Source organism: Elephas maximus, chromosome X, assembly GCF_024166365.1.
Source record: "Elephas maximus indicus isolate mEleMax1 chromosome X, mEleMax1 primary haplotype, whole genome shotgun sequence".
NCBI classification, from domain to species: domain Eukaryota; kingdom Metazoa; phylum Chordata; class Mammalia; order Proboscidea; family Elephantidae; genus Elephas; species Elephas maximus.
In genome coordinates, this window is record NC_064846.1 from 52,080,957 (window position 1) to 53,234,389 (window position 1,153,433).

General features: G+C 39.3%; 2 protein-coding genes and 1 pseudogene across 4 annotated transcripts; 1 reads left to right on the forward strand and 2 right to left on the reverse strand.

The window, feature by feature from the left end:
- Positions 1 to 1,746: 1,746 nt before the first annotated feature.
- NRK (Nik related kinase) lies at positions 1,747 to 161,476 on the reverse strand. Of its 3 annotated transcripts, XM_049872093.1 has the most exons (29): positions 161,114 to 161,476; positions 151,340 to 151,405; positions 98,378 to 98,434; positions 97,008 to 97,079; positions 86,269 to 86,394; positions 82,809 to 82,919; positions 80,934 to 81,024; positions 71,485 to 71,615; positions 69,803 to 69,857; positions 55,482 to 55,560; positions 54,240 to 54,415; positions 52,238 to 52,301; positions 50,664 to 51,822; positions 47,339 to 47,443; positions 40,087 to 40,154; positions 38,107 to 38,201; positions 35,333 to 35,430; positions 33,727 to 34,103; positions 29,956 to 30,250; positions 27,728 to 27,833; positions 26,630 to 26,785; positions 24,534 to 24,677; positions 22,125 to 22,283; positions 16,457 to 16,561; positions 14,737 to 14,879; positions 14,300 to 14,449; positions 10,942 to 11,077; positions 6,997 to 7,136; positions 1,747 to 5,296 (listed from the first exon to the last, which is right to left on the reverse strand). In XM_049872093.1, the coding sequence occupies exons 1-29, from the start codon at positions 161,168 to 161,170 to the stop codon at positions 5,201 to 5,203; spliced, it is 4,617 nt and encodes a 1,538-aa protein (XP_049728050.1). In that variant the 5' UTR covers positions 161,171 to 161,476; the 3' UTR covers positions 1,747 to 5,200. The 3 variants fall into 3 exon arrangements, with proteins under 3 accessions (XP_049728050.1, XP_049728049.1, XP_049728048.1); XM_049872092.1 differs by lacking the exon at positions 14,737 to 14,879 and having other exon boundaries at positions 16,461 to 16,561; positions 27,761 to 27,833; XM_049872091.1 differs by lacking the exon at positions 14,737 to 14,879 and having other exon boundaries at positions 16,461 to 16,561.
- A 64,156-nt stretch (positions 161,477 to 225,632) lies between these two features.
- IL1RAPL2 (interleukin 1 receptor accessory protein like 2) lies at positions 225,633 to 843,598 on the reverse strand. Its single transcript, XM_049871435.1, has 11 exons — positions 843,498 to 843,598; positions 843,353 to 843,387; positions 835,088 to 835,361; positions 803,290 to 803,476; positions 788,488 to 788,641; positions 545,636 to 545,710; positions 283,953 to 284,082; positions 251,738 to 251,883; positions 246,486 to 246,629; positions 239,982 to 240,152; positions 225,633 to 226,330 (listed from the first exon to the last, which is right to left on the reverse strand). The coding sequence occupies exons 1-11, from the start codon at positions 843,596 to 843,598 to the stop codon at positions 225,633 to 225,635; spliced, it is 2,115 nt and encodes a 704-aa protein (XP_049727392.1).
- Positions 843,599 to 1,044,630: 201,032 nt separating this feature from the next.
- LOC126068666 (translation machinery-associated protein 7-like) lies at positions 1,044,631 to 1,044,824 on the forward strand (annotated as a pseudogene).
- The last annotated feature ends 108,609 nt before the right edge of the window (positions 1,044,825 to 1,153,433 follow it).

Sequence of the window (1,153,433 nt, forward strand, 5' to 3'; positions counted from 1 at the left end):
TTTTGGTTAGCAGCCAAGCTCTTAAGCGACTGTGTCACCAGGGCTCTGGAAATTACCCCAAGGAGGGCATTAGCCTTTGGTTACCAGAACTCTGATGGTGCTTTAATGAATCAGTAAATGGGTTTGTGAATTTTAAACCTTTGTAAATAAAATAGCACTTAGGACAATCCAGGCCAAAAAAAAAAAAAAGGTCCATTTTTCCCTCTTAACTCGTGTGTTTATTGAGCCTTTGTTGCACATGATGCACCAAACTAGGCACTTTGACATGTGGGATGGTAAATTTATAAAAAAGAGTTAATCCCAAACCCGATTTTGTATTTGTCTACAAACCAGGCTGTGGACCAGCTTCTGAAAATACAAATCCATTTTTTACTCCCTCTGGAACTCTTCTGGTTATTCCTTTTTCATGGTTGTAAACAATAAAATATACAATGTGACAACGCGTTCTGAAATCTGCTTGGGCTTTAATTCCTTAATTGCTTCATTTTCTTATAAAATGAGTGGCCACACTCACTGGCTTTAGTATCTTCAGGAATCAGAGTTTTCTTAAGTGAGGGGAAAGAGCTTATGAATAAAAAGTACTGTTGGAATGGAAATCACAGTGCTGTTAAAATATTGTCAAGAGACTTGCAACATTAGGGTCCTTAAACCCACTGCTCCCTTTGTGAGTGAGAAAGTTACTAATAGTGATTTCTACTCATGACCTACCCTGTCTCCATGCCTTGGTAAATTTTCCCTAGGATAATGCCCTCTCTCAGCCTTGGGGATTCACTGTGCAATTCCAATTTGTAATGGCACTTTTCCTTGGCCCACAACACAGTCTGTTAAAATAGTTGATGTCTGTGGACCCTATATATAGAGCTGAGTTCATCTGATTGTAATAAAACATTTTGAACTTAACCTCTAAAAGCCTGGACACACTTGATGTGTTTCGGTACCCCAGCTCTGGAATGCCTGGCCACAAATGACAAATTAGAACCACACCCAGCTGGCCCTAAAGGGAAGGCTTGATAAACATCTCTCCAGAATGACTGGAGACAATAGGACGTGCTTGGGACCCTGCCACTAATGCTTCACTGCTGAGACCTGCTGAAAGAAGTGCTGTTGCTTTTCTGGCCACAAAGGAAGGGCTTAGTTTTCCTGATAACGTGCAGGTTGCCATAATTACTCTACCTTCCGTTTTTCACCATCAGCCTGCCCTACATCCTTTCATGAATGGTAACCTAACCTAACCCAGTGCCATCCATTCCGACTCATAGTGACCCTACAGGACAGAGCAGAACTGCCCTATAGTTTCCAAGGAGTGCCTGGTGGCTTCGAACTGCCGACCCTTTGGTTAGCAGCCGTTAGCACTTAACCACTACACCACCAGGGTTTCCTCATGAATGCTAAGAAACTATAAATCTTTACTCCTCTCTCTGAAAGGGTTCCTTCTCTTTTTCTTCTCCACTGAACTCTCAGATACTGGGGTGGGTGGGAAGGAAGGCACCATTTAAATTTGTTTGGGTTTCATCCATACGTGTGAGACTGTACCCGTTTCTTATTCCACCACTGTAGCCAGAAAGTTCTCATCAGATTAACAGACCCCCTGAGTGGCCAGAACACCTAATGGTAGAAACAGGCAGAACCGCTAATACCTTCCCAGCGGTGCATTATTCCATTAAATAAATGAATTTTCAGACACTAGGCAAGTATATTTCAATAATGACATCAATCATTTGAATAATTTTTATTTTTACAGGATAAACACTGATTCATTGCAGATTTTCTGATAAAACAATTAGCAGTCTCAAAGATTGATTTGATATATTTTTAAGTTAGAACAGATTTAAATAGGCACATTTCTCAAAACTAATTGAAAAGAGTACTTAAAAGATCCCATTGAAGGCACGTGGCATTATTCCTAGTTTTATGCGTCCTGTTTCAATTAAATGAATCTTGGCAGAAAATAGTGATTAATTTATCTAGAAAGTGGCAGCACTGAAAATACTAAAATCTATGCGTGCTAATGCTTCGTGTGCATGTTTATGTGTGATTCTGGTGTGTTTATTTTCCAGTCTTAATAATGATTATCCCCCTCTTCCTTCTGCCTCCCCTGAGGAGCTTACCTTACCTCAACAGATGTAATCACTCAGAAATCTTCTTAGCACCCCTTTTCACCCATACTTTTCTAATTTGCAATAATGCCATTTATTTTGGAGAAGGGCTTTGGTGGCAAAATTAAATTGCACTAAAATAAGACTACATAGTGCTGTCCCTAATGCTGCTCATAACCAGGCAAACTTTTCATGCTTCAAATCACAGGACTAGGAAAACTGGCTTGCCGGGGTCCCCCACCCGTGCTTCTGTGATGGGCTGGGGCTTCCAGGTGCTATTGCTGCAAGGTGGGGTGTAGATATGATTTCCTCAAATACAAAGTGCACTGACTATGCACTGTCATTGTCCCTTCACTTTTGAGTTTTAGCTGGCAAAGGATCTAAAGGCTCCAGACGAACATTTCTGATTAAATCTATTACCTATGAACTACTTTAAATATTTCTAATCCTTTCTCTTTGGCCAGAATCCCTGGGTGGTGAAAGCAGTTAATGCAGTCGGCTGCTAACTGAAAGGTTAGAGGTTCAAGTCCACCCAGAGGTGCCTCAGAAGAGAGGTCTGGCAATCTACTTCCAAAAAATCAGTCACTGAAAATCCTATGGGCACAGTTCTACTCTGACACACGTGGTCTTGCCATGAGTTGAAATTAACATGGAGGCAACAGGTCTTCAGCTCTGTTTGGCCACCCAACCTTACAACCATCCTTCTTGATCTGTGCCCTGCTTCTTTTCTTCATTAACACCTTATCCTTTAAAGTTCAGTTATAAATCTGCAATCTCTCTTGCTTGGTTACTTCGGGACACCTTTGTAGATTCAGTTAACAATGTCCAATGTTTACTGGAATAACAGCCACAGAGCACAATGGGAGTTGATATACTAAAAGAGTTACCGCCCTTAACAGTATGATTTTAATATAAGACTTAATTTTGAACCTTAACTTTGAATAACTATTATGAAGAAAAAAAAATGAATTTGTAAAAGACTTGATTCTACACTACTTATATGAGAACAATTTCTGAAATTCAAACATAGCAAGCTCCATTTGCTCAGCGATGAGGTACTTGCACAAAGTTCCCCATGGCCTTTTTGGTGTACAAATTTATAATAGTGAAGATTATTTCTAAGGAAATAATTTGACGTAAAAGCTTGTTTGTTTTCTTTTTAAACTACTGTATTTAAAAAGTCATTCGAGTTGTAAACGCTCGTCAAGGGTAAGCCAGTTTTAGGGTCACATTATTGTGTCACAGTAACAGAAATGTGAATCACATTTATTTCTTTAATTCATGGATTCAGGTTCTCCTAAATTCTCAATATTGAGCTATGACACTCTTGATATAAGTTGTTAGGAAAATCCAAATCTTCACTTCTGGCACCCTGGGTGCCAGAAATTATGTACTGTCCTGAAATCACACATAGTCAGCTGCTTTGGATTTTGGTTAACCAGGTAGTTGGAAATGATTATTCCACTAGCACTGTCTTCCAATTTTAGAAGCAGAACTAGAGGAATTACACTGAGGTATACTTTGTGGTAGTTCTGCTGCTTCTCTCCGGCCCCAGAACTAACCATGGTATTGAGGATGAATATGCAGAAATTATGCTTTTCACCAGGTAGCAATTACTGCAGGTGACCAACGCCACCTAGCTATGGCGTCTATATTTGGGTGATGGACTAATATGATTTTCAATAATCAGTCTAATTTTGTGGACTTAGATAGTGATGAGATTATATTACTTTTTTTCACAAAACCTTAGAAGTTTTTTAACCTGTAACATTGTCTCTAAAAAAAAACATTGTCTCTACATATGGACTTATCACTGAAATGTTTTCGGATTAATTTTTGATTTCACAGAAATAAAATCACAGACAACTATCAGCAGGCAAAGTTTTTTGTTATTATGTTTTCTGGTTTTTGTTTAATAACTAGAAGGCAATTTTATATAGTTTAATATGGTGTTGGGAAAATATGTGTTGCTATCTGATGGTCACACTGTTGGCCAGATAAGAACCCAATCCATCTTTGTAGGAGGAGTTGACGCCTACTTTAAAGGATTTAAAAAAAAAAAAAAGCAAAAAACTCATTCTACAGTCCATGTATATAGGAGATCAGTCCTATTATTCTGGCTTGCAAGTGTTATTATTTGGTGGTTTGTAAAAACAGCTATTGCACATCTTTGGGGTTCTGAGACAAAACAAGTATCTGAGGTTTTCTTCTTTATCAGGAGAAAACTAGCTTAATATGGGGTGAAAAGCACCCAACTGGTCTCTATCTGTGGGTTTAACTGTCATGGAGGTCCTTCAAACAGTGAGGAAATGGGTGGCTCTTCTCCCTTTATTGGGCATCCCTGGATGGCACTACCAGTTTTAAGTGCTTGGCTGCTAACTGAAAGGTTAGAGGTTCAAGTCCACCCAGAGGTGTCTGGGAAGAAAGGCCTCGCAATCTACTTCTGAGAAATTGGCCACTGAAAACCCTATGGAGTATAGTTCTACTCTGACACATCTGGGGTTGCCAGGAGTTGGAATCGCCTCCATAGCAAATGTTTGCTTTTTTTTTTCCCTTGTTTTCACTGTAGCTTCTCTAGGTATGAACTAGTTAGACATTAGTCTGCTCTACAGCATAGTCCTTACTATTTTCATTTCATGATCCAACCTTTGATTCTTTATATGACTTTGGACAAATCACACATGGTTGGTTGCTGACTTTCTTTTCCTGAAAATTTTCAGTCAGGGCCAATTCTTCTGAAAACCACCTGGACTCTAACTCATAACAGGTTTCTTGACTGCATGTTGTAAAATCTGGATATAGATACTGTCCAAACTGTCCAAAGAGTAATGTTTGAATTCACAGTAACAAAAGTTACAAAGTTTGTGCAAAAGACATTGTACACCATTGGAGTACATAGAGCTTGCTATAGTTAATTTTATATAAAGCTGCATTGCTCATTAAAACTACTCTGTGCTACATTAAAAGTTAATTCTCTGATTGAATTTTCCCTAACAACAACAACAACAAAAAGCTGAATGCTCATTTAATCTCAGAAATTTAAAGATGCGAATTACATATTTGTGATGCTTGTAAATGCTGTCATAATAAATCACTGGAATCTTTTAAACACCGGAATTGCCTTGGAGCTCTTCAAGTTTTCCGAGGGTCATAAAGTAAACCCGGCTGTGGTGATTGCGCAGGGTAGAGGTAAAGAACAGCTGCAAAAAAAAAAAAAAAAAAAAGAGACACCATCAGTAGACATTTAATATATTTTAACCTTATATTTGATAGACAAAAGTTTTAAGTACTAGGATGCAACTATAATTTCAAGTCATCTTCATCTGCCAATAAAACTTTAAACCGTACTTTTTTCTTCTGAATAGAAATTAAAAAAAAGAGTAAGAATTTAAATTAGTATGGAGTCTAAATTATATATGAAAAAAATAAACTCATCATATTCTATATAGTTTTAGTTTGTATGGCTTTAAAAAAGTTAGTTTGTTGTGGGTGGCATTCATCTGCTGAAGTTCTTGATTAGTTTTAGTTTAAAATTCCCTTTTTCTTTTTTCTTTTCAATAGTCTGCTATTGTTGTCTTTTCTTTTTCTTCTAAGATAAGGAAACAGTTACATTATTTAGCTGCTGTCTGCCATTGCTGCTGGTGTTATGTGACTACTGAAATTTTCTACTTTGTGATTCACTATTCAGTGACATGGACCAACACCAATAGACTGATATGCGTTAAACACAGTGGCTCAGACAAGGACATGTTGGGTAAATGTGGTTTGTGCCATAAAGATAATCAGACTAGAACATGGACATAAATATCAAACAGGGGCCTCTTTGTCATGACTGGGGCTTTCAACATCTACAATGGTTATACTTAGGAGGGCTTGTGACATAATAATAATGATGATGATAATGATAAGATATACTATCTACTCTTGACTTAACACCTTTTATGTGCCAGGCACTCTGTGAGATGCTTACTATATACACATTACCATTAATTCTCACGATGATCTCCAAAGCAGTTATTAATATCCCCATTTTGGAGATGAAGAAACTAAGGCTGAGAAAGAGTAATCAAACTTTTCAGTTTCTCACACCTAGTTAGGTATCAGAGCTAGTACTGCATCCTGGGTCTGTCTGACCTCAAACACTGGCACTTTCCATGACATACATCCCTTTGCACTGTAAATCAGCACCTTTCCTTGATATGCTTTGCTTTACCCTAGTTGCTCTGATACTTGAATCCGCTGCAGTGTTGTTTAAATGTGAATGTTTTCTAATTCTAGCTTTGTGATTTTATTTCTCATAATGTGTAGGGACTGATTTTACGTAATGATCTTTTCAATATAAACCATCTGAAATGGCTGTCAAAACTGATTAAAGTTACCCAAGTAATTGCCAAATCTCAACTTCATTTTTCTTTGGTGCAAAATGGAGATAATAATGCCCACTCGCGATGATTAAATGAGATGCCTTTTCAAAGTACCTAGCACAAGGCCTATCACATAATTTTTTCCGCTTTCTTTTATTGGATTATTATCTAAAGGTCTAAAAGGCAGATTTGCTCAAGCATTCTATTTAAAATATCAGTTTAATATGAAAATGCAAAGGGTTATGGATCAAATACAATAATAGATTTCACATCAAACAAGGTAATGGCAAAACTTCGCTTAGGACATGACTAGAATTTTTACCTTAAAAAAAAATGGTTCCCTTTTGAAACCAAATTTTACCATTTACCAAATCAATATTTGGATGCAAAATTTTACATTGTTTTTATCAAAAGTATGTCAGTTTGAAAAATATAGCACAAATGCATTCATGACTGGAAGGAAAAGGATATAACTTTCTTTAGCTAATTTTTAATGTTTGCTTTATTTTTGTATAACTGGGAGATGTAAGCTATACCTTGTCCCCTCGGGTACACAGGAATCTCAGCTTCTTAATTGACCTGCGCTTCAGCTCATTTTCCAGAACCCTTGATTGCAAAGAACGCACTTCAATGGCCTTTTGGCCCCATCCTGTGGTTCGCTGTGTACACTCATAAGCTACGATAAAAATTAACAATTATAAAAGCACAAAATTTTTCCAGCAGTGAAAGAAAATTACAACCACGGTCAATGTTTGATTATTAAGAGGCTCACTCTTTTTTTTTTCCTCCTTCTACAGTCAGTGATTTGGCAATTTTGCTGCTCAGGAATGGTGTTCGAACCAGCTATCTTATGATACCATTGTGACCAATACTGAATTTCTAGATCTCCTGGCTTTACCAATATCCCAGAAAAAGTCAAGGGTTCCTTATGGACATTCAAATCTACCCAGTCATTCTTTGTTTTAGTCTCAGTAAAGTACAGCATTCCATATGGGTTCGTATTTGTACTCAAGTGGCACACATGGAAACCTGACTCTTAAAAATGAAAACTGTTAAGAAAAATGACTTGCCAAAAGAATGACGTTGGCAACTCTAATGCAATTCAATAAATTATGATTTATAAACAGAACTGAAGCTCGTTTGAATCTGTTAAGGCTTTCTTCTGCTCAGGATATTTTGATTTTAACTTTTTGGTCACGTTTATTTTACTTTGTGACAATAAAGATGATGATAATAATTACCTTAAAGCAGAAACCTCATTATGTAAATAGCCATACTTGCCAGCTGGTGTTGTAAGGTATTTTCGAGCATAGGGAAAAGCATAACTGTTAAGTGTCCAACTTTCAAGTTGATAATCTTTATATTTTTTAACAGGAAGAAAATTCCCATAAATAAATACAATTCTAGTATTTAAAATATCAAGGTTTTGATTAAAGTTGAAATAGTCTGGAAAACACCAAAACAAGGCACCCTCATTCCCATATCAACACATCAGAAATCAGTGAATTGACTGGACTTTCAATTTTCTTATATTATAGTTCAATGTTGATAAAATTACTATATATATATAGTATTACATATATGTATGGAAACACTGGTTGTGTGGTGGTGAAGTCCTATGGCTGCTAACCAAAAGGTCGGCAGTTCGAATCCACCAGGCGCCCCTTGGAAAATCTATAGGGCAGTTCTACTCTGTCCTATAGGGTCACTATGAGTCGGAATCGACTCGACGGCAATGGGTTTGGTTTGGTTTTGGTATATATATAAAACCAAGTCCATTGCTGTCCAGTTAATTCTGACTCATAGCGACCCTACAGAGAAGAACTGCCCCATAGGGTTTCCGAGGAGCGGCTGGTGGATTTGAACTGCTGACCTTTTGGTTAGCAACCATAGCACTTAAGCTCTTCACCCCCTGGGCTTGGAAATTATATATATATACACACACACATACACACACACACACACACACATACCTACATATATGTATCAGAATCAACTCGACAGCAATGGTTTTTTTGGGTATATATATGTATATATATATTTCCTTAGCCTTTCTCAAATGTTCTAGAATGCCTTTGTTTAAACAAAAATTTATCTGGTGTGTGCTTGCATGCATTAAATATGGATAAAAGGACTCATGAAGATATTATTAAACTTGTATAAAAGTGGCTCTTTATAGGCATAGTATGAGCCATTTCGAATCCTTCAACTAAAACTTATGAAGCATTTATTATCTCCTCCTTCCTTTTACATTAAAATTCAAAATATGATGCATATGAAAATGATAGCAAAATTGTGATCAAATTACAATCTTTTTGATTCAGAAAAATTGCTCTCCTGGAAGACGACTTTATACGTTCAGTTTCAGATTAGACTTACAATCAGCGCAGACATAAGGGAAGCAAGGGAAATCACAGTGGCCTGGGTGACGGGAACAAGTTAATAGATTTAGTCTATCTGGACTTGAATTTATTCACCTATGTGACTACTTCATTAAAAAGTGGTATTTTTGTCAACAACCTCACAGGGCAAAGATTTCTACACTTAATGCATAGGCCACCTGCTGAATCCAAGTACACAATTGATATGGCATCCCCAAATTTCCACCTTAGTCTTAAAATCAAAGCCTGCTGCAGAATTTGACACATAAATTCACCACTTAAACCTAGCTACTGAGTAGCTATATGGGACAGCTTGCTTTCTGAGGCTGGACACTTAGTAGTACTTGCTGTGACTGCTCTGCCTCTAAACATTTGTTTGGAAATTCAAAGCAATGATCCTATTACTAAAAATACTTATTATTGCTTGAGGAAGTGTAAACTTTCAGACTGAGGACATCTGGATCTGGGCTAGTTTTAAACTGCTAAGAAGGTTTTTTTTAGACAGAAAATTAGAGTAATTGATGTATTTGAAGTTACTATTATACTGGAATCTTTACTACAGTCTCAAAAATTTTTAATAGGCCAACCAAAACATCGTGCTCTTATAGTATTATAATTTATTTTACATATAGATAGATGTCTTTCAAATTCTATCAAATTAAAATAGCCTTTTCTTTTAGGTCAGAAGGTGTCCTAATGACAAGAGCTGTGCCTGATGACTTTTCAAGATCTCTTTGATTTCTATGATTGTCTAGTGGCATAAATACAGGGGTCTGTTCAACCTCTCATTTGAGTTGAATTTCCTTATTCCCATTTCTGATTAACACGCTGATCACAAAATTACCACTCTAAAGATTAGAAAAATATTCTTTATTTTTAGTTCCTTTTGCCCCAGATCTGTCAATTATGTTGTAAGCGTATACCTACTGTCGCTTAGAACAGTTATAAGCCCTCTGTGAATTCTTACCTGTTTGGAGATAACAGAAAAGGTTTTCAGGACAATCCTTAACACTATTGTATGCAAAAAAAAAAAAAGGGATTCTGCAGATGCAGTGCAAAGTGCCGTTATCCCATAATGAAAAATGACCATTAAAAGGTGGTTCTTTCAAATTGGTCCTTAAAGCCACATGAGAAACACATGTAGCAATTTCACAGAGATTTCAAAAGGTTCTGGGTTCTTTATTGACAGACTACTTTTTCTTCTTTCTCTTCTTCCTTCTCCTCCTTTCTCTCTTTCCTTCTCTCTCACCCCTTTATTTATTCCATTAAATTCCTCCTTATTTCATGAGTATTTATTCTCTATCAAATCTTTCTGCCTTCTCTAATATTTCTAACTTTCGTATGTATTCTATTCTCTATCTACAATCACCCCTACATTTACCAAGCCTCAGAGACATACACAAGAATTATTCTGATTTCCTAGTTCAGCAGCCCTGAATGGTTAGGAAGGAAAAAAAAAAAAAAAGAAGTCCTTGTCTGATGAAGATGAAAAGGCAGTTTACTTTGCCATCCAGGTGGTATCTAATAGGCATTCCAGTCAGTCATTAACTATCTTTTTTCTAAATGAGGAATGATGAAATTTTTGTGACAACCAATAGGTCACTTATTCAGTTTATATCTGATTCTTCACAGAAGTATCAGTCATTAAACAGAACACTACAGACTGTGCGAAATAGAAACATTTTGCTCTTTTTCATGACCATTTGGCAGTTTCTTAAGTGTAAACCCCAAAAATCAATGTGATGGAAAGAAGCATTTTCAACATCTGTGTAACATCTGCAAGCAAAGAGAGTTAAAATAAAAGTATAGATTGTTGTGGAATAGCATTAGTTCCTGTTTCAATTATTTCAAATGAACAACAAAAGCAGCTTCTTAGTGGTATTCCTGTGAAGGCATTTAAGCATATCACACTCACACTCACACACACACACACACACACAGAGTTTGTCTTCCTAAACGACCAGGTGTGCAGGATCCCAAATTAACCCTACGTACCTTGAGAAAATGTGATAATAAAAGCAACCTTTTATTAGGACATATTTTTTACTCTCGCAAAGCTGCTCTGGGATCATCTAAAAGAGTAGGAAATTTTATACACACCTACAGAGGATGGTATGTCTTTCCACACTTCAAGGATCTTCTTGAAAAGTTGTTCATTTGCTTCTATAGAGAGCGCTTCAGCATTGAAGGTGAGCATCATGCCAATTCCCAAGCAATCAGGTAGAATGACGATATTCTGTGGTATAATGATTTCCAGGGGCTGGAATTACGTTTCATAAAGATTTATACGTCCAACATTTTATCACTATTACTTTAATTGAAGCAACTTGACTGAGCAATAAAGACCAAAAAGAGGTTCAAAGTGCAGGGAAAGGAAGAGAAAGCCTCTATTTCCAAATGAAACTACATGCCATCCCAAACTTGAAAAGAGCCTTCCTTATGGCCTAAAGTAGTCACTGTGCAATATTCCTTTACATTTCTGAGAAATCCCTTCTTGAAACAAGTTCAGATATATCTCCAACACAGAGAAAGCTGCTGCAATTTCGCAAGATGTTACATATAATAAAAGAAGAAATGTTGCTTCTACAGAGTTGAATTTAAGATTCAATTCAGCACATCTATGAACACTTTAATAATAAATGTGTGAACCAATCACAATCACAGATTATCAGCCAATTCAAATCAGAAATAGAAAATTAACTTAAAAATAGCTTGAGCTGGAAATGTGTATAAAAGGGAGCTTTATAATATTCTTCACTGCTTGATACAGCAGTCACCTTTCCCTCCTCCTCACCAAACCTATGCTTTCTTATCTAACGTATATAGTCTTAAAATACATTCAATATGCAAAGGACTATGACTCACAAAAGCCAAGGAACTTACCCAATTCAGAGACTTAGTAGATGGCATGAGATACTATGAAATATCTAAGCACTCCTAATTTTTATGCTGCACAAAACAACACGTGACAAAATTTGCTTAAACTACAGAAACTGTCACATTAAACAGTATTTCCCCGATCCATGAGCAATTACACTACTCTATCATGTCTCGAATTTAGCAAATTACAGGAAGAAAGTCAGAAACTATACTTGCCAAACTGATCACACTTGGGCCAAGTGCTTGAGGCCATGTCTCAGCAACTACTATCCTTAAAACTAAAATGGGAATCCAGAGACGAAAAGCAATTTTAATGCGTTGCCTGGGCACTCGCATGAGCAACTGAATCAGAAAAGAGATAAAGAGAGAAAAAAGTGCCAGAAAGACGGCTGTCTTAAAAAAATAGAATAAGACAGGACTGGTGCAAACCCAGAAGGCTTCAGATATAAATTCTCTTACTTCTCAGATGATTCCTGAAGTAACCAATTAGTCTTTAGCACACATGGCTCCCTTTTGTGATCTAGCACTCTTGGGGAAAACACTATTTTTAGCATGTTCCATTTCAGAAGACACCCTTCCCTCTCTTGTATTAAGAGTCCTTTCTCTCTTGATGGGTCAAGACACTAGGGTATGTAGCTAAAAATAGTATTTTTGAATATACATAAGACATCTTAATTAGGTCAGAAAACAGTTTTAAAGAAACTCATCTTCTCTTATTCTAGTTTCTACAATAATTTACTAATGATTGCCTCACAAGGAAATAATTCTCCTTACTTAGTAGTCAAGTGGCATATAGGACTCAGCTTTTTGGAATGGCTTCTCAAACAAGTGTAAACTTGGACCACTACTGTAATGTTCAGCACTGCAGTCACTTTTAAATAAAGGCTATCTGACACAACATTAAAAAAAAAAAAGATGCAGAAAAAAATAAGATGCAGGAAGCTATGGAAGACACACCCATCCAAAGAGTAATATTTATCTCAAAAATAACATGACCTCATAGTTAGGTGACTTGCCTGGGCTTGGTTCAGTATTTTCTACATTTTCAGGGTGATTTCTATATAATCGTACATGATAACTAGGTGATCAGCTAATTAGATTATTAATATGACCAAAACCCTTTTTTTTAAATGTCCCCACCATGATCTGACAATTGCTCTCTGTAATTTCTCAGAGATGTATGAGAAATCCTGAAATCTGTTCAAAATACCACACAGCTACAGTTATTTAATACCAATGGCCATGAATATGGTACAGGACTAGGGAATATTTTGTTATGTTATACGTAAGGTCACCAAGAGCCAGAGCCGACTGGGTTGCAAATAACAACAACAATCCTGAACCCATTGCCTTTGAGTCGATTCTGACTCATAGTGGCCCTACAGGACAAAGTAGAGCTGCCCCATAGGGTTTCCAAGGCTATTATCTGTATGGAAGCAGACTGCCACATCTTTCTCCTGTGAAGTGGCTAGTGGGTTTGAACCACTGACCTTTCAGTTAGCTGCTGAGTGCATTAACTGCCGTGCCACTAGGGCTCCTTAGAAAAACACAGTGATTTAAAAATATTTAAGAGTTTTCTCCTGGAATTTTTATATAATACTAAACAGCTAAAAATTTTAGTTGTCTTTTTTTTTTTATATATAAAGTAGGGAATTAAGAAAGGGTGAAGCAGAGAAATGCTGGTCCAGTCTTTCTTTTTAAAAATAATTTTAAATAATACAAAAGTCATTGCTATCATCAAATTTGAGATACAGTGGAATTATATTTTATATGGTATGTGTGTGTCTGTACTATGCTATGTTGGTGCTTTTCGTATAAATGATATTCATTGTATTTTTATAGCTAGTCATTTTTTAGGTGTTGGGCCATATTTTCACTATTTATAATTATTTTAGAGGTTAAAAGTTGAGGTACATTGGCTTTTAAAATACTGAATCCTTTAATCAAAAATCCCAACTATAATTGATACTATAAGAGAACACTGTGATAGTCTGTTATACAAAACAGTTAAAGTAATATGATATGGATAAAGACGAGGAATATACATACGAATGGTTCAGATTTTTATACTCACGTATTTTTAAAGAATCTGTTGATGCATTATGGGGGTGCTCAAGGATTGAAGCAAGGATCGCAGATTCAAATACCTAAAAAGGGCTAGTTATGCTAAATCCATAAAGTGGATGGCTAGGGCATGTACAGCACGGACCCCGTGTAAAATGGGGCAAGCACAAATCAATTCCAGTTGATAATGGCCAGATAGAAATGTGGACCTGGTTTCTCAACAGAAGTACAGATTTTCAAATGTAAATTTCATTCGCTAAAAACCAACAAAACAGACAGTTCTAGACAAACAAAATCTATCTATTGTATAGACTCACCTGTCTGGACTAAGAAACCATCAGCAATTTTTGTTTCTCCATGAACTACCTGCTGGTATTCTATACTTACCTTTTTGGTCTCAGTTCCCAAATATATATTGCTAATCATATTTTTGAACCTTTAAGGGTTTTGACGGTTGAAAAAACTCTAATACTGATGACTCATAATTTCTAGGGATCTGAAGGTATTATCTTACGTTATTGGGTAGGGTCACATCAGACATAACCTCAGATTCTGCATCGATAATGTGATATCCATCTGCTGAGCTGAAGAAAATCTTTAGTCTTTTTTCAGAACCAATAGCCAGGTCAACTGTCACTGGCTTACGACCAACTGTTGGAAATACCTGCAAATATAAAACCAAATATGGACAAAAGGCCAAAAATGATACTTTGACTAAGGCAAAAATTCCCCCACTATTTGCTTAGTAGGTTTTTAAAACTCAAGTTTATTTTTAAAATGGCACTATGTATATAAAGGACTATATAACTTCTCTTAGGTCTGTTATTGTAAAAAGGAACATATTTATATTCAGATTATAAATCTTGAGTTTCCCTTCAAAGAGCAAATTGCCAAGGATCATAAGAGCCTGGCATGGTAGTGCACTCTGTTTGTTATCTTTAAATTCCTTGCCTTGAGCTTCAGCAAATGAAGGAGCTCATCTGGTCTCTTAAACCGATTCGCTGGATCAGCTGCCTGTATTTTTGCGAGTATTCGTATATACGCTTCATAGGACATGTAGTCTCCTTCAGAGTCTGCTGATTGATCAATGCATACTTGGTAGGGAATGAAAAAAGTCAGACATGTTAACCTACCACAGAATGGGAGTACTCTAGGCTCCTATGGTTCCTAGTCCAAGGACACCGATGGCCAAACCAGGATTCACTGCCAAGGCAGATCGGCGTAGAAGACTGAGTATCATGGTATTCATCATACTGGAGTCATGAGGTGGGATTCAAGAACTGAAATGAGGACTTGGAACAGGAACTGTGTATCAAGCTAGACAGAGGTTGGTACTTAATCTCTTTCCTTTCCAGCTCCATACCAGGCAGCTCTGACCAATCAACAGACCCCCAAGAACAAACCCATATCCAAATACTGACAGCTGACCCAAGGCTCAGTTTAGGGAGATCAGATCAGGGATGTAATCTGTGTCAGGGCAGACCCAGATTGCCTATATAGTTCTCTATGTGCTGTTTATTTATTGTGCAAATAGACATTGAAAGACAGTCATAAGAATTAGGCCATCTTTATCGTATACGTATGATGTATTGGCCTATAAAATATAACACGTAAACAGATCCTGATTGAAGGTACAACAGTAGTTCATGCATAAGTCTTGAGGTCTATCAGGATGTATGTATACCTATCAGTACTTTGTAAACACTCGTCCACAGACCAACTAGTTCAAAATCAACCAGGCATTTGTTAAAAATATAGATTCCCAGGCCCCACTCCAGACCCACTAATTCCATCTGGGGTTGGGTCTGAGATCTCAATTTTCAACAAATGCTCCTGGTGATTCTGGTGTACAGTTTAGGTTAGGAGCTACTGGACTCTATATAAAGCCACCAGTTTATTTACTCATCCTTATTACTATCAAATAAATGGAAAATAATCCTATTTAAGTGGAATGGCATTAATTTTGATGCATTGTAAGTTACTCTATATAAAACAGTCCTCAGTTTATGGAACATGATAAAAAAGAAATCATTAACTTCTGAAGCTGATCCATAGAAATTTAGCTAAACAACACTAACGGTGAAAATACTACTAGGAATCCACATAAACTTAACCACCATGCCTTACAATATTTCTAGAGAGAAATGTGTTTAGAGTTCCAGCTTGGAAGGAATACAGACCCACTCCTTTTCTCCCACCCCCATCTTTTGGAGTCCTGGTAATTGGAGCAAAGGCTTTGTTCTCCCTTATACCTCCTCCAATGGGATTCCACTCTCTACCATTGCTGCATCTTTTCTTACCTTCCCTCCGCTCCCCACCGCCCCCCCACTAAGAGAGAATAAGGACTTTCTCAGCTTGAAGCCATTGTGGTGGTACCCAAAGCCTGTGTTTGGGGTTCTAGAAGAAAGCATCTTCATGTTGACTACAGTAATTGGGAGTAAGGAGCTGGTGGGAAGGGGAAAGGTCAGGGAGTTCCCTCATAATCTCTCTTGTTGTGGTGCCTGTGAATTGTCTAAAAAAGGGTTAAACAATAATTATTGAAATGATATATTCAAATTACATTAATTGTAGAAGAATGATGTATATTTTTTGCACTTATATTCCAAAACGTTGCTGTTTATAATTTCCTGTGAAAAGAAAAACAGTATAGTCCAAATGAAAAGGAGATCACTCACTTTAATGGCAGTGCTTTCATCAAAGGACTTTGGTGCCCACACATAAAGGTGAATTGATGATTTCAAAGCAATTGCAATATAAGTTGTTTCTTCATGTTGAACTACAATGATAAAATATAAAGAGGTAACAATTCCATAGAGTTAACAAAAATAAAGTATTTGTATTTGCCATTGAAAATGTCACAAGCACGATATAAAAGCACAGAACACGTATTTTGAGAAAAGCTACATGGTTAAAATTTGATGTCCCCATAAAGGTGAAAAAATTTATAGTTTCACCACTTAGGTCAAAACACTTTAAATTGTACACTGAAAACTGAAAGAAATTAAGGAAGACATAAATAAATGGAAAACCATTTCATATTCATGGATTGGAAGATTTAATATTGTTAAGATGACAATACCACTCAAAGCTATCTACAGATTCAATGTAATACTTATCAAAATCCCAACGACTTTTTTGTAGAAATGGAAAAGTTGATCCTTAAATTCATATGGAGTTACAGGGGCTCAGAATAGCCAAAAATGTCTTGAAAAAAGAAAACGTTGGAGGACTCCTACTTCCCGATTTTAAAACTTACTACAAACCTACAGTAATCATAATAGTGCGTGGTGCTGTCATAAGGATAGAAATATAAATCAATGAAATAGAATTGAGAGTCCAGATATAAACCCATCCATTTATGGTCAATTAATTTTTGACAAGGGTGCCAAAGATTATTCAATGGGGAAAGAATAGTCTCTTCAACAAATGGTTTTGGGACAACTGAGTAGTTACATGCAAAAGAATGCAACTGGATCCTAACTTCACACGGTACAGAAAAATTAACTCAGCATGTACCAAAGACCTAAATATAGGGGCTAAAACTATAAAAATGTTCAAAACAAACATAACGGTAAATCTTCATAACCTTGCATTAAGCAATGGATTCTTAGATATGAAAACAAAAGCACAAGTGAAAACAAAAGCACAAGTAAAAACAAAATATTGGTAAAGCTGTTAAACGTTAGAAACTTTTATGCAGAAAAGGGCATTGTCAAGAAAGTTAAAAGACAATCTACACAATGGGAGGGAGTATTTTACAAATCATGTATATGATAAAGGTGCAACATCCAGAATATATTAAAACCGTTTACAACTCAACAACAAAAAAGGCAAACAACCCAAATAAAAAATAAGCAAAGGCTGGGGTGATGAAAAGTTTTAGAACCAATAGTGGTGATGGTTGTACAACATTGTGAACATAAGCAACGGCACTGAACTGCACACTTAAAATGGCTAAAACTGCAAATGTTATGTTATATATATATTTTAGCTCAAAAAATGGGTAAAGGACTAGAAGAGACATTTCTTCAAGAAGATATGTAAATGACCAACGAGCACATGAAAACATGCTCAACATCATTAGTCCTTAGGGAAATACAATTCAAAACAACAATGAGATACTACTTCACACCCACTAGGATGGCTATATTATAAAAAAAAAAAATTGGAAAATAACCAGTGTTGCAGAGGATATGGAGAGATTGGAACTCTCATCCATTGCTGGTGGGAATGTAAAATGATTCAGCTGCTGTTGAAAACCATTTGAAAGTTCCTCAAAAAGTGAACCACTGCTCTAAACCAAATCTGGGCCCATGCCCAATAGCACCATCTAGCCAACAGGCAAGCAGGGTCATCCATAAGGTTTTCTTCAAAAAACATGATGTCTACCCTCAGAAAGTTAAGCATGGAATTATCATACGACCCGGGAATTCCTCTCATAGTTAGATACACAAAAGAATTGAAAACAAGTATTCAACCAAATACTTGAACAAGGATGTTCATAGCAACCAAAAGGTAGCAAAAATCCAAATGCCCATCACGTTATGAATGGATAAAACAAAATGAGGTACATCTACACAGTGGACTATTATTGAGTGAAGTACCGATACATGCTACAACATAGATAAAACTCTTAAACATTATACTAAGTGAAAGAAGTCAGACAAATGATTCCATTTATATGAAATATCCAGAATAGGTAAATCCAGGGAGACAGAAAGCAGGTTAGTGGTTTCCAGGGGCTGGGGGAAGAGGAATAGGGAGCGAATGCTTAGTAGGTACAGATTCTCCTTTGGGGGTGATGAAAATGTTTTAAAAGATCTAAACTGTTAAACAACATTGTGAGTGTACTAAATGCCACTGAACAGTACACTTTAAACTAGCTAATTTTATGTTATGTGAATTAAAAATAAAAGCACTCTAAATAAAGAACGATATTCCTATAGTATCTTCTCCCTGCCCTTTTTCTATTTTATTTTCCCAAAACACGTGGGTCAAATTACAGCCAAAACAAATACACACACTTTCTTTCTTCTTCTTCTTCTTCTTTTTTTTTTTTTTTTTAACATATTGGGAAACCCAAGCTAGGTTGTAAAGTGTAACTAGGCCTCAGTCTAAAAGTACTGGCAACATCTGCCAGTTCTGGTATTTCCAATCACTTTACCTTTTTAGACTGTTATATAAACTTAAAGGATTTAAGGGTATCGCGTTATACAATATAATACTGGTGCTCTTCTCTCTTTTTATTGTTATTAATAACACTTCGGTTTCCATGGATATGGTATTTTGTACATTTATATACAAACTAAAAACATTATGGGTAGCCAGAATGAGCCACAAAACAGATAATCAGCATATGAATAATCAAAGTTATACACACACACACACACACACAACATTAAGATGGGAAAAATAAATAGTAGTGCCAGTCACTATTCTAAGTGTTACACAAATTTTAATTCATTAAATCCTTAAAACTACCTTATGAGTTATTATTTTCCACATTTTACAGCTAAGAAAACTGATGAACAAAGAGGTTAAGTATAAATCATATATCTGATAAGTGACTTGCATCCAGAATATATAAAGAACTCTCCCAACTCAAAAATAAGGCAAATTACCCAACCAAAAAATGGGTAAAGGACTTCCGTAGACACTTCTTCAAAGACCATATGGCCAATAAGCACGTCAGATGCTCGGCATCATTAGTCACTAGGGTAATGCAAATCAAAACCACAATGAGCTATCACTTTATACCCACTTCATGGTTATAATAAAAAATATGCAATAACAAGTCTTGGGAAGGTTGTGGGGAAAATGGAACCCTTATACATTGTTGATGGGAATGTAAAATAATGCGTTTTGAACAACAGTTTGGCAATTGTACCTGAGAGAAAAGAAAACATACATATTCACAGACACATATATGATAATGTTCATAGCAACATTATTCACAATAGCTGAAAGTGGAAAAAGTGCAAATGTCTATAAACTGATGAATAGATAAAGAAAAGTGGTGTATTTACAGATTGGAATGTTATTCAGCCATAAAAAAGAATGAAGTACTGATACATACCACAACATGGATGAATCTTAAAAAAAAAAAAAATCATTATGCTAAGTGAAAGAAGCCTGTCACAAAAGACTACATATTGAATGATTCTATTTACATGAAAAACATCCAGAATAGGCAAATCTATAGGGTCACTACGAGTCAGAATCAATTAGATGGCAACGGGTTTGTTTTCTTTTGTTTTGTTTTTCATAGAGAAAGAAAGTAGATCAGTGGATTCCTAGGAGTGTGGGAGGAAGAGAGGTGGGATGGGAGGTAACTGGTAATAGATGTGGGGTTTCTTTTTGGGGTGATGAAAATTAGATATTGGTGATGGTTACGCAACTCTAAATATACTGAATCTATTGAATTGTACACTTGAAAAGCATGCATTTTATAGCATGTAAATTATATCTCAATAAAGTTGTTTTAAAAAGAAAGGAAACAAAAAAATATTAACTAGCAATGTGCCAAGTCACACAGCTAGTAAGTGGCTGATTCCAAGCCAGCCTGTCCACCTCTAACTGCACCCTTAGTCACTACATTCCTCTGTCACTTTCTCCAGAAAAGAACTTTGTAAGACAGATAGTGCTACTTTTTCCCTTGATTCTGGACATAGCCTCTCTGTGCCTTCTCTTGTATGACTTCCCTGGACTCAAGTTCTTGCCAACTTGGCCTATGGTATCTGGTTGCTCTCAGTTAGCCCTTCTGGCTTTTATGGAATTTGTTATCTAATCTGCTAGACCTGAACCTTGTGTTAAAATCCCTTTTCCTTGGCTGGGGTATTGCTTTTGGCCTCACTAGCCAGACTTCATTGTAGACGAATACACAAGTTCTTTCCCTGTTGATCTGAGGCTAGCTTATTCTTTCATTGTTTTTTGTACTGTTCCCAAGTAGGTCAAAGAAATATGGTCAATTAACCCCAAAAAGCAAAGGAATTCCTTGTTAAGCAAATGCTTATTATAAATTTAATGTAGGGTAGTAATCCACATTATTTTGTGGGTCTTGGAAGGCTATGAAAATACCATGCATGTATGAGTACAGTGCTGTCCTGTGTAAAGGTGCTACTGTTCCACTTGTTAGTGGGATAAATGCTTTTAGTTGTTGCGAGCTGGGCTGGATTGATATGAGGTCAGCAAGGAAAACTGGAGTTACCTAGTCTATCATCTTACCAAGGACACAGATTTGCAAGATGACTACATTTGTAGTGATCTCTTATTGAACTAACAATATACAAGTAAACAGGAGGCAGTTCTGTTATAGAAATTCCTGATTTAACACACAGGGTAGGGTATCTTTCATTTCCGGGGCTTCCAAATTTACTTGGAGAGAAGTTGTGATACTTCAAACTAGAAGAAAGTGGTGTGTTTATTTAACGCGTAAATTATCTGAGTATCTGATTCTTCCTTTAATGGTGTGTGTGTTTGTATGGGTGTGTGTGATACCTATCCTGGGAAAGCTACTTTATGTGTAGAATGGAAATGACCAGTCAGGACAGAAGTATCCTGTTGCAATTTATATAATGGGATCCCAGCTATCTCCCACATATGTCACTACTTCTGCTTGAGGGGGCAATTAGTGAAGAGAGAAAGAAGAAAAAGAAGGCTGAGAGTAGAAGGGATTTGCTTCAAAATGGAACAGAGTGGGATGAAATTACTTCCCAGTTTCTGACAGCTGAGAAAAAGATTCTGAGACCCTGGAGTTGCTCCTCCATTTCGCAGTGGATGACTGTGAAGAGACAGGGTGTATGAAAACACTAACCAGACAAGAAATATCTGGCAATTATACTCATGAACATCGACAGTGCGAGCAGTTCACAGAATAATTTTCTTTTTGACATGCAACTTTTTTTGGTCAGTATTAAGAGGGATTTTACAATAAAAAATGAATTCTATTTTATTGCTGTTCCAAAGAATGAATATTTTGTGAAATCTCCTTGCAGGTTGCTAAGGATACATCAAGAACATTTATATACTTGAAGCTATCTAGGAGCAAGGAAAAAAATACTGGTTTATCTGGAATATCTAGACTGCCTGGGAAGGGGAGAAAGGTGTGAGAGACAACCAAATGTAACTTCAATAGCTATTTCAGTCAGTCAACATTTTCACAGTAACAGCCATGATTGTAGCATAAAAACCTAGACAATGTCTCAATGAAATCCATTCTTCTTTGTATTTGAAGTTGTAAGTCCTTTCCTTTCTCTATTTTGCTTTTCAAAACAATGTACTTCACTGGATGAAATGAAGGAAAATTCATATAGATATAATAAACTTTAAATGGGACTTACGGACACTGAAGTGTTCACAGCCTGTCAACTTATTAATAGCTTTGCAAGCTTCCTCTGTCTTTAGCATTTCCTCTTGCCTTTTCTTACTTTCTGGATCATCATTTAAAATCTTGTTCCTCAACCAGGTCAAATGATACACCCGAAGTCTGTTCTTACGGCCTGATAGATAAGAAAAGATACTTCAATTCAGTCTATGTTTCATGTATTAGAAGAACAAAAGAGTAAAAGTTATTTTGCCTTTTTAACCAAATGTTTGCATTAAAGTAAAATTATTGTTAAAATACACATTGCATCAATGTCTTCTCTTCTGTTTGGACATGTGATAGCAAAGCCTCTCTTGATTCAAAAATAAACTCACTTCTTATTTACCAGCTCCCTAGGTGCCTGTCGAACGTGGGCATAGCACACTCCTTTGGGGCAGGTTAAGAGTGTCACTGTGCAGACAACAGAATTACCATCCACTCATTTGTACCTTGGCTTTTGTCTAAGTTATGCCCCTTATGAGGTTCAGAGTCCCAGAAGGTGTCCCGGGTAGTGTCGAAACCTCTGTATGTGTGAGAGGGGTATGTGACTGTTTGGGCTTTTGGAGCCAGTGGGATGAGGCACTTGTGGTCTGTCATTCTAGCATGCTTAAAACATAATCCAATTTACCTTTAACGCTAATTTTTAATTGTGAATCCTGTCAAATTTTATAATTTATTTAAGGAAAACAAACCATTGAAATTACATATTTATATTCACTTTTAAAGTCATTTTCAGGGTTAAGTTTTCTAAGATTTCTAGGAACAACAATAAGATTCTTGTGTGATTAATCTTTAATGTTTTATATAACATTTTGAAACAATGTTAGGGTTCAGACATCTATGTCTATTGTCATTCTTTTCTAAAATGTTAAAATAAATCTAGCCTTTAAACTACTGGGTATCTTTCTAGACTGATCTTCTCAGTACAATTTGACGCAAATATAATCCACATATGAGAGAAATTCAAACATTAAAGGTCAAATCTGGGCTATAAAAAGCTGGGTAATAAGTCTCTAAACCACCCAGATGTTTTAAAAAACTAAATGTTGCTCTTGTGTACCTCAAACAATTTAAATGAATGATAACAAATGATGACTAACAAATCATGAAGTCTGAGAATACCTATAGAGGGTGTTATCTAATAAAAACGTAAAGCAAAGTTAACCATATTTAAGAATGTACATTATCATGTGCCACACGGCTGTTAGACAGAGAATACACAAACTGACATAACTGACTGCGATTAGCATCATTTGAATCTAAGATTTTTTTTTGAGTTTTCCTCTTCTTTCATTGGTCATCTTTTATCTTTCATCAATGAAAATGTTTTCCCGATATCAACTGTTTTGTAATCACTATCATTGTTAATACCCATTTACTTGCACTATCCTTGACTTGATGACAATGGGTCTCATATTCAAAGGTCCAGGTTCTGACAACCCCAAACCAAAAGTTCAACTACTATGTGAGGAGAGTGCAGAGGATTTTAGGGCTCCATGTTTGCTTCTGGCCCCATCTCCAAGATCTTGTGATAAGGCTGTGTTAGGGACAACAGAGTCACTTTCTTATCCAATTATTGTTCACTTTGTTTTCTGTTGCTTCTAATACATCACAAGGAACGGGTATGTGATTGTTGGTGGTTAGTCCCACGTGTATGAGTGGGTGAGCATTTGAGCTGTGAAGCTGTAGGGCGTTACTTCGGAAACAACCTTCAAGGATGCAAATGGTTTCATTTTTCTTATCCCTGACCTTGGCCAGGTGCATTACAATCGAATATCCAGGCATCAAAGGTGATTCAGGCTTATTGAGAATGAACGCCTGAAACTAATGCCCTGAGATAAGTAAACCTGAAATGGAAAATAGCCCCTGAGTTCTTCTTTAAACCAAACGATAGCTTAGCTTAATTAGTAAAGGTCTGCCTGAGCAGAGTGCTCTTTTAAAGAACTAACTAGATGGGATCCAATTGACAATAGCCACTTGAAAGATTAAATAGGAAGCTTGGGGGGTAGTAAGTTTATGTTAGTGGGGGAAGAACAATTTGAAAAAGGAGGGTGAGGATGGTTACACAACTTGAAGAATGTCATCAATGTCACTGAATTGTGCATGTAGATATTGTGGACTGGTGAATGTTCCGTGTATATTTTCAACAAGAACAAGAAAAATCAATTATTTTTTAAAAGGCAATTCAGTTTTAACATAACCCAGAAGTTTTAATTTAAATTGTAAATAGATAAGAAAAATACAAATAGCCAAGTCTGGAGTCCCAATTAAATGTTATATCTAAAGTGTTCTCCTCTGAACACCTTAACCTGAGAAAATCTTTAACCCAGTTTGCAACCTAATTCATCTGCATAATTACTCAGTTAATTTTAGTTCTTAAACAAACCGGAGATGGTAATCAGCAAATTGAGTGGCTCTACAACTTGAATCTGACGGAATGGTCTTCGCTTGATAAGTTTAGTAATGTCTGCCTTTCCACTTCTGTCCATCAGATACAGGTTCGATCGGGTTCCCAACAGCAAATTCACTCCTGTTTGTATTTAAAAAAATATGATATATTAACTCAGATCATTTTTTAGAACTGCATTTCTGTTCATATTTTTGCTATTGCAGTGTGCTAATCTAAAGAGGATTTTTTATCACTTTAGACTGTTAACCTCACTCTGTGTAACTGTGAACTCTGCCAGCAGAAGAAATTTCATTCAAATACATTAAAATATAGAAGCTAATACCCTCTGGCAATATTCTACTGGCTGGTTTCTGGTTCACTGTCCCACAAATAGAACTTTACGTATACCTCAACACTCTTTATTAGTGCCCCAAACTTTATCAAAGTCTGTCAACCCTTTTGAAAGTCACCTCTATGCAGTAAAGCTGCCTAACACATACAAAGATTTCAATTCTGGTGGTTTCTCATTCCTAACTATACCCTAAAGTTTTAATGCTTTTAAAATAATTATATGTAGAATAATCATTTCTAAATTTAATGATTTATATGTTCATCCATAAATTAAAAAAAAACCCTGTTATACTGCTAAATGTCCATGAAATTAGTTCCTACGTTCATGTATATGTGTTCCTACACTCTTGTCAGCTGGCTCTATTTCTTCAAATTAAAGCACTGTTTAAAGACCAAATGAGAGGACCGAAATAAAAGTTGGAACTAAAGTTAAATTATACTTCAAACCACTGTGGATTTTCCCCCATAAACTGAAAGACAGGAGACAATAAGCCACAGTACTATAACAGTCTCCTTCCACTTGGACCATATTTGGATTCTGTGGGTAAAAGGAGCCCTGGTGGCATAGTGGTTAAGAGCTCCTCTGCTAACCAGTTCAAATCCACCAGCAGCTCCTTGGAAACCCTAGGGGGCAGTTCTGCTCTGTCTTATAGGGTAACTATGAGTCAGAATCCACTTGACTGCATCAAGTTTGGATAAAAGAATTGTCTTGGCCTTCATTTTCCCACTCTGTCCTCCATCAGTTCTTTAAGTCATATCCAATCACAGGTTTAGGAATTGCCTTTTCCTCCCACAGGAGAATCATGGAGGTGGGGGGAGGGGAGTGCAGTCAATTTTGATGACAACTTTTTTTTTCCAAAGTATAAAATCATAAATTATAAAAATGAATTACTAGACAATAAGTGTAGCTCTGGGTAGTTGCCTGACTGAAATGTTAATAATGTCAACCTTGCTTTCTTGTTATCTGACACATTAGCAAAACTTTGAGAATGACATGTTTTTCTCGGTTGTTTGATCCATATAATTTTAATGTTTGCTACATGGCTCTATTTTTAATTTAAAATCCTGTCCCCCATTCAATCATATATCAAAATCTGTGTTGGAGGTTGGCATTTATTTCTCATTTCTCCTTGCCTTAAATTCATTTATTCTATTTCATTTATGATTCCAAGTGGCTTGAGGTAAAATATTGTCTCGGCACTATCAACGTGGCTGTAAATCTTCAAGGAAAAAAGAGTTGAAAAAGTCTGTCAAAGTTAAGACATTATATAAGGAACTTCCTCCACAAATTCTAAAGACTATTTAAAAACAATATCCTACAAAACTCTTCCTTGTAATATCTCATTATGTATCATATGTTGCACACTTCCCTAACTTAGAAATACTAAGCTCAAATTTTCAAATAAGTATTTTTTATTCCAATTTTGTATTTTTAAACTGGCAAACCCTGGTGGCATAGTGGTTAAGTTAATTCAGGTTAAAAATAAAATAGAATAAAAAGGGGAAGGGGAGTCAATTCAAATATCAAACTGCATTGAGTGAAAAAAATCAGGCAAACCAATTCTGAGCAAATTAATTACTAAAAATACATGTAAAAAAAATTGACTGGTCATGGTTTGGTAGAAATAATAGCAGCCAAGTGGCATAAGACTCTGCTTTTCAAAAGCTTGCTACGTAGTTAAAAATGTGTTCTTAAAACAAAACAAAACAACAATTGGCAACAAAACGAAATCGAAACTCACCCCACAAAGAACCACAGCAGATCTCAGAAGTGAATTCCTTTTCATACATGTGGATTAGTGGTTTTTTACATGCAGACGAAGCATAGAGTGGGTTAACATTGATATCAGAGGGTTGCTTAGGAGGTTCCTCAGGTACTTCCACTAATCCGCCATATGCTGGGAGAAGAAAGAAGTTATTGAGAGAAATTACTAGTCTATACACCATATGTGCTTAGGGGTTTCCACAAATGAGACACCGCCTAGAAAAGTTCCTTTTATTTCACTGTACTTTATTTTCTATTGGAAGTATCATTTCAGTAACCCCTAAACCATCCATCAGATAGCACAAATCATGATGGGTTAAAATATACTGCTGAATATGAATGTATTTTAAGTTACTGTGACTAAAATCCAAAAAGAAAAAGACAATCCAGATGAAGGACTCAATTTCTCAATTGTTTTTTAAATTTAGGTATCATAAAGATTCAGTAAGGGGTAGATTTTTTTTAAAGCCCATATCAATCTGAATTTATGTCAAGTGAATATCAGAATGGTTTGATTATTTCCAGAGCCTGAACTGGTGGGTCAGGCACTGTATTTAATATGTAAACAGATAACATTTGGAGAGTGTAATGAATTGAACTGTGTCCCCCCCAAAATATGTGACGAATTCCTGCCTATTGTATTTGTGGATGTGATCCTGTTTGGAAATAGGATTTTTTTTCTTTTGCTGTGTTAATGAGGTTATGACAGTGTAGGCTGGATCCTAAGACTAGTCACTTTTAAGTTATAAAAAGACCAGAATACACACAGGGACAAACACACGGGGAAGACAGATGCCATGTGAGGATCGTCTAAAAGCCAAGGAACACCAAGGAACCAAGGAACACCTGGGGCTCCCAACAAGAAAGGAATCAACATGGCTGAGACCCCAATTTGTGAGCCCCCAGAAGTGTGAGAAAATGAATTTCTGTTCTTTAAAGACACCCACTTGTGGTAGTTCTGTTATGGCAGCACTAGGTAACAAAGAGACCATATCAAACACACAGATGGCACTGGTAAAATCACCATTAGCAGCCCTCCCAGAACCTTTGGAAGATGAATGGCTGGCAGAAAAACCTGAATTTGTTGATGAATCTGATATATCCTTACTGTCATTATCAGGTGCTGGGGGTGCAGCAACTGAGGCAATGATATTTGAGGCCTCACTTCCACCACTTGGCACCTAAAGGAACAAACAAAATCCATTTTATCAGGAGGTTAATAGCGGGAGAAATATGCCTGGGGGTCATCTGAAAAAGGAACACAAAATTTGTACCATCTCTTTAATAGTCTTATAAAATCCACATTTCCTAGTAGAACTCTAGAATGTTATCAGAAGGGAGAGAAAAAATCTATATTGAGACGACTGATGTTAGAGGAGAAATGCCAAGGAGTTTCATGCCTCCAACTGTACAATTTGGGAACTTAGTATTTGTGGGAGCCTGAGCGGCTTAAGCAGTTTGAAATCAGCTACTAACTTAAAGACTGGCAGTTTGAACCCGCCCAGCAGTTCCATGGAAGATAGGCCTGTAACACATGAAGTTGCCGTAAGTCAGGGCCAAACCGACAGTGGCCAACAACAACATCTGTGGAACTTTTACCATGTATCAGGTACTGTGCTAAGCATTTTATTCATATATTTTTGTGAATCCTTACAACAACAAAGTAAGTATAATTATTTTCATTTCACTAATAAGGAAACTAAAGCTCAGGGAAGTTTAATAATTTATTCAAGGTCATAGAGGAACCAGAGTTTCAAAGCAAAGACTGATTCTAAAGCTTACATTCAGCTATGCATGTCAGATAGCCACTTAAAAAAAAAAAAAAGCACCGGTGTGGGGGTATCAGTCCCAGAACTGGGAGCATGAATAATTCACAGTGAGGATTTTCATATGGCCAAGTTGGTGGATGATCTACCAACAGAAATTCTAGATTGGGAACATGCTCTTGTGCAAGCTATTCCCTCTGCCCAAAAGGCTGCCCCCTCACCACTCTGGCTTGATGGACAAATCATCCTTCACGATTCAACTCAAATATCATCCTTGACTTTTCAAGGCAGAATTACATACCCCTTTTTTTTCCTCTGTGCTTTCAAGTATTTTGGCCCTAGTTTCATTACAGTACTTACCACACTGTAGTTTAGTTATTTATTTACTTGCATTTCTGCCACATTGGATTCTGAACTCCTAAAAGGCAAGGAACTATGTCTAATACATCCTTGATTATTTCTCTTTATCCAGTCACTCAGCCTTAGGGCCCAGTCTAGGGCCTGGCCTTAATAACTATTGACACATAATAATTATGGAAGAAATCAATGAAGGAAGGAAACAAGAAAAAAGGGAGAAGGGGAACTTCCCAGATGGTTTTCAGTGGGAAAGCAGTAAAAGTCAGAAAGTTATCTATCTGTCTGTCTGTCTAGAGGAGCCCTGGTGGCGCAGTTGTTAAGAGCTCAGGCTGCTAACCAAAAGGTCCGCAGTTTGAATCCACCAGCTACCCCCTGGAAACCCTATGAGGTAGTTCTACTCTCTCCTATAGGGTCACTATGAGTTGGAATTGACTCAACGACAATGGGTTTGAGATTTTTTGGTATCCATCTAGAGTCCCTGGGTGGTGCAAATGGTTAATGTGCTTGGCTGCTAGCCAAAAGACTGGAGGTTCAAACCCATCAGAGGTGCTTCAGAAGAAAAGTTTGGCAGTCTATTTCTGAAAGGTCACACCTTGAGCACCCTATGGTGTACAGTTCTGCTCTGTAATACATGGGGTCACCATGAGTCAGAATTAACTCCGCAACAACTGGAAAATATCTATTTATCTAATTCAAAGCATTAAAACATAAGTTTTATAGCATCCCAGGGTATCTCCAGTTATTATAAGGAGAATTTTTGAAATTTATGGAGTATGGATCTTCTTTTCGTTTTAAAAAAGTACATGACACCATACAGCACTTTTGTGATTGGGAAGGTCATAAAACCTGTCTACGACAGGGCAGCACATCTCTCTCCGTGCCAAGAATTACTACTTAGACACACAGAAGAGCTTATCAAACAGATAGACTGTTAGTTACTATGTTTTTCCACAGGTTACATTATAGCATCCCACATAAATTCTGTCACATTCTGTGGCTCTTATTCCTGAGTTTCTTCTCTGTACATTAGTGTAAGCAGGCTATATATTTCAGTGAAAAACATTTAAAGCTTTGTGGTAGAAGGTTAATATCTGCTTGGAATGGCTGGAAACACTACATATCACAAGAAGGAACATTCACGATGAGATGAGTTCACTCTCTTTTCTGAATGGTGCCTTACCTCCTGTTGATGTTCAAAATCCTGGGATGCTGGTCTCTCCAATCCTGGAACATCTGCCTCTGCACAATTTTCTCCTCCACTGAATTGGTGGGCTCCACTCTCTTCATTGGCTCCACTGACTCCTTTGCCTCCACTTCCTTCCTTGCCTCCTCTTCTTCCACGGTCTCCAATAGCTGCACTCTCTCCTTGGCTTCTACTGGTTTTATGGCTCCCATTGCCTCTATAGGTTCCTCCTCTTCTATCACTTCCATCTCTACCATCTTGTTTGCAGCTTCCACCTTTTCCATAGCTTGAACTGAAAACAAACTCCAATTAATGAAAGAAAGCAACCCAACAAAAATACATTTGAAAGGCACCAAATGAAACAGAATTAGGATGCCTCTTAAACATACCTACCACGTCCAGGCACGTTTTCGCTCAATGTGAACACTTCAACTTAGCTTATTGCTACAGCACGGGTAAGACAAACGTCTATATGTCCCGTCAATCTTAAATACCGAATTAACACCATAGCCATCTGAATGGCAGAAGCAAGAGAACTTGCATTGTTTGTTAAGAATATGTGTTAGGTTAGTAGCAAGAACATGTATTTTTCCTTAAATAAAACAATATTTCACACATTAATAACTTCACAACCATATGAATCATCAAGTCCATATTTTCTGCTCAGTCACAACATATTTAAACAGTTTGTTTTGCAATTCATGTAATTTATGGTATGATGATTTTAACATCTGCCTTGATTTTCTTAACACGTGTATAAACTGCTTTGCTATGCAATCTCATCGGCCTATTATTACCACCAGGAGGTTCAGTAACATAGATCTCATATCTTATAGAGCTATGATAGCGATTTACTTAGTTGCTAAGTACGCCAAACTTAACAAAATGTCCCAATGATCTATTTTGCATAAGAGACAACATTAAACACATGTGCCTTTGGTAATTTTAAAAGCAAATTTACTTGACAAAGGAATTCCTGATGGATTTTTTAGTTGGCCAAAAAAAAGAGCTCTTGGCAATTTCTCCCCCAATTAAACACATGAAGATCATCTTCCTACTCATTTACATTTTTTATACACATGTTGATATCTCAACTGTTTGAGAAGTGTATAACCATGGAAATTAAAATTGCTATGTGGAAATTATCTAAAAGTTATCCACAAGGGTCATGCCTACTTATACATAAATTTTCTCATAATGATAGAGCACTCCACAACCACCCTTTTTAATAATGTTTTCCTCCTGAACTGTTCCTGTTGCTGCCCATCAACAAAAAATTGAGGCAACAAGGGAAAAATGAAGCATTGGAAAGATTAGCCTTTAGTGACTTCTGTTCACTATCCACTTGAACATTTGATCTCCCTCATATGACATTTCTAAATGTTGTTTAGATTCTGGAGACACAAGGGGCACGACAACAAGAGAAATGCGCCCTGAACTACCTGGTTGGCATTTAACAGGTCTAATACGATGGGGAAGAAAAATAATAAGTCTGGACAGACAGCCCAAAATTGAAGCAATTAAATCATTCACTCAAGCATAATTCAGATTAAATACAGGTAAAACAACAAAGAATAGTTTGCACAAAGTTCTTCAGTTTTTCCTGGGTGGTACAAATTCTTTCATTAAACACCAGATTTCCCCAATTCATTAAAGAGACATTGCTAGACACATGTGCCACATCTAGGAAAGCATTAGTGTGTACGGGAACGTTAATCAATATTCTCAGAATTTCAGCTATAAAATATTTCCATTCCAGATCGAGCTGCAGGGGTTCTGATTTAATGCAGTGGTTAAGAGCTGGACCGCTAACCGAAAGGCTGGCAGTTGGAATCCACCTGTCACTCCTTGGAAACCTATGCAGCAGTGCTATTCTGTCCTATAGGGTTGCTAAGAGTCAGAATCGACTCGACCTCAAGGGCAATAGTTTTTTTTGGGTAGGGCCCAAGCAATAGCACGGTACTTTTTTAAAGCTGCTTCAGGTGAGTCAGATGTGCAGCCTGGATAGAGAACCACTGATATCAAGGATATGAGTTAACTGGGACAAATCTTTTGACTAAAACCATGCCCAGTAGAGATGGAGACATTAATATTAGACATGATGAGATCTTATTTGCAAGAACTAGTGCCCTGTTCAGGAGATAAGCTTTGACTTTCTTTTCAGACAATGAGCTTTTGTTTGCATAGCAGGAATAGCTTTACAAATGAACACAAATGGCAATGCTGTGCATCTCTAGGCCAGTGGCTCTGAAACTTTAATTTATAAGGGATGCTCTACTGTAGGACATTTGTAATGGGGCTAGTATTCTCCACTTTTAAGAAGCATCCTAACAGATTCTATTGCAAGTGGCTTTTAGACTAAAACTCTTCTATAAAAGAACAAGCTTCACAGACAATGATAACACAAATGGAGAACACTGTGATTTAGTTATATATACTCTGCACTGTGCACTTATTCCTAGAAGGTTTGATTTCACCACAGTCATAATTATTTAATGTTTTTGTTAAATTTATATCACAATTTATTTATATTTTATATACATTCTTGTCTTTGGGAAGTTTTTCTCAAGTGCTGAGTGATATGTAGTCTATTCTGGCACGTATGCTCCCCCAATAACATTATTCAACAATTTAGCAAAATGATATGTGAGTATTAATATTATAAAAAACAACAACAACGCCATTCTCCCACTGTGAATAATTTACCTAAAAATGCAAATATATATTATAGGGTGACTATGAGTCAGAATCAACTCGACGGCAACAGGTTTTTTTTTCAATACTATAATGTTACCATTAAATATATACTATATACTATAATGTAAATACTATACTATACTACTACAGGAGCCCTGGTGGTGTAGTGGTAAAAGCTCAGTTGCTAACTAAAAGGTCAGCAGTTCAAATCCATCAGCGGCTCCTTGGAAACCCTATGGGACAGTTCTACTCTGTCCCGTAGGGTTGCTATGAGTCAGAACTGACTCAACAGCACTTAACAACAACATACTCTACTAGAATGTAAATACTAAAATGTAGATATATACTATATATATATAGTTTTTTTTATATATAGATATATATGATACTATACTAATTTTGTTTGATGCAGTTTAAATGGAAACCGTGAGCATATGTAAAACAGAAAACACTATCTGATTAAAGATAAGCAAAGAACTTCATTGACAGCAAACAACTGGTGGCATGCTAAAAGCATTATTTCACCAAATATCATCACTTTGGGCAACTACTCTATAGGAAGACAAAAGTGATTGAGTACTGAATTGTTACAGCAGTTTCCAGAATTCTAAGAATAACACTACTTTAGTAATTCGCAGCCTGAAAATAACAAGCAATGAGAGTCAATTTTGCAATTCATTTTTCTCAACAAATTTAGAGCTTTTGTTCACAAATACCAGGGCTTCATCTTACAGTTATTAAATAGCACACTTCATTTGCTACATCCTTTTTTATGCCACTGTGTCTTTACAGGGTAGGATGACTTATTAATTTTAACAGAAACACCCAGACAGTTTCAGTTGTAAAGAACCCAATAAATACTTGAATGTTAGCAAAAATGTAAAAATAACACAAAATTAAGTGTGCTGCATTAAAAAACTTAAAAGCTCTTATTGAAAATGAAGCCATTTAGTATACACAAGTGCAATTCATTCATCCTCTTGGTAATGGATTTTTAAAGTAAATGAAATATGCACATAGTTTTGAGATTGTATAACATGTATAGTATAAAAGTCATCCCGAAAAACCAACCTTGGCCAACTAGGACCGTCATCATGATAACTGTCTTCTTCAGCAACAGCCTCATCACTGTTGTCATCATCATTATAGTCTTCATGGACATCATCAGCCTGATCAATTTGGTTATCAAAGTCCTCGTTCTCATTTTCATGGTCATAGGTATCTTCGTAAGCGTCATTAGAATCATCATCATCATCATCACCATCAATATTAGCACCAGCATCGTCATAGAGGTCAACATAATCACCATCCTCTTCAGGTGGCTGAATGACGCGTGCAGGAGTTACCCAATCATTCCGGAAGATTTCAGAGAGTGCATTATAGCCTACCCACTCATTTGTCAGGTACACGGGGGGTGATATTTTTCCTACTTTAAATCCATCTGGTACCTGTGTGTACAAGAAAGGTTAATGTAGTCTCAGCAGCCTTTCATTTTCTTCTAGACTGGAAAGTTTCCAAGCTGAAAACATTAAAAAAATATATTTTCAACTGAAATGAAGATGTTCAGTCACTGGAGAGAGCCAACTTTTAGTGAGGATCAGATGGCAAAACCCAAACCTCAGACTGGCTTTTCTGGATCACACACGGCAAAATCTAGTCATTTTGTTTTTTTATTTCCACTTCTTATCTGCTTAAGAGTAGATATCTGATTTTGATGCAAGAGAGTAGGACAGGTAATCTGATGCTCTATAGATGCAGTCATTTTCTTTCCTTTTATTTTATCCCGATATATTGGGATTAACACAAGGCTCTTAAATTGATACGTTAATTTCTCAGCCCTGGTTTTACAGGTCATGAGATGTCTTAATACATCTCAAATACCTCTAAAAAGCAATTAATATAAATCCACATTTTAAATATGGTACGTACGATATAGCACCTTTGGAGTGCCTGGGTGGTGCAAATGGTTGAGCTCTCAGCTATCAACTGAAGGGTGGATGGTTTGAGTCAACCCAGAGGCGCCTTGGAAGAAAGACCCAGCATCTACTGTTGAAAAATCAGCCACTGAAAACCCTATGGAGCACAGTTCTATTCTGACACACATGGGGTCACCATGAGTCAGAGTCAACTTGACAGCAACTGGATGGTTTGATTTTGGTCACATAGCAGCTTTAGGCAGTCTGGAAGGGGTGCGTGTATGGTGGGGTGGGAGTAATTATAAATGTAAAACAAAATAATCTAAAAGCATAACTGCAAAAAAGTTGGAGAACCTTTTTATTTACGCATTCAGATGTCACTTTCTTTTTCACTACTTGTTTTATTATATACATTGCCTCATCCTCCAAGAAATTATATTAGACAAAAACTGAACATCTAACCTCAACCCCTTAATTTGAAGTTAGCTTCTATAAATAGCTCTTTATCATTCTCTCTCAAAAATGTTCTGACATAAGAGTGTAAAAGTAAAATATTTTCAGATCAATTGTTTTCCCATTTCAAATATAATTTCTAGATTTCATATTCTGCATGCTAACATACCAATGGAAATCTGTCTGAAAATGATTAATGAAAAAAATTAACTCTAACCCTTTCCCTCTTTAAGTGAAGATGAAAATGGAAGTAAGAAAGAATTAAAATTAAAAAGAACAAACATAAATGTGTTAAGATGGAAACCTACATGGACGTCAAGCAGCAACTTCTGGTCAATAGTGGAATAAGGTGGTGATGACTGGGACCTCCTCCCGGTCACGGGACTCTCCTCCTCAGAAGAAGATTCTGTGGAACGCCAAAGAGGCGTTAGCAACACTGAAGAGCACAGCCATTACCTTCACTGTGCAGTTCAATCCCCCAGTATTTTTTTCATACCCTCTTATGATTCTATTCAGAAATGTCAGCTGAAAAATTCTCATGAGGACAGGACCTTCAATTCTGTTTGCAGGGGCAGGATCAAGTTCTATTCCCTCTGTAGACCTACGTGGCCATTCCGTTTTCAATATTAAGCTTACACTGCTAAACATTTCTCTCTAATTGTCTAAGAAGGGGTGGCACACAAAGGAAGCTGACTGGTACCAGATAGTTCCATTAGAAAAAAAAAGAATGTACAGTATCAAAAATAGGAAGGGCTGGGTGGTACGACTGGCCTCACATGCTAACGAGTAGAAAAAGGATCTAACGATGTGTTGGAAGATGATGGATTAGCCAAAAACCTCAAGAGAAGAGTTGACTCTGCAACCTTAATCCCCCAATTTACACTCAATGATATATCCTTAAGTATTTCAATACACCTGGGGAACGCACAACTGAAAAGAGAAAAACTTAACCTTTTATAAAACCAGGAATCTTTCTATAGCAGGACTGTGCAATAGAAATTTCTGTGCTGATGGAAATGGTCTGTATCTGCATTGTCCAGTACAGCCGCCACTAGACACATGTGGATATTGAACAGTTTAAATGTAACCAACGTGACAGAAGAACTGAACTTTAATTTTATTTTAATTTTGATAGTCACATATGGCTAGTGGCTATCGTATTAGACTGCTCAATTTCATAGTGTGAACACTTGCATTCATAATACAAATTTATCTACTTTGGAAGTCTGGCTTTTGATAGTAAGAGCTGTGGTATGTTAAGTAACACCTGTGGCTAAAATCCAGTGTGAACGTTTATCAGGCTCAAGAATCCGAGAGGTCTTGGCATGCTTACTTAGAAAAAGCTTTACTAAGGGGACATTCAGGCCCTCATTTATTGTTGCTACGTGCCTGAATTTTGAAGATAAATACTGCTGCCTCTCTTTTTTTTTTTTTTTTACAGCTTAGGTATATACAGGCAAGGTATAGGCACTACAACTCTAAAAAGCATGTATTTGCAAACACTGCTGTCTTTTGAGAATATTATACTGAACATATTCCACGTTATGTGTCCCCATACTTTGGCACTACTATATTTTTGCCATTTACTCTTTTTCTGCAGAAAAGCATTTTCTCCCAAGTCTCCTGGGATAGTATTAGACCAAAGAAGAAGTTTGGGTGATTGTTTGAGATTTTGAGATAAATTTGTAGTAAGGTACACTTATTTCCTGCATGATGAAGCATGAAGCTCATGGGAACCTCCAATGGTCTACGCAACACACATAAAATCATCAAATTTTAGAACTGGAAAGATCCTTAGCTATCATCTGCACAGATGTTATCCCCATCTCCCTCTCAGTACTACTCATGACTGCTCTGGGGCCTAATACAGAATTCCTTTATTTCAAAAAGTCAAAACTCAATACGCACAAATACATATGAATAAAACTTGAGTGTTTGTTTGCCTAGTATGAGCAAAATTAACCCTACTTAATCTAGAAAGAAAAGATTCAGAGTGTGGTAAGGGAATTCCAAAATTACTCTACACTCAGGCTTCTCTTATTTTTCACAACATAGTATTTCTGAATGAGGTGATACTACTATTTAAAAGAATTTTGCCACTATTTGAGTCTCTTCAAAATAAGACCTATGAAGTTTTTAAGTTCAGATCTTTGAATGTTTAGATTTAATAAAGTGAGGTACACCTACATATCCTTTTTGTTATTAATGTTTTAATAAAAATCTGTATGATACATTTTAACAGATGATTCAGGCACTCAATCGGGCATGCATAACTTCCCTGGATTACTTAATTGGATACTGCCAGATTTTATGATCCAAGCCATACCTTTTTGCTTTGTTTATCCTAATATTCACAAATCTGTGATTCATCTAAACTCTCTCAAAAGCACGTGTTAACTGAAAGCACTTGTCTGAAATTTGTATTGCAATTTGTGAAGTTATTTTCTATGATTTGATTAGTTTATCATGTCTTCTTAGTAAAAACACCAATTTGTAACATTTAGAGCCCTGGTGGCACCAGGGTTAAGAGCTTGGCTGCTAACCAAAAGGCTGGCAGTGTGAATCTACCAGGCACTCCCTGGAAACCCTATGGGAAATTTCTACTCTGTCCTATAGGGTCACTATGAGTTGGAATTGACGGCAATGGGTTTGATGGGTATATATCTTACTTTGGTGAGGTGAAATTACAAATTGATAAATAAAACATATGCCCACAAGTACTCCATCCAATATTCTAAAGGTTGCTTATAAATTTTAATCTGCTGGAGAGGATTCTGCTAAGCTCTTTTCCCATATTTTCTCACCTGGTGCATAAGCTAATAAAGATGACTCCCCTACCTCCCTAGACACATTCCTAACTACTACAAAACTGAAAGAAGAAACTTCAGAAAAATTATGTTCCATTTCTCAAAGGTTTCCACTGACCACCCAATTGGCAAATACAATGGCCTCCTGGTGCTACTCCTACTTGGGCTTCCTTGACACTTTTGATCCATTCCTTCTTGGAATTCTTCTTTCTCAACTTCTGCAATATAAACATTAGCTCTATGTTTGACTGTTGAAACTTTGTGGTTTGAATCACCTGATGCTGCTGGAAAATTCTGAGCATTTGGTGAACTCCTTTGTCTGATGTCAATGGGCTTCTGAGCTTGTTCCAAAAGAGACTGCTGAGGAACACTAATGAAAAGACAAAAAAACATGTGACATGTTTAACATTCATAAAGAGAAACTAAAACTCAACAAGAAGACCAGCACAAAGTTTTTGCTTAAAGATATGGCTATATATCAAACTGAAAAGAAGTAGAACTTCAGTAATGTTTTCCAAATTCCGTTTTTCACCTATCTCCTATCTTATTTAGAACTGAGAAATAATTTCCAAAATATAAAAGTAAAAAAAAAGTTTCCACATAGTAAATGTGTACTTCACACATATGATTTATTTCTTTAAAAATTTCTATAAACTTTCTCTAAGCTAACATTCAGACAATATTATTACCTAGGTAACACAACAATAAATATAACCATATAGTGTATGGGAGAATTTGAACATGGTAAAAAAGCTAGGATGGATAGATGGATAAAAAAAAAAAAGTTTTTTTAAATTTTAAACACATTTTCTTTACACATTAGTTCTTACTATGCAAATTCAGGGAATATTTAGAAAGTTCCTTTGGATAAGTGCTGTTACATTTTATAGTTGCTTTGGAATTTCTATGTAGAAAGATTGTTGACTTCGGGTGGAACAGACAAAAAGTCTTTCTATGGCCCCACATTTCAGGGAAGTCTCACATTTCATTTAAATTAGTTTTATAAATTTAGCCATATTTAAAGGCAATGTATTTGCTATCTATAAACTCAAAAGTCCTTTCGTAAAATGAGCAATCACTTCTTAGTGTAAGAGTAAGTTTGATTTTTACATATTAGATTGTCTTAAAATCATGCTCCATGATATCAAAAATAGCTACTCAAAACAAAACTAATTTATTTCCTTTGTGGCCAGAAGGACCATGCCAACCCATTCCTGAGTGCAGATAAGGAGAAAGTTCCCAGTTTGTTTCCTAATTTCCCAAGATTTCTGAACACCAGTTAAATCTGAGGGTATACATATAAGGAATTAAAAACTAATTGGGTAGGAATATACACACTCCATACTCTCAACTCTCAGCCATCTGACCATACTGTCCAGGACTGCAATACACTAAGAGCTCAATCAATATTTACTAAATGTCCGAGTGAATGGTTCTCTCCATTACCATTGTGGCTGGAGGGAATATGATTTTCAAGGAAAATCTACTTTAAAATTTGGCTTTCAAACATAAAACATTGCACACAACATCTAAAATATGAAACATGATCTTTAAAAATTACCAATCATCACTGGTATTACAGTGATAAAAAAAAAATACAGTGGCTAGTGTCAGGATTATAGAAAACCAGAAACCAAACTCAACCCGTTGTATTGCCGGGGAGTCAATTCCAACTCATAGGACAGAGTAGAACTGCCCCACAGAGTTTCCAAGGAATGCCTGGTGGATTCAAACCGCCGACCTTTTGGTTAACAGCCACAGCACTTAGCCACTATGCCATTTTATTATATAACATTTTGAGTTTTAGATTTGATTTTGATTATAGGTCATTTTCGATCTTGCTTATTCTGTGACATTAGCTTCTGAGGTTACGGATCATTTGTGAGAGTACTTTATCATGTGGTACATGCAAAGATAATCACTTTGAAATTTCACCTGTCTTTTTATTCTTTTTATGATGAATTAGTAATTTAAAGTTATCAAAGAATTCATTGTTTTGGTTTTCTTTTATTAAATAGTAGATCTCACTGATAATTGTGAATTTAAATGACACTGAAATTGTAATACACTCAAATGGGAAAAGACCTAGTTAATGAATCACTGAAGTTGAGATTTTAAATGTGGACCAATGACGTCAATGATGATGACGTTGTCACTAGCAATTTAGTCTCGATTTCATTCAGAGCTTGGCATCAAAGAAACACCCTTTTGTTTTCCATGTAATGGGAAATTGTTGGTAATTTGAATATACGTACCTCGAAGAGAATGTGACACGGTGCGCACGATCCTGGTTGTAAGGCATAGAAGTAGATCTTTCCTGGACCTTAAAGACACAACTCAATACTTCAGTACAATTCTCAATCATAATTTCTTATGAGTTATTACTTTATAAGAAAATGTCTTTCTTCGGATATATTTTCCTAAAGGATCCAACTTGTAAAAATATGATTTCATACATAGAGATCCTACTTTCACAAAAGCTTGTAGCCATAACTTCTGATGATATCCTTGCCTCCAATCTCATCATTAGTTATAACATGACAGAATTTTAGTGCAAAAACAAATTCTGGATATCATATAATCAAATACCCTCATTTTATTGTTGAGGAACCTGTAGCCCAGAGAGAAAATGACTTTTTGAAGAGTTTTACATCAAGTCAGTGGAAGATCTAGAACCAGAATACTGGTCTCCCAAACTCCTAATTTAAAGATCTTTCCATTTTATCATACTGTCTTTTATATCAACGTTAAACTTCTCACACAGAATTCACTTACCCTTTTAAGCTGACCCTGGTAGCATAGTGGCTAAGCGTCCAGCTGCTAACTAAAAGGTCGGCAGTTCAAATCTACCAGACGCTCCTTGGAAACCCTGTGGGGCAGTTCTACTCTGTCTTATAGGGTTGCTAGGAGTCAGAATCGACTCAATGGCACTGGGTTTAGTGTTTTTTATTTTTTAAGCTAACGCTAGATTTTCAAAAGTTGTAACACATCATTAAAATCTCTCAAGAGTCAGTTTTCCCATCCTTAAGAAAGCACGATTTTTCACTTTACACTGTCATAAAGTGTTCCAAACACTTTTTCACTTCCAAATGAATTAATTTGGATCTTACTGAATACTCACTCATCTAATAACAGCAACACACTCAAGAGAGAGCCCATGTAATGAGCCATATTCCATCAGTGAGGCACCTTTTTTTTCTGCCAATATTGGTAGCCAGGGCCATGAGAAGTTACTTTGCTTCACTAAGATTTGTATCACCAGGTTTCTACACACAATAGTATTTAGCTGCTAAAAAAAAAAGTTTATTCTGACATGCAATGAGGCAGTTACATTAGGTTATTTAGAAAGGACATTCAACGTGCTTCTTTGAAAAAAAACAACAAATCTACTATTTTCAGGCTGGTAAAGTCATTCTATAGTGTCTAGATACATATGATTTAGAAATTAATAAGCTACTTTGTTTCCTCTTTAAAAGTGACTTATCAAGTTTGTCTTTATACCCTAACAGACAGATAGGTAACAGATAGGTAATAAATGAAAAATATTGTCAATCTTGCACGTTTTGCTAATCAGTGTTTCCAAATATAACCAGATCTGTGGCAATATTCAGAATAAGCATCTGCCTAACTTTTTTTACTTTCAATTCAGGTGGCTGGCATCATATTAGCCCAACCTAGGTCTCCTGGTTCATGAAGAGCTGATCTCAGAAAGTTTATTGGTTCCTATAAACCATAGGTCAAAATTACTCGGAATAAATAACAGCCAAAAATAAGACAATGCCTATAATGAGCTGGCAATATTTAGCCTGAAAAATAGGTAGAAAAAATTATTAGTAAGAATAGCATATAACTAGGCAAATGATGTATTCCAAACAAGTCAAACATAGCATATTATATTTCCCACTTAAGGTGCCATAATTAAGGTAAAAACTATTAGCTGAGAGTTTAATAGTAAATTCATCATTTAATAAGGCAGAGGAAGATATATTGCCTCTGCTAACTAATAAAATCTGGCTTATATTCCTTTTGCCAGTGGGTTAGTATTTAGAAAGGAATATATTTGGTTACTCATTTCACAGGACTATTGGTATCAGGGCGAACAGATTTAAAAAGAATTGTCCGGGAAAGACTTCATAGTAGACTTCTGTGAAGCATTCACAAAGAAGTAATGTAGTGATCTGGGGCCCTTCTGCTGATGAGGAACAACAACGAAGTCATGACTCAACATCAACAAGGGAATAATCTGAGTTCTTCACACACTCGCCTATTCAGCTTTGTTGCTGTTAGGTGCTGTCAGGTGAGTTCCGACTCACAGCGACCCTAGGTGCAACAGAATGAAACACTGCCCGGTCCTGTGCCATCCTCACAATTGTTGCTATGCTTAAGCCCATTGTTGCACCCACTGTGGCAATCCATCTTGTTGAGGGTCTTCCGCTTTTGCACTGACCCTGTACTTTACCAAGCATGATGTCCTATTCCAAGGACTGGTCTCTCCTGACAACATGTCCAAAGTATGTAAGACGCAGTCTCACCATCCTTGCTTCTAAGGAGCATTCTGGTTGTACTTCTTCTAAGACAGATTTGTTCGTTCTTTTGGCAGTCCATGGTATATTCAATATTCTTTGCCAACACCGTAATTCAAAGCTGTCAATTCTTCTGTCTTCATTATCCATTGTCCAGCTTTCACATGCATACGATGCGATTGAAAACACCATCGCTTAGGTCAGGCACACCTTAGTCTTCAAGGTGACATCTTTGCTTTTTAAGACTTTAAAGAGGTCTTTTGCAGCAGATCTGAACAATGCAATGTGTCGTTTCATTTTCTGAGCGCTCCTTCCATGGGTACTGATTGTGGTTCCAAATAAAATGAAATCCTTGACACCTTCCATCTCTTCTCTGTTTGTCATGATGTTGCTTATTGGTGCAGTTGTGAGGATTTTTGTTTTCTTTCTGTTGAGGCATAATCTATGCTGAAGGCTGTGGTCTTTGATCTTCATCAGCAAGCGCTTCAAGTCCTCTTCATTTTCAGCAAGGAAGGTTGTGTCATCTGCATAACGCAGGTTGTTTATTAGTCTTCCTTCAATCCTGATGCCCCGTTCTTCTTCACATAGTCCAGCTTCTTAGATTATTTGCTTGGCATACAGATTGAGTAAGTATGGTGAAAGGATACAACCCTGACACACACTTTTCCTGATTTTAAGCACCCACTATGCCCTTGTTCTGTTCGAATGACTGCCTTCTCTTGATCTACGTACAGGATCCTCACGAGCACAATTAAGTGTCCTGGAATTCCCATTCTTCAAAATGTTATCTATAATTTGTCATGGTCCACACAGTCAAATGTGTCTGCATAGTCAATAAAACACAGGTGAACATCTTTCTGGAATTCTCTGCTTTTAGCTAAGATCCATCTGACATCAGCAATGATGTCCCTCGTTCCATGTCCTCTTCTGAATCAGACTTGAATTTCTCGCAGTTCCCTGTTGATGTACTGCTACAGCCACTTTTGAATGATCTTCAGAATTTTACTTCTGTGTGATTTTTTAATGATACTACTCAATAATTTCTACATTCAGTTGGATCGCCTTTCTTTGGACTAGGCATAAATATGGACCTCTTCCAGTCGATTGGCCAGGAAGCTGTCTTCCAAATTTCTTGGCACAGACAAGTGAGCACTTCTAGCAGTGTATCTGTTTGTTGAAACATCTCAATTTATATTCTGTCGATTCCTGGAGCCTTGTTTTTCGCCAATGCCTTCAGAGCAGCTTGGGCGTCTACCTTCAGTATACCTTCAGTTCCTGATCATATGCCACCTCTTGAAATGGTTGAATATCGACTAATTCTTTTTGGTATAATGATTCTGTGTATTCCTTCCATCTTCTTTTATTGCTTCCTGCATCGTTTAATATTGTCCCCGTAGAGCCCTTCACTATAGCAACGCGAGGCTTGAATTTTTTCTTCAGTTTTTTCAGCTTGAGAAATGCTGAGCATATTCTTCCCTTTTGGTTCTCTAACACCAGGTCTTTGCACGTTTAATTATAATACATTACTTTGTCTTCTTGAGCCACCCTTTAAAATCTGTTCAGCTCTTTTAAGTCATCATTTCTTCCATTTGCTTTAGCTACTCTATGTTCAACAGCAAGTTTCAGAGTCTCTTCTGACATCCATTTTGGTCTTTGTTTTCTTTCCTGTCTTTTTAATAATATCTTGCCTTCTTCGTGTATGATGTCCTTGATGCCATCCCACAGCTTGTCAGATCTTAGGTCATCAGGGTGCAATGCCTCAAATCTATTCTTGAGATGGTCTCTAACTTCAGGTGGGATATACTCAGGGTCGTACTTTGGCTCTCATGGACTTGCTCTAATTTTTTTCAGCTTCACCTTGACCTTGTATATGAGCAATTGGCGGTCTGTTCCACAGTCGAGCCCTGGCCTTGTTCTGACTGATGATATTGATCTTTTCCATCATCTCTCCACAGATGCAGTCAAGTTGATTCCTGTGTATTCCATAAAAAAAAAAAAATCTGTATAGTCGCTGTTTATGTTGGTGAAGAATGATATTTGCAATGAAGAAGTCACTGGTCTTGCAAAATTGGATCATGCAGTCTCCAGTGTCATTTCTATCACCAAGGCCATATTTTCCGAATACCGATCCGCCTTCATTTCTAACTTTTACATTCATTGCATCTGGTGAGGTCCACGCATATAATGGATGTTGTTGAAAAAAGGCATTTATAATGAAGGATCGTTGGTCTTGCAAAATTCTATCATGTGATCTCCAGCATCATTTCTGTCTCTAAGGCTGTATTTCCCAACTACTGATCCTTCTTCTTTGTTTCCAACTTTCATATTCCAATCACCAGTAATTATCAGTGCATCCTGATCGCATGTTCGATCTATTCCAGACTGCTGAAGTCACTAAAAATCTTCAGCTTCTTCATCTTTGACCTTAGTGGTTGGTTTGTAAATTTGAATAATAGCCATATAAATTGGTTTCCCTTGTAGGCATATGGATATTATCCTGTCACTGACAGTGCTTTACTTCAGGATAGATCTTGAAATGTTCTTCCTGATGATGAATACGACACCATTCCTCTTCAAGTTGTCATTCCCAACATAGTAGACCATATGATTGTCCGATTCAAAATGGTCAATACTGGTCCATTTCAGCTAACTCATGCCTAGGGTATCGAAGTTTAAGTGTTCCATTTCATTTTTGATGATTTCTAATTTTTGTATTTTCATACTTCGTACATTTCACATTCTGATTATTAGTGCATGTTTGCAGCCGTTTCTTCTCATTTTGAGTAGTGCCACATCAACAAACGAAGATCCCGAAAGCTAGACTCCACCCACGTCATTAAGGTTGACTCTTCTTTGAGAAGGTAGCTCTTCCTCAGTCATCTTTTGGGTGCCTTCCAACCTGAGGGGTTCATCTTCCACGGCACTATATCTGACAATGTTCCACTGCTATTCATAAAGTTTTCACTGGCTAATTCTTTTCAGAAGTAGACTGCCAGGTCCTTCTTCCTAGTCTGTCTTAGTCTGGAAGCCCAGCTGAGACCTGTCCACCGTGCGTGAACCTGCTGGTATTTGAATACCTATGGCATAGTTTCAGCATCACAGCTACACGAAAGCCCCCACAGTACAACAAACTGACAGATGTGTGAGGGTAATCAGCCTTAGTGACCAAGAATTTTTAAGATGGTTGTCTGTTAGGAATGTTGACTATGGTGATGCTACCTTGTCCACACAGGAACTGAACCTACAACTCTGGCCTTACCAATACCACATGCAAACTAACATTTATGATATGATTAATGTAGTAATGAAACACAAGTCAGTCAGGACATTAGGACTGACTTAATTATTCTTATAAATTTAAGAAAACAGACTACAGATGAGATGATTCAGATCATGTCGCAAACTGCATCCCAGGACAGAGACAGTCAAGGAAAATTACAAGTCCAATTGTGTTACAAGCTGAAGTATCCACTTTTTTAATGGACAGCATTTTTTTCTTGAAGAATAACTAAAAAATTATGGTCGTTCAGACTTTAGTATTAGCCAAACTCATTGCCATCGAGCCTATTCAGACTCATAGTGACCTTGTAGGACAGAGTAGAGCTGTCCCATAGGGCTTCCAAGGCTGTAATCTCTAGAGAACCAGACTACCACATCTTTCTCCTGAGGAGGGGCTGATGAATTCAAATTGCTGACCTTTGGGTTAGCAGCCCAGCGCTTAAGCACTGTGCCACCAGCACTCCTTCAATATTAGCAGATATGTTGTTTAAAAAGAATGAAGAAAGCCTATCAATTCAATGAAAAACAACTGATGGTATTTATTGGCAACGATACAACCAGAGCTTTCACATGAAGATTAGAAGTGTGAAAACTTATATCTCCCACCGCACTTGATAGCTTCCCAATACTAGCAACTCCCACCACACACTTGATAGCTTCCCAATACTCAATAACTTTTATGATGAAATTAATGGTCATATAAGCAAATGTGATTTTTTGATATTGTATATTAAAATGTGTAAACATATCAAAGATTTGCATACACAGTGAACTGATATTTTCCAACTGACCAATGCATGATGTTAACAAAATCATGCATGAGCAAAAGGTCTATTTATAGCACAAGATAGACCAATGGATTTTTTTCTTTAATTTTTTTATTGTACTTTAGATGGTTTACAGAACAAACTAGTTTCTCATTAAACAGTTAGTACACATATTGTTTTATGACATTGGTTAACAATCCCACGACATGTCAAGGCGTTCCCTTCTTGACCTTGGGTTCCCTATTACCAACTTTTCTGTCCCCTCTTGCCCTCTAGTCCTTGCCCCAGGGCTGGTGTGCCCCTTTAGTCTTGTTTTTTTTTTTTTTTATGGGACCTGTCTAATCTTTGGCTGAAGGGTGACCCTCAGTGGTGACTTCATTACTGAGCTAAAAGGGTGTCCGGGGGCCATACTCTTGAGGTTTATCCAGTCTAGACCAATGGATTTTAATGTTACTGAGTATACAAAAATTCACTGATGTCATTTTAGATTCCATTTCTCTAGTTTTGCTGTATTACCAAAGAATATCCACAATTATCTTAAAAGAGCTATGAAAATTCTGCTTTTCCAGCTTCCCATCTGTAAGAACCCAGCTTTTCCAAAACAACATATGGAAACAGATTTAATGCAGCAGCAGATATGAGAATCTAGTTGTTTTCCATTAAGCTAAATAGATTAAAGAGATCTGCAAAAATATAAAAACATGTCAATCTTCTCTCAATTTTTTTGTTTTGAAAAATATAGTTTAAAATATAGAAACCCAGAAACCCCAGTGCCAGAGTAGTTAAAAATACAGAGTAGAACTGCCCTAGAGCGTTTCCAAGGAGCAGCTGGTGGGTTTGAACTGCCAACCCTTTTGGTTAGCAGTCAAACTGCTTAACCACTGTGCCACTAGAGCTCCTACAATTAATGTCACAATACCTTGTGCTGAGAAATTTACCTCATTTCCTTTAGGACTGGAAACATATGGCTGCAATGGTTCTATTTGGACTTCAGCTTGAACGGAATGAAATACTTCATTTTCTGATGACTCATCTTCTTTGTCCTTTAAAGCAAAAAGGAAAACAAACATTTTAATTGCTGTTAAAATGCAGATGATAGGAATAATTACTTCATTCTAATATACAACCGAAAAAAGTAATTTCCAAGTATTAAAAATTGATTTAAGGGCCACATGAACCAGAGACCTACATCATTCTGAGACCAGAAGAACTAGTTGGTGCCTGGCCACAATCGATGACTGCCCTGACAGGGAGCACAACAGAGAACCCCTGAGGGAGCAGGAGATCAGTGGGATGCAGACCCCAAATTCTCATAAAAAGACCAGACTTAATGGTCTGACTGAGACTAGAGGAATCCAGGCGGTCATGGTCCCCAAACCTTCTGTTGGCACAGGACAGGAACCATCCCCGAAGACAACTCATCAGACATGAAAGGGACCGGACAGTGGGTAGGACAGAGATGCTGAAGAAGAGTGAGCTAATTATATCAGGTGGACACTTGAGACTGTGTTGGCATCTCCTGTCTGGAGGGGGGATGGGAGGATAGAGAGAGTTGGAAGCTGGCAAAACTGTCACGAAAGGAGAGACTGGAAGGGCTGACTCATTAGGGGGAGAGCAAGTGGGAGTACGGAGTAAGATGTATATAAACTTATATGTGACAGTCTGACTTGATTTGTAAACGTTCACTTGAAGCTCAATAAAAGTTAATAAAAAAAAATTGATTTAAACCAGTGGCTTCTGTAATTTTTAGTTCTGGATCCCCTTCAGAATCTGAGGATTGGTCGTATTTAGTAAGCTGTTACAACTCTGAAGTTTGGGCTTCCTGCTGCAATGGGAGATCTGTAATGTTGCGGTGTAAATATTTCTAATTGAACCCTAGGACCTTAGGGAAGATTCTGTTTTCCCATTTGAATCAATTTTATCTCTTTGACTCGAAGAGAGTAATGAAAATTTGTTTTCTTTCCTGTTCGTGAGTGGAAACACCCACATATGTTTCTAATAAACTCTAATAGAATATCAGGTATTTCAAAAGATGTATGACTTTGACTACGGTATCAATAATTTTCTTTTCCTTTATTTTTTCTTTAAGGATCACAGATTAAGGTATGAATGCCCATACAATATTCTAGGGTCATAGAATTGGTAACTACTATTTACTGACTTTTTTTTTCCATTTTACAACGGCTGCCTATATATATATTTAAAACATTGCATGGTAATAAATATGTGCCATGCTGGTAATATTGAGTCTTTCAGGGATGCATAACAGTGTCTTTCCTTTCCTAAATACTGTAATGGATGACAGTGGTATAATATTTCTGTTTAGGAGGTGGCAAACAAACATTCACAATACTCCCTAGTAAGTGGGAGAGCATTGTTGATAGTGACTATGTAAATTCAAAGCCAGAGATGAAAAACAAGGAAGATTTCTCCAAGGACATTTAGCCAGTATTCCATTCTTTCTAAGGGCCTAAATTTCTCATAGCCAATTGCACTCTGTCATATTCCATCAGCCATGTTATCAGTGCTGCATAGCTTTTTTCTTCCTTTACATCACAAATGCAAACGCTTTTAGCTCTAATTTGTTACTAGGGCTCATTTGAGAAAATTTATTAGTGGTTAAGTGCTACAGCTGCTAACCCAAGGGTCAACAGTTCGAATCTGCCAGGCTCTCCTTGGAAACTCTATGGGGCAGTTCTACTCTGTCCTATAGGGTCGCTATGAGTCGGAATCAACTCGTCAGGACTGGGTTTGGTTTTTTGGTTATTAGCATTTTAGATGCCCGACCCTAGTGATTGGGAGCCCTGGTGGTCAAGTGGTTAAGAGGTACGGCTGCTAACCAAAAGGTCGGCCGTTCGAATCCACCAGCCTCTCCTCGGAAACCCTATAGGGCAGTTCTACTCCATCCTATAGGGTCACTATGAGTTGGAATAGACTGCACAGCAATGGGTTTTATTGCGATCCACTTCCAGAAAACTAGTCATTGAAAATCCCATGGATCACATTACTCTGACACACATGGGATCACTGTGAGTCAGAATCAACTCAAAGGCAACTGGTTTACCATCAGGTAAACACCACCATTCTAGACTCACACCTCTCCTCTATCTGGTTTCTTTCTCTTTTTTTTCCTCCCTCCATTTCTGGGAGCTAGGCATCCCTTTTCCCTTTTAGGCCTTCTCTGGTTCAACGTGTTCAACATATCTGGGAAACAGCATCTTTCAACTGGCTTAATGGACACAAACCAAAAGACTCACCATCCAGACATTCAGACAAGGTCCATTTGTGATTACTACCACATTATTAAGTAAATGGTTGTGGATACCAGGGCTTAAGTTAGGATCATCACAATGAGGTAAATGGATGTTGCTAAGAATTAGAAAACAACTCTTCTCCTAACCTTGTTTACCTTATTAATTTGCTTATCAGACCCACAAACCCTTCATTATCAGATTATATTTAGCAAATTAAATTCAACAACTCCAGCCAAATTGCACGTACTTATATTAGAGGATTTCAAAAAAATGAAGTTTTATTGGCTGTTCGTAAATAAGATAAAGAGGGTAATATACCACACCCCATATTTCAACTGTGCAGAGACCAATTTGTACTTTTCTCCATGTTTTGAGCAATTATATAATTGATTAATTGTATAAAATAGGTGGCAAAGTAGTGAGACAAGCCCTAAATATGATATCCATATAAAAAAATTTTTTTTTATACAGAGTGTTTTCAAAACTACTTTTTCTTCTCATTGTTTAACTTTGATTTAAATATCCTGAAGTACAAAAATGAGTGGAATTCAATTAAATAGTATATTTAAGTGAACTGTATGGAAAGAAAGAGCAAATAAACTTACAGGTTTAAAGAATTAAACAATTTTTTTTTATTTTGAATGAGTTATAAAGTTTTGAATTATGAAAGTAATTTTTAGATCAAAAATATTAATTTTCAAATTGAGTATGATGTCCCTTCATTGGCTGGTAACAGGTAGAAAACGAATAATTAAAGCTCTGTCTTTACAGAGTGGATAATCTAAGGAATTACCTGAAACATTCAAATAAAATTTTTTTTTTCCCTCAAATACAGTTGTAATTATCTGGACATTTCGGAACAATTTATTTGAAGCAGAAATTATTCAGGTAACCTCTGGAACACAAGGAATATTTATTTCATTTGGTTTTACAGAAGAACACCCGAGTATAAACCTAGCACATTTTCTCTGCACATTTGACTCCAAATAAAAATGTCAGAAACTCTTACATTTGCCACTTGTCCCAATTCTTCTTCATGCTGATTAAAGATATCCTCCCATCTGTACTGGTGCCTTCTTCTGCGGCCTTCTAAATCTGAGAGTTCAAACTCTTCAGGTCTCTGTGATGACTTTCCCCGAAACCTCTTTGGTGACAGTCGTTTTGCCAGTGCCTGCCTTAGACTAGAAACCTTTGATTTTTTCTTCCGTGCCTGTTCTGGTTGAGAGTAAAACACGTTTGCTGACAGGTTTTCCATCAAGGTTTGCAGTGGACCAAGTGGCTTTGAGTTATGCGAGCCTGGTGCTCGAAGCAAGTCTCTTGATAGTCCCTCTATCAGTGCTTGAACTGAACTAACTACCTGCGGGGGCTCTAGCGCCCAGGCCTGTGCCTGAGCTGACTCACCAGTTTGTCCCTCTACAGGAATAAGCACCTGAGTATCTAAATGTAGTGGCAACAGCACATGGTGGTTCTGGGACAGTAACGGCAAGAACACCTGGGCATGTATTTGTAATGACTCAGGTTCCTCTGCTTCAGTCTCTTCCTGGACAGGCTCAACAGCCTGCTCCTGTACCTCCTGCTGTTCATTCTGCTCCAGCTGCTGTTCAGGTACCTGCTGTTGGCCCTGCTGCAGTTCACGGGCCTGGCCCTGCCTTTGCTGTTGTTCAGGTACCTGATCTTGCCCCTGAAACTCCTCTGGAACCTGGTCCAGATCCTGTGGCTGTTCTGATACCGGGGCCTGGACCTGATCCTGCTGTTCTTTGAGTACCTGGGCCTGTACTTGTATAGGCCTAGGTGCCTTAACCTGAGCCTGTAGTGGCGTGAGCACCTGGGCTGCCCTCCGTAGTCGTGGAGGTGCCTTGACCTGCATCTGTAGAGGCCAAGATGCCTTAGCCTTCACCTGAGCCTGCAGTGGCATGAACACGCGAGCTGCGCCATGTAGTCGCTGAGGTGCCTGGGCCTGCCCCTGTAGAGGGCTAGGTGCACTGTCCTGAGCCTGTAGTGGCATGAACACCCTGGCTGCTCCCTGTAGTTGCTGAAGTGCCTGAACCTGTGGCTCTACTTGATCAGGTAACCACCGTGGCTGAGAGGGTTCTCCATGGAGGACTCTAAGTGGTCTGCATCTGCTGCTGGTTGGCAGTTTCAGAAGCTCATGAGTACAAGAAGGTCCTCTAAAATTAAACATACAAATGATTGTCGTGCAATTAGAATTCACAGTGTATGAAGCCATTCAGGGCAAGTGATTTCATTTTAAAAGATGAACATTTTCTGTAACAAAGATATTTTCAGTAAACATTTCTTGAATCATTCCTGTAATGTCTAAAATAGCCTTTGTATTATTAACATACCCAGTTATTAATGGAGCCTGATAGTATACTTGATCATTCTATTGTCAGATATTAAAGAGCCTTTGGGTAGTAATAAAATATTCTCAACACTTCCACTTAATATCTTTTGAAAACAGAGACCTGTTATGTGTTGGATCAGAAAGGATTAATTCTTTCTGAGTGAAATGCAACAGTACAGAGTCAACTGCCTTACGTGAACTGTTGTCATCAATTTATATATGTAATTGGTTTAACACACCTGAATCTTCTCATGTTGTACTGTTCTTTGATAGCTTCTTCTCTTTCAAAGACCAGAGGTATCCCTTTTTATGCAAGAGAAAAGAAGTAACACATAAACAGTCAGCAGAGACCTGCAATCCACCTTAGTCACTGTGTACTCTTCAGTGCTCAGGACATGGAGTGAATTCACAAGGGCAAAAAAGTTACCCTCCCAATGACACTATGTTGGTGGTGTAAACAATATTCTAGTCCCTAGGCCCACTTGTGCAGCTATTTCATACAGATTAATTTTGCTGGCGGGTTCGAACTACTGATCTTATGGTTAGCAGCTGAGCACTTTAACCACTGCATCACCAGGGTTCCTTTCTCTCTGGGCATAGGAAAAAGAATTTAGCAATCTGATTGGTGCAATTGACAGGAGAAAGGAGAGGCAAAGGCAGAACGGAACAACAACAACGTTAGAAGGTAGGTAAGCATGGCTTGTAGCTGTGGGCCCTGCATGTGAGGACTTTAAGGTCTAGAATTGATCTTTTGTCTTTTCATTGAGAATGTAAAATCTTAATTCTGGGTTTACATTTAACACATTTAAAACATTCTGCTTCTTTGCTGTCAGCTGTGCTGCTACTTCTGAAATATATAAGCTTACAAACAAAAGAGCTTTCCTTCGGATTTCCTATATCAAAGTGTTTAGGGCAACTATATTTGCATCTTCCATACAAACGGGACTTTTCCTGCAGGTAACATTCTGGAAACCATGGAACTCTAGAAATTAGATAGTTCTCAAGTAGATGCATGGTCTTCTTGCACCCATCTGAGATTGGCTGGCCTCCGTGATATTGTTCCAATAAGTTATAAACCATGGTTGAATAAATTAATTCCTGCTGTTCCTCGCTTCAAACCAGGATACATATAGTTATGCAGACGGAAGAAGCTCCAGTGCAATAAACTTGCAGTAGATAAGAGGATGCCTGTTATCTTTTTCAGGTTCCCTCTTTTTCACTGGAAATCCTAGTGGTGTAGTGGTTAAGAGCTGCAACTGCTAAGCAAAGGTTAGCAGTTCCAATCCACCAGGTGCTCCCTTGAAACCCTGTGGGGCAGTCCTACTCTGCCCTATAGGGTCACTATGATTTGGAATCGACCTGAGAGCAATGGGTTTGATTTGGTTTTTTTCTTCACTTTCTCACCACTCTCAACCCTGCTTCAGGTCTCCCAAAGTCAATGTGGAACATGCCACATAACCTACATTTTAAGTTAGAGCAAATACTTTCCTCTGAATTTGGTGAAAATTTTTCCTGCCATTTTTGGTGTTAATAGATAGATGCTTACTTTTATTTAAGTTAGTTACTTTAATTACATCTTTTAGCTCTAAATTGGTATTATAAAACTTGCTTTCTATGGTGCACATACACTACTGCAGAATTAACAGACAATAAATGGTTAATTGCATATCCTATCTCAGTAGGGAGCTCTGGTGGCATAGTGGTTAAGATCTCGGCTGCTAACCAAAAGGTCGGCAGTTCAAATCCACCAGTTGCTCCCTGGAAACCCTATGGGGCAGTTCTACTCTGTCCTCTTGGGTGGCTATGAATCAGAATCAACTCGACGACAACAGGTTTGGTTTTTGGTATCTCAGTAGAGTTGATGAAAATATCAGCCAAAAAAGAACAATAAAATACAAATCTTTTTCCTTTCTATTCATTTTATTTCTTTGCTTAAGAGTTTACTTAAATAAAATTGGCATATTATAAAATTCTATTTAAGACTTTCAAGATCTTTGCAAATATGAATACTTCTTGCCAGTTGTAACTGGAAGCAATAAGTATACACATACATATTCAGGCCCAGAGAGGTAATGAGGTGCTTAGGCACCATTAGTGAAAAACCTAAATATCAAAGGCCTCAGAAATATTACTTTCAGTCTAATTCTTAAACAAGTATTACTTTTTTTCCTGAAAATAAATGAACGAATTCTGCTCACATCTGAATACTCATTCCATTAAATGAAACTTCGCAAATTCTACCTTTTTTCTGTCTCTTTTTAATGATCCCAGTAAGATGCTTCTTAAATGACTCTACAATGTGCCTTTCATTTTTTATATCTTCAACAAATGCGTGATGAAGCATGTTAGCAGAAGTGGGACGAAATAGGAAGTTTTTTATCATGCACTTTTCCATGAAATTGTGGAATTTGCGGGACCTAAAAAAAAATGAATCAAAGGGAATAAAAGAGCATTCTCAGGCCTGCAATACCACCTCCCATTCCCATGCTCATGCCACTCTGTAGGTTATAGTTTCAGAGATGGTTGCCTCTAGCTATAATTGTCTTTTCAACTGCCAAATATTCTGCAGCTTTACAATATACACTATAGAGCAATGTCATTGAAACCTCAGAAAAAAGAGGCAAGAGTCAGTGGCATTGTCTACCCAAATTATAGCAGAAACTTCAGTGAGATCATCTGTCTGTATACGGTAAAAAGTGAAGTTGCAGATAAGGCAATTAAGTAATTAATATAATACATGTAGACTACGAGACTGCATTGGTCAGCCCAAAACAGTCATCCTCTGAAGCCTGAATGTTTCACTTTATACATGCACTTTGAACTATGGGTGCACAGATATAATGATCCAATAAGTATGTGTTACTAGCACCAGGGCTAACTAATTTTATAAAATGACCCATAAATACAAATGTGGCCAGAGAGTCTGACTCTGTGGGCAGGGTTAAACAAAATTACAAAGAAGAATGTCAGCAATCAAGCCGTAGTCACCACTAAGCAGTAAATACTAAGAATAAATAAGAGTTTCAGGTATGAGGTAAACAAACTTCAGTTAGAAGGGTTCCCAAGTTTAGCTGACCTCTAGCATCTTGGGAGATGAAGTCCTCTGCTTAGGTCTGTGAATGTTTAATTTAATGGGCCAAACAATAGTGCTGTCAGTCACAATCACTGTTTATCTAAGTACAATGAGCAATTTCATAAACAGTTGCCATTGGTCCATCCTGTTACTGGAGAAACAACTGAAAATGCCCATTAAGGGCAGGGCAGTAATGCCATCATAATATACTATGAAATTACTTATTTCTACTTGGCTAGTTAGGGCTTCATTAAAGCTGTCATTTAGACCTCCCAGTTAAAATACTGTTGTTTTAGAAAATATTGTCCAACAAGGATGGTGAAGTAGGACTGACCAAGTGAATTAAAACTTCTTTGCTACATAAAAATGTCAAGTCAATGTGTTTAGGAGATTAAAATATTCATCTTTACCATCCACTGGATTTGACGGTGGGAGCTGATTCCCGCAAAATAACGAAGAGGGCTTCCAAGGGCTGAAGGTTACACAGGGCTGCAAAGGGAAACAGGTGAGTTTAGAAAAAATGACAAGTACAGAGTACATCCCTCATTCCAAAGGGGATTCTCAGTGTTCTTCGACATAGCATGCTGAACAGGCACCAAGGAACGAATGAGTACAAAAAAAAAGTGCGTGAAAGGAAAAGCTTATTTGCATTATGGAAGATTTTAAAGCTCCACCACCTCCAGGTGTGTAAAATGCAATTGACAAATCAATACTAAATGAAACTAAATAATTTTTTTGAAATGTGTCATTGATGATTTATATCTAGAGAAGTAACCCAGAAGTGGAGACAAACACACTTCTATTTTTGTATTGTAGGCAGGTATCTACCTTTGTACAATTGGAATATGTAATTTATAGGCTGAAAAAGTCAACTAGGCTGGTGTGTAAAATTATATATAAAGATGATTTAGTACTTTAAAAAGCTGAGAAGAATCCGTTTTCAATGCTGATAGTTCTAGGCACTAAGAGCACACCCTCTAGAATAACATTGCTGTTGTTAGTTACTGTCCAGTTGATTCTGACTCGTGGTGATCTCATGTGTGCACAGTAGTACTGCTCCCTAGGGTTTTCAAGGCTGTGACCTTTTGGAAGCAGATTGCTAGGCCTGTCTTACAAGGCGCCTCTGGCTGGGTTTGAACTGGGTTCAAATCCTACCTCTGTCTTTGTGACCCTGGGCAAATTACTTAAAGTATGTGCGCTTTGGTTTCCTCATCTGAAAAACAGGAAATATATCAGGAATTCCTTCACTGAGTTGCTGTGAAGATTAAAGGGCAAATTACATGTAAATGTGTCTGCCATATAGTAGGCACTTAATAAAAAGCGGCTATTAATATTTTAACAAAGATTTTAATTATCTGGCATTTCAAAGCTTTGCCAAATTACAGGGATTTCATTCTCTTTTTTATATACACAGCTACACACAGAAAAGCCTATTCCAGTATGTTCTACATAAATTAATTACCTCATTGATTTTGGAATTCTGGGTTTTCTATAAGCATTTAAATATGTGTCTAACTTCACTTATTCCTCCTTGTATTTTGATTAAAGAAAACTGGCAGTGCAAAAAAATCTCCAAAGGAGAACCACAGTGTAAATTTCATCTAATGCTATCAGCGTGCCGTTCATGAGGACAGTTTGATACTAATGACTCTTTAGGGTCATCCTTCCTCTCCCAAAATACATCTGCAAGAAAACAATGACAAACTGGCCTCTCATAGTAGGAGAAAGAACTCTCTACTGTGATGTCATTAGAGTGATATAAATGCAACTGTTCAAAGTCAAGCTTTGTTCTCAATTACATGGATATAATTTAATAGAAGGTTTAAGTTTATAACTGAAGTCAGGATTTGCCCCAAGCTCAAAAGATCAGTATCATATTTGATGTATTTCATTCCTTTACTGTTTACAGTCAGTCACTAAGATCTGTTCTTTAAATGTAAGGGAGTTGTACAATATTAAACAGTTGTCATCTATTAACATCTGCACATCATTCAGCCAACTATCAGCATCTTGAGGAGTCAGGGGATAGGACATACACTAGGTAAGTTTCCATTAAGAGAGACTTTTTCAACATGGCGCTATAGACAGAAGCACTATGCCATCCCTCTTCGGCAAAAACCGGAAAAACTAAGTAAAGCTGATACAGATGTCAATCCTGGAACCCTAAGCATCAAAGGATAAAAAGAAGTTGATCAAGTACCGAATGGAATAAGAAACTCACAGAGAACGAGGAGAATTATGAAATGGAGATCACCTACCAGCTAACACGTAACGGATTCGCCATCTTGCGCTACAGCCATGAAGGAACGCAGACAGGGAGTACAGGAAGGTAACTTCACAGAGCTCCCAACAGGAGACAAAGCACCTGGTAACCAGGGATACATGGTTTCCCACCCACCACCCTTCTTTTCTGTACATGGCCTCCTCCGCTTTCCAATAGGCCACAGTTGCTCTGCCAGAGAGACACCAGCTCACTGCCACTTGGATTCTCCATCTGGGACCTCAGCCACCAAGGACTGTGGTCAGAGAGCACAAAGAACTTCCAACAGGAGACAGAGCACCTGGTAACCAAGGATACATGCTTTCCAATCCTCCACCCTTCTTCCCTCTATGCAGCCTCTGCTGCTTTCCAACTGGCCATGGTCACTCAGCTGGAGAGACACCAGCTTATTGCCACATGTGTCCGCCCCGCCCCCATTGGCTGGCCCCTTCATTGCCATTTTTTTGTTTGTTTGGTTTTTAGGCTTTTTTGTTGCTTCTCTCTCCCTTCCTTCCTTTTTTCTCTCCTGGACAGCTAGCCCTGTGTGCCATCCCCTCTCCTTCTTGATGGGCTGTGCCACACCACTCAGCTAGAGAGCCACCAGCTCATGGCCACCTCTGGTCTGCAATGCCCCTTCTGGCAGGCTCCCTCAGCACTTTTTTTTTTCTTTTCCAGTTTCTTTTCTCTGCCTTCCTTCCTTTCCTTTCTCCAGCCCACCTAGACCCGTGTGTTGCAGCACTCAGCTAGAGAGCCACTGGAACATGGCCTCCCTAGGTCTGGGCCACCCCCAACAGCAGGCTTCATTGGTGCTATATTTTTTTCTTTTTTTTCTTCTCTTTGTATCTTCTCTCTCTATCCCTTCCTTCCTTTCCTTTCTCCTCTCAACCATGCCCCATGTGCCATCCCTGCCCCTTCTCGATGGGCTTTGCTGCACCACTTGGCTACAGGGCCAGCTCCCTCAGCACCATATTTTTTGTTTTGTTTGCTTTGTTCTCTCTTCGCTTTTCTTTTTCTTCTCTCTCTCCCTCTCATTTCCTTTTGCCATCCATCTAGCCCTGTGTACCGCCCCAGCCCCTTCTCTAGGTGCTGTATTATACCATTCAGCTAGAGAGTCACTGGCATGCAGCCTTCCCAGGTCTGCGCCGCTGTCACTGACTGGCTCCCTTGGCGCCATTTTATTTGTTTATTGTTTGTTTTTGTCTTTCTTTTTTTGGTTTTGTTGTTGTTCTTTCTTCTCTCTCTCTCCCTCCCTTTCTTCCTTTCCTTTCTACCACCCACCTAGCCCTCTGTGCCATGCCTCCCTTCTTGCTGGGCTCTGCTGTACTGCATGGCTGGAGAGCCTCTGGCACGTGGCCTCCCTGGGTCTGTGTTGCCCCCAAAGACTGGCTCACTCAGCACCATATTTTTTTTATTTTTCTTTATCTTTCCCCTTCTCCCTCCCATCTAGGCCCTGCACTGTCTCCGCCCGTTCCTGGCAAGAGAGACATCAGCTCGCCTCCACCTTAATCCCACTCTGCCCCTGAAAGCCGGCTCCTCCACCACATTTCTTTTTATCTATTTATTTATTTATTTTTGGTTGGTTTCTTGTCTCTCACTTCCTTTTTCCTTTCTCCCACCCCCTAGTCCCATGTGCCACCTACTCCCATTCTCAACAGGAGGAACTGCACTGCTAAGCTAGAGAGCCACTGGCACACTGCTTTGCTGGGTCTGACCCACCCCCACCCATTAAATACTACTGTGCCATCGTTTTATTTATTTTTCTTTTCTCCTTCAATTTTTTCTTTTTTTTTGCTTTTGTTTCTCTCTCTTCTTTTTTTTCTTTCACTCACCCATTAGCTCCACACGTCACATTCTGTCCTTTCCCTCCTGCCTAACTGTACCTACCATATGCCAAGTGCCGTGGCCACAAGCAGCACCAACATGGTCTCGCGGATCCACCCTGCACTGCCCCCTGGCCCGACCTCATCAGCCCCAGTTTGTGCTGCAATCTGCCCATCTCGCTCCTCCACCCCCGATGAACCCACACTGCTGTACCATAGCTGAGTGACTGGCCCTGTCCACTTGGATAAGGTGGTGAGAATTGTTGTGCCCACAGGGGAGAAAGCAACAAAACAGGCCCAGCCTGCCTGCCCAGAAATAACCAAATAAAACAAAAACGCAGGATGAAACAAACAAATCAACCATCAATAAATGAAAAAAAAATGATTCCTGAATGTCCCAGAGACAGCAGACAATATCAAACATACTAAAAAAAGACAGGATGACTCCAGAAAGTGACCTATGTAAAACACCAGATGACCTTCTGGTAGAAGAAAATACACTGGAACTACCTGGTAGGGAATTTAAAACTCTAATATTGAGGGCGCTCCAAGAGATGAAGAAAAATGTAGACAAAAATTAGGAAAAAGTAGACGAAATCATGGAAAATACAGACAAAATCGGGGAAAACATAGACAAAGCAATGGAAGAATTCAGAAAAATAATACAGGAGTAAAATGTCAAAATAAATAAACAACTAGAAATTATACAAAAACAACAAATAAAAGTTCAAAAGATAAACAACAAGATTTCAGATATGAACAGTACAATAGAAGGTTTTAGGATCAAATCTGAAACAACAGAAGACAGGATCAGCAAAATTCAAGACAAATTCCTGGATACCACTTTGAGGAAAAATTAGAGAAAAGAATGAAGAAACCCTGAGAATAACGTGGGATACAATGAAAAGCAAAAGTCCCATGTGATTGGAATTCCAGATCAGGGGGAGAAACTGGAAAACACAGAGAGGATCACTGAAGATTTGCTGACAGAAACCTTCCCTAACATCATGAAAGATGAAAATTCAACCATCCAAGAAGCTCAAATAACCTCATATAGGATAGACCCCAAAAGAAAATCACCAAGACATATCGTAATCACACTCACTAAAACCAATGGCAAAGAAAGAATCCTGAGAACAAATCGAGAAAAATGAAAAAGTCATATACAAAGGGGAACTAATAAGACTAAGCTATGATTACTCAGCAGAAACCATGCAAGCAAGAAGGTAGTGGAATGACGTTTATGAAACCTTGAAAGGAAAAAACTGTCAACCAAGAATAATATATCCTGCAAAAGTCTCGCTCAAATAAAATGGTGAAATTAGGACATTTGCAGATAAACAGAAATCAAGGGAATATGTAAAAACCAAACAAAACTTACAACAACTGTTAAAGGGAGTCCTTCGGTTAGGAAACCAACAACATCAGACAACAATCTGAATCTAGGACACAGGAGAGCATCAGCTAGATACCAATCTAGGCAATGAACTATCAAGTGTAAAACAAAACTAAAAGAATTACAACAGGGAATCAGAGAGGTCAATCTGTAGATGACAATAATGTCAGAACAATAAAAGAGGGAATGGAATAAACACTATAGGTACAGAACTTTCAAATGCAGAGGAAGTCAAGGTGATATCAGGTAATAAAAGACTGGTTCAAACTTACGAAGATAGGGCTAAATTTCAAGGTAACCACAAAGAAAGTTAACAAACCTACTCATCAAAATAAAGAAGAAAAACATAAAGTCTCCGTAAACACAAAATCTACAAAAATCAAAGAAACAAACAAAAAATCCACAAGTAAAAGTAATTCAGCACAGAAGAGTGAAAGGAACAAAGAAAAGGTCAGCATCACACATACACAAAAAAAGCCCTACAAAATGACAGCAATAAGCTCACACCTATCACTAATCACACTGAACATAAGTGGCTTAAATGTACCCATAAAGAGACAGAGAGTGACAGAATGGATAAAGTAAAAAAAAAAAAAAATAGGATCCATCAATATGCTGTCTACAGGAGACACACCTTATAAACAAAGACATAAATATATGAAAAATCAAAGGACAGAAAAAATGTACCAAGCAAACAGCAAAGAAAAAAGAGTAGGAGTGGCAATAGTAATCCCAGATAATATAGACTTTAAAACAAAATCCACCATAAAAGACAAGGAAGGACATTATATAATGACTAAAGGGACAATCCACCATGAGGACATAACCATAATAAATATCTACACACCCAACGACAGGCTACAAAATATATAAAACAAACTCTAAGAGCACTAAAAAGAGGAACTGACAGTTCCATAATAACAGTAGGAGACTTCAACATACCATTCTTGGTAAAGGACAGAACATGTAGAAAGAAACTCAACAAAGATACAGAAGATCTAAAGTCCACAATCCACCAACTTGACCTCATAGGCATATATAGAACACTCTACCCAACAGCAGCAAAGTACACATTCTTTTCTAGCACACATGGAACGTTCTCTAGAATAGACCACATCTTACGCCACAAAGCAACCCTTGCCAACATCCAAAAGACTGGCATAATATAAAGTATCTTCTCTGATTACAACATGATAAAAGTAGAAATTAATAACAGGAAGGGAAAGGAAAATAAATGAAATACATGGAAATTGAATGACACCTTGCTTAAAAACCACTGGGTAATAGAAGAAATCAGAGATGGAATCAAAAAATTCCTAGAATCAAATGAGAATGAAATCACATCACACCAAAACCTTTGGGACACAGTGAAGGCAGTGCTCAGAGGTCAATTTATAGCAATAGATGCACACATCAAAAAAGAAGAAAGGGACAAAATCAAAACATTAGCTATACAACTTGAACAAACAGAGAAGAGGAAAAGAATCCCACAGCCACCAGAAGAAAAATAATAACAAAGATCAGAGCAGAAATAAATGAAATAATAAAAAAAGACTAGTAATACAATAGAAAAGAATCAACAAAACCAAAAGTTGGTTCTTTGAAAGGATAAGCAAAATCGACAAACCACTGGCCAAACTGACAAAATAAGAACAGGAGAGGATGCAAATAACCCAAATAAGAAATGAAATGAGGGACACTACAACAGACCTAACTGAAATAAAAAGGCTCATAACAGAGTACTATGAAAAACTCTCCTCCAGTGAATTTGGAAACCTAGAGAAAATGAACAACTTTCTAGAAACACACTACCTACCTAAACTAACACAAACTAAGGTCGAAAATTTGAACAGATCCATAACAAGAAACGAGATTGGAAAAAAAAAAAACTTGCAATGAAAAAAGCCCTAGCTCAGATGGCTTCACTGGAGAATTCTACCAAACATTCAGAGAAGAGCTTACACCAGTACTACTCAAACTATTTCAGAACACAGAAAAGGAAGGCATGCTTCCAAACTCATTCTATGAAGCCAGCATAATTCTGATACCAAAACCAGGCAAAGACACCACAAAAAAAGAAAATTACAGACCAAGATTTCTCATGAATTGCAAAAATCCCCAACAAAATTCTAGCCAATAGAATACAGCATCATATAAAAAATAATAATACACACTGACCAATTGGGATTCATACCAGGTATGCAAGGATGGTTCAACATTAGAAAACTAATCACCGTAATCCACCACATACATAAAACAAAAGAATCACATGATCTTCTCAATGGATGCAGAAAAGGCATGTGATAAAACTCCAACACCTACTCCTGATAAAAGCTCTTGATAAAATAGGTATAGAAAGCAAATTCCTCAACATAATAAAGGTCTCTACACATAACCAACATCCAACATCATTCTTAAGGGAGAGAGGCTGAAAACATTTCCCCTGAGAACAGGAACAAGACAAGGATGCCCTTTATCACCACTCCTATTTAACACCGTGCTGGAAGTCCTAGCTAGAGCAATAAGGAGAGAAAAAGAAATAAAGAGCATTCAAAATCGTAAGGAAGAAGTAGAACTATCCCTATTTGCAGATGATATGATAGTATACATAGAGAACCCAAAGGACCCCACAAGAAAACTACTGGAACTAACAGAGAGATTTAACAGAGTGGCAGGATACAAGGTAAACATACAACGCCCTGTATCCCACTTTGGTGAGTGGTGTCTGAGGTCTTAAAAGCTTGGGAGTGGCCATAGATACATCAATTGGTCCCATCCCAGTTGGGGCAAAGAAGAACGAAGATGACCAAAGACATAAGGAAAATATTAGCCCAAAGGACTAAAGGATCACATGAACCAGGGACTCCACTAGCCCGAGACCAGAAGAACTAGATGGTGGCTGGCTACCACCGATGACTGCCCTGATAGGGAACACAAGAGACAGTCCTGGACAGAGCAGGAGAAAAATGTAGAACAGAACTTTAATGCATGTAAAAAGACCAGACTTATTGGTCTGACAGAGAGTGTAGAAACCCCCGAAACTATGGTCCCTTCACACACTGTCAACCCAGAACTGAAACCATTCCTGAGGCCCACTCTTCAAAGATTAGACAGGGATGTGCTTCTTAGTTCAATCAGATACATTAGACCAAACGGGTGACTTCTGTCCAAAAGCAGGATGAGAAGGCAGGAAAGGACAGGAACTGGTCAAATGGACATGGGGAACCGGGGTAGATGTGGGGAGTGTGCTGTCACACAGTGGGGATTGCAACTAATGTCACAAAACAATATGTGTATAAATTTTTGTATGTAAACTATCACCTAAAGCACGATTAAAAAAAAAAAAAGATAAACATACAAAAATCAGTTGCGTTCCTATACACCAATAAAGAGAACTGCAAAAATGAAATCAGGAAAGCAATGTCATTTGTAACAGCCCTTAAACAAATAAAATACTTAGGAACAAATCTAACCAGAGACATAAAAGACCTATACAAAGAAAACTACAAAACACTACTGCAAGAAACCAAATGACACCTACATAAATGGAAAAACATACCATGCTCATGGGTAGGCAGACTCAACATTGTGAAAATGTCAATTCTACTCAAAGCAATCTACAAATATAATGCAATCCTGATCCAAATACCAACAGCATTCTTTAATGAGATGGAAAAACTAATCATTAAGTTGACATAGAAAGGAAAGAGGCCCCAGATAAGCAAAGCACTTGTGATGGTTAAGGTTGTGTGTCCATTTGGCTGGGCCATGATTTTCAGTGGTTTAGCAGTTATGATGTAGTCTGGCAGTCTTATGATGTTGTGATCACTTCCATGATGAGATTTGATGCAATGTGATCACCTTCATGATGGGATCTGTTGTGAGTAGCCAGTCAGTTGAAAGGGAGTTTCCTCGGGCATGTGGCCTGCACTGAATATAAGTGGACATTCTGGCTAAGACTTGGGGGCTTTTGCTCGCTCTGGATCCTACAGCTGGTTCCTGTTCGTCAGACCTCTAGTTCTTGGGACTTGAGCTAGCAGTATACCTGTGGTCTTGCCTGACGATATTGGAACTCTTCGATCTTCATAGCCTGTGAGCAAGAGCCCTGCTCTCTGACCTGCTGATCTTGGGTTCACCAGCCCCTGTGGCTAAGTGAATCAGGAGGAGCCTCTATCTTGACCCACGAACTTGGGATCAGCCTCTACAACCACGTGAGCCATTTCCTTTATATAAATCTCTCTCTCTCTATTTTTTTTAATATATATGTATATGCTTTACTGGGTTTGCTTCTCTAGAGAACCCAGCCTAAGACAGCACTATTGGAGAAGAAGAATAAAGTAGGAGGACTCATACTACCTGACCTCACCAAAACAGCCTGGTACTGGTACGATGACAGAAACATTGACCAATGGAACAGAATCGAGAACCCAGATATAAATCCATCCACCTACAGTCACCTGATCTTCAACAAAGGCCCGAAGTCCATCAAATGGGGGGAAAGACAGTCTTTTTAACAAATGGTGCTGGCAAAACTGGATGTCCATCTGTAAAAAAAAAGAAACAGGACCCATACCTCACACCATACACAAAAACTAAATCAAAATGGATCAAAGACCTAAATATAAAACCAAAAAATATAAAGACCATGGAAGGAAAAATAGGGTCAACTCTAGAGGCCCTAAAACACAGCATAAATAGGATACAAGCCATAATGAACAATACACAAACACCAGAAGATAAGCTAGATAACTGGGATCTTCCAAAAATTAAACACTTATGCTCATCAGAAGACTTCACCAAAAGAGTAAAAAGAGAGCCTACAGGCTGGGAAAAATTTTTGACTCTGACAAATCTGACAAAGGTCTAATCTCCAAAATCTACAAGAAAATCCAACACCGCTACAACAAAAAGACAAATAATCCAATTTAAAAATGGGTAAAGGATATGAACAGACACTTCAGCAAAGAAGACATTCAGGTGGCTAACAAACACATGAGGAAATCCTCACAATCATTAGACATTAAAAACAACAAAACCCAGTAGACATTAGAGAAATACAAATCAAAACTACAATGAGATACCATCTCACCCCAACAAGGCTGGCACTAATCCAAAAAACACAAAATAATAAATGTTGAAGTGGTGATGGAGAGATTAGAACACTCACACACTACTAGTGGGAATTTAAGATGGTACAACCATTTTAGAAATCAATATGGCATTTCCTTAGAAAGCCAAAAATAGAAACACCATATGATCCAGCAATCCTACTCTTAGGAATATATGCTAGAGAAATAAGAGCCATCACATGAACAGAAATATGCACACCCATGTTCATTTCATTGCAGCATTGTTAACAACAGTAAAAAGATGCAAACAACTTAAGTCTCCATCAACAGATGAGTGGATAAAACAAACTATGGTACATACACACAAAGGACTACTATGCAACAATAAAGAACAATGATGAATCTGTGAAACATCTCAAAACATGGATGAATCCGGAGGGCATTATGCTGAATGAAATAAGTCGATTACAAAAGGACAAATATTTATGAGACCACTACTGTAAAAACTCATGAAAAGGTCTACACACAAAAGGAAACAATCTTTGATGGTTACTGGGAGTTAGGGGTGGGGAGTGGAAAGGGAAAAACATTAGACAATAGGTAAGTGCTAACTTTGGTGAGGGGTAAGACAGTACACAATACTGGGGAAGTCGGCACAACTTGACCAAGGCAAGGTCATGGAAGTTTCATATACACATCCAAACTCCCTGAGGGACTGAATTACTGAGCTGGGGGCTGGGTACCACGGTCTTTGGGGACATCTAGATCAATTGGCATAACAAAGTGTATAAAGAAAATGTTCTACATTCTACTATGGCAAGTAGCGTCTGGGGTCTTAAGAGCTTGTGAGTGGCCATCTAAGATACTCCACTCGTCCCACCCCGTCTGGAGCAAGGGAGAATGAAGAAAGCCAAAGGCACAGGGGAAAGATTAATACAAAGGACTAATGGACCACAACTACCACAGTGTCCACCAGACTGAGTCCAGCACAACCAGATGGTGCCCGGCTACTACCGCCGACTGCTCTGACAGAGATCATAATAGAGGGCCCCAGACAGAGCTGGAGAAAAATTAGAACAAAATTCTAACTCACAAAAAAACACCAAACATACTGGTCTTACAGAGACTGGAGAAACCCTGAGAGTATGGCCCCTGGGTACTGAAGTTACTCCTGAGGTTCACATTTCAGCCATAGATTAGACAGGCCCATAAAACAAAATGAGACTAAATGAGCACACCAGCTCAGGGGCAAGAGTGAGAAGTCAGGAGGAGAGAGGAAAACTGGTAATGGGGAATCCAAGGTTGAGAAGGAGAGAGTGTTGACGTGTCGTGGGGTTGGCAACCAAAGTCACAAAACAATATGCGTATTAATTGTTTAATGAGAAACTAATTTGCTCTGTACACCTTCATCTAAAGTACAATTTGAGAAGGGGGTGGGGAGGGAGCTGTCCATAGAGGAACAGAGTGTAGGGTGGGTACAAGAGCTATGACAACACCACCTGCGGATGGTTTCCAGTACAGTCTAATCTGGAATGCTGGTAAATGCCGCCTCCCTCATATCTCTTAAAACTGCCTAAATTTTCACCAGTAAGGGCTCATTCCTTTGAGATAGCGAACCTTCTTTAAAAAATAATCTTTTGAGGGGTGGGAAACCTCTTAAACTGGACTTAGTCTGCATTTGTTTAATGTAATTTACTCCTAATATATGTTGAGATCTGAAGGAATCCTCTGAATAATGAAGGAGAGGATCGCTTGATGGAGCAAGAGCAAATCTGAGTCCTGAGGCACTCCTGGAAAGACTGACATGGGGTGTGAGAGAGGGACACTACAAGGAATACAAGTAGGACTATAAACAAGCATGGCTGACAACCTTAGAAGTAATCTCTACAATAGCAAAGAAAATGCTAAAATACAGGATAATATAGTCTAGATTAAAATAAGTTGACCCTTACACCCTTGACAAGGTAAGGGAATCAGAGTAAACTGTGTACCCTATCCTGCTCCTCCCACCACACAACAATCTATCAATAGTAGACAGGATAGGTGAATATTCATCTACTCAACATTAGCCAGCCTGTGATAATCTGTCTTCTGGCCTTGGTTTAAAGGCTCCATATTAGGATTGAATTCCTACTCAGAGCCCAAGGACTGAAGGAGCTTGGAAAGGTTCTGGTATGCAAAGGTCCAGATCTTCTCTCTGCTTAGAGCCTCCACAGGGTGCTTTCAGTGAGAAGAAGCTATTCTTCCTCTCTTTTTACTTCTCTGGAAGAGACTTACCAAAGAAATACCAAAGGGAAGGGTATTTTGTTATCTGAATCTCAGAGGCAATAGTTGCATAACTATCGTTTTGGAAGACCATCCTCTCTAAGATGATAATTACTATAACCTGGAGGAAATCTGCAGAATTATCCAGAGTTAATGCTCCAGGCAATAAAGGAGGTTGATAAAAAAGAAATGTTTTAGCAAGGTGGCTATTTCAAGCTGCTTGTGGTAAAAACCATGCCATTCCAATTGCTTACACAGGCGGGTGGGCCCTATTTTCTCTCCTGTGAGTTCAGAATCTCCCGCTCCTTGCCTATCTTTTGCAAGAAGCTTGCCAGGTGAATACCCCAGGCAAAATTCTTTCTCTGCTCATCACCCCTTTTTCTTCCATGACTTAATATTTTAGACTGAAAAAGTGAAAAAAACAAAACAAAAAGATGAACCAAGAAGTGCAAACCTGCAAAGCACAGACAGCTGGTTGTTTGAAAAGATAGGGTGACAAACACTCAGAAACAATGGAAAAAAATATACTACTTGATACAGTTATGCATCCTAACCAAGTCCATGCTTCAAAACCAACGTCAAATACTATATTGTATAAAGTGAGAGAGAGGGAGAGAGGGGTTGAATTTAATATAATCTAAGCATGTTTCCCAAACAGAAATAATGGGGAGATGATGAGGAATAACAGGCTTCTCCCCAGTTTCCACTCAATTTTACTTATGCTGCACATGTAATTTTTTACAAATTATAATTTTTTAAAAAATTAGTCATCCAATTTTGGCCTTTGGTACTTTGTACATTTTGGAGCACTAGTATAGAGACATCGGCAACCCGTTCTCCACATCTGTCCTACCTTTATCCCAGTCCCTCTGTGATACTCCAAGGGACACCAAAAATTCCCAGCAATTATGGGAATTTTTCTACTATTTCTACTCCTTGAAATTCTTCCCATTGGCCTTGAAACACAGTGATAAGATAGTCAAAGCTTATAGATCTTGGTGGGTGGACATTGTGCAGATGGGACATTCAGGAACATAGGAACCTATGGAGTCTGGAGGAGAAAGAAAGCATTTCCCCCACAAACACACCCAGGAATCTCCGCCACTTTTCATCCAGCAATACCAAGAATGCCTTTTTCATTTACACTTTGCATTTAGGTACTGAGGACAGCAATTGTGCTATCCTTATGGAGTTATACATTATTAGATGGTTATCAATCAATTATACCTAAGTTCACGTCTCATTTTCACTTTGCTAACTACAAGCAGTGCCTGGAGAGAACTAGATGCTGACAGCCATTTAAATGATGACGAGAAGGAGGGGGAACAAGAGGAACTGCTCCTATCTTCTGTGACAACATAATGAAGCCTTCTGGGTGGCTGGGGGCACTAAGGTGATTGAAAGGTGCAAAGAAGGAGTCAAAGGTGAACTGGATCAGCTCCAAGGGGATAAAAAGGCTTACTTCCCAAAATTGTTGAGGCTTTGCCCAATTTCAATGAACAACTGTAGCTTTTTCTCAGCTATCACAGAGAGTCTGAAGCAGCAGCAGTGTGTGACTGTAAATGTTCTGGAACCTCAATTTCTACCAGTCAATATAGACCAGAATTCTTTGGATTCTGGTTGGTCAGGATTGTCACGACCAAATACTACTGAAGCTAAATTGAAATGACACTCAGTGTAACATAAGGTATCATAAGAGAGGAAAGCACAAATATTTTTTATATACCCATATCTGGCCACTCAGATGATAGCATTTGGTAATCACTGAGAAGGCGACCACTTACAGTTTCACACTTAATGTGGCACCTGTGTGGCCAATAAACTCTGAATAGTACAAGTGAACATTCCTCCTCTTCCACAGAGACAGATTTGTACAGTATGTTACCCTAACCTGTAACAAATATCAAACATTTTTACTCACGAGGAGCCCCTTCAGCCATTTCAATAGCAGTGATTCCCACAGACCACACGTCACTCTGCAAAGAAAAAGATGACAAACAACATCACTTAAAACTAGAAAACTGGCAACAATCTTTGGATGCAGGAGGTGTCAAGCCAGAGCCATTTTATACTTTTTCTATAATGAAGCTTCATTACAATCTGATGCTCCAGGAAGACATTATCTGAGCTTATGACAAGCCAACATCTCACGACACAACTGCTTGATATGGGATGGGATTCAGTGTATGGAAAGTTCACCTTGGATATACCACTGTTGTTGCCTTAATTGAAATACCAAAAGAAACTTGCTACAGGAAGTCCTATCACATAGATCTACTAGCTGTATGATCTTAGGCAAATGATTTTATTCTCTGTACCTCAATTTTACCCTATGTAAAATGGAGATAATAATAGTACCCACCTCATAGTACTGTTATGATTATTAAATGAAATAATATATGTAAAGCTCTTTCAGCAGTTCCTAACATATAGTAAACTGAGGATTAGAATTATAGTGAGGTGCTAGAAAATTATCCTCACTTCTAACTGTACTTAATTTTCTAGAATACAGAAAAAGAGTATAGGGCAGAGGTACACTGACTGGCTGTATGACCCTCAACAAGTTAACTGAATTCCCAGAACCCTACTTTATAGATTAGTTAGCTTCAATGCATTGCTGTGATAGTCTAAGCTTAGGCTTTCTTTTAGCTACAGGGGGCTAAAAAGTAAAAATTAACTAATATGAGTGAAGGTACTTTGAAGCCTACAAAAAATAATTACACAGCTATAAAAAAGCATTATTTTTACAGTAAACCACTTGGAAGACCATTATGCTTCCATATACTCCATAGTTCCTAATATAGCTGATTCTGACTCATAAAAAAAAAAAATTTATAGTGACCCCATAATAGGCCCTCAGTAAATATTTATTTTGCCAATCAAGCAGAGAGAATTTAAGGGAAAGGGAAAAGAGATAAAACTTAAATTAATCAATGTCAAGTATTGACTCCTAGGTTCCACTCACCGAGACCACAATGAATTGTTTGGATGACTTATGATGTGGAGACTGAGTGAGATTTTCCAGTCTATAGCAATGGAGAGTTTTCTTTCCACATCAGCTTTTTGAAATGTGTACGTAGATGTATATTGTCCAGATTGCCGCTTCAGTGGAAATTTTAATAAATAGTAAGAATTGTTACTTAATTTCCACTGATTTTCTGTGGTTTTGGAGGTGAACCATGCCAAGGACTTTCTCTGTTACCCTGAGTAATCAAATTATCTTTCATCTTGGAGCAAAGTTACTGTGGGGATTAATAATTGGCCTTACATTTATTCATTTTTAAGTTTACAGAGCCCTCTGCCCCTGGAAGTTAAATTTCCATATAAAGCCACATAATATAATATTTTTACCCAGACACTGCAAGCAATTTGAACTAGACATTCTTCCTCAAATCTGGATAACTCCCAATGGTCTACTTTGTCTCAGTTCTCAGAAAACATTATTTTTATGCATATGATCAAACCACATAAGGAATCAAGGCTAATTAGAGCGTAGTGTGAAAAGAGGAGCCACTTGCTTTTTATTCTTTTATCATTAAAAATAAACATTAGTCAAAAATCCTTTTCAAACGTTAGTCCTACTATTTGAATCTTCGCACTCACTCTGTAATCATAGGAGCGTCTTGGGTCCTCATCACAGTTAATCACCTCAGGTGCCATCCAGTATGGTGTCCCAATGAAGCTATTTCTCCTCCCATTAGTTCTGCTCACCTGAGCACTCACTCCAAAATCCACTGAAAAATTCGGCATATGTCAAAATAATTAATCAGTAACAAAAAGCATAATAAGTCATTGCTTTAACTTGGAAAGCCAATACAAAACCCACAATGGATAACAGATTTTCATTCCAGCCCAGCAAACTTTACCATGAAGTCTACTCCAGGAATACTGGGAAATAGGCTTATTCTGCTATTTATGTTGGAAAGAGATTCAGCAGTGCTACTATAAATCAATGGTAGGTTTGGCTGAATGTTTATCCTGAATATTAAAAATAAAGTTCCATCAGTACACCCTGAACCTCTGAAGTGATAACATATGTAGTGTTTGGACCTGCCACCAAGCTGGAGGAAGAACAGCACTATAAGCGACATCTAAGAAATGTAAAACCTATTACAGATGACTAGGGAGCTTCGCACATGACATTAGAAAGGCCTATCACATTGATGAAGAAAAATGAGTTTTCTGCTAGAATTTGGTTTAAGTTTTTCTACAGATCCTTGGAATCAAATGCAAATATAAATACTTCAGTGGCTTTTCACTTACTTCCAGTTTTTCTTCTGTGCTGCAAATACTTGGGTTGGCCAGCAACTTGACCGAAGTATGTGGAAATGTTGCTCTATATGAGAATATAGTGCTGAGCCTTGTGGTAGATTATCCACTCTGTGCATTTGAATGTGAAATCTATATGACCCTCATGTATTTTAACACCATTTCTTAAAATTATGTTTCTAGCTTTGTAGTGTTTAGACACAAAAGAGATAATACATTTGCTTGAAATTATCTTTCACTTATTTCAAGAACAATTACTACCTAATGCTTCTTCCACAAACATTCAGTGAATGAACAAAATACCTACTCTGGTCCTATTTTTTTAGCAGGAAAGTGGGAGATATCATCTTAAGGCTCATGTTAGGCAAGAGTGGATATAATTTTTAAAATCATAAATACAGCAATTGAGACCAGTGATTTGTTCTGTATCAATGGGGTTATCTACCGTTGCATAATACTGCCATAATTAATATGGTATTATTCAAAAACTAACCCAAAATATAAATTTTAAATGTGACAGTATACAATATATTCTTCCTGTGTGCTTGTGAAGACAATAAGTGTGATTATTTTCAAATATATTGCACTTCTCTGAATCCTGAAATAGAAAGCCAGAGACTTCCTGGTCTTTTAATATCTTTTTCTTTTTTTATTGTACTTTAGATGAAGGTTTACAGAACAAACTAGTTTTTCATTAAACAGTTGGTATACATGATGTTTTATGATATGTCAACACTCCCCCTTCTCAAACTTGGGTTCCCTATTACCAGCTTTCCTGTCCCCCTCCTACCTTCTAGTCCTTGCCCTAGGCTGGTGTGTCCCTTTAGTTTTGCTTTATTTTATGTACCTGTCTAATCTTGGGCTAACGTGTCTGTCAGTTTGTCACACTGTGAGAGCTTGCGTGTTGCTGTGATGCTGCGAGCCATGCCACTGGTACTCAGACACCAGCAGGGTCACCCATGGAGGACAGGTTTCAGCTGAGCTTCCAGACTGAGACAGATTAGGAAGAAGGAGCCAGAAGTCTACTTCTGAAAAGATTTAGCCAGTGAAAACCTTCTGAATAGCAGTGGAACATTGTTTGATACAGTGCTGGAAGATGAGCCCCCCAGGTCGGGAGGCTCTTAAAAGAGGACTGGGGAAGAGCTGCCTCCTCAAAGTATAGTCGACCTTAATGACGTGGATGGAGTCAAGCTTTTGGGACCTTTATTTGCTGATGTGGCACGACTCAAAATGAGAAGAAACAGCTGCAAACATCCATTAATAATCGGAATGTGGAAGGTACCAAGTATGAATCTAGGAAAATTGGAAATCCTCGAATGGAACATGTAAACATCGATACCCTAGGCATCAGAGAGCTGAACTGGACTGCTATTGACCATTTTGAATTGGAGAATCATATGGTCTACTATGCCAGGAATGACAACTTTAAGAGGAATGGCATTGCATTCGTTGTCAAAAAGAACATTTTAAGATCTATCCTGAAGTACAATGCTGTCAGTGATAGGATAATATCCATACATCAATAAGGAAAACCAGTTAACACGACTGTCTTTGTCACCTAGTGCTGCTATAACAGAAATGCCACAAGTGGATGGTTTTAACAAAGAAAAGTTTTTTTCTCTCACAGCCCAGTAGGCTAGAAGTCCAAATTCAGGGCGCCGGCTCCAGGGGAAAGCTTTATCTCTCTGTCGGCTCTGGAGGAAGGTCCTTGCGATGCATTAGCCTTCCCTTGGGCTGGAAGCATCTCAGCACAGGAACCTCAGGTCCAAAGGACTTGCTCTGCTCCCAGCACTGCTTTCTTGGTGGTATGAGGTCCTCCTGTCTCTCTGCTCAGTTCTCTGTTTTATATCTCAAGAAAGATTGGCTTAAGACACTACCCAATCTTTTAGACCTCATCAACATAAATGCTGCTAATCCATCAATCTCATTACATCATAGTGACAGAATTTACAGTACATAGGGAAATCACATCAGAAGATAAAATGGTAGACAATCATACAAGGGAATCATGACCTAGCCAAGCTGACAGATATTTCTGGGGGACACAATTCGTTCCATGACAACAACTATTATTCAGATTTATGTACCAACCACTAAGGCCAAAGATGAAGAAATTGAAGATTTTTACCAACTGCAGAACAGACCATCAACTGGTTATACGAAATTGAAAGAAAATTAGACCAAGTTGACGAGAGCCAAAGTATGACCATGAGTATATCCCACCTGAATTTAGAGACCATTTCAAGAACAGATTTGACATGTTGAACACTAATGACTGAAGCCCAGACAAGTTATGGAATGACATCAAGGACACCATACATGAAGAAAGCAAGAGGTCATTAAAAAGACAGGAAAGAAAGAAAAGACCAAAATGAATGTCAGAATAGACTCTGAAACTTGCTCTTGAATGTTGAGTAACTAAAGTGAAAGGAAGAAATGATGAAGCAAAAGAAGTGAACTGAAGATTTCAAAGGACAGCTCAAGAAGACAAAGTATTATAATGACACGTGTAAAGACCTAGAGATAGAAAACCAAAAGGGAAGAACACATTCTACATTTCTCAAGCTGAAAGAACCGAAAAAAAATTCAAGCCTTGAGTTGCAATATTGAAGGATTCTATGGGGAAAATATGAAATAACACAGGAAGCATCAAAAGATGGAAGGAATACAGAGTCACTATCCAAAAAGAATTGGTAGATGTTCAACCACTTCAGGAGGTACCATATGAGCACAAACCAATGGTACTAAAGGAAGAAGTCCAAGCTGCACTGAAGGCATTGGTGAAAAATAAGGCCCCAGGAGTTGACAAAATACCAACTGAGATATTTCAACAAATGGATGCAGCCCTGAAAGTACTCACTCATCTATGCCAAGAAATCTGGGAGACAGCTACCTGGCCAATTGACTGGAGGAGATCTGTATTTATGCTTATTCCCAAGAAAGGTGATCTCACTGAATGGGGGAGTAATCAAACATATCATTAGTATCACACACAAGTAAAATTTTGCTGAAGATCATTCGAAAGCGGATGCAGCAGTGTATCTACAGAGAAATGCCAGAAATTCAAGCCAGATTCAGAAGAGGACATGGAATCAGGGATATCATTGCTGAAGTCAGATGGATCCTGGCTGAAAGCAGAGCATACAAGAAAAACGTTTACCTGTGCCTTATTGACTATGCAAAGGCATTTGACTGTGTGGATCATAACAAATTATGGATAACATTGTAAAGAACGGGAATTCCAGAACACTTAGTTGTGCTCATGAGGAACCTGTACATAGATCAAGAGGCAGTTGTTGGAACAGAACTAGGGGATACTAAGTGGTTTAAATTCAGGAAAGGTGTGCGTCAGGGTTGTATTCTTTCACCATACCTATTCAATCTGTATGCTGAGCAAATAATCCGAGAAGCTGGACTATATGAAGAAGAACGGGGCATCAGGATTGGAGGAAGACACATCAACAACCTGCGTTATGCAGATGACACAACATTGCTTGCCGAAAGTGAAGGGGACTTGGGGCACTTACTGATGAAGATCAAAGACCATAACCTTCAGTATGGATTACACATCAACATAAAGAAAACAAAAATTCTCACAACTGGACCAATAAGCAACATCATGATAAATGGAGAAAAAGATCGAGGTTGTCCACAGTCAACACCCATAGAAGCAGCAGTCAAGAAATCAAAAGATGCATTGCATTGGGCAAATCTGCTGCAAAAGACCTCTTCAAAGTGTTGAAAAGCAAAGATGTCACCTTGAATACTAAGGTGGGCAAGCCATGGTATTTTCCAATTGCCTTCTCTGCATGTGAAAGCCAGATGATGAATAAAGTAGACTGAAGAAGAATTGACACCCTTCAATTGTGGCACTGGAGAAGAATACTGAATATACCATGGACTGCCAAAAGAACAACCAAATCTGTCTTGGAAGAAGTACAACCAGAATACTCCTTAGAAGCAAGGATGGTGAGATTGCGTCTCATATACTTTCAACATATTGTCAGGAGGGATCAGTCCCTGGAGAAGGACATCATGCTTGGTAAAATAGAGGGTCAGCAAAAAAGAGGAAGACCCCAAATGATATAGACTGACACAGTGGCTGCAACAATGGGTTCAAGCATAGCAACAATTGTGAGGATGGTGCAGGACCATGCAGCGTTTGGTTCTGTTGTACATAGGGTTGCTATAAGTTGGTACCAACTCGATGGCACCTAACAATAACAAACAATCTTTGGCTGAAGGGTAAACCTTGGGAGTGACTCCATTACTGAGCTAAAAGGGTGTCTGGGAGCCATACTCTTGGGGTTTCTCCCATCTCCATCAGGCCAGTAAGTCTGGTGTTTTTTTGTTCTATATTTTTCTCCAGCTGTCTGGGACCCTCTACATGATCCATATCAGAGCAGTAGTCAGTGGTGGTAGCTGGGCACCATCTAGTCGTACTGGACTCAGTCTGGTGGAGTCTGTGGTAGTTGTGGTCCATTAGTCCTTTGGAGTAATCTTTGCCTTTTATCTTTAGTTTTCTTCATTCTCCCTTGCTCCTGAAGGGGTGCGACAAGTGGCGTATTTTAGAAGGCCGCTCATAGGCTTTTAAGACCCCAGATGCTACTCACCAAAGTAGAATGTACAACGGTTTCTTTGTAAAGTATGTTATGCCTGTTGAGCTGGATGTTCCCCGAGACCATGGCCCCACAGCCCTCAATCCAGCAAATCGTTCCCTTAGGGAGTTTGGATAGGTTTATGGAGCTTCCATGCCCTTGCCTTGTACAAGCTGTGCTGGCTTCCCCCGTGTTGTGTACCACTTATCTATTGTCTATTTAGTGTTTTTCCATCCCCGCCCCTCGCCTCCCTGGTAACCATCAAAGATTGTTTCTTTTTGTGTGTAAACCTTTTCATGAATTTTTACAGTAGTGGTCTCATACAATATTTGTCCTTTTGTGATTGACTTATTTCACTCAGCATAATGCCCTCCAGATTCATCCATTAGATGCTTCACAGATTCATCATTGTTCACTGTTCTTTACTGTTGCGTTAACACTCCATTGTGCGTATGTACCATAATTTGTTTATCCATTCATCTGTTGATGGGCATCTAGGTTATGCCCATCTTTTTTGCTATTGTGAACAATGATGCAATGAACATGGGTGTGCATATCTATTTGTGTGACAACTCTTATTTTGCTAGGATATATTCCTAGGAGATTGCTTGATCATGTGGTATTTCTATTTCTAGCTTTCTAAGGAAGCACCATATTGTTTTCCAAAATGGTTATATCATTTTGCATTCTCACCAGCAGTGCATAAGAGTTCCAATCTCCCTGCAACCTCTCCAACATTTGTTATTTCCTGTTTTTTTTGATTCATGCTAGTAATGCTGAGGTGAGATGGTATCTCATTGTGATTTTGATTTGCATTTCTCAATGGCTAGTGATTGTGAGCATTTCCTCATGCGTCTGTTGGTCGCTTGAATGTCTTCTTTGGTGGAGTGTCTGTTCATTTCCTTTGTCCATTTTTTAATTGGATTATTTATCTTTTTGTTGTAGAGGTGTTGGATTTTCCTGTAGATTTTAGAGATTAGACCGTTGTCTGATTTGTAATAGCCAAAATTTTTTCACAGTCTGTAGGTTCTCTTTTTACTCTTTTGGTGAAGTCTTTTGATAAGTATAAGTGTTTATGCTCATCAGTTATCTAATTTATCTTCTGGAGTTTTTGTGTTGCTGGTTATGGTTTGTATCCTCTTAAAGCTGTGTATTAGGGCCTCTAGTGTGAACCTACTCTGTCCTATAGGGTCGCTATGAGTCGGAATCGACTCGATGGCAACAGGTCAACAGGTTTAGTGTGAACCTATTTTCTCTTCTGTGAACTTTATACTTTTTGGTTTTATATAAATAAGTCTTTGATCCACTTTGAATTAGTTTTTGTGTACTGTGTGAGGCATGGGTCCTATTTCATTTTTTGCAATGGACATCCAGTTTTGTCAGCACCATGTGTTAAAAAGACTGTTGTCATGGTTAAGATTGTATGTCAACTTGGCTGGACCATGACTCTCAGTGTTTTGGCGGTTTATAATGTTGTGATCACTTCCCTGTTGAAATTTGGTATGTGATCATACCCATGATGGAGTCTGCTGAGTGGTACCAGTGGGGGTGGGGCCTGTGGCGGCTCATCATCCCCTCAGCCTTCATCTCTCTGCCCTCTGCTGCCTACTTCCTTCCTGGTCACCTTGAAAAGGTGGTTGGCTTGTTCTGGATCCAGCAGCTATCTCTTGTCTGACCTCTGATTCTTGGGGCTTGAGCTAGCAGCTTACCTGTTCATCTTGGGATTCGTCGATCTTCATGGCCCGTGAGGAAGAGTCCTGCTCCCCAACCTGCCTATCTTGGGGTTGCCAGCCCCTACAGTTATGTGACTCAGGAGAAACCTTGAGGTCTTGCCTGCTGACCCTGGGGATTCCTCGACTGTCACAGCCTGTGAGTGGGAGTCCTGCTCTCCGAACTGCTCATCTTGGGTTCACCAGCTTCTGTGGCTCCGTGAATTGGGAAAGGCCTCTATCTTGATCCAAGGACTTGGAACGTTCCAACCCGTACAATCACATGAGCTGTTTTCTTGATATAAATCTCTCTCACTAATTTTTTTTTTATATATACTTATATGCATTACTGGTTTTGCTTCTCTAGAGAACCCAGCCTAGGACAACTGCCTTTTCAGCATCTGATGGACTGTGGGCCCTTGTCGAAGATCAGGTGACCATGGGTGGATGGATTTACATCTGGATTCTCAATTCTGTTCCACTGGTCAATGTACCTGTCATTGTACCAGTACCAGGCTGTTTTGACTACCATAGCTGTATAGTAGGTTCTGAGGTCAGGTAGTATGAGTTCTCCTACTTTCTTCTTCTTCTTTAATAGTGCTTTACTTATCTGAGGCTTCTTCCCTTTCCATATAAACTTAATGATTAGTTTTTTTCATCTCTTCAAAGAATATTGTTGGTATTTGGATTGGGATTGCATTGTATCTGTAAATTGCTTTGTGTACAGTTGTCATTTTCACAATGTTGAGTCTACCTATCCACGAGCATGGTATGTTTTTCCATTTATGTAGATCTCTTTTGGTTTATTGCAGTAGTGTTCTGTAGTTTTCTTTCTATAGGTTTTTTACATCCCTGGTTAGATTTATTCCTAAGTAATTTATAATAGACCCTAATTGTATTATTAGGGTCTATTATAAATGGTATTGTTTTCCTGATTTCCTTTTCATCGCTCTCTTTATTGGTGTATAGTAATCCAACTGATTTTTGTATGTTTCTCTTGCATCCTGCTAGTCTGTTGAATCTATTAGGTCCAGTAGTTTTCTCACGGAGTCTGTTGGGTTTTCTATGTATAGTATCATATTATCTGCAAACAGGGACAGTTTAACTTCTTCATTACCAATTTGGATGCCCTTTATTTCTTTTTCTTGCTTTATTGCTCCAGCTAGGACTTCCAGCACAATGTTAAAAAGGAGTGGTGATAAAGGGTATCCTTGTCTTGTTCCTGTTCACAAGGGGAATATTTCCAGCCTCTATACATTAAGAATGATGTTGTCTGTTGATTTTGTATAAAAAAAATAGGTGTCCTTTATTATGTTGAGAAATTTCCCTTCTATGCCTATTTTATTGAGAGTTTTTATCAGGAATGGGTGTTGGAGTTTGTCAAATGCCTTTCCTTTGGTCTTTTAATTTCTAATTCTGAATTTGATTTGGATATTGTTAGGGCATCATTTTTGATCAATACAATTTCTTTAAATATTTGAGAGAAAATTCCACAGAAGAAATTCATTCTTATATATTTTACAAACTGTTTGATATTCTGGGGGAAAATATGGCTCTGTGATAGAAGCACTATTTTTTTAAATTCCTGTATATGCACAGAAACTTGCACGTAGTAAGCATTAAATTAAATTGTTGAAATAAATATAATATCTATATCTAACAGAGGGCAAAACAATGACCAAAAAGTTGGAGAAACCTCTGTTATAATTAAAAACTTGTTTTATCTACATGATTTACAACCTCTTCTATTTGCCCTTCCTCCTTTTCCAAACAAATTTTCAAATGTTAACTGGCATTGCAGGCAGACACTATCAATAAGCAGAGGATACTGGCAATGACAAGATAGAAAGCACAGGTATCTTAAAGAAGTTTTCCTCATTAAGATATTTTGGGCCCCACATAAACCAGAGACTACATCAGCCTGAGACCAGAAGAACTAGACAGTGCCTGACTACAACTGATGACTGCCCTGACAGAGAACACAACAGAGAACCCCTGGGGGAGCAGGAGAGCAGTGCGATGCAGACCTCAAATTCTCGTAAAAAGACCAGACTTAACGGTCTGACTGAGACTAGAAGGACCCTGGTGGTCATGGTCCCCAGACCTTCTGTTAGCCCAAGACAGGAACCATTTCCAAAGCCAACTCTTCAGACAGGGATTGGATGGGACTATAGGATAGAAAACGATACTGGTGAGGAGTGAGCTTCTTGGATCAAGTAGACACATGAGACTATGTGGGCAGCTCCTGTCTGGAGGGGAGATGAGGAGGCAGAGGGGGTCAGAAGCTGGCTGAATGGACACGAAAAGAGAGGGTGGAGAGAAGGAATGTGCTGTCTCATTAGGGGGAAAGCAACAAGGTGTATATAAATTTTTGTATGAGAGACTGACTTGATTTGTAAACTTTCACTTAAAAGCACAATAAAAATAAAAAAAGATATTTTGGGTGCAATCTAAAGTATTACAAGAATAAACTTACCCAGTTTGACTTCAGCATTATGAGTCAGTAGCACATTCTGACCTTTGATGTCCCGGTGAATTACTCGGTGTGCATGAAGGTGAGCTAAGCCCTGTATATATGAATATATATAAAAAAGCCACATCAGCATATGTTTTTCCTCTTTTCTGGTTCTGTTCTTAGTACTCTTTTTGTTAAAAAAAAAAGTCTAGATTTGATTTTACAGATGAAATTCTTTCTTTAAGTTGGAATTACTACAACCAGTTCCAAGAAATACTGCTTTTGGCTATATAAAAAGGAAAATAAATCAGGACACCCTTGAAAGAAAAAGAACACCTCCCTTTCTAGCCTCCATATTTCCAACTAACCATAAGAGTAAAGAACTGGACATCATAAATATCCTAGCTCAGCCATTGTGCTCTATTCCTCATCCAACCATTTGTTTAGTCCAAAATATTTTCTAGTCAGACTTGTAGGCTGAGAAAATTGGAGAATATGGAAATTCATTTTAAAGCGTTTGTAATTTGTATTGGCTTACCATACTGGCTTTAGCCCATTCACCACTAAATCTAATCAGTGACCTGGTATGTAATGTTAGGCTGCAGTGAGATCTCTCCAGATACTGAGGATTAATAATTGTTTTGGTGCACCATCAAGTTGATTCCAACTCATAGTGACCCTATAGGACAGAGCAGAATTGCCCCATAGGGTTTCCTAGGCTGAAGTCTTTACAGGAGCAGATCGCCAGGTGTTATCACTCATGGAGCAGCTGGTGGATTCCAACAGCAGACCTTTCGGTTAGCAGCTGAACACTTAACCATGTGCCACAATGGCTCCTTGATTAATAGTAGTAACCATAAAAACAGCTAACACTTATTATTGAGTCATTATTCTCTGCCAGGCACTGTGGTAAAAGCTTTACATGGAGTAAATTATTAAATCCTCACAGCAACCCTGTGCAGAAGGTATAAGGAAAGTGAGACTTGGAGAAATTAAGTAACTGACTCAAGGTAACAAAGCTAATACGTGGTGAAACTAGAATTCAGCCTCAGCCGAGAACCAGCACTCTTATTAACCATTACACTATAATCACAGGTGGATCCAGCCAAGATGGGAGAAAGGGCAATCCAACGGTGTGAGTGGAGCTCTTAAGTTCTGCTAATATCCTTCTTGGGTGACCCACTTCAATCAGGAAGAAAAACTTGAGTTCGGTAGGTCAAGTAGATTTTTGCTGTTATCAAATTTGGTGTTAGAAGTAAAGAAAAAAAGGGGGGCAGTATCCATAGGAGATTGTCTTCAAAAAGGTTTCAGATGGTTTTGGATTTTTCTGGAAATCACTGACTTTTCCTGCCCCATCTTGGTCTCTAATGATAGTGCTATACTATTTTTTTTAAGAACTCTAAAAAAATCATAAAAACATAATAATACTCCAAGTCATTTCTTTGATCCATTGAACACAGTTATCTGACTCTGATAGAACCACTGAGGGTCATGGTTTGGAAGGGCCTGGTTACCCATTTTGCAATCTACCTTAAAAATTAAGAACATCACCTTGAAATCTGCTTTTTTGAAAGCCTTTTGCTCATCGTACATGTCCTGCTCCAGAGGTTATGTTTAAAGTTCTTAAATCATAGTGATTAAATGTGAGCAGGTCTAAGGTATATATTTTTTTATTTTTGTAGAAAGACACATAACACAATGTTTGCCAATTCAACATTTTGTGTGCGTATAATTCAGTGAGACCAGTTACATCAATCATGCTGTGTAACTGTCACCGATATCTGTTGCGAAATTTTTCTATCACCATAAAAGTAAGCTCACTGATTCCTAAACAATTTTATACATTACTCTCAGGTTGTTTCAAAGTTATGGGAGAACGACTTTATGAAGACTCACCTGAAGGATTTCTCGGCAGACATAAGCAATCCAATCTTCTTTTAAACTCTGATTTCTGGTCATCCTCACCACATCAGTGACTGAGCCTGCTGCACATAACTCCATCACCATCTGCAGGGAACCCAGCAAAGTATCAAGAATTTGAAAGTTAATTCTTTGAAAATATCTGGAAATTCTTAGGCCATATGGTTGGTAATATTTAGAGATTAAGACTGGCTCAATAGTCTGGTGGAAGTCTCCAAAGGCTAGTGGAATCAGAAAGAGTTGGATAAATCTCGAAGATTTGTGGAGGGAGCGAAGCCAGGTACCACACCAGCATACTTAACTAGAAGGTAAGATTTAAGCTAAGCCTTGTTTTTTTTTTGTTTTTTTTTTGAAGGATAGATAGTATTTGTATAAGCTGTGAGGAAAAAAGAAGACTATTCAGCTTATGAAAAAACAGAATGAGCACATGCCCTTGGGAAGAAGTTTGTTGTAGGGGACAAGCTCAAGTGGTGACTGGAGTGTAATGGATAGTTGAGGGAACAGTTTGATTGGAGGCGAAGATGCAGGTTTTGGAGCGTCTTGAAAGAGCTTACACTTCAACATTGAGACCAGGTGTTTTTTTTAATTTTCAATTTCCAGATGATTTTTTCCCAAGAGACTGGCAAATCACAACTCCAAGGCGATAACTGTCAATCGAAATTCTTCCCAAATGGGATGACTGATGAGGCGACTCCATTTTAAGGCTACTATCCTTGACAGAAGGAGCCCTTGTGGTGCAAAAATGTTGGTGGTTCGAACCCACCAGCCCTCTCAGAAAGATGTGGCTGTCCACTTCCGTAAAAATTACAGCCTTGGAAACCCTATGGGGCAGTTCTACTCTGTCCTATATGGTCACTATGAGTCGGAATCAACTTGATGGCAATGGCTTTTGAGGGTTTTTTTATCCTTGACAGCGTGTCATTCAGATTTTACCTCTTACTAACAAACTCAATTTCTCAGAAAATCTGTTTTTGCCACAAATGCATTGAATGTCCAACTAGTTGTTAATGTTTAGGCACTGAATTCTCCTCCAGATACTATTAGCTAACTGGAGGACTGATCAATGTGAAGAAGAATGCTAACTATTATAGTCAGCATAGTGTTTAACAGGAACTTTTTCCTTCATGACAGGTTTATGCATTACTGCTCATATCAAAACTGCTTAATCAATACAACAAAACATATCTTTTCTTTTTGAAACTCTAAGGAATTTAATTATTGCCCAAAATCATGAATATTCAAAAGAAAATTACCTTATTTCTTTTTGGAATACTAAGATTTTCCTTCAGAAAACTACTCCCCTAATTTATCTTTTCTCAAAACTAATATTATTGCATTTCTTTCACCTGAGCACATTTTTTTACCAAAAAGAAGAGGAGAAGAGGAGAAGAGGTGGCCAAGCAAAAGCAGTAATACAGATAAACCACGAAAGGAGAATGTTCATGTGGAGAATTCCGGGCTAACTATATTGAATAGACACAACATATGTACTGTGGTAACGGAAGGAAAGGGGCTCATATTGAACCATGATGAAAGCAAACTAAAACCATTCACCAAGATGTATATCCTGAAAGATGTTCCTAATATGACCTGAGTCAGAACTCTCCTGTGAAAGGAAAGTACAGAATTCTCATTTTCCTAGGTTTTTAAGCACAGTGCCTGGTACATACTCTTTATACACAGTAATCATCTAGCCATTTAATTTCTATTTGTTGTTCTGATTTACTTGAGTAAGAAAGCGTGAATGAGTCCATGAAATTCCACAAATAATTAATTCTTCAAGTGCCTATTCATCTTTCAGCTTTATTTTCAAGCTTTATTTCTTCAAGGAAGTGTTTCTCATTCCCCAGCTTAAATCCGGTTCCTTTGTTATTCGCCCACATACCCACATAAAAAAAAAAATCTGTGTTATTTCCCTTCAGACCAATTATACTTTCATTTGTGTGATTAATATTGTCTGCACAAACAGACTGTAACCTCCAATGGGCCAGGGGCATATCTACTCAGTTTACCATGTATCCCCAGCATCTGGCAGAATGCCTGGCAAATAGATGGTGTTCAATGAATATATGCTGAATGCTTGAATGAATTGAGTACTAATAACATATATCCAATTAGGAGACTTCAACATTTCTCATAGTTCGTCATACTTCAAGAGGAAAACATTTCTAAGTAAAAATATATGAAAAGACAAATGACTTATGTCAAAAAACAAACATTAGCCATTAAAGCTGTGCATCAATATTTAATAAAATGTCAACTGCAACTGTCCTAGAATAAAGGATTCCAGTTAACAGGACATTTGGGAGAAATTAAGGTTAAATGAAGATCTTTAAATTTGGTGGTTCTCAAAGGAGAGTACCCAGACCGGAAGCAACAGCACTACCCGTGAACTTGTTAGAAAGTGCAAATTCTTGGATCCGCCCTCCAAACCTATTGAATCAGAAACTCTAAGGATGTGGACCAACGATCTGTATTTTATCTGGCTCTCCAGGAGATTCTGATGCGTGCTAAAGTTTGAGAACCAATGTTTTAATTCAATCCCTTGTTAAAAACCTTTCTATCATGTCCACTGTCCTCATTACCTCAAGTCCATTATATAGAATGTAGCTGAATCTTTCCTTGACACTTAAAGATCCTGAAAAGTCTGTCATTATTTTGAAAAGAAATTACTATTATTGACTTTGACTGGAAATAGAAACATAGCAAATATAGAGATTCTGGGTATTCTGACTCCAGCATATGTTCTAAATATTCTTTTTTCAATATAAAGACATCCTTGACTAAAACTCACTTTCTTGTGATTTGCTTATTTTTCCTATAGCAGATGGCAGCAATAATTCTTGATAACTGAGGCTTAGGTAGTGTGGATTACAGTTAGCCAAATTTTTCTGTAATTTATATCTCATTCATCTAGAATTTGTTATACTCTAGGCATGAAGACTAAGAAGAGAGTAAGTCAATTAACCATTTGGAAAAGAGATTCTAGGAGTTATGCTTATATATCAGTGCATATACTTCAAAATACATTCATTTGCTCAGGCCAAGTGCTAATTAGATTGATCCTGGTTCAGCCATTATTTGCCAAGCCAGTAGGTAGTCTCTTTGTCCATATCTCTAATTTACCAGCTAGTGTGGTAGTTAGATAAAGTTAAAAGCAACAAGCTGTATTTTAAGAGGAATATGTTAGATTTCTTCAGTGGTCATTTGAGTCCTTCCCCATGCCACTCCCAAGTCCCCTGCCAGACATTCCTATTTCCATATCCCTGCCTACCTAGCTCCAGGAATCAGAGCATATTTTGTCATACTACCTTAAGCAGTTGAGTGTTTAAGTTTTTCTGTGGGTACACAAAAGTGCCATCTCAGCTTGTGAAAGTTTATGTCCTTGGTTAAGACTTATTCTTATGGAATAAGAGTGGGGTAATTAAATACATACCCAAAGTTGGTGCCTCTGGCCAGGGGGACTCAGTTTAAAAAATGCACCATAGAAGGACACAATGTTTTTGTGAAAAGAGTATTTCTTCAGAAGGTTGAGTTCAGTTCTCAGATCCTCTTCCTCATCCTGTGGAATGAGAATAGACATTAAAGCTCTTAAGCTATGCAATTCAATGATATAAAAACCCTTTGTTCTCGAGTCAATTCCAATTCAGACAGGCCCTATAGCGACCCCACAGGACAGAGCAGAACTGCCCCATAGGGTTTCCAAGGCTGAAATCTTTAGGGAAGAAGACTGCCACATCTTTCTCCCACGGGGCGGCTGGTGGGTTCCAATCACTGACCTTTCTGAGTTAGCAGCCAAGTGCTTAACCACTTTACCACCAGAGTGCCACTCAATGACTACAGGTCCCTAAATTATAGTAGATCAAAGAAGGAAAATCCATTACAACCCACAGCAATGTATTTAAAAAGTCTTAACTGGAATTGTCAGCAAATGAAGATTAACGGGATTTGGGAGACAATAAGGGAAAATCGAAGATTTTTAATTCAGTGGTTCACAACGTGTGGTCCTTAGAGCAGCAACACTAGGTATTGCATAGTTTTCATGGAATGAAATAATTGCTTTCATTCAACTTTTTGTTTGTTTTGTAACAGATTTTTTGAGATAAAATTTACATTTAAAGTGTACAATTTAATGATTTTTATTATATTTACAGAGTTTGAAACTAACAACACAATCACTTTCAGAACATTTTTATCACCCCAATTGAAGCTTCGTGGTTTTTAGCTATCTCCCCACCCTCCTCCTCCCCTCCCGGCCTCAACCCTATGAAACCACTAATTTACCCTTTCTGTCTACAGATTTACCTATTTTGGACATGCCATATAAACGAGGTCATATAATATATAGTCTCTTTTGACTGGCTGTTTTCAACATTCATCCATGTTACAGCATGTATCAGGACTTCATTCCTTTTGATTTACTGTTCATCAACTGATAGACATTTGGGTTGTCTCCCTCTTCTGGCTATTATGAATAATATAGCTATGAACATTAATATGGAAGTTTTTGTGTGGACATGTTTTCATTTCTCTCAGGTATTTACTTAGGAGTGAAACCGCTAGGTCAAATGGTAACTCTATGTTTAGTCTTTTGAGGAGCTGCCAGACTGACTGTCCAAGTGGGTGCACCATTTTACATTCCCACCAGCAATGTGTGAGGGTTCCAGTTTCTCCAGATCCTCACCAACGCTTGTTATTTTCCTCTTGTTATACCCATACCACTGTGTGTGAACCGATAACTCATTGTAGTTTTACTTTGCATTTCTCTGATGACTAACAATGTTGAGGATATTTTCACGTGCATATTGGCCATTTGTATATGTTCTTTGGAAAAATGTCTATCCAAATCCTTTGCCTATTTTTTAATTTGTGTTATTTATCTTTTATTACTGAGCTGTAAAAATTCTTTTATATATTCTATATACAAAGTGCCTTATCAGACATATGATTTGCAAATATTTTATTCTATCCTGTGGCCTGTCTTTTCACTCTCTTGATAGCGTCCTTTGAGGAACAAAAGTTTAAAATTTCGATGAAGTCCAATTTATCTACTTTTTCTTTGGCTGCTTGTGCTTTTGCTGTTGTATCTAAGGAATCATCGCCTAATTCAAGGTCATGAAGATTTACTCTAAGAATTTAATCACTTAAGCTCTTACCTTTAGGTCTTTGATCCATTTTGAGTTAATTTTCATATGAGGTAGGGGTCCCAATTCATTCCTTTGCATGGGATATCCAGTTACCCCAGCACCATTTATTGAAAATACTATTTTTCCCCCACTGGTCTTGTGGGTGCACGCTTATCAAAAATCAACTGAGTTTCGGAACTCTAGATTCTATTCCATTGATCTATATGTCTATTCTTATGCCAGGACCAAACTGTCCTGATTATTATTTGTGAGTCATTACATTTTAAAGGGGTTGATTTGATCCCTGTTAATCTCTTTTAAAGATACATTTAAAATTATTTATTTTCCTAATCATAACAGAGGTAAATACACAGAAAAAATACATAAGCAATATGAAGTAAAATATGTAAGTGGTCTACTCTCACTGCTCATTTTCCCCAACCAATGGTAACAACTTAGCGTATATCCTTCCAGACATTTTTATGTGCCAGTGCATAGCTAAAGACGTGACAAAGACAGACAGAGATATGTTCTATGGTGTCAGAGACTGAATTGTGTCCCCCAAAAATATCTGTCAGCTTGGCTAGGCCATGATTCCTAGTATTATGTGATTTTCCATCATTTGTCATCTGATGTGATTTTCCTGTGTTGTAAATCCTATCTCTACGATGTTAATGAGATGGGATTACAGCAGTTATGTAAACTCAATCTACAAGATTAATCTACAATTTAAGCCAATCTCTTTTGAGATATAAAAGAGAGAAGCAAGCAGACTCGGGGACCTAATGCCACCAAGAAAGCAGCACCCGAAGCAGGGCGTGTCCTTTGGACCCAGGGTTTCTATGCAGAGAAGCTCCTAGATCAGGGGGAAGATTTATGACAAGGATCTTCCCCCAGAGCCGACATAGAGAGAGGGCCTTTCCCTGGACCTGGCACCTGCATCTGGCCTCCTAGCCTACTAGACTGTCAGAGAACAAACTTTTGTTTGTTGAAGCCATCCACTTGTGGTGTTTCTGTTATAGCAGCACTAGATAACCAAGACAGACATATATGAATACATTAAGCATTTATTGCTACAATTCTACAACTTGAATTTTTATCCATAAATAAAGAGCATCTTTCTATATCAATAAACATAAATGCATATCCTTTATATGGTGCAAACAGTTAAAGTCTTGACTACTACTGGAAAGGTTGGTGGTTCAAATCTACCCAGAGGTGCCTTGGAAGACAGGCCTGGCAATCTGCTTCCAAATGATCACAACCTTGAAAACCTTATGGAGCAGTTCTATTCTGCATACACGGGGTAGCCATGAGTCAGAATTGACTCAAAAGCAACTAAACAACAACAACAATGGGATTGCATAACATGGAGATATGAGTCTGAAGCTCAGGACAAGTCAAAGATAGAGGTATCGTTTGAGAATCATCTATATAGTGGTAGTTAAAGTCATGTGGGTGGATGAGATCACGGAAGGAGAGCATGATATCAGGCAGAAAGTGCACCTACGTTGGGCAGTAGGTCATCTGAGTTTTGGCACTAATAGCCAAGAGTGGAAAATTCACTTAATCTTCTCAAGGTTCAGTTTATCCTCAAAACAACTGATGCAAAATGCTACTATCTCCATGGAACATTTGTGGGACCAAACGGGAAAATATACATAGTGTTCTTTGAAGTCCATGGGAAAAAAATGCTATAAGAGTAAGTTATTATCACACAGTATCTACATTACTTGACCTAATCTGAATTAGTCAGGGTGCTGTCAGAATTACATACCTCTCTCTCTACTTTTTGCCCTAATCTGCAAACATCAATACTCTTTAGTCCTAGCACATCTGTTTCAGTGGAATGAAATGGGGGTAGTAATCTCTCCCTAAGCTTCAGCTATGTCTGCTTGTACACCAGGACAACCAAGTGATTTTGATAACCTGTTATTTCCCTCGACAATATTTTTTTAAAAAACTATTTTCTTCTAAAAACATAATTTAAAAATCGTCACATCAGACAGTTTTGTATAGACAGGTCCAATCCACTGAAAAAAAAAGATTTAAAAACATTAAAACCCTTTAACTTACAAAAAATAACAAATTGTTGGGAATATTCTATGAACCTATCAAGAGGTTATCCATTTGGTGTTACAGTCCTAACTTAAAGGAATTCACAATCTAGGGAAATAAGATTAACATAACATGAATGACACAACAAGAGATGACTATAAGATAGTACATAATGAAGTGGAGAGTGATATTAGATAACTCAGAAAACAATACTGTACTTGACAAATGGATTCACCACTGGGCTCCTTTGAATTCCTTTTAGCTCTAAACTTTACTTGATTGTAAATAGAAAGCTCTCCTACTGAATCTATAGAAATTCAATTTGTAAAACCTTTACAGAAATACTATTGTACTAATTAGCATATAGTTGAAAGATACAAAAAAAACACAACTAAAAATAGTTACGCTCCTATTCTGAAATCCAGTGAAAAAAGATACCTTTGACATATTTTGGGTAATGAATTAGGAAAGGGCGGATTGCTCATGAAAAGCAATTAAGTAGTTAACTTCCAACTACCTTTATCTCCTTGCCACCAGGTCATAAAGCCAGGGTAGCTGTAGAAAGTGCTTGGGAGAACTAGTCAGTCTTTTAGCCTTTAAGTTGAACTGAATATATAACTGAATATATCCATTTAGTTATCACCTCCCTTCTTAATCATCTCTAAGCCTCAGTAGGAAAGGTGTGCAATTGCTTTTTGCATTTAGCTATTCTGTGGCTGGGCTATATAAATTCTGATGAAATAAATACATAGCAATGTACTAGTTTCTGTAATGTCTCCAAGTTGATTTGATATTTGTTTGTAAATTACCCCTTTTCCCCTAGAACGTCCAGGACTCATAATACATCTTCTATAAAAAGTTTGAAATCTTAGAGAAATGGCTAGAAGCCCAAGAACATTCTTTAGCATTTCCCTAGGACTTTATAGTGGATTTATCCATAAACATTTAACTACTAGAAAACAAATCTAGATAACCCATTTGTCTTTTGGGGGAGGGAGTAGAGCCTGATTTGTCTAATTGGAGACCCCATGACAGATTCTTTCTGTTTATTATGTAATAAAGGCATGAAAAAAAATCAACTTGTAGCATAATAATTATATGGAAGTTGGATTCAAGCCACATTCTATCCTCTGAAGAAAGTTCATTTAATAAGTTTGTCTCAAATACCCCTCGCCCATTTTCTACAAATATAAAAGATGAATTGTGTGGCTTTTATTCTCATGTAGGGCCCTAAACTCATCTGCTTCCTCTGTAATGTGGCCCTCCTTTGAAATAGTAACAATATATGCCATCAGATAGAAATAAACCACAGGTACTAGCAATTCTGTATATAAATGGGCAATCTCAGTTTCCAGTAAAATACCAAGATCATGCTGAGAGGATATGAACTCATATAGTGCAATAAACAGCAATAAGATGATGATGTGAGGTTAAGAACAGAGAGCTCATGTTAAACAGAAGTGGGAGGAAAGACTGAGTCCACTGAATTGTTTGGTAGGTTGATGTCAGGGAGCTTCCCTTTCTTTCTGGGTTAGAAAGCTTATGTCCCCAAGCATAAACAGGAGAATGGCATGCCTTAGACTGGGCTCTAGGCAGCTATATAGTTGAATTTGAGAATACTTCCAACCCTTTTTATTGTTGTTGTTGTTAGGCGCTGTCAAGTCAGCTCTGACTCATAGTGACCCTATGTACAACAGAACAAAACACTGCCCGGTCCTGGACCATCTTCACAATCATTGTTATGCTTGAGCCCATTGCTGCAGCCACTGTGTCAATTCATCTCATGGACGGTCTTCCTCTTTTTCTTTTTCACCGACCCTCTACTTTACCAAGCATGATGTCCTTCTCCATTGACTGATCCCTCCTGATAACATGTTCAAAGTATGTGAGATGTAGTGTCACCATCCTTGCTTCTAAGGAGCATTCTACCATACTTCTCCCAAGACAGATTTGTTTGTTTGGCAGTCCGTGATATATTCAATATTCTTCACCAACACCATAATTCAAAGGCATCAATTCTTCTTCAGTCTTCCTTATTCATTGTCCAGATTTCACATGCATATAAGGCGGTTGAAAATACCATGGCTTGAGACAGGCACACCCTAGTCTTCTAGGTGACATCTTTGATTTTCAACACTTTAAAGAGGTCTTTTGAAGCAGATTTGCCAAATGCAATGCGTCTTTTGATTTCTTGACTGCTGCTTCCATGGGTGTTGACTATGGATCCAAGTAAAATGAAATTCTTGACCACCTCAATCTTTTGTTCATTTATCATAATTTTGCTTCTTGGTCCAGTTGTGAGGAATTTGTTTTCTTTTTTTTGAGGTGTAATCCACACTGAAGGCTGTGGTCTTTGATCTTCATGAGTAAGTGCTTCAAGTCCTCTTCACTTTCAGCAAGCAAGGTTGTGTCATCTGCATAACACAGGTTGTTAATGAGTCTTCCTCCAATCCTGATGCCCTGTTCTTCATATAGTCCAGCTTCTAGGATTATTTGCTCCACATACACATTGAATAAGTATGTTGAAAGGATATAACTCTGACACACCTGTCCTGACTTTAAACCACGCAGTATCCCCTTGTTCTGTTCGAACGACTGCCTCTTGGTCTACGTACAGGCTTCTCATGAGCACAATTAAGTGTTCTGGAATTCCCATTCTTCCCAATGTTGTCCATAATTTGTTATGATCCACACAGTCGAATGCCTCTACATGGTCAATAAAACACAGGTAAACATCTTTCGGGCATTCTCGAATTTCAGCCAGGATCCACCTGACATCAGTTATGATATCCCTGGTTCTGTGTCCTCTTCTGAATCTGGCCTGAATTCCTGGCAGTTTCCTGTTGATACACTGCTGCAGCCGCTTTTCAATGATCTTTAGCAAAATTTTACTTGTGTATGATATTAATGATATTGTTCAGTAATTTCCACATTCTGTTGGATCATCTTTCTTTGGGATAGGTGTAAATATGCATCTCTTCCAGTCAGTTGGCCAGGTAGCTGTCTCCCAAATTTCTTCGCATAGACGAGTGAGCACTTCCAGTGCTGCATCCGTTTGTAGAAATATCTCAGTTGGTGTTCTGTCAATTCCTGAAGCCTTGTTTTTTGGCAATGCCTTCAGTGCAGCTTGGACTTCTTCCTCCAGTACCATTACTTCCTGAGCATATGCTACCTCCTGAAACGTCTGAATGTCGACCAGTTCTCTTTGGTATAGTGACTCTGTGTATTCCTTCCGTCTTCTTTTGATGCTTCCTGTGTTGTTTAATATTTTTTCCACAGAATCCTTCAAACTGCAACTTGAGGTTTGAATTTTTTCTTCAGTTCTTTAAGCCTGAGAAATGCCTAGTCTGTTCTTCCCTTCTGGTTTTCTATCTCCAGCTCTTTGCACATGTCATTATAATACTTTACTTTGTCTTTTTGAGCTGCCCTTTGTAATCTTCTGTTCAGCTCTTTTATTTCATCATTTCTTCCTTTCGCTTTAGGTACTCGACGTTCAAGAGCAAGTTTCAGAGTCTCTTCTGACATCCATTTAGGTCTTTTCTTTCTCTCATGTCTTTTTAATGACCTCTTGCTGTCTTCATGTATGATGTTCTTGATGTCATTCCACAACTCGTCTGGTCTTTGGTTATTAGTGTTCAACGGGTCAAATCTATTTTTGAGATGGTCTCTAAGTTCAGGAGGGATATACTCAAGGTCGTATTTTGGCCCTCATGGACTTGTTCTAATTTTCTTCAGCTTTGGCTTGAACTTGCATATTAGCAATTGATGGTCTGTTCCACAGTCAGTCTCCGGCCTTTTCTGACTGATGATATTGAACTTTTCCATCGTCTCTTTCCACAGATGTAGTCGATTTGATTCCTGTGTATTCCATCCAGCGAGGTCCATGTGTATAGTCACCATATACATTGGTCAAACAGGTATTTGCAATGAAGAGTTGTTGGTATTGCAAAATTCTGTCATGGGATCCCTGGCATCATTTCTATCACCAAGGCCGTATTTTCCAACTACCGATCCTTCTTTCTTTCACATTCCAATCATTGCTAATTATGAATGCATTCTGATTGCATGTTAGATCAATTTCAGACTGCAGGAGTTGGTAAAACACTTCAATTTCTTCATATTTGGGCTTACTGCATAAATTTAAATAACAGGTGTATTAACTGGTCTTCCTTGTAGGAGTATGGATATTATCCTATCACTGAAAGCATTGTACTTCAGGATAGATCTTGAAATGTTCTTTTTGATGATGAATGCAACACCATTCCTCTTCAAGTTGCCATTCCCAGTACTTTTAGACTATATTATCTTCCAATTCAAAATGGCCAATACCAGTGCACTTCAGCTCACTAATGCCTAGGATATTGATGTTTATGCGTTCCATTTCATTTTTGACGATTTCCAATTTTCCTGGAATCATACCTCATACATTCCACATTCCAGTTATTAATGGATGTTTGCAACTGTTTCTTCTCATTTTGTGTCATGCCACATCAGCAAATGAAGGTCCAGAAAGCTTGACTCCATCCGTGTCGTTAAGGTCGACTCTACTTCAAGGAGGCAGCTCTTCCCTAGTCCTCTTTTGAGTGTCTTTCAACTTGAGGGGCTCATCTTCCAGCACCATATTAGACAATGTACCGTTGCTATTCATAAGGTTTTCCCTGGCTAATTCTTTTCAGAAGTAGACTGCCAGGTCCTTCTTCTTAGTCTGTCTTAGTCTGGAAGCTCAACTGAAACCTGTCCACCATGGGTGACCCAGCTGGTATCTGAATACCAGTGGTGTAGCTTCCAGCATCACAGCAGCATCCAAGCCCCTACAGTACGACAAACTGACAGATGTGTGACGGAATCTTTTTTATAGATAGGCCAAATATTCTGGTGCCATTTTATCTATGAGGAACTTGAGGCCTACAAAGGTAAGAAGACCTCTTGAAGCTTGATAAGCAGCAAGCAGATGATGTATAAGTCACACACTTCTTATCCCAAAATTCCAGATGATTTAGAGATGCTAGCTAAATGATCAGTTAACAGTTATTTTTTAAATAAAATATATGCTCGGAGGATTCAAAGCCTCTGACTAGAAAAACTTCTAAGAGTGGGGTTCTCACAGTAAAATGTAAAGCCTCCCAAAACAAATAAACTAACCTGAGGTATGTTTGGAAGTTGAGATCGTGAGAAACACGTAAGTATATTATATCCATCAGGCCAAGTGGGTAATTTAAATCTCTCACACATCTCCCAGTAATATGATGCCGCAGCATTTTCTGGCTCAGGACCATTTGATCCCAGAGTGGCCTGAATATCCTGCTTTTTGTCAAGAAGAGGCAGCTGAAGGATACCAGAGCTTCCTTTGTAGCTGCACCCAGTTCTGGGTTCAAAATCTTTCTCCCTCTGGAAAGAACTATCAGACAGTGTTTGGGGGAAGATATTTAAAGGAGTTTCCAACACAACAGATGTTTGATGAGACCAGAATTGGTCAAATAATTATATTTTTCTTACCTTATCTCTTGCAGCTTCTTGATCTACCAACCCACCCATTGCCATCGAGTCGATTTCGACTCACAGCGACCCTATCAGACAGAGTAGAACTGCCCCACAGGGTTTCCAAGGAGCACCTGGTGGATTCGAACTGCCAACCTCTGATTAGCAGCCGTAACTCTTAACCACTATGCCACCAGGGTTTCCTGATCTACCAAAGCATGTTATTAATCAGTTCTAGTTGTTTCCTTTGGATAAGCTTTGTCTCCTGAGATACATTATAAATAATACAAGAGCCTAGTGTACTTAATAGATGAATCTTGAAGCTGTTTCACAATATAAGTAGAGAAATTCTCTGAATGTGATTGTGAATGGGACAGGTTGTATTTAATGTGCCTGAGAGTAAGCCTATTTGTTAGGGCACACAAAGTTGAAAATATCTGCATCCCAAATAGTTGACAGCGGGGGAGAAAAGTAGCTGGAAAAAAAAAAGATATGGATGAATTGTATTGTTAGTAATAGAAATTCTTCTTTCAAGCCTGCAGAATATTTTGATAGATCACCAACATCTACTGAAAAAGGGCAACAGTCTTTGTCTGATTTTATTCTAGAAACAGAAGACCACTGGAATGAGAGGTGCTGCATTTTGGGGAGTCAAAAAAGTTTCAAGTAGAAAGCAACTTCATACTCCATCATGTGTTCAAATACACTGCCAGATGTATGCAGATTTTTAAGATGGGTAGACTGTCTCCTCTCTACCATTGTTTTTACAGTTAAAAAATTCCATGCACATTTAGCTCATATACAATGGCGACGTTTCTTAGAATCATAATGGAGGAAAAACCCACTCATTCCAGAACACCATGTAAGAGGTTTGAAAAGGACCCTGCCATGGGTAATTTTAGGCAAAATTTGCTCTTGGTCCCAGTACCTCCTCATTGGTTGCTACCCAGCTATACATAGGGCTCTAAATTAGGATGGCAAAACTTAGCCTCACGTAGTCTGGACATGTTATCAGGAGAGACCAGTCCCTAGAGAGGGACATGATGCTTGGTAAAGTAGAGGGTCAGTGAAAAAGAGGCGGGCCCTCAATGAGATGGATTGACACTGTGGCTGCAACAATGGGCTCAAACATAGTAAGGACTGTGAAGATGGTGCAGGACCAGGTAGTGTTTCCTTCCATTGTACATAGGTTCACTATGAATGGGAACCAACTCAAGGGCACCTAACAACAGTGCTCTGTAGGTTTACTCAATCCCTCACCCCCAGTTAACAGTTATCTGTTCAGGGACACATTTTTTTCTAATCCTGCTCTCTGACAGAGGCTAGTGTTCAAATATAATGAATGAATCTGTGTAAATATGTTACAGTATATAAATATGTTACCACTTGCAAGCAAGAATGTTTTAGTGGAGACCTTGTAGAGATAAGAACAGAACATGCAACACAAAGAGATGAGTTTAAAGCTGAAAATTAAAGGACAGAATATTTGGGGGCTAATGAGGACAATACTCACGCTGTATCTCCACCCGACAGATTTTTGATACTTATTCACTCTCACTCGCCTTCCTATTTCAGGTAAAGCGGTCTGCAAAACCAATAACAAAATGTTATTAGACCCATTGGTACTCCCTGAAAATGATTTATGCTTAAATACTTTGTGCTTCTTTAGTGCTCAAAGATAATATTATTCGTCTCTCAATTTTCACAGTTTTAATAAAAAATAATCAGATTTTTACTATATACAAAAACTTGATAACAAATTCTAGTAACAAATTTAACTGCAATATCAATGAGACAATTGCAATTTGATATTAGTAAAGTCCGATTCTCCCTTACGAAACCATCTACAGGTTGAACATGACTTTTAAGTATTTCAAAAGTCTCAAGTATTTAAAAAGTTGATTAACTGTGGGTCAAGTTCTCTCAAGTTAAAACAAGGAAGCAAGTATAACCATTTTAGAGTGTGTCACTAAAAACGTATAGAGTTGGTCATTTAGAAGCCATGGTTTGTAGGGCAAAATGAATCCACGAAGAGTCAAAACCCTTGAAACTCACATTGGTTTGTAACATTTGGCATTCCCTGGCAAAGCAAAAAGCATGCAACTCTTTAAATAGTTTCAACAATTCACTCCCTGCACCAACTGGAAAAGAAGAATTTGTGGCATTGAAAATAGCTCAGTGAATCTGTATAGTTTTCAAACACAGTATTTGAGAGCTTTCCTTTAGGGTGTAGTGAAATCAATTTTTTTTTGACCTTTGCTATGTTCATGCTAATATTATCTTGGGAAAGTGAGACAGTCATGCAAAAGAAAGAGAACAGAAATCAGTGCTTAGCAAATTCTATGACAATATGTTCTGAAGCGTGACAAAACTTCATGAATGTTAGCGGGAACAGTGCCAATTAAACTGTCTCTCTTGCTCATCTGTCAGAAAATACATGAAAAATGTGCATCTCTGAAAGTTCTTCTCTTCTACCTGTCATTGAGTCTCTAATGGCCTCAATTCTCAGAAGGGATGTTTGGTGAGGGAAAAGAATATTATGGAGAAACAGCAGGATTAACACAATATTAGAGAAAATCTCCTATTTGCTCTCCCTGGAAACAATCAACTAGAAATAGATAAGAATGCAGATCTTTTCCTCTGCATTATAGTATAGCAAAATATGTGGAACTTTCACTTGGAGTGAAGTCTTTTTATGTGAAAATATAATAAATACACTAATTAATATAAATAATATTGAATGATAAATATAATAAATCTAGATTGATATAATTTAAATTATATATAGCAACGATTTTAAACTAACTACACTAGTTCCTGAACTGTTTATCCCAAGGGCAGTGTCCCTTAGGGGAGCAGAATACAAAGTGGATATAATATTACCTTACGAGCACTCATTACTTTAACGGCTGTAAACGCACCAGTCTTTTCATGGAGACCCTGAAACACAGGATAGTGGTAAGCATCAAATGCTGGCTAGATAATCCAGCAATCAAGAAGAAAGCAAAGTAAGAAAATAAAATGAAATAAAAATAAATAAGGCCAAACACTATAGCACCCTATAAAATATTACACAGAGATTAAATATAAGGTATTATATAGAGAAGAAAATAAGAAATTATTAACAGTTTAAAAGATACCCCCACTATTTCACTTGAAGAGTCAAGCAAATTTATGGAGTAAATTCGCTTTTTTGTTTGTATTAAATAGTGGATATAACTGGCCATTTAAATTACTGCTTTCTTATTATCTTTAGTCTAGGTTTATATGGCACCAAACATCAGATGAAGTGTGAAAAATTCAGGTTTCAGATGAGGAATAAAAGGAGATATTCTACTGAACAGTTTTTTTCAGCTGGTTATGTGGTACGATGCAGACATTTTTCCACTGGACCCTTCTTGATACACATAAACAAACTTCTCCATAATGATTACTATAAGAGTGATACATTATTAATTCAATGGTCTCCAGACCAGTACGTCCTAGATCATATAAAGCAGAGGTTATGAAAGGAGAAAGTTCTGGAAGATTCTTTCTTATTGAAAAATTATGAGTAGTAAGAACTTAGTCTTATCCTAAATGCAATTAAAGTTACAGATTTATAATTTAAAGAATAGACATATACGTTTGGAATCAAAACTCTTAATTTGTAGCTGGTACCTTTAAAAAAAATAATTCAAGCTGTAGTCACAGAAAAAATTTTTAGTCAGCTGCAGTAAGGCTTCAACTTAAAACAGAATGCCTTCTCTGATAGTTTCCTAGCAGAAGATTTGTATCTGGGGCATTCGAACCAAACAACTGTCACTAATCGCTGCTCCCATGTGAAAGACAGCAACAGTTTTACGGAGAATGATCACACGAGGGCTGGTACACCCTGATACTATTGTTAATTAGTTTTGATAATATTGTTAATATTCCTGAAAAGAAGGAATTTATGTCTTTTGCAAATTTCCTCACTTCTGCAAATCTGCAAAAGACATAGATTGCTTAATTTCAGGAATTCGACATTCAAATATATTGATAGTTTGTTATCAAAACTCTTTTATAAATCATTTACTTGGAACTATGTGAATACCTTTTTTTAGATCATCTCTACTGTTTTACCATCAAAATAAAGCCATTTGATCAAAAACTGCTCTAACATGACCACCAATGTTACATGTTACATATGAGTATCCACACTCCTCCACTTTGCTCACTGATCAGACAGGATTTGAGCCCATTCAATCCTAGCGAGCAACCTTCTCCTAGCAATACTTTTCCATGATCAGAAGCCACTGTCTGTGAATGGGGTCATGTGTCAGAAATGTATCAGAAGACTTTCCAGGAAAAACAGTAACTCTAGACACACTGGCACCTTGACTTAATCCCAGTTCTTGCCAAAAAAATTAAGCATTAAACAACTATACTGGTTAGATGGTTGTAGCATTGATAGGAAGTGGCGGCGGGTTGCTGATTGCTGGGAGAGCCAGGTCAGGGCTAGAAGAGAAGGATGGAAACTAAGCAATTATGTACTGAACTTGGGATAGGGTTCATAAACTAGTTCTGAAAAAAAGGAAATGCCTAGAATCAGACGGCAAGTTTAGGGTGGGACGTGCTAACTACCCAAAGATACAATTTCTAAAGGAAAAAAAAAAAGTTGGAACTTATTGATTGGAAAAGTAGAAATCCAAGATCGAGATCAGCTTGCTTAACCTAAAATCTTGGAAAAAATACCAAAGGCAAAATCAGGGCTACATGAGAAATGTAAATGAGTCAGAGTTTGTTAGAATCAATCCACAAAGCAATAGTACCAAGTTCTAGAAACAATCTTCTCTTTCCTCAGAGAACAATCAACTCCTCTGCAATCTGTTTAGCTGGAGTTTTGCTTTTACATTTTTCAAAAGAGCATGATCTTTTGTTATCTTGTCATTTATCTTAACTTGGGCAGCCTGTTTGGATGAGGTGAGATTATTTTCACTGGACAGCTCCAGAAAGAGTTTTAAGGTGTTCTTCTTTTTATAGGATTATGACAAAACCTGCAGTTTAGCTGAGTTTATAAAAACATTTGAATATGTTGGATGTCTCTCAAGTTTATTAACTTCTCTGAGAGAAATTATATATTAATTTAGCCTTTTTCATGAACTAGAAAGTATTATTTTCCTAATTATTCATATAAACACTTCCTAGTCAAAAAACTTCCCACAGATGTATGCACAAATATAATATGTTGCAAACAGGTTGTCACACAGCCCTTAATTAGAGGAGATAAAGTGTTTCCTTCCTTGATTCTAAGAGCTCATTTACGGGCCAAAATACTATTTTGTACAACATAAAGTATTTGGCATGTCAGCAAACATATTAGCTATACATTGTCTGATCCAACCAATGGGAAGCGGTGGCCAGTAAGCTACCAAGTTTTCAATGTCTGGAATGTGCAGCCATCGTACTTACACATTAGCGAGATAACAGAATGTGACTGAAATACATCATCAACAGCCATAGAACAAAGAACATTAGGTTGATTCTATCCTCATTATCCAAGATTGTTTCTCTCACTTGAAAATGGCAATGCATCCTAAGGTGGGTTTGGGAAAATAAGCTCATTGTGCCTATAGAAGAATAAAACCCAAAGTCTTGGAACCATGTACTGGATTAATATGTCAAACCATTATATAACCGTCCACAGAAGTCTGGTATATCCAGATAACAGAAAAATGGAAAATTGCTATCTGTTAGCTAGCATTTGATAGAGTTTCCCCTGTGTCTTAACTTTTTAGAACTTTAATTTTGAAATAATTTTAAACTTAGAGACTAGTTCCAAAGACGGTAGAGAGAATTCCTGTATATCCTTCACCCAGCTTCCTCTGTTAATATCTTTTATGACCATGGTACAATTAACATTGATACAATACTCTTGACTGTAGGCTTTATTCAGCTTTCCTTAGTTTCTCCATTAATGCCACTTTTTCAATTTCTCACATTCAATTTATCTGCCATGTCTCCGTAGGCTCTTCCAATCTGTGACACTTTCTCAGTCTTCTTCATTTTTCAAGACTTTGTCACTTCTGAAGAGTACTGGTCAAGTATTTTGTAGAATCTTCCTTGATCTGAGTTTGTCTGATTTTTTCTCATGATTAGACCAAGATTATGGATTTTGGGTAATACCACAGAGGTGAAGTGACTTTCTCATCGCACCACACCAAAGGGTACATGGTATTAAAATGACTTATCGATGGTGATGTTACCCTCTGAAGAGGGATAACACTATTCTTGAGCATGTATCTGGAGAACCTGGAAGTCATCTTGAGATAAGTTAATTGTTCAGGGGTGCCATCTTGTGGTTCACTGACTGAATGGAAGCTGTTTTATGATCTAAACTGAAAGTCATGTTTTCATAGACAGATTGTCTCCCTAAATGACATGTTGAATCAGGATCTGCAAATCCAGTTTTTAGGACGTGCTTTCTTTCAGTTACGATGTCTATTTTACGACAAACTAATCTAAAACATTTCTTGTAAACACACACAGAATGACTGCTAAGAAAGAAGTTTGGGTTTTGATTCTAGATTGGATGTTAAATAACCTCACAATTGCTATTGGCCTGAGTGAACATTATATGGAAAATCACAAAGAGAGCCTTAAATTATAAATGTGGTATTTTTATCTTTTTCCTACCATCAATAATACCACCAACATGATACAGGAGCTACTAGCTGCACTGGTCTAACAATGCACCCTCAAATACTCCTTGAGTGCAAAGAGTGTCCTTTTAATTCTCCAGCATCAGAAAACAAGAAAGAGAAAATTCTCCTGGCTCTCATTCCTATCACAAGAAAAGAAATTGCTGCTTCAGTCTTTGTACAAGTTCATAGGCCCTCTCGTATTTGAGGAACAGAAGACAATACGCAGTAACAATTGCTTTATGGTCATTCCAACTCTAGGATCAAGTCTGTTGGCATTTGAAATCAAATAGTCTACCATGTTCACCTCAGTGAACTCTTTCTCTTGTCAGAAAACTCATTCAACTTATTCAAGATTAGTTATTAATATATGCAGCTCATATACTATGATTTTAGGGGCAACAGAAGGTCCACTACTCAAAATAATTCCCTCTATCACACAACCTACTACAAAACATAAAAATAATTTATTACATCCTCCATTTTATTAAGGTAATGAAATCCCTGATTATTCAAATGTTAGCTGTGGGAATGAAACATTAAGGTATTATTTGTCACTAACACTTGAACATAAATTAGATTATCAGATTAGGTGAACTGCAATGATGGCGATGAAGAAGGTAAGTTTTGATGGAAAGAGAAGCTGGAGGAAGGAAAGGGCTGGAGCTTGAGGAGCTCCAGGAGAGGTTGTTCCTCAGTGAAAGTGTCATACTTAAGGAAACAGGAGGGAAAAGGGGAGTGAGCATGGCTTCTCAAAACCGTGAAGGGAGAATAAAGCAAGGTGTGGGGTGATGGAAAGGTGGAGAGACAAACTGTGCCAAATCATAATTTTATTTGTGGAATTTCCAGTTTTTAAGATGTATACACTTGAAACAATTAGAGGACAAAGAAAAACGCAAAGACTAATTACTAACATAAATTCTTGGGTCCCAAATATTGTCTGTTTAAAAGGATCAAGAGAGTGTGTATATCCTACCGAGTGAAGGATTTAAGTAAGGTTTTGAGAAACTTCCCTGATGAATTTATCCCCTCACAACTATCTCTATTTCCTGGAGGCACACTCCAAAAGACAGTAATTATGGCAAACATGTATTCTCTTTGCAGGACCATTTGAAATGTTCAGTAAAGAACACAAATTTCTCAATATCGTACTTATTTCAACTTGGCAAGGATTTCTGTTCTTATTTAATTAGATAAAGAAATAAGCAACTTTATTTACTTTGCTCCCCCAGGAAAAGCAGAGTTCATTACTGTGCTATGGCTCTTCAATGGCTCCAAACTGAATCTCAGTACTTTGAATCTGTGCTATGAACAGAAAATGTGACATATCCCTGATTTTAGAATATTGGCCACATATAAAAAAAGGTTAAAAGGTACATTACTTTACACAAAAGCTAATGCAGGATAATCATTTTTTATATATATATATATATATATAGTGATTTGGCACAGTTTTGTCTCTCCACCTCTCCACCATCCCCCACCTTGCTTTATTCTCCCTTCAGTTTTGAGAAGCCATGCTTACTTACCTTTTCCCGCCTCTCCATCCCTTAAGTATGACACTTTCACTGAGGAACAACCTTTCCTGGAGCTCCTCAATCACCAGCCCTTTCCTTCCTCCAACTTCTCTTTGATAATGATATATATAGTTGTATGCCATCAGTTGATTCCGACTCATAGCGACCCCATATGACATAGTAGAACTGCCCATAGGCTTTCCTAGGCTGTAAACTGTATGGGAGCAGATCACCAGGTATTTTCCCCTGCGGAGCACAGAGCAGCTGGTTGGGTTTGAACCGCAGACTTTCTGGTTAGCAATCAAACGCTTAACCATTGCACGACCAAGTGCATGCTTTCTCTCTCTCTCCCTCTATCTATATAAAACAAAGGAAGGGTCATAAAAGATTTGTCCAGTTTATAGATAGAATTGTACTAATATTCATTTCAGCACCAAATTCCTCAAATCAATTTTTTTGAAAGTCAAATTGCCACATTTTAGGTTACTTCCAATTTTAGGGAATATCTCAAAAGTAATAAGCAAGGTAAACTTGTACACTGGGGAGCCAGATATAAAACTATAGGTTGTCCAACGATTGCAGAGGAAAGCTATGAATTGCAGTGTTCTGGTCATCTGAGATTTAGACCTGATGACCTTTAATTGCCTGACCAGTCCACCACGGTCCTCACCAATACTTCCTTTTGGCACACAGCTCCTCGAGAGTTCCACTTTTGTTTTTATAGGTCTGTCCTCTGCCTTTGGGACTGTTCTGATGGAGACAAACAGATAAATAGCTCTTCAGTTGTTCACTTTGCTTTCTGTTAGCAAATCTAAGAGACAGGCTTAGATGAATGCGGGGGCAAGGAGTAGTGGTAAAGCAGGGAAGAGGCGATTAATCTAGGTGAGACCCAGTCTTCTCAAATCCTCTGTAAGTACAGAACCATTGACCATGACCAAGGTACATGGGAAAATTAATTAAATATAGAAAGCGATAATGGAAAAATACAGTAAGGCAATAAAGCCTAGTTATCAAGCACATTGCTTTATCAAGGATTCAGTCACTCCGTCCATCAATAAAAGTGGGCAAACCATAAAAGTCCTTGAAGTCTGGAAATATATTTCTTTTATCTTGGTATTTCTAGTGCCTAGCACAGTGGCTGATACATAAGACTCTTGATTTATACTGATGGAGTGAATGATGAAAAGGAGTAACTGGGAAAGCTTCCTGGAATAGGTGGAATGTCAATTTGGCCATAAAGATGGGAAGGCATCTGAACAGATTCAGAAGGGCAGGGTGGGCCCAGTGGGTGGGACTTCATGAGCAAAGCACTCTGAGGTAATGCGAGTATGAAGGCACAGTCACTGAGAAGAAAAGAAAAGGAAGAGGAGTGGGGTGACTGGTGTCCATGAAGGGAAGAGAGTTGAAAAAGAGAAAATGAGAGCATGCACTTGTTTTTTGTCACGCCAGAAACTTCCATGTACTTTTTTTAAAAAATAAAATTCTGTTTCAAAGAAGACACAGTGATCGTTGAGAAATGAGCAATCAGCAATTTAGCACTTTATGACTGGCTTTTGTTAGTTAATGGTCTGATGCAAAGTTCAGGGTTGTTAAGGCATTGAAAAACCAGCATTGAATTGTAGCAGTGATCAATTTCTTGGGGGATTACACATTTTAAACCATAACAAATGATTTAAAATAGCAATTCTGACAGCTGTGTTAGAAAAATCCATCATTCTGTGGCAGTTAATTACCACGTTTTGCCCTGGAAAGACTACAGGACAGTACTTGATGGGCTTGTAATTTGATTAGGTTAAAAACAGTTTTTTAAAGAAACTGTTGTGGAAAGACTGCCGATTGCTCAGCGGTTCCTACATAGTCCTTACAGTATTTGCTTTGCCTTCTATTGGCAAATCTAAACCACATAATCTCCAAGACTTTCTTCCTTTTTAATTGGTTTTTGGTGATAGAAGGCCACAGGCACTCACTGCACTTATGTCCATCCTGTAGCCTTGTTTTTCATTTACGAAGTTTTGTCCCTCTAGTCATTTGTTTGGGTTCCAGATCTCTCCTAGCAAACAAACCAAGCGATCCTTCAAGGCGACCAAGGGTACAGCCTTAAATAGCATCCAGAGTACTTAGTGCTGTGCTGTAGAGTGATGAGACAAGGTGGCTAAGAGGATAGTTTATGTTAGCATCACATCCCTGTAGAAAAACAAAGATATGGGGCTAGAGAGGACTTTCCAAGGTCAGCAAGTCCATATCCCTGCCTCCAAGCAAGACCTTTCTGTATCTAATGCTTGAGATGGGAAGTGATGGTGGTTTGGTTCTTATTTAGAAGTCTTTACATTTTGCTTCCTTTCTTAGTCTTCATCACTATGAACAACTTCAATAAGGCCAAAGGGACAGTTGGGTTAGGAGCAGTCAAGGTTAGAGGTGTGGCTGACGTTGGAGAGGAAATAGTATAGATTGTTAGTAGTTGTGGGACAGTAGAGTGGAGGACAAGCAGGGGAGCAAATCAATCACCTTGCACCTCACATCTAATCCATCAGGAAGAATTACTTCTAATGATTGCCAAAGGAGGATATGTAGTCCCTTTGGGGAGCTCCTTAAAGGAATTAAAGAGGAAATACAGCCTATTTGGAGAGCTTCTCAAAGGGATTCTACAAACTTCAACTTCAGATTTGTTTTAAGAAACTTTAAGGAACTCATAGATGCGCAGATTTTGACAAGTGTTATTTGACAATTGACAGGTTATTAAATTTTACACTTTTTTTTAACTCCCCAAAAGCCTAGTACAGGCCACAAAAAATTATGCTTATTGCAATTTGAGGGAAAATAGTCATTTAGTTGCCAAAGGACAATAATGATTCTCTGATTCTATGCTTGTGTGAGTACCTCATCATCAAAAAGGTTTCGATACACCCGAATGCATCAAAGTTGAAAAATTCTTCTTGGGTATGACTTTCTCCTTTTGGAGAGAATTCAGAATAAGCAGGAGCAGATATTTCTGGCTTTGAGCAGATGGAGCCTGGAGTTGAATAAATACTATTTTAACCTTGACACTTTAGGATTGAAGGCTTCTATAATCAACCTGCTACAATTTTCAGGGCAAGCCTTTAAAGTTACAGAGAGGGAAAAACAGAAGCTACTCTTCCTTTAAGAAGAGTAAGTCAGAGTTGTTGCTGGACTTATTAATATTCTTTATGACAGTCTTCACTTTGAGGCCACTGACAAGAAATTATCATGTCTTCACATAGATCTTAAGGGTAAATTTGCATTTAAGTTGTTTCAGCAACATAACTGAAACACATTATAAATGGATATTTTTTTTTTATATTCCTGAGGCATTAAATTTCTGCCTGTTTGATCTGTTTACCTATCCAGTTCCTCCACTTGACTGGGAGCTCTCTAAGGCATATTTTCTATATATACAAATCTTCAGGGTCTAAGCACAGTGCCTGGCATATCACAGGCACTCAACAAATATGTGTTGAACTGAACCAAGGCAATCTGAACATGGAGCTCTAAATAGGGGATAAGATATATGGGCGATGGTGGGGGGCGGGAATGTAAGGATAATATTTACTCCAAGCTCTGTAGGAGAAAAGGTAGAGAGGGCCCACAATCCACTGTGCCCCAATGATACACTGGGGTTTCCTGACAAAGGCTGTGCAATGCTGCACCACAGCAGAGTTCTCCAGAAACTCAAAGGCCATTATTTGTCCATAGATGAATTTCTTTTTACAACCTTATAATCATCTCTTTGAGTCCACTGTGAATCCACTCAAAGTTCCTCATATATCTCTTCAGTTAGAGACCCTCAAGGGAGAAGGTATGAGCTAATCAAGGCCAGAGGGCATGAGGTCACAAAAGTAATAGAAGTACCCAGGCTCTTGCCAAACTGGTACAGGTTTGGCTTGTCAGGTGACATTTTCTAATTCTCATTCATGCTTCCCCCAACCCCTGGCTGCTAATACCAAACCTCCTTCTTCACAAAATTTCTTCTGTTTATATATCCCTTGTTGTTATATCAACTATGGGGACATGAGATGGTGAGAGCTCCAAGTTCCTTACTTTTTTTATTTTTATTTTTTCTTAGCAAATTAATTGCCCAAACCTTGGCTGGATGGAACTAAGGATTCTATACTGAAACAGAAATTTTTTAGCCAAAAAGCTACTGAAACCCCAGCATAATCCAACAGAATAATGTTTTTCCTCTTCCAGAAATCTGGGATACTCGTGGCCATGCTTATTAGAACTGTGAAAGGAGTCAGAAGAGGGCCTTCGTGGTTTCAGAGGCTTTGTAGCTTAGAAACTGTTCTGTAATTTGAGGCAGTTATGTGTGCTTATACTGCAGCTTCAACTGAGTTTTATTGCCCTTGTTATTACTCCTGCAGGGAAAAATAGGTCAAAATACATAGTAACACCATTTGCAAATGGAGCTACTCTCTATTGCGCTACAGCACTGAAATGGCGAGCTGCACAAAATGGACAATACAGTTCAATGTTCTTGGCTGCAGGATACATACAACATTTTCTGGAAGTAAATAAAGAGCTACTAGTGGGCAACTAAGGGAAGACCTCAATACACTACTATGTGGCACAGCCAGGTCTACAGGGGACAAAAATACAAACCATTGTTCAGTGTTACAAACAGATGACATCTTAAAACCTTCGCTGCTGGCAACAAATTCAAGTTTAAAGTCACAGGTTGTGACTGTGCACATGCTGAGGAAACTATATAGGGATGATGTGAGATTAGGGCCCACACTCTCTGAAAACACTTCCAGGCTGCTTTATCTATAAGAGTATAATGGAATCATGATCAATGGAGAGCTAACTATTTAGTTCCCCAAGTGTGAAGCTTCCCCACAATGACATTCTTTTTTTTCTCCTCTGAAGGATCATACACTACAAAAATAAAAAGGAACTCAGCTACCAGAAACCACTTTTGTCCCCAGATTTATTTCCTCTCAGTGCCTATTGTCTCTTATTGTTACAAAGTGTATAATTTCGTTTTGTTTTATTATTTAAGGGTTGTCTGGGCTTGACTGTGGGGGAGTAGGTAAGGACATAGTCAAGGGTAAATAACCAAGCCCCCTATACGTAAACAGTTTTCAGCACACAGTGTTTTAGCACAGATTGTTTTCTTTATGAAATGCATGAATCAGTTAAAACTCATGCAAAATGCATTCCATCTGCTCAGACAGATGTACGCTGCAGTGTTTCTAATTCTACCAAACAGAAAAACTAGTTAGAAAAAAAAAAAACAAAAACACTGAGACAGATGGGCAGTAGGTGAAGAGAGAGGCTCAACCAAAAGAAGCTGCTTTGCCTCAGAATCCATCCAATCAAAACAGGCTTCTCAGTTCTCCCAAGTCTGTCCACAGAGGCACAAATGTAACAGCCGTAGATGAGTATGAAGGTAAGGTGAGAGGATGTTGATGCCTTAAAGAAAAATGTCCTTATAAACTGAATTGTCTCCATGATCTACATCAGTATTTAGTGGTTCTCAAAGGTTTTAGGAGCACCCTCAGGATCTAGTCAATGCTCTTAAGCATAGATGTAAAGAAAGTAAAGGACATCTTCAAAATCAATTTGGTAAAAAAAAAATTTTTTTTTCCATTCCAGGCCCTGCCAGCTTCAAAATGTTTGAGAGTCCTTATTTTATCCCCTATGTTGACATAGGGTTATTGCTTAATGGAGTCATCACCTTGAGTTGACCTTCATGGGTAATGTTCCACGCCTCACATGTTCACTCCCTTAACTCTCCACTTTGCTGCCCCAGACCTTTAGGATCCTGCTCTGGCCTTCTAACCTTCCTTTACGCATGTATTGGGAAGGTTTTATCTGGTGACATCCCCTTCTCATCAAGGTACTACGCGTGCAATTGGAGCAATCTGTTTTTTTGAGGGTCTTTTTAACTCTAAGGAATTACCAAGGTGGCAGGAATTTCAGCACATTTTGGCTACTACAGTGCTGGCTTTGCCCATGACAGGCTGTTTAACATCAACCCTACAGAAATGAAATCTGAAGAGTGTGAAATCAACTAAAAGGCCCACAGTTAAACCTCTCAGTATATCCTTCACAGTTGTGTGGGGGAGGAGGGGGGGTTGAGGGAAAGGGGCGGGGGAATATAGCCACACAGAGAATGCTGAGCGGAAAACTGTAACATGATAAAAGGAGAATGGTTCTAGTACACAGGACAATAAAATCCAAGCAGAGGGAGATCTTAGTTAAGTCTACCCAAAACAGGAAAGCCACGGAGGCCATGTCAAATCTAGAAGACAATATGGAAGACTAAGGATATACTTTAGCTGAAAACACACCTTTGTATCAAATATCTTGTTATTTCAAGCAAATCTATATGTACGTGTACCTATGGGAGGAGGGTGTAGTGGGTAGCAGTGTGTTCATGCAGCACTTATGATTCCCAGGTTGGAGAAAAGGAAGGGAAAATATCTAAAGGATCATAAACCTGTTGCCATCAAGTTGATATTTTAGTATATTTGAATATTTTCACATCTCCAGTATATTCTTGAATTCAAGCACCTAATATAAGGTATAGGCAACATGGAAACGTCTAGAAACATAATGGCTACATTTTGTTAAGTCATAGGGTCTAGACCATCTCACACTGATTCTAATACCATATATCACTGTTTTAATCATAAGCTTCAGGATGGATCCGTGATTAAATTCTATGGAGCAAACTGCTAATATTTGGAAGATATACCAGCAAGCTGGTATAACAGACTGATTGACTTTTTTTTTTTAAAGTTTAATTTCCATTCACAAAGAAAGAGTTTCAACTATAAAGAGCTTTGTAGAGTCAAATGCAAGCACAAATACTGTCTAAATATTACCTTAACTTGTTAAGTGTATGACAAAGTTTAGAGTTATTAAATAATAAAAAATATGCTTGATGACATTTATTTTCAAGGTGGACTTGTATACAAGGCAAGATTCAGGGATGGAGGTTCATTTCTTAGTCTGGAATTAGGGGTAAATTTAGGTGGCTTGTCTATAACCTTATCAAGATCATCCTGGTTAATCAGCAGATGTGTCCACATCTGGTTTATAGAACAGAGTACGAAGCCCGGAGAAGACACTTCACTTATACATGACATGAGCAAGACAGTATCTTTAGACGTAGTTTTGAGAATCACTTTGCTTATTCAAAGTTTTTTTAATAGACTAAACTATATTATATATAATTTAGTAAAATTGTCAAGAATGCGAATCTGAATTACTTCAAAATCTAAACTGAAGTAACTGCAATATAAAAATCAAGGGTGCCTAATAGAGAACCTTGGAAAACCCACTTCAATGATGGGGTAAGAATCACTTTTCAGTTAATTCATCAAGAATATAGCAACAAATTTTCGATTCTATACAATCCAACAAAAATTAAATGAATGCCTGTTTGCAAAGCACTGTGCTAGGAAGTATGTGATAGAAAATCTAGTGGTGCCAAAGGACTTGAAAAAAAATTGCTATCTTAGAGTAATTGTTCTTCTTACAATTTTATCTATTATATTAATTTGCTTTACAATGCTTTTTTTCCCCAAGCAATCAACACATATTTATGAGTCATTATGCTATGGACTTATTACTTTGTATGCATGGGGGATCCAAAACACTCTTTTCCTATTTTATTGCAGGTATATTCTAGTTAAAGAAATAATTATTTTTTGAATTTACATTAAAATATTCATTTGCCTATGAATTATTTAGACATGTGTTCAATTTCTAAACACAGGATTTTTTTGTTATCATCTTGTTGCTTTCAGAGAGTACATTTGAGATTTTCTTTACAGCCAAGCATATAATCAATCAGTTTCTTAAAATTTACTATGGAAACCCTTGTGGCATAGTGGTTAAGAGCTACAGCTGCTAAACAGAAGATCGGCAGTTCATATCCACCAGGCACTCCTTGGAAACCCTATGGAGCAGTTCTACTCTGTCCTATAGGGTCCCTCTGAGTCAGAATCGACTCGATGGCAACAGGTTTGGTTTTGGTTTATATGTGCTGGAAAAAAGAATGTGTATTTTCTAATTACTGGATGCAGAGTTATATATATTTCTAAGCAATCAAGCATTCTAAATGTATGGTTCAAATCTATATTCCTATTATGAATTTTGTTGCCAACTTGATCTACAGAGTTCTGAGACAGATATGTCAAACTCTTCCACTATGATTGTGGATAGATCAATAAAAAAAAATTTTGCAATTCTATCAATTTTGTTTCATTTACTTTTAGGGTATATTTCTAGGTGTGTATGCAGAGAAATTTTGGTTTTTAAAATATTTTATCAATAGATTTTTAATTTCATCACTATACTACAAGCCTCTTTTATCACTAATAAAAATAAATTCAAGCCAAGAAAAAATATTCATTCGGACTTCATAACAAAGATTAAAACGTACCATGAAAAAGTTCTGTTAACATTTATTGTTATTGTTTTTTGCTTTATGAGCCTGACTTGCACTTTTTGAGAGCTATGCCACCTAGAGTATTTGCAAGGTTAAGCAGTGTTCCTTGGGTCAGACTTTGAAAACAAAATACTGTAACTGACTGAACTGGCTTTCTCCTGATTTGACCGACAAGTGGCTGTGTTGGCAGAATCTAAATGAGAAAAATATTATCTTGCCATAGCGATGCCTACAAGGCTGTAAAACCAAATATCTTTTCCCTAAATAAGGCTTCAACAGACAATAGAAGCAGAGCTAGAGGCCTGAAAAGAAAGGTGGCAAAGGCAGATGGTTTATTTTCCTTCTTTACTCCATTTTTACTTGTTAATACGCAAAACACAATTCCTTTCAGGCCCAAATTACAATATTTACATAAATAGCATCTCAGCAGCCTTTGCCACTTGTGTGGGTTTCAATGCTTGTTGCACCCCTTAACAGCTGCTGGAACATATTGCAGGGTTCCCACTTCAGCAAGCCAATTATAAAAGAGACCCCACTATCTCTCTAAGCCCACACCTGGGGCTTCACAAAACCAAAGTACTCTGACTCCAAGGGTCTTCACTGGCATTATGGCCATGACTCACTGTCTGTGAGCTAGTTTAAAGGCTGATCGTACTTATGGTGCACCGGTTAAGTGTTTGGCTGCTAACGTTTGGCTGCTAACCAAATAGGCCAGTGGTTCGAACTCACCAGCCGCTCTTTGGGAGAAAGATGTGGCAGCTGGCTTCCGTAAAGATTAATCCATTGCTATCGAGTTGATTCCGACTCATAGCAACCCTGCCTTGGAAACCTTATGGAGCAGTTCTACTCTGTCCTATAGGGTCACTATGAGTTGGAATTCACTCGATGGCAATGGGTATACCTTTATTCCATTGTGAACTATATAGTGACTCAGAAAATGCCTGTACTCCTTCAGGGCCTGTACCTGAAAGAGTGTGAGCTCAGGAGCCTCCTTAGGGAGGATACTGTCCCTATGAAAAGTAAGCCTTCCCTCCAAGGGATGCACTGCTACACTCCACTACCTTCCCTCCCACTACCCCCAACCCATCACCCCAGGTGTGGGCTTAGAGATATAGCGAGATCGTTTTATAATTGTCTTGCTGAAGTGGAACCACTGCAATATGTTTCAGCAGCTGTTAAGGAGTGCAACAAGGATTTAAATGCAGGGGAGATTCACAGTTTAAAATAAACATCAAAGCCAACTTGAAGGGGAAAAAAGTCTCCCAAGAGGAGCCTGAAGGGGAGCTTGGAGAGCTGTGTAGAACGGCGGAGGAGTAAACCCATCCACTTTGACTGGGTGATGGTGGGAGTGCTGATGGGCTGCTTAGCTGTAGGTTGCCTTCTTGCACTTCCTAATGAGAGAAGGACAAAGTGAGACAGGGGAGGGGAGAGAGGAGAAGATAGGAGAAGGGGGAGGAGAGGAAATAAGGGGTGGGGAGGAAGAGAGGAGTGAAAGGAAGAGGAGAGGGAGAGAAGACTTATTCTCTGTGTGTAAGTGACAGAATGCTGTTGATTTGGTTGCATGCCCTGGAGTTGATTCTGACTAATAGTGACCCTATAGGACAGAGCAGAATTGCCCCATACAGTTTCATAGGCTGTAATCTTTACTGGAGCAGATATCCAGGTCTCTTCTCCCGCAGAGTGGCTGGTGGGTTCAAGCCATGACCTTCTGGTTTGCAGCAGAGCACTTAACCATTGCACCACCAGGGCTCTAGGGTGGGGCAATAAAAAAAAATAGAGTGGGGCAAAGTTTGGGGCCAGACCAATTTATCTGGCTTGTTCTTTCTGCTTAATCTGTGACGTTTACTAGTCTCTCAGCAAAATCCATACACCCAAAATGACCTAGTTTTATTCCCACAAATATCCTCTGGCCTGATCAAGTCTTGTCTTACATAAAGCCAAATGTAAACCAGTTTTTCTACCCCAACAAGTTTAACCACCAAATTAAATCATTAAGATTGTTCAGGTGTTAATATGTGTGCGTATGTGTATGTGTGCCTCACTTAATATGCGTGTATTCATTTAACTTTGAACAACTTCATAAATCTCTGCCACCAGCTAAAACTGGTTTCTTCCTCTACTTGCTGTATATGATGGTTTCAGAGTTTTTCAACTGATGCTTATTTTATTCCTTTACTTTTAAAAGATTTAAGAACTTCAAGCTCAAATGCTATGAAGAGATTTTCCTAGTAAATAAACCAGTTTCTGTTGAGTTGATTCCAACTCATGGTGACCCCATGTGTGTCAGAGTAGAACTGTGATCCACAGGATTTTAAGTGGCTTATTTTTTGGAAGTAGATCACCAGGTCTTTCTTCCAAAGAGCTTCTGGATGGACTCAAACCTCCAACCTTTCAGTTCCAGCTGAGTGCATTAACTGTTTGGTGCCATTGAGTAGGCCCCCCACTCATGCTGACCCCATGCACAAAGGGATTGGACTGTTGGGATCCATTGGGATTTCATCCACTGATTTTTCAGCAGTAGGCCACCAAACCTTTCTTCTTAGTCTTAGTCTGGAAGCTCTGCATCATAGCAACACACAAGCCTCTACTAACTGACAAGTGGTGGCTGGGCTTGAGGTGAATTGATTGAGAATCGAACCTGTGTCTCCCGCATGAAAGGCAAACATTTTACCACTGAACCACCACTGACCTCCTAGTAAATAAAAAAAGAAAAAAAAAGAGTGAGTTAATTTTTAGAATTGGCCAGTTATAACTGGACAGTGGCCCAGAGATCTTTCAAGATCTCTATGTTTACAAGGTAACAAATGTACTACACAGCATTACAGGCTTAAATATCTCTGTATGGTCTGAGTTTCATTTAGATTTGTTATATTAAGTAGCACCGAGAACTGTGGAATCCTTTCTATACAGATTCATAACTCTACATTCTGCCCTTTAAATGTATGAATTCGATCCTGCATATCTCTGCAGTATACATTCTAAATAAAGCCATAGAAACAGGAAAAAAAAACTGTCTTAATTCAAATTTTAATTCCCCATCCAAATTACAGCTCTATATTGTCATGAATGGCACTGAATGACCTTGAATAAGGGAAAGCTTGTAAGATTATCCTCTTGTAAAAGGTGATTCAATTTAGTTAAACAAGTTGCTTTCATGGGTTAATGACCAAACTGACTCTAAAGGCAAAAACTTTTCAGAAGTGCTTTGGTATGATAAGCCTTGCTTATATAGTTGTCAGAAATTACCGCATAGGATGGTGAAAAATGGCAGTCTGAGAAACGTCAGACTGAGAAAGTCTTCTAGAAGGAATTTTTAGAATGTAAGGCTCCCTCTTTCATCTGAAAAACTATAAATAGTGCAGACTCTCCTGAAAAGACTCTACTTAAGCCAATTTGAGCATTATTGCCTTTTAAAAAGAATACACTTTTATAGAAGATAATGAGAAGTGATTGAAGGGATGGAAAATGAATCTTTCTATAAAAGTTTGGTCCACTCCTTGGAATATACCCTAGAGAAATAAGAGCCTTCACACGAACAGATATATGCACACCCATGTTTACTGCAGCTCTGTTTACAATAGCAAAAAGCTGGAAGCAACCAAGGTGTCCATCAACGGATGAATGGATAAATAAATTGTGGCATATTCACACAATGGAATACTACGCATCGATAAAGAAGAGTGACGAATCTGTGAAACATTTCATAACATGGAGGAACCTGGAAGGCATTATGCTGAGCGAAATCAGTCAGAGGCAAAAGGACAAATATTGTATAAGACCACTATTATAAGTTCTTGAGAAATCCTATAAACTGAGAAGAACACATACTTTTGTGGTTACGAGGCAGGGAGGGAGGGCGGGAGGGAGAGGGTTTTTTACTGATTAATTAGTAGATAAGAACTGCTTTAGGTGAAGGGAAGGACAATACTCAATACATGGAAGGTCAGCTCAACTGGACTGGACCAAAAGCAAAGAATTTTCCGGGATAAACTGAATGCTTCAAAGGTCAGCGGAGCAAGGGCGCGGGTTTGGGGACCATGGTTTAAGGGGACTTCTAAGTCAACTGGCAAAATAATTCTGTTATGAAAACATTCTGCATCCCACTTTGAAATGTGGCGTCTGGGGTCTTAAATGCTAACAAGCGGCCATCTAAGATGCATCAATTGGTCTCAACCCACCTGGATCAAAGGAGAATGAAGAACACCAAGGACACAAGGCGATTAGGAGCCCAAGAGACAGAAAGGGCCACATGAACCCGTGACTACATCATCCTGAGACCAGAAGAACTAGACGGTGCCTCGCTACAACCGATGACTGCCCTGACAGGGAGCACAACAGAGAACCCCTGAGGGAGCAGGAGATCAGTGGGATGCAGACCCCAAATTCTCATAAAAAGACCAGACTTAATGGTCTGACTGAGACTAGAGGAATCCCGGCGGCCATGGTCCCCAGACCTTCTGTTGGCCCAGGACAGGAACCATTCCCGAAGACAACTCATCAGACATGGAAGGGACTGGACACTGGGTAGGAGAGAGATGCTGATGAAGAGTGAGCTATTTGTATCAGGTGGACACTTGAGACTGTGTTGGCATCTCCTGTCTGGAGGGCGGATGGGAGGATAGAGAGAGTTGGAAGCTGGCAAAATTGTCACGAAAGGAGAGACTGGAAGGGCTGACTCATTAGGGGGAGAGCAAGTGGGAGTACGGAGTAAGGTGTATATAAACTTATATGTGACAGTATGACTTGATTTGTAAATGTTCACTTGAAGCTCAATAAAAGTTAATAAAAAAAAAGTTTGGAGGTATTAGAGTTGTCAATCTGAGAGAAAAGAAGGTTCGATGGTAACCTGGAAGATTGTTTTCAAATATAGAGAAGGTCATTGATGTTGCGCTGAGTACAGGAAACTGATAAAAAGGCAATAGGCTTTAAACAAAGCAGGAAAGATTTTGATTAAACATCAGCAAGAATTCCTTGACAATTAGGATGATAACACACTGGAATGGGTTACTTCTTCACAGAGATTTTTTAAATTTGTGTTTAACTATCTAACTTGAAAGTATGACGACCAGCCAGTCTAAATAGAGGGAGCTGGAATAAAATAATCTGTTTCCTGATAGTAAGAGTATTCAATAACACAACTGCCTTCTTATCTTTTGCAACTTCATCATCCTTAGAATCATTCCTAGTGTCTTCATGGGGACTTTTCTTCTTGCCTTTTAGGAAATGCAATCTATGATATCTGTGATGTGAAATCATGGGCTCAAGTTTCATAAAAATTATATACCATACAACAACCACAACCACTACCACACCACACTATACCATATCACAGGGTCCTTAGGTTACGCAAACGGTTAAACACTCATCTACTTCCTGAAAGGTTGGCTGTTTGAATCCACCCAGAGGTGCCACAGAAGACAGGCCTAGCAATCTGCTTCAGAAAGGTCACAGCCTCGAAAACTCTGTAAGGCACAGTTTTACTTTGATACACATGGGGTCTCCATGAGTCGGAACTGACTTGATGGCAACTAACAACAACATTAACCATAACTTAACTATCCATTTATTTATACAATATTGGTCTTGCTTTTCCCTGGCCTATACTGGCAGATAAATAGGAAATAACCTCTTATGGTACTTTCTAATGATTAAATTTTAAAGTCTTAATTTTTGAAGGATTTAAGAGAAGTTAAAGCTTGAATTCGCTAAGTACTATGCAGGGCCTCTCTGCCACAAATGTATTGCCCACTGAAAACATTAAGGACAGAATAAACACAAACTCCTCCACCCTGGTTTTAACATCTGCCATTAATTGTATCCATTATAAATGTTGACTGAGAAAAGTTAAGTCATGAACACACCCATTTCAAAACAAACTTTTTCTCTGTATAGTTTGTTTGTACATCAAATGATCCATATCCTCGTACCAAAATATTCTGTCACCCGTTGCTATTCTTTGGAACAAATCTCTGGATAATCTCAGCCAAAGAAAAATCATAAGGAAGGAAGTACTTCAGATACTCAGAAATGTATTTCTTCTTTATTTTGATGATGGGTGATGACTTTCCAATTATTCTTATTTATTTTTTTAAGTGTTTTATGATTAGGTTTAATTTGTGCAGTATAATTATCGGGCTAGCTTGTCTTTCTTGCCTGGAAATTTTAGAAGCTAACCAGTAATAAATTCTTCTTGGGTTTAACAGAAGTCTTGGATTTAGTAACACACGTACATAGTATCTTATTCAAAAGCAGGTCGTGGGTAATCCATTTCACAGTTAAGGTTAAACTACATAAAAAAAATTTTTTTTTTTATAGCAGAGAATAATAATATATTGTAACAAAGCCATCAATACATTTAAAGCTGAAAACCACTAACTTTTGCCTGTTTGATAACAAAATTCTTTCAATAATTATTTTAAAGCAAGTAAGCACAATTTGTATATGTCACTCTCTGCTTTTGTGTGAAGTTCAAATGTCTAAATCAAATTTGCAGCAGGCATAAAAAAGTTTTTATATCTCGATGAAAATAAGTTAAATAAATATTCACATTTATGGTCAATTGATTTTTGAGGGTGCCAAGATTAAATTCAATAGGGAAGAAATAATCTTTTCAACAAATGGTGCTGGGACAACATGCAAAAGAATGAACGTGTACCCCTCCCTCATACCACATGCAAAAATTAACTCAAAATGGATCAGAGACCCTAAATGTTAAGACCGAAAACTATAAAATTCTTAGAAGAAAATATAGGAGTAAATTTTCATAACCTTGAATCAGGTAATGATTTATTAAAATCAAACCAAACACATTGCTACTGAGTTGACTTCAACTCATAGTGACCCTATAGGGCAGAGCAGACCTGCCCCATAGGGTTTCCAAGGCTGTAATCTTTACAGACGCAGACTGCCACATCTTTGTCCTGTGGAGCAGCTGGTGGTTTCAAACTACCAACCTTTCGGTTAACAGCCGAATGCTTAACCACTATGCAACCAGGGCCCCTGAGTCACATCCTAAATGGGCAGAAAAAACAACACACACACACACACACACAAACACAAACACACACCCAGAAAACAATGTCCGTGAGGATGTAGAGAAATTGGAACTCTCATACACTGCTGGTTGGAATGTAAAATGGTGGAGTTGCTGTGGAAAACAGTCTGACAGTTCTTTAAAAAGTTGCACACAGAGTTACCATATGAACCAGCAATTCCACGCAGAGTATATGCCCAATAACATTGAAAACATATACCCATACAAAAACTTGTATACACATGTACATTATAGCCAGCACAACTTGTACAAGGCAAGGTTGTGGAAGCTCCACAGACACATGCAAACTCCCTGAGGGACCGAATTGCTGGGCTGGGGGCTGTGCGTACCGTGGTCTCAGGGAACATTTGGCTAAATTGGCATAACAGAGTTTATAAAGAAAATGTTCTACATTCTACTTTGGTGAGTGGCATCTGGGGTCTTAAAAGCCTGTGAGCAGGCCATCCAGGATACTCCATTGGTCTCACCCCCTCAGGAGCAAGGGAGAAAACAAAAGATGCAAAGAGAAAAGATTAGTCCAAAGGACTAATGGATCACAACTACCATCGACTTCACCAGACTGAGTCCAGCCCAACTAGATGGTGCCTGGCTACCACCACTGACTGCTCTGACAGAGATCACAGTAGAAGGTCCTGGACAGAGCCGGAGGAAAATGTAGAACAAACTTCATACACACACACACACACACACACACACACACACACACAAACGACCAACTGGCCTGACAGAAACTGAAGAAATCCTGAGAGCATGGACCCCGGACACCCTTTTAGCCCAGTCACTCCTGAGGTTCGCCCCTCAGCCAAAGATTAGACAAGGCCCATAAAACAAAATGGGACTAAAGGGGCACACCAGCCTAGGGCAAGGACTAGAAGGCAGGAGGGGACAGGAAAGCTGGTAATACCAAACCCAAGGTCGAGAAGAGAAAGCGTTAACATGTCATGGGGTTGTTAACCAATGTCATAAAACAATATGTGTACTGTTTAATGAGAAGCCAGTTCATTCTGTAAACCTTCATCTAAAGTACAATTTTTTTAAAAAAGGATTTTATGAGACCCTGTCCAAAAAAACCAAACAAACTTGTACACACATGTATATTGCAGCATTATTAGTAACAGTCAGAAAGTGGAAACAATACAAATGTTCATCAATGGATGAAGGTAACAACAACTTGTGCTATAGCCATACAACGGAATATTATTCAGACATTAAGGGAATGATGTACTGATTCATGTGGGGCTGGATTAACCAGTAAGTAAAGTACACAGGGCTTACAATAAGGGAGGTACACCCAGGATTAATTGTGTTTACTTACTAATCTGTAGTGCACAATTTCACACGGGTTTCACCACATCTTTGGTACAGGTTTTTCCCCTTTCTCTAATTCAAAGCGATCTATATGCGCAAGTAATTACAGGAAAGTGAGACAGTAAAATATTCAGAAAATGATACCTACTTGTATTGGAGGCAATCTTTATTCTTTTTATACGCAGCAATTTTTACCCTATACTTTTCCCCGTTCTCTTGCACTGAGAATAACTTTTCATTAATTAACTTTCCATCTTCCCCCATTACCTCCAAGGAAAAATTCTCCAAAAATTAAAGAAAATGAAAACAATTCCAAAAACTATACAACTGAAAATTGTCTTTTTTTGCACTGGCCTAAACATCTTGGGCCAACTAGATTCTGATTTTGCCAACCCAATACATCACTTCGACCCAGGTGGCTCCACACTGACCCAGACACGACTATAGGCGAACAGATGTTTCTCAAATTTCACATTACATTATCCATTCCACCTGTTTTTGTGACAGATGATTTACTTTCTGACACTTAAACAAATCTCCACACTCACCCCTCCCACCTTCCCCAAAATCAGGCCACCTCAACAGAGAATTGCCTGAGCTTAATAACAATTCTAGTCCAATCCTTTAAGTTTATAGAGGCAGAAACAAACTCCAGAAAAGGAAAGTAACTTTTCTGGTGTCACTTGAAGGAGGGGAGCGTACTTAGTAGTGTAGTTGAGCCTGAAAGTACACCTCTAGGGTCTCAGTCTCAGTGCTTTTCTGTAACTACACCAGCTTAGCTTTCTTCCTAAAAATATTTTATTTTGAATATCTATCCATTCATCGGGAGCCCTGGTGGCACAATGGTTAAACGCTTGGCTGCTAACCTAAAGGTCAGCAGTTCAAACCCACCAGCTGCTCTGCGGGAAAAAGGTGTGGCAGTCTACTCCCCTAAAGATTACAGCCTAGGAAACGGTATGGGGCAGTTCTACTCTGACGTATAGCATTGTTATGAGTTGGAATCAATTCAAAGGCAAAATGTTTTTTATTGAAATATAATTTACATTAGCAAAATTCACCCATATTGGTGTAGAGTTCTATGAAAATTGACAAACATACGCAGTTGTGCAATGGCCACCACAGTCAGGACATAGAATAGTCTCATTACCCCAGAATATTCCCCTAGATGGCACTTTTTTCTTACTATACTGACAGTGTTGATAAAGAGACTTATCAGTTAATGGAAAAGTTCTGTGTGACTACATTTGTATCTTAACTGAGAGGTAACCACAAAGCCCTTTTAACCCCATTTGCTGAAAAGCTTTCTAAAATACCAGGGTTCATCCACCGCCTTAGCAGAGAGAAAAGTGGGAAATATGGGGCAACTTTTCTTGTCAGGTAGGTTTCCTCAGGTAACATGCCTGGGATACTAACACACAAGAAAAAAAAAAAGGGAGAAACAACAAAAGAAGGAGGGGAGATGGCAAAGGAAATTTTGCTTATTTATTAAAAAAAAAAGTTGCCAAGTCAGTAATTCTGACTCATGGTGACCCCACATGTGACCCCATGTGTGTCATAGTAGAACTGTAGAACTGTGTTCCATAGAGTTTTCAATGGCTAACTTTTTGGAACTAGGTTACCAGGCTTTTCTTCCCAGTCATCTCTGGGGGGACCTGAACCTCCAACCTTTCAGTTAGCAGCCTAGTGCATTAACCTTTGTATCATCCAGGGACTCCTGCTTATTAATACATCTTTCAAAAGATCGTTCTTTTTTTAATTGTTTTATTGTGGTAAAAAAAATATTCCGAAACATTTGCCAATTCAACATTTTTACATGTATAATCCAGTGACATTGATTACGTTCATGTTGTACAACCATTACCAGTATCCTTTTCCAAATTAGTTCATCGCCATTAACAGGAACTCAGGGCCCCCTAAGCAATGACTTTCTGCAAAGGATTGTTCTTTTTTTAAAAAAAAAATTTTTTTATTGTGCTTTAAGTGAAAATTTACAAATCAAGTCAGTCTCTCATACAAAAATTTATATACACCTTGCTATATTATATACTCCTAGTTGCTCTTCCTCTAATGAGACAGCACACTCCTTCACTCCACCCTCTATTTTCGTGCCCATTCAGCCAGCTTCTGACCCCCTCTGCCTTCTCATCTCAAAGAGTTATTCTTGACTGTCGAGGTAGACACAGGTTTGTGAAACCCTGCTGAAGGAATGTTCTATCCCTCCCCAACACCCCACACCCCTACACTGTCACAAATGCCTGGAAATAGCCTTTTAAGCTTATTTTGTTCTACAAGTTATTTATGTAACCAAACTCCCAGTATATAGAGAGGAAGAGGGGGACTCATTGCTTAGGGGGCATTGAGTTTCTGCTAATGGTGGCAGAATAGTTTGGAAAAGGATAGTGGTGATGGTGGCACAGCATGATGAATATAATCAATATCACTGAATTATACAGGTAGAAATTGAATTGGAAAATGTTTTGTTATATGTATTTTATCACAATTAAAGACAGTAAATTAAGGACTCCCTTTGGGCAATTGGGCTTAAACAATTAAGATTTTACTGCAAAAAATAAAATTAGCTTTTTTCTTTCTTTTAAGAAATATAGGTTCTGTATCTTTGGGGGGAGGGTGGGCCCTATGATGCCAGGAAACCCACATCATTAATATGTAACTGAATTCATTATCTTATCTTAGAGATACTTGGGATAATTCTTCTTCTAGTTGGTTTCTGATCTCTTACCTTGATCTTAAAAATGTGTACAAATTCTCTGACAAAAAAATTTTTAAAGGCACGGTTTAATCTATAAATTGTTTACAACTGGTTGCTTGGTGGAAACTCTGACGGTGTAGTAGTTAAGAGCTATGGCTGCTAACCAAAAGGTCGGCAGTTCAAATCCACCAGGTGCTCCTTGGAAACTCTATGGGCAGTTCTACTCTGTTCTATAGGGTCACTATGAGCTGGAATCAACTTGAGGGCAATGGGTTTGGTTTTTATTTTTTTGGTTGCTTAATAACTGCCTAAAAGAGTGCCATAAAGCATGAATCTGTACCACCTTTTCCTTCTTAACCACTAGGCCATATTTAAAGAGGTGTGTGATTCGAATCCAAGAGTATAGAGAAATACTATTTTCTTTATATTAGAATAGAGCAATAAACGATAACCTACAATGATACGGTGTACTATGCTGGGGATGACAAATTGAACAGGAATGACATTGCACTGATTGTCAAAAAGAACTTTTCAAGCTCTATCCTAAAATACAACACTGTCAGTGATAGGATAATATCCATACAAGTACAAGGAAGACCAGTTAATACAACTATTATTCAAATTTACGCACCAACCACTAAGGCCAAAGGTGAAGAAACTGAAGATTTTTACCAACTTCTACAGTCTAAAATTGATCGAACATGCAATCAAGATGCATTGATAATTACTAATGATTGGAATGCGGAGGTTGGAAACAAAGAAGGATCAGTATTTGGAAAATTTGGACTTGGTAACAGAAAAGATGCCAGAGATCGCATGATAGAATTTTGTAAGACAAATGACCTATTCATTGGAAATATCTTTTACAACAACATAAACTGCAACACAAAGAGACATGGAGAAGCTCAGTATCATCAGTCAGAACAAGGACAGGGCCTGACTGTGGAACAGTTCATATGCAAGTCAAGTTGAAGCTGAAAAAAATTAAAACAAGTCCACGACAGCCAAAATATGACCTTGAGTATATTCCAACTGAATTTGGAGACTATCTCAAGAATAGATTGAATGCAATGAACACTAACAGCTGAAGACCAGATTAGCTGTGGGATAACATCAAAGACATCATACATGAAGAAAGCAAAAGGTCATTAAAAAGACAGGAAAGAAAGAAAAGACCAAAAGATGTCAGAAAAGACTCTGAAACTTGCTCTTGAACGTCGAGTAGCTAAAGCAAATGGAAGAAATGATGAAGTAAAAGAACTGAACAGAAAATTTCAAAGGGCAGCTCGAGAAGACAAAACAATGTATTATAATGAAATGTGCAAAGGCCTGAGGTTAGAAAACCAAAAAGCAAGAACACGCTTGGAATTTCTCAAGCTGAAAGAACTGAAGAAAAAAAATCAAGCCTCGAGTTGCAATGCTGGAGGATTCTCTGGGCAAAGTATTGAATGACAAAAGAAACATCAAAGAAGACGGAAGGAATACACAGAGCCACTGTAATAAAAAGAACTGGTTGACATTCAACCATTTCAGGAACAAGCATATGATCAGGAACCGATGGTACTGAAGGTAGAAGTCCAAGCTGCACTGAAGGCACTGGTGAAAAACAGGGCTCCAGGAATTGATGAAATAGCAGTTGAGATGTTCCAACAAACGGATGCAACGCTGGAAGCACTCGCTCATCTATGCCAAGAAATTTGGAAGACAGCTACCTGGCCAATAGACTGGAAGAGATCCATATTTATGACCATTCCAAAGAAAGGTGATCCAACAGAATGTGGAAATTATCGAACAATATCATTAATATCACACGCAAGTAAAATTTTGCTGAAGATCATTCAAAAACAATTGCAGAGGTATATCAACAGGGAACTGCCCTGAGTTCAAGCCAGATTCAGAAGAGGATGTGGAATGAGGGATATCATTGCTGATGTCAGATGGATCTTGGCTGAAAGCAGGGAACACCAAAAAGATACTTACCTGTGTCTTATTGACTATGCGAAGGTATTCTACTGTGTGGATCATAATAAATTATGGATAACATTAGGAAGAATGAGAATTCCAGAACACTTAACCGTGCTCATGTGGAACCTGTACATAGACCAAGAGGCAGTCCTTTGAATAGAACAAGGGGATACTGTGTGGTTTAAAATCAGGAAGGGTGTGCGTCAGGGTTGTATCTTTTCATCATACTTATTCAATCTGTATGCTGAACAAATAATCTGAGCAGCTGGACTATATGAAGAAGAGCATGGCATTAGGATTCAAGGAAGACTCATTAACAACCTGGGATATGCAGATGACCTAACGTTGCTTGCTGAAAGTGAAGAGACTTGAAGCACTTGTTGATGAAGATCAAAGACTATATAGCCTTCAGTACGGATTGCACCTCAACATAAAGCAAAAATCTTCACAAGTGGACCAATAAGCAAGATTATGATAAATGGAGAAAACAGTGAAGTTGTTAAGGACTTCATTGAGCAAATTTGCTGCAAAAGACCTCTTTAAAGTGTTGAAAAGCAAAGATGTCACCTTGAAGACTAAGGTGCGCCTGACCCAAGCCATGGTATTTTCAATCGCTTTATATGCATGTGAAAGCTGGACAATGAATAAGGAAGACCTGAGTACCGTCGATACTTCTGAATTATGGTTTTGACAAAGTATATCGAATATACCACGGACTGCTAGAAGAACAAACAAATCTGTCTTGGAAGAAGTACAGCCAGAATGCTCCTTAGGAGCAAGGACGGCAAGGCTTCATCTCATGTGCTTTGGACATGTTATCAGGAGGGACCAGTCCCTGGAGAAGGACATCATGCTTGGTAAAGTAGAGGGTCAGCAAAAGAGGAAGACCCTCAGTGAGATGGATTGACACTACGGTTGCAACAATGGGCTCAAGCCTAACAATGATTGTGAGGATGGCACAGGATTGGGTAGTGTTTCATTCTGTCGTACAAAGGGTCGCTGTGACCCAGAACAGACTGGATGGCACCTAAGAACAACAATCATTGCTTAAAAAAGGAGGTAATTAATCCATCTCAATCCCAATTTGTTCAATATGCTGGTTATCGTGTCACAATTATTCCAGGAAAAAGTGCATTTGGACTCAACTAATCAATAACAACAATAATAATGAATTTAAAAACTAAGTTGATTTACTGTGTATTAGGTACTGTCCTAAGCTGTGTTACATATATTAACACAGTGATTCCTCACAACTACCCAGTGAGGAAAGTAGTATACTACACACACTTTACAGATGTGAAAATGAAGACACACAGAAGTCACAAGTTCAAGATCACACAGCTGCTTAAGTGGCAGAGCCAGGATACAAATCCAGAAAATCTGACTCCGGATTCCATTTTCGTAACCATTTTACAATACTGCCTTTTGCTGTTTGTTGGGTCAAATCATATTCCCTTAATTGACTCCCCACAACCCACTTACTGATCAAACCTACTTAATTTTGCATCTATTTGAAACAGCCTCAGATGTATGGATAGTTAAATTTAGTTAATGCTGTACCTAAGGAAATCAGGCCCTTTTATCTCTATCAGTGGTCCTGAAGTCCCTATTACTATAGCTAGATAGTGGACTTATCCTTAGCCTGGTATATTATGTTATTTCCCTTTACTGAAACCGAAATGGCTTACAAGCATCATCAATATTGATATTACTTTGCGCTGCTGTTGCATCTATGAAGGTTCTTCAATAACTAAAATGCACATTGGCAATATCCATGTGGTGCCATAACATTCAAATGTTGTCAAATATCCAGATGTTTAGCATCTTATGTACATGAGCACTAATCCTATGGTATAATGGACTAAAAAGAGATTTTCCATGGCATTCCAGGAGCATTAGTGTTACTTTATTACAGACTGTTTACATAGCATTGAAGATCAAGTGGCAGAAGTTAAGAATAAACACAGCCCCAGGATTTGGAATTCCTTTAAGGAAAAGGATTCTAGGGAGAGTTCTTTGTTAGGTATCTAAACACTTCCTCAGCAAAATTTTCTCATAAATTTTGCAGTTTTCAAGTTTATTTTAAGAAACTATTAATGTGTCTAAATAACAAAAAAATCATTGGCAAGACTCTCAAAAGATGTTTTTCTTTTTTTTTAATTAAAGAAAGAATGATCACAGGAATAGAGCAGTAGAAGCAATAAAAATGTTACTGCCTCAAATTTTCCTGTCTAGTATGATTGATAGGAGCCCTGGTGGCACAGTGGTTAAGCGCTCAGGTGCTAACTGAAAGATCGGTTGTTCGAACCTACCAGGTTTTCAGAGGGAGAAAGAAGTGGCAGTCTGCTTCCATAAAGATTAAAAAAAAAAAGATTACACCCTTGGAAATCCTATGGGGCAGTTCTACTCTGTCCTACAGGGTTGCCATGAGTCAGAATCAGCTTGACGGCAATGGGATGGGTTTTTCAGTGTGATTGATACAACTGGAAAAAATGAGTGAGGTAAAAATTACTATTTTCACGAAACAAATGGCTCTCAGCAAAATTAGAAATATTGTTGTTTGACTAATAACTATAGAATGACTATTACTTATAATGATCCTTAGTTTCTTCATTTCCTTTTTTGTTTCCTTAATGTCAAGTACATTAAAACGAGTTGCCATGGAGTCAATTCCGACTCACAGGACCCCACGCGTGCAGAGTAGAACTGCGCTCCAAAAGGTTTTCCTGGCTGTGACCTTTCAGAAGCAGATGGCCAGGCCTTTCTTTCCAGGTGCCTCCTGGTGGGTTCGACGGTCAAACTTTCAGTTAACAGCCCAAAGCTTAAACATTTAGGCCACCCAGAGACTCTAGGTACATTAGAAAAACAAACAACCTGCTGCTGTTGAGTCGATTTCAACCCTACAGGACAAGGCAGAGCTGCCCCACAGAGTTTCCAAGGAGTGCCTGGTGGGCTCGAACTGTCAACCTTTTGGTTAGCAGATGTAGCCCTTAACCACTACACCACCGGGGTTTCCAGGTACATTAGAGTGGTGTTAAAAGGTGAGGCATGAATTGAGACCTTAATTGCGTATTTAAACTTACACACGCACACACAAAATGATATGGACGGTGGTCTAGTGAGTCTCATGTTATCCTCTTTTTGTCAGAAGTTAAAATAAAGAATATTACTGTCTCCAAAAAAAACTGAGGTATGCATATCTATTGGTCCCTACTGCCAATAATTTTCTTCCATTCTTTTGTTTTGTAAGTTAGATAAAGATCATCATTCAGGAGATAGTTACCTGAGGAGATATCAATTATGTATGCTGCAGATGCAGACTTGTCTCCCAGCTAGAGGGCTTAAGGAGAAAGCTTCCAGAAACTCCCCTTCCCCCAATCTTCTCAATCAGAATAATTTCAATCTCTCTCCTTCCTCTCCAAACTCCAACTGTCCTTTGTAGCTCTCTTAATAGTATGTATTACAGTATGCATTGTATTCCTATGATTTCTGCATGTTAAAAAAAAAACCCTAGTTCAATTATAAGACTAGTTTCTCCTCCTTCCCTGTCTCCTATCCTCCCAATTCTATTTTTACTTCCTCCCTTAGAATCGTGTACTTCCATCTTACCTTTTCATATTGTTTCTTTCATTGAATCGAAACTGTTTTTATCCTTGTTACTAAATCACAGCATAGGGGCCAACCTCAGGCCCTTTCCCCTCCTATTTCTCTCTGTCCAACCAACTTATACATTACTCATGCCTAGGACTCATGACTAACTGGCAGGAAGACAAGCAATATACTCTCTCCAGGTCACAGGGGCGACTCAGTGTTTATGCCTCTTTATTAAGATTAGATTTTCAAGTCAATATTCATCCTTTGTCCTGAAAGGGGGTTACTAGCATTTACTGAGCACTTCTTATTTGTGCAGTGGTTAAAGCGACAGCCTGCTCACCGAAAGGTTGGCAGTTCGAAACCACCAGTGGCTCCTTGGGGAAAAGATGTGGCAGTCTGCTTCCGTAGAGATTTACAGCCTTGGAAACCTTATGGGGTTGCTATGAGTCATAATTGACTCAATGGCAGTGGGTTTGGGGTTTCTTAGGTACCAGGCACAGTATCCTGGGAGGTATTGTCATCCTTAATTTTACCAATAAGGAAACCTGAGGCACAAATAAAGTAAATTTGCCCAAGCTCGCACAGTTAGAAAATGGCAGAATTAGGGTTAAAACCCAGGTCTGAGCAACTCCGAAAGCTCATGCTTTATGCAACACACTATGCAGCTCCCTAAGGCAATCCAGGTTTTATTTAAAAGAACAACAAAAAGAGCTGATACAACTGAGAAGTCCCTGGTAAATACTGAAACCCAATCTGAGAAAGAGCAGAAGAACATTTATCACCTGACATGTCCACTTAAAATGTTAGTTACCAGACCATAGTGAACCTGGGTTCAGTCAAATTGGGTGCGGGTTAAAAAAAAACACAGGTGAAGTATACCACTAGGCTGTAAAAGGTTTGGTATTTTCTCTGACTTAAATGATTGTTTTATCTGAAGCCCGTTAATCAAATACAAATAATTTTTATGTGGTTTGCAGATGTTAGTTTATTTATTAGGAGTATATCCAAACTTAAGCTATGACCTGAGGCCATTTGTCTTGGATGCAATAACCGAGAATAATTAACCAAGGATTAATTTCGTCAAGCAATTGGTTTGAGAAAGTATCTTTTTTTTTTTTTAGTTAATAAATTGGTCGATTGACCAGGATGATTGGAATAGACCAATATTTTTGGCAGCCAAAATGCAAAGTCCTCAAGTCATCTACAAAGTATCTCACTCTGTAAATCCTACCAGAAGGGACAGATCCTACAGCTCTCTCCATGACCTTCCTCAACTTCTGTCCTTTCTGGGAAATCTTGTCCACATTTCCGGATCTGAAAGTTCTGGAGAAACATTTAGTGAATTCTAAGTCATCATCCCTGCGAATGCTGTTACAGTACTCCAAACCATGCCACTAAGCTGCCACCAGTAAGTTGCCAAGTAAGAACTTTGTGGGGGGGAGGGGAACCCCAAACCTGTTGCCATCCAGTAGATTCCAACTCGTAGCAACCCTACAGGACACAGGAGAACTCCCCCACAGGGTTTCCAAGAAGTGACTGGTGGAGTCGAACTGCTAACCTTTTGGTTAGCAGCCGTAGCTCTTAACGCTATGCTACTGAATTGTGTACTAAGATGTAAGGTACAAATTGTTTAAGTTTCCAATTCATTAACAGGATATATATGCAAAGCAATGAAAAGTAACTAATTCTATAATCAAACCCAGGGCTACATGTATTTCTAAGCTTTCAGAGATTTGTGGTGTGTGAGTGGAGGAGTCAGGAGATTTGCTTTTATCAGTGTCTAAAGACATGCTTTCCTAGTATATATATATATAGTAAAATATATATATATATACACACATATTTAATTGTGGTAAAAATACGTAACCTAAAGTTTTTCAATTTAGTCATTTTTAAGTGTACAAATGAGTGGCATTAATTACAATCACAATGTTGTGCAACCATCACCACTAACTATTTCCAAAAGTTTTCATCACCCTGAACAGAAACTCTGTACCCGTTAAGCAGTAACTCCCCATTACCCTTCCCCGCAGCCCCTGGTAATCTCTATTTTCTGTCCCTATGAATTTACTTCTTCCATAAAACTCATATAAGTGGAAACACAGAATATTTGTCCTTTTGTGTCTAGCTTATTTCACTCAGTGTAATATTTTCAAGGTTCATCCACATCATAAAATGTATCAGAACTTAATTTCTCTTTATGGCTGAATAATATTCCATTGTATGGTTATACCACATTTTGTTTTTCCATCCATCTGTTGATCAACATTTGAGTTGTTTCTACAGTTTATAGTTTTTGTTGTGAGAGAGAGTCCTAAATACCTTTCTGAAGTTTATATTCTCTAAGCATTTAATCTATATAAATTGATATGCCTGACCTGGGGAAATTTTGCTTACTTCACACTTCTCCTAGGATTCACTGAGTGGGAGAGAAAGAACTATTCTGTTTGTTCTCCCATCCAAAAGAAATGATGAATATTTTTATCTCCTAACTCTGTGTGTGCATGTGTGTGCCTCTGTGTGTGTGTGTGCGCGCGCGCAAGGACTGTTGCCAAACCACCTTGAAATTCCAATGAAAATGTGATTTTCTTCTGTTAGCACCTGATTCTCATTGGAGGAACAAAAGGGCACCTTCAAGGATGGGATATGACTGAGGCATGTAGTTAAAGCACAGCTTCTCAAGCTTGTGCGTCAGGCGTCAGAATTACCTGGAGGGACTGTGAAAACACAGGCTACTCCCCTGCCCACCGCACTTCAGCATTCCTACTCCAGAGCTGGAGTTTCCGATTCAGTGGTTCTGGGGTGAGGCCCAAGAATTTGCATTTCTAATCAGTTCCCAAGAGTGACACTGATGTTGCTGGTACAGAACTGTTAGTGGTTTGAGAACCACTGTACTCAGATTTACATGTGAAACCAGATCTATGAATCAACCACTCCAAAAGGACATAATGCAGAGAATGAAGAGTCCTTCCACAGACCGCTGGGACACAGTGGTGAACTCGAAAGAAAGAAACTGTTAAGCCAAAGTGGGGGGGCGGCTAATTTCGTTACTTGGCTGATAAGATTTCAAGGGTGTAGTAGGTTATTCAAAAATTTTTTAAATTACTGCTTCCATTTTCCTTTCCCACCAAGTCTTGGGAGTTTGCGGAAGCTTGAACAGATTTCCAGTGAATCCACAGTGTCTAGATTTTAATTCTACTATATTATCTGCCAAGACTTTAGGCCTGCGTCTGGGCTTCCCTTAAGAAAGCAGTCCACACTCGTGCCACTTCAACTGGGATAATCTCTGGCTTCCTTAATTGAAAACATTGGTGCTGCTTTAGAAAACAGATGTAACTTGGGGGGAGGGGGTGTGGGGCAAGCGTAAGAAATGTATTTGGCTTGCTTTAAATCCTGCTGTTTCGATTTGATACGTGCTTTAATCCCTCTTTTACATGACCAAATATGAAAAAAAAAAGTCCAAGGCTCAAGTCATCTGACCAACGAGCAAATGGATGATCCAAGAGCAGACAAATCAAAATCACATTTTTTTTTTAAGGGAACGTAGTTCCTTAACTAGAAACCCTGGTGGCGTAGTGGTTAAGTGCCACGGCTCCTAATCAAAAGGTGGGCAGTTCGAATCCACCAGGTGCTCCTTGGAAACTCTACAGGGCAGTTCTACTTTGTCCTATAGGGTCGCTATGAGTCGGAATCGACTCGATGGCAGAGGGTTTGGTTTTGGCGGGGTTTAGTTCCTTAACTGTATGCTACTCTGAGGACATCTAGGTAAATGGGCTTTACTGATACCTGGAAAATATAAGAGCTAGAGTAGAATTTGTAGTTACTGATGTCCCAAAACTTCTTCTACAGCCATGACCAGAACTTTTACCATTTCACTATTTTTCAGTTAATACAAAGCAGCCAAATCTACATGATAATTTCCCTCATTCCCTCTATCCCCCCTTCAGCCCCTGTGCTTGTTATCATTTCAATATTTTCAGCATATTGAAGGGTTCTGACAATATTTTCTTCTTTCACTCAAAGGTCAGTTCCCCTGTTCTACAGAGGAGTTAGTTGTTGTCATTGTTAGTTGCCATCAAGTTGATTCCTACTCATGGTGACCCCATGTGTGCAGAGCAAAACCGTTCCATAGGGTTTTCAAAGCTGTGAACTTTTGGAAGCAGATCGCCAGGCCTGTCTTCTGAGGCAGGTGTCCCTAGGTAGGTTCGAACCACCAACCTTTGGGCTGGTGCAGTAGTTGTGCGCTTAACCATTTGCGCCACCCAGGGACTCCTCCAGAGAAGTAAGAAGGCCCCACAACTCTGGCTGAGGTTCAGGTAAGCAAACAGAAAATGGCATTTGCAAAGAGACTGAAAAAGTTGTTTCTCCATTGGTCTAACATGGTTCAAAGGTTTTCCTTGAATTGACACATAAACTCAAACAATTGCTTTGAATGTGTGTGTGTGTTTTCACTGAGCAGGCCAAATCAATCAGCTGTTTAATACTGTGAAGTCTAAATGGTAGGATCAGGTTTCTCCAGCTTTCACCTTTTGTTGCTTTGCATTTAAATGAGCCAGGGTCAGTGGAGGGTCATTCTGAAAAAGAGACTTGAACCTGTAAGAGTGAGAGAAGCAGACTCCTTCCATCAAGGGCAAATGAATAACCTCTGGCAAGACTGTAGTTTGCCTTGCTCCCACCTGGCCCCTCCCGCATCACCCTTCAGGCTCTCTCCTCTCACTGAAGCGCTGTATTTGGCCTTGCTTTCCCTGGGAACAACTCCCCAGGTTACAAATCTCTCTCTCTCCCGTCGCTCACAACCCTCACAAATAATTTACCTGCCTTGTGCCTCATTTCCCTTGGGATTAAGGTGAAAACTAATCTCATCTGGACTAAAGTGTTAATTATGGTGGTTTAATGCATTACTTAATGTAGTCTATGCCTGTGAACAGGTGATTTCTGCTAGGGAAATGACTTAAAAGTCCAAAGGGATAATTCTCTAATAATCGGAATTTCGAGGAATGTGGCAAGCTGGTCTGCAGGACATATTTTTGGTCCGAGATATCTTTCCTGAAAATCACAGCATATTGAGTCAAATATCTGCCTTCCCCAACACATGTGTTTGGTTTTTTTTTTTCCTCCAGCTTATGAGAAAAGCAATAAAAACCCTATGTGAGATTTTTTAGTTTACACCTAGAACCTCAAGTTCAGCTAAGCAGTGGTTCCCAGTCAGAACCTATTAGGGTGGGTCTTGAGCATCTCCATTTCCAAATGATTTCTCCAGAAGATTCTGATGTACATCCCTGCTTAAGGACCGCTGAAACAGAGAAATGAGGCCTTTCCGCTTGGTCAAAGGACAGCAAGCCCAGGCCTGCTACTGCCTCTGCTCACGACGTTGCGGAAAACAGTTTCTCAATTCATATCAAATTGGAAAGCATGAAACTTTGAGATCCGTGATCTAGTATATATTCTCATTTATTGTCACTCCTTCACTCCCTCCTGTCCCTCTACACATCTAGTATCAGCAGTCATCTGACCTGCTACAGGACCACCTAAGGGACAATGCGGAGACACTTTAAGGTGAGGCAAGCCAGAGCCTCACTCCTGATTCAGTGCTTTCCAAAGCTCCTCGCCATCCAATATTCCTGAGAGAAAATACTCAGAATTTTACAGAACAATACAAAGCATATGCAGTTAAGCACGGTGCGAAGTCAGCTAATACATTTCTTTTATCTCCAGATCCTGTCCCAAGATATTAGACTCCATAGTAGTCAAAATTGTTAACCACACTAAGAATTGTTAGTATCTAAAGAAAAAATAAGGAGGGGGGATGTAAAATAGAAATAAAAGAACTTGTCAAGGGAAAGAGATGTGAAGTGGGGCTGAGGTGAGGTGAAAACGGAGGATTCATTTTGGGGGGCGGTGCTGGGGTAGCACAAGCCTCATTTATGAAATAATTCTCTCCTGGCATTTTCATCAACATCAACAAGCCCCCTTAACATAAACTGGATAATATTTTTTTTTGGCATTTTCATCAACATCAACAAGCCTCCTTAACATAAACTGGATAATATCCTTTAGTCATAGCTGTCACTCATATGATTTTGGGGGTACATTTGAATTTTCATTCCTGATTTCAAAAACATGGTTCCACTGGCATAATAAGACAATAGCTATTACTATAAACTTGAATTATCACCATTTTAATTATTCACAATCTGGAATGGGAAGAAAAAATAATGGTATTTCACCTTTAGCTCCCTAGAAATGAGTAGGATACTTAGAGGATGAGACTTAGAGGATAGCTACCTAGAAATGAGAGTATCCCTTAGTATCTGGGAAGCCTTGAATGAGTGGGAGTAAGTTAGCAAGGAATAGGAACAGGTACGCTGCATAACGCGTTTATTTTCTCTGTTGTTTTTATGTGAAACTGACCCATTATGGATTTTATGGTTAAGTGACCCATCCCCTCCTGGAGCCAGGAATTAAGTTCAGATCTGCGTCATACCAAAGCACATGCTCTTACTATGGCTGATTTTGATCATACAAAATGGATGAAAGCTGCATACTCCAAACTGTGTCAAAATAAGTCCCTAGATGAATTTTTAGCTGACTACTTAGAATGTATTTCATGAACCTAAACCAATACCTCCCCAGCCAGGGCTTTTATCAAAGGGATTAGTCTCTTTTTTTTTTTTTAATTTTACTTGTTTTGTTGTTGTTATTGAGAGTATACACTGCAGAACGTTCAACAGTTTCTACATGTACAATTTAGTGACACTGATTACATTCTTGGAGTTGTGCAACCATTCTCATCCTTCTCTTCTGAGTTGTTCCTCCCCCATTAACATAAACTATCTAAATCTTTCAAGTTGCTGTTATCAGTGTGTCTGCTGTCTAGTTTTTTGAGAAGAGCATTCCCTCTTGAAACTGTATAGCGCAATATTGACGGCATGTCTCATTTGTTTCTTTTTTGGTTGGTTCCAAAACCTACATTGTGCACAAGGCACTTTGCTACCGAAAGATTTTACATAAAATTTATCCTTAAAAAAAAAAGCTAGCTCTCAGTGAGAAATTTTAATTGAATTCTTCTTAAATATTTACTATTCAGAACAGGCACTTTATGAATGGCTAATTAATTTCTCACGTAGCTTCTAATGTTCCCCACAAAATGTACCATGTAATTTGCCTTTGTCAATTGACTGAAAAGATAATTCTCTAATTCTCTCTGTCTTCACCAGAAAGGCTCTTTGAGACTTGACTGGAGAGAAACAATAAAGCTACTAGAACTGTGAGCATTGTGTATACTGGGGCCTCATTACAAACACTCCTTGGGGGTTTGGTGGTCCTTGGTGATGCACTGTATCATGCAGAAAGGCTTTCTATTTTGTATTCAACAATTCTCTTATAATTTCATACAGCATAGTTATGTGGGGGCTTTGCAGGTCAGACAGACTCGGCTTCAAAACCTAGCTCTGCCATGTACCGTGTGACTTTGGGCATGTCATTTAACCTCCCCATGCCTCAGTTTTTATATAAAATGGAAATAATATTTATAAAATTTACCACATGGGATTGTTATGAGGGTCAAATGAGTTAATGCCTACAAAGTATATAAAACAATGTCTGGCATACAGAACACAATTAATGGTAACTTTAAATTGTTATTGGCCATAACTCAAAATAGATTTATAATGCAGGGCCTCCCCAATGTTTTAATTAGGAACTACTTTTTTCCTGAAGCATTAGAAAGGGAGTTGATGATGAAAGAAGGTGCAGCAAATTAAGTCCCTGAGAGGGCTTGGAGGAGTGGCACTGTTGCTGGCTCTAATTCTTTCTCTACTGGGAGTCTTAGCAAATTCAGAGACGGTATAACTAACTTGTCACATGAACTAGAGATCTCCAGTATATCTACTTAGCTAAGTGCAGCCCCTTTTGGAATCTTTTCAGAAAGAAGCTACTGAAGCATTCTTCCTTTACAGATGGTCAGTTGTCCTTGAGGGAACATTATTTATAAAATGGAGAAAACGGATAATATATTCTTTGGGTCATGTTGAGGGAATTAAGAAGAGGTGTCGTGAAGGTTGGGTATAAACAATTCTGCTGGTAGTTTATCTCTGTTGCCCCCTATAGACCCAGTCACGCCCTAAGTATCCTTCCTTCAGGCAAGACTTCCAGTTTCACGGAGGATACAAATGGGTGATTTAACTCACAAAGGAAATGGACCACATGCGATCGGGCCCTAAACAACACAAGTGGTCTCTCTTTGAACAATCTGCAGATTGAAGCCAGTGATAGCTTGGCCTGTGAAAGAGCAGAACATAGGTCTTTCACAGAAAAAATAAACAAATCAGCATTATGATTAACATGATTGCAATTCTACTATGGAATTGGATCCATACTTGGTACAACCAAGCTGGAGAGTGCCTAGTCAAGTCGCCAGACTCGGTACAATCAAGCTGGAGAGTGCCTAGTCAAGTCACCAGCCTGGAGCCCTTCCACTGAGCAGACAAAATACTCTTCTAAGCATGTCAAGGAGAAAACCTTCCTTCCTTCCTCCATCCGACTCCTCAGTTTGAGGAGAGAATTATTCACCTGGATTCAGTGGCCCCCCTACAGCTGCCAGCAAAGCAGCTCTGCTATGCAGCTCTGAGCGCAGCACAAAACATTTTCCAGAAGAATCTGGGAGGAGTAGCAGCTGTTTTGGGACCAGAAAACCACCCCCCTACCCACCCTTTGGCAGTTTATTAAAAAAAAAAATGCCATCAAGACAATCCCTACTCATGGCGACCCTGTGTGTTTCAGAGTAGAACTGGGCTCCAGAGGGTTTTCAGTGGCTGCTTTCTTCAGAAGTAGATCACCAGACCTTTCTTCAAAGGCACCTCTGGTTGGACTCAAACCTCCAACTATTCAGTTAGCAGCTGAGCGAATTCACCATTTGCACCTCTCAGGGGCAGCTTCTTAGATCTGCTAAACTGGCATTCTCTGCCATATCACAGCCTCCCTCTTATTCTTAACACAGCGTTGTTGTTGTGTGCCATCAAGTCGATTCTGACTCACAGCAACCTTATATGACAAAGTAGAACTGCCTCATAGGGTTTCTTAGGCTGTAATCTTTACGGGATGAGGAGCCCTGGTGGTGCAGTGGTTAAGCGCTCAGCTGCTAACTAAAAGGTCAGTGGTTTGAACCCACCAGCTGCTCCACAGAAGAAAGATGTGGCAGTCTGCTTCTGAAAAGATTACAGCCTTGGAAACCCTATAAGGCAGTTCTACGCTGTCCTATAGGGTCGCTAAGAGTCAGAATTGATTCCATGGCAAATAACAGCAATTTTTATGGGAGCAGATCGCCAGGTCTTTTTTCCCACAGAGCCACTGGGTTGGTTTGAACTGCTAACCTTTCAGTTAGCAGTCAAGCGCTTAACCATTGCACCAGGTTAATGAGTGGCAAACATGACCCAGTAAAGTCATTAGTACGTACTTATGATAAAAAAAAAAATTGTTTATCTAAAATTCAAATTTAAACTGGGCATCCTATATTTTTATTTGTTAAAGCTGGCAACTCTAGTTCTGGGGTCTCTGTTACCCTTCTACATTGCTCCTTTTTTTCCTATCCCCACCCTCATCTGATAATCATCAGGGCCCTGGAATATAGGATTTTAGAAAAGAAAACCACAAAAATATAGAATTAACCAACAAAATTTGATTCCACACAGCGCTACTGCAGGAGTATTAAAGAAGCAATGTATATTATCTAGTTCTTGTTCTCTTAGCTTTATTAGAATGAAAACTTTATTGCGGCCAAGTGCAGTTGTTTGGGTCTACATCTCATTCTGCATGTTTTATTGCAAATTGAGGGCAAGTTGCATCCTTAAAGACTCAAGTGACTTTTGCTTCCATAAGAACCTCGAGACACATTCTCAGGCACTAAATCTCTGTTACTATAATTCATTCAAGCTGAATTGTAATTTCTCTACCAAGTGCATAATGATATATAAAATGGAGTAAATGGCAAGATAATTCACAGCACCAAAAAAACTCTAAAGAAATGTGCACTTACAAGGGAGATGAGAGCATATTACTATCTAACCACCAGCTGCTGTAGAGAGGCAGCTCCTTTGCCTATTTAAAGAAAAAGCACAAATGCTCCTGTTTTGTAGCGCGAGGAAGGCTTTACAGCCCAGTCTCTATGCAATCATGGAAAGAGTTACTCCGTTATTTCTTTCTTTAAAGGAATTATCTTGTATAAACTAAATGGCCATATTCTCATGAATTCTGTAAACTCTTTCCCCACTCAACCCACTTATTCCCCAAAGTCCAAAATTCAAAAACGTAGAAGGAATGGGGGTAGTTCATCTGGAAAGTTCTGACCTCATACTAGGGCATCCCATTTGAAGGGTCTCAGGGAAGTAGGCTGACAGCGAGTCATGCTTCTCTAGTCTCCCTCTCTGGAGTCCAGACATTCAGCTCTGCCTGAGAAGTCCCTTCTAAAAAGCATTTTGGAGGCACTGTGAGACATTCATTTTCCACTTTAGTAAGGGATTTAGTGTGTACTAAGTGCCAACAAACATTTTGGCAAATTCTGCCAACTGTCATTCGATTATGTCTGTATATTTTGGGGGGTGGTGGTAGCGGTGAAGAAATCAGTCAACCAATTTCCACATTTCATTGGCTGGGATAAAAACAGAGTCCGCTCCCTACAAATATCAACATTCAGCTTTTTTTTTTTTACTTCTCTTAAATTAGTTTGCACTTTTCTACTCATGTCTACTACTTCTGCACTGAGTGCTGGTAGGGGGAGGATACCACTATCTCTTACCAAGTGCAATATTCCATTCCAGTATGAAAGGGTATAAATCCAGCATATACATAAAGTGACCGACCATCCTGAAATAATGGGAGTTCCCAGGATGTGGAACTTTCACTTTTCAGATTGGGAAAGGACTCAGCAAAATAAGATGAGGTGGTCACCGTACATATATGTAACAGCATAGGACCTGAAATATCCCTGCTACTGAAACTTTCAGAGTTTAACTTTTTTGTTCCCTTAATTTTTGAAACTTACTAAATCTAAGGTAGTTTAAAAAAAACCATTACAGTGACTGGCAAGCGTGGGTAGAGGACTAAGAGAAGCAAGGACATCTGTAAGCTTTTATTTATATGTGTTTTTCTTTCTAACGACTGCCAATCTTCCAAGTCAGGAAATATTTGCACATGTTCTAGACATCTTCCTGAAGGTATGAGGCTTTCTTGAAACCATCCTTATACTGGGCCATGCCAACAACACTACAGAAAACTACAGTACCCGGAGAAAAAATATACTCTTTCAAGCTTCCTAAATGACTCATTCAGCAGAAAGTAATAAAATAAGTAAGGCCAATATTTCCATCCTTTGGAAATATTTATCTCTACACAGTGCCACTTTTTTTTTATAGTCAGAGAAGAAAGTTACTTAGGTGGTATGATTTTGAAAGGCCAACACGTCTCCAGCATTGGCTTAACAGGGTGTCATTAGTCAATCCTTTCCATCAAGGTACATCTGCAGAGAGCCCCTGTTAAATATGTCATTTGGGAGAGGGTTCACACATCTTTTTATTCTCATAGGTAATGGCACCAAGCACCTATGTGTATAAATCATTGTGCTACTCCCAAAGAGATTGCAAAGGTAAGGAAAATAGATATTCTGGACGTACCTAACTTTGCTCACAATGGCTACTTGGAGAATGATAACGCTAATAATAAAAGGAAAAAGAACATGAGTGTGGGCAACAGAAAATATACTAATAACTCGACACTGACATTTTTGCTTGTCACATATCCCTAGTGTTTTTGTCCCTACTATTTGCAAGACCCTTTACTAGGTGCTCTGGGGGTATAGCAGAAATGAACAAAACCTGATCCTTGACCCTGAAGAAATTTTCAAACTAGTTTTAATGACTACTAAATTCTTGGGCAGCCACCCCGAGTCTTGCTTCTGGTGTTCTATGGTCATTGCACCACTTTATTTTGTGACAAGGTAGGAGGAACTCAGGTGCTTGCAAAACTCTTGTCGAGGTTAACCACCAGAAGAGCCTTAAGCTGTAAGTGCTGTTCAAACCTGCAGTCCCATCTGATGGGAACAATACGAGAATTTGACTTGAACAACACACCTGGTATTCACATCCTCATTTCAATGCCAAGCCCTTATTGTCTCCATCTCAACTCTCTACCTCTGCCACCCTCTAACCTTCCAAACTGTGCCCACTTTGCCCCTACATGTAACTTATTCCAGTCCAGACTCTGGTAAAAGTTCTTTGGCAGAGAACAATAAAGGCACTCCAAAGAATATTTTAACATATATATAATAATATATATATATGTTAAACCAATCCTTCACAAAGCGGACATTCAGGTTCTGTTTCACCTTTGAGCAGCAGTAACCTTCAACGTTCCTTTGGTGTTTCTCTACTCCCTGGGGCTCCTAGTAGGAGTGCTAACTGAGGAAAAATGCCTCTGGCCCTGGAGCTGCGCACTAGATTAGACTCTTTTAGGCAGAGGGTGAAAGGGTAACATCAAGCTCTTCTGTGCCTTCCTGGTGCTTCCAGGAGTCTGGTTAAGAATTTGGTTGCGTGCTTTGAACATCCTCTAAAGTCTATCTGCTTGTCCCCACCCACTTCTACAATTCTATTAAGTCCGATTGGAGAGGTACTCCCTAGCACTTCCAGATTCCAACAGAGAAAGTCATCACGAAGCATTTCGGACTAGTGTGTGCCTTAGTGCCCATCACAAAGGAAACACATATGCTGGAGAGTCACATCACTAATGTTCTTCATTACTGACCTCGGCTCACCAGTTTCCAGTAAACTTTTGCACTTACACAGATCTTTTTTTTCCAACTGGCTGATCCAGCTGAATACTTTTTTCACCCTGACTTGTAGCAACAGTCTGCGCTCAGCTACAAACCAAAAGGTTGACTCTTTGAAACCACCCAGAGGAGCTGCAGAAGAAAGGGCCTGATGATCTTCTTCCAAAAAATCAGCCACTAAAAAACCCAGCGGAAATGCTGGTGGAGCAGTGGTTAAGAGGTACGGCTGCTCACCAAAAGGTTGGCAGTTTGAATCCATCAGGCACTCCTCGGAAACTCTATGGGGCTGTTCTACTCTGTCCTTTAGGGTCTCTATGAGTTGGAATCGACTGGACGGCAACAGGTTTGGGTTTCTTTGGGTTGGTTAAAAACCCTGAGGAGCACAGTTCTACTATAATACACATGAGGTTGCCATGAGTTGAAACTGACACAAAGGCAATGGGTTTGCTTTCTGGTTTTGTGCATGTTGAGCTAAATATAATACAGTGGTTGAGAGCACAAAGCTAGGGGCCGGGCAAATCTTGGTTTGACTCCTGACTTTGCACTTACTAGTCTGGTCAACTTGGCCAGTTACTAAGCTCTTAGGTCCTCAGTTTTCTCATCTATGAGATGGGAGGAGGATGATAACAATGATATCTACCTCATAAAGCTATTATGGGATAGGAATGATATAATGCAAATAAAGCACTAGACACAATGTAAGCACTCAATAAGCTCATTTTTAGGAAGTTGAAATCACAATCTCTAAAGTGACTGACATTTCAATCTCCATCTTTTATATTTCCGTCCAATCTGTATGCCAAATAATTTTATTTTTTTCCCCTCAGACTCAAAGAACAGTTGTCCTTCTCTGAGGACTCTTAGACTAGTCCTTTTTGATCATGGTGGTCATGGTGGTGTTTTTGTTTCTTGTTGTTTTTTTTTTTTCCCCTTCAGAGTTAATGATTTATACAAAATGTTACTGGCAGTGCTTAGAATATAATCAATCTTCTTTTCCCTCAGGGGACCCTGAATAATCCAACCTCCTTTTCCTAGCCATAAAGGGACTCTACCTAAAAAGGACATACTTAAAAGGAGCTTTTTAAAATATTTTTCCAGCACAAATTATACATAAGCCACCTCCATATCATTATTTCTTCAATTGAAATGACATACGACTTGTCCCTCCTTTTTTTTTTTTTTTTTTAATTTCCCTCTCTTTCTCCGTGCTCTGGTAGAGGGGGAATTTATTATAACCTGGGTGGTAGCTGAGCAGGGAAAAATAAGACTAGAGGTGAGGAACTGCTGATATCTTTTTTCATATCCTTTGATAGTTTAGTGTAATTTTTCTTACAGGTCTTTTTTAGTAAGAATAGCTTACTGCCTGCCTTCAGAGTAGCTCCAGCCACATAAAACTGTAAGATTTTCCACTTTTCCTCTGGCACCCCAGAGAGCTACAGTGGCATATTAATTTCTAAACGCAATTTTTGCATCACCCACAAAAGCACTTTAAATAAAAACAAACCAAACCCATTGCCGTCCAGTAGTTTCTGACTCATAGTGACACTGTAAGACAGAGTAGAACTGCCCCATAGGGTTTCCAAAGCTGTAATCTTTACGGGAGCAGACTGCCGCATCTTTCTCTGGTGGAACGAACTGCTGACCTTTCGGTTAGTAGTCAAGTGCTTTAACCACTGTACCACCAGGGCTCCAAAAGCACTTTAGACCAGATAAACAAAAATTATAGAAAGCTGGAAAGTCTCATCCTAAAACTGAGTTAAGAGTCATTTTTATTTCAAGAGTAAGAACTGCCTAAATGCTATTTTCCAAAGGGTTTGTTTCATTAAACACAGTAAATACCTAGCTAACTGGTTTTTTTTTTACTGTCAACTACTAGAGGATCAAAGAAATCAAGAACTCTTGATACTTCAACCGCCTTCATATTTCTTACAGTGCCCCCACCAACCCTGATGACTCTTTAAAGTGATTCATAAAAACTTTTTCCATATAAATTTCCATAGGACCGACATAAGAAAAAACACCTTTCAAGTATATAAGCTAAACATCAATCAGACAACTTTGTATGCCTATTTTTAAGTAACTACATTATCCCCCCCCACACACAAAGAGTTATACTTACATTTTATAAAGATTTGTATAATAATTGGGACTGTTATCTGACTAAAACCACCATGTTATAAAGAGTTTATTAGCCTTGGCTTTTATTTAGAAATGCATATTTCTCTCCAAACATTTAAATTTTTCTTTCCTGCCCCTGAACAACTTTATAAAAACCAACTTAGTTAAGTTATCTGAATATATGAGGTAATGATTTTTGCCTTACCGTAACACGCCAAATACAGAATTTAAATTTCTCAGCAAGTACATCTGTGGGCTTATTAAACAGATTAGAGTAGTTGTGGAAAAATTTAATTGTGGCCTCTTGAGAACACAAACCTCCCATATGACTTTTACTTTCCCCTTTTTAGTTCCTATCACGCTACTAACTGCTTCTTCCTCTCCCGAGATTCACTGGGAGCCGGATGTAAATTCTGGTATAATACTGAAAGAAAAAAGCAAGCCTACAACTCGAGGCCTGGGTGATATTTCAGGGCTGGAGAGATGTCATGGCCAAGATAGAAATATTACATTTTCTCCAAGGCCTTTAAGCCTCAGCACTTTCCACTCATTTGGTCCCCTGAGTCACAATTTTTTTATTCTGCTTCTTTTTACCCCCACTGCAAATACTTAACCTCTGTTCTCTTATTGAGGAAAAACTTGTTCCTGGGTTCTCATTTAGAAGGTTCATTAGGCATGTCTACATCCAGGATGAAAAACTGCACCACCATTTCCTCACTTCTTTTACCCCAAATGCATTGCCACTGAGTCAATTTCGAAGCATGGAAACCCCACGTTTCAGAGTAGAACTCCACTGCAAAGGATTTTCAATGGCTGTAATCTTAGGAAAGTAGATTGCCAGGTCTTTCTTCTGAGACACCTCTGGGTGGATTTGAACCACCAACCATTTTGTTAGTAGTCTAGTGCAAATGATTTGCACCACTCAGGGATCCTTTCTTTTACCCCATCTCAACCTATCTCTCCCCTTCCTTTCTGTTATCCATCAATCCTTCCTCAAATACAGAAGCCATAGTCACATGGGAAATGCCTCTTCCTTGTCCCTACTAACACTGAATCAACAGGAGTGAGTCTCCCCCTAAATTTTTTCTGATCATTATAACTAGCACCTAGTGCCTTGCACAGTACTTGGGACGGAGTGGGCATTCAATAAATACATTTTTGAAGACATTTTATTATAGAAAATTTTAATCGTTCAACACAATGTTTTTTTGAATAGCTATATTAAGTGTTTCCTATGCTGACTGAGGGTGACTTAGGAAAGACCAATCCCTCCTTCTGAGGCATATTATCTTTATTTGAGGCGCATTACAGGGGGTGATATCATAGGGAGAAGGTGGGAATGAAGAGGTGGCACTGGACTTATGGTACTGCACTAGGAAGAAACAACAACCTGGTATGCCTCTGGCCTCAACCCAGCTTCTGCTTCTGAGGCTTGCAATGTATAAAGAAATGCACAGTGTTATGCACTTTATGGGCGCTCAAGCAATATTTGTTGGCTGACTGAATTGAGCTATATTTGCAAAATGGCAAGGATGTGAGGAAACTTTCCTACCTAAAAAGAAAGCATTCACAGTGCTAGACATTTGGTAGGCAAATAAACAGTATAATTTCAGCCTGAAAGGAAAAATACTCAAACCCCTATCCAATAGGCCTAGTGGCTTAGCAACCCAAATGTCAGTACCATGTTTCTGTAACTTAATTTAAAATATCATAAATCATGTGTCATCAACTTTTAAGGACAGCATTTCTTCCTTCCCTTCTGTTCCCATTACCAGTCCTAACCTCAAATCCAGAAAACATTAACTAATAAAACCTAAACCTCACCTGTTTGGTGAGGCTTGCAAATAAAAACAATGTGTCAAGTAGCAATTAAAAAAAAAACAAATTTAAGAGGGATTCATTGGACATTATTTTGAAAAGCATTTTTCATATACAATGGTACACTTTCAGAGTGTAAGGTATTCAGGAATTTGCTCATGACTGTAACGATACACCTTTATATACCTGACTTAATCTACTGACTACCATGGGACAGATGACTGCTCTAACCCCTTAAGAATGGATACTTACTTATGCCCAAGGTATGTTTTTAAGTTTTTGAACAATAATAAATTTATGACCATCTTTTTTCCACCTACTAGTATTAATTAATAAACTATGTGCCAGGCACTTGTGGCAATTAGGCTTTAGACCCAACCATAGAGATTTATCCTCTTTTCAGGTGAATTTTTCCTTTGTTTAAAAAGGTTGCCTTGAACCTTTTCCCATTCCTTTTTCTGTCCTTACCACCGGCAAATGCCAATGTGAGAATAGGTGATGGAGGTTAGGGATGTAGTCAAGACCTTATGAAGATCAAGGCAAGCTTTCATTCTACAGAGTCAGTTCATTGTCCTACCTTCCTAGTACTATGTTTAACAAAACAGTATTAGTTAAGAGTTGTATATAATGAAGCATCTCTTTCTTCCCAATATACCTGCTATCCAGTTTTGCATTAGTATTGGGTGTCATTGTAGTTAAAAGACTCATTGCATCGAGTCTATTTTGACTCATCATGACCCTATAGGGCAGGGCAGAACTGCCCCATAGGGTTTCCAAGGAGCAGCTGGTGGATTCGAACTGCTGACCTTTTAGTTAGCAGCCAAGCTCTTAACCACTAAGGCGGGGGGAAATATGAGGAAAATCATTTTATTTACTGAAATGTTTAACTACTGCAACTAATAACCAATAATCAACTTCCATTATGTTAGGTGGTAAAAGGACTATTAAAAAAAAAACAACAACCCACTGTCATCGAGTCAATTCCGACTCATAGCAACCCTAAAGGACAGAGTAGAACTGCCCCATAGGGTTTCCAAGGAGTGCCTGATGGACTCGAACTGCCGACCTTTTGATTAGCAGCTGTAGCTCTTAACTGCTACACCACCAGGGTTTCTGAAAGGACTATAGGATAGTTATTACTACACTGATGGCTGTATGAATAAGAATAGCTTCCATTTTGTTGAGTGCCAGGCAATTCTCAGATCCGTAAGAAACCCTGAAGATTATCTAGTCTAACACATTTATATTATTGTTGAGGAAATGGGACCAGAAATGTGAAGCGACCTGTTTAGTGTCAATTAGAGGCACAGTCAGGTTGCCAACTCCCACTGGGCAACCCTAAAGAGCACTGGACTCTTTCTTAATAGTTTAAAAAACAACCGTGGTCTCTCTGTGTACACTGCTCTTTGGAAAATTGTTCTTTTTTTGTTTTGTTTTTTTTTTAAATAGTACCCTTAGAAAGTAAATTCCAGCCTAGTTTCTTTTTGCTAATATGGTTTCACAGGACCAAATTCTAAATACTCCTCCAATTCAAAGGATGATCCTTAAGCAGCTAAAGGTGAAGAGGAAATGACATTTTCTAACTCTACTGGGGGAATTCGGAAGAACACTATTTCTCTCTCCTAAAAGAGAGAGAGAGAAATAAAACCCACAATTTTAAGTGAGGTTTGTACTGGCAGGAGGTGGGAAAGGGTGGGAGGATAGGCACCTAATTAAAAGAAAAAGGGTTACAATGAGGAGTGTGCAACCTAGCCTTCACTGTAATGTGCACAGGCCTCAGCAGACAGCTGGAAACCTGCCAGGGACCGAAGCCTTGGAAACAAGCTGGAAGATACTGGAGAGATTTTAACCAAAATAAACACCAGTAGGGGATGCGGTTGGCAGCACTGAAAAATCAAAAGGACTCTATGAGTCACACTTGACATTAATTTTGAATGGTATCATGCTTCCATTTTCTCGTATAGAGTATTCATACAGCATTTGGTACTGTCTACAATATATGCATAAGATAAATATATATTATATTTAAAGATATACTTTAAGATCTATACATACACGTGTGTGTTATGTTCTTTACCTAAGTAATATAACATTACAGACATTATAAAATGTAGAACGGAAAAAATTCAACACAATATCTCACTTCTGTAACCAGTTACTTCACCGTTTTTCATAAGCATGTTTTAACATAGCTGTAATCAGAATGTACATACAATATGTACGTATAGAGGTTTCTACTTTGAAGATCTGATGGTGGGGGTATTCTCTACCTCGGGATCTGAACATTTATACATAAAACTCTTAGGAATTATAAATGCGTGTGGGACCTAGCATATGGTAGATACTTCATGAAGATTCAGTTGAAAGGAATTGACATGGACATATGGCTTCTAATGAGGACGTGGAAAGCTTGAAAGACTGTCATTCCCACTCTAACAAAAAAAAAAAGCTGAATAATCTACAAAATCATAACTTTCTTGATTGAGCCCATCAGAAAAATGAAGTCTCAGGGCAACTAACTAGCCTGAAGTTTGAAGAAAGTACTGGCTCACCTGTGGCAGCAGGAGGAAGATGAAGTCACCATAGAAACAGGTAAAAATAATTCAGTTAAATTTTTAACTGAATTTCTAAAGGCCAAGTATGGGCTATCATGAGAGTACAGAACCCCTGGGAGTCACAAACACTGGGGAATCCATACACACTTGCAGGTTCTTCTCCACAGACTTGTGATTCAGGCGTGGTGGAGAGAAGTCACCAGTGTGAGAAAGGCATGAAATCATGCCCAGTTTATTTTTCCCTAAGGAACAAAAGCCTCGAACCCTAGGGGAAGGGCAGCAAACTCTGTCACCTCCAGGGTACAGATGAAGAGCTACTACAGCTGGGGAAAGGTAAAAGAATAAAGGCCTCTACTTCTAAGGGAGGGGAATTAGGTCTGGGCCCAGACCATTATAAGTGTCCTACTTTGGGTGGGGAAGGATAACTAAGAAAAACCCCACTCCCAGAGGCGTGGGGTCTGCCTAAGAGTGAGGTTGAATTAGGAAAACAGAGAATACACACAGACACAGAGACACACACCCACCCACCAGGCTAGCAAGCATTGAATAAGAAGCAGTATACCACTAAAAAAAAAAAAACTAGTAGTATACCACTAGGGGAAGGGAAAGAGCATGGGGGCACAGGTGCACAGGGAAGGTCTAAAGCTGAGGGTGGAGCAGCAACATTGAGAAAAACCCTCCATCAAACCAGCCTCACTCTAAGCACAAGGTAACAGGAATCTGAAGCAGGTGGTGAACTGAAAATAACCACAGAAACAGCATAAACCAAGCCTGGTTCATCTCCTAATTAGACTGGCTCAACGTCCCACATTAACTGCCTAGCAGGAAAAGTGTGCCCATTTTGAGGTGTAAATACTATTTACTTCATCTCTACTGTTCTATATACTATGTCCGGCATTCAAACAAAAATTTTGAGATACATAAAAAAGCAAGGGGAAAAAAAGCCCACTCTCAAGAGAAAAGTAATCCATATAACCAAACTCAGAGATGATCTAGACGCTGAAACTATCACAGAATTTAATAAAACTATGATTAATATGGAAACCCTGGTGGCGCAGTGGCTAAGAGTTTGGCTGCTAACCAAAAGGTCGACAGTTCAAATCCACGAGGCGCTCCTTGGAAACCCTGTAGGGCAGTTCTATTCTGTCCTATAGGGTCGTTATGAGCCGGAATCGACTCGACAGCAGTGGGTTTTTTGGGTTTGGGGTGATTAATATGTGAAAAGCTTTGGTGGAATATATAGAAAACATGCACAAATGGGAAAGTTCAGCAGGGCTATTAGCTATAAGAAAAATTCAAATGGGAATGCTAGAAATGAAAAACATAGCAATACAGATGAAAAATGCCTTTGAGAGTTTCATCAGCAGACTCAAAATACCTGAGAAAACAATCATTGACACTGAAGAGAGAGAAAAATAGTTGATCCAAATTGAAACACAAAGAAAAAAGAGAATGAAAAACAGACAAATATGCCCATGCACATGTGCGTGCGTGCACACACACACACACACACACACATATCCCCAGAACACAGCACCCAAGGGTGGTCCCTCCTGATAACATGTCCAAAGGATGTGACATGAAGTACACTTAAAGGGGTGAATTTTTACCATATATATAGTACACCTCAATAAACCTGAGGGTTTTTTTTTTTATTCTTTTAAGGAAATTGTCATGCACAACTTACCTTTTTTACCTTCTTGACTTTTCTTCTTTTTTTATGGCAACACAGTTGATAGCTGATGATGAGAAACCATCTTCCCATGTTACCTAAACTTACCTTTGCTTTTTACTTTATGTGACACCGAGGTTTTTACTTCTAAAATCTGGTGGCGGAGAGAGTTCTATACCTCCTAATAAGAATGCGTACACACACACACACACACACACACACACACACCCCTCAAGAATTAAAATACGTATAACCCAAACCACCAAACCCACTGCCATCAAGTCCATTCTGACTCATAGAGACCCTACTGGACAGAGTAGAACTGCCCCGTAGGGTTTCCAAGGAGCAGCTGGTGGATTTGACTGCTGACCTTTTGGTTAGCAGCCGAATGTTTAACCACTTCGCAACCAGGGCTCCAAAATACGTATACAGCCATGGATACTATAAATATGACATAAAGACAAAGAATTTTTCTGTCTATGCATAGATGTCTCTATATAAGATGGCACAGCTGATCCAGATCACACAAATGTAAACTAGTCACCCAGTCTATGATACAACTGAGGTAACATGCACAACATATCTGCATCTGAATTACAAAAAATCTCCTTCCTCTGGGTGTACAACAAGACACCTCTACATAACCTATGTGTAGAAGACCTGTGATCAGTCTAGAGAAAGGATTGGCCTAGGGACAGTGATCTGGTTTTTGAGGAACAGGCCTAAGAAGGGCAGCACTGTGTTTATACAAAACTCCCCATATTAGAGAGTAGGGGAAGAGTACCTCTACCTGGAATGCATTCATATCATCCTACACAACCACATCTTGATTAGCTCATTTCTCCTCATGGTATCAGTTTAAATGTCACTTCCCCAACACTGACCCTTCAATATAAATCAAAACGAGGTCACCCTGTCCTATCCTTGCACATCACTGGGAATTTTCTTACAGACCATATCTTATAGTTGTAATTACTCAGTTATCTGTGTGCTTATTTATGTAACATATGTGCTTTCCCCCACCCCACCCTCCGCACATACACATACGTAACTACTTACTCATTTCTAGGCTATAAGACCCAGGAGAGCATGAGTCTTGTCTGTTTTGTTCATCACTTTATTCCCAGAGACTGTCACAGTGCCTGCCACATACTCGGTGTTTAATAAATAATCATTAAATAAATGCAGAACTTTTTTTGACAGATTCTTCCGCAAACCCTCTTACACATGTATACTCATGTACACAGTATGAAATGGAATGTAATGAAAACTTTTCATTTTAGAACATTCAGTTTAAAAGTTGAATATGGGTAATTAGAATGATACGGATGTATAACATAAAGCAAGTGACATTTTCATTTGGGTACACCTTACTTAAATTAGTTCCTTTTTTCCATTGTGATTTTATCTTATTCTCTTTCTGCTAATAAATTATAGATCTTACGTATGGTTGTTTGGTTCACTATAGATTGAACAATCCATTCCTTTTGTAATAATAAACAATAATTCTTACTTAATTTGATTCATTTCTCAAGGTGAGGTATTATATTTTACATTATTTGATTTGCAGTTTGGGGGTTTGACTCACAATTATTTCTGCTATTAGAAAATGAAGGATTAAGCTAACTCCACTTACCAAATAGATTCTGCCATAAGTACCAAGGCCAATGGTTTTGTCCAGTGAGAATATTCCAGTTGGATCCTGCAAAAAGTAGAACAAAAACTGTCATTCTTGTTGAAAATATAGGTAAGCATTCAAGTAGCTGGAGTGGTATTTCCAAACTGCTTTGTTCCCTTAGAATTTTCATGGGAAGAATCTGAAGCTTATTTAGCAAAAGAATACACATCACAATCTCCTTGGACTGAGTGTAATCATTTATAAAAAGGAAACAACGGTGTCTTAGTTATCTACTGCTGCTATAACAGAAACACCACGAGTAGACGGCTTTAGCAAACAGAAATTTATTCTCTCACAATCTGGGAGGCTAGAAGTCCAAATTCAGGGCACCAGCTCCAGGGAAATGCTTTCTCTCTCAATTGGTTCTGGGGCAAGGTCCTTGTCATCAATTCTCTCCTGGTCTAGGAGTTTCTCAGCACAGGGGCCTTGGGTCCAAAAGATGCACTCCCCTCTGGGTTCTTCATTCTTGGTGGCATTAGGTCCCTCTGTCTCTCTTCTTGCTTCTCTCTTTTATATCTTTAAAGAGACTGACTCAAGAAACAACCTAATCTTGTAGATTGAGGCCTGCCTCATTAACATCACTACGTCTAATCCTGCCTCATTAACATCATAGAGGTAGGCTTTACAACACATGGGATAATCACATCAGATCACAAAATGGTGGACAATCACACAATACTAGGAATCATGGCCTAGCCAAGTTGGCACACATTTTGGGGGGATATAATTCAATCCATAACATTCCACCCTTTGGCCCCCAAAATTCATGTCCTTGCCACAAGTAAAACACATTCACCCCATCATATTACAGCAAAAGTCTTAAATCAACTTCAAGTTCAAAATTCAAAAATTCCTCTTCACCTGTGAAACAGAGAATACATGTTATTTGCTTCCAAAGCACAATGGTGTAATAGCCACAAGCTAGATATTTCCATTACACACAGGAGAAACTGGAGGGAAAGAAGGGATAACAGGCACCAAGCAAGTCAGCAGAACACATTACATTAGCTCTCAAGGCTTGAAAATAATCTTCTGTTCTGAGACCACTTAGGCAATGGCCCTGCCCTCCAAACTCTGGGTGTTGACCATACTGGGTAGAGGCCCCTTGGCCCTGGGCTTCAGCTCTACCTTCCAGGCCCACAGGAACAGCAGGTCTGCTCCCCTTGGATTTGGGTGGCCCATTCTCCTAGCTCATCTGAGTAGTGATCCTACACCCTTGGCCCCTGCAGGACCATTCTTCTGCCCCTTGGGCATGACAGCCCCACCTCTCAGCTCTGGGCAGTGGATCTGGCCCCATCCCACTGGCACTCGTGAACAGCAGGCCCACACTCCTGAACTGAGTTGGTGAAGATCTGACTCTTTGAAATCTAGTAGGCCTGGACCCACCCTTTGACACCCCAGAGGCTGCGGCCCCACCCTTTGACAACCCAGAGGTCGTGGCTCTACCCTTTGAGACCTCAGACTGTGGACCTACCCTTTGAGACTGAGGCAGCTCTGCTTCCTGGGTTGTCTCTTCATCTTTTACTTCCTGGTTTCTTGGCCTCTCAGCCCCTTGGGCCTCTCTGCCTGCCTCAGCCCTGCTGGGACAAGTGTTCCAAAGCTCTGTAGCTCCACCTATAAGTGCCTGGAGGCAACCTACTTCACCAGTAAACTTCGACCAGAAGCTGCTCAGCTCTCTTCCTCGGTGAGTCCGCAAACCTAGCTTCGTCAATAAGTGCCCTGAGGCACCTCACTCCGCCAGGAAGCCTCCTGCGCACAGGCACTCAGCTCTCTCGCTCTGTGGGTTGGCTCCAGCACTGTGCTGCACTGTTTTCCTGGCTCTGCTGCTGCTGGTTCTCTGCTGCTGCTTATTGCTGTCTGCACAGTCTCTGGTATAACAGCGCTCCTCACTTTCTTCTGAATACTCACCAGAATTGTCTTTGATGCCCATAATTCCACCAACAGTCTCTGCAAGGTAATCTAGGCTTTTATTATTAGGCACTTTAAAACTCTTCCAGCCTGCACTCATTCACAGTTTTAAAACAGCTTCCATATTTTAGTTATCTGTTAGAGCAGCACCCCACTCTCTCTGTACCAAATTCTGTCTTAGTTATCTAGGGCTGCTGTAACAGAAATACCACAAGTGGATGGCTTTAACAAACAGAAATTTATTTTCTCACAGTCTAGGATGCTAGAAGTCCAAATTGAAGGCACCAGCTCCGGAGGAATGCTTTCTCTCTCAGTTGGTTCTGGGGGAAGGTCCTTGTCATCTATCTTCTCCTGGTCTAGTTGCTTCTCAGCACAGGGTCCAAAGGATGCATTCCCCTCCTGGCTCTTCATTCTTGGTAGCATGAGGTCCCTCTGTCTCTTTGCTTGGTTCTCTCTTTTATATCTCTAAAGGGATTGACTCAAGATACAACCTAATCTTGTAAATCGAGTCCTGCCTCATTAACATAGCTACCTCTAACCCTGCCTCATTAATATCCTAGAGGTAGGATTTACAACACAGAAGAAAATCACATCAGATGACAAACTGGTGGACAATCACACAATACTGGGAATCATGGCCTAGCCAAGTTGATACACATCTTTGGGAGACACAATTCAATCCATAACAAATGATATGAATGTTAAGTGGTTGTGTAATTAATTCTTGTAAAGTTGTAAAATGCATACAATTATGTAAAGCTGAACTATATTCATGATGTAATCAGAAAAATAATTAAAATAGAAATAAACTAATTTACTTACCACTGAAGTTCTTTTTTAATATCCATCTTTTGAGTGCTAACCAGACAGGCAGAAAGTTTAACATACAGCTATGATGAGTAAATAGCGGATATAAAATCTAGATGACTTATTTATGTAATAGAAACGCCTAAGAAATATTGTCTTTCTAAATATGATTAACAAAGCAAGATCATGGCATTAAAAGAATATAAATTTGGGGGGGAAAAACTAGACAATGTTTTTGTTTATTTAAGTTAATCTTTGCTTCAGCTGAATACATTACCATGCCATACATTTACTGATTTTTTTTCCTGTGCTTTAATCCTAATATGACATCATAAGAGAAAAAATATATGTATAATGTGTTTAGAGACAGCTTCTTAAGGCTTCCATATCCATCCTCAAACATTGTTTTCTTACCTTAAAATACAGGTATTCCTTTCTTGTTCACAACAAAACATAGTTTCTTTAGTTTTATCACTGCTTAAATTTTTAGGCTATCAGCCTGTTCTCCTATTTCAGCCAAACTGATATGAGACATGAGTAGATGCCTATTTATATATAATATGGTGGGGGCATTGGCAAATTTTTAGAAAGCACATTTTATGTACACAAACATTTTTATCATCTTTAAATGAGAGCTAAACAGAAAAACTGTTGAGTACATGCAAAGTACATGGCTGAAATTACAGACTACTTAAAATTGATGTGATATTTGCATCATCTAGCAGAACTGTCATAGGAAAATGACACAGCTCCGGGATTACTTCAGTCAACATGTACTCAACTGGACAGTGTCAGGCAACTTGAGTTTTAGCCCCAGCTCTGCCATTAATTATCTACATGAGCATCATTTACTCTCTCGGGGACTCAGTTTTCTTACATATAAAATGCAAGTGCTCTGTTAGGTGATTTCTCAGCTCTAAAGTTCTATAGGAAAAAAAAATCAGATTCCACCATTCTAAAATCCAGATGTTTCCAGTAGATTGATACAACTCTTGTTAGAGAAAGCAGCCGTGTAATTCCTCAAAATTATCATCAAAATTAATGTCACAATACTCACAATAGTATTAATAAGCAAATAATTCAGGGAACAGGCTCCTAGGAAAATGTAAAAGTTATTTAAAATTACAATTTCGAGAATTCTGGGGACGTAGAATTAGATTATTACAGGACTCTTGATATTAAACATACCGTTTTTGTTATAAGTCATTGAGAGATACATAGGGAAATGTTAGCCAACAAAGGAGTTACTAAGGATTGGCTTGAAGACTTTATCACTTTGGCATATTTCTTTGGAGGATATGATTGAGGGACTTATATTAGAAATTATTTACTCTGGAGAAACAGTCGCTGGGCATCCGTTAAAAGAATCAAATATGTTAGCTGATTCCTACTGGTGAACCATTCTTTGTTATAGTCAAGGCTACATCTTAGCTGCAAAAAACACCATATAGTAGAGAATTACTATATTGTTTGTCCAACCTTTATTTCTGAATCTTTGAGCACAGTGTTACATTTCTTTAATCCTTTTTCTAGCCCTCAATAACATAGGTACCTTACGCAGATTTGGGCTCAGGTATCCAGTTACCGGGCAACGTTTTATACTATTATACGCAGGGTCTCTATGAGTTGGATCCAGCTGGACAGCACTTAACAACAACATGTAATTACTCAAAAGAGACACCAAGGAAATGAACTGGGACAACAAAATATCTGTGGAGGTTCATGGAAGCTTTATTTTATCCACATTCAACTTGTTAGGAAACAGCTTCCTGCTTGCAAATGATCAAACCGTCTTAATTGTCCTGGTGCTCACATTTAATAAAATAATGATTCATTTTTTAATCTACTCTGTTCTTAAAGGCAACTCAAGGAAGTACTTATCTATTCTAAGGCTATATTTTTATTAGTTTTAAGTAATATTTTTTGTTCCCCCAACTCCACGCTATTATGTCTCCAGATTAAATATTTGTTGAACTAGGAAAAACAGGCAAGAGACTAAGCTAATTACCAAGATAATAAGACTCAATTTTTTATATAATATTTTCCACTGAATTATAGTCAGAGCAAGTTCATTCTGGAACCCCAAGGAAGGAAGCATTGAAAAGGAACCTTCTTTTTGGTCATGGAGAAAGTAAAAGGTCCCCACCAGAGACGTCTCCATGACTACTTGGTCTTCTCCTCTACTCTGCCACCCCAAGATAAGAAGAAAACTAGAAAATATCTTTATATGTATGACTGCTATATCAACATGGAGACCTGGGGGTTCGTTATGCTTTGGTGTCTCATTTGAGTAAACAATATGGGCAGAAAACAAGAAACCCTAGCTCTGTAAAAGCTGTTCTCAAATGTAATCCCTAAAAACCTGAGTCATAAAACGTTTCTGAACCATAAACTACTAGGCAAATAATTTATACGTTTTTTTTAATCTTTCTGTGTATCTCAATTATCTCCTGCAATTTAGACATCCTTGTCTGGCTGCTCCCTAAAACCCAGAATTTTGGGGGTTGTTTCTGTCTTTTGAAATCAGAGGAAAGGGGAAAGAGTGAGCACCTTGATGGATACTTTTATTAAGGGTTGGGGGGGGTAATAGGAAGAAAAGAACCACTAGAAGGCAGTGTTTACTGGCCAAGGGAGGACTTTCAGAGGCAGAGGATGATCTACAGGACGAAATATGGCAGAGATTAAGGAGAAAGGGGACCGATAAATGGTCAACAGGGGTAGCAAGAAAGTCGCTGGTCAAATTTGAGGTGATTTCAGATTTGGGACAGTAAAGAAGGAGAGTGAGAGAATATGTTCCAATAGGCAGGCAGCAAAAGGAAGGGAAGAAATTGCATAGTACCTATAAGGCGATAGCAGAGGTTTTCTTCTTCTTCTTTTTTTTTAATACTACAAATAGCGATTTTATGGGAAAAAATCATGAAGAGAGAGCCTGAAGGTGGTGGATATGGCAAAGTGAAGTGCCAGAATGAGTTTCAGAGACACTTGGAAGAATGGGCTTTACAATTCAAGTGGCGAGTTTAGAAAGGGAGGTCTCTTTCTCTAGACCAGTGTTTCTCAAACTGTGGGGTGCATGAACTCCCTCTACGTGTGACTCATCAACAGAATCTACTTAAAAATAAGGATTCTTTGGTCCTACCATGGAACTATGAAATCACAATCGCTGGGAGTAGGTCCGAGGAATCTTCATTGTAACAAAATCCCCAGATAATTTTTATTCACCAACATGTGAAAACCACTGCTCTAGACTGGAAAAATAAAATCAAATAAATTGAAGTAAACTGTTATACTAAGGTGATGCCCAAGGATAGGTAACGGAGCATATGCTAAATGTATCAATCCTAGCAGACTCAAATGTAAAATTACTTCAAAACAGGTGGGCTAAGGGACTTGGTATGCTGGGAAGGTTTTCATGAGCGAAGTATGGAAAGCAGGCTTGGTCTGGGAGGTAGAAGGCTGGGAAAGCTGGCAGTTATATTTAAATATAAACCTAATGTAATTCAAATATAGATTTTGGATCATGTGCTATTTCAGATCATCTCTGCCACTACTGCCCTCCAGGCCTGTCTAATCCTGACCCCAATATAGATTAGGACTACACATGGCAGTGTCAAATACCGAGACCACAGCCGTGAGGAATGTCATTACCATACTGGGCACAGAAGGCAAAGGGAACTATCATAGAGAAAGACATGCCAGATTTGTAGATGAAGACACAGTTTCCAGTCTCAAGATTTGGGTAACACAGGCGTTATTGGGGGGGGGAATACACACACACACACATGCATACATGCCCAGATACTGCTGCAGATATGGTGAATATGCAAACACACACACACACACACACACACACACACACAGAGGCATGTATAAAAACGTAAGGTTTTACAATTCTCTTTTCAAAAAGGAACCACAAACCACAGATCTCTGCATTTCTTTTTTTTTTTTTTTTGGTTTGTTTTATCATCAATAAGAAATACTTATTAACTATCAACTCAGGAAAAATTGGAGCCACCCTTTAATTAACAAACATAATGGAGTTGACTGGTTGGTCTCTGATAATCGGGTTGGCTCTTTTATGTCTCTAACTTCAAGGCATTCTGAAAAGAAAAAAATCTAATCCTCCCCTTCCCTACTTTCCCAGCTTTCACTCCTGCTTACAATTAAAAAAAAAATTATTTTGGTGAAAATATACATAGCAAAACATGTCCAATTTCAAGAATTTCTACATATATAATTCAGTGACATTGATTACATTCTTCAAGTTGTGCAACCATTCTCAATATGCCTAATCTTGCTTACAATTTAAAGTATAAAAATAATACCTAATGGCTATCTACTAATAAAAATTACAGATAACCTTCCTCAACTTTCTCTAAATCCCAATTGGCACAGCAAGTCTGGCCTCTCCCAAGAGGCCTTGCCTTATGGTCACTTAGCTGGCCAGCCTTATAAAGGGGATGATGCATCAGTGTTTAAACTAGACCCATCTTTAATTACTCTGCTCTTCTCTGCATGATTTTTTAACCGAAAATTCTTGGATTCTTTACTCTAAGGTCCTGAATCTCCCCTTGTTGTCTGACTATTGCCAAAATAGTATACTTGGTGTTAACAGATGCCAACTTTCTGCAATTTTATTGCAAGGTACCCTAGGACATGTAGGTTTCTTTACTTGCTTTGTCATCTCCATCTTCACTTTGCATAAAAACGAAAACTTCGAAACTGCTGACTTAGATAGCTCTTGGCCTCTTCATTTACTTTTACTTCTTCAGAGGCTCAGGAAATAAATTAAAAAAAAAAAAATCCCAAACCTCCAGTATATACCTCAGTGGCCAAAGCAACAGTGGACTTTTCCGGTTTTCTGAATACTTGATCTAAAAGAAATTTTAAAGGGAGTGCTGTTCTTCTAGATTTCCTAGGGATTGAACCTGGGTGTTTGGAGGGGAGAATTATGCATAATGTGTTTGGATGGCTAAGCCTTCCACAATGAGACAAAAATGGCTTCCATACGCAGTTGAGAAATTTAGTAATTTTTAGAAGCAGAAGGCTCTATGAGGCGTTCCTGAAGTCTATAAAATGGGCGCAAGTAGCAATCCCTGAAGTTTTGTGTCCCTAAAGGGCACGTTAAAATGTCTTCTCCCTATTGCTCCTACTTTAAAAACCAACTTCATCTTTTTCCCTCACCCCATTTCCCCTCACCTCCAGAAAAGTAATACTCCACTGGGCCGCAGTGCAAAAAGGCTGGAGCCTTTCCTTTTATCTCCTCGGTTCTCACCAAATTCTTATATCCCAGAGCCCTGACCGGGTCAGTTAGTCTGGGCCATTTCCCCCCATTTTTGTGGCAATAAAATATTTTCTTCTTTTTCTCCTTGGGTTTGGAATTCCCTGCCCTATCATTTCTATGAGATCTTTCCTATTCCTCTCTTTGTCATTTTTAGAAAGCAGTTTATTTCAGTTTGCCCACGTGTGGTTTCACATATTTGCCCTAATTTGCTTTTTTCCCCTTTCCCCCACCATACACAGAGAAGGTTGGAGGAGGGTAACATTTCATTCTTTGGTTTTATACTTTTACTTGGGAGTAAATCTAATCTGGATATGAAAGTTCTGTTCAGAAAGGAAACCACCAATTGAGGCCCCCATATTCCAGAAATCTCTTGTGTGCACACAGAAAGGAATGAATTCTGGTGCAAGTGGGATGGAGAAAGGTTTAACTTTTATAAAGTTCTGCGACTTCACTTTATGAAGCAGCGTCAGTTAAGGCAATGCCAATATTCATAATTCAACATGTTTGCATCGCAGTTTTTTTTTTAACGTCTATTAATTTGCTAAAATATTACTCAGGTGGTGCAACACCTCCCGCTACCTCTACCCCACTCTAGTATAAAATTATATAGGCGAGGCTTCGGGAACACTCCATTTGTTGATGGGCCAGGCCTCTGACATCATCAAGAAGACAATCTTTAAATACTAAATATGTATAAAATTAAGGCAATGCTGCTTTGAATAGTCCTATAACCTCAAGGTTAATATTTAGCTTTCCCCAAAGCAATCAGGCCACTGCCCTGAACTACACTTGCCTGGCGATCATTCCAGCATGGTGCCTGCTTATTCCTTTTCTGAGAGTCCAGGGGCCCTTTGCATTCAAGAGAGGGTGCGAGTGAAATGCCAATCTAAAAAGGGAACTTAAAAAACGGATTTGGGTGGGATCCAGTATCAGCCAGGAACCAGATGCCAATAAAATAAGCGACGCCACTAAAATAATAAATCTACTAATATCCACAGCAATAATAGCTCACCAATCAATTACAACACCGGAGGAAAGCTAGGCATTCGGGAACAGGAAAACTCACAAACGAAAACCACGAGAAACAGCAGTATCTGGTTAGCTTGGGAGCGCAATATTTTTTTTTAAGGGGTGAGGGGTGTAGAATTCACTTCTTCCCTCAGCAGCGTCGAGTTCTTTTGCTCCAGCAACGCTAGATAGGGGAACATTGCCCTGGCAAGAATAAGGTTTTGCAAAGTGCTATTAAAGGGTGAGAAAGTAAGACTCCAAAACTTTGATTAATTTTCTAGCCGTGTCACTTAGAAGTAAAAGTCACGCGGGGAGTGGGCATCTCCGCTGGCAAAAGAACCAAGGACGGGGGGTTGGGGGTAGGGAGGGGCAGCAGGGTGTGCTCTCAGGAAGCCACGCGTCCTCACGCTGTTTGGCCTGGCCTTGCGCCCCACTAGGACAGGTACCGGAGCGTCGCTAGAGGCCAAGGGGGCCACGGGCGCGCTGTTTGGGCCTGCACCACCCCTGTGTCACGCCCTCCCCCAAATTTCTTTGCTTTTCGGAAGAGTTTGGCGCAGCCCGGTGCCCAGGGGGCGTCTTTTTACACGCCCGTTCCCGGGGTCCCCTCCCGCGCCCGATGCCCCGTCGAAGTCCTGGCCCAGCCCGTTTTACAGGCGTTCGCCCCCTCCCCTGGTGTTCAGAACCCTCATAAGAGGGCACTTCGGGGACCGTGGGCGTTTTCTACTCACCGGCAAGTGGCCCAGATCCGTGACCTCCTTGTCCCTCCAGCCCCCAGGTCCCGCCATGGCTTCGAGCCCTCCGGGAGCGGGCTACTGAGGTGGGCGCTCGCTGGGTGTCTGAAGTGGAAGCAGAGGAGAAGTTGAAGGGGAAGGGAGATGGGATTGGGAAAAAGAGTGGGGGACTAGGGTTGGGGGTGCTAGAGATAGAGGAGCAGAAAGTGGAGGGAAAAGAGCTGGGAGAGGAGGGAAGCCGGAGTTCCAGAGGCGGGAAAGCAAGTTTGGTTAGGAGAAGAGAAGCGCCTGAGCGTTGGTCCCGGAGACCAACAAGCAATAGGGGTGCTCCGCCGGCCAGAGCGCAGAGTCTGCCCAGGGCGGGTGCGCCTCTTTCAGGGTGGGGAGGGGGGCGGTGCGACGGGGGCCCCCGGAGCAGCTCGAAGGGGATTGGTGCAGCGTCACGTCGCCAGGTGGGCAGCCGCGCCGCAGCGAGGCTGGCGAGGGGGGGCACGAGCCCAGGGAGGTGCCGAAGGACTATAACGGTTTGCAAGCCGGCCCCTCGCGACCGCCCCCCCCTCCAGCCTTTCGCCTCCTCCCACGTCCACTGCTACACCCGCCACCCCCACCCCCGCTGGCGAGTGTTCCACAGGAAACTTTTTCGAGGCAGCTGCCAGCCCCGGAAAACCGGTCCCGCTCCGCGTCGCTCCCAGTCTGGGCCCCACAGCTCTGCCACAGTCCAAACAGCCCGCGTCCTCGGCTCCCCAAGAAACACTAGTGACTTTTCTCATGTCTACTTTTCTCTTTCTGCTCTTCTAATTTTATTGCTCCGTTTATTGCAAAGACATATCGAGTCAGAGAAGGACGCGACTCGCTACTGGGTTAGGAATCAAACCTTGGCGAGCCCCGGTGCAGGCAGTGAGAGGGTACTGAGTGCTGCCGGAGTTCAGCCTTCGAAAGCTCTAGCGGAAGGCAGTGCAGCGTGGACGGGGCGCTGCGAAGTCTCCTGGCGGCGGGCCGCATTTCCTCTAGCCTGGGACGATTTGGTGCCAAGCCCGGGCCCGCTCACTCGGAACCGCCCCTGTGAACAGGTGCTAAGGGTTCGGGGAGACGGACTTAGGTTTCTGAAAGCCAGGTTGCCCCGAGTCCCAAGTTTGCAGATTGCCGCGTTCGCAGCGCAAGGAAAGTTCCTGTGTCCTTCCCAGTCTCCAGCGCTTGGGTTGAGTTTCATTCATTCGCTCATTCATTGCAAAACGTTTGGGCACCCAGGATGTTCGCCTCCTTTCCCCCCTAAAGCGCAGTGGGTCGAATGCACCATTTAAATGAATCTGACAAACACGATTTCGCCTTGAGAAATAAGGCGCCCCTTCAAGCGATTATGGCAAAGAAGTCGGTGCGTAAAACTAACCACATTCTAAGCTTTTGCACTGCAAAAGCACTTCAGAAAATGTCCTGAAGCTGCTCACTTTCCCTGGAGCTCACAGGCTGCTTTCCGTGCACCGGCACTCTGGGGTCGAAACGCGATGTGGGGGGTTTATTTCCTGTTTCTCTTTCTTCTTTAATTACAGAATTTCTACCTCCTCTACGAAGATTTCTCGAAAAAACTCTTCTCACGGACCTTGAGCTCACCGTTTCTGACACACGCTCATAAGTTTTGTAATTATTCTCCTTACATATTGGTGGATTTTGTTTATTTCGTATCTGTTTCAACGCCGGAGTTTGAGTTCATTACATTCCTTAGCCTTCGAGCCTCGGTAAGCTCTGTAATGGCCACAGCCTGTCTGAGGAACCGGGTCTTGCTAAATGAAGAAAATTCCCTGTTAACGTGTGTGGAGAAATCAACCACCACCTCCACCACCCCCCACAAAAAATAAACCCGGGTATTCTGGATCGAATTTTCTCGTTAATTCAAACGTTATATATACCATTACAGAAATTACATTTTCCAAGAATGCTAATTCTGACGAGTCCACCGCATAAAATCTTGTCCCTTTAAAACACAATTGAAGAATTCCTAGATGATCAGTAAAACTCTGCTGGAACTTGTTAAATGTGAGTCTGAAAATCACTTTTTGTAACTAGAGAAAGGCAGGTGAACTGGTTAATAGAAAGTTACACTTTTACGTACATATTTAGTTTTTAGGCATCAAGTCATGAGAGTCAAGAAATACAACATTTAAAGGAACTCTGAAGAGAGTCATTGCTAAAGGGCAGAAGCGTTCATAAGTTAAGACTTTTATTTATTTTTTTTTTGACAATGCAGTTTGCTGAAAGTAGGGTGTGGGGAAATGCCCCGTGGCCCCCAATGGCAGAGGCTGTTTTAGCCTGTCTAAAGGGGCAAGTCAAGACCGGGCAAAAGAATCTAGACTAGATCGTTGGACTCTCTGGTTGCAAGGCGATGTGGGAGGCTATCGGCTTCATGACTCCATGGGGATTAATTAGCCACATTGCAGGTTGGGACCCCTGAAGAGGGGTGCAGGGAAGCTAGGAGTTTGACCAGAACTTGACAGAGGAACTACCTGTTTTAGAAGTTATTATGTTCAAGGAAAAGAGAGGCATGGAAACTTTGCCTTGTAAACTGACATTATGAGAATTTTTGTGGCAGACTTGAGGAAGGTCAACCCGGCTAGCAGAACAGAAGACAAATGGATAGCCCCTAAGCAAGGGGCTGAACCCTGGGCACAACCTTGAAATATGGCACTTATTTTTCAACTTCAGGGCTTCTTTCCCTCTCATCTCGCTGTAGTCTCTCCTCCCCTCTTCCAAGGCGTTCTTTCTTCTCTGTTTCTTTTCGATTCTCAAGCTGCACAATAATAACCCCCTCCTTTGCCCTAATCTGTTAAGGGTCCAGGATTTGGTCAGATTGTGTTTTACCCAGAAATGGCTCTTCTGCCAATACTTCGTGTCCCATACGTATTCCATCTTTTTTCCAATTTGTTCGGTTATCTTAAGGCTTGAGCTGTTTGTAACTTTTTGATTGTTTGCACTTTTTTAACAGCTAAGATTTACTGAGTACTTACTCTGTAATTTGGCTTAAGTGCTTTGCAAGTATCACCTCATTTAATCTGGACAAAAACCCTTCCAGGCTTTTATTATTATTATTCCCATTTCATAGGCAAGAAAAATTGAGGCACAGAGAGATGAAGCAATTTGTCTAACGCCTCACAGCTAGTAATTGGAGGAGAATGGCTTCCAACTCAGTCTGACTCCAGAGCCCACTTGTCAATGACTGTTGAAGGACCGGCGCATATTTTGAGACTGTGTGAAGAGGAGCCAAATTCAAAAAAGCCTCAGAGTAAGAGAGATCGGATGACATTAGCTAGGCCCCTGAGCTATCCAGTTCCCCCTTCCCCCTTTCAACTCTCAATCCCTGCTAACAGAAATAACATGGACTTTATAAAAAGAAATGGAACCCAGTCATAGCCTAAGAGTAGCCAGTGGTCTGCTGGAGCTGAGATCACTGAGTGGATCACCTCCCAGAGAAAAATCATGGATTTCAAGCTTAAGAAAATTCCAGAAAAAAAAAACCCAGCAATTTTCTATTCTTAAAAAAAAAAAAATCCATTGCTGCTCCTTCCAGAGAATTTTTTTGGCTAGGAACAAACCTTATTCAGTGAGAACTTGAAGGACGCTGTGTTTTTGAGCAATCGTGCTTAGCAGACAGACCTGAGATGCTAAATGTTATTCAGTTGGTAGGAATCCTGCAGACATGGTGCCAAGGGCATGGGTTTGATCTCCCAGTGGGCCAGTGTGAATCTCTCCACACTATGGCCCCTGATAGTACCTCCCCCTGCCCAGACAGAGATGCCTTTTACTGGAAAAACAACTCTGAACTCAACACTTTCATCTTTGTATACTAAGGACTGCATATTTTTTTTTTTATGAAAATTGAGAATCACTAAAATCTGGGGAAATTTACACTGCAAGAGCATATATGTGTTACGAAAAATACACATACAAGAGATTCTAAGCTTTTTTTTCTTTTCACATTTAAGATTGCAATGTGTATCTTAGTAGACACTTAAAAAATTGAACCTCATTAAGTACTTTATAAAAATTTTCAAGTGTACAAAAAGATTTATCATTTACTGGTTTTCCTCTCCTCTGGCATCTCACATATGAAAATGAGTTGGTATCTTGCAAACTTCTGTTAGCACATGTTTGCTGTCTAAATTACTGGGTCCTGGATGGGGATAGTTAAGTAAGGTTGTTTAGCAATATTCTTGAAAAAATAAGTTCACATACTTGTGATTTCAACGACTCCAGGCCCAATATCTTCCAATATACCTATGAGGACCCTCAGGAAGTTCCTAGTTCATGGGAGGAATCTCCTTTGGAAACTACTGGGCTAAAGGACTTTCTCGAGGTTTTCTTTATCCTTTATGGAGATGCCTTTGCAATATAGAATTTCTGCCACAGTTCCCAATGCTTTTGTCACTGCTTCTTTTAATTCTCCTATGTGCCACTCCTTAGGAGACAAACCAACAAGCCACCTGATGTTTCTTAGGCTAAAGGTCATGAAATGTGCCTTCTGACCATAGTTTGCAAAGCTTCTGTCGCTTGTCATGGAATGCTCTTAAGCTCGGTATGATTTGAGCTATGCTAGTTTCTAAAATGGGGCCCTAGAAACCTGATCCTAGCTGGACACGGGTCTCATTGCTATTGAAAACTGGAATGCTAACTCTAAAAAAAAAATACAATATTTTAAATAAAGAGAACTAAAACAGGAAAATTAAAACTAAAAGATAGATTTCTGAAGTTGGTCTTGAGGCCTCCTTTTTTTTTTTTCCTTAGCCTTTTCCAACTCTCTGGAGGCCATGCCATCTTAGTCCTGGAATTCCCAACCAAGCAGTTCCACCAGGCTACCCATCCTCCATCACCGGCCCAGATGCATACAGGCACAGATTTATTGGGACACTAATGAAGCTTAAGCTTTAAGACCTTTCACTTGTACTTCCAAGGCCCTGGGAGTATCCCCAGTAGTTTTGTATTGATAATTTTTTTCCTTTTTCTCTTTTTGAAATGGACTCCTGCAAGTTATAAAAGCTTCAGATAAAAAAAAAATGGATTCAGCCCTGAATGTACAACATAGAGAATACAGTAAACTCGAAATATAAATATGTTGTTAAGAATATACATTTCAAGCTTAAGAAAATTCCAGAGAAAAATCCAGCAATTTTCTATTCTTAAAAAAAAAAAATTAACCATTCCCACTCCTTCCAGAGAGTTTTATATATTCTCAGTAACATCACCCCATAGATGGAAAGAAGGACTAGTATGGAGCTTTAAAAAAAGTAAGTATCTATGTAGAAAGGAATACATTCCATAAGCAGGATGGATATCATTTTGATTGAGAATAAAAAAGAGGAAAATGAAGTGGTATCATTATGGGATATACTACAGACTGACCACATAAACTATTATGGACAGTAGTTTCCTAAATCCAGATCACAAGACCGCCACAAGGGAGCAAAAGCAAGTAGTAATGGTACAGAGTGTATTTTTAACATCTCATATTATTGGATTAGAAAATTTACAAAACTAATATATGCTCATTGCAACAAGACAAAAATCAAAAGTGAATAGAGAAAAAGGTAATAGCCTCTACCTTCTCCATCCAATCCCCCGACCCCACCATCACCCCTTCTCTCAAGATAATCAATGTTAATGATTTGCTGTGTATCCTTTTACACCGTTCTCCATAACCATAAACTTTATGTAAATACACACACACACACACACACACACACACACACACACACACACACACACACACAGTTCTCTCTCCCTATTATCTTGTTCTCTTTCATTTTGAACAAAAATGGGACCATACCAATACGTGTTACTCTGCAACTTGCCTTTTTTCTCAACAATATGTGTAAGTATCTCTTCAGGTGAAACATAGAGATTTAATTCATTTAGATTTTTGTAAAAGAATTAAAAAAGAATCTGCTAAATTCTTCAGCTACCATGCAGTCAGTTTCACTTACTGGAAGATAAAGAAAACAATGAGAAAAGCTACTAGTCTGGATTTAATTCTGAGCAAAAACCAAAGCTGATTGGTGACCTTGAAATGACAGGATATGTAGGATAAAGTAATCATACTATTTTGGAGATTTTAATAGAGAAATATGTGAATACTGTGCACAGTCAATCATACACAATAGTTTGAAGGAATAAGGTGATTGTAAAAAATTCAGAATATGTGCATGCATGCATGTGAGTTTGTGTGTGCGTATGGCACCATTCCATCCATGCTGTACTCAGCAAATACTCTTTAAAGGAATGTGGTCCAAGAGGGATAGAAAAATCAAACCGGTAAAAGTCTTCATCTAATAATATATATGTATACGTAGAGATAGATATAATTAACATAGAAAAATAGTGTTCCTCCAGCTGACAGAACACCAAGTTTCTTAAAAATGCTAGAAAACTAACCCAAATTGTTTTGATTCTGTGTGTATGTGCGCATGCATACGTGCGTGTGTGCCTGTGTTGCTCAGTAAAAGACAAATCCATGGACAAGAATCACTCCTTGGGGTAGATTTAAGGTACAGTCATAATTGATCACAAGGATTAGGAAAATGGCAATTCCAATTTTACTTCTTTTTTTTTATCAGTGAGAATAATATTATAATTGTAACGAGCTAACCAAACATCATTACAAGGAACTGATGATGCTCAAGATCCCAGAGAACAGTCGTTCAAGGAAAAATTATTGTCAGGCACTACACAAATTTTGGGGAGAAAAGAAAATGGATAAAGAATACTCAGCTATTGTGCAGAGGGCAAGTCTTCAGGCCCAGAAAACCAACCAACCAACAAACAAACAAAAAGCAAAAAATTCTGCAGATGTGATTGTGATGATTTTTGGAGCATAATAGAAGGGCCACAAGTTTGGAAAAAGGCAAAATTTCGATTTTCAAAACCGGACAAAACGGTAGAATCCAGAAACTATAGACCAGTAAACTTGATGTTGGCTCTAGGGGAAACTCTCGCAGAATATTATACAGATGGCTCCTGGAAGATACTTCCTAGGAGCAAGCAGAGGGTCCCTAAAAATGAGCTATGGAAAACAAGCTCATTTTTTTTTTGAATGGTGTGATATCAAATCTTCAAGGTGGCATCCATTGGGTTAGATATCCGTGACCTTGTGAGGTCTCCTCCCTCCAATAGAATAGGATGGAAGTGATAATGTATAACTTATAAGGCTAAGTCATAAAAGTCATTAAAGATTCTAGCTGGGTCTCTTTGATTGCTTGATTTGAGAGAGGCACTGAGGATTCTAACAGAGCAGTTTGGTGAGGCCTACATGGAGAGCTAATGCCCCTGGCAAACAGCCAACTTGCCCATCATGTGAGAGAGCTAATTTGGAAGTGGATTTTCCAGCCCCATTCAAGCCTTAAAATGATAATAGTCCCAACCAACATCAGTCCCAAACAACATCTGACTGCAACCTCTTGGGAGGCTCTGAGCCAGAACCATCCCAGCCAAGCCACTCCCAAATTTCTGACCCACAGAGAACATAAGAAATAAGAAAGGATTATTGTCGTTTTAAGTCAATCGTATGATTTTTTACAAAGCAATAATAACTAATCGAATGGGTTGCTCACTGAGTAGACCAGTGTACTATTATAGTCTATGTATTTTTATTTCAGCAATGACTCTTAAGATATCAGTTTAGAATCTGCTGCCTTCAAGTCGATTCCAACTCATAGCTACCCTATAGGACAGAGTAGAACTGCCCCATAAAAAAAAAAGAAAAAATTTTTTAAGGATAGAAAAATATGGGCTGGATGATAGCACAAACAGGCAGATTAATGATTGGTTGAACTACACAGTTGACTAATGAATCATTGGAAAAATGAAATGAACTTGCGTTACTGATATAAAGTTATGCCAAAAACCCATTGCCGTTGAGTCGATTCCGACTCATAGTGATGCTATAGGACAGAGTAGAACTGCCCCATAGTTTCCAAGGAGCACCTGGTGGATTCAAACTGCTGACCTTTTGTTTAGCAGCCATAGCTCTTAACCATTATGCCACCAGGGTTTCCTAAAGTTATGCCAGGCATAATCAAATATATACTCTAGAGCAGTACTATCCAATAGAACTTTCTATGGTAGTGAAAGTGTTTCATATCTACATTGTCCAATACAATTGCCACTAGACACATGTGGCTGAACACTTGAAATGTGGCCAGTGCAACTTGGGAACTCAATTTTAAATTTTATTTCATTTTAGTTAAGCTAAATTTAAATAGAAACATGTGACTAGTGGCTACTGTATTGGACAGTGTAACTCCAGATTTTTAAGAAATCAGATTTTTTAAAATTTAGAGAAAAAATAAAGGTTCTTGGGTGGCACAAATGGTTTGTACTTGGCTGGTAACCAAAAAGTTGGCAGTTCGAACCCACTCAGTGGCACCGTGGAAGAAATAGGCCTGGTGATCTGCTTCCGTAAATATTACAGCCAAAATAACCCTATGAAGCGGTTCTGCTGTGTAACGCATGGGGTCTCCTAAGTCACAAATCAAAAATAAAATCAATAATGGTATTTATAAAAAGAATAAAGAGGGTCCAAAAGCTCTAAAAAGGAACAAAGTATAGGTTTTTCGTCCTTGCCCTGCTTTAGGTGACAACATGAAAAACATGCCATAAAGCATTGTTGATGAAGCCAAACTGGGAAGAATTATTAATATATAGGTTGAAAGTATTTAGGTTGAAAGTATTTTTCCTGGGTCTGGCACTCCAAGGTTGGAGCAAGAAGGGAGTAGAAGTAAGGAAGTGATTGGGCTGAGACATAAGGTCATCTTTAGGGTTAGTTCAAAGGAAAGTGTCCAAGACCAGAACAGAGCAGGGGAGGCAAGCCATAAATTGGACGTAGGTTTGGGAGGCAGCTAAGCAGACAAGCTGAGAAGATAAAACTACAGATGAGACTGCAGCTGACAGGAAACCAGAATGATGAACGAGCAAGGGGTTAGAAAAGGGAGGCAGGGGCCAAACTGAAATGGAGCAAGGAATAAGCACAGATGAAGGCGGGTTCACGCTGGCTTTTGGTGGCCTTGTCCCCCTGTTGCTATTGCTTATGGCTTTTTGCATTCCCTCTGGGCATGGGCCGGAACACTCTCGAAGCAGCAGGCATTCTGGACAAAATCAGACTAGTAGCCTGGAATTATTGACCTAAACCAACCAGATGGCATTTCACAGATAAATGCGGAACTCTTCACCTAAGTTTAAAAAACAAACAAACAATCCCATAAACATGGGATGTGATAAATCTAAGTTTAAAAGGCAGATTTAATTTAGGGTTGCAGTGATACTAGTGAGACCAGGATAATATGCAATCCAAGGGCAATTGCCTTGATTGCACCATATGCCAGGTAAAGAGATCTGAAGAGGCGTGATTCTTTAAGAGTATTAAATACTTTCCAAACTAGGGAAAGTAAGGTAGTGAATAATCTAGATATCACGACACATTTGGAAAGGTTGAGAGACTAATGGCATACAACCTTTTGACAACAAGGTTTAAGACAACTCAGTAGCTGTCTTCACATATTTTTAATGGGATGTCATAAGGACGATGAATATTACAAAATGGTAAAATTCAGAGCAATTTAAGGAAGAGCATTCTAACAATTGTCAGTACGAAGAGTTAGCTGCTTTATAAAGGAGAGAGCTAGCTTTAACTGGAAATATTTCAGGAAGAGACTAGATGGTCACCTGGCATGAATTTGTAGAAAGAACTCATGGATTAGAAGATAGCTAGAATTAAAGCAACTCTAAGTTTCCAATTCTGAGAAATTGCAATGACTAATTTTTTCCTTTATCATTGTGATACCTAGCTATTTACCCAGAAGACATTGCTTTTCTGTTTTCAACTTAGGGATATGTATTATCCTTAAGTCACACCCGTGAAACTACATTTTACATAAGGTCACAGAACAAATGCTACACTTGGTTAGAACTCAAAGGCATAACTAGCTATTTTTACATGTGAAGCAAGTGCCAAGCGATGCAAACATTGCCACCACTCCTTTTCCCTTTAAGCCCCTCCCACCCTCAGGCATTGCCCTGCAAAGCGCACTTTCCTCACAGTATTCGAATATCTACTTTCATCTCCTCTATTTTTCCCTTTAAGGTGTTGGAACAATAAGGAGGGTCTTCAAGATCAGGTAGTGTGTCACCTCTGGGAATATACCTGTGCTACTCAGCCCACCAAATGTTACGGAACAAATCCAGTCAATTATTCCTTTTATAGTGGTCCCAAATGGAATCTCTGATAGTGGTGTTTGCCCTACATGATATATATTCTCTTCTGAGGAAGATGCTGACAGCACAGCAGTGGTACTGTTTAAGATGTTTTCCATCTATTGGATGCTTTAAATTTCATAATAGTCATACACCCATGTTGTATCAGGTCAAACCATACAGGGATATGTAAAGAGAAAGTTAAAAATTGCTTCCTCTCTGCCTCCATCTCACCCTACTGAGATAATCAGCGTTAACAGTCTGGGTTATATCTTTCTATATCTTCACCTTTGCTCATGTACATATACACAAACATACACATAATGAGTTCTCTCTCTTTTTTTTAATAGGAACATAGGGTCATAACATACATATTAAAGCAGTAACTTATTTTGTTTCACTTAATATGCTACAGGTGTCAAGACATATAGATCTAACTTATTTTTTAAGAACTGCAGGAAAAGAATGACAGATTTGATCACATAAAAACTAAAAATTTCAATGAACCTGGGAAAATATTTACAGTACATAAGGCCAACAAATGATTAATATCCCTAATAGGCAAAGAGGTCTGACAAATTGATAGGGAAAAGGAAACTATCCAATGGAAAAAGGGGCCGAAGCTATGAATGAACAAGTTCTTCACAATATGAAAACTTGCTCAATTTCACTAGTAGTCAGGGAAATGCATATCCAAAGAAAAAGGAAATTTCATTAAAATTATGAAAGTATTAAAACCTCATTGTAAAAACAAGCTAACAGTCAAACTGTATGGAGGTATGTAAAGAAAACCCAGTTAGTCCCACCTTTGCTCCGGCAGTTTCACTCCCCCGATATAACCATATTTTCCAGTTACCACACAATTTTCTATGCTCTTATTATAAACACATGTAAATTCTTAACGATGGCTATTTTAAATAGAAGTGGAATCTACTATATCTACTGTACCTTGTAACTTAATTTTTTTTCACTTAATTTTTGCGGACATCTTCCTTGTCAGTGTGCAAATATCCAGCTCATTATTTTAATAGCTACATAATATTCCATAGGATAGAGCTATCAGAAATGTATTCAACTTATTGATGAACTTTCAAGTAGTTTTCAGATTTTATTTCTTTATAAATGATCCGTTAGTAAATATCCTTATAGGTATATCTTATGTAATAATGCTTTTATTACCTAGTCAGATTTCCACAACTGAAATTTCTGGGTCAAAGTGTATGTGCACTTCAAATTTTTAATAATCACTGCTGAAAGTGAAGAGGACTTGAAGCACTTACTAATGAAGATCAAAGACCACAGCCTTCAGTATGGATTGCACCTCAACATAAAGAAAACAAAAATCCTCACAACTGGACCAATGAGCAACATCATGATAAACGGAGAAAACATTGAAGCAGTCAAGGATTTCATTTTACTTGGATCTGCAATCAACAGCCATGGAGGCAGCAGTCAAGAAACCAAAAGACGCATTGCATTGGGCAAATCTGCTGCAAAGGACCTCTTTAAGGTGTTGAAGAGCAAGGATGTCATCTTGAAGACTAAGGTGTGCCTGACCCAAGCCATGGTATTTTCAATCGCATCATATGCATGGGAAAGCTGGACAATGAATAAGGAAGAGTGAAGAAGAATTGACGCCTTTGAACTGTGGTGTTGGTGAAGAATATTGAATATACCATGGAGTGCCAAAGGAACGAACAAATCTGTCTTGGAAGAAGTGCAGCCAGAATGCTCCTTAGAGGAAAGGATGGCGAGACTGCGTCTTACATACTTTGGACGTGTTGTCAGGAGGGATAAGTCCCTGGAGAAGGACATCATGCTTGGCAGAGTACAGGGTCAGCGGAAAAGAGGAAGACCCTCAACGAGGTGGATTGATACAGTGGCTGCAACAATGAGCTCAAGCATAACAACGATTGTGAGGATGGCTCAGGATCGGGCAGTGTTTCATTCTGTTGTGCATAGGGTCGCTATGAGTCGGAATTAACTCGACAACACCTAACTACAACAACTGCCAGATTACTTTCTAAATTGTTTTACAGAAATCACGTTCCCATTAGAAGTTCACAAGGGTTTCCATATCTCCATACCTTTGCCCCAATAGATGCCAACAATCTTTTTTTTGTTGTTTGTTTCTTTTTAAATTTGCTTTTTTGCTGTTCTTGTTGTTGTTAAATAGCAATGGGGTTTTCATGCTGCTTGCTTCGTGAAGAGCTATAAGCCTACCAGTGTTCATGCATGTCAGTTTGGCTAATTCTTCTGATTTAAAAACAAAGGCAACAATAGATGTATCCATTATTCAACTGTATGTGTTTAAATTAAAAATCATTTTGCAGGATCATAAATATTTTGATCTTTTAAGTGTATGGGTTGGGGGTGGGGAGTGGTGATGGTGGGGTTGTTACTTGCTGTACAGTCACTCTGACTCACAGTGACCTTATGCGTTGCAGAATGAGATGTTGCTGGTTCTGTACCACGTTCACGATGTTTGCTCTATCTGAGACCATTATAGTGCCTATTGTGTCAATCCATCTCATTGAGGGTTTCCCTCATTTCCACTGGCCCTATACTTTCTTTTTCTAGCATTTGGTCTTTCCTGATGATGTGTCCAAAGTAAGTGAGCCATCCTCCAGGAGCACACTGGTTGCATTTCTTCTTAGACTGATTTGTTTGTTCTGGCTGCCCACGATATATTCAATATTCTTTGCCAACAACACAGATTGAATATATCAATTCTTCTCCTGCCTTCTTTTTTGCACTATCGCATGCATATGAGGTGATTGAAAAGACCGTGGCTTAGGTCAGATGCACCTTAGCCACCAATGTGACATATTTGTTTTCAAAACCTTTAAGAGGTCTTTTGCTGCAGATTTGCCCAATGCACTATATATCGTTGGCTTATCATTCATTCTATTTTATCTAATGCTGCAGAGTTTTTGGTTTCAGCTCATTTCTCTGGTAGACTGATGAGAAGTCTTGCAACTTATACTGCCAATGTACCTGTTGTTCTTAGGTGCCATTGAGTCGCTTCCGACTCATAGCAACCCTTTGCTATGTTTGAAGCATTGTTGCAGCCACTGTGTCAATCCATCTCATCGAGGGTCTTCCTTTTTTCCACTGACCCTCTATTTTACCAAGCATGATGTCCTTCTCCAGGGACTGGTCCCTCCTGATAACATGTCCAAAGTATGTAAGACATAGCCTCCCCATCCTTGCTTCTAAGGAGCATTCTGGCTATACTTCTTCCAAAACAGATTTGTTCATTCTTCTGGCAGTCCATGGTATATTCAATATTCTTCACCAGCACCACATCACAGGTGTCAATTCTTCTTCACTCTTCCTTATCCATTGCCCAGCTTTGAAATGCATAAGAGGTAATTGAAAACACCATGGCTTAGGTCAGGTACACCTTAGTCCTCAAGGTGACATCTTTGCTTTTTAACACTTTGAAGAGGTCTTTTGCAGCAGATTTGCCCAATGTAATGTGTCATTTGGTCTTTTAACTGCTACTTCCATGGGCGTGGATTGTGGATCCAAGTAAAATGAAATCTTTGAGAACATCAATCTTTTCTCCGTTTATCATGATGCTGCCTAATAAACCTTTAAAGTTACTATTTCTGCACACTACCTGGCCAGTCCAGCATGAAAACTATCGTTTCTCTGAAGAATTTTTAAGTTATCATTATAGTAGTGTGTTTTTTATAGAGATCACTGTAGAGACTAATGGCTTACTAAGAAGATAGCCTTGGTGCTAAATTTGGGGTAAGAGAAAAAATAAGAAATATTGAATGGTTTTCCAGATGTCACTTTACAATTTCTTATCAGAAATCCCTTAGTAAAAACATCAGGACCGCCAGTTAGGGCTTTTCATGCCCATACAGCCCAGCACTATGTTTGACCCAGAGACGACTATTTGTAACAGCTTTCATGTATTAAATTTGTAAAACATGTCAGACACTGTACTAATATTTTACATTCATTATCTCATTTGAATCCTATGAGGGTACTATTAATACTTTTTGAATAAGAAAACTGAGGCTCAAGAGGATAAGTAATTCACTCAAGGCAGATTTTAACTTCAAAGCCACTATGGTCAATGGCAGGATTTGGCAAACTTTTTCCATAAAAAAGCTAGATAGTAGATATGTTTGGATTTGCAGGCCATACAGTCTCTTTCACCAATACTTCACCCACTCTGCCATTATAGCATGAAAGCAGCCATAGGCAATATGTAAACAAATGAGCATGGCTGTGTTCCAATAAAACTTTATTTATGGACAATGAAATTTGAATGTCACATAATTTTTGCATGTCAGGAATTTATTCTTCTTTTGACTTTTTTCAACCAGTAAAAAATGTGAAAACCATTCTTAGCTCATGGACTATACAAAAACAGGTGATGGGCCAGACGTGTCCTGCGGGGCCATAGTTTGCTGATCCCTGCTCTATGGCATCTGAAAGTTTGCACAGCATATCACCACATAATTAAAGGAGTTCATCAACCCCCCTACTTTTCCTAAATAATTCAACATGGTTCAGTCATTCATGCACATATCTAAGTATTTTTTTGGAGCTGTCTATTCAGTACCATATATGTACTGATTTTATCTGACACAGACTAATCCTCTTCTAAAGATCCATTCCAATATTCTAGCATTTGGTGAACAAGCCTGTATTTACTGCATTCTTTTATTATTTTTTTTAAACCTGGCTCTTCTTTACTTCACATACCATGCCAAAGGTTTTCCCTCTGTGCCAGCATTTGTTCTATAACATATTCATCCTCCAACACCTTAGGGGCATCTTGTATGCAACAATTAGTAACTCTCATAAAAATAACAAATAGGTAACTTTTTCAATATTGAGAGTGGTTTAAAGGATTATATTATTGTCAGTGATTTCAACAATGGACAGCCTTATAAAAAAAGCTCTTAAACATTGCAGTACATTCCAAGAAATGCTCTTTTATTTTTCTTCCCTGATCCCGTTAACACTACACTTTTGCAGTATATCCCTCAATATGGAAACAATGAGATTCATGAAAGCAAAGGTCTTGCTCACCAGTGCCCAGCACAGTGCCTGTCACAGAGTAGGTGCTCACTTGTTGAATGTCTAAATCATTCAGTATTAACCATCCCCCCTCATTCAGATAACAGAGCACACAGGGCATAAAGCTAAGCCCACAGGTTAGCTGGAAGATGCATACACCCGTTAGAAATCATGTATTATGACGACTTTGGTGAGTCACAGCATAATTAACAGTTCCTCAACATGCTATAAAAGAGCCCTGTGGTACAATGGTTAAGTACTTGGCTGCTAACCGAAAGACTTGTGGTTCGAACCCACCAGTTGTTCCACAGGAGAAAGAGCTGGTGATCTGCTCTCATAAAGATTACAGCCTAGAAACCCCTGTGGGGCAGTTCTGCTCTGCCACTTGGGGTCACTATGAGGTGAAATCAACTTAACAGCACCTAACAACAACAGAATGCTATAAGATCAGGGATTTTCTGAAGTTTGAGGAGGGAGAAAAAACAGAAGGTGTTTTCTAGGCTTTTTCATCAGAGGGATTCTTGGTAGACCGGGAAATGGTTTACCAAGAGAATGCACTGTCTCATCATCCACAACTTGCCGTGATTGATGGGGTGGAGGATCTGTGGGCTTAGCTTTATGCCCTTGTGCTCGTGGAGGGGGGGAGAGGTTAATAAGACCTAATTCGTGGGTGTAGTTTCCATGTGAGTCTTTTAGTTTTTGCCGTGTTCCAGAATTGCTGGCTCTAGCATTAACCATGATCAACTCTATGGTGGAAATATGTCTTAAATCATAAGATAGGCAGAGAGAGTGTGCATGAAACAGTACAAACCTCTCTTCACTATCTTGAAAATAGTTCAAAGCGTATGTCTTACTAGTGATGGTGTATCAGAAGTGTCTGCCAACTTAGAAAAGATTTGCAAAGGGAAATGAAAATAAGTAGGGAGTGAGCAAAGGTTATCATTTCAGTGTGAAAAATAAGGAAGTTATCTGTCTTATCTACAGGCAATGATGGACCAAGGCAAGTAGAAAAAGGTCATTGAATTACATTTGACTTCTTTGAAAAGAAGTGGAATTAATTCATTTAAGGAATATTTATGAAACACCTGCTGTGTGCCAAATAGACAAATAAAATAATTGTGTCTTTGACAAGTTCTAGGAAAAAAATAAACAGGGTTCAAGAAAGAGAAAATTATAAAGGAGACTGACTGTCCTTTTATAAGGTAGGCAGATAAAGCTTCAATGAGGAGGTGACATTTAGCTGAGAATGCAAACTTCCAGTCATACTTCCTGCTTCATTTTGTCCTACTTTAAGTCCCTCTCTTTTTACTGGGGTGAGAAGAAGCTTTTCTAAAAGAGATTTTCTTCCATTAAGAGAATAATCTCCCTAGGACATTAAAGAGCAGTTAGTTAGGCTCTGTGAAGAAAGGAGCTGACATTTATTGAACATTTGCCCTGAACTAGGCCCTTTACATCCACCACGTGTCTGTCAGTTTGTTGTACTGTGGCGGCTCATGTGTTTCTGTGATACTGGAAGCTTTGCCACTGATACTTCAAATACTAGCAGGGTCACCCTTGGTGGACAGGTTTCAGCAGAGCTTCAGACTAAGACAGACTAGGAAGAAGAACCTCACAGTCTACTTCTGAAAAAAATGACCAATGAAAACCTTATGAATAGCAGCAGAACACTGATATAGTACAGGAAGATGAGCCCCTCAGGTTTGAAGGCATTCAAAAGACAACTGTGGAAGGGCTGCCTCCCCAAATTAGAGCTGACCTTAATGATGTGGATAGGGTCAAGCTTTCGGGACCTTCATTTGCCGATGTGGCATGATTCAAAATGAGAACAAACAGCTGCAAACATCCATTAATAATCAGAACATGGAATGTAAGTAGTATGGATCTAGAAAAATAGGAAGTCCTCAAAAATTAATAGGAATGCATAAAGATCAATATCCTAGGCATTAATGAGCTGAAATGAACTGGTACTGCCATTTTAAATCAGGCAATCATATGGTCTACTATGCTGCGAATGCCAAATTGAAGAGGAATGGCATCTCATTCATAGTAAAAAAAAGAATTTTTCAAGATCTATCCTGAAGTACAACACTGTCGGTGATAGGATAATATCCACAAGCCTACAAGGAAAACCAGTTAATACGACTATTATTCAAATTTATGCACCAACCACTAGTGCCAAAGATGAGGAAATAGAAGATTTTTACCAACTTCTGCAGTCCGAAATTGATCAGACATGCAATCAAGATGCATTGATAATTACTGGTGATTTGAACGCGAAAGTTAGAAATGAAGGAGGATTGGTATTCCGAAAATATGGTCTTGGTGATAGAAATGACACTGGAGACTGCATGATCTAATTTTGCCAGACCAATGACTTCCTCATTGCAAATATCTTTTTTCACCCGCATAAACACTGACTCTACATGCAGACCTTGCCAGATGGAATATACAGGAATCACCTCGACTACATCTGTGGAGAGATAATGGAAAAGCTCAATATTATCAGTCAGAACAAGGCCAGGGGATGGCCATGGATCGGATCATCAATTGCTCATATGCAAGTTCAAGTTGAACTGAAGAAAAAAAGAAGTTCACGAGAGCCAAAGTATGACCTTGAGTATATCCCACCTGAATTTAGAGACCATCTCGAGAACAGATTTGACTCATTGAACACTAATGACTGAAGACCAGGTGAGTTGTGGAATGATATCAAGGACATCATATATGAAGAAAGTAAAAAGTCATTAAAAAGACAGAAAAGAAAGAAAAGACCAAAGTGGATGTCAGAAGGGACTCTGAAAATTGCTCTTGAACATAGAGTAGCTAAAGGGAGAGGAAGAAATAATGAAGTAAAAGAGCCGAAGAGAAGATTTCAAAGGGAGACTTGAGAAGACAAGCCTCTAGTTACAATATCGAAGGATTCTACGGGGGAAAACATTGAATGATGCAGGAAGCATCACAATAAGACGGGAGGGATACACAGAATCACTGTACCAAAAAGAATTTGTTGACATTCAACCATTTCAGGAGGTAGCATATGATCAAGAACTGATGGTATTGAAGGAAGAAGTCCAAGCTGCACTGAAGGGAATGGTGAAAAACAAGGCTCCAGGAATTGGCAGAATATCAATTGAGATGTTTCAACAAAGGGATGCCATGCTGGAAATGCAATGCGTCTATGCCAAGAAATTTGGAAGACAGCTACCTGGCCAATCAACTGGAAGAGATGCATATTTGTATCCATCTCAAAGAAACATGATCCAACAAAATGCAGAAATTATTGAACAATATCATTAATATCACATACAAGTAAAATTTTGCTGAAGATCATTCAAACGTGGTTGCAGCAGTACCTCAACAGGGAACTGGCAGAAATTCAAGCAGGATTCAGAAGAGGACGTGGAACAAGGGATATCATTGCTGATGTCAGATGGATTTTGACTGAAAGCAGAGAATACCAGAAAGATGTTTATGTGTGTTTTATTGACTATGCAAAGGCATTTGACTGTGTAAATTACAACAAATTATGGATAACATTGTGAAGAATGGGAATTCCAGAGCACTTAATTGTGCTCATGATGAACCTGTACTTAGACCAAGAGGCAGTCATTCAAACAGAAAAAGCGTATACTGCGTGGTTTAAAGTCAAGAAAAGTGCGTGTCAGGGTTGTGTCCTTTCACTGTACTTATTCCATTTGCATGCTGAGCAAATGATCCAAGAAACTGGGCTATAAGAAGAATGCAGCATCAGGGTTGGAGGAAGACTCATTAACAACTTACAATATGAAGATGACACAACCTTGCTTGCTGAAAGTGAAGAGGACTTGAAGCACTTACTGATGAAGATCAAAGACTACAGCCTTCAGTATGGATTATACCTCAACATAAAGAAAACAAAAATCCTCACAACTGGATCGGTAAGCAACATCATGATAAACCGGGAAAAGTTTGAAGTTGTCAAGGATTTCATTTTACTTCGATCCACAATCAATGCCCATGGAAGCAGCAGTCGAGAAATCAAAAGAGGCATTGCATTGAGCAAATCTGCTGCAAAATACTTCTTTAAAGTGCCAGAAAACAAAGACGTCACTTTAAGGACTAAGGTGCATCTTACACAAGCCATGGTGTTTCAATTCTCATATGCATGTGAAAGTTGGACACTGAATAAGGAAGAACAAAGAAGAAATGATGTCTTTGAATTGTGGTATTGGTGAAGAATATTGAATAGACCATGGACTGACAGAAGAATGAACAAATCTGTTTTGGAAGAAGTATAGCCAGAATGCTCTTTAGAAGCAAGGATGGCAAAACTTAATCTCACATACTTTGGACATGTTATCAGGAGGGACCAGCCTCTGGAGAAGGAAATCATGCTTGGTAAAGCAGAGAGTCAGTGAACAAAAGAAAGACCCTCAATGAGATGGTTGAGACAGTGGCTGCGACAATGGGCTCAAGCATGGCAGTGATTGTGAGCATGGTGCAGACCTGGCAGTGTTTCGTTCTCTTGCACGTAGGTTCACTACGAGTCAGAACCAACTCGAGGGCACCTAACAACAACAAGGCCCTTTACACATATTATTTCATTCCTATAATAATCCCATGAGGTCTATATTATTATTTCTGTTTTGTGGATGAATAGGCTAGAAACTCAAGAAGGTTAAATAATTTTTGTCAATAACATGTTATTGTTGTAAGTAACATAGGGGGCTGGTATTTAAAATTAAGGCTGTTTTGTGTCTAAAATCCATGCTCTTGTCATCTTACAGTGATGGTACCCAACAGTGTGAGCTAATTCACCAAGACTATTAATTAATTGCTGCCATTAGTGAGGAGATAGTACACTAATAACTTTAGGAATATGATTTCAACCCTCAATTAGCCCTTGCCCATGAGGCATGAAGCACTAACCCATTCTATGTATGAATAAATTAAGGTTTAGGGAAATTAAGCAATTTGCTCAAGTCATATATATAGCTAGTCAATTATAAATACCCACATTCATCACCTGATAATTTTTTAGGAGTCGATCTGCTTTTCAAGATTTAGACATATAACTGTACCAATCTGGTGTTTCCAAAGTGGCTCTGTCCTGATGACAGGCTGAAGGGAACACTAGTCATTCAATTGGGTTCTCACATTTCTGCAGTTCAGGTCTAGCTTCTCTGGGACCGAGGTGAGGCAGTGAAGCGAGGTCATTCCTCAAATGAAAAACAAATGGAATGAGACAGAAAACACAACTTATATTTTCTTTTGTCAAAGGATTTGCTATTTTTCGCTAGGAAATGGAACAATCTATCAGTCACTTGGGAGCCTCAGTAAGCGAGTGAATGATACCTATAGTGGGAAGAAAGATGGCTGTCTGTGAGTCTCCCTTCCTTGTACGTGTAGCTTTTAATATATTCTTCTCATTTTAGGTGTGTTTTTGAACATCGTTGTCATGAAGACAGAAATTTAGAAGCCACAGTTCTACCCAAACAAACAATAATCGAAAACCTGATTTGCCTAAGCAGCTGGAGAACATCTGAAACAAAAGGGAGAAGGGCTGGGTTGGGCCTTGGAAAAAATTGTGAGGTTGAGGGTGCATTTTAGGTTCCTTGCTGCTCTTCATGCATCCCCATCTCTCACTAGAGTGGTGGTTTCTCCCGCGACCACGCACAGCCTCCTCAATAACCCAGTGTCCTCTTTGTATTTTCATCTCATCAGGATCTTCTCTGAAGAAGGAAACTTCTAAACTAATCAAAAAATGACTGATAAAGTAAAATATGATATGTTTCTCTTCCTGGGGTGGTTGAATTTAATAATACTAATAGCTAACATGTATTGTGAACTTACTCTATGTTTGACATTGTGCTAAGTACATTATCTCCTTTAATCTACATGATAACCTGGTAAGGTAGATATTATTATTGTTATTGCCTTCATTTTATAAATTAGGAAAAATCGGCTCAGAGAGATTGACTAATTCTCCCAAGGACACTCAGCTAATAAGTGGTGCAGATGTGACTGGATCACAAACAAGTCTGACTGAATCTCAGGCATGTTCTCTTAACTCATTCTACACTACCTCAAGTCAAAAGGATAAAGCAAGAACTGTGAAATTTAGGTATCAGCAAACAGATGAGGAGGTATGTGTGGGGAGAGGGCAAATAGGAAGAAGGCAGAGGATGTTCTCTTGATATCCCCATAATCAAACCATGAGTTGGGGGACTTATTCCACTCAGTATTCACAATGATGAAGAACAGCTATTCCATCCCCAGTGTCTTCCATTTTCTATCCCTACTGAATGTGTTAGAATTATGATTTCTTTTTTAGTCCTAAACATGAATGATCCTGGCTGGTTCTATTGCTAAACTTTGCCTTTTCGGAGAAAGGGAAAAACAAAAAGAAATATTAAAAAATATATTTAAAAATATTTTTCCTAGGATGTACCCCCCCAGCCTCAACCCTCCCTCCCAAAAACAACAACAAAAAAACTTGCCATCACATCAATTCTGACTCATGACAACACCTTGAGTGCCAGAGTAGAACTGTGCTCCAAAAGGTTTACAAGGCTCTGGTGGTTTGGAAGCAGATTGCCAGGCCTTTTTTCTAAGGTGCCTCTGGGTGCATTCAAACTAACAACCATTTGGTTTGTAGTCCAGTGCTTAACCATTTGTGCCACCCAGAGACTCCAGGATCTGTCCCAAGGCATTTTATATTCGTATACCCCTTGATACTTACTTTGATTTGTTAGCACCCTTTGAAAGTGAAGAAACATTGTTCAGTGGTGTAAAAAAAAAAATAGGATTCAAAATTGTACTCAGGTTTCCTTTTCTTGATTTGTGGGCTCTAACCACTTTGATCATTATGCCATGATCAGTTTGCAAGTGAATGAAATAGCTCTAATTCCCAGAAGAATGGAGATTAAATACTGAATTGTATGGCGCAGGTATGATTTTGGGGGTCTGTCTTAGTTACTAGTGCCGCTTTAACAAAAATACCAGAAATACCACAAGTGGACGGCTTTAACAAACAGAAATTTATTCTCTTACAGTTTAGGAGGTTACAAAGGTGCCAGCTCTAGGGGAAGCTTTCTTTCTCTCTCAGTTCTGGGAGAAGGTCCTTGTCATCAATCTTATCCTGGTCTAGGAGCTTCTCAGAGGACACGAGCTCCTGGCTCTTCGTGTTTGATGATAATGAGGTCTCCCTGTCTCTCTGCTCGCTTCTCTCTTTTATATTGCAAAAGAAATTGACTCAATATACAACCTAATCTTGTAGAATGAGCCCTGCCTCATTAACATAACTGCCTCTAATCCTGTCTAATTAACATCATAGAGGTAGAACTTATAACACATAGGAAAATCACATCAGATGACAAAATGGTGGATCATTTGGACAGGGAGAAGACAATGGAAATTTTATGTAAATATATGTGGAGATACTTTTGGGAGGCTGCAGATCAAGTAGTGAGGCAGTGCTCTGTTGGTTCTGAGAATAATCCAGGTAAAATCTACTAACCTTCACCAGGGAGATACTCCCTGCCTAAGCTCAAATGACAGATGGATGTTATTCAACTAACTCCCTCCAATGGTTATAAATTTGTTTTATTCATGATTTGCAGATATTCATGTTGGGTACAAGCTTTTTCCTGTCGCCAAGCCACATCAACTTTTGTGGCTATGAAATTGCTGGAAAATATCATTCCCTTTGCAACAATAGAGGTACTCACTTTACTGAACAAGTCATCACTGCTATTTGTAGAATATTTCCCATTTTCAGCACCCCATTGTCCTTGAACTTGTAGAAAGTCCTCTGGACTTGCGGAAAGGACCAAAGATATTATGAAGACCCAATTGGCAAAACTTTTGTTTTCAGTGGGTCTGACCTGGCTGTAGGTCCTGCAACTAGTTTTAATGAACCTGAGAGCCACCCCCTTCAGCCCGCATAAGTTGACCCCTTATGAGATAATTATAGGACAGCCGATGAATTTACCTTATTTATCAATGGCTGCTGATTCAAATTTGATCCAAGCCAATTTGTTAAAATATTGCCAGGACTTAATTAATTATGTCAAAGGTTATGCCAAACTCCTCAAGCAAGAATTTGACAGAAGGAGGCACTGAACAGCCCACAACATCTCTTCATGTGCCTGGCACCTATGTTTATTGGAAGAGATACCAGTTAAAGGATCCAGTTGAGTCTCATTGCAATGGTCCATACCTAGTCCTTCTATCTAATCCTTGTGCTGCCAAATTACAAGGAATTAAGGTGTGGATCCATTTATCTCAACTGAAAATGACCATAGCTAGTACCTGTTTGGACTAGTCAACCCAGAGAAGAACTCAAAGTGAAATTCACTCATTGCTCAGACATGAGGTATACAACTGTGAGAGTGGATAGCTTACACCAGGCCACAGAACTAGACCATGCAAGTGGCTGAGGCCTTTAGACTTTGTGTTGTACTGCTATCCTAGCTTTAGCTATTCTGTATCAGTTGTGTATTTTAATAATTATTTTTTGGTAAACATTTATGCAACCTTTGAAGATTTTCAGACTTAGTTTGGTAATTATAGGCACAATTATTTTTTCTGAATGTTTGAGGTATTATTCCTTTTTGATATCCCTGTTCTAATGATGTTATTGTTTCCTTTTTCTATTGCTTGGCAAGAAAATGCTTTTATCAAATTAACTCAATCAGTAGCCCCCTAGCAATATAACTGAATGCTAGATATGTTACTCTTCCCCTCGATCTACACAAGGTCATACTGATTCTTTCACTGTACTGGTATTAGATTATAAGTCCACACCTAATTTTACTATTGATTTTGAAAAAACGTTTACATGGACTATTGATGTCAAATTATGGCTACCTTCAGAATTGTCCACATATCCATCAGCTCCCTGTTTCAGTCTTACCCATGCATGTTTAGAATGTTTTATTCTATCCACATCATGCAATCTTTTTATTAATGACACTCAATATTATTACACAGTAGCAGATAAAAACCCAGTCCAGTGCCGTCAAGTCGATCCCGACTCATAGCGACCCTATAAGATAGCTGTCTTAAAAATAATCAAAATTTCTTAGTTTGTGCCCGACTCCAAGATCCCCTAGAATTTGGAGAATTATCCATTTTTGATGATTCATTATCTGAAAACTGGCTTGAAAAGGCCAGTCAGTTCATTCCATTTCCTAACGTTCAAATCAGGGGAGCTATGTTGTGTGCCCCATCTGGATATGTTTTTTTATATGGAGGATGAGCTTACTCAAGGAAAAAGTCTGATAATTCACCCTATACTTGGGCTTTGTCGTGTTTACATGGTTGGAATATGCTAGACCAATGTAACTTAGGGACACTAGAGTTCCCATGAGTATCCATATACACGATGACAGCTTCCTATGGACGTGCGACTTGAAATTAATATCCATACAGAAGAGAAAATTTATCCTCTCAGGTAATCTCATAGCTGATTGCCTGGAATGGGAGAGGCCTTTCTTACACACCACTGTGCCCTGGTTTGGGACTGTGCAATTAAAACAGTCCATTCACAAACTATCTGCCACTATGGCTCCAGTTACTGATGATGTGGCCAATGGAATGCCTATGCAACAAAAATCTTTATATCCTTGGCAAAAGCAGTACTGGACAATAAAGTAGCCTGTCTTAGTTATCTAGTGCTGCTGTAACAGAAATACCACAAGTGGATGGCTTTAACAAAGAGATATTTATTCTCTCACAGTCTAGTAGGCTACAAGGCCACATTCAGGGCATCAGCTCCAGGGGAAAGGTTTCTCTCTCTGTTGGCTCTGGAGGAAGATCTTCTTGTCAATCTTTCCCTGGACTAGGAGCTTCTCTGTGCAGAAACCCCGGGTCCAAAGGACGCACTATGCTTCTGGTGCTTCTTTCTGGGTGGTATGAGGTCTCCAACTCTCTGTTTGCTTCCCTTTCCTTTTATCTCTTGTAAGATAAAATGTAGTGCAGGCCACACCCCAGGGAAGCTCCCTTACGTTGGATTAGGGATGTGACATGAGCAAGGATGTTACACCCCACCCCAAACCTCTTTAACCACAGGCAGACATTATGATTTATAACACATAAAAAAATCACAAAATGGAGGACAACCACACAATACTGGGAATCATGGCCTAACCAAGTTGACACATATTTTTGGGGAGCACAATTTAATCCATGACATAGCCTTAGATTTCCTCCTAGCCCACCAAGGAAGGGTTTGCACTGTTGCTAACACCTTCTGTTGCTTATGGATTAACGCCACTGGAGAAGATGAATCATATACGCTAAGATTCAACAAAAAGTTGTTTGTTTACATTGTACACCACCATCTTAGTTATCTAGTGCCGCTTTAACAGAAATACAAGTGGACGGTTTTAACAAACAGAAATTTATTCTGTCAGAGATTAGTTGGCTAGAAGTTCTAATTCAGGGTGCCAGCTCCAGGGGAAAGCCTTCTGTCTGTATCGGCACTGGGGGAAGGTCCTTGTCATCAATCTTCCCCTGGTCTAGGAGCTTCTCAGTGCAGGGACCCCAGGTCCAAAAGACACACACGCTCCTGGCTCTTCTCGTTTGGCAGTAATGAGGTCCCTGTCCTCTCTGCTCACCTCTCTCTCTCTTTTTTTTTTTTGTGATACAAAAACAAACTTTATGTTTAATAATTAGAGGAATGGGACAAATATAAAAACTGTGGAGTAATAATACATAGAGAGAATAGTGAGTAGACATTCCACTTAACAATTATAACAATTTTTTAATCGTGCTTTAGTTTGAAGGTTTACAGAGCAAATTAGTTTCTCATTAAACAATTAATACACATACTGTTTTGTGACGTTGGTTGCTCACTTCTCTCTTTTATATCTCAAAAGAGATTGACTCAAGATACAACCTAATCTTGTAGATTGAGACCTGCCTCATTAACATAACTGCCTCTAATCCTGCCTCATTAACATTTTGGAGGTTAGGATTTACCACACATGGGATAATCACATCAGATCACGAAATGGTGGACAACCACACGATACTGGAAATCATGGCCTGGCCAAGTTAACACACATTTTGGGGGACACAATTCAATCCATAACATTCTACCCTTTAGCTCCTCAAAACTCATACCCTTGCCACATGTAAAACACATTTACCCCACCATATCATAGCGGAAGTCTTAAATCAACTCCAAGTCCAAAATCTGAAAATTTCTCTTCATTTGTGAAATCTAGAATATGAGTTATCAGCTTCTAAAGTACAATGGTGGGACAGCCACAAACTAGACATTTCCATTACAAATAGGAGAAATTGGAGGAAAAGAAGGGATTACAGGCACCAAGCAAGTCAGTGGAATACGTTAGCTCTCAAGGCTTGTGAATAATCCTCTCTTCTCTGAGACCACTTAGGCAATGGGCTTGCCCTCCAGGCTCTGGGCGTTGGCCACACTCTCTGGATTCTGAGTGAAGGGCCCCTGGCCTGGGGCTTCAGCTCTGCCTTCCAGGGCCACTAGAACAGCAACTCTGCTCCCTTGCATTTGGGCAGCTCTATTTTTTTTTTTATTCTCCTAGTATATCTGAGGGGTGATTTCACACCCTCGGCCCCAGTAGACCCCGTTCTTCTGCCCTTTGGGTATGGCAGCCCTGCTCCCTCAGCTTTGGGGAGTGGATCTAGCCCCATTCTGCTGGTGCTCGTGAAAGGCAGCTCCACACTCCAGAACCAAAATCTGACTCTTTGAAGCCTAGGAGGCCGTGGCCCCACCCTTTGAGACCCCAGAGGCCATGGCTCACTCTTTGAGACCCCAGAGATCATCATCTTACCCTTTGAGACTGAGGCAGCTCTGCTTCCTAGGCTTCTTGTCTCTTCAGCTTCTGCTTCCTGGTTCTTTGGCCTCTTGTCCTCTCTGGCCGCCCGCATCTGCCCTGCTGGGGCAAGCATTCCAAAGCTCTTTAGCTCCACCTATAAGTGCCTGAGGGCACCCCACTCCCACCAGCAAACTTCAGCAGAAAGGCACTCAGCTCTCTTGTTTCTTGAGTTGGCAAGCCTAGCCCCACCCATAAGTGCCCGGAGGCACCCCATTCCTCCAGGAAACCTCTTGTGCAAAGGCACTCAGCTCTCTTGCTCTGTAGGTCATGGGTTGGCGCCAGAGCTGTCTCTTGATGGTCTCCTGATTCTGCTGCTGTTCTTTCTCTGCTGCTGCTGTTTCTCTGCTGCTGCTTATTGCAGTCTGGCAGGCACCAGTGTAACACCTCTCTTCACCTCCTTCTGAGTCCTCACCAGAATTGTCTTTGGTGTCCATAATCCCACCAACAGTCTCTTCAAGGCAATCTTAAAACTCTTCCAGCCTCTACCCATTCGGTTTGAAAACTGCTTCCACATTTTAGGTATCTGTTGGAGCAGCACCCCACTCCTGGTATCAAATTTTGTCTTAGTTATCTAGTGCTGCTATAATAGAAATACCACAAGTGGATGGCTTTAACAAACAGAAGTTTATTCTTGGTTTAGGAGGCTAGAAGTCCAAATTCAGGGTGCCAGCTACAGGAGAATGCTTTCTCTCTCAATCAGTTCTGGGGGAAGGTCCTTGTCATCTCTTCCCCTGGTCTGGGAGCTTCTCAGTGCAGGGCCCTGGGTCCAAAGGACATGCTCTGCTCCTGGCATTACTTTCTTGGTGGTATGAGGTCCCTCTGTCTCTCTGCTCACTTCTCTCTTTTATATCTCAAAAGAGATTGACTCAAGACACAACCTAATCTTGTGGATTGAGTCTTGCCTCATTAACATAACTGCCTCTAATCCTGCCTCATTAATATCATAGAGGTAGGATTTACAACACATAAGAAAATCACATCAGATGACGAACTGGTGGACAATCATGCAATACTGGGAATCATGGGCCTAGCCAAGTTGACATACAGGTTTTGGGGACACCGATCAATCCATAACAGGATCTTAAATCATATTGGTCTTTTATCAGTAAGGGGGAATGACATTGGCTTTTTCTTCTCCATAGACCTACTGAGGAAAGGAATATTACTAATGTACTTTCTATTTAATATACTTACTTTAAAAAAACTTTAGGAGACAGTAATTTAAAAAAACTTGTATTTCTCTGAGACTACTGACTTCATTTCAATGAGAAATTTTAATTTCTCCAAAGAGAAATTTTAATTTCTCCAAAGAGAAATTTTAATTTCTCCAAAGAGAAATTTTAATTTCTCCAAAGAGAAATTTCACAAGAGTTATCCGTTACTCCCTATCCCTGGGTATTTCCCCCTGGACTAGGCAAGTTGGAAAAGGAGGGTCTTAATAATTTAATCATATTGTAACTTCGGAGCCCTAGTAGCAAAGTGGTTAAGAGCTTGGTTGCTAAGCAAAAGGTTGGGAGTTTGAATCCAGCAGCTGCTCCTTGGAAACCCTATGAGGTAATTCTACTCTGTCCTATAGGGTTGCTATGAGTTGGAATCTACTCAATGGCAACAGGTTTGGGTTTGGTTTGGGTTGCTGTAACTTTGGTCATCTTAATCCCGTTAGCTGAATTTGAGCTTCAGATCTCATCCAGACTATTCATTGGACATTCAGAATGGTGCTCTTTGATGATTTATTAAAAAATATATACCCTATTGAGTCAAAAAATATCAACGCTTTCAATTGTGCAAAGTAGCATTTCTCAGCAACGTTTTTAGCTTCCTTAGAAAAAAAAATTTTTTTTTTTTTTAGGATGGTCATATATACCTTTTGCTGACCAAATGATAGCCTCCGTGCTCGAAGCCTGCCCCGTGACATCATGACGTTATTTCAATATGCTGTTTGGAAACTTTCAAGTAATGCTGGTCATGGTGGTGCTTTGTTTGCCTTTTCAAACATACATTCATGCAATGAATTTTCCTCTGGGACAATTCTCCACAATATTCACACAGACCTGTCTGGCTATTGAAATCCTATATCTTTTGTTTAGTGGGCTAAGATTTGGTGTCCTTTGGTGTATGCCATCAGGTTCAAAATTCCACTGATTTGGAATTCAATTTAAACTATGCAAATGAGGGCCCCAACTTATCCTCAGCTTTGGGCTAATATAGATGTGTCTCCAAAACAAACTACTTCATCATGGGAAGAAACCGCCAAACTCATCAACAAAAATGCTGTATTTTGTTGATTTCTAAAAGACAAAAATTACTCTCAAGTCCATTTAACGGAGTTTCACTTTGACATACAGCTGTTTGTTTTCTAATATCCATGTTGTCAACTTTCCCTGTCACTGAAAGGCCAAAGGCATTATTATGTAATGTATGGTTACAGGATCAGGATAAACTAAGTTTCTGTGAAAAGAAAAATGCTTCCTAATTATATATCTTTGTTTTTCTCTAAATTTGTATTTGGAATAAATCACCATGGTGTCTAAATATTTTCTGCAGAAATTCTGGTAGAAAAATGTCATTCCATTTTAATTTTCAATTTGAATAGACCTTTAAAATCTTTTTTTGATTGTTTTTGTTTTGATGCCAGTGCCACTTCCCATATGAATCATTCCTTCACTCGGCTGTTAGAAACTATGTGATGGCAGCAATTTTATGAGGAGTGAGAGTACTTGTAAACCCGTATCGTATCTGGATACCTACCCCTGGTTAGCTAGCTGGCCTTGGAAGGAGAAATGAGAGGCTTAGTTCTGTTTAGGGTGTCATGGGGAACACTCATAGAACTTAGTACCTTTACATAAATGGATATGTGTTTGCTACATTCCAGTTAACACTCTGCTCCTCTTGGGGAAAGTAGTCGACTTAATTCTTACTGCTCCCTGATTGATTCCTCCTTGTTTCGGTATCTTGGCCCTCCTTTGAAGAAACATCATTCTTATCTTTTTTTTTTTAATTAGAAACTTGTGCCATTTATTTATTTATTTTTAGTTAGCTATTCCCAGTGATTGGAAGATTAGTACTTGAAAGGGTTGGGTTGCGTATGGGCTGAGAAGAGTAAAAAAAAGTAGAGCAGGAAAAATATTGCACCCATATTTGTGCTTTGTTGCATTAAGTCTGGTCTCTGGCCTTGAAGTTGCCCACTCATAGTTCCTGCCTCAGACAAGCGTTTTGTGCTCCTTTCTCATCAAGTGGCAAAATATGCATTGCATAGGTTGGGATGTTGAGGATATTAAATGATGTGTGTTATTGGGAGATATATTTTCTCTCTCTCTCTGTCTATCTCTGTCTTTCACCTCTCTTCTCTCTCAAGCTTTGATTAGTATTGAACTTGCGTTTGACTAATGCAGTCTTTGTAACCCCATTGTATTATTGTATTTGCTTTGTCTTATAGTTATCAACTTTTAAAATGGCCCTATTTCTCAGCAATTTGTAAGCAATTTGTACATTGATAGCAGGAGCCCACTCTATATGGGGTTCTCTGGTGTGAATTGAAAGGTGCTGAAATCCCTCCTTGCCCCACTCAATCGCTCTCTAGTTGGCCTATGCCATTGCATAAAATTCCTACCATTAGAGAATCCCCTAATCTCTTGGATTAAGTCTTTGCTGAAGTCCCCTGCTAAAATCTGTACATACCTGGGGGTAATAAATCACCTTGAGCCTTTTAATTTCTTAGTTTAAATGAATTTATCAGATTGTATCTAGTAGAAAACAGGCTACTAAAGGAATGGGGCACAGGGTAGAAAAGCTATAATAGGAAGAATGGGGGAGGGAAAGATCTTGAATATTTTTGCAGACTGGGGAGCAAACTGGAACCCAGCTGGAAAAACCCAACAGTTTTGCCTACTGATCCTTATTTAAGGCATACTCAAGTGGCCTAACCCTGCTTGTGTAGCAACATTTTGTATTAAAACATTGACCAATCTCATATTATTGCTGTTATTTCTTCTTATTTGACATTGCTTTGCTTTTCCTTTCTCCCATCTTGCAAATCATATTGGAGATCTTCTTTCCTTTCTTTTCATCTTCTTTTTAAGCCTCCTTTGGTCTCTATCTCTTGAAGGCCATTTTAAATGTTAAATTCCTCTCCTCCCCAAATGGTTTCTAACTTTGTGTAGAGATATGAGGCTGGAACTTGTTTACTGATAGGTTAAGACAGATAAAAACTGAGAAAATTACTTAACTTTGTTTAAAAAAAAATTACCCTTTGGCATTAAAAAAAAATTCAAGGAATGACTGAACATTTTTTTCCTTTCAGATAAGGGAATTTCTGTCTGCTGTCCTTGTAACTCACTGAAGTGAAATGCTACAGGAGATTTAACAATGTCTGCATAAAGGTTAACATCTTTCCCCCAATCAATAGAACTTAGTGTAATTAGGCTTACATTGTAGTTTCCAGTTTCTCATCATTGAGATCATGGTGGTCTCCTTCCCAAGCTTCTTTTTTTTGACATTTTAAAAAATTCATTGTGCTTCAAATGAAAGCTTACAAATCAAGTCAGTCTCTCATACAAAAACTTATACACACGTTGCTATGTACTCATAGCTGTTCTCCCCCTAAGGAGACAGCACACTCCTCCTCTCCACCCTGTATTCCCCGTGTTCATTCAACCAGCTCCTGTCCCCCTCTGCCTTCTCATCTTGCCTCCAGACAGGAGTTGCCCACATAGTTTCACGTGTCTACTTGATCCAAGAAGCGCTGTCCTCTCTAGTATCACTTCCTGTCTTAAAGTCAAGTCCAGTCCATTCCCTGTCTGAAGAGTTGGCTTTGGGAATAGTTCCAGTCTTACGCTAACAGAGGGTCTGGGAGCCATGACCTCTGGGGTCCCTCCAATCTCAGTCAGACCATTAAGTCTGGTCTTTTAACGAGAATTTGAGGTCTGCATCCCACTGTTCTCCTGTCCCATCAGGGATTCTCTGTGGTGTTCCCTGCCAGGACAGTGGTCGGTGGTAGCATCTAGTTCTTCTGGTCTCAGACTGATGGAGTCTCTGGTTTACATGGCCCTTTCTGTTCCCAAGCTTCTTGGGTGACACTTTTATGATAATTAAGAAGTGAGAGTAAATGGTCAAAAAGAGAAAGGTAGAAGCAAATTGAAACATGTAGTGCTAACTGGAAGGGTACTTCTCACAAGGAATAGGAACGAGTATAAAAGAAAGATAAGAACTTGGTCATTCCAGAAGTATCTTCTACAAGACTTTATATTTAGGTTTGCGTTTATTCTTGGGAATAATAACACCTGCTTCATGGGGTTATTATGGAAATTAAAAGAGATAATGTATGGGAAAATATTTTGTAAACTATAAAGAATCACACAAATGTAATTTTGAAAGTCAGTCAGCTAGTGTCTCTGTCTTTCTGTCTCTCTCTCAAAAGAACCTAGAGAAAACTTTGTGGTTCTTTCTTCTTTGGCTGTAACTCTCTCAGAGTTGAGTATTGGTTCTGGAGTCAGGCTATCTTGGATATGACTCTCAATTCTATCATTTTCTTGTTGGATATTATCATTAGACCAGTCACTTAACTTCTATGGGCCTTGATTTCTTCTTCTATAAAACTGGGATGATAATATCTGCCTAACACAAATATTGATAAGATTAAATAATATAATATACTCAAAGTGTATGCACAGTGTTTCGAACACAGTAGGTACTTAATACATTTTATGTCCCTACTCATTGGTCCCATTGTTGACAACAATCAAAAGCATGAGGAAAACTTTGCCCAAGTAGAAGTTCTGCTTTGCCTTACTTATTGAATCCCATGTTTTCCAAATGTCAAGATCTCCTAAGGACCTTCTTATTGATTTTAAAGTTTTGGTGGTAGTGATGATTACAGAAGCAGGTAAATTTAAACTGAAATCTGCAATAATCAGGCTGCAGCATTGCTCAGTCCTCCTTGTGGGTCTCCTGTGGAACTGCACACTTGTTGGAATAAGCTGGCCTTCACAGAGAGGCCCCATATTCTTTGGTTAAGGTTACAGTAGCAGCTGTGCAACCCTGTGAAAAGCTTCCAGATAAATACATTGGCACTTCTGATAACCTTTTCTCAGTGTGTTGACATTTCTGTTGGCTTTGAATAGCCCTTGATATTTTAATACATTTAGGTAGAGTTGATAGGCCATTTCCTAGCAAAGCAGGACTTAGCAAAAACAGGGCCTGCTGGTTTCCATATGTGGGCCTTAATATATGAATTACCTTCCAAGGTTTGATTTTAGGATGCTTGACAGGCCCATAAATTTACTGATAGCAACCTCATCTGTCATTATAATTCACAAATGAGGTTTTCATGTATGAGTGATATCCTTTCCTTTCTAACTAGGCATAATCTTCCAAGTATGCCATATGCTCTAGATTTCTTTTGTCTTTTAGGACCCTCATGGAAGATTTGCCAGAATTAAGGAATATCAAAGTTCTATTACAAACATGGTTTTATTACTGATGTGGGAGTTGAGACGTAGGGCAAAGGGTGAAGAACATGTCAATTAAGTTATAGCTGAAGTTGACCCTTTCTACATCGTAGTCCTGGTTATACACTCCCCCCCCCCGCCCCGTGGTACTTATATACATTAGTGACCTACAGGCCCATTCAGCTTTTAAACATAAACTTGAGGACTTCTGCAAAGCAACTAAATGAAAATGGTAAATTTAGTGTGCAGGAGTATAGAACCACTTGATTATGGGGGCTTTTACATTTTTCCCTTTAAAATATCCTAGAGAATTCACAGAGAACTTTAATCTAAAAAATGGATCCTGTCAAGTTTAACCTGACCTGAGAAATCATTTGGGCCTCAGCCCATGTTCAGTAGGTGCAAGAATGGACATACTTCAGGTTTAGACTAAACTTGATATGGGAGGAAAGAGGAACATGAGTAGTTTTTTCCACTTTTCTTACCTTCTATGACCGGATATAATCTGCTTCCCATCGTCATAGGAGAGTCAAGTAGAGGAAAAAAAGGGAGTGGGAGGGAGATAAAACAAGGGAAAGGTAGAAAAAACTGGAAGGCAGAGACCGGAGAAAATATCAAGGAGAAGCCACACAGGGTGTTACAGTGTAATTTGTGCAGCAAAAGGAAGCTTGCAACCAGAAACTCCAAGGGACCAGTGTGGTCTTAAGTGTGTAGGTGAAGCATGGTCTTAGGGGACAACTTAGTCAATTGGCATAACAATTCACAAAGATAATGTTCTACATCCTAGATTGATGAGTAGTGTCTGGTGTCTTAAAAGCTTGCGAGTGGCCATCAAAGATACAACCATTGATCTCTACTCACATGGAGCAAAGACAATGAAGGTAATCAAAAGCTCAAAGAAGAAAATACTAGTACACAGGACTAACAGCCCACACAAACCACAGCTTCCTCTAACTTGAGACCAGAACTAGATGGTGCCTGGCTACCACTACCAACCGTTCTGACCAGGGACACAATGGGAGGTACTGGATAGAATGGGAGAAAAATGTAGAACAAAACTCAAATTCCTAAAAAAGGCTAGACCTACTGGACCAATAGAGATTAAAGGAACCCCTGAGATTATCGCCCTGAGATAACCTTTGAACCTGGATTTGAAGCCATTTCTGTAGGTCACCTGTCAGCCAAATAATAGATTGGCTTATAAAATAAACAATATCACCCATGAGTAATGTGCTCCCTGAAGTGATTAACTTCATGAGACCAAATGGTCAACATTACACAAAAGCAAAGATGAGAAGTCAAGGAGGGGAAGGGATGCTAGATCAATGGAAACAGAACAAACTTAATGGAAATAATGAGAATGCTGACACATTGTAAAAGTTGTAACCAATGGCATGGAACAATTTGTATAAAAAATTGTAAACCGGGGAAAAATGTCACTAAAGGGCTTGGGGATTGTAAAAAAAAAAAAGAGTGTAGGCAACAAGGGGTTACTTGGTTTTGGTAAAGGTCTGGGAGTCTGAGCTCGCTTTCTTTGTGTAAACGTATCTCAAGTCCTGGATTTGGGTCTTTTGTTATGAAGTTGTATCCTGTTATACAGCACGAGATTCACCTATTGAAATAATTTTGCTTTCTCTTCTCAGGGTGTCCACTCAGGTGGGTCTATTGGAGCAGCCATTTGGATAATCATTAAGATCATAATTATTTTACTGTTAGGCATATTTTTCCTTCTGTATTGCATTTATCTATGCAAATTTTCAATGTGTCAATTAAAATATCTTCTGCTTAAAGGGAATAAACCCCATCGTACCCCATGAAGGGGGTACTACCAATACTGTACCTTCGAGAATTAAAAAAATGAGTCATGTACCATACCCTCAATGAGTTCACAGCCTAGCTGGTCTTCTCCAAGCTTGTAGAATCCCCTTGGTTTTGCAGTTCTTATTGGGTAGGTTATACCATAATAATACGCCAAAATCACAATAATTAAAAATGTCTGATATTTGAGCAGGATCTCACACTCATCTGTATGGAAGCTTGATTTCTCTTAAAATAAGAGTGTGTGTAGTATATGGAAAGCGGGAGGTACTTGCCTGCATACAGATCTGAAGATTAGAGTGATTGATACTCACCCAGCAAGGTTTTTCCATCCATTATCTCTTTTCTTCTCTCCACCCAAACAAGTTGGCTTTGTAACTCTGGAAAAGTTATTTAACAGTGACTGAGCCTTAATGTCCTTATTTTATAATGGGAATAATATTATTTACCTTACAAGGTGACTATGAAGATGGATGAAATAAAATACCTAAGATACCTATGGCAGAAAATGTGAATTGCCCCCAATATCCAGAACTACCCTTCCTTCTTAATAATACAACCATTAACTTTATCTTGGCACATGGCCACCTGGATAGACTTCATTGTCCAGGCTCTTTTGCAGCTGAGTATAGCATGTGACTGAGTTCTGACAAATGGGATCATGTTGTAGAGGTAAGAAACTGGCAGGGAACAGAGGGCAGCCTCTAGGGAACTGCCAACAAAGAAGTGAATCTTGCCATCTGCCATGTGAGTAAACTTGGAAGCGGATCCATCCCCAGGCAAGTCTTCAGATGAGGCTACAGCGTCAAGTGACACCTTAATTACAGCCTAGTGAGAAGCCATGAGACAGACAGTGCAGTTAAGCAATGCCTGGATTACTGATGCACAGAACTGTGAGTTGTTTTAAGCTGCTGAGTTTTGGGGTAATTTGCTACATAGGATAGGTAACTAATAGAGGGATAAAAGTGGGAGTGGGATATGTAACTTCCATGATGTGTCCTTAGAGAGAGAGGGTGTGCTGTGCCATTCTTCTGCTCCTTCCTCTTGATAGTTGGAATGACGATATAATGGCTGGAGCTCCAACAGCCATCTTGAACATGTGGTGACCTTGGGAACAAAATTCCAACAGAACAGAAACAACAAGTAAAAAAGGAACCTGGAAGTTTACACACAAAAAGAAACAATCTTTCATGGTTACAAGGGAGGGGAGGGGTGGGGATGGAAAAACACTTAATAGATAAGTGGAAACTTTGGTGAAGGGTAAGACAGTACACAATACTGAGGAAGCCAGCACGACTCGTACAAGGCAAGATCATGGAAGCTCCATAGACACATCCAAACTCCCTGAAGGACCTAGTTGCTGGGCCGGGGGCTGTGGGGACCATGATCTCGGGGAATATCTAGCTCAATTGGCGTAACATAGTTTATAAAGAATATGTTCTACATTCTACTTTGGTGAGTAGCATCTGAGGCCTTAAAAACCTGTGAGTAGCCATATAGGATACTCCACTGGTCTTGCCTCTTTGGGAGGAAGGAATAATGAAGAAAACTAAAGATACAAGGGAAAGATTTGTCCAAAGGACTAATGGAGCACATCTACCACGTCCTCCACTAGACTGAGTCCAGTGCAACGAGATGGTGCCTGGCTACCACCACCTACTGCTCTGACAGGGATCACAATAGAGGGTCCCGGATAGAGCTGGAGAAAAATGTAGAACAAAATTCTAACTTAAAAAGAAAGACCAGACTTGCTGGTCTGACAGAGACTGGAGAAACCCTGAGAGTATGGCCCCGGATATCCTTTCAGCTCAGTAATGAGGTCACTCCTGAGGTTCACCCTTCAGCCGAAGATTGAACAGTCCCATGGAACAAAACAAGACTAAAGGGGCGCACCAGCCCTGGGGCAGGAACTGGAAGGCAGGAGGGGACAGGAAATCCGGTAATAGGGAACCCAGGGTAGAGAAGGGAGAGTGTTGACATGTTGTGGGGTTGTTATCCAATGTCACAAAGCAATATGTGTATTAGTTGTTTAATGAGAAGCTAGTTTGTTCTGTAAACCTTCATCTAAAGTACAATAAAAGAAAAAGGAACCTAGATTCCTGAGATTATTATGTGTAATAATACCCTGGATCACTTCTGAGAGAGAGCAATAACAACTTTTTTGTTTAAACACTTTTGTTTTGGGTTTTCTGTCACTTGAAGCCAAACCTAATCCTAAGTAATAATGGTGTCCAACCCTATGCCTAACACCAGATAGATATTTAGGAAATACTAGTTTTTTTTTTTTTTCTAACCCACCATCATGCATGAATAAATACAAAATATCTTGTGGCGTCGTTCTTGTCTTTCAGGAATATGCAGTCTAATTTCAAAAGAGTTTTAATATTTTACCTAACTTTTTCTCATTAACTTTCACCTCCAGCAGCCTCCTTCTTATGTAGTTAAACTCTTAACACTTAAATATACTGGGCTCTCTAAAGAATGGTGAATCCTTTTTTGTAACGGGGAAAAAAATCATTTTGTGATGGCGATAGTCCCTAATTCTATTGATTTAGAAATGGAATTTTACACATTTTACATAATCTTTACATAAAGTGAGTTCCAATTTTGTCACTGGCAAGTTATATGAACTTGCTCAAGTCCTTTACAATCTCTGAACCTCAGTACCCCCACTGGCAAAAGACGATTAATAATATCACCTTCCTTATATGATAGATTAAATGGAATAATACACTTAAAACCTTGAGCATATTTGTTCCACACAAGTAAACACTACTTGTTTGGTAACTGCAATTATCATATTTTTTGGAATGCTATTATCAGTGCATTTCCCTAGGGCAAAGACTGAGTGTTGATCCTGGCCTTATTTGGTTCTAAGATGTTAACATGTGGGCTTTTAACTCCCCTGGAGATAATGCCTGAACCTAAAAGAATGAGTCTAAGGTTGAAATTCTCAGGCACTAAGGCAAATTAACAGGTCAATTTTTTTTTTTTTTCCTCAGGGAGTGAAGCTTTTCATGTAACTTTCGAATCATTCTCCACAAGGAAGAGGCACCTTCTATTCTTGTGCCCAAGGCAGACTTAATAAGGGCAACCGATGATTACTTTTCTTTATTTCCTTTTTCTTGCTTTCTCTTGCTTTCTTTCTCTTTCTTTTCTCCCTCCATCCCTTCCTTTCTTTCTTCCTCTCTTTCTTTTTCTTGAAGAATTCCACAGATTAAAAACTTTCCACACCCTGTCTTGCCTTTCTTAGTCTTCCATTACATTGTCTTGACCCTCAGATGTTCAAAAAGCTCTTCCATAAAAGGGCCTGATTTATACATCTGGGCTCATGGAAAAATCTAGATACCTATGTTTCTTTATTATCTGACCAGTGGTATCATTTGCAGCTTATAGAGTGTATATATGCAAAGACAAAACGTTGCTCAAATTTTGGTCTCTGCCTGTGGATTTTGATGCTGCTTGTTGCTGTGGATCATCTGTGGGATAATTAATTTTGGCAAGTGTTTGCTGGCCTCATTTGCTGGAAGTCAGGGCTGGTCGTATAATCATATCCCTGGTTCATATGATTTGCTCTGTGCTGTTCTTCCAGCTGCTTTGGCTTGACAGAGACTGCTCAATATCAGAATTTTCATACAAAGCTCTTTGCTCTCCACCCCACCCAAGAAGCTTAGTTCCCTCAGGGGTGTGATAAGAATTGAAATCACTGGAAAATTATTGTAGCTTTAATTGATGATAAAGAAATCCTGTGCTGGCCCCAGGGCTTAGCAGGATTAGATATTTTATAAAATGAGCTTTTGACAGAGCAAATGGCATCTACAGGCTTTAATATTAATGAAGAAATTTATTTTTCACAGAAGAAAAATGTTCTAACTTGTTGCCAGTGATTTCAGTGTGATTTTCTTTCTTTTTCTAGTTGTGCGGTTAGGTCCAGTCACAAACTTTCACCTAGTCTCCTTTTCAGTATTGAGGTTAATATACGTATATAACCTCTAGATGACAGATTTCGTTTAAAAAAAATACCCATGATATTCATGACTGATTTTGGCTATGGTTTTAACCAAAGGTGCCAGCTGTCTATAGATTTTAAAGCTCTTGGAAGAGACCAAATAAAGGCTTCACCTGCTTGACATAATAGCCCATCAAAGTGGTCTTGAAGTAGATTTTCTCTCCTTGTGTTGTGGCAAATTCTATTTTATTGTTTTAACAGGAAACTTCACTGACTTCTTTAAAAAGCAGTAGGCACTCATGTTGCTTTCATAGAAATGAGTGTTTTGGCAGTGAGGCTTATATTTCACATTTTTAAAATGATTTAGGTTTGGGGGCAAAAGATGTACAAAAAGACATCCTTGAGGTAAGGTAGATATTTTTCAAAACTAGTGTTAGCCGTTTCACAGCCCCCATATCAAGTTAAAAGACTCTTTACAGGCCATCTGTTGTTGTTGTTGTTTATTAAGTGCCATCAAGTTGGTTCTGACTCATCCGCAGCTACCCTATGTATAACAGAATGAAATACTGTCTGGTCCTGTGCCATGCTCATGACCATGGCTACGCTTGAGCCCATTGTTGCAGCCACTATGTCAATCCATCTCGTTGATGGTCTTTCTCTTTTTCACTGACCTCTACTTTTATGTCATCTAGGTCAACCTAATCCCTAATTATCACTCTCTTAGGTGTGATAGATTGTTGCCATTGAAAAATCAATGGGCCTAACTGAAGCACCAACTTTCTTCTGTTTAAATTATCATATGTTATGTTCCAGTACCAATATTCTAGCATGCATAGTATTTCATTTCTTGATTCCATTGTATTTTATGTCCCTTTTGCCCTTCTTTCCCTTGGCAACCTAGTAAACTACTTCTCTTCTAGACCTAATTCAAAGTGTTACCTTCTCGAACAGACTTAGTTTTTCTTTCCACTGTTCTACCTGGCATCTTGTTCATACTTCTAGTAATTCACTTAATTATAATTACATGCTTGCATGTCTATTTCCCCCCACAAAACTGTGAGTTCCTTAAGAAGATGAACCATGTCCATTTTGCTCTCTGCTGTGTTCCTAGTGACAAGAAAAGTGCAGGCCATATAAGAGAAACTCAATAAAGTTTGTTGAGATAATCATACAAAAGTAAGTATGATACTGGTTTCTTGGAGGCAGGAAAATAATGAAAAGATCCTTGGAAACCTAGTGGTATCTGAGGGTAATTTTGGCTGCAATAGAATTGTTTTTGAAAATTTTAGCCCCAAAGAATCCTGTCTCAAATCTTCAATAACTTATCTTCTCCCAAGATATGATGTCTCTGCTGGTTTGTTCCCAGCTTCTGCATTTGAGAAAGGTTCCTGATTATTTGTCCTGGCAAGAATATTTCCTGTAGATGCTCTTAATGTAAAATACAGCATTCTGAGATCATGGGATCTACACTGAAGAGCATTTTTTTTCCCCCTACTTGTATCTGCTGCCATGGCCCAATTGTTCTGAAGACTTGGACACTTTTTTTGTGACCTGATTTTCTCCAAAAAAGAAAACTCCCTCATCCCTAGAGCCGTTGAAGGTCTCTAGAAGCTTTAGCAAGGCAGATGAGCCCGCCAACCTCAGCACTCTGCCAGTTTCCATCCTGTACATGTTTTAACCCTCAGGGTAGAGTGAATGCCTGGAGATATTCTTTCATAACATTTGTTTGGCAAGAAAAATAGAAAAAAACTGATAGCAGCCAAAGGTCACAATTTCTACATTCTGCAAGAATATCTTTAAGCACATTCTGCTTTTATTTTTGCAGAGTAAAAAGGCTCAGAGTTTTATGAAAATTCCTCATGTTATCTTTCTTTGCTTTGTTCCTGAGATGGAGCTATAAGCTATAATTTTAGATTGCACACATTCTTTGCATTTTTGTGTCACTTGAAAGTCTTGAGTTATATCCTCCACCTTCCCTTGTCCTAGGTGATCACATGCTTAGTTTTCAACTTCTGGAAGAGGCATTCTTAATCTGGGAACCACTGACCCTTAATGACATCTATGGATAGGTTTCTGGAGATACATGAACTCCAAATTATGAGAAAAATCATGTGCATTTTTTATGCCTGCATTTTTTTTTTCTGAGGGAAAAGATCTATAACTTTCACCAGATTCTTAAAATGGTCCATGAGTCAAAAATAAGTTCAGAACCATTGTTATACAGAAACTTAAACAAATCTGTTTCAAGGGAACTCTTTGGAGAACAAAATAAGGGTCTCTGACTCAAAAGGAAGCTTTCTTCCAAGAGGAGCTTTATCTTTCTTTAGGGAGTTCTCATAAAATGGACTAGCAGTTTCTGGATTGTAAAAGCTGATTTTGGGATCGAACTCTCACACTCTGAGATTTTGTCTCCTTATTCAAGCTTCTGGAACTTAAAGACCACTAGCTGAGCTGTTAGAAGTCACATAAAAAATCACCAGATGTAGCTCCTAAAGGAGGAACAGCAAAGGAACTGTTGCTGGACTTATAAATCTTTTTTAAATATCTGAGGTCCAGTTGTTATTTGTAGGTTGCTGGAGAAAATGTTCCAGCATATTAATATCTGTGAATTTATATGTGTAAACCTGTGTACATTTCTTTATCAATCTGCATTTATTCAGCACTCTAACATGATTTACACTCTCCCAGTCCCTGAAAGCCCTGAGGACAGAGTGTTACACATACTCCCAATTATTTATGCATAAAAATATGAGGTTTGGCCATTGGACCCACTGACATAGCTAAACATTTTTGGCCTTCTCACAAGGTAAAGAGTGGCGATGTGGTGGTTTGTGGACTCACATTCCATAGTCTGCATTGGTCTGTGGGGGAAGTGAAGAGTGGGGAGAAAAAGAGCTCCTTCAATTTCTTGGGCTACTCTCTCAAAAACAGGGTTTCATCCATTGAGGCACAATATTGGAATTTTGTCATTTTCAGGTTGTGTCAACTTGGAGTTCTAATTTCTACCCTTAAGTCATCCCCTTCCTCAACACTGTTCCCCAGACATATACTTGGTTTGGCCTGGTGAAAGGGGTATATATGTATTAAGTGCTTATATTTCACACCTGGCACTCTTGTATCCGCAGCTATTCAAGTAGACCTGATGGACTTTTTGCTTACCTACCATATTTGATACATTTTATTCCTTATCTAGTATTACTAAAAGCAGGGGCCATGACTTATACTTCAGATTTCCTTGCATGTCTAGCACAATTCTCAGCTTGTAATAGATACTCATTAGCTACTATTTGATTTTAATTTTCTTGTTGACTAGCTGTTTCTGACCCTTAGGACATCCAAACCCATTGCCGTCAAGTCCATGCCGACTCATAGCAACCTGTAGGACAGAGTAGAACTGCCCTATAGGGTTTCCAAGGAGCGGCTGGTGATTTCAGACTGCTGACCTTTTGGTTAGCAGCCAAGCTCTTAACCACTGTACCACCAGGGCTCCTCCTGACCTTTAGTGGCTTAAAATATCTCTTACTCTTAGAGATGGGCAGGTCAGATTTTCATTTAAAGATATAAAACCAAAGAACAGGACTCATTGGACAGATGTGGCTTTGGACAGCCAAACCCAGTCATTCTGTTCTTAGTGGTAGTCAAGTTGGTTTGGATCTGATTAGACTGGACAAGACTGTAAGCTTCCAGGACTTACTTTCATTCACACCTGCATAGATGACCCTTCTAACGGGTACATTAGAACACAGGGGAGGGAATCCAGTTTCCAAAGTTGTTCCACATGGTTAGGTCAATGTTGTTTAGTTCAAGTCAGTTTGGTGGTATACTAGGAAGTTTTACAGAATGGCACATCAGACGAACTGTTCTTTCAACAAGTCCATCTTTTGTAGAAATTTTTCTCTTTATTTGTTTTAAAAGAGCTTATCCACCATCCATGAGTTCTATGGAGGTATGTATTTTTATCTGTTTTGCTCACTGCAGCATTCCAGTTACTAGGACAGTGCCTGGAAGAGATGGTGTTCAATAAAATTTTCCAAGTAGACTCAATCAATCAATAAGCGCTTACTGAATAGTACCTATGTGCATAACAAAGTGGTAAGATCTCTGGAAATTAAAAAAAATTTAATGGAGCAGCCCTTACTCTTAATGAGCTTAGAATCCACCTGAGAAGATGACCTGACCAACTGTAAAACAATTACATGCTAAAGCACCCAGACCAAGAACAGAAAGGTTTGAGTTCTCTTTCTGGTCCTGCTACTAACTAGCTGCATTGACTCAGATGAGTCACTTTATTTTGGGGCATCGAAGTTTCTTCATTTGGAAAATGGTGGATTGGATGAACACATACTAAAAATATGATAGTCTTTGTTTACAAATGCAGAGAAACAGGAGACACAGTGGGTTGTAATAGTCAAAGAACGTGTCAGGTAAAATATGGATCAGAATTTGGCCTTGAAGGATGAGTGACATTTAAGTTTGTGGAGAAAAGGATTGAGAGAATTTCATGAAGAAGTATAGCGCATACAAAGGCATGAGCTTGATATGGCTAAAAGCTAGGATGGCTTAAATAGAGAAGAATGTTTGGGAGAAGAGGGAAAAATAAGGTTGCCAAGAGGAAGGAATTCAGGTAGTACAAAAACAACAACAACAACAAAAAAACCCATTGCCGTAGAGCCTATAGGACAGAGTAGAACTGCCCCATAGGGTTTCCAAGGAACGTCTGGTACATTCGAACTGCCAGGTTTTTTGATTAGCAGTCATAGCTCTTAACCACTGCACCACCAGGGCTCCGTTCAGATAGTACGAGGCACGAATGTCAGGAATGAGGTTTGGATCCCATGCAGTAGATAGGAGGCAGCCATATATAAAGTGTGTTTTTGTGTGTGTACACGTATGTGCATCCATGCAAGGGAGAGGAGAGAAGGATGCAAATAAAAGTTGAGTAGAAAAGATTAGTCTGAAGACAGTGGTGTTTATGGTGGATTAGAAGGCAAACCAGCTATAGATAATTATTTCAGCAATCTGAACATACAGCCATGGCGCTACAATCATAGATTAGAGTTGGAAATATTCTTAGATATCAACTATTTCAACCTCACACTTAAACTAGAAATCCTTTCTCCATACCCAGTCTCTGACAATTTGTAGTGACGGAGTTTACTATTTTGCGAGGCAGCCCATTCTGTTTATGGGTAGTTTGTATCCTTAGACAGAGCTTTCTGATCCTGAGCTTAAATTTGTCCCCTCATGAATTCTACTTCTTTTCCTGGTTCTTCCCTTGGGGTTACACTGAATATGTCTAATTTTGCTTCCACATCACATTCTGGCTAAATTTGCTCTTTTTCAGGAAAAAACACTTCCAGTTCCTTCAATCATTCTTTCCATGGCATGATTTCAGAAACTTTACCATCTGGACCATCTTCTTCTGGATCTTTCTGGACTGAAAAAGTTCCTATTAGAATGTGGGCGCCCAGAAATTAACACAGCATCCCAGATGTGGTCTGACTAGTGCCTGGTTCTTCTCTTCAACTGGGCTCTTGACTTGACTTGCTTTATTCTAGCCCCGCATTTGCTTTCTAAGCAGCTACATCACACTCTTGACTCATTTCAGCTTGTCAGTGCCTAAAAGCCACAACTATGCAATGGCTTGTTGACCTGGTAAACTTCCTCTGTATTATTTTGGCCTTTCAAGCCTGTTGAGATCTTTGTGAGCGGAAAATTCAGGGAGCTTGGCAGGTTGAAAAACTACTGCTTTGTAAAGAACGTCTAGGCTTATCATTATTTTGGGGGCTCGGGGTGTGTGGAGATACAATCACAACCCAATAATTCAGAGTAGTTGGAGGATCTATTTATCAAGTTAGTGAAAAGTATGAATTACAGTCTAATTTGAAAAAAAAAATGCTATTTGAAATAAAATAGCAATTGTAATAAGACTATGATGATGTTTTTAAGGAAAGGACCTGCTCAACCAGCTCTAACGAATAGATATGACCAGTAATCAGCAGCACCCTTCCTTGTATAAACCGTATGAGTCCCCATAATGGTCAATGCTGAGCACTAATTTGTTGAGCCATCTTTTTTTTCCCCTGTATAGCACAGAGGTAAATATAAGTAACAGCTAAGACTTTTACAGAAATTACTAGAAATGAGGCTCCCTTCTAAGCACTTTACACACGCATTTAATCTTGCCAACAATTTTATGAAGTGAGCAGTGTTGTTATCATCATCCTCTTCATTCCTATTTTAGAGCTGAGGAAACTAAGGCAATGAGAGTTTAAATAGTTTTCTCGAAGTGAAATAGTAAATTGCAGATCTGGAATTTGAATCCAGGCTGTCTAGCTTGATTCGATGCTCTTAACATCATAGTTCTTCTCATATCCTAAAACTCACCTCAATCAGAATAGTAGAATCCAAATAATGTCTTACAGTTTCTAGAAAACTACTCAAACTTGCTATGGCAAGAAAGACCAAATTTAATGGCGCATTACGCTTCCGTAGTCCAGACTAATATGTCTTTTCTCCTGCAGGTGGTGGTGGATATTTTCAGGGAAGAAGCTTCACAATTGATTCCAGTCCTTGTGTATATGTAGTATATTCAGTTAAATGTTTGAGGATCTCACAGAAGGCTCTAAGTGGCATAAAGATGTTTGAAGGGACAAAGTTTCATGAATTGGCAAGATATGTGGCTACCCTCCACCTAAAAAGGTAGATGAATGGATGAATAGCTTAGGAATTCAGCCTATGAATCGTTGAGAGACTTAGAGGGATAGTGGAAAGACTATTGTAAATAAGGAATCCTGGATTCCAGTTTTGGCTCTGTCACTAATTAGTTCTCTGACTTTGGATAAGTCATTTAACCTTTCTGAGTCTCAGTTTTCACATCTTTAAAATAAGACTAGATGATCTCTCAGGACCCTTCCAACTCTAGCCTTCCATATTTAAAGAGATAAAAGGAAACCAACAGTAAAGAGTAAAGTTTAAAGAACTGCCATGAATGAAGGAATAAAGTGTAGGCTTGGCTCTACCATGCTTAATAATCCTTGGGTTGTGGCTGGAATTGAAAAGCAAGGAGGGAGATCGATGACCCTCATCCTCCACAACGTGGCTCGGAACTGGGTTTGCTCACATTAAAGGAAAGGAAAAAAGAAATCTTTCAACTCAATAAAGCTAGTATCATGTGAATTGGCATCATTGCAAAATAAATTAGATGAGTACTTTACAGTATATCTCCCATAATATTTTGGCTTTTCTTGAAACATTGAGCTTTTTAAACAAATTTTATTGCCTGGTCTATGGCTTTGTGGTTCCATCGTGCTCAAGGAAAAGTGCTGACAACTTGTTTTCTGTTTCCACTGGCAGCATTACTGTTTTGAAATTGAAATGATAAATGGTTGGGTATGGTGCAATGGTTAAGCCCTAAATTCTATACTGAGATTCTAAATTTCTCTTTAATGCACACATGTTTATTCCCAGGTAAATTTCCAATGTTAGACAAAATGGTAATCATGTGATAACTGCAATAAACAAACAATTCTCTGGATTTTTGTCCTAATACTTGAAAAAGATATGTCCTAGTTTACGACTGTTCATTGTACGGGAGTACTTTTGAGAAGACCAGGGAACCCAGATGAGAAAATTCTTCTTTGTTTTTTCTACTTGGGGAAACCCAGGTGTGCAGAATATTTTCCCAATTTATTTTATCCATGCCTTTCAAAGCATTTGAGAACAGTTGATTTGTATTTTCTCCACATGCATTGCCAAAGAGTGGCTAGAGTCCTGGAAAGACTCACTTTGATCCGAAGGTAGTTTTGCTTGCCATGCGTTTGTGCAATTGAACACTACCTGATAATCAAAACCAACTCCCCAAACCTGAGCTTAGTTCTTCAACGCCTTGAGTCCTTGGAAAAAGCTTAAACATTTATTTCTTCATTTTTCAAATGAACTGATTCAGGTCCCAAGCAATATTATGCTGTCATTAGGTGCTGTCAAGTCGGTTCCAACTCATAGCAAACCTATGTACAACAGAATAAAACACTGCCCGGTCCTGTGCCATCCTCGCAATCACTGCTATGTTTGAGCCCATTGTTGTAGCCACTGTCTCAATCCATCTCGTCGAGGGTCTTCCTCTTTTTGGCTGACCCTTTACTTTACCAAGCATGATGTCCTTCTCCAGGGACTGGCCACTCCTGATATCACATCCAAAGTACTTGAGACGAGGTTCCACCATTCTCACTTCCAAGGAGCACTCTGGCTGTACTTCTTCCAGGACAGACTTGTTCATACTTCTGGCAGTCCGTGGTATGTTCAATATTCTTCACCAACACCACAATTCGAAGGCATCAGGTCTTCAGTCTTCCTTATTCATTGCCCAACTTTGGAACGCATGTGAGGTGATTGAAAATACCATGGCTTGGGTCAGGTGCGCCTTAGTCCTCAAGGTGACGTTTTGCTTTTGAACACTTCTTTTGCAGCTGATTTGTCCAATGCAATGCATGGCTCGATTTCTTGATTGCTGCTTCCATGAGTGTTAATTGTGTATCCAAGTAAAATGAAATCCTTGACAACTTCAATCGTTTCTCCATTTATCATGATGTTGCTTATTGGTCCAGTTGTGAGGATTTTTGTTTTCTAAACAAAAAATATTTTACTCAATAATTTTTAACCACTGTGGAAGACAGGGCAATGACAAAAAGGTTGCTGTTTGTGTTGTGGTGTATATTGACAAAATTATTCAGAGATAAAGCTTATTTATTTTGGGATTCCTATGATTCCTCCGCTCGGTGTCCACCTAAATCCCACTCCTATCCTCAGCATATTCCCAGGATTCTCCATGTGCCCAGCGCCTTCATGAATTCCAGAATTCCTCCTACTCCTACTCCCTGTCTCTATTTCCTTCACCTTTATCAAAACTTACCTATCAGTTGCCTCATAATTGTAGGTTTCTGTATTACGTGGTAACAACATTTATCACCTGAGCAAGTCACTTAGTGTCCAGGACTTGGTTTTCGCATAAGTAAAATGAAAGAATTGAAATAGATGAACTCGAAGGCCCCATTCAGTTCTAAATTTCCATGCGTCAATACCTGCGTTAATGTGTTATCTAGCAAATGTTCCTCCCTTCTTGACAGGGGAATTGGTGGAACCGTAGGCCAGGTTGTGGCAACCTCCTGGGAACATTATGATTTAATCTAGTAAAAATTCTTTTAGGACACTAATGATAGGACTTTCAGAGACTTCCTCATGAATTTTGATTTTCTTCAAATTGCGTTCCATAAATAACTAAACTAATCCATTGTGGTCGAGTCAGTTCTGACATATAGCAACCCTATAAGACAGAGTAGAACTGCCCCATAGTGTTTCCAAGGAGCGCCTGGTAGATTCGAACTGCCGATCTTTTGGTTAGTAGCCATAGCTCTTTTTTTTTTTTTTTTTTTAGCTTTAACAAAGAGAAATTTATTCTCTCACAGATTAGGATGCTAGAAACACAAATTCAAGGCGTCATCTCCAGGGGTAGACTTTCACTGTCTCTGCCAGCTCTGCGGGAAGGTCCTTGTCATCAGTCTTCCCCTGTCCTAGGAGCTTCTCAGCGCAGGGACCCCAAGCCCAAAGGATGTGCTGTTTTTCTGGCTCTTGTTTCTTGGTGGTACGAGGTCCCCCATGTCTCCCCGCTTGCTTCTCTCTTTTATATCTCAAAAGAGATTGATTTAAGACAAGACCTAATCTTGTAGATTGAGTCCTGCCTCATTAACATAACTGTGGCTAATCCCACCTTATTAACATCATAGAGGTAGGATTTATAACACCTAGGAACATCACATCAGGTGACAAAATGGTGGGCAACCACACAACAGTGGGAATCATGGCATAGCCAAATTGACAGATATTTTGGGGGGACACAATTCAATCCATGACAGTCACCTTTCAGCCAAATAATAGATGGGCTTATAAAATAAACAGTAACCCAAAAGCAAAGATGAGAAGGCAAGGAGGGGCAGGGAAACTGGATGAATGGAAATAGGACAGGCGGGGTGGAAAAGGTGAAAGTGCTGACACATTTCAGGGATTGCAACCAATGTCACAGAACAATTTGTGTATGAATTGTTGAATGGAAATCTAATTTGCTGTGTAAACTTTCACCTAAAACACAATTAAAAAAAAAATTTTTATTGTGCTTTAAGTGAAAGTTTACAAATCAAGTCAGCCTCTCATACAAAAATTTATATACACCTTGCTATATACTCCTAGTTGCTCTCCCCCAATGAGACGGCACACTCCTACCCTCTACTGTCTATTTTCATGTCCATCCGGCCAGCTTCTGTCCCCCTCTGCCTTCTCATCTCTTCTCTGGACAGGAGCTGCCCACATAGTTGCATGGGTCTACTTGATCCAATAAGCTCACTCTTCACCAGTATCATTTTCTATCCCATAGTCCAGTCCAATCCCTGTCTGAAGAGTTAGCTTTGGGAATGCTTCCTGTCTTGGGCTAACAGAAGGTCTGGGGACCATGACCTCCGGGGTCCTTCCAGTCTCAGTCTAGCCATAGCTCTTAATCACTATGCCAGCAGGGCTTCCAACTCCATAAACGGCTACCTATTTTTGTTTATGCCCACAGCCAACTCTCTCTGTTGGTTTCCAGGTAGTAAATTTCCACATTTATTTCATAAACAGAAGGAGAGATTTATATGCATTGTTTTGAATTTAACTCTTTGCACATTTAGTTGAGGTCAGATTCTCTTTAGGAAAGAAACAATATTTTTGAGGTGTTTCTTTAGCAAACTTTCCTTTACTGTTGGTATCATCCCAGGCATACTTTTCCATATAACTCCTCATGATAAACTCATCCAAGATATTGTCTCACTCTAGAAGCAACTGTCTCTCACAAATGCTACTCATGGATCATATGACTTCTTTAAGTTAAAAAAAAAAATCCCCGCTTGAAACAGACGTCATCTATTGATATTATCAACAAGCTTCCTACCTAATCAGATTTTGGGCATTTTAAACTTCTGTAACAAGAAACCAGAATGATTTTACCCTGGTTAAGGTAAAGACAAACTATGGTGAATTTTTGTTTGTTTGTTTTATTTCTTTTCTTTTGGCTTCTCTTTCTTTTAAAAGAAAGAACAAAATGACAGATCCAAATTCGAGACATCTGGATGTTTCCCATCATGTGGCTTAAACATCTGCATTTTTTCACTTCTCATCCAGATGTTTTGGTTTTATGTAAACCTAGCTAAAGTGAAGCAGAATATCAAGCAATCATCTGGGGACTTTGATTAACATGGACAGCAAATCTGAATAATCCATGTTCTGAGAGTTCTGTTTTTTGTCTAGCTCAGAACACATTACTAATGAGGTCAAAGTTACTGTAGGTTTGCTCCTTGTATGGTCCAGTTAGCTCTGATCTGTTCCGTGACCACAGAATGCACCTCTAGGCTCAGCCAGCTGTCTGGAAAATGAGTGTCCTTGGTCCTACAGGCAGTCAAGCAAGAAATAGAACAGTCAATCTCGACCACTTGGGATGTAAAATAAAAATGCATTTCCCATGGTTGGGGGGTCAGCAGTGGCATTTTTGTACAAAATAGTAATTATAATTGTTGTTGTTACATGCTGTTGAGTTGGTTCCAATTCAGGGACCCTGTGTACAACAGAATTAAACACTGCCTGGTCCTGCGCCATCCTCGCAATCATTGCTATATTTGAGCCCATTGTTGCAGCCACTGTGTCAATCCATCTCACTGAGGGTCTTTCTCATTTTCACTGACCCTTTACTTTATCAAACATGATGTCCTTCTCCAGGGATCGGTCCCTCCTGACAATATGTCCAAAGTATGAGAGACAAAGTCTCACCATCCTTGCTTCTAATGAGCATTCTGTTTGTACTTCCTCCAAGACAGATTTATTCAGCCTTCTGGCAGTCCATGGTATATTCAGTATTCTTTGCCAACACCATAATTCAAAGGCATCAATTCTTCTTTGGTCTTCCTTATTCATTGTCCAGCTTTCACATTCATATGAGGCGATTGAAAATATCATGGTTTGGGTCAGGTATACCTTAGTCCTCAAGGTGACATCTTTGCTTTTTAACACCTTAAAGAGGTCTTTTGCAGCACATCGGCCCAATGTGCTTGACTGCTGCTTCTATGGGTGGTGATTGTGGATCAAAGAAAAATGAAATCCATGACAACTTCAATCTTATCATGATGTTGCTTATTGGTCCAGTTTTGAGGATTTTTTTTTTTTTATGTTGAGGGGTAATACCTACTGAAGGGTGTAGTCTTTGATCTTCATCAGTAAGTGCTTCAAGTCCTCTTTGCTTTCAGCAAGCAAGGTTGTGTCATCTGCATATTGCAGGTTGTTAATGAGTTTTCCTTCAATCCTGATGCAGTGTTCATCATTATATAGTCCAGCTTCTTAGATTATTTGTTCAACATACAGATTGGATAAGTATGGTGAAAGGACACAACCCTGATGCAAAGTTTTCCTGATTTCAAACTAGGAAGTATCCCTTGTTCTCTTCAAACAACTGCGTCTTGGCCCATGTAAAGGTTCCACATGAGCACCATTGAATGTTCTGGAATCCCAGTTCTTCTCAGTGTGATTCATAATTTGTTATGATTCACACATCAAATACTTTTGCATAGTCAATAAACATAGGTAAACATCCTTCAGGTATTGCCTGATTTTAGCTAAAATCCATCTGACATCAGCAATGATACATGTTGTTCCACATCATCTTCTGAATCCAGCTTGAATTTCTGGCAGTTCGTTCTCAATGTACTGCTGCAACCATTTTTGAATGATCTGCAGCAAAATTTTACTTGTGTGTGGTATTAATGATATTGTTGGATAATTTCCACATTCTGTTGGATCACCATTCTTTGGAATGGGCATGTATATAGATCTTTTCTAGTCAGTTGACCAGGTAGCTGTTTTCCAAATTTCTTGGCATAGATGAGTGAGCACTTCCAGCATTTCATCTGTTTGTTGAAACATCTCAGTTGGTATTCTGTCAATTCTTGGAGCCTTGTTTTTCCACCAATGTCTTCAGTGCAGCTTGGACTTCTTCCTTCAGTACCGCTGATTCTTAATCATATGCTACCCCCTGAAATGGTTGAAGATTCATCAATTGTTTTTGGTACAGTGACTCTGTATATTCCTTTCATCTTCTTTTGATGCTTCCTGCATTGTTCAACATTTTGCCCACAGAATTATTTAATGTTACAATTTGAGGCTTCAACTTTTTCTTCAGTTCTTTCAGTTTGAGAAGTGCCGAGCATGTTCTTCCCTTTTGGTTTTCTAACTCCAGATCTTTGCACATTTCATTATAATATTTTACTTTGTCTTCTTGGGATGCCCTTTGAAATCTTCTGTTTAGCTCTTGTACCTCACCATCTCTTCCTTTAACTTTATTTACTCTATGTTCAAGAGCAAGTTTCAGAGTCCCTTCTGACATTCATTTTGGTCTTTTCTTTCTTTCCTGCCTTTTTAATGACCTTTTGCTTTCTTCATGTATGATGTCCTTGACGTCGTCCCATGACTTGTCAGACCTTAGGTCATCAGGGTTCAATGCATCAAATCTACTTCTGAGATGGTCTCTAAATTCAGGGGGGATATACTCAGGGTCGTGCTTTGGTTCTTGTCAACTCATTTTCATTTTCTTCAGCTTCAACTTGAACTTACATATAAACAATTGGTGGTCTGTTCTGCAATCAACCTCTGGTCTTGCTCTGACTGATGATATTGAACTTCTCCATGGTCACTTTCCACAGATACAGTCGATTTGATTCCTGTGCATTCCATCTGGTGAGGTCCACGTGTATAGTTGCCTTTTATGTTGTTTAAAAAAGGAGTTTCCGATGAATAAGTCATTGGTCTTAAAAAATCCAATCATTAGATCCCCCTCATCATTTTGATGACCAAGGCCATATTTTCTAACCATAGATCCTTCTCTTCTGTTTCCAACTTTTGCCTTCCAATCATCAGTAATTACCAATGCATCTTGATTGTATGTCTGAGCAATTTCAGACTGCAGAAACTGGTAAAAATCTTCAATTTTCATTTTTGGCATTAGTGATTGGTGTGTAAATTTGAATAACAGCAGTATTAACTGGCCTTCCTTGAGGGTATATGGATATTATCCTGTCATTGACAGTGTTTAAGACGGACCTTGAAATGTTCTTTTTGACAATGAATGTGATGCCGTTCCTCTTCAATTTGTCATTCCTGGCATAGTAAACCATACGACTGTCCAATTCAAAATGGCCAATGGTAGGCCATCTCAGCTCGCTAATGTCTAGGATATCTATCTTCAAGTGTTCCATTTCGTTTTTGACAACTTCCAATTTTCCTTGATTAATACTTCGTACATTCCATGTTACAATTACTAACAGATGTTTGCAGCTGTTTCTTCTCATTTGGAGTCATGCCACATAAGCAAATGAAGGTCCTGAAAGCTGGACTCCATCCATGTCATTAAAGTCAACTCTACTTTGAGGAGGCAGCTCTTCCCCAGTTGTCTTTTGAGTACCTTCCAACCTGCGGGTCTCATATTCCAGCACTATATCAGACAATGTTCCACTGCTATTCACAATGTTTTCACTGACCAATTTTTTTTTTTTTTTTTTACAGAAGTAGATCACCAGGTCCTTCTTCCTACTCTGTCTTAGTCTGGACGCTCCTCTGAAATCTGTCCATCATGGGTGACCCTGCTGGTATATGAAATACAGGTGGCATAGCTTCCCACATCACAGCAACAGACTAGCCACCACTGTATTACAAAACCGACTGATGAGTAGTGGGATGGTTGTAATAGTAACCCTTATATAATGCTTACTCTGTGCCAAACACTGTTCTAAGCACTTTACATACATTAACTCATAATGTTCACAACTCTATGTGTATTATTTTTATCCCCATTTTACAGATGAGGAAACGGAAGCACAGAGAGGTTAAGTAGCTTGCCCAAGTTCAAAATGGGTGGGCATTCTCATTTTTTCTGTGCATTTTCTATGTATGTTCCCACATCCCCTCCATTAAGAATGTTGGGGGATAAAAGAAGATCGGGGACTCTCAATGTATTGGCTGTCTAGAAAACAGCAAAAGAGGATAGGAACTCGGAATTTTCTCCGTACTAAATTCATTGGTGGAACTGCTACTGTGGCACACCCCGTGCCCAGTAAAGTAGGTTAATCTAATCCCTATCCTTCCACCCAATAGGCTAACTATAAGCATAAAATGTGTCCTTTGCAGAAAAGAAAGGCAATGTTTTTGTTGGCAATAAATCAACATATTAAAATATATATTTGGGAAAAAGGACTATGTGGTTAGGAGCAATGAATTACTTTGGGTGGCTTCACAGAACTAAATTGTCTGAATGCTCTGAGGAAGAAAGATTTGTTTGGCAAAATGCTTAAGAATCTTTGATCTCCAACCACAAATTGACTTAAAATCCTAAAATCCTAGACCTAGACATAGAGAGATAATCTAATCCAATTTTTTTTCTTTTCTCTCTCTCTCTCTCTTTTCCCCTCTATTACCCTGAAAGCAGCAAAAGAAAACTATATGCAAGAAAGACACTTCCCTTGCATATTTTTGGAGGACCCCAGGCATTGAAACTTCATAATTGTTCCCAAATTCATTTATCCATTTAATCAACAAATGTGATGTGAGCACCTACTTTGTGACCAGCACTGTTAGGGTGCTTGGACTACAGCAAGAAATAAAACATGGTGGCTGATCTTCAGAAATTTTCATCTATTCTGGTCTTTTCTCTTTCAGAAGGTCAAGGCTGTCCTTCCTATACACTTTTCTGCCTATTTTCTCTGTTTCTTCTTTTAGTATTATGGAAAACAATTACTCGGCATCTTATTAACAGAGGCCATGTTCATTATACCCATTTCCTTTTTCTTCTGGGCACAGAACTAGACTACATTTCCCAGTCCTCCCCTAGCCCTTCATCCCCTCAACCCCCTCACAACCACTGCTTCGTATGTGAATGGTTTTTTTTTTAATTTTTATTGTGCTTTAAGTGAAAGTTTACAAATCAAGGCAGTCTCTCATACAAAAATTTATACACATCTTGCTGTATACTCCTAATTGCTCACCCCCTAATGAGACAGCACACTCCCCTACACTCTCTCTTTTTGTGTCCATTCAGCCAGCTTCTGACCCCGTCTGCCCTCCCATCTCCCCTCCAGACAGGAGATGCCAACATAGACTCATGTGCCTACTTGATCCAAGAAGCTTACTCTTCACCAGTGTCATTTTCTATCCCATTGTCCAGTCCAATCTCTGTCTGAAGAGTTGGCTCTGGGAATGGTTCCTGTCTTGGGCTAACAGAAGGTCTGGGGACCGTGACAACCGGGGTCCCTTTAGTCTCAGTCAAACCATTAAGCCTGGTCTTTTTACAAGAATTTGGGGTCAGCATCCCACTGCTCTCCTGCTCCCTCAGGGGTTCTCTGTTTTGTTCCCTGTCAGGGCAGTCATCGGTTGTAGCCCGGCACCAACTAGTTTTTCTGCTCTCAGACTGATGTACTGTTTGGTTTATGTGGCCCTTTCTGTCTCTTGGGCTCATAATTACCTTGTGTACTTGGTGGTCTTCATTCTCCTTTGCTCCAGGTGGGTTGAGACCAATTGATGCAACTTAGATAGCCGCTTGCTAGCGTTTAAGACCCCAGACGCCTGTCTCCAAACTGGGATGCAGAATGTTATCTTAGTAGATTTTATTATGCCAATTGACTTAGATGTCCCCTGAAACCATGGTCCCCAAACCCCTGCCCCTGCTACGCTGGCCTTCAAAGCATTCAGTTTATTCAGGAGACTTCTTTGCTTTTGGTTTAGTCCAGTTGTGCTGACCTCTCCTGTATTGAGTGTTGTCTTTGCCTTCACCTAAAATAGTTCTTATCTACCATCTAATTAGTGAAAACCCCTCTCCCTTCCTTCCTCCTCCCTCTCATAACCATCAAAGAATATTTTCTTCTCTGTTTAAACTATTTCTCCAGTTATTATAATAGTGGTCTTATACAATATTTTTCCTTTTGCAACTGACTAATTTCACTCAGCATAATGCCTTCCAGGTTCCTCCATGTTATGCAGCGTGTCACGGATTCAATATTGTTCTTTATCTGTGCATACTATTCCATTGTGTGAATATACCATAACTTATCCATTCATCCGTTGATGGGCACCTTGGTTGCTTCCATCTTTTTGCTATAGTAAACAGTGTTGCAGTGAACATGGGTGTGCATACATCTGTTCGTGTAAAGGCTCTTATTTCTCTAGGATATATTCCAAGGAGTGAGATTGCTGGATATTATGGTAGTTCTATTTCTAGCTTTTTAAGGTAGTGCCAAATCAATTTCCAAACTGATTGTATCATTTTACATTTTCGCCAGCAGTGTATAAGTGTTCCAGTCTCTCCACAACTTCTCCAAGATTTATTATTTTGTGTTTTTTGGATTAATGCCACCATTGTTGGGGTAAGATGGAATCTCATTGTAGTTTTGATTTGCATTTCTCTAATGGCTAATGATTGTGAGCATTTCCTCATGTATCTGTTTGCCACCTGAAAGTCTTCTTTAGTGAACTGTCTGTTTGTATCTTTTGCCCATTTTTTAATTGGGTTATTTGTCTTTTTGATGTTGAGTTATTGCAGTATCATGTAGATTTCAGCGATCAGACGCTGATTGGAAATGTCATAGCTAAAAACTTTTTCCCAGTCTGTAGGTAATCTTTTTACTCTTTTGGTGAAGTCTTTGGATGAGCATAGGTGTTTCACTTTAAGGAGCTCCCAGTTATCTGGTTTCTCTTCTGCATTGTTAGTAATGTTTTGTATACTGTTTATACCATGTATTAGGGCTCCTAGCATTGTCCCTATTTTTTCTCCCACGATCTTTATCGTTTTAGATTTTATATTCAGGTCTCTGATCCATTTTGAGTGCGTTTTTGTGCATGGAGTGAGGTATGGGTCTTGTTTCATTTTTTTGCAGATGGATATACAGTTATGCCAGCACCATTTGTTAAAGAGACTGTCTTTTCCCCATTTGACTGACTTTGGACCTTTGTCAAACATCAGCTGCTCATAAGTGGATGGATTTATGTCTGGATTCTCAATTCTGTTCCATTGGTCTATGTATCTGTTGTTGTACCAGTACCAGGCTGTTTTGAATACTGTGGCAGTATAATAGGTTCCAAAATCTGGTAGAGTGAGGCCTCCCACTTTGTTGTTCTTTTGCAGTAATGCTTTATTTATCCGGGGCCTCGTTCCCTTCCATATGAAGTTGGTGATTTGTTTCTCCATCTCATTAAAAAATGTCTTTGGAATTTGGATCGGAAGTGCATTGTATCTATAGATTGCTTTTGGTAGAATAGACATTTTTACAATGTTAAGTCGTCCTATCCATAAGCAAGGTATGTTTTTCCACTTATGTAGGTCCCTTTTGGTTTCTCGCAGTAGTGTCTTGTAGTTTTCTATGTATAGGTCTTTTACAGCTCTGGTGAGATTTATCCCTCAGTATTTTATCTTCATGGGGGCTATTTGTAAATAGTATTGATTTGGTGATTTCCTCTTTGATGTTCTTTGTGTTGGAGTAGGGGAATCCAACTGATTTTTGTATCTTTGTCTTGTATCCGGATACTCTGCTGAACTCTTCTATTACTTGCAACAGTTTTCTTGAGGATTCTTTAGGATCTTTAGGGTTTTCTTTGTATAAGACTCTGCAAATAGAGATATTTTTACTTCTTCCTTGCCAATCTGGATGCCCTTTATTTATTTATCTAGCCTAATTGCTCTGGATAGGATCTCCAGCACAATGTTGAATAAGAGTGGTGATAAAGGGCATCCTTGTCTGGTTCCCGATCTCAAGGGGAATGCTTTCAGACTCTCTCCATTTAGGATGATGGTGGCTGTTGGCTTTGTATAAATGCCCTTTATTGTGTTGAGGAATTTTTCTTCTATTCTTATTTTGCTGAGAGTTTTTATCACGAATGGGTGTTGAACTATTTCAAATGCCTTTTCTGCATCACTTGATAAAATCATGTGATTCTTGTCTTCTGTTTTATTTCTATGATGGATTACATTAATTGTTTTTCTAATGTTGAACCATCCCTGCATACCTGGTATGAATCCCACTTGGTCATGGTGAATTATTTTTTTGATATGTTGTTGAATTTTATTGGCTAGAATTTTGTTGAGGATTTTTGCATCTACATTCATGAGGGATATAGGTCTATAATTTTCTTTTCTTGTGGTGTCTTTACCTGGTTTTGGTATCAGGGATATGCTGGCTTCATAGAATGAGTTTGGGAGTATGCCATCTTTTTCTATGCTCTGAATTTCCTTTAGTAGTAGTGGTGTTAACTCTTCTCTGGAAATTTGGTAGAACTCTGCAGTGAAGCCGTGTGGGCCAGGGCTTTTTTTTTGCGGGGGGGAGTTTTTTGATTACCCTTTCAATCTCTTCTTTTGTTATGGGTCTATTTAGTTGTTCTACCTCTGTTTGTGTTAGTTTAGGTAGGTAATGTGTTTCTAGGAATTCATCCATTTCTTCTAGGTTTTCAAATTTGTTAGAGTACACTTTTTCATAGTAATCTGATATGATTCTTTTAATTTCAGTTGGGTCTGTTGTAATGTCACCCATCTCATTTCTTATTTGGGTTATTTTCTTTCTCTCTCTCCTGTTTTTCTTTTGTCAGTTTGGCCGATGGTTTATCGATTTTGTTAATTTTTTCAAAGAACCAGCCTTTGGTCTTTTTAACTCTTTCAATTGCTTTTCTGTTGTCTATTTCATTTAATTCTGCTCTAATTTTTATTATTTGCTTTCTTCTGGTGCCTGAGGGTTTCTTTGGTTGCTCTCTTTCTATTTGTTCAAGTTGTGGGGATAATTCTTTGATTTTGGCCCTTTCTGGAATGTGAGTGGTTTTTAACGGCCAACTTGGGCCAACGTCCTTGCTCTTTCTCTTTATCCATCTACTGGCTGAACGGAGAGGACTCTTTGGACCTAGAGGAGAGCAGAGTAATCAAATGGAAGCAATGAAATGGAGTAATCAAAGAGTGGTCTTTGAATAACCATATGGAGCACAGCCTATCCCCATAACCCTGTCCAATCCATACTTGACTATGATGTGAGCAAGCGGTACATTTTTATTGTGTTAAACTGCAGAGATTTTAGGGATTGTGGTTAATAAAGTTACCTACCCTAATACAATCTCTCTTATAACATTTCCTTCATAATTTTAAGAATGGTTATTAGCTAATCATTTTGTCATTAACTTTGGTGAAAATTGGGTTCCTTGGGTTCAAACATTACCAGATTACCAATCCCTTTCATTGTTTTTCACAGGGCCACTCTGTGCACGTCCTCCCACCACAACAACATACTTGAACATATCCTTTGTTACTCTTTGTGTGGCTTACCCAGTTTCTCTATGTTATTTTAAATATGGTGACAAATACCCCCAACCCCCCTGCCTCCTGGACTTTGTTTCCCTCTGATTCAATCACTTCAGTGCCTTCTTTTTAAGATCAGAACTCTTTATTCCAAAGTAAAGTACAGAATTTAAATAGAATAAGAAGATGAGACTCATCTGTAAACCAGTTTTGAAGGACAACTTTACCTTCCTTGACCATTACACTCCTCCAAACACTTCAGGGGTTGCTCCAGTGGTTGATACACCTATCACGGTGTTTCTATTCTTGTCCTTACAGTTTCAGGATGCTCAGTTAAGAAGGTATGTTAAACACTCAAAAGAAAAAAAATTTCCTTTGCTGCAACTGACACTCTTGATCCTTGGAGTCTTCGTTGACTCTTGCTTTTTTCTTCATTTTCCACTTTTTTCAAGAGCCCATCAGCCTATTTCTCTTCCTCCTCAGATCTGCCTTTTTCAGAGAATATTTTTACCCTATATCCATCTCTCATCACCTCACACCTGGACTATGATAACAGCCTCTTAGCTGGTCTCCCTGCCTCCAGTCTGCCTCCCTATCTAATTCTTACTTCATGTTGCTATCAGATGAATGTTCCAGCATATCTCCTAGCCTTATTTTTTATTATACCCTCACACAGATTTCTGCTCTTGCTAGCGAAATGCACTTGCTATCAGCTAAATATGACTTGTTTATTCTTCCCTCAGTCTTCACATGTGCTAGTCTCTGCATTTGGAAAATTCCCTGTATTCACCACTATTCCTTCTATTCCAAACTTATCTCTTGGCCCACGTTGGCACTGAATCAACCTACCTCACTTATCTACTCTGCATTTGCAATGTTAATTTTCATACACTGGAATGTGTTTTTGCAAATAGTCCTTTCTTTCATGCATATGATTTGTAAACTTGAAGACAGTGACTTCAATTAAAAAATTCCTTATACTTTATGCAGTGGCCATTATACAGTGGGCACTCAGTAAAGATTCATGATGACTTTAGTACCATCTGGAGAAAATTTGGTTGTGCAAACAGCAGTAAGCATTTAGGAAGACAAGTTTAGATGGGTGTAGGTGATTTTACAAGTTCTGATCTTATGGTAATTAAATAGAGCGCTGAGTAACCATCTTAAATTGCCTATGGCTGATTTCAGCTCTAAAAAGGTCAAGTTTGATATGAAAGTGTTTGAAGTGAATGATTACTGTTTATCAAACAGCCCCATACATTTATCAGAGAGCCTTACTGTTGAACTGTTAAACACTGTGACCTCCTATCAAACATCTTAGAACAAAAATGCATGAGTAATAGAGATATTGGAGCCAAACAATTTTCAACATTAAATTCTCTCCCCGAAAAAGAGCAACAACAACTGCAAGTGTTCAGTCTTAACTGGTCACTGTGGAACGATTTTGTGTCTTAACTTGACTCTGATTTTATCACTTCATTATCTCACCTCGGGAAATGAATACAAGGAGTGCAAAGATTTATATGTGCAATTCCTAGGATATTTCCCTTGGTCATTACTTAACTTTCTAGAAACACTTGGTGTAAACGAACCAGTTTATTTAAAAATAAAATGCCAAAGGGTAGTAAATGCTTTAAACCAGTGGTTCTATACTCTCATAAACCCTTCAAATACCAAGTGTGTCAGGGAGTCTTCTTTCCTTTCTTGCCAGAATTTTCTTCCTTAACACATGCCATTTTCCAACTTGTTGTTGAAGCAATCCTTAGGATGCTAGTCATTTCCATGTCCTCTTGAACTTCTTTATTCTTTTTCATAACTAAACTCTGATTCTTCCTCTCATTGCAACCTGTCCCCTACTTTTAAGCGCCACAATGTTATGTGGCCATCAGTTTTCATACAAAATGTCAACTTTTTCACTTTATGCTACCTTGGGTTCAAGCCTTAATAGAAGCCTGAAAGTAAATTTGTAAACCCCACCCTACCCCTTTTTTCTTTTTATGAGAGTGACTGAAAGTGGAACAGATTTGTGTCTAATTCAATTAAGGCTTAGAGGACATGAGGAGAAATATCTTCTTACTTCTTTTTAGGAACCATCCAACTACCTTTGAGAGTCTCCTTAGTTAGACAAGCTCCCATAGATTACTCAACCCATCAGATTTCATATTTTGCCAAATTAAACCCACGTACATGTTGTCCATTTCCCTGAGCATTGTTTGTTCTTAACGAAGTTTTCATTTCCTGTGTTATCTATTGCTATTGTGCATTTGTCATTTGCCTCATCATTTCTGACGTTTTCAGAATGTTTTGCTTTAAAGTAACCTCAATGCCAAATGATACGTGTATTGATGATGGATGAGCTAAATAAATTTGTTAAGAATGTATCGGAACGATTACAACAGTATTTTTCTAGATCTCCAAAATCCATTTTGGTGAAAAATTAAGAAAAAAAAATTTTCCTACAGTTAAAGCAACTGGAAGAATACATCACGTTCTAGACTACATACATATTATACCTTTATGGGCTATATCTTTAAAAAAAATCTCAGATGAAAATCAACTTTTGAATTGCCATCTAGAAATAAATTTTTATAGATAGTGTACACACTGGTTCCTGAAAATGGTAGAAAAGGTTTCTTGTCAAGTTCCCCAGCACAAGTGTGAATGCTCTGTTTTTGAGTACCTACCAGTAGTGAAAGGACACATTGTGGCCAGCCAACTCAAATTGCTACCCACGTTTAATCATTGTAAATAAAGGAAGCAGAGAGACCCAGGGTATATTTTCAGAACTGGCATGCTCAGTACAGAACTATTAGTTTAAAAATACCACCAAACATTCTATTTGAACTAATCTAGACTTCTGTGAAAAACAAGATACGAAAAAATACAATTGGTCACTTAAACATATACTATTCACTTCATGCAGGTGATTAACCTAGTAATTACACATAGCATTAAAGAAGAAGAGTAAATAACATTTTTATAACACTTGAGAAACAGGTCAAATTGACAAATGTCCATTTTGAAATACTTATAGTTTTTTTTACAGAAGAAAAATCACCTTTGTTGGTGGGAAAAAGGAATACATCTATGAAACACCTACATGTGTTGAACAGGACTAACCATCCCACTGTGAAATGAGCCTGTATTACTGCTAAGCTTTCACGTACTGTGGGCGCATAATGCATCTTCTGAAAGGCTGGATATAGAGAGGCAACAGAGAAATGAGCACTTGGAACAAAACCCATGGATCACAAGGAATCAATAATGAAAAGATGCTGAGAGAAATAATCAAAGCGTATTACCTAATGATCTCTTACACATTTGAGTTTCACAATTACAAGGGCTGGGCAAGCTCTTCATTTTTACACACCGTGTGCATTTGTCCTTGTTTCCATTTGTCTCCAAATATGATTTAAAAACCATTTGCAAAATGTCAGAATCAAACTTGTTTAACCATTGACCCCCCCACAGGCATCTAGGTGAGGAGCACACCAAATGTGACTAATTGAGAAGAACATAAAGTAGTAATCCACAATAGATACTCGAATAGGGGCACAGTCCTAACAGCAAATATGCAATATCTTATTCACAGGGATTTCCTGGTGTGGCACAGTCACAGTCACTACAGGAGAGTGTGAGAAGTTCAATCTATCAAACACACTATTGGAAGCACGAGGAAGAGATGTACTTCTGCAGGAGCCTTGCACACATGGCAGAGCAGATACCGTGTATGTACAGGATTGTCTGTTTCACAACGTTTCAGATGAGAATCGCTGCAGTTGCTGCTCCACCCCTAGTAACGGGAATCATTTAACACTTCATCTATATTGAATATCGTCGTATTAATTTCTTTTCTATTGCTGACACTCGCAGTCAATATGTATTTAGTTCAAACTCCAGTGATGCTGGGAAAAAAAAAAAACTAGGAAGATGCTCACATTTTCGTACAAAGCTTATAGCAGCTCAAAAGATCTTTTGGGGGAAAAATCCAAATGTGAATTTGTTATCAAACAATAAAATGTGCACTTTAAATGTGTTTTCAAAGTTGGAAAACTTTTGAAAGAAGCTAGAAAGCCATAAGGGTTGCACAAAATCATCCTAAAAGAACTAACAGGTTGTCTATTAATTTGCTTAAGAAATGCACGTCATTTACCTACCTACCAGTTTGCCTACAGAAGTGACTGCCTAATGAAACTAAAAGCTGTGATTATAAGTTATTGATTTAGTCTACAAAAGTTGTCCATTATGTTGAAGAAATTCTAAATGTTTCAATCACATTTTTCACAGCTGATCTTCCTTTACGAACAATCTTCCAATGGGGATGCCTCAATATTTCTTTCCTGAGAATTCCTGGCCTTTCAGTTACTCTCTAAAAGTATTCTTTCCCCATTAAACTTAGTTGAGAATTTTTTAATTCAATGGAAGTCTTTAAGTTTTCCTTATTTTAAATACCCTGTAAATACTAACATGTTCATAAACGCAGTGAAGATAGCTCACCTACTAAGCTTCCAGTTCATGTATCATAAAATGTCCTCTAAAACCACAGGGTGTGCATTTTTTTTCTTTTCAAGAAGAAACCAAAACTGTACATTGGAACAAGGTACCATACTACAAAAGCGGGTCCTTCTTTACCCCCACTATTCTGGAAATGTAAACAAAAATATTTAAGTACAAAACAATTTCTGTGCCTTTTCCTTTAAACACTTTTGCAGCACCTCAGTGATATTAGGTGAACTTTCTGCTTGGGTTGGCAGAAGCTATGTATGCTCACGTAGCTGTTCAGAGGAATTCGGATTTCTCACTACCAAATATCACTGGTGAAGCTAAGCTCTTTGGATGATAAAGGTAGCAGAGAACTGTTCTTATGAAATTCCTGGGCATCTTTCAGGCTGTTATTAACGGGTAGCTGTCCATTGAGTAGTGTGAGAGGCAGGTTACAATAAGTGTGGTGGTTGCCTAAGGAAGGTAGCGGCAAGGTAGATGCTGGCATCTCATGTTTATAGCCTCTGCAACAGTGCCTCATTGGCATGGAATCCGAATGTTGGAAATCAGGGAGATCAGCTTGAGAGGACACCAGAGTGGCCGAGGTGCTGGTCATGGCAATAGAGGGTATAGGCTGCAGTTCTCCAAAGAGTCCTTGTTCTGCAGAGTCCAGAACATGGCACCGAGATAGCATTTCCTTTTTCTTGATGGGCATTTCATACACTAAATGCTTCCAAAATTTAGAATTTATTTTGCTGCTTTCGGGTCCCTTCCACTTGATCAGGGACAGAAGTTTGATGCTGCGCTTTAGTGATTCCAGTTCCTGGTAATTCACCTTCCCTTTTAATTCTGTACACTCAATCAAAATCACTTTGATTTCTCCACTGACTAGCATATTATGGAGTCTGCTTTCCAATTCGAAAATACTCCATCCTCGTCTGAGAATATAGTCTGGAGTTAGCACGATAATAAGTCTTCTGCTTTGCTCAACACATCTTGTGAGATCTTCAACGTATGCTACAAATCACAGAAAGAGAGAAAGAGTAAAACAAAGACATTTCCAGTCTTTAAAGCATTAGGTTTGTACTCTAATATAGCAAAGATCCAGTCTTTCTCTAAGGTACAAGACATTTTCTTTTCTTGTACTGCACATTCAAAAAGCCCATTTCCTTAAAATTATTTTTTTTTGAAAACTAATGGCTTATAATCCTTATTTTCTTTCCCCTCAGCATTACTTACAGTGTTCTTATTGGCTAACATAAGCTCTGACTTCTTCAAAGCTTAGGTGTATTTCAGTGATTTCTATTTATTTAATCATTTAATTCCAGGCAGGCTTCCAGGCTAGTACTCTAAGTGAACAAGCAATCAACAGGTTGATGAAAAGAGAAACAGACCGTTTTAGTAAATGTGGGGTTACAGTATTTATGGGCAGGTTTGCTTCCCGTCCACCCCAGTTTTCAATGACTAAACAAGTACAGGATCTACATATGCCAACTACATAGAAGATAGTTGTGATATAGAGATGCTGGAAAATCTCTTCTAGAATCATAGTCAGCTTGTTTCCCAGAGTACCTTCTGGCATTTGCAACCTAGGTCCTCCATTTTGCCTTTCAAAGCCAGAGATAGGGAAGTGGTGTGTGTGCCCATGAGTTTAATTTGAACCAGCTGCTTTTTCTTCAGAGGGAGAGTGGAGGGGGTGCTGGAGCTGGGGGATGGTGTGGAATGAGCAGTGAAGGAGGAGGGGAGGAGTCTACCAACTGAGAAGTCTTTGCCCTACTCAGTGGAGCCCTTCTGAAAGTGAGATGAATACATTATGGCCTTTTCAGGGTAGAAAAAACACTCAAACTAAGTCTAGATTTATTTATTACGTGGAATAATCCCTTTGTAACCATGCTTCCCAAAGTCTGATCCACCAAAAAGGGGAACACATGCATGTGTTAACAAATGGAGACTTGGACACAGGTGCTGCAACAGAAAGCTGTCTTTACTAAGCAAAGCACAGGCCTTGTCTAATATACAGTGCCCTCTAGCAGAAGCAGTGATCACAGAAGCAAGCATTTGTCACTGCAAATCTGCCCAAGGTTACAGACTACTTTCAAGGAGTCACGTCCGGTACATAGTGTGGGGGCCACCAAACAGCCCAGTACAAGCCATCTGAAAAGAGCTTAAACTTATTTTACAGACGCATATTTTACAGATGATCTCTCCTTTCCAGGGTTATATTTCCACCATTTGGCAGCCAGAAAACTTTCACAAGTGAAAATGAGCAAACTTTCTACATACCCTATAGATAAACAAAAAAACTTTTGAAGAGATACAGATAGACATGCCTATTTAACAAGTTGCTCTTACTGTTGTTTTCATTTTTACTTAACACATTTCAGGATTTTCTTATGCAGTAGGTACAAGGAATTTTATCTGAGGGGAGAAGTGAAATTCTAATTGGGGAGGGAACCTCTAAAGAATTTTAAATGTTTTATTTTAGAGAGTACGGACTCACGGGGGGAAAATCAGCAATGAAATCTGAAAACAACAAACAAACGAAAAACCCCAAACCAAAAACAAACAAACAAAAAACACCACACCGGTAGTAATGGGGAAGTTATCACTCAGAGAAGTGGTGAAACAGAATGGAAGGAAAGGTAGAAAGTTTCAATAGAGTGGAAAAATATCCCAGTGTATCAACAGCTCTGACTCTTCATTTTCTTCCTTTCTTTCTGCTCCTAAAAACAAAGAAGTTATGTGGAAAGCTTCATCATTAGGAGTTGGATCTGTAAGATAGAGTAAAATAAACTATCATGCATCTTTCCCATTATTCTTTTCACCTTTTCTCAAAAAACAAACAAAAAAAACCCAAAACAAAACAAACCCAGAATCATGGTATTCGTGCAGGAATCCATGAAAGTACAGTTTTACCAGATAAATTATGGGTCACTTATTAATTTTATAGAAGGTTTCTTTACAAAATAATTTATTGAAGGGTTATCCTGAGTATTATTCATCCCTCATTAATTTCATTTATTAATTTAAATTTTCAAAATTGATTTGTACAAAGCTTGTCAGGGGCACTTCTGTCACATAAATTATACCCCTACGCATAACACCATCCGTATGTGTGAGGATATAGTCTAAATTTATTTTTTTTAATTATACTTTTAAAAACAAAAATTGTATCTGTATATCTATCTCCATTAATTTAAATAAGCAATAAGCAACATCATAATGAATGGAGAAAATATTGAAGTTGTCAAGGATTTCGCTTGACTTGGATTCACAGTTAATGCCTATGCAAGCAGCAGTCAAGAAATCAAACGGTGTTTTACATTGGGCAAATCTGCTGCAAAAGACCTCTTTAAAGTGTTAAAAAGCAAAGACGTCACTTTGAGGACTGAGATGTGTCTAAACTAAGGCGTGGTATTTTCAATCACCTTATAGGGTCGCTATGAGTCAGAATCGACTCAACAGCAGCAGGTTTGGTTTTGGGCATATGCACGCCAAAGTTGGACAATGAATAAGGAAAACTGAAGAAGAATCAACACATTTGAATTATGGTGCTGGTGAAGAATCTTGGCTATAACCCGGACTGCCAGAAGAACGAACAAATCTGTCTTGGAAGAAGTACAGCCAGAATGCTCCTTAGAAGCAAGGATGGCGAGACTTCATCTCACTTCCTTTGGACTTGTGATCAGTAGGGACCAGTCCCTGGAGAAGGACATCCTGCTTGGTAATACAGAAGGTCAGCAAAAAAGAGGAAAACCCTCAAGGAGATGGACTGACACACTGGGTACAGCAATGGTCTCAAACATAGTAACAATTGTGAGGATGACACAGGACCAGGCAGTGTTCCACTCTGTTGTACACAGGGTCGCTATGAGTTGGAACTGACATGAAGGCACCTAACAACAACAATATCTACTTAAAAAATTAAAAAAAAAAAAGACATCCCAGCTGTCCATAGTCTTAAAAGAAAATGTACAGATACACACTAATTACTTTGATTGGGATCTCATCAATTTTGACTTTGCTATTCTCTTTCTGAAGTGAGAATGGAAACAGGGTAACATTTTTTCCCATTAGTAGAGTCCTCCCCCCTTCACCCTTCTACTGTATTTTGCCATTTGACAGCTAAGTAAAAGGCAACATTTAGGGTTCTTGGGGCTTCTTAGGGACTCATTAGACAGAATTTACATTTGCCCCCAGAAGGAATGCCTGTCAGGACAGATCCCACTCAGCTCAGCTGCACAGGGTGTGGGTGTTGAAGGGAACCTTGGAGAGAGGGAGTGGTCCCTGTCTCCTGCATACTACACTGGCTGTGTTTATCCTGGCAAAGTCGAATGGAGAGTTGAGGCAACCATCCAGATAATTCCGGCTGAAAACCTGCTGTGGAAGAAAAAGGTCTGAATTATCCTGGTTTGCCCTATATATACATTAATCATATGCATTGGAGTCAGTCAGTCAGTACATCAAAATTTTCCCTGGGTAGATACAGCCCAAGTGTCCCAAAGAAAACATGAACCATTTGCTTGGGCCCCGACTCTTATGTTCCATTTCACTTGGTGAAAAACCAAGTGGAAGTTTTCAGATGTGAAGCCCACATTTCACTTCTTGGGATGGTGATCAGTGGCTGGGCAGCAACCTCAGTGTTTGAAAGCAGCTGGGAAGGTGCCTCTAAGTGCTGCCTGGCTCTAAGGAAAAGAAGGAGAGACTGTGCCGTAGCTTCCATACTCTGGCTCTCTCTCTGTTTTTCCCTTTTTCTCCCCCCTTTTCGCATGTCTACCTCTCTCTTTTTCCCTTTCTTTTTACTTTATCTTTTCTCCCTCTTTTCCTTTTACCTCCTTCTTTGCTTTCTTTCATACTCATTCTTTTTACCTTTCCTCTCCTCCTGTCCCTTCCTCTCTCTCCTATCTCCCTCTGCCACATTGCTCCGTCCCTTCTTATGTTCTTTCTCTCTTTCTGTTTTTCTTTGGGAAAACAAATAGTAACCTAGCCGTCATGGAAGATATAATTAGGAAGAGACAAGGTAGTGTTAATATTTTTTACTTGCTAGTCTTTTTTTTTTTTTTTAGTCTTTAGCCAGGGAGTTGTTGCTGGCTTCTATGCAGCAAGTGCCCAAAACAATTTTGACTTCATCCTCGGGGGTTGCATGTCTGCATTTAACGACTGAGAATTGGAGCCTGAGCCATAAGGCCCATGTCATATTTTTGTATGGCCCATGAACTCAGAATTTTTTTTTACATTTTTAAAGAGCTATTAAAAAAGAAATAAAAGAAAAAGATGATGCAAGAGACCATATGTGACCCACGAAGCCTAAAATATTTACTGTCTGGTCCTTTACAGAGAAGTCCTGGTGGTGCAGTGGTTAAAGCACTTGGCTGCTAACTGAAAGGTCAGCGGTTCAAACCTACCAGCCGCTCTAAGGGAGAAAGATGTGGCGGTCTCTTTCTTAAAGATTGTTGTTGTTGTTTGTTAGGTGCCTTTGAGTCGGTTCCAACTCATAGCGACCCTATGTACAATAGAACAAAACATGGAACACTGCTCAGGTCCTGGGTCATCCTTAAATTGTTGGCATGTTTGAGCTCATTGTTGCAGCCAAGTCCTATGGGTCAGTTCTACTCTGTCCTAAGGGTTGCTATGAGTCAGCATAGACTCGATGGCAGTGGGTTTGGTTTGATTTTAGTATGGACCTTTACAGAGAAGTTTTGATGGCCCCTAAATTAGAGAGCAATCAGGCTGTTTGGGTTTGGAAAAGTTCCAAATAAACTAAGCAGAAAAAAGGTATCAAGTTAAGACATCGCTAGTCCATAGCATAGTGTAGTCCGTGGTGTAATCCATGACGGGCAGTGGGGTTTGCCATGGTAGGGTTGTGGTTTTGTGGGAGATTTTAGAAACCTTTAGAAACTATTAAAAAAAAAAAACTTGTTACCACGAAAAGATAATATGAAAACTTAAAAAAAATCCCTAAATCTACAACACATATGAATACGCATTAAATGTTGCCCTGACTTGTTCAGGCAAATTTAGCAACTGAGTAGCAGGAATCCCTTTGAAGACTTTCCAAGCAAAAATGTAGAATATTTCTTAAATAAAAGGTCATTAAGTCAGTTCTTTGCGAAATTTGGGTTAAAGTCAGTCCATTATGATGACAAAAAAAGACCAAAGGGGTCTGTGTCTGATAGTCTTCTGTTTCTCTAGACCAGGCTGTGAAACCACACCAGATTATCACGTATGAAACAAAGCCAATTAACCTATCCACTGTGATTTTCACAATTAGGTATCAAGAAAAAACCCCATAAACATAGTTTTTACAAAAAACAAAACAAACCCATTGCTGTCAAGTTGAATTCCGACTCATAGTGACCCTCTAGGACAGAGTAGAACTGCCCCATAGGGTTTCCCAGGCTGTAGTCTTTAGGCAAGCAGACTGCCACATCTTTCTCCCGTGAAGCGCCTAGAGGGTTGAAACAGCCATTCTTTTGGTGAGCAGCCAAGAGCTTAACCACTGTGCAACCAGGGCTCCTTGTAGTTTTGATAGGGGTGCTTAATTTGGTATAAATTTATTTTTCACATTAAAAGTGCAACTGCAAAGAAACTTTTGCATTTATTTATGATGGGAGCTGATAGAGGAGAAAATATTCTAGAAGAAAATATATTGTCATTAGGCTCTTCTTGGGATATGTACTTACTTATGAAATGTACTTACTTATGTACTTACTTATGAAAGGCAGAAATGACATGCCAGTAGCATCAATATTAGGAAGAGCAGGAAGTAAGGAAAGTGACTACCTAAAACCTTATTAAAAGCAAAGCTAACTTAATTTTAAAATCTCTTCCAAGGGGCAGTTTTAGAAACCAAAATTCCAGTGCATTTACAGGAGAATCTGAATTCGATATAGAAATGTGACTTGAAAACAAATTAGGAGGCCCCTAACATTTATTAACGAAGCAAAAAAGCAAACTGAAGGAGGAAACACAAAGGCAAAATAGCAGGAGGAACGGCAGCCCCAAGAAAATGGTCTTAATGGGATGCATATACTTTTCCGTAAGGACTCAGAACTCTCCTAATTTTTTTCTAGATCATGCTGAGTCAGCTGCAGCTGTAGGCAGAAGGACAAGGGAGAAAAAGCTCTATATTCATGAATTTCCTTGTGGCCTTGCTACTGCCTACTAACTATCTGATTTCTCAAACTAATAAATTCCTACTTGTAAATTATCTTTGTGTTGGCGCTTATACTCATGTCAAGGTCATTATTAGGGGCGGCGAGCATAGTTAAAAAAAATGAAAGTTAAAAACCAAATACTTAGCCTATAGACAAAAGCATAATTTATTACTTTTCAGGCTCAAATAATATTAATTTGATATGCTTATATCCACAGTTATGCACAGCAGTCATTAGTTAAATAGACATGTTAGAATGAGACAGGATGCATCAAAACAGATAATATTCCACTAATTTTTGGTGAACATTAGCTACTTAATAACTATCAGCAATGATATCTATAAAGCCTATAGGTTAATATTTTAAGACTTAAAATCAAGCTTTACATTTTTGACAGTGATTAAGATGGATCCTTCCTATGCCTGGTATTGGGAAAACAGGAAAAATACTGTAAGTTTCACGTATGTATATATATAACATTTTGCCATCACTACACATAGGGAAATAATCAGACCTTTGGTATAATTAGAGGTTTACAGTGAGGCACTTTATAATGTAGTCTTATTAAAAATACTGTTTTTGAAATAATGATATTAAATACTAACCTACTGAAAGAGCTACACGGGTTGACGATCTGACACTTTACCTTGGCATACGTTGCTAAGGCTTTTGGGTCTTGATTCTGTGTTGTCTGCCATATAGATGGAGGCCGCATGATTTTTATTCAGCCAAGTTGGGGGATGGAGAAGGGACAAACGTTCTAAATTGTGTGTGACATTGCTTGCCCTACCAAAACATTCCCTACTCCCCTCCTCCTCCAAGTCCTTGGCTTGATAATTCACAAATAATTAGCTAAGCTAAATTTCTTCAGCAGAAGTTTAGTTCTCTACTGATGTGAGGGTCCTAATTAATTCTGATTAATAGGTAGACCGATAGTCAAGATGGATTTTCTGAGACCTCATGGATGCAGGGAACTACATTTATTTATAGTTCTGACTTTGGAGGCTGTATTTCTGGTAATGAATCTTTTACTCTTGCTATTCTATTACACCTGTGGGGGTGCAAGGGAGCCTGAGAGTTGGCAAAGTCCACTCGGAAATATTGTCCACATCTATTTTGCCTTGTAGATTGTCCCCCAGTTGTCTGTGCCGTACACATATTTTTTTCTTTCCTATCTTCTCTTTCTTCTCTCCTCACTTTCTCACTGAGAGCAAAGGTGGATAATTGGGGAAATATAAAAGTAAGAGAGGGTAGACAAAAGCCAAGAAAGAGAGCTTGCAAAGTATCCTTCCTCTTCTCTTTTTTTCTTTCACCTCATGCCCTAGAAACCTGTAGATATAACTAATCCAATCAGTGTAATCTTACTGAATATGGGACAAGGCTCCTTGCTACTTATACCGTCTTTTCTGTGGTTCCTTCCGTGCTTAAGACAATTAATCTTGGCCTTTTGCTCTGTTTTTTTTTTTTTGTTTGTTTTAAGCCTCCCTGTTCTTTGTGCCACCCAAATAGTATGTCTCCTGATTGAAATTATACCCAAGTATTCTACTTCTACCTCAAATTCTCATGAGAAATTTCAGTCCAATAACCTCACTCCGTTTCTGGGCTTATAGTTCTCTCTCTCTTGGCGCTAATATGAAGGGGATGGTGGGTATATCCAATTTTACCCCGTGTAAGGAGCAAATTGCACACAATGTGTTAAATTTCCATGGTCGTTCATGTCACCCCTGCCTCACACTTTTTAGGTCACAGACATTAGATTGCCTGGAAAAAGATTTTATTACTCCCCAAGGACAATTTATTTGAATGGTATCCAATCTGTCCGGCTATTAGAAGAGCTATTGGCAACGAATACTTGCAGATCCATGTACAAAAATGTTTTTTGCATGCCTCACTTTAGAAGTGACTAGGGATCATCTGATACCAGATGTATTCTCCAGTCATTTGTCATTTCATTGTCAGCACAATCACATGGCTAGTGCTAAGCGCTAAAGAACTAAAGATTAGACTGGTGAAGAAAGTCTTGCAAATGCAAGAACGTAATCAGACATTATAGTATTTCTCTTAAATTACTGAAGGAGTCTTAGGATTCTTGAGATAGAGAAACCCAGGGAAAATTGGGCATGAAAACAAATGGAAAGATAACTTGTCTTTCTCTGGTGAAGCCATGCATGGGTAACTAGCACAGAGACAGTCTGTGTCTGAGTAGAAGGGAAAGTTGAGGTAAAAGCCTTTGAATGTGGAACAACCAGAACTAAAATCAAGAGAATGTTCACGCATTGTGAAGAATATAACCAGTCACTGAACAATTTGTGTAGGATAGCAACCTAAACTGCTATATAAACCTTCATTGAAAACACAATAGAGTTTTTTTTTTTAAAAAAGGTAAACTTTGAAAAAATTAGACTTTGAAGGGTTTTTTCTCTTCAAAGTCCATTTAGACATCAATAGCTTTTTAAAAAACTTCAGTCAGAACTGGCTTAATTTATAATTGTTAATATATTTGCATATACACTTATAAGCACCTGCGTTGCTTTCTCTTAAAGGGAAACAAAGGCTACAGGATTGGCCTATTTCTACTTTCAGTCTTAGAATGCTATTTTCTCTATCTGACCAGTGGCCCTCAGCCCAATTTAATAACCTTTTATATTTTTATGTTTTCTAGTTTTTTTAATCTCTGCAGAAACACAAGGAGATATATGGGTCCAAGAGCCTAATTAGTACTCATCCAAAAATGTCCCCAATCTCAGGATCTCAATTGCACAGCTGGGTTCTGTTGGTCACATGTCAGCTTCAGGGCACATCTGTTCATTCCTCAAGGATCCATGAGGCCCCATGAACACAATGTGCTCTGTGTAGAGTACTTTATACCACAAAATCCAGCAGCTGCAGGAGTGAGAAAATCTCTACTTCTCAAGTTTGTGTCTCTAGGCAGTTTGAGTAGGGTGTTTTCTATCTGGCTTTCTTTGGGTTGCCTGTCACTTCTGACATTCAGACGCCTGTTTGGCAACAAAATTGCTTTTGCTATTCTCAGGGACAGATGTTTCTAGCCTGGGAAGAGACAGACCACATTTTTACTGGAAAGTAAGAATTTTTGCCACATTCAGGCACCCAAACTGAGAAAATACGAGTGTATCCTAGCCACAGGCTCAAGAATGGAAAGGTAGGTTACTGTCAGGAAAATAATGTCATGATCTGAAGACTCGGATTCAGCATTTAGAAAAAAAATATATTTGCATCCAATGTCCCCTTCTCTGCTGGGTCATGATGGTCAAAGGACAATGCTTCTCTGGTAGGGCATGTGAGAAGGGCACAGACATCTCCAGCTCCAAAGTGACATCTTTGTATCTAAACTTTACAAAAACTTTTGTAATATGAAAGAGAAGGAGAGAGACCTATTTCTGTTCTTTAGAGAACTGTATACGTTGGAAACTTTTATGGGTTGATAAGGTTGAGTTGGGGTACCATGAGAGTGGTGCAAAGGAAACTGAAGATACATCAAAAGACATTAAATATAAATGAGTTTATGTCACAGACTTTGCAAACTTGATTCATAGAAAATTATTGTTATAGATCAAGAATAATCTTATGAAGTCCGCTTTTACAGTCCTCAAGGCTTCATTGCTACTGTTTAGAGGAAGGAGTAGTCTTGGGTCAACATGTCTTAAATGAGATGTGAGGGACAAACATAGCTTATAATATTGTAACTAGTTCCTCCCCCTCAGGAATGTGTCTATATTTATATAGCATAACCTGTTAAATCTGTACCAATGGCTGCAAATACAGACCACAGAAGCTTCTTTAATAACATACATACTCCAAGTCCAAAATGTTCTACTCTGTCATTCATGTGTAAATCAAGTATATTATTCATATACTTCATCAGCTTCCTGAATGTGTGCTAAAAATGCCAAGGAAAAACTCGTTAATCGTGACATGGTGACTGCTCAGCTAGCTCTGAAATGTTGATGGAAAAGAAAAAATTGTCAAAGGGCCTTTATAAGAACCTTTGCAGGTAATACTCGCAAATCGGAATTCAGAGAACATGAATTTCCTCATTCAGGAAGGAAGGATTAAAATCAAACACCCTCCAGTGGATGCATCTAAAAACTGCATAGTTGTCCCAATGGTTTATTTTGTAAAAGGAGTCTTCCTGTGCACCATTGAGTACTCAGGGTTCAAGTCCCTGCTCGGTCCCATGGTTATACAATCTCAAAAAAATTAAAGTGATCTTCTACAGACTAAAGAATCTCTGCCCATCCTGACAACATCTTCTTAGGTGTTTTTACGTTTGCGTTCCTTTAAGTGCCAGAGTAAATTAGGTGGCTACCTCCTATCATTTTTTACTCAGTGTGTTACAGTCTTCAATACTAAAATCTTGTAATTTTGAGCTAGGAAATGAGGCTTGGGTAAGCCTCATACTCCATGGTCAAGGAGGGCTTTCATATCATCTATGATATACCAAACAACTAATCAGTTTCAAACAATTTAGCCAAAAAACCAATTGACTCAATGAAGTGAAAAATATTCTATTACCCATCTGGCAGACAATCCCGGAGCTCTAAGAAGGCACAACTTTGGAATGAATCTCTCTTGCGCTCACTCTAAGCCATGCACAGTCTCTGCTTCTTTGACACAACAAGCCATTGTCATCTACTGAGTCTCAGGTATAGTGGGTCACCTCTATTTCATATGGTCCCAATTTCCCTTTCAAATGTGTCTGATGGTGAAACAATGTTTTCACATTCAGAAGAAAGATAATTAATGTTGAAATGTTAAGCCATGAAGACTGACATTTTCCACTCGCTTGGTGGAGCTGATAAAGACTGCATATAGTACTGCTCACTTTTTTGCAATGCAAGAAGGTAGAAAAGTGCAGCACCATATTGAATCCTATTAAGGATGACTTGACATATGATTGAAATTCCAATTTGGCAATGATTTTACTTTAATGCAGTTTAGGATATTTTCACTTTAAATATGGATTTTGAAGACTTTTTACACTTAACAAGATTAAAAAAAAAAAACCAAACCCAGGGCCTTCGAGTCGATTCTGACTCATAGTGACACTATATACTCTTGGCAAAAATATAGAAGGCATACACAATGTAATGAATTAGGCCAAAAATTAGGTAGAGAAGTATTTTTAATTTTTATCAATGATTTTTCAACCCCTTATAGGTAATCTCTCTAATATCTAAAATAATAATAAAAGCAATATTCTTACTAGCTTGTTTTAAGAACTTAGATTTTTTTCTATGAATTACCCACAATTTTTTTTCCTTCAGTAGACAGATCCTTCTTAGCTTTCACATTCATCTTCTTAAAAGAAAATGCCATTCAGATACTGTCACACGAAAATATAAACCCTTATTTATTTCATCCTTATTTTTTTCTCCTGTCTCAAATTAACACTGTTCAGATAAAATCAGCAAGTATCTGTGGAGCACCCAATGAGGTCAAGGCTTCTGCTAGGTGATAACAGCGGTGTGAAGACAAATGAGACATAGTCCCTGCCTTCATGGAGTTTATAGTCTTGCTGACCAGACAAGATATAAATAGATGGAAAGCTACATAAAATTATAAAACAATACAAAAACATCACAGATCACAGGAGCACAGGATTTATAGTCAAACAAGTGATTGAGATGTTATACACCATTAACTCCAGGGCTGGAGAGAGTTGTATGGACTTTTCACAGAGGTAGTGATATCAAGAAGGATAAATAGAATTTGTAAAGGCAAAGAAGACTAATGTGAACAAAAGCACTGCAGTGGGGTCGTAGGGACATACAATACATGCTAAAGGCACAGTAAGTAAGTCAAACTAGTTAGGCTAGAATGGAGGGTATGAGTAGGGGAAATAGTGGGAGACAAGGATGAGAGATACTCTGGGGTGACACCAGACCATAGAAGTGTTTAGCTAAGGATTATGAATTTTATCCTATAAGAAATGGTAAACAATGAAAGGGTTTTGAACAGGGGAGTGGCATGATCAGAGGTGTACATGATATTAGGGGGGCAGGATGAATGGGAGGAAAGATAGGGCATATGGAGAGATAATCAACATTGCAGAAGTGGGGTGATTAGGACCCATACTAGGATAGTACAAGTGGGAATGGGAAAGACGTAAAGGACATTGGATTTGGGACAAAGGTACAGAAGAATCAAAACTTACTCTGAGATATTACGATGTTCCTCAGAGATGAATCAAAGTAGAAGTGGTATTTCAAGTCATGAAAACGGAGAAAATTACAGAAAGAAATGGGACGAATCTTGGGGAATTTTTACATTTGTGGGGAAGAAAAGTAATGGACAGTAAATATGGTCTTTTTTGTTCTTTTCCAGGCACATGTAAGTGTGCATACTCACATGCACACAGAAACACACACGTAGCCTGAGAAAATAGATGAATAATCGAAATTCAGGCATTTTGTCTCATGTCAGTTTAGTGACCATGGCGGATGGGTGGTAGCCTGAATGAATGTTACTGAGGGACAGCATGGTCTAGCTGAATGAGAACCAGAGTCAAGCAGATCTAGGTTCTAATCTCAGCTCTATCGTTTGCCAGCTGTCTATTCGTGGACTTGTTTGAGGCTTTGTTTCCTCATCTGTAAGATAAGGATTACAATATTTGCCCTCTCTCAATATACGGTTTTTGTAAAAATGGAAGAATGTATGTGAAAGCATTTTATCTACTGCCAATTACTGAAAATATAAGTCTTTTTGTTTTGTTATTATCATATGTGTCTAAATTACCATGTTCTGATTTGTGGTCACCAATTCAATCTCCCTCTCCCAAGGAAATTAACACAGACGTACATGCAAACTTATTCTAGCACTTTTATTTCCCTTCAGTGGCATTTAAAGCTCTTTGAGGGCAGGGACCATATCCTTGGCTTGTATGTATTTGCCTTATGCTATACAGCACTCTTTGACTAGAAACTGAATTCATTCTGAAAGCTCGAATGTAGATTCCAATACATAGTATAACTTAAAGGTGTCATTCAATCCCATAGTGTCCATCACTTCTTGAAAATAATTTGAATACACAGTGAAAGTGCTGTCCCCAATGGCTTTATATACCATTTTAAGTGGATTTTTCCCCATAAATCTGAGAATGAATAACAAGGTTGAAAGGCACAGATTCAGAGTTACTAGCGACAGTGATTATAGGTATAGAACTGAAATGCTTTGAAAGACTTTAACTGAGTTGTACAGTTACTTTTTTTTTTTTAAAGGATCATCATTTTCTCAGAATACTAAGGAAAAATAATACAAAGGACCATCAAGGCACAGCTTCAATTTTAAAACCTAAAATACAAGTGAGAGTGCCTTTTAAAACATTCACATGCTAGTATATCAGAACACAGACTTTGGGTAGAAGTGTGAATTTAATAAAATCTTCTGTGAGAAGCAAATGTCTACATACTTAACTCTGATGTTTGAAATCTCCATATAACTTGCTGAAAAAAAAAAACAAGCATTTTCAATACAAACTTGAAAGTACTTACTTCCACTTGGAATCAGGTCCCTTTCTGGGATGAAGAGTTTATATCCATAGTGTTTTTCCAGGACATCTGGCAGTATTTCAAGAGCGAAATGCTCTTCTTCAGGATTGTCACAATCTAAGGTATCTTGGTCCACTTTTGTGTAAGAGAGATAGGCATCATATTCCTTGTTGTCTTAAATGTAAAGAACAATAAAAGGGTTTTAAGTATTTACAGGTTTTCTTTAAGTACTAAAAGTCTATAACCACTAACAGGTTTGAATAAGCACTATACTTAGTGACTGTCTTTAATAATTGGAAAAAAACAATAAGTCACATGCTGTTACAGGAAACGTGGTCCGTTTCAACATAACCTAGTCATATAATACGGAATTAAACTGCTATGCAATGGGCCACCTGCAGTCAAGACAGAATAAGAGACAGAATTATTATTTGTGACTTTAGTGACTCTACCTACCTGTGATTTTCAGTAACGTGTGAGTGATTAGCTCAGTGCGTTTGTATGCAGGACTAAATAGACCCAAGTCATGGATTTGAACCCTTTCTATGCCAGTTGGCTTGGCTCTTTTAGTTGGTCACAGACTATACCTTGTTTGTACAAACATGTGCAAAAGATCCAAGAGGGGCTGGGCTCTAGAGTGTGGAAGATGGAAATAATCCAGCCTTACTCCTGGAGACACTACTCACAGCACATACCACATGTCCAGTTGGTTACTGTCGTCATCTTCATATACAAAAAGCAGTTCATTACCAAATATTAGAGACAGCAGCTGGGTTTTATACAAATGCACTCCCTATTATTCTTGTTCAATCCATGGCCAACTAATTTGACACAAGCTTCCAAAAGAAACCTTTGTTTCGAAATATACATCCTTCCAGTGTTGCCAAATTAGGTTTTCCCCCCTCACACATTTAGTCAGGGAGATAACTATGCTTTGCAAGTGGATTTTTTTCTCCTTTGCTGTATTGGCTCACAGCCAGCCTCTCCAAAAAGAAAATATGTGCGTGCGTGCACGCACACATACACACATGCATTTCTTTTTCTGAAAATGTTACTAAACACAGCTATTCAAAGTATTAGTTACCATAAATTTTAGAAGGGCCACATTGGAAAAGCAACAGTATTTTCAAAATTCCCTTATTTCTTAGTCATCTACTGCTGCTGTAACAGAAATACCACAAGTGGGTGGCTTTAACAAACAGAAATTTATCTCCTCATAGTTTAGGAGGCTAGAGTTCCGAATTCAGGGCGCTGGCTTTCTCTCTGTCGGCTCTGGAGGAAGGTCCTTGTCTCTTCTTAGTTTCTGCTCCCGGGCAATCTTCATGTAGCTTGACATCTCTCTTCCCCCATCTCTGCTCTGCTGGCTTGTTTAATCTCTTTTATATCTCAAAAGAGATTGACTCAAGATACACCCTACAGCATCCTTTCCTTTCATTCTTTCTCTGCCTCCTTCAGTTTAAGCTGATGGGTTTTCTGCTGTGGTTAGTTGGTTAGATCTATCAGTCACAGTCTTAATCTCTTTAACAAAAGACTGTGTAGCAATGTCCTTGGTGAACATTCTAGGACATGTGTCCCTAGTTTGTACAATAGAATTTTCCAAATCTTTAAGTTTTGTTTTCATTTTGCACAGTTCATTTTTGAGTCTATTTCTTTCGTCTCACATTTTACTACAAGTGTTAAGGAGAAACCAAGCCACCCCTTTAAGATCTTAGAAATCTCCTCAGCCAGATATCCAAGTTCATCACTTATAAGTTCTACCTTCCACCAAACATTCAGACAAGCTCTTTACCACTGCATAAAAAGCATTGCCCTTCCTCCATTGTCTAATCACATGTTTATCATTTTATTTTAAAGTCTCACCAGAAGCACATTTAACTTCCACATTTCTAGCAACATTCTGTTGCGGGTGCCATAAGTATTCTCTCAGACAATAGAGACTATCTCTATAGCTCTCCTTCTGAGCCCTCACCAGAATTGCCTTTGACATCCATAATTCTGCCAACAGTCTCTTTAAGCCAATCTCGGCTCTTACTATTAAAAAAACCAAAAACCAAACCCAGTGCCATCAAGTTGATTCCAACTCATAGCTTTTAATATTACTCTTCCAGCCTCCACCCTTTGCCAAATTCCAAACCTGCTTTCACATTTTAGGTATCTGTTAGAGCAGCACCCCACGCTGCTGGTGCCAAATTCTGTCTTAGTTATTTAGTGATGATGTAACAGAAATACCACAGGTGGATGGATTTAACAAACAGAAATTTATTTTCTCACAGTTTAAGAAGCTAGAAGTCTGAATTCAGGGCATTGGCTCTAGGGAAAGGCTTTCTCTCTCTCTCTCTCTGTTGGGTCTCTATCTCTTCTGAGCTTCTGTGCCTGGACAATCTCCATGTGGCTTTGCATCGCTCTTCCTCATCTCTGCTCCGTTGGCTTGTTTAATCTCTTTTATATCTAAAAAGTGACTGACTCAGCATACACCCTACACTAATTTTGCCTTATTAATATAAAAAAGACAACGCATTCCCAAATGGGATTATACCCACAGGCACAGAGGTTAGGATTTACAACACCTATTTCAGAGAACATAATTTAATCCATAACATCTTATATATAGAAAAAAAGTTTTTAAAAAGTTACTGTAGAGAGCATAGAATCATATGGAACTGTTAGTAGTTATTAAACTCAGTTATCTGTAAATAAAAACTTTGAAGACTGGCAGACATTTCTGGATTTGTCTCTAAAACTCATGAATCTTTTCCATTGATACATAGGTGATTTAAAATATAGCTAAAACCTAACTAAAAGTTAATTTGTAGAATGAGGCAGACCCTCACTTACCCACACCATTAATGATTTGGGTCTACCTGCTGAAGGAGGAATAAACTACAGACACACACAGAGGTATAAATATCCCATGGTAGGATTAGGTGGGACCTCCCCCCACCCACTATCCAGAGATATCTAAGGTAGGATAGTATTGTTCCAATTCTAATAAGATTCCAGCCTTCACCACCTCACGTGAAAGGAACTCTGGTTACTTATGTAAAGACAGTGCCTAAAGCCAGGAGGAAGGGTTAATGTTCTTTAGCATGTCCTCTGCCTGGAAAAGGGCTTCCATTAACCTCGATTGGGTTACTTAGTTGCCTAGAAGCAGATGCACATGAAGGACTGCCCTGGATAGTTGAGAAGATCACTTGGCTTACAACTGGGGCACATTCTGTTGTTAAGCATAAAACTCCATTTGGAAGTGAGAATGTTCATAAGCAATGTTAATGTAAGAACCTCCTGGTAATCCTATCACCTCTGCCCCTGTTCCAATCAAGAGCAGGATGCACCTGCAGGCCCTTGACTTTCTCCTACTATAATTACACACCTGGGACTCAGGGCTACAGATGATACACAGCTGGAAGAATAAAATAGGCCAAAGGACAAACAGCTCCATTCCTATAAGCAGAGTATATTTTTGTGTTCTTGGTGGATACTGTTGCTGCCTCAAACTGGATCCTTGTTTGCTCTGATTCGGGTATCTTCCCTATCTCACAAACCTCCCTAAACTCAACTATTATTAATTCTTTCAACAAACTCTAAGCTATCCCTCTGTAATGGCTACCCGACTCCTTTACCACCTGATGAGACCTTCTAGACTCCTGCCCCATTGCTTGTCATGACTACAGCTTTTTTTTCCCCCTCCAACTATGTCTAAACTCACATATGCCTTGTCCTACCCTCACTTGCTCCCATTTATATCCTGAGATTACAGTTCAATCCTGCAAGAAGACTTTCCTCTGGAAAAGTATTGCTATATTTGTATATCCCCTATCAAGTTATGACAAGGAACATGGATGCTTTCGATATTTGTTAACCATCCAACACGTCTGGATAATATATTTTACCTAGAATTCTCAAAGCACACTATTCTTTAGAAAATGTTTGCTTCTGATTTCAGTTATGTCCCTTTAAGATGAACTAAAGTTGAAGAGCTCATGGTAGCTGGCCAGAGCAGGAAGACAGCTCTCAAAGCCACCATGTCAGATGTCCCAGAAGTTCTAGGATGCCAGCTAGTAAGCCAGCAGTGACGCAGATGGCCACAGTATAAAAAAATGCACTTCAGCCTTATGTAGACAGCCAAGAAAACCTCATGAATAGCCACAGCTGTTGTTCACAAAGAGAAGCAAGATGGATAGAGCAAAAGCAAGGACATGATGCAAATAAGGTTAACAGCAAGGCCTGAAAATTGTTTTAAAACTGAATGGCAATTCTGCGACCCCAGTTTGCTAGGAAGGCTAATGAGCTTTCCTCTGTGCTAAATCATGCTGACTAAGCTCATCTACGGAACCAGAAAATAGAGCACAAAGCAAACAGCATTATAAGGAAGAAGGCCGGCACAGTGGTCACCATAGGTATTCTGTTCCTAATGAAGAGAGAAGTCATGAGGACGAGAAGAGAGCCAAACTATCTGTGGAAGAATTTTCCTGTTGTCACACCTGTCCTTCCCTGCTTATAAATCTAATTTTAATCCTATGCACCATCAGGAAGCCATTCCTGTTTACAACCCAGTTCTTCTGGGGCTATACTAAACATAGTGTTAAACCCTTAGCTTCTTAAGTGCAAAGACTGTGTATTTTGTTGATTACTGTATCGCTAGTGCCTACTGTGGAGCCCTGGTGGCACAGTGGTTAAGGGCTCATCTGCTAATCAAAAGGTTGGTAGTTCAGATCCTCCGGCCACTCCTTGGAAACTCTATGGAGCAGTTCTACTCTGTCCTATATGGTTGCTATGAGTAGGAATGGACTCAACAGTAATGAGTTTGGTTTTTTGGTTTAGTGCCTACTGTAGTGCCTAGGATTCATATTTGTCATCAATCTTTCCTTGGTCTAGGAGCCTCTCAGTGCAGGGACCCCAGGTCCAAAGGACACACTCTGCTCCTGGCACTTCTTTCTAGGTGGTATGAAGTCCCTCTCCTCTCTGCTAGATTCTCTCTTTTATATCTCAAAAGAGATTGACTCAAGGTACAACCTAATCCTGTAGATTGAATCCTGCCTCATTAACATAAACATAACTACCTCTAATTCTGCCTCATTAACATCATAGATGTTACGATTTACAACACAGGAAAATCATATCAGATCACAAAATGGTGGCCAGCCTCACAATACTGGGAGTTATGGCCTAGCCAAGTTGACACACACTTTTGGGGGCCACAATTCAATCCATAACAAGTAGGCTTGTCAGAGTATGGAATTATACTTTGAACTGGCCCTAATTTCCCATTTTGAGAATATGTCTGAATAAGAGTTGGTCATACTTTTAAACAAGCTACTGTGTTAGGTAAATGCACTGCTTTGAAAATGAGCATGCACACAGACTCATCAAACAGCATTTCTCTAATTTACTATGATAAAAGTCAATGTAGCACAAAGTCATCTTATTGTTTACATAATAGTAACAATAAGACCTAAATAAAAGATTAGTCAGAAATTTTGACGTTACAGTCACCCCTCTGCCCTTCATCTACCACTACAAAAATAAAGCAAAATCATATAACTGTTTCCTTTGAGGCAAGACCATCAAAACAAAACAAAACAAAAGCTCTAACCCTCATTATTTCAATACAATGAAAACTAATTTTTAAATCTGTCTTTTTAAAGTAATGACTTACAATGGACTTCTTTTTTTTTTTTTATCTTGACTTACCTAAGGCACTCCACGCACATGTTCCCAAAGCTTATGGTAGTTTGTGGCTGAGGATTTTTTGCATAAGGAGCAGCGTGTCATGATTTCTTATTGTTACTGATTATGTACATTCTCTTGAAAAAAATCAAATCATTTTTGGATGTGCAAAGAAACAAGGCACCATACAATGCTTTACTGATATATTTCATTTGCAAGATTTCCAAAGGTCATCATAAATGGAAAACACACGAAAATTAGAAGTCACATTCTGAATTTCTATCCTTTGAGAATGGTGTTATAATCATCCAAAATACGTGGGTCCAGATGTCCTTTGGATTTTATAAGGCACACCTCTACAACTTTGAATTTGTTTCTTGCATGATTGATTTATTTTCTTCATGCCAGGAATAGATAAAAATTATTTGTATCTAAATTTGAATTTTCTGGAAGAAAAAAATGGAACTGATTTCTAAATTCTTTCTTACTAAGGGAAAGAGCCTTAACAGCAATTGTCTCATCTTCTGATCAACTAGTAATGTTTCCTTGTTAAATACTGTATTTGGAAATAATTTCAAACATACAGGAATATTAGCAAAAATTTTCAAAGAATAACCATATATCCTTTACCCACATTTATATTTGTTAATATTTTCTCTCCTTTGCTCTTTCTTGATAGATACAGATTTTTTTTCTGAACTGTTTGAGGGTTAGTTGAATATGTCATAGCCCTTTACCCTTAAATACTATACTATGTATTTTCTAAGAATAGGGGTATACTCTTACATGGCCATAAACTCATATCTTTTAATTGGATTTGAACAATAGAAGACAGCCTACCATCTGTAGTTTCATCACCTCCAAAATGCTGTCGGTAGAAGAGCATTAATTCAATGTTGTAGCATTTATAGATGATCACTAGCAGTATAAGAAGAAGGAAGATTGCTCCCAGGCCCCCTGCAAGCTCAATTTTGTAGATTAAATCTGGAACAAATAGAATAAACAGGAAACAGTAATTAAATCAGAAACACTTGGAACCTTCCAATATTTTTACTCTCTAAGATGCACTACCCATCCTGCTCCCCCCGCAAGAAGATTCTTGTTTAACACAGTACCTTTGCTCTTGATAAATTTGTATCAACCAAATTTTTATAAAATTTATTCTCTTCTAAAGATTCAAGTAATATACTAATGAAAGTGGTAAATCCATCTGAAAAGGAATAGTCACATCCCAATTCATTCGGAATCCATCTAGATTTTCGCATATATACTCTTGCTTTAAGTGTATTTCAGGGAACTATTAGGGCTGTCTTATTCTGAGTCCAAGGCCAATATTTTGTTGTTTCTGTTAGATTATCTTATTGGTTTAGCAAGATTATTATCTAGTACATCGCAGGGCACAGGTCCTATTCTTCTACAGGGAAACAGCATCATAAAATTACTCTCAGAATCAAATAAAATCTAATGAGCTTGCAGGATTTAACTGTTTCATTTAACCCCAGTACAAAGTAAGCAGGGGAAATTAGCTTATCCATTTCCCCTACTTATCTGAATAAATGACTATAATATGTATGTGATATAATACACCCAATGGGGCTAAAAGAGAATGAGAAATCCAGGCTAATCACTTAGCATATCCAGCTATCGCTGGCTACCTGGTAGTACTCATAGGCTACTCCAGTGGGGCACCCCTAGAACTCTGAGATTTGGAACAATTAAATCAACACATAATGGAAGAAGACATAATGTCTCCCAGGCTCAGGGAACAGTGACTTGCCTGTAGCTTAATTAGTGACTTAAAAAAAAAAACAAACTAAAAATGTATCATCAAAAAGAGGGATGACATCATGGAATTTAGAGAAATGGGAAGTCAGAGGAGAATCTAGAATATGAGTTTAGCCATGTCTGGGGGAGAAATGCCGAATCTGGGAAACACCAGACCAGAGACATATTTTTCACCGTGGGACAGGGATATTTCATTGGTCTCAATACAGAATTAATTGTCTATAAGATTAGTTAATCTCCCTTTAATCAAAATGCATAATTACCAAGTGATTTTTTTTTTATACGAATTCCACTTACCATGTAACTAGAAACTGGGAAAGGGAGTGGCATTCTAGTTTGTACCTCAGTTGTTTGTGAGTTTGGTTGGCATCAGTCAGTCTCCCCAGATGGATCACTTCTGGGGCACTGTCAAAATCAAATTTCTGGCCATCTTGAAGGTCTCTTGACAACGAGATAGACAGTCTTTCTTTGGGAATGTCCCTCACCTCTTATGGCTTATTGCTTAAGAAAAATTAGTCAGGTTCAATATAACACTTAGGATCTGTTTAGCACTATACAGTTTATAATAAAGATAAATATATTACAAATAACTTCAACCAGTCTATGTTCTCCAAATAATCCTTTAGGACAAGAATTATTACTTCATATTATAGATGAAGGATCTGAGACTTAGTATCTTAAGTCACTTACCCAACATCATACGCCTAAGAAGTGGCCAAGATGGGAATTGAACCCAGGTCTCCTAACTTCAAAATCAAAGCTCTTTGTATTAAGCCACAGTTTTAGAAGCTCTTGCCTGGAAAGCAGCAACAGAAAGTCCTCTCCCTTTTCCGCCATAGAACTGTTGGTAATGCTTTCCAAGAACATTTGACTTACAATGAATTTTGTCTCTTTCTTCCCTTTCAGATCCAAGGGAAGAAGATACAATTCACCAGGCTGAATTAAAAGGACTAGGCAGATTTCTGACACTCCATTGACAGTTACTGGAGAATCCTGTAACTGTAGCCGGGGAGGAAGGAAAGGCTCCCTGGAGTCCCGCGTAAGAAGAGCGTTAAGTTTTGTGGGGAGAGAAGGAATTTGGTCTTGAAAAGGAGGTGGAGTGAGGGAGGAGATGATGGTGGCCAGGGAGAAGACAGCTAATCAGAAGAGCCATGGAGTGGAAATGTTAGAAACACAAATAAATGTCACTCTGTGAATAAGAAGACAGGGGGAAGGATGGAAAAACGAAGTGAGCTGGGCTGCTGTAAGGACAAAACATGGCAATAAGCAACATTATGAGGAGACACATAATGACTCGGGTAGGATACTGGAATCGATCTTTGTCCTACCTGCTGCAAGTGGTTTTCATTTTGAAAATTAAGTAACAAAATTTCAGGTTAACAACAACAACAAAAGAATCCCACCACACATTAGCTTTGCCTACTGGCTTCGATATAGAATGCGGCTCCCCAGGCCTCTACGTGGGTGGTGATAAGGCAAGCTTGCTTCTGAGACCTCTGCGAGGCTGCAATATCACAATCTTTGCTTGTTCTCTCCCCATCTTACATCAATTATACATTCTTAATAGCCAGTGTTACATTGACAGAGCAATACATTCTTTTCCTACTCTGAAAACCGACTTCCCTTTCATCTCTAGGGCACTGATTGTCTTGATTCAATATGTTTTTTTTTTTTTCCTGTTCTAAGATGTTCATTTTATGCTGTAAATTTTTTGGTCTCTCTCTCTCTCTGTCTGGTCAGAACAGCTTTCAACTCTTTCCAAAGTCATCAAACGGGAATTTTTCAGCAATTTCTATCTTATTTACAGTGTAGAGTTGCTATTAGGTAGATGGAAAACTTCAGCAGCAGAAACAATTTGCACTTCTAAGTAGGATTCACCTTTTTCAGCAGTAAATTTACAGAAGAAAAGCGTGGCAAGAAAAGTACCTTTGTGGTTTTGGGGTCCATTTTATAAAAATGTCTCTGAAAGATATTACCTAATGATGGCTGTTTAAGTTAAAAACTGTGGCCCTAGGCCCTGTGATTCAACCAGTATTCTTTGATTTAGCCCAGGCAGTCACATTGAAAGGGAAACATCTATCCTATAATCACAGTGCAGAGTTGCCATCACCCAAATGACACCTGGCTTTTCTCTTGACTTCTGTTTTCATCTGCCATTTTCCATCTCAGCAGGACCTATACTTCTAGGGGCATTTCCTGACTGAGAAGCCGCAAGTAATTTTTGGGGGGCTGAGTCTTGGATATGCTTCACAAGGATTGCTGTAGCCAAAACAGCAAATATTTATGGGGTTATGACTTTTTCTAGGCACCCAAAGTACAAGCATAGTTCTTTTTAACCTTCTTAGTTTGACCCAACTATTTCTCCACTGTGAACACAAAGATCAGATACTTTAGGATGGGCCAAAATAGCAGCTGAAGGCAAGGGACTGAGGAGAAGGCAGGCTGAAATGTCTTGAGATAATGAGCTTGTTTCTCTGACTCATAAATTGGGAGGCAGGTTAGCAGATCCCACCTTAGGGCTTCCTTTACATGTTTGGTGTCAGGGTGGGGTAGCAGCACTGGGAACAAAGAGATTCAGTGATACAGCTCTATTTTTGTGGGAAAAGGAGTGTGTTCAGAGAAGCAGAATGAATTATCAAAATTTCTTTAGCAAAAGTTTAAATTATTAGTTCACCAAAGAAAAAAAATTAGGATGAACTTCTTAGTAAAATGTTAGTTGTACTTACTGGTGAGTAGTTCATCAGGGAGGGAGAGACTGGATAGGTGCAGGTAGAAGGTGCAAATGTAAGGGGCAGTTTGAACTTAGAAAACCTGAACCTGATAATCTCATATAGTAGGAGTTTTCATTTTACCAAAGGCCTTTTCACGTGATGAAAGGATTCATCATGTGTTTCTTCTCCACAGTGATTGCTTTGGGCATCTTAAATACTTGACTTACAGTATATCGGGTAGTTAGTGTTCCATCAAAAAGCCATACTTGTATTTCAGGCAGAAGCACTGTAGCCGCTGAGGCCAGGCTATGATGTGACAGAGACCTAAAATGTCCAACTCCAAAGGAAAGTTCTCCTGACTTCACTTTCCATACTAGACTCCTTTAAACTTAAACTCTATTTTTTTTAAGACGGAATTAGGTCCAATAGAATAAGAAATGGCACTAGAGAGATAAAAGCTTTATTTTCAGAATAATGACATTTCCCTGCTTCTTCTAGAGCTGCTTGTCAAGGTCAAGTATTAGGATTGGCTGGAAAAGAGAAATTTCATCCTGGCCAGGAGGTACAACTAGTGACCTTGCTGATTGGATCTGTTGTACTGCTCTATAGCCTAGGCAACAAGAACACTGGTTGAGAACATTTGTTTTGCTACATTTACAAAACCTTTGCCAGACCCACACAGACAGAAACTATTTAGTCTTCCGCAATAATCAAGACAGAGTCATGGCAAGGTGAGAGCCAAGCTCAGATGCTGCTCTAGCTGCTGAGATTATTGTTCCTACGCCTACTTTTATCTTCTTTATCTGTAAATTTAGAGCTGCTTTTGTTTGCATGTTATATACAATTTCCACCCATCTGGAACCAACTTTAGAGAATGATCTCCATAAATGTCAAATTATTTAGAAATATATACACCTGCTAAAGGCCTCTTAACACAGGGTCATATCATGAAATAGTGGTTAAAATCTGTCTAACACTTGTAGGAATATTATATGGGACTATTCGTTATTTTTATTTATTTTTTCAGTTAGGGAATAAAAAAGTAACATTGCTTCTAATTCAATGGTAAAATCTCTAGCATTTCATTTAAGCAATATAAAATTATACCAACCAAACCAAACCTGTTGCCATCGAGTCGATTCCGACTTATAGCGACCCTACATGACAGAGTAGAACTGCCCCATAGAGTTTCCAAGGAGTGCCTAGTGGATTCGAACTGCCAACCTTTTGGTTAGCAGCTGTGGCTCTTTGCTACGCCACCCAGGTTTCCAATATAAAATATAGGAAGGTAAAATATGGAGAAAACATGGGGTGTTAATGTTTATCAAATTTTACATAACACTTACAATCAAGGTACGTTTTATCTCGCTTGATTTAAGACAGAATAATACTCCATTTAATTTATCCACTCCCTAATGACATTAAAGCTCATAGGCATTTTACACTAATATCCACAGCAAGAGAGAAATTTGTCCTTAAAAAGACAAAAATGTTAACAGAAGTTTATACTAAACGATAAAATAGGGCCAGGAAACTTATCTCTCTTCACTTCAATAATTACTAGTAGCTAAACAAACTGTAGTGAAAAATAAATACCCTTTTTACGCAGCAGAACGCTGGCATGTTTTCGTCCATTTCGGTTTTCTACATGGCAAGTATAATTCGCCAGGTCAGCCTCCACCACTGAGTCAAAGATGAGTGCCAACTCAACTTCTTTTTCTCCAAGATGCTCTTTGAGGAGCCTGAAATAAACACAGTATACTGGGCTTAATTAGTTTGATTTGGGGATAGAGCAGCCAGGCAAAAACTACAGATGGTTATCTAGCTCACAGGGGTCTCCAGTGGGCACTCAAAGTCCTGGATTGGTGTAAGTGTGGGACCTTCAACAAGAAAACACAAAAATGGTTCTCGACCTGAAGACCAGATGGAAAAGAAAGAAGTGAGGAATTCACTCAGCAAAATAAAATGTTAAAGGGGACCACTAGGCTTAGTGTGGAAACCCTGGTAGTGTAGTCGTTAAGAGCTATGGCTGCTAACCAAAAGGTCAGCAATTCAAATCCACCAGCCGCTCCTTGGTAACCCTATGGGGCAGTTCTCTTCGGTCCTATATGGTCTCTATGAGTTGAAATCGACTCGACAACAATGGGTTTGGTTTTTTTTTTTTAAGGCTTAGTGCAAATTGTTAAGCGCTCCACTACTAGCTGAAAGGTTGGTGGTTTGAACCTACCCTGAAGGCACCTCAGAAGACAGGCCTGGTGATCTCCTTTCAGAGAGTCACAGCCTTGAGAACCCTATGGATCAATTCTACTCTGCACACACGAGGTTGCCATGAGTCAGAATCAACTCAAAGGCAATAAAGAACAACCCACTACCAACCAACGACAACAACAAGCTTTGATAAATGAAACCAACGTGATTTGTGTGGCAAAAAAGAGGAAACATTGGTTCCATGTTCTTGCTGAACTTATCAAACATAATTGGATCTTTGTACCATGGCATGAGGGAAAAAAAATCTGTAGGTGTGTAGGTTTTGGTTTTGCGTTAGAGGTTAGAGTTTTGATAATAGTGGAGGGAAGGGGGTAAGGAATGGGATCTTGAAAATGGCTGCCTTATGAGAAGTGAACTAAGGGTGGTGAGGGGATTTACTATGCCCAAATACCAGGGAGAAACCTGTTCTCTACTTCTTTTTTTTTTCCAATGCAACCATGTGTCCTGCAGCCCTAATCCCCCAACTATGTTAGCACACCTTCACCCTCCCACCCTCAGCCCTGTTTTCTTCGGACTCTGCTTTATCACCCTCACCCCCAGAAGAAAACCTGCCCAATGTGCCATTTTCTCAGTTCTGCTTTTTTTTTTTTTTTTTTAATCTTTCAAGGGAACTTGCAAAGGGCCTTGAATGGCCAGGAACAGGTGTTCTCAGAGAAGCTGAGTTGCCAGGAAACTTTCCTGAGGAGTATGTCTCCTGTTTCTTTGGAGAGTTATACTCTCGCCAATGACCAGCTACCTACTGGTTGAAGTGAAAGTAAGTACCCTGTTAACTTTTGCTTTTCTGACTCCTCCTCCTGCTTTTGGTCAAAGAAGGGGGAAATAATGATTCCACATGGTGGCAATCCTGCCCTTAAGTTCCTGGGTGAGGTTCTTCAATACATATATTTGCAAGTATGGAATATTTTAGATGGAAAACTGAGGCACCATAAGTAATTATTTTCTTTGTTTTGGACACCTGGGTGTGAATGCAGAGAAGGCCCCTCTGATTTACTGGAATTTAGCATGAAATTGGAAAAGAACACTGAACTCAGAGAAAACTATGTTCTAATTACAGACCTCCCATTTACAAGCCGGGTCCTTACAAAGTCATTAACGTAATGGTGCCTTAATTTAACTCATCTTTAAATTGGGAAAAAAAATACCTATCATACTTAACTATGTTGCAATTTGAAAAGTAACACTTTGTACATGCACAGGAATGTTATTAAACACCACTCTTCATTATCCAAAGGTCAGTTGTTTACATTTTGGATCTTCCAAGTAAATTTGTACTTACATTTATTGACATTGAAGATTGGCTTGCCTTAATCCCTCTGGTTCCCATTTAAGAGAAGGAATGCCTTAAAGTTGGGTTGATGGAAGAGAGTTCCTAGAATCTGAGCATCTCCCATACTGAGATCTGAGGTCCAAATTACATTCCAAATAGATATGCTTTTAAAACTAAGCCTATTTAGATTCAAACAGATGCATGTACACCAGTGTTCATTGCAGCATTATTCACAATAGCCAAAAGGTGGAGACAATCCATTTGAATGGATAAACAAGATGTAGTATATACATATAATGGAATACTACTCAGCCATAAAGAGAAATAAAGTACTGATACATGTTATAACATGAACGAACATTGAAAACATTATGCTGAGTGAAGTAAGTCAGACATAAAAGGTCAAATACTGCATGATCCCACTTATGTGAAATATCTAAAATAGGAAAATGCATAGAGACATAAGTTTTTTAGTAGATGCCAGGGGCAGAGGAAAGAGAGTAATAGAAGTTATGGCTCAAGTACTGAGTTTCTGTCAGGTGCTGAACAACTTTTGGAAATGGATAGTGGTGATGGTGGCACAGCATGGTGAATGTAATTTCTGTCACTGGATTATACACTTAAAATAGTTAAAATGGCATTTTTTTGTTATATCTCTTTCTCTGCAATAAAATAAGAAAAAATTAAGCCTATTTCTGCTCTCTTCCAATAAAAACAATTTTTTTTTCCAATAGGATAAATACTTCAGAGTTGCCAATGCTGGCGTTTGTAGTTTCAGTACGCTTCCTTCTCCTGCCCTTTATATTTATGGATTTCTTAGTACCATCACCAAACTAGATAAGGGATGAAGTGTAAGCTGCCCAGACTTTTGTTAACCAGATTTTTGGGACCACATTTGCCAGTAGCCTCTCTATTAATTGTCTTTCTTCCTGCGTAAAGCTCTGGTTTTCTTTTTTCTTTCCTCTCCCAACTTACACTTGGCCAAAAAAAAAAAAAATTGAGAATTTGCTGTCTTTATGGCTGACTTTGACTTTTGCTCTCTCCAATTTTTCTCCTGCTAGGGAGCCCTGGTGGAATAGTGGTTAAGAGCTTGTCTTCTAAAAAAAAAGGTCAGTAGTTTGAATCTACCAGCCGCTCCTTGGAAACCCTATGGGGCAGTTCCACTGTTTCCTGTAGGGTCGCTATGAGTTGAAATCAACCGGATGGCAATGTTTTTTTTTTTTTTTTTTAAATTGGTAATTCCTAGCACACTCAAGTACTTTAGCTCTAGGTAACCTGCTGTGGAAGAACCCCCTTTAGTTTCAGAAGCTGCTTAAACACCACAAATCCAGCTTGATTTAAAGCTTCACATGTAGGACAGCCAGGCACAGGGCAGAAAGCTGATACTGTCCCTCTAGACCAGGACTTTCTCTCTTCATTTCTAATATAGTTTCCAAAAACAGCTCTTCACAGACTGCAGAAAGAATCTGAAGAGAGGATTTGAAAAATGATCCTTGGTCCATCTATTAATACATATGAGGTGTCTTAATTATCAGCTCTTGAAAATCTAGAGGTGACTTGCTTTTTTTATTAGAATTAAAGAACAGATTAGTGTTTGTCTATAAGTCACTCTGTAGAGCAGTCAGTTATTTCCTAGCAAACATTGAATATGTAACAATTTATCAACGATTCTTTGTCAATCCCCTAATGAGCGCCTAGCTCTGTGATAGATAGTTGCTGTAAGAGAAAAATAAAAATTAAAAGACCTGGTCCTTGCTCTCATGAAGCTTCAAAATTTGAATGAGGAGAAAATGAATTGAAAAAATGAAAAAAAATTATAGAGAGAATAAATAAGGCACTGTGATCCAGCCACGCTCAAAATGGAATTTCAAAAAAGCCAGAGGCTATTGTAGACTAAGCTAGCTGAAAAAGATTGAGAAGATACTGGCTAGGCAAAAGGAAGAAGGAAGGGCTTACCAAAGGGAAGATGGGCAAGTCTTTGCAGAATGTGTGAAAAAGAAAGACACTAAGAAGACTGGATTCAGAATGGATGATACAGGTGAGGGCATCATGGGATATCCTTCAAATAACTTAGGATGTATCTCATCCCAGTGATTACCACTTAAGGCAAGTTACATGTAACAGAGAACACTGGCATAATAAAAAAAAAAACAATAAATTCAGGCAGCAGAAATCCTATCTTCAAAAGTTTTATTTAGTTAGACCCTACTATCAAAAAGTAATGCCAGAAAAGCACTTTATTAATGCAATTTGATATAATCCAATGCCACCAAATGGATACTTTAAAAGCTCTATGTGCCTAGTATTGTGATGTGCTGGGACATATTAATAAAATGAAAGCTGTCTCAAAATTGTTTCACATTACCACTTACTGACTCCCTCTAACAAAATTTAGCTATGGCAAGGAAAGGAAAATGTAAAAAAGGAAATACTTCATGAACAGGGAAAGTCCAAACTATTTTTCAGTTTTTTTTTCCAGCTACGAGGGTATTTTTGAAATGTTTATATAGATGCTGAATTGCCACCAGAGAGCCCACAGTTCACATTTCGTAGTGCCTGCCCATATCACCAACACAACTACTACCACTGCCGTCATCATTGAAAAGTATTTATTAGTAACCAGCAATCTGCTCTGCTGGACACTGTACTAATCTTTGCATAGAGATGCTCCCTGATCTCCTAAAGGTTTTATAATCTAAAATAAACAATTCCAAACGGAATAGTAACATACCATTCAGAGAAGGATCCAAAATACAATGAAATTTTGGTTAATGGAATTGTTCAGGGAAGGGGATTCTGGCTAATTAGATTTCCTGTTCACCTGTGATTTAAATAGAAAATCCTGTTTCTTCCATTGATGTAAATAATTCTAAAATATCTAACGCCAACTTCCATTCATAATACATAGTTCCTTGAGTCAAACTGGGAAGCCCTGGTGGTGTAGTGGTTAACAGCTACAGCTGCTAACCAAAAGGTTGGCAGTTCAAATTCACCAGGCGCTCCTTGGAAACTCTATGGGGCAATTCTACTCTGTCCTATAGGGTCGCTATGAATCAGTAATTGACTCGACAGCAGCGAGTTTGGTTTTTGGTTTTGAGCCAAATTGAGTTCTCTGACACGGAGCTCTGGTGGCGCAGTGTTTATGCATTTGGCTGCTAACCAAAAGGTTGGTGGTTTGAATCCACCAGCCACCCCTTGGAAACTCTATGGGGCAGTTTTACTCTGTCTTATAGGGTGGCTATGAGTTGGAATTGACTCGATGGCAATGGGTTTGGTTTTTTGGTTTGACATGTAGGTATGCTGCAGAATCTCTGGGTTATTATCTTGATATGAGTAATCATTGTCCAGGAATGATGGGGAATATGAAGGATAGCAGGTATGTTTTTTTTTTTTTTTAGGAAAAAAAAAAACACTTAAACAAATGCTCTCTTTTGGTGCCATTTATTTTTTTTTTCCCGTTAATGCCTAATTAGCCAAAAACCAAGGACAAGTTTGTAGTCTAGCAAAATCATATTTGTTGATTCAATGTATCAAGGGAAGGAAACTCCTGCAGAACAGGATTGCTCTTTGATTGGAGGGAAGAATACAGCTTCTTGTGTAAAGTCTGGGTCCCCACTGAAGGATTCTGAGGAGGGTCTAGGGAAGCTAGGATAAGTTCTGTGTTGGTTGTGCTTTCTGAGGCAGGATTGGGAGAAAGGGCGATTGGCTAGGGATTGGATGGTGTCATGAGGTGAGGGAAACTTAGCAGTTGGGTATCCCCAGTAATAAATGAAAATAGCAAAGCAGGTCTGGGGCACCATTAGTAAGAAAGCAGTAGTCACCCAAAGAATGAACAGGAGCATTATGGCATTTTACAACTGCTGCCTGCCCTTGGGAGAAACAGTGTTTTCTGTTAACTGTGCAGCTGGCTTTATCTGTGTCTGTCCTCCCAGCCTGATTAATGGCAGGGCTGCTTTTTCTCAGGCCAAGCTGATTTTCACTCTTTCAGTCCCAGACAGGTTTTGACTCTTGAAAGCCTAAATATGAAGTACGATAGAACATTCTGGGCAACTGAGCATTCTTGCTAAGTGCGTTTTCATCACTTTGATCTAGCCCCACTGGAACTGTGAACTGCTCAAGGGCCCCTCTTCCTTGGTCTCTAAACTTCAGTTTCTTTATCTGTAAAATAAAAGCTAACATTGTTTATCTCAAATGGTTGCCATGAGAATCCAATGTGATTTGGGATGCCGAAATTCTTTAAAAATTAACTGAGCATTGTAAAACATGAAATGGAATTTTTATTATTATTTACTAATTACAGGTTCTTGTCTAGAGCAGTTTATAATCCCAGATAATATGGTTGAGGCTAGGCATCTAGAGCCTGCTCAGTAAATGAAGAGAGATGACAAATCTTAGGTAGGCTTTAATATTTTCTGTATAGGCCAAGGCTAAGACCCACTGTGGAACTGTGACTAGCAGCATCACCACCATTCCCCAGACAACATCCTTCAGATGGCTGGAAATTAAGGCTTACCCTAGGTAAAACTAAGCTGCCTATCAAGCTTATCTTTTCCACTGAAGCTTCCTCATGTCTTATAAAATCCGCATTCATATACAGATATTATGAGATCTGAAACTTATTCAAGGCATAAGCGAAGTGATTGATTAAAGTGTTCCTTCTTTAAGTAGGATGGGCTGAGAGTGGCGGGGGTGGGAAGGAGAGGTGGCATTTTGGGTTTTATACCTCAACTTTGGGAAGGCCAAGACAGGTGGAGTGCTTCAGGGCACTGAAAAGAGTGGTGAGAAGTTGCTAAAATGGAGCCCATCATCTTGCCCATGCTGCCTAGGACTTGATAAACCAGTTGCCTTCTAATTGACTCTCACTCATGGTGACCCCGCGTGTGTCAGAGTAGAACTGTGCTCCATACGGTTTTATTGTTATTATGTTATTATCATTTTATCATTGTAAAGATATATATAAAACACCAAAAACAAAACAAACAAACAAAAACAAACCAAACCTGTTGCCATCGAGTTGATTTTGATTCATAGTGACACTACAGGACAGAGTAGAATTGCCCCATACGGTTTCCAAGGAGCAGCTTGTGGATTCGAACTGCCGACCTCTTGGCAGCAGAAAAATGCTTAACCACTGTGCCACCAGGGCCCCATATATAACACACATTTGCCAATTAAAGATTTTTTCACAGGTACAATTTAGTGACACTAATTACATTCATCATGCTTTGCAATCATCACCAATACCCGCCACCAACTTTTCTATCACCACAAACAGAAACTCAGTGTTCCCTAAACTATGCTTCCCATTTCCTTCTTCTTTCCTGCCCCTGGTAACCACTAATAAACTTTGGTCTCTATACATTTGTTTTTGTCTAGATATTTCATATGAATGAGATCATACAATATTTGTCCTTTCGTGATAGACTTAGTTTACTCAGCATAATGTTTTCAAGGTTCATCCATGTTGTAGTATATAAAAAAAAATTATATATTATATTATTAGGACTTAATTTCTCTATGGCTGAGTAATATTCCATTGTATGTACGTACCACATTTTGTTTATCCATTCATCTGCTGAAGGATATTTAGGTTGTTTACACCTTTTAGCTATTGTGATTAGTGCTGCAATGAACACTGGTGTACATATGTCTGCACGTATTACTGCTTTTGAATTTCTTGAGTATATACCTAGGAGTGGAATTGCTGGGTCATATGGTAGTTCTATCACCACAGATTATATATATATAGAACTGAGCTGTGGTGGCACAGTGGTTAAGAACTCAGTTGCTAACCAAAAGGTTGGCATTTTGAATCTACCAGCCGCTCCTTGGAACCCTGTGGGGCAGTTCTACTCTGTCTTACAGGGTCGCTATCAGTTGGAATTGACTTGACTGCAACAAGTATGGTAGTTCTATATTTAACTTTTTGAGGAACCGCCAAACTGTTTTCCACAGCAGCTGTACCATTTTGCAGTCCCATCAGCAACGGACAAAGGCTGCAATTTCTCCACGTCCTCACCAACATTTGCTGTTCTCTGAGTTCTTGATCTTAGCCATCCTAGTGGGGGTGAAGTGGTATCTCATTGTAGTTTTGATCTGCATTTCCTTAATGGCTAATGGTAGAGGCCTGGTTGTGCAGTGGTTAAGTGCTCAGTTGCTAAGTGAAAGGTTAGTGGTTGGAACCCATCAGCCACTCCACAGAAGAAAGATGTGGCAGTCTGATTCCATAAAGATTGCAGCTTTGGAAACCCTATGTGGCAGTTCTACTCTGTCTTATAGGGCTGGTATGAGTCAGAATATACTCGACAGCACCTGATGACAACAACAACAACCTATCTTCTTTGGCGAAATGTCTATTCAAAGCCTTTGCCCATGTTTTGATTGGGTAGTTTGTCTTTTTCTTGTTAAGTTGTAGGGTTTTTTTTTTTTTTAATAGTTTCTGGATATCAATCCCTTATCCGATATATGGTTTACAAAAATGTTTCCCCAGTCTGTGGGGTGTCTCTTCACTTTCCTGATAAAATCCTTTGATGTACAAAAGTTTTTAATTTTGATGAGGTCTCACCTATCTATTTTGTCTTTTGTTGCTTGTGCCTTTGGTCTCATATCTAAGAATCTGTTGTTGAAGACTAGGTGCCACAGAATCACCCCTATGATTTCTTCTAAGAGTTTTATGGTTTCAGGCCTTTCAGTTAGGTCTTTGATCCATTTTGAGTTACTTTTTGTATACGGTGTGAGGCATGGGTCCAACTTCATCCTTTTGCATGTAGAAATCCAGTTATCCCAGCACTATTTACTAGAAAAAAAAAAACTTTTTTATTTACTAGAGGGACTATTTTTCCCCCATTTGATGGATTTAACACCCTTGTTTAAGATCAACAGATCATAGATGTACATGCTTATCTCTGAACTCTAAATTCTATTCCATTGGTTTTTATATTTATCATTATACTGGTATCAGATTGATTTGATTACTGTAGCTTTATAATATGTTTTGAGATTGGGAAGTGTAAGTCCTCCTACTTTGTTCAGCATTTTCAAGAATGTTTTGGCAATTCGGGGCTGTTTGCAGTTCCATATAAATTTGAGGATTGGCTTTTTCATTTCTGCAAAGAAGGTTGTTAGAATTTTGATGGGTATTACATTGAATCTATAAATTGCTGTAGGATCTTGACAATATTAAGTCTTCCGATTCATGAGTATGGAATGTTCTTCCATTTATTTAAATCTTCTTTAATTTCAGTAATGTTTTATAGCATTCGGTGTATAAGTCTTTCACCTCCCTGGTTAAATTTATTCTTAGGCATTTTATTCTTTTAGATGATATTGTAAATGGACCTTAGTCTCCTTCTCAGATTGCTCATTGCTGATGTATAAAAACCTGAGTGATTTTTATGTGTTGACTTCATATCCTGCCACGTTGCTGAATTCATTTATCAGCTCTAATAGCTTTCTTGTGGAGTCTTTGGGGTCTACTATATGTAGGATTATGTCATCTGAGAAAAGGGATCATTTTACTTCTTACATCCCAATTTGAATAGCTTTTATTTCTTTTTCTTGCCTAATTGCTCTGGCTAAAACTTCCAGTACAATATTAAATAGCAGCGGTGATTGTGGGCCTCCTTCTCTTGTTTTGATCTTAGATGAAAAGCTCTCAGTTTTTCTCCACTGAATATAATCATAGCTGTGAGTTTTTCAAAAGTGCCCTTTATCATACTGTGGAATTTCCCTTCTGTCCCTTGTCTTGTTGAGTGCATACTAATCACATGTCTTGCAATAATTCCCCAACAGTGACCATAATGACTATACATTTTAGCTAATTGTTGCATATTGTTACCCTTTAGTTTCTATAAACTCTTGGATGGATGCCATATCATGAAAGGGTGTTGAATTTTGTCAAATGCTTTTTCTGCATAGATTGAGATGATCATATGGTTCTTTTCCTTCGTTCTATTAATGTGGTGTATTACATTGATTGATTTTCTAATGTTGAACCACACTTGCATTCCTGGGATAAATCTCCCTTGATCATAGTGTATAATCATTTTAATATGCTGGAGCCCTGTGGCATAGTGGTTAAGAGCTCAGCTGCTAACGAAAAGGTGGCAGTTTGACCCAGTTTAACCCTATAGAGCAGTTTTACTCTGTCTTATGGGGTCGTTATGAGTTGGAATCGACTCCATGGCAGTGGGTTTAATATTTTGTTACGGATCTTTCCTTCTGTATTCATAAGGGATATTGGTCTGTAGTTTTCTTTACTTGTGGTGTCTTGTTCTGGTGTTCATATCAAAATAATGGTAGCCTCATAGAATGAGTTAGGAAGTTTTCCTGCTTCTATTTTTCTTGGAAAAGTTCAAGGATTGGAGTCATTTCTTTAAATGTTTGTTAGAATTCTCCAGTTAAGCTCTTTGGTCCTGGACTTTTTTTTGGAGGGGGGAGATTTCTGATTACTGATATAATTTCTTCACCAGTTACAGGTTTGTTGAGATCTTATATTTCTTCTTGAATAAGTGTAGGAAGTTTATGTGTTTCTAGGAATTTGTCCATTTCACCTAGGTTATCTAATTTGTGGGCATGCAGTTAACTGCTCATAGCAGTCTCTTATGATCCTTTTTACTTCTGTAGGGCTTGTTGTAATTTACCCACTTTCATTTCTGATTTTAGGTATTTGTATCTTCTTTCTTCTCTGTCAGTCTAACTAGTCTTGTCAATTTTATTGATCTCTTTTTTAAAAAACAATGTCTTAGTTATCTAGTGCTGCTATAACAGAAATACTAAAAATGAATCACTTTAACAAACAGAAATTTATTCTCCCACAGTCTAGGAGGATAAAAAAAAAATTTATTTTTTTTAGAAATCCAAAATTAGGGTGCCAGCTCCACAGGAAGGTTTTCTGTCTCTGTCAGTTCTGGGGGAAGGTCCTTGTCACCAATCCTCCCCTAATCTAGGAGTTCTCAGTGCAGGGACCCCAGGTCCAAAGGATGCACTCCCCTTCTGGCTCTTCATTCTTGGTGGCATGAGGTCCCTCTCCTCTCTGCTCTGATTCTCTTTTTTATATCTCAAAAGAGATTGACTCAACATACAAAATAATCCTATAGATTGAGTTCTTCCTCATTCACATAACTACCTCTAACCCTGCCTCATTAACATCATAGAGGTAGGATTTATAACACCTGGGAAAATCATTTCAGATCACAAAATGGAAGACAACCACACAATACTGGGAATCATGGCCTAGCCATGTTGATACACATTTAGGGGGGACAAAATCCAATCCATAACAACCAACTTCTGGTTTCATTAATTCGCTGTTATTTTTATATTCTATGTTTCATTTATCTCTGCTCTCATCTTTGTTATTTCCCTCCTTCTAGAAACTTTGGGCTTGGTTTGGTCTTCTTTTTCTAGTTCCTCAAGGTGTCTAGTTAAGTTATTTATTTGAGATTTTTCTTCTTTTTTAGTGTAGGCATTTACTGCTATAAATTTCCCTCTGAACGCTGCCATCGCTGCATCGTCTGGGTTTTGGTAGGATGTGCTTTCATTTTCATTAACTTTTATTTTGATTTCTTCCTTGGCCCACTGGTTGCTTAATTTCCATGTATTTGTGTATTTTCCAGTTTTCTTTCTGTAATTAATTTCTTATTTCACTCCTTGTGGTCAGAGAACATACTCGTATGATTTCAATCTTTTTAAGTTTATTAAGACATGCTTTGTGACCTAACATATGGTCAGTCCTGGAGAACATACACTGGAGAAGAATGTATATTGTGCTGTTGTTGTGTGGAGTGTTCTATAAATGTCTTCTAGGTCTAGTTGATTTACAGTGTCATTCAGGTCTTCTATATCCTTGCTGTTCTTCTTCCTAGATGTTCTTCCATTGTGGGAAGTGGTATACTGAAGTTTCCTACCATTATTTTAGAACTGTCTATTTCTACCTTCAACTTTGTTGAAGTTTGCTTTATATATTTAGGGGCTCTGGAGTTAAAAAAATTTTTTTTTCTGGAGTTAGGTGCATATATATTTGTAATTTTTATATCTTCTTGACAAATTGACCTTTTAATCATTATATAATGTCCTTTTTTATCTATTAGAACACATTTGGACATAAAGTCTATTTTGTCTGATATTAAAATCATCACACCAGCTCTCTTTTGATTATTATTTGCATGGAATATTTTTTCTATCCTTTTCCTTTCAACTTATTTGTGCTCTTGTGTTTGAGACGTGTCTCTTACAGGCAGCAAACAATTGGGTCTTGTTTTTTTTTTTTAATCCATTCATCCACCTCTGCCTTTTGATTGGGGTGTTTAGTCCATTTATATTCATTGTAATTACTGATGAAGAAGGACTTAGTTCTGCCGTGTGTGTGTGTGTTTTAATCTTATGTGTTCTTTGTCCCTCATTTCCTCAGATACTGCTAACTTTTGTGTTTTATTTTTTATATTTTGTAGTGAATCATTTTGATTCCTTTCTCCTTTCCTTTTCTGTATATTTTTAGGTATTTTTTTTGTGGTTACCATGATGGTTACATTTAACAACTTGCATTATAGCTACCCTACTTGTTATTAATTGATAACTTCAGTAACATACAAAAACTCTTTACCTATACCCTTCCTTCTCTGTTCCCCAATTATTTTATTGCCATCACCTATTGCAGCTTTATATATAATATGCCCTGTAACATAAATTTATACTTACATTTTACGCATTTGCCATTATAAGGCATGATGAACATAACATTTGAATTATTAAGCCATGATTCCTTAAAACTTGCTGGACCACTTGGGCTATTCCTCTGCTGTCGTGGAATGGGGAGAGGGGGACACCCTGAATAGTCCATCACTGAGAGCTCTGCTTTTAGTATTGGAGCCAGAGATTAGGGGCCCTTCCCTGTGAACCAGAGATCACTGTGCCAACTGGTGGTGGTGGTGGGGGGGGTTCTGGGTGTTCCTCTGTTATGTTGGGAAGGGGACAGGTGAGGGCACCCTGAATAGTCTTCCCAGGAGATCTATGCTTTTAATTTTGGGATCAGTGGTTAGGAGGCCCCTTTCTGTACATCAGAGCTCCATGAGATGGCTGGTGGTGTGGGGCAGCTCCAGGGTGTCCCTTTGCTGCGCTAGGAGGGGTGAAGCAGGAGCAGTTTGAATGTCTGCCCGGGAGATATGCATTTTGTTTTGGAGCCAGAGTTTAGGAGGCCTCTTCCTGTACATCTAAGACACTGTGTGCTGGTTGGTGATGTGGGTCAGCTCCCAGGAGTCTCTCTGCTGCCCTGGGCGGGGAAGGGGTGGTGGCACCTTGACCCATCTGCCCAGGAGATCTGCTTTTGGTTCTGGAGTTTGAGGTTAATAGGCCCCTTCCTGTGCTCCGGAGATCTGTGTGCCTACCGATGGTGTGGAGCAGTTCCCCGCATGTGGTTGGGTGGCTTTCGGGCTTTCCTCCACCGCGCTGGGAGGGGGAAAGATACGGGCATCCTAAACCATCTGCCGAAGAGATCTGTTTTTGTTTTCGGAGCCAGAGAAGAGGGGGGCCCTTTCCTGTGTGCATCCCTCTGCCACACCGGGGAGAGAAGGGGCAGGGACAGTGAAAGGGCTGCCTTTTCTACTTTGTGATTTATCCTCGTTTTAATTCAGTTTTCAGTTCCTGGTTGCTGTCCATTGTCCATCATTTTAGACTTTCTGTAGGGCTGAATGGAAACCCTGGTGGCATAGTGGTTAAGTGCTACGGCTGCTAACCAAGAGTTTGGCAGTTCGAATCCACCAGGTGCTCCTTGGAAACTCTATGGGGCAGTTCTACTCTGTCCTGTAGGGTCGCTATGAGTCAGAATGGACTCGACAGCAGTGGGTTTTTATAGGGCTGAATATGGGATTCTAATTTTATAGTTGATTTTGTGGGGAGAGTTGGGACTTTGGCTCTGCCCATGCTGCTCTCTTCTGGGAAGTCTTCTCCGTGGGTTTTCAAAGGCTGATTTTCTGGAAGTAGATTGCCAGGCCTTTCTTCCAAGGTGCCTCTGGGTGGACTCGAACCTCCAACCTTTCAGTTATCAGCAAAGTACGTTAACCCTTTGCATTATTCAGGGACTCCAGGACTTCAATAGTTTCCTCTATGTTTGGGGGAAAACTACATATGCACAGCACTATGTATTTTTTAAAAGGATAGGTTATTAGTAGGTTATTTTGCATCTTTAAGACTGACTCACCTTATTTCATGAATAAAATCTTTTCAGGTCTATATCATTCCCTCTTTTTAGGACATTTTACTCATTCAAGGAAAGGATGTTAAGGTAAAAGGATAGAACAGAAGGCCAGAAAGTGGTGGAAGCAAGAGTGTGGGAACAAAAGCAAAAAAACAAACAAAAAAGAAAAAAATCAAAAACAAAAGAATCATATTCAACTTGCAGCCTTTCATGAATTGAATGTAAATGAAATTATTTGCATTTTAAGGAGCTTTTCTGAAAAATTGAATAGTTTTTTTTAAAGTCAAGAATTATAAAAGATTTGGTAAACTGTTTTATGGTATTGCCTGAGGAAGAAAACATTAGGTATTGATAGGATGATTTGTAAAGTGAGATTTATAATCGAAAATGACTCCCTGCTGGGGCAAAGCAATTGTATTGAAATCCACGCAGTCTCCTTCAGCAATCAGATGCAATTTACAACCCTACAGGCAAGCTTAAAAGACTATTATTTCTTGTTTAATAGGACTAGTTCAATTTCTATGGCATTTTTTATTAGCACTGTGGAATACATACCTTACTAGCACATTCTTCTTCTTATTTTTATTCTTAGGCCTATTGTAAGACTAATTAAAAGGAAGTTCTGTAGAGGTGTGGAAGTGGGGTTGCCGTCCTAGAATGTTCACCTTCAAAGGCTACTCCTTTTCATGCATTCTCTCATCCCATGTTGCAAGCAGTTCCCACTAAGCTTTAGCAGAGGAACAACAATTAGGAAGTCCTCTCCTGATGATGGTTCCCACTGGGTCTCCTCCAAATAATTATTTGACTTTTCTGAATAGACATTGTAGAGCTTGCAGAGAACAGCTTGTTGCAATGACTTTTAAATGCTAGATAAATATAGATGAACTTGTACAATTGCCACGTATGCTTCTGCACACACCAAACTCCCCTATCACTTCTACAGATTACAGCTTCTGGGGTCGGTGGAAAGTTGTGATGCAGTTGTGTGGGACAGGCTATAAGTCGTGAATGGTACTACATTTGGGTTCAGATTTCCTTGGTGCTCAATCCTATGTCACCATTTGTCTCTTAGCAGCATCAGAGATACAGGAAGTCTTTGCTAATATCTACTTAAGGGAAGACAAAGGGGAATCTGCATGCCCAGAGTGGGGCCTAAGTGCTGTGGCAATGGATTTCATGTTTAGGAGCAGATAGGGACCAGGGCGGTCAATGAGACCCAGAGAGGAAACCAATGAGTACTCCAAAATTCTGCTCAGGCTTTTGTCAAATATGCTAGCCAAGCTGCAGGGGAACTGCTGACTATAAAGGCTATACTTGCTAAAGTCTGAGTGACATTATCTAATCAGGCCCTCTGTAAATATCCAAGCTTTTTCTCTAGGTAAAATTTTTTTCAAAGTCCTCTTTTTCTATTCTCTGGGCAATACTAAGAGATAAAAAGCTATAACACATACTTCTAGGATAAAGCTGGTGCCCAGGAAACAGAGAACCTAGGCTGCATGGTCAGTCTTCCTGTCAGATCCAGTGCCTCTGGGGCAGCTTCTCAGCAAGTCCACTGTGTAAGAGTAATTTATTTACATCCCCACTTAGATCTACTGGGCAGTGCACTTCTGACACGCATCACAACACTAGCGCTATGATTCAACTAAAATATGAGCCCGCTAAGATACACTGAAGGAGAGCCATGCATCCAGAAGCAACATTTGTTTCCACAAATGCTTTGGAGAGGAATCCCCAAATTAGCATCCTCAGCACTCTGGTGTCAGAACCTTTCCCTTTCGGAGAAAATGCATGTCACTATTTTTTTTTTTTTATGAGTCGGAATTGACCTGAAGGCAGCGGGTTTGGTTTTTTTGGTATGAAAGAATAGTGGATCTTCTGGCTGAAATAATGGTATGATTAGCACTTTTTGTTTCAATTAAACTACCAGATTTGTTCCAATCTGCTATGCTGTGTAAAAATCTTACCTGCTTTGTTTCAAGGACATTGGCTTTCGAGGCTAGAAGACATGATCTACTAATTAACTCCTGTGTTACAATAAATGATCATAGCTTAAAGGAATTCCCACACCCACACAGCTCCCAAATAGATCATAGATCACATAATTAATATTATAAGATGGCCAACTGTGTGTTTATCTTGGCCAGGAATTCCTGCCTTTATGTTTGCACTTCTCTGAAGGTATCTCTAGTTGGTTAATGGGATCTCGTGAAATTTTAAAAACAAATTCCATGTTAGTTTTCTCCCCTGCAAATATAGAAATGTACCCTCCTTTTATCGGGGGGATGAGGGAGAGTTGAGAAAGGAGATGTAACATAATTAAATAGATAACAGCATTTTGCAAATCCTGAAAAGTTGGCTTCCCATAGCACTTACTATCTGGTTCACTCATTTGGCATCTAATCATATGGCGACTTGGACTGGATTGAACTGTTTCACATATGTAAGTTTTGTCTCCTACCGCTGTATCATTTGCTCCTAGAGAACAATAGCAGTGCCTAACTTTTGTCTTGTAAAATGGTATAATCGGTTTGAAAAACAGTTTGGCAGATTCTTAAAATGTTAAAAGATCCTGGAGCAGAAAAAGGGCATTAGGTAAAAACTAAGGAAATCTGAATAACGTATGAGTGCAAAGGTTAATATGCTTGGCTGGTAACCAAACGTTTGGTGATACAGTCCTCCCAGAGGCACCTGAAAAGAAAGGCCTAGGTGATCTACTTCTGAAAAATCAACCGCCGAAAACCCTAAGGCGCTCCCGGACACCCTGCTAACTCAGAACTGAAACGACTCCCAAAGCCTACTTTTCAGACAAAGATTAGACAGGCCTATAAAACGAACAGTAACACACGTGAAGAATGTGCTTCTTAGTTCAATCAAATATACGAGATCAAATGGGCAACTTTGCCCAAAAGCCAGACGAGAAGGCAGGAAGGGACAGGAACTAGACGAATGGACGCGGGAAACCCAGAGTGGGAAGGGGGAGCATGCTATCACATTGTGGGGACTGCAACCAATGTCACAAAAAGAGTATGTGTATAAAGTTTTGAATGAGAAATTAACTTCAGCTGTAAACTTTCACCTAAAACAAAACAAAATTAAAAAAAAGAAAGAAAACCTTACGGAGCACAGTTCTACTGTGACACACATGGAGTTGCCATGAGTTGGACTTGACTCCATGGCAAATAGTACTGGTTAGTTAATATAATGTATTGATGTTGGCTCATTAATTGTAACAAATATACCATAGTAACATAAGATTTCATAATAAGGAAAATTGGGTGCAGGGTATATGAGAACTCTGTACACTCTATTTGCAATTTTTCTGTAAATCCCCAAGTATTCTAAAAATAAAGTTTGTTCCAAAAAAAAAAAGATAGCTGAAAACAAAACAGAACAAAAGTTAAACGTATACCTACCATATAATTCAGCCACTCCACGTCTAGGTATTTACCCAAGAGAAAAGTACTATATGTGCATATAAAGACATGTACACAAATGTTCATAGAAGTTGTATTTGTAATAGCCCCTAAACTGTAAACAACCCAAATGCCCATCAACTGGTGGATGGATAACAAAACTGTCGTATATCCAGGCAATGGACTACTACTTCACAATAAAAAAATGAGTGAACTATTTATAAATATGATATGGATAAGTATAAAAACCATTATTTAAGTGAAATAATCCAGACAAAAAAGAGTATATACAGTATGATTTCATGTATAAAAATTCTAACAAATACAAACTAACTTATAATGACAGAAACATCAGTGGTCCTGGCAGGAGGACAGGAGGTAGGGATTACCAAGGGGCACCAGTAAACTTGGGGATGATTGATAGGTTCATTATCCTGATTGTGGGAATCACAGGTGAATTGTACACTTTAAATATGTACAGGTGATTGTACACTTTAAATATGTGATGTTTACTGTGTGCTGATTATACTCCAATAAAACCGTTTATTAAAAAAAATGATTTTTTGGGCTCATATAATTACAGCGCTTGATCAGCAAATAGCTCAGGGGTTTTTTGGTAGTGGAAACTCTGCTACTATGTACCTACCATTGTAGCTATCACTAGCCTTTTTGGCAACCAGTTTCTTTCCCTAAAAATGAACAGTGACCCTTAAGGTCTTTTACAGGTAGCTACGTTAATGCTAATCCTAAACATATATCTTCTAAAATAATTTAAAAGAAATTCAGTTGTATATATTTCAAATAAACTTTAATGTCAAGTAGACTAACAAAGTGTAAGTAATTACCAAACCAAACTCACTGCCTTTGGGTCGATTCTGACTAATGACAATCCTATAGGACAAAGTAGAACTGCCCCACAGGGTTTCCAACGCTGTAATCTTTACAGGAGCAGACTGCCACATCTTTCTTCTGAGGAGCAGCTGGTGGATTTGAACTTCTATCCTTTCAATTAGCAGCCGAGTGTTTAACCATTGTTGCACCAGGGTTCCTTTGTAACTAATTAGGAGTCCCTGGGTGGTGCAAGGTCCTGGTGGCGTAGTGGTTAAATGTTTGGCTGTTAACCAAAAGGTTGGCAGTTCAAACCCACCAACTGCTCCTTGGAAATCCTATGAGGCAGTTCCACTCTGTCCTATTGGGTCACTATGAGTTGCAATTGATGCGATGGCAATGGGTTTTTTTTTTTTTTTTTTTTGAGTGGTGGAAATGGTTAAAGTGTTCAGTCCCTAACTGAAAGGTTGGAGGTTTGAGTCCACCCAAAGGTGCCTCAGAAGAAAGGTGTGGAGATTTACTTCCAAAAAATCAGCCACTGAAAACACTACGGAGCACAGTTCTACTCTGACACACACGGGGTCTTTATGAGTTGGAATTGATTGAAAGGCAGCTGGTTACTGATTAACTGGTTAAAGGTCAAATGGGAATCAATTGTTGTTAGGTGCCATAGAGTCGATTCTGATTTATAGTGACCCTATTTACAACAGAACAAAACACTGTCCGGTTCTGCACAATTCTCCCAATCGTTGTTATATTTTAGCCCACTGTTGCAGCCACTCTGTGAATCCATCTTGTTGAGAGTCTTCCTCCTTTTTAACTGACCCTCTGCTTTACCAAGCATGATGTCCTTATCCAAGAACTGGTCCTCTTGATGACATGTCCAAAGTATGTGAGATGAAGTCTCGCCATCCTCATTTCTAAAGAGCATTCTGGCTGTACGTCTTCCAAGACGGAATTGTTCTTTCTGCTGGCAGTCCATGGTACATTCAATATTATTTGCCAATACCCTACACCAAAGGCATCAATTCCTTTTCGATCTTCCTTATTCATTGTCCAGCTTTCACACCTTGGTCCTCAAAGTGACATCTTTGCTTTTCAATACTTTAAAGAGGTCTTTTGTGGCAGATTTGCCCAATGCAATATGTTGTTTGATGGCTTGACTGATGCTTCCATTGGCGTTGGTTGTGGATCAAAGAAAAATGAAATTCTTGACAACTTCAATCTTTTCTCCGCTTATGACGATGTTGCTCATTGGTCCAGTTGTGAGTGAGTATTTTTGTTTTCTTTATGTTGAAGTGCAATCCATACTGAAGGCTGTGGTCTTTGATCTTCATTAGTAAGTGCTTCAAGTTCTCTTCACTTTCAGCAGGCAAGGTTGTGTCATCTGTGTAATGCAGGTGGTTAATGAGTCTTCCTCCAATCCTGATGCCCCGTTCTTCTTCATGTAGTCCAGCTTCTCAGATTATTTGTCCAGCATACAGATTAAATAGGTATGGTGAAAGAATACAACCCTGACACACACCTTTCCTGACTTTAAACCAATCAGTATCCCCTTGTTCTGTCTGAACAACTGCCTCTTGGTCTATGTACAGGTTCCTCATGAGCAGAATTAAGTGTTCTGGAATTCCTATTCTTTATAATGCTATCCATAATTTGTTGTAATCCACACAATTGAATGCCTTTGCATAGTCAAGAAAACACAGATAAACATTTTTCTGGTATTCTCTGCTTTCAGCCAGGATCCATCTGACATCAGCAATGACATCCCTCATTCCAGGTCCCCTTCTGAATCTGGCTTGAATTTCTGGCAGTTCCCTGTTGGTGTACTGCTGCAACCCTTTTTGAATTATCTTCAGTAAAACTTCACTTGCATGTGATATTTATAATATTGTTTGATAATTTTCACATTCTCTTGGCTCACCTTTCTTTGGAATGGGCTTGTATATATATGGATCTCTTCCACTCAGTTGGCCAGTTAGCTGTTTTCTAAATTTTTCGGCATAGACAAGTAAGTGCTTCCAGCACTGCATCCATTTGTTGAACATCTCAATTGGTATTCTGTCAATTCCTAGAGCCTTGTTTTTCGCCAATGCTTTCAGTGCAGCCTGGACTTCTTCCTTCAGTACCACCAGTTCCTGATCATATGCTACCTTCCAAAATGGTTGAACGTTGACCACCTCTTTTTGGTACTGTGATTCTGTGAATTCCTTCCATCTTCTTGTGATGCTCCCTGCATTGTTCAATATTTGCCTATAGAATCCTTCAATATTGCAACTCGAGGCTTGAATTTTTTTCTTCAGTTCTTTTGGCTTGAGAAATGCTAAGCTTGTTCTTCCCTTTTGGTTTTCTATCTCCAGGTCTTTCAATATTTTATTATAATACTTTACTTTGTCTTTTTGAACCACCCTTTGACATCTTCTGTTCAGCTCTTTTACTTTATTTCTTCCATTCACTTTAGCTACTCTACATTCAAGAGCAAGTTTCAGTGTCTCTTCTGAGATCCATTTTGGTCTTTTCTTTCTTTTTAACGACCTTTTGTTTCTTCACGTATGAAGTCCTTGATGCCATCCCACAAGGAGTGTTTCAAATCTATTCTTGAGATGGTCTCTAAATTCAGGTAGGATATACTCAAAGCCATACATTGGCTCTAGTGGACTTGTTTTCATTTTCTTCAGCTTCAAGTTGAACTTGTATACGAGCAATTGATGATCTGTTTGGCAGTCAGCCCCTGGCCTTGTTCTTACTGATGATGTTGAGTTTCTCCATCATCTCTTTCCACAGATGTAGTCAATTTGATTTCTGTGTATCCCATCTGGTGAGGTCGACATGCATAAAAAAACCAAAAAAAAAAAAAAAAAAGTTTTAGGTGCTGTTTATGCTGTTGAAAAAGGGTATTTCCTTGGTCTTGCAAAATTCTATCATGCGATCTCTGGCATCTTTTCTGTCACCAAGGCCATATTTTTCAACTACTGATCCTTCTTCTTTGTTTCCAACTTTTGCATTCCAATCACCAGTAATTATCAATGCATCTTGACTGCATAATTGATAATTTCAGACTGCAGAAATTAGTAAAAATCTTCAATTTCTTCATCTTTGGCATTAGTGGTTGGTGCATAAATTTAAATAATAGTTGTATTAACTGGTTTTCCTTCTGTTGTTGTTGGGTGCTGTCGAGTCAGTTCTGACTCACAGAGACCCTATGTACTACAGAACAAAACACTGCCAGGTCCTGCGCCATGCTCACAATCGTTGTTATGCTTCAGCCCATTGTTGCAGCCACTCTGTCAATCCGTCTTGTTGAGGGTTTTACTTTCCTTCGCTGGCCCTCTACTTTACCAAGCATGATGTCCTTCTCCAGGGACTAGTCCCTCCTGACAACATGTTCAAAGTACGTAAAACGCAGGTTGTTGCTGAGTCTTCCTCCAATCCTGATGCCACATTCTTCTTCACATAGTACAGCTTCATGGATTACTAGCTCAGCATACAGATCAAATAGGTATGGTGAAAGGATACAGCACTGATGAACACCTTTCCTTACTTTAAACCACGCAGTATCCCCTTTTCTGTCTGAACAACTGTCTCTTGATTTATGTACAGGTTCCTCATGAGCACAATAAGTGTTCTGGAATTCCCATTCTTTGCAGTGTTATCCATAATTTGTTACAATCCACACAGTCGAATGCCTTTCCATAGTCAATAAAACACAGGTAAACATCTTTCTGGTATTCTCTGCTTTCAGCCAGGATCCATCTGACATCAGCAATGATATCCCTGGTTCCACATCCTCTTCTGAATCCAGCCCAAATTTCTGGGAGTTCCCTTTCAATACACTGCTGCAGCAGCTTTTAAATGATCTTCAGTAAAATTTTACTTGCGTGTGATATTAACGATATTGTTCGATAATTTCCACATTCAGTTGGATCACCTTTCTTGGGAATAGGCATAAACATGGGTCTCTTCCAGCCTGTTGGCTAGGTAGCTGTCTTCCAGATTGCTTGGCATAGATGAGTGAGCACTTACAGCGCTGTCTCCATTTGTTGAAACATCTCAACTGGTATTCTGTCAATTCCTGCAGCCTTGTTTTTTGCCAATGCCTTCAGTGAAGCTTGAGCTTCTTCCTTCAGTACCATCAGTTCCTGATCATATACTACCTCTTGAAATGGTTGAATGTTGACCAATTCTTTTAGGTATAATGATTCTGTGAATTCCTACCATCTTCTTTTTTAAAAAATTTTTTATTGTGCTTTAAATGAAAGTTTACAAATCAAGTCAGTCTTTTATACAAAAATTTATACACACCTCGCTGTATACTCCTAGTTGCTGTCCCCCTAATGGCACAGCATCCTCCTTCCCTCCACTCTCTATTTTTGTGTCCATTCAGCCATCTTCTGACCCCCTCTGCCCTCTCATCTCCCCTCCAGGCCAGAGCTACTCACATATTCTCATGTGTCTACTTGATCCAAGAAGCTCACTCTTCACCAGTATCATTTTCTATCCCATAGTCCAGTCCCATCCCTGTCTGAAGAGTTGGCTTTGGGAATGGTTCCTGTCTTGGGCTAACAGAAGGTCTGGGAACCATGATCCCTGGGGTCCTTCTAGTCTCAGTCAGACCATTCAGTCTGGTCTTTTTAACCAGAATTTGAGGTCTGCATCCTACTGCTCTCTTGCTCCCTCAAGGGTTCTCTGTTGTGTTCCCTGTCAGGGCAGTCATTGGCTGTAGCCGGGCACCATTTAGTTCTTATGGTGTCAGGCTGATGTAGCCTCTGGTTTATGTGGCCCTTTCTGTCTCTTGGGCTCATAATTACCTTGCATCTTTGGTGTTCTTCATTCTCCTTTGCTCCAGGTAGGTTGAGACCAATTGATGGCCGCTTGATAGCATTTAAGACCCCAGATGCCACTCTCCAAAGTAGGATGCAGAATGTTATCTTAATAGATTTTATTACGCCAATTGACTTAGCCTATCTCCTTTTGGTGCTTCCTGCATCATTTAATATTTTCCCCATGGAATCTTTCATAATTGCAACTTGAGGCTTGAATTTTTTCTTCAGTTCTTTCAGCTTGAGAAATGCCGAGTATGTTCTTCCTTTTTGGTTTTCTATCTCTAAATCTTTGCACATGTCGTTATAATACTTTGTCTTCTCGAGCTGCCCTTTGAAATCTTCTGTTCAGTTCTTTTACTTCATAATTTCTTCCTTTTGCTTTAGCTACTTGATGTTCAAGAGCAAGTTTCAGTATCTCTTCTGACAGCCATTTTGATCTTTTCTTTCTTTCTTGTCTTTTTAATGACCTCTTGCTTTCTTCATGTATGATGTCCTTGGTGTCATTCCACAACTCATCTGGTCTTCGGTCATTAGTGTTCAGTGTGTCAAATCTACTCTTGAGACGGTCTCTAAATTCAGGTGGAATATACTCAAGGTCACACTTTGGCTATCGTGGACTTGTTCTAATTTTCTTCAGTTTCAACTTGAACTTGCATATGAGCAATTGATGGTCTGTTCCACAGGCAGCCCCTGGCCTTGTTGTGACTGATGATATCGAGCTTTTCCATCGTCTTTTTCCATAGATGTAGTCCATTTGATTCCTGTGTATTCCATCTAGTGAGGTCCATGTGTATAGTCACCATTTACGTTGGTGAAAAAAGTATTTGGTTTTTTTTTTTTTTTGGTCTTCCTTCTGGATGTATGCATGTTATCCTACCACTGACAGCATTGTATTTCAGGGTAGATCTTGAAACGTTCTTTTTGATGATGAATGCAACACCATCCCTCTTTAAATTGTCATTCCCAGCATAGTAGACTATATGATTGTCTGATTCAAAATGGCCAATACCAGTCCATTTCAGCTCACTAATTCCTAGGATATCTATCGTCAAGCATTCCGTTTCACTTCTGACAACTTCCAATTTTCCTAGGTTCATACTTCGTACATTCCATGTTCCGATTATTAATGGATGTTTGCAGCTGTTTCTTCTCATTTTGAGTCGTGCCACATCAGCAAATGAAGGTCCCAAAAGCTTGACTCCATCCATGTCATTAAGGTCAACTCTACTTTGAGGAGGCAGCTCTTCCCCAGTCATCTTTTGAGTGCCTTCCAACCTGGCGGCTCATCTTCCAGCACTATATCAGACAATGTTCCGCTGCTATTCATAAGGTTTTCACTGGCTGATTCTTTTCAGAAGTAGACTGGTGCGTCCTTCTTCCTAGTCTGTCTTAGTCTGGATGCTCAGCTGAAACCTGTTCACCACAGGTGATCTTGCTGGTATTTGAAATAATGGTGGCATAGCTTCCAGCACCACAGCAACACACAAGCCCCCACAGTATGACAAACTGACACATGTGCGGTGGGGGAATTAGTAGTGAAGAGTTATCTGTAAGCAGAATATTAATTTTTCATTTTCTTTTCTCCACAACTGCTCTATGGCAGGCAATCAACTCAAAGGTTTTTTTTAACAGCATTATTGTATAATTCATACAATATACAATTCACCCATGTAAAGTGTACAATTCAATGGTTTTTAGTATATTCACAGACACGTACAACCATCACCATAATCAGTTTTAGAACATTTTTATCACTTTAGAAAGAAACTCCAGGAACCCTCATGTATTACTTGTGAGAATGCAAAATGGTGCAGCCACTGTGGAAAACAGTTTGATGGTTCCTCAAAAAGGTAAACATATTCTTTTTTTTTTTATTAACTTTTATTGAGCTTCAGGTGAACGTTTACAAATCAAGTCAGACTGTCACATATAAGCTTATATACACCTTACTCCGTACTCCCACTTGCTCTCCCCCTAATGAGTCAGCCCTTCCAGTCTCTCCTTTCGTGACAATTTTGCCAGCTTCTCTCTCTATCCTCCAACCCCCCCCTCCAGACAGGAGATGCCAACACAGTCTCAAGTGACCACTTGATATAATTAGCTCACTCTTCATCAGCATCTCTCACCTACCCACCGTCCAGTCCCTTTCATGTCTGATGAGTTGTCTTCGGGGATGGTTCCTGTCCTGTGCCAAGAGAAGGTTTGGGGACCATGACCGCCAGGATTCCTCTAGTCTCAGTCAGACCATTAAGTATGGTCTTTTTATGTGAATTTGGGGTCTGCATCCCACTGATCTCCTGCTCCCTCAGGGGTTCTCTGTTGTGCTCCCTGTCAGGGCAGACATCGGTTGTGGCCGGGCACCATCTAGTTCTTCTGGTCTCAGGATGATGTAAGTCTCTGGTTCATGTGGCCCTTTCTGTCTCTTGAGCTCATAGTTATCGTGTGACCTTGGTGTTCTTCATTCTCCTTTGCTCCAGGTGGGTTGAGACCAATTGATGCATCTTAGATGGCCGCTTGTTAGCATTTAAGACCCCAGACGCCACATTTCAAAGTGGGATGCAGAATGTTTTCATAATAGAATTATTTTGCCAATTGACTTAGAAGTCACCTTAAACCATGGTTCCCAAACCCCCGCCCTTGCCCCGCTGACCTTTGAAGCATTCAGTTTATCCCGGAAACTTCTTTGCTTTTGGTCCAGTCCAGTTGAGCTGACCTTCCCTGTATTGAGTATTGTCCTTCCCTTCACCTAAAGCAGTTCTTATTTACTAATTAATCAGTAAAAAACCTCTCCCACCCTCCCTCCCTCCCCCCCTCGTAAAAAAAAAAGAATATAAGCTTCTAATACAGGGCCACAAACAGAGCTGGAGAAAAATGTAGAATAAAATTCCAACTCTAAAAAAAGACCAGACTTACTGGCCTGACAGAGACTGGAGAAATCCTGAGAGTATGGCTCCTAGACATGTTTTTAGCTCAGTAATGAAGTCGTTCCTGAGGTTCACCCTTCAGCCAATGATTAGACAGGCCCACAAAACAAAATGAGACTAAAGGGGCACACAAGCCCAGGGACAAGGACTAGAAAGCAGGAGAGGACAGGAAAACTGGTAATAGGGAACTCATGATCAAGAAGTGGAGACTGTTGACATGTCATGGGGTTGGTAACCAATGTCACAAAACAATATGTGTACTAATTGTTTAATGAGAAGCTAGTTTGTTCTGTAAACCTTCATCTAAAGTATAATAATAAAAGAAAGAAAGAAAAAAAATAAAGCAAGGACCAAAGAGTGACCTCAAAAAAAAAAAAAGGTAAACATAAAACTTAGCATATGACCCAGCAATCCACACCTAAGTATATACCCAAAATACTTGAAAGCAGGGACTCAACCAAATACTTGTACACCATTGCAGCACTATTCACAATAGCCAAAATGTGGAAACAACATGTCCATCAACAGATGAATGGATAAACAAAACATGGTCTATCCATACAGTGGAATATATTTCAGTTGTAAAGAGATACATGCTATGACATGCAGAAGCCTTGAAAACATTATGCTGAGTGAAATAAGTCAGACACAAAAGGATAAATACTTCATGATCCCACTTATATGAAATAATTAAAAAAAAAAGATGAAATAATTAGGATAGGCAAATTCATTGGGACTGAAAGAAGATTAGACTTTACCAGGGGCTTTTCAGAGGGGAGAAGAGTGACTTATTGGCTAATGAGTACTGAGTTTCTCTTTGGGGTGATGAAAATTTTTAGAAATAGTGGTGTTGGTTGCTCAACATTGTGGATGCAATTAATGCCCCTGAACTGTACCTGTAAAAATGGTTAAAATGACAAATTTTATATTATATGTATTTTATTACAATAAAAAAAAGAAACTCCAGACTCCTTAATGCGTACAAGGTTTCCTTTTGGTGTGATATTCTGGAACTAGATAGTGGTGGTAGTTGCACAGCATTGCGAATGTACAAAATACCTCTGAATCGTACATTTTTAAAATGGTTAAAATTGTAAATTTTATGTTATATGCATTTTACTACCAAAAAAAAAAAAAACCTTATATACTTTGTCACGCCATCCATACCCTCCAGCCTTAAGCAACTACTGATCTACTTTCTGTGCTCTATAAGAGATTTCTCTGTTCTAGTCATTTCATATAAATGGAATTAGATGTGTAATCCTTTGTCACTGGCTTCTTTCACTGAGAATGTTTCAATGTTTCAGGGTGTTTCAGTACTTAACTAATTTTCATGATCGAATAATATTTCATTCCTATGGATATGCCACATAGTATTTATCTATTCTACAGTTGATGGACATTTGGGTTATCTTTACCTTTTGTTTTTTATGAATGATGCTGCTATAAACACCCATGTGCAAGTTTTCGTGTGGATATATGTATATGTTTTGACTTCACTTGGGAATATATCTAGGTGTGGAATCACTGAGTCATATAAACTGCCAGGTTGTTTTCCAAAGTGGCAGCACCATTTTACATCCCCTCCAGCAATGTGTTAGAGTTCCAATTTTTCCACATCCTCACCAACACTTGTTATCATCTGTTTTATTATTATTACTATTCCCATTCTAGCTGGTATGAAATAATATCATACTATGGTTTTTATTTGCATTTCCCTGATGAACAATGATGCCAAGGATCTTTTCATGTGCTTTTTGGCTATTTGCATATCTTCTTTGGAGAAATGTCTATTGAAGTCTTTTGCTCATTTTTTAATTGAGGTATGTGTCCTTTTATTATTGACTCTTAAGAGCTCTTCACATATTCTAGTTATGAATCCCTTATCAAATACATGATTTGTAAATATTTTCTCCTATTCTGTGAGTTTTGTTTTCACTTTCTTTATAGTGTCCTTTGATACATCAACATTTTTAATTGTGATGAAATCCAATTTATCTATTTCTTCTTTTGTCACTCATACTTAGGATGTTCTATCTTAGAATCTGTTGCCAAGATCAAAATCAAATTAAAATTTACCCCTGTGTTTTCTTTACATTTAATTTACCCTTGTGTTGTATAGTTTTATAAACACTTAAGCATTTCATGGCTCTAGTTTCTATAATTTGGTCTTTGATCCATTTTTAGTTAATTTTTGTCCATGGTTTGAGATAGGGGTCCAACTTCATTCTTTTGCTTGTGGATACCCAGTTGTCCCCAATACCATTTGTTGAAGAGATTATTCTTTCCACCATTGAATAGTCTTGGCACCCTTGTCAAAATCATTTCTGGACTCTTGATTCTATTCCATTGGTGTATATGTCTATGCTTATGCAGGTAGCACACTGTTTTGATAATTGCAGCTTTGTATTAAATTTTGAAATTCGGAAGTGTGAGTCCTTCAAATTTGTTCTTCTTTTTTAGTGTTGTTTTAGTTATTCTGAGTCCCCTGAAATTACATACAAATTTTATAATCAGCTTGTCAGTTTCTACAAAGAAGCCAGCTTGGATTCTGATTGCGATTGCATTGAAATCGTAGGTTACTTTGGGAAGTATTACCATTTTGAGAACATTAAGTCTTCTGACCTGTGAACATGGAATAACTTTCCATTTATTTAAGTCTTTAATTTATTTCAGCAAGTTTTGTAGTTTTTAGTGTACAAGTCGGTCGACTTTATTCCCAAGTATTTTATTCTTTTTGATGCTATTGTAAATAGATTTTTTAAATTTCATTTTCTGATTTTTCAATTGTATACAAATTGAATTGATTTTTATATAGTGATCTTGTATCCTGCTATGTAGTTTCTCCTTGCTGCTTATAGTAAAATGTGAGAGGAAAGGGATGGACTTAACATTCAACTGTGTAAAATGAAAATAAAATTTAAAGATTTAGAAAATTCTGTTATACAAACTGGATCCGACCAACTACCATAGCAGAAAACCCCTCAGCTTAGACTGAAGGGGGACAGAGAAAGAACGAAAAGAATGCTATCTGCCTCCTGTAATTCTACAGGCAAGAAACAAGCCAAAGGAGCTACATCTGTTGTCCTCCAAGAAAAGGACCATTCCTGGAGCAGCTTGGAGATCATCAGAACTGCTGGAAGGAGCATGGGAAGCAGGGCTTTCTAGGTTTCAAAGGGTGAGGCCACAGTCTCCTGGATCTCAAAGGTTGGAGCCACATCAACATAGGTTTCAAAGAGTCGGATCTTCACCAACTTGGTTCTGGAGTATGGGGTTGCCATCAAGGTGTGCTAGGGGTTGGGGTTGCCACCCCAAACTGAGGGGGCAGGGCTGCCATGCCCAAGGGGCAGAAGGATGGGGCCTGCTGGGGCCAAGGTAGTGGGGTCACCACTCAGATGGACTAGGAGATTGGGGCAGCCTAAAGCCGAGGGAGCAGAGTTGCCATTCCAGAGGGCCTGGAAGGTGGAGATGAAGCCCAGGACTGAGGAGCCTCAACCCAGAATCCAGGGGGCATGGCTAATACCCAGAGTCTGGAGAGTGGTGCCATTGCCCAGATAGTCTGAGAGAAGAAAGGATCATTTTCAAGCCATGAGAGCTAATGTAATGTGTTCTGCTGGGTTTTGAACTTGCTTTGTGCCTGTCATCCCTTCTTTCCCTCCAATTTCTCCCATTTGTAATGGAAAAGTACAGCTTGTGACTGTTCCGCCATTGTACTTTGAAAGCAAATAGCTTGTATTTTAGATTTCACAGGTTCTCAAATGAAGAGGAATTTTGCCCCAAGGTGGACTATGCCTAAAGTCTCATCCATAATTGATTTAGATGATTCAGATGATAAGATTTTGGACTTGGGCTTGATTTAAAATTTTTGGGACGATGTGATGGGGTGAATGTGTTTTACATGTGGCAAGGACATGAATTTTGGAGGGCCAAAGGTGGAATGTTATGGATTGAACTGTGTCCCCATAAAATACGTGTTGTAAATTCTAATCTCTGTCCCTGTGGTTATAATCCCATTTGTGAACGGGTTGTCTTTGTTATGCTAATGAGATAGGATTAGCATAGGATGTGTCTTAAATTAATCTCTTTTGAGATATGAAAGAGATTAAACAAGCAAGCGAGAAAAGAGATGGGGGAAGACACGTGCCAAACCACATGAAGATCACCCAGGAGCAGAAGCCCAGAAGAGACAAGGACCTTCCTCATGAGCTGAGTGAGAGAAAGCTCTCCCCTAGGGCTGGCACCCTGAATTTGGACTTAGAGCTTCCTATCTGTGAGAAAATAAATTTCTGTTTGTTAAAGCCACCCACTTGTGGTACTTCTGTTATAGTATTGCTAGATATAACCGAAACAAGAGTTTACCATATACATCTTAATTTAATAGAATATGCTTCAGATTGATACTAATTTAATTCTAGTGAGATATCAAGAGGTTATTCCTGTATTATTACCTTTCCTCCTTTTCCGGTATTATTGTTGCACATATTACATCTGTAAAATTTACCAACCCAATGTTACATCGTTATAAGTTTTAGTTTATGTAATTTTATGTATTTTAAAGTAGCTGAGAGAAGAGGAACAAGAACATATTTATAGCTTTTATTATATTAGCCTCTTTATGTATCATTTCTGAATCTCTTCATTTGCTCCTGGGGCTCTGAGTTACCATCTAGAGTCATTTCCTTAGCCTGGTACAGCTCTGCTCCTATGCATCACCTTTGTGCTGTTATTGGCAAATACATTACATTTCTACTTGGTATAGGCCCAACCATATAAGTATATACATATTTGTTTTATACAATTGGTTTTTTAAATCAATTAAGAGATGATAGAAAAAGAAATATGCATTTATGCTTTTTTTTTTTAATATAATTATATAACTACCTTTGCTGGTGCTCTGTGTGTGTGAATCTGAATAACCACCTGTAGTCATTTGCTTTCAGCCTGAAGAATTTCCTTCATTATTTCTTGTAAGACATGTCTGCTAGCAAAAAAGAAAATTCTCCCACTATTTGTTTATCTGGAAATGTTTTATTTTGCCTTCATTTTGAAAGATAGCTTGGTTGACAGTTTTTTTCTTTGAACCTCTGAAATATGTTTTCCCACTGCCTTATGGCCCCCATTGTTTCTGATGAGAAGCTAGTGTTAATCTTATTGGGGTTCCCTTGATAAGCGACAAACCATTTTTCTTTTGCTGCTTTCAAGTTTTTCTCCTCTTTGGCTTTTGGCGTTTTTACTATTTTATGTTTGTTTATGGATTTCTTTTCATTTATGCTATTTGGAGTTCACTGAGCTTCCTGAATGTATAGATCAGTTTTTTCAATAAATCTGGGAAGATTCCAGCATTATTTCTTTTTTTTGCAAATAGATTCTTAACACATTTGAAAACTGTTTATTTTCTTACCTTGTTTACATTTCTTCTCAAAGGGCAATTCAGCAGGCTAAGTGAGGAAGGAAAGATGACCTATTCCTCCTTTTTACAAATGAAAAGGTACTACATAGGATTAGAAAACCAGCAGAGTTAATAATACACCAGAGAGGTATCTATATACAATGGAGTGAAAAGATGTCTAGGGAGGAGCTAAAGTGAAGAATCAGTCATATTCAGGATGAGCCACGGCTACTGGGAAAAATAAACACTATTCAACAAGAGTCAACAGTTATTTTGGCTGAGTATCCACTTACTACTGCCACCACAGCTTTACACCTATGACATATGAAGGCTGTCCTCAGGGAATGAATGAGCATTTGCCTAGTGGTCTGAGGAGTCACCTGCAAATTTTGTACTTTTGCTGTGACCGAGTGAAACAGCAATGACCTAAACTTTAGAAACTCAAAGGAGTTTGCTTAGGCAACTTTATGGGGTCATTAAACCTTGATGGAATATTCTCAGAACATGAGAAAAACCTCCTTATAGTGGGAGCCTATACCTTTGCATTTCTTAGGGCAGTCAGCTTCACTCACTCCACAAGAGAAGCTTTGAGAGAATGGAACGATTTGGAGTTGCAATTAAAGCACTGAGTAGAAGTGCTTCTAGGACATTTCATTTCTTAACTACAAAGACAGCAAAGAAAAAATAAGCAATTCAAGTCCTGTACCTTATTTCACCTTCTCTAATGTGACCTGCCAGTTCTTCAATAAACTTCTCCCCTTTCATCCAGTAGATCATTGGTCCAGACTCTCCACTGAATCCAAAGAATGCTTTGCAAGGTATGTTCAAGGGTTTTCCTGAGAATGACAGAGAAAAGAAAATGAGCAAATGGCTCCTGGTTATCACTGAGAGACAGGAAGGGGCCATTTAACATCCAAAGGAAAACTCAGAAATGACCCATTTTTCAACTCCTCTTCCAATCATCTTTGCATTGTACATGAGAACAGTTTTAAATAGTTATGAGAGCTTCTGGGAAATTTTAAAATTCAAGGCTTCTAAAAAATAATGTTCCTCGATTTTTAGAACTGCTTATTTTTATTGCCTTCCTCCCAGGAACTAATATGAAAGAATCAAATAGACAGGATCACTTTTTATTTTTCTCTTTTGAGAGTATTAATTACTGCTTACGTTCTACTTGTACTTGTCTTTGAAGCTACCATTAATCAAAAGTATAAGTTAATTTCTGATTGGTGAAAAAACATCATAATAGGGTTTCTACTACTATTAAGATTGCACAGGGAAATATGTTTATTCTATTCTAAGAAAAAGTGGATAATACAAACCAAAGGGAGATTTTTTATTACAAAAATACCCATAAAAAGTATATATACAGGGAAAATTCAATTTAACCAACTCTTATACATTCTTTATGTCACTTACAGTACTTAAATAATTCTAGGCAACACTTGAGCACTTTTTATTATGAATCTTTGTGATTATAGCTAAAACCTTTGTTTAATTGTAAATTACTCATCAAATACATAAGCAATTGTTTTTTGCTGGCATTGATTTTATTTTCTTCTTGTAAAAAAAAAAGATCAATAAGAGAAGAATGGTAGAGAACCATCTTGACATTTCTGACACCTACAGGAATTGCTCAATTCATAAATTGTATGTATATATATATATATCATATCATTTTCTCTATAACACGAAATTTTTGCCCCGGCTGGAGCACTACTAGTTGCCATCAAGTCAATTCTGACCCATAGCTACCCCATGTGTTTCAGCGTAAAACTGCGCTCCATAGAGTATTCATGGCTATGACTTTTTGGAAGCAGATTGCCAGGCACCTCTGTGTGGGTTTGAACCACCAACCTTTCAGTCAGTAGCCCAGAGCTTAACCATTTGTACCATCCAGGGACTCCTGGCTGGAGTGCTAAATAATACGATTTCACAAATATTGTTTCTTGCAGAGTACATGATGAACTTGTTCCCATCGTTGCTGTAAGCCATGGACCAATTCTCCATTCTGTTCTTAAATTGATCCTAAACTTCCACGTTCTAAGAACCATTACTTCCTGAGATCCTTTCATTTTAATCATTAGAACCAGTAGATGGGTTTCTTTGAGAACTATTGTTACAAAGAAACAACTTTAATGGGAGTTAGGGTCTACACTAAGAAAAAACAGAGATTGAGAAAACATAAAAATGTTTTATATTACCCATATATTTATACGGGTAACAGGCTGGGCTTACCCACTAATATGTGACTTGTTGCCAAATATCAGTCTCATTCTGGTGCGAATTTATACCTCAGCAAAATGACATGTCATCGACATTTGAAAGCACCCAGTAATTGTCAAAACCTTTGATGCCAAGAGTCTGTCATATGTATCTAACACAAATCTAAGACAAGGTTATTCATTGTTGCTTTGAATATGTGTTCTGTCATATAAACTTGTGTAAAAGTAAAAGGCAGCCTGGTACAATGGAAAGTATACTGGACTAGGAGTCAATAGACTTGAACCCTAGTTTTGGATCTATCACGGACCAGCAGATGGTCTGGCCCTGAGCAGATTACCTAGCCTTTTGGAAACTGATTTCTCATACATGTAATGAGGGTAATAATAACAATAATTGCCTCAGATAAGATAGTATATGCTAAAGGGTTTGGTGAACATATAAATTCTGGTTGTCATTCCATTCCTTTGGGCTATATTGAAGGAATATATCAAATAAAATACCTTTTAGTGATTCCTATGGGTACCAAGTGGGCGCACAGGCCTGGGTTAATTTTAATGAAAAAAGACAATTATAGCAATGTACAAAAAGTGCCCTCCTCAAGGTGGTCTATCAAAAATGACAGCATTTGCCTTTCCTTGGCTGTCCATACTGTGTACTGACTACTGCAGCAATCTCTCCTGGAACTTTTTTTACTCTCCCATCAGATACATTCTTGCTAAATAAATGCAAGAGATACAGATATTTCGGTGGTCTAGTTTATACAAATGCTGAATAAATATGCTGAAGCCCTTTGCCAATGGTAGAAACAGGAAAATCAGCCAACCATCATACGCAACACTCTGAGGAGAGTCCCAAAACGATCAGCTCTTGATCCAGATAGTGAGGCTCAATGTGTGCCAGGGAGTGGGCCTCTCCTCTTCCAGAATGCGTGGGTGGGATCTCTGCATTGATTGGGCAAATAACCTGAAACAGAATCTCTTCAGGCATTGCTAAAGTTTGGCTTGTGTGTAAGCTCTTATCTACCATTTGCATCTGTGTGCTACTGTACTGCTTTGCCTCCAGACATTTTCAGTCATTCCTGTATTACTGTATGCCTTACTAACAGGGATGGCCAACTCATATTTGCATCTAAAAGGGATAGCAGTGTAGGTTGAAAACTATCAAAATAAAAAGAAAACTATCAAAATAAAAAGGGTGGTAGGTAATGAGGTAAGTGAGGTTTGCTGGAAAGTGGCATACATGGAAAGGATTGGATCTCCATTGTCCTAGCATTCCTTCAATTCCCTTTCTCACAGAGCTCTGTGGGCATCTACATTGGAGAAGCGTGCTTAGAGACCTTAAAAATCTAGAAATTTCAACAGGTTCAAATCTTTATAGCAATATATTTCCTGGGCACTTGTCCTGAACTGGATAAACTCAGATTATCAATGTGTTTGAGAGTCTCTGAAGAGAGCTCAGACACGTATATCACATTAGGTTTTCTCGGGTGTCAAAGACTAAACTTTTCAAAATCAGATTATGAGGTAACAAAACCAAGTGTAGGGGAGGTTTTGATGATGATAATCGCAGTGGGGTTTGTGTGCCTATGTACACAAGTATGTATGTGTTTGTGTCAAGGTGGGGTTAGGAAGGGAGTGGGAGTTGGAGATAGATGGATAAGACCCAACCCACTGCCGTCACGTCGATTCCAACTTATAGTGACCCTATAGGACGGAGTAGAACTGCCCCATAGAGTTTCCAAGGAGCGCCTGGCAGATTCAAACTGCCGACCTCTTGGTTAGCAGCCATAGCACTTAACTACCATGCCACCAGGGTTTCCAGAGGTGGATAGGATCCACATCTTACAATTCCTTCCATTTCTAAATAAAGAAGATATACATCAGGGGTGTGTTCATAAATATTTAACAATCAGCTTTCTGGAAAAAAACATATGCATATAATTACATACACAAGTTTATCATAAACTATACTGATATAAAATATGTGTACCACACAAGTTACAAATAATAATAAAATACAGAATATTCATTACTGTGAATTCCTTATAAAAAAATTGATTTTCATAGAGTGCTTTCGTTGATTTTTGCTGAAATTTTTATCTGTTGCCAACCTATGTCTGCAAATGACAAACAAGTGTAGTTCCAATATGAATGTTAGTTGATATTTTCATTTATATTAATGATGAGATGAAAGTGAAACAACAGACAAATATCAGAACTCTACTCACTCTTCAATTATGTGAGCAACTTTGCTGAACTGGATAGTGTTTTTGAATACCAGAAGATTATTTTCTCAGTTTTTTTATGCTATTCACAAGGTAATGGCTATAGATATGAATCATCTTTAGTTTTATTCTGCATTCTTAACATTTTCTCTATCACTTTCTTAAGTCTAGACAGTCAACAAAACATATGTCCATACAAAGACTTGTAAGTGAATGTTCAAAGCAGCTTTACTTTTGATAACTCAAAACTGGAAATAGTTTAAATATCCATTAGTAGGTGAATGAATAAACAAAATGTGGTATACCCACATGATGGCATGTTATTCAGCCATACAAAGGAATGAAGAACTGATACACTACAACATGAATGAATCTCAAAACAATTATGCTGAGTGAAAGAAGCCAGATCAAAAAACAAAAAAAACAACTTTATAATTTATATAAAATTTTAGGAAGTAAAAATTAATCTATAGCTTTCTTTAAAAAAAATGAAATATATACCTACCATATAATCCAGTCATTTTATATCAAAGTATATGTCCATACAAAGACTTGTACATGAATATTCATAGCAACTTTACATGTAACTTAAGAGCTCAACTGCTAACCAAAATGTCGGCAGCTCAAATCCACCAGCTGCTCCTTGGAAACCCTATGGGGCAGTTTCTCTCTGTCTTATAGGGTTGCTATGAGTCAGAATCCATTTGATGGTGACAGATTTGTTTATTTGTAATAGCCCCAAACTGGAAACAACTCAAATTTCCATTAATAGGTAAATGCATGTTGTTGTTGTTAGCTGCTATTGAGTCAGCCCTGACTCATGGCGACCTTATGTATAACAGAACAAACTGTTGCCCGGTCCTGTGCACATAAACTATAATATATCCATACAGTGGAATTCTACTCAGAATAAAAAGGAACTGATACATGCTACAATGTGAGTAAACCTCAAAACCATTATTCTAAAGGGAAGAAATCAGACACAAAAGGCTACATATTGTATGGTTCTATTGATATGAAATTTTTAGAAAAGGTTATTACTATAGAAACAGAAAATATATCAGTAGTTACTTGGGTCTGGACGGGAGCAGGGACTGACTGAAAACCTTTAAGAGAAAACTACTGGGGAATGATGGAAGTATTCTCAAGCTGTATTGTGCTGATGGCTGTACAACTGTGTAAATTTACTAATAACCATTGAAGAGTACATTTGCGATGGGTGAATTGTATGATGGACACTACACATCAGTTAGGAAAAAAATTCCTGGCCTCAGGAATTTTACATCTGGGGGGGTGGGAATAGGTGATGAACAATAAGCAAAAGAAGTACAATGCATGTTGTACACAGGTTCTAAGAAATCTCAATCCTTGTGTTTTCAGAGCTGAATGCATCACACTTGCCATTGAATGGTCTATGGATACGTCTCCAGCCAGGCCTCTGAGAATTTTTTTTTTTTTTTGCATCTCGAACCCATATAATTGCTCTGAGATAAACTTTAAAAAAACCAGAGACTGAATTACCTGAATTGGTAATTGTGGTGAGACAGCCCTAACAGTACTATACTAAAAACCCTATTTTCTTTGCTTGGCTTCCTCCCCCCACCCCCACCCCCACCCCCAGCTTTGCATTTGAATTCTGCTTTTATGTAAACCACATTGTGCTTACTTAGTATGATTAAGAATGTTGCTGATGTAATTTTTACGGAGTCGCTACTTGTAAACCCCTTTAAAAGTAACTGGCCTGTCCACCCTTGGCGAGAAGTCTTGGCAACAGCAGCTCTGACTGGTTCCTTTCCTCGGACAGTGAAACACAGGTGCCTTTCCTATTCTCCCACTTCAGTCTCTTATTTATTGGCCAGTATGAGTCAAAAAAAAAAATTTTTTTTTTTATGAGTCATGCCAATCAAGAACCTGGGGTTTCTACCTGGAAATAGATAAAATCTATTTTATTTTGGCCACATATCTTAATCTCTTTATCTACCAAGACTTTTAAAGCATTTCTCACTGTCATAGGCAACAATACGATTTTCAATTCCTTTATTTAGCTTTGGAAACCCTGGTGGTGTAGTGGTTAAGTGCTATGGCTGCTAACCGAAAGGTCAGCAGTTTGAATCCACCAGGCACTCCTTGGAAACTCTATGGGGCAGTTCTACTGTGTCCTATAGGGTTGCTGTGAGTCAGAATCGACTGGATAGCAATGGGTTTGGTTTGGTTTTGGTTATTTAGCTTTGTCCTCATCATATTAAAAAAAAAAATTTTTTTTTTTACGGGCTATGAATTCTATAAAGGCCACAGATAACCATCGATGTCCTAATTCTTGCCACATGGTTTTCTTTTTTCATTCTTTGTTTTTCTCTTTGAACAGTTTCCAACGAACCTCTTTTAACATCTTTTAAATTGTTCTATTATCTCTATTTCTTGTGATGCAATTTTTTTCCTATATGTGTCAGTGGAAGCACCCTCATGGTGGTTAATTTTCTTGTGAGGTTTGTAATGTTAGTACTGTGTTTTCATCTACAACAGGGATTGCTTTCTGTGGGAGTCCCAGGTGCTGAGGGCTGTGGAGTCATTCCCTTAGAGTGCTTTCAAGTTTGCCTCTGCCAAAACTCTACAAGTTTCACTGGTTGGGAACCAGTTTTTATGTTAATTTCTTAGCTTGAAGGTTTGTGCCCCATGTGGGTTGTGTAAATTTAGAGTCCGCACTCACGCTTGGTACAGGTTGAGTTCTGATTTCTCCTGTCTCTTTCTATTCATGGTCATGGCTCTGGACAGAATGTGAATTTCCTGGCTGCTTCCCTGGGCTAATGAGTAGTTTTATAGATCCTATTTCATAGACTTTAAAACCTTTCAGAGTTTCTAAATTTTTGCTGAGATGTCAGTTCTAGCTCTATGCTTTACACAGGTCTATGGCCTTGTATAATTTCGCTATGAGTCAGAATTGACTCAAGGGCAACAGGTTTGGTTTTTGGTTTTGGTGGCCTTATTGGAACCCCGGTGGTGCAATGGTTAAAAGCTTGGCTGCTAACCAAAAAAGTTGCCAGTTTGAATCCACCAGCCAGTCCTTGGAAGTCCAATGTGGCAGTTCTACTTTGTCCTATAGGGTCACTATGAGTCGGATTCAACTTGTCAGCAATGGGTGTGTAATGGGTGTGGCCTTATTGTCTGAGCTGGAGCCCAAGGCCTTAGACACCTAAGGTCCATATCTGGTTCCAATATACCCAGGAGGTATCCAGCTGGAATTTATACTCCCTTCCCTGGCTTTGCATTCCCATTTCATTCCCAGAACCTGGGAATTTCCTTTACTTGCTTTCAAGCTAGGCTCAGCATCTTACTGTATTTTGACCAGCATTTTTCTGTGTTTAGAGAGGTGGGTCTTTAACACATCAATTCTGTTTACCATATTGACTACATGTCCGAAGGTCTGCCGCAGGAATCTATACACTGTATATCTTTGTCCCGAATGACCAACTTAACTTTTATTTTCACCATTCTGGCCGAGGAGTTGCACCTAGAATTTCTATTCCTGTTCCTGCTAACATAAACAGAGGTTCTCATTTTTTCCCCGGGCTCACAGAATGAGTTGATAAGAGGATTAGATAGTTGTGATGCTAATTGTGAAGCCATTTACTTTCCCGCTGTGCTTTATGTACCTAAGTTTTTAGCTTCAACATTCTAGAGTTTTATTCCTTCCATAAGAAGGAAATCCACAATTAAGATACACAACTTTTGTTTTTCTGTACACTAGGTGCTGAGAGTGCCCTAAACCACTTGCTCCAGTCCAGTAGGTCAGTGTTAGGGTACATGAGACACAGGGGCATGTTACGCTCAGTTGTGAGATATGCTTTAAGAAGTTCGTTGTTAATAATGTACCCAAGTTTATGAATTAGCTCCTCAAAAAACTAGAGCAGTGCTTAGGTCATCATTATATTAATGTCACTCTTACTCATATGCATTCCAGTATACTTTTCCTTGAGTGGGAAGTAAGGGGTGGAGTTATAACTTGCACATGGGGAACACCTATAAGAATGTCTCCTGAGGTGAATGTCATTTGTCAGGTGTGTTAAGAGGAAAAAAGTTAAAAACTACTGATCCTCGTATATGGTTTGCCTGGGATGTAGAGAAACATACATTCCCTCATTCTGAAAATTATATATATATATATATATATATATATATATATAAACTAAACCCATATATATATATATATAAAACCAAACCCGTTGCCGTCAAGTTGATTCCGACTCATAGTGACCCCACAGGACAGAGTGGAACTGCCCCATAGAATTTCCAAGGAGCACCTGGTGGATTCAAATTGCTGACCCTTTTGCTAGCAGCTGTAGCACTTAACCACTATGCCACCAGAGTTTCCACTGCACCACCAGGGCTCCACACACACACACACACACATACACACACACACACATTTATTTATTTATAAACATATATAAGACAAAATAACTGTGGTTTTGTCAGAGATAGTGCCTCCTTTCTCACACTGGCCTTTCTTATCAGTCTAATCAGATATGTTAAGCACCCATTTGCAGCCAAAGCTATACTGGTGAAAACAGTAGGATCCTCACTTTCTCTGAGATTCAAGTCTCAAACTGAATGGATCACTGAAAGTGAAACAGGCTTAGACAGAAATCAACTGACTTTCTCCAGGTCAAAGAATGAGCCAGCTTCAAGGTTGAAGAAATACTTCATGTCTTCTGATATCTAGTCAGTGTTCAATCTACTAGAGACTGTGGTGCCTCTCCATTTTCATACACCAGGAAAAGAGAGCAGCCTGATATTTCAGGGTGATTCTGTGCAGCTTTTTTTCCCTCCTTTCTAAAGAAGAGGCCTCTCCCCATTGCTTTCTTTCTAAATTAAATGATACAGCTATTGAGGTAAAATCTAAATTATAGCTGAGAGCAAGATATTATGAAGCTGGAGGCATGAAGAAAGAATATATTTCTTTGAGTAAAACCCAAAGGGAGATAAAAAGTTGATGAGGCAGAGAGACATGAGTTAGTTGTCCCAGATGGTGGGGATTGTAGAAAAGTATGGTTTTCTACTAAAAAAAAATTATAGGACTTTGCGTGAGAAAAACGTGGGTACAAAAGCTAACTGATCTGGGAAAGAAGAAGACTGGGAAAAGATCCTTGAGTGCCCTTCAACCAACAACCAGTTACTGTGGAGTAGATGCCTACTCATGGTGACCTCATGTGTTTCAGAGTAGAATGGTGCTCCACAGGGTTTTAATGGCTGATTTTTTGGAAGTAGATTACCAGGCCTTTCTTTTGAGGTGCCTCTATGTGAACTCGAAACTTCAACCTTTTGTTTAGCAGTCGTTTATACCTCCCAGGACTCCTGAGTACCTGTAGATTAGAATAATTATTTAGAAATGGTTAAAATTGTATGTGTGTGTGAGAGAGAGAATGAATAACCCTCAAACTTTCTACTGTTGCTTGTTTTACAATGCATGTGAAGCCAGAACAACCTTTTGGGGTAATGGTGGGAAACATGCCTATAGTTATTTGCCTTTGCTAGAGGCAAGTAGTACAGCAGCAGGCCTCAAAGTAAGATGAGATAGCAACAGTGATATGGTTGCTTTGGTCTACAATTGACTCAGAGGTATAAGTGGTGCAAAATTCCACCTGAGGAATTGTTCAGACTTAACAAGAGCTACCTAGTTGAGCCATCTAGTAGCCTCAATTCCCAACGAACAAAAGTTTCTGTTACTGAATTTGATCAAGGGTGAATGAGCAGAACCCCTAATTGTGACTACATATCATGCTGATAAATCTTGCTTACTTTCTCCTCTTTCATCTCCTTAGACTAGGGATTGGTTGGTGTAATGGATCGAATTGTGTCCCCCCAAAATATGTGTCAACTTGGTTAGGCCATGATTCCCAGTATTGTGTGGTTGTCCTCCATTTTGTGATTTTCCTATGTGTTACAAATCATAATCTCTGCCTGTGGTTAAAGAGGATTAGGGTGGGATGTAACACCCTCACTCAGGTCACATCCCTGAGAGAGTTTCCTTGGGGTGTGGTCTGCACCACCTTTTATCTCAAGAGATAAAAGGAAAGGGAAGCAAGCAGAGCGTTGGGAACCTCATACCACCAAGAAAGCAGTGCTGGGAGCAAAGGGCATTCTTTGGACATGGGTTCCCTGAGCAGAGAAGCTCCTAGTCTGGGGGAAGATTGATGAGAAGCTGACAGAGAGAAAAAGCCTTCCCCCGGAGCTGACACCCTGAATTTGGACTTCTAGCTTACTTTAAGGTGTGAGAATGAATTTCTCTTTGTTAAAACCATCCACTTGTGGTATTTCTGTTATAGCAGCACTAGAAGACTAAGAGAGTTGGCTCAGTGTCTGAAGACCCTAGTTTTTTCAGTCGTATCACCCACTGAAGGGTAAGGAAGCAAAATTCCACGGAAAGAACACTAGGGTCAGGACACATAAGTTGTAGCCTCAGCTCTTCCACTAACTCAGTGTATGATTTTTTTTTTTCTTCTTGGCAAGCCCACTTCTCCAGCGGGCCTCAGTTTCTTCTTCTGAAAAATGATAGAGTCAGCTGGGGGAATCTCTAGGGACCCTTTCAGGTCTGATATTCTTGTATTTTAAGTAGCTGGCCTAAAATAGTGAATGTTAGGATTTTCTAGGTGGACAAGTTGCTTCATTTGGAGTCCTAACCCTGGAGTACCAGTCATTGGTTCTCTTTGCGAAAGGAAGACAATGTAAGTTTCTCTGCTTAGGGTGGGTTTTGGCTTCAGCTCCAAGGTCCCTTGGCCCTGGTGTTTTGTGTCTGAGTCTGCCTGCCTGCTGTGCTTGGAGTCCCAGTTCCTGTGTATCCCCTAACCTCTGACTGTTTACTGCAGAGTGGGTTTCCTGCCTATGTACCCTACCTTGCACTGAACCCTATTTCCTCTCTGCCCCGTTGGCCCCTGGCTGCTTATGTTGGCTCTGCTGATCTTGGCTTATGGCCCTGCTTTCCTTGACCCAGTGCTTTCCATATCTCAGTTTGACAAAAGGATTTTCAAAAGTTCCCCAGGGGAAAAGACAAAGTCCTTGGATATTAACTCATTACACTAGCAAGTCCAACTCATACTCAGGAAACTGAGATGTCAGGAGAGTTGATGTAAGCAAATATTCCGTGTGTGTGTGTCTGTGTGCATGTGTGTGAATGCAAGTGTGCTTATGGTTGCACAAGAATTCATTTGGATTGAATTAATAGTTCAAAATTAAATGCACATGATTCTCTACGTTGTGTTAGGTGAAGGAAAAAACACACTACTTCCATAAGTACTTTAAGATTAAATGACTTCATTTTTAACATTTCCTTATTGATCTAGAAATATAGGTTTGTAGAGCAGCCAACCTGTGTAATCATAGCAATTGAAAAATGATATATTTGATTCATATCTAAATTAAAAAAAAATTCTGTTATGCTTGAAAGCTATTTATTTGGTTTTAAATGACATGAAATTAAGTGTTAAGGCCTATAAAGCTAGGTATAGCCTAGCAGTCAGACAAGAGAAAAGTAAAATTAAAACATGGAGTAACCCTTGCTTCCTCTAAATGAGGCCACCTTTGTCATTTGAGAGCATTTGATTGGAAATAGAAATCTTTTGCCCTTTCTGCATCATCAAAAGTATTTGTGAATCCCTCACTGATAAGATCACAACCGTGGTACTAGGAATGACTTGCTAGTCAAATCCTGCTGTACAGGTTCGGAGGAGAAATGCATCAATACAACCACGGCAATTCCTATCGTGTATCTGAAGATTGATCCAGGTATTATATGGTGACTGAAGAAAATACTGGTGTGTTTTCTGAACATAATAGTGTGATTTAAAATGTGGCTGTGGTTTTAACACAGGTGCCATTCACTTTGATAAGTCTTGTTGGCTGTCTGCAGAATCTGACTCCAGAAATGATGTTTAAAATAATCCCACAAGGATCCTTTAATCCTTCAGAAAATGGAATTATCAAGGTTTAATGCCTAAAAAAAAAAAAAATTTTTTTTTAATGCCTAGTTGAGAAAATGAAACTGAAAGCTATCCACAGATTACTGATCAGATTCGTGTCACACTATTGATCTTCCAAAGCCCTATGTGGTTCTTTTGGACTATTAATTTTTCTTGGCCATAAATCCGCCTGCTCTTGCCATTTATTATACTCTACTTTACTGCCTATTTGATTGGCATGCCTTTACCTTCCTCCCTTGTCCATTTAAAGTCTCACCCTTCAAGATGTAGCTCAAGTGTCACCTATACCATGAAGCCACCCCTGACTGCCCTAGGTGCACATCGCCTTCTCTCCTTTCTCTGAATCTCATTTGCAGATGGTCACAAGCAGTTAAAAATGTAGTTGTGATCTGCTTCATATAATTATTACAACAAAAATAATACCTACCTTTAAAATTGAGCACTTGTCTTGTGCTAGGCATACGGCTAAGTGCTTACTATGTTTTATCCAAGTTAATCCTCACAGAAACCCACTGAGTAAGGTATTATTATTGTCACTTACAAATGGGCAAACAGAAACAGAGAGAGGTTAGATAAATTGTCCAAAGCCACAAATACAGTAAGTGGCAGAGATTGACAACCAGACAGTTTGGCTCAAGAGCCAATGCTCCTAACCACTCTTCCATACTGCCTTTCACAGATGTTTGTCTCATCTTCCCAATTATGTGTAATGGCCTTTAACGGTGGAAACCATATCTTATATTTCATTTGTATTTTCTTATAGGGCCTGGCATGGTGCAAGGTACATAGTTGTATTCAATTAGACTTGCTTGATTCTCGAAAGTCTAGCTCAAGTTTCCCAACTTTTCATATTTTTTAATTGCTTTATTTTTCTTACAGTTTTAAATGCATGTTTGTAAGCCATCACAAACCCATTGTGGAATAAAGCTAGGTATAGATAATAAATGAACTACCTGCAGTTCAAAGTTCTCCCTTTTTTACTTACTCCTCTTAAATAGGGAGTAAGGAAGACAGTAAAAAGGAAGAACAACTGTGAGCCTTTGGAAAACTTCTACCAAGGCAGGGTTAACAACAAAATGGGAGGAAAGAACTTCAATGGTTATAAACCAGACCAAATCTGTTGCTTTCAAGTCAATTCTGACTCATGGTGACCCCATTTGTTACAGAGTAGAACTGCTCCATAGGATTTTCTTGGAGGTAATCTTTACAGATCACCAGGCCTTTCTTCTGCATGCCACTGGGTGAGTTTGAACTGCCAAGCATTAGGTTAGTAGGAGAATGTAAAACATTTGCACCATAGAGTGCTGTGTTCAGGCAATACTAGTCAGAGATGGTCACCACCTCTTTTTACTTCAGTTTTGGATGTTTGTCTGGAATCACTCTGTGTATGGAATCTTTCCCTCCCCATGTCCGTAAGTTCCAGAGAAGGGAAGGGGATGAGTAAAATAGAACCAGAAATGGAAGTGAAACAGTTACATTCCATTCATGTAATAAATTCAAATAAAGTTTCTGTTCTTTGAAGATAAAATACAGAAACAATAAAAATAGAAGATTTTGAAGCTAATTATTACAGTTAGCAATATCGGAATACACCAGAAGTCACCTCCTCTTTATGCCTCTGCTGAAAGGCGTGATAATTAAAGGAAACAAATCTCTATCATTGCTCACAAGAGGAAGTTAGAAATCAAATTCTGAGTCTTATGCCAGGAACATCCTAACACCAAATTCTGAAGTCAGTGAAGTATGCTTTGGGGACCTCTTGTGTCTTCTGTGCTTTAGTCCCATTCCTGCAGCCAAATAATCCCCAGCTCTTGGTCCTCACTTTGATCCTCCAACACTGAGCCAACCACCTTGATAGGAAGGATCCTCAGCCCCATCCTTGCCCTGTTGGCCTCGTGCACTGCCTCTAGCCATCCAGCCTTGCTAGCTTAAACACCCCTTCCCCACTAGAACTTTCCACTACTAATCCTTCCATGGTGAAGCAATCAGCTAATTTTATAAAATAACCCCTGATCATTTGCTAATTTGGGATAAAACTAAAGAAGGGCGTGCTCTATACTTTTCCACACAGTGTGTAGCTTTTTTTTTTAAAGTAATATGTCTTTAGCAGTCTCAAATGACAAGGAAATATAAGAATCGCTTAACACAGCAGAGCTTTCTAGAAGTCCTCTCACTCATCTACTGACTCAAAGTCCTCAAAGCAGCTGTTCAACAGTCTTTTCTCTCCTCCAAAATTCTCTCCCCAATTCAGGGAATTCTCCTCTCTCCGTAGTCATCCCCACCCTTTCTGTCCTCTAGATCCATGAGTAGTTCCCTACCCTTTCCTTTAGAAAGGTTCTAGAAAGCTGTGATTTTTAAATATAAAATAATAAATGTCTATAAAATTAAAACGCTGTATAAAAAAAAAATCAAAGTCCCCTATTCTCACACACTGCAATCTCCTAATTCCACCGTTAATTGTTTTAATAAATATTTTGTAAGTAGGCTTCTAGAAACAACAATCTCCCTCTATTTTGAATTTCTATAGCTTTTGTGGCTGGTTCCCAATACCACTTGACTTCAACAAACATGAAACAAGTGTCTACTTGGGGCAAGTGAGGCATTGGTGGTTCAGTGGTAGAATTCTCACCTTCCACGTGAGGGACCATGATTCAGTTCCTGGCCAAGGCACCTCATGCCCAGCCAACCATCTGTCTGACAGTGGAGGCTCGGATGTTGCTATGATGCTGAACAGGTTTCAGCAGAGCTTCCTAGATAGGCTAGGAAAACAGGCCTGGAAATCTAGGAAGAAAGGCCTATCAATCTACTGAAAAGTAGCCTCTGGAAATGAAAACCCAATGGATTACAAGGCTCAATCCACAGCTGATCATGGGGATGGCACAGGACCAGGTGGCATTTAATTCCGTTGTTCATGGGGTCACCATGAGTTGGGGGCAACTTAACAGCAGTTAACAACAACAACAGCACTATGGGTAAGGTCCATTTCCTAGGTGTTGAAGGGATATACAGTTAAATATACAGGAACAGTCTCTTCAAGGATTTCAAAGTGTCACTAAGAACTCTATCAAAGATAGCTTCATGGCATTTCTTTGATAGTTGTCATTTCACCTGTTTTTCTTCAGTCTTCCGAACTATTCACAAGTTTCCTGGGGTCATACTATACCTTTGACTGTCTCATATTTCTCATGGTATGAATGTTGTACAAGCAGTAAGCTAGGAGTGACCTAGTTGGAAAAAAATCTCAAAGCCAGGTTTTTCTGTCACCTCCTTCTCTCTATTTGACTGGAGCCCTACCAATATTCATGGTCATCAGATAGAAGAGGTGGCCTACCTATTTGCAAGGAGGCATGTCAGTTTTGGTTGAGGAAAATTTGCCAGCTAGAAGTGGGCTAGGAAGGCAGCTTGTAAAAACTGAGGAAACATGTACACATCTCTAGGGAGAAATATTCAGGTTGATAATGACGGCAATGGGTTTTTAATGTCTAATAGCATCTGCCACTCGGAGTACAGTGCTGATGCAAAAGACCCAGTGCTCTTGTTATCTCTGTTCCTTGTATTTCTCATCAGAACCACACAAACCTGTTGCTGTGGAGTTGATTCTGACTCACAGCAACCCTACAGGACAGAGTAGAGCTGCCCCATAGGGTTTCTAAGGAGTGGCTGGTGGATTTGAACTGCGGGCCTTTTGGTCAGCAGCCAAGCACTTAACCACTGTGCCACCAGGGCAGTTCTCAATTTTGTACTGTTCTGCATATGATTTTCTCAAGAGGATCACACATTGAGCTCCATGAGGATAAAGAACTGATCTCTTTAGTAAACAGCACAGTGCTAGGCACCCAGAAGTCTTGAATTGATTTGCTGACTGGAATACTCCTAGTTTAATTATGGTTGGGATTGCATATAGAAAAGGAAGGTGTGCTTGTTTTAATTAAATCCTGTGTTTTGACTATCCTTTTCCTCTTTAAGGAGATTGTGCTCTGGGTCACAGTTCCGTTTTCATTATTCTCACTTTTTAAATATCTGAACAACCACCACTTCCAGGCCTTCTTTAGCAGTCTATTCTCAATTACACTTCCTCTTAATTCCTTATTCCTAATGTTTACCGTAAACCTTTCCTTTCTTACCTGGAAATGGCTGGTCTTAGCTTTCCCAAGTTCTGTGAATAATTTTCTTCCTGTGTTTCTATTGCTACCTTGAGTGTATTTATAGGTCTCCACTAGAATAACCTCTTAGACTTAGCAGCTTCTTTCTCTCCCTAAGTTTTTCCTTAGAACATTCTTGGTTCCTCTCTTTGTGTTTTAGATTTTCTTCTGTTTATCCACACCCTTCCTACATAGGTTACAAGAAATACATGCAACATTCTAGATGTTGTCTTTTCAAGGTCAATATTACCTGAACATAATTACTCATGGTTATCTGCAAAGGGGGTACAGGGAAAGCAGAGTTTATTGAAATCCATAAATAATATAAAACCACATTTCGTGTATTAGTTTGAACTTCTCTTCATAGTTTCTTTCTCCCAAAAGATCGCTAAAGGGGCCAAACTGCCCTGACTGTTAACTCCATTGTCGGAACCATTCACTAAATAAGGAAAGAAAACCAGTGCAATAACTTAAGAAAAAACAAAAACCAAACCCATTGCCATTGAGTTGATTCCAACTCATAGCAACCCTATAGGACAGAGTAGAACTGCTCCATAGAGTTTCCAAGGAATGCCTGGTGGATTCGAACTGCTGACCTTTTGGTTAGCAGCTGTAGCAATTAACCACTACACCACCAGGGTTTCCAGTGCAGTAACTTAGCAGGTAAAATAAAATTAAATAAGGCATCCAAACTATGTAACTAATTCCTGAATAGTTGCCAGTTGCCTGTATTTTTTTCACTTTTGCCTAGTTATATACACATCTATTCACACACATATATCCACTTGTGTAGCTATTTTTATTTAATATATATGTATATGTGTGTGTGTGTGTATATATATACACACACACAACACACATACAATCATATATATGAATGACATTTGATTTTCTCCCTGAATTCATTACATCTGTCTCTGTCACAGCCTCCTTACACAGTGTATGTTGCACGTGAATGTGTATGTATCTTAGAAATTATCTCAAGTATGACCCATTAGCCAACATGGCACATCTGCTATGTTCATAGCTCTACTAATAGCCTGAAGAGAGGACAAAAAAGCAAATAATAGAAAATAACTCAACAGGAGAAGTATTCTTACAAAATTTCTACTTTGTTATATGACATACAGTAAAGTCTTAACATGATTTAGAACAAAGGTTGTTAAAGCAATAAACAAAATAGTATAGATAAAGACTTTAGAGAGGTATTTAAAGTGCCAGATACTTTAAAAAGGAGAATGCTCTCACGTTCTTTAGAAGCGCCCATTCACATGTAAGCAACATACTAGTTTCCAACCACTCTTGTCTATTTGTTAAGGCTCAACTGCAAATGAAGTCAGCCTATGTGCAAAACAATTAACAATTAAGTTACATGTTACTCACACATCTTAACTGAGTTAATGGATAATTGTTCAGCTTGTGCTTTTTTTCTTTTTATTCAAATAGCTTTAGCAACTCGATGAAAAAGTCGGGTCATTTTTAAGAATTGATTTGATTAGTTGTTAAACCCTGAATTCATCTGTATTCTATACTTTTAAACAATTCGAAAATCAGCCCGTTGATATATTTGAGACTCGCATACACTTTTGTGTGGTTTGTTTGGAATGTATTGCACTCTGCTGTATATTATATTTAGTTGCGTTCATGGCTGATCTCCTTTACTGTAAGCTTCATGGCAGGTCCTCTATCTAACCTATCTTTGTATCCTCTGCAAAACCTAGCCCAGTGTGTTGTACTTAGAATGCTTCCCGTAAACACTAAATTAATTCATTAAAGCTAGCTTCCAAAAGACTTCACCTAGACAACATTCAACATCTATGTTCTCAGTACTCCATGTACTTGAAATTAATACAACAACACATCTTTAAAATTCATTTCATGATTCAGATTTTTCACTATTTATGACTTGCCTTTTCACCCAGCTGAATCTGAGACAGTGAGGTCATGCTATTTGTCTTTACACAGAGAAGCCAGACACACACTTGATACCCACCAAGATTCTTTTAAATGACATATGAAGAAGAATGGATGCAGTTAAAGTTAGTGACAGCATTTGTATATCTGTCTCTGACAGACACAATATATTTATTGGAGCTAGAAATGAACTTTGAGATCATCACATCCCATCTGCTCACTCTGTAGATGAAAAATGGAGAGCACAAAAGTTTAAATGACTTGTCCAGGAACATGTAGCTGACTGTCGGCACAGCTTTCAATGCAGTCCAAGTGCCCTGGCTCTTAAGTTTAATGTTCTTTCCAGTATGGCAGCTGCCTCTGGCCCTTACACTGAAACTTACTGTTGTACCCTCCTAACAGGACTTTTTTTGCCTTCAGTCTCTTCCTCCCTTCAATTCATCCTGTAGGCTTCTGTCATATTCATGTTTTGAAGCATAGATGTATTTATGGCACTTCTCTAATTAAAACTCTGAAACCGCTCCAATAATCTACCAATTTAAGTGTTCTCAACAGGGGACAATTTTGCCCCAGAGTGGACATTTGACAACATCTGAGGACATTTTTGGTTGTCACAAATGGGAGATGTATGTGTTATTGGCATCTAGTGGGTAGAGGCCAGGGATGCTGCTAAACACTTAAAATGCACAGGGCAGCCTCCTCACAACAAAGAATTATCTGGCCCCAAAATGCCAATAGCACTGAGGTTGAGAAACCCTGTTCTTGAATTAGAGAACTTTTTAAAAAAAATCTTTATTGTGCTTTAAGTGCAAGTTTACAAACCAAGTCAGTCTCTCATAAAAAACATTTATATACACCTTGCAATATACTCCTAGTTGCTCTCCACCTAATGAGTTAGCATACTCCTTCACTCCACTCTCTATTTTTGTGGTCATTTGGCCAACTTCTGACCCCTCTGCCCTCTCATCTCCCCTCCAGACAGGAGCTGCCCACATAGTCTCATGTGTCTACTTGATACAAGAAACTCACACCTCACCAGCATCTCTCTCCACCCCATTGTTCAGTCCAATCCACGTCTGAAGAGTTGGCTTCGGGAATGATTCCTGTCCTGGCCCAACAGAATGTCTGGGGGCCATGACCACTGGGGTCTGTCTAGTCTCGGTCAGACCATTAAGTCTGGTCTTTTTATGAGAATTTGGGGTCTGCATCCCACCAATCTCCTGCTCCCTCAGGGGTTCTCTGTTGGGTTCCCTGTCAGGGCAGTCATCGGTGGTAGCCGGGCACCATCTAGTTCTTCTGGTCTCAGGCTGATGTAGCCTCTGGTTTATGTGGCCCTTTCTGTCTCTTGGGCTCATAATTACCTTGTGTCTTTGGTGTTCTTCATTCGCCTTTGCTCCAGGTGGGTTGGGACCAATTGATGCATCTTAGATGGCCGCTTGCTAGCATTTAAGACCCCAGACACCACTGAATTAGAGGACTTTTATGTCCTGGTCTCAACTTTCTATTCCAATCTTATTTTCCACTACCTCTCTACTGAGAATGATTGAACTACTTCCTGTTTCTTGCATATGCTCTACACTTTCCCATTGTCCTTATTTTACTTAATTTCGAATGGTCTTCTTCATCTGTCTACATTCTTCCTATCTGTTAAAGACTGAACTATACATGACTTCCTCCATAAAAACCTTCCCTGACGCTCACAACCAGATCATCTTTCACTCTACTCAAGCCTCATAGAAATTTGCAAGACTTTAACAAAATATATATATATTATTTTGGCAAAGTGTGACTATTAGACTATGAAGCAGTTGTGAGAAAGAAAAGTACATTAAGCTTGGAGTCCAAAGACTTATAACTCTACCATTTATTAAGTGTGCTTAACCTTGGACATGTCATTTAACCTCACTGGGCCTCATATTTTTCATCAGTAAAACGGGACAAATCATGCCTATTTCTTAAAGATGGTGAGAAGAGGAAGTAAAATTATATGAATGAAAGCACTCTGTAAGCTTTTTAAAGCATTATTCAAACATGAGGGAATGTTAATTTTTTTACCTCTTGTAAGCAATAAGCAATGCCACTGACCATACTGGAAATTTTCTGGTTGACCTTGTGAGAGGGCAGTGCTTGATGCTCAAGTCTACTTGAATTTTGCCCACTAATGATACGGCATGTTCTTTGTGCTTCGTATCTACTCAGTGTGGTGGTAAGGAAAACACTTTTCTTTCTCTGAAGAAGAAAGAGAACAGGTGAGTGCACCAGCCAATTATTCACAACAGGAATGCCAGAGGCAACAAGAGACCCTGCAAAACACTTTTTCTGCAGTGAAATACAACCAGCTCATACAGAATGTCTTGATTTACTTCCAGTTCCTTGCAAGGGCACTTTTGGAAGTGTTGTCCTTGCCATCTCAGAGTCCCCAGAATGCACCTGTCCTTTAGTAGCCGAAGTTTGGAAATAAAATAGATGAGCAATAATAAGAGGAGACCTGACTTAGGGTTTTTATTTTTGGATAATAATAATTTCTCATATTTGTGGAGATCCGGCTAGTTATATTTCATACAATACCAACATCTGCTAAAATTAGGGCTGGATAAGAGGCCCTGGAGCTTGAAATTATAACTATACAGATGTTTCACACTAGAGGTCACCCTTGCAATCTAAGAACAAAATTCTGGAAATAAGAAAACACAGCAAAACAAAACAAAAAGCAAATACCCATCAACAACAACATCACAACATGCACACAACATCGATGAAACAAGAATATGGTTTTCCATTTTAAATCTATGAAAATGCTCTTAAAAATGATCAAATGAATGGGATGGGCAATCATTATAGAATGCAAGGGAGGGCTGAAAGATAACAAGTGCTCTACCTGGCAGGCAGGTGAGCGGCCAGGTAAGCCTTCCATTCTTCCCTGACTTGGATATCAACCCACAGCTGCACCGTAGTGATCAGCTTGATATAGATCTAAGTAGACTGGAATGACATACACATTTAAAACCAACTGAATAGCTTATAACAGCAACTGCAGGAATTCGACACAGCAATATACTGAAGAATAAGTACTCTGTCTGGATGTTTAAAGAACAGTATTTTATTGTGAAAATTCACTTCTTAAACAGATGTCAATGTCTAAATAAATGAGCTGATTTAGAATCATCCTGTGAGTTGCCTCAAGGGCTAGACACATACTTGTGCACAACAGACTACTATCTACGTGTTTAATGATGTAAAGGATCAACCTCTTCTCTTGTTTCTCCATACCCTTCATTCCTCCTGCAAACCTAACTGACCTTCAGTTGTCCCTTTTTAAAATTCAAAAACTCCTGGGAGAAGAGAACAAGAGTGGTAACAGAGAAAGTTATTCTCATCATTCAAACCTCAGTTCATTTTTAAGGTGGACTCTCAATAGGGCACCTGACAAAAAAGCCCAAAGGAGACAGGACATGTGGCCCAAGAAGAAATATTGAGGTGGTAGTTCAAAGAAGAGGGAGGACAGGCTTGGAGAGCAAAACATGGGCACCACCGGGGAGTACATGAGGAGGGAAGGAGACACTGAAAAAGGAAAATGGGATAATAAAGATTTCAAATGCTGTCAGGCTAGTAGCATGAAAGAGATTTAAAAACCCTACTTTTCATCTGCAATTCAAATCAACATGATCATGAAGAGATCTTTTTAATTTTTCTTTATGAAAGAGAGAGGTAACATAATAAAAAATATTATTAAATAGACCTTAGTAAGTTTTCAACCAGTAACAGATTAAAGGATTACTGAAGCAGTAAGTTTGATCTCTCTAACACGTCCTCTTTCTTGAAGACATGTTTAAAACAAAACCATAGAAGTGGGCTTTGGTTTCAAAACCTAGAATGTTTTGTTCACCAAAGCACATTAGCTAAATGTCACTGTAGAGACCCACTGGGATTTCAGCACTTTTCAAGAACTTCAACCTTGAGTGCCTGGCAGAATGGTAGACAGCTGTGCTGGACTGAGGGAAATCAAATTATAGGATATGAGTCCAGAAGAATAGGTGAGTCATTTAGGGAAATTCTTTTCACAACGTATACCTTTGAATCAAATGAGATGATGTCTAAGGTTCTGTCTGAACATGGAGAAGAAAGTGGTTACATGGTTCAATTATCTCAGTAATTCAAGCCCAAAATAACCCACTCTTGTCTCAGCTTAAGTTTTAGTTCCCTGACAAATTTTTCCAGGAAATTGACTTCAGCATATGCTTTTCTCTGAATGCATTGATGGAGGAAAGGTACTGCAGAAAAAGTGACTCTTACTGAACAGCTTACCCAAAAAACCCAATGCACAGCTTAGCCTACTCCAATTTATACTGCTGCTTTTACTGTGTTCCATAGCCTTGGCACTGTTTTTGTTGCCTTGGGAGAATTTACCCTTTCTTATTATTACCAGGCATTTCCACAATGAATGTGAAAAGTGGAAGAAATTGCCAGAGAGAAAAACTGTTGGCAAGCAAAAACAAAAACAGCATATATAAAACAACAGATAGACTGAGAAAAAAATTCAATGGCTGCTGGAAGACATTTGAAAGGAGTAATCTCCTATTCTTCTTTACCTAGAAAGTCCAAGAATCTGTTCTCTGTAACATGAGCTAACTGCTACTTGGAAACTCAAAAAATCTAAGCGGTGACCTGGAGATAAAGACAAAAGGGCCCAATAAGTTTACGTTCTGGATGTGTTTCATCCAAAAGAGAAAATAAAGCCTTCTTAAAATTATGTAAGCCTCTCTAAGAAATGTAACTTGCTTACTACTAGGACCCTTCAGAAGGTCTCAGGGATAGCAAAGATTTGTCGAATTGTTGTGGTGTGCTGGCTTGCCTATTGCGGTGATGCTGGAAGCTATGTCACCGGTATTTTAAATACCAGCAGGGTCACCCATGGTGGACAAGTTTCAGTGGAGCTTCCAGACTAAGACAGACTAGGAAGAAGGACATGGCAATCTATTTCTAAAAAAATTGGCACGTGAAAACTTTATGAGTAGCAGCGAAACAAAAAAAAAAAGGAAAAAATTTTTTTTTTTTATATAGTGCCAGAAAATGAGCCCTCTCAGGTTGGAAGGCACTCAAAAAATGACTGGACAAGAGCTGCCTCCTCAAAGTAGAGTCAACCATAATGATGTAGATGGATAAAGCTTTAGGGACCTTCATTTGCTGATGTACCATGACTCAAAATGAGAAGAAACAGCTGCAAATATCCACTAATAATAGAAATGTAAAATGTATGAAGTATGAATCTAGCAAAATTGGAGGCTGTCAAAAATGAAATGGAACACTTGAAGATAAATGTCTTAGTCATCTAGTGCTGCTATAACAGAAATACCACAAGCAGATGGCTTTGACAAAGAGAAGTTTATTCCCTCACAGTAACGTAGGCTGAAAGTCCAAATTCAGGGCACCAGCTCCAGGAGAAGGCTTTCTCTCTCTGTCGGCCTTCTCATCAATGTTCCCCCAGACTAGAAGCTTCTTCATGCAGGGACCCTGGGTCCAAAGTTCCCGCTCTGCTCCCAGTGCTTCTTTCTTGGTGGTATGAGATCCCCCACTCTCTGCTTGCTTCCTTCTCCTTTTATCTCTTATAAGATAAAAGGTGGTGCAGGCCACAACCCAGGGAAACTCCCTTTACATTGGATCAGGGATGTGATCTTAGTAAGGGTATTACAATCCCACCCTAATCCTCTTTAACATAAAATTACAATCACAAAATGGAAGACAACCACGCAATACTGGGAATCATGGCTCAGCCAAATTGATACACACATTTTTGGGGGGACATAATTCAATCCATGACGATAGATATCCTAGGCATTAGTGAGCTGAAATGGACTGGTATTGGCCATTTTGAATTGGACAACCATATGGTCTACTATGCCGAGAATGACAAATTGAAGAGGAGTGGCATTGCATTCATTTTCAAAAAGAATATTTCAAGATCTATCTTGAAGTACAACACTGTCAATGACAGGATAATATCCATGTGCCCCCAGGAAGACCAGTTAATACGACTATTATTAAAATTTATATCCTAACCACTAATGCCAAAGATGAAGAAATTGAAGATTTTTACCAACTTCTGCAGTCTGAAATTGATCAAACGTGCAATCAAGATGCATCAATAATTACTGTAAGTGGAATACGAAAGCTGGAAGCAAAGAAGAAGGACCAGTAGTTGGAAAATACGGCCTTGGTGATAGAGTCACTGTACCAAAAAGAATTGATCGATGTTCAACCACTTCAAGAGGCAGCATAAAATCAAGAACCGATAGTATTGATAGAAGAAGTCCAAGCTTCACTGAAGGCACTGGCAAAAAACAAGGCTCTAGGAATTGATGGAATAATAATTGAGATGTTTCAACAAATGGATACAACGATGGAAATGCTCACTCATCTGTGTGCCAAGAAATTTGGAGACAGCTACCTGGCCAACTGACTGGAAGAGATTCATTCATATTTGTACCCATTCCAAAGAAAGATGATCCACAGAATGTGGAAATTATCCAACAATATTACTATTACACACAAGTATAATTTTGCTGAAGACAATTTTAAACTGGTTGTAGCAGTACACAGGCAGGGAACTACCAGAAATTCAAGCCAGATTCAGAAGAGGATATCCTCTCTCAGGATATCATTGTTGATGTCAGATGGATATTGGCTGAAAGCAGAAAATACCAGAAAGATATTTACCTGTGGTTTATTGACTATGCAAGGTCATTCGACTGTGTGGATTATAACAAATTACAGATAACTTTGCAAAGAATGGGAATTCCAGAACACTTACTCGTGCTCACGTGGAACCTGTATACAGACCAAGAGGCAGTCATTCAAACAGAACAAGGGGATACTGTTTGGTTTAAAATCAGGAGAGGTATGCGTTAGGGTTGCATCCTTTCACCGCACTTATTCAATCTGTATGCTGAGCAAATAATCCGAGAGATTGAACTACGCAATGAAGAACAGGGCATCTAGATTGGAGGGAGGCTCATTAACAACCTGTGATATGCAGATGACACAACCTTGCTTGCTGAAAGCAAAGAGGACTTGAAGCACTTACTGATGAAGACCGAAGACTACAGCCTTCAGTAGGGATTACATCTCACTATAAAGAAACAAAAACCTTCAGAGCTGGATCAATAAGCAATATGATAAATGGAGAAAATGCTGCTATTGTCAAGGACTTAATTTTATTTGGATCCACAATCAGCACCCAAGGAAGCAGCAGTCAAGAAATCAAAGGATATCTCGCATTGGGCAAATCTACTGCAAAAGAATTCTTTAAAAGTAAAGATGCTACTTTGAGAACTAAGATGCACCTGACCCAAGCCGTGGTATTTTCAATCACCTCATGTGCATGCGAAAACTGGACAATGAATAAGGAAGATCGAAGAAAAGTTGATGCCTTTGAATAATGGTGTTGGTGAAGAATAGTTAATATACCATGGACTGCTACAAGAAGAAACAAATCTGTCTTGGATGAAGTACAGCCAGAATGCTCCTTAGAAGGGAGGAGGGTGAGACTTCATCTCACGTACTTTGGACATGTTATCAGGAAGGACCAGTCCCTGGAGAAGGACATCATGCTTGGTAAAGTAGAGGATCAGAGAAAAAGAGGAAGACCCTCAATGAGATGGATTGACACAGAGGCTGCAACAACGGGCTTAAACATAGCAACGATTTTGAGGATGGCACAGGACCAGGTGGTGTTTCGTTCTGTTCTACATAGAGTTGCTATGAGTTGGAATCAACTTGGGGCTGCCTAAAAATAACAGAAATGGATAGACTCCAAATGCCATTACACAGAGGAGCATAGTAGCTACAGTAAGAGTCACTGTAGGTTAAGCTAATCAAAGAAAGAGAAAATAACTGGAGGGAGACCGTCAGGGCTGTAGTAGAAGATTATTTACTCATTTTTAATTCTATGACACAGGATAAATAGCAACAAACATACTATTTTAGATAACTTCACTAGAATGTATGACTGTGGGGGGGGGGATTTTTGTCTGTGATGGTCATTGCTATAACCCCTTGGTCCAGAATAATGCTTAGCACTTTATAGGTCCTCAATATTTACTTAAAGACTGAAAGAGTGAGGTGTATCTCTGTAATCTGTCAAATGTAATATACCAAGTAATATTGTGAAGGTTAGGTGACAGAATGCATGTATAGGAACCAATCCAGATTTTGTGGCGTAAAGCTTATACAACTCAAGAGGATGTCTTTAAGAAAGAGAAAACAGGATTACAAACACAAAATTGGTATGAAAGTGAAAATATTTTTGAGAATGAAAGAAGAAACCATCTTATATTACATGTTTTTAAAAGCTGATAAATGCCACAAATGTCACAAAATTCCAAATATATATATATATCATTATTAATTAACTGCCTGACACACTTCTATAATTCTTCTATTCCTTATGTTTTTTGACTGCATACTCTTTGTTTTCCTCTTCACATGACAAGTTTGTAATATTTTCTATAGACAGAATGGAAAGATACATCAATCTTTCCTTTAGCATGGCTGATTGATTTGTTTTTATAATTGGCAAGTTTAGAAAAGTTCCCTTTGGCTTCACAACTGGTTATTAATGGCATGTATAGTTTGAGAATTGCTGTCAAATTTGGAGAATCATCTAGCAATTTTTGAAAATCAATTTTCTATTAGATACAGGAATAATTTCCCACAGACTGATTCTAGCTGTATGCATTTCAAAGCTTATTTTGCATATGTTCCCTTATACTTCTGGTGCCAAACACCTTACCAAACCCACTGCCATTGAGTCCATTCTGACTCATTGTGACCCTATAGGACAGAGTAGAACTGTCCCATAGGGCTTCCAAGCCTGTAAATCATTATGGAAGCAGACTGCCACATCTTTCTCCTGCAGAGTAGCTGGTGGGGTTCAAACTTCCTACCTTTTGGTTAGCCACCAAGCGCTTTAAGCACTGTGCCACCAAGGCTCTCCAAACACCTTACCCAAAAAACACCCCATAGGATATGCTATTATTGTGCTATAACTTCGGGTTCTGCACCTTCGTGTTACTGGGTGAGTGGACGAGTTGGCACAGGGCGTGGTAGGATTATATTTTGGAAGCCATTCCATACAGGGGTGGCTAGTCTAATTTAAGTATATGCAGAAGAGACTGTGAATCCCATGAATATGTTCTACTAAATGCAAATTAACTTTTTTTCTGGCCCACCTTCTCCTCAGCTGGATCCCTAAAACACTCACGGCCACTCTAATGCCACCAGGCAGGAAGGGAAGTGTCATAACTGAATTCAGTTAAAATATCTTCTGCAAATTTTACAAAAACATATGACCAGGCAGATACATTGTTAAGGCCACTCACAGGGACCTGGAGGAGGCCTATGACGCTTACAGTGTTCCACTGCTATTTATAAGGTTTTCACTGATGGCACCTAACAACAACATAAGGCTAACACTTCTCATTAGCTTCACAGTAAATCTACCTCTGAGTACATGAGTGTACTTGGTAAATTCCAGAGTGTTTTTTTTTATACAAATATTGGTATGATGATGATGATGATGATGATGATGATGATGATGGCTGTCTTGTATAAAATGTGACATAGTAACATTTGTAACAGGAACAAGTTATTGGAGAAGGCACATTCAGCCATGGAACAGCCAGTTAGATACTGCGTACACTCTCATCCCTTGAGCTTCACTGGAAGGAACCACATTCTGATGGTCTGGCCTGGATCTCAGGAACCAGGAGAGGAAACCGTTGGCTTACATAAGTGTGTCATTCATGCAGTGATTCTTTTTAAAGGGGGCTTCATAATATGGCCCCAGCAATGTCAAAAATTCCCTGAATTAACTCTTTTAGTATGCAATTTTTGAGAAAAATATATAATGACAGAGTGTTTACTAATTAAGTAATGCTTTGAAATAAATTGGTATTTTATTCTTCACAACAGCGTTTTCATGCAACTAAAAATGACAGTGGCACATATATAAGCAGGATGTATTATTGATTCACTCCTCGGGTATACTTGCGTGCATATGGCTTCATAAGCCCCCTGCAGTTTCTAAGGCAATTCTGACCTGAGCGGAGAGCACACTAGGACTCTCCAACTCATGAATGGGTGGGGTCTGGACTTCATCTTTCTATCTTGATATCCCTTAAGCTACCATATCCACTACAACACTCAACCAGTCATCTGGCATCATGTAAACACAAGGCTCAATCAATCTCTCACTACACACAGCTGTAGCCCTGAACTGCTTGCCCCTACCTATTCTGAGCACTTTATCTTACTGGACTCCTGATTCCTCTGCCCTAATCTCCTTATTCTTTCTCCTATTTATGTCCTGCTTCAACCTTCAGGCTTGGCATTTGACATTGCATTTTTACTTAGGACCTTGCCTTCCCTCTTCGACAGCATTTTTGCTTGTCTTTTTCATCTTTGTTACCTCATGCCACTCAAAATAAATAAATACCCCATTCTGGCTATACCTGGTTCCTAGGGCCTCCTATTCTGGCTAGATTTTCCCTGGTCCCAGGAGTGGAAACTGGATAATAGGGCCAGTGTATGATGATATGCTTAAGATGAGCCCTAGATGTTCACATGGGCCCCAAGCCACAGACTTTTTCTTATCCCTGCCATGTTTACCCAATTTTAAAACTTCCTTGATGAGATTGGTGACTGGCCCTTAACCCTAGACCATTGGCCAGAACCATGATCCTCTGCCTAATTTTTGCCAGTCCCTCAGCCCTTACTTGGGGGCTAGGTGTAGTACCCTAGCCCCCAAGTTATTCATCATGAAGAATCACAATGTACCCACCAGACTGGAGCTTCTTAACTATTAACCATAGTCCAGATAGGCCACATTTCCTTTACATGGTACAACTTTTTAGATGATAGTTTCTCACCTAGAATCAAGCCCTCCTGCTGTGTTAGCTCCCCCTCACAGTAGTCCTGGGCTGGCCTACCTGTCCTTCTCTGTTTTATGTAGCTGCATTCTCACGTGCCTCAAGATATGACATAGCCAATTAAAACATTTGCTTTTATATAGTTTTCTATGATTCTCTAGGTACTTCGTGTGTTAGGCTTATCTCTCTAACTAGATCATGAACTCTTTGAGGAAAGGAACCATAAATTATGCTTACTTCTTTCCACAATCCTGGATATATAATAAGTATTAACATACTCTGTTTGAGTTTTCCAAAGCAGAGAGGAGAGAGAGTTGGGATTCATGGGTTGGTAAGGTAACAGGATTGGGGCGGGGGGAGGGGGGGAGGGTGGTGAGAGGAGTAGCAATTGAACGGGGGTCCAAATCCCAGTCCTCCAATTCCACTCCTGGACTCAGATGGGCACTACTCTAGAAGCTCATGTACAGACATTATAAAAAAAAAAAAGAAAAAAGATCAGTTGACTAAGTACATGGCTTTGGAGTCAGGCAGAAGAGGATTCGAATCCTGAATTCAGTTTCCAGCTTTGTCACTTCCTAGTTGTGGGTATTTGGTCAACTTACTTCTCTCCACTTCAACTTCCTCATTAATAAAATTATGAAGGTAACAGTATCTACTGTACAATGCTTTTATGATAACTAAATGAGATGGTACCTTAAAATGCCTAGCCACTGCCTGGCAAATAGTAAGCTCATTAAGGGGTATGTTTTGTATTATTGGAAACCCTGGTGGTGTAATGGTTAAATGCTACGGCTGCTGCTAACCAAAAGGTCAGCAGTTCGAATCCATCAGGTGCTACTTGGAAACTCTATGCGGCAGTTCTACTCTGTACTGTACGATTGCTATGAGTTGGAATCGACTCAACAGCAACGGGTTTTTTTTTTTTGTATTATTATTATAGCTACTTGGTTTGTAACCTAAGGCCTACACAAGGCCATAGAGGTACCAAGGAGGCAGCTGCGTTTCTCTTCTTAGATTGCTTTCTATAAACTTCTAAAGATAATAACGATAAGACTAGCAGCTACCATTTAGTGAATACTTATTGTATGTTGGCTCGGTTTTCTATCATAGAAAACAGCCCCTAGGCTAATACCATTTAGCTGTAAGCCTCATGGAAGTAATATGTGTATTCACTATACTCTGTATTTGGTGGCATAGGGATTTTAAATGTGAAAGTTTACTTTGGATCTGACAGTTTTTTCCTTGAAAATAGAATAATTTTTTTTTGTTGCTTGACTACCTCACCTATTTATTCATAAAATAATGTTAGAGTAACTGTCTACCAAGATTGAACAAAAAAATAGAATGTAGCTTTTTACATGGAAATTCAAAGTAGGAACATTTAGAAGCAATTTTTTTTTGATAACTTTAGGAACAACACCATTTACCATACTCATCTTTGCAATTTTCCAGATACTATATGGAGAGATACATACACAGTTGCTAAGGAAACTAGCTACATGATATAATAGTTCTTAAGAAATGAAGCTAACCTCCCTCAACTTTGGGTGTTTGTTACTTCCTGGCTCATTAATGATTCTCAAAGAGAGAGGAAAAAAAAAAATCTCATTTCCAGGGAAAGAAGTCTTAAAGGCCATTCCTTCCTTTATAAGCCAGACCCCATAAAATGAAATCCTAGTCAACTCAGCATCTTATGTCTAGTGTCCTCTTAGTGTGATTACCAAAATAAAGTTTTATTTGAATCTGCATTTTCATTATTAACATCTCCTTCAATTTGCCTACACTATCTGGCTTGAAATGGATTGCTGTTGCTGTACCAGTTATATAAAATCCCAAGAGTTAAAGTAAGAAGAGTAAAACCAAAAAAACCAAACCCACTGCCACTGAGTTGATTTGAACTCATAGCGACCCTACAGGACAGAGTAGAACTGCCCCATAGAGTTTCCAAGGAGTGCCTGGTGGATTCAAACTGCCAACCTTTTGGTTAGCAGCTGTAGGTCTTAACCACAACGCCACCAGAGCTTCCAATAAGCAGGGCATATTTCCATTAATCTGGGATCTCAGGTGGGGCAGGGATATGGGGATATATAAGCAACATAGTCCAGCCAGGAGAAAAGATCAGGGGGTCAGGAGTCTTGTGTTGTAGTTCAAGCTACGGGGTATCTGACAAATCATTTCATGCCTCTGGGTTTCAGTTTTCTCATATTCTAAAGGTAGGTGATAATGTTTACTTGACTTCACAGGTTTGATGTGAAGCTCAAATAAGATAATAAAAGCTTTGGAACATAAAAAGTGCTGCTTTTGAGTAGGTTGACTCTTTTCTTCTCCCTCAACCACCATATCTAACTAACCATCAAATTTTGATGATTTTACCTACTAAATATCTTTCGAACATCTCCCTTTTTTTCAATCCTCTTATACCGCTAGGTGCTCCTTGGAAACTCTGTGGGGCAGTTCTACTCTGTCCCATAGTGTCCCTATGAGTCGGAATCGACTCGACGGCACCGCGTTTGGTTTTTGGTTTTATAACAACTTGGGGCCCTCGTGGTGCACTGGCTAAGAGCTATGGCTGCTAACCAAAAGGTTGGCAGTTGTTCGAATCCACCAGCTGCTTCTTGGAAACCCTATAGGGAAGTTCTACTCTACCCTACAGGGTCGCTATGAGTTGGAATTGACTCAATGGCAAGGGGTATAGCAACTTAAAGGAGGCCTGGTGGTGCAGTGGTTAAGCACACAGCTGCTAACCAGAAGGTTGGTGGCTCAAAGTCACCAGCTCCTCTATGGGCGAAAGATGTGGCATTCTGCTTCCATAAAGATTTATAGCCTTGGAAACCCTATGGGGCAGCTCTACTCTGTCCTATAGGGTTGCTGTGAGTCAGAATTGAATCGACAGCAGTGGGTTAATTTTTATAGCAACTTAGTTAAAGCCCTTTTTACTTCTTATTTGGATTACTCTGCTTAACTGGTTGTGATGGATTTTAAAAAGTGACAAATTCTTTACAGTTCTTCCTGTCAAGAGATGGAATCTATTTCCCCACCCCTGAATCTGGACTGGCCTTGTGACTTGCGTGGCCAATAGAATGAGGCAAAGTTGATATCGTGCCATTTCTGAGCAAGGCCTCAGGGGGCCTGGTAGCTTTTGTTTTATTTACTCTCTTGATGCTTTGAGATTGCTGTGTGTATTGGTTTCCTATTGCTGGTGGAACAGATTACCACAAACTGAGAGGCTTAAAACAACACAAATTTATGTCATACAGTGAAACCTGTGAGAGCCAGAACTCAACAGGATTGCCTTGTTTTTCCAGGTCTTGCAAGTTTTTCCCCTTTGACAGGGTGCGTTCTTACCATTTTTCTAACGTTCATTTCAGTGGAAAAATATTTGAGTTTTCCTTCTCTGACAGGCTTTTGCCTTACTCAGGTTCTGGCTTTCATAGGCTTTACCGTAGTTCTGGAGGTCAGAGTCCAAAATCAGCCTTACTGTGCTAAAGTCAAAGTGTTGGCTGTGCTACATTCCTTCTGGAGGCTCTAGGGAATAATCAGTTTCCTTGCCTTTTCCAGCTTCTAAAGGCCACCTGCATCCCTTTGGCTCATGGTTCTTTTCTCTGTCTTCAAAGCCAGCCATGTAGCATCTTCAAATCTCTCTCCAACTCTCTCACCTTTGTTTCTGTCTGTCACATTTCCTTCTCTGACTTTGACTGTCCTGCTTCCTTCTTATAAGGACCCTTGTGATTACATCGGGACTATCCAGATAATCCAGGATAATCCCATCTCAAGATTCTCTACTTAATTACATGTGAAAAGTCCCTTTTGCCATGTAAGGTAATATATTCACAGGTTCTGGGGGTTAGGACATAGATGTCTTTGGGGGGGGGTCATTATTCTGCCTACCAAAGTATGTAGAGAAATATAGGATAGGCTCCTTGAAGGTGAGAGACTATGGGATAGAGTAGCCCAGGAAAAAGCTAGCACCAATGATCAGACATGTGAATGAGGCCATCTTGCACCATCTAGCCCTGGCTGAGCTGCTATAAATGACCCCAGGACAGAGCTACAGAAGAACAGCCCAGCTGAGCACAGCCTAAATTGCTAATCCACAAAATCTAGAGCAAATAAAATAGTCCACTAAATTTTGAAGTGCTTTTTTTACATAGCAACAGACAACTAATACACAGGCCTCTCTGGATCCAGACTTCCAAAAACCAAACCTGTTGTCCTCAAGTCAATTCCAACTCATAGCGACCCTATAGGACAGAGTAGGACTGCCCCATAAGGTTTCCAAGGCTGAAATATTTACTGAAGCAGACTGCCACATCTTTCACCCTGGAGCCTCTGGTGGGTTTGAGCCACTGAAACTTTCAGTAAGCAGCTGAGCACTTCCCCACTGTGCCACCAGAGTTCCTGAATCCAGACTTCCTGCCTGTTTAATCCTTTTTCCACACTGTTGCTAGAGTGATTGTTCTAAAATGCAATTCTGATTATGACACTTCCTGCTTAAAACTCTGCAATAGGTCCCCCATGGCCTTCAAGATAAAGTCAAAGTCACGTAACATGGAATTTAGACCCTCCCCAAACTCACCCATATCCATCTCTCCTACATTTTTCTATGTCAGTAAACTGCTCACTCCTGTTGCTGTGGAGTCGATTCTAACTCATAGCGACCCTGTAGGACAGAGTAGAACTGACCCATAGGGTTTCCAAGGAGCGGCTGGCGGATTCGAACTGCTGACCTTTCGGTTAGCAGCTGAGCTCTTAACTACTTAGCCACCAGGTATCGTGCCTTATAATTGTCTAGGTACATGTTTTTCTCTGTCTCTAGGCTGGGAAATCAAAGCCCTGTACACTGTTTCACTTATAATCTGTATTTGCAGCACGTAGCATGGTAGAGAGAATAAAGTAGCATTCAATTAATAATTATTGAATGAACCAATGCAGGAATAAGGGAGCATTCTGTTTTCAGGGATGTTTAGTTTTCTGCACTTTGTAGATCCTATGAATCAACTTTTAAAACCCAGTTGAGATTCACCAAATAACCAGCTCACTTCTCAGTGGCCTTGCTACTACCACTTGCTAGCTGTATGACTTTGGACAGGTTATTTCAATTATCTGTGCCTTAGTTTCTTCATCTATAAAATGGGGATACTATTAGTGCTTATGGGACCCTGGTGGTGCCATGGTTAAGCGTTCAGTTGCTAACCAAAAGGTCAGCAGTTCAAATCTACCAGCCGCTCCTTGAAAACCCTGTGGGACAGTTCTACTCTGCCCTATAGGGTTGCTATGAGTCGGAACCAACTTGATGGCAACGGGTTTGGTTTTGGCTTATTAGTGCTTAACTCATAGAGTTGTTCTGGGGAATAAATTAATGTATGTATGTAAAGTGCTTAAAAGCATGCCTGGCACAGAGTAGGTGATATGTAAGTTCTAAGTCTCATTATTATTATTGTAGTTGTGGTGGTGGCAGTGATGGTGGCTCTTACCCCCAAATTCTATGGGTATGTGTAAACTCAACTGAAGATTAGCCTGAACAAAACCATGTTAGGACTGTAATCGGCAATATTCCCAACAAAACTAATTACAAAAGCTATTCTAAAATAGAACAGTTCAAAATTATTTCTATTCTTATAAAAAATTTTGTGTTTAAGTGGAAAACTTGTGGTTTGTCTGATTCTTTTGTTATTAGCTGCCATCACCTTGGCCCCTGACTCGTGGTGACCCCCTGCACAAAAGATTGGGCCGCTGCCATCCATATGGTTTTCAATGGCTGATTTCCAGAAGTACATTACCAGGCCTTTCTTCCTAGTCCGTCTTAGTCTGAAAGGTCTCCTAGAACCCGTTAAGCGTTACAGCAATGCTCAAGCCTCTACTGATAGATGGGTGGTTTAAAAAAAAATCCATTGCTGTCAAGTCGATTCTGACTCATAGTGACCCTACGGGACAGAGTAGAACTCATCTCAACATTCCTTTACTCCATATACATTTGTAGTCTTCTGACTTATCATTTAAACCTGTTATAATATCTGCCCGGTTAAAGTCTTTAATACATATGCTCATTTTTATAACTGTATGAGAGCCAAGATGTTAACATTTTCTGAAAATTATATTTTAACAGTTTTAGCCCAGGCTTGTTTTTTCTTGGCTCCCAGGGGTGAATCCAAGTGGCAATAGAACTTTGCTGACTGTTTCTAATTTAAAATTTTGTTCTGTACAAATTCATTTTTATTTGTTTATGGCCAATAAGTTATTCCGCACTTATGATTTGGTTTTATGGTCTGTCCATTTGGTGATCTCTGTAAATAGATTAATGGTTTGTTGAGATCTATTCTTTGTTGGGAGAGAGACAACAGTGAATCTGATTTGTTAGCCTTTTTGATTGGGACTTTGGTTTTATGGTCTGATCCTTTGGCAATCCCCATAAATGGATTAATAGTTGTACAGAGATCCTTTCTTTCTGTTGGGTGAGAGACAACGGAGAATCTGGTTTGCTAACCTTTCCTGTGTGTTTGTCTATTTTGAGCTTAAATCAATTAAGAATCTGTACCCACTAACAGAGAACAGCTCTTTGATATGGACCAGTAAATTACATAATTCTGTGTTTAACCCACGGATGCAATTTTAGAATTGAAGTTATAACCTCTCTCTCTCTCTGTGTCTGCATGTCTTTGTGTCTTACTTCAGAAGGGCTTTTACTTCTTTTGGTGTGAGGGTATAATATTTTCCTACATTTGGACTGTATTAACAAATTAGACTTAAAATTAGTTATTGTTGTTGTTGTTACTGACTGACTCATAGGTTAGAGCAGAACTGCCCCATAGGGTTTCCAAGGAGCAGCTGATGGGTTTAACTGCTGACCTTTTGGTTAGCAGCCGAGCTCTTAACCACTACACCACCAGGGCTCCAATTAGTTATGAAGTCTCTTAAATTAAAGGACCTCTATTCCAATTGACTCACAGAGCTTATAGAGATAAATAAATGCTTATATAAGTATTTTCTGGTCTTCCTTATAGGTGCATGGAAATTATCCTACCACTGACAGCATTGTACTTCAGGATAGATCTTGAAATGTTCTTTTTTTGATGATGAATGTGACACCATTCTTCTTCAATTTGTCATTCCCAGCATAGTAGACCATAATGTTGTCCAATTCCAAATGGCTAATATCAGTCGATTTCAGCTCACTAATGCCTAGGATATCTGTATTTATGCATTCCATTTCATTGTCACTTTGAGGACTAAGGTGCACCTGATCTAAGCCATGGTATTTTCAGTCACCTCGTATGCATGTGAAAGCTGGACTATGAATAAAGAAGGCTGAAGAAGAATTGATGCCTTTGAATTATGGCGTTGCCAGAAGAATGAACAAATCTGTCTTGGAAGAAGTACATCCAGGATGCTCCTTAGAAGCAAGGATGGTGAGACTTTGTCTCATATACTTTGGACATGTTATGAGGAGGGACCAGTCCCTGGAGAAGGACATCATGCTTGGTAAAGTAGCGGGTAAGCAAAAAAGAGGAGGAAACTCAATGAGATGGATTGACACTGTGGCTGCAACCATGGGCTCAGGCACAGCAGTAATTGTGGGGATGGTGCAGGACCAGGCAGTGTTTCAGTTTGTTGTACATAGGGTTGCTATGAGTTGGAACTGACTTAATGGTACCTAAGAACAACAACATAAGTATTTTCAGTGTCCTAGATTTAAAAGGAGCCCTAGTAGTAGACTGGTTAAGAACTTGGCTGCTAACCAAAAGTTCAGCAGTTTGAATCCACCAGCTGCTCCTTAGAAACCCTGTAGGGCAGTTCTACTCTGTTTTATAGGGTCATTATGAGTCAGAATCGACTCAGACGTAATGGGTTTGGTTTGGGTTTTTAGGCTTAAAAAGTATTCTTACAAAAACCAGTTCAGAAATGTTGTAAGAATTCAAATTCTCATAATTTAGGTAAATCTTTGGCAAATGAGACCAGTTTAATATTTTTATTTGAATAAAACAGCTATACCCTCTCTGATTGATGAGTATTAATATAAATGCAGATTTTCATTCTATTTGGGTATGTTCTTCCTAACTTATAAAGGTTTACTGATCGAATAAGTTATCATTGTTGCTGTTGTTGTATGCCCTCAAGTCGATTCTGACTCATAAGAACCCTATCGGACAGTGTAGAACTGCCCCATAAGGTTCCCAAGGCCGCAATCTTTATGGGAGCAAATCGCCAGGTCTTTTCTCCTGTGGAGTCACAGTGGGTTTTGGTGAGCAGCCTAGTACTTATCAACTGCTTCTACTTAATGTTTAACATTATGAAGAACGTAAATTTGTACTTAACCAAATGGGATCACTATTATGACAAACTTTATTTCAATAGTAATTATGTTCTGTAGTATGTCAGTTTGAAGGTAATTTCCAAGATCTTTAAGTAACTTATAGTCTTAGGCTGATACTAAATTGAGTTAATTAATGGATATTCATTAGATATCTAGAGCAATTCTAAGTAAGATGGAATACTGAAACATTGATTACTAAGCATAATATGAAATTAATAGGCCTTGCTTCCTATTTTGATATGCTACAGAGAGATTATATCTTCATGTCTGTTAATAAACATGCTCATTTTTGTCACTTTGAAAGAAATTGTATAAAGTATGGCTGTAGAAATTTGTGTTACGTGTACTCATGAACTCTGCTAGACTCCAAGGACATGATGTGTAACACAGTTGTGCATTTCTCTACCCTCCACCCTCCCTAGCTACCCATCTCTCTACTCCTCTTCTCCCTAACCACCCCAGTTTTCTCTCTGATATAGAAGTAATTTGGGTTAAAATTTATAACTAATATACATGGAGGAAACTCTACTAGGAACATTAGTTTCAAAAGAAATACAACTATATACATAATTTTATTTTTCAAGGAAAAGGATAGTTTTTTAAAAAATTTTTATTGTACTGTAAGTGAAAGTTTACAAATCAAGTCAGTCTCTCGTACGAAAATTTATATACACCTTGCTATTTTTTTTATGTACTCCTAGTTGCTCTCCCCCCTAATGAGAGTGTACTCCTTTCCTCCACCCTCTATTTCTGTGTCCATTCAGCCAGCTTCTGTCCCCCTCTGCCTTCTCATTTCCCCTCCAGACAGGAGCTGCCCAGATAGTCTCATGTGTCTACTTGATCCAAGAAGCTCACTCCTCACCAGTATCATTTTCTATCCTACAGTCCCGTCCAATCCCTGTCTGAAGAGTTGGCTTTGGGAATGGTTCCTGTCTTGGGCTAACAGAAGGTCTGGGGACTGTGAATCCTGGGGTCCTTCTAGGCTCAGTAAGACCATTAAGTCTGGTCTTTTTAACCAGAATTTGAGGTCTGCATCCCACTGCTCTCCTGCTCCCTCAGGGTTTCTCTGCTGTGTTCCCTGTCAGGGCAGTCATTGGTTGTAGCTGGGCACTGTCTAGTTCTTCTGGTCTCAGGCTGATGGAGTCTCTGGTTTATGTGGCTGTTTCTGTCTCCTGGGCTCATAATTACCTTGTGTCTTTGGTGTTCTTCATTCTCCTTTGCTCCAGGTGGGTTGAGACCAATTGATGCATCGTAGATGGCTGCTTGCTAGTGTTTAAGACCCCAGACGCCACTCTCCAAGATGGGATGCAGAATATTTTCTTAATAGATTTTATTATGCCAATTGACCTAGATGTCCCCTGAAACCATGGTCCCCAAACCCCTGCCTCTGCTACGCTGGCCTTCGAAGCATTCAGTTTATTTAGGAACCTTCTTTCCTTTGGTTTAGTCCAGTTGTGCTGACCTCTCCTGTATTGTGTGTTGTCTTTCCCTTCACCTAAAATAGTTCTCCTCTACTATCTAATTAGTGAATGTCCTTCTCCCACCCACCCTCCCTCCCCCCTTTCGTAACCACAAAAGAATGTTTTCTTCTCAGTTTAAACTATTTCTCCAGTTTGTATAATAGTGGTCTTATATAATATTTGTCCTTTTACAACTGATTAATTTTGTTCAGCATGATGCCCTCCAGATTCCTCCATGTTATGAAATGTTTCACAGATACATCATTGTTCTTTATTGATGCATAGTATTCCATTGTGTGAATATACCATAATTTATTTACCCGTTCATCTGTTGATGGGCACCTTGGTTGCTTCCATGTTTTTGCTATTGTAAACAGTGTTGCAGTGAACATGGGTGTGCCTGTATCTGTTTGTGTAAAAGCTCTTATTTTTCTAGGATATATTCCAAGGAGTGGGATTGCTGGATCATATTGTAGTTCTATTTCTAAATTTTTGAGGAAGTGCCAAATCGATTTCCAAAGTGGTTGTAGCATCTTACATTCCCACCAGTGGTGTATAAGTGTTCCAATCTCTCCACAACCTCTCCAAGATTTATTATTTTGTGTTTTTTAGATTAATGCCAGCCTTGTTGGAGTAAGATGGAATCTCATTGTAGTTTTGATTTGCATTTGTCTAATGGCTAATGATCGTGAGCATTTCCTCATGTATCTGTTAGCTACCTGAATGTCTTCTTCAGTGAAGTGCCTGTTCATATCCTTTGCCCATTTTTTAATTGGGTTATTTGCCTTTTTGTAGTTGAGTTTTTACAGTATCATGTAGATTTTAGAGATCAGACGCTGACTGGAAATGTCATAGCTAAAAACTTTTTCCCAGTCTGTAGGTAATCTTTTTACCCTTTTGGCAAAGTCTTTGGATGAGCATAGGTGTTTGATTTTTAGGAACTCCCAGTTATATGGTTTCTCTTCTGCATTTTTAGTAATGTTTTGTATACTGTTTAGGCCATGTATTAGGGCTCCTATCACTGTCCCTATTTTTTCTTCCATGATCTTTATCATTTTAGATTTTATATTTAGGTCTTTGATCCATTTTGAGTTCCATTTTTGTGCATGTTGTGAGGTATGGGTCTTGTTTCATTTTTTTTGCAGGTGGATATCCAGTTATGCCAGCATCATTTGTTAAAGAGACCGTCTTTTTCCCATTTAACTGACTTTGGGCTTTTGTCAAACATCAGCTGCTCATATGTGGATGGATTTATGTCTGGATTCTCAATTCTGTTCCACTGGTCTATGTATCTGTTGTTGTACGAGTACCAGGCTGTTTTGACTACTGTGGCAGTATAATAGGTTCTAAAATCAGGTAGTATAAGGCCTCCTTACACTCATGGAAACTCTCGTGGTGTAGTGGTTAAGTGCTACGGCTACTATCCAAGAGGTCCACAGTTCAAATCCACCAGACGCTCCTTGGAAACTCTATGGGGCAGTTCTACCCTGTTCTACAGGGTCTCTATGGGTCGGACCCGACTCAATGGCAACGGGTTTGGTTTTTGGTAAAGCCTCCTACTCTGTTCTTCTTTTTCAGTAATGCTTTACTTATCCGGGGCCTCTTAAGGAAAAGAATAGTTTTGTCCTAAAGGATTAGTTTTGTTGGTTTCCAAATGAGTAATACCTTTGAGATCTTAAAGTTTACTGAGGACCCCAGAGATTTCTTTTTGTGGGTTATAATTATTGATATTTACCATATTGGAAATTTAAACAAATAAAATTTTAAATGCTTCATTCAAAGATAGCTATGATGAGCACATTGCACATTACTAGCACTTTATTAACACTATGAAATTAGTTCTGATCTTGTGGACATCCTGAGATTGTTCCTAAATTGTCAGTTTTTTCCCAAAATGTGAAAGAGCATAATGGACAACAACATTTGGAAAAGAATTTTATTTACCTTGGTTCATAATACCTGTGTTTGAAAACCATGAACTATGTTAAAATCTTAGTAGTGTTTGCTCAGTTTTGGTGGGCTTGTTTGTTTGGTTTACTGTTCAGTGCCTTCATTTACAAAATAAAGGGTTATTCACTGCTTTGATTTGTTTTGCATTGTTTATTCTGTTAATCTTCCTCGATAACAAAGATTCTGTGTCCTATCAGAAAAACCTTCTGTGTTGACTTTATGATATCCTTGATTATTTAATAAAACAAAGGTTTCTCACTTAGGAAAGAGCTAAGGGTACTTTACAATCATGTTAACTTCTATATTGTTTCTGTTTATTTTTGTTTTATTGTCCCTTTGAAATGAATAGCCAAATATTGTTTCTCATGTACCCATGATCCAATTCCTATCTTAAATATTCAAATGTCCTGAAAATATTTTACTTTGCCTTCCAAAAATTGAATCCTAAATGGAAAATAAAGTAAAACTTTCAGGATATCTTTTACACTTAAAATTATCATTAAGATTTCCCAAAGGCTCCCTGGAAAGTCACGAAGATTTGTTCTTTCATTTTGCAAAGAGAAATGCCAGAAATAATAGGGGCCATGGTGGCGCAGTGTTTAAGAGTGGTTATAATTTTTTTTTTTAAGAGCTACGGCGGCTAACCAAAAGGTTCAGCAGTTTAAATCCACATGCCACTCCTTAGAAACCCTATGGGGCAGTTCTACTCTGACCGACTCAATGGCACCTAACAACAACAGGAATAATTAGGTTTCCTTGATATGTTACTAATGATGAGTTGCGTGGAAAAAGTTGTCAAATTGGAAGAGATGCTGCATCATCTCTAGGTTAAGTTTGTATAAGTAAAATATTATTAATATAAATATTTCAGGAATTATATACTGTATCTATGGTAAGTTCTAAGGATCCCTGGTGGTGTGATGGTTAAGTGCCAGGCTGCTAACCGAAAGGTTGGTGGTTCAAGCCCACCCAGGCACTCCTCAGGAGAAAAGACCTGGGCGATATGCTTCTGTAAAGATGACAGCCTAGGAAACCCTATGGGAAAGTTCTACTCTGTCACATGGGGTCTCTAAGAGTTGAACTCTCTATTAGACAGCACCTAATAACAACAACAACGACATGGGAAGTTCTAAGAGATTTGTCAACATCCTCACTATCCATGATATGTTGCTATTTATTAGCATCCTGATAGTAAAAAAAAGTAGATCACAGCAATATAGTGTTATTGGGCATATTGCACTTATGTTTAAAATGTTAATTTGGTTGCAACTTTGCTTCTTTAATTTGAATCTAGTGTCTTCTGGGCCAGTTGTTTTTGAATGGGGATTCAAATTACTTACCTATGGAGTTTTCATAATATACAGATGTTTAGGACCTACTCCAGACTTACTGAATCTTTCTACTTGATATTTATGTATCCTTACTACATGTTTAGTGTATTCATGGTATATTATGTCAGCATTGGATTATGTTACATCTCAAGGTATTTTTTCTCTGTAACGATTATGTTCATTTTTATAAATTAGATGTAACCTTCATGGTCTTTGTTTGAAAACAGAGCTAATCACTATGCTTATAATTCTGTCCAAAACTTTTAGATTGACCTTCTTATCTTATTTTGCATGCCACAGATAGATACAACCAAATATCCTCACCAGTTGCATTATTCTTACAATGAACTCTCCTCAGATCTTTCACTTTTGAAAATTATCAGTAATAAGTTAACCGCAGCCATTTTAAGTCTTGCCATTTGTAAATATCTTTGTTTGTTTTACTCTGATGCTTCCCCGAAAGCACTTGAAATCAGCTACAGGTTTAGTGCTTCATCTTCCACAAAAAGACTGTCTCAGAGCCCAGTGCAAAAGGATTATGGAAGATACTTTTGGGTACCGGCTTTTGCTAACACAAGGTCCATTGGAGCAAGAATTAATTATGTAGGTCTAAATGAACTTATGTGGTTATCGTTTACAATATTGTTGATATTTTAATGTTTTATTTTCTCTCTGTATACAGAAGCCCTTTCTCTTTCTTTTTAAGCTATCTATAAACCAGTTGCTGTTGATTGATTCCGACTCATAGAGAACCCATGTGTGTCACAGTAGAATTGTTCTTCATAGGGTTTTCAATGGTTGATTTTACAGAAGTAGATCACCAGGCCTTTTTTCTGAGGTGCTATGGATGGGCTCAAACCTCCAAGCTTTCGGTTAGCAGCTGAGCATGTTAACTGTTTACACCACCCAGGGATTCTAACATTCCTTTACTCCATATAAATTTTTGCTCTTTTGACTTTTCCTTTGAATTAACTATAATATCTGACTGGTTCCCTCATATCATATGAGTAAAATAAAATCTTTAACACATGTTCATTTTTAGATCTGTATGAGAGTCATGATTTTACCTTGTTTTTGAAAATGAACTTTTAACAGTTTACTTCATTCTTAGTTACCCTTCTGAATTTAGATCATAGAGTTGACTGTGTTCTCTTTTTCAAGGAACTTCATGGTTTAAAAAAAGGGTTCATGAAAACAGGTGCCTGACCTACTGTGATGTATGGCTTGGGTGACTACTTAACAAGTAGAGCCCCAGGTGCCATTTTAGTTTCACAGTCTGTTCTGTATCCATCTTTCACTCTAATTCTGTAAAACAAACATGTCTAGGGCAACAAAGCTGTGGAGAATAATCAAGGAACAGCTCTAATAAAAAATGAGGAAGACTTTTCTGGAAGCCACCCCTTGACATATTTGGAGGATATAATTCACCCCCTAACCAAATTGTATCTGTATCTATACTTATTCATTTATGCTCCATTTCCTCTTTTCCTGGTTGCACATGCATATTTTAAAATTAATGTTTCTGTGTGTTCGTTTAGAGAAAATTATTACTATTCGATACTGAATACAAATTAGCCTTTATAACCTTCTAGTTATAGGAGTCCTGGTGGCGCAGTTGTTAAGTGCTTGGCTGTTAACCAAAAGGTCGGTGGTTTGAACCCACCAAACGCTCTGTTGGAGAAAGATGTGGCAGTCTGCTTCCACAAAGACTACAGCCTTGGGAACCATATGGGACAGTTCTATTCTGTCCTGTAGGTCGCTGTGATTCAGAATTTTTTTTTTTTTTGTGGTTGTTACCTTTCGGTTGGCTTAAGAAAGAGTTGTTGCTCTCTAATAAGACTTGGAGATCCCCTTAGGGCCCTGCGTAGGCATTGAGAGGGTGAAGTATCAACAGATTCTAATCTAAAAACACTTGCCACTGTGGCTACTCCCCTGTTGACTCCTAGTGTAAACTACTCAGAAGACAGTACATGACAAAGAAATCAATGGTGGTCAATTCTATAACCTGAAGAGCAGCTATCAACTTAGACTTTTCTATAAAAAATGGATGACCGTCTCCTACTTCCATTAAGTCTATTGCTCCTTTATTACCCATGCAATCATGTTAGTAATGAATCTTATATATTAAAGTATCTATATAGTATTTCTATTTATTCTCTTTTCTATCTACCTCTACTCACTATTCAAAATATTAAAAATATCAGGAAAAATTTCTCTTCATTACAGGCTTAAACCTTCCTGTTTCTTAGTTTGGGTCACTAATCAGTGGATTATGGATTTATACTGTTGATATCGAGTGAGGACTAGAGCTTCCAGCAGTGACAGATACTCCCTCTTTGTACTTCACTAGAAAAGGGCAGGGGATACAGTTTTCCTCTCAGGAAACTGTCCTCCTGGAATAGCTTAGCCTCAATAATAGGCTATGATTTGTAGTAGAATTTGCCTTTACTACAATCTCCAACAGAACTTTAAAAGAAAAAAAAAACTTCCATTGAAGCTTCTCGCAGTACGTGTGTAGTACCATAGTTCCAGGAAATTTTATCCTCCAGGGGATAGTTGGCAACGTCAGGAGCCATTTTGGTTGTCACAACTGAAGAGGAGTGCTACTGGCATTTAGAAAATAAAGGCAAGAGATGCTTCTAAACAATAGCACAGGACAGCCTCCCACACACACACAACAAAGAATTACCCATCCCTAAACATCAATAGTGCCAAGATTGAGAAACTGTGGCCTAGAGTACCAACCATGTTATCATCCTCCTGATATTGAACTGCTTTCATTTCAAATAAGAACTATCCTGAAAAAGCACTTTTCTGCCTTTCTTAGAATCAGAATATTAATGTTGTCTGTGATTTCTTCTCTCTTATTCTATAGAGCCTGGTGATAAGGAGGGTGGGGTAATTACAGAAGCATAAGTGATACAGAATGTGGGAAGTAGTACATGTTTTCCAATGTGCAGTACACACAGATGCTCAGCGAATGAAATCATTCTATAAAGTTAAGCAAATTTTACTTATCCTATGGGATCCAATGTGTGCATTTCATGCAAACAGGCAATCTATCAGGAACTGTTAGAACTGGTGACATTTTCTTTGATCTAGCAATTTCTCACTGATAGCAATTCTCCCTTATAATCGAAATTATTGACTTTAAAAATTTTCAACACACAGGGCTAGAAACTATACTAAATTATTTACATTATTCAGTTACAGAGTAAAGTGCCTCTTAAATGCAACACAAGTGTTAATAAAAAGCTGTAATAAAAAAACAACAATAATCATAACACCCTCAAAAGACATTTGAAACCCCAAAAAGTGGGAAGTTTACTTTATGTAGCAAACAGCAGAAAATAATGAAATTATAAAAATTCTTCAAGAAAAGAATTTTATGTCCTACCTGGTTATTTAGTAAATAAATATGTAGCCACGAAAGCATTGTGACTTAGTATCTTGCCGCTTCTCTGATATAATAGTACTACTTGAGGGAAATGTAAAAATACTGTGTAATTATTACCCAGTTTTGACAAGGTGCTGTGTAGTTACACATGCGGTTGTTGCTATGTAATTATTGAGGAAGCCATTCATCTAACATGTTCTGTGCCTTGGGTGGCAGTCCCTGCAATATGGTACCAAGCAGAGGGTAATGGTGAAACAAATCTCCCAAAATTTGTAACAGTAATCTTTAGCAGATCCCTCCAGGGATGTAGATGTTCAAGTCATAGAGATTCTCTTTGGCCAAAGGGGAGTCATAAGGTACAAGGGAATGCCTTTTCTTACATTGCTTTAATTGGGCCCATTTTGCTAGCCTCTGAACAGTACCTAAGTGGATTCTAATGAGCTTAATATCATCAAGGAAAAGACAATTTTTTTGTGGCCTCTTTGTAATAAACTTCTACCACCTATGGAGACTCTGAAAAGCTCTCTTGCCTTCCAACTGACCAATAAAAGAGAAATCGTGTCTGAGAGAATTTTTTCACTACCAACAGACTATATCAAACTACCATGAGATGAAAGCTACTATGGATGGGCTCAAGTCTGGTCTGTGATGTTTCAGTGATCTTGAAAGAGCTATTACCTTTTGTCAATGGGCGAGGAACCCAGGTGAACACAATTTGTATTTTTAAAAAATGCTTTAGAATGTTTCTACTTCTGGGAAGATGGAGTAGATGTACTTTCCCTATTCCTCCTGCTTAGTATAACTAAGAAACCTGGACATTATATATAAAACAAACTTAAGACTCTGAAAGGTGAAGAGTAGAAGGCAGACACTCTAGGGACCTCAGAACAAAAGGAATGACATGGCGATAAGTTCCCTGGTTTTGTGTGTGTGTGTGTGTGTGTGTTTCCTACATCTTAGGCTTATTGCTGAAGAAGCCAGCAACCCATAAATGCCAATGAGCACAGACAAAAAGCCCCCAAGACAGGCCTGGTTCCTCTAGCTAAAGGACAAGGAAAGGGGTAGCTTCACAGGACAGGAAACTTTTAGACAATAACCACTCTACTCCAGCCAAACACCACAGGAAACACTGTGGCCCCACCCCCAACAACACCAGCAAAGGCTGACTGGGGAGCCTAAACAACCATCCTTATGAGGTACAAGATGCCCTGACATTCCTATCAGGGTGGTGTCAGAGAAGGCTAAATAGGGAGTCAGGACTTTTATTCTTACTAGCTGGTAGTGAAGCTTATCCCTTCTTCCCATGACCCGGCAGTGTTACTGGAGACCACATGGAGAGTCTGTATTCACCCTCACCCAGCTGTAATGAGGCACCACTCCATCTTTCCATTGGGAAGGTATCAGAAGAGGCCTTTCACCATAGCTCAGTGGTAACCAGGCCATGCCCACCATGGTGCCAATGGAGACCAGTAGAGAATCTGAAACTCCCACCTCCATCTAGCAGTAAGGAGGAACTCTACCTTAGGTGTTAACAGAAGCTGAGTGGGGAACTTGGACTTCTGCTTCCACCTGGCAGCTAGGTGGTCCCCCCTTCTCCTGCTGGATGGTATTAGAGAAAGCCAGCTAAAACAGAAGGTTTAAATAAGAACATGATATAAAAATTTCTAGGCTTAAATTGAAAATCACTAGTCATATCAAAAGCTAGAACTATCTCAAAGTGAATGAAAGAAGGCAATCAACAGATGCCAACACCAAGAAGATATAGATGTCAGACCTATCTGAAAAAGATTTCAAGCAGCAATGAAAAAAATGCTTCAACAATTAAGAACATACTTGAAACAAATGAAAGAAAAAAAAAAAAGAAAGTCTTAGCTAAGAATTAGAAAACCTATAAAGAACCAAATGGAAATTATAGAACTTAAAAATAACATAACTGAAATAAACAGGTCAGTGGAAGGACAGACACATAGATCAATGAAACAGGAGAGAAATATACCCAGAGAAATACGTGCCACTGATTTGTTTTTTTTTTTGGGTAGCTTCAAACAACAGAAATTTATTCTCTCACAATTCTAGAGGGTAGAAGCCTGGAATCAAGGTGTCAACAGAGCCATGTTCCCTCTTAAAATGCTAGGGAAGAATCTGTTCCATGCCTCTCCCCAAACTTCTGGTGACTGCTGGGAAATCCTTTGAGTTTCTTGGCTTGTAGATGATCACCCAAATCTCTGCGTCCATCTTCACATGGCATTCTCCTCTATGTGTCTCTGCGTCTCCTCTGCTCTTCTTATAAGGATACCAGTCATATTGGCTTCAGGACCCACCCTAATCCAGTATGACCTCATCTTAACTTTAATTATGTCTGCAAAAATTTTATTTCCAAATAAGGTCATGTTCTGAGGCTCTGCGTAGGCATGAGTTTTGAGGGGGCACTATTCAACTGAATACATATCTTTATAGCCAAGGTTCTTAATAAAATAGAAAATTTAAAAAAATTAGTATTTACATAGTTTTAAAGTACAGGAATACCTCACTTCATTGTGCCTCACTTTATTGTGCTTCACAGATACTGCGTTTTTTACATATTGAAGGTTTGCGGCAACCCTGCGTCAAGCAAGTCTATTGATGCCATTTTTCCAACAGCATATGCTCACGTCATGTCTCTGTGTCACACTTTGGTAATTCTCACAATATTTCAAACTTGTTCATTATTATTATATCTGTTATGGTGATCTGTGATCAGAGATCTTTAATGTTACTATTGTAATTGTTTTGGGGTGCCACAAGCTGCACCCACATAAGATGGTGAGCTTAACTGATAAATGTTATATGTTCTAACTGCTCCACGGATCGGTTGTCCCCCCATCTCCTTTTCCTTGGGCCTGCCTATTCCCTGAGACATGGCAATATTGAAATTAGGCCATTTAATAACCCTACAAGGGCCTCTAAGTGTTCAAGTGAAAGGAAGAGTTGCATGTCTTCTCACTTTAAATCAAAATCTAGAAATGATTAAGCTTAGAGAGGAAGGCATGTCCAAAGCCGAGACAGGCCAAAAGCTAGGCCTTTTGTACCAAACAATTAGCCAAGTTGTGAATGCAAAAGAAAGGTTCTTGAAGGAAATTAAAAGTGCTACTCCAGTGAACACACAAATTATAAGAAAGTGAAACAGCCTTTCTGCTGATATGGAGAAAGCTTTAGTGGTCTGGATAGAAGATCAAACCAGCCACAACATCCCCTTAAGCCAAAGCCTAATCCAGAGCAAGGTCCTAACTCTCCAATTCTATGAAGGCTGAGAGAGGTGAGGAAGCTGCAGAAGAAACATTTGAAGCTAGTAGAGGTGAGTTCATGTGGTTTAAAGGAAGAAGCCGCCTCCATAACATAAGAAGTACAGGGTGAAGCAGCAGGTAGTAATGTAGAAGCTGCAGCAAGTTATCCAGATCTAGCTAAGATAATTGATGAAGGTGGCTACACAGAACAACAGATTTTCAATGCAGATGAAACAGTCTTACATTGGAAGAAGATGCCATAGCTGGAGAGGAGAAGTCAATGTCTGGCTTCAAAGCTTCAAAGGCCAGGCTGACTCTCCTGTTAGGGGCTAATGAAGCTGGTGACTTTAAGTTGAAGCCAATGGTCATTTACCATTCTGAAAATCCTAGGGCCCTTAAGAATTATGCTAAATCTACTCTGCCTGTTCTGTATAAATGGAACAACAAAGCCTGGATGACAGCACATCTGTTTACAACATGGTTTACTGAATATTTTAAGCCCACTGTTGAGGCCTACTGCTCAGAAAAAAAAAAAAAGATCCCTTTCAAAATATTACTGCTCATTGACAATGCACCTGGTAACCCACAAGCTCTGATGGAGATGTACAAGGAGACTAATGTGGTTTTCATACCTGCTAACACAACAACCATTCTGCAGCCCATGGATAGAGAAGTAATTTAGCCTTTCAAGCCTTATTATTTAAGAAACATTCTGTAAAGCTATAGCAGCCACAGATAGTGATTCCTCTGATGGATCTGGGCAAAGTAAATTGAAAACCTTCCGGAAAGGATTCACTATTCTAGCTGCTAGTAAGAACATTTGTCATTAATGGGAGGAGGTCAAAATATCAACATCAACAGGAATTTGGAAGAAGGCGATTTCAACCCTCATGGATGACCTTGAGCCGTTCAAGACTTCAGCGGAGGAAGTAACTGCAGATATTGTGGAAAATAGCAAGAGAACTAGAATTAGAAGTGGAGCCAGAAGATGTGACTTAATTGCTGCAATCTCATGATAAAACTTTAACGGATAAGGAATTGCTGCTTACGGATGAGCAAAGAAAGTGGTTTCTTTGAGATGGAAACTACTCCTGGTAAAGATGCTGTGAACATTGTTGAAATGACAACAAAGCATTTAGAATATCACATAAACTTAGTTGATAAAGCAGCAGCAGGGTTTAAGAGGACTGACTTCAGTTTTAAAAGAAGCTCTACTGTGGGTAAAATGCAATTAAACAGTACTGCATGCTACAGAGAAATCTTTTGTGAAAGGAAGAGTCAGTTGACATGGCAAACTTCATTGTCTTGTTGTAAGAAATTGCCACAGCCACCCCAACCTTCAGCAACTACCACCCTGACCAATCAGTGGACATCAACATCAAGGCAAGACCCTCTACTGGCAAAAAGATTACGACTCGCTGAAGGCTCAGATGATGTTTAGAATTTTTTAGCGATAAAGTAATTTTTAATTAAGGTATGTACTTTTTTTTTAGGTATAATTCTATTGCACAATTAATAAATAGACTACAGTATAGTGGAAACCTAACTTTTATATGCACTGGGAAGCCAAGAAATTGGTGTGACTCGCTTTAGTGCGATATTCACTTAATTGCGGTGGTCTGGAACCAAACCTACAATATCTCCAAGGTATGCCTATATTTGTTTCAGAAAAAAAAAATCAAAATCCTGTTGAAATTTTTATATTTATTTTACAGTTAAGTAATATTCTTATTTAGAAGTGAGTATTTTTTTTTTAAGTAGGAGAGGCAGAACCATAATATTTTTAGTGCTTATGACCCCAATATGGGCAGGTCTCATGCTTGATATCACTTTTTTCAACATTTTATTTTATGTTAAAGTTTACACAGCAAATTAGTTTTCCATTCAACAATTCATACAGAAATTGTACTGTGGCATTGGTTGTTATCTCTGCAATGTGTCAGCACTCTCCCCTTTTCCACCCCGACTTCCCCATTCCATCCCTCCAGTTTCCCTGCCCCTTCTTGCCTTCTCATCTTTGCTTTTGGGCAAATGTTGCCCATTTGGTCTCATATACTTAATGGTTCTAAGGAGAACATTCCTCACAGGTGTTATTATTTTATAGGCCAATCTGTGATTTTCCTGAAAGGTGGACTCCAAGAGTGGCTTCAGTTCCAGGTTAAAAGTGTGTCTTATGACCATAGTCTCGGGGGTTCCTCTAGTCTCCATCAGTTGATTAAGGCTGGTCATTTTTATGAATTTTAGTCTTGTCCTACATTTTTCTCCCATTCTAACTGGGACCTTCTATTGTGTCCCTGGTCAGAGCGGTTAGTAGTGGTAGCCGGGTACCATCTAGTTTTTCTAGTCTCAGGCCAGAGGAGGCTGTGGTTCATGTGAGCCATTAGTCCTGTGGACTAATTGCTTCCCTGAGTCACTGGTTTCCTTCACTCTCCTTTGCTCCAGACGAGAAGAGACCAATAGCTGTATCTTAGATGGCTGCTCACAAGCTTTTAAGACCCCAGACACTACTCACCAAACTAGGATGTAGAAGAATATCTTTATGAACTGTTATGCCAATTGACCTATATGTCTCCTGAGACTATGTTCCTTAGCCTTCAAGCCCAGTAACTCAGTCCCACGAGGTATTTAGATATGTCTAAGAAGATTCTGTAATTGTGCCCCCTAAATGCTCTATTATATATATCAATATATATGTAGCACATACAAATATGTACAAATGCCCACATCTATACCTATATATGCATGTGCATGTACTCCCATATGCCCTACTACTACACCTATATAGCACACATATATACCTATGTAACCACTCACAGATTTTTGGATATATTTGCAGCATGTACAAATATGTATATAGAAACCTCTGGCAAACCTATTCAGCTTACATATCTACCTATGTATCCACTTGTAAGTTATTATTTATTACTGTTATTGCAGGATTTTGTTTGTAATAGTATTACAAATAGTATTTGTAATAGTATTCACCATTGTTACCTTTTACTCTTGTGTACCTTCCAGTGTCTTCCTTTGCTAACCTCCCCCTTATTGTATTGACTTTGCCTTCACCCAAGTTAATGTGTCTACTATCTAGTTAGTGATTTTTCCTCCCTTCCCCTGCCATCCCTAGTAACCATCAAAGAACGTTTCTGTGTGTAAACCTTTCCTTGACTTTTCATAACAGAGGCCTCATACAATATTTGTCCTTTTGTGATTGACTTATTTCACTCAGCATAATGTCCCCCAGATTCATTCATGTTGAAAGATGTTTCACAGACTCATTATTATTTTTTATTGTTGCATAGTATTACATTGTGTGTATGTACCATATTTTATTTATCTATTCATCCATTGAGCACCTGGCAGATACTCCTTGGAAACTCTATCGGGCAGTTCTACTCTGTCCTATGGGTCGCTATGAGTCGGAATCAACTTGACGGCAGTGGGTTTTTTGGTTTATTCATCCATTGATGGCCACTTAGGTTGTTTCCATCTTTTTGCTATTGTGAATAATGCTGCAATGAACATAGGTGTATGTATGCCTATTCCTGTGACAACTCTTATTTCTCTAGGATATATTCCTAGGATTGGGATCACTGAATCATAGAGTATTTCTATTTCTGGCTTTTTGAGGAAGTGCCATACCGTTTTCCATAGTGGTTGTACCATTTTACATTCCCACCAGCAATGTATAAGAGTTTCAGTCTCCCCACAACCTCACCAGCATTTGTTTTTTTCTATTTTTGTGATCATTGTCATTTTTGCAAGGGTAAGATGGTACCTCATTGTAGCTTTGATTTGCATCTAATTTTTTTTTTAATGGCTAATGGGAAGCCCTGGTGGTATAGTGGTTAAGTGCTACGGCTGCTAACCAAAGGGTCGGCAGTTTGAATCCGCCAGATGCTCCTTGGAAACTCTATGGGGCAGTTCTACTCTGGCCTATAGGTTCGCTATGAGTCAAAATCGACTTGACGGCACTGGGTTTGGTTTTTTTGGGAATGGCTAATGATCGTGAGCATCTCTTCATGTGTTTGTTAGCTGCCTGAATGCCTTCTTCGGTGAAGTGTTTGTCCATGTCCTTTGCTCATTTTCGATTGGATTATTTGTCTTTTTGTTGTTGAGGTGTTGAAGTTTTCTATATATTTCAGAGATTAGACCCTTGTCAGACACATCGTTGCCAAAATTGTTTTCCCTTTCTGTAGGTTCTTTTCTTAGTCTTTTGGTAAAATCTTTTGATGAGCATAAGTATTTAATTTTTAGGAGATCCTAGTTATATAGTTTATCTTCTGTTGTTTGTGCATTTTTAGTTATGTTTGATAGTGTATTTATGTCATAAGTCAGGACCCCTAGCTTTGTCCCTATGTTATCTTCTAGGAACTTTATAGTTTTAGGTTTAATATTTAGGTCTTTGATCCATTTTGAGTTCGTTTTTGTGTATGATGTGAGGTATGGATCTTGTTTCACTTTTCCGCAAATGGATATCCAGTTTTGCCAGGATCATTTGTTAAAGAAACTTTGACCTTTTGTTGAAGGTCAGCTGTCCAGAGGTGGATGGATTTACTTCTGGATTTTCATTTCTATTCCATGGGTATACGTGTCTGTCATTGTACCAGTACCAGCCTGTTTTGACTACTGTGGTTGTACAGTAGGTTCTGAGGCCACCTATTTTGTTCTTCTTCATAATGCTTTAACTATTCGAGGCCTCTTTCCTTGCCATATAAAGTTGGAGATTAGTTTTTCCATTTCATTAAAGAATGTTGTGGGGATTTGGATCAGGGTTACATTATATCTATAGATCACTTTAGGTAGTATTGACATTTTCACAATGTTAAGTCTTCTAATCCATAAGCATGGTACGTTTTTCCATTTATGTAGGTCTCTTTTTTTTTTTTTTTGTAGTAGTAGTGTTTTGTAGCTTTTCATATAGAACTCTTTTATGTCCCTGGCTAGATTTATTCCTAGGTATTTTATCCTTTTAGGGGTATTGTAAATGGTATTGTTTTCTTGATTTCCTTTTCGGAGTTCTCCTTTTTTAGTGTAGAGGTATCCAACTGATTTTTGTATGTTGAACTTGTACCCTGCCACTTTACTGAACCCTTCTATTAGTTCCAGTATCTTTCTTGTGTAATCTCTGAGATTTTCTATGTACAGGATCATGTCATCCACAAATAGGGATAGTTTTACTTATTTACCAATTTGGATGCCCTTTATTTTCTTTTCTTAATGCTCTTCCTAGGGCTTCCAGTACAATATTTAATAAGAGTGGTGACAATGGTCATCCTTGTGTTGTTCCTCCTCTCAAGGGAAATGCTTTCAATCTCTCTCCATTGAGAATACTGTTGGATGTTGGTTTTGTATACATGCCCTTAATTATGTTCAGTAATTTCCGTTTTATTCTTATTTGCTGAGAGTTTTTATCAGGAAAGGGTGTTGTATTTTTTCAAATGCCTTTTCTGTATCGATGGAGATGATTTTGTGATTCTTTCCTTTGTTTTAATTATGTGGTGAATTACGATGATTGATTTTCTCACATTGTACCACCCTTGCATCCCTGGTATAAATCCCACCTAATTGTGATGTATTATTATTATTATTATTATTATTATTATTATTTATATGCTGTTGTAGTCCGTTGGCTAGAATTTTGTTGAGAATTTTTGCATCTGTATTCATGAGGCATATTGGTCTGTAATTTTTGTGTGTGTGTGTGTGGTATCTTTGCCCGGTTTTGGTATTAGGGTTATGTTGGCTTCATAGAATGAATTAGGAAGTATTCCTTCCTTTTCTATATTCCGGAATAGCTTGAGTAGAATTAGTGTCAACTCTTCTCTGAATGTTTGGTAGAACTCTCTAGTGAAGTCATCTGGGCCAGGGCTTTTTTTTCATTGCGTTTTTTTTTTTTAAATCACATCTTCAATTTCTTCTTTTGTTGTGGGTCTATGTAGGTTTTCTACCTCTGTTTGTGTTAGTGTAGGTAGTGTATTTCTAGAAATATGTCCATTTCTTCTAGGTTTTCAAATTTTGAAATTATACAATTTCTCTTAATATTCTGTAATAATCATCTTTATCTCAGTTGGTTCTGTTCTAATATCGCCCATTTCATTTCTTATTTTGGTTATATGTGTCTTCTCATTTTTTTATCTTTGTCACCTTGACCAGTGGTGTGTCAATTTTATTGATCCTCTCAAAGAACCAACTTTTAGTTTTATTGATTCTTTCTATTGTTCTTCTATTTGCTATTTATTTCTTCTCTGATCTTTGTATTTCCTTTTTCTGGAGACTGGACTTCTTTTGATGTTCCCTATCCATTTGTTCAAGTTGCCAAGTTAAGTTATTCATTTTGGATCTTCTTTTTTGATGTGTGCATTTATTACTATACATTTTCATCATAGGAAGCACTGCTTTTGCTGTGTCTCAGAGGTTTTGGTATGTTGTGTTGTCATTTTCATTTGATTCTAAGAATTTTTAATTTCACTTTTAATTTCTTCTATGACCCAGAAGTTTTTAAGTAAGGTGTTATTCAGTTTCCATGTATTTAATTTTTTCCTTGCTTTTTTTGTTATTGATTTCTAGTTTTATAGCATTATGATCAGAGAAGATGCTTTGTATTATATCAATGTTTTTTAATTTATTGAGGCTTGCTTTTGCCCTAGAATAGGGTTCTACTCTGGAGAATCATCCATGTTTGTTGGGGAATAATGTGTAGTGTACTGCTGTTGGTTGGTGTGTTCTGTATACATCTATGAGGTCAAGTTGGTTGATTGTGTTATTTAGGTCTTCTGTATCTTTATTGAATTTCTTTCCAGTTGTTCTGTCCATTGTCAAAAGTGGTATGTTAGAGTCTCCTACTATTACTGTAGAACAGTCTATTTCTCTTTTCAGTTCTGTTAGAGTTTGCTTTATGTATTTTGGAGCTCTGTCATTGAGTGCACAAAGGTTTATTCTTCTTATGTGTTCATGGCGGATTTACCATTTAATCATTATATAATGCCCGTCTTTGTCTCTTATAATGGATTTTGACTTAAAGTCCATTTTATCTGAAATTAATTTTGTTCCTCTTGCTCTCTTTTGGGTATTGTTTGCTTGATATGTATCTCTTTTCCATCCTTTGGCTTTTAACTTGTTTATGTCTTTGTGTCTAAGGTTTGTCTTGTAGGCAACATATTGATGGCTCCTTTTTTAAATCCATTCTGCCCTTCTCTGTCTCTTGACTGGTGCATTTAATCCATTTACATTCAGCGTGATTAATGATAGATACAGATTCATTGCTGTCATTTTGTTAAAGTTTTCTGTGGTATTAACAGTTTCTTTGCTCTTAAATTTCCGTGCTGAGTTCTTTTTGTACATGGATTTTCTTTTCCCATCAGTTGTTGTTTTTGTGTTTGCTGAGTCTTTTTGGTTTTCTTCTTTATTTTGGTGAGTAGATTTATTATGTTTCTTTGTGGTTACTCTGAAGTTTACTTTAATCCTTGTTATGCATTGAATTGTGTCCCCCCAAAAAATGTGTGTCAACTTGGCTAGTCCATGATTCCCAGTAGCGTGTGACTGTCCACCATTTTGTCATCTGACGTGATTTTCCTATGTTTTGTAAACCTTCCCTCTGTGATGTTAAGGAGGTGGGATTAGAGACAGTTATGTTAAGGAGGTAGGACTCAATCTATAGGATTAGGTTGTATTTTGAGTTAATCTCTTTTGAGATATAAAAGAGAGAAGTGAACAGACAGACATGGGGACCTCATTACCACCATGCAAGGAGAGCCAGGAGCATGCATCCTTTGGATGTGGGGTCCCTGCACTGAGAAGCTCCTTGACCAGGGGAAAACTGATGACAAGAACCTTTCCCCAGACCCAACAGAGAGAGAAAGGCTTCCCCTGGAGCTGGCACCCAGAATTTGGACTTCTAGCCTCCTAGACTATGAGAGAATAAATTTACCTTTGTTCAAGCCATCTGCTTATGGTATTTCTATTATAGCAGTGCCAGATAACTAAGACAATCCTCTTACAATTAGAACAGTCTGTTACATCTTGAAATCAGCTTGACTTCTTCCCCATATGGAAGTTCTATAACTACATCTTTTATTCCTTTTTTGTTTGTTTGTTTGTTTTGAAGTTGTTGTGTATATCTTAACTCCTCTGATTCCCTGTAGACAATTTTTTAGCTTTAAGCTTTATTTTGCTTTTGTGAAGCTTTTATCTAGGTTTGTATCTCGATGATGTTCCTGCGTGTCTTTATCTCAGTTTGTTTGCTAATCTCATTGGTTCTCTGACCAAAGGACTTCCTTTAATACTTTTTGTAAGGCTGGTCCAGTTTTTACAAATTCCCCAAGTTTCTGCTTCTCTGTGAATTAGTTTCACCATCATTTTTGAAGGACAATTTTGCTAGATATATGATTCTTGGTTGGCAATACTTTTCCTTCAGGACTTTATATATGTAATCCCATTACTTTCTTGCCTGCATGGTTTTTGATGAGAAATCAGCACTTAGTCTTATTAGTGCCCCTTTGTAAGTGATATTTTGTTTTTCATGAGCTGCTTTTAGAATTCTTTGCCTTTGGTTTTAGAAAGTTTGATTACAATATGCCTTGGGGATTTTTTTTTTTGGGGGGTGGTCTATCCTGTATAGGGTTCATTGAGCTTCTTGGATGGTAAACTTCTCATCTTTCATGGTATTTGGGGAGTTTTCAGCCAATATATCTTCAAAAATTCTCTCTGAACTTTTCTTTTTTTTTTTCTCCTCTTCTAGAATTCCTATTAAGCATAAATTATTCCTCATGATGGTGTCCCACATAATTCTTAGGCTGTTTTCATTTTTCTTCATTCTTTTTTTCTGATTGATCCTCATACAAATTAGTATCAAGGGATTTGTCCTTTATTTCACTGACTGTCTTCTATTCATTCAATTTTACTTCCATGTCCTTCCTTTGAGTTATCTATTTCTGATACTTTATAGTTAATCTTCTGAATTTCTAGTTGTTGTTTTTGTATGGTTTCTAATTGTCTACTGAGTCTGTCATTTTAGTCTTGTATTGTTTTCCTGAATTCTTCTAAGTTTTTTTTGTTTGTTTGTTTTCCTTGATCTCTTTGAGGATCCTAAATATAAGTCTTTTGAATTCCTTCTCAGGTTTCTATTACCATTTCTTCCTCTGGAAGGTTTCCTTTCTCTTTATTTTGTTCACTTGTTTAAGCCATCTTATTATTTTTTTTTTCATGTGATTTGTTATTGTCTGCTGTCTCTGAGAAATTAAGGTGTTATTTTATTTATGTATTCATTGATTGATCATATGCTTGTTTTGTCCTGATTTTTGTTTTGTTTTCTTTTGATATATCAGAGTAGGCAGGGCGGGAGTGCTCCACTGATCACTGATCTGGTGGCGCAGGAGTGCTCACCACTGTTGCTGGGTGTGTGGGGCAGTGGTGGGTAGGGTGAGTATGCATTGCTGTTCACTGGGCATGTGTGACAGCCGGGGGTGGCTAGGTGGGTGTGGGCTGTCTCCTGTCATCAGTCCAGTGCTGTGGGAGCATGGGCAATGGTTTTTACCAGGTGGGTGGGGCAGTGGGCCACTGGGAGTGGCAGGCGACCAGCAATGTGGGTGCGCTTACTGCCGCTTACCTGGTGGGGGGAGTGGTGGGGGGATGGAGTGGATGAACAGTGGGGCAGGTGTTCTTCCTGCTGCTTGCTGGGTAGGTGTGGCAGTGTGGGGGGTGGGGTGAGTAACTGGGTGCATGCAAGTACTCTCTGCCACTTCTGTGGGGTATGGTGGCAGGTGGAGGGACGTGTCAGGCAGCCAGTGGCATGGTCATGGCCTCTGTTGCTCACCTGGTGTGCGGGGTGGCAGGCGGTGGTGTGGTGGGTGACCGGGGGCATGGGGCACTCTTCATTGCTTGCCAGGTGGGCAGAGCAGTGGGCAGGGGTATGTGGCAGCTGATCGGTAGCGCCAAAGCACATACTACCACTTGTTGGGTGGGCAAGGTGGTGGGATGGCAGACAGGGCTGGATGTGGTAGGGAAGGGAGTCTCGTACCATGGTCACTGGGTATGTGGAATGGCAGGGGTGAGGGGGTTCATTCCGCTAATCACCAGGAGGGTGGGGTGAAGGCATGCTTCTCTGGTCACCAGGCATATGTGCCTGGGCACTTCCCGTTAGCTGCAGCCAGCAATTGGGACTTGGACCCAATCAAATGTGAGGAGGGGGAGCTACCCTGAGTCGGTCAGGAGGGGGCCCTCTGCTGACACTCTGTGGATCTATTACTCTGTGTCTGCCACCCACCCTAATGGTCAGGGACCTCTACTGGTAAGCAGTTCTGTCTCTGGATCCTGGCTCTCTCCATGCTCTGTGGAGGCCAGGATCCCCGGAGCTCTCACCATCCTTCATGTATTGTCCTTCTTTAGATCCAGTTCATGTCCTGCTCACCCTGCTTCACTCCAGGTATGTCTACACAGTTTCTCTGTCTCCTATTGGGAATTCTATGAAGTTGTATTTCTGTGCTCCTCACCCAGGATCACTGCTAGCTTTGTCTCAAGGTGGCCACACTGTGCTAGCCTGGCTGGCGGGCACCTCTGCTCCATATTTCTCTTCAATTCCTGTTTTTGTTCAGTTTCTTCTTCCAATTGGTGTTTGATCTCTTTTTTGTTTATTTTATTGTGCTTTAGGTGAAAATTTACAGCTCAAGTTAATTTCTCATGCAAAAATTTATACACATATTTTTATGTGACCTTAGTTGCAATCCCTATGATGTGACAGCACACTCCCCCTTTCCACCTCGCATTTCCCGTGTCATTTCAACCAGCTCCTATCCGTTTCTGCCTTCTCATCCCACCTCCAGACAGAAGCTGCCCATTTAGTCTTTTGTAACTACAGGAATTACAAAGCACACATTTCACGCGTATTATTTTATGTTTTATAGTCCAGTCTAATCTTTGTCTTAAGAGTTGGCCTTGGGAATGATTTTAGTTCTGGGTTAACGGAGACTCTGGGCACCATGTCGTCTGGGGTTCCTCTGGTCTCAGTCAGACCATTAAGTCTGGTCTTTTCACATGAATTTGAGTTCTGCACCACACTTTTCTCCTGCTCCATCAGGGACTCTCTGTTGTGTTCCCTGTCAGGGCGGTCATTGGTGGTAGCCAGAAACCATCTAGTTCTTCTGGTCTCAGGCTGATGGAGTCTCTGGTTTATGTAGCCCCTTTGTCTCTTGGACTAACATTTTCCTTGTGTCTTTGGTATTCTTCAATCTCCTTTGCTCCAGGTGGGTTGGGACCAACTGATGCATCTTAAATGGCCACTCACAAGCTTTTAAGACCCCAGACGCCACTCACAAGCTTTTAAGGCCCCAGATGCCACTCACCAAAGTGGGATGAAGAATATTTTCTTAATTAACTTTGTTTTTTTTTATGCCAATTGGCCTAGATGTCTCCCAAAACCATGGTCCCCAGACCCTAGCCCCAGCTACTCTGTCCCTCAAAGTGTTTGGTTGTGTTCAGGAAACTCCTCAGCTTTTGGTTTAGTCCAGTTGTGCTGACTTCCCCTATATTGTGTGTTGTCCTTCCTTTCACCTAAGATAATTCTTGTCTACAAGTAATCTCAAATATTGTATGAGATCACCATTATAAGAACTCAAGAAAAGGTTTAAACACAGATGAAAACATTCTTTGATGTTTACTTGTGTTTTATTGACTATGCGAAGGTATTCATCTGTGTGGATCATAACAAATTATGGATAAGACTGGGAAGAATGGGAATTCTAGAACATTTAATTGTGCTCATGCAGAATCTGTGCATAGCTCAAGAGGCAGTTGTTCGAACAAAACAAGGGGATACTGCCTGGTTTTAAAATCAGGAAAGGTGTGCTTCAGGTTGTATTTTTCACCATACGTACTCAATCTGTATGCTGAGCAAATGATCTGAGATTTTGAACTATATAAAGAAGAATGTGGCATTAGTATTGGAGGAAGACTCATTAACAACCTGCAATATGCAGATGACACAACCTTGCCTGCTCAAAGTGAAGAGGACTTGAAGCACTTACTGATGAAGATGAGAGTACAGCCTTCAGTACGGATTACACCTCAACATACAAGAAAACAAAAATCCTCACAGCTGGACCAATAAGCAATACCATGATAAACGGAGAAAATGTTGATGTTATCAAGGATTTCATTTTACTGGGATCCACAATCAATGCCCAAGGAAGCAGCAATCAAGAAATCAAAGGATGTATTGCCTTGGGTCAATCTGCTGCAAAAAAAAAAAAAAAAAAAAAGCTGCAAAAGACGTCTTTAAAGTGTTAAAAAGCAAAGATGTCACATTAAAGATGTCACTTTGAAGACTAAGGTGCACTTGACCCAAGCCATGGTATTTTCAATCGCCTCATATGCATGTGAAAGCTGGACAATTAATAAGGAAGACCAAAGAAGAATTGGCGCCTTTGAATTATGGTGTTGGAGAAGAATATTGAATATACCATGGACTGCCAGAAGAACAAACAAATCTATCTTGGAAGAAGTACAGCCAGAATGCTCCTTAAGAAGTGAGGATGGTGAGACTTCATCTCACGTACTTTGAATGTGTTATCAGGAGGGCCCAGTCCCTGGAGAAGGACATCATGCTTGATAAAATAGAAGGTCAGAGAAAAAGAGGAATACTCTCAACCAAATGCATTGACACAGTGGCCACAACAATGGGATCAAACATAGCAATGATTGTGAGGCTGGTGTAGTCCTGGGCAGTGTTGTTGTTAGATGGCACCTAACAACAACAACAATTCACAAAAAATAAATATATTTTACTTATATATGATTGTGGAAAACATTGCAAAAATAACAAAGAAATCAGCTAGTTCTGAGGTATATATTGCTACTAAAATAATGTTAGATAAGATCAAAGCTTTATGAAATGGATCACGAAAACTAAGTGTTTTCGATTTTTTTTTTTTTTAGCTTTTAAGTTGGGGCAGGTTAGTAAACAATTCCATATTTTGCACTCCACGTTTGCTCAAAGAAGCAAAAATCCAATTGGAGAAAACTACAGTAAACATATACTCAGCTAGTGAATCAATATTTTTACTTCAGTCACTCAGTAAACAATTTACAGTGAAATTTAATCTTTTCTAATCTGTCAAAATGAAGGAAAATATCTTGTTATTTGTCTTTTTCAAAAAAACAGTAATGTTAAATAGTATTATGGTGGATATAGTTTTTAAAAAGGTCAAATGTTTTAGAAGTTTATCCATAAAAATGTGTCAGGTTTTCTCTTATAGTTAGGCTTCATTCTCCCAAGTGATAGAAGGAAAACAGTACGACATGCTGCTGTATTAAGGTGGCTAAGGGTAGCAAAATTTTATACATACACAAAAAAAAAGCTCATTAAATTTCATTTTATGTAAGACCTAGCACCTTGGTTTATAACTATTCAGGACAAAGGTCAGAATATGCCAAGCCATTCTGCTTGACAGCTTGAACTATCATCTATCAACTATAGGTAAGTATCATATAGAAAATACCCTTAGCTTTTTTTGAGAGATGATAGTCTAATTGATTAAACCTATTAAGGTCTGTATTAATTATCTATTGCTATGTAAGAAATTACCCCTAAGACTTAGTGGCTCAAAACAACAAACATTTATTTTTTCACAGTTGGGAGCAGCTTTGCTGGGTGCTTCTGGAGTGGCATCTCTCATGTCATTATAGTCAAGCTGTTGGCCAAGGCTTCAGTCAACTGAAGTCTTCACTGAGGCTTTGGGATTTGCTTTTAGGATGGCTCACTCACATGGCTGTTAACAGGAGGCCTCAGTCCCTCACTATGTTGAGTCTCTCCATAGCAGTTAACTTCTCCCAGAGTGAGTAATCTAAGAGACAGCAAGTGAAGTGGAAGCCAGAGTGCCTTTTATCTAGTCTCCAAAGACACACAGTCATTTCTGCTTTATCCTATTCATTAGAAATGAGTCACTAAGTCCAGCCCATGCTCCAAGGGAGAAGAATTAAGCTCCGCCTCTTAAAGAGATGTGTTTCAATGCATTTGTGAACATATTTCAAAATCACCGCAAGTGGCCTACTCCAGTTTATTCTTTGTATCCTGCCTTGCACTCAGTTAAAACTCATATTAGTCACATATCAGATAAGATTTTGGTCACACAGAACTCTAATCATACAAAACAAAGCTCAGCGTCAGTCAAAGAATGGAAACCATGATGACTCAAAACTTGGGATTTTAAAACAGAGGCTTCTGAGAGTTCTGTCTAAGATGTAGAATCACCTTGTAAAGTGATGTCCTGCTAACAGAGGTTTCCCAGGTGGCATCCCTACGCATAAGCATGGGAGTTCTTTTAGCATTCTTACAAGAGCTTTCTATGTACTTAAAAAAAAAAAAAACATTGTTATCCTTTCAAGGGCTTTGGTGGAGAATAAAGGGTAAAGTAGGAAGGCGGGGTGGAAAAAAGGAATGAGAGGGAAACGCTGATCAAAATACTGAAGATTTGGGTAACACAGGGAAAGTTTCTATGAGTGACAACAGGGGAGGTACGCTTTAGATTTGAGTATATTACTAGACAATTGGCTAGTGTTTTAATAAATTGTTTTTATTGCTTTTTTTAAATCTGACGTTTGTAATGGAATGAATTTAACTCAGTATTGCCAAATGTTACTTTGCAGTAAAGATTTAAGAACACAGACTTTGTAAGTAACTCCATGTCCTTACTAAAGAAAAAGAAACAGAAAAAGGAAAAAAAATAAAATCACATTAATGTCTATGGATTACTTTTAACTACTTTTACAGTTAAACTAGGAATTCCAGTTTTAACTGGGAAGTAGGAAGGGTTTGTAGAATGTCTAACTTCATTTTTTGGAAGATGATAGAGTGCTCTATGAACAAGCTGATAGAAATGAGATAGCTGACAGGTATTAAACAACCATGGTATTTGGGGCTCTCAGAATTGCATTGTATCTCTCAAGGAAAGCAACAAACTTACAAAATCCTTTCTCCAACTGATGCATCAAAGAATGAATCGTTTCTCAGGATCAGGGAAAAGATGGTTTGACTTTTTATATAAAAGGATATTTTCTTATTCAAAAAGAGAAATGCATACTGTAGGACATGGAGACTTGAATGCCAGTCATATTCCACATGTGACAGAATCATTCTGTTGGTTCATTCTCTGTGTTAATTATGAGCCATGTCACAATCTCATTGCCCACAGGCTGCTACTGCCACCAACAACAACATTAGGAGTAGCGAAATCTCACCAGATAAGCCATACTTAGGAAACTGGGCTCGAGATAATGTAAATAACCAATAACTTGAATAGGTTCTTTTGTGACTTCTTAGTTTCTTTTTTTAGTCCATGCAGCTTCCTGGGACAAGGGCGGGTCTTATATATTATTAGCTCATTTTAGTAGCTCACATAGGCTAATAGCAATTAATATACTGTAAGGTCAAAAAAAATTTTTTTTTTAAGGTCTGCTTGGCCATGCATGTTATAATAATCTTATTAATGGGACTGTTTAAGAAGATTCTCGAAAGTCCATTTTCTTACTTGCTGCTCCAAACATAATAGATCCCTCACTGTACAGGCTATTATAATGATGATGATTTAAATCTTTTAATACACTACTGCATGCTGAACTCTCTACTGAAAGGTGAAAACGAAGTAAGATATACCTCTCAGTCTAAGACACTATAGCCTTGAGAAAGGTAGATGTTCACAAAATCATGACAGAGACAAATGAGCAAACACAAAATTGTTCACCAAATCATTCAAGACTACTCAAAAGAGAGAATCTTCTTTGTAGATAATTTTTGGAAAATTGAACAGAACACTTACACTTCCCACAGTGGGTAGTAGACACATAGAGCTTGTTATGTCAAGAGGTGGAACTGGCTGAGAGTATAATTAGTCTCAAGGAAGATTTAGAATAAATTCCTAGATGATAGACTCATAATAAATTAAGGACAGAAATATTTTGTTCTGTTATACATAAGGTCACCATGAGTTGGAGCCAACTTGATGGCAAAAAAACAACAACGGAAATATACAGGAAAATCCCTTACTATCTGAGGTTGACATCGTGGATAACGTCATCCTACTGTGACCATATACCTCATTGCTCTTGTCAGGAATAGCATGAGTGTGAGTGTGTGTAGGGGTGTGGGTGATGGTAGATTTTGTACGGCCTATAAAAGAAGGAGGAAATAGACTATTCACAAATGTAAAAAAAAATCTAGAATTGTTTGCCATGGTTAAGGATATTAATGGAAAATCACGTGCAACTTGTGTGTGATCCATGAGCCTAGAGCAAGCCAGAAGTAGAACAAACAACATCTGAACAGTGAGTTGTTGCTGTCTTTAGAACAGAAAATGAATGCTTTTTGTGTCGTTAAATCCAGGACTGCTGGTTTGAGAGACAGGGGACTCTGTGATATCCTTTATAAACTATACCCTGTGAAAAGAGAGGAAAGAATCAGAAGATCTCATGAGCAAAAGGTACTTCCAAAAAGGCCAGTAGAAACCAAGATACTACATTTTAACAGGGACACACATGAATCATGGGTTAGGTCTTATGGTCTCCACCTTGCACAGAAAACAAAACAAAAACAAAGATAATGCATATACTTGAAGAGAACAAATAATAAAATAGCCATTGGACAGTACACTCTTTGGAGGCATAGCTCCATATCTCAGCCATCTTGGGTCTCCCAGAGCACTCAGTATAGTGCTTTGCACAGAATGGTGCTCAATAAATATGTTTTGTTTTTTCTTGTTTGCTGAATAATATATATTTTTTAAAGGCTGTCATATGAAGACTTGCTATTAAGGTTTGGTAATTCTTTTCCTCCCATTGTCTACTCTCCACCCCCAAAGAGAGAAATAACAGCAGTATGCATACTCTCCATCAAAAATTGGTTCCATTTATACATCAATGTTCATAGCAGCATTATTCACAACAGCTAAAAGGTAGAAAAAAGAGTGTCCACTAACAGATGAATGGATAAACAAAAGATGGTATACACATGCAAAGGAATATTATTCAACCATAAAAATAATTGAAGGTCTGATACACACTACAACATGGATCAACTTTTAAAATGTTGTTGTTGTTAGGTGGCCTCGAGTCGGTTTCAACTCATAGCAACCCTTTTCACAATAGCTAAAGGTAGAAACAACCCAAAATGTCCATCAGCAGATGAATGGATGAACAAAATGATGTATACATTTTGTGCTATACACATACAATGGAATATTACTCAGCCAGAAAGGGAAATAAAGTCCTAATGCATGGCACAATATGAATGGGCCTTGAAAACATTAGCTTGGGTAAAATAAGCCAGTCAAAAAATAACAAATATTGTACAGTCCCACTTATGTAAATATACAGAATAGGCAAAGGCTTAGAGCCATAAGTTTATTAGTGCTTACCAGGGACAATTAGGAGGCGGAAATGGGGAAATATCGCTTAAGGTGCACTGAGTTTCTATTAAAGGTGATGAACAAATTTGGAAACAGATTGTGGTGACGGTTGCACAACATGGGAAATGTAAATAATCTTACTGACTGGTACATGTAAAAACAGTTGAAATGACAAATGTTTTGTTGTATGTATTTCACCACAATAAAAAAAAAAAAAAGCTCTGTTTAATACCCCAAATTTGAAGTAATATAGTTGCAAAATAAGCTGGATCTATTTTTGAAATTTTTGCAGCCATGCCAGTCTACTGGAACACAAGAAGAACAACATATTTCATGGACAATGATATTATAAAGCCCAACAAGCTCAAATGTTATCAAGTAATTGGCCATATAGGAAACAATTTCAGGAATAGAAAAGAAATGCTTATTTTGTAATAAAATAAAATATGTGTGTATATGGAATGGTATGGGTTGAGAGAAGACGAAATGGGTTAGAGTAGAGGGGAGAGATGGGGTGTCCTACAAGTCTTAGTGCTCAAGATACATGTTTGGCTTCAGTCTACAAAAGTGTTAAGAACAGAACTGCAGGCTCAATAGATCAGGGGTATGACTGAATGGTACTTTCCTTATGCTTGGCTCCCAGCAATAAGGAACATGCAAATAAAATTCCAAAGTACCAAATGGAAAAGAGTCGGCCTGCACGGTCCTATTGAAGAAGCTTCACTTTCAGAACAACATGAGGGTTTTCCACCATTTCTAACACTGTTTGAAAGTTCCACATTTCCCCTGAGCTTCTGCCTACTCTGCCCCAGGGAATAGGCCAGAAAGGGAGAATTAAACTGGAGTGAGCTGTTCCCAGGTCTCACAGACCGTACAAATTCATTTTCTTTCAGTCAGAATTCTGATGACAGGAAAAGAAGTTGATGTGTTTCTGAGAGCCACAGTGGAGTGTTCTGAGAAGCAAAGACCGAATTTTTTTCTAAAATGAGAAGTCAATAAATCCTACAACCATGGCCTTGGGTATAGTATTAAAATGCGGCTTGCTTATTTGTTGAAGAACAAACAAAGAAGTCTTTAGTCTGGGAATAGGTATTCATACACACACAGTGGAGGACAAAAGGGAAGGTTCGGGCATTTTACTTGTTTAATAAGGAAAATATTGTGACTCAAAATTGTTGAAAAAGACCATATTTGATACAGCTTCTGAGGCAAGTCACTTATAAACTTCTTGAGTTAATATGGATATAATCCATGTTAATATTGGATAGTGAATATGATATTTATTCACAATATCAGAGAAAAAAAACCTCTTCATTTCAGGCTTAAACCTTCATGTTTCACAGGCTAAGGAAAGAGTTGAAAGGAGGTGAAAGAAAAGTGAAATTTGAGCCTATGAAGTGTTGACCTAAAGAGGAGACAAACGGCTTAAAAGTAAAACTTTAGCTCTTGCTCCCCTGTTTGGGTAAGGGAGAAGGAGACCTAAGTCCTATTTTCTCACTGGCCTCCAGTAATATTGACAGTTCATGACGCTTTACAAAGTTTTTCTGGAGGGAGGAGTTCAAAAGCGTGAGTATTCAGTTTCAGTCAGTGCCTCAAAGGTTGAAGGATGACTAACTCACAGCCCAGTCACTGGACTCTCCAGGGCTTGCTTGTGACTTTTCTCTGGCTTCTTTTTTGGCTCTGGAACAAATTGGGCACATTTGAATCATGTTATTTGTTGCACTTCTGTTCTCTAGCATGTGGGGTGTGTGTGTGTCTGTGTGTAGTGGGAGCTACAAAGTAAGGCCTCAAAATCGATTCATAAAGGAGACTGGTATTCAGTCTCCTGAAACACCCCCCACTAATACATGCACAGGCAAATGCACACAGACACTCAAAGTACTGAGAGGTCTTGGTTCTCTTAAATCAAAACGTTTTACCTCAGAGCGGAAACAACATTTACCTTGAGAAATTCTGAAGACATAGCTTACAGATAAAACTTCATATGGATAATAATTGTCTGGGGGTAAGAAAGGAAAAATATTTTTCTAGATTTTAAAAAATGCTCTGTTTCCAGGGAAAAAAAATAACATGACTATCTACCTCATTAAAAGAAAAATTATCAGGAAAGAAAGAAAGACCACCTAATTAGACACACAAAGTATCATTTTTATATGAGGTAAGGTGTGAATCCCTATGCCTGGATTCATAATCTCATTGAGTTTGAAAATGTTTCATTTTACGCTCGCATAAGTGATATGCCCTTATTATACCAAACAGTGTGTAGAGGTTCTGCTTTTCAGCATCATAAATTCTTATATAATTCTGTCGTTTCATATTCTCATGTACTTTTGTATGCTAGGCATAAGGAAAAGGGAAAATCCAAGTTGTCAAAGAGAACTAAAATCCTAAAGGAGAGTATTTCCTCTGGATCCCAAGATATTCTTCTTCCACTCCAGTACTGCATAGTTCAGTGCCATGTTGGTGTTGTTTCTTTTTGTTTAGTTAACCGACTTATTGTATTGTCCTCTGTAAGTATAAATTTCTTCTTGCTTTCCCATCTAGACTGTGGACAGAAGCAACATTTCTTCCTTCCCTTTTATCCTTCACAGACCATAGCATGGTATTGGGTATACAGTAGACGCCTGGTAAATATTTATTAATGCAGTGATAATACACCACTGGAGCTATATCCATAAAAACAAGCCAGTGCTGTCCAGTCGGTTTCAACTCATAGTGACCCGAAAGACAGAGTAGAACTGCCCCATCGGTGCTACAGGATGCAAATTTACCAGATCCTGATTGCCCCTTCCATCCTCCTCCTTCCCTCCCTCCCTCTCTCCCTCCCTTCCTTCGTTCCATAGAATACCATACAGGTAGTTCCTGACTTAGGACATATTCAAGTTACAACAAATCGTACTTATGACTGTCCCTTTTTTTTGTACATCTTATCATTAGTAATATGTACTATGTACAATGTCGCAGTGCATAGTTTGTTGATGTTTTTATTCTCATGCCAACCCCCAAAGACAAATAAAGATTGGATTTATAAAGATACTGATAATAAAAGGCAATAATAATGAAAACTAAAAAAAAAAGAAATGAGGTATTCAACCTAGGCCAGAACCCATTTATGACAGAGTTGTTGGAATGGAACCCCACCATAACTTGGGGACTACCTATATTTACTGTGGGCCTACTCTGTGTTTTGCACTTATACTAGTATAAAAATAAATATAAGCCACAACTGTTCCCTTCAATGAGTTTACAGTTTAATCAGGGGAAAATATTTACATGAGAAGCTAACCCAGTGTGTTATTCAATAGGTATCATGAGTTACGAGAAGGGGACTTTACTGGGGCTTAATTGGCTAAAGAGGTCTCTTGGAAGAGGTGCTACTAGAAATGAGCTCTGATCAATAGTGTCTACCTCACAGTGTTCTTGCACATACTGAGATAATAAATCTGAAGGCTTGACACACTGTTGTAAACAGAGTAAACCATCAAAACCAATCAAACTCATTGCCATTGAGTCGTTTCTGATTCATAGCAACCCTGCAGGACAGAGTAGAACTGCCCCATAGGGTTTCCAAGGCTGCAGTCTTTATGGAAGCCGACTGCCACATCTTTCTCCCATGGAGCGGCTGGTCAGTTCAAACCCCTGATCTTTTGGTTAGCAGATGAGTGCTTTAGCTAGTGTGCCACCAGGGCTCCTAAGCAATCAAAAAGTAGTATCTGTGATGACAATGATGATGATGGGAGAAAGATGAAAGGAAGGAAGATTGACTTGATGGAGAGGCTGATAATTTCCATGTAGTGAAAGCACCTGAGCAAGCAACTGTTTTAAGATGAGCCTGATATGATGGGAACAGTTAACTTATAAAATGGTAATTAGATATAAAATTGTCCTAAAACACTCTAGGTGCTAAATGTTGTGCAAAGTCTTCAAGTGCTCTCTGGAAGTTTATGCAGGAGAGTGAACACATAACTGAAAAGTGGATAAATTAGAAAAAAGAGAAAACAAAGAGTTTAAAAAGAGAGGAAGATCAGTGAGGCAGTTAGTTTTCCATCATTCAAGGGAGTAGATAAGTCGCATAAACTTCCATAACTGGGAGTGACTGAGCAACTGAAACTTCATCAAGTGGAAACAATGCAAAAAGCACATTGCAAAACCAGCACTTTAGGCGACATGGTACAAATAATAAAGACACAGACTTCATACAATGATAGGACTAAGAATCTTCAGAAATCATTTTATCCATTCCCCTGATCTTCAAGCAAAACCTCACCTAAACCATCTCAGAGAAGAGAGAATCCATCCTGTTTGAAATCAAAATGTAAAACAGCCCGGAGGTCATTTCATAAGCTTTATAATACTTTATTCTGATGTTTGACAGCCTTCACTGCCAGTAAATACTCCCTTAAACATTTGCATGCTATAGTCTCATTTCCTGTGGTTCTGCCCTCACTGCAGATGAGGAGCATCTGGTCCCAATGATTGTCCTTCAGGTCCTAGAAGATCATTACTAAGTCACCTCTTAGCCAGCTCTTCTATGGGCTGAACAATCTCAATTCCCCTTGGTTTTCTCTTCTTCAGCTTATTTTTCTGCTGTTTATCATCTAGGCTCTGGGATAGCTTCATAATAAGAAAAACAATCTTGCTTTCTTTCATGCCAAATAGTTATACAATTAAAGCTCTAACTTAAAAAAAAAAAAGCATATATCCGTCTAGGTTCCTAAGGCCAAGAATATTAAAAAAACTAGCCTCTTTTCCTTCTCTACATGACAAATGCCAGTGGAAAATCTTACTTAACCTAAAAAACAGTATTTCTCTAAGGAGTTGAGCTGTGCAGAAGAACTATTTCTGCTGTGGACAGAGATCAACTTTTTTTTTTTCTATCTTCATGGGTAAATTGTGGTTACATAGAGGGAAAAATTACTCAAAGGGCCACTGACATAGAAAGTTTTACCAACTTACACAGCCTCAGGCAAAGGTTATATTCTTGAACTCTGAACCTGCCTTTCCTAGTTCTTCTTAGTAACCCAAGTAGAGCTAACGGTAGAGGAAAAACCCCAGGCCTTTAAATGATAAAGTTAACTTTCCCAAAACCTAAGGGACAAAGACTAACTGTCCTAGGGTTGAGAAAGCCTTAACCAATTTTTAAAAATATCTGACCCATAAAATATAGTGTGCCAACTCTAAACCACTACCTAACCCCTGCGATTCAGGGGAAAGCTTTACGTATTATGCTTCTAAGGCAATACAATTTACCAACACAATTGTATATTATATAATTTACACCACTTAGAACTTGGGTCCCTGCACCCCTGCTAGAATTTAGCCATCAGCCCCATAATAAAGAGGTCAAGAATGTAGCTTGATGCTCATGTGAGTTTTTTAGCTTCACCCTGTTACGTGGGCACTGGAAACCTTGTGAATCTCTTCTATAGAGCAGGTGATTTGCAAATGTTCTGTTATTTACAGAAGAAGTTGGCAAGAAAGTGTGGACAACCCAGAGTAAAACTCCATCTTTCTTTTAAGAAGGGCAGTGCAATATTATTATTTCTATAAAGAGAGTAATTTGGGGAAATGTTACTTTTTAAAATAAATAACAGATGTTTTCCTCAAACTTCACCAGTTTGATTTGGTAAAAGTTCAAAGAATATGAGTTCCAGTAACATTGCTCACAAACAAACAAAAACACATAAGGAACTTAACTCTGTTAGAGTAATAGCTGGAACTCAGCAGCCCTGGGAGAACACCGTCACCCCCTATGACCGTGAGAGTGTCTCTCCAAATATTCCTGTAAACCAATGGTTGTCAAGTGGGGGTAATTTTGTCCCCAAGGGACATTTGGTAATGTCTGGAGACATTTTTCTTTGTCACAACTGAGGTGGTGGTGGTGCTACTGACATCAACTGCCCCAAGGCCAGGAATGGGGCTAAACATCGTATAAGGCACAGGATGAACTCTGATAACAAAGACGTCAGGAATGCTGAGTGCAAGAAACACTGGTCTAAAGGATGCCCCTTGACCAGTACTACTATCTAGTCAGGGTAGTTCTCGTCGTGGTCTCAGCCCTAAGTCAGTCTGTCTAACTCGGGCTGCTGCTTCTCTGTCAATGTGCTATCTGCTTGACCCTACTACATCTCCCCTGCTCCCTATTTTCTGAAGGATGGAAAGACCTGAGAAGTCCAAAGATACCTCTCCTCACTTCCTTGGGAAGACAGTGCCAAATCCCACCCCAATGGCTGTATATACTTCCTACTGCATGATGCCCAATCTTTAGTCTTGTGGGAAATTCCAGAGGGAGCATGTGTCCTTGCCTTTATGAGTTGACAGCAGTGTTCTTTCTACTGCACAGAGGGCCAAACTTCTCCTCCCCACCCTTTGAGCACTTCCATTTCTACCTCCAAGCACATATCTTATACTCCCCAGATTTGGCCTATATCTCTCTGTAGCTGTTGGGTACACTTGTACGCACTCAACTTAAGTATCTGTTGGAAAGTTTCCTATAATATGATTTAAGCCTGACTAATATGTTTTCAAGTTTGTAATGACTATAATTTAGTACTGGAAGCAGCATGAGTCATTCTGGTTAATCAAAAAGTCTGGTTAACTGAGAGTCATTAGAGATGCCAGACAAGAATCGACTGTTTTATCAAGGAGTTGGAAAGAAATCGAATATACTAAACACTATAACTAGAGTGAACTTCATTTAATCTTTAACTGACAATTTAAATGACTCATTAGGATCTTTTATTGCCTTCGGGTCATTGTTAGAAGCCTGTCTCCCTATCCTTTTGCTTGACTGATGCTGGGTAGAAGAATTGGTTTTGTTAAAGAATTCTGGGAAACAGAATTGGGCCCTTAGCAAATATTATTGGCTGACTAAGGCAAGAGGATAGAGGCGATCCAATTGTGGAAACCTGTTGCCTAAATCTTGATACATTTTTCATCTGGAAACATGAGAAGCAAAGAGCTAAATATGGTGTGCTATTTTTTTACCCTCGGTTGTGTATTGGATCTAACTCTCAGTTACAATTTCCTATCATCATGTGCCATTAACTTAGAAAATGGTATTTTTGCCATCAATCTTAGCTTTAAAAAAACATACTGCCTTCCCTCACCCACTGCTGCCCCTAGGTGCATTGTATTCTGCTTTGGCACTTGGGGGATTGACTGCACTGGAAACCTCACCCTGTTCCTCCTTCACTGGCCCTTTTGGTCACCTTACATGAATTCTCCACACTCAGGCAAGTACATGAACTTGGTGACCAGCTTGTCTGTGCCTTTTGCCAAAGGAGGGATCACAGTTTTGTTTTGTTGCCTTGGAAAACATAACACACTACGATAGCTCTGTGCCAAGTATGTTAAACACATAACAGCTTCTCCTTCCCTTACAGCCAACGACACAATGTCATAAAGATGCAGCCCCAAGTGGATCAGAATTCAGGGTTTTGGTTTGTTTGTTGTTTTTATTTTTTTCTTCTTGCAGAGCACCTCACATAGTGTGTGTAACAAATTCTCTGCAGTATCACAGGCTCGGCAAAGTTGTTGAGGAGAGTTCACATAGCCAGGTCTCCAAATTTGATTATAAATTTGTATCTTAGACCTTGAAATTCACTTTTTTTAAAAAAAAGTCTCCATTTCTTTGTTTTCTAGTCCCTGGCCAGCCTGCACAAAGCAAGCTGGACAAGTTCCTAGCATGTTAGGTCACAGTCAGATTTTCCAGGAGCCCAAACCCCTATATAGAACATCTTCTACCTCTCTTCATTTCTACCAGAAAAGAGCAAAAACTACAGTGATAAGCACCATAAAAATTCCTGATTCCTATCTTCAGATTATCTACCCTTTTCCTAGTGAGAAAGTGGTGCCATTCATTTGCAAAGTTGCTGCATGAGATCTGCTAATAGTAGGAAAGTTATTTTCTCACTAATATGCATAAACGTATCAAGTGCTTACTCTGTTATGGAGATTTTGCACACGTTATTATGATTCTTCTCCAAAGCACTGCAAGGCAGTATTATGAACCCTGTATTATAGATGCTATGGGTTGAATTGTGTCCCCCCAAAACATGTGTAGAATTCCTGGCTCTTTTACCTACAGGTGTGAATTTATTTGGAAATAGGATTTTTCTTTTGTCATGTTAATGAGGTCTTACCAGTATAAACCTAATCACAGTTGATATAAAAATAACAGAAGAGACACAGAGACACACACACGGTGAAGGCAGACACCATGTGAGGGCTGTCTACAAGCCAAGGAAAGCCAAGGAACTAAGGAATTCCCAGGGCTACTGACAAGGAAGGAATCAACACAGCTGAGATCTTGACTTGGACTTTTAACCTCCAGAACTGTGAGAAAATAAATTTCTGTTCTTTAAAGCCACCCACTTGCAGCATTTGTGTTACAACAGCACTAGGTAACTAAGATAATAGATATGGCAACAGGCTCAAAGTACTTAAGTGAAGGGTATCTGTTCTTTTTCTTATACTATGCCATGGCTACTAAATTATTGGACTGCTCAATTGGTCTAACTTGTGACCAAGACACAGCAGCAAGTCAGCTGGCAGAGCTGTAGGATGTGTTAGTTCAAGTCCTTGAAGAAGATGCCATGACAGGATTAGACTTGAAAGAGATTTATTGGGGTAGGGGGAGATTCTGTGAGAGAAAATAAGGAAGGAGACAAAGGAGTTTGGGAGAGCCAGGGGACTGGGAAGCAGGTCTGATCCTTGTAGAGGACAGAGGGAAGGAAAGAGGGTTAGTTAAGAAGAGTCTTAAACTGCAAGGCAGTTCTAAGAAAGTTTCGGCAAAGGCAATGGGGAGTCCTTGAGCTAAAGTCATCCATCAGAGGAGTTCTGCACCTCCCAGGAATGGAACGCCTGGGTGTCCTTGGTCAGTCATTGACTAGGAGCAGCCTGTGTTGAGTGCGGCCCCTAATGCAGTGGTAGGTTCAGAGTACGACAGCTGGGGGCTGTCAATTACACTCCCCACAGTAGGAGAAAGGGCCCTGGTGTTGCAATGGTTAAGTATTTGGCTGCTAACCAAAAGGTTGATGGTTTGAACCCAACCAGTGCCTCTGCAGGAGAAAAGACCTGGCAATCTGTTTCCGTAAAGATTACAGCCTAGAAAACCCTATGGGGAAGCTCTACTCTGTCACATGGGGTCACTATGAATCAAAAAGTGATTCCATGGCACACAACAACAACACAGTAGAAGTTAGAGGCACATTTTCATTGCTGTCAACAGCGATAAAGTCTAGGCTAGATTCAGGGGTTGACTCAGGCCTTTCAGGCCTTTGCCCTCATTAGGAAAGTCAATTTACCCACCTTTTATCATCCAAACACTTTTGAGAGCCGGTTATATCTTTTCATATCTTTAACAGTAACTGATTAGGCACAAAATAGGTACTCAGTGACTGATATTGACTCAGTATGATTTGGCCAGCAGCAGTCTGCCCTCTTGCAAAGTAATGAAAATGATTTGATGACACTTTGCAAACAGGGATGATAATTTCCTTAAACGGCTCCTAAAATGACTAGCCCTAAAAAAAGCAAAGCTGACAAATACTGCTAATTGCTATTACAATCATTAAGAATAAGAGCAGTAATTATAATCCTTTGCCCTTCCTGATCTAGCCCCTCTTCACAGAATGAAAAGTCTGAAGATCTTAACTATTAGACAAAGCCTTAAAAAATCACAAATAAATCGAAGCACACAAACCCAGATGCATGCACACACACGTGCACACATACTTACCCTCCCACACAATGCTGTGATTTAATTTCAACTTAATATAATACAGTCAAGCCTTCACTCTGAACACAAAAGAGTTTTCCTCACCTCCGGACTTCACACTAAAGAAAAATGGAGAGCTTAGGAAAGCTCCTGGGTACCCAGTGTGGAATAAAGCCTGTGCCATGGGAGGGATAGGAAGAGAAAAAGGGAGCAAGAGAAGTAAGGAGTTAGGGAGAGTTGAAGTAATGGGGCGGGGGGGATAGGTGAGAGCCCAAGAGGAGAGAAAGGAAAATAAGGCCGAACTATGTTGGAGATAGTAGCATATCCGTAACGATAATCTTGGGGGGCAACAGGGCAGATCAAGGCCACAGATTGCCCATGCTGGTGACTGTAGATACTAGAGCTCAATGGTTGGGCAGTTAATCTGAATAAACTTCAACCATAGTAATAGCTGCCAAGTATTTTTAATACACATTTTGTACCAGATACTGTGTTAGGCATTTTACATGAGTTATCTCAAAAAAATCTTTTCATAACCTTCTGAAGTAGATATGAATATACCCCATTTTCAGATGAGACAACTAAGGCTCCAAGATTGAGTACCCTGATGAAAGTCACACAGCTTCTAAATGGCAGAGCTCAAATGTGAACCCAGTTCTGTCAGATGCACTTACCCTCTACACTATTTTGCTTCCTTGCCTAGCAAGACTATTCATATTACTCATTTACATTATTGTCAGAGCACATTATATTTGATACTATGAGTCTATAGCTAAGATTAGATACGTATCCTGCTATCAAAGATCACAGATTTTACCATCCGACTGGAGAAAGTAGACTCAATCCCTTAAAACAAACACCCAAAAGCAACCAGGAATTTAAAAATAATTCCAAAAGTGTATTGGCAGGAGGGAATAATTATGGCAGGTTGAAGACTGAGCTGGGTTTATCAGGGGAAGCTTCTTGAGTTTGTGGCAACCTTGAGCTACAAAATCAAAGAAGGAAGAAAATACAGTACGATTGGATGTTTAGGACAGAAATTTGCCATCATTTTATGAAAATAAATGATACAAGAACTGTTGCAGGACTTCCTGGAAAAGGAGTGCTGAAAACTAAGACAGCAGACCTGGGAACTTATTCCTGAAACAAGAGGTGCGATGGAAAAGATCGCTTGAATATATAGTATTGTGCCATAAGACAATGTTGTCAGTGTCAATATGGGCCAGACAGGTTATCATCAGAAAGTGTTACCACTTGATGTGATCAAATCACCAGCACAAATGGCACCCTCTTGAGCAGTTTCAGCCAAGCTGCCAAAGGTTGACTGGCAGATGGACAGCGCCAACAAGAAGCTTGCCCAGCTGCTGACGCTGTATAAAACTGTCCAGCTGCTATTTTTTTCTGGGCCAGAGGAGGTAAAATTCTAGGACCATCAACCTGACTCCAAGTTTCTTGCCAAGAAGCAAAGAGCCAGAAGCAAGACTCAGGGAGGGCACACATTTGAAATGTTTTCTGAAAACCTCTGGTGTTTTCTCTGTTCCTGTGCCTGGTCCTTTACATAGGTTTGGTCCATCTCTGCAACATGCTAAAAGAAGCACACAAAAGCCAAAGTGTAGGCAACAGCACTCTGCCTCAGGTATTTGCCCTCTTGCTCTTCTACTTGCCCATTTCAGCCAGGTCTTCTTTTACCTGACTCTCAGACCCTAACCCAATGGCTCTGTATTATGACTGCTAATGCTTGCCTTAGGCACTCCTTGCTTTGACAATCTATTTAGACTTGTTTCTCTGGTTTATTTACCTCGGCTCTCCATATATGATTTTCAGCTTTCAACTTTGTACACGCAATAAGCATCACAAACACCTGCAGCTCTGGGCAAAAGAGAGCCTTGCCACCTACCGCAGCCCTGTAGGGCCTATACCAGCTATGCCAGCTTGTCTGGAATCCTTGCCAAGATAAGAGATGGGACACCTGGTATAGAAGAATATTTCTCCAACAGAAAGGTAGCGTGAAAAATCCAAAAGTTGTATTTAGTTGCCTGCTCAGGCTTCTAAAAGCCCAAAGGAGAGTCACGGGGAACAGAGTCTTGCCAATTGAGATAATTAATTCTAATATGTGAAAGGAAATTGTGTCTAGAGCAAAACGGGTGATGGCAGCAGGATACCCACAGAGGCAATTGTGATACAGTAGAAAGGAAACTGGCCTAGGTATCAGGACACCTGGGTTCCAGCCATAATCGGCTACTAATAGTCATGTGAGCTTGGATCAGTCCTGTCTCCTCTCTGGGTCTCAGTTTTCTAATCTAATAATGAAGGGATTGGGTTAAATGACTTTCAGAGGTCAACTCCACTTCTCATCTCCTAGGACTAATTAATTTCTAGAACAGGCAGTCACAGGTCAAGAGGGTAGAAATGACTCTTGTGGGTGCCCTGAGCCTGATTGTCGATGAGGCAGCTTTACTGTTGGAAAATAAAACCAATAAATTGCCAATCTGAATAAGAGAGATCAAGAATTGGTTGTTGGTTGTGTGTTGTGGGTCAAGAGAAGGGGTGTGCCATTACTGAGGGATAATTCACTTGCAGTAAAGACTTTTGGTGGATTAAAAGTCCAAAAGTTGAGTTTTTAATGAAGCTGGAGTACATATGTTCAGTGACGTTTAGGTGTTTAAGATGTTTAAAGTGCTTAAGGAATACTGAAGGGACTCAACTGATGCCAAATGCCTTCTCTGCTATTCAACCATTACACTTGTAAATTCCACGTTGTTTCTGTTAGAAATCAGGTATATCACTGAGTAGGTATGGCAAACAAAGTCAGTATTGGTCACTTACACCTGAGCACAAACTAATTTTTTCAGATTAGCTGACCACCTACCAGAGCTCTGAGGGTATGTGACTCAGGATAAGTAAATGTTCATGGGGGCAGGGGTGGAAGGCAGGGGATAATGTCCCAAAGTGTGGAGGGTTATTTAGAAGTAGAGATCAGGTAACACACTCTGCTCTTCTCCAGTACAGATCCCTAGGCAGTTAGTGAATACTGTGAGGACAATAAGGAACTTGAAGAAAGCTTTTGGGGTTGCTGTTGTTGTTGTTAGTTGCTCCAACTCTTGGCAACCTTATGTATAATCTAACGAAATGTTACCTGGCCCTGCACCGTCTCCATGATCTTTGATATGTTTGAGCCCACTGTTTTGACTACTGTGTCAACGCCATCTCGTTGAGCATTTCCCTTGTTTTCCCTGACCCTCTACATTATCAACCACGATGTCCTTTTCTAGTGATTGGTCTTTCCTGATGATGTGTCTGAAGTAAGCAAGCCAAGTCTTGCCATCCTGGATTCTAAGGAGCATTTTGGTTGTATCTCTTCCAGGACTGATTTGTTCCTTCTTGTGACAGTCCAGGGTATGTTCAATATTCTTCACCAACACAATTCAAATGCATCAATTCTTCCTTTTTCATTGTTCAGCTTTCGCATGCATATGAGGTGATTAAAAAGGCCATGACTTGGGTCAGGCACACCTTAATCATTAAAGTGACACCTTGGCTTCTTAAAACTTTAAAGAGGTCTTTTGCAGCAGATTTTCCAGGTAGAATACATTTGATTTCTTGAATGCTGCTTCCATGGATGTGATTGTTGATCCAAGTAGAATGAAGTTGTTGACAACAATTTATCCATTTATCATGATGCTGTTTATCAGTCCACTTCTGGGGTAATACAGAAAGTGTCAGAAAGTGAAAGCAGAGGCACAGGCTTTGTAAACAGTTGTTATAGACATACAATCAAGTATAAAGTTTATGACCTTTTGCCCTGGTGGCATAGTGGTTAAGAGCTCAGCTGCTAACCAAAAGTTGGCAGTTTGAGTCCACCAATCACTCCTTGGAAACCCTAATGGCAGTTCTACTCTGTCCTATAAGGTCGCTATGAGTCGGTTGGCAGCTGGTTTGGTTTTGGTTTTGGCCTGAGCTCCAGACTAATATATTCAATTATGTACTGGAAATCCACATTTGGACGTCATACCAAGCACCTCAAAAATGAAACATAACTAAAATATAAGGTATCACCAACATCTTTGAATATCTTCCTCTTGCATTCTTCCATCTTGATTGATGGGACCACCATCCAATTGCCTTGTCACCCAAGGCAGAAACTCAGAAGTCCTTCTAGTTTCTTTCCTTTTCCTCATCACTCTGACTCTCCATTCAACTATCACCAAGACCTTAGAGTCTAGCTTTTTTTTTTTTAAAGCAATTCAGATATTTGTCACCCCTTCACCATTCTCTCTGTCATTGCTTTAGTTCAAGTCTACCTTGCTTACTGTCTGGATTACTGCAACAGCCCTCTAACTGATTTGCCTGTATCTACTTTCCTCCTCACTAGCCCCCATCCTTCATAATGCCGTCATAGTAATATAAGATATAATCCTACTCATGTCATACCTTTGCATGTCTAGTTACCTATAGGATAAACCCCAAACTTCATAACATGGCTTATAAGGCATGATTTGGAATCTGTCTACCTCTCTACTCTTGTCTTCTATCACTTTCCCACATGTTGCCTCTACTCTAGCCTACACCAAATTACTTCTTTACCCAAACTTGCAATGCTGTTTCACATTCATGTGCCTTTGAATTTACAAAATCCTCCATCCGTCGTCCACTCTGAGCAAGTTAACTTCTCATCCTTTAGGACTCAGCTCAGGCATTACCTCCTCAAGGAAGCCTATATCTCTTCCTCCTCTACTCTTCCCCCAAATTCATGAAGTAAGCTTCTACTATGTTCTCACAGCATCTTATGCCTAGCTCTGCTATTGTTTCTGTCACTGTATCAAGATTGTCTAGTTATTTTTCTGGCCTCTCTACTAGATTGTGATCTCCTCCAAGACAGGGGCTATATCTTGTTCATCTCTGTACCCTGCAACTAGTAGAGTGCCTGGCATAGAGTTTGTCCTTAGTAAATGTTTGCTGAATGAATGAATGAGCAAATGAACAAGTAACTCAAGGATTTTATTTTAAAACAAGTTGTTGGATCTCATCTTCTAATGAGCAAAAAAAAAGCTTCAAGTGCAAATAAAGGGTTTTTGTGGGTAGACATATCAACTCAAGAAAATCTATTTTTCCCAATGGCTTCACATCCCTATAGGCTGAATAGATTGTAGAACCTGAGATGTTAGCCTAAGGTCTTCTAATCTTTAGTATTTATAGTCTAAGTCTAGCTACTTTGTGCTTAATTTTCCTGAGTTTGCCATCTATTTTCAATACTGTATTTACTCAGCTATCAGTTCCCTTTGTAAAGAGCTACTCAGTTAGGGTTCCCACAGTGCTTACACTGGCATTGTTGCACCTGTCAATCAGTTCCAGCCATTAACAGATTAGTTGGGAAGCACAAGAGCCTAGGCTTAAAGGAGGAAAAAAAAAAAATAACACAAAAGGCCAAACCAGTCTGGCTGTCTTAATATATTTTTATGGAAAAGCCTTTACGTACCTTAATGACCAATCCTTGCATTATTTTTTTAAAACTTGCAGAACAGTTTGGGGCTTTTAGGTAAATAGCTTGTTGGTCCACCCCAGTCTTTTTGGTCATATCTGTGCACAATGAAAGCAAACATGATCAGCAGTTTAATCTCCAAACACAAAAATCTGGCCTATATGATCCTCTTGTAACCAGGCCTCAGTGGGTGTGGGTATTTTGAGCCTGTTGCAGCATTACTACACTAAAGAAAATACACTGAAATAGCAAGAGAATTCTGTCCTGGCTGATACAGACAGGGGAGGAGGGAGGGTTCTGGGGGCGATGTCTGGCAGTAAGTCTGTGACTGGTCCATGCTGATGCTAGACATTCCTGAGCAGCCAGGCAACTAAAAGTTTTCTGCAAATTCATTTTTTTCAAGTGAGTTCTTGGCTCTAGTTCAAGTCCCAAACACAAATCTGAATGAATTGTTGTTGTATTTAGCTGCTATCCAGTTGGATCCTGACTAATGGAGACCGCATGTACAATGCAATGAAATGTTGTCAAGTCCTGTGCCATCCCCATGATTGGTTGTGGATCAAACCTTTGTGATCCACAGGGTTTTCATGGGCTGATTTTTGGAAGTAGATCACCAGGCCTTTGTTCCTAGTCTGTCTTAGTCTGGAAGCTCCACTGAAACCTGTTCAGCATCATAGTAACATAACATGTAAGCCTCTGCTGACAGATGGGTGGTGGCTGTGCATGACGTGCTTTGGCCAGGAATAGAACCCGGGTCTCTCTCATGGAAGGCAAGAATTCTACCACTGAACCACCAGTGTCCCCTAGAATGAGTTTAAGCATGCATTATATCAATAGGAACAACTACTAAAAGCCCCTCCCATATATGCCACAAAACTTAATTACTATAGTCTTCAGCAGGATATAAATATGATAGAAATGGATAGATAGATACGGTTGTGGCTTTTCACAAAACCTCTTTGGAGCTTTAGCAAATGTAAATGATGGTAAAGGGCAGACTCCAGGTTTGACATGACTTGATTGGCTGCAACGGGAAATGAATGACCCCTCAGAGGGTCATGAAAACTAGTATGCCATATGGTGCCCGTTCTTTCTGCTAATGTGCTTCACACCTTGGGTATTTTTATCTCGTGGCTTTTTTGTGTGTGAGTTTGGGTTTTGTTTTCTTTTTTTATTCTTTCTTTTTCCTTTCTTATTTTTTTTTGGGGGGGAGGAGTTAGAGGAGGTAGATGATAGGAGAATTTAGTTAGAAAAAAATGGAGCTGGGAATGGGTAGTTATTCTACAATAAAGATGGCCAATGATGATTCTTGGTGTGAAGGTAAACTACATTGTAAAATTAAAAAGCTTGTATGGGGAGAAAAAATAATTCCAGTTTTCTATGAGGGTTAACCTTTTTTTAGGCTCTCCATTTCTAGAAGATGCTAGCTTTAATTCCGAGCACAGAGCTCTTCTGCTTTCAGATGTGTTCTAGATCTCCTGTTATTTGCCCTTTTAGAATTTCTATTTTCAGTATCTTCTTAATGGTGGCATTCTCAAGTCTGCACAAATGTTCACATCTTACATGTGCCCAACTTCACAAGAGCAAGAATTAAACTTGGCCGTGTATGAAAAATGCCCTGTGGGGAGTTATAATAGATTATGTCCCATGCAATGCAGTGAGTTTCCTGATGGCTAGTCAATGAAGATTAAAAATGTTATAATCATGATCTAAGATCAATGCGTGAAATAAGTGTTTGAGAAATTACAAACTGATATAGCACAGAGATATCCAGAGTGGTCTTAAGTTAAAAATATCTACTGGCTTTTCTCCTAAGCACAAATCTAACAAAATCCATACTGGATAGTAGTATCTAATACTAAACTAGACACTACTTAATACTAATTGGAAAGCTCTGACAGGAAAAGGAAAAATAAACCTCTCCAAATGGAACTTATATTTCTACTTAAGTCCTTCTTTGGCCAAACTATTAAATGCTCTACATGCTAATTCAGATTTAGGAATAAAATATTCACTTGGTCATTAATATAATTTTCTTCTTCTTTTTTTTCCCAACAGGCATCATTCTAGGATGATTATGGACAAAGAATAAGAAAAAAATATAACTCAAGTCAACATAAAATCCTGAGCCAGATCAGGGGAACCTCAGCATATGAATAAAAAAAACTCTTTTTTTTTTTTTCAGAAAAAAATCTACCCTGTACCATATATGGTATCCATAAGTGTACAAAATCCCTGGTACTAAAACTGAAATCTTTCTTTTTTTAAATAAGATTTAACTCAACAGCCATTCAATTTCCTCCAACCGTTTTAATTATTTAGACTTATACCGCTTTTTCCCCCCTTTTCCCTTGAAAAGCCATATTTGAAGCAGGAGTTCATTTCCAAAGCTTTTGTATTGATTAGAATTATGCTTCTTCTAACTGTTACAGGGATCTCTAAAGGAGGATACCTTTCCAGGTACAAGAGACAATTTTCAGTGTTGCAGGGCTAATGTGCATCTGTAGGTCACCTGAGGATCATAAAGCAGAACCTTAGACTTTTCAAGGTGAAAGATCCCCTTCTTCCCTGTTCAAACCGGTAAGCCATCCAGGATATATGGCTGTGTCTTTTCCCCCTCAAATTGTCTTTAGTAAGCATGTGTTCTTTTATAAACAACTCCTCTCTCCCCCTGACATTAAGAATAACAACATAGAAAAAAAGAGAAGAAAACCAAGGACCTTTTTAAAATCTCCAGGAGCACAAAGCCCACGATGTCTTCCAGCGCCACCAAACCTTGTATTTTATCTATTAGGTGTTCTGCGTTAAGTCTAAACACAGTCCTTCTTGCTTCATTTTAAGGTTACATATTATGGAAATAACACACGCTTTCTACGTTTTTATTGTCAACCACACACTCCTCCCATGATGTATTTTCTTAAACGCGCTATGCAACATTAAAAAAATTTTTTTTGTAAAAAAATCAGCACAGTGTGCTTATGAAAATACCTGGGTGGAGGGGGCACAGTTGGCAAAAATAACATAGAATGCCACGTTATTTGCGTAAGGAAAGAAAATAATACGAGAATTTAAAAAGCAAACTGTTTGAGGTGAGTCTTTCAATCAAATGTCCAAGTCTGCAAATGAATGGAGATGGGAGGGTATGTGTGTCAACGAATTTAATACTAAGAACAGACAATTGCTATTCAGAGTTTCTTCTGAGACTCATCACCATGCCAGGGCAGAAGGATGCAACAGAGTATGTCTGATCAGATTCAGGGAGTCATTTCAGAATTTCCTCTTTATAAAATTTAAATTTAGCTTTGAATTTCCTAGAGTGTCTGCTCCAGATGGGCCAAGTGGTTCAGATAAAATAGAAACTGACCTACAAATCATGTTTCCTGCTTCAGAGAAAGGAGAAATAGAGTTTGGTTGAGGCTGAGGTTGTTTTTCATTTCTAAGGTGAGATATATTCACTACCGTTTTCATGTAGAAAAGGGCGGAAGAATAAAGATGAAAACAAGGTGAGTGGTGTGTATGCAGAGAAGGCTTTCTGCCCAGCAAGCAGAAAGATCTAATAGGGAGGTGGCTGTTCTTTCCTTCCTTCTTCCTCTAGCCCCTCTCCATTTCCCTTTCCACTTTGTCACCTTCTCAACCCTAGAAAAGGGAATGTTATCCATTTAGATTATTATTTAGAACCTATAGTCCTCATCTTCTCCTACAGCCCAATAGCCCGAAGGTTATATTTAGAGTCCTTATATACCACCCCCCTTAGACTTTCAGTTCAGTGACCTTGATATCAGACACTGAGGATGAAGGAGGGTGGTAAGTTGCAGCTGTTGCCTGTAACATGATACCTTAGGGGAATGCCTGGCCCCTTGTGCTGGTCCCTATAAAAGAAACAGTACAAGGTCAAAATGCAGCTCAAATTGGGAAGCCTTCCCTGAGCCCCCGCCCCTTCCTTACCCTGTGCTCCAGTATTTCACGGTTTTTACCTCTATCACAGCATCCATCATGCTGCACTCTACTGTGTTGATTCTCTGCTTCCTCCACTAGGCTGTGAGCTCTTTGGAGATATGAGTTCTTTTATCTCTGTCTCCCCGACGCCTAGCACTGAGCCTGGCACAGAGCAGACTTTCAATGAATGTTTGCTGAATAAATGACAGGTTCACACTAACACTGTCTGTGTGTGAGAGTCACCTGGGGGAGGTATACATTTCTTCTCTGTTTCCAACATTTCTATGAAAATTCAGCTATCAGAGAGAAATAGCACATTATGTTATTATCTAATACATTGGCACCTTTAATTTGTTCATTATAACACCTAATTAATTATGTTTAGTGTTTCATATTCATTTTCTATTTTATTTATCATATCCATGTGAATAACAGTTCATATAATATATACCAATTATAAGCAATTATACTCACCCAAGTAAGGTGCTAACTAGGAAGTCACATTTTGATGGGATCAGAGAGAGGAGGAAAAGTTAGGAAAATGGGTTACCTAAAAAATGCCTTTCTTTTTTACTAAATTGAAACTTTTCCCTTGTCCTCTTAATCTTACCCTTCCCTTCTCCCCCACATTCCTATTCCGTAAATTATGCCCTTTCTCTCTCTGTCCATTGGCTACTCTTCAACCAACAATAGGCTAGTCCTCCCCTATCCTAACAGATGCTTCCCTTGACTCTTCTATACCCTCAAGCTACCCACCCGCACTATTTACCTTTCTTTGCCAACCCTTCTGAACTGTAGACAGAATAAGTTGATACTCCTAACATCTGGTGTCTCACCGCCCACTCATTCCATAATCATTCTCACATCTGTCCAATCGATTTTCCAATCAATCTTTGCTATCTGACTCCTACCCTCATTATTCTGCTGAAACCTCTCTCTCAAAGGTGACCTCCTGGTCAATAAATTCAATGGCAGCAGCTCTTAGAGATTAAGAACATAGATTTCAGAGTTAAACAGATTTGGGTCTGAGTATACACACTGTGCCTCTTAACTAACTATGAGAACTTGAGCAAGTTTATTAACCTCTCTAAACTTCAATTTCTTCATCTGTAAAACGGGGAAAATAATAGTCCCTACCTCACAAGATAGATTAGGAAGAAAGGCCTGGCAGTCTACTTCCAATGAAAACCTATGGATCACAATGTTACGATCTGCAACTGATCACGGGGATGGCACAGGACCAGGCAGCGTTTCGTCCCATCGTGGATGGGATCACCATGAGTCGGGTCTGACTCATCGGCAGCTAGCAACAACAACCTCACAAATAGTTCTGAGGTTTAAATGGAACAATTCCTGTAAAGTACCTAGCACAGTACTTGGAACATAGAGAGTAATAAATAAGTGGTAGTAATTTAGTCAACTATAAACCCTGATTCTTTCTAATTTTTACAGCATTTGACACTAGGGGCTAAATATTATTTTTGGTCACCCTGGCCTTCCATGGCCTCCACCACACTGTTCACCTCTGATTTTCCTCTTACTATTCTAACTGCTTTCTATCCATCTTCATTGCTAATGACTCTTCCTCTTCCTACCCCTTCAGTGTGATCACATCCTCTGGTTCTGTTGTTGGCCTATTCTATATTCTCTCTAAATCTCTCTCTCAGTGAAGATGGAAATATGGGTCAGGAATTCAAGAGTGAGGTTATTGCATGTCCACAGCCATACTCACCTTTCCTTCCAAACTGGTTGTCCTCCTGATTTTGCTCTTTCTGTTACTAGCACCACAGATTTGGCTTTATTCCAGGTAAATTTTACCATTTGCAACCCTCTAAACACATCACATTTTTGCTTGTATTAGTCTTTCTTTCCTGTTAAAATCCAACCCATTCCTCAAACACCATGTCAAATGTTATCTCTTCTGTGAAATCTTTCCTGTCAACATAGGCTCTAAAATAATAATCCCTGTTCTACCACTTTCCAGCTGCGTGACCATGGGAAAGTTACTAAATCCCTCAACCTCAGTTTCCTCATTCAGAAAAGGAGGCTACTTATGTTCCCTAACTGATCAAATTGGTATGAAAATTAAAATGAGAAAATTCTTACAAAAGTGCTTTGCATTCCCATTGCTATCCAGTCGATTCTGACTCATAGCGACCCTATAGGACAGAGTAGAGCTACCCCGTAGAGTTTCCAAGGCTGTAATCTTTATGGAAGCAGACTGCCACATCTTTCTCCCATGGAGCAGCTGGTGGGTTCGAACTGATGACATTTTGGTTAGAAGCTGAGCACTTAACCACTGTGCCACCAGGGATTCTTTTATAATAATAATAAAAAAATCATTGTCATTGAGTTGATCCTGATTCATAGCGATCCTATAGGACAGGGTAGAACTGCCCCGTAGTGTTTCCAAGGCTATAATATTTACAGAAGCAGCCTGCCACAACTTTCTCCCGTGGAGTGAGTGATGAGTTCAAACCACCGACCTTTTGGTTAGCAGCCAAGCTCTTAGCCACTTTGCCACTACTTTGCATAGTATGTGAAATATAATAAAAGCTCAATAACCAACCAAACAAAAAAGTTGCCGTCGATTCTGACTCAAAGCTCAATAGAAACTAGTAATTATTATTGTTGATATTTGAAACTCCAAAACAATTAGGTTTTGCCTTTTTTATTGAATTTATCTAATTCTAATTTTTATTAGGACTGTTTATCTACATGTTTGACACCTGTCACTAGCCCCCTCCAATTATTAGAATATGAGGACAAAGACCACATTTTGCTTATATTACCGGGTAGGGCCCCAATATGTTTTTGTCATTGTTGTTAGGAAATTGAAGCCCATTTCCTGTTGGTCCCTTTTGGCATTTTTTTGTTCCCTCCTCTTTTGTTCAGTTCCAAAGGAAGCAGTGATTAGTGTAAGAATGTAAGACACTACATTGTAATATGTTCCTTCTGCTTCTGAGTAGATTCTGCCTTTCCTTTGCCTGGTGTCTCACGGCAACTTGTTTATTTAGGGATTGTGTTGGCTGGAGGTAAGCGGGCAGGCAGCTTAACCTTATAGTTCATGGTAGAAATTCTAAGGAGGGGAAAGCTTACCTTTCCTTTCTGTGCTGTTTTCAGATACTATCATTTATGCTTCTCTTTTTGGACTGGAAAAGTCAGTCAATATTGTTCACTGACTCACTTTCTGTGCAGTCCTTTATGCACTGAAAAGCATATAAGAGAAGCAGAAGACACACTTTCAACCCTAAGAAGAGCTTAATTTAGCTCCACAGTCCCTTTCCTGAGCTGTCAGAGAGCAGACTAAAAGATGAGGGAAAGGAAAGGAACTCCAAGAGTAAAAACCAACACCACTGTAGGCATTATTAGAGTCAAATCTAAGCATAATCACGAAATAATCGCATTTGTCGTGTGTCCATGTACTTTGCCCCCGATCCCTCTATGTGACCATTTCGTGGCTTACTTCAGGTTCTAGGCACCAAATATTTTCTCCCTAGAATCCAATCCAAAACCAATTATCACTCTCTCATTCACACTCAGGTATAAATCACTGAGAAGAGTTTAGGGAGTTTCTCTCTCTCTCTCTCTCTCTGTGTATGTGTCTGTGTTATGTTTTTAGTAAGAATCAAAATGTTAAGACCAAAAGATGACACTTTGATGATTGAATTTAAACACTAGTCAATAGCTGAAAGTGGGATAGGAAAGCTATTCCAGGGCTTTTGTGTTCACATTACATAGGTCACCTTCTCTGCCTACACGTAATGCTCACCCTAGCAAACTGCTTTCAAATGGTATAAAGCTCAATACAAAACTGTTAGCTTTGATCTTGCATTTTGGAATTTCAAAACTTAAAGTATAGAGTTGTTCCTATATTCACATTTTCTGAAGATCTATAAACAAGGTGGAAATTGGTATGCAATTAGACAAGCTTAAGTAAGATGCTAACTAGAGGTCACTTCAGGTTTATCATATGTCCCTGGGGAAAATATAAAGCAAAGAGTAATTATCAAAAACATCCTGAGTAAGGACTTAAGAATTTATAAATGTGTTCATTCTCTAATATGCTGCATAAAGACCCAGATGATTTAATTCTTAATTGCCCCCTTTGTCTGCAAGGTCTTTTGGACTAGATGCCCATATGAAAGTAAGGAATTGTTTTGTTTGTTTGTTTGCAAGGAATAAAATAGTAAAAACAGGGGTGGAGAAACAGCATCTTTAGGCTCAGTCCACTTAATCTGGCTTCATGCTTGGTTTGTAAGTCCGTATTTCTCTTTTCCCTCTGAGGGATGAGAGAAGAAGTTTCCCTAACTGGGAGGAGAACGAGATTAATGAAAGTGTTGATGGTGCACCTCCACACTTAAATACTAAGATACAGTTCTGTGCCAAACTGCTTTCTTCAAGGCAGCGAGGGCGAGAAACCGGGTTTTGCGTAAAACTTGCACAACTGGATGTGGCTGAAACTCCCCTCAGTGAGAACTGGCATGTGTGATTAGATCTGTCTGGGACTATGGCTTTCCCAATTGAGAAAGTTAACCATTTTGATTTGTTGTATTTTGAGCCGTTTCCTCAGTAATGACAAGTTTTACATAAGTCAGATTATATGGCCTCAGTGAAGGCATGTTATAATGGGAGGGTGAAAGATCCCACAGCCTATTAGAACTCAAGTATTAAAACTTCTGTCCTATTCAGCAGAAAGAAAACTTGGATAACATCTTCCTTAAGAATTTGGAGTCACTTTCTAAAAGTGAGAGGTTTGTTTGGGGGCAAAATAGAAGAGTGATTGTTGCCAAGACTTGTTATAAAGAAGTTCCTCCAACTCCTTGCTCCACTACCTTCAATAAAAATGACAACTTTGACTTTCCTCTTGAGGGTGTTAATGAGCCTCATTCAATACTGATAAGGAACATTAAAAATCTGTGGTCCCTCAAGCAGGCCAAATTCTGAGTCCTCATGTCAATGTCAAATTCTGCCAGCTGTTGAAAAGCTAAATGTCTTATTCCCAGAAACATGCGGAAGCCTAGAGAATGATTCGCCCATTACATTTAGCTAAAAAGGATTTGTTTACCATTTGCTCAACATGCAGTCCTAGACACTGTGGAGAATGCAAAAGTATATGTCAGGGTCTTTTTTAATCTCAGGTAGTTTATGAAGACTACACGTGAATATCCTGAAGGTCAGGGGCCAATGACTTCTTTAGTTCCGTGTGGCTGTCAGCAGAGTTAAGCCATAGTGAGCCCAAACAGGCTTAAGGCACAGGTAGAAAAGAAAAGAAAAAAAAAAAAAAACCAATGGAGGGGAATAAGAGAGGGCCTGGGAGAGTAAGAGGAGACAAAGGAAAGATTGGGTGAGAATGAAAAAACTGACGGTACAAAAGATGTGGGTGAGGGGAACATTGGTGAGGAAGAGGAAAGACTGTTTTAGGGACTTAAACTTCAGGGATTTCATAGGTGGCACAAACATTTAAGTGCTCAACGACTAGCCAAAATTTGGTGGTTTGAACCCATGCAATGGTCTCTTGAAGACAAGCCTGGTGCTCTGCTTCCAAAATGTCACAGCCTTGAAAACCCTAATGAGCAGTCTTACTCTGCAGACACGAGGTCACCATGAGTCAGAATAAACTTGAAGGCAACTAACAACAAGAATAACCTCTTTAATATCCATACCAACTTTAAAATGGCTGAATTTCTTAAGTCAACACTCAGGATCCACAGGTGGGTTAGCTGTAGTTTTGTGCTAAAGGCAGCTGAAGGAAGGAAAAGGGACAGGGATCTTTGATGTAATTGAATTCCTTTACTGCCTATTACAGTGTCAAGGCTTTGGAAGTTCCTAAGCTTGCACTGTGAGTGAATCTTGCCTTCTAATTGCAAAAGACATTACAGCTTGAAGAGTGCCAGACCATGTTACTTTTTACAGGGAGGCTAAATTTTTGGTCCATACACAGCTGGGCTACTATATTGCTCCCTGCAGAGGCAAGCCTGAGTTTGTTTGTTTGTTCATTCCTGAAATTGGATTCCAGATGCTAGAGGAAGGAGCGGCTGTTTTTTTTCAGGAAATCAGAGACTGTGTCAGGGCAGCATGCCCTCACCATCCCTCTCCATTTGCTGTGAAGAGGGACCAGGCGGGATGATGGATGGTTGGGGCATTCGTGACTGTTGAATATGCCTAATCTGAATTCTCGGCAATTAGGCCTATTCAGCTTTAACCCTTTGGCTGGGCTATTTATTTCATCAGATGCACCAGATGCACTGACTAAATCTGTCTTCACTTCTCTGGCATCTCCTGTTTGCCTGGACACTTTCCCTCAGCCACAAATGGGTTCTATTTAAAAAGACACTATGGACACATTTCAAAGAATAGTTGTGGTATGTACAACTTTTTTTTCCCCTATCACAATTAGGTTTTGTACAAAAGGGATTATTCAAGTTCCCTGCTGCTTTTCCAGACATATACATTTCCTTAAAAATTTCTTACCCCACAATCAGATCAGATCCCTGAATGAAATCCCCATATTCTGTCTCCATTGTTAAATTCCAGATGATGGAGGCAAAAGAGCCCTAAGTTATCAAATCATCACAGAATCTCAGCCAGAGGAACTAGAGATCATTTAGTCATCATCACTTAAGAAATGAGGAAATAAAGAACCAGAGAAGAAATGAAAGTTGCCCAAATTCACACAGCAATTTATGGCAGAGCTGGGGCCTCTGACTTACACAGGGGTGTATAAGTAGGTTCATAAGAAGTTTCACACTTAATGCCTCTTAGGTGATTTATTCATCTAATACTTCAATTTTCAATTAATTGGCACTTAATTCACTTCACATTTATTTTCCAGACAGCTTTTTTTTTTTCCTTCCTGAAACCAGAATGAGTAATCAGTTTTCCACTTTGGTTAAAACCTCTTTAAGGATTGTGGTTGAATCTTGTACAACTTTTTGTTCTCTACAGTGCCCATCGTAGTTCTTGTGCATAGATGGTTTGATAAATACACGGGGGAAGGTATGCAAGGATAGTTCAACATCAGAAAACCAATCAATGGGATGTACAACATAAATAAAACAAAAGGGAAGGACCACATGATCTCATCAATCGACATAGAAAAGGCATTTGATAAAATCCAACACCAATTCCTGATAAAAACTTTCAGCAAAATAGAAATAGAAGGGAAATTCCTCAACATAATTAAGGGCATATACCAAAACCAACAGCCAACATTACTCTCAACGTAGGCAGATTGAAAGTATTTCCCTTGAGAATGGGAACCACACAAGGATGCCCTTTATCACCACTCTTATTCAGTATTGTACTGGTAGTTCTAGCCAGAGTAATAAAGCAAGAAAGGGAAATAAATTTCCCTTGAGAATGGGAACCAGACAAGGATGCCCTTTATCACCATTCTTATTCAATATTGTACTGGTAGTCCTAGCCAGAGTAATAAAGCAAGAAAGGGAAATAAAAGGCATCCAAATTGGTAAAGAAGAAGAAAAACTATCCTTATTTGCAGATGCCCCCTCACGTCTGTCAGTTTGTCATACTGTGGGGGCTTGTGTGTTGCTGCGATGCTGAAAGCTATGCTACCGGTACTCAGAAACCAGCAGGGTCACCCATGGAGGACAGGTTTCAGCTGAGTTTACACACTAAGACAGACTAGGAAGAAGGACCTGGCAGTCTACTTCTGAAAAGAATCAGCCAGTGAAAACCTTACGAATAGCAGTGGAACATTGTCTGATATAGTGCTGGAAGATGAGCCCCCCAGGTTGGAACACACTCAAAAGATGACTAGGGAAGAGCTGCTTCCTCAAAGTAGAGTTGACCTTAATGACGTGGATGGAATCAAGCTTTTGGGACCTTCATTTGCTGATGTGGCATGACTCAAAATGACAAGAAACATCTGCAAACATCCATTAATAATCATAACATGGAATGTAAGACGCATGAATCTAGGAAAATTGGAAATCGTCAAAAACGAAATGGAACACATAAACATCAATATCCTACCCATTAGGGACCTAAAATGGACTGGTATTGGCCATTTTGAATTGGACAATCATATGGTCTACTATGCTGGGAATGACAACTTGAAGAGAAATGGCATTGCATTCATTGTCAAAAAGAACATTTCAAGATTTATCCTGAAGTATAATGTTGTCAGTGATAGGATAACATCCACATGTCTACAAAGAAGACCGGTTAACACAATTATTATTCAGATTTATGCACCAACCACTAAGGCCAAAGATAAAGAAATTGAAGATTTTTATTAGCTGCTGCAGTCTAAAATTGATAAAAAATGCAATCAGAATGCATTGATAATTACTGGTGATTGGAATACGAAAGTTGGAAACAAAGAAGAAGGATCAGTAGTTGGAAAATAAGGCTTTGGTGATAGAAATGATGCCAGAGATTGTATGACAGAATTTTGTAAGACCAACAACTTCTCCACTGCAAATACCTTTTTTCACCAATATAAATGGCAACTATACACATGGACATCTCCAGATGGAATACACAGGAATCAAATCGACTACATTTGTGGAAAGAGACGATGGAAAATCTCAATATCATCAGTCAGAACAAGGCCAGGGACCGACTGTGGAACAGACCATCAATTGCTCATGTGCAAGTTCAAGTTGGAAAATGAAGAAAATTAGAACAAGTCCATGAGAGCCAAAGTACAACCTTGAGTATATCCTACCTGAATTTAGAGACCATCTCAAAAATAGACTTTACACACTGAACACTAATAACCAAAGACCAGATGAGTTGTGGAATGACATCAAGGACATCATACATGAAAAAAGCAAGAGGTCATTGAAAAGACAGGAAAGAAAGAAAAGAACAAGATGGATGTCAGAGGAGACTCTGAAACTTGCTCTTGAACATCCAGTAGCTAAAGCAAAAGGAACAAAGGATGAAGTAAAAGAGCTGAACAGAAGATTTCAAAGGGCAGCTCGAAAGGACAAAGTATTATAATGACATGTGCAAAGAGCTGGAGATAGAAAACCAAAATGGAAGAACACACTCTGCATTTCTCAAGCTACAAGAACTGAAGAAAAAATTCAAGCCTCAAGTTGCAGTAGTGAAGGATTCTGTGGGGAAAATATTAAATGACACAGGAAGCATCAAAAGAAGATGGAAGGAATACACAGAGTCATTATACCAAAAAGAATTGGTCGATGTTCAACCATCTCAAGAGGTAGCATATGATCAAGAAGACCAAGCTGCTCTGAAGGCACTGGCAAAAAACAAGGCTCCAGGAATTGACAGCATATCAATTGAGATGTTTCAACAAATGGACGCAACACTGGAAGCGCTCGCTCATATATGCCAAGAAATCTGGAAGACAACTACCTGGCCAACTGACTGGAAGAGATCCATATTTATGCCTATTGGGTAATCCAACCGAATGTGGAAATTACTGAAAAATATCGTTAATATCACAAGCAAGTAAAATTTTGCTGAAGATCATTCAAAAGTGCCTGCAGCAGTATATCAACAGGGAACTGCCAGAAATTCAGGCCAGATTCAGAAGAGGATGTGAAACCAGGGATATCATTGCTGGTATCAGATGGATCCTGGCTGAAAGCAGAGAATACCAGAAAGATGTTTACCTGTGTTTTACTGACTATGCAAAGGCGTTTGACTGTGTGGATCATAACAAATTATGGACAACATTGCGAAGAATGGGAATTCCAGAACACCTTAGTTGTGCTCATGAGGAACCTGTATATAGACAGATGATAGATAGATAGATAGATAGATGATAGCTAGCTAGCTAGTTAGATTGATCGATCAAGAGGTACTTGTTGGGACAGAACAAGGGGATACTGCACCGTTCAAAGTCAGGAAAGGTGTGCGCCAGGGTTGTGTCCTTTCACCATACCTATTCAGTCTGTATGCTTAGCAAATAATCCAAGAAGCTGGACTATATGAAGAAGAATGGGGCATCAGGATTGGAGGAAGACTCGTTAACAACCTGCAATATGTAGATGGTACAACCCTGCTTGTTGAAAGTGAAGAGGGCTTGAAGCACTTACTAATGAAGATCAAAACCACTGCCTTTGGTACGGACTGCACCTCAACATAAAGAAAACAAAAATCCTCACAACCGGACCAATAAGCAATGTCATGATAAATGGAAAAAAGATTGAAGTTATCAAGGATTTCATCTTCCTCAGATTCACAATCAACACCCATGGAAGCAGCAGTCAAGAAATCAAAAGACTCATTGCATTGGGAAAATCTGCTGCAAAATACCTCTGAAAAAGTCTTGAAAAGCAAAGATGTTGCTTTGAAGACTACGGTGCACCTGACTCAAGCCATCTTGTTTTCAGTAGCCTCCTATGCATGTGAAAGCTGGGCAATGAATAAGGAAGACTGAAGAGGAATTGATGTCTTTGAATTGTGGTGTTGGAGAAGAATGTTGAGTGTATCACGGACTGCCAAAAGAATGAACAAATCTGTTTTAGAAGAAGTACAACCAGAATGCTCCTTAGAAGCAAGGATGGCGAGGCTACGTCTTACATATTTTGGACATGTTGTCAGCAGAGGTCGGTCCCTGGAGAGGAACATCATGCTTGGTAAAGTACAAGGTCAATGAAAAAGAGGAAGGACCCCAATGAGATGGATTGACGCAGTGGCTTCAAAAATGGGCTCGAGTATAACAATGATTGTGGGCGTGGCTCAGGACCGGGCAGTGTTTCGTTCTGTTGTACATAGGATAGCTGTGAGTTGGAACTGACTCGATGGCACCTAACAACAACGACATTTGCAGATGACATAATCCTATACATAGAAAATCCCAGCGATTCTACAGGAAAGCTATTGCAACTAATAGGAGGATTCAGAAAAGTGGCAGGGTACAAGATCAGTATACAAAAATCAGTCGGATTCCTCTACACTAACAAAGAGAAGTCTGAAAAGGGAATCAAGAAAACAATACCATTTACAACAACCCTCCAAAAGATAAAATACTTAGGAATAAACCTAACCAGGGAAGTAAAAGACTCATACAAAGAAAACTATAAAACACTACTGCTGAAGCTCCATAGACACATCGAAACTCCCTGAGGGACTGAATTGCTGGGTTGAGGGCTGTGGGGACCATGGTCTTGGGGAATATCCAGCTCAATTGGCATAAGATAGTTTATAAAGAAAATGTTCTATGCTCTACTTTGGTGAGTAGCGTCTGGGATCTTAGAAGCCTGCGAGTGGCCATTTAGGATACTCCACTGGTCTCACCTCTTTGGTTGCAAGGAATAATGAAGAAAACTAAAGATGCAAGGGAAAGATTAGTCCAAAGGACTAATGGACCACATCTACCAGGGTCTCCACCAGACTGAGCCTAGTACAACTAGATGGTGCCCCGGTACCACCACTGACTGCTCTGACAGGGATCACAATAGAGGGTCCCAGAGAGCTGGAGAAAAATGTAGAAGGAAATTCTAACTCAAAAAGAAAGACCAGACTTGCTGGCCTGACAGACACCAGAGAAACCCCAAGAGTATGGCCCCCGGACACCCTTTCAGCTCAGTAATGAAGTCACTCCTGAGGTTTATCCTTCAGCCAAAGAGTAGACAGGCCTATAAAATGAAACGAAACTAAAGGGGCATGCCAGCCCTGGGGTAAGGACTAGAAGGCAGGAGGAGACAGGAAAGCTGGTAATAGGGAACCCAAGGTTGACAAGGGAGAGTGTTGACATGTCATGGGTTTGTTAACCAATGTTATAAAATAATATGTGTACTAACTCTTTAATGAGAAACTAGTTTGTTCTGTAAACCTTCATCTAAAGTACAATTGAAAAAAAAGAAAGAAACCTGTATAAATGGAAGAATATATCATGCTCACGGATAGGAAGACTCAACATTGTGAAAATGTCAATACTACACAAAGCAATCTATGGATATAATGCAATTCTGGTCCTGATTCCATCAACTTTCTTTAAAGAGATGGAAAAACTAATCACCAACTTTATACGGAAAGGAAAGGAACACCAGATAAGCAAAGCACTACTGAAGAAGAACTAAGTAGGAGGTCTCACACTTCCTTGATCTCAGAATCTGCTAACAGCCACAGTAGTCAAAACAACCTGGTATGGATACAGTGACAGACACACAGACCGATGGAACAGAATTGAGAACCCAGAAGTAAATCCACCCAGCTACGGGCAGCTGATCTTTGACAAAGGGCCAATATTCATTAAACGGGGAAGAAATAGTCTCTTTAACAAATGGTGCTGGTAAAACTGGATATCCACTTGCAGAAAAATGAAACAGGCCCATACATCACACTGTACACACACACACACACACAAAAAAAAAAACTAAATGAAAATGGATAAAAGACTTAAATGTAAAACCTAAAACTATAAAGATCAAGGAAGAAAAAATAGGGGCAAACCTAGGGGCCCTAAAGTATGGCATAAAAAGACTATCAAAATTAGCTAAAAACGTACAAAGAGCAGAAGATATACTATACAATTAGGAGAAGATATACTATATGATTGGAACCTCCTAAAAATTAAACACTTGTGTGCATCAAAAGATTTGTCCAAAAGAGTGAAAAGAAAACCTACTGTCTGAGAAAAAATTTTGTGCGATGACATATCTGACAAAGGACTAATCTCTAAAATTTACAGAGAACTTCAACACCTCAACATCAAAAAGTTAAATACTTATGTTCATCAAAAGACTTTACCAAAAGAATAAAAAAAGAACCTGCAGACTGGGGGGAAAAAATGGCAATCAATGATGTACCTGACAAGGGTCTAACATCTAAAACATATAGAAAACTTCAATACCTCAACAACAAAAAGCAAACAATTCACTTAAAAAATGTGCAAAGAACATGAATGGACGCTTCACCAAAGAAGACATTCGGGCTGCTAACAAACACTTGAAGAGATGCTCGTGATCATTGAGATGCAAATCAAATCTCCAATGAGATACTATCTCACCCCTGCAAAAATGGCAATGATCACAAAAACAGAAAGCAACAAATGCTGGTGAGGTTGTAGGGAGATTGAAACTCTTATACAGTGCTGGTGGAATTGAAAAATGGCACAACCACTATGGAAAATGGTATAGTGCTTCCTCAAACAGCTATAAAAAGAAAAACCAGATGAACCACCAATCCCACTCCTAGGTATATATGCTAGAGAAATAAGAGCAGAACATGAATAGATATATGCACACCCATGTTCACTGCAACATAATTCACAATAGCAAAAAGATGGAAACAACCTAAGTGTCCATCAATGGATGAGTGGATAAACAAAATGTGGTACATACACACAATGGAATACTATGCAATGACAAAAAATAATGATGAGTCTGTGAAATATCTTATAACATGGATGAATCTGGAGGACATTATGCTGAACGAAATAAGTCAATCACAAAAGGACAAATATTGTATGAGACCTCTATTACGAAAAGTCAAGAAAAGGTTTACACACAGAAAGAAACATTCTTTGCTGGTTACCAGGGATGGGAGGGGAAGGGAGGGAAAATCACTAACTAGATAATAGACACGTATTAACTTGGGTGAAGGGAAAGTCAATACACAGTAAGGGGGAGATCAGCACAACACGACCAAGGCAAAGGAAGACATGGGGAAGTATGCAAGAGTAACAGGCAACAACAGTAAATACTATTACATACACAATCCTGCAATAACAGTAATAACAAACAATAATTTATAAGTGGATACATAGGTAGATATGTAAGCTGAACAGGTGTGGGATGGTGTATGGGAGTACACCCACAAGCATATATAGGTTTGGCAGAGGTTATTTCTACACAAGTATTTGTATGTGCTGCAAATATATCCATGTATATCATAAAGCACATAGTGGGCAAAGTTATAGAAACATCTTAGCCATAACCAGACGCCTTGAGGGATTGACTCACTGGGCTTGAGGGTTTAGGACCATAGTTTTGGGGGACATTTAGGTCAATTGGCGTAGTATCATCCATAAAGACAATTTCTACATCCTATTTTTTTTTATTTTGTTGAGTAGCGACTGGGGTCTTAAAAGCTTACGAGTGGCCATGTAAGATACAACTTTTGGCCTCTTTCCATCCGTAGCAAAGAAGAGTGGAGAAAATCAAAGAATCAGGGAGACAATTAGTGCAAAGGAATAATGGACCACACAAACCACAGCCTCCACTATCCTAAGACCAGAAGAACTAGATGGTACCTGGCTACCACTACTGGACACTCTGATCGGGACCATAGTGGAAGGTCCTGGACAGAGTGGGAGAAAAATGCAGACAAAATTCAAATTCATAAAAATACCAGACTTACTGTTCTGACAGAGATTAGTGGCACCCCCGAGATTATGGCCTTTAGACACCCTTCAAACCTGGAACTGAATCCACTCCTGGAGATTACCTTTCAGCCAAAAAATAGACCTATAAGAGGGGCATTCATTAATTAGATAGCAGATAAGAACTACTTTAGGTGAAGGGAAAGACAGCACGCAATACAGGGGAGGCCAGCACAATTGGACTAAACCAAAAGCAGTTTCCCGAATAAACTGAATGCTTTGAAGGCCAGCATAGTGGGGGCAGGGGTCTGGGGACCATGGTTTCAGGGAACATCTAAGTCAATTGGCATAATAAAATCTATTAAGAAAACATTCTGAATTCCACTTTGAAGAGTGGTGTCTGGGGTCTTAAATGCTAGCAAGCAGCCATCTGAGATGAATCAATTGGTTTCAACCCACCTGGATCAAAGGAGAATGAAGAACACCAAGGACACAAGGCGATTACGAGCCCAAGAGACAGAAAGAGCCACATAAACCAGAGACTACATCATCCTGAGACCAGAAGAACTAGATGGTGCCCAGCTACAACCGATGACTGCCCTGACAGGGAACACAACAGAGAACCCCTGAGGGAGCAGGAGAGCAGTGGGATGCAGACCCCAAATTCTCATAAGACCAGACTTCATGGTCTGACTGAGACTAGAAGGACCCTGGTGGTCATGGCCCCCAGACCTTCTGTTGGCCCAGGAAAAGCCAACTCTTCAGACATGGATTGGACTGGACAGTGGGTTGGAGACGGATGCTGGTAAGGAGTGAGCTTCTTGGATCAGGTGGACACTTGAGACTATGTTGGCATCTCCTGCCTGGAGGGGAGATGAGAGGGTGGAGGGGGTTAGAAGCTGGCGAAATGGACACGAAAAGAGAGAGTGGAGGGAGAGAATGGGCTGTCTCATTAGGGGGAGAGAAATTGGGAGCATGTAGCAAGGTGTATATGGGTTTTTGTGTGAGAGACTGACTTGATTTGTAAACTACCACTTTAGGCACAATAAAAATTATTAAAAAAAATAGGCGTATAAAGTGAACAATAACACCCATGAGAAAGGTGCTCCTCAGAACAATCAACCACACAAGACCAAAAGGGCAGCATTTGCCCAAAAACAAAGTTCAGAAGGCAGGAAGGGGCAGGAAAGATGAGTGAATGGAAATGGGGAACCCAGGGAGGAAGTATGTGGAGTGCTGTCAAATTTAGGGGATCACAACTAATAAATTGTTGAATGGGAAACTAATTTGTTCTGTAAACTTTCACCCAAACCACAATAAAATGTTCCAAAAAAAAAATATGTATGTATGGGGAGGTGGCATATTTTGGTGAATAAAGCTCTGGATTTGAAGATAGACAGACTTGGTTTGCATCCCAGCACTGAAGCTTACTAGCTTTGTGGACTTCTGTAAGCTATTTCCCATATTGGAGCCTTATTTCTGCATTTATAAAATGGAACTAATAATAGATAGGTGATAACCAGTCCAGTAACTAATAATATTATCTATCTCTTGGGGTTGTGATAATTAAAATAATGTGTATAGAGTGCCTAGCAGAGTGCCTCCACTGGTAAGTGCTCAATAAATGGTAGCCATTCACATGACTAAGTAACTGAAGGGGTGTGTGAATACTTGAAAGTAAAACAAAAAACCACTACCGTCGAGTTGATTCTGACTCCTAGTGACCCTATAGGACAGAGTAGAACTGCCCCATAGAGTTTCCAAGGAGTGCATGCGGATTCGAACTGCTGACCTCTTGGTTAGCAGCTGTAGCACTTAACCACTATTCTCAACAGGAAGGGTATAGGGAAGAGTTAAACAGAGGGTCAAAATGGGAAACTGAATAGCTTCCCGGTGTTCCCTTGAGCTAGACTTCGAATTACTTTTGTGCTTCACTCTTGGCTTAATATCCCACCCTAGAATATTCCAAAATTCTCAGAGCTGGAAGGGGCTTTAGAGATCACTTTGTTCAAATCTCTGGTTTTACAGAGTTGCAAACTGAGACTCAGAGAGGAGAACTGAATTTGTCTTGGTCATAAACCTAGTTGAGATAGGGCCAAATTTTGAGTCTTTAGGATTCCTTTCCCGTACTTTTTTTCAGTATAATTTAACGCCTGCTTCCATAACACACATCTGATTTCCAACATCATCACAAAACTACACTCCAAAGCCACACCTCATGTTTGGGTATCACCTGCCATTTTAGATCAGCCATGCCTCTGCTCCTCTTCTTTAATGTGAATAATTGGATGGATGGTAATATAATTAGAGGGTAAACTTGAACATTTAGTTCCTAAAGGATGCATCTATGTGTGTATGATGTGTGTGTATCAGGCCTGTCTGCATATACTCTTAGTGAATGAAACACACAGAAAAGAAAAACAGAGAATATGTCAAATATAAAACTGAAAGGAAGCACCAAATCAAAAGCAAACTGCTATGACAAACTGGGCCTTATGGCATGGAAACCCAATGGGGAAAATGTGACTTTTTAGGTGAGGTCATTAATCTCCTGTTCTATTCAGTATTCCGTGATATTGCAATGGAACAGTGCCATTTCAAAAGAGAGACAGGGAGAGAGAAAAATAATCCAGTGGCAGGCTGAAGGCATCCTAAAATAAGGTTCAAGGAATGTTTTGTAACTTGGCCAGTGCAGGTATACAGGAATCAAGGAGGATCCAGAGTCTGTGGCTTCTAGCCCAATGGTTAGTCATGCCAAGGCCTGAGTCATTTCCTCAAATACAGTGTAGGGAAAAAAAAAAAGTCTTTCAATGGAAAACTATGCTGTGTTTAGATGACACTCTTTCAGGTTATCTGATGACAGTCATTCACTATTTTTGAGCAATTTTAAAACTCTGTAAACTGTAGGTAACGGAGAGCAATGTAAAATGATTCTTGTTCATAGACATATAAATTCTGTCTAGTGGATGTTCAGTTAACACTGCCCCTATTTTGACAGAAGACAGTTTGCCTCCATTGCACATCTATTTCAATATTCTTGATCTATAAATATGTCCTTTTTTTTTCTTGAAATCTTTCTGGGACTGGTTGTAACACCTCACCAGTTTCCTCATTAATAAGTTAAACAAAATTTTTAACATGTGTTCCTTTTTATATCTGCATAGGAGTCACGGCTTTACTTTTATTAACAGCCATGGGGAGGATAGTAAAAGCCCCATTCCTTAGATATGCAGACAACATATGTAGCAGAAGGTAAATTTTAAAGTTAGGAAGGCTTCAGCTAATAATTCAGACCCTTCAGATGTAGTTATTGGCAAGTTGTGATTTCCCTGTGTTCGGTGGACTAATCTCTTTCTTGAGCTAGAGTAAGCAAGCTGGATCTTTTCATTGTTGAAATGGGTGGCAAGACCAATGCACCGTGGCATCAAAGCAGCTCTCCCAGGGCAACCTGCAAGCTTATTTGCAAATGGAGCAAAAGGTACAGTCAGCATCTGGAAAATGCCCCTCCCATTCCTACTGTATTCCCTCCATCCCCCAGACACACAAGCCCCAGTAAAATAAAGGAATTCTGCTGATACAATCTCGCCTGGACAGAGAAAGTAAACTTTCACAGAGATTCTATACTCAATGATTTCAGCAACTTAGGTGCCATTCCTGAACCTGCCATATGTAGAATGGCTGATGAGAGCTGACTTTGTGAAGTCAACTAGCTTCCTTAATTATTGAATGGAATTCTGGGATGCGTGCTCAGCACACACCTGTGGGCCAATTCATACCTAAGCTAAAAAATGATGTGATAGAATTGCTTTGTTCAGGCTCTGGGATTGATCTGATTTTAAATGTTGATCAGCACAACTTCATGTCATCAAGAGAACAACTTTCTGGCTTGCCAAGGATTTTAAGTAACACAGTGAATCCTTGAGGAATTGAAAGGGACTTTTAAGTTAAAGTTAGATCACAGGAGTGGTAGGGGCAAGAGTTAAGGGGGTAAGGATTCGTGGAGTGAGGCAGGGAAACATTTTAGTATAGCGTGGCTCAAAATGTCAATTTCTAAAAACACCCATCCAAATTTTCTAGCTGAAAACAGCACTGCCCAAGAAAATACAAGATTGGGGTTCAAAAACATAGGTTCTAGCCTTCTCCCAGGCAGTGGTTACTATATGACTTTAGGCTAGTCACTTCTCTGCAGTTTTGATTTTTTACTTGTAAAATAGGATTATAAATGTAAAATGGATAGTGTTTTTTCCCCATACACTTGGCCAGGATGTTCTGAATTAGCAAAACAAAACCATAGTCATAATAAAAGGAGGATATGCATTAGAAGATAATCTTTAAATTTAAGTCATTGTGGACAATATGACAATAAGTTATTTTTTATTAAAGCAATAAATGCCAGTCTGGCTCAAATTATAGTCATGTTGTTGTTGTTGTTGGGTGCTGTCCAGTGGGTTCCAACTCATAGTGATCCTAGGTATAACAGAAGGAAACATTGCCCGATCCTGTGTCATTCTCACAATCATTGCTATGTTTGAGCCCATTGTTGCAGCCACTGTGTCAATCCATCTCATTGAGGGTCTTCCTTTTTTTCACTGACCCTCCAACTTACCAAGCATGATATCCTTCTCCGTGGACTGGTCCCTCCTGATAACATGTCCAAAGTATGTGAGATGAAGTTTTGCTTCTAAAGAGCATTCTGGCTATACTTTTCCCAGTACAGATTTGTTCATTCTTCTGGCAGGCCATGGTATATCCAATATTCTTTGTCAACACCATAATTCAAAGGCATCAACAATTTTTTAGTCATGCTTATTCACCGTCTAGCTTCTGCACACATGTGAAGTGATTGAAAATGCCATGGCTTGGGTCAGGAGCACTTTAGTCCTCAAAGTGACGTCTTTGCTTTCGAATACTTTAAAGAGGTCTTTTGCAGCAGATTTGCCCAATGCAATACGTCATTGATTTCCTGACTGCTGCTTCCATGGGCGTGGATTGTGGATCCAAGTAAAATGAAATCCTTGAGACTTCAATATTTTCCCAGTTTATTAGGATGATGCTTATTGGTCCAGTTGTGAGGATTTTTGTTTTCTTCATGTTGAGAAGTAATCCATATTGAAGGCTATGGTCTTTGATCTTCATAAGTGCTTCAAGTCCTCTTTGCTTTCGGCAAGAAAAGTTGTGTCATCTGCATATCACAGGTTGTTAATGAGTCTTCCTGCAATCCTGATGCCCCATTCTTCTTTATATAGTCCAGCTTCTCAGATTATTTGCTCAGCATACAGTGTGAATATGTATGGTGAAAGAAATGACCGTTACACACATCTTTCCTGATTTTAAACCACACAGTATCCTTTTGTTCTGTTTGAACAACTGCCTATTGGTCTATGTACAAGCTCCACATTATCACAGTTAAGTGTTCTGGAATTCCCATTCTTTACAATATTATCCATTATTTATGATCCACACACATGAATGCCTTTGCATAGGCAATAAAACACAGGTAAACATCTTTCTGGTGTTATCTGCTTTCAGCCACAATCCATCACATATCCTGCATTCCATGTCCTCTTCTGAGTCTGGCTTGAATTTCTGGCAGGTCCCTATCAAAGTACTGCTGCAACCGTTTTTGAATTATCTTCAGCAAAATTTTACTTGTGTGTGATATTAATGATATTGTTGGATAATTTCAGCATTCTGATGGATCATTTTTCTTTGGAATGGGCACAAATGAGGATCTCTTCTAGTTGGTTGGCCATGTTTCAGTCTTCCAAATTTCTTGGCATAGACGAGTGAGTACCTCCAGTGCTGCATCCATTTGTTGAAACACCTCCATTGGTATTCCATCAGTTCCTGAAGCCTTGTTTTTCGCCAATACCTTCAGTGCACCTTGGACTTCTTCCTTCAGTACCACCAATTCTTGATCATATGCTACCTCCTGAAATTGCTCAATGTCGACCAATTCTTTTTTGTATAGTGACTCTGTGCATTTCTTCCATATTCTTTTGATGCTTCCTGCATCATTCAATATTTTGCCCATATAGGTGTGGTTAGGTGCCGTCAAGTCAGTTCCAACTCATTGCAACCCTACGTACAACAAAATGAAACGCTGTCCAGCCCTGTGCCATCGTAACAATTGTTGTTATGCTTGAGCCCATTGTTGCAGCCACTATGTTAGTCCATCTCATTGAAGGTCTTCCTCTTCTTCACTGACCCTCTACTCTACCAAGCATGATGTCCTTCTCCAGGGACTGGTCCCTCACGATTACATGTCCAAAGTAACCGTGACCAAGTCTCACCATCCTTGCTTCTAAGGAGCATTCTGGTTGTACTTCTTCCAAGACAGATTTGTTCATTCTTTTGGCAATTCATGGTATATTCAATATTCTTCACCAACACCACAATTCAAAGGCTTCAATTCTTCTTTGGTCTTCCTTATTCACCGTTGAGCTTTCGCATGCATATGAGGTGATTGAAAACTCCGTGGCTTGGGTCAGACGTACCTTAGTCTTCAAGGTGATATCTTTGCTTTTTAACACTTTAAAGAGGTCTTTTGCAGCAGATTTGCCCAATACAGTGCATCTTTTGATTTCTTGACTGCTGCTTCCATGGGTGTTGATTGCAGATCCAAGTAAACAGAAATCCTTGACAACTTCAATCTTTTCTCCGTTTATCATGTTGTAGCTTATTGGTCCAGTAGTGAGGATTTTTGTTTTCTTTGTGTTGAGGCGTAATCCATACTGAAGGCTGTGGTCTTTGATCTTCATCAATAAATGCTTCAAGTCCTCTTCACTTTCAGCAAGCCCATAAAATACTTCAATATTACAACTTGAGGCTTGAATCTGTTCTTCAGTTCTGTCAGCTTGAGAAACGAAGAGTGCGTTCTTCCTTCTTGGTTTTCTAACTCCAGGTCTTTGCACATATCATTATAGTATTTGTCTTCTCAAGCCACCCTTTGAAATCTTCTGTTCAGCTCTTTTACTTCATCATTTCTCCCTTTCACTTTAGCTACTCTACTTTTAAGAGAAAGTTTTAGTGTCTATTTTGAAATCCATTTTGGTCTTTTCTTTCTTTTCTGTCTTTTAATGACCTTTTGCTTTCTTCATGTATGATGTCCTTGATGTCATCCCACAACTAGTCTGGTTTTCACGTTCAACGCATCAAATTTATTCTTGAGATGGTCTCTAAATTCAGGTGGGGTATATTCACAGTTGTACTTTGGCTCTTGTGGACTTTGTTTATTTTCTTGAGCTTCAACTTCAACTTCCATATGAACAACCCATGGTCTGTTCTACAGTTGGCCCCTGGGCTTGTTGTGACTGATGATATTGAGCTTCTCCATTGCCTCTTTCCACAGACGTGTTTGATTCGATTCCTGTGTTTTCCATCTGGTGAGGTCCACATATGTTGTTGCTGTTTATGTTTTTGAAAAAAGGTTTTTGCAGTGAAGAAGTCATTGGTCTTGCAAAATTCTATCACGTGATCTCCGGCGTCATTTCTATGACCAAGGTCATATTTTCTAACCACTGATCCTCCTTTTTTGTTTCCAACTTTTGCACTCCAATCACCAATAATTATGAATGTATCTTGATTGTATTTCTGATCAATTTAAGACTGAAGAAGTTGGAAAAATCTTCAATTTCTTTATCTTTGGCATTAGTGGTTGGTGCATAAGTTTGAATAATATTCATATTTACTTGTCTTCATTGTAGGCATATGAATATTATTCTATCATCAACAGCGTTGCACTTCAGGATAGTTTCTTTAAATGTTCTTTTTTACAATGAGTATGACTCCATTCCTCTTCAATTTGTTATTCCTGGCATAGTACACCATATGACTGTCTGATTCAAAATGGCCAATATCAGTCCATTTTAGCTCACTAACGCCTAGGATATCAATCTTTATGCATTCCATTTCATTTCTGACAACTTTGAATTTTCCTAGATTCATACCTCCTACGTTCCACCTTCTGATTATTAATAGATGTTTGCAGATGTTTCTTCTCATTTCGAGTCACGGCACACCAGCAAATGAAGGTCCCAGAAGCTTGACTCCATCCAAGTTGACTCTGCTTTGAGGAGGCAGCTCTTCCCCAGTCGTCTTTTGAAGGCCTTCCAACCTGGCAGGCTCATCTTGTAACACTATGTTAGACAATGTTCTGCTGCTATTTATAAGGTTTTCACTGGCCAGTCTTTTCAGAAGTAGATTGGCGGGTCCTTCCTGCTAGTCTGTTTTAGTCTGGAAGGTCTGGTGAACCTGTCCACCATGAATGACCCTGGTGGTATTTGAAATACCAGTGGCATACCTTCCAGCATCACACCAACACATAAGCCACCACAGTATGACAAACTGACAGACTAGTGGGGAAATTACAGTCATGAGGTTTTCTAAAAGGACATGTTAGCTCTTACTAAAGAAAGAAAGACTCTTAAAATACAGAACATGCTTGCTATTCAAATCAATTCCACCAAAAATGATAATAAATATATAGGCAGTTTATAAGATAAATTGAAAGGCTGTTTTCCTCTTAAGTGTTATTTTATGTTTTCTTGTCACTAGTCCTGTAGATTTCTGGGCATTATCTCTGGTGGAAAGGAGAGCAGGAATCTGCATTCTGCACAATTTCTCCAAGTGATTCTGATGCACATTGAAGTTTGAGAACTGCTATGCCAAGGATAAAGGACTAATTTTAAGCATAGGTAGAAAATAATGTTTCTGTGGATTTTAAATGATTATCTTAGAGAACTTTTAAATTATTTGTATGTTTTCCCCAAACCTCATAAAATTTTTCTCCTCTTAAATACAATTGCCATTACCATGTTTATACATAAAATCTGCCCCCCAACTCAAGGAGACTGAAATTTCCATTTATCATATTTAGGAGTAAGGGGTAGCCTGAAAGCCACCATCAGATTTACCTTTTTCTTTTTTCCATTGCTTTGGGCTGGAAAGGGAGTCGTGGGTATGTCAGCACAAGTTCCACCAGGGACCACTCTGAACTCAGATAATAGATTTAATGAGCTCGAAATGGGTTGTTGACCTTCTTCTAACTCATTAATGCCTTTCAGCAGCACTCATTTCTTACTCCCCATCAGCTTTTTCCCAAACACACCTTCTTGTGGCATTTCACTGACAAAGGATGTGTGTGCACCTCAAAAATTCAAAACGCCCTTTTCAAAGGCTCACCTGACAAAAAGCAAGATTTTAAAGAATTTCATTGCACCCCTGCTTTTTTCTTATGTCAGTTCTCTCCTATTCTGAAATATACACAGCTCTGAGACTCTATAAGTCTATTATCTTTGCTAATACATGCTTAACATACCTGTCCTTTGGTCCAGCTCAGAATACTCCAGCGAAAGTTTTTAGTAGAATTAAAAAAAAAGCAGTCCTAAAGCAATGTAATGTAAATTCAAATTAACAAGCATTGGGAGAGATTCTGATACACTGAACTTATTTTTCTCTTTTGTGTATTATGCAATGGAGAATATCTGAATGGCTCTCTAAACATCTGTAGGTAGTTTCTAGAAGTCTGAACTGATGTTTGAATGCGCTAACACAATGATATGTGCTCTTTTCTAACTATTCCAACTCACTCTGTGATCTCTGTTCTTTGAACATGCTCAGAGGCATCTCACACTGACTCCTCTTTTATTGTTCTCTAGTTTTGGGTTTAATTAGCATCTAGGGGGACTTCTGGCTCTCAACTGAACTGTAGGCACCTTGAGGGCAGGGATCAAATAATCTGCTTCTCTTCTGTCCTCCACAATCCCTAGCACAAAGTGCATAGTCAAGAAAGACTTGTTGATTGATGGCTCTGAGGAAAATATGCTCCAAATCAGAACAGGTTCAGTAGTTACAAGATGAAATGCAATGTTTAAGTTGCTGTGAAGCAAGTGAGTCTGGAGGCATCAATGTGCCTACTGACGTCAGACACACATAATAAGAGGTCTAGTTGTGTGGCCACATCCACAGGAAGAATTCATTGCTCCTTCCTGAGTTCCTACAGCATGTACTTAACCCTCATAATATAGTTTGCTCCACACATTTCTGTCATACCCACTGAACTAGGAACTTCTTGAGGGTATAGATTTTATTTATTCATCTTTATTTTCCCAGGATCTAGCACAGAGCATTGCACAAAGAAAGCAACCAATGAATATTTTACTATATGTATGTATACATGTATTGTGTATGTTTCAGGGTTAAGACTTTCCATTACTATTTTCACTGGTCGTTACTAAAAATAATTACTAATTCCAAAGTCTGTATGTGGTGCAAATAGTTCGTGCTCAACTACTAACCTCACTTATTAGAGATAGCAGAACACGGTGGTTAAAAGTGAAGGCTCTAGAGCCAGAGTGCCTGGGTTCAAATCCTTGCTCTGCCACTATTAGTTCTGTGACCTTGGACAAGTTTTTTATTGTCTCAACATTCTTATGAATTAAATGGGGGAAATAATAATAGTAAGTACATCATAGAATTGCAACCACAATTAAATGAGTTAATATGTGCAATACAGGTAGAACGATGTTTGACCAATAATATTAAATATGCGTTACCTGTCAGTTTAATTCTCGCAAAATCTCTTAAGGTAGAAATAATTTTCCTCATTTTATAGATCATAGAGTAGAGGATTCAGAATTTGAACTCAGGTCTTTGTGGTTCCAAATTGCAAGGGAATCTAGAAGAGACGGCCTCAAAGAATCCTATGCACTCTCAGATTCTACAATTGAAAGATAATAACAAATATAACAACACAGACCATTTACAATACCCAGAACCAAACGGCTGAAGACAGAAAGGTTCCTGCTGAGAAACACACTCCTGCTGTTCTAACTGGTGTCTGACAGCTGCTATGTATTTAGCTGTGCATTTGCCCACAGGATACGATGCTTAGCTGAACTGATATTTTGAAAATCCTGGGCTGTCTCTGCTGCTATAATACTAAAAATAATAATATTAATAGCTATTATTATTATTACCACTTTTAATTCAGCTGATGAAAACGGACATTATTTACTGTGCTTCTACTGAATACATGTTTAAAATGTATATAAGTTCGTAAATATTTTAAAACATTTGTTTATCAGACAGTTTTCAGATTTGGTATAATTGTTGCATGATTAAAAAGGCAGGGGACTTGAAATGAGTCAAGTGCAATCTTTCAATCTGGAGCACTCTTAAAGAATACTTACTAGTAGCATTTGAACTTACCTGATAATGATGACAGAGGGGTGAACGCCACTGAACTGAAGCATCATTACTCTCATTGTCCACTTTCCCCCCTTCCCCACAAGCACACACACATATTTAGGCCAGAGGGAATACTTAAGATGATTCTTTGGAGCATTGGCCTGACTGAATGTGGTGAGCTGCCCAGATCGGTCAGCTTAATGTCCCCATCACTAGTTCCTAAGGACATGTGTGTGTATGGTAATAGTTTCAGAGAATACTCTCTCCTCACCAAGGACTATAATTGTCCATCAGTATTCACACTTCATTTACCATTATTTTAAGCCAAACAGCTAAAATCAGTGACTGCTATAGGAGATTGGCAACAGCTTAAAAAAAAAATTAAAAAGAAGCAAACAGAAAAAGATTCTGTACATGTTCCTTCCTTGTTGTCTAGCATGACTGTTTTGTGGAAAGCATTAGATTTTCCTTTCATCCATTCAGCCTTTAATATCTTGTTATACTGATCCCTTCAGACCTTTGTTTTTGAAAAGGTCACAGGCAATAATGTACCCAATTTACCTTGGGTTTGAGCCTTATTCCAGAGGAGGGTCTCACTACTTATAGGAGACATACCTGGTTGAAAATCAATGAACTTGCCATGATGTCTTAAGTTCACACTCTTGGTAGGAGGCCCAGCAAGATGGTGAAGTGACTGGATGCTCCCATTCACTCTCCCAGCAACAAACCCACTGAGCCAGAAATAAAAACAAGCACAGACTGAGATCTCAGAACTCTGGATGGCAGCTGAGGTGTTTGAGAGTCAGGGTGAGCCCAGAAGTGGGGGAGAGGAGGAGCAGGGACAGCACAGAAGCAAGGAGAATCTACTCACTAACATCACAAGCACTTACTCATCACAGCCATTTGGGGATAGGGCTGGGCAGCACCCCAAAGAGGAAGCACAGAAAGAGAGCAAATCTGAGGAAGCTGTAGCCTGATTTTTTAAGGCAGCACAGATTGGCCATGGAAATTCAAGGGCCACACAATTTGGAGGGGGTAAAGGGAGGCCGTGATGCTGCAAGAGAGTACTGTTGAATCTCATCGAGGCCCAAGACAGATGAGCAATAGGACTGGGAGTAGGACTGGGAGAAACTGCAAGGGCAGCAGAGCGAGGGGAACACTTCGGACGGACAGCGACACAGAGGAAAAAAATAGCTATCTCTTGCCCATAGTTGGACACTGTGGAGGAGCCTATGAAGGGCACCTGTGAGGAAAAGCCATAAATAGCCCCCATCTCTGCCTCAGGAAATTCAAGCCCCACTGTTTATGTCAGAGTCTGCAACCAGCTAAGCCCCCTCTTCCCATGCATGTATATTGAATTCCAGAGATCAAGCATCAAGAACTGAATCAGCACTGGAAAAACAAATATGAGGATAAGCGTGCCCTTTAGTGGTGGGAACCCTGGTGGCGTAGTGGTTAAGAGCTACATCTGCTAAACAAAAGGTCAGCAGTTAAAATCTGCCAGGCACTCCTTGGAAACTCTACGGGACATAGGATCAATATGAGTCAGAATCGACTCAACAGCAATGGGTTTTTTGTTTTTTTTTTTTTAGTGGTTCTCAGGAGAAGATAACAAGCCTACTGCTGCTGGGTCCATTCTGACTGGTAGTGATCCTGTGGGGTGGATTGAAGCTGCCCTGTGGGATTTCCAGGGTTATGAGTCTTTGCTGAGGCAGGCTGCCATTTCTTTGTCTCATGGAGTGGCTGGTGGGTGTGAGCCCTGGCCTTTCAGTTGGCAGATGGGTGATTGGCTGCTGTATCACCAGGGTACCCAATCAGAAAAACTTTCCTCAAAAACCAAAATTAAAGTAAAAAAAGAAAATAAAAAATAGCAAAATCACCCAAATTCAATGAAAAATAGTAAAACACAAAAATCACAAGAGAAGAAGGACCAATTAAAAGCAAAACATGAAAAAGAGAAAATTTCTCCTATGGAGGCAAGAATAATGCAAAGAATTGATAATTTTGAGACTATGGTGCTAAATATGTTTAAAGCCAAGCATACAGAAAACAAACTAGTGGAGATCAAGAAACAAACGGAGGAACAAAATAAGAGACTCAACAATGAAACTGAAAACAAAAAAACCCCAAAAAACAGAACTACTAGAACTGAAAAATAAAGGAGCTGATTAGAAAAAGCAAAGGAAAAACACTCAACAATAAAGTTGAACAGATAGAAGATAGAATAAATGAACTAAAAGACAAAAACAACTGAACTTACCAAGTTTCGAGAGAAACAAGAGAAAAGAACAAAGAAAAGCAACAAACCCAAAAGGATATATGGGATTCAATTAAGAAAACCAACATTACAATCATTGGAATCCCAGAGCACCGTGACAACAATAAAAGCATAGAAATGATTTTCCAAGAGACAGTCAGAAAGAATTTCCTATATCTGAACAGAGAACAAAGCCTGCAGATACAAGAAGGAACACAAACTCCAATTAGAAGAGACACAAAAAGATCAACTATGAGTCATGTCCTAATAAAATTCTTGAAAACCAAAGACTAAGAGAGAATTCTTAAATTAGCAAAGGAAGAATGCAATATAATATATCAAGGAGCTTTCATTAGAATCAATGTGGATTTCTCCCCAGAAACTCTAGAGGCCAGAAGACAATGGTGCTACATATATAAAATACTGAACCAAAACAATTGCCAACTGAGAATTCTTTACCCAGCAAAGTTGTCATTCAAAAACAAGGGGGGAAATCAAGCTATTCCCAAACAAACAGAAGCTCTGGGTATTTGCCACTACCAGACCAGCTCTGCAAGTATTACCCAAGGGAGTACTCCAAATGGAAAGGCAAGAGCATTAAATAAATACTTGTATGTATACACAGGAAAAAAACAAAAAATAAGAGAGATATTTAAAAAATGTAACAACACAATCATAAGGACCAAGTATATGATATTTTCAGGGAAAAAAATCAATAATTAAACCCCACATACAATGCAACATCAAGTTTGTAAGAAATAAGTACAAAGTAAACTTATTGAATATTGATTATAGTATTTTACCCAAATAATGTGTTTCTTCTGGTTTGTTTATGGGTTGCGCCCTAGCCCTGTGAGGTATTTTCATAGGTGCTGCATGCCAGGTTTTTTTAAAAATAGTATTCCCAGTATTGTCTGATTGCCGTGAAGAAAAATTATCATAGTGCGCTTGTAAGGATGCCTCATCAGGGAGGGCATGCTCAGCACAGAAACACAGAGGGAGTGAGTTATTTGAGTAAAAACGTGGTATAAACCAAAACCAAACCCAGTGCTGTCGAGTCGATTCTGACTCATAGCGACCCTATAGGACAGAGTAGAACTGCCCCACAGAGTTTCCAAGGAGCGCCTGGTGGATTCAAACTGCTGACCCTTTGGTTAACAGCTGTACTACTTAACCACTACACCACCAGGGTTTCCAAAAATATGGTATATATAGATGTTAATAGAGACACACCAACAGAAATGGTGGAGGGAGGAGTACATCAGGATTAGATGTATTATGTTAAGTTTGTGTGTCCACTGTTGTTCATATGTTAAATGTAATTACAATTGTAAGTTGTGTAATGTAACATATGTGGTAACCACTAAGAAATCATGAAGAAGAAAGATAGCAAAGAGGCCCATCACAAGAAAGCAGCCTAATACAAACAAAAACAGAATTAAAAAAAAAAAAAAGATATGAAGCATGCAAAAAACAAATTGCAAAATGAGTGAGGTAGACACTTTGTTTTCAGTAATAACCTTAAATTTAAATGGTTTAAACGACCCATGCAAAAGGCAGAGAGTGGCAGAATGGATTAAAAAAAAACCCATGATCCATCCTTTTTCTGTCTACAAGAAATACACCCTAGACATAAGGAGACAAACAGACTAAAAATAAAAGGATGGAGAAAAATATTCCATGCAACCACTAAGAAAAAAAAGAGCAGGAGCGGCCATACTGATAACAGATAAAAGAGACCTTAAATCAAAATCTGTTATGAGACATAAAGAAAGACATTAATGAAAGAAAAAAAACCCATTGCCACTGAGTCAATTCCAACTCATAGCAACCCTATAGGACACAGTAGAACTACCCCATCGAGTTTCCAAGGAGCAGCTGGCGAATTCAAACTGCTAACCTTTTGGTTAGCAGCCAAGCTCTTAACCATAATAATGAAAGGATCAATCCAGCAAGAAGAAATAACAATTATAAATATACATGCAAGTAATGGCAATGCACAAAAATAAATGAAAAAATACTACCTAATGTGAGAGGAGAAATAAACAACTCCACAATAATAGTAGGGGACTTCAACATACCACTTGCAATTATAGACAGAAAGTTTAAAAAAAAAAAAGATCACTAAGAAAATTGAGAACTTTAATAAAACCATAAGTCAATTTGACTTAACGGACATATACAGAACACTCCTCTGGCATGGGTTGAGTTGTGTTCCTCCAAAATATCTGTCAACTTGGCTAGGTCATGATTCCTAGTATTATATGATTGTCTACCATTTTTTCATCTGATGTGAGTTCCCTGTGTGTTGTCAATCCTATCACTATGATGTAATAAAATGGATTAGCGGCAGTTATATTGATGAGATCTACAAGATTAGATACTATCTTAAGCCAATCTCTTTTGAGATATAAAAGAAAGAAACGAGCAGAGAGACATGGGGACCTCACAGCACCAAGAAAGCAGTACCAGGAGCAGAGTGCATCCTTTGGACCTGAGGTTCCTGCGCTGAGATGCTTCCAGATCAAGGGAAGACTGATGAAAAGGACCTTCCTCCAGAGCCAAAAGAGAAAGAAAGCCTTCCCCTGGAGCCAGCCCCCTGAATTTGAATTTGTAGCCTATTAAACTGAGAAATAATAAATTCCTCTTTGTTAAAGTCATCCACTTGTGGTATTTCTGTTATAGCAGCACTAGATGACTAAGACACTCCATTCAGCATCAAAACAATACACATTTTTCTCTAGCACACATGGGTCATTCTCCAGAATAGTCCATAAGCTAGGGCCCAAGACAAGACTCAACAAATTTAAAAAGATTGAACTCATACAAAGGATCTTCTCTGACTACAACAGTGTGAAGCTAGAAATGAACAACAGGAAAAACAAGGAAAAAATAAACAAATACATGTAAACTAAATAAAAGAAAAAAAATAATACACTACTAAAAAACTACTGAGTCATAGAAGAAATCAAAAGTGAAATTAAAATATTCCTAGAATCAAACAAAAATGAAAACATATCAAAACCTTCGGGACATAGCAAAAGCAGTACTCAGAGGGAAATTTATAGCAATAAATGCCTATATTAAAAAAGAAGAAAGATCTAAAATCATTAACTTAAAATGACAACTTGAACAAATAGAAAAAATAAGAACAAGTAAGCCAAAAGCTACCAGAAAAAAGGAAATAATAAAGATCATGGCAGAAATAAATGAAACAGAAAATAGAAAAACAATAGAAAGAATCAACAAAATCAGAAGTTGCTTCTTTGAAAGGATCAACAAAATAGGCAAATCACTGTCTAGATTGATATTAAAAAAAAAAAAAACCCAGAAGAGGCAAATAATTAAGCTAAGAAATAACATTGGTGGCATTACAACTGATCCAACAGAAATAAAGTAGATGATACCTGATTACTATGAAAAATTGTACTCCAATAAATTTGAAAACCTAGATGAAATGGACAAATTCCTAGAAACACACTACTTACCAAAACTAATATAGGCAGAGATAGAATATCTAAACAAACTCATTACAAAAGAAGAGATTGAAGATGTCATCCAAAAACTGCCAACAAAAACAAAGCCCAGGACCAGATGGCTATACTGAAGAATTCTATCAAACATTCAGAGAAGAGTCGATACAAATCCTACTCAATCTCTTCAAAAACACAGAAGAGGAAGGAACACTACTGAACACTTTCTGTGAAGCTAGCATAACTCTGATGTATAAACTAGGCAAAGACACCACAAAAAAAAAGAAAAGAAAATTACCAACCAATATCTTTCATGAATATAGATACAAAAATTCTAGCCAAAAGAATTCAGCATCGTATCAAAAAAATAACATACCATGTCCAAGTGGGATTCATACCAGGTTTGCAAGGATGGTTCAACATTAGAAAATCAATCAACGTAATCCGCCACATACATAAAACAAAGGGATCATATGATCATCTCAATCGATGCAGAAAAGGCATATGATAAAGTCCAACATCCATCCCTGATTTTAAAGAAAACAACTCTCAATAAAACAGATATAGAAGGGAAATTTCTCAACATAATTAGGGGCATCTACACAAAACCAAAGGCCAACATTATTCTTAATGGAGAAAGATTGAAAACCTTCCCCCTGAGAATAGGAACAAGACAAGGATGCCCTTTATCACCACTCCTATTTAACATTGTGCTGGAAGTCCTAGCTAGAGCCACAAGGCAAGAAAAAGGAAAAAAAAAAAAAACAAATGTATCCGATTTGGTAAGGAAGAAGTAAAACTTTCCCTATTTGTGGATGATATGATACTATATGTACAGAACCCAAAAGACTCCACAAGAAAACTACTGGAACTAATAGAAAGATTCAGCAGAATAGCAGGATACAAGATTAACATACAAAAATCAGTTGGATTCCTATACACCAATAAAAAGAATTACAAAAAAGAAATCAGGAAAGCAACACCATTTATTAATAGCTCCTAAAAAACCAAAATACTTAAGAATAAATCTAACCAGGGATGTAAAAGACGTATACAAAGAAAACCACAAAACACTACTATAAGAAACCAAACTAGACCTACGTAAGTGGAGAAACATACCATGCTCATGGATAGGTAGACTCAACATTGTGAAAATGTCAATTGGGCCCAAAGCAATCTACAAATACGATGCAATCCTGATCCAAATACCAACATCATTCCTTTAAGAGATGGAAAAACTAATCACTAACTTTATATGGAAAGGGAAGAGGCCCCAGAAAAGTAAGGCACTATTGAAGAAAAATAAAGTAGGAGGACTCACACTACCTGATCTAAGAACCCACTATACAGCTACGGTAGTCAAAACAGCCTGGTACTCGTACAACAACAGATATATTAAATAATGGAACAGAATTGAGAACCCAGGTGTAAATCCATTCACCTGTGGTCACATGATCTTCAACAAAGGCCCAAAGTCCATTAAATTGGGAAAAGACAGTCTTTTTAACAAACGGTATTAGTAAAACTGGATGTCCATCTGCAAGGAAATAAAACAGGACCCATACCTCACATCATACACAAAAACTAATTCAAAATGGATCAAAGACCTAAATATAGAAAAAAACTATTAAGATCATAGGAAAAAAAATAGGGTCCATGCCAGAGACCCTAATACATAGCATTAACAGAATACAAATCAAAACTAAGAATACACAAACACCAGAAGATAAGCTAGATAATTGGTATCTTCCAAAAATTAAACACTTATGCTCATCAAAAGACTTCACCAAAAGAGTAGAGAACCCACAGACTTGGAAAACAACTTTGGTTTGACAAATCCGAAAAAAGTCTAAAATCAATGAGAAAATCCAAGACCTGTACTATAAAAGACGAACAATCCAATAAAAAATAAGCAAAAGATATGAACAGACACTTTACCAAAGAAAACATTCAGTTGGCTAACAGGCACATGAGGAAATGCTCATGATCACTAGCCATCAAAAAGAAATACAAATCAAAACCACAGTGAGATACCATCTCACCCTGACATTATTGGCACGAGTCAAAAAAGTAGAAAATAACAAATGCTTTAGAGGCTGCAGGGAAATTGGAGCTCTTATGCACTGCTGGCAAGAATGCAAAATGGTACAACCATTTTGGAAAACGATATAGTGCTTCCTTAAAAAGCTAGAAAGAAATACCATATGATTCAGCAATCCCACTCCTAGGAATATATCCTAGAGAAACAAGAGCTGTCACACGAATAGACATATGCACACCCATGTTCATCGCAGCATTATTCACAATAGCAAAAAGATGAAAACAACCTAAGTGCCCACCAACAGATGAATGGATAAATAAAATGCGGTACATACACACAATGGAATACTACACAGCAATAAAGAACAACAATGAATCTGTGAAACATTTCACAACATGGGTATATCTGGAGGGCATTATGCTGAGCAATCACAAAAGCACAAATACCGTATGAGACCACTATTATAAAAACTTATGAAAAGGTTTACACACAAAAAGAAACAATCTTTGATGGTTATGAGGGAGGGGAGGGATGGGAAGGGAAAAACCCTAAATAAACAACAGATAAGTGGTAACTTTGGTGAAGGATAGGGCAGTATACAATACTGGGGAAGCCAGAACAACTTGAGCAAGGCAAGGTCATGGAAGCTCCATAGACACACATCGAAACTCCTTGAGGGGCTGAATTACTGGGCTGAGGGTGGGGACCATGATCTCAGAGGATATCTAGCTCAACTGACATAACATAGTTTATAAAGAAAACGTTCTACATCTTACTTTGGTGAGTAGCGTCTGGGGTTTTAAAAGCTTGTGAGCAGCCATCTAAGATACATCTACTGGTCCCACCCTATCTGGAGCAAGGCAGAATGAAGAAAACCAAAGACGCAAGGGAAAGATTGGTCCAAAGGACTAATGGACCACAACTACCACAGCCTCTACCAGACTGAGACCAGCACACCTAGACGGTGCCTGGCTACCACCACCGACTGCTGTGGCAGGGATCACAATAGAAGGTCCTAGACATAGCTGGAGAAAAATGTAGAACAGAATTCTAACTCACAAGACCAGACTTACTAGCCTGACAGAGGCTGGAGAGACCCTGAGAGTATGGCCCCTGGACACACTTTTAACTCAGTACTGAAGTCACTCCTGAGATTCATCCTTCAGCCAAAGATTAGACAGGCCCATAAAACAAAACAAGACTAAATGGCCACACCAGCCGAGGGGCAAGGAGGAGAAGGTAGGAGGGAACAGGAAAGCTGGTAATGGGGAACCTGAGGTCGAGGAGAGTATTGACATGTTGTGGGGTTGGCAACTAATGTCACAAAACAGCATCTGTATTAATTTATTAATTGTTTAATGAGAAACTAATTTACTCTGTAAACTTTCATGTAAAGCACAATAAAAAAATGTCTCTCACACATACACAAACACAAAACCTACTACAATGAGACACCATCTTACCCTGGCTAAAATGGCACTGGTAAAAAAAAAAAAAAAAAAGAAAGAAAAAACAGATAATAACAAATACTGGAGAGAATGTGGGGAGATTAGAACCCTTATCCATAGCTGGTGGGACTGTAAAATGATTCAACTACTATGGAAAACAGTATGACACTTTCTCAAAAATCTAGAAATAGAACTAACCTATGATCCAGCAATCCCATTCTTAGGTAGATACCTTAAAATAATTACATGAACAGACATATACACACCTATGTTAATTGCTGCTTTATTCCCAACAGCAAATAAATGGAAACAACTGAAGTACTCATCAATGAATGAATGGATAAGCAAATTGTGGTACATACATACAATGGAATACTATGCATCCTTCAATAATAATGATGAGTCCACGAAACATAACATGGATAGACCTGGAGGGCATGATACATAGTGAAATAAATCAAGCATATAAGAACAAATATTGTGTGATCCCTCTTTTATAAGAAAACAAGACTAGATAATAGCCAATGTTTGTTGGTGGGTACCAAGGAGAGGAGGGGGGAGGGGAAAGTATGCTTTAGACCATAGAGACCAGTTATTTCTGGTGATGGGAAAAGTGGCACCAAATGTGGATGTAGTGAGCACAGCACAGTAAAAACGAGTGTTTGAACACATATGGATGGGTATAGGCAAATTTGTATATGGGTAGGTACAGGTGCAGGTGTCTACATAGGCGAGAACAGATAGAAGTATCTATAAAAAATTTTTTTTTTTAGGTACGTGTAAATACAAATATGTAGGTGCAGGCACATATAGTCATTGAATATACAAATACGGATACTCCTCAGACATAACCAAGCACCTTCCAAGATTGGTTTTCTGGGTTTGAGGCTTAGGACCATAGTCTCATGGGACAACTCAGTCAACTGACAATGAAGTTCATGGAAATCATGATCTGCATCCTAGTGAAGTCAGTAGCATTCGGGGTCTTAAAAGCTTGAGACTGGCCATCTAAGACACAACTATGGATTCTACTCGCCAGGAGCAAAACATTAAGAAGGTAAACAAAAGCTCAGAGAAGAAACAAGTCTACAGGAACCACAACCTCACCTATCCTGAGACAAGAAGAACTAGGTGGTGCTCAGCTACCACCACTGACAGTTCTGACCGGGGTCACAGTAGTTGGTTCCAAATAGAATGGGAGACAAATATGGAGTAGAACTTAAATTCTTATATGTGTGTGTGTGTGTGTGTGTATATATATATATATATACACATACATACAAAAACCCAGACAAACTGGAATAGTAAACAGAGGACTCCCTGAAACTATTGCCCTAAGAAACTCTTTAAGCTTAGAACCGAGCTTATCCCTGAGGTCACCTTTTAGTAAAATAGCAGAGTGGTACACAAAATAAAGGGGCCCTGGTGGTGCGGTGGTTAAAGTGCTAGGCTAATTGAAAGGTCTATGGTTTGAATCCACCAGCTGCTCTGTGAGAGAAAATTGTGGCAGTCTGCTATCCTAAAGATTTACCGCCTTGGAAACCCTATGAGGCAGTCCTGCTCCATCTTATAGGGTCGCTCTGAGTTGGATTTGACTTGACAACAGTGTTTTTTTGTTTGTTTTGTTTTTTTTTACCGGTAAGATTGGTGCCCTACTTAAAAACTATCAGTATGAGACCAGAAGGTCAACAATTACTCAAAAGCAAGAATGAGAAGATAAGTGGGCAGGGAAACTAGAGTATTGGAAAGGGAACAAACAGAACACAATTAAAGAGAATGTCGAAGCATGGTGTTAAATGTAACTAATGTTGCTGAACAATTTGTATGGAAATAGTCAAGTGCGAACGTGAGTTGCTGTGTAAACTTCCCCACCAAAAAATCAATACAATATTATCAAAATAAAAAAGATTCATTAAAAAAAATCACACTGTCATTGTTGTTAGTTGCTGTTGAGTCAACCCCGGACTCATGGTGACCCCATTCACAATGGGATCGGACCATTGTGCTCCATAGGATTTTCACTGGTTGGTTTTCAGAAGTAGATCATCTGGCCTTTTTCCCTAGTCTGTCTTAGTCTGGAAGCTCTGCTGAAACCTGTTCTGCACCACAGCAACACTAAACCTCCACTGACAGACAAAGAGTGGCTGCGCTTGAAGTGCATCAGCCAGGAATCAAACATAGGTCTCCGGCAAGGAAGGTAAGAGTTCTACCACTGAACCACCACCACCCTCAAATTCATGCTACTAGACATCATTTTGGCTTGAAGTTTTGAAGGTTCATTTATTATTTCAACAAATATTTATTGAATATCTAGTAAGTTTCAGACTCAGCTAAGTGTTTAAGAAAAACAAACAGATCAATTGAATATTTAAGGAACTTCTAGAGATAAATTTGTTCATCCTTAAATTGCCTCATGAGACTCATTCGAAACATTCAAAAACAATTTGGTGTCCTCCAGGAAATTATTAACGTGCTGTAGATACTGCATGTGTTCATTACATGCCTGTTGAGCTTAGATTTATCCATGACATGTTTAGAAACTCTTTCCTTGGGAGCCAAAAAACTGAGTGACAGAAGAAGAGAAACTCCAGGTGTACCTTTAAGTTGAAGTCAAGCTGAGGGTTATCGGACTCAATCAAATAAATCTCCTTGCCTTTGAGACATCCCCTGGTCTTTCCAAAATAGCTAATACAAGGATCTTCAAGTCCAGTAGAAGTGTTTCAGAACACTGTCCTCACAAGTGTTCAATCCCATGTTGGTTGGTTATGTTCATTCTGTTCCACGCCCATACACAATTTAGACTCAGAGGCAAATTCTGAGTCACATTTTTACCATTGCTCATGTAAAGCTGATAGCTTTAGAAAATACTTGAACAGATGCTTTCCACATAGCTTGTTGATTTTTCACCATCACTTTTAGTTTCTTATTTCTAATCAAATATATTTTTTAAATATAGTTTTATTTTGTTGTTGAGAATATACACAGCAAAATATACACCAATTCAATAGCTTCTACATGTACCATTTAGTGACATTGATTACATTCTTCAGGTTGTGCAAGATCATTCTTACTCTCCCGTTCTGAATTGTTTCTCTACCCATTAACATAAATTCAGTGCCCCCTAAGTTTATATCTAATCTTTTGAATTGCTGTTATCAATTTAATCCCATATAGATAGTTCCTAAAAGAGCAATGCTCAATGCAGATATTTTTTACTCATTAAGGTATTTTTTTTTATTGCTTGGTTTTAAGAAGACTTTAGGGGATATTTTTGGTTTAAGGTTTAAAGACTATCTTAGCGCAATAGTTTCAGGGCTTCTTCTAACCTTCATGGCTCCAGGAAGTCTGGAGTCCGTGAGAATTTCTGTTCTGCATTTCCCCCTTTTGATCAGGATTCTTCCATGGAATCTTGGTTAAAATGCTCAGTAATGGTAGCCGGGCACCATCCAGTTCTTCCGGTCTCATGGCAAAGGAGGCAGTTGTTCATGGAGACAATTAGCCACATAGTCCATGTCCTCCTCCTATTCCTGATTCTCCTTCCTTTGTTGTTCCAGGCGAATAGAGATCAATTGTTGTGCCTTGAACGGCAGCTTGCAAGCTACTACGACCCCAGGCATTACACATCAAACTAGGAGGTAGAACAGAGGCACTAAACGTGTTATTAGGCCAATTAACTGGTCTGTCCCATGAAACCATGACCCTAAACCACCAAACTAAGAAACCAAATCCCATGAGATTTTTGGTTGTACATAAGCAGCCTCAGCAACTACTCTTATTTTTTTTTGTCATTGTTGTAAACATACCTATCACACAACTTTTGCCAAGGTGGGGGTGGTTAATGGTGATGAAGCTATCGCATTAAGGGTACAGCCGATTATTGTAATTGCTGTCACTAAGTTGTACACCTGTAAAAAGTTGAATTGAAATACCCATCATTTTTAATGTTATGCTTAACATTTGGGGAGATTTATTTTCTCCTCTAGGAGAAATTTTTCCTTTTTACTTAACTAAGGTTGTTGAAGGTTGTAATAGATGGAAGGCAGTATAACAAAGCGTATGAGCTCTGGACTAAGACAAATGTGGACTTGAAATGCCACTCTGTCATTTACTAGCTGTGAGATTTGGGCCACATTACTTACAATCTCTAAGCCTTAGTTTCCTCATCTGTAAAATGGGAATGATAAGTGGAGTTTCTACGAGATGAGCTAAACCATATAAAACACTTTAGCACTGGACCTGGACATACCTGGACATTATTTCATTAATAGCTGCCATTACTGCTGTTATCATAAGGTATCTTGGGTAATCTTGACAAAATTTCTTCACTTCTCTGACCTTCAGTTTCCTCTTCTGGATGAAGATAATAGTAGTGCCCACCTAGATTTTTATGAGAATTAAATGATAAGATGCACATACATCATTTAACACCTGGTAGTCACTGTCTGTGCAGCACAAGCTTTTAGAGCGTTTGGCTGTTAACTGAAGGGTTGGTGGTTCAAGCGCATCCAGGGAAGCAACCCTTGACAATTATTTTGGAGCCCTGGTGGTGCTAGTGGTTAAACGTTTGGCCGATAACCAAAAGGTCAGCAGTTCAAATCCACCAGTTGCTCCTTGGAAACCCTATGGGGCAGTTCTACTCTGTCTTATATGGTCGCTATGAGTTGGAATCGACTTGATGGCAATGGTTTTTTTTTTTTTGGGGGGGGGGTAGGAGCTCTATAATTGTTAGCTTAAAGAAAATAATAGCAAAACCCCAAATCTCTTCATTTTAATGAGACCTCTCTCTAAATAGTCAAGCTAGTAAATTTAAGCCATAAGGTTGATGAAGTGCCGTATTTCTACAACTGTACAACTGTGAAATCAACAAACAGTTCTTTGTATATGTGATACAGAGACCCAGGTTCCCATAACCTAGGCAGGTAATCTTCTCTAGTCTCATACCCTTATGCAGATAATCCCTAAATCTAGATATTTCCTGACCCTGTTTCTCTTGTGAGTTCCAACTCATATATCTACCCATCTTCACTACTCTAGGCCAAGCCTCCATCATCTCTCACCTGAACAACTACAATAGCATCTTTACTCATCTCCCTGCTTCCACTCTGGGTCTTAATATATCTCTTTGCCCAACCAGTCATTGAATGTGGGCCTCCCAGCAAAGGGCATGAACCATGTCTGTGCAGAGAAGGCAGTCTCTGAAGCAGTTAAAAGCTGAAGACTGTCTGCTGATAGCACTTCTGATGGCTGGGGTAACAAGTGCCCCCCACCCCCGAAGTCAAATCTGGACAGAGTAATCATCAGGTCAATTAGGATATCATTACAGTGGATATTCTAATTGAAAGCCCTTACCTGGGTGATTCCAGGATATAAATGGGTAATCCTCTGATATTCCTTTATAGTTGTAGAACATTCAGATTTTTACAAAGATTTTATGCTTTTACTTGAAGTCTCTCAATGGCTCTGTGACAGAAGCATTCCTATCCCAGTTTTTCACATGGGGAAACTGTGAACCAAAGAGGTTGTGACTCAAGGTTACACAGCTAATAACTGGTGAGAAAACCCAGTGCCGTCGAGTCGATTCCGACTCATAGCGACCCTATAGGACAGAGCAGAACTGCCCCCACAGAGTTTCCAAGGAGCACCTGGTGGATTCAAACTGCCTACCCTTTGGTGAGAAGGGGACTTAAATCCTTTACTTTTGACTCTAAACTCCAGCATTCTTTCTTCTGTTTTTCACTTTCTCTCTAACCAAAGAGTTTAGTTGTGCAGAAAACTCCATTTCCCACCATGTTTTTTAACTGAGGCTTCTTGTACACTTTCTCTCTCTCTTTTTCCATTTGTCTTTCTACTTAGGGGTGTGTGTGTGTGTGTAATTATTTTTATTACCAGAAGTGTGGATAAAACTGACACATGAGTTAAAAAAAAGGCAGTCTCCAAATTATATCGGGTTAAGGCCTTCTTGAAAAGGAGGCTTGTCTCTAGTTAACATGTTTTGAATGGTATCATTAAAAAAATAAGTTGTTCTTTATGAAACATAGTTAATGATAGTGCTCTGAGTAGGTGTTTATCAATGTGGAAGTAGTTGATGCTGCATCTAATTCCTAACAGATGACTCATTAAAGAGAACTTCACTATGGCCTTGTATGCTGAGCACCCACTGAAGACAAGCTCTCAGACTCAGCAACCTTGTGTTTATTATTCACATACAGTAGGTAAGATCGGTAAGTAAGCTTCAAAGAATGTTTTCAGTGTCAGAGCCCAAAGCCTTGCCAGCTGATTTGAGATGGTGGTCAAACCTTGTTAATTAGTCAGCCTGTCAGAAGAATTACATGGAGTTGCAGGTAATAGCTCATTAGCCAGAAAGAGCTATTTTTAATTATGACAAGGTCAGGAAAGTAACATCTTTCCGAATTTGAGAGGATATTAAAAATAATAAGGAAAATGTCTTAGAGCAGAATGAGACGGAAAATCAAGTACAGGATATGATGTGTGAAGAAAGGGAGCTTGATGGACTCCTATAAGTTCCATGATGCCCAAAAAGCGAGGTCTCAGATTTGTATAGGTGCTGCATGAGGAGTTCAGTGGCCACCTGGAGGCCTGCTCACTGGCCCCTATGCTTCCCCTTGTTTTCAGGGGAGTGTCAGCTTGACTACTTCACTAAGTGCCAGAGTGTGTCAGAGCCATCTTTAGTTGCAATCCCTTTGTTAAGTTGGCTATTCAGTGTGTGTGGAGAAGTTTTCTTGGCTGCCTGCCTAGGTTGGGTGGGAAAAAGAGACAGGGGTTTAAAAAAGATGATGACAAGGTCCCAAAGACACATATTTGCAAATAATCATAACAGCTACTATTTAATAAAGGTCCATAGATGGGTGCAAACAGTTTGCACTTGACTGCTGACTGGCACCGTGGGAAAAAAAAGGCCTGACAATCTGCTTCCACTAAGATTACAGTCAAGAAAATCTGATGGAGGAGTTTTACTCTGTAACACGTGTGTTCGCCATGAGTTGGAATCAACTTGATGGCAACTAACAACAACATCCATTTAATAAGCTCTCACTATGTACCAGGTACTACATCAAGTATTTTAATATATTATCTAATTTAATTCTCATAAAAGCCTTGTAAAGGTAAATAATAGAACTGTCTACATTTTACCTATGAAGAAACTGAGAAAGAGGTTAGGTCACTTGTTCAGGGTCACATAGTAAGTGGCAAAACCACTGGAACCCAGGCCTGAGTAACTCCTAAGGCCATATTCTTAGTAATTTTTAACATAATACTAACACTACTACTACTAATAGGTATTATTTCTTAATTTAATAATTTCTTAAATAGAACAAAAAGTATGAATCATAAAAGAAAAACTGATAAAATTGAACTTCATCAAAAATTAAAAAAAAAAACTTCTACTCTTCAAAAGATACCACTACCCACCCACTGCCGTCTAGGAAAATGAAAAGTCAAACCATAGGTCAGGAGAAAATACTTGCAGCACATGTATTTGACAAGCAACCGATGATACCCAATATATATAAAGAATTCCTCCAACTAAATAATAAAAAGATCACCCAATAAAAACAGGCAAAAGACTTGTACAGACATTTCACAAAAGAAAATACATAAATGTCCCGTATGCCTACGAAAAGATGCTCAAAAACATTAGTCATCAGTGAAAGCAAATTAAAACCACAATGAGATACTGTTACATACCTATTATAATGCAAAAATTAAAAAGAATGATAATATTAAGTGCTGGTGAAGAAATGGAACAATTGCACTTCTCATACACTGCTGGAGGAATTATAAAATGGTACAATCATTTTGTAAAACAATTGGTTGTTTCTTATAAATGTAAAGATACATTTATCATAAGAGCCAGGAATTCCAACCAAGAGAAATGAAAACATATGTCCACAAAAAAACTTGTATCTGAAGGTTCATACCAGCATAATTCATAATAGCTAAAAGGACCCAGCAGCTGTTCAACCGATTAAAAAAACAAGTGTTATATTCACACGATTACAAAAAAAACAAAGAATAAACTGTGGGTATATATAAAACATGGATAAAGCTCATAGACCGTATGATGAACAAAAGATGCTGGATACCAAGGAATATGGTCTACATGATTCCACTTACATGAAGTTCTGGAACAGACAAAACTAATCTATAGTAAGAGAGAGGAAAAAGAAAAAAAAAAAAGATCAGTGGGTGCCTGGGCTAGGGATGTAGGAGGAGTTGGAGATTTACTACAAAGGGGCACAAAGCAACTTTCTAGGGAGATGTAAATGTTTTACTCTTGACTGGGGTAGTAGTTACATGGGTGTTTACATTTGTAGACCTCATCAATTTGCACACTTAAAACGTGAATTTTGTCATATATAAATTATACCTACAATAAGTGTTTTTAAAATCACTACAAAAGGAAAAATGTCTTTAAAATGGTATCTAAGAAATCAGTCTTCTACCCTAGCAAATCCAACCTAACAGCTAGGTTACATTAAAACAAAACAAAACAGAACAAAAAACAAAACGAAACCCAGCGCCGTTGAGTTGGTTTCATCACATAGTGACCCTATACATAAAGATACATGTTCAATAGTTACTGCCATAGATAGTGTCTTCATTTTTTTCCACTGGGAGCTCTTACCAAAGGGAGTCACAGGTAGGCAAAGAGTCCAGTAATTTCTCCTTTTGGCAGTTCTCATAAGATATACCACGTCTCCCCCAGTGTCCATGTTATTTCTTAAAAAACTCATGGAAGTTGGCAAGATTCCTGCATCTCTAAGCATGGATCCCAAGGGCAGTCCACAATCAGTCCCCTGCTGGCCCTCTGAAGGCAACTAGTCCTGCTGGGATCAAAGAAGACATGCGAAGGGCCCTGGTCTTGCAGTAGCAAACGACCTTGATTATCCCTATACTGTGTCATTCCTCATTGTATCTTGTCTCTCCTACTCTGTATCTAGACGCAGGGCATTGGGCTTCTGACTCGTCTTGGCTCAAGATGAGCCCTCAAACTTTCTGAGGGGCCCCTCTTAGGAATTTAAGCATGGAATTCATTAACATCTCCTGGCAATATCTGAGCTCAGGGGAAACAAAGTTCTCTTTGTTTTGCCATCAGGCATAGGAGCGTGATCACAGATATCCCGTCATTTTCAAAATTTGAGATACAAACTAAACTTCAGTTATGGTCCTAATTTCAAATTCAGAGTCCTTAGAGAATAAAAGAAACCCCGGAGAAAAGGCATAATAAGAGTTCAGTGAGGTTGCTCAATAGAAGGGCATTTCTCGTCATAACATGCAAACATAAATAGAGTAGAAGTCCCATTGCATAGAGTGCGATATGGAAGATCTGAGAAATACAGGGTATCTGAAAAGTACAGAAACATAAGAAAAATATTTCATTTCTGTGTTGTAATTTTTCACATTAGTGATTGTCCCCACGGCTTATATTTAGTGGCACTTTGTCTGCAAAATGTTTGGAGGTTGAAGGGAAAATAAAAATACCCTATGTTTCCAGATTTTTCAAACATTCTGTATATTAGTCATGTCCTTGAGAGCTGGGTTATTTTAGCCTATTCAAATAAACCTGCAAATCAGGTAGCTGCTACCATTTGGCGGTGTAGATGAGGGTTATCCAAATAAGTCTTACTCTTCAGTTTCCTGCAGGGATGAGTCACTAATATAAACTATAGATAACCATACCTCATTCTTTTCTGCCTACATATAAAAAGCCTACATATAGTCTCTATTAAAGATAACTCTATGAACTTGATGGCTAGATGATATGAATTGCCAAAAGAAAAATCATAAAGCAAAATACCTAAAATAAAAAGAACATCCGGCACAATAAAACAGATTTTTATCAATCTTAATTAGCCTAATGAAATGCTGGTATCCCCCCAAACTAATGAGAACTCACTGTGAACAAACCTCATTTTGAAAAGCTGCCCTAGGTTTTGGCCTGGGCACAAGCGCTGTTTGCTGCCTGCCTGATCTGTTGGCTGTGCTCGGGGCTGTGGGGCATCAGGGCTTGGCATGAAGCTGGTCACTTTAGGCACTGAAACCTTTAATCACTTGCTAACTATAATTACTCTTTGCTAAGACCTTATCTATTCCTGACTCACAGGCTGTCCTCACTTCAGTTTAAACTGCCGGTATTCCTCCTGAACAGAGGGTGGAAAGGAGAAAGTCTTTACTCAGATTCCATGTGCTTAAAAAAGGAAAGGCTAAATCTTAACAAAGATGGCGAATCATATAGAACGATCATTCCTCTATCAGATCAAACGCTCCTTTCTGGGGATTCTTCGTGATTACCCCTAGCTCTCTCTCTCCTTTAATGAATAATAATATCAATTGTTAATTATTGCCTTATTGAAAAACATCTAGTTTCTGGCCAAGTTATTTGCAGTCTATGATTAACTGACTTTTAAAGACAGTTAACCATCAGGCCCCCTTTCCATTTTTTTTTCCTCTCTAGACACTTTAAAATATTTTGAACATACAGAACCAACCCATTTTTAAGCAGTTGCTCAGAATAGCAGTTTACTCACAGAGATACATGGCACAAGGGGTGTGATATTTTTGCATGATTCAGAGGATGAGGTTTCCGAACAGCTCCAAGAGAGGAGTTGGGTTTCTCCCTACTGAGCACTGCCTTTATTTCAGGAAGTTGCCACTGGGTAATTTGTGGTGAATCATCAGGCTAGAATAGCAGGCATAGCAGTTCGGATTTTCCTAGGCATTGGCAAACTAAGAAAAAACAGGTATAGTCCACTCTATATGCTCACCAAGATCTTTAAAAATTATTTTGAAGAAAATAAATTATTTAATATCAGCAAATAATCAGATTGAAATTCCACATAGAGCAAGTGGGGGGAAAAAGTAGACATATGAAAGCTTTCCAACTTTTGCTTTGCTTATCCTATTTCTATCAACAGGTTGTTCCAATCATACTTTTAAAGAACACTGGCATTATCTATTCCAGATTAATAACAGTTTTTAAACACTTAAATGTCAAGGTTTAAAATGTCCCGTTAACACTTTTTTGCTCTGTACTAGAAGTCAGAAACATTTAAGACAGAAACAGTAATTCTCTGGCCTCTTGGTTTCCTGCCTCCTGTAATAACTCATTTCTGCCTAGCCTTCAACTTGAAGTTCGTTTTTATGTGCCCACTTTCTCCTTCCTTCAAGTCTGAGTTTCCAAACTGCCTTTTAAACTGGAGGCATGTCTGTTCTTAACTGTTTTAAACTTCTCTCAGGACTGCTTTCTTTTGGCAAGTGAAAAATTTTCACATTTTAAAGCTTGATTTCTTAAAGGAGCCATGCTGCACCATTTTATAATAAAGACAGCCTTGGCTTAAGTTGAATTGCGTGGTATAATATCCATACACAACTGAATTATTTACTTTATAACTCACCTTATTCTAAAAGATATTTAAAAAAAAAACCCAAATCTGTTGCCATCAAGTCAATTCTGACTCATAGCAACCCTATTGGACGGAGTAGAACTGCCCCATAGTTTCCAAGGAGTGCCTGGTGGATTCAAACTGCTGACCTCTGGGTTAGGAGCCATAGCACTTAACCACTACACCACCAGGGTTTCCAAAAAAAGATACAGAATGGCAATAACACAAATATAAATTAAGTAAACATATAGCTTTCGCCTCCTGAGTTCTCCTTAAATTAACCACATCCTTTCTTTCCTTCACAGTTTTACAGTTCCCTTATAAAGCTTCTTCCTGACTAATCTAGCTCACAAAGGTCTCCTCTTTACCTAAATTCTTACACTGATTGCATATGCTCTTTTTACTTTAAACCATCCTCACAATTCTGCCAAGTACAGCTGATCATATTATTCTCCTGCTCAAAAGCCTCTAATAGCTCTACCATGCCTGGAGGATAATTCTAGAATCTTTATCAGAGCAAACAAAGCCCCTTATAATCTGGCCCTGACCTTCCTTTCTGGCCTCAAAATCTACCCTGCACTGTAGGCACTATTCTGCAGGGAAATCACACAACTCGAGAATCCTCTAATGTGCCACAAGATTTCATACCTCTGCATACGGGCACATGCAGTTTCTTCTACTTGTTATTGGCCTGTTCCCTTTTAATTGCCTGGTAAATGTTTGTGCATTTTTTAAACCTGGTAAAGAGTCATTTCCTTTGTGAAAACTTCTCTGACCCTCATAGGCCAAACTAACATATTATAAAGTTATCATAATTAAAAGAGTATGATTCTGATGTAAGAATAGCAAACAAATCAATGAAACGTAACAGACCCCAAAATGCTGAAACAACTATCCATTTTGTAAAAAAAAGAAAGGAGAAAAAGGTACACCCATACTGTCTTAGTCATCTGGTGCTACTGTAACAGAAATACCGCAAGTGGATGGCTTTAACAAACAGTTTATTCTTCAACAGTCTAGTAGGCTACAAGTCCAAACTCAGGGTGTCCGCTCCAGTGGAAGGCTTTCTCTGTTGGCTCTGGAGGAAGGTCCTTCTCATCAACCTTCCCCTGGACTTGGAGATTCTCTGCGCAGGAACCCTGGGTCCAAAGGACACACTCAGCTCCCGGCACTGCTAACTTGGTGGTAGGAGGTCCCCCTTTCTCTCTGCTCACTTCTCTATTTTATAGCTCAAAAGAGATTGGCTCAAGAGACAATCCAATTTTTTAGATTGAGCCCTGCCTCATTAACAAAACTGCCAACTATCCCACCTCATTAACATCACGGAGGTAGGATTTGCAACACAGAGGGAAATCACATCAGATGACAAAGTGATGCACAATCACAAAGTATTGGGAATTGTGGACTAGCCAAATTGATACACATATTTTTTGGGCACATGATTCAATCCATGACACATACCTCTTACCATTAAATAAGCCAGATTGATTAAAAAATGAAACATTAAAAATTGTAAAAGCTAACATCATACACAATGGTGAAAGAAAACAGCATTCTTCTTAAGATCAAGAAAAAGACAAGGATGCCCACTTTCACCTGCTATTCAATACTGTACTGGAAGTCCTAACCAGAGCAATTAGGCAAGAAAAGGAAATAAAAGGCATCTAAATTAGAAATAGAAGAGAGAAGTAAAATTTTCTCTATTTGCAGATGGCAAGACCCTGTATGTAGAAAATCCCAGATTCCACAAGAAAGCTAGTAGTGCTAATAAATGAATTCAGCAAACTTGAAGGTTACAAAACTCAAGATACAAAAATTAGTGGTGTTTCTGTACAACAACAATGAACAATCCAAAAGAAAATTAAGAAACAATTCCATATACAATAGTATCTAAAAGGATAAAAACACCTAGGAATAAATTTAACCAATGAGGCAAAAGACCTGCACACTGAAAACTATAAAACATTGCTGAAGGAAATTAAAGGTGGCAAAAACAATTGGAAAGATATCCCGTGCTCATGAATTAGAAGACTGAGTATTAAGACATCAATATGACCCAAATCAATCTACAGATTCAACACAATCCCTAGTAAATTCCAACAGTCTTTTTGCAGAAATTGAAAAGCCAATTCTCAAATTCATATGCAATTGCAAGGGATCTCAAATAGACAAAACAAAGTTAAAAAGAAAGAATAAATTTGGAGGACTCATACTTCCTAATTACCTAATACTACAGTGAAACTTGCGAGAGTCAGAATTTGACGGGACTGCCTTGATTTTCTGGGTCTCACAAGTTTTCTACCTTTGTCAAGGTGCAGCTTACCACTTTTCTATTACTCTCTATTAGTGGAAAATATTTACGTTTTCCTTCTCTGACAGATTTCCACCTTACATATGTTCTGGCTTTTGCAGGTTTTACTGTATAAAAAGACAGTACCATATTTTACGCAAATAACACGATAGCATGTGTGCTATACATTTGTTTGTCAACTGTGTCCCCCCATGAGGTATTTTACAGTAACATGTAAAAAAATTAGCATAGTACACTTATGAAAATACCCCTGGGGGAGGGCGAGGTTGTCAAAAAAATGTTAACACAAGTATTATTTGAGTAAAAATACGGTAATCAAAACTGTGGTACTGGTATAAGAATATATATATATATATATATATATATATATATATATATATATATATATATATAAATCCTTAAAAACTTGGATGGAATCAAACTTTCAGGACCTTCATTTGCTGATGTGGCACGACTCAAAATGAGAAGAAACAGCTGCAAACATCCATGAGTAATCAGAACATGAAATGTACAAAGAATGAATCTGAGAAATTGGAAATCATCAAAAATGAAATGGAACACATAAACATCGATATCCTAGGCATTAGTGAGCTGAAATGGACTGGTATTGGCCATTATGAATCAGACAATCAGATGGTCTACTCTGCCAGGAATGACAACTTGAAGAGGAATGGCAGTGCATTCATCAATAAAAAGAACATTTCAAGATCTATCCTGAAGTACAATGCTGTCAGTGATAGGATAATATCCAGATGTCTATAAGGAAGACCAGTTAACATGATTATTATTCAAATTTATGCGCCAACCGCTAAGGCCAAAGATGAAGAAACTGAAGATTTTTACCAAATTCTGCAGTCTGAAATTGATCAAACATGCAATCAGGATGCATTTATAATTACTGGTGATTGGAATGCAGAAGGTGGAAAAAAAAAAGGATCGGTAGTTGGAAAATATGGCCTTGATAATAGAAACAATGCCAGAGATTGCATGATAGAATTTTTCAAATACCTTTTTGCAACTTCTTCATTGCAAATACCTTTTTTCAACAACATAGATGGCAACTGTACATGTGGAGCTGGCCAGATGGAATACACAGGAATCAAATCGACTACATCTGTAGAAAGAGATGATGGAAAAGTTCAATATCATCAGTCAAAACAACGTCAGGGGCTGACTGTGGAACAGACCATTAATTGCTAACATACAAGTTCAAGTTGAAGCTGAAGAAAATTAAAATAAGTCCAAGAGAGCCAAAGTACAACCTTGAGTATATCCCACCTGAATTGAGAGACCATCCCAAGAATAGATTTGACACGTTGAACACTAATGATTGAAGACCAGATGAGTTGTGGAATGACATCAAGGTCAGCAAGAGGTCACTGAACAGACAAGAAAGAAAGAAAAGACCAAAACGGATGTCAGAAGAGACTGAAACTTGCTCTTGAACATCGAGTAGCTAAAGCAAAAGAAGAAATGATGACGTAAAAGAGTTGAACAGAAGATTTCAAAGGATGGCTCAAGAAAACAAGGTATTATCATGACATGTACAAAGAGCTGGAGTTAGAAAACCAAAAGGGAAGAACATGCTCAGCATTTCTCAAGCTGAAAGAACTAAAGAAAAAATTCAAGCCTCAAGTTGCAATATTGAAAGGTTCTATGGGAAAAAAATTAAATGACACAGGAAGCATCCAAAGAAGATGGAAGGAATACACAGAATCACCCTACCAAAAAGAATTGGTAGACATTCAACCATTTCAGGTGGTAGCATATGATCAGGAACTGATGGTACTGAAGTAAGAGGTCCAAGCTGCACTAAACACAAGGCTCCAAGAATTGATGAAATACCAATTGAGATGTTTCGACAAACACATACAGCACTGGAAGTGCTCACTCTTCTACACCAAGAAATTTAGAAGATGGCTACCTGGCCAACCGACTGGAAGAGATCCATATATATGCCTATTCCAAAGAAAGATGATCCACCAGAATGTGGAAATTATCGAACAACATCATAATGTTACATGCAAGTAAAATTTTGCTGAAGATAATTCAAAAGTGGCTGTAGCAGTACATCGACAGGTAACTGCCAGAAATTCAAGCCAGATTCAGAAGGGGACCTGGAATGAGGGATGTCATTGCTGATGGCAGATGGATCTTGGCTGAAAGCAGAGGATACCAGAAAGATGTTTACCCATATTTTATTGACAATGCAAAGGTATTTGACTGTGTGGATCATAACAAATTATGGCTAACATTGCAAAGAATGGGACTCAGAACACTTAATTGTTCTCATGAGGAACCTGTACATGGATCAAGAGGTAGTCGTTCAAACAGAACAAGGGGATTCTGCATAGTTTAAACTCAGGAAAGGTGTGCATCAGGGTTGTATTCTTTCACCATGCTTATTCAATCTGCATGGTGAGCAAATAATCTGAGAAGTTAGATTATATGAAGAAGAATGGGGGATCGGGATTGGAGGAAGACTCATTAACAACCTACGTTATGCAGATGATGCAACCTTGCTTGCTGAAAACGAAGAGAACTTGAAACACTTATTGATGAAGATCAAAGACTACAGCCTTCAGTATGGATTACACCTCAACATAAAGAAAACAAAAATACTCACAACTGGACCAATAAGCAACATCATGATAAACGGAGAAAAGACTGAAGTTGTCAAGAATTCCATTTTACTTGGATCCACAATCAACACCCGTGGAAGCAGCAGTCAAGAAATCAAATGACGCATCGCATTGGGCAAATCTGCTGCAAAAGACCTCTTTAAAGTGTTGAAAAACAAAGATGTCACCTTGAAGACTAAGGTGTGCCTGACCCAAGCCATGGTGTTTTCAATCATCTCATATGCATGTGAAAGCTGGACAATGAATAGGAAAGACCAAAGAAGAAAAGAATATTGAATATACCATGAACTGTCAAAAGGACAAACAAATCTATTTTGGAAGAAATACAGCCTGAATGCCCTTAGAAGCAAGGATGGCGAGACTACGTCTCACATACTTTAGACATGTTATCAGGCAGGATCAGTCCCTGGAGAAGAATATCATACTTGGTAGAGGGTCAGTGAAAAAGAGGAAGGTCGTCAACCAGATGGACTGACGCAGTGGCTGCAACAATGGGCTCATGCATAACAACCATTGTTAGCAAGGCGCAGTACTGGGCGGTATTTCGTTCCATTGTTTATAGGGTTGCTATGAGTCGGAATCGACTTGACGGCACCTAATGACGACAACAACTGTATGTGTGTGTGTGTGTGTGTGTGTATATATATATATACATATACACACACACACACACCAATGAAATAGAACTGAGAGTCCAGAAATAAACTCATGCATCTATGGCCAACTGATTTTCGACATGGGTGCGAAGTCTATTCAATGGTGAAAGAACAGTCTCTTGAACAAATTGTGCTAGGACAACAGGATTTCTACAAGCAAAACAATGAAGTTGGACCCCTCTTCAAGTCACATCATATATGAAATTTAACTCAAAACTTAGATCTGCGATCTAAATACAAGAGCTAAAACCATAAAACTCTTAGAAGGAAATATAGGGGTAAATCTTTAGGACCTTACTTTTGGCAATGGATTCTTAGACATGACACTAAAAGCATGAGCGACAGAAGAAGAAACAGATAAAGTTGCTTCATCAAATTTAAAACCTTTTGTGTGTCAAGGATCTTATCAAGAAAGTGAAGCAATAACTTACAGAATGGGAGAAAATATTTAGAAACTGTGTATCTGATAAGGGTTTAATATCCAGAATATATAAAGAACTCCTACAACTCAACAACAAAAAGACAAAGAATCCATTCAAAAAATGGGCTAAGGGCTTGAATAGACATTTTTCCAAAGGAGATATAGAAATGGCCAATAAGCGCTTGAAAAAATGTTCAACATCATTAGTCATTCCTATCTCCTCCTAGTGCTGTTGAGTCGATTCAGACTCATAGCGACCCTATAGGACAGAGTAGAACTGCCCCCACAGAGTTTCCAAGGAGCGCCTAGCAGATTCTAACTACCAACCCTTTGGTTAGCAGCCGTAGCACTTAACCGCTACTCCACCAGGGTTTCCGTTTAGTTATGCAAATCAAAACCACAATGAGCTAGCACTTCACACTTACTAGGGTGGCTACTATCAAAACAAAACAAATAAAAACTCAGAAAATAACCAGTGTTCATGAGAATGTGGAGAAATTGGAACCCTCACACATTGCTGGTGGGATTATTAAATGGTGCGGCCCTGTAGAAAACAGTTTGGCATTTCCTCAAAAAGTTAACTATGGAATTACCATATGATCCAGCAATTTCATTCCTAGGTATATACACAAAAGGATTGAAAGCGGAGACTCAGACACTTGTACACCAATATTCATTGCAGCACTATTCAGAACAACTAAAATATGGAAACAAACTAAATGTCCATGAACAGATGAATGGAGAACCAAAAGCAGTATATATATATATATATATATATATATATATATATATATATATGTATATATATGTATATATATATATGTATAGTGGAGTATTTCTCAGCCATAAAGAGAAATTAAGTCCTGACAGGAGCCCTGGTGGCTCAGTGGTTAAGAGCTACAGCAAGCTACGGCTGCTAACCAAAAGTTTGGCAGTTTGAATCCACCTTGGAGACTCTATGGAACAATTCTACTCTGTCCCATAGGTTTGCTCTGAGTTAGACTCAACTTGATGTCAGTGGGTTTTGTTTTGGTTTTGGACGTGGCACAACATGAACGAACCTTGAAAACATTATGCTGAGTGAAATAAGTCAGTAACAAAAGGACAAATAGTGTATGATCTCACTAATTCAGACTCATGATGATCACATGTGTGCAGAGTAGAACTGCTTCCATAGGGTTTTCAAGGCTGTGACCTTTTGGAAGCGGATTGCCGGGCCTATCTTCCAAGGTGTCTCTGGGTGTGTTCTAACTGCCAACTTTGCAGCTAGTAGTCAAGCACTTAACCATTCGTGCTACCCAGGGACTCATGAAGTACCTAGATACGACATCTGCCAATTCAACATCTGCATGAATAGGCAAATGTATAGAGACCAGAGTTTAATAGAGGCTACCAGGGGCTGGAAGGAAGGGAAAAGGAAGCAGCATTGTTTAGAAAGCATTGAGTTTCTGTTTATGGTAATGGAAAATTCAGCAATGGATATTGGTGACGGTTGCACAACATAATTGATGTAACTGATCCCACTAAATGGTATATGTGAAAAATGTTGAATTGGTAAATGTTGTATTACTTATATTTTTACAATAATAAAAAATAAGGAGCAGAAACAAATGAAACAGAAATATAGAAAATAAATGGAAAAAAAAGCCAATTCTTTGAAAAGACCAATATAATTCATAAAATTCTCGACAGAATGATCGGAAAAAAAAAAGATAGAAATTACTTATATCAGGAATGAAAGAAAAGACATCAATACATATCCAACAAGCATTAAAAGGACAATAAGTGAATCTTATGAACAACTCTATGCTAATAAATACAATAACTTAGATGAAGCTATCAATTTCCTTGAAAGATGTAAACTAATAAAGCTCACTAACAAAGAAATAAATTACCTGAGTAGCCTTATATCAATCAAAGCAATTGAATTCTTAATTAATAACCTTTTCAAAAAAAGGAAAAAACAAAAAACTCCAGACCCAGATGGCTTCACTGGATAATTCACTCTAAGATTTAAAGAACAAACAAATAATACCAATTATGCAAAAATTCTTTCAAAAAACAGACGTGGGGGGAACACCTCCCAACTCATTTTATGAGGTCAGCTTCACTGAATTCCAAAACCAGGAAAAGACATTACAAGAAAGGAAAAGTATATACCAATATTGCTTATGATGATAGATTCTTTTTTTCCCCCCAGAGCTTTTTTAAAAATAAACTTTATTTTTAGAACAGTTTTAGATTTATAGAGAAGTTATGAAAATAATTCAGAGGTCCCATAATTCCCCATATAATACTCAATTTCCCGTTACTAACATTTCAAATTAGTGTGACTTTGTTATAACTAATGAACCAATGTTGATATGTTATTATTAACTAAAGTCCATACTTTATTTGTATTTCCTTAGTTTTTACTTAATGTCCTTTTTGTGGTCCAAGATCTCACACAGAAAACCACATTCCGTTTAGTTGCCATGACTCCTTAAGCTCCTCATGGTTGAAATAGTTTCTCAGACTTTGCCTGTTTCTGATGATAGTTTTGAGGAGTGCTGGTCAGGTATTTTGTAGGTCGTTACCTCAATTTGGATTTTTCTGATGTTATTCTAATGAATAGACTGTGGTGAAAAATTTGTGACAGGACGACCACAGAGGTAAAGCGCCGTTTTCATCATATCATATCAAGAGTACATATGATCACCTGGCTAAGTAGTGTTTCTCAGGTTTCTCCACTATAAAGTTACTGTTTGTGTCCCTCTCTCCATAATGTACACTTTGAAGGAAACCAGAGATTTCTTTTTTCCGAAAGATTTAGGTAAAGACACATAGATTCTTAGCAAAAATTTAATAAATCAAATCCAGAAATTTATTAAGTGATTATACTTCATGACCAACTGGGATTTATCCTATGCAGGTTATTATAACATTGTGAAAAACAGTGAATAATTCATCATGTGAACAGACTAAAATAGAAAAACAAAACAGTATGATCATGCCAATAGGTGCATTTGACAAAATTTAATATCCTCATGATACAAAAAAAAAAAAAAAAAATCTTGGCAACTATGGAACTTCCTCAACCTGATAAATGACCTCCATGAAAAGTCTACAGTTAACATCACAGTTAATGGTAAAAGACCGAAGGTTTCCCATAGACTGGGAACAAGAGTGGGATTTTGCTCTTAATATTTCTATTCTATATTGTGTATCCTAGACAGTGCAATAAAATAAGAAAAATAAATAAAAGACATATGGATTGGAAAAGAAGCTTGCTTCATAACCAGATGGCATGATTATCTAGGTAGAAAATCCTAAAATAATCTACTAAAAAAATTCTATAACTAGTAAGTGGGTATAGCAAGATCACAAGATAAGAAACAAAGTCCACTAAGAAAAACCAATTGCATGTCTACATTAGCAATGGACAACTGGAAATTGAAATGTAAAAAGAAATGCTATCTACAATGGCATAAAAATATGACATAATTGTGGATATATTTAGCAAAATATCTTCAAATTTGTACCCTGAAAACCCCAAACATTGCTGAAATTAAAGAATATTTAAATTAATGGACAGATATACCATCTTCATAGAAGACTTAATATTATTAAGATATCAAGTCTCCACAAATTGATCTACAGGTTTTATGTAATTATAATCAAATTTGTAGTAGGCATTTTTATTGCAAAAATTGACAAATTGATTCTAGAATTTATACGGAAATTCAAAGGACCTAGAATAACAAAAACAATTTTGAAAAAGAACAAATTCATAAGACAGTACCAGATTTTAAGACATACTATGAAGTTATTGTAATTAAGAAACTGTAGTACTGGTGTAAAGACAGATGTATAGATCAATGGAATAGAATAGAGTCCAGAAGTAGATCGACATATACATGGTAAATTAATTTCTACAAGAAGTGTCAAGATAATTCAAGGGGAAGAGAAAATCTTTTCAACAAATGGTCCTAGAACAATTCAATATCTGAATGGGGAAAAAAAAAAAAACTAACCTGAACCCTTACCTGACACCATATATAAAAATTAACTCAAATTGGATCACAGACCTAAATGTAAAAATTAAAACTATAAAACTTTTGGAATAAAACAAGTAACCTTGGATTAGGCAAATATTTATTAAAAAGGACACAAAAGACCAGGAACTACAAAAGAAAAATGGATTAATTGTCCTTCACCAAAATTAAAAATTTTGGATCTTCATAACATACTATCAAGAAAATGAACAGCAAGGCCCAGATTGGAAGAAAATATTTGCACAACATCTGATAGAGAAGTTGTGTCTAGAGTATATAAAGAACTTTTACAACTCCACAGTAAAGACGCAAACTCCGTGACTTAAAAAAAAAAAAATGACCAAAAGATTTGAACAGTTACCTCACCAAAGAAGAAATAGGAATGGAAAAGAAGAACATGAAAAAATGCTCAACATCATTAGTCATTCCAAAAAAAAAAAACCCTGTTGAACACAACAGAGAACCCCTGAGGGAGCAGGAGAGCAAAGGGATGCAGACCCCAAATTCTCATAAAAAGACCAGACTTAATGGTCTGACTGAGACTAGAAGGACCCCGGTGGTCATGCCCCCAGACCTTCTGTTGCCCCAGGACAGGAACCATTCCCGAAGCCAACTCTTCAGACATGGATTGGACTGGACAATGGGTTGGAGAGGGATGCTGGTGAGGAGTGAGCTTCTTGGATCAGGTGGACACTTGAGACTATGATGGCATCTCCTGCCTGGAGGGGAGATGAGAGGGTGGAGGGGGTTAGAAGCTGGCGAAATGGACACGAAAAGAGAGAGTGGAGGGAGAGAGTGGGCTGTCTCATTAGGGGGAGAGTAATTGGGAGTGTGTAGCAAGGTGTATATGGGTTTTTGTGTGAGAGACTGACTTGATTTATAAACTTTCACTTAAAGCACAATAAAAACTATTTAAAAAACAAAACAAAACCCTGTTGTCGTCCAGTTGATTCTGACTCATAGTGACCCTACAGGACAGAGTAGAACTGTCCCATAGGGTTTCCAAGGAGTGGCTGGTAGATTCAACTGTCAACCTTTTGGTTAGCAACCGAGCTCTTAACCACTGTACCACCAGGGCTTCTATCATTAGTCATTAGGGAAACACGAATTAATACCGCACTGAGATGTTACTACACAGGGAATCCAAACCAAACTTTTTGCCGTCAAATTGATTTTGACTCATAGTAAACCCACACGACCAAGCAGAACTGCCCCATAGGGTTTCCAAGGAGCGGCTGGTGGATTTGAACTACTGACCTTTTGGTTAGCAGCTGAATGCTTAGCTAGTGCACCGCCAGGGCTCCATTCATGCAATAGAATGGCTAAATTTTAAAATATTGACAATATCATGCACTGGTGAGGATGTGGAGCAACTAGAACTCATTGCTTTAGGCAATGCAAAATAATACAGTGCTTTAGAAAACAGGTTAGTTGTTTTGGCATCTTGGAAGAAAGGCCTGATGATCTACTTCTGAAAAATCAGCCATTGAAAGTCCTATAAATCACAGCTCCACTCTGACACACATGGGGTCTCCAGGAGTTGGAGTCAACTTGACAGCAACTGTTTTGCTCCTATTAAGCCTAAACTTACCATATGACCTAGCAATCCCATTCCTAGGGTAGTGATAACTTGAGTCCTTACAAAGAATGTCTATATTTCACGAACTAGTGAATAGATAAACAATGCGTGGTATGTCCATGCAATACAAAAGAATAACTGGAACTACAGATACACGTAACATGAATGAATTTCATAAAAATTATGCTAAGTGAAAGATTCCAGATACAACCAAATACTGTATTTATTTTAATGAAATCTAGAAAAAGCAAAGCTGTAATGATATAAAGCAGATTATGGCACTAGTTTTTTTTTTACTGGTTACCTGGGGCTGGATAAAAAAAAAAATTTTTTTTTTTTTGGCTGGATAGGAACAGAAAATTGACTGCAAAGGAGAACAAGAGAACTTTTTAAGGGTGATGGAAATATGCTACACCTTGATGTGATAGTTACACAACAATTACTAAAATTTATCCAATTGTATACTTAGGTGAATTTTATTATATGCTAATTATGCCTCAATAAAACTAGGATAATTATGGTACCAGATATGGCAGATGAAGGGTTTATATCCTTGACATATAAATAACTAGTATAAATCCACTGCCATCGTCAATGACAAAAGGATTAACATTTCAATTAAAAATTGGCAAAGCACATGTATATATAACTCAAGAAAAAAATACAAATAGCCAATAAACCTAAAACCTAACTCAAATCAAAGAGATGCAAATGCTAATAACTGCAACGCCCTTTTCTCACATAAATTATGCATGTATATGGATGTGTGCGTGTGTGTGTGTTCCAGACCTTGAAGGATATAGCAAAATGGACAATACCATATTTTTATGCAAATAATAATGCATACTTTGTTCGTTTGTTTGCCAGTCATGCCCTCCCCTGTCGAGTCATCCTCACAAGTGCTACCATGGCGATCCTCTTCCACATGCTGCTGTAAAAAAAAATTAGTACTGCACCCTTAGGGGTATACCTCACTGGGGCAGGGCACGACCTGCACACAAATGCAGAAGGTGTTCATTATTTGCCTAAAAATACGGTAGTATGTTAGAAAAAATGTTAGTATGGTTTAAATTTATACATTTCTGGAAAGCAGTTTTGCTAAATTATCAAGAGCCTCACAAATATATATTCTTTTTGATACCACAATCTCCACATCGAGGACCATATCCCAATGAAATAAACAGAGATGCAGTTTAAAATTTATTTATAATAACACTCATTATGTTAATGACAATTTTGACAGCATAAATGTCCAAGAAAAGTAGAATTATAAAGTAAATAATGTATATCCAGATGGTTAAAAAAAATACATACCAGTTTGCTTATGGAGACTATTTAACTACAAAGGGAATGTCTGTAATAATATATTTTAAAATCCATAAAAATTAAGCATACAATTATATCTCAAGTTCATGGTCTATCTATAAAGTTATAATTATATATGAAAACTGACTTGAAATATTTACAGCTATTATCTTTGAATGGGAAGATTATAGGTGATTTTTATTTTCTTTATCATTTCACGCACTTCCCAAATTATTCCATAGTGAGTGTTTATAACTTTTAAAATCAGCAAATAAGCAAAAATTGGCATTATTTTTAAAGTGCAGAAACATAACAAATGTTTAATATTCCTTTCTGACTGTGGAAAGGGAAATTTCACTAGCATAGCAATACAGTCAAGCCCAGGTTAACTGTGTGCACTCAATCCCCTCTGTAATTCATCTCCAGCGGGTAGCACATCCCAGGTGCTGATTAAACCCTTGCTTCTACGGTCCCCATCCCATGCCAGTTGGTATGTATCAGTGACTTCCAACTACTTGGGGTATTAGTCTGATCAAAACCTAAGGTGAGGGGCGGAGCCAAGATGGCGGACTAGGCAGACGCTACCTTGGATCCCTCTTACAACAAAGACACGGAAAAACAAGTGAATCGATCACATACATAACAATCTACGAACCCTGAACAACAAACACAGATTTAGAGACGGAGAACGAACTAATACGGGGAAGCAGCGATTGTTTCCAGAGCCTGGAGCCAGCGTACCAGTCAGGTACGGCACGAGCACAGAGAGCTGCTCCACCCCCCTGAACTAACCCCGGGAGGGGGACCAGCCGGTTCCACGGGCGGCGTGGGATGCAGCCGGTAGGAGAAGTCCCCGGGGAGGCAGTGACTGGTCTTGGAGCAGAAAGAGCAGCGTCTGAGCCGGGGAACCGTCCTGCAGGGATTTGGACTGGACGCAGGTACGGCATGAACACGGAGAGTTGCTCCACCCCCCTGAACTAAGCCCGGGAAGGGGACCAGCAGGGTCGCGTGGGTGGCATGGGACACAGCCGGTAGGAGAAGTCCCCGGGAGGCAGCGACTGGTATTGGAGCGGGGAGAACAGCGTCCCAGCCGGGACACTCGGACACGGCACAAGCACGGGGAGCTGCTCCACCCATCTGAACTAACCCCGGGAGGAGGCCCAACTGGTTCTCGGCAGCGGCACGGCCACGCGGCTGGAGGGGCGAGAAGTCCCCCGGAGGCAGCGACTGATTTTGGAGTCGAGAGTGCACCGTCCCAGTAGGGGAGCCTTGACGCTGGGCGTGGGGCTGGAAGTGGAGGATCTGACCGTGACTCCAGCGGGCCAGACCCCCCGGGGGCAATCTCCACACAGCCAGCTCACATAGGTGACGCGCCCCGCGGGAATCTCAGATATAATAGTCATTCCAAGCAAGACAAGCAACTCTGGCTATATTCTGAGGTGCTACTCTCCTATCTCTCTGTTCCCTCCCCCACCCTCCCCAGGCGGCTTCATTAACATCTGAATAGCCTGAGCCAGAGGGAGAACTCTGATAGGGATCTGACTGCATTTTTTTTTTAGCGGATTTTCTGGAAAAACTAGTTTCCCAGTGATGGTTCGGAGACAACAATCCATATCAAACCACTTAAAGAAACAGACCATGACAGCTTCTCCAACCCCCCAAACAAAAGAATCAAAATCTTTCCCAAATGAAGATACAATCTTGGAATTATCAGATACAGGATATAAAAAACTAATTTACAGAATGCTTAATGATATCACAAATGAAATTAGGATAACTGCAGAAAAAGCCAAGGAACACACTGATAAAACTGTTGAAGAACTCAAAAAGATTATTCAAGAACATAGTGGAAAAATTAATAAGTTGCAAGAATCCATAGAGAGACAACATGTAGAAATCCAAAAGATTAACAATAAAATAACAGAATTAGACAACGCACTAGGAAGTCAGAGGAGCAGACTCGAGCAATTAGAATGCAGACTGGGACATCTGGAGGACCAGGAATCAACACCAACATAGCTGAAAAAAAATCAGATAAAAGAATTAAAAAAAATGAAGAAACCCTAAGAATTATGTGGGACTCTATCAAGAAGGATAACCTGCGGGTGATTGGAGTCCCAGAACAGGGAGGGGGGACAGAAAACACAGAGAAAATAGTTGAAGAACTCCTGACAGAAAACTTCCCTGACATCATGAAAGACGAAAGGATATCTATCCAAGATGCTCATCGAACCCCATTTAAGATTGATCCAAAAAGAAAAACACCAAGACATATTGTCATCAAACTCACCAAAACCAAAGATAAACAGAAAATTTTAAAAGCAGCCAGGGAGAAAAGAAAGGTTTCCTTCAAGGGAGAATCAATTAGAATAAGTTGAGACTACTCAGCAGAAACCATGCAGGCAAGAAGGGAATGGGACGACATATACAGAACACTGAAGGAGAAAAACTGCCAGCCAAGGATCATATATCCAGCAAAACTCTCTCTGAAATATGAAGGCGAAATTAAGATATTTACAGACAAACACAAGTTTAGAGAATTTACAAAAACCAAACCAAAGCTACAAGAAATACTAAAGGATATTGTTTGGTCAGAGAACCAATAATATCAGATATCAGCACAACACAAGGTCACAAAACAGAACGTCCTGATATCAACTCAAATAGGGAAATCACAAAAACAAACAAATTAAGATTAATTAAAAAAAAAATACACATAACAGGGAATCATGGAAGTCAATAGGTAAAAGATCACAATAATCAAAAAGAGGGACTAAATACAGGAGGCATTGAACTGCCATATGGAGAGTGATACAAGGCGATATAGAACAATACAAGTTAGGTTTTTACTTAGAAAAATAGGGGTAAATAATAAGGTAACCACAAAAAGGTATAACAACTCTATAACTCAAGATAAAAACCAAGAAAAACGTAACGACTCCACTAACATAAAGTCAAGCACTATGAAAATGAGGATCTCACAATTTACTAAGAAAAACACCTCAGCACAAAAAAGTATGTGGAAAAATGAAATTGTCAACAACACACATAAAAAGGCATCCAAATGACAGCACTAAAAACTTATTTATCTATAATTACCCTGAATGTAAACGGACTAAATGCACCAAAAAAGAGACAGAGAGTCACAGACTGGATAAAGAAACACGATCCATCTATATGCTGCCTACAAGAGACACACCTTAGACTTAGAGACACAAACAAACTAAAACTCAAAGGATGGAAAAAAGTATATCAAGCAAACAATAACCAAAAAAGAAGAGGAGTAGCAATATTAATTTCTGACAAAATAGACTTTAGACTTAAATCCACCACAAAGGATAAAGAAGGACACTATATAATGATAAAAGGGACAATTGATCAGGAAGACATAACCATATTAAATATTTATGCACCCAATGATAGGGCTGCAAGATACATAAATCAAATTTTAACAGAATTGAAAAGTGAGATAGATACCTCCACAATTATAGTAGGAGACTTCAACACACCACTTTTGGAGAAGGACAGGACATCCAGTAAGAAGCTCAATAGAGACACGGAAGATCTAATTACAACAATCAACCAACTTGACCTCATTGACTTATACAGAACTCTCCACCCAACTGCTGCAAAATATACTTTTTTTTCTAGCGCACATGGAACATTCTCTAGAATAGACCACATATTAGGTCATAAAACAAACCTTTGCAGAGTCCAAAACATCGAAATATTACAAAGCATCTTCTCAGACCACAAGGCAATAAAACTAGAGATCAATAACAGAAAAACTAGGGGAAAGAAATCAAATACTTGGAAAATGAACAATACCCTCCTGAAAAAAGACTGGGTTATAGAAGACATCAAGGAGGGAATACGGAAATTCATAGAAAGCAACGAGAATGAAAATACTTCCTATCAAAACCTCTGGGACACAGCAAAAGCAGTGCTCAGAGGCCAATTTATATCGACAAATGCACACATACAAAAGGAAGAAAGAGCCAAAATCAGAGAACTGTCCCTACGACTTGAACAAATAGAAACTGAGCAACAAAAGAATCCATCAGGCTCCAGAAGAAAACAAATAATAAAAATTAGAGCTGAACTAAATGAATTAGAGAACAGAAAAACAATTGAAAGAATTAACAAAGCCAAAAGCTGGTTCTTTGAAAAAATTAACAAAATTGATAAACCATTGGCTAGACTGACTAAAGAAATACAGGAAAGGAAACAAATAACCCGAATAAGAAATGAGAAGGACCACATCACAACAGAACCAAATGAAATTAAAAGAATCATTTCAGATTATTATGAAAAATTGTACTCTAACAAATTTGAAAACCTAGGAGAAATGGATGAATTCCTGGAAAAACACTACCTACCTAAACTAACACATTCAGAAGTAGAACAACTAAATAGACCCATAACAAAAAAAGAGATTGAAACGGTAATCAAAAAACTCCCAACAAAAAAAAGCCCTGGCCCGGATGGCTTCACTGCAGAGTTCTACCAAACTTTCAGAGAAGAGTTAACACCACTACTTCTGAAGGTATTCCAAAGCATAGAAAATGACGGAATACTACCCAACTCATTCTATGAAGCCACCATCTCCCTGATACCAAAACCAGGTAAAGACATTACAAAAAAAGAAAATTATAGACCTATATCCCTCATGAACATTGATGCAAAAATCCTCAACAAAATTCTAGCCAATAGAATCCAACAACACATCAAAAAAATAATTCACCCTGATCAAGTAGGATTTATACCAGGTATGCAAGGCTGGTTTAATATCAGAAAAACCATTAATGTAATCCATCACATAAATAAAACAAAAGACAAAAACCACATGATCTTATCAATTGATGCAGAAAAGGCATTTGACAAAGTCCAACACCCATTTATGATAAAAACTCTTACCAAAATAGGAATTGAAGGAAAATTCCTCAACATAATAAAGGGCATCTATGCAAAGCCAACAGCCAATATCACTCTAAATGGAGAGAACCTGAAAGCATTTCCCTTGAGAATAGGAACCAGACAAGGATGCCCTTTATCACCGCTCTTATTCAACATCGTGTTGGAAGTCCTAGCCAGGGCAATTAGGCTAGACAAAGAAATAAAAGGCATCCGGATTGGCAAGGAAGAAGTAAAGTTATCACTATTTGCAGATGACATGATTATATACACAGAAAACCCTAAGGAATCCTCCAGAAAACTACTGAAACTAATAGAAGAGTTTGGCAGAGTCTCAGGTTATAAAATAAACATACAAAAATCACTTGGATTCCTCTACATCAACAAAAAGAACACCGAAGAGGAAATAACCAAATCAATACCATTCACAGTAGCCCCCAAGAAGATAAAATACTTAGGAATAAATCTTACCAAGGATGTAAAAGACCTATACAAAGAAAACTACAAAGCTCTACTACAAGAAATTCAAAAGGACATACTTAAGTGGAAAAACATACCCTGCTCATGGATAGGAAGACTTAACATAGTAAAAATGTCTATTCTACCAAAAGCCATCTATACATTTAACGCACTTCCGATGCAAATTCCAATGTCATATTTTAAGGGGATAGAGAAACAAATCACCAATTTCATATGGAAGGGAAAGAAGCCCCGGATAAGCAAAGCACTACTGAAAAAGAAGAAGAAAGTGGAAGGCCTCACTTTACCTGACTTCAGAACCTATTATACAGCCACAGTAGTCAAAACAGCCTGGTACTGGTACAACAACAGACACATAGACCAATGGAACAGAATTGAGAACCCAGACATAGATCCATCCACGTATGAGCAGCTGATATTTGACAAAGGACCAGTGTCAATTAATTGGGGAAAAGATAGCCTTTTTAACAAATGGTGCTGGCATAACTGGATATCCATTTGCAAAAAAATGAAACAGGACCCATACCTCACACCATGCACAAAAACTAACTCCAAGTGGATCAAAGACCTAAACATAAAGACTAAAACGATAAAGATCATGGAAGAAAAAATTGGGACAACCCTAGGAGCCCTAATACAAGGTATAAACAGAATACAAAACATTATCAAAAATGATGAAGAGAAACCCGATAACTGCGAGCTCCTAAAAATCAAACACCTATGCTCATCTAAAAAAAAAAAAGACTTCTCCAAAAGAGTAAAAAGACCACCTACAGATTGGGAAAGAATTTTCAGCTATGACATCTCCGACCAGCGCCTGATCTCTAAAATCTACACGATTCTGTCAAAACTCAACCACAAAAAGACAAACAACCCAATCAAGAAGTGGGCAAAGGATATGAACACACATTTCACTAAAGAAGATATTCAGGCAGCCAACAGATACATGAGAAAATGCTCTCGATCATTAGCCATTAGAGAAATGCAAATTAAAACTACGATGAGATTTCATCTCACACCAGCAAGGCTGGCATTAATCCAAAAAACACAAAATAATAAATGTTGGAGAGGCTGCGGAGAGATTGGAACTCTCATACACTGCTGGTGGGAATGTAAAATGGTACAACCACTTTGGAAATCTATCTGGCGTTATCTTAAACAGTTAGAAATAGAACTACCATACAACCCAGAAATCCCACTCCTGGGAATATACCCTAGAGATACAAGAGCCTTCATACAAACAGATATATGCACACCCATGTTTATTGCAGCTGTTTACAATAGCAAAAAGTTGGAAGTAACCAAGGTGTCCATCAACGGATGAATGGTTAAATAAATTGTGGTATATTCACACAATGGAATACTACGCATCGATAAAGAACAGTGACGAATCTCTGAAACATTTCATAACATGGAGGAACCTGGAAGGCATTATGCTGAGCGAAATTAGTCAGAGGCAAAAGGACAAATATTGTATAAGACCACTATTATAAAATCTTGAGAAATAGTAAACCTGAGAAGAACACATACTTTCGTGGTTACGAGGGGGGGAGGGAGGGAGGGTGGGAGAGGGTTTTTTATTGATTAATCAGTAGATAAGAACTGCTTTAGGTGAAGGGAAAGACAACACTCAATACATGGAAGGTCAGCTCAACTGGACTGGACCAAAAGCAAAGAAGTTTCCGGGATAAAATGAATGCTTCAAAGGTCAGCGGAGCAAGTGCAGGGGTCTGGGGGACATGGTTTGCGGGGACTTCTAAGTCAATTGGCAAAATAATTCTATTATGAAATCATTCTGCATCCCACTTTGAAATGTGGCATCTGGGGTCTTAAATGCTAACAAGCAGCCATCTAAGATGCATCAATTGGTCTCAACCCACCTGGAGCAAAGGAAAATGAAGAACACCAAGGCCACACGACAACTAAGAGCCCGAGAGACAGAAAGGGCCACATGAAGCAGAGACCTACATCATCCTGAGACCAGAAGAACTAGTTGGTGCCCGGCCACAATCGATGACTGCCCTGACAGGGATCACAGCAGAGGACCCCTGAGGGAGCAGGAGATCAGTGAGATACAGACCCCAAATTCTCATAAAAAGACCAAACTTAATGGTCTGACTGAGACTAGAGGAATCCCGGCGGCCATGCTCCCCAGACCTTCTGTTGGCACAGGACAGGAACCATCCCCGAAGACAACTCATCAGACATGAAAGGGACTGGGCAGCGGGTGGGAGAGAGACGCTGATGAAGAGTGAGCTAATTATATCAGGTGGACACTTGAGATTGTGTTGGCAACTCTTGCCTGGAGGGGGGATGGGAGGATAGAGAGAGAAGCCGGCAAAATTGTCAAGAAAGGAGAGACTGAAAGGGCTGACTCTAGAGGGGGAGAGCAAGTGGGAGTAGGGAGTGAGATGTATGTAAACTTATATGTGACAGACTGATTGGATTTGTAAACGTTCACTTGAAGCTTAATAAAAGTTATTAAAACAAACAAACGAACAAAAAAACCCTGTGGATCACAACAACAACAAAAAAAAAACCTAAGGTGATTCCACAGAAGGAAAAAAAAATCCCAGAATACATTTTGAAGACAAATGTAAATTATTTCGGATTATCTGTTCCCCCTTTTGAAATTATTACACTTCTCCTTCCTGCCTAGCCTTCCTGCTTAGTGGCATGGAAAATGGAGATTTTCTAAATTTATATTGAAAAATAAATAAATAAATAAAATGCTTTCTTTAAGTTGTACAAAGTTTGGCCTAAAGAGGCCTAGCAGAATTCACTCCAAAGCAATCAAATTAAAAGAGTAGCCACAGCCTCTCCTTTTAAAGGTTATCCTAGAGATCCTTTCTTCTGCCCCGCTCTCTGAATAGCCTTTCCTGGAGGAGCTTCAAGGTCTTGGTTTGATAATTCTTTGGTTTGACAAATTTATTTCCTTGTCCTGTCCTTCAGCTCTTAGGTAACTTAAGTTGTGAAACCTATCTGCTGCTGGCTTTTGTCTTACAGAAGTCAGGTTATTCTGATATTGTTGTGAAAGGTCCTGCATCAGCAGAATCCCCAGCTGACCCTGGGTTAGTGAGACAAGCTGATTGCCCTAGGTTCCTTGTCAGGGGAAATGGGCATATATACTGTTGCCAGGTGTATGCTGATTCAATTGATGGCAACAAGGGAAATGAACTTTGCCAGAGTATGCCAAAAAAAATACATGAGGCTCAGTTAACTTAAGTCCTTATCTTTGATCCTCCTCCCATCACCAAGTCACAAATATTACCTAGGAATATCCTTCTCCAAGTCTATCATCCTATACAGATAATGATGAGGATGCTTATTTAAAGCTCTTTTTAATTTTGGTTCATTTTAGCATGATTTCACTGGATACAAATGTGGAGATTGTGGGGTTGGAGCAGAAAAGCACACAGGAGGACCTGTCAGTGTTCCATTGAATAGCCTTAACAAGATCATAGAAAGGAATTTCTGGGTTGTGCAAAGGATTAACATGCTTGGCTACTAACCAAAACGTTGGCGGTTTGAGTCCATCCAGAAGAGCTGATGAATAAAGGTCTGGTGATTTACTTCTGAAAAATCAGCCATTGAAAACCCTATGGAGTACAGCTCTACTCTGACACACATGGGGTCGCTGTGAGTTGGAACTGACTCCATGGCAGCTGGTTTACTGATTTTATCTACCAAGACATATGTATCAAGCGCAGAGTAGAAAGATGCTTTTATCTGAACGGTTGACTTGTAGTAAATAAGTTGTAAAATTAATCTGTGGAGAGAGAGAGAGAACAATATGGATCCTGTTCACTGGTGTGCATGGTAAGGCAAAAGAATAAGACCTGAGCTCCAAAAATTATATTGGACTCTTAGCTGTCAATGTAGCAGTCTTACAGGGCATCTAGCCATCCCAAATTATTTATCTTGGGTTTAGGCAGGCAGTCTGATTTTTGTTGATGTTCTGAGGCAATATGGACTAATACACTGTGGTATTACATAGAGTCAGATTTGAGTATTGGCTTCATGTTTTCATACTTATGTGATCATGAGCAAATGAATATTCCTTGTTGAGCCTTAGTTCCTTATCTGTTATGCGGAGTAATAATGCCTATTATACAGATTTGTCATGAAGAGTAAGTGTGATAATGAACAGAAAGCAGTTAGCTTCGTATCTGGCTCATGGTAAAGTCTCAATGCTTGCTAGTAGAAGTGGTAGAGTTGTTGCTATTGCTGTGGCTGTTATTATTATTTGTTTTCAGCCTGCTATTTCAGTGAGTACTAAATACAAATTACTGGATGTCATGCTGGAGGCCAATTTGCTAATATTTATGCAGAGAAATGAAAAAGAAATTGCATTTGGTGACTTTTTTTAAGTTTAAGGTATTTTAAAAATTTTTTCACCATGGTTGTTATTTAAACATTAGTCTTGTTCATTTGGAGTTATTTTAGGGATTGAAAAAAAATCACCATATGGTTTTCATTTTTTTCCCTGAAAGTGTAACTAAAAAGTCATTAGTATGACAAGATAAACATGAAAAGGTAGTTGAAGGAAAAAAAAAATATTACTCTATTCAATGTAACTAGGCAGTAAACTCTTTCCCCTGATGGAAAGCTCATTCACAAGGCACGCAAGCCAAGCAAAAATCAGGCAGCTGGGAAATACCACGTGTCTACCTCTAACATTCTTGAAGATGGCACAGGACCAGGCAACATTTCGTTCTGTTATATATAAGGTCACCATGAGTCAGAGCCAACTCTACTGCAGCTAACAAGAATACCTCTAACATTCTTCCCTGAGGAGGAAGTTGGATACTTAAGTAGCTGGACTTTCTATCCAATGGAATTCATTTCCTGAAAAAACAGAAAGCCCTCAATATAAAATGGATCTCAATTACAACACAGCCCTACAACATGGACCTTGATGGCAACGTGGACTCGTTATTCTATTCATTTATTCCAAAAACATTTATTCATTGCAAGGCTCTGGAAAGGTATTAAGGAGCCGTAGTGGCACGGTGGTTTTAAGTACTCGGCCGCTAACTGAAAGGTTAGAGGTTTGAGCCCACCTGCTACTTGCTCCTCAGGAGGAAGATGTGGCAGTCTGCTTCGGGAAAGATTTACAGCCTTGGAAACCCTCTGGGGGCAGTTCTACTGTGTCCTACAGGGTTGCTATGAGTCAGAATCGACTCGACAGCAATGGGGTTTTTTAGAAAAGTATTAAAGCAAGAGTCTAGTATACAGACGTTGGAAGTCACTGACGGATTCTCAGTGTCTTCTATTAACCCAGTGACAGGAACGTATGAATCTGTCTGATAAGTATTGGGGCTGGTGTTTGACTTCTTCTCTCTTTGTAATTATTAGCTTTGAAAGCATTGTACCCCACCCTGAACTCCAATAAGGCTCACATCAGGGTTTTCTTGCCTTCTCTGTATTTTTACCTTTGGTATTTGGGAATCTAAGAGGTAAAAACTAAAAAGGAAATATTCCAATCCCAGTAAGGTAGACTGCATTACATCAGAAATGGTATTAGTCACTGTGATTTAAAGTGATTTAAGGCATAGTTAAAGGTACTTGCAGGAAAAATGCCAAATGTAAATATTAAAATATAAAACCAAGCCCAGCAGGCATGGTCTATGTCTTTTATAACCCCTATGTTTGACATATCACTTAACCTTGAACGTAGTAGGTGATCCCTCCCTCAAAAACATACTGTTAGCTTTAGCACCTGTCCCTAGTGTAAGACAATCATATATATTTGTTGATCTATAAGTATGTGCATGGACCCCGGTCAGAAGAACTTACAGCCTTTTTGCTGTTACAGATGATTATGAAGTATGCCTTGTACAAAGAAAGTGAAATTTTTCCTACAACTGGGAACATCTTGAACTCTTCAAGGCTCACATAACTTCAGAGCAATGGAAACCACATATTTGACTGAGTCCTAGGTCCTACCACAGAATGGAAAAAGAGATGGGGTTGGGTGGGGGGAGTGGAGGAGTGTGGTCAGTAGAGGGAAAACTATTATATTCTGGCACTCTGAACTTCTTCAGTATAGGGTTTTGAGTCAGGGTGGTAGGAGGGTGGGTACATGCTTTCTCATGGATCAGTGCAGTCTGGAAAATGTGCTCTCGGTTTCAGTTGAGGAGAGATGTATCTAATATTTTAAAAAATAAGACCATTAATCAAATCAGTCACAATAGTATGTACGGAATGTGTATAATATGGAAGGAAATGGGAGGTAGAAGAGACACTGTCTTTGATACAGCTACAAACTAGTTGGGGTGACAAAACATCCACAAACTGTGGTATTCACATGTTTCACTGTGTGAGGGCCATGAGGGCAAAGACATGGCTTGAGAGTTATTGGCAAGTAATTCTCTGGCTCAATCCTTTTACAAACTGTTCCATCAAGCAATATTCAATGAGAAGGACCTCAAAGTGTAAGTACTAGACATCCTCTCTGTTTTGCAGCTTAAGTAACTTTCCGTTAATGTCAGACAGCCCAACTGAAAAAGATGGTGGGATTTTTCAGACTTCACCTCCATTATCAATGAAATGCTCTGCCCATAGTAGGTGCTTGATAGAAATTTGTTTAATGAATTTCTGACAGATGCCTTCTCCAAAAGAAGTAATCACATAGCTGGCTTACATTACTCTCCGCGATTCTCTCATGCTGTCTGCTATTTCTTGGGCTTTTCTGCACTTTTTCCCATTAACTCTGACACTGACCAGGTAGTAAGTAAGGCCATATAGGTATTGTACAAAAGAGTTCTTTGACATACTATGTCTTAGATCCCTAACAGATCATAAGTTCCTCGAGGGCAGTGACTGGTTTAAGCCTTCTGAATACCCACAAGGTTACTACTACTGGAATCTGTGTGCAGGGAGTGATCACATTGTATATTGCTGACCTATTGACTTATTGGAGGTTTGGAATATATATTCAGAAAAAAAAAATATTCAGAAGGCTTAGTAAAGCCAGACTGATTCCTCATAGGTGGTATTTGGTCTCAGAAGCAAAATATAAAATCACCTACTTCTGTATCTTTAATTCTAACTTTGCACTGATGGGTAATTTGGTTAATGTTATGAGAGTCAGGGGATATTTTAATAAATTGTATCCATTAGCATGTTGTATAGAATGCTTCCTTTTCCCATCACACATCTAGCAGTGTGCACTGCTGCAGTCTCCTAAAATCGTACCATCTGCCACAGGGGAGGAAGGGCTCAGGTTGCTCCCAAGTATATTTAGCACTACTGTTTTATTTCTCTAAACACAGCATTAACATAGAGCTGACTGCATGTTCAAATGCCATCACAGGCAAGCAAAGGTGTCATTCAGCACTCCACAAGTTCACTTGCTACCTAGCCTCCTTCTGGACCTTCCAGTGATTCCTACCTGATGGAAAAGAAAATTAAAACATGTTCCTCTTAGTTGGTCCTTCTAAAGAAAAGACAGCTCTGGGAAACCAAGTGTTATTCAGCTGCGAATCATATTCTCAGCCATGTGATTACCATCCAAAGTCTGTAAATGTCAGCTCTTTTTGGATTAGCCTGGCTGACAGTGACCTGAGAAAAACTAGAAGATAGGACTGTCACGTATAGGAATTTGCCTGGCCTGGTAGCCTGCAGCTGCAGTGGGTCTTCTCCTGTATTTTCTCCCTTTCCCCTCAAAATAAGAAACACTCCCTTGATTTAACAACGCTGTTAGCTATTGCCTCTAACTACCATTTACGTAGCTTTCTAAGTCACAGATCTGCAAGTCAGCCCACACTCCTCCCTTTCACTTACAACTAACATCCATTCACCAAATCATGTTGAATCTGCCTTCTGAGTGACATTAGCATGTGTTTCCTCCAACTTTACTGCTACTTCATTTTTATTACCTAAATTCACACATTCATAATTTCTTGCCTGGCTAATTGATCTCCCTCTAATCCACCTGCCACACTGACATCACAGTGGATCATGTCATTGCACTGAATTAGAAGCCTTCCATGGTTTCCCACTACTTTCAGTATAAAGTTTAAACTCTTTAACTAAGCGCACAAAGCTCATCACGATGTGCCTTCTATCCACTAGCTTCATCTCTACCACTTTGACACGAGTACGCTTTACTCCAGAAGACCTGGTGGCACAGTGGTTACTGGTAAGTGCTCAGCTGATAAATGAAAGGTTGGTGGATCGAACACACCAGCTGCTCCACAGGAGAAAGGTGTGGCAGTTTGCTTTCAGGAAGATTAACAGCCTTGGAAAGCCTGTGGGGCAGTACTACTCTGTCCTGTAGGGTCATTATAAGTTGAAATCGACTCGATGGCAATGGGTTTACACTTTTCTCAAGCACATCCAAATATGTTTAATTCCTTCAAATAAATCAAATTAACATAATGTTAATAACATTTTAATGCAGAAGAACAGGGGTCAAACTTTTTATACAAAGGAACAGATAGTAAATATTTTCCGCTTTGCACACCATCTGGTCTCTGTCAAAACTCTGCCATCACAGTGTGAAACAGCCATAAACAATTCATATAAACTACATGAATGAGTGTAACTGTGTTCTAATAAAACTTTATTTTAAAAAACTCAGGGGCTGGCTGGATTGGAACATGGTATGTAAAGAAATCCTGTCTTGAATATTTTTATAGAGCTAAGAAATAATCTTGATTTTTGTGTAAATTATGACTTATAAATGTTGGATTTGCTTAAAACAATACATACCCGTACCTAAGAAAATATGTAAAAGTCATGATTCACCTTAGGAGGATCTAGGGCAATTAATTTTCATCCATGTACTATCTTCCTGGCCACAGTACAGATTTAAGCTTTCCTAAGCATTCCATAAATCTGTACTTTCACTTAGAAAACAATCTTCTAGGAATTCTTTGCTTCATTGGATTTCATATTTTCAATTAACCTTATATTGTCTTTTCTTTTTTCCTGCTGCTAATGTTTCTTGTACATCATTTTCTCTCACTTTCTAGATATTTATAGTTTCAGACTAGGGGGAAATCCAGAGTCTGATAAATACTGGGCATGTCAGGAGGAAGACTGATTTGACCAAATCCTCCTGTGACCTGTTACATCATCAGGCAGACAGACTGAGTATCCTTAATCTGAAGGAAAAGTGCAAACGGACATCCTTGGGACATTTTCATTCCTAGGGATGGAGTTAAAAATAAAATTCTGATGGTGAAGTCTGGTCTGGGGACTAATAACTAAGGAAGACTTTGATAATTTCTTCCTTTGTAGGAAGAAGGAAAACTAGGGACAAAGAAAAGATTTGATCCTGTAAAGAAGTAGAGTGCTTAGTTATCTGTGGGCTAGTTTATGTACCTCCTCCAGGCCTCCCTCACCATACTGTCAAATTACCAAGCACTAGTAGACTTGTGTGCTCGCCTTTACAGAAAACAAATCTCATAAGCCTAATGTGTTAATTATTCTAGGCAATATTCCATCGGAATTAAGGCAATGTGCTTCAAGAATAGCCCAAGGAAAAGTAAATTGCAACCCATTATTACCGTAGTATTAAACGGTCATCTTTGACTCTGTCGATAACGGCAATGGGGGTAGCAGAGCCACAAGAGAGAAGGATCCACCATATCAGCCCTGGGTGATTTACATGTGGACTATTATGTGAGGGGAAAAGATCTGCTTTGATCTTGTTTAAGACATTACGTATTTGAGTTTCTTCATCACAGGAGCCCAATGTATATCATAACTAATTTGAATGATAAATCATCAAAATTTATCATCATCATCCTCCTTTATCAACATTCAAGGGATCCGGTTTATATTTCGAGCTACCAAAAAGACTCATAGCAAAGGTAGGAATGTGGCTATGGGATATTTTTCAGATTTTTATTAAATAGATATGAACTTTGACATTCCTAATGTATGTATGCAGGAAATGTAGATAGTTGTATATAAACTGAGCCAAGTCTCTTCTTTCTGGTGTCAGTTTATCTGTGAAAGAGGGAGTTGAACCAGATAATTTCTAAGGCACTTTACATCTCTAAAGATTATAATTCTAAGATTCTATTAGCCCTTCTACATTTTTACTTGTGAGTGATTTGGTAAGATCAATCAAAGAAAGAGGATGGGATTTTCAATATGACGAGGGAAAAGCCACATTAAAGCTTGAATTATGGCCAGCACAGCTTGACCAAGTCAAGGTCATGGAAGCTCCATAGACACATTCAAACTCCCTGAGGGACTGAATTACTGGGCTGAGGGCTGGGGACCATGGTCTCGGGGAATATCTAGCTCAATTGACATAACATAGTTTATAAAGAAAATGTTTTACCTCCTACTTTGGTGAGTAGTGTCTGGGGTTTTAAAAGCTTGTGAGCAGCCATCTAAAGTACTCTACTGGTCCCACCCCATCTGGAGCAAGGGAAAATGAAGAAAACCAAAGACACGAGAGAAAGATTAATCCAAAGGACTAATGGACCACAACTACCACAGCCTCTACCAGACTGAGTCGAGTACAACTAGATGGTGCCCACCTACTGCCGCTGACTGCTTCAGTAGGGATCACAATAGAGGGTCCCAGACAAAGCTGGAGAAAAATGTAGAACAAATTTTTAACTCACAAAAAAGACTAGACTTAATGGTCTGACAGAGAATGGGGAAACCCTGAGAGTATGGCCCCTGGACAGTCTTTTAACTTAACACTGAAATCACTCCTGAGGTTCACCCTTCAGCCAAAGATTAGACAGGCCCATAAAACAAATTCAGACTAAATGGGCACACCAGCCCACGGACAAGGACAAGAAGGCGGGAGGGGACAGGAAAGCCGGTAATGGGGAACCCAAGTTTGACGAGAGTCTTGACATGTTGTGGGGTTGGCAACCAATATTGGTCATAAAACAATATGTATTAATTGTTTAATAGGAAACTAATTTGCTCCGTAAACCTTCATCTAAAGCACAATAAAAAAACAAACAAAAAAATTAACTATTAAGTTTTTTTTTAATGTTGTGGTGACAATATCTGGCATTTACACTCTCCAAAATGATCCATTATATGCAGAGAAACCTGTATATGTCTTGATAGTGCAAATTTTTGGTTCTAAAGCAGTTTAAAGGTAACTGTCCTCTCTTCCCAATTCATCCACATTCTCTTCCCTTTTTCTCTTTCATAAGTGATATCTGAAGTACGCTTAAGCTCAATAGTGCAAAGCAGTCTCCAAATGCCTGGCATTGTGATCACTGCCATGCTCTTCTTCTCTGCCTCTATCCACAATCTTCCCCTTTCATGTCAAATATCTTCCTTTCTGATGCAAAGTATGTATGATGGGGGAAGAGAAAGTGCTCACCTGCTTAAAAGTGGAAGATAGACTTGCTGGACTCAATGACATTCGTTGAGCTCTGAAGCTGTAATTAATCTATCATCTCTACACTTAAAGAGATAGGCTACTGTTATGGATTGAATTGTGTCCCCCCAAAATAGATGCTGTAAATTCTAACCTCTATGCCTATGGTTATAATGCCATTTGGGAATGGTTTGTCTTTGTTATGTTAATGAGACAGGATTAGTGTAGGGTGTATCTTGAGTCAATCTCTTTTGAGATATAAAAGAGATTAAACAAGCAAGTGAAAGAAGCAGAGATGGGGGAAGAGAGATGCAAGCCACATGAAGATCGCCCAGGAACAGAAGCTCAAAGAGAAAAGGACTTTCCTCCAGAGCCGAGAAAGAAAGCCTTGCCCTAGAGCTGGCACCCTGAATGCAGACTTTCAGCCTCCTAAACTGTGAGAAAATAAATTTCTCCGTGTTAAAGCCACCCACTAATGGTATTTCTGTTATAGCAGCACTAGATAACTAAGACAGAATTTGGTACTGGGAGTGGGGTACTGCTTTCATGGATACCTAAAATGTGGATGTGGTTTTGGAATTGGGTAGAGGCTGGAAGAGTTTTAAGGTGCCTAATATTGCCTTGTTTTATATTGCCTTGAAGAGACTGTTGGCAGAATTATGGACATCAAAGGCAATTCAGGTGAGGGCTTAGAAGGAAGTAAGGAGAGCTATAGGGAAAGTCTCTATCATCTTAGAGAATACATACGGTGCTGGCAACAGAATATTGCTAGAAATGTGGACATTAAATGTGCTTCTGGTGAGGCTTTAAAAGAAAATGATGAACATGTGACTGGACAACGGAAGAAGGATGATGCTTTTTATGCAGTGGCAAAGAACTTGTCTGAATTATGTTCAAGTGTTTGGTGGAAGGAAGAACTTGTAAGTGATAAACTTGGATATTTACCTGAGGAGATTTCTAAGCAAGATCTTTAAGGAGCCAAGTGGTTTCTCCTTGCCACTTATAGTAAAATGCGAGAGGAAAGAGAAAGACTTAAAAATGAACTGTGCAAAATGAAAACAAAATTTAAAGATTTGGAAAATTCTGTTGTACAAACTAAGGACATGTGTCCTAGAATGTTCACCAGCGATATGGTTACATAATCTTTTGTTAAAGAGATTAAGCCTGTAACTGATAGATCTAACCAACTAGTACTGCAGAAAACCCAATGGCTTAGACCGAAGGGAACAGAGAAAGAGCAAAAAGAAAGAATGTTGACTGCCTCTTGGAATTCTACAGGCGAACAGGCTAAAGGAGCTACATCTGCTGTCCTCCAAGAAGAGAAAAGGACCATCCCTGGAGCAGCTCGGAGATTAGCAAAACTGTTGGAAGGAGCACAGGAAGCAGGGCTGACTAGGTTTCAAAGGATGGAACCATGGTCTCCTAGATCTCAAAGGGTGGAGCCACAGCCTCCTAGGTTTGAAAGAGTCAGATCTTCACCAACTCATTTCTGGAATGTGGAGCTCCTGTTCATGAGTGCAAGGGGAATGGGACTACTGCCCAAAGCTGAAAGGGCTGAGCTGCCATGCCCAAGAGGCAGAAGATTGAGGCCTGCCAGGGCTGAGGGGGTGGGGTCATCCCTCAGATGGACTAGGAGAATGGGACCACCCATAGCTGAGGGAACAGAGTTGCCATCCCAGTGGGCTTGGAAGGTGACGCTGAAGCCTGGAACTGAGGGGCCTCTACCCAGAATCTAGAAAGGATGGCCAACACCCAGAGTCTGGAGGGCAGGGCCATTGTCTAGTTGGTCTCAGAGAAGAGAGGATTATTTTCAAGACTTGAGAGCTAATGTAAATTGTTCTTCTGGATTTTGGACTAGCTTGGTGCCTGTTATCCCTTCTAATTTTTCCCATTTGTAATAGAAATGTATGACTTGTACCTATTCCACCACTGTATTTTAGAAATAGATAACTTGTAGCCAAGATTTCACAGGCTCTCAGATGAAGGGGAATTTTGCCCCAGGATGGAATACGCCTAACATTTCACCCATATTTGATTTAGATGATTCAGAAGATGAGATTTTGGACTTGGAGTTGATTTAAGACTTTGGGGATGATGTGATGGGGTGAATGTGTTTTGCGTGTGGCAAGGACATGAATTGGGGGGGGCAAAAGGTGGAATGTTACGGATTGAATTGTGCCCCCCCCCCAAATATGTGCTGTAAATCCGATCCTTTATGCCTGTGGTTATAATACCATTTGGGAATGGGTTGTCTTTGTTATGCTGAGGCAGGATTAGTGTCGTTTGTGTCTTAAGTCAACCTCTTTTGAGATATAAAGTGAAAGAAGCAGAGATGGGGGGAGATGCCAAGTCACATGAAGATCGTCCAGGAGCAGAAGTTCAGAAGAGACAAGGACCTTCCTCCAGAGCCATCAGAGGGAGAAAGCCTTCCCCTAGAGCTGGCACCCTGAATTCAGACTTCTAGCCTCCTAAACTATGAAAAAATTAATTTCTGTTTGTTAAAGCCACCCACTTCTGGTATTTCTGTTATAGCAGCACTAGATAACTAACACAGACACTGACTCTCCTTTTAGCACATCTAACAAATCTAAAATGCTTCAGTCTGAGGATGGTCACAAAATGTTACTAATGTTGCTGTGCAAGAACAGTAGTGGCCCTACAGGAACAAGGTTTGCCAGATATGAAGCTATGAGGAAAAAGGTGTACTTAAATGAGAATATACTAGTTGTTCCTATGTAAAGAGTGTATCTGTAAGTTAGGAGAGGCTAGGTTATGCCATAACAACAAACGATTCCCCAAATCTCATTGGCTTAAAGTGACAAAGGTTTATTTCCTATCCAGTTTTCATGTCCATTGTAGGTTGGTGAGGTGAGATGCTCTTTATATGGTACCCACACAAGGACTCAGGCTGAAGGAGACATGCATACACAATCACCACAACAGGATAGAAAACGGTTGGAGCTGAGCACTAGCAATTAAATACTTTAACCAAGAAATGACACATGTCACTTCTGCTCATATTTCAATGGCCACAGCAAGTCATATGGTCATCCCTAATGTCAAGACTCCAGGAAAGTGCAATCCTACCATGTGGCTGCAAGGAAGACTGAAATATTTTTGACGGTCTTATTGAGTATAAGACCACAGAGTATAAGACTGCAAGTCATGAGACCATGGTTCCAATTTTAGTTCTGCCCTTAGATACGTGACCTATAGCATTTAAACTCAAAGGGCCTCATACACTTTCACACTGGTTTGCTACGAGGATCAAAGAAGTAATAAAAAAGAAAAGTATAAACCATTAATCGAATTAAGACAAAGTTGTAATTACCCATATGTTCATGATGTTTTTTTAATCTAAAATAGGGGCATGAATGGCTTTAATGTACTCCGATTTAACAATTCAGGTTGTGGGGATTTGGGATGGCAATCATATACAGTGAAACCTGTGAAAGCAGGAACTCAGTGGGACTGCCTTGTATTTCCGGGTCTCACAAGTCTTCTGCCTTTGACAGGGTGTAGTCTTACCACTTTTCTATTGCTTGTTTTAGTGGAAAATATTTGAGTTTTCCTTTTCTGAGAGGTTTCCACTTTACACAGGTTCCAGTTTTCACAGATTTTAGTGCAGCTGCCAACCATTCAGCCAATAAATTATTATTTATAAAAGGTACATGCCCCATTACTTCCTTGAGATGGCGTGATATTTGACCCTTTATAAAAAGCCAACGTGATGCCAGTGTAGCGTGGGGTGAGTGGCCATGCTCAAGAGATCAGGGTCTGCGTTGTGAGAGTGCTCGACGCAATGGCGATGATTTCATGCATTTTACAAAAGTGGTAGCCCCGCTCACATTCAGCCAACATCTATCTTGAAGCCAGCTTTCCACACTACGCAGAAATTGAGAGTACTAATTCAATGAATTGCTGCAATTAAAACTGGCCTCAAGTGAAATTCGCCCAGCTGATATTTGCTGGATTGACATGTATAGGGAAAGAGGTAAGGAGTTTAACAAAGAGGGTAACAGAAAATTCCCTCCCTTTGCTTCTCTGAAGGAGCCAAGGAACCATCAGTCTTTAAAATGTGTTGAGCTCCAGGGATGCCTAAAATGTAACAAATACGTATCAGTCACACCCTATGCTAGCACAGCCTACACAGGGTCTTCTGACACGCCCCACCCCCATTCCTCATGGCCCATGGATGCTTTCAGTTAACCTCAAGAAATGTCACAAGATTCTAATAAAAATGCTAAAGTAAAGGGATTTTAACTGTCTCCTGATTTTTTTCTTTTTATCGAGACATAATTCACATACCTGATTTTCTTTGTAATAAATCTATACTACGTGGCACATCTAGGAGAGGCAGAGAATGTCACAAAACTGAACATATAGTGACAGGGTATACCACTCAAAGAAAGAAGAGGATATCACTCAAAATTTGACTTCTGGAGCAAAGACTGTTCTTTCTGAGGAGGCAGCTGTACCATAAAAGATGTAAGGGCTGCTGAGTTTATTTATGGCTGTTGTTTTTATGTCTCTGTCTCTCTTACAGTTCTGACAGTTTAATTATCTTATCCTATTTAAATTATGTTAATATGCCCTGAGGCCTGATGTCATAGGGCACCCTTTGTAAAATCTAATAACTAAGTGAAAGAACTAAAGAGAAGTGACTCCATGAAGGCAAACCTCTAGAGTGTTTCCTTTTTTAGGGCTTTATTTTCGTTTGAAGAAAATTCTTCACAAATCCCTTGGTAAATGCCATAGGCCATAGATATTTAGCAAAAATTGCCTGAGGAAAAAAGTATGAGTTTTCTAATGCATCAATAATGTTATATTTAACAAAGTCTGTAAAACTTTCCGGGCTAAAAAAATCCAAAACAAATTGACAAATGAGATTTTATGTATCAGTCTTCAGATTCACCCACAAATCCTGGTATGATAGAAGATACCAAATAATTTAGAATGACATAATCCATTGCAATGGAATTAATGATTTAAATGTAAGTGAACTCTTTAGAAGAAAGGGAAAACAGATAACCCATTAACAAGAGATCGTACCTTGGGTATGAAGCTGTTTGATTTAGCTGGAAGTCCTCTGTACTCTTTTGGCAAAATTCTCCACTGGGATCATAGCTCATCTCTAATCATTAAAGGACATTGTTTGATTTTCTGCTAGAAACATGGTTTAGCAATGTGTATTGTTTGTGTATGAAAGTGTATGAATGCCTCCCTGCCTGTGTGTCAGACTATGGAGAGCACTCATGCTTTTCATAGTCCATGGACCTCAAATCTAAGCTACTTTCCCCATAAATCTATAGCCTTAGCCTTGAGGGAGTGTACTTCTCTGGTTTCATGCTTAGTGAAGTGTTCAATTCATTGCTTTGCATCTCTCTCTCTTTACCACTCCTCTCCATCCCTTTTTATCTTGGATAGCTAATTTGTCCTAAATTCTGGCTCTTGGGTGTATTTTTTCCTCTAACAGAAGCTGTCCTTAAAGACTCCACTTAAAAAAAAAAACTTTCAAAATTGAAGTAAGCAATATTCTCCTTTCGATCTCTATCTCCATTTCTACACCCATCAAGGTTAGATTATCTCAATTATCTGCTGCTCTCTTCCCCTCACCCCTCATTGCATCTACTTGGTGAGATCAATGAGATGATAGTTCCTCTGGGGACATCTGGGGGCAGAGCAGGACATTTGCAGAATGGGTGCTCTGGAACATCTAATCGAGGTCCCTGCCTTCAGACTGGTGTCTAAATTATTCAGGTCTCAGGATTATCTCCCCCTGAAGTTCTCCATAGTTTATGTTCAGTGGTTTCATCCTAGTCTGTTACCCTGGAATAGTTAAAATCATCTTCCTATGTCCCACTGACACGTTCCTTGCTATAATTTTATCTTGTTTCCTCATTTACTCTTCTGTATAGATGGAAATCAAAGGTTTAAACATTTCCTTTAAAAAAATCATTCCTACGCAAAAAAAAAAAAAAAAAAAAAATCAAACCCACTGCATTCAAGTCGATTCTGACTGATAGCAACCCTATAGGACAGAGTAGAACTGCCCCCATAGGGTTTCCAAGAAGTGGCTGGTGGATTCAAACTGCCGACTTTTTGATTAGCAGCTGAACTCTTAACCACTGTGCTGCCAGGGCTCCTATCCTAGAAGACATTAATTTGGTTACTCTTCAAGCCATAACTTCTCAGACCGTGGGTTCTCAGATGTCCTTAATGTGTTGTGTTCTGGGTTTCTCAAACCTCTTTGCCAACTTCTTGTCAAGGGATTATCTGCGGTAAGAGATGGAGAACAGCCAATAATGAAGAATGGAAAGGGGAAGAAATAGAGTAGGTGGTGTGGGTAGGGGATACACCTTTCCGGAACTGCCATTCACCCACGGGTAAAAATCAGAAACCTGGACATCAGCCTCTACCGCCAAAACGGTAGTTACTAAGCCCTGTTCTTTCTACTCGTAAATATCTCTGAAATCAAACTCCTTCATTCCTCTCCCACCATCTCTCACTCCCCACCCTCCACCACCACACAAACCCGATATACTACTCAGATTTAAGCCTTCAGCAGTTTGAACGAGAATTGCTGTAATGGCTTCTTAACCAGTCTCCCTATCTCCATTATTGCAGTTATTCCAATTCACCTTCTACACAAAACCACAATACCAGATTCCTGAAATGTAAATCTGAACATGTCTTTCCCTGTTTACATATTTTCAGAGGGTCCCTATTACTTCAAAATGAAGTCCGTTTTTCTTAGATTCTAGGCATAGGAGTCTTTACATGAGCTTGATAATTATCATTTTTCCATCAGTACTGCATATATATTATTCCCCATTGTGCTGGGCTACTTGTGGCTTCTTAAACAGGCCACACCCCTTTAGGCCTTTGTGCCTTTTCTCTAGTTGTTCTCCTCTGCCTAGAATATGTTTCCTCATGTCTCTGCTTGGTAAACACCTACTCTTCCTTTAGCCTGCTTAAAAGTTATCATCTCTGTGGCACTCTCTCCAATTTCCCAGGCATACTTTTTTACATGCCTCTTTTAACTCAACACATTATATTTCAACAATTTCTTTATAGCTACATCTCAACTGCTAGACTGAGAGGGACTATATCTTATTCAATTTTATTCAATTTGTATTTTCAATGTTTGGTATGGTACCTACCATAGAGTTGGTGCTCTAGAAAATTTGAGTGAATGGATGAAAATGTTTTGAGAATCAGGAAGAGGAGTTTTAAAAGAAAGCTGTTCGGACTGGTGTGGTTCTATAAGCAGGTATCTGCACCACATCTGGAAGGCTGGCCTATGTCAGTTTGAGAAATAAGGAACTTCGGTTTTCAAAATTCTTAGCATAATCAAAAGGCATGGATTGTATTTCAGTTTATCAAGAGATAGAAACTATGGACCAATTTTCTAATTCGGGATGATTTGTGAAGAATGCAGAAGCCAGGATCACCAGGATGAGTGGCCAGTGAGCTAAAGGCAGGAATGGAAAGCCACTTAGAAGCAAGGTAAGAACAATGACAACACACAGGTACCCATTCCTGGGGCCCTTCTTCCTGCCCCACAACTTTCAAGTGAACTGCGCTTTGGAGCTTCACACTAGATTTCTGCATCAGGCTCTCCCTGGGTTGCTGCCATTAAGAATATACATGTTCCAGTTGGAGTTGGCGACGGTTTATTTCCCTGACGGGACTTTTGTAAACAAAGCACTTTGTTTTGTTTTCCTCTTGTCTGACCTCCCCACAAACTGACTCTCCCCTCCCTTCCATCCCCACATGAATCACTGCAAGTTGAGTTAGGATTGCAGTTCTCTGATTCTGAAGCTGACATGACACTCCGAAGATCTTCACCAGCCAAATTACTCTCCATGGATTGCCTAATTTGTGGAACATGTTCCATAATCACATTTTTCTCCTGACTACCCTACAACCTTTCCTTCTCCTTATTTCTCTGCCCCATTTCATTTCCCCTGCTGACAGCAGGTGGTCAGTGGTATCTTGGAGAGAGAACCTGGCACCAATTCAACCCAAAGCAACAGAAACTGTGATTCAATTAACTAGTATTTGCCAAGTATGTGCTTTGATGGGAGACTAGGCTTTTCCATATTTGACTGCATAGGTGGCTAGACCTGCAGGTGGAGGAATCATGTGAGAAAGTGGTACAGAGGCAACAGCATCCAGATGTGCAGCCACAGCATGTTGGTCTACTAACAGTCAACCCAATTCTCTCTTTTTTTTAACTTGGTGTGGTAAAATGTGCCATGTCAATCATTTTTATATGTACAATTCAGTGACATAATTACATTCACTATGTTATGCAACCATTATTCGTTTCCAATTTTTATCATCCTTAACAGAAACTCAGCACCCTTAAGCAATAATTCTCTACTTCCCCCTTTCACCCACCCCTGGTGACCACTAATAAACTTCAGTCAACCCAATTCTCCTGTACTTTGTTTATAAATTGAGATAAAATTTTCGGGAGATACTGAATAGGAAGATTTATGGTTAATGAGGCACTGCAGTTGTCTTAGAGATGGACCACTAGTGAGAGGAGTTGTTACCGAGGTGGTCTACATTTGTCCCTTATGGCAGAATTGGAAAATCCATGGCAGAGTAGAATCTCTTGGTTTCTAGATCCTCAAAGCCTATGTACTTGTCAAAATCTTCTCAAAATAGATTCCATTTTATTTACATTCTACTCCTAGTTCTAGTTCAGTTTTCAATAGACATTGCATTATAAGCCTGGAATGTAACTATTCTACAGAGCCAAAGGTGAATCTCAATGGTTTCTCTGGTCCCCTGAGAACATTCTAAAAAGGACTACATTTTCCTTTTAAAACGCCAATTTTCTCAACACCTAATGAATTCATAAACATCTAGTTCTCAAGCATGTGTAACGAATTCTTGAAAGTTTTGATAAAGCCAATAGCTACTGAAATAGCATTTTACAGCTGAAAAAAATGGAGGCTTAAGAGTTACCTGAAGAATACCAATGATGGAGCTAGCTAGCTGCCTGCACTCAGCCTCCCTCAGCTTCCCTGTGCAGACAGCCACCCAATGCTCTGGTAAAGACAGAACAGGCAAGGCTCTTTGCTGCTTTGTTTGTGTGTCTAATATTCAACAAAAATCAAAGCCTTTGACTGTATGTGGGAAGAGTAGGAGAGGCAAGGGAAGGGAAAGGCAAGACAGAGCAGGCATGGGGTGAAAGGCTGACTTGCTGCTCATCCAGAATAATGAATGGGTGAGTCAACCCCGTCCCACAAATGATCTGACCACATCCTGGTTTGTCCACATCACACAAAGGATATGGCACAAGACAGGCAGCGCTCCGTTTGGGTTTCCTTACTAACACTACACATCAGCCTATTATTCTGACATTCCCACAGTCTTTCTACTGTACTATTAGAAAGGGAAAGGTTGGCAAGGTATATCTAAAGTTATTTCATTAAGGCTGACAGCTTTAAAATGTGCTTCTGAGTGAAAAAAATCAACTAGTTATCAAACAATTACATGTTATTCCTTAAATACCAAATGGTTCTTAAATTTTCCTTTATGCCTTTACTTACTCTACTTGCCTCTCTTTCCTGGAGCACCTGGTTTCAATGACAGTAGCAACTATGGAAGGTGAGGTACTGCTCAAGGACTATTCACATGTAAAAGCCAGGTCCTGGTGAGAAATTAGACATGACAATCCTTGAAGTCCCAACATCATAGAACCTCTCAAGAATCTACCTAATTTGGTGTGGGGGGAGAGGTTGAGGATGAAAGTACCATTAAAAGTTCCTTAAGCCTGTAGTAAGATGTATATAAGTTTATATGTGAGAGGCTGACTTGATTTGTAAACTTTCACTTAAAGCACAATAAAAATTATATATAAAAAAAGTTCCTTAAGCCACTGCCATTCCTCCAGCCCTCAACACTATTAGTCTTTCTTTTGCAGTCTCTCCCTTTTTCTCACTTTGTCTCCATGTATTTCTCTCTGGATTTTTTTGTCTGTCCTTTTCTTCTCTCTGGAGACAGCATGGTATATTAGAAAGATTCTCATGATAGACTGCCTAAAATTCATAGTCATGGTCCTTTGTTGCCACGGGATCTTGGGTAATTTACTTAGCCTGTTGTACCTCATTGGGTTGTACCTCAATATTCTCACCTGCTAAATAGGTATATTTATAAACACTTCAAAGTTTTGTTGAGAGCATTAAATGAAACTATATGTGTAAAACAGCTGACACACAGAAAATGCTCGAATATTTGTTATTTCATTCCTCCTGCCCTCTCCCTGCAAATGACCTCCCTATCTTCGGTAACTGCTGCTTCTTATATAGTCCTGTGTCTTGCAGGACTAATGAGACAACGGGGCCTTCATCTATTGCACATCCCTCTGCCTTTAGGCAGAGTCCAAAATGCCAAATATCACAGTGATTCCAAGCATGGGATTTGGTTCCAGACTGCTTGAATTGAAACTCCAGTACTACCACATGCTAGCTGCATTTCCTCAACTTACTTAACCTCTTTGGGGACCAATTTCCCCACTTGTAAAATGAGGTTACTAATTGGCCTCTACCTCACAAGATTTCAATGAAGATGGGATGAGTTAATTCAAGCGGCTGGCACATGATAGGTACTCAATTAATGTGTGCTGTTTCAAATTACCAAAACCAACCCCACTGCCATCGAGTCGATTTCAACTCATAGCGACCCTATAGGACAGAGTAAAACTGCCCGATAGAGTTTCCAAGGAGCGCCTGGCGGATTTGAACTGCCGACCTCTTGGTTACCAGCTGTAGCACTTAACCACTATGCCAGCAGGGTCGGCAGTTCAAATCCACCAGGCACTCCTTGGAAACTCTACGGGGAAGCTCTACTCTGTCCTATAGGGTCTCTATGACTCGGAATTGACTTGACGGCACTAGGTTTGGTTTTTTTGGTTTGGTTTCAAATTAAATGTTACTTTCTCTGGGAGGTCTTCCCTGAATACCCCATTTAAAATAGTAGCCATCCAGGGGTTTGGGGACCATAGTTTCAGGGGACATGTAGATCAATTGGCATAATAAAATCTATTAAGAAAACATTCTGCATCCCACTTTGGAGAGTGGCATCGGGGGGTCTTAAATGCTAGCAAGAGGCCATCTAAGATGCATTAATTGGTCTCAACCCACCTGGATGAAGGGAAAATACACCAAAGACACAAGGTAATTATGAGCTCAAGAGACAGAAACGGCCACATAAACCAGAGACTACATCAGCCTGAGACCAGAAGAACTAGATAGTGCCCGGCTACAACCAATGACTGCCCTGACAAGGAACACAACAGAGAACCCCTGAGAGAGCAGGAGAGCAGTGGGATGAAGATCCCAAATTCTTGTAAAAAGACCAGACTTAATGGTCTGACTGAGACTGGAAGGACCCTGGAGGACATGGTCCTCAGACCTTCTGTTAGCCCAAGGCAGGAACCATTCCCAAAGCCAACTCTTCAGACAGGGATTGGACTGGACTATGGGATAGAAAATGATACTGGTGAAGAGAATGACACTGGATCAAGTAGACACATGAGACTATGTGGGCAGCTTCTGTCTGTAGGGGAGATGAGAGGGCAGAGGGGGTCAGAAGCTGGCCAAATGGACAAGAAAATAGAGAGTGGAAAGAAGGAGTGTGCTGTCTTGGGGGAGAGCAACCAGGAGTATACAGCAAGGTGTATATAAATTTTTGTATGAGAGACTGACTTGATTTGTAAACTTTCACTTAAAGCACAATAAATTTTTTTTAAAAAGCAAAAAAAAAAAAAAAATAGTAGCCATCACCTGCACTTTCTCTTACCTTACCTTGCTTCATTTTTATTCATAACAATTATCGCCATCTGACAAAATGTTTACACATTCGTTTATTTTTGTTTCACTACCTCTACCACTAGAATATTACCTCCACAGAAGCCAGGGCTTTATTATATTTAATCCTCCAAGCCTAGAATAGTGCTTGGAATATACAAAAAAAAAAAAAAAAACCCTTTGACATTAAGTTGGTAGTGGCCCAATAGGGTTTCTAAGGCCATAAATCTTTATGGAAGCAGACTGTTCCATCTTTCTCCCATGGAGTGGTTTGTGGGTTTGAACTGCCAACTTACTGGTTAGCAGTGGAGTGCTTTAACCACTGTGTCACTAGGGCTCTTTACCTGGAACAAAAAAAAACTGCTGCCCTCAAGTCATCCTGACTCATGGCAACCCTATAGGACAGAGTAGAACTACCCCACAGAGTTTCCAAGAAGTGGCTGGTAGATTTGAACTGCCAACCTTTTGGTTAGCAGCCAAGCTCTTAACCACTGTGCCAGCAGGGCTCCATGTGGAGTATAAAACCAAAGCAAACCCATTGCTGTTGAGTCGATTTTGACTCATAGCAACCCTATAGGACAGAGTAGAACTGCCCCATAGAATTTCCAAGGAGCACCTGGGAGATTCAATGTTCGCTGACTGGATGAAGGAATTCTACTTAAAGCATTCCAATGAGAGAAGAATCTCAGCTCTTTCAGAACAATGGAGGCCATAACCTGAGTGTGGAAGCCTCTCTACCATCTTTTGATCCTCTTCGTGGAAATAGCAGTCTAAAAGTCATGCTATCCCTGCTGGCTGACTGAAAGACTTGATTTCTTTTCCTAAGCGCAAGCATAAACTCCTGCTTACCTGGCCTCCTGGTTATGAGGCCTATAATTAAGTTCCTTAGATCTCCCCAATTATGTGGCTTTTTTGGTAAACAATTTAACTTTCTTTAAACTTTTTTTCCCAGGTCATGAAGAATTTTTCAAGTGGTTTATCACCTTAGTAGTGTAACTCTAGATCTCAAACCTTGGTTGTCCCTTTTTAGTAGTCAAGTCCCAGAGCAGGTACAATATCTCAGTGGGAGTCAGAGCAGCCCTATGTACATTGGGAAGTGGGGAGGGAGAGGAGTCCAAGCCAAGTACTTCTGGCCATTTCTATAGCCCATGAATACTTATAAATCACAGGAACTTTGAGGTGCTACTCCTCACAGTCAGCTTGTTTTCTACTCTAACAGTGAGGTCTTCTGGTTACTTCGCACCTTGCTGAGTATTGTCCGTTGGGTATCTGTCAATCTGTTTCCCTCCTACGATACTAAATCCTACATTTGTCCCCAAGGCTTCATTTTGCTTATTTCTGCATAGCACTATTATTTTTAAGAAATACAGCAAAGGTCAAGGGAGAAAAGGGGATCAGGCACAAGCTCGGGAGAAGCCAGGCTAGTGTGCAGTGGCAAAATCAAGCAGAGGCACTCTATCTACCTAATTGTGAGAGGAAATAGCTCTGAGCTTTAGCATTACTCATATATACTTTGTATGCATGACCTTCAAATGGCAGTAATGGATATCACTTTTCCTGTTGATAAATATTGATTCCTCTGTGCTGGTGGGAATCTCAAGTCCATTTGGATTTGATAACTACCAGCTGTAATTTATTAAGAACCTACATGCCCGTCAGCATGTATGGTTGCTTGGGTAACTCCTGTTCTTATATACCTACCAAGTCTAGCCCAGGACTTGCAAAACAAATATAAATCAAAGAAGATTTCTGCCAGCTTTTCTTTACTTTGGACCTGACTTCAAAGTTGAAGCTGAAACTTAATGGCTTCTGAAGGTAAGCTGTGGGTATTGACACTTATTTGGACACATCCTTATTAATGGTTAGCATTTATATCTCAGTGAGCTTATGGCACGAGGGCATCCCATCCCTCTGGGTACTGTAATACCCAAAATCTGGTCTCAAAATCCATGTTGTGAGCCATTTTCCAGAAAAGACATTCTACTACTGACCTTTTTCTGGAGGATAAAATCTCTTTGTAGAGTCCAAGGCTGACCTGGTTTAGGAATGATGGATTCTCTGGCTCAAGTGAATTTATGATGAGCTAACTTTCATAATGTCGTAAAAATAAAAAGCAGCCCACTTGGGTCAGGCCCGAAAGGAAATAAAACTGTGAGGCCCTAAGGAGTACCTCTTAATGAAACCTAGGCAGCTTAGCTCTGGACTCTACTTCTCCTTTCTATCTCTTCTCTTATTTGGTGTCATGGAGGTTGGTTTTATGGTGAGGTCTTCGCTTTATTTTTTTTATTTTTTGGTGATGATGGTGATTTTCTGATTGCATTAGAAGATGGTAACAGAGGAGGGAGGGTGAAAGAATGGGTGAAATTCCCATAAAATGGACAAAATATCATCATCTTTTTTTACAGGCATCAGAATAACATTTGGAAAAGAAAAAATTGTATCCCACAGTAGATTAGGACACAGAATGTAGAGTTAGAGATTTGGCTAAAGGGCAGTGTGCTCAGCGAAGGCTTAGTCCTCAGAAGGCACTGTGAAGTCAGTCAGGTCTATCTTCATACTCACAGCCTGACTGTCCTTCTTTTCTCCTCCCTCTGGAGTCCATACTCTACCTTCCCTCTCTGGGAGCAGCTGCTCTCCTGGGCTTTTCCTATCAAAGCCTGCCCAGCTCCTTCATTTCTACTCAGCTGTGGATGACTGATAACAGTGCCACATGTTCCCTCTTCCAGAGAGACTTTTGTGTAAAGATCAAAGGACTTAAGTGAAAGGAAACATCTCTGGGAGTAAAGTCCAGGCATCCAGCCAACAGGGACGACTGGGATGCATGTGTGGGCCACAGCTGGACATCAGTGTCTTCCCTGCTACCCTGAACTCCTGCCATAGAGTATATCTTACTCTAAGCTGGCCTGGCTCAGAACAACAGTCTCCGTACAGATTCTTGATGAGGTGGCATTCTTTAAATATGTGCTAGGGATCTCAGTTTGAGTCTTGTTTATGTCCAGTACTAGAGTTCAGGCAAGTCTGGATGCTTATATTGAACTGGTTGAGTTTACTTGCATGGGGGCTGAAGGAAGAGGGAGGTGTTTGTCCATTTTTTTTTACACAAGTTCCTGAGGAAATAAAGAGAAACAGAGAGGCCAAGATGGTGTACTACCCAGTCTCAAGGAATGGTATCTGGGCCCCCACAGAGAGCAGGGCTGAAGACTGAAGCCAAAGGAGCTAGTTTTACAAGAGCAATAGGGAAAGACACACAAGCAATGCTGCCTAAATATGCAGGTGACAAAGTACTATAAATAGGGGGCAGAGTGACACTCTCCCCATTTCTACCCAGAGTGGCACTAACACAGTGAGGCCTGGAAAGACCCAAAGTGTTATTTTAGCTCCTCACAAGTTATACTCCTTTGGAGGATAAAGAGGAGATTACCCGAAGCAAGAAACCATGGTCTCACAAAAGAGTATGGCAACAGTGACAGCAGCACAGTGCCATTTTTCAAGTGGCTTCTTGGGGAATTGACCTCAGCAAAGGGCTGAAAGTGGAAGGATATGAGAATACTTTTTGTGAGCACAGGTGAGACACCTCTAGGGATTCTCCTACATAGCTGGGTGATACTTTGGGGGAAGAGTCCAGAAATCCTGAAATACATAAGTGCAAATAATAAGACCGTGAAATTGGCATTATTATAGTTAATGTAGGCTCATTCGTAACCACAGGCTGGTGAGGTCTAGGGTATTCAAGTTACATAAACAAAGGTGGCTCTACTGATTCACAACTTGTCATATATTCATCTGAGGTTTATTTTTTTGTTTTGCTTTAGTGACGGAGATGGCTTTCTGTTTATGAATCCATGTATCTCCCTTTTGGTCATGTGTACATATTTGTGGCACATCTATCTCGGTGGAAAAGGATAAAGCTAACTAGCCCTTACAAGACTCAAATCCACAACTTTGACCTCATTAGTACTATGTTCCAACCATCTGAGCTAACTGGCCATGATCCTGGGAAACATTTTCCTTCTGAACTTGGGAAACTCAACAGTTTGTTACGTGATAAAATAAGTTGGGTTATGAGTAAAAATTAGAAGACTCTCTGAGTCAATGGCCCTAGGCTTAGAAGAAGCAATGTAAAACAAAGATAAATGTCTGCTCTGGGCAGGGATTAAAAACTATACCAAGAAATAGGGTGGAACCTACACCCAGGGAATAAAAAAAAAAAGTAACCAAACTTGAGGTAAACAGATTTAATTAAAACACAGACTTCCTAAATCCGTTTTCTGTGATTATTTGTTATCACTCTTGGGAGCTGATTAAGCAGTAGCAGATGTCACTAATACACAAATCTCATTACACATGTAAAATGGGTTCAGTACATAGAAGAAGACCATGATTAGAACATTTCTGAAAGGTACAGCTAACAACTTCTTACTTGATTTGAAAGGAAAATGTTACTTTAGAGTTCAGGAAGTACATGAAGTTTGAGTCCAACCTTGATTCCCTTTCTGAGAAATTATGAGCCAAATTGAGGTTGTCCTTTTTATTCAGATGAATAAATATTTATTGAGTGTCCGTATGTGCACAGCAATCAGAATGGGAAAATAATTATTTAGAGAAGTTGCCCTTTGCCTTCAAGAACAAAGAGGGCACAAAAGTAAGAGTGGAGTGGAAGGAATCATCCCCTTATAGCCAATCGGGAAATAGCTTCGCCTAGACAACATTCTGCAATAAAGGCAGTAGGGAAGGAGAACCATGAGCTCTGTGCCTTTTGCTGTGGGGCACTTCCTCTTTATAGCTAATACCTGTGTAGTGCTCAGTATGGGGCAGCCATACTAAGTACTTTGCATATGTTCACTTGTTACAACAAACCTGTGAGGTATTTTCTATCATTATCCCCATTTTACAGTAAAGGAGATTGAGGCACAAAGAGGTGATATGACTTGGCCTAGATCACAGAACCAGTAGCTGGTAAAACTAGAAACCGAATGCAGACAATTTGCCCCCAGAGTACACACAATTCGCCATCACACCATGCTACCTCTCCATACAGGTGATGGGAATGTCCGGGGTACAGGACTGAGCGTGAATGAGCTTACCTGTCTGAATGAGCGAACGCCTTTAATAGATGCATGTATTAAAGAAAAGAAATGTCCCAAAGACTGTTATGCATGCTCCCTTTTTAACTTCTGATACAAATATGTAAATAAATAACAGCATGCAGATTATTAGAAAGTTAACAGTTTTATGGAGTGTCCAACAAATTCTTATATAAAAGCATAACAAATATTTTTCCAGTGTCATGAACTATTCAAAACTATATGAATTGCCATCTAGAATCTTTTTTGTTGTTGTTGTTGCAGAGTGGGGAGGAGGGCTACTCTTCCTAACTCTTATCCATTGTTGAGACGCACCTTATGTAAAATACAAACAACATGAAAAGGAGCGCAATTAATGTTACTGGTTGAAGTTGTGCTCTAGGATGAATGAAGAAGAAAGCCTTTTTTCTCGGTCCCTTTCTATTTCAGCGAAAAGGGAGCAGCATAAAACCTGGAAAGGAACAATATAATTTGTTGCCGAAATTAAATTGTACTCAAAAGACATAATTTTTGAATTAACGGAGACATAAGCATCAAGAAGCTGCTTTTGTTGCCTGTAAAGCTGCTAACATTTGTATTTAGTGACGAAAATATGTAGACTCTTGGTATTTCTTTCACGATCTGGCAGAATGTAATATTTATGTCAGAAAATATTACTTCTTTTAGGATCTCCAGAAAAAAAGAGTTGCTTGCTAGGATTACATTGTACGATTCCAGTGTCTCTCTTTATTTCATTTAATAGGCTTTGGTAAAAGGGTCTCTCATCTCTTTGGAAATATGACAGCTTACCACTAATGGCAATGCTGGTGAAGAGGAGGACTGTGAACAGGCTGATCCAAAGTTAGAAAATCTGCAGGACAGCTCTCTAAATCTTCTCTAAGCCACAAACAGGCGGGATGATGTGATTCACTTTTCTAAAATGCAACAAAAAGACTTTCAACTTCAAACAACCCAAAAATAAACAAACAAATTTCCATGTGAGAGATAAAAAAAGAAATCGTATAGCTCTATGGTTTGTAGCAATACGGCAGAAAGACTATAAGAAGCCGACCACTATCTTTATGTCCTTCCCTGATTCCCTGAAGTAAGGAGAGATTTTTTGCTCTCTCATGTTTCTTTATTGTTACTTAATTTATCTTCTGTACTAGTTTCTATAACATTAAGTTAGCAAATTAACTATTGCAAATATAATTTTGATGCCTATAAAAGAGCTGGGCAAATCTTCCAGTCAGCATTAATAAAATGTGGTCAACAAAAACAAAAGGAAAGACTGAACTTTTCCTTGGACATGCAGCTTGCTAGTCAAAATGGTGGCAGTGGTAGTTCAGTGGTAAAATTCTTACCTTCCATGTGGAGGACCTGGGTTCAATTCCTGGCTAATGCACCTCATGTGTAGCCACCACTCATCTGTCAGTAGAGGCGCATGTCTTGCTATGATGCTGAACAGGTTTCAGCAGAGCTTCCAGACTAAGACTGACTAGGAAGAAAGGCCTGGAAATCTACTTCCAAATATCAGCCAATGAAAACCTTATGGATCACAACAGTCCAATGCACAACCTATGCCAATCCAGGGATGGCACTGGACTGGGCAGCATTACCTTCTGTTGTACATGGGGTCGTCATGAGTCAGGGGCCTACTTGACAGCAGCTAACAACAACGGCAGGTCAGTCAAATACGTGTACCGCAGTGTTTATCAACAGAGACTCCTCTGCAAACACTGGAATGAGGGAACTAAAGGGATATAGCAATTCATATGCAACTTGGGTGGTATGATGGCGCTGGGGGTGGTATGATGGTGTTGGGACAGGTTGTATTATTTTCATCAAGAATATCAGGGAAAGAAAGTAGCTTGGCTTAAAGGCTCAAGAGATGCATTCTAATTTCATTTCTTGATTGCTGGATGACCTCAAATCTTATTTTTTGTGGATCTCATCTTTCCTGTGGGAAAATTACATTAAGTGGTGGTACTATCAAGTAGTTGTGGATAAGTCATTATTGAAAATTACTTTAAAAAAAAAGCTTTACAAAAGCCTAACTAAACAATTACAGAAAAGCCATGATAACAAGCAGGCATACAAAGCATCTGGTGATGTCTCCCTATGACATGGCAAAATGTGACAATGTAAACATGATAGTCATCAAATTCATTAGCTCTTCTATCTAAGGCAAAATTCTATGTTGTGGTTGGGATGGACAGCGGGTAATGCCTCTGGTTCAAAGAAGGAAAAACTGAATGACTAACATAATATTGGCCTATTTGATCACTTTCTTACAAAGACCTCTGAAGTCCAAATGATTTTAGTGATCATTGCATACTAAAGGTAGATAATGCAAATGAGAGATGAATAAAATAAGACCTGTATTTCAAGCTCACAAAGGTCTGAAGCATGCTCTCTAATAGAGGAGAAAAAGGTCTTGTTCTTTTTCTGGAACTCCTAATAATTTTTCAGACGTAAGTACAACTCACACAGATTTAGTTACCTAGTGAGGACAAATGAATATATCTCTCATTTGAAGCTTTAATCTGAAAAAGCTTTTCTCTAAAGCTGAAGCTTCAATGTAACCTCATAGCATGTTGTTGGTTGGGGTGCGTAGGGAAAAGGGTATGTAGAAACAAGACACCGAAAGACATTTAGAGCTTATCCTTCTTCCCATCAATTGTTGTTGTTGTGTTGTGCCCTCAAGTCCATATTTCAACTAATGGGAATTACTGTTGTCTAGAATAAACTTTGATCAAATCAGGACTCTCAAGAGACCAGCTTTTATGCTAAGACACAAAATTTTATGAGTGGGCAGCAATCTCTGAGGTATGATTGAGAGCTTTCAAAAAGGATACTTGGGACTTCTACTTCTGGCCATGAAAGAGTAATTGTTACAGGCCTTACTCTCTCACCATAAACAACTAGGAAAGTGGACAAAAATATATGAAATGGCTGTATTCAGACATTGGATAATAGTTAACATAGGACTTTGATTCTGAACTAAGAGAAAGCAGCAAGTTCACCCCAACAATTACCCTGACTTTCTACCTAGGGGCATTTTCTGAATTGCACAGTAGGGCAGTAGAACCCAAGCAGAGCATGGCAGTCTTGTTGAGTTGAGGAGACAAGAGAATGGTGTTTGGGAGACTGAGTTGGCTGGGATTCGCAAGGCAGAATGCTGGAAAAATGGAGTTACTCAGAGAAATAGCTTTAGAAATATGTATGGGATCCCTTTGAATCTCTGTCTGAATATTAATCAATACATGCATAGGGTGAAACTCTATAAGGCCAGGCAAAGAAGAACTATAAGGGAGCTATAAACTCAACAATTCCCAGAGCTCATACAAGGTCAGGAGATGTTTGAGTTCTGATCATCAAGAGTGGAGAGACCTCACGGAATGCCTAGGGCAACTAGTAGATAACATAGAAGGGTCTAGCCTTAGTAATAAAATGTCACTCATAACTAGAAGAAGAATCAATCAATACAAACAGACCCATAAATGAGAGACATGATAGAATTACCAGATGAGGACTTTAAAACAGCTATTATAAATATTATCAAGGATTTACAGGAAAATAAAAAAATAAGGAGGGTAGATGGAAAATACAAAAAATGACCAAGTAGAATGCAAAACATTACTAACAATGCACAAACACCAGAAGAGAAACTAGATAACTGGGAGCTCCTAAAAATCAAACACCTATGCTCATGCAAAGACTTCACCAAGAGAGTAAAAAGATTATCTACAGACTGGGAAAAAGTTTTTAGCTATGACATTTCTGATCAGTGTCTGATCTCTAAAATCTACATGATACTGTAAAAACTCAACTACAAAAAGACAAATAACCCAATTAAAAAATGGGCAAAGGATATGAACAGGTACTTCACTAAAGAAGACATTCAGGTAGTTAACAGATACATGAGGAAATGCTCACAATCATTAGCCATTAGAGAAATGCAAATCAAAACTACAATGAGATTTCATCTCACTCCAACGAGGCTGGCATTAATCCAAAAAACACAAAATAATAAATGTTGGAGAGATTGTGGAGAGACTGGAACACTTATACACTGCTGGTGGGAATGTAAAATGGTACAACCACTTTGGAAATCAATTTGGAGCTTCTTTAAAAAGCTAGAAATAGAACTACCATATGATCCAGCAATCCCTCCCCTTAGAATATATCCTAGAGAAATAAGAGCCTTTACATGAACAGATATATGCATACCCATGTTCATTGCAGCACTGTTTACAATAGCAAAGAGATGGAAGGAACCAAGGTGTCCACCAACGGATGAATGGATAAATTATGGTATAGTCAAACAATGGAATACTATGCACCGATAAAGAACAATGATGAATCCTTGAAACATTTCATAACATGGAGGAATCAGGAAGACATTATGCTGAGTGAAATTAGTCAGTTGCAAAAGGACAAATATTGTATGACACCACTATTATAAGAGCTCTAAAAATAGTTTAAACAGAGAAGAAAATATTGTTTGATGGCTGTGAGAGTGGGGAAGGAGGGAGGGAGAGGGGTATTCACTAATTAGACAGTAGAGGAGAACTATTTTAGGTGAAGGGAAAGACAACACACAATACAGGAGAGGTCAGCAAAACTGGACTAAACCAAAAGCAAAAAGCTTCCTGAATAAAGTGAACACTTCAAAAGCCAGTGTAGCAGGGGCAGGGGTTTGGGGACCATGGTTTCAGGGGACATCTAGGTCAATTGGCATAATAAAATCTATTAAGAAAACATTCTGCATCCCACTTTGGAGAGTGGGATGTCTTAAATGCTAGCAAGCGGCCATCTAAGATGCATCAATTGGTCTCAACCCACTTGGAGCAAAGGAGAAGGAAGAACACCAAAGACACAAGGAAAATATGAGCCCATGAAAACAGAAAGGGCCACATAAACCAGAGACTCCATCAGCCTGAGACCAGAAGAACTAGATGGTGCCTGGCTACAACCAATGACTACCCTGACAGGCAACACAACAGTGAGTCCTTGAAGGAGCAGGAGAACAGTGGGATACAGACCTCAAATTCTTGTAAAAAGACCAGACTTAATGGTCTGACAGAGACTAGAAGGACCCCGGAGGTCATGGAACCATTCCCAAAGCCAACTCTTCAGACAGGGATTGGACTGGACTATGAGATAGAAAATGATACTGGTGAGGAGTGAGCTTCTCGGATCAAGCAGACACATGAGACTATGTGGGCAGCTCCTGTCTGGAGGGGAGATGAGAGGGCAGAGGGGGTCAGAAGCTGGCCAAATGGATATGAAAATAGACAGTGGAGGGAAGCAGTGTGCTGTCTCATTAGAGGGAGAGCAACTAGGAGTATATAGCAAGGTGTATATAAGTTTTGTATGAGAGACTGACTTGATTTGTAAACTTTCACTTAAAGCACAATAAAAATTTAGGGAAAAAAAAAAACAACCAAGCAGAGCTAGAGCTGAAAAATGAAATATTCACTCAAAAGAAAAACAAAAATATTCACTAGATGGGCTTAATAGCAAATTAGACACTGCAGAAGAAAATAACAGTGAAATTTAAGTTTAAGCAACAGAAACCATCATAATTGGAGGAAAAAAGTTGAAAAAAATTGAACAAATCATTAGTGACCTCTGGAACAATATCAAACAGTTTAACATACAGTTAGTAGGGGTTTCAGAAAAAGGGGAGGCAGAAAAATTGTGTGAAAAAATATTGGATCATTTTCCAAATTTGATTAAAAACATCAACCAGAAATTTGAGATCAATGAATGTCATGTAGAATAAACACAAACAAAACTGCAGCAAGATACATCAGAATTGAAATTGCAGAAAATCAGCAAAAATGAAAAAAATTTTTAAAGCAGCCAGAGGAAAATAAGTTCCCTTGCTCTCAAAGGGCACTGTCTTTCTCAGAATCCATTGCTAAAATGTAAATACTCTTGAGGAAATAGTATTTATACAATTATACATTATATAATTCAAACTATTGTATGGAAGAAATTCAGGATTACGTTGCAACAAGACACCTGATGTAAGGCAGGGCCCTAAGAAAAGGGGGCATGGGTTAGATATATTAGAATTTGTCCTGGTGTGTAGGGTAACACTAGGTGATGCTACAAAGAAAAAAAAATTTTTTTTACAAAATGGGTGGTAAAAAGATGTTTGTGTTAGTTATCTAGTGCTGCTATAACAGAAATACCATGAGTGGATGGCTTTAACAGAAGAATGTATTCTCTCACAGTCTAGTAGGCTACAAGTCCAAATTCAGTGCGTCAATTCCATGAGAAAGTTTTCTCTCTCCATCAGCTGGAGTAGGAGCTTCTCTGCGCAGGAACCTCGGGTCCAAAACACATGCTCTGCTCCCAGGGCTGCTTTATTGGTGGTATGAGGTTCCCATACCTCTCTGCTCACTTCTCTCTTTTATATCTCAAAAGAGATTGGCTTAAGTACTGTCTAATCTTATAGATCTCATCAATATAACTGCTACTAATCCATCTCATTTTTTTTATTAATCCATCTCATTAACATCATAGCGATAGGGTTTATAACACATAGGGAAATCACATCAGATAGCAAAATGGTAGACAATCATACAATACTGGGAATCATGACCTAGCCAAGTTGACGATATTTTGGGGGGACACAATTCAATCCATGACAATACTACAGGCACGTTTTATTAACTTTGAAATTTGGACTCAGGGTGATTGTGTTACCTCAGACAAAGGGCCCTGGTTGAAGACAAAAGCTTTTAAAACTGGGAAAGAACACGTAACCTTATAGATTGGATTCGTAAGGTCAATTCTATTGAGGTAGCTTATTTTCCTCAAGGCGCTAAGCCTAAAATTTCCATGTCCTGCCCCCAAGTGATCAGTGGTATCCTGGGTTATAAAATATGAGCCATATGGTCGAGGTTGCTACAAGTGTGGAAACTTGAGAGAGGAATAAAATGTGATTCTTTTTCTATGCTTGAATAGGTTTTGTTTTATAAAAAATTTAGTGAAATAATAACACAAATATTGGTTAACTAAACTCTTCATGTAAGTAAAGCTATCACATAGGGTAATTTTTAAAGAAATGTAAAAACCTGGAAACAAGTATTATCTTGGTTTATTATTTGAACACAGTGACTGTTAATCAGCTTGACTAAATGGGGGCTCTCCTTTACATGGCACTAGTTTTTTTTTTTTTCTCCTTTACATACTATTAGAAAAATAGGTAACTTTTAAAAAGCTTTGGGCATTGGCTCAGCCCACTGTAAGTCAGTCATTTGAGTTAAAATTCCCTCTACTTTTTCCTTTTGCCAGTATTAAGTTTTCTTCGGGAGAGTTTCCTCTTGATTTGCCTGCTGCAGATGCTAACATGCCCCTGTTCATGTAGTTTCTGTGTCCTGATAAAGATGGCTCTCTGCTTCAAGGTCCCTGTAGTATTTTCCTGCCAACTACTCACAAAGAAACTCCTCAAACATGTAGTCACTTAAAATCCTCTGGGCCATGTTTTTTATGGTTATCTTTTTACCAATCTTTGCAACCATCCCCCTATGGTTTATCCCTTCTCTAAGGATGCTCAGATTGAGTGAGGGATCTTTTGTACACAAGAGCTAAAGATCACCTATTCACTAAGCTCTGCCAAAAGACAGAAAATTCTGGTTGAAACTGCTTCTTAAGGAGTGAAGGCAATTTTTTTTTTCCGTGAACTTCTCAGAAAACAATTTGGCAGATAGCAAAGCATTATATACTATAACACTAGAAAATTAAACCTATCAGAGTATAAAAAAGACCTCATACAATTTTAAATTAGCACAATGGATTTTAAATTTGATAGTATGCCAACAAATGTGTAAACCCTACTCGAAAGTGTTCCAGACATTGAAAAATTAGAGTAACATACTGATATTAAATATCATAGACATGCATCAGTTTAAGTAACACTAGCACTTGAGGGCAGTTAAACCAAGAAATCTCAACGGATTAACATAATAGAAATTTACTTATCACTTATTAAGAGGCTCAGGCTCTGCCACTTTCAAAACATGGCTTCCAAGGTTATCTTGGGACTTGACATCTACCAATAGATGGGGGAGGAGAGAGAGGAAAGGGATTGTTTGGGAGGTTTTTATGTGCCAGGCCTGGAAGTAGCTTACATCACTTATATATTCCACTGGCTGGAAATTCAGTCACATGGCCACATCTAAGTTTAAGGGAGGCTGGGGAGTATATTCTAGCTATGTTCCAAAGAAGAAAAGGAAATGAATTTGGTTCAGTAATTAGTCTCTGCCAGAAGGCATGCTAGCTCTCTGTCCATCATAGAAGGGGAGTGAGGTGGGAGGGGATTATATTAGATGAAGGTTAAGGTTTCTGTGAGCCCTAAAATTTTATTGTTTTAATAATAATATACAGAATGCCAGGTTGGGGTCATCATAAAAACACAGTTCCTGTTGTTGAGAGAGAAGAAGTGGGGATGGGGGAGTTAATTACCAATCAATGTTTGTCACAGATTTAAGAAGTCCACCCAACAAATCTCTAATAAGTGCCTACTGTGAGTCGGGCACTGTGTTAAATATCAGGATTAGAGAGAAATAGAATATACTCACTGTTTTTCATCTGTTTTCATGGTACAGTGAAGGAGAAACACAAATAATCTGATTTTTGCCATTCAGAGCATAAAAGTTACAAGAGGGAACAGGGTATCAAGGTCTTGTCTCTAAAGAAAATTTTTCTTATTCACCATTTCCCATGTCTTCAGCTCAGGAGAAAGGGCATTTTTCACTGCATATTAAGGGAGTGTGAGCTGGGTAATTAGAGAGAATTCATAACTTTTATCACTTCCTTGCTGCATTGTGAACATTTTTATTTGCAGCCCAGCAGTTATACACACTTTATGGAGCTAAATGCTTGCTTATTTAACATTCACTAAACATTCTGCTTTCTGTGTGTTACTAACATTGTCGTTAAGTGAATGGGAGGAGAATTTTTACCGAGTAGGTTTTTCGTTCTTTTTTTTTTTTTTGAGCAGTTCTGCTGTTTTGAGAGACATGAAGGCAACGGGGCGGGGGGGGGGGGGGGAACTGTTCCACTCAAATGTCCAAAGGTGAAAGAGAAAGACATTCATGAGTTTAATAAAACTGTGCTTATCAAGAATGGGACATCTGAGGTCCTTAAAATCAAAAGCTTCTTTTATTTTCATCATAAAGATTGAGGCTTCTGTGAAGACTGGGTACCAGCGGTCTTTTTTGGAAAGTGCATTGGTTCCACCTCCTCAAGCTCTCTCCCATTCCATTAACATAGGTGAAGTCTATAGACAATTTCTAACGATAAGCACGTTCGGAGACATAATGGGATCCTTAAATTTTGAGTAAAATACTCTTTGAGGCACCTTCTCTACTGCTCTTTAAAACTAGCATGGGGTTGTGGAAATAACATTAGGGTGGGTGTCATAGGAAGAAAGTTTTCGTCCTGCTGCATGTCTACTCGCTGTGAAACCCTGGGCAGCACATCACTTAATTTCAACTGGCTGCACTTTGATTTCCTTATGTGCAAAGTATAATGAATAATGGCAGTCTTGTGTATGTGTGCATATGTATGTGTATAATGTATATATGTATGTACACGCATATATATGCATATACATATACACACATATAGATATAATTATAGCATGGGGATTTTAGCATGCAAATATTACTTTTCTTTTTGCCCATCACCATCCAGTCATTCCGACTCATTGCGACCCTACAGGACAGAGTAGCCAACTGCCCAGCGGGGTTTCTAAGGAATAGCTGGTGGATTCGAACTGCCAACCTTTTGGTTAGCAGCCAAACGCTTAACCACTGCACCATCAGGGCTCCAAAGGTTGATGGTTTGAACCTGCCAGTGGCTCCATGGGAGAAAAGACCTGGTGATCTGCTTCCATGAAGATTAACCCATTGCCCTCGAGTTGATTCTGACTCATAGTGACCCTATAGGACATTGTAGAACTGCCCTATAGGGTTTCGAGTAGTTGGTAGATTCGAACTGCTGACCTTTTGGTTAGCAGCCATAGTTCTTAACCACTGCACCACAGAGCTCCCCTCTTTCAGCATAAAAATTTATTACAAAAGCAATATATTTATTATATAGACTATAACTAAGCCCAAGAAAAATTATTTGTAATCCTACTATGCACAGACAGCCACTCTTTATGGAGTTTCCGCCCACACTTTTTGTCCTATGATAAGCACTACTTCTCAAAATCTTTGACAGCCTCAGTTTGCCCTGGGACCACACCTTGAATTCTAAAAAACCCTTTTCTGCTTATCTAAAGTACATCGTATTTTGGAAAATAATCTACAAGAAACCAGGGGAGCACTTTTCCCATTATCTATGTTAGAGGCATCAGGTGTTTTCAGTTTGAAAGACCCTATGAGCTTGCAACAAAGAGCGGAAACATGCTGATGACTTCAGGGTAAAGAACAGGGATTGTATGGATAGGGCTGTAAATAATATTAAAGCTAGTGAAATGACCTGAATGGGACAGAAAGATTTATTTCGTAGTTTATCTGTACACTCTTAGGAGATAGACAATGGAATATAGCCTGAGTGTTCAATTTCATCTCTTTTTTATTGAGTTGGGGATGTTTAAAAAAATTTATAGAGCTCTTTGAAAGTCAGCATTTTTAATAAGTGGCACTGAGAAAACATTACACTGAGAGAGATCCGGGTGACAACACAGAACATGAGACATGAGTGAATTTATAATAGCTGAGCTAATTGTGGCGGAGGACACGTATGGGGGCGGACCCCAGTGAATCATCTGCTCACCTACCTGCCTACTGCCTCTTCCCCTGCCGCTCCTTCTTTGTCAGTGACAATTTCAGAGTTCTCAGGTTCTATCTTCTGGAATGAGGTACAATGTAAAAGCCACTGGTTTGTATAACACTGCCATTGTAAAACCCAGAAATCATTCAGGATATAGAAATACATCTCAAGACAAAGCCAGGCAAGTCCAACAGGCTTGGGAACTTATGAGGAGTCCACATTTTTTTTTCTTTTGGATATCTAGAAGAGCAATACAAAACAACTGAAGAAATAAAAAACTGACTCTATGAAGAAAAATTTAATAAAGGTGTTGGTCAGAGTGGCTACAGCCTACGATTTGGAATTAAGAGATTGGATTCTACACCCAGGCCCATGAGTAAAGGTGAGTCTCAGGAGTTAAGAGATGTTATAGGTTGGATTCTCTGGAAGTAGACATTGAAATGGAGTTTGGCATGTTGGGTGCTTATTAGGGTTCAACACTTGTGGAAGGGAGGGGGAAGAAACAGGACTGGGCAAGGAGAGAAAAACTGCCATACAGGCCCAACAAAGTCTCCTCAGCTAACACCACAGGGAGCTTTGGAGTATATATGGCCCATGAGCATGTCCCACTTGAGCCCAGATGGCTGGGCCTTTATACCCCAGCTGTAATCACTCATTGGCTAGAAAGGGTATACCCATGGGCGAAACAGTTCTGTGTAGCTGAGACAAACCTTGAAGGAGCTGACAGTTGGAGGTTGTTTACTCACAGCCCTCTCACAGCTGGACCAATAGTCATTCCTTTAGGGGGGATCTGGGAGCACATCTCTCTGTTTAGGAGAGTGAGGTGACAGAGGGTTAGATTAGAGGAAGGTTAAGGTTTCTGCTGGCCCTAAAATTTATTGTTTTAAGAATAATAATACATATAATACCAGATTGGGTGCATTAAAAAAAATCAATCCCTGTTGTCGAGAGAGGAGAATAACCATCATATTATAGAGAAAGAGATTCCAGCCATCACTATTAACTTGGAGATTATGACTCAATTAGTGATAAATACACACATGCACATGCACGTGAGGAAATAAATAATAAGATAGTGCATACCAGGGTTTATAGGATAGAGTATCAACTGCATGATCTCTATGCCCAGAAAGAACCAAATTCAAGGCATTCGGTTTATTTTATAACACAGCATGAAAGGCTCATATTGGCTTTTTGGATGATCTTCCTATCAGTGAATTCAAATCATTGTGGATACTCAAAAAAAAAAAAAAGCCCAGTTAAAACCCCTGTGTTTAGAATACATCTAAAGGAGAATGACCCCAAGTGGTGAAGGGACAGAAAAAAAGATTGATAATAATACTAATAATAAAACCAGAAACCAAACCCAGTGCTGTAGAGTCGATTCTGACTCCTAGTGACCCTACAGGACAGAGTAGAACTGTCCCATAGAGTTTCCAAGGAGCGCCTGGTGGATTTGAACTGCCGACCTCTTGGTTAGCAGCCGTAGCACTTAACCACTACGCCACCAGGGTTTCCATACTAATAATAAAAAAAAATTTAAAAATTAATAATAAAAAAATAATAGCTACCATTTTTTCACCATTTATTGTGTATCAATTACTGTGCTAAACCCTTTGCATAAATTATTTTGCTCAATCCACAAAACCACCTCTGAGGTAGTTATTATTATCTCCATTAAATAGATGAAGAAACATTGGTCCAAGATCACACAGTAAGTGGTAGAGAGTGTGGATTCTCATCCAGACAGTCTGACTCCAGAGCTGCACCATGAACCACCATCCTATACTGCTACCACATAAAAAAGGGATTTAAATTGCTCTCTCTGATTCCACGAAGGAAAACAACAGTACTCCACAAGTTCCTGCACCATCTGCCTGCTGCCAACTTCTCCAACAGTACTTTATACTACTCTCTACTTTGCTCACTTTGCTCCAACTACACTGGCTTGAAACAAGAAAAGCTCTTTCCACCTCAGGACCTTTGCATATGCTGTTTGCCTGAACTAACTCTTTCCCTTGCTCTTCATTTCTCTAATCCTTATGTCACTTTTTCAAGTAAGCTTCCCCTGCCCCCATCCCTAAGACTAGTTAGGACACTCCTGTTACATGTTTTCATGGCTTTCTTGACTTCTCGAAGGCTGATATAACTTTTTCAAAACACATTTGTTTTTCTTTTGTTTATTTTCTGTCTCCCCCCAGCAAAGTACAAGTTTATTGTGAATTTATGAGTAAGTTATGAATTATGAGTGAGTAAGTTATGAATCATGAGCAAGGATCACATCTGTCCTAGTCACTATGTTCTTCTCTGCTCTTTAGGGCTTAGGACATTAGGTGCTTGCTGGCTGGCTGGCTAGATGGATAACTGTGTGCAGAGATGAAAAATTTATCTCCAATAAATAGAAAAGACAGGGAGTCAGAGCTGAACTACGATAAAAGTTATTAGGCACATATTATATATGGCACAAATTAGGGTATTTTGGAAGGTACTAATTTTCATTCCACTGGAGATGTTCAAGCAAAAGATAGCCAATCACAATGAGAGAATGTGATAGATTATTGAATAGCCACATATTCTTCCCATCCTTGCATACACATCCCTTTGTATTATGACTTTTCCACTCTTCCAATCAAGCGATAGAATCTGTTTCTTCACTCTTTAAAGCTCGGCTTGGCCATGTGATTTGGTTTTGGAATGAGACATTAGCAAAAATGACAGGGTAGAGGCTTGAAGAGTGTGCGCACGTTATAAACTCGTCCTCACTTGAAACACGGCCCTACTGCGTGAAGTTTGGGACTGACTTCCTTAAGAATGAGAGATCACATGGACAAAGATACAGCCAACAGCCAATAGCAACCACCAGACGTGTGAATGAGGCCATATAGAACATTTGCTAGACGGTAGAGCCACCACATGACTGCAGTCACATGAGTCGACCTGAGTGAAAGCAGCAAAAAACTGCCTAGTGACCCATAGAATCATGAGCAAATAATGTTTGTTGTTTTAAGCCTATAGGATTTTGGGAGCGCTGATTATGCAGCAATATAAACTGAATTTGGATGTTTAGAAGGTCTTCCAATAACAGGTAGAGGGGTTTACTAGCTGACCTTAAGTGGTCCTTTCAAACTTGAGAATGTATGATTATAAACTGAATGTCTTTTTGAAAAATTCATTCATCTTATTTGAAATGGCTAACAAGTTTGTTTTTATTTAAAAAAAAAAAATGCACCATAGGGGATATTCATCAGTTTGTTTGGATTTACTGTACACGTCATAATTAAAGAAGTATTTCAGCGTTTGATCTGTACTTAAAGCTCACAAAATTTTAAATACATTCTCTAAATCCTTCCTAGCAAGCAAAATAACATTTATGCTGAAATCTGTCTCATGGCCTGTTCTATGTCTCCATGTACAGACTGCAGGAGGTATTATTCACCCATAAAAGACAGCTGAAATATGCACTGCTTTGAATTGTTTTACTATTGTGCACAAGGGACTGGAGGGGAGAATTAACTGCCGTATGCTGCCTCATTCAAAGTATCAGATGGATAATAATAAAACAGGAAACGTATAAAATCATTTAGAGCCATTTTAGTACCATATGCTCAGTTTCACTGACAATAATCAACTGTAATATATTTCAGAAAATAGAAGTGGGGAGAGTATAACCCTGCTCATTATATTGGGTGTTAGACTCCAAATCATTTGAAAATCTCATGGATCTATAGGAAATGTAGTTTGTATCTAGAGATAACTAGGCCTCTGATAAAGATGAATTCAGTTACTCATGGGGCATGTTTTTCCTCCTTCTGCCGTAACTCAGGTTTCTCCTCCTTTAAAGGTCAGGCTTCAAGCTCACAGTTTTTATGAAATCCATACAGATTTCACGACTTCTCATGCAGATTCCCCCTTTGCACTGCACCCACCAAATTCTGTGCTTGTCCTACAGACATATTAGGAGGCAGTGAATATTAGTAGCTTTACCAAAGCTCACCATAGGATTCCTGCAAGCAGCAGGGGCCCCCAGTGTTACCTTTATTGTTTGACCTTCCCACTCTCTCCATTTTAATGATCTCACTGTACTACTGTTATATATTTACATGTCTGTTTCCCTGACTAGATACGGAGTTCCTAAAGGTGTGTATTATCATGTGACTTGGAATATTGGATAAAAAGATGGCACATATTAGGTGCTCCAGAAATTACTTGTTGAATTAATGAATATTCAAATTTAAAATACTATGTCAATTAAAAAACCAGTTGCCTTTGAGTCGATTCTGAGTCATAGCAACCCTATAAGACAGAGTAGAACTGCTCCATAGGGTTTCCAAGGAGCAGCTGGTGGATTCAAACCACCGACCTTTTAGTTGGCAGCCTGAGCTCTTAACCACTGCACCACCAGAGCTCCCCAATGTTAATTAGAACCTTCAATTTACATTCAACAAATGCCCTGTGAAAAGCACTATGCGGTTCTACTTTGTCCTATAGGGTTGCTATGAGTTGGAATTCACTCGATGCCAATGGTTTTTTTTTTTTTTTTTTTAGATAAACCTATTTATTAATTGGGACTAATAGGGTACTTTGTTTATTTCATTTTATGTTTATGACAGCCTAACTCTTGTGTAAGAATTCAGCTACTTGAAAAGCAGAGCTGGTGGTGCAGTTGTTAAGAGCTCAGCTGCTAACCAAAAGGTTGGCAGTTCAAATCCACCAGCTGCTCATTGGAAACCCTAAGGAGCAGTTCTACTCTGTCCTAAAGGGTTGCTATGAGTCAGAATTGACTCAACAGCAATGGTTTAGTTTTGGATTTTTTAGAAAATCAGAGAAGCAATACAGGAGATGCTAGTTCTGGCTATGGCTGAGTAAGGTTATTGGCAAACCCTCTCCCCAAAAAGCATCTGTAAAGATGGACAAAATTGATTTAAAAATAACCATTTAAGTGCTCTGGAGGTTGATCAATGGCATACACAATCTGAGAATTGTTTATTTTTGAAAAACTGATGACTTTTGACCAAGAACAGTGGGAATCTGTGGTGAGGTTTCCTCCAGGACCCCCTCTCCTCCAGCACAGCCAAGGCAGAGGTTTTTTCAGGGTGGTGCAGGTCATGAGGACAGGCAGCCTCTCTGCCATTGTGAAAGGGGACTCACTTGATTTGGAAAGGTAGGTATTAGTGACACTCATGCCCAGCAGTGTTGCCAGTGGAAGCGATAATCTCAGAAGAAGATGAGTGGGAAGGGCCAACAGCTCTATTAACTCAAGGCTGCCATCATAGCTGCCTACACTAGGATGAGGGTCCAAGCCAGCTACTTACTCCTGGCCAACCCTGAAGCTTCAACCCTGAAGTGGATTCTGATAAAGATGTGAAAGGCCTAGTGGAAAGGAAGGAAGGAAGGAAGGAGGGAAGGAGGGAGGGAGGGAAGGAGGGAAGAAGGGAAGGAGGAAGGAGGAAAGGAAGGAGGGAAGGAGGGAAAGAAGGAAGGAAGGAGGGAGGGAGGGAGGGAAGGAAGGAAGGGAGGGAGGGAGGGAGGGAAGGAAGGAAGGGAGGGAGGGAGGGAGGGAATGAAGGAAGGAAGGGAGGGAGGGAGGGAGGGAGGAAAGGAGGAAGGAAAGAAGGAAAATTGTCTTTCATCTGCAAATAAATTTTAAAAAATCTACAAAGGTACTTGGAATCAGCAAAAAAATCTAGTAAAGCTAATAAACTTAGCAAGGTTGCAATATGCATGTGCTTTGAAATTAAATTCTGGTTCATGTTAAGGTAAGTATCCAGTTTGAGGATGCTAATCAGGATTAGAATGAGGTAAGTGAAGCTGGAGGTGGGGGAGGGTGCACAAAATTAAGGAGGCACTCACTCTCAGGGTCCTACAGACGCACTTTCTCACCCTGGTACCAACCTTGCACTTGCATGACCCTGAAAGTCAGTGCCTCCATAATTTTGTACACTAGGCACTTCATTTCCCTCCTCCTAGGCCTGACCCTGTGGAAGAGTCAATTGAGAGAACTATAAGCCACTTACTAATCACTAAATGCACATATGTCCACAAGCATAAAAAGGAATGTAGTCCCTAATCTCACACCATATACACAAATTACCTCAAAATGGATTAAAGACCTAAATGCTAGAGCTAAAACTATAAAACTTTTAGAAGAAAATATAGGGTTAAATCATTGTAACCTGAGATTAGGCAATGGTTTCTTAGACATAACACCTAAACAAAACACAACCAACCAAAGAAAAATAGATAAATTGGGCATTACTAAAATTGACTTTTTTTTTCCTTCAAAGAACACCATCAATAAAGTGAAAAGACAACCCACAGAATGGGAAAAATATTTGCAAACCATATGTCTGATAAGAGACTTGTATCCAGAATGTATAAAACCCATTGCCATGGAGTCGATTCTGACTCAGAGCAAGCCTACAGGACAGAGTAGAACTGTCCTATAGCGTTTCCAAGGCTGTAAAATCTTTACAGAAGCAGACTGCCACATCTTCCTTCTGCAGAGCAGCTGGTGGGTTCAAACTGCCAACCTTTCAGTTAGCAGCCAAACGCTTTAACCACTGTATCACCAGGGCTCCTTAGAATGTATAAAGAACTCTTTAAAAAAGAAATCTTAAAACTCAATAAAAAGACGAATAACTCAATTTAAAAAGGGCAACGGATCAGAATAAAGATTTTTTCCAAAGACTATTTACTAATGGCCAGTAAGCACATAAAAGGATTCCCAACATCATTAGTCATTACCGAAACCAAAAAACCCATTGCCGTCGAGTTATTCTGACTCATAGCCACCCTACACCACAGAGTAGAACTGTCCCATAGGGTTTCCAAGAAGCAGCTGGTGGATTTGAACTGCAGACTTTCTGGTTAGCAGCCGAGCTCTTAACCACTTAAAAAAAAAATTCAAAACCACAATGAGATACCACTTCACACCCACTACGGCTGCTATAACCAAAAAAGACAGATAATAACAAGTGTTGGTGAGCATGTTGAGAAACTGTAACTCTCATATCTTGCTGGTAGGATTGGAAAATTGTGCAACCACTTTGGAAATCAGTTTGGCAGTTCTTTAAAGTGTTTAACATAGAGTTAACGTATGATGCAGCAATTTCACTCCTTAGGTGTATGTACCAAAGATACACGAAATGAAATTAAACCGCATAGCCATACAAAAATGTGTACATGAAATGTGTATAGCAGCATTATTTATAATAGCCAAAAAGTAGAAAAAAAACAAATACCCACTGAGTGATGAACAGATAAATAAACCCGAACCCATTGCCATCGAGTCAATTTAGACTCATAGCAACTTTACAGGACAGAATAGAACTACCCCTTAAGGTTCCGAAGGAATGGCTGGTAGATTCAAACTTCTGATCTTTTGGTTAGCAGCCAAGCTCTTAACCGCTGTGCCACCAGGGCCTCAATGGATAAATACAATGTGGTATATTCATACAATGGAAGAATAATTAGCCATAAGAAGGAATGAAGTACTGATACATGCTACAACATGGATGGACCTCAAAAACATTATGCAAAGAAAAAGAAGGCAGATGCAAAGACTCCATGTTGTATTACTCCATTTATAAACCAGAAAACCAAACCCATTGCCGTCGAGTTGATACTGACTCATAGAACCAAAACCTGTCACCGTCCAGTCGATTACAACTCATAGCAACCCTAGAGGACACAGTAGAACTGCCCCATAGAGTTTCCGAGGAGCGCCTGGTGGATTTGAAAAGCCGACCTTTTGGTTAGCAGCTGTAGTTCTGAACCACTACGCCACTAGGGTTTCCCTGATTCATAAACCAAAACCCGTTGCCATCGAGCCAGTTCCAACTCATAAAAAAAAAAAGGCAAATTTATAGTGACAGAAAGTACGTTAATGGTTGCCTTGGGCATGAGATGGCAGTGGAAATTAACTGCGAATGGACATGTGGGAACTTTCTGGGGTGAAAGACATGTTCTAAAATTTAATTTAGTGATGGTTGCATTACTCTATAAATTTATTAAAAAGCATTTAATTGTACCCATATTTTGTACCTTAATAAAGTTGTTCAAAAAACAGAGTACATGGTAAACTGTATTAGGTGTTCAGTGACCATCTTTCTCGTCTTAAGATGTCTTATGTTGATTCTTCGGAAAAAGTTCACAGCCTCAGCCAGCCCTCCAGGTTATGCATGAGCACAAATGCCATCTAGAAGAGACCTTGTAAATAAACTCAGTATATCTCACACTCAGTACATTTGCGTAGTTCCAATTTATTATCTGGGAAAGAAGGAGCCATTGTACAAGGTATAGGAATGACCAGAAGTATTCATATTTGGGTTTCTTCTCTCACTCTATAGCACTCATTCAAATATTTTTTCAACCCATTAATGCATTGTCCCTGGGTTGATGAATATTTTTATATAGCCATAATTTCTTGTATCTGATCCCTTACGGGCTTGGGACATGAAGTATGTACTTAAAACTTATTACTTGATTCCCAGGTTGAACTTCGCAGATGAGCTCATTATTTTAACAGGGTTAAGATGAGAGAAGATGCCAGGTCACTTCCTTGAAAACGTATTTGCATAAGGAGTTATTTTTCAATGTTTCCATAAAAGAGCAATGTTTCCCTACAGAGAGACGGATATTATAAATTCTCAGAAATCTATAAGAACTTTCTCTCCCCAATGAACTAATATGCTTATTTCTATTAAATAGTGGCAGCTATGTAGTGTAGCATAGTGGTTAAGTAGAGGGCACTATGTAACCAAACCAAACCAAACAAAAAAACCCAGTGCCGTCAAGTTGATTCCGACTCATAGCGACTCTATAGGACTGAGTAGAACTGCCCCACAGAGTTTCCAAGGAGCACCTAGAGGATTTGAACTACCAACCCTTTGGTTAGCAGCCATAGCACTTAACCACTACACCACCAGGGTTTCCTACTACGTAACCAGACTGTGTGAATTTTAATCCCAAATTCTCCGATTACTAAAAAACCCAAAAGTGTTACTGTCGAGTCAATACCAGACTGTCTGAATTTGAATCCTGATTTGTTCACTACCTCAAAGCTTCAGTTACCGATCTATAAAATGGACATAATTAAGAAAATCTATTTTACAGGATTGTTGTGAGGAATAAATGACACAAAGCAAGTGTTCAATAAACGTAGGCCACTCCCACCCTTTCTCTTCCACTACACCCCCAAAAAGGGGGGAAAAAGAAGAATGTAAGACTTCAAAGACATCTCTGTATCATGATTAGCATTTTTCACAATGTTCCTCATGGTATAGAGAGGATATATAGTCTAGCATTTCAAATGAAAGCTATTTGTATTTTCTATTTTCCACAGAGGCCAAGAAGAATACTTACTCTACATTCATTGGAAACAGTTTCTTGACTACAATGGGCTGTGTCACACAGTCTCCTAAACTCTTGATCCTTAAAATGTAGCATCATATAAAGAATAATGTAGGACTGTGTCTTATTCACCACTGTATCCTCAATGGCCAATACAGTGCTTTCCATGAGAAAGGTACAGTTAAAATGTTATGAAAATTCAGAGCAGAGACATTATTACCAATTTGGGGAAGTGGAAAAGTAGTGAAAGCTTTGTGGAGATGTTGGAGCTTTGTGGAGAAGATTCCAATATGCCCAGCTGGAGAGAAATGGAACTAGGAGATGGCATTACAAAAGGGGTCAACTGCATGAGCAAAGGCAGTAAGAGAGAGAGAAAAAAAGCACAAGATGTGCAGAGCACACAGTGTGACGGGATGTGGGATTCATGAAGAGGTGGGTAAATAGAGCAAAGGCTGGAAATGTAGATTAAATTGTATGGTGGTGGTGGTGAGGAGCCTTGAAGTATTCCGCTATGGAGTTTGAATTTTATACTCTGGGCAAGACAGAACCACAGAAGGTATCTGGGGAAGAGTGTGGTGTGATCAGAGATGTGCTTTAGGGAGAGTAAGCTGATGCAAAAGAAGTTGGGGGGAGAGCAGGGAGAGGAGGGACTAGTTAGGTGGTTGTTTGAATAGTCCAGACAAGAGTTAACGTGGGCTAGAACCAGGGCAGAAACTGTGGAGGATGGAAAGGAGGAGACAGACTCGAGAAATTGCAAGGGGAAGCATAAAAGGATTTGATAGTCTAATAATGTCCCTCCTTTTTCTGCTCAGACTATGTTGCAGCTTGGCGTTCAATGTTCTCCACAATCTATCCAGCTACTTTTCCAAAATTACCTTTCCCTTAAGCATGCCACATGCCTCATTCTCCAAGCAGTACAGGATCACGGTCCTTTATCCAAGGATACCTTGTGCTTTTCCATTTACTCCCCTTTCCTTTACATGCACAAACCTGACCAGGCCGTGAAGGTCCAGCTCAAATGTGATCTCTTGCATCAACCTCTTGCTTCTCTATTGTTTCATAGCACTTAATTTTGTACTTTTCGCAATATTTTATCACCCACAGAAAGAAGTTCAAAAGCATTAGAATGATATTCAAGGCCTTTATCAAAACAGGCAATTAGTTATTCGCTCATTCATTAATTCCTTCATGCAACAAATACTGAAGCACCTACTATGTGTCAGGCACTTTACCAAGCCCTGTAGATACAATAGGAACAAGATAAATATACAGTACCTAATCGCATAGAGGAGCCCTGGTGGTGTAGTGGTTAAGTGATACGGGTGCTAACCAAAAGATCGGCAGTTCAAATCCACCAGGCGCTCCTCAGAAACCCCTCGGAAACCAGTTCTGCTCTGTCCTATAGGATCACTATGAGTCAGAATTGACTCAATGACAATGGGTAATCTTATAGAGCATGCATTCTACTGGAAGAGGCAAACAAAAACAAAAAAGTAAACAAACAAATTGATTAAGAGTCTTCTGCATCCCACTTTGAAGAGTGGCATCTGGGGCTAGTAAGCAGCCATCTAAGATGCATCAATTGGTCTCAACCCACCTGGATCAAAGGAGAATGAAGAACACCAAGGACACAAGGTGATTACGAGCCCAAGAGACTGAAAGGGCCACATGAACCAGCGACTACATCATCCTGAGACCAGAAGAACTAGATGGTGCCCGGCTACAACCCATGACTGCCCTGACAGGGAACACAACAGAGAACCCCTGAGGGAGCAGGAGAGCAGTGGGATGCAGACCCCAAATTCTCTTAAGACCAGACTTAATGGTCTGACTGAGCCTGGAAGGACCCCAGTGGTCATGTCCCCCAGACCTTCTGTTGGCTCAGGACAGGAACCATCCCTGAAGCCAACTCTTCAGACATGGATTGGACTGGACAATGGGTTGGAGAGGGATGCTGGTGAGGAGTGAGCTTCTTGGATCAGGTGGACACTTGAGACTATGTTGGCATCTCCTGCCTGGAGGGGAGATGAGAGGGTGGAGGGGGTTAGAAGCTGGCGAAAAGGACACGAAAAGAGAGAGTGGAGGGAGAGAGAGGGCTGTCTCATTAGGGGGAGAGTAATTGGGGGCTTGTAGCAAGGTGTATATGGGTTTTTGTGTGAGAGACTGACTTGATTTGTAAACTTTTACTTAAAGCACAATAAAAATTATTTTAAAAAATTGATTAAGAGTCATAATCAGTGATGTGAAGGATATGTACAACGAGCTGACATTAAGAATAATGCATGGATAGAATGAGCAAGTCCTATTTTAAATAAGGTGAGCAAAAAAGGCCTAGCTAAGGATATGATTTTTTTGTTGTTGTTGTTAAGAACTAAAGCATAGGAAGGAAGTAGCTTTGTGAGGAGTGTGAGGAAGGAAATTCCAGCCAAAGTGAATAGGATGTGCAAAGGCACTGAGATAGGAAAGGCCTTGGTATATTTAAAGAAATGAAAAACAAAACTGATGTGAGGTTGACCATAGTAAATAAGAATGGCATAAGGTGAGGATGAAGAGATAGGTTTAGGATTTATGAGAAATGGTAAGGACTTCAGTTCTTTCTATAATTCAATGAGAAGCCATTTAAGAATTTTAAGCAATAGAGTAAAATGATTTGATTTATGTTATGGATTGAATTGTGCCCTCCCCAAAACATGTATTGTAAATCCTAACCTCTATGCCTGTGGTTATAATCCCATTTGAGAATGTGTTGTTTAGTTATGTTAATGAGACCAATTAGTGTAGGGTGTGTCTTGAGTCAATCTCTTTTGAGATACAAAAGCGAAAACAAGCAAAAGAAGCAGAGATGGGGGAAAGGAAATGCCAAGACACATGGAGATCTCCAAGGAACCAGGAAGCAGAAGCTGAAGAGAAGAGGACCTTCCTCCAGAGCCAACAGAGACAGAAGGACTTCCCCTCGAGCCAGCCCTCTGAATTCAGACTGGTAGCTGAGAAAGTAAATTTCTGTTTGTTAAAGCCACCCACTTGTGATATGTCTGTTATAGCAGCATTATATAACTAAGACAATTTATAATTTAAAACAATCATTTTTAGTGTTCTTTGGGTAATGTAGGATCGATAATGATTGCACAGAAACCGGGTAGGAGGATACAGCACTAATCTAAGCAGGAAATGATGATAGTCTAACCTAGGGCAGCAGAGATGGAGAAAAGAGGGTAGATTTTTTTAACTACTGTGCCTGGAATCTTATTTTATGACTTTTCTAAGCATTAGCAAATGTTTTGTATAAACCAAAAAAACCAAACCCACTGCTGTCGAGTCGATTCCAACTCATAGCTACCCTATAGGACAGAATAGAACTGCCCGATAGAGTTTCCAAGGAGCGCCTGGCAGATTTAAACTGCCTACCTCTTCGTTAGCAGCCATAGCACTTAACCGCTACACCATCAGGGTTTCCATTTTGTATAAGATTATTTTTTATAATAGCTTTGTAGAGCTGTAATTCACATATCATATAAGTCACCTATTTAAATTGTACCCATTCAATGGTTTTTAGTAGATTCCCAGAATTGTGCCACCAACCACAATCAATTTTAGAACATTTGTATTACCTCCAGAAGAAACACTGTGTCCGTTAGTGTCACATTCCCTTTCCCCCCAGCTACTCAATTCCTAGCCCTAGGCAACTACTAGTCTGCTTTCTGTGTCTATAAATTTACCTATTCTGTACATTTCGTATAAACGGAACTATACAATATGTAGTCTTTGTGGCTGGCTATATATAAGATTCCACTACCCATCTGTCAGTGTGTTGTACTGTGGTGGATTGCTTGTTGTTATAATGCTGGAAGCTATGCCACTGGTATTTCAAATACCAGCAGGGTTACCCATGGTGGACAGGTTTCAGTGGAGCTTTCAGACTAAGATAGACTAGGAAGAAAGACCGGCAATCTACTGCTGAAAATTAGCCAGTGAAAACCCTATGGATCACAGCAGAAAACTGCTTGATCTAGTGCTGTAAGATGAGCCCCCTAGGTTGCAAGGCACTCAGATACAAAATGGCTGCAGTAACGGAGTCAAGCATACCAGCGATAGTGAAGATGGCGCAGGACCGGGCAGTGATTCATTCTGTTATAAATGGGGTCGCCATGAGTCAGAGCTGACTCAATAGTAGCTAAAAACAATATTTACAAGATTATTTTAAGAAAAACACATTGCTGGCTTTAAATAAAAAAATATAACCATGTTAGGATATCTGCTATATAATTGTTCTAAAGAATATTATAGTATTAACTTTTTTCTTTAATATTTTTATTGTGCTTTAAGTGAAAGTTTACAAGCCAAGTCAGTCTCTCATACAAAACCTTATATACACCTTGCTATATACTCCTACTCTCCCCCTAATGAGACAGCACACTCCTTCTCTCTACCCTCTGTATTCGTGTCCATTCAGCCAGCTTCTGTCCCCCTTGGCCTTCACATCTCTCTCCAGACAGGAGCTGCCCACATAGTCTCATGTGTCTACTTGATCCAAGAAGCTCACTCCTCACCAGTATCATTTTCTATCCTATAGTCCAGTCCAATCCCTGTCTGAAGAGTTGGCTTTGGGCTAACAGAAGGTCTGGGGACCATGACCTCTGGGGTCCTTCTAGTCTCAGTCAGACCATTAAGTCTGGTCTTTTTACGAGAATTTGAGGTCTGCATCCCACTGCTCTCCTGCTCCCTCAGGGGTTCTCTCTTGTGTTCCCTGTCAGGACAGTCATCGGTTGTAGCCAGGCACCATCTAGTTCTTCAGGTCTCAGGCTGATGTAGTCTCTGGTTTATGTGGCCCTTTCTGTCTCTTGGGCTCATAATTATCTTGTGTTTTTGGTGTTCTTCATTCTCCTTTGCTCCAGGTAGGTTGAGATCAATTGATGCATCTTAGAAGAGGGTAGATTCAACACATATTTTGGAGATAAAATTGTCAGGAGGTTCTGAAAAATTTGGCATGTAATTATAATTACAGTTGATAGTTAAGTTCCTGGTAACAAAAGTAGAGGATAGGGCCTTTTATTGAGATGCAGACTACTCATTTAGGAGGTAAGTTTGGGGAGAAAAGATGAACAGTTCAATTTTGCACGTTTTTATTCCAAGGTCCCTATTAGATACCAAATGAAGGCATCAGTTTGACAACTGAATATGAGCCATGAGTCTGGATAAGAATACTTAAGGGAGAAAATACAGAGAGAGAAGAGAAAGAGACCAAAGGCTGAGTTCTAAAGAACTTCAATATTTAGATGGTAGAGGAGGAAAAGCCTACAAATAAGGTGTTTTTTTTTTTAAGCAGGGGTGTAGGAAGGAGCCCTGGTGGTACAGTGGTTAAGTGCTCGGCTGTTAACTGAAATGTTGGTGGTTTGAAGCCACCAGCAGCTCCACAGAGGAAAGATGTGGCAGTCTGCTTCTGTAAAGACTGTAGCCTTGGAAACCCAATGGGGCAGTTCTACTCAGTACTATAGGGTCGCTGTGAGTCAACATATACTTGATGGCAACGGGTTTGGTTTTTGTTAGTGAGCTTAGGGGTAAAAAACAGGACAGAGATGTTGCTGAAGGCAAAAGAACATTTCAAGACAAATAGTGAGGTCAACTATGCCACTTGCTATTGAGGTCAAGTAAGATGATGACAAATAAGGGCTCACTGATTTTCTATTTTTATTGTGGTAAAATGCATTTAACATAAAATTTACCATTTTTACCATTTTTAAATGTACAATTCAATGGTATTCATTACATTCACAATGTTGTGCAACTATCACCATTACTTCCAAAACCCTCTCATCACCTGAAACAGAAACCCTGTAACCATCAAGTGACAACATCAAATCAACCCTCCACCCCCCCTCCCCCACACCCTCTGGTAACCTCTAACATACTGTCTGTCTCTATAAATTTGCCTAGTCTAGATATCACATATAAGTAGAACTATACAAAATTTATCTTCTTGTGTCTGGCTTATTTCACTCAGCACAGTGTTTTTTAAGCTTCATCCATGTTGTAGCATGGATGGGCCCATGGAATTTTGCATCATGGAAGTTGTTGCTGACTTTAACAAGAGTGTTCTCAGTTGAAAATTATGGGGAAATAATGCAGACTGAAGAGGGCTGAAGGTTAAATGGAAGCTCAGAAGGTGAAGAAAATGAATGTAGATACATTTTTCAATGATTATGCCCGTGAAGAGTAGTAGAGAAATGGGGTAATAGTTGGAGCAGATGTAAGGTCAAGAAAGGTTGTTTCTTTTTTGTAAGATGGGGGACTTGGAAATAATACCTGCCAGACATAGTCCTGAGTTTGTTTATATATATATATATATATATATATATGCATATATAATTCATTCAAATTTATGAGGGAAGTACTATTAGTATCTCCATCCTATAGATAAAGAAACTGAAGTACAGAAAGGTTAATAAACTTTCTCAAGGTCACACTGCTGGTAGGTAGTTGAGCTGAAATTCACACCCAGTCAATACAGACTGAAAGCTTATGCTTTCACTGTACTATTGTTGTAGAGAGGTATGAGATAAGGTAATTAGATACAAAAAAAAAAAAAAAATCAAGCTCACTGTCATTGAGTCGATTCCGACTCATAGCGACCCTATACAAGGAAAGGCAAAAAATCTTGGATGAAGGAGGAAAATATGTGAAATAGTCACCTTAATAAGGGGGAAAATGTGTCTACTAGAGAAATATAGTAGAATTACCAAATAGTATTAAATGCCTATTTTAGGTTTGAGATCTTAAACAGAAACTGGTCAGCTACGATTAGCAGGAGGTTCAGAAAAGTCACGTATAATGAAAATATGGGCTGTTTGAAATGAAGGATATGTCCTTCTTGTCTGTGTATTCACTACAGCATCTTGCAAATAATAGGAACTTAATGTCTATTTAATTGAGTTTGTTTGATCTATTGCTCCCAATTAAAATCATATGACAGAGGGTTCATCAAAACCTTCAGACTCTGTGGGAAAAGACTTTCTAACTATGATTCAAAATCCAGATGCAGTAAAAAACAAATTAATAAATTTGATTACACAAAAATTCCTGCATGGTAATAAAATATCATAAGCAAAATTAAAAGTCAAATGACAAACTGGTAAAAATAATGTTATTTGAAATTTATTACAAAAGAACTTATATTATATATGTATATCTATATTTCAAAATAGAAGCCAAATAAAATATCAAAACTGTGTTAGACAAATGGGCAAAAGACATGAAAAAACAATTCACAAAAATATGGATACTTGCCCCTTAAGTATATAAACAGATATTCAACTTTACTTGCAATAAGAGAAATGCAAATCAACAGTATACTGAGATACAGCTTCTCAACCATCATGTTGAAAAAATTCAAAGGCCGAGCAATACACTGTTGGTGAGGCTGTGGGGAAACAGGAATTCTCATACATTGTTGGTGCAAAATGATATCACCCTTCAGAACTGAATATAGAAATAGCCAGTGATGTGCTGACACTGAGGTCGCTGGGAGAAAACAAAACAAAAATGTCCTAATTTCCCTGGTGAAAATACTCCCATTTGCTGATTTCCCTGGTTAAAATACTCCCACCATGTCCAGTTTTAAGCTACCAAGGTGAAGCTACTGAATGCAAATTGGGAAGAGACGCACATTAGCACACCATTGTGTAGTATTTCTACCATACAGATACAATGAACATAAATAACTGTAAGAAAATGGATAGTAGTAAAATGTAGTTAAAAAGAATTAGGTTGTAATGAGTTTAGAGTATTTATTACCTCCATTTGAAAGTAATTTATTTAATTGTAAGGTTAGGTAATTTAATTTTTATTAATTGGCTATGTTTAACAACTGTTGTTGGTAACGCCTAGCTCACAAAATTTCTGAAAATGTACCAATTGACTCGTTCTAGTAATATAAGCTACCTTCAACACATCACTGAAATAGCTGAAAAGTTATATACACATTTATCCTTTGACTCAACATCCCCATGTCTAGGAATTTACTTTGAAGATACACACACACACACACACACATATGTGTGTGTGTGTGTGTGTATATATATATATATATCTTTGAACAATACAAAAATATCAAAAAAACCCACTGCCATCGAGTTGATTCCGACTCATAGCGACCCTATAGGACAGAGAACTGCCTCATAGAGTTTCCAAGGAGCGCCTGGCGGATTCAAACTGCCGACCTCTTGGTTAGCAGCCGTAGCACGTAACCACTATGCCACCAGGGTTTCCATACAAAAATACATATACACAAAATTATTCATTGCAGGATTATCTATATTATCAAAATATTGGAAACAACCTACTTACCCATACATACATAGGAAATACACACAATGAAGTTTTATGTAGTTATAAAAAAAAGAATGAGGATACAAGATCTTATACCCACATGTTCACTGTGGCTTTATTTATTATGCTCCAAACTGGAAACTACCCAAATGTTCTTCAGTGGGTGAATGGTTAAACAAAAGTGACACCTCCATCCCGTAGAATACTATTCAGCAACAACAAGGAACAAACTTAATACACACAAAACTTGAATAAACCTCAAGGCAATTTTGCTGAGTGAAAAAATCCAACCTCAACAGAACACACACTGCACTATTCCATTTATGTAACATTTGTGAAATAATATAATTATAGAGACAAAGAACAGATTAGTGGTTACCGGGGTTAGGGATGGTGGGAGAAAGGGTGGGTGTGGTGATAAAGGGGAAACGGGAGGGAGTCTTGTACTAATGGTACAGTTAATATCTTGATTCTGGTGGTGGTTATGCAAGGCTCTACAAGTGATCAAATTTCATAAAGTTACACACACAAATGGGTAGAGGTATAACTGATGAAATCTGAATAAACTCTGTGGAGTGTACCAATGTCAAATTTCTTGGTCTTGATATTTCACTGTAGTTATGTAAGATGCTAACAGTGAGGCAGACTAAGGAAGGTTGCACAGGATTTCCGTTTACATTTCTTTGCAACCTCTTGGGAACTGATAATTCAAAATTGAGAAAAAAAAAAACTACGAGGAAAATCTCTACGAACCGATATGGACTGATTTTCCGGGATGTATCTGTCAAGAGAAATAAAAGATGCAAAAGGGAATGAATGTATAATACACTACCTTTTGTGGATGAAAGAAGGAAAACTTCAAATATATGCATTTCTTTATTTGCAAAATGTAAGAAAGGAAGAGTAAAGTAGCAATAAATGAAATTGTTTACATAAAGGGGATATTTGAAAAAGGGTGAAATGGATAAGGAAAGTGGTAGAACTTCTCTGAATTTACTTTTTATATAGTGTTGATTTTTTAACTATGTTGAAATATTTAAATATTCAAAAATATAAATGAATAAAAGATAAGGGAAAACCTGAAAATTGAGTACAAACAGAAACAAATGTACCTAACTTCACATCATATAGATAACCCCACTGATGAAAAGAAAATTAATCACAGTAAATTTTGAACAGGATTCTATGACTATGCACATTCAGTGGATATTTTCTAAAACCAAAATAACTTCGATGAACATGTGATCTTTAAAAGGTTTATCGTTGCTATTAGTATTGGTTCAGAAATTCCAAAGCTGTTTAGCGTGTACTGTAGTATTGACTGAACAAATAAATAAATATATGAATGATTTAGGAATCAGGGTTCAAACTGTGGGAAAAGGGATGGAAAAACATGAAATGAAGGAAAGACAAAGAGCCCCATGGTGTTAGACCAGAATCAGAAGTATCACTATGAACTCAGAAGTACATCTGTTTATGTGTTTGCATGTGTAGGTATGTACATATGTACATGTGTATAGTCCTCACTTATGGACATAATTAGGTTACAAAGACCAGGTCCTTTGTGTGAAAATTGGCATTAAGCAAAAATGCAGGCTTTCTTTTTCCCTCTTTTCAGACCATCCATTTGTCCTTTTTTTTTTTTGTTTGCTTTTTCTTTAGAAAATATATCATAGAAATAACTAAAATAACTAAGAAACAACTAAGATTTACTGATGTGGTCATCACTGTGATGAGGCCAGTTATGGATTATTCCTCTGCAGAGAAGGAGGCTTGGAGGAGACAAAGCTGGATAAAGCCAGGCTGTGTGACTGGCGGGACCATGCCTTAACTACTTCACCTTCCTCCTGTGCTGAGTCAGATCTTCCCTTGGGGAGCCACCTTCAGGGCTCCACTCCCACCCATGGAAGCCCTGTGTTCATGATCCCAGAGCCTGCTCTGCCCTCCAGGTCTGGAGAGTCACCAAGGCCCGGGCTTCCTGTGAGGGTGCACAGCCCCACCGAGGTAGAGGCTTCAGGCCCAGTTGGGCTCACTTTGGGATGTCATTAAACTTGCACACATTTTTTCCAAACACCCTCCCCGATGCCTCTTTCTTTCCTCCCTTCCCACCCCACAGCAAATTTTGAGCTGCAGGGCCTCAGGCCACGTAGGAGCTGGTAACCCAGAACAAGCACCCACTGGCTTGGTGGTGTCTGTGTGTCTGCCCGGAGTCCGTGGCCACAGAGGAGGCTGGCTCCTAGCGGCACCTGGACACAGTGTCCCCCACCAGCAGGAAGGAAGGGAGGGCATGAGGAAGCATGGCCCAGCTTCCTGAAGGCCGCCCAGAGACCCTCCTCAAGGAAGGGGATGCTCCCTAGGTACTGCCTCCATATCTTTCACCTCATTAATGTGTAAAATAGTGGGAGAGTAGACTTTTTTATTATTGTTGTAAGTGCAAAATATTGGATAATAAGAGAGTCTATCAGTGAGGAGTATATATATATATATATATATATATATATCCCCGGGTGTCACAAATGGTTATGTGCTCAGCTACTAACCAAAAGGTTAGCAGTTCAAATCCATCCAGAAGCACCTCAGAAGAAAGGCCTGGCAATCTACTTCGGAAAGATTACAAGCATTAAAAACCCTATGGAGCAGAGTTCTACTCTGATGACTTGACAGCAACTTGTTTGATATCTGTCTCTATCTCTATCTCCCTTCTAGTCCTATCCACTTAAAAGGTCCAGAATCAACAATATCCCAATAGCAATGAGCACAACTGGTGCCCAGATCTTGGTTTCTAAATACTATTCCCCACTAAAATGAACCCAAACTGTTTAATGTATTCTGTAGGACTGATTGAACAAATAAATAAATATATTGATGATTTAGGGAGCCAGGGTTCACACTGTGGAAATAGGTTAGTATGGGAAAAATATACAATGAGTCTGGTACATTCGGTGCCAGAAAGTAAAAAACCAAACCAAACCCATTAGTGGCAAGTAGATTCCGACTCACAGCGACCCTAGAAAACAGGGTAGAACTGCCTCATAGGGTTTCCAAGGAGCGGTTGGTGGATTCGAACTGCCAACTTTTTGGTTAGCAGCCAAGCTCTTAACTACTGCACTACCAGGGCTCCCCAGAAAGTAAGGAAGTATTAAAAAAAAAAAAAACTGTTGGAGATATTTCAAAAGAACACAGGGACCAGCTTAAGAGGTTCCCACTGGCCTAATTTGAAGAAGAAAAAAAAATTGAGCACCAAAAAAGGATAATATGAGCTTTATTAAAATTCAAAACTCCTGCTCATCCAAAAACATAATTAAGAAAGTGAAAAGGCAAGCCACCAACAAAAAGAAAATGTTCAGTCCCAGTTTCTCTTTTATACTCTCTGTCATTCAGAATATATAAAGAACTCCTAGACTTCAATGAGGAAAACATAAACAATTAAAAAATGGTCAAAGTCCTGGAAAAACACTTAACCAAGAAAGATATGTGAATGACCAATAAGCATATGAAAAGGCGGTCAATATAATTTGTCATCAGGAAAATGCAAATGAAAACCACGAGATAATACTAAATACACCAGAAAGACCAAAATGACAAAAAAAAAGTTGCAATACCAAGATCTTTCAGCCACTTTGAAAAAAGGTTTCACGGTTACGACCTAGTGTTTCCACTCCTTTTTACAGAATATCAACTAATTCATGTAGGAGTTTTACCTGTTTGCAGCCATTATTGTAATAACCAATTTAGGAAAGAGTCATTAGCGAAAGGTTTGGGAGAAAAGAATATTCAAATGGTCTCAAAGTATCACCCAACAGATTACTTATTAATTATAAAGGATCAAAAGGTGCTTTTACAGTGGGTTAACCTGGCAGACACCACCTTGAGTAAATGATCAAACTCAGAATAACCAATAATGGGACAAACAAACATCATGTGCCTCTTGATGTGAGGCACTGAGAAGGGCACATGACTCCTGTCAAAAATGTGGAACCTGAATCTAACCAGGAGGAAACAATCATACAAACTCAAATTGAAGGTAATTTTACACAATTTGCCTGGCTAATTCAAAAAGGTCAATATCAATAAAGGCAAAAAAAAAAAAGACATAAAAAATAAAAAAGGCTAGGGAACTGTTCTAAATTAAAGTGGAAAGAGATATAAAAATTAAACTCAATGTGTGATCTTTGATTGGATTCCGATTTGGGAAATAAAACAACCATAAAGGACATTATTGGAACAAGTGGGAAATTTGAATATAGAGTATGTACTAATATATGATTGTATCAATGTTAAATTTCCTGAATTTGATCATTGTATTCTGACTATGTAGCAGAAGGTTCTTACTCTTATAAGACACATTCTAAGTTATTTAGGGGTAAAGTATTATATTTGCAACTAACTCTCAAATGGTTCAGAAAAAAAAAACATACAGACATACATAGGCACCTAGATATAGAGATAATACAAATGTGGCATGATGTTAAAAAGTGATTAACCCAGGTGAAAGGTACATGGATGTTCATTGTAATTTTCTTGCAGTTATTTTGTGGGTTTGAAATTTTTCCAAATTAAAAAAAAAAACAGATATAGTGGAAAAGTAAAAGAAAATTAAAAGCTTAAAAAAATATACCCACTCTCTTCCTTAAAAATAACTAATATGATGGGGGTGAAGCTGATGTATTTGAAGGAAGAAAGGAATGACTGAATGGCTGGATAATAGCTCAGAGTCAGTTCCCTTAAATTAGAGTCCAGTTTCTGTCATTACCTTGTCATTTCACTTGAGTTTTCTTATGGGTCAAATAGGGGGTGATAATACCTCCCTGCCATGCCTGTTTCGTAGGACTGTGGTGAGGATTAAATGAGATAACAGATGGGAAAGTACACTGACAAGGAGAAAGGTGCTATTGAAATTCTGAACAGTTACTGGTATTGTGATCTTAGAATATTTTCACACTGGCCACTACCAAATCCATTTCTGGAAACTGACAACTACTGATTTGCACATTTAGAATGGTGTGTATTTACCGCTTTGCTTTTGAAATCTCTGTATCCTCTGACATGGGTATTCCCTGAAATGATTGCTGGTTCTTGCAGGCTATCATTAGCACTGAATGAGACCAGTGGCGTCCAAGAGGATTCTGCCACATGCCTGCTTTCTGGGCAGTAGTTCTGCATATTTTCCATTTGAGTCAGTGGTAGGAGGTCTAGTTAAATTAAGTGTAACCAGAGAATACAGTGAGCAGAAGGGAGGTTGGGGAAGAAGAAAGGAAGAGAAGGTACCAGGGTCATGGCACACTTTAAGGGAGAGGACCAGAAAGTTCTGACGCTGTCACATACAGATATCTATCTCCTGAGAGTGTCCTGATTTTTCAATCGAACAACCATTTACCACACACTGGTCATCAATTTGCTATGTGGTTAGTGGCGAAAAAACTATCCAAAAGTAACTGTCTGTATTTGGAAATACTCTAGTTAGTTCTTTCAGTAATCATTACATGGGACAGGATTTAGAATCAGGGATATCATTGCTGATGTCAGATGGATCTTGGCTGAAGGCAGAAAATACCAGAAAGACATTTACCTGTGTTTTATTGACTATACAAAGGCATTCAACTGTGTGGATCATAACAAATTATGGATAACATTTCGAAGAATGGAAATTCCACAACAGTTAATTGTGCTCATGAGGAACCTGTACACAGACCAAGAGGAAGTCCTTCAAAAAAAAAAAAAAACAAGGGTATACTGCGTAATTTAAAATTAGAGAAGGTGCGTGTCAGGGTTTTATCCTTTCATCGTATTTATTCAGTCTGTATGCTGAGCAAATAATCCAAGAAGCTGGACCATATGAAGAAGAATGCAGCATCAGGATTGGAGGAAGACTCATTAACAACCTGTGATATGCGGATGACACAACCTTGCTTGCTGAAAGTGAAGAGGGCTTGAAACACTGTTCAAGATCAAAGACTACAGACTTCAATATGGATTACACTTCCACATTAAAAAAAAAGTATCCTCACAACTGGACCAATAAACAACATCATGATAGACAGAGAAAATACTGAAGTTTTAAAGGATTTCATTTCACTTGGATCCACAATGAACACCCATGAAAACAGCAGCCAAGAAATCAAACGACATATTACATTGGGCAATTCTGCTGCAAAAGACCTCTTTAAAGGGTTAAAAAGCAAAGATATATCACTTTGAGGACTAAAGTTCACTTGACCCAAGGCATAGTATTTTCAATAGACTCATATGCATGTGAAAGCTAAACAATGTATAAGGTAGAAGAAGAATTGACGGCTTTCAATTATCGTGTTGGCAAAGAATATTGAATATACCACGGACTGCCAAAAGAACGAACAAATCTGTCTTAGAAGAAGTACAACCAGAATGTTCCTTAGAAATGAGAATGGCAAGACTTCGTCTCTTGTATTTTGGACGTGCTCTCAGGAGGGACCAGTCCCTGGAGAAGGACATGACGCTCAGTACAGTAGAGGGTCAGTGAAAAAAAGGAAGATCCTCAAGGAGATGAATTGACACAGTGGCTGCAACAATGGACTCAAGCATAGCAACGATTATAAGGATGGCACAGGACTGGGCAGTGTTTCCTTCTCTTGTACATAGGGTCACTATGAGTTGGGACTGACTCAATGGCACCTAACAACAACAATGCCATATTTTTGGCACGCGAATTGGACCACAGTTAATCTGAGGGTATCTTTTGGTCAAAAAATGTTAAGATTCCCAAACTATTGCAGAAAGAAAACACACACTCACATTCAATATCTGCCTTCTTTCTCCTGTACACTTTGGGAAGAAAGCCACATTTGTGACATATGGTTCAGTTAGCCACTATTTACTTGGTGGAGACGCTGATCTACATGGTGACCAATAGTTGCCATCAAGTTGACTCATGATGACCCCATGTGTGTGTCAGAGCAAAACTTTATTCTATAGGGTTTTCAATGGCTGATTTTTTGGTCTTTCATCTGAGGTACCTCTGGGTGGACTCGAACCACCAACCTTTTGGTTAGCAGCTGAGCCCATTATCCATTAGCAGCAAAATGCATTAACCATTTGCACTACCTAGGGACTCTGACATAAATAGTAAAGACCTAGAAATACAGGTCCATTCAATCATACCATCTTATGAATAAAGGTCACTGGTCAATCTCACCCTAAATTATGTCTGCTGCCATTCATTCATTCAACTCCTACAACCAACTCTAGTTGCTAGTTTCCTGGCTGGCTTATGGTTAGGTGCTCTTTGTCAAATTTTCATTAATATAACCAAATTAGACAGCTAGATTCCAAACCAAATCAAAGCCATTGCCATGGAGTCGGTTCCGACTCATAGCGACCCTATAGGACAGAGTAGAACTGCCCCATAGAGTTTCCAAGGAGCGCCTGGTGGTTTCAAACTGCCAACCTTTTGGTTAGACGCCGTAGCTCTTAACCACTATGCCACCCGGGTTTCCAGACAACTAGGTTTGGAGGCAGTTATTCTGCATTTAGCCAGAATTCAAGAGAATTGTGCTGTCTTCCTGGCCTTTGTGATATTATGAAATTATAACAAAATTGCTCTTAGCTTCCTCATCTTTACAATAGACCTAATAGTTCTTGCCCAACCTTAGTGTCATTGCGATGATCAAATGCTTTTTTTTTTCATATTTACAGGATTCATATTATCAAATTTAAACATTATTACTTTGCATTAAACTTTGACATATGTGAAATACACATCTCCTGTCCAAGAAAGCATTTGACAGATCAGAAACTAAACCAGAAAAACAATCAGACGACGCAATCAAAAACAACTTAGTATATCTTTTCAATTATGACTTAATCAGCACCCAAGATGTCAAACAGAACTCCTAAAATCCCTGTATAGCCAAGTAGGAAAAGCTTAGGAGAAAGTTTAGAGCCTGGCAAAAAGAGCATCTGCCAAAATGCCACAGTCCCTTTTTCCTGGCAGCATTAATTGAGCCCATAATAGCAAAGAATGACAGTAGTCCTGTCAATAACCACCAGCACGGGAACAAGAGTTGCACAGTGCTTGTCTAGGCATGATGGAACCCACCCATGCTATTTCTAAATGTGATGCTTTGTCAAAGACTCAAAATTTGACTCGAGATTGAATCTTTAATACATGGGAGAACACTATCAAGGAAGAATGAATTTGGGGAAATGCTGATGAAAGTTGAGATGCATTTTCCTGTGGTGAAGCATTTTGAGGAGTTTGATCTCTCCAATAGCAATATTTTGGACTGAGTTCCCCTAGATGGAGAATGTTGTGATTAAATCATATATTTCTTAAAAACAACAGGCAAAGCCTCTAATGGGCAACACACTGGTCATATTTGAAAAATTCAAGGAGGTTTCATCTCTCTAGCATGCAGAGAATTATTAAATATTTTCTACAATGACAAGAGAATAAAAGGAACTATAAAGAAAAGAGATAAACATATTCTATGGGAAAAGGCGGAAAAATATTGGTGCTAGTGGTTTTAGTGGTTAATGAGGCTTGTGTTAGAACAACACCTGCTGCTTAGAGTTCATTCATACAGTAACAGCTTTAGTTATTACTAAAAAAATTCATTTCAACTGTGGGGTTAAGAAAGCTCTGGGTATATACTACACCTTCCATCTACGAATGTGAAAGTACCTAACAAACATTAACTACCTCAGTTCGTGAGAAGAGGGAAGTCAGTGATTTTTGCCAGTGGGGAAAGGGTTATTAACTTGCCTACAGAAGCAGGGTGCCACTGGCTGGGGCAACCTCTATCAGTTTACACAGGGGGAGAGGAATTTAATTTCCCTTCATTCTTTTCACTCTTCTTGACCAGGGAAGCAGGAGGGAAGAGAGAACAAGAGCAGCAGAGAAGGGTTTTCTATCTTTTTTGTGCTCTAGAGGAAAGGACTGAGCAAATATAATAAAATTACATGAAGCAATTAATTGACAACTCAACTCACAAAGATACTCTGAGCACATATATCCACTGAAATGTAAGAGTGTAGAAGCCACCACTCCTGCCCTTCAGGGAGTCCGTCACCCACCAAAATGGGAGTCCATAGTCTCTTAAAATTCACTAATTCATATAGTTAATTTTGTGAGGGCTTTTTTTAAAAATTATATTGTGGTTACAAAGGAAAATGTCCTTATTTTTAATACATGTATGTTGAATTATTTAGGGGCCATGCATTATGATATCAGTAACCTGCTGCCATCTAGTCAATTATCACTCATAGCAGCCCTACAGGACAGAGCAGAACTGCCTCATATGGTTTTCAAGGAGCACCTGGTGGATTCAAACTGCTGACCTTGTGGTTAGCAGTGGTAGCTCTTGACCACTGTGCCACCATGGTTTCCATGATATCAGTAGTTGCTTTAAAATAAATCTAGAAAAAAATAAAGAGGAAGCAAATGAGGCACAATTTTAGCAACTGTAAAATTAACACACGTGGCTGCTAACTGAAAGGTTGGAGGTTTGAGTCCACTAAGAGATGCCTCAGAAGAAAGGCCTGGCAATCTACTTCTGAAAAAGCCATTGAAAACCCTGTGGAGCACATTTTTACTCTGACACACGTGGGGTCGACATGAGTCAGAATTGACACTATGGCAACTGGAAAAGATGCTAGCTAAATGGGTGTTCATTATACTACTCACTTTACTTTTCTATAGGGTTTCAAACTTTTACAATGAAAGGTAAAACATTTTTTACCAATTCAGATTAATGGGGAAAAAAGCCAATCTAAATCAGAAAGAAAAAGTCGGAATGAGCACATATTTTGAAAGGGATTATTTTTCTTTTGATCTCTCACAGTAACTGAACCTAAGCTAGGTTGGCCTTATCTTTTATTGATTGATTGGTTGATTGATGTACGCCTTGTTCTGAAAGGGATTTATGAAGGTTTGAACAATTCAATAAAGAAAAAGAAAATTAAAATGATGGTGGGAATATAAGAAGGAATCACACCGTGCAAGTGATAAAGTCTTCACCCTCATGAGAGGTGGGCCACAAAGAACCTTAAGCTGTCTGGCAGCAACACAAACACATGAAGAGGAAAACATTCATACAATGTTTATATGGAAAAAAATAGTTACTGAAAAAACATAATACTATTATAACCAAAACCAAACCAAACCTATTGCCATCCAGTCGATTCCGACTCATAGCGACCATATAGGACATAGTAGAACTGCCCCCATTGAGTTTCCAAGGAGCACCTGGTGGATTCGAACTGCCAGCCTTTTTAGTTAGCAGCCGTAGCACTTAACCACTACGCCACCAGGGTTTCCAATACTGTTATAGTTAATATTAACTGGGTATTTACCATATGTGTCAGGTATAGTTCTAAGCACTTTTCATGTATAAATTCATTGATTCCTCCTCATTTTACAGGTAAGGAAGCTGAGACTCTGAAAGTTTAAGTGGCCTGTCAAAGGTCACTTAGTCATGAAGTGACAGAGCTGATATTTAACCCCAGGTAGTCCTGACTAGGAGACATTGGTGGTTCAGTGGTAGAATTCTTCTCCTTCCATGTGGGTGACCCAGGTTTGACTCCCAGCCAATGTACCTCATGTGCACCCATGTGCATTTCTATGCTATCTATGCTCACGTGTGTTTCTGTGATACTGAACAGGCTTCAGTGGCGCTTTTAGACTAAGACAGACTAGGAAGAAAGGCCTGGCAATCTACCTCTGAAAATCAGCCAATGAAAACCCTTTGGCTCAAAATGGCCTCATCTGTAACTGTTCATGGGAATGGCACAGAATCGAGCAGCACTTCATTCCAATGTGCATGGGGTTGCCATGAGTCAGGGGCTGACTCCACGGCAGCTAGAAACAACAACAATCCTGACTAGAAAGCCCACGCTTTTAATCCCTATATAATACTATCTCTTTCCCTGGTAAGTGCAACATTTCCTAACAATAAGACAAGAAAGAAATGTATATTCCATAGACTCTTTTGTAGAGCAAATAATGAATAACATCCCTAAAAAACATCTTTACTGCAAACACAGTGACAGACTTCACTGGACATGTCATGATGATTTATAATTATCATATCCAGTATTCATAGCACGTGAATTCTTCTTAGGTGCCTGAAAACAATGTGTTTTTCAGTAGCTTAAACACTCCTCCTTCCGTGTGCTAACACCGTTGATCTGCTGAGAACTGCACCCCCTTTTATCAGAGAGGTTTGTTATATCACAAATTCTGAATTGCTGAAGCCTGAATCTCTGACATGTTTAAAGTGGCAAGGCCTGTTTAGACTTAATTTATACTTATCTTTGATAGGATCACGTGTGGCAGACTTTGAATGTTGTGATAGATTAAATAATGTAGTCGAACGGTGGGAAATCAATGCCGAGTGACCTGACTAAATGTTAAATCCATGTATGTTAGCATTCTGTGAATCTGATCTTGAATAAATCAGCTAAGCACTCTACTATCTGTCCACCTCTGTCTTTGTTCCTCTACTTATTTCTTATTCATCCTCTAAGTGGGGCCTTTGAGCCCAGAACTTCTACCTAGAGGATATCTCAATGATGACTGTACAATAAAAATGATAAGCAGGACACGGATCTCTTCTTACAATCTAGAATTATCTGATTAGGTAAGATTCAAAATTGAGATGAGCTGTCATTAAATTACAACATTACTGCATTTCAAAGTCTGGGTTTGTTCACTTCAGACAGCACTAGTCATTCATATACTGAACTGGGAAGGAAGCAGGTGAAACAGGTGGCCTATTACTAGATCCATTAAACAAGAGATTTATGCATTACATATCCATCTTGAGGCAATTAGGCTGATCATTTTTTTTTCTTTTATGGCTTCATTGAAAACTCCTGGCAATAAAGCATTTATAAAGTAAGTATCCTAGCGTTTATCTATCATGCCAAAGGCAATGGCCTTCTCATGCATTAAAAGTAGTGGACCCCTGTCCACTTTTTCCCTGAGACATTCAGTACTTCCAAGGCAAATTTGCAGTTCTGATAGATGTGCCAATATGGGTATGCCTTGTGTATAAATGAGACAATTTGTTTTGATTCTCAAGTTATCATCTGTGATTTTAAGAAAATCCCAATCATTAACTGTCAAATTTTTATCATTTAAAAACAGACGTAGTTGCTAATATGGATTTGAGCACTTAACTATGTACTCTGTGCAAAACATGTTATGGGCATTATTTCACTTAATGCTCACAACTCTACAAATTATGGTTATTATCTCCATTTCATAGATGTGGAAACTGATGCTAAGAGAGGTTACATAAGTGATACAAGGCCACACAGCTAGTAAATGGTGGAACCAGGATTTCGATTCAGGCAGCCTAACTCTGTGCTCACAGCATTAACCATCATGCCATACCATTCGTGGCAGCATGATGTCAAACCATTTGTGGGAAAAAGAAAAATAAATTCCATAATCATCTAGATACCGATGGCATAAATCAAATTTCAGGTGGTAGGATGCGGCAGACTGAGTAATATCAGAGCTGAAAGCCTAGTCAGATTCCTAAATTTGGTCAAAGGTCAGGGATCCGAACATGGCAAAAAGGCATGGTATTCTGGAAAATAGGAGACTGGTCATCAAAGAATCAGATTCCAAGACTTACCGTTTCTAGCCAAGCAGGATTGGATCAAGCAAGTAATTGGAGTTTTAAACGCAAACTGATTGGTGTCCAAGCAGGAAGGTGATTTATATGAGAGAAATAAGTTTAAGAGACTCAGTCACTGAGGACCTCTAGAGAAATGATAAACCAAAGTGAGGACTGATTATTGGGGAAGTACTGAGCTACCAGGAAACCCTGGTGGCATAGTGGTTAAGTGCTACAGCTGCTAACCAAAGGGTCGGAAGTTTGAATCTGCCAAGCGCTCCTTGGAAACTCTATGGGGCACTTCTACTCTGTCCTATAGGGTCGCTATGAGTCAGAATCGACTCGGCGGCACTGGGTTTGGATTTTGGTTTACTGATCTACCAAGGGCAGAATAGGACCAGCAGGTGAATTAACTATATTAGTGGTTTTTAACCTTGTCTTCACATTAGAAATACCTAGCCAACTTAAAAACAAAAAACAAAAAAACCCTGATATCCAGGCTATGCCCCAGACAAATTACATCAGAATTTTCCCAGGTGAGATCAAAACATTGATATTTTTAAAGCTCCCCTTTGACTATAATGTGCAGACAAGGTTTAGAACCACTCAACTAGGGACTGAGTCATGTGGCAACTGTTGTTGTTAGGTGCCATCCAGTTGGCTCCAAGTCACAGCAACCTTATGCATAACAGAGCAAAATGCTGCCCAGTTCTGCATCAGTGTGGCAACTAGAGCTCCTTGTTGTTGTTGTTAGGTGCTGTCGAGTCAATTCGGACTCATAGCGACCCTATGCACAACAGAACAAAACACTGCCCAGTCCTGAGCCATCCTTACAATCGCTGTTACGCTTGAGCTCATTGTTGCAGCCACTGTGTCAATCCACCTGTACTCTGACCCTGTACTCTGCCAAGCATGATGTCCTTCTCCAGGGACTCATCCCTCCTGACAACATGTCCAAAGTATGTAAGACGCAGCCTCGCCATCCTTGCCTCTAAGGAGCATTCTGGCTGCACTTCTTCCAAGACAGATTTGTTCGTTCTTTTGGCAGTGCATGGTATATTCAATATTCTTCGCCAACACCACAATTCAAAGGCGTCAATTCTTCTTTGGTCTTATTCATTGTCCGGCTTTCACATACATACGATGCCATTGAAAATACCATGGCTTGGGTCAGGCGCACCTTAGTCTTCAGGGTGACATATTTGCTCTTCAACACTGTGAAGAGGTCCTTTGCAGCAGATTTACCCAATGCGATGCGTCTTTTGACTTCTTGATTGCTGCTTCCGTGGCTGTTGATTGTGGATCCAAGTAAAATGAAATCCTTGGCAACTTCAATCTTTTCTCCATTTATCATGATGTTGCTCATTGGTCCATTTGTGAGGATTTTTGTTTTCTTTATGTTGAGGTGCAATCCATACTGAAGGCTGTGGTCTTTGATCTTCATTAGTAAGTGCTTCAAGTCCTCTCCACTTTCAGCAAACAAGGTTGTGTCATCTGCATAAGGCAGGTTGTTAATGAATCTTCCTCCAATCCTGGTGCCCATTCTTCTTCATATAGTCCAGCTTCTCCGATTATTTGCTCGGCATATGGATTGAATATTGAATAAAGTATGGTGAAAAGATACAACCCTGATGCACACCTTTCCTGACTTTAAACCAATCATTATCCCCTTGTTCTGTACAAACAACTGCTTCTTGATCTGTAAAGGTTCCTCATGAGCACAATTAAGTGTTCTGGAATTCCCATTCTTCCCAATGTTATCCATAGTTTGTTATGATCCACACAGTCGAATGCCTTTGCACAGTCAATAAAACACAGGTAAACATCCTTTTGGTATTCTCTGCTTTCAGCCAGGATCCATCTGACATCAGCAATGATATCCCTGGTTCCACGTCCTCTTCTGAAACCTGCCTGAATTTCTGGCAGTTCCCTGTCAATATACTGCTGCCGCCGTTTTTGGATGATCTTCAGCAAAATTTTCCTTGCGTGTGATGTTAATGATATTGTTCTATAATTTCCACATTCGATTGGATCACCTTTCTTGGGAATAGGCATAAATATGGATCTCTTCCAGTCAGTTGGCCAGGAAGCTGTCTTCCATTTTTCTTGGCATAGATGAGTGAGCACCTCCAGCGCTGCATCTGTTTGTTGAAACATCTCAATTGATATTCCATCAATTCCTGGAGCCTTGTTTTTCGCCAATGCCTTCAGAGCAGCTTGGACTTCTTCTTTCGGAAGAAGCTCCTTATATTCCCCTTTTTAGAGCTCCTTATATTCCCCTATTTAGACACAGAAAGTATTCTGGAATCTGGGGTGGGACTGAACCTATAGGTATGTAATTATTAGTCCCATCTCTGAAGGTTAGAATAATGTATGCAGGCAAGTGTCTCATTTTATTTGTTTCCAAATAATGCCAGATACCCAGATGGCTCCAAATTAGATTGATGCATGGTTCCAAATATCCAGATGCTTGACATCATGGAGGAAATTAATTTTGATAACTAAGTAAAATTTGGCTTTTTATCTAGATGTGTTTATACATGAAAGTACTAACATAGCCATAAGATTTATCATTATGTTGAACTCAAATATATTTTATGCCAAATCATTTTTCTCAAACCAAACAATTCCATATAGTAAAAGCTTGGTAACACTACCTACAAACTTGCCATAGTCATAGAATAAAGCTCCAGTGCTTGAAGTCCAGGGTTTGGATTCAATTAAAGTTCTCCAGTTTGATGGCCCATGACGTATCAAATTCTTGATATTTGCTTTAATATATATTAGGGATGTATGATATTAAAGCTATATGATATTTGCTAAGTCACAGAGTTATTGAGAGTATCAACTGAAATAATATATGTGAAAGTACTGGTCCATGGTAAATGCTAGGAAATGTTAAAATTAAAATGAATTTAATAAAATTTCCCCAAACCATGTATGCATCCGGTGAGCCTCTGAGCTGTAGTTGTATAAACGTAGCCTCTTATGTCACTCGATGGTGAGGATGGTTTGCATCACCAAGACGTGCAGCTTCATGATGTGCGTCTAAACATCAGGAGACTGTTTTCTTTCCTCCTAAGTGTCTTGGTGTCATATAACATAAGTTAGAGACTGCTAGAGAATTATAGTGAACCCTGGTAGTGTAGTGGTTAAGAACTATGGCTGCTAACCAATAGATCGGCAGTTCCAATCCATCAGATGCCCCTTGGAGACCCTATGGGGCAGTTCTACTCTGTCCTATAGGCTCCCTGTGAGTTGGAATCAATTCGACGGCAACATGTTTTCAACAGGTTTAGAGAATTACAAATGAATAAAAGGCACAGTCAGTTTGCCCTGTGCTGGTTCCATTTGTTGTTGCCCTCCGAATCTCTGTGTAAGTACTCAACCCATGTAATGTAGCTGGCAAAATCCATATGCCCTGAACTCAAATTCCCTTGCTTTGTTAGAAATAACTAATAACTACAATAGAAGCATAATCTGGTTTACATCATGAGATCAACGAAGCCTAATCTAATATAGCAGTCTAAACAGTTGAAGTCTTCTCAAACACAGACGCATAGTCATATCCCTGATTTGTGAGCTTCCCTTCAGTTCATTTGTGCACACAATCACCTTTGAACTTACTGAGTCTTCCTAGTTAAAGTGCTGCATGACTCTGTAGCTAACTCTCTGTATGTATCTGAGTAATTTGGCGAAATGGGCGGACCATAAACTGTTGCTTAAAAAATAAATGAGTATATGGCATTGTTTTTTAAGTTGAAAAGAGGTAAAATCCACAATCTTGACTATGTTGCAGTTTAAAATTGGGTAAAGAATAATTTAAGGCTTTGGGGATAGTTTTCTTACGTGGCTGACAGAAGTCAAATGGTCTCATTTTTACAAATCAAATTTGACAGGTGATTAGTCTGTAATAAGTACTAATTAAAATGGCTTGGAAAACAAGTGTGAAAAGTATATTAAGACACAACTGAAAAAGCAGTATCTGAAAAATCACCTGAGCGTGTGCGTCTCAAAATGCAAATGATGATACCAATTCGTTGAGAAATGAGGTGTATGCAGTATGGGTACAAAGGAAAGATTGATCTGGTTCAAAGTGATCAGAAGGTAAATGGAATGATCCATTGCAGACACTTAATTCTTGCAGCACTAATGCGTCCTCAATTAAAAGCTTTACAACTTGAGCAGTTCTCAACAGGGCAAGTGACCATTACGTAACCTATAAGAGAAAAATCCTAGTCAGGCAAAATGGTTCGATTACCACTGGAACAACTGCTACCACTTGGGTAAGGATACTTGGTACCTTCCATTCAACATTTTTAGACTATTCCTAACTGGTCAGCTTCTGAATAGGTTCCAAAGAAGTATGCATTTTAGAGAATGCAGAGTTTTCCAGAGTGTTTAAAGTGAAAAACATATTCTAGAGTCAGATTCAAACTAAACCCATTGCCGTCGAGTCGATCCACCTTAAACCAAACTTCCAATTCTGTCCAAAGTCTGTCTTTACCTTCCCCGCTCCCAGACACCACCTAAGCTTTGTGGAAGTGGTTTTCACCTTTACTGCAGTAAGCAATAAACTCACTTTGTCTTATCAACAGGTTGTGCTGGTGATACCTGGAGAAACCTCATGACAGAATCATCAAGAGAGAGGTATAGGGCACATCGCTTTCTAAATTTATTTGACCACTCCTCCAATATATGCGTGCATGTATGTGTACATGAATGTGTACGCAGGCACATGGGTGTGTGTGTGTGCACGGCATCTTGCACATTCACACACTCTGAGAAATGCTGATATAGTGGAAAGGATCTTGGACTAAGATTAGGAGATTTATATTCCAACCTTGGTTCTGTGTCTATTTGTGTGTTCTTGGGTGAGTGCCTCCCCTTATCTGGGCCTCACTTGCCTTACTTTCAAAATGAAAGAATAGGATTGGATAGTCTCAGAAGCCATGGCTGAATTCTCAATCATTTTTTTTCTGCCAGGATACTCGTGGTGGAATGTTCAGATGCCTGGATTTCAGCATAGATAAACTGGTTGTAGATTATAAATAATTCCTGGCATACTAGCCTTTCTCTCCCATTCAAGAATTCAGATCTAACTGTAAGTCAGTGAGTCATGTTATTATAGGGCTATTCTTGAATATATTTATGATTTTTTATTAGTAACCAAGTACTTGAAATATTTCACTAGTATATGGTAACTTGGAGGCTGAGAACTACTGGTTTGAAACACTTTGTTCTGTGACTATAATTTTTCCAAGAAGTGTTGGAAAGAGCTACACCAATCCTAGAGAAACTCACAGATGAATCTCTTTCTTTCTTTTAATAAATATAATAATTGATTTTCCAAAGCAAGATATACCACGTAGCTCTCTAATGGGATCTTAGCTGAAAATAAAATCCAATACATAACAATAGCTGGGACTGAGCTCGTTTCCAGCAGACACACAGCAAGTCATGACAACTGTTTACTGGAGCTCTACAAACTCATTGTCCCTAATATTTTTAGGGCAAGGTGATTGAATGCCTTCTCATTTGTGGAGTACATTGAAATGGTGCTAATTATTTTTTTTATACCACCTTACATTTGTATAGCACTTTTCATTTTGCTAGTCTCTATTGCTTACATTCTCACAGAATCCGTACAATACTCCTGGGATGTAGATGAAGTAGGTGGTTATTTACCTCATTTTACAGATAGGAAAACTTTCTCCAGAGAGGTTAAGTAACTTACTCAAGGTTACACAGTAGACCTTGAAGTCCAGCATAAATTTTCTGATTCTGTATCTTTTTCCTTCCCCTCAAAATTTATCCATATTGTCACTCTTTGCAAAAGACCTTTTCATTCATTCCTTTTTTCATTTGTTCCTTCTTTCTTCATTCAACAGATATCCATTGTTCATGCCTCTTTCTTGACCTCTCTACCTTATTCAGCCCTATTAAGCATCCCTTTCTTCTTGTTCTCTCCCTCTTTGTTCTTTTCCTACTTACCTGACCCCTCCTCAGTCCCCTTCTCTAGCTTCTTTTCTCCTCAGACCCCCTAAGTGTGTTTCCCTAACCTTTGATCTTGGTATTCTTCTTTTAGCTCTCTGTACTTTGCCCTTTGGCAATTTCATTTTACTTTAAGACTTCAGTTATTGTCTCTGTTTGAATGACACCCAAATCTCTCTTCCTAACATGAGAGAAGTACAGATAAAATACCACAAAATCACGGAGGAAATAGTAGTCACTTGCAATTTTGGGGGGTGTTGTTTTTGTTTTTTAAAGAATGGCAGAGTGGCAATCAGACTTCCAGGAGGATGTGGCTTTTGAGGGGGGCCTTAAAGTCTGGGGTAGAATTTGAATATGCAGAAATGGAGGAAAAGGTTTTCCAATAGAGGAAACATCATGAATAAAAAAAGCACATTGGTGACGAATATGCATCTATGTAACTGTAGGTACATATATTCATATATATAATAAAGCACATAGGGGCACAGTTACACACACTTCTTAGACATAACCAAACACCTCGTGGGATTGGATTTCTGGGTTTGAAGGATTAGGATCATAGTCTTGTGGGATATCTTGGTCACTTGGTATACTACAGTTCATAATGTTATGTTCTACATCCTAGTTTGGTGAGTAGTGTCTGGGGTCTTAAAAGCTTACGAGCAGCCATCTAAGATACAAATATTGGTCTATACTCAGTTGGAGCAAAAGAGAAAGAAGGAAACCAAAGACTCAAAGAAGAAACTATTCTATAGGACTAATAGTCTACATGTACCACAACCTCATCTACCTTGAGACTAGAGGAACTAGGTGGTGCCTGGCTACCACTACTGACCATCCTAATCATCAGAGCCACAATAGATGGACCCTGACAGAATGAGAGAAAAATGTGCAACAGAATCTCAAATTCCTAAAACAAAACACAACACAACACAACAAAAAAACCCAGACATTCTGGACTGGTTGAGACTGGAGGACTTCCCAAGACTATTGCCCTGAGATACTCTTTAAACCTCGAACTAAATCTAAACCCTGAGGTCACCTTATAGGTAAATAACAAATTGGCTAAAATAATAATAACGAATATCACCCATAAGTACTGTGCTCCTTCAAAAAAATAAATCACCTATTTGAGACCAAAGATCAACAATTGCTTTAAAACAAAGATGACAATGTAAGGGGGCTGGGAAACTAGATTAATGGAAATGGAACAATGAGAACGGAAATAATGAGAATGTTCACACATTGTCAAGAATGTAACCAACATTACTGAACAACTTGCTTAGAAACTGTTAATGGGAACCTAATCTGATGTGTAAAACTTCACCAAAAACACAATAAAATATTAAAGGAAAAAAAAAAAACACATTGCTGGGAACCGACAGGGCATGTGTAGGGAAACAGTAAGCATTTCAGTCTGCATTACAGAATGAAAGAATGGGACTGGGGGAACCAATGTTTCCTGATATTTTGAGGGGAGTTGAGTACCAGCTAGAAGAATTTTGGCTGTATTTCAATGACAAGTTCTAGCAGGACCACTACGTTGAAACATACAGTAGAGGGCTGTATACATGAAACTGGAATTAGGGAGAAAATTCACCACTGTGCTTATAGTATTACACTTGGCTTAGTTATTTGTCTTTTCTCTTTAGACTGGACTGTGAGTTTCTTGAGAGAACGATCCATGGCCATTTCATATTGATTACCCACCACATCCGCAGCATTTACCGCAGTACCTTACAGTCAATAAAGGAACAAATGATGCCCACTCAATTACTGCCAACATTACCTTTCAAAACACTCTTGTCTTTTGATTTCTATGACCTTATAAATATATCCTTGTGTCTAGCAGAAGATACATGATTTCAAAATTTGAAGCCCAATTTCAAGTCATCTACTAAACAGCATCCTACTAGTCCTGTTCAGGAAACCCTAGTGGTATAGTGGTAAAGTGCCACAGCTGCTAACCAAAAAGGTAGCAGTTCAGATCCACCAGGCGCTCCTTGGAAACTATGAGGGCAGTTCTACTCTGACCTATACGGTTGCTATGAGTCGAATCAACTCAATGGCAGTGGGTTTGTTTTTTTGTTTGTTTGTTTTTGTTTTTTTAGTCCTGTTCAACTCCCCAATCTGGGTCAAGCGCCCTTCCTCTGAAATATTTTAGAACCTACACACATCTTTAATATAGCATTGCTCATCATGCAATCTATTTACTTGTCTGTCTCTTCTACCAGGCTGTGAGCTCCTTGCAGAAGGGGACTACATATTTTATTTCTGTACCCCAGCACCAGCCGTGTGCCTAGCACACAGTAAGTACTAAAAATGTCATTCAGTGAATACAAGAATGATTGTTCCAAAGTTTATCTTGAATATTACTACTCACATTTACATTTATTTGTTGTCTCCTATGTGTGTAATGAGTCCCTGAGTGGTGCAAACGGTTATGCACTTGGGCAATTAACCGAAAGGTTGGCTGTTAGAGTTCACCCAGAGGTACCTCAGAAGAAGGGCCTGAAGATCTACTTCAAAAAGTCAGCCATTGAAAATCTTATGGAGCATAGTTCTACTCTAATACACATGGGATTGCTGAGTTAGAATTTACTTGATGAAAACTGGTATGTGGATGACACTCTGATCGGTATAGTGACGTATCACATGGATTCTGTCCTCAAATAGCTTTTGGTCTACTGAGGGAGATGTGACCTGTACTAAATACACACACACACACACATATATATACATACATACATACATACATACACACACACATATATAACTAAAAAGATCAACTAAACAATTTCCAAGCAGGTGCTTTCACTGCCCCCTAAACATCTTCTATTGGATCCAGGTGTTTGGCATCCTGGATACCGAAACACCTGGATGATTTCTGAATTCTCCTCCAGATGTCGTGCCACCTTGTAATCATGGGGTAAGTCTCCCCTGTGTTCTGCGGCTGCTATCAAAGGCAACCCTGAATAACTTGCTGTGACTTTTGAAAACAGTGCAGCAAGTTCAGAATGATGTATTAAATGAAAAATCCCTGGCCAATGCAAGAGGAATAAAGCTACTTCTTGCCAAATCACTGCTGCGTAGGGTTATTTGCTGTCTAAATAAACAATATGAACTCGGTGAGAACACGGTCTGGCTGGGGAAAATCTTCACAACCAGCTGTCCCCAGGCTCTGAATCACACATTCAAAAGAAAATGTTTGAGCTTCTGTGTTATTTATTTATGTCCATTTCCTCCTCCTTCCCTTGACTCGTGGGCTTTGAACTTTTCACAGGAACACATTCCTGCATCTTACAAACTCCCAAGCCCTATGGACAACCACTCAACTTCTCTAGGAATAGACTTTCTGTGAATCAGAGCACAGCTCAGAATCTGCTCTTGTCACATATATTAGAGCAAATCACAAGGATAAAGGTGTACTTCTTACAGGTTTGTATGGTATTTTCCCAGTTACTTTTATCAGATAAGCCAGATCAATTTCCCTAATGCCAAGCTACAAAGCAGATGCCGAGGGGCTCAGTTCATAGCTGGTCCCCCCTCCCACTCCCGGTCACAAATTCCTGGTTTTCTTTCCCACATTTCCTAACAGGCATCTCTGCCCAGTCAAGAAAGTCTTATTAATAACCTGAGCAAGTCTTTTCTTCCATCTTTCCTGCTTCAAATGCTCCAAGGTCCAGTTCAGATCCTTGAGGTTCACTGAAGATTCCCTGACCACTCCAGCCTCCAGTGAGTTCCTAAAACACTTACAGTCTGTTGCATTGATGTTGTTTTCCATCTTGCCAATCCTTGAACTGACAGTTGGTTAAAATTTCTTTAAGGCCTAAATATCTAAGTCAGAATAATTTTCATATACTTACTAAGCTTCCTCCCCAATGGTGCAGCTGGCAAAAGAGCATCCAAGAAGACACAAGAACAGTCTGAGGATAAACAGAGGTTTCTAATCTGGGGTCCAAGGTACCATGAACCTCCTGAAATTATACGCACAATTTTGAACTTATGGTCATATTTTCTCTTGCAGAGTTTTTGTAGTTTTTATCAGATTCTCAAAGTGGTCTGTGATCTCCAGATGGTTAAGAACTATAGAGGTTCGTGTCTCCTGGCCTTGTCAAGAAAGTCTTGGTTTGTGGTTCTGTCTTCAGCCAAACAGATGTCATGATCAGTGAACACACTTCCTCTCTGACTTCCCAGGGACTGTGGAGGAAGAAATGTCTACAAACCCATAGATGTCCCAAAAGAAAAGAAGTGCTGTGATCAGAGCCTAGGAATAGCATTATTATTAGTTGTTGTTGTTGTTAGGTGCTGTCAAGTCTGTTCCAACTGATAGTGCCCCTATGTACAACAGAACAAAACATTGCTCAGTCCTGTACCATCCTCATAATTGTTGCTATGTTTGAACCTATTGTTGCAGCCACTGTGTCAATAGGAGTATTTATTTTCTTCCTGACGTGTTTATGTTGTTGTTGTTAGTTGCCATCAAGTTGAGCCCAAGTGTGTAGAGTAGACTGTGCTCCATTAGGGTTTCAAGGCTGTAATCTTTTGGAAGCAGATCTCCAGGCCTGTCTTCTGAGGAGCCTCTGGGTGGGCTCAAACCAACAACCTTAAGGCTAGTAGCTGAGCACTTAATCATTTGCACCACTGAGAAACTACCAGACATGTTCATCCTGCTGGACAATTTACAAAGCTCTTTTTCTATGTCACCTCCACTCCTAACTCAGTCCTCCCTACCACAACCCCTTCTCAGCTCTGATTAGACTGATTTGGTCTAACCGTATCTGTCCTGGGGGCTTACAAAGGTTAAAGTTTTAAACAAATTAAAGGAAGCAGAACTTTGTTTACAGTAGAATTGTAAAGTGAAGCCTCTATTTAACCCTTTACTTCCATTTTGCTGCTACCCTTATCCCACGAATCCACCAGGTGCTCCTTGGAAACCCTATGCGGCAGTTCTATTCTGTCCTGTAGGGTCGCTATGATGCTATGATTTGGAATCAACTAGATGGCAATAGTTTGGGTTTTTTTTTTTTTTGCTTTTATCCCATTGGGCCACAATAGTTTCTCCTTATGAGCCTCCTCTTATTGCCCACTTTTGCTTCTTGGACTACCATGTAGGGAAGTTTCTGCCTGTGTATCTTAGCTACACTGAGCACTGAGAGTTACAACATAATGTTTTGTTTCTAACAACACTTTATGTCTTTGGACTTTTGTGTTGTCTTTGTTCCAAAGTATTTTAACCACATATAAGTTTTTGTTTTTATCCATGCTTTGGCAGGCATTTCCCCTATTTGGTAAATGAATAAACTAAGGCACAGGAGAGTGTGGTAACTTGATGAAGATTCAGGAAGGTTGAAACCAAAGTCTCCTGATGACCTACCTACCTCCAGGTTGCACTGGATCACATGGTTTCTACACTCAAAAAATTCAGCCCCAGTGCTGAATTTATCCAATGGTTTAAAAAAAAAAAACCCGTTGCCGTCGAGACAATTTCTACTCACAGCAACCCCACAGGACAGAGTAGAACTGCCCCATAGGGTTTCCAAGGAATGGCTGGTGGATTCGAACTGCCGACCTTTTCATTAGCAGTCGAGCTCTTCTTAACCACTGTACCACCAGCGCTCCATCCAATGGTTACCGCTTGTAAATCTCAAATTGGGATGGACAGCTGTGCAGGGTGTTTATATAATGAGAGTCTTTGGGTAGTTGACCAAAGCCTGCAGGTAGAAAACTAGCCAGACACCCAACTTTCCTTATAGTAGATTGATATTTGTTAAAAATTGAGGATTTTTTGACCCATCACTCTTCTGACAAGCCACAGACTTGCAGTTAGTGAACATCAGCCTTCCTTGTTCTATTGCAATTTGATATGATTTGATAGAGAACCTAAATTAGATTTGATGGAGTCATCTTAAACTTTTAAAAATTGCGGTTTTCAAATCTAGGGTATAGCTAGAAAATTAAAAGCTCGTACACATGCCTGCCAGCTGTTCTCTTGCCCCCTACCTAATTCCACAATCATCTGTTACTATCAACAGAAAAGTCAGATGTCTTTGCTTCCTTCTTAAATTTTCATGAGCTCTAGAAATGCCCAACATATGCCATAAACAATGACAAAGGATGGTTACAAATAAATTCAATGAAATTAAGTGGGGGCAGAGCACTAGAAAAGTGCTGGATTGATACTCCTGAGAAGGAGTAGATTTAGAGGTGGTAATTTCATCCTGCATATCAACTGACCCAAACCTAAAGGTAAATGGAATCGTCAGGTCCTGTATAAACCAGTTTGAGTGATTTAGAAAGTATTCATAGAACTTTTTATTAAAAATGAGATGCTGCTGTTTTGGGGAAGAGCAATTCTCAGTCAAGAATGACATCTAACCTAGGGTTAGACTCCTTCAGAGGGCATTTGCCCATGCAAATCCATTTTTCTCAAATGATATAATTCAAACAAAGAAAACAAGTCAAACAAAAAAATTACATCAAATTATAGAAGCACTGGATTATTGAGTACACTCTCTTGATTTTTTTGTTCCCTTTGTGCCTTCAAGATTTGAGAAAAGCCCTATAAACTAATACAGGGCTGGCTGAAAACTTAAATATACATATATATATAGAGAGAGAGAGAGAGAGAGAGTCATCTGGATTTTTGTTTGTTACTGTATGTTAGTATATAGAAAAAATGGTCTGACATTGCTGGAATTTTTTTCTTTGCTTTGTGGATACTGTCATGGATTTAATTGCATCCCCCCAAAATATGTGTTAACTTGGCTAGGTCATGATTCCCAGTATCGTATGATTCTCTAACATTTTTTCATCTGATGTGATTTCCTTACGTGTTGTAAATCCTATCACTATGATGTAATAAGATGGATTAGTGGCAGTTATAGCAATAAGACCTACAAGAGTAGATAGTATCTTAAGCTAATCTCTTTTGAGATATAAAAGAGAGAAGTGAACAGAGAGACAGGGGGACCTCATACCACCAAGAAAGTCTCACTGGGAGCAGAGCGCGTCCTTTGGACCTGAGGTTCCTGTGCTGAGATGCTCCCAGACCAAGGGAAGACTGATGCATCACAATGGCCTTCCTCCAGAGCTGACAGAGAAAGAAAGCCTTCCCCTGCAGCTGGTGCTCTGAATTCAGACTTCTAGCCTAGTGGAATGTGAGAGAATAAAATTCTCTCTGTTAAAGCCATCCACTTGTGGTGTTTCTGTTATAGCAGCACTAGATGACTAAGACACCGTCTGACCCTAGTTTAAAGGATGACTCTTAGTGCTTGAATTTTCTGTAACTGTTCTCATCTTATGAATTTTACTCTGTTCAGTAAATGTGGTGTGTTGTTTATCCAAAAATAATTTAATTTTTACCTTTATAAGACTTTCCATATAAATAAATTTACAAAACAGACAAAAAACAATATTAGATAATGTATTCTCTTTTTGGTTTGGAAAATACGGTTATTAATACTTCATTAGGTTTCATGAAAGTAAAAAAAGCCTTAGTTGAAGCACCACGTTGGTTTTTATGTTTCCCAAATATACCAAGAGCAGCTTCCTAACTATAGGAAAACACCAAGGAAATGCCACCTTGTGAATTCAGAGACATGGAAAGGAACCCATCAAAAGATCCTAGAGCTAGTTTTTACCCTGACCTGAGCTCAATAAAAAAACATGGAGAAGAGGTGAAAGGCCTATGTCCAATTATAATATCTATCCTGAGAGCTGTTCAACTGGAATAAATTTAATAATCCATGACAACAAAAGCTGCCTGTGACAATTTTTCATCCAGAAACACCAAACGGTAGCACTGAAATAACGGAGAAAGATTAAAAATTTGGAATGAGAATTGTTAAGTGTTTACATCACATACAATATGTTATGCTTGTATTTTATACTCCAGTTTTCAGTTTCTTTGTTAGTTGTCACTGAAGGTCCTAACCACCAGAAAAAAAGACTTGTATACATGTTGTTGTTGTTGTGGGTTGATATCCGGCAGATTCCAACTCATGGTGACCCCATGTGTGCAGAGTAGAATAGCTCCATAGCATTTTCGAGGCTGTGACCTTCGGAAGCAGATCACCAGGCCTGTCTTCCAAGATGCCTCTGCGTGGGTTTGAACTGCTGATCTTTCAGTTAATTGCCCAGTACTTAGCCATTTGCATCATCCAGGGACGTACATTTAGTATAAAATACACAGGAGTTCACTTTAAAAAAACACACACACATGCACACACACAAAAAATATATTCTTCATAAAATACTCAAATGAGCATGAGATATTAATAGAGTCTCATCTACTTGGATGTTTATTTCAAGATTTTTGATAGAAGGGAGGAGAGTCTTCTGCTCAACACTGGACTAACCAGAAGATGCTCAAAGCTAAAGTAAGAATATCTATCTTCTTTTCCCATGAGCTCGTCTGGCTATTAATGAGGCCAAGCTCATGGATCTAGTTGTAAGGCCAGTGAGCTTTTTTCTATCTGTGTACATGGTCATGATCCCAGTCTGTAATTTTGACCTTGGCCAGTAAAATGTCAGCTACTTGTTATAGAGGGGACACATGAGTGGGTGGTTGGTTCAGGGAAAATTCTTCTTTGGAGCTAGAAAAAACAATCAGGGCACATGTCCTTACTGAGGCTAAGTCAATTGAACTCTTTTTGTATACACAGGATAAACCAAACCAAACCCGTTGCTGTGGAGTCGATTCTGGCTTGTAGCAACCCTAGAGGACAGAGTACAACTGCCACATAGGGCTTCCAAGGAGCAGCTGGTGGATTCGAATTGCCAATCTTTTGATTGGCAGCTGAGCTCTTAACCACTACACCACCATGGCTCCACATATAGGATAGCACATAGTATTCGTTTCCCTGCCTTATCCAGCTCCCAGCGGCTACCGCATTCCTTGGCTAGTGGCCCCTTTCCTCCATTTTCAAAGCCAACAATAGCAGATTGTGTCATTCTCACATCGCATCGTTCTGACCTACTCTTCTGCCTCCCTCTTCCACTTTTAAGGATACTTGTAATTACATTGGGCCCACTCGGATAATACAGGATAATTTCTTCTGCAATCTTAATCCCCCTTTGTCATGTAAGGCAACATATTCACAGGATCCAGGGTTTCCATCCATTGCCATCAAGTCATCCAGGGATTAGGACAAGGAAATCTTTGGGGGGAGGGGCATTATTCTATCTACCACATGAGGTAAAGTTGGGTGATACCCAAAATAGAATCTATTTGGTTTTCACACAAGTTACTGAAACGCACATAATATTCCTAAGGTGTGCTCAGTGAGATGTTGGTGGATATAACACACATACACATGCACACATGCAAACACGCACGTGCATGCACCCACAACCACACACACTCCCAGGCAAGGTATTCCCTGGTAAAATATATTTAGGAAATGATGCATTAAACAAAATCCAGAAGGTTTCTTTACTATATGATATCACAGTGATTTTGATGGATCAACATTCACTATAAATGTATAAGAGGGAAAGGGTCTGAGACCTTTTCCCAACTTAACTAGTTATAAAACTCTTGTTTCCAAGTGTATCTTGCTGGACTAGAGAAACACTACTTTATAGTTTGTGGCAAACAGTTCAAGTTGCCTTTGGAGACCTGTGCTAATAAGATCAACTGGATAACAGGCCAATTTGTCTATTCTGTGGCTACCAATTACATCTAATCACTAATCTTCCCTCTTTGAAGTGTTCTCTCATTGGTTACTGGCCCATTGTCAGTAGGAAGAACCTAGCACACACATACACATAGATACTCGTGTCTCTTACCTTATAAAATTATACATGTTTCATTTATTTTCAAACATGTTAATGCATGTGAAAATTGTGTTTGTTTTCTTGTTAGCTAGAGGCTACTAATGAGACCAAGTTCATGGGTCCAGTTGTTATAAAAACCAATCAGCTTCTCCCTAGTCCATGCCCGCAGTCATTGTCCCTGTCTGTAAACCTTATGTTAGTCAATGAAAGATCGGCTTTTTGTCATAAGTTCTTCAAGATTTTTCCAAGGCTAGCTCAATTCTCAGCATGAATTTCATCTCTTCATCAAGGTCTTCTCTGATCACCCCTTATGAAGTTAGTTTCTATCACATCAGCTTGTTCTTTTCCTTCGTAGAACTTGTCAGAATTTGTGAGTATCTAATGTATTTGTTTGTTTACCTAAAAAATAACCAATGAAAATGCATGCTCCAAGAGGCAGGGACTTGGTTAGTTTATTCAATAAATAAATATCTGCTGAATAAATGAATGAATCCCTATTTTATGGGTCAGAAAGAAGAAGCTGAGTTACAGGGGTAAAAGTACTTGCCTGGTACTGCTGAGCATCTTTGTGACACAGCTAGTACTATATCCCCTGTTTCCTGACTGTTAGAGCAGTGTTCTCTGCTTTATAGAAGGTAATTTGCTAATTACTGGTCTGTGGATCTACTGTGATTTAGTTGTTAGTTACTAGTCAATACTTTCTCCCACGGTTATGAGAGAGAATCTGTAAGCACTGGGGCTTGATCAATGAATAAAGCTCCCACTATTTTTTTTTTTATTGGACACAGGTAGAGAAGAACGGGGAAGCTCACAGTACTTCCATTTTAGAAGTCAGCAGTAAAGAAATGTTTTGCCTTTTTCCTTTCTGTAGCTCCTGAAGCTCCTGTGGGTAGTCCCACAATTATTATTTCTAACTTCTGAAGCCTAAGAGCATCTACTGAGATTGTTTTTTTTTTTCCAGAGCTGGCAAAAAATAGCTAATTAAGTAAACCTTACCACATGCAAGTAGCAGAGTGGAGGCAATGTGAAATTCAAACACCGTTATATATTCATTTCGATAAAAGAGAAAGGCTTCACAATTAAAGCTAAGTGACATAAATCCTCTAGCCCTACGTCTATAGTTTATGGCCATCATTACCTCTGGTTATAGAAATCAGTGACTTAGGCTTATCTAAGTATATAGTCTCTGAAAATGTTCCTAATTGTTGAAGGATGAGGTTTGTAAATAGCGCCAAGTGTTGAAAGGGGTCTACCTATGAGCCTAGCACTGTCGAGTTTGCTATATGGGGTCTAGAAGAAATAAAAAATACAACTCTCCTGCACTCATGGAGTTTCCGGGCTTCATCCTTCCTTGGTGCAAAATAATGAAAGATCACTTTATAGATGGTCAGTGGCTCTTTCAGGCTGCTGTACAGTGCAGTAGAACAGAGATTTTCAAAAGCCACGATGTACAGTCCTAGGAGATTTATAGCAGTGGCTAGAGGTCGACGGCACTGGGTTTAGGGGATCAGTAGGGTTAAGACATAATTAGGGATCTCCTCCTTCACTAAAACTGCTTCCCCTCGATATGTTTTCATATTGGGCTCTTGCTTTAAATCACCTTTGTGGAAATGGTTCTAATACTAAAAGGGAATATCTCTGAAGTACATAATGATTCGTAACTTTTGTAAATTCCCAAAATTACTAGTATTTTGATTTCAGGACATATCTTGTCCTTCTAAGCATGTTCTAAGTGGTTCTTCAATATTAACATTAAAATCAATTAAAATTAAATTTATAATTAAAATTTTAGAAAATGGAGATAATTAGAGATGCCTAAGAAAGTTTGAAGACCAAGATTAGTCACGATAAAATCCATTTGTGAAATGGACCTACAGCCTGCCTAAACGTGGTAAAATTTCCTTTCAAAATGATGTTCAAAAACTTAGTGTAAGTTTAGTAATTATATTATTCGTTTCTGCTGGCCACATCATCATCATGTGCACCGTCTTTCAAATATGATGTTCTTGTGTGTGTATGGGGGCGGGGAGCAGGGAGGTAGTAATAGGACAGATTTATCCTTGCTTTGAAAAATAGTCTCGTGATACATTATTTTGACCTTCTCAGTATTGTATATTTTGATTTGATGGCCATTCCACCTCTTTTCCACAGTTCACTGAGGCTGTAAACAAGAGATCATGTGCAATGGCATACCCTGAAAATTATACGTTGTTGAAAAGGTCAAAATAATAGAGCCGAATGTTACTATTTGTAATTTACAGGATATATGAGGCATTCAAATTCAAATAACTCATTCTCTTAACAGGAAGAGTAAGAACAGCAGAAAATGGCACAACATGAACCCATTTGGGAAACAGGCACTAGAGATAAAACAATCCAGGGCCTAATGTCTTACCTGGTTTCTTAAAATGGTTCTCCATTTGCTTACTCTTCACAGGTACAAGAAATTCACAAGGTTATCTGGAAATGAGTTACATTTCCTTTGCATGTTAGCTTGAAAAATGCTGAAGGGAAAATTCTAGAATATCTTACATTTCCTGACACAAAAAGGTATCAGGAATGTAGTGTAAAACTCACTGGCCTACAGATCGGAGACCTGGGATAACTGTACCTGGGATAAAAATACCACGTACTAACTAATTGTATGACCTTAAATACACCACTTTTCCTCTCTGGGCTTGAGTTTCCTCCTGTGAAAAATGATGTGACTGGACCAGATGTTCTCTTAGGGTCTTCCTAGCTCTAATATTCTAATTTTTCCTTTAGTCTTCTGATTTATAATCCAATACCCCTACCAGACTTTGCTGCTGTGGTAGATTGTTCCTAAAGATGGCCACCCACGATTATGTCCATTCAGTTTCTTCTTCTATCAAAAGGTGGAATAAATTTTTCTTCTGCTTGAATTTGGGCTTGCCTTCTGACTTGCTTAGACCAAGAGAATGTGCTAAAGTGATGACACCATTACAGCCTTAGTCTTTAAGAAGCCTGGAATCTTCCACCTGTCTTAGAAAATATTCACTAAGTAAAGAAGCTTGGATTCGAAGAATGATAAATGAAATACTATGTGGAGAGAGAGAAGCCACGTGGAGGAGAAATGGGGTGCTCCTGATGAAGGTCAGCACCAAAGACTCAAAAATTGAGGGAGGCCTTGCTGGATGTTCTAGGTCCAGTCAAGCTGTCGGCTGAATGCAACCACATGAGTGCATTTTCATGTTGAAGGATGAGGTTTGTAAATAGTACCAAGTATTGAATGCAGTCTAACTATGAGCCTAGCACTCGAAGTCATGTGGAGCAGAAGAACCACTCTTGTGCCCTAGTTGCCCTACAGCATCATGAGAAGTAACAGATCATTATTATTCTAAGCCACTAAATTTTAAAATTACAAAATCCCTAAACTATACCAAACCCATTGCCGTTACGTTGATTTTGACTCTTCAAGATCTTACAGGACAGAGTAGAACTGCCCCATTGGGTTTACAAGGTTGTAATCTTTACAGAAGCAGATTGCAACCACTGACCTTTTCCTTTAGCAGCTGAGCACTTAACCACTGTGCCACCAGGGTTCCTTAATAGTGTAGGGTAGTTTATATTATCTCATAGAACTTTCTTTTTCCCATTTGTAGCACTTAAGCCAGTCTTTAATTTTACATTCATGTACAATAGTAAACTAATTTACTTAACCTCCATCTTCCCTGCTAGATAGTAATCTCCATGACAGAAGAGACCATGCCCGTTTCATATCCCTAGTGTTTAGAACCGCACCTGGTACATCATTGGTACTTGATAACTCCTTGTTGAATGAATCAAATCTAAGGGACCTTCAATGAAATTATCTACTTGCATAAAGTACTATTTATAGTTTATGCAATTTAGAACACATTGGATGAAGCCATGCTTGTGGACATGAAGGAGAGTTCTTGGGTAAGGGAGGGAGGGTGAGAAGTGATTTTATGGCTCTAGACAGAACAAAGACTCAACCATCCCACATCGCCACACCAGCACTAAAAGGACCTAGTAATCACAACAGAAGCAGATACTATACCTTAATTTACTGGATCATGGTTAAATTAGTTTGATTCATTCAGCACCTTTTGATTGTCTATTGTGTGCATGGCCATGTACTAGGTGTTAGAACGAAGAAGACCCAGTTTGCATCATATGTTTAGACCGAAAGGAATATCAGTGGTATCACTTTTACGCAGCAAGAATCTAGAAATTCAGCTTATAATTATCTGCGATCTGCTTCGAGGAGAACAATAGATATGTGTAGGCTGTTATGCTCTACTTCCCAAACTAGACCTTTTCTCCATCACTTTTTGTGCTATTATAAGAAAGAAATTGAACTTGCTTACTATACATAAAAGGTTACATAGGCCAGATTTTGCTCTCCCCAGTGCTTTGTTATGATGAAAGATTTTTATTCATTTTTTTCTATTCTATTAACTCTATAAACACATCAGGATATCAGAAACTTCCAGGTCACGAGGAAGTAGTTCTGTTAAGAGAGACTGCTAAAATGAGTGAGCCTTTATGCCCTTAAGACAGGGAGCAAAAAACGATACTTCAAATGAGTACTAATTTTGAATGGGGCTTCATATACATGGAGGGATTTTCTCTCGTGGGCTTGGTAAGGTAGACTTGTAGATTCAACACAATGGCTACGGCCTCCTTACATTGCTGTTGTTGTTGTGAGGCGCCGTCAAGTTGGTTCCAAATCATAGTGACCCTATGCACAACAGAACGAAACACTGCCTGGTCCTGTGCCAACCTTACAATCATTGCTATGCTTGAGTTCATTGTTGCAGCCACTGTGTCTATCCACCTCATTGAGGGTCTTCATCTTTTCCCCTGACCCTGTTCTTTGCCAAGCATGATGTCTTTCTCCAGAGACTGATCCGTCCTGACAACATCTGCAAAGTATGTAAGATGCAGTGTCGCCATCCTTGCTTCTGAGGAGCATTCTGGTTGTACTTCTTCTTTTGGCAGTCCATGGTATACTCAGTATTCTTCACCAACACCACAATTCAAAGGCGTCAATTCTTCTTCAGTCTTCCTTATTCACTGTCCAGCTTTCACATGCATATGATGCCATTGAAAATACCATGGCTTGGGTCCGATGTGCCTTAGTCTTCAAGGTGACAACTTTGCTCTTCAACACTTTAAAGAGGTCCTTTGCAGCAGATTTACCCAATGTAACACGTCTTTTGACTTCTTGACTGCTGCTTCCATGACTGTTGATTGTGGACCCAAGTAAAATGAAATCCTTGACAACTTCAATCTTTTCTCCGTTTATCATGATGTCGCCCATTGGTCCATTTGTGAGGATTTTTGTTTTCTTTATGTTGAGGTGCAATCCATACTGAAGGCTGTGGTCTTTGATCTTCATTAGTGTTTCAAGTCCTTTTCACTTTCAACAAGGAAGGTTGTGTGTCATCTGCATAACCCAGGTTGTTAATGAGTCTTCCTCCAAACCTGATGACCCGTTCTTCTTCATATAGTCCAGCTTCTCGGATTATTTGCTCAGCATACAGACTGAATAGGTATGGTGAAAAAATACAACGCTGGCACACACCTTTCCTGACTTTAAACCAATCGGTATCCCCTTGTTCTGTCCGAAAAACTGCCTCTTGATCTATGTAAAGGTTCCTCATGAGCACAATTAAGTGTTCTGGAATTCCCATTTTTTGCAATGTTATCCATAATTTGTTATGATCCACACAGTCAATATAAGATATCCCATTTAGGATCTGCATGATATTCACCTATGTGTTTGTTTAATGGTATATCTTTCCAATGAAATGAAAACTCAAATGTCCAGACTTCCAGATGTTCAAATTTTAGTACAAAAAACTTCTCCCTTTGGGACTGAAGATTTTAGTTCTCATACAGATGTTCACTGCCTTATGGATATCAATACAAACAGACATTTCAAGGCTAAGGGAAAGTGTGACAGTTAAGGTTGTGTGTCAACTTTGCTAGGTCATGATTTTCAGTTGTTTGGCAGTTATGATATAGTTTGGCAATTTTGTAATGATGTAATCATCTCTATGATGAGACCTGCTATGAGCAGTCAATCACTTGAAATAGAGCTTCTTTGGGGGTGTGACCTGCATCCAATATTATGGACTTTCTGGCAAAGCTTCCTGGCTTTTGCTCTGTTCTGGATCCTGCATTCAGCTCATCATTATTTGACCTCCAGTTCTTGGAACTTGAGTTAGCAGCCTGCCACCTGACCCGTCAATCTTGGGTTAGTCAGCCCTGCAGCTATATGAGTCAGGAGAGGCCTCCCACCTGACACCTGACCCATTGACTTGGAATTTTCTAGCCTCTACAACCTCCTAAACCATTTCCTTGATACAGATTTCTCTCTCTCTCTCTCTCTCTATATATATACATACATATATGTCTTTATACATATACATACACTTCACTGGTTTTGCTTCTCTAGAGAACCCAGCCTAAGACAGAAGGTAAAATGCAACCACTCCACCTACATAGGATGCACCCACCACTTTTATCCTGTGGTAAATATTCACAGAGCTGTTGTGAGATTTATAAGCCAAGTCAAAACTATTGTGTACTTTTCTGTATCTAATAAGAAGGCTGGTCTTTTCCTCTTTTCTCTTATTTAGAAAACTGGAAATTCTTGTCTACCAAGACCAAAGAAAGTTAATATACTTCAAACATTATGTAATGTATTTGCCTTTTACTGATTGAAGTAGTCCAACTAATTTATTGAGAACTTTTTTCTAAAGCTTAATATTTGAAAACACCATCACCATTCCCTATGGAGAAACACAAATAGACAAAGCAATTAAAATGACTACATTCAAAAAATTCTGATCCTTATTATGGACTGATAATCTTGGACTTAAGAGATGGCTTGGCTTTATGTGCTTGAGAATAAATGATCCAGAACGTTCCTAGAGAGGGAGAAGAATATGATGGAAAAGGTATGTTCTTTTTTTCATATTTCTGCTTTAACTGTACTAATTATGCCATCTCAAGACTGCTATTATTTATGGTTTCTGGTGCTTCTGTATAATTTAAATTGCTCACACTGTTCCAAAATTCCAAGAAAATGTGCAGTTCTTGACCACAGAGAGCAGTTAATGAAAACAAAATCATTAGCCATTGAAAAGGAAATCAAAAGTTGAAAGCCGTCTCTACACCAACGCCACAAGTGTATAAAAGGCTTTAAATCAGGTATTTGTTGTCGTGTGGGCAAAAGAGAGAGAGAGTGCAAGCTAACTGAATTCATACTCTTGTTAAAAAAGTTAATTTTGGTCAAAGTGGTTTGTGTGGGTTGACAGGATCTAAAACTTCTCAAGAATTTTAAACTGTAGTTAGCTCTGGAAATCTAGACACTGTTAAGGGCATTTTCTCAAAGGCAAAAAATGATTGGTGTATTTATCACTGACCATGGAACAAATGATTATGGGGCTCTTTCATATAGCAATTCCTGTGAAAAAGGTTTGGAAGTTTAGCTAACCACAATCTTCAAATACAAGCCAACAGTGTGATGTGGTTGCTGAATAAGCTCACACAATCTCAAGCTACATTTATAATAATAATGATACCTTCTATGAGTGTGCTGCTTTACATTGTGAAAAGTGCTTCCATACAGATAATCTTATTTTACATAGTGGCCATACTACAGGAGGTCAGTATCAAGTTCTCCACATGAGCTAGGCCACATCTGGAGTATGGTTTCATATTTTAAAAGTACACTGACACTGTTCAATAGAGTATATCCAGAAGAGGGTAGCCACAATAATGTAAAGTTCCTAAAGAAATTATTAAAAACTGGAATTATTTATCCCAAAGGAGCTAAGATATGGGGGAAATTTTCTAGTTTATTCAAATATTTGAAGGGATATATAGAATTAAAAAACAGGTTTACACTGTCGTGCTACAAGAGGGAGATTATGGTTCAGTGTAAAAATGAAGTAGCGGAGGTGTCTAACCTCCTCTAACCTCAAAAGGGGAAAGGAGAATCAAGAGCAACAGCCCAAGGCTGATTGCTATGAGGTGGAGGTCAGACATACCTCCTCTTGCCAGCCCTTTTTACCAATTCTGACACCAACCGTCCCTCTCACTGCACTCTCTACTTCTCTGCTGAGTTCAATAATTCATTGCAATGGCCACATAGAACTCACAGACCATACTCACAGTTATGGAGTTTATTAGGGAAGTAATAGGTTACAAGACATTATGCCTATTCCCAAGAAAGGTGATCCCACTGAATGTGGAAATTATCAGACAATATCATTAATATCACACAATCACATGCAAGCAAAATCTTGCTGAAGATCATTCAAAAGCAGCTGCAGCAGCATATTCACAGGGAACTGCCAGAAGTTCAAGCCAGATTTAGAAGAGGATGTGGAATCAGGGATATCACTCCTGATGTCAGATGGATCCTGGCTGAAAGCAGAGAATACCAGAAAGATGTTTACCTGTGTTTTATTGACAATGCAAAGGCATTCGACTGTGTGGATCATAACAAATCACAGATAACATTGCGAATAATGGGAATTCCAGAAATCTTAATTGTGCTCATGAGGAACCTGTACTTAGACCAAGAGGCAGTTGTTCAAAGAGAGCAAGGGGATACTGATTGGTTTAAAGTCAGGAAAGGTGTGCATCAGGGTTGTATCCTTTCATCATATGCATTCAATCTGTATGCTGAGCAGATAATACGAGAAGCTGGATGATATGAAGAAGAACGGGACATCAGGATTGGAGGAAGACTTATTAACAACCTGTGTTATGCAGATGACACAACCTTGCTTGCTGAAAGTGAAAAGGACTTGAAGCACTTACTAGTGAAGATCAAAGATCACAGTCTTCAGTATGGATTACACCTCACTATAAAGAAAACAAAAATCCTCACAACTTGATCAATAAGCAACATCATGATAAAAGAGGAAAAGATTGAAGTTGTCAAGGATTTCATCTACGTGGATCCACAATCAACACCCATAGAAGCAGCAGTCAAGGCATCAAAAGACACATTGCATTGGGCAAATCCACTGCAAAAGACCTCTTTAAAGTCTTAAAAAGCAAAAATGTCACCTTGAAGACTAAGGTGCACCTGACCCGAGCCATGGTCTTTTCAATTGTCTTCTATGCATGTGAAAGCTGGACAATGAATAAAGAAGACCTAAATAGCACTGATGCCTTTGAATTGTGGTATTGGAGAAGAATATTGAATATACCACGGACTGCCAAAAGAACGAACAAATCTGTCTTGGAGGAAGTACAACCAGAATGCTCCTTGGAAGCAAGGATGGCGAGACTGTGTCTTACATACTTTGGACATGTTGTCAGGAGGGATCAGTCCCTGGAGTAGGATAGCATGCTTGGCAAAGTAGATGGTAAGCGAAAAAGAGGAAGACCCTCAATGAAATGGATCAACACAGTGGCAACAACAATGGACTTAAGCATAGCAGCGATTGTGAGAATGGCGCAGGACCAGGCAGTGTTTCATTCTGTTGTACATAGGGTCGCTATGAATTGGAACTGACTTGATGGCACCTAACAACAACAACAATGATAGGTTACAATGCAAGTTCAGGAACTCTCAGGATATAGGTCTTTAATCAGGACAGCTTCTTCTCAACCATGCAGGCACACCTCTCTCTGGCCCCTTAGCCTCTACCCTCTCAGGCAAGTGTTACAAAGCTCTTTTAGCTCTGCTGCTAAGTGCCCAGAGGCACCCTACTCCACCAGCAAGCCTCCTGCCCCAAGGCACTCAGGTTTCTCCCTCTGGCGGCTGCACAGTCTCCTGTTGCTCTCCTAGCTCTGCTGCCACCGTTATTCTGCCACTGCTTTCCACTGTCTTTGGTGTTATAGCTCTCTCTCTCTCTCTCTCTCTCTCTCTCGGTCTCCTGGTTTCAGGAGCTTCTCAGTGCAGGGATCCCAGGTGCAAAGGACATGCTCCACTCCTGGCTCTTCTTTCTTGATGGTGGTGAGATTCTCTCCTTTTCCCCTCTGAATGGCTCATTTTAAGCCTGACAGGATGGCGAAACTAACCAATCTCTTTGTTAGGGCTCCATAGACCTTATTTGCATGACTCCACACATGCTATGAACTTTATTTGCATTATAGCAAGCTACCCAAGCCCCTTGGTGGGCCACAATCACCTTACATTCATAGTTCCACCCAAGTGATTACAAGGTTATGGACAGAGAGGCCATATAAAAGCAATGTATCACACTGCACTCAGCATAAAGAAGAACTTTCTAGTGACTAGGTTTTTACAATATAAATAAACAGTATGTTATGGCTGCTGAATAAGCTAAACGGTGGAGATAGTGAGTTCTCCATTGCCATAGAACTCTTTTCTTTCAGACAATCCTCTTTTATGGATGATCCCAGAGCAATTTCCACATTGGATAAAACTAGAGTACTGCTGTGGGGACAGCTAATGTTCAACCATATCCATGTGTTTCTACACATTCTGCAGCCTCCCTTGAAATTAGTTTGGCCAGATGGCTAATCTCTGGACAATAAAACGTGATTGGAAGTAACGTATACTACTTTCTGGCCTGGCACCATGAAACACCCATGCAACCTTCCACACAGACACTCTCTCAGCTGGATAAATACAGAAGACCCAGCAGAAAACTCTGAAGGGTCACTAGGGGATGGTGGAGCCACTAGGTAGAAGGAGCTTGAACTGCACAGAAAACCAGCTTGAACATCCAACTATACTTTGTGCAAGCAGGAAGTAAACTTTTCTTATGTGAGGCTACTGCAATTTCGTGGTTATTTATTGTACTGACTGGAGTTACTAACCTTTATAAATAAAATTTCTAAACTCTTTAGAATATTAAGATTTATAGTTCTAGATAGCACTAAGTACAACTATAAGTTTGTCTTCTAAAGAAAAGTTGGATTTGTAAAACATTTAAAATTCATGGGGGGGGCAGCAATGAAGGATGTTGCCAACAATCAGAAATCTTGTTCTCAAAAACTTGTTCACTTGTTTTTTCATTCATTTGTACGTTATTTTATTTGTTCATACATACGGATATGCATACATACATACATACAACAAACATTTACTGAACATCAGACACTGTGTTAAATGCTGGGGAAGCAATGTTGAACAAAATATATAAATATCAAACTCACAGTCTAGTAAAGGGAGACAGGTATATCGACAAATAAAGCTATACATGCTGGGACAGAAGAATTCATAAGATAGAGTACGGACCTTTTCATGATAAAAAGACTCAATAAACTAGGAATAGAAGGAATTTCCTCAACATGATGAAAGCTATGTATGAAAACCACAGCTAACATCATACTCATTGGTGAAAGACTGAAAAAATTTCCCCTAATACCAGAAACAAGAAAAGGGTGCCTACTTTTACCACTTGTATTTAACAGAGTACTGAAAGTTCTATCCAAAGTAATTAGGCAAGAATAAAAAAGGGCATCTACGTTGAAAAATAAAAAGAAGTAAAACTATCTCTATTCACAGATGACATGATCTTAAATCTAGAAAATCTAAAGAATCCACAAAAAAATTGTTACAGCAAATAAACTAATTCAGCATAATTGGAGGGTACAAAATCAACACACAAAAATCAGTGGTATTTCTATAGACTAGCAATTAAGAATCTAAAAAGGAAATTATTCCATTTAAATAGCATCAAAAATAATAAAATACTTAGGAATAAATTTATCCAGCATACACAAGACTTGTAAACGGAAAACCACAAAACACTGCTGAAAAGAAAAAAGAAGAATACTTAAATAAATGGAAAGAAAGATATCCACATTCATGGATTGGAATACTTAATACTATTATGGTGAAAATACTACTCAAAGTGATATACAAATGCAATGCAATCCCAATCAAATTACAATGGCCTATTTTTTGGGGGGGGTGGGGAGGCAAAATGGAAAAAAACTCATCTTAAACCTTATATGGAATTTCAAGGGACCTAGAATTGCTAAAACAATCTTTAAAAAGAACAAATTTGGAGAACTCATACTTCCCAAATTCAAAACTTACTTAAGAGCTATGGAATGAAAACAGTGTGGTACTAGCATAAGGATAAACATGTAGACAAATGGAATAGAATTGGGAGTCCAGAAATAAACCCTCATGTCCTTGTCAACTGATTTTCAACAAAGGTGCCAAGACCATCCAATAGGGAAAGAATAATCTCTTTAACAAATGGTGCTAGAACAACTGGATTTCCACATGTAGAAGAATGAAGTTGGGCTCCTACCTCACGCCATATACAAAAATTAAGTTAAGATGGATCAAAGAGCTAAATTTAAGAGTCAAAACTAAAAAATGCTTAGAAGAAAACATGGAGGCAAATCTGCACAATCTTGGATTTGGCAATGATTTATTTTATGTGATACCAAAAGCACAAGTAACAAAAGAAAGTAATAGATAAATCAGACTTCATCAAAATTAAAAGCTTATGTGTATCAAATGACACTATGAAGAGAGTGAAAGAACAACCCATCAAATGGGAGAAAATATTTGCAAATTATATATCTAATGAGGATCTAGTATCCAGAGTCTATAAAGAACTCCTGCAACTCAACAGCAACAACAACAAAAACAAACAATCCAATTAAAAAATAGGCAAAGGACTTGAATAGACATTTCTCCAAATAAGTATACAAACGGCCAATAAGCACATGAAAAGATACGCAATATCATTAGTCATTAAGGAAATGCAAATCAAAACCACAATGAGATACCACTCCACACTTAACTAGGATGGCTGTCATTAAAAACAAAACTGAAGAGGATGTAGAGGTATCAGGACCCTCATGCACTTCTGGCAGGAATATAAAATACTTCAACAGCTATGGAAAATATTTTGACAGTTTCTCAAAAAGTTAACATACTCAAAAGAACTGAAAGCAGGAATGTAAACAATGTACACTGCAGCATTATCCACAATAGCCAAAAAGTGGAAACAACTCAAGTGTTCATCAACAGATGAATGGATAAACAAAATGTGCTACATACACAAAGTGGAATATTATTCAGTCATAAAGACAACTGAAGTTCTGATACATGCTAAAACATGGATGAACCTTGAAAATATTATGCTAAATGAAATAAGCCAGACACAAAAGGACAAATATTCTATGATTCATTTATATGAAATATCTAGAATTGAAAGGAGCCCTGGAGGTGCAGTGGTTAAAGAGCTCGGCTCCCAGCCAGAAGATCAGTGGTTCAAACCCACCAGCTGCTACACAGGAGAAAGATATGGCAGTCTACTTCCTAAAGATTTACAGTCTTGGAAACCCCATAGGGCTGTTCTACTCTGTCTTGTAGGGTTGCTATGAGTTGGAATGACTTGACAGGAATGGGTTTAGTTTAGTTTCTTTTTTTTTTTTTCCAATGTAGAATTGATTAATTCATAGAGAAAGAAAGTATACTATAAGTTACCAAGGGCTAGGGGTAATGGGGAATTATTCCTTAAGAGGTGTAGAGTTTCTATAAGAGACGATAAATATTTTTGGAAGTAGACTGCATGTATGGTTATACAACATTGTAAATGTAATTAATGCTACTGAATGTACACTTTAAAATGGCAAACTTTTTGCTATATATGTTTTACCACAATACAGAAATAGTAAAAAAAAAAAAAAAAAAGACATACATTATTTCTGGGAGAGTGGATCAGAAAATGTTCTCTCTTTAGGAGGTGATGCTTGAATTCACTATTGATTTATTTTTTGGAAAGTGATTGCCAAACAATTGGGGGAGGGGAAGGGCATGAGTGACTACACAAGCAGAAGTAAGGAACATAGTTTCGTTTCCATATCTTCCACACCTGGAAAAATGGGTACAAGGGAAGATGGGACTGGAGGAGTCAGTGACAGCCAGTATCCTGGGTAGGAGTTTGTGTTTTTTTTCCCCAGGTAGATAACGGGGAGTTATTGAAGTAATTTAATCAGGAACATTAGATGATAAGATTTATATTTTTACATTTTACTGGTTATAGTAATGAGAATTGATTGAAGATGAGCAAGGCTGGAAGTGAAGAGACTTACTTGGAATCAATTATAATAATAGTCTGAGTGAGAAATATAGGAGCCTGATCTGAAGCTGGAAACCCTGGTGGTGTGGCGGTTAAGTGCTACAGCTATTAACCAAGAGGTCGGCAGTTCAAATCCACCAGGTGCTCCTTGGAAACTCTATGGGGCAGTTCTACTCTGTCCTAAATGGTCGCTATGAGTCGGGATCGACTCGACAGCAGTGGGTTTGGTGGGTTTGGATCTGAAGCTGTTGAAACAATGGTACAGAAAATTCTAAGTAGGTAGAATCCTTAAGCATTGTTGGCAGGATATACAAGATGAGGAAGAGAGGTGTGTACTTTAAGCCTGAGGTTTCTGGTTCAGGAGCTCTCTATTAGAACATTTCTTACCAATTGTCCTACATTGTTTTCTTTATCTCTCTCCTCTCAACTAAATTCTAGTCTCTTGAGAGACTGTTTCTACATCTTAACCATCTTTATGTCTCCACAGAAACTTACACACAGTAGATGTTCAATAGATATCTCATTGACTGGATAAGTCCTATTATTAACCATCCCAGGTAAGAATGAGAGAGTCCCTTCCTGAAGTTCCCCTTAATTAAGAGCAGTCATTTCTCTTTCTCAAATAAACCAAAGCAGTTACTCCTATCTTCTTTAGGAAAGGCCAACACATTACCCAATCCCATATTCTCATGATTCAATTTTGTGAAGATTTTAGAATTATTTTTATGTTTGTAAACTTGTACTCATCCAACATTCTCACTAAAACCAATTAAAGAAGTAGTTGCAGGAAAAGAGGTCAGAAAAGAGAGATTTAGAAAAAAATAACAAGATAATTAGAGTGAGAACTAGGAGACCAAACAAAGGAGAGTATGAAGAAAGAGCAGGTGTTCATCACTCCATTTTTCGTTCTGTTGTAAATAGCGTTGCTATGAGTCAGAATTGACTCAATGGCACCTAACAACAACAACTGAGAAATGGGCTTCAACAGAGGGATAGGCTGAAAAATGAATGAGAAATAATACAACAGACTCAATGTAATTTTTTTCAAGCACTTGAGTGGGGCCGTGCACCTTGAAGAGAAAGCAGGATCAGGAAAATAGAAGTTTATTGGATGAAGTAGACACATGAGACTATGCAGGCAGCTCCTGTCTGGAGGGGAAATGAGAAGGCAGAGGGGGTCAGAAGCTGGCTGAATGGACACAAAACTAGAGGGTGGTGAAAAGGAGTATGCTGTCTCAGGAGGGGGAGAGCAACTAGGAGTATATAAAAAAAAATTTTTTTTAGCAAGGTGTATATAAATTTTTGTATGAGAGATTGACTTGATTTGTATACTTTCAATTAAAGCACAATAAAATTTTTAAAAAAAGAAAAAAGAAGTTTAAAAATACATATTTATTTAGGGTGGAAGAGAATTTAGTATACGTATTGACTATGGGACACAGTTTGCAAATGCAATAGAAAGAAGGGATAATTGATGGTTACTAAAACATATGGGAAGGGGTGGATACAAGAGCGGAGGTGAACAATTTAAATTTAGAAAAACGCAGGAGTACCTCTTCTGCTTAGAATAGAGGGAAGAGGGAAAAAAAAGGATAAAAATAAAGAGGCATTGTGAAATAGAAGGGAAGAAAATTTAGGCACTTCACATTGAATGATCCTGGTCTGTTTTCTCAGTGACTTTGGATATGACACTGATTTCCGTATCTGTAGAATTAAACAAATAGCATTGTTTCCTTCTGCTAAGAATAAAGACCACTGGGATGGGGTTGGAACAATGAGAAGAGTACACAAAATACAATAAAACAATTCCTTTGAAGGATTCAGCTAGAAGATTGTTAATAGAATTATATATTGGCGTATTTAGACATAATAGAAGTTAAATAGAATGCTAAAAGAGCCAAGAGCCTAATGGACCTACAGAACCATGTACTTGCCTTTGACAAATGAGAAATTCATTATTACTGAGCTATTTCTACACATTACATAAAGGTAGGGCCTCCCTTTCATCTTCTACAAATTGCAACCTTGTATCCACTGCTAATGCCCTTGTTTGTTTAGCTGTACATAAAAACCAGCTGCCATTGAGTCGACTCCGACTCATGACTACCCTTTGTGTGTTAGAGTATAACTGTGCTTCATAGCGTTTTCAATGGCTGATTTTTTGGAAGTGATCACCAAGCCTTTCTTCTGAGGCGCCTCTGGGGGAACTCAAACGTCTCACCTTTTGGTTAGCAGCTAAGAGCGCTGTCTTAGTCTGAGTTCTCTAAAGAAGCAAAACCAGGAAAGAGAGAGAGAGAGAAAGAGATTTATATCAAGGAAATGGCTCATGTGGTTGCAGAGGCTGGAACATCCCAAGTCAGTGGGTCAGGATAGAGGCCTCTCCTGATTCACGTACCCACAGGGGCTGGCGAATCCAAGATTGGCAGATCAGAGGGTAGGGCTTCTTCTCACAGGCTGTAAAGATTGACAAATCCCAAGATTGGCAGGCAAGACTCCAAGTAAGCTGCTAGCTCAAGCCCCAAGAACCGGAAGCCAGATGAACAGGAGCCAGCTGTAGGATCCAGAACAAACAAAAGTCCCCCTAAGTCTTGCCAGAATATCCACTTACATTCAATGCAGGCCACGTGCCCAAGGAAACTCCCTTTCAACTGATTGGCTACTCGGAGCAGATCCCATCATGGAGGTGATAACACTATATCAAATCTCATCATGGAAGTGATCACAACATCATACAACTATCAAACCACTGAGAATCATGGCCCAGCCAAGTTGACACACAACCTTAACCAACACAAGCATTAACCTAACCATTTGTACTACCCAGGGACTCTGTATGCACATGAAAAGAATAAACCCAAAAAAACAAACCCAGTGCCATCGAGTCGATTCTGACTCATAGCGACCCTATAGGTCAGAGCAGAACTGCCCTGTAGAGTTTCCAAGGAGCACCTGGTGAATTTGAACTGCTGACCCTTTGGTTAGCAGCCGTAGCACTTAACCACTATGCCACCAGGGTTTTCATGACAAGAATGTAAATTAAAAAAAAAAAACAAACAGAAATCAACACTGGGAATCAAAGAGTAAATACAAGCACACAGTACCGATTTGCAAATTTTAAAACCTACCATTTTGATAAACTAAGAGGTCAGTCATGAGAACAGCTGTTATTAGGTTAATAAGCTAACTACTAGGCTGAGAAAGGGAGTAGCAACACAGCCACAAGTGACTAGAGAGATCAACCCTTGTACATATTTGCACATACATAAATACAGAGTCATAGTACATCTGAACTAATAATAGCCAGGCTAATAATCATTAATCCCGTTCTGATCTAGTTGATTCCTTTGTTTAGTTAAACTGCCTGTGGGTATCATGAAAAAACTTAATCTCCACATGTGCCAATGGTCAATAATGTCTTATGTTCATCCTACTTTATAGAACTATTAAAGAAATTAATAAAATACTACCTGAAAAAATGTTTTGAGGTTTGGAGAAATACAATACATAAATATGAGGTATTACTACTAAAATTAACCCCTCCCCTTCTGCAATTCCCTTATCTAGAGCTAGTAGAGGGTCAGTGAAAAAGAGGAACACCCTCAATGAGATGGATTGACACAGTGGCTGCCACAATGGGCTCAAACATAGCAATGATTGTGAGGATGGTGCAGGACTGGGCAATGTTTTGTTCTGTTGTGTATAGGGTCTCTATGAGTCAGAACTGACTCGACAGCACCTAACAACAACAACAGAGTACTTTCATTTTCCCATAATTGAGCTAAGGAGGTTTTCAAATTGGGCTTTGACAAAAATTACCTCTTCTCTGGCGTAGAGCCCCACTCCACATGTTCACATTGTTTTGTTTCCTTTGCTGAATCATCATCATAATCAGCCTTAAGACACACCATGGTTATTGTCTCACCAAGTTAAAATCTTATCAAACAACTTGACTATATATGGAAAATCATCATTATAGCAATGGTGGACTCTCAACACAGTCACAACTGGGAGAACAAAAATCAAACTATCTGATACAGGCTCCCAGTGGGCAGTGGGTCAGAGCTTTCCTTGTTTTTAGAAAACAAGGGTCTATAAGTAAATTTTCAACAGACAGAAGCTCTACGCCTGATGCTGAATATTTAAACAAAACAAAGTGTATGTTTGGACACTATGCATACACTATTAATTCAATTTCCAATTCAGATATTGGCAAAAAAAGAGATGGTTTCTATCAGAACAGGTTTCAGGTCAAGTTTGCCCTTCACTATTTTTGATGGAGCCCCTTCTCCCACCTAAGGAGTTTTATTTAAATTGATCCTAATTGCCAGGTTGGCTCTCCTCTGCGTTACCCTAAGCCCCATTTCTTTCTGAATCTCCTTTTCAGAGCCCTGTGGTGCAGTGGTTAAGAGCTATGGCTGCAAACCAAAAAGCTGGCAATTTGAATCCACCAACCGCTCCTTGCAAACCCTATGGCCAGTTCTATTCTGTCCTATACGGTCACTATGAGTCCAAATCGACACGATGGCAGTGGGTATACCCACAGACATAACAGCTTTCTCTTCTAGGAATCAGGTTTCAACTTTTACAGATCTAGTGCCTATTTATTGCCTGATTTCTGATCACTTCTCAGCCTTTGACTTCTTACCTTGCTAGAAACCCAAGATTGGTGTGTTCTCTGACCTGACCTATTAGCTCACCTACTCGCTTGGGCCTCTGCAACCTCTAAGCTTCCAGACTCTATGTTGCTTCCTTGACTCTTTACTTCCAGGTTTGGCTTCACCAACCACTGAGTTTTACCTCTAGATCTCTTTCCTGGTCTCTATTATGTGTTGACCCTCATCTATGACTACTCACTGTAGCAATAGGAAGAGATTTCAGGATAAGAATGGGAAGGAAAGGGAGAAGATATCTGATATATCCTAAGTCACAGAAACAAATATAGCTATTAACAGGCCCAGATATTTACATACCATTCCTAATATCTCTAAGTATTTTCTGGAAGGAACTATTTCTAAAGAAGCAAAAGATCTTCTAAAAGTCAAGCTATGTTTATATAAATAAAGTATAGAAGATACTTAAGGGAATTGTCTAAATGATACAAAGCCATCATTCTACCTTAGTTATGAGGACACTTACAAGTGGTTTATGTATGAATTAGCCAGAGGCCATTTCTCTCAATTTTCTACGAATTTACCTATAATATGAAATACATTTTATTTATATAAAAGAATATAAAATATTTTAGTTGGAAAGGGAGTACATAAATTACTTTTTTTCCAGTATATGTTGCATGTTTAAACACAGCCATATCTGCCGCTTTTTCCCCCTTTTCAGATAATTAAAAAGCATCTATTCCCCACTCATTAAAATGGGTTAGCATATGGAACTGCTAAGGAGTACTGTAAAGCTGACGGTATTGACATTAATAGAGACAGAACATGCCGCCGAAGAATAGCGCCCTCAGTTGCACATATTCCTAATAAATTTCAACAGCAGAGAGTGCCTTAATTTCTTTTTTAATAACTAATCTACCCTCCCCATATTTGAATGACACAAATGGATTTCTTGATTTCTCTGTTCAGATGCTGGAGTACATGCAGCTTTCTGGCCATTTAAGTAAACATCCCTCCAGAAAAATTATCTTCACTGCCTATGCTTCACGGTCAGTTTTGAGGCATGTTTGCAGCTTCTAGGTCAGTTTGCCATCTGAAAAGAAGTTTGAGCCTGAGTTACAAAGGGCAAAAAGTCAAAATAATGATTTCTTAATTACTTGTTTCCCCAGTAAATCAATTCATGCTAGACACTCCTTTAGCTTCCTCATATATGATCATTTACCTTCTGTCCAAAAATCTGTTAAATAAAAAAAAGAGAGAACAGAAATAAGGCCTAGGTGCAAGAGGACAGAGTAAACGATGGTACTAACATTAACGGGCTTTATGGTAAGGGTTAAGAATGTTGACTTTGGCATCATTACCTATAAGTTTCTCACTAGCTGGAGTAAGTTACATGACTTCTCTTAGTATAATTTCCGCATTTCAAAATGGGACATAGACATTTCCCCAAAGAAGATATAGAAATGGCCAGCGAGTACATGAAAATATGCTTAATAGCATTAGCCACGAGGGAAGTTCATACGAAAGCCACAGTGAGATACCACTTCATTCCTACTAGGATAGCTATAACCAAAAAGACAGTAACAAGTGTTGGTGAGAGCATGGAGAAATTACAGCCCTCATATACTGCTTGTGGGAATGCAAAATGGTGCAGCCACTTTGACAGCCTGGCAGCTCCTCAAAAGGTTAAACGCAGAGTTACCATTTCCTAGGTATATACTCCAGAGAAATGAAAACATATATCCATATAAAAATCTGTACATAAATGTTTGTACAGCATTATTCATAATAACCGAAGAGTAGAAACAACCCAATGTTGATCAACTGATGAACGGATAAATAAAATATGTTATATCCATAAAGGAGCCCTGTTGGTGCAGTGGTTAAGAGCTTGGCTGCTAACCGTAAGGTCAGCAGTTTAAATTCACCAGCTGCTCCTTGGAAACCTTATCAGGCAGTTCTACACTGTCCTATAGGGTTGCTATGAGTCAGAATCGACTTGATGGCAATTGGTTTGTTGGTTTTGTTTTTTTTTTTTTTTTTGGTATATACATAAAATAGAATATGATTCTACAATAAAAAGGAATGAAGTACTGATACATGCTATAACCTGGATGAACCTTGAGAACATTATGCTAAATGTAAGAAGCCAGTCACGAAAGACTACGTATTGTATGTGTATTGATATTTATGGTAATTGTCCAGAATAGGCAAACCTATAGAGACAAAAAGTATACTAGGGCTGGGGTGAGGCAGTTGAGAGGAACGAAGAGTAATAGCTACTGAGTACGGGTATTTTTTTTTGGGGGGGGGTTGAAAATGTTCTAAACTTGATTGCAGTGATGGTTGCACAACTCTATGAATATACTAAAAACCATTGAAATACGTGCCTTAAATCAGTCAATTGTATGTGATATTGAACAATATTTCAATTAAGGTGTTAAAAACTAGGGCAATGAGTTGTGTCTATTTCATAGACTTGGGATGATTACATAAAATAATTCATACAAAGTATTTAACATAGTACCTGGTAAGTAATCAATAAATGATAGTTCTATTACTACTACTAATAACAAAACAATAATAATTATTATAATTTAATTGCCCCCTACTAGACTGATAGGAGTCCCTGAGTGACACAAACAGTTAAGTGCCTGGCTATTAACTGAAAGGTTGGAGGTTAGAATTCACCTAGAGACAACTCAGAAGAAAGGCGTGGTGATCTACCTCGAAAAGGTCACAGTCATTGAAAACCCAATGGAACTCAGTTCTACTCTGAAACACACAGGGTCATCATGAGTTGGAATCAACTTGATGGCAACTGGTTTGGTTTAGTTTTATTAGACTGATACAACTAAAGCCATAGAAACTTAGACAAAGTAAGGAAACCCATTTCAGTCTCAAATATTAACGCTGCAGCCAATTCTTAGGGAAAAGGCTTGGCCCAGATTTTCCAAAGTTGTAAATAATGCACATGTTGTACAATCTGGGCAGTAGAAGAGTTTGCAATATACGGTAGCCCATGCTAAGCTCATGCGTGTTATTCTGAATAAATAAATCTTTTGGAAACAACTTGCTAACCCTAGAATGTCTGTGAGGGAAAGGGAAAGGTGCCATAAACCAGCTCCAATAACGCTTGCCAAGAAAGCTGAGTGAGCTCAGGATACTGTCCTTCTTCCCCTCTAAAGTCTTCAGTTATTCGAGATCACATGAAGGTTTTCAAAGAGTTTTTGAAGTTAAGAGGGTAGGGAGAGTACAAAAAAAATACAAAGAAATCCCATGCTACCAGCATTATAGGAGCCCTGGTGGCACAGTGGTTAAGCACTTGGCAACTAACCAAAAGGTCTGTGGTTCAAACCCACCAGCCTCTCCGTGGGAGAAAGATGTGGCAGTCTGCTCCCATAAAGATTTAGTCTTGGAAACCCTGTGGAACTGTTCTACTCTGTCCTTTAGGATCGCTATGAGTTGGAATCGACTTGATGGCAATGGGGACCACCATTACAGACATAGTACCTATATCAAGTCATTACACCAGCTAATGAAATCATCATTATTGCTCTTTGTATTGACAGTAATTCCAGTTGGTCATTATAGTTCAATTGGTTGGTGACTTGTTTTGGATTGTTTGATCTCTGTCAATCTTAGCGACAGTTGACTGATTTTGTTAAACTGAAGAGACTCAAGGGTATCATGAGACTCCATTTTTAGTGTGTCTGCCATATTGAAGCAAATGGTGGACAAGTTATAATTTCAAAAAGTTATATCTTTGGTAATTATTAATTATTTTAAAATAAATTGTGTGTTTCGGTTGAGGTTACAAAAATGTTATTCCATTAAGTGTAAACCACATAATATAGAGCTGTTAATATATGAGATTTTGCCACAAAAAAAGTCACCTCTTGCCATCTCTGTCTTGACAGTTACACACTGCATTTTAATTCAGCTTACATATCTGTCTTCTTCACTATACGGAGAACTCCTAAAGCCAAGGGCCTCATTTTATTCACCTCTATATCCCCAGGATGTAACAAGTCTCTTGCACTCACTCAGTAAGAACTCAATAAATGTTTTCAGGTGAATAAAGTTTTAAAAAATAGATTTGGTTAAACAGCTAATTTCCTAATTTGGGTTCGATTATTTATTTATTTTTTGCCTTCTAGTCCTGAGTATTGCATTAAATATTATATTTTTCTTTATTCTCTTGCAGTCTTTTACAGTGGTCTTTTAGGGGATCTAATATAATTTTCAGGAGAAACTGATATGCTGGGGAAATCAATTTCTGATGAAGATTAACAGTCCTTATACACATAAAGAAAGTCTGAGCCAGTAGCACATAACATAGTCATGAAATATGAATTTGAATAGCCTATAAAAATAAAATAAAATCTGAATGAGACTAGAAAAGAAAGAAAAAGAATATTTCATTTCAGATCAGATTCATCTAGAGATCAACTATTTGGCTTTTTGAAACAACTGAGGTAATCCAATTAGTTTGGACTATTCTATCGATCTGCGTTTTTCTGATATGTCTTGGGCCCCTAGGCCATTTTTTACTCTTTGACCCAGAATGAGAATTTAAACAGTGTCTATATACTTGTTCTAAGCATAAAATTGACGGGCTTATTTTAAGTTTCAGAAAGCTGCCAAGAAGAAAATTATCATCATCAATGAGAAGGCAATGGTTTCAAATCCATCCTTAATCTAAGTTAGATGGCAAATCGCAAATCTTTGCGTGGAAATTTTTCATGGCCTTTTCAAAGCTTCTAGGAGTGCGTTACATTTTATAAACCATGAATTTGGGTCTTATGAAAAGCAGTGTATAAAGCAGGGTCGACCTAGCATGAATACATTTCAAGTTCAGCACATGTCACTATGATGTTTTAACACTTCAGTATTCAAGGTGTAATATAATATAATGTAATGCAGTGTTATTTTTCCTTAGAAAAAATATTGAAAATATATTACTTTTCAACTGCCAAGAAAAGAACTATCTCTGGTATATAAAGAGATTCGTTTGTTAAATTTAAGACTAAATTTATCTTCAGAGAAAGAAAATAAATTGAAGATAAAACCCATTGCCTTCAAGTTGATTCTGACTCATAGCGACGACTAAATTGGACTTCTCTGTGCATTTTATACACTGTTTTTGTCTTTATGTTTCATACATGAACACAGGCAGCTTCAGCTACATAGGCCTGCTTTGTGAGAGCAATAGTTTTCAGATTATTTTGTTAAGAACGTGTCTATCATCTTAAAATATATGGTTATTTGGTTAAGATTAATCATCTTCCAGCATTACAATGTGAATGCAATTTAGCAACAACCAAACTGTCATCACCATGTCAGCAAACACGTATGTAAATTTCTAGAACCTTGTGGATGACCAATGGACCACACTATAGGAGAGAGAAAGTCAAGATGTTTATTTTCCTCTAGAGATTCAACAAATATCTGTACTGATGCCAACTCCATGCACTGAAAAGTATTTCTATTGAAAATCTTCATTTATTCGACTGCATTTAGAAATATGCAGAACTGAAAAATGACTGCAACCCTCAAACACATAAACAATTACTCCAGGCCATGTTTTCCAAAACTACCTTAAAGCTGATACTCAAGTATTTCCCATATTTCTCATTTTGCATAAAATGGCTCCATGGGATCCCTGCCTGTAGGAAAAATTGAATTAAGAATGCTCTGGAGAAAACTAATTATTGTTTGTTCTGTTTATCTATTGTTGCTTAACAAACTACCTCTAACTGGGTGGCAAATGCCAAACTATTTTGCTCATGATTTTTGGGGTCATCAATTTGGGAAGGGTTCTACTGGGTGATTTCTCTTGAACCTACATGGCATAAGCCAGGGCAGTTGGAGCTGGAGGATTCACTTCCAAGGTGGCTTCTTCACTCACATGTATGGTGCCTTGGCCTCTCTCTCTCTTTACATAGTGTCTTACCCTTCAGAGCCTTTCAATATGGTTTGAGCTTCTCACAGCATGGTGGTTTTTGGGTAACTAGACTTTTAACATTGTGGTCGACTTCCCCCAGATTGAGCAGTCCAAGAGACCCAGACAGAAGTTACAAGGTATCTTTTGACACAGCTTCAGAAATCCCGGAACGTCACTTCTGCCATATTCTATTGTTCAAGCATTTCCCTAAGGCTAACCCAGATTCAAAGGGAGGGAAATCAGAAACTACTTTCAGATGGTAGGAGTAGCAAAAAAAAAAAAAAAAAAAAAAATCTACGGCCAACTTTAATATACCACAATGTTCCCTCGAATTTTAAGTGTCAGGATTTGAGAAACTGAAGCTTGGTAAAGTGCTTAGCCATTTGAATTGGATTGCTGTCATTTTTTTTTAATTCAAGTTTGAGGATGTCTATAGCTGAATGTGCTTAATAAAATGTAGAAACAGAAGGAAAATCATTTCCAGAAGTTTTCATTATCTTACTGAATTCTGAAAGTTTTCCAGCCATGGACAGGGATATCCAATAGCCCCGGTTATCCTTCCCTATCTCTTTTTACACCTGAGGTTTTCAGAACCGTCATCATTCTGACTGCAGGTCTCCCACCTAAACCGAGGGGCTCTCTAACACTTATACTGCTCCTAATGCCACTTTACTATTGAGGTATACAACGAGTTACACAATGATTTCCAGTTATGAATAAATAACACTGTGGAAAAAGTTAAAATCGGTTAAGATTAACCAGTCATGTGCGCACTGAAATGCCAGCGGTCTGGTTTGACCGATGTTGTTTTTCTTTCTCTGAATTATATGGTTGTTTTAACATCTCAGAGAAACGGCCTTTCTGGGATGAAAAATGGGCAGGTCTCCATCCTTCTGTCATTAAGTTGTTTCAAACTGTGTTACAGACTGAAAACTGAAAGGTTCAGCCTTGCATCTAATGTAAATTGGAAGCAAATAATTTAATTAATTGTACAGGATGGTGGTGGGGTGGGGTGTCTTGGCAGATATGTTGGAATTCGTATTTATACAAAAAGCACACATCTTAGAGAAGTCCTGAACAGTACATACAGGCGCTGTACCCAGGGAACCCAAATGAAATATACCCTCTACAAAGGTCCCCCTCCTTCCTTTAAAGCAGTATTTCTCAAGCTTTTCTGTTAAAGTTTACCTAATGGCACAGGAGAATGAAGCGTATCCCCCTTCCCAAGGGCCACAAGCACAAAATTTACTCATGCTTTTTCTGAAACATTTGAGTGAACTTTGTTTTATACTCCATAATACATCAGTTTCCATGTAAAAAACAATTTCTCCACTCAAATTTCCATGTAAACTCATGATACAAGATCATTTTATTACTTCATGCAACCCCTGATATACCACAGAGTACCCTTGAGCTATTTTTATCGAAGTTTCAGATGGAGAAATGTAAGTAAAAGTTATTGAGGGTGGTCTGCACATCTAGATTTGGCATTAACAAAATATAATGACTCCACAAAATAATATGGGGGGGTGGGGAGGAAAGAAATAGTCTAATATTTCAAGGATTATCTACAAAATTGTCACCACTTCCTCAGGCCACTCTTGACATGTTTCTTTTATCTTCCCACTTTTTTTTTAAATACTTAAATTCAGAAAAATTTCACTTCAGAAAAATGAATAAGCTCTTAGTAATATAATTTTCTCTCTCCCATTTTCAACATAGAAATACGCCTCTAACAATCCAAGCTGGATTGGAAAGATCAAAAGTTGAGTACAAGATTTCCAAAATGATTGAAATACTGGGGCCAATTCATCTTCCTTGGCTGTATAATAGGTAGGTACCACTATGGTCACAGGTTTCAGTAAATCATATACCCAAAACAAGCCTAATATACTTCCAGCATAATTACTCAGTTCTCTTGTGGTTCTCTCAGAATGCTAGGATGAAACCCAAGACAGATGAAAGTTCATAGATGCTAAAGGAAATGGTTTCGATTAAAGGCTACGGTTTAAAAGAGATCCTAGCAAGCCTTGGAGTTTCAAGCTCACAGTTCTTGAAATATAAGGATTTGTGGTAGAGGACTCAAAAAAGAGGCTCAACATCTTACGTCCTTATTTGAGTCGGCAAAAAAAGCAGTCGTACCCATAAATCAACTTGTTACATTTCCCAACACCATATGATTCATAAATATTCAGGATCCCAACCTAAAAAGAAGTTTTAAATAGTCATGGATTGTTATTGGAAATAATATTATTAAGTCATTTTAAAGGCTGTACTGATGGGCTGTCTTTTATTTTAAGAAATGCTAGGTCTCTAGGAGTAAAAACTCGTCAAATAAAAAATTTTGGGCTGGCATATATGAAAAGTTTTCTGTACCAATCATCAATGCAAGACACCCATGAATCTATCAGTCACAGAGTTAAAAAGCTCTGTCGTACTGCACACTTAATACCCAGTGTAACCAATTAGCATTACCATTCCTTGACGCAATACAAACTCATTTCCTTAAACTGCTATTGCACTGAACTCCAGGGTTATAAATGAGCAAACGCAAATTGATTTGCATGTAATAGCAGTGGCAATAAACCTTTCCTGGTTCATGCAATTTTCCTCATCTGTTAACAGAGAGCAAGTTTAGGATCTATTTTTCCCAGAAGGGGACTTACCCAGCTGGACATCTATAACACTTGGCTGATTCTCCATGGGGAACAATGGCTTGGGAGGCTTGTCTGTGAGTAAAGCTAGAAGAGAAAATGAAAGAAGATAATGGAAAAATTGAGATAAATTACAGGATAAAAAAGAGTCTATCGTGTATGATATTTAATGCTCGTAGACTTGATGGTGTATAAACATTTATTAGACAGTGCTCCTACTTGGGTTGTTACTCTATCCATACAATATCCATTTCCCAGCACATTTAGAGCACCACTGATTCACTGTAAATCGGCCATTTCGACAGCTACATTCTCCAACAAGATCAAACAAATGGACCATTTTTGAGTGGTTTTTATAAGCTTATGAGTGTAAAAAATCTAGATTTTAAAAGTACAACCAGAGAAACACAACTTTCTATATCTATTTTTTAGTAGTTCTAAATATTTTCAATGAAATGTAATGTTAATGGGTGACTCTGGTGGAATGAATCCTCTAAGCCTCTGAATAACCCCTGTACGCCCTCTCCAACCCCTAAAACAATATATTGATCAAAAATCCTGACTGAGCATCTTTTGAGCTCCAAATCCTGTGTTAGGTGCTAAGGGAGAAGGAAATAAAAGTCTTATCCTTGTCCACGATTAATTTATAATCTAGGATTAGGAACACAGTATTGACACACCAAAATAAACAGATTACAAGACAGAACACAATCTAGTGAAGAGCTGTAACATCTGAGCTATAAAGCTATATGTGCTAAAGGAATGGAGAAAGGAAAGGTCAATATTGGCTAGCACGGCTGGGGAAAGTTTTATGAAAGAAATGGGTCTTTCCTGTCTCTTGAGGGATGGGGAAGATTAGGAAAGGCAGAGAGTAAGTAAGAAGAATTTCAGGGCAGATTAACAATACAAACTGAGGCACAGAGGTAGAATTTAAGAAGCATAATGTGGTTAGGGAAACCCTGGTGGTATAGCGGTTAAGTGCTACAGCTGCTAACCAAAGGGTCAGCAGTTCGAATCCACCAGGCACTCCTTGGGAACTCTATGAGGCAGTTCTACTCTGTCCTATAGGGTTGCTATGAGTCGGAATCGACTTGATGGCACTGGGTTTGGTTTTAGGTTTTAATGTGGTTAGAAGAGAATGATCTGATGAGATGGGGTTTGGTGGATTGGGTTGGAGGGCGAGTTGCTTCATGATATATAGCAGTTAGAAATGAAACTGGATACACAGGGTGGGACTTGATTCTGGAGGGTCCTGAAAACCAAGCAGAGGAATTTGGACATGATATGGTAGACTGGAGAGTGACTGTAGATTACTGGAACAAAAAGATAACTCAAGGGAAGTGGTGTCTAAAGACAATTGGCTTGATATATAGCATGGGGTGGAAAAGAATAAAACCAGCTAAGAGGAGGGAGGTAACAATGCTGCATTGATGGGATAAGGAGTCAGACTAGGGTGGAGTCTGGGGAAATGAAGAAAAAGGAATCAAATCTGACAAAGTACCTGGAAAAAAGAAATGACAGGACTTGGCACACAGGTACATAACGCCTATGCCAACCCTTAGAGTGAACTAATATTTATTTCCTGAATTCCTGTTTAATTCTTCTTCTCCTGTATTTGTGTCTTGCTTCAACTATCCAACTAGACTCTTACCTATCAAACAGACATGTCTTACACTTCGTTGTAATTCACAAGAGGCATAGCATAGTGCTGGGCATGTAAGAGACAGTCATTACAGAAGAACTAGATGGTGCCCAGCTACCACCAACAACTGCTCTGACAGGGATCACAAGAGAGAGTCCTGGACAGAACTGGAGAAAAACGTAGAACAGAATTCAAATTCACGAAAATAGACCAGGCTTACTGGTCTGACAGAGACTGGAGGAATTCCCGAGACTATGGCCCCCGAACATTCTGCTAACCCAAGACTAAAACCATTCCCAAAGCCTACTTTTCAGACAAAGATGAGATAGGCCTATAAAACACACACACACACACACACACGAGGAACATGCTTCTTAGCTCAATCAAATATACGAGACCAAATGGGCAACGCCTTCCAAAAGCAAGACGAGAAGGCAGGAACGGACAGGAAATGGATGAATAGTTGTAGGGAACCCAGGGTGGAAAGAGGGAGCATGCTGTCACATTGTGGGGATTGCAACCAATGTCACAAGAAGTGCATAAATTTTTGAGTGAGAAATTAACTTGAGCTGTAAACTTTCACATAAAGCACAAAAAAATTTTTACAAAAAGAGATAACCATTAAATCATTGTTAATTGACTGATTAAAGAATTCCTGCTGGCATTAGAGAGGCTGATCTCATATTAGAAGGATATTTAGAAGAGAAAGAGAGAAACAAGAGTTGATCACAGGACAGGTTAGGGAAATGTACAAATTTGGTGAGATCCTCAAAGTAGGAAAGAAACAAATGCACCAGAAATTCACTTAGGGAAGAGTTTTACGTAACATTAGCTTCATCTTCCTGATATTCAAATGCCTGCCTGAAATGGGAAAATTTTAGTCAATTAATTATTTTCATTTTTCCAACAAGTCATTATTGATGGCCTACAAATGTCTTGGCTGAGGAATGGTTGGGGAGTGGGGAGGAATATTTGGGGAGTAGGGTGAAATGGGCAGGAATATTCAGTTTTCACTGTAAACCTTCTGTGCATTTTGAATTTTGTATAACATACATATACTGTGTGTCATGCATTGAATTATTTCCCCTCAAAAATGTGTGTATTAACTTGCTTAGGCAATGATTCCCAGTATTGTGTGGTTGTCCTCCATTTTGTGATTTAATTTTATGTTGAGAGGATTAGGGTGGGATTGTAACACCACCGTTACTCAGGTCACCTCCCTGACCCAAGGTAAAGGGAGTTTCCCTGGGGTGTGGCCTGCACCAATTTTTATCTCTCAAGAGATAAAAGGAAAGGGAAGCAAGCAGAGAGTTGGGGACCTCACACCATCAAGAAAGCAGCACCGGCAGCAGAGTGCATCCTTTGGACCTGAGGTCCCTGTGCCTGAGAAACTCCTCAACCAGGGGAAGATTGAGGACAAGGACCTTCCTCCAGAGCCTAACAGAGAGAGAAAGCCTTCCTCTGGAGCCCACGCCTTAAATTTGGACTTGTAGCCTACTAGACTATGAGAAAATAAATTTATCTTTGTTAAAGCCATTCACTTGTGGTATTTTTGTTACAGCAGCACTAGATAACTAAGACACTGTGCATTCAAAATATGAATAAAATTAAAATTGAAATAAAATAAAATTCAGCCACTCTACATTGCATTTATAAAAAAGTCATTTTGGATACGAAATATCCAGAATGGGCAAATGCAAAGAGACCAAAGATTATTAGTGGTTACCAGGGGCAGTTCGGAGAGAAAAACGGGGAGGTATTGCTTAAGGGTACTGAGTTTCTGTTAAACAAAAACCAAGCCCATTGTCATTGAGTCGATTCCAACACACAGTGATTCTACAAGATATAATCACCATCTATAAGATAGAGTAGAACTGCCCCATAGGGTTTTCAAGGAGTGGCTGGTGGATTCGAACTGCCAACATTCTGGTTAGCAGCCAAGCTCTTAACCACTGTGCCACCAGGGCTCAGAGCTTCTGTTAACGGTGATGAGAATATTTGGAAATGGGCAGTGGTGATGGTTGTACAGCAAGTGAACATAAGTAACATTCCTGAAGTGTACACATGGAGACGGTTGTAATGACAAACGTTTTGTTATATCTATTTCATGATGATTAAAAAAAAAGTCACTTTGGTTTCTTTGTAGACTGTCAGTTTTCCTTACACATCCAGATAACAGACATTGAGCTTGTAGAACACTGTTCTTAGACAGTCTTATTTTAAAATATTTCTGGCCTTCAAATCAATTAATGGGAATGTGACAGGTGGGAAGCAACTATTAGTAATGTATTTCATGAACAGAGATGATGACCTTTTCCTATTTTCAGTGGAATATGAATTTGGGGTCATTGTTGTCCCCCACCCTTACCTCCTGCCATGGACTATGGATATATTTACCCTGATTTTATTATTGTTAAATGTTAATTACTGAAGTGACATTTATTAATTTTAATGATAATTTTAAGTGTCTCACATTTATAGGTGGCTCATAATTTTCAAAGTGCTTTCAGATACATTACTTCAGGTGATCTACGCAATGACCTTGGAAGGTAAGGAAGGCAGTTACAATTACGGCCAGTTTAGACATGAAGCTAAATGAAGCTTACGTTGTCTCATCTGGTGTCCTCTTGTGATCAAAAGCCTCCATGTGCAGGACAGATAGGAAGATGGGTACAAGTTGTAGGTAGGAGACGGGTAAAAACGCTTAGTACTGAATGAATGGCCTTCGCCTCTTGGACTCCACACTAATTAACTAAGCTAAGGTTCCAAGATCAATGGGAGTGGCTTTGCTGCAAAATTCCAGCGAAATATGATTCCTGTGGGACAACTCTACACATGGACTTTTTCCCCCTAAACCCAAGAATGGGAGTAGATGAACTTACACGTACCCGACACATCCTGATGGGGTGCATGGGAGCGGAGCCTCATTAAATTCCAATATCATGTCTAGGCCTGGAAACTGCCAAGACGTGCAGAACATTTGTGATGATAAAGCCGCAACTGCAGTAATTCATCTGAACCTTGACCACCAGCCCAGAGTCAAATCTATCAGCACCCAGCATAATTACGGCATCTGCAGATTAGCCAGGGCACATGCTGCCACAGGCAGGCAAACTCATTTCTTTCTTAGTGTTTTAATCTCCTCTGAAACTCACAGTTACTATTTGGGGAAAGAACAGGAGAACTGTCAATTCCAAGGCCCCTAAACAACAGAGAGTAGATTTACAATTTTATTAGAAAGCTTATCCTGGGCCTCTAGAGAGACTAATTGGGGTCTGAGCTAGTCTTTGAATTTGCTGTTCAAGCTTTATGTTTTGATTGAAAGAATAGGAGCAAGGGATGTAGCTTGGTACTAATGTTTCAGTCCACAATTCCTCCCCTGCATCTCCCTCTGTAGCTGCTTATGTTTAATTATCCTTAAATATAATTGCTCACCTGAGTATACCACGACATCAGTCTTAATGCGCCAGTAGAGCTACTACTGTTTAATGCCTGCTTTTTCCTAAAGCTACGTTTTATATGTTTGACACTGGCTTTCCTAGGGAAAATGTCCAAATTAGCTCTTTCTTTTCTACTATAAGCAGTGGCTGGATCTTACATGTACAGCCAGATCAACTGGTTTTACTGAAATGACTGGTCAATTTCCATGAACTTAGTTAAGAAATCAGTTGAATTTTTTTTTCTTTTGCTTCACTGAACAAATCAGTTTATTTCACTACATTGCCGAAGTGTTACATATTACTATAACCGTTTTCATTGTCTTGTTGTTGACTTTAAGTGGAAGGGAGTAGAAGGACAGCTTGATGCAAAGGACGTTAAGTATGTGAACCCACTATGATCATAAACTCGTTGCATAAACTCATTAGTTTTGAGAACTAAGCCATTTAGAAATGTGCATATTATGGTCAATGAAATGGATCACCCCAAATCCATTGAACACACCAGCATTGAAATCACATTTGTAAATCAGTATTTTCATCATAACATTTAACCATTCAAAAACTACCAAAATGTCTCCTACATTTACAAGAAGATAAACTCTGGATTTATCAGTTACCTGGGAACCTAACTGCAGGTAAAATACCCACTCCTCTTGCAATTTATCAAGTCAGGAACTCTGGTTAAAAGCTCAGGCTGCTAATCAAAAGGTCAGTAGTTCAAATCCACCAGCTGTTCCTTGGAAACCTTATGGGGCAGTTCTACTCTGTCCTATAGGGTCGTTATGAGTCAAGATTGACTTGACGGCAACTTTTTTTTTTTATAGTCAAGTCACTTTCATCATTTGCCCCGTTAACATGCTTCATTAATTTGCAACTCTGCACTACGCTTAAACTCTTCCCCTAAGCTTGGAAACAAATAATAACAGTTACCATACCAGTATCAATTATCATCAAGTTGACTCCAACTCTTGGAGATCCCATGTGTGTCAGAGTAGAAATGTGCTCTATAGGATTTTCGATGACTGATTTTTTGGAAGTAGATTGCCAGGCCTTTTTTCCAAAGCACCTTGGGTGGAATCGAACCTCCAACCTTTCGGTTAGGAGCCAAGTGTATTAACCATCTCCATCACCCAGAAACTCCTACAGTTACCATAAAAACCCAGTGCCGTCGAGTCGATTCCGACTCATAGCGACCCTATAGGACAAAACAAAAAAATACCGTTTATTTAATATCCATTGTGTGCCAGGCACTGTTCTAAGGCATTTCATATTACATTTTACAAAAAATTTGCTCAAAGTTAAGCAGACTTTGAATAGAAAAACTGGAATCTGAACTGAATTCTATCAGGTTTCACCATGATCTCTAAGACTTTTCCTTTCTTTTTTGCTATTCCAAGTCCTATCTATTCTCTAAAAGCCAGGTGAAGTTCTACATCTTGCAGAAAGCCTTCCTAGTAACATCACAAGATAGTATTTCCCCCCTCTGAAACCCTAAAGCTTTTACTATTTATTTGAACCATTAATTTGGTTTATAACATACACTGCCTCGAATACAAATTATCTCACTTTATTTTTGAACATTTTATTGCGCTGTAGGTGAAAATTTACATATTGAATTAGCTTCCCATTTAATATTTCATGCACAAGTTGTTCCGTGACATTGGCTGAAATTCCTACAATGTGTTAGCACTCTCCTCCTTTCCACCCCGGGTTCCCTGTTTCCATTTGTTTATTTTCCCTACATCTTGCTGCCTTCTCATCTTTGCTTTTATGCAAATGCTGCCCCCTTGGTCTCATACAGTTGATTATTCTGTGGAGCACATTCCTCATGGGTGCTACTGTCTACATTTTGGGCCTATCTATTATTTTTTTTTAAATATTTAGTTGAAAGGTGATTTTCAGGAGTGGCTTCAGTTCCAAGTCAGAAGGGTGTCTTAGGGCTATAGTTTTGGGAATTCCTCCAGTCTCTGTGAGGCCAGTAAGTCTTTGTTTTTGTGTGTGCGTGTGTGTGAATTTGAATTTTGTTCTACATTTTTCTCTCACTGTAAATGGGACCTTCTATTGTGTTTCTGGTCAGAGCAGTGGGTAGTGAGTGGTAGCTGAGCACCATCTAGCTCTTCTGGTCTCAGGTTAGTGGAGGCTGTGGTTCCTGTGGACCACTACAGTCCTTTGGACTAATTGTTCCCTTGAGTCTTTGGTTTTCTTCACTCTCCTTTGCTCCAGACAGGAAGAGACCAATAGTTGTATCTTAGACGGCTGCTCACAAGCTTTTAAGACCCCAGACACTACTTACCTTGGTGGGATGTGGAACATTATCTTTATGAACTATGTTGTGCCAGTTGACCTAGATGACCCCTGAGACTATAGTTTTTAGCTTTCAAGCCCAGTATCTCAGTCCCACGAGGTGTTTGGTAATGACTAAGTAACTTCCATAGATGCACCCCCAGTGTGGTCTATTATATATATGAATACACCTGCAGTACATACAAATGAGTATATAGAAATATCCACCACCATACCTATACATATGCATGGGTATACTCTCATACAAGCTTTCTCACCTACTTAGCATACATACCTACCTATGTATCAACTCATAAATTATTTCTTTTTCTTATTGATGCTGTAGGTTTATATGTGCTCTAACATTTACTTAACCATTCATCTGTCAGTTTGTCATAATGTGGTGGCTTGCATGTTGCTGTGATCCTGGAAGCTATGCCATCAGTATTTCAAATACCAGCAGGGTCACCCACGGCGGAGAGGTTTCACCAGAGCTTCTATTCTAAGACAGACTAGAAAGAAAGACCTGGTGATCTAATTCTTTAAAAAATCGGCCAATGAAAACCTTATGAATAGCAGCGGAACATTACTATAGTGCAGGAAGATGAGTCCCTCAGGTTGAAAGCCACTCAAAAGATGACTGAGGAAGAGTTGCCTCCTCAAAGTGGAGTCAATCTTAATGATGTGGATGGAGTCAAGCTTTTAAGACCTTCATTTGCTGATGTGGCATGACTCAAAATGAGAAGAAACAGCTGCAAATATCTATAAATAATTGGAAGGTGGAAAGTATGAAGTATGAATTAGAAAATTGGAAGTAGTCAAAAATGAATAGGAGACCATAAAGATCAATATCATATATATTAGTAAGTAGAAATGGACTGGTATTGGCCGTTTTGAATCAGACAATCATATGGCCTACGATGTTGGGAATGACAAATATAGAGGAATGACATCACATTCATTGTCAAAAAGATCTATTCTGAAGTACAATGCTGTCAGTAACAGGATAATGTCCATATGACTACAAGGAAGACCAGTTAATATGACTATTATTCAAATTGATGCACCAACCACCAATGCCAAAGATGAAGAAATTGAAGATTTTTACCAACTTCTGCAGTCTGAAATTGATCAAACATGCAATCGAGATGCATTGATAATTACTGGTGACTGGAATGTAAAAGTTGGAAACAAAGAAGGATCGCCCGCCCGGTGCTCTCGAGTCGATTCTGACTCATAGAGACCCTATAGGACAGAGTAGAACTGCCCCACAGAGTTTCCAAGGAGCGCCTGGTGGATTCAAACTGCTGACCCTTTGATTAGCAGCTGTAGTACTTAACCACTACACCACCAGGGTTTCCAAAAATATGGTATATATAGATGTTAATAGAGACACACCAACAGAAATGGTGGAGGGAGGAGTACATCAGGATTAGATGTATTATGTTGAGTTTGTGTGTTCACTGTTTTTCATATGTTAAATGTAATTACAATTGTAAGTTGTGTAATGTAACATATGTGGTAACCACTAAGAAATCATAAAGAAGAAACAGAAGAAGAAAGATAGCAAAGAGGCTCATCACAAGAAAGCAGCCTAATACAAAAACACAACCTTGTTTGCTGAAAGTGAAGAGGACTTGAAGCACTTACTGATGAAGATCAAAGACCACAGCCATCAGTATGGATTACACCTCAACATAAAGAAAACAAAAATCCTCACAACTAGACCAATGAGCAACATCATGATAAACGGAGAAAAGATTGAAGTTGTCAAGGATTTCATTTTACTTGGATCCACAATCAACAGCCATGGAAGCAGCAGTCAAGAAATCAAAAGACGCGTTGCATTGGGCAAATCTGCTGCAAAGGACCTCTTCAAAGTGTTGAAAAGCAAAGATGTCACCCTGAAGACTAAGGTGCGCCTGACCCAAGCCATGGTATTTTCAATCGCATCATATGAATGTGAAAGCTGGACAATGAATAAGGAAGACCAAAGAAGAATTGACGCCTTTGAATTGTGGTATTGGCAAAGAATATTGAATATACCACGGGCTGTCAAAAGAACAAACAAATCTGTCCTGGAAGAAGTACAGTTAGAATGCTCCTCAGAAGCAAGGATGGCAAGACTTCATCTCACATATTTTGGACGTGTTATCAGTAGGGACCAGTCCTTGGAGAAGGACATCGTGCTTGGCTAAGTAGAGGGTCAACGAAAAACAGGAAGGTTCTCTAAGAAATGGATTGACATAGGGGTGCAACAATGGGCTCAACCATATAAACAATTGTGAGGATAGCACAGGACAAGGCAGTGCTTCTTTCTGCTGTACACAGGGATCGGGCAGTGTTTTGCTCTTTTCTACATAGGGTCACTGAGAGTCAGAACTGATTTAGCTGTCCCCTTACGACAACAACATGAACTTAAGACTAAGGTACTCAGCTGCTAACTGAAAAGTTGGAGGTTCAAGTCAATCCAGAGTCACCTCAGAAGAAAGGCTTGGTGATCCATGTCCAAAAAATCAGCCACTGAAAACCCTATGGAACATAGTTTTACTCTGATATACACGAGGTTGCCATGAATTGGAGTCAACTTGACAGAAGCTGGTTTTTGGTTTTATGAACTTAAGATAACTATGCTTCCTCTCCCAAAGCCAGATGTTTTTGAAAGATTGTCTCTAAATGTATAATGGAAGGCTTTACTGACCCTATAGGACAGAGTAGAACTGCCCCCATAGGGTTTCCAAGGAGTGCCTGGTGGATTTGAACTGCTGCCCTTTTGGTTAGCAGTGGTAGCTCTTAACCACTGTGCCACCAGGGCTCCATCTTACTAAAGGAAGTAGGGGGTTAACCAGCAGGCACAATTTGGGCTCTACAGCCCTTCCCTGAACTTCTATCTTCAAAATGTTGTTGGCCAATGGAATGGCCTTCAGCAGAAATTAATGAAGACACAAAGTTATTTTCCTCAAGATTTCGATCAGCGTTATTAAGAGTGATCTTCCACTTCTTAAAGTCTGAGGAGAGACAGCCCAGGAACATTTTAAATAAAAAAAGTCAATGGCCATTGAAAGTCAAGCCTTGTTTTCACTTCAGCCTCTTATTACTTCCATCAACTAAGCACTACATCAATCATTTTATAAACATTTTCTCTACAAAAACTCTAATATTTTCTGCTTTATTTATAGCAAGAGGGGATAGACTGCCCTGGATCATTAACTCCATTCAGAGAGAAGTTGTACTCCCCATGGCCCAGCTACAATAGAAAGGTTGTGATGGGTTCAGATAAAAAAAAAAAAAAAAGCCAGTGATTCCCGGAATCACTTGGGGATTTGTTTTCAAACTTTCGGTGGCTCAACCATGAGATATTTTCGTTTGTATCTCCCATACCTCCCTGTCCCCTATTGAGAAGAAATCCCTTTTGTAAGTCACTATTACTGATACCAGAGCCCTGGCTGCACAGTGGTTATGAGCGTGGCTGCTAACCAAAAGGTCAGCAGTTCAAATCCACCAGCTGCTCCTTTGAAACCCTATGGGGCAGTTCTACTCTGTCCTCTAGGGTAGCTACTAGTCAGAATCAATTGGATGGCAACAGGTTTTTTTTTGTTTGTTTGTTTTGTTTTTTATTACTAACGGCAATGGCTCATGTTCGTCATGCATGCATTTGGAATATAAAATTGTTGAGAAATGCTGAGAGTTAAAAGGATAGAGAGGTCATGTTCAGGGGATTAAATTTCTTTTAAAAAGCACATACATTCTCGTTACACTCAAAACTTTTCTTTGAATGAATAAGTGATCCTTTAACAGGCAGATGCTAAGTTGCCAGGGAAGTGCTGTGTAACCCACCTGGCTGTAGTGCGTGCACAGCACTGGGCCCCCCTAGCAATGCTCTGGGCAGGTATCTGGCTCAGTTATCTGCCTCTTGCCTTGCAGCTCATCAAATTTGCCCTGAGGGTAGCGAATGGCCAGGGCTGCTATGAAGTTGCCCTGAGGTGCCCTTGCCTGTAGATCCCATATTTATTTCCACTACTGTTTGAGTTTTGAGCAATGCATGGACTTTGGGAAAGCTTGAGCATAAAGGCAGGGCAATTTCTTCTCAATGCCATTTGACACAGGGCCTTTCTCTGGAGAGAAGAATGTTTATTCAGCACAAATGTGGCCAGACATTAAGTAACTTCTTCAAACTTGAAAAGAAAACAACCTTGGGGGGAAATGGAAACTCAAACAGAGGCTGGGATGGTAGATTTTTTTTTCTTTCTTAATAGTGAATACTTTTTCTTCACTCTTGCCTTTTCTCCCTCAAGTAAGATGTTGCCTTCTCTCTCTAAAATAGTACACTCAGATCCTTATATTGTTGATGTCTAACAAATTCCAAATGTGGTTACTATCAAAGAAATTGCACAAGAGCGTGTACTTCAGGGTTCTACACAGAAAATGGGGTATAATTAGCATTAAAATACATATGAGAGTTTAAACAAAGGAAATGGATCAATTTTTCATCTTGTATCAGGTGGTGACTGATCTCTCAGGTTCTAGAGAAAGATGTGGCTGTCTGCTTCCACAGTCTTGGAAACCCTATGCAGCAGTTCTACTCTGTCCTAAAGGGTCGCTATGAATTGGAATCGGAATCGACTTGATGGCAATGGGTTTGGTTTTGGTTTGAGTGATGTCTATGAATAAAATAAGATACTCAAGCATGGATAATTTTAGAGCTAGACAACCACTTAGTGGTTTAATTTATCTGGTTATTTTGATAGATGGAGAAACTACCCTGAATTAAAGTCCGCCAATGCCCCATGGCTAACATTGATTAAGCACGCATTGCATGGCAAGCACTTTTACATTCATTCCCTCATTTAATCCTCACAATAATGTATGAAGTAGGTCTTATTATTATCAAAATTTGATAGATGAGAAAACTGAGGCTCAGAGAGATTAAATGACTTGCCCAAATCATTTTTCTGGTAAAAACATTAGGGTTCCAAGATTCAACCTAAGTCTGACTCTTGAGTACAAGTTCATAGCCACTACTCTATGGTATCACCTTGCCCTTTAAGATTGTTTCTTTTTTACTCCAGTTGCATCTTATGTCTCCATACAAGCATCACAAATATATGTATAAATATATTTTTTTTCCTGAATTAATGGGAATGAATTGACTGAATACCTTTAACTGTGTCTAAACAAATCCACAGGACCAAGTGTAAGAGGCAAAATGGATTATTTGGTGTCATTCATTCTTTCAACCAGTCATCGAATATTTACAGTTTGTCTATTACAGAAGGTTACTCTACTAAACAGTGTGTGTCTGTGTGGGGTGGGATGTAAAGGTACAAATCTGAAGAAAACGGTCATATCAAGAAGCTTGGTCTGGTAGGAGAGAAAGACTGCATCCTTTTCTGGAGCCCCTGGGGGAGAATTCATCTTCTCGACTTTTCTAGTTTTTAGCGGCTGCTGCATCCCTTGGCCAGGTGGCCCTCTTCCATCTTCAAAGTCAGCAATAGTGTGTTGAGTTCTCCCATTGCATCACTCTAATCTCCTTTTTTGTCTCTCTCTTCTATTTTTAAGGACCCTTGTGATTACATTGGGCTCACCTGGATAGTCCAGAATAATCTCAAGGTCAGCTGATTAGCAATCTTAATTCCATCTGTAACTTTAATTCCCCTTTGCCATGTAGAGTAACTTACTCACAGGCTCTAAATATTGTGGCGTGGACAAATTTGGGCTAAAGTAGAGGGTCAGTGAAAAAGAGGAGGACCTTCAATGAGATGAAGTGACACAGTGGCTATAAAAATTGGCTCAAGCATAACAACGATTGTGAGGATGGTGCAGGACTGGGCAGTGTTTCATTCTGTTGTACACAGGGTGGTTGTGAGTTGGAACTGATTCGAAGGCACCTAACAACAACAAATTATGCCTACCACCGCACCACAAGAGGTAATCAAAATACGAATCGAGTTTAAAGAAGGGGAATATGACATCTTGGCTGTCATATAGAACAATGTACACTGCATGAGGTATATTTTTATGAAATGAACTTTACTGGTCCCATCTCAGCCAAATTAGTTTGTAAATACAGAAACAATCTTTGTATTTCAAACAAAAGTCCATCAAGACAATTATCTAGATTGATTGGGCTGGTATTGATGCTTCCGTTTTCAGCCTAAGAACTTATTTATTTATGGCTTCTGAACTCATTAGGCATTCATAGATGTCATGGATTGAACTGTGTCCCCCCAAAATATGCGTGTCAATTTGGCTAGACCATGATTCCCAGTATTGTGTGGGTGTCTTCCATTTTGTGATTGTAATTTTCCTATATGTTGTAAATCCTAATCTCTGCCTGTGGTTAATAAGGTAAAACTGGATTATGTTAAAGAGGATTAGTGTGAGACTGTAACACCCTTACTAAGGTCACATCTCTGATCCAACGTAAAGGGAGTTTCCCTGGGGTGTGGCCTGCACTACCTTTTATCTTACATGAGATAAAAGGAAAGGGAAGCAAGCAGAGACTGGGAACCTCATATCACCAAGAAAGCAGTGCCGGGAGCAGAGCATGTCCTTTGGACATGGGGTCACTGTGCCTGAGAAGCTCCTAGTCCAGGGCAAGGTTGATGAGAAGGACCTTCCTCCAGAGCCGACAGAGAGAGAAAGCCCTGGAGCTGATGCCCTGAATTTGGACTTCTAGCCTACTAGATTTTGAGAAAATAAATTTCTTTTTGCTATAGCCATCCACTTGTGGTATTTCTGTTATAGTAGTACTAGGTAACTAAGACAATAGCCTATCAGCATAATACTTTGTAATGCAAGAAAATAAGCAAAATTTCACTTAAGTTTAACTGTTTGTATGAGTAATAGTCCCTAATGAGGACTACAAATGTGAATGTTAAATAAGCCATTTCTTTAGAATCAAAAGTTTCATGACAAGGCTAATTTTCTAATTCACAGAATAATCTTTTGGTAGACGTTAACCATGATGCGACATGTAGAGCTCAGGAAGTAGTAGTTCTTAGTGGAGAGCCATTCTGACATAAAGACTTAGTTATTTTTGGGCCTGAAGTAGAAAATAGAGTTGGTGTCAATCACAAGGCATTATCTCATTATTCCCCTCCATGTCAGCTTTGCATTTTCAGAGCACTTTTCATGATTGTGAGTAACCCATCTGCTTGTGTGAGAGCTAGCCTCAAAGTATATGGTCACCAAAAGCCTATAAATTACAGGGTGTTAGTTTCACTTTGCAGATGAGGGAACTCAGGTTCAGAAAGATTACACTGCCCACCTAAGGACACACAGTTAGGAAGACTCAGAGCAAAGATTTAGGCTCCAATTTCTTGATTTCTATTCTGTAGTCTCCTAGTCTCATTTATTCCTCACAACATTCTAATGAGGAGAACACTACTAGTTAGGGTTCAAAGAGGTTAGTTAACTTGGGCAAGGTCACCCAGTGAGTAAGTGGCAGAGTTGTTATCCTAATGCACGTCTGTATGGATTTAGAAATAAGATCTTTCCCCCAAATCTCTAGATAATGAATATGTAACAGTATTTCAAATGAACCCAATCATACCAGAACAATACCTGAAAATAAAGTCATTTTGCTTTCCATTTTCATCACTGAAGTCAGAATCTGGACCTTAGAAATCTTGATTAATTTCCTGATGGTAGTCTTCTGGGAGGTTTCCAAGCTTGTTCTCTGTCTTCGTAACACTGATGAGTACTAATTTAATTAACCAAATATAAGTTGATGACCTATGATGTTGAAATTGATTTCCAAATGAAGCCAATTATGACTGATCACGGTTCCAAGGAGAAAATATAAACTAGGTGATTTCAAGATGTGATTACTGAATGCAGGATAATCAAAGAACAGGAAAAAAAAACTGAATTGATAAAGCACTCCCTCCTTTTCACTGTTATCACATTAAGTCCAACTGGGAGGCTAAAAAAAAAAAAATGAGCAAGAATTATCTCCAGAAACTGAGGAATGCAAGCTCAGGAATTTTTCAAAGTAGGACCTAAGGCTCCTGAAACAAGGTACTTTGCCTTTTCAGTCAGCCTCATAAACTACCCCTCTAACTGTGGAACTTAAAGATGGCTCTGTATTTTCTGATAGGTTAACCATTTCCTCAGCTGCCATTAGCATTCATCTCCTGACATAACTTTGTCAAGATATTGGACCCAGTGCTCAGAAGGAGAACCTGAATCTACATAGCAGTCTTTACATAGCCTAAAACCAATTGCCATAGAGTTGACTCCAACTCATGGAGACCCCGTAGGTGTCAGAGTATAACTGTGCTACACAGGGTTTTCAGTATCTAGTTTTTTGCAAGTAGATCAACAGGCATTTCTTCTGAGGTGCCTCTAGGTGGACTCAAACTTCTAACCTTTTGGTTAGCAGCTGAGCACATTAACCGTTTGCACTACCCAGGGACTCCATGCAATAGCATTGGACAGCCTAATGCACTGACAGAGAAGTCACTCTTACCATAGAGTCTTTTCTTTACTGGTTTAAATGAAGCAGCCCCCAAGTATGGTCTGATTCACATGAGAGTCTGCACATTTCCACCCTCCCCACCCCTGCCAAGTATCATCCCTAGGTTTGGACTAATGCTCCCCCTGCAGAACATTCTAGAACAGATGGAAACTCAGGCGCTCCAGGCTTCTGTGGACTTATGCCAAATTGATTTGATGCCATTGGATGTTTCAACAGCAAATATGCACTTTCTCTGAGAGTTTCTTTAGTCAAGAAGTTGTCAGGTCATTTGTGAGAGAAGAAAAGGCTTTTCAGGAGATTCTCTTCTGTGGGGGTGGTTACTTGGGGTTACAAACTAGATTGATCTTGCTGCATTAGGGGACTGTTTCTACTGCCCTGCTGTTACCTGACAGGCTAGTTATGTAACAGAAACCCAGGCTTTACGATCTTTGTCTAGGGGCTGATGCCCCCATCAATGCTTTAGCATGAACTTGACAGCTAGAGTTCACTATCATATAGCCATTTAGTCCAAGAGAGCCCAAAAAAAGAGAAACCAAAAACCAAACCAAACCCACTGCCCTTGAGTCGATTCTGACTCAGTGACACCATAGGGTTTCCAAGGCTGTAAATCTCTAAGGAAGCGACTGCCACATCTTTCTCCCATGTAGCCACTGATGGTTTCTAACCACCGACCTTTCCGTTAGCAGTCGATTACTTTAACCACTGCGCCACCAGGGCTCCTTAAAAGAAGAGAAAGGAACTACCTAATTCCTGAGGAGGGAATTTCAGCTCTTGGGACAGCAAAAGCTCCCCGTCCCTGCCTCCTTATGTATATCCAGACCTTGGAAATGTCTGCAATGTTCATCAGCATCGGGCTGATCTCACTCTAATTCAGAGCAGATGGCCACTTATATGTTATGATTTTATAGGGAAAGCATCTCCCAACTTTCAAAAACACCTGCTACCCACTATCTAGGTCACAAAACTTTGTCCTAGTATGTAACGTTGCATTTGAAAGCATAGGCTGTGAATGCAGAATACCTGAATTTGAATCCTGGCTCTGCCACTCACTAATTGTGTGACCTTGATCATGTCTCTTGGCCCTTCTGGGACTCCATTTCCTCAATAAACAACCATAGATAATAACAGTACCCACTTTTTAGGATTGCTGTGAGGATTAAAAGAGATCATGATTTTAAAGCGCTAAGCACAAGCCTGATTCCCAGTTTCAATACATTATAGTCATTATTGTTAATTTACCAATTGAAGAAACATTTAGCTGTATCTACCTCCGGGGAAGGAACCCTGTGAATTATTCCACTGAAAATGAATGATTGAGAACAGGTATTATGAAGAGATGAAGGTTGAAAAGACAGGGGTGTGGGTACTGGAAGGAGAGGTGGGAGCAAGCTAGATATAGATACAGAGCACTGGGATCATCAAAGCAAATCTCACTCACTTCAAAAATTCCATTTTCCAATACCTTGAACCATCATTATACTCGCGCAGAGAGGTTCAGACCTAGAACTCACATAGCCAGCTTCTGTCTTGAGAAGGGGATCACATTTTTCTGTACAGGCTTAAAAATCAGCTATCCTAACGTGTAAGGTAATGTGTAAGGAAATGGATGAGCTGGCAAATGTGTTGCAATAGTATCTATGTGGATAACACACTAAACCTAAGTCAATTAATTTTATTGACTTCCCCTAACCTCTACAAAACCAAAAGGAAATTAAACTGGGTGGCTAAAATTTTAGGTTGATATCATTTTTTCTGGAAAAGAAATAGGCAAATTATTGACAGAATAATAGAAGCCACCTCATCAACTTAATGAAACGTCTTCCACAAACTGGATAGGCTAAAAGCAGCTCACTATCCATGTGGTATATGGTCAGAGTCCTGGGCTGGAATTCAAGAGATCTGGGTTCTAATTCTGGATCCACTTGTAATTTACTGTGTGACTTTGGGCAATTCAGTGTACTTTTCCGTTGCTTAGCTTCTCCATCTGCAAAATGGGGATAAACGTCCTAGGTATTTCATAAGGTTGCATATGAAGACCAAATGAACTAAGAAATACGAAAGGAAAGGAAGTCCTATGAGGTTATATATATATATATAAACTATAGAAATATATAAGCTGGAAATCTGGAAACGACCTCCCAAAGTTGCAACTTCCAAGAATGCATTCCAGAGATATAGCTAGCTGTCTTATGCCATTCTTAGGCCCCCGAGGAGAAAACTTACAGGACCATTTTGGTTGCTTGTTCAGTGTTCTAAAAGGTTTTGCCACTATGATATTCTATTTTATGTTTATTGTAAATTTCTCTAACTGCAGTGAATCATCACCAACTACGTTTCTGGAAAATAATATCTAACGGTTATGGAGCACTTACTATAAGCCAGGTTCCATTGTAATTATATTGATTACATTTAATGATTCATTCAATGACTACAACTCTGTGTATGAGGTATACACTATTATTACCCCATTTTACAGATAGGAAACTGAGGCATCAAGAAATTAAGTAACCTGCCTAAGGTCACAAAGCTAGTAAGAGACAGAGCTGAGCTTTGAATTCAGGCAGTCTGGCTCCAGAGTCCTTGTTAAGTATAAGCTTAACAGAATTTTGATTAATTCACCTAATTTCAACAAGCATTTAGTCCTACATACTTTTACAATTAGAAAGACTCTAGTCCTCCTATCTACCACTTGATTTCCCTGTACAGAGTCCTCAGTGACCAGCCTTGGTTTTTAGAATTTTTCTGTAATAGGGAAGCCAGTGCCTCAGAAAGGTTGCTTGCTTCAGTTTTTGAATAACTGTGTTACAGTTTTTCTTCTTTACAGTCAGCTAACATTTGCCTCTTAGTACATTTTACTTCTTGGTCCTACTTCTTTCTAGATTAGCAGAGAATAAACTCAATAGGCCTTCTACATATCAATGACTAAAATATTTGCAGACAGAGTTCTTGATGTCTTTTACTCCCTGCCCCTCCCCCTTCCCAGCAAAACACTCCCAATTCCTTCTATTGTCCATTGTCCTCTAGGTGACATGTTTTTCAAAACACTTTACCATGCTAGACATCCTTTTTTGGGTATAATCTAGTCTGTCAATGGGCCTCTTAAATATGGCACAATAAACTGAACACACCATTTCAGATGTCATCCGAAGTGCAGTGGAACCAATACTTCTATTGTTCTGGACCCTACCTTTCTGCAATTCAGGCTAAGACTGAATTAGCATTTTTGGCAACCGAGTATCCCTGCTTGTGCACTTAGCCAAATAAAATCACGAGACTGTACTTTGCAGTTGGATTTTTGGACCTGAGTGAAAAGTTTTACATTTTTTTCCTATTATATGTCATCTGGTTAGTTTCAACCCATCATTCCAAACTACTGAGATCTTTTTGAATAAGAATCATGTCTTCCAAAGAATTAACTGTCCCTCCCAACTTCCTCGCATCTGCAAATGTGACGAGTATAATTTATGTGTCATCTAAGTCACTGATAAAAAATGCCCAGCAGGACAGCACCCCAAGAGAGGGCTCTCTGGTGATCACTAACGTTGGTTTGTTAACCAGCACTTCTGAAGTACAGTGCCTGCTGACTTCCTAGAGCCCCTGCACTGTGCCATACTCATCTGGTTCTGCCTCATGATCCGGGCCATTCTTTCCAAAACCAGACCAGCTACATCATTTGTGGGGTCCAGTGCAAAATGGAAATACGAGGACACTTGTTCGAAAATTATTAAGAATTTCAAGACAGTAACAGCTGATCATTCAAACATTGGGGGGCCTTCTAAGCATGGGGCCCTGTGTGAACGTACAGCTCACATACCCATGAAGCTCACCTTGTTCCCAGATTTTCCTGTAGCGCACACTGCTAGCTATTGAGGAAAAGCCGTCTCTTTTTCTGTCTGGGTATACACCTAGACTACATTTCCCAGCATCCCTTGTGGTTAGATGTAACTATGTGTCTGAATTTTAGCCAAAGCAATATGAGTGAAAGTGGCCCATAAACATTGCCCACAAAAGATTTTTCATGCCATTTTCTCTTCTACCAGCTTTATTCAGATGATAATGGTAACCTTGGAAGATACATGCTGAAGATGGTAAAGCTTCAAGAATGAAGGAGCCAAAGTCCTTGAATTCCTCCTTGAGGGAGAGGTGTCCATCACTCAAGAACACTTGTTTTTTAGTTTGTGCAAGCAAAAATGAAATTTTTATCATGCCTGAACCATTATAAATCTTTGGGTTGGTTTGCTACAGCAGTTAGTGTCACCCTAAATAATACATTGCCTGATCATCAGAATTTCCTCGAGGGCTAGTTGACATTTATAATCCTAAATCCCTAGGAATACAATCTAGTGGATGTGGGGTGGAAAGCGGGAATCTATGTTTTTAATAAGCCCCCCAAGCTGCTTCTGATAATAAGGTAAGTTTGGTGATCCCTTGTTCTAGGCTTTCCTTTCCACATTTCCTATCACAATTTTCCTGTCCTATGTTCCATTTCCTCTGGATTCTTATTTTCAAGGTGACATTTACCTCATCTAATTAATTACTCTGTTCCATGGAATAGACTTCATGGCTGAAGCGCTGGCAGTCATCTTGTCAATTTGGGGATGGAAGTCATATGCAAATGATGGGCAGAAAGAAAGTAGAAGCCTAGGTCTCTAGTGATACCCTGAAGCTCCCATACAAACCCTGGATTGTGTAACTCCTAATTATTTGTGCTTGAGAATGAATGTTTATGTGTTTAGGCAATTGTTAAATAGGATTTTCTGTTATATGTAGTACAATCTAATACTAACCTACAGAGGAATTACGTTGGAATATAGTGCTCTTTCAGGGCCCCTGATATACTTTCCTTATGCTGGTGTTGGCTGTCTGCATTCACAGAAAACCAGGCCTTCCCTGAGTTCAGGCAATTGAATGGCATGGTAGAGATATGGAAGGCTGTGCTTCATTTCACTAGGATCTTAAATCAGGTAGTGTTTCTCTTTGATCAACAAGGAATGTCTCATAAGAGGTTAGAGCTAATCACCATTAAAGTCTTAAAATCTCACAGCCAATACCCTGTGTTTGATATTTTCACTGAATAAAGGCTTCACCTTACATCAGTTCATGCTTTTCCTAACCTGATGAAGAGTAAGTAAGTAAGTATGCTTTATGAGAAGCAAGAAGATGATGGGGGTTCCCTGTTTGCTTCAAGGAGATTTTGCAAATCATGCTTGAGGATGGTCTGTCTTTCAGTCTCCTTTCTTTTTCATCTATAAAAAAAAGTAAAGAAAAAGTGACGGATGAAGCAGGATCTGATCATCTGTCTTGAAGGGACAGTTGGAGCTTTTGCATACAAATGAAAGCTATCATTCTTGTCAAACTTATGTTGGAGCTCCAAACACTAGTCTGCAGCCAATTAATATTCCATGACCAATCAGAGCATTCATGCAGACTGTTCTCCCATCCTGAAACATAATCCCAGTGCCAAGAATTATTAGCTACAGAAGATAGAGTAGTTTTAACTTGTGATTTCCAACCAATTTGAGTCAATGTATTATTCATTTATGCTAAAAAGCATGTATTTTCCAAAAATATTTTGACTGGAGAGGTCTTGACAATGAAAAGCAGCTGAATAAAATTACTTGAGATTAGGCATTCTGAAAAAAAAGCCACCAAGGAGTCCAGTCCCACAAAGGTCAGCTTCCGAAGGACCATACTCATGGCTGGGAACTTGCAGAGTACTGATTCCTGATTCAGGAGACAAAATCGTCACTTGGCTAGGCGACTCAGATGATCAAATCTGGTTTTCCATGTGCCACCTCCATTCCTTGCAAATCCTTGGAATATGCCAAATAGGATGGTCTAGGAAGATATATGTGTGACATCAATAATGTCAGGGATAAAGTATGCCCGCTGAGCATGTTCAAGGGATCTTGTGTCCTTAAAAGATCGAAAAGCTACAGAACAAAGCTAACAGGCTTATTGACAGCTAAGGAGCAGCCACAAGCAACTTTTAAAACCAGAACAGACAGAGAAGCATTTGCTTAAAAGCCCATTGTCCTTGAACAAAGAGAGAAAGTGCTTTGCACAGAACAGGTAGGTCAGTTCTCTTACTCTGAAACGTTGCCAGCACTTTCCTTGCTGGGGTAGCAATCTGTTAGGTGGCAGAACGATTAATTTCCTTACTTTTAAAATTTGCAAATATATCTATAGGAAATCCCTCTGGTTATCCAGATTCAGGCTAAAATTCAGGAGTGGGTGAAGGGGTGTGCATCAATTGATTCCATGCCTACAAATCCAGGGTCCATCTCTACTAAAAGTTGAATTTTGAGAAGAATGTTAGCATCTTTGTTCATTTATTTCAATGCCTGTAATTTAGTCTGTTTTTAAGTAATAGCAGAGGAAAATAAATCAATAATTGTTTACAACTAATACTCTATATTTTAAATAAGAACTAGCTCAAGATCCATAATTATTTCTTTCCATGACTTCATCAGTACGAAATGAGAATATATCTTCTCCATTCAAAGAGATCCCTGTTCCTAAGTTCACTTTCCTTGCCCAGGAAAAAAATCCTTTTTCAGAGTCAATTTCAAATATAAAAACATGGATTTCTCTCAGGGTTGAAGCTTGAAAAAAAAGTGAATGCTATGTTGTTTTCTTTATAGTTTGGGAGAGGAATTGGAGAATACGGAATTAAATAACTGCCAGTTCAAAGTATCTGGTAAAAGACTTTCCTTTAATGCCAAGTAGTCAAAACAACAGTGGTTAAAGGCGCAGGCTTTCCAGCCAGACTAGGGTTCAAATCCCAGCTCCACTGTATTTTACCTATATGTCCTTATGAAAACTATTTAATTGCTCTATGCCTTAGTTTCTCCATCAGTAAATGAAAATATTAGCATTTATCTCAGAGGGTTGTTTTGAGGATTAAATGAGATAACATATGTGCAATGCTTGGGATACAGTAAGCACTTGATAAATTAGAGCTGATGTGATTTTGATTACACCACAGTCTTATTCAATTGGTCCAATTCACAACATTTTCAAAATTCAAATATGAATGCCCAAACACTGGTACCATATCTCAATGTAATCTCCCAAAGATAACTATGTCAGATGGTATTTACTGAGTACCTACTATGTGCCTGGCAGTATGCTAGGTACTGTAAAGAATCATAAGAGAGAAAGGTTTTATAGTCGCTGCCTTCAAGGAATGTACCATGAAATTTGGAGTATATCATCTATAGTTTTGACAGAATGCTATAAATGATCTCTGGCAAAAGCTAGGAATGCTTAATCCATAATGCCTAGGATAAGTCCAGGACTAGAAGAGAAAACTATTCCAAAGTCCTTTTTGTCTGCAGAACTGAAGTGGGGGTATAGACACTAAGATTATATTGAAAAGTGATTTATTATATAGGTTTTAGATTAAGACTGAAACCTGATTTAGGTAAGGCAAAATTTTCCAGCACAGCCATTATCCTACACACTTGAGAAAACAAAATTTCAGGGTTACCTTCTACAAGGTGCTTCCTTTGACTCATTATCATTACCGACTGCTTACTTTGCATGTCTTTAGTATGTGCACGTGCATGCTTGCGTGTGTGTTTTGCAGGTTCATGAGTGTATGCGTGTGAGGTGTTAAGCATGGAGCTCAATTCCCTGATTTTATATATCTGGGGACCCAAAGAGGTAAAGTGACTTTGCCCAAAGTCAAATAGCTGGTTGTTAGCAAAACCGGAATTAGGATCCCGAGGTCTAAATACCTAGTACCTCTCTCAAATCAACAACCCAGTTCCTTCAAAGGAAGCCAAGAGCTTATCCATGCCTTTATGACTGGAACCCACATCTTCAGCATCCTTTGCTCCCATTTATTTTCTCACTCCCATTGTCCACTGGATGGATGGCACACTGAGTGCTCAATAAATGATTATCTAATGTTAAGTGAAAACCTTGTGGCTTGAGTTAACATTGGTGAAAAAAAAATCCAGGGACTGACCTATTCCACAGAGGGTAACCTTATTGCTGTTAAAGAAAAAGCCAATATTGTCACCGAACTGTACATGTGAAGATTGTTACGATGGCAAATGTTTTCTTACAGGTATATTTACCACAACAAAAAACAAATTAAAAAATAAGGCAAGATAAAGAAAAAGCCAGTGATCCTTTCTGCTATCCCAAACATACCAACCTAACAAAATTTCTATCTGTTGTTATATCAAATAATTACATTTCACAGAGTGAACCGTTCAGGTAAGTGGATTACCCAGTGATTTCAAGGTAGAGGTTTCATGACATGAGACAGAAAACTGAACCAGAAGGAGGAAAAAATGGGTATCAGGGTCACAGATGGTAGATCAGGAGAGCATTCTAGGGATTTGAACCAAATGTGAGAAGTATAAACGGACTGAGTTGGGCAAAAAACCATGTGGGCTGGGGCAGGAGAATTTAACCTCTAATTTTTTAAAAATTTTTATTGTGCTTTAAGTGAAAGTTTACAAATCACGTCAGTCTCTCACACAAAAAATTATATACACCTTGCTACATACTCCCAATTACTCTCCCCCTAATGAGACAGCCTGCTCTCTCCCTCCACTCTCTCTTTTCATGTCTATTTCATGAGCTTCTAACCCCCTCCACCCTCTCATCGCCCCTCTAGGCAGGAGATGCCAACATAGTCTCAAGTGTCCACCTGATCCAAGAATCTCTCCCCTCACCAGCATCCCTCTCCAACCCATTGTCCAGTCCAATCCATGTCTGAAGAGTTGGCTTCGGGAATGGTTCCTGTCCTGGGCCAACAGAAGGTCTGGGGGCCATGGCCACGGGAGTCCTTCTAGTCTCTGTCAGATCATTAAGTCTGGTCTTTTTATGAGAATTTGGGGTCTGCATCCCTACCCTCTAAATTTTGATGTGGGGCCAAAAAATTATACTGGAAAAGAGGGGCGGGAAAAAGATGAGGGAAAACACTGATGTTAAAGCAACTGGGCTGCCTCTCTCAAAGGCCCTGGCTTGATGAATTGCCATGTAGAAAGCGAATTTACAGATTTGTCTCTGAAAACAATCATTCTGACCTTAACTTTTTCAATAGCTATTTTAACAAACTATTCCTTAAAAGTCCTACACAGATAGCAAATGGCTAAGTGCAAGAAGATAATTTTTTCCTCTCTTCACACAATGGCAAAGTGTAATTAAAACCAGAAGCTATTTCAAGAGCCTTCTGTAATAAATAAGGCCAAGATACAATGCTGTTTATGTATAAATTCCAAGCATTCCTCATTTTAACTAAACCGACATGGAGAATGCAAATCCATAGCTTCAGCAAATTTTCTCCTTCTAAAAGTGATTCATCACCGTCAGATTACTTTGCAATTTCATGAAATGGGCTTTGCTGGCATTTTGAAAAATTAGGATGAGGGACTGCAACTGGAATGGAATAAAGAAAATATTACATAACCCCAAGTGAGATATTAATCTCCATCCAGATGGCCATTGTGCTTTCATTATCAGGAAACAAGGCCTCACACAGCTCCTTAATAATCCCAATTTTGATAGCACTAAGCAGTCCAGTAATGAAATAATTTGGGGACTATCCCCAGGCAGAAGGAATTAATGATTCAGTATGAAAGATTTGCATGGTGGAAAGGGGCGGCAGGGAGGGAGGACGTGCAAACCAAGAGTACAGATGAAGGAGGGCGTTTTCCAGTGTCCTGTTTATTTAGGAATCAAAAAAGCAGCATCTCTAACAAGATACACAGTGCTTCGTTCCTATACAGCTGCACTTTATAAATTACACAGACACATATGCACACTCACACGTATTCCCACACACTCCTATATACATATACAACACACACAATACCTATATATTGCTTCTTTATTCTGTATGTTGCATTAAGTATTTGCATACCTCTTGCCTGCAGTTCACCCATCTCCTTTCTTGTTATTAAACTATACTCTTCTATTATTACTCACTTCCTTTCTATTGCAGTGGGTTTATGACAGGATAGGATTTTTCCCTTGCAGTGAAAAAAAAAAGAAAGTACTTCTGAAGGAAGGTTCAGCAATTTGCCTAAATGTAGATTGTTGGAGAGAAGCTAAAAGCTTCAGACAGCCTGAGCCTTTAGTGCAGATAAAGAAGTAGGCTGAAATTAATTTACACAAATGTGTAGGGATTTGTGTTTTTTTTTTTTTTTAGGGTCTAATGTACTCTATTTGGAAGTGGTATTCACTGTTTAAATCCACCACGGTGACATTTAATATGACAGGAATTCTAACCCAAGTAGATTTGGATAATGATAAAAAGACTTAAAAGAAAATATCCACGAGGATTAAGCTCATTAGCACTAGCTTCTTCCTGCCCTAGTCCTTAATTACCTTCCGTATGTACACTAAGGAGTCCTGGTGGTGCAGTGGTTAACAGCTTGGCTATCCAAAAGGTCGACAGTTCAAATCCGCCAGCTGCTCCTTGGAAACCCTATGGAGCAGTTCTACTCTGTCCTATAGTGTTGCTATGGGTCGGAATCGACTGGATGGCAATGGGTTTGGTTTTCTGAGATTTTATGTAGAGTAAAGCTGAAGAGGACTGTATTCTTCTCCTGCTAGAAGGCACTAAGAACAACTGACTGTAGAGAAAGTCTGAAGTGTGGATTGGCTCCATTTGGGGATCCACAGGACTGGGAGCCTTGGAAAGATTCCTTGAATGTCAGCAGCAGCCAACAATAATCACTCAGTGCTTTACTATGTGTCAGGCACAATGTTAGGTACTTTGTATATATTATTTCATTTAATCTTCTCAACAATTATATGAGAGGAAATTCTCATTTTATACAGCAGGAAATATGTGTGTGTGTGTGTGTGTGTGTAAAACAGAGCATAGATAGTCTATGTCTGTCTGAATCAAGTGCCTGTACTCCTTCAACATTCTGCAGCAGAAGACTGAGATGACCCATTTTAACTATATTGCTCTGGTATATGCAAAGATATGTTGTTATTCTGGGTGAATGAGTTGCCTGCTATTTGGTCAGTATGGATAAGTGACAGAGTTTTAGCTACATGCTGGTGTAAAACTTCATGATCTGCCAAATACAAATGGTTTTCCAAGAGCATTAAAATAAAAATGGAAGAGACCAGGAAAACTCTTCTTGCCCATTAGTAACTAAGCAATATCAGATGTTTTGGTCTGTTTAGCATTATAATATTCTAGTCTCAGATCCCTGCCATTTTATTTCAGAGTGAGGGAAGAGGAAGAGTTACAGCAAGCTAATTATAGAGCTTTCTAGCCTCCTTGGCTTGGAAAAATTCCCAGATGAACAGTGTGTCATTATTTACGTGCTTATGTGATTAATACTCTGTATTTGAGAGACACAATGTAAAAAGAAGTGTTTCAGGAAATGTGCCTGGAAGGAAGGAAGGGAGAGAGGGAGGGAGGAAGGAAGGAAGGGAGGGAGGGAGGGGCGGAGGGACGGAGGGAGGGACGGAGGGACGGAGGGATGGAGGGAGGGAGGGGAGGGAGAAGAGGAGAGAAGAAAGGAAAAAAGGGAGGGAGGGGGGAAAAGAAAGAAAAGGAAGGAAGGAAAAAAAGAAGGAGGGAGGGAATTAAGGAGAGAGGGAGGGAGGGATGAAAGAAGAAAAAAAGAAGGAAGGAAAGAGAGAAAGAAAGAAATGAAATCAGAGCATCAGCAGCCTTTGTTTTATAAGGAGACATGTGGCAAGATTCTTCAGAATGGGGATGTATTCCCTTTTATCTTCCAGTTTTTGCCTTCTTTCTCAGAGGAGAATGCCTACTCTTAAAACATTTTTGTGGTAACTTGGAGAGCCTTACACAAAGTGAGGACACCTGCTTGTACAGAAGAAACACAAGGAACTGAATCTGGGGATTGGTGGGTGATGAAGACAGAACTTTGCCTGTTTTGCCATTTTGTCAAGAGCAGGCCCTGAGCAAATATTAACTGTTGGACAATCTAATAGTGAAGGATCCTTTAATATTCCAGGGGCAGTAGTGGCATTTCAGCTTAGCATGGCCAAAATAACTGCAGTACAGGACTAATATTGGTAAATTACATATATTCACACTTGGGTTAGTAACATTTTTTTGTCAACTAAATTTTCTCCATGGGGATTTAATAAGTGTATATTTATTTTTTCAAGTATTTGTGAATTTGGATCCTTGGTTTGGATCATGATCCTGGCTGAGATAGCAAAGCAAATTGGAAAAAGAAACTCAGAGGATTTGATAATAAAGTTTTATTTTTTGAACAGAAAACACACACTTATACACACATGCCCCAAACATTCATGCTATTTATGATGGGCTTTCTTTGGTTTATACATAAGGTTCTGCTAAATATATTTAAACAGATTTTCTATTATTACTGCAACTTGCTTGCTCTCTTGAAAACATGTTGGGTTATTATCCCTTGTGTCTTGCTCATGTGCCCAAGTCAGAAAGATGAAGTCAGGAATGTTGCACTGAAGATAAAAGCCAAACACAGATGCATGGATAATGATATAAGAGGAAAGGAGCCTGACCTTTAAAGGAGAACCAGAAAGATTTTGCTAAAATAACAAATCTTTAAAATAAACATTCAAGAACCAACATACAGACAGAAGGTATACAGTCTAAGAAGATGAAAAGAATAAAAAATTACATATGTATTAATACACACAGATGCACATATATAAATATAAATGTTTCATATATATATATATTCATTCTACGGTGAACTAAATATTTTAAAACCATTCATTCAAGAGGGGCACTTCTGCAATCCTCCAAAAATCTGTCCCTCCATAAAAGCAGTGAGAACACTGCTCAAAACTGTCAAAATCAACTTTATCAGAACTCTGGAATATACTAAAGGCTTGCAACAGTCCAAGGGGTGCTTATTCAAGAAAAATGGCTGAATCTCAGCAAAAATAATGCACTTTGTGGAATTTTAATTAGCCCTAATTCCATCACCCTTTCCTCAGCTCCATGGTAGCCTTGAAAACCAACAACCTTGCAACTATGGTAGTTGTGAAAACCAGTAGCCTATGGAAGACACAGACTGGGTTTGGGGCAACCCGAAATTCTCATTGTCACTCTTTGACCTGTCTGGTAGCTCAATGAAAAGTTCCATTTTCAAGGCTTGTCTTTATTGGACCTGGCACAGAGCTCACTCTATTTGAAAGGCCTTATCCCCAGGGCATTTATCAAAAACATTCAGCAACAATTGTTTAACATAACAGCTGCATGGAATGGCATTACCATTTGGAATTAACAAGAGCCTAGCAAATGAAAGATGTAAAAAGAAAAAAACAAACTGGGAAATGAAAAGCTCTGAGATATTCCTCAGCATCTAGAAGATCACACACATGAGCAAGACTGTGTTCATACCTAAGAAAGGCCAAAGAAGACCTGATAATGGATAAGGGTTTCTTCCTGGGGTGATATCAGTGCCTAAAATTGATTGTGGTGATGGTTGCACAATTCTGTGAACACACTACATTAGCATATGTTTTCAAGGTTTATCCATATTGTAACATGTATTAGTACTTCACTTTTTTATTGTGGAATAATATTCCACTTTCTAGTTACACCATGTTTTATTTATCCATCTATCAATTGATAGACATTTGGATTATTTCCAGCTTTTTGGCTATCGTGAATAGTGCTATTATGAACATTCATATACAAGTTTATGTGTAAATGTATGTTTTCATTTCAGCAGTACCATGTAAGCCAAGTAGACCAAAATAGCACTATAAAAAAAAAATAGAGATTGTAAAAATTAAATGGTCATTGGAACTACAGCCTACAAATGTAGGCCAGAACCTGGGTGCTAAATCTAAATAGAGTAACTGCTTGCTAAAATAAAAGATTTAAATAGGTTCCAGAGTCTTCTAATATAAGAGATATGATGTCCAGGAAATAATAAAAAATAATTCATCATATCAAGAAGCAGAAAAAACACAAAGTGAATGAGAAAATACAAAACATATGCCAGAACTGAGATGAACTGGATGTTGGAATTATCTGAAAAGGATTTTAAGGCAAGCATCATAAAAATGCTTCAACAATCATTTACCAATTCTCCTGAAACAAATTAAGAAACAGAAAATTTCAGCAAAGAAATAGAAATTATCAAAAATGAAAATCATAGAGCTGAAAAATACTATACAAAATTAAAAAATATATATGGATAGATTCAACAGTTGAGTGGAGAGGTCAGCAGACAGAATCAAAGAACTTGAGGACAGAATAATAGAATTCACCCAACCTAAACAACAGAGAGAAAATAGTCTGAATAATAATGAACAGAGCCTCTGGGACTTGTGGAATAATAACAGAAGATCCAGTATTTGGAGTCCCAAAGGAGAGAAAAAAAGAAAGTGAGGCTAAAAGACTATGTCTGAAATTTTCCCAAGTCGGGAAAACTTCCTAATTCTATATCTGATGAAACTATCCATTAGGAATGAACATGAAATAAAGACATTCTCAGACAAGGAAAATGAAAAGAATTGATTGCTAGCATACTTACCCTTAAAGATTGGCTAAAGGATGTTCTTCAAACAGAAAGAAAACAATATAGAATCTTAGAGCATCAGGAAGGAAGAAGGAACAATGAAAAAGAGCAGAAGTATGAGTAGATACAACAGACTATCCTTTTCCTGTTGAATTTTATAAATCATACTTGATTGAGAAAAATTATAAAATAGCCTGATACTGAAAACAATGATATTTAAAAGTGGGGAAGGTAAAGGAACACAAATGGAAGTGGGATTTCCACAACATTCAAAGTAGTAAAATGTTGATATCAATAGATTGTTAAAGTCACGTTTGTACATCATAATACCCAAAGCAAATAGTATGAAAGTTATTCAAGGATCCACACTCAAAAACATTTTAAATAAATCAAGATGTAATCCTGAAAGTGTTCAAATAACCCACAGTAAGACATTAATAAAATAAAAAAATAAGAACAAGAACTAGAGGATACAGAGAAAAATAAAATGAGTCATAAATAATAAAATTAATAACGACTATAAAAATAAATGGTCTAAATATATCAATCAAAAGACAGAGATTGGCAGAGTGGATAAGAAAGCACAACCCAACTAACTATATGCTGTTCACAGCAAATTCACTTCAAGTACAACAGCACAGGCATGTTTAATGTAAAAGGATGGAAGATACACCATATAACGATTAACCAAAAAAAAAAAAAAAAAAGAGGAAGAGTGACTACATTAATTCTAGATAAAATAGACTTGAGAAAAGAAAACCACTAGAGACAAAAAGGGACATTACATCATTACATAATGATAAAATAATCAATTCACCAGGAAGACACAATGATCCTGAATGTGTATGCACCAAAAAACAGAGTCTAAAAAAGTATATGAAGCAAAACTTGATAGAGATGTAAGGAAAAATAAACAAGTCAACAATTATAGTTGGGGACTTCAACACTCCCATTTTGGCAACTGATAGAACTGCGAAAGAGAAAATCAGCAATTATTTAGAAGAACTAAAAACAAAATGAACCAACAGGATCTAATTGAAATCTACAGAACACGCCACCAACATCAGAACATGCCTTTTTTTGTTTTTAAGCATCCAAAGAACATTCACCAAAATAGACCATATCCTGGACCATAATACAAACAACAATGAATTCGAAATAACTGAAATCATACAGATTATGTTATTTGACCATAGTGGAATCAAAGTAAAAAATCAATGACAGAAAGACAACAGGATAATCTCTAAACACGTGGGAATTAATACACTTCTAAATAATATGTGAATCAAAGAGGAAGTTTCAAAAGAAATGTAAAAATACATCGAACTGAATGAAAACAAAATTATAACATACCAATGTATGGGGTATAAGTAAAGAAGTGCTGAGAGAGAAATTTTGGGCACTAAATTCTTACGTTAGAAAAAAAAGGAAAAACCTCAAATCAATAATTTAAGGTCCTACTTCAAGAAACTAGAAAGAGAAGAGCAAAATAAACCTGAAGCAAGCAGAAGGAAGGAAATAAAGAGTAGAAATAACTGAAATTTGAAACAGGAAAACAATAGAGAAAAATCAATGAAACAGAAAACTCGTCCTTTGAAAAAAACCAATAAAATTGATAATCTGGCAAGACAAACAAAAATTTGAAGAGAGAAGACATAAATCAACAAACCAAAAATGAAACAGGGAATATTACTACAGATTATATAGCCATTCGAAGGATAATAAAGGAATACTAAAGGAGCCTGGAGGCGCAACGGTTAAGCACTTGGCTGCCTGGAAAGGTTGGCAGTTTGAACCCGCCAGCAGCTCTGCAGGAAAAAAGACCTGGTGATCTGCTCCTGTAAAGACTGCAGCCCAGCAAACCCTATGGGGGCACTTCTACTCTGTCATATAGGGCCGCTATGAGTTGGGATATGCAGGACAGAATGGTATACAACAACAACAATAATGAACAACTTCACACTCACACATTCAACAAATTAGATGAAACGGGCCAATTCCTTGAAAACTACCCAAATCAAGTAAAAATAAATAGATAATCTGAATAGTTCTGTAACCACTACAGAAATTGCATTCATGATGAAAAAGCTCCTGGAAAAGAAAACTTCAAGCCCAGATGGTTTTACTGGAGAATTCTACCAAATATTTAAAGAAGGATAAACGACAGCTTTATGCAGCCCCTTCCAGAATTTAGAAGGTAGGGAACACTTCCCCACTCTTTTTTTTTAATAATTTTTATTGTGCTTTAAGTAAAAGTTTACAAATTAAGTCAGTCTCTCACACAACCCCACTCATTTTTTAAAAACAGTATTGCCATGATACAAAAACCTGAATAAGGCAATACAAAAAACAAAAACTAATGACCAATATCTCTCATGAATTTAGATGCAAAAAAATCCTCAACAAACTATTAGCAAATGGAATTCAACAATATATAAAAGAATTATACACCATGACCAAATGTCATTTATACCAAGTATGCAAAGCCGGTTTAACATTTGAAATTTAATCAATACAATCTACCATATTAACAGGTTAAAGCAGATAAATTGTAAGATCCTATAATTTGATACAGAAAAAGCATTTGACAAAATCCAATACCAATTTATGATAAAAACTCTCAGCAAGTAAGTGATAGAGGACAAACACCTCAACTTGAGAAAGAGCATATACCTAAAATATACAGCTAACATCATACTTAACTGCGAAGACTGAATGCCTTCCTCCTAATATCAGGAACAAGGTGGGGATGTCTGTGATTATCACACTTATTCAACATAGTACTGGAAGTTCAAGCTACAACAGTAAGTTAGGAAAATGAAATAAAAAGCATACAGATTATGAAGGAAGAAACAAAACTGTCCCTATTTGAAAATGACATGATTGTGTATGTAGAAAATCCCAAGGAATCTGAAAAACAAACAAACAAAAAAACCCAAAAGCTAGAAGAGTTAAGTTCAGCAAAATAACAGGATATATGATCAATACATGAAAAATCAATTTCATTTCTATACACTAAAAATGAACATGTGGAAAATACAATTAAAAACCATATCATGTATAATCTCTCAAAAACTGAAATAATTAGGTATACACTTAAAAATGTACAAGTTAACGGTGATGGAAAAGTTGCACTGGTTAAGGGTAGGGTTGCATAGCTAATTATTGTAATTCCTATCAATAAGTTGTACACATGCAAAAAGTTGAGATGGCAAAAGTTATGTGATAGATATAACAACGACCAAAAAGAAAAAAAAGAGAGAAAGAGAAGCTGCTGAGGCTGCTTATGTACAACCAAAAAACCTCGTGGGATCTGGTTCCTTGATTTAGCATCATGGTTTCATAGAACATCCCAGTTAACTAGCCTAATAACGTGTTTAGTGCTTCTCTTCTACCTCCTAGTTCATTGCGTAGTGCCCGGGGTCTTAAAAAGCTTGCAAGCGGCCATCTAAGGCACAACAATCGGTCTCTATTCACCTGGAGCAACAGAGGAAGAAGGAGAGTAAGGAATAGGAGGAGGATATGGATTGTGTGGCTAATTGCCTCCATGAACAGCTGTTTCCTTTGCCATGAGACCAGAAGAACTGGATGGTGCCCAGCTACCATTACTGAACATTTTGATCAAAGATTCCATAGAGGAAGGCTGATCAAAAGAGGGAATATGCAGGACAGAATCTCAAATTCTGATGGACTCTAGACTTTCTGCAACCATGGACGGTGGATGAACCCCTGAAACTATTGCCCTGAGATAATCTTTAAACCTTAAACCAAAAACATTCCCTGAAGTCATCTTAAAACTGAGCAATAGTTTAGCTTAACTTATAAAAAAGGTCTGCCTTGAGCATTATGCTCTCTTAAGAACTATTTATATGAGATCAAATTGACAAAAGCAACTCGAAAGATTAGAAAGGAACCAAACAGGGCAGTGAGTTTATGTTAACGGGGAAGGGACAACTCTGAGAAGGAGGGTGAGAATGGTTACACAACTTGCAGAATGTAATCAATGTCTCTAAAATTGTACACGTAGAAACTATTGAATTGGTGTATATTTTGCTATGTATAGTCTCAACAACAGAATAAATAAAAATTAGGAAAACATGTACAGGATCTATACAGTGAAAATTACAAAATGCTGATGAAAGAAATAAAAAAAAAACCTAAATAAATAGAGAGACATATTAAGTTGATGGATTGAAGACTCAACATAGTAAAGATGTGAATTCTCCCCAAACTGATTTATAAGCTTAATGTAATTCCTTTTAAAGACTCAGCAAGATATTTCATAGACATAGACAAGCTTATCCTAAAATTTATCAGACAAGGCACAGGCCCTAGAATAGTGAAAACAATCTTGCAAAAAAGAATGAATTGAGAAGAATCACTCTACCTGATATTAAGGCTTACAGTATAACTACAATTGTTAAGACAGTGTGGTATTGGTGGAGGGATAGAAACACAGATCAATGAAACATAATATATAACCCAGAAGTAGATCCACAAAAATATGCCCAAATGATTTTGACAAAGGTATGAAAGAAATTCATTAGAAGGATAGACTTTTAAATAAATGGTGCTGGAGCAATTGGACATCCATGGGCAAAAAAAAGATCCTAAAACTAAACCTCAGACCTAATACAAAAATTAACTCAAATGGCCATGTACTTATTAAATACGAAATCTAAAACTAGAAAATTTAAAAATTGCATAAAATCTTCAGGATATAGGGCTAGCCAAAGTGTTTTTAGACTTGAAAACAGAAGCATGATCCATAAAAAGAAAAAAATACTAAATTGAACCTCAACAAATTAAAAAATGTCTGCTCTGCAACAGACCCTGTCAAAAGGAGGAAAAGACAAGTGTATATGGGGAGAATATATTTGCAAAACAGATATCCCAAAAAGGAATTGTATATAGAATATTTAAAGAACTCTTAAAACTCAACAGTAAAAAATAAATAAATTTAAAAAAATGGGCAAGAGACATTCCTCCAAAGAGGATAGATATACTGATGGCAAATAACCACATGAAAAGATGTTTGGCTTTCTTAGCCATCAGGGAAATGCACATTAAAACCACAATGAAATATCACTACAGACCTACCAAAATGGCTAAAATGTATATATAACACCATATATGTAACACCATATATATAACACCAAAAGCCGGTGAGAATGTGGAGATGGATCATGCATACATTGCAGGTAGGAATGTCAAATGGTACAGCCACTCTGGAAGACAGTTTGGTAGTTTCTTATAAAATAAATATTCAATTACTATACAACTCAACAATTGCACATCCCAGAGAAAAGACAATTTATGCTCACACAAAAACATGTGCATGAATGTTTATAGTGGCTTTATTCTTAACAGTCAAAAGCTGGAAATTGTCCACATGTTCCTCAACAAGTGGATGGTTAAGCAAACCACACTCATACGATGGAATACCAATCAGCAACGAAAAGAATGAACTATTGATACGTGCATCATCTTGGATGAATCTTCAGGGAAATACTCTGAGTGAAAAAAAGCCACTCCAAAAAGATCACATACTGTATGATTCCCTGTACATAATATTTTTTAAATGACAATTTTTAGAAACGGAGAACAGATTGGTGATTGCCAGGATCAGTGTGGGGAGGAAGGGGCAGGAAACAGGAGGGAGGCTGGTGTAGTATTAAAAGGGTAACACAAGAGACCCTTGTGGTGATTGAACTGTTCAGTATCTTGACTGTGATGGTAGACACGTGAACCTACAAATGTGATAAAACTGCATCGAGCTAAACACACACACACACACACACACACAGAGTGAATGCAAATAAAATCGGGGAAATTTGAATATGATTGGTTGATCATATCAATGTAAAAACCCTGGTTGTGATACTGCACTATGATTTTGCAATATATTATCTGTAGGGTAAACTGAGTTAAGGGTATATAGAATCTCTCCCTGCATTATTTCTTATAACTGCATGTGAATCTACAATTACTACAAAATAAAATATTTAATTTAAATAAGGCTGCTGAAAGAGAAAAGGATATACCATGGACTGACAAAAGAACAAACAAATTTGTCTTGGAAGAAATACAGCCAGAATGCTCCTTAGAAGTGAGGATGGCAAAACTTCACCTCACATACTTTGGACATGATGTCAGGACGGATCAGACCCTGGAGAAGGACATCATGCTTGGTAAAGTAGAGGGTCATCAAAAAGCAGGAAGACCCTCAATGAGATGGATTGACACAGTGGCTGCAACAACAGACTCAAGCATAACAACAATCATGAGGATGGCACAGATGGGGCAGTGTTTCCTTCTATTGTACATAGGGTTGCTATAAGTTGGAAGCAACTCGACAGCACCTAACAACAAGATAACTGAAGAGAACTGGCACCACAGCCTGCCTAGTCCCACCCATTCTGTATTCTAGTAATGAAGTAGATACATAGTCTTTAGGATATTTTTATGATTTGGTGTGTCCTAATCAACTTGTCATTGTTGTTAGTTGACGTTGAGTTGATTCTGACTCATGGTGACCCCATGTGGGCAGAATAGAATTGCTCCATTGAGTTTTCAAGGCTGTGTGACCTTTTAGAAACAGATCACCAGGCCTATCTGGGTGGGTCTGAACCACCAACTTTTCAGCTAGTAGTCAAGTGCTTAACTGCACCACCCAGGGACTCCTAATCAACTTGTACTCTGTTGGAATTTGTTCCTTCCCTGATAACTTGGCATTATAATCCCACTTCAGAGGAATCAACATAGCAGGTGAACACGAGTGTGAAAGAAAGTACCCAAGATGTGTCAGTCTTCTTTCCTTGTCCTAAAAGAGAACTGAGAGAAACTAAGAGGAAAAGAGACTTGCTATTGTTAATCTGCATAAGGCTGCATCTTTACTCCTGGCTGGATTTGGCTGCTTACAAGTTGACCGTTAGTTACAGATTTGACTCCAAAAAAGTCGATCTGATTTGCTTATTCAAACATCCAAAATCACTAGACTATAAATTTTGGCTTGGTCATCTGATGGATCTTAATGATTAAATAAGACTGAACAAGTATTTTGGATCAGATTCAGTGTCAATGGTCAGAAAGAATAAATAGACCTCAGATGACTGATTTAACATGGTATATAAAGCCTGGTGGCATAGTAGTTAAGTGCTACGGCTGCTATCCAAAAGGCTAGCAGTTCGAATTCACCAGGTGCTCCTCGGAAACTCTACGGGGCAGTTCTATTCTGTCATACAGGGTTGCTATGAGTTGGAATTCACTCGAAAGCAATGGGTTTGTTTTGTATATGAAGCTTAAATTACTATAGAACCCTGAACCTAGAACTCCTGATGAGGCCAGCTTTGTGCATTGGGGAAAGTGTCTGAAATGAGGCCAATGGGATCTTCATCCTCAGCACGAGTCAATATTTACAAAGTGTTTACCCTGTGTTTTTATAGGTTCGCTATGAGGAGGAATCGACTCAACAGCAATGGGTTTGGTTTTTGGTACCCTGTGTCTAAGATGTGGAACATTCTGTGTGGGCTTTTGTGTCAGTGTGAAGACATAACGTACCTGGTTGATGGGAGTTCACAGAAAACAGGGTATGGAGAGTGAGATGGAGGAATCCTAAAAACGTACTTAGGCTATTTCCCGATTTTACTCCCCAGTGGAGGTAGAGTACATCAAACATGCCAATGTACCTCCTCAACAGCAGATAACAACCATCTAATGATTTTCTACAATGTTCAACTTGTATTTTTGCACTGAATGTGTACCATGTATCATCTCACTACCCTTGTCAAGTCACTTCAAATCTCTGTTTTACAAGTTTTTACAAATACTTCCAAAATGCCAGTAAAAATGTCTATGGCAGAGCTGAAGATATTAAGCTCTAAAACCCAATACCAAATCTGTAAGGATTCTCATTTTTCATTCTTTAGTGAGATGGACAATCGGGTCATGCCGGCTATACATGACATGTAGAATTGAGTCTGGAAAAATCTTCAATTGAGATTTTGGTCCTTTGAGAATTTAAGATTATCAATTATAACATTGAGAACAATAAAAAAAACAGAGCCTGAAAAAAGTAGGAAAGATATTTCAGATATATCAACAAAGTCAGGTCTCCCCCAGAAGGATCCTTTTACTATTGCCCTGAGGTACAAAGGGTCAAAATAAGATTTGTTATATGGAGTGTCAATTGCTAGAAAGTTCTCTGCATAGGAATTTTACTGCAGCTTCCGTAAGCAGTGTTCCTCAAGCACCAGTTAGCTAGACAGCTTAATTCACTAGATTGGGCAGGAAGATGGATATGATCACCTCTGAAACATTCTTGAATCTGAAGCCTATGATTTCTGATACCGTGTTCTGTTATAACCCTCATCGTTGGAAAAAGGAAGTTTAAAAAGAGTATTGATGTAAGTTTTAAAAACAGGGGAAAATTTCAGTTTGGTTCTAAAGTTGGCTGAAATTGCAGGAGTTTCTTCTTTTATACATAAATTGGTTTTTCCACCCTTTATTTTAATGTACACTTTAAGTTTAGATCATCAGCAAGTGACGCAAACCTTTTTCAATGGTGTTATTTATCCTAACGGGAAAGATTTAACATTGGAGATTTTGCCAGGGATGAAGCATAGTTTTAAGTATCTCCTATATCAAAAGGTACAATTGAAAATGTAGCCTCAGGAAGTGTCTCAAAGTGTTATAGAGTTGTTTTTTTTTTTTTTTTAGCCACATGACTATATTTGGATTAGTAATTATATACTATTAAGACTTTTTTTAAAGACTTTTCTCAGGACAATCGGATGATAGTGTCTATAAGTTCATGGTTATCAGTGAAGGAAAATGCTACCCACCTCCCTATTAAATGTGGTTAACAGGTAATTCACCAAATATCTTTGTACCTTTCATTTAGCATGCACAAAAAAGCAGCGTTAAATCGGACCTGATGACAGCGGTACCTGCAGATAATATGTATGCAGCAGTGGTTTTAACCTCTCTTTATAGATATTATGCTTACATGCATACCTCATCTCTTCACAGATGTTATTATGTAATCAAAGCACAGATGTTCATGGAGGGAATGGCAGAAATGCAGGCATGCCTAAAGCCAGTGGGGATCACTAAGATGGCTAAAAGAGACTTCAAACATTATCTTTCTTTTCTCTTACTCTCTTTAACACTTTAATACCTGCCCTATACACTACTAGCTACCATGTATTGAGTACCTTACTATATGCCAGATGCAACATCAGGCACTTTTGCAGTCATTCGCATTCAACTCTTACAAGTCCTGTAAAATCGTAATTATTATCCCCACCTGGCAAGCAAGAAAACTAAGAGAAAGATAAATCTGACACTTTCTTGGTGGAGGAATAATTACAGGCATGGGCCATCAGATCAGCCCATGGGAGTAAGGTGAGGGTCAAGGGATACAGAGGTTTAAAGGCCACTTGTACAAAGAGAGAACTTTTTATTTCATTCCTACCGTTCACTTTGGACAAAATATAAGAGAGTAAAAATTAAGTGCAAGATTTTATAGTACAAGTTTTGTAGCAGTTCTGAGAAGGGAGAGATCCATGAATGATCAGAAAAAGGCTTCATGGAGGAGGTGGGAAAGGGAGAGGCCATGGTCAAGAGATGACACTGTGAAAGGATAAAACAGAGGAGATACAAATGAGCAATGTCTTCAATTAGCCCATCTCACTAAAAAAGAGCTGATACCAACAGTGACAGCCACAATTCTAACAGGGCAGCACAAAAAGCAGAGAGCCCTTGGACTGAGTTGTGGCCTCCATCATTTATGGTCTGTGTATCCTTGAAAAATTCCTTAAGTTTCATCATCTGTCAAATAGGAATATCTGTCCTACTTTCCTCACAAGGTTGTCAGAGAAATCAAATCCAGTAATGTGTGTGAACATGTTTCATAAATATAAAGATTTATTCAATGGATTAGATTATTTTTCCATACTTTGCAAAGTTGATTTTCCTCATAAACATGCACTCTTGGAAAATCCCCAGAAATACACACTAAAGACTTTAATATGAATAGCCTTGCTCCTTCATCTCAGAGTTTTTACCAAAACCATTTATGAGATACTCCACGTGGGCAATTGAAGGAATGAGGCTACCTTTACGACAAGCAAAGTCTAAATTTATTACTGATTTTGTGGATTTAACTGGTTACTGATTTGTTGTTAGTCTCAATTAGAAACCAGTCAGATAGGTTTAAGTTATCAATCCAATGAAGACACTGCTTGTGAGTTGCTTATAGGTTATGATCTAACCTTTGAACTAAAGATTCTTTGTCCTCTCTCAAAGGAGAAAGGACCCAGCATATGAGCATGTGTCAAAACAGGACACAGAGCTTCTGCTGCACAGTATTAGGGGGCTTGGGTGGGTGAATACTACAAAGAAGAGGATGGTGATAATGGAAATTAGGCAGAGTTTTATGTGTGTTTCTTTCAGAGCTGAAAACTATAATCATGCCGGAGATGTGAGGCTGGAATCATCTGAAGGCATTAGAGGCCAGGGATAAACAACAACAAAAAAACCCCACTGCCGTTGAGTCGATTCTGACTCATAGCTTTTTAAATATGCTGCCAAGTTTGGGGATAATAGGGAGCTAAGATTTGTAGGTAGTGATAGAGGGTAGTACTGAAGAAATTAAATAGAGTTTGCCTCATGAATTTACTTGTTTGCTTGGGACTAGGATCAGAAGACTACACATTCTTATATTCCAAGTATACAAGAACTCAATTCAAAATAATGAGCCTTGATTGTGTTTGTCGTTACTTACGAATGCTATAAACCAAATGCTTTGGGTAGAAAACAGTTATGATAAAGAGGATACTTCAAATCTAAATCAGAATAGGTCAACCACGGCAATACTATGTTATCAGAGAAGAATCAGAGATAAATATGATTTATCTAGGCACAAAATATCCTTCTAAAGACATGACTTGCAAAGGAATCCCATCTCTCACTCCTGGACACCCTGTTATCTCCCTGTACTTGATGCAGTGCCATCCAAAGGCTCCACAGAAACATGGAGCAAAGATGTGGATAAGTTCACACACTTATACAATCAACTTTGTGCACACATGCACATTCACAAACACACACGTGCCAGATCTAGAACAGAATGGGGTTGCTATGAGTCATAATCGACTCGATGGTACACAACCACCTGTAAATAAAATTCCAGCTCCCAGCACATGCATTAGTCAAGGTGATGTTAACATGTCCCTGAGAACATGTCATATCTTATTTTGACATTAATAAGCTAAAGGTTGTCTGTCAATATGAGAGAGAGAATGACTTGAATCTTGTGAATATAATACATAAGAAATAGCATGTTTTAAAAAAAAATTATGTTTTAGAGCCCCCAAAAACCAAGACACCAAACCCAGTGCCGTCGAGTCGATTCCGACTCATAGCGACCCTACAGGACAGAGCAGAACTGCCCCATAGAGTTTCCAAGGAGCACCTGGTGGATTCGAACTGCTGACCCTTCGGTTAGCAGCTGTAGCACTTAACCACTCCGCCACCAGCGTTTCCTGGGTAGTGCAAATAGTTAAACACTGAACTACTAACTGAAAAGTTGGTGGCTCAAACTCACCCACAAGCTCCTCAGGAGTAAGGCCTAATGATCTGCTTTTGAAAGGTCGCAGCCTTGATACAACCCTATGGAGCACAGTTCTACTCTACACACCTAAGGTTACCAAGAGTTGGAATCGACTTGATGGCAACTAAGGAAAGCAACAAGCATGTTTTAGGAGAAGCCTGGGCTTATTCAATATTAGAAATATTGAGAGGTCTCTTCAAGGCCTATAGCCTTAAGTGAATACTTGATTATCCAGCACTACAGAGAGATAACCCTGTCTCTTATCAATTAATTTCCCAAATGGTCTTTTCTTCTCCATTTACAAAACTCAGCTACTGTTCCCAATTGGACGAAGAGTCATACAATACTGTGATGTGGTAATTGCACCGAAGGAAACTATGTGGGCAAACCCTTGTATATTCTCCCCCACAGTGATATTTATTAACAGCACAAACCATTATTCTAAAAAAAATTTTTTTTAAGGAATACACTAAGTGGAAAATAACCTTCAGTTGATGCCATTACTCCTAAAACTTTAGGGTACTTGTGCTAAATCTGATAGACATTGACCCCAAAGAATGCTGTCTGAGGTAAGACAGCAGCCCCACAGTCTGCTGTAATTCTAACACTTCACATTGTGCACAGTTATATTTATAAACCTTTAAACTGCTTGAACATTCCATAGCCAGTTTTTAGGGATGTTGGTATTTCTGAGTAAAACTGTTTCTTTAGTTCTGCTGTTTATGTTAAAATTACAACTGTTGGTGTTTTTTTTTCTTTTTCTCTCCTCAAGAGCATGTTTGGCTCCAGCTGTACAAACCACTTAAGTTACTGTTAGTGGCATATACAGATTTTGCCAGGCATTCAAAACTCCAAAGTCATTTCTTCAAAGCAATGTAGCCTTCGGCTTTTGCATCTCTGAATGATGAGCAACATTACTTTAAATGACATCATTTTGTCAGAGTTGCATGGGCTAAAGACAGAACGAATCCATTTGTATAAATTGTGGCTTCACTATTGAAGGATTATAAAAATATATTGTGCTACCCTTAAACCTAAAACTATTAATATAGTTAAAATATGCCATCTTTTCACCAGAAAAACTAGCAAGTGCTTAAAATGCTATCATCAATCACAACTAATTCACTAAATATACAACTGAGGCTGCAATAGAAGAAAGAAAACACTGTTGAGCAGATCATCTGTCACTAAGTCAAACATCTCCATTTTTCAGTGGACGAAGTGACTAAAGACTTTCAAGGTCTATAGTAGAGAGAATTCAAAATTGAATTTCTTTTCCAAGGGGACACCCTTCATATGCTGTCATTTTCGGGGATGTTTTCTGGGTTGGTATATGAATTTATTTTGAAAGGTAAACCTCCACAACTTTTTTTCTACCTGAAAATATATGTTTCAATGTAGCTGTGAAAGGCATTCACACAGACGGCCTCACCTTGTTTCTGTACTCACAAGCAGTTGTCAACAGGGAAAAATACCTGGGACTTTTGTTCCTAAAGTCTCAAACCATCTTTTAAGTCAGGTTTAATTTAGTATTCTAAGGTCACCAGGTATTTTTCATTAGGCAGGATAATCTTGGATTTCAACTTCCTATCCTGTTCTCCTTGATATCTTCTATCCTTGTTGGACCTGGCTCCTTTCCAGACCTAAATAACACCACTCTGGGCCAGAGCAATTATCCATCCTGTGCAGTATTTTTTTCTCTCTGACCTGTACCAAAAAATGTCTTGCAAAAGAAGACAGTTCTTGTTGCCTGTGGAAAAAAAATACAAAACTCTAAGGAGGAGAAGGGATGCTGACACGATGTGGCGGTGAGAGGCTGGGACATGGTGAAACCAATGGAGTATCTTAGATGGCTGCTCACAAACTTTTAAGACCTCAGACGCTACTCACCAAAGTAAAACTGCCTACATTTAAAGTATAAAAACTTGGGGGCGGAGCCAAGATGGCGGACTAGGCAGACGCTACCTCAGATCCCTCTTACAACAAAGACACGGAAAAACAAGTGAATCGATCACATACATAACAATCTACGAACCCTGAACAACAAACACAGATTTAGAGACGGAGAACGAACTAATACGGGGAAGCAGCGATTGTTTCCAGAGCCGGGAGCCAGCATACCACTGAGGTACGGCAGAAGCACGGAGAGCTGCTCCACCCCCCTGAACTAACCCCGGGAGGGGGACCAGCCGGGTGGCGCGGGCGGCATGGGACGCAGCCGGTAGGAGAAGTCCCCGGGAGGCAGCGACTGGTATTGGAGCGGGGAGAACAGCGTCCCAGCCGGGACACTCGGTCACGGCACGAACACGGGGAGCTGCTCCACCCATCTGAACTAACCCCGGGAGGAGGCCCAACTGGTTCTCGGCAGCGGCACGGCCACGCGGCTGGAGGGGCGAGAAGTCCCCGGGAGGCAGCGACTGATTTTGGAGTCGAGAGTGCACCGTCCCAGTAGGGGAGCCTTGACGCTGGGCGTGGGGCTGGAAGCGGAGGATCTGACCGTGACTCCAGCAGGCCAGAACCCCCGGGGGCAATCTCCACACAGCCAGTACACATAGGCGACGCGCCCGCGGGAATCTCAGATATAATAGTCATTCCAAGCAAGACAAGCAACTCTGGCTATATTCTGAGGTGCTACTCTCCTATCTCTCTGTTCCCTCCCCCACCCTCCCCAGGCGGCTTCATTAACATCTGAATAGCCTGAGCCAGAGGGAGAACTCTGATAGGGATCTGACTGCATTTTTTTTTAGCAGATTTTCTGGAAAAACTAGTTTCCCAGTGATGGCGCGGAGACAACAATCCATATCAAACCACTTAAAGAAGCAGACCATGACAGCTTCTCCAACCCCCCAAACAAAAGAATCAAAATCTTTCCCAAATGAAGATACGATCTTGGAATTATCAGATACAGAATATAAAAAACTAATTTACAGAATGCTTAATGATATCACAAATGAAATTAGGATAACTGCAGAAAAAGCCAAGGAACACACTGATAAAACTGTTGAAGAACTCAAAAAGATTATTCAAGAACATACTGGAAAAATTAATAAGTTGCAAGAATCCATAGAGAGACAACATGTAGAAATCCAAAAGATTAACAATAAAATAACAGAATTAGACAACGCACTAGGAAGTCAGAGGAGCAGACTTGAGCAATTAGAATGCAGACTGGGACATCTGGAGGACCAGGGAATCAACACCAACATAGCTGAAAAAAAATCAGATAAAAGAATTTAAAAAAATGAAGAAACCCTAAGAATTATGTGGGACTCTATCAAGAAGGATAACCTGCGGGTGATTGGAGTCTCAGAACAGGGAGGGGGGACAGAAAACACAGAGAAAATAGTTGAAGAACTCCTGACAGAAAACTTCCCTGACATCATGAAAGACGAAAGGATATCTATCCAAGATGCTCATCGAACCCCATTTAAGATTGATCCAAAAAGAAAAACACCAACACATATTATCATCAAACTCACCAAAACCAAAGATAAACAGAAAATTTTAAAAGCAGCCAGGGAGAAAAGAAAGGTTTCCTTCAAGGGAGAATCAATAAGAATAAGTTCTGACTACTCAGCAGAAACCATGCAGGAAAGAAGGGAATGGGACCACATATACAGAACACTGAAGGAGAAAAACTGCCAGCCAAGGATCATATATCCAGCAAAACTCTCTCTGAAATATGAAGGCGAAATTAAGATATTTACAGACAAACACAAGTTTAGAGAATTTGCAAAAACCAAACCAAAGCTACAAGAAATACTAAAGGATATTGTTTGGTCAGAGAACCAATAATATCAGATATCAGCACAACACAAGGTCACAAAACAGAACGTCCTGATATCAACTCAAATAGGGAAATCACAAAAACAAACAAATTAAGATTAATTAAAAAAAAATACACATAACAGGGAATCATGGAAGTCAATAGGTAAAAGATCACAATAATCAAAAAGAGGGACTAAATACAGGAGGCATTGAACTGCCATATGGAGAGTGATACAAGGTGATATAGAACAATACAAGTTAGGTTTTTACTTAGAAAAATAGGGGTAAATAATAAGGTAACCACAAAAAGGTATAACAACTCTATAACTCAAGATAAAAACCAAGAAAAACGTAACGACTCCACTAACATAAAGTCAAGCACTATGAAAATGAGGATCTCACAATTTACTAAGAAAAACACCTCAGCACAAAAAAGTATGTGGAAAAATGAAATTGTCAACAACACACATAAAAAGGCATCCAAATGACAGCACTAAAAACTTATTTATCTATAATTACCCTGAATGTAAATGGACTAAATGCACCAATAAAGAGACAGAGAGTCACAGACTGGATAAAGAAACACGATCCATCTATATGCTGCCTACAAGAGACACACCTTAGACTTAGAGACACAAACAAACTAAAACTCAAAGGATGGAAAAAAGTATATCAAGCAAACAATAACCAAAAAAGAAGAGGAGTAGCAATATTAATTTCTGACAAAATAGACTTTAGACTTAAATCCACCACAAAGGATAAAGAAGGACACTATATAATGATAAAAGGGACAATTGATCAGGAAGACATAACCATATTAAATATTTATGCACCCAATGACAGGGCTGCAAGATACATAAATCAAATTTTAACAGAATTGAAAAGCGAGATAGATACCTCCACAATTATAGTAGGAGACTTCAACACACCACTTTCGGAGAAGGACAGGACATCCAATAAGAAGCTCAACAGAGATACGGAAGATCTAATTACAACAATCAACCAACTTGACCTCATTGACTTATACAGAACTCTCCACCCAACTGCTGCAAAGTATACTTTTTTTTCTAGCGCACATGGAACATTCTCTAGAATAGACCACATATTAGGTCATAAAACAAACCTTTGCAGAGTCCAAAACATCGAAATATTACAAAGCATCTTCTCAGACCACAAGGCAATAAAACTAGAGATCAATAACAAAAAAACTAGGGAAAAGAAATCAAATACTTGGAAAATGAACAATACCCTCCTGAAAAAAGACTGGGTTATAGAAGACATCAAGGAGGGAATAAGGAAATTCATAGAAAGCAACGAGAATGAAAATACTTCCTATCAAAACCTCTGGGACACAGCAAAAGCAGTGCTCAGAGGCCAATTTATATCAATAAATGCACACATACAAAAAGAAGAAAGAGCCAAAATCAGAGAACTGTCCCTACAACTTGAACAAATAGAAACTGAGCAACAAAAGAATCCATCAGGCACCAGAAGAAAACAAATAATAAAAATTAGAGCTGAACTAAATGAATTAGAGAACAGAAAAACAATCGAAAGAATTAACAAAGCCAAAAGCTGGTTCTTTGAAAAAATTAACAAAATTGATAAACCATTGGCTAGACTGACTAAAGAAATACAGGAAAGGAAACAAATAACCCGAATAAGAAATGAGAAGGACCACATCACAACAGAACCAAATGAAATTAAAAGAATCATTTCAGATTATTATGAAAAATTGTACTCTAACAAATTTGAAAACCTAGAAGAAATGGATGAATTCCTGGAAAAACACTACCTACCTAAACTAACACATTCAGAAGTAGAACAACTAAATAGACCCATAACAAAAAAAGAGATTGAAACGGTAATCAAAAAACTCCCAACAAAAAAAAGCCCTGGCCCGGACGGCTTCACTGCAGAGTTCTACCAAACTTTCAGAGAAGAGTTAACACCACTACTACTAAAGGTATTCCAAAGCATAGAAAATGACGGAATACTACCCAACTCATTCTATGAAGCCACCATCTCCCTGATACCAAAACCAGGTAAAGACATTACAAAAAAAGAAAATTATAGACCTATATCCCTCATGAACATTGATGCAAAAATCCTCAACAAAATTCTAGCCAATAGAATCCAACAACACATCAAAAAAATAATTCACCCTGATCAAGTGGGATTTATACCAGGTATGCAAGGCTGGCTTAATATCAGAAAAACCATTAATGTAATCCATCACATAAATAAAACAAAAGACAAAAACCACATGATCTTATCAATTGATGCAGAAAAGGCATTTGACAAAGTCCAACACCCATTTATGATAAAAACTCTTACCAAAATAGGAATTGAAGGAAAATTCCTCAACATAATAAAGGGCATCTATGCAAAGCCAACAGCCAATATCACTCTAAATGGAGAGAACCTGAAAGCATTTCCCTTGAGAACGGGAACCAGACAAGGATGCCCTTTATCACTGCTCTTATTCAACATCGTGTTGGAAGTCCTAGCCAGGGCAATTAGGCTAGACAAAGAAATAAAAGGTATCCGGATTGGCAAGGAAGAAGTAAAGTTATCACTATTTGCAGATGACATGATTATATACACAGAAAACCCTAAGGAATCCTCCAGAAAACTACTGAAACTAATAGAAGAGTTTGGCAGAGTCTCAGGTTATAAAATAAACATACAAAAATCACTTGGATTCCTCTACATCAACAAAAAGAACACCGAAGAGGAAATAACCAAATCAATACCATTCACAGTAGCCCCCAAGAAGATAAGATACTTAGGAATAAATCTTACCAAGGATGTAAAAGACCTATACAAGGAAAACTACAAAGCTCTACTACAAGAAATTCAAAAGGACATACTTAAGTGGAAAAACATACCCTGCTCATGGATAGGAAGACTTAACATAGTAAAAATGTCTATTCTACCAAAAGCCATCTATACGTTTAACGCACTTCCGATCCAAATTCCAATGTCATATTTTAAGGGGATAGAGAAACAAATCACCAATTTCATATGGAAGGGAAAGAAGCCCCGGATAAGCAAAGCACTACTGAAAAAGAAGAAGAAAGTGGGAGGCCTCACCTTACCTGACTTCAGAACCTATTATACAGCCACAGTAGTCAAAACAGCCTGGTACTGGTACAACAACAGACACATAGACCAATGGAACAGAATTGAGAACCCAGACATAGATCCATCCACGTATGAGCAGCTGATATTTGACAAAGGACCAGTGTCAATTAACTGGGGAAAAGATAGCCTTTTTAACAAATGGTGCTGGCATAACTGGATATCCATTTGCAAAAAAATGAAACAGGACCCATACCTCACACCATGCACAAAAACTAACTCCAAGTGGATCAAAGACCTAAACATAAAGACTAAAACGATAAAGATCATGGAAGAAAAAATTGGGACAACCCTAGGAGCCCTAATACAAGGTATAAACAGAATACAAAACATTACCAAAAATGATGAAGAGAAACCCGATAACTGGGAGCTCCTAAAAATCAAACACCTATGCTCATCTAGAGACTTCTCCAAAAGAGTAAAAAGACCACCTACAGACTGGGAAAGAATTTTCAGCTATGACATCTCCGACCAGCGCCTGATCTCTAAAATCTACATGATTCTGTCAAAACTCAACCACAAAAAGACAAACAACCCAATCAAGAAGTGGGCAAAGGATATGAACACACATTTCACTAAAGAAGATATTCAGGCAGCCAACAGATACATGAGAAAATGCTCTCGATCATTAGCCATTAGAGAAATGCAAATTAAAACTACGATGAGATTCCATCTCACACCAGCAAGGCTGGCATTAATCCAAAAAACACAAAATAATAAATGTTGGAGAGGCTGCGGAGAGATTGGAACTCTTATACACTGCTGGTGGGAATGTAAAATGGTACAACCACTTTGGAAATCCATCTGGCGTTATCTTAAACAGTTAGAAATAGAACTACCATACAACCCAGAAATCCCACTCCTAGGAATATACCCTAGAGATAAAACAGCCTTCATACAAACAGATATATGCACACCCATGTTTATTGCAGCTCTGTTTACAATAGCAAAAAGCTGGAAGCAACCAAGATGTCCATCAACGGATGAATGGGTAAATAAATTGTGGTATATTCACACAATGGAATACTACGCATCGATAAAGAACAGTGACGAATCTCTGAAACATTTCATAACATGGAGGAACCTGGAAGGCATTATGCTGAGCGAAATTAGTCAGAGGCAAAAGGACAAATATTGTATAAGACCACTATTATAAGATCTTGAGAAATAGTAAACCTGAGAAGAACACATACTTTTGTGGTTACGAGGGGGGGAGGGAGGGAGGGTGGGAGAGGGTTTTTTATTGATTAATCAGTAGATAAGAACTGCTTTAGGTGAAGGGAAAGACAACACTCAATACAAGGAAGGTCAGCTCAATTGGACTGGACCAAAAGCAAAGAAGTTTCCGGGATAAAATGAATGCTTCAAAGGTCAGGGGAGCAAGTGCGGGGGTCTGGGGAACATGGTTTGTGGGGACTTCTAAGTCAATTGGCAAAATAATTCTATTATGAAATCATTCTGCATCCCACTTTGAAATGTGGCGTCTGGGGTCTTAAATGCTAACAAGCGGCCATCTAAGATGCAGCAATTGGTCTCAACCCACCTGGAGCAAAGGAAAATGAAGAACACCAAGGCCACATGACAACTAAGAATCCAAGAGACAGAAAGGGCCACATGAACCAGAGACCTACATCATCCTGAGACCAGAAGAACTAGTTGGTGCCCGGCCACAATCGATGACTGCCCTGACAGGGATCACAGCAGAGGACCCCTGAGGGAGCAGGAGATCAGTGGGATACAGACCCCAAATTCTCATAAAAAGACCAAACTTAATGGTCTGACTGAGACTGGAGGAATCCCGGCGGCTATGCTCCCCAGACCTTCAGTTGACACAGGACAGGAACCATCCCCGAAGACAACTCATCAGAAATGAAAGGGACTGGTCAGTGGGTGGGAGAGAGACGCTGATGAAGAGTGAGCTAATTATATCAGGTGGACACTTGAGATTGTGTTGGCAACTCTTGTCTGGAGGGGGGATGGGAGGATAGAGAGAGAGGGAAGCCGGCAAAATTGTCAAGAATGGAGAGACTGAAAGGGCTGACTCAAGAGGGGGAGAGCAAGTGGCAGCAGGGAGTGAGATGTATGTAAACTTATATGTGACAGACTGATTGGATTTGTAAACGTTCACTTGAAGCTTAATAAAAGTTATTAAAAAAAAAAAAACTCTAAGGAGGTTCTCTGAGCTGCCCTAATGACCCCTCAGTATCATTTTCCCTTCTCTCCTTCTCCTTGCCCCATTTTTCCTGTTCACAAAAGCTATGCTAGGGGAAAAGGTCTTGGGCACTTTTGGCTGAGCTACTGTCTTGGGATTAGCAGGAATCAGAGCACAGTCTAAGTAAAAAAAAAAAAAAAAAGCCAAACCCAAACATTCATGCAAGGGGCAATTAGGACTTGTGGCTAGGCTGTTAGGATCAGAAATATAGGATTTAATCAAGACCTGAGGTAAAGCAGATACAGCAAAAAGGAAGTGAGGTCATAAACACACAAGAGCTGGGCCAACAGCCAAACCAAGATCACAGTCAGAAGAGGTAGGATTAAAGTTCACAGATGGCAACAGGGTAGGGCCAAAAAAGCAGCTCATCAACTAAGAGGAGAAAGGGCACTCTGTGGCTCCTCATCCTCTACACGAATCTGAGGTTGGCATAACTTCCTTATGCCCAGTTATTTGTCTTCTCCTTGGGGTCTTGAGGACTAATGGGAGAGAAGGGAAGTCACAACAATACCCTATAATATTAACAGTCTTATGTATTTAAAATAAAAAAATCCACTGCCGTTGAATCGATTCCAACTCATAGTAACTGCATAGATCAGAACAGAACTGCCCAAGAGGGTTTCCAAGGAGAGGCTGGTGGATTCGAACTGCCAACCTTTTGGTTAGCAGCTGTAGCTCTTAACCACTGTGCCATCGCGGCTCCGTGTATGTATGTATGGAGACTTATATACGGACAGACTCAATTTTAAATAAAGCAAACTTTGTTGGTGTGCACCGCAAATCACCCTATCTGGCAGGAGCAAAAGCTGCAATAATGTCAGTTTAGTCCAAATTATGGGCACAAAAAGGGATTCTATATATCCATGACCTCTTTTTCTCCAACATACCATTGGTCTCTGATGCATACAAATACCCTGTCCCTAACTCACGTCCCCAAATCACCCCAAAACAAAGAATTTTCAATTGGTTACTCTATTGAGTTACCAAGTTTGGTCTTTTACTTCTTTCCCCTAATTCTCTTCTGATTTAATATCTCTGATCCTCTTATCTGGAGCTGGCTGCTTCAGGATATTGTGTTATGCCAATTCAGTCTTCCCCCTTTTCCAGGCCAAAGTCTTTTCTCAATCTTTGGCAAATACCCCTTATCTGGTGCTTATCCAGGTCTGTATTTCTGAAGTCCTGCACTTCTGTGCCATTGCTCAAGTCTTTGTATAATCTTAGATGTTCTCCCTAGTTAGAGGGCTAGAGGAAGGTGAATATTGCTTAAAGTTGGGGGGTAGGGCATAGAATACCTGGAAAAACAAGGAGCTGATAATATTTAAACATTAAACTACAGTCATTTTATTTTGATGAAATGGGAATATCTAGGTATGTCCTGACTGTTAATTTGGGGGGAGGGGGTGAGGGAAATGACATTTTTATTTTGGCTAACCCCTTAAAGAAATTTAGCATTTCCTTCTGAATGTGGGCACATGAAGGTCTTCTGGCTTTGTTGCCAACTGAAATTTCTGATTCTTTTGATATCACACTATGGTAGTTGTAGCTATCTCGACATGATTCTTGGGCTCAATGTCTTTATTTTATTGTGGTAAAATATATACCAGAAAAAATTGCCATTTCAATCAATCGTAACCATAAAATTCAGTGATGTTAACCACATTCACCATGTTGTGCCACCGTCACTACTATCTGTTTCCAAAAAAAACTGTATCACCCCCAAAACAAGCCTAGTACCCCTTAAGCAGTTAACTCCCCATTCTTTCCCCCAGACCCTGGTAACCACTGATAAACTTTTTTTTTTGTCTCTATACAATTTCTGTTCTAGGTATTTCATATAAGTAGAATCATTCAGTATCTGTCCTTGGGAGTCTGACTTACTTCACTTAGCACAGTGTTTTCAAGGTTCATCTATATCGGAGCATGTGTCAGAAATTAATTTCTCTTTATGGCTGAATAATACTCCATCGCATGCATAAACCACAGTTTATTCATTCATCCACTGATAGACATTTGAGCTGTTGTCATCATTTGGCTATTATAAACAATGCTGCGATGAACACTGGCGTTCAAGTGTCTGTTTGAGTCCCTGTTTTTGAGCCTTTTGAATCTCTACCTAGGAGAGGAATTGCTGAGTTATATGGTAATTCTACATTTAACTTTTCTGAGGAACTACCAAACTGTTTTCTACAATTGCTGTACCATTTTACATTCCCACCAACCCATTTAGAGGAAGGATCTAGGAACTCCCAGTCTTGGGTTGTATCTACCCAATCCCAACATCACGGATTAATTCCATTTAAAACCACTCCAATCGTGATTTTTCCTTGAGGAGAACAGCAGTAAAACAAAGTGTGGCAGCAGGTTTACACACACACTCACACACACACACAAAGTTGATTAGCAAATATTTAGTCACATCCATTAGCCTTCAATTTGAATGGTTAGGATTGAAGAAGAGGGATAAGGTAAACACTGTCATAATTTATAGTTTTTGTTTCCAGTGCATCTGATATGGAGAGTAGCAAACAAGTACAATAAGGAACACATGCCTTACGCACTCATCAAGTACACTGGAAATATTTTTCAAACTTGACGTGAAAAATGAAAATCAATATAGGTAAAATATTCCAATTCAGACACATTGTTACTGGGGTCACTTTAGAAAGAACAGCAGGTCTAATTTATTTTGAGTTCTTTTATTACTTTTACTAAAATCTAATAAATATGAATTTATATGATGGATGTACAGACTTTCCATATACTCTTTGCAGCAAGGCTTGCAAAGTCTGGTTTACCCGCATTTTATATCAGTAAGAATGGAAGAGAAGTAAGTAATAAATTTTGCCATGCTCGAATCCTCCCAATTCTTGCACGGGGGTTCCTCACTATAAGGAAACCTGACATGCAAATTTAGCTTTAAAAAAAAAAATTTAAAGAACTGATAAATCAGTGGGTGAATTTTTTGCTTTAAAGGTTCTGCATTTTGCAAAAGGATGCTCACGGTTAGACAATTTTTAAAAAGCAATTTTTTTATAGCTACTCAGCTCTCAGAAAGTGACAACAACAAAAATGATGTGCGCATATACATTTTTTTACAGTATGCTTGCATAGTTTCAGAATCTTTTTGTAAGAAATACACCCATTAAATAATTTCTTTTATTAAGAAGTTAAGATTCAAGACACTTACTTTCATTGTTCAGTCTAAGATTTCACTTCTTGGTCTGAGTGTATTCAGTGTATAGGATCCCATAGATTAGGTCATAGTCTCACATAATTTCCCAGATAAAATTTGGAAAGCTAAGCAAATATGCTGTAGTTTCAGAAATGCAAAGAAGGCTGTCCTGGCTCTTCCTCCTTACAATGTGTTCTAGAACTGCTGGCTGATGCTTGAAATCTCACCAGTTGACAGAGATGCATCATTTTAAGTTAAAACTTCAATGACCTGCTCAAATCAAAATGACCCTACCAGAGAAAACACTTGTAGCTACTAGCACTTGTCTGAACTTTTGAGGGAATTGGTTCATCAGATCATATTCTGGAAAGCAAAGAAAGAACTAGGAGACTAAACACCTAAAGGAATATTGCTGATAAGATAAAAGGAGTATGCAGTGCTGAATTCAAACCTCACTTACTTTTAAATTTTAGCTAGGACCATTTTCAACTCTCAAGGTTAATGTGTACTAATCATCTTATTAACTCTTTAGGTTGAGTATTTCTGTGAATTTTCACACATGCATAGATTCTTGTAACTACCACCACAAAGAGGATAGAGAACAATTCTAACACTTCAAGCTTCCCTTGTACCGCCCTTTCGAAGTCAGTCCCTTTCCCCACCCTTAACCCACTGGCAACACCGATATCTTCTTTCTCCATATAATTTCTCTTTTTCCAAGACCTCATCTAAATGAAGAAATAACTGGGTGGTGCAAATGGTTAAGCACTCAGCTACCAATCCCAATGTTAGTGGTTTGAATCCATGGAGGCACCTTGGAAGAAAGGCCTGGCAATCTATTTCCAAAAAGTCATAGCCTTGAAAACCCAATGGAGCAGTTCTACTTTGTACACATGGGGTCGTCATGAGTTGGAAGTGACTCGACATCAACTCACAACAACACACGTCTAAATGAAATCATGCAGTACGCAACCTTTTGTGTCTAGCTTCTTTTACTCAGTATAATGTATCTGAGATTCATCCATGCTACTGCATGTATCAATAATTGGTTCCTTTTCATGGCTGAGTAGCATTTCATTGTATGGGTGAACCACAGCTCATTTATCCATTCACCTGTTGAAGGACATAGGGGTTGTTTCCAGTTTTTTTTTTTTTTTTTGGCAATTATGAATAATGCTGCTATAAACACTCATGTAAAGGTCTTTTGTGCAAACATGATTTCCCTAATGACCAATGATGTTTAGCATACTTTCATGTGCTTATTTGCCATCGGTATATCATTTTGGTGATATGTCTATTCGATCTATTTTTAATTGGGTAGTTATTTTTCTTATTGTTGAGTTTTGAGGGTTCTTTATATATTCTGGATTCAAGTCCTTTGTTGGATATGTGATATGCATTATTATCTCTCAGGCTGTGACTTGTCTTTTCATTCTCTTAATGTTTTTCACAGAGCCAAAGTTATAAATTTTGATGAAGTCCTAGTTACCAATTTTTTTCTTTTATGGATCATGCCTTCAGTGGCATATCTATGTCATTAACTTCTGCATTTCAGGATAGTCCATGCATATGTACACGAGAGGTAAAATGGAAGTATCAAGAGGTTAAGTCAAAATTCTTAAGAGTTCCGTGAGCTCTCTGACCTTTGGTAAATCACTAAAACTCTTTGAGTCTCTGATTTCCCTTCTCCAAAGTGTGGATAATATTCCTGGACTGTCTACCTCAGCTTCATACTCTCAGAGGCTAATAACATTGCGGACACTTAGTGGGCATTCAGTAACTATGTAAATATGTAGGGTAATTGCAAGGATCAAATAAGGTAACATAAGTAAATTAGAGAGTGCTAAGGAAACCCTGGTGGCATAGTGATTAAGCGCTACAGCTGCTAACCAAAGGGTTGGCATTTCGAATCCGCCAGGCGCTCCTTGGAAACTCTATGGGGCAGTTCTACTCTGTCCTGTAGGGTCACTATGAGTCAGAATCAACTCAACGGCACTGGGTTTGGTTTTGGTTTTTGGACCAGATGTAAGGCATTATTGTATTGGAACCAAATGCTTAGTGCTCGAAGGAATATTAGAAGACATTCCTCTGGTGCCTTTTATCCATCCCACTGAACTTGCTAATGTTATAGATGCAGCAACTAATACAACTATTTAACTCATTTAGGTTGGTTTATTTTTGCTCCGGTAAAATGAACTAGGGGGTCCCTACCACTCAGGAAGCAGTTTTAATAAGCTAAGAGAAGTAGAACAAGCCAAATATTTGATGATGTTCAGTTTTCACAGGGTACAAGTATAGACACAACAGAGGAAAAAACACATTGCTGGTCAATATTATTCTGCTCGGTGATAGGCACATGTGTCAATTTTATAACCAAGCATGGCTAGACTGGATTATTAAACCATGAACTATATGCAAAGTAATAGAAAGGAAAATAGAAATATATCTTCTATACCAACAAGCAAGCCATTTATTAAAGGCAAGAATAGCTCTGTATATTAAAATTCAAGTTGATCCAATGATTCATGCTTAGGCATGATCTATAACGTTGCAAGTGTAAGTTTCCCAGCCGCCACCAAGACAAAAAAAAATCAGTTGTTATACCCACTGACAGATAATTGTTTGGATAGAGAAAATGACTTGATGAGAAATAACTTTAGGTTAAAAACAACAAATTGTTCCTTTAATTTAGCAGTGGGCTTCCTGGGTGTGGTAAGTAGCTTCCCCAAGTTCTTGCTGACACTATAATTGGTGTCTATCTCCTTGGGTTTGCTCTAAATTCTCTGAATGATCTCCCATTCCACTCCTCAAATAACCTTGCACAAAAAAAGTACACTGTTTTCTTGTCGAAAATCTTGAATAGGTCTTTCAGGATTCTCTAACATTCTTATCAGAGTTCATTTCAAGTAAATTAAAATCAAACCAAACCAAAACAAAAAAGGGGCTCAGCAATAGTGCCAGGTCACACACTGAGAGAACCAGCTCCTCCCAACGTCCCTGCCTATGTTCCCGTGGCCACCCACAGGGCCGACTTTATGAGTGGGCAATTGCCTATATGTGCTATGATTTCAGTGGCCGTAGAAAGTCTAGCTGTATCACCAATAACTCCCTCATGTAACTGAGGGATGTCTAAAGTCTCACAATTAGGTCATTTCTTGGACCCAAGACACATTCTCTTAGGAAAGGCAGTATATTGAGCCCTCTCACCTATCGTTAACACCTTAAAGTGAAGGAGCTCCCCAAGTCTTTTCCAGAAGCTGTGATTTGCCAGAGGTGGGGTTGAATGCATGGGGGAGGATACTGGGCACCAGATGTGATAGTTATGGTGGGAACATTCTGGGGTGAGAAAAGCACAAAAAAGGCAGATTGAGGATACTGAATCTGCTGCCCAAATCTGCTGGGGGCCAGTCCTGCGTAGCAAAACCTTGAAATATGAGGGTACTTTTTTGTGTGTTTGTTTGGTAATCTGAGCCTTCCACTGTGCAGTTTACAAGCCTGGCCAAAGCTTTAGCCAGAACTTATCAAAAAACCACCGGGATCTGATTTCCCACTGTATGCGGAAAGCCCTCATCACAGATTTCTTAACCCAACTATCTTTTGAAAGCCCCTGTTGCACCAACATTTCATTCCCACCGTCTCTTCTTCTCCCTATGATTTGCACATTATTTCCATGCCTTTCATTATCCTACATTTGCTTATAAACCCTCCTTACTTCCGACATGGTCTTGGTAAGTGTCAAGACTAGATAATACCTACAGCAGACAGGTTCATGTCTGTCTGTGACAACGATAAAAGCGGGGAACATGTTATTTCTGGAGATGGCTCTCCCTAGAGCCTCTAACAGATGCCCTCTCTTTGCCTAAAGCTGTTGACAGTTTTGTTGAGTAGCTGGAAGAGATTTTCCATGTTTTAAAAGAAGGAAGTTGGTTAAAAATAAACACAGTCAGACCCTGTTATGAACATTTGGAAATATCAGAGTGCAGATCATGTTCCCTGAGGCCTAACATGGGCCTGTAGGAAAAAGTCTAGAAAATGCGGTTTTCTCTCTCTAAGGGAGGTTTTGGTGCTGAAACGCCAATACTAGATATAAAGAGATGTCATTATCTGTTTCATTTTGTTGTTTGAGCCTCCATCAGATTTGTCAGGGGTAAAGCTAAGTCTCTGATGGTTACTGCCTCTTGGATGACAAGACACTGGCAATGTCCCAGTTACTGGCTGTCCTGTGCTAGAAACTTTGGAGCAAGCCACCTGGTTGGACTGCATTAGTCCTCTTCACTTAGCTTTAAATCCTATTTGAGTTTCAGGTCAAATCCTTCTTCGTGACTGATCCTGCCAATAGTAAACCACTAGCTACCAGCTCGGTGAATATTTAGATGCTGTCATATTACACATGAGCTTTATGTACCAGGATAAAATTACAAATGCACTGAAAATTGCTTTGCTTTGTTAAATGGTAATTTTTTTCCAAGTTGTACTAAAATAGCTAGCATACAGTTTCATGAGTTTGCAGAGTCAGTACTATGCCATGGAACAAAATCCATTTAATGTTTTAAACTACATTGTACTTCGTAAGTGAACATGTTGATTATGTAGCCAAACAATTCTTTAACAGGAAGTATTAACCCAAATTGATCTAAGATGCTATTTCTAAGAATATTCCATGGATTCGTAGATATCTGACCATAAAACAGAATACCAGTTTCTTCAGTTTCCAAATTGCCAATAACATCAGTTGTTGTTATTAAATGACCTTTCATTGGTTAACTATTAGTAGAAGTTTTTAGTACACTAATTACATCATAGTCACGAATATATATTGACATTTTAATGAGAAAAGATGCTCTATAAACCTGGCAACAAGTGTCTCTGTCCTGTTCCCAGGATACAACATGATAAATTAGGTATAGTCCCTGAATTGAAAATATGTATGTTCTAACAGGAAGACAATGACAACCAATTAGAATATATACTATGAAACCCCACTGAGGAAGGTCCATAATTCCATGGATTAAGATATAGTATAAGTACTATCATACACCCCCGAGTAGAATAACCACAGATAATAAAAACACCATATAGCAAGGCTAACTTATTGAGGGATGGCCCATCAGTTTCATCTAGCATGTCAACTCTGGTTGGTTGCTAATGAATATCTGGAATTCTTCAGAAAGATTTTGTGGCCATAGATGTACTCAGAGTACTATAATGAGTTGGCAATGTCTACCATGAATATAGGAAATGAAAATGGCAGCACAAATGCCAGGTATATTCTATCCTTGCTCTATTAAAATGGTCCTTTACAATATTGTTGCCCTATACCATTGTCATAGATGGGTTCAGAATTATCAGTGTGAATCATGGAGAAAACATAGGCAAGAGAATGTGTCGGCTCACTGGAGATTGGTCTTGGTTAATCCAGGAAGATTTTCTAAAGAAAGTGAGTCATGAAATTTCCTCTTTATTTTGTGCACGTAACTCAAGGAATTTTAATATACCCTTTATTTGGTATTTACACTAGTAAATAGGGCTGCGCTGCAGTATCACAGTTTATCAATAGATAACTCCTCTCTAAAATAAACTGTACACTAGCTACAAAATTACTCCTGAGATCTGAGGTTTTAGGTTTATAAAAAAGAGTTAATTCTTTAGGTCAGGGGTCTGGACACTGTGCACACTGTGGCCCATGGCCAATCCAGCCTCTGGCCCATTTTTTAAATAAAGGTTTATTGGAAAACAGCCTAGGCCATTTGTGTACACATAGTTTATGGCTACATTTGTGCTACAGTGGCAGAGTTGAGTGCTTTTGACAGAGGTCGTTTGGCTTGCCAAGGAGAAAATATTTACTATCTAGCCCTTTACAGAAAATGTTCCTGGATCCCTGACTTATTAGGTTCTTGTTTCTCAAAGGTAGTCTGCGGTCAACTTCCTTTAGAATCTCCTACCTTGACTGTTAAAATGCAGATGCCTTGGCCAACACCAAACCCACTGAAAATGAGACTCTGGTAAAGACCAAGGAATCTACATTTATCAAGCATGACAGGTGATTCTGAAGCACATTAAAATTTGAACACCACTGTTGTGTGTCACCAAATTGTCTAAGTACGGTCTCTGAATCAAATCTCCTGATAGTGAGGAATGCCTACAGTATCATTAATCTGCCGGATTGATTGAGTACTTTCATGGTGTTCCTAGAGCTAAGTAACTGAAATTCCGTGTCTCTCCCTGAACATTCAGCATTCTGCCTATGTGGAAGTTCAGCTACAACTCACTGATAACTTGAAGCTCACTTTTACAGGTATTGATGAATATTATGTAACCCCGTTTTTATTTAGAATCTGCACAGCATTAAACCAAGTGCCAAGTGGTGAATAATTTCTGTGACAATAAGTAAATAAATAAGATTGAGCCTAGGACTCTGGATTCTTATGGTAATCTTATTTTTATATTCCAAAACTTTCTTCATTAATGTCTGGCTTGGCTTTCCCTTCAGATCAAGATATTTCTGGGTGTTTTCGAGTTTCTTGTCCTTGAGCCAGAACGTGTCTCCATCTAATTCAGCAGACCACCTCCAGGGAAGGAAAAAGCAAAGGTTTTTCAGATTTAGTGGAGGGAGTGGGGGAAAAACACAGTTCACCTCATTTACAAGTCACTCAACCAGATCTGAATTCTCAGGGCAACTGACCTTTTTGCACTCATCTTACATAAACCACAGTGATCTTGGGAGTAAGAAAATAAATGAGGGCTAAGCAGCATGAATGGCTAGTTCAATAAGGGGAACACCATCGCCAAAGTGCCTGGATGAGGAGACTGTATAAAAGTGCCACAGATTTAGTACTGACTAAATCTTGGAGGTCTGCCTCTATAAGACACAGCTTCAAATCCTCTCTGCTTTGATTGCCACTTGGTTAGGTATGTTGGAAATTGTAAATAGTATTGGTTTCTTTCATTTGTTAAAGGCAGAGGTGAATGAGAGGAACAGAAGATGTACAGTGGAGCTGGAGCCAAATGACCCCTGTAGCTCTAGAGGGAGTCTCAGACAGAGCTGGTTGCTGTCAGGAACTCTGAGGGAAATGGCTTCAGAGATTATCAAAGCAAATGGTATTTGTAGGAAGTATCAAGTCTGAGTTAGCAAAGCCTTGACCCCAGAATGAAAATAAAGCTGAGTGTTAGTGAAATTCAGTTTCAACAGAGAAAGGGAAAGCTACCTAATTTATTTGTATCCCTGGGGTCAGGAACTGGGGAGTTTTTACAACTTACAGAGATTTTACATCACTAGTACCCTGGTGGAAACCCTGGTAGCATAGTGGTTCAGAGCCATGGCTGCCATCCAAAAGGTTGGCAGTTTGAATCTAGCAAACGCTCCTTGGAAACTATGGGGCAGTTCTACTGTGCCCTATAGGGCCACTATGAGTTGGCATCAACTCGATGGCAATGGGGTTTTTTTTTTAGTGTCCTGGTGGCACAGTGGTTAAGAGCAACAGTTGCTAACCAAAAGGTCAGCAGTTTGAATCTACCAGCTGTTCCTTGGAAACCCTGTGGGGCAGTTCTATTCTGTACTATAGCATTGCTATGAGTCAGAATTGACTTGATAGCAGTGGGCTTTTTAGTGCCACGTAAGGAGCCCTGGTGGCACAAAGATAAAGAGCTCAGCTGCCGGCCTAAAGGCTGGCAGTTCGAATTGACCATCAGCTTTGCAGTAGAAAGACCTGATGATCTGCTTCCATAAAGATTACAGCCAAGAAAACCCCATGGGGCAGCTCTACTGTGTAACGTGGGGTTGCTGTGAGTCAGAATCAACTCTACAGCAGCCAGAAACAACAACGGCGTCTATATGTAAGAAACTAGGCTGTTGGCACTCCGTGAGAGTTCAGTTTATTTAGTGTATGAAATATTTTGTAGTTTTCTGTTTTAGATATATATTTTATTTCATTTCGATACTACTTTTTGAAAATAGGAAACCTAGATATTACCATATGATTCAATTTTATTTTTTGTAACACTAAAATGTTTTGTTCATGGTTCTCATTTTCTTTTCACTTTTCTCATGGAATGTTTTGAATTTGTATATATTGAAACCATACTTTCAATATTTTAAACCAAAATCCTTGTGGAGATATTCTAACCCCCCAACATCTAGTTATGATAACTTTGTAGGTAAATTATTTTAGATGCCTTCAGTAGAGACTGAAGCAGAAACTCAATCACAGATTTGCTAAATGTCCCTTCTAGTTAGTCTTAAATCATAATCCAAATCTCACCTACACACAGGTTGACTACCCAAACGGAGGTCTAGAAATGTAAAAGGGATGCTTCTTCCTTCTAAGTGGATAGTCTTTTTGGAGTCTACCTCCTCTAATGATACCAAGAAGCCATCAGATTCAATCCAGTGCGATGAAACAATAGTTACTGGATGTCTACTAAACACACGGACTGGTGCCAGGAGCTGCAAATCAGCGAGCTCTATATGTAGCACATACATCTGCTGCGTTTATAAACATAACTCCAGAAAGCTTAGAGACATAACACTTACTGGGAAGGATAGGGAGGCAGAATGGCATATTCTAAAGTAAATAAAGTACTTGAGGTGGGTCCACTTGGGAAAAATCCCTCCCAGGGCCTAGTGATATAAACCCCCTGTTGGACACATGCCTGACTCAGAGGCTGAGACAACAACTGCTCAAAGTCAGGGAGTGTTAGAGAGTCCCAGAACAGGTGGGGGATGAAGAATCAGAGGAGAGAGGGAGACACCCTAGTGCTGGCAGCAGTAAGACTGACCAGGAGCCTGCATAGACCCTGTCCCTAAACCCAACAAGAGAAAGAATGGAGTCTGGGATGGCAACTAATCCAAGGTGACCCAATTAAAATGCCTTGCTAAGCTCACTAGCCAAATTCCCAAAGGACTTTGTGGCACCCATTAGGGAATTCGCTGCTTGTGACAAAAGTAACATGGTATATTGTATTGCTACAAGTATGGCATATTTATAAAGAAAATCCAGCTTTGGACCCAAACTACTTTGAGCATAAGAAATGAAATAAAAGTGTTTCCCTTCCTCAAATTTCTTCCTTTCAAAATGAATTATTTTTGTAATCTTCATTTCAAATCATTGAAGTGTGATTGGGACTATCCAGGCTTTCCTAACCCAAGGTTTCCTCTGGTGTGGGCTGAGAGTATACGGCCATATTTAGAGTAGCATAAAAATACAAGGTTTCAGGATTGCATGTCTGCACATTGAGTGGAGGGGCAAGGAATACTAGCAATTCATGTATTCATTCACATACTGAGTTACTCATTCCATCAACAAATATTTACATGTCAACTTTGCACCAAAGATTGTGTTCAGTGTTGGGGACACAACCAATAAAAACCAGTTGCCATCTAGCCAACTCTGACTCATGGCGACCCCATGTGTGTCAGAGTAGAACTGTGCTCCATAGGGATTTTTCAATGGCTGATTTTTTGGAAGTAGAAAACCAGGCATTTCTTCAGAGGCACCTCCGGGTGGACTTGAACCTCCAACCTCTCAGTGAGCAGTTGAGTGCATTAACCAAGAGGTAAGCAAAAAGAGACACAGTTTCAGTCCTCATGGCTAGCACAATGGCAGGGGGTGGGGGTTAAAAGACAATAACCAAAAAAAACAAGCCCGTTGCCATCGAATTGATTCTGATTCATAGCGACCCTACAGGACAGAGTAGAACTGCCCCATACGGTTTCCAAGGAGCATCTGGTGAATCTGAACTGCCGACCTTTTGGTTAGCAGCCGAAGCTCTTAACCACTATGCTACCAGGGTTAGCAGCAAAATAAATAAATTTACAATTACATTTTTTTTAAGTGCCTTGAAAGAAACGAGAGAATAACAAGTAGGGAAGGGTTACATAGATGGGGGGGTCAAAGAGGTCTCACTCAGGTATCTTTCAGAATCAGAACTGAAGGATGAGAGGTTGCCAAGCCAGGGAAAAGCATCCCATGTAGACGGAATGGCATGTATGATGCTCTGAGGTAGGAAGACCAAGGTGTGTGAGAGGAGTTGAAAGGCCGGGGCAGAGTAGACTATGAGGCTAGAGAGGTAAACAGGGGTCAGACGACACAGGGCATTGTAGGTTAGTGGCTTGGATCTCAAGGGTTTGCTCTGCCTGTTCATTGAGCCTCACTATTTATTCATTTATTCAATAAATGTTGGAAACCCTGGTGGCACAGTGGTTAAGAGCTGTGGCTGCTAACCAAAAGGTCGGCAGCTCAAATCCACCAGGTGCTCCTTGGAAACCCTACGGGGCAGTTCTGCTCTGTCCTGTTGGGTCGCTATGCATCAGAACTGACTTGACCACAATGGGTTTGGTTTGGTTTTCAATAAATGTTTATTGAGTACCTGCAATGTCCATGCACTCTTCTAGGCCCTGGAATATATGCAGCAGGGAAAAAAAAACAGTCAATGGTGCCTGCCCTTGTGAAGCTGATATTCTACTGGAAAGGAGACAGACAATAAATAAGAAAACAGGGAAACTAGTCAAGATAATTACATATTTTAATATGTGCTATGGCAGAAATAAACAAGTGCTGTAATAGTAACAAGGACAGGGGAAGCTTTTAATCAATTTCATCTGCTGGCATGGGCAAAGGCATAGCGAAGAGGGGCAGGGGGAGGCACTTGTACCCGGACACAAGGCCCTAGGCGCAAGTCCAAGGGGGCACCAGACAAAGTGCAGAATGACATTCCCAGGTGCCACAAATATGAAAGACTCCTGATTGAGGCAGCTGGACAAGGGGTGGTAAGGCATTTCTGCTGACTTGATGCTTCTATCAATGTCTACTCATTTTGAAATTGGGGGGGGCACAATTTAGAAATTGCCTCTGGCTGCTCATTACCCTTGTTATGCCTCTGGGCATAGGGCTTTGTGCTTAGTAGGTTTCTTGTTGTTTTTGTTGCTGCTGGGGTTTTTAACTTTTTTTCTAATTGAAATAAGCTGAATTCAATCTAGAAAATTATTGGTATTATTACAGAAAGCAGAAACCCTGGTAGGGTAGTGGTTAAGTGCTACAGCTGCTAACCAAAAGGTCAGCAGTTCGAATCCACCAGGTGCTCCTTGGAAACTCTATGGGGCAGTTCTACTCTGTCCTTTAGGGATCGCTATGAGTCGGAATCGACTGGACGGCAGTGGGTGGTGGTGATGTGGTTAGAGAAAGCAGAAATTCACACTTTTGCCTTCTAGTTCCCCAACTTAAAAAGTAAAACCAAAACTTCACTCCAGTCCTACGAAGACCTCCTGAGAATAATTAGGGATTGAAGTAGGCAGTGTAAAAACACTCTCCCAGCTCCCCTCACCCAGATAATGGGCCTGCTCACATCAACCAGCAGGAGCGGCAGGGGGTGACAGTTACACTGAGTCAAAAAACTGGTTAGTGTATTTTGATTTCAAACTTGCTAAATCCTATCCATAGAAATTGGCTCCAGGAAAGAAATAAAAAAAAAAAAAAACAGTCGAAGAGCAGTTGTAGCACTGACAATTTGGGGGAGGCATGTACCCACCTCCTTAATTATATCCCTTTCCTTTCCCTACTCCTCTGCCTGTCTTTGCCTGAGGACTGCCAGGTACTTACTTAGGAGGTGACACTGTCCTCTCTTGTTGCACTCAGTGTGAGGAGAGATACTGAGCTCTAACCCACATAATCTCCTTTATTCTGCCCACATCCCTCCATGGTTCAGTCACCGTGTTGTTTTTAGTTAAGAGTCTGTGACAGCCTCTCCTTAGCAAGTGCTATTTAGACATCCTTCTTCCAGATTGGCTGCCCTCTGGAATTAAAGAAGCCAGTTCATCTGTAGGGGCAGACTCTGAGCTGTCCTGGATTCCTTTCAAGCCAGACCCTGCTCTGGTGGCTCAGTTGGATGGAGACTCAGTGTAAACAGCCTGTCCATCCAACCCTAGCTGGCCACCAGAATAAGACTCCCCTGGGTGGTGTCCAAGGAGCGCTGGTGGCAGTGGATAAGTGCTCGGCTGCTAACTGAAAGGCTGGTGGTTTGAACCCACTAGCCACTCTGTGGGAGAAAAATGTAGCAGTCGGCTTCCATAACGATTTACAACCTTGGAAACCATATGGGGCAGGTCTACTCTGTCCTATAAGATCTATGCGTCAGAATTGACTCAATGGCAGTGGGTTTTGTCTGGGTTTATGTCGCTACTAGTCCGAATTGACTTGATGGCAATGGGTTTTTGGGTGGTGTCCCACAGGATCATGAGGCATGGCAGAGCTGTGAACTGAGTTAAGCAAGAGACGACCTTACTGGGAAGGAGCAGGAGGTGGAAAGAAAAGGTGTGGTGGTACACAGTTCCTTTGTTCGCTGTTTAACCAGCTTCCCCGCTACCACCTCCCAGCTTCAACATAAATCCTCTTTATCATTCCATTTCCTGCCCCAATTGTATACTATTCTTATCCCCAGTGGCATGATATTCTTGGCAAAGGTTTCCCAGGCCTGTCTTTCTTTCTTAAGGGAATTCAAAAGTAGATTTTTTCTTCTGTCCAGGAGCAGCCTGAAAAAAGCTGAGGTTAAATACAATTGCAACCCTGATACCTGTGAGTAGGTTAGGAGTTTTTGCAGTCAAACTTCCAAAACTTTCCAGTACTGGCTGAGTTGTTGCTGTAATTAAAGTAGCAAATCACAATCTTAAATACTTAGCCAAGATTCAAGTTGTTATTCGAAGCTATCGCTGAGAAAACATTTCAATATATAGCACAGCTATTAATTAAGGATTCCACTTTATTGGATCCACAATCGACGCCCATGTAAACACTGTTCAAGAACTCAAATGCCATATTGCATTGGGAAAGTCTGCTGCAAAAGACCTCTTTAAAATGCTAAAAAGCAAAGATGTCACTTTGAGGACTAAGGTGTGCCTGACCCAAGTCATGATATTTTCAGTCACCTCATATGCATGCATGCAAAAGCTGGACAATGAATAAGGTAGACCAAATGAGAATTGATATCTTTGAATTATGGCATTGGCAAAGAATACTGAATATACTATGGACTGTCAAAAGAATGAACCAATCTGTCTTGATACAGCCAGAATGCTCCTTAGAAGCCAGGATGACGAGACTTCGTCTAATACACTTTGAACTTGTTATCAGGAGGGACCAGTCTCTGGAGAAGGATCAGCAAAAAAGAAGAACCTCAACAAGATGGATTGACACAGTGGCTTCAACAACGGGCTTAATCATAGCAAATATTGTGAGGATGGTGCAGGACTGGGCAGTGTTTCAGTCTGTTGTACACAGGGTAGCTATGAGTTGGAACTGACTCAAGGCCACCTAACAACAACAACTAATTAGGGGCATAAACCTATGTATACTTTGTCTCATCAATATAAATCTATCTTGCATTACAATTTTGTTTCTTGATCTGCCTCTTGATAGGCCCTGAGAGAATTAGCTAAGCAAAACAAGGAGGACCCATGGGCCAACTACATGTCTGACTGTGGAGGGTTCATTGTGAGGTTGCTGGACACGCTCAATAGGGAGAAGTTTCTAGGACTTTGGTTTAACATGCAAGAGCTTTCTCTCAATTAGAATTGTCTAACAATGGAATGGCCTGCCTTGAGTGGTTCAATGACCACATGTTAAGGATCCTGTGAGGAAGGCTCAACATTGGGTAAGGAGTTGGACTAGATCAGTAGTTCTGAAACAGTGCACAGACCCGCAATATTGAAAATACCCAGTGGGATTGTTTATAACGTAAATTCTCAGGCCCCATCTCAGTTCTCCTGAATCAGAATCTCAGAGTGAAGCCCAAGACTGGGATTTAGTTTTAAAAAAAGTGATTTAGATGGTTTATAATATGAAGACATGTTTGGGAATCAGTGAACCAAATGGCCTCAAAAATCCCAGACTACATTTTACCTTTATTTATTGCACTAAAAATAAGAAAACTGGTTTTCGTTTTCACATCTCAAACCTATTTTTTAAACGTGAAGGAGACTCTGAAACAGTGGCTCATACGTAACGTCATTTATCAGTAGCTAATATGCATTTGTATCTATTCCCTTTTCTCATAGATGGTCTTACAACAAACTAAAAAAAAAAAAAAAAAACTCAAAAAAACCTACAGATAACATTTCATATGAATTCCAAGTTGTAGTCTGCAAAAAAAGGTGTGAAAAGATGAAGAAATGTCTGAAAATAGAAGATGCAACTGGTTTTAAAACTCCCACTTGATTTCATTTACCGATCAAATATTACCCAGCAGTTTGGAGTTGCCTCCGGGTTAGACTTGCTGAGTCTGCACTCCAGCAGCTTTGTAGGCCAAGCTGTCAGCAAAAGAATGTATATAATCGTTGGCACAAATTTGCTGTGATACTTGCATTGCTCTCTGGGTTTGAAATAAATATAGCACGTTTTTCTTTACATCTGTTGCCTTCTCAAGTGGATGTGTTTATGGTCATCTGCCCAAAATATAGTAGCATGCAAGTCTATTTCAGGGAAACAACAAACAATGTCACCACTCTCAATTCAGTAGAATTCTGGCTTTGAAGAGCTTTTATGGAAATAGTCAAGACATGGAATCCTCGGTACACACAGAATGAAAGCAAATACTCAAAGTAACTGTGTATATGGTGACTGTAAAATGCTTGTTATGGTGAATAATATATCATTGGTCTTATCTAATTCTCACAAAATCCGGAAAATCTAAATATAAACTTTGTGGTTTCAAAAAATCATTGTCATATTTCCAAAGTAATAGTGGACTAGTATTATAGGCCAAACTCCACAAAAACAAGTACTAAACCAGTGAAATTTTCCTTTATAACAAATGGATTTTCAAGATGTGGCTGCTGGCCCACTTGTTTCGGGACAAATTTTAACTAAACAATATCCCTGAGCAATTACACACTGTAGATGCCCCTTGTCAACTGTTATAATGGAATTTGCCATGTGCTGTTCTGAATTTTTAAAGCACTCAGATGCAGAACCAATCTATTTTTTGTGGTGGTAACTAGGTGATATACTTCTAGAAATTCTGTTTTCATTCCCAAGCCAGTGATTACAGAGATTAAGGACTCTGTTAATGTTGGTAGAGCAAAACAGTCGTGCTATTGAGGATGGTGATCCATTGTAAGGTTTTTGTAGTTATGGTTGAACCACTTTCAAAATATCTCCTTTTATCAGATCTCCAAACAACTGGAAAACAAAAATAATTGCGATATCTACTCTTGCCTTTTATAACAAAAAGGTAATACAAGTAAGCAAATTGCCAGGTATTTTTAAAAGAACAACTCCCCATGTGCATTTTTGGATTAATATAGATTCAAATCAATCTTCTCCATTGCCATATTTGCCATCCAATGATCACAGAATGCCTGACCAAATGCCAGATGAAAGATTCAACTATGCTTAGTATAATTGTAATGGTGAGTATATAATACCAAACCAGCCAGACCCACCACCGTGAAGTCAATTCCGAATCATAGCAACCCTATAGGACAGAGTAGAACTGTCCCATAGGGTTTCCAAGGCTGTAAATCTTCAGGGAAGTAGACTGCCACATCTTTCTCCAGCAGAGCCACTGGTGAGTTCAAACCGCCGACCTATTGGTTAGCAGCCGAACACTTTAAGCACTGCACCACCAGGGCTCCTCGAGTACATAATATTGCATTCTAATTGCATGAAAAGTAGTCACTGATTATTCCCTGCATAAGGATTAATCAAAATATGTAATTAACCAGACCATCCCACAATTAGTTATGCATATTAACATTATGCTTCAGGTGATGTAATTTCACCTATGGTTAATTTTGTTTTGTTTGTTTTTCTACACACATCTGTGCTAGGTGCTCATGGAGCCGACTATAATAACAGGTGATGGTGACAGCTAAATCAAGGAGAGGCAGAAAGTATAGGAAATGACAAAAGAGGAGTGGGACTGAAGGCAAACTTTACCCAAGAAAAGGAGAATTTGAACTTGGTACTTGGGACCATTCTGCATAGTTTAACAATCATTCATAACCTTATTGTACTTAGAGCATTTTCCATAATTATTGATTGAGTCATTGATTAATTCATTCATTCATTTCTTATTCACTCAACCACGCGTTAGGCACTAACTATATGCCAGACACTGTTCTCAGACCAAGAATTACAAACGTCAATTAGATAAATCCCAATCCTTTTGGAGTTCACAGTAGAGCTCAAGAGATGAAAAATGAGTAATCATGGTCCAATGTTCTAAGTGCTAAGAGAGGTACATGAAAAGTGTTACAAGTGGCAGAGGAGGGAGGATTAGTTCTGCTTGGAGGAGAGGATTTGCTAAGACTTCACTGAGAAGATACTATTACAGTTATACCTTGATAAATGAGTAAGAGTTCACTAAGCAGGAAATGGAGGGCAGGGTATTCTAGGCAGAAGAAACCATGGAAGAGAGGTATAAGGCTACATGGAGTATTCTCTGTGGACCAGGGCATGAGGGAGTGGAGGAGAGAAGAGACTAGAAAGGTAGGCTGGGGTGAAGATTACTGCTATGTATGTATACAGTGGGTCTTTTCTATTAGACTCTGTTTCTTGGGGTTAAGATCCAGGTCTCATTCGCCCATCCTTCCATCTTCTCATTCAATAAACATCTTCTTGTATCTCCTAGAAGGCAGAGACTAGAGCAGATAGACAATATTACTGAGACATCGACTTTGCCCTGAAGGAACTCAAGGTGATGGAGAAAAACGTAAAAACAAATAATTGCAGAGCATGTGATGAGTGCTGACCAAATGAATAAATATCCTTTCTTGGAAGATTTACGAATACTTTCAAATAGATTTTATACAAATCTAATTTCCTGTTTAATAAGAGAAGAGGTGGTGCTTCATGATTTTTTGTTTCTTAGGGACCCCCTCCCCTTCCCACATCCTAGCACAGGCCCAGGCACTGAGCGAGGTGCTCCTTAAATACTTGTTCACAAATGAAATGAGAATGAGCTAACTACAGAAGAAGGGGGAAACAAAGGGCTGCAATTTGCAAAACTGAGCTAGGTCATGGAGATGTGGGACAGGTAAACACTGTGGTCTAGGTGTCAGAAAGCTGAGGGAAATGGAAGAGTTACTAAACAATTCGTTTGGATGTTCTGGTTTGTTTTCAGTACATTGCTTTTTGGGTTCCAATTATATTTGCCAAATACGTGCCTGTTACCTCTGCCGGTCACTTTTTTCATGGCAATGAAAAGGAAATGAGACTGAGGTAAAAGTGGAGTGAAATAAGAGTCATCGTCACTTCTCTTTAATCCAGGAGGGCTGTGGAGAGGAGGGTGCTGTAAGGGCCTGTTTAATAAATGTGGGGAATTTAGAGGGCTGGGGGTGGAAGAACAGTGGTAGTAGCATTAATAGCACAATTAAATTAATAAAAATAATAGCTTACATATTTTGCCAGCATTGTGCCAAAATACTTTACATCCATTATTTTTCATTTCAGAACAATTCTGTGAAGTAGTACCATCATTTTCCCCACTTTACAGATACAGATACTAAAACACAGAGAGGTTAGGTGACTTGTCAAGGCCGCATAGCTAGTAAGTGGTGTGCTGGAGACACTAGGCTTAGAGAAGGTACTGAGGCAGAGGTGGGGCACTTTGGATGCTGTGCCAAAGATAAAATAGGTAGGTCTGTATGGGTGGAGGTGGGGATTGGTGGCAAAAGAAATACAGAGACACATCTAAGGCAAACAATGTCGGGGATCCAGGAATCATGAAATAGAATTTTTTGGATTGTGGCTTATAAAAGGATTATAATGGTGTCTTGTAATAAAAAGAACGCGCTTCTATTCTTCAAAACTGTCTTGAGTCTCATTATATCTATATCGATATCTGTATCTAACAAATACAAGCTAAAAAGCTTCGAGTTTGCCTTTGGCTTTCCAAATCTCAAACGAGCAGATCAATCTTGATTTTGAAAGCATCATTTTCTGGGTATTATTTTTCAAATATCGAATTAGGAATTTCCTGTTAAAGGCAGAAGACTAGTTCTGTTCTGATAACTGTTTCTGGAGAATTTAGTAAACTCAAAAAGAGGCCTTAAAATTTTGTCTAAGACATAGAGAGGTTACAGTATAGGAAAACACAAAAACGAAACCCAGAAATACAACTTTTCTAACATAAGTAATTTTTTATGTTGCTCTTTAACCACATCCCATTTAAATGCAGATTGTAACATGCTACTAAGCACGGTGGACTTTTTTTGGCTATTAAAATGCTAATGGGAAGGTTAACATTAAGTCAGAAACTGTTGTCGAAAAGGTGCAAAGTAGGAGAATTTAAGGTCACTTAAGAAAGTTTTTTTTTTTTTTTTAAGAAAGTCTAGGCTTACGCTTTATGACTTTGTCAGTGGAAAAAGGAATTCCTTCTTAGAAAAAAAATGAAATAAGCAGAGTACAATTATCTTGTTTATAGCCATACTGCTGAGCATTATGCTAAGGGACACATTATTTCATTTTTGGTGTTGCAAGAACTAACAGTTTCAAGTGGATATACATCTCTGGACAGCTTTATCTTGACTACGAATAGTGAATTGACAGATGGTACAAATATTAGTTACCACTGCACCTACTCTCCTAAATATGATAAATTGCACAAGGCCCTAATATAGTAGGTACACCATGGCTTCAGATATATTTGAGGCCTCCTGAATCTCCCCAAAGCTTTATCTTCTTCAGTATTCAATTTCTTATTTTAGGCCAGAATATTGTGACTGCCCACTGAAATGGTTTGGAAAGGCTTTCTCAACCCCTCTGTGTATCTATCCAGGGCGACTAGATCAACCTCTCCAATGGAATTCAGTCAAAAAACTCTGGTTAATGATATTGCCAGTGACATATCCAGTTACCGAAATGACCAACGGGTGATGGCATAAGAGCAGAAGGAGAGACTGGGCAAGGAAGAAACCGAAGGTACCGACGAAGGATAGAATTTTTTTTTTTACTGATCCGTTTCTTTCTTTATTCAGATATGGTGTGGATTCCTATTCCCATTGCATGCCAACTATTACTAAAATATCTATAAAGGTGTTTTTGCTTGTCCTTCTCCTAACCCTCCAATTCTATTCCCATGTTGTCCACCACTGCTGGAATAGGGATTACACCTTACAAAAGCAAACGAGAACCTGAGTCACTAGCAAACAGTTTGGCAAACTTCCTTTAAGATGAAACTGGAATATGTTTTTGAAAATAGTAGTTTTTTTAAAGTCAGTGGAATATAAACCCACGGCCTTCGAGTCAATTCCAACTCATAGCGACCCGAATATAGCTACCAAAAACCCAAACCTGTTCTGTCCATTCCAACACACAGCGGTCCTATAGGTCTGAGTAGAACTGCCCATAGGGTTTCCAAGGAAAGGCTGGTGGGTTTGAACTGCTGAACTTTTGGCTAGCAGCTGAGCTCTTAACCACTGCGCCACCAAGGATCCTATAGCTACCTATATAGTGCTATGTATTCCCAAGGTTTGAAAATATAACCCAAGATGTTAAGAAAATCTATTTAAAAATTGATGCAAGGCAAGATTTTAAAACTATTGCAATTTCTTTTCTTCCTCTTTCTCCCACTTTTCCTATTATTACTGTACAGCTATTTCATGTGTATAGTATATTACAGTTAACTAGTGTTTACATAGATATTGCCTCACTGGATCATTCTACATTCATTTAATAAATATTTACTGAGCATCTATGCCTTGATTGGCCTTAAGTATACAGTGATGAATAACACATATGTTGAGCTTACTATTTTTGAAGAGAATCTAAAAAATAAGCAAATAAATTTATCATGATAACTTGTGAGAAGTGTCAATATGAAAAGGAACAGGATGCTATGAATGAGAGAGCTCAATGGACCTATTTTCACTGGGATGCCAGAAAAGGTTTCTCTGAGCGACACTTGAACTCAGATGGAAGAACGAGATGTTGTCAGTCAGATGAAGAATGGAATGAAGAGTTTTCCAGGCCTAATGAACAATGTGTGTAAAGGCCCTGGGGCAGAAATGAGCTTGGCCCATTAGAATAGAGCACAAGAGGCAAAAGATGAAGCTAGATAGGTACCAGAAGCCAGATAATACAGGACCTTATATGACACCTTCAAATTACTCTGTTGGCGAAGAATATTGAATAAACCACAGACTGCCAAAAGAACAAACCAATCTGTCTGGGAAGTACAGCCAGAATGTTCCTTAGAAGTGAGGATGGTGAGACTTTGTCTCATACACTTTGGACATGTTGTTAGGAGGGATCAGTTCCTGGAGAAGGACATCATGCTTGGTAAAGCAGAGGATCAGTTAAAAAGAGAAAGACCCCCAACTAGATGGACTGACACAATGGCTGCAACAATGGGGCTTAAGCATAAAAACGATGCTTGGGGATGCACGAGGATGGCGTAGGACTGGGCAGTGTTTCGTTCTTTTGTGCATGAGGTTGCTATGAGTCAGAACCAACTCCATGGTACCTAATAACAACAATACTAAGCTTTTAAAATTCAGTGTGTATTTTTCAAATACAGCCTATTTCATTTCGGATCATTTACCACATGTGGTTAGTGGGTACCATACTAAACAGTACAGATCTAGAAAGTTCACTCTGGCTGCTGTGTAGATGATAAATTGGAGAGGAATGGTTAAAAAAAAAAAAAGTATATTAGTTTCCTATGGCTGCTATAACAAATCACCACAAATTTAGTGGCTTAAAACAACAGGAATTTATTATCTTAGAGTTCTGGATGTCAGAAGTCTGATATGGGTCCTGATAGGCTAAAATCAATGTGTCAGCAGGGTTGTATTCCGTCTGAAGGCTCCAGAGGAGACTCTGTTTCCTTGTCTTTTCCAGATTCTGGAGGCCACCCACATTACTTGGTTTGTGGCTCCATCTTCAAAGCCAGCAACATCAGGTCGAGTCCTTCTCATGCTGCCATCTCTCTGGTTCTCTCTTTTCTGGTTCTCTTTCTTCTGTCTCTCTTTTCCACTTATAAAGATCCTTGAGATTACATTGGGTTCACCTGGATAGTTCAGAACACTCTTCCTCCTCTCAAGGTCAGCTAATCAGCAACTTTAATCTGCAACCTTAATTTGCTTTTGCCACGTGCAATGCAATGAGTTTCTCTTTATTTCTGGCCTTTCCAACCCTGGGCTTGTAGTCCTGCCAAGACAACTTGCTAGGCCACAATCCCACCAGAGGATTGGACAGTTTACTATGCAAATAAGGTACATAAAACCCTTGCAGGAACTGGAGAATTTATTACACAAACAAGGTTGACTGTGGCCTACCAGGGAATTGGTGAGTTTTACCATCCAGCTAGGCTCATAAGAGCTAATCCTGCAGAGGTTGAGGGGGACCTCGCTATCATCAATAAGAACCTGGAGTGCAGTGCATCCTTTGGACCCGGGGTCTCTGCTTGGAGTACTTCCTAGACCCAGGAGACAGACAGAACTGTAACACTGGAGATACCAGGAGATGACACAAAATGACACAAGATAACGCAAGATGGCACAAAATGGCATGAGTGGCAATAATCAGCAGACCAGTGCCAGACAGCTGTGGTGGGCTTCCTGGCCCATGGAGTGAGGAAGCTGCAGCAGATTCATTGACGCATGGAGGGACAGAGCTGAGCACCTCCGGGCAGAAGGCTTGCTGGCAGAGTCGAGTGCCTCTGGACACTTGACAGAGGAGCCAAAAGAGTTGTAACGTTTGCCTGAGGAGAGGGTGACAGAAGTCAGCTCCGAGTGGGGACAGGTAGCAGAGGCCATGCCAGAGTGGGGCCCAGCTGGGGCCATAGCAGAGAAGTGCAGCCTGCCTGTGGGTAAGGCGAGAGGGAGCTGAGAGCTGTCTTGGTTGGAAGCTGTCCTGATTGACGTACTTTAGCCTGTCTCCTGAGTTGCTCCTATTACTTCCAAGTTGAACCTGATCCTGACTTGTAGCGTGTTACTTCCCTAATAAAACACATAACAGTATGTATGGTCTGTGAATTCTCTGTGGCCACTGCAAAGACTTATCAAACCCAACAGAGAAATAGTACCGTGGGGAAGATGGCTAGTGTCAGAATTGGTAAAGAGGTTGGAGAGTGGAGGTATGTTTGGCCTTCACTGCACAGGGATCAGCTTTGGGCTGATGGTGATTCTCCTCCCCCCTCATGCATGTAGGCAACTTCTGATGCTACAGCTACATTATACCATGTAACCTAAAATAGTCACAGTTTTTGGCAGTAGGATGTGGACATCGTTGGAGAGGGGCATTATTCTGTCTACCACAGTAAGGAAACATGTTATCCACATTACAATAATGTTCTGAAGGAGTCCCTGGGTGGAACAAATGGTTACTCACTCAACTACTAGCCAAAACGTTTGCAGTTGAAACTGAAACCCACCCAGAGGCACCTCGGAAGACAGGCCGGGAGATCTGTGTCCAAAAGTTCGCAGCCTTGAAAATCCTACGGAGCAGTTCTAATCTGCACACATGGGGTCGCCCTGAGTCAAAATCAACTCTATAGCAACTAACAGCAACAGCAATAACAAAATGTTTTAAGATGATAATGAATTTACTATTTAATGTAAACAACACCTCCTCATGACAAAAATTCATAAAATAGAGACAAGCACACAGAAGAAATTAAGTGACAAATACCACTGCACAAAATCTCACCACCCAGACACATTTATTATTAACATTTATTAAACACCATTCCAGTCATCTCTCCATGCACAGATATAGATACAGAGATGGAGAAAAAATTAATTTTACAAAAATAGCATCACATTCTATATTCTATTTTAAGTAAAAGTGTTACATTTAATTTTACTTGAATTTAACAGAAGGAAAATAAATTGAACTGAATTAGAAGCAATTACTGAATTTCAAATATATATATTCACCAGAATAAATATTAATTCTTAACATATCACACTGAGGTTTAAAATTTTTTGAAGGTCTGAGCTGTGAACACATTTAAATTCCATATTTCAACCCTAAGTACTATCTTCTGATGCTCACATTTTAGACATAAAAGAATCTAAAGCTTAGAGAGCCCAAGCGACTTGCCCAAAATCAAAGAGTACATTATTCTGTTTTGCTTAGTAGATTCTCTTTTGCATAGTCCACAACTGCTATTTCATCCCTTCTCTTTTTTCTTCAAACCTTCTGTATCTCCTCATCTGCACCTTTGATCTTGGTTAATGACCTTGCCATACTTCATTAAGAAATTGGGAGTAATCAGAAAGGAATTTCCTCCCTAATAAATACCAGTTGCCCCTGAGTTGATTCCATGGCGACCTCATGCGTTTCAGAGTAGAACTGTGCTCCATAGGGTTTCAATGACTAATTTTTCAGAAGAAGACCACTAGGCCTGTCTTCCAATGCACATCTTGGTGGATTCGAACTTCCAACCTTTCATTTAACAGCCGAACATATTAACTGTTTACAGAATCCACGGACTGACTCCTCTTTACTAATAACCTACTCAAGCTGGTGAATTCGAACTGCCAACCTTTTGGTTAGCAGCTGAGTTCTTAACCACTATGCCACCAGGGCTCCATGAATGCTCATACTCTTCCTTCATTCCTATGGCTATGGATCAAAAGTTCTCCTACTATAAGGCTAACATTTTCTTTGTGCAACGGATAACACAGCTTTCATTTCTTCGTGAACGTTGCTCCTACAATTATTATGCCCTTTTCCCCCTCTTTTTTTTTTCCCCCTCTAGCATAAATTTTTCCCTCACTACTGATTTATTTCCATTAACAAACATCAAACTCAAGTATCTCCAATCTTTAAATGAATTTAAGGGAAAAAACAATCCTCCTTTGATTTCATAGGCCTGCCCTGATGGTGCAGTAGTTAAGCATTTGGCTGCTAACCAAAAGGTCAGCAGTTGGAATCCACCAGCCACTCCTTGGAAACCCTATGGGGCAGTTCTACTCTGTTCTATACGGTCACTATGAGTCAAAATCAACTCGACAGCAGCAGTTTTTTTTTTTTTTGAAATATCTGCAGTCTTATATCTTTCCTCCTGTTCATAGAGAGTTGTATTGAATTGTTGATTCCATTTCCTCATTCCACATCCTCTCTTCAATCTACATTAACTGGGCTTCCTTTTCCACTGCTCAGTGATCTCCATACTTATCCTATCTTCTCAGCAACACTTGACACAGTTTACTACTCCCTCTCACTTTGCTCCTGTAAAGATTACAGCCTAGGAAACCCTATGGGTCAACAGTACTCATAGGGTTGCTATACATTGGAATAGAGTCAGGGATACCCAACAACAACAACAATCCACTTGGCATGCTTTCTTTCTCTTCAATTCTCTAGTACCACCGTCGCTCCTCATTTTCCTCCTATCTAAGCCAATCCTTTCTTTGCTAACTCCTCCTTTTCTGCTTAAACTCTAAATATTGGAGTGCCTAAGATTCTGTTCTGGAGTCTCCTCTCTCTAGGTGATTTTGTCGAGTTCCATAGCTTTATATAACATGTATATGCTGATGACTCCCGTGTATACATCTACTGACTTGATTTCTACCCAGAAACCCTGGCTTGTATATCAACTACCCACCTAACATTTCTATTTGGATGTCTAATAAGCATCTGAAACTTAATATGACCAAAGTAGAGCTCTTGGTCTTTGCCTTTTTGCTCCCCACCAAACCTTCTTCTCAGTCTTCATTCTATCAGTTAATTGCACCTACATTTACCCAAGTGCTCAAGCCAAACCTCTAGGAGTCATCCTTAATTTTTCTTTTTCCTTCACTGTCCACATTTAACTATTAATAAGTGCTGCTGACTCTATGTCTAAAACATATCCAACTCTATTCCTTTATCTCTACTTCCATTACTACCACCTTTGGCTAAATCATCATCATGCCTTGCCTGGAGAATTGCAATAATTTGGTCTCTGCATTCAACACTACTTCTTTACAATCTATTTTCCACACACCATATTAGATACATATGTGTGTATGTGTTCTTGTTGTTGCTGTTAGGTGCCATCAAGGTGGTTCCAACTTAGCGACCCCGTGTACAACAGAACCAAAACATTGCCTGGTCCTGCACCGTCCTCAAAATCATTGCTATGTTTGAGCCCAGTATTGCAGCCACTGTGTCAATCCATCTCGTTGAAGCTCTTTTTTTCGATGACCCTTTACCAAGCATGATGTCCTTCTCCAGAGACTGGTCCCTCCTGATAACATGTCCAAAGTACATGAGACGAAATCACACCATTCTAAGGAGCATTCTGGCTGTACTTCTTCCAAAACAGATTTGCTCATTCTTTTGGCAGTCCATGGTGTATTCAGTATTCTCTGCCAACACCATAATGCAAAGGCATCAATTCTTCTTCAGTTTTCCTTATTCATTGTCGAGCTTCCGCATGCATATGAGATGATTGAAAATACCATGGCTAGGGTCAGGTGCACCTTAGTCCTCTAAGTGACATTTTTGTTTCTTAATACTTTAAAGCGGTCTTTTGCAGCAGATCTACCCAATGCCATACGTTGTTTGATTTCTTGACTGCTGGTTCCATGGGCATTGAATGTGGAGCCAAGAGAAATGAGACTGTTGGCAACTTAAATATTTTTTCTGTTTATCATGATGCTGCTTATTGGTACAGTTCTGATGATTTTTGTTTTCTTTTTGTTGAAGTGTAATCCATACTGAAGGCTGTGGTCTTTGATCTTCATCAGTAAGTACTTCAAGTCCTCTTCACTTTCAGCAAGCAAGGCTGTGTCATTTGCATATCACAGGTCGTTAATGAGTCTTCCACCAATCTGGATGCTGCATTCTTCTTCCTGTAGTCTGGCTTCTCAGATAGTTTGCTTGCTCAGCATACAGAATGAATAAGTATGGTGAAAGGATACAACCCTGATACATACCTTTCCTGATTTTAAATCACCCAGTATCCCCTTGTTCTCTTTGAACAACTGCCTCTTGGTCTGTGTACAGGTTCCACATGAACACAATTAAGTGTTCTGGAATTCCCATTCTTCACAATGTTATCCATAAACTGTTATGATCCACACAGTCGAATGCCTTTGCATAATCAATAAAACATAGGTAAACATCCTTCTAGTATTCTCTGCTTTCAGTCAAGGTCCATCTGACATCAGCAATGATATCCCTCATTCCACATCCTCAACTGAAACCGGCTTGAATTTTTGGCAGTTCCCTGTTGATGTACTGATGTTATTGTTTTTGAATTATCTGCAGCAAAATTTTACTTGCATGTGATATTAATGATATATTTCCATAATTTCTGCATTTTGTTCAATCACCTTTCTTTGGAATGGGCATATATATGGATGTCTTTCAGGAGGTTGCCCTGGTAGCTGTCTTCCAAATTTCTTGGCATAGATGAATACACATGGTTTTTAAATATATATACACCATGTGTATATATATTATATATAATATGTGTTATATACAATATGTATTTTATATATGTACAACTTGTTGCCATCGAGTCTATTCTGACTCATAGTGACTCTATAGGACAGAGCAGATCTGTCCCATAGAACTTCCAAGCAGCGGCTGGTGGATTTGAACCACTGACCTTTTGATTAGCAGTCAATCTGTTAACCATTGCACCACCAGGGCTCCATATATATGGATATATATCCTACCAAAACCAAACCCGCCACAAATTCTGACCCATAGCGACCTTATAGGATAGAGTAGAACTACCCCATAGGGTTTCCGAGGAGTAGCTAGTGGATTCAAACTGCCAACCTTTTGGTTAGCAGCTGAGCTTTTAACCACTGCGTCACCAGGGCTCCATATACACACACACATATGTGTGTATGTGTATATATACATATATATACACACACACACCCCCAAAAAAATACACACACATATACGTATATGTGTATGCATACAGGCCAATTTGGCCCCTGTCTAACTTGTTGACATCATTTCCTATCATTCTCTACTTCTCCTGCTAAGCTTCAGCCTCACTTCTTTCGATTCCTCGATCATGTTGAGCTCATTTTTGCTTAGGGCTTTTGCATAACATCAGCCTGGAATGTCTCCTCCTCTCATCTTCATGTAGCTGGCTTCTATGCCACATTCATACCTCAGCTTTCTCTTACTTCCTAATCCATCCTATCCCACCACTCTGTACTACATCACATATATTGTTTCTCCGGATGGCATTTACCACTAGCTGGTATTTTTTCTTGTTTGTTTTCTTACCCATTTTATGTCTCTCTCCAATAGAATACAAGGTTGGTAAGAGCAGGGATCTTATCTGTCATTTTTGTATCACTAGCTCCCACATGGAAGACCAGTTAATAGAACTATTGTTCAAATTTACACACCAACCACTAAGGCCAAAGATGAAGAAACTGAAGATTTTTATCAGTTGCTGCAGTCTGAAATTAATCGAACATGCAATCAGGATGCATTGATAACAACTGGTGATTGGAATGCAAATGTTGGAAACAAAGAAGAAGGATCGGTAGTTGGAAAATATGGCCTTGGTGATAGAAACAATGCCGGAGATCGAATGATAGAATTTTGCAAGACCAACGACTTCTTCATTGCAAATACCTTCTTTCACCAACATAAACAGCGAGTATACACACGGACATCACCAGACGGAACACACAGGAATCAAATTGCCTACATCTGTGGAAAGAGGCAAAGGAAAAGCTCAATATCATCAGTCAGAATAAGGACAGGGGCTGACTGTGGAACAGACCATCAATTGCTCATATGCAAGTTCAGGCTGAAACTGAAGAGAATCAGAGCAAGTCCATGACAGACAAAGTACGACCTTGAGTATATCCCACCTGAACTTACAGACCATCTCAAGAAAAGACTTGACATGTTGAACACTAGTGACCGAAGACCAGGTGAGCTGTGGAATGACATCAAGGACATCATACATGAAGAAAGCAAGAGGTCATTAAAAAGACAGGAAAGAAGGAAAAACTAAGATGGATGTCAGAGGAGATTCTGAAACTTGCTCATGAACGTCAATCAGCTAAAGCAAAGGGAAGAAATGATGAAGTAAAAGAACCGAACAGATTTCAAAGGGCGGCTCCAGAAGACAAAGTATTATAATGACATGTGCAAAGAACTGGAGATAGAAAACCAAAAGGGAAGAACACGCTCGGCGTTTCTCAAGCTGAAAGAACTGAAGAAAAAAATCAAGCCTCGAGTTGCAATAGTGAAGGATTCTACGGGGAAAAAAATTAAACGATGCAGGAAGATGGAAGGAATACACAGAGTCATTATACCAAAAAGAATTAGTCGAGAGGTAGCATATGATCAGGAACCAATGGCACTGAAGGAAGCGGTCCAATCTGCACTGAAGGCATAGGTGAGAAACAAGGCTCCAGGAATTGATGAAATATCAATTGAGATGTTTCAACAAAATGGATGCAGTGCTGGAACTGCTCACTTGTCTATGCCAAGAAATAGGAAAGACAGCTTCCTGGCCAACTGGCTGGAAGAGATCCATATTTATGCCTATTCCCAAGAAAGGTGATCCAACCAAATGCGGAAATCGTAGAACTGTATCATTAAATCACATACAAGCAAAATTTTGCTGAAGATCATTCAAAAGCGGCTGCAGCAGTAAATCAACAGGGAACTGCCAGAAATTCAGGCCGGTTTCAGAAGAGGACGTGGAACCAGGGATGTCATTGCTGATGTCAGATGGATCCTGGCTGAAAGCAGAGAATACCAGAAGGATGTTTACCTGTGTTTTATTGACTATGAAAAGGCATTCAACTGCGTGAATCATAACAAATTATGGACAACATTGTGAAGAATGGGAATTCCAGGACACTTAATTGTGCTCATGAGGAACCTTTACACAGACCAAGAGGCAGTTGCTCAGACAGAACAAGGAGATACTGATTGGTTTAAAGTCAGGAAAGGTGTGCGTCAGGGTTGTATCCTTTCGCCATACCTATTCAATCTGTATACTGAGCAAATAATCTGAGCAGGTGGGCTATATGAAGAAGAATAGGCATCAGGATTGGAGGAAGACTCATTAACAACCTTCATTATGCAGATGACACAAACTTGATTGCTGAAAGTAAAAAGGACTTGAACACTTACTAATGAAGATCAAAGACCACAGCCGTCAGCATGGATTGCACCTCAACATAAAGAAAACAAAAATCCTCACAACTGGACCAATGAGCAACATCACGATAAATGGAGAAAAGTTTGACGTTGTCAAGGATTTCATTTTACTTGGATCCATAATCAACAGCCATGGAAGCAGCAGTCAAGAAATCAAACGACGCATTGCACTGGGCAAATCTGCTGCAAAGGACCTCTTTAAAGTGTTGAAAAGAAGTCACCTTGAAGACTAAGGTGTGCCTGAGCCAAGCCATGGTATTTTCGATCATATCATATACATGTGAAAGTTGGACAATGAATAAGTAAGACCGAAGAAGAATTGACGCCTTTGAAATGTGGTGTTGGTGAAGAATATTGAATATACCATGGACTGCCAAAAGAATGAACAAATCTGTCTTGGAAGAAGTACAACCAGAATGCTTCTTAGAAGCAAGGATGGTGAGACTGCATCTTACATACTTTGGACATGTTGTCAGGAGGGATCAGATCCCTGGAGAAGGACATCATGCTTGGCGAAGTACAGGGACAGCGGAAAAGAGGAAGACCCTCAACAAGGTGGATCGACACAGTGGCTGCAACAATGAGCTCAAGGATGACAACAATTGTGAGGATGACACAGGACAGGGCAGTGTTTTGTTCCATTGTGCATAGGGTCGCTATGAGTCAGAACCAACTTGATGGCACCTAACAACAACGACAAGCTCCTAAAACAATGCCTAGAACATAGTAAGTTCTCAGAAAATAATTGTTGAACATATAAAATTTTTAAAGAACATCTTAATCTATAACATTTTCATGGACCAATGGTAATTTATTTTGACTTTTACATATGTGTTCAACAATGTCGTTATACATAGAAATTATTTCACTGGTTTAGAACATCTTAATCTATGAATTAGAAGCATAGATACTCATAAATTAAAGCTACCAAAAATGTTAATAATGGTAAACATGCAGGTTTTCTTTGATACTTTAAGCTGATTTGTTCATAGACATACCTAAGAATTTCAAAAAAGAGAGGTTTGGGAAACAAACCCAGTGTCAGTCATAAGAAAATTTTTGGTGTCAGGGCTGTGACTTAAAATCAGCTATTGTAACACTGCATTTTACAGGTAATGGCACTAAGGCTCAGAGAAGAAAACTAATTTGCCCAAGATTATACAGCAAGTAAGCGAGAAGAAAGTCTCAGGGAAGAAGAAAGCAACATCGTACAGTGATCACCAGTTACATATTAGACATCGTCTACAACAGAAGCGACAAATACTAACGTTCTAGTTTATGGTGGTGAGATGAAGTAACCTAGGGGTTGGGAAAAGTGGTGAGAACATATAATGCCATTACTCTAGTCTATTTGTTGAGCTGTAAGGCCATAGGAAATGAGAACATGGTTAACATCAACTAGGCTAAGTCATCTACAACAGTTTCATGCTCTGTGAGACAAGAATGAAGCTGACGGTTTCTTCTTTCTGGTGCTTCCTCACTAGGTGGCTTGTATCTCTGTGGTTGGAGAAGCCATGAGGCAGTAACCCTGCTCTATCTTCTAAACATAATGTCTAAGACTTGTTGAGTGATAGGACACAAGGATCAATCTATTAATAAGTCTTTGATGGACAACAGTGTTATAACTAGCACTGTTTAACGCACTTTGAGAGAGAGAAGCATAGGACTCTGTACATATTCATAAGAAGTTTGCCATCTAAAACACTGCATGCAAATATCAGAGCAGACAGCAATATACATTTATTTCCTAAGTAGAAATTAGTTGGTACATCATTCCATTAACAAAGAAGGAGACAAAGAATTTGGCAGCAGCAGGTGTGTAGGTGGCACAAGCAATTTGCCATTGGCTGCTAACCTAACGTTTGGTGATTTGGACCCACCCAGCAGTTCTGTGGGAGAAAAGGCCCAGTGAACCGCTTCTATAAAAATTACAGTCAAGAAAACCCTATGGAGCAGTTCTACTCTGTAACATATGGGGTCGCCGTGCGTTGGGAGCCGACGCCATGGCAGGCACAACAAGAACAGGACTTCAAAAAATTATGGCCTCTTCGAAGGTTTGGAGAAATTGGTTAGGGCCAGCATGTAGGGGAAGCCTCAAATCATCCAGGCTGAGATAGGGAGTAACACAAAACTTATCACATGAGAGCCTTCTGGGAGTTTGACCCTTAACTACTCCCCAGACATCTTGAGGTCACATAGCATGAATCCTAAACACTCCCCAAGATATTAAACTGACATGACAAAAACATGATGAATGTGACTCATACCGCATGTGAGTTACCTAAAGCCTTTGTTTTGTTTTGGTTCTCTGTACAGAGTCTATTTCCATGAGCTTTTCTATAAATCAAGAGTATCTGCAACCAAATTGCACCAGTAAATCTCATAAAGCTGCTTCCCTGAGACTGGATTCAAGATGTTAACACAACAGGAAGAGTTTCCTCATTTTATGTAACGGTGGGGTGAGTCTTTTATACTTTAGAAAAAAAAATCTTTCAAAATGTCATTTACTTGGTGGAGAAGCGCCAGGAAGATGGCATTGTTGAATCTTTTTAATAAACTGTGCATTTGTACTCAATCTTCGAAGGCATTTGGAAAGAAAAATGTTACATTAGCCTCCAATTGTTTCACCAAATCTCCCATTGTAAAAAAGGACAGTATTCTCCTTTTCCAGTTGAACAGGTACTTTGAAATACAGAGTTCAAATGAAGAACTTGGAGCCCTCTAATCACTATATGACTAGGTGAAGTTGGCTGGTATAATCAAGCAGGGAAAGAAAAATAAACTCATATAAATCATGCAGTCTTCCATGCATCGCATGATGGTTCTATTCTTCCCACTGCGTTGCAGTACACTTTAATTGACAAAGTCGTTCCTTTAACAAGTGCAGGATTTTCAAGATTTGCAAAGCTCTGAGTGGAACAGGTAATAAGAGAAAGATAAATAAAATAAGCTAGAAATATGAACAGCTTGAGCCTCTGTTATGAGTTCATAAATGCCTTAAATTAGGAAGAATTACAGTGGGATTTAGAGCACTGGGACATATTTGCATCTTGAGCTGATCTTTTAACCACTGAGTAGGCCAATTTACTGACTCATTCCTTTGTAGGAAACAAAGGCGTATTGTTACCTACTGTAATCTGTTATCATAAAATATTTGGAATGCACCATAACGTGGGCACATAGAGTTTGAGACATATGTTCAGAACTGGAATCTGTACAAGATTTTAATTTTAATCAAAGCCAAAGCAGTCCATGACTTGGGTCACTGTCTGTCCTCCAGCAACAAAGACAATGTAGAAATTCTCAGTAGTTTTGTTTCATCCTATTTTCATCACATAAGAGCAGAGTTGCTATGATGGAGACATAAAAGATATGAACAAAAAGAGACCTAAAAGACATTTATTCAGGGAATAGCTACAATAATACATTCTTACAACCCTCTCACCCTTTTAAAATTTATATCTGCTTTGAAAACAGGCTAAGAAAGTACGTTTTCTTGTTACCCTTATCTTGCTGATAGCATTGCCAGTATTCAAAGTTGAGATGTCTGTTGACAGAAGCTCTGGCACACAATCATTAATATCTTGAAATGAGTGTATCATAGCAGGATAGTATACTCTTTTGAAAAATTCTTATAATTTAATATGAATGCCTTGTGACTTTGTAATGTCCTGGATAAAATAACTGAAGATTAAAAAAAAAAAAGATTCTCAGTGGATATTAGGATTTAAAAATTTTTACTTTCATTTTTCCAAGATTTGTTGACTGCTTCTCTATAACATCTTTGGGAAACAGATGCTAATATGATATGTTCCACTGAATTAAACACAGTCATTGTTTGATTTTAGGAGCATTTTTCTTCAAATGTCAGTTCAGGAAAGGAGAGATTTTTTTTTTTCCCCCAAGCACCTAAACTCTGCTAGTTACTTTCAGGATGCTTAAAAAGATATGCCGATCAATACGGTGACTGGCTTGATGTGTTCCCTCCAACAGGATAAGGCTTTAGTCAGCTCCAAGCACTAGAGTGAATATTCAGAATTCTATATGCTTGGCCAAAACCTTGCTGTTAAAAAAAGGGGGAAAAAAAAGGCTAATGCTCAGTGGCTGATTGCTGCACTCTTATCAGTGGACTTTTCTACAGATCGTTAATGGCAACACAAAGGAAATAAGAGACCTCAGAGAACCTGGAGTCTGGATTGCCTCACAATGGGAAGCACTATGAAGTTTTTCGTACTGTAGTAGCTTGTATGTTACAGTGATGCTGGAAACTATGCCACCAGTATTTCAAATACCAGCAGCATCACCCATGGTGGACAGGTTTCAGTGGAGCTTCCAGACTAAGACAGATGAGGAAGAAGGACCTGGCAATCTACTTCTAAAAAAATTTGTACGTGTTATCAGGAGGGACCAGTACCTGGAGAAGGACATCGTGCTTGATGAAGTAGAGGGTCAGTGAAAGAGAGGAAGACCCTCAGTGAGATGGAATGACACAGTGACTGCAACAATGGGCTCAGACATAGCAACAATTTTGAGGATGGCACAGGACTAGGCAGTGTTTCATTTGGTTGTACACAGGGTCACTATGAGTCGGAACCAACTCAAGGGCACCTAATAACAACAATATGAAATTACCTGGTTTTAGTGAAGAATGTATATGAGTTGCTATACCTAGAAAACTGCTTTTCAAATAACCTGTACGGTGCTGAGAGGCTCAGTATCAAGAACTGTAATAATGACAGAGGGAATTTTTTTGTTGCATTACTTTAACGCTAAATGCATTCTATAATATCCAGACATTTTGTTCCTAATATTTTGGTAAGGCTTCATTTCCCATGAAAATGAAATTCATCATTTGCAAATTGCTTAAGGATTATGACTGTCAACCAACCCCATATAATCCTTTTGGGAACTGAAATGTGCTCTTTGCTAATAGTTATGAATACCATAGTTTTGAGCTTTGTGTTGGTCAAGACCATGTTATAGTCACCTTTTAATTTTCAGTACCTCATGGGATGGCTCATTCATAGCATGCATTCAATATATTCTTGTTGAATGACAAATGCAGTAAAGAGACAAGTTAACTTAGTGAAAGAACTGTGACGATACAGCCCATAAAACTAGTTGATGTGATTGTATTTTTCATTTTCAAATAGTTGCTCTTATGAGATCAAAACGGTATTAGTGTCAAAGTATTTCCCTTCATCTATTCCTAATATTGGTTTCTATCTGGTGTCATTGCTCAATATATTTTGGGAATGCAGTATGAGTAAAGTACTGGGCTATGAAGTTTAAGAGGGCTCAGAAGATAAATATTCTACAGTCTCGTAAGCCAAAAGCCATATATGAAACCATTATAAAAATGCAAGGTAGGATGATATAAGAGCCCTTATAATGAGTGTATGAGTAGACAAATCAGTGCTATACAACTTCAAAGATTACTACAGCTAGACTGAAATAATCAAGGAGTAATCTTGAAGGACATAAGACTTGACCTAGACAAGAACAACAAAAATATTTGAATAAATGGAAAGGAGTAATGACTAGAACAGAAGTATAGTGTGACTATGCTTTGTAGTTTTAGAAGGATACATTTATCATTGTTTTAACTCCTTAATATGGCCCATAAGGCACTACATGATCTAACACCTACCTATTTATCCAGCCTCATCTTTCCCTTTTCCTGCTGCTTATCCAGCCTCACAGGGCACTTGTACCTACCGTTCCCTCTTCCTGGAACATTTTCTTCTGCATTTTGCCTGCCTAGGTAACTCCAACTTATCTTTCAGATCTCAGCTCAAACGTCACTTCCTTCCAGATTAGGTCAACCCCTTACTCCACCCCATTATTAGCTCCCATTTTTTATAGCACTATATACCTCTCCTTCATGACACTCACCACAATCATAATTTTACATTTATTTGTGTAATTATGTGTCTGTCTCCTCCACTGGACTATTAGTTCTATAAGAGTTGGGATTGTTTCTATGTTCATTCACCAGAATATCCGCAGTACCCAGTACAGTGCCTTTCTCATAATAAGTGCTCATAAGTAAACGAGTGGAGTTGAATAATAAAAATGTGGTCAAATTAATAAAGACTTTGAAAGTAGGCTGGCAAATTTGGCTAAAATGGAGGATCATTCATTCTTTCATCCAACAAATATATATAGAATATACATTATGCAGCAGACTTTGTACCCAATATAAGAGACATAAAGATGGAAGATAGTCCCTGCCTTTTTATGGTCTTATTCAGACAATGGGGGGAGACAGACAAAAATAACAGCAATTATAATATAGAACAATCTGTGCTGTGAAGGAAGCATGGAGTAATTTTGGAGCACCAAGGAAGGAACCTTTAAAAAAGATTGGGTGGTAAGGGGCAATAGTCTGCTAGAGGTAATATTTGAGTTGATTTTTACCTTATAATGTTTGTAAGGACAAAGACAAAAAGTAACCAGCCACATGGCATTAGTAGATAGAAGCAGAATGACTATCAAAGTTTACAGATTAAAAAAAAAAAAAAAACAACAAGAAACAGAGGAATAAAAAATGGCTCAAAGAATTGGAGCCTGGAGCATTGATGGTACCAGTGAGAAACCAAGAGTTAGGAGGATGAGTTTTCTGGCCTCCTATTCTTGTAGTCCTTTCAAGGGGATTTCTGAAAATTATACAAATTACCTCATCACTTTCCTGAATTTTTGTTCAGTATGCATGGGAACTATAAGGAGCATCTGTTCTACAGATATAACCTTGTCTCTAGACTTAGAAAAGAACCTATTTTCTAAATACAGTGTCGACAAGGATATTCTCAAGGAGGAGATGGAGGACAAGATGTTGATTCTGTAAATTTTCAAGTCAACAAGTATGGACTGAGTTTCAGCTGTTTCTCTTGCCCTGTGTTCGACACCATGGAGAAGCCAGGAAAAGGCGACATCTTTCCCTACAGGACGGTTAATGTGTGCTTTATAACAGCTGGGACACTAATTAGCCTTCCATTTGGTACAGAAGGGCACTGAAAAGGAAATAGTCCTTTTTATATTTATAATGTATTTAATTTATAGGCAATGATTAGAATTTTTAAAGAAAACATGGAAGGGTTAAAAATGAAACAACCGAATTGTCTTAAAACACATTGGATCAGTTCCAAGGCATTTCCTAAAATTAGTCATAGGACCTTACTTTGAAATAAATATAGCAAATTACTACTTTGAAAATTGGGCTCTTGGGCATCTCTGCTTCTGTTTCAAATGGTCATTCCTAATTACACACACACAAAAAAATCATCTATATCTTTAGATCAGTTTTTCTCTTGGGACAAAAATACTTATCCTGCTTCAACCTGTGTATAATAGTCCCCCTTTTACTGTGAAGCTGCTTATTTCTTTAAGCAAATGGTAACTCAAAGTCAAAACAAAGTAAAATCTATTGGAACAGGCAAGCTACTCTGATTCATTTTGGAATCATCATTTCTAAGATTTTCTGAAGCTCTTCCCAGACCAAGAAGGTACACAACAAGGGTTACTTTATACTGACAGAACTAAGAGGGGAGGAAAATGGAAAGTTTCTGTGGAACGAGGGTTTGGGAAGGGGCCTGGCATGAAGACTAAAAAGTAGAACTTGTGTATATCAGGTGTCTGCAGCATAGTTGATCCTTACCCTCAAAGCCAATCCAATTCTACTTATCAGAGCTCAATGGGAAGGCAAATAGGAAGCCACGAAAAGAGTTACCTGGAGTATAAAATATCTAGTCACAACTCAGCCTCTCTTGCCTTAGAAAGAGAAACTTTGGGCATGGATGAGATTTCCTAGAGAGATTATATATAGTGAGAAGAAGAGAGAGAGTTGGGGATGAATAATTGGGAAAAACCAACAAATACTAAGTTGGGGAGAGGGGAAACATCAAAAGAAATTGAGAAGTGGTCTTTGTTCATTCAGTAAACATTTACTGAGCCTTGCCTATTAGGGACTGAATAAGATTCTTTCCATGCATTTAAGAAGTTCTCAATCTAGCTGGAGGACATAGACACATTACCAGAGAATGATGGTACAATATTCAAAGTTACTACCTTCACTTATACCCTGAGATTTTATTCCATTAAGTTACCTTCTGTCTTCTGTATCTTCAAACTTTCCTTAAGTCACTTTTTCTTTCAGACTGTAAACATACACAATTCTTTGTTAATAAAAGAAAATTCAACTGCTGTTGTGTCTCAATCTGTCATTCCTCCTCTCCTTCTTTTCATACACGTTACATTTAAAGTTTCAATTTTCTGTATTCCAATTAACTCCTGAATCCACTGCTATCTTCTGCTTTCAGAACTTCCTTGAAGCTGTTCCTGCTAAGGACATCAGTGTTGCCCTAAATGGCAAATATAATTACTTAGTTCTTATCTTACTTGACCTGTCTATGGCATTTGATACTGTTGATCTTGCTGAAATTCTATCCTTCTTCTACCTCAATAACATCAATTTTCTGGTTCTCTCCCTAACTCTCTTGCCATTTCTGCCTTCTCTGAAGGCCTGCTTTAAATATGTGTTCTCCAGGACTCCAACCTTTGTCCTGTTTTTACCTTGAATAGTCTTCCTGGGTTATTTAATCCATTCAGACAATATCTGTTACCATTCAGCACACTGCTGACTGCAAAATCTTTATCTGTAGGCCCAATCTTTCTCTTGAAGTGGACTTAAATATTCAAATTTTGACTAACATTTACACCTTGTTACTCTAAAGTGTGAGTCAGAAAGTGTGAGTCAGAATCAACTTGATGGTAACAGTTTTTTTTTTAATCCAAAAGTTATCCATCTCAATGTATCGGGAAAGCAAAGCATTGATGACTTTTCCTAAACACTGTCCATTATATTTACCTAGTCTACAAGACCAGAAACTCTGACTACTCCCTCTCATTTACCCTGTGTAGTATCCAAATGGGAACATAAATCTATCAATTTTATTTATTTAATATCTCATAAATCTATCTTCACCTCGCCATATTCACTTTTACTACTTCAGTACATTCCTTCATCATCTCTTTTTGGAATATTTGTTGCTTCCTACTAACTGGTCCTGTTCCCCTCAGTTTTAGCCCCTTCCAATCTTTTTTCCACATAAAATACCAGAATGACCTTTCTAAAATGCATATCCTACTAGCCCACTTACCTGCTTTAAGCCTCTCAATGATTCCTCATTGCTGCCGCAGTGGTGCTCACACCTCAGTGTGCATGAGACTCTTCGGGGATCTTGTTAAAACCCAGTGTTGGGCCTCATCCCCAGGTTTGTGATTCACGAGAGAATGCTGGGCCTCTGAATTTGCATTTCTAACAAGTTCCCAAGTTGATGCTGATTCAGCTGGCCTGGGGACTTTTCTATGAGAACCATGGGCCCACAGGATAAAATCCGAAATTGCAGAAGTATATCATGCTAGGGAAAGTGGCAAGAGATGAAGCCAGAGACATAGATAGGGTTTAGAGCACACAGAGCATCATACAGTAGACCATGTGAATTATTTGTGTCATTGTTGTAAGAGCAATGAGAAATTATTGAATGTTTCTAAGGAAGGATATGACAGGACCCAGTTTGTTTTAGAAAGACAGTTTTGACTAGAGTGTGAAAAATAAGTTGGAGAAGCAGTAGGATTAGAAGAACAGGACTGGTGGCAGAGATGCAAGCAGAAGACTGTTGCAGAAATTCAGGTGAGCGTGATGAAGGATCCAAGTGAGCAATCCAGGCTTGAAGGATGATAATGGTTGTAGAGATGGAGGAAAGTGAATGGATTAGAGGGTTAATTTGGACATATACTCAGCAGAGTTTAGAGTTTGGCTAGATGGAAAAAGAGTCAAGAACGAAATCTCAGATAGTAGAAACATGTTAATGTGATAGTATTAATATGACATATTAATGTGATAGTAATCACTAACTACATAGTAGACACATGTTAATTTTGGTGAACAGTAAGGCAATACACAATATGGGGGAAGTCAGCTAAACAAAATAATAATAATAGAAGACCGAAAGCTCAATTTCTGGCTTAAGAAACTTGGTAGATTATCCATCTTGTTTTAGAAGGAGGATATAAGAGGAGGAGCTTGGAAGAGGAGAGCAAATATAATGAATTCAATTTTGAACACATTGAGATGTTTTTTCAAACAGCATCCTTTATTTCCCTACCCTTACTCACCTTGAACCAAATCTAGATTCCAGCCATATTGTACCATTCACAACTCACTAGATGCACTGGAGATGCATCATGTCTCTCTTCCGGGACTCTACATCCCTGGAACGCCTTAGCCCCTCACCTTTCTTTGCTTACGAATATAGTACTCCTCTGTCATGACTCAGCATAAACATTTCATCCTCATTTTAATCTTCCCTTCTCAGCTTCTATTTTCTCATCTTTGAAATTATCTTCAGAAGAATATCTATTTCTTTGTGAGAGCTAAATAAGGACGTATTGGGAATACTTTCAGCCCTAAAGGAGACAGAATGATGGGAGTAGTTTCTAGTTTCTTCTAGTGCTAAAATTTGAACATTTAAAAAAGCCTACACATTTGTGAATGACAGAAAGACAGACATCATCCTATAAACCATTCCTAATTCTATCTAGTCACATTCTAAGCCCATTGCCATTGAGTCCATTCAGACTCATAGTGACCCTATAGGACAGAGCAGAACTGTCCTACAGGGTTTCCAAGGTTGTAAATCTTTATGGAAGAAGACTGCCACATCTTTCTTCCACAGAGTGGCTGGTGGGTTCAAACCACCAAGCTTTCAGTTAGCAGCTGAGCACTTTAACCACTGAACCACCAGGGCTCTGCCTAGTCATTTAAAAAAAAAACCACTGCTGTGGAGTAGATTCCAACTCATTGTGACCCCATAGGGTTTCCAAGGCTGTAAGTCTCTATGGAAACAGACTGCCACATCTTTCTTCCTTGGAAGGTAATGTTCAAATTATAGACTGTCTACACAGCTTAGCTAATAAACAATATATCTATATATCGAATTACTGGGTATTTACAATGCTAGACTCTCTAGGGAGTTACAGTCTGGTTGTAGGCACAAAATCTACACATATCAAATAATTAGAGAGCAATTATGTACTAAAATATGTGCTATAATTATAATACGGTAATCAGAGGAAGAGAAATACTGGTGGAGCAGTGGTTAAGTGCTTGGCTGCTAACTGAAAGTTCACCAGTTTGAATCCACCAGTCGCTCCACAGGAAAAAGATGTGGCAGTCTGCATCCATAAAGATTACAGCCTTGGAAACCCCTTGGGGCACTCCTACTCTGTCCTATATGGTCGCTATGACTTGGAATTGACTCAAGAACAATGTTTTTTTTTTTTTGGTTTAAGCAGAGGAAGGAGAGCTGAGCATCACCTGGAGTTAACAGGCAAGACTTTATCAAAATTCAAAGCTTGATCTGGACCTTGGCAGTTAGTGAGAATTTGGAAACACAGAGATGAGAGAAAACATTGCATGTCAGGGCAATAGCAAACACAAAATCATAGAGACAAGAATTAGCATAGTTTGTGTAGAACACAAATGAGGACATCAGGTTAACTAAAATAGATTAACCCATTAAACCCACTGCCACCCAGTCAATTCCGACTCATAGTGACCCTACAGGACGCAGTAGAACTGCCCCATAGAGTTTCCAAGGAGCGCCTAGCAGATTCAAACTGCCGACCTTTTGGTTAGCAGATGTAGCTCTTAACCACTGCACCACCAGGGTTTCCAAATAGAAGGTTAGGGACAGTGAAAAAGAGACTATAAAGACAGGCAGGAGTCAGTGTTTGAAAGGTCTGGAAAACAAGGCAAAGGGATTTGTCTTAATACAGTAAACAACGAGGATTCTTTACAAGTTCTTGAATAAAAAAATAATTTTGGTAAGGTAAGTCTGTAAGCACTATATAGTATGTCAGAAGAAAAGAGAGACTGGAGAAGGGAGTCTAGTTATGAGGCTACAATAATGGTTCAAGCCTGAGGTGAACAGACCAAACCTAAATGTAACCCATTGCCATCAAGTCGGTTCTGACTCATAGAGACCCTACAGGATTGAGGAGAACTGCTCCTTAGGGTTTCCAAGGAGTGACTGGTGGATTCAAACTGCTGACCTTTTGGTTAGTAGCCAAACTCTTTAACCACTGCTCCACCAGGGCTCCCTAGAGGTGAAAAGGGCCTGAATTAATGGAATGATGGTAGACTATCAAAGGAGGATGATTCTCAGAGAATTTGAGAGGGGGAAAAAAATAAAATAAAAAAATCCAAAAAACAGGACATTGTACTAATGTCCTATGATAAATGAATGCCTAAATCCCAAGAGTTCAAGCAGGCTTAGATTAAGACCTTTAGAGACCTCAGTTCTGCAAAGATGGTATCTATAAACATAAGTAATTCAAAGTAAAAAAAGATTCTAATTTATAAACTAAGTGTTAAACCAAAAGAAAAAAACCAAACCCACTGCCATCGAGTCGATTCCGACTCATAGTGACCCTATAGAACAGAGTAGAACTGCCCCATAGAGTTTCCGAGGAGTATCTGGCAGATTCGAACTGTTGACCTCTTGGTTAGCAGCTGTAGCACTTAACCACTATGCCACCAGGGTTTCCAAACTAAGTGTTAGCAAATCTAAAAAAAAAAAAAAAATCTACTTTTTCTCAGGACCACTTCCATGCTTTAAAAATATTCATCAGTATTGTTATCAATGCATTGCTAATGCTGTAAGCACAATTTTAGTCTGTCCATTGGGCAATCCAGCACAGGTTGTAAAATTAGAGAACAACATCTCATGGTAGTTCACTGTACAAAAGCTGTTTCAAAAACATCATCTAATCTGATCAAACAATTTTATAGGAAAGCACAGAATTCATATGAAGTGACTTGTCAAAGAACTTGTGATCAGGGACAACTCATTTTACTTCTCTGCGCCTCAGTGTCCTCATCTATAACATGGTGATAATAACAATAATTCCCTCACAGTGAATCTGCGAAAATTAAATGAGATGAGGTTGGTCTAACTGCCTAAGTTAGTGACGTATATATATCACTATACATATATATACATATATATATATATACACACACACACACACACACGGATACATATACACACAAGGCCCTGGTGGCACCGTGGTTAAGCAATTGGCTGCTAATCAAAAGGCTGGCAGTTCAAATCCCCAGCTGCTCCTTGGAAACCCTATGGGACAGTTCTACTTTTTCCTATAGGGTCGCTATGAGTCAGAATAGACATGACAGTAATGGGTTTGGTTTCATATATATATATATGTATATTTGTTGTTGTTAGGTGCCATCTAGTCGGCGACCCCGTGTACAACAGAACAAAACACTGACCAGTCCTGTGCCATCCTCATAATCGTTATGCATGAGCCCACTGTTGTAGCCACTGTGTCAATCTATCTCATTGAGGGTTTTCCTCTTCTTCACTGACCTTCTACATTACCAAACATGATGTCCTTCTCCAGGGACTGATCCCTCCTGATAACATGTCCAAAGTATGGGAGACATAGTCTTGCTGTCTTTGGTTCTAAGGAGCATTCTGGCTGTACTTCTTTCAAGACAAATTTGTTCGTTCTTTTGGCAGTCCAAGGTATATTCATTACTCTTCACCAACACCATAATTCAAAGGCATCAATTCTTCGGTATTCCTTATTCATTGTCCAGCTTTAGCATGGATATGAGGTGATTGAAACCACCATGACTTGGGTCAGGTGCACCTTAGTCTTCAAGGTGACATCCCTGCTTTTTAATACTTTGAAGAGATTTTTTGCAGCAGATTTGCCCAATGAAATGCTTCTTTTGATTCCTTGACTGCTGCTTCCATGGATTGTGGATCCAAGTTAAATTAAATCCCTGACAATTTCAATCTTCCCTCCATTTATCATGATGTTGCTTATTGGTCCAGTTGTGAGAATGTTTGTTTTCTTTATGTTGAGGTGTAATCCGTACTGAAGGCTGTGGTCTTTGATCTTTATCAGTCGGTGCTTCAAGTCCTCTTCACTTTCAGCAAAGACGGGTGTCATCTGCATAACGCAGGTTATTAATGAGTCTTCCTCTGATCCTGATGCCCCATTCTTCTTCGACTGCCTCTTGATCTATGTACAGGTTCCTTACGAACACAATTAAGTGTTCTGGAATTCCCATTCTTCACAATGTTATCCATAAATTGTTATGATCCACACCATCGAATGCTTTTGCATAGTCAACAAAACGCAGAGCAACATCTTTCTGCATATTCCCTTTCAGCCAGGATCCATGTGATATTAGGAATGATATCCCTGGTTCCACATTCTCTTCTGAATCTCATTTGAACTCCTGGAAGTTCCCTGTTGATGTGCTACTGCAGCAAGTTTTGAATGATCTTCAGCAGAATTTTACTTGCATGTGATGTTAATGATATTGTTCAGTAATTTCTGCATTCTGCTGGATCACCTTTCTTGGGAATAGGCATAAATATGGATCTCTTCCAATTGGTTGCCCAGGTATCTGTCTTCCAAATTTCTTGGCATAGACAAGTGCGCACTTCTAGCACTGCATTTGCTTGTTGAAACATCTCAATTGGTATTCTGTCAATTCCTGGAACCTTGTTTTTGGCCAATGCCTTCAGTACAGCTCTGACTTCTTCCTTCAGTACCACTGGTTCCTGATCACATGCTACCTCCTTTAATGGTTGAACATTCACCAGTTCTTCTTGGTATAGTGACTCTGTGTATTCCTTCCACCTGCTTTTGATGCTTCCTGCATCGTTTAATATTTTCCCCATAGAATCCTTCAATATTGCAACTCAAGGCTTGAATTTTTCCTTCAGTTCTTTCAGCTCGAGAAATGCTGAGCATGTTCTTCCCTTTTGGTTTCCTATCTCCAGGTCTTTGCACATGTCAATATAATACTTTGTCTTCTCAAGCCACCCTTTGAAATCTTCTGTTCAGCTCTTTTACTTCATCGTTTCTTCCTTTCGTTTTAGTCAATGTTCAAGAGCAATTTTCAGAGTCTCTTCTGACATCCACTTTGGTCTTTTCTTTCTTTCTTTCCTGTCTTTTTAGTGACCTCTTGCATTCTTCGTGTATGATGTCCTTCCACAAGTCTCCTGGTCTTTGGTCATTAGTGTTCAATGCATCAACTCTATTCTTGAGATGGTCTCTAAATTCAGGTGGGATATACTCAAGGTCATACTTTTGTTCTCGTGGACTCGTTCTAATTTTGTTCAGCTTCGACTTGAACTTGCGTGTAAGCAATTGATGGTCTGTTCCTCATTCGTCCCCTGGCCTTGTTCTGACTGACGATATTGAGCTTTTCCATCGTCTCTTTCCACAGATGTAGTAGTTGATTTGATTCCTGTGTATTCCATGTAGCGAGGTCCACATGTATAGTCACTGTTTTTGTTGGTGAAAAAAGGTATTTGCAATGAAGAAGTCATTGGTCTTGCAAAATCCTATCATGCGATCTCTGACATCATTTCTAACATCAAGGCCATATTTTCCGACTACCGATCCTTCTTTGTTTCCAACTTTTCCATTCCAATCACCAGTAATGATCAGTGCATCCTGATTGCATGTTCGATCAATTCAATTTCAAACTGCAGAAGTTGGCAAAAATCTTCAATTTCTTCATCTTTGGCCTTAGTGGTTGGTGTGTAGATTTGAGTAATAGTCGTATTAATTGATGTTCCTTGTAGGCGTATGATATACAATTACTGACAGCACTGTACTTCAGGATAGATCTTGAAATGTTCCTTTTGAAAATGAATGTAATGTCATTCTTCTTCAAGTTATCATTCCCAGCAGAGTAGACCATGTGACTGTCCAATTCCAAATAGCCAATACCAGTCCATTTCAGCTCACTAATGCCTAAAATATCAATATTTATGCATTCCATTTCATTTTTGGCAATTTCCAATTTTCCTAAATTCATACTTTGTACATTCCACATTCTGGTTATTTACAGATGTCTGCAACTATTTCTTCTCATTTTGAGTCACGCCACATCAGCAAATGAAGGTCCCAAAAGCTTGACTCCATCCACATCATTAAGGTTGAATCTACTTTGAGGAGGCAGCTCTTCCCCAGTCATCTTTTCAGTGCCTTCCAGCCTGAGGGGCTTATCTTCTGGCACTATGTCAGACAATGTTCTGCTGCTATTATTAAGGTTTTCACTGGCTAATTATTTTTAAAAGTAGGTTGCTGGGTCCTTCTTCCTAATCTGTCTTAGTCTGCAAACTCAGCTGAAACCTGTCCACCTTGGGTGACTCTGCTGGTATTTGAATACCGGTGGCATAGTTTCCAGCATCACAGCAACACACAAGCCCCCACAATAAGAGGAACTGACAGACACAGAGGGAATATATATATAAAATGTTGTTAGGTGCCATTGAGTCAGTTCTGACTCATAATGACCCTATATACAACAGAACGAAACACTGCCTGGCCCTGTGACATCCTCACAATAATTGCTATGCATGAGGCCACGATTGCAGCCACTTCGTCAATCAGTTTCATCGAGGGTCTTCCTCTTTTTCACTGACACCCTACTTTACCAAGCGTGATGTCCTTCTCCAGGGACTGGTTCCTCCTGATAACAAGTCTAAAGTAGGTGAGAAGTCTCGCCATCCTCACTTCTAAGGAGCATTTTGGCTATACTTCTTCCAAGACAAATTTGTTTGTTCTTCTGAAAGCTCATGGTCTATTCAATATTCTTTGCCAACACCATAATTCAAAGGAATCAATTCTTCTTCTGTCTTCCTTAATTACTGTTCAGCTTTCACATGCATATGAGGTGACTGAAAATATACCATGACTTGGGTCAGGTGCACCTTAGTCTTCAAGGTGAAATCTCTGCTTTTCAACACTTAAAAGAGGTCTTTTGCCTCAGATTTGCCCAGTGCAGTATGGCATTTGATTTCTTGACTGCTGACTCCATAAGCATTGATTGTGGATCCAAGTAAAATGAGATCTTTGATAACCTGAATATTTTTTCTGTTTATCCTGATGTTGCTTATTGGTCCAGTTTGAGGATTTTTGTTTTTCTTTATTTTGAGTTGTAATCCCTACTGAAGGCTGTGGCCTTTGATTATCAGTAAGTGCTTCAAGTCCTCTTCACTTTCAGCAAGCAAGGATGTGTCATCTGCATATTGCAGGTTGTTAATCAGTCTTCTTCCAATCCTAATGTGGAGTTCTCCTTCCTATAGTCCAGTTCCTCAGAGGATTGCTAAGCATACATATTGAATAAGTATGGTGAAAATATACACACACACATACATATATATTCAGGTATTACATATTTATATATATACACATATATATGTATATGTGTGTTTGTGTGTATGTATATTATATATATATATATGAAAAAATTATTGAAGTCTTCATGGGATCACCAGAATCTTAGAAAATTCCTCTTAATTCGGGCATTAGTTCTAATTGTTTTGCTGCAGGTCTCACAATTTTAAAAGTGGAGGCCCGAAAGAACCAGAGATTTAAACCAAGAGTATAGCCACCAGGTGTTCACTAAGACTTCTTAACCTGAAAAAGGAGTCCATTAGATATTCTGAATGTTTTCATCAAAGTCAAAGTCTGGAGGAAACACACAAATGTACTCACTCACTCATTCACAAATCCTTCAGCACAACCATCCGATGAGAATACTGAAGGTATACATATATCTCCATACAAGAATTTGAGAACATTGCACATTGCCATGGCAGATTTATGAGACTCTTTCACTAAGAGGGATAAATGTATTATTAGGACTACTGAGAATAAGGCTCATAACTCACAAATATGCCATTTGTACCTTTAAATATATGTCACTGTCAAAGTTCCTCATCTTCTCCTGGGATCTGTGGCATGCTGCACAACGTCTTAAATGTGAAAAATACTTGATATACATTTTGGTGACAATTTAGTAATTCAAACACTGGTAAAGTGCCAGGGGATTGTACTGGCCTAGATTCTACTTATTTTTCATCAACTGAGGTCAAGATCAGAGGGTATTGTTTTTTATTTTTTGTTTTTAAGAGTGGAGAGTAGCACAAAGATTTTTCTGAACGACCTCTGCTTGCTAAGAATGTTTCAGACTAGCTCTGTGAATCAGGGCTCATGAGAGGTCCTAAAGAGACAACTGAATAAAACGTGCTGGCTTCTGATTCTCCTGATTAAGTACTCAGAGTAAATAGCCAACAGAACCTGCCTAATCTTTATCTTCTTAATTTTCAGGCAGGTCAGTCTTCTTCAAGCCTAGTGGTTTGGTTTTGCAGTTCAGCATATTTTAAATAACCAAAGTTATGCTAAGGACTGAGACTCCTTAAATGCCATTAATTCCTTGGAGCACCCTACGACATGATTATTATTCACTCTGGAGTCTTATAAATAATTGAAGCCTAGCTACATTGGCTGAAAGAAATGAACAAAATATCACAAGCTAGTTTCCTCATGTGTAAAATATGGATTATAATAACTACCTTGCCTACCTCACAGAATCCCTCCCCCCAAAGTCCAAGGATTAAATGAAGAAAACGTCTGTGAAAGTGTTCTGTATGCTATAATGTAAAGCATTATATGTATGGTGATAGCAATTCCAGCTCTTTAATTTATTTCATCATATATTTTCTCTACTTATTGATTTTACACATCAATATGTTTTTGTCAGTAAGCCTCTTACCATACTTAACCTGAAAATAGCCATCTGGAATACATATTTATGAAATATGCATTTTACCCTGGATATATCAGAGACAAAAACTTATACCTTGGGTAAATTTAACTCTGTGAGGATGTTTCCCTCATAAAGAATTCCAAAGAATGAAATTTGGTTAATTAAAGTCCTTGTAATTGGCTTCCTATTACTAATATATTAACTTTCCTTAAGCCTGTTAAAGGCCCATAAGACAGTGGGAAATACTATGTTATAAAGCAAGCTCTCTGCTTTGCTGTAAGCAAAAACAATATAGGATGCTCTGAATTAAACAGGTCAAGAGGACTATTGATTGCTACATACTGATTTATATTACAATTAGATGGTCTTAAATGAAATTTCTCTTAGGGCATTAACTCTTCATTTATTCTTTTATTCATCAAACATTTATTAAACATCATTATATGTCAGGCACTACTCTAGAGGATGGGGCAATTTTGATGTAGAGTCATACTCATTATCCTCTGAAAATGACACTTGGTGGGGAAAGAAACACTGTTGACAGTACAGAAAGGTAAGACAGAATGGCATGAAGGAAAGTACAAGGTTTTTGTATCGTTGGAATGCCAGCTTGTGAATGATGAGAAATTCACGGCTGATGAAAGGAAGGAAGTGCGGAGTGGTTAGACATGAGCTAGGGGTCAGATGGTCAGACCACAAAGGCCATGATGATGGTGACCCACTGAAGTGTCTTATGAAGTGAAGTGATCAGATTTGCATTTTAGAAAGAGCATGCAAGTCTGTTAAAAGGGTCTTTTTTCTCTTTCCTTCTGTAAGTCTGTTAAAAGGGTCACACAGCAGCAAAGGAGGAGAATATGGAGACATATGATGAAAAACCCTATTTTGATTGATTTGAAGACAGATAAGTGGGAGATGTTTATTTTTAAGTGATTCCTGAGAGAGGAACACAAATCAATATAATTGAAGGAACGCTGAGCTAAGTTTGTCTCAAAGAACATCTCTATAAAGCAAGGCAGGGGGGCAGGGGCAGTCTCCATGTTTTCTTAAGGTGATGAAGAGAACATATAATGCAGTTTGCTTGGACAGACTCAATTTTTGCCAGTTCCCCCAGCATAATTATTAATAATAACCCATTTCACTCTCAAAAGTTTTCTAGTTTGAATAATAAATTATATGGGCAACTACCTAAAGAGGAATGCTCAACTAACGAAATATTTAATTTGCCACTTCGGAAGTCATTAAACATATATTCAAGATTCCAATTTCTGGTCTAGACAGAGCAAAGTGAAGCATCCTTTACATTTGATCCATTCTGGAAGACCAGGAATTCCCAACAAAGAAAAACATGAGATGAGTAATTGGTTGTCGGAACTGTGGCTACTGAGGCTACAGTTCCTACTCTGAACACAGGGAGTGCAATTGCCCTGAGGAAACTTCTCTAGGCATTCAGAGCTCCTGAATGGTACTTGCTTAACAACCAGATACAATCAAAGTTAAGCCATCACGACAGCAGCACTCGGTAATTTGCACAGGGACTACAACGGACCATCTTTTAGGGGAAACAGCAATTTGATGCTGTCATGCACTGAGTTGTGTCCCCCAAAATTGTGTGTCAACTTGGCTAGGCCATGATTCCCAGTATTGTGTGATTGTTCACCATTTTGTCATCTGATGTGATTTTCCTTTGTGTTGTAAATCCTACCTCTGTGATGTCAATGAGGTAGAATTACTGGCAGTTATGTTAACGACGCAAGACTCAATCTACAAGATTAGGTTGTATTTTAAGCCAATCTCCTTTGAGATATAAAATAGAGAAGCAACAGAGAAACATGGGGACCTCATACCACCAAGAAACAAGTGCTGGGAGAATAGCTAGTCCTTTGGACTTGGGGTCCCTGCACTGAGAAGCTCCTTGACCAGAGGAAGATTGAGGGCAAGGACCTTCCTCCAGAGCCGACAGAGACAGAAAGCCTTCCCCTGGAGCTGGCACCCTGAATTTGGACTTGTAGCCTCCTAGGCTGTGAGAGAATACATTTCTCTTTGTTAAAGTTATCTGCTTGTGGTATTTCTGTTATACCAGCACTAGATAACTAAGACAGATGCCTATGCCCAGCTCTTGGCTGAAAAAGAAAGTGAGGAGGCCAGGAAATGGTAATACCCTTTTGGGTTATCTGCAGACAGGGCCAGTAAGTGCCAACTGGTGATTGATAATAAAATTATAATTTGATTTCAAATATAAACAGAATCTAACTCAAGCTGGAGATCCACTTTATATCAAGAAAAGCTTTAAAATTACTAATAAAATATTCTCTAAATTGCCTATTGCAAGAAAATTATGAAATCACGGCACCGTCAAGCAAGTGGTATATCTTGGCATCCACACTAGGAATGGAGACGGAAGGCACAAAATAATCTTTTACCAAAACTAAGTAGGAGAAAAATCATTCCTGTGAGCATATTTTAAAAACACATTAATATTAAAACATGATAATTTATGCTGATAATATATCATGGTAGGAATTCCTTTGCAGCCAATTATTTATAATCAAAAATACAAGCTTGCATCTCAAGTTGCAAATCTCAATTGACTCTAATAAGGAACTAATTTCCAAAGATTAGTACCCCTTTTATGTAATAAGGCACAAAGCAAATTCAGACAAAATGATAACAAGATGCAATCAAGATGTATTAAATAAAGCAAAATTGTGGATAAGAGAGATACTCTATGTAAAAAACTCTGATAAATCTAGACACAAGAAATGCAGACTTTGTCCTAAGTAAAAAAACAAAAAAAGTGATTTAAATGAGCAAAATAGTCATTGATTGAGAGATTGAGGGATGCATGCCTTCCACTATTTTCAGTGGTAATTGAGACCATTACTGGATGGATCTCTTCAAAGACCGTGGTTACTGTTCTGTCTTTTCCTCTTCCAATGGTCAAGCTGGCTTGTTCTTAGAACATGGTGAAATTAAGCTGTAAGTTGTAAAGACCTATTAACAAATAGGCATAAAGGTGTAAAAAAAATTTTTTTACAATGTTTTCAGAAAATCTGTGGTCACAGGAATTCATTTTGTCTTGTTAATAATAGTATTAACTTTGAATCGTTATTAATGGAAAGAAGCTTTCTATTTGATAAAGTATTTGTTTTGACATAAAACTTCTTGTGGTATTTCTCAGTATAAACATGTACAGTCTAATGCTTTGTTTAGGCAGGCAAAATTGTGTCAGCTGACATAGTGAGAGTTACTAATTTATGCTTTTATAGAATAGCTTGTTTTTTTCAATTATCCATTTTCTAGAGGATGACAGCATAATATGAACCAATCACTTTGTGTTTTATACATTAACCTAAATTCTTTTGAAGCTGAAGAGGGCTTAATATTTTAAAAAGTGTGTTGCAAATGCCAAGTTCTTTATTCCCTCACTTGAAAAGGAATTTTTATTAAATTATATGTCACGAAGAAATAATTATATTTTGCAACTACATGTTATACATACAGTGCAATTTTATGCTTCACAGTAAGTAAAGGGTCCCGATTACTGTGATAAGATAAAGAAAATGAAGTGGAACTGTCTACTCATAGCCATTAGGTTAGACAATAGTTTGTACGGAAAACGCACACATTGAAAGTTATTACGAAAGATATGTAGGTGACAAGGTTAACAAATAGGTACACAATTTTTGATTACAGGTCCGAAATTGCAGCAAACAGGATATTCTTTATAATGAATTTGGAGTCATGCTCTGCCTTGGCATATAAACTGAGGTGCCTGCTGTAAAATAAAGATTATATGAGTGAGTTGACGGAAGGCATTTATCATCTACTCTGAACCTCAAAAGGATAGTGGATTTGAAAAACAGGAGGGACCTTAAAGATCATGTAGCTTATCCTGTTTCTTCCTCCCCAACCTCCATTTTACAGATGAGGAAAATTTAGTCCAGAGAGGTAAAGCACTTTCCCTAAGATCCCATAATAGTATAGTGATAGGTTGAGAATTCATGTCTTAAATCCCACTTTCTTTATATAAACATATAAAACCCAAACCAAACCCATTGCTACTGAGTCTATTCTGACTCATAGTGACCCTATAGGACAGAGTAGAACTGCCCCATAGGGTTTCCAAGGAGTGCCTGGTGGATTCGAACTGTCGACCTTTTCATATGCAGCCTAGCTCTTAACTACGGCCCCACCAGGGCTCCATACGGACATATAGACAGGGTTACATTAACAGTGCTAGAGTTGCATTCTAACTTACTAAGTCACAGTAGAAATGTGGATATACCTCCTACCTTCAAATTAGTATTTCTCAAACAGGACTTTTCTACGAGAATACTGTGTGTGTGTTTCAATTAAAACAAACAAAATAAATTTTGGATATCCTAGGTGATCATTTCAGTTTTGAGTTCTGCCATGTGATTTAAGTGCCAGCTTTTGTACATTTGTTTATATTTATACTGGCAACAAGTAATATTCCCTGGGCTAGAAAAAACAAGGGAAACTCTTAATGAGATAGATTGACACAAAAGCTGCAACGATGGACTCAAACATAACCAAGAAGATGGTGCAGGATCAGGCAATGATTCATTCTGTTATACGTATGGTCACCACGAGTCGGAGCTGACGGCACTGCCTGAGAGCAGAGAAAACTTAATATAAAAATGATGCCTTCATGTCAAATGAGAACCAATGGCACACTATAGTTCAAATAATAAGAACCAAAACCAAACCTCTGCCATCAAGTTGATTACAACTCATGGGAACTCCATGTGCTACAGAGTAGAACTGCTCCATGGGGTTTTCTTGGCTGTAATCTTTCTGGAAGCAGATCACCAGGCCTTTCATCCATGGTGCTGTTGGGTGGGCTCAAACTGCCAACCTTTAGGTTAGTAGACTAGTGCAAACTGTGCCACCCCAAAAAACAACCCAGTGCCATCGAGTCGATTCCGACTCATAACACAGGGGCCCAATAATAAAAAGGGGTAGAGAAATTGGAAGGACCTCACAGCATAGAGTAGCCCAACCATTTGCAACTCAAAAGAACCTACACTTAACAGTCGGTACATATTCCTATTTCAAGCAGTGATGTTATTTCAGTAAAATCAAATTAATTAACATTAACCTAAAACTTAGCATTTTGTAGGTTTATTTATATTGCATTTTTAAGTCTGTTTTTGCCATAGAGTTGTATAAAAGTTATCAGTTTAAGCATTTAAAATTAGCCTAATATCTGTTTGGAATTTTAAAGAAGGTATAATAAACTGAATTTAAGGCCACAATAGAGGTCCACAAGAAGTTTTCTTTCTTTAGAGGGTAACTGTAAATGACTCACGTTTGAGAAATATTGGCCTAATTTGTCAACTGCTCCCTTTTCTGAATGGAACTACCGTCCTACTGCTGTCTCACATTGGTGGAGACTGGTCTAAGGAAGTGAGGGAACTTCCTAGCCTGGAAGAAGTTAAATCTGATGTTGAATCCTATTGCAGTACTAACACCATGGCAAAGAGAAGAGGAAAAAATCTACATGCTGTAAGCCTTTACTTCTTCTGTGTCATCATCAATTTTCTTGACTTCCACAATCATCTCTCACACCGCCCCCCGCCCTTTTTTTTTTTGCCTCCAGAGCCTGGTTCTCTTTTTACATCTGAGCTTCTGTCTCATATTTCTCCTGCTTAATCATCCTTCTACTTAGACATTTTACCATCAGCTCAATCTCAGAATGTCAGAAACCAAATTATTTTCCCTCCCAAGTCTTTGATCTCTTTGGATTAAAAAAATCTATCGATGGTGCACTCGCTGTCCTTGTCACTCAAATCTTAACAAATCCAGTTGCTTCATTCTCTAAAATATCTATTGCCTTGAATGCTTCTGTCTGTTCTCAGTGTTACTGCCCTAGTTTATTTCTTTATCTCCTCAAACCTGGATTATTTTAAATAATCAATTAATTATAATACTATGTACTATGTTGTATGTACTGTCCTGGTGATTAAGAGCATAGATTCTGGAAACTGCCTGGGTTTAAATCTCAGTTCTGCTACTTATTACCTGCAGGATTTTAGCAAGTTATTTAACTTCTCTGTGCCTTAGTTTCCCCACCTAGATAATGCAGGTAATAAGCATAACAAAACCTATGTTATAGGGTTGCTGTAAGAATTAAATATATTAAAATGTACAAAAAGTACAGTACCTGGCATATAATTAGTTAATAAATGTTACCTATTAACATAAAAGGAAACCTTGGTGGCATAGTGATTAAGCATTCGGCTGCTAATCCAAAGGTCGAATCCACCAGGTGCTCCTCGGAAACCCTATGGGGCAGTTCCACTTTGTCCTATAGGTTCGCTGTGAGCTGGAATCTACTTGAGCCAATGGGTTTGGCTTTTTGGTTTTATGATCATAAAAAAGTCTCCTATCTGATCTCTCCAAATCAGCTTCTACATACTGCCCTTCCTGTTTAGTGTGTGGGCAAGCCTATGTACATCTTGCTTCAACAACATGAATGCATTTTACATTTCTATCTGTGGTTTCCTGACCTGCAAGTTTTCAGTACCATGACTTAGAGGAACGAGGGTTACAAGAGGGAGAGGGAGTTGAGAGTAATGGCAGAAAGAAAATCTCTGGTGAGAGAGAATGTTGTTTTTAGTTGCCCTGGAGTCGATTCCAACTCATGACAACCCCATGTGTACAGACAGAACTGCTCCGTAGGGTTTTCAAGGCTGTGACCTTTCAGAAGATCACCAGACCTGTCTTCCAAGACGCCTCTGGGTGGCTTTTTGAACTGCCATCCTTTTGCTAGTAGTCAGGCACTTAACTGTTTGAGCCATCCAGGGACTCCTTGGTAACCCAGAACAGTGGAGAATTAAAGTAGGATGGACTAATAGGACAAAAACGCATTTAGGAGTCAGACAGATCTTGATTCAACTTCCAAGTACGAAATACCTGGCTGTGTGACCTTGAGCAAGTAACTGATCAACTCTGTTTGTACTTCCTCATTTGTAAATTGAGGGTACCAACCCTACATGATTGTTGTGAGGTAATCCACATAAAAACACTCAGAACAATAAAATGTGAGCTCCATGAGGGTAGGGACTCTTGTCTGTCTTGTTCATTGCCATATTACTTCCTAGAATAGTATGCAGCCCACAGTAGGCCCTCAACAGAGTTGTATGAACAAAGTTCCTGGCATATGGCGGGCACTAAGTAAGTGATAGTTGCTGTTATTACTCATTCTCCTCTTCCCTCTGCACCTGTTGCATTTGTTTTAACTTTGCAGAGTGAAGTGGAACCAGAGAATTCTCAGTAGAGATTCAGAGCAGGAAATGGTGATCTGGGCTGTCAAGTCAATAAGGAAGTCAATCAATACAAAGCAGACCTGTGTATGTTAGCTATCTGTAAGTCTCTAACTGCATTTTCATTTATCCTCTAACAAGTGTTTTCTTTCTTTGACAAGAACAGTTGAGGATTAAAATCAGGCCAAGGGAAATTCTACTATGGATACTGTGACAAACTCAAACAAGATGGCTATTTCTTTGCTTTGGAGTGGAGAGAGCTATGGAAAGGAGTCATGAGACTAGACTGAAATAGTGGCTCTACCACAAGCCGCATCTTTCAACACAGCCAATTCCTTCCATCTCTTTAGCCCACAGCTTCCTCACCTCCTTCTCACAAGGAGAAACTACAAGTCATGTCTTCATCTCAAGCACATTTATTATGTGAAAAAAAAATTTATCTTTGGCACTCCAGTGATGCAGTGGTTAAGAATTAGGCTGCTAACCAAAAGGTCAGCAGTTCGACTCCACCAGTCGCTCCTTGGAAACCCTATGGGGCAGTTCTACTCTGTCCAAGAGGGTCGCTATGAGTCGGAGTTGACTCGGCGATAACAGGTTTGATTTGATTTGATGCCCCACTCCCCCAGACTCAGCGAGAAACCAACGTATAAAGTAGTGGTTCTCAATCTTTTCAGTGACAAATAAGCCTTTTATTTTTCTTTTACGTTCTGCCACGTTTTGAAAAAAAAATCTTCCAGATCAACTGCATATATTATATAAAATCCATTTTCCCTGTTTCTATTCATCAAAGACAGATAAAGCTGCCAATCAGTTTCCCATCAGCATGAGATAGCTAGTATTACCAAAATGAGTTGATATAATTTCAGGCAAAAGCAAAGAAACTTGACATTTTAGTTAGGTCGTGTAATTTATCACAAGTAAATGAATGTTCTCTGTTAGCCTCCTTTCAAATATTGAAAATGACTCACAGATTCTCATTATTACCTTCAGAGATCCCCCTGTGGAGAGGATGTGGACCAAAAACTCAGGCTAGGAATCACTGGTATAGTAGGAAGAAGAGTGAGTTCTAATAAATGACGGCATCGCAGAGCCTTGGTTTTGACTTCGTGTTAAAAGGGGAGAACAATACCTGACATACTAACTCATAGCTGCCATCTTCTGAGTGCTTCAGTCACTTTGCTAAGTGCTTTATATAAATGATCCTATTTAAACCTTACAACCATCTTCTGAGGTAGTTGTTTTCCCCATTTTACAAATGAGGATATTGTGGCATAAGAGGTCAGTGACTGCGAAAGGTTACACTACTGGTAAATGGCAGAGCTGGGATATAAACCCAGGTCTGTTTGAGTCCAAAGCTGTGCTCTTAACAGCGCTGTCGTACTGATTCTTATAGTCCCAAGATAAGAGATATCAAAGCACTTTGTAGACTGTTAAAATTTACACAAATGTAAGGGACAATCCTATGACCCCTCCCTAGACTCTCAATCCATCATCTCCCTTTTAGCTCCATTGCCTATAGCTCCAATCTAGGCCCACTGGCTATGGACTTCAAAAACACACTGATAATAAACCTTCAAAGGCTGACCTTTTACCATCTTTGTTTTGCCATTAACAAATTCTGGGTAATAGCCAGGATGGAGAAAATCTACAAATGGAGCAGAGTAATTCCCATGACCTCTGTCTCTGCCTATCAAAAGCCTAATCCCTGAAGGCCACTCCCTCCATGAAGCTATTAATGACCTAATCCATTGATATGATAGCTCCTTTCTTTGAAACCCTACATCATTATGTTTGAAATTACCAATATTCTTCCTTTTCACATAGTTATTTCCCTAACAGCTTTAGCCCCCATAGAGGACTATAATCTTCTTGGAGACATAAACTGTTTTCTTCATTGGATTGATTCATATTATGGATGAAAGGGACTTTAGAGATCACCTAATCCAGCCCCTAGGTTCTGAAACGGGGATTGAATTTCTTTAGGTCATATAACTAGTAAATGGCAGAGACATGATTAGAGGACAAGTATCCTGACTCTAAAACCAGTGGATTGCCTCTTGGGTTTGCACTCTCTACAATGTCTATCATGTTTGCACATAGTAGCTATTTAAGAAATATTTGTTGAATAGAATAGAAAATTTGGGAAAGCAGTACATTTTTGAGAAGCTGATGCACTTTGTACTTTATTAAATGTTAGACCTTATGCTTCTAGTTGGTGAACATATTACAGAGAATAGGAGGTAAATGGCTGACTGAAATATTTATTTGAATGAAATAATATATTTCACCAAAGTTTACAGTCCAAATATAAAACCTGTTCCAGGCAAGTCATTTTTTTTCTATTCGCTGTTTTCATCTTAACTAAATGTACTCTGTGAAAGCTGCTCATCCATTCTGTTATCATAATACATTTTCCAAAATTCTGAGTACCCAGCACAGCATGCTTTTCCCCAAATGTATTTTATCATCTTTTACCACCATATCATTTTGCTCAAATGATTTTGTTAGCACAAGGGAAAATCATATAAGTCTATAACTCACCAAAATGTTGGATTCTAATCTCTACCTCATCCATCTTTCAAAGGTTCCCACTTTCCCAGTTTGGAAATATAAGCTGAAGGATATAAGTAAAACAAAGCATTCTGAGTAAAATAAAAATGGTGATACCTGTCTACTCTCAAACCTTTACCCTTTCATTTCTAGGTACCGTATTTTAAGCCTCAAGAATCTACCCTCCATCTAAAGCCTCAAAGATTTAGCAGTCAACGACCTGCTAAACCTCCTCTACTATTATTTCTTCTCCTCTGCTTGTTTGAAATGGGGACTATTTTGTTCCTGACCAGCAATTTCCAGTGAAACAAGAAGAATATGCCATTTCGAAAATGAATCAGAATGGTCCTGCCACTACATCTACACAGTATAGATAATCTCACATGTATTCAGCTTTTCTGAGAGCAAAATCACCTTGGTACAAAGACATACTATTTCATTTTGAAGTTTTTATTTTTCAGATTTGATTACTTCTTATAAAACTATTTCTGTATGATGAAAGCAGTCTCATGGTCTTCAAAATTTGCCCGTAGTCTTCAAAGCTGGGTTTAGACTAAACCTCAGTTGTCCCAGAAAGGCAGGTCGTGTTCCCAGTGTAGAATTTATCTGAAGGAAAGGGTCATTTCAGTTGCCCTACACAAATAGCCTGCTGCCGTTCTGGGAGTCTCCCTGTTTATATTGAACACACCTCAATGAGTTCAAACTGGAGCTCCTTTTCCATTGTATCCAATACGATACTATTCTCCATAGATTTTATATGTGTAAGTCTGGTCTTCTAACTACCAAGTAAAACATGTGTGGGCAGGAACTCTGCCTGACAACTTTTTTTTTTTTTATATATACAACAGTGTCTAGCACAGTACTAGGTACAGTGCAAACCTTCATAAATATTTATGGAATTGAACTAATTCCCAACTGGCATAGCTGTCAAATGTCAAGAAAAAGATCAGATTCACAAATGGTCAATCAGTATGTTTGGCAAATTCATGCATTAGGAAAGCGAATATTTAAGATTCTCAGCACATACACACAAGCACGTACACGACATGTGTGTATACGCATACATACACACACAGTCACATCAAAATGTCCATCAATGGGGAGGTGTTAAAATAAATTATGAAACATCCACATACAGAAATTCTATGCAACGGTTTAAAAGAATGATGTAGATCAATATGTGCTGAAATGAAATGATCTTCAAGACATATTGCTAAAGGGAAGGGGGGACAAGGTGTACTTCATATCAGATTTGCCCCCCTTTGAGTAAAAGAAAACAAAAGGAAATAGACAACACAGACACACTCCTATACGCTTATGTTAAGTACAAAAATTTGTGGGAAGTTTAGACAAAAATCTTTTAGGAGTAGTTGCTTCTTGGAACTTGACTGAAGGTCTGGGCTGGAAGACAGACTTACTTTCCTTACATGAAATGTTATAGTGCTTGAGCATTTTACTTACTACACATATTCATCTGCTTCTCAATTAATATAGCTAATTAAAACTTGATACATTCATAAGTCAATGACTAATGGTATAGCTGATTTGGCAATTCTGTCCACCATTTATCAATCAATAAACCTGCTGCTGTCGAGTCAATTCCAACTCATAGCAACCCTATAGGACAGCATAGAACTGGCCCATAGGGTTTCCAAGGAGCACCTGGTGGACTCGGACTACCAACCTTTTGGTTAGCCGCCATAGCTCTTGACCACTGCGCCACCAGGGTTTCCAACAATCAGTATACAGATCCTTCAACAAGCCAAAATTACTGCAAACTTCGCTTTAAGAATTCCTATAAGAGTTTGTGTTTGGGGTAATGAAAAAGTTTTGGAATCAAATAGTAGTGATGGTTACACAACATTGTGAATATAACTAATGCCACTGAATTGTACACTTAAAATGACAAATTTTAGGTTATATATATATTTTACTACAATAAAGAAAAGAATTTCCTGTAAGTTGATGTCCTAAAACAGGACAGACCCAAAAATCCTTTTAATCAAAAATTAGCTTCCCTTTCTCATTTTTTTTTTCTCATACACATACAACTATGATGCTGATATGACTTGGAAAAGAAATGTTAGAGTACTTGTTTTTTAATACCCAGACTAGTAACGTTTCAGTGGCTCTTTTAGAGTAGTGATAACTTATGAAGAAAGACAGAATCTAAGGGTTTATCTTCTACCATGAAGAACAAAATCTCAGGTACTTTGAGAAATGCTGAGTAGCAGTCTTAGAAGCATGAGAATGAGGAGGCTGCCATTTTTCAGCCGATCAAAGCAGAAACAGCAGAAAAAAGGATTTTCTTCAGTAAAGATTGAAAAATAGGTTAATATAAAATCTTTATGACCAGAGACAAATTTCACATTTCTTATACTAGGGAAAGGGAAGAATACTTGCCAGGAGGAGGAATAAATCTCTCAATGTAAACATGTAAGCCCTAACTTGGGGGAGCACTTGGCCTAATTTTTGAACACTCTGTCAATGGTCCACGAAGAGCATGTTATAGCTACTTTCAGAGCCTTAAACTCTCTAGGACCAGCTAGCCTCAATAAGTGCACTGTCTGTATGAGCTTGGGCTTCTGACATCTGAACAGCGGCACAAGAACATTTAGTTGTTTTATTTTTCCCCCTTCAGCACTGAGTCCTGCCTTTGCTAATTCATCTAAACTCTCTGCCAGTCCCCGTGTGACTGAAGTCTTCCTAGAATGCTGGGTGAGGCTAATGGTACAAACTGGAATGTTAGAATGGAGCCAAGCTACCCAGCCCACATGCAGATCTTGTCTGGTAATTATTAAGTGCTTACTGTACTACATATTGTCGGGGCGGGGGGGGAAACACTAAAGAAATAGAAGAAATGAACCTTGGTTTCAAAGAGCTTACAAAACGGTTGGCAAGACAAGTCTTGTGCACATGAAACAAATGGAGAACAATAAAAGGCATTATGTAATCAAGTGCTAGGTTATGAGGAACAGATTATAAATATTATAGAATCAAATTTTGGTGATAAGCTTTAACAAATTCGGTTAGCTTCTAACATCTCATAAATTAGGGTAGATATCAGTTATCTCAAAAGCAAACAATGTGGCAATAAATGGTTAACATGCCTCCTTCAAACAAGTTGACCAATTCCAATAATGCCAAATCTAGTTTCGAGTTATAAATGATGACTTTTGACTCTCTCCCAAATACTCTGAAAAATATAGCAAGTGCAGGTTGTTCTTTAGGCCATTTGGCAAAGGCTTGATGGCCCTCTGGGACTCTGACCCTGTCAGGATAGAGGAGTTTTTCAGGCAGTATGCCTTGAATGACTCACCAGGCCTCCTGTCACTAAATTTTCAGACACCCTGGTGGCACACTGTTAAGTGTTTACGGTTGCTAACCAAAAGGTCGGTAGTTTGAATCTACCAGCTGCTTCTTGGAAACCCTATGGGGCCGTTCTACTCTGTCCTATAGGGTCACTATGAGTTGGAATTGACTTGACAGCAACGGATTTGGTTAATATTTTAAGAAGAGTTGTTAGGAACCTCACTTCTGTGAAGTTAATTTTAAAAGACAGAAATAGTATGATACTGAATTAATAAAAACCCATCGCTGCCAGGTTGATTCTGACTTACAGCGGCCCAATAGGACAGAGTAGAACTGCCCCATATGGTTTCCAAGGAGTGGCTGGTAGATCTGAACTGCCGACCTTTTGTTTAGCAGTGAGTACTTAACCACTGTGCCACCAGGGATCCACTGAATTAATAGACCCTTGAAATTAGGTGAAATATTTAAAGGTGAAGCGCATACCAAAGCTGTCTGCAACAGGTAGAATGCCATGAAAAGTTGATGCAATTGCTTGTGTGACTGAACACCATCTGGCTAATAACACCAACAAAAACAGGTTCCAGTGAAATCTCAAAGAAACTAGATTCTTACTAAAATGGGATCTTGTTTAGTACTATTTTTTTCTCCTATGGGTACTAATATATGAAATATTGGTATATTACAGTATCTTCAGAAGAGTATGCCATGATGTTAAAGGGACTGGAAATCATCCCATCAAAAGAGAGACCACTGTAGGAGCTGAAGCTTAGGTGTAAGGAAGAAACACTTAGAGTCATAACAGCTCTCTTCAGGTATCAAGAGGAATGATGTGTAGAAACGGAAGCAGATTGATTCTCTGTGGACCCAAAAAGTAGAACTAAAACAAATGGGTAGGATGTTATAAAGAGATAGATTTTAGCTTATTAAAAAGAAAGCCTTTTTAATAGCTGACCAAAAAGGGTAGGTCATGGCTCAGGAGGTAATACGTTCCCTGTTGTTGGAGGCATTCCAACAACAATGATAATGATGCTATAGAGAGAATTGCAGCATGGGAAACATGAGAGGGAAAGGATTTATGTGAGCCTCAAGTTTTAGGTGATATTCTAAACTTAGTACTGGTCTACTGTATCTTCCTCATCTACATCCATTTTCTGAATAACCATCAAAGATATTACCAAACGAGGACTGTAATGATTTTAAATGCAATCCAGTCAATGAATCCATTTCAATTTTACCACCATATCACTAGTTTATTGAGAAAACCCTGGAATGCCATATTCCCCATGGCAAACACTGAAATAAAAGATGTTTCTACTCATTTCTCAGTTTTCTAGGAAGCTAACCAGAACCCTCATTCTCTGAGCAGTCTCTCTTCACTGAAGTGCAATAAGGAAAAATAATAAATGATACTGATGTACCATCATTACTATAAAAATATATTCTAAATCTGTCTGTCTGCCTGCCTGTCCATCTATGGGACTTGACTGGAGGAATATACACCAAAATATTAATTATGGTTGACTCTGGGTAGTGGGTCTATGGATCGTTATTATTTTCTTGTTGCTTATTTTTACCTTCTACTTTTTCTACAATAATTGTCCACTTCCTACAAAATAATCAGGCTTTCCAAACTCATATGCTCTAGGAGTCAGGCTGGTAGTATAAATGAATGGGTCAAGGTGTAATACAGTAGGGAACAGTAAGGACTAGTATAATCTGGAGACTATATTCCCTTTTTACATGGGTGGTTACTACTCAGCTTTTGCTTTAATGACATAAGGGAATTGAAGAAAAGCTGTAAATTCAGATTTTATGTGAGTTTTAGATGTTTAAATGTTGGCAACTAATGCAAAGATTTTAAAAACACTGTAGGTCAAATAAAACAGGCATGTGGGTAAATTCATCCTGCACATAGTCAGTTTACCGCTTTTGAAATAAATAGAAACTTTGTAAATCTGAAAAAAAGAATCATCAGGTCCTGGTTTTGTACCCAGTCCCACAGAGAAAACTCAAAGTTCCTCAACAAGAGACTTACATTCAAATTAAAACACACAGCGATATTGTATGATCAACAAACATAAACACACAAACAGGTGACTTTTGGAAAGTGTTTTTAGTAAAGAAGACTACTATTTCAACTGCAGGATCATGTATTGGAAACTTACTCATACATGTTTAGGTTCTTCAAATCATCTAAGTAAACAAATTATGTTTGCCAGTTGAACTCCATTACTCTTTCTTGCATAAGCACCTCTGGTACTAAAGTGCCAATGTCTAAGACCGGAAAACAAGGTCCCTTGTTAATAAAATCCAGAGGCATTCATTTATTATGACTCTTCAAAAGAACTCTGTAGTAAGTGGTACTTCTTTTCATCAAATAGTTAATGTAATAGTAGTCCAGATATTGTCACTTTGCAACAGCAAGGCAGAGCAGAGTCCTAGAAAAATTCTCAATTCATTTTCTATAAAGAGTTAATATTGGACATAGCATAGGTCAGTCTTGGATCCTTCTGGCTGCTAAATACCTCCACTGAGGAGATTATATGCCAGCAGTATACAATAGGTGTTAAAAGCAGGGACTCTGGATTCAGGCAAGTTTAGGTTTGAATCCTAGTTGGTGCTAGTGAATGACCACGGACAAGTCACTCAACCTTTTTGTTGCTAAGTTTCCTCATCTACAAAATGAGAAGGAGAGTAACAGTACTCACTTCATAGGTTTGTTATGGGCATAAAATGTAAAGAACTTGGAATAGGGCCTGGCACATATAAACATGATGATGATTTTTTTTAATCCTCCCATCAAAACTGACTGCACTAAATTTTAATTTCCCTAAGGGCATAGCTTTCCACTAGGAATGGGTTAATATTATGCCAATGTGTGAGCATACATATTCAAAAAGTCTCTAAAAGCTAATGTTAATGATTGTATGTCAGACCTGTGGAAAGACATTTAGTCTCAAGGAAGTCTTCTGGTGTCCCTCAAGCTATTTCTAACAAAGTCTGCCTAGCCTGCTTGAAGGTTGGGTTGGGCTATGCAAGTAATTAACAATCATGGCTAAGTAATGACAAAGATAATTATACAACTAATAATGTTATTATTGGTAATAATAATAGAGGATAATCTTCACTGGGTACTTATTCTGGATAAGGAACTGTGCTAAAGACTTTACATGAATTGTCTCATTTAATGCTAACAATAACTAACCTTATGAGGTAGATACAGCCAAGAACTCCAGGTAAGGAAACTGAAATTCAGAGAGGTTAAGTAACATTCCCAAAGTCATACATCTAGTATCACAGATTACTCTGACTTCAAAGCTTATGATCTTATTATTCCCACTTTATAGATAAGAAAACAGAGAACACAATAGGCTATGGCTATGATTCAGGAAAACTGGCCTTTGGCCTCAGTTCTACCCATGTGAGCTTGGGCAACTTACTTAACTTCTCTCAGCCTCATTTTCCCTAACAATAAAAATGGAAATAATAATAGGGCTTACAGTATAGAATTATTGTGAAAACAAAATGCTGGGCAGAGAGTAGGAACTCAATAAATGCCAACTATTGTTATTGTTGGAGCCCTGGTGGTGCAGTGGTTGAGAGTTTGGCTGCTAACCAAAAGGTCAGCAGTTTGAATGTACTGTTCAACTCATAGCCACCCTATAGGACAGAGTAGAACTGCCCCCATAGGATTTCCAAGGAGCAGCTGGTGGATTAGAGCTGCCAACCTTTTGGTTAGCAGCCGAGTTCTTAACCACTGTGCCATCAGGGCAATTTATTGTCTACTTTAATTGAGAAAATTATGTAATTCCATCAGTCTCCTGCATGATTAAAAAGTATTAATTTGGAATAAAATTCTCCTTCCCTTTTTCCCTTTTAAATTAAATGGAACCCTTGAACAGTAGCTATGGGTTTTATTACACCGAACTGTAAAGCAAAACGCACCCATCCACTTTTGCATTTTCAAGGATTACAGCAAAGATTGGGGAATGATGAAAATGCTACAGCAGGGAAACCGTTCTGTTTCACATGTGAAAGAGCAAAGTAGACAAGTATATGTGTTAATTATAAGCTGAAAAGCTTTAAAGACATTCTGCAGATCAATGAGAATCTGACATAACTGTTTTTGAACAGATGATTATGTGTCTAGTGATAAAGGAATTCAGCAAATGACATTTATTGTTTAGCAGTCAGCAGATTAATTACATACTCAGTAAAAGCGTGAAGTGTTCAAAGTTCAAAAAAGTTGATGGATACCATATAAAAGAGAGTCCCATGTGGACGATGACAGACCCATTCCATGAGATTCTGTTTGCTGCACTCAAGTATCTCAAAAGCCAATACAAGGTTCTGAATGTGAGCAAAGATCTTCCAGAGGCCTTAAGCTATCACATAGACTATTTATCTTGCTTCTAGATAAATCTGAATCTAAGCCCTCTGTGAGAAGTGCTTGGTGAGTTGCGTATTCTTGAAAAGCTCTATGGAGAGAAGTTCCCCAACTTCCCATTGAGATTTATCAAAAAGTGCTAGTTGAGAGATGTTTTGAGATAGAGCTTACTGGTTTCAGACAATACATGTTTAGTATCTCATAACTTCTATGGGCCAAGTATCTGGGCATGGCTTAGCTGGATACTCTACTCCCAGGTCTCACTAGGATGCAATCCAAGTTTGGGCTAGGGCTACAGTTTTATCAAAGGCTTGACTGGGAAAATATCCCCTTCCAAGCTCATTCTTCTTGCTGGAAGAATTTATTTTCTTCTGGTTGTAGGATTGATGTTCCATTTTCTTTCTGGCTGTCAGCCAGGGACCACTCTCAGGTCCTAGAGGCCACAGGCAGTTTCTTGCCACACGGTCCTCTCACAACATGAAAGCTTATTTCTTCAAAGCCATCATAGTCTCTTGCTCCAACCTACTAAGACATAGTCTTATATCACAATGTGGCGCTAGAGTGACAACTCATAGCCTTTGCTATACTCTGTTGATTAGAAGGAAGTCACAGCTTCTGTTTGCACTCAGAGGGGAGGATTACACAGAGGCCTGGACATCAGGACATAGGGACTCATTGGGGGTCACCTTAGGGTCTATCCACCACAAGCACAGACAGGGCAAAATTTCTCTCATGCCTCTCCTGAACCTCAGGTTAGTTTTTATTTTATGGAACTACATATCAAGAAACTGACCACTTCCTGGACTTTTTCAATGGTTTCTAGAAATCTCAGGGCTAATGATATATGGACCACATCTAGTGAAGTGTACACAATCTTATGGCATGCAGTTTAGGCATTTATCTTACCCCTAACGTGATCTTATCTTATTTCTATTACTCTGATCCTTTCTTCATGTTTTCATCACGTTATCTTGTGTATTATATACATAGCTCTATAACCTGCTTTGAAGGAGCTCTGGTGGCACAAATGGTTAAGTACTTGACTGCTAACAGGAGGGTTGGCAGTTTGAACCTACCCAGAGGATCCATGGGAGAAAGAACTGGTAATCTGCTTCTGTAAAGATCTCAGCTCAGAAAACCCTCTGGGGCAGTTCTACTGTGTCACATGAGGTTGCTAGGAGTCAGAATCAACTCAACACCACCCAACAACAACATAACCTGCTTCTGTTTCTTTTTGGAATGAGATAGCACATAAATATGTACATAAACAAATAACTGAATGAATGGGCCAATCAATCCTACCTTGGAAGCCATTTTCACGCTTACTCACCTTAACATCAAGCTGGCCCTTGTCTCTAGGAGAACGTTATTCACACCAAAAACTCAATACAAGCCAGTAAAACTGAGTTTTTAGAGTTTTTCCACTTTGTATCTAAACCCTTAGTTCAACTTAAAAAATAAAATTGAGGCAGTGCCAGGATGGTGGAGAGGTAAGACGCTTCTGGTGATCCCTCTTACAACAAAGATCTGAAAAAAAGTGAAATGATGATATTTATGACAAGCTAGGAGCCCTGAACATCAAAGGCAAAGTTAGAAAACGGACTGAGTGGCAGGGGGTGGGAAAGATGGTTCAGAAGCAGAGAAAAGCTGCCAGACCGGAATTACTGGGAACCCTCATGCACAACTCCCTGGAGCGACCATGGAGGGGCTGGCAGTAGCGTTCTACATGCGGTTTCCTCAGGGAGAGACAGCGAGCCACACAGTTAACTCACACCTCCAGAAGCAGAGAAGAATGGTGCTCTCAGGAAAAGCTAAGTACTTGCATTTATTTTACGGTGCCTGAAAAAGTCCCAGCTGCATGCCCTGAGCCATTCTCCCAGCCTTGGAGAAGGAATAAATTCACAACTGGGGGAAAAGACAATCTGCCAGCTCCACTAAGCTGGGGAGCTCAGGACAGAAGCCCCTCCTGTCCAGGCACAAATGGTCTGTGGACTTTGAATAACTTTCACCCATGCATGGACCAGCGTGGGCCCATTTCAGAAGAATAGGCCCTTGTCGGCAGACTGCAACTGTTTCAGCTGTGCAGTGGAGAGGTGGGTGTTTGAGTTTTCACACCGCTTTGCCTATTAAACAGGGTCCTCACCTACCCACATCAGGGGCCTTATAGACTGCTGCCTCCACCCATGTCACCTACATACCCACAACAGGGGTCCAAGGATAAGTGGGACCTCCCAGTCCTTATAACCAAAAGCACTGGGTACCCATGGTCCGGCTGCAGAACCTGGCCACTTGTGTGCTCTAGGGAACAGGGACGCACTTTCCTTATAGACACTCGGGGGATGGTTGTCAGCCCCGTGCCTTGTTCAGAGATTGACCCCTGCTGCAACCACATACCTATACCTACACCAATCACCCCACCCCTCTAAGATTGCAGGACAGAGCCCGTACCACAAACTTGATGACCAACTACCTGGACACCTGAGCTGAATCCATACCAAAAAAGTGAATGGACTCCTAGGCTTATGTACCTGGCAACAGCTCTAAAAATCTGGTGACAGACCGTTAGAGCTTCAAAGGTGAAAACACCTAGCACAGCAATATTTGGGCATATCAAAACAAAAGAAAGCAAGAATCTGGGATACAGTAAGCAAACATAAAATAAACTAATAAATAACTTATAGATGGCTTGGAGACAACAGTCAATATCAAATCACATAAAGAAGCAGACCATGATCCTTCAAGAAGCCCTCAAAACAAAGACTCAAGGAATCTTCCAGATGAGGATGTTTTCCTAGGATTACCAGATGCCAAATACAAAAGATTAATATACACAACGCTTTAAGATATCCGGAAAGAAATCAGGCAATATGGAGAACAAGCCAAGGAACACACAGATAAAGCAGTTGAAGAAATTAAAAAGGTTATCCAAGAACATAACAAAAAAATTAAATAGGCTACAAGAATCTATAGAGAGACAATAATCAGAAATTCAAAAGATTAACCAAAAAATAACAGAATTAGACAACTCAATAGGAGTCAGAGGAGCAGGATTGAGGAAGTGGAAGGCAGAATTAGCAAGACTTAAGATAAAACACTTGGCACCAATATATTCAAAGAAAAATCAGAAAAAATAAATTTCAAAAATGAGGAAACCCTAAGAATCATGTGGGATGCTATCAAGAGAAATAACTTATCAGTGATTGAAATACCAGAACAGGGAGGGATAACAGAAAATACAGAGAGAATTGTTGAAGATCTACTGGCAGAAAACTTCCCTGATATTGTGAAAGATGAGAAGATATCTATCCAAGATGCTCATCAAACTCCACATAAGGTAGATCTCAAAAAAAGTCACCAAGATATATTATAACCACACTTGCAAAAACCAAAGATAAAGAGAGAATTTTAAGAGTGGCTAGGGATAAACAAAAAGTCACCTACAAAGGAGAGTCAATAAGAATAAGCCCGTACTACTCAGCAGAAATCATGCAGGCAAGAAGGCAATGGGATGACTTATATAAATCACTGAAGGAAAAAAATTGCCAGCCAAGAATAATATATTCAGCAAAACTGTCTCTCAAATATGAAGGCGAAATTAGGACATTTCCAGAAAAACAGAAGTTTAGGGAATTCGTAAAAACCAAAACAGAACTACAAGAAATACTAAAGGGAATTCTCTGGTTAGAAAATCAATATCAGATATCAACCCAGGACTAGAACACAGGACAGAGCAAACAGATGTCAACCCAGATAGGGAAATCACAAAAATAAATCAAGATTAAAAAAATGCTCAAAACAGGGAAACAGCGATGTCATTATGTAAAACAAAACAACATTAAAACAATAAAAAGGGACTAAGAAATGGAGTCATAGATCTTTCATATGGAGAGGAAGCCAAGGCGATATAAAGAAATAAATGTTAGGTTTAAACTTAGAAAACCAGGGGTAAATATTATGGTAACCACAAAGGAGAATAACAATCCTACTTATCAAAATAAAACACAAGAGAAAAATAAAGATTTGGCAAAAACAAAATAAAAAACAACGAATAAGAGGAAAAGACAATATATAAAGATTAACTACTCAGCACAAAAAATTAAGGGGCAAAAAGAAACTGTCAATAGCACAAAAAAAAAGACATCCAAATGGCAGCACTAAACTCATACCTATTCGTAATTACACTGAATGTAAATGGACTAAATGTATGAATAAAGAGACACAGAGTGGCAGAATGGATTAAAAAACACGATCTGTCTATATGCTGTCTACAAGAGACACACCTTAGACTTAGAGACACAAACTAAAACTCAAAGGATGGAAAAAAAATATATTAAGCAAACAACAATCAAAAAAGATCAGGATTGGCAATATTAATTTCTGACAAAATAGACTTTAAAGTTAAATCTACCACAAAGGATAAGGAAGGACACTATATAATGATTAAAGGGACAATATACAAGGAGAATAGAGCCATATTAAATATTTATGCACCCAATGACAGGGCTACAAGATACATAAAACAAACTCTAACAGCAAGGAAAAGTGAGATAGACAGCTCCACAATTACAGTAGGAGACTTCAACACATCACCTTTGGTGAAGGACACAACATCCAGAAAGAAGCTCAATAAAGACACAGAAGAGCTAAATCCCACAGTCAAACAACTTGACCTCATAGACATACACAGAACACTCCACCCAACAGCAGCCAAGTATACTTTCTTTTCTAGGGCACATGGAACATTCTCTAGACTAGACCACATATTAGGTTATAAAGCAAGCCTTAACAGAATCCAAAACACTGAAATATTACAAAACATTTTCTCTGACCACAAGGTCATAAAAGTATAAATCAATACCAGAAAAAGCAGGGAAAAGAAATCAAACACTTGGAAACTGAACAATACCCTGTTTGGACATGACTGGGTTATAGAAGACACTAAGGATGGAATAAAGAAATTCATAGAATCCAATGAGAACGAAAACACTTCCTATCAGAACCTTTGGGACACAGTGAGTGCAGTGCTCAGAGATCAATTTATATCAATAAATGCACACATACAAAAAGAAGAAAAGCCCATAATCAAAGAATTATCCCTACAACTTGAACAAACAGAAAGAGAGCAACAAAAGAAACCCACAGGCATCAGAAGAAAGCCAAAAATAAAAATTGGAGCAGAATTAAATGAAATAGACAACAGAAAAACAACTGAAAGAGTTAACAAGACCAAAAGCTGGTTATCTGAAAAAATTAACAAAATTGATAAACCATTGGCCAAACTGACAAAAGAACGACAGGAGAGGAAGCAAATAACCAGAATAAGAAATGAAATGGATGACATTACAACAGATCCAACTGAAATTAAATAAATCATACCAGACTACCACAAAAAAACTGTGCTCTAACAAATTTGAAAACCTAGAAGAAATAGATGAACTCCTAGAAACACACCACCTAACTAAACTACACAAACAGAGGTAGAACAACTAAATAAACCCATAACAAAAAAAGAGATTGAAAAGGGAATTAAACTCCCAACAACAACAAAAAAAAAAGCCCTGGCCCTGACAGCTTCACTGGAAAGTTCTACCAAACTTTCAGAGAAGAGTTAACACCACTACTACTAAAGGTATTTCAGAGCATAGAAAAGGACAGAATACTATCAAACTCATTCTATGAAGCCAGCATATCCCTGATACCAAAACCAGGTAAAGACACCACAAAAAAAGAAAATTACGGACCTATAATCCTCATGAACATAGATGCAAAAATCATCAACAAAATTCTAGCCAATAGAATTCAACAACATATAAAAAAAATATAATTCACTGTGACCAAGTGGGATTCACACCAGCTATGCAGGGATGGTTCAACATTAGAAAAACAATTAATGTAATCCATCATATAAATAAAACAAAAGACAAGAATCATATGATTTTATCAATTGATGCAGAAAAGGCATTTGACAAAGTCCAATACATATTCATGATAAAAACTCTCATAAAAATAGGAATAGAAAGAAAATTCTTCAACATAATAAAGGGCATTTATACAAAGCCAAGAGCCAACATCATGCTAAATGGAGAGAGCCTGAAAGTATTCCCCTTGAGAACAGAAACCAGACAAGGATGCCTTTTACCACCACCCTTATTCGACACTGTGCTGGAGGTCCTAGCCAGAGCAATTAGGCTAGATAAAGAAATAAAGGGCATTGAGGTTGGTAAGGAAGAATTAAAAGTAACTCTATTTGCAGATGACGTGATCTTATACACAGAAAACCCTAAGGAATCCTCAAGAAAACTACTGAAACTAATAGTAGAGTCCAGCAGAGTACCAGGATACAAGATAAACATACAAAAATCAGTTGGATTCCTCTACACCAACAAAGAGAACATTGAAGAGGAAATCACCAAATGAATACCATTAACAGTAGCCCCCCAAGAAGATAAAACACTTAGGAATAGATCTTATCAGAGACATAAAACACCTATACAAAGCAAACTACAAGACACTACTGCAAGAAATCAAAAGAGGCCTACATAAGTGGAAAAACATACCTTGCTCATGGATAGGAAGGCTTAACATTGCAAAAATGTCTATTTTACGAAAAGCAATCTATAGATACATTGCAATTCTGATCCAAATTCCAATGGTATACGGAGATGGAGATGGAGAAAGAAATCACCAACTTCATGTGGAAGGGAAAGAGGCCCCAGATAAGTAAAGCATTACTGAAAAAGAAGGACAAAGTGGGAGGCCTCACACTACCTGTTTTTAGAACATATTATACTGACACAGTAGTCAACAACAGATACATAGACCAACGGAACAGAATTGAGAATCCATCCACGTATGAACAGCTGATATTTGACAAAGGCCCAAAGTTAGTTAAATGGGGAAAAGGCAGTCTCTTTAACAAATGGTGCTGGCATAACTGGATATGCATCTACAAAAAAATGAAACAAGACCGATACCTCACACCATGCACAAAACCGAACTCAAAATGGATCAAAGACCTAAATATAAAATCTAAAACAATACAGATCTTGGAAGAAAAAATAGGGACAATGCTAGGAACCCTAACACATGGCATAAACAGTACACAAAACATTACTAACAATGCAGAAGAGAAACTAGATAACTGGGAGCTCCTAAAAATCAAACACCTATGCTCATCCAAAGTAAAAAGATTACCTACAGACTGGTAAAAAAATTTTTTTGGCTACAACAAATCTGATCAGAGTCTAATCTCTAAAATCTACAAGATACTGGAAAACCTCAACAACAAAAAGACAACCCAATTAAAAATGGGCAAAGGATATGAACAGGCACTTCACTGAAGATGACATTCAGGTAGCTAACAGATACATGAGGAAATGCTTAAGATCATTAGTCATTAAAACCAAAAAACCAAACCCATTGCCATTGAGTCGATTCTGACTCATAGCGACCCTATAGGACAGAGTAGAACTGCCCCATAGAGTTTCCAAGGAGCGCCTGGTGGATTTGAACTGCCGGCCCTTTGGTTAGCAGCTGTAGCACTTAACCACTACGCCACCAGGGTTTCCCATTAGCCATTCGAGAAAAGCAAATCAAAACTACAATGAGATTCCATCTCACTTCAATAAGGCTGGCGTTAATCCAAAAAACACAAAATAATAAATGTTGAAGAGGTTGTGGAGAGACTGGAACACTTATACATTGCTGGTGGGAATGTAAAATGGTACAACCACTTTCGAAATTGATTAGGACTTCCTTAAAATCTAGAAATAGAACAGCCATATGATCCAGCAATCCCATTTCTTGGAATATATCCTAGAGAAATAAGAGGCTTTACATGAACAGATGTATGCACACCCATGTTCACTGCAGCACTGTTCACAATAGCAAAAAGATGTAAGCAACCAAAGTGCCCATCGACAGATGAATGGATAAATAAATTATGGTATATTCACGCAATGGAATACTACACATCAATAAAGAACAATCATGAATCCGTGAAACATTTCATAACATGGAGGAATCTGGAAGGCATTATGCTGAATGAAATTAATCAGTTGCAAAAGGAGAAATATTGTATGAGACCACTATTATAAGAACACAAGAAATAGTTTAAACAGAGAAGAAAATATTCTTTGATGGTTATGAGAGTGGGGAGGAGGGAAAGGAGGGTTTTTCACTAATTAGATAGTAGATAAGAACTATTTTAGATGAAAGGAAAGACAACACACAGTACAGGAGAGGTCAGCACAACCGGACTAAACCAAAAGTAAAGATGTTTCCTGAATAAACCGAATGCTTCTAAGGCCAGCGTATCAGGGGCGGGGGTTTGGGGCCCGTGGTTTCAGGGGACATCTAAGTCAATTGGCATAATAAAATCTATTAAGATAACATTCTGCATCCCACTTTGGAGAGTGGCGTCTGGGGTCTTAAACCCTAGCAAGCGGCCATCTAAAATGTATCAATTTGTCTCAGCCTACCTGGAGCAAAGGAAAATGAAGAACACCAAAGACACAAGGTAATTATGAGCCCAAGAGACAGAAAGGGCCACATAAATCAGAGACTACATCAGCCTGAGACCCGAAGAACTAGATGGTGCCTGGCTATAACTGATGACTACCCTGACAGGGAACACAACAGGGAACCCCTGAGGGAGCAGGAGAGCAGTGGGATGTAGACCTCAAATTCTCATAAAAAGACCAGACTTACTGGTCTGACTGAGACTAGAAGGACCCCAGAGGTCATGGTCCCCAGACCTTCTGTTAGCCTAGACAGGAACCATTCCCAAAGCCAACTCTTCAGACAGGGATTGGACTGGACTGTAAGATAGAAAATGATACTGGTGAGGAGTGAACTTCTCGGATCAAGTAGACACATGAGACTATCTAGGCAGCTCCTGTCTGGAGGGGAGATGAGAAGGCAGAGGGGGACAGAAGCTGTCTGAATTGACATGGAAATAGAGGGTAGAGAGAAGGAGTGTGCTATCTCATTAGGGGGAGAGCAGCTGGGAGTATATAAAAAAATATAGCAAGGTGTATATAAATTTTTATATGAGAGACTGACTTGATTTCTAAACTTTCATTAAAGCACAATAAAAATTTAAATAAATTAAAAAAAAAATGGATTCAGTTCTGGGTTAAGAGAGTGTCTGGGCACCACAATTTCAGAGACAGGACTGTAAAATAAAAAATAATACACAAGGAGTGTGCTTCTTAGTTCAATCAGATGCAGGAGACCAAATGGACAGCTCCTTTTCGGAGGCAGGACGAGAAGACAGGAAGGGACAGGAACTGGTCAAACGGACACAGAGAACCTGGAGTGGAAAGGGGGAACGTGCTGTTACATAGTGGGGATTGCAACTAATATCACAAAACAATATGTGCATAAATTTTTTATGAGAAATTAATTTGAGCTGTAATCTTTCACCTAAAGAGCAATAAAAAAGATCCCCTCCCCAAAATGGAGATTAATTCAGTATTGAAACTGCTTAATTCCACCTCTTTAATTTTTCCAACCCCCATGTGTCTGTCAGTTTGTCGTACTGTGGGGGCTTGCGTGTTGCTGTAATGCTGGAAGCTATGCCACTGGTATTCAGATACCAGCAGGGTCACCCATGGAGGACAGGTTTCAGATGAGCTTCCAGACTAAGACAGAGTAGGAACAACAGCCATGGAAGCAGCAGTCAAGAAACCAAAAGATGCATTGCATTGGGTAAATCTGCTGCAAAGGATCTTTTTTTTGTTGTTGTTGTTGAAGAGCAAAGACGTCGCCTTGAAGACTAAGGTGCGCCTGACCCAAGCCATGGTATTTTCAATCGCATCATATGCATGTGAAAGCTAGACACTGAATAAGGAAGACCGAAAAAGAACTGATGCCTTTGAATTGTGGTCTTGGCGAAGAATATTGAATATACCATGGACTGCCAAAAGAATGAACAAATCTGTCTTGGAAGAAGTACAACCAGAATACTCCTTAGAAGCAAGGATGGCGAGACTGCGTCTTACATACTTTGGACATGTTGTCAGGAGGGACCAATCACTGGAGGACATCATGCTTGGTAAAGGACAGGCTCAACAAAAAAGAGGAAGACTCTCAACGAGATGGATTGACATAGTGGCTGCAACAATGATTGTAAGGATGGCGCAGGACCGGGCAGTGCTTCGTTCTGTTGTGCATAGGGTTGCTATGACTTGACAGCACCTAACAACAACAACAATTTTTCTAAATTTCTCACCTGTTGACTGAATTCTACCACCCTCCTGCTTCCTGGCTCCCTCAAACAATTCTCATATCACCAGAGACCACATTCTTTCCTGACCTATTTTCTAATTTGTACCTATCTCCTAAGGGGAAAGAATTTAGTCTTTATAAGGCTATTCCACTGCTCCTTTGAAAAACCCTGCATGGAGCTTCTATAGTCTTTAAATGACCTATCTCATTTATTTCTTCTTGATGAGTTTGTTCTGAACACTTTAATTTTTCCCCATTGGTCCTATTTTCTAACACTTTCATCTTTTGCCAACTTTGCTCTAGCAGGAAATGCATAGCCAATTTTTGGAAAGGGATTTTAAATCTTTTATGACACTTGTGAGTCATTTGGCAAAATATTATGATGAGACCTGATTAATTGAATGTTGTTCCTCTAGCATGCCAGGTAAACTCCTGCCTCCAGGCCTTCACATTTACTGTTCCCTCTGCCTATAATGTGTTTCCCCAGCATATGTGCATGGTTCATATCTCTGCTCATATATCATCTCATCAAAAAGACCTTCCCTGACCACTCTATCTAAAATATCAACCCCTCCCCTGATCTATCTCCATTCCCTATCCTCCTTAACCAGGTTTTTATTTTTCTCCATAACATCCCTTGCATCTTGAGATATTATATATTTAAACATTTAGTTTGAATCACCATGCTCTAGAATATAAACACCATGAGGTCAGGGACTTTGCCTTGTTTTTTATAGTACCTCCACCATCTGAGAACAGTGTCTGGCATACAATACCAATTGCTGTCAAGTGAATTTGGACTCATGGCGATCCCATGAGCATCAGAGTAGAACTGTGCTCCATAGGGTTTTCAATGGCTGCTTTTTCAGAAGTAGATCTCCAGGACTTTCTTGCGAGGCATCTCTGAGTGGACCTGAACTTCCAACCATTCAGTTAATGTTTGCACTATACAACAGGAATCAGTAAACACTTGTTGAAATAAAGGATGGATAAATGGTGGGCATGGATCAATGAATAAAGTCAATTCAATTAACATAGGCTATTTTTTTTTATAGGGCCTAAAGCCTGGAAGAAATCAGGTAGAAACTCACTCCTTTGGGATCACTGGTTCACTCTCTGGTCTTATACAACATTCCTGTTAGCCAGGGGCAGGTATTGTTCTACCCTAGTGAAAATTGTGGACACGGAATCAGAGAGGCAGTGCTACTTATCCCAGGTTGCTAAGGTGATGAGTAATCATTAATCACCTACTATGTTCCCAATGATGTGCCAAGAACTAAAGAAGATACAAAGAAGAAGGCTTAAAGTATAGTGTTTGAAGTCATTTGGCTTTGAGAGTCAAAGAGATCTGGGATCTAATCTCAGCTCTAGCACATTGTACCTACGTGACCTTGGACAGTTTTCTTATACTGAGTTTCAGTTACCTCATCCATAAATAAGGAAAAGTGTACCTACTTTAGGTTTGTTCAAGGAATAAATGCAATAATCCACAGAGAGAAAGAGAGAGCAAGTGACTTTAACATAGGCTTGGGAATCATAATAATAATATAAAATTATCGCCCTGAGATAAATAGAGATCAACACAGTAAGTTATGGGGACCAAGAATCAGAATGTCTCCTATAGACTCAACACAATTTTACCTCTACCTTTTGCAGGCATATTTCTCAGTATTCAGTCACATGAGCATGGTATAATAGAAAGAGCAGAGGCTTTGAAGCCAGAAAACATAGGTTTGAGTGCCAGCTCTACCTCTTTTATGAGTGACCTTTGGCTGTTCATAATCTCTCTGAGATCGATTTTCTTCATCTATGAAATGGAAATAATATCTACTTCAAAGGGTTACAATGATGACTAAATGAGATGCCATGTTATGAAAATTTCAAGCACAGCAACCTTCAAAAAAAAATCCATTTCTGTTGAGTTGAATTCTGACTCATAGAGACCCTATAAGACAGAGTAGAACTGCCCCCACTGGATTTCCTAGGATGTAATCTTTATGGAAGCAGACTGCCACATCTTTCTCCCATGGAGCTGCTGGTGGGTTTGAACCACTGACCTTTTGGTTAGTAGCCGAGCACTTAACCACTGTGCCACCAAGACTCCTTTACCCAGTAGGAGTTCAACAAATGTAAGTTGAATGAAAACCATATATATTTCCTGTCTCCATCATAAAACTTGCCCATGTCCATACCATTCTCCACCTAATACTGCATACCTGTCAATTCCCTTCAACACCTATATAAATTCTATCCAACCTTCAAGGGCCAGTTCAAGTTGTAATGCTTTATGGTAGATGCTCTGGTACTCTGGTACTCTGCCTGGGGACTTGCCCATCCCCTTACCCATTGCTGTCAAGTCAATTCCAACTTATAGTGACCCTATAGGACAGAGTAGAATTGCTCCCATAGGGTTTCCAAGGTTGTAAATCTTTACAGAAGCAGGCTGCCACATCTTTCTTCCACGGACTGGCTGGTGGATTCTAACTGCTGAGCTTTTAGTTAGCAGCCAAGCACTTAACCACTATGCCCCCAAGGCTCTTTGTCTATCCCTAGCTCTTGGGAATTTTAGGGTGCTGACTCTGGAAGTTAGACCCACATTGGGAACTGCCCTTGGCTATAAGGCGCTGACTATTTAAGTGGCCCCTGACCAAAGACTGATGCAGGGATTCAAAAGCCCAACCTCCTTGTCTCAATTTGGGATAGCTCCCCAAGGCCCACCCCAGCTCCAAATCTCCCCCTTAAGATCTGCTGAGGCCTCAGGAGCAACCACATTGTGGGTCACCTTCTCCCTTTGCCCAATCTTGCCTTTCTTACTTTCTTACAGGTGTATCTCCCAAGAGCACTTCCCAATAAGCCTTACGCATGCAAATCCATGGTTTACAATCTGTTCCCAGGGAACTCAACATAAGACATCCCCCATGTTCTGTATATTTCTATAATGATCTCAAATCCCATAAAGTATAAGTCACCATCATGATTTCAAAATACATTTGTATAAGCACTCATAATATGAATATATATATACAGAAAAATGTATACCTTTGTGAAGTTCTCTAACATTAACTATGTCATTAAAAAACTGTAAGTCATGAGAAAGTTATTTAGAAAATTTCTGAATTTAGACATAGAAACAGAAGTATATGAAGAATGTAGTAAATAGCTTTTAAGTTGACTCTGACCTGACATGCTGTGATAAAAGATATAACATAGCTAATCTTTGTATACTAGCCTTGAGACATAAGTCTAAAGAAACACCCTAATCTCTAACCCTGAAGAAAAGACAGAACATACTAATCTTTGACATCATACTTACTCTTATCATGTGAAGCCAAGGTGAGAATTTCACATCAGTTCTACTCACTGAGAGAAGGCAGAAAAAAAAAAGTTTTTCTACTCACTGAGAGAAGGCAGAGATAGAGCTGAGATTGTGTCTCTTGCCACTGACCTTTAACCCTAGCTACAACGTTTCTCTGCAGAGTCCGGGCCATGGTTTAAGTCTTCCTCCTGAGACCTCATGTTAAAGGTCAAAGCCTGAAGTCCAAAGATGTGAACTCTAACCACTGAACTAACCCTGTAATTGTTAATTCTGATTCTCCTATTCTAACAAATATTATGAGGTCTTACTTATGTGCCTTGCCATGACTACCTGGCAATAAACTAAATGAGTTTATGCATGTCAAACCTTAGTATCTCTCCATTAATTTTCTAAAATTAAATCCTACACGACACCCAGAAATCTTTTTTTTTTTTAAAGAGCAGAGACAGAGCGTCATACTTTTTCCATTGACTCCTATACAATGGGACACATAGTAGGTGTTTGATGAAGACTCTGGATTTTTTATTGGTTCACTAACTATAACATTAAAAAGCAACCTGTTTTCATGATTTAAAAAATCAGACTATGTTTGTTAATGTGTAAATTTGTTTTCTTCTATATATCCATTCAATAGCATACTGACATAAAATTTATGAGATAGTGAAAGGAAAATGTGTGGAAATAAAACATATAAGGCCAAATTTGAAAATAAACCTGGAGAACAGCAGAGATATCTTTTTAAAGCCTGCAAATTTGTATTGGCTCAGTTTTTGGTTACCAATAGCAATTATCACTTGCCTAAACTTCTGAGCTGTGCTTGCTTTAACTATTTCCCCATGATGGGCCTAGGTAGCAAACATTTTAATGCTATCTAGCTATCTAGCTATCATCTATCTATCTATCTGTCCGTCCGTCCGTCCGTCCATCTATCTATCTACCTATCTACCTATCTACTTATCTATCAGAAACCCTGGTGGCGTAGTGGTTAAGTGCTATGGCTGCTAACCAAAGGGTTGGCAGTTCGAATCCGCCAGGTGCTCCTTGGAAACTCTATGGGGCAGTTCTACTCTGTCCTATAGGGTCGCTATGAGTCAGAATCGAATCGATGGCACTGGGTTTTTTGGTTTTATATATATATACATATAATTGGATTGACACAGTGGCTGCAACAATGAACTCAAGCATAACAACGATTGTAAGGATGGTGCAAGACTGGGCAGTGTTTCATTTTGTCGTGCATAGGGTCGCTATGAGTCGGAACCAACTTGACGGCACCTAACAACAACAATATAGATAATTACACACACATATATGTATACCCACGTTCAGAAACTGGAGAAATCTCACATTCATGGAAAAACAGACATCCTTTAATGAATCTGAGGGTTCATCAAAGAAAGGAAAAATCATGTAGCTATTATATCCAAATCCTACTTGAGGTTGTTTTTCCAACCGTCCAGGGTTAGAACAACCATATTGTTTAATTGGTTGACTTCTGAAAAATCTACATGAATGACAAGAACATCAACCAATGCCTTTATAGACTTAAATGAACGCTATCCCACATCTACCTCAAACACTTGAAGAAATAACAATTACTGCAATTAAGACTAATAATGTGTGCTCAGTAATAGCAAAAAGTACAATTTTCTCCCCGTGAACATCCTATAGAAAATAATTAAACTTAAATAACAGAAAGATATTATTATGATGATAATTATAATACAGCTAACTGAAAAAAAGTAAATATTCAATAATTACAGCTAACAGTTATTGAATATTTACTATTTCCCAGAAACTTAAGTTTGTTATATGCTAATAACAAAAATGATAATAACAAAAATAAAGATAGTTACTATCTACAGAATACTTTCTGCCAGGCACTGTTCTGAGCGTGTTAAATGTGTTATCTAATCCTCACGACTGTCTTACAAGGCTGCTATGATATGATTTCTACTTTCCAGGCAGAGAAAGCAAAGCTTGGAGAGGTTAAGCAACTTTTCCAATGTCACGTAGCTCAACTAGTGAAGTCAGGATTTGAATCCAGATCTTTCTGGCTCCAAAAACTATGGTCTTATCAGCTCTACATACGGTCACCTAGCAGTATCAACAAGCCTGAAATTTATAAGCTGCATATTGTGGCTAAGAATGCCAGTGTGTATTATCCCCAGATACTTATTCTTTCAAGAAATATTTACTTACAACCTACCATGAGCCAAGTAATAATACTGGGGTTACAGTGGTAAGTGAATTCTTGAATCCTCTTCCCTTTGCCTCAGTCACATCCAACCCATTGTCAATGCCTGTTGGACTTGATATGGCATTATAAACGGCAGAGAGAGGAACACTGACTTACACTGGGAGGTCAGAAAGACTTTTTTTGAGGATGGGCACTGAAGCTTGTCACAATTCCCACCCCTGAGACTAACATATCTTTTGTCACTGTCCACTGCCATGGTCAATGAAGTGTCACTCAGATAGGTTATTTAAAAGTGAAAAACAGTATTACTCATCATACTGTTTCCACTTGGCCTGAGCAGGAAGAACCCTTGTGAGCAAAAGGAAGGAATCAGGGTTGGGGCATGATCTGCAAAATAAACAACACCAGTGTTGATGTTTTGTTCACCTTTTATAAAGAACATTATCCATTTAGGTTGGTTTTGTTGAAAACGAAAAACAGAAGAGAAGTTTCCTGTCTTATAGTTATTTTGTGGAACAATTCAGCTATTACGATGCATACAAAAGGAGCCCTGGTGGCACGGTGGTTAAAGCACTCTACTGTTAACTGAAAGGTCTGTGGTTTGAACCTACCAGCTGCTCCATTAGAGGAAGATGCGGCAGTCTGCTTCGGTAAAGATTTACAGCCTTAGAAACCCTCTAGGGCAGTTCTACTCTGGTGTATAGGGTTGCTATGAGTCAGAATTGGCTCCTTGGCAATGGGTTTGGTGTGAGTCAGAATCAACTCCATGGCAATGTGTTGCTTTGGGTTTTGGTATATACAAAGATGCTGAGATTAGAGCCCATTATATGTAATGTGAAGCTGAGTATGAGTGTTTACATTACCTGTGACTGAAAACATCTCTGGTATGTTCTGGATGTTGAAAACAGAATTAATAAACAGGAAGTTCAAAAATATCTTTTCAACAGATAAAATTTCCACACCAAAAAAAAAAAAAACTAGGATGACTTTTGGATTATTAAACTAAAATCTTTGTTTTCAATGCGCAGCTATCATCCTTACCATAGCTTCCTGGGAAATGCACTCTGAGTTCAGTCCTCAGGAAATACACACACATATACACATACACAAACGAAGGCCAGGCACCCTAGGTCACCTGTAAGATTGGCACAATTGTTCATAAATTACTTTAAACTACCGCGGAATCCCTATTGGAAAAGATCTATTTTATCTTGATGAAATTACAGGTTATTTCCCAATTTAAATTTTTTTAATATACGGATATTTTATTGGCGGGGGACACCCGAAATGCAAAGGTACAAACAATCAATACTAGTACCAGCCTAAAAGCCTTGGATTGTATGGCACATTTGATTGTGCTACATCCTGGATTTATTATAAATATCCACTGTAATTCTTACCCCTGGCTATACCCCATTCCCTGGCCCCTCAAGAAAAAATAGCTTAATCATGTATTTAGGAAATATTTATTAGCAGTTATAACATGTATGGTGCTATAAAATGGTATTAAATCATAAACAACTGCCTCTGACTTACAGGGAATTATAACTGAATGAAGGAAATAACATAGGTATGCAAGTATCAATAGTAAGACGAAATATGATGGATACAGTATGAACCATAGTGCCTACTACATGCCAGAGCTAATACCTGAGAATTCACTGGTGAGCAAGATACTTATGATCTCTGACCTCACTATTCTTACATTCTAGCTAGAAAGGAAATCAATTAAACAAGCAATTACAGTACGATGTGGTGAGTGAAAGATATTGTGCCATGGGGGACCAAACCACAACTTAGGGCCTCAAGGAGGGCTTCCCAGAGGAAGAGTGTTCCTGACAATGTAAACAGCATGTGTGGAGGTCGAGAGAGGTAAGAGGGAATTAGAGTCAGCAAGCAAGAACTCGCTACAGCAAGAGTGAGAAAGATACATTTAAAGAATTGAAAGTCCAGTAAGGCTCAAGCACAGAGTGCAAAACAAATAGCAGCAAGAGATGAGGCTGGAGAACATACTAAAGATTCTGGACTTTATCCTGAAGGTTATGGAAAACCACTGAAGGATTTTATGAGGAGAGTAGCCAGAAACAAAAGTGGCCACTGTGTAAGGAATGGATTGCAGGAAGGATCAAGGAAACACAGGAAGATTTGAGTAGTCCAGTTAAAGGAGATCAGTGCACATGTGCAGGGTCAGTTTTGGAGGGAGCGATGACAAGGCTTTGTGATTAGATAATGGGGTAGGAAGTGGTAAGGGATGACTCCAAGGTTTCTTGAGCACTTGGGTAGACGGTGAGCTATTTACTGAGATAGTGAACACAGGACGGGGTATAGACCATAGATGATGACAGCCTGGAAAAGCTATTATATGCTGATAAGTAGTATAAATGTGTGGGAGTACAGAACGAAGGATCCCTTTTGACACTTAGTGAGCAGCACTTGGAACTTTGGGAAAACAGGTAGTGTAGCAAAAGAATGCAAGGCACATTCAAACAATGGCAAATAATCAGGACAGGTTAGAACACAGGGCTTCTTTCAGGGCATTATGATGATAGAAATGCAAAGGCATGTTGCTGTTATGTGCCCTGGAGTTGGTTTTGACTCATAGTGAGCTTATGTACAACAGAAGGAGACACTGTCCAGTACTGTGCCATCCTCACAATCATTGCTACGTTTGTCTGAATTGTTGCAGACACCGTGTCAATTCCTTTTACTGAAGATCTTCCTCGTTTCGGCTGACCCTCTACAAGCACGATGACCTTCTCCAGCAATTGGTCCCTCCTGCCAACATGTCCAAAGTACATGAGATGAAGTCTTGTCATCCTCGCTTCTAATTAGCATCCTGGCTGTACTTCTAAGACGGATTTGTTCATTGCTTTGGCAGTCCATGCTTTATTAATATTCTTCACCAACACCATAATTCAAAGGTGTCAATTCTTCTTTGGTCTTCCTTATTCATAGTCCAGCTTTTGTATGAACATGAAGCAGTTGAAAATAACATGGTTGGGGTCAGGCATAACTTAGGCTTCAAAGTGATATCTTTCGGCAGCAGATGTCTCCAATGCAATACATTGATTTCTTGACTGCTGCTTCCATGGGTGTTGATTGTGGATCCAAGTAATATGAAATCCTTGACAACTTCAATGTTTGCTCCATTTATCATGATGTTCTTTATTGGACCAGTTGTGAGGATTTTTGTTTTCTTTATGTTGAGATGTAATCCATACTGAAGGCTGTGGTCTTTGATCTTCATCAGTAAGAGCTTCAAGTCCTCTTTACTTTCAGCAAGCAAGGTTGTGTCATCTGCATATTGCAGGTTGTTAATGAGTCTTTCCCCAATCCTGATGCCCTGTTTTTCTTCATACAGTCCAGCTTCTCATATTATTTGCTCAGCATACAGACTGAACAGGTATGGTGGAAGGATACAACCCTGACACACACCTTTCCTGACTTTAAGCCACTCACTGTCCCCTTGTTCTGTTCCAGTGACTGCCTCTTGATCTATGTACAGGTTCCTCATGAGCACAATTAAATGTTCTGGAATTCCCATTCTTCACAATGTTATCCATAATTTGTTATGATCTACAGAGTCGAATGCCTTTTCATAGTCATAAAACACAGGTAAACATCTTTCTGGTGTTCTCTGCTTTCAGCCAAGATCTATCTGACATAAGCAATGATATCCCTCATCCCATGTCCTCTACTGAATCTGGCTTCAATTTCTGGCAGTTCCCAATCAATGTACTGCTGCAACCTCTTTTAAATTATCTCCACCAAAATTTTATTTGCATGTGATATTAATGATATTGTTCGATAATTTCTGCATGCTGTTGGATCACCTTTCTTTGGAATGAGGACAAATGTGGATCTCTTCCAGTCAGTTGGCCAGGTAGCTGTCTTCCAAATTTCTTGGCATAGGCGAGTGAGCACTTCCAGCGCTGCATCCATTTGTTGAAATATCTCAATTGGTATTCCATCAATTCCTGAAGCCTTCTTTTTCGCCATTGCCTCCAGTGCAGCTTGGACTTCTTTCTTCAATACCATCAGTTCCTGATCATATACTACCTCTTGAAATGGTTGAACATCGACGAATCCTTTTTGGTACAGGGACTCTCTGTATTCCGTCCATCTTCTTGTGATGCTTCCTGAGTCACTTAATATTTTGCCCGCAGAATCCTTCAGTGTTGCATCTCAGAGCTTGAAATTTTTCGTTAGTTCTTTCAGTATGAGAAATGCTGAGGATTTTTTTTTTTAATTTTCTAACTCCAGGTCTTTGCACATATCATTATAATATTTACTTTGTCTTCATGGATGTTATCCTTGATGTCATCACACAACTCCTCTGGTCTTTGGTCATTAGTGTTCAATGCATCAAATCTATTCTTGAGATGGTTTCTAAATCCAGATGGGATATATTCAAGCTTGTACTTTGGGTCTCAGGGACTTGATTTAATTTTCTTCAGCTTCAACTTGAACTTGCATATGAGCAATTGATGGTCTGCTCCACAGTCGGCCCCTGGCTTTGTTCTGACTGATGATATTGAGCTTCTCCATGGTCTCTTTCCACAGATGTAGTCAACTTGATTCTTGTGTATTCCGTCTGGCAAGGTCCCTGTGTACAGTCGCTGTTTATGTTGTTGAAGAAAGGTATTTCCAATGAATAGGTCTTTGGTCTTGCAAAAGTCTATCATGCAATCTCCGGCATCATTTCTATCACCAAGGCCATGTTTTCCAACTATGGATTCTTTTCTTTTTTTCCAACTTTTGTGTTCCAATCACCAGTAATTATCAATGCTTCTTGACTGCATGTTTGAACTATTTCAGACTGCAAAAGTCAGTAAAAATGTTCAACTTATTCATCTTTGGCATTAGTGCTTGATAAATTTTAATAATAGTCCTATTTAACTGGTCTTCCATGCAGGCATATGGATATTATCCTATCACTGACAGCGTTGTACTTCAGGATAGATCTTGAAATGCTTCTTTTTGAGGATGAATGTCATTCCTGGCATAGTAGACCATATGAATGTCGTTCCTGGCATAGTAGACCATATGATTGTCCAATTCAAAATGGCCAATACCAGTTCACGCAGGTCACTAATGCCTAGGATGGAGCCTTGGTTGGTACAGTGGCTAAGAGCTCAGCTGCCAACCAAAAGGTCAGGAGTTCGAATCCACCAGCTGCTCCTTGGAAATCCTATGGGGCAATTCTACTCTATCTTCAAGCTTTCTGTTTCAAATGAAAAGGCATACTGGGGTTTAAATTCAGAGGGCTCTGAATATCATTGCAAAGAATTGACGCTAACATCAGGGTTTTCAATCTAGCATTACCAGTATCAGTATGACCTTAGGCAAGTAATTTAATCCCTCTTTCCTCAATTGTCTCACTTATGAAATGAGTGGCTCCCAGTCTTTTGGATTTCATGGATCGGTAAAATTTCAAAAGGGGGGGGGAGCAAAAAAGGTTGCCAACATAATTTTGCCAAGTATGGACATTAAAAACAGAAAAACAAAAACTATTCACCTATTATCACCATTATTTCACAAAATAAAGAATATTTCAACACAAAAATCCGAAATGCTTTCAAAGAATTCTTTAAATGAATAAATTTAGCTTTATGAAACACTCACTTCATTGTTTTTCTCATTCCACTGAAGACTGGTGCAAACTTCTGGCACTCATCCAGAGACCAGAGTTTGGCAACCACTGAATTATACTCCAGGAATCTTTCCAATACTGACATTCTAGGATTTCTATGATTCGTATGAGTTTACTCATCAAACAGCAGGGAGCCATTGAAGGTTTCTGAGTAGGAAAATAATATTATCAAAGTTATGCTTTAGGAGGCTAAGATGTGAGGTCTTGGAAAAGGAAAAGCAAGCAGCTAGTTGTATGGGTATCACCATAGTCAAGGTGTGAACTAACAAAGGCCTAAACTAGGACATTGACAAGGGGAATGGAAAATTGGGATGAATGTGTTCAGTGCTACAGATTCTTGTGGGACTGACAGCATGCTCTGTAGGTCAGTTCTTGATTAGAGTAGTTTGCTTCTCCAGCCAAAGCCCTGCTTTATCACAGAAGGACCCTTTGCACCATCCTTCTTTTGTCTATAAGACTTTTCAGGAAGTGGACTCAAAAACATTTTTTTTCCTGGTTTACCATATTTGGAATGTCTCTGGGAAGAAGACAGTATATTATTCGTATTGTGCTAAAGAGAGCAAGGAATCAATCGCTTGAATGGGGTGAATCATGAAGAGGAAGCATATGCTAACGAGTTGCTTAAAAATCAGTGCTTGGAGAGGTCACAAATGAAAAACAGTTCTATTATGCCATAAAATCAAAGCCACAGGACTCAAAGAGAAAATAGCCCTTTTTCTATCCTGAGCTATTTTTACCCCAACCCTTTCCAAAGAAAATGACAAAAGAGAAAGAGTGGGTCTTTCTGTGAAATTTGATCGAAGAGCTGCTCTTCTGTAACATTACTGGGTTAAATACTCATACCTCCACAGCTGTGGGAATTGGTAGATTTTGAGGTTTTAGAGGAAAAAAAATGCATATATATATGTATATATACATGTATAAAGCCTCAAGATATTCAACAGAAGTTGTTTCTGTTTTATTTTAAATTGTTTAAGGAGAAAAAAAAAGGGAACCCACAAAACACCTATTGCCCTTACAAGGCCTGTGGACCTAGAAAGTACAGGCATCTTAAGTGTCAAAACTGGAAATCCAAATTTCTAATTCAGTCACCATTTGGAACTTCTCTCCTTTAACTTTGAAAAGCCTGGTGCCAAGCTTCCAAAACCAGAGTGCTGTGGCACACTCTGTCATGAATGGATTACACATGGCTGAGATACTGATCTCCTCAGCCCTTACCCTTCACCTCTCTGCCCTTCACTCCAGTGTGCTGGACAAATATTTATCATTTGCAATACATACTATGGTGTGAAAAAGGTTGGCACCCTTGTTGGAGCACTGAGATGGACCCTGGAAGTTAGTTAACTCTTGTGTTACACTAACAATTCTCATATGTGAATCTTTATGAGACTACTACTGATAATAGTTTAAACTTACATGGTATTTACCATGTGCCAGGCAATATTCTAGGTCCTTTACAAATCTTATCTAATCCCACAACAATCTTATAGGTAGTGGCTATTAATATCCTTGCTTTACTGATGGAGGAAAATACAGAGGTAAAGGGCAAGGTCACTGTCTTGGTTACCTAGTGCTGTCATAACAAAAACGCCACAAGTGGGTAGCTTTAAAGAACAGAATTTTATTTTCTTACAGTTCTGGAGGCTGAAAGTACAAATTAGGGTCTCAGCATGTCAATTCCTTTTGTGAACCTTTCTCCTACTTTCTGGTATCTGCCGGAGATCCTTGATGTTCCTTTGCTGGTGATTGACCCTCACATTTCATCTGCCTTCCCCCTGTGTGTGTGTGTGCATATTCTGTATCTATTCTGTTTATTTTATAACTCAGAAGTGATCAGGTTTAGGAGTCACCCTATACTGCTATGACCTCATTAACGTAACAAAGAAAGCTCTATTTTCAAGCAGGGTCATATTTACAGGTACAGAGGTTTGGATTTCAATACATATTTTTTTCTGGGGGGGGGGTAGGTGGGCACAATTAAATTTATAGCTGGGATTCTAACCCAGACTGTCTGACTCCAGAATCCATATTTTGACTGCCTTTTACACAAAAGTTTACAGCAAAGGCTCCGTTAGGAGATTACTTGTCTAGCACTAGGGATTGGCAGATAAGGGCTGAGAGCCCAAAGAAAGAAACAATAAGTAGTTAGTCCAGAAACATATTAAGGTTCATAACTGGCTGTCATGTAGTAGCTGCTTTGGAATAAGAAATGTAGAGAATAGGATTTAGGTTGAAAATTAAAGCCATCTTTGAAAAATTATACATTAATGTTCAAGACAGTACTATTTACAATATCCAAAAGGTGGAAACAACTCAAATATCCATCAACGGATGAAGAAATAAACCAAATGTGGTGATCTATACAGTGGAATATTATTTGACCATGAAAAGGAATGAAGTAACGATACATGCTACAAATGGATGCCCCTGGAAAATGTTACATAAGTGAAAGAAGTCATACACAAAAGGTTATATATTGTATTATTCCATTTATATGAAGTATCCAGAATAGGCTAATTCATGGAGACAGAAAGCAGAATGATGGTTCCCAGGGGCTGGGGGGAGGAGGGATAGAGACTGACTGCTTAATGAGTGTGGGGTTTCATCTTTGGATGACGGAAATGTTCTGGAACTATATAGTGGTGACAGTTACACAACATTGTGCATGTACTTAATATCACAAAATTGTATACTTTAAACAGGTCAAAACAGTGAATTTTATGTTCTGTATTTTTACCACATTAAAAAGAACAAACCTATGTGTCCATCACCCAAATTTAATAAATATTAACATATTACTGAAAAAAAACTAAGACAAAAACCAGAGGACTTCAAGGAACCAAAAGGACAGTTCAGGATAAAGATCCAAGGTTGTCAGATGAAACCAGAGTCAAGCCAATGAAGCACAACATGTATATGAATGGTAGAATGGCAGATAGTTCTCACGGAAGTTATTAAACCAAAGAATGTCTAGAGCAATGGTTTTTAATTGGGGGCAATTTTGCCTGCCAGAAAACATTTGGCAATACCTGGAGACATTTTTGGGGCCCTGGTGGCACAGTGGTTAAGAGCTCAACTGCCAACCAAAAGTTGGCAGTTGGAATCTACCAGCCACTCCTTAGAAACCCTATGGTGGAAGTTCTACTCTGTCCTATAGAGTCGCTAAGAGTCAGAATCTACTCCATGGCAACAGGTTTGGTTTTCTGGTTTGGTTGGAGACATTTTTGGTTGTCCCACTTTGAACAGCAGTGGGGCTGATGGTTCTACTGCTATCTACTGGGCAGAGGTAAGGGATACTGCTACGCATCTTGTAATGCACAGGACGGCCTCCCCCAACTCCAACAAAGAATTATCTAGTGCAAAATGTCAAGAGTGTTCCTGTTGAAAAACTCTGGCCTAGTGGCTTCTTTTTGATTCTATGACTACCTCTGATCAGGCAGCCCCTGTAAGTGATGTTGCCCTAGGATGATGATGATGATGATGATGACAAAAAGTATGAAGTACCAATACTCCAACAAAAAAACAAAAACAGCATCTACCACATTTTGAATGTTCACTAGACCTTGTGTAAAGCATTTAATACATTATCTCACTTAATCCTCAAAGCAAACCGATGAGGGAAGTGCTTTACACATATAGAAAATGAGGCTCAGGGAAGTTAAGTACCTTGCCCAAGATGACAGAGCTAGTAAGTGATTCAGTCAGGACTGATACCCAAGTCTGCCTGATCCCACAGATCCTTCTACTCCACAATATGAGTGCAATTGGCTAAGGGTTTACACTTGGTCCAAGCATCAGGAGCAAGGACTAGACATAAGATAAACACTTTCCAGGAACTTGGGGGGTGCCAGGGAAGAAAATTTGAGAAAGAAAAAACACTGATATAAATCAGTGAATTTTCAAAAAGATTCTGCATCACTAGACAAGCAGGTCTGTATGTCATTTTATGAAAAGGGCTGCTGGGAATCAGTTTACTTCAAACTCAATTCCATATTCACTTTCCTTCTGGACTTGGCAGCCAGCCTTCTTTCTTACCAAGGACAGCCTGTGTATTATCTCTGCTAAAAGCGGAGAAGGCTGTTTAAAATTGCCCCTTTCAACAATTCTACCTGGAGAAAAATAGCTACATTTACTATTCTTTTCAATGCTAATTACACAATGAAGTCCTTTTAAAAAGAAAAACTGCTTTTAAACTAGAGTAGGGCCCCCTTACACTTGAGCTGCTTATGATATTTCAGAGGCCAGGCTGCATCTTGGAAATATAACAGCCCCATTCAGTCAAAGCCAGCTCTACCTCAGCCAGCTTGTGACACTGATGTTAGTCCTGTCCCCAAAAACTAGCACTACAAAGGCCTGATGTTCTTCTTCAGGTTCTTTCAAGTCAGATGCTATTTTCCTGCTGTCACAAAATGAAGTCTCAGTCAGTACAACATCTACTTCCCCATTTGGCAGAAGGCTCTTCAGTAACAACGAAAATGAAGGTACTTTCTTTTCTGATAGATTTTAGAGCTTTTTCATTGGCAGAGCTTTTGTTTCCTTGTGGGTTATACTAATACAGGGAAGTGAGTATCTGAGCACTCCAGTAGTTTTCCTTTTTCTTATTTTTATAACCAAAAAAATCACTGCTCATAGAAATCAAAAATGAAATGCCTGGAGTTCATTCACTGTACTGTGTGTTCAAAGCTCTCAATATTACCCAACTCTTTTCATTTTATTTTATTTTCCTGGGACAGAGAATCATTGACTCCTGGTTTATGGGAGTTATTAAACTGCATTTCCTAATACAATCAGAGTTTATTAGGCCTAAGTGAGAGGCAGCTCATTCAAAAGCCTCACAGGCTTTAAACTCAGTGGTTTCTGCTTAAGGTAAGGGGTGTGTGTGTGTGTGTTTTAACTTTACAGCACTTCATACATTAGTAAGGGAGAGTTTAAGGAAAGCTTAGTGAAGGATTGTGTGATGTCAGTTATTGGGTACACTACCCTCCTTGATGGTCCAGATGATAACTTCCAGTCTGCAGCCTACCACAAAGGAGACAAGAGATATGCCCTGAGCTTCAAGTGCCTTCTTATTACTCTTTTGGAATGATTTTCATATTGGCCCCAGGAATAGAAATGCAAACAACAGACTTAAGGCTATTTCTGTGCTCATGCCAAGAAAAAACAAAAAAAGCCAAACCCATTGCCATTGAGTCAATTCCAACTCACAGTTGATGTCTTTTGATTTGAGGGTCAGGGGAGTCAGCAAATTAAATTTCTGCCCTCCTCCTGAGGACACATTCAGTGGTATATCCTTGGGTATGAAAAAAAGATGGTAACATCTGGAGGAATGAGGAACAGCAAACACACTGTTTGGTGAATGGCCTAAAATGCCATTATCATGCCCAGAGCAAGAAGATTCTAACTGGAAAATACTGATTTGGTGTCCATTTCATATATGCTATAAACCTTTGAAATGAAAATAAAAAAAATCTTGCTAACTAGATGGATATTTACTTTTCTTTCTTCAAGGTATTAAAGCATCAGAAGACCGGGAAAAGCTCACATTAAGAAGACCCCATCCATGTGATATTGTGCAAGTATATTATGAGTTCCAGAAACCAAACCAAACCCAGTGCCGTCGAGTCGATTCTGACTCATAGCGACCCTATAGGACAGAGTAGAACTGTCCCATAGAGTTTCCAAGGAGCACCTGGCGGATTCAAACTGCCGACCCTTGAGTTAGCAGCTGTAGCACCTAACTGCTACGCCACCAGGGTTTCCATATTATGAGTTACATATATGAAAATCCTGACCTTAACTACCCAGCGCAAAAAAAAAAATAACGCTTAGATAAAACAATGATTATACACTGTATGAAATAATCTCCCTGGTGACCCTTCATATAGTGACCTTCTCTAAAAAAAGTATACCTTTTTGTTTATAGATTGTTATGGAGAAATAGAAAGGTGAGATGTAGATAATTGAGTCGGCGTCCAGTAAATGATTTTTTAAATGGAGGTGATTGTGATGAAAGGCATCAACTTCTCAAATCCATTCAAGAACTTATAGATTATTGCCCAGAATTAAATGTGAGTCTCTAGGTAGAGTACTCATCCTGAAATTTAAAATAAATGAAATTCAGCTCTCATTTCTATATTTATTGCTAGGTTGCATCTTATAAATCTTTGGTATATGGGACAGTAAATAAGAAATTCAGCTTTGCAGTGTTTGATGAAGCAAGACAATCCATTCTGCTTGTAGGAGAAAGCCACCTTTGAAAATTACAGAAATTTGTACCAAGACATATCCACTTCTGCCCATTTTCAGATTTATATTTCATGGCATTCCATTTAAGTTTAATTGTAAGGTACGTGAAGATTACCTTTGAAAGCCTATTTTACATTTCTCCCTTGCCCAAGCACCCAGAGCTTTCAGGATATCTTGGTTTCTCCTTCAATGAAACTATTCTGGAGAACAGAGAAGATGGCTTTAACAAACAGAAACATTTATTCTCTCACAGTCTCAGAGGCTAGAAGTCCAAATTCAGGGCACCAGTTCCAGGAAAAGGTTTTCTCTCTCTGTTGATTTGGGGGGAAGGTCTTTGTCATCAATCTTCCACTGGGTCTAGGAGTTTCTCAGGGCAGGGACCCTGGGTCCATAGGACACACTCAGCTCCTGGCTCTTGTGGAGTGGTGAAGGACAATGACTCAAAATACATCCCACCCTAATCCTACTTCATTAACGTAACAAACGTAACCTAATTCTCATTAGCATGACCTAATCCTGTCTCATTAACATAACAGACTGCTCTCTCCCAGATGGGACCATAACCACATGCATAAAAACAAACAAAAAAATCTATTGCCTTCGAGTTGATTGTGACTCACATATGACACAGTAGAACTGCCCCCTAGGGTTTTCAAAGAGTGGCTTGTGGATTTCAACTGCTGGCCTTTTGGTTAGCAAACAAGTTGTTAACCATTATGCCCCCAGGGCATAAAGGCTAGGATTTATGACACATCACAAAATGGGGGATAATTGCATCACAAAATGGAGAACAACCACAGAATACTGGGAATCATGGCCTAGCCAAGCTGACACACATTTTGGGGGACACAGTTCAATCCATCATTTGTGGTATTCTGAAACTGTTTAGAAAAGTCAAGTATATTTGTCTTATCAATGGACTGTACTGGATTGAATTGCTGACATTAGAATTTCAGTGGAGGTGATCATTGTGAAGGGTGGAAGTTTGGAAGGGCTGTTCTGGTACCAAATAATAATGATCCACCACCACCACCAGTGGCTGTCAAGTCACTCCTGACTCACGACGACCCCATGTGTGTCAGAGTAGAACTGTGTTCCATAAGGTTTGCAATGGATGACTTTTTGGAAGTAAATCTCCAGATTTTTCTTAGGATTCTCTGCGTGGACTTGAGCCTCCAACCTTTAGGTTCACAGCTGAGTGTGTTAACTGCACCATCCAAGGACTCCAGCTGGCATTTATGGGATGTTTATCATATGCCAGACATTGTTCTCAGCACTTTACATGGATTAGTTCATTAATTCTCATGTCAGAGATATGAGGTTATTAGATTTTTGAAGTATGCATTATTATTATCCTCAACTTACAACAAGAAAGCTGAGGCACAGAGAGGTTAACTTACTTGCCTAAGATTACAAAGCTAGTAAGTGGCTAAGCAGAAATTCCAACCTAGACAGTCTCTAAGTCACTACACTTTACTCTGCTTTTGTCCTATAATCATTTCTTAAATAAACAAGTAATACATATCCATCGTAGAAAAATTTGACAGTAAGGAAAACAGAAAAACCCATTGCCATAGAGTTGATTCTTACTCATATATTCAACCCCATAGAAAAGTAATTATTTATTTGTAAACCCACCAGCGGAAATTATCACTGTTAAATATTGCATATGTATGCCTCTTTCCAGACACACATGCATGCACAATGCATGTACACACACACACGTAACTTTTGCAAAAACCAAATTTAAATGTGCCATATAAAGTGCTATATCCTTTGACCCAACAATGTGATTTTTGGGTGTCTAGACTACAGGAAAATTTCCTATTATGGAGAGATAACTATGTGAATACTATGCCCATCAATCAGTTATTTACAATGGCTCAACGGAAAGAATCCAAATGTCCATCATGGTACATTGATTTAATGGGCCATTTATACAGCCATTAAAATCATGGTTATGAGAATTTTGAAACAGTTTGGAAAATGTTTATGACATAATATTAAGTTAAAAAAAGCAGTATAAAAAATTGTAAGGAGAGTGGGATTATAACTGTGTAACCTTTACAGGTAGGAAAAAAGCTGAAATGAAATACACCAAAATGCTAATAGAAGTTTCATAAGAACAGTGACACAAGGGTAAATCTTTTGTAATTCATCTTATAATTTATAAATGTTACAGTACAGTTTTTGTAATTAATTATTTTCCATTTTGTGATCATAAAAGGAAGAAAAAAAACCATATTACCTACCTATAAGGCTTTATAAGGCTAGCCTTGCCTTGCTTGATAAAAAGTCAGAAATTTACTAGCTACGTCTAATGACTTTCTGAGGATAAATGGACCTTCCAAAGACTATGACTCTTCAACTTAGCTACCCAACCAACCTTATGTGGAATATTGTCTATTTTAGAGGATTCCTCATTTTTTTTTTCCAAGAGAGTAAGCTATGTCAGGTCTATTGCTTAGGTTTCACAACATACCCAATTGCTGTACTTTCCTGTTTTTCTTTTAAGATAAAACATGATATATGAGACCTTGGAAAGAGAGAAATGAGGTTTTCCTTATTGTGAAGTAGGTGTTTTCACAATTTATTCCCCAAAGTAATTCAGTGTCAGACCAAATTGCCAAAGCCTCCTGACTTAAAAGTTAAATTTAATTGCAACATGCTTCTTCTTGTTTCTCTTTAAATAAATCAATAAATGGTCTGCTGTGCCTTAATGAGATTAAATAAATAAGAAACAAATGCAATCTTATCACAGAATTGATAGTTTGAACATTTTGTCCTAGAAAGTAATACTCTGTCTGTTTTGACTGCTGGCTCAGTTTCATAAATATAACTAGCTTTTCTGGTTCCTTAATGGTTAAACAGGATGAACTGAATCTTTTCTGATGTTGTATTTCATCCCATTCTCTTCTGTCCTAGGAAATTGGCCAGTGAACTTGCCTTTTCCTCAACAAAAGCCTTGGGGGACAATTGCACTAGATGCAGCTAAAAGCATTAGTAGGATTTCCTTGTGAAGAGCTATGAAGAAAATTGGGAGAAAAATCATGGATAATGATAGACAAGAAAAGGATCAGATAATTTAAAAAGACATTGGTAATGAAGTATTTCAATATAGTCCTCCCTAAGAGACTCCTGAATTGCATTCTTTGCCTGTAACATGAAGATAACAACTCATAACATTTGTCATGTGGCTAGAGGGAGATCTCATAAGGTTGTATGAAAAAGGCTTTTGGTTTATACACAAATCAAAGCAGTAAAGTAAGATCTTGTTTATAGGCCAGTTGGAGACTAAAGGTTAGTTTAACATGTTGGTTAATTAAGAGTTAATTCAGGTTACTTTCTAGGCGATTTCTTTCCTTTGCATTCCTTAGTTTTCGCTGGAAATACCTGGATGAATGAGAAACACCTGGATGAATTGTAGGTAACAATCATTGATAATTAAAAGAAAAGCCCTGTGTAACTACTTTCAAAACAATCCTCAGTAAAGGACAATACAAACTACAAAAAGAGTATGCACACAAGTGTGTAAGAGAAAATGAAAGCAACTGGCATTTGTCAAACCAGGGGAATTCTTCTTAAAATATATTCTTCATATAGGCTTGCAAATGGGTATTAACAACTATTTACAGTTTCTTTCAAGAATGCAGTTATAATGTTAATGAGACAACACACAAACATCCACAGCCTTGAGTGCAAGAAAGTCTGTGTTGGAGTGCCTGGTTATGATGTGTAGCCCTGCCAGTCACCTGTCTTTCTCTAACTTCAGTCAGAGTAGTTAAGTCACTTTTATAAGCAATGAGATAAAAAAAAATTTTTTTGAGATAGCTGTAGTTAAATAAGAGTGATTTATTCATTCAACAACAATTTCTTGAACACTTACTATATGTCAGTGTCTTAGGCTGAGTTCTCTAGAGAAGCAAATCAGTGAACTGTATAAATAAATAGAGATTTATATCAAGGAAATTGCTCACATGGTTGTAGAGGCTGGGACGTCCCAAGTCCATGGGTCTAGTTGAAGGCCTCTCCTGATTCACATAGCCACAGGAGCTGGCTAGCCCAAGATCAGCAGGTTAGACAACAGGGCTCTGGCTCACAGGTTGTGAAGACCGACGAATTCCAAGATCAACGGGCAAGATGACAGGTAAGCTGCTAGCTCAAGTCCCAAAAACTGGAGGTCAAATGAACAGGAGCCAGCTGCAGGACCCAGAGCAAGCAAAAGCCCAAGAGCCTTGCCAGAAAGTCTACCTATATTGGATGCAGGCCACACCCCCAAGGAAACTCCCTTTCAACTGACCGGCTACTCACAGCAGATCCCATCATGGAGGCGTTCACATCATTATACGACTGCCAAATTACATTATAACTGCCAAACCCCTGAGAATCATGGTCCGGCCAAGTTGACACACAACCTTAACCATCACAGTCAGGAACTATTCTAGGCACTTGGAATATGTGAGTGAACAAAAGGGACAAAAATCCCTGCCTTGTGGAGATTTTGTTCTGGTGAAAGAAGATAGACAATAAACAATAACCAAAGTTAATAAGTAAATTTCTTTGAATGTCAAAAAGTAATACATCGTAAGAAAAAAAATAATAAAAACCTAGATCAAGAGATATGTCAAGAGTGTGGGGAGGTAAGAGTGGAGTGGAGGTTAACTGTATACTAAACAGGCAGATCAGAGTAGATCTCATTGAGAAAGGTGATACTGGAGCAAAGACCTGAAGGAGCTGAGGGAGTGAAGCATTTAGATAACCAGGGTGGAAGAGCATTCCAGGTCTAAGGCTGGGGTATGCTCTATGTGTTCAGGGAACAGCAAGGTGACCAGTGAAGGGAAGGAAAAAGGGAAAGGAGATGACGTGACAGGGGTATCAGGATGCTGGTGTACATGGTTCTGTGGGCAATGTTATAGGCCTCAGCTTTTACTTTAAGTTAAAGCAGAGAGACCAGTCAGACTTTTGCAGGAAATCAGGCAAGAGATGATGACAGCTCCAACCAGTGTGGTTGCAGTGGGGGTAGTGAGGAGTTGTTGGATCCTGGATATATTTTAAGTTACAGCCAAGATGATTTCCTGATGGATTGTTAGTGATGTATGAGAGGAGAATGAGTCAAAGATGACTCCAAGATTTTTGGTCTGACCAACTGGGAGGATAAAGTTCCTATCAACAGAGATGAGGAAGACTGAAAGTGAAGGTTTTGGAGAGGCAACAGGAAATCAAATTTGGAAATAATGTTTTGTTTGAGATATTGATCAGACTTCCTCATGCAGAAGTGGAGTTGGCACTTGGACAGATGCAGAGATATTCATTTGAGAGCCATTAGCATATAGAAAGTAGTTAAAGGAGTAAATTTAGACAGAAAACAAAGGCAATCTAAGGATTAAGCCTGGGGGACTCCAAGATTTAGAGGTTGGAGAGAAGAAGAACCACTAAGGAAGACTAAGTAAGGAGCAACAGGCTAAGAAAGGTCCAGGAGCATCTGTGTGTGTGTGTGTGCGTGCGTGCGTGCGTGCATGCGTGTGCGCGCGCACACGCACGCACGCAAATGTGTGTGTGGTGGGGGTGCAGTTTAGGAGTGGGGTGGAAGGGAGCAAAGGGGGAATATTTCATCACTGGCATTGTTTAGAATTGCTGGCACATGGTGATAATAAAAGTAGACCGGTTTAAGTCCATTTTGTCACTGTTTTAAAGACGTGCACTCCTTTATTGCCTGCACCCAGAGTGGACCACTCCCATCGCCCCACCCTCAGTATGCCAATGAGTATATGCTACAAACTCTAATTTAAAATCTGAAATAATTAAGCAACCTGGCTTTTCTTCTCCCTGGATTCTCCATCGGTTTTGCGTCTGATTGTTATCTGCCTTTTTTACTCTTAATTCCAATCAGAAGTCTCCCTTACCAGACTTCCTTTGCGCTTCTGAGCAGGCAGGTAGGTGGTTTCTGAGATGACATATCTGCGTGCGCTCAGCCTAGTAGAAGCATAAGGGCCTCTTAAAGATAACATGGGATTATTAATAGAAAAATCAGGTGTTTTAATTTTTTAATATCTTTTATATTATTGTTAAAAGTATACACAGCAAAACATACACTGATCCAAGAATTTCTAAATGTACAATTCAGTGACATTGATTACATTCTTCAAGTTGTGCAACCATTCTTACCCTCTGTTTCTGAGTTGTTCCTCCCCCATTAACATGAACTCACTGCTCCCTAAGCATCCTATGTGACCTTACGAATTGCTGTTGTCAATTTGATCCCACATCTATGTCTTTGTCTATGTCTAAGTCTATCTCTATGGAGGCCTGGTGACGTAGCACTTAAAGCACTTGGCTACTAACCAAAGGTCAATGGTTCATACCCACCAGCCACTCTGGGGTAGGAAGATGTGCCAGCCTGCTTCTATAAAGAGTTACAGCCTTGGAAATCCTGTGGGGCAGTTCTACTTTGCTCTATGGAGGTCTCTATAAGTCAGAATCAATTCGACGGCCGTGGGATATATATCCCAGCCCAGTGCCCATGAGTCGATTCCACTCATAGTGACCCTATAGGACGGAGTAGAACTGCCCTATATATATATATCCTGGCAGCAATGCATACAATCTTTCAGTAGTGGGCACATGTGAGTTTGCTGTGCTACTGTTTTAAATGAACAGGTAGTTAAACTGAAGCGGTTTAGATCACAAGCTCTAGGGAGAAATGGCGACAGTAAAAGATGTTGACAGAGAACACAAATAAAGATGGAAAAGTCATTCCTTAGAAGCCTAACTCTATTTAAATTCAGTATTGCTGGGCCCAGATGGAGTAACCAAAACTAAATCCAACTCGTTGCTGTGGAGTCACTTCCACCTGCCCTTGACATCACCATAGCACCAGTCTGTCTGCAATGCTATGATGACGGAATTGATAGTACCATCAAAAATGATGATGTGTAGGACACCACAGGCTCTGGGAAAGGGGGCATGGTGGAAGAGCGACAAGCAGAAAGCAGTTATAATCTGTGTTTGAGCCTAGACAATTGTTTGGGGCCCACTAAATAACACCGAACCTTTAGATTCAGCCAGAGGAAATCCATCAAAGAGTTTAGGAAAAGCCTCTGTGTTTGTAACACTAGTCTAGTTGCTGTGACCGATAAAGAAGTAAGGCATAGTGTTTCTCTCAAACTGCTGACAGGCTGACCTCTTCATCAGCAAAGGGTATCTGGGTACCACTAGCTATAATTGTAGCACTGTGATGAACTAAGGCAAAGTCCTCTATTGTATTCCATTCCATACTAGTAAAGAGTGAAGGTAATGAGAACATCAAAACTGAACTTCTGGGCTTACAGTGTTATACAACTCAGTCCAATATTTTGTCTTTTAGTACAGCACAAAAAAGCATCTAATGGGAAGGTGCGATTAATTTTCTCAGAATCTTTTCTCAAAACATTCTAGTTTCCCTGAAGATCCGTGATGGTTTGTCATTTATTTAATACATTTATTGAAAGTTCTGAATTTATTTGAAGCTATTGATACTTTCAGAAATGTACTTCTTGCTAGTTAAAGTAACACCTCCATTTATTCGTTTTATATTTACTGCTTCCAAACTTTAAGGGACCTGCCCCATTCGTTCCAGAGTTTGAATAAAATATGTACTCATTCTCTCTCTCAAATCTCTCTGTACACACAGTGTTTGCAAACTGTTATTGTGTGCTGTGGAGTCAACTCTGACTCAGTGACCCTATATGACGAGTAGAACTGCTCCATAGAGTTTCCTAGACTGTCGGCTTTATGGGAACAGATCATCAGGCCTTTTCTCCCATGAAACTGCTGGCGGGTTCAAATACACCGACCTTTTGGTTAACAACTAAGTGCTTAACTTTTGTATCACCAGGGCTTCTTATTTGTAAACTACCCTTTATTTCGGATACAAACATCAAAATAAAGCAACTTTATTTCATATTTTATATATTCAGTCCATCCTTAAAGGCTCAGGTCAAATCCTTTCTTCTCCGTGAATCCTTCTCTGATTACTCCCAACCAAAGTGACCTCTTCTTTCTCTGACTATATAGAGAATGCCTTATCCACTTTTATGTAGTATTCCTTATATTCTGCTTTACTCGCTACTAAATTTTTTCACATACACGTATTTCATGTTTTCCAGCTTTGTTATAAGCTCAATTCTAAATATTGCTTGAATACTTATTAAATGCAAGATACTGGTGAGACACCATGGTAGACAACAGAAATACGGTGAACTACAGGCTTCATATCTGTTTTAGCAGCAGTTGCATAAAAAATAAAAACAAACAAGCAAACAAAAACCACATCATGCTGTTGAAACAAAAACATCCGGCCCGAAGACTGCCAGTTTATAATTGTTGGTATAAGCTAAAGTTTTAGAGATGGATGGAAAAGAGAGAGCGCACAGCAAATGTGGAATTAGCACAGTTTGAGAACTTACTAGATGCGTGATGGGAAGGAAAAAAAAAAGGGGCATCAGAGATGCCCAGGTTTCTAGCCTGGAGGACAGGGAAGATGGTAGTGACATTTATGTATAAATGATTTAATGAGGGAGGAGCAGATTTCGAGGTGGAGTTGGGGATTAAGCAGAATATGCAGGGTTTAGAATATGCAGTGTTTGGAACACGGAGAAGGTATCAGCAGAGTGGACATGATGACTTCACCAATAGGGCAGCTAAGAGTTTATGTCTGGAATTCAGAAGTAAAGCCAGAGGAAGAAGTTTAGATTTTAGGATCATACAGCTAGACATCTAACGCCCGTCTGTCAGTTTGTCATAACGTGGTGGCTAGCATGTTGCTGCGATGTTGAAAGTTATACCATTGACATTTCAAATTCCAGCAGGTCACCCATGGTGGAAAGTTTTCAGCAGAGCTTACAGACTAAGACAGAGTAGGAAGAAGGACCCGGCAATCTACATCCAAAAATACTGACCAGTGAAAACATTTTAAGTAGCAACAGAACATCATCTAATATAGTGCTGGAAAATGACCCCCTTCAGGTTGGAAGGCACTCAAAATACAACTGGGGAAGAGCTGCCTCCTCAAAGTAGAATCATCCTCAGTGATGTGGATGGAGCCAAGCTTTTGGGACCTTCATTTGCTGATGTGGCATGACTCAAAATGAGAAGCAGCAGCTGCAAACATCCATTAATAATCAGAATGTGGAATATATGAAGTATGAATCTAGGAAAATTGGAACTCATCAAAAATGAAATGGAATGCATAAAGATCAATATCCTATGCATTAATGAGCAGAAAGGGACTGGTATCAGCCACTTTGAATCAGATAATCATATGGCCTACTATGCCAGGAATGACAAATTGAAGAGGAATGACCTCAAATTCATCATCGAAAAGAACATTTCAAGATCTATCCTGAAGTGTCAGTGATAGGATAACATCCACATGCCTGCAAGGAAGACCAGTTAATACGACTGTCATGGATTGAATTATATCCCTCCAAAATGTGTGTATCAATTTGGCTGGGCCATGATTCCCAGTATTCTGTGGTTGTCCTCCATTTTGTGATTGTAATTTTATGTTAAAGAGGACTGGGGTGGGATTGTAACACTCTTACTAGGTTACATCCCTGATTCAATGTAAAGGGAGTTTCCCTGGGGTGTGGCCTGTACCACCTTTTATCTCTCAAGAGATAAAAAGGAAAGCAGAGAGTTGGGGACCTCATACTAACAAGAAAGCAGTTCTGGGAGCAGAGCTCATCCTTTGGACCCGGGCTCCTTGCACAGAGAAGCTCCTAGTCCAGGGCAAGATTGATGAGATAGCTGACAGAGAAAGAAGGGCTTCCCCTGGAGCTGACGCCCTGAATTTGGACTTGTAGCCTACTAGACTATGAGAGAATAAACTTCTGTTTGTTACAGATATCCACTTGTGGTATTTGTTATAAAAAAAAAAACCCAGTGCCATCAAGCCGATTCCTCTATAGCAACACTAAATAACTAAGGCAACGGCTATTATTCAAATTTATATACCAATTGCAAAGAACAAATATGAAGAAATTGAAGATTTTTACCAACTTCTGCAGTTTGAAATTGATCAAACATGCAATCAAGCTGCATTGATAATTATTGGTGACTTCAATGCAAAAGTTGGAAACAAAGAAGAAGGATCCATAGTTGGAAAATATGGTCTTGGTGATAGAAACGATGCCAAAGATTGCATGATTGAATTCTGCAAGACCAATGACTTCTTCATTGCAAATATATTTTTTCAACATCATAAACAGCAAGTATACACATGGAACTTGCCTGGTGGAATACACAAAAATCAAATCAACTACATCTGTGGAAAAAGACAATGGAAAAGCTCGATATCATCAGTCAGAACAAGGCCAGGGGCCGACTGTGGAACAGATCATCAGTTGCTCATGTGCAAGTTCAAGCTGAAGCTGAAGAAAATTAAATCAAGTCCATGAGAGCCAAAGTACGAACTTGAGCGTATCCCACCTGAATTTAGAGACCATCTCAAGAATCGATTTGATGCACTGAACACTAATGACCGAAGACCAGATGAATTGTGGGATGACATCAAGGATATCACACAGGAAGAAAGCAAAAGGTCGTTAAAAAGAAAGAAAAGACCAAAATGGATGTCAAAAGAGACCCTGAAACTTGCTCTTGAATGTAGAGTAACTAAAGGGAGTGGAAGAAATGATGTAGTAAAAGAGCTGAGCAGAAGATTTCAAAGGGCTGCTTGAGAAGACATAGTAAAGTATTATAGTGAAATGTGCAACAGCCTGGAATCAGAAAGCCAAAAAAAAAAAAAAAATGAACACGCCCAGCATTTCTTGAGCTGAAAGAACTGAGGAAAAATTTCAAGCCTTGAGTTGTAACATTGAAGGATTCTTTGGGCAAAACACTGAACGACTCAGGAAGCATCACAAGAAGATGGAAGGAATACACAGAGTCACTGTACAAAAGAAATTGGTCAATGTTCAACCATTTCAAGAGGTATCATATGATCAAGAACTGAGGGTACTGAAGGAAGAAGTCTAAGCTGCACTGAAGGCCTTGGCAAAAAACAAGGCTCCAGGAATTGAAGGAATACTGATTGATATGTTTTAACAAATGGATGCAATGCTGGAAGTGCTCGCTCATCTCTGCCAAGAAATCTGGAAGACGGGTACCTGGGTCAACTGACTGGAAGACATTCTACATAGGGTCTCTATGAGTCGGAACCAACTTGACACCACTTAACAACAACAGAACGAAACAATGCCTGGTCCTGCGCCATCCTCACAATCGTTGCTATGTCAGAGCCCACTGTTGCAGCCAATATGTCAATCCATCTCTTTGAGGGTCTTCTCATTTTTTGCTGACCTTCTCCTTTACCAAGCATGATGCTTTTCTCCAGGGACTGGTCCCTCCTGATAACATGTCCAAAGTACATGAGATGAAGTCTCACCATCCTCACTTCCAAGAAGTACTCTGACACAGAAAGGGCCACATGAACCAGAGACCTACATCATCCTGAGGCCAGAAGAACTAGGTGGTGCCCGGCCACAATCGATGACTGCCCTGACAGGGAGCACAGCAGAGGACCCCTGAGGGAGCAGGAGATCAGTGGGATGCAGACCCCAAATTCTCATAAAAAGACCAAACTTAATGGTCTGACTGAGACTAGAGGAATCCCGGCGGCCATGCTCCCCAGACCTTCTATTGGCCCAGGACAGGAACCATCCCCGAAGACAACTCATCAGACATGAAAGGGACTGGTCAGCGGGTGGGAGAGAGATGCTGATGAAGAGTGAGCTAATTATAACAGGTGGACACTTGAGATTGTGTTGGAAACTCTTGTCTGGAGGGGGGATGGGAGGATAGAGAGAGAGGGAAGCAGGCAAAATTGTCAAGAGAGACTGAAAGGGCTGACTCAAGAGGGGGAGAGTAAGTGGGAGTAGGGAGTGAGATGTATGTAAACTTATATGTGACAGACTGATTGGATTTGTAAATGTTCACTTGAAGTTTAATAAAAGTTATAAAAAAAAAAAAAAGAAGTACTCTGGCTGTATTTCATCCAAGACAGACTTGTTCATTCTCCTGGCAGTCCATGGTATATTCTTCACCAACACCATAATTCAAAGGCATCAATTCTTCTTTGGTTTTCTTTATTCATTGCCCAGTTAACAACATCTAGAGATCATATTGAATATGGTGTGTTACCCAGAGAATATGTAGGGCAAGAATAGAAAAGAACCGAGACAAAGTCCTGGGGAACAGTTGCATTTCTGATGTAAATACAGCAAAAGAAGCCTGCATCTATAACTAAGGAGGAGAACCAGGAGAATGCAGTATCTCAGAACCCCAAGGAGGAGAAAGTTTTAAAGAATAGCATAGCCTTGAAAGACTACCAAAGTGCTCAACACATAGTAGGCATTCACTTGTTAAATGAATGGGTGATGCATTGAAAGGATTCAGAGCATAGAAGGCAAGAACACCAGGTCACATCTGAGCCCTTTTCAGAAGGACAAGAGCATTTTAGTTACCACCAGCAACTGGGCATCTCAATTATAACTCTACAGTGAGTAAGTGAATGATGCTACTATTTTATAACTTTACCTTATTTATTTTATAAGGTTCAACACACTTTCTGCTTGAATGACAATCATTTTCTTTTGAGCTGAATGGGTCTCTGACCACTTGTATTTTCAAGTGGAAAATGTGGCTATTCAGTAGTGCTATATAACTCAGTAGGTTTCAGTCAGTTTCAAGGTTTATGAAGGGCTGCTGAAATTTTCTTCATAACAGACATGAAAGTTCTAAATGAGAAACATTTAATCTCAACCAATAACTGTAGTAATTTGGGTGTACATTTTTATTGGTAAACATTTTTCTCTGTTACAGCAAAAAGATCTCTCCAAAGGAAAACTAAGAACATTAACTTTTCCCACTATGATATCCATTATTGTACAGGGAGGCCAGAATTTGCTGTGTAAAAGTTTTGCTAGATCAAGACATCATTAAAGCTTAGTTTGTGCTTTCCTGGGAATCTTCTGTTTTCAGTCCTTTCACCACAATCTAGTCTATATGGTCCAAACTCAAAAGTGGTTGCCTCAAAATAGCACATTGATTAAAAATGGATTCAACTATTTGAGGTAGTCGACTGGAAAGATCTTCATCTAAGTTTTTTTTTTTTCCTGGTACAAATGGGTTTTATATGCATGTGTCTATTCTCTCACATGCTTGGATACCTCAGACATTTATTTTAAATCTCTGTCCTGGGCCTTAACTATGTCCTGGTTCAATACCATGGCTTCTTTTCTAAGCTTGAAATAATAAGGCCAGGAAATAGGAGCTAAAGCAATGTCATGGCTGCTAGAAGAAAGGTATAAGCACTCATCTTTTCCTCTGCCTCAAAGAGACCACTGAGGGCAGATCTTTGTATGACACAGCTCTCTGTCTTATTGTGGCACCAGTTAGCTCTGAGGGAGTCAGGTTAATCATCAGTTGGCAGAATGTACCTTCTTATATACATACATATACCTGTTGAGAGGAGGGATCTTGCCCAGCCCATGGTACAGCTATGGTACAGCTAATTTGAGTAAGAATGAGAGGCCAGGGTCTGGAACAAGGGCATCAAAAGCCAAATTCTTGGCAGAGACATCAATGTGGAACCAATGTAAGGTCACCAAACTGAGGGCACCAACACAGAAGCCTTTGGCATACAGGAGACAGAGGAATAGAGGGTCTGAGCAGAAGGCCAGGCTAGAAAAAATCTAGAAGAATATATCTTTAGGCTTTATTACACCAAGCTGCACCCAGTTCTACCTTTGTTTCAAGGATTCACCATGGCATGTCCAGTTACCCTGCTGTGTTATACCATCACTTCACTTTAAGAAAACCTGTATATGAAATTTTATTCACTTTTTCTTTCAATAAATTCATTTTCAAGTTCTGTCGCATGTCTTCTCTGTATGGAGGATGGTATGTGTGTGTATACACGCACATACAGGATGTGAATGGTGAATAAGATTGAAGTCCATCATAGGATGGATAAGACTAAAATGGTAATTCCAATACCAGAAGGCCAAGTCAGTATGGACAAGATTCCATGAGTGTTACACTCAGTGCTTTAACAGAGAGACTGCTCCCAACCCCAGGGTCCAGAGAAAGCTTTAGAAGAGAATAATTGAAAATAAAATAAAATAGCAAAAGATGAAAAAAAGAGACAATGGGAAGAGAGGGAGTGGATCAAAGGCAGAGGAACCAGCACAAGCAAAGACAGGCAGAAAGAAAAGGAACAACGCACATGCAAAGAATCACCATAGCAATCCCAAGGAGTTATAGCAGAAGGTTCTTGTTTGGGACCAAGCAGCAAATCCAGATGAACCAAATTAAAGCCTTAGCCAAGTAGTTCTCAAACATTTATGCACATCTGTATCACTTGGGGGTAGTGCTTCTTAAAAACGAAGGATTTGGGACCCACCCAGAGATTCTGTTTCATAGATCTGGGGCATGCCAAGGAATTTGGACATTTAACAGGCATTCACAAGTGATGCTGATGCAGGTGGTTCAGAGCCCACATTTAAGGAAACATTAATCTTGGAGATGATATCCCGGTAGGATTAATTACCAGGTTTTTTTTATATTCCAAATTTGCCTAATGCTGTTATATTATTTTATTTGAAGTAATTTGTTTGGACTACAGCTCTTCTAGAAGAGATATATTTTGTAAAGTGAATTAACCTTGTAATTCTAATTGGAACTACTTATTTTAAATGAAACAAGAGAAAACCAACAAATGACAGTGCTTTAAAATTTTATCTATATATATATAATGAATAGGCTGGCCAAAATCATTTTTTTCAAGTAGTCAGTGTCTGTTTGAAGGTCACAAACAGCTCCTTTTCATTTCAGTTGGTATAAATTAGAGGACCACCTGCTGTTCTGTTTACAAAAATTAGCTGTTCAATTCACAGTCTAGGAAAGCTTTGGTTACTTTGAATGTTCATGGGAATGGGATCTGAAATGTTGCCATACATTCCATTTGGAGAGCATTGTACATCTATCAAATAGAATATATGAGCTCCCAGCATTAGATAATCATAGTTCAGGATGTATTTCAATAAACAGGCATGAGATGTAGGTAAATTTTATGATTAAAAAGAGGTCTTGAACACTGAGCTTCTATTAAGAGTGATGGAAAAATTTGGAAACAATAGTGGTCATGGTTGCACAGCATGATGAACTTAAGTGTCATGGAATTGTACATGTAAAAAATGTTGAAATGGCAAATGTTTTGTTTTATATATATGTATCTACATATATATATAAAATTGTGAGATGTATGTGTATATATATGTATATACATGTGTGTATATATACACATACATATATGTGTGTGTATATGTATACGTATACATATATGTATACGTATACGTATACATATATGTATATGTATATATGGAGCCCTGGTGGTGCAGTGTTTAAGAACTTGGCTGCTAACCAAAAGGCAAGCAGTTTGAATTCACCAGCCGCTCCCTGGAATCCCTATGGGGCAGTTGTACTCTGTCCTATAGGGTTGCTAGGAGCTGGAATTGAACAGCAACAGGAGATATATATATATATATATATACATACAGACATATATATAATATATATATGTGTATATATACATACAGACATATGTATGTATGCATTATATATATAGATATATATGCTATTTTTTTTAAAGATACCTTGAAGGCCAAGGTCTAACTCCAACAAAATAAATAAAATGTTAAATATTATTTTTTCAAATCCAAAAATAAAGTGAGGATACTCTAGGCAGAGCAAACACTATAAGGGAACATGATAAGCTATAAAGTGCATTGTGTGTTTTAAGAAATGGATAGAATGCTGGTTTCATTAGAAAGGTAGGTTGAGGTCATATATTGTAAAGAGCCCTGAATAACCATCATAAAACTAGCTAATACCTACACAGCACTTACTCTGTGATAGGTACTGTTCTAAGTGCATTCAATTATTACAGCAAACCTTTGACATGGGTGCTATTATTAACTCCCTTTTACAATGAAATTGAGTTACTGAGAGATCAGCAAACAGTTTTAGGTGTAAGCAGATTCATATTTGAGAAAGGTATTTCTGGCTGCAATTGTCGAAGATGGCTTAGAAAGGAGAGAACTAGAAGATTAGGAAGGAGGCTAGTGTAATACTTCAGGCAAGATTTAATGAAAACTCTGAATTAGGGCAGTGAAAATGGAAAGTAAGAATATAGTCAAGAGAGACATCTGAGGCAAAATGGACCATACTAGGTGACCAATTAGATTTCAGGTTTGGGAGGAGCAGTGAAAGATGGGTTATTAATTATGACCTCCAGGTTTCAAACTTTGGTGTGTAGGGAGATGGTGGGGACATTCATCAAGAAAGAAAATGTATAAGAAAGCGTATTTTACAGGGAAGGTCGTGAATAGTGGAATATTGTTTTGGATATCTTGTATTGGGATTCCAGTAGTAGCTCCAGGGTAAATATAGACAGTTGTCTGTCCTGATTTAGAACCAAGGGAGATATCTGGGCTAGAGACAGATTTGGATATCGACAGCATTTTCACTTTCATCTTTGGCCTACTGAAGTTCCTGCCTTCATCACTCTGTCAGACTTAGTAAGAATGCTATTGATGTGAAAGGAGGATGGGGCTCCTTAAGAGCAGAAGACCTGGGCAAATAAAGGCAACTTAACAATCTACCAAAGCCTAAAACGAGCATGTCTTGGGTTTACCTGACCCTAATTACCATATGTCAGATCGGAAGGACTCCAACAAATTCTACATGAAGAACTAGGAAGTACCTAAACAAGAAGTGCTTGTGCTAGATGAGTATTTATCAAGTTTAAAAGTGTATACAAATCACCTTGGGAATTTTGTTAAAATGCAGTCTCAGATTCATGAAGCTTGATGTGGGACATAAGATTCTGCATTTATTTCAAGCTCCTAGGAGATGTCAATACTGCTGGTCCATGGACCATACTTTGAATAACAAGAATCTAGATAAGCACTGTCAATAAAAATATAATGTGATTCATATATGTAATTTTAAATTTTCAAGTAGTCACATTAAATAATTAAAAAGAAAAAGATGAAGTTAATTGTAATAATATATTTACCCTAATAGATCTTAAGACAGTATGATTCAAATATGTGTACAATATAAAAATATTAATGAGATAGTTTACGTTCTGTTTTTCATACTAACTATCTGAAATCCAGCATGTAGTTTATACCCACAGGACATTTCAGTCTGGACTAGCCACATTCTAAGTGCTCAAAGCCACATGCACAGGACAGCACAGGCCTAGAGACACAGTTCCAAACCAGGTATCATGAATCAATGATGAACAGCCTGAAATCACCTCCAGGAAAATACACTTCGATTTTCCACAATGCATTTGACAATTTTCATCCCACCCTGCCCATAGCCGTCTTCTCTCCTAGCTATCAATATGAAGTGAAACAATTGTTTAGCTCAGATAATGTCCAGTTTCAAATTCAGTGTAAAACCCAACCCAGATTCAGTGTAGCTCCCAAATATGTGATAAACTCACTTCAAAATAGACCATTTAAGACATCATACAGGAAGTAGAATGAGCACTAGTATAAATTCAGGCCCAAGAAAATTTTGCCCCTATTTACTTACCATGTGACTTGAGTTACACAAAGTTTCCTCTCTGGTAAAATGAGGGGGCTTAGGTCAGATGGTCTCTAAGGTTCCTCCCAATTCTCTCTTTCTACTAATCTGTATTTAACACTATGCATTTTTATTGTAAGCAGATTCTATTTACAAGTCAACACTTGAACCAACAAATGGGCTCAAACCACCACTTCCAGGCTCTGGGTCATCTGAACAATATATCAATTCTGCGGATTGATGAGCTTGGAATGAGAATCCATAGTCAAATATTTTCTAATGACTGAGCCTATATTCAATCAACAAAGAAAAATAGCCTTTCCTATGGCATCAGTGATCTGCCAGAAATAGAGCTTGTGATAAACACCACTCAATAATTCAATCATAATTAGCTATCCAAACCCTCAGCTGAATTCTGTAGGAAGCAAGGAGATACAAACCAAGAAGAAACAGATGAAATTACCATACTTATTATACCCACTATCATTGTAAAACCCTAACAAGTTAAAACCTCTTCTCCATTTCAAGTCAATAAAATTTTGTTTAATACAATCTACTTAATAGAGCTTCATGCAAGTATTTTGGAATGGGTTAGAGCTATGAGAATTAAGCTACTCTTAACTAAAATTAAATCAGAGCAGTTGAAATAATACAAAGTAAAGCATAATTTTACTTCAAAAAGGTGAGGTTCCCCACGGCTTTCACAAAAGATTGATAATATTTTTGTAATGTTAATGACTTTTTTTGAAGGATACTGGGCAATTTGAGGACTGTTAAGACTTATTCCTAGACTCAGAAAAGTATTTAACAAAGGGACCAAACAAAACCAAACCCACTGCCGTTGAGTCTATACTGACTCATAGCGACCCTATAGGACAGAGTAGAACTGCTCCATAGGGTTTCCAAGGCTGTAAATCTTTATGGAAGCATACTGCTGCATCTTTTTCCCATAGAGTGGCTGGTGGGTTTGAACTGCCAACCTTTTGGTTAGCAGCCACGGCTCCTTACAAAGGAACCAGATACACTATTTAAATTAGGCCAAATTCTTTGCCCAAAACAGCACTCCTGCTTCCTTCAGAGTGTTGATTTATTTTTATTTTTTCCACTGCCATGATGTAAGAAGAACTTTCCACTTCATAACTCATCTTGTCTCCACTGGTGGCTGAAAACACACCATAATGGAAATAAGGCTGAAATCACATGATAGCATGGGGATCCTTGGTAAGATTGATTTTTAAAGATATGAAAAGATGAAGAACTAGCTGAGAAAGTATGCTTTTCCCAAACTTCGCCAATTCGAATGCATAATTCCCAAGTACATAAAGAAGGTGGGATACCACTTAAGTGCCCACTACAGAGAATACAACTTTTCAGCAACCACCTTACTCTACCGATATGCTGCTTTCAATGTTATGATTCTCATCTACTTAGCTCTTTCCATATTACTAATCTCAATAGGTACAAAGTTCACATCCTCTGAGATGAAGCCCTTCCATCAGCACTTACGGACTTCTTAAATAGTAGTCTACTCCATGGTATAAAAAAGCGAGAGGTACAAAAGTAATCTTATCTGTACAGTTCCTTAGCAGGACCTAAATAATCAATGTCGTTGAGGTCTAGTCACATTCCCTTTGCTACTGCTCCAGAAAAAAAACATTGCTCAGCCAAGCACATAAACACAGTGACAGCCTGAATGTAGAAGACTGTACATTGCAAAGTATTAGGGATACAGTAAGACTGAAATTCAAGGAAAACTGGTCCTGAGCCAAAGTGATCAGATTCTTCTTCTGAAGTTCTCCTGGAAAGGGAGAAGAGTGTTGCTTGGTCAAGTACTGTGGCAGCCTGAGAATGTTCCTCACAGGCCTCCAACTATTAAGAACGTAATTGACCAAGGGCTCTAGTTGCTGCATTCTGAAATCCATACTCACACTGGCATTGGGGCCACATGTTCCATGGACTGCTTCTAATCAGTGACTGAACATGGCAGTGATACGAAGGAAGGCCCATTCCTAGGAGACAGAAAACTCCTTTGTCAGCTGACTTTGGCTCTAGGACTCTCTGTTGGCCTTGCCAAACTTCCCTTAGACTGCCCTAGGACACTTCTACCCAACCCTCCTTCTGTCTCTCCTTCACTTAGGCTCAAATTGGCATTGCATTCTGATGACTCTCACAGCCTCCCCCTGGCTTCCTTTCCATTTTCCCTTTCCAGAACAGTCCCCCTAATAAAATCACTGCATATTGAATTCTGTCTTGGCATTTGCTTCTCAGAGGATCTGGACTAACAAACACACATACATTATAGACTAGCTCATCTGGCAAACTCTTAATCATCCTTTAAGTCTCAACACAGATGTTACCTCCTCTGTGAACTTCTTATTCTCCCAAGTGGACTTGGAAATGCCTTCTCCTATGCTCCTACTGTACTTTGTCATTCCTCCATTGTAGTAATCATCCTATTTGAATAGGTGCCTCCTAATGAAGCTATAAACTCTTTAAGGATAAAATCATGCTCCCCCTTTTTATTCATAATGCCTAATACATGGTTAAGCATTCAGTGGATCTTTGTTGAATGAATGAATGCAATAAACCAATCACACAACTTTGGTTAAGTTCTCAAAAAATGTTAGCTAATATAATTTGTATTAGTCTACTTTCCAGTACCGTCTTTTATCATAAATGCAGCCCTTGCTAGAACCAAACTGGGAGACCCATGCTACCTTACAGAAAGGAGTATTTCATTTGTATACTCATCTAAGAAATATAAATTATAATAGAAGATAAGTAAATGCAGAGACATTCCATGTTCATGAATTAGAAGACTTGATATTGTTAAAATCATAATTATCCCCAAATTGATTTATAAATTCAATATAATCCCTATTAAAATTACAGCAGGCTCCCTTCCACCTCCCCCACCCCCAGAATTTCACAAACTAATCCTAAAACTTATATGAAAAGGCAGAGGATTCAGGCTGGCTAAAAATAATCTTGAAAAAAAAAAAGAACAAAATTGGAGGACTTACACTTTACAAGTTCAAAAGGTACTATGTTGTTGTTGATAGGTGCTGTCAAGTTGTTTCCAACTCATAGCGACCCTACGTATGACAGAACGAAACATTGCCCAGTCCTGCGCCATCCTCTACTTTACTATGCATGATGTCCTTGTCTAGGGACTGATCCCTCCTGACAACATGTCCAAAGTATGCGAGACATAGTCTCGCCATCCTTGCTTCTAAGGAGCATTCTGGTTGTACTTCTTTCAAGACAGGCTTGTTTGTTCTTCTGGCAGGCCATGGTATATTCAATAGTCTTTGCCAACACCACGATTCAAAGGCGTCAATTCTTCTTCGATCTTCCTTATTCATTGTCCAGCTTTCGCAAACAGATTAATTGAATTTCATCAAAATTAAAACTTTTGTGTTTCAAAAGACACCATTAAGAAAATACAAAGGTAACATGGTTTGCGGGGACTTCTAAGTCAATTGGCAAAATAATTCTATTATGAAATCATTCTGCATCCCACTTCGAAATGTGGCGTCTGGGGTCTTAAATGCTAACAAGCAGCCATCTAAGATGCAGCAATTGGTCTCAACCCACCTGGAGCAAAGGAAAATGAAGAACACCAAGCCCACATGACAACTAAGAGCCCAAGAGACAGAAAGGGCCACATGAACCAGAGACCTACATCATCCTGAGACCAGAAGAACTAGTTGGTGCCCGGCCACAATCGATGACTGCCCTGACAGGGAGCTCAGCAGAGGACCCCTGAGGGAGCAGGAGATCAGTGGGATGCAGACCCCAAATTCTCATAACAAGACCAAACTTAATGGTCTGACTGAGACTGGAGGAATCCCGGCGGCCATGCTCCCCAGACCTTCAGCTGACACAGGACAGGAACCATCCCCGAAGACAACTCATCAGAAATGAAAGGGACTGGTCAGCGGGTGGGAGAGAGATGCTGATGAAGAGTGAGCTAATTATATCAGGTGGACACTTGAGATTGTGTTGGCAACTCTTGCCTGGAGGGGGGATGGGAGGATAGAGAGAGAGGGAAGCCGGCAAAATTGTCAAGAAAGGAGAGACTGAAAGGGCTGACTCAAGACGGGGAGAGTAAGTGGGAGTAGGGAGTGAGATGTATGTAAACTTATATGTGACAGACTGATTGGATTTGTAAACGTTCACTTGAAGCTTAATAAAAGTTATTATAAAAAAAAAAAAAAAAAAAAAAAAAGAAAATACAAAGGCAAGATACAGACCGGGATAAAATATTTGTAAATCATATATCTGATAAAAGACTTTTACCCGTAATGTATAAAGGACTCTTACATCTCAAATAATATTAAAAAAATAATAACCAAATTAAAAATGGGCCAAGGATCTGAATAGACATTTCTTCAGGGAAGACATAAATATGGTCAACCAGAACTTGAAACAACCTTCAATCTAATTAGTCATTAGCAAAATGCAAATCGAAATCACAGTGAGCTACCACTTCACACCCACCAGGATGGCTATAACCAGAAAGTCAGATAATAGCAAGTACAGGCAAGGACTGGGAAATTGAATCTGTCATACAATGCTGATGAGAATGTAAAATGGTACAATCACTTTGGAAAACTTCAGCAGTTCCTCAAAAAGTTAAACATAGGGTATAACTTGACTCAGCAACTCCATTCTTTTGGTAAATACTCAAGTGACATGAAAACGTGTGTCAACATCAGAACTTGTATATGAATGTTCACAGCAGCATTATTCATAACAGCCAAAAAGTGGAAATAAGGCAAACGTCCACCAATGCGTGAACAGATAAATAAAATGTGGTACACCCATTTTTGGCAATAAAAAGAAATGAAGTACAACACGGATGAACCTTGAAAACATTATGCTAAGTGAAAAAAGCCAGTTGCAAAGGACCATATATAACTCTATTTATGGATCATGTTGCAAAGGACCACAAATGATTCTATACATAAGGCAAATCTATAGTTACAGAAAGTAGACTAGTGGTTCCCTGGGCCTGGAGAGTGACTGCAAATTTACACAAGGGATCCTTTTGGGGTGAAGTAAATATGCTAAAATTGGACTGTGGTGATGGTTGCATAAGTTCCTGAATTTACTAAAAATCACTGAACTATGCTCTTAAAACTTGAGAATTTTATGGTATTTAAATTAACCTGGATAAAACTGTTAAAAAAGAAACATCCACCTTAAAAGAAATGTAGTGATGTCAAGTTGAATTAGACTTACTCTTTCCCACAACTTGCTTATGAGGAAGATGATTAATAAAGGTGGACCTGTCACATGAGTTCAACGACATTTTCACTTGACCTCTAAATTGAACTGGTCAGGATGAGCAACATTTTAAATATCAGCAAAAATTTCTTCTTGTCACCTTCATAAAAATTTTAATCTACCTATACACACAAAGAATGATCCGGTAAAAACAAACCACAAAAAAGAAAACAAAAAGACATACACAACATCAACTGGAAAGATTAGATAGGAATGTTAGTGAACAGTGAGTTTATATTAATGGGAAGGAACAATCCAGAAAAGGAGTGTGAAAATGGTTACATGACTCACTGGCACTGAATTATACATGTAGAAATTCTTTAACTGGTATATGTTCTGCTGTATATATTCTCAACAACAAAATAAAACAAATTAAAAAAAAAGACACATTGGGTTTGAATTCTTGAAATGGGGACTCGTATCTGGGCTTTACTGCTCACTAGCAGTAAATTGTAGGGTGCCATTTGGCCTTTCTGAGCTTCAGTTCCTCATTTGTAACCATGAGTTAGTAGAAAATGTATGGGAAAAAATTTTTTGACAGAAATTATAATACATAAATAAAAGAGATTTAAAAAAATAGTGGTGATTGCTAAACAGCAAAAAGTGAACTTTGCACAGTCACTAAAACACAGGTAAACATCTTTCTGGTATTCTCTGCTTTCAGCCAGGATCCATCTGACATCAGCAGTGATATCCCTGGTTCCACATCCTTTTCTGAATCTGGCTTGAATTTCTGGCAGTTCCCTGCTGATATGCTGGTGCAGCCGTTTTTGAATGATCTTCAGTAAAATTTTGCTTGCATGTGATATTAATGATATTGTTCTATAATTTCCACATTCGGTTGGATCACCTTTCTTGGGAATAGGCATAAATATGGATCTCTTCCAGTCAGTTGGCCAGGAAGCTGTCTTCCATATTTCTTGGCATAGATAAGTGAGCACCTCCAGCGCTGCATCTGTTTGCTGAAACATCTCAAATGATATTCCATCAATTCCTGGAGCCTTGTTTTTCGCCAGTGCCCCCCCCCCAAAATATATATATATATATATTTTTTTTTTCAGAGCAGCTTGGACTTCTTTCTTCAGTACCATCGATTCCTGATCATATGCCACCTCTTGAAATGGTTGAACATCGACTAATTCTTTTTGGTATAATAACTCTGTGTATTCCTTCCATCTTCTTTTGACGCTTCCTGTGCCATTCAATATTTTGCCCATAGAATCCTTCAGGAATGCAATTTGAGGCTTGAATTTTTTCTTCAGTTCTTTCAGCTTGAGAAATGCTGAACATGTTCTTCCCTTTGGCTTTTCTAATGCCAGGTCTTTGGACATTTCATTATAATACTTTACTTCTGTCTTCTTGAAATGCCCTTTGAAATCTTCTGTTCAGCTCTTTTACTTCATCATTTGTTCCATTTACTTTAGCTTCTCCACATTCAAAAGCAAGTATCAGAGTCTCTTCTGACATCCATTTTGGTCTTTTTTTTTTTAATGGCCTTTTGCTTTCTTCATGTATGATGTCCTTGATGTCATTCCACAACTCCTCTGGTCTTTGGTCCTTAATGTTTAATGCATCAAATCTATTCTTGAGATAGTCTCTAAATTCAACGTCATACTTTGGCTCTCGCGGACTTGTTTAAAGTCAGCCCTGGCCTTGTTCTGATAGATGATATTGAGCTTTTCCACTGTCTCTTTGCACAGATACAGTTGATTTGATTCCTGTATATTCCATCCAGCTTGGTCCACATGGGTAGTCCCTGTTTATGTTGTTGAAAAAAGGTATTTGCAATGATTTTGCAATGAAGTCATCGGTCTTGCAAAATTCTATCATGCGATCTCCAGGGTCATTTCTATCACCAAGGCCATATATTTTCCAAGTACTGATTCTTCTTGTTTCCAACTTTAACATTCCAATCACCAGTAATTATCAATGCATCTTGATTGCATGTTTGATCAATTTAAGACTGCAGAAGTTGGTAAAAATCTTCAATTTCCTAATCTTTGGCATTAGTGGTCAGTGCATAAATTTGAATAATAGTTGTATTACTGTTCTTCCTCGTCAAAAAACAAACTCATTGCCGTCGAGTCGATTCTGACTCATAGCGACCCTATAGGACAGAGTAGAACTGCCCCATAGAGTTTACAAGGAGCGCCTGGTAGATTCGAACTGCTGACCTTTTGGTTAGCAGCCATAGCACTTAACCACTACACCACCAGGGTTTCCATTCTTCCTTGTAGGCATATGGATATCATCCTATCACTGACAGCATTGTACTTCTTGAAATGTTCTTTTTGACAATGAATGTGATGCCATTCTTCCTCAAGTTGTCATTCCCAGCCTACGGAGAGGGTGCATGTAACTAGGACCTGAAGGTAGTCTGGAGAAACTAAGAATGAGTCCCAGGACAACAGCCAACAAAAAACCTCATTCTAACAACCTCAACAAATTAAGTTCTGCCAACAACCTAAGTGAGCTTGGGACAGGAACCTGAGCTTCAGATGTGAGTGCCACCCAGCCAACAACCCGATTCCAGCCTTGTGATATCTGGATCAGAGAAACCAACTATATTGTACCTGGACTTCTGATCTACAGAATCTGCAGGATAATAAGTAGGTAGCTTAAAAGCCGCTAAGTTTGTGGTAATTCTGGTATGCAGCAACAGAAAACTAATAAAAACATAAATTAAGATCCTGTGGGTTAAAGAGCTAATGTGGACCACTCAGACGATATTCCACAGCTGCGGTGGCTTCCAGGGGTCAGATGGTAATACAAGGATTCTGGCAGATTCCAGATACCTCAAAAGTTTTGATTATTCTCTAGGCCTAAGTTTGACCAAGGGATATAGCTACACACCAATTTCCCAGGTAGACTTGATCTAATAAACCCAGATGATTTATTTTTGCACCCAAAACCAATCCTTATGATATATACAGTTGTCCAGTAGGCAGCCAGTTTTTCCTTTTCCTCCCAGTCCTCTGTCCTGATGTGGCTGCAAAGCCTTCTACCCAGTCATGGTTGCTAGTTATTTGAAATTCATTTTTCTTACCAGTCAGAAGCTCTCTGTTAGTTACTTTGCTATTGCTTGTACTAGACAGCCCTTGTAGCAACCTCAACTCACAATGCAAAAACTCAGGTACAAAAATTTCAACACAAACGTGGGTATCCCCAGGTCTCATGTTTCAGACCTATTTTTCTCCTCTTCTCTCCTATGCTTCCATCAAAGCATACTTATCTAGTGTCCTACTGTCCTAGAGTTCTGGCAGATGAGAAGTGTTAATCTGATCCATTCATTCACCCAACAAGTATTTTCAGAATGGCCCATCACATGCAAGATACAGTCAACATTCTCTGTGGGACAAAGCCAGCTTCATGGTTGTATGAGCTGTGCAGTCAGTCGTACGGGGCACTGTACTTAGAAGGCCATGTACTTGGTTTCATGCTCTGCTCTCACTGTATTGAATTCTTAGTAATTTTTTAAAAAGGGGCCCTGCATTTTCATTCTACACTGAGCTCTTTAAGTTATGTAGCTTGTTCTACTGTGGGAATATAACAAAAAAAGGAAGATATAACTGGACTGAAAGTATAGTGGAATACCTGTCCACTAGTCTTGGTTCTGTCACGAAGTGATTGTGTGATGTGGGGCAAATCAAGTCCCCTCTGTGTGCCTCGGTCGTCTCATCTATAAAGTGAGGAGATCAGACTCAGCCAATGTTTACCAAACTTGTCTGATCATTAGAATCACCAGGAGTGCTTGCTAAGAAAACAAAACACTAACTGTAAGTACAAACTTCCAATCCTTCCTGCCAGCTTGTTCCCATCCCAGTGTCCCCAGCATTCCCTTGCACCCCAGCACTGATGCCTCATCCCCACCCCCATCCCATAGCCACAGGAGAGGTCACATCTGGTGGGGATGGGGCACATGAAATCAGGCAAAGCTTTATGGACGAAGCTGTACCTGAGCTAGGCCTTCAGGGAAAGGGCAGGATTTCCCAGACAAAGACAGAGGAAAAGAATGCCCAGAGAAAGATGATTTTCATGTACAAAGCCAGGGAAGGTGCAGGGGTACAGAGCATGAGTCCCACCCACCCACCCCCCACCAAAGTGGATGTTACCAATAGTCCCCGCCTCCACTTTACTGTACATGTGCAGTTACTTAGTGCACAGCCATCTCATCTCTTTATCCCCCAGACCCACCTTGTGAAATAACTGTCAATCCTCCATGCCAAACATGGAAGTTAAGTGGTTAGAATCCACTGTTCTGACCATTAAAAATTTTGATTGCTTTGTAGCTGATGATTCACAAAGCTTACATCTCTTTAAGGAACCTCAACACACATTCATAAAATCAAGGGTCAAATACCAGTTTAATTTAAGAGTCTTCCTTCTAGCTCTATCACAGCTGCGTACCCCTGTGTTCCCAACCTCCCTCATCCAATACTGATGCTTCCCTATATCCTTATAGTTTAAAATCTATTAGTACGCCATGATCATCTTATAAAACACTCCATCACTCCAGTCACATACTAATCCACTCTCTCCTATCTACCATTTACCTTATTCAATTATGTACTGTATATACTCTATCTATATTTATATATTTATTGTTGTTATTACGTGCCCTCAAGTTGGTTCTGACTCATAGCGACTCTATGCACAACAGAACGAAACACTGCCCGGTCCTGCGCCATCCTCACAATTGTTGCTATGCTTGAGCCCGTAGCTGCAGCCATTGTGTCAGCCCATCTCACTGAGGGTCTTCCTCTTTTTTGCTGACCCTCTCCTTTACCAAGCATGACATCCTTCTCCAGGAGCTGGTCTCTCCTGATAACGTGTCCAAAGAACGCCAGATGAAGTCTCACCATTCTCGCTTCCAAGGAGCACTCTGGCTGTACTTCTTCCAAGATGCACGATGGTGTATCTATATATACATACATATATACGTATGTATACTCGGAAACCCTGGTGGAGTAGTGGTTAAGAGCTACAGCTGATAAATAAAAGGTTGGCAGTTCGAATTCACCAGACACGCCTTGCAAACCCTATGGGGTAGTTCTACTCTGTCCTACAGGGTTGCTATGAGTCGGAATCCACCTGACAGCAATGGGTTTTTTCCTTTTTGTTTGTATGTATGTGTATATATACAAATGTGGGAGATATATATATATATGTATATCTCCCATATTTCTACATTCTGGTTCTGCCGCTTTCCAGTTTTGAGAATCTAAGCCATTCCAGTTGTTTTGTGAGTAGAAATGTGAGCTCTGCCTTTTTTGCTGGCATTCTTTTTTAATAACAATCAATGAAAACTGCCAGCTAAGGGTTCTCTGAGTCCCTCAAGATCAGACTCCTGCCTGCATGTATGTGTATTAATATACATAGTGTTGTTTCTATTACACGGCCATTTTACTTGTGATATTCTGGCGTTAGTCACACATTTTTAGAACATCTACATAGGTTGTACAAGCAGCAGTAAAATCATCAAATAGTAAACAGCACGAATTATATTTGATTTGACTGACATCTAGACTATCGTAAAGTAAAAAAGTGGATTTAAAAAAAATCAGTAGCAGGAAAGCAAGCATGAAAGCATCCTTTTTTAATCCCCCATGTTCCATAATTGCATGGTACTTTTCAGAATCATTTTGCTTGTTTCATGAACACATTCCCATCACAATGGATGAAAATAGCCATATCAATGCCAGTAATTCCAAAGTTATGATGTTCCCGCCCTTAAGCTCAATTTCCTAGAACCACCGCCTAATGCTTCATACCAGGCACAATTCGGATGCCTGACTTTGCAAATGTGGGCATCGACATTTAATACATTGGGAGTTTTGCTCTAGCTTGGATCATTTCATGTAATTCGACAAGCTACCAGATTTGTGAGTGACCTTGCTGTGGCATTACAGGCAATAAGCTTACTGATTCTCACTCACTCAGTGATATCAGAATAAGTTGCAGGTCAACCTGAGATTTTTGTCAGGTTGAAACCTAAACATCAGCCAACACAGAGAGAACAGCTCATTTCAAAGCTCCTTTTCTGGGCTGTGGGAAAGTTGGTGCAGTGGCACAATATCCAAGCTCCACAAAGGCCTTATTAAGTGTGACAGCAACAGCTGGGGCCGCTAGAACTGGCAGAGCATTGAAAGAAACACTGGCCCATTAGAGAAATGAGAAAAAAAAGGTATAATTTTAAATATTAAATAATATATCCCTGGGCTGCTGGTGGGCATGAAAATCCCAGCAGCCTCAGGAGCAATTTATATTGTATTGAAGGCAACAGCAATGACTCCCTTTGGACATCTGGACTCGTCCTGTCACATTTCCCCTTACAAACATATATAACAGCACTTTGGAAAGCAAACGCATCTCATGCTCCACTTGATGGATAACAACCGTGAGAGTGTCCGGGCGAAGCAGAAATTTGCTTATTCAATAAACAGCTCAGAGGCAGAGAGAAACCCCTGAGACTGGCATTTGAGGCCTTCTGTCTGGGTCTGAGATCTGCCTAGCCTACCCTGCCGTACCAGACTTCACTCCTCTGCTCCCTACCACCACTATCGTACCAGGCCAGAATCCTTTCAGCACATGATCTATGTACTCTCTTCTCTGTGCCTTCATTCTACTCCTAATGGCCTCAAATCGCTCCATCTCCTGCCTCCACCTTTTCCTTCGAAAGCCAGTTCGGGTCCTATCTTCCCCAAGAAGCCTTCCCTGCCTGAGCAAATCCCAGTGATGTCTTCTATTTATTCCGTAGTACTTACTACCTGTGCCACATAATCTGACCCCTGCTTCTACATGATCTTGTACAGTTCTGTAATATAAACTCCTTGAGGCCAAGGACTTATACTCCCCATAATACCTAAGACTGGCCAACACATAGGAATTTGTAAAATACTTACTGCTTATTAGTAAAGTTTGTGGCCTTTGAATCTCAACTCTAACACTTACTGTGTGACTACAGGCAAGTTATTTAACTTCGATAAGTTGGAAACTTTGGAAACTCTATGGAGGAGTTCTACTCTGTCCTAAAGGGTTGGTATGAGTCATAATTGACTTGACGGTGATGTGGGTCAGTTTCCAAATGGAAATAATAGTAACTACCTCACAGAATTAGTTCTGCTCTGTTCTCATATGTCATTTCAGCCATCTAAGTTATAGCACCGCTTTTGTTTCTCAGGAAAAACAAAATGCCACCTCAAAGATTCTTTGGTCTACCTTACTCAGTAAAGAAGGCAGTTGAAGACAGATACAAATCATTGGGTTAAATGGCCACCAATTAAGATTTTTTACCTTAAGTGTCTTAGTTATCTAGTGCGGCTGTAACAGAAATAGCACAAGTGGATGGCTTTAACAAATAGAAACTTATTTTCTCACAGTAAAGTGGGCCAAAAGTCCAAATTCAGGGCATCAACTCCAGAGGAAGGCATTCTCTCTCTGTCAGCCTTCTCATCAATCTTCCCCCGGACTAGGAGCTCCTCTGCACAGGGACCCCGGGTCCAAAGGATGCAGTCTGCTCCTGGCACTGCTTTCATGGTGGTATGAGGTCCCCCTGTCTCTCTGCTCACTTCTCTCTTTTATATCTCAAGAGATTGCCTCAAGACACAATCCAGTCCTGTAGGTTGAGCCCCGTCTCGCTAACACAACTGCCGCCCATCTCTCCTCATTAACATCAGAGAGGCAGGATTTACAACATATAGGAAAATCACACAATACTGGAATCATAGTCCAGCCTAATTGATACACACATTTTGGGGGGTACGTAATTCAACATGACAATAAAATAGGAAGCTTTTCATCCTTATTTTCCTTTTCTTCCCATATCTCATCCTCAAGGTGCCTACAGGGATGTAAGGAATCATTGACATGCATTCATATTTCAAAAGTGGGCTCTTGAAAAGGGCTAAGAAACATAGCCTTAGTAGTACTTGTGATAGTCAGCTACAACTAATGATAATAATAATAACCATAACAACCAAACAAATAAAATTTCCTGACATGTCTTGGGTACTTATTAAGTGCCAGGCACTGTTCTAAATAGTTTGTATATATTAACGCATTTGGTCCTTACCACAACCCTACGAGATAGGTATTAAACCAAACCCACTGCCTTCGAGTCGATTCTGTCTCATAGTGACCCTATAGGACGGAGTTGAACTGCCCCATAGAGTTTCCAAGGAGCGCCTGGAGGATTTGAACTGCTGGCTTTTTGGTTAGCAGCCATAGCACTTCACCACTACGCCACCAGGGTTTCCAGGATAGGTATTATGATTATCTTTAATTTACAGATGAGGAAACTGAGGCACACAAAGATTAAGCAACTTTCCCAAGGTCACACAGTGAGTAAGAACAGTGACTAAGCCAGGGTTTGAACCTAGGTCTATCTCCACAACCTGTGTTCTCAATCATTATGTTATATTGACTCTCCAGTAACATTTTAAAAAAGAAAAAAAAATTATGAACACACTGAAGTTTTCCAAATCCATTTGGTTACAAGGTTAACTGGCTGTTGGTTTGATTTTAATTTATATGAGTGATTCTAGAAACTTGGATGTTATACTTACCTACTCTTTCTCCCTGATCCCCTATGTGGAATCAGTCACCAAGTCCTATCGATTTCACCTCCCGACCAGCTCTCAAATCCATTTACTGTTCTTCACCCCAGAACCACTAACTGAGTTTATGCATCAGCTTCATCTCTCACCTCTTAACTGGTCTCTTTAGCCTTTCCCGCCACTAGTTCAGAGGTCAACCAGAGTGATTTTTTAAAAATGTAAATCTGATATCATATCAGGCTTAAAATTTTTAAGCGGCTCCCCAGAACCTTAAGAATAAAACCTAAACTTCTCTTATTCTGGAGCATATCATATAAGATCCTTTGTGATCTGGATTCTGTCTACCTCTCTAGTCTAATCTCTTGCTACGATACCTTTGCCCCAGGTATGGATCACAACAATAAAAAACATCACTTACAATTACTTCAAAATGTCTCGGTCTTTCTAAAATCATAGGACATACACAGAAAATATTGTGGGTTAGGCAGAAGGGATACAGAAAGCTGCCGAGAGCTTTACGGGAAACTATGTCAGAAGCTCAGAGCAGTAAAGTGGAAATCCTTTGCAAATGGATAAATACAATCAGCGCTTCTTCATATTTTCAAACCTTATCAAAAAACCAGTCTGAACTACTAGTGACTGCACTTTACAGAGGAATTCAATGCTAGTGAGTAAATCCTTAAGGAAAGATTTTTTCCCTTATTTTCACAGGCCTAACAAACAGACATTCGTAAGTATTCAAACTAAAAGTTGCTTAGTTCTATTTCAAAGTGTTTTTTTTTTTTTTTACATATATACTATTTTTACTTGAAAAAAGAAAAGACAAGAAATACCATGCGATGGACAGGGTAAATTACTAGGTGAAGGTGACCAAGTAAATTATTGAGCCTCTAGTGATTCCTAACGCAGCTATCTCAAGTTTGGATTTATAGATATTATACTTCTTACCTAAAAATAAAATAAATTACTGGAGACCTTCAACCTTAAATCATGCATTAAAATTGAATGCTTAATGAATATCCCCCCACTGCCACCAATGGTTTTCGTACATCTGATTCCAGGCGGTTTAAGAGACACTGAGTGGTAGAAGATGAATTCTACCATTAGGCAGTGAAGGCAAATTTAGGTCTAATCTGACATTAAATGGCTCCTCCAGTTTATATGCACTGTCACTCCCATTAGCCTCTGCCCCTCAACAATACACACAAAGATTTGAATATGAATTACACTGAATCTCCTTCCTACAAGTAAGTTTCTTCATTTGATGTTTCTTTGATTTTGTCTTCATCAAGTTTTCATGCTTTTCAGGAGAGAGAGAGCAGTGTTTGTAAAATACAATAACCGACTCTCTTTTCCTTAAGGCAGAAATTCTACACATAATAATATCCAAATTTTCTGACTCCCTTTTTTTCTTCTCTGCCTGGTTTCATCAATAACTATTTTTGCAGTGTCTTTATTATATCCAAATTATCTACATATACTCATTTTTTCTGTTTAAAGCTGGATAACTAATGAGGACACAGTCTTGGCCATCAGTCATTTCATGCCTTTTTTCATTGATTAGCAAGCTGATTTTTCTTTGATGGCCCATCACCAGCTATATTTATTTTTTAATACCCTTGGTTATTCCACCAGACTAATTTGCCTACAGTTAGTTCCATCTGTTTTTCAGCAGCCTCGTTAGATAGCATACAGTTAAAAATGAGTGCACAACAGAAAGCAGACTGGTGGTTGCTAAGGGCTGAGGGGAGAGAACAATGGAGTTGTTGTTAGGTGCAATCGAGGTGGTTCCGATTCATAATGAACCTATGTACAACAGAACAAAACACTGCCCAGTTCTGTGTCATGCTCACAATCGTTGTTATGCTTGAGCCCATTGTTGCACCCCTGTGTCAATCCATTTCTTAGAGAATCTTCCTGTTTTTCGCTGACCCTCTACTTTACCAAGCATGATATCCTTCTTCAGGGACTAGACCCTCCTGATAACATGTCCAAAGTATGTGAGACGTAGTCTAGCCATTCTTGCTTCTAAGGAGCATTCTGGTTGTACTTCTTTCAAGACAGATTTGTTTGTTCTTTTGGCAGTCCGTGGTATATTCTTCACCAACACCACAGTGCAAAGGTATCAGTTCTTTTTCAGTCCTCCTTATTCATCGTCTAGCTATTGCACACGCCTGACCCAAGCCATGGTGTTTTCAATCGCCTCATACGTGTGCAAAAGCTGGACAATGAATAAGGAAAATGAATGGGGAGTGACAGGGTTGATAGGTACAGAGTTTCCTTTTGGGGTGATGAAAATGTTTTGGAACTAGATACAGGTGATGGTCACAAAACACTGTGAATGTACTAAAGACCACTGAATTGTACACTTAAAAATCATTAATTTTATGTTACATGAATTTCACCTCAATGGAAAAAATGTAATTAAAAAAAACAATCTGTTCTTATGGTATTATATTCTAGTGGGTGAAGACAGACAATAAAGAAAATAAGAAATTATTTTCTATGTTAGGTGCTAAGTGCCACAGAGAAAAATTAAGCAAGGTTGTATTGAGGAAGGGAGATGCAATTTTCAGTTGGTGATCAAAGAAGGTCTCATTGAAAAGAAGACATTTAAGTAAAGACTTCAGGCTGTTGAGGGAGCAAGATACATAGGTATAAGAAGAAAAACATTTCAGGCAGAAGGAACAGCAAGTGCAAAGGTGCTGAGGTCTCAGAGATATCTATAGGATTCTTTCTTCAAAGCTGCTTTTACTTGACATTAAAGCAGACAGCAGGGGCTAAGAAAACATCACCAACATCTGGCAAGGTGTCCAGCCAGGATCTGACGTCAAGTCATTTTTTGTTTGATGGACCAGGCTGGTTTGCCTGGCCAAAGCCACACAGAATAAGGTTGTCATTCTGGACCAGGGACTAGCATTAATTATCATTCAGGCCTGTTATTTCCACAAGTGGACAGAAGCATATGTACGTTTGGCTCAAATTCCAATTGTCGTTTTGGTCATTGGTCATTTTCATTAAGTCAAGAGCCTCTCAACAGAAGAGCTAAATAACTCTAAAGGGTACATTAAGATTCAAGGGGCTTTAATTGCCTGTTTTGTGCTAAATTATTTTTGTAACAACAAATAGATTCATTTGATAATTTTTTTTTAAATGAATGCACACTCTTTCTGGTCCTCACCCTTTTACTCCCTTTTCCAGAAAGACTGATATTCCTCCTAAAGAACTAGACTAAGATGGCCCCTAAAATGTTTCAAACATTAAGTGCTTTTGTGCCCCATCCCACCCCATCTTGACCCCAGTTGCATCTTGCTATGTTGAGAGAGGTTCTCTGTACTTGCAGTTGAATCATCCAGCAGCATGGCTTGCATTTGCTTACTGAACTTACCTTGTCTTCATCTTTGCTTACTTACTCTTATTTTCCTTTTCCCATTTCCAGAAATTTTATGTATTTTCATAACCTGGCTCAAGGCCTTTGAGGAATAAGGTGGGGGGGTGTGTTAAAAAATAATAGGAGGGGAAAAAATGGAGAATGACTTAATAAGTCAAAAGATATCACCAGATGGACAAAAACGCATCTTTCTATAACTTGCTCTGTGATATGAAACAGTCTGCCTTAGCCTCTTTCGTCTACTTTGTTCCCCCAGCAAAAGAAGCAAATAATCATGTGAACACATACAAAGAAAAACCATTTTCAAAGCTCAGAGTATGTTGAGCTAAGCATCATCCTTGGAAACATCGAGATCCAATAGAGGGTAAGTTCACTCCCTAATCTCACCAATATGAGTAATTTTTTTTTTTAAGTAAATAAGAGCAAATTATGTAGATCCTGGTCCTGGAAAGAGAGCCCACTAAAGGAGACACTGGTGGCAGAGGTGACACTCTATGTTGCCACAGGTAAGGATATTTGCTGTGGCATTTATTTTTTTGCTTCACCTAAGATCTAACTGACATTCTGAAGGCTTTAAGAGAGACCTGGTTCATAAGATATTATGATTCAGTGTATTCAGATAACTAGTCAACAGGACATTTTAGAAAAAGGAACACACAGTACCCCATGTGGGATTTGATTAGAGTTTACTTGAGCCAAAATTTCCATCTGTAAGTGAATTGCTACATAATCCTTGCTGATACCATAAGAACAAAGGTCCGCTGCCATAGGGTTTCGGTGGGTTGGGGGGGGACCTCCCTTTGGTGAAAAGCATGGCTTAAAAATATGAACGTTTGGTGGGCTGTGGGTCTCCCCACCCACCCACTCACCTCCACACACCACAAATGTATTTACCTAAAGTTTCATGAGTAAAAAAAGCATTTATGCTTTTAAACTTCATATTAAACCATGTGTATTCACAAGTTCTGAGTAAAACTTAGAAAAGTCATCGCAAAGAAATGCTATTATTGAAGGAAATCATTTCTGTCAATTTTTTTCCCCATAAAGAATAGCCCAGCACAATGAAATGTCACTGGTAGGACCCATAGCTGTCCCCTGCATGACATGGGAGAGTAAACAATTTGTGAAAAAAAAATGATAACAATGAGCTGCACCTCTTCAGGAGCTTATTGACCTGACTGCAAATGCTCTTACCAAGGTTAATCAAAAGACTTTATACTACTAATTTTTCTCTGCTTTCTATGAGAAGAAATGTGGCTAAGAGATGAAAAGGACCAATTCCTGATGTCAGTCCCCTGTTTCTGTTATATCTATTTTGAGCCCTAAAATCCTTTTTGATTCCCTGGGTTTTAAGTTTATTGATAGGGAATGCCCATGGAACCCTGTCTAATTATTTCATCTGTTAAAACCCCGCATCACTAGTTACTCTCACTTTTACAAGTTCCAAGAAAGGTCTCTGAAACCTCCTGTTGCTGCTCCGGGGAGTTTTAAGGCAGTTCAGCATAGTCTACTTCTGGGAGACAGCAAAGAGAGGAAGAAAAAGCTATCCTATTTCCAGAAATGATTGGGCATTGGGTCAGAATGGGAAACTGGACAACTTTATGCTGAGTTTTTGGAATTTAAATGCTTGCAGCACGAATTCTGACAATATTAAAGTATGTATATGAACACATATTCCAAAGTGAAGTAATTTGGGAGAAGAAGGTGGTATTCCATATCATTTCATTATTTTATACCTCTTGTTCATTCAGTTGGAAACCCTGGTCCCATAGTGGTTGAGTGCTACAGCTGCTCATCAAAAGGCTGGCAGTTCAAATCCACCAGGCGCTTCTTGGAAACTCCGTGGGGCAGTTCTATTCTGTTCTACAGGGTTGCCATGAGTCAGAATTGACTCGGCAGCAATAGGTTTGGTTTTGGGTTTGGTTCATTCAATTGGGAATTAACTGTGGTTTAAATCTAGGAGAAATATCTTGAGCATATGAGTATAAAGTAAAGGTCCAAAATTGCCATTCACATTATTTGCCATATCAATAAAGTTCTGAGAGTTTTTGTAAAATTATTAAAGTCCTATTATGCTTTTAAAAATTCAAAGATTTTATACTATTTCTGAGCCTTCCTCATGTGTAATGCTATACAACTTCAGGAAATACACCAACTATTTTTGAATCCAAACAGATTTTCCAACAAAGAAGAAAGAGTATTTTCTAAAGGCACAATGGCAGGACATAGGTTGTCTGATTATATTGCTCGGGGTTGGAAATTAAAGGCTTTTTTTCCCATAATGGAACCATTTTGAGCCATTGACATTACTGCTGTAACAACAGATAATTCATAGTCATCTTTAACTGACTCCTAAAATCTCTAGATACTGAATTAGATAATTAAAACATGCAACAAGAAAGAATAGACTGCACCTTGTTGCTTCAGCTGAATTGTGGATTTCATTTTATTTTTTCTTAGAGGGAATGGTCATATTGCTGTGAATCCTTTGTAACTAGGGTCAAGTTGTCTAGTCCTAACCTGAAACAATGCTTTTGTTTCAGGCTGCCTAGGTATTAAAGGAACAACTAAGGTTCAGATGGTCAGTTTGCAAAGAGGGTGTTTAAAGGATGTGTGCAAAGAAGAGGTCACTTACCACCCCCAACACCAGTAAAAGAAACACTTGAATTGATAATTCCCTGGCCCAGTTTCCTTGTGAACAATGTCATACAAATTAATTTGCACACATACATACTGTTTCTAAATATACTCATGAATTACCTTGAATTAGCAAAGAATACATTTTTCATATAAGCAACATTTCCAGGCAAAGAAATCATCAGACTTTTGGAATTGAAAGCGTCCTAAAATAGTGTTGGGTACTATTGCTTAACAGCATACCAGAGAGAGCAGAGGAAAAGTCAACAAACTTAAAAACAAATCCACAGGAATTATCCAATTTGAAGAGTAGACAGAAAAAGATTGATAAAAGTTAACAGAGCATCAGTGACTAGTGAAACAATATCAAACAAACATATGTGAAGCTTGAATACCTGAAATAGAAAAAAGACATAATGATGCAGAAAGAAAAATATATGAAGAAATAACGGCCAAAATTTTCCAAATTTAGTGGAAAACATAATTTTACAGATCCAAAAAGTTCAGTGATATCCAAGCAGGAGAAATACAAAGAAGACCACACCTAGGCACATCATAGTCAAATTGCTAAAATCCAAAAGTAAAATTTTGAAATCAGCTAGAGAAAAAAAAAATGATACATTATATTCAAAGGAGAAACACTATGAATGATGGCTTACTTTTCATCAGAAACAGTGAAGACAATAAGAGAACAAAAACTTAAAAGTGCTTAAAGAAAAAAGAAACATTTGTCAATCTATAATTCTATATCTAGCAAAAATATCCACCAAAGACAAAGAACCTTAATTGCTGTGAAATTTTCACCTTAAACACAATAAAATATTATTTAAGACTGAGTCCAGCACAACCAGATGGTGCCTGGCTACCACCACTGACTGCTCTGACAGGGCTCACAATAGAGGGTCCCAGACAGAGCTAGAGAAAAATGTAGAGCAAAATTCTAACTCACAAAAAAAGACCAGACTTACTGGTCTGACAGAGACTGGAGAAACCCCGAGAGCATGGACCCCGGACACCCTTATAGCTCACTAATGAAGTCACTCCCGTGACTTCAGACAGGCCCATAAAACAAAACGAGACTAACTGGGCACACCAGACCAGGGACAAGGCTAGAAGGCAGGAGGGGACAGGAAAGCTAGTAATAGAGAACCCAAGGGCGAGAAGAGAGAGTGTTGACATGTTGTGGGGTTGGTAACCAATGTCACAAAACAGTATGTGTACTAAATGTTTAATGAGAAGCTAGTTTGTTCTGTAAATCTTCATCTAAAATACAATAATAAAAATATATATATATTTTTTAAAAAAAGATAAAATGAACACATTTCCAGATAAATGAAAACTGAGAATATTTGTCGCCAAAGATTTGTAATACAAAAATTGTGAAACGAAGTTCCTAAGCCTGAAGAGAAATTGTACCAGATGGAAACTCAGATTCGCAGAAAGGAATAAAGACTACCAGAACTGGTTTCTAGATGGATGGATATAAAAGACTAAAGAGAATTTTTATTTTATTTCCTTAATTACTTTAAAATACATCTATTTAAAGTTTAAAATTTAAAACATACTGAGATTACAATGTATATAGATGAATATAAACTAAAATCATCCATAAAGGATGAGAGTGGATCAAAATGAAAATATACTGCTGCAAAGTTCTATATAATGATCTCAACAGATGCAGAAGAAGCATTTGACAAAATGCAAAAGTCATTCATCGTACTAGGAATTCCCTCAGAGTGAAAAAGGGAATCCAGAAATAACCTACAGTTAACATCATAGTTAATAATGAAAGACTGAATGCTTCCCTGCTAACATCATTTCTACTCAACATTGATCTAGAGGTCCTAGCAATCACAACAATGCAAGAATTTTAAAAACAATAACAAAAAATAAAAAGCATAAAAATGGAAAATAAAAAGTAAAACTGTCTCTATTCACAATCTGATTGTTTACATAGAAAATTCTAAGGATTCTATTTTTATGTATTTATTTATCACTTTTTTAAAAAAATTGTGCTTTAGATGAAGGTTTACAGAACAAATTAGTTTCTCATTAAACAATACACATACTGCTTTTGTGACATTCGTTGCCAACCCCGTGACATGTCAAGACTCTCCCCTTCTCGACCTTGTGTTCCCCACTTCCATCTATGTACAAGGTAATATCTGACATGGGCCTTAAAAGATGAGAAGGGCAAGCAAATGGGGAATGGCATGAACAAATATGTGGAGGGTAAAGATGTATTCTGGAAAGAGCAAGCAGTGTAGTTATCTGATCCATGGGGTCTCTGCAGTGCTATAATAATCAATATAGTTGGAAAGATCATTTGGGACAAGAATATAAAGGACTTTGCACATCTGACTAAACAGAGTTTGGGCTTCATAGGTGCTCAACCATCAATTGATGAATGAATATTAAATAAATGAAACAAGGGCCATTGTATCTTTTGGAAAAGGGGAATGGCATGATGAGAATAGCACTTCAGAAAGATTTATCTGGCAGCTGGGTATAAGACGGATTGGTAGTGGAGCAAGAAGTAAAGAGGAAAAGAGGTCCTGAGCTAGGAGAGCAGTGGTGGGATTTTTCTATTAATGTTCTAATCAATCATGTAGGCTTTGACAATTTATATGGTTGGAAAAAGAATTAATTCAGTGCTGTGCTCTACATCAGAGACTGTCAACTTTTTTTTTAACCACAAACCAGTAAGAAATATACTTTACATCATTACCAATACACGTGTGCACACATACATACACACGCAATTGAAGTAAAATATCATAAACATACTTCCTCCACAACGCACACTGATAGTTTCTATTCTATTTTCTATTTCACTTAAAAAAAAAATACTGGTCACAACCTTCTACACTGATTTATAAACTATTAATGAATCACGAAGGAGCCCGGGCAGCTCAGTGGCTAAAGCTCTTGACTGCTAACCAAAAGGTCAGTGCTTCAAACCTACCAGCTGCTCAACAGGAGAAAGATGTAGCAGTCTGCTTCTGTAAAGATTTGCAGCCTTGGCAGTTCTACTCTATCTTATAGGGTCGCTATGAATCAGAATCGACTTGATCGCAATGGGTTTGGGTTTAATGAGTCACAACCCACAGTTTGAAAAACACTGCCCTAGATTTAGTCCTAGTGATTTGGGCATCACTAACTTTTTTTTTTTTTTTAACTCACACTTAGGAGTCCCTGGATGGCACAAATGGCTAAGTACTCAGCTACTAACTAAAAGGTCTGTGGTTTGAATCCACCCAGAAGCACCTTGGAAGAAAGCTTTGGAGATCTACTTCCGAAAGATCTCAACCACTGAAAACGCTGCGGAGCATAGCTCTACTCTGAAGCACATGGATTTGCCATGAGTCAGAATCAACTCAACAGCAACTGGTTGTCTTTTTTCTTTTTTAACTCACACTTAGCTTTAGGCTATGAGATTCACTTTACACTTGTCTAACCACCTACGAAGAGTTAATCAATTTGATCCAAAGTAAATAATTCAAAGCCTTGAGAAATCATGCTTTTAGAGAACTATCTCTTTCAAATGCTTTCACGAGATTCACCTACCTCACACTGTACTACACTTCAACAACCTCAGGCCTAGTTACCTTGCCACCGACCTCACCACTGCCCAAGTAAACTGCCTACAAACATTTTCTGCATGTAACTCCCTTCCTGTTCAAAAACCTTCCATGGCTCCCTATTGCCTAGTCCAAAAAGTCTAACTATGTGCCCTGACTTTCAAAGCCCTCCATAATTTGCTTCCACTCTTCCTGTCTGACTTCATTTTCCATAATGGCACAATCCACCTGTTCATGTTAGATTGCTCTTAATCCCACAAAAGCATATAGCTTATTCCTTCTTCTATAATGTGATCATATTGTTGTCTCTGCCTTGCATGCCCTCTTCTTATTTCACCACCACTCATAAAACTGCCTACCTTACCCCGTCTACTTCATGAGGTGTCTGCTGCTAACTATTCTACCTTACATTTAATCCCTTCAAACCACACACATGTGCACACACACGCGCACACCCACACCCACACACACACACAGAACCAGAGTGTTTGATTTTACTGTACAGTGCTCGCCACTAATTTCAATTGTACGAGTGGTATCTGCATAACCTGAGGCAACACAATTTAGTGGAAAGAGTGCAAACTTTGGAGCCAGAGAGATCTAAGTTCAAATCTTGACTCTCTCATTAATCAGTCATGTCTCCATTGGTAAGTTTTCTTCTCTTAGGCCTTAAACTGTATATTCACTAAGTATAAATAATAGTACCTACTTCACAAGGTTCTTATGAGCATTATATAAGATAGCATATATAAAGAATCTAGCAGAATGCCTAGTAAACACTCAACAACTATTTCTCCCTGCATGCTCTTTTGATGTAAACAGGTATCATCTCTCATACAACATCTAACACTGGGTTGAGTATAGGATATGTACTTACTAAAAACTTGTTGCTTAACTGGTTGGTCACTCAATTCTCTTCTCTTCACTATGACTGTATCCAAGTAAATAAAATTTTCCCAGTCAACATACTGAACTAAACAACTAAGCCAGAGATAAAGATAAACCGTCTACTTCTGCATTTGGTTTACTTTTGTTGAGAATTAGCAATGGGAGCTTCCCAAAGATGTTTTTAGACATAAGTACAGCAGACAGACTGGTGCTTTCACTGGATCACGTTATCTGTTGCTGTGACTCTTCCTCTGCCTCACAGTTCCCTTTTTTGCGCCATCCTCTGCTGGCTAAATTACACAAGGGGCTCAAACCAGACATGTCAATTATGTGGCCATAATCCTTTTCAGAAAATCTTTGCATCTGAGTTGGTGAGAAATCCCACTAAATTAAACAAGATAGTACCTCTTACACATTCTCATTGTCTCATACAATATGCTAATTTCTGAAACTATTCCAGTTATAATTAAGCTCAATGTTTTTGTTAAAAGTATGCAGAAATTTCCCCTTACTTTGGCGCCAAGAAAGCTGAACCCTTGTAAACTGAAACTGCAGGATCTTGAGGGACTTATCCGCTGAGCTGATGGAAATGGTAACAGATCCAGGTCAAGAACAGGTCAAGGAAACATTACATCACTTACATGTAGAACAAAATATGTTTTTCATTATATTTATAACCTCTTCTTAGAAACTACTTTTGCTCAACTCTCTAGTTTTCCTTAAATGATATTACAAACAGTTCCATCTCTGTGATGTGAACATGCAAAGATAACTTTTTGCTTAATCCAAATGTATCTGTCACTATTTTAAGACTGAATGTCAGAGCTGAAATGGTCCTTAGAGTTTGAGGAATTGAATTCATTTCTAAAGGGCACCCCATCCAAAGTTAAAGGTTTATATTAATTTGTCTAAGATTAACCTGCATCAAGGTGCCAAGGCTCTCTTTAAAGAAGTAAGCATATATAGCTTGCAGAAAAGGAAAATATGATTGCTTTTAAGTATACAAAAACATGTTTAACAACAATCATAAGATAAATCAAAAGAAACCAACAAGGGCGGGGCAAAGATGGTGGAATAGACAGATGCTTCCAGCGAGCCCTCTTTACAAGAAAGACCCGAAAAAACAAGTGAAACCAGTATATTTATGACAAGCTAGAAGTCCTGAGCATCAAAGGCAAGCTTAGAAAATGAACTGAGGGGCAGCGGGGGAAGAGACATTTCAGAAGCAGAGAGGAGTTACCGGACCTGAATCACAGGGAGCCCTCAGACACCATGCCCGAGTGGTGGCAGGCTGGTAATAGCATTTGGCCACAGTTTCCTCAGGGAGAAGCAGCCAGCCACACAGCCTACTCACATTTTCAGAACCAGAGAAGAATGGTGCTCTTGGCAAAAGCTAAGTACTTGCGTATATTTTACCACCCCCAAGCCGGCTTCAGCACCTGTTGATTCCCCTGGTCCTGAGATAGGCTGGGTTGAGTGCCTACAGCCATCCTCCTGGCCTTGGAGAAGGAATAAATTTACAATTATTTGCCAGCTCCACTAACCAGGGGAGCTCAGGACTGAAGTGGCTCCTGTCCAAAAATAAACGGTCCATGGACTTTGAGTACCTTTCCCCTCTGCATGGACCTGTGTGGGCCAATTTCAGGAGAATAGGCCCTTGTTGGCAGACTCCAACCATTTCAGCTGTGTGGCGGAGAGGTGGGTGTTTGATGTTTGACATTGCTTTGCCTATTAAACGGGGTCCTCACCTACCCACATCTGGGGCCTAAGGACTGGTAGCTCCACTCTGGTCACCCAGCCATCCGCAACAGGGGTCCAAAGATAACTGGTACCTCCCAGTCCTCACAACCAAAAACATTGGATGTCCACGGTCCGTCTGCAGAACCCACCCACCCACCTATACGCTCTAGGAAACAGGGACACGCTTTCCTCAGAGACACATGGGGGATGATTCTCAGCCCCCTCCCTTGTTCACAGCGTGACTCCTTGGTGCAACCAGATACCGGTACCTACACCAATCATTCCTGCCCCTCTAAGACTATAGGACAAAGCCTGTACCACACACTTGATGATCACCTACCTGGATGCCTGAGCTGAATTCATACAAGAAACCCAAATGGACTCCTAGACTGATATACCTGATAACAGCTCTAGCCATCTGGGGACAGGACGGCAGAGCTCCAAAGGTGAAAATAATCAAGCTAGCTCACTCAAACAACCCATTTGGGCATATCAAAACAAAACAAAGCAAGAAGCAACGACACAGTAAGCAAACATAAAATAAACTAATACAATAACTTATAGATGGTACAGAGACAACAGTCAATATCAAGTCACATAAAGAAACAGACCATGATTGCCTCAACAAGCTCTCAAAACAAAGAATCCAGGGATCTTCTAGATGAAAGTGCCTTCCCGGAATTACCAGAGGCAGAATACAAAAGATTAATATACAGAACCCTTCAAGATATCAGGAAGGAAATGAGGCAATACGCAGGACAAGCCAAGGAACACACAGATAAAGCAACTGAAGAAATTAAAAAGATTGTTCAGGAACATAATGAAAAATGTAATAAGCTGGAAAAATCCATAGATAGACAGCAATCAGAAATTCAGAAGATTAACAATAAAATTACAGAAGTAGACAACTCAATAGAAAGTCAGAGAAGCAGATTTGAGCAAGTGGAAGGCAGAATTTGTGAACTTGAAGATAAAGCACTTGGCGCTAAAATATTTGAAGAAAAATCAGGTAAAAGACTTAAAAAAAAAAGAAGAAGAAAACTTAAGAACCCATGTGGGACTCTATCAAGAGAAATAACCTACAAGTGACTGGAGAACGAGAACAGGGAGGGATAACAGAAAATACAGAGAGAACTGTTGAAGATTTATTGCCAGAAAACTTCCCTGATATCATGAAAGATGAGAAGATATCGATCCAAGATACTCACCGAACTCCACATAAGGCAGATGTTAAAAGAAAGTCACCAAGACATAATCAAACTTGCCAAAATCAAAGATAAAGAGAGAATTTTAAGAGCAGCTAGGGACAAACGGAAAGTTACCTACAAAGGAGAGCCAGTAAGAATAAGCTCAGACTACTCGGCAGAAACCATGCAGGCAAGAAGGCAATGGGATGACTTATACAAAATATTGAACGAAAAAATTGCCAGCCAAGAATCATACATCCAGCAAAACTGTCTCTCAACTATGAAGGTGAAATTAGGACATTTCCAGATACATAGAAGTTTAGGGAATTCGTAAAAACCAAACCAAAACTATAAGAAGTACTGAAGGGAGTTCCTTGGTTAGAAAATTAATTATATCAGGTATCAACCCAAGACCAGAACACTGGGCAGAGCAATCAGAAGTCAACCCTGACAGGGAAGTTAAAAAAAAAAAATCAAGATTAAAAAAAACGCTAAAACAGGGTAACAGCGATGTTATTATATAAAAGAAGACAACATTAAAACAATAAAGAAGGACTAAGAAATGTAGTCATAGATCTTCCATACGGAGAGGAATATAACGCGATACAAAAAAAATAAAAGTTGGGTTTAAATTTAGAAAAATAGGGATAAATAATAAGGTAACCACATGGAGAAAAACTACCCTGCACATCAAAATAAAATACAAGAAAAAAAAACAGAGACTCAGCAGAAACAAAATCAACAACAACGAATATGAGGAAAGGACAATATATAAAGAAAATCTACTCAGCACATAAAATTAAGTGGGAAAAAGAAACTGTAAACATCACACAAAAAAAGACATCAAAATCATAGCACTAAATTCATACCTATCCATAATTATGCTAAACGTAAATGGATTATAAATGTACCAATAAAGAGACAGAGAGTGGCAGAATGGATTAAAAAACAGAATCTGTCTGGATGCTGCCTACAAGAGACACACCTTAGACTTAGAGACACAAACTAAAACTCAAAGGATGGAAAAAATATATCAAGCAAATAACTATCAAAAAAGAACAGGAGTGGAAATATTAATTTCTGACAAAATAGACTTTAAAGTTAAATCCACCAGAAAGGATAAGGAACGACACTAAATAATGATTAAACGGACAATATACCGAGAATATATAACCATATTAAATACTTATGCACCCAATGACAGGGCTGCAAGATACATAAAACAAATTCTATCAGCATTGAAAAGTGAGATAGACAGCTCCACAATAATAGTAGGAGACTTCAACACACCACTTTCAGTGAAGGACAGGAAATCCAGAAAGAAGCTCAACAAAGACACGGAAAATCTAAATGCCACAATCAACCAACTTGACCTCATAGACATATACAGAACACTCCACCCAACAGCAACCAACTATACTTTCTTTTCTAGTGCACATGGAACATTCTCTAGAATAGACCACATATTAGGTTATAAAGCAAGCCTTAGCAGAATCCAAAACATTGAAATATTACAAAGCATCTTCTCTGACCATAAGGCCATAAAAGTAGAAATCAACAACAGAAAAAGCAGGGAAAAGAAATCAAACACTTGGAAACTGAACAATACCCTGCTCAAAAAAGACTGGATTATAGAAGACATTAAGGATGGAATAAAGAAATTCAGAGAATCCAACGAGAATAAAAACACTTCCTATCAGAACCTTTGGGACACAGCGAAAGCAGGGCCCAGAGGTCAATTTATATCACTAAATGTACACATACAAAAAGAAGAAGGGGCCAAAATCAAAGAATTATCCCTACAACTTGAACGAATAGAAAGAGAACAAAAAAAGAAACCCACAGGCACCAGAAGAAAACAAATAATAAAAATTAGAGCTGAACTAAATGAAATAGAAAACAGAAAAACAATTGATGGAATTAACAAGACCAAAAGCTGGTTCTTTGAGAACATCAACAAAATTGATAAACCATTTGCCAAACTGACAAAAGAAAAACAGGAGGGAAACAAATAACCTGAATAAGAAATGAGAGGGGCAATATTACAACAGATCCAACTGAAATTAAAAGAATCATACCAGATTACTATGAAAAATTGTATTCTAACAAATTTGAAAGCCTAGAAGAAATGGATGAATTCCTAGAAACACACTACCTACCTAAACTAACACAAACAGAGGTAGAACAACTAAATAGACCCATAACAAAAGAAGAGGTTGAAAAGGTAATCAAAAAACTCCCAACAACAACAACAAAAAGCCCTGGTCCTGACGGCTTCACTGCAGAGTTCTACCAAACTTCAGAGAAGAGTTAGCACCACTACTACTAAAGGTAATTCAGAGCATAGAAAAGAATGGAATACTATCAAACTCATTCTATGAAGCCACCATATCCCTGATACCAAAACCAGGTAAAGACACCACAAGAAAAGAAAATTATAGACCTATATCCCTCATGAATGTAGATGCAAAAATCCTCAACAAAATTCTAGCCAATAGAATTCAACAACATATCAAAAAAATAATTCACCATGACCAAGTGGGATTCATACCAGGTATGCAGGGATGGTTCAATACTAGAAAAACAATTAATGTAATCCATCATATAAATAAAACAAAAGGCAAGAATCACATGATTTTATCAATTGATGCAGAAAAGGCATTTGACAAAGTTCAACACTCATTCATGATAAAAACTCTCAGCAAAGTAGGAATAGAAGGAAAATTTCTCAACATAATAAAGGGCATTTATACAAAGCCAACAGCCAACATCACCCTAAATGGAGAGAGCCTGAAAACATTCCCACTGAGATCTGGAACCAGATAAGGATGCTCTTTATCACCGCTCTTATTCAACATTGTGCTGGAAGTCCTATCCAGAGCAATTAGGCTAGATAAAGAAATAAAGGACATCTAGATTGGCAAGGAAGAAGTCAAAGTATTTTTATTTGCAGATGACATGATCTTATACACAGAAAACCCTAAGGAATCCTCCAGAAAACTACTGAAACTAATAGAAGAGCTCAGCAGAGTATCGGGATACAAGATAAACATACAAAAATCAGTTGGGTTCCTCTACACCCACAAAAAGAACATCGAAGAGGAAATCACCAAATCAGTGCCATTTACAGTAACCCCCAAGAAGATAAAATACTGAGGAATAAATCTTACCAGAGATGTAAAAGACTTATACATAGAAAACTACAGTATACTTCTGCAAGAAACCACAAGAGACTTACATAAGTGGAAGAACATACCTTGCTCATGGATAGGAAGACTTAACATTATAAAAATGTCTATTCTATACCTTGCTCATGGATAGGAAGACTTAACATTATAAAAATGTCTATTCTACCAAAAGCGATCTATACATTTAATGCAATTCTGATCCAAATCCCAAAGACATTCTTTAATGAGATGGAGAAAGAAATCACCAATTTCATATGGAAGGGAAAGAGGCATTACTGAAAAAGAAGAACAAAGTGGGAGGCCTTATTTTACCTGATCTTAGAACTTATTATACTGCCATAGTAGTCAAAACAGCCTGGTACTGGTACAACAACAGATACAGGGACCAATGGAACAGAATTGAGAACCCAGACATAAATCCATCCACATATTTTTTTTATGAGCAGTTGATATTTGACAAAGGCCCCAAAACAGTTAAATGGGGAAAAGACAGTCTTTTTAACAAATGGTGCTGGCATAACTGGATATCCATCTGCAAAAAAATGAAACAAGATCCATACCTCACTCCATGCACAAAAACTAACTCAAAATGGATCAAAGACCTAAATATAAAACCTAAAACGATAAAGATCATGGAAGAAAAAAATAGAGACAACATTAGGAACCCTAAAACATGGCATAAAGAGTACACAAAACATTACTAAAAATGCAGAAGAAAAATTAGATTACTGGGAGCTCCTAAAAATCTAACACCTATGTCCATCCAAAGACTTCATTAAAAGAATAAAAAGATTACCTACAGACTGGGAAAAAGCTTTTAGTTATGACATTTCTGATCAGTGCCTGATCTCTAAAACCTAGATGATGCTGTAAAAACTCAACTACAAAAAGACAAATAACCCAATTAAAAAATGGGCAAAAGATATGAACAGAGACTTCTCTAAAGAAGATATTCAGGTAGCTAACTTAACAGATGCATGAGGAAAGGCTCACGATATTAGCCATTAGAGAAATGCAAATCAAAACTACAATGAGATTTCATCTCACTCCAACAAGGCTGGTATTAATCCAAAAAACACAAAATAATAAACATAGAAGAGGCTGTGGAGGGATTGGGACACTTATACACTGCTGGAGGGAATGTCAAATGGTATAACCACTTTGGAAATCGATTTGGTGCTTCCTTAAAAAGCTAGAAATAGAACTACCATATGATCCAGCAATCCCACTCCTTGGAATATATCTTACAGAAATAAGAGCCTTTACACGAACAGATATATGCACACCCATGTTTACTGCACCAGTGTTTACAACAGCAAAAAGATGGAACAACCAAGGTGACCTTCGATGGATGAATGGATAAATAAATTATGGTATATTCACACAATGGAATACTATGCATTGATAAAGAACAGTGATGAATCTGTGAAACATTTCATAACATGAAGGAATCTGGAAGGCATTATGCTGAGTGAAATTAGTCATTTGCAAAAGGACAAATATTGTATAAGACCACTATTATAATAACTGTAGAAATAGTTTAAACAAAGAAAATATTCTTTGATGGTTAGGAGAGCGGAGAGGAGGCAGGGTGGGAGAGGGGTATTCACTAATTAGTAGATAAGAACTACTTTAGGTGACGGGAAAGACCACAGAATACAGGAGGGGTCAGCACAACTGGACTAAACCAAAAGCAAAGAAGTTTCCTGAATAAACTGAATGCTTCGAAGGCCAGCATAGCAGAGGCAGGGGTTTGGGGACCATAGTTTCAGGGGACATCTAAGTCAACTGGCATAATAAAATCTATTAAGAAAACATTCTGCACCCCACTTTGGAGAATGGCATCTGGGGTCTTAAATGCCAGCAAGGAGCCATCAGTTGGTCTCAACCCACGTGGATCAAAGGAGAGTGAAGAACCCCAGGGACACAAGGTAATTAGGAGCCCAAGAGATAGAAAGGGCCACATAAACCAGAGACTACATCAGCCTGAGACCAGAAGAGCTAGATGGTGCCCGGCTAGAACAGATGACTGCCCTGACAGGGAACACAACAGAGAACCCCTGAGGGAGCAGGAGAGCAGTGGGATGCAGACCCCAAATTCTCGTAAAAAGACCAGACTTAATGATCTGACTGAGACCAGAAGGACTCCCGTGGTCATGGCCCCCAGACCTTCTGTTGCTCCAGGACAGGAACCATTCCCAAATCCAACTCTTCAGACAGGGATTGGACTGGACAATGGGTTGGAGAGGGATGCTGGTGAGGAGTGAGCTTCTTGGATCATGTGGACACTTGAGACTATGTTGGCATCTCCTGCCTGGAGGGGAGATGAGAGGGTAGGGGGAGGTTAGAAGCTGGTGAAATAGACAGGAAAAAAGAGAGTGGAGGGAGGGAGTGGGCTGTCTCATTGCGGGGGAGAGCAACTGGGAGTATGTAGCAGGGTGTGTATAAATTTTTGTGTGGGAGACTGACTTGGTTTGTAAACTTTCACTTAAAGCACAATAAAAATAAAAAAAAAAAGAAACAATGAGATACAGTTTTTACCCTATGTGCTTCTATGAGAACAAAAAGTTTGAGAAAACACTGTGTTGACAAGGATGTGGGGAAGCAGATGTTCTCAGACATTATTGGTGGGAGTATAGATTAAGGGACACATCAGCAGTTTCTATCAAATTTGAAATGCATATATCCTTTGAGTCAGGAATTATAAGTCCTGTTGAGTCAATTTTTGACTCATAGCAACCCCATGTGACAGAGTGTATATACGTATCCATATATATAAAAAAAAAAAAAACTCATTGCCCTCAAGTTGATTCCCACTCATAGCAACCCTATAAGACAGAGTAGAACTGCCCCCATAGAGTTTTCAAGGAGAGCCTGGTGAATATGAACTGCTAACCTTTTGGTTAGCAGCTGTAGCTCTTAACTACTACATCACCAGGGTTTCATATATATCTATATGTGTATATATATACACACACACACACCATTATATATACATTACATATATATATGTTGTTGTGGTCATGTGCTGTTGAGTCTATTCCAACTGACAGTGAGCCTACATTAACCCTGTAGAACTGCCCCATAAGAATTCCTAGGCTGTAATCTTTAAGGGAAGAGATCATTAGGTTTTTTTCTCCTGCAGACCCACTGGTGGCTTCAAACCCACCATGGGGGTTCTATATATATATATATAGAACCCACTGCTGTTGAGTCGATTCTAACTCATAGTGACCCTACAGGACAGAGCAGAACTGCCCCATAGGGTTTTCAAGGAGTGCCAGGTAGATTCGAACTGGTGACCTTTTGCTTAACAGCCAAACTCTTAACCACTACACCACCAGGGTTTCATATATATATATATGTGTGTGTGTGTGTGTATATATGTATATATATATGTGTGTATATGTATATGTGTATATATGTGTGTGTATATGTATATATGTGCATATGTATGTGTGTATATATGTACGTATATGTATATATATGTATGTATGCATATATGTGTATATTTTATAAATACACATATATAGTCACAAATGAGTATAATTACATACAAGGATATTCACTGATTTTTTGCAACGGAAAAAGTACTCCCATCTATAGGAAACCAGTTATATAAATTTTGGCTTACCCATACCATGGAACGCTATGCAGCTATTTAAAAGTAACATGATTATTGATTTGGAATGATAGCCAAACAACATTAAGTCCAAAAAGTCAAGTCAGATGACGATATGCAAAGTATGTGACCATTGTGCATGTATTAAAAAATATACACATACACATATAGAATGATAGATATAATAACCATATCCATGCATATATTTTTTATGTGTCAGTAGTTCTCAACCGTTTTGGTCTCAGGATCCCTTTACACACTTAAAAATTATTAAATGTAAAATATCCCAAAGAGCTTTTTTTTTTTTTAATGTTGTTCTGGTTGTTGTTGGGTGCTATCGAGTCAGTTCCAACTCATAGTGATCCTATGTACAACAGAATGAAACACTGTCTGGTCCTGCTCCTTCCTCCCAATCATTACTATGTTTGAGCACATTGTTGCAGCCACTGTGTTAATCCGTCTCATTGAGGGTCTTCCTCCTGTTTGCTGACCCTCTCTTTTACCAAGCATGATGTCCTTCTCCAGGGACCGGTCCCTCCTGATAACATGTCCAAAGTTGGTGAGACAAAGTCTCACCATCCTTGCTTCCAAGGAGTACTCTGGCTATACTTCTAAGACAGATTTGTTCATTCTTCTGACAGTCCATGGTATATTCAGTAATTCAAAGGCGTCAATTCTTCGGTCTTCCTTATTCATTGTCCAGCTTTCACATGCATATGAGGCGATGGAAAACACCATGGCTTGGGTCAGGTATACCTTAATCCTCAAGGTGACACCTTTGCTTTTCAACACTTTAAAGAGGTCTTTTGCAGCGGATTTGCCCCATGCAATATGTCATTTGATTTCTTCACTGCTGCTTCCATTGGTGTTGATTGTGAATCCAAGTAAAACAAAATCCTTGTCAACTTCAATATTTTCTCTGTTTATCAGGATGTTGCTCATTGGTCCAATTGTGAGAATTTTTGTTTTCTTTATGTTGAGGTGTAAATCATATTGAAGGCTGTAGTCTTTGATCTACATTAGTGCTTCAAGTCTTTTTTTGTTTTCAGCAAGCAAGATTGTGTCATCTGCGTATTGGGAATTGTTAATGAGTCTTCCTCCAATCCTGATGCCCTATTCCTCTTCATATGGTCCAGCTTCTCAGATTATTTGCTCAGCATACAGACTGAATAAGTATGGTGAAAAGACACAACTCTGACACATGCCTTTCCTGACTTTCAACCATGCAGTATTCCCTTGTTCTGTTGGAACAACTCCCTCTTGGTCTATGTACAGGTTCCACATGAGCACAATTAAGCATTCTGGAATTCCCATTCTTTGCAATGTTATCCATAATTTGTTATGATCCACTCAATCAAATGTCTTTGCATAGTCAATAAAACATGGGTGAACAACTTTCTGGTATTCTCTGCTTTCAGCCAAGATCCTTCTGACATCAGCTATGATATCCCTCATTCTATGTCCTCTTCTGTATCTGGCTTGAATTTCTGGCAGTACTCTGTCGATGTACTGCTGCAACCTCTTTTGAATTATCTTCAGCATAATTTTACTTGTGTGTGATATTAATGATATTGTTTGACAATTTCTGAATTCTGTTGAATCGCCTTTCTTTGGAACAGGCTCAAATATGGATCTCTTCCAATTGGTTGGTCAGGTGGCTGTCTTCCAAGTTTCTTGGCATAGATGAGTGAGCACTTCCAGCACTGAATCCGTTCATTCACACATCTCAACTGGTATTCCATCAATTCCTGGAGACTTGTCTTTTGCCAATGCCTTCAGTGCAGCTTGGACTTCTTCCTTCAGTATCATCGGTTCTTGATCATTTGCTACATCCTGAAATGGTTGAACATCGACCAATTCTTTTTGGTACAGTGACTCTGTATGTTCCTTCCATCTTCTTTTGATGCTTCCTGTGTTGTTCAGTACTTTGCCCATACCAAATAAAACCAAACCAAACCCACTGCTGTCGAGTCAATTCCGACTCATAGCGAACCTATAGGACAGAGTAGAACTGCCCGATAGAGTTTCCAAGGAGCGCCTGGCAGATTTGAACTGCCGACCTTTTGGTTAGCAGCCGTAGCACTTAACCACTACGCCACCAGGGCTTCCGATAGAATCCTTCAAAATTGCAAATTGAGGCTTGATTTTTTTCCTCAGTTCTTTCAGCTTGAGAAATGCTGAGTATGTCCTTTCCTTTTGGTTTTCTAACTCCAGGTCTTTGCACATTTCATTATAATACTTTATTTTTTCTTCTGGAGCTGCTCTTTGAAATCTTCTGTTCCGCATTTTTACTTCATCATTTCTTCCTTTCACTTTAGCTACTCTGCATTCAATAGCAAGTTTCAGAGTCTCTTTTGACATCCATTTTGGTCTTTTCTTTCTTTCTTGTCTTTTTACTGACCTCTTGCTTTCTTCATGTATGATGTCCTTGATGTCATCCCACAATTCATCTGGTTTTCTATCATTAGTGTGCAGTGTGTCAAATATATTCTTGAGATAGCCTCCAAATTCAGGTGGGATATATTTTGACTTGCATATGAGCAATTGATGATCTGTTCCACAGTTGGCACCTGGACTTGTTCTGACTGATGATATTGAGCTTTTCCACGTCTCTTTCCAGAGATGCAGTTGATTGGATTCTTGTGTTTTCCATCTGGTGAGTTCCATGTGTATAGTCACTGTTCATGTTGTTGAAAAAAGGTATTTGCAATGAATTACTTGTTGGTCTTGCAAAATTCTACCATGTGCTCTCAGGCATCATTTCTATCACCAAGGCCGTATTTTCCAACTACTGATTCTTCTTCTTTGTTTCCAACTTTTGCATTCCAATCACCAGTAATTATCAATGCATCTTGATTGCATGTTTGATCAATTTCACACTGCAGAAGTTGGTAAAAATCTTCAATCATCTCATCTTTGGCATTAGTGGTTGGTGCATAAATTTGAATAACATTCATATTAACTGGTATTCCTTGTAGACCTATGAATATTATCCTATCACTGACAGTGTTTACTTCAGGATAAATCTTGAAATGTTCCGCTTGACAATGAATGTGACGCCATGCCTCTTAAATTTGTCATTCAGGGCATAGTAGGTCATATGATTGTCCAATTCAAAATGGCCAATACCAGTCCATTTCAGCCCACTAATGCCTAGGATATTGATCTTTATGCATTCCATTTCATTTTTGATGACTTCCAATTTTCCTAGATTCATACTTCATATATCCCACATTCTGATTATTAATGGATGTTTGCAGCTGTTTCTTCTCATTTTGAGCAATGCCACATCAGCAAAATGAGGTCGTGAAAGCTCGACTCCACCTATGTCATTAAGGTCGACTCTACTTTGAGGAGGCAGCTCTTACTTCCCCAGTTGTATTTTGAGTGCCTTCCAATCTGAGTGTCCCATCCTCTGGCACTATATATATCAAACAATATTCCGCTGGTATTCATAAGGTTTTCAAGGGCTAATTTTTTCAGAAGCAGACCAGCAGGTCCTTCTTCCTAGTCTGTCTTCATCTAAAAGCTCCCTGAAACCTTCCCACCATGGGAGACCCTGCTGGTATTTGCAATACTCTTGGCATAGCTTCCGGCATCATGGCACCATGCAAGCCACCACAATATGACAAACTGACAGATGCATTTGTCTGTGTAGGTTATATCTATTGATATTTACTGTATTAATAACTAAAACTAAGAAATTTAAAAAAATATTTATTTAATAATTCATTCAAAATAACAATAGTAAAACCATTATATCTTAACAATGTAACAAAAAATAGAATAGTGTAATTATTTTAGCCTTTTTGAAAATCTATTTAATGTCTGGATTTTAGAAGACAGAGATATTTTCATATCTGCTTTTTTATTCAACCTGTTGTGATATAGATATATAATTTTGCTTGAAATATATGAAGAAAACTAGCCTCACATAGATGTGTAGTTGGAAAATGAAGAAATGTTTTAATAGACTTTTCAGAAAATTGTGGATATTCTTCTTTGATACTACACCAGACTTGACAAATGGTAAATTCTTAAGGATCAGTTGCAATGTGAAATCTGAAACTATAAATTAACTTTTTTTTTTACTTTGGTACATTAAAAATTCATTGGTCTTTATAGCTCTTTGAATGCATGCATGATTTTGTAACAATGTGCATCGGTCATTAAGAAAATACTGGTTCATTGAGTTATCCAGATCTTCTAGTTGTTGACATATTTCATGATATTTCAATATAAAAATATCATATTTTTTAATATGACTGATTTTATCAGTATGAAAATATATTTGAACTTGTGGACCCCACGATAGGGTCTTGAGGCCCCTAGAGGTCCTTGGGCTATACTTGGAGAACCCCTGTTACATGCAATAGAATAAATATGGAAGGATAGCTAAGAAATTGGAAAAACTGATTACATCTGGGTAAGGGGTCAGGGGCATCAAGAAAATTTTTCAGTGTACACATATATATACCATTTGAATTTTTTTTAACTGTGTGCAAGTATTGCACATTCAAAAATAAAGAATTACAAAGGTATTCTCTTTGCTTCTTTAATAAAGATAAGTAACTTCACCAATAATTCTTAATAGAACAAATGGCCTATGTTTAAGAATTGGGGCTTATATCCCGATGACTCTTGTGATCATTTCATAAATGCTATGAAGCCATTATGATTGTCTGAAGAGTATAATGATCCAGTTGGACACAGGTCTTCATATTAAAGTTTCACTCTTGCTTCCCCTGGCTTTCTGTCAAATAGTTAATGAAATATAAACAAATACGTAATGGTAACAAGTAGCTTTTTTTCATTGAAAAGACACACCTCTAATATATCTGCTCTGTTAAGATTCTCATTCCTTTTTAAAAAGCACAAAAAGTTGTACAAAGGTCCTGGTGAACGTGGATCTCAAACATCCTGTTCTATGTAAGAGTCTTTGACAAGTAGCGATTCAGTACAAAATGTAATAATTCATTACAGTTCAAAATGGTTTTGATTTTGATCAAGCCTAGAGGAGGCTTTAAATAGGCAGAAGCAGCCTTTATGAGGGGCTAAGGGCCCAGCTGTGGATCTCATTCGATGGCCCTTCAGAGCCATGTGTCCCAGCACTTGACCCACTTTTGACTTAGCTCACTGAGAAAGAGAAATGTTCCTATTAGAAAAGTAAAGTTCTATGAACTTGGATGGTTCACATAGAGGAAAATACAACCTCATCAAGTGTTAGTGAGGCATCCGATTATTCTGTATTCACCTCTCTAGTGTAAGTACACTCAATTCTAATCAAATTTGAAAGAGACCTGTATTCCTAAGAGATTCAATACTGGAGCTTCAGTGTTCTAGGAAACTCTGGCATAAACATCAACTCAGTCATCCAAACAGGAAACACGGAAGTTATTCGCTTGACTCCTTTTCTCCTCCTGCTTCCTCATTTGTCACCAGCAACTCCTCTAAAATAGAAATCTTTCCCCACTTAAAAGTCTTCAGGAGGAGGCAGAGCCAAGATGGTGGAATAGACAGACGCTGCCATCGAGCCCTCTTTACAACAAAGACCCAAAAAAACAAGTGAAATGAGTATGTTTGTGACAAGCTGGGAGCCCTGAGCATCAAAGGCAAGCTTAGACAACGAACTGAGGGGCAGGGGAAGGAAGAGACCGTTCAGAAGCGGAGAGGAGTTACCGGACCTCAATCGTGGGGAGCCCTCAGGCACGATTCCCAGAGCGGCGGTGGTGGAGGCCGCGGCAGCAGCGGGCTGGTCCTAGCGTTTGGCCGCACTTTCCTCAGGGAGAAGCAGCCAGCCACGCAGCCCACTCACACCTCCGGAACCTGAGCAGAAGGGCACTCTCGGCAAAAGCTAAGTACTTGTGCATATTTTACCGCACCCGTCCCACCCCCAAGCCAGCTTCAGCAGCTGAATCCCTAGGCCTGAGATATACCCTGGTGAGCACCTGGAGCCGTCATCCCGGCCTTGGGGAAGGAAAAAAATTGCAACTGGGGGGAAAAGGTAATTTGCTAGCTCCATTAACTGGGGGCGCTCAGGAAAGAAGCACTTCCTGTCCAGGCATAAACCATCTGTGGACCTTGAACACCCTTCCCTTCTGCATGGACCTGTGGGGGCCTATTTTGGGAGAATAGGCCCTTGTTGGCAAACTCCAACCATTTCAGCGGTGCGGTGGAGAGGTGGGTGTTTGATGTTTGACATTGCTTTGCGTATTAAACAAGGTCCTCACCTACGCACAAAAGGGACCTAAGGACTGGTGGCTTCACTTGGGTCGCCCAGCCACGTGCAACATGGGCCCAGGGATAACTGGTTCCTCCGAGTTCTTACGACAAAATCTTTCGGTGCCCATGGTCCCTCTGCAGAACCCACCCACCAGCACACTCTAGGGAACAGAGACACATTTTCCTCAGAGACACTTGGGGGTCGGTTCTGAGTTCCCTGCCTTGTTCAGAGCATGACCCCCTGCTGCAATCAGAATGGATTAAAAAACAAGATCCGTCTATATGCTGCCTTCAAGAGACACACCTTAGTCTTAGAGACACAAACAAACTAGAACTCAAAGGATGGAAAAAATATATCAAGCAAACAACAATCAAAAAAGAACACGAGTGGCAATATTAATTTCTGACAAAATAGACATTAAAGTTAAATCTATCAGAAAGGATAAGGAAGGACACTATATAATGATTAAAGGGACAATACACCAAGAAGATATAACCATATTAAATATTTATGCACCCAATGACAGGGCTGCAAGATACATAAAACAAACTCTATCAGCATTGAAAAGTGAGATAGACAGCTCCACAATAATAGCAGGAGACTTCAACACACCACTTTCCGTGAAGGACAGGACATCCAGAAAGAAGCTCAATAAAGACACGCAAGATGTAAATGCCACAATCAACCAACTTCACCTCGTAGACGTATACAGAACATTCCACCCAACAGCAACCAACTATACTTTCTTTTCTAGTGCACATGGAACATTCTCTAGAATAGACCACATATTAAGTCATAAAGCAAGCCTTAGCAGAATCCAAAACATTGAAATATTACAAAGCATCTTCTCTGACCCTGAGGCCATAGAAGTGGAAATCAATAACAGGAAAAGCAGGGAAAAGAAATCAGACACATGGAAACTGAACAATACCCTGCTCAGAAAAGACTGGATTATAGAAGACATTAAGGATGGAATAAAGAAATTCATAGAATCCAATAAGAATGAAAACACTTCCTATCAGAACCTTTGGGACACAGCAAAAGCGGTGCTCAGAGGTCAATTTATATCAATAAATGCACACATCCAAAAAGAAGAAAGGACCAAAATCAAAGAACTATCCCTACAACTTAAACAAATAGAAAGAGAGCAACAAAAGAAACCCGCAGGCACCAGAAGAAAACAAATAATAAAAATTAGAGCTGAACTAAATGAAATAGAAAACAAAAACAATTGAAAGAATTAAGAAGACCAAAAGCTTGTTTTTTGAAAAACTCAACAAAATTGATAAACCACTGGCCAAACTGACAAAAGAAAAACAGGAGAGGAAACAAATAACCTGAATAAGAAATGAGATGGGTGATATTACAACAGATCCAACTGAAATTAAAAGAATCGTATCAGATTACTATGAAAAGCTATACTCAAACAAATTTGAAAACCTAGAAGAAATGCATGAATTCCTAGAAACACACTACCTACCTAAACTAACACAAACAGAGGTAGAATGACTAAATAGACCCATAACAAAAGAAGAGGTTGAAAAGGTAATCAAAAAACTCCCCCCCCCAAAAAAAACCCTGGTCTGGACGGCCTCACTGCAGAGTTCTACCAAACTTCCAGAGAAGAGTTAACACCACTACTACTAAAGGTATTTCAGAGCATAGAAAAGGATAGAATACTACCAAATTCATTCTATGAAGCCACCATATCCCTGATACCAAAACCAGGTAAAGACACCACAAGAAAAGAAAATTATAGACCTATATCCCTCATGAATGTAGATGCAAAAATCCTCAACAAAATTCTAGCCAATAGAATTCAACAACATATCAAAAAAAATAATTCACCATGACCAAGTGGGATTCATACCAGGTATGCAGGGATGGTTCAATACTAGAAAAACAATTAATGTAATCCATCATATAAATAAAACAAAAGACAAGAATCACATGATTTTATCAATTGATGCAGAAAAGGCATTTGACAAAGTTCAACACTCATTCATGATGAAAACTCTCAGCAAAATAGGAATAGAAGGAAAATTCCTCAACATAACAAAGGGCATTTATACAAAGCCAACAGCCAACATCACCCTGAATGGAGAGAGCCTGAAAACATTCCCCTTGAGAACGGGAACCAGACAAGGACGCCCTTTATCACCACTCTTGTTCAACCTTGTGCTGGAAGTCCCGGCCAGAGCAATTAGGCTAGATAAAGAAATAAAGGGCATCCAGATTGGCAAGGAAGAAGTCAAAGTATCTTTATTTGCAGACGACATGATCTTATACACAGAAAACCCTAAGGAATCCTCCAGAAAACTACTGAAACTAATAGAAGAGTTCAGCAGAGTATCGGGATACAAGATAAACATACAAAAATCAGTTGAGTTCCTCTACACCCACAAAAAGAACATCGAAGAGGAAATCACCAAATCAGTGCCATTTACAGTACCCCCAAGAAGAGAAAATACTTAGGAATAAATCTTACCAGAGATGTAAAAGACTTATACAAAGAAAACTACAGTACACTTCTGCAAGAAACCAAAAGAGACTTACATAAGTGGAAGAACATACCTTGCTCGTGGACAGGAAGATTTAACATTATAAAAATGTCTATTCTACCAAAAGCGATCTATACATTTAATGCAATTCCAATCCAAATCCCAAAGACATTCTTTAATGAGATGGAGAAACAAATCACCAATTTCATATGGAAGGGAAAGAGGCCCCGGATAAATAAGGCATTACTGAAAAAGAAGAACAAAGTAGGAGGCCTTACTTTACCTGATTTTAGAACCTATTATACCACCACAGTAGTCAAAACAGCCTGGTACTGGTACAACAACAGATACACGGACGAATGGACAGAATTGAGAACCCAGACATAAATCCATCCACATATGAGCAGTTGATATTTGACAAAGGGCCCAAAACAGTTAAATGGGGAAAAGACAGTCTTTTTAACAAATGGTGCTGGCATAACTGGATATCCATCAGCAAAAAAAAGAAACAAGACCCATACCTCACTCCATGCACAAAAACTAACTCAAAATGGATCAAAGACCTAAATATAAAATCTAAAATGATAAAGATCATGGAAGAAAAAAATAGGGACAACGTTAGAAGCCCTAATACGTGGCATAAACAGTATAGAAAACATCATAAAGAACACAGAAGAAAAACTAGATAACTGGGAGCTCCTAAAAATCAAACACTTATTTTTTTTTTTTTTTATGCTCATCCAAAGACTTCACCAAAAGAATAAAAAAACTACCTAAGGACTGGGAAAACATTTTTAGCTATGACATTTCTGATCAGCACCTGATCTCTAAAATCTACATGATACTGCAAAAAGACAAATAACCCAATTAAAAAATGGGCAAAAGATATGAATAGATAGACACTTCACTAAAGAAGACATTCAGGTAGCTAACAGATACCTGAGGAAATGTTCATGATGATTAGCCATTAGAGAAATGCAGATCAAAACTACAATGAGATTTCATCTCACTCCAACAAGACTGGCATTAATCCAAAGCACACAAAATAATAAATGTCAGAGAGGCTGTGGAGAGACTGGAACACTTCTACACTGCTGGTGGGAATGTAAAATGGTACAACCACTTTGGAAATCGATTTGGCACTTCCTTAAAAAGCTAGAAATAGAACTCCCATACAATCCAGCAATCCCACTCCTTGGAATATATCCTAGAGAAATAAGAGCCTTTACACGAACAGATACATGCACACCGATGTTTATTGCAGCACTGTTTACAATGGCAAAAAGATGGAAGCAACCAAGGTGCCCATCAATGGATGAATGGATAAATAAATTACGGTATATTCACACAATGGAATATCACGCATCGATAAAGAACAGTGAGGAATTTGTGAAACACTTCATAACATGGAGGAACCTGGAAGGCATTATGCTGAGTGAAATTAGTCAGTTGCAAAAGGACAAATATTGTATAAGACCACTATTATTAGAACTTGAGAAATAGTTTAAACTGAGAAGAAAACATTCTTTTGTGGTTACGAGAGAGGGGAGGGAGGGAGGGTGGGAGAGGGGTACTCACTAGTTAGATAGTAGATAAGAACTACTTTAGGTGAAGGGAAAGACAGCACACAGCACAGGGGAGGTCAGCACCATTGGACTAAACCAAAAGCAAAGAAGTTTCCTGAATAAACTGAATGCTTCGAAGGCCAGTGTAGCGGGGGCAGGGGTCTGGGGACCATGGTTTCAGGGGACATCTAAGTCAATTGGCATAATAAAATTTATTAAGAAAACATTCTGCATCCCACTTTGATGAGTGGCGTATGGGGTCTTAAACGCTAGCAAGCAGCCATTTAAGATGCATCAGTTGGTCTCAACCCACCTGGATCAAAGGAGAATGAAGAACACCAAGGACACAAGGTGATTACGAGCCCAAGAGACAGAAAGGGCCACATGAACCAGCGACTACATCATCCTGAGACCAAAAGAACTAGATGGTGCCTGGCTACAACCAGTGACAGCCCTGACAGGGAACACAGCAGAGAACCCCTGAGGGAGCAGGAGAGCAGTGGGATACAGACCCCAAATTCTCATAAGACCAGACTTAATGGTCTGACTGAGACTGGAAGGACCCTGGTGGTCATGGCCCCCAGACCTTCTGTACCCCAGGATAGGAATCATTCCCGAAGCCAACTCTTCAGACATGGATTGGACTGGACAATGGGTTGGAGAGGGATGCTGGTGAGGAGTGAGCTTCTTGGATCATGTGGACACTTGAGACTATGTTGGCATCTCCTGCCTGGCAGGGAGATGAGAGGGTGGAGGGGGTTAGAAGCTGGCGAAAAGGACACGAAAAGAGAGAGTGGAGGGAGAGAGCAGGCTGTCTTATTAGGGGGAGAGTAATTGGGCGTGTGTAGCAAGGTGTATATGGGTTTTGTGTGAGAGACTGACTTGATCTATAAACTTTCACTTAAAGCACAATAAAAATTATTAAAAAAAAAAGTCTTCAGTGATAACCAATCATCTAGAAGCAAAATCTGAGCCCCTTGGCAAGGCATCCAATACCCTCAATGATCTAGCCCTTGTCTATCTCACCAGTCCTTCTCGAACTTGTCTGCTTGATAAATTATAATCCATCTTTGAAAACATTACTCAGATATTTCAGCTCTGTGAAGTGTTTCTGGGTCAGTTTTGCTGTTGCTTACTGGATCTTTACTTATCACTGAAATCTCTTTGTAAAAAGTCATCTCTTTTGCAAAGCCGTCCCCCGTCCCTCATCCACCCAAGGTGAGTTCTGGGTTCCCATCATATTTTGTGCCTGTCTTTTCTGTAATTAACACCAAAGGTACTGTATTACCATTGCCAATGCATCTTATTCCTCTATTAGAACATGGATTGCCTAAAGGCAAAGACTATATCTTATTTATCTTGGGTTTTAGCATCTAGAACAATGCCTAGAATACAACAAAGTCTTAGTAAATGCTATATAAAGAAACAAACAAAAACACTCTCAAGGTCAAAAACCTGGAGGGGCAGTGTTGTACAGTGAAAACAAAACAGATTTGAGGATCAAGATCTTGCTAACTAGCAAAGGGTCAGCTCTGATTCCCATCTTACATAATAAGTCAGCAGCATTCAATACAGTTCTTCACTCCCCTCTTTTTGATATACTGTCTTCATTTGACTTTCTAGAGACTACTCTCAGTTTTCCTTATGCTTCATTGGATGCTTCTTCTCAATTACCTTTGCTGTTTCCCTGTTATCTTCCCAGCCTCTAGTGCTGACATGTGCCCATGGCTCAGAACTTGGACCTCTTCTATATTCTATGCACATTCTTCAATAGCATCCAGTTTCATGGATTTGCTTACCACTTACATGCTGTTCACTCTCAAATTCATTTCTCCATGCTAGACTTCTCCCCTGAACTCATATATCCAACTGGCTACCCAGCATCCCCACTTAGATTTCTAAGACATCTCAAACTTAGCATGTTTAAAACCAAACCCCTGATATCTAGCCTTCTCCATTTCAATAATTAGCAACTCCACCCTTCTAGTTATGCAGGCCAAAAAAAAAATCTGGAATCATGTGAATTATCTCTTTCTCTCATTCCCCATACTCAATATATCCAAGAAGCCTGTTGGCTCTACCTTCAAAATATAACCAGAATTTTTTCAGTTCTAAATTCTTTCACTGATAACACCCTGGTTCAAGCCACCATTATCTTTCCTCTGGATTATAGCAATAGCCTCCTACTTGGTGTTCCTGCTCTACTAACTCTTGCCCTCTTCAGTCTATTTTGCATACAGGATCCGGGGTAATCCTTGTAAAATATACCAGATCATGTCAAACCTCTGTTCAAAACCTTCCAGTGACTTTCCATCTTACTCAAAGCCAAAATTCTTACAATGGCCTATACAGCTCTATATAACCTGATCTCAACACCACCACCTCTCTGACCTCATCTCTTAATTCTCTCTCTACCGCTCATTCTGCTCCAGCTACTCTGGACTCTTTGATGACCCTTGAAAACTTGAAGGTTCCCGCCCAGGGCTTTGCACTTGCTATTCTCCCTGCCTAGAATAATCTTCCATGAGCTATCACTTTTTTCAGGTCTCTGTTCAAATACTGTCTTATCAAGGAGTCTTTCCTTGATGATTCTGTGTAACACAGTCACTCTCAAAACTCCCTACCTCCTTGCTTTATTTTTCTGTATAGTACCTCTCTCTCTCACACACACACACACAGTTTATTTCGTTATTGTCTATCTCCTCCCACTGGAATATGTGCCCCATGAAGGTGTTTGTTTGTTTGTTTGTTTTTTTTGGGAGGGGATCACTGCTAAGTCTTCATCCCTGAGAACATTATCAAGACTATAGTAAAACCAAACCAAACCCACTGCCACTGAGTTGATTCCGACTCATAGCGACCCCATAGGACATAGCAGAACTGTCCCATAGAGTTTCCAAGGAGCACCTGGTGGATTTGAACTGCCGACCTCTTGGTTAGCAGCTATAGCACTTAACTACTATGCCACCAGGGTTTCCAAGAGTATAGTAGGTACCCAATAAGTATTTGTTGAATGAATGAATGAACACACTGTTGGCCTTAAACAAGTCACTTTACTCCTCTCTAGCTCCTTTTATCTCCAGTAAAGTGAGAGGTTTAGACTAAGGTCCTATCAAGTTTTAATATTCAACATTCTATGAACTTATAACTTACTCTTCTGAGTCCTCTCAGAGCTTCCTTAGCACACTACCAGGAAGAGTATTCAGTAAATACTGGTTGATGGACTACGATTTGGGATAAGAAGTAGCTGCCATTTATTATTGGGTCTTCTGTGCTAGGCAGCATTTATGTGAAATATACATATTTTTAACACTCCCAATACCCTATAGTGAAGATATTATTGTCCCCACTTTACAAACAGGGGAAACTGGGGCTCAGAGAGGCTAAGTGCCTTGCCCAAGTTCACATAGATAACAAGCTGATGGGATAAAGATTTAAATCCTGGTCTGTATGAAAAGTCCTATGCCCATTCTAATAAACTATTTTTTTTTGACTTATAAAAGCTAAAAATGACCGTTTTAACAAAAAGAAAAACAGAGTATAAATACATAATGATAACTTAGATTTTGAAGGAATAACTGTCAGCCTGTAAACAAAAGCCCAGTGTTTTATAGCCCCCACACATTATCCTTCCCAGGATCCCCTCTTTGAAAACTGCCACTATCAACATGACCCTAGGTTCATACTGAAACAAGCATGACATCAGATTTTTTCCCCTAGTCTATGTAGTCACCCATATATAGCCTTAAGGTTGGGATATAAGAATTCTGATTTAAAGTAAAATAAAGGAAGTGGCTTTCCTCCAGTATATGCTTACAACAGCATTCATCAGAGGCCATTAAAAGTGAGCCTAGACAAAACTAATCCATAGTGACAAAAAACAGATAGATGGTTGCCTGCCACCAGGGTTAAAGAGGATTAAATGCAACCTTTTAAGGTTACAGGGATACACGTATTCATCAGAGCTCATTAAAATGTGAAATTAAAATTGATGCATTTTATTTACTTTAAATTCTACCTCAGTGAATTTGATTTAAAAATAAACGTGTAGCACGGGGAACAACAGACAAAATAGAAAAAGTGGACTTCATAAAAGTTTAAAACTTTTGTTCATCAAAGGACTTTATCAATGATGTGAAGGGACAATCTACAGAATAGAAGAAAATATTTGGGAACCATAGTTTGATAAGGGTTTAATATTCAGACTATATAAAGAACTAAAACTCAAAAACAGAAAGACAACAACGACCCCTCCAAAAAAAATGGGCAAAGGATTCTGCATAAACAGCTTGGGGGTTGTGTCTGACCTCCTCAAACTTCACAAGGGGGAAGAAGAACCAAGATCAACAGCCCAAAGCTGATTCCTTTGAGGCGGGGGTCAGGCATGCCTCCTTTCTCTGCCATCTTTACTAATTCTGACACCAGCTGTCCCTCCCACAGCACTCTCTACTGGGTTTGATAATTCATTGCAATGGCCACACAGAACTCACAGACCATACTCACAATTATGGGGTTTATTAGGGAAGTAAGAGTTACAATCCAAGCTCAAGAACACTCAAGATACAGTTCTTCCATCAGGATAGCCTCTTCCCAACCATGCTCACAGGCATGCCTCTCCCTGGCCCTCAGTCTCTGCCCAAAGGCACTCAGTTTTCTCTCTCCTTGGTCCGGGAAGCCCAACGCACTGTCTCCTGCTGCTGGGTTTCTACTGCTGGGTCTCTCCTTCCTTGGCGGTGATGGGCTCCTCCTTCCTGCTCTGGAATTGGCTCTCTTTAAGGCAAAACTGAGGAATCCCCTTAGTAGGCCACAATTACCCTATCAAACAATCACCTGAGTGGGCGCTACAAGACCATGGCTAGAAAGGCCACACACAAAAGTAATTAATAGCTCTGCAGATTCAAACAGACATCTCTCCAAAGAAGATATGCAAATGGCCAATAAGCACATGAAAAGATGCTCAATGTCTTTCCTCATTAGGGAGATGCAAATCAAAACCACAATGAGATACCACTACACCTCCACGAGGATTGCTATGATCAGAAAAATGGAAAATAACAAGTGTTGGTGAGGATGTAGAGAAACTGGAACCCTCATCCATTGCTAGTGAGATTGAAAAATGTTTCAGTCATTGTGGAAAACAGCTTGGGGGTTCCTCAAAAAGTTAAACATAGAATTACCCTATGACCCAGCAATTCCACTCCTAGGAGGGAACAGGGACGCAAACAGCTATTTTTATACTAATGTTCACTGTAGCATTATTCATAACATACAAAAGGCAGAAACAATCTAAGAGTCTATCTAGAGATGAATGAATAAACGAAATGTGGTATTTACATACAATGGAATATTATTCAGCCATGAAGAGAAATGAAGTTCTGATACATGCTACAGGATGGATGAACTTTGAAAACATTTTGCTGAGTGAAATAAGTCAGACACGAAAGGACAGATACTGTATGATCCCATTTATATGAAATATCTAGAACAGGCAAATGCATAGAGGCCAAAGTTTATTAGCGGTTATGAAGGGCAGGTAGGAGAGGGAATGAGGAGCTATTGCTTAAGGAGTACCGAGATTCTGTTAAGGGTGATGAAAACATTTGGAAATGGAGACTGATGATAATTGCACAATGTGGCAAACTGAATGTTAATGTCACTGAATTGTATATGTAAAAATAATCAAAATGGCAAATGTTTTCTTATAAATCAACAGCATATGGTGAAAGACTAGAGAATGATGATTTATATTACAGAAGTAAATAGCAAACTACTCAGTATGTTTAAAGAAAGATTTAATTTACCCAAATGTGATTTACACATCACTTTTCAGGAACCTATTAATTCCTGTAATGGGAGAGAAACACGTGCACAGTTCTGCCATAAATTGAGAAATCGCAGTCAGTGACTCCAGGCATTGCCTCTTGACTCATAGGCATGGGATTCACGGCCTGACTGCTTATTGTACTAAACGGAGGATGAAGATGAGAAAGGGGAAAAACTTGTCTTCATCCTTTCAAGGCTTAATGTCTGGTAGGCAGGTCTGACAAATGAGTGCATACCGAATCCGAGATAACCCAACTCCCCAATGCTCTTTGGCCTCCCCCAACAGTTCTCCACCTCTGGCCAGTCTCTATGAAATTCCTCTCATCTGGGCTTCCACAGCATGCTTGGTGTACCTCTACCAAAGCATTTAGCCTCTTGTTAGATTGTAACTACCTGTTGATTGTCTGGACCCTCTCCCTCACTAGATTGTAAGCTTCTTAAGGGTAAGGACAATAATTTATTCATCTCTGAATCTCCAACACCTAGCACAGTTCCTGGCACTCAGCAGCACACAGACTTGTGACTGAATGAACCTCCCCATACCTGGGCCTCTCAGTAAAATGCACCACAGTCCATCCAGTAGATAAGCAAGAAACCTAAGAATCACCTAGGAGGCACCCATCTTTTTTGCACACTCTTCATCTAATCTATCACCAAGTCCTATTGAACTTACCTTCTAATTAGCCCTCAAATCCATCCACTTCTCTCCATAGTCATATCTCCCCACCTTTGTCCAAGTTACTATCACCTCTAGCCTGGACTAGGGCAATAGCTTCTAACTAGGTCTACCTGCATCTACTCTGGCTTCCCTCCAATCCACTCTCCACACTGAAACATCTGATGATGTCGCTCCCACATCCTTCCTTAAAATCACTTTAATGGCTTCCTAAAAAAAAAAAATTTTTTTAATTGCTCCTAGGAAACCCTGGTGGGGTAGTGGTTAAGTGCTATGGCTGCTAACCAAAAGGTCGGCAGTTCGAATCTGCCAGGCACTCCTTGTAAACTCTATCGGGCAGTTCTACTCTGTCCTATAGGGTCGCTATGAGTCGGAATCGACTCGATGGCAGCGGGTTTTTTTTGTTGTTGTTGGTTTGAATTGCTCTTAGGATCAAGAACAAATCTTTAGCGTAGCATAAGGGCCCTGCATTATCTGTCCCGTTACCACCACTCCAGTCTCAGTTTGTTCTGTTCTCCTCCTCTCCCACTTCACTTAGCCAGCTGCAATTGGCCTCATTTTAGCTCCTTGTATTCATCATGATCTCTCGAAAGGGTAAGTTTGCACATGCTGATCTATCTGCCTGAAAAGCTCCTCTTCCTTCTTCTTTCCTATTTAACACCCACTTACTCACAGGATCGCTGCTTAAGCTTTACTTCCTCTATGAGAAACCTTCCCTGACCTTCCTGATTAGGTCAAATCCACCTAACACATGTTCTTTTAGCCCATGTACCTCTTCATGGTATTTTCACAGTTAAAACTTGATATTTATTCGCATAATTATGTAAGGTCTGCTTCTTCCTCGACTAGATTTAAGCTCTTAGAGGCAAGAACTGTGCACACTTTTGCTCACCACCACATTCCCAGGGCTTAGCACAGCGCTTGGTATAGAGTAGGAAACCAAATATTAAAAAAAAAAAAGCATGGATTTAGTTATAAAAAAAAAATAGCAGCTATGTACATACATAAGGAGCCTTGGTGGCACAAAGGTTAAGCGCTTTTCTGCTAACTGAAAGGTTGGCAGTTCAAGCTCACCCAGCGACTCTCCAGGAGAAAGACCTGGAAATCTGCTCCCATAAAGATTACAGCCTAGGAAACCCTATGGGGCAGTTCTACTCTGTCACATGAGGTAGCTGTGAGTCACAATCGACTCGATGGCACCCAACAACAACAATACAAATACATATTTTTATCTTTAGGGATCTCTCACTGAATTAAAAATAAAGACAACAGTTCATCTAATAAATATTCTTTCATTTCCTGCTCTGTGTCAAGCACTGAATTAAAGTGATAGGAATACAAAGAAACAAGATAGATATGATTTCTGTCCTCATGGAACTTACAGGCTAGTTCCCAACAATTTCATTTTTAAAATTGTATTTCCTATAACTCAACTAAGGTACTCTTTTTATTAAGTAGGCTGTTGGAACCTTCTGGTTTGTAATGTGTTATTAAATGCTAATCTATCATTGTTTGTCTTACCCCGTCTCAAGCTTTTTTTCCATCTTAAGTTGATCCAACCTGCCGGTATATACATGGGGGAATTTTCCTCATTTGCATTCTATTTAGCATAGCAGTAGTAGTAGAAACAGTATATAATAATCATAGTGATAGTGGCAATGGTAGAAATAGCTATCATTTTACTGTTATCTCAAATTCTCGTAACAACTGTGCAAGATAGAGATGTAGAGAAAGATATAGAAATGGAGGCTCAGAGAAGTTTAGTAACCTGCCCTCAGGGTCACTCAGCAAGTAAATGGTAAAGTGGGAATTTGAAGCTAAATATTCCTGACTTTAAAACCCTTGCTCTTTCCACTCTTTCATACTGCCTCTGAGGTAAGTGAGGCTGCTAGAGTGGTTTTCTCAGTTCTGCTTCCTGGTATGTAACTGTTAATAGACTTTAATGCCCATGAAGGAGTTCACAAGATGATTTTGTATTGCATATAATCACTAAGGAAAGGTGCAGGTTTCAAGGGTCAAAACATCATTGGATTAAAAAATTAACTTATGAACGAACTAAAATGTAATAAATATGGAATCTGCCAAGGCCAGCTTGAAAATTATCTTCTTTGGACATAAATTCTGAGAGTTATTGAAGATTGTAAGCTAATGGCCTCCAGAAAATGTCAAAAATCCCATATACTTCCACAGTTTTGCTTGAATGACTTTTATAAACCATATCAGTAGAACTCTCTGAAGCCTTTACATTAATTTGACTTAAATATTTCAGTTATAACAAAGACACTGATGAAATTTGGCATTAAAAAAAAAGGTCTCTAAGGCAAGAGTCAGGTCTAAGTTAGAAAGACATTGCAGAGTGGTAGAAAGCAGCACTATATTGGGAAAATCCCCAGCTTAGCTATTCCCAAGCTGTGTCTTTGGGGCACATAAGTTAACCTCTCTGGGCCTCTGCTTCCTTATCTACAGAATAAGAGGATCATACCATTTGCTCTTCAAAGTCCCTTCTAGCTCTTAGAACCCATGTGTCCACTCTTGAAGCTGCCTCCAGTTTGCAAATGTTTCTGGGTAAATGAAAATCTGTGTAGCTAAAATTCCAAGCTGGCAGAGATTACTTAATTGGTTAGCTAATTAATTTAAAAATAAGCCTCTGAAAGTTGGAAAATATTCGGGGAACAGGAGAGGATAAACTCATGCTCTCTCTTGCAGAACTCCAAGAAAGTGATACTCTCAAGTATCCTTCCTACTCCTACCCCCAGGCGAGAGCTACACAGATGGACCAGTTGATGCGATGAGATGTATCCACACGCTCCCAACAAAGAATGCAGTAGCGGCTAGCTATTCTATTTAAGTGGATGCCTAGAACAGCGCCTTGGCAGAAAGGGGATACTCAGAAAATGTTCCTTGAACTGAGTTAAAATGAGGAAAGATGAGCAACGAAATGAGCAAAGCAGACAGCACAAGGGAAGAAAAGCCTCTGGGATCTCGTGGCATAGGTCTAAGGAGCTTGACTTATACACAGCTGTGAGGGATTTCAATTTGGAAACAGGTACGTGGTGTCCAAAAGCTGGATCTTCTTCATTAGTGAGGACGAATTATAACCAGTTCGTGGCACGTATTGCCAAATAGGCTAAGAATAAGACGTATTCTCCCTGGCATTCAAGGCCCTGCAGTAATCAAGTCTATGTTATCTATTGATAACATAGACTGTTCTCCAATGCAGTGCCCTGGCTTCACTTGATTATTAAACTTGAGAGTGCAAAAATCATAAGCTTAGAAATCAGGGAAGTTGATGTTGAAGTTCCAGTGTAGTCCCGTATGAGCTGTGTGACCTTGGGCAAGTTACTTAACCTCACTGAGCCTTGATTTTCTCATCAGTAAGAAATAACAAGTAATAACACCTACTTTAAAAGGTTTTTCTGAGTATTCAATGAGATGATGAAAATGATAATAATAGCTGTAATTTTTTGTGAACCAATTATTTACTGACAGGGAACTGCCAGAAATTCAGGCAGGTTTCAGAAGAGGACGTGGAACCAGGGATATCATTGCTGATGTCAGATGGATCCTGGCTGAAAGCAGAAAATACCAGAAGGATGTTTACCTGTGTTTTATTGACTATGCAAAGCATTTGACTGTGTGGATCATAACAAATTATGGGTAACATTGTGAAAAATGGGAATTCCAGAACACTTAATTGTGTTCATGAGGAACCTTTACATAGATCAAGAGGCAGTTGTTCAGACAGAACAGGGGAATACTAATTGGTTTAAAGTCAGGAAAGGTGTGCGTCACGGTTGTATTCTTTAACCATACCTATTTAATCTGTATGCTGAACAAATAATCCGAGAAGCTGGACTATATGAAGAAGAACGGGTCACCAGGATTGGAGGAAGACTCATCAACAACCCGTGTTATGCAGATGACACAATCTTGCTTGCTGAAAGTGAAGAGGGCTTGAAGCACTTACTAATGAAGATCAAAGATCACAGCCTTCAGTATGAATTGCACCTCAACATAAAGAAAACTAAAATCCTCACAACTGGACCAATGAGCAACATCATGATAAACAGAGAATAGACTGAAGTTGTCAAGGATTTCATTTTACTTGGGTCCACAATCAACAGCCATGGAAGCAGCAGTCAAGAAATCAAAAGACGCATTGCATCGGGTAAATCTGCTGCAAAGGACCTTTTTAAAGTGTTGAAGAGCAAAGTTGTCGCTTTGAAGACTAAGGTGTGCCTGCCCCAAGCCATGGTATTTTCAATCGCATCATATGCATGTGAAAGCTGGACAACGAATAAGGAAGACTGAAGAAGAATTGACGCCTTTGAATTGTGGTGTTGGCGAAGAATATTGAATATACCATGGACTGCCAAAAGAATAAACAAATCTGTCTTAGAAGAAGTACAACCAGAATGTTCCTTAGAAGCAAGGATGGTGAGACTGCGTCTTACATACTTTGGACGTGTTGTCAGGAGGGATCAGTCCCTGGAGAAGGACATCATGCTTGGCAGAGTACAGGTTCAGTGGAAAAGAAGAAGACCCTCAAGGAGGTGGACTGACACAGTGGCTGCAACAATGAGCTCAAGCATAGCAACTACTGTGAGGATGGCGCAGGACTGGGCAGTGTTTCATTCTGTTGTGCATAGGGTGCTATGAGTCGGAACCGACTCGACGGCACCTAACAACAACAACACAGATCCTTGTACCTTGCTCATTTTTCTTCCCCTCTGGAGCTATAATTTCCTTGATAGAGGATTTTCCTTTGATGGAACATTTTGGGGGTGAAGGGAGGAAAGAGTAGTCGTTCATGAATTGGAGGATTTGGTGTTGGTGTGGGTGAGAGTCTTTGCAGTTCTGTCAAAAGAAAATACACCTTCCCTTGGTGTAAAGGAGCCCTGGTGGAGCAGTGGTTAAGCATTCGGCTGCTAACCAAAAGGTTGGCAGTTGGAATCCACTAGCCACTCCTTGGAAACCCTATGGGGCAGTTTTACTCTATCCTATAAAGTCGCTATGAGCCAGAATCGATTTGACAACAGCAATGGGTTTGGTTTGGCTTTTGGTTTTTTTTAAAGTGTGGGAATGGAATGGGAAAAAGATCACCACTTATTTGCTGTGTGGCCGTGGGCAAGATGTTTAATGTCTCTGAGTTCTAGTTTCTTCATCTATAGGTAGGGGCCCATACTTTCCAGGGCTGTGGTAAAGATAAGAAATAATGTAGGTGAAGTGACTAGTTCTGTGTCTAGCATATATAATAAATAGCGACTGTATTTAAAAAAAAAAACTTTTTTTTTTTGTATTTAGTATGGTATTAGTTATAGTCTTCTAGCTGTGAAGGATTCAAATGTCAGCTAAATGTGGGATGCCATCCCATATATCAGCAAAAATACAAGCACAAATATCATGCTTAAAATTTAACAATTTGATGAGGTTTGGAAAAATCATGACAAGTGGCTTTCTTATACTGTCATGATTCTGGGGAAAATATATAGCATAGGGCCTAGGAACTGTAGTTTGCATTGATCTCCTATAGTAATCATCAGTTGTCCCACACAATTTAGTACTTCATTATAGCCTGTCTTATATACCATGCAGACAGCTACAAAATCTGTACTGCCAGCCCAGACATCTTTCTGAATGCCAGACTCACATAAGCAATTGCCTACTCAACATCTCCGTTTGGGCATCTAATAGGTATCTCAAATAAAACATGGCTAAAACAGAACTCTTGAATCCTCCACAAAATCTTGCCTCCCTCAGCCTTCCCCATTTCAGTAAATAGCCTCTGCTGTCTACCCTATTGCTAAAACCAAAAACCTAGGGATCATCGGGAAAAAGTCCAGTCATTTCTACCTCCATAATATTTACTGAATATATCCACTTTTTTCCATCTCTATTATCATCACTCTGGTCCAAACTACCATCATCTTTCTTTGAGATGCTGTTAATAGCCTCTTAACTGGTCTCCCTGCCTCCCTCCATCTCTTCTCCATGGAAGAGCTAGAGGTATTTGTTTTCAGTTTTGATTTTTTGGTTGTTTTTTAATGTAAGAAGGAATATGGCATTTTGCCACTTAAAATGATCCAATGGCTTCCTTCTGCTCTTAGGATAAAGATCAAAATCTTATAAGGTGCAGGCAGAGCCAAGATGGTGGAATAGACAGACGCTTCTGGCGAGCCCTCTTTACAACAAAGACCCCCAAAAAAACAAGTGAAACGAGTATATTTGTGACAAGCTGGGAGCCGTGAGCATCAAAGTCAAGCTTAGACAATGAACTGAGGGGCAGGGGGAGGAAGAGACCGTTCAGCAGTGGAGAGGAGTTACCGGACCTAAATCACGGGGAGCCCTCAGGCATCATTCCTGGAGCGGCCGCGGCTGCGGCGGCGGGCTGGTACTAGCGTTTGGACGCAGTTTCCTCAGGCAGAAGCAGCCAGCCACACAGCCTACTCACACCTCTGGAACCTGAGGAGAACAGCGCTCTCAGCAAAAGCTAAGTACTCACGTATATTTTACCATGCCCCCACACCCCCAAGCCAGCTTCAGTGGCTGAATCCCTGGGCCTGAGATACACCCTGGTGAGGACCTAGAGCCATCCTCCCGGACATGGGGAAGGAAAAAATTTTGCAACTGGGGGGAAAAGATAATTTGCTAGCTCCATTACCCAGGGGAGCTCAGGACAGAAGCAGCTCCTATCCAGGCATAAACCGTCCGTGGACCTTGAGCACCTGTCCCTTCTGCATGGACCTGTGTGGGCCTATTTTGGGAGAATAGGCCCTTGTTGGCAAACTCCAACCATTTCAACTGTGCGGTGGAGAGGTGGGTGTTTGATGTTTGACATTGCCTATTAAACAAGGTCCTCATCTACCCACAACAGGGACCTAAGGACTGGTAGCTCCACTCAGGTCACCCAGCCACCTGCAACAGGGGTCCAAAGATAACTGGTACCTCCCAGTCCTTACAACCAAAAACTTTGGGTGCCCATGGTCCCAGTGCAGAACCCACCCACCAGCATGCTCTAGGGAACAGAGATGCATTTTCCTCAGAGACACTTGGAGGTCGGTTCTCAGCCCTCTACCTTGTTCAGAGTGTGACCCCCTGCTGCAATCAGATACGGGTATATACGTCAATCACCCCTGCCCCTCTGAGACTGTAGGACAGAGCCTGTACCACACACTTGATGATCAGCTACCTGGAAACCTGAGCTGAATTCATACAAGAAAACTGAATGGACTCCTAGACTGATATACCTGATAACAGCTCCAGCCAGCTGGGAACAGGACACCAGAGCTCCAAAGGCGAAAATCATCAAGCTAGCTCACTCGAGCAACCCATAGGGGTATACCAAAACAAAACAAAGCAAGCAGCTACGACACAGTAAGCAAGCATAAACTAATACAATAACTTAGAGATGGCTCAGAGACAAGAGTCAATAACAAGTCACATAAAGAAACAGGCAATGACCACCTCAACAGACTCTCAAAACAAAGAATCCAGGTATCTTTTAGATGAAAGTGCATTCCTGGAATTACCAGATGCAGAATACAAAAGTTTGATATATAGAACCTTTCAAGACATCAGGAAGGAAATGAGGCAATACACACAACAAGCCAAGAAACACACAGAGAAAGCAACTGAAGAACTCAGAAAGATTATTCAGGAACATAATGAAAAGTTTAATAAGATGGAAAAATCCATAGACAGACAGCAATCAAATTCAGAAGATTAACAATAAAATTACAGAATTAGACAACTCAATAGAAAGTCAGAGGAGCAGAACTGAGCAACTAGATGCTAGAATTTCTGAACTCGAAGATAAATCACTTGGCACTAATATATTTGAAGAAAAATCAGGTAAAAGAATTTAGAAAAATGAAGAAACCTTAAGAATCACGTGGGACTCTGTCAAGAGAAATAACCTACGAGTGATTGGAGTACCAGAACAGGGAGGAATAACAGAAAATACAGAGAAAATTGTTGAAGATTTGTTGGCAGAAAATTTCCCTGATATTGTGAAAGATGAGAAGATATCTATCCAAGATTCTCATCGAACTCCACATAAGGTAGATGTTAAAAGAAAGTCACCAAGACATATTATAATCAAACTTGCCAAAATCAAAGATAAAGAGAGAATTATAAGAGCAGCGAGGGATAAACGAAAAGTCACCTACAAAGGAGAGCCAATAACAATAAGCTCGGACTACTCGGCAGAAACCATGCAGGCAAGAAGGCAATGGGATGACAAATTTAAAATATTGAAGGAAAAAAACTGCCTACCAAGAATCATATATCCAGTAAAACTCTCTTAAATATGAAGCTGAAATTAAGACATTTCCAGATAAACACAAGTTGAGGGAATTCATAAAAACCAAACCAAAACTATAAGAAATACTAAAGGGAGTTCTTCGGTTAGAGGATCAATAATATCAGGTATCAACCCAAGACTAGAACACTGGGCAGAACAACCAGAAGTCAACCCAGACAGGGAAATCCAAAAAAACAAAGCAAGATTATTAAAAAAAAAAAAAAAGCCCAAAACAGGGTAACAGCGATGTTAATATATAAAAGAAGATGACATTAAAATAATAAAGAACTAAGAAATGTTATCATACACCTTCCATATGGAGAGGAAAACACGGCGATACAAAGAAATAAAAGTTAGTTTTAAATTTAGAAAAATAGGGGTAAATAATAAGGTAACCACAAAGGAGACAAACTATCCTCCTCATCAAAATAAAATACAGGGGAAAAATACAGACTCAGCAGAAACAAAATCAACAACAACAAATATGAGGAAAGGACAATATATAAAGAAAATCTACTCAGTACATAAAATAAAGTGGGAAAAAGAAACTGTCAACAACACACAAAAAGACATCAAAATGATAGCACTAAATTCATGCCTATCCATAATTACTCTGAATGTAAATGGACTAAATGTACCAATAAACAGACAGAGAGTGGCAGAATGGATTAAAAAACAAGACCTGTCTATATGCTGCCTAAAACAGACACACCTTAGACTTAGAGACACAAACTAAAACTCAAAGGATGGAAAAAAATATATCAAGCAAACAACAATCAAAAAAGAACACTAGTGGCACTATTAATTTCTGACAAAAATAGACTTTAAAGTTAAATCTATCAGGAAGGACACTATATAATGATTAAAGGGACAATACACCAAGAAGATATAACCATATTAAATATTTATGCACCCAATGACAGGGCTGCAAGATACATAAAACAAACTCTATCAGCATTGAAAAGTGAGACAGACAGCTCCACAATAATAGTAGGAGACTTCAACACACCACTTTCAGTGAAGGACAGGACATCCGGAAAGAAGCCCAATAAAGACAGGCAAGATCTAAATGCCACAATCAACCAATTTGACTTCCTAGACATATACAGAACACTCCACCCAACAGCAACCAACTATACTTTCTTTTCTAGTGCACATGGAACATTCTCTAGAATAGACCATGTATTAGGTCATAAAGCAAGCCTTAGCAGAATCCAAAACATTGAAATATTACAAAGCATCTCCTCTGACCATAAAGCCATAAAAGTGGAAATCAATAACCGGAAAAGCAGGGAAAAGAAATCAGACACTTGGAAACTGAACAATACCCTGCTCAAAAGAGACTGGATTATAGAAGACACTAAGGATAGAATAAAGAAATTCAGAGAATCCAATGAGAATGAAAACACTTCCTATCAGAACCTTTGGGACACAGCAAAAGTGGTGCTCAGAGGTCAATTTATATCAATAAATGCACAAATCCAAAAAGGAGAAAAGGCCAAAATCAAAGAATTATCTCTACAACTTGAACAAATAGAAAGAGAGCAACAAAAGAAACTCACAGGCACCAGAAGAAAACAAATAATAAAAATCAGAGCTGAACTAAATGAAATAGAAAACAGAAAAACAACTGAAAGAATTAACAAGACCAAAACCTGGTTTTTTTGAGAACATCAACAAAATTGATAAACCACTAGCCAAACTGACAAAAGAAAAACAGGAGAGGAAGCAAAAAACCCGAATAAGAAATGAGAGGGGCGATATTACAACAGGCCCAACTGAAATTAAAAGGATCATATCAGATTACTATGAAAAATTATACTCAAATTTGAAAACCTAAAAGAAATGGGTGAATTAAACTAACACAAACAGAGGCAGAACAACTAAACAGACCCATAACAAAAGAAGAGGTTGAAAAGGTAATCAAAAAACTCCCAACAAAAAAAAAGCCCTGGTCCGGATGGCCTCACTGCAGAGTTCTACCAAACTTCCAGAGAAGAGTTAACACCACTACTACTAAAGGTATTTCAGAGCATAGAAAAGGACGGAATACTACCAAACTCATTCTATGAAGCCACCATATCCCTGATACCAAAACCAGGTAAAAAAATAATATAAGACAATATATCCCCCACGAACGTAGATGCAAAAATCCTCAACAAAATTCTAGCCAATAGAATTCAACAACATATCAAAAAAATAATTCACCATGACCAAGTGGGATTCATATTATGCATGGATGGTTCAACACTAGAAAAACAATTAATGTAATCCACCACATAAATAAAACAAAAGACAAGAATCACACGATTTTATCAATTGATGCAGAAAAGGCATTTGACAAAGTTCAACACTCATTCATGATGAAAACTCTCAGCAAAATAGGAATAGAAGGAAAATTCCTCAACATAACAAAGGGCGTTTATACAAAGCCAACAGCTAACATCATCCTAAATGGAGAGAGCCTGAAAACATTCCCCTTGAGAACGGGAACCAGACAAAGATGCCCTTTATCACCACTCTTATTCAACATTGTGCTGGAAGTCCTAGCCAGAGCAATTAGGCTAGATAAAGAAATAAAGGGCATCCAGATTGGCAAGGAAGAAGTCAAAGTATCTCTATTTGCAGACGACATGATCTTATACACAGAACACCATAAGAAATCTTCCAGAAAACTACTGAAACTAATAGAAGAGTTCAGCAGAGTATCGGGATACAAGATAAACATACAAAAATCAGTTGGATTCCTCTACACCAACAAAAAGAACATCGAAGAGGAAATCACCAAATCAGTGCCATTTACAGTACCCCCAAGAAGAGAAAATACTTAGGAATAAATCTTACCAGAGATGTAAAAGACTTATACAAAGAAAACTACAGTACACTTCTGCAAGAAACCAAAAGAGACTTACATAAGTGGAAGAACATACTTTGCTCGTGGACAGGAACACTTAACATTATAAAAATGTCTATTCTACCAAAAGCGATCTATACATTTAATGCAATTCCAATCCAAATCCCAACCACATTCTTTAGTGAGATGGAGAAACAAATCACCAACTTCATATGGAAGGGAAAGAGGCCCCAGATAAATAAGGCATTACTGAAAAAGAAGAACAAAGTAGGAGGCCTTACTTTACCCCACCACAGTAGTCAAAACAGCCTGGTACTGGTACAACAACAGATACATGGACCAATGGGACAGAATTGAGAATCCAGACATAAATCCATCCACATATGAACAGTTGATATTTGACAAAGGCCCCAAAACAGTTAAATGGGGAAAAGACAGTCTTTTTAACAAATGGTGCTGGCATAACTGGATATCCATCTGCAAAAAAATGAAACAAGACCCATACCTCACTCCATGCACAAAAACTAACTCAAAATGGATCAAAGACCTAAATATAAAATCTAAAACGATAAAGATCATGCAAGAAAAAATAGGGACAAGGTTAGGAGCCCTAATACATGGCATAAACAGTATATAAAACATTATAAAGAATGTAGAAGAAAAACTAGATAACTGGGAGCTTCTAAAAATCAAACACCTATGCTCATCCAAAGACTTCTCTAAAAGAGAAGAAAAGACTACCTACAGAGTGGGAAAACGTTTTTAGCTATGACATTTCTGATCAGCACCAGATCTCTAAAATCTACATGATACTGCAAAAACTCAACTGCAAAAAGACAAATAACCCAATTAAAAAATGGGCAAAAGATATGAATAGACACTTCAGTAAAGAAGACATTCAGGTAGCTAACAGATACCTGAGGAAACGTTCATGATCATTAGCCATTAGAGAAATGCAAATCAAAACCACAATGAGATTTCATTTCACTCCAACAAGACTGGCATTAATCCAAAAAACACAAAATAATAAATGTTGGAGAGGCTGTGGAGAGACTGGAACACTTCTACACTGCTGGTGGGAATGTAAAATGGTACAACCACTTTGGAAATCGATTTGGCACTTCCTTAAAAAGCTAGAAATAGAACTCCCATACGATCCAGCAATCCCACTCCTTGGAATATATCCTAGAGAAATAAGAGCCTTTACACGAACAGATATATGCACACCCATGTTTATTGCAGGACTGTTGACAATACCAAAAGGATGGAAGCAACCAAGGTGCCCATCGACGGATGAATGGATAAATTATGGTATATTCACACAATGGAATACTACTCATCGATAAAGAACAGTGAGGAATCTGTGAAACACTTCATAACATGGAGGAACCTGGAAGGCATTATGCTGAGTGAAATTAGTCAGTTGCAAAAGGACAAATATTGTATAAGACCACTATTATAAGAACTTGAGAAATAGTTTAAACTGAGAAGAAAACATTCTTTCATGGTTACAAGAAGGGGGAGGGAGGGGGGTGGGAGGGGGGCATTCACTAATTAGATAGTAGATAAGAACTACTTTAGGTGAGGGGAAAGACAGCACACAATACAAGGGAGGTCAGCACAACTGGACTAAACCAAAAGCAGTTTCCTGAATAAATGGAATGCTTCGAAGGCCAGCATAGCAGGGGCAGGGGTCTGGGGACCATGGTTTCAGGGGACATCTAAGTCAATTGGCATAATAAAATCTATTAAGAAAGCATTCTGCATCCCACCTTGGAGAGTGGCATCTGGGGTCTTAAACACTAGCAAGCAGCCATCTAAGATGCATCAATTGGTCTCAACCCACCTGGATCAAAGGAGAATGAAGAACACCAAGGACACAAGGCGATTATGAGCCCAAGAGACAGAAAGGGCCACATAAACCAGAGACTACATCATCCTGAGACCAGAAGAACTAGATGGTGCCTGGCCACAAGCGATGACTGCCCTGACAGGGAACACAACAGAGAACTCCTGAGGGAGCAGGAGAGCAGCGGGATGCAGACCTCAAATTTTCATAAGACCAGACTTAATGGTCTGACTGAGACTAGAAGTACCCCGGTGGTCATGGCCCCCAGACCTTCTGTTGCCTCAGGACAGGAACCGTTCCCGAAGCCAACTCTTCAGACATGGATCGGACTGGACAATGGGTTGGAGAGGGATGCTGGTGACGAGTGAGCTTCTTGGATCATGTGGACACTTGAGACTATGTTGGCATCTCCTGCCCTGAGGGGAGATGAGAGTGTGGAGGGGTTTAGAAGCTGGTGAAATGGACAGGAAAAGAGAGAGTGGAGGAGAGAGCGGGCTGTCTCATTAGGGGGAGAGTAATTGGGAGTGTGTAGCAAGGTATACATGGGTTTTTGTGTGAGAGACTGACTTGATTTTTAAACTTTCACTTAAAGCACAATTAAAATTATATTAAAAAAAATCTTATACAGCACTGCGTTATCTGGTCCTTGCCTACCTTTCCAATCTCATTTTTCCCCATTGTTCCCACACTCACTCTCTTTCTGTTTTATGAGCATGAAAAGATCTTTAGCACATCAGAACTGACATGTGCTGTAACAGCTGCCTGAAACATTTTTCCCTCAGTCTTCACCTAGATGGCCTTTACGTAACCTTCGGGATTCAGCCTAGATATTATTTCCTCAAGTAGACCTTGCCCAGTGGTCCAATATAGAACATCCACCTACTTCTCAGTTACTCTCTGTTATTTTCCTTTTTATCACTTACTGTAATTTATAATTATACACTTATCCATATGTTTGTTTAATCTCTATCCCTCCCCCCCACCATTACACTCAAGTTCATGTGTCTTTTATTTTACCTCTATTCACCCAGGACAACGAGTATTTGGTGGTTGTTAAAAGAACATCAAATACATTCATTGTAGAACCAGGGTTGACATCAAGTATTTGTCCACTTAACAACGCTCAAAATGTCCTTTTCACCTTTCACCTCATACACTCATCAGGAAATAAATAACATCATGAAGATAATTTTATTGGCACAAAATATAAGTATACAGATACCAATGAATGTTTGATATAAGGAGCAAGGGGGACTCCAAACCCAAAAACCATTGCCCTTGAGTCAATTCCAACTCATAGCAACCCTACAGGACAGAGTAGAACTGCCCATAGGGTTTCCAAGGCTGTAAATCTTATGGAAGCAGACTGCCACATCTTTCTCCCACAGAGCAGTTGGTGGGTTCAAACTGCCAACCTTCTGGTTGGCAGCTGAGGGCTTTAACCACTGGACCACTAGTGCTCCCAAGGGGGACTAGGTGAATTGAAACATGACTTACAATATATTTTATCAGAAAAAAAAATAAAAACACTATTATTTCCTATACAACTATTATGCTAGAGTTTATAGTAAGGTTCTGATGCCTTGACTATAAAAGCTGAGCAAATAACTCAGGGTATTGTTCCAATAACTTCTAAATATTATCATCATTGCCTTTCCATGTCCTTTTCCTAGAATACAAATGGGGAGAATTATTGGACACTATGGATTTTATGGATGGACTCTGATGCGAGGGATTCAAAACACACAAAACATTTGAATTAAATTCATTCAACAAGCACAGTGTAAGCGACTATTATGTGCTAGACCCAAGTGTGGGTGTTTTTCCTGGCCAGTCAGAGGGGATTGAAGCAACAAGCCCAGAAAGGGATCAACCTTCTATTCCAGTAGACCCATGACCATGTAGCTTATCCCTTTGGCTTCTGCATCTGGTGGTTCCCAGTTGTTCCTCAGGATCCCCACAGGAGTATAGTGCCATATCACGGAGGGATTTCTAGCTATATAAAGCACTCCTGGTATCAAGAAATGATTTATGGACTTGAACTAATGAATTATTTTCCTATCTGACAGCCAAAGGAGGCCATTTAACTGCCTTTATAAACCACCAGTGATGAATCATAATGACATAAGAAATTGCTGGACAGGAAAAGGCTACTCTCTTCAACAGGCTTATCCTCAAGACTCATTTCCACCTCAGTTTTGTCTTAGCAGCTTTCACTCTTGGCTCACACATCATTAAAATGTCTTGCTGGCTGCAAAAGCTCATTTATATAGACAACAATATTTGCCTTGACCATCTTAATTGACAAATTACTCCACATGATTGCGTCTCCTTGAATGAAATAGTTCTGTCTGAAATACCTATTTATGTGGCTCTTTGCCTGAGTTCTTCATATTCCCTGGTTAACTTCCTAATTTTTTTTTTAATTCATCCCCTATAAATGAAGCATCCTATTAACAAATGCAATTTGTCTGAGGCCATCTGTCAGACAGCTTTTTTGTGGCAAAATGACTCTGAGGTCATCTTCGCAAGCTTTGCAATAATAATAATAATTATACATTTAATATCATTTATTGAATACTTAGTACCTCCCAGATACCACTCTAAGTGTTGTACATATATTTTCTTCACTCAACACAGCAACACCATCCCCAGTTTACATGGAGAAAAAACTGAAGTTCAGAAGGGTAAATTAATTTTCTCAAAGTCACACACCTACTAAGTGTGAGACTCATGATTTTCATTATGGTTTCTAGTTCTGAAGCAGAATCCAAGGGAGAAAATTGAGTTTCCATATTTTTCCATGGGTCTTCTCTTAGAATCAAGTTTTTTGTTTGAGCTAAAATTATTTTATGTTATTATCTACATTTTTAGAAGCTTCTTCATCTAGACATTTTGCTCAACAAAAAGTCTTATCCTTCTACCTTTGACAAAATTTGTTCTATTCAATTCAGATCATAGTACTATGAGCAATGAATAGTTTTATCAGCATTTACTAGTGGGAAGGTTTCAGGTTTGAGAAAAACTGTAACAACAATCTGAATCTTCGGTCCAGTTATAATGTAGCTGCTATAGAATATTGAGAAACTCACTTAACTTCTCTGGATTTAAATTTCCAAATGTCTAGAGTGTAGCCAGAGCCCTGGTGGAGCAGTGGTTAAGAACTATGGTAAGCTACAGCTGCTAACCAAAAGGATGGCAGTTCAAATCCACCAGTGCTCCTTGGAAAACCTATGAGGCAGTCCTACTCTCCTATAGGGTCTATAGCAATCAGAATCAACTTGACAGCAATGGGCTTGGTTTTGGTTTTAGAGTATAGCTAAAATGATCTGCCATACAAGAGTTTAAGAGGATTAAATGAGATCACGTGAAAGCAGAGCCCAGCTCCTAGCTCCATAAATACATGTTGTATCTAGAAGTTAAGGTAAACCTTAATACGGGGAGCAGAAGATCTTGGAGAATCTTAAGCTAATTGGTGAGTCAAAACCTAAGCAAAGAAAAACTCTGAGGTAATTATCAGACAGTGTGGTAAAGACTTTTGCAAAAGTGCCAAAGGAATTCAGGAGAAAGAAACAAGTGGTTTTAAGATGAAGTTAGTCTGTGAAGGCTTCATAGGGGAAGTGTAGAAGTGCAAGATGCATGTTGGCAAAGAGGAGTGGAAAGGGCATGCAGCAGGTGGGCAAGCTGGGAAGTCAGGACCTAACAACATGTATTGAGCTCTGCTGTGTGCAGGTGTCATGCAGGTAGTTGATAGAAGGCTGCTTTAAGAGCAAGAGTTTGGAATAAATATGGGTTCAAATCCCAGTTCTACCACTTATTAGCTCTGTGATCAAAGACAAGTCACTTATCCACTCTGAATCTCAATTTTTCCCCTTGGAAAATATCACCAACCTTCCAAAGTTGTTGTGAGTTTTGACTGATTGTAAAGTACAATGCCTGACCCAATAAATGGTAGTTTTCTGAGCATCTGATCCACCCTCATGGAACTAGTTAACAGCTGGTCTCTCTCCCTACCAAGCTCCTGGTTTTCATTCCTATAGAAGAGTGTAGCTTGTTCCAACTACTGCTTTCAGCTTGGAGGAGAACAAGGCAGCTCCCACTCTCACAAATGAGCATAATGGACCTAAGAAAACCTGTGCCTATGGATCTTATGGGCCTAGCCACCTAGGAGTCACAATGCAATCCCTTCCGAAGCACCGCCTCCCCTCACCCCTAGCAGAGTCAGAGCAGTCAGCCAAAGAGTCAATGATCACCTAAGGTGCTAGAAGAGAGCCAATGGTGTAGAACTGGCCTGGATTGGGCACGTTTGCCATATCCTGCTATCATGTGTTCTAACTTGCTCACCCTCAGCCCTCCAACTGGTCTCCTGTACAGCCACTAGCAAAATAAGCTCACAGGAATGAACTTTCTCATAGTCCCTGACTTTGCAGAGTAACAAGACAGTCTTTCTGCTGATGGGACAGTTAATACTGTTCGTTCATCTCCCTGTAGGACATAGAAACATGACAAACATTTGCCTAGAACAGAGATCGGCAATCTTTTTGACCCTGGCTGTCACCAGCGGGGTTAATTGATAGCCCTGTGGCATAGTAAGCTCATTCCATTAGGCTGGGGTTGGGGAGGGCAGGAGGGAAATAATGGAGGGAAGGGAAAGACAAAATAAGAGTGGCAGGAGATGAAGGAAAAAAAATCATTGTTTATACTGACATCCAAGGTCCTTCTTCCCATTAATTCTAAGCACGCTTTTTTTTCCCCTCCTAGTTGTCACTTATTAGTCTCCCAAGGTCATAAATAGGGTTGACCTTGTGTCTAGATGGAGCAAGCAGCCACCTGCAGGGTATGAATTATGACACTCTGGGAAAGGCCCCCCACAGGCCCTACAAAGTTGCCAGAAATTCCCACCATTAGTCATGCCTATGACTTACAAAATTGAAATATCTATTAAACTGTAAATATGTTAGCTGAGAAGGGAAACATTTCTGGTCATTATCAGTCAGGAATTCTTTAGTTCATGGAGGTATCAGATTAGCCCTAGCAGACAGCAAGGATCTGAGGAGATGGGCCACAGAGAAGACAGGACATTAGGACATTGAAAAGAAGCAGAGAAGGGACAAAGAGGTCATCCAGAGTGGGCTGGGTAGACTAGGAAAGGCCAGGGCCACCCGGAAAGGGGGAGGGACGCTTAGCAGAAAAAGCAAAGGGGCTGCTGCAAGCCAATTTGGGTCATGAGATTTCTGCACCTGCGACTGTGCAAAAGAACAGTCATTTATGAAATGCACAGTCAGTCATGTGAAAGTTCCCTTAATGCAGCCAAGAACTATTGACTGCTGAGGTCGCTCCTTATTAAGGCACACAAAAGGTATAAACGAGATACATTCTGTGATAATCAGGGCACACACATTCATGTCGTGTTAACTGGCTGCTCAGAGAGGACAGGAAGGAGGGTGAACATATGCTAGTGATTTGCTCTCCTTGGTGCTTCACATCACACTGCTTCGGGGGAGCTTCAAGGCGGGTGGTTTCTCCCCAGGGCTCTTCGTTTCTCTGTAACATTTGAGACCAACTTGCTTCATCATCTAAATCGCTCTTCTCTGTACGGTGATCAATTTGTCAATACCCCTCCTGTAGTATTACATCCATAAATTGTGCCCTTCACTCTCTGCTTGGATCGACCAGCCTATTGGATGGTGTGATTAGGATGGCTTCTGAGTGCTGTTCTCAGTTTGTCTATTAACTGCTCTCTAGGTGGGGTTTTTTTTGGCATTTTTTCCCCACTGTCTGCTAGAGTCTGAGCCAGCCACACAGTCAGTTGCCTATTGCCTACTGAACCAAATCCTTTAGGGCAAAGGTCACAAACAGGCAGCCCCTAAACTGAAATTCTCCTACAGACATGTTTTATTTGGTCTACACGGTAATTCACAAATCAGGAATTTCCAAATAAAAATCCAGACTGCCAGTATCTCTCGAAAAATTAGAGGGCCAAGCAATATTGCATCCTCAATGCGACACGGCAGCAACCACCTAGGGCTGAGTTGGGGTTGGCATTACCCTCCAATTTGTCCCTGCCTGTTGCCCTTTCATGGAACCCTAGTGGCACAGTTGTTAAGAGGTCAGCTCCTAACCAAAAGGTCAGCAGTTTGAATCCACCAGCCGCTCCTTGGAAACCCTACAGGGCAGTTCTACTCTATTCTATAGCATCACTATGAGTCGGAATCGACTTGACAGCAATGGGTTTGGGTTGCCTTTCACAACCTGTTCACCTCACTCATGTACCTGATCTGCCTAGCCTCTACAAGCATTTGAGCATTGATTAAGGGGTTACCCCTTTGCTGATTCAGCTTCAGCCATCAGGAGCAAACGATTTTCCTTTTGGAATCAAAGCTATTTATACTTAAGGCCAAAGGAATGGAGTGGCAAATTAACATTTTAAATAACAGGTTATTTCAATGCTCCTTAGACCTGAACCCTGGAACTGCCAACTTTGGACTCCTTCTGGGGTTGTATCTCCTCTTCTTCTGGCCTGAAATCCAGGATTATGGTAAGTGACTTGGGAAAGAGTAACAGTGGAATAGGGTAGAAAGAGCACTGGACTAGGAGCAAGAAGATGGTGATTCTAGTCTTGACCATGCCATTCATCAGCTGCCACACCAGGGCAAATGGTTTAAACTCTTTGAACCATAGCTCACTCTTCTGAAAAAAACAAAATGTAAAGAATAACACTATCCTTGCTGCTGACTCCATAAAAGTTCCTGTGAACAACAGAGTGATATCCCAGAAGTGAAAGTGCTTTGAAATTATAAAGTACTCTACAAATATAAAGCTGTCTTATTTGTTCCTAACCAAAGTACCACCAACCAACTACCCAACCAAACCAAGACACAAATAATTTTTGAGTACCTAGTATCTGCTCAACACTTGGGGAGATAGAAAAGAGAGTCAACAAATCCTTGCCCTTAAGTAGTCACAGGCTAATCAAGAAAATAAGACAAACAATAAGCCAAAACCAAACTCGTAGCCATTGAGTCAATTCCAACTCATAGCGAGCCTATAGGAAAGAGTAGAACCACCCCAAAGGGTTTCCAAGGAGCAGCTGGTGGAATCCAACTGCCTGCCAACCTTTTAGTTAGCAGCCAAGCTCTTAACCACTGCACCATCAATAGAAATCAATGAAAGATCATAACCATAACATGAAGCGAATGCCCAATAAGTATTTTATCCTCTGCTAGCAGGATGACAATAGAGCTGGGTACTCACTTGGTATGTAGTAACTTTGCTTTCCCCAAATTTTTCCCCCCTGTGGAAACAGCACCGTCCGATGCTCTGGGCGTTGGGGAAAGGTGCTATATGGTTGAACAAGTTTAGGAAATGTCCTAAACTATATCCTATTCCCTTTTTGAAAATGAAAGTACACATTAGAATATTATAGGCACTGCTCTTTACCAACTGAGCCAACACTGTTTAACTGGACTGTTCTTTGACACACGTCCATTAGCTTGAAATCATTTTCGTAGCTGCAATGAACCTCGCAGGAATTTATTTTTTCTCAATATGGACTGTCATATTAGTAAGACCAAACGGCACCAAAACATGAAACTTGGCAAATTCCATCTTTCATGCATTCTCATTTTTCCTGTCAGTGCTCCTTGCTTCTTTCCTGGCACCACCCCAAGCAAGGCCTGATTCAATTTGGTGCCCCATTCCTACTGATTGTAGCCAAGGTGCTCCCTGCGAGCTAAGGACTGGACCCAAAAATGTCAAGTTTATCCTTTTAACTCCAACAGGGAATTACTGAAGATCAAGAAGTGAATGCCTAAAAAGGACGTTATAGTAGAATGACTGACATTGTGACTGATAATTTGGCATCTGTTTTCAAGGTACACAATATACATTTGGTGAGTGAAGCTGTATGATTTGTGCTTGCTGATGATTAAAAGGTTATATTTGAAAATCAGAAAGACCTAGGTTCATGTCCCTACTCTGCCAGTTACTAAGTAGGTGACCTTGGGCAAGTAACTTCACCTCTCTAAGTTTTCGTTTCATTCTCTGTAAAATGGGGACGAGAATAATATACACCCTCCTAGGTTATTGTGAAGTTTAAATGAGAAAATGAATGAAAAAACCAAGCACAATATCTGCCACGCATTAAGTTCTCAATAGATATTAAATCTCTGGGAGCCCCTATTATGATCATTTTGTATTTGTTGGCTTAGAGATCACATCTCTTGTATTATCATTACTCGGTCAAAATCCCCACTTCTGTTTTTATTCCCCCAACTCCCCACCATATTGCTCTCTTCCACTCTTTTTTTCTATCCCCTCCCTCACTCCAGTGCCTTCGTCTTAACAGTAGAGGTATAAAGGAAGAAAGAGCCAAAGCCACAAAAAGCCTGTTTTCCAACCTGAACGTTAAATTGCTTCCTCTGTGTGTAAATAGTTACCATTTTCCACACCAGAGGAAGGTTATTCTAACAAGTTAGTCTAAGTGACACTGGCAACAACGCACTACAGTTTGTTTTACCTTTGCAAAGTGAAAATAAAAGCACTGAAGCCATACATTTGAACATCTTCACCAAAGACTGGTCCCAAATCAGACTCTGTAATTTTTACCAAGCTTTGCATTTCCAGGTTGAAACCCTGGAATAGAAACCCAGCAGCAAATCTTTGAAACCTAAGCATAGAATAAACCCGTCATTCTGGCCATGGCGTTTAGACACCAATGGGTTAAGAGATTATCCTTAGTGTGTGAAGGGTCCCAACTCAAGAGTTCAGGAGAGGTCTACAATAATCAGGAGGAGGGGGTATTGCTTGCATACTCATGAGAGAACAGATTTTATTTGTTTGTTTTTTCTTCTAAATAGGCAATGTACATTTCTAAAGAGCTGCATAAAATCATGCATTTGTGAATGATTTGCCAGGTGAATGGTGAATGACCTTCCAAATACAGTTAATTAGTGCTGGCTTTAAAAACATTTTGGGGAGCCCCTATAATTTATGTCTGCCTTTGACCTTCTCCAGGAAGACCTTCTCTTTTAATCCCAGGAGACCCTATTCCATTATCCTGCTCACCCTCTCCCACTCCTCTCCTCTGCTTTCTTCCATTATCACCTGGTCTACATTCTTACCGTGGTGTAACCAAACCTCCCTTCTCTCCTTATCACTTCAGCTAGCCCTTGTACAAATTTGATGTGAGAATAAAGAAAAAAAACCTTTAAAATAGTAAAAAGCTATATATAATATCCTGTGGGAAATAAAACTGTTAGGTGTTGGCATCTTTGGAAATGACCTAAACACGCTATTGTGCATGTCTATGTGTTATTAAACCTCTCCCGACTCATCTGCAGCCTCCAAGGGAATAATAATAATAAAAAATCACAATAAAATCACACAGGTCTGGTATGACTTATACAATAAGAGTGTTCCAGAAAAGTTGCATTTAAATCAAATTGTACCTTAATATAGTAGGAAAGTTGACTATTTAAAGAAATCTTATGGTAAATTCTTTTCATTGGAAAAATTAATTGTTTCATAAAGCAAATGATAACCTTCTAATTTATCAATTTTGAATACAAGTATCCAACGCTTTTCAAAAGTTCACTTTATGCCACTTCACTTGTGTGACAGAAGTACATTAGTACCTGTTTTCATTAACCTAGAGAAATCCAAAGAGGATTTTCGCTTTTACAAAAAAAGGCGACAGTGTTTGTTTTGCATGGAGCCATTAAAGGGGCATTGCCCCACCCCTAGCAGCCACTCCTAGCAGCAAGAGTGTCACGGCCCTAGGTGGGGGCTGGCCTCCGCCCCCTTCCCCTAGGAGAGGGAGCCCAGAGGGGGCACCTGCAACTGAGGCCAATGCCCACCCCCCCCCCGCAACCTGCCACCTATCAGCCTATTTTTTTTTCAATCCCAGGTGCCAGTAAAGGTGGGAGGAAGCAGCTGATTCAGCACCTCCTTCCTGGTTCGTGGTTTCTTCCCAGGCGCCTCATGGCCTCTGCCCTTGCCTTGCCCCATCACCGCTTAGCCCTGGCCATTCCTGGGCTGGAGAGGAGGGCGGCTCCCAGTCCCTCCAGGAAGGCCGACATGCTAGACACTCTCAGAGGCATGAGCAGGGGAGGGCGGTGACCTGGGGGTGGTAGCCCTAACCCCAGAGAAGGGGCAGCCCTCCGGGCCTGTGTCTCAGTTAAGGGATGTCCCGGTCCTGGTCAAGCTCCTTCCCAGGAACTACACTCTGCATCAAGCTGCCATAGCTTAGAACTGTATCTGTGAGCATCTGTGCTTTATCTCAACTTATTTAACCTATCAATCATTCCTGCTTTTACTATATGTTAATGGAGCCCTGGTGGCGCTGTGGTTGAGAGCTCAGCTTCTAACCAAAAGGTCGGCAGTTTGACTCCACCAGCTGCTCCTTGGAAACCCTATAGGGCAGTTCTACTCTGTCCTATAGAGTCCCTATGAGTTGAATTACCTTGAGGGCAACAGGTTCGGTTTGGTTTTGGTTTCGTGTTATTAGGTTTTATGTGCTATTTGGTATGATTTGGTAGGTTACTTTTTGGGTCTGGGAGTGCTCCAAAATGTTTCCCATGTAAATTAATGGTGACTGCATCTTCACTTTATGCCATTTCAGCTTAGGAAAGTTTCATAGCAATGCTGTACTTTTGGATAGTTGGAGAGCAGGAGAAACCTGTTTCTGGATCTTTTTATAACTGATCTTCTTAAAGCAAGTAGCACCTATATAGCTTAGAACACTTGTTTTACTGCTGAGGTAGTTCTCAGATTTATACGTTGAAAAAGAACCATCAGAAAATAACCTTTTTAAAATTGGATAATCTTTTAAAACTTGCATACTTGCAAAACACAATCTTAAAGAACCTCTATCTGCATAATTTCTAATTAGCCAATTCTATGAATTTCCCATATTAATTCACATATATATTAATTTCTAATAAAATACTTTTAAACTCCCCGTGTTGAAATTCTTATCCCATGCCTGCATATTGCTAAACTCAAAACAAGTATGAGTTGGTTACTCTTTAAAAAATCTCAGCCTTATATTTTGAATTATGAGGGAACAACTGTTTGTTAATTGCCTTTACAATACTGAGCATACAAAGCACAGTGTAACATGTAATACTACAAATAAGAAGCCCTCCAGAGCAACCACCTCTTGAACCTCCATACCAAGAAGCTGTATTGTTTCTACATCAAGCAGAGTTTGAACTGTGTGAATACATAAGAACTTAACTATTTTACATGAATGATGACCTCTGTCCTAAGGATAATCATGACTGCATTTTGAATTATTTTTTCCAGCTCCCAGCTCGTTGCCTGGCATGCAATAGGTACTCAGTACGTTTTTATTTAAATGATATATGAATAAATGACTGTTTTCGATGGTTGAGGTTGCTCTACCCAATGTCTTGACAGCTTTTCCCTTGTGACCAATGACCTACGTTTTCATGACAGCTCTTAGGAGTTCAGGGAAAACAACTTGGGGCCCATGTAAATTATTGCTTGTTTTGTTTTATCCTACGCATGCGAACGAACATGTTCACAAGGAAATAAATCCTCTGACTTTGACCTTTTTTGCACCATTCTCTCATCTAGTGTTTCTCAGAGCATGGTGTTTGGACTGCCTGCAACAGAATCACCTGGACACAAAGGCAAATGTCCAGCCTTACTGATGTGATAGCAATGAACTTGACTCAGCAAATGTTAACCCTACCCCAAAAAGGTTAGCCAGACGTAAACAAAATAATATAGAACGAAATATATATTCTTAACATTTGTGAGAGTATGTCATAATTAACCAACTGGTTGATTAGAATTTGAGGGAGGAGGCTGAGAATCTATATTTAAAGACCCCCATCTCCACTTTACCTGGGTGCTTCCTCGTGATTTTGATGCACATTAGTTTAAGAACCTCTGCTTAAGGTAGAGTTCAGATGGATTTTTTTTCTTTTGTATTTTAGGTGAAAGTTTACAGAGCAAATTAGTTTCTCATTCAAAAATTTATACACAAATTGTTTTGCGACATTGGTTGCAATCCCTGCAATGTGTCAGCACTCTCCCCCTTTCCCTTTACATCCTGGGTTCCCTGTGTCCATTTGTATAGGATTCCTGTCCCTTCCTGCCTTTTCATCTTTGCTTTTGGGCAGGTGTTGCCATTTGGTCTCCTACACTTGATTGAATTAAGAAGCACATTCCTCACATGTGTTATTGTTTGTTTTATACGCCTGTCTAATCTTGGCTGAGAGGTGGACTATGGGAGTGGCTTCAGTTCGGAGTTAGCGGGGTGCCCAGGGGCCATAGTCTTGGCGGTCCCTTTAGTCTCTGTCAGGCCAGTAAGTCTGGTCTGTGTGTGTGTGTGTATGTGTGTGTGTGTGTTTGAATTTTAAATCATAGTTCAACTAGATTAAAAGTTTAGAGCAAGCAAATTAATGTCTTATAAAATACAGAAAATGGGTAACTATAGCTCCGCGTTCCCAAAATCTGAGAAGAAACTAAAGAAGCAAATTTATTGTCACCATAACCAGTGTAAAAGTGGTTTGGTGTTTACTCTGGTCCAACTTAGGATCCAAGCCAAGTACTATAATGTTACAAACTTTAGTAGATGATTTCCAAATAAAGGTGCTCTGCAAGCGTCTGATAAGGATTGGGTGATCGTGGTCAAAGGGATGATGCTGCAAGGAATTGTGCATGGCCACTCATTACTGATGTGTAATTGCCTATGATTGACTTTTCTGCCACGAATGAGGCAGGGAAGTCAGGTTCACGTTGAGGAAATCAGGGACTAATCAAAAGCAGATCTTTGTTGAGATTGGCCCAATATGGTAGTTATTTTTAAAGCCCACAGGGGAAAGAACATGCAATTCTAATAAAAAATTAAATCTTCCCAGAATGTACTCTACAAATTTTGACTATGAAGGAAAACTGTCATGTATTAGGATAAAGAGCGAGCTAAAGCATATATATTATATTCTAATAAAATATTTTTGAACTACCTCCGTTAACATTCAGAATTCTGTCATAGACAAAAATAAACAATTGGATCTCATGGATCAAGAAATTAAACATACGCATTATAGCAATAACTAGGCTCGCAAATGTTAACTCTACCCCAGAAGGGTCAGCCAGACATAAACAAAAACAATATAGAAGGAAATACATATTCGTAACACTAGTGAGAGTATATTAAAATTAACCAGTTGGTTGAGGTCAACATTAGATGGTGCACGCGCACACACACACACATATACGTGTACATCTAAGACACGTATTATAATAACAGGAAAATTTATCAAGATTTGCTCAGGAGCAATAGCAGGTAGACAGTTGTCATCCAGTGTCTTAGGGTCTTTTAAGTATTTGGTTCTGACCTATGTCTCTGAAAGACTTCCTAACATTCTCTGCCAAGTAAGAATATCCTAAGTTTATCTTTTCCACACTTCACTTGTACTTCAGATTTAAAACATAAAGGTTTGCACTACTGTCTTGGGTTGCTCCATTTAAAAGTCACTTTGTTGTTGTTGTTGGGTGCCATCGAGTCAACTTCAACTCCTAGCAATCCCATGTGACAGGGCAGAACTGCCCCATAGTGTTTTCTTGGCTGTAATCTCTAAATAATCAGTTCCCCAGGTCTTTCTCATGCAGAACTGCTGGGTGGGTTTGAACCACCAATCTTTCAGTTAGCAGCCGAGTGCTTAACCAGTTGTGCCACCAGGGCTTGAGCGCACAATAACATCACTCACTTATGAAGAATTTTGTATAAATGATATTTTAGGTGCAATCCAAGATTATATCATTCCAAAAGCCCAAGAGAACTTCATTTTAAGGAAGCCTCCAACTACAAGGAGATTTCACATACGGGTCAAGTTAACATCCTACAGAGGTTCCAGTATACCTTTTCTGAGAAGCTTAGTAGCAATAGTAGCAATTAATGATGCTTTGAAGAGTTAAGAGCCTTTTATAAAGAACAGATATGCAGCAATCGGGCCCTTGTTCCATAAATAATTGTTCATACTGTTTTGACTCAGTGCAACTTATTAATAGTGAGCTTCCCAACTGTTTGATTTGCAGCCAATTCTAAATTCACAGCAAGTTGGCTCTTTGTAAGAAACTTTCTTCCCAAATCCAATTATATTTAAAATCTCATTTGCCATAATTTGGTAGAACCAATTCCTACCTGTAACTTTCAATTCAGTCGTTCGTCTTACAAGTTTTCCTTCATACTTAAGTTCACAAGTATAATTTCCTCCATCTTCTTCTTGAACTTCCTGGATTAGAAGAGCATTTCCTTTCTGTATTATTATGCTTCTCCACATTTTTGGCTTGCATTCCTACAGAAAAGATAGTAAGAAAAAAAAACCCACATCACTAAATCTTAGTACTGATAAGTTAGTACTTTCACTTTCTTATGCTCTGTTCTTTAAATCTTCAAAATATATAACTGATAAGTTAAGCCAATGACCAGGCAATGTCACAAATGTGTCTTATTGTGTCCAACTCAAACATCACAAGTATCACACTAAAAGCCACATTAAAAAACCTGACCCTAAAATGCCCTTTAAAGGCATTCTAAAAAATAAAAAAAAGTAAAAATAGAAAAGCATACAAGTCCCCCAAATGCAAGAGAGGCAAAGCAGCAACTAAAAAGTCACTAAATATTATTATAATGCCCTGGTTCTTTCTATTTGACAAAACTATTTTATGAGTCCTTGGAGGATAGTCTTCACTTAGCCACATAGTAGACTCCAGGGGAGGTTTAGGGATTATTAAACATTCATAATATGCTTTTACATTGGCAACAAATCTACAATGATTTCATTAATTACTCCTTACAGAAAAAAAAAAAAACAACACTAATCCTTCCTCCAGAGACTCCCTCCTCATAGTCAAGAGACCCATTTAAGAGTGTGTGTGTTCGGAGGTGGGTAGAGGAGATATCAGTATCTAGAAAATTAGACCTAAGGAGTTCTCTAAAAACATAAAACTAAAAAAAAAAAATTCCGTCAAGTCATTTCCGACTCATAGCGACCCTATAGGACAAACTAGACCTGCCCCACGGAGTTTCCAAGGAGCGGCTGGTGGATTTGAACTGCAGACCTTTTGGTTAGCCGTTGAGCTCTTAACCATTGTGCGGTAGCTAGGTAAAACAAGGGCACACTTTTTATAGTAACAACATGGAGATATCATTCACTTACTTTCTGAGTTCAGTAATGTACAACCAGAGAATAAGATTTGTGTGTTGAAGCCAATTTTCCTACTTTCCTGATAGGAATGTGAGAGAATCTTGCTACCAGGATTTAATTTCTTTAGAATGGAATATTTAACATTTATCCAGAGAGTATCAAGGATATAGCAATAGCTTTAAGAAAGGAGCCTGGAGGCACAATGACTAAGCGCTCGGCTGCCAACCAAAAGGTCAGTGGTTTGAATTCATCAGTGGCACCATGGGAGAAAGATGTGGTAGTCTGCTTCTGTAAAGATTACAGTCTTGGAAACCCTATGGGACAGTTCTCTGTCCTATAGGGCCACTATGAGTCGGAATCCACTTGATGGCAATGGGTTTGGTTTTTCAGGTAAGTATCTAAGAATATTCAGCCAAGTCGCTTTGCCTTTTGGGAGCTTTCTCAGGCTACATTTTAGATATTATCCCAGTAAGTCTACCACTCACCCCAAAAGTCCAACCAAAGTGGGGGTCAAATGCTGTACGAACATCAGTAGAGGCATGGGGGTAGCTGTAAGGGAGTGCTGATTAATCAAGGCAAAAAGAGCTTTGTCATCTGAATTCTTATTCTGTCAGTTGAGGCAATAAGAGAAATTGATCATGAGGCAGATGAGGTAAATAGTAGTTGAGAGTACTTTCCACCTTCCCCACCATGAACGGTGTATACTACATTTGCATCTGCCTCTTCTCCACCCCCTCACACATACATGGCATGAACATGCATGTAAAAGTAGAATTCATGCTGACTCTCAATTCCCCAGCTCTTAGCATTTGTGTATGTGCGTGTGTGTGCCTGTAAAATGATTCAGGAGAGTGCCCCCGTTTATTAGTTTTTCACTATAACTTTTTTTTTTCTTTTATGTTAGCAGGAGTTTGAACAACAAAACACAAAAACTGGCAATTACGTTCTCAGGTATAATATTTAACAGATATGCTTGCTTTATGTCCAATACAACTACCCACGCACATTGTCCAAGAGTAAATAAAAGTAATGCTATCTAGAGCATCTAGATATAAGGCTGGTTCACCCCCCCAAGGGCCTTTCTGAAGAACAGTTAAAGGTCTGTCTGAAATTATATTACATACCATGTCTGGCAAGGTTTATCACCTATATGAGATTTGCTTCTGAGTTAAACCTTGGGATATAAGGTTTCTGGGAAAATGAAGAAGAAAGTCTGAACTGAGAGAAAAAAGCCCAGCCCAGCTGCCACTGCCGTCATACAATAATAATCCACAATTATTTTCGCATTGCTTCCAACTCTGATAGCCTCAGATTTCTGAAGAATCATTCTGAAGGTCATTAAACAAAAATATGGTCCCTCTGGGCATTTTGAAGGGAAAGCAAAATGAAAACTGAGCTGTTGTGCTTTCAAATAGTGGTGGTGGGGGCGGGCAAATGAGCCCACACACTCATTTTATTCAAAGACAAATGGCAGTGTTTTCTATTGTCATTTTGGGGAAAGTCCATATGAAGCGGGGCTTTGAACCAGTTTCCTTCGGGTTTCAATCCCTGCTGAGAATGTGCATTTCTACTCCAGATACACTGAATCAGAATCCATAGTTTAACAAGATCCTCCGGTGATTCTTATGTATAACTTCCTGGGAACTTGCTGGAAATGCACATTCTCAGCAGGGGTTCTAACGGGATAAAATGGTTTAAAGCCCTGATACGCAATTAGTTCTAAACATTTCCTTTTTCTCTGTTCACTGCTTTGACCAACGCCCCCCCCAGAAGTAAAAACCGAAGAGTAATAGGAGTTAGAAAACACTACTCATGAAGAACAGCCTGGTATGTTTACACATCCTTTGAAGAGATCTAGGTAGTCCCACATGCTTTCCAAGTTGTCACCTAGCCTAGTAAAGGATTCTTTGTGTTCAGCAAAGATTTTTTTTTTTGGAAAACTATGACATAGGAACACATTGTCTTCAGGTCACCTCCCTTCCTCGAGAGGTAATGTAGTATAGATGAAAGGGCAAAATAGCTTTAGAACAAGACAACTATGTTCACATCTGGAGTTCAGTCAAGTTCTGTGATCTTGGGCGAGTTTGCTTACCTTCTCTAGGTCTCCGTTTCCTAATCTGCAGTGCGGAGATAATAGTAACTACCATGTGAGCAGTCATAACTCAGAGGATTGCAGGGTTTATTATTCACTATGCTCCTGTCCAAAAAAAACCAAAACAACAAACCCGTTGCCATCCAGGCGATTCCAACTCACAGTGACCCTAGAGGACACAGCAGAACTGCCCCACAGAGTTTCCAAGGAGTGCCTGGTGGATTTGAACTGCTGGCCTTTTGGTTAGAAGCCAAATGCTTAACCATTGTGCCAACAGGGCTCCACATTCTTCTTGGGCAGCACTAAATATAGTGGTCATTCAGCACAGAGAATGATTCCCATTCCTGAATTTTTCCCTATCCTGGATTCTGTTTCCTCAGAACCTCCTGCTCTGCTTGGTGAAAATTGGTGGTAACGGACTAATCGGATTAAAGAAAATCTTCACTAATGGGTTAAACCCTCGCCCCCCCCCCCCAGCAACATAAACTTTAACTCTCTGAAAACATATAGCTCTGAAGAGGCAACCCCAGTACAAAGGAGCTACTTTTTTTTTGGTCAGAACAGCCTTTAAACTACCCTTCTTGTCTCACCATATAGATGACCATCTTGCCCCCACCAAGTCACCCTTAACGAGATTACCTTGTTGGCTTTCCTACCCATGTCTGGGTGTCTACGAAATCTCTGAAGTCATCCAGACTCTTGACTTCATTAGTTTCAGTGTTCATCCCTAAGCTGATAGCTGCTGGGCTTGCTGTTGTCGATGCTTCCTTCCTGCCCCAGCTCTTCCCGCCACCTCATTCCTTGTGGACAGGCAGCATTTCCAGACCTCACTGCCCCAGACCTGTTCCATTTAATCCTGACAGCCTGTTAGGCAATGGAGTTTGAAACACATAGGTCAAAGCTCAAGCTGGTTGTTTGAGACAAAGACAAACCACCAAACCTCAAATGTGAGCAGAACTCTAACATTGACCCCAATGTACAATTTCCCTATTATTTAATGCCCTTGGGGATATTAAAAGAAACTTCATCAACTTGAAGGTTTTGCTGAGGGCCAGTCTAGCTGGAGGTGCTTAAATTAAAGTTCAACAAGCAGCTCCAGTTCATGGCCTGGCTATTCCCTCACTGAAACAGTTTGTTGTAATACATCCTTACTCAGTCAACACAATGACAGCCCTTAAAGCTCAGCTTCCTTTCTTCCCTCCCAGTCTCTCTGGGTGGCAGATGTCACTTGTCAGCAGTTGCTGGGATGGGAGCCTGGAACGCACAACAGAGATATCTGTTAACCCAAGCCCCTCCAAGTGAACTTGATGCCAGCCACATTGAGATCTGGGAGTCTCTACCCTGAAATATTCACCACTGTATTCAAGGTCCACTTTTGAGATACCGTCATCATATCTACAGGTACTTTGTAATCAGTTTGGTGGCTGTGGTTACTTCAGTGCTATTCAAAGCACATGGCACATTTTTCATTGCCAGAATATCAGGAAGATTGATTTAAATATTTCTTCTCATTTTGAGTTTCAGCTATTAAACAGATGTACAACCATAAGCCAATCATGTAACCCCTGTTCCTCAAAGCATCTTTGCTTCAACACCCAACATCTACCTCCTTAGACCCAAGTCATTCTCTTTTCCCCAGGAGACTGGGCTGTCCCATAGAACATCCAGACATCTGCCTAACAGTGTGCAGGGAACCTGAACTTTTTCAGTCTAAAGATGGAGGAGATGGTTAGGAGCACAATTATGAATAGGGTATCAACCTTGCTCTTTTTGGCCCAAATTCCTAGGACAACCCATTCCAGGGAGCCTTTCCTCTCTCTAGCTCTATTTCTCCAAGTTCCTATTTTCACAATCCTAATGGTGAAGACGGTAGTACACAGTGGTTGAGAACATAAATTCTAGACTCAAGCATTTGGATTGGGATTGTAAATTGTATATTCTCGAGTACACTACTTAATTAATCTAAGCCTCGGCTTCTTTACCTGTAAAAAATGAGCGGTGATAATATTCTTTATCAATTGGAGTAATTATGGGAAGAAATGAGGTAATGCATGTAAATGGCCTGCAATAGAGGGTATCCCATGTTGAAATCACTCAATAAATATTAATTATTATTCTGTGATTGTTATTACCCTCAGTACTCTGCTTTCGGGAATACACACATCTATTATGATACGTTAATGACTGTCAGGGGTTAAATGTGACTCACATTTCTATAGGAGTCTGGAGGTAATGCCTTAATCCAAAATTATAATTCTAATGCTTGGTCAACCAAGTATTCTAGCAGGCTGGGCATGGACAGAAGGTCAGGCGTGCAGGTTGGCTACCATTAACATCAGAGGAGAGTTTTAGACAATGTATAGAAATTCGGCAGGCAGATGAGAGGTAGGACATATCAGACAGTGGGAACAGCCAGAGAGAACTTCCCATTTGGAAGCACCAGGGTGTGAAAAAGCATGGAGTGGACATAAAATTACAAATAGTTTTGTTCAGTTGAGAGTGGCACTGAGTAGGCTGAGGCCATGTATGAAAAGCCTTAAATTCCATCCTAAGATACTTACCTACTGCCAGAGTTCAAATTCCAGCTCTAACACTGTGTAATCCACCTCATAGGGCTAGTGTAAGGACTGAATTAGATAATGCATGAATATGCTTGCCACAATGGCAGGCCCTGTAAACACTCATTAAAAAGAAGCTATTATCTAAATGGTTTTATGGAATCATTGGAGTGCTTTAAATAGTCGCATCCTATGATCAGATCAGATGTGTGTTTCCAAAAGATCATTCTGGTGGATCTATAGAAGGTGGTCAGACTATAGAAAGGGACACTGCTTAAGAGGCTTTAAATTGCTCTGATTGCTTTTTATCCCTTAAATATCGTTAAAGATATCCTGAAGTCTCCTCTAGGCCTGGATTCTTACAACTACCTGGGGAAAAAAGTCAACAGCAAACTACTGTTAAATTTGAAAAAAAAAAAGCATCCACGTTGAAAGAAGATTACAAAAGTTGATAAAAATTGAGTTGATAAATCAAGAAATTATACAGTCAAAACTCAACTTCATAAGAGCTTTATTCCTAATCACCAAAAACTGGCAGCAACCCAAATGGTCATCAACTAGTGAATGGTTAAACCAACAGTAGTAGTACACCTATATAGTGCAATATTGGAATACTTAATGTCACTGAATGGTACATGTGAAGATTACTGAAATGTTCAAGGTTTTGTTATATATATATATATATATAACCACAAAAGAAAAAAAAAAGAACTATTGATACATACCAGAGTATAGATGAATCTCATATGAATTGTGCTAAGTGAAAGAAGTCAAACACAAAATACTATGTATGTGTATGTACACGTTATGTTATTCCATTTATATGGCATTCTGGAAAATGCAAAGCTATAGAAACAAAAAACAGTTGGGTTTTTACCAAGGACTGAGAGTGGGAGGAAGGAATTGACTACAAAGGGGCATGGAGAAACTTGGAATGATGGAAATATTCTATATCTTGATTGTGATGTATACATTTGTCAAAAGAATATCAAATTATACACATAAAATGGATGAATTTTACTATTTGTAAATATACATGACTTAAAAAAAAAAAACTCAACCCTAAATTCTCGATTAGAGTCTGAGATGTCTTAGATAGTTGTATTTCTAGCTTTCACAAACTTTTCTCTTCCTATAATAGCAGCTAATAGCACGTAATGATTTTAGTCATTCAATTTTTATAACATGTCTAGGATACATGGCAAATATTATTACATATGTTTTATTTGTGAGGAAATTGAGGCCCAGTGAGATCCAATTAGTTATCCATGTTAATGGTGGAATGGTGGCCACAATCGAGGTTCCCAGACTGAAGTCCTAGTGCTTCTTACATCTATTACATACCCATTCCTCCCACATTAACCTACCTTTTCTCTAATTTACAATCAGTAAAGAATCCCTCCCCCACTTCTAATGCCATATCTATGAACAAAAACAATGACAAATGGATCTTAAATCTGGTGTCATGACTGTGGTTTCAGGGCACACTAAACTGAAACCATGAGCTTCACATCTCATTTCTTCTAAACAAAAGCATCTTTGAAAATCCAGCTGACAAGATAAAAAATTCAAGAATGGAATATAATTTTATGGTTAGAAGGGAAGGCACTGATGAAATTTTACTTCATTTCCAAAAGAGATTCAAAATTCTGAAGCATTTTGGCAAACTTTTTTTTTTTTTTTTTAAGTACGGATGCAGTAGTCATCTGGGCTGCGGTATTACGGGGTCTCCAATGACCGTTTTCCCCCTTTTAAGAAAATTGCCAGTATGTATAGAAAGATAAATCAATGTACAGCTCATGTCCTTGGAAGTTTAACTCATCTAGATGAGTGATGGCATTTAGAAATGGCCATTCCTAAACTATTATTTTTGAAGATGAAATTGACTCCTTACAATCCATCTGGAATTTTTCTTAAACATGGTATGAGTCAGAGATCAATTATTTTTTCCCAAGTGCATAGTCAATTACACCCACCCATATTTTAATAAGCCATTATCTCCCCTCCACAACCATTAAAATGAAATGTTACCTTTATCATATACTAAGTTCTCATGTATATCTATATCTATATATATATTTTTTAATGTTTCTGACTTCTCTGTTCTATTCTACTGATCTATTCATCATTTCCTAAACTTACTGTTTTAACTGCTGTTGCTTTGTGTAACTGTTCCTGAATGGGAGACTAAGTTCCCTCCCAGGAATGTTTTTCCCCAATATTTTCTTGGCCATTCTGGCATATTCATTAATCCATATGAATTTTATAATCATTTTGTCCAGTTCCAAAAAATTGATGTTCTAGCAAAGTATGTTAAATATTTATATGAATTTGGCTGGGAAAGATTGGCTTTTTTATTCCATGAAGAAACATGTTCTGAGTCTCCATTAATTTAGTCCATATTTTATGTCCTTTGGTAAACTTATATTTTATGTAAGTCTCTTCCCATCCTTGTTAGATGAATTCCTAAGTGTTTTACAGACTGCTATTAATGCAAATGGGACAGTTTTATTTTTTGCTTTTACACGTTTAACTGATTATTGCTAACAAAAACAAAAGCTATTGAATTTTTTGTATTTTTTTATTAAGCTACCTTAACCAAATTCTCTCATTAGTTCTATTTTTTTTGTTGTTGTTGAGTCTCTTGGTTTTCTAGGTATTCGATCGTATCTGAAAATTAATATTTATACAGCACATTTCATTTAACTTTTTATTGCATCAGCTAGAACCTCCAATACAATGTTGAATAAAGTAGTGGCAGAGTATTCCTGTCTTGTACGTCATGGATGTAAGCACATATGTGCATTTACAAGGATGTTTATAGCTACATTGTGATTATAAAAAACTAGAAAGAAACATGAATATCCATCAGTAGGAGAATGATTGAATAAGATACGGTATTTCCACTCTATCAACTATTATGCAGCTATCGAAAAAAATTGAAATACATTATTGACATGAGAGGATGTTCATGGTAAGTATGCGTGTGATAGGAATGCTTACAAATGATATGTATAGTATGTTCCCATTTTTACTTAAAAAAAGATATATGTGTATGTGTGAATATGTATGTAATATACAGATATATATTTTAGCATATAGTGTTAGCATAGAGGAAAGTGTGGAAGGATATAACAAAACGGTAACATTAATGACCTTAGATGGTGAAAATGGAGGGAGAAAGGAGAAGATAACTGACTTTATACTCCTCTATATTGTTTACTGGAGCCCTGGTGGTGCAGTGGTTAACAGCTCGGCTGCCAACCAGAAGGTTGGCAGTTCCAATACACCAGCTACTTCTGGGAAATCTTTTGAGCCAATTCTACTCTGTCTTATAAGACAGAGTTGCTATGAGTCAGAATTGACTCGATGGCAACAGGCTTGGTTTATACTGTTTACTTTGTCAACATGGTCATAGTTCTTAGATACATATATACGGACAACATACATTCACTTCTTTTGGGTGGTTTCAGAGCCTCTTGTAAAACTCAGTAAATGCCAAGAAAGAAAGAGGAACTCCTCAAAAAGTTGAACGTAGAACTGCCCTATGACTCAGCAATCCCAATTCTGGGTATATGCTCAAAAGAACTGAAAGCAGGAACACGAACAGAGACTTGTACACTGGTGTTCATCGCAGCACTATTCATAATAGCCAAAAGGTAGAAACAACCTAAATGTCCATCAACAGATGAATGGATAAACAAAATTCAGTACATACATACAATGGAATACTACTTTTCCATAAAATTTGTCATATAATTTTTACCTGCAGATGACTGAGATACTACTCAGCCATAAGGAGAAATGAAGTCCTGATACATGCTACAAAATGAATGAGCCTTGAAAACATTATGCCGAGTGAAATAAATTGGATACAAAGAACAAATATTGTATGATCTCACTTATATGAAATAGACATAGGTATAGAGATCAAAGCTTATTAGTGGTTACCATGGGTAGGAAGGAAGGGGACAGGAGGAGTCATTGCTTAAGGGGCACTGAGTTTCTGCTAATAGTGATAGAATAATTTGGAAAAGGATAGTGGTGATGGTGGCACAACATGATGAATGTAATCAGTGTCACAGAATTATACATATAAAAATTGTTGAATTAGAAAATGTTTTGTTATCACAATTTAAAAAAGGGGGGAAATGGGTTTCATTAAACTTAAGCAAGTCACTTATCTCTTTGGGTTTCAGCTTCTTTATGTGTAAGAGGAACGAGTTGTGCTAGATGGGCTCTAAGATCCCTTGTAGTTGTTGTTAGGTGCTGTTAAGTTGGTTCTGACTCATAGCAACCCTATGCACAACAGAATGAAACTGCCCGGTCCTGCGCCATCCTCACAATCGTCACGTTATAATTCTTTCTACTTAGTTCCAGCTTCATCTTGAGAAAATCTCTCTTTTTTTGTTCGAATCCCTTTGGACACTTTGAGTCATTAGGGAGTCCTTAGGGAGGATTTCAGGGACTATTTCCAAAGTAACAATTTTGCGAGCTCTCGCATCTGTTTGCATCAGTAATGCAAGTATATTATAAATGCATAAGATATGCATTTAGCAGAGCAATCAGAGTGATGTTACTAGAAGAACACGTATTAGAAGCCAGGAGTTCAGGGTTTGAACCCCCAACTGGCCAATGTTAGTTCGGTGATCCCCTGTAAGTTACGTTAGTTTCCTCATCTGTAAAAAGGTGATGATAATGGCCACCATGAGTGGTTTCATCTCCTTTTTCTGGCTGACGGACATTAGAGGAGATAAGTTCACTTCCATATACCCCTTGTGATGTAAGGACAACTAGGATTGGCTTTCTCAGTCATCTTTAAGTAAGACTCATATGACAAATTTTATGGAAATGTAGACCGCAGCTTCCAAACCAATAGGCCACAGCACTCTGAAGCATTTGGGGAAGGTTATGGGTATAGAAACAGATTGATCTCCTTTTTCTCAACCCTAAATAAGTCAGGTGGGGACTGAAGCAGCCAAAGCCCTCAGAGCAGGCCATTCGCTCACCTCACTGTGCTATACTATCATCTCTATGTGTGCTATGGAAACCCTGGCGGCATAGTGGTTAAGTGCTACGGCTGCTAACCAAAAGGTCAGCAGTTCGAATCCCCCAGGCGCTCCTTGGAAACTCTATGGGGGCAGTTCTACTCTGTCCTATAGAGTCGCTATGAGTCACAATCGACTCAATGGCAGAAGGTTTGGTTTTTTGGTTTATGTGTGCTATAACATGAAAAGATTTGGGAAAGATTGCTGTTGACTATTATGTACCATGCAAATATTAACTGATTTTATTTAGTTTTGAAAGTTTCCTTTGCAAAGACACTCATGTCTATCCATGGCTAAAAAGAGAGGTATGTCTGCTGCCCTATACTTGATACAAGGATGATGTTGATTAAAAGTAGGACCTGTTCTTTAGATGTTTTCATTTATGTAGCTCCTTCCTAGAGTATTGAGAATAAGTTGTGTATCTGTTTCCCTCCATGAGAGCATGGAAATATATTTATTGTGGTCATGTCAATATCCCTACTTCTTAGCATGGTGCCTGGCAAATGGTAGGCATCCAATATATATGTGTTGAGTAAATGAACAGTTGTACAAATGAATTAATGAATTTGCCTTGAACCATTTATCATACCCCAACCCATCTATAACCCATGGTAGACAACTGAAATTGGGATAGTTGTGGCAAGAAAAGTAGGATTCAAATTTGACCTCATTAACACTGGGCTTTTCCCAACTGAGGTTAACAAACTATACCAATGAATGCTTTATCGTAAAATGTGTATTTCTGTTTGCTGCTGATGTCCTATTGAGGTTAGGCAGGTGTCTGGCTCAGAAATAGGATAAAAGGACTTTAAACTCTTCCAACAGTGTGCTCAGTGAACAGTGAGGATGTTACAGTGTTCTTCTTAGGTCAACAAAGAAAAGAATCTTTATCTTCCATTTCTAAAATGTTTCTAAAAACACTATAATGATTGAACATTCTGCTGTAATATCTAACCCCCCCGCCCCGCTTCGTGTAGTGTCAGGAGGGACTGTCAAAAAGCATAGCCTCTCACCTCACCTCCTTTCGTTGACTGATGGAATTCAGATAGAGTAGTTACAGTCCCCTTCCTCACATCCCTTGCATTCCAAGGACCAACAGAATTGGCTTACTCAGCCATCTTTACGAACATACCCCAATGCCACTTGATCCAGCTGTACCTTCCTACCCAGCAACTGACTACACACAGGCATGGAATGACAGTCCTCAGAGGCCTACCATAATATATTCCAGACAGGATGTAAAGCTAAAACAGGCGAGAGGGATACAAAATTACAAAACAGGAAGTAAATGGCAGAGATGAATGGAAGTCGGTTAAAGATTACATACATTTGAAAAGATGGCTAGAAAAAAGGATCATACAATACACATACTTTTCACTGTCAAAACACTAGATATAAACCATTACACATTTCTAACTTTTCGTGTACACCAGAATGAACTCTGGATAAGTACGTGCTCCCCTTTGTATTGCGGAAACCATAGCAAAATCACTGGTAAAGAATGCACAGACTGCAAAGTGGACAGGGTAGATTTTCAGCCATTGACTGGAAAAGAAAACGTTTTACCAGTACATCGATGTATTTTTTTTCCCAGGGGTCTATTTCAAACTTTGTATGAGAAGTGATAATTAACAAAGCGTTTGTGAGCTTCAGGAGTTCTTTAACTTTTGGTTCTGGTTTCTTATCATGACCCGTTAGTATGATGTAGCGGCTACGAGTATGGGCCCAGTAGCCAAGCTGCTAATGTTTGAATCACTTACTAACTGTGTGACTTGTGCTCAGTTGCTTAACTTCTCTGAGTCTCCAGTCACTTCTATAAAAAATGGAAATAATAATAATACCCACCTCATATAGTAGTTCTAATGATTCATTTAACTCTCCAAACACTTAAAATGACATTTTAAGTTAACATTTATTGGGTACTTACTGGCATATAGTAAGTACCCAATAAATGTTAGTTACTGTAATGATTATTACTTATCAATTGTAAAATATTATAGAAATATTAAATATATTATTATCCAGGCAGACCTGGAAAAGCCTTTTGCTTCACCACTGTTGGTCCATTTCAAGAAAGAACAAGGGTTAATATTTCCCAAAGAATAAATTGCTTTGGTATATAATGATGACAGTGATGTCTAGAGATATTGGGAGAGAAGAAAGAATTTACCAGAAAGATAAGATGAGATAGCAGAAGGAACACTGTAAGAAGAGGCTCATGACCTGGATTTTACCCCTGGCTGCTCACTCTTCAGTAGGTCGACTTCCCCTTTCTGATCCTTAGTTTTCTCAACTATAAATTGAAATAAAACCTTTTTACTCTGTCTTTTGCATGGCTCCTCTATTCCAGTGCTGCATCTTAAAGAAGTGCCCAGTATCATGGCTGGGTTTAGCACATTGCAGGAGATGACAGTCATTAAGAAAATGGCCTCTAGAGTCAGGCTGTCTTGAATTCAAAACCTGGCTTTATTAGCTGTGAGACTTTGGACAATTTTCTAAATTTTTCTAAGCTTCAGTTTTTTCACTATTACATAAGGATAAGAGCACCCATCTCTCAGCGTTACATTGAGACTTAAATGAGATAACGTATAGAACAAACTTAGCACAGCGAAGGCCACATAGTAATTCCTTAATAAATACTAATGAGGTTGATGATAACATGAAGGGTTCTACTAAATTATGCATATCCTATGTGCGTGCATAAGGAACATCATGCCCTTTTTTGGCACAATATTGTCTTCATTAAGAAAAAAATGGGGGGAGGGCAATTCACCTAGAGATTTGGATGTCCTAGTTTAGAACATGCCTTTGGTGGATATTGGTGTGAATTTTCCCCAAGTGTAAAGATAGAGGGGGTTCCAAATTGGAAAAAGCACATGACAGCTATGGGAGTTATAGCTGAGACTTCCCTGGAAACCTGAGGGTCGGTCAGATCCTATACAAACAACCTGCTCCACCTTCTTTGACAGGTGCTTGGTTCCAACAATGCACACAGCACCTGTGCAGAAAGCCTCCTTGGTCACCTCCAGCCCTCACATATAAAACGTACAGCTGTGGCCCAGAACTGCCAGGGGGTGCTCCTGTAGGACCACAGGACTCCAGGGTAGCAGCCAGCATCTAACTGGGATGTTTGTGTTTATTCTCTGTTTTCTTGCCTAGATCCATTCTCCACCCTTTTCTGTCCTCCTTTATCCCAGGAAAGCTGAACACTATTGATTTCTATCGTCTGGTCTCTTTTTGCCTCTGGCTTCTGTTTGAGTTCAACCAAAGGGTAGGGGGAGGCACTAGCAGGAGATTGGAAGGCAGGAGTTAAGGTGGGTTAGGGTATCTATCCCACCCACTCCCTCCCTACTTGTCAGAGTTCAATAGTAGTTTTATTCCTCGAAGGCCATAGTTCCTGACAGGACCCTGCTCTTGACAGGCTACCTTCACTCTTGCCAGGTTCCAGTGACACTGCTGCTTCCCCTGCCACTGCAGGCCTAAGGCTGCTAACTAACACCTCTCTTGTTGGTTCCCTTAACCCTGCTCACACCTTTGTCATTAGTCCCTTATTCAACTCTCTTCTGTTCAGCCTTTGACTGGGGCTTATTTCCAGCTAAACTTAACCTTAGCGGTGTTCACACATCCTGCACTGGGCCCATTTCTCTCCTCTACATTTACTGCAGTGGCTCTCACAGTGCAGACCACAATAACGGTTGTTATTCTTTACAAGTACTACTACCACCTGTAATGGTGGGTCTTTTTTCCTAACAGTAAATGATAATTTTATGTCCTTAAATTATTTCTCTCATGTTTTATGTAAATCTTCACCCTTCTTCCCATTTGTTTTCATGCGTTGACGTGGAAGGAGATTTTATTTATTTTTAGCAGCTGGATTACATGGGATTGCTTCTGACACCTGCTGATGGAAATGCATGAAAACCAGTGTTACACAGGAGTCAAAGCTCCAAATGATTTAGTTGCAGATCTGTTGATTCTTTTGAGTGAAATGCCTAATACAAAAAGCTAGAAACAAGACCTCTCTCTTTCCCTTTCCCCCAAGCCAGCTATTGACTGACGGAGAGGGAAAAAAATGCATTTGACAGCATGCTGAGTTACCTTGTACCACACAACGTCAGGCTCCTGATCGGACTTTTTAAAATCATCCATGTCTGGGCACGAGATCTCCTTTCTTTTAGTGACTTCAGATTTTTCTAAATAGCGGATCCTGCTATTGTAGCACAGGCCTGATTCATTTTCTGCCACAGTCAAGGACATTGACACCTTCATGCAATATGTTGAGTTTCTGTAGGAACAGAGAAATAGCAAAATGGCTTTATTGGGTGTTTACAACTTTGTTTGCACCCTATATATTTCAAGAGTATTGACTTTTCCATTTAGGGCCTTGCCTAGAAATCAGAAACAACATCAAAACAATACAGAGCCGTTTTCTACTTCAACTGGCAGGAAGATATGAACCAAAATGCTAATGTGGACATCTTTGGCCATGAGACAGCCACAGACAGCAGCTGTATCCATCTCTGAACTCTAAGACTGTCAGCTTTCTTTACCCATGGTAAATATTGGTACGCTGATAATCTGGTAGTGAAAACCTTTGAGAAAGTCTCTCTATAACCATGGCTATAGCCATTTCTGTTCTGCCCCGGTGACCAGTCCCTTACTGAATATTCCAGAAGTTGACTCATTTTGCCATTGGTTTCTAAGCCAACATTTTTTGAGCTACACCACTAAAAACCAAATCAACATGCCAATGATACCTATTAACTTACAAAGGTTTTTAAGGTGCTTGATGAGATGTTTCGGAGGTCAAATCCGGGCTCCTATAAAGAACAAATTCTAGTAGAGTGTAGTCAGTCTAGATTAATTTTATCTACCAACACTAACATTATAAAAGAATTTCAGCATTGATTTTCACTGTAAGGCCACTTCAGAAGTTGGGCATTGACTGGTTGACTCATTACCTAATGGTATTTATGAAATGAAATTCTACTTTCATCTCTCTATGTACTCCATGATTCTTCTCTATTCTACCCTATCCTACCCTACCCCACTCTGTTCTAACCTCCCTTACCCTAAATGGACTCCAGATATCAGTCAAAAATTTGGAAAGTGTGAGGAAAAGATCAGAAGTAGCCTGGTAAAACTAAGAAGAAAGTCAACTATAAATCTTGGTGAGAGTGTTTAATCTTACTTTACAGAGGACGTTTCAGGACCATATCTATTCTAAACATTAAGGCATGCCTGTTGTCAAAAACACAGTGTCAAGGACAGCTATTCAAAACCAAGTGTTTTTACAACCAAGTGATAACAATCCTGACAGATGGGATTAGCATACCAATGAATAATTTTAAGATGGCTCCAAATGATGGCTACTATTCATATTATTTAGTACCCACTCACTGAAAGTTCCAAACGTGCCAGGCATTATGAGAAACACAGGTATGTAGATAGCTCCTGTCCATTGGGTTTACAAACTAAGTTAATCAAAATGACTCCTACTTAGGTTTCCACGGAAGCACTCCTGATTATGCCCATGTCTGTGTCATCTGAAAAGGATGCTATGAAAGCACTCCCATTTTGATATGCAGATGCAACTTCATTACACAATGAAGATTATGAGATAAACTGTTTTTCTGCTTTCCTTGGTGTGGGTTCTCAGAGTCCAAAAGGCAAAAGATATGCCCACTGGTAGTCAAATGATAGAAACTTTCATACTCTTGTCAGATGTTGGGCAGCCTCTTTAAAAGCCATGAAGCTAAAGCTACTAGAATTAAAAAAAAAAAAATCTTAGGCAAGAAGGGTAAAGTTTCGCTCAATCAGTTTAGCTCTCCTTAACCCTACGTTCAATACTTCAGTGCTAGACACTTCCATTTCTCCTTGCATCCTACAAGGCCCTGTGCAATCTGGCCCTTCATAACACTCTCCCCTTCACTCATTATGGTGCAGCCACACTGGAATCTTCTCCGTTCCTTGAATACACTAAGCCTATTCCAGCCATGGGCCTTTGCACTTGCTTTTCTCTTTGCCCAGAATGTTCATCTCCCAGAACTTTTTTTTCTCTTCTTTTTTTAAATTGTACTTGAGATGAAGGTTTACAGAGCAAACTAGTTTCTCATGAAACAATTAATACACATATTGTTTTGTGACACTGGTTGCCAACCCCACAACACATCAACACTCTCCTCTTCTTGACCTTGGGTTCCCCATTACCTGCTTTCCTGTCCCCTCCTGCCTTCTCATCCTTGCCCCTGGGCTGGTGTGTCCATTTACTCTCATTTCCAGATCTTCTAAAGGTTCTTTTATTAATCAAGTATAATTTCAAATTTGCTTCCTCTGAGATGCCTTCTATGATCTTCCCATCTCTCTCATACCCTATAGCTCTTATTTCCTTATTAACAGTTATCACTCTGATCTTCCATCATTTTTTTACTGGTAAATGTAAGCTCTTGAGGGCAAGGACTTTGTTGCTCTTATTTACCACTTTATTCCTAGGATCTAAGTGAATAGATAGTAGGTGCTGAGTAAATGTTAGTTGATTAAATGAATGAGCGTCAAAATAACTGCACGTTGACAGATATGTCTTCTCTGCTCTACTTTTGTATCAACCCCTTATAGCACAAACCTCAGCACTCTACAGATTCAGGTACATAGCTGGCCAAATTTCACATGTCCTTTATAACTACGATCCAGGATAATTTGCAGGTGTCCTTGGATCACCATTAGGGGAAGGATTGTCCAAGTTTTGTGCATCAGCTTATTGACAAAGAACAGACTATACTGGTTACAACTGGGAGACAAGGACAACTGGGGCAGGAGTTGAGGATGGAGGAAAGATAAATGGTCACAGTTTTTAAGAGGTGAACACAGAAGAAAGAGAATCCCCTCTGCTGGATATCCGAAGTATTCTGAAGGATGCATGATATTACAACCTGTGATCGCATCTGCTCCACAGTGTTCACACAAGTCGAAGAGACTTACTTGTTAAATATTTTCCATTATTATGTTATAACCCCAGGGAAAGAGAGCTGTTGACCAGAGGTCTCAGCAAAGAATGGAGTAGGTAGGATGTTCAATGCCATGAAAGAAGCTTACTACCTCAAATGTGTTTAGCCCTGGGCAGAAAACAGGGTAGACAAAATAAAAGGCCAGTATAACATAGTAGGGAAACCCTGGTGGCGTAGTGGTTAAGTGCTATGGCTGCTAACCAAAGGGTCGGCAGTTCGAATCTGCCAGGCGCTCCTTGGAAACTCTACGGGGCAGTGCTACTCTGTCCTATAGGGTCACTATGAGTCAGAATCGACTCGATGGCACTGGGTTTGGTTTTGTTTTTTTTGTATAACATAGTGGTATCTTTAACGAGGCACCAGCTTTGAATAACGACCCACTGGGTTCAACTAGCTCTGTGACCTTGGGCAAGTTATCTAACCTCTCTAAGTCTCTGTTTTCTCATCTGAAAAATGAGGATAAGAAGCTCTTCATGGGGATTCATTGGGGGTGGGAGGAAGGAGTTCACTTCACTATATAACTATGAAAAAAAAATATTTTATCATTTTTTTTAGTTGGGATGATTATAAGATCTGACCTCTCCAGGCTGTTGTGAGGATTAAATAATATATATGAAACACCTAATACAGTATCTGACACGTAGTAGGTATTCAATAAACTTAGCTATAATTAGAATTGTTAGTATTGCTAGTATTGTTATATGTATTGTTAATAAATAATACTTATAATCTATATGAGATATAATAATCATGAACAATCACCAATATAATAAAAACAACACACTGACTGTAATGGGTTAAGATATGACTCCTGATTAAGAGTGCTACTTGATAGGAAAGAGGCTGGAAGAGGTCAGTTCGGCAAGAGGTTTAGTACCAGAGGGTCATATAAGTTTGAAAGGAACAGAAAGATACATTGACTGTGGCACAAAAAGAAGTGAATGGAGAGAAAGTAGCTAAGGCAGGAAGAAACTGCTAGGTACTAAGAGTACTAGGTACTAGGCAAAGACTAGAACCTTAGAGATCAAAGGGTTAGTAAGAGCTCCACTAAGCCTTTGGGAGCTTCCTAAATGCCTTCTATAATAAAGCCCAGAACTCTAGGCAAGGCTTCTAGGGACAAAAGACACTAGATGCTCCTATACGTTCACTCCTCAATACCTCCAGAGTATAAACTATGTAGGCCATGTTGGCAGCACTTGCACTGACTTGGGATGGGAATGGCTGGGGACAGCTGATGGGTTGAAGGAGGTAGTGTTTCCCTACTCCCCAATCCTTACCCACAAAACAACCCTAGGCCAGGGCCCTGCATGAATTCCCTCTCACTCTGATCTCTGGCATGTGAATGGGTGCTGAGAATTTGCTTGTTAACCCATGAACGAGCCGTGGAATGAAGTCCTTGATGATGACCAAGGTCCCTGGAACCTAAAGACAAGGCCAGGTTTGAGTCCTGCTGTTGCCATGGCTGACCTAGGGGAAGTGTGATCAAGGTTGCCTGACAGTCTGAGACTCAGGTTGATTTTTATTAGTCCTGTAATCCAGCCCTGGCACAGTTCCTGCTAACAATCTTGCATTATTTAGATTTTATTTTGAAAAATGCCCCAGGCCAGTTCTATTTAAAATGTTTCCTACAACTGGGACCTAAAAATGTTCCTTTTCTTTCATTAGGTACAATTAGAGCCATGCAAAGTTGAGGAGACAGACTGATGAGTGTGCTAGAATGGGGACTGTTCTTTTTTCTCTCTCTTCCACATCCTCAGGAGGACAAGGAGAACATTCAGATTCGATGTGAAAAAAGGGCCCTGGCAGTGATGCTGCAGCAACTCTTTGCAGTTGTATGCATTTATAATCTTTCAATGTAATTCATTAATTTCACCAATAACCCAGGAAAATGGTCAGGGTGAATATTATCTACATTTCACGGAGGTCATAGAGAGAACAAATAACAGGGTCAAGCTCTTATAGATGGTCAGTGGATTAGAACCAAGTTTTCCTGACCACTAGCCTCTGGTTCTTTTGCTAGACTAATGTCAGAACTTGATGCTAAAATGGGTTAACAGCCAAACTAACACTTGGTTATCCATACCAACTTGGGGAAGCTGCTAGAAAGAAAACCAGGTGTGAAAAATATAACATTTAGAGAATAATGTTGGTAATGGGCACAGCACAGAATTCACAAATTTATAAATAAACCTGGTTTTCTATTCCAAAGGTTCAATGTTAGTTAGTTCGCATCATAATTTATACTTTTTTTTTCAGAGTTATTTCCAAGGGAAAATGTTGACCGATCTTGGATTCTCTGCAGGGAAAAGCAAGACTTGGATTTTAAACATACAAGAAAAATCCAGATGCACCTTCCTAACTCCCATTTACAAAACATATGCTTATACTATAAAACCTAAAGTTTTGTTTTAGAATTTGAGTTTAAGTGAATTTTTCGTATCACCAGGACTAAGCCAGAGAAAAGAAACTAAATAAATTAGGGAACTTCTTCATACCTAAAAGCAGAAGCCCTAGATAAAATGCCTCAGGATATAGTTGGAACTTTTCTAAGTGGTTCCTTCGATTGTAGGGACCTCGAATCCTCATTTCAAAATGCTTACCTTGCAAATTCCAGAGCCATCTAATGATCAGTAAAATAAAACTTCACTTTCTGACATTTTTGAAATGTGAGTTGACTGCTATGCATAACTGTCAATTAAACAATCTACCCTTTTTTAAAGAGAGTGTCCTCCCCAAAACATAAGAACTATGAACCCATATTGCAGCAAATTTAGGGAAGAGAAACAAATGCATAAACAAACAGGATCTCAAGCCCCTGGATGAAATTCCAATAACAAAATTCTGTAGAAAACGCTTTTAACTCGTAACAAAGTACAGAAACAACTACATGTAAGTGCAAACATGCACTGTTTATGTTTTCAAAGGCCAAGAGGATCCGAAGTTCTGACCAACTTATTAATATTATCATTCTATGAAGAACCACAACCCTTCAGACTCACTCAAATGACATTTGCTGAGCATCTACCATGTGTCATGCTGTTATAAACGTTGTAAAGTAGGTTTAAACTTAATACAATAATTTAAATAATTGTGCTATAGTAGGTTGGGGAAACACAAAATCTTTCAAAAAATTTCCTTTTATCAGTTGTAATCTATAAATAAATAGCCTTATTTCTAGGTTAGTTGTGGAAACACAAAATCTTTCAAAAAATTTCCTTTTATCAGTTGTAATCTATAAATAAATAGCCTTATTTCTAGGTTAGTAGTAGAGCAGTGAAAAGTTCAGGGTTTTGTTGGTTGGTTGGTTTTCGCCTTTCATGGATGATGTCTCTAGCTTACAGCAATGTCAATATAATAGCTTTTAAGCTCATGTACATTTTTATACATCAGGCAGAAACCTGGTTAGTGAACAAAAAAAGGGTTTGCTGAAGGAATGAACAAAGAATGCTTTATTAACTGCTTTTCTCTCCTGCTAACATGAACATGCAGCCTTTGGCATGACACTGATAACATTTCTGATGATTACTCAAAAATAATTTCCCTACAGTTTGTGATGCAGTAAGAAGAAAGGTTGACCCAGGGACTTCAAGTGAACTGGAATTGAGCAGCTCACTGCTTGAAAAGATGGCCTCTGGAGACAGGAGACATGTCTCCTAACTATGGATCTTTGGACAGGTTACTGAGTCTGTTTTTCTCATATGTAACATGGGAACAAGTAAAACAGCTATCCTTATCTCCTTTCCTAAGAAAGCCTTTTGCTCTGGAGGGAGACACTATTTGTATCTTCCAAGACTGTTCTCCAAACCAACGTTCTTAAAAAGATAATCTAGGACAAAAGACAATAAGAGCCTCTGCTCACAAGACATGGAGAAATGTGAGAGACCCATGGAGAACTGTCTCCCAACAATGAGATAGTTCACTTAAGACACTTAACACAGTACCTGGCATATACTAAATGCTCAGTAAAAATTAACCACTGCTGGAATCATCATTTACTATTACCACATTAATCTACTGACTCCCATGCCAAACTGTGAATCAAGGTATTTTATTTTGTTGTTTAAAAAAAAACAAACTGCAGCCAGTGGACCAGGTTACAGTAGAAATTATATATATATATATATATATTTAAAACTACTCACTAAAGATAAAATTTTTCCATCAAAATATCCTCTGAATTCAAAACAATCTATAATTTATTTGGGGGTTAACCATTTAAATTAGAAACCTATTCAAGAAAAATAACTATATACACATACATACATATGTATACATATATACACATACACATGTATGCATATATATGCTAATCTATTTATAGATAATTGACTATTGTGGATCTTTCTAGTGGTAAGTTCAAGTTACCATTCCCAAGGAAAGCAATTGCAATCTGCCACCTAAGGGTACAGGTAGCTTGTTCAAAATCTAGCTGCCAGTGACTGACCGAGAGTGTGGGGAAAGGTAAGGGAACAATCAAGGTAAATTAAAATATATTTCCTTCTACCATGGTGTAACTGATCCCTGCTTTCTTGTTCAGTTGAAGACATGTTTAAGAGTGTCAATCTTCTGTGACACATCATATTGTAGTGAGAAGACTTTAAGTCTGGGGAAAAGTCTGATGTTTCTGTTAAAAAAAAAAAAAAACTCCTCTACAAAGCCTTCCTTGACCAACTCCACTAACTCTAATGATGACTTCTCACTTCCTTACTGCTTCTTATTTAGATTACACCAATATTTTTGCTTCTGCCAATATGCCGTTTTGCTTTAATGCCCACTGGGTTACACTGCCAAAGCAGAGTTTTCTTTATATGTTACCTTCCTCCCCATACAGTAGTTACCAGAGTATTCTCCCTTTGTGTTAAAAGCTATATAACTCAATTGTCTCAACAACTAAACTGTCATACTCTATTAATCCATTATCTGTTCTCTGACTCCTGCCTACCCACCATAATTGTCACTGCCAGAGGTCTTGAAAAAATTGTCCACACTCAAAATTTCTACTTGCTCCTCTAACTTTACTCCACAACACTCTATCATCTGGCTTCTGCCTCATCATTCTACTGAATTTCTATCACTAAGCTCACTAAAGATACCTTGTTAGCCAAATCTAATGACCTCTCTTTCCTCACCCTACGTGACATCCCTGAATTATTTGAAACTAGTAGCCACTTTTTCTACCTTCTACATCTCTCCTTACTCCTAAGATACCTCCCTATTCTGATTGTTTACTTCTCTGACTACTCCTTACAACTTTATTGCTGGTCCTTACGGCTCAGTCTATTCCCAAAATGTTGGCCACCTTCTCCAGGCCTCAGGATTACCTTCCTCTGTTATTTTCCTTTTATTTTCTCCCCCAATCTTCATCTCCAGTAATTTTATTCAGACGCTAGGCTCCAACCACTAACCACTGATGACAGCCATAATATGAATCTCCAGTTCTGTCCTCCAAAGTTCCAGCCCAGTATAGTCATCCAACTATGACTCCATGTGCCTGTCTTGAAGGCACTCAACTTATCAGTATAAAACTGAACCCATTATCTCTCCCCTACAATCTATTCTTCCTCACCAATTCTTTGTCTAAAAGAAACAAAATGCTTAATTTTCTAGAAGAGCTTTTAAGCAGAAGTGGAAGGATGAGAGCATACAGAGCCAAATGATCACAAGCTGAAGTCCATGTTTCAATTATTACAGACGGAATAAAAGAGATAGGGTAAAAGCTATTCTGAGGCTGGAAGATAAAAGAATAAGGGGGTCAGTGGTAAAACAACCAATGACATTGGTGGACAATGGTAGAAAACAGAGATTCACAGAAGCAGGGCAGGGCTTTACCTTAAGCCCTCTGTTCTTCTGGTGCTACATCTTCTCCCCGGGTGATCTCAACTCCTACTATGAATTCAACTCCCTCTTTCCAGTACTGCATCTCCAGCCCTGATGTCTCTCCTAAGTTCCAGTCTCATTTATCCAATTACCTACTGAGCATCTCTACCAGGATGCCCTATAGGTATCTCAACATCAATATGTCTAGAGGAGAACTCATCCCAAACAACTTCTCCTTATCCCCCATCTAAGTCTACAGCATCACTATCTACTTGATCCCCTATACCAGAAACCTGAGAGTTATCCTAAGCATTCCCTCATCCTCATCCCTGACATTTCTATGAATTCTACTTACTAAATGGCTCTCCATCCCTACTTCCACTGTCTTAGTTCATGTCTTGAACTACTGTGGCGTTCCCCTAATGGGGCTCTCTGACTCCAGTCTCTCGACCCTTTCCTCATCATTGCATTTTCTACATTACCCCGAATGCTCTTTCTGTAGAAATCACTATCCAACAAGTCAGAACATGAACTCTTTCCACTGAGGATTGATAAATAAAACACACAAGTCGAGATGGAAAGAATACACAAAACAGTATTTAAGAAGAGAACTAAAACAGTGCAACTTCAAAACTCTGGGATTTAACCACCTTCATAGGTAATATTTTAATGCCTGGTTATTTTTTCTCTCTCACTATCTGACATAAGATGCTTAGAGAAGAAATGTTGTCTTTTTCAATGTAGTTCATAGAACAGAACATAACGTCCATATAATAAGGAATGCCTTGATTTTTCAAGATGAAAAATAACTTAAAATTCAAGATTAGTTTATCTCTGCATGGCTGGTCCCTAGGATGTATAAACGATGGAGGAAATGAGAATGGAAAGAGTTAAGTTAGAAGGGTAGGCTGGAGTGAGACTCTAAGTAGCTTTGAATATGAAGCCAAGAAGTGTATTATAGGGAACCATCAAATATTTTTAAGCTTAAGAGTAGCATGATCATTAAAAAACAATTAGGAAGAGATTAGGAATTAAGAGATTAAAGCCAGGGAGACTATTTAGGAAAGACATGAGCATTCCCTAAGTGGGAATGAGTGTCAAGAGAAATTTCTGAGGTAGTCTTAACAAGACTCAGTGACTGATTCAATATAAATTATTAAGGGGAAGGTACGTGTTGATGGTTTTCAGGTTTCTGCATTGAGCAACTAGATAAAATATTTACAAACATACGGATGTAAGAGAAGGCAAACTACAGACCAAATGTTGCCAGCTGCCTGTCTTTATAAAGTTTTACTAGAACACAGTCAGATGTTGACTATGGCTTCTGTGCTGTAAATACTTGGGACAGAGACTATAAGGCCCAGAAAGCCTCAAATATTTATTTCCCGGCCCCGTACAGGAAAAGTTTGCCGCTCTCTGTACCAGAATTCAGAAGCTTCTGGAACAGGAGCAGCAGCTACAGAATCTTTTCTAGTGGGTGGCGCCAGAGGCCGCTGAGGAAGTGAGGCTGTTTCCTGTTATGGAACATTCCACCGTCGGGAGGAGGGGGTCTCCTCTGAACGGGGTGGGACAAACTATTATGATGGGGATGCTATTTTTACTTGATTCTAAGAATCTTATTTTCTTGGTGGCAAGGCTTTTCTGACCACTCCTGTTTCCTCCTGACTTCCAGAGCCTTTGGATCGGCAGCTATGCACTCGCACTCACCCCCACAGACTCTGGAAGTTGGAACAGCCCTAGGGTAGTCGCCTCAGGGGTTGGGCCTGAGGCTTCTTTTCCCAGGAGGCTTTGCGAGGAGAGAGGCGCTTTCTCTCCGTGGGCGTGGTAGACGGGGCGGTTGGCCTGCACCTCCTCTGGCCCCGGAGAGGTGAGGCAATCTGGTCAGAGCGTCATTTCAAGGGTGGGTGGCGGGTGGGTGGCGGAGAGGGAGGGACGGAGAGAACCTAACAGGTTGATCCTTCCCCGTAGGGCTGGCAAAGCCGCTAAGGGCCTCAACTCTCATGGCCTTGAACCCTGAGGACCCCTGTGGTGGGTTCCACCATGCCAAGGTGGCGGACTTCATCAACGAGAAGATGGCTGGGCACGTGAAAGGCCCCGAGTTCTACATCGAGAATATGTCCTCGTCCTGGGAGGAGGTGGAGGGCAAGCTCAGGGCCATCCTGGAAAACAGCACTGTGTCCAGCGAGGCCAAGGAAGCCTGCGCCTGGGGCGGCCTGGCCCTGAGCGTGCGCTTCGCCTGCAGGCAGAGCCATTTACAGGGGTGCAGGGTGCAGTGGCTGCACGACTTCGCCAAGCTGCATAGGTCGGCCGCGCAGTCCCTGGCTGCAGACCTGAAGGTGCTCACTGCGCAGCAGGAACTGGAGCGGAAGGACGCGGCTTCTCAGCTGCAGCTGCTCCGGGCCTCTCTGGCGGAAGTGCAGGAGGAGCGGGACCAGCTGAGGCGGAAGCTCCTCCAGGCTGTAAGAGCTGCTCCAGGGCGGGTCCTCCACTCTCCTGGCCCCGCAAGTCCCTCCTTTTCCGCCCTCTGGCCCCACCCCCCACTCAGCCCCTCCCTTCACCCCCAGAACATGTCTTAATTCTGTTTCCTTCTCCCCAGGAACTGCGGCAGCCATTGGAGCGGACCACAGGGTGGCCAACTGTGGCCGCTGATGATGGGGCTGGGACAGAAGGAGAAGGCGAAGAGGAAGAGAAGGCGATGGCGGCTCCTGCTACCACTGCTGCTGCTGATGCCACAGGAGGAGAGGAGGAGAGGGATGCAGCAGGAGCTACTACCACCCCTGCTACTGAGGCGACACGGGAGCTGAGCGGAAGCTTCCTGCAGCTTCTTGGAGCTGTGAAACCGAAAAATTTCACCTCCGAAGGGCAGCGGGAGGGCGAGCTCAGGTCATTGGGAACAGCCAAGGTTTATTTCTCTGGGGCTGTGAAACCTGGGCCCACAGCCTCGCCGGCACACTTTCCTGTCCAACTCCCTGCCTCATTCACATACTCATACTCCTGCCCCTCATCCTCATTCCCAGACCCACCCGCACCCACACCATCCCCACGAACAGCCACGTTCACAGCATCAGTTCCACCTCAGATGGCTCCCCATCGGGGGGCCTCTGATGTTAGCTTTTGGTCTGAGGGAGGGGCCCAGGGAATAGATCCTCAAGAACCCCAAAGAAGCAGGAGAGACCCCAAATTCCATAAGCAGAGAAGAGCTCCATTAGTGCGCAGGTTGGGAGATTGGGACTGCTCTTGGTGTAAAGCTGTGAATTTTTCACGGCGGAAAACTTGCTTCCGCTGTGGGAGGGGAATCTGGCTACAAAAGTCTGAGTGAATGCGGAAATGTGAGCTGGAACAGAAACATATCCTAATGGGAAATCAGTTTTCCGAGGGAGGGGGAGTGGGGGTAAAGGAGGCAGGAGGGAGGTGAAGTGGGGTGGATGGTGGGGGTGGGGGTGGGGTGACCTGTAGCGGGTGGGGCAGACGGTGGGGGGGCCTGGGAGGGTGTAGATCCAGAGGTTAGGGGGAGAGAGCAGAGACAGAGTTGTATTTTGATGACCCCTTTTGTGTTCCAGGACATTAGCATTGGCCAGTCCAGAACTACTACAGCTTCTATTTGTGTGTCTCCTTGCCACTTTAGCCTTTGGTGGACCTAGGCAGGCATGTTTATTAACACCCACCCGCATGTAGGCCTTAGATGATTAGGAGTGGACATTTGACCCATCCTGAGCCTAGCAGATTCTCACACTAGAGGCAGATTCCATAGTCACGATGGTGTTGGGCAGTGGAGCAGTGGGTTACCTGGTGTTGGGGCCAGGGTCCAGGCCATGGATGCTGAGGCCTAGGCCCTAACTAGGGGAGGAGAACCATGTACTTTACAGAGGCAAGTGTCTTAGAGGATGCCAGGATGAGGTCCCAGGGAACAGAGAGGTGTAAAAAAGCAGAAGTTGATCCCATGACCCCAGAGAAAGTGGCTGCCTAACCACTTTCCCAGTTCCTACAGTTATGTTTCATGAAAATGCACTTGTCAGAAATGCCTTTGGGCTTGTTTATATCCCTTGAGGGCAGACTTTTACAAGCTAAACACTCTGGACTTTTGGGGCCGTATAATTCATTGATGTAGGGGGCTAGCCTGTGCATCGTAAGATGTTTAGCAACATCCCTAGCGTCTACCCACTACATGCCTGTAGCAAGCCTCCCCTCAGTTGTGACCACCACAGATGTCACCAGATATTAACACATGTTCACTGGAGGGCAAAATCGCCCCTGGTTGAGAACCACAAAGGAAATGAACAGTAAGAACAGGAAAAGAATCAGAAGAGAAGAGGATCAAAGAAGCTGAGAAGAGAGTTTCAAGGGGAGCGTGTTCAGCAATGCCCAGGGCTGCAGAGGGGCCCCGTGTGTCCACTGACCCAGGGGCAAGATAGGGGCAGAAGCCAAACTGCAAGGGACTGCGGAGTAAGTGTGAAGTGAGAAGTCCCAGGTGGAAAGCTCTTTTTCAAGGACCTTTGGCTGTGAAGGGAAGGAGTAAGGGAGGATACACCGTTGAGAGAGGGTTTTTTGAATATGGGAGGAGCGTGAGTCACGGAAGACATAGCTAAAGAAATCTTTAAAATGCAAGAAATATAGAAAAGAATGAGGTAAATCCTGCATACTGTATTGGTGACATATCCACTGTGTTGTTACATGAAAAATAATCATATGACAGGTTCCCTTTTGTTTTTTGCAGAACTCCCCAGAATTTCTGTAAGTCTGTACATATATGGAGCCCTGGTGGTGCAGTGTATAAGCACTTGGTAGCTAACCAAAAGGTCAGCAGTATGAATTCACTAGCTGCTCTTTGGAAACCCTATGGGGCAGTTCTACTCTGCCATATAGGATCACTATGAGTTAGAATTGACTGGAGGGCAATGAGTTTTGGGTTTTTTTGGTACACGTATAAAATGCATTATTGTAGATTGTTTGACTTACAGATTTATGTCTGACTAAGCATAGAGAAAGGTCTGAGAAAAACATTTACCAAACAAGATGTTAGCAAGGGAGGGGTGGGATGAGGGTCAGGGATGGGAGGCAGTGGGGTGTGGGACAATAGGGGGGTTTGGGTGGGGAAGAGGTGCATAGGGTGGGGGACTTTTACTTGTTTGTATACTTCTTTGATGTGTAAAGTGAAATAATTAAGTGTTCACAAGTTCTTTTTTTAAATAAATGAAATAAATCTGTTGGATGGATTTGGAAAGGCCACCTCTTCCTCTGGGACAGAAAGAGAGAAGGAGAAGAAACACTGATGTGTGTGGCAGCGGCGGGGAACCGAGGGGGCTCCTGCCTGCATGTCCATGATGTAGACAGACAAGGCACCTGAGAGAGAGAGGACGGGAGGTCAGGGTCGGGTGGAGGCTTCTGGGCAATGGCACTTTTTGGAATAACTGTGAGGGTGGGAGTAGGGAGTGAAAGGAAAGGAACATCACTGCAGGGAGGATCCAATTTGATAGGACCAAACTGAAAAAAAATTTAAGGAGGAGGGCAGTGGGAGCAGACGTGTATCTAAGGTATGGTAGGTATGGCATGTGCCCTGGATGCCACTTGAAGGTGGGGGGGAGCACACACATACCACTGAGCAGTTCTTATTAACTATCACAGTTTCCATCACCAGCTGTGAGATCATTCAGCAAGTTCACACTAATACTTCCATATTTGAGAGCCTCCATGGGTCAAGGCAGACTCTGATGTTGCTCTGCTGAGTGTAGAAAGAGAAGAAACTGACAAAAACGACTTTGAGCACATGATAGACCAATTTTCATCACTGAAAGCAAGGAAGATGCAGTTGTAATTTTCTCGTAGTATCATAATGTGTTAAGTAAAAGATTGAACGAGCTCGACTTGTATTTTTGAGCTGATGATATGGTAAAGTTATATAAAAGATGGGTGTCAGATGTTTGGACAGGGGTGCAGAGGCATAACGAGTGGGAGGGCAGAGGGGGAACTTGCCCCCGGGTGCAAGTCCAAGGGGGCACCAGACGAGGTAGGAGTGACATTCTAAGTTGCCAAAAATATGAAAGGCGCCTGACTGTGGCAGCTGAACAAGAGGGAGTAAGGCGTTTCTGCTGATGTGTCACGGTTATCAACGTGTATCTTGAAATGGGGGAGCGGGGGCGCAACTTAGAGATTGCCGCGGGTGCTCGCTACCCTCGCGACACCTCTGCAGGAGTGCGATTTCAGTGCTTGCCACAGGCACAGTTTTCCATAGATAAGCCTCTGAGCCTGGAAGGGAACGCTGGAAAAGGAAGATAGTTCTAGGAGGGGCACCAGACCCAAATCTCTCCAGTGTCACAGCTTGGTTTCATGACTTTTTTTTTTTTTTTCATTAAAAGAATCAGTCAATTTGTTTAGATTTGGGTTTTATGTTTGGTTGCCGTTGTTAGTTGCTGTTTGGTAAGAATAAGGAAAGACATCGACATTTTCATGGTTTCATGTGTTATGCCCATTTTAAAGTTTTCTCTGTGTAAGGACAAAAGAAAAGAATTTATAAAACTAAAATGAATTCCCTTCTGTCACTGAACATCCTCAGCAAACCCAAGTGATCTGACTTGGCCTTTGAGTCCTTGAGCTTAGTGAGATGGGCAGCAAATGAGTAGGAATGCTTTAAACAATGTTGCTGGAAGACAGATCCAGCTCTGGTGGGTTAGGGAAGGGGATGGAAATTCCATGGGGACTAAGGCCTTGGTCAAAATCAGTGATTTTTCCCTCTGGAGAAGATACAGCGGTCCTCTCTGGGCTTGCCATGTGGAATAACAGCAAGCAAAGTGGTGAAGGGGAATGACCAGGGAAGGCTCCTCTGTTGACCTCCCTCCTCTTTCTGATGACCCATCCACATGCTGGGAAGTCAAACTTGGCTATACCTGTTTCTAAAATAATGGAAAGTAAAAACGACTCAAACCATGCTTTATTGGCAAAAAAAAACAATGCTTTTTCATCTTTGTTTATATGGGATCACATTCAAAAGTTTGCCAGGGTGTTTGTACAGAGACATTCCCTACTAGGAAACTTTCTTAGAGGCCTTAAAAATCAGAATTTTCCATGACTTCGCACCCTCCCCCAGCGTCATTGTTTACACTCTCACCTCATACTAACTGCCTTCATGCCGCCTATTTCTGTTGCTATTAGTACCACTGGAAACCCTGGTGGTGTAGGGGTTAAGTGCTGCAGCTGCTAACCAAGAAGTCAGCAGTTCGAATCCACCAGGCACTCCTTGGAAACTCTTAGGAGGCAGTTCTGCTTTGTCCTGTAGGGTCACTGTGAGTTGGAATCGACTCAATGGCAACAGGTGTATTAGCATTACTTAGCACATTACAAAAGAAAAGGGTTCATTTGATCAAATTAAGAACCCTCCAGACCCTAGTGATCTGAGGGCTACAGCCAATAAGTCAACACCAACATGTATGGAAAGCCTGGTCATACATATGTATGTGTTATGTGTGTGTGAGGGGGTAATTCAGGCATAAGCTTTAGACTGAGTTTAAAAGGAGGAAAGAGATACTGCTTGCCTGAGAGTAAAAGGGAAGAATGTCAATCTGAAATCTGGCCAAACCACCCTCTTTAAACAGTACCTCTTTATGGGGAGTTAAGGTGTTGGAAAACAGTCAGGATATGGGGGCTGAAAAATTAAAAATACATATAGTTATCTGTCTACACAGATAAGTGCATAATGCCTTCATGTTGAAAAGTCTGATCTGGTCTGGAAATGAGCCTGTGTAGATTGCTGTGACCCTGAGTCTTGTTTTAATGAGATCAGGACTATGGGGTGGAACTACACATCACCCTTCTACTTAGTTTTTCTCTATTTCATAGCCATAGATACAGTCTGTACCCATCAAACTTTAAGCTGCTGTCTTGCCAAGGTGGATGACTTGTGAGAATGGTAAGAGAATGGGGATGGCTCCATGTGGATTCATCTCCCTCCCTGAGAAAAGAAGTTGGAGTCCATCCTGTGATTGACAGCACCATCTCCTTTCTTTAATAAGGGTAGGGTCATAGAAAGGACTTTACACCCTTTAAATATACATTTTCTCCATGGAAACATCATCTATTGAAAACGTGCATAGTTATCTGACTGCAAGTTAAGGTGCACGTTAGCTGTGTCTTTTAGCTTCTTTTTTAAGAATTGGTCGTTGTCTTAAAGCCTCATGCTCCAAAATTATATCTGAAACCTCCACAAAGCAGCGTTAGTTATTGTTAGAGTCACATTCAGAAAAAGGTCTTGGTAAACCCAAGTTCCAGCCAAGTGGACCTCCCCATTTTTCCTGGGGCATAGCCCAGGTTTTACTGCCTCCTTGCCCTTGAATGGAAACCCTGGTGGCATAGTGGTTAAGAGCTATGGCTGCTAATCAAAAGGTCGGCAGAATCCACCAGGTGCTCCTTGGAAACTCTATGGGGCAGTTCTACTCTGTCCTATAGGGTCGCTATGAGTCGGAATCGACTTTGACGGCAATGGGTTTGGTTTTGGGTTTTGCCCTTGAACACTGTTTCATCTGTCTAGATGAAACTATTGCCACCTGTTTAAATCCTCAAGCGCTGTCTCAACCACCACTTCCTCTAGGAAGCCTTTCCTGATTCCGTAAGCCAAAAACTATTTTTCCCTACTCTCAACTCTACTACTGCTTTATCTCTTTTTTTTTTTTTTATATAGCATATTTCATTTTATTCTCATGTATGATGGAATAAAAGACATTAAGTTAGCACTTGCAGCTCCCCCCACCTTCCCCACCCCCATCCTCCAAAGGTAAGCCTCTCTTTGGCTACAAGAGCCTCTCCCAATCCAGCAAGTTTTAGGGAGATTCTTGTTGTTCCCGAGCAGTTCCTGGGCATTTACTACGCTGAATAGCGGTAACGGGCAGAAAGAGCTGATGGATTGCAAGCAGTCAGGCTAGTTTCATTAAATTACATTTGAAGTAGAACAAGAGTTTCTCAGAACGAAAAAGAAAAAAAAAAGAAGATAGAAGATGAGAAGGGGCAAAAAGAAAAAACTTGCAGAGGCTGCATTCCAGGGAGGGTTTTTTTAGTTGGGGATGAGAGTGAGAAGTGATGGGAGTGAGGAGTGATGAGAGAAGCTTCTGGGCAGCTGCAGCATGTCAGAGATATTGAGAGTGAAAGCAATATGAAAAGATGATTGTAAGAAGTGTTGCTGGGGGTTACAAATGGGCTCCCCCTTGATGTTTTTCAAGGGACTACAGTAAATTCTTATTCAAACTTTAAAAATTATTTTTGGTTTCTAGACTGTTTCTTTTTTGTTTTCTTAATAGATTTTATTATGCCAATTGACTTAGATGTCCCCTGAAACCATGGTCCCCAAACCCCTGCCCCTGCTTCGCTGACCTTCGAAGCATTCAGTTTATTCAGGAAACTTCTTTGGTTTAGTCCAGTTATGCTGACCTCCACTGTGTTGAGTGTTGTCCTTCCCTTCACCCAAAGTAGTTCTTGTCTACTATCTATTTAGTAAATACCCCTCTCCCAACCTCCCTCCCTCCTCCCTCTCGTAATGCACTATGTTTCTTAAAAGACAGTTCTATGTTGGACAGTATAGGGTCCTGTCTTTTATTTGAGTTATGCTTGCTCAATTGTAATTTGTACAAATGTCTTAATTCCCCCCTTTTAATCTAATAGAAGGCAGGAGCCCTGCCATTCACTTTTGCCTTTTTTAGTATCTTTCACACAATAGGCACTCAATAAATATTTGTTTAATGAATAATAGGTGCCTGAGAGTTGAAATGGTATTGGCTGAAAAACATCCCTTTCATTAAAAACAAAACTGTACTTAGGAAGGAATGAGCTCTTATTTCTGTGCCACTATGAAATATTTCAGCTTTAGGGTGAACGAAGGGAACTAGTTTCATGCAATGAGCTCTTGAAAAATATAACCATATATTTATGACACCTGATTTTATTCATCTTAGCACTTGGTGCCACTGCTATTCATAAAGTTTTCACTGGCTAATGCTCTTCAGAAGGAGACTGCCAGGTCCTTCTTCCTAGTCTGTCTTAGTCTGGAAGCTCAGCTGAAACCTGTCCTCCATGGGTGACCCCGCTGGTATCTGAATACCGGTGGCATAGCTTCCAGCATCACAGCAACACGCAAGTCCCCACAGTATGACAAACTAAGGATGGCGCAGGACCAGGCAGTGTATCGTTCTGTTGTGCATAGGGCCGCTATGAGTCAGAACCGACTCGACAGTACCTAACAACAGCAGCAGCAGCACTTGGTTATATACTGATGTATATGCTCCTTTAAATGATTCACGTGCCAGTCTTGTATCCTGGAGGTTTGGGAGCCAGAGTAAACAAAAAGAAAGCCAGTTAAGGGTATACATCTTTCACAATTCTTCAATCTCTCTTCTTTGGTAGAAAGCAACTTTTAAGCATTTCTGTATAATGTTTGGAAAACTGCATAATGATTACAAAAGGTTTCAAACATTGTAAGACAAGTATTCTGGCTCTGTCTCTGAAAATTACTGCTTTAACTAGATTTCTCACTTTTCATGAACTTATAACCTCTATCTCATTGCCCTCTGTTGTCCATCTTTCTTTTTTTGGTTGTTGTGGTAAATATACATGTAACAAATCGTTTGCCTTTTTAACATTCCTCACATGCACAATTCATTGACGTTAGTTACATTTATCATGTTGTTCAGCCATTACCATTATCTGTTTCCAAATTTTCCCATCATCCTTACCAGAAGCTTGGTGTCCCCTAAGCAGTGAGTCCCTTTTCCCCTCCCTCCTATCCAACTTTCTAATCAATAGAATTCCATCCTTACCACCAGACAGTATTATGCACTAGGACACTGAAAACATACAGAACCACAGATCTTCACACAGGCAGTAATTAACATAAGCAACCATGTCTCATTTGCTGTGGTGTACAAATACAGATACCTATTAGGGGGGAAAAAACCAAACCCACTGCCGCCAAGTCAATTCTGACTCATAGTGACCCTCTAGTACAGAGTAGAACTGCCACATAGGGTTTCCAAGGAGCACCTTGTAGATTGAACTGCCAACCTTTTGGTTAGCAGCCGAACTCTTAACCACTAAGCCATGCAGGGTTTCCATTAGGGATATTAGGGACAGTAAAAACAGGTAATAAACAAGAAGACAGTAGAGCAAACTGATATGTGCAGGGCTCTGGAGTCAGATAGACTTGGGTCCAAGTCTTAGCTCCACCACTTACTAGCCATGTTGTCATTGGGAAAGTTCCTTAACCTCTGTGAGTATAAGTTTCATTATCTTCAATAATATTACCTACTTCATAAGGTTATTATAAATAAGGGCTAAAATATCTAGCTAGTGGTGGTGGTGGTGGTGGTGGTGGTGGCAGAAGTAGAAATAAGAGAACGAATTGCATGTTGACTGCATGCCAGCATCGGTGCTAAGTACTTGTCAACATTCTCTGTGGCACGTATTATTCCTGCTCCTCCCAAGTGTTCTCTCAGTTAATAGGACCATGATCACTCAGTCACTTAAGCTGCAAACACAGGAGACATTCAATTTACTTAACAATTCTTCTAATTTCTCACATCAATATTTCATTTCTCACATCATGTCAGTATGTCCTGTTGGATCATTCTTCAATACCTATCTAGAATCCATTCACTTCTCCCCTTCTCCACAGCTACCACCCCAATCCAAGCCACTGTCACATCTGGCCTCGTTGGTTGTCTTACCACAGCAGCCAAGGTGGTCTTTTTTAAGATGGAAATCGTATCATGTCATGTCCCTGCTTAAAGCAAGTAAACAAAAATGACGACAGCAGAAACACTCTCTATTTGCCTCTGACACCACTTAGAATAGAAATCAATCTCTTGTAATTAATGTCACTGAATTGTACACTTACAAATGGATAAGATGGCAAGCGTTATGTTATATATATTTTACCACAATAATTTTTTTTTTAATTTCTTATCCTGGTCCACAATATGCAGCAAGATCTGGCCTCTGTCTCCCTTTCTAGATTCATCTAGTACCATTTTCCCCTGCTCACCGTGCTCCATCCAGACTTGCCTTCTTCAGCCTCCTTGAATATAGCAAGCCAGTTCCAGTTTAATGATTTTTGCATTTGCTGTTCCTTTTTTTCTGATAGAAACACTCTTCCCCAAGATATTCACAAGGCTGGCTCCTTTTTGCCATTCATGTCTCAGCTTATATGTCACCTTCTCTGAGAGTCCCTTCTTTACCACCCAACCTAATGTAACCTCCAGTCATTCCTGGACATGACCCCCTTTTATTCTCATCATAGTCATGTATCATTATCCAAAGTATTTGGAATTTGTATGTTTCCCCCACTCTAGAATGTAAATCCTGAGAGAGTAGGAACCTTAATCTCCCTCATTTAATACTTTTTAGTATTCAAAAAATTGTCAGTTTAATACACAAATGAATCCTCATTTTCCAGACGAGGAAACCAAAGCACAGCATGGTCAGATAAACTGCTCAAGATCACACAGCTAGTAAGTGGTACAGCCAGGATCCAGCCCTACACTGTCCAGCTCCAGAGCCTATACTCTTACTCAGTATGATACAGTGATGTAGAATACTGCACCATATAGTCAGGTATGGAAGAAGTATAGCTAGTCCATATCCTTCCTTAGTAATGCCTTAAAGGCAGATGATGTGTCATAATTTTCTCTTGGATTCACCATAGTAAATGGCACTTGTCCATACTCATTGCCGTCGAGTGGATTCCGACTCATAGTGACCTTATAGAACAGAGTAGAACTGCCCCATAGGGCTTCCAAGGAGCAGCTGGTGGATTCAAACTGCTGACCTTTTGGTTAGTGGCTGAACACTTTACCACTGCATCACCAGGGCTCCATACTCGTCCAGAGAGGTACCTAAATGGATACTTTTTCAAGCCCGAGATTAAAGTAATTGCATATCTTCAGTCCTTTTCTTTTTGAAGGAGTTGGGAATGATATATACATTTTGTTTCATCACTGACAGGCAAGAAGGTGGAGGAGAAGTGCCAATTTATAGCAATAGAACCCTCCTGAAAGAATCCCATCTCAATACACCGTAGATAACAGTAAGGGTCCCTGTGCTGACCAGTGCATTCTTCTCGGTGACTTCCATAGCTGCGCAAGGGATTAAGCTTGCATGCAGCCAGTTGCCACATACAGAGGAACCATTTGACCTTACTGACTGTTTATATGTACTCTAGGGTTAGTGGCAATATTCCTCTAATCCTAGGAATGCTCATTCCTAGGAATTTTATTTTATAAAATCTGCCCCAGCCCTGGCCTGAGATGACTCCCCAAGTTAATGTTGGAGCCCAAACTCACTAGTTCCAAGTTTGCAAACTGTAAGTCCATTGGTTCCATCTAAGTAGGAATATTTCATGGGGGTGGAGGTCCCAAAGAGTAATTTTAAAATTTGGGAGATTTTACATAAATATCTAGATTTCTGTTTTGGGGGGGGGCAAAAAATAGAAAGATCTGGCAATATTAAGCTTGTGTTTCTACATGGTAACAATCATCTGGATCTGTCAGGTGGCTGCCTAACTCTGAGGCACAGCACATCCACTAATTCAATAATTATTTATTAAGCACCTACTATGTGCTGTATAGAGTGCTAGACCCTGTAAATGCTGTTCTAGGCCCTGTGGATACATCAGTGGACAAAACAGACAAATATTTCTGCCCTTAAGGGGTCTATATTCTAGCATGGGCAGATAGAAAATAAATAACAAATATGATAAATAAATAAATTATAAACCAAAAAAAAAAAAAAAAACCCAGTGCCGTCAAGTCAATTCCGACTCATAGTGACCCTATAGGACAGAGTAGAACTGCCCCATAGAGTTTCCAAGGAGCGCCTGGAGGATTTGAACTGCCGACCCTTTGGTTAGCAGCCGTAGCACAAAACCACTATGCCACCAGGGTTTTATATAATGTCATAAAAGGTTATAAATGCCATAGAAATAGAAACATTAGAGCAAGGTAAGAAGTATCAGAAGTACAGAGGGTGAGAATTGACTGGAAGAGAGTTGAGAGTATTAATAGTATAGTCAAGAAGGTACTAATTGATAAAGTTACAATTCAGTAAACTGTAGAATTGAAAGTAACGAGGGATAAATGGAGAAAAGATTGAAGTTTTCAAGGGTTCATTTTACTTGGATCCACAATCAATACCCGTGGAAGCAGCAGTCAAGAAATCAAACAACACATTGCATTGGGCAAATCTGCTGCAAAATATCTCTTTAAAGTGTTAAAAAGCAAAGATGTCACCTTGAGCAACAAGGTGTGCCTGACCCATGCCATGGTGTTTTCAATTGTCTCATATGCATGCGAAAACTTGACAATGAATAAGGAAGACCAAAGAATAATTAATGCACTTGAATTATGGTGCTGGTGAAGAATATTGAATATACCATGGATTGCCAAAACAACAAACAAATCTGTCTTGGAAGAAGTATAGCCAGAATCCTCCTTAGAAGCAAGGATGGTGAGACTTCATCTCACTTACTTTGTTCATGGTATCAGAAGTGACTAATCCCTAGAGAAGGACATCATGCTTGGTAAAGTAGAGGGTCAGTGAAAAAAGAGGAAGACCCTCCACAAGATGGATTGACATAGTGGCTGCAACAATGGGTTCAAACATAACAATGATTGTGAGGATAGCGCAAGGCTGGGCAGTGTTTCATTCTGTTGTACATGGGGTCGCTATGAGTCAGAACCAACTTGATGTCACCTAACAACAATGGAAACCCTGGTGGCGTAGTGGTTAAGAGCTATGGCTGCTAATCAAAAGGTTGGCAGTTCAAATCCACCAGACAATGTAGATATAGGAGGGGAAAGCATTCCAGATAGAGGGAACAGCCAGTGCAAAGACCCTAAGTTTGGACTGTACCTGCCATGTTGAGAAAGAGCAAGGAGGTCAGTGTGTGACTGGAATAGAAAAGCAAGGGAAAAAGTAGTATTAAGTCAGAAAGGTACCAGAACCCTGATCACATAAGGCCTTGTATGTCATGGTAAGTACTTGCCTTTAATCCTGAGTGAAATGGGAAGTCAATGGAAGGTTCTGAGCAGAATGGAGACGTATGCGACTTATGTTTTAAAAAGATCTCTCTTCTGTATTAAGAACAAACTGCCGAAAGGTCAACATTTACTCTAAGGCAAAGATGAGAAGATAAGGGGGCAGGGAAACTAGAGTATTGGAAACGGAACAATGAGAACACAAAGAAAATGTTGACACCTTGTGAAAAATGTAACTAATGTCACTGAACAATTTGTATAAAAAAAAAAATAGAAATTGCCAAATGGGAACCTAATTTACTATGAAAAATTTCACCAAAACAATAAAATATTATTATTAATAAAAAAAGAACAAACTGAAGGGAGACGTGGAAAAACAGAGAAACCAGTTAGGAGTTTATTATAACAATAAAGGTAAGAGATGGTGAGTCAGACCACAGTTGTGGCAGTGGGGTGGAAGCTACTTATGCACAATCCCCTTTGACCAATGGGAGATAGGAGCTGGCAGAAAAATTCTTCTTTTCTCCCCTGGGTCAAGTATCCTGAAGTATACTTCCTTCATCCCCTGCCTCACTCATGTTTCCTTGGGATTAAAATCTCTAATATTCATTAGCTTTTGCCTCAAGATTTATTTTCTAGGAACCTAGAGTAAGATAGGAGGAAGATCAGGAGTTCAGGTTTGGGGCATATTGATTTTGACAACCAAGTGAAGATGCTAAGAAGACTGTTAGATAGAGGAGTCTACAGTTCAGGAGACAGGTCTGGTCTGGAAGTATAAATGTTGGAGTTGTCAGTGTACAGGCAGTATATAAAGCCATGAGATTATATAAGATCATGGAATAAGTGTAGATAGAAATGAAAAAGAACTAAGGACCAAGCCTTAAGGCCTTCGAATATTAACAGGTCAGAGAGAATAAGACTAGCCATCAAAGGAGATTAAGAAAGAGTAAACAATTGAATGGGAAGAAAACCAGGAAAATGTGATTCTCTAGAAGTCAGGTATAGAAGGTATTATCAAAAAGAAACGTGTAATCAATTGTGCCAAATGCTGCTGATAGACCAAGTAATAACCTGCTGACCAAGTAATAGGAGGACTGAATATTGACCATTGAATTTAGCATTATTGAGGCCACTGGAGACTTTGATGAGAGCGGTTTTGGTGGAGCTGTGAAGGTGAAATTTTGATTGGAACGGATTTGAGAGAGAATGGGTAGAGGGGAACTCAAGACTGAGTGCAAACAACTCTTTTTTGAAGGAGAATTACTACAAATGAGAGCAAACAAAATGTGGGCAGTGGCTAGAAGTGGAAGTGGCGTCAATAGGATATTTTTAAGATGACAAATATCGACATGTATGTACTTTGATGGAAATGATCCAGTAGAAATTGAAATTTCCATGATATAGGCGAGAGATGGGAGAGTTGCTGGGGTGATGTTGTTGAGGAGTCAAATGGAGATAGGGTCTAGTCCACATGAAAATGGATTGGCCTTTAGGAACAAGGACAATTCATCTATGGTAACAAGCTTAAAGGCACAGTGTTTAGGTACAGATACCAATAGGTGGATGAACGTAATGGAAGTTCTCTCCTGATTGCTTCAATTTTTTTCAGTGAAATGGGAAGCAAGGGAGAGAAGATGTTGGAGGTTTAAGGAGAGAAGAAAGCCAAAAACCAAACCCATTGCCATCAAGTCAATTCCGACCCATAGCGACCCTATAAGGAGAGAAGAGAGGATATGAAATAGTCATCTGGGAGGACAGGAGACTGAATTGACCGAGAATATATAGTAAGACTATCTGGCTTCATTAAGAGTCTATTTGAAGGTCATGATAATGAGTTTAAAATAAGACCAGTCAGTATTTTCCTCCAGCCAAGTTCAGTTGCAAGAATATAGGCACAGCATAGATGGAGACTTGAGTTTAAACAGTGCTGTGGTTTTCACAAGTGAGGAGGATGAAGGGAGAGAGTCATAGGAATGAAGGGGATACGTATGGGAGCGATTATAATGATTAATCATGGAATTTAAACTATGCTAGGAGGGAACAGAACAAGGGGAAGTGAAAAGGAAAGATTGTGGCATCAGTGAGCTGGAGGTCTGGAAACGGTCAGTGGATTATTGGAATTGGCAGATAGAAAGAGTGAGCTAGAAAAATAGGAAATGGTAGCAAGGCATGAAAATGAGACTACAGGAGAATTTACTACAGCTTCCAACACTCCAAGGCCTGTCACACTCATTACATTATCTTCTTGGCTCCATTATCTTCTTGGTTGAGTTTGCAAGCCCGGCAATAGGTTAAAACCTTGGTTAGGAGTAAAATAACCAAAAGTAAAATGTCACTGAAGACGGTGTAATGATAGAAAGAGCAAAACTAAAAAATATATATGATTACCAGTGTTAACCAGCTAACTAATGATTATTTGAAATCAATTTTTTTATGGTTGTCAAATATGACCCATTAATTCTTACAAAGTAGGTAGTCCTGCTAACTGACTAAGCTGTAAACATCTGCTTCCCTCCAGTAAACAAACTGAATGAATAGAGTTTAAATTAATAGATATTGTACAATAGAATGATTATAGTTCAGTCTTACCTACCTAATATACAACAATATGGTTATATTTCTAAACATTATAAAAACATTATAGCACATCTAATTCACTGTTAATGAAATAAAAATAAATTACAATTGCCACTTTTTTGACATTTTAAGTTACCTATAGTAATATAAACAATGATGGTATATTACCAATTTGGAAGTTGAAAAATAATTCTTCAAGTTATAAATGTGTTCCATTATGCCTAGTTGCTACAAAAAAATAATGAAATCAGGGACTCCTGCTTATGACTGAAAATAAAAATAGATGGAATAAAATAATTAATTGCCCTGCATTTTAGCCTAGAGGAGGCATTGCTGCTGTCTCAAGGCTCTGCTGTACAATCTTGATCTTTTCTGAGGTCAATTAATTCTATAAGATCTAGACGCTCATTTTTCCTACAAGAAACTATCTGCTTTCCAAGAAATAGCTACCCAGGCAACCGACTTGTTGACACTTAACTTTAACTTTTCAAGGATCAATAGTTAAGTTGGAATTGAATTATGAGAAATGTTCACTGCCCTTGAAAAGTTCTTGGTAACCATGGTGGGGAGTAGGATAGGAGGGTGGAAGGTGATAAAAGCTATTTCTTAGTGTCTGAGGTAGACTAGGACAATCACTTTTCTCTCTAAAGACACAGGTTTTCTTGTAATATGGAACAAAGCAAATCTCACAATAAATGCTTGATGTTTTTTGACTGAAATATAAAAAATCTTGCCTATATAGTAACAGCTTTTATATATGAAAAAAAATTTTTTTTTTATATAGGTATTTATAGATGAGGATAACTTAAGGGCCATTAAGATCAGGCGAGATTATTATAAAACAAACAAAAACCAAACCAGTTGCCATCCAGTTGATTTCAACTCAGTGACCCAATAGAACCGAGTAGAATTTCCCCAAATGGTTTCCAAGGAGCAGCTGGTAGATTCGAACTGCTGACCTTTTGGTTTAGCAGCCCAGATCTTAACCACTTGGCCGTCAGGGCTTCAAAAGTATACACTTCTTTTTTTTTTTTTTTTAAACTATGGAATATTCAAACATATACAAAAAATTAGTGTGATGTAACTCATCCTCATGTACCCATCACACAGATTCAGTAATGAACAACTTTCTACATTTCTTGTTTCAAATACCCCAGCCCCCTCAGCTTTTCTGTTGATGTTATTTTTCTGGAGTAACAGTATTCTTTGGAATGTGATTACCAGCAATGTAGATGTCAGCCTACCTATAGGTTGGGGCTGGATAAACATACCAGGGAATGATCTTTTAGAAAAGTTTATGAGAATTAAGAAGGGAGTTCTTTGTTCATTTACCTCATTGAAGAGGTCATAGTGGTTCTGAAGCTATAACTGGTTCTCTGCACTTGTCCATGGTTAGCCCCAAGCATGCAGGTTTCTGCAGATGTTCAATTATATTTAGTCATTCTTTTCAATATCTGTGAATTCAATTTAGGATTATATGAATATATCTATCTTCATCCACAGCCTAAGTCACCCCTAGTTCCAAGTTGCTGAAAACGTGATATGTGGGATTTTGTCAAATAAGATTACTCTCATCATTTTTATCCTGCTAAATTCCTCCACTGAAAAGATTAGGGTGGGTAGGGGCAGGGTACAGTAATTCCTGGATTGGCACTACCTCTTGAAATACGACATAATCCTCCACCATTCTTCTTTTACTAACCCATTAACACGCTAAGAAATTCAACCAATAACTCTTGAGACTGACCAAAGAAAAATACAAAAATGGGTAATTGCCTACTGAAAGATCACAAACAAAACTTTTCTTGTTATGATTCAAAGAGGTGGAGAATGTTGCTAGTTATTTCATATCTGCATATTAAAGCACACTGAAATCAATAGAGTAATTTTAATGAGGTCATTAAAACATTTAAAAAAAATCTACGATTACCTTAAAGTGGTATCAAATTGGAAATTTAGGTGAATATCAAACCAAAAAACCAAACCCAGTGCCGTTGAATCGATTCCGACTCATAGCGACCCTATGTAGACATTGTCAAATTAAGAGCCTTTTTTCACTATGAATGTCTCTTGACAATTGCATTAAAATCACCTCTATGGATTGAGTTTCTCCCTGAGCACATATCTGGAGTCCGCAGCATCTACTAGGTCTAAAAAATAGGTTCATTATTCACAACCAAATGCTAGCAATTTCACTTATTTCTATCTGGAAGAGATTTCTATATCTCTGAGTTGACAAAAGACTGGTTGCTTCCTTTGGAATGGTGGCTCTCGAACTCTCTTTTTCTTACCAAGGTACCTAAGTTCCACCTACTCCCATGATGCCCAGTCACTCCTCAGGGCATGTTGTATGAATTAACAAGGTCACCAGTATGCTAGAATCTAAGCCTCTGCTCAGTGGAATGTCAATCCCTTTCTTTTCTACTGATCTAGATATAGTTAGGAGCCCTAGTAGCGCCGTGGTTAAGAGATCACCTGCTAACCAAAAGGTCAGCAGTTCGAATCCACCTACTGCTCCTTGGAAACCCTATGGGGCAGTTCTATTCTGTCTTATAGGGTCGCTATGAGTCAGAATCAACTCAACAGCAACGAGTTTTTAGATACTAGTTGAGGACCACTGACTCAGATTGCATTTACAGTGGGTACAAGCAAGGTCAATCTGATGTGTACTTGAAAGAGGACCAGCTACAGGAAAATATTTCATGAGCATTGGGAAGTCCTACTACACCCCCAAAGTACTCCCTCACCATCTGTGGACTTGTGCATGAAATTAATGCAAAGCTGTGAGCTGAAAGGGCCTAGAAGCAATGATGCCCCGGTAGCAACAAGCACACCCAGATCTTGGCTTCTAATACCATTCTTCAACAAAAGGAACTAGAGCTCCCCAGAGAAATAAATCATTTGAGGACTGGGGCTGGAAATACACAAGATGAGCCTGGAGCATCTTGTAATGCTAGAAGGTAAGAACTTGCTTAAGAAAGAAAGAGAGAGGGAAAAGGAGAGAGGGAGGAAAGGAGGGAGGAAGGAAGGGAAGGAAGGAGAGAGAGAGAGAGAGGGAGGGAGGCAGAGAGGGAGGGAAAGAGAGAGAGAGGAAGGAGAGGAAGAAAATATCTTACAATGATGGTAGTGTGGCCAAAAGGATACAGATGCCAACTGAAAGAGCTCTAATGGGCAAAGCCAGAACAATTTGAGCAACAAAATAAATAAACTAGTATTGGATTATAACTCAAAGTATAAACCAAATATGAGTCCATACTGACATAAATAAATGACTGAATAAATAAATAAATTGAGGAGAACAGGCAAATCTCCCATGCAGAAGAATTTCAAATACTTTGTGATACTCAATCCTTAAAATGGTAGAGCATAACTTCCCATTCATTAAGTGTGGGCTGTGAATAGCGACTTTCTTCCAAACAGTACAGTATGGAAAGGGGGAATAAAATAATAACTTTACAGTGGAGAAAAACACTTCCTCAAGTCAGGCGATCAAGGTCAACATCAACAGTGCTAAGTCGTATTGATACTTTGTACTCTTTATATGATGTGATAAAAATGGTATCTTACCCCCGTGGTCTTCCTCCCCAAAACACACCAGTCTAACCATGAGAAAAAGATTAGATAAATCCCAATTCAGGAACGTGATAGATAGGAAACACCTGAGCAGTACTCCTCAAACTGTCAAGGTCATCAAAAACAATGGAAGTCTGGGAAACCATCACAGCCAAGAGGAGCCTAAGGAGACATGACAACTAAATGTAACATGGTGTCCTGGATGGGATCCCAGAACAGAAAAAGAATATTAGGAAAAAAATGAGGAAATCTGAATAAAGTATATACTTTATTAATGTATCACTGTTGGCTCATTAATTGTAACAAATGTACCATAGTTATGTAAGATGTTAGTAAGAGGAAACCAGATGTGGGGTGTACAGGAATTCTCTGTACTATCTTTGCAATAATTCTGTAACTCTCAAACTGTTCTAAAATTTAAAAGCTTATTAAAAAGCAAACAGGAGTGGGGACAAAAGGTGTATTTAGATTGGCAGAATGGAGAGGGGGTGAGCAGAGAAACAATAGCAGAACCCTTGAGAATACAGGAATGCAGTGTTAGTCACTGAAGCTGAATTATACCCACTTCCCAATTATGCCAAGGGCTGCCCAAGTAGGAGAAGATACTGCTTCATTACTAAGGGTGTGATCAGAATAAGTGCTGCTTCTACCAAGATCCTAGGGATTTAGCCCACCACAAACAGAGACTAAACTTACCATTTGCTCCCCCAAGAGCCTCCCCCCTCTTCCTGCCCAGCAATTCTTAAAACATCAAGAAGGTTCTCTATACACCACCTTGTTCTCTTGGCCTTTTGAACAATGAGGCCTCACAAGGGGTTTCCAAGTGCTTTTGATGAAGAGGAGACACAGCTTTGGCATTAGAAAAAGTCCACAGGAGACAAAAATAGGAAGGGTCTGCATTTCCAAGAAGTTAAAATCAAATAGAGTACAGGCCCCTGGTGAGCAAGATCAGAAACTCACAAAATGGCAGAATTGCAAGATGGTTTAAAGGTCATCTGAGTTAACTATTTCAGTATCTAAAGCAATGACTGAGATGCTATATCCTAGATTCTAGCACTGGGGTGGAGGGCGAGGAGAGGATATATTATGGAATCCCAGGGAGCCCGTGTAGCACAAGAGGTTTGCAATTGACTGCTAACCTAAAGGTTGGCAGTTCAAACCCACCTATCGGCTCCATAGAAGAAAAGTCCTGGCAATCTGCTTCTGTAAAGATTACAGCCAATACAGCCCTACGGGGTTAAAAACAAAAAACAAAAAAACCTATGGAGTAGTTCTGCTCTATAACACACGGGGTTGCCATGAGTCAGAGGCCAACTTGATGACAGCTAACAAGAACAAAAAGGATAAGGCAGATTCCTTTTCATTATACACATCTTGTAAGCAGGAACTGTGTCTATGATACCTTCACAGTATAGTACCCAAGAAGACTATGTGTTTACAGGGCTCCATGTTCAATATTTAGGCACAGTGGACTCAAGCTCACATTGCTAATTCTATGAAAGATTTTACAGCTGCTCCCAGAACCATTTGAGGCTATTTTTTCATCAACAAGAAAGGCGAGACCTTGGCCTAAATGATATTTTAGGTCATTTTTATGGCCAGTTATCAAGATCAATGAGCCAAGTGGCTCTATGCAAAGAAATTATTAATGTAAGACCCTGGAGGCAGGGGTGGGGTGGGGGAAGCTATAAATCACAAAACTTTCTAAATTAAATGAGCACACATGGTAAATGAGAGTCCCAGTTTTTGAAAATCGATAAGGATTTGCTACGTGGTTTCAATAAATAATTAGAATTGAATTTACTGAAGCTCTACGTATACTGTGATCTTTCAAGAACACTTCCACTGTAGAATACACTTCAGCCCCAGCCAAAACTTTATCAGCTCTGTGATTGAGCAAAATTTCCACATAGCACTCACCTTAAAACACAAGTGTAGAATCCACTGTCTTGTGCCTCAGCTGAGTGAAACCATATTGAATCTTCCTCTTTGCTCATCCTGACCTCTGAAAAGATGATGGGTTCTTCCAAATCACCTTTGTTTTTGTACCACATGAGCCTGAGGCCAGTGCTCTGGGCCATGCTATAGTTGGTGCGAATGTAACTGTAGAAAAGGGCACATTTCACTCGGACTGGTTCGCCTGCCAAAGCCATGTATGTCTTGAGATCCACTGACCAGTCAATGCAGCCATCCACTGAAAGAAAAGCAGACAAGGCATGAGATGCAATGAGCATTGTTGGTGATGATGGTAAGAGAGCAATCATTGCCAACATGCACTGAGGACTTACTGTGAGGCAGGCTTTACCTAGTGCTTTACATAGATAGATTATCTCATTCTATCTTCCCAGTGACCCTATGAGATATACCAATATCCTCCTGAGAGCTGGGCAGCAGGGCCCCTGCCCTGGCCCTTTGGGGTGTTTTCCAATCCTCTACACCAACCTTCTCCTTGGGGTTGACTAGCTCCTCCTAAAAGCTCCAGTACTCATGTTCATGGGGTAGCCCTGCACCAAGTCCCAATCCCAGGAGGGTGGCCATATGGTATTTCCTTCAGGATCGTGTGAGATTGGACTGCCAGAATAATGTTGACATGTTGATTTTAGGCAACTCAAATTTTTTATACACTAAGTCCCCAGATTACAGAATTCTGACTCAGGGACAACTTGTACTAGCCCTTTAATATTATGTAAATTTGCCCTAGCTTTGAAATGATTGATCCAACGTCTACTCAGAATGAATTCTTCATCACAGTCACCTTCACTTGCTGCACGTGCAGCTCCTAAATCATTGAAAAGGCTTCATACCCCTTCTTGCACTAAAAGTCAGGCTAAATAAGAACCGTAAGCACCTGTTCCGACTTCCCTACAAATTCCACTTAAAGACAGTTAGGATAAGTATCTCATTCATAAGCCAGGAACTTCCTGTATAGACAGGAACCCTACCAAAAAAATATTTGCACAGGACCCCCACATAGCTTAGGGCCTACCCTGAGATTGATGCTTTTATTATTCCTATTTTACAGGAGGAGTCCCTGGGTGGTCCTGAGGATTAATGTGTTTGGCTCCTAACTGAAAGGTTAGAGGTTAGAGTTCACCCAGAGGTGCCTCAGAAAAAAGGCCTGGCAATCTACTTCTGAAAACACAGCCATTGAAAACCCTATGGACCGGATGCTCTGCTAACCCAGAACTGAAACCATTCCCAAAGCCCACTCTTCAGAAAAAGATTAGACAGGCCTATAAAACAAAAAATGACACACGTGAGGAATGTGCTTCTTAGTTCAACCAGATATATGAGACCAAACGGGCAGCCCCTGTCCAAAAGCAGAATGAGAAAGCAGGAAGGGACAGGAACCGGACAAATGGAACTGGGGTGGAAAGGGGGAGCATGCTGTCATATTGTGGGGATTGCAACTAAAGTCACAAAACAATGTGTATAAAATTTTGAATGAGAGATTAACTTGAGCTGTAAACTTTCACCTAAATCACAATTAAAAAAAAAAAAACCCTATGGAGCACAGTTCTCATCTGACACATATGCGGTAGCCATGAGTTGGAATTGACTTGACTACAACTGGTTATCTTACAGACAAGGAAACTGAGCTCAGAGAAGTTAAGTGACTTTGCTTAACATCACATAGCTAATCAGTGTTGGAGAGATAGTCTCTGATTGCAGAGGCTGCGTTCTTAGCTCCTACCATATATACAGCCTCTGCCTACGATTGTGACAGGAACCATTATGTTACTTATTTGCCTTTGAGAAACTAAATGCTGAGTTAAAAGCAGTAGTCACCCAAAGTGATTATTTGCTATTATCTACATGCCAGTTTTCCACAGAATGATCTATTAATAGATTATTTAAGCACAGGTTGATTGCTTCTTATACCCTTAGGCCTCCTTTGATGCTTAGCTGGTGTGTGCTCATGGGAATGTACTATGTTAATGTCAGCTTTAATCAAATAATATTAGGTGGGTAAATCTACCATTAAAGAAAGACAAATACAGTAAATTCCTTCTTTTCCAGGGGGTTGGAAATGAGTCATAGTGGCTAATATGCAATCAATCTAATTAGCATAGATATTCTACCTCAAATTGCTTATTTTCAAAGAATTTCATCAAATTATGCTATAACCCTTTTTCTTGAGTACCCTTTATAAAATAATCCTTTCATAAAATGTATAAAGATTGCCATTTAAAAATTATGTTTCTCTCATGAAAGTTGTGAAGTGATCTGATTTTTATTGGAGATATTGAGAACTCTCTAATCCGGTGTGTTTATCTTTTAACCTCAGTTGACAGGAAGCTCAAGGCTAAATGCAAGGCTCAAGTGTAATAACTGTCTTACTTAAGAGTATTGCAAGGAATTCTTGACCTGAGGTTCAAGGATACCCTGAGGGAGGGTGCCTGGATAGACTTCAAGGTTATCAGCAAAACGTTGAGCCTATTTGCATAGGTACACTTTACTGGGGAGATTTTCCACAGCTCTTTATGAGATCTTCAAAGGGGTCTCTGACCCAGGAACATTTTTGAACTCTGTGGCTTCCGATCTCTCTTTCTGACTTCATTTTTCACTGCCCTGCTGGATGTGTGTTTATTATAAGGTGCTGCAAATCCTTTTATAGCATATGAGGTATAGTAAATAAACACTCAAACAACTTATTTTATATTTATACTGAAGGCCACTTGAGTGTTCTTTGAGGATTCAGAGGGCACCAGATTCGTCACTATGGATTTTGATTACCTTTGTGCACTGTTAAAGCCATGAAGGTAGAGTGGATTGCACTAATATGTACTGATCACTTCATATTTCCTACAGTCTTTTTTATTTATTTCCTGGCATTAGCTTGTTTACCTGTCATTTATCACTCTAATAACTGTCAAGAACAGAGGGAAATCTTCATTAGTTGAACTTTCTGGGTTATGGGAATTTACTGGTGATACATCTCTGGATTAAATGCAATTTTAATATCGAATGCTTTTATCATCTGTCAATGAATTTTACAGTATTCCTTCTTTATGGATTATCTGTGATACTTTTCTCATGTATTAGCACAACTCAGAAATAATAATATAAATATTTTTAAGAAAATATATATTTTCTTAGAGCTTCTTTTTAAAAGTTGATTAATAGAAACATACAGAACATGGTGATAATAAACAAAGACTCTCAAATAGAACTTTTTTGTTGCTTTTCCTTAAGCCTATGATGCACAGCACGTGTTTTTGAATTAACAAATTTGGCTTGACAAAGTAGCCTCAACCTCAACAACCCCCTACCTGACAGATAAAATAATTTCAATTTTTTTTTTTTCAATTCGCTCCCTAAATCCCCTTAGTTAACCATCTCTAAATGACCTCTTGTACAATCTGCACCTTTACAACGTTAGCAGGCTGGTTTGGCCCATTAGTGACGAGGTATGGTTGGTATTGAAAATAATCAAAATATCTGTTCCTGAGTCACAATAATCATGTTCAATGGCAATTTAAGATATTTAACTGCCATTACAATTAGCTTTATCATACAGACCTGGAGAGTACACTGAGAAAAATTTCCTTTTAAGTAATGTCTGAGCAACATGTATTTGATTTAATAGATTTATGGTCTCTTTTCTACTGTTTGATTGCTTTCGCTAGCGGAAAGGTAGTATTTAGTTATAGTCAATAGCCAGAGAACAGAAATGCAATAATGGGGGAATGATTTCTAAATGCGATCCCCTTTATTTATTTACCCTTAGTATCCACCGTACAAAGTAACAGTATAAGAAATCTCAAAAGACCTGAGGGAATTTTTTCCACAAAATAGACAAAGGGTATGATACTAGGGATCCATGAAAGCCCACTTGCCCCCAAATGTTTTCCCATACTAAACTTTCACCACTAGAAATCCATTTTCATAAGTCCAGGCATGAGGGCTTTACATCTAGAGAGCATTAGATCACTAGTAGAGTCCAATAAGTTGGTACGATTTTTTTTAATTGGATTGCTATTCTTAGCAAAACAAACCAAGAGTAGGGCAAGGAGGAATGGAATAGGATATAGTGTATATATTTTTAGACCTGGGACTAGTGACGCAGCTAAGAAGGACAGGCCGAGATAAGAGGCCCAAAGTCAGGTGGCAAGGCAGCGTGAAGGGATTGGACATCTTGAGGTTAAGAAAGAAGTAATGGGAGGTGGGAGAGGGCCATGAAAAGGCAGGAAGAGGTAAAAGGTCATGTACAACTCAGTTTGCCAAGAGCCGTTCCGGGAAGCAAAGATGGTGCCATCAGAAGTCATGAGCATGAGTCACGTTTCTGTCATGAGGAGTGTGCAGTAACATGCCACACTTTCGAGTCCCTTGAATGTTGTGGCTGCACCGTACGTATCTGGCAAACGGCTGAATGAATAAGATCTGTGACGTAACTGACAAGCATACAGGCTATGGGCAGCTTGCAAACACAGTGGATCTGAGTAGGCCACAGAGGGAGACAGCCTGTCAGCTTGACCTCATTAGCATAGCCTCCAACCCATAGAGCCATTCGGCCCTACTCTGTTCACAACTTCAGTGGTGCCTGTTTAATCAGGCCCCTACAGGACTCCTGAGAAAAGTGATTTTCTGACAGAATGTCTTCTGCCACAGGTGGTCTGATAACTAACTGGTTTCACTGACCAGGCACAAGTGTAAATGGAGGCACCTCAGGAAGAAAGACAACCCCCGCACCCTGAAAAAAAAAGTGAAATTATGCAGTTAGACTGAAACTTTCCACAGAGTAAACCCAACAACACTATTAGTAGAATGCGTGTCTGTCCTCTGCTTCACAATGAGGTTATAAATATTCCTGTCACTCCATTAGAAAACACCTCTTCCTACATTATCCATTCTCTGTTCACTCTCCAGTTTTATGAATAGCAATTCAGGGATTTCAAAGAACAATTGTGTTTCTTCAGATTCTCATCTCTACGCTCTTGATTTAGATTTCTTTAAGGCTCACGAAGTTATTACTCTCGGTTTAGTCTTGTTGGCAGAAACGCTTTAATATCTGAGCTATCCCAAATAATTATAATGGAGGAAAGGAAGCCACTTCTCTAAAACTTAGTTCTTTATTTTAATCATTTCATTCCCATCTGCAAAACAAGTATGTGTTTAGGGAGTTTGACATGCAGATTCACAAAAGAAGTATGAAAGGTGTATAGGGATATGCCAGTGTCTATGCAATTTATTTTGCCAGGAGGAGAGTCCTGGGGGTAAAAACTAGTGCAGCGCTCTGGAAAGTGCCCTGGGTGGCCTAAACTGGGAAGTGCCCTGGGTGGCCTAAACTGGAAAGTGCCCTGGGTAGCCTAAGCAAACCCATTTAGCCTCTTTATACATAAGCCTCTCTCCCTCCTCAGTACATCCAGGAGAGCAAATCCTGACACTCCCACCTGCTGTGAAAACAAAACAACATAAAGCCCTGTGAAAAGTTTATAAATCCTTATAACCTTTAGGTTAGCAGCTGAGCTCTATCCTCTTATCCAATAAGAGGATAAGGTATTATTATTAACAATGATTATAATATTATTTTAGAAAAAAAAAAGAATATTGAGTAAAGTAAAATTATAGACTGTCATCTCTATTTACATCACAATTTTTTATTTGGGGATAAGCTATGTTTAAAAGTGCCAATTCCGGATTTTTTGCCCCAAATTAGAAATCCTCTGTTGGGTAAAATAGCTAATTATCACATGAGGAAAATACACAAACTAGATATCTTGACGCTCATGTCAACATGCATCTTGTACCAGAGATGTACCCCAGACTTGTTTATAATGTGTTTTTGATTAATAAATTCATTTACTAGGTCTGTTTTTTTCTTCTAACTACGTCAACTATATCCCATTCATTTTTATGACCAGCTGTCCTGTTTGTAAATTAATAGGGCAATTATTGGGGGCAATTCACCAGATTACCACTAGAGGGCGGGCTGTCCAAGTTTTTGTGCAGCGCTTCAGTTTTCCCCGTCTTAACCTCTGAAATGAAGGATTCACTGTCTGCCAACTACTGATTGCCGAGGAGGGATCACAGCACGCTGATGGGAGTCACTACTTGTGGGTAATAGAGGGGCCCAAAAGTTGAGCACACAGGCAGCTGAGATCTTGCTCAAACTGGGAAACCAGGCTAGATACACACAAGCTGGATGACCCAGCACAAAAATCTGCAACAACAACAGCAGCTACTGGCATTCATTGAGCACTTAGGACAAACAGCTCTGAGCACTATGCTCTCCATTTTTCTCATTTCATTCTCCTTACAACTCTGGAAGGTAGTGACTCTTGTTATTCCCATCTTACTGACAAAAGTCACAAGTTCAGAGAGTTTATGTGACTTGCTCAAGGTCACTCAGGTTGTAGTGGCAGAGTTCGGACTCCATCCCAGGTGAGTGGAACTCCGGGACCTAGGCTGTTAATCTACTGTGTGTTCTGTATACCCACCCACTGCCTTCTAGTGGATCCCGACTCTTAGCGACCACAGGGTTTCCAAGGTTGTAATCTTTACGGAAGCAGACTGCCACATCTTTCTCCTGGGTAGTGGCCGATAGGTTCGAACCATCGACCTTTTGGTTAGCAGCCAAGTGCTTAAGCACTGCACTACCAGCTGCTCGTGTTCTGTATACCAAAAACCAAACCCATCGCGGTCGGGTCAATTCTGACTTATAGCCACCGTATAGGGCAGAGTGTAACTGCCCCACAGGGTTTCCAAAGAGAGGTTGGTGGATTCGAACTGCCGACCTTTATGGTTAGCAGTATGTGTTCTACATAATACCTCCTATATTTCTTGTCCCAGCTCATGAGCCATTAAAAAATTAAAATTTTCTTGGTGCTGTCCAAATTTTCCTATATATTCCACAGAACTCATGCCTGTCCAACAGAGCAGACCTTTCCAGCTGAGTGATATTATATCAAAAAATAATAACCTTTGTGGGAGTAATAGCCATCAAATAATGCATGCCAGTTATTTATCTATGAATTACACTCAGTATTTACACAGTAATGAGTTATTAATAATTCATTTACTTCATCTAACCTCTGAAGATCAGATCTAAATCTTGGATAAATTTTATCTGACCCTTACTAGTTTATTTAAAATTAAATATCTGGGGATCACCCAATTCCTAACACTATCATCAAGGAATACAGTTGTGTGCTTATCTTAAAATTTACACTTATTATGTATTATACTTATTGAATAGAATTTTATGCTCCCTGTTCTTAATTTTTTTAATGTGGGAATGGAAGGCCTTCTATTGCTCTCTTAGCTCCTCCCTACCTAAAGAGGAGTTTCTTTTTATTGATTTCATCTATGCATCAGTATCCCTCAACAGAAAGATTTCCCGCCCTGGCACCATAAATACAATGAATGATTACTGTTTCAGGTTTTGAAAAGCATTTATACATTTTTTTATGAATTGGATTATATGCTTTCCTTTCACACTTTTACCCCCTACTCTTATTCAACGGGAAACTTCTGCCTAAATGAAGTCCTTCATCTCATTTCAACCTAGTTATTATGCTTAATAATGGGCTGGCAACCATCTTCATTTCCCTGTCATTACTGGATCTATGCTACGCTTTGTCAAGATCATTCTTTCAATCTGTATCTGACGAATGAGCTCAATTGCCTTCTGGAGATGAAGCCATGAGAGGCATTACGACCAACTTCTCAACTCCTGATTACCTGAGGCCTGATGAGCCTCTTTGGGAATTAACCACTAGCCAGGAGCTCTCCTCAGATGCCCTCATGTCAACGCAAAGGCAGTGGCAGCAGATGTGCCTATGGGAGACAGAGTAGCAGCACTGCTGGCCAACTCCACTAGCAGGTTTTCTGCTGCTCTCTCACATCCGGGATGCTTGGAGTGAGTTTACAGTCTCCCCAGCCAAATCTGCTCTGCCTCCCATGTTCGCAGTCATCCAAGCCAAAAACTTTGGGAGTCACCGCTGACTCTTGACTTTCCCTCCCCACTGGCCTCCTCCTAGTCCTCCTATAAGACATTGTCTTGCCTTTTTGGAGAAAAAAATATTCAAATCTGTCCTCTCCTCTCCATCCTCATAAATATATTGAAGTCCAGGCTCTTTTCCTTTGAACTGTTGATATACACTTCTAAATGACCTTCCAACCTTTCTATTTCAATCTGTCCTTTAAGCCACTACCAAAGTGATCTTTCTAAAGTGTATGAGCATGTCCCTTTACTGCTCAAAACCTTCAGTGGCTCCCTGTATGCAAATCCCTAAACTTAGCTCATGCAGCTTATCCCAGACTGCCTGTCTTTTTGGCCCCCAAGCCACTCCTCTTCATGCGTCCTACACTTCAGCCGAGTACTCACCATTCTCTGAGCATGCGATACACTTCTCTGCCTTTGCTTTTCTGGTTCCTTCCACTATAATACCCTTTGCCTCTGTGCCTGCCTGGTGAAATCGTGTTCATCCTCCGAGGCCCAGCTTCAAATACCACTTCTGTGCTTCCCTGCCCCATGAGAATTCTTTTCCATGTGGCTGTTGTCTACACATCTCCTTCCCAGTTAGATGGGTAACTTACTTAGGTTCTATTCCTAAGACAAGACCAGTGCATTGCACATAGTAGGCCCTGATTAAATCTTTATGGAGTTAAATCGTGCGGGTAATTGTTTTCCAAACAGATTCACTGAAAATCAAAAGTTGTTTGCTTTTGTCAAAGACACTTGAAGATACCTCCTGCTGCTTCCCACTGGAGCAACGAGTGATGTAACTAAACTCTGATAGGAATGCCAAGGGATAGACCCCAGCAGACAACATGTATTCATATGAATAACAAATGGCTGCCAGCTTTCCATTAGCTAGCATCATGAGAAACAGGAGTAACACAAGAAACTTTCGGCCACATCCCTACGCCAGAACTCATGATTCCCTGCTGAGTAAGTCAAGACCACCAAGTCTGCCACTCAGGCCCTCCCAAATCGGGTCCTGCCCTATCAAAGCAGCGGTCCACCCACTCGCCAAGAGAGACTCCCTGCTCTGGAAAGGTTGGCCTCCTCCCTTCTTGCCCCACCGCCCTAATCCTCCTTGTCAGAGAGCGGGTATGCTGTGGTCCCTTGCCCATGCAGCCCTTTCCCATTTGCACTCTCACACCATTTCTCACACCTTCAATGCTTCTCCCAACCAAATCCTACTCATGCACTGAGCTTACTTTGCCTAGGTGTTAAGTTAGACATGGAATCTTGGTTTTTCTACCATATTCATCAAGGTCAGAGACTCCTTATGTTTTTCTTTTTCTTTCTTTTTCTATCTTCCCTTAATATCCCTGGGCCCAGACACTTAATAGGTCTTACTGAATATAGATTTACATATGATCATCCTGTGAGACCTCACTCAATTAAATGTTAGTAGAGTGAACTTCTTCGGTTAATTTTCACATCAGCTGGAGATTAACTTTTGTATTGTTGAAAATCTTTTCTAAAACATCGGAATCTACTTTTCTGCTTTAGTAAGTAGAGAATCGTAAAGGGAATGAAATCTTTCTGGACTGACTGAGGGTTTGTCAGGCCCTCGGGGTCATCACTCTGGACCCCAATGCCAAGGCGGTATAAGAAGATGAAATGGCAGTATGGGTTCTCATTCCACCTCTGTCTCATTAACTAGATACATGACCTAGGGAAAGTCAGTTTCTACTCCTGAAAGAAATGAAGAAGTCAAACTAGATCAGCTCTAACCTAGCATCAGTAATATGAATTAGCCAGGGGCTGCTGAGGTCAAGAACACTGAGATGCATACATGCTCAATTAGAAAACCTCCCCCTGGAGATCTTCTATTTGGTTTTTTACTTAATTTCAAAGTTACAAAGAACCAAAAAAGAATAATATAAGCAGCCCCCAGGTTATGAACAAGATCTGTTCCTAACTGTCTTTAAGTCAAATTTGTAGGGAAGTCGGAACAGGTGCGTTAAGGTTCTTATTTAGCCTGACTTTTTTTTTTAGTGCAAGAAGAGGCTCCGAAGCCTTTTCGGTGATTTAAAAGTTTCACGTGCAGAAAATGAAGGTGATTGTGATGAATTCGCTGTGAGTAGGGGTTGGTTCAGTCGTTTCCAAGTGACGACAAACTTACATAACATTAAAGGGCATGCAGGAGTATTTTCTAAGGCCGATCTTCATAACCCAGGGACGGCCTGTATAACAGAAACTCATGATTTGATTTCACCATCCAGAAATAATGTTAACCTTTTCTTTTTTCCAATTTGCCTCAAGTAGCTTGGTTTTATTACGGAAATAAAACATTGACGATATAGCTAATGTCCTCTTTAACCACCACCCACAGTTCCACCCTCACCTCAAATCCCTCTCTGGAGGTAACCACTGCTTTTCCAGCTTTTAGACTTTTACAAACATACATAAAAAAAAAAAAACATTGCTGTCGAGTCGATTCCAACTCATAGTGACCCTATAGGACAGGGTAGAGCTGCCCCATAGGCTTTCCAAGGAGTGGCTGATGGATTTGAACTGCTAACCTTATGGCTGGCAGCTGAGCTCTTAACCACTGGGCCACCAGGGCTCCACACACATATATAGGTACATGAAGAAAAAAAAAAACCTATTTTTTAGTGATTAAAAGTTTATCCTATAAGGGAGGGATGGGTTAACTGGGGGCTCTTATGAGGAGGGTTCCACTGAACTGCGGTCTAAGTGGGTGTACCTGGAGGCATTGCACACGCTTGCTACAATGGGCACCCTGCACCTCACACACACAGCCCTAGGCATGCCTCAGAGCCTGGCTGATGTTTTTGACTTAAGTTATAGTCACTTACATGCCATGTGCTGCCACACAGATATCAGGATGAGGCTACTGATACTGTTTGAGTTGTGGTCTATTACGGGGGGAGTTTTGATTTATGGCAGAGACCTGATTGTTACTCATCAAATAGCAAGGCTGTAAAACTTATAAAGATGGGGCAGGGCAGAGACCCAAAGCACTGTTCAACACACATCTTCCACTCTACACTTGGTTGTTCCTATTTCAAATCGAATTCTGGGTCAAGAAGAAAATACTGATTCCAAAGTAAATACCAAAACGAAAAACCAAACCTGTTACCATCGAGTCACTTCCAACGCATAGTGATCCTATAAAAAAGCAGGGCTAAATCTTCTTCCTTACTGTTATTGTTGTTAGGTGCCTTTGAGTAGATTCTGACTCATAGCAACAAAACAAAACAACAAAACACCGCCCGGTCCTGTGCCATTCTCACAATCGTTGCTATGTTTGAGCCCATTGTTGCAGCCACTGTGTCAATCCATCTCATTGAGGGTCTTCCTCTCTTTCACTGTCCCTCTACTTTTCCAACATGATGTCCTTCTCCAGGGACTGGTCACTCCTCATAATATAACTCACTTACCTATCCATTTGCAAGGTTAGCACAGTATCAGATACCATAAAACCCTCCTCTTCCTGAGCTAACCAAATAATGGAAGCCCTAGCCTACTCTGTCAGAGGCTGGTGAGGATTAAATATAACTCAAGTGCTTAGAACAGTGCCTGGCATACAGATGGTGCTCATTAAGTCCTTCCTATTACTACTACTACCATTATATATATAACTATTTTGTTAATTCTTCTCCTGTAGGTCGTAAGCCTTTAAATATAGTAATACATCCTATTACAATATAAAATACTTTTATTTCATCCTTGAATTAAAGTTAGGTCATTCCATTGCTTTTTCTAATTTGGGACATAGGTAAGTCATATTACCTATAAATTTCATTTCAGGACAGTGAGAAGGGCATTATGAAATATTAAAATATATGATGTGTTTTAATATATTAATTTTATATGTTATACAGTAACATATGCTTAATACTCTAATATTATAATATTGTGCATACTTGGTTATGTTATATGATAATTATATTACAATTTTTAATTATTATAGATTGAATATCATACTTACATTTTATAAATTATATATATTATGGGTTGAACTGTGTCCCCTAAAAATGTGTGTCAACTTGGGTAGGCCATGATTCTCGGTAATGTGTGATTGTCCACCATTTTGTCATCTGATGTGATTTTCCTATGTGTTGTAAATCCTGCCTCCGTGATGTCAATGAGGCAGGATTAGATGCAGTTACGTTAATGAGGTAGAACTCAATCTGTAAGATTAGGTTTATCTTGAGTCAATCTCTTTTGAGATATAAAAGAGAGAAACGAGTAGAAAGATGCGGGACCTCATATCACCAAGAAAACAGCACCAGGAGCAGAGCGGGGTCCCTGTGCTGAGAAGCTCCTAGAGCAGGGGAAGATTGACAATAAGGACTTTCTTCCAGAGCCGACAGAGACAGAAAGCCTTCCCCTGGAGCTGGCACCCTGTATTTGGACTTCTAACTTACTAGACTGTGAGAGAATAAATTTCTCTTTGTCAAAGCCATCAACTTACGGTATTTCTATTATAGCAGCACTAAGTAACTAAGACATATACTTATATAATGTTTATTTTATACTTTAAATAATTATAAATGTATGATCATAATACAAAATATATTGTTATAATAAACCTGTTGACATTAAGTTGGTTCTGACTCAAAATGACCCTATAGGACAGAGTAGAACCACCCACATCAGGTTTCCAAGGCTGTAAATCTTTGCAGAAGCAGAATGTCACATCTTTCTCCCACATAGTTGCTGGGTGGGTTCAAACCACTGGCCTTTCGGTTAGCAGCCAAGCACTTAACCACTGTGCCACCATGGCTCCTTATTATTATAATAGGTAAATATATTTATAACGATATTTATATATTAACTATAATAGGATTGTATGAAATTGATGTTTTGTAAGTCAAAAAAGTCAAATACTGACAACTTTATGATTCATCCTAATACGTATCTTATATAAAATAAGTATGATAAATATAAACATTTATTACATAAAATTGTAACTATCCTAAAAAGGGAGAGTAGTGCCAGATAGAAGGAGCCCTGGTGGCACAGTGGTTAATCGCTCAGCTGCTAACGAAAAGATCAGAAGTTCTAACCCACCAGCTGTCGCGCAGGAGAAAGATGCAGCAGTCTCCTTCTGTAATCATTACAGCCTTGGAAACCCTACAGGGCAGTTCTACTCTGTCCTGCAGGGTCACTGTGAGTTGGATTTGACTCAATGGCAACTGCACCTGGCAATGCCAGATACAGTTAAGAACTTCTTCGTTAGTTCGTAAATATTTTTATTATTTGTCAGTACAAATTGTTCTGAGCTATTTTATTGTTCTTAGGTGCTGTCCATTTGATTTTGACTCACAGCAATCCCATGTGACAGAGCAGAACTGCCCCATAGGGTTTTCTAGGCTTAGCCGTTATACCACCAGGGTATTCTGAGAGCTAAGAAATAATAGGGGCAGGAGGTTGTAGTAAGTTTAACAATGCTGTTGTTGTGTGCCATCAGCTGATTCCAACTCATAGCAGCCTCGTGTGACAGTGTAGAACTGACCCATAGGGTCTTCTAGGCTGTAATCTTTACTGGAATTTGACTGTTTTTGTCACCAGGGCTCCTTTGGTCCATACTAAAAAACAAAACCAAATCTTTTGCCATCCAGTGCATTCCGACTCATAACGATCCTATAGGACAGGGTAGAACTGTCCCATATGGTTTCCAAGCCTATAATCTTTACAGGAGCAGACTGCCACATCATTCTTCCCACAGAGGGCCTGGTAGGTTCAAACCCCTGACCTTTCAGTTAGCAGCTGAGCCCTTAACCACTGCACCACCAGAGCTCTTAAACCACTGCACCACCAGAGCTCTTAAACCACTGCCGCAGACTCAATTCTGACCCATAGTGACCCTATAGGACAGAGTAGAACTGCCCCATAGGGTTTCCAAGGCTGTAATCTTATGGAGGCAGACTGCCACATCTTTCTCCTGCAGAGCAGCTGGTAAGTTTGAACCACCGACCTTTTGGTTAGCAGCTGAGCGCTTTAACCACTGTGCCACCAAATCTCCCCCCCCCAGGGCTTTTAGGACCCTTCAAATAGTTCATTAAATCAGTACGTGTTCTTCTAGCCCCCAGGCCTTCGCAATGACTTGCCCTATGCCTAGTACACTGTCCCCCCAGATACCCACTAGGCTCACTGGCTGCCAACCTTCTTCATGTTTCTGTTCAAATGGGGTGGATGTGAGGGGGCATTTACTGGTTTTTGGATTGATCCCAGGACTGATCTGGTAAAGGCATTGGTGACTTAACAACCTCCCTAACCCTCCTCACCCACACCTCCCATCATCTCCAGAACCAGTTCTGAGACCCTGAGCACTTCCCCTCCCACCTCCACCCCCAACATGCATGTGGTTACCATTGCAAACCCTCGAACCCCAGCCTCACTTAGGTCTGTGACATGGAAGGGTGGTACTAAGGAAAGGACAAATTCTCATCCCTGTCCTCCCCTAGTGGCAGCTCGTCTCCCTCCCCTCCCTGTACGTGCTCTCCTTGACCCCAGTGGAGGGGCGGCAGCCATGGGGCACCCAGGAGGGTTGGCAGCCCCATATGCCCTCAAGGAGTAAGAGCCCATGCCACTGGCACCATAGAACACCAATCCTTGGCAAGTACCACAAGAAGGTAGCGTGCTCTGGGAGAGTGTTCAAAGGGGTGCCCTGGGCTGAGGGGGCAGTGAGGCCTTCAGGTTGAATGCCAGGGCTGAGGGGTTATCTGGGGGTGCTGTGCAGCGAGGGTAGGTACCTGCAGCACCAACGTAGCTCAGACTGATGTGCAAAAGGGCTCCACTAATGGCTGGGCTGGGCCCAGCCTTCCGGACCAGGAAAAACGGCCCAATTGGGAGCACTTTCTAGATATAGCTCATGTCTGCATAGTATTATTGCCACAATCATAAATAGTTTCACTGCCCAGGATGCTGGCCTTGCCTTTTCCTTTTGGGAAATGGGTATGGTTACAGGATATTCAATAATGTTACTATGTACATTTTAGATTAATGTCCTAGGATTCATATATGTCACTGTGCCTGGATACTGACTGTCCCCACTGTGAAAGGAGCATAATTATTTGTAGTTACAGTAATATTATAAAATAGTTAACACCATCACCAGGAAGGTTTGTGTTAAATGAAGATCATTACTATACATTCATTACTATCATTTGTGTTTATATTATTAATTATATTTGATAATTTTACCTTTATATTATTAATTATTATAATCAAGGTCATAACTAAATGATTATACCATGAGTCATTATAATTAGTACCATAATTGTATTATTACCTTATTATTTATACCATAATTGTGCTATTAATTATAAGCATTGCAGTAAGTACAGCAATTTTAATTAATAATTTTCTAATAAATATAATTTAAAACAGATGAATTCTATAATGGCTAAGAAACTCTCGTGTTACCTCTTCATCTCTTCAGAATCAGGATAACTGATATAAAGCATTAATACAGTTATTTACATTATTCTAATATATTTTAAAAAAACAAAAACAAAACAGTAACAGCCATTTCTGGAAATGCTGGTGTGGTCTTTCCCCCTCTGAGAAATGGCTTAACTCTTTTTTTTTTTTTAATAATTTTTATTGTGCCTTAAGTGAAAATTTACAAATCAAGTCAGTCTCTCACACAAAAACCCATATACACCTTGCTACACATGCCCAATTACTCTCCACAGCCCGCTCCCTCCCTCCACTCTCTCTTTTCATGTCCATTTCGCCAGCTCCCAGAAATGGCTTAATTCTTAATGTTATTATTATTACTAATGTTGCTTTAGCATTTATCCCAATAATGCATACTAATATGAGAACAATGGTGTTATCTTTTCCTGCCTGTGAAATGGGGTTGATTTTAGAATATCATTAACCTACCTTAATATTATAATTGCGAGGTCCCTGGACAGTGCAAACAGTTAAGTGTGCAACTACTAGCCAAAAGGTGGGCAGTTAGAACCTACTCAGAGGCACCTCGGGAGACAGGCCTGGTGATTTGCCTTGAAAACCCTCTGGAGCAGTTATACTCTGCACACATGGGGTCGCCATGAGTCAGAATTGACTTAACAGTGACTAATAACAAAAACAATATTGTAACTATAATACCACTCCTGAGAATCTTGGCATCAATAAAATGGACGTGATTATGAGGCAATGCCGATAGTGTTATTATTATTTGGATTTATGTTAATACTATAATTGCAGCTAATGCTATTATTAGAAATGAGGTTTTTGGTAAACTAGAGGGAAACCCACACCTTACAGGGATTTTTGTCAGGTTTAAATGAGTTAGAACCTGGTACAGAACAGTTATAATGACAGTAATGATGATAATATTGATACAATTGTTGTTAGGAGCTGTCAAGCCAGTTGCGACTCATAGTGACCCTGTGTACAACAGAATGAAACACTATCTGGTCCTGTGCCATCCTCACAATCGTTGCTATGTTTGAACTCATTGTTGCAGCCAGTGTGTCAATCCATCCCGTCGAGGGTCTTCCTCTTTTTCACTGACCCTCTACTTTACCAAGCATGATGTCCTTCTCCATCCTCACCATCCTCGCTTATAAGAAGCATTCTGGCTGTACTTACTCCAAGACAGATTTGTTCATTCTTCTGGCAGTCCATGGTATGTTCGGTATTCTTTGTCAACACCATAATTCAAAGGCATCAACTCTTCTTCAGTCTTCCTTATTCATTGTCCAGCTTTCACATGCATATGAGGCGACTAGGAGAGTTTATTGACTCCTTACTGTGTATCAGGCATTGCTTTAAGCAGTTTACCTGTATTGACTCAATAAATCTTGACAACAACCTTATAAGATAGGTATTATACCCATTGCTGTTGAGTTGATTCCAACCCATAACGACCCTGCAGGACAGAGTAGAACCGCCCCATAGGGTTTTCAAGGCTGTAATCTTTATGGAAACAGATCACCACATCTTTCCCCCATGGAGTGGCTGGTAGGTTTGAACTGCCAACCTTTCAGTTAGCAGCTGAGTGCTTAACCACTGCACCATTAGGGCTCTGATAGGTATCCTAGATAGCCCCATTTTACATTTAAGAAAACTGACATACCAAAAAAAACCAACCAAACCCAGTGCTGTCGAGTCGATTCCAACTCATAGCAACCCTATGGGACAGAGTAGAACTGCCCCATAGAGTTTCCAAGGAGCGCCTGGCAGATTTGAACTGCCGACCCTTCAGTTAGCAGCCATATCACTTAACCACTATGCCACCAGGGTTTCCAAGGTATCCTAGATAGCCCCATTTTACATTTAAGAAAACTGACATACAGAGAGGCTAAATGTCTTGCTCGAGATCCCACAGCGAGGGCAGTTTGAGTTCAGGACCTGTTCTCTTCACTACTATTACTCTCATAGTTATTAACAAGTATAATTATCACACATAACTAATATTTTTATCTAAGTTATAGCAATCTTATTATAATGGTGGAACAGTGAAGAATGAGGGTATCCCTCTTTCTCATCTACAAAACAGTCATAGGCAGTGGCTAGTGTTGAGGTGTTGTTGCTGGGGATTCAGTCAGGGATGGGTGGCCAGTGTGTAGGGTGAGGGGGCACTAATCTCTCCCTCCTGATGTCGGGAGGATCAGATGAAGTAGCTCAGGCCCAAAGGACCTGGTGAAGTGTTGGTGTACAATAAATGCTTCTCAGAGATATGTTAATATTTCACTATAGCACTTAGCTTCCGAGTATCCCAGTTAAAAAGGGTAAGCAAAATTTAAAAAGTAAAAATGCAAAGAGACTGTTCTTGGTGCTCAGTGAGTGAATGACAACTGCTCTTGTCTCTCTCCAGCCACACCACCACCTCTTCACCTCTATCCACCTGCCCTGACTGTCCTGCCCAAAGGAAGACACATCATGTCACCAGCCTGTAATTTATGGCTGTTTATGAAGCCAGTATTTGACATCACTCAGTGGTACAAGGCTTCTAGCCTGCTTGTGTCCAATATACACTTGGGTAAGGTCCAGCTCAATCGATATGGCCTGGAAGACTGCCCAGGGAATGGAGTGAGTCTCCATTCCCTGGGGAGATGAAGGGGTGAATGAAAATTATGGCTAGGTGAATGAGAAATTGAGAGAAGGAACAGGAGAGATCTGTTAATGGGGTGGAAGTTTGTCAGTCCCTCATAGAAAGGAATTGGAGGCAGGAGTTCCCTCTCTAAGTAGTGGGAGAGTAAAAGTGAGGTTTAAAGAAAGGATTGGTTGGAAGTGCGTTTAAGAAGCTATTAGAACTCTCCAACATGTTCCACACTCCAGAAGTCTGGAAGGCTGGATGAATGATCTCTAGAGAAAGTAAAACAGAGGGGGTGTGGTTAACATGGGCATGCCTGCCTAGGCCAGGCCATAGACTCCTGTTGATGATTATTTATCCAACCCTAAGCTTTTTTTTTTTTTTTTAAGCTTGGGCAAGGAGCCCTGGTGGCACAGTGGTTAAGAACTTGGTTGCCAACCAAAAGGTCTGCGGATCGAACGTACCAGCTGCTCCATGGGAGAAAAATGTGGCAGTCTGCGTCTTTAAAGATTACAGCCTTGGAAACTCTGTGGGGCAGGTTGCTATGAGTTGGAATTGACTCAATAGCAATGGATTTGGTTTGGTTTGGTTTTGAGCTTGGGCATCCTGCAAAACCTTCAAGAGCAACACAGCCTAGACTGACGGGGGTAGGGCCGATAGGTCAAGGAGCCCCAAACTCAGTGCCTTTTCTTCCTACCAGACTACGGAGGCCTGACCATCTCCTTCTCCTTCTCCCAGGCACCTGGAAAACATAAGGCAGATGCAGGAGACTTTATTCTCCTGCTGGCCTCTGCTTTGCTTCTGGCCCTGTCCATGGCAACTCATGAGTAGCCTGCAGTTGTTATCTACCATATCTCTAAGTCGTTTACAGTGATGCTGACATGGGTGATCCTGGAGAGACACCAGAGAGATCCCTATCACATGGGTCTCATCATGAAGTTCTAGAAGGGTGAGTACCGCCCCCATTTAGGTGGTTTGGTGGAGACGGAGGCTCTGCACACTCTGTGTCTCTGTGTTTAGAAAACTTGGGGGTTGGGAAATCTCGAGTCTCAGAACCATAAGGGCCCTCTTGACCCATTTCTCTTTCCTTCTACCCCCAGTCAGTCACCATAGCTCAATTTCTGGGGCCCATCATCATCACCTAGACCACAAATTGTTCTGAGACCAACATCACCAGCATAGGTATACCCACCATCTCCTCCCCACACCCAAACTCCTGCTCTGGTTGAAGGTGTGGCAGGATTTCTAAAATGCCCTGATTTCAAGCTTCAGAACCTGTGAATATGATGAGATAGTCATCTGTAATTTTTTATATTATATGGCACAGTTGACTGTAAGATAGGGAGATTAGACTGGTAGGCTTGCCCTAATTACAAGGGCCCTTAAAAGCAGAGAGCTTTCTCTAGCTGTGGCAGAAGGAGAAGTCAGAAAGATTTGAAGCAGGAGAAGGACTTGACACAGGATTTCTGGATTCGTAGGTAGAGGGAGACACTTGCAAAGGAATGAGGACACCCTCTAGGAGCAGAGAATGGGCCCTGGCTGAAATCCAGCAAGGAGACTGGGCACCTCAGCCTTACAGCAGTCAAGGACTGGAGTCTGAGAACAACCTGAATGAGCTTGGAGGAGGTTTCTTTCCCAGAACCTCCAGATAAGAGCCCAGCTTTAAGTTTAACCTTGTGAGACCCAAAGCAGAGAACTCAGACAAGCCCATCTAGATTTCTGCCCTTAAGAACTGTGAGCTAATGAATGAGTGTTGTTTCAAGCTGCTAAATTTGTCACAGCAGCAATAGAAAACTAATACAACTTTTCTGTCCCATATTCCCCTTCTCTTTCCCCTCACAGACTATTTGGGCCCTGAGGGAGCCCCAGACATCCAGTTCCTCTCCTAGCCCAACCAGGAGGATGACTAGTTTTTCCGCAAGGTAATGTTTCCTAGAGAGGATTCCTCCTGAATCAGGCCTCCCATCCCCAGCCTCTTGTCCTTGCTGCCTTTTCCCTGCTCAAACTCTTTGTCCTCAGCCCTCTACACATGCCTTGGGGGTCTTTTGCCCACTGAGTTTCCCCCATCTCTGCCAGTAGTATAGACTAACCACAGCTGATTCTTTCCCCACCCCAGGAAATAGAATTCTGGACCGTCTGGTGCTGATGGTTGGCAGACAACAGCCATGTCCTTGTCTAAGAACATTCTAAATCCACTGTGCTAACCCTTGGGACCTGGTCTCTTCCCCCACTCCAGGGTCTTTGAGGGTTGGATATACACACTTCACAAAATATAGTATGGTGTGCTTCTGTTGGAAACCCTGGTGGTGCAGTAGTTAAGTACTACAGCTGCTAACCAAAAGGTTGGCAGTTGGAATCCACCAGGCGCTCCTTGGAAACTCTATAGGGCAGTTCTACTCTGTCCTGTAGGGTCGCTATGAGTTGGAATGGACTCGATGGCAATGGGATTGGGTGCTTCTGTTGGAGCTCAGCAGAAACAGGGCCTCCTGGAAAGAATGTGACTGTTCCATGGGTGCACCTCCCTAAGGGTTCCTGCAGCCTTAGGGACTGATCCCTGCTTCTTCCAGCTGTTCTTGGCCCAGACACTCCTTGGAAACTCTATGGGGCTGTTATACTCTGTCTTATAGGGTCGCTATGAGTCAGAATCGACTCGATGGCAGCGGGTGTGTGGTGTGGGAAGAGACTATCCCCAAAATACAAACCTATCCTCTTCCTCTGCTTCAGTATAGTTGGGCGGGGGGCAAAGAGAGAATGGGGAACAAACTGGCCTGAGGGGAGCCTGTTGTCTCTGCCAGCTTCCATGAACCCCATATTCATCCTGGCTTCTGCAGTTCTGTTGCCTCTATACCTGTATGTGACCATCTATTGACATGTGTCTTTTCTGTGTCCACATTTACAGACCTCGTATTTAAAGTAAAAGGTAAGTGATTCCAAAGACGCCCCAGTAGCTTCTTCCACTGTGGGCCCCAGAGAACTCTGTTACAAGCTCCATAAGGACAGTCTAGGGATAGCTGCTGAGAGTATGGTATGCCCCCAGAGACACCATGGCTCACAGTCAAATGAGACCATTCTCTTTGAATTCGGAGATCAAAAGGGCAAATTTCCAGGAGGTCTGGACTTCCTTTATTCAGCAGTGGTGGGGCCTGAGAGAGTCTTAGACCCCTCTCCACCCCCTGAACTTTCTCCTCTAAATCACCCTGTCTCTTTTGCCACAAACCTACTGGCTCAATTACTTCCTGAAGTAAGATGAGCGTAACATCTCCAGGGTAATTCTACCACCCTCTCTCCATACCTAGCCCCTTGCTGAATGGGGGACACCAGACCCAGGCCCCAGTCTTTGTACCTTGCCTAATATTCTGTGACTTTTGGCTAGTGTCTGGACCTCTCTGAACCCCACTTTAAAAATTTTTAAAGGAATAGGGCTTCATCCAAACCCTCACAAAGGCCAGGTTCTTCTTGAGTCCTTTACCTTCTTCTGCCGAATCCCAACAGATTTTCACATGGAATGAGACACTAGAAAAGTCCCCAAACTCAAGTCTGTCTATAAGCTCCTGCATATGTCACTCTGTGACAATTACCACTTGTGGCTCTATCCCATGCCTGAACTCAATGTCACTGGTAAGCCGCTGTGCCCAGTACCTCCCCCGCACCTCAGGAACCCCACCCATCATCTGTCCACAGAGGAGGTGCCTGAGGCAGATTTTCAGTCTGGAGATACTTCTGGGAACGTGGTCTTCCCGCAGCCCACCCAAGCAGTCAGAGACAAGTAGAGGTGTTTGTGTACTGGGGACATGTCAAGACCGGCCCACACAGCCACATATAACCTGTTTTGTTTCCCCCCTGAAGCATCCGTGTCCCTATGACTGACTGTATGAACATTCTATCTCTGCCCTGGGGTGGCCAGAGCCTGCTGGCTGGAAAATCGGAAGTGACATCTGATTCCCACCCCAACCAGGCATAACGCGCTCCCCCAAGTGCACCATCAGGTTGCCTCAGTATGGCTGGCCAGCTTGCAACAGTCTAGTTTCTTGGCTGTGTATTAAAGTGGCTGAAGCTGTTTGGTGAATGATGGGGCCCTGGTGTTTTTCTGTACCTCTGACCAGTCCCAGACCCCTGGGGCTATCTTGTGAAATCTCTAGATGTTTTCAGGACCCTTTACCGTTCCCCAGTCAGCAACTGTTCCTCGGAGCTCCTGGCAATTTTTCAACCCCAACACCTCGTCCCTCTGAATGGTTGTTCGTCCTAAGTTGAGTGTTCCCTGGTTCCTCTGGCAGTTCAATTGTTGTCTAGCTGTTCTTTCCATTTCCTGGTCGTTCTGGTTGTTTCCTTGTTTTTCTGGCTACTCCCTCAACCATCGGTTCTATTTTGACAGCTTGAAAGCAGCACACTGGGGTTAAATTGTGTGATGTGGGGAGTGTGGATTTCAGCTCCCTGAGCAGCTGGAAATAATACTTCCCTCCTCTGAGCCTCAGTATTTCTCTTTCTTCCCCCCACCCAAAATGGGCGTTAACACCCGAAACTTTCAGAGGTCTGTGGTAAGGATGGAGGACATTACATGGAGGCAGTTATCCGTGGGTCTTTTACATTGCATTTCTGCACATCTTGTGACGAGAGGCACCGACTGCCTTTGTTCTAGACTATCTCTTCAAAGATGTTTGCATAGTACATACGCTTGAAAGACAAAGATAATGTCTCTCACCAGGGCAAAGACCAGACATGCTTATTGTCCCTTATAAAATATTCTGGCTCCCTAATCTCAGGGCTCCTCTCCAGTAAGGCAAGCCACCGTATATGTATATATTATCTGGCCCTATTTGCATTGCCTTGTGGGAATCAGAGCTTGGGAACTAGCACATATGTTGATACTCTGGCTACAGGTATCACTTGAGTAATGAAGTCCTTTTTCTCTGACCTAGAAATCTGATGTCTCCTGCCAGTATCCATGAAATTGTGGCAGGCTCACTTGTTAGCTGGCAAATAGGATAAAAGATCAGGCCCTTCATGGTTCTTGACAATTAACAGATATAGGTGCGTCTTGGAGATTTTGCAGATCAAAAGACGTGAAGCTCTTTACAAATTAACCTACTGGCAAATATTACCAATGGTGACAATTTCTAGACAAGTAGTATAGCATGGGATTATAGATTTGGGCCTTGGGACTCGGTCCAAATCCCACCCCTGCCATGTCCTAGCTGTGTTTTGTAGGGGAAGTCAGTTTAATATCGCTGTGCCTCAGTGTCCATATCAGCAAAACATAGATAAAAATTGTGCCTACTTCACAGGGTCACTATGAGAATTTGATGAGTTAATACATATCAGGCACTTAGAACAAACATTATCTAATACATACAAAGCCCTCAACAATTACTGTTGTTGTTTTGAGGTGCCATCAGGTCAATTTTCCACTCAATACAACCCCAGGTGACAGGGTAGAACTGCCCCATAGGGTTTTCTAAACTGTAATCTTTAAAGGGAGCAGATCGCCAGGTCTTTCTACCAAGGAGCTGCCAGTGGGTTCAAACTGCTGGTTGGCAGTCAAGCACTTACCCATTGCTCCAACAAGGGCTCCTTTAAACAATTATTAGTTATTGCTAATAGTAATAATACAAAATAAAATTTGATTTATAACTTTTCAGTGATTGTTTTTATCAGTAATGATAATTTATGATGCTGGAAATAATGCTTAATCCTAAGAATGATAATTTATTATCACTGGAAATAATGTGTAATATCAGTAGTGACAATTCACTTCACACTGGCAACCACACTTTAACTCATTACCCTGGTGATCTCTTTTTAAGATGTTAAAAACATTTAATACATTCGTTTGTAATTTTTCCTGTTATGTTGTTTGCACACTGCTTTCTGGCTGACAGATATCAGAAATTCAAAAGACTCTCTCCCTCTGTTTTATGTCTCTTTGAATAGGGTCATCATTAGCAAGCTACATGGCAGCTCTTTGTAACAAAGCAGAAGCTGTGGCTACATACGTCCTTTTTGACATTGATCCTAATTTTATGAGGTGTCTGGGAGAGAGGACAATAGAGAGAAACCTGAAGTGAATGAAGTGGACACTTCACCTGTGTCTGCAGAGTACAAAATCTGTCGCTTTTCCTAACTGTGCTCAGGGACCAGCTGAATTTACAGAAGTAACAAGCAGACTCCCCTGACCACTCCACCCTCATCCCTGCCCACAGCCACCAAGTCTTGTTTGGTTTGAGAGGCACTGAAAGGCTTCCCTACCAAAGGGTTTATCTCGTTTATCCCACTATTTAGGGTCTTTGGGAATCATGTATTTTTACTGAATTAGGGTGTCTTGCTCCCTAGGAAGAGTGACAAACCGCCTAACAGGATATTATTATATCTTAGCATGGATTCCTTTATTACCCCCTATTATTATTTTATGCGTAAACCTGCTGAGGAAATGGGACCCTTGATAGATAGTTTGGATTGGGTAGAAGAGAGAAGAAAAAAGAGGAGGAGTAGTTGATCCTTAGATGTTTTCTGGCCTCTAGTAAGTCACACCATTCATCAAAAAGTGGCATGAAGTTATATGGTATAGTCAAAAACACTCAAGATTTGAGAATATCTGGGTTTAATCTGACTTTCTTATCTGTAAAATGGAGATATTAGCCCTACCTACTTTTTTTTTTTTTTACTGGGTAGAATCATTGTAAAGACAGAAAGGGGATCTAAAGGGAGAGAGCTTTAATTAAGTCCTTAATATGTGTCAGACATCATACTAGATGACTGTCATGGATTGAACTGTATCCCCCTTAAATATCTGTCAACTTGGGTAATCCATGATTCCAAGTATTGTGTGATCATCCATCATTTTGTCATCTGCTGCGGTATTCCTTATGTTGTAAATCCTATCTCTATTATGTTGACAAGATGGACTTCCTGGCAGTTATGTTAATGAGGCAGGACTCAATCTACAAGATTAGGCTGTGTAGTGAGCCAATCTCTTTTGAGATATAAAAGAGAGAAGTGAGCAGAGAAAAATGGGGACCTCATACCATCAAGAAAGTAGTGCCAGGAGAAGAGCGCATCCCTTGGGCCCAGGGTCCCTGCACAGAGAAGCTCCTAGACCAAGGGAAGATTGATGACAAGGACCTTCCTCCAGAACCAAGAGAGAGAGAAAACCCTGCCCTGAAGCTGGCACCCTGAATTTGGGCTTCTGGCCTACTAGACGGTGAGAGAATAAATTTCTCTTTGCTAAAGCCCTCCACTTGTGGTATTTCTGTTATAGCAGCACTAGATAACTAAGACAATATGTACGTGCATTATCTTATTTAACCCTCACCAAAATCCTAGCAAATAAATATGATTAGTTCTCCATTTCAAGATGAGGGCGCTGAAGCTCACAGGAGTTAAATTGTGTTTCCCAAACTTTTTCCATGTAATTTTACATATAGAAAGGATCCCTGGTGGCACAGTGGTTAAGAGCTCAGCTGGTAACTGAAAAGTCAGCAGTTCTAAGCCACCTGTAGCTCCACAGGAGAAAGATGTGACAGTCTGCTTCCATAAAGATTACAGCCTTGGAAGCCGTATGGGGCAGTTCCACTCTGTCCTATAGGGTTGTTATGAGTCAGAATTGACGTGACAAAAATGGGTTTGATTTTGTTTTGGTACACATAGAAAATGATAAAATACGTGGACTCATTAGGGTAAAATTGCAAGGCTTCTTAGCAACCTGAAGCAACTAGCCATCCCAGGCCTCACTGACCACCACAAGAGCTGAGGGATCAATGTCTTGGCATCCCTGTAACCTATCTGTGGTACATAGGTTGGGGAACTCAGGGTTAAATTACTGGTCTAGATTACATGTTTGTTAGAAGAGGGTAAATGTTAAGAATTTGGGTATTGGAATCAGACACACTTATGTTTGAATTCAAAATCTGGCATTGATTGTGGTTGTATGACTTTGGGCAAGTAGGATAACCTCTCTGTACCTCAGATTCTTCATCTATAAGACAGGGATTGTATTAGTACCTTTCTCATGAGTCATTAGAGAATAAAATATAAGTTACATAAAGCATTCAACATAGATCTTGGTGCCTAGTAAATACTCTATAAATACTACTAATAATGGCAACAATAATACTAAAGTGGCAAAGCAGGGTATCTGGCCCCAAAATCCATGTTCTTTCCCTGCCTCTCCTGAAGACACACTTCCCCAACTTTACATTTTTTCTGATGAAACTGCCCTACTTCTATTGTAGGTAAGGCTGGTGTGGAAGCTGCTATGTTGTGTGTGTGTATGGGGCGGGGAGGGGGTCCTGCATGCTCTCTCAGCTCTGCAGCCCTTCTAAAGCTGTCTCCACAGAGCTGTCTTTGTCATCTCCCGTTAAAGTGAGTGACCAGTGGGCTGACTGAATCAACCAGATCGATGAGGTGCTTTACTATCATTAGTAACAGTTCAAGAATGTGGTGTTGCAGCTGGAGCAAGTCCACAAAGGAGCGCGCCTGAAGACAAAGGAAAAATAAAACTGAGAAGAAAGGTAAAAATATTTATCTCCTGAAAATCTCATCTCAGCCCATCTAGCTGGCTTACAGAGCTAGAGAATCGTTCCTTAGGAAGAAGCCCATGGGTGAGGAACCAGTAAAAGTATTGGGTCATAAAATAATAAACACTCCCACCTCTTCATCCTGGAGCACTGGGCCAACCCTTCCCCCACCTCATTATATCTGAAGATCAGAGTCAAACTGTTACCTCATCGCTCCAGTGAGTCATCTGGGGACTCCCTGACTGTGGGTTCAGACAAGAGGTGAGAGAAGTTGGAACACTAAGCCCAGCTTGCCTAGTTATTTGGCTGAAGAAAGGCAAGATCAAATCCCACAGCATAGTAATAATGACAAAGAGAAACGGATGGAAGTGAGGTAATAATTTATAATAAGGCTTGTAACATTTGATGGCATTTTAAAAAATGGTTTTGCAGTGAGTTTGGACTAAATCTTAATTATAGAAGAGTTGCCAATTGAATAGAAGATTTCTTCCCATTCCCCATTATATGCGTCATCCAAAAGGCTCCTCTTGTGTAACTGTACAGTCTCAAATCTAGGTCAGCCTGTCTCCGTTTATGTGAAGCAGAAATGTTCTTCTTACTGTGCTGTCAGTTATCCCAGTTCATGTGCTTTCTGATTAATCTGGAATCTGGCAAATTCTCAAAATCATCGCTTCAAGTGTCTAGAATGAGCGGGATGGAGTACAGTTCCATTATTAAGAAGTCTTTCTACCCTTTTTCTCTTGGGATTTGCTAGGATTTCACTTTTGGGATAAGGGATGGTCTCATTCTTTGATTATTTTCCCCAAGGCTTAAAATGATAGTGAAGGCAAAAAAAAGAAAAAAATTCTGGCATTTGAAAATGGAGCCACGCCTGGAAAACTGCATACTTTCCTCCAAATAGCACAGTAAATACTGCATATGTAAAAAGGGCCAGCTGAAGTCATTAGCCTCCGCCTGATTTTTCCGGATATATAAGGCTAAAGGGGGCTCAGTGGGCTGGGGGTGTTAACTGCTTTTGTTGGGGGGAGGCATTTCAGTTCTCCTTTATTTCATTTCACTCCCTCACTCATTTTATAAACAAGCATTTATCGAGCAACTATGTGTCAGACACTAAAGTAAGGCCCTGGGGCTACACTCTCAAATAGTACATGGCCTTTGCTTTCAGGGAAGCTTACAAGACAGTGAAATTATTAAATAAACAATTATGGTAATAATGATATTAATGGGTGAATTAGTTACTTAATAATGCTGTGACAAAAAAATACCAGAACTGAGTGGCTTTAAAGAATACAATTTATTGTCTCACAGTTTTGGAGGCCAGAAGTCCAAATCAGGGCATGGGTTCTAGGGGAAGGCCCTTCCTTGTCAGTAGCCTAGGGCTTTTCTTGGCTTGTATAGGGATCTTCACACACTGTCTTCCTCTGTGTGTGTGTCTGTGTCTATTCTGCTCTTTTTATAAGACACCACTCGGAAGGGGTTAGATTTAGGACCCACGCTACTCCAATGTGACCTCATTAAGATAACAAAAGGAAATCTCTATTTCCAAACAGGGTCATATTTTACAAGTATGGGGCTAGGACATCAACGTAACTTTTGGGGGTGACAAAATTCCACCCACAATTGGTAACACTTACAAAGTGTTTACAATGTGCCAGGCACCATTTTAAGCATTTTACATATATTAACTCATTTAATCCTCAAAACAATCCTTTCAGGTTATTGTTGTTGTTGTTAGTTGCTGTCGAGTCACATCTAATTCATGGCAACCTTATGTATAACAGTGTGAAACATTGCCCAGTCCTGTGCCTTCCTCATGATCGTTGATATGAGTCCATTGTTGTAACTATTGACTCAATGAATTTCACCGAGGAACTCCCTTGCCTTCATCGACCCTTCACTTTACCAACCATGATGTCCTTTTCTAGTGATTGGTCTTCCCTGATAACATTTCCAAAGGAAGTGAGCCAAAGTCTCACCACCCTCGCTTCTAAGAAGCATTCTGGTTGTATTTTCTCAAAGACAGATTTGCTCGTTCTTCTGGAAGTCCGTTATTATTGTTAAGTGCCATCGAGTCGATTCCGGCCCACAGCAACCCTATAGGACAGAGTAGAGCTGCTCCATAGAGTTTCCAAGGAGTGGCTGGTGAATTCGAACTGCCGACCTTTTGGATAGCAGCAAAGTGCTTAACCACTGCAACACCAGGGCTCCAAATCCATAGTGTATATTCAATACACTTTGCCAACATCACAATTCAAATATATCCATTCTTCTTTTGCCTCCCCTTTTCACTGTCCACCTTATTATTATTATTTCCCCCTTTTTATAGAGAAGGACACTGAGGGCTAAGTAGCCTGCCCAAAGCCGCATTATTGGGAAGTGTTAGAGCCAATATTCAAATCCAGGGAAGGCTGCTCCAGAGGCCTGTTCTTAACCATTAAACTATACTGCCTTTCATTAAGGTACTATAGAGGAAAGCACAAGGTGTCATGGGAGTTAATAAACCAGATTGGAAAGTCAAGGAAGGCTTTGCAGAGGAGGTGACACTTGAACTAAGTTTTGAAGACTGAGTAACCAATAGCTAGATGAATAAAAGGGAGAGGACATTCCAAGCACAGGAAACTACACATGTGAGGTAATGGAGGGATAAAACAATGCAACATGTTCAGGAAACTACAAGTTGTTCCATATGGCTGGAACATATGGGAAAACATCAGGAGAAGATACCAGAGAGGTAGATGAGAGGCAGATCATAAAAAGGCCTTCTGTACTAAGCCAAGAAGTTTGAAAATTATCCTGAAAGCTATGCAGAGCCATCGAAGGATCTTTAGTTTTTTACAAAGATCATTCTGGTAATAAGTAGTTTGGAGAAAAACTGGAAGGGGTCAAGACTAGAAGCATGGAGATCTTTTATAAACTCATTGCTGTAGTTCAGGAAAAAAAAAATGTGAAGACAAACCAAGGCAGTAGCAAAGAGAATAGGAGAGGGGGTGGATATAAGTGATGTTAAGGAGGTAGAAGAACTGAACTTGGTGCGAGATCATAAGTGCAGAGTGAGGGAACGTGGCTCCCAAATTTCACAGCACAGTGGGTGGCAGCCAGTAAATGTCTTATAATAAATGAAGAATATATGAATTAAAGAATGAGTGGTCAAGTGTTAGGCATTTAGGGACTATAACAAATAGCACTTGATCATTGCCTAAATGTAGAGGGTAAAGAAAAGGAAGGAGTCAAGAATGCTCTGAGGTTTTTGACTCAGGTAGCTTCCTTCCTTCATTGAGAGGCAATACAGATGGAGGAACAGTTTGGGGACATGGATGAGGAGTTCGAGTTGAAATATTTTGAGTTGGAAGGGCCTGTGAAAGATCTACCTGGTGGTGATACATGCTAAGAAGAAGAACAAAGCAGGATAGAGATGATTATCATAATAGTAGCTAACCCTAAGTCCTTACTATGCTTCATGTACTGTTCTAAATGCTTTGTCTGGAATAATTTATTTAATCTCTCCCTAAACTCTACAAAGTAACTGCTGCTACTCATTTTCTGATTTTACAGACAGTGGAATTAAGGCACAAAGAAGTTAACTGCCCAAAGTCACAAAGCTTATAAGTGGTAGAGCCAGAATTCAAACCCATGCTGACTGATTCCCAAGACGGAGGTTTCAAACACTATGCTATAGTACAATCCATAGCAGAGATAAAATTCAAAATGCTTAAAGGAGGATGTGCCAAAGCCAGGGAGCCCCTGTAGTATGCTAGCAATGGCAATACCCTGATAGAGCTTCTACCTTTGCCTTATTCATTTTGCTTGTTAGCATATCTCACTTCTGCCACTAGCTGGCATTTGATCACCTGTCTTTTTCCACATTTCTTTGCATAGTATCTAGGGTTGAGCTGTTGTTTTAGCGCATAGTTACACATAGGCTGACCAACTGGTCTCAATTAGCTCAGGACTGAAGAGTTCCCCAGAATGTGGGACTTTTAGTTTTAAACCAGGACAGCCCTAAACAAAAGGTGACAAGTTGGTCACCCTTCACATACACTTAACCATAATCCAAAAAGGGAAACTCTGGGGTCAGCTGAGGACAACTTCAATCTTACCAACATCTCCTATCCAAAAAGAATATGAGAACTAGGTCAATCGCTGCTTCAGAGGCACGGCTTGATTATAGACAACATGCTGTCAACTCAAGACAACGCAAGATTTGTTTTGTTTTACAAAATCAGTTGAAATCCTTTTAGGCTATTCTTGCTCCCTTCAGCTGTTGACAGGAACACATGAATGTCCTCAATTCATCACATCAAATGTCTAGTTCATCAGCTGCCCAAATGGCAAACCCTTAAATAGAGCTCATTGACATGACAGCAAGTGCAAGCAGGAAAAAGACCTTGGACGAGTCTCTTCCTACTCTGGGCCAGGACTGAGTGTGAGCAGTTACTGCCTTTCCTTAGATTGAAATAGCCATCTTAGGAATGAGGTGTGGGACCTGGGGGTCCAGAAATTATAGAAGCTTCCAGAAACCAGGGTAGAAAGCACAGAGGGCATTTGTTGGGGGATCTCATATGTGGGCTCTAGTAATTCAATGTGAAATATGCTTGACATATTAGCAGAGATTTCAAAGATTCTAGAATACATGGTATACCTACTTACAATACTTGTAAGAAAAAAAAAAAAACCTTCCAAACTTATTAAGAAACTCCACTTAGTGAAGATTAGCTACTATTCTTATTGGCTATACAGGAAAAGTTGGAAAGACAACTGGAAAGAACCAAAAGCAAAAACAGGAGCCTTGTCAGCTGACCCTTTTATGTTCTTTCCTCAGGCAAAATAAAAAAAAAGGGCTAGATAGTAAATATTTCAGCTTTGCAGACCATACTCATAACTACTCCACTCTGCTGTTGTAGTGTGAAAGCAGCCGTAGACAGTACATAAACAGATATGCAGGGTTGGGTTCCAATAAAACCTTATTTACAAAAGGAGGTGGTGGGCCAGATTTGATCCCTGGGCCAGATTTGGACTGCTGGGCCATAGTTTTCAGACACCTGATCTTGGGGTTAAAAACCCCAAGAGACTTGCCTAACTTTCCCTCCGTACACAGCTTTACACAGTGTCCACATTTTCGTAAGACAGTGTGTGAGTGCGTGTGTGTGTGAAAGAGCCCTCTAAGTTTCTCTCATTAAGTGTGTTTAAAAAACATAATAATTCAGTTACATGAAATAATGGATGAAACAATTTTGTGCTAATATTGTTTGAAACACAGAGAAATAATTGCTTAAGGAGATTCGTTGTTTGTTTTCTCTTCAGACAAATGTGGCCACTATATATAACATACCCTGAATTACTTCTATGCCTGATTTGAGAGCTTCCTACATTCCAAAGTTGTCCCTGGTCACACACATGTTGAATAATATCATGAAGCAATTGATCTTCATTTCAGCATCAAAAGGAATACCCTCTATTTCTACATGGCCTTATTCACAAAACATTTGCACATGAATTTTCATTTCTTCCTTAAAATAGTCATGGGTGGTAAACAGAGTATATATCATTACTCCAAGTTACATAGGAAACTGAGGCATAGAGAAGTTATGCAACTTATTCACGTCACACAAGTTAAAACTCCATTCTTGACTCTGCAGCCATAGCTCTTATTACTATGACATAAGTGAAGACAAGTTAATAGTCTATACTATTATATAATTCTTGAACTACAGTGTCATCTAACAATGGTGGGTGGACAGAGACTGGGTTGAATAACTAGGCATTTATTCCTGGGCTAAGGAAATTTATTCCAATCATAAAATTCAGTTTAAGAAGCTACCCAGAGAGAAGCCAACCAAAACCTCGCATAACACTGTTTTTAGGATCAGAGCCAGGAAAGCCACATTATAAGGGAAAGAAGCTTATATGCTATCCAGTTACTAAATTCCCTCGGAGAGGGTCCAAGACATACCCACCTGATAATAAACTCTAATTTATGACAAATAATATTTTAGTGAGATTCCAGCGTCATATTTTTCTGGTGTGGTTTTGCCAAGTGATATGGTCTTTAAAGCTGTTAGGAAATGAAGATTTTGACAGATAGGTGATAACAAATGAAAAAAAATTGCACACAAATTGCTACTTTCCACTGTTAGTAATCATTTTATAACGCAAATTATATTTTCAAATTCCCAACAATTTGCAATTTTTTCTTATTTAAAATAAACCGTGTAGCCTAGCAAAATGGGAGAATTTTAGCATGAACCATAATAATTTATGAACAATTATAGAAGCACATGTACACAGTATCTGAGTAATTTGTCTTTCTGCTTGCTGTCAAATAAATAATTTTTGCATCTTGAATCTGCCTGTAATAATTCTGCTATGGCATCGTCACCTGGAGCAATTTATACTGTGCAGTTGTTACACCCATTTGTCTATCTCATTACCGAAAATGCAGTTTTGAATTTGAAGTAAATGAGAAAAACCACAGTAATTTGTTTACGTACTTTCTAAAACAGGGCCGTGACTTATATGGCAACTCATTTTAACCCTACGCAATTCAAAGGGAACAGGATCTACCTATCAGGTAACACCTAGAAGTTACAATCCATACGGATCCTTTCAAATATTTTCATGTTTTGGGCCAGGAGCCTAAATTTTCAATCGGTTATTCTGTTGTGTTTCTTATCTTATAATTCGATGAATTAAGTCTATAGGCTTCTCTAGTTTAAAAGCATAGTGGATGGGAACCTAGATGCCTTTTTGGAGATGTCCAGATAAATCAAAATCCATCTCCTTCTCTCTCTATATCCCTCCCTCCCTCCCTCTCCCTCTCCTCTCTCTCTTAGATTTATGGCTCACTCATTTTAAATTCCAGATGACTAGTTTTGGGAAGGATAAAATGAAGGACAGATGGATAAACTAGTTATTCTCTCTATCTCTTCCCTCTCTTGCTCCCTCTCCCTCTGACAAACTTTTCGGAGCACTTGCATAATTGAAATGGGGAAAGCCCTTAAAGGCATAAGCAGCCATTAAAACAAAAAAACTAAACCCGCTGCCCCTGAGTCAATTATGACTCATGGCGACCCTACAGGACAGAGTAGAACTGCCGCATAGGGTTTCCAAGGAGTGGCTGGTGGATTTGAACTGCCAACCTTTTGCTTAGCAGCCGAGCTATTAACCACTACTCCACCAGGGCTCCCAAGCAGCCATTAAATTATGTATTATATATGGTTCTAAATCCATTGTCACACCCTTCTCTTGAGTGGTACCACTGCCCCTAAATTGTGCAGGCATTCCTGGATGTGATGTAAAAACGTCCATAAAATGTCATCATATTACATAACAAAAATGATGTGGGAGAATGCATCTAGAATGCCAGGACGATTTCCATATCTGGTTGTACTGGGCTGTGGAATGAATACAAGGACCGATGGGTGAATGCAAGGATCAATGGGTAAATGCAAGGACCAAGCTCAGAATCATCCATAAGAAACTTAGGATTGAATCACACATTTGCAAATGGACTGCAAAGAAAGTTTAAGAACTCTATGGATCCTCAACATCAACTTTTGTGAGAGAGGAACACAAGCGGCAGAAGTTGGTAAAGGCTTTCTTTGGACTCCAGTTTACAGCAAACGCTCAAGGTTGAATCATTAGGTCATGTTCCAACAAATTATGTTCTGTGCAAGTACAAACAACAACAACAAAGTAAGTTGACCCTTAAACCGTTTGCATATAATCATTAAACCTTAGGCAAGTCACTTAACCCATGTAGTCTGTTTCCACTCATGAAAAACAAGGGGATTGGGTTACATGAACTTTAAGGTCCCTTCCAATTCAAATTCTTTTATGATGAGAGCAATGCAGTCCCCTGTTCTTTGGTATCAGGTTAAGCCAAAGGTCAGAGAGCATGGCCAAGATTGCAGAAATCAGAATAGACAGCTGCTTATGTGGAGTGAAGTGAAATGCAGTAGTATGCCCAAAGTACTTCACAGGTCTGCCTTCAAATGGTTCCCCTGCTGCCCAGCCTTGGCACTTAAGTTTTTTTTATTAATTGATCTGTGTGAAGACAATGTGTTTCCAGAAGGTCCATTTGGAAATTTATGAGACGCAGGGCCTATTGGCCCATTGCCACCAATTTAGTGCAGATTAGCTTATTCCTAAACAGAAAGAAGGTCCCAGAGAGAATTGGGTGCACGGCAAACCTAACCATTCTTTACTCCATTTCCTGCTTTTTCTTTTCTTTGTTGTTTGTTTTGGTCACAGAGGAGGCAGGGAAAGGCCTCTAGTAGGAATCTTTGGGAGGAGATGGGAATTTCTAGATTGCTCAGCTTCTCCATCTAAAGGGAACCAATGTCAGTGCTTGCCATTTTCCTCACCTCTACTCTGGACCTTTATAGTCAGAATTCCCCACTGACCTCTAGGATCTAGAGAAATGGAAATATATTCCCTCTTACAGGCAACCTGGCAGGGCCTGGTTCACCTCTTATTAGCTTTACAACTTGAGTAAGTTGTTAATGCCTCTAGAGCCTACATTTTTCATCTCTAAAATGGGAAGAAAATAATACCCACTTCATAGAGTTTTGGAGTAGTTTAAACGAGATAACGTATGTAAAGCACCTGGTACGATGCCTACACAGTGAGTGCCACAGTTGATAGATCCCCTCTCCCACTAGCACCAGCCTGGAACATTGGGTGCTCTGAAAGGAGGGTCCCTCCAGATGGCCAGTGGCTAGCACCCAAAGAGATTCATAAACACAGTGACAGAGCAAGAACGGTGGGAAAATGCAATGCTGAAAGAGAAAAGAGATACTTTAAGAAATCCCTTCAGGTTACACAAAGAGGTGACGTGACTTGCCCCAGTTTGCACAACTAGGTAATGGAAGAGCTGGAACTAGAGCCCTTGTCATTGGGATCTCATTCCAGAGTTCTCTTTCCTATTCAAGCCACCTCTTAAGATCTTACCTACATGATTATTTCATTATATAGCTGTCTTAGTCATCTAGTGCTGCTGTAACAGAAATACCACAAGTAGATGGCTTTAACAAAGAGAAATTTATTTCTTCACAGTAAAGTAGGCTAAAAGTCCAAATTCAGGGTGTCGGCTCCAGGGGAAGGCTTTCTCTCTCTGTCAGCCTTCTTCTCAGTCTTCCCCCCAGACTAGGAGCCTCTCTGTGCAGCGACCCCAGGTCCAAAGGACAAGCTCTGCTCCCAGCATTGCTTTCTTGGTGGTATGAGGTCCCCTGTCTCTCTGCTCACTTCTTACTTTTATATCTCCAGAGATTGACTCAAGACACAATCCAACCTTACAGATTGAGTCCAGCCTCACTAACACAACTGCTGCCCATCCTCCCTCATTAACATCATAGAGGCAGGATTTACAACATACAGGAAAATCACACAATACTGGGAATCATGGCCCAGCCAAATTGATACACACATTTCTGGGGGACATAATTCAATCCATGACAATAGCCAAAGGCAGGAATATCATAAAGTCTTCCTGTCCAGCCACTACCCTAGGTGCAGTAGTGAAAATTTCAGTGATTTCAGATGGGAAATAAATGAAAAACCCTTGGAAATGTTGTACCACATGCAAAAATGACTAATTGCTCTCCTGCCTCTGAAACTCCTTTCGTAAGGTTACCTGTCAACATTGGCCTCAGCACCAGGATTCTCAGAGGGGCAGTGGTTGCACATTTTGTAGGGCGGCAAGCTTATCCTCAACTCAAACAACTATTCTCAGCTATGCTCAGCTAGCTTGAAATTTTTGTTATAAAATCTTCCTTTTCCTGACTATGAAAGTAACTCTTACTCATTGTTGCAAACATACTAAGTAGAGTGAAAAATAAGTAGGAAAAAAAAATCACCAATAATCCCACCAGAGAGATATAATTGTCATTCATATTTTGGTGTTTCTTACTTTCTATAAAAATTATTTTACATGTTTTGGAGCATATGGTACATATAAATTTCATGCTGTAATTTTCACTCAAAATTGTGTTAAAAGTGGTCTCTAATATGTTTAAAAATGTGTTGATTTTTTAGCTGTTTAATATAATAAAACCAAAAAACCAAACCCGTTGCCGTCGAGTCGATTCCGGCTCCTAGAACCCTAAAGGACAGAGTAGACCTGCCCCATAGAGTTCCCAAGGAGCGCCTGGTGGATTTAATATAATGGCTGTGCTATAATATACTTAACCTCATTTGGGGGCATTTTGTATTTTCCAGTCTTTTTCTCTCCTAATTTTTTTAATACAAGTAATGCATCAATGAACAGTATAGTGCATAAGTTTTTGTCTACATTTTGAATTCTTTCTTTAGGGCAGTTTCCAAGAAGCCGGGTTCCTGGGTCAGAGGATACTTATTCAAAAATGATTTACTGAGTACCGACTATATAACAAGCACTGAGGACAAAGCAAAGAGCAAAACACAGTCCCTATCACTATGGAGCTTATATATTTTAGTGGGGGAGAAGAATAAATACGCAACATAACACCAAATATGATAAGTGCTGTGAAGAAAGATAAAACAAGGTTAAAGAGTTATAGGTTTAGATAAAAGGGTAGGGAAGGCATCCCTGAGCAGATGATGTTTCCACAGAGATGTGAATGAGATGAAGTAGCCAACCAAGTAAATATCTGAGGGAAGGGCATGCCAGGAGGAGGGAACCGCAAGTATAAAGACCCTGAAGTGGGATGTGTTTGGCATGTTCAAGGAATGATAGAGTCCAGTCTTGCTAAAACTCATTGACAAAGGGGGAAGGTGGTAAGAAATGAAATTTGGACAGGTAGTCAGATCATATAGAGTCTTGTAGTTCATGGTAAATGTGATAGGTAGCTTCTGAGATGGCCCTCGACAATCTCCTCTTCCTGATATTCATAACCTTGTGTAATCCCCTCCTTTTAAGTGTGGGCTGGACTTGATGACTCTCGTCTAATGAACAGAATACAGTAGAAGTGAAGAGACATCACATTAAGATTAGATTACAAAGAGACGGTGATTTTAGTCCTGCTGGCTCTCTCTCTTGCTCTCTCCATTTCTTACTCTGAAGCAAGCCAGGTGTGATGTTGGAGAGGCTCATATGACAAGTAATTGAGGGAGGTCTCTGCCCAACAGCCAGCAAGGTCCTTGTTGTTGCTGTTAGGTGCCGTCAAGTCGGTTCCGACTCATAGCAACCCCAGGTACAACAGAATGAAACACTGCCTGGTCCTGCACCATCCTCATAATCATTGTTATGTTTGAGCCCATTGTTGCAGCCACTGCGTCAGTCCATCTCATTGAGTATCAATTTAAGGTAACATTTAAATTTATGTTTATAGAAACTGGCATCGGTATATGAGGGAAAGGTATTTGGAAAAAGACTCTCAAGGTCAAATAAATATTTTGTTTATAGATATTCCTTTCTCTGTAATATTGGGATCATAAAGCAAACTGTATTTTTCAATAGCAAATTTCTGCAGAGATGAATAACCACATAGTTCACTTGAATAAAAAATATTTTGGAAATTAAAAGAAATGAAAAAAAAATTACGCAGTTTACAAAATTAAACCAACAAGATCTGTCATATGTGTAAACACATTCACTTTCTGGAGTGTTTCTAAACTATGCAAATAGAGCTGAAGCTGCGTTAGCTATGAAGCACAGCCCACACCACAGTCAGGAATCTTAGAATAAAGTTGAACAACATTTACCAAGCACCTACTGAAACAAAATATGTGATCTAATTCAACAAACACCACTGGAAGAAGAAAAGAGAGTATGGAAAAAGAAACATTAAAAGGCATTATGAATTTTGATCAAGGATTCTATAGATGAATCCTGCTGATTAGATGAATCCTGATCAAAAGAGGGAAAATGGAGAAGAGAATTTCAAATTCTCATGGACTCCAGACTTTCTGGGGTCATGGAGGGTAGATGAACTCTTGAAACCATTGCCCTGAGATAATCTTTAAACCTTAAACCAAAAATATCCCGTGAAGTTTTAAAACCAAATAGTTTAGCTTAACTAGTAAAGAATGTCTGCCTTGAGTCTTATGCTCTTTTAAGATCTATCTATACAGGATCAAAGTGGCAACAGCAATTCAAAAGATTAGATAGGAACCTTAGGGAATAGTGAGTTTAAGTTAATGGGGGAAGAACAACTCAGAAAAGGAGGGCAAGAATGGTCGCACAACTTGCGAAATGTAATCGATGTTAGTGAATTGTACATGTAGAAACAGTTGAATTCGTGTATGTTTTGCTATATATATTCTCAACAAGAAGAAAATTAATAAAATGGGGGTGGGGGGTGTCTCTGTAAGTACCTGAGGCCCCAAATGCGGTAAGACAGTTAAGCTGTATTCTCTATCACATACTGATGGACAGGGCAGTATGCCTGTAAGATAACTCATCCAAGCCTCCTGAGAGAATTAAAGGAAACAGTCAAAGAAAAAAATATTTTTTAACTGCTACGAGCCTACAGGAGTCCCCTGGTGATGCAAACAGTTAAGTGTTGGACTACTAGCCAAAAGGCTGGAGGTTCAAACCAAGGCTTTGGACCAGTTCACTCTGGTTTGAGCCCCTGCCGAGAATTTGCATTTCTAACAAGTTTCCTGCTGAGAATTTGCATTTCCATCCCAGATGTACTGAATCAGAATCTACATTTTAACAATATCCCCAGGTGATTCTTATGTATAACTTTCTGGGAACTTGTTAGAAATGCAAATTCTCAGCAGGGGTCTGAACTCACCCAGAGGCACCTTGGAGGACAAGCCTGACAATTCTACTCTGCATACATGGGCTCACCATGAGTGGGAATAGGCTCGACTACAACTAACAATAACAACACAGGCCACAACTGGACTAGGTAGGATAAGGATCTAAGAAATAAGACATGGTTTCTTCCCTCAAGAGGCTCCTCAAATTAAAAGTCAATTTAGTGGAAGGCATACAGTTCAGGCTAAGTGCCTACTAAACGTAGGGAGGATAGACCTCTAGGAGTTCTGAGCCTGCAAAGTCACTGCCAGTTAGAGTGGGTTTTCACTTCATCTTGTTTGATCATCTATTACCAGAAAGGCTCCTTGCTCCCAGTGCTCTTTTGGGACAAATCTTATTAGAGGAGAAAGCACTGAAGCTTGAAGGATGAGAGCATTTTGATGGCTCTTCCCCTGGTCAGCTGGACTCCAGCCCTCCTACTTCCTCGCCCTGCTCCCCCATAGAACCTCTCACCAAACCTTATCAAATCTCTTTCCATAGTGCTTCTCACATCTGCATCCATCTCATCAGTTCTGTTCCTACTGCCGTCCTATTCAAAGCCCTTATTAACTCACATCTGAACTCTATTTTAACCTCCTAACCAGGCCTCCTCTCTCCAGTCTCCCCTCCCACTAATCTACCCTGAGCACAGCTGCCAGTATCATCTTCCTGAAATGCCACTTTCATCATGCTGCTACCCATTTCCTACAGGATACATTTTAAATTCCTTTGCCTGGCATTCAAAGCTCCCTACAATCAGTGTCCAGGCTACATTTCAACCTCATTTTTTCCTACAATACCGTTGTGCTTCAGCCAGGACCCACTGTCCCCAAACATTTCTTACATTTCCTTCCCAAGCTTATGTTCACACAGTTTTCCCCAATCTTTAATGCTTCCCTCACTCCTCTTTCCTGATATAAATTCTAAATTCCATCAAGCTTTCCCTGAGTACCCTGACAACAATGAGAGCTGACTCCTCTGACTTCATACTACTCTGTTAGCACTTGGTTTCTTTCTTTTTTTTTTTTAACTCTAGTTTATCATGCATGTATTCCTACACTCAGCAAGCAGGTGCTGGAGATATGAAATCAGAAAAGACACTAGGGGGTAAGCACCAAGAAAGCCTGAAGACCAGTTAGGCAAAAGATAATGACATCTAGAAAATGTTAAGGCCCTGGGAATACAAGGGGATTATTGGGTAAGATACACTACAAAAGAAGATCAATGGGACTTGATGATTGATGAGATAAAGGAACAAGAAGGAGGACTAACTGATGAGTCAGATGTTTTGAGGCTGGCTGGTGCTATTAAAATTAAAAAGAGAGTGTCAAACCGAGTTGGTAAATAGGGTGATGAGTTTGTTCTTAGGCTAACTGAGCTCCTGGTGGGGTGTAGGAGGTTATTGGCAAGAAAAGAGCTTAGAAAAATGATTAGAGAACCTATTATACTGCCACAGTAGTCAAAACAGCCTGGTACTGGTACAACGACAGAGACACAGACCGATGGAACAGAATTGAAAATCCAGACATAAATCCATTCACATATGAGCAGCTGATATTTGACAAAGGCCTCAAAACAGTTAGATGGGGGAAATGACAGTCTCTTTAACAAATGGTGCTGGCATAACTGGATATGCATCTGCAAAAAAATGAAACAAGACCCATACCTCACTCCATGCACAAAAACTAACTCAAAATGGATCAAAGACCTAAATATAAAATCTAAAACGATGAAGATCATGGAAGAAAAAATAAGGATGTTAGGAGCCCTAATACATAGCATAAACAGTATACAAAACATTACTAACAACGCAGAAGAAAAACTAGATAACTGGGAGCTCCTAAAAATCAAACACCTATGTTCATCCAAAGACTTCACCAAAAGAGTAAAGAGATTACCTACAGACTGGGAAAAAGTTTTCAGCTATGACATTTCCAAACAGCACCTGATCTCTAAAATCTACATGATGCTGCAAAAACTCAACCAATAACAAAGGCAATAAGCCAATTAAAAAATGGCAAAAGATATGAACAGACACTTCACTAAAGAAGACATTCAGGTAGCTAACAGATACAAATGTTCACGATCATTAGCCATTAGAGAAATGCAAATCAAAAGTACAATGAGATTTCACCTCACCACAACAAGGCTGGCATTAATCCAAAAAACACAAAATAATAAATGTTGGAGAGGCTGTGGAGAGATTGGAACACTTATAGACTGCTGGTGGGAATGTAAAATGGTACACTTTGGAAATCAATTTGGCGCTTCCTTAAAAAAAGCTAGAAATAGAACTACTATAAAAAGAAATATACGATCCAGCAATCCCACTCCTTGGAATATATCCTGGAGAAATAAGAGCCTTTATACGAACAGATATATGCACACCCATGTTTATAGCAGCACTGTTTACAATAGCAAAAAGATGGAAGCAACCAAGGTGCCCATCAACGGATGAATGGATAAATAAATTATGGTATATTCACACAATGGAATACTACCCATCAATAAAGAACAGTGAGGAATCTGTGAAACATTTCATGACATGGAGGAATCTGGAAGGCATTATGCTGAGTGAAATTAGTCAGTTGCAAAGACACAAATATTGTATGAGACCACCAGTATTAGAACTTATGAAATAGTTTAAACAGAGAAGAAAATATTCTTTGATGGTTATGAGACGGGGCAGGGAGGGAGGGTGGGAGAAGGACATTCACTAATTAGATAGTAGATAAGAACTACTTTAGTTGAAGGGAAAGAGAGCACACAATACAGGGGAGGTCACCACAGCTGGACTAAACAAAAGCAATGAAGTTTCCTGAATAAACTGAATGCTTTGAAGGCTAGCGTAGCAGGAGCAGGGGTCTGGGGACCATGGTTTCAAGGGACATCTAAGACAATTGGCATAATAAAATCTATTAGGAAAACATTCTGCATCCCACTTAGGAGAGTGGCATCTGGGGTCTTAAACGCTAGCAAGCAGCTATCTAAGATGCATCAATTGATCTCAACCCACATGGAGCAAAGAAGAATGAAGAACACCAAAGACACAAGGTAATTATGAGCCCAAGAGACAGAAAGGGCCACATAAACCAGCGACTACATCATCCTGAGACCAGAAGAACTAGATGGTGCCCGGCTACAACCGATGACTGCCCTGACAGGGAACACAACAGAGAACCCCTGAGGGAGCAGGAGAGCAGTGGGATGCAGACCCCAAATTTTCATAAAAAGACCAGACTTAATGGTCTGACTCAGACTGGAAGGACCCCAGTGGTCATGGCCCCGAGACCTTCTGTTGGCCCAGGACAGGAGCCATTCCCGAAGCCAACTCTTCAGGCATGGATTGGACTGGACAATGGGTTGGAGAGGGATGCTGGTGAGGAGTGAGCTTTTTGGATCAGGTGGACACTTGAGACTATGTTGGCATCTCCTGCCTGGAGGGGAGATGAGAGGGTGGAGGGGGTTAGAAGCTGGAGAAATGGACAGGAAAAGAGAGAGTGGAGGGAGAGAGCAGGCTGCCTTATTAGGGGGAGAGCAACTGGGAGTATGTAGCAAGGTGTATATAAGTTTTTATGTGAGAGACTGACTTGATTTGTAAACTTGCACTTAAAGCACAATAAAAATTAAAAAAAAATGATTAGAACTGGTGATACCAGTTGGAGAGAAATCTGCACAGAGGTAGTAACTGATGCTGTGATTATGAATACATTTACAAAGAGAAAGAATGCAGGAAGAGAAAAGGGGGAGAAAGAGAAGAGGATCCAGTGGAGACACAGGAGGAAAGGAAAGAAAAAGGACAACGTAATAAACGGAAGGAGCCCTGGTGGCGCAGTAGTTAAGAGCTCAGCTGCTAACCAAAGTTTGGCAGTTCGAATTCACCAGCTGCTCCTTGGAAACCCTATGCGGCAGTTCTACCCTGTCCTACAGGGTCGCTATGAGTCAGGATCGACTTTAGGGCAATAGGTTTAATAAACAGAGAGTTTGAACACAATGAGTGAGAAAAAACTAAAACTAAACACTTAACAACCCTGATTCTTGATCTATAAGAGAACAATAATAACTTTTAAGGTGCCAGTTTTAGGGAACAAAGCCATCAGCATAGTATACAGGACGTTCTGTTGTTGTTAGCTGCCATCGATTCAGCCCCACTCCCGACGGCCCTAAGCACAAAGGAAGCAAGTGCTGCTGGTACTGTGCTGTCCCCATGACTGGTTGTGGGTCAAACCTTTGTGATCCATAGGGTTTTCACTGGCTGATTTTTGGAAGGAGATCACTAGGTCTTTCTTCCTAGTCTGACTTATTCTAGAAACTCCACTGAAGCCTATTCAGCATCATAGTAACATGCAGCCCTCCACTGACAGATGAGTGATGGCTGCACAAGAGGTGTTTTAACCAGGAATCAAACACAGGTCTGGCTTATGGAAGGTAAGAATTCTACCACTGAACCGCCATTGCCACACGTGTGATGCTCTCAGTGGTGAGGGGAAATGTTTGCAATAGATGTTTGGCACTGAGGATGGTGGGGAGCGGGTAGGATAGGGTACAAGGTAAAGGGAAAACCAATAATTCTGGCATAATGGGGTTCTACTGTATCACGTGAAGACCTTGCTGAGTTGCATGCTGCAGTGATTATGAGGGTACATGTTAGTGTTCGACTGCTTGAGTTCATATCCCAGGTCTGTCACTTTGTAACGGTGCAAACTTGGGCAATTTATTTAACCTCCCTAGATTGCCTTTTCTCATCTATAAATTGGGGAAAATAAAAATAATATCTACCTCATTGGGCTGTTGTCAGAATTAAGTAATTATAGGCCATGTGATTGGAATATAAATCAGGCTCAATAAACATCAGCTATATTATAGTGGTGTTTACCATTAGCACATGATCCAGTTCACATATGGCCCTTTATAGATACCTGCCCATTTGCCCAAAAGGGCTCCAAGTTAAAACTGCTCAAAATTAACCCCAGTGTTAATACATACTGTAAAAGGACCAACATACAAATGTCAAGTTGTCCCACAGCTCAACTGAGCCAAATAAACAAATCTATTAACCAATTAAATTAGACTTGTGATATTTAGGAATTGAGAAGTTTTTTTGTCTAAACTTTTAAATGCCCTTGAATAGGGCCCATGTAAGCTACCTATGAACAGGCAAGATTTTGCATATAATCTCCAACACGTATGATGGTTTAAGTGAGCTTCAGGGCACATAAAATGCCTCATTTAATTTGATCAGAGAATTGAGTAAACAACAAAGAAAGCAGTTGTCGCTATGCAGTGCCTCCTTAGAATAATGCTGTATCTAATAATAAAAATGTTCCTTGTTAAATTTTATGGGCCATAGAGCACATTCAGTGAAGTATGAACAGGATGAGAGTCAACCAACTGAAAATTCTAGCTTTTACAAGATGAATTGTATGCACCTATGGTCAGCAGTACATACAAGAAAAATAATTTTTCTAGGGGTCAAGGTTTTTCATGTAATCATATAGCCCATTGGATAGTATCCCAATTTTATTATTTATATTTATTATCTTACCCCCACTCCCAGCAGTCAGTAAAATAAAGGAAGTAGAGTTTTCCTTCCAGTGAAATTCTCTCCTGTCCACTGTATCTGTAGACCTTAAGAAAAAAAAAACTTTTACCTTGTAAATGTGTCCCATTGAGTGGACATCATTTTTTTTGTTATTGTAATCTCTCTGTCTCCCTAACTCTCCTTCCCTCCCACCCTCTCCCCCTCCAATTATTCTACTAGAGTAAAATCAAAATTAACTCAAAATGGATCAATGACCTAAACATAACAACACCATAAAATTACTAGAAGAAAACATAAGAGTAAAACTTCAAGACTTTGTTTTTGATAATAGATTCTTAGATATGACACCAAAAGCATGAACAACGAAAGAAAAGAAAGATAAACTGGACTTCATCAAAATAAAACATTTTTATACATGAAAGGACTTTGTCAGGAAAGTGAAGAGACAATCTACAGAACAGGAGAAAATATTTAGGAACCATATATCAGGTAAGGGTTTAGTATCCAGAATATTTAAAGAATTCTTACAACTCAACAACAAAAAGTTAAACAACCCAATTAAAAAATGAGCAGAAGAACGGATAAACAAAATGAGTACATACATACAATGGAATAATACTCAGCTATAAAGAGAAATGAAGTTATGATGCATGCTACAACATGGATGAACCTGGAAGACATTATGCTGAGTGAAATAAGTCAATTACAAAAGGGCATATACTGTCAGACCTTAGTTATATGAAATGACAAGAGTAGGTAAAAAAAAAATAGAGACCAGTGATTATTAGTGGTTACTTGGAGTAGGACAGGGGAGGGAGAGAAGGAATAATTCTTGGGGAAGTAGTAAGTTTATGTGTATGGTGATGGGAAAATTAGCATCGATTAAGGGTAATGGTTATACAACTTGACTAATGTAATTGATATCACTACGTTGTACACCAGAAAAATAGCAAATATTATATATAATTTTACAACAACAGCAGCACCACCCCCCCCCAAAAAGAGAATGAGTTGCTGAAACTACTTAGGTACAACCAAACACCTCATGGGGTTAGTTCTCTTGGTTGTAGGGCTTAGGATGATGGCTTTGTGGGCCTGTCCAGCCAACTGGCCTAACACTGTTTTTAGAGTTTCTCTTCTACCCCCCAGTTCTGTGAGTAGTGCCTAGGGTCTTAAAAGCTTGCCAATAGCCATCCAAGATAACAACAATTAGAACAGCAGAGGAAGAAGTAGACCCAGGAATCAGAGAAGAAATTGGACTGCAGGTCTAGTTGCCTACATGAACTACTGCCTTCTTTGCCATGAGACCAGAAGAACTGGATGATACTGAGCTACCATTACTGAATGTTTTGAACAAGGATTCAGTAGATGAGTCCTAATCAAAAATGGGGAAAATGTGGAACAGAATTTCAAGTTTCATATAGAATCCAGACTAACTGGACCCCTTAAGGCTGAGGTCTGAGAAATCTGTTATCCTGAGAAAAATTTTGAACCTTGAACCAAAACTGTACCCTGAAATCATGTTTAAACTAAACAACAGTTTAGTTAGCTGAATTAGTAAAGAATATTCACTTTGAGCACTGTACTATTTTAAAGAATTACCTGTATCAGATCAAATTGATAACAGTAATTCTAGAGCACAGATGAGTAGTTTAAAGGGCAGTGAGTCCAAGGCAATGATAGTGAAACAATATGAGGAGAGATAACGAGAATGGTGACACGACATGAAGAATGTAACAAATGTCACTGAACTGTATATGTAGCAATTGTTGAACGTGTATGATGTGCTGTTTATATTTTACCCAAAAATAAAATAAATATTTCTAATGGGGAAAGGACATGAATAGACATTACCCCCCAAAAGATATGCAAATGGCCAATAAGTTCATGAAAAGATGCTCAGCATCATTAGCCATCAGAGAGATGCAAACCAAAATCACAATGAGATATCATCTCACACCGTATAGTGGCTATTACTAGAAAAATGGAGAATAACAAGTGTTGGTGAGAATGTGGAGGAACTGGAACCCTCCTGCACCGCTGACGGGAACGTAAAATGGTGCAGCCACTGTGGAAAACAGTCTGGCAGCTGCTCAGAAAGTTAAACATAGAATTAACATATGAAATTAACACTCCTGGGTATACTCTCAAAAGAAATTTAGGGACTCAAAATGATATTTGTACACTAATGTTCGTGCAGCATTATTCACAATAGCCAAAAAGTGGAAACAGCTAAATGTTCATCAAAAGATGAAAGGATAAACAAAATGTGGACTACACATGCAATGGAATGTCATTTAGCCATAAAGAGAAATGAAGCCCTGATACATGCTGCAACACGGACGAACCTTGACAACACTGCGCCAAGTGAAGTAAGCTGGACACAAAAAGACAGATATCATATGATCCCACTTACATGAAAAACCTAGAAGAAACAAATGCATAGAGACAAAAGTTTATTAGTAGTTACATGGGCCTGGGGACGAGAGACAATGGGAATTATTGCTGAAGGGGAGCTGAGTTTTTCTTTGGGATGATGAAAAATTTGGGGAATGGATACTGGCGATGTAGCACAACATAGTGAGTATAATTCATGTCACTGAATTGTATATGTAAAAAATGGTTAAAACGGCATTTTTTGGTTATATATATTTCACCACAATACTTTTTTTAAAGTTAAAAAAAAATTTCAATTCACGATTTGAATGCTCCACTTAGAAAAAAAAAAAAGGAAGTAGCAATTCACAAGAGGACAAAAATCATCGCAGTAATTTCATTAAAAATACTTCCAGGGAATGAAGGGCTCAGGGCAATGCAGCCCAATCTCCTAAGCCTTCTACAGCTCCATCTATGACTCTGGACACTGTTCACTGATGGTCAGATCAGTGGTCCACAGACACTGGGCACAATCATTGCACAATAAAGTTGCTCAGTGATACTGTAAGAGTTTCCATCGTTAAAGAAAGCCTTATTTCAGTTGGATCAGCTTTTCATTAAGACAGGAAAGTAGACACATTTTAGAAAGATTTCCTAACAATTTAAAAATATAAATCAAATTTTGAAACAGGGTGACCCATACTTAAAACAATCTCTTTACAATGATAGTTGCCATGTGTGTTTTCCCTTAATAATACGATTCTGTTTCTCCATAAATGCTGAGCATTCCTATTATTTGGTTCTTTCCATGTTTTCTCACTTTCCAAGACAGGTCAAGGAAATAGTGGGCCAAATGCTATAAGCTCTGTTTGTCAACTGTGGTGATTTACTTTGACATTTCCTTGTTTTATTTGTAATACAAGTGTTGTTTCTAAGTGCATAACCAGAAGGGTAATTTGTTACGTTCCATGATGGATTGAGTGCCAAAGCCTGAGTGGTATGGACAAACTAAGCAACTAGAGGAGCGCTTATTAACCTCCATGAAAGACAAAGCACTTAGTTATTTCCCTTACGGCCGAGGCAGCCTGAGAACTGTCAGCCCAGTCCAGCCTGAGACAGACAACAGATCTCCCTTCTACCGAGGCAGCTGTTCATTTACTCAAAGGAATGAAGATGTTTAACAGGATCAGGAAGCGAAGAAATGCCAAAATGAATTCACTGTGCAGAGAAAGAAAGGCACCTGGGGGCCCTTTGAACAAGCAGTTTCCAGCTCGAGTGAAATATTTGAACAGATGGGTTTTTAACCCTCAGTGGGCCTGGTGGAAACAGATCCAGTTGGGCCCTGGCTTGTTCATATCAGAACCCTGGAGGTAGAGGTGGCTTCACCTTGATATCACTTCACCAGACTGGTAGACAGGAGTTGAAGGTTGAACTCTGACACAATTACCAAAGAGAACGACTAAAATCAAAAGTCCTGAAGATATATTGTGTCTTTGGATAACAGTATTTGGATGATTTAGTGCTCAGTTCATTAACTAGTGTTTCGTTTAAATGTGTTTTGACATGATTTCCCTCCTTGGCTGGTAAGTCTATATTGATGTTGAACTAATCTGATACCTGAAAGTCTCCATTTCATATACTTTACTGTGAAGCAGTAAAGGAAACAGTACAAATGCTCTGATCTTAAGAGGAACATGCGTTAAATGGTCAAGATTTAAATTCATGTAAACCCATACTGCCCCTTCGTGTTACCCAGACACCATAGGAACACCCTTCTATGAAGAACAATGTGCTATTATCATTTAAAAAAAAAATGTTGCCATCGAGTGTATTCCAACTCATAGTGACCCTATAGGACAGAATAGAACTGCCCCATATGGTTTCCAAGGAGCAACTTGTGGATTTGAACTACCCGCCAAACCCTTAACCGCTGCGTCACCAGAGCACTGCTATTATCATTAGTAATTAAAATTTAAATTTGTTTCTAAAATCATCACTTAAAACATATATTTGTACAGTAAATTACCATTTACACAGCGCTTTCATATCTGCGTCCTCGTTTGATCCCCACAAGAACATTACGAGGTAGGTGTAACTCTTATTACCCCATTTGGATACTATGGCACAGAAAAGTTAAACGACATTCTCCTAGTCACATATCTAGGAAGAGGCAGAAGTAGGACTCAAACTAGATGTTAAGTCTACTGCTTTTTCTCCCCTATTCCCACTACCTTTTACAGATTATGCAGGTCTTTCACTGAAAGTCTTTCATTTTATCCTCCTTTCCAGGCCTCAGGTCACTCAAGTGCATTTCCGATCTATGAGAATCATGCATATTACCAGCTGCCTTGAAGTCCATTCGGACTCGTGGTGACCCCACGTATGTCAGAGCAATACTATGCTCCACAGGGTTTCAATGACTGACTTTTTGAAAGTAGATCACCAGGCCCTTCTTCAAATGTGCCTTTGGGTGGACTCCAACCTTTTGGTTAGCAGCCAAACGTATTAAACACTTGCACCACCCAGCGACTCCCATCATGCATATAAGTTAAAACTACATGTTTGGCATTTAAAAAGTTTTTGTAGCTTCTTCTCACACACAAAAAAAATCAAAGATAAGGACTTCAGACTAAAAGAGAAGTGTGGTCGTTGTCTTTAAATGTCTCAGTCTCTGAAAAGTAGGCTTCTCCTTGTGTCATCTTCTCATCCCTCGTGAATGCACTGCCTGACAGTGATTTTTTTCTGTCTCACAGACAGAGCCAAAGGGCACATACATTTGGTGACCTATGAGAATCTCTCTGCTAATCAAGGCAAAACTTTCTTTTAAGAACAGAGAGAAAACTTGAGCTCATTCATGGGTGTGAAATGGCAACTTAGAATTCTCTTTAAGGGGAAACCCGAAATCACAATTTTCCCCATCCTTTCCCTGCCTCCAAGAGATTGCACTTCTAATTCCTTGGCACCAAAACAGGCTTCCTAGATTCTAAAAAAACATTAGGAAAAATTAAGAGGAAAAGATAGGTTTCATGAAATCTGTCAGATGACACAGTCATAACATACTACATATACAATTCGCACAGAAAAGTACATTTTCAGGTATACTGTCAACCCACTGCCACTGTTCAGGTATAAAATAAATGTTAGGACATCATTACATTTGCCATTAGAATTGTAATTTCTACAGAATCCAGAGAACACAGAATGTGTGTTACAGCCTGTAGGTGGCCATAGGTTCATTTTCTAATTAGCTTTGTCCATATGTGGAGAAAAGAATAGTTTCCTAGGAGAAGAGTGTTTTATCACTTTTAAATAGGGTGGTTAGTAATGCAAATGTCAACTTATAATGGACTGTTTTTAACAACTTTATTGAGATATAATCCATATACAATATAACCTACCCATTTAAAGTATATAATTCAGTGGTTTTTGGTATATTCACAAATACATACAACCATCACTACAGCCACTTTTAGAACATTTTCGTCACTTCATAAAGAAACCTCGTATCCTTTAGCAATCATTCTCCTATATCCCTGTCCCACCCCTTGCCCCGCTCCCCCCGCCGCCCCCGCCACACACACACAAAAGAAACCACCAATTTACTTTCTGTTTCTAGATTTTCCTGTTCTGGACATTTCATAGGAGGCTGGGTGGCACAAACTGTTTGCAATTAGCTTTTAACCTAAAATTGGTGCTTAGAACCCACCCAGTGGTGCCGTGGAAAAAAGGCCTGGCAAACTGCAAACTGCTTCCATAAAAATTATAGCCCAGAAAACCCTATGGAGCACATGGGGTGACCATGAGTAAGAAATGACTTGACGGCAAATTTTTTTTGGGGGGGGAGGCGTTTAGATACTTCATATGAATGGGTTCATATAATATGCAGTCTTTTGTGACTGGCTTCTTTCACTTAGCATAATTTCTAAGGTTCATCTATGTTGTACTCTGGTGGCATAGTGGTTAAAGGTTCAGCTGCAAACCAAAAGGTTGGCAGTTCGAATCCACTAGGCACTCTTTGAAAAGCCTATGGGGCAGTTCTACTCTGTCTTATAGGGTCGCTGTGAGTCAAAATCAACTTGATGGCAAGGGGGTTGGTTTGGTTTAGTTTTATGTTGCACATCATTGACTTTTGATAAGCAGAACAAATAAAACAATTACCTCATTATATGGGGACTTGTAAACCCAAGAATACCCTGCTTTGTTTAATTTGAATGCAGGAAGAAGGCAACTTCCTTTAACAGGTATGTGTGCCCTACTGACTTAGAGGGTGGGAGTGGCAATGCCTTTCTCCTCCCACCTCCTATTAGGGAACATAACAGATGAATTGGTGTTTCTATAGAATTCTGGAGCCTTAATTTTAAAAGTGGATTAGCAATTCCACGCCTAGGTATATATCCAAGAGAAATGAAAACGTATGTCCACTCAAAAACTTGTACATGAGTGCTCATAGCAACAATACTCCCAAGAGCTATAAAATAAAAACAACTAAATGTATATCAATGGATGAATGGAGAAACAAAATGTGGTATATCCATATATAGTGAGTTTGAGGGAATTTGAGGCTGATCAAGAAAAGAGATATGATCACGAGACAGCATTGCACAATAAGTTATTTATGGGGGCCTACAGCTGCTGCTAATCAAAGATTGGCAATTCAAACCCACCCGGTGGCTTTGCTGAAGAAAGACCTGGCAGTCTGCTCCCATAAAGATTATAGCCAAGAAAACCCTATGGGGCAGTTCTACTCTATTACATGGGGTTGCTAGGAGTCAGAAATCAACTCAACAGCACCTAACAACAGCCAACGACAAAGCTGTTATATTAAAAAAAATATTTTAAGTGAATTAAAATCAGGAGAGGTAGCTTCTGAAATACAACTATAAGTCATACTAGCCAGATGAGAAAATCTGGAAAACTCTAGGCTGCTCAGATAGAAGGAATAGGTGGTGCTGAGAATCTTCCCCCACTCCCTCAGAGGTCAGGACTGCAGCATGCTTTCTAAGACAACTTTATTAGGCCATCAGGAACAGGAAAGAGAAGCCCTAGAGTACAAATTCAGAGCCAGAAGAATATGGAATAGAATTAACAGGAGAGGGAACAGAATCCCCTTGGAGCAGCCCAGACTAGAGGCAGAGCAGAATATATCCAGTTTGCGGGAAAGGAAACAACAGGGTTAATATAATACACAGCTCAGAGCAGACTTCTTAGGATCTCAGTTTTTTTTTTTTTTTTAGTAGCAAAGGAAAGAGCCCTGGTGGGGCAGTGGTTAAGCACTTGCCCACTAACCAAAGGTCAGCGTTTTGAACTTACCAGCCACTGCACAGGAGAAAGATGCGCCAGTCTGCTACCATAAAGATTACAGCCTTGGACACCCCAAGGGGCAGTTCTACTCTGTCCTATAGAGTTGCTATGACTCGGAATCAATTTGACAGCAATGGGTTAGTCACAAAGGAGATGGCTCTGACGTCAGTGCAGGCTGAATCACTGTGGTAGACCTGTGCCCCAGAAAGACATAACCAGACTCCTACAGGGACAAAAGAGGGAACATCCCTACCCCTCACAAAGCCTGGGAAGCAGATTAAAAGTGACCATGCTGGGAGTAGGTCCTCCTGCCCCCACATTGCCGTGGAGTCAATCCTGACTCATAGTGGCCTTATAGGACAGAGAAGAACTGCCCCATAGGATTTCCAAATAGTGGCTAGTGGATTTGAACTGCCCACGTTTTGGTTAGCAGCCGAGCTCTTAACCACTATACCACCAGGGCTTGGTCAATCTATTTAATATTACTTCGAAATTCAAGTCCTCAGGGCCATCTTAGCAGCAGGGTGATTTTGAATCTAAGAAAGGTAGATCCTCACAAGGCTCCTCTTCTCTGTAAATAATCCCCACTCTAACAGTTCCTCACCAACCTCCCTGAACTACTGCAGGACAATGCTTGGAGTTTTAGGGGTGAGAAGGAGCAGGAGAAGGCAGAAAGAGGCAAGGACAAGGCCCTGGACTTGACTGGTAGTGGTCTGTGTAGCTTTTCTCATTTGACATGTACATAATAGATGATACTGCAGCTCATCCATATAGCACTTTAGAGCTAATAAAACAACTTTTTTTCAGACTATTAACAGCTTAATATCCAAAACAGAGGCCACTATTAAAAGGCATAAAAGATCTTCTGACTTCAGGAAGCTGCTTCAAAGAAGAAGAGCCAAAATTAGGCTTCACTTGACCAGTAATTTGCTGATCCTTATTTCCAAAATAAGAATTAGGTTCAAGAAACATTTACTCAGCACCCCTTCTAGGCCAGGCCTTGTATCAGGCGTTGGGGACACAGAGCAGACTAAAACACGCTCCTTACCTTCAGAGAAGCTCACAGCCTTACTCTATGGTAAATATTATGATGGGGTGAATAATGGGTGCTTTGGGAGCAAGGAGAGGTGCCTGCCTAGCTTGGACTAGTGAAGAGTGGGTGTGATGTAGTCAGTGAAGGAACTCCTGACCAAAGTCATGAAGGGGGTATACAAATCATTCATTCATTCAAATCATTCAACCAGTACAATTTTAACAGCAACTAGGCCCTGCGCTAGGCACTGGGAAGGGGTAGTTGGCCAAAGAATAAGAAAAAGTGTGTTCAAGGTAAAGGAAACACTATTAACAAGTACATGGAGGTATCAAACCAGACGGGGTGCATGGGGAAAGTAGAAACATCTCTTGCATGACTAGAATCTAAAGTGAAAAGACGATAGGTGCTAGAAAGATAGAGACAGAAGAGAGAGAAAACAGGTGCTAGGGCCAGGTCCTGAAGGGTCTTAATGCAGTGCTAAGGAGCTAAAACTGCATCCTGTAAACAGTGGGGAGCCACTGAAGGCCCTGGTTGCACAGTGGTTAAAGCACTCGGCTGCTAACTGAAAGGTCCGTGGTTTGAACCCAACAGGTGCTCTGTAGGAGAAAGATGTGGCAGTCCCTTCTGTAAAGATTACAGCCTTGGAAACCCTATGGGGCAGTTCTACTCTGTCCTATAGGGTCTCTATGAGTCAGAATCAACTTGATGGCAGGGGGTAGGTGTGTTAGTCATCTCGTGCTGCTATAACAGAAATACCAAGAGTGGATGACTTTAACAAAGAGAAATTTATTTTCTCACGGTCTAGTAGGTTACAAGTCCAAATTCAGGGCGTCAGCTCAGGGGACAGCTTTCTCTCTCTGTGGGCTCTAGAGGGAGATTTCTCATCCTCAAACTTCCCCTGGTTGAGGAGCTTCTCAGGTGCAGGGACCCCGGGTCCAAAGGATACGCTCTGCTCCTGGTGCTACTTTCTTGGTGGTATAAGATCCCAAACTCTCTGCTTGCTTCCCTTGACTTTTATCTCCAGAGATAAAAGGTGGTGCAGGCCATACCCCAGGGAAATTCCCTTTACACTGGATCAGGGAGGTGACCTGAGTAAGGGTGGTGTTACAATCCCACCCTAATCCTCTTAACATAAAATTACAATCACAAAATGGAGGACAACCACACAACAATGGGAATCATGGCCTAACCAAGCTGACACATATTTTTGGGGGGACACAATTCAATCCACGACAGTGGGTATGTGAGTTTTAAAAAGATCACTCTAGCTGCAGAGTGGAGAATAAACTTGAGGGGTACACACTGGGGTTTGGGGGCTCCTGAAATAAGAACTTGCATAAGGACAGTGACATAAAGAGGTAGATTACACCCTTCTCGTGAAGACCCCATGCACTGGCCCTTTCCATCCTACTCGGCACCCAAACTTACCCACCTTGAGCCCCACCCTATCAGGGCCTCCTGAGGTATGGCTATCCTCTGACAACCTAACTAGTACAGACAAGTTTATAGCTGACACTGGTTTAACGTGAGGCCTCCTAAGATTTCCACCTAAACTGAGGATTTGAAATGTCTTTGATTCAAAGAAATGAAAAGAAAGAACAAAGTGTCTTAGCCCAGAATCTTCTGAGATTGATGGTGAATCTGATCATTTACCTATCACAGGTAGACAGGAGGAAGGACATAATAAAGTAGAAAATAACTCAAAGAAATGAAGTGTTGGGAATGATGAAGCTGTGGTGTCAGTAAGCGGCTGCTTCCAGCAAGGGAAGAAGGCAAAGAAGCCATGGTCACAGGAAAGGTTGGCAGGAACAAATGGGGGAGGTGAAGAAATAGAGGGAAGACAAGAGACTCTCAAACCCCCAGCACATCCATCTTCAAACGGAGATGCTGACTGTAATCTTTTCAGTCTAGAACATACACCAGGAGAACTAAGTATTCTGAAAGTGAGAACACAGAAGTCCCACATACTGAAAACGTCTTCTGGAAGTCATCGAATTAAAAAAAAAAAAAAAAACCCTCACTGGAGCTGCAGAGGGACTGTTTCCCCCTGGCATGTGCCTAATGGTGGCGCAGCCACTGCATCTGGCAGGACCTCTCCACCACGGACCGGAAGATGGGGATGCCCCGGGGGCTGTTGGCTTATGAAATGAGCCTAGGTGAGTGATGTGGAAGTTGCCGGAAAAATGAACGAGACAAAACATTATTCCTGTTTAAGTGATGAGGAAAAGAAGAAAAAAAAAAAAAGAGAGAGAGATACCTGCAAAATAAAAAAAAAAAAGCAATAAGATCAAATATTGGATAAGAATAAAGGTAGCTGTATGGAGTGCTTTACTGCAAAGTCCCCTTCAAAAGTGCCATTTGTCTTAGCGGAAGTTTTGTGCACATATAGGACTCTCAGGATAGAGATGAAGACTAGTGAGAAAGTCTGAATGTCAACATCCTGCAGTGATCAGCCAAACACAATTTTTTTTTTCAAAGGGGGGTAGGGGTGAGACAGCACATATCTGAGAGTAAAAGAAAGCAACTTCAGTGACAAGAGAATTTCTTCTGCTTATGAACTCAGTGATGAAAAGCAGTCATTTCTCTTATTTTGTGTGATGTGCTGGGTTGTAAAACAAAGAACTGGTATTTGAGCTTGCATTTGACAGTGTAATAAATGCAATTATGTTAATTTGCATATTAAAGGCATTATTATTACTTCGTGGCAAATATTTCCAACAAGATGGGATTGAAAAGAATCCCTCCTCCCAAGCAGGCTACACATGCTTTTGTCAGATTTGACATAATCTGAGCCCATGCTGTGTCAACCTGTCGATTGCAGGATTTCGCCAAAGCTACCACAAATCTTATTCTAATCTCTTTTACGACTCATTTGATGCTACATAATTGAAAATAACCAATGGCTGTGATGTGTTAATTTTATGCAAGGAAAATAATAGGGTACTGATTTTATACTTCCAGCCAACCACTTCTGGGGGAAGACTGTACTAAATTTTTAGTCTCTATGACAGCTTGCCTTAGGCTGCATAACCCTTTATAATGTCATTTTGTGTCTCTATTTAAAACCAAATGTTCTGAAATATAGAATCCAAAATTATGAGATCTGAGGTTTCCTTTCTCTGGGACATAGCAGCCTGCCTTGGGTACTACACACTAAAAAAAAAAAAAAGTAACCTAATTCATCCTGAATTATAAACTTAAGACAGGCAACAGATCCCTCTTTCTTTTTTATAGTAACCTAGGATACCATTGGTTATTTCTGCTTGACATCCGTAAGTGACCTATAAAGATAAACCTCAAAGATTTGCAACACTTGTAGCCTTCTAAAGTAATGTTCACCTATGGGTTTCAAACACTCCTTTCTGTCGACCTAGGGCATTTCAATAGAATTACATATAGTTATATAAAAGATGTAGCTTAGATTGAACCCTGGGAAAATAAAGTGAAAAGTTAATGAGATTTAAGTTAGTAACAGCTAAAGCTTTCCCTTAAAGAAAACATTATTGATTTTAAAGAACTTACTAATGAAAAAGAATGGCGTTCATTTAGGCTTGGCCTGAGACACATTACAGATTAATTTATGAGAATAAATGAGAGCATGAATCCCAGGGACGGGGCTTTGCATCCTGGCTGGGTTACTGCACTGCAACCGACCTCTTTCTGGACTAAGACTCTCTAGTTAGTGTTTTGGACCTTTGCGTTCTGACCCTCCCTCTCCATCTCTTCTCCTCCTCTCACTGCGTACTCCTGCTATCAATGCATTCCACACCTGGCTTTCTTTAAATGTCTCCCGCTATAAACATAATTCCACATCGTTAGCACTTGCCATTGAACATCTGCAATTACTCCTTTAATCCTTCAAACACCTAGCTTAAAAATTCTTCCATAAAGCCTTCTTAGGGTCTCATCATTTACATATTCATTTGCATATTGGGATAGGCTGCTCCATGTATATTCTTTCAGTTGGGTTAGCATTTGGCAGAAAATCCAACTACGGTGACTGAAGCAAAAAAAAAAAATTTTTTTTTCCCTCTGAACAACAAAAAGGCCAGAAGTAAACAGCCCAGGGCTGCTGCAGCTGCTTCATAGTGTCATCAGCATTTCAGGCTCATTCTATCCTGATACTCCTCTACCCTTGGCATTTGATTTTTGTCTTAGTGCTTGTCACTTCAAGATCCCAGGATGGCTACCCCACTTCTAGCCTACTGTTTGCTTTCTCGTTTGGCAGAACTCTGTCGTTGCCAACAACAAAATTAAGGCTCTGGTAGAAAGGTGGAAAAAGGAGCCTGGGTGGCGCAAGCAGTTTGCGCTGACAGGTTGGTGGTTTGAACCCACCCATGGCATCTTGGAAGAAAGGCCGGGCAATCTGCTTCCATAGGATTACAGCCAAGAAAACCCTATGGAGCAGTTCTACTGTGCAACACATGAGGTCGCCATGAGTTGGAGGCCGACTCAGCAGCAGCTAACAACAGCAACAAAAAAGCAGAAAGGAGAATGGCCATTGAGATTTCAATAACATTCTTCAATCGTGTTAAAGGTGGCCACAACTTACTCCCTAATTAAACTATAAACTCTCTGAGGTCATTAATTTTATTTCTTTTGTGTTTCCCTCAATTTAGCATTCCTGAACCATTCCATGCCTGAGGGTAATTGAATGAATCAAGCGGGCAGCTCTACCACACCTCCTCTTTTACCACGGTGACATTTGTCTGTGTGAATGGGAGTTTAGACCATAAAAAAAGAGAACAAGTAATACGTGTCATTTGTTAAACAGCTAGAGTCACATTAGATGACAGTTTGGCTCCTTGCTTTCTACCAAATAAATTCTAACCATGTCCTTGGCATTTGAGACCTTCCCTAACCTAGTCTCTCCCTACCAACCTTTCCAGCTTTATGTCCCACTGCTCCCTTCCGTATTCCTTTCCCTTTTTCAAATTGAACAACCACTTGTTCTGAATGCAATCTACATATGACATTTTGTTTAATATGCTGGGTTGAACACAAAGAAACACACAGGCAATGAAAATGATGATACAAACCTGGCATTTGAGTGTGCCCCTTTACTCATACTGTCTTCTCCCCATGTTCAATATCTAAATTCCTTGATTTCTTCCATAAAACCTTCTCTGGCTAAATGAGATAATGCGTGTTTGTGAGTGTTGGGGGAAGAAACAGGATGAAGTTCTCTGCCCCTATAGTTCTTTTCCAACCTTACCCTTTAAGGTAAGGATTAGTTTTAGCACTCTGAGGAATCAAAGTTATACACAAGAAAGTGTCATTATTAGCAAGGGAGATTTATTTATCTTTATAGCTGTTCAACCATCAAAACCCTAGAGGCACTGAAGCTTATCCCTGTGAAATCTGAAAAGCACCCACATGGAGCCAGGAAGGATAGTCTCCATACAGGGGCATGACGGAGCCAGGACTCTGGGGAAAGGGCAGAGGAATAGAAAAGGGAAGAGGGAAGTTACTCCCAAGTACTATTTTGAGGCTGACTTTCTATGGGCTACAAGGTCAAGGCTATACACCATCCTCTGGACTCTAAGAGCTTTCATATTTAGCTACTACTGAAAATGTCTTCTTTCTATAACAGAATGAATCTTTCAGACATGGTAGAGCGTGAGAGTAGATATATTTAGGTTAAAAACTTGGCATATAGTAGGTACTCAATAAATGGCAGCGAGCTTTCCAGTTGCCCAGCTCCAAAAAAGTTCTTTTTTCCTCTGTTGTCTCACAGCACCTTGTCTATGCCTCCCTTTTGGTGATTTTCATTTTCCCCATTTTTTGTAGCTATTTTTATATCCTCATAGGGACCTCCTACCACCCAATGGGTCAAATAGTTATTTCTGCCCATCGCTGCAGAATAGTGCTGTTCAACAGAACTTTTTGCAGTGATGGAAATGTTCTATATTTGTGCTATCCAATAGCGGTTAGCCATATGTGGCTATTGGCCATGGGAAACGTGGCTAGCGAGTATAAGAAACTGAACTTTTAATTGAATTGAGTTTTATTTCCTTTAAATGAAAATCAACACGTGGCTAATGGCTATTGCGTTGGATAGCACACCTCTTGAATGTCTGGAAAGACAGGCCATTTCTTACGCTGCTGTCTGCTCTCTACCTGTCTTAGGCAATCTGGTATCCCTCCTTCCCATTCATCAAGGTTCTTTTCTCATAAATCTTCATTCTCCCACCATAAGTACAGAATGTCTTGGATGCCACATTCCTAATTGGCTTACTTAGCAGGGCGGGCATGGGGTGGGATGGGGAGAATGACTCTATCCATAACTAGTAAAACAGTTGCCTTCAAGACAATTCCAACTTATGGTGACCCCATGTGTATAAGGGTGGAACTCTGCTCCATAGGGTTTTCAAAAGCTGATTTTTTTGGAAGTAGATTGCCAGCCCTTTTTTCCAAAGAGCCTCTGGGTGGACTCAAACCTCCAACCTTTGGGTTAGCAGCCCAGTGCCTTAACCGTTTGCACCAAGGGACTCCACTCTATCCACAGGAGTTTATATAGTTTTCTTTCTGCCCAAGGCCTCTCCATGCCAGGGCACAGTAGTACCTAGCAGGGTGCTGTAATTTGGCTCTACTGCCCTCTCACCCATGTTCCTCTCATCTTACAAGCTTGCTTTGAAGTTGACTTCTCCAGAAAATTTTTCCGCATTAGTTCTGCCCATTCTCTAGTCCTGCTCTATGAATTTCTTATTACTCTATCTTAGTATGCAACGCACAAACTCAGTGATGCAAGCGGGAGGGGCTAGAAGAAAATGGGAAGGTTTGTTGTTGTTGCAACCTACTGTCAACTAAAATATTGAGATAATAGTGTAATTTTCTGATGATGGCTTCAACTCCTCCAAAGAACCTGAATACATACACTATGGGCAAATTATGATCACAGAACACTCTTCAGAGCCAATTACTGCATGTAAACAAACCCCATACTTGAGCACACCCTCCTTAACAGGGTGACTCACCACAGTCATTCAAATGCACGTTTATTCCACAGCATTCGTGCACTGCACAGAGCAGAGGGTGACCGAAAATACAGACCACATTTGTGCGTGCCTATGTGGAGGTTATTTACTATACCTATTTGCAGCTGCCCAGAAAGGAGGGTTCAGGAGGAACAGGCAGTAAAAGTTAAAGTAAGCAAAACTAATACTAGGGAAGATCTAAGCCTGGGCCTTATAATAGTCAATGGATACAGAAATGTACATAGCATTTTCTGAAGTCAGCTGGATCAATGTGAATAAACACTATCCTAATGAAATCTCCTTCTTTCAATAAGAAAACATTAACCTGGATGCGTATTCAGGTGCAATGAAAAATCATCTTATTCACACTAGAATACATTTGATAACACACTAAGTCACAAAACACTTATCTGCCTTGGTGCTGGTGGTTAGTCTTAATTGCAAGCTTTATTTAAGATACATGGAGCTGATTCCATTAAAGCTGATGAGACCACCTTCCAGGTCTCTGTGGAACTCTTTTTCTCTCCGAGATCTCACTGTGGTGGCAATCCCAAGAAAGTACAGAAGTGTGGTGCTAGTTCCAAATCCACAGCTTGTGTTTTTAGAACCTCTGCTTAAGGTTTCAGTAGAGCAGAACGACAACTAGTAATTAAAAACCCCAAACCCCTCCCAACACAGTCTGCAAAGGCAGGAGCCTTTAGGCGGATCTGACCATCTGCATAAAATATCTCCTTGTGGGAGACTACAAGAGTTGGATATTTCCCAAGCATTCTGTGAAATCTCTAAGCTAGAGCAGGCACAAATGATTAATTCGATCATTTGGACATTTTTAAATCATCAAATCATTTTTGACCATATATGTGCCCATCACTGTGCTGTTTCTGGGGATTAGAAATTCCATTTAAGATATAGCTCATATTCCCAAAGACCTTGCTCTAGTTCTACCATCATGTATTAATTAGCAGTGTCAAAAATATTTATTTAGCAATTATCTGTACTATTGCAGAATAAGCCTTTTCCAATCATGCAGCCTGCTAATGGATAATGAAATGCTTGGATGACATTAAGATTTGCTCTTGAAATTCTTCTTTTATTTTAAGCTAGATAAACACCCAACTAGTTTGATGTTTTGCCAGTCTTTGAAAAAAAGGAACTAAATGACAATAATAACATATGTGTTTGCAGGAGAATCATTTAATGGATGCTCTAACTACTGAACCACCAGTCACCAATTACAGCAATAAAGCTCCTGAGAACCACTGAGAATAAATCCCTGATGCTAATGTATCCCATAGGCTGTGTCAAAGCATACTTATTAAATATATTAAAAACTAACATTACTCTTTAGGGAATTTTTAATTATGTTATCCTGAAGGTGTCATGGACAAATAGTGAAGTAGCAAGCGGAGATTTCGTTTTTGTTTTACCTCTGAATCCAAGCAGGATATGCCTTTTCCAAAGTTAGCACTACTCTTTTTCTGCCCCCTTTTCCTCCAACCAACAGAACAACTCTGATCCATGTAGAGAGACTCGAGAGATTGCAAACGCCAGTTGGAGATGCAAGTAATTTCTGGAGTTATGGACCAGAGATGAAGTCTTAGAATTAAGGGTGTCCAAAGGAAAAAAAAGGGGGGGCAGATATTATACTCAGCGAGATAGGTGTAAACATAGGGCAAAGAGAAGATCCATACTTAGCCAGGGCTAGCACTAGTTCCTTTCTGAATAAATGGAAGCAATATTAGAATTGATTGTATAGGCCTTAGAGTTTGTAAAATGTATATGGTCCTCATTACAGAGTATGGGCTCCCACAATTATCAATTCATTCTTTCATTATTCATGAAGTCTCCCCCATTCCTTGGTTAAACAGCCCCTGTAGATAGTATTGAATACTTGATCTGGGTGAACACTACACGGCTATTAAAATCACGATGTTGATACCAGAGTGGGTAAAACAAAGCAAGCAGCTGCTCTTGAGTAATTCTGTCTATAAGCATACGGAAAAGAGTGCTGTTGTCTTATTCCTCATTGTATCTCTAGAACATGGTGCCCAACACGTAATAGACAATCCTTAAATATTTGTCGAATGACCATGTTCATTGCAGCATTGTTCACAACAGCAAAAAGATGGAAACAACCTAGATGCCCACCAACAGATGAATAGATAAACAAACTACAGTACATACAATGGAGTACTATGCAATGATAAACAACAATGATGAATCTGTGAAGCATCTCACAACATGGATGAATCTGGAAGGCATTATGCTGAGTGAAATAAGTCAATCACAAAAGGACAAATAATGTATGAGACTACCACTATAAAAACTCATGAAAAGGTTTACATACAAAAAGAAATAATCTTTGATGGCTATGAGGGAGGGGAGGGGTGGGGATGGAAAAACACTAAACAGACAAGAGATGAGTGGTGATTTTGGTGAAGGGTAAGACAGTGTGCAGTACTCAGGAAGCCAGTGCAACTTATCCAGGGTGGGGTCATGGAGGCTCTGTAGACACATCCAAACTCCCTGAGGGACTGAATTGCTGGGCTGAGGGCTGTGGGGACCATGGTCTCAGGAACATCTAGCTCAATCGGCATAACAGAGTTTATAAAGAAAATGTTCTACATTCTACTTTGGTGAGTAGCGTCTGAGGTCTTAAAAGCTTGTGAGCAGCCATCTAAGATACTCCACTGGTCTCACCCCATCTGGAACAAGGGAGAAGGAATAAAATCAAGGACTCAAGGTAAAAATTAGTCCAAAGGACTAGTAGACCACAACTACCACAGCCTCCACCAGACACAGTCCAGCACAACTAGATGACCCCTGGTTGTCACCACTGACTGCTCTGACAGGGATCACAGCAGAAGGTCCCAGATGGAGGTGGAGAAAAATATAGAACAAAATTCTGACTCCCAGAAAAAAAACAGACTTACTGCCCTGACAGAGACTGGAGAAACCCGAGGGTGTGGCCCCTTGACACTTTTTAGCTCAGTAATGAAGTCACTCCTGGGGTTCACTCTTCATACGGGAATTAGGCAGGCCCATAGAACAAAATGAGACTAAAGGGGCACACCAGCCCAGGGGCAAGGACTAGAAGGCAAGAGGGGACAGGAAAGCTGGTAATTGGGTACCCAACGTTGAGAAGGGAGAATGCTGACATGTTATGTGGGTATACGTGTACTAACTGTTTAATGAGAAGACGGTTTGTTCTGTAAACCTTCATTTAAAGTACAATAAAAAAATTCATAGAATGAATGACTGATTGTGCTACACATTACACTAGATCAATGACTTGGGATGGGGGCGGAAGCCCACAGTATGGCTGTGTCTACACAACACTACTGGCTCTACAATTTTGTTTGAATTGACCAGTCATTTCTTTCAGCCTTGGCCGATTCCACGAAAAAAAAAAAAAAAAAAGAGTTCGAGATGAATTTGCCCACTAACTTGATCAGGCAATTTAATATGACTGAATCAACTTCGGATTATTCTAACATCACGGGTAAATGTTTACAGTTACTAAAAGTAGTCTGTGGTATCAGAGGAGCAGTGGTTGCCTAGTGGTTAAGAACTAGAGTCCTAACCAAAAGGTCAGCAGTTCAAATCCACCAGTCACTCCTTGGGAACCCTATGGCGAAGTTCTATTCTGTTGTGTAGGGTCACTATGAGTTGAAACTGACTCAACAGCCATGGGTTTGGTCTTTGTTTTTTATGGTGGCATCAGAAATCACCCAATCACCCAAGCAGAAGCAGTCAATCAGAAAAATGGAAACAGAAGAAAGTTTGAGATCAGCAAGACAATTTTACAAACGCTACACCACAGAAATAGAAAAGCAGTAGAATGTGTCATTTTCTGAAAAGAAAGTATCGACAGGTCTTTCTGTGATGGTATAGTATAAAAAGTAATATAATTTGAAATTATTTCATTGTTGGTCCTGAGAGTAAATTTATATGAAACATTTATATGAAAGACATATGACAGATATACGTCCATACAGATATATAGATACACAGCTAGCCCTGGTGGCATGGTGGTTAAGAGCTATGGTTGTTAACCAAAAGATCAGCAGTTCAAATGCACCAGCTGCTCCTTGGAAACCCTATGGAGCAGTTCTACTTTGTCCTATAGGATTGCTATGAATCAGAATCTACTTGATGGTAACAGGTATGGTACGGGTTTTTATATACATACGCATGTATACACACATACACACAGGTAGAACTCATTACATAAAATCCTAAAATTATGGGCATATAAACTGAAGTAGCTATTTTTACAAATACTGTTTTCACACCAAAAATATTAAAGTTGAATTGCTTTAAGTTGCAAGCACATTTAAACCTTTGCTTATAGAGTGAAACCTATGAGAGCCAGAACTCAATGGGACTGCCTTGCTTTTCTGGGTCTCGCAAGTTTTCCACCTTTGACAGAGTTCAGTCTACCACTTTTCTGTCACTCTCTATTAGTGGAAAATATTTGACTTTTCCTTCTCTGACAGGTTTCCACTTTGCACAAGTTCCAGCTTTAGCAGGTTTTACTATAATTCACTATTTCACAAAAGTTAGGGGTAGGAGGGAAAAGAAACAATGCTAAGGAGTTAGCAGCCATAGTCTATTGAAGATCAATAAAAATAATGTTAAATGCCTCTCCAAAATCATGAGAATCAGTGGGGAAATAGAATTTTATTGACAGAGATTCTATTTACACAAAATATTTCCAGCAATGTGATTACTGGGCTAAATGAGGTCCACCTTCACATCAATATTTTTGGTACCTTTTTAGATAATTACAGCCAGCTTCAGATCTATAGTTTTTTCAGATCTACAGTGTGGATGTTATAAAAGGAAAGAAACAATGATGGCGAGGCTGCGGCTCAACCATTGTCAGTGAAATACAGAGAGCAATGTAACTTCGTGGCAAAATTTTTATTGAACAAACTTCAACTCCACAAGGAACTCTACACATTTCAACGCTTTTAGCTGATTCAACTTTCCGAGGTTAAAAACAGCACTTTTTCCTCCTTGCTTTTGCCCATATTGATTTCAATTAAGTTCCACCTCTAAGAACCCAAGAAACTTCAAACTGTGCTCTTCTCCCCCTAGTGGTTTTGCCCAAAATGTCTTCTCTCTGTTTGTCACAATAGGGGGAATACAAGCGCTAGCATGACCTCTTAGTAAATATTCTGAGATTGTAATGCTTTCTTTCCTATATATCACTAGCAATAATCCTTTTCTGGGTTTTCTTATAGGATAACTTTGTATGAGGGAAGTCATTAGTTTAGAAAAGGAAGCAGGGTAGGAAGCCAGCCAGGCACATCATCCCCTTTTCTTGGCCATCTTCCGACTCCAGCTGATAATCAAAAGGCTGGGCAGTCTGGAGAAAATATCATGCTGGAATGACTAAAGTCACGCTTGTATTTTCTCCCTGGAAACGTATGTTTTTTGTTTTTTAAGAAGGCTAAATTATAAGTTGATTATTATTATCATAAGAACCCTTCCCAACATTTAAATGCTGACAACTATCTTAATTGAACCTTTTTGAGAGGAGGGAAACTACCCACCTCTATGGCTTGAATTACGTCCCCCAAAAATGTGTGTTGTAAATTCTAACCTCTATGCCTGTGGTTATAACCCCATTTCAGAATGGGTTGTCTTTGTTATGTTAATGAGGCAGGATTAGTGTAGGGTGTACCTTGAGTCAATTTCTTTTGAGATATAAAAGAGATTAAACAAGTAAACTAGAAAGCAGAGATGGGGGAAGAGAGATGCCAAGCCACAAGAAGATTGTGCAGGAGCAAAAGCTCAGAAGAGACAAGGACCTTCCTCCAGATCCCACAGAGAGAGAAAGGCTTCCTATAGACCCAGCACCCTGATTTTGGACTTCTATCCTCCTAACTGTGAGAAAATAAATTTCTGTTAGTTAAAACCACCCGCTTGTGGTATTTCTGTTACAGCAGCACTAGATAACTAAGACACCACCATTTTAAATCAAACTTTAAAAGGCAAATGGCATTTGACAACATTATGGTAAATTTCCAACTGTGATTTTCCTTTGATTAAAATAAATAAATAAATGGCGGGGCACCAACTTTGTCACCTGAGCATTGTTAAAGCTGACATTTGCAAAACAACTATGCTAATATGACATTTTCCTTTCTTTCTTGGTACTTTGGTGTGATCTGACAATGAACCAAGAGGACTTTCCTTGAAACCTTTGGTATTTGACCAAGTGCCACCTATACATCAGTTGCTTTCAAAGTATTGTCATTTTCCTGCCTCCCTGCCATAAATTAAAGGAATAGGCCACATTTATACATTAGCAAATTCCACATCCTCCCACTGCAAAGTAACAAAGACCATGGAAGCAAGTTCACAGACAGATTAAAAAGAAATGCAATGCCCTTTTTATTTTAGTCAAAGTTACTATTATGGCTATCACGAAGCAAATCACTTTTGACATGCTACATACTTCAGCTTTCCTTTTTTTTTTTTTAATCTGGAAATTAGAAACAATTTAGCAAAGCAGAGATGCACAGAGATGTCCACTCACAAACTAGACTGCGCCTCTTTCTGTTAGCTTCTCCTGATAAAATCCATGCAACAGCGCTAATCCTACAAATTAACTTTGAATGGCTGACTTGTATTCCATGAAATAGTCAAGAAATAACTGCTTAACTTGAAGAAATATTATATTAGCATTTGATTGGAAGAACTAAACTAAATTGCAGGAGGGAAGGCAAATTATGGTCTGTGGGCCAAATCCAGGATCCATTCTGTAACACCTGTGACCTAAGAATATTTTTTACAGTTTCAAATGATTTTTTAAAACATCAAAATAAGAATAAAATTGTGACATGTGAAAATTATATGAGATTCAAAAGTCAGTGTCCATAAATGAAGTTTTATTGGAACACAGCCATGCTCATCCATTTACATATTGATATATATGTGTTAGTATAATAAATACATATGGCACTTTTCACACTACAACAGCAGTTGAGTAGTTGTAACAGAGATCCTATGGCCCAGCAAGCCTAAAATACTTCCTACCTGGTCGTTTATAGAAAAGGTATGCTGACTCCTGGTCTACAGTAATATTTCACTAGGGGAAAACAGAAGTGTTGGGCCCTTTCTCCTTACATAAAACAGTAGAAACACTGCTTTCAAACACTTATGCCAAAATGAAATTGAGGATACTCTTCGAAAACAAAAACAAGCAACCATCAAGAACAAATAAATAAAAGCTCCCACCAGAATAGTGCTTGGGTTCCAACTCTGCCGCTAATTCCCTGTGCTTAGTTCCTTAGTTGTACTTAGTAAATTCAACCCTCTGTTACACAGCTGAAGAACCCTGGTGGTGCAGTGGTTAAATGCTCAGCTGCTAACCGAAAAGTCAGTGGTTCAAACCCACCAGAAAGATGTGGTCATCTGCTTCCCTAAAGATTTACAGCCTTGGAAGCCCCACGAGGCAGTCCTACTCTGTCCTGTTCAGAAACAAATGGACTCAATTGCAATGGCAGCCAACAGCTGCACTACTTTCCCTTTCTTGCCTCCCTTTCAACTATAAAACTAAGCCTTTAAAGGAAAAGATTGCTCTGATCCTAGGAATCTAGAATTTTCTTCTCTACTTTTTAAATTCATCTTATTTACATGATAAAGGACCATTCACTTTACTAAAGTACTCGCCACAGGGTTTCTGTATCTAGTAAGCTCTTTCTTCTAGGGTACTTGAGTATTTGTATAAGAGGTCACTCATTACTAAGTACTTGATTGATAAACAAAGTTGAAGTGGCTGGCTATTAGAGAGGTATCGGAAATAAAGAGTGGCGGTAATTCTGAAATGATCATGAAAGTCAATATGAAAATAGAATTTAAGTAACAGAAATTAAATTTGCACATACATTTTCTGGGATATATCTATTGTACAGCATACCGTTCAACTGAAATTAACCTGTTTTTGCTAAATTCACATTCTCTCTTGGTGCACTGACTAAAGCAATGTACTGTAGAACTTTTCTACTCCAGCCGTGGTCTGTGGACCAGTGTGGTATGATTAATTACTCTTGTGTGGCCTTTCTAACCATGGTCTTGTAACTCCCACCCAGGTGATTGGGTGGAACTGTGTGATACGGTAATTGTGGCCCATCAAGGAGATTGGTCGGTTTTGCTTTAAAAGAGAGCCAATTCCAGTGTAGACAGGAGGATCCTACCACCACTAAGGAACAACAGCCAGGAGCAAAGAGCATGTCCTTTGGACCTGGGATCCCTGTGTGAGTTCCTGGAAGCAGGAGACAGAGAGAGAGAGAGAGCAAGACATAACCCTGAAGATGGAGAAAAATGGTGGCAGGAGAGACCCGGCAGCAGAGACATTGCAGCAGGAGATGGTGCGGTGGGCTTCCCAGCCCAAGAAGAGAGAAAGCGGAATGCCTTTGGGGAGAGGCCCAGGGCCAGGGAGAGGTGTGCCTGTGAGCACCTTTGGGAAAAGGCCGTCCTGATGAAAGAACTGTATCCTGAGTGTTCCTGAGCCTTAATTGGACCTACTGCTTCCCTAATAAACCCGATAATCATGAGTATGGTTTGTGAGTTCTGTGTGGCCATTGCAATGATCTATTGAACCCAGTAGAGGAGTAGGGAGTGCTGTGGGAGGGACAGTTGGTGTCAGAATTAGTAAAGATGGCAGAGGGAGGGAAGATTCAAATAGAGAATGCCATCCATGTATTTAGCATATACAAAGCCCTGGTGGCACAGTGGTTAAGAGCTATGGCTGCTAACCAAAAGGGTAGCAGTTCGAATCCATCAGCCAGTCCTTGGAAACCTTATGGGACAGCTCTGCTCTGTCCTATAGGGCTGCAATGAGTTGGAATAGACTTGACGGCATTGGTTTTTTTTTTTTTTAAGTACTCAGTGGAGCCCAGGTGGCAAAGTGGTTGAGAGCTCAGCTGCTAACCAAGAGGTCGGCAGTTTGAATCCACCAGCTGCTCCTTTGAAACCCTATGAGACGGTTCTACTCTGTCCATAGGGTCGTTATGAGTCAGAATCGACTCAACAGCAACAGGTTTGGTTTCTTTTTTTTCTTTTTTTTTTCTAGCACTCAATGAATGTTAGCTACTATCATCAGAATTATTGTTATTATCACTGCCATCAGCGACATCAGCACCATCAGGAGTGATGAAAGATAAAGCTAAATACCTAGGTGGGAAAAGATCATGTAGGTCCTTGTATTCCATTCCATACTAATCAATTTGCACTTTAATCTTCACATATGGGAGAACCACTGAAGGGTTCTAAGCAGGCTAATTACACAAGCTTTGATGAATTCAGGCCTTGGTGGATGGTGAGGAAGTCCAGACAAAAAAGTCAGGAAGGATCACCTAGTCCTCAGTGGGCTTGCGGTATTGGGTTACACCTTAAGAACTATTTAAACCCAGCCATTCTCAATATGAAGCCCTGGTGGCATAGTGGTTAACAGCTCAGCTGTTAATCAAATGGTCGGCAGTTCAAATTCACCAGCCGCTCCTCAGAAACCCTATGAGGCAGTTCTGCTCTGTCCTCTAGTGTCCTTATGAGTGGGAACTGACTCAACAGCAATGGTTTTTTTTTTTTTTTAACACTCAATATGTGTTGTTGTTGTTAGCTGCTGTCCAGTTGATCCCAACTCATGGCAACCCCATGTACAATGGATCAAAATGCTGCCCAGTCCTGCGCCATCCCCGCGATCAGTTGTAGATCAGACCAAGTAGATCACCAGGCCTTTCTCCCTGATTCATCTTAGTCTGGAAGCTCTGCTGAAACCTGCTCAGCATCACAGCAACACTCAAGCCTCCACTCACAGATGGGTGGTGGTGCACATCAGGTGCACTGGCCAGGCACGCAACCCAGCTTAGCCCTTGGAAGGCAAGAATTCTATCACCAAACCATCATTGCTGCCCTGCCTCAAAATGTACGTTAGGTAACAGTCCATCTGGCGCTCACAGGTACCTCCTGGCTCCCGATTTTAACAGCAATTCCACAGTTTCCTTAGGTTAGGAATTACCCCCAGATCTAAGACCCCTGAGGGTCTTTTTATTCTACCAGTAAATCAACCATGCTGGCTAAGAGTCAGCAGGGGATAAAGACAAAAAACAAATGCCTGAGAAGAAATCATAACTTAATGGGGAGACAAAAGACACATAGAACTAAGCATCTTCATAGAAGAAATGTACTTTGAAAGGAGTTTAGAAAACAATTAAATGTGTGGCGGAAATAACCACACAACAGAAAACTTTAAAGGCTCTAAGATTCTTCTATCCTTCCTTGGTCTAGACTTACAGCTCAAAAACTTCTATTCCCCAATGGCCAAACTATCAACCTGACACTGTTGCTCTGTGGACACGCTTTGTTCTGTATTGTGACTGATGTTAGACAAAATCCATGTATGTTCTCGAGGAGCTTACAATTCATTCCTAGAATGAAGGCCTAAATGTAAGAAATTACTTGAGGGCAATGTGAGGTGGACTAGAAGCAAGTGCCAGAGGAGGTGAGTCAGTCAGGGCAAAAGCAGTAAGACAAGTGGAACGTGACAAATACGGAGAATCTAGAGGAGAAGAAAAAACATGGTGGGTTAGGAACATTACCGAACACTAGGGGAATGGTTGAATAAATTGTGATATACCCACAGCTCACAACATTATAAAATAATCACAAAATCCAAGTTAGATACAAGCTGACACGCAGGAATTTCCAAGATGCACTGTTAAGTGAGAACACAGAGAAGTATACATAGCATAATCTCACTTTTTTTAAAACAAAAACCTCCTATGTGTGTGTAATTGTGTGTTTAGGACGTCATGTAAGGATACATAAAACCCAGTTGCCACCAAGTTGATTCTGACTCATGGCGACCCCATGTGTGTCCAAGTAGAACTGTTCTCCATAGGGTTTTCAATGGCTGGTTTTTCAGAAGTAGGTCAGCAAGTCTTTCTTCTAAGGTGCCTCTGGCTGGACTCAAACCTCCAAACTTCCAGTTACCCAGTAAACCAGCTGAGAAAATTAACCATCTGTACCACTCAGAGACCCTGAGGATACATACTAAGTTGTTACTGTTGGTTGAGGGCAGCAGTAGGCAGGCAGTTCTGATGGAAGAGGAAAGAGTGACAGGAAGGGGAAAGAGTTAAAAAAAAAAAAAAAAAGACATAACATTTAACCAAATTTTGAGCAAACATAAAAAAAAAAAAAAAACCCAAACCAAGAACAAACTAACCAAGGTTGAGCAATAAGTGTTTTGAAGCAAAGAGGTTACATTTCATCACAACCTGAGTGGAGGAAGCCCAGGGACACAAAAAGGAGAATCAAGAACTCTATCAGATCCTTTACTTAGCCACTCTGTTTAAGGGTTAGGACAAGTTTCTTAAGTGGAAGCAATTGGAGACGGATAGCAGAATTCTTTGGTTATTATTTTAATGAAGTGGCATATATGTATACACAGTAAATCATATTACATTCTGATAAAAAAAATCTATGCACCATGTGTATTATAAAATATCCCATTATTCTCCTATTCTTAGGAGAATAAACTGAATATATATTCAAGTGGTACACTCTGGAAGGTGGATGTATTCTGCTTGTAGGTATTTGCTGGCTTTAAATTTTTTTTTTAATTTTTATTGTGCTGTAAGTGAAAGTTTACAAATCAAGTCAGTCTCTCATAAAAAACAGATATACACCTTGCTATACGCTCCTAGTTGCTCTCCCCCTAATGAAACAGCACACTCCTTCTCTCCATCCTGGGTTTCCATGTCCATTCAGCCAGCTTCTGTCCCTCTCGGCCTTCACATCTCCCTTCCAGACAGGAGCTGCCCAGATAGTCTCATGTGTCTACTTGATCCAAGAAGCCCACTCCTCACCAGTATCATTTTCTGTCTTGTAGTCCAGTCCAATTCCTGTCTGAAGAGTTCGCTTCGAGAATGGTTCCTGTCTGGGGCGAACAGAAGGTCTGGGGACCATGAACTCCGGGATCCCTCTGGTCTCAGTCAGACCATTAAGTCTGGTCTTTTTACTAGAATTTGGGGTCTGCATCCCACTGTTCTCCTGCTCCTTCGGGGATTCTCTGTTGTGTTCCCTGTCACGGCAGTCATCCGTCGTAGCCAGGCACCATCTAGTTCTTCTGGTGTCAGGTTGATATAGTCTTTATGTGGCCCATTCTGACTCTTGGGCTCATAATTACCTTGTGTCTTTGGTGTTCTTCATTCTCCTTTGCTCCAGGTGGGTTGAGACCAGTTGTTGCATCATAGATGGCCGCTTGCTAGTGTTTAAGACCCCAGACTCCACTCTCCAAAGTGGGATGCAGAATGTTTTCTTAATAGTTTTTATTATGCCAATTGACCTAGATGTCCCCTGAAACCATGGTCCCCAAATCCCGGCCCCTGCTACCCTGGCCTTCGAAGCATTCAATTTATTCTGGAAACTTCTTTGCTTTTGGTATAGTCCAGTTGTGCTGATCTCTCCTGTATTGTGTGTTGTCTTTCCCTTCACCTAAAGTAGTTCTTGCCTATGATCTAATTAGTGAATCCCCCTCTCCCTCCCTCTCTCCCTCCCCACTCTCATAACCATCAAAGAATATTTTTTTTTCTCTGTTTAGACTATTTCTTGAATTCTTATGAGTGGTCTCGTACGATATTTGTCCTTTTGCAACTGACTAATTTCACTCAGCATAATGCCTTCCAGTTTCCTCCATGTTATGAAATGCTTCACAGATTCATTTTTGTTCTTTATCAATGCATAGTATTCCATTGTGTGAATATACCATAATTTATCGATGCATCTTTTGATGGGCACCCTGGTTGCTTCCATCTTTTCGCTATTGTAAACAGTGCTGCAATGAACATGGGTGTGCATATATCTGTTCATATAAAGGCTCTTATTTCTCTAGGATATATTCCAAGGAGTGGGATTGCTGGATCATGTGGTAGTTATATTTCTAGCTTTTTAAGAAGCGCCAAATCGATTTCCAAAGTGGTTGTACCATTTTACATTCCCACCAGCAGTGCATAAGTGTTCCAGTCTCTCCACAACCTCTCCAACATTTATTATTCTGTTTTTTTGAAAGATTAATGAAAGCCTTGTTGGAGTGAGATGGAATCTCATTGTAGTTTTGATGTGCATTTCTCTAATGGCTAATGATCGTGAGCACTTCCTCACGTATCTGTTAGCTTCCTGAACGTCTTCTTTAGTGAAGTACCTGTTCATATCCTTTGCTCATTTTTTTAATTGGGTTCTTTGCCTTTTTGTTGTTGAGTTTTTGCAGTAACATGTAGCTTTTAGAGATCAGCCACTGAACGGAGATGTCACAGATAAAAACTTTTTCCCAATCTGTAGGTAATCTTTTTACTCTTTTGGTGAAGTCTTTGGATGAGCATAGGTGTTTGACTTTCAGGAGTTCCCAGTTATCTAATTTCTCTTTTGCTGTTTTTACAGTTCTAGTGATGTTTTGTATACCGTTTATGCCATGTATTAGGGCTCCTAGCATTGTTCCTATTTTTTCTTCCATGAACTTCATTGTTTTAGATGTTATATTTAGGTCTTTGATCCATTTTGAGTTGGTTTTTGTGCATGGTGTGAGGTATGGGTCTTGTTTCATTTTTTTGCAGATGGAACCCTGGTGGTGTAGTGGTTAAGTGCTATGGCTGTTAACCAAAGGGTCGGCAGTTCGAATCCACCAGGAGCTCCTTGGAAACTCTATGGGGCAGTTCTACTCTATCCTATAGGGTTGCTATGAGTCGGAATCAACTTGACGGCACTGGATTTGGTTTGGTTTTTGGATTTTGGTATCCAGTTATGCCAGCACCATTTGTTAAACAGACTGTCTGTTCCCCATTTAACAGACGTTGGGCCTTTGTCAAATATCAGTTCCTCATATGTAGATGGATTTATGTCTGGGTTCTCAATTCTGTTAAATTGGTCTACGTATCAATTGTCGTACCAGTACCAGGCTGTTTTGACTACCGTGGCGGTATAATATGTTCTAAAGTCAGGTAGCGTGAGGCCTCCGACTTTGTTCTTCTTTTCAGTAATGCTTTACTTACCTGGGGCCTCTTTCCCTTCCATATGAAGTTGGTGATTTGTTTCTCCATCTCATTAATAAATGTCACTAGTATTTGGATTGGGATTGCACTGTATCTATAGATTGCTTTGGGCAGAATAGACATTTTTATAATGTTGAGTCTTCCTATCCATGAGTAAGGTATGTTTTTCCACTTAGACAGGTCTCTTTTGGTTTCTTGGAGTAGTGTCTTGTAGTTTTCTTTCTATAGGTCTTTTACGTCTCTGGTTACATTTATTCCCTAAGTACTTTATCTTCTTAGGGGCTATTATAAATTGTATTGATTTGGTGATTTCCACACTTCATTGCTCTCTTTGTTGATGTAGAGGAATCCAACTGATTTATGTATGTTTATCTTGTATCCTGAAACTCTGCTGAACTCTTCTATTACTTTCAGTAGTTTTCTTAAGGACTCTTTAGGTTTTTCTGTGCATAAGATCACGTCATCTGCAAACAGAGATACTTTTACTTCTTCTTTGCCAATGTGGATGCCCTTTATTTCTTTATCTAGCTTTATGGCTCTGGCTAAGACCTCCAGCACAATGCTGAATAAGAGTGGTGGTGATAAAGGGCATCCTTGTCTGGCTCCCGATCACAATGGGAATGCTTTCAGGCTCTCTCCATTTAGGGACCAGACAAGGATGCCCTTTATCACCACCACTCTTATTCAACATTGTGCTGGAGGTCTTAGCCAGAGCTATAAGGCTAGATAAAGAAATAAAGGGCATCCATATTGGCAAAAGAGTGGTGATAAAGGGCATCCTTGTCTGGTCCCTGTTCTTAAAGGGAATGGTTTCAATCTCTCTCCATTTAGGATGATGTTGGCTGTTGGCTTTGTATAAATGTCCTTTATTGTGTCGAGGAATTTTCCTTCTATTCCTATTTTGCTGAGAGTTTTTATCATGAATGGAGGTTGGACTTTGTCAAATGCCTTTTCTGCATCAATTGATAAGATCATGTGATTCTTGTCTTTTTTATTCATGTGATGGACTACATTGATTGTTCTTCTAATGTTGAACCATTCCTGCATACCTGATATGAATCCCACTTGGTCGTGGTGAATTATTTTTTTGATATGTTGTTGATTCTATTGGCTAGAAACTTGTTGAGGATTTTTGCATCTAAGTTCATGAGGGATATCGGTCTGTAATTTTCTTTTTTTGTGGTGTCTTTTCCTGGTTTGGGTATCAGGGATATGCTGGCTTCATAGACTGAGTTTGGGAGTATTCCGTCCTTTTCTATGCTTTGAAATACCTTTAGTAGTAGTGGTGTTAACTCTTCTCTGAAAGTTTGGTAGAATTCTCCAGTGAAGCCCTCAGGTCTAGGGCTTTTCTTCGTTGGGAGTTTTCTGATTACTTTTTCAATCTCTTCTTTTGTATAGGTTTATGTAGTTGTTCTGTTGCTGTGTTAGTTTAGGTAGGCAGTGTATTTCTAGAAATTTGTCCATTTATTCTAGGTTTTCAAATTTGTTGGAGTATAACTTTTCATAGTACTCTGTTATGAATCTTTTAATTTCAGTTAGGTCTGCTGTGATATCGCCCATCTCATTTCTTATTCGGGTTGTTTGCTTCCTCTCCTGTTTTTCTTTTGTCAGTCTGGCCAACGGTTTATTGATTTTGTTAATCTTTTCAAAGAACCAGCTTTCGGTCTTGTTAACTCTTTCAATTGTTTTTCTGTTTTCTATTTGATTTAATTCTGCTCTAATTTTTATTATTTGCTTTCTTCTGGTACCTGAAGGTTTCTTTTGTTGCTCTCTTTCTATTTGTTCAAGTTGTAGGGATAATTCTTTGATTTTGACCCTTTCTTCTTTTTGTATGCATGCATTTGTTGATATAAATTGGCCTCTGAGCACTGCTTTCACTGTGTCCCAAAGGTTCTGATAGGAAGTATTTCCATTCTCATTGGATTCTATGAATTTCTTTATTCCATCCTTGATGTCTTCTGTAACCCAGTCGTTTTTGAGCAGGGTATTGTTCAGTTTCCAAGTATTTGATTTCTTTTCCCTGCTTTTTCTTGTTATTGACTTCTACTTTTATGGTGTTATGGTCAGAGAAGGTGCTTTCTAATATTTCGATGTTTTGGATTCTGTTAAGGGTTGCTTTATGGCCTCGTATGTGGTCTGTTCTCGAGAATGTTCCATGTGCATTGGAAAAGAAAGTATACTTGGATGCTGTTGGGTGGAGTGTTCTGTATATGTCTATGAGGTCAAGTTGGTTAATTGTGGCATTTATCTCTTCCATGTCTTTATTGAGCTTCTTTCTAGATGTTCTGTCCTTCACCAAAAGTGGTGTGTTGAAGTCTCCTACTATAATTGTGGAGCTGTCTATCTCACTTTTCAATGCTGTTAGAGTTTGTTTTATGTATCTTGAAGCCCTGTCGTTGGCTGCATAAATACTTAATACGGTATTATCCTCCAGGTATATTGTCCCTTTAATCATTATATAGTGTCCTTCCCTATCCTTTGTGGTAGATTTAAGTTTGAAGTCTGTTTCGTCAGAAATTAGCATAGCCCCTCCTGCTCTTCTTTGATTGTTGTTTGCTGGATATATAGTTTTACCATCAGCTGAATTTTTGTTTGTTTGTGTCTTTAAGTCTAAGGTGCGTCTCTTGTAAGCAGCATGTAGCCGGGTCGTGTTTTTCTATTCATTCTGCAACTGTCTCTTTATTAGTGCATTTAGTCCATTTACATTCAGTGTGATTACAGGTAGGTATGAGTTTGTGAGTTTAGTGCTATCATTTTGATGCCTTTTTTTTTTGTGTTGTTGACAGTTTCATTTTTCCACTTACTTTTTTGTCCTGAGAAGTTTTTCTTTGTGTACCTCTTTTTCATTGTGGTTGAATTTGTTTTTGCTGAGTCTTTATGTTTATCTTGTTTTTTATTTTGAAGTGTAGATTGTTAGTCTTCTTTGTGGTTACTTTGATATTTATCCTTATTTTTCTAAATTTAAACCCAACTTGTATCTCCCTATATTGCCTTGATTTCCTCTCCAAATGGAAGATTTATGCCTACTTTGTTTAGTCCCTCTTTATCGATTATTGTCATGTTTTATATAATGGCATCAATGATTCCCTGTTTTGAGCATTTTTATTTAATCTGGATTTATTTCTGTGATTGCCATATCTGAATTGATATCTCATTGCCCAGTTGTGTGTTCTTGTATTGATATCTGATATTATTGATTTTCTATCTAGAGAATTCCTTTTAGTATTTCTTATAGTTTTGGTTTGGGTTTTGCAAATTCCCTAAGCTTGTGTTTATCTGTAAATGTCTTAATGTCGCCTTCATATTCAAGAGAGAGTTTTGCTGGATATATGATTCTTGGCTGGCAATTTTTCTCCTTCAATGCTTTATATATGTCATCCCATTGCCTTCTTGCCTGCATGGTTTCTGCCGGGTAGTCCGAGCTTATTCTTATTGATTCTCCTTTGCAGGTGACTTTTTGCTTATCCCTGGCTGCTCTTAAAATTTTATCTTTGTCTTTGGTCTTGGCAAGTTTGATGATAATATGTCTTGGTGACTTTCTTTTGGGATCTACCTCATATGGGGTTCGGTGAGCATCTTGGATAAGTATCATTTCATCTTTCAGGATATCAGGGAAGTTTTCTGCCAACAAATCTTCAACAATTCTCTCCGTATTTTCTGTTATCCCTCCCTGTTCTGGTATTCCAATCAATCACAAGTTATGCTTCTTGATAGAGTCCCACATGATTCTTAGGGTTTCTTCATTTTTTTTAATTCTTTTACCTGATTTTTCTTCAGATGTATTGGTGCCATGTGATCTATCTTCAATCTCACAAATTCTGCATTCCAGTTCCTTGATTCTACTCCTCTGACTCTCTATTGAGTTGTCTAATTGTGTAATTTCATTGTTAATCTTCTGAATTTCTGAATGCTGTCTCTCTATGGATTCTTGCAGTTTGTTAAATTTTTCATTATGTTCTTCAATAACCTTTTTTATTCCTTCAACTGCTTTATCTGTGTGTTCCTTGGCTTTTTCTGTTTGTTGCCTGATCTCATTCGTGATGTCGTTTCTGATGTCTTGAAGAGTTCTGTACATTAATCTTTTGTATTGTACATTTGGTAATTCCAGGAGTACATCTTCATCCGGGAGAGTCCTTGAGTCTCTGTTTTAGGAGTTTGTTGAAGCAATCATGGTCTGCTTCTTCGGCTTTAAAATTCTTAATAAAACTTTATTTTAATCAGTTTGTCTCTTCCAGAGTGAAGCATTTTAGTTTTAGTTTTTAAGCTTTCCTTGTGGTATCCTCATGACCTAAAAGTTAACACAGATATCAAAGGCACCAAAGATTGGCCTATGTATAAGGCATCTTTAGCTTAATACAACTTATTTGTCAGGGCTCAAATTTGGTATAAAAACCACAGGGAATTACTTGGATGTCCTTTTTATGTGAATTTTTTTTTGTTGTGAAAATATAGATAACACAACATTTACCAATTCAACATTTTTCATGTGTACAAGTCAATGAGACCAATTACATCAATCATTTTGTGCAACCATCATGAATGGCAGTTGCCAAATTTTCCATCACCATAAATAGAAACTCCCTGCCTCATAAACAATGGTATTTCACTTCCCCCCTTCCTTCTCCCTCCCACACTTGGTCCCATTAATGTAATCACTATTAAACACTGATCTGTATATATTTGCCTATTCTAGGTATTTCATGTTAGTGAAATCATACAGTATTTGTCCTTTTGTGACTGACTTATTTCTTACTCAGCATAATGTTTTCAAGGTTCTTCAATGTTATACCATATATCAGGACTTCATTTCTCTAAGTGACATCTTATTGTGTTGTCGGTGAAAATTTACACAGCAAATTAGGTTCCTATTTGACAATTTCTATACAAATCGTTCAGTGACATTAGTTACATTTTTTACCACGCATCAACATTCTTTATAATTGTGTTCTGGTTAGTCTGTTTCCAGTGCTCTAGTTTCTCTGTCCCCTTATCTTCTCATCTTTACTTTAGAGTAATTGTTAACATTTTGGTTTCATCTAGATCATTTTTTAACGGATCGCAGTACTCACAGGTGATATCCTTTATAGGACTTCATTTCTCTTTATGGCAGAGTAATATTTCTAAACAGGGTCACACAAAGGATCCTACCACTATGTCTCCCATGTGACTTTGGACAAGTCCCTTTACTCCTCTATGATATCAATTCCTAGTCTAACATAACTGGCAGTTCGAACGATTTCAGTCTCTTCCAATCCTAAAACTCTGTTATCTTACAAAATTACTACATACAACTTACCCTCATGTCCTAACTAGTCACTGAAGGTACCCAGTTACATGATTTATTCAAGATAAAATGTGGGTACTAACACAGAAAGTAAAATAACAAAATTAGATAAATACATTAAACAAATATTTGAAACTCTTTAGAGAGGTAGTTAGCAACACAGCTCTTACTTTGCTGGAATGAAAAAGTCTGTTTCTAAGGCTGTCAATCTTTCAGATATTGAACCCACTAGCTGAAAAAAGTCACTGTTTTTTATCACTATATAACTTCACCGATTACCCTGTCCTTATCTGAGATCTATGCAAATGCATCTAACAATTAAATTCCTTTCCTTGCTTGCTCTTTTGTGAGTCTCTATAGCATACATGTAAAAACTGGAGAAAAATCACCAGTCTTAATTTTTCAGAAAGACAAAATGTGGCAAAAGATGAAGCTTCAGCTAATGCTCAAAGACTTTTGCTATATTGTAATTGATTTCTAACTCTCAACAACATTTCTAAGTAAAATATCAAAAGTTATAGAAGGGCAGGCTATGCTCATTATTATATGTAGTGATGCCCTTCTGGCAGAACCTTGAAACAATACCTGGTCAACTTGGGAAGAATACCTAATCTCTGGTATGTTGCCTGATTATATTTATTACTACGGAAATGTTCTGTTGGCATTCTGAGAAAATTAATACAGTTGACCCCTATACCACTTTACAAACCTGGCCTGCCTAGTCATCGATAACGAGAAATAAGATGAAAAGAATGGTTTCCACAATTTAAATTTCTGACCCATTTCAGTAGCATATTAATTTACCTGGTGCACCAGCGATACTCAACTCCAAACACTAAGAAAAATCATTTCACTTCTTTTGGAAATGGCTAAATGGGGGTCTTATGTAATCCTTAGCAGAAAAAAAAAAGGCATCACAAATAAAACTACATAGATGTCACTAGCTGGGAACTTGTAAGGATTCAGAAAGGAACTTGGCTAAAGTGGGGAGAAAAAAAGAACATATGAAACGAATGGTGGTCATAAGCCTACATAGGAACATCCAGTGTCCACTGTGCAGGAATGTTTGCCTAGATGATTCCATATCCACATCCTCATGATTAAGGAATATTGGGAATTGATTCCCTGGAGAGGGGACAGATCAGGGAGAAAACTGTAGATGGAATCCCTCTTCTCCAAACTGCTTCTTGCAAATTCCTTGCCTGATATTTCCCAGACAACCAGGTAGTACAGACTGGTGTAGAGTTAGGTACATGCCTAAAAAAAACAAAAAACCAAACCCAGTGCCATCGAGTCGATTCTGACTCATAGCGACCCTGTAGGACAGAGTAGAACTGCCCCCATAGAGTTTCCAAGGAGCGCCTGGTGGATTCAAACTGCTGACCCTTTGGTTAGCAGCTGTAGCACTTAACCACTATGCCACCAGGGTTTGGTTTTATCAGCTTTACTTGATAATAATACATAATACTCGTAGTCTAGAAAAGGGAAGGCTTCAACAGGATGTCATCAAATGTTGAAATACGTGAATGTGGAAGAGGAAGTAAACTTTAGGGATGGCTCTGAGGCTGAACTAGGACCAAATACAGGAAAATCACAGGGAGGTACTATTTGAGTCAATATTAGGGAAGAACTTTTCAACAATGGAATAGGCTGCCTACAAAAATAGCATGTTCTCTGTTACTGTAGAGAGGTATTATCAAAGGATTTCCTTTATTGGGTGGGAGCTTGAACTACATAGTTTCTAAGTTCCTTCCAATTCTGAAATTTGGTTTTCTAGGGCCATGTTCAACCTACTTGAGAAAACTACTTTTAAGTACTTTGTAAATAAAACCCAATCCATTGCTGTTGGGTTGATTCCAACTCATAGCGACCCTACAGGAATGAGTAGAACTGCCCCATAGAGTTTCCAAGGAGCGTCTGGTGGATTCGAACTGCCAACCTTTTGGTTAGCAGCCGTAGCACTCATCCACTATGCCACCAGGGTTTCCACTTTGTAAATACCTATCAGAAAAAAAGTAATAACAAATTATCATTACCTATCTCCTAAACTCAATCAAAAAGAACCGCTACTTGGAAACAGCTTTTGTTTGTTTAGTTGGAGTTTAAAATAGTCTGTTATTTTGACTGGTCTTCATTCCCTGGGATACCTGTTACTACAATTGTCATTCAATCAGAATTAGTAAAAAGTTAGCACATGACTTTGAGGAAAATGGACAAACATTGAAGAAGCTTGCAGGATTAGAATGATTAAATATCTTTTGAAAACATGAAGCTTTTTCCACAGTAGCAAGCTTTAGTGATTCATGCATTCAATACAGATTTCTTGAGCACATTCTCTCTGCCAGGCACTGTGCTAAGCTCTGGGAATAGACGCAGTGGAAAATAACAAAGACACAGTACCTTCTCTCATGGAACTTATAACATTAACCATTGTAACTTTAAGAGCCCAGAAATCAACAAAAAGCAACTGGGAGTAAAAGTAACACAAGCTATTTGTCATTGGAACAAAGAATGCTCAGACTATATTTAGATAAATGTATGGTTATGTAGGGTACGTAGGGTACAAAGTTTTTTTTTTTTGTTTTTTAATCTTCAAGTAATAATAAACAAAATGAACAAAAAAGCAAGATTCAGGTAGTCCCCAGTTTATGACAGGGTTCCTTTCCAATGACTCTGTTGTAAATCAATCCTGACATAAATTGAATACCTTTTTTTTGTTTGTTTCATTATTATTGCATTTTATAATCAGTATCTTTGTAAATCCAATCTTTATTTGTCTGTGGGGGTTGGAAACATTACATATAAACTTACAAATATATTTTAATACATACATACATATTACTAACGATAAGATGTACAAAAAAAAGGATGATCGTAAGTGTGGTTTGTCATAACTTGAATACATTGTAAGCTGGAGACTACCTGTAATACATTTAGGAATCATAAAAGCATACCAGAAGCACTTTATTCAGATTTTATATACTCATCATTGTGGCTAACAATCAATAATCAGGTATTTTGAGGTATGTGACAGAATTCATAAAAATTAAAAGATAGGAAAAAACAGAAATATACACAATTTCTCTTAATAAAATTAATTTACAAATATTATACTATTCATGAGCCTATCAGTAGGCATGAACCCCTGGTGGCACAGTGGTTAAGCACTTTGCTGCTAATTGAAAGGTTGGTGGTTCGAACCCACCAGCCACTTCACGGGAGAAAGATGTGTCAGTCTGTTTCCGTAAAAATTTACAGTCTTGGAAACTTCTACCCTGTCCTCTAGGCTCACTATGAGTCAGAATTGACTTGATGGCAATGGGTTTTTGGTATAAGTAGGTGTAACTAGCTGCTGTGGAGTCAATTCTGACTCATGGCAGCCCCACGTGTGTTTTAGAGCTATGCTCCATAGGGCTTTCAAAGGCTGTTTTTTTTCGAAGTAGATCACTAGGTCTTTCTTCTGAGGCTTCTCCAGGTGGACTCACCTCCAACCTTTCAGTTAGCAGCCAAGTTTGTTAACCATTGGCACTACGCAGTGACTTAGGCTTAATTCAATTAAATATATTTGTGAAAAACAAAGTCTTGACATCTAAGATCTATGCATGGGCTTCATGAGTGTATAAATGTCTTGAAAATGTATGCAAAACCATGTGTATTTTTTTTCCTGTAGAGAGATTTCCGTTTTCTCCAGATTCTCAAAAATGGCCTATGACCTATCTCCCCTCCCCAACCCCTCTCTCTTCATTGCAAAATTTAAAACCCAGAGTTTTAAAGGAAACATAGTGAGAGGCACCAGGAAGGTGAGATGGGCTGTTGGCAGCACAAAGGGAGGAATAATGACTAGTTAAGTACTTCAGCAGTGTGCCAGACCTGTTAGGAGCCAATTTACAAATGACGGGAAGTCAAGGTTATACCTTAAAAATACTTGAAATTGTCCTGATGATACTAGATTTAGATACATGATTAATACAAATGAAGTTGATGAGAATCTGTTACCTCCAAAAGGAACCATTAATGATTATTAGAGCACTGTACCAAGCCAGGTCTGAGACCACTTATCTCTAAATCATCTTGGGGGAGACATGCCCAAGAACAGGTCTGTTGATTACAGTCATAGAGGGTCTTTGTTTAAAAGCCTGTAGGGTTCGAAGGAAGTCTGTAGAGGAGAATAAAATGAAACTTTGATAAATGTGGCTCCATCTCAAAGTCACTCAAGGAAAGAGAAATACCAGTACACTTACACTTCAACATGTGTAGTTTTGAATATTTAAGCATGTATTTAAATATTCCTCTTTCACATCTGGAGTCCTTGGGTGGTGCAAACAGTAAATGTGCTCAGCTGCTAATTAAAAGGTTGGAGGTTCAAGTCCACCCAGAGGCACCCCAGAAGAAAGGCCTGGTGTTCTACTTCCAAAAAACCAGCTACTGAAATCCTACGGAGCACAGTTCTACTATGACACACATGGGGTCGCTATGAGTCAGAAATGATTCTATGGTAACTTTTTTTTTTTACTAGTCTTCCACATTTATGACCACTATCATCACCCACAAAGAAACCCTATTCAATATTCCCTCCTTACTAAAGGTCTGACAGAATTCATGGTTTTAATTCACCAACAAAATCTCAGGTCATCAATCTATCGATTATTCGCAGGCATCACTGATCATACAAAAAGAGGATACTATTAGTCACTGTGGGAATAGTGTACACAGAGTTTGAGCCATTCTTTTTTCCAGTAGTGGGGAATGTGTGTAGCTGCTTGTGCCCTGGCTTGTACTTGTATGATGGACTGGTAGGAGTCAGGGTATGGGATAGATCTAATGGGTTCAAACAAGGACTGAATCTTTAAGTAGGATGCCACACAAGCATATGCTCTTACCAACTAAACTAACTACTTGGATATTTGGATATTGCTCCAATATACAAATCAATATTTAAATAAGGATAAAGTTTTCCTGATGCTTCCCTCTCCCCGCCCCCAGTCTTTCTTTCTCTGTCCCTGTCTCTTGTTTATATCCAATCATTTTTCACCAGAATACAGCTACCCCAGGTAAAGGCTTCTTGGCATAACCCCATCGTGTATCTTTCCCAACACATTACAATCGGGTACTATTTGGACTTTGGTAAAGCAAAAAGAGATTTTTCAAAGTAAATGGCTAATATGAACATTATTTCATTGAAATGAGTATACATGCTCCATTTCATTTTGGCTCATCGGGATGCTCTTAGGTATAAGGTTTGCAATTTCAGGAAAACACCAGAAATATTTATCTTTGAACCAACATCCAAAATGCAAGGCTGTTTAATCGATCCTGGGCACTGGACAGAACAGATAACAGCTAGGCTTACTCTTGTCTCCCAAGGCCCCCTACAATGTTAGTTTCATGAGAACAAAGATTTTTGTTCAGGGACACATCCCCTAAACCTAAAACAATGCCTGGAACATATTAGATGCTTGGCAAATGTTTCCCAAATGTGTAAATGAATGAATATGGTTCCTGCCCCTTGTAGACATACCCAAATCAATTTTGCTAGGAAACAGCATTTGGATTTTTATTTCTGAATAAGGTTTCATATATTATGTGGTATGTTTCACACTGGCAAAGTAGGTTCTCTTGAGTTTTTTTTTTTTCCAGAAACCATTATGCCAAGGTCATGCTTCCCTAGAGAGCAATGAACATTTACCTGGATATATATATACATATATTTCTTTTTTTTTGTAATTTTCCAGCCTATTATGTGAATTAGTCGGGCTCACTCCATGGATACTGCTGGCTCCTATTTGTGGCTAAGGTTTTATTTAATTCTTTCTAAATTGATGTATATTTTAAACCTTAGTTTTCCAGGAACTCTCTGTTACATCACACGAGTGATATAAAGAGAAAAAAAAAACCCACTGCCATCGACTTGATTACGACTCATAGCGACCGTATAGAACAGAGTAGAACTGCCCCACAAAGTTTCCAAGGAGTGCTTGGTGGGTTCGACCTGCCAACCTTTTGGTTAGCAGCCGTAGCTCTTAACCACTATGCCACCAGGGTTGCATATAAAAATGAAACATTATGATATAAAGAGGAGACATTTAAAAAAAACAAAACCTCTTCCAGAAGCTGGGAGTTTGACTAGAGCAAACCCTCTTGTATTGTTTGTTCAAAACAAAACCATAACCTTCTAAAGGTCACCCTGGTTCCAAGGGTTACCATTGTTCCTCTTGTGCAGTTCTAATAAAAAGAAATATGCATGTACTATTGAAACAGAGACACTCCAGGGACCAGAAATTAAATAGACTGTCACAAGGTAACCTGGATACAAACAGGTGGACAAATGCCGGCTCTTCAGCTACACCATTCAGTGGGGTTTCCTTTAGCCAATTTGAGTGTCTCTGAAGATGAGGGCCTTTACACCTGACACATCTGTGCTCCATATCCTCTGCCTTTAAAATGACATTTCTGAGTGTTATTGGAAACAGCAACACTAAGATAATGGCAAGAGTGACAGTGAGGCATGCACGAGGGAAGCAAAATAAATGAAATCAATTCGTATCATAAATACTGGTTCCTCTTTCACATGTATTTCACGTCAATTACATATACCCAATATTTTGAGGCTCTAAGTATTAACCACTTTGCTTTGATCAGATACCAACAATTAGAAAGAAGAAGAACGGGGTCCTAATCACTGTCTCTTTTTAATACCGCTTGAATTTACAAAACAAAACAAAAGCCCTCTAATATAATCTATTACATGTGAAAACTGAAAACATAATTTATTTAGAAAACAAAATAGTGGCTTAAATAAGCCCCTTCGATTGAAAACTGGATGCTCCGATTTACTTGATTTAATGGAAAACCATTCATAGCCCAGTATAAATGAAGACAAAGTGCACACAGCCAACAGCCCTGTTAAAATGGGCAGTAGCAGAATGTATCATTTTGAGGTCAGCTGTCATTCTGCGTGAATTGGTCCCCTAACAGATCACAGAGCAGATGGAAAAGGCCAGTATGGCATGACTCTCTGACTTAATTATAGCATTACCAAGACAGCATATGGACTTTGCATGTACTGGAGAATTTTTATTCAGTGAATTTATTTGCACATAAATTCCGTGATGTGCTTCATTTGGTTTTACGTTACCTTCAATATTTATATTTCACTTTAATTGAATCATTTTTATCTGTGAATTAATAGGTCAGGCTGTTCTACCAATTACAGCTGATGCTTGTTGAAGCCCATATAAAAAAGGTAGGGAATTTGGATTTACGTCTTATTTAAGTTTCCTCAATGTAGAACACTATTACAGTTCTGCCCACAGCCCAGTCATTCTGGCAATCAGGAGGGGAAGGGTCCTAATGCACCCGGCTTTTTGACACCTCCTAAGCATTTTTTTTTCAGCACAGGAGAAGGAGCCATGGTGGTGCAGCCCTTAAAGCTCTTGGCTTCTAACCGAAAGGTGGCTGGTTCGAACCCACCAGCTGCTCTGGGGGAGAAAGATGTGGCAGTCTGCTTCCGTAAAGATTACAGCCTTGGGAACCCTATGGGGCAGTTCTATGATCTCCTACAGAGTTGCTATGAGTCAGAACCAATTCGACAGCAGTGGGTTTGGGAAAGCACAGGAGACAACACCCATTTTTTGCTTTCAAGAAGCTCACTGGTCTGCAGATGGTAAAATGCACAGCAGGGAAAAAAAAAAAAGCCCTGAGGAGAACTCAATCAGTTTGGTGGGAAACATGTCACCTTACAACCCATCCCAAAGTCAAATCCACGGGAGCTACTGATCTAATTCATTTAAAAAGGAGTTGGAGAGCTCGGGAATTTTACTGCAAATCCGTCACACGCAACTCTGCATGGACGTGGTATGCATCACTGGAAAATAATTTAAAACTTCTGCAGACATCAGGGAGTACAGTCTAAGTGCTAAATTTAGGTGACAGCACAGATAAAACAGGAGGTGAAATACTGCCCCAAAAGCCAGCCCTTGACTTGGTCAAAGCCAGAATTTAGATCCACAGACTACAATATATCAGGAGCTGTAATTTAACCGGGTTCCCAGAAGAGCAATAAAATGGTAGCTCGGGAAGAGGGCAGTAACATCGCGTGCACCAGCTTCTGCTTTCACTCTGGGGTGCCGGATCTTACTCTTGATCTTGCTAAAAGGCAGATTTAATTTGAATTCAAATAAATATTAAGGCAAAGAGACAAATGGGTAATGCTCGGATCACGAATATTTAAAGGTTATTTCATTTATCTGAAAGCACTAGAATAACTCAAATGAGAGAGTAATTCTTTGTCCACCTACATAGAGACATAAATATTTCCTGAGGCCCTAATCCTGTTCTCCTTGTGTAAGGACTTCCATGGCAATTGAGTATATGTATACAGTACCTTGGAAACCCTGGTGGTATAGTGGTTAAACGCTAAGGCTGCTAACCACAAGGTCAGCAGTGCAAATCTACCAGGTGTCCCTTGGAAACTCTATGGGGCAGTTCTACTCTGTCCTGTACGGTCGCTATGAGTCAGAATTAACTCAATTACAACAGGTTTTTTTTTGGGGGGGAGGTATACAATACATACCATAAGGGCTTTGCTGCTTAAAATGAACTTTACTTTTTTCTCAGTTGAGAAGCTAGCCTGCAGCCCACATTTCAAAAATTCATCACAATAGTGTCAGAATCAGCAGTATAGCATAGTAGTTAGGAGCACAGATTTGGGCGTTAGACTGACTGGGTTTGGACCTTATTCAGCCACTTATTAGCCATGTGATCTTGGCCAAGTCACTTAACTTCTTTGTGCAGAAATCATAAATTTTCCTGTCAGTAAAAACTGGGGCCAATAATATCTACTTCAGAGGGTTGCTGCAAAGATTAAACAATGGTGTACATAATATGCTTGACAAGAACTCAAAAAAAGTAGCTATGTTAATTGCTATAATAATTTAATTACTGTAGTCAGCCTTATCATCATTATCGTTGCAATAACGACTGTATCTGACACACCAGTCAGTTTGTTCACAATACCCAGCTAACTCTTCTAGCTTAATCTACATTGCTCACAGCTGTACATCCATTGCGAACCCTGCCCACCACCCCCACCCCCACTGCCAAGGTGGACACTCATCCCTGGGAGGGAATCAATCCATTGACTGGCAAATAGCCAATCCCATTCTTTGAAGAATTTGAACAAAGAGAAACAAAGATTGAATACATCTGAAGGTGTAAGGTCAAACACATTTGTGGCCAGAATATGTGCGACAACAACCCAAAGCCCCAGGCAAGCTGAAGGTATGGGAAAATGGATATTAAAAGCCAGTTAGATGAAGCGATTTTGCAGAATGCCGGATCAAGCAGCTGTGCAGGAAGAAGGAGAGATGACACAGATAGTGTGGCTACAGAGAATAAGAGATGGAGAGATGAGCTTCTAACAGTTTCCAGTTCCTCGTGAGATGGGGTTCCATGAGGCTTCCCTTACCCTTAAAAAAGCATTCTCCTTTATTCAAGCTGAGCTTGTGAGGGTTTCTTGCAATCAAATAACCCCTTAAAAAATGGACCACATGAGGCTATACCTCAATTCGTATCTACATCTTTCTTGCTTGCTTTCTCATTTCTTTTAAGCCTGGACTATGTTCTTTCCAGCAGGAGACGTGTGGGTTCAAGTCAATTTATTGAACTGTGTAAAACACAACAGAACCCTGTTATGACAGAGCTTATAGCTAAAAACTTTGTTATATCACAGGTCAAACTGAGTTCTATGAAATATAACAACTGCATTGAGCCTGGTTTTTCTGTAAGAGGGGCATCAATAAAGCTTGCCCCCAAGACACTGGGTTGCCTAACCAATATATCAGTAACTCACCTGCAAAAGCACTGATTTTAAATTTGCATAATTGTGGGTAACAAAGAAAACCAGAAGCACACATCCATTTTAGTGTTTGCATCTTACTTTCTATTACGATTTTATACCGTATGTTTTTTCAAATACTACACATGATGGACTTTTCATAATGTGTTCACACATTCCTACGTACAGGGGAAATAGCTATCTGTGCATGAGCTTACCCAAACAAGAGCAGTGAGTGTCATGGATTGAATTGTGTCTCCCAAAAATGTGTGTAATAATTTGGCTGGGTATGATTCCCGGTATTGTGTGACTGTCCACCATTTTGTTATCTGGTATTATTTTCCAATGTGTTGTAAATCCTGCCTCTATGGTGTTAATGAGGAGGTTGGACGGCAGTTGTGTTGATGAGGCAGGAGTCAGTCTACAGGACTGAATAGTGTCTTGAGCCGGTTTCTTCTGGGATATGAAAGAAGGAAGCGAGCAGAGAGACAGGGGGATGTCACACCACTAAGAAAGCAGTACCGGGAGCAGAGCTCATTCTTTGGACCCAGGGTTACTGTGCGGAGAAGCTCCTAGTCCAGAGAAGATTGATGAGAAGGACTTTCCTTCAGAACCAACAGAGGGAGAAAGCCTTCCCCTGGAGCTGACACCCTGAATTTGGACTTCTAGCCTACTGGACTGTGAGGAAATAAATTTCACTTTGTTAAAGCCATCTACCTGTGGTATTTCTGTTATAACAGCATTAGATAACTAAGACAGTCGGCTATCATTTAAATGCCAAATCTGGAGCAATGAAAAGCAATATATTTTAGAACAATGACAGCAATCACACATAAACCCATGGAGATTTTAGGCTCTTGTAATATGTTTTTCTATTTTTTATTACCTACAGAGCTGAGGTGGCCAAAAGGCTGTTCTGCTCAAACCATTCAAGTGAGTCACCTCTGTGGAATGCATTGGTCCTAAGACAAATTGGCCTCGATTTACTTGCACATTTGTGAATGGAATAAGTGTTTTACTCAGTAGGTGTCACCAGCTGCCTCTGAGACAAGAACACTAGAGAGTAGCTGCCTAGGGATGTCCTTTCCTCTCATCTCACCAGCCCCATTGCTAGAGGTTCTTTACATGATCTCCTTTCAGTTATAGTGTAAAGAGCCTCTAGCAATGGGGCTGGTGAGATGAGAGGAAAGGACACCCTGGCGGTGTAGTGGTTAAGAGCTACAGCTGCTAACTAAAAGGTTGCAGTTCAAATCCACCAGGTGCTCCTTGGAAACTCTGTGGGGCAGTTCTACTCTGTCCTATAGGGTCTCTATAAGTTGTTTTCAACTCAACGGCAACAGGTTTTTTTCCTTTCAGTTATTAGGGCTCATGGTCCCGATTCTTGGCAATAACACTGATTGACTCCTCATTTGGTGGCTTTTTGTTTCTGGATCACCAAAGACCCCACGTAAGTTGCTGGATAATGCCACCTCAAATATCTTCTTGAATCAGCCACAGCATATGTAAATACACTATTTTGTTCTCTACAGTGGGCTGAGAACTTAATCACTTTAAACAACTTTTCAGAATTTTCATCTGAATGTTTGCTGAGGTTTATGGGTCCAACATTAACTATGGCTGTCAGGCAACAACTAACAGAGACAGTTTAAGAGGAGTTTATTTCTAACCTTCTTGCACAGTCTTGCAAGGTAGAAAGTGGTTCATTGTACTTCATGTACATAAACAATGTGAATGATTTCAAGAAAAAGTTTTAAGCGTTTGGCCAGTTTATTCAGGAGTGTGACTGGGTTATTCTCTCTCAGTCCCTCTTGAGAGCGGTATAAACTAGTTGGGATGAAAGATAGTCTCAAGGCCAGAGTCCATTCAGTCATGTATTGAGTGCTTATCTGGGTTGATTCTAGAAAGGCAACTTGCTTATTTTAGGGGTGACTGAAGTCAGAAATGGAAACCCTGGTGGGGTAGTGATTAAGTGCTACGGCTGCAAACCAAAAGGTCGGCAGTTTGAATCTACCAGGAGCTTTTTGGAAACTCTATGGAGCAGTTCTACTCTGTAACACATGGGGTCACCATGAGTAAGAATTGACTTGACATCAGGAAACGGAAAAAGCCTTTTCTGAAATTTGCAGCAACTTTGGCTGCAGAGGATGCCCCCCCATAAAAAAATCAATAAAAGATTTAGCTAGGTATTTGTATTTATTTGCATATACGTGTGTGTAATATTTTGGGGGGGCCAGGAGGGAGGGGGGCAAGGAAAAACCACGTAGCCAATCAACATTCTTTAAGCAAGGCTCTGTGGCAACAAAAAAAGTTGGAAAGTCCCCATCATTTGCCATATAGTCAATTTAAACAAAATTAATGGGTGGGAGGGGATATTACCCACACAGAGCTGTGTTACATTTGTGAGGTTTCACTTTCGCAAAAATTCAAGCTGATACATAAGTTCAAAAATGTGAATATATTCAGTGAGCTTGAGATTTTGGCTAATACATGATACACCTTACATTTCCCAAAATGTCTTATTCAAGTACCCTTCCATTCAGTTTTCTATATAATGCCTTTATGGGAGACGTTTCCTAAAGTGCAGAGTACAAATCCAGTTCCAGAGTCTTGTTTCTCTAACTTTAATTGTCCAGAAAACCCATAAAAAATCAATCAAAACTTTAGCTAGATATCTATATTTATTTGCATATTTGTATGCGTAATCTGTTTTGGGGGTGGGGGGGCAAGGAAAAACCATTTAGTTAATCAACATTGTTTTCTTTAAGCAAGGCTCTGCGGCAACAAAAAATGTGGAAAATCCCCATCGTTTGCAATATAGTAACTTTAAACAAAATTAATGGCTTTCCTAGAGGCAAGTGCTCCTGTAGTTAAATTGTCTACAGACTAATTTAACTTGTCCCAAGCTGCTGGGTAATAGAATTCCTTATGCCCCAGAAAAGGGTGTCCTCCCAATGTAGTGGAAACAGACGGCAAGGTCTGGGGCCAAAATCGCTAAAATTTAAACGGTTTCATTTGGCAGAGCCTGAGTTGGTTCATTGGCCCGGGAGGTGGCTCAGTAAGTACATAGATGCCAGGGCTGGAAAGCTCTGAATAATTCTGATTAAGAGATGAATTCCTCCCGTAATAGTTAAATAGCATCACTGTCTTAATTTCTTTCTTTTCATGCATGGGAGCATGAAAAATGAGACCAGCCATTAATTTATGTCATCTAGAGAGAGATTCAGAAAGGATGCATTAAAGTATCTACCATATAATTTCCTTCCTTCCTTCCTTCTCAGTTTCAAAACAACAACCAAAAAAAAAATTGTCCAAGAAAACTTTATGAGTTAATTAGAAGTTGGAAAAATTTTCCTGAAGACTGTCGTCGCATGGGTACTCATTAAAATGCTTTGGAACAGCCCCTGCTATCTAATATCATTAGTAGATCAAGAAAGTCGAAGGGATCTTCAAGGTAGATAATTAACTTATCTGGAGGAATTGTCATTGTTTGTTCTTTCCTGAAAATGGACAATATTACATGACTCTTGGGGATTTCATATGAACTAACTCAGGAAAGTTAAAGGGTTTCCTTATCAGAGTACCTTGTACAGGGAAGAACTAGTCCCCTTTTCCTTTTGATCCTCCAGATTTCAAGTTTCCAGGTACACCTACTCCTCAGTTATTGACTCTCTTGTTATCCAACATTTTGCATTTACAATAGTAAAAAATCTACTAGCTGACTATTTTGTGCATTAGCAACATATGGCTGGCAGTAATGAATGCCGAGGTGCAAGGCGAGAGTACGCTGGCTGTGATGGCTAAGGTTATGTGTCAACTTGGCTGGGCCATGATTTTCAGTGATTTGGCAGTTATGTAATGATGTAATTTGGCAGTTATATAATGATGTAGTCATCCTCCATTTTGTGATCTGATGTGGCCATCTTCTATTTTTGCATAATGTCTATTTTTGCATGATGACCTGGTCTTTGGAATATAACCATGTCAGTAAGTGAGGAGTGGACGTATTTTCAGTGCCCTTAACATCAATTTCCTTGGGGGTAGGGGCAGGGAAATTGTTGCTAACTACAAGAGGAAAGAAGCCACAGTATCATCTGCAATCTGTTGTTGCTGTGTACCATGGAGTTGATTTTGACTATCATGACAGAGTAGAACTGCCCCATAGGGTTTCCCAGGCTGTAATCTTTATGGGAGCAGATTGTCAGATCTTTCTTTCTCGGAGCAGCTGGTGGGTTCAAACCACTGACCTTTCAGTTAGCAGCCAAGCACTTAACCATTGTGCCACCAGGGCTCCATCTGCAATCTATACCTCCCCAATGCAATCTTACTTCAGAGAAATTGTTTCCAACAACTTGAGAAAATGGAAAACAAAAATGGAAAATGTTGTCAATCACATCTTTATTAAATCTGCCGCAGATGAGAGTAAAAAAGTGATTAAAGAAGATTTAAATCCCTTCAATTTTTTACATTATAAATAATTTTAAATAGAAATATTATCCATCCTCTCAACCCTTTTCCATAAGCCTTGGTAATTAGATGCAACAAAGGAGAAAACATAGAAAAATATTTTGAACATTCATTTTTAAAGGAAGACAGCCAAGTCACTCAGTATTTTTACATCACAGGTTTCAGTTTGCAATCTAAAAGGATCTTTTACCTTCTATTTCTTTATTCTAGGATAGTGAGTGTTCCCTTGATTTGTTTCTAAACTAAAGTTGCCTTCGAGCCAGTGATGCCTTGCAGCCAGTCCCTGCCAAATGCAATTTACTCAGGAACTGCTGAGCCTGTCAACTGGGGCAAGAGATGTTTATCATGAAGGGGGTTTGATGTGTGGCTATTGTATTCGCACTCGACTGGAAATGTTGATGTGGTTTTCAGAGGTAACCTCAGAGAGCACTGAATTCCTCCTGATCTAAATACTGGCCTATCCAAAGCTTTCAGCAAAGGAACCTGTGAGAGTTTTCTCCCCAAAGTCCATTCTCCCTTTCTTCCTTGCTAACAGAAACTATATTTCTCAGCCTCCCTTGTAGATCGTTGTTGTTAACTGCCCTAGAGTCAGCCCTCAATCATGGAGACCCCATGCACAAAGGAACAAAAGGCTGCCATGTCCTGAGCTATCCTATGATGGGTTGCAATGTGGACCTTTGTGATCCATAGGGTTTTCATTGGCTGATTTGCATTAGTAGATTGCCAGGCATTTCTTCCTACTCTATCTTAGCCTGGATGCTCTGCTGAAGCCTGTTCAGTATCATAGCAATGCATAAGCCTCCACTTACAGATGGGTGGTGCATTGGTGGAAAGCATGAATTCTACCACTGAACCACCACTGTACCCCCCTTGCTATAGGGGTGAACAATAATTTGTGAGCAGACTTTGTGTAGGATTTCTAACAAGTTCTTAAGGAGGTTGACTTAGCTGGGTGTAATAGAAAGAACCCTGAAATGAGACTGAGGAGACGAGGGCTTTAGTATAGATTCAATCACTAATTTGCTGTGTCCACTTGGCAAGCCACTTTCCCTCTGTACCTCTATTTCCTCATATATAGAGTAAGACAGTTGAATGACATAGTCTCTGAGGTTCTTTTCAAATTTAGAACTCTATGCTTTCTATCCCAGCTGCCAGTTCCCAAAGAGGTAAAAGCAGAGGCGTGAAGTGGGTATGTGCACGTTCTAAGATAAAGTGTTTCTATTTACTGTTTCTTTACCCTGTAATCATTTAAAAATAACTCAGTATTATTTTATATTGGCAAATATGTAGTTTATATTGTTTATACTAATTCATTTTTAATGGCTATATTGAGATATAACTCACATACCACAAAATTCTCTCATTTAAAGTATATAATTCAATGGGTTGGTTTTGTATGTTTGTTTGTTTTTCCAGAGTTGTGCAACCATCATCACTTTTTAATTTTAGAACATTTTTCGTCACTCAAAAAAGAAACACTGTAGCTGTTGGCAGTTACTCCCCATCCCCACTCCACTCAACCCCTGACCACCACTCATCTACTTTCTCTCTATGGATTTGCCTATCCTGCACATTTGATATAAATAGAATCATACACTATGTGGTCTTTTATGTCTGGCTGCTTTCACATAGCATAATGTTTTCAAAATTCATACATATTGTATCATGAATCAGTACTTAATTCCTTTTCACAGCTAAATAATATTCCACTGTATGGATATACCACCTTTGCTCCTCCATTTAGATGATGGATATGTCGGAATTGACTCGACAGCAATGGGTTTGATTTTTTTTGGATGTGGATAGTTTCCACATTTTGGTTCTTATAAATAATGCTGCTATGAACATTTGTGTAACATTCATTCATTTTTAACAGATATCTTCTACATTCCAGGGATTATACTTGGTAAATAAGACAGACACAGTCCCTTCCCTCATAAAACTTACAGTCTAATAAGGAGGAAAAACATTAAACATGTAATTAGATGGGTATTGAATGGGAAAAAGATAAAGTGTAGGGTGCTGTGGAACATAAAACAGACTTAACCTGCCTAGGGACAAGGGTTGCTCAGGGAAGGCTTCCTGGTAGAAGTGATATTTGAACTAAAACCTGAAAAGTAAGTAGGAGAGAAAGAACGTACATGAAAGCTCTGAGACAGGAAGACCAGAATGTTTCTAGAGTGAAGACAAAAGAGAGTAAATGGGAGAAAGGTACAAGATGAGGGTGGAAAAGTGAACACGAGGCAGGTCATGCAGGGTCTTACCTGGCAATGATTTGAGGTCTTATTGTGAGAGCAAGGGAACCTATTAAGGAGTTATAAACAGGGACATGAAAAGTTACCCACTTTTCATTTGTAAAAGATCATTCAGGCTACCATGTGGGAAATGAACTTTGCGGGGAGGCAAGCGTGAACATGCTGAATTCAGTTAGGAGAATGTTGCAGTGGTGTAGCTCAGGCATGATTGAGGTTTAGACTAGGGTGATGGCAGAAACAATGAAAATATTTTAGCAGAGTCAAAATATATTTTGGTGCAAAAAATAAGACAACTTGCTGATGGATTAGATTGGGAAAAGGGGTGAAGAAGAGAAGTGACAAGGACAATACCCAGGTTTCTGGCTTACGCAGACTGTTAGATATATTCTTACCCTTTATTGAAATGGGGAAGACTGGGATAGGCTGCATAGAGAGGAAGTTTATGAGTTCATTTTGTGACATGTTGACTTTAAGATGCCTGTAGGACATGGATATACAAATGAAGATGTTGGCAAGGTAGTTGGCTATGTGGGTCTACAGCCCAGGAGAGAGCTAGGATAGAAATGAATACTATTTATACACAGATGGTAACTGAAATTTAGGGAGTGAAGGTAGACTCTTGAGAAGAGGGTCTAGCACTGAGACTTGAGGGCCTCTGCCACTTAATTATTAGATAAAAGCAGAGGAGCTCATAAAGGAGATGGAAAAAGAGCAGCTATGGAAGAAATCCAGGAGAGAGTATTACAGAAGACAAAGGAAGAGACTGTCAAGAAGAAGAGAGTGGTTAACTATGGACAAATTTGCTGAAAAGTCACATAAAATAAAAATCAAGAAGGAACCATTCAATTTACTGACAATTAAGTCATTGGTGAGTTAGCAAGACTATTTCAATGACATGGTGGGGGGATGGGAGGATAGGAAGCCAGATATGACCTTTTATGTCTTTCTAAATGTTCTCAAACAGAGTGAGTTCATTAAAAGCAGAGACCTTTGTGTCTCACGCAGAATGAATGAAAGATTGGAAGTTTGGATGATTCTTAAAAGCCAGGCGATTTCCATTTTCTAGTTAATTTAATATCCCTAGCAACTCATATGTTCAAGGTCACTGAACTGGTCAGTGGCAGAACTCCTGGACCGAAATCTAAATTTTCTGACTTAAGTCTAGCGCTTTTCCAAATATCCCACAGCTGCATTCCTTTTTATATCCTTCTCAAGGCGCCCACTAAGAGTAAGTATCCATAAATGCTTTGTGAAGGGTTTTCTCATTAAGATAGTGTGTTAAATATAAGACAGAGTGGACTTTTACAACTAGTCCTAAAATAGGCACCTTAACACCACCTGCTATTTTTTTTTATGCTGAATAGCTAGGTGATAAAGAGAAGGAGATAAATGGTAGCAAATAATGCCTGTGGTTGGAAATGCTTCCTAAGAACAGACATGGCATTGTAGTCAGTTGTGTATGCATCTGTATCCTCTTAGACTGGATGCTCCTTGAAGGCAGGAGATACATCTCCCCAGTGCCTAGCATAGTGTTTAGCTCAGATGAAGGGTTTAATAAATATTTAATGAGTCACACAGTATAAGGAAACAAGCTTTAATTTTCAGATCTTTCCTTCCACGTCATAACAACAATAATTACTATCATTTACTATTATGCCAGACATGGTTCTTAGTCACTTATTCATATAATCCCACTTAGTATTTACAAAATCTCTAGTTACTATTATTAGCCCCATTTTATAGATGGGGCAACTGAGGCTCAGAAAGATGAAATGATTTCTCCATGGCTGCAAAATTAGTAAATGGAAGAGCCAGGCTTTGAAAGCAAGTAGAGTGACTCCAGAGCAGTAGCTCTTAACCGTGAATACTGTCTCTAATCTGAATTTAACTCTTCTACGTTGCAGTCTTCATGCTCCTCTAGGTGGCAACTGCACTAATAAATAAGCTGGTGACATACAGTTGGTAGCACTGGCTTTTTATATTTCCTTATTCCAAGTATTCTTATATTTTCAAATTTAATAGGTGTCATATAAAAATAGTTTTATAGAGAAAATAATGAGACCTTACTGTTTTGAGGCCCCTAAAATCTACAGCGAATAAGAGTTTGCCTAAACACTATACCTGCACTGGTGAGACTTCAGTGAGCTCATTTAATCTAGCTGTCTTTACACCATGTGCTTGTATTTGGGGACATTTTGGTCACTTTTCTCCAACAAATGGGTTATGAAACTTATTTTGGGGACTATAAAGCTGAGGATAAGTTTTCTGGCTGAAGAGATTTTAGATTCTATCTTGCTCAGGCTACTTCCAACCTCCTCAATGTGAAGCACAGCAGGTATGGAATTGGAGGGTACCCAGATATACTTACTCTTACCAGTTGCTGTCGAGTCCATTCTGATTCATGGCTACTCCATATGTGTGAGAGTAGAACTGCACTCCATAGCATTTTCAAGGCTGTGACTTTTCGGAAGCAGATCACCAGGCCTGTCTTCTGAAGCACCTCTGGGTGGGTTCAAGCCACTAACCTCTTACTTCACTGCCATTTGGGTTCAGACTAAACTAATGAGTCTAAATGGCAGTGAAGTAAGTCAGAAATACACTGTCCATCTGGCAGTAGCCTACAGTACAGATAAAGCCCAAGGAGCCCTCACAGCCTAAGGCAAGCATCCTGGTGTAGTGGCTAGAGCCTAGGCTTTGAAAATAGACATTGGAACTAACTCTGGACTGTGCCATCTCCTGGTGAACAAGTCAGTTCACCTCTCTAATCCTCAGACTCCTCATGTACAAAAAGGGGATAACAATAGTTACTGCTTCATAGGGTTGTTGTGAGGATTCAATAACATAATCTACATAGGGAACCTAGCACACCACTTAACATGCAGTAAGCACTCAATAAATTATCATTATTATTTGCATATTATCTTTATTTGATGCTGATTCCCATTCCAAAAACTCACATCCTCATCAATGGGTATAATAATTTCTGCACTTTCCATCTAACAGAGCTAACATGAAGGTAATATAATATTCATCCATTCAATCACCTAACAAATAATTGTTGAGGAGCTGGAATCGACTCAACAGCAATGGGTTTTATGTTTTAGGTTTAGGGTCGCTATGAGTCGGAATCAACTCAACAGCAGTGGGTTTGGGGTTTTTTTGTGCAAAATACTGCAGATGTAACTGTGAACAAAAAAGGCAAAGTCCTTGCTCTCATGCAGCTCTGAATATAGTTGGAGGAAATAGAAAATAAACGTATCACTAAAGAAAAACGATCATTTTAAGTAGTGAAAGAGTGCTAGAAAGTGGCAGGGTCCATCGGTGCCTTGAAGTAACAAGGTTAAATCACCAAGTACAATGTCTGGTGCATGGTCAAGATTCAATTGCATTTCCACAACTTTTTATTATTATGTCTGTTTCCTTGCACATTTGTCCCTCTCAGCCACTGGGTAGGACTTCCAGGAGAATAGAGACTATGTCTCTTTGATTCATCAATGTAGACTAAAGCCTTAACAGAGTACAGAGTAAGCAGTCGAAATATTTTGTTGAATGAATAAATAATGAATGAATGAGTGGGTCTTTCCTTTCTGGTCCCCTATCACCATGGGCCATTGTCTAGGGCCCTGTGAGCTCTTGCTGTCCCCTACCTGTCCTGGAGTCCAACTAAGGACTCCAGACCTAGTTTGGTCATGACAGACCGTTCATGTCTACATCCACTGACCATCCAACCGTACTTGCCAGATGGCAAAGTAAGTTTGCCTCTTCTTTCCCTTAGTTGCAATCTTCTTTCTACTTATTATTTAGATTTTATAGTATGCCTGCCTACACATACACATACAAACAGCAATAATACGACAACTCCTCCCTTCGACATCTGCTACGAAGCTCCCTCTCCAGGGATTCTTGTAAACATTTCTTTAAAACAGAATGCCATATTCATTGGAAGAAAAGCTTAAATCAAACCCGTGGGTGTTGAGTCAATTCCGACTCATAGCAAACCTACAGGACAGAGCAGAACTGCCCCATAGGGTTTCCAAGGAGTGGCTATTGTATTTGAACTGCTGACCTTTCGGGTAGCAGCCGAGTTCTTTAACTACTGCACCACCAGGGATTCTTATTATTGGAAGATGATGACCCTTAATTATGCTTCTTCTTGGAGACAAAAGATGGGTTATAGCCAATGACCCATCTTTAATGGCACAAGACCTTTTTCTAGGACTATAGCTTGTGTCACCAGGGCAGGTCCCACAAGGAGCCTGCAGTTCTGCTCAGCAGACAACTCTCAATTGCACTAGAACCCACAAAGAAGAGACAGGACCTGAAGCTTAGACTCTTCTCTGGCAGAAATATTGCTCACCAAGTTTTCACTACAGTGACTACAGTTACTGGAGCTGCTGGGTAACTTCTAGCAATTAAGGTCATCCCTTCAGGAAAAGAAGCCACCACAGTAGACTTTTACCCAGGGATTTGAAAACTGCCCTATACAAAAGAATTCATCATTTGTCTTCTATTAAGGAATCAGTAACTCTTTTACTCTTCTAGCTCACCATCAGGATGGCAGAAATAATCTTCCTAGGTCGCTCTGCCCTCCCTCAGGTTGTAATGGCTTGTCTGTGCTGGTGCTGGTTTGTAAATCTGTCATACAGTCTGCTCTTAAGAGATAGTCACACTGATTAAGTGCCTTTCTTGGTCCCAGCACCCTAGCTCTGCTTGTCTACCATCAAGTTGCAAAGACAGCTATGTGGGTCTAAATGTACTTATGTATGCACCCATAGGCCCAAATGCTCACACTTATACACACACATACATTTATTAACATTAGTGAACTGTAGGGATTTTCTCGAATTGTCTGGCATCGCTATAAAAGCTGGCTTGGGGCGGTATTGGAACAACTTCAGGGTAAATAAAGTTGGGCACATCATCTCATTACATGAAACACTTGCATACTGAGTTCATTAGTCTAGTCAGTGTAATTAGTCTTCTCTGTGACTAATGAAAGAAGATGGCATAGGTTTACAATGTAAGTATCGATGCAAGAAGATTAATAACAGGCTCCCTAGCTGTTTTTCTTCCACATAGATGGGAAACCAGAGAAAATAAAGCCTTCTTGATACTCCCAGAAAACAGGAAGTATATGAGACAGAGCAGAGACACCTTAGAAAGAAGACAAAGGAAACTATCACTTGTTTTTTAAGGCTCATCTGACACCAAGTGTGAAAACTCAACATGGACAGGGAGTAGACTGACTTGGTAAGATTATGTGGTTGGGACTGAGAAGAGGTAGAGGGAACTTAAAATACATTCACTTATTCAGTTACAAATATTTCTTCAGTGCCGACTTCATGCTAGGCACTGTGCTAGGCACAGAAAACACGTAAATTTGTATTTCAAAATGATGCCTAAAAGTTATCAAACTGAACAGGGTTTCAACTCGTCCAGAAACCTCTCCCAGTAAGTGGCAACTTTTCACTTATTCCGGGTCAAAAAAAAAAAAAAGCTATCATCTTTGACCGTTCTCTTTCTCTCACACACCTCATTCCAATCCATCAGCAAATACCTTTGGTTGTCCTTTAAAATATATGCAGAATCTGACCACTTCTTACTACCTCCACACCAGGTCCACATTGCCATTATCTCCCACTCTGGATTATTGCAATAGCCTATTTATCGATCTCTCTGCTTCCCCCCTTCCCCTTCTACATCTCTGTTCTCCACCTAGAAACCAGATTACGGGTAATGCTTCTAAAGCATATAGGTCACTCCTCCATTCGAAGCCAGCTATTGGCAAGCCATGTGACTCAGAAGAAAATCTATAGACCTTACCACGACCTATTATGCCCTACATCATCTGGCCTTCCCTCCCCACATTACCCTCCCTGAGCTTCCTGCTACCACTCCCAGCACTCCCTCCAGCCATACTGGATTCCTTGCTGTTCTTTGAATGCACAATGCTTGCTCCCACATCTGGGCATTTGCACTTGCTGTTCCCTCCCTCAACCGGACCAGTCTTCCCCAAATATACATATGGCTCCAACCCTCACCTTCATCTCTTAACTCAGATGTCTCCTCCTCTTTGAGGCCTTCCCTGGAAATCTTATTTAAAATTGCCACACGCACACCCTGCCACTGGGCATTCGTTACCCTCCCTTCTGCTTTATTTTTCCCCATAGCACTTATCATATATTATACAACTTATGATATGATATAGTTTATTACTGGCATATGATATAATTATTTATTTTCTTATTGTATATCCCCCCGCCCCCCGCCACTAGAAAATAAGCTCCAAGAGGGCAGTGATTTTTATCTGTTTCATATTACGACAATATCTCTGGTGCCCCTGGGACAGTGTCTGGCACATAAATAAAAAAAAAATTGCCGTTGAGTTGAGTCCAACTCATAGTGACCCTATAGAACAGAGTAGAACTGTGTCATAGGGTTTCCAAGGCTGTAATCTTTATGGAAGGAGACGGCCAGGTTTTTTCTCCCATGGGGCGGCTGGTGGCTTTAAACCGCCAACCTTTTAGTTAGCAGCTGAGCTCTTAACCACTGTGCCACCAAGGCTCCTTCTGGCACACAGGAGGTTCTTAATAAACATTTACTGAATAAATGAAGTGGTGAACAAGGACACTGCTTTTATAGGCCTTACATTCTGGTGAGGATGGACAGCTGATAAACAAGTAAAACAAGCAAACAAACTAGGAACTATTAGTGGTAAGCACTATGCAAAGAATTTAAACAGGCTGATAAGTAGCTAGTGTCTAAGTGGCTCCTTGAGCGTTGGTGGTCCTGAAGGCCTCTCGGAGGCGGCAAAATTTAAGTGGAGGTCTGAAGTGACCAGGAGCCCAACCACACAAAAAATCAGAAGGAAGCTCATTCCAGGGAGAGAAAACACTTTCTACAAAAGCTGTGTGATTTTAGTAACAGCAAGAAAGCAAGAGTAACTGGGGCTCTGTGAGAAAGGCGGAGAGTGGTAGGATAGGAGATCTAAAAGTGAAGATGGGACAGGTCATATAGAACTTGGAGACCAGGGAAAGAAGTTTGGGTTTTATTCTAAGAGCGAAAGTGAGCCACCGGAAGCTTCTAAATAAAGGGATACCTTTTTTTTTTTTAATATGATTTATATCTTAAAATGACTCTGGTTGCAGTGAGTTGTCAGGAACAGAACCTTTCCACAGGATGGAGGAAAAGAGCAGAAACAAATGGAGGCTCTAGGAGATTTGCGTGTGGGGTCAGAATCAAGTTTCTGGATGGATGCCATAGCTCTAGCTGCCTGTGTTCACCTCCTGGCCTAGCAACTATCTGCATCCAGCTAAACTAGAATCTTTCAGAGAGCATGATCGGTGTGTGTGAGGGGTTAGAGGGGTCAGCTAAATTAGGGGAGGGTGACATGGAAGACAGACACTTAAACCTGACCCCTCAGGAAACTAACCCACTGCTGTTGAGTTGATTCCAACTCCTAGCGACCCTATAGGACAGAGTAGAACTGCCTTATGGGGTTTCCAAGGAACACCCGGCGGATTCAAACTGCTGACCTTGGTTGCAGCCATAGCTCTTAACCACTGCACCACCAGTGAGGGCTCCCCTCAGGAAACACAACCAGGCTAAGAGTATTATTTGTCACTTTCTGTGTAGCGAGGTCTTGAAAACTACATGGAACAAAGAATTTCCTATTAAAAAAAAAACAAAAAACAAAAACAAAACCCGTTGCCTTCAAGTGGATTCTGACTTATAGCGACCCTATAGGACAGAGTACAACTTCCCCATAGGGTTTCCAAGGATCAGCTGGTGATTCAAACTACTGACCTTTTGGTTAGCAGCTGAACTCTTAACCACTGTGCCACCAGGTTTTCTCTTTAAATAGCCTCTCTCCACACTCCCCCACCATTCACTTTATTTAATTTTTCTCTTCAAAATTATCTCCTTAGCACCTATTGTGTGCCAGGGCCCCAGTGCTGTGGGAAAGTCAAACACGAAAAACTCCACGATTGCAAGATGAGTGGTAAACTCTGATTTCACAACCAAACTTTGCTAGAACATACTTTCTTTGCAAAGCAGTTACCCCAGTTAAAGAAGTACATACTTAGAGGGAGCATTTAACAGAAGCAAAATCTTTAAATCCCTGACTGGAATTCTCACAGGATCTGCTACACACACACAACACATTTGCCTTAACATTTAAAAAAAAAATTTACGCATGTACAATTTAGTGATATCAATCACATTAATCATGTTGTGCAAGCATTATCAATATCTGTTACCAAATTTTCCATTTCCATCACCATAAACAGAAACTTAATTTTTCCTAAACAATAACCTCCCACCCCCCCCTTCCCCTACCCTCCCGCCCCTGATAACCACTAATAAACTTCAGTCTCTACAGATTTGCCTACTCTATGGATTTCATTAAACTCCTATTTTTTGTTTTCTCTTTCACTTATTCAGAGGCATGCATTTTCTATGTGCAGAGTGTCTCTTCCATTTTGCCTTTCTACCATCACATTCACTTTTTTCCCAATATTCCACACCTATGCAAAATCCTACTGTTATGGATTGAATTCTATCCCCCCAAAATATGTGTTGAATTTCCAATCCTTGTACCTGTGGATGCAATCTTGTTTGAAAATAGGGTTTCTGTTATGTTAATGAGGACATACCAGTATAGGATGCCTTCTAAACCTAATCGCTTACTGTCTTATTTACCTAGTGCTGCTATAACAGAAATTTATTCTTTCATAGTTTAGGAAGCCCGAAGTCTAAATTCAGGGTGCCAGATCCAGAGGAAGGCTTTCTGTCTGTGTTGGCTCTGGGAGAAGGTCCTTGTCATCAATCTTCACCTGATCTAGGGTTTCTCGGCAGAGGGACCCCAGGCCCAAAGGACACACTATTCTCTTGGCTCTTCTTTCTTGGTGGTAATCAGGTCCCTCTACTCTCTGCTCACTTCTCTCTTTCATATCTCAAAAGAGATTGACTCATGATACAATCTAATCCTGTAGATTGTGTCCTGCCTCATAAACATAGCTGGTTATAATCCTGCCTCATTAACATCATAGAGGTTAGGATTTACAACACATAGGGTAATTATATCAGATCACAAAATGGAGGACAACCACACAATATTGGAAATCATGGCCTGGCCAAGTTGATACACATTTTGGGGGGATACATTCAATCCATAACACTTACTAAGTTATAAACAGAGCAGAATAGACACAGAAAACACAGGGAAAGATAGATGACATGTGAGAATCATCTACACACAAAAGAACACCAAGGGTCACTGGGAGACACCAGAAACTAGGGGAGAGGTCCACAGAAGGGATTGACAAGACCCTGATCTGGACTTTTAGCCTCCAGAACTGTAAGAAAATAAATTTCTGTTCTTTAAAGCCAAAAAAAAAAAAACTTCCTATTTCTTTTAACATCTCCAAATTTTTCACAAAGGAACTAAAATACACCCGTTCATGCTCAAATAACCACAAATACATTTACACATAATGTTGAATATACAAACACTTGAACGTGCCTTAAATCATTAACATTTACCATATCCTGGATCGGAAACACTGGTGGCGTAGTAGTTAAGAGCTATGGCTGCTAACCAAAAGGTCAGCAGTTCGAATCCACCAGGCGCTCCTTGGAAACTCTATGGGGCAGTTCTACTCTGTCCTATTAGGGTCGCTATGAGTCAGAATTGAATCGATGGCGGTGGGTTGTTTTTTTTTTTTTTAATATACCCTGGATCAAGGAGATAGTGGTAAGGCCTTATATGCAAGTGGAGTCAGAATGGCAAAAAAAAAAAAAAAGGAAACGACAAAAAAAAAAAAAAAGGAAACAACAACAAAAAAATGCTGTCTCCAAAAGATCTCAGAAAGACTCTACTTGCAACTCATTCTAAAATGGGGCTAGTCATTAAAATGAAGCATTCTCTGGAGTTTTTTTTTTTTTTCTGGAGTTAAGGTAGCATTTGGCATCTGTCTGCCATAGATGCTGGGTAAACTCTTGTGCTTACTTTAGGTTTTTCCTGCCCTTGCTAATATGAAAAGGCCTCCGTTTTTAAAACTTGACTTATCCAAGTTTAACGAGGAAGGGCCAAGTAAACTCTAAAAAAAAAAAAAAGGTTTAAAACCTAACCTTCTGGAAGCCCACTGCAGCTTAGGTCTGTGTTAAAGGCATTTTTACCACTAAACCAATCAATCACATGTCCACAGGGGAGAGAAAGGGGCAGTTGTTCATTCCCTAAGTTGAGTATAATTACACTAAATCGAGTTATGAAAATGGTGAGCACATTTAGGCTTGGACCCTTGCATCAAATGTAAGTAATGTCCCAGTCCGTGTGACATATATATGGGAAGGCCCACAGAGCTAAGAATAGATTGGCACTGGTGAGTGCTCTTTAAATGCACATTTAAGGCAAGTGGAGTTGGCATTCAGCCATTCTTCTAGGAGTGCTAGTGCCTCAGCAAGTCAAGCTACACAGAATCCGGTACTTGAAGAGTCACAGAGTCCTATGCTGAAGAGATCTGCTCCAGGCCTATGCCTCCAGCCTGATATCTATACCACCCAGAACAGATAGAAACCTGCTCACCTTTTGAAGTTCTCTAGCCCATTAATGGGCACACTGGTTAAGAGGTATAGCAAGCTATGGCTGCTAACCAAAAAGCTGGAAGTTCAAATCCACCAGCTCCTTGGAAACCTTATGGGGCAGTTATACTCTGTCCTATAGGGTCACTCTGGAAACCCTGGTGGCACACTGGTTAAGTGCTACGGCTGCTACCCAAAAGGTCAGTGGTTCGAATCCGCCAGGCGCTCCTTGGAAACTCTATCGGGCAGTTCTACTCCGTCCTATAGGGTCGCTATGAGTTGGAATCGACTCAACGGCAAAGGATATGTTTTTTGGGGGGCTTGTCTTCAGGCCAGGTTCAATGAGAACTAGTCTCACCCAAGAAAAAATGCATAAAGGAAGCAGAGACTGGGTCGGGGACATGATCTGTTGAGCACTTAGATTTCCTGATATTCTAGACACCAAGCAGGGGTACCCAGGCCTCTCACTGCATACCTGAGAAAAAAATCCCTTTACCCATTATTTACTTATGTCCTTAGCCTTTATGAGGTGTAACCCACTGCTGTCGAGTCGATTCCGACTCATAGCGACCCTATAGGACCGAGTAGAACTGCCCCATAGAGTTTCTAAGGAGCGCAGATTTGAACTGCTGACCTTTTGGTTAGCAGCCTTAGCGCTTAACGACTATGCCACCAGGGTTTCCTTATGAGGTACAGAGGGTTATATAAAGCTTTCAGGATGTTTCCTGGACTTAGGGTTGTGTGTGTGTGTGCACGTGTGTGTGTGCGTGTGTTTTTTTTTTTACAACTTTTCTTAGAGCACTTTTAGGTTTATAGAAAAATTGTCCGGAAAATATAGATTTCCCATATACACTCCCCCCCACATCATTTGCATTCCTGTGGCACATTTGTCACAACTGATGAACCAATGTTAATACATTATTATTAACTAAACTCCATAGTTTACATTAGGGTTCACTCTTCATGCCCTGGCTTCAGTTTGGAAGGTAACCTTAGGGTTGTGGGAGAATTCAACTAGATATGGCGTACTTCTTTATTTTTTTTAAATGTAATATAATGAATTATGGGTGTGATTCTTTGTTTAATGTTGGTCTTCCTAGTTAGATTATAAATTCTCTGAGGGCAGGGATCATGATCAGGGATCATAAGTTCTTATTCATGGCTGTACCTCCAGTGCACTGTAGCATGCCTGGCATAGAGTATTTACTCACTGAATGTTTGCTGCATGACTATGTGAAAACTGACAGCAGAACACAGAGAACAAAGTTGGCTTCTATTAAAACCCAGTGCAGTCGAGTCAATTCTGACTCATAGCGACCCTATAGGACAGAGTAGAACTAACCCATAGAGTTTCCAAGGAGCGCCTAGCGGATTTGAACTGCCGGGATTGAAATTATGACCCCCCAAAATATGTGTTGTAAATTCTAACCTCCATGCCTGTGGGTATAATCCCATTTGGGAATGGGTTATCTTTGTTATATTAATAGGCAAGGTTAGTATAGGATGTATCTTGAGTCAATCTCTTTTGAAATATAAAAGAGATTAAACAAGGAAGCAGAGAGAGTTGAAGGAAGAGAGATGCCAAGACACACAAAGAATGCCCAGGAGTAGAAGCTCAGAAGAGACAAGGATCTTCCTCCAGAGCCGACAGAGAGAGAAAGCCTTCCCATAGAGCGAGCACACTAAATTCAGACTTCTAGCCTCCAAATCTATGAGAAAATAAATTTCTGCTTGTTAAAGCCATCCACTTGTATTTCTTTTTTTAAAATAATATTTTACTGTACTCTAGGTGAAAGTTTACACAGTAAATTAGGTTCCCTTTTAACAATTTTTACACAAATTGTTCCGTGCCATTGGTTACAATTTTTATAACGTGTTGGCACTCTTGTTATTTTCATCCTGTTTGTTCTGTTTCCATTGATCTAGCTTCTCCTTCCCTCCTTGCCCTCTCATCTTTGATTTTGGGTAATTGTTGACGGTTTGGTCTCCTGCAGTTAATTGTTTAAGGAAGCACATTACTCAAAGGTGATATTACCATATTTTTACACAAATAAAACATGCCTTCTACATTTGTTTGCCAACCACACCCTCCCTTTCTGGGGCATTTTTGTAAGTGCATTATGCTAATTTTTTAACAACACATAAAAATAATTGGCATAGCAGCACTTATGAAAATATCTCACATGGGGAGGGTACAGGTGGCAAACAAACATAGAAGGTGAGCATTATTTGCATAAAAATACAGTATTTTATAAGCCAATCTATTATTGCAGAATAACTTCAATTCCAGGTTCACAGGGTATCTTAGGGTGATAGGTTTAGGGGTTCCTCTAGTCTCTCACAGTCCAGTAGGTCTGGCCTTTTCTAAGGATTTGAGTTTTGTACTACATTTTTCTCCCATTCTATCCAGGACCTTCTATTGTGTCCCTGGTCAGAGAGGTCAGTAGTAGTAGCCAGGCACGATCTAGTTCTTCTGGTCTCAGGTTTGAAAAGGTTGCGGTTTATGTGGGCTATTAGTCCGGTGGACTAGTTTCTTCTTTGAGCCTTTGATTTCCTTCATTCTCTTTTTTTCCACATGAGTAGAAACCAGTAATTTTATCTTAGATGGCCGCTCACAAGCTTTTAAGATGCAAGATGCTACTCACAAAGCTCAGATGTAGAAATTATCTTTGTGAACTATGTTATGCGAATTGACTAAGCTGTTCGACGACCCTTCTGGTATTTCTGTTATAGCAGCACTAGATAACTAAGAAAGCTTCGCCATAGTCTTGTCTGCAGATGTGAAAAAATAATTTCTCCTGCACTACCTTGCCCTGATGCTGAGCTCTAATTTGGAAATACCTTTTGCCAAAGCTCACCTTTGCTGTGTTTAAACTTAATACATAGTTTTCCGCCCTAACATGATTTTCTGCCAGTCTTTCATTCCAGTCACATCAAAAGAACACAGAACAAACCATACCTGAAAATGGACAACTTCCGAAATCAAACGCAACTCTGACCCAAATCAGGAGGGGAAAAAACAGTAATTCATTCTGGCACCTTAATTAATTATCACACAGATTGCTTATTGATTTTCTCGTATTCACTGTGATGCTTTATGAAGCACACTCCTTTCACACAAAGTGCGGTTAGCATGGAAAGGCCTACAGATCAAAATATAACTAAATATTTGGGAATACAAAATCAGATTTTCCTGGGAGTCATTTCAAACTGTACCCAGGCAGACACCCCATTAGTACCTAAAAATATATTTCCCTTGGTTAGGTGATCAAATTTATGCGACTCTGATGTAAAACCAAAAACATTTCAAAGTGAAATATGTCTCCTGGAGATTCTTCCTGGTTGGTTATGGGGTACCAGTAGTAGGGGGAAGTGGAGCATCTAGCCAAGAATGATGGGTAGAACCAGAGAGGAGATAGTTGTGGCCAGAAAGCTGGTGAATGATCAAGAGAAGTTGGTAGACCTAGTTATGAAAATCTCTACCTAGAAAGCAAAAATGAAAGAAGCTAGGCTTTAGTGAGGAAACATGAGTCTAGCATAGCAAGGAAAAAAAAGAAGAGGAGACAGAGAAAAAAAACAAGAATTAGGATTGGGGGCAGGAGGTAAAAGGCGGAAAGTAAAAGGGCCATCAAAGGAGACAAAATCTTTAAGAGATATACAGAAGCGTTACATAATGAGGAAAGAGATAACATTAAAAATCAGAATTGTCCAGCCTTACAAAGGATATTTGACCTTTCAAATGCCCTAAAGAAGGCCTAGATACTTCTTCTACCACATGCCATCTCAGAAGTATTCTATATATCTTTCTGGAATGAGTTTTGTATGGTACTGTTAGCGGTTAGAGGAGGTGAAATGAACAAAATGAAGAAAGCAGAAAGGCTTTTTCCCTCTGTTTTTTTTTTTAATGGGTACATTTCCCAGCTCTGCTCCCTGCAGTTTCCGGCCTAAAGTTACATCTCTAAACGATAGTTCCAGACTAGAAGAGTCTGTGGGAACCCTATCAATTTTGGAATCTTGTGCTGTGGAATCTGTCTAAATGGCTTATATTTCTATCAAGGTAATATGTGTGTGTGTGTGTGTGTGTGTGTGAGGGGTGGGGGAGGGATTAAACTATGGGAAAGTAGTCTGTGTTAGAGGAAAGGAAGGAAGGAGGGGAAAAGATCACTGAGAATTCGGAGAACCATAAGATGGGATATTTTCCAATTACAGTTAATTACTGCTACACAACAAACAGCATATGTATGTCAAACTTTAATGGTGTTTACAAATGAATAAATAGGCATTTGTGTCATCTTAAGTGGGGAATTTTATAAAGTGGAGGTAAACAGATACACAATTCCAACTAAAATGGAATGTTGCTTAACCTTGAGGCTGAGGTTTCATCTCAGTTGACCTTAGAGGAATACAACCACTATAATCTGCTTCCTACTCCCCTTCCTGAAAAAGAGGCATGCTTGCTCATTTCGTTGTAAAGGAAAAAGGGCAAACCCACACAGTCTGGGTTAGCTTGGATCTGGGCCAGTATCCTGAGAGGACCCTGGAGCCTCTCAGCTGGTGCAGTTTGTGAAGGACTGACTGGGAAGCATAAAGTATCACAGAGACAGCTGGCAAGAATTAGGGCAGTGATAGATTTTTGCATTGTTTGTATATATTTTTCTTCTGGCTCACTCAGAGCAGGCTTTTATATTTTTATCAAATAGCTCCTAAGATTAAAAGTTCACTTTTTAAAATTGAAATGTAATTCACATACCATAGAATTATCATTTTAAGGTGTACAATTCAGTAGGTTTTAGTATATTCACAAGGATGTGCAACTATAACCACTATCTAATTCTAGAACATTCTCATCACCCCGAAAAGAAACCTCACGCCCATTATCAGTGACTCCTCATTTCCCCCTGCCCCCAGCCCCTGGCAACCACTAATCTACTTTCTGTCTCAATGGATTTGCTTATTCTCAACATTTCATATCAATGGAATCATACAACATGTAGCCTTTTTTGTCTAGCTTCTTTCACTAAGTATAATGTTTTTAAGGTTGTGATGGCTCATTTTATGGGTCTACTTGGTTAGGTTATGGTTCCCAGTGCTTTGGCTAAACACTAGTCTAGTTAAACTTAAGTAGAACAGATTACCTTTCCTAATGTACTCAAACGCAATTACCTCACATGTAACGTAATGTAATGCACTCACCTTCCATGGTGCAATGTAATACAATGAAATCAATCAACTGATTAGTTGAGGTCGTATCAGTACAGGATGGATTCTACACCCAATTACTTCTGAGTTATTAAAAAAAAGCAAAATAGACACAGAGATACACACAGGGGAAGACAGGTGCCATATGCGGATCATCTACAAATCAAGGAATCCCAAGGAATTAAGAAATGTGCAGGGCCACCAACAAGGAAGCAATCGACATGGCTGATACTCTCATTTAGACTTTTGCTTCCAGAAGTGTGAGAAAATAAATTTCTGTTCTTTAAAGTTACCCACTTGTTACATTCCTCTTATGGCAGCACTAGATAACTAAAACAAAGGTATATCCATGTTGGAACATGTATCAATATTTCATTTCTTTTTATTGCCAAATGATATTCCATTCTATGGAACTACCACATTTTATTTAATCATTTACCAGTTGATGGGCATTTGGCAGTTTATATTTTTTAGTTACAGGAATAATGTGTTATAAACATTTGTGTCCAAGTTTTCGTGTGAACATGTTTTCATTTCTACTGGGTATTATATACTTTGTAGCATAATTGCTGGGTCATATGTTGACACTATGTTTAACATTTTAAGGAACTGACAAACTGTTTTCCACAATGGCTGCATGATCTTACAATCCCAGCAGCAATGTAGAAGAGTTCCTATTTTTCTACATCATCACCAATGCTTGTTATTTTCCCTTTTTTTTTTAAAAAATTATACCCATCCTAGTGGTATGAAGTGGTATCTCTTTGTAGTCTTGAACTGTATTGCCCTAATGATTAATGCCACCACTTGTCTGTCAGTTTGTCATTCTGTGGTGGCTTTCGTGTTGCTGTGATGCTAGAAGCTATGCCACCAGTATTTCAAGTATCAGCAGGGTCACCCACCATGGTGGACAGGATTCAGCAGAGCTTCCAGACTAAGACAGACAGGAAGAAGCACCTGGCGATCTACTTCTAAAAAAGTTGGCCAGTGAAAACCTTATGAATAGCAGCAGAACACTGCCTGATATAGTGCTGGAAGATGAACCCCTCAGGTTGGAAGGCACTCAATATACGATCAGGGAAGAGCTGCCTCCTCAAAATGGAGTTGATCTTAAAGATACAGATGGAGTAAAGCTTTTGGGACCTTCATTTGCTGAGGCGGCGTGACTCAAAATTAAAAGAAACAACTGAAAATATCCATTAATAATCAGAACATGGAATGTACGAAGTAGGATTCTACAAAAATTGGAAATCGTCAAAAATGAAATGGAATGAATAAACATTGATATCCTAGGCATTAGTGAGTTGAAATTATTTGAAAGGGTGGCTCAAAAAGACAAAGTAAAGTATTATAATGAAATATGCAAAGACTTGGAGTTAGAAAACCAAAAGAGAAAAACACATTCAGTATTTCTCAAGCTGGAAGAGCTGAAGAGAAAATTCAAGCCTAGAGTTGCAATACTGAAGGATTCTATGGGCAAAATATTGAAATATCCAGGAATCATGAAAAGAAGATGGAAAGAATACACCATCACTTTACCAAAAAGAACTGGTCAATGTGTGCCGTGTGACTGATTCCTTTTGTGTGGCCTTTCTTGACATGGTCTTGCAACTCCTACCCAGGTGACTGGACAGGACTGTGTGATTGGGTAACTGTGGCCCACCAAGGGGATTGGTCAGTTTTGCGCTAAAAGAGAGCCAATTCGACAGCAGAGAGAAGGATCCTACCACCACCAAGGAACAACAGCCAGAAGGTGAGAGCATGTCCTTTGGACCCTGGATCCCTGCACTGAGAAGCTCCTGGAAGCAGGAGATCAAGACAGAGAGAGCAAGTGGTAACCCTGAAGACAATGACAGGCAGTAGCAGGAGAGACCTAACAACAGAGACCCAGTAGCAGGAGATGGCATGGTGGGCTTCCAAGCCCATGCAGGAAGTTGGGGGCCTTTGGTGAGAGTCCTAGGGCCAGGGAGAGGCATGCCTATGAACACAGTTGGAAAGAGGCCTCCTGATGGAAGAACTGTATCCTGAGTGTTTCTGAGCCTGAATTGTAACTGTTACTTCCCTAATAAACCCCATAATCGTAAGTATGGTTTGTGAGTTCTGTGTGGCAATTGCAATGAATTATCAAAACCAGTAGAGAGTGCTGTGGGAGAGATGGCTGGTGTCAGAACTGGTAAAGATGGCGGAGAGAGGAGGCATGTCTGACCCCTGCCTCATAAGTATCAGCCTTGGGCTGTTGATCTTGATTCTTCCTCCCCTGTGTGAAGTTAGAGGAGGTTGGACACTGCCCCCACATCCTTTTAACAGTTGGTGTTGGAAGTCGGATTCTTACAATGGCTCCAGACTCATGAAAGCACGGAACTTTGTAAGAGAAAGAAGGAAGGGACTCGGGAAATAAAACTTTTGATTCTTAGATGGTTGTTTTGGTTATTATTATCTATAATGGCTGAAAAGCTGCACCTGGAGTGACTTGGGGCAAAAGCCAGACCAGACAAGCAGGATGACTGATAGAGGGCCAGGGTCTTCTGGTTACACCCAGCCAGAGGCCCAAGGCCATATGCATATGAACGAAAAGATAGTTAAGGTGTGGAGAAGAGAAAACCAGAATGTTTTAAAAAGCGTTATGTGTTTAAGACTATGTGTTTAATTGAATACAGTATAGATATTGAATGTTTCTCCTATCTAGTCTTGTAAACCAAAAACTTGTTGCCATTGAGTCGATTCCAACTCATAGAGACCTTACAGGACAGGGTAGAACTGCCCCACAGGGTTTCCAAGGAGGGCCTGGTGGATTCGAACTGCCAATCTTTTGGTTAGCAACTGAGTTTTTAACTACTATGCCACCAGGGCTCCTGGTGTTGTAAAAAAAAACAAAAAACATTGCCATCAAGTCGATTCCAACTCATAGTGACCCTATAGGACAGAGTAGAACTGCCCCATAGGGTTTCCAAGGAGTGCCTGGTGGATTCGAACAGCCAACCTTTTGGTGAGCAGCTGTATCTCTTAACCACTACACCACCGTGGTTTCCAGTGTTGTAAAGCAGACCTATACATATGATAAAAATGACTGTTGGGTATTATATATTAGAGAGAGCATGTAATTCCACTTTCAGTCAATACTTGATTGAATATGCTAAAAGGGGAACTAGGAATGCCTGAGGAAAACACAAGCTGTTTCAATTCAGTAGCCCTGTGTATACTGGGGGATTAGCCTGAAAACCTGAGCCCCACCCAGATTTTGCGTTTGAAAAGACATGCAGAACCACCCAAAACTGCTGAAAGAACAAAAGATTTGCATTTGAAGGAAGGGCTGTAGAAAAAAAATCAGCATCCAAAGGAGCTCCCTTCCAGGACTAGAAGTTAAAGGGAGCTGGTGAGTAGACAGCTTGGTATGCTTGACTGTGGTGACCACCTGGATGTACTCATGAGTGGAAGTGGGGGAAGTGCAGCAATGAAAGGTAGGCTGAGTTTGGACACATTCCACTGGCACCCTTTGACCTAGCCCACGGGGGCTAGGGATGAGAGAGAAAGGAAGGGCTGGCTGGTCAGAAGTAAAAGGAATTGTTGGACTCCTAAAGTTTACAAATAGAACTCACTGACCCAGCCCAAGGGGCTAGGCATGAAAGTGTGTGAAGGGGCTGTCTGAAGTGCTGGAGGTGTGTGTGAACTCTTGAGCCTGAGGCTGCTACCCATTGTGACATGTGAGGTAGGGGTCCAAATTTATTCTTTTGCACATAAATACCCAGTGGTTCCAGAGCCCTTTGTTGAAAACACCACTCTTTATCAATTGAATTATCTTGGCACCTTTATCAAAAATCAATTTACCATAGATGTTTTGTTCTGTTTTTTCTTTCTTCCTGAACTCTTAATTCTATTCCATTGATCTATATGTCTGTTCTTATGCCAGTACCACACAGTCTTGAATGCTTTGTAATATAAATAGGATAAAAAGAAGGAAAAACACATGATCATCTCAATAGATGAAAAAAATGCATTTGACAAAATACAACACCCTTTCATGGTAAAACACTCAGCAAATTAGGAGTAGAAGGAAACTTCCTCATCCTGATGAAGGGAATTTATTAAAAACCCACAGCTAATACCATACTTGATAGTGAAATACCACCAAAGATCAGGAATAAGGCAAGGGTGCCTGCTCTTGCTTCTTCTATTCAACATTTTACTGGAGGGGCAGGAAAACAGTCAGGGCAATTAGTCAAGAAAATGAAATAAAGCATCCAGATTGGAAAGGAAGATGTAAAACTATCTGTATTTGCAGATGACATGGTCTTGCATTTAGAAAATCTTTAGGAATCCACCAATAAAACGTTATAGCTAAGAAACAAATTCAGCAATGTTGCAGGATACAAGATCAATGTACAACAATCAGCTGTGTTTCTATACACTAGCAATGAATAGGTCTGAAAAGGAAATTAACAAAAGAATTCAATTTATAACAGCATCCAAAAGAATAAAAGACGTAACGATAAAGTTAACTAAGGAGGTGCATGCAGACTTACACATTAAAAACTACAAAACATTGGTGAAAGAAATTAAAGAAGACCTAACTAAATGCAAAAACATTACATGTTCGTGGATAAGAAAACAATATTGTAAAGCCAGCAATTCTCCCCAAATGGATCTTCAGATTTAACACAGTCCCTAGTGAAATGCTTTTTTATTTAGAAATTGACAATCTGATCCTCAAATTCATATGGAAACGCAAGGGGCCCAGAATAAACAAAACAATTTGGAATCCTCTCTGGTGAATAGGTACATAATATTACCATGCGACAAATACTTTGCTAGATATTTAGCCTACATAATCTCAATTCATCTTTGCAACACCTCTGTGATGATTTAAAGTCCATACTTTAAATTAAAATATGTTCAACATCATTAGTCATTAACAAAAAAAACCTAAACCTGTTGCTGTCGAGTCGATTCTGACTCATAGGGACCCGATAGCATAGAGTAGAACTGCCCCATAGGGTTTCCAAGGAGCACCTGGTGGATTCAAACTGCCAAACTTTTGGTTAGCAGCCATAGGTCTTAACCACTACACCACCAGGGTTTTCTCATTAGTCATTAAAACGAGTTGCCATTGAGTCGATTCCAACTTATAGCGATCCTATAGTCATTAGGGAACACAATTCAAAACCACAAAAAGACACCACTTCACATCACTAGGATGTACACAATTAAAGAAGAAAATAACAAGTGTTGGTGAGAATGCAGAAAAATGGGAACCCTCATACATTGCTATAGTGTCGCTATGAGTCAGAATTGACTCAATGGCAGTGGGGCATACATTGCTGGTGGGATTGTAAAATGATGCAGCCGTTGTGGGAAACAGTTTGGCAGATCCTTATAACGTTAAACATAGAGTACAACAAGAAACAAAGAAACAAGAACAAAGTAGGAGGACTCACATTTCCCAATCTCAAAACATAAAGCTACACTAATCAAAACAGTCTGGTACTGGTATAATAATAGACATATAGCTCAACGGAATAGAACTGTGAGTCCAGAAATAAACCCATACACCTATGGTCAAATGATTTTCAACAAGGGTGTCAAGACAATTAAAACGGAAAAGAATTGTGTTTTCAAGTATGTATGAATTTTTATACACACACATAATACGTATGTGTACGTGTGTGAGAAGCGGTTAGTGTGAAAATATTAATCCATTTATAAAGGTGCTCATTCTTTAGTCTCTGGAAACATTGGGAGAGGAAAGTAATGCCTATTGAGGGTTTACTACGTGTTGGGCATTGAAATAGGTCCTTTACATAATTGTAAGGTATATGCCGTTACCCCTTTTACAGGTAAGGAAACTGAATCTCAGAAAGACTGGACATTTTCCTCTCAGTCAAAAAACTTGAAAGTGGCATAATCCAAGATATTTCTACTGCACCAAGTAGGATAATACAGCTTTCCCAATATTTTTTTTTTTTTTTTTTGCTGTACCTGAGGGAATAGCTCAGCACATATTTCAGTTGTCAGCCTTTCATGCACCATTGCCCATTGCCAAAAAAGGATTAGGGGCAACACTGACCACAAAGACCTGGTGATGCACTTTTTTTAAAAAGCACTTTCACATTCAGTACAGCAAAAGACCCTCAAATAACCCTGTGATATAATCTGGACAGTTATCTCCATTTTACGGATAAAAAAATACCATCATTATCATTGTAATGTGTCCTATGAAATAGCTTCTATTATTAGCATCATTTATACAGATGAGGGAACCGAGGGTCCCAAAGTCACAAAGCTAATAATGCAGTCGAGATTGAAACTCAGGTGTGTCTGACTCTACGAGCAGTGCTGTTTCTACTGCTAGCCTGTTGAGCAGATTAGCTGTAATTTTGAATTCTTTCTCCCTCTCCATTAGAAAGATTTTTTAAAAAATGGCTGTACTCAAAGTCTTTGCCTCCCTTTTGTTCAGTATTCCCTAGACTTGCTCTGGTTCATTTAAATGTTGGATGATATTGTGTGTGGCGTGACCCTCTGATTCCTGAATAGGTGCAGATTACTTCTGAGCTTCAGAGTGTCCCTCCTGCCATCCCTCCCCTTTTCCCTTTTTCCCTCTCCTCTGATTAAACCTGTTGCTGTTGAGTCAATTCTGACTCATAGAGACCCTACAGGACAGAGTAGAACTGCCCCACCGCGTTTCCGAGGACAGGCTGATGAATTCGAACTGCTGAACTTTTGGTTAGCATCCGAGCTCTCAACCACTGTACCGTAGTCCCCAGGACACCTGTTTGAAATATCATCAAATGGTATTAATTTCTTTGATGATTCATGGTTGTCCTATCATCAACAGGCTCATATTTCAAAGCAAATGTCCTAGGAAGAATTATCAATTTTTATTTAACACGTAAAAGGGAATTTCTTGAACAAGCTATGGAGACTATAACCCTTTGTGAATAGAGATGTGTGTGTATGTGTGTGGGTGAGTGCGTGTGCATGTGTGTGGACATGAAGGCATGAGTGTGTTTAGAAGCCCTAGCACACAAGAAGGGAAGTTAGTGGAATGGGATAATACTCTAGACAAAATTTCCATCCAATTTTGTCCACGTTGCTTTTTTCCCAGCATAGGCACTGGGTAGAGTACAAGGCATAAAAGAAAGGTTCAAGTTTGAGAGGTATGGGAAGGAAACAGTGAATGTCCATTTTTTACCTCCAGTCAAGCCCTTCTTTGCTTTATGTATGAGATCACACATCATTTCATAACACATTACAACAGTATCACTTACCAGGCACATGGGGCACAAAATGGAAAATAAAAGCATGGGCACCAGAGTGAGGCTTACTAGGATTTACATACATGCACTAGCTGTGCAACTTTTAGCAAGTTGATTGACCTCTCTGCACCTGCATTTCCTCATTTCTAAAATGGGGCTAATATCTACCTGCCTATTTGAAAGATAATTATAAAGATGACATGAGATAAAAGATTGAAAGGACCTGGCACTCAGTATATTCTCCAATAAATGGTGGGCATTATAATCAAGCACACATCATAATCACCATCATCAATAATCTTTTTTTGTATAGTTTACAAACTTCTTTCACAAATGCATTGTCTCATTAAATCTTCACAACAACTCTTAGAAGTAATTAACATCTCCATTATGGATGAGCAATTGAAGGACTACAGCAGTTAAGTGACATTACCTCATTCAAAAAATACTAAGTACTGAGTGCCTGCTTCATGTAAGGCATTGTGATAAGAGTTGGAGGTACAATGAGGGTAAAGGAGACATGCCACCAGAACTCATGGGGTTTATTTACCCTCTATTATTTTTTTATTAAGAAAGAGGAGCCCTGGTGGGGTAGTGGTTAAGTATTTGACTGCTAACCAAAAGGTTGGCAGTTTGGTTGGCTGTTCACATATATCAGCTGCTCCTTGGAAACTCTATGGCGCAGTTCTACTCTGTCCTATAGGGTTGCTATAAGTTGGAATTGACAGAAATGTTTTTTTTTTATTAACTTTTATTGAGTTTCAAGTGAACGTTTACAAATCAAGTTACTCTATCACATATAAGTTAATATACATCTTACTCCTTACTCCCACTTGCTCTCCCCCTAATGAGTCAGCACTTCCAGTCTCTCCTTTCGTGAAAACTTTGCCAGCCTCCAAACTCTCTCTATCCTCCCATCCCCACTCCAGACAGGAGATGCCAACACAGTCTCAAGTGTCCACCTGATATAATTAGCTCACTCTTCATCAGCATCTCTCTCCTACCCACTGTCCAGACCCTTTCATGTCTGATGAATTGTCTTCGGGGATGGTTCCCGTCCTGGGCCAACAGAAGGTTTGGGGACCATGACCGCCGGGATTCCTCTAGTCACAGCCAGACCATTAAGTATGGTCTTTTTATGAGAATTTGGGGTCTACATCCCACTGATCTCCTGCTCCCTCAGGGGTTCTCTATTGTGCTCCCTGTCAGGGCAGTCATCGATTGTGGCCGGGCACCAACTAGTTCTTCTGGTCTCAGGATGATGTAGGTCTCTGGTTCATGTGGCCCTTTCTGTCTCTTGGGCTCTTAGTTGTCGTGTGACCTTGGTGTTCTTCATTCTCCTTTGCTCCAGGTGGGTTGAGACCAATTGATGCATATTAGATGGCCACTTGTTAGCATTTAAGACCCCAGATGCCACATTTCAAAGTGGGATGCAGAATGTTTTCATAATAGAATTATTTTGCCAATTTACTTAGAAGTGCCCTTAAACCATGGTCCCCAAACCCCCGCCCTTGCTCCGCTGACCTTTGAAGTACTCAGTTTATTCCGGAAACTTCTTTGCTTTTGGTCCAGTCCAGTCCAGTTGAGCTGACCTTCCATGTATTGAGTGTTGCCCTTCCCTTTACCTAAAGCAGTTCTTATCTGCTAATTAATCAGTAAAAAACCCTCTCTCTCCCTTCCTCCCTCCCTCCCCGCCTCGTAACCACAAAAGTATGTGTTCTTCTCAGTTTATACTATTTCTCAAGATCTTATAATAGTGGTCTTATACAATATCTGTCCTTTTGCCTCTGACTGATTTCGCTCAGCATAATGCCTTCCAGGTTCCTCCATGTTATGAAATGTTTCACAGATTCGTCACTGTTCTTTAACGATGCATAGTATTCCATTGTGTAAATATACCACAATTTATTTACCCATTCATCCGTTGATGGACACCTTGGTTGCTTCCAGCTTTTTGCTATTGTAAACAGAGCTGCAATAAACATGGGTGTGCATATATCTGTTTGTGTGAAGGCTCTTGTATCTCTAGGGTATATTCCGAGGAGTGGGATTTCTGGGTTGTATGGTAGTTCTATTTCTAACTGTTTAAGATAACGCCAGATAGATTTCCAAAGTGGTTGTACCATTTTACATTCCCACCAGCAGTGTATAAGAGTTCCAATCTCTCCGCAGCCTCTCCAACATTTATTATTTTGCGTTTTTTGGATTAATGCCAGCCTTGTTGGAGTGAGATGGAATCTCATCGTAGTTTTAATCTGCATTTCTCTAATGGTTAATGATCGAGGGCATTTTCTCATGTATCTGTTAGCTGCCTGAATATCTTCTTTAGTGAAGTGTGTGTTCATATCCTTTGCCCACTTCTTGATTGGGTTGTTTGTCTTTTTGTGGTTGAGTTTTGACAGAATCAAGTAGATTTTAGAGATCAGGCCCTGGTCGGAGATGTCATAGCTGAAAATTCTTTCCCAGTCTGTAGGTGGTCTTTTTACTCTTTTGGTAAAGTCTTTAGATGAGCATAGGTGTTTGATTTTTAGGAGCTCCCAGTTACCTGGTTTGTCTTCATCATTTTTGGTAATGTTTTGTATTCTGTTTATGCCTTGTATTAGGGCTCCTAGGGTTGTCCCTATTTTTTCTTCCAAGATCTTTATCGTTTTAGTCTTTATGTTTAGGTCTTTGATCCACTTGGAGTTAGTTTTTGTGCATGGTGTGAGGTATGGGTCCTGTTTCATTTTTTTTGCAAATGGATATCCAGTTATGCCAGCACCATTTGTTAAAAAGACTATCTTTTCCCCAATTAACTGACACTGGGCCTTTGTCAAATATCAGCTGCTCATACGTGGATGGATTTATATCTGGGTTCTCAATTCTGTCCCATTGGTCTATGTGCCTGTTGTTGTACCAGTACCAGGCTGTTTTGACTACTGTGGCTGTATAATAGCTTCTGAAATCAGGTAGGGTGAGGCCTCCCACTTTCTTCTTCTTTTTCAGTAATGCTTTGCTTATCCGGGGCTTCTTTCCCTTCCATATGAAAAATTGGTGATTTGTTTCTCTATCACCTTAAAAAATGACATTGGAATTTGGATCGGAAGTGCATTGTATGTATAGATGGCTTTTGGTAGAATAGACATTTTTACTATGTTAAGTCTTCCTATCCGTGAGCAAGGTATGTTTTTCCACTTAAGTATGTCCTTTTGAATTTCTTGTAGTAGAGCTTTGTAGTTTTCTTTGTATGGGTCTTTTACATCCTTGGTAAGATTTATTCCTAAGTATGTTATCTTCTTGGGGGCTACTGTGAATGGTATTGATTTGGTTATTTCCTCTTCGATGTTCTTTTTGTTGATGTAGAGGAATTCAAGTGATTTTTGTATGTTTATCTTATAACCTGAGACTCTGCCAAACTCTTCTATTAGTTTCAGTAGTTTTCTGGAGGATTCCTTAGGGTTTTCTGTATATAAGATCATGTCATCTGCAAATAGAGATAATTTTACTTCCTCCTTGCCAATCTGGATGCCTTTTATTTCTTTGTCTAGCCTAATTGCCCTGGCTAGGACTTCTAGCACGATGTTGAATAAGAGCGGTGATAAAGGGCATCCTTGTCTGGTTCCCGTTCTCAAGGGAAATGCTTTCAGGCTCTCTCCATTTAGAGTGATGTTGGCTGTTGGCTTTGCATAGACGCCCTTTATTGTGTTGAGGAATTTTCCTTCAATTCCTATTTTGGTGAGAGTTTTTATCATAGATGGGTGTTGGACTTTGTCAAATGCCTTTTCTGCATCAATTGATAAGATCATGTGGTTTTTGTCTTTTGTTTTATTTATGTGGTGGATTACATTAATGGTTTTTCTGATATTAAACCAGGCTTGCATACCTGGTATAAATCCCACTTGATCGTGGTGAATTATTTTTTCGATATGTTGTTGAATTCTATTGGCTAGAATTTTGTTGAGGATTTTTGCATCTATATTCATGAGGGATATAGGTCTGTAATTTTCTTTTTTTGTAATGTCTTTACCTGGTTTTCGTATCAGGGAGATGGTGGCTTCATAGAATGAGCTGGGTAGTATTCCATCATTTTCTATGCTTTGAAATACCTTTAGTAGTAGTGATGTTAACTCTTTTTTAAAAGTTTGGTAGAACTCTGCAGTGAAGCCATCCGGGCCAGGGCTTTTTTTTGTTGGGAGTTTTTTGATTACCGTTTCAATCTCTTTTTTTGTTATGGGTCTATTTAGTTGTTCTACTTCTGAATGTGTTAGTTTAGGTAGGTAGTGTTTTTCCAGGAATTCATCCATTTCTTCTAGGTTTGCAAATTTGTTAGAGTACAATTTTTCGTAATAATCTGATATGATTCTTTTAATTTCAGTTGGGTCTGTTGTGATGTGGCCCTTCTCGTTTCTTATTCGGGTTATTTATTTCCTTTCCTGTATTTCTTTAGTCAGTCTATCCAATGGTTTATCAATTTTGTTAATTTTTTCAAAGAACCAGCTTTTAGCTTTGTTCATTCTTTCAATTGTTTTTCTGTTCTCTACTTCATTTAGTTCAGCTCTAATTTTTATTATTTGTTTTCTTCTGGTGCCTGATGGATTCTTTTGTTGCTCACTTTCTATTTGTTCAAGTTGTAGGGAAAGTTCTCTGATTTTGGCTCTTTCTTCTTTTTGTATGTGTGCATTTATCGATATAAATTGGCCTCTGAGCACTGCTTTTGCTGTGTCCTAGAGGTTTTGTTAGGAAGTATTTTCATTCTCTTTGCATTCTATGAATTTCCTTATTCCCTCCTTGATGTCTTCTATAACCCAGTCTTTTTTCAGGAGGGTATTGTTCAGTTTCCAAGTATTTGATTTCTTTTCCCTAGTTTTTCTGTTATTGATTTCTAGTTTTATTGCCTTGTGGTTTGAGAAGATGCTTTGTAATATTTCGATGTTTTGGATTCTGCAAAGGTTTGTTTTATGACCTAGTATGTGGTCTATTCTAGAGAATGTTCCATGTGCGCTAGAAAAAAAAGTATACTTTGCAGCAGTTGGGTGGAGAGTTCTGTGTAAGTCAATGAGGTCAAGTTGGTTGATTGTTGTAATTAGGTCTTCTGTGTCTCTATTGAGCTTCTTACAGGATGTCCTGTCCTTCTCCGAAAGTGGTGTGTTGAAGTCCCCTACTATACTTGTGGAGGTGTCTATCTCACTTTTCAGTTCTGTTAAAATTTGATTTATGTATCTTGCAGCCCTGTCATTGGGTGCATAAATATTTAATATGGTTATGTCTTCCTGATCAATTGTCCCTTTTATCATTATGTAGTGCCCTTCTTTATCCCTTGTGGTGGATTTAAGTCTAAAGTCTATTTTGTCAGAAATTAATATTGCTACTCCTCTTCTTTTTTGCTTGTTTTTTTTTTAATAAGACAAACATTCAACAAATAAGTGCCAAAATATACAATTAAAACTATTGATAAATACAATAAACAAAAGAGGAAACGGTTAAATGTAATAATAAGTGACACTGCTAGGACTTGAGCCCAGGTTTTGAAGTCCAGTGTGCCTTCTAATATACCAGAAAGCCTTGGACTAAAGAGTTTTCCTGGACACAGGATTTTTAATGCTAAACCCAGGACAATCCCAGGCAAGCCAGGACAATTGGCCATCCAAACATCTACTATCCAGTAACTTGGTTCTCCCCGTTCTAAGGTTAATCCCCATATGTGTAGACTTTGTCAGGGATCACTTCTAGTGGGTTAGTGGCAGAAGTGAATCAGAAGGCAGATGACTTGGAGATTGTTAGCATCAAAGGCCGCTTACAGGAAAACTCACTGGCAGGTGCGCTTTTGAGACAAGACTGTTTTTGCAACGAGCTCTGATGAAGGGCTGCTCTGGTTGGAGGAGAAAGCTACAGTGTGGTCAGGAAGCAGATGCAAGAGAACACACTCACTTGAGGTTAGTTTCAGAAGGTGCGGCATTTACTGTATATGCTTTAATTAGAGTAAACGTTTTTATCTTAAACTCACATGCAGTTCCCAAAGCAGCTGATTTATATAAGTCACAGGCACATTCACACACAAAATACAGTTGGGGAGCAAAACAGAGCTTTCTGCCAGCAAAGGCAGTTGCCCCTAAAACAGAGCTGAGCAGTTTCCCTATGTATCTAGGGCCAGCTGGAATCTGAGCCCTTATGGTTCATAGTAAAGACAACAAAAGAATTTTTTTCCCTGACAGGGAGCACAACAGAGAACCCCTGAGGGAGCAGGAGAAGAGTGGGATGCAGACCCCAAATTCTCATAAAAAGACCAGACTTAATGGTCTGACTGAGACTAGAGGAATCCCGGCGGTCCTGGTCCCCAAACCTTCTGGTGGCCCAGGACAGGAACCATTCCCAAAGACAACTCATCAGACATGGAAGGGACTGGACAGTGGGTAGGAGAGAGATGCTGATGAAGAGTGAGCTAATTATATCAGGTGGACACTTGAGACTGTGTTGGCATCTCCTGTCTGGAGGGGGGATGAGAGGATAGAGAGAGTTGGAAGCTGGCAAAATTGTCACGAAAGGAGAGACTGGAAGGGCTGACTCATTAGGGGGAGAGCGAGTGGGAGTACGGAGTAAGGTGTATAGAAACTTATATGTGACAGTCTGACTTGATTTGTAAACGTTCACCTGAAGCTCAATAAAAGTTAAAAAAAGAATTTTTTTTACATTCAGGGAACCTGAATCATACATGGCTAAAACCTGTAAAACCCTCAGAGAGTACCAGGGAAAGGGTACTGGTTTTGGAAGCAGGGAGAAAGCAAAGGAATAGCAGCAAACAATGCAGTGCATAGCCTTGGGGTTGGAAGAACTCTGATACCTGAGACAAGGCTACTGTTACACTCATCTGGAGGTTGTCCCCAGTTTTTATATTGTCTACCTATTGATTGAGCCTTAGGAGAATCTTTCAGATTTATACTTGACAGGCTGTAGGAGAAGATGAGGCAGCCTCAGAAGCTTGCCATGCCTGCATCTATAGACCTTTTTAAGGAAAGTGTCCTGAAGGGGTTCTTTCTCACATAAGTTAGTATGACTTGTGTTGAGTAAAACCAAACATGTTACCATGGCCACAAATCATTAGATCAGGCATCTGTGCACGGATGGGGACGAGAACCTGGGTGGTACAAGTGGATTCTGATAAAGAGCCCTAGTGGCACAATGATTAAGCACTCAGCTACTAACGAAAGGTTGGCTGTTTAAACCCATCCAGCGGCTCAGCGGGAGAAAAGACCTGGAGATCTTCTCACGTAAAGACTCAGTCTGGGAAACCCTATGGGGGACTTCTACTCTGTCACATGTGGTCGCTATGAGTTGGTATCACTCGATGGCACACACAACAGAACGTCAAGCTAACCTAAAGGTTGGTGGTTCAAACTTACCCAATGGCTCTGCAGAAGAAAGGCCTGGTGAACTGCTTCTGTAAAGATTACAGCCAAGAAAACCCTATGGAGCAGTTCTACTCTGTAACACGTGGGGTTGCCTTGAGTTGAATTAGACTCAATGACAACTAACAACAACAGCGGAGGGAGATGGGGAATATTTATGTCTGTTTCACTGCATGACCTCAGCTTTCGGTGGCCAACACCTCATGAAGGAGAATGAGAAACCTAGAGTTTAGCCATTTGGGTGCCCAACTAAGGCAAACTATCCAGTTCAGACTGAGAGCCAGCTGTTTCTCCTCCTCCTCCTTTGCTTTCTACCCTGCCCCCACTTCTCTCCTCCTAACCAAACCAAAACCAAACCCAGTGCCTTCGAGTCGATTCCGACTCCTAGCGACCCTATAGGACAGAGTAGAACTGCCCCATAGAGTTTCCAAGGAGCGCCTGGCGGATTCGAACTGCCAACCCTTTGGTTAGCAGCCATAGCACTTAACCACTACGCCACCAGGGTTTCCTCTCTCCTCCTACTTTGTAATAAAGCAGGATGTGTCAAAGACCGATGACAAACTATAAATGGTTAGGAGGTAACGACATTAATTTTTTTTCTAAGATAATTTCTGAGATGTTAACACTTATTGTTTTTTCTAAAACTAAGAAGGCAGTATAGAGTAGTAGTTAAGAGCTTGGACCTTTGGAATTAAACAAGAGTGAGTCCAAGCTTGTCCTGTTACTCACTGTGGGACCTCAGACAAGTCAATTTCATCACCGGTAAAAAGGAAAATTAAATTAAGTACCGGATGTGACATGCTTTGCAGAGTGCCTGGAGCATAACAGAACAGTCATCATATACTCGATACTGGCTGTTGTTTTCATTGTTATACTATGGTTCCTCCTATTACCATTACTAATACTAAATAACAATTTTGACAGGCATCAGGGGCTGAGAAAATGTACTACAGATCAAGTAAGTTTCGTGGAGGCCAAGTCAGGGATGGAGAATGAGGTGGGGAAGGGGAGGGCAGGCTTGCTTGAGGCATTGCGCTAGAAGATCCTGGGCTAGAGAGCAGACCACTGGACAAATTAGGGTTGGGCAGGGCTGGAGGGGGAGAAGCATGCATGCAGTAAGAGCGATGGGAACCCACTTCGCCTGCCTCACAATTTGGTCTATCTGTGCACTTGTTGGAAATTTTTATACATTCATTTTTATGTTTCCCCTTGCTTTGCTAGGCTGTGAAAGGCTTGGGAGTTGAAGATGGAGATAGCAAACCACTTGCCATGGAATCAGTTCCACGACAACTGTGTTCTGAAGGGTTTTCAATGGATGATTTTTCAGAAGTAGATCACCAAGCCTTTCTTCCAAGGTGGATTCCAACCTCCAACCTTTTTGTTAGCAACCAGGCACATTAAACATTTGTACCACCCAGGGACTCCTGAGAATGGGGATAACAAGGGAAATTTAAGCTCCCCAAATCAGGCAGTATCTACATGTAAAAAAAACATCATGGCTGAAAATAGGTTGGAGGAGTATAGAACACTCCTTTTGGTTAAGGAAGAAAACACTGGTAATCTACTTAAATGAAAATCAATTTTAGTGGCTCCTTTATTACACTTTTTATGGTCTGCAAAGTGCCATTCTTTTCATGCTCCAGAGTGAATGGTATGCAATTCTAAACCAATGATAAATTTTCCCTTAGAAGAGAAGTGAAGGTTTTAACTTTTTAATAAGAATTATTCCCCAGACTATCCGGTATTGAAGCTGTTTAATTTGTAAGGCCAGATCTCTGATTCAAGAGACTTTAAGTGACACTAATCGGGCTCAGCTATTTTCACTATTAACGTACAACAATGCTAATCTAGTGTGACTTGACTTTTTAGCCATAGTATTAAGGTTTTTCTTTTCCCTAAAGCAGGATTCAAGATTAGTAATAAAATTTTACGTTTTTGTGTTACCTACTTTCTTTACTGATGTTACACTCATTGAAGATTAAGTGGTTCCAATAAGTGGGTCTCTGATTTTAAAATACACATTGAGTTCTGGTGGTTTCAGGGGACTGTTCTAATTCTAACATTGCAAGGAGTGTGGCACTAAAGGTGACACTTAGGATACGAAAAAACAAAACAATTAAGTAAAATATAAGGCAGCATAATCTATAGCCTGCTCTAGGTTTTGATCTTACTGGATTTATTATTATAATAAATCCTCCTTAACGTGGCCTTATAAACAGGTTCTGTGATCATTTGGACACAGGCTGGGCTTAAGTTGACCTTGCATTATCTATGAAGAAAGGCTTTGGTAAGCAAATTAAGGGTATAAACAGAAATGCTGGAGGAATATTCAAATTACTTAATAGAGCAAGCTGTGCTTTCAAATACTTTAATTCCATCCCATTATTACAGTGATTACAATTACAAACGAATCTTATCTTTCATTAAAGCCAGCCCAGCGTGATTCTTACTCATCACCAACTACTTTTCACATATTCTACTGTTTAGATTCCTCAGCAATTCAGCCTGGTCTCTCCCACAATTAAGTCTGAATTAATGGTGACTGACCATTTGGGGTGATGTTATGATTTACACAGTATCCTTTTCTGGAAGAGCTCCAACGACATTCTTCTTTAACAGATTAGCAACTCCCTCTGAGCAGACACTTACGTTTCCAATAGATTTTACAGAAAGAGTCATGCAATGGACTAGGTCACAAGCATGGGTTAGAAAAACACATTACTCCAATCGAATCATGGTAAGGTTCATAAACCCCATAGGCAAAAGGGCCTACATTTCTTTCAGGGCTAAGAAAATGAAGGGAAACCCAAGAATACAAAAGCAAACCCCCAATGCTAAGTATATTACAAGTCCCCATATAATTGGAGGTGAGTTGAAGGAGGAGAAGGAGCCCTGGAGGTGCAGTGGTTAAGGTGCTCCGCTATTAATCAAGAAGGCTGTTCAAACTCACCAGTCACTCCATGGGAGAAGAATGTGGCAGTCTGCTTCTGTAAAAATTTACAGCTTTGGAAACCCTATGGGGCAGTTCTACTCTGTCCTATAGAGTTGCTGTAAGTCAGAGTCCACTTGACTCGGCAGTGGGTTTGGGTTTTGGTTAAAGGGGTGAGAGAGCCCAGGGGAGAAATTAGGTATCTCATGAAATCCAGGCTAAAGCCAGGACACTCTCAGTACATCGAAGAAACTATCACCCTTAGAGGTTTGGACCCTAAAGAAACACTTTCGAATGGAAGGATCTATATGTCCTAACATATGCAAGAGACTTAGGAGCTTCTAATTAATCATCAAAGTAATCCCGTAGGAAGAATGGTCATTATCCCTGCTTGGACAAAGTAAACACCTGAAGCACACAGGGTACGGGGACTCTACCCTCTGTCTCTGAGGGGTGTTGCAGAGTGAGGGTCAGAACCTAAGTAAGCAGCATCTACGTTCCCAGGTTGTTGATGGTGGCGGTGGTGATTAAGCTCCTGCCGCTGCTACTGTTAAATAGAACTGATAACGGCAATAACAGCAGCGGCGGCAGCTGCATAGCGTGCGTGAGGCCCTAAGTACTTTGTGTACGCTTTTCATTAATTACGTTCTCACAACACAGTGAGGTAGGTACTATTACTACCCCCATTTTACGGATTAGGAAATTGATATAAAAAGAGGTGAGATGACTTTCCCAAAGTCACACAGGTAACATTGGGCCTGGGACTTGAACTACACAATTTGACTCAAACCCTAGGCATTGACCAATTCATCTCCAGCAGACCAAAGTTTCCTGCCTTTGGCCTTCTACTCAATGCGGTAGTTCAGGAGACTCCTATGCTTCTCTTGAGGGTAAATTCTGTTATCTCAGCTAGAGAGAGCTCTGGCCCACAAGAATCAATGTGTGTGCTTAGTTTTAATCTCTTTCATGGCCAGTGACAAGATCCCTAGCTACAGGTAGTCACCCCCAAAAGGTGAACATTGTTGATAGGGGGGATATTGTTGCTGTGTGCAGTCGAATCTATTCTGACTCATAGTGACCCAACGTGACAGAGTAGAACTGCCCCATAGGGTTTCCTAGGCTGTAATCTTTAAGGGAGCTGGTCACCAGGTCTTTTCTCCTATGCAGCGGCTGGCAGGTTCGAACCACTGACCTTTCAGTTTGCAGCCAAGCACTTAACCATTATGCCACCAGGGCTCCTCAGTAAGGGGAGTGGAAGAGGGGAAAGCACAAATGCTAGCTTAAAGCATGCCCCATTGATGATAAGAAGGAAAGTATTACAAGTCCCACTGTATAGATTTTATAACCAAGACTCAGAGAGGCTAAGCGACTTGCCCAATGACACACAGTCAAGGAGTTACAAGATCAGGATTTCAACCTGGGTTTGTCTAACCCCAAAGCTTCTGCCATTTCCAGTTCACCATATAATTTCCCACATGCTGTTCAGGGAGGTGCTTTCTGGAGCTAGTTGGTCTGGGTATGAATCCATACTCTACCATTTTCTGTCTCTGTGGCCTTGGAAAAGTTACCTAACTTACGTATGCCTCAGTTTCTTTTTCTGTTAATAATAGAACTTATCTGAGGGGGTTGTGAAGATTCTGGGCGATGATGCATGTAAAACACTGTTGTCCCAATAGCCAAAGGTATACATTCCTTACACTGTGGCTGTTTCCTATCTTGAGTTCCCGGTTCCTGCCATTTGCATTTGCACTGTCCAATACAGTAGCCAGTGGCCACATGTGGCGATTAAAATTTAAATGTAAACTAATTAAAATTACATAAAATAAAAACTTCAGTTCCTCGGTCACACTAGTCACACTTCAAGTGCTCCAAACTCACATGTAGCTAATGGCTACCATTTTAAATAGCACGGATTTAGAACATTTTTACTGTGGCAGAAAGTTCTATTGGACACAAACAAAAATTACATAGGTTTACATATAAATGTGTATGTAAATGCATAGAAAGGGAACTGCAGAGATACATGTCAAACCGCAGAGGATGGAGTAGGGAGGCAAAGGAGAGCATTCATGCTTTATTTTATATGCCGTTTTAGTATGTCAATCTTTAAGAAGGTGAATATATTCATTATTACTTTTGAAGTCTACGAAAACACAGGAACACTTTTAAAAAGTAAGTAATTTTGTAAAAAAAAAAAAAAAGAGAAGAAGGACTTTCAAAATCTCAAGATAAGGAAGGCCTTCCTAAGCAAACTAGAAAAGCCTGAAAGGGTGGGGACAGGTACCCTTCCCGGTAGAGAAAATTCTCCTGAGGACTCTGCTTAGCTGTTTTTTCAGTGTCTGGCACACAGCAAATGTCTACTGCCAAATAAAGTATTAATTTAAAAAGGCTCTGCTGGTGGGTGGTACAAGTAGTTTGTGCTTGACTGCTAATCTAAAGGTTGGTGATTCAAATCCACCCAGCAGTACCATAATAAAAAGGCCTGGTGACTTACTTCTGCTAAGATTACAGCCAAGAATACCCTACGGAACAGTTCTACTCTGTAACATATGGGGTCACCATGAGCCAGAATTGATTTATTCTATGGCAACGGGTTTGATTTTGGTTTGAGGCCAGTGGGGTGTATTTTTTTTTTCCTAGATAATAAGGAGCCTTAGTAAGATACTACTCTTTAATGAGGGGGCAAAACAGCCCCTTCAGCCTGGCCTTGCTCAGACCAAGAGAATTTCCCAGCCAAATGTAGGGCAATTCTTGACATATTAGGCAACCACCACATCAGGAAAATCATAAGCTATCTTATACCCAGCAGCAGAAGTTAGGATGAACCCTTTCTTACCCAGGCAAGGCATCAAGGAGCAGAGGCTAGCCATCCTGACTTGTTTTATACCTCAAGGAGAAAATCTGACATTATTCAATGGCGCCTTACCATAAAGATTGATGAAGTAAAGCAACAAAACAAACAAACAAACAAAAAAAACCCAGAAAATCAATCCCAGTGAGAATAATAGCTTTTAACTTTTAGTTCGCAGAGAAAAGCAGATAACGAAAAGGTTCTGACAATTCAACTCTTGTTGAAAGAAAGGCATTATAACCCCAAAGCCCTCAAGTCTCCCCCACTTCCTAACCACAGCCTCCAACTTTGCTCCTTCTTAGACCATTTTCCCTAGAGGAAGTTCTCCTCACCTTCTGCCATCTTGGGGAACAGGCTAGGGAGAAAGTTGGCTAAAAACACAAAGGGTCAACAGTGATTGCCACTCTGAAGTTTTCCAGAAGCCTTTTCTTTTGACCTTGACACATTTTAAAAGACACTTCTATCTATAGTACAACCAGCAGCAGCATAAACAGTCTCAAAATGAAAGCATTAAAATACATGGGGAGCAATTAATTTATAATATTCTATCAACCATTTTACATGTTTTCCTGCATCCCAAATTTTCAGGAATTTACAGAACACACAGTCTCTTTAGAACTCTGGTATAATTGAATGTTAGCCTAATACTACTTCTGGCACAATATATCTCTGAGCATGATGTTACCTGACAACATCCAATAAAAGTTGACAGATTCTTTTCTGCTGGGTAAGAAAAGTCAGCTGTCCACTGACAAACCCTATGTTTTTTCTAATTGATGCTCACTCATAGGTCCCAGGAAGCAGGCAGGAACAAATTATTCCCTCAAAGAAACAAAAGCCAAGATCTTCCTGTCACAATGGTTCTTAGCAGAATTACAGAATTTTAGTACTGGTAGAGACTTCTGAGAGACCATCTAGTGCAAATCCACCCATTTTACAGATGAAGAAATTGAGACTTCGAGAGAGGAGAAAACATAAAGCCCATAAATGTCAGAACTGAGGCTAGCACCCAGGTCCCTTGATAACTGGATCACTCTGTGACCTAACTTGACTAATAAAAGACTGTTTTGAAGGTTCAGCACAGCACTATGGATTAAAAAACACACAGGAGACTGAATTTATGGGCTAGTTTTTGAAGTTCCGGTTGGTATATTTGGTGGTAACAGGTCATACCATTGGTGATATTCTTGGAGTCCATTTTAAGGTCCTCAAGAAGAACAGGGTTTTAATCCTTGACTTGCAGAAAGGCAAGAAGGGAAGACCATGATCGAAAGTTTTCTTATTAAAATGTGATAGTAGTAAACATACTTATGCTTGACTCATGTCTTATTGCTCCCTTCCCCCAGAGTAAAGTTTCACAGGAGAGCCTACTCTTCAGCTATTATCTTGTTTTAGGAGATTTACAGAATAAAGTTGATTTATGTGCTTCTTAGTCTTCATAAACTAGACCAGGTTGTCTCTTCTCACTCTGGTTATTGCTATAACTTATCACCATATATAGATATTTCACAGGACTTTGATACACAATTAAGATTTTTTCTTAGTTGCCATTGAGTCAGCTCCAACTCATGGTGACCCCATGTACAACAGAGTGCAGTGCTGCCCAGTCATGTGCCATCCTAACAACTGTCGGTACACTTAAGCCCTTTGTTACAGCCAATTGTGCATTTTGAGTGCTTTCTAACCCAGGGAGGGGCTCATCTTCCAGCACTATATTGGGTACTATTCTGTTGTGATCCATAGAATTTCCATTGGCTAATTTTTGAAAGTATACTGGCCAGGCCTTTCTTCCTAGTCTCTTAGTCTAAGGGAACCCTGGTGGCACAGTGGTTAAAGCACTTGACTGCTAACTTGAGAGGTCGGTGGTTCGAACCCACCAGCTGCCCTACAGGAGAAAGATGTGACAGTCTGCTTCCACAAAGATTAAACCCTTAGAAACCCTATGGGCAGTTCTATGCTGTCCTACAGGGTCACTATGAGTCAGAATTGATTTGACAGCAATGGGTTTTTCTTAGTCTGGAAGCTCCACTGAAACCTATCCACCATGGGTGACCCTGCTGGTTTTCTAAACACCAGTGGCATAGTTTCCAGCATCACAGCAACAGTTAAGCCACCACAATACAACAAACTGACAGATGGGTGGTGGAACTTAAAAATAGTCAATACATTTGTATGGGATATCATTTTTTTGTTTTCACTTACGACAGATTATTTATGTGACCTTAAACAAGCTACTTACCTCAATTTGCCTTGATTTGCAAATGGGGATGTGATAATAGTATCTACCTCGCAGTGTTGATATGAGGGTTAATATTGTGAAGCACTTGGAACAGTTCCTGGCACAAAGCATTTGTTAAATGAACCTGCTACACAATAAAGCAACTACATGACATCAAACTCCAGACCAAATTTCAGCATCTGGGGTAGGGTGTTTTCAATCTTGGCTGTATATCAAAATGACCCAGGGAATATTTCAAAAATGCAGATGCTCAGACCCTACTCCAGACCTACTGGATCTGAACCTCCATTTAGGGGCACAGGTTGGTGGAAATGGTCTCTGTATGTGTGTGCATGTGCGTGTTTTAAAGTTGCCCAGATATACCTGGTTAAGAACCATGGGTCTAGACACTGGCAACTATGTGAGGCTCTTTCTAACTTTCCGTGGGATGCTAAGACCTGAACTTACCAAACTGGCACTCCCTTTTAATTCACCAGCACCAATCAACCCTCCCAACTTACCACAGGGCACAATTTTTGAAGCACCTTCCTGACAATATTTCTTGACCATATTTAAAGAGATGGGTCATTAAATCAGGTAGCATTTCAAAGACGGTTCCGGAAGTGGAGAGTTTTAGCATATCATTTAGAACTGTTATCTCCTCTGCCTTAGCCAAAAAACTTTCTGGGCTGTTTTTTACACTCTGTCCTAATTTGCCTTCCTTGCAGTGAAGCCTAGTTAATAAAAGCCCATTAAAAATATAAGAGCTAAAACTATAAAATTCTTAGAAGAAAAGATAGCAGTAAATTTTCATGATCTTGAATGTGGCAATGGATTCTTAGATAAGACACTAAAAGCATGGGCAACAAAAGGAAAAAAAAAAGATTGGGCTTCATGAAAATTAAAAAAAACTTGTGTATCAGAGGACATTTTGAAGAAAATAAAAAGCCCATCTATAGAATGGGAGAAAATGCTGGCCAATCAGATATCTGATAAGAGTTTAGTATCCTGAATATGCATATATATACAAACCCTTAAAATTCAGCAATAAACAGACAAGCAACTCAATTTTAAAAATGAGCGAAAGACTTGAATAGACATTTCCCCAAAGAAGATATATGAATGGCCAACAAGCACATGAAAAGATGCTCAACATCATTAGTAATTAGGAAAATGCAAACCAAAACAAAAGTGAGATGCCACTTCACCCCCACTAGGAGAAAATAACAAGTGTTGGCAAGGAAGTGGAGAAATTGGAACCCTTGTGTATCGTTGGTGTAAAAGTAAAATGATTCAGCTGCTGTGGAAAACAATTGGCAGTTCCTCAGAAATAACATATATATATATAAATATAACCAAACAAAATCTAGTGCCGTCGAGTCGATTCCAATTCATAGTGACCCTATAGGACAGAGTAGAACTGCCCCATAGAGTTTCCAAGGAGCGCCTGGCGAATTCGAACTGCCGACCCTTTGGTTAGCAGCCATAGCGCTTAACCACTACACCACCAGAGTTTATATATATATGGGAGCCCTGGTGGCACAGTGGTTAAGAGCTATGGCCGCTAACCAAAAGGTCGGCAGTTCAAATCTACCAGCCACTCTGTCCTGTAGGGTCGCAATAAGTCAGATTATTTTTAATGTCATTATTTATAACATTAAAAATAATGTTATAAATATATAATTATAACATGACCCAGCAATTTCACTCCTAGATACATGCTCAAAAGAACTGAAAGCAGGAATGTAAACAGATACTTGTACACCAAGGTTCACTGCAGCACTATTCACGATAGCCAAAATGTACAAACAGCCCGTGTCCATCAACACATGAATGGATTAACAAAACACGTGTATCCATAATAATGGAATATTATTCAGCCATAAAGAGGAATGAAGTTCCGATACACGCTATGGCATGGCTGAACTTCGAAGACATTGTACTGAGTAAAATGCATCAGTCACAAAAGGACAAATATATTGTATGATCTCACTTATATGAAATAACCAAACCAAAAAAAAACCCCACTGCTGTCGATTCGATTCCAACTCCTAGCGACCCTACGTAAGAAATAACAAGAATAGGCAAATAGAGGCCAAAGTTTATTAATGGTTATCAGGGGCTGGGAGAAAGGGGAATGGAGAGTTATTGTTTAAAGGATGCTGAGTTTCTGTTTGGGGTGTTGAAAAATATTTAGAAATACATAATGGTGATGACTATATAACAAGGTGAATATAATTAATGACACTGATTTGTACACTTACAATGGTTAAATGGGCAACTTTTTGTTATATATATTCTGCCACAGTAAAATTAAATATGCAAAATAACACGTTTCAGTGAGGAAGTGGAGAAATAGGAACCCTTGTCCATTGCTGGTAGAAATTGTAAAATGGTACAGCTGCTGTGGAAAACAGTTTGATGGTTTCCCAAAAAGTTGTTAAACTTAGAATTACCATATGACCCAGCAATTTCACACAGAAACTTGTACACAAATGTCCCTGATAGCATTATTCATAACAGTCAAAATGTATTAAAAAAAAAAAAAAACATTGCCATCGAGTCAATTCTGACTCATAGCAACCCAGTAGGACAGAGTAGAACTGCCCCCATAGAGTTTCCAAGGAGTGCCTGGTGGATTCAAACTGCTGACCTTTTGGTGAGCAGCCGTAGCACTTAACCACTATGCCACCAGGGTTTCCATCAAAATGTATAGACAACCCTAATGTTCATCAATGGATGAATAAGCAAAATGTTGTATATCCATATAAAAAAAGAAAAAAAAAATTTTAGACTATTATTCATTAAGAAAAAGGAATGAAGTACTGACATATATACCACAGCATGGGTGAACCTTGGACACATTATGCTGATTGAAAGAAGCCAGACACACACACACACAAAAACATACTGTATGATTCCATTTGTATGAAATATTCAGAATAATTCATAGAGACAGAAAGCAGATTAATGATTGCCAGGGGCTGCCAGCAGGGGGAGACTGGGGAGTGACTGCTTAGTGCTTATGCGTTCTTCTTCTGGGGTTAAGAACAAGTTTTGAAAATACAAGTGGTGGTTGCACAACATTGCAGATACACTAAGTGCCACCAAACTGTACACTTTAAAATGATTAATTACACGTTCTGTGAATTTTACCTCAAAAGAGTGTATTCAGGGAGAAAAGGGAAAGGCTGCCAACCACCCAAACATTGATCGTGTGAGTATGCAGATTTACTGATAGTTCCCAAGCTCCTCCCACAAACCACATTGGAATTTATTAAATTCATGATGGTCCTTGTTGATTTTCACACGCCTTAGACGATCAAAAATACATTTTGATGGGGCTGGGATCACAATCCAATCTGATTAGGCTTTGCCCAAAAGCATATTGGGCACCATGCCCAAGATTTTATGTAACTCATAAAATTCGCTTGCTTGGTCCCTCATAAACCATTATATTTGTCATGCAAAACTTCAGCAGCTGCCCCTATGAGACATTTGAGTTTAGTCAGTATCACAGTTGCTACTAGTAGGTTTTGCCTCAGGGTACTATTACACTGCAAAATTATCAAAGGTGATTTTCTTTTAATTTAATTTTATTTATTGATGTGTAATTTACATACAGAAACCCTGGTGGTGTAGTGGTTAAGAGCTACAGCTGCTAACCAAAAGCTTGGCAGTTTGAATCCACCAGGCGCTCCTTGGAAACCCTATGGGATAGTTCTACTCTGTCTTATAGGGTTGCTATGAGTCGGAATCAACTCGATGGCAATTTTTTTAAAATTTACATATAAAATGCATATATTTTAAGTAAATGATTCAATTAATTTTGAAAAATATATATACTCAAGAAACCAATACCCCACTAAGATATGGAATATTTTAATTACACTGGAAACTTGCCTTGTGTTCTTTTCTAGTCAATTCATCTTGCCCAGAGGCAACTACTAATGTGATTTCTATCACCATAACTTAAACAAACCAGTCACTGTCAAGTCAATTCCAACTCATGGTGACCCCATTTATGTCAGAGTAGAACTGTGATCCATAGAGTTTTCAATGGTTGATTTTTCAAAAATAGATAACCAGGCCTTCCTTCCAAGGTGCCTCTGGGTGGACTCGAACCTCTAACCTTTGGGTTAGGAGCCAAACATATTAACCATCTGCATCACCCAGGGACTCCCACCATCATGTAAATTGAATAATACAATATATTATCTTTCATATCTTACCTCTTTTGCTCAGTATAATGATTAATTCATGTCACTGAATGTTATCAGGAGTTTGTTCCTTTTTAATGCTTATATTCTATTCTATGGCCATGCCTAATTTGGTTATCCATTCTCTTAGGAAAGGATATTTGGGTTGCTTCCACTTATTTGACTATTATGAATAAGACTATGAGAATTTTTGTACATTTTGGTCATGTATATATGTTTTACTTATCTTGCAAAAATCCTGGTAGTGGAATTGCTAGGCCATAGAATACTTGTATGTTTAACTTTTTTTTTCTTTTATATTGTACTTTAGATGAAGGTTTACAGAACAAACTATTTTCTCATTTAAACAGTTAGCACGCATACTGTTTTATGACATTGGTTAACAACCCCACAACATGTCAACACTCTCCCTTCTCAACCTTGGGTTCCCTATTACCAGCTTTCCTGTTCCCTCCTGCCTTCTAGTCCTTGCCCCTGGGCTGGTGTGCCCACTTAGTCTCATTTTGTTTTACAGTCCTGTCTAATGTTTGGCTGAAGGGTGAACCTCAGGAATGACTTCATTACTGAGCTAAAAGGGTATCTGTTGGCCATGCTCTAGAGGTTTCTCCAATCTCTGTCAGGCCAGTAAGTCTGATCTCTTTTTTTGAGTTAGAATTTTGTTCTACATTTTTCTCCAGCTCTGCCCAGGACCCTCTATTGCGATCCCTGTCAAAGCAGTCAGTGGTGGTAGCCAGGCACCATCTAGTTGTATTGGACTCAATCTGGTGGAGGCTGTGGTAGTTGTGGTCCATTAGTCCTTTCGACTAATCTTTCCCTTGTGTCTTTAGTTTTCTTCATTCTTCCTTGCTCCCAAAGGATTGAGACCAATGGAGTATTTTAGATGACCACTCACAGGCTTTTAAGACCCCAGATGCTACTCACCAAAATAGAATGTAGAACATTTTCTTTATAAACTATGTTATGCCAATTGAGCTGGATGTTCCCTGAGACCATGGTCCCCACAGCCCTCAGCTCAGCAATTCAGTCCCTCAAGGAGTTTGGATGTGTCTATGGAGCTTCCATGACCTCGCCTTGTACAAGTTGTGCTGGCTTCCCCAGTATTGTGTACTGTCTCACCTTTCACCAAAGTTACCACTGATCTATTATCTATTCAGTGTTTTTCCATCCCCAGCTCTCCTCTCCCCTCCCTCGTAACCACCAAAGATTGTTTCTTTTTGAGTGTAAACCTTTTCATGAGTTTTTACAGTAATTTTTGTTGTTGTTAGGTGTTGTTGATACGGTTCCAACTCATAGCGACCCCATGCACAACAGAACGAAACACTGCCCAGTCTTGCATCATCCTCACAATTGTTGTTATACAGTAATAGTCTCATGCAATATTTGTCCTTTTGTGATTGACTTATTTCACTCAGCATAACGTCCTCCAGATTCACCCATGTTATGAAATGCTTCACAGATTTCATCGTTGTTCTTTGTCGACACGTAATACTCCATTGTGTGTATGCACCACAGTTTATCCATTCATCTGTTGACGGGCATCTAGATTGTTTCCATCTTTTTACTACTGTGAACAATGCTACAGTGAACATGGGTACGCATATGTCTATTCATGTGATGACTCTTATTTCTCTAGGATATATTCCTAGGAGTGGGATCACTGGATCATATGGTATTTCTATTTCTAGCTTTCTAAGGAAGCGCCATATCATTTTCCAAAGTGGTTGTATCATTATGCATTCCCACTAGCAGTGCATAACACTTCTGATCTCCCCACAGCCTCTCCAACATTTGTTATTTCCTTTTTTTTTTTTTTATCTGTGCCAGTAATGCTGGGGTGAGATGGTATCTCATTGTGGTTTTGCTTTACATTTTTTTTAATGGCTAGTGATTGCGAGTCTGTCGGCCCCTTGAATGTCTTCTTTGGTGAAGTGTCAGTTCATTTCCTTTGCCCATTTTTAATTGCATTATTTGTGTTTTTGTGTAGAGGTATTGGATTTTCTAGTCGATTTTAGAGATTGAACTTTTGTTGGACTGGTCATCGACAAATTTTTTTTCCCCAGTCTGTAGACTCTTTTTACTCTTTTGGTAAAGTCTTTTGATGAACATAAATGTTTAATTTTTAGAAGATCCCCATTACCTAGCTTATCATCTAGTGTTTGTGTATTGTTAGTTATGGTTCGTATCCTGTTTAAGCCATGTATTAGGGCCTTTAGCATTGACCCTATTTTTCTTTTATGATCTTTATGGTTTTTGGCTTTATACTTAGGTCGTTGATCCATTTTGAGTTAGTTTTTGTGTACAGTGTGAGGTATAGGTCCTGTTTCTTTCTTTTTTTTTTTTTCAGATGGACATCCTGTTTTGCCAGCACCATTTGTTAAAAAGACTCTCTTTTCCCCATTTGATGGACTTTGGGCTTTTGTTGAGGATCAGGTGACCGTGAGTGGATGGATTTACATCTGGGTTCTCAGTTCTGTTCCATTGGTCAATGTGTCTGTCGTTGTACCAGTACCAGGCTGTTTTGACTACTGTAGCTGTATAGCAGGTTCTGAGGTCAAGTGGTGTGAGTCCTACTTTATTCTTCTTTAATAGTGCTTTACTTATCTGGGGTTTCTTCCCTTTCCATAGAAAGTTAATGATAAGTTTTCCCATCTCTTTAAAGAATGTTGTTGGCTTTTGGATCGGAATTGCATTGTATTTGTACATCACTCAGAGGTGATTTTGGATATAAAGTGGTTAAAAATGAAAAGGGAAGAAAAATTGAAGGCAGAATGGCAACGGAAACTGATGAAGATATATTCTGAGGTCAGACAAAGAAAACTGTCTCGATGAAGTACTAGGAGAAGCAAAGAACTAATTTCAAGGAAAGAAAGGTAAATTTTGGCATTCATGTTTCAAAGCCTTTCAGGTTTTCGTGCCAATGCATTTCCACCTGCCTTCCATTCAAAGTCTTTGCACATCCCTTCAGCCTTATTCCCTGTCTCTCTCAACACCAGTAACTTGCAGTTCAGATAATTCCAACCTCACTTTTACAATTTGTGTAAAATCAAGCCTAACATGAAAACTGCCTCAGACAACTTCCCTCCAGAGCTGGGAAATTGGGAGTGGGAGTAGAGAGAGAGGGAGATATAAACACACAGATAAACCTAAAGAGAATCATCTCCCCATAGCCAGGTATCCGAATTCAATACAAGTCCTGCCTTGGGTAACACTTTCTATGCAGTAGGTCTTAATCACTGCAACTTGTAAAATAATGATTAAATTAAACCAAAGTACAGTAAAGAAAAAAAACCTTTATTTTAAACAATAATTGCAATATAACCTCATCATCAATACTTTATGTAAAAGGAATACACACACACCCATTGTTGTCACACACACACCCATTGTTGTCCAGTTGATTTGGACTCACAGCAAACCTACAGGACAGAGTAGAACTGCCCCATAGGGTTTCCAAGGCTGTAAATCTTTACGGAAGCAGATTGCCACATCTCTCTCCTGCGGAGTGGCTAGTGGGTTTGAACTGCTGACCTTCTGGTTAACAGCCTAGCACTTAACCAAAGGTATAGCTTTTAAGTATTTGAACACTGAGAATCTTTTATACTTTTTGCAGTGTCTTTTAAATCCATCAGTTCTAGCTTCTCTCCAAAACTGCTAGTAGGTTATTCTCTTGGAGACGATATTCTGGGATTTTGCCTTTTCTAAAAATAGTTTTTGTCTAGGCTGCCTGCCTCTTTATACCTTGCCCACATCTTATCATGGCAGGGAACAGAAAAGAGGACCTAACCAGAGTGAGAAACCAGTGCTTTTTAGGATAAGATGCCAATAAGAGATATTTATATGAGTCTGATAGGAATAAATTAATATAAATAATCATGTAAGCATGAATATTACAATATCATAACCACCAGTTTTTAGCAAACTCCACTAGAGAATCTCTACTATATGTCAAAGTAGAAGACAAACAGTATTCGTTCCATGTTGTGTGCCATTTAAACACTCAAATACTTAGCACATGTTTGACGTTTCTAGTTACTTAAATTGGACTTGATACTTTTCAAGGGCAGACCTTCCATTACCAGCAAATTTTAGTTTTTTTTTTGTTTTCCAAACAAATGCGATTACTCTGTTTGAGCTGCCGGTTTCATCTTCAGAGCTTTGTTTCCAGACAACTATATAACATAAAACATGCAATTCCCTAAATCATTTTAAAATTCTTTCTTCACTTACAGTGTCATACTTAAGGTCTGTAGGTTTTAGAAACTCAACAGGTTTGTTTTCCCTTTGAGTCAAAGGGAACTAGCTAACAGGTGGCCAGTGGCATAAATACACACCTATTTAGTAGCTATTCAGACCAGGTAGCACCAAGCCTTTGTCAAGAGGATTGAAGCAGAACATTTTCTGAAAATTTCTATGAAATAAATTGAAGGGTTTTCAGTATTCAGTTGCAAGGTGGTACAGAGGTTACAGCGCTTGGCTGCTAACCAAAAGTTCGATGGTTTGAACCCATCAGCCACTCTTCAGGAGAAAGATACAGCAATCTGCTTCTGTAAAGGTTTATGGCCTTGGAAGCCCTATGGGGTCACTATGAGTCGGAATCAACTCGATGGCTAGTGGGTGAACTAAATAAGTAAATAATGAAGATAAACAAAGCCTGTTCCTTGATAAGATGCTTTTGCACAGAGATCAAAGACAAAAACATGAATTCTGCAAAGGCCAGCCCCGAATTCCACTGGCCAAAGTGTCTATTATCATTGTTTACCATGGGGTGCAAGGTCAACATTGTAGCTGAAGTTAAAACCAGACTCCTTTCCTTGACTCAGTGAGCTAGCAGAAACCCAGCCCTTCCAACATGAAGAGTGCCTTCAGTACTTCGGGTTTGGGCTGGTCAGCGGGCTGTCATGAAGCATGCCCTTAGCATGCATATTTGCATTTACCTCTGAAGCAGACAACTGTTGATAATTAATTATCTGCCAACAATTTACAAACATCTTGGCTCTATCTTCTCAACATTCTACTTGGAGATAAAATGGCCTTGATCTTACTCTTGCATTTTTAAGCTTTGAAGTAATTAGGCAGGAAACTGCCTGTGTGATTACCCTCATTAAAATATTTGGCTTTCATCATGAAAACTGACATGGAAGCTCCTGCACTTGGTGCCAAGTTCACATTCAAGAGAAAATCCATTTGTTTAGTATGTCAGCTCTTACCTTCTCTGCGCACACCTCTACTTTGTCGATGTCATCATCTAAATTAATTCTAAGTTATGCATTTATTATTTTTTTTCTGGAACACAAGAAAAACATTTGGCAAAATGTTGCTACCTTTGTTTTATAAACTGCCCTGGTTTCTGACATACTATTTCAACAAATTTAATTGAGTCCCTACCATATGTGTGCAACTATGAAAGATGTTAATTATCAAAGATTTGACTAATTTTGTTGTTGTTGTTGTTGTTGACCACAGGAGAGAGAGAAAGGGATTGGCAAGTTTCCAAACACACTCAGAAAACTTCTTATTTCATCTTGGCTAAAATTTATTTGAAGGACCTACTTTAAAATAGTTAAGAAAACTGGCCCTGACAGAGCGACCACTACTGTACCATTTAAAATAACCTATTAGTAAAAAAAAAAAAAAAAATCCTACTTCCTGTTCCATTTTTAGTTCATTAATCATTTATGGATCATCTACTATATGCTAGACACCTTGCGCTGTGCTGGAGATAGAAAGATGAAAAGCCCCAGTTCCTTCCCCACAACAGAGAGATTTTTCTGTTCAGTTCAAGGTTAAGGGGAATCTGCTAGATGGAAGTAGCTAGATTATGGCTTGGCAGAGGAAGTAGGATGAGAGAAGAGAAGAGAACTAATTCCTAGAAGGAGATAAGGGGACCTCAGCATCATCTGCTGAGTTGCCTGGGGTATTACTGGAATACCATACAGCTATTTCCACTCCTTCTGCTAAAGCCTGACCATGCTCATCATACATACAGTGTCTTTGTTTTTGCCAAACTGACGTATTTCACTCTTCATGCAAGTTTACTCTTTACTGAACAGAACAATAAAATCCAAGTAGCCACATCAGTACTGACATCTAGCACGGCCCAACAATTCACTTGCTCCAATTAAAGAATGCACAGTAAAACCCTGAAAAAACAGTATGCTTAGGGAACAGAATACTGTGGGTAATTAAATTGCCTAACCAAAAGTTGAGCAGAAAGCATTTTTGTCTTCGACCGTTTTTGAAAATTAATTTTAAAGGGCCAAGGCAAATTTCCAGCTCAAGTGAGTACAATCTCAGGAAGAGCGTTGCATTTTCACTGGGCAATAATGATCAATCAGGGCTTCATGGTCTCTGTCGTCCACATCAGCACTCACTCTCCACAGCTGGAGACAGAAAATGAGAATGTCTAGGAGTGTGGTTTTACCTAAGAACACTTCCTGGAAGCCATTTTTCAAATGAATTTCTGGTACTAGCTTGCTTGGCATTTAACCGCTCTCTCCTCAAAATTAAATGCTTGATGATGATACCTTATCGCATATATAGTAATATTGTAATTCTGACTAATTTAGAGTCTGCTAAAATACTTACTAGTATTTTTAGCTTTGGCAAATGAAAAGTAATCACACATAGGCCCTTAGATCTAAAAAGAGTTTAACTTCTTTTTACAGAGGAGGTAACAGAGGTCCAGAGGAAGTGAAAGTTTCTTAACCAAAGTCCCACAATTAATCTCAGAGTTGAGCCCTATATCTAGGGTTTGTCTCATAATGTTCGGGGTTTGAGCTATTATGCCCACTGTCAATAAAAAATTCTCTAATTTTTCCACAGCCCTAAATTTCTTGATTTCTTCACATCAAGACTGTAATCACTATACCTATATCAGAGTGCTTAAAAAAAAAAAAGTTCAGAGGTGTGGGGTATTATATTGACAAAGCACATTATTGGATCTTACAAAGTGTTTCAAATTAGACAATGCAACACGTGGTGCTGAAAATTATCACACAAGTGCATTAAAACAGAACTTTGAAAAGCCATCAGTCTGCTCCATGCCATGGCTGACGTTCCTTGACTGAAATGCAAATGTGTTTTTTTTTCCAGAATACCTATTTGTGCTGAGAAGAATTCCAGTATATGGAAGTGAGAATATGTGCCTCCTTAATATGACATTTTATAATTTTCCTTCGGAGCACTTTAATTCAGGAGGAATACAGATAGGACAACGACTGATTTGACTGTGATGCTTACTAGAAGAAGCTTGTCATGTTTTCTTTCAAAATTAAAATAACCTAGATATTTGCTAATTTATCTTCTGAATATGTTTTCTTAAACACACAAAACAGATATTTAAAATGCAGGAAAGTGTTGCTTTTTATAGCGAAAAGTCTTTCCTTTCACCTTTGAAAAGAAAAGTAGGCCTAACTGAATGCAGTGATGTATTAAGTCATTTTGGTTGCTCTCTCCCTGGCCAGCTACCAGAGTACTTTCTTAGTATAGCATTTTAAAACCGGCAAACCCACTGAGCTTTTTCGGTAAAAACTGGAGTGATTTAGTGAGACTGAAATGCTTTTCCGCAAAGGTTTTGGTGTTGCAACTGCTCTGGCAATTCTAAAGGATAGGATTGTGCATTTCTGCACAAAATCTACAGATAACTTCAGTTTCTTTTCTAAGTACCCACCTACTTCAATATTAATTCAAAAAATGATAAATGGGGTAAGAATGGAAGTGGTTGTATTTAATTCCTACACACAGATGTATTTCTTTGTATTTCTCATTATTTTATTTTTACCACTGTCAAAAAATTCACTGTTGTACTGCTGAAAAAAATAAGACACAGGAGAAAGATGTGGCAGTCTGCTTCTGTAAAGATTACAGCCTTGGAAACCCTATGGGGCACTTCTACTCTGTCCTAGAGACAGGGTCACTATGAGTCGGAATCAACTCTATAGCAACCAGTTTGTTTTTCAGATTCCACTATAATGTTGAAAGAAAGGACTGACTGATGCCATGCATGCTATGTACATCAGCTGTGTCATATCAAACACTGATGATAGAGGATTGCTATATGTGTAACGTGATTGGCCTACTGAAATATTCTCATTTATATAACAAGTAGTAGGGTTATAATGAGGACTGAATAATGGGTTGGTGATGACTTCAGAGGCAATATTCAATGAATATTCAAACTTTCACTCAGTTTTTTATTCAGTAATGTGGAACTTACGGGGCAAAACGATACATTCAGCCAATACCTTCTTTAAGAGGTTGTACTTGTTTCTCTTTGGCCATATCTAAGGATAATGAATTTAGCCAGACAATTCAGGCTTAAAAGAAATATAGTTTAGAATCCAGAGTTATCTAGATAGGCACTGTGCATTAGAGCTCTCTGTGATGATGGAAATGTTCTGTATATGTTCTTTTCAATATGGTAGCCTTTTTTAGCTATGTGTGTCTAATGAACACTTGATATGTGGCTTGTTTAACTGAAGAACAGAGGCTTTAATTTTGCTTAATTAATTTCATTTAAATTCAAATAGCCAAATGTGGCCAGTGGCTACCATATTGGACAGTACAGATCTAGATCTTTCTCTCTAGAATAATGCCAACTAATTAGGGAATACTGTGGTTCAGGAAGGGGGTCTGGAGTCAGTTTTCCTAGGTATGAATACAGAGCTCCATCACTTACCTGCTGTGGGGATTGAGCCAGTTATACAACCTCTCTGAGCTTCAATTTCCACATCTAGAAAATAACGGTAAGAATAGTCCTACCACACAGGGTTGTTCTGAGGATTTAACGAGATAATGTACGTAAAACCCATAGCACAGTGCCTGGCATAAAGTAAGCAATTCAAAACATGGTGGTAATTATTATTACTTGATCAACTCCAAAACATCAATTGATTTTGGTTTGTATAGATAGTTTTAATGTTAGCAGTAATGTTTACATCTGTGGCAACTGGAAAAAAAAAGAATGGAAAAGACCAAAAGGTTCAGACATTTCAGGAAAGAATTCAACCTTCTTTTTCCTCTCCATAACATATTATGCCAGGATGGGAAACTGGGAGGTGACTTTATATCATAGCCATACGTGAAGTTTTGATAAGAAACAGCTGAAATCTGAAGGATTTTAAGACCTATGAAAGGAGCAGCAGTTTTCATAAGCTGTGGTAAAAGGGGCTCTGAAAATATCGCAAGCTAGAACAAAAGTATTTTAAGTAATTCTTTTGGAAAGCTCTACCAGAAACTTAGTTTTACTTCCTTTATTGTTTTCTGTAGCAGCTGCTAGCCTCATGGAATGCTCCTTTGCTGACCAAGAGTTCCACACCGGATACCAGTGTGGCACAGATATCTAGTTTTCCCCCAATATCCCTTTTGTTCTAGAATAACAGAATTCCCAAATTTTAGCTGAGCTCATACTTTCTCACCATATAGACTACATTTCCCAGCCTTCCTTGTGGCCAGCTCTGGTCATGAGGCTAAGTCCTGGTCAACGGGATATAAGTGGATAGAGAGTGTGCAACTTCTAGGAAATGTTCTTAAAGGGAGGAGATGTATCCTTCTCTTCTCTTTCCTCCTTCTTGCTGGCTAGAACACAGACATAATGGCTGAGGAAGTCCACTTTGACCATGAGGTATCCTTCAGAATGGAGGCCAGGCGTGGCAGAGCTGCAGGATCAAAGGGCTCGACCATGCCAGCCCTGCTATGGGCCTCTGCATGACCAAAATAACTTATCTAGTTTAACCCACTCTTATTTAAGGTTTTCTGCCACTTTCAGACAAACCTAATTCTAAGCAATCACAGCTGTTCTAATGGAGACTGTGCAAACATTTCTTTCTAGTGAGCAAGTGGTCCAAGGCAGACTTGCTTTAGCCTTAACTTTTTTAAAGTGAAGGATACACTATCAGAGGGTACTCAAATAAGAATGTAGTATGCTTTGAAACTCATTCTATACAGGATTTGAGGGACCAGTAAAGAATCAAACACTCTATGAAAGGATACATAAAGAGGGCACATCACTGAAAAGCAGAACTATGAGTTCAAGGAAATTGTAGCATTGTTTATCCATTGAACAGCAAGAAATGAGCTGTGTTTTAAGTATACTAAGTCCTGCGTGCATCTCTCAGTTTGTCCTACTAGGGGGGCTTGTGTGTAGCTGTGATGCTGGAAGCTATGCCACCGGTTTTCAAATACCTGCACGGTCACCCATAACAGGCAGGTTTCAGATGAACTTCCAGATTAAGACAGACTAGGAAAAAGGACCCTGCAGTCTACTTCTGAAGAGAATTAACCAGTGAAAACCTTATGAATAGCAGCAGAACACTGTCTAATATAGTGCTGGAAGATGAGCCCCCCAGGTTGGAAGGAACTCAAAAGGTGGCTGAGGAAGAGCTACCTCCTCAAAGTAGAGTCGACCTTAATGACGTGAATGGAGTCCAGCTTTTGCTATCTTCATTTGCTGCTGTGGGCATGACTCAAAATTAGGAGAAACAGCTGCAAACTTCCATTAATAATCAGAACCTGGGACATACGATGTATAAATCTAGGAAAATTGGAAATAGTCAAAAATGAAATGGAACACAAAAAGATCAATATCCTGGGCATTAGTGAGCTGAAATGGACTGGTATTGGTCATTTTAAATCAGAAAATCATATAGTCTATTATGCTGGGAAAGACAATTGGAAGAGAAATGATGCTGCATTCATCATCAAAAAGAACATTTCAAGATCTATCCTGAAGTACAATGCTGTCAGTGATAGAATAATATCCATATGCCTACAAGGAAGAGCAGTTAATACAACTATTATTCAAATTTATGCACCAACCACTAAGGACAAAGATGAAGAAAATGAAGATTTTTACCAGTTTCTGCAGTCTGAAATTGATCAAACATGCAATCAGGTACACTGACAATTACTAGTGATTGCAATGCAAAAGTTGGAAACAAAGATGAACAATTCGTAGTTGGAAAATAAGACTTTGGTGATAGAAATGATGCCGGGGATCACATGATTGAATTTTGCAAGACCAGCGACAACTTTTTCATTGCAACACCTTTTTTCACCAACATAAACGGTGACTATACACATGGACCTCACCAGATGGAAGACACAGGAATCAAATTGACTAACTCTGTGGAAAGAGACGATGGAAAACCTCAATATCATCTGTCAGAATAAGGCCAGGGGCCAACTGCAGATCAGATTATCAAGTACTCATATGCAAATTCAAGTTGAAGCTGAAGAAAATTAGAACAAGTCCACAAGAGCCAAAGTACACCCTTAAGTATATTCCACCTAAATTTAGAGAGCATCTCAAGAATAGATTTGACGCGTTGATCACTAACGACTGAAGACCAGATGAGTTGTGGAATGACATCAAGGACATCATACATGAACAAAGCAAGAGGTCATTAAAAAGACAGGAGAGAAAGAGAAGACCTAAATGGATGTCAGAAGAGACTCTGAAACTTGCTCTTGAATGTCAAGTAGATAAAGCAAAAAGGAAAAAATGAGGAAGTAAAAGAGATGAATAGTAAATCTCAAAGGGCGGCTCGAGAAGACAAAGTAAAGTATTATGATGACACGTGCAAAGACCTGGAGATAGAAAATCAAAAGGGAGGAACGTGCTCAGCATTCCTCGAGCTGAAAGAACTGAAGAAAAAATTTAAGCCTCAAGTTGCAATACTGAAGGATTCCATGGAGAAAATATTAAACCATGCAGGAAGCATCAAAAGAAAATGGAAGGACACAGAGTCACTATACCAAACAGAATTGGTCGATGTTCAACCATTTCAAGAGGTAACATATGATCAAGAACTGACGGTACTGAGGGAAGAGATCCAAGCTGCACTGAAGGCAATGGTGAAAAATAAGGCTCTGGGAATTGACAGAATACCAATTGAGATGTTTCAACAAAGGGATGCAGCACTGGAAGTGCTCACTGATCTATGCCAAGAAATTTGGAAGACAGCTACCTGGCCAACCGACTGGAAGAGATCCATATTTATGCCTATTCCCAAGGAAAGTGATCCAACCAAATGTGGAAATTATAGAACAGTACCATTAATATCACACACAAGTAAAATTTTTTGAAGATCATTCAAAAGTGGCTGCAGCAGTATATCAACAGAGAACTGCCAGAAATCCAGGCCGGATTCAGAAGAGGATGTGGAACCAGGGATATCATTGCCGATGTCAGATGGATCCTAGCTAAAAACAGAGAATACCAAAAGATGTTCACCTGTGTTTTATTGACTGTGCTAAGGCATTCAACTGTGTGGATCATAACAAATTATGGATAACATTGTGGAGAATGAGAATTCTGGAATACTTAATTGTGCTCATGAGGAATCTATACGTGGATCAAAAGGCAGTTGTTCCAACAGAACAAGTGGATAGTGCATGGTTTAAAGTCAGGAAAAGTGTACATCAGGGTTGTATCTTTCACCGCACGTATTCACCCTGTATGCTGAGCAAATAACCAGAGAAGCTGGACTATATGAAGAGGAACAAGGCATCAGGATTGGAGTAAGACTCATTAACAACCTGCGCTATGCAGATGACACAACCTTGCTTGCTGAAAGTGAAGGGGACTTGAACTTACTGATGAAGATCAAAGACCACAGCCTCCAGTATGGATCACACCTCAACATAAAGAAAACAAAAATCCTCACAACTGGACCAATAAGCCACATCATGATAAACAGAGAAAAGACTGAAGTTGTCAAGGATTTCATTTTACTGGCATCCACAATCAACACCCACAGAAGCAGCACTAAAGAAATCAAAAGATGCATTGCATTAGGCAAATCTGCTGCAAAGGACCTCTTTAAAGTATTGAACAGCAAAGATGTCACCTTGAAGACTAAGGTGCACCTGGCCCATGCCATGGTATTTTCAATCACATCATATGCATATGAACAATGAATAAGGACAATGAATAAGGAAGACAGAAGAAGAATTGATGCCTTTGAATTGTGGTGTTGGAGAAGAATATTGAATATATCATGGACTGCCCAAAGAACGAACAAATCCGTCTTGAAAGAAGTACAGCCAGAATGCGCCTTAGAAGTGAGGATGTTGAGACTATGTCTCACATACTTTGGACATGTTATTAGGAGGGATCAGTCCCTAAAGAATGACATCATGCTTGGTAAAGTAGAGAGTCATCGAAAAAGAGGAAGACCCTCAATGAAATAGACTGACACAGTAGTTCCAACAACAGGCTTGAGCATAACAATAATTGTGAGGATGGCACAAGACTGGGCAGTGTTTCATTCTGTTGTGCATAGGGTCACTATGAGTTGGAACCAACTCGACGGCACCTAACAACAACAAGTCCTGCATTCAAAAAAAGCATTCTTTACCCTTAAATGAGATATTGAAATTCACCATGTCATGCTTATGGAGAAAAACACATAGGATTTTTTTTCTGCCACTTGATGCCAGTTAACATTTTATGAAGACTATCTGCAATAGAAAATCTATTACTGAGCAAACAATGCAAATAAATGGTAGCAGATAGAGGAAGCAAAGCAGCCAAAGGTCTGCTAACAATTTTATCTTGTTGGAATGAAAAAGATTTCTTTCAGCTATTCCCTTAACTACCACTCATCTGTCAGTTTGTAGTACTGTGGTGGCTTGCATGTTGCTGTGATGCTGGGAGGTATGCCACCAGTATTTCAAATAACAGCAGGGTCACCCATGGTGGACAGATTTCAGCAGAGTTTCCAGGCTAAGACAGATGAAGAAGAACAACCTAATGATCTACTTATATTAAAAAAAATTGGCCAGTGAAAACCATATGAATAGCAATGGAACAGTGTCTGCTATAGTACTGGAGGATGAGCCGCTCAGGTTGGAAGGCCCTCAAAATATGACTGGGAAAGAGTTGCCTCCTCAAATTAGAGTTGACCTTAAGGATGTGCATGGAGTAAAGCTTTCAGGAACTGCATTTGTTGATGTGGCACAACTCAAAATGAGAAAAAAAAAAAACAGCTGCAAACATTTGTTAATAATCGGAACATGGAATTTACAAAGTATTGATCTAGGAAAACTGGAAGTGTCAAAAATGAAAAGGAATGCTTGAAGATCAATATCCCAGGCATTAGTGAGCTGAAATGGACTGGTATTGGCCACTCTGAATTGGATAATCATATGTTCTACTATGCTGGGAACGACAAATTGAGGAGGAACTGCATCACATCCATTGTCAAAAGTAACATTTCAAGATGTATCCTGAAGTACAACACTGTCAGTGATTGGATAATATCCATACACCTACAAGGAAGATCAGTTAATAGGACTATCATTCAAATGTACACACCAACCACTACTAATTCCAAAGATGAAGACATTGAAGATTTTTACCAATTCCTGCAGCCTGAAATTGATCAAAAATCTAAGTAAGATACATCAATAATTACTGGTGATTAGAATGCGAAAGTTGAAAACAAAGAAGGATCAGTAGCTGGAAAATATGACCTTGGTGATAGAAACAATGACAGAGATCGCATGATTGAATTTTGCAAGACCAATGACCTATTCATTGGAAATACCTTTTTCAACAATATCAACGGTGACTATAAACGTGAATGTTGCCAGATGGAATACACAGGAATGAAACCGGCCACATCAAATGGAAAGAGATGATGGAGAAGCTCAGTATCATCAGTCAGAATAAGGCCAGGGGCTGACTGCAGAATAGACCATCAATTGCTCATATGCAAGTCCAAGTTGAAGCTGAAGAAAATCAGAACAAGTCCACAAGAGCCAAAGTATATCTCACCTGAATTTAGAGACCATCTCGAGAATAGATTTGACACATTGAACACTAATGATTGAAGACCAGATGAGTTGTGGGGTGACATTAAGGACATCATACCTGAAGAAAGTAAAAGGTCATTAAAAAGACAGGGAAGAAAGAAAAGACCAAAATGGATGCCAGAAAAGACTCTGAAACTTGCTCTTGAATGTAGAGCAGCTAAAGTGAATGGAAGATATGATGAAGTAAAAGAGCTGAACGGAAGATTTGAAAGGCTGTCTCAAGAAGACAAAGTAAAGTATTTGAACGAAATGTGCAAAAATCTGGAGGTAGAAAACCAAAAGTGAAGACACAGTCAGCATTTCTCAAGCTGAGAGAACTGAAGAAAATATTTAAGCCCTGAGTTGTAATTTTGAAGGATTTTATGAGCAAAATATCAAATGATACAGGATGCATGAAAACAAGATAGAAGGAATACACAAAATCACTTTACCAAAAAGACTTGGTCAATGTTCAGCCATTTGAGAAGGTAGCATATGGTCAAGAACTGATGGTACTGAAGGAAAAAGTCCAACCTACACTGAATGCATTGGTGAAAAACAAGACTCCAGGAATCGGCAGAATAACAATTGAGATGTTTCCACAAATGGGTGGAATGCTACGAGAGTTCACTCATGTATGCCAAGTAATTTGGAAGACAGCTACCTAGCCAACCTACTGGAAGAGATCTCTATTTGTGCCCATTCCAAAGAAAAGTGATTCAAAAGGATGCAGAAATTATCAAGTATCATTAATATCACACACAAGTACAATTTTACAGAAGATCATTAAAAAAATGATGCAGCAGTACATCCACAAGGAACTACCAGACAGTCAATCTAGATTCAGAAGAAGACAGGAAACAAGGGATATCACTGCTGATGTCAGATGGATCCTGGCTGAAAGCAGAGAATATCAGAAAGATGTTTATCTGTGTTTTATTGACTATGCAAAGGCATTCAACTGTGTAGATCATAACAAATTATGGATAACATTGCAAAGAATGGGAATTCCAGAATACTTAATTGTGCTTATGTAGAACCTGTAAATAGACCAAGTGGCAGTTGTTAGAACAGAACAAGGGGATACTGCATGGTTTAACATCAGGAAAGGTGTACATCAGGGTTGTATCCTTTCACCATACTTATTCTGTCTGCATGCTCAGCAAATAATCTGAAAAGCTGGACCATAGGAAGAAGAAACATAGCACCAGGACTGGAGAAAGATTCATTAACAACCTGGGATATGCAGATGACACAGCCTTGCTTGCTGAAAGGGAAGAAGACTTGAAGCACTTACCGGATGAAGATCAAAGACTAGAGCCTTCAGTATGGATCCCACCTCAACATAAAGAAAACAAAAATCCTCATAACTGGACCAATAAGGAACATCATAATAAATGGAGAAAAGATTGAAGTTGTCAAGGATTTCATTTTACTTGGATCCACAATCAACACCCATGGAAGCAGCAGCTAAGAAATCAAACACATTGCATTGGGTAAATCTGCTGCAAAGGACCTCTTTAAAGTGTTCAAAAGCAAAGATGTCACTTTAAGGACTAAGGTGCGCCTGACCCAAGCCATGGTATTTTCAATCACCTCATACGCATGGAAAGCTGGACAGTGAAAAAGGAAGACCAAAGAAGAGTTGACACTTTTGAATTGTGGTGCTGGCGAAGAATATCGAATATATCATTGACTGCCAAAAGAAGGAACAAATCTGTCTTGGAGGAAGTACAAACAGAAGGCTCCTTAGCAGCAAGGATGGAGAGACTATGTCTCACATACTTTGGACATATTATCAGGTGGGATCAGTCCCTGGAGAAGGACATCATGCCTGGCAAAGTAGAGGGTAAACAAAAAAAAAGGAAGACTCTCAATGTGATGGATTGATACGGTGGCTGCAACGATGGGCCCAAGCATAACAACGACCATGAGGACAGCGCAGGACTGGGGAGAGTTTTGTTCTGTTGTACATAGGGTCACTGTGAGTTGGAACCAACTCCACGGCACCTAACACCAACAACAATTTAAGTGAAAGTTTACAAATCAAGCCAGTCTCCCAGACAAAAGCCCACATACACCCCGCTACACAGTCCCAGTTACTCTCCCCCTAATGAGACAGCCCGCTCTCCCTCCACTCTCTCTTTTCATGTCCATTTCGGCAGCTTCTAACCCCCTCCAACAACAATTCTTTTAAGCATCAGTCAATATTGCATTTTAGAGAGTAAACACCATTCATCAGGACCATTATCAGGACAACTCTGAGAGTGGTTTTATAATTCAACAAATACTTGGACAATATTAAAAAGAGAAAAACTTGTTGAGTTTTCGGGTAAAGTATTCCTACAGTCCTATAAAAAGAAATCGATAGTTTCCCCCAAATTAATATCAGATTTGTTTATTCAGAGTGCAGGGAGTACTTAATTTTCAAGAGCCATGTGTGAGAATTGACATTTGAACTATATAGACGTAACTTTATTTACTGTAATAAAAGCATATTAGTGTTGATTTATTTAAACCCTTCAGTGAAGTGGCAGTTCAGTTTAATCAAATACCAACCTAATTGGGTTATGTCTAATTTAAAAGTTTCAAAACACTACTATAAGATTTGTTAAAGGCTGAGTTTGAAAAGCTATAATCATTAAAAATTTACACTATGTGCTGAGGCTATACTGAGTTTAGTGGCAAATTTCCAAGCAGCAGACCTTTTAAAAGGCTAATTGTCTGTGACTATGTAATTCCCTCAGCACTGAGCAGGCCTTGCCATTGACTTGCAAATACCAAGTTAGAACACTGCCCAGAGCACTGACAAGGAAAAAAAAAAAAAAAAAGCAATGCCTGAAATGTAGGAAAAGGAGAAAAGAGAAGATTGCTACATGTTTGCATTTTTCTTTCTTTCTTTCTTAATTTCCAAAGTGCACATTCTACAATTGTCATAGTGCCAGCTAAGATGATGTTTTAGAAGACATGTCAGCATTTTCAGAAATTCGCTCCTCACCACTTTTTTCCGGGTCTGCCACATATTCAAAATACAAGATGCGAAATATCACTACAAAACGCGAAAAAATGCAATTATTGAGAGAGAAGGGCTATCCACATAATTGACTGAATTTTCCAGGATTCTCTTAGACAATTGTGCATCCTGTAGGCAGGACATGGGAAGGGATTTTTACAGGGGAGGACGTACAGGTTCACAAGGTAGGAGAGGATTTTGGAATGAAATGAAAAAGGAGAAATGTTTGCTCTCGTTTGAGGTAATATAAATTTCCTGTGATTTAGACATGAGCCTCTCTTTAGTTTTCAATGTAGAGGAGAGAGGCATTAAACCTCTAAACCTGCTGTGTCTAATAGGGTAGCCACCAGCCATGTGTGGTATTGAGAACTTGAAATGTGACTAGGGCAACTGAGGATATGAATTTTTATTTACTTTAACTTCTTTAAATTTAAATCATCACATGTTGCTAGTGACTAGTGTACTGGACAGTGCTGATCTAGAGATGTGACCAGATTCCATTTTGTTTTGTTTTCAAGACAACTTCATGGGCTGTGGTGTGAAGAAGGTTCCTCTAAGCCTGCACTTTCCAGTATGGCAGTCTTTTAGCCCCATTAGCCACATGTGGCTATTGAGCAGGTGACATGTGGTCAGTCCAAGTTGAGATATGCCGTAAGTGCAAAATACACACTGGGTTTCGAAGTACTAGAATAAAAAAAAGAACGTACTATACCTAATTAATATTTTTGTATATCGATTACTTGTTAAAATGGTATTTTTGATACATTGGGTTAAATAAAACATATTATTAAAATTAATTTCATTTTACGTGTTTAAATTGGCTACCTGAAAATTTAAAATAATATATGTAATTCACATTATGTTTCTAACAGACAGCACTGCCCTAAACAAATCAGGCCAATGATTTGGTTCATTAAGCATGAAACCATATCAAGTCAGGGAAAAAGCACTGAAGTAGTGCTGTGAACTTGTGCAGTTCTTTGATTACTCCATTGTTAAACAGACCCTTTCTTTACCATGTGCTTCATGATATGTCATGAAAACCTCACTAGTATCTTATGGGGAACTAACTTTTCCCCTAACTATAGTTCCTCTCCCTCCTCTACCTAGACTGTCACAGTAGATTCTCTTCCTGGTGGCTATCTCCCTTCCTTCTCCCCACCTAGCTGTTTCCTTACTTCCTCATTTCTACATTAGCACTGGTATCAGTGGTGGTCTGTGAATTCTTCCTAAAACAGATCCTTCAGGCTGTTGAGTCGCCATTCTTTGACTGGGTTTGCTGTATACTTGCCACCTCTTTGTCTCTCAACTCTTTTCCCTTAATCCATTGAATCCCAGAAAGAAAGCCTGTTTTCCCAGATTAGCCATGTGTTACACTTGGTTTGAAACCACAGATTTCCTATGATGCCATCCAATCTTACCTGGTGATAGGTTTTTTCAGTCAGCATCGCCGTTTTCCATCACATTATCTCTCTCACCTAAATATAAGGATTGAGTCAGAGGAGACCGCCTGGTCTACTCACATAACCCTAAAGTGCTAACTCTGAGAAGAATCAGGCTAGAGCTGGCGCTTTGAAATGAGCAAAAGCTCTTGTTAGAACAGAAGACAAGCTGATGAAGAGGAGTTCACACTCCTAAAATCTTCTCTCTGGAGCACAGGAATGCTGCATCATTAGCAGCTGGACTAAAAACCATAACACTCAACTAACTTCAAGAATTATCAACCAGAGGAAATATTTCGGGGAAGTGAATTCCCTTTCTCGCCAAAAATAAAATGGCTAGATTAATTAAATACAATAAAATAAATCCATTTTTGGTTTTTATTGGCTAATACAGCATACCAATCTTACACAGAGTAAAACATACATAAAAACGAAAAACCAAACCCGTTGCTGCAGTTGATTCCAACTCATGGCGACCTCGTGTGTTATGGAGCAGAACTGACCTCCATAGGGTTTTCTTGGCTGTAACCTTACACAAAAACAAAAAACCAAATTCACTGCTGCAGAGCCAATTCTGACTCACGGTGACCCCATGTGTTACAGAGTAGAACTGCTCCATAGGGTTTCTTGGCTATAACCTATTAGGAAGAAGATCACCAGGCCTTTCTTCTGAGGTACCATTGGGTGAGTTGGAACCACCAACCTTTAGGTTAGCAGCCAATCACTAAAGACTTGTGCCACCGAGGGACCTTACATACTTACATGAAAACCCCAAAAAACAAACCTTTTGCCATTGATTCGATTTCGACTTATAGCCACCCTATAGGACAGAGAACTGCCTCACAGGGTTTCTATGCAGTTAATCTTTACAGATGCAGACTGCTACATCTATCTCCCTTGGAGTGGCCGGTAGGTTCGAAATGCCCACCTTGTGGTTAGCAGCTGAGCACTTTAACCACTGCACCACCAGGGCTCCTTACAAATTTACATACCTATTACCCATTGCCGTTGAGTCAATTCTGACTCATAGCGACCCTACAGGACAGAGTAGAACTGCCCCACAGGGTTTCCAAGGAGCACCTGGTGGATTCAAACTGCCGACCTTTTGGTTAGCAGCTGTAGCACTTAACCACTACACTACCGGAATTTCCACAAACTTATGTAGAGGATTCAAATCATCACCAGTCTGGAAGAAAAATGAAGCCTGAAGGAAATACAAATTACCAAAGCTGTGATACTTTTCTAGAATAATAGATGGTGTCTACTTAATATGTGTCATCTTCTAAATCAAAATTCAAATATTCATATTTAGTCTACTTTCAGGAGACTTGGTGGCACAGTGGTTAAGAGGTCAGCTGCTAATCAAAACGCTGGCAGTCCGAATCCACTTGCCGCTCCTTGGGAACCCTATGGGGCAGTTCTACTCTGTTCTCTAGGGTCACTATGAGTGAGAATAGATTTGAAGGCAACGGGTTGGTTTGGGAGTCTACTTCCAAAAAAGGCATGCCCTGTGTAAGGGTGGAAACTCTGGTGGCGTAGTGGTTAAGAGCTATAGCTGCTAACCAAAAGGCTGGAAGTTCAAATCCACCAGGTGCTCCTTGGAAACCCTATGGGGCAGTTCTACTCTGTCTTGTAGGGTCACTATGAGTCAGAATTGACTGATAGCAATGGGTTTTTGGCATGTGAGGGAAGCATGCAACTTTCTGCAAGTGGTGAGAAGTGAAAGGCACCAGAGGCCCCCACCCCCATCTACTCCCTCCCCTGCCATCTATTATACTCTCTCCTTTTCCACACACACACCTATACCTTCTTTGTGTAGTGCAGAGTGAAGGAGCCTGTTAAAGTACAGCTATTACCTTGGAAGGGAATTACATTAAATACATCTCAACCCTTACTACCTGAATTAGGTTTTCAGTTCCAATTCCCTAGCAAAGAAACACAGTCCAAGCTGGGTGGAAATTCAGACAGCTAAGTTTTGTTAGGAAACCCTGGTGGCGTAGTGGTTAAGTGCTACAGCTGCTAACCAAAAGGCTGGCAGTTCGAATCCACCAGGCAATCCACGAGGCATGGGAGAGTGAGACAGGTTTGAATACTGGGTGCTTCCACATGGGAGGAGCCATACCAGGACTCTCTAGATATTCGGGACAGCCCGAGAGTAAAGATCATGTGAAAGGATTTAATTTGCCAAGTGGGAGGAATGCAGCAAAGTATGGGAGATCAAGCAATGCCTAAGACAAATTGCCTGTGTTGGCTCTTTTACTAAGCCTGGCACCAAAAGAAAAACAAATGCCTTAATGCTTATGAGGGTAGGGGAAGCAATGTGGTGAATGGAGGATGGAAGATGGATGGTGTCTAACAGAATAGGAATTAGTAAGAATAGGAGAAATAACATTGTGCTTACACCTACCACTAAGCAAGATTTACACGTAGTTTTGATGGTCACCAACCTTTCATATTTAAAATGATAATTGAAGTTCTTAGTAAGTCCAGTATAACTTCTTTATTGTTGCTAATGTATTGCACTGGACACAATGCAAAGACTGGACAAAGCTAGAAATGAAAGACTGAAGAATCAGCACTTGGATTCACCAAGAAGCAGAGGTAGACTCATTTGGAATTTGAGAGTTACTATTCGTGCTGACTGTAAGAACTGCTAACTAGAGTTTATAAGTAAACACTAAGAACCAAGCAGAGAGAAAGTGTTATGAATTGAATTATGTCCCCCAGAAATATGTGTTGTAAATTGTAACCTTTTTTTATGACTATGGTTATAATCTCATTTGGGAATGGGTTGTCTTTGTTATGTTAACGGGCAGGAACAGTGCAGGGTATATCTTGAGTCAATCTCTTTTGAGATATAAAAGAGATTAAACAAGCAAACAGAGAGGGATGGGGTAAGATAGATGCCAAGACACATGCAGATCTCCAAGGAACCAAGGAGCAGAAGCTGAAGAGACAAAGACCTTCCTTCAGAGCTGACACAGAGACAAAGCATTCCCCTCCAACTGGTGCTCTGAATTTTGACGTCTAGCCTCCTAAACTGTGAGAAAATAAATTTGTTTGTTAAAGACTGTCACTTGTGGTATTTCTGTGATAGCAGCACAAGATAACTAAGATAGAAGGAAATAAAGTTGTAATCCAGGGACAAGTGAAGATCAGGAAGCAAAAGGTGCAGTCAATATTGGGAGACGGAGTAGGTTCAGTCATGGGACATAAATAATACTCTCCTTGGTCAGGTGGCTTTCGATTCTTGGTCACTTCAAGATATCGTTTGCTCTCAATCTATTTTTCAGAATTAGCATGTATATAAGGTCATGTAATATCCAAAGTGAAAACAGGCACACATCTGCAGCAGGGAGTACACCCACCAAACCCAATTTTAACTACAGCATAAACTACCCATATTAGTAGTATATAGTTATAGATTAGTTATAGATTGAATTGTGTCCCCAAAATATGTGTTATAAATCCTAAACTGTTATAATTGTAGATATAATCCCATTTGGGAATAGGAATTTCTTTCTTATGCTAATGAGACTGTATCAGTGTAGGGTGTGTCTTAAACCAATCATTTTTGAGCAGACTAGGCACAGAGAAGCAAGGACAAAGATTGATGCCACGTGGAGATTGCCAAGAAACTCGGGAACAGATCTGAAAAGACACGAGGGCCTTCCCTCAAATCAGACAGAGAGAAAGCCTTCCTCTAGAGCTTGTGCCCTGAAATTGGACTTCTAGCCTCCTAAACTGTGAGAAAATAAATTTCTGTTCACTAAAGCCCCCCATTGTGATATTTCTACTACAAAAATCCATTGCTGTCTAGTCTATTCTGACACATAGCAATCCCATAGGACAGGTTAGAACTGCCCCATAGGGTTTCCAAAGAGTGGCTGGTTGATTGGAACTGCACACCTTTTGGTTAGCAGCCATACCCTTAACTACTGCGCCACCAGGGCTCCATTTCTGTTACAGCAGCACTAAAAAACTAAGGCAAGTATCTTGAGCACTTCGTATACTAGCGAGTCTGTGAGGGCCCGGAAGTCTTAATGTATCCTCTTCTTACCAAAAAACCAAACCTGTTGCCGTCGAGTCGATTCCGACTCATAGCGACCCCACAGGACAGAGCAGAACTGTCCAACAGGGTTTCCAAGAAGCAGCTGGTAGAACTGAACCGCCGACCTTTTGGTTAGCAGCCTGAGCTCTTAACCACTGCACCACCAGGGCTCTCCCCTTTTTCTAAGTAGTACCTAATTTAATGAAGGATAGTGAGGCTCAAGCTCTAGGGAGAAAAAAGTATTGCTTCTAATAAACCCAAAACCAAACCCAGTGCCGTCCAGTCCATTCTGACTCATAGAGACCCTGTAGGACAGTAGAACTGCCCCATAGAGTTTACAAGGAGTGCCTGGCAGATTCGAACTGCCGATCCTTTGGTTAGCAGCCGTAGCATTTAACCACTATGCCACCAGGGTTTCCATTGTTTCTAATAGACATCGAATTTTCAAATTAGGAGAGACCAAAGATTATTAATTGAACTTCACATTTTTAAAATTAGTTTTTAATCTAAGTAATAAGTATATATACTTTAAAAAAGTCAAGTAGTTCTATTAGGCTTATAATGAAAACAGCAACCCCCTGCTCCATCCTCTCCAACTGCTGATACCTGCCCCCCAAAAGGCAACCCACGTGCAAACCTTTGCTCTGTTTCTTCTGGTGTTTATCTCCCCAAAATAAAACCTGTTGCCGACAGTCAATTCCGACTCATAGCGACTACACGTTTAAAAAAAAAACAGTTGCCACGAAGTCGACTCAGAAGTAGATTGTCAGGCATTTTTTCCAAGGTGCTTCTGAGTGTGCTTGAACCTCCAACCTTTTGGTTAGCAGCTGAACACACTACCCATTTGCATCACCCAGGGACTCCCCACGTGTTTAAAATATAAATTGATACCAATGTTTTATTTTTTTTCACTTCTAGATAGATTCTGCTAGACTCTTCTGACTTTCTATATTACAAGGTGAGATTTCAGCTTTCTTAAACGCCCCCACCCCCAACACATACACCATATTTGGTTAAATCAGTCCAGTGTGTACATTATTAGGACTATGTAACATTATTTATAGCTGAGCTACCCAGTTTTTTATGATTACATTTCCTTTCTTGGATGACTTTTTTTTTTTTTTTTATGGAGCTCATTAATTGGCTCGGTTTTTCATTTGCTTAATTTTTTATGTACTTGTAACTAATTCATCCCCAAATTCTCTGAAGAATTGAGAACGTCTTCTGAATATACAAGAAAAAACATCACTGTGCTATCAGTCTCATTTTCTTCTTGGGAATATCCCTCTTAGAGCTATCTTTCCTCCAATTCTAATCTATACCTGGCTAGAAGCCTAGTTGCCAGCTTCTGGGAGCTGAGTATGGAAAGGGGACTGGGGCTTTTACTGTTCAGTATGTAGACTTTCTGTTACATCCCCTGAGGCCTCTGTCTTCACCTGGGCCTGGTGTACCTGAGCCTGGAGCCTGAGGGATTAAGCCTCTCCAAAGAGTAAACTCCTGTCTCCAACCAGAACGGGAGTCAGGGAAGCTGTTGTCTTGGGGTACAAGTTGGAAAAGGGATCACACAGTGGGGGAATGTCTAACTCCTTGCTTGCTTTAAAGACATTTCATCAGTCTTCCTGTTTCCATTCTCACCCTGCCTTAAGAAGTACTTGATATTTACAATTCTTGAAACTGTCTGAGGTCCTTTGGGAGGAATCAGCTTGCTTCTTGCCTCCCTTGCCTCCTCCTCTTCAGGCTTAGGCTTCCCTTTTCCAAGGTCAGCAGAGTCAGTGTGACATTTGTCCATCTGCTTTCCAGCTTCCAGATTTTTGTTGCTATCCCTTGTCTGCTGTCATCTCCTATCCAATTATCTTCGTTGGAAGTTACACCTGTTTTATTCCTTTACAACCATTTTAGTGAGGTCTGAAGATGGAATGGAGAGAAATGGCTTATGATCAAGTCACCATGTCTAACCTCCTTAATTTTAAAATATGAGGCTATTAAGACCTGGGAGGGAGGACCCAGGAGTCTTCAGTCCACAGTTTGCAAATGACAGAACCAGGACTAGAGAGAACTCAGAACTCAAGTCTTAGTCCTGTGCTCTTTCCATTATATCCCACTGATTCCCTCAGATGCAGAGACTGTTACCTTCTCAAGTGTTTTGACATTTTAATAAGTGTTTAGAGCTTTCTATCAAGTGTTCTGAGAACAAGGTTTAATGCATTTAGCTGCCTGTGCATTACAGGCTGGCTTATTGCTCTAAGATTGATTTCTTTTTCCGATTTTTAAATACTACTTAGCCCTAGGTATGTTTAAGAATACATACTTAAAATACTATAGTTGATACTCATAAAAGTCAGACTCAACAACCCCGGAACCTTAGTTTATTGTCAATATTTTTAGATCTGGCAGCTTCGAAGGGATTATAACTCCTTGCTGGTGGTTAGTAACCTGGGGCTCTTTTCAGGACGAAAAGAATAACCTAAATATCAACCAGGCAAACTCCTGTTGGGACATTTATGAAGTTCATGGCAGCTGCTTTCCTTCCATTCAAACTTGCAAAAAGTAGCGGTAAACTCAGATGTCAACCAAAGAACTAGCAAAATGCCTCAGGATAGTTTGCCTATGGCTCTGTCTCCACATTGTAAGGGTCTTGGGAGAAATCATTTGGGCTATTATATCAAAGAAATCACTGGGAAGAGAAGGGGACAAAGGAAGGGAAAGGGGGGAGAGCCTGACCTCAGTGTATCTACATGAAGGCAACAAAATGGGGGGAGTGGAAGAAGGGATCAGGGCTGGGAGCTGGATTTTGGCTGCTTTCCACGTCTAAACCAAAAGGTGCTTCCCAACTAGTGCATGCAAACCCTGGTGGTGTAGCGGTTAAGAGTTACGTCTGCTAACCAAAAGGTTGGTGGTTCAAATCCACCAGGTGCTCCTTGGAAACCCTATGGGGCAGTTCTACTCTGTCCTATAGGGTGGCTATGAGTCAGGATCGACTGGACAGCAATGAGTTTGGTTTTTTTTAACCAATGTGTGGAAGAACACTGGTTTGCCAAGAACGGGTTCCAGGTAAGCCACAATACTGATCTCCTCAGTCTATGCCATGGTTTAGCAGGGTTTGAGGCAGCCAGAGCCCCTGGCGAGTATCCTCTGCTATCCAGTGTGTCACACAAATACTCTCCTTTTCTATATGTGCTCTGATATGAAAAAAAAAAAGTTGAGATTCATTGTCTTTAAAAGATCGTAATGCTTAGGGGACACTGAGCTTCTGTTTAGGGTGATGGGAAAATTTGCGAATGATTAAGGAACATCACATTAATTATGTTCATTATTGTTGAATAACATCATGAGCATAATTAATGTCACTGAATTATACATGTGAAGAACGTGGAAATGGCAAATGTTTTGTTACCTATGTATCTACCACAAAAAAAAAAAAAAAGATGAAGCTGTGTCTACAGGCATAAGTTGACCGAGAACCTATTAATAGTTATATTGGGAAGTAAAGGAACTATCACAAGACAGAGAATGAGTGTGTTTTGCTGCTGTGCAGAAATGGAGTTGAGGATGTCACTGATCTTGTGAATAGTCATTTTTTTCATCTTATCTCGTAGGTTTCCCATTATTAGAAAAGACTCCCTTTAAAGATCATTCCATAGCTTACTCAATCTCTGTATTCTAAATATTTACATCACATCTTGTTTCTTTTACTTTGACTTCATTATTCTTAGTTACAAACCCTTGTTCCTGTACTAAGCTAAATAAATATTTTCTCTTGCTAATGTTTGCATAGTTTGAGATATTTGCAGATCTTTAAACCTCCCTCTAAAACAAGTTATATGTATTTTGTTCCCTTTAGTCTTTATAAATTACCCCCCTTATAGCCCTTAAACAACAGACAGCACATTTCCTTATACTATTGGAAATATGCCATTTTTTTCCTTGATATGACACCATAACCTACAGGCATTGGTTCTACCTTATATTATCTTTCACCTCCTCTAATCTGCTACTTGGCTTAAGTAAGAAGTGAACTCAGAAGGATAAATTTCAAAAAGGTGTATTCCTGTAGGAATACAAAATGCAGAGAGAAGGCAATAGAAGTTAATGCAAGGTATAGATAACTAATTCTTCAGCAGCAGGGGATACGACACTGTGGGTCCAGTCACTAATCATGTAACTGTCAAGAGATTCTATACCCACTGTTCTCTTCCCCCAAAGTGGTATGATGAGATACCAAACACCTGCATTAGTATGCCAGGTTCCGCTGTCCCAGTGCCCTACAGTCCAAGATGTAAAGGTCAAGGAGAGAAAGAACAAGCGAGGGAGAGTGAGAAGGACTGGGCAGTAAACTAGAAGCAAAACCAGGAGTGTGTAACGTCAAGCAATTCAGGAGAAACAATGTTTCAAGAAGACACAATTAACAGGATCAGATGCTAAGGGAGGTTGAGTAAGATGAGGACAGAGAAGTTACCTTGGATTTTGGAACATGGTGGTCATTGGTGGCTTTAACAAGAGCTGTTTTAGTGGTTGGCGTGGGCAGAGGCAAGATTGGACTGGATTAAAGAGCAGGTTCTCGGCATTTGGTTGGTGGGTTATCAAGTACATTTAAAAAGGGGAAAACTTTTGGACACTTTATGTATCTCATAGTTATGTCTTTTCATCATACTCTTAACAGCCACCATGTCAATGTAATACTATTGGAAAATTGGCTTCAAGAAGAAGGAGTGTCCCCCCACCTCTACCCCTATTTTTGTTCAAAAGTCAATTATAGGTGTGGAAATGGAGTCAATGAGTGTGGAAAACTCTTTGGAGAAGTTTCTCCAGGAAGGAGAGTAGAGAAACAGGGTAGTAGCTAAGGGGGAAGCAAAGGTCCAGGAGTATTGCTTGTTCACTTAAGACAGGAGAGAATGGAACATGTTTGAACGAGCGTGTTTTGCTGGAAATGTTCCAATAAAAAGAAATAAATTGAGGAGATGATATTCAGAGCACAAATGGCAGGGCTAGCCTTTGATACTGGCTTGAATTCTTCAGCCATTGTAATAGGACGGAAAGCAGAGCATGGATACAAATCCAGGGTTAAATATCCCTTAGAGGGCTACTGTGAACATTTCAGTGAGATAATAAATGTGAAGCTCCTGGCACACTGACTGGCACATAGAAGGTGGTTAATGAATATTGCTTCCCCTGCCAGTGCTCACCCTATCATCTCGCACTCTGTTGCAATCAGTCCACACACCTCAGTCTGGCATCACTCCCCCCACGTAACTACCCAGTGTTTCTTTTCTCTTTCCTGACAAGAATCCTCCACTCTATTCAGGTTCATTTTCCCTCCCTCGCCCCCCATCAGCCCCACATCCCACATGCCTTGCTCACTTCTCCCCCACAAATCACTATTACAATACTCCCCAATATCCCTGTAAGCCTCTCTCAAGTAACAGCACCATCTTCCCCTTTATTTCTCTCTTTTCCCCTCCAATCTCAAAGTTCAATTTTGACATTCAAGTAATGAACCTCATCCCACAAAGTTCCCACTCAGCCCTCTTAGCTTACAGTCTATTTTTTGCACTCCCTATTCCTCTTGCTAATTCCCTTACTCCTTTTGTCTTCTAGGAGACTCTCAAACAATACATATCAGCAAAGTTGTGCATGTTAATATCCAAATGACTCCATTTGCTAAATTTCTATGTTTTCTGGATGCGTATGCAAAGTTAACTTATGAGTTAGGATGAAGTTTCTTCATTATCCCTGACAGATCTGTATGGTCAGTGTAAAATGAAGTCACTGTGAATAAAAGGTCTCGTCACATAGACGTCCGTGGGCCTTAGTTATTTTCTCTTTATATTGTATATTATCATCACATTGAACATCAATAGCTCCCAAAGCGCTGTCATGGCCAATTTTTGTGGGTAAGTGTTAAGCAAGACTTTAAATTCGTGCCATAAAAGCATTATAATTTGTCACATTAATGAGATTTCAGGAATCCTTGAACATGTGGATTCTTGACTCTAACCAACAATTGCAGGTGGGCTATGGTGTCAGGGCAAGTGCTGGACAGACAGGCAAATCTGACATAAAAAAAATAAAGTCACAGAAAAAAAAGCTCTTACTGAGTTTTCCAAAGGAAAGTATTTCTGACATTTTTATTTCATTTTAGTAAATGGCCCAATAAGCTATCTCACTGATGCCTTTTTCCAGATGTGAAATCTATTTAACATGTATGTAAATGCGTGTGTATGCTGTGGACAATAGTTGTTAGTTTTTTGAAACTCCTAAACACTTGGGATTGTGCTACAAGAAAGAAAAACCAAACTAGGTCAAATAACTTACATTATTGTTTCTACCTTGCTATCACATAACTAGCTGTGTGATCTTGGCTAAATCACTTAAGCTTTCTGTGCTCTCATTTCTTAACATCTTAGTGAGGGGTTTTGGCCCGGATCCATGGTTTCCTATACCCCAAGTACTTCAATGGCCTCGTGGTGTGAGGTACTGGGAGGGATGAGGGGCACTGAACTAAACACTGGTTTAGAATTAAGCCCTAAATGGAGTCCCTGTGTGGTGCAGATGGTTAAGCACTTGACTACTAGCCAAAAGGTTGGCAGTTTGAACCTACCTAGAGGCACCTTGGAAGACAGGCCCAGCAATCTGCTTCCAAAAGGTAACACAGCCTCCGAAAACCCTCTGGAGCAGCTCTACTCTGCACACATGGGGTCACCATGAGTCAGCATTGCCTAGATGACAACTAACAATCACAACAATTTCAGGCAAAGTGGCTTTGCCATAGACCTTGGTCAAATTCCTTTTAGCTGCTTTGCTTTTGTCTCATTACCAAAAGAATGTTAATGATCTTCCATGGAGGCTGTAATTGGTGGTAGTGGAGATACATATACAGACTATATGAGACAATGAGATGCTAAACTCAGGAATGAGGGACTCATACAATAAAGCATCATTCATAGCAATGCCTCATAATATTTGTTCAGTGGAACACAGCAGATACTTAACACTGGAATGAGGAGAATAAAGAAAGAATGAAATGTTCAGTAAACATAAATGGAGGATAAGATAGAAGTCATATTGAATTTTATTTTCTCATGGAATAAAAAGCACACTTTTTCTAGTATAATCTCTTTATATATAAAGATACATTAAACATAAATGGAGTTACATGCTTTTATCTCTCTTTGACCAGCAAATCCCTTTTTACATTACATTTGTGAGAATAAATGAGATAATATAAAAACACTTTAGAGTCTTTTGTTTTAATGGATATTAGTTCCATGAGACACAAACAGGTATCAGGTAAAAAAGTGAGTTCAATGGCCAAATAAAGCTGAATTAAAGCACATTAGTTTTTTTCCCCCTGTGGGACCTCTCAGAGGCATTACTTTGTTAATGGGAATTGAGAATCTGCTTGTGGTGGCTTCTGGCTTAGTGTTTCCCAAATTTTTTTGAACATGATTCCCTTTTTTAAATTGTGCTTTAAGTGAAAGTTTACAAATCAAGTTAGTCTCTCATACGAAAACTCATACCCACCTTGCTATGTACTCATAGCTGCTCTCCCCCTAATGAGACAGCACATTCTCTCCACCCTGTATTCCCCATGTCCATTCATCCAGCTCCTGTTCCCCTCTGCCCTCTCATCTCGCCTCCAGACAGGAGCTGCCCACATAGCCTCATGTGTCTACTTGAGCCAAGAAACTCACTCCTCACCAGTATTATTTTCTGTCTTATAGTCCAGTCCAATCCCTGTCTGAAGAGTTGGCTTTGAGAATGGTTCCAGTCTTGGGTTAACAGACAGTCCTAGGACCATGAACTCCAGGGTCCTTCTAGTCTCAGTCAGACCATTAAATCTGGTCTTTTTACGAGAATTTGAGGTCTACATCCAGCTTTTCTCTTGCTTCGTCAGGGATTCTCTGTTGTGTTCCCTGTCAGGGCAGTCATCAGTTGTAGCCAGGCACCATCTAGTTCTTCTGGTCTCAGGCTGATGTAGTCTCTGGTTTATGTGGTCCTTTCTGTCTCTTGGGGTCATAATTACCTTGTGTCTTTGGTGTTCTTCATTCTTCTTTGCTCCACGTGGGTTGAAACCAATTGATGCATCTTAGATGGCCGCTTGTTGGCATTTAAGACCCCAGACACCACTCACCAAAGTGGAATGCAGAACGTTTTCTTAATACATTTTGTTATGTCAGTTGACCTAGATGTCCCCTGAAACCATGAACATGATTCCATTTCTACAGAGGACTGGTTGTGTCACAAAATACTCTACTGAATCCAATTTTTTTCTTTTTATATTTTGTTGTTGAGAATGAGAATATATACAGTAGAACATACAGTAATTCAACAGTTTCTACATGTACAATTCAGTGACACTGATTACATTTTTCAAGTTGTGCAACCATCTCTGCCCTCCATTTCCAAGTTGTTCCTTTCCCATTAACATAAACTCACTGCCCCCTAAAGTTTCTGTCAAATCTTTCAAGATGCTATTGTCAATTTGATCCCATCTAGATAGATCTTAAAAGCTCACAATGCTCAAGGTAGACATTTTTTATAGTTAAGCTAAACTATTGTTTGGTTTTAAGACTTCAGGGGATATTTTTGGCTTAAGGCAGGGCTTCAAGCTGGTTCTTTTCAGTTCAAACCCCTGCTGAGAATTTCCACCTCACATATACTGAATCAGAATCAACAGTTTAACAGGATCTCCAGGTGATCCTTATGTATAATAAATTTTGAGAACCACTGTTCTACTAGTAAAGGAGCCCTGGTGGCACAGTGGTTAAAGTGATTGACTGCTAACCAAAAGGTCAGCAGTTAAAAACCATTAGCAGCTCCATGACAGAAAGATGTGGCAGTCTGCTTCCATAGAGATTTACAGCCATGGGAACTCTATGGACTCAACGGCAGTGGGTTTGGCTTTTTTTTGGTTTTTGACTAGTGGTTCTCAGAATTGGTCCCCAACCAGCAGCACTAGCATCACCTGGGAATGTAGTAGAAATGGAAATTCTCAGCAGGGGTTCATTCAGGTTCAAAGGTCTGGTTTAAGGTTTAAAGTTTAAAGATTATCTCCGGGCAATAGTTTCATGGATTCATTCCAGCCTCCACGGCTCCACAATGCCTGGAGTCCATGATAATTTGAAATTCTGTCTTCAATTTTCCTCCTTTTGATCAGGATTCTTTTTTGAACAAAGTGGTCAGTAGTGTGGCCCGGCACCATCCAATTCTGGCCTCATGGCAAAGGAGGCAATTCTTCATGGAGGCAATTAACCACACATTCCATATCTTCCTCCTGTTCTTGACTCTCCTTCTTCCTCTGTTGCTCCAGGTGAATAGAGACCAATTGTTGTACCTTGGATGGTCACTTGCAAGCTTTTAAGACCCCAGGCACTTCACAATGAACTTTGAGGTAGAACAGAAGCACTGAACACAAGACAGGTAGTCCCCAGCTTACGACAAAGTTCCGTTCCAACAACTCCGTCATAAGTCAGTTCTGATGTAAGTCTGATACTTTTTCTCTTTTTTTCAGTTTTCATTATTATTGCCTTTATCATCAGTATCTTTATAAGTCCTATCTTTGAACATTTGTGAGTAAACATCTGAAAATGATAACATCAGCAAACTACATGCTGCAACATTGTATGTAGTACATATTGTTAACAATAAAATGTACCAAAAAAAAAAAAAAAACCCCAAAAAACAGATGGTCGTAAGTGTGGTTCATAGTAGTTTGAATACGTTGTAAGTCAGGGACTACCTGAATTAGGCAAATTTATTGGGATATTCCATGAAACCATGGCCCTAAACCTCCAAACCAATGAACCAAATCCTATGAGTCGTTTGGTTATACATAAGCAGCCTCAGTAGCTACTCTTTCTTTTTTTCATTGTTGTAAATATATCTATCACACAACTTTTTATAGATGTACTACTTATCAATAGCAATTACATTAATCAGCTGTGCACCCCTACCCTTAATCAATGTGATTTTTCCATCACCACAAACAGAAACTCAATACTCTGCAAGCAATAACCCCCATCTTCCCCTCCCTTCTGCCCCTGGTAACCACTAATGAACTTTGGTCTCTATATATTTGCCTGTTTTTGTCTTTTTGTGTAAGTCAGGTCATACAATATTTGTCCTTTTGTGATTGACTTATTTCACTCAGCATGTCTTCAGGCTCCATCCATATTTGTAGCATGTATTAAGACTTCATTTCTCCTACTAGCTGAGCAGTATTCCATTGTATGTATGTGCCACATTTTGTTTATCCATTCATCTGTTGATGGGCATTTAGGTTGTTTCCACCTTTTGGCTATTGTGAATAGTGATGCAATGAACAAGTCTATGTTTGAGTCTCTGCTGTCAAGTTTTTTTTGGTATATACGCAGGAGTGGAATTGCTGGGTTATATAGTAGTTATATTTTTAGTTTTTTGAGGAACCACCATACTGTTTAGTGAATGCAGTTTTTAATAAGGTACTTTACATAAAATCATGGTAGTATTATAATTAAGTTGAAAATTAAACTAAAAGACAATTAGCAAAATATGTCTGGGGCTTGAGCAAAAACATAGACTTCATAAATCTAAACTATAAACTGGACCACCCAAGCAAAATAAAAGGTACCGTAAACAGACTGTTATCAATCGAATTGTGTCCCCCAGAAAAGATGTGTTGAAGTCCTATGCCCTGTACCTGTGAATGAACCTTGTTTGGGAAGATAGGGTCTTCCTTGAAGATGTTATCAGTTAGGTTAAAGAGGTCATACTGGAGGAGAGTAGATTCTAATCCCTTCTGAATTGTGTCTTATAAAAGGGGAGAACAGACATGGAGACAGAATCACACGGGGGGAAACTGTCATGTGAAGATACACCTGTAAGGATCAAAGGAATGTCAAGGATTTCCAGGCATCACTAGGAGCTAGAAGCATGGAACCACTCCTTTCTCAAAACCCTCAGAAAGAATCCATATGGTTGATACCCTGATTTGGACTTCTAGCCTCAAGAACTGTGAGAAAATAAATTTCTGTTCTTTAAAGCTACCTGCTTTGTGATACTTTGTTATGGCAGTCCTATGAAACAAAGACAGAGATTTTGAACAGCTTTGTTTAAAGACAATAAAACTGACCAATTCAAAAATGAAAAATACGTAAAACCTGAATACACAAGTATTCTTAAATTAATCATGCTCCATGGTGTGTTTTTATGCATGTATTCCCTCACAGAAAACCCTGGTGGCGTAGTGGTTAAGTGCTATGGCTGCTAACCAAGGGGTCGGCAGTTCGAATCCGCCAGGCGCTCCTTGGAAACTCTATGGGGCAGTTCTACTCTGTCCTATAGGGTCGCTATGAGTCGGAATCGACTCGACGGCACCGGGTTTGGTTTTGGTTTTTGGATTCCCTCACATGTATCAAATGAATGTCCCCCAGTTTTCCTGCCTTCTGGGCTTACCTGTTTAATATCTAAAGAAAAGAACTCAAGTCCCCAGTTCCATAAAATTTCAGGAAGTTCAGCACTCTCCTCCAAACTCTTGTTTATTTCCTAGCTGTTGCTATTAACTTTAATTTTGAATTCCAGCTTCCATCTCAGAAGAAAGGAGCATCAGTATTGGAGGAAGAAGCATTAACAACCTGCATTATACAGATGACACAACCTTGCAGATGACACAACCTTGTTTGCTGAAAGTGAAGGGGACTTGAAGCACTTACTGATGAAGATGAAAGACCACAGCCTTCAGTATGGATTGCACCTCAACATAAAGAAAACAAAAATCCTCACAACTGGACCAATAAGCCACATCATGGTAAACAGAGAAAAGACTGAAGTTGTCGAGGATTTTATTTTACTTGGATCCACAATCAACCCCCATGGAAGCAGCAGTCAAGAAATCAAAAGGTGCATTGCATTGGGTAAATTGGCTGCTAGAGATCTCTTTAAAGTGTTAAAAAGCAAAGACGCCACCTTGAGGACTAAGGTGCGCCTGACCCAAGCCATGATGTTTTCAATTGCCTCAAATGCATGCGAAAGCTGGACAATGAATAAGGAAGGCCGAAGAAGAATTATCACCCCTGAATTGTGGTGTTGGCAAAGAATATTGAATATACCATGGACTGCGAAAAGAAGGAACAAATTTGTCTTGGAAGAAATACAACCAGAATGTTCCTTAGAAGCAAGGATGGCGAGACTGTATCTTACATATTTTGGACATGTCAGGAGGGATCATTTCTTGGAGAAGGACATCATGCTTGGTAAAGTAGAAGGTCAGTGGAAAAGAGGAAGACCCTCAATGAGATGGATTGACACAGTGGCTGCAACAATGGTCTCAAACATAGCAACGATTGTAAGGATGGCACAGGACTGGGCAGTGTTTCCTTCTGTGGTACACAGGGTCTTTATAAGTCGGAACTGACTCCATGGCACCTAAGAACAACAATATCTCAATTCTTGATCAACTTCTGCCATCCTGGCACCATTATTACTGTTACCTGATCTTCTACTAGAATGACTCACTGCAAGTGTAGATACAATCCACTTGGCATGACTCCTCAAGGTACCACTAACATAATGCCCTTGTATATAATAGACTTTTATTAAAGCTTGGCCTAATGTGGGGGAGGGGTACTGCATAGAGCAGTTTACAACTTATTAAAATTGACTATTTTACATCAGTTCCTGCCATGGTTGTGTTCCATTATTGGCCAGTGGCTATGATTCTGGAGCCCATTCTCTCATCAGCTTTTTCCCACAGATTTCTGATTCCCTACTCTTGTCTCTCTGGCTGCCTCGTAGGAAATTCTAAATGCTGTTTCCCTAGTGAGAAGAGCAATTTAGTTCCCATTTTTCTCAATCTTTATCCTCAGCCTTTCTTTCATAACCGAAAGGCTCATTAATGTGTCTCCCCACACAAAACAGTTGTCTTCCTTTTTTTTTTTTACCCCACCTTAACTGCAGAAACAGCTGCAGTTATTTAAACAACACTCTTTGCTTTTATAAAATACAGTTTGCCAAAAGAATGTTGTGGCTGTTAATAGATTCCAGAGAAAGTGAGGGCCTATAAGAAGCACTTGACAACCACTTATGAATGACTTTGTCTTGTAAATAACTTATGAACTCCTTTCTCTAAAGTTGTTTTATTATTTTGTTTTGAAGTAACATAATCTAATTGCTTTTATGTTGTGATCAAGGTGGCTCTTTAGTGTTTATAGAAACTGAATCAAGTTCACAGCCCCTATACCTGTAAAGAAGAGGGGTATTTTGCAGTATTGCCAAACTAATAAAAAAAGAGTGGGAACAATTTTCAACATTAATCCCACGGACTTTTAATATTACTTTGGCATTTAGGGGCAGGCCAGAAATACGCTGAAGTCTAAGATAAAGTCTGGTCAACTTACTGTTTGAGGAAAATATAGTATAGTAGCCTACCAAGATAGAGGCTAAAGGAAATGGTTTCAACCCCAATCCTGTTTTACAAAATAAAAGTGATCCTGACAACATGATTGCTCAATAATTAGAGCTATAATATTTCAAATAAAATCATATTTAAAAGGATTTACTTGTTTTAAATAAGGAAGTTTGACTTTTCCCTGTGATAACACTCAGAGAGAACTTGAAAAAAATATATATTTTGAAATGCTTTCTCTCTTTTCTTCCTCAATCCCACCTAAAGACAAGAAGACTAAAGAGAGTGTGAAGCAGATAATACTTCTAAGCAGGAACAAAACAAGATATCTTAAAATTGAGTTTTTGTCTATAATCCCCCTACGATACATGATGGAAAACATTGCAAGTTCATTTTCAAATGTTACCACAGAGAAAATGGTTGAGAGAGTAAAAGCCTGCCCTGATATCAGTAGGCACAGAAAATCCATCTCCATCCAAAAAAAAAAAAAAAGATATCATCATTGCTACTAAAGAAAAAGGTGAAAAACAACATAACTCTACTCACAAATCAGAGGTTGAAAAGACATTAACAGAAAAACAACTAATGAGAATCCCTTACCAAATTATAACTGCCCCATCTCTGTCAATATAAATATGCTGTCTTCCTTTACTGTATACCACCCAACGCACCTCCCAAAAGCTGTATGTTATAGAGAAATTGGAAAGACAGTTGTAAAAGCTTCCCCATTAATGGTAATGATTCCTCATTTTTCTTTCGTTTGTAGAATTATACCCCTCTGCTCAACCATTGAATCAGAGACTGTCACTTGCCCCAAACAACACCACCACCAGCAAAGTTAATTTTCACATTCAATCTTTGTTATTACTATCACTCCTCACCTCTTTCTGAACCTCTAGGCCATAATTGATTCTCTCGGCTTTCATTTTTTCTTCATTTGATTGTCATCTAATCTACCTACAGAATTTTTGCATTATTCACATTTCTTTCATATCATGGTTATATACTACTGTCTTTTCTTGTGCTAATTTAATGATTATAAGAGCCTAAGTTCATATCTGTTTAAACTTTATAGTGATCAGAGTTAAATCCATATGGTGGGCTTTTGAAAAAGAAAGTGTCACATACATACACTAAAACTGTAAAAGTCGGAACCTGTGTAAGGTGGAAGCCTGTCAGAGAAGGAAAAAGCAAATATATTCCACCAAAATGAGTGATAGAATAGTGACAAGACTGCACCCAGTCAAAGGTGGAAAACTTGTGAGACCTTGAGAAACAAGGCAGTCCTGTCAAGTTCTGGCTCTCACAGGTTTCACTGTATTATCTAAAGATCTACCTGAAAGCTTAAAGGATTATTTCTAGTTCCAGATTTATAGCAGGGTTTGACTCAAAATCTCCATATATTGCCCATTACCAAGATATTTCAAAGTCCAGCTGTATGATGGGTAGAAAGCTATTTGCCTGGGAAAAGTGCTGAATGAGAACTTGAAGTTGACATAGGGGAGTATTCTCATTAAGTGGCCTGTTAGATGCAGTATATACAATAAAACAAAGCAAAAACTCTCCCTTTGGTTATAAAGTATTCATTCTGTCATTTGAATCTTATTTTAAAGAATAATAATTGCCACATACATGAAGAGATGCATTTCACAAAGTTTCAGGTAATTGTCAGCTACATACAGCTCTTCAAATATGTTCTCCATCTTCAACATGAAGTTGCTGTCCTTGAAAATATTTCAGAAAAAGAAAATAATTGAAATGCGGAAAATCACTTTTAGGCATTGAGGGTTGTAACTAGTGAATTGATTCAAATAATGCCACGTTTTTAAAATAAGCAAGTACTTACAAAAACCACCTGCCTCTGACAAGATGAAAACATGATATACTGATGTTGCCAAGTGGCTTTTTTATTCAAAGCCTACTCTTGTTTTTATTCTTCTTACTATTTTATTCACTATTTGGAGCTATGAAACCTAGAATTAGAGGAGACTTTTCTCTCCCTAAGGGTCTATGCTTAATAATATCTTCCAAACTCATCTGATCTTCTTTGGAATCTAAATTCAACAAAAAAATTATGGAGTAAAACTATTTAGGAGAATGTTCCTCAAACTGTTGGCATATTCTTCAAGAAATATTTATTAAGATACTTCTTTGTGTTGGGCACTGTTCTTGGTACTGGAGATTCAGCAGTGAAAAGCAGAGAAGGTTCTTGCCATTATGAAGATTAGATTCTAGAAAGGGAGACAGATGATAAATAGAAAGAAATTATATAATTTCAGATAGTGATAAGTGCTATAGAGCCCAATGCAAGTTGAAGGGCTGGAGCATGATGGTGCAATTTTAGATTGGGTGGTCAGGGAACACATCTGATGAGGAGACATTTGACCAGAATAAAGAATATGGGAAAAGATTAAAAAGTTTCAGCCACTTCGTCTGGGGTCTTAAACGCTAGCAAGCCGCCATCTAAGATGCATCAATTGGTCTCAACCCACCTGGAGCAAAGGAGAATGAAGAACACCAAGGACACAAGGTAATTACGAGCCCAAGAGACAGAAAGGGCCACATGAACCAGAGACTACAACAGCCTGAGACCAGAACTAGATGATGCCCAGCTACAACCAATGACTGCCCTGACAGGGAACACAACAGAGAACCCCTGAGTGAGCAGGAGAGCAGTGGGATGCAGACCCCAAATTCTCTTAAGACCAGCCTTAATGGTCTGACTGAGACTAGAAGGACCCCGGTTGTTATGGCCCCCAGACCTTCTGTTGCCCCAGGACAGGAACCATTCCCAAAGCCAACTCTTCAGACACGGATTGGGCTGGGCAATGGGTTGGAGAGGGAGGCTGGTGAGGAGTGAGCTTCTTGGATCAGGTGGACACTTGAGACTATGTTGGCATCTCCTGCCTGGAGGAGAGATGAGAATGTAGAGGGGATTAGAAGCTGGCAAAATGGACAGAAAAAGAGAGAGTGGAGGGAGAGAGCGGGCTGTCTTATTAGGGGGAGAGTAATTGGGAGTGTGTAACAAGGGGAATATGGGTTTTTGTGTGAGAGACTGACTTGATTTGTAAACTTTCACTTAAAGCACAATAAAAATTATTAAAAAAAAAGTGTCAGCCACCTGAAAGAACATTGTTTTTTCACCAAACATTTACTGAACATTTGTCATGGATCAGGCCAGACCTAGGCACAAGTGATACAAAACAAATAAAACTCCAGATTCCTACCTTCGAAGAGCAAGTGGAGCAGATAGACACAAAACTCAAAAACTCCAATTTTTACATTGTGATTAGCTCTAGAAAGGCGGCAAGTTTGGGCAGTGTCTTAGGCTGGGTTCTCCAGAGAAGCAAAACCAATAAAGTGTGTAAATATATATAGAGAGAGATTTATATCAAGGAAATGGCACACACTGTTGTAGGAGCTAGAAAGCCCCAAGTCCATGGGTCAGACTGGAGGCTTCTCTTGGCTCACAGGCTGCAGAGACCAAGAAACCCCAAGATCAGTGGGCAAGATGGCAGGTAATCTGCTAGCTCAAGTCCAAAGAACCAGAGGTCAGGTGAACAGGAGCCAGCTGCGGCATCCAGAGCAAGCAAAAGCCCAAGAGCCTTGCCAGAAAGTCCACCTCTAATGGATGCAGGCCACACCCCCAAGGAAACTCCCTTTCAACTGATTGGCTATTTGTAGCAGATCCCATCATGGAGGGGATCACATTATATCAGATCTCATCATGGGGGTGATTACATCATTATATGACTACCAAACTACATCATAACTGCCAAACCACTGAGAATCATGGCCCAGCCAAGTTGACACACGACCTTAATGATCACAGGGAGCATCAGCCTAACAAAATTATAGGGTAGGTTTGTCTTAGGTCACTCACATTGTATTTCCTTTCTCTGCCCATTTCCCTCTCTTTTAATGCCCTGCTTTTCACTTTCATGTATATATACCTCAGCTTACAGCTGGTATCAAGAAACACCGAGAGGCATTGGCCTTAATATGCTCTGCTTTTTAACCATAGCAATCTATCTGCAGGAAGTCCACAGGGAGTACTTCACTTACCTACAGAAGCATCCCTGCCATGCCAAGGAACCCTCAGGAGAGAGATTTGAAATTCAAATACAGACTTCTAGAGGTCCCAAAGGAGTCACTGAAATGGAGGGGAGGGTTTCTGCCTTTGAGAAGACTGGTGGGGAAAACTTTCAGTGTCCCTCACATCCTGTTTAAGTCTTGTATGACACCCACCTGTGGGGTCCAAAAACCAAACCCAGTGGCATCGAGTCGATTCTGACTCATAGAGACCCTACAGGACAGAGTAGAACTGCCCCATGGAGTTTCCAAGGAGCGCCTGGTGAATTTGAACTGCCGACCCTTTGGTTAGCAGCCGTAGCACTTAACCACTATGCCGTCAGGGTTTCCCTGTGGGGTCCATACTCATGAAAATCACAGAACTGAAAGCCAGGGTGCCTTTTTATACCCCTTCTTGTCTCCTCAGTAACCTGAAGTGGGGAGGAGGATATTACTTAAACTTTTAATTTCCTCTGTTTCTTTATCAAGCATCTCATTGAGATGGGGGGAGGGGATGTATCTGTAAGTCACTCAACACATGTCCCTGTGAACCTTTTAAAAAAAGAGGCACTTAAAAAATATAGTGGCAAAGTCTTCAGTCTTCCTTATTCATTATCCAGCTTTCGCATGCATGTAAGACAACTGAAAATACTATGGCACCTTAGTCCTCAAAAGTGATACCTTTGCTTTTCAACACTTCAAAAAGATCTCTGGCAGCAGATTTTCCCAATGCAACACACCGTTTGATTTCTGGACCGCTGCTCCCATGGGCAGTGATTATGGGCCCAAGTAAAATGAAATCCTTGACAATTCAATCTTTTCTCCATTTATCATGATATTGCTTATTGGTCTAGTTGTTAGGATTTTTGTTTTCTTTATGCATTTTTTTTTATGCTGAGGTACAGTCCATATGTGTATAAACTCATATGTATATAAGTTCCCAGTATCATATCCAGGATGGTCTTTCTCTCCCTTCTCAAGTATTGTTCTTGACTCTTCTTTTAATCTGATTTCATGAGGATAAAAAACGTGAAGGGTACTTCCTCAGTGTGGTTTTCGCTGGTGGACACTGACCATTGGAAGGCTCTGGAGCAGCAGCACTTAAGAGTTATTAACATCCGCACTTCTGCTGAGGGAATAAGCACTAAAGGATAGAAATGACAGTTTTGTTGGAGGCCCTGACCTTGTATGACATCAAATGCAAACCAGTGCTTTGACCTGAGTACACGTCAAGAGATTTCTGGAATGTTCACATCAGTTATCTGGAAATAATTCAAGGCTACCTCCTCAAGTTAGATCTGGCAATCAGATTAGAACTGAAGAGAGACAGGACATAAACTTATTTTGCAGCGTGGCTTTGTCTTAGAAACCTGCTGACACTGTTCCAATAGCCATGATAAATGATGTGAAAATAAATTGATATGCTAAGGCAGGGATGGAACTTCTTTAAATGAATGCCTCCTCACCTTAATTTAGCATAAAGTCCTCATTCCCCCATAGCTAATCTACATTATACAAGAAGTATCATTTCTTTTGTCTCTCTTATGTCTGCCTTGCTGAGTCACTGCTCAGTCCAATAACCATCCAATGTAGGGGGGTGGCATTTCTGCCCCCTAATAATTACTTAGTAAACAGGGACTTTCAGGAGTAACAATGAGAGCTAATACCCATTAAGAGCCTTGGTGCCAGGTTCTGTGCTAAATAACGATAATAGCTACAATGTATTGAGTCCTTACAGCATGCCAGGTACTGTGCTAAGTGTTTTACCTGTATCATCTCTTGCATTCTCATAACCCTGTGCACTAAGTCCTATTATTAATACTCATTTTGTAGTGGCTAGACCAATCTGTCTCCATTAGGTAAAGACATCAGACTGTCATTCAGGATAGCATCCTGGTTCTTGCAGCTCGGAGTTCTGTCTGAAACAGGGATAACAACACAAACAACAGCAGCAACAGCAGATTTGGGCTAAATGTATTATTTCCTTTAAACATTCCAATAATCCTATGAGCTATGAACTATTACTATTTCTATTTTATAAAGAAGGAAACTGAGGTATAATGAGGTTAAAAAACTGCCCAGGGCCCCATAGTAGGTGGTTGTCTTAGTTTTCCTAGGGCTGCTATAACAGAAAGACCTCAAGTGGGTGGCTTTAATACAGAGAAATTTATTTTCTCACAGTTTTAGAGGTTAGAAGCCTGAATTCAGGATGCAGGCTCAAGGGGAAGGCTCTCTGTGCCTACTCTGGGAGGAAATCCTTATCTTAGCTTCTCGAGAGTTCTTCTCCAGGTTCCTTGGGAATCTCCACATGGTGTCTATCGTTCTCCCATTCATATTTACTTCTCTGTGCCCATCCTGCCCTTTCTAGATCTCAAAAGTGATTAGGTTTAAGACATACCATACACTAATACGGCCTCATTGACATAACAAAGAAAACCCTGTTCCTAAATGGCGTCGCATCCACAGGTTAGGATTTTGACACATATTTTGGGGGACACAATTCAGTCCATTACAGCAGTGAAGGCAGAGCTTTAACACTCAGGTTTCTCTGGCTCCCATATCTGGGCCCTTTCCTTTCCTCTTTAAGGTGTCTTAAGCCTCATGTTGGTCCACTGCATTCGGAAGGTAAAGGAAGGTTCATTTTTTATGAATTTCATAAATGAATGAGACGGTTTTTAAATTCTAAATGTTTGTTTTTATCAAAACTAGAAATCATCGTATTTAACGATTAATAGATAAGGTTCACACTTACTTTTGAGGGAGTCCCTGAACATGGGGATAAGGTTAGAGAAAATTTGTTGGCAGTTCTTATTTCTAGCTCAATTTCAAAAAATCAGATGTTTTAGTATTATTTTGTAGCTTTTCGGGGGAATTCCCAAGAGTATTTTTAGCACGCAATAAGACATTTCTTTGTTATTCTTTAACTATTTATTATGTTTTAAGAAGACATCTATTACCTACTGATTTTGAGGGCTGGTTATTTCATAACAGATGGTCTTTTGTGCATGTCTCGATTCCTCTGACTTACTAATTGCTAATATATGTGCTACTACTAATTATACCTTAGCAATAACCTCACTCCAGTAAGAAGGAGCTTACGCCTGTTTTTATAGAGCTAGTGTTTCAACTTCCATAGCTTTCCCCATGAACTAGCTTCTAGATGTGACATTGGATTTTGCACAATGGTTGAAGGTACAGTTTTCGTCATATTGCTTTGAACAAAGGAAAAATGCCCAGAGGGACAGTAAGGGAGGGAAAGAGCTAAAAAACAAACAAACAAACAAACAAAACTTCATTCTAAAAGAAAGTGAAACATGCTACTGTAGAGTCTTATACTCCCGGGCTACCCAATTCCATACTTGAATACTGTCATTGCATGCCTGCCCGGTGACCAACCAGCCTTGGCTTGTACATGACTAAAAATAAGGAACTATTTTTTTTTTTTAATAAATAAAATACATGGCCTTAGGCCTGGCACATTATAAGTAAGCCCTCAAGAAACGGTATCAATAGTGACTAAGATGGTTGGCTATTTCTCAGAAGGCCACAGCAACACCTGGCATTTCTTAACTATCTCACTCTAAGAGGCTCCAATTTCATCTTTCTCAATCTGTTTAAACTTGGTGGTCACATAAAGAATATAGGAGACCAATATCTTGATGATGGTTGTTAGAAATAGGAGAAAGGGGGACTTTGAGTAACTTGCCCAGAATGAAAAGTGAGTCAGTGCAGGAACCCAAAATACCACTCAGTTTTCTTGACTCCTAATTTTGCTTCGTTTGTGTTTTTCCATAAATTGGGGGTTAAAATATCTGAACAAACTAAGTACTTTCATAGGAATTATTTCATTTAAATCTCTCAATAATTCTTCTTCTATTATTGTTATCATCATCCTCATCCCTGGTTTTTAAATGATAAAGCTGAAGCTCAGAGAAGTTATGTAACTCATCCAAGGACACACAGCTGGAAATGGCAGAGCAGGGATTCCAACCCAAGTTTCTCTGACTCCAGTGCTCCAAATTTTAAATATAGTACTGTCTCTACCATGTGATATGTGTGATTATGGAATAAACGCAGGCTGGCATAGTAGCAGATGAGGAGGAAATGAGTCATGGAAGGCACTCCAAGGAGCTGATGCCTAAACTGAAGTATTTAACACAAATGAGTTCTGAGGTAGAGGGTATGATATTCCAACCAGAAGCAGCAGCTTAATCCAAAGTGTGGAAAAATTAAAAATAAAAAAAACCTGTAGGGTCAGGGACCTGAAAGTAGTCCAAGATGGTTGATGTGGGGTGATAGCAAGCCATCTGTACATTCTGAACTATTGGAGAGCCATTAAGTAATTTAATAAATATTTATTGCATACTTACTATGTGCCTCACACTATTCTCCCAAAATACAGTAGGGGATACAATAGAGCCCTTACTTTCGTTATCCTTACCATTCTAGTTGACAGATAATAAGCAAATAATGCTATGAAGAAAACTAAAGTTAGGTAAGGGGGAAAGGAGTTATTCAAGTTCCTGGTTATATTTTTGTTGTTGTTGTGTGCCGTCGAGTCGAATTTTAGGATATATTGTCTCAACTAATCCTCTCGATAACCTTATATAGCATATAGTACATTAATTCACTTTATAGATGAGGATATTGGAGGTCAGAGAAGTGAAGTAACTCACCCAAGTTCACCCAGCTAGTAAGTAGCAGAGCTGGGACTTGAACATGGATTTATGTGACTCCAAAGCCCGTGCTCTTAACTGTAATTTATACTGTTATCTAAATCTGATTTTTTTTTCATGTCTCATTGTACTTAATTTATTATAGATAGATCAGAATTTAATGCATAGGATATGCTTTCTGGACTTTACCTAAGGGAGCACTAGTTATTTTAATACTAAAAGAATTTTATATGAAGCAATTTATAATGTTTAATGGTTTCTTTACATGAATTCCGTAGACCTTGTGTCTTCTGCACATTCAAGCATTTCCCAAAGACCTATTTAGTCTCCTGCAATGTACTACTAGGATATATGGAACCAGGCCTTAAGAAACTGTAATCTAGAGACAAGCATAGTTATTGAAGCCTCAAATTACAATACCTCAACAATATTGCTCAAAATAAGACGTATGCAAAATTGTAGTGGAAGAACAGGAGAAGATAACTCAAGGAAGGCTTTTTGAGCTGAGATTGACGGAAAGGCAGGAGGAGGGCATTCTTGGCAGAGGGAAGGGCACATACAAGGGCACAGAAGCACAGAGAACATGTATTCATTTATAGCTGGAGTGTAATAAGCAATGGAGTGGGGATTAGAAAGAGATAAGGCTGGGCAGGTCAGATCATAAAGTACCTTGTTCCTCTTCGGTGATGTGGACATTCAAAAGATTTCTGAAGGACTAATGGCCACGTCAAAGCTGTATGCATTTTACCCTTCCAGTAAATTTAAATGAATGACTCCTGGAAATGCAAAGCCTTAGGTCAAAGAACGAATTTAATGGTGAGAATTTCAGGTACATTACAGTGGGTGGAGGAGCTACTTTTGGCCAAGAGGTTTCTTTTGGTGCCCCTTTGTATTGCACTCAGTAGCTTAACTTAAGAGCAGATGAGGGTTAGAGTTCTAAGTTGCAGTCCTGAGTAGCCATTATTTGTTAGAACATATGAAATGTTCTGCTTTCAGCCATGTTTTCTCTCTTAGTTACTTTCTTCCAAGCTTCCTACATAAACTGTTTTCCTCTCATCTGTTTCCTATTCGATCTATGCTTTTCTTTTCATTGCTAGACACTCCTCTATTCCTTCCCTCTTGGCCTCTCCCCAACCAGTTCTACTTTACTAATGCTCAGCTCTCACCTCCTTTCCACCCTGTATTATGCTACCACCTCATTAGTTTCTTCTCTCACTCTCTTTTTTTAAAGTAATTCTTTAATTACACACTGAAAACTTTGTATCCTTTGGCTGTTCAGAGCTAGAGTCTTTGATGTTTTTAGAAGCTGTTCACTCTAAAAGAATAATTCAGAAAACTTAAATGTGTGATCCAAGTGTTCAATTATTTTTCTTTGGTTTTGAGCGATTGTCACACCCACCCCCACATAAACAAAATCTGACTTACTTGCATTTTTTTTAGCTCTCAGTTCAAATTTATTCAAACTAAATTACTTTCACCTAATAAAAGTGTCTTCCTTCAGATGTGAGCTTCCCATTTCTTCAAAGGCATCCTTTCTACAAAACCCAATAGAGGCTTAGCTTGGAAGATAGACGATTATAAGGATAGAACTATAAGCGATCAACATATCAGGTCCTTCAGTTAAGGTAACTGAATTCCCATTATATATCTAGTGCATATCATGCTAAGTTTGTTGAGTCAAAAGAGTCAAGGCAGCTCTGTCCTGTCACCAGTAGCTCATAATCTAATTGAGGAGCTAAAACAAAGACATGGAACAATTTTTGAATAAGGCAATATCTATTGAGACAATGATTACATGCTATAAGAGATAATACAGAAGAAAGAGATCAACGCGGAATAAAATTCATCACAAAAATTTTGTGGAGGAGATAAGGGTTAAGCTAGGCTTTGAATAATACAGAGGATTTTTGGAAGGCAGAGAAGCAAAAAAGTGGGCATTCCAAAGAAATAAATGAATTTTAAAAAAGTAGACAATTTCCTCAAAGACAAGTGGAATCATCAGAGCAGAGAGTTAGATTATCACTCTCCAGAAGCCACTCTCTCATTTCCTCACCCATATCAGCAAACAAAGACTGAGGCTCTCCCTCAGTCTACAATCTAGGATGTTACCACTTTTGAATCCAATTGGCATGACACCTCTGTCTCTGGTAGGCAGGAAGTATAGGGAGACCTTACTTGTGGGAAGAGATTCTCTCTACTTCTCAAAGGCCTCTTTCAGTGTGGGTCCTGTACAGCCTTCTCTAAGGCTTGCAGAGCTATATTAGAACCACCTTTCCCTCCCATCAGGACAGTAAGGATGGAACTCTTTGATGATGCCATTCAGGTGGCATAGGTAGGAGCACAAACGGCATGGGGCTAAAGCTGGAGATCTCACTCAGAGTCAATAAGTGATCTATCACCTTCTCGGGTCTTCAAAAACAGTATTCCTTATTCTTCTTTGGGGTCATAAAGTTGTTTGAGACTCTGACAAAAGACATGGTACCTCTCACACATAACTATACTGTATCCTCTTTTCTTTGTCCAATTACGGCTTACTTTAAATATCCCATTGAATTCATTTCCTTCAAGTTATATTTCTGTAGCAGATGTAGGTAAGGCAAAGATAACAATATCAAGACCAGTGTTCTCAAACCAGTATGCCTCGATTGCCTGGAGAGCTCGTTAAAAATGGATATTTCAGGGCCCCACTTCCATGCATTATTAGCACGTGCCTTAGGTTATTTGGATGAAGAAAGTTCCCTGGCCACACTTTAAGAAACACTACTCTACACTGTTATCTAAACTGACTGTATCCTTTTTATACATATTTTTCAGTGAGTTTTACTACCAGAGTTAAAAGAACAAGTCACTTCTTATAAAATATGTGGGTAGGGAAAGGGCTAGAAATCAGACAAGCTACAATGAAGGAAAATGTAAAAATCTGATTATGATTGACTATTTAACCTGACTACTCCAACCTACATTACCTTTTGTTGAAATCCTATGGCACAATATAAATTGGAATTGAATAATGTTGTATTTTATCACTCTCTTTTGATGTGTGTGCGTGTATGTGTGTGCGTATGTGTGCGTGTGTGTCACCTTGCCTCCCTACCTAGATGATGAGTTCTATAAGCCGGGAACACAGTTCGTACTGAAATACATATCAATAATATGCCCACAATATGTACATTGATTACTTTTTCAGAAACTCACTATTGCTTTAAGTGAGGGACGCCTGAATATGGTCCCTTGGCAGGGAACTTAGAAGGCCCTAATGCCTGTATTGTGGACAAACAACCATGTAGCCTTCCTTGCCACAGAATTGTATTTCATGTATTTCATTGACTGGTGTGAAAGCAGCCCTCTTCTCTCCCCCTTCTGTTAAAGACTGATTTGTGCATCCCAGGAAATAAGGTAGAGATGTCACAAGATATATCTTCCTTGCTTTGACACCCGGATTCAGACACCATTCTTTATATCCTGTATTAATCACTGGGAAATCTTTGCCATCTTGAGGCATATGTCCTATTGACATTCAGATGGTGATCGTACAAAACTACAGACACAATAAAACTTAAGGTGTTAAAAAACAAACACAAAACAAAAATATTGTCTTTCAAATTTTCCCAAAGGTAATGTGAATAAAATGTCTGCAAATGTTTGTGATTAAACTTGGTTTTCTGAAGGAATCTTAGAATTTTTTATTTAGTTAAAGGCTATTCCTGATTGTTTTTAGGGATGTTTCTTTAAGTGGCATCTGAAGTTAGTTACTTTATTTTGCTATAGGAAACAGTACACTTGACTAATTGTCAGGTGAGTTATGAAATAGTAGCGTTGTTGTTGTTAGGTGCCGTCGAGTCAGTTCCGGCTGATAGCAACCCTATGCATGACAGAACGAAACATTGCCTGGTCTTGGGCCATCCTCACAATCGTTGCTGTGCTTGAGCCCATTGTTGCAGCTACAGTGTCAATCCATCTTGTTGAGGGTCTTCCTATTTTTTGCTGACCTCCACTTTACCAAGCATGATGTCCTTCCCCAGGGACTGGTCCCTCCTGGTAACGTGTCCAAAGTAAGTGAGATGAAGTCTCACCATCCTTGCTTCTAAGGAGCATTCTGGCTGTACTTCTTTCAAGACAGATTTATTTGTTCTTCTGGCAGTCCGGGGTATTTTGAAATAGTAGGAGCAGCAAATACCACTACTACTATTAATAATACCACAACAACTTTACTCCTATGTATCTACCCAAGTGTTATGGATTGAATTGTGTCCCTCCAAAATGTGTGTCAACTTGACGAATCTGTGATTCTCAGCCTTGTGTGACTGTCCACTATTTTGTCAACAGATGTGATTTTCTTATGTCCTGTAAATCCTACCGCTATGATGTTAATGAGGTGGGATTAGTGGCAGTTACGTTAATGAGGCAGGATTCAATCTACAAGATTAGGTTGTGTTTGAAGTCAATCTCTGTTTTAGTCATCTAGTGCCGCTATAACAGAAATACCACACAAGTGGATGGCTTTAACAAAGAGAAAATTATTTCTTCACGGTAAAGCAGGCTAGAAGTTCAAATTCAGGGCATCAGCTCCAGGGAAAGGCTTTCTCCCTCTGTAGGCCTTCTCATCAATCTTCCCCTGGACTAGGAGCTTCTCCATGCAGGGACCCCTGGTCCAAAGGACGTGCTCTGCTCTCAGCACTGCTTTCTCGGTGGTAAGAGGTCCCCCCTCTCTGCTCGCTTCCCTTTCCTTTTTATCTCTTGAGAAATAAAAGGTGGTGCAGGCTACACCCCAGGGAAACTTCCTTTACATTGGATCAGGGATGTGACCTGGGTAAGGGTGTTACAATCCCACCCTAATTTTCTCTAACACAAAATTATAATCACAAAATGGAGGACAATCACACAATACTGGGAATCATAGCGTAACCAAGTTGATACAAATTTCTGGGGGACACAATTCAATTCATGACAATCTCTTTTGAGATATAAAAGAGAGAAGCCAGCAGAAAGACATGGGGACCTCGTTATCACCAAGCAAGAAGAACCAGGAGCACGTGTTCTTTGGACCTGGGGTCCTTGCACTGAAAAGCTCCTAGACAAAGACATTTCCCCAGAGCCAACAGAGGGAGAAAACCTTCCCCTGGAGCTGGCACCCTGAATTTGAACTTCTAGCCTCCTAGGCTGTGGGAGGATAAATTTCTCTTTATTAAAGCCATCTACTTGTGGTATTTCTAGCAGCACCAGATAACTAAGACACAAAGAGATAAGAAAACATATGTATATACACAGACTTGCATACAAGTGTTCATAGTACCGTTATTCACAATAGCTAAAAAGTGGAAACAACCCACATGTCCATCAACTGGTGAGTGAACGAATAAAGCGTGGTACAACCATACGCTAGAATATTCTCCAGCCGTAAAAAGGCATGAAGTTCTGATACATGCTACAACATGAATAAACCTTGAAAACTTTATGCTGAGTAAAAGAAGCCAGTCACAAAAGACCATACATTGTATGATTCCACTTACATGAAATGGCCAGGAAAGGAAAATCCATAAAGATAGAAAGTAGATTAGCGGTTACCAGAGGCTGGCTGTGATGAAAATGTTCTAAGCTAGATTATGGTGATGGTTGCAAAACTTGGTAAATTTATTAAAAATCACTTAATCGCATGCTTAAAAAAATTTTTTTTAAATAGGTGATTTTTATGGTATATGTTACCCCTCAAACGAAGTTGTTTTTTAAAGAAAGCAATTTAAAAAAAGCAAAGGGAAAAGTTGAAACTGCATTTTCATAGATACTTTAATGAAGAGAGAAGACTGGTGGTGCATAATAAAATTGAGAATTAAAAATATATGTATTAATATCACTTTCCATTTATTGAGCACTTACTACATACCATATAGTTTTACAGCTTTACATATATCATTTCCTTTGAGCCTCACAGCAACATTATGAAGCAGACAACTATTATATCACCTGCACAAATGAGAGGACAGGCTCATTGAGGTTAAGTAAATTATCCAAAGTCAGAGCCAGGATTTGGAGCCAAAGTCCAAGTCTTTAACCATATGCTATAAGCTTCAGGTAGATTTCTTATTCCTAATTCGCGACTAAGACCCTCCTCTCAGGTTCCCTAGATTGCCACTTCTCTACTTCCATCCTCTGCCAATGTGCCATCCCACCGGGAAAGCATCTTATCCTCAGAGTCTCCATACTTGCTACACTCTCTACTATGTAGCTGTAAATAATTTGAGAGATTAAATTAAAAAAAAATACTTTAAGCGCTATGTTCAAAAATTGCTTTGGAGCTGGGACTTACCCAAATCTATACACCTTTGTTAATTCTGAATTCTCCAATGTTCTGAAATTCTCTAATTGTTTTTGCTCCTTTATTTGTAGCTCACCCTTCATCTGGCCCAGGTGATGTAGCAAATGCCTAACAGCAGGCCAAGGTTCTTTGGTAAGCCCATCTGGCAAAGGCCCTCAAAACACTCATGAAGAAGGATAGATGAATCTAAGATGAAGTGGTGCAAATGCCTTTTGCTGAGCGTTGCTTTCTAAAGAAACTTTGCTCTGGGAGCTATTAAGGAGTGGGAAATGGCCAATTACCACAGTGACATTCTCTCTCTTTCATTAAACCTTCTAATACAAACATTAAAAGACGAGCGGATAGTTCCCTTGTGGCTCTTACTAGCAAACTTAAAAGTTGGGTAAAAGAGAAACAAATGATGATAAAAAGTAAAACTGTATCTTAAAAAAAAAAATTATACTCTGCTACCACTATAACAGGCATGCAAATGAAAACACTCTGAATCCATTCCAGAATGAGAGTAAAACTCTTATACCAAAGTAGGTAATAAAACAGGCGGAAACACACACACTGCCAAGGTGCCAAGTGCTATTTTGAGAAAAACCTCTATTTGCACTATATCATACTGGCATTTCTGGGTTAACAGAAAGTACCCTAACTTTTGAAGAAGCCATTCAAAGATGCAATTTATTATTTATTCTTGAGACTCACCTGCTTTTATAACAGGTTGCTTAAAAAACAAAAAACAAAATTCTACAGAAAAGATAACAAAAAAAATCATTTTGCAAGATAATACAAAGGCCTTGCAGATACAAGATGAATGGTTAAAATGTTATGCACAGTTAATTTTAAAAATTAAAAACAAATTAATTAAAAAAACAACATGCACAGGTTATTCATAAAGAGTGTGTGGATCTCAAGGCTAAGCTTATTTAAAGTAGCAGGTAGAGGTTTCCGCAAGACGATGTTAAGCCACATATACTCAGAGGGAAACACTCCATTAAAAGTACTGTGTTGAAAAGCTACACATAGCAAAATAGTATTACAAAGAGGTAAAAACACCATTTTCATCACATTACTTCTCTAATTCAAAATGTGTTCAAGCTGAACAATACTGAATGCCTCTTAGAGCTCTGCCACTCTCTTGTAATCTTAGTGGGTGAGGATGGTGCTCACTAAGCCAAGACCAAACTTCTCAGCTCTATTTAGTCCACTTAATATTTCTTTATTCAATGACCATAGTCTGCATACCCCTATTCACAATCATTTCACAAATGCATACTACATGTGGGGGCGGGGAGATCTAGAGCAGAAAATATGGCTAGCTCTCCAGAGGTAGAAAAATCGATCTCAGAAAGCATGGTGGTTCAGTATATGAAGAATCACACTATAACTTGTATCCGTTGAAAAACAATAGCCTAAAATTGGCATGTATATTAGAAAGAGTAGTTAGTATTGCATTTACTACTTGGCTTGTTATTAGGGAGTTACCAAATCCAGTTCAAGGCATAGTGGTTATCATACTGGAAAGCGTCTGACTTTTTCTACTTTGCCTTTGTAGTTTCTTTCCATAGACTTTTCCTGACTTTTCTCTTCTCACTTGTTTCAAGTGTCTAGATCATTTCTGACCTCACCTCTAGATCTCAGTAGCCTATCAACATTATCATCTCACATTCCCACTGTGACTCTCACGTAATTACCCTTATTAAAAAGTACATTTCAAGGAAAACATGATTATGTGTTAATTGAATGTTCCATCTTCTTTACTGCCTCCCAATTTAAATCCTAAAACCTATTTCATGTCACTAGGATTTAAATTAGGATAGAATTTCCTTCCTCAGCACAAACAGAGGTGGTATACTCCTAAACCAAACCAAATCCAGTGCCGTCAAGTCAATTCTGACTCATAGCGACCCTATAGGACAGAGTAGAACTGCCCCATAGAGTTTCCAAGGAGTGCCTGGTGGATTTGAACTGCCGAACCTTTGGTTAGGAGCCGTAGCACTTAACCACTACGCCACCAGCGTTTCCGGTATACTCTACTGACCTAAATAGTGGTAGATATAGATGGTACAGGGAATACTAATAAGACATCATACTGGATAAAACAGCCCTGGCCACTGTGTCAGATGACCTAGGTTTAGTTTAGTTCTAGGCAAATCAAGCTATCTGGACTACCAAGACCACCAAACCTGTAGCCGTCGAGTTGATTCTGACTCATAGCGACCCTACAGGACAGAGTCGAACTGCCTCAGAGGGTTTCTAAGGAGCGCCTGGTGGATTCAAACTGCTGACCTTTTGGTTAGCAGCTGTAGCTCTTAACCACTATGATCTGGACTACAGGTTCCACGTACAGAAAATGAGGTTTTAGGTTTTTTTTTTTTATCAGCATTCCAAAGCTGTTCCTGATGAGGGGCTGTTCTTTTTAATTTCCCTCTGAAGTCTCAAGAACTGTTCAATTCAACAAATAACTGTGTGTTTCTCATTAGTCACCATTCCACTCTTGTTTTTGCAATTGAAGGCAAGTCACTTCACTTCTTTCAGTTTCAGTATTCCCCTCATTCATCTTTGTACAGGCTTCAACATTTAGTGAAGTCTTTCACTGATAAGAGAGTTGGAGATACAAGTCTCTAGCAGGAGTGGGAGGGGGTGATGAGAATGAATCACAGATGGGGAGCTAGAAAGGTAGCTTCTAATTATGTTTTTTCTTGGCGGACAGCTCCTGTGGGAGGGGGTTGTAATGATAATACCTATTATTGAGATTGACCAGGTAAGGCTTTCAGATCCACTTGTAGATTGAAATTTAACAACTACGGATCTTGGTTCTAATCTATTCACTCCAAGCCTCACAAATCCACCCTTTTCCTCTGAGAAAGGAACTAACAAGGACCTCAGTTATCCTTCCAGGTTGGTGGTAGAGATAATGGTGAAAGTAATGTAACACATCTGGGACCCAACAGTGACACAATCTCAAAACGTGTTCTTGGTTCATTCCTGGAGATAGTAGCTCTTCAGGATCCCAAGTGCGCTTAACTGCTCAATACTCAATAATTGGTTCCTATCTTGTGGGTCTAAAAATTTACCACTTATTGCATAAGGAATCACCTGAGACTTACCATTTACATTCTTCAACAGGGCTGGGAACTTCAGGGCTAATAATCATCTATGTATTTCTTGAAATCTGAGGCCTATAGTATCCTGAGAAAGTCATATACAAGAAGCTGATGTTGCTTTAATTTAATTTACTGTATGTTTTAATTCAGCAGGAAATACCCATTATTATTATTTTTTTCCTACAAGTTAATAATATATACTATATCTGTATATGAAGATTTAAATTATTTTCCCTTCAGCTGATCTGAACTCCTGAGAGATGTTTCCTCCCAGGTATTCATAAAGGCTCCCATAAAGTCCATCATAAAAAGTCTTATTCCAAAGGCCCCATTTGCTGTCCCCTCCTTTCTGCAGTAGTTCTGGTCAAAGTCCATAAAGTAAGAGTGACACAAATACCCTCGAGGAGGGGAAAAATAATGCCCAATACTGCTTCTCGGAATGAGCGAGATTAATCACAACTGATAATTGCATTTTGCAAATGATTATAATATAGCATATAATTTTGTTAAATTTTGAAGCACTATGGCTTTGAGACAGACAAAACACAGCAAAAACCCACATTAGGTAAAGATAAAAAATCCCTTATATGTCTGAAATCTCAGAATGAATTTCTTTTAGTTGCCTTGCCCCTTATCTATACAAACGTAAGTGAGATTCCACAGCTATGAGAATCAGAAATTATTCCCTTTGGGGAAACTATCTCCCTACCCAAACCCTGCTCATTACTTAAAGAGAATAATATTGTAATCCTTGATTTTTCAGAGAAATAACAGGTGACTTTGGCCTAGGGGACATAAGCCTGAGAAGGCTGAAAATTCTCCCCTCTGTTATCTAAGTTCATGTAATTTTAACAGAGCTAGTTGTGGAAGCAAGGATTATTAGATGTTGATTATTTATTATGAGGAGTTCAAAGCATTTTGCTGAGAACTAACCCTCACAAAATTTGGAGGTATATGGCAAACTAGAAAGGTAGAATTACTAGGCCTATAATGTAAGAGGAGGAAGAGAGAAAATGGCTTGGACACACAGGAAGAAATAAGAGAGAAATGTTTAAGGAATGATTAGTAAAATGCAACCCTGAATGCAATAGAGCAATGCATCTCAGACAGTCATGTGCATACAAATCACACGGGGATCTTGTTAAACTGCACGCTCTGATTAAGTCTGGAGTCAGGCCTGAGATTCTGCATTTCTTATGAGTTCCCAGGGGATGCCCATGCTGTTGGTCCATGAATCACAGATGTAGAGATGTCCGTCGACAACCAAGTTGTTGAGTGATCTGGGGTGTTGCTGATAAAGTACACTGGCTATTCAGGTCAACATCATTAAACTTTTTAAAGCATCTACCGGAGGAGTCCCTGGGTGGCACAAATGGTTAAGTGTTTGGCTACTAGCTGAATGGTTGGCTATTCAAACCCACCCAGAGGTGTCTCGGAAGGCAGGCCTGGTGATCTGCTTCCGAAAGGTCACAGTCTTGAAAATCCTATGGAGCAGTATTACTCTGCACACATGCGGTCGCCATGAGTCCTTAAAATCTACTCGACTGAACGAACAACTACAACAAACATCTACCCTATGTGAGGCTACGTCAAAGTACGATTTATGTCTCCCTCTTTATTATGTTTACAGTCTAGTTGGAGAAGCAATACTTAGAGTGAGTAGTTTTCCCTAAGCTCACAGAAATGATCCTTCATGCTTAGATCTCTTTATGCATCCTCTGTGCAACATAGTATTTAAATATTTTCTTGGAAGAGTCCAAAGAGAGAGCAGTTTGGGGTAGGGGAAGGAAGGCTGAGGGAGTAAACACAGAACATACATGGGGGATTTAATTTCACAGTTTGAAGCTATTTCACAGGTGAAATTTTTCTATTAACATTTAACAAAGCAGTTTTCCTCCTCCCCCTCATTGAGGGGTGAGGACATTTTAACCTTGAATCAAATGTGTAAATTGAATTTAGATAATATCATCTCACATACTACGGATGAAACCTTACAAGACGTAAAAGAGGGGTATGGTGAACACCATTTTAAGACGAATAGTAGTCATACTCTGAGTCTCGAGGTACCAAAACCCAAAAAAGCAAACCAACTGCTGTTGAGTCGATTCTGACTCATAGCAATCCTAAAGTACAGGGTAGAACTGGCTGTAAATCTTTACTGAAGCAGACTGCCACATCATTCTCCTGAGGAGCGGCAGGTGGGTTTGAACCACTGACCTTTACATTAGCAGCCTAGGACTTAACCACTGTACCAGGAGAACTCCTTCTCAAGGTACCACAAGATCCTTAATCAGCATGGGGGTGGGATAGGATTCAGGGTCTCCTCAACACTTTCATCCTTCAATGAATTTTTAACATTACATATGAGCACAATTTGATGAAAATCAAATTACATTTCTGAACCTTGAAAAGTACATGCTCCTCAAAATTTTCATCCTTAGCATAATTTTCAATGCTAAAGACAAGTAGGATTCTAATAAAAATCAAATTATATTGTTGGGCTCTGAGAGCGCGACACCAATCTTTATCACAAATTCAACCTCTTCTCATTTCACTAGCTGCATGTTTCCCATACATTGTAAGGACTCAACATTGGAAGCTAAAAAAAGAAAAAAGTCTACCTCCAATAATGGGAAAAAATAAGAAAAAAATGTTTTCCCTTTTTGTGACAGCAGCCTCTTTTATTATGACTTCAAGATGCAGTTGCCAACTTCAGCCTCTCTCTATCTAAGTGCTTTACTCTATTTTTACCCATTCTTCCTGCTGCTTATCTTGGCCAGCCATCATTTGAAATCCAAGTTGCTCTCCGTATCTAATGACATGGAGCAGGAAAACTGCCTCATCAAGAGAGATGTGTGTATTGAAAACAGGATATCAAGGTACCAACTGCAAATAGTGGATGGACAGCCTTTTCTAGTGGTCATTAGATGATCTGGAACTCAGAAAGTCTCTCCTGTCTAACAATTCTTCAAGCCCTGGAAAAGGGAATCTCAGGAGTGAGATGTCTGGTGTTTCCCATTTTGTTACCTTCAGTTTGTACAGCATTCTGAAAAGTCTGAAATAAAATTAGAAAAAACTCTAGCGCTCTGTGTAGTGAATCTTAGAGACAGCTCAACATCGTAGGTTTTCTTACCTTAACTTTCTCACTTTAACTGGCCTCTGAAGCCAGACCATCAGGAATCTGAATCCTGTCTTTGCCGTTTACTTTCTGTGCAAACTTAAAGAATTTATATAGTCTATCTGTGCCTCATGGCACTCGGTTCTGGGTATCTGTGCCTCAATTTCCTCATCTGTTAATAATTATGATAATAACAGTACCTATCTCATAGGGTTCTAATGAGGATTAGAAGAAATTAATATCTATAAAGCTCTTAGGACATTGCCTGGCACATGGTAAGTACTAAGACTTTAGCTATATAGGGTCGCTATGAGTCGGAATCAACTCGACGGCAGTGGGTTTGGTTTTTTTGGTTATTTTAATAACAATTATTATTTCTCATCATGGAAGAGAGGAGGAATGACCTCTTCCAGTATGGATGTGAGTATGTGGAGATGGAGGGATGGGAATGGAGGTGACAGAGACACAAAGAGAAATCTGAGTGACAAGGGTGGATAAACAGGTGACTAAAGCAGAGAATCACAGAAGCACATACGGAAGATGTAATGAACAAGAGTGGCTCCTTCTACCACTCTTACCAAGTGACCCAGTTACATACTGATAATGGTTATAAAATACTGCTGAGGAAAGTTGAAATATGGGGAAGAAAAATTATGGAAAGATACATAGAGGATAAAAAGCAATTATCTTTATTTAAATCTGTGTCGGAGGGTGGTGGAGGGATAACCTAAATAGGTTACGAAAAAATTGCTAAGCGCTAAAAGTGACGATTTTGCTATGTTCACCTGTGAAACCAAAACTATAAATGAAGGATCCTTAACATGGGATAGCTGAAGCAGCATCCGGAGCAACGATGAAATTCAGGATCTATGTTTTGGGTGGTCATTTAGGGCTCCAAACTTCTATCAAAATTACTGTCAACTCTTTGATGGCTCATTGATTTTAGAGGCTGTATCAGTTCTCACTTTCATTAGATACAGTAATGCAGAGTAATAAAAATCAAGTAACATACTGAGTGGTGATTTAAAAACAGCTGTGCATTATGTATTTGAGAGAGACTTAAGGGGCAGTAATATAATTTAAGCATGTCCTGGGGAATTTTCCTACTCAACACTGATGTAAAAGAAGGTCTATCATACATACATACCACCACAGTAAGGAAAAAAAAAAAAAAAGAACATTTGGAAATCCCACGGATAACATCCTCCCATCCAGAGCAATACTGTTGTCTTAAACAGTCAACTCATTACTAATTTCAGGCACTCTGGGGATATGCAAAGCCTTAGATTTCTCAAAAATAACCTCAATAAAACATTATGAGTGACATAATATTTCGATGATACTTACTGAACTAAAAAACCCAGTTTACTGAACTAGATCATCTAAAATTGTGAGTCTGTTACAACACTACAAGTTGTATTTTTACAAATAACATCATGGAGGATTTTTCTTTAACCCATTCTTCCTCATTAAGAATAGCTTGTTTTAGAAGGCCTTAACTCATGGAGTCCTTTCAAAAGAATTGTCCTTTTCCTATAGTATTAATACATAATGACTTTGGTGTGTATGGGTGTGTTGCAGGCATTAGGGTAGTAGCTACTTACACTCTTCATTCTATAAAGTGTTACATGTAATGAAGGAAACCCTGGTGGCGTAGTAGTTAAGAGCTACAGCTGCTAGTCAACAGGTTGGCAGTTCAAATCCACCAGGCACTTCTTGGAAACCCCATGGAGCAGCTCTACTCTGTCCGATAGGGTCGCTATAAGTGGGAATTGACTCAATAGCAATGAGTTTTTTTTTTTTTTTTTAATATGTAAACAATACAAATGCTACGATTACAAAAATAAACTTTAGATTTTTTTTTCCCCAGAGAGTTCATGGACCATATTTTACATTTTTTTAAAACATTTAGCTCCTTGTGGCTTTCCAAAAGATCCCAGGACTTTATTCCCCAAATCAAGGAGAAATTTCAAAATACATAAGGTACAACTTCCAGATCACAAAAGGTGCTATTTAGGTGGAGTTCGTGCCTGCCTATCATTCAAAAAACCACAATTATGAAACGGATGGGATTTCGAGGCATCTTATATATGTTCGCTCTTCCTTTCATTCTCCTCCTTTGTCAGACTTATCTTTATTTTACACTCAAACTTCTACTGTGATATTTTCCTGTCTCCCTGTAAACCTGGTGTTTTATTCCTTGAATAGACCGCCTTTTGTCCCGTCATGCTTTTTGCATATAGCAGTTCAGACACAGGAGGCCTTTTTAGCTCCCATTATTTTTATTGGTGGATGACAGGCAGAACCCTTAGGACCATATTGAAGGACCTTTAACGCTTTGCATTTCTATTCTGTGCCATTTTCTGCTTGCACTCATTCAATTTCACACAGCTCTTGCTGCAATCATCCCAAATTTGTTCTGCAGAAACTCATCACTTTTATTTTTACCCCCTTTGCTTTTACTTTTGTCCCAATTACCAACCTAACTAGATTCTGATTTCTGTTCACTTCAGGAGTACCCCCACTTTTCCCATCATCTTTCATTCTTTTGATATGCAAACCTGAGCCTATGAATTGCTTCTGCTCACTCTCTCCTGAGTTTACCTACTGTGTAATACGAAAGCCCTTTACCATGTCCTTCCCACTTCGCTTGGCGTACTGTCTACTAAAATCCCACGCTTAGAACTACAGTCTTCAAATTTCACTCTAAAAGATGCCCAATTTCCCTATGAAGTTCATTCTACTAAGGACCAACACTCCTAAAATGCCTTTGTTTTATTTTTCCCTCTTTGGAAGCAAATTATTTAACTGTTCTTGTGTGTATTTGGGGCTTTAACTAAGCTTCATCTTCTCCCTCCTAGTTAGAATGCTTTGTCTAGAAAACTTCAAATAGAAGACAGTCATACCTTAGTGATGAAACATGTTGGGCCTCCTGAAGGCCAGCTTTCTCATCTTGATCAGTTTTGTTGTTGTTGTTGTTGTTGTTGTTGTTAGGTGAGTGAAGTGAAAGAACTGGGTTCCCTTGCAAATGATTACATTGTGTTACTACAGCAAATAGCTTAAAGAGAATGTCTACCTGTGTGAGTCAACTAGACAAGGAATGTCCACAATCCTGGAGACTAGATACACTCAACTAAATAGGACAGGTGCTCTGTGCATGCAGATCACAGCAGAAGGAAATATTAGGAAGTCCAATCAGATGGGCAGTTGACATCAAAAAGGCCCGATGTTAGATAACATAGAATGTCTCAATATGTAGGACAGAGGCAATTGTTAGGGAAATCTGACAGCAACTGGCTAGTTGGCAGTAACAGAGCAGGTAAGGTACAAAATAAGGAGAGCAAGTGGTGGGTGTGGGAGATAAAATATGGGAACCCAGTTACTTAAACTTGGGTGCTAGGCAGGGATTTGATCACAAGGAACAAGAAACAACCAGGTTACAGGAAGCAGAGTAGAAGAAGGCTGACTTGTTGCTGGGCTAAGGCTCCAATGGGTCTTTACACTGCCTATGTTTAGGGTTCAGACTGAACATTAGGTGCTGGAACAATGCTGGGGGTTAAAATGTCCCAGCAATGGGGCTGAAGGCAGGAGACAGAGTAGAAGAAGGTTGACTTGTTGCTGGGCTAAGGCTCCTATGGGTCTTTATATTTCCTCTATTTAGGGTTCCGATTGAGCATTAGGTGCTGGAACAATGCTGGGGCTTAAAATGCCCCAGTAATGGGGCTGAAGGCAGGAGGCAGTGAACCAGGTTTGACATTATAGCTGGAATTCAATATTGACAGATTCTCGTGGTTAATAACTATAATTCAGTTATAACCAACCTGTGGTTCTTTGAACTTGTACAGCACACTGGGACTGTTGTAATTGTTGTCAGCAACAGGCAACATTTTAATGTAACCTTTAATATTTAGAGTGTTTAAAAATACAAGAGATTAGACCTTCTTGAAAAGCATTTAAAAAGCTTTCTTAATTTTTAATTTTATTCGTACTTCAACAGATGCAGTTATTGATTAGGCGAGAATGTTTCTTTAGAAAAGTACGAGGGTTAACAACGGAATCATCATACCATTTTGAACATTAATAAAATAACAAAATTTATACCAACAGTGAGGTTAGAGACTGATGACAGTATGGCCAGAGCTTTTTTTTTTTTTGACTTCCAGAACAGTCTCAGGCAAGGTCCCTGACAATTAAGCTCTATGTCATCTTGTTGTTGTTGTGTAATGACAAGTAGAGTCAAACTCATACTGACCACATAGGACAGAGTAGAACCACCCCATAGGGTTTCCTAGGCTGTAATCTTTATGGGAGCAGATCACCAGGTCTTATCTCCCTCGGAGCCACTGGATGGGTTCAAATCGCCAACCTTTCAGTTAGCAGCCAAGCACTTAACCATTACACCACCAGAGGCCCTTCATATCATCTTCCAAAAATACCAAACCAAACCCACTGCCGTCGAGTCGATTCCAACTCATAGCGACCCCACAGGACAGAGTAGAACTGCCCCATAGAGTTTCCAAGGAGCGCTCATATCATCTTAGCAGAGGGCAAATATCTCTAACAGTCCTACACTTCACTGGTGTATTTACTTTTGTACTTTGAAGAAATACTTCACATCTTCTCCACTCTCCTTAAATCGGCTAGAACAGCTCCCTCCCCTACCTCTCTACCACACTGTCCCACGTACCCATCATCTCAGCTGATGACCTTGCAACACTCTCTGCTTCTCCTGCTACAATGGATGATGTGTCTCCTAGAAGAGGAGTCCATCTAGATTTCTCGAGGTTTCACTCCTGTAATTGTCCGTTTTCTCTCCTGGGTTATCAATCCTTCCCTCCTTATGGGATTATTCCTGTGAGGATTTGAAATACTTGAGTATCTCCTAGCTGCTGAGGCTGCTTCTGTTCAACCAAAAACCTCACGGGATTTACTTCCTCGGTTTGGAGTTTTAGGGTCATGGTTTCATGGGTCATCCCAGCTAATTGGCCTAACAATGTGTTTAGTGCTTCTGTTCTATCTCCTAGTTCATTGCGTAGTTCATGGGTTCTTAAAAGCTTGCAAGTGGCCATCAAAGGCGCAACAACTGGTCTCCATTTGCCCAGAACAACAGAGGAAGGAGAATCAGGAATAGGAGGAGGATATAGAATGTGTGGCTAATTGCCTCCATGAACAACTGCCTCCTTTGCCATGAGACCAGAAGAACTAGATGGTACCTGGCAACCATTACTGAACATTTTGATCAAAAATTCCATAGAAGAATCCTGACAGAATGGGGGGAAATACAGAATATAATTTCAAATTCTCATGGACTCTAGACTTTCTGGAGCCAAGAGGGCTGGATGTACCCCTGTAACTATCGCCCGGAGATAATCTTTAAACATTAAACCCAAAAAATCTCCTGAAGTCTTCCTAAAATTGAACAATAGTGTAGCTTAACTAATAAAGAATATCTGCCTTGAGCATTATGCTCTTTTAAGAACTATCTATAAGGAATCAAATTGATAACAGCAGCTTGAAAGATTAGATAGGAACCTTAGGGGGCAGTGAGTTTATGTTGACAGGGGAGGAACAACTCAGAAAAGAAGGATGAGAATGGTTGGGCCACTTGAAGAATGTAATCAATGTCACTGAATTGTACGTGTAGAAACTGTTGAATTGGTGTACATTTTGCTTTGTGTATTCTCAACAAAATAAATAAAATTATATCAAAAAGAAAATAAAAAATAAACACAAGAAAATTTTCCCTAATTACCACATTCTTATTCCGCTACTTCCTCATTTCACTGCTCCCCCTTAGAGCAAATCTTGAGTTATTATTTTCACTGTCTCCACTTCCTCACCCACATTCTCCCCTCAACCCACTCCAATGGAGATTCTACCATCACCTCTTCACAAAAGCTGCTTTAGTCAGAGTCATCGATGACCTCTGTTACCAGATACAATAATCACTTCTCTGTCTGCGCCTTACTTGATTTATCAACAGCATTTGACACAGTTGACCACTTCCTTCTTCTAGCAACACTTTCCACACTTGTCTTTTGTGTTAATACTACGTGTTTTATTCTAACTCACCAGATGCTCTTTTCTCTATCTCCTTTGCTGGATTTTCCTTTTTTACTTAACCACTTTATGATGTCATGCCCCAGGACTCTGTCCTTGACCCCGTTTTTTTCTCTATAGACTATCACCAGGTGATGCCATCTATTCCCACAGATGGTACTTACATCTACATGCTTATGAATTCTAAATTTATATCTCTACCTCTGACCTCTCCCCATAATTTAGAGTCTTATGTTTCATTGCCTCTTTAACACATCAACTTAGATAGCTAGTAAGTATCTCAAAAACAGAGATCTTGCTTTCTACCCCCAACCAGAAACTCTCACCCCCTCTGTCTTTTTCATCTCACCCATATACCCAACTGCTCAAGCTAAAAACCCCAATGCTTCAGTTTTTGGAATCCTTTTCTTCTTTTGCTCATCCTTTTACATCCAAACTATAAGAAATAAACTCTACCTACCAAAAATGTCATAAATTATACTGTGGCAAGGTTATCACCCTAGTCCAGGCCATGGTTATCTTTTTCTAACTACTACAGGAATAACTTAATTAATCCCCCTGCTCCCAGTGTTGCCTTCTTCCAACCCTTTCTCCATTCAACAGCCATAGTAATCTTCAAAAAACTAGAAATAATACCGTGTCACTCTTTTGCTTGAAACTTTCTTAGGCAGTATTGTCCAAAAGAAACATAATGTGAGCCACAAATGCAAGCCATGGATGTAAATTTGAATGATCTTGTCTTAGCAACCACATTTTTCAAAAGTAAGCTGAGACAGGCGAAATTAATTTTAAACCTTTATTTTTTAACTCCAAATCCTAAATATGATCATTTCAACATGTAGTACATATAAAATTATTAATGAGCTATTTTATATTCTATTCTCATACTATGTCTTAGAAGTCCTGAGTGTATTTTATCCTCAGTACATCTCAACTTGGATTAGCCACATTTTAAGTGCTCTGTAGGCACATGTTCCTAGTGGCTACCACACTGGACAGTGAAGTTCTAAAGAATTCCCTTCACACCTACAGTAAAATCCAAAATCTTTCCCTAAGTTCACATGAACTGACCCGTCTACCTCATCTCAAAGCACGCTCACCCCTTGCCGACTATACTCCGGCCATGGTGGCCTATGTGTCCCTCTAGCTTGCCAAGTTTTCCCAACCTTAGATCTTTTATCCTTGCTGTTATTTTATCCTGGGATGTTCCAACCCCAACCCTCACCTGATTGTCTATTCTTTTAATTCATATCTCAGCTTCAATGTCACCCACCTACTATCTAATCAAAAGAATCCCCAGTCTCTTTAATCTCACCATATTTCATTTTCAATACTTACCAATACCTGATATTTTCTTGTCTATTATTTTCTGTCTTTCTCTTCCCACTACATATAAGCTCCTTGAGCACAAAGACCATGTCTGCCTTATTAGCTACTAGATTCCTAGGACCTAGAACAGAGTCTGGCACATAGTAGGAAATCAAGAAATAATTCATTAAAGGTATAATATTCTCTTGATATCCAGGTTTTTGTTAGCTACTTAATAAGCAAGCCAATGGGCTTTGGTATAAGTGCATACTAGCATGTATGCCAGAATCAAAGAAGATAGGGTAATTCAATGTGATAGTTACCATTTTCAGTCTGGCCATAGCCAATTTCTACTTATCTCACAAGTTTCAGCTTAAATATTACCTCCTCAGGGAAGCATTTCCTGATCCTATAGACTATTTCCCCCCTGTTGTTTGTACCCATAATATCCTGCATGTCCTCTTTTATATTACCCATCACACATTCACTTACTTGTTAAATACTGATTTTCCCCTTAGGGGCTGTAAACCCCATGAGGGCAGAGTCTATGTTTGGTCTTTTTTTTTTTTTTTTTTACCTCTTTATCTAGCATGGTGCCTGGCATGGAGCAAGAGCTCATTTGGATTGAATGAAACTGAACTGGCTCACACTCGCATTCAGACTTGTCAGTCTGAACCTCAATATACACTTGCTTATTGAAGGAAAATTGAACCCAACATGTTTGAGGAATGAATCTATGATTGGAGAAAAAGAAATTAAAATATAAAACTACATCTTGCTCTGGTAGCATAACTTCCCCTTCTTCTCTTCTCTTACATTAAGAATTTGATATTCAGACATTTCATTGCAGAAAATCCACAAAGGTTCAAGCCTTTCAAAATAGCCACATATGTGAGGGGAGGGCTAGATATAAGTCCCTACTTAAAATAGTGCCTTGTTTGGAAGCCCTGCAGGTTGCTAGAGGAACGGTGGAATGGGGACACCGTTTCAGGAAGAGAGATAAGAGGGATCAAAGCCAGCTTATGGATGGCAAAGAGGATAATCTCCTATCACATGAAGGATTGATCTCTTTCGGTATGAAAGGAAACTGGCTCGACAGATGTCAACACATAGAAAAGTGGCACGTTCTGCTTCTATCATAAAGATAAATTGGAGCAAGTTCCTTCGTGCTTGAGACTACTTGAACTCTGTGGCCCTGGTGGCAAAAAGAAACTACAACTAGAAGGCAACTCAATTCAGCCTGATAGCCACGCACTTATTTACCCTTTCTTGATCGCTGGCTACCTTAATAGAGTGAGTGCTTTTTATAAAACAGGTAGTCATACTCTTACACCACGTAAGAGACAGGCCCCACTCTCACGGAGACAAACCTGCGCTATTTTCTTTTGATCAGTAGGTCTTATTATCATTAACCTGTTACTTTGAACGAATATTTATTGATCACCTTCTATGTGCCAGACACTTTTCTAGGCACTGAGGATACAGCAGTGAGCAAAACAGATAAAATCCCAGTCCTCGCAGAACTTCTATTTTAGTAGAGAGAGGCAAAGAAAAACTAGATAAACAAATAAATATGCAGCATAATATAAATGTATGAAGAATAACACAAGGTAAGAGGACAGAAAGTGATTATTTTAGATAAGGTGGTCAAGGAAGGCCTCTCTGAGGAGGTGTCATTTGAGCAGAGACCTGAATACAATGAAGAAGAAAGTCACATAATTAGCGGGGGGTGGCGGGGTGGGGGGGCAGGATGTTTTAGACAGAGGCAACAGCAGCATCTGTGTTGACATTTTGCTCAAGGGTGAAGTTTTGACTACTTTAGGACAATTGTCAGTAGCATATTTTGGGTCTTTAAACCTGCCTCCTTGGTCTCCTTCTGCTTTGGACTCTAAAATACCCAGGTTTTTACTGCCCCCATGGTACCCAGAAAAAGGTCCTGTCTGGCAACCTAGCCAGCTCACTAGGCCCTGCTGCTCACTTTTTTCTTGTCAATTCCCTAGCGTATTAAAAAAAAAAAATTAAGCACTGGCATTACAGAGATTAAAAGCACATGGATTTTTCCCTCAAGGCACTCACGGTCTTTTCCTCGGGGCTAGATCTGGGCCCTGATAACCCTTTGCTCTTGTCTTTTTTGCCAGACCTCTTCAAACAATCTGGCTAGGCACATTCCATCAACTCTGCTAGGCATCTTCAAAGTCCCATCTCATCTTCCTCAAAGTAGATGATCTGGGTACTGGATTCTTGACCTGATAATGGCCTAGATATGCTCTACCCACTTTGACTATGTGAAAATGATTTTTAGGGTTAAACTTTGCTGTTGTTTTTTGTTTGCTGATTTTACATCTTTATTGGGATATAATCTATAAAGAGTGAAATGGAGAGATCTTAAAGGGACAGTTCAATAAGTTTTTACAAATGTATAATAAACCTGTGTGTTCCATATCTCACTCAAATTCAATAATATTTCCATCACCCCAGAAAGTTCCTTTGTACCTTTCTATTCAATCATTCTCAGAGTTCACCACTGAGCTCATTTTTTCCACTGTAGCTTAGTTTTACCTATTCTCATAAAAAAACATACTTCATATAAATAGTATCATATAGTACGTACCCTCCCGTGCCAGGCTTCTTTCACTTATCATTATGTCTGTGAGGTTCATTCATGTTGTTGGGTGTATCAGCAGTTCACTTTAATTGTTGAGTGATAGTCTATTGTATGCACCACCAGTCTGTCAGTTTGTTGTATTGTGGTGGCTTGCATGTTGCTGTGATACTGAAAGCTATGCCATTGGTATTTCAAACACTAGGAGGGTCACCCACATGGTGGATAGTTTTCAGTAGAGCTTCCAGACTAAGACAGACTAGGAAGAAAGGCCTGGTAATATATAGTATTCCCCCCTTATCCAGTGGATTCCTGAAACCACAGATAGTACCGAAGCCTATATATACTATTTTTGGTCCTGCACATACCCATACCTATGATAAAGTTTAATTTATAAATTAGGCATAGTAAGAGATTAACAACAATAACTAATAATAAAATAGAACAATTATAAGAATATACTGCAACAAAAGTTATGTGAATGACAGAGCAGGACAGTGCAAGATTTCATCACGCTATATACTCATTTAATATTTTCAGATCAAAGCTGACTGTGGGTAACTGAAACCATGGAAGGCAAAACCTCAGATAAGGGGAGATGACTGTACTTCCAGGAGCCCTGGTGGCACAGTGGTTAAGAGCTTGCCTGCTAGCCATAAGGTCGGCAGTTCAAATCCACCAGCCGCTCCTTGGAAACCCTATGGCGTAGTTCTACTCTGTCCTATAGGGTTGCTATAAGTCACAATTGACTCAATGGCAATGGGTACGGATACTGTACTTCAAAAAATTAGCCAATGAAAACCTTATGGATCATAACAGAACATTATCTGACATAGTGCTGGAAGATGAGTATCCCCAGGTTGGAAGGCACTCAAAATACACAGTGGCCACAACAAAGAACTCAAGCATACTGGCAGTCAGGAAGATGGTGCAGGACTGGACAGTGTTTCGTTCTGCTGTACACAGAGCCACCACGAGTCACAGCTGACTCAAAAGCAACTAACAAGTCTATGGTATGAACACGGCACAATCCATTCACCTGCTGACAGACATTTGGGTTGTTTCCAACTCTGGGCTATTATAAAAAAAGCAGCTTATGAACATTTGTGGACAAGTCTTTTTGTGGACATGTTTTCGTTTCTGTCAGGTAAATACCTAGGAGTGGAAGTTGGATAAAGGGTTGGAAGAGATTGAGTTTTAATGTATATCAAACTTTGGCTCTGAAGCCAGACTACCTGTTGGTAATCGTATGAGCCCTTTTCTCGGTGCCGACAGTATTGACTCTGGCCAGAAAACCACTGTATAAAACAGGAGAGCATAGTGGTTAAGAGCGACATCTCTCAACTCAGACCATGTAAATTCACATCTTGGCTCCATCACTTAACAGCTGTTAACATGCCTTGGACAAGTTCATTAACCATCCTGGACCTTGGATTCCTTATATATAAAATTTACTTCTCTCTTATGGTTGTATAGTGAAGACTCGATCAGTTGTTTTCTACAAACGTTCTTAGTACAGTGCCTGGGCACTTCATAAAGGTGAAATAATTGTTGACTTGGTGGTAGGAGGACTTACGTCCTATTTGCATGTCCTTGGAAGTTTCAGTGAATATAACACCAAAATGGAAGGCAACTGTACACCAAAAGTTATGCAATTAAATCATAAGGAAAGACCATACTCTGAGCTTAATACCAAACAGAATTTAAATTAAATGAGTCCCCTTAAATAATAATGCACAACCAAAGATTGATTCGTTGTTCACCTTTATTCTTCAGACTTCACAGAAATGTTATACTTTCTTGTTGAATAATATTGGCCTGCAGGATGGTGTTGTTGGGTGCCATCAAGTCAGTTCCAACTTGTAGCAACCCTGTGTACAACAGAATGAAACACTGCCCAGTCCTGTGCCATCCTGTATACGTAAGTCTAATATGTTCCCACATCTCTGCAAGTGAATTGTTGACACTCACAGGAAATGCCAATAACAGCTGAACTTGCAAAATATTAATAGGAAGATCAATTCACCGACATCGTTAAAGACAATATCGGACTCATGCACAAAGATGCCAAAACTATAAAAAACATTTTATGACTTTGCAATTAGTAATTTATATATATTTTATTTATCAATTTCAATAAAATCAATTTCTGAACTCTGTCTGCTGAATACCATTTTTGTCAATTAGCATTAGACAATAAAAAAAACAAATGTGCAAATACCAAGGGAATTTTTCTTTCCCTTCAAGTGATTCTGCTCAGTTTGCAATGTCAAGGTACCCAGCTGTTTGACTTCACAACTGCAGCAAATGCCAGGATACAATTCAGAACAAGAATTGGTGACCTTTGAAAGGAAACTGTGAGCACTGATGTAGCTATGGACTCTAACCTGAGAGAAACTGAAAATGTAAAATCTAAAATTAAGTTTTCCTTATTCTTCCTCAAGCTAATATCATTGAACAATACGACTGGAGCTAGGGATGGCACTGAAGTTGGTATAAACTTAACCTGATTTTAGAGGTCTGCTTCTGGTGGCAGAGCTGTGGAAGGGGTGGCAGGCACCATGTCCGGCCGTGAAGGTGGCAAGAAGAAGCCCTGAAAGAGCCCAAGAAGCAGAGCAAGGAAATGGATGAGGAAGATAAGGGTTTCAAGCAAAAACAAAAAGAAAAGCAGAAGAAACCCGAGGAGCTAAAAGCAAAGGCCATGGGGAAGGGCCCCCTGGCCACAGGTGGAATTAAGAAATCTGGCAAAAAATAAGCTGTACTCTGTGACTGAGCCAATGGTAACCCTTGATTCCATTCCTGTTTAAGCTTCTGGATTCCCTGCTATAACATCTGTTGCCACCTGTAGTTAGAATGAAGTGTTGTCCTGGAGCCTGTTGTACATTTAAGAATAAACTTTTGTAAAAAAAAGAAAAAAGAAATCATACAATGATTCACCTCTTTAGTTCTCACTCATCCATTTCTATCTTAGCTGTGCCATTAGAGTAAACCCAGTCCAGAATCCTGCCACAGTCAGCTCTTCGATCTTTGTTAAGCCCTGAATTCTGTACCCCCTAGAATTAAACTAACTCATTTGAGAAAAACAAAAACTGATTTTAAAGGGAAACTGAAAGGTTGTTTGGATTTTGTGGCCTTTTCCATTCTTTGAGTGGGAAGAGCCAAATCTCAAATATTCATGTTGTATAGAGAAGGCCCAATGAGAAACACCAAATTCCTGATTTTCCCTAATGATATTGCTGGTGATATGAGAGTCAGGGTTCTACCTCTGACAAAGCCATGATATCTTCCTTGATGTCATCCTCAGAGGGTTAGGAAAATAATTGTCCCTGTATCTTTGCAGCCCCCTAACAACATTATGCAACTATAATCCATGAATCTGTCTGAAATCTCTATGCCTTTTAACCACTCCATTCGGGTAAGTGTCCTGAACTCCTCCTATAAACAAAAATGCACTCAAAATTCTGGGGTGGGAGGAGGAGGCTCAGATTAAATAACCTGCCTTCCACAAATACTTGTGCGAGCTTTCCAGGCTTATTTAACCTGTCATTTATGAACTGAGTTAGGCGCACCCCTCTGTGTTCCTCCCCATACTCCTTTAACTCCTCCACTTGCCTCTATTATAGTACTTATCACACAGCTGCCAGGTTGATTTTTTTTCTAAAATGCAAATCTGATTATGTCACTCCCCTGCTCAAGTGCATTCCTGCTCTTTCCAAGGTCAGACTCTTTACTATGGAATGCAAAAAGACCCCTCAGGATCTGGCCCTTGTTTACCCCTCTAGGATTGTCTCTTGTCATCTCTTCTCTTCCCCCTCAGTTCTAGCCAATTTGGCCTACCTATGCCTCCTCCAAGAAGCCACACTCACCTCCCTGGATACACTGTTGTTGTTGTCATTGTTAGGTGCTGCGGAGTTGATTTTCCACTCATAGAAACCCCATATGACAGAGTAGAACTGCCTCATAGGGTTTTCTAGGCTATAATCTTTATGGAAAATAAAACCCATTGCCGTCAAGTCAATTCCAACTCATCGAGACCCTACAGTACAGAGCAGAACTGCCCCCCTAAGGTTTCCAAGGAGCACCTGGTGGATTTGAACTGCTGGCCTTTTGGTTAGCAGCCTGAGCTCTTAACCACTGTACCACCAGAGCTCCTATAGTGGGCTAGAGTCAAGAGTCAACTGTGCCATATTACCTATAGCCATAGAGTAGATTCCGGCTCATAGCAAGCCTATACGACAAGAGTAGAACTGCCCCATAGGGTTTCCAAGGAGTGGCTAGCAACCTTTTGGTTAGCAGCTGAGCTTTTAACCACTGCACTACCAGGTGAGTCAGATTTGACTCCAGGGCAGTGGGTTTTTTTTTTTTTTCTGGAGAGGGGGTGCGGGGGTGAGACAGATAGGGTTAACTGTGCTGGCGGAACAAAAGAGCTGTTAAAAGATTACCATCTAGAAGCTGGGTAAACAGCAACCACACCCTGTCAACATGAGATAAGGCTGAAAAAAACTTTTGGGGGGGACCCATGAATTACTATCTCCTTCTTTAGTGTATTTCTATATTCCTAGTCCCTTCCCCCTTTACAGGCTCTGGCATGCGCAGAAGAACAGTGTGACTGCTGTTTAATTTTTTTTTTCTTAGTCCCTTCCCCCTTTACAGGCTCCGGCATGCGCAGAAGAACAGTGTGACTGCTGTTTAACCTTCCTTAGCCCTCCGAAGATGGTGATGTAGTGCCAAAGATCAGTGCGCTTGCGCTATATCCCGTAGTAAGTGATGCCAAGGGCTGCCGAGAGGACTCCATATTGAATATCAGTGGGTTCCATCTTGGATTCCAGATGTCCGCGCCATTCTGAGAAGTACCCACCCCTTGAAAGAAGCCCACTAAATATTCATTACTCTATTGTCTCCATGGAACCCTTACTTCCCTTTTGGAGTCAGCCTTTTGGAGAGGCTTAGACCCCTGCTGACTCCTTTTGCTTGACTCAAGCAAAATAAAGCTTGCCGAAGATAAAGGTTGTCTTTCAAGTGTATTCTTACTCGGGAAAAGACAAGGACCCTTTGTGTCAGATAGGCAATTGGTAACAGGGGGTTTGATCTTTACAGGATCAGATCACCAGGTCTTTTTCCCACAGAGCTGCTGGGTGGGTTCAAACCACAAACCTTTCAGTTAGCAGCCAAGTGCTTAACTGTTATGCCACCAGGGCTCCTTCCTCAATGCATCAGGGGATGTTTTTCCTGCTGACTGAAGTGTCTCCTTCCCACTCCCACTTCCATCCACTTGACAAATTCTTATTTTTTAAAAATGAGACACTTCCAGTGACACCTTTACCTAGGAGCATTTTTTGTTTTGGGTTACACATGAACAACAACTCACACCTATATAAAACTTTAAGTGTCCCTCTTTTGCTCTCCCTTAGCTCCTATGGAATGACTTTATCATAGCACTTAATGCTTTTATGATTGTGGATTTTCTCAGTTGTCTCAATTGCCATATTATGAACTTGTGGTAGACAGGGACATTGTTTTATAAATTTCTGTATTTCCTAGAGCTTGTCTCAGTGCCTGTCCCAAAGTAGATGCTCAGTAAATATTGGCTTAAATGATAAACAAAGGGGGTAGGGTAACCTTGAAATCCCAGTTGATGCACTTATTTGCATTCCTAAAGACACAGTCTTGATCTTTAAACCTCTAATGTGAATACAGTGTGAACAGTCTGGGCCCAACTCATTATCCTTCAAAACCCTCTGGACACCTATCATGGACTGAATTATGTCCACCCAAAAAATGTGTGTATCAACTTGGTTAGGCCATGATTCCCAGTACTGTGTGGTTGTCCTCCATTTTGTGATTGTAATTTTATGTTAGTAGGATTAGGGTGGGATTGTAACAGCACCCTTAACTCAGGTCACCTCCCTGATCCTATGTAAAGGGAGTTTCTCTGGAGTGTGGCCTGCACCACCTTTTATCTCTCAAGAGATAAGAGGAAAGGGAAGCAAGCAGAGAGTTGGGGACTTCATACCACCAAGAAAGAAGCACTGGGAGTAGAGCATATCTTTTAGAACTGTTGTTCCTGAGCAGAGAAGCTCCTAGTCAAGGGGAGGATTGACAAGAAAGACCTTCCTCCAGAGCAACAGAGAGAAAAAGCCTTCCCCCTGGAGCTGACACCCTAAATTTGGACTTGTAACCTGCTGGACTGTAAGAGAATAAATTTTTCTTTGTCAAAACCGTCCACTTGTGGTATTTCTATTACGGCAGCACCAGATCACTAAGACAACACTCCTTCTGGTCTTCTGTTGGAAGGCAGGGCTTTGACATTCTGTCCATTTTTTGAAGGGCTTTCTGGCCTTGTGTATTCTGCTTTCCATCTCAATTTCCTGTTGGGGCCTTATTCTAAAACTGTTGCCCTTTGTCTGGCCACTTTATGGGCCTCTCCTTTGAAACTCCCTTTGGCCAACTCAAGTAATATCTCTAGTACCTTGACTAATAATTTCCAGGTATATGCAGCATAAAGTCTTTCTTTGCCCAGGTTGCCTAAAAATTTAAAAGCACTAATATATTAACATTTTGTAAATAAATGGTGAGACATTGAATAGAGCTAAAAGTAATTGTCTAGAGTCTCCAAATGCTTGAGATCTTGGGGGAGGTGGTATAGAAGAAAGGTAGAGGAAAATGAACAGACACCAAGTGGCTTATGGAAATCATATATTCCTGTTCATCCGTATCTTTTACCCTCCTAAGCATTCTCACTATTCATTGCTCCCCAATAGCAGTTTTCCTCTAAATTGACAGGAGAAGATTCTATCCTAATGCCCCCCACTGGGAAACTGAATTTGGGGACAATTTCCATGCATTTAGTCACCTTCTGGTTCTTTCTACCAGACTTCACTAGGGTTAATAAGGCCAGATATCCCTACTAAGGCATTTCTTTCTCTAATAGGCTCTAAATATCCTGTAGGGATAGACTAGCATCCCTAAAGTAATCACAGTTTCTAAGAAAAAATGTGTTTAAATGGCTTCAGGAGTATTCAGCATCTGGAATAAAACAGCTGTTGACCTTTACATGTAATTTTGCAACAGAGGTCTTTCAACTGCTACTGACCCCAAACCCCCCCCCAAAAAAAGAAAGTATCAAATAATACATTTGCCCTATTGAATAATAATTTGCAATATGCTTTAAAGGTCTTCCTTCTCTCTTGGGCCATGGATGTTTTACTGCTTTTGAAGAGATTTCAATACCTGTTGTATTTTTATAATCCTCAAGTCACCTTATATTCTTTTGCAAGATCCACCGTATCTCATGATTTGCTGTGGAGATTAGCACATTATTGATGCTTTTCTTTTCCGATGAGTTGTAAAGAAAAAGCAGCAGCATGAATGCAGCACTGCTTCAACTTCATTTGTACTCCCTCGTTTTTGCATCACAAAGAATACTACCACTGTTAAAAACATATCCCTCCTATTCCACCTCCCTATCCTGTCTCAGGAAACGCTGGTGGTGTAGCTTTTAAGGGCTACAGGTGCTAAACAAAAGGTCAGCAGTTCAAATCCACCATGTGCTCCTTGGAAACTATGAGGCAGTTCTACTCTGTTCTATAGAGTCGTTATGAGTTGGAATCAACCTTGCGGCAACAGGTTATCCTATCTCGAGAGGGTTGGAAGTGGATAAGTGGTTTAAAAAAATTTTTTTTTGCATAATACAAATGAGAGCGAAATGTTTAAACCTCCCATCAGCCAAGTAAGGAAAAACATGACTTCAGATACTTATAGTTTTTGCTGATGAGCCCTTATACATGGTTGTTGTTGTTAGCTACCATTGAGTTGGTCCCTAACTCACAGGGACCCCATGTACAAGTGAACAATGAAACACTGCCCAGTCCTGCACCATCCCCATGATCAGTTGCTGATTAGGCCACTGTGATCCACAGAGTTTTTGCTGGCTGATTTTTGGAAGTAGATCGCCAGTCCCTTCTTCCTAACCTGTCTTATTCTGAAAGCTCCACTGGAACCTGCTTGGCATCAGCAACATGCAAGCCTCCACTGACAGACAGTGGCTGTGCATGAGGTACACTGGCTGAGAATTGAACCCAGGTCTACTGTTTGGAAGGTGAGAATTCTACCACTGAACCATCCACTGCCCTCTCTTACACATGGAGAAGTAATCAAAACTTCCTATTACGAATGAGGAGATATACGTTGGCCCTATTTTGCCACCCAATAATGTAGATTTTGGTTGATGTAGGAGATGGATTTAACTTGGCTACATCTCACTGCCTGGTACAGATGAACCACTGTGACTGAGAGACAGCAGTGGTCAATAGCCAATAGATGGTCAATAGCCAAATTCTTTCTATCTACACTATAGAAAACAATGAATGACTTAACTACCTGAAACTTGAATCAAGGCAGGGAATGTGAGCACTGCTAATAGTTGTTTCAAAGGCAAGAGGAGGACACAAGAAAACAGTTAAGTATGGCAGTGAATTCTGATATATAAAATAAAGTGGAAAAGATGAAGAAAGAATAAAAGAACAAAATGGTGCCATGAAACAAAATCAAAAGAATGGTCTATAAATCAAGAATGAACAAATGTTATCATGGTTTCTTCAGCTAGCTTATACATAGATTATTGGGACATAATGAGTCTAAATAACTAGTTTAAGATGATTCTGGAAAAAGTTAAAGATATGGTTAAAATTAATTTTAGGGTTTACATCTGAAATCCAGAAGAAAGGATATCTAATCAAAGTTTGCAACCAAACAAATCTGGCTTGCTGATGTGGGAAACAATTCTGTGATGAGAGCTATGGTCATCTTTCCATTTTCCCCCTCCTAATTAAAGTTAAAATACCTCAAATATTACACGGTAAGAGCACTGTGCAAGAGAATATGACAGGTATGACACACGCCCTAAGAGAGTGTGTAGTCTGAGGGAGCAAAAGCTGCCAAAGATGTATACAAAGCAGACTCAAAAATCTGAGAAAGTGTTTAATGAATGCCATCCTTGTTAATAATATGTTCTTCACTTTCTATCAAATATTGCTTATTCCCAGCAGCAGGTACAAGCCATGCATTCTGAGTTGGTCTTCCAGTTACGAGGGTAGGTAAGGCCATCCACATTCACTCATCCAGTCCTCTTAGGGACCAGAAGGGCAGATTTGTAACAAAGCTGGCCCATTCTAGGTAAAATAATAATGATGTTACAGTATTCAGTACCCAAAGTATAAAAAAGAAAAGCCAAATGCTATGCCTTAATTGTCACGGGGGCTCAAGATGTACACCTTGCTGTACCTGCACTGAAATTAGCCAGAAGGGGCATGAGTCAAAGAGGAAGTATATTCCTTATACATTGAATTCCCAGAAGGCTGGCCATCTTTTCTAGGGGAAGATACGCACAATTTGCCCACCAACTACTCATTATGTCATTGTGGCTGCGGTGAAGTATCCGTGGTTGACACTTGCCAGTTGGATGAGAAAAGAAAAATAATAAAGAAACTGGGAGAAATATATTAACTGTAGGGAAACTAATTTTGTGGTCACCTCTGGATAAGTCCCTTTATTACCTTAAGTGTAGTGCAAACAGAATCAGCCGTTCCCTTATCACTACATAGTTTGTATGTTTGTACATCAGGAACGTGTATGCCCATACTTACTGGAAAACTGCACATGCAACTAAGGAGAAAGGCTGGATTTCTTTACTCAGTGAATTTCTTGGACACAGAGTTTTCAATAAATAACTTCTCAAAAGCATTTTTGTATATGTGGAGTGCATGTTTCAAACTTCAAAAAAAATTAGGCTTCGATAAAAAGTAAAACAAATTTATTTTAAGATGTAATATTGTCACAGTATCTCTTTGTTGTGCTGTTCAGTGTCATCAATTCTGTTCCCACTCATAATCCTATGTACAACAGAACAAAACACTGCCCGGTTCTGTGTCAATCTCACAATCGTTATGGTTGAGCCCACTGTTGCAGCCACTGTGTCAATCCATCTTGTTGAGGGTCTTCCTATTTTTTTTTTTCTGGCCTTCTACTTTACCAAGTATGATGTCCTTCTCTAGGGAATGATCCCTCCAGATAACATGTCCAAAGTATGCGAGACATAATCTCACCATCATTGCTTCTAAGGAGCTTTCTGGTTCTACTTCTTCCAAGACAGATTTGCTCATTCTTTTGGCAGTCCATGGCATATTCGATATTCTTTGCCAACACCACAATTCAAAGGCGTCAATTCTTCTTCAGTCTTCCTTATTCATTGTCCAGCTTTAGAATGCACATGAGGCAATTGGAAACATCATAGTTTGGGTCAGGTGCACCTTAGTCTTAAAGGTGACATCTTTGCTTTTCAACGCTTTAAAGAGGTCTTTTACAGCAGATTTACCCAATGCAATGCATCTTTTGATTTCTTGACTGCTGCTTCCATGAGTGTTGATAGTAGATCCAAGTAAAATCAAATCCTTGAAAACTCCAATCTTTTCTCCATTTAGCATGATGCTGCTTATTGGTCCAATTGTGAGGATTTTTGTTTTCTTTATGTTGTAGTGTAATCTGTACTGAAGGCTGTGGTCTTTGATCTTCATCAGCAAGTGCTTCAAGTCCTCTTCACTCTCAGCAAGCAAGGTTGTGTCATCTGCATAACGCAGGTTGTTAACGAGTCTTCCTCCAATCCTGATGCCCCGTTCTTCTTCATATAGTCCAGCTTCTCGGGTTATTTGCTCAGCATACAGATTGAATACATGTAGGTATGGTGAAAGGATACAACCCTGATGCACACCTTTCCTGACTTTAAACCATGCAGTATCCCCTTGTTCTGTTCAAACAACTGCCTCTTGATGTATGTACAGGTTCCTCATGAGCATAATTAAGTGTTCTGGAATTCCCATTCTTCACAATGTTATCCATAATTTGTTATGATCTACACAGTCAGATGCCTTTGCACAGTCAATAAAACACAGGTAAAAATCCTTCTGATAGTCTGTGCTTTTAGCCAGGATCCATCTGACATCAGCAGTGCTATCCCTTATTCCACATCCTCTTCTGAATCTCATTTGAATTTCTGGAAGTTCCCTGTCGATGTACTGCTGCAGCTGTTTTTGAATGATCTTCAGCAAAATTTTACTTGCTTGTGGTATTAATGATATTGTTCAATAATTTCCACATTTGGTTGGATCACCTTTCTTGGAAATATGCAAAAATATGGATCTCCACCTGTTGGCCGGCCAGGTAGCTGTCTTCTAAATGTCTTGGCACTTCCAGAGCTGCACCCATGTGTTGAAACATCTCAGCTGGTATTGTGTCAATTCCTGAAGCCTTGTTTTCTGCCAGTGCCTTCAGTGCAGCTTGGACTGCTTCCTTCAGTACCATTGATTCCTGATCATTTGCTACCTCCTGAAATGGTCGAACATCAATCAATTCTTTTTGGATAGTTATTCTGTGTATTAATATTTTAATATTTTCCCAGTGGAATCCTTCAGTATTGCAACTCAGGGCTTGATTTTCTTTTTTTTCAGTTCTTTCAGCTTGAGAAATGCCGAGCAAGTTCTTGCCTTTTGGTTTTCTACCTCCAGGTCTTTGCCCATGTTATTAAAATACTTTACCTTGTCTTCTCAAGCAGCATTTGGAATCTTCAGTTCAGCTCTTTTACTTCATTTCTTCCTTTTGCTTTAGCTACTTGATGTTCAAGAGCAAGTTTCAGAGTCTCTTCTGACATCCATTTTGGTCTTTTCTGTCTTTTTAACAACCTCTTGCTTTCTTCATGTATGATGTCCTTGATGTCATTCCACAACTCTTCTGGTCTTCGACCATTAGCGTTCAAGGTGCCAAATCTATTCTTGAGATGGTCTCTAAATTCAGGTGGGATATGCTCAAGATTGTACTTTGGCTCTCGTGGACTTGCTTTAATTTTCTTCAGCTTCCACTTGAACTTGCATATGAGCACTTTATGGTCTGTTCCACAGTCAGCCCCTGGCCTTGTTCTGACTGATGATATTGAGTTTTTCCATCATCTCTTTCCACAGATGAGTCAATTTGATTCCTTCGTATTCCATCTGGTGAGGTCCATGTGCGTAGTCGCTGTTTATGTTGGTGAAAAAAGGTATTTGCAACGAAGAAGCTTTTGGTCTTGCAAAACTCAATCATATGATCTCCGGCACATCGTATCTAGCACCAAAGCCATATTTTCCAACTACCAATCCTTCTTCTTTGTCTCCAACTTTTGCATTCCAATCACCAGTAATTATCAATGCATGCCGATTGCATGTTTGATCAATTTCAGACTGCAAAAATTAGTAAAAATCTTCAGTTTCTTCATCGTTGACCTCAGCGGTTGGAGCATAAATTTGAATAACACTCGTATTAACTGGTCTTCCTTGTAGAAGTATGAATATTATCCTATCACTGACAGCATTGTACTTCAGGATAGATCTTAAAATGTTCTTTTTGACGATGAATGCAATGCCATGCCTCTTCAATTTGTCATTTCTGGCATAGTAGGCCATATGATTGTCTGATTCAAAATGGCCATACCAGTCCATTTCAGCTCACTAATGCCTAAGAGAATGATGTTTATGCATTCCATTTCATTTTTGATAATTTCCAATTTTCCAAGATTCATTCCAGATTCCAATTATTAATGGATGTTTGCAGCTGTTTCTTCTCATTTTGAGTCATGCCTCATCAGCAAATGAAGGCCCCAAAAGCTTGACTCCATCCAGCAAAAGGCTGACTCTACTTTGAGGAGGCAGTTCTTCCCCCAGTCATATTCTGAGTGTCTTCCATCCTGAAGGTCTCATCTTCTGGCACTATATCAGACAATGTTCCGCTGCTATTCATAAGATTTTCACTGTCCAGTTTTTTCAGAAGTAGACTGCCAGGCCCTTCTTCCTAGTCTGTCTTAGTCTGGAAGCTCAGCTGAAACCTGTCCACCATGGGTGACCCTGCTTTTATTTGAATACTGGTGGCATAGTTTCCAGCATCACAGCAACATGCAAGTTCCCACAGTGCAACAAACTGACAGATGCATGAGGGAAAGTATGCCCTTACTCAAAGTTAACTAGTACAAGATTAGATATCATATGTTAACAAAAGATAGTAAAGGCTATATATTGGCACCTTTCTATCAATAAGAAGCCTGGCGGCACAGTGTTTCAGAGCTTGGCTGCTAACCAAAAGTTCAGCAGTTTGAATCTATCAGCTTCTCCTGGAAACCCTAGGGAGCAGTCCTACTCCGTCCTGTAGGGTCGCTATGAGTCAGAATGGGCTCGACAGCAAAGGGTTTGGTTTGGTTTTTGGTTCTATCAAAAAGCTGTAATAAAATGACTTCTACTGTGCCTGTGAATTCAATCTTTGGTAAATGTAGAAACAAAATACCCAATTCCGTGTGAACAATTACTATTAAGATGCATAGAAACTGCCAAAAACAAACAAACAAGCCAAACCCATTGCCGTTGGGTGAACTCCAACTCATAGCGACCCTATAGTTCAGAATAGAAGCGCCCCATAGGGTTTCCAAGGAGTGGCTGGTGGATTCCAACTGCTGACCTTTTGGTTGGCAGCCATGCTCTTAACCACTGCTCTACCAGAGCTCCTACACTGTCCCATAATTTATTTATATAATTATACATTACCAGGCATTAGCTCCTTACTATAAAACGCCCCCAATTTCTTAATGTTTCTTTCAAGTAGAAATTTTAACCTTGGTCCATTAGGCTAACCTCTAAATTGCTACCTAAGCATGCTGGTGACAGCTGTCAATTCAGAGGCCATTTATAAGAACTGAATGATGACAAGAAAATGCTGAGTTGATATGACAGCGATGACAAAGATTTGCCGAGGCATATGTCCCTGTAGGAAATATCTTTCCACCACAACAGATCGCTGGTGATCAGGAGAAAACCATTAAGGCCCTAATTGTGAAAATTTTAACTCTTCACTCCAGAAGACTAAAGATTTCAAACAATACAAATCACCTCCCAAACCTTTAAAAGCAGATCTTGGTCTTAGAGCCTCACGGTCTTATGTCTTTTGTTGGCAAGATAAACTAAAGCACTTAGAAAGAAAAACACTAAAATTTTCCACTAAAGGTCTACAAAATTTATCAGGTACACTTTACTGCCAGGGCTGTGCTATCGTGCCTATTGCCCAGGGAAAGACACATCGAGCAGGTAATGAATGATTCACTGAGAAGCACACACACAAGTCATGCCCGTTTGTACTCGCTGTCATAAAGCAGCTGAGAGCTGCTCTGTGTAACTCAATGGAGCCATTCCTGTCCCCAGTCACCCTGTTGAGGATGAAGGTACGATGCAGTCCCCCTCTGAGGGCAAACTTCGTGAGCAGTACAGGGTGGTGGAGGGTGGGAGGAGAATATCAGAGTCTACCACTGATTTCGCCAACAATAAAGAGTACCTGGCAAATTCCATTTAGAGCCAAATCTGGTATAGGGTACAACATAAGGAAAAAGAACTCATCAAATAAGAAATGAACAGTGCATTTCCATTGCTGGGAGTGGCATAGCTGTACTTGCTAACAGTATGATCTCTATTCTGTTTGAATCCCTCATTGTTCCATTTGTTTGCATTTTGCTTAATCTATAAACTATCTCAGAGCTTTTTCAAAGAAAGTAGGGTATATATTCTAAATAAATAAGTTACTGCCTCTACCCTGCTGCATTTGCCAGAAGCATATATCATGTTGAGTCACATTCACAACAAGCCTTTGCTATCCCTTGCCCTTTCCAGAAGCTGTGTTGACTAATGTCCCTGGAGCACTATTTTCTGTGCTGAAAGGGTCATTCCCCTGAATAGCTCTGACTGCTGAGTAATATATTTGCACACCGGCTAGGGCAATTGCATGCTTATTGTCGGGATAGTCAGTGAAGTCCACTTCAAAATGGGAAGCATTTCATACCACCAAAATGGGAGGTGATGGCAATGGACGGCAGACCACTTTATAGGAGAATATGGGTAATGAGGTCCGTATTCATGTAGTGCTGCTTTCCCAAGCAAAATCCATCATATTAACATTAGAGCCTGTGAGGCAGACGCTACATGTGCATTTCACACCATTTTTCAATGCTTTGCTGCCACTGGAATATTCCCCTCAGCCGGAAAATAAGAAGAGCAAGCATTGGTCCCTGTACTTGGCACTTAAGAGAAACAGGGCAGGACCAAAAGAAATTGCAACTGTGTCTACACACACAATCCCAGGCAATTTCATCGAGTTAGGGAAGCAACCAATGAAGTCAGAAAATTAAAAAAAAAAAACAAACCCTGTCAAATGGTTGTTTTCCTGAGTTAAGTGAGAATTCCATCTAAATGCCTCAGAGGCATGACTATTCTTCAACTTCTTTTTCTTAGCAATGATTTTTGTGGAAATTTATGTATTATGTACATTCTGATGCCAAGACACCTAAGTAGCAATTATTTCACTCAGATAAATCATCCAAACTAGCTATTAGTGGCATGAAGAGAAAGCAACTAGTTGACTGTATTTTACATTTTCAACCAGTTGTTTTCCTTCTGTAGACACAGCTTGAGGCTCTTTCTAGCAGATAATTGTATTCTCTAGGAACACAAACTTCAAAGGAAGGTTTATCAAGTTATCAATCACTAAGCATTCATAGAGCACATAGTAATAATGGCTAATGCTTTGGGGGTATTATGTGTTGGCTCACTAGTTAAGAGCTCGGCTGCTAACCAAAAGGTCAGCAGTTCGAATTCACCAGCTGCTCCTTGGAAACTCTATGGGGCAGTTCTACTCTGTCCTACAGGGTCGCTATGAGTTGGAATCGACTCGACAGCAACAAGTTAATGTGCCAGACTCTGGGCTACACAATTAACATAGTTTATCTCATTCACTCCTCCAAGTAACCCATTTGAGAGAGCTGTATTACCACCCCCATTGTGTAGATAGAGAAACTGAGGTTCTGAGAAGGGCTTAGGAAGGAGGAGCAGACACTATGGGGAGGCACAGCAGAGTAAGAATCTAGAAGTCAATGTAAGATCATGTATAACTGAGCCCTCAGTGGTGCAGAGACATACAGAGAAGGGGAAGAAAATACAGAGACATACAGAGAAGGGGAAGTAAATAGGAAAAGCTTTATGGAGGAATTAAGATTTGAGCAGAACTGTGAAGGACAAACAGCCAGAGGGAGGAAAATATTGTGAGTAAAGACACCAAAGGCAAATGATGACATTGGGCAATACAAAATTAATGTATTGGTTTGAATTTATAAGACTGGTATAAAATGTCTACTACCAGCTTTTCCTTTCCTTTTATATATCATGAGTTTCTAAGATAAAATGCCAACACTGAAGTACAAGTATACACAACAGACTAGTTTGTAAATGTAATGCATCTGGAATTCAGGACAAGACAAATATTTGACAGCTGAAGACATTTGTTAAATGCTTCACTTAGGCTGAGAAATGTTTTTTAAAGAAAAAATTCCATCATATATATATATATATATATATATATACACACACATATATATGCATATATGTGTGTGTGTATCTTTTTATCACTGAGCCAAAAGCGCCTTCACTTTCTCCATCCTGACTCTGTTGACTAAATTCTGGGCAATCTGTGTGGGTAAGATCATTCTGACAAGCAGCAGTAATTACAAGCTGCTATCTGTAATGACAGTTACAGGTTGGTATAACACACCTACCCATCCCCAGTGTGTATAATTTCTCTATATTGCCAGTCATGTTCTCATTCAACTTAGCTGTAAAGCACCAATGGCATATAATTTTTTTATTAAGACTTTCTTATTTAGAGAAGCTTTAGGTTTATAGAAAATGGAACAAACAGAATTCCTGTATAACCCTTCCCTACACATACACAGTTTCCCTATTAACATCTTGCATTAACCATTGGCCTTCGAATCAATTCAGACTCATGGCAACCCCCTATGCGTCAGAGCAGAACTGTGCTCCATCAGATTTTCCAAGGCAGTGATCTTTCAGAAGTGGATCCACAGGCCTTTCTTTTGAGGTGCCTCTGTGTGAACTCCAACCTCCAACCTTTCAGTTAGCAGCCAAGCACGTTAACCTTCTGCACCACTCAGGGGCTCCAATATTTGGCAGTAGTGTGGTACATTTACTACAACTGATGAATGAATATTGATACATTATTATTAGCTAAAGTTCCATACTTTACATCAGGGCTCCCTCTGTGTTACACAGTTCTATGGATTTTGACAAACGCATAGTCATGTATCCACCATTACAGTATCATGCAGAACAGCTTCACAGCTCTAAAAATCCCATGTATTCATTCCCCACCTCCACTCACGCTCCTGCCCAACCCCTGGATTTTCTATAGTTTTCCCTTTTCTAGAACATCATATAGTTGGGTGTTATGAATTGAATTGTGCCCCCCCCCCCAGATATGTCTTGAAATCCTAATCCCTGTACCTGTACATATGATCCTGTTTGGAAATAGCGGTTTTCATTTGTTACGTTAATGAAGTCATACTAGAGTAGGGTGAATCCTAAATGTAATTGCTTCTGAGTTATAAAACAAGCAGAATAGACACAGAGACACACACCTGGGGAAGAAGAAGACAGATGCATCGACAAGCCCAGGAATGCCAAGGATTGCTGGCAGCCACTAGAAGTTTAAATAGACAAGGAAGGACTTCTCCCTAGATCAGGCACTGAATTCAGACTTCTAACCTCCTGACGTGTGAGAAAATACATTTCTGTTCTTTAAAGCCACCCACTTGTGGTATTTGTGTTCTGGCACCACTAGGTAATCAAGACACTTGGAATCATACAGTATGTCCAACGAGATCTTTTCCATGTTCTTTTTTTAAATTTTAAAAATTTGATGTGAGGGACTCTGTAATTTGGCTATTACCTGAAAAACAAGCACTGATGTTTTAATAAATTTACAGATTTTGAAGCAAAAGGCCATTGAAGCCAATCTTCCATAAACATAAAGAAGAAAAAAAAATTAGGTGATTTTGCTTTCTAGTAACATGCTTTAATCAACACAGTAAGTTTTCATCAATGTTCGCTGAAATGCTTCTTATGATGCTGTTTTCATTCCTATCATTTACAGACAGTTCCAGTCATTTTTTTTTTCTATTCAGACCTTAACCACAAGTTAAAAATAGGAAGGCATTACTTTAATCCCTCCTCTCCACTGCTTTCCAATAACAAAACAATAAATGCCTTTCAAATTTATTTATATGAAGGCACTATTTTAAAACATGCTTTCTTTAGGTTAAACCATTTTCTATAATCTGAGAATATTTCTTTGAACTTCTTAGCATAGGATGGAATCTCCGACCTATGATTAGCATTATTCTACTGTATTATGTTTTGAACAGTAATGTTGTAATCCATCCTTCAAGGCCCACCTACTCCATATGACCTGTTCTGATTGCCCCAGTCGTTTGAAACTCTAAGTCTCTTCCATACCTGCCTAAATCACACAATGCAGCACTTCATTTCATAATAAATACTATTTCCAGAGCTAGCTTGAAGGTAAAGATCAGGTCTTATTCTACTTTTATGGCTCTTTTACATGACATCAATGAACCCTGTTGGCACAGTTGTTAAAATGCTCTGCTGCCAACAGAAAGGTTGGTGGTTCGTACCTACTAGCTGCTCCATATGCAGTCTGCTTCTGAAAAAAAGATTATGGGCTTGGAAACCTTATGGGGCTTGTTCTATTCTGTCCTAAAGGGTCACTGAGAGTCAGAATCAACTCCACAGCAACGGGTTTGGTTTGATTTTCACGTGACATCTAGCAAGGTACAAATAGGAACAGATAAGTAAAATAGCAACCAGTGGAGAGGTTTGACAGTGGGAGTAATGGGATTGCTCTGGACCATGTTTGCTAAGTGCTTTTCATATTCTTTTCTTAATTATTTTGAAAATCCCACATGCATGATTAACTCTGCACTCATACATTATTCTAGAAGAGACTGAAAGATCATAGTCTAGGTGCTATAATTAGCCATGGTAGATTTTCTTACATTGGCTTTATGTTTTTTTAAAATTATAAGTTAATTATCTGGCCCTGCTTCCTTAAATTTACCCAAGGTTGAAACCAAATAAATGTTGTTATTGTTTTTAGGTGCTGTCTTGGTAATCTAGTGCTGCTATAACAGAAATACCACAAGTGGATGGCTTTAACAAAGAGAAATTTATTCTCTCACACTCTGGTAGGGTAAAAGTTCAAATTCAGGGCATCAGCTCCAGAGGAAGGCTTTCTGTCAGCTCTGGAGGAATGTCCTTGCCATCAATCTTCTCCTGGACTAGGAGCTTCTCAATGCAGGGGCCCCAGGTCCAAAGGACACGCCGTTCTCCAGGCTCTTGCTTCTTCATAGTATGAGGTCCCCATGTCTCTCTGCTCGCTTCTCTCTTTTATATCTTTTATAAGAGACTGGCTTAAGACACTATCTAATCTTGTAGATCTCACCAGCATAACTGCCACTAATCCATCTCATTAACATCATAGTGATAGGATTTACAACACATAGGGAAATCACATCAGACGACAAAATGGTAGACAATCATACGAGATTGGGAATCATGACCTAGCCAAGTTGATAGACATTTTGGGGGCACACAATTCAATCCATTACAGGTGCCACTGAGATGGTTCTGACACTTAATAACCCTATGTACAACAGAACAAAACACTGCCCTCACCATCGTTGCTATATTTGAGCCCATTGTTGCAGCCACTGTGTCAATCAATCCCATTGAAGCTCTTCCTCTTTTTTGCCAACTCTTTACTTTACCAGGCATGATGTCCTTCTCTAGGGACTGGTCCCTCCTGATAACATGTCCAAAGTATATGAGACGAAGGTTTGCCATCCTCACTTCTAAGGAGCATTCTGGATGTACATCCAAGACGGATTTGTTCATTCTTCTGGCATCCATGGTATATTCAATATTCAATATTCTTTGTCAACACCATAATTCAAAGGCATCAATTCTTCAGTCGTCCTTATTCATTTTCCAGCTTTCACATGCATACGTGATGACTGAAAATACCATGGCTTGGGCCAGGCGCACCTTAGTGTTCAAAGTGACATCTTTGCTTTTTAACACTTTAAAGAGGTCTTTTGCAGCAGATTTGCCCATGCAATATGCCATTTGATTTCTTGACTGCTACTTCCGTGGCTGTTGATTGTGGATCCAAGTAAAATGAAATCCTTGACAACATCAATCTTTTCTCCATTTATCATGATGTTATTTATTGGTCCAGTTGTGAGGATTTTCATTTTCCTTATGTTGAGGCATAATCCATACTGAAGACTGTCGTCTTTAATCTTCATCAGTAAGTGCTTCAAGTCCTCTTCACTTTCAGCAAGCAAGGTTGTGTCATCTTCATATCATAGGATGTGAATGGGTCTTCCTCTAATCCTGATGCCACATTCTTTTTCATGTAGTTCAGGTTCTCAGATTATTTGCTCAGCATACAGATTAAATAAAAGTATGGTTAAAGGAGAAAATCGTGAAACACACCTTTCCTGATTATAAACCATGAAGTATCCTCTTGGTCTGTTTGAATGACTGCCTCTTGACCTATGTGTGGGTTCCTCATGAGCACAATTAAATGTTTTGGAATTCTCATTCTTTGCAATGTTATCCATAATTTGTTATGAACCACACAATCGAATGCCTTTGCACAGTCAATAAAACACAGGGAAACATCTTTCTGGTGTTCTCTGCTTTCAGCCAAGATCCATCCAACATCAGCAATGATATCCCTGGTTCCACGTCCTCTTCTGAAACCAGCCTTAATTTCTGGCAGTTCCCTGTTGATGTACTGCTGGAATAATTTTTGAATTATCTTCAGCAAAATTTTATTTGTGTGTGATATTAATGATACTGTTTGAAATAAACATTACAACTGCCTAAAATAAAAAAAGGTAATAACAGCAAAGCCCAATGCTTATATTTTGCCTTCTATCTGAGAAGCTAAAAGTTAGTTCTAGATATTTGTCTGTGTAACTTTAATTTTATTCCCCCAGAATGTAGGTTACTAGATGGTTAACTCAATTGGGCCCATGCCATGGAAAAATACCGGTAGAAAAGCTAAAGTTTATAAAATGCTACACTACATGTACCCTTGCTAAAGTGACTTGATTTTAAGTTTGGAAACAAATAAAATGGCTGTAATGCCAGAGTACTGTCAATAGAAAGTGTGCTCTTTAACTTTCTACTCATCATAAGGCCTCACTGAGCAATCCAGATAGTCTCATCAATGTACCATTTAAGCCATGGCACACACATTGAGTACAGCAACAACTGTTAAGTGGGTGGTTAATGGCTGTAATATTTCTTCACAGAGGGACAAAAACCAGTTGTATTAGGTGCTAGAATTGTCTCAGGAATAGAGAATGCTATATACGTAGGATATTACATACAGTAGAATAGTTTCCCCTTTGGTAAAGAAATCAAAGCTAGAATAAGCATACCAAATTCTGACTTGGAAACAATTAGGAAATACGTTCACTTATGAAGACTCTACTAAGATACCAAGCAAAACTAGGAAAGAGCAGGACCCATTACTCCTATTTCCAACAAAGCCCAGATCCGATTGAAAAGTTTTTGGAGAACATGGAAAAGTTCAAAATATAAAGAACTCCTCTCTCATCCATAGTTGGTGAGATGGTAAAATGTTTCAGCCACTATGGAAAACAGTTTGGCATAGAACTATCATATGACCAAGTAACCCTATTCCTAGAATAATGCCCCCCACAGTTTAAAGGAAAAACACAAAAAACCTCTACAGCACTTTTCTACAAAAAACCTTGCAGCACTTTTCACAATAGCCAAAAGGTAGAAGCAATCTAAACGTCCATCAACAGATGAATGGATAAACAAAATGTAGTATATATATATATATATATATACAATGGAATATTACTCAGCCATAAAGAGATATTAAGGTATAATACATGCTACACCATGGATAAACCTTGAAAACTTTACGCTGAATGAAACAAGTCAGAGACAAAAAGATAAATGTTCTATGATCCCATTTATATAAAATATCCAGAATAGTAAAATGCATAGTGTGATGGTTAAGACCGTGTGTCAACTTTGCTGGACCATGATTCTCAGTGTTTTGGCAGTTGTATAATGTTGTGATTACTTCCCTGTTGAAATTTGATATGCGATCACCCCCATGATGGAATCCGCTGAGTGGTACAAGCGTAAGCGGGGCCTGTGATGGCTCACCGTCCCCTCAGCCTTCATCTCTCTGCCCTCTGCTGCCTAACTTCCTTCCTACTTGCCCTGCCAAGGTTTTTGGATTGTTCTGGATCCTGCAACAGCCTCTTGTTCATCTGACCTCCAGTTTCTGGGACTTGAGCTAGCAGTTTACCTGCCGATCTTGGGATTCATCAAAGTTCACAGCCTGTGAGCAAGAGCCCTGATCTCTGACCTGCTGATCCTGGGTTCACCAGCCCCTGTGGCTACGTGAATCAGGAAAAGCTTCTATTCTGATCCGTGGACTTGGGACATTTCAGCCTCTACAATTGTGTGAGCTGTTTCCGTGATATAAATCTCTCTATATATGTTTATACACTTTACTGGTTTTGCTTTTCTAGAGAACCCAGCCTAAGGCACATAGAAACCAAAGTTTGTCAGTAGTTACCAGAGGCAAGTGGGAGGAGAAAATGTGGGGTGTTGCTTAAGTGGTACTGAGCTCCAGTTAAGGGCGATGATAAAAATCTGGAAAGAGCAGTGGTGATTGTTGTACAACATGATGAATGTAATTAACAACAGTGAATTGTAAATGTAAAAACGTTGAAATGGCAAATGTTTACTTATTATATAGATATTTCACAATGAAAAAAATTTTAAAGATCAAGAACTCCTAATTTCACAATAAAATTCCCACCATGATTTAACTTTATCATGAAATACACAAAACAGATGATGATGCAGGCCTCAGAAACAACTTAATGAGTTTTTCCACCATATATTTTCTTTTTCCTAAAGAAATGGGGGGGATTTGATGATGGACATATTTCAACCTTATGAATGTCTGAAATGCTGGATTTCAGTAGCATCATATTATAGTCAAGAAATATAGAGACTAAGTTCCAGTCAATATGGTGCCTTAGATCCAGGTACCATAATGACACCCTAACAATGAAGATCCAAGAAACTAAGTAAAACATACATAAAAAATGATCTCAGATTCTGGAACATCAAACAGAAAGTTCAAGAAGCAGACTGAGAATCGATTAGAAAAAGAGGCAGAACGAGGCCAGTGGGAAAACGGATTTGCGGATCAAATGCCCCTGTCTGCTGGTACAGAGCAGTGAGGCCATTTTTGGACGGCACTGAGCAACAATCTGGAGTGTGGAATCCAGGAAAGCAACTACAAAGAGAGCACAGTTGGCGGCTGAGATTCCGTGCAAACAACCTCAGAAAGAAACTACCAGGTGGGCAGGATGCAGTCGGGGTGGGGCACCCGTGAGGAGGGGAAGCACAGGGAGGTGCCTCTAGAGCAAATGAAACAGACTGAGGCATCAGAGTCTTAGAGGAGAGTGTGTAGACAGGGAGCACACAATTGTGGGGGAGTAAAGGGGAAGAAAAGAGGGGTGGGTAAGAGGTCCAGACCCTCTGGTGAGTACAAGAAGGGAGGAAGCTAGATATTAGTGCAGGGACTGCTTGTCAGTAGAGGCACTAGGCCATTTATATGGGAGGGACAGAGCAAAAAATCAAACCACAGAATAAACAGCTAGAGGCCCCCTACCCAGAACCAGCCCTGTAAGAGTATTTACTCCACCTGCAATCTGTATTAGCATGTGCCCTGAGGCGCAGGTGGAGGAACACAAGGCATACAAGCCCAGCCAGACCCATCACTCCCTACCTGAGGTAAAGGAGCTCTGCCCTCACTCTGCTCACACCTGAGCTGCCTTGCCCACACAGTGATCACCAGCGTGAGCTCCTGCCACCAAAACGGCAACCGAAGGTGCAAGGGTCCCCTTCCCCCACTTCTTTTCCCCAATCTGCCCAGTGACCAGTGGTGCAAGTTCCCACGTCACCCACTCAGTGACCCATGCACCCGCATCCCGACCCCCTGGCAACTGGCGTTAGGCACACGCAGCACCCAACCCAGTGACTGGTGAGAACGCTCCCTGCACCCATGCCCTGGCAACCAGCCAGAGAGACACATCACCTCATCAGCAATGCCAGTCACGTCCTGACAGCTGCCATCTGCACTTCTGCCAAATGATGAACAGGAGATCCTAATGCTCTCATCCAACATCCACCTGGCTGCAATGTCACATATCCCACACCCAAACAGTTTTTGCAGGCCTTCTACATTTACAGTGAAACCCCTTAGTATACCACCACCTACTAAGATGTCAATTCATGCACGCACGGCGGGCCTACCCCAATCATTTGGACAACACTCTCTCACAGCAGATACAGAGACATTCTGCACTGACCTTCAGAGAACAGGCTAACTGCTAGCACCAACCCAGAAGGAACCTATGGTCCCGCAAAGGCTGTGGAGGGATCCTGACCACCCAACACTAGTCATTCAATATCAGGAAAAAAAAACCTGCTCTCTAACCTCCACTAAATTTGGTAAGGGAAGACATACAAGCCTAACCACAGAGGATTCACATGTGGGTGAGATCCACCATACTAGTCAGAGGAAATCATGCCCAGTCAAGAGATAACACCAAAATCACACATAGACCAGGACCATAAAACAACAATTAAAATAATACAAAGGAAGAAAGACATTCTAAAGAGAAAGAGAGAAACAGAGCTTCAGATACATCAAAACAATCAGCACAAAACATACATATAATCAACAAATAAATTAATTAACTAATTAAGACCTCTGTACCTTGGAGACGGCAGACAATAACAAATGAAGAAACAGGATAAGATGACTCAAACAAATAACCAAAATAAACGGGCAGAAAACCTTCCTGTGGAAGAAATGGTAATAGAACTACCTGATATGGAATTCAAAAGACATATATAGGATCTTCAAAGAGATCAAGGAAAACACAGACAAAACCCTAGAAGGGTTAAGGAAAACAATACAAGGACAATATGGCAAAATAAATAGACAATTAAAAACCATACAAAAACAACAACTAGACATCCAGAAGATTAACAACAACAAAAAAATACCAGAAATAAACTCAATGGAAGGACACAAAATAGAATTGAATCAATGAAGAATCAGCAAAATAGAGCACAAAACTCTAGATGCTACTTTGTTTGAGGAACAATCAGAAAAATGAAGAAAGCTAAGTTACGTGGCACACTACAGAGGAAAAATTTACATGTAAAAGGAATTCCAAAACAGGAGGAGAGAAAAAAAAAGTACAGAGGGAATTTTTGAGGATTTATTAGCAGAAAACTTGCCTAATATCATGAAAGATGAGAAGGTTTCCATCCAAGAAGCTCAACGAACCCGATACAGGACTGACCCCAAAAGAAAGTCACCAAGGCACATCATAATCAAATTTCCTAAAAGCAAAGACAAAGAAAGAACTCTGAAAGTAAACCCAGTGAACCCAGTGCTGTCGAGTCGATTCCGACTCATAGCGACCCTAAAGGACAGAAAGTAGCTTATGAAAAATGAAGTATCACCTCCAAAGGGGCACCACTAAGAGTAAGCGCTGATTTCTTGGCAGAAATCATGCAGACAAGAAGGCAATGGGATGATATATATACAACTGAAAGAAAAGAATTGTCGATCAAGAATCATATATCCAGTAAAATTGTCTTTCAAATATGATGGAGCAACTAGGACACTCTTAGATAAAAAGAAATAAAGAAAATTTGTAAAAACCAGAGGAAGCTAACAAGAAACATTAAAGGGAGTCCGTCAGACAGAAAACCAATGATATCAGACGACCTGAGATTAAGATACCCGATACCATCACCCAGATACCAACCCAGATAAAGAATTCTCAAAAGTAAAATAAAGCTGCAAAATTGAAAATGAAGAATCAGAGATATCAATCTGTAAATGAAGACAACTTCAAAACAAAAAGGGGGTACAAACTGTGTAGATACAGAACTTCCATATGGAGGGAAAGTCAAGGCAATACCAAGATACAACAAATTGTTTTAAACTTAGGAAGATAAATTTCAGAGTAACCACAAAGAAAATTAATAAATTTACTCACGAAAATAAAGAAGAAAATCAAAAAGACTCAGTAAACCCAAAATCAACAATGAAGGACATGAAGAATGCATAAACAAAAAGAACTCAGCACAGAAAATTAAAGAGAATAAAGAAACTATTAACACCACAGAAAAAAGCATAACAGCATGGAAACAATAAATTCACACCTATCAATAATCTCACTGAATGTAAATGGCTTAAATGCACCAGTCAAGAATGAATTAAAAAAAAAAAACCATGACCCATCAATACGTTGTCTACAAGAGACACATTTTAGACACAAAGACATAAACAGGTTAAAAATCAAAGGATAGAAAAAATATATCAGGCAAACAGTACAAGAGAGCAGGCGTGGCAATAATAATCTCCGATAAAACAGACGTTAAGTGAAAATCCATTGTAAGACACAAAGACGGGCATTACATAATGATTAAAGGTTCAATCCAGCAAGAGAACATACCCGTAATCAATGCCAGAGCTCCAAAATACATAAAACAAACACTAACAGAATTGAAGAGAAATAAACGGTTCTACAGTAATAGTACCCAAAACCCAAACCCATAGTAGGAGACTTTAACACAACATTTTTGATGACAAAACAACTAGAAAGAAACTCAACAAAGATACAGAAGATCTAAATAACACAATCAACCAACTCGACCTCATAGGTATATGAGAACACACCACCCAACAGCAGTACAGTACACATTCTTCTCCAAAACACAAGGATCATTCGCCAGAACAGAGGGTATTTCAGGCTACAAAGCAAGCCTCAAGAAATTTGAAAACATCAAAATAATACAAAGCATCTTCTCCAATCATAATGCTATAAAACTAGAAATAAATAACAGAAAGAACAACGAAAAATTAAATATATTGAGACTGAATAATGCCTTACTTAAAAACTATTATGTAATAAGAAGAAATTAAAAATGAAATTAAAAAATTCTTAGAATCAAATGAGAAACTCAACATACCAAAACCTTTGGGACACAGTAAAAGCAGTGCTCAGAGGAGAATTTATAGCAATAAATGCACACATCAAAAAAGAAGAAAGGGCCAAAATCAATAGGTTAATACAACAACTTGGACAAATAGAAAAGGAGCAGCAAAAGAAGTCCACAGTCATGAGAAAAAAGGAAATAATAAAGATCAGAGCAGAAATAAGTCAAATAGAAAACAGAAAAACACTAGAATCAACAAGACTAGAAGTTGGTTCTTTCAAAGGATCAACAAAATTAACAAACCGCTGGCCAAATTGACAAAGGAAAAAATGAGAAGATGCAAATAACCAAAATAAGAAATGAGATGGGTGACATTACAACAGAACCAACTGAAATAAAAAGGATCATAATAAGATATTATGCAAAACTGTACTCCCAACATATTTGAAATCCTAGAAGAAATGGACAAATTTCAAGAAACACACTACCTACTGAAACAAACACAAACAGAGGTGGAAAATTTGAACATATCCATAACAAAAGAAGAAATTGAAGATGTCATAAAAAAAAAAGATGGGGGCCAAGATGGCTGACTAGGTAGATGCTACCTCGGATCCCTCTTGCAACAAAGACTCAGAAAAACAAGTGAATCGATCACATACATGGCAATCTACGAACACTGACCCACAAACACAGATTTAAAGAGTTGACCTGAGTGACAGAGACTGAAAACGCACAACCACGGGGAAGCAGCCATTGCTTTTGGAGCCTGGAGCCAGCGTCCCAGGCAGGAAACCTTGGCGCCGGGCTTTGGACTGGGAACAGGGGAGCTGAGGATGGTATCCTATGACGGTGCAAACACGGGGCACAGCCCTTCCCCCCTGAACTGACCTCAGGAGGGGGCCCAGCCGGTCCGCTACTGTGGCACGGCGACGCAGCTGGCGGGAGGAGAAGTCGCTGGGAGGCAGCGACTGGTTTTGGAGCCAGGAGTGCGGCATCCCAGCCAGGAAACCTTGGCGCGGGGCTTTGGACTGGGCGCAGGGGAGCTGAGCACGGCATCCTGTGATGGTGCAAACACGGGGCGCAGCCCAGCCCCCTGAACTGACCTTGGGGGAAGCCCAACCAGTGCACGCAGGCAGCACAGCGACGCAGCAGACAGGAAGAGAAGTCACCGGGAGGCAGCGACTGGTTTTGGAGCCAGGAGTGCAGCGTCCCAGCCGGGGAACCTTGACGCTGGGCTTTGGACTGGGAGCGGAGGAACTGACCGCGGCTTCTGAGACAGCGCAAGCAGGAGACACGGGCCTGACCCTCCGGGGCAATCTCTACCCAGCCAGCACACACAGTCGACGCACCCCTCGGGAATCTCAGATAAAACAGTCATCCCAAGCAAGATAAGTAACTTTGTCTAAATTCCGGGGTGCTACTCTCTCCTGTTTTTCTGGACCCTCCCATCCCATTCCCAGGTGGCTTCATTAACATTGGAATTTCCTGAGCCAGAGGGAGAACTGCTCCGCAGTTCTTCTTTTCCTTTTTTTTTTTTTTTTGGTCTTTTCCTAACCCATTCTTCTGGCCTGAGAGAAGCAATCACAAAAAACCCAGGGACCAAAAATCCTTCCCTAATTGGACTAAAAACACAGAACCACCTCCAGCAAAGCATTTGAGATCCACAGTCTCGGGCTTTCATCCCTACAGAGAACAAGGTGGCTATTATAATGCAAAGGCATTTCTGATAGGGATCTGACTGCAATTGTTTTAGCTGATTTACTGGAAAGACAAGTTTCCCAGGTCTGATATCTCTGCTTTTCAACAGGGCCCTCACTGACCCACAACAGGGAACTGAGGGCTGAAGCTCCCCCCAGACCACCTAGCCTCCTGCCTTAGGGGTCTAAGGAGGGCGACACCTACCAATCTGTAGAGGTACTTGCATTAGGGGCCTAAGGTACAGCTGCAGAGCCCACCCACCAAGGTGCTTTAGGAATAGAGACACACCTACCTCACTGACACTTGGGGGAAGCCTGTCAGCACCCTGCCCCCCCTGGAGTGTGAACCCCAGCTGCTACTAGAATCTGGTGCACACAACTATCACCACTACTTATCTAGGTGGATATGTGACAGTCTGAATCACACACTTGATGACCCAAAATCAGATTCTACTCAAGAATAGTGAATGGACTCAGGCATATATATCTCGTAACAGCCCAAACCAGCTGGTAATACCTCATAAGTGAGTCAAGGGCTACAACAATCAAGACAGCGCAATCTAGTAGCCCATCTACGTATATTGAAAGAAAACAAAACAAGATAAGACTCAGTGAGCAAATATAGAATAAATCACTACACTATCTTAGTGATGGCTCGGAGACAGCAGTCCATATCAAACCACATAAAGAAGCAGACCATGACTGCTTCTACAACCCCCCAAACTAAAGAATCAAAATCTTTCCCAAATGAAGATACAATCCTGGAATTGCCAGATGCAGAATATAAAAAACTAATTTACAGAAAGCTTCAAGACATCAGGGATGACCTCATGAATGAAATAACGCAATCTACAGAAAAAGCTAAGGAGCACACTGATGAAGCAGTTGAAGAAATCAAAAAGATTATTCAAGAACATAGTGGAAACATTAATAAGTTGCAAGAATCCATGGAGAGACAGCAGGTAGAAATCCAAAAGATTAACAATAAAATTACAGAATTAGACAACGCAATAGGAAGTCAGAGGAGCAGACTCGAGCAATTAGAATGCAGACTGGGACATCTGGAGGACCAGGGAATTAACACCAATATAGCTTGAAAAAAATCAGATAAAAGAATTAAAAAAAATGAAGAGACCATAAAAATCACGTGGGAATCAATCAAGAAGAATAACTTGCCTGTGATTGGAGTCCCAGAACAGGGAGGGATAACAGAAAACACAGAGAGACTAGTTGAAGATCTGCTGGCAGAAAGCGTCCCTGACATCATGAAAGACGAAAGGATATCTATCCAAGATGCTCACCGAACCCCATTTAAGATTAATCCAAAAAGAAAAACACCAAGACGTATTATCATTAAACTTGCCAAAACCAAAGATAAAGAGAAAATTTTAAAAGCAGCCAGGGAGAAAAGAAAGGTCTCCTACAAGGGAGAATCAATAAGAATAAGTTCAGACTACTCAGCAGAAACCATGCAGGCAAGAAGGCAATGGGATGACATATACAGAGCACTAAAGGAGAAAAACTGCCAGCCAAGGATCATTTATCCAGCAAAACTCTCTCTGAAATATGAAGGTGAAATTAAGATATTTACAGATAAACACAAGTTTAGAGAATTTGCAAAAACCAAACCAAAGCTACAAGAAATACTAAAGGATATTGTTTGGTCAGAAAACCAATAACATCAGATACCAGCACAACACAAGGTCACAGAACAGAGCAGCCTGATATCAACTCAAATAGGGAAATCACAAAAACAAATTAAGATTAATTAAAAAAAAAAGCTTAAAACAGGGAATCATTGAAGTCAATATGTAAAAGATCAAAAAGAGGGATTAAATACAGATGGCACAGAACTGCCATATGGAGAGGGATACAAGGCGATATAGGACAATACAAGTTAGGTTTTTACTTAGAAAAATAGGAGTAAATATTAAGGTAACCACAAAGAGATACAACAACTCCATAACTCAAAATAAAAACCAAGAAAAACATAACAACTCAGCAAACATAAAGTCAAATACTGTGAAAACGAGGAACACACAATTTACAAGGAAAAACATCTCAGCACAAAAAAGTAAGTGGACAAATGAAATTGTCAACAACACACATAAAAAGGCATCAAAATGACAACACTAAACACACACTTATCTATAATTACGCTGAATGTAAATGGACTAAACGCACCAATAAAGAGACAGAGAGTCTCAGACTGGATAAAGAAACATGATCCGTCTATATGCTGCCTACAAGAGACACACCTTAGACTTAGAGACACAAACAAACTAAAACTCAAAGGATGGAAAAAATATATATCAAGCAAACAATAAGCAAAAAAGAGCAGGAGTAGCAATATTAATTTCTGACAAAATAGACTTTAAAGTTAAATCCACCATAAAAGATAAAGAAGGACACTACAAAATGATAACAGGGACAAGTGACCAGGAAGATATAACCATATTAAATATTTATTCACCCAATGATAGGGCTGCAAGATACATAAATCAAATTTTAACAGAACTGAAAAGTGAGATAGACACCTCCACAATTATAGTAGGAGACTTCAACACACCACTTTCGGAGAAGGACAGGACATCCTGTAAGAAGCTCAAAAGAGACACGGAACACCTAATTACAACAATCAACCAACTTGACCTCATTGACTTATACAGAACTCTCCACCCAACTGCTGCAAAGTATACTTTTTTTTCTAGCGCACATGGAACATTCTCTAGAATAGACCACATATTAGGTGATAAAACAAACCTTTGCAGAATCCAAAACATCGAAATATTACAAAGCATCTTCTCAGACCACAAGGCCATAAAAGTGGAAATCAATAACAGAAAAATTAGGGATAAGAAATCAAATACTTGGAAACTGAACAATACCCTGCTCAAAAAAGACTGGGTTATGGAAGACATTAAGGAGAGAATAAAGAAATTCATAGAATGCAACGAGAATGAAAATACTTCCTATCAAAACCTCTAGGACACAGCAAAAGCAGTGCTCAGAGGCCAATTTATATCAATAAATGCACACATACAAAAAGAAGAAAGAGCCAAAATCAGAGAACTCTCCCTACAACTTGAACAAATAGAAAGTGAGCAACAAAAGAATCCATCAGGCACCAGAAGAAAACAAATAATAAAAATTAGAGCTGAACTAAATGAATTAGAGAATAGAAAAACAATTGAAAGAATTAACAAAGCCAAAAGCTGGTTCTTTGAAAAAATTAACAAAATTGATACACCATTGGCCAGACTGACTAAAGAAATACAGGAATGGAAACAAATAACCCGAATAAGAAACGAGATGGGCCACATCACAACAGACCCAACTGAAATTAAAAGAATCATATCGGATTATTACGAAAAATTGTATTCTAACAAATTTGCAAACCTAGAAGAAATGGATGAATTCCTGGAAAAACACTACCTACCTAAACTAACACATTCAGAAGTAGAACAACTAAATAGACCCATAACAAAAACAGAGATTGAAATGGTAATCAAAAAACTCCCAACAAAAAAAAGCCCTGGCCCGGATGGCTTTACTGCAGAGTTCTACCAAACTTTCAGAGACGAGTTAACACCACTACTACTAAAGGTATTTCAAAGCATACTACCTAACTCATTCTATGAAGCCACCATATCCCTGATACCAAAACCAGGTAAAGACATCACAAAAAAAGAAAATTACAGACCTATATCCCTCATGAATATAGATGCAAAAATCCTCAACAAAATTCTAGCCAAAAGAATTCAACAACATATCAAAAAATTAATCCATCATGACCAAGTGGGACTTACACCAGGTATGCAGGGCTGGTTTAATATTAGAAAAACCATTAATGTAATCCACCATATAAATAAAACAAAAGACAAAAACCACATGATCTTATCAATTGATGCAGAAAAGGCATTTGACAAAGTCCAACACCCATCTATGATAAAAACTCTCACCAAAATAGGAATTAAAGGAAAATTCCTCAACCTAATGAAGGGCATTTTTTTTTATACAAAGCCAACAGCCAACATCACTCTAAATGGAGAGAGCCTGAAAGCATTTCCCTTGAGAATGGGAACCAGACAAGGGTGCCCTTTATCACCTCTCTTATTCAACATTGTGCTAGAGGTTCTAGCCAGAGCAATTAGGCTAGACAAAGAAATAAAGGGCATCCAGATTGGCAAGGAGGAAGTAAAATTATCTCTATTTGCAGATGACATGATCTTATACACAGAAAACCCTAAGGAATCCTCCAGAAAACTACTGAAACTAATAGAAGAGTTTGGCAGAGTCTCAGGTTATAAGATAAACATACAAAAATCACTTGGATTCCTCTACATCAACAAAAAGAACATCAAAGAGGAAATAACCAAATCAATACCATTCACAGTAGCCCCCAAGAAGATAAAATACTTAGGAATAAATCTTACCAAAGATGTAAAAGACCTATACAAAGAAAACTACAAAGTACTACTACAAGAAACTAAAAACGACCTACTTAAGGAGAAAAACATACCTTGCTCATGGATAGGAAGACTTAAGATAGTAAAAATGTCTATTCTACCAAAAGCCATCTATACATACAATGCACTTCCGATCCAAATTCCAATGACATTTGGAATTTGGATCGGAAGTGCATTGTACGTATAGATGGCTTTTGGTAGAATAGACATTTTTACTATAGAAACAAATCACCAACTTCATATGGAAGGGAAAGAAGCCTCGGATAAGTAAAGCATTACTCAAAGAGAAGAAGAAAGTGGGAGGCCTCACTCTACCTGATTTCAGAACCTATTATACAGCCACAGTAGTCAAAACAGCCTGGTACTGGTACAGCAGGCACATAGACCAATGGAACAGAATTGAGAACCCAGATAGAAATCCATCCACATATGAGCAGCTGATATTTTACAAAGGCCCAGTGTCAGTTAATTGGGGAAAAGATAGTCTTTTTAACAAATGGTGCTGGCATAACTGGATATCCATTTGCAAAAAAATGAAACAGGACCCATACCTCACACCATGCACAAAAACTAACTCCAAGTGGATCAAAGACCTAAACATAAAGACTAAAACGATAAAGATCATGGAAGAAAAAATAGGGACAACCCTAGGAGCCCTAATACAAGGCATAAACAGAATACAAAACATTACCAAAAATGGCGAAGAGAAACAGGATAACTGGGAGCTCCTAAAAATCAAACACCTATGCTCATCTAAAGACTTCACCAAAAGAGTAAAAAGACCACCTACAGACTGGGAAAGAATTTTCAGCTATGACATCTCCGACCAGCGTCTGATCTCTAAAATCTATAGGATTTTGTTAAAACTCAACCACAAAAAGACAAACAACCCAATCAAGAAGTGGGCAAAGGATATGAACATGCACTTCATTAAAGAAGATATTCAGGCAGCCAACAGATACATGAGAAAATGCTCTCAATCATTAGCCATTAGAGAAATGCAAATTAAAACTACGATGAGATTCCATCTCACTCCAACAAGGCTGGCATTAATCCAAAACACACAAAAGAATAAATGTTGGAGAGGCTGCGGAGAGATTGGAACTCTTATACACTGCTGGTGGGAATGTCAAATGGTACAACCACTTTGGAAATCTATCTGGCATTATCTTAAACAGTTAGAAACAGAACTACCATACAACCCAGAAATCCCACTCCTCGGAATATACCCTAGAGAAACAAGAGCCTTCACACAAACAGATATATGCACACCCATGTTTATTGCAGCTCTGTTTACAATAGCAAAAAGCTGGAAGCAACCAAGGTGTCCATCAACGGATGAAGGGTTAAATAAATTGTGGTATATCCATACAATGGAATACTACGCATCGTTAAAGAACAGTGACAAATCTGTGAAACATTTCATAACATGGAGGAACCTGGAAGGCATTATGCTGAGTGAAATTAGTCAGAGGCAAAAGGACAAATATTGTATAAGACCACTATTATAAGATCTTGAGAAATAGTATAAACTGAGAAGAACACATACTTTTGTGGTTACGAGGCGGGGAGGGAGGGAGGGTGGGAGAGGGTTTTTTACTGATTAATTAGTAGATAAGAACTGCTTTAGGTGAAGGAAGGGACAGTACTCAATACATGGAAGGTCAGCTCAACTGGACTGGACCAAAAGCAAAGAAGTTTCTGGGATAAACTGAATGCTTCAAAGGTCAGCAGAGCAAGGGCGGGGGTTTAGGGACCATGGTTTAAGGGGAGTTCTAAGTCAATTGGCAAAATAATTCTATTATGAAAACATTCTGCATCCCACTTTAAAATGTGGCATCTGGGGTCTTAAATGCTAACAAGCGGCCATCTAAGATGCATCAATTGGTCTCAACCCACCTGGAACAAAGGAGAATGAAGAACACCAAGGTCACACGACAACTAAGAGCCCAAGAGACAGAAAGGGCCACATGAACCAGAGACCTACATCATCCTGAGACCAGAAGAACTAGTTGGTGCCCGGCCACAACCGATGACTGCCCTGACAGGGAGCACAATAGAGAACCCCTGAGGGAGCAGGAGATCAGTGGGATACAGACCCCAAATTCTCACAAAAAGACCAGACTTAATGGTCTGACTGAGACTAGAGGAATCCTGGCGGTCATGTTCCCCAAACCTTCTATTGGCCCAGGACAGGAACCATTCCCGAAGACAACTCATCAGACATGAAAGGGACTGGACAATGGGTAGGAGAGAGACGCTGATGAAGAGTGAGCTAATTATATCAGGTGGACACTTGAGAATGTGTTGGCATCTCCTGTCTGGAGGGGGGATGGGAGGATAGAGAGAGTTGGAAGCTGGCAAAATTGTCACGAAAGGAGAGACTGGAAGGGCTGACTCATTAGGGGGAGAGCAAGTGGGAGTATGGAGTAAGGTGTATATAAACTTATATGTGACAGTCTGACTTGATTTGTAAACGTTCACTTGAAGCTCAATAAAAATTAAAAAAAAATCTCCCTACCAAATAAATAAATAAAGACCTGTCCCAGAAGGCTTCACTAGAGAATTCTACCAAACATTCAGAGAAGAGCTAGAACGAATTCTACTGAAACTATTACAGAACATAGAAAAAGAAAGAATATTTCCTAATTCATTCTATGAAGCCACCATAACCATGATACCAAAGCTAGGCAAAGACACCACTGAAAAAGAAAATTACAGACCAGTATCTCTCATGAATATAGACAAAAAATTCTCATCAAAATTGTAGCGCCCAGAATTAAAGAGCATATCAAAAAAATAATACATCATGATCAAATGGGATTCATACCAGGGGTACAAATGGGGTTCAACATTGGAAAGTCAATCAACATAATTCTTCACATAAATAAAACAAAGGGAAATAATCACATGATCATCTCAGTCTATATAAAAATGGCTTTTGATAAAATCCAACACCCATTCCTGATAAAAATTCTCAGCAAAATAGGAATAGAAGGAAAATTCCTCAGCATAATTAAGGACATATATACAAAAACAACAGCCAATATTATTCTCAACAGAGAAGGATTGAGAGCATTGCCCTTGAGAAGCGGAATGAGACAAGGGTGCCCTTTATCACCACTCTTATTCAATATTGTACTGGAAGTCCTAGCTAGAGCAACAAGGCAAGAAAGACAAATAAAGGGTGTCCAAATTGGCAAGAAAGACCCTTATTTGCAGATGACATGATTATATACATAGAAAATTCTGGAGACTCCACAAGAAAGTTGCTGGAACTAATAGAAGAATGCAACAAAGTGGCAGGGTGCAAAACCAACACACAAAAATAAGTTGGGTTCCTCTACACTAACAAGGAAGACTCTGAAAAGGAATCAATACCATTTACATTAACCCCCAAAAGGATAAGATACATAGGAATAATCCTAACTAGGGACATAAAAGATTTATACAAGGAAAACTATTAAACACTACTTCAAGAAACTAAAAGAGGTCTACACAAATGGGAAAATATTCCATGCTCATGGATTGGAAGATTCCACGTTATGAAAATGGCAATACTACCAAAAGCAATCTACAGACACAATGCAATCCCAATCCAAATCCCAACAATACTCTTTAATGAAATGGAAAAACTAATCTCCAACTTTATTTGGAAAGGAAGGAGGTTCTGAATAGCTAAGGCAATATTGAAGAATAACAAAGTAGGAAACTTCACACTTCCTAATCTCAAAACGATACAGCCATGATAATCAAAACAGCTGGTACTGGTTCAATAACAGACGCAAAGACCAATGGAATAGAATCGAGAACCCAGAATTAAATTCATTCATTTGCAGTTTGCTGATCTTCAACAAAGGGTCAAAGTACATTCTATGGGGAAGAAACAGTCTCCTTAACATGGCGCTGGCAAAACTGGATATCCATATGCAGAAAAATAAATCAGAATCTATACCTCGCACCATGCACAAAAACTAAATCAAAATGGATCAAAGATCTAAATGTTAACTAAAGCTGTAAAGTTCCCAGAAGATAACATAGGGTCAAAACTAGGGGACTTAATTTTTGGCATAGTCTTTCAAACAAAACTAAAAAATGCACGAATGACAGAAGATATATGAGATAACTGGGACCGCCTAAAAATTAAATACTTACGTTCACCAAAAGACTTTACTAGACAGTAAAAAGAGAATTGACAGACTAGAAAAAAAATTTTGACAACGATATATCTGATAAGGGTCTAATCTCTCAAATAGATAGAAAATGTCAACAATTCAACAACAAAAAGCCAAACAATTCAATCAAAAAATGGGCAAAGGACATGAACAGACATTTCACCAAAAAGGACATTCAGGTGGCCAACAAATACATGAAAAGATGCCTGTGATCATTAGCCATTAGAAAGATGCGGATCAAAACTACAGTGAGATGCCATCTCACCCCTGCAAAAATGGCAATGATCAAAAAAGCAGGAAACAACAAATGCTGGTGAGGTTGTGGGGGGATTGGAACTATTATACACTGTTGGTGGAATTGTAAAATGGCACAGCCACTATGGGACACAGTACGGCGCTTCTTTAAAAAGCTAGAAATAAAAAATACCTTACGATCCAGCAATCCCACTCCTACGTATATATCCTAGAGATATAAGAGCAGTGACATGAATAGACACATGCACACCCATGTTCAGCATTTTTTTTTATTGTACATTAGATAAAGGTTTACAGAACAAACTAGTTAGTACACATATTTTATGATGTTGATTAACAACCCTACAATATGTCAATACTCTCCCTTCTCCACCTTGGGTTCCCTATTACCAGGCTTCCTGTTCCCTCCTGCCTTCTAATCCTTGTCCCTGGGCTGGTGTGCCCACTTAGTCTTGTCTTGTTTTATGGTCCTGTCTAATCTCTGGCTGAAGGGTGAACCTTAGGAGTCACTTCATTACTGAGCTGAAAGGGTGTCTGGGGGACATGCTCTCAGGGTTTCTCCAGTCTGTCAGGCCTGTAAGTCTGTTTATTTATTTATTATTTTTTTGTGAGTTAGAGTTTTGTTCAACTTTTTTTTTCCAGCTCTGTCTGGGACCCTCTATTCTGATACCTGTCAGAATAGTCAGAGGTGGAATCTAGTTGTACTGGACTCGGTCTGGTGAAGGCCGTGGTAGATGTGGTTCATTAGTCCTTTGGACTAATCTTTCCCTGGTATGTTTAGCTTTCTTCATTCTTCCTTGCTCCTGAAGGGGTGAGACCCGTAGAGTATCTTAGACGGCAACTCACAGGCTTTTAAGACCCCAGGTGCTACTCACCAAAGTAGAATGTAGAACATTTTCTTTAAGAACTACATTTTGCCAACTGAGCTAGATGTACCCTGAGACCATGGTCCCCACAGCCCTCAGTCCAGCAATTTGGTTCCTTGGGGAGTCTGGATGTGTCTATGCAGCTTCCATGGCCTTGGCTTGTACAAGTTGTGCTATTTTCCTCAGTATTCTGTACTGTTTTACTCTTCACCAAAGTTATTACTTATCTACTGTCTATTTAGTGTTTTTCCATCCCCGCTTCTCCCCCCCCTTGAGCCATCAAAAATTGTTTCTTTTTGTGTGTAAACCATTTCATGAGTTTTTACAGTTGTGGTCTCATAAAATATTTGTCCTTTTTTGATTGACTTATTTCACTCCTCATAACACCCTTCAGGTTCATCCATGTTATGAGATGCTTCACAAATTCATTACTGTTCATTATCTTTGTGTAATACTCCATTGTGTGTATGTACCACAGTTTGCTTATCCATTCTTCTCTTGATGGGCATCTAGGTTGTTTCCATCTTTTTGCTATTGTGAACAACATTGCAATGATCATGGGTGTGCATGTCTATTCGTGTGACGACTCATTTCTTTAGGATATATTCCTAGGAGTGAGATTGCTGGATCATATGGTATTTCTATTTCTAGCTTTCTAAAGAAGTGTCATACCATTTTCCAAAATGATTGTATCATTTTACATTCCCACCAGCAGTGCATAAAAGTTCCAATCTCCCTGCAGCCTCTCCAACATTTGTTCTTTCCTGTTTTTTTGATTCCTACCAGTAATGCTGGGGTGAGATGGTATCTCATTGTGGTTTTGATTTGCATTTCTCTAATGTCTAGTGATTGTAAGCATTTCCCCATGTGCCTGTTGTCTGCTTTAATGTCTTCTTTGGTGAAATATCTTTTCATTTCCTTTGCCCATTTTTTAACTGGATTGTCTTTTTGTTGTAGAGGTGTTGGATTTTCCTGTAGATTTTACAGATCAGACCTTTGTCTAATTTGTAATAGTCAAAAATTTTTTCCCAGCCTGTAGGTCCTCTTTTCAGTCTTTTGGTGAAATCTTTTGATAAGCGTAAGTGTTTAATTTTTAGAAGATCCCAGTTTCTAGCTTATCCTCTGGAGCTTGTGTGTTGTTGGTTATGGTTTATATCCTGTTAATGCCATGTATTAGGGCCTCTAGCTTTGATCCTATTTTTTCTTCTATGAACTTCATAATTTTTGGCTTTATATTTAGCTCTTTGATCCATTTTGAATTATTTTTTGTGCATGGTGTGAGGTATGGGTCCTGTTTCATTTTTTTTTGCAGATGGACATCCAGTTTTGCCAGCACCATTTATTAAAAAGACTGTCTTTGAAAGGGCCACATAAACCAGAGACTACATCAGCCTGAGACCGGAAGAACTAGATGGTGCCTGGCTATAACTGATGACTGCCCTGACAGGGAACACAACAGAGAACCCTTGAGGGAGCAGGAGAGCAGTGGGATGCAGACCTCAAATTCTAGTGAAAAGACCAGAATTAGTGGTCTGACTAAGACTAGAAGGACCCCGGAGGTCATGATCCCCAGACCTTCTGTTAGCCCAAGACAGGGACCATTCCAAAAGCCAACTCTTCAGACTATAGGACAGAAAATGATACTGGTGAGGAATGAGCTTCTTGGATCAAGTAGGCACATGAAACTATGCGGGCAGCTCCTGTCTGGAGGGAGAAGAGAAGGCAGAGGGGGTCAGAAGCTGGCTGAATAGACACAAAAATAGAGGGGGGAGAAAAGAAGTGTGCTGTCTCATTGGGGGGGAGCAACTAGGAGTATATAACCAAAACCAAACCCAGCGCCGTCGAGTCAGTTCTGACTCATAGTAACCCTATAGGACAGAGTAGAACTGCCCCATAGAGTTTCCAAGGAGCGCCTGGCGGATTCAAACCGCCGACCCTTTGGCTAGAAGTCGTAGCACTTAACCACTATGCCACCGGGAGTATACAGCAAGGTGTATATAAATTTTTGTATGAGAAACTGACTTGATTTGTAAACTTTCACTTAAAGCACAATAAAAATTAAAAAAAAAAAGACAGGCACACAAAAGGCTGTCTTTTCCCCATTTGATGGACTTTGGGCCCTTGTCAAAGATCAGGTGATTGTAGGTGGATGTATTTACTTCTGAGTTCTCAATTCTTTTCCACTGGTCAATGTATCTATTGTTGTACCAGCACCAGGCTTTTTCAACTACTGCAGATGTATGGTAGGTTCCGAGGTCAGGTAGTGTGAGTCCTCCTACTTTATTCTACTTCAATAGTACTTTACTTATCCAGGGCTTCTTCCCCTTCCATATAAAGTTAATGATTAGTTTTTCCATCTCTTTAAAGAATGTTGTTGGTATCTGGATCAGGATTGCACTGTAGCTGTGAATTGCTTTGAGTAGAACTGCTACTTTCACAATGTTGAGTTTACCTAGCCATGAGCATGGTATATTTTTCCTACAGTAGTGTTGTGTAGTTTTCTTTGTATAGGTCTTTTACATCCCTGGTTAGATTTATTCGTAAGTATTTTATATATATTTTTAGGGGCTATTATAAATGGTGGAAACCATGGTATTGTTTTCCTGATTTTCTTTTCATCATTCTCTGTACTGGCGTACAGGAATCCAACTGATTTTTGCATGTTTATCTTGTATCCTGCTATTCTGCTGAATCTTTCTATCAGTTCCAGTAGTTCTCTCATGGAGTCTTCTGGGTTTTCTGTGTATATTATCTGCAAATAGGGACAGTTTAATTTCTTCATTACCAATTTGGATGCCTTTTATTTCTGTTTCTTTGCCTTATTGCTCAAGCACAATGTTAAAACAGAGTGGTGATAAAGGGCATCCTTGTCTTGTTTCTGTTCCCAAGGGGAATGTTCTCAGCCTCTTTCCATTAAGACTGATGTTGGCTGTTGGTTTTGTGTAGATGCCCTTTATTACTCTGAGAAATTTCCCTTCTATACCTATTTTATTGAAATTTTTATCAGGAATAGGTGCTGGACTTTGTCAAATGCCTTTTCTGCATCTATTGCCATGATCACGTAATTCTTTCCTTTTATTTTATGTGGTGGATTGTGTTGATTGATTTTCTAATGTTGAACCATCCTTGCATACCTGGTATGAGTCCTATTTGGTCATGGTGTATTATTTTTTTGATATGTTGTTGAATTCTATTGGCTAGAATTTTGTTGAGAATTTTTGCATCTATATTCATGAGAGATATTGGTCTGTAATTTTCCTTTTTCGTGGTGTGTTTGCTTGGTTTTGGTATCAGGATTATGCTGGCTTCATAGAATGAATTTGGAAGTATTGCTTCCTTTTCTACGTTCTGAAATAGTTTGAGTAGTACTGGTGTAAACTCTTCTCTGAATGTATGGTAAAATTGTCCAGTGAAGCCATCTAGGCCAGGGATTTTTTTTTTTTTGGTGTTTGGATTTTTTCTTTTTTTAGTACCTTTTCAATCTCTTCTCTTGTTAGGGGTCTGTTCAGATTTTCAACATCATTTTTTGTTAGTTTGGGTAGGTAACGTGTTTCTAGAAATTTGTTGGACTATAGTTTTTCATAATACTTTGTTATGATCCTTTTTATTTCAGTTGAGTCTGTTGTAATGCCCCCCATTTCATTTCCTATTTGGGTTATTTGCATTCCTTCCTGTTTTTCTTTTGTCAATTTGGCCAGTGGTTTGTTGATTTTGTTGATCCTTTCAAAGAACCAACTTTAGATTTTGTTGATTCTTTCTGTTGTTTTTCTATTTCATTTATATATGCTCTGATCTTTATTATTACCTTTCTTCTGGTGGCTGTGGGCTTCTTTTGCTGTTCTCTTTTTATTTGTTCGAGGTGTGTAGCTAATGCTTTGATTTTGTCTCCTTTTTTTGATGTGTACATCTATTGCTATAAACTGATCTCTGAGCATTGCCTTTGCTATGTCCCAAAAGTTTTGGTATGATGTGTGTTCATTCTCATTTCATTCTAGGATTTTTTTTTTATTCCAGTCATGTTTAAACAGGGTGTTATTCATTTTCCATGTAATTTACTTTTTTTCCTTGCTCTTCCTCTTGTTAATTTCTACCTTGTTGGTGTTGTGGTCAGAGAAGATACTTTGTATTATCTCAGTGTTTTGGATTTTGTTGAGGGTTGCTCTGTGGCCTAAGCTGTGGTCTATTCTGGAGAACGTTCCATGTTCATTGGAAAAGAATGTGTACTTTGCAGCTGTTGGGCGGCGTGTTCTCTATATGTCTATGAGGTCAAGTTGGCTGACTGTGGCCTTTAGCTCTTCTGTATCTTTGTTCAGTTTCTTTCTAGATGTTCTGCCATTTACCAAGAGTGGTGTGTTCAAGTCTTCTATTATTATGGCAGAACTGTCAATGTCTCTTTTCCGTGCTGTTAGAGATTGCTTTATGAGTTTTGGAGCCCTGTCACTGGGTGTGTAGATGTTTATTATGGTTATGTCTTCATGATAGTTCATCCCTTTAATCATTATATAGTGCCCTTCTTTGTCTTTCATGGTGGATTTTGTTTTAAAGTCCATTTTATCTGAGATTAGTATTGCCACTCCTGCTCTTTTTTGGTAGCTGTTTGCTTGATATATTTTTTTTCCATTCTTTGATTTTTAATAAATTTACATCTTTGTTTCTAAGGTGTGTCTCTTATAGACAGCATACGGATGGATTCTTTTTTAAATCCATTTTGTCACTCTGTCTTTTTATGGATGTATTTAGGCTATTTACATTTAGTGTAATTATTGATAGGTTTGAGTTTATTGCTGTCATTTTACAGTGCTTTTTTTGTGGTGCTGACATTTTCTTTGTTCCTCTTACTCTCCTGTGCTGAATTCCTTTTGTTTGTGGATTTTTTTTATTTCTTTTGTTTTTGTAGATTTTCTTTTTACTGAGACTTTATGTTTTTCTTTATTTTGATGAGTAGGTTTGTTAACAGCATTATTATAATTATTACAGCATTATTTATTCACAATAGCAAAAATATGGAAATAACTTAAATGCCCATCAATGGATGAATGGTAAACAAATTGTGGTACATATATACAAGGGAATACTATGCAAGTACAAAAAATAATGAGGAGTCTGCAAAACATCTTGTAACATGATGAATCTGGAGAACATTATGCTGAATGAAATATGTCAATCACAAAAAGACAAATATTGTATGGTCCCACTATTATAAAAAGTCAAGAGTAGATATACACACAGAAAGCAATGTTCTTTGACGGTTACTAGGGATGGGAAGGAGAGGGAGGGGGAATCACTTTCTAGATAGTAGACACTTGTTACTTTTGGTGATAGGAAACGTAATCTCAGATATGGGCGAAGTCAGCACAATTTCACCAAGGTAAACAAAGATACTAAGAAGTACATGAGAAAAGGGACAATTTCAGTAAATGCTATAACATACAATTTTGCAACAACAGTGAAAACAACCAACAAATATGTGTGTGGTTACATAAGTAGATATGGATGCATGTATGTGTATAGGGAGGCTTATGCAAGCAAATGCACATGCATGTACAGGTGTATCTGTAGGAATATGTATACACATATTTGTGTGTGCTGCGTATACATCCACATATATAACAAACCACATGGGGAGGGGCACAATTATGGAGGCTTCCTAGACATATCCAAACAAATCGTGGGATTGGCTGGTTTACTGGGTCAAAAGACTTGGGACCATAGTCTTGAGTGACAACTTAGTCAACTGGCACAACATATCATACAAGTTTTGTGAGTAGCATCTGGGGTCTTAAAAGCTTGTGAGTGGCTTCCTAAGATACAACTATTGGTCTCTACTCATATGGATCAAAAGAGAATGAAGGAAATCAAAGGTTCAAAGAAGAAACTAGACCATGGGACTAATGACCCACACAAACCACGGCCTTCTCTAACCTGAGACCAGAAGAACTAGATAGTATCCGGCTACCACTATTGATCTTTTTGACCAGGGACACAATGGAAAGTCCTGGATTGAATGGAAGAAAAATGTAGAACAAAACTTAAATTCCTAAAAAAAGGCCAGACCTATTGGACCAATAGAGACTAGGGGAACCCCCAAGACTATCACCCTAAGATACCCTTTGAACTTGGAATTGAGACTATTTCTGCAAGTCACCTTTCAGCTGAATAAGAAATTAGCTGATAAAATAAACAATATCACCCATGAGTAATGTGCTCCCTTACACAATTAACTACATGGAACCCAATGGTCAACAGTTACCCAAAAGCAAAGATGGTATGGCAAGGAAGGGAAGGGAATGGAAGGGAAACTAGATTAATAGAAATAGAACAAACAGAATGGAAATAATGAGAATGCTGACACATTATAAAAATTGTAACCAGTGACATAGAACAATTGGTATAAAAATCGTTAAAAGGGAACCTAATTTGCAGTGTAAACTTTCACCTAAAACACAATAAATTATTATTTTTTTAAAAAAGGAAACCTAGAGGCTAAAGTGATAAAAGAAGTGTCTCATTCACTTGTACAACTGATACATCCCTTGTACACCAAAAATAAATAGTACCTTCCCCAGTAAGACATATGAAAAATGTCTGACACTTAAAAGTAGCAATTACAATTTCTGTGGAACTGCTATAAAAATATAAAATATTTTATTAAAGGGAATAGAATACAAAAATATCACCTAGGTATATTACAATACACACAGCTGGTTTCTGTTCAGAAAATACAATATATACTTAACTGTTAAAGATAAAAAAAAATGTTACTAAACAGCACCATAGTTTAGGCTGCCAACAGATTTGAAGAACTTTTTGTTGTTGTTGTTTTAATGTGATATTTTTTCTATTTGTTTTTAGTATTAGACTTACTTATATGTCCCTATATATTATAAAAGGAGCCCTAATGGTACAGTGGTTAAGCATTCAGCAGCTAACCAAAATGTCGGCCGTTTGAATATACCAGTTGCTCCATGGGAGAAAGATGTGGCAGTCTACTTCCGTAAAGTTTATAGCCTTGGAAACCCTATGGGGCAGTTCTACTCTGTCCTATAGAGTCACTATGAGTTGGAATCGACTTGATGGCAATGGGTTTGGTTTTTGGTTCATATATTACAAAAGGGGTCCTGGTTACACAACGGTTAAGCTCTCGGCTGCTAACTGAAAGGCTGGCAGTTTGAACTCACTCAGTGACTCCGTAGGAGGAAGATTTGGTGATCTCCTCCCACAAAGATTACAGCCTAGAAAACCCTATGGGGCAGATTTACTCTGTCACATGGGGTCATTATAAGTCGGAATTGACTGGACAGCACCCAGCAACAACAACATATATTACAAACTTTCATTCAATTCAGTTCAACTTAACAAATATTTATTAAGTGACTATCATGCCTCAGGAGCCCTGGTGGCACAGTGGTTAAGAGTTTATCTGCTATCCGAAAGGTGGGCAGTTTGAATCCACCAGCCTCTCCTTGGAAACCTATGAGGCAGTTCTACTCTATCCTATAGGGTCACTATTAGTCAGAATCAACTCGACAGCATTAGGCCTCAGGGGGTCCCTGGGTGGTACAAAAGGTAAATGCTCAGCTACTAACCAAAAGGTTGGCAATTCAAATTCACCCACAGGCACCTCAGAAAAAAGGCCTTGTAATCTACTTCCAAAACAGCACCAACGTTGAAAACATTATGGAGCTCAGTTCTACTCTGAAATACATGGGGTCGCCATGAGTCAGAACTGACTCAGTGGGAACTGGTTTAGTTTTGGATTATGCCTCAGGCATTATGTTAGACACTGTAGCCCAAAAAGAGTTGAGTACTATATGGTTTAGGGAGCCATGGTAGTTAAGTGCTCAGCTGCTAACCAAAAGGTCACCGGTTCAATCTCACCAGCCACTCCATAGGAGAAAGATGTGGCAGTCTGCTTCTGTAAAAATTTACAGCCTTGGAAGTTCTATGGGGTAGTTCTACTCTGTCCTATAGGGTCACTTTGAGTGGGAATTAACTCAACGTCAGCAAAGTTTTTTTTTTTTTTATTCTGTGGTTTTGCCCTCCACGATTACACAATCTAATGTGGGTGGGTAGGGTGGAGGTGAGAAGAAAATCAGAAAAGCTCATAAATCACTATAGCACAGGATATGAGTGCCTTAAAAAACATACAAAGCGTAATGTGTGTGTGAATGAAAGGGTGATCCTAAGTGAATAAGGGGACCAAGGAAGACTGGGAGTAGAAGGTATCCTTTGAGATGAGACTTTCCCTGAAGGACATTTCTCTTCTTTTTAATAATTTTATTGTGGTAAAACATATGAAACAAAAAATCATCCTTTTAACCTTTTTAACTGTACAATTCAGTGACATTAATTATATTAACCATGTTGGAAGAAGGAGTTCACAGGCACAGGGAACAGAGTGAAGAAAATACCTTGGTCCACTTTCCCTGAGAGAAAATGGAGAGAAGACTTGGGAAGATCAGCATGAGTTTCTTTAAAAAATATGAAAATAACACTTACATAAAGTACAATTTCAAATGGTACAGAAGACAACACAAAAAAAGTGAGTTTCCCACCCCCAGATCCATTACCCAGAAGTGACCATTTTGAATCATTTCTTGTGCATTTTTGTAAATTTTCACGTGCATATGCATACATATATATTCATGTATGCCCTTTTCTATTTCATAAATGGGAACACATTATACAAAAAAAAAATTTTTTTTATATGCATACATATATATTCATGTATGCCCTTTTCTATTTCATAAATGGGAACACATTATACATACTACTCTATAGCTTGCTTTTTCTCTTAACATATCTTCCAAATCTTTTCCCTAACAGTATATATGTTGTTGTTAGCTGCCGTCGAGTCTATTCTGACTCATGGAGGTCCTATGTGGGCAGAGAAAAACTGCTCCACAGGGTTTCCAAGGCTGTAACCTTTCAGAATCAGATGAACAGGACTGACTTCTGAGGCACTTCTAGGTGGGTTCAAACCGCTGACCTTTCAGCTAGTAGCCCAGCAATTAAACGTTTGCACCACCCGGGGACTCCTATCACTATATATACCAAATCAAAACTAAACCCATTGTCCTTGAGTTGATTTCAACTCATAGTGACCCTAGAGGACAGAGTAGAGCTGTCCCATAGGATTTCCAAGACTGTAATCTTTACGAAGCTTACTGTCACATCTTTCTCCTTTGGAGCAGTTGGTGAGTTCAAACCACGGACCTTTCAGTTAGCAGTCAGGCGCTTAACCACCGTGCCACCAGGCTCCTTCTCGGTATATATATCACTACCTTATTCTTTTTATAGGCATTTTGTGGATGTTCCATATTTTATTTGGCCATACCCCTACTGAAGGTCATTGAGGCTGCTTTTAGTCTTTTATAAACATTGCTGCACAGAACACCCTTGAACATGCATCTGTACCTGGCACTACTGACAATTTTGATCAGATGATTGTTTGTTGTAGGGGGCTGTCCTGTCCATTGTAGGGTGCTCAGTAATGTCCCTGGACTCTACCCACTAGATGCCAGTAGCACTCTCTCCAACCAGTTGTGACAATCAAAAATGTCTCCATCTATACGACAGCGTTCCTCAAGCTTGGCACTGTTGATATTTTTGGTCAGATAATTCTTTGTTGTAGGGGGCTGTTCTGTACATTGAGAGGTACTCATCAATTTCCCTGGCCTCTACCCAGTAGATGCCAGTAGCGTCCCCTAATCAGTTGTGACAATAAAAATATCTCCAGATATTGCCAAATGTCCCCTAAGGGGCCAAATCGCCCTACACTGAGCATCACTGATCAGTAGGACAAATTCCTAATAATGTGTTTGTTTCTAACTACGGTATCCATTTACTTGCCAACACTGCATATTACCAAAAGTTAATACACGCCATTCACTTTAATCCACATTTATTCATCAGTGAAATTGAAAGTTGTTTTCTATGTTTATAAACCATTTATATTTCTCTTTTAGTGAATTGTCTGTCCGTATCTTCTTTTGTGTTGAGTTGTGATCTTTTATTGATTTATAAGAATGCAAATTCCTAGCCTTTATCTGTCATATTTATTGCAAATATTTCCCAGTTTTTCCCTTTGTTCTTTATATTTTTCTGTGCATAAATTTTAAATTTTATACAGTTATATTTATTAATATTTTCCATTAGAGTTTCTAGATATTATGTCTTAGGCCTTCTATATTTTATGACACTCCTCTCCCACCATGGTGTATGCTTACTTCTAATACTTTTACAAGTAGGAGGCCTCACACTACCTGATCTTAGAACCTACTGCACAGCCATGGTAGTCACAATAGCCTAGTACTGGTACAATGATGGACACACAGAACAATGGAACAAAATCGAGAACCCAGACGTAAATCTATTCACCTATGTTCAGCTAATCTTTGACAAAGGACCAAAGTCCATTAAATGGGGAAAAGACAGTCTTTTTCACAAATGCTGCTGGCAAAACTGAATATTCATCTGTAAAAAAAATGTAACAGGACCTGGACCTCACACCATACACAAAAACTAACTCAAAATGGACCAAAGATCTAAATATAAAACCTAAAACAATAAAGATCATGGAACAAAAAATAGAGACAATGCTAGGGGCCCTGATATATGGTATAAATACAAAATAAACCATAACTAACAATGCACAAGCACCAGAAGAAAAACTAGATAATTGGAAGATCCTAAAAATTAAACACGTAAGCGCATCAAAAGACTTCACCAAAAGAGCAAAATTTGAGAACCTACAGACTGAGGGAAAAAAAATTGGCTATGACATATCCAACAAGGGTCTAATCTCTAAAATCTATAGAACACCTCAACAAAAAAAGACAAATAATCCAACAAAAAATGGGCAAAGGATATGACCAGACACTTCACCAAAGATGACATTCAGGTGGCTAACAGACATGTGAGGAAATGCTCACAGTCATTAGTCATCAGAGAAATGCAAATCAAAACTACAATGAGATACCATCTCACCCCAGCATTAGTGGCATGAATAAAAAAAATGGAAAATAACAAATGTTGGAGAGGTTTCAGGGAGACTGGAACTCTTATGCACTGCTGGTGGAAACGTAAAATGGCACAACAACTATGGAAAGTGATACGGTGCCTCCCTAAAAAGCTAGAACAGAAATGCCATAGGACCCAGCAATCCTACTCCTGGGAATATAACCTAAAGAAACAAGAGTTGTCACAAAAATAGACATGCACACTCATGTTCATTGCAGTGTTATTCATGATAGCAAAAAGATGGGAACAAAGTGTCCATCAAGAGATGAACGGATAAACAAATTATGGTACACACACACAATGGAACACTACACAACAATGAAGAATAATGATGAACCCATGAAACATCTGACAACACGGATAAATCTGGAAGGCATTATGCTGAGTGAAATAAGTCAATCATAAAAGGGCAAATATTGTATGATACCACTATTTTAAAAACCCAAGAAATATTTACGCACAGAAAAATCAATCTTTGATGGTTATGAGGGAGGTGAGGGGTGAGGAGGGGAAATCACTAACTAGATAGTAGACAAGTGTTAACTTTGGTGAAGGGAAAGACAATACACCATATAGGGGAAGTCAGCACAATGTGACCAAGGCAAAGCCATAGAAGCTTCCTAGACATATCCAAACACCTTGAGGGACTGAGTTACAGGGGATAAGGGCTAGGGATATCTAGGTCAAATGGCATAACACAGTTCATAAAGAAAATGTTCTAGGACAGGGCTGAGATGGCAGAGTAGTCAGACACTTCCCAGAGGTCCCTCTTACAACAAAGACCTGAAAAAATAAGTGAATTGATTATATATGATAATCTAGGAGCCCTGAACATCAAAGGCAAAGTTGAGGAATTGGACTGAGCGGCAGGGGGAGGGAAAGATGGCTCAAAAGCAGTGAGGAGTTGCCAGACCTGACCTGGTGAGAACTACCACCCCACAGGCCGGATCCACTGGTGCTAGCACGTGAGACAAACAGCACGTTTGGGACGTGTTTTCCACATTGGGAGAGACCGAGTGGTGGGGAGTTCAGTCATACCTCCAGAACCAATGAAAAGCAGCGCTGTCGGCATAAATAAAAAAAAAAATACTCGCATCTAATCTAAAGCGCAGACTGAAAAACACCACTTTGGAAAAAACTCTCTCCCATTTAACTGACCCCTCCCTGCTCTACACTGGGTCCCGAGCTGGCTCCAGTGATAGCTGCTTTCCCTGGGCTGGAAGTAAGACCTGTCATGCACTCTGAGCCATTGCCCTGGGCTTGGAGAAGGAACAAATTAACAAACGGGGAAAAAATAAACTGTCAGCTCTCCTCAGCTGGGAACTCGGGACAGAAACAGCTCCTTTGCCTATGAACACACATAAGCAGTCCATGGAATCTGAACGCCTTTCATACCCGCATAGACCTGTGTGTGCCCATTTCAACAGCATAGGCCCTCATTAGCACAGTACAACAGGGTATATACCTGAAGTTTAACTTTAACTGTTTCAGCTATATGGTAGAGAGGTAGGTTCATGATATTTGACACCACTGTGCCTATTAAGCAGAGTCCTCACCTATCTACACCAGGGGCCTGAGGACTGATGGCTTCACCCACACCTCCTAGCCACCCTCGACAGGAATCCAAGGATAAGTGGTGCCTCCCAATCCTTACAGCCAAGAGCTTTGGGTGTCCATAGTCTAGCTGCAAAACCCACCCACCTAAGGCCTTTAGGAACAGGGACATGCTTTCCTCACAGACACTCATGGGTGGTTGTCAGTCCCCTGCCTTGCTCAGTGCGTGACCCCCTACTGCAGCCAGATACCTGTGCCTACATCAATCACCCATACTCATCTAAGATTGTAGGTGAGACCCTGCACCACACACTTGGTGACCAACTACCTGGACAGCCGAGCTGAACCCATACAAGAAAAGTAAATGGACTTCTGGGCTTACATACCTAGTAACACCTCTAACCACCTGGTGACAGGACCTTAGAGCTTCAAAGTTGCCAATAACCAAACTAGCTCAATTGAACAGCCTATTTGGGTATATCAAAACAAGAACCTAGGACACAGTAAGCAAATATAAAATAAATAAATACAATAACTTATTGATGGCTTGGAGACAACAGTCAATATAAAATCACATGAAGAGGGAGATCATGACGGCTTCAGCAAGCTCACAAAGAATCAAGAAATCTTCCGGATGAAGACAACTTCCTGGAATTACCAGAGGTAGAATACAAAAGATTAATACACAGACCTTTTCAAGAGGTTAGAAAGGAGATCAGGCAAAATGCAGAAGCCAAGGAACACAAAGACAATGCATTAGACGAATATAAGAAGATTAGAGAAGAGCATATTGACAAATTTAAAGGGCTACAAGAATCCATAGAGAGAAAGCAAACAGAAATCCAGAAGATTAACAATAAAATTTCAGAATTAGACAACTAATAGAAAGTCACAGGAGCAGAATTGAGGCAACGGAAGAAAGAATTACTGAGACTGAAGATAAAGCACTTGACACCCACATATTTGAGGAAAAATCGGATAAAAGAATTCTAAAAAATGAAGAAACCCTAAGAATTATGTGGGACTCTCTCAAGAGGTATAGCCTACAAGTGATTGGAGTACCAGAACACGGGGGGATAATAGAAAATACAGAGAGAATTGTTGAAGATTTGTTGGCAGAAAACTTCCCTGATATCATGAAAGATGAGAAGATATCTACCCAAGATGCTCATCAAACCCCACATAAGGTAGATCTCAAAAGAAAGTCACCAAGACATATTATAATCAAACTTGCCAAAACCAAAGAAAAAGAGAATTTTAAGAGTGGCTTAGGGTAAACGAAAAGGCACCTACAATGGAGAGTCAATAAGAATAAGCTTGGACTACTCGGCAGAAACCACACAGGTCCATGCAGGGATGAAAGGTATTCAAAGTCCACAGACTGTCTGTGCCTGGACAGAAGCCGCTTCTGTCCTGAGCTCTCCAGCTTAGTGGAGCTGGCAGATTATCTTTCCCACAGTTGTTAATTTATTCTTTCTCCAAGGCCGGGAGAATGGCTCAGGTCATGCAGCAGGCCCTATCTCAGGCCCAGGGAAATCGACAGCCATTGAAGCTGGTTTAGGGGCTGGGAGTGCAAAAAAAGAAACACAAGTACTCAGCTTTTGCCAACAGCGCTGTTCTTCTCTGGTTCCGGAGGTGTGAGTAGACTGTGGCTCGCTGTCTCTCCCTGAGGAAACTGCATCCCGAGCGCTACCGCTAGCCCAGCTGTGGTTGTGCCAGGGGACTGTGCCTGAGGGGCTCTGGTTCCCGCCAAGTCAGGTCCAGCAACTCATCACCGCTTCTGAAACATCTCTCCCTCCCCCTGCCACTCAGTCCGATTTCCTAACTTTGCCTTTGATGTTCAGGGCTCTTAGCATGTCATATATATAATTGTTTCACTTGTTTTCTCAGGTCTTTGCTGTAGAAGGGATCACTGGAAGCGTCTGACTACTCTGCCATCTTGGCCCCGCCTCCTAATGCTGGTTTTTGTATTGTATTTTATCAACGTTTATCATGTAAGGAATTATTCAGCTATTTCATCAACTTTAACCAGAAGTCTAAAAACGGGCTGCAGTAGACTAACAAATGAAGCAATGTAGAAAATGGACCCAAGATAGAAGGGTCTAGATCAGTGGTTCTTGAAATGTGCGCTCCAGTCTAGTAGCAGCAGCATGACCTGGAAACTTGTTAGAAATACAAATTCTTCCCTCTTCTCCCATCTACTGAATCAGAAACTCTGGAAGAAGGGATGTAGTAATTTGTGTTTTAAGGAGCCCTCCAGGTAATCTGATGCATGCTAAAATATGAGAACCACTGATCCAGAGCAGGGGTCATCAATAATAGCCTACAGGCCAAATCTGGTCCTGTTGTCTGTTTTTGTAAATCAAGTTTTACTGGAATACAGCCATGATCATTCATTTATTTATTGCTGATGGTTGACTTCATGGTACAGCAGCAGGGCTGAGTAGTTGCAATAGACACGGTCTGGCTGGCAAAGCCTAAAATATGTACTATCTGGCTCTACACAGAAAATGTTTGCCAACCCCTGACACAGAGCAATGGTTCTCAGCCTTGGATGAACATTAAAATTATGTGGGGTGCTTTAAAAAAGTACTCGTGCCAGAGCTTCCTAAGCTACCATTTAAATAGAATCTCTAGGGTGGGATCCACGCATGAGTTTTTGTTGTTGTTTTTGTTTTGTTTCTGAAGCGTCCCGCTTTACTCCAATGTCAGCCAAGGTTGAGAACCACTGGTCTCAGTGTGAGGTAACAAGCAAGCAAGGGCACTAGCAAAAGTTAAGGGAAAAAATGGAACAGATAAAAGACCCTGAGAGGGGAAATGCCACAAGGCTGGCAAAGTGATTGGCTGTGGAGAGCATGGAAAAGGGATGACTCTAAGATGGGGCTGAGGTTTCAAGGGTAGGTGACTGGAGAATTGATAGTGCCATTAAGAAAAACAGGGAATTTACGAGGAAAAGCTAGTATAGAGAGGACACAGTAAGCTACTTTTTAATATATAGGTAGTCCCCAACTTACAATGGGGTGCCATTCAGATGACTCTGTTGTAAGTCAGTTCTGACTTTTTTTTTAAAATTTTCATCATTGCCTGCTATACGGCAGTTTTTGAACAGTAAATTTTAACATTGAACATCTGCGAGTGAACATTTGAGAATGATAAATTATGTGCTGTGACACTGTATGTAGTACTATTACTAAGGGTAAGATGCACACTAACAATAAGATGCACACATCTACACACACACACACAAAACAGATGGTGGTAAGTGTGGTTCCTTGTAACTCATATATATCATAAATCAGGGACTGCCTGTATTATAAACTATTTCAGACATTCATAAAGGCTAAATATTAATATAATGAACAACCCTGAGACATCGCCCCAGCTTAGGAACATAACCAATAGAGTTGAAACCCCTTGGGTTGTACTCCCTGCACATTGCACTTCTATTCCTACGCTCCCACTTAGAGGTAACCACTATTTTGAATTAGGTGTTCATCATTCTCTTGCACTCTTTTAAAGATAGGGACATATATATATAGCAGAAGCACAGGACAGAGTAGAACTGCCCCATATGGTTTCCAAGAAGTGGCTGGTGGATTCAAACTGCCAACTTTTTGGTTATCAGCCAAGCTCTTAACCACCATGCCACCAGAGCTCCATCAATATATAATGTTTTGTATGTCATTATAACTCTTTTGTTACCATTGGCATAAACCATATGCCAGCCACTATGCCTCTGGACCTCATTTCGGTTCTAACGCTTTTAGTGTGAAGGTGGGTTCTTTTGAAATGTGTGAAGCTCAGCAGACTGGAGTTGGAGCCTCATTGTTGTATAGGTTGAGCATTGTATTAGGTGATGCTTCCTGGATGTGTGAGGTTTTTTTAAATATAATTTTTATTGTGCTTTAAGTGAAAGTTTACAAATCAAGTCAGTCTCTCACACAAAAACCCATATACACCTTGCTGCACACTCCCAATTACTCTCCCCCTAATTTTCCCGCGCTCTCCCTCCACTCTCTCTTTTCGTGTTGGATGTGTGAGTTTTGTAAACTTTTGCCTTTTTTTCTTTATTTCTGTGAGATAAGGCTTGCAAGCATGATTATGGCTTTCCAGTGTGATAGTTAGGGAGCTATGATGAGTTTGTTTTTGTTTTACTATGTCATGCTTGAAAACTCAGAGGTTCCCCGTGTAACCTAATGGAAGGTCACCCGCAATAACTTACTTATCTAGCTCTCATTGGTATGTTGTCGTACGACAGATTGGTGGCACCACAGTGGCACTCACCTCATTGGTGGCTTGTGTTACCAGATATTTCTCAAAATCCATATTACCAACCAAAAATTTAAACACACTCAATTATTAAGCATACATTCCAACACTGAAAGCACATGCATCAAAAAAAAAATTAAGGAGAAAAAAGTGTAATGAAAGGCATAATTTATAGAAATGGAACTATACTGTACATTTAGTTTGGTCACTTTCTTTGTTCATTGTTCTATCAATATTATGTTGATATTTAGCTCTAGTTCACTTATTTTCACTGCTGTTTTATGACTATACTATGAGTTATTTATCCATTCTCCTATCATTGATAGGTATCCTGTTTACATTTTTTTTTCTTACAAACAAGAAATTCTTATACTTATCTTACATGTATCCTAATGCAAATGTATAAAGGTTTCTTTAGGGATCATACCTAGGAATGGCATTATGGATTTGTAGGCTATGCCTATCTTCAATTTTATTAGCTATTGACACATTGTTTTGCCATGGAGTCAAATCCAACTCGTGGTCACCCCACGTGAGAGCTATTGACATATTCCCCCTCAAAGAAGTTGAACCAATTTAAACTCCTACCAGTAGTGTATGAGATCCCATTCCTTCATACTTTCACTAACACTTATAGTCAGACTTTACATTTTTACTAATCTTATAGGTGAAAAAATTACGTATCATTGAAGTATAATTTACATACCTCTGATTAGAAGTTGGAAACCCTGGTGGCGCAGTGGTTAAGTGCTACAGCTGCTAACCAAAGGGTCAGCAGTTCGAATCTGCCAGGCACTCCTTGGAAACTCTACAGGGCAGTTCTACCGTGTCCTATAGGGTCGCTATGAGTCAGAATCGACTCGACGGTACTGGGTTTGGGGTTTTTTTTTGGTTTGATTAGAAGTTAAATTAAGCATTTTTCGTACGTCTATTGGCCATTCACGTTCCTATTCTTGTGAACTACCCGTTCATAACCTTTCCCTAACTTTCTCTTGGATTGTTTGTTCTTCTTGTCGATTAGTAGGAATTCTTTATATTTTATGCTAGATCCTAATTATTAGTTGATTTTATGCCTTCCAAAGACCTTCTCCCAGTCTGTGGCTTATCCTTTTTTTTTATTTTTGTAAACTGTGCCTTTTGATGATGGGAAGATTTTAAATCCAACATAGTATAAATATATTAATCTTTTTTTTTCCTTTATGCTTATTTTCCTTTTTTTTTCTTTTAAAAAGAATTCTTTCTTACTCTGAGGTCATAAATTTAAGTCTCTTTTATACTATTCTAAACTTTTTCAATGTTTGCTTTTTACATTTAGGCCGGTAAAATGTTTGGAATTTATATTTGTGTATGGTATGAAAAGGTTGAGTTTGTTGTTGTTAGCTGCCCTTGAATTGGTTTCAACTCATGGTGATTCCTTGTATAACAGAACAAAGCACTGCTCAGTCCTGCACCATCTTTATGATCATTGGTATGTTTGAGTCCATCGTGTCAATGTATCTCCATTATATGAAGTAGAGATCCCTCCTTTTAAATGTGAAAAACCAGTGGACCAAGCACCATTTATTGAACAGCTACCTTTTCCCTGCTAATTTTCGATGTCAACTCTCTCTCATATGAAATTTTCCTATATGGAAAGGACTTTTTCCTGGGATGTCTATTCTATTGGCATAGCTGTCATAGGAGTGAGCTACTGCTTTATTAATAAGTCTTGATATCTAGTAAGCCAAGTTCCTACCACCCTCCGTTCTTAAAAACTTTCCTGGATATTCTGGGTCCTTTGTCCTTCCATATCCATTTTGGAATCAGCTTGTGTTGTTCCAAGGTGCTGGGTTCTAAAAAAAAATTTTTGTGTGTGTGTTGTTCCAAGGTGCTGGGTTACCAAGATGAGAAAATATTCTCAGGGTAGCTTGGAACTTCACTGTTAACTCATTACTGTGGTTTCCAGATCCCTTTTTATTTTAGGTCCTGGCAGTTTTCTCTGAATTTCTGATAAAAGCAGCCATGCATTTAAGAGGAATATTTGTTACATATGTTCAAGTATTTCCTGTATTTCAAGTGTTTCATACAAATTTCCAAGACATCTAGTCTGCCATTATTTCCCAAGCTAACTAATATTCATAAATCGTATCTGCATGTGTTTGATGTTGATTCAGGTAGAGATAGATATGTGTAGAGAGCTATTTCTTCTTTTTCTTGGTTACATAAGAAATGAATCTCTGGAAATATGTAGTACCGTGATAAAGGCAGGTAATATAATATAAAATGACAAGTCATCCATTACACATATTTCTCAGGCAAAGCCATGGGAGATTTTTCTTCTCGGAAGCTTCTGTTCAGGAATTAGTTGAAATGAATGAATATAAATGGATATTAGTTCAGAGAAGCAGTTATTTTAAACACAGCCTAGGTTGATCAGTGAATGTTGAGTAACATGTGCTAACCTTCAAATGTCATGTATCATCAAAGGTCCCTGGGAACCTAATACAGATTCATAAAAGAGTTTCTGAATGTATAATTACATATGTGTGTGTCATTCATCCATCCTATCATTAAATTGCATTAAATGTGGAAAATAAATCCTGTATACCTTAAAAAATACTTTGTTTTTCTGATTTGTGAAGATGCTCTGGTTTTGTTTAGATTTTAATTCTATCCAAAGAGCCTAAGATTGAGAAAAACTTGGTGTCAAAAGTATTAGAACAGAAATGGAGGAAACATGGAAGAGTTAAAAAAAAAAGAGAGAGAGACATTCTGTTTTTCTTCTGCCCTATTTTAGACTCCAAACGTAAAATTGTCCTCTATTTCAGGATGTACACATACTGGTCCTAGGAAGGTAAAGGACACTGCTGATGGGTTATTTGGGTCCCGGGGCATGGAATCTATTTACTAGCTCTAAGGGCACAATAAGATCCAGGGGTGATTTCTAGTTGGGGATGGCAGGTGAGGACATTAACCCCATTAATGTCCATGAGAAACATCTAGATGTCAGAGCATTCTCCATAAAGCCATACTGATGAGTGCAGGACATGCTCAGCATTCCTGAAGAAGATGATTTCTTCTTATGCAAATAACATTACTGTGCGAGATAAGATTAAAAAAATATGAGTAATTAGATTCATGGTGAAACCTCCTGGTTGGAAGAGCAAAGATGTTAATTACCACCTTAAGACTATGCACGTATTTTTCATAATCAAACTAATGTGAGACAATATGTTTTTATGGTTTTGTTTTTTTGTTTTAAATAAAGCCCAACCTATACTTACTAAAACCTGGAAAAACTCTATCATAAAAACCAAAACCAAACCCGCTGCTGTCGAATTGATTCCAAATCATAGTGACCCTATAGGACGGAGTAGAAGTGACCCATACTTTCCATGGAGCGGTTGGTTGGTAGATTTGAACTGCTGACCTTTTAGTTAGCAACTGAATTCTTAACCTCTGTGCCACCAGATCTCACTTTTGAGATGCAATGGCTCCAACTAATATAATATTACCAGATTCAGCACACTATTTAATATTTTGTCACCAAGACCCCAAAGATCACGGGTACTTTGATTCTGGCAGGCAGCCACATGTAATCAGAAGAACTGGTTACTATTTCTCACAGATGTAAGTAGTAACACAATGATGACCATTAACAATGACCAAAATACAGTGAAACCTTTGAGAGCAGGAATCAGACACGACTGCCTTGTTTTTCTGGGTCTCCTAAGTTTTCCGCGTTTGAGAGGGTACAGTCTTACCACTTTTCTATCACTCTCTATTAGTGGAAAATATTTGAGTTTTCTCTCTCTGACAGGGTCCCGCCTTACACAGGTTCTGGCTTTTTCAGGTTTTACTGTAATACCTAGCATTTGTATAAACTTTTTACCAGGCAGGAAAAACTGAGATAACAGCCATCCAACATCCTTTTATGTATGTACATAGAGCATATAGTATCAGGTTCTTTGTTCAAATAGGGGAGGCAGAGGCCCAGTGAAGGCGAGTGAATTATGAAGCTGAATGTGGGCGATTTTAGAGTCACCCCAGGATTGTAGAGCAAAGCAATAAAAAAAGCACAATTAAGGTCTTTAAAACAGCACCTTCCAATGTCCCTAAACTGGGGTCTTGATGACAGCTTGTAGCAAAACTGAAGTTTTCTCAGCCTCAGCCCCAAAGAGCCCTTCTAGTCCTTAGGGTAAGTGAACGTAAAGCATTTAGCATGGTGCCTGGCCTGGAGTGGGCTATGCGCTAAATTGTCCTGGTAGTGGTTATCATTACTAGCAGCCGCTGATTTAGAGTGTCCTACTCTCTGCACTTGAGGCAAATGATTTTTCCTCTTGCCAGTGCTTTTCCTTAATACTTGCCATTGCTTCTTATAAAAAAAAAAAAAGTCAATAAACCTGAAGAAAATGTCTAAAATACCTTAGTCACCATGAAGAGGGCTCCTTAGCCTCATTGTATTGATGGTCTTCAGGTGCACATGACAGAAATCTTGGCTGTTAGCTTCCAAAGCATATTTTTGCTTACCTTCAAAATCTTTCTGGGCCTACATTAGGAGACTAACTTAAAAATGCCAACTTTTTTAGAACTCAATTATCCAACAGTGAATAAGGAAGAAACAAGGTGGCTGGAAACATACCTGAAGCCAGCCAAACCATACTCTCCACCTTTGAAAGGTGCCTAGGAAACATCTTGGTCCATGAAGTCCTATAACAGATTCTGAACTGCTGTGGCTTATGAGGCCACAGAGGCAGGAAGCAACAAGAAACACAGCACACACCAAGCTCTCAAATTCTGGCATTTCTGCTGGTAAACTCTCCAGGAGACCAGTGACATCTATTCTCTAAGACATCCTAAGGGAAATGCCTAAAGCTTGGAATATCAGCATTGGTTGGAAATCTGTAAAACTCAAAATTTTGGCAATGAACATATCAGAGAAATGTAGAAACTTTTTTCATTTAAAAAGGAAAACAACGAAAGCTGAGCATACTTATGTGCCAGGCACTGTGCTTAGTGGTCTATGTGCATTATTTCACTTAATGCTGAAAACAGTCCCATAAGGTAACCAGTTACCATAGATTCAATTCTGACTCATGGTGACCTCATGTGTGTCAAGTAGAACTGCGCTCCGCAGGGTTTTCAATTGCTGATATTTTGGAAGTAGATTGCCAGGCCTTCCTTCTGAGGTGCCCCTGGGAGGACTCGAACCTCCAACACTTTGGTTAGTAGCCAAGTTCATTAACCACATACACTATTCAAGGACTGCCTCCTAAAAAGGTAAAATTCCCCATTTTACAGATGAGAAAATGGAGGCACAAAGAACTTACGTGACATGCTCAGGGTTTCACAGGTAGTATGTGGTACAATAAGAGTTTGAACCCAGGCAGTCTCATTCCAAGGCTATGCTCTTTACTACCCATTCTCTTAATCAATTCTCTTTACTGCTTTTTTAGTTCAACTAATACCGTAACAAAAAAAGTATTCTAAGAGGTATGCTTTGGTATTTGACACCACAGGTGCAGTAATGTCTAAGGTCATACATACAGAGGACTCTAAGTAATAGGATGAAGAGAGAAAAAAAAAGCAGGCCCCTCCTAAAGGAACTCCCTCCAATCTCCAAAGCCATCATCATTAGCATTGCCCTCTTGCGGGGTATTAAAAAAAAAAAAAAACCTGTTGCCATCAAGACAATTCCGATTCATAGCAACCCTATAGGACAGAGTAGAACTGCCCCATAGAGTTTCCAAGGAGCACCTGGTGGATTTGAACTGGTTAGCAGCTAAGCTCTCAACCTTTGTGCCACTAGAGCTGTGGGGTATAAAAAAAGGAACTGAAAAAAAAGTGAAGCCACAGAATGCCAGAGGCTACGCATCATCTCTTCTAAGCAAACACTGACATTGTGACCAACAAAGAGATAATCGCTGCTTTCCTTTCACTGGGGCTCCACTGTGGGATAAAGCACTCTAGAAAAGGGCATTTCTTCCTGAATTATTGGCAATTAGAAAAGGAACCATATTTCTCTTTTTCTATTGGGAATTTTGCTAGCCTTTATTTACCACCTATACTGTCTCTGGAATTAAACAAAATTTTCTGAAAAATATCAGTTCCACCTATTGGTCTGGCCTTTAAGAAGTTTTTCAAAGGTAGATAATTCGCAGTTGGAATCACCAACTCATCCTACTCACCATATTTTTCTCTAGTATGAAGCTTAAGAACTGCACAAAGAAAATCTCTTGCCATACTGGAAAGTCAAGACCTTACCCTACCTAATAGGCAATGTCTCATCTTTTAAAATGTTTTTCTCCCTTTGGCCTTCCTTCTGCCTCTTTGGCTGTCCTTACGCTATTCTGTCCATAAGAGTGTATCTCCTTTCTGTTAGGGAAACTCATATTGTGATTTCAGTCACTGAAATTCTTTCAATAGTCAACTATCTTTTGCATGCTATAATCCTCCAGGTCCTGTGCTAAGCCCTTTGCCATACATGGTTCTATTTAATCCCAACGATTTACAGGCCAGTAAACTTACTTTCCAAAAAGTTATATACCCAAAAGCCCCAAAGCTATGACTCAAAATTAAGTCTTCTCTTTTTGAGTTTACTGCTCTTTCGATAGCAAACTAGTTTAAAGGTAAAGAGTATTAAAGTAAAAGAGGAAAAGAGCAATAATGTAAACACACTGTATGTGTGTGTACACATACACAACACAGTCCTTGACATTGTAAGTTCGACCAAACACAACTCTTTTCTGCCTACTTCTCAGCTCTAAACTGAAGTCCACCTCCCCCATGAAGCTGTTCTCACTTCTTCAAGTCCATAGAGGTCTTCCCCTATAGCACTTGCCCTTTCCATTCCATTGATGATAATATATTTCGTTTTGTATTTTAAAGATACTCTGGTATCAGCTGTGGCTCCTTAGAGTCTACTAAGCTACCTCTTTTATTACTTACTTCTATCGCATCCTAAGAACCTAGTCAGGTGGGAAGCACATAATCAGTGTTCAATAAACAGTCGATTAATTCATTCATTCAGCAAATATTTCTTGAGCACCTACTCTGGGCAAGGCACTGTTTTGGAAGCTGGAGATAAAGTGCTGAATATAAGGCAGACAAGGCCTCTGCTCTTAAGTAGTTTATATTCCATCGGGGGAGATCAAACAATAAACAAGTAAACACATTAGGTTATTTCAGTTAATAATATGTTCTATGGAAAAATAAAACAAAATAACGGGATAGAGTTCCTGGAAGGATGGGGGAGAGGGAGGGGGAGCTCCTTTATATAGGTTGGTTACAGAAGAACTCTCAGATGAAATGACAACTGAGCTGAGACTAGAAAAAGCCTTGAAAAATACTGACCATGTTAAGGAGAGCCAAGTCATACTAATAGTACCACCCTCTAGCATCATGACATGGCTGGAAGCAAAACTGAAGCCATTTCACAGGGAGGAGACCAAGGGATCCAGCAACTCAACTCGGACAAAGCTGAAAGGTGAATTCAGACTTTAAGTAAGACATAAAAAAAGCAGGCAAGGGCTCAGGATCCAGAGGGTCAGCTGGAATACCCCAAATTGCACTGACTCCAAGGCAGCAATGTTTGAGCCCTGGCTGCTTTTCTTTCTTCTGAGCATGGGTGACACTAAGCCTGCAGGTAGGCCAGTGGAGGGTCACTATTGGCCCCAAGATTGTTCAGAGAGACAAGAGTTCTTGGGATGCTTTTATAAACTTTTTCACATTCTCTCCTCTGCCTCTCACCCAGAAATCAACATATTTTGTTTCCTGTAGAGAAACACCCTTCCACGCATTTTTCAAATGCAAAGCATTGGTATCATTCTAATTTGTGTCTATTAAAGTTAGAAAAAAAAGGCAACTCGTCAGGGAAGAGCAAAGTCATAGACGCACAAGATCCAGGAGCTGCACTTACTGAGCTTTCTTCCCCCCCCCATCCTACTATTTGGTGTTGCTATGGGGATACAACGCATAGTGGCACTCAGAGCTCGATTCAGTAAAATCGATGTAAATTACAGGTGTGAGTATAGCTGTATAGTCTGTAATCTTCTTTGTAAAACTGTAATGAGGCACTTGGGGATAGAAAGGGAGAGGTGGAATGTGAAGAGGAGGCATGAAATGGGGGGAAGGGAGAGGAGAGGGGCTTTAGAAGAATGAGAGGGAAGACGAGAGATTAACATTACAGCTTTGATTCATATATTGAAATTAGCCAGCCCTCAAATTTCTAAGAAGTGAGTGGATAAGATATATATTTTTTTTCTTCCCTGTTCTCCCTCCCCATATACACACACACTCTTCTGGGTATTACGTTTTAAGAGAGAGACAGAAAAAGTGAAGCACTTCGCGCCCCACACACTTGCCAGGATACCATGTTTCACAGTAGAGAAAAGCGTAGCATTTAGTCAAAGGATTTGGGTTCAAGTTTGGGTTTTGCCGCTTACTAGATATATAATCCCGGGCGATTCACTTAACTTCTCTACCCATCTGTTTCTTCATCTTTAAAACAGGGATAATAATATCTTCTATGATTATTCTAAGCAATGCCTTAGGTACTTTGCCTTTCCTCTTTCCCTCTCATAAAATATCCCTGGCCTTGTATCATGTTGTTGTTTTGTGCCAATGAGTTGATTCCGACCTATATGACAGAGTATAACTGCCCTATAGGGTTTCCTAGGCTGTAATCTTTACAGGAGCAGATTGACAGGTCTTTCTCCCTTGAAGTGGCTGGTGGGTTTGAACTGCAGACCTTTCAGTTAGCAACTGAGGGCTTAACCATTGTGCCATCAGGTTCCCTTGCCTTGTACCATATGGGTTAACTTAATAAGCTAATTTGTGTGAAGGTGTAAATGGCCGCTCTTCTCAGATAACATTTGCATGCTTAATGAGGCCATCAAGGATTTAACCCTTCCACTGGCTTAATAATCAATCATGTATTTAATAAACGGTGCAGGTGCTATGTGAGATAAGAAAAAAAAAAGAAGCAAATTCCCTATAGGAGCTACACAGTTAAGGACATCTGAAACAATAATAAGAAAAGGAAAGTCGAGGTACAGAATAAAACTAAAAAACCAAACCCACTGCCGTTGAGTACATTCTAACTCATAGCGACTCTATAGGACAGAGTAGAACTCCCCCATTGAGTTTCCAAGGAGCACCTGGTGGATTCGAACTGCTGACCTTTTGGTTAGCAGACATAGGACTTAACCACTACGTCACCAGGGTTTCCAGGTACAGGCTAATTAAGTATAAAATACTGTGGTACAGAGCTTATTACCATACGAGTTTGAGGAACAGGGTGACAGGTTTGGGATGAAGTACTTCAGAAAGCTTCTTGAAGATGGTGGTACATAAAGGAGTCACAAAGAATGGGTTTGGGCAGGGAGAAAAGACAGAGGGAGTCATTCTGGTCAAGGAGAGCAATGGAAGCAAATGAAAGGCATCGATATGGGATTTCTCCACATTTTAGCAGGCCAGAGAGAATGCAATCTTACAGCAGAGGAGTGGGGCCTGTTGACACTGATGCTTGTGGGGCATGATCATCATTTGATACCTTCAATGCTAGAGAAAATCTAAAGAATGAGGCAGTCTGCTGTGGAAACAAGCCTGGCAGTTCTCCCAAAAGTTAAGTATAGAATCACTACATAATAAGCCAGGAATTCTACTTCTAGGTCTATACTGAAAAGAACTGAAAGCAGGAACACAAACAGAAACTTGTATACCAGTGCTCACTGCAGCACTGTTCACAATAGCCAAGAGGTAGAAACAACTGAAATATCTATCACCAGAAACAAAATGCAGTATATACATAAAACGGAACACTCTTCAGCCATAAAGAGAAATGAAGTCCTGATGCATGCTACAACATTGATGAATCTTGAAAACAGTATGCTGAGTGAAATGTCAGTCACGAAGGGGCAAATATTGTATGATCCCACTTATATGAAATATCTAGGACAGGCCAGTGTATAGAGTTCAAAGTTTATTAGTGATTACTGGGGTGGGAGGGAGAGGGAAAGGGGAAGTCAGCACTTAGGGAGTACGGAGATTCTGTTAATGGTGACAGAAAAATTTGGAAATGGATAATAATGATGGTTGTACACAACATGGTGAACACAATGTCATTGAATTGTATATGTGAAGAATGTTGAAATGGTAAATGTTCTTGTTACATACATACTTGCCACAGTTAAAAAAAAGTGGAGGGGAGTGGAGAATGAGGCACTAAATCAAACAAGCCCACATTATATTTGACAAAGAGGCTGATCTTCCTGGCATTCCTTTTTTTTAAAAAGTCTATTCAAATAAATGTGTTCCAACTTTCATTTCTTTCAGTGCAAATCAGTAACTCTAAATGACTGCAGGAGGGAGGAGCTGCAAACTGGGTGGCCCCATTTCAGTGCAAGATTGATTTCAGAAGCTGCGAAGGACCACTGTAAGTCCCTGAGCGCCCGAGAGTACTTGCTGGTGAAAGATTCACACACCAACTCTGCTTCTAGCAAATGTAAATAACAGAATTATAGCTTAGAAATAAGACACAGGATAACTGATTTCTAGACGGGGCAATGTAAGCTGTAAATAACAAAGGCTAAGGCAAAAAGCCTTCACTAGTCTTCTGAGAACTCTTTCCTTAGCATAAAAGCAATTAGGGTGTACATGCTTGCTTTGCTTTTTTTGTTCATTTGTTTTATTTTGTTTTTTGAATAGACCAAGAAAAGAGAGATGATTCTTCATCTGGTCAGAAGAGGCACCAGCCAAGCCCTTGTCAATGACTAGCAAGCAAATTTGTCTTACAGCTTCCCACAGCTACCAACTGCCCCCATACACCCAGCATATCTCTACTGCTAATTCTGTGAGAAGAAAGGATCCCCACTGCTTCTCATGGAGAAACCCTTCAAAGTATGCACCCTAGTGATGGTGGATCAGTAATCACCTGTGCCTGAAGATTACTATACCCCAACACATTCCCACTTAGGTCAGCTTACTCACTGTTCAGCTTTTACTAACAATATCCTAACCAACAACTCCATTGGCGCTATTATCCCCACGTGAAATGGGCTTTTAATCTATCAAGCTTTTTAGCTTGGAGCTCACCTCCAGGTTGCCAAGCCTGACACAGATTTCTTCTCTCTGAGGCCTACAGCACTGTAGCGTTAACCATCATATTAGGCTTCATCCTGGGGGCCTGATGAGAATGCTATAAACAATAACAATAAATAATATGGATCGTGTCTCAACACTTCTCCTAAGGGGGAGCCCAAGCCATGTGCCAGCATTCAGTTACACGTCTGTACTGTATACAGCATTCTAGAGAGGTAGGAAGAAAGCAGCTAGCAGGGTCCTCTTTTCTTATCTGGTAGCAGCAATAAATTCTGCCCTACCTCTGTGGCCAGGTTTACCAAAGAACTCATATGATGCCGCCTTAAAAATAATTCACATATGACAAACATAAATTACCTAAGCAGCAATCCAGCAATGCCTATATTTAGGCCTCAGGGAGCTTTATACCTTGCTCCCCAATTTGAAGAACCAAGGCCATCTCAATTTCCAGGCAGTCCAACCTGGTGATCATGCTTGCTGACAAACTATGGATGTCCGGGGCCTAGAACAAATCACTTTGCTCCCTTTCTGTCTGTTTTCCTCCCTACCACCACTCACAGACCCTATTACCTAGTGAAAATAGGATGGACAATACCAAGGACCGGGACTGGCTACATAATTCGTGGGGCCTCTTGTTCAAAAGTTAATAGGAATTTGAAGACAGTAACAGCACAGCATTAAACCAAGCAACTGCACAGGTCACATACCCATGAAGTCAGTCCTGCCAAGAACATTCCTAAAGAAAGAAACACATTTCCTTTGGAGCACGACTTAGTCATGCCAACATCTTCAAATGGAACTGCACCAAAATGAAGAGGAAACTAAATAATTATGAAATAATTACAATAATAAAAATAATGTAAATCAGAGTTTCCAACATTCGTGTTTCTGACCATAAGAATCCCAAATAAAAGCAGTGGGGTGTTTCCAAGGTCTTTAAGCCCCTAGAAGCCTCTTAGCATGACTGTAGTCTGACTAGGTGTGATGGGTTCATAGAAGCTGTGTCTGATTTCTTTTCTGATTCCCAGCTCACCTCTTACTGCGATGGCCCCCAGATGCCATCCTGACTTGACAGTTCTTCAGAGCTGGTCTCCCTGTCCACTTGATTCTATCCAAGGACAAAGGGCAATTCCCCTACAAACTCATAGCATTGTAAGGCTTGTTCTTCCCTTACTCCCAGGGACTTTGCACTCAAAAGCAATTCCTGACCCAAGGCCCTACCTAACTCACAGCAGAACTGCAGGGCACTAGTGATTGACACCCTGTCCCCAACCTCAACTCCTTAACATATACCTTTCCAGGCTTGGACTGTTAGCTCCACCCACTTCATTCAAGGGAAACTCCTCTGGGTACACACAGGGGAGCACTCCACTCTGTGCTACCTTCGTATCTTCACTTAGCAACCTAAAATATTCAGGCAACAGGAGGAAAAGAAGAGCTTCAGGGATTTTTAAGCAAGTTGCAGTCAAATCACAACCTCCCACATCAGCTGGCTTTCTGGATTATCCAGCAGCATGAGGGTCCCTCAGAGCAGGATACCTGAAGCAATCAAGACAATCGTAGTTTTTAGAAATCACCTGATGCAATGGCTTACTTTTTTTTTTTTAAAGATATGGACCACTTTGGTCAAATGAAATCTTATGTGGAGATGAAAACACAAAGCAGATAAAAACAGAGTTGCTCTTGCTGCAAACAAGGAGGAGTGGGAGGGTGGCAAAACTTGGCCCCCAGAAGTACTCCTAAGGGTGCCTCCATGGAATGCCTATGGCTGGGAAGAAAGCTGTGGAGTTACAGTCGAACTCTCTCATTTTTATACGTGATGAAACTGAGGCCCCTAGAGGGGAAGTGAGCTGCCTGGGTGAGTGGCAGTCAGTAGCATTGCCAGGACTGCTAGAACCCTGATCTTCCTCCTCAATTCAGCATATTCCAGGAGTGCCTTTGCCATGCCAAGTCAGCCGGAGCTGGAAGTGAGGAAACAAGCACTCTCTCCTCCATGCCCTTTACCTGGGCCCTCAAAGCATCTTTAAAATTGTGGCAATCATTCAAATGTATTCTGAAAGACAATTTAACAGGATTTCTACAGCACACTTGTGGGGCAGAGACAAAAGTACTGATACCCAACTCTTCGTTATACACTTCCTTTCACCCCAGAAAGCATCTTTGTATCATTTTGGGTAACTTCCAGGACAAATGCAGTTAGATTTCCGAGTCATTTTTTTTTCCAAATTACATTCCCTGCTATCTGGTAGTTTTTAGCTAATTCTGTTGTTATTGTTGTCAGGCACCATGGAATGGGTTCCAACTCATAGCAACCCTATGTACAATAGAACAAAACACTGCCCGGTTCTGTGCCATTTTCACAACGCTTGCTATTTTTGAGCCCACTGTTGCAGTCACTATGTCAATCCATCTTGTTGAGGGTCTTCCTCTTTTTCGCTGACCCTCTACTTTACCAACAATGATGTCCTTCTCCAAAGACTGTTCCACTCTGATAACATGTCCAAAGTGCTTGAGACACAGTCTCATCATCCTGCTTCTAAGGAACATTCTGGCTGTATTTCTTTCAAGACAGATTTGTTAGGTCTTCTCGCAGTCCATGGTATAACCAATATTCTACACCAACACCATAATTCAAAGGCATCAATTCTTCAGTCTTCGTTATTCATTGTCCAGCTTTCCCATACATATGAGGCAAAACACCATGGCTTGGGTCAGGTGCACATCAGTCCTTAAAGTGACATCTTGCTTTTTAACAGTTTAAAGAGACTTCTGCAGCAGATTTGTCAATGTGTCTTTTGATTTTTTGACCGCTGCTTCCATGGGTGTTGATTGTGGATCCAAGTAAAATGAAATCCTTGACAACTTCAATCTTTTCTGCATTCATTAGGATGTTTCTTATTGGTTCAGTTGGTAAGATTTTTGTTTTCTTTATGTTGAGGCGCTATCTATACTGAAGGCTGTGGTCTTTGATCTTCATCAGCGTTTCAGTCCTCTTCACTTTCAGCAAGCAAGGTTGTATCATCTGCATATCACAGGTTAATGAGTCTTCCTCAAATCTGATGCCATGTTCTTCTTCATATAGTCCAGCTTTCTTGGATTATTTGCTCAGTATACAGATTGAATAGGTATGGTGAAAGGATACAACCCTGACACACATTTTCCTGACTTTAAGCCATGCAGTATCCCCTTGTTCTGTTTGAACAATTTCCTCTTGGTCTGTGTACAGGTTCCATATGAACACAATTAAGTGTTCTGGAATTTCCATTCTTCGTAATGTTATCCATGATTTGTTATGATCCACACAGTCAAATGCCTTTGCATAGTCAATAAAACACAGGTAAACATCTTTCTGGTATTCTCTGCTTTCAGCCAGGATCCACCTGACATCAGCAATGATATTCCTGGTTCCATGTCATCTTCTGAATCTGACTTGAACTTCCGGCAGTTCCCTGTCAATGTATTGCTACAACTGCTTTTGAATGATCTTCAGCAAAATTTTACTTGTGTGTGATATTAATGATATTCAATAATTTCCAAATTCTGTTGGATCACCTTTGTTTGGAATGGACACAAATACGGATCTCTTCCAGTAGGCTGGCCAGGTAGCTGTCTTCCAAATTTCTTGACATTGATGAGTAAGCACCTCCAGTGCTGCCTTCATTTGTTGAAACATCTCCATTGGTATTCCGTCAGTTCCTGAAGCCTTGTTTTTCACCAATGCCTTTAGTACAGCTTAGACCTCTTCCTTCAGTACCATGGGTTCTTGATCATATGCTACCTCCTGAAATGGCTAAATGGCGACCATTTTTTTTAATGGGTACAGTGACTGTGTATTCCTTCCTTTTTCTTTTGATGCTTCCTGCATCATTCAAAAATTTCCCCCTAGAATGCTTCACTATTGCAACTCGGGGCTCGAATTTTTTCTTCAGTTGTTTCAGCTTGAGAAATGCCAAATGTGTTCTTCCCTTTTGGTTTTCTATCTCCAGGTCTTTGCACATGTCATTATAATACTTTACTTCGTCTTCTTGAGCCACCCTTTGAAATCATCTGCTCAACTTTTTTACTTCATCATTTCTTCCATTCACTTTAGCTACTCTACATTCAAGAGCAAGCCTCAGAGTCTCTTCTTATATCCATTTAGGTCTTTTTTTCCTGTATTTTTTTTTAAAGATTTTTGGTTTCTTTACATATGATGTCCTTGATGTCATTCCACAACTCATCTGGTCTTCAGTAATTAATACTCAATTTGTCAAATCTATTCTTGAGATGGTCTCTAAATTCAGGTGGGATATACTCAAGGTCGTATTGGGACTTGCTCTAATTTTCTTCAGTTTCAACTTGAACTTGCAGATGAGCAATTGATGGTCTGTTCTGCAGCCAGCCCCTGGCCTTGTTCTGACTGACAATATTGAGCTTCTCCATTGTATCTTTGCACAGATGTGGTTGATCTGATTCCTGTGTATTCCATCTGGTGAGGTCCATGTGTATAGTTGCCATTTATGTTGTTGAAAAAAGATATTTGCAATGAATAAGTTACTGTAGTCTGTCTTATTGTGCAAACTCTGCTGAAACCTGCCCACCATGGGTGGCCCTGCTGGTATTTGAAATATCGGTGGCATAGCTTCCAGGTTCACAACAACACATAAGCCAACAGTACAACAAACTGACAGACATGTGGGGAAATACCTTTTTGAACAAATAGAGAAGATTAAGTCATACTGACAGTGCACTGCTTAGCACAGAGGATTCTCAGTGAATGAAGTACAGAAATGACCGAAATCAAATTTAACTCCTTACATTTCCTACTGGAATAGAAGCTTCTGAAATCATATAGAAGAAGGATAAAGACATTGTGCTGGGTCTGGTAATGAAAACCAACAGAGCCCATCATGCCATAGAATTCATGGAGAACTTATCCAAAAGGGTTACCTCCTGAGTGAATGTTAACCCTTCTAGAAAGCCAGAGAAAATCAAAGCAAGAGAAGTTTGGCAGTAAGTGGAAATCATTTTCCCATTATCTTGGGAGGAATATAAAGAGAATGAAGTACATCAGCTTAGAGAGGAAATACCTGCATATAAAGTATGTGAACCAGCTAGAAACTGTCCCTTCCCCATACTCCCTGGAGAAAGTGAAACAGTGACTTTGAGTCATATTTCAGCTATTACGAGAATTACAAAGAGTAGAGGCTGGCTAATCTTCCACCCTTCTCTCCTGTCTTCCGGCCACAGGGAGGATAAGCTTCTGAATACCTGCTCCAAGGCTAGATTATTACTGTTGAGTACCTTTGAGTAGATTTTAAACTCATAGTGACTCCATGTGACTGAGTAGAACTGCCCCATAGGATTTTCTAGGCTGTAATAGATCTTTCTCCCGTGGAGCTGCTGGTTAGGTTTGAACCACCAACCTTTCAGTTAACAGCAGAGGAATCAACCTTTGCACGACCAGAGCTCCTCAAGGCTAAATTAGGTCCCTGGTTATATTTCCGCAGCCTCATAGACTTTTCTTTCATAGTAGTCATCAGACCGGTAACTACTTCTGCAATATGTGTCTTCCTTGCCAGGCTGGAAGTTTCATGAGCATAAGAGCTATGTCTTGTGTATCACTATGTTCCTAGTACATAGCATGTAGCAGACCCTCAAGAAATACGATACTGAATTGATTCTATACTTCAAAACATCCATGGTTTTGTGGGTCGTGATGGCAAGAAGGGGAAAATTACTTCCTTATACTGCTTATTGATGATTTGAAGTCTTCTTACTATTAATGATTAAAAATTGCTATGGTTTTGGCAGTTCCTCAAAAAGTTGAATGTAAAGCTACCATATGACTCAGTAATTCCACTCCTAGGTATATACCCAAGAGACTTGAAAGCAGTGATACAGACACATGTACCCCAATGCTCATTGCAGAGACTATTCACAGTAGGCGAAAGGTAGAAACAACAGAAATGTCCCTCGTCAGATAAATCGATAAAGACGCTCTGGTATATTACTTAGCCATTAAGAGAAGCAAAGTCATGATACCCAGTACAACATGGATGAACCTTAAAAACATCATGCTGAATGAAATAAGTCAGTCACAAAAGAATAAATATTGTATGACTCCACTTAAATGAAATATCCAGAATAGGTAAATGCATAAAGTCAAAGGTTATCCATGGTTACCAGGGTCCAGAGGGAAGGGAGCAAGGGAATTAATTGCTTAGGAAGCATTGAGTATTTGTTTATGGTGATGAAAATTTGGCAATGAATATTGGTGATGGTTGTACAACTTAATTGATGTAATTGGTGTCACTGAATTGTACACGTGAAAAATGTTGAATTGGAAAATGTGTTATTTATATTTTTACAACAATAAAAAAATCACTGTGATTTTCCTCTTCTTTGGAGTCAATGTCTGCTATGTAAAATATATTCTTATCTATGGCATGCTTTCAGGTAACACAGTTTTCCTTTGAATTTGTTTTACACAACATGGCATTTTTTAAATAGCTTGCCAGATGAATTAGTTCAGTTGGACCTATTGGCCCAGGGCAGAGAGGAAGAATATCCTCCTCAACTCTGTCTTCAGTGTAACTGTCCCTGGATGCCTTTTATCTTCGTATCCCAAGTTTATCATAACTTGCAACATGGTCTAATTCCCATCCTCCTTATTGTTGTTTATTTCACTGTCCAAAAAGAATAGCCATCCCAAAGAAAAGAAATCAACAGGAAAAAAGAAGATGGGGTTATGAGTTTTGCTAAGAAAACATATATTAAATATTTGATTGTTGATTAGTATGATTGAATCCATGATTAATATCACCACAAAAATGAGAAACACCTTTGAATGTTTACTATGGCAGCAGTTTATGAGAGAAAAATAAGCACTTAATAATCACATAACGATGAGTACCTTTGTCCCATCTAGAAACTATTTTCTTGATTTATTATTCATCTTATAACAAGCCAGTTAGCTTGGCTCTAGGGTATCATAACGGAGAGGCCAAATAAACCTCCTCAACTTTCCTTCTGAGCCTGGGTGCATGAATACCTTGAAATAGAAAAAAAAAATTCTGTAACTCTTTTTCATCTTGAATGTTTAGCGAAAGGTTTTGACACTAGGGTGGATGTCAAAACGTAACTTCAAAAAACAAATATTGTAAAATAATGTGACATGGATATCTCAGAAATCATGTATCCAAATGTATGTTTTTATACCAATTTATAAAGGCTTCTCTAACCGGGCTATCTGCCCCTTCTCTGGGCTCCTCCAGCACTTGTGTCTCCGTCCTCAGGAAACTTGTGTTTCCTTTCCAACTGTACTATAAATGCCTGTTGACTTGTTATTCTCCTCCACTAGACTCTAACATCCTCGAGGACAGGGCCAAGACTTCCTTATCTCTGTAACCTCTCAGCTGTGCATGGAGTAAATACTAAAGGTGACCTTTTACTACAGTAGTTATGGGAAGTAGACACATATTCTTACAATGTTAGTTGGTGGTGAAGACTTTTTTTTAAGTCTTTTGCAGTTGCCTTCAGAACCATTTTAAAAGCCAACCAAGAAGACTAGTCACACTACTTATAATCACACCTAATATACTATTCAGGAATGACAGATTGCTAAAGAATAGATCAAAATAGAGTCCACGCTTCATTATTACAATGAACATAAATGAATCTTCTCATTCATAAGAACCTTGCTGAGTCTTGGGGCGGGGGGTGGGTCACAATTATGAGCTCTGATCAGAATTAGACAAACACGAATTGCTACTTGACAACTCTTTCTGGATAAAATGATAAATTAAATAGAAAACTAATTTTTTTGCAAATTTCACATAAGAAGGACTTGCCATTATTCTAATGGTAATCTTGTAGCCCTATAAGCTGACAGACACAGGAGGGAAGTAGACGTGGAAAACATCGATCTTTTGCTCATTTACCATTTAATCTACTATAAAGATAATATCATTTAACTCATGAAGGATCAGGGCCTATAGTACACCCCAAAAGTTTTTCCCTTCTGAGAAATTAATACATAATTCTCAATGAGATAACTGCAACATTACTCTGTGTGTTGAAGTATCCTTTGTTAAAGTAAATATACTCCACAAGAAAATAAACCACGGTGTATTCTTGAGATTTATTATCCATTTGACTTCATTCTGGAGGGCTCTTTCTTTTATAATTACAAAGCAATCTATCGGGATTGACCAACAAACCTGTAGATGCTTGAGGCATGCTCTTTTGGCCTCATGCAAGTTTGTCATGCAAGGCTTCTGAGCAACAACAACAGAGAAAAAACACCTGTTTTCTAAAATGTCAGTTTTATTTTTAAGTGAGTCACTTTAGAGCAAATTTTCCTTTTTTTAAATGTTGTTCTCACTTGAAAGATGTTAAAGGTGTAATGAATTTCCCAAAAATACATTTTATAACTAACATATTTTGTAAAGTAAAACCACGGCCAACTTATACCTCACCAGGAATTTGATATCATGGTTGGAAAATTCATACATTCTTGAACATTTACACACATGAAGTTCATGAGACAAAGCTTGTATAGTATGTATCTCCTATATTATGTGCAGTATAGACAACTAAGTAATGTGGCCTATTGGTATGTGTTATTTTACAATCAGCTACATTATAGTCTTGTCTCAATACTTAACTCTTCTTATGGTTTGCCCAAAGGTCAATACCAGCTAATGTCTTATTTATCTTTATATAGCCAACATATAGAGTCTGACACACAGTTTGTATTAGTAGTTACCATTTATCGAGTGCTTTTACCATAGCCAGGTGCGCACACACACACTTTCTTATTGAATCCTCTTGCAGAGCAGGTTAGAAGAACCCCACTGTACAGTTGAAGAAACCAAGTGGTTGAGTAACTCGCTCAAGCTCCGACAGTAAATTGTAGTACAGGAAACCAAACCCAAGTCTATTTGATTATAAAGCTATGGTAGACTTCTCAGAGTAAATGTTTGGTTTGAATTGAACTGTTAAGCTGAACATCAGAAAACTAAAGCCGTTTTCATGAATTGAGGTTTTATTTAGAATTTTCTTATAGGGTCAAGCATTTGTTATTTTAAGGTTTTTTTGTGTGTGTTTTGTTTTGTTTTGTTGTTGTTTGTTTTGGTAACTTCAGTTGAGAGGGTTGAATATGATTATATTCACTTTAAGTGACTTGTGCTCTTTTGTTTAAAAAAAAAAGGGAAAGGAAAAGAAAACAGAATCTTAAAACTTTAGGTCCTATTAACCAAACCAGTTGCCATGGAGTGGATTCCGACACCTGGTGACTTTATACGTGTCAGAGTAGAACCATGCTCCATAGGGATTTCGAATGGCTATTTTCTCAGAATTAGATCACCAGGCTTTTCTTCAAAGACATCTGTGGGTGGACCTGATCCTCCAACATTTCAGTTAGCAGTTGAGTGCATTAACTGCACCCCCCAGGGGCTCCTCTAGGCTTTATAAACTCATGAACCCACTGCAGTAGAGTTGATTCTGACTCATAGTGATCCCATAGGACAGAGAAAAACTGTCGCATAGGGTTTCCAAGGCTGTAATCAGACTGCCATATCTTTCTCCCGCAGACGAGCTGGTGGATTTGAACCTCCAAGCTTTTGGTTAGCAGGCAAGCGCTTAAAAACTGAGCCACCAGGGCTCCTTCTTAGGTATTGTACATCCTAATTGTTCAGTTCAGTTACTTTCTTATCTATTTGTTTCCCTTATAGTAATGGGATCTTAAGATATTTCATGTTACTTTATTTTCTAAAATGGGTATCTCATAATCCTCAGATATGGAATTAAAGCAAAAACAACATGTGTATGTACAGTACTGTCTCTATTTAGTAAAACAAATAATAAAATCAGCATGCATCTTATTATAAAGCCATAATTAAAGATTATCATCTAAGAAAACAGAGTAAGACTACTTTTATAATTCTAAAAAAGTTATATAACCATCTGATTTCAAAATAAAGGAAAAAAAGAGAAAGCAAGTTGTATGAAGTTCAAAAAGCATGGTATAGACTCTAGCACATTGCCACTTACCCGTGACTAATAGTGAATTTCATCAAGGCAAGATGTGTTGAAAAGAAATCTTAAATCTTTGCAATAAGACCACAATCAATCAACTTGCTAACTGGCCTTTCCTCCTCTAGACAATAGCTAATGTTCACCTTTAGTGTTCATATATACTACACATTCCATTTTGGGAGCATATAAAAGGTATGCATAAAAAAAAGTTGTTAAAATTAACTGATACCTATTTATAAAGACACACATTCCCCTAAGATTCTTATTTGCAGGCAGGTCAATGAGCCCTATATACTGTATGGCTGATTCCAATCAGGAGCAGATAATGCTCTGATGATTAAACATGTTGGGCAAGGTAAAGGGTTTGGTAATTTAAACAGTTTCTTAGTTACAAGTCTATATTACCTATCTCGTAAAATATTTTGCAGAAGTGTAGGACTCAGATAATGGGCTTGTCCATGTAGCAGAGACTTCACTCTTTGGATAGTTTAGTATCTCAAATCGATGAGACATTACTATGTTAAATAAAAATTATCTTAGCCATCTAGTGCTGCTATAAAAGAAAATATGACAAATGGGTGGCATCAATGAACAGAAATTTATTTTCTCACAGTTTTAGAGGTTAGAAGTCTGAATTCAGGGCACCTGCCCTAGAGGAGGAGCCCTGGTGGCTCAGTGGTTAAGACTTCAGCTGCTAACCAAAAGGTCACCAGGTCGAATCCACCAGCTGCTCCTTGGAAATCCTATGGGGCAGTGCTACTCTGTCCTACAGGGTCACTGTGAGTCAGAATCAACTGGACAGCAATGGGTTTGTTTGTTTGTTTGTTTTTGCCTCTAAGGGAAGGCTTTCTTTCTCTGTTGGCTCTGGGGAAAGGTCCTTGTCTCCTTTAAGGTTCTGTTCCCCAATCCCTTTGTGATCTTCACGTGTTATGGCATCTATCTTCCCTTATTTGTGCTTCATTATTTGTGCCAAATCTGCTCTTTATATCTCAAAGTGATTGGCTTAAAACACACCCTAGAGTGATATAGCCTCATTAACATAACAAAGAAAACTCTATTTCCAAATAGGATTATATTCGTAAGTATGTTGTTGTGTGCCCTCTTCCAGTCCATTCCAGCTCTTAGTGACCCTATATGACAGGGTAGAACTCAAGTACTTTGGACATATTATTAGGAGGGATCAGCCCCTGGAAAAGAACATCATGCTTGGTAAAGTAGATGGTCAGAGAAAAAGAGGAAGACCCTCAACAAGATAGACTGACACAGCAGCAACAATGGGCTCAAACATAGTAATAACGGCACAGGATTGGGCAGTGTTTCATTCTGTTGTACATAGGGTTGCTATTAGTGGGAACTCACTTGACTGCATCTAACAACAAGAACAACTTTTAAGGGATCAGATCACCTGGTCTTTTCTCCCACAGAACTGCTATGTGGGTTTGATCTGCTGACTTTTTTAGTTAGCAGCGGAGCACTAAACCATTGTGCAACCAGAGTTCCTTATCCACAGGTATGAGGGTTAGGATTTAAAAAACATTTTTATGGGACACAATTCAATCCATTACAAGAATAATTATTATATTTGATAAGTTCTCTACCTTTTAAGTTTTCATTTTTCTCTCCCACTGTTCACCCTTTTTTATTTAGTAATGTTAAAACTGTCTAATAGAGCATACAAGGCATTAACATTTATTAAGTACTCACTTTACATGACAGGTAGGACCCTTGGGTAGTACAAACGGTTAAGTGCTGGACAACTAGCTGAAAGGCTGTATAAAAACAGCTGGGGGAGGTGTCTGACCTCCTCCAACCCCACAAGGGGGAAGGGGAACCAAGATCACAGCACAAGGCTAATTCCAGAGATGGAGGCCAGACTTGCCTCCTCTTTCTGCCATCCTTACTTATTCTGACACCAACCGTTCCTCCCACAGCACTCTCTACTTCTCTGCGATGGTTCTATAACTCATTGCGATGGCCTCACAGAACTCACAGACCATACTCACAATTATGGAGTTTATTAGGGAAGTAACAGTTACAATTCAGGCTCAAGAACACTCAAGATAACAGTTATTCTAACAGGATAGCCTCTTCCCAAACTTGCTTGCAGGCATGCCTCTCCCTGGCCCTCAGTCTCTGCCCAAAGGCACTCAGTTTTCTCTCACCTTGGGCCGCAAGCCCAATGCACCTGTTTCCTGCTGCCACGTCTCTTCTTCCTTGGTGGTGATGGGATCCTCCTTCCTGCTCTGGAATTGGCTCTCTTTTAAGGCAAAACTGACCAATCCCCTTAGCAGGCCACAATTACCTTATCAATCACCTGAGTGGGAGCTACAAGACCATGGCTAGAAAGGCCACACACAAAAGTAATTAATCACTCCACAGATTCAAACATACATTTCCCCAAAGAAGATATGCAAATGGCCAATAAGCACATGAAAAGATGCTCAATGTCTTTCCGCATGAGGGAGATGCAAATCAAAACCACAATAAGACACCACTACACCTCCATAAGAACTGCAATGATCAGAAAAATGGAAAATAACAAGTGTCGATGCATATGTAAAGAAATTGGAACCCTCATCCATTGCTGGTGAGATTGAAAAATGTTGCAGTCATTGTGGAAAACAGTTTGGGGATTCCTCAAAAAGTTAAACATAGAATTACCCTATGACCCAGCAATTCCACTCCTAGTAGGGAGCAGGGACACAAACAGCTATTTTTATACTAATGTTCACTGTAGCATTATTCATAACAGACGAAAGGTGGAAACAATCTAAGCATCTATCAAGAGATGAATGTCACTGAATTGTATATGTAAAAATAATCGAAATGGCAAATGTTTTCTTATAAATCAACAGCATATGGTGAAAGACTAGAGAATGATGATTTATATTACAGAAGTAAATAGCAAACTACTCAGTATGTTTAAAGAAAGATTTAATTTACCCAAATGTGATTTACACATCACTTTTCAGGAACCTATTATCTCCGGTAAAGGGAGAGGAACATGTGAACAGTTCTGCCATAAATTAACAAATCTCAGTCAGTGACTCGAGGCATTGCCTCTTGACTCACAGGCATGGGATACACGGCCTGGTTGCTTATTGTACTAAGAGAGGGTCAAGATGAGGAAGGGGAAAACTTGTCTTCTTCCTTTCAAGGCTTAATGTCTACTGGCAGGTCTGACAAATGAGTGCATACCGAATCAGGGATAACCCAACTCCCTGGTGCTCTTTGGCCTCCCCCAGCAGTTCTCCAACTCTGGCCAGTCTCTATGAAATTCCTCTCATCTGGGCTTCCACAGCATGCTTGGTATACCTCTACCAAAGCATTTAGCCCATTGTTACATTGTAACTACCTGATGACTGTCTGGACCCTCTCCCTCACTAGATTGTAAGCCTCTTAAGGGTAAGGACAATAATTTATTCATCTCGGAATCTCCAACACCTAGCACAGTTCCTGGCACACAGCAGCACACAGACTTGTGACTGAATGAACCTCCCCATACCTGGGCCTCTCAGTAAAACGCACCACAGTCTATTCAGTAGATAAGCAAGAAACCTAAGAATCACCTAGAAGACACCCATCTCTTTTTCTCACACTCTATACAAGCCCACCCTTAATCAATGTGATATTTTCATCACTGTTAACCCCCTCTTTTCCCTCTCCCTTTTGTCTCTGGTAACTACTACTAAACTTTGTTCTCTATACAAAACCCCCTGAAGTCTCCTTAAAACCAAACAATAGTTTAGCTTAACTAGTAAAAACTGTCTGCCTGGAGTATTATGGTCTTTCAAGAACTTTCTGAATGGGATCAAATTGATAACAGCAACCCAAAATATTTGATAGGAAACTTAGGGGGCAGTAAGTTTATGTTAATGGGGGAGGAACAACTCAGAAAAGAAGGGTGAGAATTGTTGCACAACTCGAAAAATGTCATCAATGTCACTAAATGGTACATGTAGGACCTGTTGAATTAGTATGTTTTGCTGTGTATACTCTCAACAACCAACAACAAAATAATAAAAAAAAAAGTTAGTGGCTGAGGCAGAATTTGAATCCAGGTTTCTATGACTCTAAAAGCTGCACTCTGTCCAGCATACATGTAATCTCTTTTTCTAAGACAAGTATGACAGAAAAATATTGTCTTAGTCATCTAGCGACGTTATAACAGAAATACCACAAGTAGATGGTTTTAACTAAGAGATGTTTATTTTCTCACAGTAACGTAGGCTAAAAGTCCAAATTCAGGGGGTCAGCACCAGGGGAAGTCTTTCTCTGTCGGCTCTGGAGGAAGGTCCTTGTCCTTAATCTTCCCATGGTTGAGGAGCTTCTCAGGCGTAGGGACCCTGGGTCCAAAGGACTTGCTCTGCTCCCAGTGCATCTATGCAAAACCCCAAACCCTCTGCCATCAAGTGGGTTCTGACTCATAGCGACCCTATAAGACAGAGTAGAACCGCCCCATAGAGCTTCCAAGGAGCACCTGGCAGATTCGAACTGCTGACCTCTTGGTTAGCAGCCGTAGCACTTAACCACTATCCCACCAGGGTTTCCTCAGAAATTTTTATTGTTCCGATTATACTAAGGATACCCTGGTGGCATAGTGGTTAAGTGCTACGGCTGCTAACCAAGAGGTCAGCAGTTCGAATCCTCCAGGCGCTCCTTGGAAACTCCATGGGGTGGTTCTACTCTGTCCTATAGGGTCGCTATGAGTCGAAATCGACTCGACGGCACTGGGTTTGGTTTTTGTTGGTGAATGCAAAACCAATGACCAACATCATTCTTAATGGAGAGAGGCTGAAAACATTTCCCTTCAGAGCAGGAACAAAACAAAGATGCCCTTTATCATCATTCCTAATTAAATTGTGCTGGAAGTTCTAGCTAGAGCAATAAGGCAAGGACAAGAAATAAAGGGCATCCATATTTGTAATGAAGAAGTTAAACTGTCCCTATCTGAGGATGATATGATACTATACATAGAAAACCCAAAAGACTCCATGAGAAAACTACTGGAACTAATAGATTCAGCAGAGTAGCAAGATACAAGATAAACATACGAAAATCAGTTGGATTCCTACACGCCAATAAAGAGAACAATGAAAAGGAAATCACAAAAACAATACCATTTATAAGAGCCCCTAAAAAAATCAAATACTTAGGAATAAATCTAACCAGGGATGTAAAGGACCTATACAAAGAAAACCACAAAACACTACTGCAAGAAACCAAAAGAGGTAAATAGACTCAACATTGTAAAAATGACAATTCTACCCAAAACGATTTACAAATACAATGCAATTCTGATCCAAATACCAACAACATTCTTTAAAGAGATGGAAAAACTTATCACTAACTTTATATGGAAAGGGAAGAAGCCCCAGGTAAATAAAGCACTACTGAAGAAGAATAAAGTAGGAGGAATCACACTACCTGACCTCAGAACCGACTATACAGCTACAGTAGTCAAAACAGCCTGGTGCTGGTACAACGACACATACATTGACCAATGGAACAGAATTGAGAAGCCAGATGTAAAACCATCCACCTATGGTAACCTGATCTTTGGCATGGGCTCAAAGTCCATCAAATGGGAAAAAGACAGCCTTTTTAACAAATGGTATTGGCAAAACTGGATGTCCATCTGCAAAAAAATGAAACAGGACCAATAGCTCACACCATAATAAAAAACTAACTCAAAATAGATCAAAGACTTAAATATAAAGCCAAAAACTATGAAGTTCACAGAAGAAAAAATAAGATCAACACTAGAGGCCTTAATGCACGGCATTAACAGGATACAAACCACAACCAACAGCACACAAACTCTAAAAGATAAGCCAGGTTACTGGGATCTTCTAAAAATTAAACACTTATGCTCAGCAAAAGACTTCATCAAAACAGTAAAAAGAGAACCTACAGGCTGGGAAAAAAATTTTGGCTACTACAAATCAGAAAAGGTCTAATCTCTAAAATCTGAAAGAAAATCCAACACCTCTACAACAAAAAGGACAAATAATCCCATTAAAAAATGGACAAAGGAAATGAACAGACACATCACCAACGAAGACATTCAAGTGGCCAAGACACACATGAGGAAATGCTCAAGATCACTAGCCATTGGAGAAATGCAAATCAAAACCACAATGAATTAGGGGGAGAGTAATTGGGAGTGTGTAGCAAGGTGTATATAGGTTTTTGTGTGAGAGACTGACTTGATTTGTAAACTTTCACTTAAAGCACAATAAAAATTACTGAAAAAAAAAAACCACAATGAGATACCATCTCACCCCTGGCATTACTGGCATGAATCAAAAAAACAGGAAATGACAAATGTTGGAGAGGCTGCAGAGAAATCGGAACTCTTATGCACTGCTGGTGGGAATGCAATATGATACAACCATTCTGGAAAATGATATGGCGCTACCTTAGAAAGCTAGAAATAGAAATACCATATGATCCAGCAATTCCACTCCTAGGAATGTATCCTAGAAAAATAAGAGTCATCACACAAATAAGGCATATGCACACACATGTTCACTGCAGCACTGTTCACAATAGCAAAAAGATGGACAAAACCTAGATGCCCATCAACAAATGAATGGATAAACTGTGGTACATACACACAATGGAATATTATACAACAATAAAGAACAACGATGAATCTGTGAAGCATCTCATAACATAGATGAATCTGGTGGGCATTATGCTGAGTGAAATAAGTCAATCACAAAAGGATAAATATTGTTTGAGACCACTACTGTAAAAACTCATGAAAAGGTTTACACATAAAAATAAATAATCTTTGAAGGTTACGAGGGAGGGGAGCTGTGGGCATGGAAAAACTCTAAATAGACAACAGATAAGCAGTAACTTTGGTGAAGGGTAAGACAGTGCACAATACTGGAGAAGCCAGCACAACTTATACAAAGCAAGGTAATGGAAGCTCCACAGACACATCCAAGCTCCCTGAGGGACCGAATTACTGGGCTGAGGGTTGTGGGGACCATGGCCTCAGGAAACATCTAGCTCAATTGGCATAACATAGTTTATAAAGAAAATGTTCTACATTCTACTTTGGTGAGTAGCGTCTGGGGTCTTAAAACCTGTCAGTGGCCATCTAGGTACTCCACTGGTCTCACCCCTTCGGGAGCAAGGAAGAATGAAGAAAACTAAAGAAACAAGGGAAAGATTAGTCCAAAGGACTACCACAGCCTCAACCAGACTGAGTCCAGTACAACTAGAAGGTACCTGGCTACCATCACTGACTGCTCTGACAGGGATCACCATAGAGGGTCCAGGACAGAGCTGGAGAAAAATGTAGAACAAAATTCTAACTCAAAAAGAAAGATCAGACTTGCTGGCCTGACAGAGACTGGAGAAACCCCTAGAGTATGGCCCCTGGACACCCTTTCAGCTCAGAAATGAAGTCACTCCTGAGGTTCACCCTTCAGCCAAAGATTGGACTGGCCCATAAAACAAAACGAGACTAAAGGGGCACACCAGCCCAGGGGCAAGGACTAGAAAGCAGGAGGCAACAGGAAAGCTGGAAATAGGGAACCCAAGGTTGAGAAGGGAGAGTGTTGACATGTCGTGGGGTTGTTAACCAATGTCACAAAACAATATCTGTACTGAGCAACTAGTTGGTTCTGTAAACTTGCATCTAAAGTACAAAAAAAGTAAATAAAAAGTATTTATTAAACAATAAAAAGATAATTTAATCCCCAAATTCTGAAATTGAAGTTTTTATAGCAAGATTAATTTGTACTAACCGTACACAAATACTACTTTATTTGCTGTGTTGTAAACTATCTCCTTTTAGAAACAAGTTAATACTGATAAGACAGAGAAAGCCAAGAGAACTTTTAAAAAACTCAATGAGAAATATGCATGACAAATGTTACCATAACAAAAACCTTTTCATATATAATACCTTAGACTCTCGTTTTGAAGCTGGATAGGGGAGATGTTTAGAAAAGAAAATCTAGAAATCAAAGACTGTGCTGGCTTCTTAGTAAGGAAGGTATACAAACTGCAAATATTTTCAGTAAGTCATAAAAATAACAATTTGACAGTTAATATGAGTTGGAGGCGGCTGTGGGTGGAGAGGGCATGCAGTACAAGAAAAGCTCCTTGGTGATTGTTTAAAATTTTACATGTTGTTCTACTCAAGAAACACATATTATACATTCTATTAAAGGAAATATTTTATACGTATGAGTGCGTACTTGTGTTTTAGAATACTTAGTATTGTCTTAATTACCTAGTGCTACTCTAACAGAAATACTGCACATGTGTGGTTTTAACAAACAAATTTATTTCCTCACAGTTCAGGAAGCTAGAAGTCTGAATTCAGGGTGACAGCTCTATCTTGTTGTTGTTGTTGTTAGGTGCCGTCAAGTCGGTTCCGACTCATAGTGACCCTATGCACAACAAAACAAAACACTGCCCAGTCCTGAGCCATCTTTACAATCGTTGTTATGCTTGAGCTCATTGTTGCAGCCACTGTGTCAATCCACCTCGTTGAGGGTCTTCCCCTTTTCTGCTGACCCTGTACTCTGCCAAGTATGGTGTCCTTCTCCAGGAACTGATCCCTCCTGACAACATGTCCAAAGTAGGTAAGACGCAGTCTCCCCATCCTTGCTTCTAAGGAGCGTTCTGGTTGTATTTCTTCTAAGACAGATTTGTTCCTGCTTCTGGCAGTCCATGGTATAGTCAATATTCTTCACCAACACAATTCAAAGGCATCAACTCTTCTTTGGTCTTCCTTATTCATTATCCAGCTTTCACATGCATGTGATGAGATTCAAAATACCATGGCTTGGGTCAGGCACAGTCTTCAAGGGGACATCTTTGCTCTTCAACACTTTAAAGAGGTCCTTTGCAGCAGATTTACTCAATGCAATGTGTCTTTTGATTTCTTGACTGCTGCTTCCATGGCTATTGATTGTGGAACCAAGTAAAATGAAATCCTTGACAATTTCAGTCTTTTCTCTGTTTATCATGGTGTTGGTCATTGGTCCAGCTCTATGGAGAAGGCTTTCTCTCTCTGTAGGCTCTGGCGGAAAAGTCCTCTGTCTCTTTTAGCTTGTGCTCCTAGGCAAACTCCGTGTGGCTTGGCATCTTTGCTTCTTGGGTTTGCTTGTTTAATATCTTTTACATCTCAAAAGAGATTGATTTAAGACACACCCTACACTAGTCCTGTCTCATTAACATAACAAAGACAATCCATTCCCAAATGAGATTATAACCACAGGTATAGAGGTTAGGTTTTACAACACATATTTTTAGGGGATACAATTCAATCCATAATTCATATTAATGACTTCTAAACATGAAGAGCCATTTTTACGGTCACTAAAAATCATGGAGACTATTAGTTGACATGGTCGCTATGAGTCAGAATCGACTTGACGGCAACGGGTTTATATATATGTGTGTGTATATATGCATATATGTATATATACACACACGTATATAACATTTGCCATTTTAACCATTTTTAAATATAGAATTAAGTGATATTAATTATATTCATAATGTCATACCATCATCACCACTCTTTATTTCCAAACTTTTTCATCGCCCCAAACAGAAACTCTGTACCCATTAAGTAGTAACTCCCCATTCCCACTCCCACCCCCACCCCCCAGCCACCTATAATCACTAATAAAGTTTTGTCTCTATGCATTTGTCTATTCCAGATATTTCATATAGGTGGAATCATACAATATTTGTCCTTTTCTGTCTGGTTTATTTCACTCAGCATAATGTTTTCCAGGTTCATCCATCAGTGAACAAATATTTATTGAGGGCTAACCACGTGTTGGTCACTGTTTCTGGCATTATAGATATAAGTGAACAAAATAGACAAAAAATCTCTGTCCTTGAGAAGTTAGTTAACATTCTGGTGCAGGGGGAGGCAGTTACAAATGAACACTTTTAGCAAGTAACTTTTATAATGTGTTAGATGGTGGTAAGTGTTAGGGAAAAAATAGAGTAGGGGAGGAGGTCAGTGGTGCTGAGCAGTTACAATTTTAAATGGTGTAGTTGGTGCGCCTCTCAATGAGAAAGTGACACATGAGCAAAGACTTGAAGAAGGAGGCAGGTTGGTGGGGCGGGGGGTGGAGAGAACTCAAGGGGAAGAGCAGTCCAGGTAGAAATACCAGCCAGTGCAAAGGCCCTCAAGCGGCAGCTTTCCTGAAATATGAGAGAGAGAGCTCAATCAAGGTGACTCCAAGGTTTTATCCTGAGAAACTAGAAAGACTGATGAGCTGTTAACTGAGAAGTGAAGACTTGATGATGCAGGATTTGGGAGAAAGAGAAGTTTGATTTAGGATATATAAAATGAAGAGATATCCATTAGACATCTAATTAGAGATGACTGGTCAAGTTGGCTATACAAGTCTGGAGTTCAGGGGAGAAGTCTGGTCGGGAGATAAAAATTATGTATCCCAACAAAAAGATACTTAGAGCCATGAGACTGGAGGAGATTCCCAAGGGTGTCAGTACAGCTAAAGATGAGAATGAGTCCAGGGACTGAGTCCTGAGCCACTCCAATGTTAAGATATAGAGAAAACAAGAGGAGGCAGGGAAGAAAACTCTAAAGGAAGTGCCAGAGGTATCAGAACAAGAACAAAAAAATCCTAAAATGTGAAAGCGGTCTGCATTTTTTAACATTCACAACAAAATCTTGAGGTTTGAATTCTCCTAAGTGTCTTCTATCAAATCATTCATTTTGCTTAAATTGCTACAAATCAAGAGTAACACAGTATTTATATCACTTTACATTTCTACTAGACTTTTTTGAAAGTATGCTGATAATATAATTTTAAATGATTTTACATGTTACTGCAAATCAGGTCATTTGAAAATATGTATAGCTACACATAAGCAAATATCCATATATAACCTGTGTTCTATCCACTCAGAGATGCCTCAGAAGAAAGGCCTGAAGATCTACTTCCCCAAAATCAGCCATTTAAAACTCCACGGAGTCATGGCAAAGGGGGCAGTTGTTCATGGAAGCGATTAGCCACACAGCCCATATCCTCCTCCTATTCTTGACTCTTCTTTTTCCTCTGTTGTTCCCGGTGAATAGAGACCAATTATTGTGCCTTGGATTGTCACTTGCAAGCTTTTAAGGCTCCAAGCACTGTGCAATGAATTAGAAGGTAGAGTAGAAACACTAAACATGTTATTAGGCCAATTAACTGAGATGTCCCAAGAAATCATGATCCTAAACCTCCAAACCAAGGAACCAAATACCATGAGGTGTTTGCTTGTACATAGGCAACCTCAGCAGCTACTTTTTCTTTTTTTGTCATTGTAAGTAATCTATCACACAACTTTTGCCAATTCAACTTTTTACGGGTACACATCTTATTGAGAGTAATTGCAATAATCAGCCGTGCAACCCTCCCCTTAATCACTGTGATTTTTTCATCGCCGTTAACCCCTTTTCCCCTTCCCTCCTGCCCCTCGTAGCCACTAATAAACTTTGGTCTCTATACATTTGCCTTTTCTTGTCTTTTTATATAAGTAAGGTCATACAATATTTGTGCTTTTGTGATTGACTTATTTCACTCAGCATACTGGGTGGTGCCTGGTTACCATTACTAAACATTTTGATCAAAGATTCTATAGAAGAATCCTGATCAAAAGGGGAGAAATGCAGAACCAATTTTAAGTTCTCATGGACTCCAGATTTCCAGGAGCCATGGAGACTGGATGAACCCCTGAAACTACTGGCCTGAGATAATCTTTAAACCTTAAACCAAAAATATCCCTTGAAGTTTTCTTAAAACCAAATAATAGTTTAGCTTAACTAGTGAAGAATGCCTGCCTTGAGCATTGTGCTCTTTCAAGATCTATCTATACGGGATCAAAATGACAACAGCAATTCCAAAGATCAGATAGGAAACTTAAGGGGCAGCGAGTTTATGTTACGGGGGGAGGAACATCTCAGGAAAGGAGGGTGAGAATGGCTGTACAACTCCAAGAACGTAATCAATGTCACTGAATTGTACATGTAGAAACACTTGAATTGATGTTTTTTTTTTTTGCTGTGTATATTCTCGACAACAACAACAAAACCCTATGGAGCACAGTTCTACTCTGACATACATGTGTAGCTGCCATGAGATGGAACTGACTGATGTTTGGTTTATCATTATATGATATACCAACTTCGAGGTATATAAAATTGCTATGGAGTCCCTGGGTGGGCCAAATGATCAAGTACTCAATTACTAACCAAAAGGTTGGTGGTTCAAATCCACCAGAGGTGCTTTGGAAGAAAGGTCTGGCAATCTACTTCTGAAAAAATCAGCCATCAGAAACCCTATGGGACACAGCTCTACTCTTGACATACATGGGGTAGCCATGAGTTGGAACTGACTCAATGGCAATAGGTTTGGCTTTGTTTTTTATATCACTACTGATGACACTTTTAAACTAAAAACCAAACCCTCTGCCATCGAGTCAATTCTGACTCATAATGGCCCTATAGGACAGAATGGAACTACCTGATAGGGTTTCCAAGGAGCAGCTGGTGGGTTTGAACTACTGACCTTTTGGTTAGCAGCCAAGCTCTTAACCACTGTGCCGCCAGGGCTCCAAATCTTAAAATGGTAAGCAGAATAATCCTACCTTTAAAAAAAATGTTCCTCATATTTAACAAGAGGAGCTAATGGGCATTTAAGTGTTTACCAAATGATAGTTAGCTTTTTAAAATTTAATTTAGGTAAAATTTACATAACATAAAATTGGTCATTTTAATGTGAACAATTCACTGGCATTTAGTGCCTTCACAAGGTTGTGCAACCACCATGTGTGCATAGTTCCACAACATTACCTTGGGTTTTGACAACAAAAATAGAGCTGTTCTTTAAAAAATCCTAAGCATTATTTTTCACCTCTTCCTTATAAGAAAAAAGGATATGGACAGAGACCCAGGGATTAAAAAAAAATAGTTGTGTAAAATAAATTAAGATCTCCCAGTTAAAAGAAAGTCAAGTAGGTTTCTTAACTAAAGGATTCCTCAAAGCCCTTAATATGATAATCTGTGAGATGACTATCTGTGGGAGCATATTCAGTGCTTCCCTAACTTATATGCTTCTGGAACCCTTTAATGTGGAGTTTTTCACAGGATTAATATTTCAGTGGAACATATTTTGCAAAACACTGATGTAAATTAATGACTACATAATGGTTATTTATCAATTATTTTTTAAATGAGCAAATGCTATTTTTCCCATGTCACCATTTTCCTATTTTCTTTGGTCATTTGTTAGAAACAAATCAACATTCACGACATTCAGATGGCCAGAGTATACAAAGAAACCAACAGCTCCTATGTTTCCAATTAAATGTCATGGCCAGCGTTCTACCTTGCCATTTAATCAACAGTGTGGACGCTATTCCTTTTTTTTCTTTTCCTGTATACTCCATTGAATTTAATATCAGCACTTAATTAACCTACTCAACTAAACTAGAGCAGGAAACAAAAGAGAAAGAAGGAAAGGGTAATTCATTATATAAACATAGTGTCAGAATCATTTAAATGAAGGCAGAGTCATTTTATTAGTCGTAATTCAAATCTCCTGCATTCATTATTTTGAAGATATTTGCACATTACATTTCAGACATAGGCAATACAATTTTCCATAGTCACACTGTTGATAGATATCTTGAAGAAAACTTTGATTGCTAATAGAAGATTCTAGACTTCAGTATTTTATTCTGATCATCAGAGAAGAAAAAACTAAAATGATAATAAAATAATAATCCTATACAGATATTGCGCAGGAATTCTGATGAAGCAATAATGCATTTGCCAACAACTGTCATCCATAATTATGAACTATTGTGATATTCAGAAGTCTAAATAAAAATCACAAGAATAATTTCTAAGCAAGTGCTTTCTTGGCAAAATAAATATGTTTATAGCCAATTCATTCACATGATTGTTTATCTAAACCAGATTGTAATGTTTTCAATATTACTGGCTCACTGTTTAAACCTTTTCAAGCTTCCTGTTTAATCAAATCTTAAAGCCATTTCACTGGATCCAAATCTCACAAATCATTTAATGCAAAACGTGCTGTCTGGGCAACCAAACAGAAATCAGCACCTGAATAAACAAGGTGGCCGCCTACAATTTAGGATTTATTATCTTATATTCCCCGGTGCTGTAGTGGTTAAGTGCTATGGCTGCTAACCAAAAGGCAGTTGGAATCCACCAGGCGCTCCTTGGAAACTCTATGGGGTAGTTCTGCTCTGTCCTCTAGGGTCGCTGTGAGTCAGAATCAACTCGACGGGGACGGGTTTTTTTTTTTTTTTTTTAATCTTATATACATCATACTTGCTAACTACATTCATTTCAACTAAAAGTAATACGCAGTTGAGTGTGTGAATGCCCAAATCACTACTTTAGTAACACAGAAAATAAGAGCCTATTTTTATTGCCCCAAACTGTATAGATTCACCAATGATCAACACAGCCCAGCCACACTGCAAGAGCATGGAGATGGGTATCACTTCGACAGGAGTTTTTAATATGTGGATGTGTCTTCTCCAGTCTCTCTTTCCCCATCCTAAGGCTGGATGGAGAAGACTCTGAAAGTCCTGTGGGATGGTAGAGCCACGGCTCAGAAGAAATCTGGGTTCCTGAATCACCTTTTAGAGGAAAGCTACCCAGTGACCTTCCCATATCTGCAATGGATTATTATATGGATAAGAAATAATCTACTGTGCTAAGTCACTGAAATTTGGGGGTTTACTTGTTACAGTAGCGATTACTATCTGTGATGTTTAATGATATGTGTCAACTTGGCTAGGCTATAATTCTCAGTGGTTTGGCAGACATTATGAATCACCTCCCATTTTGTGAGCAGCCAATCAGTTGGAAAAGGAGTTTCCTTGGGGGTGTGGCCTGCATCCATGAGACACAAGATCGTTCTGGCAAACCTCACTCTGTTTCTGATCCTGCAATCTTATCATCTGGCCCCTGTTCCTGGGATGTCACCCAGAAGGGGTCTCCAACTTGTCATGTGACCTGTAGATTGTAGATTCACCAAACCCCGCAACCCCGTGAGTCCGCAGAGGCCTCCAGCCTGTCACCTGACCTGCAGGTTTTGGGTTCATCAGCCCCTGAAAATATGTGAGCCAGCGGAGGTTATCAGACCCTCAGCTGACCCACAGATTTGGGACTTGCCAGCCCACGCAACTGTGTGAACCATTTCTTCACAATTGTGTGAGCCATTTCCTCAAAGTAAATCTCGCTCTCTCTCTATCTCTACATTTCACTGGTTTTGCTCCTTTAGACAACCCAGACTAAGACACTACCCTAACTAATAAACACATTTTATACAAAACCATATTCTCTCAGTTTAAGGTTCATAAAGACTTGAGCCAAGGCATATGAGCAAACTAAGCAGGCCAGTTATTTGTTATCTCTTCAAACCAAATTTCTTTAAACATTTCTTCAACATTTGTTGAAAGGGTGAGCTGAGTTCTGCGCAGAGATGGGGGAGGAACACAGAAGAAAGAAGTATTACTGGTGGCAGGACCTAGCCTCTCCACTGCTGCACTAAGCAATATCACCCAATCCATAAATTCATCTACCTTACTCACCTACGCTACTCTCATTCGGAAAACTCCTAAAGGCAATTTTCTCCATTTTTTTTTCTATTGCCAGTAATGTTTTATTACCCAAGAAACGTTTTACCATGTATAGATTGGCATCAAGGACAGCTGCTTGGATGACAGACCCCTTAATCTGGCACTAGATCTATGCCTGGCATCGAGAATTATGTTTTATAGCAGTGTTTCTCAAACACTATTGGCCTTGACCCACAGCATGAAATAAATTTTACACTGGGCCAGTATGCTCCTATGTTTGGTTCATGAAAAATTAATCACCTTATGGTATATGATACACTCTGATGTTTTCTATTTCATTTTATTTTTAAAGAGCCGGTTGCAACCCACTAAATTGATTTCACAACCTACTAATGAGTCATAACCCAAAGTTTGAGAAACACTCTTGAACGGACCCTTCTGGCTCTTTGTTCAGCATGGTATTTGGCTTTACCTCTTGGAATAACAGAAAAATATTTTGAACAGGAAACGAAATAAAGAGAAAAAAACTATGACAAAATGATTAAAGGTGGGGGGAATAAACAACAGGTATGAAAAGGAAGGAAATAAAATGGATGAAAGAAAAGCATAGGCTCAAAGAGTATGGAATATACCATCAGAGGCAGATCTACTCTGTCCTATAGGGTCCCTATGGGTCAGAATCGACTTAACAACAGGTTTGATTTTTGCTATACTTGGTGTAGAATATGCATTCAAGAAGTGAGTTTGGGCTCCGCTCACGGTAGGAGTCATGGAGGTTGAGAGAGTCTAACTGTGGAAGAACAGAAGCACATAACTCAGGTAAAAGCAATGCCAGAGGTTTCAGTTATGAATGTACACACACACCCCAAAAAATCCCACTGCCATGAAGTTCAACTCATAGTTATCCTGCAGGACAGAGTAGAGCTGCCCATAGTGTTTCTAAGGCTGCTACCTTTACAGAAGCAGACTGCCGCATCTTTCTCCAGCACAGCAGCTGATAGGTTTGAACGTCAGACGTTTTGGTTAGCAGCCAGGCACTTAAACACTGTGCCACCAGTGCTCCTTGAGTGCATCACATTGTTGTCCTTTGGTACTGTCGAGTCACTTTTGACTCATAGTGACCCTGTGTACAAGAGAACGAAATACTGCCTGGCCTTGTGCCATCTTCACAATAGTTGTTATGCTTGAGTCCATTGTTGCAGCCACTGTGTCAATCCATCTCATTGAGGGTATTCCTCTTTTTCTCTGACCCTATACTTCACCAACATGAATTTTTCTTCAGTTCTTTCAGCTTGAGAAACTCCGAGCGTGTTCTTCCCTTTTGGTTTTCCATCTCCAGCTCTTTGCACATGTCATTATAATACTTTACTTTGTCTTCTCGAGAGGCCCTTTGAAATTTTCTGTTCAGTTCTTTTACTTCATCAATTCTTCCTTTTGCTTCAGCTGCTCGACGCTCAAGAGCACGTTTCAGAGTCTCCTCTGACATCCACCTTGGGCTTTTCTTTCTTTCCTGTCTTTTCAGTGACCTCTTGCTTTCTTCATGGATGATGTCCTTGATGTCATTCCACAACTCGTCTGGTCTTCGGTCACTACTGTTCAATGTGTCAAATCTATTCTTCAGATGGTCTCTAAACTCAGGTGGGATATACTCAAGGTCATATTTTGGCTCTTGCGGATTTGCTCTGATTTTCTTCAGCTTCAGCTTGAACGTGCATATGAGCAATTGATGGTCTGTTCCACAGTCGGCCCCTGGCCTTGTTCTGACTATGATATTGAGCTTTTCCATCGTCTCTTTCCACAGATGTAGTCAATTTGATTTCTGTGTGTTCCACCTGGCGAGGTCCAAGTGTATATAGTCGCCGTTTATGTTGGTGAAAGAAGGTATTTGCAATGAAGAAGTCGTTGGTCTTGCAAAATTCTATCATTTGATATCGGGCATTATTTCTATCACCAAGGCCATATTTTCCAACTACTGATCCTTCTTGTTTCCAACTTTTGCATTCCAATCGCCAGTAATTATCAGTGCATCTTGACTGCACGTTCGATCAATTTCAGACTGCAGCAGCTGATAAAAATCTTCTATTTCTTCATCTTTGGCCCTAGTGATTGGTACGTAAATTTGAATAGCAGTCATATTAACTGGTCTTCCTTGTAGACGTATGGATATTATCCTATCACTGACAGCATTGTACTTCAGGAGAGATCTTGAAATGTCCTTTCTGACGACGAATGCAACACCATTCCTCTTCAAGTTGTCATTCCCAGCATAGTAGACTATATGACTGCCCGATTCAAAATGGCCAATACCAGTCCATTTCAGCTCACTAATGCCTAGGATATCGATGTTTATGCGTTCCATTTCATTTTTGACGATTTCCAATTTTCCTAGATTCATACTTCATACTTCATGCCAGGTTCCTATTATTAATGTATGTTTGCAGCTGTTTCTTCTCATTTTGAGTCGTGCCACATCAGCGAATGAAGGTCCCGCAAGCTTTACTCCATCCACATCATTAAGGTCGACTCTACATTGAGGAGGCAGCTCTTCCCCAGTCATCTTTCGAGTGCCTTCCAACCTGGGGGGCTCACCTTCCAGCACTATATCAGACAATGTTTCACTGCTATTCATAAGGTTTTCACTGGCTAATGCTTTTCAGAAGTAGACTGCCGGGTCCTTCTTCCTCGTCTGTCTTAGTCTGGAAGCTCAGCCGAAACCTGTCCTCCATGGGTGACCCTGCTGGTATCTAAATACTGGTGGCAAAGCTTCCAGCATCACAGCAACACACAAGCCCCCACTATGGGGATAATATTAAACGATGCAGGAAGCATCAAAAGAAAATGTGAGGAATACACAGAGTCATTATATCAAAAAGAATTAGTCAATGCTCAACTATTCTAAGAGGTGGCATATGATCAGGAACCGATGGTACTGAAGGAAGAAGTCCAAGCTGCTCTGAAGGCATTGGTGAAAAACAAGGCTCCAGGAATTGATGCAATATCAATTGAGATGTTTCAACAAATAGATGCAGCGTTGGAGGTGCTCACTTGTCTATGCCAAGAAATATGGAAGACAGCTTCCTGGCCAACTAACTGGAAGAGGTCCATATTTATGCCTTTTCCCAAGAAAGGTGATCCAACCGAATGTGGAAATTATAGATCAATATCATTAATATCACACGCAAGCAAAATTTTGCTGAAGATCATTCAAACATGGCTGCAGCAGTATATCGACAGGGAACTGCCAGAAATTCAGGCCGGTTTCAGAAAAGGACGTGGAACCAGGGATATCATTGCTGATGTCAGATGGATCCTGGCTGAAAGCAGAGAATACCAGAAGGAGGTTTACCTGTGTTTTATTGACTATGCAAAGGCTTTCGACTGTGTGGATCATAACAAATTATGGATAACATTGCAAAGAATGGGAATTTCAGAACACTTAATTGTGCTCATGAGGAACTTTTACATAGATCAAGAGGCAGTTGTTCAGACAGAACAAGGGGATACTGATTGGTTTAAAGTCAGGAAAGGTGTGTGCCAGGGTTGTATTCTTTCACCATACCTATTCAATCTGTATGCTGAGCAAATAATCCGAGAAGCTGGACCATATGAAGAAGAACGGGGCATCAGGATTGGAGGAAGACTCATTAACAACCTGAGTTATGCAGATGACACAACCTTGCTTGCTGAAAGTGATGAGAACTTGAAGAACTTACTAATGAAGATCAAAGACCACAGCCTTCAGTATGGATTGCACCTCAACATAAAGAAAACAAAAATCCTCACAACTGGGCCAATGAGCAACATCATGATAAATGGAGAAAAGTTTGAAGTTGTCAAGGATTTCATTTTACCTGGGTCCACAATTAACAGCCATGGAAGCAGCAGTCAAGAAATCAAAAGATGCATTGCATTGGGTAAATGTGCTGCAAAGGACCTCTTTAAAGTGTTGAAAAGCAAAGATGTCACCTTGAGGATTAAGGTGTGCCTGACCCAAGCCATGGTATTTTCAATCACATCATATGCATGTGAAAGCTGGACAATGAATAAGGAAGGGTGAAGAAGAATTGACGCCTTTGAATTGTGGTGTTGGCAAAGAATATTGAATATACCATGGAGTGCCAGAAGAACAAACAAATCTGCCTTAGAAGAAGTACAACAAGAATGCTCCTTAGAAGCAAGGATGGCGAGACTGCATCTTACATACTTTGGACATGTTGTCAAGGAGGGATCAGTCCCTGGAGAAGGACACCATGCTTGGCAGAGTACAGGGTCAGCGGAAAAGGGGAAGACCCTCAACGAGGCGGATTGACACAGTGGCTGCAACAATGAGCTCAAGTATAACAACGATTGTAAGGATGGCGCAGGACCGGGCAGTGTTTCGTTCTGTTGTGCCAACTCGATGGCAGCTAACAACAACAACATACTTTACCAAGCAAGATGCCCTTCTCCAGGGACTGGTTCCTCCTGATAACACATCCAAAATGCGTGAGACAAAGTCTCACTATCCTTGCCTCTAAGGAGCACTCTGGCTGTACTTCTTCCAAGACAGACCTCTTCATTCTTCTAGAAGTCCATGGTATATTCAAAATTCCTCACTGACAAAATAATTCAAAGGCATCAATTCTTCTTCAGTCTTTCTTATTCATTGTCCAGATTTCCCATACATATGAAACAACTGAAAATACCATGCATGTGGATCAGGTGTGCCTTAGTCCTCAAAGTGACATCTTTGCTTTTTAGCACTTTTTAAAGAGGTTTTTGCAACCGATTTGCCCAATGCAATGAGTCTTTTGATTTCTTGACTGCTGCTTCCATGGGTGTTGATTGTGGATCCAAGTAAAACGAAATCCTTGACAACTTCAATCCTTTCTCCACTTATCATGATATTGCTTATTGGTCCAGTTGAAAGAATTTTTGTTTTCTTTATGCTGAAGTGCAATCCATACTGAAGGTTGTAAACTTTGATCTTCATTAGCAAGTGTTTCAAGTCCTCTTCACTTTCAGCAAGCAAGGTTGTGTCATTTGCATATCGCAGGTTGTGAATGGGTCTTCTTCCAATCCTGATGCCATGTTCTTCTTCATATAATCCAGCTTCTCAGACTATTTCTCAGCATACAGTTTGAATAAGAATGGTGAAAGGATACAACCCTGGCGTACACCTTTCCTAATTTAAAACCAAGCAGTATCCCTTTGTTCATGAGGTCAAATAAGTGTTCTGGAATTCCCATTCATCACAATGTTACTCATAATTTGTTATGATCCACATAGCTGAATGCTGTTGCATAGTTAATAAAAGACAGGTAAACATCTTTCTGGTATTCTCTGCTTTCAGCCAAGATCCATCTGACATTAGCAACGACATTCCTTGTTCCAAGTCTTCTTCTGCATGCGGTTTGAATTTCTGGCAGTTCTGTGTCTATGCATTGCTACAATTACTTTTGAATGATCTTCAGCATGATTTTACTTGTGCGTAACATTAATTACATTGTTTGATAATTTCCACATTGTGGTGGATCATCATTCTTTGGAATGGGAACTAATATGGATCTCTTCCAGTTGGTTGGCCAGGTAGCTGTCTCCCTAATTTCTTGGCATAGATGAGCCTGCACTTCAAGCGCTGCATTCATTGGTTGAAACATCTCAACTAGTGTTCTGTCAATTCCTGGAGCCTTGTGTTTCCCCAATGCCTTCTGTGCTGCTTGGACTTCTTCCTTCAGTACCATCAGTCATTGACCATATGCTACCTCTTGAAATGTTTGAACATCGACCAATTGTTTTTGATACAGTGACTCTGTGTATTCCTTCCATCCTCTTGTGATGCTTCCTGTGTCATTTAATATTTTTCCTACAGAATCCTTCAACACTGCAACTCGAGGATTGAATTTTTTCTTCAGTTCTTTCAGCTTGAGAAATGCGTAGCATGTTCTCCCCTTTTGGTTTTCTATCTCCAGGTCTTTACACATATCATTATAATACTTTACTTTGTCTTCTCGAGCCACTCTTTGAAATCTTCTGTTCAGCTTTTTTACTTCAAATATTTTTTCCTTTTGCTTTAGCTATTTGACTTTCAAGAGTAAGTTTCAGAGTTTCTTCTGGCATCCTTTTTGGTCCTTTCTTTCTTTCATTTTTTTTTTTTAAATGACCTTTTGCTTTCTTCATATGTGATGCCCTTGATGTCATTCCACAACTTGTCTGGTCTTCAGTCATTAGTGTTCAGAGCATCAAATCTATTCTTCAGATGCTCTCTAAATTCAGGTGGGATATACTCAAGGTCGTATTTTGGCTTTTGTAGACTTGCTCTAATTTTCTTCAGCTTCAACTTGAACTTACATATGAGCAGTTGATAGTCTATTCCACAGTTGGCCCTTGGCCTTGTTCTGATTGATGATATTGAGCTTCTCCATCGTCTCTTTCCAAAGATGGAAAGTTGATTTGATTTCTGTGTATTCCATCTGGTGAGGTCCACAAGCATAGCTGCTAATGATGTTGAAAAAAGGTGTTTGCAATGATGAAGTCTTTGGTCTTGCAAAATTCTATCAAGCGATCTCTGGAGCTGTTTCTATCACCCAGGACATATTTTCTAACTATCAACCTTTCTTATTTGTTTCCAACTTTCACATTCCAATCACCAGTAATTGTCAATGCATCCTGAATGCACGTTTGATCAATTTCAGACTGCAGAAGTTGGTAAAAATCTTCAATTTCTTCATCTTTGGCCTTAGTAGTTGGTGTGTAAATTTGAATAACAGTTGTATTAACTTGTCTTTCTTTAGGCGTATGGATATTATCCTATCACTGACAATGTTGTACTTCAGGATATATCTTGAAATGTTTTTTTTTACAATGAACGCAATACCATTCCTCTTCAATTTGTCATTCCTGGCTTAGTAGACCATATGATTGTCCGATTCAAAAAGGCCAATACCAGTCCACTTCAGCTTACTAATGCCTAGGATATCAATGTTTATGTGTTCCATTCATTTCTGACAATTTCCAGTTTTCCTAGGTTCATACTTCGTATTTTCCACGTTCTGATCATTAGTGGATGTTTGCAGATGTTTCTTCTCATTTTGAGTTGTGTCACATCAGCAAATGAAGGTCCTAAAAGCTTTACTCCATCCATGTCATTAAGGTCGACTCTACTTTGAGGAGGCAGCTCTTTCCCAGTCATCTTTTGAGTGCCTTCCAACCTGCGGAGCTCATCTTCCAGCACTGTATCAGACAACGTTCCTGTTATTCATAAGGTTTTCACTGTCAAACTTTTTTTTAAGAAATAAATTGCCAGGTCCTTCTTCTTAGTCTGGAAGCTCCATTGAATCCTGTCCACCAAGGGTGACCCTGCTGGTATTTGAAATACCGGCAGCATAGCTTCCCGCATCAGAGCAACACAAAAGCACCACAGTACGACAAACTGACAGACACGTGGTAGAATGTACACATAGAGATGTTAAAAAAAAAAAAACCCTTGAGGAAACGAGCCAGGGACATCCTAATTGAGAAGTTTATGCTCTTACCAGACTACATACTTGCCCTGTCACAATAGTTACATACACGTTCACAAAATTTCCCAGAACTGAGATCCTGTAAGATCATATTTAATTTCAGCCTTGGAAAGTGTCCAGTTCATTCTGGGCCTAAAAGATAGAAGAACAGAAGAAATGAAAAAAAAATTCTTTTTTTTTTTTTGGCTCTGCAAGCCTGGCACACTCCGCAAGTGAAACTGATTGCTGAAGTGTATATTTATGGATCAAAACAGATGATATGTTAATTTTCACATGCTTAGAAGGAAAGCCTTAGAAGTCACAACTTCTCTCATGGGGAGCATTTATACATGGTTCTATGAAGCTTTCTTTCGTTTCTCTTTTTGCTATAAAAACTATAGTTGCTGGTCTCACTGGTCAAAAATATTGTGAACTTTTACATACTTCTTAACAAAGTTCTCTTTTTGTATTTTAATGGGAAAATGCCTTCAGGACAGATAGGGTCTTACAAATCACGAAGAAATGACTAAGACTACAAAACAAACAAAAGCCTGGCAAAAGTCACACATGAACCGAACAATTCATAGAGAAGTAGCTACAACTGGCCAGTAAAAATATGAAATGAATGTTCAAGCTGATATGTAAGCAAAGTAATGGAAGTATAAAAAGACAATTAAAAGTGACTTTTTCATGTGAAAATAATACATATTAAAAATATGAAATGTTATGGAAGAAATGCAGAGACTGGAGGGGATTAAAGGGCTGACTGGAGGAATATAAATTGCTATAACTCTTTCAGAAAGCATCAAGATGCATCAAAAGTCTTAAAATTGTCCATCCCTTTTGACCTAGTATCTCCACATCTAGGGATCAATTTTAAGAAAATGATCAGAAATTTAGATTAAGAGCTATATACATACATGTCTGCTGAAGCATCAAGCATTAACAGCAAAATATCATGAAAAAATCTAGATATACTACAATCACAGAATGGCTACATCATCTGAGCAACTACCAAAAATAATGTTTATTGAGATTTTAATTTCATGGATAAATTCTTCAGTAAATTTTAGGTTAGAAAAAGCAGACTATGGAACTCTATGTCCACTATGATCTTAGCAGTGCGATAAACACAAATGGGGAAAAAATATATCTCTAAAAATCACACTGTATTTTTTCTGTTTTTATTTCTTATTACAGTCTGTCTTGGCTAACTATATTTTCATACAAAACTAATGTGTGGTTGTATATAAAGATGTCCGTTGTACTGGCATTTATAATACCAAACACCCAGAAAGCATGGCTCTTTTCACTAATATCACCTAGACTATGATGTGAGCCTACTCAAGTCTTTTTTCAACACAGGGGAGTTTTCTTTTTCCTTATTTATGCCTCATTATTGTTTTCTTTTTTTATTGTTTTAGTTGTTTTTATTTCTTCCTTAGGAATACTAAAAATTATTAGATTAGATATGCATTCCTTAGGTCTATCATGTCCCTCATGAGCTTCTTTGCCTTTTTCCACTGCTTTTTGAGAATGTTTTGCAATCTTTGACATTGCCAATTCTGCTCTCTGCAGCCTTCATTGGTAATAAAATCTGGGACTCAGTTTTAATTTCCTATAACCTTTTGTTATCTTGTTTATCTCCTATTTTTTAATAGTGTCTGTACTGCCTTGTCATCTTCATCCGTTTTTTGATTTAGCAGAGGTTCTTAAACTGAGTTTCACAGATCAGCTTCAAAGGATATGCAAAACCCAAAAAAAACATATTTTTACGCAAATAAGGCATACCTCCTACATTTGCTTGCCAACTGGGCACTCCCCTCGTGAGATATTTTTGTAAGTGTACTATGCTAATTTTTTTACAGCAACATGTAAAATAAATTGGCAGAGTGGCACTCATGAAAATATCTCATGGGGGGCCCAGCTGACAAACAAACATAGGAGGTGAGCATTACTTGCGTCACAATGCGGTAGTCCATGACCCACAAGAGATTATGAACCCCTGCCATTTTACACTCTGCTTCCTCTTCATAAAAGCTATGCAATCTTCCATTTTAGGAAAATAACAAAACATTTTTCTAATTTTTTTTTCTGACTTCTTTAAAAACTTTTTTTTCACAAATGTGTTCTTTCTCTGAGTTTGTAGAATAATTTTGCCTTTAGCCTGTTTGCAAATTTTTCCATATGTTCCACATTTTTTTTCATTGCTTATTATCAAAGAAATGTCAATCTATCTTGTGCCCATGTTTGTCAGTAGTTAAGAGACAACAATTGCCCTAGGGTATATGCAAACTGGCTGTTAGATAAATTCCTTCCTTAGACATACAGCTCGATGATAGGTTGATGCATATATCTTCTATTCTCAACGGTCTATTCTCAGTGTTTAACCTGAATTCATCTAATGTATCTCCTTTGGACTAAGATCAGATCCTCTGCTAACCAAAATGCCTGACTTGTTGGTAATCTGAACATGAAAAATCAAAATCCGTGGAACACATTCCTACCAAGGTTCTTCTTTCCTCTGCTCCTACCTATCGCATTTTTTTGGGGTGGGGTGAGGACTGAACCTACAGTATATGATTCATCACTGCTTCGTACCCAAACTCCCAAAGCCAGGACCATCATTTTTCTACTTGTTTTCTGAGAGTTTCAGTTCTTAAGTGTACAGGAAGAAAGGCAATATTTTAGGGGTCAACACCATCCTTCTAGCCATCTAAAAGAGTACCAACCATGCAATATGACAATTTCCCCATGTTTTGCTGGGTATAGAACTTGCGGTTTGTGCTGGGAGGGTGGTCTGCCTCTATGTCTCCCATCTAGACATCCTAAGGAGAGATCGTGGGCTCAGAACATTGTCTGATAAGGAGAGACTCCCTCCCAGTTCCAGGGGTAGTTTACCCAGTAAGCAAGGTACGCATGGGCTTACGTGTGTTTACTTAACAATCTGTAGTACACAATTTCACATGGATTTCACTACATCTTTGATGTGAAAAACAGATGAAATTGTGCACTACAGATTAGTAAGTAAGCACAAGCAAAGCCCGTGCGTACCCTGCTTATCGAGTAATCCATCCCTGCCCATTCCTTCTTCTTATCAAAGGAAGCCTTCCTCCTTGTTCTGGGCACATAGCAACTTTCTCTGTCTCTTGTACATGTGTGGGTACCATATGGCACCTGGACAACCCCACTTCTATATCTGCTTCTGGTGGGGAGAGAAGACCATGGCATGAGAGGGGTATGCATGGAACATCGCCCTGCATTGGCCATGAGAGGGGACTTGCTAACCATGGGAGGCCAGTACCACAATTGAGGCTGATCTCGTTCAGTATCTTCTTTATGTGAGTAAAAGTATTGTCCCACATGCCGTTACAGCATGTGGTTTTTGTCCTTTGTTAGTGACTTCAAACCTTGGTACCACAGTTTGGAATCAAAACTTGGACTATACAGGAGTAAAGCAGAGTTTTTCTACCTATTCTCAATGCTTTGACTTACCAAATTTCTAGCAGGATAGTATGAGTGGTCTACTGATTGCACTTTTCAATCCATTCCCTTCTGATTTTTAGCTAGAGGAAATTTCTCCTGGTTCTGGCAATAATTAGACTGTCAGTCCAAATTATCAGTGCTGTAAGTTCTCATCATTTTCTATGTCTTCATAGATACTTTAGTGGAAATTCAAGAATGACTGTGTCGGGAGCTGCCAGCCAGATGCCATTTTTCAAAATTAGCATTTCTAAGGGTGTGCCAGGGGGAGATGGTTCCAAGATAAGTCTGGCAGCAAATTCCAAATCCCTGCTAATGCTGGTATGTTAGGCAGCAAAATTTTCCCAAATCAAAGTCTCTTATCAAAAAAGAAAGTTGTGGGGTATGGGATTAACTTTACCCAAAGAATCTGGTCTTTGTTCCTGGTTCCTGGGAAGTAATCTCTAAATTCCCGGATTTTACCAGTGACTGGAGTCTTTGTTATTCACGGAGGAGCTCCAGATCATATCTATCTGACCAGTTATGCTAACAAAATTATTTGTGGGTGGGGGTTACCCAGGCCAGAAGGATCCACCAGGTGATACCAGCCTGATCTCAGAGGAGCTGGGCCTGAAGGTTAAATTCACCACATACACAATGATCCAATCAATCACGCCTACATAGTAATATCCCAATAAAACTCTGGACACTAAAGCTCTACAAGTCGCTTGGTTGGTAAAAGACTTTGGTGCTCAGGAGGGTAACACATCCCTTTTTGGGACATGTAAGCTCCATTGGGGACCCTCCTAGGCCTCACCCTATATGTCTCTTCATTTGTATCCTTTTTGTAATAATAAAACTATAATTGTTTCTATAGCACTTTCCTGAGTTATAGCACATAGTGAAAAAAAAAAAAAATGAGCACTCAATAAATGTTAACAATTGCTTCACCAATGGTGACAATTATATAACAAGGAAAACCAACAGTCCTCAAGTCACACTTACAGACCAGGTCACAACCTATTTACCTACCAGTATGGCTCTCCCTGGGAGTCCCTGGGTGGCGCAAATGGTTAACCACTGGGCTACTAACTGAAAGATTGGCAGTTCAAACCCACCCACAGGAGCCTCAAAACTAAGGCCTGGCAATCTGCATCTAAAAGGTCACAGCTTTGAAAATCCTATGGAGCAGTTCTACTCTGCACAGATGGGGTCACCATGAGTCGGAATCGACTCACCAGCAACTAACAACAGCAACATGGCTCTCCCTGGGTACGTTGCTTATCTTGAAGTAAACAACCCATAGTACCTGACTATAAATCTTAAATTAATTCCCTAAAGATACTATTTATTCCTCAGTGTAGTATTCTAAGAACTGAACACCACTGAAGTTTTAAGTTTAGCGAATGGTCCTAGGATAGAAGAAAGACCAAGGTGGAAGAGTTTCTGTGACAAACACAGCACTGAGCTCAATAAACAGAGGAAGAGAGGAAACACTCTCCTGAGGCAGCAGCTCAGCTAAATGTGATGAATTGAAAGGGCAATAAAAAAGGTTGTAAGGTGGTTATAAGGGGTTCTGGTGGCACAGTGGATAAAATGGTCAACTGCTAACCAAAAGGTCAGTGGTTCGAACCCGCCAGCTGCTCCATGGGAGAAAGATGTGGCAGTCTGCTTCTGTAAAGATTACAGCCTTGGAAACCCCATTGGGCAGTTCTACTCTGTCCTATAGGGTCACTATGAGTCAGAATCGATACAACGGCAATAAGAAGGTGTTGTAGTTAATGACAAAAAGAACACAGGGATACAGCAAGTAGGCAATAACATAGGAACAAGTTTACAAGCCCTAAAGAAAACATTTCAGAAAAAGTGCAAAAGCTTACAAGCTAACTTAGAATTTGTGAGCGGTCATTGACAAGCTATGTTTGGCTACAGATTCAAAAAAGCATCATTTCTATAAGGCATATGGTTCCACTGTAGAAGATGTGAAACATTTGAAAAAGTGGCATTTACATGAAATATACTTTGTGGCAAAGAGCTGGATGCAGAAGAATAGAGACACCAAACAGATCCGGAATCTGAGAAATTTGTGCTGGGCATTAATGAACACGTCAGGTGTAGATGTCAAAATGGATGAATGAATTGCTGCCCCAAACACACACACTGGTTAACAACCTGCCAGAGATTGAGCAAAAACTACCTGGGGTTGAGTCAGATAAATAAAAAATGAAGCAGTAATAGCACTAAACAGTGTAATAAGAAAGCCTGGGTACACAAGTGACATTTGAGGTACAACGTTCGAATGCTGGAACTAAGGATGCATGCTGACATAGCCAAGGCAACCTCTGGGAGTTAGTGCTGCTAGAGAGGGACCAACTGGGCCAGTGAATACTGGTGGTATAGAACATAGGTGTGAGCAGATAGCATAGAAAGTGGGCCCCTTCAATGTGGTCGCAAAGGGTTTCTCTTGGGCTTAGCTCTTAATGTAAGGCTAAATCTCTTGGGTCAAGAGAAGTCTGCTCATGAACGAAGGAAACTGAAATGCTAAATGAGTGGCTTCTTGATGGGGCTCATATCGTCACAACCACAAGGAAATATTGCAATTAATTCCATGATATACGCCACTGTTGCATTTGCTAAGTCCATTTATAACACTCTGAAACCTCTTATCATGACAAAGAGATGATGTGAACAAGATGCATTTATTTTTGGAACTGTATCCTTGATTTTTCATATTATCAAACTTGGGAGAAAGGCATACCTTTCTTCTAGTGAATCCATAAGAAGGGCAAATCATCTCTTTCTTTCCTGACACCCCAAAGACAAAGATCATTATTTCCTTAAGTAAATGAAGCAGGAAGGAATTTATTCTTCCATTATTTCTTAAAACATCAACTTAATACAAGCCTTTCCAATTCTACAGAGTAACATCACCAAGCACATGTTTAAGCTCTCTTCCCTCAAATGTCGCCCAATTCCCATCCCATCCAAGCCAAGTACATTTTTGGCCAGTGCTTATTTCCATGGCTACTTGAGTCCTGGGAGCTAGGAAGCCTTGAAATTCCTTCAAGCAACATCAACTTTGCTTATTCTCAGGAGTCTCATTCTGGCACAGAAAAGGAGAGAGAAAACAATTTTGTGGGAATAACTAATCTCTCAAAGTGTGGCACGGCCCCAACCTGACAGAGAAACAACATGGTTCCCTCAGCATGATGACTGAAGCTAAAAGGTTTCTTCAAATCTCCTGGGCCAGATGAACTTTGAGTTGCTAAGTGCTATGTTCCAACATACTCTCTGTGCAAGCTAAGAAAGAGAATAAAGGACTGACAAGATACTTGGTGGTAAATCCTCAAGGAAGTGAGACAAGTTAGGCTAATATCTATAATGAATCTAATAAAATGTTAAACTGAATATTAAGTTTGACTTAGCTCTTGTCCATACCTGTAGACTGGAGATGTGCCTTGTGGTAGGAATGCTACCATCTGTTTTCATCAAGCACCAGAGAACTGGCTCTGGTGCTTGAAAGTAACCAAACACTCCTTTGAGTGGTCACAATGTCATTTGTCATATTTCTTAAGAACGTAATAGAAAACAACGTGCCAGTCACACACTAGCTGATTAAATCATGTTGCATTTTGTAGAATATAGAAGGAAAAGAAAAATGTTTTCATGCTAGAGCGCTCAAGTTAAAAAGGAAGCATTCTTGACTTTATGGAGAGGATAAAAATTGGAGAATAAAAGGGAAGGGTTTCATACTTAAGGTAAACTGCACATTTTATATCAAATTTCTTTAAATATCTTCAAAATTACGTATTTTTGTTCCTGGAAAGGATTCTGGGAAAAATCCAATCACCTTTTGAATTATGAATTTGCAACAATAGGTTCAGAATGTATTTTAAACTCCATTCATTTACCAAATTTAGGTCCTATTATATATGCACGATACCGGACAATGTGTTTTGGGGATTATAAATGTTCATAACACATCACCCCTGTCCTCAAAAGCACCAAAGTTAAATAACAATGCAAGGTGATAGAGAAGACCAAGTACATAGTACTGATAATAACTACTCTAATCAAAATGTAAGAAGAGAGGCGGAGCAAACAAGGTGCTATAGACAGAAGCAACACACTGTCCTTCCACAGCAAAGACCGGAAAAACAGATAAAAGTCAATCCTGGAAACCAAAGTATCAAATGAAGAGATAAAGGACTCAACCAAGCACCCAATGGAATAAGAAACTGACAGAGAACAGAGAGCAAGGAGATACACAAGCGAAGGTCCCCCATCAGTTAATGTACCATAGATTTACCATCTTGGACTCCTGTCGGAGATTGGCCGACAGGGAGTACAGGAAAGCAGCTTCACGGAGTTCCGAGCAAGACACAGAGCATCCGGTGACCAGTGATACAGGCTTTCCCACCTCCCAGCTTTCTTTCCCCCTTCTTGGTCTCTGCTGTTCCCCAGCAGGCTGAGGTCACTCAGATGGCCAGGAGGGGCCAGCTCCGTGATGCTTGGATTCACCCCACCCACACTGGCTGGCTCCTTCAGTGCCGTTTCATTGTTGCTGGTTTTGCTTTTTTCAGCTTCTTTGGGTTCTTTCCCTGCCTCTCACCTCCTCCCCCTTCCTTTCTTTCAAACACCTGGCTCCATGTGCCATCTTTGTTTCTTCTTGACAGGCTGTGAAATGCCACTTGGCTGGGGAACTGCTTCCCCAGTCTGTGTCACCACATTGATGGGATCCCCGGTGCCTTTTTATTTTGTTTTGTCCATTTGTTTTCTTTTTGTGGCTTGGGAGCCCCTTCTAGTCAGGCTGTACTGCGTGGCTTGGGAGCCACTTCTTCACTCTGCACAGCCACGCTGGTGGGATCCCTGGAGGCATATCTTCTATTTCTTCTTCTCTCCTTTTTGTCTTTCTTCATTTCTCAGCTTCTCGTTTCCACTTACCTTCTTTTCCTGTCCCCTGAATACCTGGCACTGTGTGCCATCCTGGCCCCTTCTATCCAGGCTGTACTGTGTGGCTTGGAAACCACTACCCCAGTCTGTGCAGCTGCACAGGTATGATTCCTAGTGGCTTTTTTTTCTTTAACTTTTTATTTTCCTTTTTCTTATCGTCTTTATTCGTTTCTCAGTTTTTGTCTCTACTTACCTTCTTTTCCTATCTCCTGCACAACTGCCGCTGTGTGCCATCTCCGCCCTTTCTAGCCAGGATGTGCTATGCGGCTTGGGAGACACTTCCTCAGTCTGCGCAGCCACGCCAGTGGATCCTTGGGGGCCTCTCTTTTTATTTATTATTTATTTTCTAGTTTCCTTTTTGTTTTTCTTCATTTCTCAGTTTCTCATCTCTCTCTGCTTTCCTTCTTTTCCTGTCTACTTAATTCCTGGCACTGTGTGCCATCTCCGCCCCTTTTAGATGAGATGTGCCCCAAGGCCTGGGAGCCATTTCCCTGGTCACTGGTGGGAACCCTGGGGGTGCGTTTCTTTCTTTTTTGAGAAGTTTTATTTATTTTTTCTCTTTTTCTTTTTCTTCATTTCTCATCTTTCCACTCCAACAGCAAGCTCCCTCTGTGTTTTCATTTGTTTTTTTGGGTTTTTTTTTTTTTGGCTCCTGTTTCTCTCTCTTTTTTCCCATACCCATCTTAGCTCCACAAATAACAATTTCTCACCTCCTTCCTGCCTACCTGCACCTGGCACTGAACATCACACCCCTGAGCAGCACAGACACAGCCTCCCAGAACCTGTCCTGCACTGAACTCCAGTCTCCTGTCAGCCCCAGTACATGCCACAAACAACCCATCCCAACCCTGCACCTTCAGCTGGACCTAACCTGCTGCAACATAGCTGAGTGGCTGGCCCTGCCCACTGGACAACAAGGTGAAAAGTATCATGGCCACAGATGAGCAAACAACAAAGAATGCCCACCTTCTCAGACATAATCAAATAAAAAAAATGCAGGACAAAGCAAACAAGTATACAATGAATAAATGAAGAAAATAACTATGAAATGTCCCAAGGCAGCAGACAATATCAAAACATATAAAAAAACAGGACAGGATGGTTCCAGTAGGGGTCCAAAATAAAACAACAGATGGCTTTCAAGTACAAGAAAAGCCACTAGAACTACCTGATAGGGAATTGAAATCGCTAATATTCACAGCTAACCAAGAGTTGAAGCAAAAAGAAGAAAAAAATGAGGAAAAAATACACAAATTCATGGAAAACACAGACCAAAATAAAGGAAAAATTCGGGAAAATAATACAAGAACAAAACATCAAAATAAATTCACAACTAGAAATCATACAAAAACAACAATTAGAAACCCAAAAGATAAACAGCAAGATTTCAGAAATGGACAGTGTCACAGAAGGTCTGAGGAGTAGGTATGAAACAATGGAAGACAGGATCAGCAAAACTGAAGATAAATACTTCGATACCACTTTGAGGAAAAATCAGAAAAAAGAACAAAGAAAAATGAAGAAACCCTGAGAATTATGTGGGATACAATCAAAAGCAAAAATTTGCAAATGATTAGACTTGCAGGACAGGGGGTGAAAACAGAAAACACAGAGAGGATCATTGAAGAGCTGCTGAGAGAAAACTTCCCAAATAATCATGAAAGATGAAACGCTGACCATCCAAGAAGCTCAACGAACTCCATATAGGATAGAACCCAAAAGAAAATTACCAAGGCATATCATAATCACAGTCACTAAAGCCAAAGACAGAGAAAGAATTCCAAGAGCAGTCTGAGAAAAAAGAAAAGCCACATACAGAGGAGAAACAACAAGACTAAATTCTGATTACTCACCAGAAACCATACAGGCAAGAAGGTAATGGGATGACACATATAAAACCTTGAAAGAAAAAACTGCCAACCAAGAATAATATATCCTGCAAAACTCTAATTCAAATATGATGGCGAAATTAGGACATTTCCAGATAGACAGAAATTAAGTGAATATGTAAAAACCAAACTTACAAGAATTATTAAAGGGAATCCTTCGGTTTGAGAACAAACAACATCAGATGACAGCTCAAATCTAGGACGCAAGATTGCACCAGTCAGATATCAACCTAGAATATGAACTCTCAAGGACTATTCAAAATAAGAAGATTTACAACAGGAAACCAGAAAGGTTAATCTGTAAATGACAACAACGTCAGAACAATAAAAGAGGGAATAAATGGTGTAGGTATAGAACTTTCTAATGGAGAGGAAGGCAATGTGTCACCAAGTAATAATAGACTGGATCAAACCTAGGAAGATAAGAGAAAATTTCAAGGTAACCACAAAGAAAATTAACAAACCTACTCATCAAGCTAAAGAAAAAAAAGTCTCAGTAAGAAAACAAAAACAAACGAAATGAAAAAAAAATCCATAAGCAAAAGGAATTCAGCACAAGAAAGCAAGAGGAACAAAGAAAATGTCTGCACTACAAAATGACAGCAATAAACTCATGGCTAACAATAATTACACTGAAGGTAAATGGCCTAAATGCACCCATAAAGAGACAGAGTGGCAGAATGCATAAAAAAGATCCACCAGTATGCTGTCTACAAGTGACTCACCTTAGAAATAAAGATGCAAATTTATTTAAAAATCAAAGGATGGAAAACAAATATATCAAGCAAACAGCTACCAAAAAAGACCAGGAGTGGCAACACTAATCTCAGATAAAATAGACTAAAACAAAATCCATCGTAAAAGGCAAAAAAGGGCACTATATAATGATTAAAGGGAAGATCCATCATGAAGACATAACCACAATAAATATCTATGCACCCAATGACACAGCTCCAAAATACCTAAAACAAACTCTAACAGCAGTGAAAAGAGAAACTGACAGTTCCACAGTAATAGCAGACTTCAACACACCACTCTTGGTAAAGGACAGAACATCTAAAAAGAAACTCAACAATCAGCAAAATTGACCTCATAGACATATAGAACATGCTACCCAACAGCTGCAAAGTACACATTCTTTTCCAATGCACCTGGAATGTTCTCCAGAATAGATCACATCTTAGGCCACACAGCAACCCTCAATAAAATCCAAAACATTGAGATAATACAAAGTATCTTCTTTGACCACAATGCCATCAAAGTAGAAATTAACAATAGGAAGAGCAAAGGAAAAAAAAATCAATTACATAGAAACTGAATAACACCCTGCTTGAAAACCACTGGATCATACAAGAAATCAGAGATGGAATAAAAAAATTCCTAGAATAAAGCAAGAATGAAAACACATCACACCAGAACACGTGGGACACAACAAAGGCAATGCTCAGAGGTCAATTTACAGCAAT

Excerpts from the sequence above, each read along its gene's own strand:
- NRK (XM_049872093.1), bottom strand. The coding sequence starts at position 161,170 with ATGGCGGGACCTGGGGGCTGGAGGGACAAGGAGGTCACGGATCTGGGC. Across the intron at positions 38,202-40,086 it reads CGTGTCACATTCTCTTCGAG|TGTTCCTCAGCAGTCTCTTT; the intron begins GTACGTATATTC and ends TCTTTTCATTAG. Across the intron at positions 26,786-27,727 it reads AGATTCATCAACAAATTCAG|CATATGGCGGATTAGTGGAA; the intron begins GTTTTTCTGCCA and ends TTCTTCTCCCAG.
- IL1RAPL2 (XM_049871435.1), bottom strand. The coding sequence starts at position 843,598 with ATGAACACGATTTCACCAGGCAGGCACAGAGGCAAAGGGTATTATAGT. Across the intron at positions 284,083-545,635 it reads TGTTATAGATGTCCAGCTGG|GAAAACCCTTGAACATACCT; the intron begins GTAAGTCCCCTT and ends TGTCATTCTCAG. Across the intron at positions 240,153-246,485 it reads AGGTGATGAAACTACAGATG|ACAACAAGGAATATGATGCC; the intron begins GTAGGCTGTCTT and ends TTTACATTTAAG.